This window comes from Carcharodon carcharias, chromosome 13 (genome assembly GCF_017639515.1).
Source record: "Carcharodon carcharias isolate sCarCar2 chromosome 13, sCarCar2.pri, whole genome shotgun sequence".
Lineage (NCBI taxonomy): Eukaryota > Metazoa > Chordata > Chondrichthyes > Lamniformes > Lamnidae > Carcharodon > Carcharodon carcharias.
This window is the reverse complement of record NC_054479.1, coordinates 69,775,020-70,915,076: the sequence shown is the minus strand read 5'-3', so window position 1 is coordinate 70,915,076 and position 1,140,057 is coordinate 69,775,020. Positions and strand designations below refer to the sequence as shown.

The 1,140,057-nt window shown below is 50.0% G+C and overlaps 3 protein-coding genes across 8 annotated transcripts; 1 reads left to right on the top strand and 2 right to left on the bottom strand.

The window, feature by feature from the left end:
- The first annotated feature begins 18,294 nt into the window (after positions 1-18,294).
- On the top strand, positions 18,295-61,353 carry si:ch211-222n4.2 (uncharacterized protein LOC101885505 homolog). The gene is made up of 8 exons (XM_041203372.1): positions 18,295-19,139; positions 27,787-27,831; positions 35,541-35,618; positions 42,679-42,820; positions 43,747-43,960; positions 44,839-44,939; positions 47,695-47,751; positions 61,097-61,353. The coding sequence occupies exons 1-8, from the start codon at positions 18,827-18,829 to the stop codon at positions 61,230-61,232; spliced, it is 1,086 nt and encodes a 361-aa protein (XP_041059306.1). The 5' UTR covers positions 18,295-18,826; the 3' UTR covers positions 61,233-61,353.
- Positions 61,354-77,122: 15,769 nt separating this feature from the next.
- smpd4 (sphingomyelin phosphodiesterase 4) lies at positions 77,123-150,002 on the bottom strand. 6 transcript variants are annotated; one of them, XM_041202738.1, is made up of 20 exons: positions 149,824-150,002; positions 147,653-147,739; positions 146,854-146,996; positions 143,722-143,797; positions 134,623-134,731; positions 133,061-133,113; positions 125,200-125,351; positions 121,588-121,720; positions 118,536-118,607; positions 110,118-110,210; positions 105,642-105,793; positions 98,226-98,316; positions 95,533-95,633; positions 94,043-94,206; positions 90,907-91,112; positions 89,717-89,953; positions 83,020-83,151; positions 81,975-82,103; positions 80,658-80,756; positions 78,706-78,809 (listed from the first exon to the last, which is right to left on the bottom strand). In XM_041202738.1, exons 1-19 carry the CDS (start codon positions 149,989-149,991, stop codon positions 80,658-80,660), a joined length of 2,397 nt encoding a protein of 798 aa, XP_041058672.1. In that variant the 5' UTR covers positions 149,992-150,002; the 3' UTR covers positions 78,706-78,809. The 6 variants fall into 6 exon arrangements, with proteins under 6 accessions (XP_041058670.1, XP_041058669.1, XP_041058671.1 ...); XM_041202736.1 differs by lacking the exons at positions 80,658-80,756; positions 110,118-110,210 and adding an exon at positions 111,944-111,955 and having other exon boundaries at positions 77,123-78,809; XM_041202735.1 differs by lacking the exon at positions 80,658-80,756 and having other exon boundaries at positions 77,123-78,809.
- Positions 150,003-300,419: 150,417 nt separating this feature from the next.
- Positions 300,420-1,095,014, bottom strand: LOC121285514 (leucine-rich repeat-containing protein 75B-like). The gene is made up of 4 exons (XM_041202033.1): positions 1,094,558-1,095,014; positions 918,331-918,459; positions 349,871-349,983; positions 300,420-305,190 (listed from the first exon to the last, which is right to left on the bottom strand). The coding sequence occupies exons 1-4, from the start codon at positions 1,094,876-1,094,878 to the stop codon at positions 304,650-304,652; spliced, it is 1,104 nt and encodes a 367-aa protein (XP_041057967.1). The 5' UTR covers positions 1,094,879-1,095,014; the 3' UTR covers positions 300,420-304,649.
- Between the last annotated feature and the right edge of the window lie 45,043 nt (positions 1,095,015-1,140,057).

Sequence of the window (1,140,057 nt, the reverse complement as noted above, 5' to 3'; positions counted from 1 at the left end):
CCCACTAGATGAAAACGGCAGTGAGCTTGACTGTGAGGCCTTCCAGAGTAGAATAGACAGAGAACAGTCATTGCAAAGGGCCATGTGAAGGACTACTTGAGAGAGGCCCACAAGGGAACTCCTCCGCCTTCTGAAGAAGGGGGAGAAAATACCCCTCCTCATGGGAAACAACTTGCACTTACAGAGCACCTCTCTTTCTTTTATTCATTCATGGGATGTGGCCGTCACTTTATTGCCCATCCCTAATTGTCCTTGAGAAGATGGCGGTGAGCTGCCTGCTTGATAGCTGCAGTCCAGACGGGATTTTACGACAATCAACAAGAGTTTTAATTCCAAATTCTTATTGAATTCAAATTTCACCGTGTGCCATGGTGGGATTTGAACACAGGTCCCCAGAGCATTCCCCTGGCTCTCTGGATTGTTTAAATTAATTTTACAGGATGTGGGCCTTGCTGGCTGGGCTAGCATTTATTGCCCATCCCTAATTGCCTTGAGAAGGTATTGGTGAGCTGCCTTCTTGAACCGCTGCAGTCCCTGTGATGTACCCACTGTGCTGTTAGGGAGGGAGTTCCAGGATTTTGACCCAGCGACAGTGAAGGAATGGCAATATATTTCCAAGTCAGGATAATGAGTGACTTGGAGGGGAGCTTCCAGGTGGTAGTGTTCCCATCTATCTGCTGTCCTTGTCATTCTAGGTGATAGTGTTCATGGGTTTGGAAGGTGCTGTCGAAGGAGCCTTGGTGAGTTTCTGCAGTGCATCTTGTAGATGGTACACACTGCTGCCACCATTCGTCGGTGATGGAGGGAGTGAAAGTTTGTGGAAGGGGTGCCGATCAAGCATGGCGGCAAGCTTCTTGAGTGTTGTTGGAGCTGAACTCTTCCATACAAATGGAGAGTATTCCATCACACTCCTGACTTGTGCCTTGTAGATGGTGGACAGGCTTTGGGGAATCAGGTGAATTACTCACTGCAGGATGCCCAGCCTCTGACCTGCTCTTGTAGCCACAGTATTTATATGGCTTGTCCAGTTCAGTTTCTAGTCAATGATAACCCCCAGGATGTTGATAGTGGGGAATTCAGCGATGGTAATGCCATTAAATGTCAAGGGACAATTGTTAGATTCTCTCTTGTTGGAGATGGTCATTACCTGGCACTTGTGTGGCACGAATGTTACATGCCATTTTGTTAGCCCAAGCCTGGATATTGTCCAGGTCTTGCAGCATTTGTACATGGACTGCTTCAGTATCTGAGGAGTCACAAATGATGCTGAACGTTGTGAGCATCCACTTCTGACCTTACTATGGAAGGTCATTGATGAAGCAGCTGAAGATGGTTGGGCCTAGGAAACTAACCTGAGGAACTCCTGCAGTGATGTCCTAGAACTGAGATGATTAACTTCCAACAATCACCGCCATCTTCCTTTGTGCTAGTATGACTCCAACCAGCAGAGCTTTTCCCCTGATTTCCATTGACTCCACTTTTGCTAGGGCTCCCTGATGCCATTCTCGGTCAAATGCTGCCTTGATGTCAAGGTCAGTCACTCTGACCTCACCTCTAGAGTTCAGCTCTTTTGTCTATGTTTGAACCAAGGCTATTGATGAAGTCAGAAGCTGAGTGACCCTGGCGGAACCCAAACTGGGAGTCAGTGAGCAGGTTATTGCTAAGCAAGTGCCGCTTGATAGCACTGTTGATGACCCCTTCTGTCACTGATTATGGAGAGTAGACTGGAGAGTAGGTGGTAATCAGGAGGTTTCCTTTCCCATGTTTGACCTGATGCCATGAGACTTCATGGGGGCCGGAGTCTACTTTGAGGACTCCCAGGGCAACTACGTCCTGACTGTAGATCACTGTGTTGCCATCTCTGCTGGATCCGTCCTGCCGTGGTGGGATTCAAACCCGTGTCCCCACATTGTTACTCTGGGTCTCTGGATTATCAGTCCAGTGACAATACCACTACGCCACTGCCTCCCCAACGCAAGAATCTTTCAAAGAACTTTGTGGGTCGTGGTGTCGGATCATTATTGGTACGTTTTTGTTGCTAGTCCCACCTTAAGCAGAGACACCAATCACAGAAGCTGTTACTAAGATTACTAAGCACATTATTCAATTGGTAAACGACAAGCAACAGATCTAAATAATGCAACTGTGGGGTAAGGTTCAGAACAAGGGATTGACTGACGGTTGTTCTGGAGGAGCAATCTTGGAGCGTCTACCAAAGCAATCCTTGTCGTCATCTTTTGCCCCTTCTGATAATAGAACTGTTCTTCTTGGTTTTTTACAATTTTAATGTTTAGTTTTCTAGTTTCTGATCACCATAAACATAAACTCCTCTGTCAAAGAAAGCAGGGGCTTAGATAAAGCAGAGATTGAAAAAGTGACATTAAACCTTGAAAAGGGTGGGCAGTAAAAGCAGCATAGAGAAATCCGAAAAATTGACATCACAGTGAGCATGGGCTCTGTAAGTGAATAAACAGATAATTTGTTCATAACAAAAGCTATAATTTTTAATTTAGGATATAAATAAAGAAGTGAATTTTGAAAAACCTGGCAAATAGCAGGGACTGTGTGTCAGGACTGCAGGATGTGGGAATTCACGATCAGTGAGACTGTCCCGATTCCCATAGCTGCAGGAAAGGTTTATGCTTCAGTCACTCTGGCTCAGTCATTGGGCTGGAGAGAGTTAGAGACATTCTAAAACACAAGGGAGAGGAACTTCTGGACAATTGTATTCAAAACAGTCACATCCCACAGGAAAGCACAGGTTCAGGAAGGGGAAGATGGTGGGGATTCAGGAGGAGATCCCACACATCGGTCCTGTCCAAAGGTACGATGTGAGGACGAGGAGGAATGCAAGGACAGCCACAATGCAGACCAAAATCCAGCAGGCTGTCCAAGGGGTGGAGAAGAGCAGAATAGAAATGTTGCAGTGATACAGAATTCTATAATTAAGGGCAGAGATGTCATCCTCTGTAGCTATGAATGAGAGTCCTGAAGAATGCATTGCCCACCTGGATATCTCTAAGCAGCTGGAGAAGAATTTGAAAAGGGAGGAAATAAATCCAGTTGTCATGGTTTATTTTCGAATGTACAATATAGAAGAAACAGCAGGTCCTGCTGAAGTTCATATTAAACTAAAAAGCAGCACCTTGAGCAAAATAACCTCTGGATTATTGCCTGAGTAATGTGCAAATTGGAAAAGGCACACAGATCAGGTGGGTTAATATGGTTAAAGGGCCTGTGTGTGAGAAAGAGGGGTTCCTTTTCATGGGACTGGGCACTAGTTTTGGTACAGGAAGATAGGTTCCACCTGAACCAGATTGGGCCTGTGTCCTAGTAGAAAGGGTAATTAGATGGTTGGCCAAGGCTTTAAATTAGTAAAATGGAGGGAGGGATCATGAAGAAATGAAACAAGCTTACATATAAATGAAATTGGAAATGAGAGCATGGGACAGTGTGAAGACTGCATAAAAGCCCCCTTTTCATTTGTGAGTGGTTCAATTTAAAAATAACCCAGCAGACCAGCTTCAGTCTTGATAAAGGTTAGTTTATTACACAAGCTACTGCTGAAAGTTACTTAAGTAAAAAGTGATAAAGTTATTAACTAAAATACAGATACAAAGATACTTAAAGATGAGATATCAAATTAGTCTCTGTGAGGTATCGGGGTCCATTGTTTGAATTCCTTCTTTTGAAAGTAAAGGGGTTGAAACTTGAGGTTTGGTTTAGCAGCTATAATGGCTTCAGTAGTTGAAGAGTTGAAGTTTGTCTTTTGCAGGTGGATTCAGCAAGCAGAGCAGGTCTTGGGAGTGAATGAGGGTTCCTATTTTCACTACAGGTACTATAGGTGGTGGCTCTTGGTTGCCTGATTTAATACAGCAGTCCGATAGTTGTTCCTGGAAACCTTCCTCAGTGTCTCCCTGTTGAGAAGCAGTTTCTGTTTCAAGATGTCTCTCTCGTGATGTTCAAGATGATGCTGCACACAAAATGGCTGTTTGCAGCCAGACTTTATACAGTTCCAAAATTTAAAATGGCTGCTATCCCAAACTGTCAAATTATGCTCCCATATTAGGGGGGGGCGGGGGGCACAGTCCCATTCAATTTCTTTTTAGCCAAGGTAATTAAATGTCTCAGCCATTAACTTGAATAATTCCCATTCTCCCAGGTTTGAGGAGATAGGAAAGAGCTATTCATTCCTCCAGGAAAGCTACAATGAGGTTCTGTTTACCCTTTTGGAAATGGGAATTGAATTTCAAACGTCTCCACATGTCTGGATATGTCTACCTGCAATCCACTTGGAGCTTTTTGGAAGCTTGACCACATCGCAGTTGAAAAGGTCAGATGACTTTTGGCAGCCACCTTTAAGGTTTCTTGTGTCCATTTATAAAGGAAGATTAGCTTTTTTCAAAATTTATAATATCACAACCACACGTTTGTGACAGACAGACTAAAGTAAATGAGGACATAGCCTGTGAATAAATAGAGGTATAGAACAGGGAGGTAAAAAATAGTTTCACATAAAAGTAACTGGTTAAACTGCAGCAATATGCAGCAGGAAAACTTGGCAATACACAGCAGGAAAATTTGGCAATACATTATCAGGAACCAGATATAGTCGGAATTACTGAGACACCTACAGAAAAATCATGACACACAAGGAGGCCATTCGGCCCATCGAGTCTGTCAGCTTTCTGTAGAGCAATGCAGTCAGTCCCATTCTTCCACTATCTCCCCATTATTCCTGCAGTTATTTCTCAAGTGTCCATCCAATTTCATTATGAAATCATTGAATGTCTCGACTTCCATCACCATCATGGGCAGTGAGTTCCAGGTCATTACCACTCACATTCTTCCTCACATTCCCCCTGCATCTCTTGCTCAAAACCTTAAATCTGTGTCCCCCAGTCCTTGTACCATCAGCTAATTGGAGTCTTGGTCCACCTTATCCAAACTTGTCATAATCTTGTACACCGTAATCAAGTCTCCCCTCTACCTCCTTTACTCCAAAGATAACAAACCAAGCTTCTCCAACTTAATCTTGTAGCTAAAATTCCCCAACCCTGGAGCCTTTCTGGTAAATCTCTACACCCTCTAAAGGAACATTAAATCCTCCCAAAGTGTGGTGAAATACTCTACATGGGGCTTAACCAGAACCTTTTGCTGTATTATGAAATCCAGACTTACCTTATCATTGGGAGGCTGGGAACTACAACTTCTAGCATATCTACGGAGTATCCGTGCATGCGTGGACTGTGCATGTGCAGCCCAGTGTTTTAGTAGTTCTTCAGGCTGAGAATAGGCACAGTGTGCCTGTGCAAAAATAAAATGGCACAAAGGCCCAGGAGTGGAGCGCCATAACCAAAAAGTGTCCATGGCATGGAACAAGGAGAGGTCCCAGTTAAGGAGAAAGAGGAGCAGATAAAGAGGCTCCAAGCAGAAAAAGGGTTGTGGTTGACAGACTTTAAGCGGTGAGCATTTAGGAGAAGCCCTGGCGATTGAAAAGGCAGTAGAAGGTTGATGATTCCATGCTGCAGACCGTTGGGGCAAAGGTAATGCTTTGGAGCAGTCATATTCTGCTCAGCATGGTTGAAGAGCTGAGGCTGTGCTTGTGCATTGGTGCTGAGTGCAGACTCGGAAACTAGGGGAACAGAGTCTCAAGAGATGAGACTGAAACCCTGTGAAATGTACCATCACTGAGGAAGTCCAAGTTGGAGCAATTGGAGAGAATTCCAAGATGAGATCTCCAAAGGTGAAGACTGGAATTCCTTGTGAGAGAGACTGTTTCATTGAGAATGGTTGACTCACAGCGTTTACTGATATCTGGGTAGGTTGTTGAGAAATCCATGGAATGTCTTGGTCACATCTGCCATTTATTCTGCAATGTAGTATGTTCGACCACAGCCTGTTAATTCATACCTACCTCCTACTGACCATGAATGTTAGAGTATTTATAGATATCGTAAATTGCTTTATCTTTCTGACTGTGTATGGTAAAGTCTATTTTTGTTTGTTCAAAATATGTGGAATCTTGTGGCTTTATTCTCTCAGCAAGTGTCTTGAATCTCAAACTTTGTCTGCTTTAAACAAAAAGTCATTAATCATGAACCGGATCTTACCAAAACCTTGGGGGTTCTGGCCCAGGACCATAACATAAACTGGGAGCTCATCCAGGATTTTGAATCCTCAGACAAATATGATTACTTGTGCTGATGTTAAGGTGGATAAGAGTTCCACGGTGAATTTTACTATACTGATTGACAAAGCCAATCTGTTTTTCAATCACTACAACTTTTCTGGAGAGGAAAGATTTATCCTTGAGTTATTTGCAACAATTAACCAAAGCTAGGTTAATTGCATTAGCAGAAGAGTTAGAGTTAAACGTAGAGGCTAAGAAAGCAAATGAAATTAAGGCACAGCATCTGGGGTTGGAAGAAGGAAAAGTTAATCCAGATAGCAATTTTATTGAGTTGGCTAGAATTCAGTTGTAGATGAAGCAGCTTGAGATAGAAAAGGAAATGAAAAGGCTTGAACTTGATAAAAATGAAAAGGCAAAAGAAATGGAAATGTGAAAGCTTGAACTTGAACTCCAGAGTATCAGTTTGCAATTACACCAGCAAGATTGAAAACACGTGGTACAAAATAGAAATATGGATTTTTGGGAGATGAGATTGAAACCCTATGAGATGTGCAGTCTTTGAAACTGAGTTGGAGCAACCTCTGAAGAAAATTTCAAGGCGAGATCTTTGATGGTGAAGACTGGAATCCCTTGTGAGAGAGACAGTGTTTCAATGAGATTGGTTGACTCAGTGTTTTCTGATATCTGGGAGGGTTGTTGAGAAATCCATGGAATCTGTCTTGGTTGCAACTACCATTTATTGTGCAGAGCGATGTGTTCAACCACAGTTTTCCTGTTATTTCGCATCTACCTCATATTAACCCTGAATGTTAGAGTATAAGATATTGTAAATTGTTTTATCCTTTTGACCTTGTATAGTAAAGTTTATTTTTGTTTGTTCAAAATCTGTGGAATCTTGTGGCATTATTCTCTTAGCAAGTGTCTTGAATCTGAAACTTTGTCTACTTTAAACAAAAAGTTATTGGTCCCTAACTAGATCTTACCAAAAACTTGGGTCTGGTCCAGGATCATAGCAACAGATTCAGCACAACTTCTCTGATTTTGTACTTAGTCCCTCTATTTATGATGCTCAAGATCCCCTATATTTTGCTAACCACTCTCTCAATCTGCTCTGCCACCTTGATTAAAATATATAAGATCCTGAAGGGTGTTGGCAGGGTAGATGTGGAAAGGATGTTTCATCTTGTGGGAGAATTCTGAATTGGGGGTCACTGTTTAAAAATAAGGAGTCGCCCATTTAAGACAGAGATGAGAATTTTTTTCTCTGAGGGTCGTGAGTCTTTGGAACTCTCTTCCTCAAAAAGCGGTGGAAGCAAAGTCTTTGAATATTTTTAAGGCAGAGATTCTTGGTAAGAAAGGGGGTGAAAGGTTATTGGGGGTAGATGGGAATGTGAATTTGAGGTTACAATCAGATCAGCCATGATCTTATTGAATGGCGGAGCAGGCTTGAGGGGCCAAGTTGCCTACTCCTGCTCCTAATAGTCCCCAAACCCCACACCCCCGAGCAATAACAAAAACAGAGGCGGTCGTGTCAAATGTAAAGCAGCTGAGAAACGGCCGAGTGTGGAATAGTAATGGAGCCAGTGAGTGTGTGCCAAGTCTTCACTGTTTTCCTTGGAGAGGAGAAGGCTAAGAGGAGACTTGATCGAAGTTTTCAAAATCATGAGGGGTCTGAACAAAGTAGATAGGGAGAAACTGTTCCTGCTCGTAAACGGATCGAGAACCATAGGGCACAGTGTTAAAGTGTTTTGCAAAAGAAGCAAATGCAAGGTGAGAAAAAACTTTTTTCACATAGGAAGTAGTTAGGGTTTGGAATGCACTGCCTGGAAGTGTGGTGGAGGCAGGTTCAATTGAGGCATTCAAGAGGGCGTTGGATGATTATTTGAACAGAAACAATGTGCAGGGAAAAGGCAGGAAATTGGCACTAAGTTAAAATGCTCAGAGAGCCGGTGCAGACACAATGGGCTGAATGGCCTCCTTCTCCACCATAACAATTCTGTAATTTGTATGTTCATATGTAAGATCTATGCACATGAACTCCCAGTTCCATCTGACCCTGTACACTCTTTGGAACTGTGCCATTCAGTCTATATTTCCTCTCCCCATCACCTTTGCCAAACTACATCACCTCACACTTCTCTGTATTAAATTCCATCTGCCACTTGTCTGTCCATTCTCCTAGCCTATCTATGTTCTGTTGCAGTCGATTGGAAACATCCTCACTGTTTGTCACTCCAAGTTTGGCATCATTGGTCATTTTTACCATCCTCCTATTGCATGAGTATTAATTTTGTTAATAAGCTTTTTGTGTGTCAAATGCTTCCTTAATATTCAACATTAGGTTAGTCAAGCATGATTTGCTTTTTATAAATCTGTGCTGACGGTCCTTAATTAGCTCCAGCCCCTCCAAGAGCCTGTTGATTTTTTTTCTGACTATTGTTTCTAAAACCTTACCCCCACTGATCTTAAACTGGCCAGTCTGTAGTTACTAGGGATATCCTAACATTCGTTCTGGAGGAAGGGTGTCACATTTGCCACTCTCTGGTCCTCTGGCACCTCCCCATATCCGGGAAAAATTAGAAGATTATGACGAGCCCTCCCACTAGCTCCACTCCCACTTCCTTTAGCAACTTGGGATGCAAGCCATCTGGACAAGGTGACTTATCCACTTCAGCCAGCCTTAGCCAGGCTTTCCAGTACATCCCATCTATCAGTTATCCCCCGTTCATTACCTCTCCCATCTCCACTTCTTCTGATATTTTACCAGATTTCTCCCTGAGCAAACATCGATACAAAGTACTCATTTGGAGTTCTAACCTTGCCTTGCACCTCTAAGCATGTATCACCCTTGTCCCTAATAGGGCCCCACCATAAGACCGTAACATGTAGGAGCAGAAGAAGGCCATTCAGCCCATTGAGGCTGCTCTGCCATTCGGTGAGACCATGGCTGATCTGACAATCCTCCATTCCAATTTCCTGCCTTTTCCCCATAACTCTTGATTCCCTTACTGATTAAAAATATGTCTTTCTCAGCCTTGAATATACTTAATGACCCAGTCTCTACAGCCCTCTGCGGTAAAGAATTCCACAGCTTCACTATCCTCCGAGAGAAGAAATTCCTCCTCATCTCTGTTTTAAATGAACAATCCCATATTCTGAGATTATGCCCTCTGATCCTACACTTCCCCACAAGGGGAACCAACCTCTCAGCCTCTACCCTGTCAAGCCCCCTAAGAATCTTATGTTTCAATAAGGTTGCCTCTCATTCTTTTAAACTCCAATGAGTACACACCCAACGTACTCAGATTCTCCTCATACGAAGATCCCTCCATACCCGGGATCAACCTAGTGAACTTTCTCTGCACTGTTTCCAATGCCAGTATATCTTTCCTTGGATAAGGGGCCAAAACTGTTCACAATATTGTAGGTGTGGTTTAACTAGTGTCTTGTATAGTTTTAGCAAGACTTCACTATTTTTATACTCCATTCCCTTTGAAATAAAGGCCAGCATTCCATTTGCCTTCCCTATTACCTGTTGAACTTGTATGCTAGCTTCTTGTGATTCATGCATGAGGACCCCTGAATCCCTCTGTGCTGCAGCCTTCTTCCATTTAAATAATATTCAGCTCCTCTATTCTTCCTGCCAAAATGCATAACCTCACATTTTCCCACATTATATTCCATCTGCCAAATTTTTGACTACTTACTTAACCTGTCTATATCCCTCTGTAGACTACTTGTGTCATCTTCACCACTTGCCTTCCCACCCAGTTTTGAGTCATTCACAAACTTGGTGATAGTACATTCGCTTTCCTCATTCAAGTCATTACTGTATATTGTAAATAATTGTGGCTCCAGCACTGATCCCTGTGGCACTCCACTAGTTACAGGTTGCCATCCTGAAAATGTCCCCCTTATCCCAACCCTGTCTGCTATAAGATAGCCAATCCCTCTACCCATTCTAATATACTACTCTCAATACCATGGGCTCTTTTCTTATTAAATAGCCTTATGTGCGGTACCTTATCGACCGCCTTTTGGAAATCCAAATATATTACATCTACTGGTTCCCCTTTATCTACCCTGGTTGTTACCTCCTCAAAGAATTCTAATAAATTTGTTAGGCATGATTTCCCCTTCATGAAGCCATACTGACTCTGTTTGATTACATTATGTATTTCTAAATGCTCTGCTATTACTACCTTAAAAATAGACTAACATTTTCCCAATGACAGGTGTTAAAGTGCTTTTTGCCTCCCTCCCTTTTTGAATAAGGGTGTTACATTGGCAGTTTTCCAGTCCTCTGGGGCTTTTTCCTGAGAAACTAAGGATTCTTGGAAGATTACTACCAGTGCATCCATTATTTGTGTAGTTACTTCCTTTAATATCCTAGGATGCAACCCATCAGTTCCAGGGGATGTATTGGCCTTCAGCCCCATTAGTTTCCATAGTACTTTTTCTCTAGTGATAGTTATTGTATTTATTTCCTCCCACCAGCAACCCCCCCCACCCCCCCCACCAACTACACCGCCCTCCCCTTCCACTTTTGCCCCTTGATTATTTAGTATTTTTGGAATGCTGTTAGTGTCTTCTACAGTGAAGACTGATGCAAAGTATTTATTGATCTCCTCTGCCATTTCCTGGTTCCTCATTATTAATTCCCCAGCCTCATTCTCTGAGGGGTCTATGTTCACTTTGGCCTCTCTCTTCCTTTTTAAATATTTAAAAGAAGCTCTGACTATCCGTTTTTATCTTACTTGCTAGTTTACCCTCAAAGTTTATTTTCTCCCTCTTTATTTTTGGTCATCTTTTATTGGTTTTTAAAACTTTCCCAATCCTCTGGCTTACCACTAATCTTTGCCATATTGTGTGTTTTTTTTTCCTTTCATTTGATATTATCCTTAATTTCCTTGGTTAACCATGGTTGGTTTATCCCCTTCCTAGCATCCTTCTTCCTCACTGGGATCTTTGTTGTGAGTCATGAACTATTTTCTTAAACACCTGCCATTGTTCATCAACTATCTTTTCTGCTAAACTCCTTTCCCAGTCCACTCCAGCCAACTCTGCCCTTATTCCTTTGTAATTATCCTTATTTAAGTTTAGCACAGTTGTTTCCAACCCAAGTTTCTCACTCTCAAACTGAAAGCTTAATTCTACCATGTCTTGATCACTATTTCCAGGCGGATTTTTTACTCTGAGATCATTTATTAAACCTGCCTCATTATACATTACCAGGTTCAAAATAGCCTGATCCCTGGTTGGATCCACAACATATTGTTCTAGGAAACTGTCCCGAATACAGTCTATGAATTCTTGCTCATGGCTACCTCTGCCAATTTGATTTTCCCAATCTACATGAAGATTAAAGTCACCCATGATTAATGTACTGCCTTTTTTACATGCCCTCATTATCTCCTAATTTATTCTCTGTCCTACAGTATAGCTAATATTACTACTCCCACCAGTGTCTTCTTCCCCTTGTTATTTCTTACCTCCACCCATTTGGATTCTACATCTTCCGATCCAAGATCATTTCTTGCTATCACGCTTATTCCATCTCATGCTAACAAAGCTACCCCACCACCCTTTCCTTCCTGTCTGTCCTTTCGAAAAGTCACATACTCCTGAATATTTAGTTCCCAACTTTGATCTCCTTGTAACCATTTCTCTGTAATGGCAATAAGATCATACCCATTAACCTCTATTTGTGTCTTTAATTCATTTATTTTGTTCCAAATACTACATGCATTTAAGTAAAGAGCCATTAATTTTGTCTTTTTACCATTTTTTCACCCCTTCAACCCTATTTGCTGGTTTTTTTTTATGCTTGCACACTCTGTCCCTTCCTGTCACATTCTGGGTATCATTACCTAAATAGCTGCTCTGAAATGCTGCCATATCCTTTTGCTTTGGAAGCCTATATATATCCTCTCCAGAACCCTCCCCTCCCCCCTCTATTCAGTTAAAAACCCTCTCTGCAGCCCTAATTATTTGATTCACCAGGACACTGGTCCCAGCACGGTTCAAGTGAAGCCTGCCCCTCCGGAACAGCTCCCTTCTACCCAGTACTGGTGCTAGTGCCCCATGAACTGAAATCCTTTCCTCCCACACCAATCTTTGAGCCATGCATTTAACTCCTTACTTTATTTACCCTATGCCAGTTTGCTCGTGGCACAGGTAGTAATCCCGAGATTATTACTTTGGAGGTTCTGCTTTTTAATTTAGCTCTTAACTGTTCAAATTCTTTCAGCTGAACCTCCTTTCTAGTCCTATCAATGTCACTGGTACCAACATGGATGACAACCCTCCCACTCCCAAGTTCCTCTCCAGCCCTGAGGAGATGTCCTTAATCCTGGCACTGGGCAGGCAGCACAGCCTTCGGGACTCACGCTCACAGCTCCAGAGAACAGTATCTATCGCCCTAATTATACTGTCCGCTACCACTAGTACATTCCTATTTCCTCACTTGAATGGCTTCCTGTATCACGGTGCTGTGGTCAGTTCACTCATCCTACCTGCAGTCCCCAGTCTCGCCCACACAGCTTGCAGAGCCTTGCAACTGTTGACAATTGAAGGGGCCAAGGCTCCTTGGAACACTACCCCCTGGGTCCCCATACCTGCCTCACCTGCAGTCACACACTCCTGTCCCTGATCACAGACCAAATTTGAATGACCTAATCTGAGGGGTGTGACCGCCTCCTGTAGCAAAGTGTCCAGGTAACTTTCCCCCTCCCTGATGTGGTGCAACGTCTGCAGCTCGGACTCCAGCTCCTTAACTCCGATCCAAAGTTCCTCGAGCTGCGAACACTTACTACAGGTGTGTTTGCTCTGGATCACCGTGGTATCCAGCAGTTCCCACATGCTGCAGCAGCAACACATCACCTATCCTGCCATCGCTATCATATTTTATTTATTAATTACTCTAGTATCTCTGCTCTTTACATTTTATCGTAATTATTTTTTTTACAGCAGTATCAATCTTATACTTAACAAGCTATTTTAAAGAAAAAGAGAGAATTAAAGACTAGAGACCTAAACACAAACTAAAAACCTTACTTTTACTTTAAAGACTAGGAATACTCACCAATCAGCTGCTTTCCCTGCACTCACTGTAGTTCATGACATCACTCCACTGCTGATCTCAGTGCAGATAGGCCTCTCGATCCACCCTTTTATCCTCTCCTGCTCACAATGTACTATTTTGAGCCTTAGGAATAGAGCAAGATTCAATTCCTGGAGGCTGAAAAAGAGACACTTCCTACACACGTGGTCCCCCAAGACACAAGAAGTGTCCTTAAGTTCCCACATGGCACAGGATTTACAAGCAACCGATCTCAGCTGCCCATCCAAGATTCTAAAAAATCTTTATTCCCTCTTTTAGAATCTAGTTATTATCTTGTATAAACTATTAATTAATGCCTCTAGATCTGCTCATGCTAAAACTCTTATCAATTCATGTAATACTACTTACCCTGTTTGAAATATTATTAAATAAGCTAAACTCTACATTTAATACAGCACTGTATGGATTCCCAGACCTTGTTAAAACCACTGCCCTACCTTAGAGAGAAAAACAAACATTAAAACTCACCAATCAAGTACCTTCTGTTCTGTAACATCACTCCTTTTTCAAAACAAAAACAGAATTACCTGGAAAAACTCAGCAGGTCTGGCAGCATCGGCGGAGAAGAAAAGAGTTGACGTTTCCAGTCCTCATGACCCTTCAACAGAACTTTTTCTGGTCACTGATCAGGTCTCTTCCCCCTTCTCGCCTTTATTCCCTGCTGCTGCCTCCACTCAGGTCCACTACCCCCTCCTCTGATTTATCAGTGCTGTTGAGAGCCTGTAACATTGCTTGCCACATGACATGGGTGAATGCCAACAAGTGATAGCATGCTGGTGAATGGAACACTGCCTCAGGTGTTGGCACTGCTGCTGTATCCACCCTGCCTATGAACCCTCTATGTGATCGCCCCCATCCCAGTGACTCTCTCCCCACCCCATTAGCCGCAGGAGGCAGCAGAGCTCATGTCACCTCGGCCATGTTGGATTGTCCCAATTCACCCGCGCTGGGAACGGATCAGAGGCTGCGCGACTTCCGGAGCCACAATCCCTTCGCTGCCCCCGTCGCTCAGCACCGTACCCCCCCGCGAGCCGCCACCGGTTTGTTGCTCCGGAAGTGGGAGTTTCCTGTTGCCTATGGTAACGCCGTTAGTTACTAGGGAACAGCCGTCGCCCTGGAAACGCGACGACTGCCCAACCACCGCCTTCAACCGCCCGCTCGGTGAGTAGCAGAACCCGGGACCCCCCCTCACAACCCGAGACCTCCCCAACCAGGGAGCCCCCCCCAAGTCTCACAACCCGGGAACCCCCCCCTCAACCTCACAACCCGGGACCGCCCCCCTCAACTCGGGCCACCCCCAACCCGGGAGCCCCCCCAAGTCTCACAACCCGCGACACCCCCCCCCGCCCCCGCTCAAACTCACAACCCGGGATGCCCCCCACAACCAGGGACCCCCCCTCACTCAAACTCACAACATGGGACCCCCCTCCCAACCCGGGACCCCCTCCACGGCTCAACCTCAACCTGGGACCCCCCCCACTCAAACTCACAACCCGGGAACCCCCCCCCCCCCCACCAATCTCACAACCCGGGACCCGACCCATCCCCAGACTCACAACCCGGGACCCCCCCCATCCCCAAACTCACAACCCTGGACCCCCCCCATCCCCAAACTCACAACCCGGGACCCACCTCACAACCCGGGACGCACCTCACGACCAGGGAACGCCCCCGCTCAAACCTCACCACCCAGGACCTCCCCCCAAAACCTCACAACCCGGGAACCACCCCCCTCAAAACTCACCACCCGGAACCCCCACACCTCATAACCCAGGACCCCGCCGCCCCACACCACCCCCCCAACCTAACATCCCGGGGCCCCCCAATCCGCAACCTCACAACCTGGGGACCCCCTCACAACCCGTGACCCTTCCCATCAACTTCACAATCCGGGACCCCCCATCCCCAAACTCACAACCCGGGAGAGCCCCCTCATCCCCAAACTCACAACCCGGGAGAGCCCCCTCATCCCCAAACTCACAACCCGGGAGAGCCCCCTCATCCCCAAACTCACAACCCGGGAGAGCCCCCTCATCCCCAAACTCACAACCCGGGAGACCCCCCTCATCCCCAAAACCTCACAACCCAGGGACCAGCACCCATCCCCAAACTCACAGCCCGGGCCCCACCCCCCCATCCCCAAACTCACAACCCGGGACCCCCCATTTCCCAGCTCACAACCCGGGACACCCCCATCCCCAAACTCACAACCCGGGAGAGCCCCCTCATCCCCAAACTCACAACCCGGGAGACCCCCCTCATCCCCAAAACCTCACAACCCAGGGACCAGCACCCATCCCCAAACTCACAGCCCGGGCCCCACCCCCCCATCCCCAAACTCACAACCCGGGACCCCCCATTTCCCAGCTCACAACCCGGGACACCCCCATCCCCAAACTCACAACCCGGGAACCCCCCATCCCCATCCCCAAACTCACAACCCGGGAACCCCCCATCCCCATCCCCAAACTCACAACCCGGGAACCCCCCCCATCCCCAAACTCACAACCCGGGACCCCCTCCATCCACAACCTCACAATCCAGGAACCCCCCCCAATCCAACCTCACCACCCAGGACCTCCCCCCAAAACCTCACAACCCGGGAACCACCCCGCAAAACTCACCACCCGGGACCCCCACACCTCATAACTCAGGACCCCGCCGCCCCACACCACCCCCCCAACCTAACATCCCGGGGCCCCCCAATCCGCAACCTCACAACCTGGGGACCCCCTCACAACCCGTGACCCTTCCCATCAACTTCACAATCCGGGACCCCCCATCCCCAAACTCACAATCCGGGACCCCCCCATCCCCAAACTCACAACCCGGGACACCCTCATCGCCAAACTCACAACTCGGGACCCTCCCCATCCCCAAACTCACAACCCGGGACCCCACCCATCCCCAAACTCACAACCCGGGACCCCCCCATCCCCAAACTCACAGGGACCCCACCCCCATCCCCAAACTCACAACCCGGGACCCCCCCATCCCCAAACTCACATCCCGGGACCCCCCCATCCCCAAACTCACAACCCGGGACCCCCCCCATCCCCAAACTCACATCCCGGGACCCCCCCCCATCCCCAAACTCACAATCCGGGACCCCCCCCATCCCCAAACTCACAACCCAGGACCCCACCCCATTCCCAAACTCACAATCCGGGACCCCCCCCATCCCCAAACTCACAACCCAGGACCCCACCCCATTCCCAAACTCACAACCCGGGACCCCCCCCCCACCTCAAAACCCGGGACTCCACCTCCCCCCCCCCCCCACCCCAATCCTCACCACCCAGGACCCCCCCAAAATCTCACAACCCGGGAACACCCCCCCCTCAAAACTCACCACCCGGGACCCTGCCGCCCCCAACCTCACTACTCGGGGCCCCCCCCATCCACAACCTCACAACCCGTGACCCCTCCCGCACAACCCGTGATCCTCCCATCAACCTCTCAACCCGGGAGCCCCCCCATCCCCAAACTCACAACCCGGGCCCCCCCCCCCATCCCCAAACTCACAACCCGGGACCCCCCCATCCCCAAACTCACAACCCGGGACCCCCCCATCCCCAAACTCACAACCCAGGCCCCCCCCCATCCCCAAACTCACAACCCGGGACCCCCCCATCCCCAAACTCACAACCCGGGTCCCCCCCATCCCCAAACTCACAACCCGGGACCCCCCCATCCCCAAACTCTCAACCTGGGACCCCCCCATCCCAAATTCACAACCCGGGACCGCCCTCCCCCCCCGCCCCCCTAACCTCACAACCTGGGACCTCACTCCCCCTCCCCCCCACCTCACAACCCAGGACCTCCCTCCCCTACCCTCACAACCCTCATCCCCCCAGAAACCCACCACCCCCTCCCCAGCCCCCTCCTCAATTCCGGGTCCCCTCCCAAAGCCCCTTCCCCCAGAAAAGCAGACCCCGGGTTGGAGGTTTTAGACTTCCTCTGGTGGAGAGTGAGGAGGATGGGATTTAATTGGATGATTTAAGGAGAAAATCCCTGGCTGGAATCTGGTTGAACGAATGAGTTCTTTCTATGCTTCATGGGCATAGCATGGGTAGCCCAGTGATGGCCAACGTTACCTCTCTAATCCATCCCTTAATCACAGCCCCCTCTTCTAGCTCCGAGCCATCAGGCTGTTGGTTCAGTATCAAGTCCTGAATGATTCACAAAGTACTCCAGGGAATTCAGTCCAGCCTGTCTTCATCCCATTTCCCCATCTCAACCACTTCCTTCATTTGAACCACACCATTCGTATTCTAAGGTGTTTAGTTTAATGCTCAGGAGAGCTGGAAACCCCACATCTTATCAACCACTGCTTTCAGCTCTGAAAGCTTTTCTGTCAATCCCTTAACTTGCAATTCTCAATACTGAACCACTTTTATACATAATGTATAAATATCCATTCGGTGCATGCATTTTGGACACATTCAAATTCTGGAAACAGTCTGTTTCTTTCCACTCTCTCCCTTGTGTGATATATATTCTCTACTTACTGATCTCCCATTCTTTATATTCCATAAACTCCAATGGACGAAGGCCATTTGATTTATCTCTGTTTATGCATTCAAAGATATTTAACCCCCCCTCCCCCCCACAGTCTCTAACAGGCTCAGTGGTTCCCCTCCAATACCAGACCCTGTGTGAAGATCTTTCTGACGTGGATCCCAAATCCAATTCAAGCAATCCGCCTTTTCTTCAACCCTAACATCTGGAATAACTTCCCTAAAGGTCCACCATCTCCTCCTTTTAAGGACCTTAAAACTTTCAGCCAGCCCCTTCTAATATCTCCTCCCCGTTGTGTGTGGCCAGGTTTTGTCCATGAATCGCCTTTTGTTACATGCAACAAGGTGCAAGGTGTTGTTTCCTTTGTCCGCCCTTTGCTCCCCTGGTTATTAAATAACATTTCAACCTCGGCAAATTATTTCGCAAATTGTATGTCTGCGATCTCGGATGGGATTTAGAAAGAACATCAGCGGGAAGTCGGCCATTCATTCATTCATTAACCTTTACCTCTCCCGCAGTGATCCGATTGGATATATCCGAAGTGTGACTCGACAAATCGAAGCAGAAATGCAGCAAAGCGATTGTACCCGGAGCAGAAATATCGAGAGCAGTTCAGAGGGTTTCTGTGAACAGCAGGAAAAGCGGATGCAGTTGTGGAATTAGTATAGCCCCAGTGACAGAAGGAGGACATTGCATTGAAGGGAGGTTTGGGCGATCGACCTTAGGGATTCAGGAAACTTTGCAAAGCTGCACCTTCTCTGAGGAACCCAGTGGACATTTCACTTGTAGGGGAGGATAAGACGTCGAGTTTATCGCAAACAGGCATCTTCAATAGATTGACCACAAAAAAACAGCAGCCTTTCAGCCGAACAGTTTGGATAAAATCCAAGCTGAGGCCGAGTTTATTTTTCTGTTTGCCTCAAGTATAGATTTGTGTGTGTGTGTTCTGTATTGTTTAATGACCTGAGAGTTTTTTTTATTTGAGACTTGGCAAAGTCTACCTCACTGCCGTATAGCGTGACTCTGTGGAAGCACTTTCCCCTGGGGACATGTCCAGCGCCAGCCTACCTCCTCTGCGAAACCTGCCTCAGTGGTCCCGCGTCGGGACCCTCGAGAGAAGCCGCTACCCTCGCTCTTTCTTCCAGGATAGTAATGTCAAGCACCTCCCTCTGTCTCCTAGCGCAAAGACGGCTAAAACCGAAGTTCCCCAGCAGCTCAACCCTCTATACGAGCAGCGGGAAGTAGATCCCAACCTGAGGGTAATCACCTTGGAAAGGAATCTCCAGTTCCTCCAGGAACAGCACTCGGCAACTCTGGAAAAACTGCACGAGGAAATTGAACTGCTTAAACGAGCGAATCAAGGTCTGTGTGTGTGTTGATGGGGGCGTGGGGGTGGGGAAGGAGAGAGAGGAACTGAGGTCGAAGCTTCCTAAAGAAAGGGCTCCCATTTATATCAGCATCTTTAAGCACCATCAAAGAGATTCCAGAGCACTTTACAGCCAATGAAGTACTTTTCTATTTTGAAGTGTAGTAGAAAAGTCAGCGGCCACCTTGCACACAGCAAGATCCCACAAATAGCAAAATGATGATCAGTGATGTTGGTTGAGGGTAAATATTGGCCAGGATATTGGAGGTAACTCCTTAGCCCTTCAGAATAGTGTCAGAGAGTAAATGAGGCCTTGATTTCCGTAGTTTAATGTCTCATTCACTGAAAGTGCTGCACCCCCACGCCCCTCCCCGTAATACACTGAAGTGTCGGCCTGGATAATGTGCTGGAGGCTTTAGAGTGCGATTTAAACAAGCAATCTTGTGATTCAAGTAAAAGTGCCACCAACTGAATCACATGTGTCATCGCTTGGGAGTAGTTCAGGTTATCAGCTTATTAAGTGAAAAGTAGTTAGAAACCCACTTTTCTTGATAGATTTTTCACCTCCCAGTACTGTCTATTTATTATATCACCCAAGTAACTATTCTTTACATGTGAACCAAGACAGTAAACACTGGCCAATCTAACATTGGGTGGGCGAGGCATCACTGATGAGGTTGCATTTGTTGCCTTTGAGAAGTTGGTAGTGAAACACTGCTGACTGTATGGTGTTATGGTCCCAGCTATGAGAATACTGTCCAAGCTGAATACTTGTTAGGATGAGGCTTGATAGACTATAATTATTTAATGATTGTAATGCGTAGAGTAACCAAGGAAATAAGCAGCATGGCTCCAAGATTAAATTGAAACACCAAAAAAATCTTTACTATACAAATTTAAACAAACCAAACACGAGCAGTAATTACTAAAAAGGCACATGGAGCAAATAAGATAATGATTTTTAAACAATATGAGCTTCTACCTTAACCTCTATCAAACAGATCTAACCCAGCTTAATTTTTTTATTGTGGTTTTCACTCCGATAGGCTTTTAAACATATTCATACTCTGGGAGGCAGTTCCGTTTAGTCTGGGTCTGACTGCTCAGGTCTATGGTATATCCCTACCAATACGACTTCCTGCATCAAGTATAGGTATTGCTGACAGTCACATGCCACGACCCACCAGACACTCCCTTGCCATCTGTTCCGTAGCTGGACTTCTCTTACAGAGCTACTTGGCCTGTAGTTCTCAGTTTTCTTTCCCCCTTCTTTCTTGAATAGCACTGTTCCATTTGCTAACTTACAATCCACTGGGACCATTCTAGAATCTAGGGAATTTTGGATAGTCATATCTGGGTTCGGGGGCTGAGGAACTTGAGCCACTCACTGCAAAATATCCAACCTCTGCCCTGTTCTAGTAGCCATGGCATTCATTTAACCCCTAACATAAATATAGTTCAGTTTGTGCCCTTGATTTCACCATTAAAGCAGCTAATTGGAGGTGCTATCTTGCCTTCCCCTAGACCACAGAGTGTGAGCAGTCGTGAGCAGTTTTTGAGTAAACTGTCCAGAGCAGGTCAGTTATTCTTGAGTGGGGATATGCTGTGCAGGACGTCAACTGTGACTCAGTGGATGTCATTTTCACTTCTGAATCAAGTCATGGGTTCAAATTCCACTCCAGAGAAATGAGCACATAATCTGTGCTGATGCTCCCAATGCAGCACTGAAGGAGTGCTGGCATCCCATCTGCATTCTTGGGTGAGTGTAAAAGATTTCACGGTACTATTTGAAGAAGAGCATGGGGAGACCTCCCCAGTGTGCTGGCCAACATCTATCTCTCAATCTACATCGTGAAAACGGATTATCTGGCTATGAGCTTGTCACTGTTTATGGGATCTTGCTGTGTGCATATTGGCTTCTGTGTTTCCTTATGTTACCACTGTGGCTACTGTTCAGAAATACTTGAATGGTTGTAAAGTGCTTAATCCTGAGGTGATGAAAGGTGCTGCATAGAGCTTTTCCAAGCACATGGAAGAACAAAAAGGAAATGAAACTTGGAAGAAAAATTCTCCTCATCTCATTCATCTTCACAATCTGCTTTTACATCAGACAGCTTTCACATAGACTCAATGCTTATGTAGGGAATACTGCTGGAGTTAAAACAGCTGAAACTATACAGAGTATCAGCACAGAGCATTGGTACACATCCCATTGATTGTCCAACTAGGGGCAGCCTACCTGTTAGGCATCTACTTGCAGGGTTAGGCTCATGTAGTTGTATGCTCTGAAGAAGGGACGTACGGATTTGAAATGTTAACTCTGTTTCTCTCACCACAGGTGCTGCTAGACCTGCTGAGTTTTTCCAGCATTTTCTATTTTTGTACTTATAGGGTTACTTGGGTGCAAATATGAAAAACTCAATCCCCCGTGACAGGTCTACCCCTCTCATTAATAAGCAAGGCTGGATAATCAATACTAAAGTAAAAGTATTGTGGATCCTGAATTTTTTTATACTTCTTCACAGGATGTTTCTGGGAAGACCAACATTTGTTGCCCATCCCTAACAGACCTTGATAAGGTGGTGGTGAGCTGCTGCCTTGAACCACTGCCGTCCATATGGTGTAGGTACACCCAAAGGAGGGAGTTTCAGGATTGTGATCCAGTGGCAGTGAAGGAACAGTGATATAGTTCCAAGTGAGGATGGTGTATGGCTTGGAGGTGAGCTTGCTGGTGGTGGTGTGCCCATGCATCTCTACCCATGTCCTTCCAGGTGGTAGAGGCTGTTGGTTTGGAAGGTAGTGTCGAAGGAACCTTGGTGATTTGCTACAATTCATCTTGTAGATGGTACACACTGCTGCCACTGTGAGTAGATGGGGTATTGATCAAGTGTGTTGCTTTGTCCTGGATGATGTCGATCTTGATTGTTGTTGGAGTTGCACTCATCCAGACAAATGAAGACTACTCCATCACATTCCTGATTTGAGCCTTGTAGATGGTGGACAGGCTATGGGAAGTCAGGAGGTGAGTTACTCTCTGCAGAATTCCCAGAGTCTGACTTGTTCCTGTAGCCACAGTATTTATATGGCTAATCCAATTACATTTTTGGTCAACGGTAACCTCCAGGATGTTGATGGTGGGGGATTCAGCAATGATAATGTCATTAAGCATTGAGGGGAGATGGTTAGATTCTCTCTTGTTGGAGATGGTCATTGTCTGGTATTTGTATGGCACGAAAATCACTTGCCACTTGTCAGCCCAAGCCTGGATATTGTACAGGTATTGCTGCATTTGGACATGGACTGCTTCAGTATCTGAGGAGTCGCGAATGGTGCTGAACATTGTGCAATCAGCATTGAACATCCCCACTTCTGACCTATGATGGAAGGAAGGTCATTGATGAAGCAGCTGAAGATGGTTGGGCCTAGGACACTATCCTGAGGAACTCCAATGATGTCCTGAGCTGTGATGATTGACTTCCAACAAACACAACCATCTTCCTTTGTGCTAGGTATAAATCCAATCAACAGAGAGTTTTCCCCCTCATGCCATTAAATCCAGTTTTGACAGGGCTCCTTGATTCCACATTCGGTCAAATGCTACCTTGTCAGTCACTCTCACCTCTCATCTGAAATAACAACATAAACTGCTGGAAATATTCAGCAGGTTAAGCAGCATCTGTGGAGAGAGAAACAGAGTTAATGTTTCGGGTTAACAACCTTTAATTAGAACCAGGAAAAATAGAGATGTAATAGATATTAAGCAAGTAAAGGAGAGAGAGTAGAGGAAAAAACAAAATGGAAGTTCTGCGACTAGACGGAAAGCAGAGAGACTAATTGACAAAAGAGTTGAAAGCACAAGGTCAATGGGAGAAGCAATGAAACAAAAGCTGTGACTAGAGTATATGTGAAAGGCAGAAACATGAACAGTTGCCATCCGAGAGAAAATAAAATGCGGAAGGCTGTAAAGTGCCTAATCAAAAGATGAAGTGTTCCTCAAGCTCATTGAAACACAGCAGGAGCCCAAAGGCAGAGAAGTCAGCATGGGAGTAAAGTGGAGATATTGAAATGATGAGCAGAAGCTCAGGGTCACACTTGGAGACTGAATAGAGGTATGCTTCATAACAGTCGCCTAGTCTACATTTAGTCTCCCCAATTTTGAATGGTCAGTTGTTGTGAGGATTGGATTGCTCCAGCCTATATCAGCTGTTCAATTACCAAGTGCGCTATGGAGAAGTGGATAGGTTCCAGTCTTGCCAATGCTGGGTGTGTCATCTTTGACTCAAATCAAAGTGCCCACTCCCAAGATGATATTCATTTGTTGGGCAATGAACCCTCATGTGGCAGATATCAGATACCAACTCCTGAGCAGCATTGTGTGCAGCACATTTCAGCATAAGATATGTGAGGGCATTGTCACCATTCTGAATACAGTAGTTACACAAACGATACTCCATTGAATGGCGATTCTGCCCTGAGCTGGTGGCAAGATCTATACAACACATGCAATTGCACAGTACCCAAGCAGATCCAATAAGATATAGGATTTTTGGGATACTACGCTTTACCAGACAAACTGAGCTATTACACAGGACCCTCACCAGATAAATTCTGCTCATTGTTCCACACACTGGAGAGTCAGAGGTTCTAGTATAAACTGTTTCAATGTTTGTAACCCAATAATTGACAGACTGTACCCTGAATGTATGAACAAACTCCCATGCATAGCCTCCAACAAGTGCTTTCCAGCAGTTGTCAGACTAAACCTCAGGAGTTTTATCATCATTGAAGAACCACCTTTAGCGTAGTGGAAGGACTTGGAAGTCAGTGCTTAATATGGTGTGGTCTAGCTGGGGAAATAGAGGGAACCTTACCATTGCTGTGTGCTGGTACATTGCATGGGATCACTAGCTAAATTCTTGCAGGAGTGGGGATCTCCTGTGATATGCAGCCACCTTGGTGTCCTGGATGTCCAAGCCTAATGCATCAGGCTTATTCAGCATAAACTGTTTTTAATCCAGATGCTTGTTTGAGGGGCTTTGGCAAAAAGATATGACCACTGTGAGCTTGGCTCTCCTGCTGTGGTGCTAAGTGGCTTTCAGTGTAGACCACTCCTTAAAACCGTTTCCTCTTTTGGGCACAAATTGACATGTTGGATTAATTAGAACCTACAGTGACTAAGTGAGTAACTCTTGGGAAACTGCCCCTTTAAGAAGTTGACCTAACAAGCGCCATATTTTTTCATACAGGTTACCACCAGTTGTGCGACAGTAGGCCAACTTTCTGGGAGCTTTCCTTGGTTAGTTATTTTCTCTTTGTCAGCAGGAGTTCATCCTCAATATTTTCTGTTATTCAGAAGAGCCTGCAGTTAAATGCCTTTGTGCTGCAAACAAAGTACACGTTGTCTTCAATACAAAGCCAAAACCAAACAAACTGTGCTCAATTAATGTTCAAAAAAAGTTAAACCGACATAGGATTGAGGTAAGGAAGGCTTCAGGGTGCTGGAGCTCTAGCATGTCAATTCCGTTCATTGTGTCAGTGTCTGAGGAAGTCCTTTTTTTTCCAATTCTCTCCTGGAGATTCTGATTCACGTGAGTTACAATGTCACAGGTGCCAGCAACCTTGAGGTGACTTACCCAAGTGGCCATTTTCCACACCATTTAGGCTGTTCCATTGTAGCAACATCACAGTTGAGCTGATGCTTTTCTCAGCCCACTCCTATCCACCTACAGTTTCAGGAGAAGGGTCCGGGTAGTGATTTGGATTGAGAATACTGATTGATTTTCTCTTTCTCTTTCCTAGCCCAGGGCCTCTGGAGCTAATCGCAGCTTTCCCCTATTGACTCAGCTGAGGTTAGGTTACTCAGTTTGCCTAGCTGTGAATCAATCTGAAATCTTGCTGTTCTCAACTCAAGCTTCTCCAATAAGCCAGCAAGAGAACACAGCATGTCTCTTAAAGAATTGTTTTCTATTCCTGATTCTTCATGGCACACAGCAGCTAATCCCACTGATCAGCTTAAAAGCAAAATACTGTGGATGCTGGAAATCTGAAACAAAAACAGAAAATGCTGGAAAAACTCAGCAGGTCTAACAGCATCAGTGAAGAGAAAAAATGTTTTTTTTTTCTCTCCACAGATGCTGTTAGACCTGCTGAGTTTTTCCAGCATTTTCTGTTTTTGTTGCCAATGATCAGCTTCCCTGCCTAACTAAATATGTATTGATTCATGTAGACACGTAGAAAGACCATAGATCAATCTTCTTGCTGTTCCGGCAATTGCATTTGATAATGTCTTTCTCAAAATAGTACTTCAGTTTTGCCTTAATAGATTTGTAAACTACTTGCTTGTTCACTTTCCCATGGTGTGCTGTTCCAATAACCAGTGAACAAACATTTTCATAATACAAAAGCAAAAGACTGCAGATACTGGAAATCCAAAATAAAAGCAGAAAATGCTGGAAGTACTCAGCAGGTCTGGCAACATCTGTGGAGAGAGAAACAGAATTAATGTTTCAGTTTGATGATGTATTAGAGTATGGACTAGGTGTCTCAGTCTTGCAATATTTCCTTAACTTTGGTAAGACATGATGGTTACCTTGCAATTACACCATTGTTACAATAATAATTTAACTTATTGGTGCCAATGTGCCATCATACTTAGTCCAATTAACTCTATTGTGTGGCATATTTCAATGATCTCAATTATCCCCATTAATTATTCCCACTGGTAGCACATCCAGCAACAGCCCCGTAACTATCAGTGCTTCATCCTAGTCTTGTGCAGTTCAAAATTACTCTTCAAAATTTGGACCGGGATCAGATAAGACTGTGTGATAGCCCCTATACTATTTACAACCTACCTGATAGTGGCTGTATATCTCAACAAAGATCAACTGCCCTCTGATGTCAGTATTAAGTATTGTCTAGATGGAAAACTCTTTAATCTTAGTCATCTCTATGCCAAAACTAAACTAACCACCATACACATGCATGATCTACAGTTTGCAGATGATTGCAGTGTTGCCCACCCTGCACCAGATTTGCAAGCCCTCTCGATCTCTTCAATTCTGCATACAAGAAACTCAGCCTGTCCTTGAATGTTGCCAAACACAAAACTCATATATCAGCCCATACCTGGTCAGCCAAATATTTAACCTCCCATGTATGTCAAAGGAGAGAGTCTGGAAAATGTTAAACATTTCCCATACCTTGGCAGTCATCTCTCTTGAAATACCGCTATTAACGAGATCCAACAAGAGATCAGCCTTCTAAAAACTACAGCAGTGAGTGTTTGATAACAAAGACCACTGCAAGGCAACAAAAACTCCTAGTATGCAGAGCAGTTGTTGTCAACATACTCCTGTACTACAAAGAGATCTGGACTCTGAATCAGTGACACATAAGGTCGCAAGAGAAATTCCATCAGCAATGCCTCATTCATCAGCCGCATTCTCTGGATTCAATGGGAGGACCACTGAGCAAAGGCTAGTATCCTTCTTGAAGCCAGCTCCACAAGCATTCAGGCAAAACTCCTGAAAAATTGATGGACTGGACACTGTCTGGATGGCTAAAAAATGCCTCCCCGCCAGGCCCTGTTTTCTCAACTCTCAAATGGCCAGAGTTCCAGAGGAGGACAAAGAAAATGCTACAAAAACACCCTGTAGCTCTCCTTGAAGTGCAGTAGCATTGACATCAATAACTGGGAGGAGCTTGCTACCAATCGTTCAAAATGGCGACAACTTATCCACCAAGCTACATCATGCTTTAAGTCACAATAACGTAATGAATGAGACAGAGCGGCGGCAGAGAAGGAAAGAAAATATAGCAGATCCTGTACTCTGGACCCCACTGCCTCATGGGGCATTCTGTCCCATGTGTCCAAAGATCTGAGGGTTGAGAATGAAGACCCATGGCAGAAACTCATGACTCTGGGTAGACATCATCAATGATGATGATGCAGCTCAAGGCCAGCTCTCCAGGCACAACCTAAATTCAAAATGGCAGATTTTTTAATTGTACCTCTGGGAATTCTCAAATGAAGTGCCTGCAGCATGGAAATTTCACACCCACTTGTAATTTCATAGCTCAGTTCATAGCTTTCTCCCCTCCAATTTATAAGACTGTGGGTTAAAGCTCCAGAGATTTGAGAATATTATCTAGGCAAACACTCCAGTAGAGTCCTGCAATAGCAGAGATGCTGTCTTTTGGATGAAATGCTAAACCAACACCTTGTCTGAAATCTCAAGATCTTGTGGCACTATGTTGAAGAACATCGGGAGCACTTTTAGTGTCCTGGCCAATACTTATCCTTCAATCATTATCACTTGAGAAAATACTATCTAATCATTTTCTTGCATTGCTGTTTTTGGGATCTTGTGTGAAAATTGACTGCTGTTTTCCTACATTATCGCATTGACTACTAATCAGATTGGCTGCAAAGCATTTTGGGACATCCTGGGACCATAAATAGTGCTATTTCAATGCAAGTTCTTTACTGAAATTCTAGTGACAACACTGTAACCTGGGTATTGCAAAAACTCAGCAACTTTCTAGAAAGGCTTCGCTCTCTGGTAATGCACTGCATGCTGTGTCCCTCTTCTCAATTTATTTATTCCTATACCTAACAAGTTGGTTCTTATTTTGCAACAGATCTCAACTTTAAGATGATAATGAACCAAAGGCTGACCCCTCAAGGTAAAGTGTTTCATCAATTTTTATTTCCTGTTTAGTTAATTTTGTCTTTTCCAGGTCTTGGGGTTTACATGCCCAACACACACACAGCAACTATCAACAAAGCAAATAGAGTGCTGAGCTACATGTCTAAAACAGTAGATTAGAGGTCAGAGGAATTCATGATTTAACTCTTAAGGACTCCAGTCGGACCTCACCTAGAAAAGTGCATCCAGTTCAGGCTGTTGAGACATGAGGGAGATATTCAAATGCTGAAGAGAATGAAGAGAAGCATGGAGCTGATAAACAGCAACTGGAGTTACAAGAAAGGATTGGAGAAATTTGGGTTTTTCAGCTTGGAAAAGAAACAACTCAGTGGTAGTCTCCTGGAGACGTACAAGAGAGGGCAGGACCACTCTGGGATAACAAAGCATAATTGTAGAAACTGATGGTATGTCAGGAATATTTAATAATTATTTTGCATCAGTGTTTTGAAATGATTGGTGAAGACAGAGCGCTAGTTGTAATCAAGCAACGTATGGGTATGGAACAACTTAGCTGTAAGAGTAGATCATGAGATCTTAAGAAATAGAAGCAGATGTAGGCCATTCGGCCCTTCAAGCCAACTCCGCCAGTCAGTAGATTAAGGCTAATATGGCTGTGGCCTTAACTCCACTTTCCTGTCTGTCCTCCATAACTCTTGACTCCCTTGTCAACCTAAAATCTGATTAAATAAGCTTTGAATATATTCAATGACCCAGCCTCCACCACTTTTTGCGGAAGAAAATTTCAACGACCCAGAGAGAAGAAATTCCTCCCCATCTAAGTTTTAAATGGAAAGCCCCTTATTTTCAAATTGTCTCCTAGTTCTAGTTTCTCCCACAAGAGGAAACATCCTCTCATCATTTACCCTGTAGAGCCCTTCAGAATCTTTATATGTTTCAATAAGATCACCTCTTATTCTTCTAAACTCCAATGCATGTAGGCCCAATGTGCTCAACCTTTCCTCATAGGACAAACACTTCATCCCAGGAATCAGCCTAGTGAACCTTCCTCTGAACTGTTTCTAATGCAGTATATCCCTCCGTAAGGTGACCAAAACTGTACACAGTACTCAAGGTGGTTTCATCAATGCCCTGTACAGCTGAAGGAAGCCTTCCCTATGTTTATACTCCATCCCCTTGCAATAAAGGCTAACATTCCCTTTGCTTTCCTAATTACTTGCTGTATCTGCATGCTAACATTTTTGTGATTCATGTTCAAGGACACCCAGATCCCTCTGTACGGCAGCATTCTGCTTTTCTGTTTTTCCTGCCAAAGTGGACAATCTCACATTTTCCCACGAATCTGCCAGATTTTTTCCCACTCACTTAACTTATCTATATCCCTTTGCAGACTCTCTGTATCATCCTCAAAAATTGCTTCCCTTACCTGCCTTTGTATCTTCAGTAAATTTGTCTACAATATAGTTTGTCCCTTCATGCAAGTCATTAGTATAGATCGTAAATAGTTGGGACCCAAGCACTGATCCCTGTGGCACCCCACTAGTTACAGTTTGCCAACCTGAAAATGACCTACTTATCCTGACTCTGTTTCCTGTTAGTTTGCCAGTCCCCTATCAAGCTGTTATATTCCCCCTAACACCATTTACTTTCAGTTTTTTGCTAGTTTTCTCACATACTCCAATTTTTCCCTTATTATTATTTTAAGCCATCCCTTGCTGGTTTCTGAAATTTTCCCAATCTTTTGGCCTATCACTAATCTTTGCAGCATTGTACAACTTTTCTTTCAATTTGATACCATCCTTAACTTAGTTTGCCAGAGATGGTTCATCTTTCTTGTAAAGTGTTTCTTTCTCAATGGAGTATATCTTTGTTCAGGGTTATGAAATATCTTGTTAAATGTCTCCAACTGCTTCTCTACTATCTTACTTTTTAATCTATTTTCCCATTCCACTTTAGCCAACTCTGTCTTCATACCCTTATAATTGCCTTTATTTATGTCTAAGAACTAGTTTCAGACCCAAGTTCCTTACCCTCAAACTGAACGTGAAATTATACCATATTATTGTCACTCTTAGCTAGAGAAATCTTTACCATGAGGTCATTAATTAACCCTATGTCATTACACATTACCAGGTATAAAATAGCCCGTTTCCTGCTTGGTTCCAGAATGTATTGTTCTAAGGAACTGTCTTGAATACACTCAATACATTCCGAAAGGCTACTTTTCCCAATTTGATTCGTCAAATCAATATGGAGATTAAAATCTCTCACAATTATTGTTGTGCATTTCTTATAAACCCCCGTTACTTCCAGATTTATACTCTGTCCTACAATATAGTAAAGGAATTGGTTCTGAAAGGATTAGCAGAGTTCAAGATAAACAAGACATTGGCCCTGAAAGTTGCTGCACTCCAGACTGGTGAAAGAAGTCAGAGAGAAGATAGCAGAGACTCTGACTAAAATTGTTCAATGCTGTGGTGTGGGACTGTAGAGCAACCTGAGTTCAAGATGGCAGACGCCACAACTGACAAAAACTGACATCATGCTGAATTGAAAGATGATTAGACAGGAAATAAAGAGAGAAATGGATGTTGCTTGGACTAGATAAAGGTTGAAAGTGGTATACCCCAGGGCTCAATGTTGGAAATGGTACGCCCCAGGGCTCGCTGTTGGAAGTGGTACACCCCAGGGCCCGGTGTTGGAAGTGGTACATCCCAGGGCTCGGTGTTGGAAGTGGTACACCCCAGAGGACAGTGTTGGAAGTACTACACCCCAGGGCTCGGTGTAGGAAGTGGTACATCCCAGGGCTTGCTGTTGGAAGTGGTATACCCCAGAGATCAGTGTTGGAAGTGGTACGCCCCAGGGCTCGCTGTTGGAAGTGGTACACCCCAGGGCTCGCTGTTGGAAGTTGTACACCCCAGGGTTCGCTGTTGGAAGTGATACACCCCAGAGATCAGTGGTGGAAGTGGTACCCCCCCAGAGATCAGTGTTGGAAGTGGTACCCCCCCCAGAGATCAGTGTTGGAATGGTACACCCCAGGGCTCGCTGTTGGAAGTGGTACACCCCAGGGCTCGGTGTAGGATGTGGTACACCCCAGGACTCGCTGTTGGAAGTAGTACACCCCAGAGATCAGTGTTGGAAGTGGTACACCCTAGGGCTTGCTGTTGGAAGTGGTACACCTCAGGGTTTAGTGTTGGAAGTGGTATACGGTGGTGGTACTGTCACTGGACTGGTAATCTAGAGACCCAGGCTAATGCTCTGGGGATGTGAGTTCAAATCCCAGCATGGCAGTTGATGGAATTTAAATTCAATTAATAAATCTGAATATAAAGCTGGTCTCAGTAATAATGATCACGAAACTATCATCGATTGTAGAATCCCACCTGGTTCACTAATGTCCTTTAGGGAAGGAAATCTGCTGTCCTTACCCAGTCTGGCCTACATATGACTCCAGGCCCACAGCAATGTGGTTGACTCTTAACTGCCCTCTGAAATGGCTGAGCAAGCCACTCAGTTCAAGAGGCAATTAGGGGTGGGCAACAAACGCTGGCCTTGTCAGTGGCGTCCACATCCCATGAAAGATTATAAAAAAGTGATATATCCCAGGAGTATGTACTGGGAGTGATATACCCCAGGGGCAAGTGTTGAACGTGATATACCCCAGGGGTAAGTGTTGGAAGTGGTATTTCCCTGAGGTATGTGCTGGAAGTGATATACCCCAGGACTCGGTGCTGGATGTGATATATCTCTGAGTTACGTGCTGGGAGTGATATACCCCAGGGGTAAGTGTTGGGCTCATTTTTATTTTTCAGTATACAAACCTGATTTGGGCTTGGGTCGATGAGCTAAGGGCACAGATAGACACGTGGCAGCATGATGTCATCACCAAAACGAAAACTTGACTTAAGGAGGGGCAAAAATGGCAGCTCAACATCCCTGGATGAAGAGTTTTCAGGCAGGATAGAGAGGGGGATAAAAAAGGTGGGGTGTAGCATTATTGGTTAAAGAATCAATTACAGCTGTGAGGAGTGATGATATACTAAATTAATCATCAAATGAGGCCATATGGGTTGAGCTCAGAAATAAATGTACTATAGACCCCCAGATAGTGGAAGGGAGTTAGAAGAGCAAATATGTAGGCATATTTCTGAGTGCAAAAACAATAGGGCAGTAATCATTGGGGACTTCAGCTACCTTAATATCAATTGGGATACGAACAGTGTGAAGGGCACAGAAGGCACAAAATTCTTGAACTGCGTTTTAGAGAAGTTGTTAGCCAGAACGTAACAAGCCCAATGAGAGGGGGTGCAATTCTAAATTTCGTCTTAGGAAATGAAGCTGGGCAAGTGGATGAAGTAGCGGTCGGACCATTTTGGAGATAGTTACCATAATATAGTTAGATTTAGCATCATTGTGGAAAAGAACAAAGATAGAACAGGAGTAAAATTTCTAATTTTACAAAGCTGAGAGGTGAGCTGGGGAGAGTGGACTGGATACAGCTATTAGAAGGAAAAGCTGTGTCAAATCAGTGGGAAGCATTCAAAGGCGAGATTCTACAGGCACAGTATATACATGTCCACACAAAGAAAAAGGGTGGTACGGCCAAATCTAGTTATCCAGAAGCATGCAGACCAAGATAAAGCAGAAAAAGAACGCTTATGACAGTCACAAAAGACTTAACACTGTAGAAAGCCTAGAGGATTATAGAAAATACAGGGGTGAAGTAAAAATGGAAATTAGGAAAGCAAAGAGAGGGTATAAAATAATATTGGCAGGTAAAATCAAAGAAAATCCTAAGATGTTTTACCAGTACATTAAGAGCAAGAGGATAACTAAGGAAAAGATAGGGCCCATCAGAGATATATTTGGTAACTTGTGCATTGATGCTGAAGATGTGGGCAGGGTTCTCAATGAGTACTTTGTCTCTGTCTTCACTAAGGAGAGAGGTGATGCAGACATTCTAGTTAAAGAGGAGGAGTCTGAAATATTAGCTACAATAAGCATAGCAAGGTAGGAAGTACTGGGGGGACTGGCATCCTTGAAGGTGGATAAATCACCAGGGCCAGATAGATTGTATCCCAGGCTGTTGAATGAAGCCAGGGAGGAAATAGCAGATGCTCTGAATATCATTTCCAATCCTCACTAGATACAGGCAATGTCCCAGTGGATTGGAGGTCTGCGAATGTTGTACCATTATTTAAAAAGGGTGTGAGGGATAGGACAGAAAATTATAGGCTGGTCAGTTTGACTTCGATGGTGGGCAAGTTATTGGAAACAATTCCGAGAGACAGGATAAACTGTCACTTGGAAAGGCACAATTGATCAGGGATAGTCAGCATGGTTTTGTTCGGGTAAGATCATGTCTGTTATGACCGATGCAGTTGGTAAAGTGGAGTTATTTAAAATTCCCAAGGGGAAACTTTAAATAACTGTCATAACCTATAATTTTAAGTGTTATGTAATTTTAAGTGTTATTTTTTAAGTGTTAAATTCAGGAATCAGACCACCAGTTCTCCAGGCCTTACATTAAACTAATTGAAGCAGTTCATTAATTTACATAGGCTAAAATATATATATACATGACTACAAATTACTACTATCATAACTTTTAACAAATTCCCAAACTAATCTCCATTAAGGCAACAGCAACCCATAGACATAACCAAATACCAGGCAAAGCATTTTCACCTTATGAATTCAAAATGAGGTTCTTTTCACTGTGGAGCCAGTTGGAGGCTTACAGCTGCCTTTTGATCTCACATTGCGTCTGCTCTGCACACCCGAAAACTGCTGAAGTTATACCTACCACCACTGATTGAATTCAAATTCTCATTGTCTCACCAGCCTCTTTGAACTTCACCTTTTAACAATGAAACCCTTTCATAGTACCAATTTTATTAGTAACATAAACATATGGCTTGGTATCTGCTAAATAGGCGTCAAATTTTCACCCCACTTCTTGAATGCTCTATTCAAAAAATGCAAATGCACGCTATCTCTCTTCCATGTCAAAACTAGTACTGTCAGAACACCCAGACTAGCTGACTTTAATTCAATTAAGACACACCTGCAAACTAAACCTCTATTTTAAAAGAAATATATTTTCCAAAATATTAAATACATTAATAGCTTCATGACAGTGTCTTACTAACTTAATAGAATTTTTTTGAGGAAGTAACAAGGAGGATTGAAGGGGGTAGTGCAGTGGATGTTGTCTATATGGATTTCAGTAAGGCATTTGACAAGGTTCCACATGGCAGATTGGTCAGGAAAGTGAGATCCCATGGGATACAGGGAAAGGTGGCAAGTTGGATCCAAAATTGGCTCAGTGACAGCAAACAAAGGGCAGTGGTTGATGGACGTTTTTGCAAATGGAAAACAGTTTCCAATGGTGTTCCGCAGGGCTCAATGTTGGGGCCCTTGCTGTTTGTTGTATATATCAATGATTTGGACATAAATGTGGGAGGCATGATTGGGAAATTTGCAGATGACACACAAATTGGCAATGTAGTTGATAGTGAAGAGGATAACTGTCAACTCCAGAATGATATCAATGGTTTGGTTGAGTGGGCAGAGAAGTGGCAAATAGAACTCAATCTGGAAAAGCATGAAGTAATGCATTTGGGGAGGGCAAACAAAGCAAGGGAATACTCAATAAATGGGAAGTTATTGAGAGGGTTTGAGACCTTGTGGCGCATGTTCACTTGAAGGTGGCAGGACAGGTGGACAAGGTGGTCAAGAAAGCAAATGGAATGCTTTCCTTTATTGGGTGAGGTATTGAATACAAAAGCAGGTATGTAATGATGGAACTGCATAAAACAGTGGTTAGGCCACAGCTAAAATTTTGCGTATAGTACTGGTCACCATATTACAGGGAAGTTATAATTGTTCTGAAGACAGTGCAGAGGAGATTTACAAGAATGTTGCCAGGGCTTGAACATTGCAACTGTGAGGAGAGATTGGATAGGCTAGGGTTGTTTTCCTTAGAATAGAGGAGGCTAAGGGGTGAACTAATTGAGGTGTACAAAATTATCAGGGGTCTCAAAAGGGTAGACAGGAAAGACTTGTTTCCCCTAGCTGAGAGGTCAGTTACCAGGGGGCATAGATTTAAGGTGATTAGTAGAAAGATTAGAGGGGACATGAGGGAAAACCTTTTCACCCAGAGGGTAGTGGGTGTCTGGAATTCGCTTCCTAAGTTGGTGGCTCAGCCTGAAACGCTCAACTCATTTAAAAGGTACCTGGATCTGCATCTGAAGTATTGTAACCTGCAAGGCTATGGACCAGGGACTGAAAAGTGAGATTAAAATGAGTGGCCAGTTTCGTATTTCTCTTTTTTGGCTGGCGCAAACATGATGGGCTGAATGGCCTCTTTCTGCACCGTAACTTTTCTATGGTCTGGGGAATGCACTCTCAGTTGACCCATAACAAAAGGAAGAAACTTGTCAAACTGAGGAGGAATGTAAAAGAATCCAGGAAAACATGGGCAAAGGTAGGTGGATAACTGGGAGATCATACCTTTTTGGGGAAAACACAAGGATTGGGTTTATATATATGACGTATAATCTATTGCACCTTTTAAAGGAAATTTGGATAAATATTTGCAGCAGAGAAAGATGTATAGCTTTGAGGAAATTACAGAGCAATGGGACTATTTTTGGATTGTTTTTAGTAAAGATCCAGCACAAATATAATGGGCTGAATGAGCTCTTGCTTTGTTTTATGTTTCAGCAGGGAGTTCATCGTGTATTAGTCCAAATGGTTCATTCACAGCTACTGCCCAATTGAGTTGCAGAGATCATTCTACAGGTAAATATGCCACCTTCATCTCCTTTTGTAGGTTAATTCTCATCCAACAACTCAAAAGCTGTTTCGCCAATTTCAATGTGTGCTAAAGGCTGCATCTCTACAGCACACTCAACAGCCAAAGCACAGGAGCTGCATGATCACAAAGCAGGTGGGAAACTGGAGTTGAAGCCCAAGATCAGCCATGATTGCATTGAATGGCAGAGCAGGCTCGACAGGCCATGTGGTCTACTCCTCCTCCTATTTCTTATGTGTTCTTCTCTTACTCCAATGTGGTTATAAGGGTGTAGAGATCCTTCAGTTACCTCTAGTAGCTCTTTAATCTATCCTGTGTTCCAATATAATGTACACGGGAGAGTCTATTATAACTGCCCTACCTGTCTGAGAGCAGGATATTAAACAGCTGTATTGAACAGGTGCAAAAGCAATATACTGTGGATTTATACATGATGGTGAGAGATTCAATTTTCATTTTAACCTCATTTCCCTTCACACTATTAGCTTGCTATTTTCCAGTTTGTGCCTCTGAGAATTGAACCTTTCAGGATCATGTGCAATTTTCCTGCTTCAGTTCTGATATTGCCCTTCATAACCAAGTTATAACCATCATCTCACTCTCCAAATCAGCATTTATTTTCAATTGATAGGTGGTGTTGGTCCAGGAGTCCGTGTTATTGATGTAAAAGCAAAAAACTGGGGATGCTGGAAATCCAAAACAAAAATAAAAATACCTGGAAAAACTCAGCAGATCTGACGTGTTATTGATGTGTTTATTGTTACACAGAAAGTTGAACAATTGTGAATTAATCAGACAAAGCAATTCAGAAATCTGTAATAACATGGCCAGTATATAATTAAATTGAATGAAATTACTACAGCAGTGAGTATACTTCAGAAGTATTTAATTGGCTGTAAAGTGCTTTGGGACATCCTGAGGTCATGAAAGGTACCATATAAATGCAAGTCTTTAACTGCAAACCATATAAGATCGAGTGAATAACAAGGCTGCATAACCCATTCGAGAGGCTGATAATTCCCCTAGAGTACATTAAAAACTGGCAACTAACTTCAGTCCTGGGCATTCACACAATGGATTTGGCATTGCTACATGCTGGCTTATCAATAATGGGTTTCAGTAATTGCAGGAAATCACACGGAGTTGTAGAAATATGAAGAGCCTTTGTTGAAGTTACCTGAAGCTTCAGGTTGTGTTATTTTTGTTTAATGTTTATTAAAACATATTATCTATGAAGTTTTAATTTAATTTCATTAATTTTTATGGTTGATTGAAGTCTTGACTGTACATTCTACTAGTAGATATGAGTGTTACAAGTTTGGACCTAACTTTAGCTATTCCCTTGGATAGTCCCATAAGTGGCCTCCCTAGGGATGTGCCTTTACTGTCCAGTGTCTAACTATATAATTGTACAACCCAGGGGTGTAACAAAAGTACTTCCTAACGATCTGAGCTGAATATTCATACCTTTCTCGCACCTAGTCTCTCCGATAGTTTCAAAGATAGGCAGAAAAAGTGTGGTCAAATACAAATCATTAAGATGCTTTATTTTGTAGGGAGTGATAATGCAGCTTAACTGTTATATTCACACTCACTGAATTCCAGTCAGTTCATTTTTGTATAATAATACAAAACAATGAACATGCTACAATTCCCTGCATCAGTGAATCATCCTACTTGACTTAAACAAAATAACCTTTAATTGCTTTCCTGCTTCTAATATATTGTCACTGCCTTGACCCACTGCAGCCCATGTAACTTATGTATATCGACAATACCTTATTTTTCTGCAGTGGTTTAATACAACAGAGTGGCTTGTGAGGCCATTTCAGGGGGCAGTTAAGAGTCAGCCAGATTGCTATGGGTATAAAATCACATGCCGGTTTGACAGGGTAAGGTAGGCAGACTTCTTTCCCTATATGACATTAGAATCAATAAAACGGCATTTGATTATCAACAACATTTTAAAAATATTTTTATAATAAGTAAATAAGAGGGATGAGGTCCTGCATCAAGGATTCAGGGAGTTAGGCAGTAGACTAAAAAGCAAGACCTCTCGGGTTATAATCTCAGGATTACTCCCAGTGCCACATGCTCGCGAGCTCAGAAATAGAATAGCGCCGATGAATATGTGGCTTAAGAGTTGTTGCAGGATGGAGGGTTTTAGATTCTTGGATCACTGGGACCATTTCTGGGGAAGGTGAGACCTGTACAAGCGGGATGGTCTACATCTGAACCAGAGTGGGACTAACATCCTTGCGGGCGGGTTTGCTAGTGCTGTTGGGAGGAGTTTAAACTAATTTGGCAGAGGGAAGGGACACAGAATGTTAGCAGAATAGGGACACATCATAATACAGTAAAACAATCAAGTTAGAGGGAGTACAGCTGCATTAAGTTTCAAGGGAGTAAGGCAAGGCTGGATGGTCTCTACTTTAATGCCAGGAGTAATCCAGGTAAAACAGATGAGTTAAGGGTGAGGATTGACACGTTGAATTATGATATAGTAGCCATCACTGGGATGTGGTTGAAGGAAGGGCAGGATTGGCAGCTCAACATTCCGGGATATAGACTCTTCAGGCGAGACAGGGGAGGAGGTAAAAGAGGAGGAGGCGTTGCATTATTAGTTAAGGAGTCAGTTACTGCAGTAAGGAGAGATGATATCTTGGAGGGGGCATTGAATGAAGCTTTGTGGGTAGAGCTTAGGAATAAAAAAGGGGAAACCACATTATTAGGTGTTTATTATAGACCCCAGATAGTCAGTGGGAAATTGAGGAGCAAATATGTGCACAATTCGTGGACGTGTGTAAAAACAATAACAATAGGGTAATTATATTAGGTGATTTCAACTTTCCCAACATTAATTGGGATAGATATAGTGTTAAGGGCTTGGATGGAGTGGATTTCTTGAAATGTGTACAGGGGAACTTTTTAGGTCAATATGCAGAGGGTCCAACAAGGGACGGTACATTGCTGGACCTAATTCTGGGGAATGAAGCCGGACAGGTGGCTGAGGTGGTGGTGGGTGAGCATTTTAGCGATAGCGACCACAACATGGTACAGTTTAAGTTTGTTATGGACAAAGAAATAGACAAGTTGCAAAAAAATGTTTTGGATTGGGGAAGAGTGGATTTTAGTAAAATAAGGCAGGATCTGGCCAAGGTAGACTGGAAACAGTTACTTGTAGGGAGATCTACAAAGGAACAGTGGGGGGTGTTCAAAAAGGACATGGGGAGGGTATAGGCTCAACATGTTCCCTCTAGGGTGATAGGAAGGAGTAACAAGCCCAGAGAACCATGGATGCCAGAGATATTCAGAAGGAAAAGAGAGGCTTTTAGCAGGTATAAGGGAAGCAAATCAGCAGAGGCATTAGTGGAGTACAGAAAGTGCAGGGTGGAGCTTAAGAAAGAAATTAGGAGAGCAAAGAGGGGATATGAGAAAGCTCTGGCTGGTAAAAGTAGGGAAAATCCCAAGATATTCTATAAGTATATCAATGGGAAGAGGATAACCAGGGAAAAAGTAGGGCCCATAAGGGACCAAGGGGGCAATCTATGAGTGGAGCCAGAGGACATCGCTAGAGTGTTGAATGAATAATTCACATCTGTCTTCACCCAAGAGAATGAGGATGAAAGTATCGGGGAGAGAGACTGCGAGGTTCTTAGCAAATTGATATAGGGAGTGACAAGGTATTGGAGGTGTTGGCAGGCTTAAAAGTGGACAAATCTCCAGGTCCAGATGATTTGTGTCCCAGACTGCTGAGGGAGGCAAGGGAGGAGATCGCAGGGGCTCTGACCCGAATTTTTAATTCCTCTCTGGCCACGGGGGGAGGTGCCAGAGGACTGGAGAACAGCTAATGTGGTTCTGCTATTTAAGAAGGGTTTAAGAATAAGCAAAGGAGCTACAGGCCAGTGAGTCTCACGCTAGTGGTAGGGAAACTATTGGAGAAAGTTCTGAAGGAGAGTATCTATCTCCACTTGGAGAGGCAAGGTTTGATTAGGGAAAGTCAGCATGGCTTTGTCAGAGGGAGGTCATGCCTAACAAATTTGATTGAATTTTTTGAGGAGGTGACCAGGTCTGTAGATGAGGGTAGTGCAGTTGATGTAGTTTATATGGATTTCAGCAAAGCCTTTGACAAGGTCCCACATGGGAGACTTATAAAGAAGGCAAATGCACATGGGATACGGGGTAATTTGATAAGGTGGATTCAAAATTGGCTTAGTTGTAGGAGACAGAGGGTGATGACAGAAGGATGCTTTAGTGACTGGAAGCCAGCGTCCAGTGGCCTATCACAGGATCTGTGTTCGGTCCCCTATTATTTGTCATTTATATAGACAACATAGATGACTATGTGGGGGGTAGGATTAGTAAGTTTGGTTAACAGTGAGGTTGAGTGTCTTGGGCAACAGGAAGATATAGACGGGATGGTCAAATGGGCAGATAAGTGGCAGATGGAATTTAACCCTGAAAAGTGTGAGGTGATACACTTTGGAAGAAGTAATTTGACAAGGAAGCATTCAATGAATGGCATGACACTAGGAAGTTCTGAGGAACAAAGGGACCTTGGCGTGTGTGTCCATAGATCTCTGAAGGTGGAAGGGCATGTTAGTGGAGTGGTGAAAAAAGCATATGGGACACTTGCCTTTTTCAATCGAGGCATAGATTACAAAAGTAGGGAGGTCACGTTGGAGTTGTATAGAACCTTAGCGAAGCCACAGCTGGAGGAGTGTGAGCAGTTCTGGTCACCACATTATAGGAAGGATGTGATTGCACTGGAGGGGGTGCAGAGGAGATTCACCAGGATGTTGCCTGGGAGGAAACACTTAAGTTATGAAGAGAGGTTGGATAGACTTGGGTTGTTTTCGTTGGATCAGAGAAGACTGAGAGGCGACCTGATCGAGGTGTACAAGATTATGAGAGGCATGGACAGGGTGGATAGGGAGCAGCTGTTCCCCTTACTTGAAGGGTCAGTCACAAGGGGGAATAAGTTCAAGGTGAGGGGCAGGAGGTTTAGAGAGGATGTGAGGAAAAACATTTTTACCCAGAGGCTGGAATGCACTGCCTGGGAGGGTGGTGGAGACAGGTTGCCTTACATCCTTTAAAAAGTACCTGGATGAGCACTTGGCACTTCATAACATTGAAGACTATGGGCCAAGTGCTGGTAAATGGGATTAGGTAGGTAGGCCAGGTGTTTCTCATGTGTCGGTGCAGACTTGATGGGTCGAAAGGCCTCTTCTGCACTGTGATTCTGTGATTCTAATCCTCCCCTAGGCCTCTGTTGGACCAGATTAGCTTCATTGCTACCTATTTGAAATAGCATGACTGACTGTCTTTTAATCTTGCTGTCCTTCACAACCTTAAGACGGGGCTTATGCCAGGTACCCACAGCCGCGTGCCCAAGACCTCCCACCATAATGGATGTGAGGTGTTTATTGATGGCTAAGTCAGGCTAATAAATTGCTTATTATTTGTAATCTTTGAGGAAACTATGTCAAAACCTAAGATAAAAGCAAAATACTGCGGATGCTGGAAATCTGAAACAAAAACAATAATTGCTGGAAAAACTCAGGTCTGACAGCATCTGTGGAGAGAAAGACAGAGTTAATGTTTCGAGTCCGTATGACTTCTTCAGAACTAAAGAGAAGTAAAAATGTGGTGAAATATGTACTGTTTAAGTGGGGTGGGACAGGTGAAGCTGGAAAGAAGGCCAGCAATAGGTGGGGGCAAAGGAGAAATTGCGAAAGATGTCATAAACAAAAGGTCGAGGGTTGTTGATAGTGGCGATACTGGCTAAAGGAGGTGCTAAGAGTAGAAAGCAGGATGAGCAAGTGACAGATGGCTCTAGTGGGGGTGTGATTGGGGGAGGGGACAGCATGGGAGAAAAGATTGAAATAGACTAAAAGGTGGGGATAAGACAATGAATGGAAATAAATTTTTAAAAAAATAATAGAAATAGGGAAAAAATATAAAAATTAAAAAATTAATATTTGAAAAAAAAGGGATCAAAAAGGTATGAGGATGGAGGGAGAGAGATTATGATCTGGAGGAAACGGTCCCTATGGAATGCTGACAACGGGGGGGGGAGTGAAGGGAAGATTGCTTGGTTGTGGCATCATGCTGGAGTTGGCAGAAATGGCGGAGGATGATCTTTTGAATGCCGAGGCTGGTGGGTTGAAAAGTGAGGACAATAACCCTATCATGGTTCTGGGAGGGAGAGGAAGGTGTGAGGGCGGGAGATGGGTCGGACACCATGTCACCGTTGTAATGTCACCATTTAGCACCTCCTTTAGCCAGTATCACCACCATCAACACCCCTCGACCTTTTGTTTATGACATCTTTCACAAATTCTCCTTTGCCTCCACCTATTGCTGGCCTTCTATCCAGCTTCACCTGTCCCACCCCCCTTAAACAGTATATATTTCACCACATTTTTACTTCTCTTTAGTTCTGAAGAAGAGTCATACGGACTCAAAACGTTAACTCTGTCTTTCTCTCCTCAGATGCTGTCAGACTTGCTGAATTTTCCAGCAATTTTTGGTTTTGTTAACGTCAAAACCTAGCTTGTTAGCATTTTAACCGCCTGGTCACCTTGCAAATCAATGTAGTTTTTTAAAAATAGTGAATACACTATACATTAATGTGTAATCCTCAAAGGCAACTTTTTCCCAAAGTACTTTCTGTGGGAAAATAGTTAAAATTTCAAAATGTGACAGGACACAGCTCATTCTCTGACCCAGACTCGAGTGTAAACCCATCCTTACAGCAATACAAGTCAATCCCTTTGAATGGAAACCAACAATCTGTAGCTTAAACTATCAAGCCACTTTTAGTTGTCAGTCCCATTTTTGTATGGTGTTACATTTAGTTCTACTCCATGATAATTTGCTATGATCTATAATAAATAGATTGTTTTTACTAATTAACTTGTAAAAGATCACTACTCCCTTCATCTTCGATTAAGAGTATAGTTCACCAGTTTGAGGATTTGGGCAGTAAATCCTATTGAGGCCTCTGATAATCCTGCAACTGATTTCATTGTTTTCTTGTTGTAGGTAGAAAGCATTCTCAGAAAAGTAGCCAGCGTCGAGCTGTACTGCAGGAAGATCGGGTCAAGGAGCAAAGGACTGCACTGAAAGAGCCACAGAAGCACAGCTCTGCTCGCCGTAAGCTCTCCACAGAGGCAGCTAACAGAAGGTACAGTGTTGCAGAGTGCAAGAGGTTCCCCTATCCTGCAAACTGTCCAGCTCTCTTGTCCCACAATGAACCCCTGCAGTTAGTTATACTAAGTTCAGGGTGGACTACATTGAGATTGAAACATTCCCATCCTTTATTGTATCAAACTTCATACTGAGAATTGGAGATTTGCAAAACCACCTGGATCCTAATCGTGATATAAATATTGGGGTTTGTCCAACAGTATGCTGAAATGACAACCAAGTTAAGCACAGCCTTAGGAAAAGCTAGGATCCACAGTGGGTTAGACACTTCTGGGTCTGAGTTCAAATCTAACTGATTGATGGGATGAAAATCTCCTTCACCTGCTAGCTGTAAGGGTCCTATGTAAAATTAGTTTGGCCAGACTCACTTGTGTTCTTGGTAGAGATGGGTCTGCAGCATAAACCACTGAATGATTTGACACTGGCATCCTTACCCAGAGAGGCTGGCATAGGGAATGTTATTTTTTAAATATAAAGTCCTACTGTGTTGTAGGAGGGATCCTTCTGAGGTTGGGACTGAGTTATTTTGTTGGGCAGAATAGAAGGAGCTTTACTGTGCATCAGATGAGCACTCTGTACTGCATCAATGTGGAACATCTTTCCCTATTTACCACGCCTGGCATCCTTAGACCTATCTGAATGAGATTGTTAAATTAAGGTCAGTTTTGTGCTGAGGCCACAAAGAAAAGATTTGAGAACAACCTAAAATAACTTCGTATAAGCTCATTTGTCTGGATGAGATTTGAACTCAGAGCTCGGTGGTGAATGGCCCATGTTGAGCCTAATAACACTCGCCAACCCCTGCAAATTCAAATTTCCTAACGCCTGTAGATAAAATTTGAAAAGGTAAAATTTCTCCAAGGCAAACTGTGCTTCAGACCAACAGTGATTCATCTATTATAGGAGCAGTGGGACTGAAGCCTCCCAGCAATCCAGTTCGGTATTACCTGTGCTGACTCTTCAACCAGAATTGGATGAGGCACAGATGTTCATTATATCGCTCACTCCCCTTTTGATCCAGATTGATCCTTCTGGGTCACCTCGGGCTCCGACATTGCAGGAATGTGCCATCATCGTCCGACACTTGCACAACACCAGCAGCTTACAGTCTCAGGAGGTAAGAATGTCATATTTTATGAGCTTTTCAACATGACATTCTCCTTGGGCTTGGTATCGCTGCACTCTCTTGTTAGAGAACTCCATGGCACTGCGACTCAGAGTGCACCTATACCTTCCACCTTGGTATCAGCAGCTAACTGGAGTAAATCACGTTGTACCACATGATCTGCTCATTTTCAGTAGACTGATCACTATTACACTGAGGCTCAGACTGTAAACTAGCAGACAATTTAACTGTAAACAGGTAAATGAATAGTAATTACAAACTTTGCAATTTTACTAAAATATCAACATCTATGGTTAACTCATCAGATGGGGATTGAGGCTGGGATGCCTAGTAAGACTTGTTTTACCAACTAGGCCATCAGGGCTTTTATTATTTGTTAAGAAGAGAGACATGTTGTCAAAGCTTTTCATCTTGCACTTATCAGGACAAACACAAGAATGCCAAATTTCAAATGAGCTCAACAGTTTATGTTAAGCAAGTATAAATTGTTGTGATTGTTTGAAATTTGGCATTCTTGCGTTTGTCCTGATGAATGCAAGATGAAAAACTGACAACATGTCTCTCTTTTCAGCATTATTCAAGTTCTGTACTACCAAGCAACTATATTATAATTATATAATGTTGCATAATATTGTGTTACAATATTAGTTCATGTAGCAACAGTGTAGTCTCACTGAACTAGTTACATTAGCATCGTCCAAACTTAAAGCCTCTTCTAGATGCTTTACAAATGACCTACACTGGAAGACAAGATGACAGCAGGTACCCAGGGACAGGGAATGAAAAAGCATGCGCTAGCCTCTGACTCTCTTCCTGCATTGATTACCCCACTGTTTATATAATCATCCACATTCAATGGTCTCTCTTAGCTCCTACGTTTGAAGACGAGTTTGAAAGATCTGCTGTACTCCAACAAATGGACCCCGGATGCCTACCTCCTCGCCAAGGCTTACCTCGCTGACCTGAGCCAGTGAGTGGAGGGAATGTTTATTACAGTCTTGTGGGAAGTACAATACTGTTTCGTAACTGAAGTAGGAATAGAGGGAGACTCCCTAGGGATCAATTAGAGCAAATGAGAATCGATTCATGGCTGTTATACTGCACATGTAATTTTTCAATCCTTAAATGTTATTTTCTATAGGTTAGAACGTTGCCTATTTTTTACACTTTCTGAATCAGAGAGATACCCGTGGTGCGTCAAATCACTGCCAATTTTTGATTGGATACAGAATTTAACCAATCCTGAAATAGCTTATATTATCAGGTTACTCTTAGTTTCAGCGAGAATTCTGTAAAAGTCTCTAGAATGCATTTTGGTTCCCTGCAGCCAGGGAATCCATATGTATTAAAACGGAAAATGCTGGAAAAGCTCAGCAGGTCTGACAGCATCTGGGGAGAGAGAAACAGAGTTAATGTTTCGAGTCCACACAACTTCTTCAGAGCTAAAAAGAAGTAGAAATGTGATGGAATTTATACTGTTTAAGGGGGGTGGAGCAGGTGAAGCAGGATAGAAGGTCAGCGATAGGTGGGGGCTAAGGAGAGATTGACAAAGATGTCACGGATGCAAGACGAAGGGAATGTTAATTGTAGTGGTGAAGACCAAGGGTGCTGCTGCTAGCAGCATAAAGGTAAGAAAGCAGAATGTGTTAATAGCAGAGCAAGGGTCAGCGCTCTGTGAAAGAACAACATAGAACAAGAGACAGATAGCCCTTTTGGGGGGTGGGGGAGGTGGCATTGGTTGGGGGAAAAGGATTTAAAAAGGGGATGAAAAGGGGGGATAAAAAAGGATAAAACAATGAATGAATGAAAATGAAAATAAATAAATAACAATACATTTTTTAAAAAAGGGATTAAAAAAGGAGTGAAGATAGAGGAGAGACTTCATGGTCTGAAGTTGTTGAACTCAATGTTAAGTCTGGAAGGCTGCAAAGTGCCTGATCGGAAGATGAGGTGCTGTTCCTTCAGTTTGCATTGAGCTTCACTGGAACAGTGCAGCAAGCCAAGGACAGACATGTGGACATGAGAGCAGGGTGGTGTGTTGAAATGGCAAACGACAGGGAGGCCTAGGTCGTGCTTGTGGACTGAGCGAAGGTGTTCCGCAAAACAGTTACCCAGTCTATGTTTGGTCTTCCCAATATAGAGGAGACCGCATTGGGAGCAGCGAATGCAGTAGACCAAATTGAAGAAGGTGCAAGTGAAGCGCTACTTCACCTAAAAGGAGTGTTTGGGGCCTTGGATGGTGAGGAGGGAGGAGGTAAAGGGGCAGGTTACACATTCTGCGATTGCGTGGGAGGGTGCTTGTAGGGAGGAAATGAGGTATTGGGGGTGATATGGAGTGGACCAGGGTGTCACAGAAGGAATGGTCCCTACAGAATGCTGACAAGGGGAGTGAAAGGAAGATGTGTTTGGTGGCGGCATCATGCCGGAGTTGGTAGAAATGGCAGAGGAGGATCCTTTGAATGTGGAGTCCGGTGAGGTGAAAAATGAGGACAAGGGGGACCCTATCATGGTTCTGGGAGGGAAGGAAAGGGGTGAGGGCAGAGGCGCGGGAGATGGCTCAGACACAGTTGAGGGCCCTGTCGTACAGTGGGAGGGAAACCTTTTTGAAGGAAGACATGTCAGGGGTACCATTTTGGAAAGTGGCCTCATCGGGACAGATGCAACAGAGGCGGAAGAACTGAGAAAATGGGATGGAGTCCTTACAGGAAGTAGGGTGTGAGGAGCTGTGGTCAATGTAGCGGTGGGAATCGGTGGACTTGTAGTGAATATCAGTGGACAGTCTATCACCAGAAATTGAGACAGAGAGGTCAAGGAAGAGAAGTGTCAGAGATGCACTATGTGAAGGCGATAGAGGGGTGGAAATTGGAAGCAAAATTGATAACTTTTTCCACAAGAGCATGAAGCAACACTGATACAGTCTTCCATGAACCAAAAAAAGAGTGGTGGGAGAGGGCCTGAGTAAGACTGGAACAAAGAATGTTCCACATATCCCATTAAGAGACATGCATAACGGGGGCCCAAGTGGGTTCACATACCTTTTATTTGGAGGTAGTGAGACAGGTTTAAAGAGAAATTGTTCAGTGAGAGAACAGGTTCCACCATATGGAGGAGAGTGGTGGTGGATGGAGATTGTTCGGGCTTTTGTTCAAGGAAGAAGCAAAGAGCCCTCAGACCATCCTGGTGGGAGACTGAGGTTTAGGGATTGGATGTCCATGGTGAAGAGGAGGTGGTTAGGGCCAGGGAACTAGAAATTGTTGATATGATGTAAGGCATCAGAGGAATTGCAGATATAAGTGGGAAGAGACTGGGTGAGTTCCGTGGGGCAGGAACTGGCTGACACAATGAGTCTTCTGGGACAGTCCTGTTCCTGTTTGTGGATTTTGGAAGGGGGTAGAAGTGGGCTGTGCGGGGTTGGGAGATTATGAGGTTGAAAGCTGTGGAGGAAGATCTCCAGAGGAGATGAGGTCAGTGACAGTCCTGGAAACAATGGCTTGATGTTTGGTGGTGGGGGTCATGGCCTAGGTCATATGTATGTTTGGTGGGAGGCCACATAATGGTCAGAGCCAAGCTCTTGTAATGTGTTATGCAAAAAGAAAATAATTAGGATTATTTGTCCTCAATAAGAGCAGTTCAGGGTGGAATACTATGAAATAATAAGGTATATGAAACAGTCCAAGGCAAGGGATCATCTCAAGGTTTAACTTTGTGTTTGTTTTCCCTCTCAGAGAACGGGATGTGGTGCAACTGCCTAAAGTGCCCTTGAAAGAACGACCTAAAAAACTGTAAGTTTACTGAGCATTTTAGTGTTAACCTGCATCCTTCGCTTGTGCACTGACAAACAACGAAAGCTGTAAAATATCACTTGAGAAAGAGGCAGATTTCCCATTAGGCAGATTTCCCATTTCACTGATCACAGTCGTAGCTAACTCAGACAGGGCAGATTAATACAACCAAGGGAATTGAAGGGCTAGGATGAAACGCTTTCAGTGATGATGCACAGCCTGGAACAGAAGATGTATGCCTTGAGTACAGCCTGATTCTAAGTATACTGGAGGCTGTATTTCTGATCCAGAAAGCATGAACAACAAAGGAGTTTGATAATCTGGGGAATGAAGAGGTTGGAGGAGCTGTCATATGGTGTCTGCTCTTGTATATTGGAATGTGAGGCCCTACTTCCCACCTGCAGTCCTCCCATGTACAGCGATCCTGCTCCCTCGCAGCCCTTACAGAGCTCCCACCCCGATGCCTCTCTAGTGTTTGGTGCCCATTGAGCTCCTCCCATTAAAATTTCAGCACACACAATTATTTTTGGAGCTCCCCTCATGTCTTGACTTTGCTGCCTTGTAGCGTCATTCGCACTTCCTTAACACAATTTCAATCTGACAGTTGCACTGTGATTGGCCATGGACTGTTTCCCATGTTCCTGCCATGGGCTGAGTAACCAAGGCAGCAGCAGCAGCTGAAGTGATATGTGGGGATAGTTAAAAAAAACTCCACTGTCCATGTGTTGGTAAAATCTCTTTACAGGCATTTGAAGTACTGGGGTACTCATTGACCCTGAATGAAGGAGCTGGTGTTGCCATCACAGACAAGATCTCATAGAATAAACATTATTAACTCCAGTAACTATATTTGCCCATATAAAGAGGCTAATTGTACTGAATACACATGTAAGCTGATAGCATTGGCTCCTGAGCAAGGGGCTGAAGGCTCTGGTTTTTCTGTCACTCTTCAATTAGCTCCTGCCAATGCCAGCTCTTTGTGAGGATGTGGTGGGATGGTGATGTCAGGAGTCGGGGGGTCAGTGGTAAGGAGGGACAGGTAGTTTGTGTCCATTTCCTTTTGCAGTTAAAATGTGACTGCAAATAAAATTGCTGAATATTATTGGGAATCATTTAGGAACCCCAAGTGTGGGATGATGTGAAATATCAGACCCAGGGCAGATGGACCTGATTGGTGTCCAAAACAAAAACAGAAATACCTGGAAAAACTCAGCAGGTCTGGCAGCATCGGCGGAGAAGAACAAAGTTGACGTTTCGAGTCCTCATGACCCTTCCACACTCGAAACGTCAACTTTGTTCTTCTCCGCTGATGCTGCCAGACCTGCTGAGTTTTTCCAGGTATTTCTGTTTTTGTTTTGGATTTCCAGCATCCGCAGTTTTTTGTTTTTAGATCTGATTGGTGTGTTCTGTTAAATGTCTCCTGGCCTCTCCAGAGGAAGAATGTTGGGGTGCAATTTCCAAAGGCACCAAAGCACTTTCTTATCTCACCCCTGCCTCAAGTAGCTATCCAACCACAGCGGGAAGCACAATTGAACCCAATCAAGTTTACAGCCAATGTCCACTCAAGTGGACTGTCCAGGGAGAGGCGGTCTTCACTGACCAGTAGCAACAACAAGAGCTGGTCTGTGTATCCTCCTGAGCACTGAGCACTAAGGCTGCAATATCTTGGCTGTGATCAGTTAATGTCAGCAATCAGACTGTTGACTGTAGGTCTGTGTGTGTAGAGCTGCTCCTATTTTCCATGTTAATCCAAGGATACTAAGGGAAATAAGGGTGGAAATTGCGGAGGCAATTTTTCAGTTTTCCTTAGACTTAGTGATGATGCCAGAAGACTGGAGAATTGGGAATGTTACACTCTTATTCAAAAAGGGTTTAAAGATAAGCCTAGCAACTACAGGCCAGTCAGTGGTGGGAATTTTTAGAAACGATAATCTGAAACAAAATTAACTGTCATTTGGACAAATATGGATTAATTTGGAAATCCAGCAAGGATATAACAGCAAATCATGTCTCACTTGTTTGATTGAATTTTTCAATGAGGTGGCAGAGAGGTAATGCTGTTGATGTGGTGTACATGGATTTCCAAAAGATGTTTTAAGAAGTTCTGCATAACAGGTATGTCAGCAAAGCCCATGGAATAAAAGGGACAGTGGCAGCATGAATACAAAGTTGACTAAGTGACAGGAAACAGGGCAGTGGTGAATGGTTATTTCTCGGACTGAAGGAAGGTATACAATAGGGATCCCCAGGAGTCAATATTGGAACCACTGTTTTCCTTGATCTATATTGATGACCTAGACTTGGGTGTACAGGGCGACTTTCAAAATTTGCAGATAATATAAAAATTGGAAATACTGTGAACTGTGAGGAGGATAGTGATAGACCTCCAGAGGACATAGACAGGCTGCTGGAATGAGGAGACACGTGGAAGATGAAATCTTATGCAGAGAAGTGTTAAATAATTTATTTTTGGTCAGTAGAATGAGGAGAGGCAAACAAACACAGGATACAAATCTAAAGTGGGTGCAGGTAAACCTGTATAAAACACTAGTTCAGTTAGCCTCTATTGGGGTATTGTCCAATTCTGGGCATCATACTTTAGAAAGGATGTGAAAACATCGAAGAGAGTGAAGAAAAGATATACGAGAATAGTTCCAGGATGAGGGAACTTCAGTTACGTTGATAGAGGTGTTCAAAATCATGAGGGATCTGGACAGAGCAGAATAGGAAGGAACTGCTCCCATTGGCAGAAGGGTCAAGAACCAGAGGACACCAATTTACAGTGGTTGGCAAAAGAACCAGTGGCGACATGCGGATGTTTTTTTCACACAGTGAGTGGTTAGGATCAGGAATGCACTGCCTGAGAGTGTGGCAAAGGCAGATTCAATCACGGTTTACAAAAAGGAATTGGAAAATTATCTGAAAAGAAAAAAATTACAAGGCTATAGGGAAAAAGATGAGATGAGGTGAGGTTAGCATGGACATGGCAGGCTGAATGGCCTCTTTCCATGCTGTAATCACTCTACGATTCTATAAAAACCTTCACTGAAGGGCAATCTGGATATATGGCATTATTCTATAAAAATCTAACACGAGTGTGCACCACTCAGCCCTTCGAGCCTGCTCCGCCATTCATTATGATCATGGCTGATCATCCAACTCAATAGCCTGCTCCCGCTTTCTCCCCATATCCTTTGATCCCTTTCGCCCCAAGAGCTGCATCTAACTCCTCCTTGAAAACATACTGTGTTTTGACCTCAACTACTCTCCGTGGTAACAAATTCCACAGGCTCACCACCCTCAGGGTGAAGAAATTTCTCCTCATCTCGGTCCTAAATGGTCTACCCCGTATCCTCAGACTGTGACCCCTGGTTCTGGACTCCCCCACCATCGGGAACATCCTTCCTGCATCTACCCTGTCTAGTCCTGTTAGAATTTTATAGGTTTCTATGAGATCCCCCTCATTCTTCTGAACTCCAGCGAATATAATCCTAACTGACTCAATCTCTCCTCACATGTCAATCCCACCATACCAGGAATCAGTCGGGTAAACCTTCGCTGCACTCCTCCCTCTATAGCAAGAACATTCTTCCTCAGAGAAGGAGACCAAAACTGCACACAATATTCCAGGTGTGGCCTCACCAAGGCCCTGTATAATTGCAGCAAGACATCCCTGCTCCTGCACTCGAATCCTCTCGCTATGAAGGCCAACATATCATTTGCCTTCTTTACTGCCTGCTGCACCTGCATGCTTACCTTCAGCGACTGGTGTACGAGGACACCCAGGTCTCGTTGTACACTTCCCTCTGTCAATTTATAGTCATTCAGATAATCTGCCTTCCTGCTTTTGCTACCAAAGTGAATAACCTCACATTCATCCACATTATACTGCATCTGCCATGCATTTGCCCACTCACTCAGCTTGTCCAAATCACCCTGAAGCATCTCTGCATCCTCCTCAGAGCTCAACCTCCCACCCAGCTTTGTGTCATTTGCAAATTTGGAGATATTACATTTAGCTTCCTCATCTAAATCATTAATATATATTGTGAATAGCTGGGATCCCAGCACCGATTCCTGCAGTATCCCACTAGTCACTGCCTGCCATTCGGAAAAAGGCCCGTCTATTCATACTCTTTGTTTCCTGTCTGCCAACCAGTTCTCTACCCATCTCAATACACCACCCCCAATCCCACGCGCTTTAATTTTACATGCTAATCTCTTATTTTGGACTTTGTTGAAAGCCTTCTGAAAGTCGAAATGAACCACTGGCTTCCCCTCATTAACTCTACTAGTTACATCCTTGAAAAATTTCAGTAGATTTGTCAAGCATGATTTCCCTTTCGTAAATCCATGCTGACTCTGTCCGATTCTGCCACTACTTTCCAAGTGCTCAGCTATTAAATCTTTTATAATGGACCCTAGAACTTTCCCCACTACTGATGTCAGGCTGACTGGTCTATAATTCCCTGTTTTCTCTCCATCTTAAGTAGTGGGGTTACATTAGCTATCCTCCAATCTGTAGGAACTGTTCCAGAGTCTATAGAATCTTGGAAGATGACCATCCACTATTTCTAGGGCCACTTCCTTAAGTACTCTGGGATGTATATTATCAGGCCCTGGGGATTTATCAGCCTTCAATCCCATCAATTTCCCCAATGCCATTTCTTTCAGTTCCTCTGTCTCACTAAATCCTGTGTTCCCCAACATTTCTGGTATGTTATTTGTGTCCTCCTTCATGAAGACAGAACCAAAGTATGTATTTAGGTGGTCAACCATTTCTTTGCTCCCCATTATAAATTCCCCTGTTTCTGACTGTAAGGGACCTACAGTCTTCACCAATCTTCTTCTCTTCACATACCTATAGAAATTTGTGCAGTCAGTTTTTATGTTCCCCGCAAGCTTACTCTCGTACTCTATTTTCCTCTTCTTAATCAAACCCTTGGTCCTCCTTTGTTGAATTCTAAACTGCTTCCAATCCTCAGGTCTGTTGTTTTTTCTGGCCAATTTGTATGCCTCTTCCTTGGATCTAATACTATCTCTAACTTCCCTTGTAAGCCATGGTTTGGCCACCTCTTCTATTTCACTTTTGCACCAGACAGGAATAAATAATTGTTGCAGTTCACCCATGCACTCTTTGAATGTTTACCATCGCCTATCCACTGTCATCCCTTTAAGTAACGTTTGCCAATCCATCATAGCCAACTCGTACCTCATACCATCGTAGTTTCCTTTATTAAGATTCAGGATCCTAGTCTCAGAATCAACAATGTCACTCTCCATCTTGATGAAGAATTCCATTATATTATGGTCGCTCATAACCATGGGGCCTTGCACAATTAGATTGCCAATTAGTCCTTTCTCATCTAGTCTAGAATGGCCTGTTCTCTAGTTGGTCCCTCAACGTGTTGGTCCAGAAAACCATCCCGTATACAGTCCAGGAATTCCTCCTCTACGGTATTGTTAGTAATTTGATCTGCCCAATCTATATGCAGATTAAAGTCACCCATAATTACAAATGTTCCTTTATTGCATGCATCTTTAATTTCCTGTTTAATGCCATTCCCAACATCACCACTACAGTTTGGGGGTCCATGTACAACCCCCACTAATGTTTTTTGCCCCTTAGTGTTTCTCAGCTCTACCCAGATTCCACATCATCGGAACTAATATCATTCCTCACTATTGCGTTAATTTCCCCTTTAACCAGCAGTGCAACTCCACCGCCTTTTCCTTTTTGTCTGTCCTTCCTAAATACTGAATACCCCTGGATGTTCAGTTCCCATCCCTAGTCAACCTGCAGCCATGTCTCCGTAATCCCAACTATATCATACCTGTTTACACCTATTTGCACAGTTAATTCATCCACTTTGTTGCAAATGCTCCTCAGGTTAAGGCTTGTCTTTTTAACATTACTTGTCCCGTTCCCGCTATTTTTCAGAGGTCCTGTTTGATTCTTGCCCTTGATTTCTCTGCTTATCACTTTTCTTATTCCCCTTTCTGTCTTTTGTTCTTGCCCTTGATTCCCCCTCCTCTGACTCGTTGCATAGTATCCCATCCCCCTGCCATTTTAGTTTAATCCCTCCTCAACCACTCTGGCAAATATTCCCCCTCAGACATCAGTCCCGGTCCTGCCCAGGTGTAACCCGTACAGTTTGTACTGGTCCCACCACCCCCAGAACCGGTCCCAATGTCTCAGGAATCTGAAACCCTCCCCCTCACACCATCTCTTCTGCCACATATTCATCCGATATATCCTGCTATTTCTACTTTGACTAGCACGTGGCATTGGTAGTAATCCTGAGATCTTTTGAGGTCCTACTTTTCAACTTACTTCCTAACTCCTATATTCTGCTTTTAGGACCTCATCCCTTTTTTTACCTATGTCATTTGTACCAATGTGTACCATGAACCACTGGCTGTTTACCCTCCCCCTTCAGAATGGCTGCTCTGAGATGTCCTTTACCCTAGCACCAGGGAGGCAACATATCATCCTGGAGTCTCATTTGTGGCCACAGAAACACCTATCTATTCCCCTTACAATTGAATCCTCTGTAACTATTGCATTCCCACACTTTTACTCCTCCCCTGTGCAGCAAAGCCAACCATGGTGCAACGAATTTGGCTGTTGCTGCTTTCCCCTGAGAAGCCATTCCCCTCAACAGTATCCAAAATGGTATATCTGTTTTGCAGGGGAATAGCTACTGCATTCATCTCCTCTGATCCTGGTAACTTATCAGCTTTAAGTACAGGCAACCTTTCTAACACCTCCTCTTTATCAACTTTTAGCCCACCCAGACTCCCAATTACCTCTTTCACTACAATTTTGGCAGTATCATCTTCCTTGGTAAAGACAAATGCAAATGTTACGTACAGGAGGGGCTTAATTTAAACAGCCCCGATTTCTCCTCTCACCACCCATCTAAACAGAAAGGTGTTTTGATTTGATTCACCCTTTATAAGAGGCGGCATGTTTCCCAACCCTTCGGTTTTGGTGCGATCCAATTTTCTATAAATAACCACACAGCAAACTTGAGATAGAATGAATTCAGAGGGTTAGTTTATTCGCACGCACTCCAAACACAGGGGGGTGGGTCGCTACATAGCCCCTTGTGCACTCATATAGTAAAAAAAGGATAGAGAAAAAAAGATTTACAGGGCAAAGACCACAGAGAAAAGAATTACTGTTCCACATGTGTCCATTGTCCAGAGTCCGAGTCCAATGAGATATTCCTTCACAGAGGTCGACAGGTTGAAAACTGATACTGGATAATTTACTTTTCAAGTAGAGCTGACTTCCACGATGAGATAGGCATGCAGAGGTGAATCAGTCTAATAGGCAATAGTACAGAAATTCCAGTAGGAACAAAGTAGATGGGGACAGGCATTCAGCTTGAGCACGATCCTTTTCCTGTGCTGCTGATAGGTAGATGGAAAGATGACAGTCTGAGCTTTGCAGCTCCACAAGGCAGTATTAGTGGTTCCACAAGGCAGTATCAGTGGTTCCACCAGCAAGGGCTGTCATGTCACATGACTCACACCTCTCCACTTTGGTTTTGACAAAGGGTATGTATCCCTTTGTCTGGGTCCCTGAGATTGCTAATGTTCTAATCATTAAGTCTTATAGGGATGTTGCGGGGTCCTTTTTCCTAGCAGATGAATTGGCTGCAGTTGGCCAGACTTGCCTTATTAAATGTAGATGGCCTTTGTATAGTTTCCTTTGAGTCTGCAGCCCATTGGGGGTCATTAGGGTTTTTTCAGAGATAACAAGGGGTGAATTTCCCTGATACCGCCATAAAGTTTCTTTTGTTCAGGGTCACAGACAGACAGCTTCAGGCATCTTAAGGTCTTTGTCCAGTTTTTAATATATATATCCTCCTCGCTAATTTCTAAAATTTTATGAAACTATAGTGTGTGAGGTCTTAGTTCCCTGACACAAAGCACACATTCAGTACTACAGCTATGCTCCCTGCCTCTATGCGTAAAGCCCCTTTTTGGCCTCTAAATGGCCCTACTCCTCCTTTTACTACTCTTTTACTATTTATATACCTATGGAAGACTCTATGATGCTCTTTCTCTTCTTGTAATTGCGCTTTGCAGCTCTTATTTCTTTTTCATTCCACTCAGAACTTTTTATATTCAGCCTGTTTCTCACTTGTATCATGCACCTGACATCTGTCATATGTGCTCTTTTACAGCTTCATAATACTCTCGATCTCTTTTGTCATCCAGGGAGCTCTGGCTTTCCTACCAGCCCCCTCATGGGAATGTACCTTGACTTAACCTGAATTATCTCCTCTTTAAAGGAAGCTCATTGCCTCCCAGCCTTTGAGTTCATTTTATCTGGACCAGATTCATTCTCATCCCATTGAAATTTTCCCTCTTCCAATTGATTATTTTTTACTCTGGATTTCTCCTTGTCATTTTCCATAGCCAACCTAACCCAATGCTATGATCACTGTCACCTAAATGTTCCCCAACTGCCATGTCCCCCCTCATTCCCCAGAACCAGATTCAGCAATGCCTCCTTCCTTGTTGGATTGGAAATGTACTGAATTTAAAAATTCTCCTTAACACATATGAACAAGGAGCAGGAGTAGGCCATTTGGCCCCTCAAGCCTACTCGAGGGATCATGGCTGATCTGATAGTAACCTCAAACCTGCATCCCCCCTATCCCCGATAACCTATCACCCCCTTGCTTACCAAGAATCTATCCACCTCTGCCTTAAAAATATTCAGACTGCTTCCACCTCCTTTTCAGGTAGAGTGTTCCAAAGACTCAACACCCTCAGAGAAAAAATTTCACCTCATCTGTTTTAAATGGGTGACCCCTTATTTTTAAATAATGACCCCTAGTTCTAGATTCTCCCACAAGAGGAAACATCCTCTCCACATCCACCCTGTCAAGACTCCTCAAGATCTTATATGTTTCACTCAAGCCACCGCTTACTCTTCTAAACTCCAGTGGGTACAAGCCTAGCCTGTCTAACCTTTCCTCATAAGACAACCCACCCATAGCAGGTATTAGTCTGGTAAACATTCTCGGAACTGCTAATGCATTTACATCCTTCCTTAAACAAGGTGACCAATACTGTGTACACTAGTGCTCTGCATAACAGAAGCATAACCTCCCTACTTTTGTATTCAATTCCCCTTGCAATGAATGATAACATTCTATTAGTTTTCCTAATCACTTGCTGTACCTGCATACTAACATTTTGCGATTCATGCACCAAAATACCCAGGTCCCTCTGCATCTCAGAGCTCTGCAACCTCTCACCATTTAGATAATATGCCTCACCTTTATTCTTCCTGCCAAAAGGGACAATTTCACATTTTCCCACATTATATTCAATTTGCCAGATCCTGTCCACTCACTTAGCCTATATATATATATCTTTTTATAGCCTCCTTAAGTCCTCTTCACAAAGTACTTTCCTACCTATCTTTGTGTCATCAGCAAATTTGGCAACCATCCAAGTAATTTATATAAATTGTAAACAGTTGAGGTCCCAGCACTGATCTCTGTGGCACACCACTTGTTATATCTTGCCAACCAGAAAAGACCCATTTATGCCTACTCTCTACTTCCTGTTAGCCAGCCAATTTTTTATCCATGCCAATATGTTACCCCCTATACCATGAGCTTTTAGTTTGCACAATAACCTTTGATGTGGCACTTTATCAAATGCCTTCAGGAAATCTAAGTACAATACATCCACTGGATCCCTTTTATCCACAGCACACATTACTTCCTCAAAGAATTCCAATAAGTTGGTTAAACATGATTTCTGTTTCACAAAACCAAAACCTCTGCCTGATTACATTAAATTTATCCAAGTGCCCTGATATAGCTTCTTTAATAATAGCTTCATGTTTTCCCTATGACAGATGTTAAGGTAACTGGCTAGTAGTTTCCCGCTTTCTGTCTCCCTCCGTTTTTGAATAATGGAGTTCCATTTGCTATTTTCCAATCTAATGGAACCTTTCCCAAATCTAGGGACTTCGGAAAATTAAAACCAATGCATGAACTATCTCACTAGACACTTCTTTTAAGACCCTAGGATAAAATCCATCAGGACCCAGGCACTTGTCATCCTGCAGCTCCAAAAATTTACTCAGTACCACTTCTCTGGTGATTGTAATTTTCCCGAGTTCCTCCCTCCCTTCCATTTCCTGATTTATAGCTGCTTCTGGGATGTTACTTGTATACTCTATAGTGAAGACTGATTCAAAATACCTGTTCAATTCATCTGCCATTTCCTTGTTTTCCATTATCAATTCTCTGGACTCACTTTCTATAGGATCAATGCATACTTTCTTAACTTGTTTCTTTTAAAAATATTTATAGAAACTCTTACTATCTTTTTATACTTCTGACTAGATTTCTCCCATACTCTAATTTTTCCCTCCTTATTAATCTTTTAATTATCCTTTGCTGTTCCTTATATTCTGTCCAATCTTCTGACCTTCCCCCTGTCTTTGCACAATTATATACTTTTTCTTTAAGTTTGATACTATCTTCAACCTTTCTAGTTACCACAGATGGTGTGACTGTCCCTTGGACTTTTTCTTACTCATAGGAATGTACCTATTGTGTATTCTGAAATAACCCCTTAAATGTTTGCCACTGCATCTCTATTGACCTTTCCCTTAACCTAATTTGCCAATTCACTTCAGCCAGCTCTGCTTTCATGCCCTCATAATTGCCCTTATTTAAGTTTAAAAAGTCTCGGACCCACTCCTCCTTCACTCAAACTGAATGTAAAATTCAATCATCTTCCTCCCCCCCCCCCCCCCCCCGATTCTGTCCTTTACACAATTACTATTCCAGGCTATATTAAGATAATTAAAATCCCCCATTATAACTATTCTCTGGTTTTAGATCTCTTGTTTTCTTGCAAATTTGTTCCTCTATATTTGTCTAGTTAGTGGCCTATAGACCCTGTAGTGTAATGGTACTACTTAACTCTAACCAAATAGATTCTGTCCTTTCCCCCTCTGGGACATCCTCTCTAGCATTGTAATGTTCTTAATCAATACTGCCACCACTCCTCCTTTCCCTATCTTTCCTGAACACCACCTATGGAATATTTCACACCTAGTCCTGCTCTTCTTAAAACTAAGTCTCCATTATTGCCACAGCATTATATTCCCATGTGGGACCTGTGCCTGAAGCACACCAACCTTATTTACCACATTCCATGCATTCACATACATGCACAGTAAACCCGATTTAGACCTTATGCATTCCTCTGTTGCTGTCTGTCTCTCCCAATTATTTCTGCACCTTGTTTTGCCTCTCTAACATTAGCAGGAGATTGGGCACCAGAAGGTAAATTAGTTTAAAAACAAAAAAACTGCGGATGCTGGAAATCCAAAACAAAAACAGAATTACCTGGAAAAACTCAGCAGGTCTGGCAGCATCGGCGGAGAAGAAAAGAGTTGACGTTTCGAGTCCTCATGACCCTTCGACAGAACTTGAGTTCTGTCGAAGGGTCATGAGGACTCGAAACGTCAACTCTTTTCTTCTCCGCCGATGCTGCCAGACCTGCTGAGTTTTTCCAGGTAATTCTGTTTTTGTTTTGGTAAATTAGTTTAATCCGCTGTAATAGCACTAGCAAATCATCCCACAATGACATCGGTCCTGGCTGTGTTTAGCTGCAACCCATCTAGCTTGTAGAGGTCCCATCTCCTGCAGGACTGGTCCCAATGTCCCAGGAATCTAAAGCCCTCCCTCCTGCATCATTTCTCTAGCCACACATTCATCTGTTCTTCTATAGAAGATGACGGGGAATAATCTGGAGATTACTACCTTTGAGGTTCTGCTTGCGTGTTTCTTTCCTAGTTCCCTAAGCCCTGTCTGCAGGACCACATCCCTCTCCCTATGTTGTTGGTGCTGGTATGCACCATGATTGCTGCCTGTTCATCCTCCCCCCTCAGAGTGCTCTGCAGTTGCTCAGTGATATCCTTGATCCTGGCACTAGGGAGGCAACAAACCATCTTAGATTACATCTGCAGCCGTAGAAACATCTACTCCCCTAATTACAGAATCCCCTTCCACCATTGCTTTTCCAGCCTTCCTCCTACCCCTGCTGAACCAGCCATGGTGCTGTGGACTTTGCTCTGGCTGCACTGTCCTGGGTAATTACCACTTTTACCGTTATTTAGAATGGAGTATTGATTGGCGAGAGATGCACTTCGAGGATACCTGCACTACCTGTCTGATTCTCCGTGATTGCCTGGCAGTCACCTATTCCCTTGCTGCCTGCACACCCTTAAACTGCAGGGTAACTACATTCAGGAAAGGGCTATGTAGGTAGCTCTCAGTCTTATGGATGCACTGCAGTGATTCCAGCTGCTCCTCAAACTCCAAAACCCAGAGTATCAAGCATCTCCAACTGAAGACACTTCCTGCATACAAGTGTCCTGGAGTTCCCAAACATTACAGAATGTGCTCGCCACAGAAGTGAACTGCCCTGCCCTTCCTCTGTTTATAACACAAACTAAATTTAACAGAAATAACCTAAAGGCTTATGAAAGATTGTAAATAAAAAAACTCACCAATCAGCAGCCTCCCTTGTGCTGATGATATTTTTAGTTTTTCTTTAATCTTGCTCCCTGGCACTCACTCTCTGCTGCTGCTCTGGTCCTGAACTCCTTCAGCTCCCCACTCCTCACCTCTGGGATCTTTGAATAACCAATCACTTACCTGTTGTTCTGTGATGTCACTCCTTGACTTTTTAAAATTTGCTCTTCCAGTGTGCTCTCTGATTCTCATTGACTGCGACACCCCTTTTGCCTGTTGATCTCTGACACCAGTTCCCCTCAGGCTCACTCTGATTCCGACATCCCTTTTACCTGTTGATCTCTGACCCCGGTTCCGCTCAGGCTCACTCTTTCTAACCAAGATATTGTCATACATCCATTACCTCAAATACAGGTTTGAGGACTAAGAGAATCTGAAATAAGTGGTTAATATGCTTTATTAAATTAAGACAATTAGATGATAAAACACAACCCCTGACATGTAATGTTGAGGAGATATAGGTACTAATTATACTCATACAAAGGACTATTTCAGGAGGTCACGTCTTGATTGTTTATACCATCCTCAAAGTCAAAGTTGGAAGTCCCCAGTGTCGATCTTTACATGACCTGTTTCTGTTCTGTGAATTCTATGTATTCTACCTGGTGCATCTGTACTTAGACCTGGGACATGAGCCGACAAAAACAAGATTGAGTGCACTGGAAGATCACAGATCCCGTGACCAGTCCTGAGCTAGGCATTGCAGTGCGCTTTTTTTAAACCTGTCCTCTCAGACTTGTGCTTTCGCTCCGTAGGCCTGAAACCGTGCTCCCCACAGCAGACAGAGTGATTCTCCCTGCACTGAAGCAGACAGTGGGGAATCGAGCGACAGAACGACAGAGGCGACTGCAGGCCGTGCAGAAGAACCGTTATCGGAAGGTTCTGCTGTAGCACTCTCACAGACTCCAGCACACAGAAGCTCTATGGTCACTAGATTTATATCTGCACTTAATCTGAAACGTATGCACTCTTGTGGACTTTGTTGTGAATGGACTGACCGTGTGCATTTGTTCTACAGGGGAACCTGCTTTACTATGCATTAAAATATTCCTTAAACTATCCCCACATCCCATCTTCTACATGAATACTAATGGGTGAGGGGACTGGTCTGTGCAGACAACCATCAATAGGCAGGAATTGAGGAACCCTGGCCTATCTGCCAGCCCAGGTCCTATGGTATATGTGACCAGATGGCAGTCAGGCCCTGATCATAGACATGTTTCCATCTAAAACCAGCCTGGATACAGTTGAGCAGCTGAATTTAGTGGCAGCTCTCAGGAGAGCTGTGAGATCGTACCATACTCCAGGAGTGATTGGTGTTCATTCTGGATTACTGGATGCTGCTTAAACCAGAGTCCCTTTTAAAGGGAAGAACACCTTTTCTTCATCGCTCCCATTGTTGGAGCTTGCTCCATCTTTGAAGCGTGATTAGCTGACTACCACTCAGAGCAACCGATGCTTCAACTGCAATAAGAGATGGAGGTGGGGTTGGGGTCTGCAGGATCTCATGGAATTGGTTTACGGGGGATTATAATATGTGCATGTCAGGGGGTGATTACAGGTATGAGTTCCCCCATTACGCTGATGGGTGATTTTGGAGACATGGCTGCAAGATGGTCCAGAGTGGGAACTAAATATACCAGGTAGTAATGATGTACAGGCACGATGGGGAGATGGTAATGGTAGCCTTCGTGATTATGAATAAGTTCAATGATAAGAGAGGATATAAAGGTAAGCAGACAGCAGAGACTTTGTTATAATTGAGTAGTAGAAATGGAGTAAAACTAGTGCAGCTATGAAATGGTGGATTGTATGAATGCAGAGATTAGACAAGCAAAGGCAGACCAATTTTAATGGGAGATTTTAACTTTAATATTGATCGGGATAAGCAGACTAGCACGTGTCAGAAGGTTAGTGAATTTCTTGTGTCCAGGCTAGTTTTCTGTAACTATGGGCAGAATTTAGCCCTTGTCGGGCAGGCTTGGCTGGGGGTGGTCGGGAAGCTGCCCGTGATCGAGGCTGGAAGGCAATTTCTGTTGGTGGACCAATTGAGGCCCGCCCAGCATGAAATGCGAGTGGCAGCGAGGAGGGGGAGCAGGGCGAGCGTGAACTTCATGCATGCAGGCGAGTGCCGCTTGAGAATCTTTCTCTGTCACATGAGTAGGGACATGTTATCAGTGAAATTTTAAAAATGTTATTTTTATTTGCTATTGGAAACCTCATCCTGCCCGTGGTTGAGGTATCCAAAAAAATGCAAAAGCCGCTTGGTGAAAATTTTTATCTTAATTGATAATTTAATGGCCTTAACAGGCCTTTTAATTGTCGGCGGACGCGCTGCCAATTCCTGCGCACGCGCGCCAACTGAACTATCGCACAACTGCGCATTTATGTCAGGACGCTCGCTCGATGTCAATGCACATCATTTCACGTTCGAGTGGGTCGGGTGCATGCCTGCCCACTGAGGTGAAAATTCTGCCCTATATGTCCAAGAGCTAACAAGGTGGTATGCCATATTAGCTTTAGTAATGATCAATAAGTCAGATTTGGTTAACAGCCTAGTGGTGTGAACATTTATCTAACAGCAGTCATAACCCATTCGAACTGAACAGTGTTTGAAAGGGAGAAATGTGAAACAGTTGCTAAGATATTTGCTTTAGGTAAGACTGGCTTCAATGGGATGAGACAGAGACAATCCACAGTGAACTGGACAAATCTGTTAATGGGTAAAATGATAGATCAGTGGGTGATATTCCAAAAAGCATTTTAGGTGTTACAGAACCCTTTAGGAGCAAAAGCATGATTGTGAAAAAAAATCCATGGATTATTAAAAAGGATAAAGACAACATAAAACTACAAGAAAAAACATTCAGAAGAGCAAAAAAAAAGCAGGGATTCCGGCAAATCGAAAGAGACAAATAACAGTAACGGGTGTCAAAACAGATATAAAGAGCAATAAAAAGGGAGCATGAAAAGAAACTTGCAACAGATATCAAAATCAATACAAAAATATTTTATTAGGAAGAAGTTATCAGGAGCAATGCGGGGCCATTAAAAACTGATAATTAATTGTCAATGAAAATAAGGAAATGGTGGACATGCTGAACAATTACTTTGCATCAGTATTTACAGTTGTGAATCAGGCCAACGTGCCAGACATCCTAAGGAAACTAATACTGAATCAAGGTCAGGGACTTATCAAAATTAACTTAAGCAAAATAACAGTAATGAAGAAAATAATGGAATTAAAGAGTGACATATCTTCAGGAACAGATGGTATTTGTTCCAAGATATTAAACAAAGTAGGTGAGACCTTTGGAGATGCCCAGATAATCTTCCAAAGTTCTCTCAAACAAGAACCGTAGCTTTAACTGCACGTCACTCTGCTGTTTCAAAAAGGTGAGAGGGAATTTTATAGTCTAATATCTGTTGTCAGGAAATTTTGCTAGTCACAGAATCACAGAATGGTTACAACACAAGAGGCCATTTGCCCTGTTGTCTGTGCTGGTTCCCTGAAGGGGCAATTAACCTCGTGCCACCCCATTGCCTTCTCCCTGTAGCCTGCACATTTTTTCTTTTTAGATAATAATCCAGTTCCATCTTGAATGCCTCGACTGAACCTGCCTCCGTCACACTTTCAGGCAGTGTATTCCCGATCCTAACAGAAGTGTGAAGAAGGTTTTTCTCATGTTGTCATTGCTTCTTTTGCCTTTAATCTATGCTGCCTTGTTCTTAATGGGACAGTTAGTCCCGATTCGTTCTGTCCAGATCTCTCATGATTTTGAACACCACATCTATAAAATCTCCTCTCAACCTTCTCTTCAAGGAAAACAGTCCCAACTTCTCCAAGCCATCTATGTAATTAAAGTTCTTCATCCCTTGAACCATTCTCACGAATCTTTTCTGCACACTCTCTAATGTCTTTGCATCTTATCTAAAGTGTGGCACCCAGAACTGAGAACAATACTCCAGTTGAGGCCAAACCACTGTTTTACACAAGTTTAACATAACTTCCTTGTTTTTGTACTCTATGCCCCTATTTAAAAAGCCTAGGATACTGTTTGTTTCGTTAACTGCTCTCTCAACCTGTCCTGCCACCTTCAATGATTTATGCACATTATAAACCCAGATCCCTCTACTCCTGCATCCCCTTTAGAATTGTACCCTTTATTTTATATTGTCTCTCTGCATTCTTTCTACCAAAATGAAACACTTCATACTTCTCTGCATTAAATTTCATCTGCTACTTATCCGCCCATTCCACCAACCTATGTCCTTTTGAAGTTCCACGTGATCCTCTCCACAGTTCACAATACTTCCAAGTTTTGTATCACTGACAAATTTTGAAATTGTGCCCTGTACATCAAGGCCTAGGTCATTAATATATTATCAGGAAGAGCAGGGCTCCTAACACCCACCAATGGGAACTCCACTATAGACCTTCCTCCTGATCCAAAAATGTCCATTAACCACTACACTGTTTCTTGCCAATTTCATATCCACATTGCTTCCATCCCTTTTATTCCACGAGCTGTAACTTTGCTCACAAGTTTGCAGCAATTAATTAAACACTATTTGTCCTTAACAAACCTGTGCTGGCTTTCCTTAATTAACCCCCATATTTTCCCAAGAGTCTATAATTAAGGATAGGGTGACTGAACAGCTTAAATTTTCAGCTGATCAGAGAGCTAGGATGGATTTGTAAGGGGTAGGCCATGTCTGATGAATTTTCTGAAGATGTGACTAGTGGGCAGGGGAACATCTATAGATGTTATTTTTAAGGACTTCCAGAAGATATTTGACAATGTCCCTCATAAGAGACTGTTAGCTGGAGTCAAAGTCCATGGAATTGAAGCCAAATTATTGATCTTTGGAAAGTGGCTGAGCTGCAGGAGACAAAGTAGTACTCCAACTGACAGCATGTGACCAGTAAGAATGTGACTCCTCAAAAAGCCAACCCTTGACTCCACTGTCCTTGAAAACTACTGTCCGATCGCCAACCTTCTGTTACTCTAAAAAGTCCTTGAATGTGGTGTTGCCTCCCAAATTCATTCCCATCTTTCTCAGCACACGTTTGAATCCGTCAATCCGGTTTCTGCCCTATGCCAGTACCAAAATGACTTTAAATCAACGCCATAAATGACATGCTATGTGACTGTGACAAAGGTAAATTTTTCTTCCTCATCTTTTTCAACCCATCTGCAGCCTTCAACATGTTGACCACACCATCCTCCCCCAGTTCCTCTCCACTGTCATCCAGCTGGGTTGGGACTGCTCTCACCTGATTCCATTCTTATTTATCTAATCATAGTCAGAGAATTACTTGTAATGGAGTCTGTTCTTGTTTCTGCACCATTACCTCCGGTGTCCCTGAAGGATCTATCCTTGGCAACATCCTGTTTCTCATCTACATGCTACACGGTGACATCATCTGAAGGCATGCCATTAGTTTTCACATGTATGACAACGACACCCAGCTCAACCTCACCACCAGCTCTTAACTCTTCCACTGTTGCTAAACTATCAGACTGCTTATCCGACATCCAGTACTGGATAAACAGAAATTTTCTCTAATTAAATATTGGGAAGAATGCAAGCCATTGTTTTCTGTCCCTGCTCCAAGCTCTGTTCCCTATCAACCTCCCATCTCTCTCCCTGACAACAGTCTGGGTTAATCCCAGTCTGTTCGCAATCCTTCATATCATATTTGATCCTGAGATGAGCTTCCAACTTCATGTTTGTGCTATTTCTAAGAACGCCTATTAACACCACCTTAACATCACTTGACTTCACCTTTCTCAGCTCATCTGCTGCTGTAATACTCATCCATGCCTTCATTACCTTTAGACTCGACTATTCCAATGCATTCCTGGCTGGTTTCCCACATTCTAAGTAAGCTTGAGGTCATCCAAAACTCTGTTGCCCATGTCTTAACTCGCACCAAGTCCCATTACACCTATCACCCATTACCACTGACTGACACTGAGTCTTGGTCAAGCAACATCTTGATTTTAAAATTTTCATCCTTGTTTTCAAATCCCTCCATTACCTTGCCCCTCCCTATCTCTGTAATCTCCTCCAGCCCCACAACTCAGATATCTGCACTCCTCTAATTTTGGCCTATTGTACATTCCCAATAATAATTGCTCCAGCATTGGCAGTCGTGCCTTCAGTTGTCTCTGTCCCAAGCTCTGGAATTCCCTCCCAACACCTTTCCATCTCATTTTTCATCATCAGCAGTCCGTCGGAGTGAGGATGATGCTTGCCACAGCATTATCTTAAATAAGTCAGTGTTGCAATGTTATATAATAATGTGTTGGGACCTTAACTAGTCATTGTATTTATTAACAGCTTAGATGATGGGTTAGAGAGCTACATATCTAAATGCTGATGATACAAAGATAGGCCAGGTTGTAAAGTATAGACAGAAGCGTAAAATTACAATGAGATATTAATCAATCAAGTGATTGGGTGAAACTGCAGCAAATGGATTTCAATGTAGGAAAATGTGAGGTCATCCACTTTAATCCTAAAAGGACACAACAGGGGACTTTTGAAATGCTGAAAAGCTGGAAACTGTAGAGGTCCAAAGAGACTTTGGGGTCCAGATACACACATTAACTTCTGTACCTGTTCATATTTTGATAATCAAAAGTCCAATGGAATGCTGACATTTGTACCTGGAGGCCAAGAATATAAGGGGATAGAATTCTGGGCAGTACAGTTTGCATTTCTTCCAAGGCTAAAATATCTGTCCCAATGTAGATTTACCAGAATACCTGGACTGCAACCGTTAAATAGCAAGGAGAGATTACACAAACTAGGGTTGTCTTCCCTGGAATTTAGAAGGTTAAAGGGTGATTGAAGTTTAAGATTTTTAGGGGAGTGGATAGGGTAGATAGAGAAAAATTATTTCCACGTTGGTGAGTCTGGGAGTTTAGTCTAAAAATTAGAACCAGATTTAAGAGTGAAATTAGGAAACACTTCTACACACAAATGATAGAAGTTAGGAACTCTTCTGCAAATGGCAATTGATGCTAGATCAATTGCTAATTTAAAATCAGATTAACGAATTCTTGTTAATCAAATGGACTAAGGGACATGGAATTAGATTATGGATCAGCAGTGATCATATTGAATGGGAGAACAGGCTAAATGGTTTACTGCTGTTCCCAAGTATATGTAACTCTTTTAGAGCCCAAGTATATGTATATGTACGCTATTACGTTAGATGATTACAACTAAATATAACCCATTATATCAGGGTGCGATGATTGCAAGTACATGTCCTCCCATTATATTAAAGTTGATCACTGGTACACATCCCCCATTATGTTGGGGGTGTTTACAGGTATCCTTCACAGGAACATAAGAATAGGAGCAGTAAAGCTTTCCTCCCTTCAAACCTGCTGCACCATTCCATTCACAAGATCATGGCTAATCATCTACCTCAACTACTTCCTACTCTTTCCCTAGATTCCTCAATTTTCTTAAGTATCCAAAATCTATTACTTTGAACACACTCAATGACTGAGCTTCCACAGATCTTGGTTGCAAAGATTTGGATCTTTAAGTAAATACATTTCTCCTAAATGGCTGACTCATTCTGAAACTGCCACTCTGTTTTAGTTTCTCCAGCCAAGGGAAACATTTTCTCAGCATTTACTTCAAGTTCTTTGTGCATTTTCTTTGTTTCAATGCGATCAGCTCTCATTCTTTTAAAATCCAAAGAATATAGGCCTAGTCTACTCGGCCTCTCTTCATAGGACAATTCCCTCATCCCACGGACCAGTCTCATGACCCTGCTTGGACTCTATTTAGTACAAATATATCCTTCCTTGTGTAAAGTAGATCAAAACTGTACGCAGTATTCCAGATGTTGCCTCACCAAGGCCCTGTGTAATTATAATAAAATTTTACACTTAGCTCTTACTATGTATGGAACAGTGCTTCCCAAAGGTTTTCCCACTGTGACCCCCCATTTTAATGCAAACCCAGAATGAAAGCTGGGTTGGGGGAAGGAGTGGGATGACAGTGGAGAGTTGTAGATGGGTCCAGAATGTGGACATTTCTGCCCCTTTGCTGAGATTTGCTAAAACAGTTGTACATTATGTGAAAAGGCCACATGCTTGCAACGTGAAGTTTCTACACCCTCATGTTTTACCTGCCTAGTGTCAGGACCTCCTGCCCTAGGGAAAGCTGTGATGAAAAGTTAACCAATGCTGGAATTCGGGACTTCAGTACCCTTGGCACATACAGATACCCGGAACTCTTTGATGGGAGACTGACAGTCTCCCCAGAAAATGATAAGAATGGGTAATTCTGACCATTTGTGCAGAGTTTGTGTTGATCGCCCAGCAAAAATACGACAGGAAATTCTGAGATTTGTGCCAAAATTCCCCTAGTGTCCTGGACCATTTTAGATGAGACAGGAGATGTTTCAAATAGCAATGTAGGAAATTGTTAAAGATTGAAAGCACTATGGCCCATAAATTTAGTGATATAATCCAGATCCCCCATAGTAACAACAGGGGTTGCTACAAATCCCCATGAATCACCTGCAGCGTGCAGTACTGCAATTTAGGATGTTTCGCTGAGTCAACTTCAAATTTTATAGCTGGTAAAAACCAGGTAGACTACAAATAATTATCCAATCAATGGCCAGTGATTCTACTATTAAAATATCAGCAATGCCGATCTTTTCCATGTTTTATCCATATCGTGAAGCGTTTTTGTGGTTTTTCAGTGATTTAAGTTGCGAGCAGTTTGGGAGAAGGGCAAGTTCGCCTGTTACAGAGTTTAATGATTTGCAAATGCCTCAAACAGCAGGGGTCCAGGCAGAAAAATCAAAATTTATGATGTTCAAAAGAGCAAACTTTTGTAGAAAACGAATCTCAGACACCTATTTTTCAGGCTGTGCTATAGACAGTGATCAGGCCTCAGAGCTCATTTCATTAGGCCATGACCTAGCGGACCAAAGCAAGAAAAAAATCATGTGCACCATGCCGAGGCGCCTCAGGGTCGAACCCAGGATCGTCCCACCTGAGTCTGCCACACAGCTGCTATTGCTGCCCCAGAGCTCACGATCCCAATTACTTGCCCCATAACCCCATTGGGGGTTGTGACCCATAAGCTGGCAATCCCTGGATTGGAGTGTAACATAGCACTTCTTTTGGTTGCTCACAGTACCTCTCCTTCCAAGTCTCATTGTTTTAAAAAAGTGCTGCATTTCTATTTTTCCCCCAAAGTGAATAACTTCAAACTTATTTTATCCATCTGCCATGTTCTTGCCCACTCACTGAATCTGTCTCGATCCCTTTGCATCCCCCTCACAGCTTTCTTTCCCACCTAACTTTGTATCATCAGCAAATCCATACATTGTGCACGGTACCTGGTGTCCTCATTTGTGCCATTAATAGAGATTGCAAATAAATGAAATCCTAGCATGACCCTTCTAGTTTTACACTAGTTACAGCCTGCCAAAGTGAAAATGACTGATCTTGTCCACTACTTTCTGTCCGTTAACCAATCTTCAATCAAAGCAAATATTTGCCCCAATCCCATGAGCCCAAATTTTGTGTGGTGACCTTGTGTGGCACCTTGTTCAAAATCTAAATACATAACATCCACTCTTTCCCCTTTATCTACCAGTCTGGTTGCAATCTCAAAAAACACTCATTTGTTAAACATGATTTTCTTTTCATAAATCTGTGCCTACTCTGCCCAATCATAGGATGATTTCTAGGGGTCCTATTCCTACATCCCTAACGCAGCAATAGGTTCTAACGTTTTCCGTGCCACTGAACTCAGGCAAACTGGCCCCGAGTTCCTGATTTTCTCTCTCCCTCTGTTCTCAAGCAGTGGGGTTAAATTTTCCACCTTCCAATCTACTAGGACCATTTTAGAATCTAGGGAATTCTGGAAGATCAAAATCGCCATCTCTTCTAAAATCCTAAGATGTAGGCCATTAGGTCTAGAAAATTCATTGACTTTTAGTCCCATTAATTTCTCCAGTATTATTTTTTCATTAATGTTAATTTCCTTAAGATCTCCATTCTCACTTAGCGGCTCGTTTCCCCACTATTTCACGAAAGTGTGTCTGCTACTGGCAAAACATTTTTAAAAAAAATGTCCCTGCCTTTTCCTTACTACCCATTATTTTTTTTTTACTGTCTCTGCCTGTAAGGGCCCCATTAATATTCTCTAATCTCTTCCTTTTTACGTACTTCAGAAGCTTTTACAAACTGATTTTGTTTCTTTCTAGTTTATTCTTGTAAGAACAGTAGCCCATTCAGCCACTTGAGCCTGATCCGCCGTTCAACAAGATCATGGCTGATCTGATTGTGGTCTCAACTTCTGACCAACTATGGCCCTTGACACCTTTTTCAATCAAAAACCTGCCCAACCTTGAATATGTTTAATGACCCAGCCTCCAATGCTTGCTGGAGAATTTCAAACACTAACTACCTCAGTTACTCACCACAGAATTCCCAGGCTCTGACCTGCTCTTGTAGCTACATTATTTATATGGCTAGTCCAGTTTAGTTTCTGGTCAATGGCAGCCTCCAGGATGTTGATTATTGGGGATTCAATGGTTAGCCATTGAACATCAAGGGTAAATGGTTTGATTCTCTCTTGTTGGAGATGGTCATTGCCTGATACTTGTGTGGTGTGAATGTTACTTGCCACTTATCAGCCCAAGCCTGAACGTTGTCCAGATCTTGCTGCATATGGGTATGGGCTGCTTCAGTGTCTGAGCCGTCATGAATGGTGAACATTGTGCAATATCTATGAACATCCCCACTTCTGACCTTATGATGGAGTGAAGGTCATTCATGGAGCAGCACTACCCTGAGGAACTCCTGCAGTGATGTCCTGGGACTGAGATGATTGACCTCCAAGAACCACAACCATCTTCCTTTGTGCTAGGTATGACTCCAACCAGCAGAGTTCCCCCCCTCCCCAAAATACTCATTGACTTTAGTATTGCTAGAGCCCCTTGATACCACACTCAGTCAAATGCTGCTATGAAGTCAAGGGCAGTCACTCTCACCTCATCTCTGAAGTTCAGCTCTTTTGTCCATGTTTGAACCAAGGCGTAGTAAGGTCAGGGGCTGAGTGGCCCTGGCCAAACCCAAACTGAGCATCAGTGAGCAAGTTATTGCTGAGGTTGATAGCACCGTTGACGGCACCTTCCATCACTTTGCTGATATGAAGTAGGTTTGATTACTTGGGTGAGTTCAATTTGTCCTTTTTGTGGACAAGACATACCTGGGCAATTTTCCATATTACTGGGTAGATGCCAGTGTTGTAGCTCTACCGGAACAGCTTGGCGAGGGATGCAGCAAGTTCTGGAGCACAAGTCTTCAGTGCTATTGCCGGAATACTGTCAGGGCCCATAGCCTTTGCAGTATCCAGTGCCTTCAGCCATTTCCTGATATCACTTGGAGTGAATCGAATTGACTGAAGACTGGCATCTTGTGATGCTGGGTCCTTAGGAGGAGGCCGAGATGGATTATCCACTCAGCCCTTATAGCTGAACATGGTTGTAAATGCTTCAGCCTCGTCTTTTGCACTGATGTGCTGGGTTTCCCCGTCATTGAGGATGGGGATATTTGTGGAGCCTCCTCCTCCAGTTAGTTGTTTAATTGTTCACCATCATTCACAGCTGGGTGTGGCACAACTGCAGAGCTTAGATCTGATCCGTTGGTTGTGGGATTGCTTAGCTGTCTATTGCTTGCTGCTTACGCTGTTTGGCATGCAAGTAGTCCTGTTATGGCTTCACCAGGCAGACACGTTTTTCAGTATGCCCTCCTGCAGTCTTCACTGAACCAGGGTTGGTGGTAATGGTAGAGTGGGGGATATGCTGATCAATGAGGTTACAGATTGTGGTTGTATAGAATTCTTCTGCTGCTGCTGCTAATGGCCCACAGCACCTCATGGATGTCCAGCTTTGAGTTGCTAGATATGTTCAAAATCTATCCCAATTAGCACAGTGGTGGTGCCACACAACAGGATTGAGGATCTCCACAAGGACTGTGCGGTGGTCACTCCTACCGATACTGTCATGAACAGATGCATCTGTGACTGGCAGGTTGGTGAGGAGGAGGTCAAGTAGGTTTTTCCACTTGTTTCCTTCACCATCTGCTGCAGACCCAGTCTAGCAGCTATGTCATTTAGGACTCAGCCAGCTCAGTCAATAGTGGTGCTACCAAGCCATTCTTGGTGATGATATTGAGGTTCCCCATCCAGAGTACATTCTGTGCACTTGCCACCCTCAGTGTATCTTTATTCTTTCATGGGATGTGGGCCTCACTGGCAAGGTCAGCTCAGCCATTTCAGAGGGCAATTAAGAGTCAAGGGTCTGGACTCATTTGTAGGCCTCACCAAGTAAGGTTGGCAGATAAGGACGTTAGTGAACCAGATGGATTTTTTACAACAATGATGATAGTTTCATAGTCACTATTACTGAGACTATCTTTTAATTACAGATTAATTAACTGAATTCAAATCCTACCAGCTGCTTTGGTGGGATTTGAACTCATGTCCCCAAAGCATTAGCTGAGTCTCTGGATTACTAGCTCAGTGACATTACCACTAAGCCACTGTCGCCCTCAGTTTTCAATACGGAGCAATACTGTTTCATCAGGGGCCAGTAGGTGCTAATCAGCATGTTTGGCCTGATGCCAAACTTTTGTCCACTCATTTAACCCTTAAACTAATCCATATCCCTTTGCAGAGTCTTTGTATCCTCCTCATAACTTGCTTTCATATCCCTTCATCCAAGTCATTAATATAGATGATAAATAATTGAGGCCCTATTCACTATCAATTTCTTGGTCATCCTGCTGATGGCCCACAATGCCTCATGGATGCCCAGCTTTGAGTTGCTAGATATGTTCAAAATCTATCCCCTTTCTGTGGATTTCTAAATACTCTCAATCCTCAAGCTTACTTCTTTTTTTGCCAACATTACAAGCCTCTTCCCTTAATTTAATATTTTAACTTCTCGTTAGCCATGGTTGGACCATTTCTCCTCAAGTGAATGCAGATTCATTGTGAATTATGTTTTCTTTAAATGTTAGGTATTGCTAATCTTACATCATATCTTTTAATGTAGTTTTCCAATCTATCTTGGCCAACTAACTCCTCATATCTATGTATTTGCTTCACTCAGATTTAAGATTCTGGTTTTGGGCTTAACTAAATCTCAAGTTCAATATAACATTTTTATCATATGATCACTCTTTCCCAGATGTTCCTTTCTGTTAGGTTATTAATTAACCTGGTCTCTTTGCACAATACTATAAATAGTCTGTTCCCTGGTCAGTTCCTTGACATAATGACTTAGAAAACTATCTTGTATACATTCCATGAACTCATCCTCCACATGATTACTACAAAATTGGTTTCCTCAGTCTAAATGAACATTAAAACATCCCCCATGATTAGCCTTGTTACATGCACCTCTAATTGCCTGATTTAGACTCTGCCTGACAGTACAGCTAGTTAGGGAGCTTGGCCTAAATAGCCAAGTGGTTATGGTACTGGGCTTGTAAACCCAAGATCAAGAGTTCAAATCTCACAATGGCAAACAATGTAACTTCATCTGAAAAAACAGATGGAAACATGTTTGTACTCAAAAGAATTACACATATTAAGGCTCTGTTCCTGCACCTATTTGTTGACCCCTTTAATCACATTTTGATTTAAAGTTTGTAAGTTTCCTTTAAACTTTGTTCTTGGTTTTACAGCTGACCTGAATTAGGGGCTGTGCCTGATTTATCCCAATTTTGTTGATTTGGTTTTCATTTAAAAGATTATCAGGAGTTCAAATCTCACAATGGCAAACTATGAAACAATATAACTTCATCTGAAACAGATGGAAACGGGTTTGTACTCGAAAAAGTTACATTGCTTGGCCTAAATAGCCAAGTGGTTATGGTACTGGGTTTGTAACCCCAAGATCAAGAGTTCAAATCTCACAATGGCAAACTATGAAACAATGTAACTTCATCTGAAACAGATGGAAACAGGTTTACTCAAAAAAGAGTATCAAGAGTTCAAATCTCACAATGGCAAACTATGAAACAATGTAACTTCATCTGAATAGGAACAGATGGAAACGTGTTACTCGAAAGAGTTACAGCTAGTTAGGAGGCCTATAAAACTACTCCTACCAATGTTCTCTGTCCCTTGCTGTTTCTTAGTCATATCAAACTGATTTAATTTATTTTCAAGTTAAAATCCTCTCTCTCTATGGCCCTCATCCATCCTTTATCAGGGATATACCATCCTCAGTTTACACTCCACCCATTTCTTGTAAAAGTCAAGTATCCTGGAATATTTAATTCTTTGGTCACTCTGCAACCCTATCTTCACAATGACATTTATTCAAACCCAGCAATTTCTATGCTATTAATTTGTCTATTTTGTTGTGACAGCCTTTAACTATTTTTTCCTGATGTCATCTTTGTTTTTAAATGCCAATTCCCTTTAAGCTCCCTGTTCCTTCCCGACCCACTCTGCTTATTTATACCCAAATCACTGCTCTGTTTTGTAGTAATCATGTGGAGGATGAGTTCATGGAATGTAAAAAGATAGTTTTCTAAGTCATTATGTCAAGGAACTGACCAGCGAACAGACTATTTATAGTATTGTGCAAGGAGACCAGGTTAAAATAACCTTACAGAATGGAACATCTGGGAAAGAGTGATCATATGATAAAAATGTTATATTGACATTTCTCTTACTGCTTGTGAATTTACCCTTACCTGAATCTTCCCCCTGCCAGCCCCATGATTTGTTTAAAGCCCTGTCTACTGTCCTATTTGTGATTTGCCAGGACACATTAAGTATAGTCTGTCCTGATACTGGGCAACACTGTCCCAGAAATCAAAGTAAAAAAGAAAAGTACAGCACAGGAACAGGCCCTTCGGCCCTCCAAGCCTGCACCAATCATATTGCTTGTCAAACTAAAACATTTTGCACTTCCGGGGTCCGTTTCCTTCTATTCCCATCCTATTCATGTATTTGGCAAGCTGCCTCTTAAACACCACTATCGTACCTGCTTCCACCACCTCCTCTGGCAGCGAATTCCAGACACTCACTACCCTCTGCATAAAAAACTTGCCCTGCACATCTCCTCTAAAGTTTTCTCCTCTCACCTTAAATCTATGTCCCCTAGTAATTGACTCTTCTACCCTGGGGAAAAAGCTTCTATCTACTCTGTCCATGCCACTCATAATTTTGTAAACTTCTATCAAGTCACCCCTCAAATCTCCGTCACTCTAGTGAGAACACTCCAAGTTTCTCCAACCTCTCCTCATAGCTAATAACCTCCAGACCAGGCAGCATCCTGGTAAACCTCCTCTGCACCCTCTCCAATGCCTCCATATCCTTCTGGTAATGTGGCGACCAGAATTGCACGCAATATTCCAAGTGTGTCCTAACCAAGGTTCTATACAACTGCAGCATGACTTCCCAGCTTTTATACTCAATACCCCTGCCGATGGTGGCAAGCATGCCATATGCCTTCCTGACTACCTTATCCACCTGTGTTGCCACTTTGTGACCTGTGGACCTGTACACCCAGATCCCTCTGCCCGTCGATGCACTTAAGGGTTCTGCCATTTACTGTATAATTCCTACCTGTATTAGACCTTCCAAAATGCATTACCTCGCATTTGTCCGGATTAAATTCCATCTGCCATTTCTCTGCCCAAGTCTCCAACTGATCTATATCCCATTGTATCCTTTGAAAATCCTCTTCACTATCTGCAACTCCTCCAATCTTAGTGTCGTCTCCAAACTTACTAATTAGCCCAGGTACATTTTCCTCCAAATCATTTACATATACTACAAAGAGCAAAGGTCCCAGCACTGATCCCTGTGGAACTCCACTAGTCACAGCTCTCCATTCAGAAAAGCACTCTTCCACTGCTACCCTCTGTCTTCTATGACCAAGCCAATTCTATATCCATCTTGCCAGCTCACCTAATCCTGTGCGACTTTACCTTCTGTACCAGTCTGCCATGAAGGACCTTGTCAAAGGCCTTACTGAAATCCATGTAGATAACATCCACTGCCCTTCCATCGTCGATCATCTTTGTCACTTCCTCGAAAAACTCGATCAAGTTAATGAGACACGACCTCCCCTTCACAAAACCATGCTGCCTCTCACTAATATGCCCATTTGCTTCCAAATGGTAGTAAATCCTGTGATGAAGAATCTTTTCCAATAATTTCCCTACCACTGACGTAAGACTCACCGGCCTGTAATTTCCTGGATTATCCCTGCTACCTACCCTTCTTAAACGATGGAACAACGTTGGCCATTCTCCAGTCCTCTGGGACCTCACCTGTAGCCAGTGAGGATACAAAGATTTCTGTCAAGGCCCCAGCAATCTCCTCCCTTGCCTCCGTCAGTACTCTGAGGTAGATTCCATCTGGCCCTGGGGACTTATCCACCTTAATGTTCTTCAAGACACCTAACACCTCTATTTTGATGTCAACATGATCCAGGCTATCTACACATTCTTCTCTAGACAAATCGACCGCTAACTTGTCTCCCACACCACCCCTTCAGCTACGCATTTAACCTTCTAACCTGTTTAACCCTTTGCCAATTTGCACATGGCTCATTAACAATTCAGAGATTACCAGCTCTGCATTTTTAATTTCGATCAAATCACCTCAAACTCACCCAGCTGGACCTCACTCCTCGGCCTATCTATGTTTTTGGTTCCTAAGTAGAATATGAGCACATTAAATTAAACTCTAAGTTAAAGATTTATCAAATTCATTTTAAAAATACATAATGGGTTTTCCATTAATATGGCTGACACTTCAATTTAAACAGGAAATTAACAGCCATTTTGTACATCTCACCTTCCAATTAATACTGCTGAATTTCAACAATTACAGTGGTGAAGACACAGAAAAGCATCTCGCAGAAGAGGCAAAGGCAGTGAGAAGATGGAGTGATCGGAGATGGTTGTGTCAATCAGTACATTCTCTTTTATGGAAAAGTGTTTCATTTTTCCACCGACATTTTGGGAAAGTGAATTGGTACACATTTTGGGAATTTCTGGAACTAGCATTAACGTCCCATGAGATGTAATTTTTAATGAATTAGAGCCCTCGGAATTAATAATGTCCCTCCAATTATTAGAGGATAGAACACTCAGACCGACTTCCACAGACACTGCATTCCTCATTGAGATTTCATTTCCTCTCATCTCCACCCCACTCCCCTCCCAGTCTTTCAGCACAGCCAAGGTTTATCAACTCAAGAAAAAAAAATGCTGGAAACACCCAAGTCTGGCATCTGTGGAAAGAACAACAGTTAATATTTCAGGTCAATGATCTTCCATTTAAGCTCGGGTCATTGACCTGAAATATTAAATGTTTTTTGCTACACAGATGCTGCCTTACCTGAGTATTTCCAACATTGTCTGTTTTTGTCTCTGATTTCCAGCATCTGCAGTGTTTTGCTTTTGTATTCTGTAATTTTCAAATAGTACAGCAGAATTCATTCTCAGGAGGTGGTTACATAACGGCAACACTTTTATTAACAATGGTTCCTTAGCTTGAAGTGATCAGCATCACCTGGACTGGAGCCAGGTGCACACTGTTAGGTGGATGGCCATTTCATGGTGCCTGGTCCCTCATTAGGCTGTGCACTTCAGTTCAGTTCCACACTGATTGATGCCAGTGGGTACAAGACAATCCATTTTGTTAGAGAATAGTTACGGCAAGCAACAATGTGGAGCTAGGAAGTGAACTAGACTTGTGACTAGAAACACTCCTGGAGATGTGGATAAGATCCCAGTGCAGGGTTCAGAGTCAAATACACCATTCTCAGGACATGTTATCAATTGAGGTTTCTTCTGACAAATCTTCAATGCTTTCACATCACATTGAATATTAAAATTAGGATGATGCAACACAACCACCAACAAGGAACTTTGTCATCTGTAAAAAATAAATCCCCTGTCAGCTCTGATAGTATTATTAAATAGCTCAAATTATTTTTAATAAAACTTAGGTACTGGTATCTGATCCAAGATTAACCTCCATTTTTACAACTTTAAAAAAAATATTTTCTGAAGAAAGTAGAAAAATAGAAAAAGAGTTGAATCCTTTTCAAGCTTGGTGAGGTTTAGTTTGATCTGTACATAGAGCCCATGCAATCCCGTAGAGAAACCACAAGATCAGGATCAGCAGAAAAGAAGCCAAGGGGTGCAGATTGAGCGTGGCACCGATAACCATACAGATGAAGAGAGAGAATAGCGTGCGGTAACTGGCTAGGAAGCGCAGACTGAGCCGGGGCTGATGTTGCTGGAAACTGCGGCATATCACTGGACCAGACTTTATCCTCCGACCCAACTCTGGGTAAGTCAGGTAATAGCGAGCCAGTCTTCCCATTATACTGTCCCGCTGACACAGGGCCTCCATTTCTCCAGCAAACTGTAGGACACAAATAAAGTTAACATAAATAGGAGTAGGTCATTTGGCCTTTTGAGCTTGTCCCACCATTCAATAAGATTATGGCTGATCTGACAGTGGCCTTAACTCCACTTTCCTGTCTGCTCCCCATAATCCTTAGCCCTTGTAAATCAAAAATCTGCCCAACTCAACCTTGAACATACTCAATGCCCCATCTTCCGCTGCTGTCTGGGGAAGGGAATTCCTCTGGATCTCTATCTTAACTGGGTGATCTCTTATTTTGAAACTGCCCCCCCAGTTTGAGATTCCCCTATGAGCAGAAACATCCTCTCAGCCTCTACTCTGTCAAGCTCCCTCAATCTTATTTGTTTCAATAAGATCACCTCTCATTCTTCTGAACTCCAATGAGTGTAGGCCCAAACCGCTCGACCTTTCCTTATCCCGGGAATCAACATAGTGCATCTATTTAGCACCCTTCATGACACCAGGATGCTTTAAAGTGCTTTATAGCCAAGTTCTTCTGAAACATAACCACTGTTATAACGTAGGAAACGTGACAGCCAATTTGCACACAGCAAACTCCCTAAAACAGCAATGTGATAATGACCAGATAATGTTTTAGTGATGTTGATTTAGGGATAAATATTGGCCAGACCACCAGGGAGAACTCCCTTTCTCTTCAAAGTAGTATCATTTATGGTATCATTTACATCTGCCTGAGGGGAGAGAGCACACCTCGGTTTAATGTCTCATCTGAAAGATAGCACCTTGATAGTGTAGCACTCCCTTAGCACTGCACTGGAGTGTTAGACTAGATTTAATGCTCTAATCTCTGGAGTGGACTTTGAACCCAGAACCTTCAGTCTCAAAGGCACACATGACAGAGGAATGGAATACCAATGAAAATGACATAGGAGACACACCTGCTAAAGAATTAGATGCTGGTTGATCTTTGTTTAAAGGGAAAAAAACAGCTTTAACGTTTCAAATAAGCGTCATATAGCATAACAATCCCTGTTTAAGGGGAACCTGTTGCGCATTTTTAGTATTTTCTATTCAGTACAGTTTCTGTCAGAACATACAGGATCAACTGAATCATAGAATGGTTACAGCACACGAGCTGGTCATTCAGCCCATTGTGTCTCCATTGGCTCTCTGCAAGAGAAACTCAGCTAGTTCCATTCCCCTGCCCTTTCCTCATAAGCCTGAGAGTTCCTTTTCGGGCGCTTAACCAATTCTCTTTTGAAAGCCCTGATTGAATCTGCTTCCATCACACTCTCAGGCAGTGCATTCCACATTCTAGCCACTCGCTGTGAAAAGGTTTTCATGTTGCCATCGGTTCTTTGGGCAATCACCTTAAATCTCCCACATTTCTCAGCCAATGGGAACAGTTTCTCCCTATTTACTCTGTCCAGACCCTCATGATTTTGAATACCTCAAATCTCCTTTCAACCTTCTCTTCTCCAAGGAGAACTTCAGCTTCTCCAATCTTTCTACTGGAACCATTCTTGTGAATATTCTCCCGAAAGCCTTCACATCCTTCCTAAAGTGCAGTATCCAGAATTGAACACAATATTCCCATTGAGGTCAACCAGTGTTTTATAAAGGTTCATCGTAACTTCCTTGCTTTTATAATCAATGCTTTTATAAAGCCCAAGAGCCCATATTCCTTATTAACCGCTTTCTCAATCTGTTCTGCCACCTTCAATGATTTGGGCATATATACTCCCAGGCCCCTCTGTCCTGCACCTCCTTTAGAATTGTATCCTATATTTTATATTGCCTCTCCATGTTCTTCCTACCAAATGCATCACTTCAAATTTCCTTGCATTGAATTTTTGCTGCCATGTGTCCACCCATTCTACTAACCTATGTCCTTTTGAAGTCTATCAATATCCACCTCAGTTCATAATACATCCAAATTCTGGTCATCTGCAAATTTTCAAACTGTGCCGTGTTCACCCAAATCTAGGTCATTAATATATAAAGAAAATCAGTGGTCCTAGTATTGAATCCTGGGGGACATCATTGTATACCTCCTTCGGTCTGAAAAACAACCATTTACCACTGTCATTGTTTTCTGTCACTCAACCAACTTCCCATCCATGCTGCCACTGTCCTTTCTATTCCATGGGCTTTAACTTTGCTAACAAGCATGTTGTGTGGCCTTTTTATCAAAAAGTCTTTGAAAACTATAGACAACCACACTCCCCTCATCAACCCAGTGTTACCTCATCAAAAAAATCAAATAAGTTAAACACAATTTATCTTTAACAAATCCGTGCTGGCTTTCCTTAATTAATCCACACTTGTCCAAGTGATTAATTTTGTCCTGAGTTATTGTTTTTTTCATTCATTTACGGGATGTGGGCTTCGCTGGCTCGACCAGCATTTATTGCCCATCCCTAGTTGACCTTGAGAAAGTGGTGGTGAGCTGCCTTCTTGAACCAGTGTAGTCTATGTGGTGTAAGTACACCCACAGTGCTCTCAGGGAAGGGGTTCCAGGATTTTGACCCAGCAATAGTGAAACAATGGCAATATATTTCCAAGTCAGGATGGTGAATAGCTTGGAGCGGAACATCCAGGTGGTGTTCCCATCTATCTGCTGCCCTTGTCCTTCTAGATGGTAGAGGTCGTGGGTTTGGAAGGTGCTGTCTAAGGAGCCTTGGTGAATTCCTGCAGTGCATCTTGTAGATGGAACACACTGCTGCTACTGTGTGTTAGTGGTGGAGGGAGTGAATGTTTGTGGAAGAGATGCCAATCAAGCGGACTGCTTTGTCGTATTTCTGAAAGCTTTCCCACCATTGAGGTTAAACTGACTGGCCTGTAGTTGTTGGGTTTATCCTTTTATCCTCTTTCCATCAAGGGTGCAACATTTGCAATTCTTCCGTCCTCTGGCACTGCCCTTGTATCTAAAGGAGGATTGGAAAATTATGGGTAGTGTTTCAGCAATTTCCACCCCTCAGGATCCTCAGATGCATCTGATCTGACCCTAGAAACGCATCAACTTGAAAGTATACTCAGTCTCTCTAAAACCTTTTTTATTAACTGAAACAAATTATAGTCGATCCAAAGCCCAAAGAGCAAGGTGAAACATCGTTCACATGTGCAGTTAACTTTGGATAGAAGGGAAAAGGAATGGTGCTAACAGGTGCTGGCTGAGATTGGTTATAATTACCAACTTACCCGCAGGTTGATGACAGACGATAGCTGGAACAGCAGGCGAACTAACAGGCCACTCTCATAGCTGCGAATAGGCTGCAGCTCAGGATCACCCCGATATTCAATCTCAAACCTTCGGAGTCCATTTATAATCTGCAAATGAGCAGAACTCAGTACACCCACAGACAATGGTACACACGGCAGACTATCCCAGTACACCCACAGACAATGGTATACATGGCAGACTATGCAGCCCCCCAGCCTTCTCCCTACAGTTTGGAGCAGGAAAGCACCCAGATCCATTGAAATGCACCCCAGTGATAGTCAGCACCTAACAGAACCTGCATCCCAGCGAGAGTGTCAATGGTTAGATTCCACCCTCTATCATCCCCACCCCCCACTACCCCCAAATCCCTGCAGCTTCAGCACCTTCTATTCGAACAAAGCAGTGTTTCTTGCTGTTTAACAGGTGCTGGTCACTGGCCATGATTTTTATCCTCCCCAGCACAGATCAAATGTCACACCCTCCCTGCTGCCCTGGCCAAGACAAGGCAGTTTAACAGAGGCTAGGGAAAAGCCATGGACTTTCTTGAATAAAGCACTTCAATTACTTACTGGACAAAATTACTGAGCTATTGAGAGAGTTCCACTTTGTCAGATCTTAAGGCCATTTCTAAGAGGAGAGATTATGTTTATAGTATCTCTCTGATTTTCTTCCACTCCCTGTGTCACTTACCCAGGAGCTAGGTATTGGGTCACGTTGCATTCTGAAAACAGCCAGGCACAAGACAACTGGAATCCTCCCAAAGACAAAGTGGAAATCAGAAAAATAGGAGAATTCTTAAATTAGACTTCAACCCTGTGAGATCCTGCATTGGCTCACTGCTCAGAAACCACTCCAACTGTCTGCACCACAGTGAATAACAGAAACAAAGGAGAACTCCTGACATGCCTGCCCTTCACAGACTGGACTCAGCAGAGAAATAGAAACAGCCTCAATTCCAACCAGACTGCGAGTCTCTGGTGTGTTATAATGAGTGACAGTGACAGTGAGTGTGCACGTACGTACCTGGTACCTGCCCAGTTGGGTCAGGGTCAGCCCATTCTCTCCCTGAATACAGTCGGGCATTTGGTGCCTCCCATTTTCATCACTGGTTGCTCCCACATTTGTTGCCAGGGATGACAAGTGTGGTGTGCTGAGCTGTGGAGAGTTACACATCAGTTTCATCACCTGAGGTTAGACTAAGTCACTCAGTTATTGAGTTCAGTGGTAAGGATTTTCTGACATTTTTTTAATATTGGGAATTTGAAGATAACAGGCATTGTACCACGTTTGAAGGGCTTTCTGTGGCTGCCTTTGGGAGGATATGTATTTATGTGCACTGGGGAAGGGAACTGGAGTTAACTAGCTTCCCTGGTCTGTAACTTTTCAACATTGGTAACTTGGTGATTCTTTTCTGCCAACTAATTCAATTTGAGGGGATCAGTATGATTGTAGGTACTGATGTGAATGAGGAAGTTTGCTACCCCAAAATAAAAATGCAAAAGTGCTGGAAGAACTCAGCAGGTCTGGCAGCATCTGTGGAGGGAGAAACATTTCAAGTCTTTTTATGACTGAGTTTCAAACAAGGGTCATATCGAACTCGAAACGTTAACTCTGTTTCTCTCGCCACAGATGCTGCCAGACCTGAGATTTTCGATCACCAGCATCTGCAGGATTCTGTTTTTAAGTTCGTTGTCCTGTTGTTCATAAGGTGATGGTAGAGACTGATTTGCAAATTAATCAGATATAGCAGAGAACACATCCAGGGAACCATACTTGCTCTGTTCAGGCAACGTTACTGCATAAAAGTTTCATTAATGCCAGCAGCGGATTATTTCAGCAGTCGTGATCATACAGCCCACTGTATGGTATTGTCAAGTCTCCAGGTGCTGCTTCTGACAGCCCGAGCAGAACTGTGCCTTTAAAATGTCTTGCTACAGCCCCCACCCCACAAGCAGGTCCAGAGAACTGGCTCCTGGCTGACTGGAAAAGTGAGCTAAGGCATTGTGAACATATGGAGAAGACTGGATTGGGGACTCCGGGAGACTACAGAAAGTGGTGGTGGGGGTGGGGTGGGGGAAATGCACCAGGGCAACTGGGAAAGGGGAGTAAGGACACTCAGGAGAGATCAAGGACTCAGGGGAGGGGAGGCAGTGAGCATCAAGGCAATGTAACCTCTCAGGGTGGGGGTAGAAAGAAAAGAGAGGGTTAGAGAATACAGAAGCGGTGGAACCTAGAATTTGCTGCTCTGCCAGGAACATCAGCACCATAGAGAGAGCGAGAGCGACCCAGAAAGGAACAGTCAGCAATAGGGTGAGTGATACATCAAGACCCCACCATTACCTGATGGTGAAAGATTATTCCCACTGGCAGGTGAATGAGGAACACAAGGATGGGAGATTCTGCCTGCTTGGAGAGCTGCACACCCTGATATTGTATCACAAGCTCTAATACATAGATGAGCAAAATGCTGGAGGGCCCAAAATAGTGAGGTGTAAAAATAAACATAGCCTCTTTCCTCAGCAATTCCTTTATGTAGTTTAGGCAACTAGAGAACTGGAAAAAAAACTAGTTGGAATGCGTGTGGATATTCTTCACCTAGATTTTCACACATTTTATAGCAGGGTCTGAAGCAGCAGCACCATCAGTCTACATATTTACATCAATCCAATGTTAACAGTGAGCACCAATACGATGGCTGTCAGAATTGTGACTTTAAATAGCTTGCTGTTCATGGTATTATGAGCTAATCTGATGCTGAAATTTCATTGTTCTTCTGGGATATTCCTGGGGTTACTATTAGGAATTTATCATGCTATTTTAATTGTCTTTTGTCTGTAAAACAATTCTTTTATTCTCCATAAATTGCCAGGGGTGATATTAAAATTGTGCAATAATCCCATTATCCAGTTCAGTTTAACACTAAACTGAGCACTCCAGTACTGAGACATGCATAATCTAAAAGGAGTACTTTTGCGATATTGTTTAGCAGATGGGGAACAAAGTATAATTTATTTATTTCGGGACATATTCTGCACTCATTAAACACACATTTACAAGGATAGCTTTCACCTCAACGTTTCACAGTGACCTATTGGATTTATGAGATTTTTCACTAATAGGTCAACACAACCCTAATTTTTCCAAGGTGTAAGACTGACGTTGTTGCCCAGCTTATTTATACAATACATTTTAATGAATATTTTTTTTTAATTCGTTCATGGGATGTGGGCATTGCTGGCTAGGCCAGTATTTATTGATTGTCCTTAACTGCCCTTGAGAAGGTGTTGGTGAGCTGCCTTCTTGAGCCACGGCAGTCCCTGTGGTGTAGGTACACCCACAGTGCTGTTAGGGAGGGAGTTCCAGGATTTTGACCCAGCAACAGTGAAGGAACGGCGATATATTTCCAAGTCAGGATGGGGAGCAACTTGGAGGGGAACTTACAGGCAGTGGTGTTCCATGTGTCTGCTGCCCTTGTCCTTCTAGATGGTACTGGTCATGGGTTTGGAAGGTGCTATCTAAGGAGCCTTGGTGAATTCCTGCGATGCATCTTGTAGATGGTACACACTGTGCGTCAGTGGAGGGAGTGAATGTTTGTGGACGGGGTGTCAATCAAGTGGGCTGCTTTGTCCTGGATGGTGTCAAGTTTCTTGAGTGTTGTTGGAGCTGCACTCATCCAGGCAAGTAGACACTGGCAGTTTCCCCCCCCTCTCAAGATGCAAGCAAACCATTACGCGATTTGCGAGCTTGATGTGGCTGGAGTGAAGTGGAGGGAGAGGAAGGGTGGGGGTGAGGGTTGGCGTGTGAAGGAGGATTTGGGTAAGCAGCCTCAGCATGCTCTAGGCAATGTGGATGGATGGCTGAGATCTGAGAGGTGGGAAACACTCTCCAGTGATGTCCCTATAATAATACCACTCATGCAGCTTTTAGATTCACGTTTCTGTGCTCGCTGGGTTATAATGTGTGGGCTGCTTTTGTCAAGTGCTGCAGGTTTCACTTGTGCACGGTGAGTACAATGAATGCAACATGGTTCCTAGGGGAAGAATGGTGATGGTTCTAGCTTTCAGAGTCAACGGATTGCATTGCTGGGCTGTTAGTTTACAATGTAAGTTATAAAATGAGAAGCGTGGGGGGAAAAGAGAGAGAAGCAATCTGGATGCACAGCACATTCACTTTACTGCATAATAACCCTTCTCTTTGTTAACAGCAGGAAAAGAGAGCCTGAACACTGCAAAAACTGATTGGGGATTAGAGCTGAACTGAACAATGTCTAGGAGGACAGGGGGGGGGAGATGGAGCGAGAGGCAATGAGGATGCCATTCCATTGTGGTGCTATTTATTCACAGGGAACCAGGCAGGAAAGGGGGTGGCTTTGATGTTTTCTTGAAGCTTCAGCCCTTTTGTTGTGGGGGTTCAGGCAGGCACTCTTTTCTGGAAGAGCAGGGGAATTTTCCCTGCAGTCCTGCTATCCATGAACCAGCGTCAAGAAAGCAGGTTATCCGGTAATGGTCAGATGTTGTTTGAGGGAGCTTCCTGTATGCAACAGTGACTGCGGCCCAACTGTACTACATTGGCTGTATTGTCATTGGACACGACCACCGGATGTCTCAAAGCATTATCACATTTCAGTCTTCTTTTTAAAAACTCCAGCGTACAGACAGGGGGAGAGAACAAAGAGAGTCACAGGTTAAATTAACCTGGAGACCATTAGTCGAGAAACATGATAACCCCACTCCTGCTCATACTGCCTTACGTACTTCGAGAATTCTATTGCCTACTTTATATATTGATGGAGGGCAATAATTAAGTTGTGAGATGAGCTCGGGTATAAATTAACTGCTTTGTAAGATTCAGCTTAAACATAGACTTTAATCTCTATCCGGAATGTTTAACCTATTCATAACATCTTACATTACTGATAAACATTGGGTGGTTTAGATTATAGTAATTATCACTGAGACTTTTTTCAATCTGAGAAATTGACAACAAAATGAACAACATGAAACGAGCTAGAGTCGATACTGAGATGAAACACATAGTGCAAGATCGGTGATATCAGAATGATCATCCCCTTTGTCTGTGTCTCCACAGAAATCTCATCATCTGCTGAGTATCTGCAGCATTTATGTTGGTACTCGAGACATTTAACCAGGACAGATCCGTTCTCAAGCTACAGAAATTGGTCTCTTTCAATTAAATTATTTTCTCGCTGGAGATCGCACCGTGTCCTGTTCCACAGCCAGTCGAAAGCTCACGTTCTTTGCAACATGAGCTGATCAACAGAAGTTCCTTGAGGTGTGGCTTGAACTTGGCATTGCACACGCCTCAATCCTGCCATTAATGTACCAGGTGCTAACTGAGTGCACCACGAGAGCAAAGCAGTGCTCATTTCATACATGTTTTAAGTTGTATCATCTTGTCATAGGCACTAAATTTTTTGGTTGAGTGGCGAGAACTGAGGTTGTATGATAGCGTGCAGAAGTAGTTAAGTAACTATGAAAAGACCAGTGAAATAACCAACGCCCCATTATTTAGGGCTGTGTCTTGGGGGGCAGCGGTAGTGGGGTGGGGGGGGAAATGAAGATGAGCACCAGGCCCCACTAACCGTAAATCCACCACTGCTGTCAGTACAGATTAGGTGCAGGACCTCATACCTAGAGATTGGCTTAGATTGTGTGCGTTTTGCAAAATGCAGACCAAAATCTATCCTCTGTTTGTCACTGCAATAAGGTAACACAGGCTTTGACTGAATGTGGCATCAGGGAGCCAGAGCAAAACTGGAGTCACTGGGAAACGGGGAAAACTCTCCACTGGTTAGAGTCATACCTGGAACATAGAAATAAAAACAAAAAAAAACTGCGGATGCTGGAAATCCAAAACAATAACAGAATTACCTGGAAAAACTCAGCAGATCTGGCAGCATCGGCGGAGAAGAAAAGAGTTGACGTTTCGAGTCCTCATGACCCTTCGACAGAACTAGTTCTGTCGAAGGGTCATGAGGACTCGAAACGTCAACTCTTTTCTTCTCCGCCGATGCTGCCAGACCTGCTGAGTTTTTCCAGGTAATCCTGGAACATAGAAAGATGGTTCTGGTTGTTGGAAGCCTACCATCTTAGCCCCAGGACATTGCTGCAGGAGTTCCTCAGGGTAGCATCCTAAGCTCAACCATTTTCAGCTGCTTCAATGACCTTTCCTCCAACATAAGGTCAGAACTGGGGGTGTTCATGATGATTTCACAATGTTCAGCACCATTTGTGACTCCTCAGATACTGAAAGCCCACATGCAGCAAGATCTGGACAACATTCAGATCTGAGCTAAGTGGCAAGTAACATTCCCATCGTAGAAGTGCTAGGCAATGAGCATCGCCACTAAGAGAATCTAACCATCCCTCCTTGACGTTCGACAGCATGACCATCGCTGAATCCCCCAATTTACATTCTGGGGTTACCAGTGACCAGAAACTGAACTGGACGAGCCATATAAATACTGTGGCTACAAGAGGAGGTCAGAGGCTGAGAATTCTATGGCAAGTAACTCACCTCTTGACTGTCCACCATCTACAAGGCATAAGTCAGGAGTGTGATGGAATACTCCCCATTTGCTTGGATAAGTGCAGCTCCAAAAACACTCAAGAAGCTTGACACCATGCAGGACAAAGCAGCCCACTTCATTGGCAGCCCATGCACCATCTTAAACACTCCATCCACCACTGACAGTAGCAGCAGTGTGTACCAGCTACAAGGCGCACTGCAGGAACTCACCCAAGCTCTTTTGACATCATCTTCCAATCTGTAACCTCTACCACCTAGAAGGACAAAGGCAACATACGCATGGGAACACCATCACCTGGATGTTCCCCTCCAAGTCACTCACCATCCTGACTTGGAATTATATCCCATTCCTTCACTGTCGCTGGGTCAAAACCCTGGAGCTCCCATCCTAACAGCACTGTGCATGTACCTACACCACATGGACTGCAGTGGTTCAACAAGGCAGCTCACCACCTTCTCAAGGGCAATTAGGGATAGACATAAAAATGCTGGCCTTGCAAGTGATGTCCACACCCCTTGAATGAACAAAAAACTTCTGAATAGGCCAACACCAAGTGCCAGGATGCTAGATCAGGTCCAGCAAGTGACTGGAGTTCAACACCTTGTAAACTATTGCCAACCAGCTTTAGAGGCCTTGAAAGCTATTTTGATTAACACTTTTGATCAATTATGAAAATTCTCTTCTGATTTGTCTTTTGTATTGGCCTGACTTCAAAAAACAGAGGGGAAACCAGGCTGGTATCTAGGTCCTCTGTATGTTCTGCATTCCACAGTATGCATTGAGAGCTGGGAGACCAAACCCACAAAACCTTCTCATCACCTATCAGGTGACTGAGAGTAGGAGTCTCCAAGGCTACATCCACCTGCCCTCCAAGGACCCCCCCACCCCTCCCCTCTGACAATAGTATAGACCTGGAGCCTTCAGAAGATCAGACCCTGATATGTTACAACATTAGGAAATAAAGGGATTGGGACTAAAGACCACTAGCAATATTGCAGAGTCAGAACAGCCCAGCAAAAATTCTCTTTCAGCCCAGGGAACATAACATTCAGGTGTCCCTTAGCAACGCGAGGGCATTAGCAGAGGAACCCCTACCAAATTGAGAGTTAGACTGTGTCCTGAGCAAAGCCTAGCTTGAGTCAATTCAAACACTCAAAACTTCAATCTTACCTTGAACACCAGACACAAATACTCCAGTGATCTTTCCAAATACTCATCAGTTTTCCGTATCTCATCAGGTCCCAAGTCATCCAGGTCATTGCCTCCGTAAGCAGAGGTGTTGAAATCATAGGTGGACAGACCCAGCAAGGACATCAGTGAGTGGCCTGTGGATTGCTCAGCTGTGTGATCAGAGATGGATTTAGCAGTCTGCTTGGCCTGTGCTATTAACTGGGCCAGTTTCAGTACCTGCAAGAGGAGGAGCCAGCGGCTTAGGCATTATTTTTCCATTCTCTCTCTTGTCCTTACCTTGTCCTTACATATCAGCTCAATTCAAACTCTACTGCCCATAGCCTTACAAACATCAAACCCCTTTCACCAATCACCTCTGGGCTCACTAACTTATGTCAGCTCCCAGACCAATAACAACTGATTGTAAAAATTCCCATCCTTGTTTTTAAATCCCTGCATAGCCTTGCCCCTCTCCATCTCTAATCTCCTCACAACTCTCCGAGATATCTGAGCTCCTCTAATTCTGGTCTCTTACACATCCCTGTTTTAATCACTCTACCACTATTGGCCTCACCTTCAACTGTCTGGGCCCTAGGCTCTGGAATTGTCTTCTTAAACTTCTCTGCCTCTCACTGCTCTTAAAACACTCCTTAAAATTCCCCTAACTTCTCTGGTCAAACTTTTGGTCTTCTCACCTAATAGCTCATGTGGTTAAGTGTCACATTTGTTTGATAAGCCTCTTATGAAACACCTTGGGCCAGCTACAGTTCTGCAGTTATGAAGAGTAGTCAAGCCCAGTACTGCAGTGTCAGTGAACTAATGTGCTGGGCCAAAATGTGCTTGAACCCAATTCCTGATTTCCTAATGATCTTGCAGAAAGGCACAGTTTGGTGATAAGACCAGCCTTCAAAGAATTACCATGGAACTCATTCCCGAACAAGAATCAGTGCCTGTGGGATCCATTCCTTAGTGACAGCCAGTGCCTATGAGGACCTGTTTATCCCAAGTGTCAGCATCTGCATGACCCATAACCCAGTGCCTTCAAAGGAGTCTGGGAATTGGTGATGGGGGTGGGTGGAAAGAATATTACATTGCTATTCTCATCCCTCCCACTGCCCCAGCACTATTCCAACAACAGTACTTCGCTCAAGTGCACAATAAAGAAAGAAGTCTCAGCACCTTGTACTTACCAAATTCCTGACGTCAGACCCAAACATCTGCTTGTACACACAATCCTGCCCCTCCAGGTTGTACACATGACTCTTGACTCTGAAGGTTGTATCCGCCATTGGGGAATGCCACGATGACATGAAGCTGCTGCTGAACCCTGGAGATGCATACACACGATGCTGCCTTGGATGGTGCAAGGGATCAGGTTCCAAGAACAAGCGCTCAGCTATTTTAAAACAAGGCACAATTTGGGGTTTACAGAGATAAACTGAAACAGTTAGCTGGAAATATCGGAGTGGGGGGAGGGGGTAATTAGTTACCAGTGACACACTGGCAGCACCTTTGTCCAACTTCAGAGGCTTGAACATAATCCAGACTGACACTCCAGTATAGTAATGGGGGCACCGCGGTGGAAGCGCCGTGCTGCCGGGGGTGGGAGCAGGCACTGCTGTGGTTGGCGATGGGGGGGGGGGGGGTGGGGGTGGCGGCAGCGGCGGCATGCTGCCAACATTGCAAAACTTCAAATGCACTTCATTGTCAGGAAAGCACTAGGGTATACTGGGGTTGTGAAAGGTGTTATATAAATGCAGGTTCTTTGGGTCTTTTTATTTGCCTGGGTGGGGTTCAGCATCACAGTGCCACTGATGAATGGAGCTGCAATACCTCTTGAGGAGGGCATTTCCCACATTGCAGGGTTTTCAAAAAAAAAAGTTGGCAATAAACTTATTTAACATTTCCTCTTCTCCTGAAGCCAGTGGTCAGTTCTTGGGTATACATTCCAGAGGCACTGGCTGCTCCCTGGATGTGTTCTTCATGTGGAAGTTCAGAGTTTGCTGATGGGATATTTGGCATTTGGGTTGGTATGGAGACCAGGAGAAGCAATCAGAGCAAGAATTCGTTATACCCTCACTGGATGGCTTTACACAATGCCCAGCATGTGTCAGTGATTAGAAGCCTAACCAAACTCCAGACAGGCTGAAGATCATATCATCGATTCTCCTGCTCAGGTTATCACATTGGGCCTGGCTTTTATAACCACTGAGCTTTCCAAGCAGTCTTGTCCTAAGCCACTAGTAACTATATTAGATTACATAGGAAATACAGGACAGAATCAGGCCATTCAGCCCAACCAGCCCATGCTGTTTATGCTCCTCTCAAGCCTCCTCTCATCTTTCCTCATTTAAATCTACCACCATTACCCGCTATTCCCTTCTCGCTCATGTGCTTGTCTAATTTCCCCGTAAATGCATCAATAATTCAACCATTCCCTGCGGTAGTGGGTTCAACATTCTTACCATTCAACTAGAAAAAGAAATTTCTCCTGAATTCCCTATTGGATGTCTTGGTGACTATCTCATATTGATGGCCTCAAGTTATGCTCTTCCCCGCAAGAGGGAACATTCTCTCTGTATCTACTCTTCAAGGGAAAAGACTTAGCTTGTTCACCCTTTCCTGATATGTATACCCATGCATTTTGGGCTTCTTCCTTTTAAATCTCCTCTGCACCCTTTCCAGTGTCTTTATATTGATATTGTAATATGGTGATCAGAGCTGCACACAGTGTGGTCTATCCAAGAAACGATACACATTTAATCTAACTTCACTGCTTTTCAGTTCTATCCTTTAGAAATAAACCCTAATGCCTGGATTGCTTTGCAATTTTAAAGCCTTGCTAACCTATGGTGTGATTTTTAGTGCTTATTGTTGTACTTTGAGACCCCTTTGCTCCTCTACCTAGGCTTGCACCTTCCGATAGTTAAATAACCTCCCTATTCTTCCTACCAAAACATGCCACCTCACATTTGTGTGTTGAACTTCATTTGCCAATTATTTGCCCATTATGCAGGTTTATTAATGCTCTCCTGTGATTTGTTGCCGTCTAACAGGTAGGTTAAATTAGTCAGCAAAAATTTGGCAGATGCAGTATAAGGTGGGAAAATGTGAACTTGTCCACTTTGGCTGGAAGCATAGAAAAGCAGCATATTATTTAAATGGAGAGACTGCAGAACTCAGTGGTACAGAAGGATCTGGGTGTCCTGGTACAAGAATCACAAAAAGTATGCAGGTACAGCAAGTGATTAGGAAGGGAAATGTGTTTATTGCAAGGGGAATGGGCTATAAAAATAAGGATGTTTTGCTACAGTGTACAGGGCATTGGTCAGACATCTAGAATACCATGTGCAGTTTTGGTCTCCTTATTTAAGGAAGAATACAGCAAGCAGTTCAGAGAAGGTTCACGGGACTGATTCCTGGGATGGGGAGGTTATCCTATAAGAAAAGGTTGGACAGGCTGGGCTTGTATCCACTGGCGTTTAGAAGATTGAGAGGTGATCTTATTGAAACATACAAGATCTGGAGGGGACTTGACAGGGTGGTTGCTGAGAAGATGTTTCCCCTTCTGGGAAAGACTCCAACTAGAGGACACCGTTTAAACCTAAGGAGTCTCCCATTTAAGATGAAAAGAAATCTTTTTTCCTAGAGGGTCATGAGTCTGTGGAACTCTTCCCTGGAGAGCTGTGGAGGCAGGGTCATTGAATATTTTTAAGGCAGACGGAGATGAATTATTGGCTAACAAGGGTGTCAAAGATTATCCTGAATGTGGAATTGAGGCCACAATCTGATCAGCTATGATCTTATTGAATGGCCTACTCAAGCTCCTAATTTGTATGTTCCTCCTCAGTATTGACTATTCCACTACTTTTCCTCACCCTCAATTTGTTGTTATCCGCAAATTTTGAAATTGTGTTTTCAATCCCAAAGTCCTTTTTGTTAATGTAAATTGTGAACAGCAGTGATCCCAGCACTGATTCATGTGGAACACCACTTCCCACCTGAATAACGATATTTTACTCCCACACTCTGCTCTGTCTTAAAGCCAGTCAGCAGTCCATTCTGCCACTTGTCTCCTGACTCCACATTCTCTGACCTTATTCATTAGCCTGCTTTGGGGCATCTTATTGAAGGCCGTTTGAAAATCCAGATAAGTTACATTTAGAACATTACCACTCTGTTCCCTCCTCAGAAATTGATTATGAATTTACTGCAGCAGAGCTAGCCAAGTGAAGAGATTTGGCTGATCTGAAGGAGTGCTGGGGGGTAAATGAGTTGGGGATAGCAAGGACTTTACACTGCTAATAGCACCACAATCACCCTTACCTTCCTTTATCATTTCAGCGAGATTAGGCTGACTGTACACCTTGGCCACTCGGTACACCATCAGTGCATTCTTGGGGCTGACAAGATCAGTGCGCAAAGCTCGATTCAGAAAGCCTTGGAAGAGTTTTGTGAACATCAGCAGGTTTTCCTGCACAAACGGTGCCCTGTGACAGAGTGAAGGGTTAGAAGTAGGACATAAAGGAGTAAAGCTACAAATAGCATCTGTTTCAGTTTGTGACTGTTGAAAAACGGAGGCATCCTCCAAGCTATGTTTCCACAAAGATAGCTGTGAATGTCAACAAAATGCGTGGAAAAATATTCAATTATCACTACCATTGTGCTAACTCTTCAAATTGAAGAATCTACTTTAATCCTATTTTCTTATGTCCTTTGTCAATACATATCCAATTTCTTTTTAAATGACATTACAAGCCCTTCCTCAATGCTCCCATGTTCTAATAAAGTATTTCTTCCAATGTCCCCATTTGCTCTTCCAGTGATAATCTTCAATCTGTGCTCCTTTTTAACGCATTCATCAACCACTGGGAACAATCTTTTCACTATTTAGCCTCTCAAAACCTTACTAATTTTGAACCCCTCCATTAGATCCCATCTTAATAAGTTATGTAAAGCCACTGATTTTATTTGGCAGGGAGAGGAAAGCAAAGAGGAAAGAGAGTCTTTGAGGAATTACCAAGGCTGACAATGATGTGAGGAATTAAAGTGAGATATTAGCAGCTTTAGAATAAACCACAATAATCTCAAACAGTGAAACAATCATTCACTCAATAATATTTTAAATAAGGTTGATTGTAGAAATTCCCTCCAAATAAAGCACGACTCGTTTATGCACAGAATCCCTTAGACCCAAACCCCTTCCCACTGATTCCCACTAAAGATAGTTCCAATTGTTCAAACTCATTCGATTTCTAGAATTCAACCAGATCAAGCCACTTCCCATTCACTGTCTTGAAATACATAGAAGTCGCAACAGGAAGACAGAACATACAACCCAGCTAGTCCATGTCAGTATTTACCACCCAAGCAAACAAACAGTTCTATTCATTAACCCACCATTCTCACATTTCTTAAACCACTTCACTTCTATTGTTCAGAACTCAATTACACCTTCTTCCTCACTCCTGATACGTCAAAGGCTAATTGGTAAGGGCACATTTGGTATACTGTGCGCAGTGCAGGGCACAATACCTTAAAAATGACAGCTTCTTGCTCTAAGCAAGGCTAACTGAGGTGAACTGCTTTTAACTAGAGAAAAGAGCAAGAGGGAAACACGGTCCAGGTCTCTCAAATGGTAAGAAGCATGGATAATATAAATAGGGAAGCTGTTTAACTTGGCTGAGAGAATAACACTGGATGGCACTGATTGAATGAAGATTACTTGAGCCAAGTTAGAAGAGTATCTTCATTTACATTTTCACCGTAACCTCATTCTCACACACTGCTATATCAATGACTGCCATAGGATTTACCATTTGTCTGGTACACTGCGATCCACAGATTCAATCACGTTGGGTAGTTTCTCTGCCGCATACCTCCATGGCTGCAGATAGCTGAGCCATGTTTCTAAAACCTGCAGAGAAAAATTAAATCATTAACAAGGGGACATGCAAGCAGATTAAAAACTGAACCTCCTGTCCAAGTGGCCATTTGATAGCAGAAAGCACCTGACATTACAATTATAATGTTTGTTCCTTCAGTTGGATTACGTTTGAAGATTTAAGTCGTACAACAGATTCATCAGAATGATGCCATGACAACATGGTGATGTACTACTGGTGGTGGCAACTGATCCAGTTGTAAGTGGTGAATTAACAGTATCACACCAGAAATATACTGGCAAATAATAAGGATCAGCATTGCTCCCTATGGTGTATAGGGAATAGCTGAGGGGCCTCAGCTATTTACAATCTGTATTAATGACTTAGATGAAGAGACAGAGAGTTATGTATCAAAGTTTGCTGATGATACCAAACTAGGTGGGAAGGTAAACTGCAGGGAGGACACAGGCTGCAAAGACATAGACAGGTTATGTGAGTGGGCCACGAGATGGCAGACTGAGTATAATGTAGGGAAGTGTGAGGTTATTCACTTTGATTGTAAGAATAGAAAAGCTGAATATTTTTTTAAAAGATGAGAAACTTGTAAGTGTTAATGTTCAAAAAATCTAGGATGTATTTGTACAAGGAACACGTGTGCAGCAAGCAATTAGGAAGGCAAATGTCATGTTGGCACTTATTGCAAGAGGATTAGAGAACAAGAATAACAAATGTAACAATTGTACAGGGTTTTGGGGAGATTGCATCTGGAATAATATGCACAGTTTTGATCTCCACATTTAAGGAAGGATATACTTGCACTGGAGCCAGTACAGCGAAGCTTCACTAAATTGGTTCAAGGGTCGAGGGGCTTGTCCTAAGATGAGAGCCTGAGTAAATTGGGCTTATATCCTCTGGAGTTTAGAAGAATGAGAGTCAGTCTCATTGAAACCTACAAAATTCTGAAGGGGCTTGATAGGCTGGTTGCATAGAGATTGTTTCCAGTGGTCGGCACTAGTCGGGGAATCTAAAACAAGGGGGCATAGTCTCAGGACAAGGGGCCGGTCATTTAGGACTGAGATGGGCTGAGAGTCTTTGGAATTCTCTACCCCAGAGGGTAGTGGATTCTCCATCATTTAAGGCTGGGATAGGGGCAGATTTTTGGTCTCAGGGAATGAAGTGATATGGGAAGCAAGGTGGAAAAGTCCAAGATCAGCTATGATCATATTGCATGGTGCAGCAGGCTCGATGGGCCGTGTGGTCTATTCCTGCTCCTATTCCTTATGTTCTTATAATAGTAGCAGTACACTAAATGCACTCAAGGATTACACTGTGGGCTGTTAGAATACTAAAAATTCACGAGTATTTTAATGATGTTCTGAAATATCCAAATTTCAGATGCTGGGATAGATCGTGACTTTGACCAAGGCTATCACTTGTTTTACAATATTGCACAAAGAGGGCAGAATTTTCTGCCTGCCGGGCAGGCCCGACCCAATCTCTGGCGGGTGGGGAGACGATCCCCGCTGGAGAAGTGGGCCTCGTTGCCATTTTACATGGGTGGGCCAATTAAGGCCCGCCCAGCATGACATCTGGTGGGAAGCGCTATGTGCTCCCTGTGCAGGTGGAGGGATTCCCCAAGAGCGAGAGTGCGCTCTTTTGCACATGTGCACGAAAGAGCGCACACCTCCCTGAGGCTAAGTGCTGCTTACATTTCTTAAAAATATGAAAATTAGAAAAAAAAATTCCCTAACATGTCCCCCTCATGTGACAATGTCACATGAGATGGGACATGTTCATAAATTACAGTAAAACCTTATTAAACTTTTTAAATCCCTACATGAAACCTCATCCCGCCAGTGGATGAGGCTTCACGTTTTTTCTATTTGCCGCCGGGGCTCCTGCCTGCCTGCCAACATTAAGGTTGGACGGGCAGGTCCTTAAATTGTCTAAATGATCCTGTCAATGGCCTCAGTTGGACATTGACAGGTCAGCAGGCACACAGCTGATTTTGCTGTGCCCCCGCCTTCCTGAAAATTTAAATAGGGCGGGGTGACGTTCGGGGTTCCGCCTGAGGTCATCCTGCATCATTTTACATGTTGGCAAGCAGGGCCCGCCCCCTGCTCACCTACGGCAAAATTCTGCTCAGAGTTGGGGTTTAAGGAGGGTCTTGGAGGTGGAGAAGCAGAGGACAGGAGGAAATACCAGTTCACGGAGCTTAAACAGTTGAAGACATGGCTATCAATAGTGGTGACAGGTGGGGAGGAGAGGGTGAACAAGAACCCAGGAGGTGTTAAGTGTTCATGGGAAGTTGCAAGGCTGGTGGAAACTTCAGAGATAAGAAGGGGATTTAAAGACAGGGATAAGAATTTTAAATTTGACCTTGGTTAAACATCTTGCAATATTCTGTCAGTCAATCTCCTATCTTTCAATAATTTCAGTAAATGCCTGCAAAAGCCAGTCAGTGTGAAATTCACTTCCCAGCATCAGAACATGGCAAAGTTAAAACTTTGGCAAACATCCCTGTTATTAAATCTGGTGACAGTCACTGTTTTTAGGAGATCAACATAGAATATTAATTTTACAAAGGAACTATGAGGTACATAATAAAACAACGTGTAACGTACAGCTCTAAAGGAGGCATCCAGGGGCCAGTGACTGAAACATTGCTGCAGGAACACATAAAGCTTCTGCTGAAAAAAACATGAAATCACGGCCCTGGAAGAAAATCAGAACAAATTACTTATAGTCACAGAACAGACATCAATATGAAATGGAGAAATTACAGAATCTATAATTTCATTTACAGCATCCAGCATATGTGATGCTCCAACCCAGAGGGTGAAAGACACTACACACATCACTGTACTCAAGCACAAAAACATTTCCTCCTATAAATTTATGATCATTATTGATGATACACACGTACACACACTTCAGAGGTTCAGTTAATAGTTTGTTAATTTCTTGTTACGCTAACAAGTGTCAGCCTCATCACCCACATCCTGACAATGAATAAAAACCATCAAATGCCAAGCATGGGAAAGCCATTTGCTTGATGAATCTCATCTCTTCAATAAACCCAACCACCATCCCTTGAATATTCTATTAAAACCCATTCCTCTAGTCTCCCAACTCTCCCATTAAAATCCACTCCTCCAGTATCCAAATTCACCCAATGAAGCCCATTCCTCTAGTCCTCTCATGTCACAGCTAAGCTAATTTCAGCACTATGTTTTCCTCTATTACCCAGCTTGGCAGATTGCTGCAAATGTTTGTAACTTTGGGGAAAGTTATTCTTTCGACTATCAGCTTAACATTAATATATTAATGACTTGGATGATGGAAGTGAATTTACTATCACCAAGTTTGCAGATGATACAAAAATAGGGGAACGCAAGTGGTTAGGATGTTACAAAGAGTCTACAGAGGAATACAGGCAGGTTAAGTGAGTGGGCAAAAACTTGGCAGATGAAATATAATGGGGGAAAATGAGAGGTTATGCAACTTGGCAGGAAGAATAGAGGAGCTGAATATTATTTAAATGGAGAAAGACTACAGGAAGCTGTAGCAGAGAGATTTGGGGGTCCTTGTGCATGAATCACAAGAAGCTAGCATACAAGTTCAGCAGGTAATAGGGAAGGCAAATGGAATATTGGCCTTTATTTCAAAGGGAATGGAGCATAAAAATAGGGGAACCTTGCTAAAACTATACAAGGCACTAGGTGGACCACACCTAGGATACTGTCAACAGTTTTGGTCCCCTTATCTAAAAAAAGATATAGTGACATTGGAGTCCAGAGAAGGTTCACTAGGTTGATCCTGGGTATGGAGGGATTTTCTTATGAGGGGAGGTTGAGTAGGTTGGAGTTAGAAGAATGAGAGGCGACCTTATTGAAACATAAAAGATTCCTAGAGGGGGGCTTGACAGGGTAGATGCTGAGAGGTTGTTTTCCCCCTCTGGGAGAGTCTAGGACCAGTGGGCATAATCTCATGGGGCCATCCACGTAAGACAGAGATGAAGGGGAAATTCTTTTCTCAGAAGGTAGTGAAGCTGTGGAATTCTTTACCGCAGAGGGCTATAGGGATTGGGTCATTAAGTATATTCAAGGCTGAAATAGACAGTTTTTTTAATCAGTAAGGGAATGAAGGGTTATGGGGAAAAGGCAGGAAAGTGGAATTGAGGATTATCAGATCAGCCATGATGTCATCGAACGGCGGGGCAGACTCAATGGGCCGAATGGCCTACTTCTGCTCCTACATCTTACGGTAGGACATAAATTTAACTCAGTGAAAATTAAAAGTATTCGGATTTGACATTCCTGATAATTTCAAGGAATATTCTGGATTTACTGTCCTATCCTATTTATCATGTACTCTAATGAGATCACTCCTCGTGACCATTGAGCTTCCCCAGTTTTCCTCATAGGACATCTCCTTCGCACCTAGATCAGTCTTATTGCTCCCCTCTACCCTGGTTTGGGCCTTTACAAATGTTTTTGGTGAACATACCTTTCCATGTGTGGCCTCACCAAGTGCCCAGCATTAACTGACGATAGCCCTGTGGACATATGCCAGCAGCTTTATCATTATTTCTCCACACAAAGTTCCAATGCCACTGTTTTCCTGTTCTAGCCCATTCATTATCTACGCGAGATGGGCAAATGATTTGTTGATGTACCAAAACTGGCACTTATATACACCATCTCAGGATTTTTAATGCAAACTCTTAATATTCAGGCAAAGCACACTACATATGGGAAGTGTAGGAAATGACAGCATGTGTTATGAAATGATACTTGCATATCACTTGCTCCAATTAAAACCTCATTATAGCTTTTCTTTGCTCCCTTGTTGCTCTCATTTTTCTTTAATATCCTCGCTTAATGTCTTACATTAACATCCTGACCCTTCTTATTTCTCTCCTTACAGTAACCCAGTTCTGCTCTCCCTCTATTATTTCTCTAACCTATTTCCAGAGTCCTCCAGCTGATTCAAGGCTGGGTGACAACAGAGGTGTTACAAGCTGCCATCATGTCCTTGGAGGTGAGGGAAGAGAAGTCAACTTATGATTACTAATCAGTGACCCCCACAGAAGCAAGTAGGTACAGATGTCAGCTAATGACCCTTGTGGTTGAACAGTCCATGAAAACCTACCCAACAGCACAGTCAGCACTTTTGGGAAGGAGGGCTGGTAGGAAATGGACTCAAGAGTTGACAACCCATTGAGCTGAGGATGAATCGGTCTCCCAACAGCTACTTTTAACAGATGGTGCAAGGTACCTGCGTATCATTACTGCAACATCAACATATTGAGGGGGTCTGGCTATGTGATGCCATTTATGCCTAGTCTGTCATTCTTCTCAAGATGGCCATAGTGAAGCCACAGCATGGATAAAGGATTGATTGGCTAACAGGAAGCAGACAGCAGGGATAAATGTGTTTTTTTTCAGATTGGCAAGCTATAACTAGAGAAGTGCCACAAGGATCAGTGCTGGCTCCTCAACTATTTACAATTTGTATCAACGACTTGAATGAAATTTGCCGATGACACCAAGATAAGTAGGAAAGTAAGTCAAGAGAAGGTACAGAGTCTACAAAGGGATATAGACAGGTTAAGTGAGTGGGCAGATCTTTGACTGATGGCGTATAACGTGGGTAAATGTGAACTCGTTCCCTTTGGCAGGAAGAATAGAAAAGCAGTATACTATTTAAATGGAGAAAGATTGCAGAACTCAGTGGTACAGAGGGATCTGGGTGTCCTGATACATGAATCACAAAGTTACTATGCAGGTACAGCAAGTGATTAGGAAGGCAAATGGAATGTTGGTGTTTATTGCAAGAGGAATGGAATATAGAACTAGGGAAGGTTTACTGCAGCTGTACAGGGCATTGGTGAGACCACATGCGAAGTACTGTGTGCAGTTTTGGTCTCCTTATTTAAGATACAATGGCTTTAGAAGCAGTTCAGAGAAGGTTCACTGGACTCATTCCTGGGATGAAGGGGCTGTCTTATGAAGAAAGGTTGAACACGTTGGACCTATACCCATTGGAGTTTAGAAGAATGAGAGGTGATCTTATTGAAACATAAGATCCTGAGGATGGATACCTGGAAGATGTTTCCTCTTGTGGGGGAGAAAAACTAGGGGACACAGTTTAAAAATGAGAGCTCTCTCTTTTATGACAGAAATGAGGAGAAACTTTTTCCTCCCAAAGGGTCATTGGTGTGTGGAATTCTCTTCCCCAGAAAGCAATGGAGGCTGGGTCTTTGAATTTATTCAAAGCAGAGTTAGACAGATTTTTGTTGGGCAAGGGAGTCCAGGGTTACTAGGGGCAGACAGGAAACTGGAGTTGAGACCACAACCAGATCAGCCATGATCTTACTGAATGGTGAAGCAGGCTTGAGAGGCCAAATGTTCTTAGCCATGGAAAACAACAAGGTGAAGGTCTGTTGTATTATCGCATTTAAAATATTCTCCCCAGTGCCTGGCACAGCACTGAATACAGCATATTCAGGGCACCTGAAGGCACTTTGTAAAGCAAAGAAACATGGCATCCAAGATGTCTCAGACAGAGATAGCAGGTAATGGATTTGTTGGTGACATGAAGTGAGGAAGGAATGTTGGACTACAGCCAGGAGAGCTCTCTGCTTTCCTAACATCAGGGAATCTTATGTCCACCTGAATTGGGCCTTAGTCTAATGGCAATACAGCACAGCTCAGATCATCTGAAGCCCTGGAATCAGGCTCAATTTGAAAATGAGTACGCTACCATCTGACACAAGGAATGCTACATGTTTAACCTGGTGCTGAGATCCACAACTCTAGTGACAGCATGTGGAGATGGAAGCTGAGAAAGAAAACTTTGGGAGTGATGCAAATTAGAGAAAAAAAATTTAAAAAAAACTCTAGGGGTGGAGAGGGGCAAGGACTGAACTCAACATTTCAAAATCAGTGCAAGGAAAGTGGGCACCAATTCAGCAGTTACTGGCACTAAGTTGGAAGTCTCTCACCACAGGATTGTAAAGGGAAATTTTATTTAATCTTTGATGTACCTGACATTATGACAATAAAAAGTACTGTTTACAATTTCAGCTGCAGATTTATTTTTGTATTTTAATCATCAGGTAGAAATCAAAATTTTGATGTTTGTGGGTTCGTACAAGTTTGCAAGCTTATCCAATTTTTGTTCTATTTATTGTATAATTACCTTTGGGACTGTGCTCCATGAGGAAATATGGGACTATTGATAACTCAGTCAAGCCTATGCATTTTTAAACCTTCCTTGTTCTCTACAAGTATTACTTTGCTCACATATTATTCTGCAGCCTTTTGGACATATTTATTTCAGACATGGGTATAGGGCTCCCACAGGTGGTACACTGGTTAAATGTACCATCTAACATGACAGAGGAGTGGAATCATGAATGCTGCATTATGAAGCAACTTGGCACAGTTTTAACATTAAAAGTTCAATATCAGTACAAGTTTTGATGAAACAGTTCAGAGGGAATTTTACTCTAACCAGTGCTGTACCTGATCTAAAAGAATTTAATGGGACAGTACGGAGGGAGCTTTACTACTGGCAGCATTTGATATAAAGTGGGCTATGTTGGGACTGCTTGATGCTTGCATTGACAGCCTGAAATAGAAGGTGCTTAGGAACACAAATTCCACAGAGACAGAAGGCCATTGAGCCCTTTGAGGCTATTCCACCCTTCAACGAGATCATGGCTACTCTAACTGAACTCTATACCCCTGCCTTTGCCCCACATCTATTCATTCCTTTGCTAGATTTTTGTTAGCCAATTTCAGATATCATGTCCAGTAATGTCATTTTCATAACTTATAAAAATAAGAACTTTACCGTGTGTGGAATCTTTTGGAATTGACTTTTCTTTTAAAATGGACAGTATGTGCTGCAAAAGATGACCACCAAAGGTCATCCGACCTAAGAATTTAAAAATTGCCACCCTATCTCACAGGGACAAAAGGATACATTCCAGACTAAGAGGTGTCAACTGCCTATATCCTGAGACCATCCAAGACATTCTGGACTCAGGTGGGTCTTTCTGATTATCTCACTCTCCCACTCAGAATGAATGTCTTCAAACAATAAACTTTGTTGTGGCTAATCAACCTAGGACCAACACCACATTTGGAAAAGGGAACTGTGAGGATCGACACGGTAGGGCAGCCGTGTTGGTCTCCTTTTTTAATCTTTAAGTGCAGTCTGCAGAGGGACACAGCAGCAACTGAAAGGGCAGTAACATTATGCCTTAAGAACTGGAGACTAACATTGTAAAGTCCCCAAGCCTGTTCCTTTTCAGGTCCACCAATACAACAAACTGATCTCCTGGCACCGAGACCACAAGCAACTAATTCTGAGCTGCAGAAAGATCATCTCTTCAAGAGAATGCTGCAAACCACTTTGGCACGTGACTCCGGCTGTTGAACCTACCTAAACAGCACTTGGAGTGATGACATCTTTTTTGATCAGACCTGCAACCTATGTTTTCCAGAATGGGATAATCACAGGAATTATGAAATATTCTTTTTGATTGTAACTTATAAAAGTGCACTATTCTTTGAACTATACGTCCCTTGACTGCGTTTGTGAGAGAGACAGAGAGAGAGAGCACCGCAGCATTAGATTTCACGGTGAGCATGTGAATAAACAATTCTCCTTATTTAAACACATGGGAAGCTTGCTGCTGATAATTCAAATTTCCCTCACACTCCAGGGTTAAATAAATATACAGACATCTTGCTCTCAAAAACTTACTGACCACGACAGTTGGGAAGGGGAGAGGGATTGCAGTAGTTCTCTCACCCTGTCCATAATGTAAATTTAAAATTTCCAATTGATCTAGCATCAACTGCTGTTTGAAGAGAGTTCCAAACTTCTACAACCTTCTCTGTGATGAAATATTTCCTAATTCTATTCCTTTAAAGGTCTGGCTCTAATTTTTAGACTATGTCCCCTGCTCCTTGACTCACCAATCCGTGAAAATAGTTCTTCTCCATCTACCCTATCTGTTCCCCTTAATATCTTGAAAACTTGAATCAAATCATCCCTTAATTGTCTAAATTCCAGAAAATACAATCTTAGTTTGTTTAACTTCGTTTTATAATTTAATCCTTGGAGTCCAGGTATCATTCTGGTACACCTACACCCCATTTCCTCAAAGCCAATTTAAGGTGCAGTGCCCAGAACTGCCCATAGTACTCCAGCTATGGTTTAACCAGGGCTTTGTACAGCTGAAGCATAATTTCTATCCCCTTGTATCCTGCTCCTCTAGATATAAAGGCCAGCAGTCCAGTAGGTTTTTTGATTATTTTCTGCACTTGTTTATAATCTTGTAATGGTCTACGTACTTGGTCTCTTTGGACTTTCCCTGTTTCTAGCTTTTCACCATTTACAAAGAACCCTGTTCTATCCTTTTTAGGTCCAAAGTGGATGACTTCATAGAGATAAAAACAAAAAACTGCGGATGCTGGAAATCCAAAACAAAAACAGAATTACCTGGAAAAACTCAGCAGGTCTGGGCAGCATCGGCGGAGAAGAAAAGAGTTGACGTTTCGAGTCCTCATGACCCTTCAACAGGGTTAAATAAATATACAGACATCTTGCTTTCAAAAACTTGCTGATCACGACAGCCTTTGCTGCCAGACCTGCTGAGTTTTCCAGGTAATTCTGTTTTTGTTTTGGATGACTTCATATTTGTCAACATTAAATCCCTTTGCCAGTTTTATCCATTCACTTAGTCTATCAAGATCTCTTTGTAATTTTGTGCTTCCATCTACACTACTTACATGTCAACCTACCTTTCTGTCATCGGCAAACTTAGACAGTGGAATAGAAAGTCACATGTCCAAGTCGATATTGAATACAGTGAATATTTGGACCTCAACACAGATCCTTGCAGGACACCACTGTCACATGCTGCCATTTAGTGTACCTGCCTATTATCCCTATCCTCTGCCTCCACTTCAGCCTAACTGAAACCTTATACACAAAATTCACAAAAACAGAAGGCTAACCTCTTGAATTCTTCCAGTGGGCTCCCAGTGTGAGAATGAGTTGAAGGTGAGGGTAAGGCTTGCTCCTGTTTTATGCTGTTGGAGAAACAATGGAGGTGCTTGACCAGCAGCCTCACCATTAGCACATGCTCCTCTGTTGGAGTGAAGGGTTCCTATCAAATATAGAACAGATGTCAGAAAACGGAGAAAGCATGTGAAAACCCAATTTAAGGACAAGGCAGTAACAATGTAGAAACCCACTTGACTGAGCAAACTACTTGCATATAACAATTACTGACTGATCTCACATCTACTCTGGGTAGAGTTACAGAATTAAACTAAAATGCAACAGCAGTGTAATTAATACCCCCTTAGTCCACTCCACAAGTATATTTCCAGGGCTACTGACTTTCATCTCTCCTAGTCTTTTCTCAGTAGTTCAACAACTTGCTGTTATGGGAAATGGGCTAAAACCTGAGTCCCATCAGTCTGCAGCATAGCCTGTTCAGGGATCACCCCACCCAAATCCCACAGGTCTTACTCAAAATAATGTGTCACTTCTGTGTGACTGGGTCATCCAGTCCTGAAGATCCCCGATTCCCTGTCTGGCCTCTGTGGAGTTAATGGATTTTGACCAAGGTGACAGTCAGGGCACTAGGAATGGAGATCAAAAAACACAGATTAGCCTGGGTTCCTGCTTCTAATTGTGATGTTGTGACTCCTGTTTGGACAGTGTGAACATCAAGTGAGGACAAGGCTGTGATTTCATCCGGCAATTGAATGGCCAACACTCATTGTGTAGACTCATCTATGAAGAGTGACCAATTGGTCATGGTACCAGAAGAGGTCCATGGAACCCCATTCTAAGAGATAGTGTTTTCAGGGAAACAGAGGACTAAAAGGGTAAGGAAATCCAACTGAAGTCAAAAATGCTAAAATACATAGGAAAGAGTGCTAAGCCCAAGTGAGTCACAATCTTCAGGGGTGAGAGTTGGGGAAAGTTAGTGTGATTCTTATCTGCAAAAATCCAAAAGTACCTGGTGGCAGAGTGCCACACTTCTGACTGGTAAATATGTCTGGGAAAACATGGGCAGCATGAGTTGAGCAATGAAAATGGGCAGCCTAGACCATGAGCTAGGGGGCAGTGAAGAGGGGAAACAACAATAATGATACTAGAGACAACACTGATTGGAATTATGCCAAATTAGTCACCATGCTCAGCAGAAAATGCCAAGCGACTTGGGATCACACCATGAAAATGCCACACTATCACTTGACCATGCCTCACCATATGTCTGATTCCAGTTTTTTCAGGACAAACTGCCTTCCTCCCCTCCATAATCTGCCAGGTTCCATGCTGTTTGCATCTTAACAGCTTTCTCCAGCCAAGTACTAAGAGATGAGGCTGGAATTTGCTCTGCTTTGTGTGGCTCTGCTCAGTAACTATTTTCAGGACCATCATGGATGTGGGGCTCAGCCCCCTCCACACTGCTCTGACCCAGCATTTTGACAGATTTCTCCATTACCATCCCCACGCCAGCATTCAAGACTCAAAGCTTAGGTTATGGCTTCAGAAACAAGAATTACTAATTATCCTGCTATCCAGGATATCTGCTAAGACCCAAATAGGACTACCTCCAGTGCCTACTGCTGTTCCAAGTGTTACCTGGGACAACAGGGCCAGCCCCTTTCTGTAGGCACTGGGCCATCATTTCAATCTTACCACAAGCAAGAAATCCTTGTGTGAAATCACATATGTTCCCACATAATGATAAATCACCCACCCAAAGATAAACCCAACAAGAGGCACTGAACTGATGTGAAAACATATAGAGCCCAGGATTTGTCTTGAATGGACAATGGGAAAAGGTCACATCTGCAATAGAATGTTAGAATTCACTAAATACTGTTCTTGTTGAACAGAATTCATGATTTTTCATGTGCAAAGTTGACGATAGGCTCAGAGCTTCCACCTATAAAGCTTACTTCTGGCATGAACAACTCTCTGCCTACAAAAGGCAGCTTTTGGCACTCTTCCCATCTCGAGCATTGGAACATGCATCCTGCAGGCACGTACAATGCAGGGTGTACATGACATCTCCCAACAGGAGCAGGGAGAGAACAGACAGGAGCAGCAAAATTAAAAATGCAGGATTTCCCCATCTATCCTTTTCTTATTAACAGCCCGTGACCAATGCCATCCAAGAAAAATGCTGGGTTGAAGCATCTACAACATCAGAGCACCAACATACCACAAAGAAAGCCACATGGTAAATGGGAAATTAACCCAAGGCATTAATCAAATAATGCCACATAAATGGTGCAATAGATTTCTGGTTAAATAAAAGTCATTAATCCTCAAAATCTTATTGCTAGATGTTGTTTCTATCAATTCAAAACAACAAAGAAAATCTCAAAGCTACATGAGATCTGTCTGTGTTTCCAGCTGCATCAGATGAGGTTTCTCTTCCAGGTATTTGTCTTGTAGATACCCAAGCTACAATCCCTTATAATCTCATGTGTAGATCTTTGAAGGTGACAGAACACATTGAGAGAGTGGTTAGTAAAGCATATGGGATCTTGGGCTTCATAACTAGAAGCATCGAGTACAAAAGCAAGGAAGTTATGCTGAACCTTTATAAAGCTCCAGTTAGGCTGTGGTATTGTATCCAGTTCTCGTCACCACACTTTAGGAAGGATGAGTGTACAGAGCAGATTTACCAGAATGGTTCCAGGGATGAAGGATTTTAGTTACAAGGTTAGTTTGGAGAAACTGGGTTTGTTCTCCTTAAAGCAAAGGAAATTGAGGGGTGACTTGATAGGGGTGTACACGATTATGAAAGGTTTAGATAAGGTAGGCAAAGAAAAGCTGCTTCCATTAGCTGGTCATACAAGGACAAGGAGAATCAGATTTAAGGTTTTGGGCAAGAGATACAGGGGGAATTATTTGCTTTTTAAACAAGCTGCAATGTTTCTTGATTGTAGCCTGAATCTATTTGTCCACAGGACGTAGACGTTGCTGCAAGGCCAGCATTTCTTGTTGCCCATCCCTAATTGCCCTTGACAAATTGGTGGTGAGCTGCCTTCTTGAACCACTGCAGTCCATCTTGTGTAGCGTTGTTAGGAAGGCAGCTCCAGGATTTGACCCTGCGACAGTGAAGGAACGATGATATAATTCAAAGGCAGGATGGTGTGGGGTTTTGGAGGGGAATTGGCAGGTAGTGGTGCTTCCATGCATCTGTTGCCTTTATTCTTCCAGGTGGAAGATGTGGCTGAGAAGGTGCTGTTGAAGAAACATTGTCCTGCAACCCCTGCTCTTCAGAATAATGCCATGGGAACTTTTGCAACTACCTGAGGGGCATAAGCCATCCTTGGTTTACCAACGGCAACAACACTTTGGCTAACTTTCTTGAACATCACCCTCCCAGCCCAAATCTCCAGTGCTGCTCTGTTCTTCAAAATTGTGATGTCCACTATATACCTGTACTTCTGAGCAGATCACACTGTCTGGCCTCAACTAAAGACAGGCTCTGGATCACCTCTCACATGACCAACTGTGGTAATAGAGATGGCCCCTTTTCTCTTTCCAATTACTCAGGCATTTCACCCAGCGCATTTCTGCTTCTTCATAACAACGTCTTCCTCAATTATCCAATGCAACTTTTCTTCAGGTCTCACCCGGCCACTATTCCATTGCTCGCCCCCTACGTGCAACAGCTGAATCATTATTACACCTTTAGCTCCTCCATATCCCTCAACGGAGAAACAAAATTCCTTCCAATTCTTCACTCAGCATTTTCTAATGCCCCTCAAATAAAACCAGCAGGTTACACTCCTTAGTCTTGGTAACACCACCTTTAATACTTCACTAACTGAATCTTGGAGACTAGGTTCTTATTCCCCTTGCCTGAGCCCAACAACTAGAGGCAGTTTAACCCGGAAAGCATCCAGAAAGCTTAGGGATTTGCACTGAGAGTAAACTTGCTGAGGGAAAATGTTTTAGGCATCAAGGAAGAAACAAAGCCACTTGGAAGCAGCATCAATGGAGAAGATAGTGAGTCCCGAGGTGACATCAACACCAAGAAATAGGATTAATTATTAAAAAGTACTTTACTTGGCAAGTGCCATTCCAACATTTTTTTTTCTTGCACTAGTCTTCAATCTCCAGTTCTGCAGTGACCAAATTCTTGCATTTCACACTGTGGCACAAATTGAGCAATATCGGAAGCCTGGTTAACTGTTCTTGTTTCCAAGTGTCCTAGGCCCATCCACAGTCAACCGCCTGGTTTGTATATAGTATTCACTTTACCAGTGTATGCACACCTTCAGTTAAGAATTTCATCATAGGACAACTAGTTCACCTTAACCAAGCAGAAAATTTAAATCACTGGCACCAGAATAGTCACTGATTGATACTATCCAGTTACCACAAATTGAGTTTTACCATGTGGCTGACAAGATTAAACGGAGACGCCAAAAATGAAAATAAAAAGATACTTGGTATGTGTGGAAGGTGCCATGGCCAGGCAGTGGCGATGCAGTGCTGTACTGAGTACTGCAGATACCGAGGCGGTACTGTAGCACCTCCAACTGAGGGTTAGCATCCGAGAACAAGACAATACAAAGAGAGAAAGCATTAATCCAGAGAGAGAAAAAAAATTATAAACACAGAAAATTGACTTTTAAACATTCATCACTAGTCACATTCAATATACACAGAAATGCACATAGTTAACCCCTTTACTGCCAAACTCCAGCTTCTAAAAAGTTTTGTGAAGGCATGCAACAAAAGCACCATTGAAAAAGATTGCCAGATTAAAAATATTAATGATTTTTACAACATTGCAGCTATTGAATCATAATGGAATTGGAGAAATCGATCATCGTATCAAGAACTAGATGATTGAAGGCCACAGTTAGCCGACTCAGATGATGTCCGATTATCGAACAACTGCAAATCACTGTAATGATATGGGCTTAAAGGTGAGAAGATTCATTTTGACTCAAGATGGAGCTTTAGTAAAATTAATTACTGCTCTGAGACCAACTGCTTCTTCTACATGAACTGGAATCAGTGCCAACATCAATTTCTCCCAACAAAGTTCCTCTGCATGTCAAACATTCCCAGGGCAGGTACAGCACAGATTAGATACAGAGTAACATTATCCTGAAGTGTTGCAGGATTGTACTTTATAGTTTTAAATTTATCACCAAAAGATATTCCTTGCCAAAAATCTAGAGTCTTCTTCGTTCAGGGTGTTTCATGAACAGTTTTATAGCCATGCCTAACCCTGTGATTCATTTGCAAGTGTCAGCCTTGCCGTGCACGGAGGTCCTGGTACTGGTAATGGGGCATCCCACAGATCTCACTGACGAGCCTCAGGTCAAATTGAAATCGTTGCTTGTAGTCAAAGTGTGTTTGCATCTGTGTATAATCTGAATCTAATGACTTGCTGGACAGTGTAAATGGAGCTTTACTCAGTATCTAACCCAGGCTGTACCTGCCCTGGAGTGTTTGATATTGACAAAGGGTGCCTCAAAATAAAGCGTTCCACTCTCTAGCACGGACATCCTCACCTTGAGGAACCCGAAGAGAAACATTTTAGAGTTTTTCTGCATAGTCTCCAGTTTTCCATTTCCAGAAGTTGGGACAGGTGCTTTTGGGAATTCTGTCAGCACTGAATGACTATTGGATGGCAGTTAAGGGGATAAACCATTTCTGACTACAATTATCAAACACAATGAGATAGTACACTACAAGAACATGATCAATTTCCTACCAACTCAAATATACATGTGTAGGCAAGGTACCAAAGTCAGAGGCTGCCCAGGAGTGATTAAAGCAAGCAGTCGCGTTGTCATTGGGTTTTCAGTACATTATAGCATTGGGTTTGTGAAATTTTCATGTGCATGTTTTCAGTTCAACTGGACATATTAAATAAACCCAGTCACAACACTGAAATAGGTTATATTAAGTTAACCCTTTTGAGTTCTGAAGGACGCTCAGCTTTCGAAATGCACACGTCATTTTTGCCCTATACGTGAAAAACTAAACATTTTACCATTTTAGTGCCCAGTAATTGGTGCACTGGTGTGCTCTATAGTGGATCAGCTGGATATTGCTGAACACAGGCCTGCCAAGCTGGCATCTCAACCCATCAAGGAGGCAAGGTTGTTGACAAATTGAAATCGCATGTGCAATTTGGAAGAGAGGCAGAGATTATGCTAAAACAGCAGCAGTCAATAGGCTTCTGTTCAAAACTGAGGGGGTCCTTCTTCTTCAAAGGGTTAACACAGGTTAGTTAGTCTAATAAAGTGAATACCTGCGGCCCTGGCTTGCAATGCCATGAATGCACAAGACAGCCAGAATCAGAACGGAGACCATGAAGATGATGAGGAGGGAAAAAAAAAAAGAAAATAATGTAGAGGCATAACGTACATGCACCCAAAGCATCAACATGACATGCAAAGCTGAAGCAGAGCTCTAAAGTGTGGCCAAACTACCTGGTCACCTCAGGTTCAAAAATTCCACCCAATACAATAGCTACAATGGGAGCTGGTGGCTTAGTGGTAATATCATTAGAATAGTAATTCATGTGTCCCCAGTGCATTAGCCTGGGCCTAAGTTCAAATCCCACCACGGCAACTGGTGGAATTTAAATTTAGCCAACAAATAAAATGCTAGTTTTGGTAATAGTGATCATGAAACCATTGCTGTAAAAACCTATTTGGTTTACTAATGTCCTTTAGGGAAGGAAATCTGCCCTCCTTACCTGGACTCCAGACCCACAGCAATGTGATAGACTCTTAAATGCCCTCTGAAATGACCTAACAAGCCACTCAGCCACTACAAAGTCTACCAAAAGGAGTGAAACAGGACGGATCACCCAACATTGACTGAGGCACAGGAAACGACAACAGCAAAGTCCTCTTTACTAACATCCAGGGTCTTGTGCCAAAATTGGCAGAGCTGACCCACAGACCAGTCAAGCCTGATAATGTCTGTAAAGTATGATTCAGAGAGTATGAATGTGTGCCAGACGCTACCATCATCGACAGAACTGACCCACCAAAAGGTGGTGGCACAGTGGTATACAGTCAGGAGGGAGTTGCCCCAGGAATCTTCAACACAGACTCTGGACCCAATGAAGTCTCATGGCATCAGGTCAACATGGGCAAGGAAACCTCTGACTGATTACCACCTACAGGCCTCCCCCCACCGCCTTCAGTTGACCAATCAGTACTCCTCCATGTTGAACACCACTTGGAGGAAGCACTGAAGGTAGCAAGCACATAGTACGTGCTCTCAGTGGGGGACTTCAATGTCCATCCCCAAGAGTGGCTCAGTAGCATCATTACAGACCGAGCTGGCCGAGTTCTAAAGGACATAGCTGCTAGACTGGATTTACAACAGGTGTTGAGGGAACCAACAAGAGGGAAAAACCTACTTGACCTCATCGTCACCAATCTGCCTGTCGCAGATGCATCTATGACAGTATTGGTAGGAGTGACCACCACCCAGTTCTCGTGGAGACGAGGTCTCCCCTTCACATTGAGGATACCTACCATTGTGTTGTATGGCACTATGGTCATGCTATTGGTATAGATTTCGAACAGATCTAGCAACTGAAAGTTGGGCATCCTTGTGGCACTGTGGGCCATCATCAGCAGGAGAATTATATAAAACCAAAATCTGTAACCTCATGGCCCAGCAAATTCCCCACTCTACCATTACCATCAAACTGGGGCATCAACCCTGGCTCAACAAAGAGTGCAGGAAGGCATGTCAGGAGCAGCACCAAGCACACCTAAAAATGTGTCAACTCAATGAAGCTACACAGGACTACTTGCATGCCAATGGGTGAAGGCAGCATGTGATAGACAGAGCTAAGCAATCCCTCAACCAATGGATCAGATCTAAACTCTGCAGTCCTGCCACATCCAGGCATGAATGGTGGTGGAAAATTAAACAACTCACTGGAGGCGGCGGCTCCACAAATATCCCCATCCTCAATGATGGCGGGGGGGGGGGGTGCAGCACATCAATGCAAAAGATAAGGCTGAAGCATTTGCAGCAATCTTCAGCCAGAAGTGCTGAGTGGATGATCCATCTCTGCATCCTCCTGAAGTCCCCAGCATCACAGGTGCCAGTCTTCAGCCAATTCGATTCACTCCACATGATGTCAAGAAACCGAAGACACTGGATCCTGCAAAAGCCATGCGCACCAACAACATTCCAGCAATAGTACTGAAGACTTGCGCTCCAGAACTTAACAGTTTTTTAGCTGTACTGGAACAGCTTTGCTAAGGACGTGGCATCTACCCAGCAATGTAGAAAATTCCCCAGATAGGTCCTCTCCACAAAAAGCAGGACGAATACAACCCCGTCAATTACTGCCCCATCAGCAAATGATGGATGGGGTCATCAACAGTGCTATCAAGTGGCACTTACACAACAATAACCTGCTCATTGACGCTCAGTTTGGGTTCCAGCAGGGCAACTCAGCTCCTGACCTCATTACAGTCTTCGTCCAAACATGGTCAAAAGAGCTGAATTCCAGATGAAGATGAGGTCACTGTCCTTGACATTAAGGCAGCATTTGACCGAATGTGGCATCAAAGAGCCCGAGCAAAACTGGAGTCAAAGGCAATCGGGGGAAAACTCTCCATTGTTTGGACAATACCTAGCACAAAGGTACATGGCTGTAGTTGTTGCAGGTCAATCATCTCAGTCCAAAGACATCACTGAAGTTCCTCAGGGTAATGTCCTCGGTCCAACCATCTTTAGCTGCTTCATCAATGGCCTTCCCTCCATCTTAATGTCAGGGGTGGGGATATTCGCTGATGATTGCACAATTTTTAGCACCATTTGCGACTCCTCAGATACTAAAACAGTCCGTGTCCAAATGCAGCAAGATCGGGACAACAATCAGGCTTGGGCTGATACGTGGCAAGTAACATTTATGCCACACAAGTGCTGGGCACTGACCATCTCCAACAAGAGAGAATTTAACCATCTCCCCATGTCATTCAATGGCATTTCCATCACTGAATCCCCCGCTATCCACATCCTGGGGGTTATCATTGACCAGAAACTGAACTGGACTAGCCATATAAATACTGTGGCTACAAAAGTACGTCAAAAGGCTAGGAATTCTGCAGCGAGTAACTCACCTCCTGACTCCCCAAAGCCTGTCCATCATCTACAAAGCACAGTCAGGAGTGTGATGGGATACTCTCCACTTCCCTGGATGAGTGCAGCTCCAACACTCAAGAAGTTCGACACCATCCACTTTATTGGCAGCCCTTCCACCACCTTCAACAGTCCATTCACCACTGGTGCTACAGTGTGTACCATCTACAAGATACACTGCAACAATTCACCAAGACTCATTCAACAGCACCTTCTAAACCCACAACCTCTACCACTTACAAGGACAAGGGTAGCAGATGCATAGGAACGCCACCAACTGCAAGTTCCCCTCCAAGCCAAACTCCATCCTGACTTGGAAATATATAATCTTTCCTTCACTGTCGCTGGGTCAGAACCCCGGAACTACCTTCCTAACTGCAGCGTGGGCGTATCTACACCACATGGACGGCAAGCAGTCCAAGAAGGCAGCTCACCACCACCTTCTCAAAGGCAGTTAGGGATGGGCTACAAAAATGCTGGCCTAGCCAGCGACACTCTCAACCCATGAAAAGCATAAAGTCACAGAACAGTATGAGTGTTATAGGGAGCTCTGGTCCACAAATTGAAGCACAAGTTTTAAAAAGAAACTGATGGAACTAAGTTTCATCAGCATTTTACCTAGGGTCATAATCCCAAGCAATGTCTCTGCTTAAGGGCTGCACTGGGGATGGTGGTTCAAGTAAGAGGACAGTAAGGAATGATCAACAAACACTGAACTTACCAACAATACTGAACTTACAGATTGCCCCAAGAAGCAATGGGGTGTTAAGACATACCCGCGATTCTCTCACACAATGAACACATGATTTCAAATCATAGTGCTACGAACAGTCACCAAGTGGAGATCAGGTGCTTTATAGGGATATAAAAGCAAAATATGATGGAAACTGGAAATCTGAAATCAAAACAAAAAAATACTGGAATTCTCAGCAGGTCAGGCAGCATCTGTGGAGAGAAACAGCGTTAATGGTCGATGATCTTTCATCAGAACAGATTATTTTGAATAGCTGCCTGCTTTCCTGAAATGGGTCCTAAAAGAAACACAAACTCTATTTTAATGAAAAGAATGCTCAATTTATAAGCCAGACTGGGACCGAAAGGCTTTTGTTGTTTTATTCTTTCATGGGATGTGACGGTTGCTGATAAGTTCAGTATTTGTTGATTATTCCTTACTGTCCTCTTTCTTGAACCATTTCAGTCCATATATGTATACTCACAATGCTGTTGGGGAGGGAATTCCAGGATTTTGACCCAGTGACAGTGAAGGAATGGTGGTAAAATTCCAAGTCAGGATGGTATATGGCTTGGAGGAGAACTTGCAGGTGGTGGGGTTCCCAAGCATCTGTTGCCCTTGTTCTTCTAGGTGACAGAGTTCATGGATTTCTAAGGTGTTGTCAAAGGATGGTACACACTGCTGCCACTGTACATCAATGGTGGAGTGGACGTTGAAGGTGGCAGCGAATGGGGTGCCAATGAAGCAGGCTATTTAGTCCTGGCTGCTGTTGAACTTCTCAAGTGTTGTAGGAGCTGCACTCATCCAGGCATGTGGAGAGCATTCCATCACACTCCTGACTTCTGCTTTATAGATAGTGGGCAGGCTTTGGGAGTCAGGAGATGAGTTATTCATATGAACATACGAATGAGGAGGAGGCCACTCGGCCCCTCAAGGCTGCTCTGCCATTCATTGAAATTGTGGCTGACCTGAATGTAACCTCAACCCCACATTACTGCCTACCCTCAATAACCTTTCACCCCCTTGTTAATCAAGAAACTATCAACCTTTGCCTTAAAAACAAAGACTCTGCTTCCACCGCCTTTTGAGGAAGAGTGTTCAAAAGACTCAACCCTCAGAAAAAATTTCTCATCTCTGTCTTAAACAAGCAACCCCTTATTTTTAAGCAGTGGCCCCGGTTGTAGTTTCTTCCACAAGAGGAAACATCCTCTCCACATCCACCCTGTCAAGACCCCTCAGGATCTTAAAGGTTTCAATTAAGTCATCCCTTACTCTTCTAAATTCCAGTGGATGCAAGCCTAACCTATCCAGCCTATTCTAATAAAACAACCCGCCCATTCCTGGTATTAGTCTAGTAAACCTCTGAACTGCTTCTGATGCATTTACAGCTTTCTTTAAATAAGGAGACCAGCACTGTACACAATACTCCAGATGTGGTACCACCAATTGCCCTGTACAACAGAAGCACAACCTCCCTACTTTTGTATTCAATTCCCCTCACAATAAATGATAACATTCTATCAGCTTTCCTAATTACCTGCTGTACCTGCATACTAACCTTTTGTGATTCATGCACTAAGACACCTAAATCCCTGACTCAGAGCTCTGCAATCTCTCACCATTTAGGTAATAAGCTTTTTTATTCTTCCTGCCAAAATTAACAATTTCACATTTGTCCACATGATACTCCATTTGCCAGGTCTTTGCCCACTCTATTAAACCTTATATAAATTGTAAAAAGGAGGCTCCAGCACTGTTCCCAGGCCCAGAACATCACTACAGGAGTTCTTCAGGGTAATGCCCCAGGTCAAACCATCTTCAAATGTGTCAATGATCTTCCCTCCATAAGGTTAGGAGTGTGGATGTTCATTGATGATTGCACAGTATTCAGTACCATTTGCAATTCCTCAGATAATGAAGCAGTCTGTGCCTGTACATGACAAAACCTAGACGACGTTCTGGCTAGGGCCAATAAGTGGCAAATAACATTCGCACTAAACCTGTATTGGGAAATGACCATCTCCAACAGGGCAGAATCTAATCATCTCCCCATGACATTCTTCAACAGCATTACCTTTGCTGGACACCCACCACCCCATCCCCTGCCAAATGTCAGCATAGTGGGGGACCAGCTATATACTGCGGTTAAAAGGTCAGAGACTGGGAATTCTGTGGCAAGTAATTCACCTCCTGTCTCCACAAAATCTGTCCACCACAAAGCAGGTGCATGATGGAACATTCATCATTTGCCTGGATGAGTGGAACTCCAACAATCAAAAACCTTGACATCAACCAGGACAATGCTGATGCTTGATCGACACCCCATCCACTACCTTAAAAGCCCACTCCCTCCACCACCAAAGAGTGACATCAGTGTGTACCATCTATAAGATGCACTGCAGCAACTCACCAAGGTTCCTTCAAAACCTGCGACCTCCATTACCTAGAAGGGCAGCAGATGGGAACACCACCACCTGCAAGTTTTCCTCCAAGCCATTTGCCATCCGATGTTTTTAACTATGTTGCCATTCCTTTATCATTGCTGCATGAAACCCTTCCTAACAGCACTGTGGTGCACCTACACAACATGAACAGCAGTGGTTCAAGAAGGTGGCTCACCACCTCCTTCTCAAAGGTGATAAAAGGATGGGAAATAGCTTGCCTTGCTAGTGGTGCTCACACTGCATGAATGAATTAAAACTATCAACTTCTACAGTAAACCAACATGAACCTTTGTCTATTCCCATAGTGGTCAGTAATCAGAAATGGAGCACCCCTTTAGAGCCCGAAACAAATCTGTTTCAATAGAGCAGCAGAGAAGCAGATTAAAAATCAGGTGTTCGAAGGTTAAATCCAGATTAGTAAACTGCTTTTAATTGTACAACTGTAGCCCATTGGAGCCTGCAGAGAGCACCAGAGACAAGTGATAAAGCAGTTAGCCCAATTTAATACCTAAAAAGCAGAGATAGAAATAAGTGAATGCAGATACCTTGACATGGGGAGACTGCATCTTTTGATACAATTCCAGTGAATAATGGTGAAGCCACATTTCAACAAAAATCTGTGAACAAATAATAAGGAAAGTTAATGGCAAAAATCATTTAGAGCATTCCTGCTGTACCAACTCTCACTCCTAAATTTATCCTACTTCTACCTCAATTCTCCCATCCAAGTGCATTTTAAAAGCCCATGTTTCTGCCTTGACTAATCCATCTGGCAGGTTATTCTAAACATATTTCACTTCCTGATTTTAGTTTTAAATGGGTTTTTAACAGTTTAAATGCAACTGCCTCTGTTCCCACTTCCCCAGCATATCGGAATATTCTATTCAACAAGTGTGGGACACAGGGCATGGACAGCCCTGTGTCAAACTCCAGCTCACACATGACCAATAATTTCTGCCTCAAAGTAAATAAACAGGAGGTGATTAAAAGGTTGGCAGTCCTGAAGATAGGAAAGACACTCGGTCTGGATGAATTGCAACCTCAGTTGTTGAAGGAAGTAAAAGGTGGAAACTGCAGAGGCTTTGGCCACAATTTTCCAGTCTCCTTGGATACAAGGTTGGCTGATTGGCTTTTCTCATGCAGTATACATTGTTGCTTTCTTTCAGATTTGGTATTTTTGTGATTCTGTCTGATAAGTGCAAGATGAAAAACTTTGACAGCATTTTTTTTCCAGCAATACTTAAGTTCTGTACCACCAAATAACTAAATTAAGGAAAGAGTACAAATGCAAATGATTTATCATGGACCTTTATAAAACATTGGTTAGGCTGCAGGTGGTACAGAATGCCTAATCTTGGGCACAGCACTTTAGGAAAGATGTGAAGGTCTCAGAGAGGGAGCAGAGGAAAATTTGCATGGTTATAGGGAAAGAGGGACATGCAACTAATTACAAAGCTCCTTCAAAGAGCCGGTACAGGCACCATGGGCCAAATACCTTCCTCCTGTGCTTTATCAATGTTTCAGTGAAACGAGGAACACTTGGGACCTGGTTTTAATTTCAACCCGGAACACCATGATGACAGACTCCTCTGCTGCCTTGCGGAAAGAGGTTTGTGTGAATGATTTTGGCCAGTTTTAGCCCTGCTGCTAATGGACTGCTCTTAACACTGCACCAACTTGACAAACTCAGGAGAAGCTTCAGGCTGATGGTGTGGGAAAGATGTCACTCCCGTGCAGAAGAAGGCCCTCTTCAACAACTGGACCTAAGGAGATAACCCAACAGCTACATAACGAGTAGCTAAGGTGATATAGATTTTTATGGACAACTGCTTGAAAAGTAGGGTTATACAGACTCGAAATGTTAACTCTTTCTCTCTCCACAGATGCTGCTAGACCTGACTTTTTCCAGCATTTTCTGTTTTTGTTTCAGGTTTCCAGCATCCGCAGTATTTTGCTTTTATGCTTGAAAAGTATGTTTGCTAAAATAAAGCTTTAAAAAAGCCTTTATTCAGAAAAGGGATGCATGGACTGACAACTTGGCACCTTTCTGCAATGTTTCAAAACCTTACCCGACTGCTTATCTCAAAAAGGATCACAAAAGATAATTTTGAAATTCAATGAGTGTTCCACCAGTGTAAATGAGATTCTTCCACTTGCTGGTCTTTTTTTAGAAAACAGACAATTAACTGAAAAGGACCTCAGTGGAAAGCTAAACAAATAACCCAGACGGGAGAAAGGCTACTTGAATGGCCAATACCAAATATAAAAGCTTGATTTGTCAATTTGGGAGCAGCCATCTTTGGGTTTCATACTCTAAGAAAAGGCTGGAAGCTGCTGAGAGGGAGAAGCATCTTGAACATTATGAGAGAGACATCTTGAAACAAACTGCTTCTCAACAGGGAGAGACAACTAAAGTTTCCAGAAGCAACTACTGGACTGTTGTAATAAATTAGGCGACCAAGAGAAGTACCATAAAAAACAGTAACCTTCACTCATTACCAAGGCCTGTTCTGCTTGTTGAGGAAAAGAAAACTCCAGATCTTCAACCACAGAAGCCATCGCAGCTGCTAAACCATACCTCAAGTTTCAAGCCCTTCACTTTGGAAAGAAGGAATTCAAATAATGGGCCCACAGCCATATCTCGCAGAGATCGACTTGAAATCTCATCTTTAAGTACTTTTTAAAAATCTTTCTTTGTACCTGTTCATAACTTTATCACTTTTTACCTTTATAACTTTCAGCAATTGTTTGTATAATAAACTAAACTTTATCTTGTTTAAGAATAAAGTTAATCTTCTGGGTCATTTTTAAATTGAACCATTCATAAATTAAAAGGGGGCTACATACACACTTACAAATTCTTAGCTTACAGACTACTTTAAGGAAACTCCTTTTACATGGTTGTTGACAGTGGTTACTGAGACAAAGCATATGAGGGGGGGGGAGGAGGTTGACCAAAAACTTGGGCAAAGAGGGGTTTTAAAAGAGGAAAGAGAGCAGGCACAGTTGAGGAAAGGAGTTCCAGGATGGAGCTATTGACCTGATGGTACAGCCACCAATGGTTGAAATAAGGGGAGGGTGCTGCACAAAAGATCAGGGGTAGAGGATTGCAGAGCTGGGATAGGGAGATGTGATGGGAAGAGGTCTTGAAGAGATTAAAACATGAAGATTATGTAGGTCAGTGAACATAGATTGATGGGTGAATGGGACTTGGTGTAAGTTACTATTCAGGCAGAAGATTTTTGAAAAGTTGAAGTTTACAGAGAATGGGAGGTTGTTCAGGCAAACGTTAGAATTATCTAGCCACAAATGTGACAAAGGCGTGGATAAGAGATCTAGAGTCAAAGACATGCTAAGATGATGGAAATAGGAAGGTATTGAAGTAATGAGGACCTGAGATCAGGAGCTCAGCTTTGGATCGAATAATAACAAACCCTATCGCTTGATCTGTGAAGACTTGATATGGACTCTATTTGTAAATAAAACACAAACTGTTATCTGCCTCCGAAGTGATATCCATTACTCTGACCAGGGCAGAAACACAGAAAAACAAACCTTTGCAGCAACAGTGACAAAGAACTCAGTATTCACTTTTACCTGAAGCAATGTTTCTGATCTCCAGATTTCCTGTGCAGCTGGGTCTGTATTCACTGAGGGCTGATGGGATATATGACGCTTCAACAGGCTAGTGTGGGGCCCACCATAGGAGGTGAATGGCACATTCTGAGCTCTGTCAGGAATCAAAGTGCAAATAGAATTAGAGTTACAGATAATTTCTGTACTAAAGGGAATAAAAATTATGAGGAGCACACAGCTCCTCAAAAATAAACATGTAAAATATCCTCCTCCACCTGTTACTGCCCATTTCAGTAAATCCAACTCCCTAACTACGCAACCCCACCCCTCATGTTAATCACTATGCCTATAAATGTTACTCAGCATCGACCTTGGCACCAGAAGCAACAATGGCAAACCCAGCCCTGAGTGCCCTGCAAAGTCCTCCTTACTAACATCTGCGGGCTTGTGGCAAAATTGAGAATTATCCTATGGATTACTCAAGCAACAGTCTGACAGTCATACTCACAGAATCATACCTTACAATGTGCAGCATGTAATAGACAGAGCTAAGTGATTCCAAAACCAGCGGATCAGGTTTAAGCTCTGGAGTCCTGCCACATCCAGTCGTGAACAATTCACTGGAGGCGGCGGCTCCACAAATATCCCCATCCTCAATGATGGGGGAGCCTAGCACATCAGTGCATTTGCAACTGTCTTCAGTCAGAAGTTCTGAGTGGATAATCCATTTTAGCCTCCTCCTGATGCCAGTCTTCAGCCAAGTCGATTCACTCCACATGACAAAAAATGGCTGAAGGCATTGGATACTGCAAAGGCTATGTGCCCTGACAATATTCTATAAGTACTACTGAAGAGTAGTGATGCAGAGCTTGCTGCACCCCAAGCCAAGCTGTTCCAGTATTGCTACAACACTGGCATCTACCCGGCAATATGGGAAAACTGCCCAGGACAAAAAGCAGGACAAATCCAACCCAGCCAATTACCACCCCATCAGTCTACTCTTGTTCATCAGCAAAGTGATGGAAAGCACCTTTAGCAATCAAGTGGCACTTGCACACCAATAACTTGCTCAATGAGCTGCTGCTCAGCTCCTGGCCTCATTACAGCTTTGGTCCGAACAAGAGAGCTGAACTCCAGGGGAGAGGCAAAAGCGACTGTCCTCAACTTCGAGGCAGCATTTGACTGAGTGTGGCATCAAGAAGCAAAACTGGAGTCAATGGGAATCAGGAGGAAAACTTTCTACTGGTTGGAGTCATACCTTGCACAAAGAAAGATGGCTGTGGTTGTTGGAGATCAATTATCTCAGTCCTAGAATATCACTGCAGGAGTTCCTCAGGGCAGCATCCTAGGCCCAACCATCTTCAGCTGCTTCATCAATGACCTTCCCTCCATCATAAAGTCAGAAATGGGGATGTTCGTTGATGATTGCACAATGTTCAGTACCATTTGCGACTCCTCAGTCTGCGTTCATAGCAAGACCTGGACAACATACAAGCTTGGGCTAATAAGTGGCAAGTATCATGGGCAGAATTCATGTGTTTTTTTTAACTGCCCATGGTCAATATGTTTGTATGCAAGGGCTGTGTGTTTTCTTACCCTGAGAGGTTGCTCCAATAAAATGACCAGCAGCAAAAGTTTTGAAAGTTTAAAAACAAAAGGTTATTTATTATCACACTTGGCCCAGAATTTAAAACGTGATGTCTCATTCACTCAGCTCACACACAAAAGATTAGATACAGATAAAGATAAAACAATACAATTACAATTTATGATCGTCTGTCTCTTTCATGAAAGGCCTGTAGTTTCTTAATGAGTTGATGCTTTAGTTGAAGTGAAGGTCATGTAAAACAGAGGATTCTCAGTAAGCTGCGGAGCCTCTTGTTGTCAAATTTCCAAGTTAGTGGTTCTCTGGCGAATTTGAACAGGTTGGGGGTGTCCTTTACCATTTTGAAGGTATTGTTGTTTATTAACTTGGCTGCTTGGATGGCTTGCAGCTGGTTCAATGATTTTCTGATGGAACTCTGTCTCTGCAAAATAGCTTCCTGCTGTTATTTTAAAAACAGACAAAATGGCATCCTCACCGCGTCACTTCTACAAGTTCAAAGTCCTTTTTCCAAAAAGGAAGGTGGTGGGTTGATTACACATCCAGTGTTGTCATTTGACACCTTAAAATTCACATTCGTCTAACACAGACCAAGTTTCAATGTTTCTTTTGTCCATGGTGAACAGAAAGTCGAGCCAGCTAGGTGCTTTGGTTCTTTTCTTGATGGTCCATCCTTAAAAGATATATATGTGACTTCCCTGGATGGCTGGGAATGTCCATATTTAATCAGGTATTTGCTTGAGACTCAGGACTGTCTGGAGTTGAAAATGTCAATAGTCTCACAGTTTTCAGAAGTCATCTTAAATGTGTGTTCATTTGTGTTCAAATTTTTGACTAAGTCCATAACATACTAGAACATGACAAGTAATATTCATGCCACACAAGTGTCAGGCAATGGCCATCTCCAACAAGAGAGAGTCTAACCATCTCCCCATGACATTCAATGGCATTATCATTGCTGAATCACCCACTATCCCGAGGGTTACCATTGACCAGAAACTGAATGGGACCAGCCATAAAATTACTATGGTTACCAGAACAGGTCCAAGGCACTGAATTGTGAGCGAGTAACTCATTTCCTGACTCACCAAGGTCTGTCCACCATCTACAAAGACACAAGTCAGGGGTACAATGTAATACTCTCCACTTGCTTGGATGAGTGCAGCTCCAACAGCTTGACACCATTCAGGGCAAAGCAACCCGCTTGATTGGCACTCCATCCGCCACCTTAAATGTTCACTCCCTCCACCAACAATGCATAGTAGAACTAGTGTGTACTATTAACAAGATGCAGCAACTCACCAAAGCTCCTTTGACAACACATTCTAAACCTGTGACCACTAGGCTACTGAGAAGGACAAGGTGCATGGAAACACCACCACCTGCAAGATCCCCTCCAAGTCACACACCATTCCGACTTGGAACTATTTTGCCGTTCCTTCACTCTATCGTTAGGTCAAAATCCTGAATATCCCTTCAAAACAGCACTGTGGGTTTACCTACATCACAGGGACTGCAGCGGTTCAAGGAGGCAGCTTACCACTACCTTCTCAAGGGCAATTAGGGATGGTAATAAATGCTAGTCTAGCCAGTAACACCCACATCCCTCGAAAATAATATATATTAAAAAAATGAGCCCTCTCATGTTGTCACTCGGTGAATCTGCTCAATCACTACAACGGTTAGATTTTAATTCACCTCCCTCAAATAGTCACTCGGTAATCCTTCCCCTCACTATTATTGACTGTATCTCTTCAGATGTCATGCTGGATCCCTTACTTGGTAATCACTCAACACCGTTTGATTGGTGTTACCTTTACTGATGCTCATTCACCTGCCCTAACCAAGTCCTCCTCAATAACATCAGCGCTTAACAGGTATATATAAGTATAATCTCTACAAATTACCAAAAGGAACCGACACACTTAGTGACAGGCAGGCACTGAATAATATAGAAAAAACTGGTTAGCATTCTCCTGGTCTCAGAAACACCCAACGCAATTACAGGTCAGAAAAATGAGCAGACGTACCTTGGTGTCGGAGGAGAGACAGTGCCACATGCGTTCAAGAACGGTGATGCTGGCACATTCCCTTCTACTGGGAGGAAGTATTTCAGGTACCTGTCCACTATGACAAAATAGGCACTGTCTGAGGTGCTGAAGAGCTGCCCTGGTGGGCAATTCTGTAACAAGAGTTCAGAGCACAATGAAGAGCACAGGGAATAACCCCTTGCAGACTGTGTAAAGAATCCTATCACAGGCTGTATTGTGTAATCTCCCAAACAGTTCTGTGAAGCACTTGTTCCTCACTGTTTCCAAATAGGTAAAGGCAGCAAAACCAATTAAATATCATTCTTGCGGCCCACATTTGCATCAGCAACTTCACTTTCAAACATCCATTGCTGTCATTATTAACTGAAGACAAAAAGAACTGTTAACAACTATTTGTACTTATATAGCACCTTTAACATGGTAAACATTCCAAAGGCCTTCACAGGAGTGAATATCAAACAAAACTTGGCACCAAGCTACATAAGGGGATATTAGGACAGATGATAAAAACTTGGTTAAATCTTAGAGAAGGAAAAGAGAAGTAGGGATTGGAGAGGTTTAGGGAAGGAATTCCACATCTTGCAGCCTTGTTAGCTGAAGATGTGGCCACCAATGATGGGGCTAATGCAAGAACTCAGAATTGCAGGAGCACAGAGAATCTCAGAGGGCTGTAGCGCTCGGGATTGTTATTGTTATGGAGATGAGGATGTGCATGGTCAGAAAGGGATCTGAAAAAAGAGAGATTTTAAAAATGGAGGCTGTGTTGGACTGGGAGCTGATGTAGATCATTGAGCACAGAGTGATGGCTGAAAGAGACTTGATACAAGTTAAGCAATAATTTTGGATAAGCTCAAGTTTACAGAAGGTGCAAGGTGGGTGGGAGGCCAGCCTGGAGAGCATTGGAATAGTCAATATAAAAACAAAAAAACTGCGGATGCTGGAAATCCAAAACAAAAACAGAATTACCTGGAAAAACTCAGCAGGCCTGGCAGCATCGGTGGAGAAGAAAAGAGTTGACGTTTCGAGTCCTCATGACCCTTCGACAGAACTTGAGTTCGAGTCCAAGAAAGAGTTGAAATATAAGCTGGTTTGAGGTGTGTGTGTGTGGGGGGGCGGAGAGAGAGAGAGAGAGAGAAAGAGAGAGAGAGAGAGAGAGAGAGAGAGAGAAAAGTGGAGTGGGGGTGTATTTGTAGGGACAAACAAGCAGTGATAGAAGCAGATCATCAAAAGATGTCAACAACAATAGAACAAAAGAACACATAGGTGTTAAAGTTAAAGTTGGTGATATTATCTAAACGAATGTGCTAATTAAGGATGGATGGTAGGGCACTCAAGGTATAGCTCTAGTGGGGGTGGGGAGAGCATAAAAGATTTTAAAATATTTAAAAATAATGGAAATAGGTGGGAAAAGGAAAATCTATATAATTTATGGGAAAAAAAAAGGAAGGGGGAAAACAGAAAGGGGGTGGGGATGGGGGAGGGAGCTCACGACCTAAAGTTGTTGGAATAGTCAAGTCTGGAGGTATCAAGGCATGAAGAATTGTTTCGGCAGCAAATAGGCTGAGGCAGGGGCAGAGACAGCCAATGTTAGTGATAGAAGTCAGTGATCTTGGTGACAGGGAAGATGTGTGGTCAGAATTTCAGCTCAGGGTAAAATAGTATCAAAGGTTGCTCTTAGGCTGCTTCAGCCTCAGTGGTCAGGGAGAGAGATGGAGTCAGTGGTGAGGGAACTGAGTTTGTGGTGGGCTCTGAAGTCAATGGCTTCAGTCTTTCAGCTGATTTGCACAGGACAGCTGGAATAAGAAAGGGAAAAATGGTACTCTGACGTACGGTAATAAAGAGGGCCAAACATTTTTCCGAGTGGAGAAGAGAAAATGGACGACTGAATCAAAGCAAAAATACTGCTTTGTATGGTATTTGAGACATGGGAGATTCCCCAGCTGTTTTCAATTCTGCTAAAAATGTTCACCTTAGCGACTTAAAGTAAAATGGAGAGAGAACAAAGTGCATGACTGGCATCAAATCATAATGTAAAATCAGAGGACAGGAACATTCATTCTGTGTGTAACAGGAAGCTTTGAGAGGGGTGGTGGGGGAACAAAGTTTGAACGTTCCCATCAATTTGCACACATCTCAAGCCAAAGACACCAATAAGCCTTGGGATTTACCACTAATGGTGGAACAGCAGGAGTGAGGTTTGACACAGTTGAAGCATTTCCTTCCGAGCTCCACTCCAGACATCCCTGGCAAGCAGGATAGCAAAGTTCCAACTCCTGACTATTTAATTGACATTCACAGTACTTCCAGTTCTCCACATAGCGAGTAGAGTGAGGTTTCAAATTTGCCCATGTGAAAAGGGGGCTTTGTTACAGAAACAACTCAGAGCACAATCTTTAAATTCAGTTGTGGAAAAAATAGGCAGTGTCTCAAATACCACTAGATACACCACTCTGTTTAGTATTTACTCAGACTAGAGAAGTGGTGTTTCACAGGGATTGATAATGAGACCACTGTTGTTCACAATTTACATGAATGAGTTAAACTCAAGAAACTGAAGCAATTTCAACTTGGAAGTGACACCAAATTTTTGGTGTAGTTTATACTAACAAAAACAAAAAGTGCTGGAAAAACTCAGCAGGTCTGACAGCATATGAGGAGTGAAAGACAGAGTTAACGTTTTGAGTCCATATGTCTCTTCTTCAGAGCTAGAGGAAAGTAAAAGTGTGGTGAAATTTATACTGTTTAGGGAATTGAGCAGGCCTGCCCTTCTATCCAGCTTCACCATCTCTACACCCCCCCCACCATTATACAGTATATATTTCACCACATTTCCACTTCTCTTAGCTCTGAAGAAGAGTCATATGGACTTGAAACATTAACTTTGTCTTTCACTCTTTATATGATGTCAGACCTGCTGAGTTTTTACAGCACTTTTTGTTTCAGATTCCAACATCTGCAGTATTTTGCCATTATACCAATGAAGACTGACAAAATACAAGATACTAATAAACTCTCAGAAAGGGCATGTAAATGGAAAATTAATTTCAACATAATGGTGAGGTGTTTGTAGGAGGAATAGGGAGGCCACAAAGTCCTTTAAGAATCTAAATGGTGTAGAGGGGCAAGGGATTTAGGGACAAAGATTTAAAAAACATCAAAAGCAGTAGCTCAGATTAAAAAATGTTAGAAAGAATGCAAAGTTCTGGGGTTTGTTTCATGAGGAATACTATTGAAAAACAGAGAAGCTATGTTAAACTTATAGAGAGTCTTCTGTGTACAGTTTTCATCTCCATCTTACAAAATGGATATGGAAGCAGTGGGTAAATATAAATAAAAGTGTTACAAGGATGATACCAGAACTGAGAGTGCAGTTATCAGGAAAGACTGAACAGGCTGGGGATGTTTGCTCAAAAAGACACAGAGGGCAACCTACATCGAATTGACAGAACAGGCCATCCCCCCTATCTGGTCCACGCTAGCGTTGATGCCCCAGACAAGCCTCAACACTTCTCTTCATCTAACACTTATCAGTGTACCCATTTATTCTATTCTTCCTGATGTTTATCCAGATTCTCTTTAAATGCTATACCAGTCACCTCAGCTACTCCCTGTGGTGGTGAGCTACACATTCTAACCATACTCCGGGTAAAGAAGCTTCTCATGAATTCGCTCATGGATTTATTATCCCTCTTATATTTATGGTCCCTAGTTTCGAATGCCCTATAAATGGAAACATTTTTTCTACATCTATTCTATTCAAACACCTTCAGAATTTTAAAACATTGATCAGGTCACTCTCAAGAGTTCTCTTTTTTTCCCCAGAAAGAAAAACTTGAGTTTATGAAAACACCTTTCACAATGACAGGATGTGTCAAAGTGCTTTACAGCCATTGAAGTGCTTTTGAAATGTAGTCACTGTTGTAATGTAGGAAGCATGCCAGCCAATTTGTGCACAGTAAGCTCCCACAAATAGCAATGTACACAAAATCCAATGTTGACTGTGGAATAAATATTAACCAGGATGCTGGGGATGAATCTCCTGCTCATCGTACCATGGGATCTTTTACACCCATCTGAAAGAGCAGACAGGACCGCTGTTTGAAGTCTCATCTGAAAAATGGCACCTGCAACAGTGTAGAACTTACTCAGTATTGCTCTGAAGTGCCGACCTTAATTTCTGTGCTCAAGTCATAAGCTGCAATACTACACAATCCCATCCCTCCCCTGCCACACAACTTCAGAGGGGGCTGGCAGGTGGAATGGAGGTATAAAATTAGGTGGCATGATGGCAGGGTGCTGGGGTGTGGATACCTACTGCCTGCACTAGAGTTTCAGCAGCTGGCTAGGTTATGAGTGACCCACTGGCTCTTGGGCCAATTGAGGCCCTTAAGGGCCTCCTCCCATCACCAGCACCATTGATATTTTACCAGGTAAATTCTGGCCCCTGACTGCAGACTCGGTGGGTGGGTGGGGGAGAGTGGTGTTGGGGTATTACCCAATGCAGGGTCCCCTGAATAGAAATGGCCACCTCCCTTGCTCCCCACTCTCCCCTAGCCCACCTCTCGGTTCTGGGCCTGCCTTGAGAAGTTGCCCCAACTTACCTTATTATCCTGCCTCTCCCATGGCTCCTGGCTGGACTGGAGAGCTGCCGTACCTCTGATTGGTCAGCACCTCTTGGAAGTAGGACTTCCTCCCAGATGGAGGTGGAAGCCACGACCTCAGGCAATTAACTGCCTGACAACCTTAAAATCTGGCTGTGGCTTCCCAGCCCGGCGGAGGTAAGCTCAGATCAGACTTTCCAGCTGGTGGCTGGTGCCGCCATGTCTGTGAAAAATTCCGGCCATAGAGTGGGACTTGAACCCACTCTGAATCAGAGGCAGGAGTGCAACCAGCCAAGCACCAGCATGTTTGGTCTTTCCAATTTGTGTAACCTCTCAGCTGTTGTGTCATTCTCGTAAATTTTCTTTGTATCTTCTCCAATGACTCAATATTCATTTTCATAACATGGAGACCAGAACTGTGAAAAGTACTCCAAATTTGGTCTAACCAAGGCTCTATACAATCAGAGTTAGAGTCACTCTGCCCATTGAGTCCATGCCAGCTCTCTGTTGAGTAATCTAATTAGTCTAATTTCCTAGCTGTATTCCCACAATCTGTAAGTTTACTACTCTTAAGTGCCCACCCAATTTCCTATGGAAATCATATATGGTCTCAGCTTTCACCACGCTCAGTAGGCAGAGATCCAGTTCATTCCCACTTGCTGTGTTAAAAAAAAGTTTTTTCTCACAACCCCTGCATTTTTGCCTAAAACCTGAAATCTGGGAACAGCTTTTCTTTGTCTGCCTTAATTTGGTTTTTTAATTATGTACCTCTAGAAATAAGCCCTATTGCTAGGTTTGCTAAAGAGTTTAATTAACCTACGTCACTACTTTTAGTGATTTGTGAACTTGTACCGCTAGATCCTTTTGCTCCTCTACTCCATTCAGGCTCTTATTAATCCATGCAGTACGTGGCCTCTTTATTCTTCCTATATTCCTACCAAAATATACCACCTCATACTTACCTATACTTCAATTCATCTGTACATAAAATTCCAATTCCAATTAAACGCCCATTTTGTAAATTGATTAATGTTAATTGATTAATGTTTTCCTATAATTTGTCACAATTATCTGTGTTAACTACATCCCCAACTTGGTGTTGTCTGCAAATATAGAAATTATGCTTCTGATTGCCAAGTCTAAAACTTTAGTGAAAACCCGATAGAAATCTTTAAAAAATATGAAAGAAATTGATTGGGTAGACAGAGAAGATATTTCTACTTGTGGATAATCAGAAACATAGGCCATAAATAAGATAGTCAATAATAAATTCACTAAGGAATTCAGGAGAAACTACTTTGCAAATTGGTGTCATATTTGATCCTGAGTTTCCCCACCACAAATTCACACCATCATTTAGACCACCTAATTCCACCTCTGCAACATCACCCATCCCAGGCCCTGTCTTAGCTCATCTGCTGCTGAAATCCTCATTCATGCTTGTGTTACCTCTGGGATTGATTATTCCAACCCACTCCTGACCAGCTTCTCACATTCTACTTGAGGTAAACTTAAGGTCATCCAAAAGTCTGCTGCCCATGTCCTTACTCGCACCAAGTTCCCTTCACCTATCACCACTGCATCCGCCGACCTACATTGGTTCCCAGTCACACAACACCTTGATTTTAAGATTTGCATCCTTGTTTTCAAACTCCTTTTGCCCCTCGCTCATCCATATCTCAATAATCTCCTGCAGCAACCACAATGATCAAATATCTAATATATTGCTCATCTAATTAGAGTCTTTTGAGCATCCCAATTTCAATTGCTCCACCATTGGTTTCAGTGCTTTCACTTGGCTAGGCACTAAGCTCTGGAATTCACTCCCTAAACCTCTCATCACACTTTCCTCCTTTAAGACATTCTTTAAAACCTACTTTGACCAAGCTTTTGGCCATTTGCCCTCGTACCTCCTTAGATGGTTCAGTGTCAGACTGTGCTTTATAATGCTCTGTGAAGCGTGGGATGTTTTATTACATTAAAAGGCATTACATAAATACAAATCATTGCTCTTGAATGGTGAGAATATGGAACTTGTTGCCACATGGAACAGTTGAGTCAATTACCACAGATTCTAATAAGGGGAAGCTAAATCAGTACTTCAGGAAGAATAAAATGATTTGCTAATAGGGTGAGATGAAGTACCACAACAATTTGTATTTATATACCATCACTGCAATAAAATGTCCCAGGGTGCTTCACAGAAACCCTTTCAAACAAAATGTGGCATGTGCCATACTAGGACAGAGAAGCAGATGTTTGGTCAGAGGTTGATTTCAAGGAGTGTCTTAACGGAGAAGAGAGATAAAGGTGGAGGGGTTTAGGGAGGAAATTCCAGAGCTTAGGACTCACGCAGCTGAAGGCACAGCCATTATGAATGATTTCAAAAGGAAATTGGGTGGGCACTTGAAAGAAACTTGCAGGACATGTGGGAATACAGCAAGGGAATTAGACTAATGGGTTGCTCTAGAGACCGGGCAAGGGCTCGATGGGCAGAATGGCATGTAATGACTGATTGTTCCGAACCTTGGTTAGATCAGAGTACTTTTCACTGTTGAGGTCTCAGTGTTATAAAAAAAAGGACATAGAGATATTGGAGAAAGTACAAAAAATTTAAGGATGGTACAACATCAGAGGTTATACAAATATTGGAGCGATTAAAATCAGAGATGCTCAAGAGGCCAGAACAAAAGGAGTGCAGATAACTCGGAAGGTTGTAGAGCTGGAGGAGGTTATAGAGATAGGGAGGGGCAAGGCCATAGTGGGATTTGAAAACACTGAGCACTGTGGGAATGGATGAATGGACTTGGTGCTAGTTAGGATATACATAACAGAGCTTTGGACGAGCTCAAGTTTTGTAGTGTGGGAGCTGGGAGACATTTGGAATCGTTAAATCTAGAGAGTTAATGAAGCATAGATGGGGTTGCAGCAACTGGTAATGTTAGGTAGGGGTGAAATTGCAAGATATTATGGAGGTTGAGAGGAAGCTTATGTGGCACATCTGATGTTAGACCTATTTCTGTGTTGTAAAATTTATGCAATCATTAGAATGGAGATGCCTTGCCTTCATGGGACAAATTATTGGTCTTGTGGGGCCAAAGTGTTATAGCTTAGATACCTCCTGCAACCACCACAACAGAGGACATGCCAAAATTGTTGGTGGTGGGTGAAAGACACAGGCAGCAGGATTATCCTGTCCTTTAAATAGTGCCGCCTCACATTCTGCAATAGCAACTTACCCGTGGTGTGGTGAGGTGCATAGCTAAATTGAAGAGATAGTATTCAAAGGGATCTGGTCGTGCAGGTTAAGGATTGAAAACAAGTCTACTTAAAAAGCAGCTCTATCAAAGTCTCCCCACTGCTGGCTTATCTCTTCACTGTTAAAGAGCTAATCCCAACACTCAAAAGTGCTTCATACAATGAGGAGCACCGTTTGTACATCGCTACAAAGTTTTAATTTAATAATTGGTTCCTAGTTGTCCAGAAACAGTGTCCTTCTTTTAAAGAAACTTAATTTGTTTACTAAGAAGGAACAGTATTGTTCACCAGTAAAACCAAATGCGTCAATTACCTTAAAAGGGGTCAGGCCAGGTCTATTTACAGTCAAATGTGAAAACAATGTAGCATATCTGTCAAACAGAGATGAAGAATCAAATAACATTTTATGGCCAATTTTAACCTCTTTTCACATCTGCCACCAGGGATTCAGGCCTCCTTACTGGAATCTGGCTCCAGTGGGCACTATCTGCATCCCCAAGTGACCATTTCCCATTTGCAAATCTGACGTTGCAGTGTTCCTGGAAACTTGGGGGTTTACTTGCACAAATCAAAGGTGAGGAGCAAGTTGAAAAAGCTGTTAAAGCATAAAAGATCTTTGACTTTATCAATGGAAGCATTGCATACAAATGCAAGCAGGTTACTCTAGTCCTATATAATATCATCAGGCAAAGTCAACACGCTTTTGTGAAGGGGGAATCATGTTTGATAAATGTATTAGAGTTCTTTGAGGATGTAACAAGCAGGGGAACCAGTGGATGTGATGTGTATGAATCGCCAAAACGCACCCGTTAAGGTGCCACACAAAAGGTTACTGCACAAGACAAGGGCTCATGGTGCTGTGGTGATATATTAGCATGGATAGAAGATTGGCTAACTAACAGGAAACAGGAATCAGGATAAGTGGGTCATTTTCAGGGTGGTCAAACCGTAACAAATGGAATGCCACAGAGATCAGTGCGGGTCCTCAACTATTTACAATCCATATTAATGACTTGATGAATGGACTATTTATACCAATTAGCACCCTTACAGTATCCCAGATCAGATCATTGCACTCAACACAGATCAGGGATCACAGCTGGGGCTTTCGGATCTGTGTAGCTCAGTAATATATTGCCATTATCTAAACAGCCATTTTGGGATCTGAAACTGCTTGCATTTTGAGTGATTTTAATTAATGATGTATATTTGTTACTGCTACTATGACAGTTTAGGATGGGTGCATTGACATGAGCTGGGGCATATGGTGGTGAATCAGTGAACACTCAGAGCTGGCAGGTACATTTCCAGGCATGGCGACTAGAGTTCAAATAATTCTTTCTAAAAGCATGAAAAGATGTGAAAATGTCCTCGACTAAACCTGCACAAATACCAAAGTGCCCTGAGGCCCAGCTATTCACATTATTCCAATGTATAAAGGGAAGCAACATCCTGTAACACAAATCATAAAAAATAACTAGTGTCAATTCAATGCTGTTAAGGCAGAGGCTTCAGCTCCATATACAATCTAATGAAAGGATACTGAGTGAGAGACTGAGATTGGCCAGTCCTGAGGGAGGAAACTGTAGTTTGTTATGATACAGTGGAAAATCAGGTAGAACGCCTTCTTGGATTGAAGCCTTCACAGGACCCTGAATTATTCAAATACAAATAGACCAGAATTAGTAAACATTGAAGATTCTCAGAGCAGCAACTGTGAAATAGTTTACATGTTTATCCTTCACACAAACTTCTGCAGAAATGTAACAGGGCTAAGAATTCACACTATATTTATTTAAAATATCATCATGGCTAATTCGTAAAGTTTTAAAACGGGACAATGACCTTTTAAAATGACTGAAGTCATGTCTGGCTGTGACCTTCAAACGATAGGAGCTAATCTGACAGCATTGAAGAAATTTGCGCCTCATTGTCTCTGAAGAGACGCTAATGACCCTATGAACTGCAGAGACCAAATTCAAAGGAAATTATGCAAAGGCCATCTCAATTTCATAAACCAAGCCTGGCCAACTGGAGCTGAGTTGTCTATGAGGACAAAGGACCCTGCAACCTCCCTTTCAAATTCTTAATTGTTCTAACATTAACAATCTCAGGAATCCAGAGAAAGGAATATACACAACAAAAAATAAATAAATAAATAAATACCTGGAAAAACTCAGCAGGTCTGACAGCATCTGTGGAGAGGGACGTTTCGAGTCCGTATGACCCTTCATCAGAACTAAGACATGTAGAAATGAGATGAAATATAAGCTGGTAGAAGGGGGTGGGACAGGAGAGCTCAATATGGGACCAGTGATAGGTGGAGGCCAAGAAGAGACTGCCAAAGATGTGATAATGAGGACATTAAGGGAAGCAAGCTAGTGGCAGATGGCCCTAGTGCGGGTGGGGTGGGGGGAAGGGATCGAAATGGGCTAAAAGGTGGAGATGAAACAACAGATCGAAATAAGTTTAAAAATAGGAGGGAAAAGGAAAAAATATATTGTTTAAAAAAAAGTATAAATTATTGGAAAAAGGGGGAAATCGGAAAGGGAGCGGGGATGGAGGAGAGAGTTCATGATCTGAAATTGTTGAACTCAATATTAAGTCCGGAAGACTGTAAAGTGCCTTGTAGGAAGAAGAGGTGCTGCTCCTGCAGTTTGCATTGAGCTTCACTGGAACATTGCAGCAGGCCAAGGACCGACACGTGGGCATGAGAGCAGGGTGGTGTGTTGAAATGGCAAGCGACAGGGAGGTCTGGGTCATGCTTGAGTACAGACCGAAGGTGTTCCGCAAAGCGGTCACCCAGTCTGCGTTTGGTCTCAAATGTAGAGGAGACCGCATTGGAAGCAGCGAATGCAGTAGACTAAATTGAGGGAAGTGCAAGTGAAATGCTGCTTCACTTGAAAGGAGTGTTTGGGCCCTTGGACGATGAGGAGGGAGGGCGGGGGGGAAGTAAAGGGGCAGGTCTTACACCTTCTGCGATTGCATGGGAAAGTGCTGTGGGAGGGGATTTAGGTATAGGGGGTGATGGAGGAATGGATCAGGGTGTCCCGGAGGGAATGATCCCCGTGAAAACGTGAAAAGTCACCGGAGGGGCGGGGGTGAAGGGAAGATGCGTTTGGCGGTGGCATCATGCTGGCGTTGGCGGAGGATGATCTTTTGAATGCAGAGGCTGGTGGGGTGATAAGTGAGGACAAGGGGGACCCTATCATGGTTCCGGGAAGGAGAGGAAGGTGTGAGGGCGGTTGCACAGGAGATGGGCCGGTCATGGTTCAGGGCCCTGTCAACCACCGTGGGTGGAAAACCTTGGTTAAAGAAGAAGGAAGACACGTCAGAGGAACTGTTTTGGAAAGTGGCATCAGCAGAACAGATGCGACAGAGGCGAAGGAACTGAGAGAACGGGATGGAATCCTTACAGAAAGGGGGAGTGAGGAGCTGTAGTCGAGGTAGTTGTGGGAGTCGGTAGGCTTGTAATGAATATTGGTGGACAGTCCATCACCAGAAATTGAGACTGAGAGGTCAAGGAAGGGAAGGGAAGTATCAGTGATGGACTATGTGAAAATGATGGAGGGGTGGAAATTGGAAGCAAAATTAATTAACTTTTCCAGATCCAGATGAGAACATGAAGCGGCACCAAAGCAGTCACTGATGTACTGGAGAAAGAGTTGTGGGAGGGGGCCGGAGTAGGACTGGAACAAGGAATGTTCCACATACCCCATAAAGAGACAGGCATAACTGAGGCCCATGCGGGTACCCATAGCCACACCTTTTATTTGGAGGAAGAGAGACGAGTTTAAGGAGAAATTGTTCAGTGTGAGAACAAGTTCAACCAGACGGAGGAGAGTAGTGATGGATGGGGATTGTTCGGGCCTCTGTTCGAGGAAGGAGCGGAGAGCCTTCAGACCATCCTGGTGGGGGACGGAGGTGTGGAGGGATTGGATGTCCATGGTGAAGAGGTGGTGGTTGGGGCCAGGGAACTGGAAATTGTTGATATGATGTAGGGCGAGAGGAATCGCGAATGTAGGTGGGAAGTGACTGGACAAGGGGAAAGAGAATAGAGTCAAGATAGAAAGAAATGAGTTCTGTGGGGCAGGAACAGGCTGACACACTCAGTCTGCCAGGACAGTCCTCTTTGTGGATTTTGGGTGGGAGGTAGAAGCGGGGTGTCTGAGGCTGGGAGACTATGAGGTTGGAAGCTGTGGAAGGAAATCTCCAGAGGAGATGAGGTCAGTGACAGTCCTGGAAACAATGGCTTGATGTTCAGTGGTGGGGGTCATGGTCCAGGGGGAGGTAGGAGGAAGTGTCTGCGAGTTGACGCTCAGCCTCTGCAAGGTAGAGGTCAGTGCGCCAGGCAACAACAGCACCACCCTTGTCAGCGGCCTTGATGACAAAGTTAGGGTTGGACCTGAGAGAATGGAATGCGGCAAGTTGAGAGAGAGACAGGTTAGAGTGGGTGAGAGGAACAGAGAAATTGAGGCGACTGATGTCACGCCGACAGTTCTCAATGAAAAGATTAAGAGCAGGTAAAAATCCAGAGGGAGGGGTCCAGGTGGAGGGAGAATATTGGAGGCAGGCAAAAGGATCTGTTGAATGGGGAGAGGACTCCTGCCCAAAGAAGTGAGGACATAGACGAAGGCGGCGGAAGAAGAGTTCAGCATCGTGCCGAGCCCGAAATTCATTGAGGTGAGGGCGTAAGGGTATGTCAAAGCCAAAGTGGACAATGGGGGTCATGTGACTTTCCCTTTCCCCTCCCCCTGCAGCTGGGAGAACCAGTTATACTGTCATGCGGAGCTGCAAAGCAGTCTGTCATTTTCCATCTATCAAGTAGCAGCTCAGGAAAGGGGTTCCATCCAGGGTTGAATGCCTGGCCCCGATCTATCCTGTTTCTACTAGAAAATTCTAAACTTCTATACCATTGCCTACAGGACTAATTCATCTCTGCATGCTTATCCCATCGTGGAGGTCATGTCTACTGGAAAAGCAGCATCAGTTTTCAACCTGTTAACCTCTGTGAAGGAATACCTCATTGGACTCCAATTCTGGACACATGTGAAACAATAATTCTTTATTGTGTGGCCTTCGCACTGTTAAGTCTTTTTCTCTATATCTCGCTTATTGTGTGAAAGCACAGGGGCTACGTAGCGACATCCCCTCCCGCATTTTGCGAAAAAACTAACCCTCTGAGTTCACCCTATCTCGAGTTTGCTCCGGGGTTATTTATAGAAATTGGATTACACCAAAACTGAGGGGTTGGGAAAAACACCACTGCTTATAAAGGGGGAAATCAAAATCAAAACACCTTTTTGCTTACAAATGGATAGAGAGGGGAGAAATCAGGGCTGTTTAAATTAAACCCTCTCCTGTCCACAACAAGCAGGAACCTTAATGTTACACAAATTATAAAACATATGGACATAAGACAAAAATGGCCATAAGAGTAGACAAGAGATCTCTGCAAATGAAGATGGTGTGTAAATGCAGCAATCACAGCAAAGGCTTTTTAAAGCTATGTTAAAAGATCATTAAGTGAAGAATAGTGCAAGGACACTACACAGCAGATTCATTTTGATTCTCAGCTCATGGCAAAACTCCCAAATGATTATTTTGCATCAGTATATACTTCTGTTGATGATGCTTTAGTTCCAGATGAGGGCTGTCCAGTACTACCTGTTCTTTTAACGCTGTTTAGTAATGTCATTTAGGATAGACCAGGGAAACTCAATGCCTAGATAATATCTATAAATGCTGATTAAGGAGATGGGACAGGTACACTGTGAGCCTCTGCCCGTATCTTCAAATAGCTCAATAGAGTTAGGGATAGTTCCTTTTGACTAGAAGCTAGCTCACGTAATTCCTATTTTCAGAAAAAGGATCAGGTCAGAACCAGAGAACTACAGGCCTATCAACCTGACATCCATTATTAGGAAGATCCTAGAAAAGATGAGATGCCTTTTATAATCACTGGGCCATTAGAAATTCCCAACACAGCATCTGAAAGATAAGCCATGTCTAATAAACATGGTAGTTTTTTTATGAAGTCACTAGGGTAGAGGATGAGGGAATTTGTCTATCAAAGGCTTTCTAAGGGTACAGATAAGTTTCCTCATAATAGGTTACTTCACTAGATAGAATTGTGTGTTGTCAGTAAAAATTTGAAATGCTTATTAGGAATTTACTCCAATGTCACAGTTAAAAAGTTATATTGTAGTTAACAGGTGTGGTCCATCCTGAAGACATATCAGGCTGTAACTTGCTAGCTCTCCAGTGTCAGATTTGGAGGCACCCCAAAGATGCGCTGATGAACCCCTCTCAGAACTTCAAAGATAAAGGTTTGCAGGGCAATTGCCCAGAAGTTCAAACTTCCTCTGGGCAATTGCCCTGCTCTGGGAACCGTCTGAAAATGCAATTTAAATCGCAAACTTTGGATGGTTCCGGCTGTGTTACACAAATCGTCACTAAGAAAAAGAAGAATCAAAACCACTTCTAACTTCTGTGTAACTATTGTAAAGACAGACTGTGCAACTCCTAAACCTCCACAGGACACCCCCAACTCCACATACACCTCTGACTACCCCCACAACAGGGTGTTTCCCATCCTGCTTTGCAACTCCCCATGGGATTCCCCACAGCCTGACTCGATCTGTCCCCCCACCAAGGCCTGAAGCTGCTACCCAACCCCACACCCCTCCCCCCGCCATCCTGACCAGACCTCACCACCCTGACCTCCGACACCACCTCCCCCCGCCATCTCAACCAAACCTCACCCCTCCGCGACCTAGGACACCTCCCCACCCACTGTCCTGACCAGACCTTACTGCTCCCCCGATGTCTCCTCCCCCCGCCATCTCAACCAGGCCTTACCACCCCCCCCCCCCCCCCCCCCCCCCCCCCCCCCCCACCCCGGTCACCCCCCGCCCACAACACCAACACCTCACCACCACCCCACCCCCTGCCCTTTTGACCTCCGGCACCACACCCTGCCACCTCAACTCCGGCATTTTGTGACAAGGAGTCATGTAATTATAGTACTTTTTACGATCTGTAGTGAAATCTTGTTCTTATTCAGTCATGGGATGTGGGCATCGCTGGCTGGGCCAGCATTTATTGCCCATCCCTAGTTGCCCTTGAAAAGCTAATGGCGAACTGCCTTCTTGAACTGCGGCAGTCTATATGGTGTAGGTACAACCACAATGCTGTTAGGAAAGGGGTTCCAGGATCTAGGCCCAGCGACAGTGAAGGAATGGCGATACATTTCCAAGTTAGGATGATGAGTGACTTAGAGGGGAACTTCCAGGTGGTGGTGTTCCCATGTCTGATGATCTTGTCCTTCTAGATGGTAGCGGTCATGGGTTTGGAAGGTGCTGTCTGAGGAGCCTTGATGAATTCCTGCAGTGCATCTTGTAGATGGTACACATTGCTGCTACTGTGCGTCAGTGGTGGAGGGAGTGAATGTTTGTGGGTGCGGTGCCAATCAAGCAGACTGCTTTGTCCTGGATGATGTCAAGCTTCTTGAGTGTTGTTGGAGCTGCACTCAACCAGGCAAGTGGAGAGTACTCCATCACACTCCTGACTTGTGCCTTGTAGATGGTGGACAGGCTTTGGAGAGTCAGGAAGTGAGTTACTCACCGCACGATTCCTAGTCTCTGACCTGCTCTTGTAGCCACAGTATTTATGTGGCTAGTCCAGTTCAGTTTCTGGTCAATGATAACCCCCCAGGATGTTGATAGTGGGGGATTCAGTGATGGTAATGCCATTGAACATCAAAGGGCAATGGCTGGATTCTCTATTGTTGGAGATGGTCATTGTGAGGTGTGAATGTTATTTGCCACTTGTCAGCCCAAACCTAGATTTTATCCTGGTCTTGCTGCATTTGGACATGAACTGCAAATGCAAACGCTTCCAAGCCATTTCAAATAGATGGAAATATTAGTTTTCCCTTTGTTTACCTTCTATTACCATCAAGACCAACGCATTTGTATCTAATCACCAAAGCGACCTCAGCATTTCAGCATTCAATGCAGTTAATGCATGTAGTACAGGGTGAAGTCCATGCCAGAACATGACCTTGGTGGATTATGTACAGTGCCTCACAAACTATTTTCTAATGTCACTCTATTTTAACTCACCACCATCTTCCCAAGAGCAATCAGGGGTGGACAAGGCTGGCCTTGCCAGCGATACCTACAAACATTCGTTCATGGGTTGTGAAGAAAAGCTTTAAAATTAATGTGACCCCAGACGCCAGCAATAAAGCAGCATTGCAACATTCATTATGCTATTGTTAAAGCTCACACATTATAGATCAACATATGATCATAGATCATATAAATACAAAAGTGTTTTTTAAGGTAATTGTAAACATGTTATTTTATACACTCATGGAAGCTTTAGCCAAGCTCTCCTTATTCCATAGTGACAGAAGACTCAATGGAAGTCCTCTCTCCCCAACCCAAACAGATGCACTTCTTCCCATCCTGCTCATCCCATATATGCACTTAGCAGTCCCTCTTCTCAAACCCAATCCTCTTCACTCATCCCCTCCCTCCCCACTCAGCCCCTTCCTTCACCCCTCACCTAGACCCACTCACTCATCCCCTCTCTCTTCCTCAGCCCCTTCACCAAACCACACCTGGATTTCTCCACTTTGCCTGGACTTGGTTCCGCCTCACTGCCGCTGCCCCTACTGTCAGAGGGCGGCTGCAGCTCCTCCTCAGTGGCTCCTGTCACAATGAAATACATGCACTAGTCATAAGAAAGAGCAGCCGTTACTAATTGGGGAAAGGTTGGCGAATTATTCTTAAGTGTATACGGTTAAAAGAAAGACTCGCTCCAGATTCCTCCTTTACTCAGAATGACCAACGCATTATAACGCGCACTGCCAAGGAAGGGCATATCACTTCCTTGGGACAGGAACCAAGGACCACAGCCTCTTCTTTCACTGGGTTGCTCCGGGGTCCACAGTAGGCCAAAGCCAGAGGTGCTGCAAAGAGGCAACTGTGACCAAGTGTGGGATACGGCAGAGGCTACAGCCGGCTGAAATCTCCTCCCCACATCCCTCCTCTCCAGGCTGGAGCCAGAACCTGAAGCCAAGTGGCAGGCTGCGGTTGAGTCAGGGCTGAGTCACTCCATCAGTAATGGGACCTTAGATGGTGGCAGATTAAAAAGAGAGGGGCTGAGTGACAGTTCCCCTGGGCCAGGAAGACGTCGGAAAAAATTTTAAAAGGGCAACTTTCTGTGATGCAAAATTTGGAATTCTGCCAAACCATGGAAATTTCTCATCCCTGAATGGTACATGGATGTTTAGTTCAGATAAATGTAGTGTCATGTATGCTGTTAGGACCAACACAGTATACACTTACTTGAAGGAAACAATACTGAATGGGGTTGAGAGAGATGATCTTGATGCCCTATACACTGAAGGTTCATGACCACTGTAGAGAAATCATAGCTAAAGCTAAAGGTATGTGTTGTATTGATAGAATTATTCAGTAAAAGTCAAAAGACAGCATTTTGACTCTGTACAGATTACTGATCAGACCAAATCTCAAGTACAAAGTTCAGTTTTGGTCCCCCAACATGGTGAGTGATATTGTGGTCTCAAAGACGGCCCAGAGGAGACTTACGAGAATAATTCCAACTTTAAGAAACTTAGCTACTCAGACAGGCTCAAGGACCTCAATCTATTTACTTTGTAGATTGATAGGTGACCAGACAGAGTTGCATACAGTAATGAAAGGGCTGTATAGTCTCCCTATCGATAGATTATTCCAGTTTAACAGATTGGGGAAGAGCAGGGTCATGAGTTTAAACTATGAAAGTAGGAACAGATGGGAAGTTGGGGGACTCTTCTTTTCCCAGAGAACACAATGCTAGCTGGTGCTGATTCTCTGCCTTCGAGGAAGCAGGATTGGTTCCTGACTGGGGCAGAGATCATATCATATAGAAAGTCAGTGTAAAAACACTTGACCCACATGATCTCCTGGACTGGCTTCAATTGGCTCAGCACAGAGGGGAATTTCCCCTGAGTATCTTTTCCCTTATGCCCTGCTTTTTTGCCTCTCGTAGAAGATTACACAGCTGTAAAGGCGGGTGAGAAGTCATGGGGTTGGGGTGCGTACCAGCATGGTTGGTCTTTTCCTGCCCATCAATTTCCCTTGGCGCCTGTCTTCATCTTTGAGCCGAGAGAATGGTTGTTATAGACTGTTCAAATGTGGGCAGGATTGTCTAGCCTAATCGCTTTTAAAAAATTAATTTTTGGAATGTGCTGCCATTACATACCAAGTTGCTGGTGAATGAACATTCTTCTTGAACTGCTGCACACCTTGTGATGATGGGGCTCCCACTGATGGCTTTAGGTGAAGTGTTCCTGGATTTTGACCTGATAGTGATGATGGATACCTTCATGTGGTATCCGTACAAGTACAGTTCAGTTGATCTTTTGGTGGAAGCTCGGGCCTCCTGGTCCTCACAGCTCATAATGACACCAACTGCATATTCTTATTCTGTAATGTACATCATCCTGCCTGACATGGTTACTATATAATCATTTAGAATGTTATAATGTATTTAAATAATGTTATCAATCTGCACCTGAACATATTATGAGTCAGCAGAATCATCCACTGTAGTTCTCCATACTTACAGGAAGATAAGAGATTGGGAATTCATACTTATAATCTTCAGCATGGAGTTTATAAACTAACTTCATCATTGGGCCACTGTTAAACACAAGAAAAAATGAGGAAATTGTCATTAATGTCAAACAGGCACTGAGATAGTGGAGAGTTTAAAAAAAAAACTTGCATTAATATAACTGGGAGCTTGCTATGTGCAATTGGCTGCAGTGTTTCCTGCATTATAACAGTGAACACTTCAAAAGTACTTAACTGGCTGTAAAACACTTTTGAGATGTGCAGTGGTAGTGAACAGCGCTATATAAATGCACGTCTTTCTTTCTCCCAGTGCCCTTCACAACCATAGGATAATCCAGAAGTCAATTAAGTATTTTTGAAATGTCACTGCTGCAAAGTAGGAAAACAGCAGCCAATTTGTGCACAACAAGCTCCACAAACAGCAATGAGATAATGATCTTGTTGAACTGTGAATTGTGGCGAGAAGCCAAATATTTAATAGGGTTCAGGTCACAGAATCAAAAGATTCACATCCATGATATGGAGTACTCCCAAAGACAATGTGTAAGGTCCCAGCATCTGTTCTTCAGTAAGTGCCAATATCTTGAGGACAGAAGGGGAGAAGATTGTTATAAAATTAGTTTTCTTCCAATGTGTCAGTTGTTACTCAAGTGAATATTCCTGCCAAACAAATCTGCATAAAAATCTGCCATTTTGTCTCTGAACTTTTTGGATTCATTCCTTAAAGTGAAGCATACAGCATGACAAGTTTACAAAGACAGTTTGCATTATAAATGGGAATTTATAAACGAAATATACAAGTAAGGGTAGTGTGACTTTAAAACCAGCTCTGAGTTACACTTACGCACCCTGGTCCACAATTGGTCTCACTCACTATGGGGGAAATATTCAGCATCTGACTGGAGAGAGAAGGATGAGTGATCAATAAAGGATCACCAAATTACCACCACACTAACACATTGTGGATACAAGGGAGGTTAATCAGGTCTATGATTAATTGTTTCCATACTCCAATTCGAACACAATGTATTTGAAAGATGGGCTTGCCTGAGTGGTCAACTTATTGAGAATAAGCTACTCAGTAACTTGCTGTGACTGAGAAAACCTATCAGATCAGTCAGAACTGATCATCTCCTCTTCAGATGCTGAATGAACTGTGGGTTTCTTGTGGTTGCATGTGTTTAACGTGGAACAGTTTGCCAATTGCTATCTTCTGTTTTGACGATCTATGTTTTTGTCTTTAGTATTTCATTCTATCCCTTATGGATAATTTACAGCCTGCCTCTTCCTTGTTGCCTAAAGTCTCTGACCCCTGTCCCAACAGCTCACATAACTTCATGCGAGATGTTGCTTCTCCACTATAGAAACATCTGGTCTATGATCCCTCTGGTTGCACATCGCCTGAAAGACTGGGAAAGGCCTCTCTCTCTCTCTCGCAGCAGCAGTTTAACACTGCCATGAGCAGGAAGAGAATAGGAACAATACAAAGTATTGCTCAATGTTAAACTTTAACTTTTGATGGACACAAGATAGAAGCAAACAGTAAACAGCATCTGAAAGCATAGTTCATAAAGTTTTAACATGAAGTGTCAATATAACCACAATCTTGTGTAATACATCTTTCACTGATTTTCAAACTCAAAAATATTCTCAATGAAGATGAGAATCATGTACCCAACATAAACATTAAAAAAACTATGGTGCTTTCATATACATTTTCTCTCTCCACAGATGCTGCCAGAGCTTTTCCAGCATTTTCTTTTATTCTGATTTCCAGCCTCCACAGTATTGTGTTCTTGATTTTATAAACACTATACTTAATAAAATTATGCAGAGGCTACTAGAAGATTCAGTCTGAGTCATGTTGAGCACTATGGGGTCCCAGAGTGCAACAAGCTGTCTTAAATCCACCAAAAGAATGGTGAGGGGGAAAAGGAGATTTTTGAAGGTGGAGTGATTTAGATGGCTGTTTTGATGACAAGTTGGTGAAGAAAGAGACCAGAAGTCAATCTTTACTCAGTTTTCAATTAATCCAAAGTGAAACATTACAAATGTATAGCTTCTAACTCGACAACCCACCAACACCAGTGTCAATAAGTGTGTCTCTATATATGTCCCCAAGTAATTATCTAATGAATGCCCTCCATCTGCATATCTTTAATTTATACAATTAACAGGCTGGAATGGGCAGAAGGGGAAATTAATGATCAATCTCATTTTGCCCCAGTGAATCAAATCAATGTCCCCTGACATACACAGCCTCAGAATAAGGAACACGAAGCTGATTAACACACTGATCTTCAGCTAGTATTGTTTTCTACATTGCAACAGACCCTCCCTCCCTAACAGCACTGTGGATGTAGCTACACACATGGACTGCAGCAGCTCACCACCACCTTCTCAAGCTCAATCAGGTGTGGGTAATAAATGCTGGCCTGGCCAGTGATGCCCACATTCTGTGAAAGAATTTAAAATATCTACACTTCAAAAGCATTTAATTGGCTATAATGCACTTTGGCTTTGTGAAAGTCACTATTGAAATGCAAGCTTTTCCTTATTTAGTGGCTTTTATCTACATGTTATCAGAAAAGCAAGTTAACACAGGCTATTATATCAAATATTCTTTCCACCTAGCTTGAACAAGCACTCCCAGGTCAGGTACAGCTGTACTGATAATGTGGTGGTGTCCCTATGCTGCTTGAGGCTCACCTTTAGAGAAACGATCTATTTATCACACTAACCATGGTGCTTTTGATCAAGAACGACAATGTGTAGATACTTCGACATTGTATACTTGTATCCCTAAGGAGTTGAGGTCAGCATTCCATTGCATTCTCACAGAGAGAAGACATTCACTTCCTCAATCTGGGGGCTAAAGGGACATTGAGGAAGGAGGGATGATTTGACAAATCAAAGGTAAGAGTTGAGCTCAAGCTGTGCAGAGATCACTAACCTACAGTGCTGCTGCTTTAACCTCCTGCTGTTGCAGGAATCAGGTCACACTAATCAAGAAGTTAGAGAAATAGGCAGCACACAAGGAAGGTTAACTGCTTTAGTTTAGTTTGGGAGTTAGTCTCCAGCTCTATCCTACCCTGTTGAGAAGAAATCGAGAACTGCCATACCTGGGATCCAAGAAATCAACCACAGCAGCATATTCAGTTGGACTTGCTCGACCTTGCAAATACCGTATGTTCCAACCGGGAACACTTCCATCTTGGTTACCAAACACGCTCTCCATCAGCCAGGGGAAAATCAAATGGAGCTCCTGGAAGCAAATGTAAAGCAGGTTCACAAAGCAGTTCAATAACAAAACGCTGCTAAAAAGGCTAAAGATATACTTTAAAATAAGGCTCCTCCGACAGGGAAACGCATAAGAACATCACGGATGGGAGCAGGAGGTGGCCATTTGACCCATCGAACCTACACTGCCATTCAACAGGATCAGGGCTGATCTTCTAAGTCAACTCCACCTACCCGCACTATCCTCATATCGTTAATACCCAAAAATCTATCCCTCTGTCTTGAATATGCTCAAAAGCTGAGCATCCACAGCTCTCTGGGTTGAAGAATTCCAAGGATTCACAACACATTGAGTGAAGAAATTTATCCTCATCTGCCTTAAATGGTTGACACTCATTGCGAGTCCATCCATCCATTGTTGTGGGCTTGATCATTCTCCATCCTTACCATTAGTTCTCAGCAAGTTCAGCAAAGAGGGTACTACAACAGACCACAGCTGCCAGAAGGGATGTGTGCTTATGGCCTGGTGGGGGCAGGGTTAGTGGAAGTGTGGATCAGGTCCAACTATTTCCCCATGATGGAATAGGCTTGTCATTAAAAGCTAAAGTGTGGTGAAACTAGTGGAAAAGTCATTGACAGTTGGCACTAAAGAGAAACAAAGTTAACACAGTGGCTTCATACCTTGGGAGAATAATCTTCTATCGCTTTGGACAATTCATGGCATCTTTGAAATTGAGGTTTGTTCGCACCATCTGCTTTAAGAAGAGCCTGTAAAAAGACAATACTTCTATTCCTTCACTTTCTGTTTTAGAAAGGGGTCTTAACCCTGAATATAACCAGAAACTGGAGTGTAAAAAGCTCAGTGCGAGAGAAATTCAGTAGTGAGATGTTTCAAAGGAACCAAAGAGCATAAGAGAAATTAATTCCAGAAAATTACAACACAATGAAACGAAAAGCTTTGGGTACAAGTAGCGAGAAATCAGATGTTATAGACTAGAAACACAGAATGATCACAGTATACAAGGAGGCCATTCAGCTCAGAGTCCTTCTGGATCTCTGAAAAAGCAATACGGCCACTCCCCTTCCTTTCTCTAGAACCAGATTTATTTTTCTAGACCTGTCTCATTACTACCAGCATTTACATTGCACCACCATTGCTTTTGTGATTTGGATCACTCCTGGCCCTCCCTCCACACCATAACAGTATTTCCCTTTTGCTCTTTACCTGCCACCCTCCCAACTACATTATCCTGGCTCTTCACTGGTTTAAAAGCAGCTGATTTCCAACATTTTCGAATTCTGATCATTGTCCTGACGTTAACTCTGTGCCTCTCTCCACAGATACTACCAGACCTCAGAGTCACAGAGTTATACAGCACAGAAACAGGCCCTTTGGCACATCCTGTCTTTGCTGGCCATCAAGCACCTATCTATTCTAATCCCATTTTCCAGCACTTGGCCAGTAGCCCTGTATGCAATGGCGTTTCAAGTGCTCATCCAAATGCTTCTTAAATGTTGTGAGGATTCCTGCCTCTACCACCCCCTCTGGCAGTATGTTCCAGATTCCAACCACCCTCTGGATGAAATTTTTTTTCTCAAATCCCCTCTAAGCCTCCTGCTCCTTATCTTAAATCTATGACCTCTGGTTATTGACACCTCCGCTAAGGGGAAAAGTTTCTTCCAATCTACCCTATCTATGCCTCTCAATTTTGTATACCTCTATCAAGTTCCGCCCTCAGCCTTCTCTGCTCCAAGGAAAACAATCCTAGCCTATCCAGTATCTCTTCATAGCTAAAACACTCCAGCCAGGCAATATCCTGGTGAATTTCCTCTGGACCCTCTCCAGTGAAATCACATCCCTCCTATAGTGTGACAACTGGAATTGTAAACAGTATTCCAGGTGTGGCTTAACTAGCGTTTTATACAGCTCCAACATAACTTCCCTGCTCTTATATTCTATGCCTCGGCTAATAAATCCCATATGCCTTCTTAAACACCTTATCTACTTGTGCTGCTGCCTTCAGGGATCTATGAACATGTACACCAAGGTCTCTCTGATCCTCTGTACTTCCTGGGGTCCTACCATTCATTAGTATTCCCTTGCTGTGTTAGTCCTCCCAAAATGCATCATCTCACACTTCTCAGGATTAAATTCCATTTGCCACTGCTCTGTCCATTTTACCAGCCCATCTATATTGCCCTGTAATCTAAGGCTTTCCTCCTCACTATTTGCAACATCACCAATTTTTGAGTTATCTGCAAACCTACTAATCATACCTCCTATATTCACATCTAAAATTATTAATGCACACAACAAACAGCAAGGGTCCCAGCACCAATCTCTGCAGTACACCACATGTCACAAGCTTCCAATCGCAAAAACAACCTTTGACCATCACCCTCTGCCTCCTGTCACTAAGCCAATTTTGGATCCAATTTGCCAAATTGCCCTGGATTCCATGGGCTCTTACATTCTTGACCAATCTCCCTTGCGGGACCTTGTCAAAAGCCTTATTGAAGTCCATGTGGACTACATCAACTATACTACCCTCATCTACACAACTAATCACCTCCTTGAAAAATGCAATCAAAGTTGTTAGACATGATTCCCCCCTGACAAAGCTATGCTGACTATCCCTGATTAATCCCTGCCTCTCCAAATGGAGATTAATCCTGACCCTCAGAAATTTTTCCCAATAGTTTCCGTACCAGTTTAGTATTTGTTTTTAATTTCAGATTTCCAGTATCCTCAGTGTTTTGACATTGAATTCAGTTGACACGGATATAAATCGTTTACAATCTGAGGGCGGAGTATTTAAACAAGGGCTCAGTGAGTAGACCAGCACACTCACCAGCAGGTAGCTAGGCTGCTGCATGGGCAGGGCCGCCATGGTCTCCCCACAGGACCGGACGCGCTCTACCAAGCAACCACACAGCTTCGCCTGCCAGAGCCCAGCGCCGCTCGCCAGCTTTAATCCACCGCGCCGACTCTCGTCATCAAACTGCGACAAAAACAACATCACATGACACAGACTGAGAATCCGGATTGGAGGAAAGGGAGAATGTGGACGAACTGACGGTTGAAGGGGAGAGAGAATGGGAGAGGATATAAGAGAGAGAGATTGTGATTGGTGAAGAGGGGAATGGGTATGAAAGGAGTTGCTGATTGGGGGAGAGGGTAAGAGCCGAGGGACAGGCGAGCGTGGCGATAGAGAACTGCTGATTGGACCACACTGGAGTTGAGCCAGCTGCTGATTGGATGGTGCTTGGCCGGAGCCGGCTGCTGATTGGATCCGACCCGTTTAGCGAGCGCTACCGATTGGTTGAAGCTGGGTTGGGGAGAGTTGCTGATTGGGTGGATAAAGCGCGGGCTCGAGCGGCTCGGGGAAAAGGGGAATGAGGTAACGGTGGTGATCTGGTACTGTGGTGAAAAGCTATGCAGTGGTAATGAGGGAGTTCGCCTCAGCACTCTGAGCAAGCTGGTAGTGTGGTAACTACAGGCCAGGAGCAGAGTGGGGGGTGGGGATGGTTGGTGTAGTCAAGCATTATGCCGAGTGTCTAAGATGGTGAAGGACCATCTCAGAACAATAGGGCTGAGGTATAAATTGTTTACTCCTAGTGTAATGAGGTGACTTTATACAGTAAATAACTATAGGTGTTTCCTGCCAGTGTAGTAAAAATTGTAAGATGAAATGCAGCGTCCCTCCCAAAGAGCTGGTAATTCAGCAACTGCCCTGTGTAGTGATAGGGAGGAGATAGAGGGGTTTGTATCATTAGCAGTTAGTGTAAATGACAAACATGAAAACCTAGAGGGGAAATGCCCATCTTGAACATACAAAATTCCTGGCGTGTTGCAGGGGTGCCTTAGTATATCCCCATGAAAGAAAATTTAATTTTGTTAAAAAAATAAGTAATCTTGTTAATAAGCATTTTATACTTTAAAGTTGATTGATTTTGTTTTTAATTTGAAGAAGGAAAATACAGGTCTTGATGTGGTTGGCCAGTTAAAAAATCCATCACTTGCGGTCCCTCAGTAGTTTATGACACCTAAGCCCTCATCTCAGTTCACAAAGGCAGTCCACCTTTTCAAAGTGATTCCTTCAAATCTAGTTCAAGCTGATAATCATCTTTCTATTCCTACACCCACCCCCCAAACCCCTTTAAATCAGTTGCTCTTCACTTACCTGCACCCTATTCAAGCTGGGATCTATCTTTCTTCAGCCAAACTGCATTTCCAGCATCTGCAGTTTTTTGTTTTTATCTCGCAGTTTGTCCAACCCAGTTCAGGTTGGCAACCTTCCCAATGCAGGCTGTTGTTCACCTCTATTTGCTTTATTCTGCCCTACCTCCCTTCCTACTCCCATCCTGGTACTGTTTTCTTCTTCAATTGAGCTTGGCAGTTTTCCCAATCCATGCCCTCAGTTTTGCTCACTTGTACACTGATGGCTTTGTTTAGGTCAGATGGAAGTGGAAGTTCTATCAACAATGGGTGATCCTGGAAATATCCCTGCGAGGGTAAGTTATGATGGAAAGGTGTTGGAACAGCTGTTAATTTTTGGCTCTTTAGGTTTGTGTTCATTCATTGGTGTTTATTAATTCCAAGGTACTTGGCACGTTTGACAATGTGTTTAGTAATTAGACAAAACATCATCATTATCTAGGGATTCCATGGAGTGAAGACAAGAATCTGTCTCTTATCAGTATTGTTTGTGCGCACTGGAAGATTTTGCTTTTGTTGCTGCACTGTTTGAAGATCTACCAATAATATTGGCTCAACAGGATTTTTATTTATTTCATTAATAAAGACCACAAATAGAAACAGCTAGTACCTTGCTTTCATGGGCAACAGGAGGATCAGGTCCTGTGTTAGATTCATTTTGATGGTTGACATAGCAGTAGAATTTCCATCTATGCCTTACTGTGTCCCACTGGAAGATTGAAAATGTTTTGAGCTTTCTGAAAGGATGTCCATGGTGCCTTGGTGAAGAACATGCATTTCATTATATGAGTCGATCATGTCTAGGAAATCTTAATTGTTTTGAGATGTCTTACAGGAACACACTCTCAATTCAGGGTGGGCTCCCATAGGTACTATGGAATCAATGAAGGTGCTTTAGCTGACTGAACAACTGGAGAGATCAAATACAACCTCCAATCACAAGACCTAGTGCCCTCTGTGCTCTTTTCATTCAGGTGCACTAGCAAATGAACCAGGTTCAAATGGATCTTTTGGCCAAATTTGGATTTGGAGCCTACAGTTCCACATTTGACTACAATCCAAACACCAGAAATGCTTCGCCTCCCACTTTGAGTGGGTCTGAAAGGGTGGTTAAATTCTCAGGAAGGTTTTGATCAAGTGTTTGTTGGCATTCGCTTCCATCTGATTTAAGTGTTTATAAAGGCACAACAGCACCTTGAACGTTAATAGCTCACTACACTTCTCATTTGCATTGTGGCAATCACTGAACACATAACATTTTTCAGGCTCCTTATATTGTGAATTGGAGAGGCAACTTTGACGAAAGCTGAGGACCAGCATTCCTGCAGGTGTGGGGTTAAGGAATATTTTAACAGGTCTCCAATAAATCACTGCATGTTCAGCATAAGAAATGCAAATTGCTGTACAATATCAGTGTGACGGATCAGCATGTCTGACCTGTGACCATTTCTATATTCTTTGTCTGACTTGGGATAGTTATTCAGTTCTCTGCTAGTAGGCACATTCATCTCTGCTTTCAAGTGTCTGAAGCAAGGCTTAGATTTCTCTCTGCTCTGACTTAGAATTGACAACAGAATCCTTGGGAGATGGATGTTTATGGAGGAACTGAGTTGAACAAACAGGGTTTTGAATAACAGTGGGGTAGTGTGTTTGCAGCCTTGGACTCTAGTCCAATCCCACAGAGCGCGCACACTTATTGATTCACAAGTTGTATCTCTTGTCTCATTCTTAGCATTGGGAGCTTCCCCGAAATAGTAATTGTTTAATTGTACTCATAGCTGATTTTGTTTCTTAAGGATTCCTGAGGATGTCGTCAAACTCAAGTCTGGACACAGCTATGCCATCAATCTCACTCTTCCTCTGAAGTTTTAATATGTGCTCAATGCTTTCCTGAAGGCATTTTGTTATGTTTTTGTTGCAACAACCCTAACAGTAATATAGGCCAAGAGGTTTAAATGGAAACATCCTCTTATGTGGTTACTCAAAATTGTAGATTTTTAAAAAACTTATCACTGAACTGAAACTGGCCTTTCTCATTGTCGGTTGTCTGCTGTGTTGTGGACAGAGGTAGCAATAGTCTCTCTTCCCATTCACATTGGGCCAAAAAGCCACCTAAATTTTCAAATAAATAGCTAATGTTACGGGCTGCTCTTTCCACAATCTCACTATTGCTGTATGTGCATTTGGATGAGAACCAACAATAAGCTCAGTACAGCACTTTCATGGTTTCCTCCATGGTAATGGCAATAAGATGGCAGCAATGACAAAGGTTTTGAGATTTGAATCTCCACTGAAATTCAAAAACACTTCATTTCCAGCTCAGTTTCCCCCCCAAGATAACTGACTGTGGCGAATGTTGCATGTGCAGTCAGCTTTCTTTGATTATTGTTCTTGTCTTGAAGCATTATTTTGATGCCAGCCATAATCTGAGATATCTGGCTCTAAATATGAGGAGACCAAGCTGGTTATAAGCTTCAACACGCTGTCCTTAATTTCAATTATTGATTGATCTCTAATTTGAGTTCGAGAAATTTCATCAATGAATCTGCCAGAGCTAAGACCAGATATTTGAAATTGCAAAGGATCTCATTGTATAGTTTTCTTGCAGCATAGTGATCATTAGGGCCCTCTGAGATGCAAATCTGTTGCTGGAGATGATTAACTAATGTGTCTGTCTGTAGTTTCAGCCTGTAACCCCTCTCCAGGGCATCACCCAGTGTACAGTAGAGCTGCTGTAATGGAAAAATGCTTTTGATTGTTTCTCGTACAGAATCCAGGTTCTGGAATTAACTTGAGCAGATTTTCCTCACTTTGCCCAAAGATTGGTATTGTAGCCTAGAACTTGCATGCAGTTTGGATGACTTTTTTACATATTGAGCAGCAAATTATAGGCACTGTGGTCTGGTGAAGAAAGGCTCCTTGGTCATTGTCAGGTCTGAGACGTTCTCCACATATTCCAGAGAGACAAGGAGACTCTTGCTGAAACCAGTGTTGAAGGCAAATTTATTGTTGTACTGCTGCATTCATTTCAGAACCGAAATCCTGTTCCCTAAGGCAGGTTTTGATGAAGACATCGCACCATATATTTTTTGCAATGCAATTTTCGTGTAGTTCTTTCATGTAAACCTGTGTAAGGCAAGGGGGCCGTCAGCTGGACAACTTCATGAATAGAGCTGAAGCTTGTGGCAAACCATGAGGTTAGGTTAAACATATCTCCCAGGTTTTTCAGAGCATGTTCCTGTTAACTTAATAATTTACAGCCAACCCAAAGAGAAATTTCGAAACCAGCTTGGGTTAATTTGATTAGCAGTTTCCTTAAAAATTGTTGCATGCTCTGCAATGCATGTTATCCTGCCAGAAGTAGATATTATGATGGAGCAGATAGTTAGGGCAGGTGGTTAGCACTAGTTCTGGATCATCACTTCTCATTTCATCTGTAGTGTTTGATATTCTCTGTTCACAGCTTTTGTCTTCAGGTGCAGTCACACAAGAATGATTTCACTTAATCAAACATTTTAGCAATGTTTCCACCACGAGATTCACATTGAAGTTTAAAGCACGGAAGGAGGCCATTTGGTCCATTCTGTCCACACTGATCAAAAAGTAGCCATGTCGCCTCATCCTTACTTTCTAGCTCTTGGCCCATAGCCTTATAGGTTATAGCACTTCAAGTGCAAATTCAAATACTTTTTAAACCTTGAGGGTTTCTGCCCCTACCACCTTTTCAGGTGGTGAGTTCGAGACCCCAACCACTAGGGTGGAAAAAAACTTCCCTTAGAAAGCTCTCCAAACATCCTACCTCTTACTTTAAATCTATGCCCCTAGTTATGGACCAGGGATGAGAGTGGCTGAAAACCAAAAAGACTGAAAATTTTTTGTGACAACAAATCATGTGATTATAGCATTGTTGTTAATATGTAATGAATGCAAATGCTTCCAGACCCCTTCAAGTGGATATAAACTTTGTTTACCTTCGGTTATCAAGACTGAACCAATGGATTTGCATAAAATCACCAAAGTGACCTCAGCATTTCAACATTTAACATATTTAGTACATTATTTAATTATGAAGGATGAACTAATTTAGCATCAGAACAAGACCATAAACTCTTAAATCTATGTTCGTTCATTGTCACTGTGGCCTTAGTGGGGTTGTTGGCATCATTTTGCTTCTTCTCTGGCTTCCTTCAAGCCTCCTTCACTCCAGACCTCAATATTATTCATCATTTAATTTTTCTTTCTCTTCTGTTTTTACCCTTAATTCCTCCCTCGGTTGTTGCCAGGACAAGGTTGTTGGATCTTAGTTTCCAATGTCCGTATTTGGCTACCTTTCTCCCTCTAACTGGACTTAGCAACCCTTTTGATTCCTGGACTTCTACTCTTGATCTGACTCACTAATTTGTCTTTCTGTCTAATCCAGGTAATTCTGAGCATCTCATGCCATATGCCCATTTCCCCCTCTCAACTCTAGCATCAATAGAATGCTGCACTCCACACTAGTCATTGTACCAGGTTACTTTTAGCTCCATGCTGATGCTTTTGGCTTTCCAGATGCTACTCAAGTCACTGGTAACGCCTCTTGCCATAGCTCATCTATCCTGGATTTCATTCTTGGATGTAACTTTGGTGTTTATCTTTGGGACTGTCTTGGTGCTTCCAATCTTTACTTTTCTATTGCCATTTAGAGCTATAATGTTGGTCTCTGCCTCATTTATGTTCAATCCAAAAGATTCTGTGTCTTTTGAATGGCCTGCCAGAGTTTCCAGCTTTCCTTTGATTTGTCTGAGTGTGGTGTCGTCTACATACCTGAGGTTCTATATGTTACAGCCTCCTATGATGCAGTCACATCTCCCTGATAACTCTTCCTGCACCATCCTCATTATTTTCTCCCCCACAGCATTAAACAGCCTGAGTGACAGAAAACACCCCTGCCCGACTCCCTTCTCAAACTGGAATTGATCAGAATGCTCACCACCAACTCTGACTCCTGAAACATTTCTATATAGCTCTCTTATCCACACAAAACACAAAGTATTTGGATAGACCAAAGCCTCGAAGTGTCTTCCATAGAGCGTAATGCTTGTCAGTGTTGAAAGCTTTGGCATAGTCAATAAACATGAGCCAAAGTTGACCTTCCTGCTTATTTTCACATTTCTCCATGATAATTCTGAGCAAAAGCTGAATGTCAGTTGTATCCTTTCCAAGGATGAAGCCAAGCTGCTCCTCTGCCACTTCTCTGTTCCACCAAAAAAGATCATCAGACATTTTCTGCAGTAATTTTCCCATCTCAGCCTAATCTTGCCCTTATCCTACAAGTGTCTGTTTTCATCCTTGAAACCTATTCCTTGGTTTACATATTTTTTCCAGCTATGACCTTGACTAGTGGAGATACTTTCTTAGTGTTACCATTCTTGAAAGCTTCCTCTGATCCCTCAGCCTTTCACTCAGCGAATTGCTTTTGGCTTTTATACAGGTTTTTCTTCACATCACACAATTTGAGGTATCCTCTGTTCTGTAGACATCTGTGCTAAAGTTTTCCAACAATTTGAATTGACTGTTTAGGTTTTTCCTTTAGCTGATTAATGCAGAACTGTAACTTGGACTTTTCCTAGCTTTCTTAGTAACAACCATGACTGCTTAAGCAGAGTGTTTTGTGGCCAGTTTCTGATGTGTGATTCTTAGTCTTTTCCTCTGTTCCTCTTTTTCTTTTCTCCCCTGATGTTTGTCCTCAGCATACATCTTATGTCCCTCTTGCATACAGTTCACCAGCTTGCCACGGACGGGATCACGAGTCTTGTGTGTTTTTGTGAAGTACTCCAGGCTTAACTTATCCTCTGCTCTGAGTGCATATTTCAGAGTTTCGATGGCAGTATATGTGCTAACATTCATCTGGGTAAACCCCGAGTCAAAGTTGTTAGCCATGGTGTTGAAAAATGGTCCATGGAAATAGCTCATTAAAGCAAGTACAAGTTTGCAGAGACTGTTGTACTTCATTCCACCATAAGTCTAACCTGTTTTGTATGGGGACAACGGTTTATCTGTATGGAATTGTCTGACCTTTAGATTGAAGCTCTGAAGTTCTCCCTCAATGAATACATTAATGATTAGAGTTGGCATGGATTTCATACCCCTCATACTGACACTGACAGTAAGAGGATCCAGTGTGGACACATGTTTCTGTAGTTTGTTGCCATTGGGAAGCTTCTTCAGGATATTTGCAGCAATGTCTGAATGCAAGGTTTGCCTCTTGCTGAAACTTGTTGATGACTGGATCAGATCTTGATCCTGCAACTATATTCTTTGCAGACAACTTCCTCCAATTTCTAACATTCTTCTCCAATACCTTAAATTCTATAGCCGCTGTACAATTATTTCTCTGTTCTGCAATCTCAATGACTTTAAGTTTGAAACAAAAGCAAAAATTGCTGGAAAAACTCAGCAGGTCTGACAGCATCTGTGGAGAGAAAGACAGAGTTAATGTTTCAAGTCCGTATGACTTCTTCAGAGCTAAAGGGAAGTAGAAATGTGGTGAAATATAAGCTGTTTAACGGGGTGGAACAGGTAAAGCTGGATAGAAGGCCAGTGATGGATGGAGGCAAAGGAGAGATTACAAAAGATATCATAAACAAAAGGTTGTTAATAGTGGTGGTGCTAGCTAAAGGAGGTGCTAATGGGGACAGTAAGAGTGGAAAGCAGAATGTGATAATGGCCGGACCAAGGTAAGCACTCTGGAAAGTGACAGATGGCCCTAGTGGGGATGTGGTGGGGTGGGGGGGAAGGGGACAGTGGTGGGATAAAAGATAAAAAGTAGGCTAAAAACTCAGGACAAAACAATGAATAAAAATGGAAATAAATTTTAAAAATAACAAAGAAAATAAGTAGGGGAAGAAAAAATGAATATAGAAAAAAGGGGTGGGGATGGAGGGGAGAGTTCATGGCTTGAAGTTGTTAACTCCATGTTAAGTCCAGAAGACTCAAGTGCCTAATCGGAAGATGAGCTGCTGTTCCTCCAGTTTGTGTTGAGCTTCACTGGAACATTGCAGCAGGCCAGGGACAGACATGTGGGCATGAGAGCAGGATAGTGTGTTGAAATGGCAAGTGACAGGTAGGTCTGGGTCATGCTTGTGGACAGACTGAAGGTATTCCCCAAAGCGATCACCCAGTCTGCGTTTGGTCTCTGCATTGGGAGCAACGAATTGAGGGATTGAAAGGAGTGTTTGGGCCTTTGGATGGTGAGGAGCAGGGACGTAAAGGGGCAGGTGTTGCACTTTCTGTGATTGCATGGGATGGTGCTGTTGGAGGGAGTTGAGGTGTTGGGGGTGATGGAGGAGTGGATCAGGATGTCCCGGAGGGAACGGTCCCTATGAAATGCTGACCGGAGGGATGAAGGGAAGATGTGTCTGGTGGTGGCATCATGCTGGAGTTGGCGGAAATGGTGGAGAATGATCCTTTGAATGAGGAGGCTGGTGGGGTGAAAAGTGAGAAGACGAGGGACCCTATCGTGGTTCTGAGAGGGAGAGGAAGGCGTGAGGGCAGAAGCTTTGACTTTAAGTTTGAACTGGGTGGTGTATCTGCCATTTCTCCTTGATATCATGTTGCTGTATTAGAGGGCGGGGTAGGTGGGAATGCAGCATATACCAGTGAGGTGGTAACTTCAACATCATGTGTTGATGTGCACAGAAATGAGGACCTGAACAGCTGCCTTCGATGTTGTGCTATTCTATGATTCCATCAATGAGTAGGTTTGCACCAAGGCAAGTTTGACTTGAGCAGTGAACGGTTGGTAACTACAAAGAGTTTTGATGGTTTGGCTAAAAGTTCGGGGTTGACGAAATTGATATCTCCAGCACTTTGTTGACACAGGTGCACAGAAGGGGAAACATTGCTTGATTGACAGCTTTTATAAGCTTTTATTTCTGTGATCCTTTTGGCCAATCACTCAATGTTCATTTGTACAATATAGAGGTGTCAAGTGCTTATACCTTCTTTTATTGATACTTGAAAGCTCTGGCTAATTGACACTTACAGAAGCTTGGTAACAGCAGTCTTTTAAGAGAAAATTATGAATGGGAAATTTTTTTAAAGAAATTTCCTGACTTGAGCTACCCGCCTCCTTAGTGAAAACCTAGCCCAGAATTCCTGTCTGGGGAAATTGCAAAGTTACACAACTAAGCCCCCTGCAAAGTTCCAAATATATATTTTACACAGTCTGCCTCCTTCCCACGATGTTCATCTTGACTTCCATCTCCTACTTATTGTTCCTTGAGGACCTCAGTGCTCCAGCAGGCCCCTCCCTCCTACCCTGCTGCCCCTGATTCTCTCTGACAGCTGCAAGCTGTAATTGGGCAAACTGCAGAAGTCAAGCCCGAGAGAATATTTTTTAAAACTTGTCCGGAAAAAAAATGAAGGTCCCTGAGGGTTCGAAGGAAGATTTAAAATGGCGGATTTCTGAAATGCCAATGTCAGAAATCAGCCAAATGGCTGAAATTCTCATCCTGGTTATGGACCTTCAAGGAAGGGAAATAGGGCCTTCACATCCACTCTCTCTAGATCCCTAAATGTTATACACTTCAATTAGGTATCAAAAGAACACAACTCCAGCCTATCCCATCTTTCCTCATAACTAAATTTCTACAGGCAATATCCTTGTAAATCTCCTCTGTACCATCTCTAGCGCAATTACATCTTTCCTATAACCAGAACTGCATATAGTATTCCAGCTGTGGCTTGTTTTATATCATTCCAGCATAACCTCCCAGCTCTTTTATTCTGTGCTTTAGTTTACAAAAGCAACTATGCCATGTGCCTTTTTTTTTTTTTACCCCTTTATTTACATATCCTGCCACCTTCAGAGTTCAGTGGATGTAAACTCCAAGATTCCTTTACACTTCTCACAGGAAAAACATATGACAAGTGGAGAGAACCAGTCCAGGCTGGCTTGCATGAACAGCTCTTTGTCTCTTCTCAGTCATCTTGACTTTTGAAATCCCTCAGGAAGGTTTGACTGGAATTTTCCTTCAGAGTTCTTTTCCATCGTCTATTGCAATGAACCCTCTCAAGTGTCTTACTTTATACACTTTTTCATGGTGGATGCCTGGATAGGTTGTTGATAAGGTTTACAAGATTTACTTTATCTCAAAATACCGCTTCTATCTCTTCTTTAAAAACAGCCCATTATTCGGTTACAGTTTTTGATTCCATTTTATTTATCATGGGATGTGGTTAGGCCTTCATTTATTGTCCATTCCTAATTGTGCTTGAAAACTAAGTGACATTTCAGAGGGCACATTGCTGTGGGACTGGAGTCACATCACATCATTAGATTTTTAATTCCAGATATTTTTCAAATTTGATTTTTTTTACTGAAATCAAATTTCACCATCTGCCAAGTTGGGATTCGAACCTGGGTGCCCAGAGCATTACTGTGGGTCTCTAGATTACTAGTCCAGTGACAATACTACTACGCCACCGCCTATCCAGATCCAGTCTTACCCCAGTGAAGCTGGCTTTTCCCCTAGTTAAATTTTCTTACTCTGGATTGTTTCCTGTCCTTTTCCATAGTCAGCCTAAACTTAATGATACAATAATCACTGTCCCCTAATTGTTCCCTGACTGATACTTGATTTGCTTGGCCCAACTCATGCCCAAGAACCAGGCCTAGCAGTGCCTCTTTTCCTACTGGAAACTTACTGCTGTAGAAAATTTCTCTGAACACACTAGGAACTCTTTCCCCTCTGTGTCCTTTAAGCTACGGCTATCCCAGTCTATATTTGAATAATTAAGGTCCCCCATTATATCTACTCTACAATTCTTGCAACATTCTATAATTTCCTTCCACATTTGTTTCTTGACATCTTTCCCACTAGTTGTTGACCTAGAGACTACACTGAGCATTGGGTGCCATGGGCTTTTCTCTGGCTGCATTCCCCAGATCAATCATCACTCATCAGTTTTCAGAACTGAATACTGATTGGAGAGTGGGATGCACTCTGGATTCCTGCACAACCTCCTTGTTTCTTCTTGACTGCTTGGTGATCATCCATTCCCTCTTTCCCTGCACACTCTTAAGCTGTGGGGTGACCACATCCATAAATGTCCTATCCATGAAGCTCTCAACCTCAGATGGGTTGTGAGTGATGCCAGCTGCTGCTCAATCTCTGAAACCTGGAGCTTGAACTGCTGCAACTGACAACATTTTCCATGTATATGCGTCCCAAAGTTCTGCGCCCAAGAGCCAACCCCCCTCCCCCGTCATCCCTCTTTCTATTGAAAAATAAACCTTAGTGCTGCTAATAAACCTTACTATTTTAAAAAAGGCTCACCAGCCACTTGCTTTACTTTTGTTGACTTCACTTAAATATAGGGAATTTAACTGCATGTTTTACTTAGAACTTACTTTTTGAAAAAACTGTAGAAATTTTTAACTTCTCAGCTGCATAGATTAACTCCCTAACTTTGGAGAAAGAGAGATAAAGTTAAAGTACTCACCAGCCAATCAACTTGTGGCCTTTCTGTGGTGTTACAGTTTGATTTCCGCCCCCCCACCCCATCTTTTTCCAAATTTGCAACCACCCTGTTCTACTGCTGTTGACTCTCTCCAGTTAAGTGACAGGCCCCAAGCCTGAGCCTTAATTTATCCTCTCCTTAGTGCTTCTGGTTCCTTCAAGGACTGCTCTAGTTGCTCAGTCTCTCCTCATTTTTAAGCTGCAGGGTGACCAGCTCCAGAAACGTGCTATCCATAAAACCCTCTGCCTCATGGATGCCCTGTTGTGGCTCAAACTGCCGTTCAGGCTCTGAAATCTAGAGCCCAAGCTGGTCTAGGTGGTGACACTTGCTGTATTTGAGGTTGTTTAGGATTTCCCACATGGCACAGGATGTACATTCCATGAGGCTGGGGTTCCCTGCTGTGCCATTATTTTCTGGACTGTTAACTGGAAACGTTCAGCAGTTACACCGCAGCTGCATCAATTCAATAGTCAGGATGTCATTATTGCCGTTTTGGAGATGTTGCTTTACTTGGTGATTTTGCAGGAGACTCTTTGCACTGTTTTAACTCCTCCGGTAGCTGCACTATGGCTCCACACAGGTCTAGTGCAACCTCCGCTGCTGCTACAGGAAAGTCTCATTAATATCGATAAAGGTGTCCCTGTTCACTCACCTAAATTATTGCCCATAGACTTCAGCTCTCAGGTCTTACTGTTTCCTGTCCCCTCACTTGGACTGTTGCTCCTTTTTGTGAGAGACCAGAACAGCATCTCTTTCTTCAGTCCCTAACATTCCCTCACTAACCAAATTTCCTGAGTCAAGTACTCTGTTGAAACAGTACTCCATTGAGCTGGACTTTATGCTACCTACCAAAGGCTCAAATTCATCATTTGAGGATTACGTAGATTATTACTTCATTCCCACTAACGCTCTGTCTTCAGAATAACTGGTATGCTTAGGAGCTCTGTCCACTTCTTTGCTTTATAATACACCTGTGAAGTGCCGTGGAATGTTTTGTGTTAAAGGTGCTGTATAAATATATGTTGAGTTCTAACCACCACCATTCAGCCTGAATCAACTCCTATTGAACCATTTGAGTTGTGTGGTAATTATCAATGAAAGATTTTCTTCATTAACCTTCAGTCTGAAAGCAAATCCTGGCCTCGGATGACCTCCTCATTATATTTGGATGTTTATTTTTGTCTAATGGTTAGCACTTCTATTTTGCATGTTATTTGATTTCAGCAAAGTGGATAGTTTGGAGAAACTGGGGTTGTTTTCCTTGGAGAAGAGAATGTCAAGAGGAGATTTGATAGAGGTGTTCAAAATCATCTAGGGTCTAGATAGAGTAGGTAGGGAGAAACTGTTTCCTTTGCGGAAGAGTCGAGTGCCAGAGGACAGCCAATAGTGACATGAGGAAAAACATTATTACAGTGAGTGTTTGGGATCTGAAATGCACTGCCTGAGATTGTGGTGGAGGCAGATTCAATCGTATCTTCCAAAGGGAATTAGATAAGCATCTGGAGAGAAACATTTGTGGGGTTATAGGGAAAGATCGGTGGAGTGGGGTTAGCTGAGCTGCTCTTGCAGAATGCTGGCACAGGCCCTATGGACTAAATGGCCTTCTGTGTCATTAATGTTTTGGATGTATTTGAAAAACTTGGTTTAAGCTCTCTCCATGTTCCTCTAACATGTACAAGCACATATTTGGTGCCATGTTGCTATTTTGTACCCCTCTCCAGTGTCTTGCTATGATTTTCATTGTGCAGTCATGTGATATACACCCTTGTATACCTGTACAATTACACTGTTTGCCAGAAGGGCCTGTCAAGGCAGCCATTACTGCCTTCTTTTCTTATAAGCTGCAAAACTGTGTCTCATACACCTCATGCTGACTTTGCTCCCAATGGGAAGCTAACAGTATCATCCTCATATCACATTCTTTAGCGTGATAGTACGTACTTGTCTCTTACCTAAATCTGCAGGAATTGCACATACATTTTATTGGTAGATTATTGTAGTATACTGGGCTCAGAAACTACTCACACATGGACTCTGCCACGAACAGCCATGTTAAACACCCTTTATTTACAACTCCCAACCATAGATGGCACAGTTTTTCATACATGTTATATCATTTTAAACTACATTACGTTGCCTCCCTTTTTTAATTCAAGTTCCAAAACTCTTTTTCCTCAATGCAAATCTCATGTATGAATAGAATACATGAAGTTAGGCAACCCCAAATCCCTTTTAGCTAAAAATTTAAATCTATAAGTGATTTTCAACATATACATTTAATCCACTTCAGAAAAATATGATGTCCTTGTGTTCTGTTTCCAATATTAGGAAAATCATATCCCAATGAAATTCCATCAAGTTTTTTTTTTCTAGTTTTTTAAAAATTTCTCTATCAAACTTCATAACGACAAAACTAAACTTCATAAACTCCCAACACTACCCTGTAAGTCCAAAGTTAAGCTAAACTAGATTCTAAGGGGAGGGGTTCCCAGCACTTCACCCTTTAACCAGACATTTTCCACCTGGATCCCTAATAAATGGTGATATGCCACTAAGTCTTTAAACCTCAATGGTAACTGCTGGTGTCTGGTAGATCATCTTTGTGGATCCCGCAGTATGCATTGGAGCTGGTGAACAACTTGGTGATTGTCCTATTCCACAAGGCTGGATTGGATCATGAGGTACAACAGGGTCACGTATTGTAGCAAAGTCATCAATGTCTAATTCGACATTGTTATCTGAAGGAACAATACGTTCTTAATTATGATGAACTTCCCTCTTGTAACAATAGTGTTGCGTCTTTTTCATTCGAAAGTAAGTGGCTGTGGATGGAAAGGTGATCTCTGTTTTGACGTCTTCTGTTGTCATAGAACTACATCTCCTTCCTTCACTCTTTTTTTTGCAATGCATCTGTCTATGTGCATTTTCATTTATCTTTTCTGAGTTTCATCTCTGCCCCTCAATTTCTGTTGCATCTGTTTGAATCTGAGATGGCATGAATTGTGATAGTTCACACTTCATTTGCCCTCCATTCATTGCTTGGCTGGGAGATGAATTTGTTGTTGAATGCGAATTGACCTATGTGCTCTAGGGAACTGGAAAAGCTGCAGCTTCCAGTTTTTTCCTTTGAGCAGTTCTGATTGTCTTCATTAGAGTTCTGCTTCTCCATTGACCTTAGGCCAGTGAGTTGTTACCCGTTGATTGACTTATCTCCAGTGAGCGGAAAGCTCAACAAACTTGGGACCATTAGGAGTTGAGCTGTAATCTGTCTTCAAGATATCTGGTATTCTTTCTCTGGCAAAGATAGCATCCATTTCACGTGTGGTCAATTTTGCTGAGGCTGATGATGTTGCACTTTGACTTCAGGGTATCTGCTGTAGTCATCTATCAGGATCAGTAGATATTCCCCTGTAGGAAACGGACCAAGAAAATCTGCTGATACTTTCATCCGTAGATCTGCTGGTAAAGGCGCCATTTTGAGTGGTTCTAGTTTTTCTACACCATTAGTAGCAGCTTAGCAGGGTGGGCAGGACGTCACCTTTTCCTCAACTATCTTATCTATGCTTGGAAACCATGTCTTTTGCCTCAAGAGACTCTTTGCTTTGGCAATGCCTAGGTCTGTGGCGTGAGCTAGTTTATTGGCTTTGGTTTTCCGAGATGCAGGATGGGCAAGTCTACTTCCTCTTAGTCTCACTTCCAAGTGAACTGCAAATTTGCCCTTTCATGATTGGTATGGCTTTACATTTGGATATTTCCATTCATAATGCCTTTTGTGTCTGTAAAGCTTCCATGAACAACGGCAGAGTTTCATCTTTTGCTGTTTCCTCTTTGCCTTCATTGCCTTGGGAACTGCATGGTTGCACAGGTAGTCCCAAATTGGCTTTGAGAAGCTGGTAGCGAGCTTTCTTGAACTGCTGCAGTTCATGTGATGTAGGTATGCTCATAGTGCTGTTCGGCGGTTCCAGTGAAGGGATGGTGATATAGTTCTGGGTCAGGATAGTGAGTGGCTTGGAGGGGAACTTGCAGGTGCTGGTGTTCCCATGCATCTGCTGCGCTTTTCCTTCTAGATGGTAGGGTTGTCACGGGTTTAGAACGTGCTATTGAAGGAGTCTTGGTGAATTGCTGCAGTGCATCTTGAAGATGGTAAACACTGCTGCCGCTGTGTGCCCATGGTGGAGAGAATGAATGTTTAAGGTGGTGGGTAAGGTGCCAATCAAATGGGCTGCTTTGTCCTGCATTTGAGATTTTTGCGTATTGTTGGCACTGCACTCATCTGGGCAAATAGAAAGCATTCCATCACACTCCTAACTTGTCTTGTAGATGGGAGTCAGGAGGTGATTACTCTCTGTAGAATTCTCAGCCTCTGACCTGCTCTTTAAGCCACAATATTTATAAGGCTGGTCCAGTTCAGTTTCTGGGCAATGGTAACCCCCAGGATGTTGATAGTGGGGGATTCAGCAATGGTAATGCCATTGAATGTCCAGGGAGGTGGTTGGATTCTCTCTTGTTGGAGATGTTTGTTGCCAAGCACTTGTATGGTGTGAATGTTACCTGCCACTTATCAGCCCAAGCCTGAATGTTGTCCAGGTCTTGAAAAAAACAGAAAATGCTGAAAAAACTCAGCAGGTCTTGCTGCATATGGGCACAGACTGCTTCGGCATGTGAGGAGTCGTGAATGGTGCTGAACATAGTGCATCATCAGTCAACATCTCCACTTCTAACTTTATGATGGAAGGAAGGTCATTGATGAAGCATCTGAAGTTGGTTGGGTCTAGGACACTATCCTGAGGAACAGATGATTGGCATCTGTGTTAGTGTTATGACCCAGCAGTTGGTAAAGCTAAGTTATTTAAAAATCCCAGAGGGAAACTTTAAACAACTGTTGTAACCTATATTTTTAAGTGGTATGTTTGAAATGCAACTCTAAATTCAGGACAAAAACAGAATTACCTGGAAAAACTCGGCAGGTCTGGCAGCATCGGCGGAGAAGAGAAGAGTTGACGTTTCGAGTCCTCATGACCCTTCGACAGAACTTGAGTTCGAGTCCAGGAAAGAGCTGAAATATAAACTGGTTTAAGGTGTGTGTGTGGGGGGCGGAGAGATAGAGAGACAGAGAGGTGGAGGGGGGGGTGTGTGGTTGTAGGGACAAACAAGCATTGATAGAAGCAGATCATCAAAAGATGTCAACGACAATAGAACACATAGGTGTTAAAGTTAAAGTTGGTGATATTATCTAAACGAATGTGCTAATTAAGAATGGATGGTAGGGCACTCAAGGTATAGCTCTAGTGGGGTTTTTTTTTATAATGGAAATAGGTGGGAAAAGGAAAATCTTTATAATTTATTGGAAAAAAAAAAGGAGGAAGGGGGAAACAGAAAGGGGGTGGGGATGGGGGAGGGAGCTCACGATCTAAAATTGTTGAATTCAATATTCAGTCCGGAAGGCTGTAAAGTCCCTAGTCGGAAGATGAGGTGTTGTTCCTCCAGTTTGCGTTGGGCTTCACTGGAACAATGCAGCAAGCCAAGGACAGACACGTGGGCAAGAGAGCAGGGTGGAGTGTTAAAATGGCAAGCGACAGGGAGGTTTGGGTCATTCTTGCGGACAGACCGCAGGTGTTCTGCAAAGCGGTCGCCCAGTTTACGTTTGGTCTCTCCAATGTAGAGGAGACCACATTGGGAGCAACGAATGCAGTAGACTAAGTTGGGGGAAATGCAAGTGAAATGCTGCTTCACTTGAAAGGAGTGTTTGGGTCCTTGGACGGTGAGGAGAGAGGAAGTGAAGGGGCAGGTGTTGCATCTTTTGCGTGGGCATGGGGCTGTGCCATAGGAGGGGGTTGAGGAGTAGAGGGTGATGGAGGAGTGGACCAGGGTGTCCCGGAGGGAGCGATCCCTACGGAATGCCGATAAGGGGGGTGAAGGGAAGATGTGTTTGGTGGTGGCATCATGCTGGAGTTGGCGGAAATGGCGGAGGATGATCCTTTGAATGTGGAGGCTGGTGGGGTGATAAGTGAGGACAAGGGGGACCCTATCATGTTTCTGGGAGGGAGGAGAAGGCGTGAGGGCGGATGCGCGGGAGATGGGCCGGACACGGTTGAGGGCCCTGTCAACGACCGTGGGTGGAAAACCTCGGTTAAGGAAGAAGGAGGACATGTCAGAGGAACTGTTTTTGAATGTAGCCTCATCGGAACAGATGCGACGGAGGCGAAGGAACTGAGAGAATGGGATGGAGTCCTTACAGGAAGCGGGGTGTGAGGAGCTGTAGTCGAGATAGCTGTGGGAGTCGGTGGGTTTGTAATGGATATTGGTGGACAGTCTATCACCAGAGATTGAGACAGAGAGGTCAAGGAAGGGAAGGGAAGTGTCAGAGATGGACCACGTGAAAATGATGGAGGGGTGGAGATTGGAAGCAAAATCAATAAATTTTTCCAAGTCCTGACGAGAGCATGAAGCGGCACCGAAGTAATCATCGATGTACCGGAGAAAGAGTTGTGGAAGGGGGCCGGAGTAGGACTGCAACAAGGAATGTTCCACATACCCCATAAAGAGACAGGCATAGCTGGGGCCCATGCGGGTACCCATAGCCACACCTTTTATTTGGAGGAAGTGAGAGGAGTTGAAGGAGAAATTGTTCAGCGTGAGAACAAGTTCAGCGAGACGGAGGAGAGTAGTGGTGGATGGGGATTGTTCGGGCCTCTGTTCGAGGAAGAAGCTAAGGGCCCTCAGACCATCCTGGTGGGGGATGGAGGTGTAGAGGGATTGGACGTCCATGGTGAAGAGGAAGCGGTAGGGGCCAGGGAACTGGAAATTGTTGATGTGACGTAAGGTGTCAGAGGAATCACGGATGTAGGTGGGAGGGGACTGGACAAGGGGAGAGAGAAGGGAGTCAAGATAACGAGAAATGAGTTCTGTGGGGCAGGAGCAAGCTGAGACGATCGGTCTACCGGGGCAGTTCTGTTTGTGGATTTTGGTTAGGAGATAGAAGCGGGCCGTCCGAGGTTGGGCGACTATCAGGTTGGAAGCTGTGGGAGGGAGATCCCCAGAGGAGATGAGGTCAGTGACAGTCCTGGAAACAGTGGCTTGATGTTCAATGGTGGGGTCATGGTCCAGGGAGAGGTAGGAGGAAGTGTCTGCGAGTTGACGCTCAGCCTCCGCGAGGTAGAGGTCAGTGCGCCAGACAACAACAGCACCACCCTTGTCAGCGATTCTTACCTTCTCTCGATCTTTTCATTGAGAACTGTCGGCGCGACATTAGTCGTCTCAATTTCTCTGCTCCTCTCACCCATTCTAACCTGTCTCTCTCTGAACTTACTGCACTCCATTCTCTCAGGTCCAACCCTGACATTGTCATCAAACCCGCTGACAATCTATCACTCTCTGAGTGAAGAAGTTCCCCCTAAACCTTTCCCCTTTCACCCTAAAGCCATGTCCTCTTGTGTTTATCTCTCCTAATCTAAGTGGAAAGAGCCTATTCGCGTTTACTCTGTCTATACCCCTCATTACCTTGTAAACTTCTATCAAATCTTCCCTCATTCTTCTATGCTCTAAGGAATAAAGTCCTAACCTGTTTAATCTTTTCCTGTAACTCAACTCCTGAAGACCCGGCAACATCCTAGTAAATCTTCTCTGTACTCTTTCAATCTTACTGATATCCTTCCTGTAGTTAGGTGACCAGAACTGCACACAACACTCCAAAGTTGGCCTCACCATGTCTAATACAACCTCACCATAACATCCCAACTCCTATACTCAATGCTTTGATTTATGAAGGCCAGTATGCCAAAAGCTTTCTTCACAACCCTGTCTACCTGTGACGCCACTTTCAGGGAATTATGTATCTGAACTCCCAGATCCCTTTGTTCCTCCGCAATTCCTCAGTGACCTACCATTTACTGTGTATGTCCTACCTTGGTTTGTCCTTCCAAAATGCAACACCTCACACCTATCTGCATTAAATTCCATCTGCCATTTTCTGGCCCATTTTTCCAGTTGGTCCAGATCCCTCTGCAAGCTTTGAAAGCCTTCCTTGCTGTCCACAACGTCTCCAATCTTAGTGTCATCAGCAAACTTGCTGATCCAATTTACCACATTATCATCCAGATCATTGATATAGACAACAAACAACAATGGTCCCAGCACAGATCCCTGAGGCACACTACTAGTCACAGGCCTCCAGTCTGAGAAGCAATCTCCACTACCACTCTGTCTTCTCCCACACAGCCAATTTCGAATCCAGTTTACAACCTCTCCGTGGATACCAAGTGTCTGAACCTTCTGAACTAACCTCCCATGTGGGACCTTGTCAAAGGCCATACTAAAGTCCATGTAGACAGCATCCACAGCCTTTCCTTCATCTACTTTCTTGGTAACCTCCTCGAAAAACTCTACAAGGTTCGTTAAACACGACCTACCACGCACAGAGCCATGCTGACTATCCTTAATCAGCCCTTGGCTGTCCAAATAATTGTATATCCGATCTCTCAGAACACCTTTCAATAATTAACTTACTACTGACGTCAGGCTCACTGGCCTGTAATTACCTGGTTTACTTTTGGAGCCTTTTTTGAACAACGGAACATGAGCCTCCAATTCTCTGGCACCTCACCCGTGGCTAAGGACATTTTAAATATTTCTGCCAGGGCCCCTGCAATTTCTACATTAGTCTCCCTTAAGGTCTGAGGAAATATCATATCAGGCCCGGGGGATTTATCTACCTTTATTCGCTGTAAGGCAGCAAGCATCTCCTCCTCTTTAATCTCTATGACACTACTGCTTGTTTCCCTTTCTTCCTTATGCACTATGCCAGTTTCCTGAATAAATACTGATGCAAAAAAACTGTTTTAAGATGTCTCCCATCTCGTGAGGCTCCACACATAGATGACCACTCTGATCTTCAAGGGGACCAATTGTGTCCCTTACTACGCTTTTACTCTTAATATACTTGTGAAGGTAAACCCAAAGGGATTCTACATCATCTGCCAAAGCAACCTCATGTCTTTTTGCCTTCCTGCTTTCCTTCTTTAGTATTTTCTTACATTTTCTATACTCTACAAGTACCTCATTTGCTCCTTGTTGCCTATATCTGCTATACACTGCTCTCTTCTTAACCAGATCACCAATATCCCTTGAAAACCAAGGTTCCCTATGCCTGTTAACTTTGCCTTTAATCCTGACAGGAATATGCAAACTCTGCACTCTCAAAATTTTGCCTTTGAATGCCTTCCACTTACTGAACACATCCTTGCCAGAAAACAACTTATCCCAATTCACTCTTCCTAGATCCTTTCTCATTTCCACAAAATTGGCCTTTCTCCAATTTAGAATCTCAACTCGAGGACCAGACCTATCCTTATCCAAAATTAATTTAAAACTAATGACATTGTGGTCACTGGACCCAAAATGTTCGCCTACACATACTTCTGTCACCTGACCTGTCTGATTCCCTAATAGGAGATCAAGTATTGCATCCCCTCTCGTTGGTACCTCTATATCTGGATTTAGAAAATTTTCCTGAACACATTTGACAAACTCCAAGCCACCCAGCCCTTTTACAGTATGGGCGTCCCAGTCAATATGTGGAAAGTTAAAATCTCCTATTATCACAACTTTCTGTTTCTTACATCGGTCTGCTATCTCTCTACAGATTTGTTCCTCCAATTCTCTTTGACTATTGGGCAGTCTATAATACAACCCTATTAGTGTGCTCACACCTTTCCCCTTCCTCAGCTCCACCCATATGGCCTCTGTAGACAAGCCCTCTAGGCTGTCCTGTCTACACACAGCTGTGATATTTTCCCTGACTAGTGATGCCACTCCTCCCCCTTTCATCCCTCCCCCTCTATCACGTCTGAAACAACGGAACCCCGGAACATTGAGCTGCCAGTCCTGCCCCTCCTGCAACCAAGTCTCACTAATAGCAATAATGTCGTAATCCCACGTGCCAATCCACACCCTAAGCTCATCTGCCTTTCCGACAATTCTCCTTGCATTGAAATAGATGCACCTGAAAACATTTCTATCATGTACAAACCTTTGATTTCTGACTATACATGCATTCCTCGCTTGACCTTTATCCTCTTCCACCTCACTATCTGCTCTAACAGTCTGGTTCCCCTCCCCCTGCAAATCTAGTTTAAACCCCCCGGAGCAGCACTAGCAAACCTACCCGCAAGGATGTTAGTCCCCCTCCAGTTCAGGTGCAAGCTGTCCTGTCAGAACAGGTCCCACCTTCCCTGGAACAGAGCCCAATTGTCCAGAAACAAGAAGCCCTCCCTCCTGCACCATCTCCTTAGCCACAAATTTAGCTGCATTATCCTCCTATTTCTAGCCTCACTAGCATGTGGCATGGGTAGCACTCCTGAGATCGTAACCCTGGAGGTCCTGTCCTTCAACTTTGCACCTAACTCCCTAAACTCTCTTTGCAGGACCTCCTCCTCCTTCCTATCCACATCATTGGTCCCTACATGGATCACCACATCTGGCTGCTCACCCTGCCTCCTGAGAATACTGAGAACTCGATCCGAGATATCACAGACCCTGGCACCAGGGAGGCAACAGACCATCCGGGATTCTCAAATCTCTCCCACAGAACCTCTTATCTGTCCCCCTAACTATCGAATCCCCTTTCACTACTGCTCTCCTCTTTTCCTCCTTCCTTTCTGAGCTGAGGGTCCAGTCTCAGTGCCAGAGACGCAACCACCACAACTTGTCCCTGGTAGTTCGTCCCCACCAACAATATCCAAAACGGTATACCTATTGTTGATGGGAACGGCCACAGGGGTGCTCTGCTCTTTCTGTCTATTCCCCTTCCCTCTCCTGACAGTCACCCAGCTACCTGCCTTCTGACTTTTAGGGGTGACTGTCTCCCTGAAACTCCTGTCTATTACTGCCTCTGCCTCCCGTATGATCTGAAGTTCATCCAGCTTCAACTCCGGTTCCCTAACTCGCTTTGTCAGGAGCTGTAGCTGGATGCATCTTTTGCAGGTTTAGTCATCAGGGACAATTGTGCTGTCCCAGACTTCCCACATGCTGCATTCGGAGCACTCGACTGCCCTAATTGCTGCCTCCATTACCTACTACTAATTTAAATGAATTTACCCAGCCTTACCTCACTGGGAGCAATCTCGTCCTCAGCCTCTGCTCGCTGAAGCCTCTCGAGCCAAAGCCTCAAAGCTCCACTCCTTCACTGGGCCACTCACACACTGGCCACTACTCTTCAGCTTTCCCTCCTTTTATTTTCAATCTCCCAATCACCTCTCCTCTTGGGCTGTTTTCAATCTCCCAACTGACTCTCCTCCTTAGTGTGATCTCATCTGTGATACAGAGAGAACCTAGTAGATTCTCTATGATACGATCCATATATTGTCGGAATATATCCTGGCTAATGGATAATCCAAATGGTAATCTGAGAAAACAGTTTCTACCAAAAGGTGTTCTAAAAGGTGTCAATTCCTGTGACTCTGGGGAAAGATATATGGACTAATACCCATTGTTGATGTCAAGCTTGGAAAAATGCTTGGGATTAAGCTGGTCCAGGGTAGAAATCTTGTGTGGACATCTTTTTGGTGCAATCTTCATTCGCCTTGAATCCAAACATAGGCATAGAGTGCCATCTTTCTTCAAAACACAAGTAATGGAGCAGCACCAATCAGTGTGATGCTCAACTTTGCGAATGATGTTGTTTTGAACTGTGGAATCCAATTCCAATTTGAGCTTGTCTTGAATGTGATCCTGCACTTATGAGGAGGGTTGATGTTGGGTTGGGCATTATCTTTCAGATGTAGTACTGCATCACCTTTAATGTTACCAGTAGTATCAACCGGTCTGGGTAGATGTTTGTCAGCTCACGGATACATTCGATGTTGTGGTCCGGAATCTTTGGTGTTGCAGTTGACGTATTGGTTACCTCGTAGATCGTGATGACATGTAGATCTGCGCCTGCTGTTAGATCAATAATAGAAAGTCCTGCTGTAGCAACAATGTAAAAGGTTTCAGGTGTCCATTCTGAGGAGCCATATTGGCATTTAAGACAAATAATGCCAATGTATGGGACGTCAGACCCATTGCAAGCAGTTAGCTTATCATGTGGACTGCACGACATTGTGCCAGTTTCCTGCGTACACTCTTGTATGATGCATAAAGGGATGATATTTCACTTGCACCAGTGTTGATCTTGGTGTTCAGGACATGTTGTCCATTCTTCTTAGGCTTTATCAGTTGGTTGGAGATAAAAGCTTCAGCTTTTCTAACAGTATCCCTTTGGTGTGCCAAGCTGACCACATGTACTGTTTGCCTGGAGTCTGAAAGCTGTAATGTTGCAGTTCCCTCTTGGATTTTGTTGATTTATTCTAGCATGCCATGGGTGGAACTTTAGAAATTTCTGTGGAATTGTTCCTTGGTTGGTTCTTCTTCATGCTATTGTGGAGAACTGTTTTGGACTTTGGGTCTCTCATGGCAATTGGACTTCCTACACGTTTTAGCCCAATGTCCTCCTGGAGAACATGGATTGCATGTGTCATGGAATGCTGAGCAATGTTTTGATGGATGAGACAATCCACATTTCATACACGATTTGGATGTTTTGCTACTTTTGTGACTGCTGCAATAGTAGTTGCAGAGGCAAGAACCTGCAGATGTCGCTGTCCTGCTACTATTGCTTTGAACTTGTGTCTTCCTAGCAGTGCGTTGATAGTATAATGTTTAGGTTTGTCCAGAGTGCCTTCTGGAAAAATTTGATAGGTATAGAGGCAATGATCAGCCTTTCAGCTAAATTACTTTTGGTAAAAAAACATTCTTTACCTTTGCGTCGACATCTGGCTATGAATCGGCCAGTTGTTCCACCTGGCTGCCAGTTTTTTGACATGAATTCAAGCCTATGAATTCTGAAGTTAACTCTGACCTTGAGTTAATCTTCTAGGACATGGAAAACCTTGTCTGGATCTTTGCGGTCATCATTTGAAATACTGGAGGATTTGATTATTCTCGATCCTTAGTTTCCCAAAGCGATAAGAATTTTCTTAGCCTGTCTCTCTCTCTGTTATCTGTTGATCTCTAAAGTGAAGATTCTTTTGTTCTTTAAATAACTGGAGTTTTGACGGAATGTCGTTGGAATTCCAGTCCCTGTTTGGATGTTTGGTTTTCATCTTTGCTGTGCTTTTTGCTCTTTTAAGTTGCAAGTAAAAATTTGTATTGTAGTGTAAAGATTTTACTGTCTTTGTTTCTGTTTGCTTCTTTTTTGTTTGTCTTCTTGCCTTATTGCTTTAAAGGTTGCTGTTTTAACTTTGAGAAGACAAAGTGGCAGAATCAACTGACAACTGTGAACAGATAAGCCTTAATGATATTAAAAACAGCTTTTTCTTAGAGTTTTAATCTATATTCCGCTCGGGAATCGTTTTTCTGAATCTGAGCTTTCTTGGGCCTCTTGTGAACTCCCTTCCTTTCTATAAATCGGACACACTGTGGCCTCCTGTTTTTTGAGAGAGGGTACTCAACTGTTTCTTGCTTCAGTACAATGTTAGCCTTCAGTCTTGGTTGTTAAAATATGACTTCAACTCTGAACTCAGGTGACAAAGAATGACTGTTGGGGAAAAAAAAACTTTTCACAACTGCCACTTCGGTACCAACTTGCTGCCAGCTTCTAGTCCCTGCTTGCTGTCACTGTCTTCTAGTACACGCTTGCTACCACTACTGCCACCATGATGTGATTGCTTGCTGCCAAATGATGTGCTTCGTGGTTTTCTACATGTTAACCCACGTAACACAAACTACAAAGAGTCAGGTTCGTACTGAGTCAGAATATCTACAAGTTTATTAATGACTCTGCACACTAACATGACATCTCAGACTTGTCTATACAGTTTGGATTATATTCTTACAGAAATTACTATTACATGACACACACAGTTGATTGGCTGATTAGCTCACAGGTTGCTTGCTAACAGACCAACTGTCAACGAATGGAAGGTACAGAGAATAGGATGACACTCTTAGAGCGTCACATGTTATGATGTCATCTAGCTGTATTAAAAGGTATAGTGCCTTTCTGTGGTCTGTGCAATAATACAATATTTAGGATCTTAATTCTTTGTAGTGGGTTTGGTTTGTGGCTCTCAGACTCTCAATCCATGACTTGAATTAGGGCCCCCATTGATCCTCTGATGTCTGCCCATGGATTTATATGGTGTGATATGCAGCACACTGGACCATCTCATAACTGCTAGTTCTCCATGTGGTTGTATATAAAAGGTCTTCCCTTCGTGCTGAAGTGGAATCCTGTAGCTTTTGAGATGTTAATTTCCAGTCCTTTCCCTTTGCAAAACAACTAGATGGCCCTCAAGTCCCCAAGTGAGAGTCACTAAGGACAGCTATGTCATCTGAGAAGGCCAGTGATAAGCAGTTGACCAGCTTCCCATGCAGATGTATTCTCACCCATACTAGCCCTTTCTAATGAACACATTAATGGGTCCGTTGCAATGTTAAATAGAATTGGAGATGGGGCTGCGGGGAGGGGCACCCTGCATGATGCCCCTCCTGATGTTTATTGGTGCGGGTTGAGTCTTATCACCCTCAATCACTGTGGTGCTGTCAGTATACAGATCTTCAACTAGGTGGATAAAATCTCTGGGTCAATCCATCCTGTCCAGAACTTTGGTGAGAATTTTTTGACCGATGGAATCAAGTGCTTTGGCAAAGTCCAAAAGACAACTGCCAGCTCTTTGCTGCTTTTCTTAGCCCCTTTGAAGAAGCTTTGCAAGATGGCTGTGTTTTAATTACAGCCAGGGGTGGTGGCTAAGAACCCCTTCTGATGGGGGTTGATTTTGACTACTTTGCTTAACCTCTCTGCCATGATCTTAGTGAAAAGTTGCTGCAGTATTGGACTGATGGCAATTGGCTGCCAGTTGTCAGTGCTCTTCAGGCATTTTCTTTTGGGGATCAGAATGGTTCAGGATTTCTGGTGTGGTACCTGATTTAAGCCAGTGTAAGAAGAGTGAAACCAGGTGTCATCTTCCTAATTAATGTCATGGATGGCATCAATACTTGTGCTGTTGGGTGCTTGGCCTAAATAGCCAAGTGGTTATGGTACTGGGTTTGTAACTCCAAGATCAAGAGTTCAAATCCCACCATGGCAAACTATGAAACAATGTAACTTCATCTGAAACAGATGGAAACGGGTTTGTACTCGAAAGAGTTACAAAAGAAAGAGATGCTAGGGTACTCAAAAGAGTATCAAGAGTTCAAATCTCACAATGGCAAACTATGAAAAACAATGTAACTTCATCTGAATAGGAACAGATGGAAATGTGTTTGTACTTGAAAGAGTTACTTGTGCTGTTGGGCCCAGCCATGCTTCTGATATCCATGTCTTTGAGTGCCAGTTCTATTTCCTCTTTCTCAGTCGGCTTCACTAGGGAGTTATATTCCTTTCACCTATGTGTTTGGCAGATTTGTTATTATTTGGGATTGCTAGTTTGGATTTGAAACAGGATTCCAGCCCCTCCATTGCTGAGGGGCACACCAAGGTGCATGGCACTCTCATGATCTGTCTGGCCAGTTTTCTCTTGTCTGTTTCATATAATAGGTGGGTTCCTTTCAGCGCTGTGTATTTAGCTGCCCATCTGTTTTATTACACCTGTGTTGTTCACTCCTACATGGTACCTTTATCCTTTTCTCTTCGATCTCTTTGCTGTTCTTCGTGGTCTACCTGTTGTACGTGTTTTGGATATTTAAACACTAATTCTGAGAGTCTTTACTTACTTAATAAAATTTGTCCCCTTGAGACTGACGATCAGGTAAGAAGCAATTGGTGTGGTAATATCGGGAAATGTTTGTTGTGACACAAGATAATACATAACACGGTTAAGCAGCGATTTTATTGGCTTAATGTGGCCCTTGCCTCCTGAATCAGCCTAGGACGCAAGTCGACACGCCTTCTCTCTCACTTCTGTGGCCCTCTGTTCACAGCTGGCAAACAGTCTCTTATCTCTGATTAAAAGCAAAAAACTGCGGATGCTGGAAAACCAAAACAAAAATAAAAATACCTGGAAAAACTCAGCAGGTCGGGCAGCATCTGCGGAGAGGAACGCAGTTAACGTTTCGAGTCCATATGACTCTTTAACAGAACTAAGTAAAAGTAGAAAAGAGGTGAAATATAAGCTGGCTTAAGGGGAAGGGGTGGGGGGGGGTGTTGTGGGGGTGGGGGTACAGCTGGATAGAGGGCCAGTGATAGGTGGAGATAGACAAAAGGACAGAGGTGTTGATGGTTGTGATATTATCTAAGGAATGTACTATTTAAGGGTAGAAAGCAGGACAAGCAAGGTACAGATAGCCCTATTGGGGGTGAGGTGGGTGAAGGGAAGGGATCGAAATAAGCTAAAAGGTAGAGATAAACAATGGATGGAAATACATTTAAAAATAATGGAAATAGGTGGGAAAAGAAAAAGCTATATAAATTATTGGGGGAAAAAAAGGGAGGGATCGGAAATGGGTGGGGATGGAAGAGAGAGTTCATGATCTAAAATTGTTGAACTCAATATTCAGTCCAGAAGGCTGTAAAGTGCCTAGTTGGAAGATGAGGTGCTGTTCCTCCAGTTTGCATTGAGCTTCATTGGAACAATGCAGCAGGCCAAGGACTGACATGTGAGCATGAGAGCAGGGTGGAGTGTTGAAATGGCAAGCGATAGGAAGGTCTGGGTAATGCTTGCGGACAGAACGAAGGTGTTCTGCAAAGCGGTCATCCAGTCTGCGTTTGGTCTTTCCAATGTAGAGGAAACTGCATTGGGAGCAACGAATGCAGTAGACTAAATTGAGGGAAGTGCAAGTGAAATGCTGCTTCACTTGAAAGGAGTGTTTGGGCCCTTGGACGGTGTGGAGAGGGGAAGTAAAGGGGCAAGTGTTGCACCTTCTGCGGTTGCATGGGAAGGTGCCGTGGGAGGGGGTTGAGGTGCAGGGGGTAATGGAGGAGTGGACCAGGGTGTCCCAGAGGGAACGATCCCAGCGGAATGCCGCCAGAGGGGGGGGTGAAGGGAAGATGTGTTTGGTGGTGGCATCATGCTGGAGTTGACGGAAATGGCGGAGGATGATCCTTTGAATGCGGAGGCTGGTGGGGTGATAAAGTGAGGACAAGGGGGACCCTATCATGGTTCTGGGAGGGAGAGGAAGGTGTGAGAGCGGATGCGCAGGACATAAGCCGGACACGGTTGAGAGCCCTGTCAACTTCCGTGGGTGTAAAACCTTGGTTAAGGAAGAAGGAAGACATGTCAGAGGAACTGTTTTGGAAAGTGGTATTATCAGAACAGATGCGACAGAGCGAAGGAACTGAGAGAATGTGGTGGAGTCCTTACAGGAAGTGGGGTGTGAGGAGCTGTAGTTGAGGTAGCTGTGGGAGTCGGTAGGCTTGTACTGAATATTGATGGACAGTCTATCACCAGAAATTGAGACAGAGGTCAAGGAAGGGAAGGGAAGTGTCAGAGATGGACCATGTGAAAATGATGGAGGGGTGGAAATTGGAAGCAAAATTAATAAGTTTTTTTTCAGGTCCCAACGAGAGCATGAAGCAACACAAGCAATTATCGATGTACTGGAGAAAGAGTTGTGGGAGGGGGCCGGAGTAGGATTGGAACAAGGAATGTTCCACATACCCCATAAAGAGACAGGCATAACTGGGGCCCATGTGGGTACCCATAGCCACACCTACACCTTTTATTTGGAGGAAGTGAGAGGAGTTTAAGGAGAAATTGTTCAGTGTGAGAACAAGTTCATCCAGACGGAGGAGAGTAGTAGTGGATGGGGATTGTTTGGGCCTCTGTTTGAGGAAGAAGCGGAGAGCCATCAGACAACCCCGGTGGGGGATGAAGGTGTAGAGGGATTGGACGTCCATGGTGAAGAGGAGGCGGTTGGGGCCAGGGAACTGGAAATTGTTGATATGATGTTGGGTGTCAGAAGAATCACGGATGTAGGTGGGAAGGGACTGGACAAAGGGAGAGAGAATGGAGTCAAGATAGCAAGAAATGAATTCTGTGGGGCAGGAACAGGCTGACACGATCGGTCTGCTGGGACAGTCCTGTTTGTGGATTTTGGGTAGAAGGTAGAAGCGGGCTGTCCGATGTTGGGAGACTATCAGGTTGGAAGCTGTAGAAGAAAGATCACCAGAGGAGATGAGGTCAGGGACAGTCCTGGAAACAACGGCTTGATTTTCACAGGTGGGGTCATGGTCCAGGGAGAGGTAGGAGGAAGTGTCTGTGAGTTGACACTCAGCCTCTGCGAGGTAGAGGTCAGTGCACCAGACAACAACAGCACTACCCTTGTCAGCGGATTTGATGACAAAGTTAGGGTTGGACCTGAGAGAATGGAGTGCAGCTAATTCAGAGAGACACAGGATAGAATGGGTGAGAGGAGCAGAGAAATTGAGACAACTAATGTCACGCCGACAGTTCTCAATGAAAAGATCAAGAGAAGTTAAGAATCCAGAGGGAGGGATCCAGGTGGAGGGAGAATATTGGAGGCAGGCAAAAGGATCCGTTGAACGGGGAGAGGACTCCTGCCCAAAGAAGTGAGCATGGAGACGAAGGCGGTGGAAGAAGAGTTCAGCATCGTGCCGAAGCCGAAATTTACTGAGATGAGGGCGTAAAGGTATGAAACTAATATCAACAATTTCCAGTTCCCTGGCCCCAACCACCTCCGCTTCACCATGGGCATCCAATCCCTCTACATCTCCATCTCCCACCGGGATGGTCTGATGGCTCTCCGCTTCTTCCTCGAACAGAGGCCTGAACAATCCCCATCCACCACTACTCTCCTCTGTCTGGCTGAATGTGTTCTCACACTGAACAATTTCTCCTTAAATTTCTCTCGCTTCCTCCAAATAAAAGGTGTGGCTATGGGTACCCGCATGGGTCCCAGTTATGCCTGTCTCTTTATGGGGTATGTGGAACATTCCTTGTTCCAGTCCTACTCCGGCCCCCTCCCACAACTCTTTCTCTGGTACATCGATGATTGCTTCGGTGCTGCTTCATGTTCTCGTCTGGATCTGGTAAAATTTATTAATTTTGCTTCCAATTTCCACCCCTCCATCATTTTCACATGGTCCATCTCTGAAACTTCCTTGACCTCTCTGTCAAGTTCTGGTGATAGACTGTCCACCAATATTCATTACAAGCCTACCGACTCCCACAGCTAACTCAACTACAGCTCCTCACACCCCACTTCCTGTAAGGACTCCATCCCATTCTCTTAGTTCCTTCGCCTCTGTCTCATCTGTTCTGATGATGCCACTTTCCAGAACAGTTCCTCTGACATGTCTTCCTTCTTCCTTAACCGAGGTTTTCCACCCATGGTGGTTGACAGGGCCCTCAACCCTGTCTGGCCTATCTCCTGCGCATCCGCTCTCACACCTTCCTCTCCCTCCCAGAACCATGATAGGATCCTCCTTGTCCTCACTTATCACCCCACCAGCCTCCACATTCAAAGGATCATCCTCTGCCATTTCTGCCAACTCCAGCATGATGTCACCACCAAACACATCTTCCCTTCACCCCACCTCTGGCGGCATTCCGCAGGGATCGTTCCCTCTGGGACACCCTGGTCCACTCCTCCATCACCCCCTACACCTCAACCCGCTCCCACAAGCATGCCCCAGATCTCCCTATCACTTGCCATTTCAACACTCCACCCTGCTTTCATGCCCACATGTGCGTCCTTGGCCTGCTGCAATGTTCCAGTGAAGCTCAACGCAAACTGGAGGAACAGCACCTCATCTTCCGACTAGGCACTTTACAGCCTTCCAGACTGAATATTGAGTTCAGCAATTTTACATCATGAACTCTCTCCTCCATCCCCAACCCATTTCCAATTTCCCACCCTTTTTTTCTTATTTTTCCCCAATAATTTATATAGATTTTTCTTTTCCCACCATTTCTATTATTTTTAAATGTATTTCCATCCATTGTTTTATCTCTACCTTTTTAGCCTATTTCGATTCCTTCCCTTCACTTCACTCCACCCCCACTAGGGCTATCTATCTTGCTTGTCCTGCTTTCTACCTTTTAATTAGCACGTTCCTTAGATAATATCACAACCGTCAACACCTCTTTGTCCTTTTGTCTATGACATCTTTTGGCTATCTCCACCTACCACTGGTCCTCTATCCAGCTCTCCCGTTCCCACCAAGCCATCTTATATTTCACTTCATTTCTATTTTTACTTAGTTCTGTTGAAGAGTTATAAGAACTCGAAACGTTAACTGTGTTCCTCTCCGCAGATGCTGCCAGACCTGCTGAATTTTTCGACATATTTTTATTCTTATCTCTGATTCTTCAGTTTGCAGTCTCTGCATGCCTTTGTGTTAAAAGCTAGTGCTTTTTAACCCTTTCTGATTCACTGCCATTCTCATAATCAGTGGTGTTCTTGGGCTCTGGATTGGGAAGTGTGATCAGTCACTGGTTTCTAAAGGGGTACTGTCACCTACGGATGTCACCTCACCCTGTTATTTCCTGTCTGGTTCCCTAAGTTGTCAGTCACTTACGGAACACTCCGTCATTATTGTGCCTCTTTGTTCTTCCATTAAATTTAATGGCTTTCTACTAAGGTGTTGAGGTGCTTTATGATGCTATCTTATCTCAAGTTGACAAGGAGACTGTGTGGTGCCAGATGCTAATGATGAACTCTGACGTTCATCACCCCCGAATGGTTAAATGATGTATCGTATCAATATTGAATGTCCTGTAGAATTCTTACTAAGACAGGTACTTATCAGTGTTATAGAGCTATACAGCATAGAAACAGGAGATTGCTCATTGTGTCCGTGCCAGCCATCAAACACCGACGTATTCTAATTCTGTTTTCCAGCACTTGGCCCATAGCCCTGTGTGCTATGATGTTTCAAATTCTCATCTAAATGCTACTTATACGTTGTGAGGGTTCCTGCCTCTATCACCCCCTTAGGCAGTGTGTTCCAGATTCCAACCACCTTCCAAGTGAAAAATATTTCCTCAAATCCCCTCTAAACCTCCTACCTCTTACTTTTATGCCCCCTGGTTATTGACACCTCCGCTAAGGGGAAAATTTCTTCCTATCTACCCTATCTATGCCCCTCATAATTTTGTATACCTCTATCAGGTCCCCCCTCAGCCCTCTCTGCTCTAAGGAAAACAACCCAGGCCTACTCAGTCTCTCTTCATAACTGAAATGCTCCAGCCCAGGCAATATCCTGGTGAATCTCCTCTGCACCCTTTCCAGTGCAATCACATCCCTCCTATAGTGTGGCGACCTGAACTTCACACAGTACTCCGGGTGTGGCTTAACTAGCATTTTATACAGCTCCAACATAACCCCCCCTGTTCTTATATTCTATGCCTTGACTAATAAAGGCAAGTATCCCAAATGCTGCCTTAACTATCTTATCTACCTGTGCTGCTGCCTTCAGGGGTCTATGGACATATACATCAAGGTCCCTCTGATAAAAGCAAATAACTGTGGATGCTGGAAATCCAAAACAAAAATACCTGGAAAAACTCAGCAAGTCTGGCAGCATCAGTGGAGAAGAACACGGTTAACGTTTCGAGTCTGAATGACTCTTCAACAGAACTAAGTAAAAATAGAAGAGAGGTGAAATATAAGCTGGTTTAAGGTGGGGGGGGGGGCGGTGGTGGGACAAATAGGTCCCTCTGATCTTCTGTATCATTCATTATGTATTCCCTTGCCGTATTAGTCCTCTCAAAATGCATCACCTCACACTTCTCAGGATTAAATTCCATTTGCCACTGCCCTGCCCATCTTACCAGCTCATCAATATCGTCTGTGATCTAAGGCCTTCCTCCTCACTATTTACAACATCACCAATTTTCGTGTCATCTGCTACCTTACTGATCATACCTCCGATATTCATGCTTAAATCATTAATTTACACTACAAACAGTAAGGGACCCAGCACCAATCCCTGCAGTACCCCACTCGTCATAAGCTTCCAATTACAAAAACAACTTTTGACCATCACCCTCTGCCTCCTGCCACTAAGTCAATTTTGGATCCGATTTGCCAAATTGTCCTGTATCCCATGAGCTCTTACCACCTTGATCAATCTCCCTTGCGGGACCTTGACAAAAGCCTTACTGAAGTCCATGTGGACTACAACTACACTACCCTCATCTATACAACTAATCACCTCCTCAAAAAATGCAATCACGTTTGTTAGAAATGCCCTCCTCCTGACAAAGCCATGCTGACTATCCCTGATTAATCCCTGCCTCTCCAAGTGGAGATTAATCCTGCCCCTCAGAATCTTTTCCAATAATTTCCCTACAACTAATGTTAGATTCACTGGCCTGTAATTATCTGGTTTAGCCCGACTGCCCTTCTTGAATAGTGGTACCACATTGGCTATCCTTCAGTCCTCTGGAACCTCTACTGTGGCCAGAGAGGATTTGAAAATTAGTGTCAAAGCCCCTGCAATCTCCTCCCTTGCCTCACATAGCAGTCTGGGATACATCTCATCTGTGCCTGGGGATTTTTCCATATTTAAGCCTGCTAAAACCGCTAATACCTCCTCCCTTTCAATATGTTCACGTATATTACAAGTCCCCCTCCCTGATTTCTGCACCTACATCATCCTTCTCCATTGTGAACACAGCTGAAAAGTAATCATTTAGATCTTCACCTATATCCTCTGACTCCATGCACAGATTGCCACTACACTTTCCCTGATTATACTCTTGCCCTTAATATATTTGTAAATTTCTTGGGATTTTCCTTTATCTTGGCCGCCAGTTTTTTTTCATGCCCCCTCATCACTCTCCTAATTACTTTACTTTAAGTGCCTCCTTACATTGCTATACTCCCCTAGGGCTTCTGCTGTTTTCAGCTGGCTTCAGCAGGGCTATCTTCCATAAGTGTCCTTTTTTTCCCCACTTATTCAATTCTCTATATTCCTTGACATCCAGGGTTCCCTGGACTTGTTGGTCCCACTGTTCACCTTTACGGGAACATGTTGGCCCTGAACTCTCACTATTTCCTTTTTGGATGACTCCCACTGGTCTGATGTAGACTTTCCTACAAGTAGCTGCTCCCAGTCCACTTTGGCCAGATCCTGTCTTATCATATTGAAGTTGGCCTTCCCCCAATTCAGGACCTTTATTTCCAGTCCATCTTTGTCCTTATCCATAACTACCTTAAATCTTACTATGGTCACTATCCCCGAAATGCTCCCCCACTGACATTTCTACCACTTGCCCGGCTTCGTTCCCTAAGATTAGGTCCAGTACCGCCCCTTCTCTGGTAGGACTTTCTGCATGTTGGCTCAAAAAGCCCTCCTGGATGCATTTTAAGAACTCTGCCCCCTCTAAGCCTTTCACACTAAAACTATTCCAGTTAATATTGAGGAAGCTGAAACCCCCTACTATTATTACCTTATTATTTTTACACTTCTCTGATATTTACCTACTTATCTGCTCCTCTATTACCCCCTGACTGTTTGGAGCTTATTGTACACTCCCAGTAAAGTGATTTCGCCCTTTTTGTTTTTAAGTTCTACCCATATGGCCTCATTTGAGGAACCATCTAAGATACAATCCCTCCTTACTGAGGTAATTAACTCCTCGATCAATAGTGCAATGCCACTTCATCTTTTACATTCCCCACCCTGTCACGCCTGAAGATTCTATACCTTGGAATATTGAGCTGCCAATCTTGCCCTTCCCTCAACCATGTCTCTGTGATAGTAACAATATCATATTCCCACGTGTTAATCAATGCCCTCAATTCATCTGCCTTACTTGTAAGACTCTTTGTGTTAAAATCGATGCAATCCAGCCTTGCATTATTGTCCCTTGTGCCTTGCCAGGTCTATATTTGCTCTGCCTTCAAGACTGACTTAGTTTCTCTCTTCTACACTTGGCTGTGCATCACCCCCTGCTGCACCTCCACTCTATATCTCATCCCCCTGCCAAATTAGTTTAAACCCCCCCCCCACCCCAACAGCACTAACAAACCTCCCAGCAAGGATGTTGGTCCTGATCCAGTTCAGGTGCAACCTGTCGGACTTGTACAGGTCCCACCTTCGCCAGAAACAGACCCAGTGATCCAGGAAACTAAAGCCCTCTATCTTGCACCATTTCTTCAGCCATGCATTCATCCTCTCTATCCTCCTATTACTATACTCACCAACAAGTGGCACAGGGAGTAAACCAGCGATTACAACCTTTGAGGCCCTGTTTTTTAATCTGCTACCCAGCTCCCTAAATTCTTGTTGCAGGATCTCATCCCTCTCTACCTATGTCATTGGTATCAATTTGAATCACGACCTCTGACTGTTCGCCCTCCCCCTTCAGAATGCCCTGCAGCTGTTCTGTGACATCCTTGACCCTGGCACCAGGGAGGCAACGCATCATCCTGGAGTCACATCTATGGCCGCAGAAGCGCCTGTCTGCACCCCTCACTATTGAGTCTCCTACCACTATTGCTCTTACACTCTTACTCCTCTCCCCTTGTGCAGCTGAGCCACTCACAGTGCTGTGAACTTGGCTGTAGCTGCACTCTCCAGAAGAACCTTCACCCTCACCATTTTCCAACACACAAAAATGGTTCTTGAGTGAAATGCACTCTGGGGCTTTCCTGACTACCCTTTTGCCTGGTGGTCACTCATTACCTCTCTGACTGTACTTCCTTAAACTGCAGAATGACCACATCTAAAAACCTGCTATCCACGTAACCCTCAGCCTTGCAGATGCACTGCTGTGTCTCCAACAGACGTTCAAACTCTGAAACCGTTGCTCAAGCTGGTCAAGCCGGTGGCACTTCCTGGTCTTTTTATTTTGGAAAAATATACTTTATTCATAAAATATCTGGAAGAACATTACAAAACATTTCAAAATCGCCATCACAAAAAGCACAATCAGATTCAACTTTTACACCTGGATCACGAGGAGCATCAATACAATCAATGAATATTACAATCATTTCAATATGGTCATTACAGACAATGGCATTGGAGTTATCACCTTGCATCATGTTGCACTCTGAGGTGCTTCAATACAATTATAATACAATTAGTATTCAATACATACATTCATTGTGAGCTGTACAGCCTGCAGGGCTCTCAACAGTTCCCAGCCCCTTGGTACACAGTGGCCAAAATGTCTTAGACAGCGACCTTTCCCCTTTGCGGCAGCTGCCCCAAGCTTTAGTGTGTCCCTCAGCACATAGTCCTGGACTTTGGAATGTGCCAGTCGGCAACACTCAGTCGGGGACAACTCTTTGCACTGGAAGACCAACAAGTTTCGGGCAGACCAAAGAGTGTCTTTCACCGATCCTCCAGCTGCAGTTGATGTTTGTCTCTGTGTGTGTCCCTGGGAACAGCCCATAAAGCACAGAGTCCTGTGTCATAGAACTGCTCGGGATGAACCTCGACAGAAACCACCGCATCTCTCTCAAGACCTTCTTTGCAAAGGCACAATCCACAAGGAGGTGAACAACGGTCTAGTCCCCGTCACAGCTACCTCGAGGGTAATGTGCAGAGGGGGTGAGCACCTGCTGTGTTGGAAGGATCTGACGAGGAGGGCCTTTCTCACCACCAGCCAAGCTACATCTTGGTGCTTGTTGGAAAGTTCTGGCGATGAGGCATTCTGTCAAATGACTTTGACAGTCTGCTCGGGGAACCATCCCACAGGATCTACCCTCCTTTTCCCGCAGGGCCTCTAAGACGTTACGTGCTGACCGCTGCCTAATAGACTTGTGGTCAAAGGTGCTTCTCTGCATAAATATTTCCATGAAGGACAAATGGTAGAGCACGGTCCAATTACTTGGAGCGTTCCGCGGCAGCATGGCCAGACCCATCCTTTGCAACACCGGAGACAGGTAGAACTTCAGCATGTAGTGTCACTTGGTGCTTGCGTACCGAGGGTCTATGCACAGCTTGATGCAGCCGCACACAAAGGTGGCCATCAGCATGAGGGCAACGTTGGGCAAGTTTTTCTCCCTCCTTATCTAGAGGCTTGTACTTCGCGTCCCTGTGGACTCGATCCATTTTCGACCTCCAGATAAAGCGAAAGATGGCTCGGGTGATCGCCATCGTGCAGGAGTCTGGAATGGGCCAGACCTGCGCCACTTATAGCAGCAGTGAGAGAGCCTCACACCTGATGACCAGGTTCTTACCCCCAATGGAGAGGGAGTGTCGCTTCCACATGCCCAGTTTTCTTTGCACCATAGACACTCACTCTTTCCAGTTTCTAACGCATGCCCCGTCCCTCCGAACCATATCCCCAGCACCTTCAAGCCGTCAGCCCTGACGGTGAAGGGGACAAATGATCGGTCAGCCCAGTTCCCAAAGAACATGGCCTAGCTTTTCCCAAGATTTACCTTGGCTCCCGAGGCCAGTTCAAACCGGTCGCAGATGTGAATCAGTCTGCGCACCGACAGCAGATCTGAGCAGAAGGCAGTGACATTGCCCAAGTACAGGGAGGCTTTGACCTGAGTGCCTCCACTGCCTGGGATATCTTTATTCCTCTTATGCCCGGATCCTTCCTGATGGACTCAGCAAAGGGTTCTATGTAACACACAAACAGGACAGGAGGCAGCCTCCTGCCTGGTCTTTTTTTTTGCAAAAATATACTTTATTCATAAATCTTCAAAAATATTTCGAACCATTTCAAAATCACCATTACAAAAATAAAATCAGGTTCAACTTTTACAACATGACTCACAAGGTGTATCAATACAGACAATGAATATTACAATCATTGGCAGACATTCATTTTGATCTGTACAGCCCGAGGGGCTCTAAACAGTTCCCAGCCCCTCGGTGCCCTATGGCAGAAAGGTCTTAGACAGCGACCCTTCCCCATTGCGCCTTTGTGGCGGCTGCCCCAAGCTTAACTGTGTCCCTCAGCACGTAGTCCTGGACCTTGGAAAGTGCCAGTCTGCAACACTCAGTCGGGGACAACTCAGCGCTGGAAGACCAACAAGTTTCGGGCAGACCAAAGAGCGTCTTTCACCGAGTTGATCCTCCAGCTGCAGTTGATGTTTGTCTCGGTGTGTGTCCCTGGGAACAGCCCGTAGAGCACAGAGTCCTGTGTCACAGAACTGCTCGGGATGAACCTCGACAGAAACCACTGCATCTCTCTCCAGACCTTCTTTGCAAAGGCACAATCCACAAGGAGGTGAACAACGGTCTCTTCCCCAGCACAGCCACCTCGAGGGCAACGTACAGAGGGGGTGAGACACCTGGAATATAGGAAGGATCTTACAGGGAGGACCTTTCTCACCACCAGCCAAGCTATGTCTTGATGCTTGTTGGAAAGTTCTGGCGATGAGGCATTCTGTCAAATGACTTTGTCAGTCTGCTCAGGGAACCATCCCACAGGATCCACCCTCTCCTTTTCCCTCAGGGCCTTTAAGACGTTACGTGCTGACCACTGCCTGATGGACTTGTGGTCAAAGGTGTTTCTCTGCATAAATTTTCCCACGAGGGACAGGTGGTACGGCACGGTCCAACTACTTGGAGCGTTCCGCGGCAGCGTGGCCAGACCCATCCTTCGTAACACTGGGGACAGGTAGAACCTCAGCATGTAGTGACACTTGGTGTTTGCATACTGAGGGTCTACGCACCGCTTGATGCAGCCGCTCACAAAGGTGTCCATCAGTATGAGGGCGATGTTGGGCATGTTTTTTCCCCCTTTTTCTAGAGGCTTGTACATCGTGTCCCTGCGGACACGATCCATTTTCGTCCTCCAGATAAAGTGGAAGATGGCTCGGGTGATCGCCACCACACAGGAGTGTGGAATGGGCCAGCCCTGCGCCAAGTACAGCAACAGCGAGAGTGCCTCACACCTGATGACCGGGTTCTTACCCGCAATGGAAAGGGAATGTCGCTCCCACATGCCCAGTTTCCTTTTCACCATAGACACTCGCTCCTTCCAGTTTCTAACGCGTGCCCTGGTTCCTCCGAACCATATCCCCAGCACCTTCAGGCCGTCAGCCCTGACAGTGAAGGGGACAAAGGATCGGTCAGCCCAGTTCCCAAAGAACATAGCCTCGCTCTTCCCACGATTTACCTTGGCTCCCGAGGCCAGTTCGAACTGGTCGCAGATGTGGATCAGTCTGTGCACTGACAGGGGATCCGAGCAGAAGACAGCGACATCGTCCATGTACAGGGAGGCTTTGACCTGAGTGCCTCTACTGCCTGGGATCGTCACTCCTCTTATGCCCGGATCCTTCCTGATGGACTCAGCAAAGGGTTCTATGCAACACACAAAAAGGACAGGGGAGAGGGGGCAGCCCTGCCTGACTCCAGATTTAATAGGAAAGCTATCTGATTCCCACCCATTGATAGAGACTGCACTACTGATGTTAGTGTAGAGCAGTTGGATCCAATTGCGAATTGCCTCCCCAAACCCCATTTTGGAGAGCACAACCACCATGTAGGTGTGCAATATTCTGTCAAAGGCCTTTTCCTGATCCAGGCTGATGAGGCAGGTATCCACACCCCTGTCCTGTACATAGGCAATCGTATCCCTGAGCAGTGCGAGGCTGTCAGAGATCTTCCGGCCCGGCACAGTGCAGGTCTGGTCAAGGTGGATCACCAATTCCAGAGCGGATTTGACCCGATTGGCGATGACCTTGGACAGAATCTTATAATCCACATTCAACAGTGAAATGGGTCGCCAGTTTCTAATTTCCTCCCTTTCCCCCTTGTGCTTGTAGATGAGGGTGATAATGCCTTTCCTCATGGATTCTGACATACTGCCGGCCAGGAGCATACTCTCATACACTTCTAGCAGGTCCGGGCCGATCCAGTCCCACAGCCGAACACAACTCCACTGGCAAGCCGTCGCTTCCAGGAGTTTTACTCTTCTCAAAGGACTCAAGGGCCTCAGTCAGTTCGTCAGGAGTTAGCGCTTTGTCGAGGATCTCCCGTGTACTGTCGTCTAAGACCTCCGTGATAGAGGACAGGAAGGACTGGGAGGCCGTGCTGTCTGTGGGCTTCACGTCATACAATCCGGCATAAAAGGATTTGCTGATCCTCAAAATGTCAGACTGTGATGACTTTACTGAGCCGTCGTCTTCCTTCAGGCTGTTGATCACAGAGCTCTCTCTGTGTACCTTTTGGAAGAAGAAACGTGAGCACGTCTCATCCTGCTCCACGGAGTGGACTCTGGAATGGAGGATGATCTTGGAGGCCTCCGAGGCAAAGGGCGAGGCTTGCTGGCTCTTCACCTCTTGGAGTTCCTCCTTGACATCGACCCCCATTGACTGCAGCCGGAGCAGATTCTGCATGTTTTTCTGGAGTCGGGACATTTCCCTCTGTTCCTTTCTAGCTTTCTGGGTGCCTTTGAGGATGAAAAACCTCTTGATGTTTCCCTTGATCGCTTCCCACCAGTGTGTCAGTGACTCAAAGTGGGGTTTCATGGTTCTCCAACCTTTGTAATCCCTCTTGAGCTCCTCAATGTTCTCTGGGGTCAGCAGTTGCACGTTTAGCTTCCGTGCTCCCCTGCCAACCCTCTGGTCTTCCTCTAAGTGACAGTCAGCCAGTAGGAGGCAGTGGTCAGAGAAGAACACCGGCTTGATGTCGGTGGATCTGACTGCGAATGCACGGGACACAAACAGGAAGTCTATCCTGGAACGGACGGACTCGTCTGGCCTTGACCAGGTGTATCTACGCTGCGCTCCGTCTGCAGGGTTGCTGAAGGCGTCGTGCAGCTTGGCATCCTTTACTGTTTCCATCAGGGATCTGGACGTAGCGTCCAATCTGCTGTCGGCCCTGCTGGATCGTCCAGCCGCATCGATGATGCAGTTGAAGTCACCGCCCAGAATGACTAGCCTGGAGGTTGCCAGCAGCAGTGGGAGCTGCTGAAAAACCTCCAGCCGCTCAGCACCTTGTGACGGGGCGTACACGTTAATTAACCAGAGTGGAGCATTCTTGTACATTACGTCTGCTACGAGGAGGCGCCCGCCCACCACCTCCTTAACCTGGGAGACGGTGAAGCTGCCTCCCCGCAGCAGAATCCCCAGGCCGGAGGAACGAGAGTCTTTTCCTCCCGACCAGATCGATGGCCCATGGGACCACCATCGTGACCATTGCCTGTAGGAGCTGAGGTGCGGTATCGCACACTTCTGCAGAAACAACAGGTCAGCTTTGACCTTGGCAAGGTAGTCCATGGTCGCAACACATCGCGTAGTATATTTAATGCTACGCACATTTATGGATACAATCTTTAAACCCATTTTAAAGCATTTAGTCTTACCAAAACTGTTGTCTCAGAGTTCCAGACCTTTGGTCAGCTCCTTCATGCCCGTAGTGTGCTCAAATTGCTTCACTTTGGATGGGCTGTAGAAACCGTCCTGAGCCTCCCCATTGGCGGTGTTCTGCTCGGGTGGCATCTGAGGGTCCGTGCAGAGAGCGGGGTTTGAAATGTCCTCTGTTGGAGAAGCTTCTCCAATCCGCTCCCCCTCTGGGGTATTGCTGCGCCCGGCTTCCCGGAGCTGGGGTGCGCTGAGCGCCTCACTGCTCCCAGATTCCTGGGGCTGTGGTACACTGACCTCTTTGGGTTGTGGGCAAAGTTGGGGTGCGCTGGTCTCCTCATTGTCTCCAATGTTCTGGAGCTCAGGTGTCTCACCCTCCAACTCCCTAGCGTTTTGCTGCTTCTTCTGTCGGCAACGCCCTGGCCCTTCTTCCGAAGAGCTGCTGCTCTTGTTATCCGTGTCGAATGGGAGACGCCTCTTGCCTCTTGTCTGGAAAGTGGCTTGGTTTCTTTTTAGCCCCTTCTTTCTTTTGGCTCTCTCCACCAGCTGCCACTCCCCCTGCTGCTTTCCCACTGCTGCCTCCTCCTCCTCCGTTGATTCGTTCTCTTGAGGAGTGGGAGATTCAGGGGGCAGTGTTGTTGATTGGCCGTCTGTTGCCCCCATCTTTTCCTCCACCTTATCTTTCTCTGTGTCTTCCTTTGTCCCGTTGTTCTCCCTGGGGGCCTTGGTGGTTGGAGTGACACGAGACATTTCTTCTGCTTCCCCCTCGTTGGCTTTCGCTGCCTGTGCATAAGTATGGCAACGTTTGGGGCAGGTCTTGTAGAGGTGACTTGCCTCGCCACACAGGTTGCAGCACTTAGCCTGTTTACAGTCTTTTGTCTGGTGCCCTTCCTGTTTGCAGTTCTTGCAGAGGACGGCGCTGCAGTTGGTCGCCACATGACCAGACTTGCTGCATGAGCGACAAAGTTTGGGTTGCCCAGCGTAGACAAGGTACCCACGGCTTCCCCCGATAGCGAATCTGGAAGGAGGGTGGAAGATGGCTCCCTTGAGCGTGACTTTAACTTGGTGTTTACGTGTCCAGATCCCCAAATCATCTCTAACCGCAGTGCAGCTCCCAACCTTATTGAAGTACCTGGTAAGGAAGGTGAGCACGTCAGCTACAGGGACGAAGGGGTTGTAAAGTTGCACCGTCGCAACCTGTTCTCGTTGCAACGGCAGAGCAAAGAGCGGCTCCGCCGTCAGGATCTTCATTTCTGGCAGGTCTTTCTTCTCTTCAAACACCTTCAGGAGCTTGACACACGCTGCCACTTGCTTGAACGTCACATCAAAAAATCCAGCGCTGGGGAAGTCCTGTAGGCAGTAGATATCCGCAGTCTCGAAACCACATAGCTTGAAAAGGATCCTCTTGGTGAAGAAGGTCCGATCCATTACTGTTCCTTCCTCGCTGCCCTTCACCATGACTCGAATGGTGTTAGGTACCCCATAGTAAGGAGTTCGACTGGTTATAGCCATTGCTCATTGATCTTTCCCTGGCAGAAATACGATCGAGGTCTCTCCCCTGCCAGGTCATCCAGATTGCAAGGAGTGTCTAAGAATTCCCACATGCTGCAGGCCTCCCAATACACGGGACTGAGCTCCCTTGCCTCACTTTTTGTTTGTTATTAATTAAAAGGCTGTTTCCTTAAATTTAAGCCAAGTAGAAAACTATTTAAAAGCAACTATTTAGTTTTTCTTAAAACAAGTGCTAAGACTCTTACCTTCTGTTATGTTGCTTTCAGGCGGAAAGAAAAAGCTTACCCACTACAGACCAATCAGCTCGCTCCCTTGTCCTTTCGAATTCCAGTGCCTGGGTGAGAACTGGCTCCCTCACAGTAAACTCCTCCCGTTCTTCCTACAGCCGCTCCACTCTCGCTCTTTTTGTTGTTTAACATTTAGTATTTATTTAATTTCCCCCTATCCCCAAGTTACTAATTTAATAATAATCAACAAGTAATAGTTACTCAGCTGCTAATTTAAATTAAAACAAAGCTAAAAGCTGAAATATTCACCAACCAATCACCTGCCTGCTCTCCTGTGATGTCACTTTTTTCGGCGTTGGCTTGAATCGCTGTTTGGGCCCTCTGTCTCTTCCCCGGCTCTTTATTCACTCTTTTTCCGCGCTGCTCTCTCTCCTGCCCCTTTTAGTAGGCTGATAGTGTTGACTGAATAAACTACTTCACTGGTGTGGAATTTTGTAGTGATTGCAGGTGCTTGGTTTGGGTTAATTCAACATAACAAAAGAGTACAAAGTGGCTCAGAAGATTAAAATTTACACAAAAATTGCAAAGTTACTTCATACAGATTTTATATATTGCATGTATAAAAGCATGTCTAAAATCAGTGCATAAAGATAATTAGTGTATAAAGATGAGGTAGCACGATACACTTAGAAATACAGCAGGATACATTCAATTGACACATGTTCATAAATAACAAGAGCAAAAGGACTACCTAGCGTTCTCTCTTCAGGTGCCTCAGGGCTTTGGAGACCATGGACTTCCATGTTAATCTTTCTTTAGAGGCGTGGATCATCTTTGGTACAATCATCCAGCTTCTGAGGCTCTTTAATAAGATCACTCTTTGTCTAACTCGATCTCTTTTCCATAGGTCTTTCCCATCAGCATCAGATTTTTAAAATCATGATTTCTTATAACGTGCCCAAGAAAATCCAATAATTCCTTCCTGATCTTGGTCAGCAGAATTGTTTGGTCTCAGATTTTATTTGCACCTCTTCATTGGTCGTGTGACTTGTCCAAGATATCTTCATTATTCATCCACAAACCACAACTCTGCAGCCTTAATTCATCTCTGCTTTGCTTCACTGATCACCCAACACTCACAACAGAAACAGAAATACCTGGAAAACTCAGCAGGTCTGGCAGCATTGGCGGAGAAGAGCACAGTTGACGTTTCGAGTCCTCATTCTGACACTCACTTCCGTGTGTCAAAATTGGTGTGATGTAGAATTCCAGGATTCACAGCTTTGTTTTCATGGCTAATTTTAAGTTGATCCTAATCTTTTTCATTTCTCAAAATGCATCTTTGGCCTTTCCAAATCTTTGTTTTATTTCTTGGTCGTACTTTCCATTCGATGTTAACATAGTTCCTAGGTAACAAAATTTGTCTGTTTCACCCCTTCATTCTTCATTGTGATCTTGCACTCTGGTATGGTTTGCTTTTTGGACACAACTGGACATTTTGTTTCCTTGCAATTTATGCTCATCTCTTTCTTCTTGTTTTCACTCACTATCTAAAATCTTTTGCAGTTTCTCATCAGTCAGCAATAAGAACTGTCATTGGCATATCTTACTATTAAAATTGTAACCTCCAACTAACAATCCAAGAGCATATTTTCATCCACAAATTGAATAAATCTGGGGAGAAAACACCTTTGTTTGACTCCTATTTTAATCTTCTTGCAATCGCTTCAATCATTCTCAACTTTTAAAGCTGCAATTTGTTCCCAATAATGATTTCTTATCACTTTAAGATCTTTGCCATCAAGGTCAAGAGACTCTAACATGCTCATGAGTTCTTCATGTTTCACCTTATCAAGTGCCTTACTATGATCAATAAAACACATGAATATTTTTTTTTCATCTCTGGCTGTTATAGCATTTCACGTTCCTCTATCTTCTACAAAACCACATTGAAGAACTGGAATTCCTGGTTTTATCTTGCTCCTGGACTTATTCATTAGTACTCGAAGCATGACCTTAGAACATGACTCAGCAGGCTATTGATGCATTGGAGTTCAATTCAATTGCTCCGAGCTTTTTTGGGAGCACAAGGAATATTGATTTACTTAAGACTTTTGGGATTTTTCCCATGTTGTAAAGCTCATTAAAGATAAGTCAGTTTGTCTATTCCAAAGTCTTTTAAACTCTTAACTTGTTGGTGATTATTTTGTCTGGATCTTTGATTTTATTGTTTTTCATCTTATCTATTGCTGTTCTTACTTGTCCGTCTTGATCTTTGGACCATCCATGTTTTTCTTAATTGTTGGCTTTTCTCGTCTGTTGCCCTCAAACAAGTTTTGTATGTATTCTGTCCATCGGGCAAACATTTGGTCCCTTTTTATTATAACTTCCCCATGTTTTGCACTGCATCTGCAAATGTATACCCAACCTCTCCTGTAATTTCCCTAATGTCATTGTTATTGAGTCTGTGTTTATACATTTTTCCATTCCTTCAGTTTTTTTTAACTACGCTCCCTTCTCTTCAACATATTTTTTGTTTGACCTTTTCACCAAATTCCTGATATTTCCATCATTGGTCTATTTGCTTTACCTTCCTTCTATGCTCCTTCTATGCACCATCAGGTCCAACATTTCACCTGTCATTCATTTTTGTTAGGAGACTAATTAAAGAGAGAACTTAAGCTTACAGAACCAAAGGGATACACTGGCCTGTTATAATATTTTAAGAATGTGACTACTTTGTTTTTAAGGCATTACAAATTAATGCTATATTAAAGCTAAACTAATTTAGGACTCGGAACTGAAGGTTTGAAACCTTACAGCTGTTCTTAAACATATTAGGGCTTTTTACGTCCCCTCCAAATCTTTGATAGTGATAGCTGATGAGTGCTCATTGCTAGTGGGTTTAACGGTTCCAGACACTGGTCCATTCAACCTTGACTGACTTCACAGCAAAGGCTATACAGTTAAACAATACAAGCATACCATGTGGTGTATTTCACTTGTTAAGTAAGGATACAACCACATCTCCACAGTCACATGGGAATAGTGTCTGGCATTTATTACAGCTAAGTAGAATATAATAGGTTAATTGATTAATATGCTTTGATCATTTGATCATTACTAGACTACATTACATAACTAGACTACAAACTAATTGTTAAACATGATTTTACCTACAGCTCCCCACCTTGATGAAAATTCCTGGACATTTGATTCCTCATCATAATTCCTTTATCCACGTTACAGCTATGGCTGCAATTGTAAATTTCCAATAGCCACACCCTGATAGTTTGTCTCCTCTTTGCATGATCTAAATTGGTTTGAAACAGAAGCTGGGGTTCACTTATGGGACACCCATCCTCACCATGCTCAAATGACTTTTTGGTGTGGAATGTTACACAATAGGTGCCTGTCTGAAGATGAAGATATCTCAACTGATTTTTACCCCCCCTCCCCCTCCCCCTCCCCAATTTAGCAATTCCATGTTGTAGAGGACTGACTCTGAATCCAAGACAAACCCACAAGCCAGCCTGTTTGGTTCCTTAGTATCCCATTTATGTGATTGGGGCTGTTCCACATATCATACTGTTTAATTAAGATTAGAGGAGGTGATGCAAAAGATGTACTTTCCACCCAGTATTCCTATTGACCCTACTTTACCTCCCACTGCTTCCTTTCATAAATGAGGTAGCCAAAGGACTTTTATAGGTACTATATTCCCATGTATTCAACTTCCCGAAGTGTGAACCTAAGTTCCCTGGCCCCACTGGTGTCATTGTAACTGTTATGGCACAGCCAATGGTAAATGCTGAGCTGCTCAAATCCCAAAGGGAAACCTGAAATAACTGCCACCGGTGTTTTGCAATTTGTATAAATTTCGAGATGCATGCCTTAAATTCAGTAGTAATAAAACCATTGATTATTATAGGTTTCTTACAAAACTAAATTAAACCTTTATTAATAGAATAAATGATTTTAAGTACATACATAGATCTACAAATTACTACTATGATAACTTCTAAATCCCCTAGTTAATCTAACTCCCAGTTCTACTTTTGTTAAGGCAACAGTAAGACACACAGATTTTAAAAGACCCAGGCAAAGAAACATGATACCCTGAACAATCCAATTCAAAGTGAGTTTTCTTAACTTCAGTTCTTTGTAGTTAGCAGCTTGAGGCTTAGATGCTGGAGGCGTTTCACACTTGTTAGATCTTAGAATGCCTATCCTTATACACAGCCTTTGCTCCTTTATACACACTTGCAAATTCCTATTGTTTCACCATGTCTTTTGACTTTACCTCTCTAATAATAAAAATCTCTCATAGTAGCAATTTTACCAATAATCTTGGGGAAAAATAAACACACTGTTTCTTAACTTCTCCTGGTTAGGTGAAATATTTTACACCCTCTTTTGAATTCAAGCTAGCCTGGTTTATTTAAAAATGCAAATGCTCCCTCTACACCTATGTTTACCTACTTAACATTTCACACCAAGCTTATCTCCTATTACATTAAAGCCTTCAGATCAGCTGCCTTTTAATTCAATTAAGTCACACACACACACCCCCATAGATACAGACCCCACTACTACTCTACAATAAATTCCAATAACGTGATGAAAATTATTATATTTTACTGATAGTAACCCATAAACCATTTGCTAATTATGCTATGATTCAAAGTATGGAATTTGACTATTTTCTATGTCATTAATTAATTAAGTCCACTCATTAATTCTTCTGGGGATTACTTGTGTGATTTTAAAAACCATTCTTGGAACCTTCAGTTTTCACAGAGCAAGATCTTATTTCCTCATTGCTTGTATCACCTTATTCTTGACCACTCTCCCTTTGTCTGGCCTGTGAGTGGGGCAATCTGCACAAATTTTTTTTAGAATTTTTAAAAAAACACTTTGGTTTCCTTTCCATAACCCCAGATGAATATTGATGATGAAAAACATAGAATTTTTACTAAATTCCATTATACCCTATTTGTTGTAACTTGAATGTAATTCCTGAATACAATTGATTTAGATTGGTATTTCTTGGTTTGACACTATCCACCTGCAGATCACCTCATTCAATAACATTAAGATAATAGGTCATGCTGGACTTAAAAGATTTTCCAGCTCAACCTTTACCTGTATCTATCTTGTGGATAATTTCTTACTTCGTGTTATCACTCCCAAGCTCTTAATTATTCCAAGCCAAATTTTTCTCCCTTTTACTTCAATTTTGCTCACTTTGACAGATATCAGAGTGTTTAATTCTATCCTGATTGTTTTAATGTTGCTTTCTATACTGAGTGTGTGTCAGTGCCTTGATGATTGAAAGATGATGCCTCACTCAACTGGCCACGTTAACCATTTTATCCCATGCTGTTTGTCAAGTAGTTGCACATGTCTGAGATCCATTCTTCAATGCATTTCACTAAGTATTTCTCAACCTTTGAACTATCCCATTTTTGAACTGCATTTTTCAGCCTACCTGCATACTTAGGTGGTGTCCCATATCATGCTACACAATCTTGACTTTTTTGTGGTCAGGTACACAAGCAGTTGGATTGTGATTTTGCTCAAAAAAGAGCTCACCACCTCTCACCTCATCAGGGTGTAGCTCTTGTTGCCTGCTCAGTCTCCCTTTTTAATTCCTGAATTTTCTTGCATACCCAGCATTTTAAATTCTCTGACTCCTGAAAAACCTTGTCACATTTCACAGCACAGTGAAGTCAAAAGTCTTTTACCTCTTCAGCTCTTAAGTTTATTCCATCCACCCATGCTTGGATGAACACGACTATCTCTTTAAGAGGGACCCTGTCCCCTTTGTCCAGGCACTCAGTGAGTGATTTCTGGACCTCGTTACTGGGCACCTTGGCTAACCTTTCTTGGCAGAGAGAGGATAGCTGTCATCTTTAAAAGTGTCTTGAGTCGCTGGCAGGTTCTGCTATGATCCCACACACCCTGAGAGGTTTTCCCTTCCTGAAGTGAGTGTTGGCTGAAAGACAGAGATCCTTTGTTATGAACACCAAGTATTCTGATTTAAAAGTCTCAAGAAACATCACGTTGGAGTTGCCGATTTGTGTGAGTTTTGGGTGCTTAATTCTGAGAGTATTCACTCACTTTCACGCTCCTTTGAGGCTTTGACTATTTGGGTAATATGTGATAGTCTGGTAACAAAAACAGAATTACCTGGAAAAACTCAGCAGGTCTGGCAGCATCGGCGGAGAAGAAAAGAGTTGACGTTTCGAGTCCTCATGACCCTTCTGCCAGACCTGCTGAGTTTTTCCAGGTAATTCTGTTTTTGTTTTGGATTTCCAGCATCCGCAGTTTTTTTGTTTTTATCTCTGTGATAGTCTGGTGTTGGTTAGGCAGTGACTATACTGGCTTATTGTGGTTCTTGCCTCCTGATTCAGTGCCAAGACATAGAGCGAGACATCATCTTTCAATTGTCAAGGCACTGACTCATACATAAATGTACCAGACCAGCTTGAATTCAAAAGAGGGTGTGAAATGTTTCACCTAGCCAGGAGAAGTTAAGAAACAGTGTTTATTTTTCCTAAAGATTATTGGTAAAATTGGTACTATGTGAGACTTTTACTATTAGAGGGGTAAAGTCCAAAGACATTGTGAAACAATGGCAAATATGTATAAAGAAGCAAAGGCTGTGTGTAGGGCTGGGCATTCTAAGATCTAACAAGTGTGAAATGCCTCCAGCATCTAAGCCTCAAGCTGCTATCTACAAAAAACTGAAGTTAAGAAAACTCACTTTGAATTGGATTGTTCAGGGTATTGTGTTTCTTTGCCTGGGTCTTCCTTCAATCACTTCTGTGTGGTCCTCTGTTCACAACTGGAAAGCAGTTTCTTATCTGAGTGATTCTTCAGTTTGCAAACTCTGCATGGCTTGCAGACTCTTTTTAACCTTTTCTGAAAAATTGCCCATGCTTGTGATCAGTGGTGTTCTTGGGCTCTGGTTCAGGCAGTGTGTGATCAGAACAAAAACAGAATTACCTGGAAAAACTCAGCAGGTCTGGCAGCATCGGCGGAGAAGAAAAGAGTTGACGTTTCGAGTCCTCATGACCCTTCGACAGAACTAGTTCTGTCGAAGGGTCATGAGGACTCGAAACGTCAACTCTTTTCTTCTCCGCCGATGCTGCCAGACCTGCTGAGTTTTTCCAGGTAATTCTGTTTTTGTTTTGGATTTCCAGCATCCGCAGTTTTTTTGTTTTTATATCAGTGTGTGATCAGTCTGTGGTTCAGGTATTGTGTGGTCAGTCTCGGATTTCTTAAGGGTGGCAGTCACCTATGGGTGTCATTTCCTGTTATTTCCTGACTGGTTCCCTAAGGTGTCAATCACTTGCAGAACAGTCCCTCATTATTGTGCCTCTTTGTTCTTTTAGTAAATTAATCGCTTTCTACTAAGATATTGATGTACCTTATGATAGTCTTCTTGTCCATGTATTTGAGATAAGAGAGCATGTAGTGTCAAGTGCTAATGATTAACTCTGAGGCTCATCATCCCTGAATGTATAATTGATGTATTGGCATTAGCATGGACAAGAATGTATTTGCTTTATTACTACCTGCAATCAGTATGTCTTGTATGGAAAGATATGTCTTTTCTTAGCCTTGAAGTGTGTTTTCCAGTTAAACTCAAAAGCTTGCTGTTGAATAATTTAAAATAAACAAGGTTTTTTTATTCTCAATTACCCTGAATTAATTCAGTGTCACACACTTGGTCTCACACACGCAAGTACACACAAAGATTAGATGCAAATAAAGAGTGCACTTTTACAGATTACAGTTAATTCAGTAATTCAGATTTGCAGTCTTTCACGTTGCAGGCCTGTGGTTTTTTGAATGGGCTGAATGGTTTAAATTTGAAGTGAGGCCTTGTAAAGCGCAGGTTACATAGCAGGTTGCGAGATTTCTTGTAGTTGAATATCTAGGAGATTGGTTCTCAGGTGAACTTTGAAACTTTAGTTGCTTGATGACTTGCAGTTGGTTCAGAGTTTGGTTCTCAGACTGGCTGATGACTGACAGCCCTGATGGACCTTTTGGGTCCTGGGGTAATAAGGGTGCAGTTCCTGAAATTAGCTTTGATCACATGACCACTGGTTAATGCTTCTGAGACCCATCTAGTCTAATTTGGGTGGGGGAGACTATAGTGTTACAATGGGAAGCTGATAGTGACCATTAAGTTTTGATTTTTCCCCTTTGTCCAGTATGAATCATGGAGACAGGGAGTCTGGAAATTTGTAACCCTTTAGGTGTTGTCCCATCCATAAACAATGAGATGTGTGAATTCCACAAATGGCTGTAAGGTACCCTCACCCATGTCCATATTTAATTAGGTATTCACCAGAGGCTTGATACTGTCTGTAATCCAAATGCTAAAAGTCACATGATTTGCAGCAGCCATTTTACAGCTTGTTTGTGTCCAATTTTTAGAAGTATGGACTGCAAGTTCATAATATGACATCCCTGAACTGGGCATGACAGTATCAATATTGCATGACCTGTAGAATCCTGATTAAGGCAGGTGCTTATCAGTATATTAACTGAAATAATTACTTTATTTATTCTTTCATGGGATGTGGGTATCACTGGCTGAGCCAGCATTTATTGCCGATCCCTAATTGCCCTTGAGAAGGTGGTGGTGAGTGGCCTTCTCTGAGGATGTTGTCTGCACTGGAAAATTGCAGCTATGAGGAAAGATTGGATAGGCTGGGGTTACACTCCTTGATACAGGAGGCTGAAGGGAGATTTGATTGAGGTGTACAAAAATTTGAGGAGCCTTGATAGAGTGGATGGGAAGGGCCTATTTACTTTAGCAGTGGGGCCAGTGACTAAGGGTATAGATTTAGTGATTGGTAAAAGGATCAGAGGGAGATGAGGAAAATGTTTTCACCCAGAGGGTTGTAGGGTCAGGAAATCACTACCTGAAAAGGTAGTAGAGGCAGAAACCCTCAACTCCTTTTAAAAGGTGTTGGGCTATGGACCAAATGCTGGAAAGTGGGATTTTGGCCAGTGCAGGGACAATGGGCCAAGTAGCCTCTTTCTGTGCTGTAAACTTTCTTTGATTGTAGAACCACTGCAGCCCATGTGTTGTAGGTATACCCACAGTGCTGTTAGGAAGGAAGTTCCAGTATTTTGACCTGGCCATAGTGAAGGAATGGCGATACAGTTCTCAGTCAAAATGGTGAGTAGCTTGGAGGGGAACTTGCAGGCAGTGGTGTTCTCATGCATTTGCTGCCCTTGTTCTTTTCGATAGCAAAGGTTGTGGGCTTGGAAGGTGCTGTCAAACGATCCTTGGCGAGTTGCTGCACTGCATCTTGTATATGGTACATGCTGCTGTTACTGTGCTCTGGTGGTTGAAGGGGTGGATATTGAAGGTAGTGGGTGGGGCGCCAGACAAGTGGGTTGCTTTGTCCTGAATGGTGTCAAGCTCCTTGAGTGTTGTTGAAGCTGCACATATCCAGGTAAGTGAAGAGTATTCCATCACAATCCTGGCTTATGTCCTGTAGATGATGGACATGCTTTGTGGAATCAGAGGTGAGTTACTCGTTGCAGAATTCCCAGCCTCTGACCAGCTCTTGTAACCACAGTGTTTATATGGCTGGTCCAGTTCAGTTTCTGGTGAATGGTAACCCCCAAGATGTTAGTTGGAGATTCAGCCATGGTAATGTCATTGAATCTTGTTGGAGATGGCAATTTCCTGGTACTGGAGTGGAACAAATGTTAGTTGCCACTTACCAACCCAAGGTTGAATGTTGTCCAGGTCTTGCTGCATATGGACACGGACTGTTTCAGTATCTGATGAGTTGCGAATTGTGCTGAACAATCATCAGCGAACATCCCCACTTCTGACTTTATGATGGAAGGAATGTCATTGATGAAGCTGCTGAAGATGGTTGGGTCTTGGACAGTACACTGAGGAACTCCTGCAGCAATGTCCCGAGAATGGGACTTCACTGGTGTGGAGTTTTGTAGTGATTGCTGTTACTTGGTTTGCGTTAGTTAAACATTACAAAAGTGTGCCAAAGTGGCACAGAACCTTAAGACTAATTGCAGAGTTACTTTATACATAAAATCTATACGTAGCATGTATAACATCAGTGTGTAAAGGCAATTAGTGTGTAACGGTGAGTAGCAAGGTACACCTACAAAATACAGCAGGATGCATTCAATTGATACTTGTTCATAAGTCACAAGAAGGAAAGAACCGCATAGCTACAAGACTAATTAAATAGCTTAATTCTTAAGCTTACAGAACCAAAATAATACATAGGTCTGTTATATAATTTGAGAGAATGTGACTGCTTTGTTTTTTTCACAAGTTAATGCTATATTAAAGACCAAACTCATTTAGGACACAGAACTGAAGGCTTGAAACCTTGCATTTATTCTGTTACATAACAGGGCCTTTAACTCTCCTCTGAACCTCTGATATTGATGTGTTAATTGTTAGGGGTTTTAATGGTTCCAGACACAGGTCCATTCATCCTTGACTGACTGCAGCAAAAGCTGTAGAATTAAACCACACTAGTGTAACTTTGCAAATAGCCTTAGGCCATTTGGTATATTTCACTTGTCAAGTAAGGATACAATCACATCTCCTCAGTCAGTGTCTGGCATTGATTTACAGTTAAGTAGAATATAACATTAGGCTAATTGATTAATATACTTAGATAACTTCTTCATTACACATAACTAGACCACAAACATAATTTTACCTGCACCTTGATCATGATCAGCTCTTCCTGGGTTTGGCCCATCCACCTTGAGAGAAAATGCCAGAAAGGATGGGACTTTCATTGCAGTGGAGTGAGTGCTGGCTACATTCAGGCTAGCCAACCCTGGAGAAAGTTCAGAGGCAGCCACGGGCTGTTTAAAGGGCCTGCCTTGGTGCTGTGGGACTTAGTCGCAGTTATAATAAAATCAGAAGGACCCTCCAGCCCTCAGCTCCCACACATTCCCCATGTCACCTTATTCCCCCTATAACAAGCTGCTATGTAGATGCCGAGGGCCCTTGTAACAGGGTCTTCTTGAAGCCCTATTAGTGCCTCTGCTTGCATAAGTTGGTTGTCTAGATTCCTGTGCTTTGCGATGCTAACCGGAAGCCTTCACACTCTCTCGGCGTGGATATTCTATTCAGAATGAGGGGGCACAGATTTAAGGTAATTGGCAACATAAGCAATGGAGACATGAGGAAACACTTTATCACGCAGTGAGTGGTTAAGATCTGGAATGCGCTAGCTGAGAGTGTGGTGGAAGCAGGTTTAACTGCGGCATTATTTTCTGAAAAAGAAGAATGTGCAGGGTTATGGGGAGAAGGCATGGGAATGATCCTACAGCATTGCTCATTTGGAGAGCCGGCACAGGCACAGTGGGCTAAATGGCCTTCTGTGCTGTAAATATTTCTGTGATTCTATCGATTCTAGCTGACATTGGCTTCTGCTTAGTGAAGATTCTGTTTGTAAGCATCTTGTTTCTGTCTCTGACAATGACCTGCTTGCATAAGAAATTGGTTTGTTGTTTTGATAAGGCATGGCTCCAAGAAGATTAACATCCACTCGCACTTCTATGGGCACTCTTGCATCAGAGTAAGACATAGGGCTCAATTTTCATTCTTGAGGCAGGTAGCAGGAGTCTGGAATATTCCTGGGTTTGGCCCATCCACCTTGAGAGAAAATGCCAGAAAGGATGGGACTTTCATTGCAGTGGAGTGAGTGCTGGCTACATTCAGGCTAGCCAACCCTGGAGAAAGTTCAGAGGCAGCCACGGGCTGTTTAAAGGGCCTGCCTTGGTGCTGTGGGACTTAGTCGCAGTTATAATAAAATCAGAAGGACCCTCCAGCCCTCAGCTCCCACACATTCCCCATGTCACCTTATTCCCCCTATGGCAAGCTGTGGCACTTACATGCCCATTCACGCACTATACACTGTATAGTGAGAGTAGGTTGTGTTTTTTAAAAATGCTTAAAAAAACATTCTTTGAAAAAAAAGCCTTTTTTATTGCAGGCCAATTGACATGTCAATTGTTCAGATCCTTTAAAGTATCAATAGCAGAAACTGCAAGCACTTGAAACCTTATTTTCTCATAATAAACATTGTGTAATTGTCAGCATAGATCACAGAGCCAGAGCTGTCAATCAAGCTCTGTGGCTCATGTGTTTTCAAACTCTAATGGATGCCTGGATCTGAACCATAAATACATCATAAGGCTTGGCTGTGAGCTCAGAAATGCATTAGTCTGTTGAAACACCTGAGCACCAGGTAAAACAGTCCCTTAAAATTGGGGTGGTGGGGGAGGGGGGTGGTGGGTGGAGAGAAGCATGAGGAGGATCTTTTGACTTACCCTTTCAAAAGGTTCCCTCATGCAGACTAAGGTTCACAGCATGTACATACAAACATATGAATTAGGAGCAGGAGTAGGCCACTCAGCGCCTTGAGCCTGCTCTGCTATTCAATAAGATTATGCCTGATCTGATTGTAACCTTGACTCCATATTACCACTTACCCCCGATTTAACCTTTTACCCCCTTGCTTATCAAGAATCTGTCTAGATGTGCCTGAAAAATATTCAAAGACTCTGCTTCCATCACCTTTTCAGGAAGAGAGTTCCAAAGACACTCAACCCTCGGAAAAAAAAATTAATTTGTCTTAGATGGGCAACTCCTTATTTTTAAACAGTGACTGTTCTAGATTCTCCCACAAGAGGAAATATTGTCTCCACATCCATCCTGTCAAGACCCGTCAGGATCTTGCATGTTTCAACCAAATTGCCTCTTACTTATCTAAACTCCAGGGATACAAGCCTAGCCTGTTCAATCTTTCCTTATAAGACAACCCACCCATTCTAGTTATTAGTCTAGTAAACCTTCTCTGAATTGCTTGCAACATATATACATCCTTCCTTAAATAAGGTGATCCATACTGTACACAGTACTCTATAACTGAAGCATAATCTCTACTTTTGTATTCAATTCCCCTCCCAATAAACAATCGCACTCTTAGCTTTACTAATTACTTGCTGTAACTGTATACTAGCCTTTTGCAATTCATGCACTAGGACACCCAGATCCCTCTTCATCTCAGAGCTCTGCAGTCTCTCAATATTTAGAAAATATGCCTCTTTTGTATTCTTCCTGCCAAAATGGACCATTTCACATTTTCCCACGTTGTTATATTCTATTTGCCAGATCTTTGCCTACTCACTTAACCTATCTATATCCCTTTTGTAGATTCTTTATATCCTCTTCACAACTTACTTTCCTATCTATCTCTGTGTCATCAGCAAATTTAGCAACCATACCTTTGGTTCCTTCATCCAAGTCGTTTATAGTCCAAGCCTCAATCTCAGAAATCTCAGCACTAATCCCTGTGGTACACCGCTTGTTATATATGACCTAATTATGCCTAGTGTTTCCTGTTAGCTAATGAATCTTCTATCCATGCCAATATGTTACCCGCTACAACATGAACCTTTATTTTCCACAATATTTGATGTGGCACCTTATCAAATGCCTTCTGGAATTCTAAGTACAGTACATCCACAGCACATGCTACTTCAAAGAGTTCCAATAAATTGATTGAATATGATTTCCCTCTCATTACCATGTTGACTCTGCCTAATTATCTTGAATTTATTTAAGTGCCTTGCTATAATGCCTTTAATTACGGTTTCTAACATTCTTTCTATTAAAGCTAACTGGCCTGTAGGTCCCACTTTCTGTCTTCCACCTTTTTTGAATACAAATTCACTATTTTCCAATCCAATGGAACCTTCCCCGAGTCTAGGGACTTTTGGGAAAAGTAAAACCAACACATCAACTATCTCAAGATAAAAGCAAACTACTGCGGATGCTGGAAATCTGAAACAAAAACAAAAATAGCTGGAAAAACTCGGCAGGCCTGACAGCATCTGCGGAGAGGAATACAGTTAGTGTTTCGGGTCCGTATGACTGTTCAACAGAACTAAGGAAATAGAGAAATGTGGTGAAATATAAACTGGTTGAGGGGGGTGGGACAGGTAGTGCTGGATAGAGGGCCAGTGATAGATGGAGGCAAAGAAGAGATTGCCAAAGATGTCATAGACAAAAGGACAAAGGGGTGTTGACGGTGGTGATATTAGCTAAAGGATGTGCTAATGGTGACCTTAAGGGTAGAAAGCAGGACAAGCAAGTAACAGATGGCCCTAGTGGGGGTGGGGTGGGGGGAAGGGATCGAAATGGGCTAAAAGGTGGAGATAAAACGATTGATCGAAATAAACTTAATAGGTGGGAAAAGAAAAATATATTTAAATTATAAATTATTGGAAAAAGGGGGATCAGAAAGGGGGTGGGGATGGAGGAGAGACTTCATGATCAGAAGTTGTTGAACTCAATGTTAAGTCCTTGCATTGAGCGTCACTGGAACATTGCAGCAGGCCAAGGATGGACATGTGGGCATGAGAGCAGGGTGGTGTATTGAAATGGCAAGCGACAGAGAGGTCTGGATCATGCTTGTGGACAGACTGAAGGTGTTCCGCAAAGCAGCCACCCAGTCTGCGTTTGGTCTCTCCACTGTAGAGGAAACTGCAGTGGGAGCAGCGAATGCAGTAGACTAAATTGAGGGAAGTGCAAGTGAAATGCTGCTTCACTTGAAAGGAGTGTTTGGGCCCTTGGACGGCGAGAAGGGGGGTAGTAAAGGGGCAGGTGTTGCACCTTCTGCGGTTGCATGGGAAGGTGCTGTGGGAGGGAGTTGAGGTGTAGGGGGTGATGGAGGAGTGGACCAGGGTGTCCCGGAGGGAATGATCCCTGTGGAATGTCGCCGGGGGGGGGTGGGGTGGGGGGGAGTAAAGGGAAGATGTGTTTGGTGGTGGCATCATGCTGGAGTTGGCAGAAATGGCGGAGGATGATCCTTTGAATGCGGAGGCTGGTGGGGTGATAAGTGAGGACAAGGGGGACCCTATCATGGTTCTGGGAGGGAGAGGAAGGTGTGAGGGTGGATGCGCGGGAGATGGGCCGGACACGGTTGAGAGCCCTGTCAACCACTGTGGGTGGAAAACCTCAGTTAAGGAAGAAGGAAGACATGTCAGAGGAACTGTTTTGGAAAGTGGCATCATCAGAACAGAGGCGAAGGAACTAAGAGAATGGGATGGAGTCCTTACAGGAAGTGGGGTGTGAGGAGCTGTAGTCGAGGTAGCTGTGGGAGTCAGTAGGCTTGTAATGAATATTGGCGAACAGTCTATCACCAGAAATTGAGACAGAGAGGTCAAGGAAGGGAAGGGAAGTGTCAGAGATGGACCATGTGAAAATGATGGAGGGAAGTGTCAGTGATGAACCATGCGAAAATGATGGAGGGGTGGAAATTGGAAGCAAAGTTAATAAATTTTTCCAGATCCAGATGAGAGCATGAAGCGGCACTGAAGCAGTCATCGATGTACTGGAGAAAGAGTGGGAGGGGACCTGAGTAGGACTGGAACCAGGAATGTTCCACGTACCCCATAAAGAGACAGGCATAACTGGGGCCCATGCGGGTACACAAAGCCACACCTTTTATTTGGAGGAAGTGAGACGAGTTTAAGGAGAAATTGTTCAGTGTGGGAACAAGTTCAGCCAGATGGAGGAGAGTAATGGTGGATGGGGATTGTTTGGGCCTCTGTTTGAGGAAGAAGCGGAGAGCCCTTAGGCTATCCCGGTGGGGGATGGAGGTGTAGAGGGACTGGACGTCCATGGTGAAGAGGAGGCGGTTGGGGCCAGGGAACTGAAAATTGTTGATATGATGTAGGGCATCAGAGGTCAACTATCTCACTTGCCATTTCTAGGATGAAATCCACCAGGACCTGGGGTTTGTCAGCCCACAGCTCCACCAATTTGCTCAGTACCACTCTCTGCTGATTTTCATTTTCCTGAGTCCTCCCACCCATTTCCTGATTTACAGCTATTTCTGAAATGTTGCCAGTATCCTGTATAGATAAGGCCAGAGCAAGATACCTGTTGAATTCATCTGCCATCTCCTTATTTTCCATTGTTAATTCCCCCATCTTTCTATAGGATCAACGCTCACTTTGTTAACTCTTTTCTTTTTAAAATATCTATCGAAGCTCTTACTATCTATTTATATATTTGTAGCTAGCTTTCTCTCGTACTCTAAGTTTTCCCTTCTTATTAATGTTTTAGTCATTCTTTGTTTTTTATATTCTGCCCAATCTTCTGACCTGCCACCCGTCTTTGAGCAATTATGTGCTTTTTATTTAAGTTTGATACGATCTTTAATTTTTTTTTCAGTTAATCACTGATTTTAATCCTCCCCTTAGAACTTTTCTTGCTAGGATGTGTATTCTGAAATAGCTCTTTAAATGTCTGCCACTGCATCTCAATTGACCTATCCCTTAACCTAATTTGCCAATCCACTTTCGCCAGCTCTGCTTTCATGCCCTCATAATTGCCCTTATTTAAGTTTAAAATACTAGCCTTGGACCCAGTCTTCCCTACCTCAAACTGAAAGTAAAATTCAATCATATTATGATTGCTACCTAGGGGTGTCTTTACTTCTATCTTGTTGCACAATACCAGGTCTAGTATAGCCTACTGGTTGACTCCAGAATATGCTGTTCTAAGAAACTATTCTGAAAACATCCTATGAACTCCTCACCTCGGCTATCTTTGCCCATCTCATTTTTCCAGTCTATATGTGGATTAAAATCCCCCATGATTATTGCCATACCTTCCTGATAAGTTCCCATTATTTCTTCCTTTATACTCTGTCCTGCCGGGTGGTCTTGTACACCACTCCCACAAGTGACTTCTTGCCTATATGATTCCTCATCTCTGCCCAAACAGCTTCTCCATTCTGGTTTCCTGAACTTGAGTCATCCATCTCTGTTGTGCTAATACCATCATTAATTAACAGAATCACCCCTCTACCTTTTACCTAGCTTCTTGGTCTTCCGCAATGTCATGTACCCTTCAATATTCAGGTCCCAATCTACATCACTCTACAGCCATGTCTCTGCAATGGCTATCCAATAGTAATTATGTATTTTTATTTGCGTTATCAGTTCATCTGTTTTGTTTCAAATGTTACGTGCATTCAGGTACAGAGCCTTTAGTTTGGTCCTTTTATTATTTTTGTAACCTCTAGTCTTATCTGCTGATTTGCCTTTAGATTTGTGTACTCTATCCTTTCCTGTCACGTTCAGTTTATCATTTCCCATATCAGTACCTTCCTCTCTTGCCTTGTCTCTACTCTTTGATTTACCACATCTTCCCAAATTTGATTGCTTGCCTCCACTATTTATTTTAAAATCCTCTCTATTTCTCTACTTCCCTACTTACGTGGCTCGCTACAACACTGGCCCCAGCATGGTTCAGGTGTAGACAGTCCCAACAGTACAGCCCCTACTTAATACTAGTACCAGTGCCCCATGAACTGGAACACACTTCTACTACACCAGTCTTTGAGCCATGCATTTATTTCTTGAATCTTATTTGGCCTATGCCATTATGCACGTGGCTCAGATAATAGAGACATTAAAAATAGGAGCAGGAGTAAGCCATTCGACCCTTTGAGCCTGCTCCGCCAATCAATATGATCATGGCTGATCCTCTATCTCAACACCATACTCCCGCTCTCTCCGCATATCCCTTGATGTCTTTAGAGTCTAGATCTATTCTCTTCTTAAATATATTCAGTGACTTGGCCACCACAGCCTTCTGTGGTTCACCACCCTCTGAGTGAAGAAATTTTTCTGCATCTCAGTCCTAAATGGCCTATCCAATATCCTGAGACTGTCCCTTGTTCTAGACCCCTCAGCCAGAGGGGCATCATCCCTGCATCCAGCCTGTCCTGGCCTGTCAGAATTTTATACGTTTCAATGAGATTTCTTATTCTTCTGAACTCCAGTGAATACAGGCCTAGTTGACCTAATTTCTTCTCATATGACAATAATGCCATCCCAGGAATCGGTCTGGTGAACCTTTGCTGCACTCCCGCTATGGCAAGTATGTCCTTCCTTAGGTAAGGAGATGAAAACCGCACAAAATACTCCTGGTGTGGTCTGTAAGGCATCCTTTTTCGTGCACTCAAATTCTCTTGCAATAAAGGCAAACATATCATTTGCCTTCCTAACTGCTTGCTGCCCCTGCATGCTTGCTTTTATTGACTAGTACAAGGGCACCCAGGTTCCTTTGTACATCCACATTTCCCAATCTATCACCATTTTAATAATACTCTGCCATTCTGTTTTTCCTACTGAAGTGGATAACTTCACACTTATCGACGTTATACTGCATCTGCCATGCATTTGCTCACTCACTCAACTTGTCTAAATCACCTTGAAGTCTCTTAACATCCTCCTCACCACTCACATTCCTACCTAGTTTTGTGTCCTCAGCAAACTTGTAAATATTATATTCGGTTCCCTCATTCAAATCATTGATATATATTGTGAATAGCTGGGGCCTAAGCACTGGTTCCTGCAGTACCCCACTAGCCCACCACCTGCCACTCTGAAAAAGACCCATTATTCATACTCTCTGTTTCCTGTCTGTTAACCAATCCTCAATCCATGCCAATATATTACCCCAATCCCATGTGCTTTAATTTTACACACTAACCTCTTATGTGGGACTTTATCAAAAGCTTTCTGAAAATCCAAATACATCACATCCAATGGTTCTCCCTTATCTATTCTGCTAGCTACATATTCAAAAATTTATTTTATTTGCCATAGTTGGGCCGCTTTTCCTGTTGTGTTTTTGCTCCAGAAAGGAATGTACAAGTGTTGCATGCATGCATTCGTTCCTTAAACATTAGCCATTGCCTATCCACCATCATGCCATATAATAAGTTCCCTAATCCATTATAGCCAATTCTCCCCTCATACCTCCGTAGTTTCCTTTGTTTAGATTTAGGAAGCTTGTTTTGGATTGGACCACTTTACTTTCCATCCTAATGAAAAATTCTATCATGTTATGGCCACTGTTCCTGAAAGGACCCTGCACAACAAGATTATTGATTTAAATTCTTCTCATTGCACAATACCAAATCTAGGATAGCCTATTCCCTAGTTGGTTCCTCGACATACTGGTCTAAAAAACCATCTTGTGCACACTGCAGAAATTCATCCGCCACAGTATTATTGTTCATTTAGTTTACCCAGTCTACATGTAGATTAAAGTCACCCATGATTACTGTAGCATCCTTGTTACGTGCATTTCTAATTTCCTGTTTAATGCCACCCCCTAGCTACCACTACTGTTTGGAGGCCTATAAACAACTCTCACTAATATTTTCTGCCCCTTGTTGCTTCTTAGCTCTACCCAGACTGATTCTACATCTAGATTTTCTGAGCCAATATCCTTCCTCACTATTGCACTGATTTTATCCTTAACTAACAACGCCACCCCACCTCTTTTTCTTATTTGCCTGTCCTTCCTAAATATTGGATACCTTTGGATATTCAGTTCCCAGTCTTGGCCACCCTGCAGCCATGTCTCCAATTGTGTCTCCATAATTGCAATCTTATTGTATCTGTTTACATCTGTTTGTGCTTTTAATTCGTCTACCTTATTGCGAATGCAGTGCACATTGTTTTAAACATTTTACACTTTTTTGTACTATGGCCCTATTTGCTGCTAGCCCTTGTTTCCTTTACCTTGTACTTTTGCTTTCGACTTTTCTGGCTTTGATTTCTACCTTTGTTTCAATCTCTTGTATCTCCCCACTCAGGTCCGGTCCCCCCCCGCCCCCACCCCGCCCCCCGGCCACTCTAGTTTAAACCCTCCCCCACAGTTCTAGCAAATACCCCTGCGAGGATATTGGTCCCAGCCCTGCTGGGGTGCAACCCATCTAGCTTGTACAGGGACCATCTTCCGCAGAATCAGTCTCAATGCTTCAGGAATTTAAATCCCTCCCTCCTACTCCATCTATCAAGCCACACATTCATCCAGTCTATTCTCCTACTCCTGATCTCACTAGCACGTGGCACTGGGAATAATCCTGAGATTACTACCTTTGAGGTCCTGCTTTTTAATTTATTTTCTAACTCATTATAGTCTGCTTTCAGAACCTCATCCCTCTTTTTACCCTGTTATTGGTACTGATATGAACCACAACCTCTGGCTGGTTAACCTCCCCCTTCAGAATGTCCTGCAGGCACTCAAGTGACACCCTTAACCCTGGCACCAGGGAGGCAACATACCACCCTGGTTTCACATCTGCAACTGCAGAAACATCTATCAGTTCCCCTTACGATCGAGTCCTCTATCAGTATTGCTCAGCCACTTTTTTTTTCTCCCGCCATTCCCCCCCTTCCATGCAGCTGAGCCACTCGTGCCATGGGCTTGGTTCTCCCTGCATTCCCCTGAGAAAACATCTCCCCCAGCGGTATCCAAAACGGAAAATCTTTTGGAGAGGGAGATGGACCCAGGGGTCTCCTGCACTACCTGGCTAGTGCTTTTATTCTGTCTGGCAGTCACCCATTCCCTTTCTGCCTGTGCACTCTTTACCTGCGGTGTGATTACCTCACCGGACATGCTATCCACGAAGAGCTAATCCTTGCGGGTACTTCGCAGTGATTTCAGCCATAGCTCCAGCTCCCAAATGTGGATTTCAAGTAGCTTCAGCTGGAAATACTTTCTGCATATCTGGTCGCCCTGGACACTTGGTGTCCCTGACTTCCCACATCGAACAGGAGGAGCATTCCATGTGACTGAGTGCCCTGTCATGACTTACCCTTAAATTACTCCCTTTAATTCCACTTTCTCTAGTTTAAGGAATATTAAATATATACTAGGGACCTTACTACTTATACTTCAAACACTAATCTAAACTAAAGACTAATTTTCCTGAAAGACTGGACAGTATAAATACTTACCTGGTCCTACTTACTCGGCTGCCACTCCTCTCACGCTGGCTCCCAGTCCTGCTCTGGTCTCCGGCCTGGCTCCCCTCACATTATCAACTGCCAAAAGCAAAGGAGCACCTCTTCCTCTTCCTCCCCTAACTCCCAGCACTACATTTTAAGTTGCAGTAAGGTTTTTTTTATTCATTCATGGGATGTGGGCATTGCTGGCTAATTGCCCTTGTGCAGAGGGCATTTAAGTGTTAACCACATTGCTATGGGTCTGTAGGCCATACCAGGTAAGGACAGCAGATTTCCTTCCCTAAAGGGCATTAATGAACCTGATGGGTTTTTACGATAATCGGCTATAGTCAAAATCAGACTTTTAATTCAAGAATTTTATTGAATTCAAATTTCACCAGAGCGCCGGTCTCTGCATGCTAGTCAGTGACAATACCACTATGCCACTGCCTCCCCTGGTTGGCTTTATATGCTCCTAAAACAAAGGCTAAGCTGACCCAGTTACAGAGGAACCAGTTTCATCTGCTGTAATTAACTTAGCCCAACTGCTTATGGAGTGGAGACCTTGATAAAACCCCACTTAAGGCTGGGAACTTAGAATTTAAGCTGTAGATTTTAGTTAAATGCTAACTAGAGACAACACTACATTTTTACAAAAAGATTAAAAAAAATTAAGACTCCTTACTCACCATCTGCCAGTAACCAGTCCGCCAGGGATTATTACTTTTGAGGTTGTGCTTCTTAATTTGGTGCCTAGCTCCTCGTACTGACTATGCAGAACCTCTTTTTTTGTCAAAAACAAAAACAGAATTACCTGGAAAAACTCAGCAGGTCTGGCAGCATCGGCGGAGAAGAAAAGAGTTGACGTTTCGAGTCCTCATGACCCTCCGACAGAACTCTTTTTTGTCCCGCCTATGTTGTTGGTACCTACATGGAGTGCGACAACTGGATCCTCCCACTCCCACTCCATATTCCTCTCTAGCCCTGAGCGGATGGCCCAAACCTTGGCACTGGGCAGGCAACACAGCCTTTCGGACTCTTGCTATTTGCTGCAGAAAACTGTGTCAATCCTCCTCACTATACTGTGCCTTACTACCACCACATTCCCTTTTGCTTTCCCCACTTGAATGGCCCCCTGTACCATAGTGCTATGGTCAGTCAGCTCATCTACCCTGCAGACCCCACTCTTATCCAAACAAACTGAAAGAACCTCAAACCTGTTGGACAATTGCAAAAGCTGAGGCTCCTGCCCTCTGGGTCCCCTTACCTGCCTCAATCACAGTCAAACCTTCCTGCCTCTGACCATTGACAAAATCAGATGACCCTATGCTAAAGGGTGTGACCATCTCCTGGCACAAAGTGTCCAGGTAACTTTCCCCCTCCCTGATGCATCGCAGTGTCTGCATCTCAGCCTCTAGCTCAATGAGTCTGAGCCTAAGCTCCCTGAGCTGCAAACACTTAATGCAGATGTGTTTGTCCTGGATCACACTGACATGCTGCAGCCGTGACGCAGCACCTGTCCTGCCATCAAGCCATCCTTAATGTGTTTTAATTAACTACTTAATTATTTTACTTAGCTATTTACTTTTAAAAAATATATTTTATTAACCTTACGACCAGTTTGTGTACTATTTTAAACCTTAGTAATAGAATAGAACTTAACCACTTAGTCACCAAACAGCTAGCTTCTTCCATCGTAGTAGAGCAAGAACCAATTCCTACAGGGTGAAAAAGTTAGAAAAAGCAAAGGAGCACCTTCTTCCTGTCTTCACATAACTTCCTTGCTCACCCAACTTCCAGCACTTGTTTCAAAGTTGCACTGAGATGCCTGTATTTATGTGCACTGAAACTGAAGAATTAGCTAAGCCCTAGGTACAAGAAAAACAGTTTAAACTGGTTTCCTTAATTAATTAACTTTAGCTGCTCTCCAGTGGAGAGCTTGTATATGCCTGCTTAAGCCTGGATGAAATTTAGAATTTTAACTGTAAATTTCAGTTAGATGTTAAATACAAATAAAATTAGAATTTTAGAGGAGTTTAAGATTCCCTCACGCCCCAAATCAAAGTTGTACTCAGTCGTGACCACGGCCCTTTAAAAAGCTGGCCCGACTCCATGAAAATTGTAGAGAATGAGGACATACCTATCCCCACGATGGGGCCAGCCGGTTTGGGAGTGCAGGGTGCGGGCTCACCACCCACATTAGCCTGCATCCTGAAAAGGCACGGTTAAATATCGACTACCCTGGGAATGAGGTTGGGAATCTTGGAATTGGGCCTTGGCTGCCATTTTTAAAGGTGTGCGGAGACTCCTTGACTCCATGAAAATCCAGCCCCTAGTCTGTGTTGTTATGGGCAGGTTGAAAGGGAGCTGCTGACAATCCCTGTCTTTTTTCAAACTGCCTGTGATGAGTGAAATTAAAGAATAGGAAGGATGTTTATGTTTGTTTTAACCCCATGTGTGTGTAGTCAAGAAATTGTACAGCAACAGACTTGGGAATTTGTTTCAAAAACTATGACTGTTGATATTTGAAACACTAAATAACTCAACAATGAACACTACTTCACACACACTCACATTCACTCTCACTAGCACAGTCTTGAAAAGTTAGGGTAAAAGATAGTGCATTGTTACAACTTACAAGGGGGGATAAAAAAGCAACGATTCATATATCATTTGCCTGATGTAATCTGAAGATCAAGGCTGCAGAACTGATGAAAGGTCTTCTTGAATCAAAGAGTCAGTGAAGGAATCAACAGTCAGGGTAGAAGAGGTTTGCAGGAATCCTCTTGAATGGATGAGGTTGGTATCTGGTCATTTCTTCAACTGATGAATAGTCAATCCTTGTGTGGGTTGATGTCCAGGTAGACTGTCTTATGTGGTGCAGGCTGGAGAAAGCACAGGGTTGTTGTTACCCCATGTGTTATTTCCTTTTCTGTCTTGTTTTCTTCAGACAGCATTTCTTAATTAAAGATTCAGAAAAGGATAAATATGGCGCCATGTGACTCTACAACTGTGGCTTCTTTAGCAAATATGGCTGTTTGAGCCACATCCTGCTTTATTGTTTCTGGATTACTGTACCATTGATTAAAACACTCTTGATGGGTTAAAACAATTACTTTTCTTTCAAAAGACCCATTCAATTCACAAATGCCTTCTGATGGTTTTTCAGGATATGTGTAATTAACACCTTTTAAAGCTGGAATGCACCTTGTGAATTAGTGACTCAGGTTCCTTTACGAGGCCTTGAAATCCACACAGCATTGCCACCTGATAATCATTTTGTGAACATGGTGACCTTTTAAAACCAATATTTTGAACAGCTTCTCTGTTCAATGCCCACGTTGGTTAAGATTGGTACTTCAAATTATGAATATGCCATGCCTTGCATGACAGTATGATTGGTTCGCAGGCTGGACCAAACGCAGACTGGGTGACTGCTTTGCAGAACACCTTCGGTCTGTCATAAGCATTACCCAGACCTCCCTGTCGCTTGCCATTTCAACACTCCATCCTGCTCTCATGCCCACATGTCCGTCCTTGGCCTGCTGCATTGTTCCAGTGAAGCTCAACGCAAACTGGAGGAACAGCACCTCATCTTCCGGCTGAATATTGAGTTCAACAACTTTAGATCATGAACTCTCTCCTCGATTTCCACCCCCCACCCCCTGTTGTTTTCCCAATCATTTATATAGATTTTTCTTTTCCCACTTTTTTTCATTATTTTTAAATGTATTTCCATCCATTGTTTTATCTCTACCTTTTAGCCTTTTTCGATTCCTTCACCCCACCCCCACTAGGGCTATCAGTACCTTGCTTGTCCTGCTTTCTACCCTTAATTAGTACATTCCTTAGATAATATCACCACCTTCAACATCTCTTTGTCCTTTTGTCTGTGACATCTTTTGGTTATCTCCACCTATCACTGGCCCTTTATCCAGCTCTACTTGTCCCTTGTCCCCCCCCCCACCACCTAAACCAGTTTATATTTCACCTCTTCTATTTTTACTTAGTTCTGTTGAAGGGGCATTTGGACTCGAAACGTTAACTGTGTTCCTCTCCGCAGATGCTGCCAGACCTGAGTTTTTCCAAGTATTTTTGTTTTTGGTTCGGGTTTTCTTCAACTTGTCAAAGCTTGGCCTTCTGCATCATCTTCCAGCAGATGTCAATATGCATCAATTGCAACTCTGCTCTGACAAGATATCAGAGCAGAGCTATAATTGATGCATTTTATGGTATGAATCAAGAAATGTATAATGCTAGACCCAGGAGATACTTCACTTGTTTGTCATTTGTGGGTGGTTCAGCATTCAGGATTGCATTCACCTTCTTGGGATCAGTCAACAGGACCTCTCTTGTTGAAAATATGGCCATTGAGAGCATTAGAAATTGCATTTGTCCTTATTTAGCCACAAGTTGTGTGCTCGGAGCTGGTCTAGTACAGCTTGTATGTGAGCATCATTTGGCACATTGTTAACACCACTTAGACTAGTGAGTAGTTCTGCCACAGCAGACTAGGATAACTGATGCTGCATTTACTCTTAACATTAGTCATTTATATTGTCTAAAGCCAACATGGATCTGAAACATTGGCTGAGTGACAGAAAACAGTGAGTAGTTGTTAAAGGATGTTTTTTGAGCTGGAGGAAGTTTTGTAGTGGAGTTACCCAGGGGTCAATGTTGGGATCCTTGATTTTCCTGATGGTTGTTAATGATCTGGACCTTGTTTTCAGGATGAAACTTCAAAATTTACAGATGATACTTAGAAGCATTGTGAACAGTGAGGAGGACAGTGTAGCGCTTCAAAAGGACATGGACGGGTTGGTGGAATAGGGAGTCGGGTGGCAGATGAAGTTCAATGCCGAGAAATGTGAAGTGATTCATTTTGAAGAACATGGAGAGAGAATATAAAATAAAGAGTATAACTCTAAAGGGGATGCAGGAGCAGAGGGACCTGGGTGTATTTGTGCATATGTCATTGAAGGACAGGTGGAGAGAGCAGTTAATAAAGCATAAAGTTTCCTAGGCTTTATAAGCAGATGCATTGAGTACAAGAGCAAGGAGGTTACGTTGATGACACTGGATTGGCCTCAGCTGGAGTATTGTGTCCAGTTCTGGGTGCTGCACTTGAGAAGATGTGAAGGTATTGGAAAGAGTGCAGAAAAGATTCACGAGAACAATTCCAGGGCTGAGGAACTTTAGTTACATAGATCAGAGAAATTTACACTGTTTTCCTTCGAGAAAATAAGGCTGAGAGGAGATTTGATTGAAGTATTCAAACTTGTGAGGGGTCTGGACAGAGTAGAGAGAGAGAGAGAGAAACTGTTTCACTTGTGGAAGGATTGAGAACAAGAGAGTACCGATTTAAAGTAATTTGCAAAAGAAGCAAAAGCGATATGAGAGAACTTTCACGCAGCAAGTATTTAACATCTGGAATGCATTGCCAGAGAGTGGTGTAGACAGGTTCAATTGAGGCATTCAAAAGGGAATTAGTCTGTTATTTGAAGAGAGAGAATGTGCCAGGTCATGGGGAGAAGGTGGGGGAATGGCAGTAAGTGAATTGTGCATTCAGAGAGCTAGTACAGGCATGGTGGGCCAAATGGCCTCCTGTTCTGTGATGTGTACTGAAAGTACTGATACATTTTCTTGACTTGCCCAGTTCGAACTGGTAGTATCCAGCAGTCAGATCTGGAGCGCTGAAAACTGTTGATCCATTTTGTCATCGTTGGCATTGGGTGTCTTTCATGCTTTATTGCTGGATTGGCTTGTCTCATGGCTACACAGATTCTCACTTGGCCTGTGGGCTTAGGAACAACAGCAATTGGACTTAACTAATGCACCAACACCATGGTTTTCTCAATGATATCCAGACTTTCCAGCTTTTCTAACTACATTACATCCCACCTTTGTTTCTGCTAGGCTGTATGTTTTCGTCATTGGGACTTGATCTGCTTATCCTTTACCTCTCCTCCACAGGTCACTGCCCCCTGGAATCTCTCCCACTAATATTTGATTCACTTGTGCAAACTCATTCCCAGAACCAGGTCCAAAAGTGCATGTCCTCTCATTGGACTGGAAAGATAGTGCTGTAGAAAATTATCTTAGACACATTCCAGGAACTCTCGCCCCTCTTATCCAAAGAACAAAGAAAAGTACAGCACAGGAACAGGCCCTTTGGCCCTCCAAGCCTGCGCCAATCATATTTCGTGTCAAACTAAAACATTTTGCACTTCCCTCTATTCCCATCCTATTCATGTATTTGTCAAGTTGCCTCTTAAACACCACTATCGTACCTGCTTCCACCACCTCCTCTGGCAGCGAATTCCAGACACTCACTACCCTCTGCATAAAAAAAAACTTGCCCTGCACATCTCCTTTAAAGTTTTCTCCTCTCACCTTAAATCTATGTCCCCTAGTAATTGACTCTTCCACCCTGGGGAAAAAGCCTCTGACTATCTACTCTGTCCATGCCACTCATAATTTTGTAGACTTCTATCAAGTCATCCCTCAATGCTCTAGTGAGAATAATCTGAGTTTCTCCAACCTCTCCTCATAGCTAATAATCTCCAGACCAGGCAGTATCCTAATAAACCTCCTCTGCGCCCTCTCCAACGCCTCCATATCCTTCTGATAATGTGGCGACCAGAATTGCACGCAATATTCCAAGTGTGGCCTAACCAAAGTTCTATACAGCTGCAGCATGACTTCCCAGTTTTTATACTCAATACCCCTGCCAATGAAGGAAGCATGCCTTATGCCTTCCTGACTACCTTATCCACCTGTGTTGCCACTTTCAATGACCTGTGACCTGTACACCCAGATCCCTCTGCCCATTGATGCACTTAAGGGTTCTGCCATTTACTGTATAATTCCTACCTGTATTAGACCTTCCAAAATGCATTACCTCGCATTTGTCTGGATTAAACTCCATCTGCCATTTCTCCGCCCAAGTCTCCAACTGATCTATATCCCGTTGTATCCTTTGACAATCCTCTTCACTATCTGCAACTCCTCCAACCTTAGTAAACCTCTGCAAACTTACTAATTAGCCCAGTTGCATTTTCCTCCAAATCATTTACATATACAACAAACAGCAAAGGTCCCAGCGCTGATCCCTGCGGAACTCCACTAGTCACAGTTCTCCATTCAGAAAAGCACCCTTCCACTGCTACCCTCTGTCTCCTATGACCAAGCCAATTCTGTATCCATCTTGCCAGCTCATCTCTGATCCCGGCGACTTTACCTTCTGTACCAGTCTGCCATGAGGGACCTTGTCAAAGGTCTTACTGAAATCCATGTAGACAACACCCACTGCCCTTCCAGCATCGATCATCTTTGTCACTTCCTCGAAAAACTCGATCAAGTTAGTGAGACACGACCTCCCCTTCACAAAACCACGCTGCCTCTCACTTCTAAATGGTGTAAATCCTGTCACGAAGAATCTTCTCCAATAATTTCTCTACCACTGACGTAAGGCTCACCGGCGTGTAATTTCCTGGATTATCCCTGCTACCTTCTTAACAACATTGGCCATTCTCCAGTCCTCTGGGACCTCACCCGTAGCCAGTGAGGATACAAAGATTTCTGTCAAGGTTCCAGCAATCTCCTCCCTTGCCCCCCTCAGTACTCTGGGGTAGATCCCATCTGGCCCTGGGGACTTATCCACCTTAATATTCTTCAAGACGCCTAACACCACCTCTTTTTTGATGTCAACATGATCCAGGCTAACAACACACTCTTCCCTAGACAAATCGATCGCTAAGTCCTTCTCTTTGGTCAATACTGATGAGATGTATTCATTTAGTATCTCTCCCATTTCTTCTGGCTCCACACACAGATTCCCACCTCTGTCCCTGAATGGGCCTACCCTTTCCCTGGCTACCGTCTTGCTTTTTACATATGTATAAAAGGCCTTGGGATTTTCCTTAATCCTGGTTGCCAATGACTTTTCATGACCCCTTTTAGCTCTCCTGACTCCTTGCTTAAGCTTCTTCCTACTTTCTTTATTATTCTCCACGGGCTTCATCTTCGTTATCCAAGGTTCCTGAAACTTGCCATACTTATCCTTCATCCTAGCAGGAACGTGCCAGTCCTGAATTCTTATCAACTGATGTTTGAAAGCCCCACCACATGTTTGTTGTTGATTTGCCCTCAAACATCCACCTCCAGTCTGGATTCCTCAGTTCCTGCCTAATATTGTTATAATTAGCCTTCCCCCAATTAGGCACCTTAACCCGAGGACTCCTGTTATCCTTATCCACCAGCACCTTGAAATTTACTGAATTATGGTCTCTTTTCCCGAAATGCTCCCCTACTGGGGCCGGGTTCATTCTCTAATACCAGGTCCAGTATTACCCCTTCCCTAGTTGGACTATCTACATATTGTCTCAGGAAGCCCTCCTGGATGCACCTTACAAATTCTGCACCATCCAAACCTCTAGCACTAAGTGATGCCCAGTCAGTATAGGGAGAGTTAAAATCACCCACCACAACAACCCTATTGCTTTTACATCTTTCCAAAATCTGCCTACATAACTGTTCCTCAATCTCCCGCCAGCAATTGGGAGGCCTATAGTAAACCCCCAACATTGTGACTGCTCCCTTCCTATTCTGGAGCTCTACCCATATTGTCTCGCTGCATGAGCCCATCGAGCCCTCCTCTTGTCGTACAGCTGTGATATTCTCCTTAACCAGCAGTGCAACTCCCCCACCTCTTCTACATCCTCCTCTATCCTGCCTGAAACATCTAAATCCTGGAACTTTTATCTGCCAATCCTGTCCATCTTTCAACCACGTCCCTGTAATAGCAATAACGTCATAGTCCCAAGTACCAATCCAAGCTCTAAGCTCATCTGCTCTGCCTGTTATACTTCTCACATTGAAACAAATGCATTTCAGACCCCCAGTCCCTCTGTGTTCAGTAATTTCTTCCTGCCTGCTCTTCCTTATAGTCCTACTGGCCATATTCACTGGTTCCCAGTCATTTATTTCACCTGCTGACCTATTGCTCTGGTTCCCACCCCCCTGCTATACTAGTTTAAACCCTCCTGAGTGACACTAGCAAACCTTGCAGCCACGATATTGGTGCCCCTCCAGTTTAGATGCAACCCGTCCTTCTTGTACAGGTCCCACCTGCCCCAGAAGAGATCCCAATGATCCAGATATCGGAAACCCTCCCTCCTACACCATCTGTTCAGCCATGTGTTTAGCTGCACTATCTTCCTATTTCTAGCCTCATTGGCACGTTGCACAGGGAGTAATCCTGAGATTACAACCCTAGAGGTCCTGTTTTTTAACTTTCTGCCTAACTCCCTGAACTCCTGCTGCAGGACCTCATCACTCTTCCTGCCTATGTTGTTAGTACCAATGTGTACCACGACCTCTGGCTATTCTCCCTCCCCCTTCAGACTGTCCTGTACCTGATCAGAGACATCCTGGACCCTGGCACCAGGGAGGCAACATACCAGCCTGGTGTCTCTTTCACGACCACAGAAGCGCATATCTGAGCCCCTGACTGTAGAGTCCTCTATGACAATTGCTCTTCTGTGCTTTGACCCCCACTGCTGAACAATAGAGCCAGCCATGGTGCCACTGCTCTGGCTACTGCTGTTGTTTTCCCCTGATAGGCCATCCCACCAACAGTATCCAAAACGGTATACCTGTTACAGAGGTGGACAGCCACAGGGAATTTCTGCACTGACTGCCTGCCCCTTCTAGCGGTCACCCATCCATCTGTCTGTACCTTGGGTGTGACCATGTCTGCAAAACTCCTGTCTATGACGCTTTCCGCCACCTGAATGCTCCTAAGTGCATCCAACTGCTGCTCCAACCGATCCATGCGGTCTGTGAGGAGCTGCAATTGGGTACACTTCCTGCAGACGTAGTTGTCCTGGACACTTGAAGTGTCACAGATTTCCCACATCCCACAGGTGAAGCACTTCACCCCAGCAACTGCCATTTCTAGAACTATTTAATAAATTAACTTGTTACCCCATTGCACTATTCCTATCCCAATCTATATTTGGATAATTGAAGTTCCCCCATTATGATTACTCTATAATCCTTGCACCCCTCTGTAATTTCTTTGCAAATTTGTTTCACTACATCCCCTCCACTAGTTGGTGGTCGAAATTCTACAGTGATTAGTGTTATTGCACCTTTCCCATTCCTTACCTCTAGCCAGAGAGATTCTGTCCTTGACCCCTCTGGAACATCCTCTCTCTCCAGTACTGTGATGCCATCTTTAACCAATTTTGCCATTTCTCACCTCCCTACCCTACCCTCACTTTTTTTCTTCCTTTCCTGTCTCTCCTAAACATCTTGTACGCAGGAATATTTAACACCCAGTCCTGCCCTTCTTTGAGCCAGGTCTCTGTTATAACAATAATATCATAATTTAATTGTCAACTTGTGCCTGCAGTTCACCAATCTTATTAGTGCTCTCACATACATGCACATTAGCCCTGATTTTGGCTTTTTTACTTTCCTGCTTATTTTGACCCCATTTAATGGTTTACTGTTGCCTACTCTAATTCTATCTACCTTGATGCAACTCTCTGATATATCCTCGTTATCGCTTGATATTTCACTGCTTCCCACTGCCAGTATTTCTCCTCTGCTCCCTGAATCTCCCCCCAGGTTCCCATCCCCCTGCCAACCTAGTTTAAATCCTCCCAGCAACACGAGCAAGCCTCCCCACAAGGACATTCACCCCAACCCTGTTAAGGTGTAACCCATCCTTCTTGTACAGGTCCCACCTGCCCCAGAACCGATTTCAATGCCTCAGAAATCTAAAGCCCTCCCTCCTACTCCATTTCTCCAGCCACATTTTAAACTGCTCAATCTTCCTATTCTTATGTTCACCAGCAAGTGGCACTGGGAGTAATCCTGAGATTACTGCTCTTGAGGCCCTGCTTTTTAATTTCCTTTCTAACTCCCTAAAATCTGCTTTCAGGACCTCATTCCTCTTCCTACCTATGTCATTGGTCCCAATGTGGACCACAACCTCTGGCTATTCACCCTCTACCAAAAGAATGTCCTGCAGCCTATCTGTAACATCCTTGACAATGGCGCCAGGGAGGCAATATACCATCCGGGAGGCACATCTACAATTGCAGAAATGCCTGTCTGCTCTTCTAACTGTGGAATCCCCTACTACTATAGCACTTCCACCCTCCCTCCTCCCCTCCTGTGCAGCAGAACCACCTGTGGTGCCACAGACTTGGCTCTTGCTACAGTCCTCTGAGGAACCATCTCACCCACCAGTATCCAAAATGGAAAAGCAGTTATAGAGCAAAAAAGCCTCAGGTGATTCCTGCACTACCTGCCTGTTTCATAGAAACTCTGGCGGTCACACATTCCTTCTCTGAAGCACAGAATCACAGTGCAGAAGCGGCCCTTCGGCCCATTGGCTCTGCACCGACATGTGAGAAACTCCTGACCTACCTACCTAATCCCATTTACCAGCACTTGGCCCATAGCCTAGAATGTTACAATGTGCCAAGTGCTCATCCAGGTACCTTTTAAAGGATGTGAGGCAACCCGCCTCCACCACCCTCCCAGGCAGCGCATTCCAGACCGTCACTACTCTCTGAGTAAAAAGGTTTTTCCTCACGTCCTCCCTAAGCCTCCTGCACCTCACCTTGAACTTGTATCCCCTCGTGACTGACCTTTTAACTAAGGGGAACAGCTGCTCCCTATCCACCCTGTCCATGCCCCTCATAATCTTGTACACCTCGATCAGGTCACCCCTCAGTCTTCTCTGCTCCAACGAGTACTCTGCCTGAGTACTTCTTAGCTGTGGTGTGACCACCTCTCTAAACGTGCTATCCACGTAATCCTCAGCCTTGCAAATGCACCACAGTGACTCCAGCTGCTGCTCACGCTCCGCAACTTGGAGCTCAAATTTCTGCAGCTGGTAACACTTCTTGCAGGTGTAGTCATTGAGGGCACTTTGTGCCTGCACAACTTCCCACATCCCACAGGATGCACATTCCACATGGCTGAGCTGCATTGACATACCTTATATTTTATTTCAAGCATTTACTACAGTATTTACTAATTTATTTTAATCATTACCTTAATTTAGAATAATTCCTATATATACTACAATTTACTGAGTTTATCTCTGTCTTGCCCCTTCTCGCGTTCTTTGACCTCTCCGGCTCCGCGCTCAGCCCCACCCCTTCTCGCATTCTTTTAACTCTCTGGCTCAAAAATGCCAGCTATATTATCTACCCTGGATTTTACAAGTATTTCTCCTCCTTCCCTTTGCTTTCAAGAAATTCATGAACCTGAGGGAGGAGGCCCAAAAATCTTTCAAGGACCATGTCACAAAATAACCATTTCACTTCATTGTGCATTACTAGGTTGTCATACTCTGTCTTGTACTCTTCCTGTAATATTTGAAACTGTGATTCAGCGCCCTTGAAATAATAAAATTGACCACTTTTACAATCAACTGCATGACATTTTGCATTTCACTGTTTTTTAGTTTACTCTTGAGCGCTGCTTGATGAATATGCAGTGAAACATGGTGAATTTGGGCATTTCCTCTCACTTCCTCATCAGGCCGATTAATCCATTCTCCTTCCCACGCATATTTGGTGCACCATGTGTACACACAGGTTTAAGCTTTGTCCAATCCAAATTATTCTCAACAAAAAAAATCTGAGGGCAGTCAAAATGTTTCCCCTTTCGTCTAACCTTTCAAAAGTATTAAACACAACAGTTCTTCACAAAATAATTCTGCTTTGGAGAAACGGATCCAGACACACAATTGCGAGACGTCGCATATATCTACTTTTATTCACTGCTTATATGAAAACAGCATGCTGCCAAATGATCTGTAATTGTTGCCAGATCTCTTTTCCAATTTCTTCCACCTTTCTCATTATTGTTGTATCAGACGGTTGCAGTCCTTTTATTTGCTTAAGGATTGCATTTTTGTTGTTAAAATTGACATACAGGATTTCCGCAAAAGTCAGAAAACACTCCTTAACAATCTCTGCATCAGTAAATAAATGCCCTTTTATGTCTTTCTGAAACCCATACAATTTTGAAAGAATCTGTCAATCGCTCTGCAAAGAAGCTCTAACTCCGTGTTATTTTTTGCTGGCCTTTGAATGAAGCAGCAAGTTGCTCAATTTCAGATTTTCATACTTCCAGATGGTTAGTTTTCACTGAAACTTGCCTGCGCTGTTGTGTAATGGCCTTCTAAATTGCTGTGCTTAAAAGCAGAACATGTCTGCTGACAAATTAAACAAATCGGTTTCATACATGTTTCAATAAGCACAAAGAACTCATCAGTTCACTTGAAGCTTTCAATTTTTCAACTTAAACACGTACATATCTCTTTTTTTTTTGGCTTGTGGCTCACTTATGGCCTTATCATGGCCGCTACTTCCTCCAGCCTCCTCGTTTTCTGTAGTTGTAGATCTGCTTTTGTTCATTTCATTATTATCCACAATTATATTCTTATTATCTACTTTTGCTTCTGTTTCACTTTCTGATTTTCTCTTCAACAGAATTAAGAATCAATCCATTCTGTCCAGTAACTTGTTTGGGCAAAAAAAAAACACGAGACGCAGATAAACACAGTAAATTGTAGTAGTTGAAAACTCTGTTCTCTCTATGCTGGTTGCTATGGTAATATAACTGTAACTATACAACGCAAATATTTAGGTATGCTTATTGGCACACGTTGCTCCATGTGGTCAATGTGACATGTAAGGAAGGCTAACTTTGATAGGCTCGGTACACATTTTTTAATGTTAAAAATAAATAAAAATATAATGCTGAGTTGGGTTCCAACTTGCTGCAACCCTCTGAGGATAAAGCAGTTGGTGAAAATGGGTGGATGGAATTGGGAGCTGTATTCTGTCGATGGAAGCTGCAACTGGTTTGCGGTCCTTGCAATGAAGAGCACTGTATCTGGCTATGTTGTCAGCAAATGCAAGGAAGATAAGTTGTAATGGCCTTGAGTTATTATTCAGCCTAATATGTACACCTTTCTCCTCTGAAGTACTTAGATTATCAATAGTAAAGTTGAAAAGTACGAGTGACAGGGGATCACCCTGTTTAACTCTCTCCTGAACCAGAATAGAATTTGTTTTGTGTTTGTCTGCCTCAATCATTGTAAAAACTTCTGTATATAAATTCTTAATGAAATTGATAGATTTGTTGCAAAGACCTAGATGCTGTAGGTTTATTAGGATTAATTGTGGCACACAGAATCGAAAACTTAAGTAAGGTTGATTAAAAATCACAGGCCAGCTTCTTGTTTCTCTTCGCCCTTTAGGCAATTTTATAATATAGTGATGTTCCTGTTACATCCGGCCCTTCCTGTAATTAACCCTAGACAGAAAGATTTTATGTGGCATGAGCCAAAATTAACCCTAGACAGAAAGATTTTATGTGGCATGAGCCAAAGGTTTTGTAATAATTTTAGTAAGAGATCTAGTAAGATCGAACCAATTCTTATGGCCTCCAATAGCCAATGTTCCCAAGCGCTTTGGGGTCTTTGAAGTTAGGAATAAGTTCTATATATTTCGATAGACTCAGGTATCATAACTGCCTTTAACTATAGAGTAAATATCTTTAGTGATAAGTATTCTACTCATTGAAATCTGCTAGATTTAGAGTTAATTTGTCAGGCCCTGGTGCCATACGCTTTTTGAATTTTCCATTTACATTACTAATTTCTCTAATCAATGGGTTTCCATAATTGAGCATTATTGGTCCTCTTTTTGCATTGAATAAATTTGTCTACATCTACCTTTTGTTAATGGTAGTTATTTTACTCGCAAAATGATCTTCCAATTCTTTGGTTTGGAATGGGCACTTGATTTGATCAGGCCCACCCATTATCCTCCTTGTGAGGATTTTCTATCCTTTTTAATAAACGTCTGGGCCTCTTTGTTTAGATGTTGCTTTCATGCATATCTCTTCCTTGCCCCACTGTTCTTAAATGGTGGATAAGTTACCCTTATATTGGTATTTTCTTTTATATGTGAATTGTTTGTTTGTTTTCTGAAACCCTTTCTGATTAGTTTTTAATTTTTTTTCATGTTTGTCCAATTAAGACCTTAATTTTCATTTTGTCACCTGCACTTCTTGCCTTATCTATAAGTCTATCTGTAGAATTGATTATTATTAGATTACCTTTGTAGTTATTGTACATCTTTGTTTCTGTAGTGCACAGAATTAAGTTCCTTATGCTATCAATCAAAACAACCCTAGCTTTATCAAGATCTTTTGTCTTCTTGTCATCCGATAATGTCACAGGGATAGCATCGTTAGGTGTTAAACAGAATAGAGTCATAGAGGTCTACAGAAAAAGGCCTTTGGCCCATCGAGCCTGCGCCAGTCAAACAAGTACCTAGCTATTCTAATCCCATTTTCCAGCACTAGGGCCAGGGCCTTGTATGCCATGGCATCACAAGTGCACATCCAAATACTTCTTAAATGTTATGAGGGTTTCTGCCTCTACCACCCTTTCAGGCAGTGAATTCCAGATTCCCACCACTCTCTGGGTGAAAAATTCTTCCTCACATCCCCTCTAAACCTCCTGTCCCTTACCTTTAAATCTATGCCCCCTGGTTATTGATCCCACCACCAAGGGGAAAAGTTCCTTCCTGTCTACCCTATCTATGCCCCACATAATTTTATATACCTCAATCATGTCCCCCCTCAATCTCCTCTGCTCCAAGGAAAATAACCCCCATCTATCCAATCTCTCCTCATAACAACTCTCCAGCCCAGACAACATCCTGGTAAATCTCCTCTGCACTCTCTCTAGTGCAATCACATCCTTCCTATGATGCGGATTCCAGAATCGCAATACTCCAGCTGTGACCTAACTAGTGTTTTATACAGTTCCAGCATAACCTCACTGCTCTTATATTCTATGCCTTGGCTAATAAAGGCAAGTATCCCATATGCCTTCTTAACCACCTTATCTATCTGTCCCGCTACTTTAAGGGACTAGTGGTCGTGCACACCAAGGACCCTCTGATCCTCGGTACTTCCCAGAGTCCTACCATTTCATTGTGTGTTCCTGTGCCTTGTTTGTCCTGCCCCGGTACATCACCTCACACTTATCCGGATTAAGTTCCATTTGCCACTGACCAGCCCGTCTATATCCTCCTGTAATCTAAAACTATCCTCATCACTATTTACCATCCCACCAATTTTAGTATCACCCGCAAACTTACTGATCAACCCCCCTACATTCAAGTCTAAATTGTTTATATACACCACAAACAGCAAGGGACCCAACACTGATCCCTGTGGAACCCCACTGCACACAGGCATCCAGTCACAAAAACACCCCTCGACCATTACCCTCTGCTTCCTGCCACTCAGCCAATTCTGGATCCAATTTGCCAAATTGTCTTGGATCTCATGGGCTCTTAGCTTCGTTATCAGTCTCCCATGCAGGACCTTATCAAAAGCCTTGCTGAAGTCCAAGTAGACTATGTCAAATGCATTGCCCTCATCTACACACTTGGTCACCTCTTTTGAAAAATTCAATCAAATTGGTCAGACATAACCTCCCCTTAACAAAACCATGCTGACTGGCCTTGATTAACCCCTGCCTCTGCAAGTGTAGATTAATTCTGTCCCTCAGAATTGCTTCCAAGAGTTTCCCCACCACTGAGGTTAGACTGACTGGTCTGTAGTTCCCTGGTTTATCCCTTCCTCCTGTCTTGAATGACGGTACAAAATTGGCTGTCCTCCAGTCTTCTGGCACCTCTCCTGTGGCCAGAGAGGTATTGAAAATTATTACCAGTGCCCCTGTTATCTGCCCCCTTGCCTCTCACAACCACCTGGGATACATTTCATCCGGGCCTGGAGATTTATCTACTTTTAAGCCTGCCAGACCATTTGGAACCTCCTCCCTTTCTGTGTTAATTTCTTTAATTAAATCACAGTCCTTCTGCCTGATTTCCATACGCACATCGTCCCTCTCACTTGTGAACATTGACACAAATTTAGAAGCCTACCTATGCCTTCCGGCTTTGTGGGGGATGGGGGGGTAGTTTTGTTCCTAAACTTGACAATTTCAGTGGATCTTTATTTGCCTGTTAATCAATTTTGGATGTTAATACTTTAGCAAATATAACGTTGTTATTTCTGTAACAACTATATTGTTTTTTGAGTTTCAGAAGCAATGTGATTCCTTCATCGGACTAAATTGTTGTTTTGATCTGTGGTTTTCTGAGGCTGACTTCGAGCCACCATTCTGTTGGTGTTCCTAACATCTGCATGTTGATGGGCTTCATGCTGACTCAGATTACAACTGGTCTTGAAACTTTTAACAAATGGAACATGCAATGCCATTGTTGCTACTAGAATTGGGGATGTTACCTGAACACTTAGCATAGTGGCATGCTATAGAACTTTTTAAATTCATTCATAGGATGTGGGCTAAGCCAGAATTTATTACCCTTCCCTAATTGTCCTTGAAGGTGGTGGTGAGCTGCCTTCTTGAACCGCTGAAGGCCATGTGGTGTAGGTACACCCACAGTGCTGTTAAGGAAGGAGTTCCAGGATTTTGATCCAGTGACACTGAAGGAACAGTGATATATTTCGAAGTCCGGATGGTGTGTGGCTTGGAGGGGAGCTTTCAGCTGTTGTTCCCATGCATCTGATGCCTTTGTCTTCCTAGCTCGCGTCACCAACTTTTTCCTTAATGAGAGCTACTACTGATTAATGAAAAGTACCCCAAGCTACTAAAACATAAATTGAAAATATATACGAACAAGGAGCAGGAGTAGCCCATTCTTATCCTTGAGCCTGCTTCGCCATTTAATAAGATCATGGCTGATCTGATATTAACCTCAAATCTGCATCCTGCCTACCTCCGATAATCTATCACCCTCTTGCTTACCAAAAATTTATCCACCTCTGCCTTGAAAATATTCAAAGACTCCTCTTCCTGAAAAGGCGTTGGAAGCAAATTCCAAAGACTCTTGACCCTCAGAGAAAAAAATTCACCTCATCTCCGTTTTAAATGGGTGGCCCTTTATTTTTAAACAGTGACTCCTAGTTCTAGTTTATCTCAGAAGAGGAAACATCCTCTCCACATTCACCCTGTCAAGTCCCCTCAGGATCTTATGTTTCACTAATCAGTTGGAGAAGCAAAATACAGCATATGCTGGCTATCTGAAATAAAAACAGAAAATGCTGGAATTCTCAGCAGATCTGGCAGCGTCTGTGGAGAAAGAAACATAGTTTGCATTTCAGGGCTGTACCCTGGTTTGATAAGACTACATAAGCTATTACAGTTGAATTATAAAATATATATTTAAAATGAAGAAAATTGATTCTTAGCATTTATTTCAATGTGGAATTTGACACTGCATGGTGTCCACCAGTGCTGTGTAACCTGGTGTGTTTCCTGAGAGGACAACTCTGATGGAGTCATTGAGATGCTTGTCGATCAGACGCGTTCGAAATTTGGATTTGATGAAGTTCATGTCGAAAAAGTCAGATTTGCAAAGATAGGTGGAATCAAACAGGGAAGCCACTTTCATCGCTGTTGTGCAGATGTTACTGGACTTCTTGGTATCCACGAGACCCCAGATTTCAACTGAATGTCATTTTGAAGGCTGACAACCTCCACTTCCAAAGTGACACAATCGAGGTCAAACAGCACACTCATTTGTTCGGAAATGTCAATAACATATACTTCCATGAAGGGGTTGCGCAGGGCTCCAGCTGCTCAAAATCACAAAATCTGTTGTTGAACTCTTGGCCAAGCCTGGTCAGGAGATCACAATACTCATCAATGTCCAGCTGCTTCATTTTTTGCCAGCATTGGAGCACACAAGGAAAATGTTGCACTTTCTTCTATACTTGCTGTGCCAAAAGGTTAAGTTTCAATTTGAAAGCTATCAAACTTTTTGGCACAAATTGCCTGTTGATGGATGATGCAGTGGTAGTTCAAGAAACGAGGGAACTCTTTACAACTTTACAACTTGCAATGAAACTGGCATGAAGCTCAGTCATTGCTGATGTGCCATTGGTTGTTGTTGCCACTAGCTTCTCCGATGGCACACTCTTTTTTGAAATAAGTCTTGATCTCGTAAATATCAACTCCCCCAGTTGTGGATTTCAGAGGCAACAATTTCAAGAATTCCTCTTTAATGGTAAAGTCTTCAAACACCATTTGAACGAACACTGCCAACTGATTCGTTCACTTACTTTTTGTGACCGCAGACTGCTTCTTTTAGGAAAATCCCTCAAAATGCTTGTCCACTGTTGCAAAATGCCCCTCGATATTGCTCTTTCTTCCCCACTGCAACTCTGACACCACAGATAAACAGGCACACTTGTCTTTAATGTTTGAAAGCAAAAAGTCGTTCTCTAACTCTTGATGGAAACAGTACGTCTTTTGCCTTTATTTGGATGGGCCTGCCTCTGCATCCATGATGTCAACAAGGGCAGATTGTTTTCATGCCACATGCTAGCAGCACAGTTGTGCTAGTACAGATGGTCCTCAACTTATGTTGATCCTCACTTACAGCAGGTCGCAATTGTCACCCATAGTTATTACTTAAGGTGGTTGGACCCACAACCGGCATGACAGTGACTCAGGTGCCAGTGTCATTTACAAAAGTTGGCAAACTAGTTAGCTTTCAGCAGAAAAATAATTATATGTCTGGAATCCTGTACTACTATTGATTATTTTTTCAAATCTTAGAGCAAGCTACTCATTGGCAGACTGTGAACTACCAGTCGCTTGCAATCGACATGTTAGCGACCCTGTTCTAGATGGTAGCCGTCATGGATTTTGAAGGGGCTGACAAAGGAACCTTGGTAAGTCCCTGCAATGCACCTTGTAGATGGTGCACACTATTGCCAGTGCGCATTGCTGGTGGAAGGGAGTGAATGTTTGTGGATTGGGTGCCAATCAAGTGGGTTGCTTTGTCCTGGATGGTGTCAAACTTCTTGAGTGCTATTGGAACTGCCCTCTTCCAGGCAAGTGGACAGTATTCTGTCACACTCCTGACTTGTGCCTTGTAGATGGTGGACAGTATTTGGGGAGTCAAGAGGTGAGTTACTTGCTGCAGGATTCCTAGCCTCTGACCTGCTCTTGTAGCCACAATATTTATATGGCTAGTCCAGTCCTGTTTCTGGTCAATAGTAACTCCCAGTACGTTGATAGCGGGGGATTCAACGATGGTAATGCCATTGATTATCAAAGGGCGGTGGTTAGATTCTCTCTTGTTGTGGCTATTGCCTGGCACTTGTGTGGCACAAATGTTATTTGCCATTTGTCAGCCCAAGCCTGGATATTGTCTAGATCTTCCTGTATTTGGATGTGGACTGCTTCAGTAACTGATGAGTCATGAATGGTATGGAACATCGTGCAATCATCAGTGAACATCCCCAATTCTGACCTTATGATGGAAGGTCATTGATGAAGCAACTGAAGATGGTTGTGCCGAGGACACCACTCTGAGGAACTCCTGCAGTAATGCCCTGGAACTAATATGATTGACCTCCAACAACCACAACCACCTTTCTTTGTGCACAGTTTGACTTCAATCAGCTGAGAGTTTTCCCCCCAATTCCCATTGACGTCAGCTTTGCTAGGGGTGCTTGATGTCACGCTTGGTCAAATGCTGCCTTGATGTAATGGGCAGTCACTCTCATCTCACCTCTGGAGATCAACTCTTTTTTTTGTCTATGTTTGAACCAAGGCTGTAATGAGGTCAGGTACTGAGTTGCCCTGGCAGAACCCAAACTGACCCTCAGTTAACAGGCTATTGCTAAGCAAGTGCCGATTGATAGCACCCCTTCCATCAGTTTACTGATAATCGAGAGTGGACTGATGGAGTGGTAGTTGCCCAAGTTGGATTTGTCCTGCTTTTTCTGAATAGGACATACCTGGTCAATTTGCTACGTTGCCGGGTAGGTGTCGGTGTTGTAGGGCTGTACTGGAACAGCTTGGCTAGGGGCACGGCAAGTTCTAGAGTACAGGCCCTCAGTGTTATTGCTGAAATATTGTCAGTGCCCTCAGGCTGTGCAGTATCTAGTGCCTTCAGACTTTTCTTGATATCACTTAGAGTGACTCAAATTGGCTGAAGACTGGCATCTGTGGTGCTGCGTACCTCCAGAGGTGGCCAAGATGGATCATCCACTCAGCACTTCTGGCTGAAGTACTTACAACAATCTCCAGCCTTATCTTTTGCATTGATGTGCTGCCCCCACCACCCCCCATCATTGAGGATGGGGATATTTGTGGAGCCGCCTCCTCCAGTAAGTTGTTTAGTTGTCCACCACCATTCATGCCTGGATGTGGCAGGACTGCAGAGTTTAGACCTGATCCATTGGCTCTGGGATGGCTTAGCTCTGTCTATTGCATGCTGCTTACGCTGTTTGGCACACAAGTAATCCTGAGTTGTAGCTTCACCAGGTTGACACCTCATTTTTAGGTATGCCTGGTTCTGCTCCTGGCATGCCCTCCTGCACTCTTCATTGATCCCCTGGCTTGGTGGTAATGGTGTAGTCAGGGATATGCCAGGCCAAGAGGTTACAGATTGTGGTTGAGTACAATTCTTCTGTTGAGGGCCCACAGCGCCTCATGGATGTCCAGTTAGCACAGTGCTAGTGCCACATGACATGATGGAGGGTATCTTCCATGTGGATATGGGACTTTGTCCCACAGGTACTGTGCAGTAGTCACTCCTACCAATGCTGTCATGGACAGATACATCTGCACAGGCAGATTGGTGAGGTCAAGGTCAAGTATGTTTTTCCCTTTTGTTGACTCCTTCGCCACCTGCCACAGACCTAGTCTAGCAGCTATGTCATTTAGGACTCAGCCAGTAGTGGTGCTACCGAGCCGCTCTTGGTGATGGACATTGAAGTCCCCCAGCCAGAGTACAATCTGCGCCCTTACCACCCTCAGTGCTTCCTCCAAGTGGTGTTCAACATGGAGGAGTACTGATTCATCAGTTGACGGGGGGGAGGTGAGGGCAGCACATGGTCATTAGCAAGAGGTTTCCTTGTCCATGTTTAACCTCATGGGGTTTAGAGTTGATGTTGTGGACTCCCAGAGCACCTCCCTCCCAACTGTATACCACTGTGCCGCCACCTCTGCTGGGGTCTGTCCTGCCGGTGGGACCGGACTAACTCTGGAATGGTGATGGTGGTGTCAGGGACATTATCTGTAAGGTATGATTCCATGAGCATGACTATGTCAAGCTGTTGCTTGACTAATCTGAGAAAGCTCTCCAAATTTTGGCACTAGCCTCTAGATGTTAGTAAAAAGGATTTTTCAGGGTCAACAGGGCTGAGTTTGCCATTGTTGTTTCCAGTGCTTAAGTCGATGCCGGGTGGTCTATACACTTTAATTCCAAGAAACTTCATGGGACTAAGTGACTTGCTCAGCTATTTCAGAGGGCATTTAAGAATCAACCGAATTGCTGTGGGTCTGGAGTCATGTGTAGGCAAGGAAGGCAGATTTCATGAACTAGATGGGTTTTTACAACAATTGACAATGGTGTCATGGTCATCATTTGACTTTCAACTCCAGACTTTCATTGAATTCAAATTCCACCACCTGACCATATGACATAGCAGCAAAAGTAGGCCATTTGGCCCATCGAGTCTGCTCCACCATTCAATGAGATCATGGCCGATCTGATAACCCTCAACTCCGCTTTCCTGCCTTTTCCCCATAGCCCTTGATTTCTTTACTGATTTAAAAGTCTGCCTGTCTCAACCCTGAATATACTTAATGACCCAGCCTCTACAGCCCTCTGCGGTAAAGATTTTCACAGATTCACTACTCTGTGAGAAGAAATTCCTCTTAATTTCTGTCTTAAATGGGTGACCCCTTGCTCTAAAATTATGCCCTCTGGTCCTAGACTTTCCCACAAGGGGAAACAGCCTCTCAGCATTTACTCTACTGAGCCCCCTAAGAATGTTATGTTTCAATAAGGTCACCTCCTCGTTCTTCTAAACTCCAATGAGTACAGGCCCAACCTACTGAAACTCTCCTCATAAGAAAATCCTTCCATACCTGGGATCAACCTAGTGAACCTTCTCTGGACTGCCTCCAATGCCAGTATATTTTTCCTTGGATAAGGGGACCAAAACTGTTTGCAGTATTCTAGGTGTGGTCTAACTAGTGCCTTGTATAGTTTTAGCATGACTTCCCTACTTTTACACTCCATTCCCTTTGAAATAAAGGCCAACATTCTATGTGCGTTCCCTATTACCTGCTGAACACGTATGCTAGCTTTTTGTGATTCATGCCCCCCAAATCCCTCTGTGCCGCAGCTTTCTACAGTCTTTTTCCATTTAAATAATAATCAGCTCCTCAATTGTTTCTGCCAAAGTGCATAACCTCACATTTTCCCACATTATATTCCATCTACCACTTTTGCCCACTCACTTAACCTGTCTATATCCCTCTGTAGACTCTTTGTGTCATCCTGACCACTTTTTTTGTGTCATCTGCAAACTTGGTGATAGTAGATTTACTTCCTTCATTCAAGTCATTAATATATATTGTAAATAATTGTGGCCCCAGCACTGATCCCTGTGGTACTCCACTAGTTACAGGTTGCCATCCTGAAAATGCTCCTCTTATCCCAACGCTCTCTCTTCTATTAATTAGCTAATCCTCTATCCTTGCTAATAGACTACCCCCAACACCATGGGCTCTTATTAAGTAGCCTCTTGTGCGGTATCTTATCAAATCCAAATATATTACACCTACTAGTTCCCATTATTCCGCTTGTTGCCTCAAAGAACATTAATAAATTTGTTAGGCATGATTTCCCCTTCATGAAGCCATCCATGCTGGCTCTGCTTGATTAGATGATGCATTTCTAAATGCTCTGCTATTACATCCTTTATAAAAGACTCTAACATTTTCCCATTGACAGATGTTAAGCTAACTAGCCTATAGTTATCTGTTTTTGTCTCCCTCTCTTTTTGAATAAGGGTGTTACATTGGCAGTTTTCCAATCCCCTGGGACTTTTCCAGAATCTAAGGATTCTTGGAAGATTACTACCAGTGCATCCAATATCTCTGTAGCTACTTCCTTTAATATTGTGGGACGCAACCCATCAGGTCCAGGGGACATATCTGCCTTTGATCTAGATGAAGGAACTGAGGGTATCCTGGCTAAGTTTGCAGATGATACAAAGATAGGTGGAGGGACAGGTAGTATTCAGGAGGCAGGGAGGCTGGAGAAGGATTTGACAGGTTAGGAGAATGGGCAAAGAAGTGGCAGATGGAATACAATGTGGAGAAGTGTGAGGTCATGCACTTTGGTAGGAAGAATAGAGGCATGGACTATTTTCTAAATGGGGAGAGAATTCAGAAATCTGGAGTGCAAAGGGACTTGGGAGTCCTAGTCCAGGATTCTCTTAAGGTTAACTTGCAGGTTGACGCGGTAGTTAGGAAGGCGAATGCAATGTTGGCATTTATTTTGAGAGGACTGGAATATAAAAGCAGGGATGTGCTGCTGAGGCTTTATAAGGCTCTGGTCAGACCACGTTTAGAATATTGTGAGCAATTTTGGGCCCCATATCTCAGGAAGGATGTGCTGGCCCTGGAGAGGGTCCAGAGGAGGTTCACGAGAATGATCCCAGGATTGAAAGGCTTAACATATGAGGAACGTTTGAGGACTCTGGGTCTATACTTGATGGAGTTTAGAAGGATGAGGGGGGATCTGATTGAAACTTACAGAATACTGAGAGGCCTGGATAGAGTGGACGTGGGGAAGATGTTTCTATCAGTAGGAGAGACTAGGACCTGAGGGCACAGCCTCAGAGTAAAGGGAAGACCTTTTAGAACAGAGATGAGGAGAAACTTCTTTAGCCAGAGAGTGGTGAATCTATGGAATTCATTGCCACAGAAGGAGTATTTAAGACCGAGATAGATAGGTTCTTGATTGGTAAGGGGATTAAAGGTTACGGGGAGAAGACAGGAGAATGGGGTTGAGAAACTTATCAGCCATGATTGAATGGTGGAGCAGACTCGATGGGCCGAATGGCCTAATTTCTGCTCCTATGTCTTATGGTCTTTAGCCCCATCAGTTTCCCTAATACTTTTTCCCTAATGATGGTTATTGTATTTATTTCCTCACTGCCATTTGCCCCTTGATTATTCATGTTTTTGGAATGCTATGTGTCTTCTACCATGAAGATTGATGCAAAGTATTTATTCAGCTCCTCTGCCATTTCTTGGTTCCCCATTATTTCCCCAGTCTCATTTTCTAAGCGGCCTATGTTCACTTTGGTTTCTTCCTTCCTTTTTATATATTTAAAGAAGCTCTTACTGTCCATTTTTACATTACTTGTGAGTTTACCTTCAAAGTTTATTTTCTCCCTCTTTATTGTTTTTGGTCATCTTTTATTGGTTTTTAAACTCTCCCAATCCTCTGTATTGTAGCCTTGCTAGAATGCAGGCAGTTAATCGAACAGCTCTGCAAATAAAGTTTGCTGTTCAACAAAAGAACCCTCTTGATAGTACATCTCCACATGGTGCTTCAACCACTAATCTTTGCCACATTGTATGTTTTTTCTTTCACTTTTATACTATCCTTAACTTCCCTGGTTAACCATGGATGGTTTACCCCTTTCCTAGTACCCTTCTTCCTCACTGGGATATATCTTTGTTGTGAGTCGTGAACTATTTTCTTAAACATCTGCCATTGTTCAACAACTGTCCTTTCTGCTAAACTCCTTTCCCGGTCCATTCCAGCCAACTCTTCCCTCTTTTTTTGTAATTACCCTTATTTAAGTTTAGCAAAGTTGTTTCTGACCCAAGTCTCTCACTCTCAAACTGAGTGCTAAATTCTACCATGTTATGGTCACTATATCCTAGGGGACCTTTTACTCAGATCATTTATTAACCTGCCTCATTACACATTACCAGACCCAAAATAGCCTGATCCCTGTTTGGATCCACAATATATTGTTCTAGCTAACTGTTCTGCATACACTCTATGAATTCCCGCTCGTGGCTTCCTCTGCCAATTTGATATTCCCAACCTACATGAAGATTAAAGTCATCCATGATTAATGTACCGCCTTTTTTACATGCCCCCATTATCTCCTGATATACTCTCTGTCCTACAGTATAGCCACTGTTAGAGGGCCTATAAACTGCTCCTACCAGTGTCATCTTCCCATTGTTATTTCTTACCTACACCCATATGGCATCTACATCTTCCGATCCAAGATCATTTCTTTCTATCATACTTATTCCATCCTGTACTAACAAAGCTACCCCACCACCCTTCCTGCCTGTCCTTTCGAAAAGTCTCAGCTCTGAATATTTAGTTCCCACCTTTGATCTCCTTGTAACCACGTCTCCATAATGGCTAGAAGATCATATCCATTAACCTCTATTTGTGCCATTAAGTAATTTATTTTGTTCCGAATACAGCGTGCGTTTAAGTAAAGAGTAATTAACTTTGCCTTTTAACCATTTTTTTCCCTACTTGCTGTTTTTTTTTAATGTTTGTACACTTTGTGCCTTCCTGTCACATTCTGGATATCATTACCTAAATAGCTGCCCTGCAAAGCTACCATATCCTTTTGCTTTGTAAACCTATGTATCCCCTCTCCAGAACCCTCCCCCTCTATTTAGTTTAAAGCCCTCTCTGCAGCCCTAGTTATTCGATTCGCCAGAACACTGGTTCAAGTGAAGACCAGAACAGCTCTCTTCTACCAAGTACTGGTGCCAGTGCTCCATGAACTGAAACCCATTCCTTCCACACCAATCTTTGAGCCACGCATTTAACTCCTTGACTTTATTTACCCTATGCCAGTTTGCCCATGGTTTAGGAAATAATCCCGAGATTATTACCTTGGAGATTCTGCTTTTTAATTTAGCTCTTAACTGTTCAGATTCTTTCAGCAGAACCTCCTTTCTAGTCCTATCAATGTCATCGGTACCAATGTGGACGACGACAACTGGACCCCTCCTCTCCCACTCCAAATTCCTCTCCAGCCCTGAGGAGGCATCCTTAATCTTGGCACCGGGCAGACAACACAGCCTTTGGGATTCACGCTGACAGCTCCAGAGAACAGTATCTATCCCCCTAATTATACTGTCCCCTATCACTAGTACGTTCCTGTTTCCATCCGCCGCTTGAATGGCTCCCTGTGCCATGGTCCTGTGGTCAGTTCGCTCATGCTTCCTGCAGTCCCCGCTCTCATCCACACTGCTTGCAAGAACCTCGTAACTGTTGGACATTTGCAGAGGGCAAGGCCCCTCGAACACTACCCCCGGGTCCCGATACTTTCCTCACCTGCAGTTGCACCCTCCTGCGATTTTTAAGGTTTGTAAAATATGCCACAGCCATCGAAAATAACGTGCAAGGAGAAACAGATTTGCTGCACCTTTTATAATGGCCAACCCAACATGAGCGGACGCGTATGCGGAGTCACAACCCAAGGCCTTCCCGACCCATGAAAAGGACACAAAAATAGCGTAGTAAGGGAGAGGAAATTTGTTTTCCTTGCCAAAATATTAAAGATTTCAGGTTTCCGGACCCCATTCCCACCTCCAATGGGTGATTTAAAAAATCCAATCCAGAATCTCCCTCTCTACATTGGTGAAATTACAGTTCTGACTTAGTTTGCAGAGCCTTGTTACATAATGTCAGGGGTTTCATCCGTATCCTGCCTGGCCTGCCAAAAGATATAGATTTCATACTAAGGATTAGCTTTTGGCTGGAAGTACTTGGTTAAGGCATCTTTTGCCATATCATAATCATCATCATCATTTCCAACAGCTACTAGGGAGTCGTAAATGTCATCGATCTTGGGGCCTGCATAGTATAACGATAGCGCTGTCTTCCTCTTAGGAGTTGTGATGTCAAGCGCAGTCATAGAATCACAAATGTTACATTGTAGAAGGAGGCCATTCGGCCCATCGTGTTTGCACTGCCTGTCTAGCATTTTAACTTAGTACCAATCTCCTGCCTTTTCCCTGTAACCCCGCACATTGTTTCTATTTAGATAATTATCCAAGGCCCTCATAAATGTCTCAATTGAACCGGCCTCCACCTCACTTCCAGGCAGTGCATTCCAACCCCTAACTACTCACTGTGTGAAAAAGTTTTTTCTCACCTCACATTTGCTTCTTTGATTCTCGATCCGTTTATGAGCGGGAACAGTTTCTCCCTATCTACTCTGTCCAGACCCCTCATGACTTTGAAAACTTCTATCAATTGTCCTCTTACTCTTCTCCTCTCTAAGGAAAACAGTCACAACTTCTCCAGTCTTTCCTCATAACTGAAGAATCTCATCTCTGGAATCATTCTTGTAAACTTGTTCTGCACTCTCTCCAGTGTGTTCATATCCTTCCTATAGTGTGGCGCCCAGAACTGTACACTGTATCCCGCTGAGGTCTAACTAGTGCCTTTTCTAAGTTCATCATAACCTCCCTGCTGTTGTACTCTATGCCCCTATTAATGAAGCCTAAAATACTGTACGCTTTAGAAACAGCTCTCTCTACCTGTCCTGCCACTTTTAATGACTTATGTATATGTACACCCAGGTCTCTCTGCTCCTGCACACCCTTTAGAATAGTACTCTTTACTTTGTATTGTCTTTCCATGCTCTTTGTACCAAAGTGTATTACGTTACATTTCTCCGCATTAAACTTCATCTGCCACCCATCTGCCCACTCCACTAATGTGTCAATGTCCTTTTGAAGTTCTACACTGTCCTCCTCACAGTTTACAATTCTCCCAAGTTTTGTGTCATCTGCAAACTTTCAAATTGTGCCCTGCACACCAAGATCTAGATCATTTATTTATTTTGTATATGCATGGCCCCAATATCGACTGCTTGGGAACTCCACTGCAAACCTTCTCCAGCCTGAAAAATACCCATTAACTATTACTCTCTGTTTCCTATCCCCCAGCCAATTTTGTATCCACGGTGCTACTGCCCCTTTTATTCCATGACCTATAAGTTTCCTCACAAGTCTGTTGTGTGGCACTGTATCGAACACCTTTTGGAAGTCCGTACACACCACATCAACAGCCTTGCCCCCATCAACCATCTCTGTTACCTCTTCAAAAGACTCCCAGCAAGTTAGACAGACACGATTTTCCTTTAACAGATCTATGCTGACTTTTCCAAATCAATCCACGTTTTTCCATGTGACTATTAATTCTACCCCCATTAATTGTTTCTAGAAGTTTCCCCATCACCGAAGTTAGGCTAACTGGTCTGTAATTGCAGGACAGATCTTTAAAACCTTTTTTGAACAAGGGTGTAATGTTTGCAATTCTCTAGTCCTGTCACCTCCCCCGAATCCATGGAACATTGAAAGAATATTGCCAGTGCCTCTGCAGTTTCCACTCTCATTTCCTTCAATATTCTTGGGTGCATCTCATCCAGTCCTGGTGCCTTATCAACTTTTAAGTACCAACAGCTTTTCCAAAACCACCTCCTTATCAATTTTAAACCCTTCTAGTGATTGAATTTCCTCCTCTGTCACCATGGCCTGGGCAGCATCTGTCTCGTAGGTAAAGACAGCTGCAAAGTATTTGTTTAACACCTCAGCTATGCCTCTTGCCTCTGTGTAAATCCCATTTTTGGTCCTTAATCGGCCCTACTCTTCCTTTTACCACCCTTTTACTATTGATGCGCTTATAGAATACTTTGGGATTTCTTTTTGTGTTAGCTGCCAGTCCTTTTTCATAATTCCTCTTTGCTTCTCGTATTTGCTTTTTCACATCCCTTCTGAACCTTCTGTATTCAGCATGGTGGTCAGTTGTATTTGACACCAGACACCTGTCCTAAGCACAGTTTTTCTTCTTTAACTTAATTTCTATCTCCTTTGTCACCCAGGGTGCACTGGATTTGTTTGTCCTAAGGGAACATATCTTGACTGTGTCCAAACCATCTCCCCTTTGAAGGTAGCCCATTGTTCAGCTACTGTTTCTCCTGCCAACCTTTGGTTCCAGTCTATATGGCCCAGCTCTGTTCTTGCCCCACTGAAGTCCACTCTCCACTAGTTGATTATTCTCACTCTGGATTGACAATGTCATTTTCCACCATCATCCTAAACCTTATGATGCAATGATCACTGTCCCCTAAATGTTCCCTCACTGTCACTTGATCTGTTTGGCCCACCTCATTCCCAAGAACCAGGTCTAGCAGTGCCTCCTTCCTTGTTGGACTGGACACATACTGCTGTAGGAAATTCTCCTGAACACAATCTAGGAATGCTTGTCCCTCATTGTCCCTTACACTACCACTGTCCTAGTCTATATACGAGTAATTAAAGTCCCCCATTATAACTACTTTGATGTTTACACCTCTCTGTCATTTCCTTGCAGATTTGTTCCTCTATATCCTTCCCACTAGCTGGTGGTCTATATATCACACCGAGCAATGTCATTGCACCCTTCTTGTTCCTTAACTCTAGGCAAATTGATTCTGTTCTTGAATTCTCTGACACCTCCTCTTTCTCCAGTACTGTAACACTCACCTTAACCAAGAACACCGCCCCTCCTCCTTTTTTCCATTTCCTATCTTTTCTGAACACTTTGTAAACAAGAATATTTAACATCCAGATCTGCCCTTCCTTAAACCAGGTCTCAGTTATCGCCACAACATCATAATCCCATAAAGCAATCTTTGCCTGTAACTCCCCAATTTTATTAACTATACTCTGTGCATTCACATACATGCAGTGTAACCCTGTTTTAGACTTCATTATGTGCTCCCTTATTCTGACTCCATTTATTAACTTACTATTCTCTTCTTTAGTGCTATCTGCCTCTCCCAGCATTCTGTGCACCCTGATATTACTTTCTAATATTCTGTTCTGGTTCCTACACCCCTGCTAAGTTAGTTTAAACCCTCCCCAACAGCACTAGCAAAACACCCTGCAAGGAGCTCGGTCCCGGCTCTGTTCAGGTGCAACCTGTCCGGCTTGTACAGGTGCCATCACCTCCAGAGCCAGTCCCAGTGTCCCAGGAATCTAAAGCCCTCCTTCCTGCACCATCTTTCCAGCCAGGCATCCATCCATCTTATCTTCCTGTTTCTGTACTCATTTGCACGTGGCACTGGGAGTAATCCGGAGATTACTACTTTAAAGGTCCTGGCTTGCTAATTTTCTACCTAGCCCGCTAAATTCTTATTTGCAGGACCACATCACCCTTCCTATCTATGTTGTTAGTACCAATGTGGACCATGACCTCTGGCTGTTCGCCCTCTCCCACAAGAATGTCCTGCAGCAGTTATGTGACATCCTTGATCCTAGCAGCAGGGAGGCAACAAACCATCCTGGAGTTGACTGCTGCAGAAACGCCTGCCTGTTCCCCTAACTAAAGAATCCCCATCAGTACTGCCATACTGCTGCTCTTCCTTCCCCACCACCACCCATGGTGCCACGGGCTTGGCTCTTGCTGCACTCCTTCAAAGATCCATCGCCCTCACCAATATCCAGAATGGAAAACCAGTTAGCGAGCGGGACCTCTGGGGACTCCTGCATTACCTGCCTGTTTCTCTTGGACTGCCTAGCGGTCACCCATTCCCTCTCTGCCTGCTTGGCCCTAGCGTGCGGTGTGACCCCCTCTCTGAACGTGCTATCCATGCACCTCTCTGCCTCACGGATGCACCTCAAGTGACTCCTGTTGCTGCTCAAGCTCTGAAAAGCGGAACTCAAGTTTGTGCAGCCAGTGAGACTTCCTGCACATGGGCTCACCTGGGTCACAGGAAGCATCCACGTCTCCCCACATGTCACAGGACCGGCATTCCACTTGGCTGAGCTGTCCTGCCATGCCTTAACCTTAAACTTTTAAATCACTTTATTTACTTTAACTTTAGTTACTTTCTCTTACTTTAACCTTACTCTTCTGCTATTAACTATAAACTGGAGATTAGTAGAAAGTAGAAATTCTGTGTGTTTAACTAACAAATCAGCTCCCTCTCTTTGCTTATAAATTCTTAGTTTCTCTGTCCTAGTTTAGAAATCTACATTTTTCAAAATTATTGGGGCTGAAACACAGTCCTTAAGAGCAGCTGCTCGAGAACCAATCAACTCACGACTTTCCAGTGATGTCACTCTCTCACTTGTTTTCAAATCCACCAAGCAGCCCTGGAACGTGCTCCCACTTAGGTCCGACTCCTCTTGCCCCCAGAAGACAAGTGAAAATCCCTGAGCCTTGGACTCTCTTTATTCACAGCCCTGGAACATGCTGCCATGTAGGTCTGACTCCTCTCTTCCCCCAGAAGGCAAGTTGCTCAAAGTTAGCTAATCATATAGCTCAGTGTGGCCCTGGATTATTATCCATCTCTCTGAAAGCTTGGACAACTGGTGCAGGTATGAAGTCCAAAATCTGGCACCCTTGGGACTGATACAATGCTGTATTTTGAGTTTTCCCAGACTTTGGACAATAAAACCAGATGACTATCCTAGGCCAAATGGAATGAATAAGACATACATGAAATAAAATAATTTTTTTTAGTGAAGGAAAGAGAATACATAATACTGTATACATAAAGTTGAAAAAAATTAATTTTTTTTGTGCTTATACTCTGGCTGAAGGCTGAGCTTGAGGGAGAGGACTCAGCTAGGAGACCTGGGGTTCATGATGCTCCAGCAGTATGGTTTTTCCAGTGTGGAAGTTGAAGTTTAAGTCAGGTCAATAGCATTCTGTTCGGTTGTCTCCTTAAAGAGATCAGCTAATTTCATTTGTTTCATGAACCTAGGCTTCTCTTTGATTTAGTTTTTCTTGAATCTTGTATCGTGTATCATCTCTTGCTCCATTAGGAAACTATGTTGCTCTAGGGCATGAATTAAACCTACACACATTTGTATTTGTCTACTTTCCCTACTTGATCACCAAGGCCATCATTGATATCTTCACTGTTTTTAATCTTTCTCCTTTGGATGTAAAACCATTTCCACAATTTTACCATCTGTAAGTGTGAGAACGACAGGAGCATCTATGTCTGTATTCATAACTTTTTCGGTAGCTTTTTCATCTAGTGCTTATGCAGCTTGAGAAGACAGCCGTTTTGCATATTCTAACAGTTCCAATATCATTTTCTTCTCATTAGACACACCGAATCCTTCAAAATTAGCATCATCAACTTCTTCATTAAAAATAGTTGCCGGCAATAGGTTATGCCAAGTGTCAATCATGGCATCTTTAGTCAGTTCATTCTACACGTGGAGCAGCACAGATGGCGTCCTTCACTGAAAATGCCTTCTGGAACCCTGCTACCCCCAGACCTCATAATAAATGCCTCATAAATTCGTATTAAATTTTTTAGATCTTAACATTCATTGGTCCATTGGCTGTATCAGTGATGCTCGGGGTAAAAATATGTCACATGCATTGTTTTTCATGAGCAGTGCAGCATCAGGATGTGCTGAGTAATTTCAAGCAACAACAATATCTTACACTTTTCATCAAGCTCAACTGACTTAAAATGAGTCTGAACCTTAGGAAAAAAGTGCTTCTTCAACCAGTCCAAACAAATTTGCCTGATTATCTATGCCTCTTGTTTGCATAATAATGAACTGGAAATATAGCTACCCACTTTGAGCACTGGCTTTTTCCGATACACATCAGTTTACGCTTGTGTCCAAGCCTTATTCGTACAACCAAGCGCAGTAAGCTTACCTCTTGCATCTTTCACACCTGTTGGTATCTTCTCATCAACTGTAGCTAAGGTTTTCCTCAGTATTTAATGCCAATCTTGGGATGGTTAATTGACATTATAGATTTGTTCAGCAGAACAGTTTTCATCAGCTGTTATCTTGGCAAATTCATCTATGTAATTTTCAGCTACCTCATGACCTACTGAGGCTTTATCCCTACACATTTTTAATTGACTCATTCCATTTTTAAATTTGGTTAACCAACCTGAAAGGTAGTTAGTTGCATGGAGTTAAAATATTCAGTTCGGTGTGGAAAATCTTGCCTTGCTTAATCAACAGCGGCCCAGTCAATGGCATCCTCTCATTCCTCTGTTGAATCTACACTATCATCACTCTATCTAAATCATCACTTTTAGGTTAATGCATAGTTTTTCATTTATTAGCTTCTATGTGAGTGTCACTTTCAGCATAAAACTTCAAGATCTACTGTCCTACTGTCTCTTTGAATCATAAATGGTGGAATCTACAGTCTAACTCTCAAGGCTGTGCAGTGTTCATCTGGTAATCTTCAACTCATAATATGTTTAGCAGCCATGTCTGCCTGGAGATTTTAAGGGTTTTTCAGTAAATTCTTACTGTGTTCTCTTTTAGCATTTTTAATTTCCCCCTAACAACAACAAATCCATGGGACTTAAGTTTCCATTAGCTCCTCCTTTCCTGAATTTTTTTTCATACATTACTTTGTAAACATGTCCCTTGTTATGATCACAGCTGATGTTACCACTGGATAAGCCAGATCCCAGGGTGGAACCCGGCTTAATAGATCCTAACGTTTATTTTTTGTTTAGAAATGTGGAGAGTGGCTACGGAACAGTGTCACGGGAGTTAGCTGATTAAATTTAACAAATGTTTTATTCTTTTATTAAAACAAGAAAAGATGAACTATATTACAATACTCCTTCACCCACACCTATACCTTTACAGATATGTCAGATTCATAAGGATAACACAAGGTACAAAAATTATCTTGTGTTCCAATAGGTGATCTGTGGTCAGGCACACTACGCCCTGAAACCACGTGACAGATGCCACCTCAAACAGATGTTATGGATCCCTTATCAATTTCCCCCCAGACGCTTGTCACACCGTGAACCAACCAGTCTCACTGAAATTCCCCTTTCACATGAGAGTTTCCGATCTCCATTTTCGAAGAACGTGCTTTGGAATCTTCTCCCAAATGACACTTTCTCACAGACATCTTCCACAAGGGTCCTCCTCCAAGGTTTCAAATTCTCCTTCTGAAGTTCCTCTCCCCTGGATCACCTCATGCATTCATGCTTCCTTCCATGCACTCTCAGATACTGAACTATGCCAACAGAATACCACTGCTTCACATGCCCATAGCAAGGAGTCACTGACCTTGACTGTTTCCTCAGAATTTCTGGCTTCTCAAAAGCCTATTTTGCTTTAGGTCTACATCCTGCAGCTTTCTCCCTTTAAGCTTGGAGCCTTCCTCTCTGCTCCTTACTTTCACTTCCACCGAACAGGATCTTGTTCTAGATTCCTGTTCCTCCTTTATCCAAAAGATCATCTTTGGGCACTTCCTTTCTGTCTCACTCCTTTTAGGTCCTGCTCCCTGCAGTTCCCTCTGTCATTTGACTGTTGATAACTTGGTATCTCCCTTGAGATCCAGAACTCACTTAACATTCACTGTTACTTTAACTTTAGAGCAACTCATCTAAGATTCTTAGATTTATTTCCCTCAGCTATCTGCTAGTAAGTCCAGCTAGACACTTAAGAGTTAAGCTGCTTACTCCACCTTAGAGCATAACCATGAACTGAACTCAAACTGTTTTTGGTTTCTCTGTCTGTGGTTCCCTCTCTCTGGACCCCTATTCCTAGGCAACAGCACAGTTTTTTTCTACCTTGTGTTTGTTTTAACGCCCTTTCAAGAGCCATGAAACCACATTAAAATGCAGACATCTTTTAAAGTGAAACTAAAACTCAAGAGTCCCCTTTTCTTAACACACCAGCACAGAAACACAAATCTAATTTAACCTTGAAGCTAAAATTCATTCCCAACACACACAAATACAAATATAACTTACTTAAACCATCTCTAATTCCCAACACCCTTCTTTTAAAACAGGGGTGTCCAACCTTTTCGCACAAGAGGCCATATTTCAATTTTTTTCTCACTTAGGGTCAGTGAGCAAATTTGGAAAGATAAAGTATTAGAAATTTATCTTGCTATTAATGTCAATTGCAAAAAAAATGTGCATTTTTTATGAACAAGCTTCAAATGAGAAGACTAATTTATTAGCCTATTTTTTGCACTGTGTTGAACATTGATTTAGTGAGATATCTGGCATTGTTTTTGCTTGCCCAAGTACTCAGTGTCTGCCCAAACGCTTGATGTAGTGATGCAGAATATTCCGGATAGATGTCTGTCTGTCAGTCAGGAGTGATCTTAATTTTGTTTTGATGTTTTTTCAGCAAACTGTTTGCAGCAATATATGCTGCCAAACAGTGCAGTGATTGAAGAGCATGTTTTGGTAGATTTAGATAAGACTGAGGGAACATACTGACTATAAAATTTCAGAAAGCATTCTACATGTCACTCATTTTGGATCTCAGTTGGTTCCAGGTGGAACATGTCATGAGCATCTGTGGTATCCGTTCCAAATGGATCTGCAAACAGCTTCAGTTCATCAGTGTGCCCTGAAATTTACAAAGCTTTGTTTGAATTCATCTCTCAGGCTGCTGATCAGTGCAGAATACTTTTCATGGTTTACTGTCTGATCATGCCTTGTTGATAGTGTTGTAAAATGGACAACTTTCTTCAGAATCAACTGTTTCTGAATCGGTTCTAACTTCTGAATGAACTTTTAGACATGCTCATACAGTTTGTTGACAAATTGATCTTTTCCTTATCGTTTCACATTCAAGTCTGGTGATGTCAACTAGGAATGTCAAGTCATTCAACTATTCATCATTGTCCATGAAGTTTACATATTTTCCATTGTTTGTCATGAAAGTTTTTATTTTTTCAAGCAGTGACCAGGAACTGGCTATTGTGGCCGCCCTGCTTAGCCAGTGAATATGGCTGAAGTAAATGGCATTATCATGGTCTGATCCGATCTCTGTAAGAAAGGATTGGAACTATCTGTGTTGAGCCCCTTGGACCTTATAAAATTGATTATAGGAACAACTTTTCCATCACATGTTTCATCTCAGGGCCTTTGCAGTCAGCTGTTCTTTTCCTTTACTGTAATCAAGGCAGCTTCCATCTTTGTTTCGATATGTATTATGGATGATATGATGTTATCATTGATACAGTGTAAAGTAAGGAGGAAGAAAGTCTCTGCTGGAGCTTGTGGAGTAGAAATGTAGCATTTCTGAACAGCTCCTTCTGCAAGTTAGTTGGGTTAGCGAACACGGGACAGTAAAGTTTCTTAATACTCTACTTGTACACCCCAGCAGGCAGCCATTACCTTGCAACCTCTTCCTCCACCCCGGCCCCCTGGCAGACAGACATTCCTTTGCAGCCTGTCCTGTTCTGCCCTCAAGTGAGCCTATCGGCCGCAAACGTGGGAGAGAAACAATTGTGATTGGAGGAGCAGCTCCTTGCAGATTCTGTCACTTCCACTTGCAGGTATAAATAATATAAACCCTCCTACCTATATTGATACTATTCATTTGGCCTACCTTTTCAAATCCTTTGACTTGTACTCTCATGATCTCCATAACTTATATCCCTTCTGCCCCTTACTACCATCACCTCCTACCACTTTTCAACTCTACTTCCACTGCATTGGGAAAAAAAACAGTGCCTCAGTTTACTTAATCTTGCATTTTCAAACTTGTTTTTGACCCTCATTCACCGTGCTATCACTGCCACTGTGTAATTGTTTAATTATTTCCACCTTTTGTTATTAGAAAACTCTCCCATCCCTGTGGTTGCACTAGCACCATCTCCAATTCCTCCAATGCAAGAAGTTCAGTGAATGTATTGGAGCATTGCTGGTTTATACATCGATTACAAAGTCAAGTTCAACTATATTAAGGTTTACTGAACCTCCCTCTGTCTATCATAGATAGAGACAGACCACCATCCTGTTCCTTCCCCCATTTTCAATTGGCGATCAAACCATTGCTTTGCCCCCTTCACTAACTCTGAACCCCAATTTTTTTCTAGTTTCCCAACCCAAGGAATTCAAGCATTAACAATGTCCAGAGATCCTCTTGAAACACAATAGACAACCACTCCCACCATTCACATTCAAATTTGACCACTCCCAACCCCCATTTTTGTTGTTATTGTAAATGATTGCCATTCCTCAGGAACTTATCCCCTCACTTTCAAAGCTGCCATCATCAAATATCTCAAAAAAAATCTACCCTGGACTATTATGTCCTCATTGCTTAGTGCCTATCACCAATTTTATCTTCTCCAAAGCTCTTGAAAATATTGTCACTTGTTTTTATACTTTGCTGTTTCTCACCTGGAATTGTTTAATGGAGGAATCGTTATCCTATGTAAATGGTAATGTGGGAGCCGAGGGAGGCAGCTGAGGATTAAGGATAAATAAGGGATGTCAAGCCTCCCAATGTCAGTGAAAATCTGGGAAAGTCATACAATAGGAGTCAGATGGGGTGGTTTCATTCGGGGAGACCAAAGAACTTTGTTATATCAGATTGAGTTCTTATTTGTTCTGAGGATGTGAATAGCCTTACAGGTCCCATTTAATGCTTAAATATTTTTAGACATTTAATTCACTCAATGCGAAATTCAAGAGTAATATTTGCTGGAAATGTTGCCTGTGATTGCTTGAAACTACATTGTATTCTTTTGCTTAGAATTTGCCCTGTGAAGGTAATGGTGGGCCTCCTTCTTGAAATGCTGCTGTCCTTATAATAATGGGACGACCCACAATGGTGTTAGGTAGGGAATTCCAGGATATTGACACTGCAGTAGGGAAGGTATGACCATTAAATGCTCAGGTCTTGATGAAGCATTACTTGGAGTAACACTTGGCAGTGATTAGTATCCTCATGATGCACCTGTTGTTGTCCTCATTGATGGGGGTTGTGGAGGTGTTTTGGAAGTAACCCTGGCTAACTTCTGCAGTGCTTTCCCTAGTTTGTAAATAGTGCAATATTAAATGCAATCTCAGCGGTGGTGACAAAGAAAACTGCTTTGCCCTGGATAGTTTTGTGCTTTGAGTGTTATTTTAGCTGTTTTCATCCAGGCAAGTGGTGAATATTCTATCACACACCTGACTTAAACTTCAAAGATAGTTGAGAGGTCTTGGGGAATTGGGAGGTGAGGCGCTCATTGCAAAATACACAGACTCTGCTCCAGTCTTGTAGCTATCATGCTCATACAGCTAACTGAGTTAAATTCTGTTCACTCTTGATATTGACTAGGGAATTTGATTATGGTGCTGTCATTAAAGGTCAGAGGGAAATAACTTGACTTCCTTTAGGTTAAATGCTGCTGCTTTGAGGGCAGCTATTCTCTCTTTGCCTTTGGCATTAGCTTTCATGTTCATGTCTGCATTAAGATCGTGATGGGATCCAGAGTTGATGGAACTTCCACTGTCAATGAACCAGTTATTGGTGAGTATGTGTTACCCAATGGCAGCATTAATGACTCCATCCATAACTTTACTTGCTAGATGACTGATAGGGTAAGAATTGACCAGGTTAGATTACCAGTTCTTTCATTGACAGGTTGGTTAGGGAGCACAGGGTCAAGTATTTTACTGCCTCTTGTTGATTCCCTCATCAGGCCCAACCTTAATACAAGTGAACCCCACCTTAGCGGTGTACTTTGAAGCACCATATTCAGTGCACATTCCTGTGACCTTGTGACCCTTGAAACATTTTCTGTGTCATGTTTAGAGCTACTGATTTGTCAGTTTTGGGGGTTGATGAATGTTTATCTGCAAGAGATTTCTTTAACCTTGTTTGACTTGAAGCCACAAAACCGCATGGGTTACAGAGTCAATCTTGAGAACTCCTTTCACTTCCAACTGATTAAGAACTCTTATGCAGCGTCATTCCTGCTAGTGGTGATCTAGTTGGTTGTTGGCTGATAGATTTGATTCTCTGACCACAACCATGTCAAGCTGCTCCAGTATTCCCTATTTATCAACTATACAGAAATTATTTGCAGCTTTTAAAAATTCTTTAGTGGGATGTTCTGGCTAGACCAACACTTATAGCCCATCCTGAGTTGCCCTTGAGAAGGTAGTGGTGAGCCACCTTCTTGAGCTGCTGCAGTCCATGTGTTGTAGGAATACCCACAGTGCTGTTAGGAAGGGAGGTCCAGATTTTTGCCCCAACGACATTGAAGAAACGGCGATATATTTCCAAGTTAGGATGGTGTGTGGCTTAGAGGGGAACTTGTAGCTAGTGGTGCCCCCATACATCTGCTGCCCTTGTCCTTCTAGGTGGGATAGGTCGAGGGCTTGAAAGGTGCTGTCGAAGGAACCCTGGTGGATTGCTGCTGTGCATCTTGCAGATGGTACACACGCTGCCACTGTGTGTTGGTGAAGGGGGTAAATGTTGAAGGTGGTGAATGGGATGCCAATCAAACGAGCCACTTTGACCTTGATGGCATTGAGCTTCTTGATTGTTGTTGGGGCTACACTCCTCCAGCCAAGTGGAGAGTATTCCATCACACTCCTGACTTGTACCTTGCAGACGGTGGACAGGGTTTGGAGAGTCAGGAGGTGAGTTACTCACTGCAGAATTCCCTGCCTCTGACCTCTTGTAGCCACAGTATTTATATGGCCAGTCCAGTTCAGTTTCTGGTCAATGGTAACCCCCAGGAACTTGATAGTGGGGGATGGTCATTGCCTGGCACTTGAGTGACGCGAATGTAATTTGCCACTTATCAGCCCAAGTCTGCAGTTGCCCAGGTCTTCCTGCAAATGGACATGGATTCATTGACCTCCAACAGCTACAAGCATCTTCCTTTGTCTTAGGTATGACTCCAACGAGTGCAGAATTTTCCTCCTGATTCCCATTAACTTTAGTTTTGCTAGCACTGCTTGATGCCACGCTCAGTCAAATGCTGCCTTGAAGTCAAGCCTCACCTCCTGAGTTTATTTCTTTTGTCCCTGTTTAAACCAAGGTTATATTGAGATCAGGAGTTAAGTAGCCCTGGCAGATCCCAAACTGAGCATCAGTGAGCAGGTAATTTCTGAGTAAGTGTCGCTTGATAGCACTGTCTACCATCCCTTTCGTCACTTGGCTGATGACTGAGAGTAGACAGAATGGGCGGTAATTGGCCGGGCTGGATTTGTCCTGTTTTTTCTGTAGAGAATGTACCTGAACAATTTTCCACATTGAAGGATGTTGTAACTACTGGAACAGCTGAGCAAGGGATGTGACTCATTCTGGATCACAAGTCTTCAGTACTGTTGTCGGAATGTTGACAGGGACAGTGCCTTCAGACATTTCTTGATATCACATGGAGTGAATCGAATTGGCTGAAGACTTGCATCTGTGATGCTGGGGACCTCCGGAAAGGCCAAGATGGATCATCCACTTGGTACTTATGGCTGAAGTTGATTGCAATTTCTTCAGCCCATGTTTAACCTGATGCCATGAGACATCATGGGGTCTGGGGACAATGTTAAGAATTCCCAGGGCAACTGCCTTCTGATTTTATACCACTGTGCCTCCACCTCTGGTGGGTCTGTTCAGTCAGTGGGACAGGACATACCCAGGGATGGTGACTGTGGCAGTGGTATACAGTCGGGAGGGAGTTGCCCTGGGAGTCCTCAGCATCGACTCTCGACCCCACGAAGTCTCGTGGCATCAGGTCAAACTTGGGCAAGGAAACCTCCTGCTGATTACCATGTGCAGCCCTCCCTCAGCTGATGAACCAGTGCTCCTTCATGTTGAACATCACTTGGAGGAAGCAATGAGGGTGGCAAGGACACAGAATGTACTTTGGGGACTTCAGTGTCCCTCACCAAGAGTGGCTCGGTAGCACCACTACTGACTCAGCTTGCCAAGTCCAAAATGACATAGCTACTAGACTGGGTCTGTGGCAGGTGGTGAAGGAACCAACAAGAGGGAAAAACATAATTGACCTCATCCTCACCAACCTGCCTGCTGCAGATGCATCAGTCCATGAAAGTTTCGGCAGGAGTGACCACCGCACAGTTCTTGTGGAGACGAAGTCCTGCCTTCACATTGAGGTTACCCTTTATCATGTTGTGTGGCACTACCGCCATTCTAAATGGGATAGATTTTGAACAGATCTAATAACTCAAGTCTGGGCATCCATGAGGCGCTGTGGGCCATCAGCAGCAGCAGAATTGTACTCGAACACAATCTGTAACCTCATGGCCCGACATATCTCCCACTCTCCCATTACCTTCAAGCCAAGGCATCAATTCTGGTTTGATGAAGAGTGCAGGAAGGCATGCCAGGAGCAGCACCAGGCACACCTAAAAATGAGGCGCCAACCTGGTGAAGCTGTGACACAGGACTACTTGCATGCCAAACAGCATAAGTAGCAAGTGATAGACAGAGCTAAGCGATCCCACAACCAACGGATCAAATCTAAGCTCTGCAGTCCTGTTGCATCCAGTCGTGAAAGGTGGTGGACAATTAAACAACTCACTGGAGGAGGAGGCTCCACAAATATTCCCATCCTCAATGATGGAGGAACCCAGCACAGCTGTGCAAAAGATATGGCTGAAGTATTTGCAAGAATCTTCAGCCAGAAGTGCCAAATGGATGATCCATCTTGGCCTCCTCTGGAGGTCCACAGCATCACAGATGATGGTCTTCAGCCAACTCAATTCGCTCCACGTGATATCAAGAAATGGCTGAAGGCACTGGATACTGCAAAGGCTATGGACTCTGACAATATTCCGGCAATAGTACTGAAGATTTGTGCTCCAGAACTTGCCGTGCCCCTAGCCAAGCTGTTCCAGTACAGCTACAACACTGACATCTACCTTGGTATGTGGAAAATTGCCCAGATATGTCCTGTACACATAATGCAGGACAAATCCAACCCGACCAATTACTGCCCCATCAGTCTACTCTCGATCATCAGTAAAGTAATAGAAGGGGTCATCAACAGTGCTATCAAGTGGCACTTGCTTAGCAATAACCTGCTCACTGATGCCCAGTTTGGGTTCCACCAGGGCCACTCAGTCCCTGACCTCATTACAACCTTAGTTCAAACATGGACAAAAGAGCTGAACTCCCGAGGTGAGGTGAGAGTGACTGCCCTTGACATCAAAGCAGCATTTGACCCAAGTGTGGCATCAAGGAGCCCTAGCAAAACTGGAGTCAATGGGAATCGGGGAAAAATCTCCGCTGGTTGGAGTCATACCTAGCACAAAGGAAAATGGTTGCGGTTGTTGGAGGTCAGTCATCTTAGCTCCAGGCCGTCACTGCAGGAGCTCCTAAGGGTAGTGTCCTTGGCCCAACCATCTTCAGTTGCTTCATCAATGACCGACCTTCCATCATAAGGTCAGAAGTGGGGATGTTCGCTGATGATTGCACAATGTTAGCACCATTCGCGACTCCTCAGATACTGAAGCAGTCCATGTCTAAATGCAACAAGACCTGGACAATATCCAGGCTTGGGCTAATGCGGTGAGTAACATTTGTGCCACACAAGTGTCATGCAATATGTGGCATCAAGGAGCCCTAGCAAAACTGGAGTCAGTGGGAATCGGGGAAAACAATAAAGAATCCAACCATCGCTCTTTGATGTTCTGTGGCATTACCATCACTGAATCCCCCACTATCAACATCCTGAGGGCTAACATTGACCAGAAACTGAACTGGACTAGCTATATAAATACTGTGGCTACAAGAGCAGGTCAGAGACTAGGAATCGTGCGACGAGTTACTCACCTCCTGACTCCCCAAAGCCTGTCCACCATCTACAAGGCACAAGTCAGGAGTGTGATGGAATACTTTCCACTTGCCTGGATGAGTGCAGCTCCCACAACACTGAAGAAGCTGGACACCGTCCAGGACAAAGCAGCCCGCTTGATTGGCACCACATCCAAAAACATTCACTCCCTCCACCACCGACGCACAGTAGCAGCAGTGTGTACTATCCACAAGATGCACTACAGGAATTCATGGTTCCTTAGACAGCACCTTCCAAGCCCACGACCACTATCACCTAGAAAGACAGGGGCAGCAGGTAGATGGGAACACCACCACCTGGAAGTTCACCTCCTAGTAACTCACCATCCTGACTTGGAAATATATCGCTGTTCCTTCGCTGTCGCTAGGTCAAAATCCTAGAACTCCCTAACAGCACTGTGGGTGTACCTACACCACATGGACTGCAGCGGCTCAAGAAGGCAGCTCACCACCACCTCAAGGACAACTGGGGATGGACAGTAAACGCTGGCCCAGCCAGCAAAGCCCACATTCCGTCAATGAATATTTGAAAAAACTATCTGTATGGTATGATTCCATGAATATGACTATATCAGGCTGTTGCTTGACTAGTCTATGAGGCAACGCTTCCAATTTTGGCACAAGCCCCCAGATGTTAGTATGGATGACATTGCAGGGTTGGCAGGGCTGGGTTTGCTGTTGTCGTTTCCGGTGTCTAGGTCGATGCCAGGTGATCCATCTGGTTTCATTACTTTTTTTTTGTTTCGTAGCTTTTTTTGCTAGGCCATTTCAGAAGGCATTCTGGGTGTGGGTCTCCAGCCACATGCATATCAGACCAGGTAAAGGCAACAGATTTCCCTCCCTTAAGGAACTGAGAGGTTTGCTCGGGAATTTGGAAAGTCATTAATAGCTAATCACAGTGGGGGACTGGAATAGTGCCAGCCAAAGCTTCCCTGAAGGATACTACTGAACCTTCCATAAAAGATCACACTATTCAAAGAAGAACAAGGGAATTCTCCCATAATAAATGTTGAGGTTCTGATGAAAAGTCATGAACTGAAATGTTAACTCTTGTTTCCCTTTCCACAGTTGCTGCCAGACCTGCTTCCTTGCTGAAGTGAAATCTGCTGGAGCACAACTGATTTAATTCTGCCTGCATAGGAGCTACCACCAGGTGTCAACTTGAGACTGAGTGCAGTGACTCCTAGTGCTTAAATCAGGGAATTTGGTAAGTAAGTGAATTCGGCACAGTGAGGGAGGAGGTGCTGTTCTGGCCTTCTACAAAAAGGCTGAATGACCAACTCCTGCTCTTTCTCTCAAGTGCTAAGGAACACAAGCTCCAACAACTCATCGACACCAACACCCATCCGGGACCCTCCACCCCTGCCTGTCCCTCTGTCCCCACCCCGTCTTCCAATCCCAGCCCCAGCCGTGTATTCACTATACCCCCTGACCTTCCCCTCTCCAACGCTGAATGTTCAGTGCTCAGCAAAGGACTTAGTTTCATACCTTTGCGCCCTCATCTCAATGAATTTCGGGCTCGGCATGATGCTGAACTCTTCTTCCGCCGCCTTCGTCTCCATGCTCACTTCTTTGGGCAGGAGTCCTCTCCCCGTTCAACGTATCCTTTTACCCACCTCCAATATTCTCCCTCCACCTGGACCCTTCCCTCTGGATTCTTACCTTCTCTTGATCTTTTCATTGAGAACTGTCGGCGTGACATTAGTCGTCTCAATTTCTTTGCTCCTCTCACCCATTCTATCCTGTCTCTCTCTGAACTTACTGCACTCCATTCTCTCAGGTCCAACCCTAACATTGTCATCAAACCCGCTGACAAGGGTGGTGCTGTTGTTGTCTGGCGCACTGACCTCTACCTCGCGGAGGCTGAGCGTCAACTCACAGACACTTCCTACTACCTCTCCCTGGACCATGACCCCACCACTGAACATCAAGCCATTGTTTCCAGGATTGTCCCTGACCTCATTTCCTCTGGAGATCTTCCTCCCACAGCTTCCAACTTGATAGTCGCCCAACCTCGGACGGCCCGCTTCTACCTCCTACCCAAAATCCACAAACAGGACTGTCCCGGCAGACCGATCGTGTCAGCTTGTTCCTGCCCCACGGAACTTATTTCTCGCTATCTTGACTCCCTTCTCTCTCCCCTTGTCCAGTCTCTTCCCACCTGCATCCGTGATTCCTCTGACACCTTACGTCACATCAACAATTTCCAGTTCCCTGGCTCCAACCGCCTCCTCTTCACCATGGACGTCCAATCCCTCTACACCTCCATCCCCCACCGGGATGGTCTGAGGGCTCTCTGCTTCTTCCTCGAACAGAGGCCAGAACAATCCCCATCCACCACTGCTCTCCTCTGTCTGGCTGAACTTGTTCTCACACTGAACAGTTTCTCCTTCAACTCCTCTCACTTCCTCCAAATAAAAGGTGTGGCTATGGGTACCCGCATAGGCCCCAGCTATGCCTGTCTCTTTATGGGGTATGTGGAACATTCCTTGTTCCAGTCCTACTCCGGCTCCCTCCCACAACTCTTTCTCCGGTACAGCGATGATTACTTCGGTGCTGCTTCATGCTCTCGCTGGGACCTGGAAAAATGTATTAATTTTGCTTCCAATCTCCACCCCTCCATCATTTTCACATGGTCCATCTCTGACATTTCCCTTCCCTTCCTTGACCTCTCTGTCTCAATTTCTGGTGATAGACTGTCCACCAATATCCATTACAAGCCTACCGACTCCCACAGCTACTTTGATTACAACTCCTCACACTCCGCTTCCTGTAAGGACCCCATCCCATTCTCTCGTTCCTTCGCCTCCGTCGCATCTGTTCTGATGATGCTACTTTCAAAACAGTTCCTCTGACATGTCCTCCTTCTTCCTTAACTGAGGTTTTCCACCCACGGTAGTTGACAGGGCCCTCAACCATGTCCAGCCCATCTCTTGCACATCCGCCCTCACACCTTCTCCTCCCTCCCAGAAACATGATAGGGTCCCCCTTGTCCTCACTTATCACTCCACCAGCCTCCGCATTCAAAGGATCATCCTCCGCCATTTCTGCCAACTCCAGCATGATGCCACCACCAAACACATCTTCCCTTCACCCCTCGCCCCCCCCCCCCCCCACCGGCGGCATTCTGTAGGGATCGTTACCTCCGTGACACCCTGGTCCACTCCTCCATCAACCCCTACTCCTCAACCCTCTCCCACGGCACCTCCCCATGCAAACACAGAAGATGCAACACCTGCTCCTTCACTTCCTCTCTCCTCACCGTCCAAGGGCCCAAACACTCCTTTCAAGTGAAGCAGCATTTCACTTGCACTTTCCTCAACTTAGTCTACTGCATTCGTTGCTCCCAATGCAGTTTCCTCTACATTGGAAAGACCAAACGCAGACTGGGTGACCGCTTTGCAGAACACCTTCAGTCTGTTTGCAAGCATTACCCAGACCTCCCTGTTACTTGCCATTTCAACACTCCTCCCTGCTCTCTTGCCCACATGTCTGTCCTTGGCTTGCTGCATTGTTCCAGTGAAGCTCAATGCAAACTGGAGGAACAGCACCTCATCTTCTGACTAGGCACTTTACAGCCTTCCGGACTGAATATTGAGCTCAACAATTTTAGATCTTGAACTCTCTCCACCATCCCCATCCCCTTTCCATCTCTTCCCCCTCCTTTTTGCTTTTTCCAATAATTTATATAGATTTTTCTTTTCCCATCTATTTCCATTATTTTTAAATGTATTTCCACCCATTGTTTATCTATACCTTTTATGCCCTTTTAGCATTATTTCACCCCACCCCCACTAGAGCTATCTGTACCTTGCTTGTCCTGCTTCCTGCTCTCTACTCTTAATTAGCATCCCTTTAGATTATATCACCACCTTCAACACCTCTTTGTCCTTTTGTCTGTGACATCTTTTAGTTATCTCCTCCTATGACTGGCTGCTTGTCCCAACAAACCACCCCCCCTTAAACCAGCTTATGTTTCACCCCTTTCCTATTTTTACTTAGTTCTCTTGAAGGGTCATGAGGACTTGAAACTGTGCTCTTCTCCGCCGATGCTGCCAGACCTGCTGAGTTTTTCCAGGTATTTCTGTTCCTGTTTTTGTTTGCTCCTGCGCCTGTTCCTTTTGATCTCATGTTAGGAATCTCAGTAGAGAGGCTAATAGTGGGAGATGCTGCTGGATATGTCATTGCTTGTAGTGTGCATTTTCCTTTTCCACATTTGAGTGGTAAATAAAGAGATCTGTGGTCTTGCCTTTGAAGCTGTTTGGTAGGTGAGGAGAGAATTGTGAGCCATGACTGTTACTTAGGGTAAGAATCAGTCAGGTGGAGGCAAGCGACCCTAATCCCAGCAGATTGAGGCCTAGGGGATTGATCTGCATGCCCAATTAAATTGCCTGCCTGAAAATGCCATGTGGTTGGCAGGCAGGAGCACAGTGTTTGGTTGGAGGATGCTCCTACAAGGCACCGAAGGAATAGTCTCTGGCATTCGCAGAGAGGGATTTCAGGAGCACCTCATGATGAGGGCAGAGAACCATCAGAACAAAAGGAGTTTTAAACCTTCCCTCTGGGGCCATGAGATTTTAAAAAAGGGAAAAAGGCAGCTTTTTTGGCCCTTACTCGTCCTTTCTTGTGGGATGATCATTTACCTGCACAGGCTCATGTTTAAATTAGCAATTGAGAAAGCCAATCAGAGCACAGTCTGTATATTTAAACAAAGGATTCTGCCATTTTCTAGCGAGTGTCCTTTTGTGCCGGCATGTCAGGGCAGGTCAATGGTGCAGCTTGAGATTGATGCGGGCCGTCTTCGGGTGAATGTCGTGGGCAATTTAAGAAATGTCTGCAAGCAGATTATGTTAAAATCACCCTGAGGTCTCCAGGATTCCCAGACATGGCAGGGTAATGATAATCTCAGCAACTCCCCAAAGAGAGTCAGTATAAAACTGCTGCCTGACTAAATATGTTCCAGCATAGGCTACAGTTATCAACAAAAAGAAAACTGCTAACCCTTCCCTACAACCAGGAACAGCTGATCCTGCAAAACCTGTCTGTTGCTTTATACAGATGAACTTGCTTGATAAAAAAATGGAGCTTGAACTTGATTGTCCAGACCCTTCCAGTCAGGGCTGTTGTGGGTAAATTTATAGTTGTGCCCATTTAAGGCCTGCAGGCTGCTTGTGATAGTTTAAGGTGGGTGCAGGTTAAATCAGACCTGAGTTACAGATATCCAAGGCAATGTCAGATGGTTGTTCCTAATACAAACAATAGAAGATCACGGTGTTCAAGGTACTCGAGACAGAATGTGGAGGGTCGGAGTTTTAGAGCACACAATCCCTGAAATTAATGATGTCATGTGACTGAGAATCAATTTTCAATGAATTACGGAGCTAAGACCTAGTGTCATGTGACTTTTCATAAATTAGGATGTAAAAGCATCAATTCCAGCCCTGCCAATATGGGGAACTGCAGTTGGATGAAGGCATTGGATGCTACTAAGGCTATGGGCCCTGACAATACTCCAGGAATAGTACTGCAGATTTGTGCTCCAGAACTTGCTGCGCCCTCAGCCAAGCTGTTCTGGTACAGTTACAACACTGGCATCTACCCAGCAATGTGGAAAATTGCTTAGGTATGTCCTGTACACAAAAAGCAGGACAAATCCAACCCAACCAATTACCACCCCGTCAGTCTACTCTCCATCATCAGTAAAGTGATGGAAAAGGTCATCAACAGTGCTATCAAGCAGAACTTGCTTAGTAATAACCTGCTTACAGACGCTCAGTTTGGGATCTCAGCTTCTGACCTTGTTACAGCCTTGGTTCAAACATGGACAAAAGAGATGAACTCCCAAGGTGAGGTGAGAGTGACTGCTCTTGACATCGAGGTAGCATTTGACCAAGTGTGGCATCAAGAAAACCCTAGCAAAACTGGAGTCAGTGGGAATCAGGGGGAAAACATTTTGCTGGTTGAAGTCATACCTAGCGCAAAGGAAGGTGATTGTGGTTGTTGGAGGTCAATCATATCAGTTCCAGAACATCACTGCAGGTGTTCCTCAGGGTAGTGTCCTCAGCCCAACCATCGTCAGCTGCTTCATCAATGACCTTCCTTCCAGCATAAGGTTAGAAGTGGGGATGTTCGCTGAAGATTGCACAATATTCAGCAGCATTCATCACTCCTCAGATACTGAAGCAGTCCATGTCCAAATGCAACAAGACCTGGACAATATCCAGGCTTGGACTGACAGGTGGCAAGTTACGTTTGAACCTCACCAGTGTCAGGCAATGACCATCTCCATCGTCCCTTGACATTCAATGGCATTACCATCACTATCAACATCCTGGGGGTTACCATTGACCAGAAACTAGACTAGCCGCATAAATACTGTGGCTACAAGAGCAGGTCAGAGGCTAGGAATCCTGCGACGAGTAATTGACCTTCTGACTCCCCAAAGCCTGTCCACCACCTACCAAGCATGAGTCAGGAGTGTGATGCAATACTCTCCACTTGCCTGGATGAGTGCAGCTTCAACGATACTCAAGAAGCTTGACACCGTCCAGGACAAAGCAGCCTGCTTGATTGGCATCCCATCCACAACCATTCACTCCCTCCACCACCAATACACAGTGGCAACAGTGTGTACCATCTACAAGATGCACTGCAGAATCTCACCAAGGCTCCTTAGGCAGCACCTTCCAAACCTACAATCGCTACCATCTTGAAGGGAAGCAGATACACAGGAACATTACCACCTGGAAGTTCCCCTCCAAGTCATTTGTCATCCTGACTTGGAAATATATCGCTATTCCTTCACTGTTGCTGGGTCAAAATCCTGGAACTCCCTTCCTAACAGCACTGTGGGTGTACCTACACCACATGGACTGCAGGAGTTCAAGAAGGCAGCCCACCACCGCCTTCTCAAGGGCAATTAGGGGTGGGGAATAAATGCTGACCCAGCCAGTGACGCCCACGCCCTTAAACGAATTAAAAAAACCCAGGCCTTGTCATTTTTTTTGCGCAACAAAAAGGAATCATCTAAGGACCACTCTGTTCCTATTCTTGCATTATTTAAACAGGTGTCCCATAGTCCTTCCCAATCTGTCAGACCAATAATGTATCAATAAGGCGCTATCCAGTCCTTAATTATTTTGTAAATCCTTATCTAGTTACCTCTAAGTTTACACTGCTCTAAAGAAAGTTGACTAGTTTCTTGTGCCTTTCTGTGTAACTCAGCAAGGAATCATTTTATTAGCTCTCCTCCAAACCTTTTCCAAAGCCACTGTCACCCACTGTGTGGGGGACTAAAACTGGGCACAGTTCTTCGGAATTTGGTCTAACCAGTAAACTGTATGATGCCAGAATGATGCCCTTGGATTTGTAATGAATGATTCTGATAATTAAACTCTGTTAGCTTTATCTACAGCTTCTGTACACAGTAACACAAAAAAAATCATTTTCTCTCCCCACATCTTTCAGCATTATTTCCTGTAAATGATATGTGTATTTTGTGCGACCAGCATGATTGGCACTAAATTTATCTAAATTAAGTTAAATGCTATTTTCCATTGTGTGGCCCATTCCATGGTGCATCTAAATCTCTTAAGCGTACTGTCTTCCTTGCACAGTTTATTGGTGTCATCTGCAAATTTTCTGACCATACTTCCCACACCACTGCCCTGTCACCTGTGAAAACAGGGAATAGTTGTAGGTCTAGGTGCAGCCTCTGGAGGTCATCACTAAACTCCAGGCTGACCAACATTCACTATCTACAATTTCTAGGCTGGAGAATTGGAGCCAAATCCTAGCCCAGCTAACCAAATTCACCCTACACCACAACATTACATTGGAGTGTGAGATACCTTATCAAAGCCTTTCTGAAAGCCCAGTTAGACAGTGTGCTTCCAAGATCCCTCTCGAATTGTAATTTTCAATTTCTACAACAGTTTTGGGTTCAGTTATCCTGTTGAGAATGCTAGTAGCATTTGTGTACGCACCAAGTAAAACCTGCCCTTAAGCTTTCCTTATTTTACCTGATATTTCTATATTGAGGCCATTATTTTTGTTTCATTTTCCCAACCCACACCCCAGATGTTTAAATCCTCCCCCACTGTCTTGTTTACTCTTCCTGCAAGGATGGATGGAACCTGTCCAATTTATCAGCTTCGTCTACCCCAGAGAGTGTCCCAATTTCCTAGGAATACCACCATTGTGAAGGGTGATTGTTGTGTCAAGGCACTAATATTTCCCCTTATACTTTCTGTCAGTATTGTTGCCCATTGTCTTTCCCTCTGTCTCCTGTGTGAAGCTGTTGCATATAAAGTGTTTGTTGAACTGAAGCTGACCTCCTTCTTGGTTGCAGATCATTATGAACAAGTTGTGGTTTGGACTCAGCATGACTGACTCGATTGAGAAGGGAAGGGTTCACGCAGATTCACCTAATTTTGTGCAGTTTGAAAACAGATCTGATGTGGTAAGTTCCAGGTATTGAAGAATACAATTTATTTCTGAGTTTCATGGCACTTTGTACCATAAATATTGCCTAATTAAGGTGATCGTAATGGAAAAAAAATCAGAGTTTCTTACCCTTAGCACTATTAAGGAACATGATCTGGAAATGATCTGCTTTCCAGATCTACTCCCTGGGTGAAAGACACCATCCTTTCCAGGCAGCGCTCTTACTCACTCTCAAAGCTACTTCCACACCTTAGATTCACTCTTACTGCTAAAGTGGGATAACTGAAATGTTTTCATATCAAGATTGACATTAAAATGTGCATTAATAGCTTTAGAATAGATAGATGTAGTTATAAGAGCTCTTTCTAGGCATGATGGGATCCTTGACTAAGGATAGTTCCAGAGGCGGCTAGGTCAGCAGTTGTAACAATAACAGCTTTCACAGACATTAATCGCTGAACAGGACAAGATGTGGTGAACTGGAGGCCAGATAAGATGGTCAAGTCACCATGGAAACTATGAGGCCCCAAGGCTGGAAGTTGAAATAACAGGGAGTTAAGAACTATAAATATGTGCTACAAACCCTGTATCATTGCGAGAGGTTCCTTGGCTGGCTGAGGTTCTCTCCCTTGCAAGTTCTTGAAATAAATCTTTGCTTATTTGAAACACAGCCTCGAGAGTGGTCATTTTAACCACAACATTGTCCTTGGGCAGCCTCCCATTTCTCGCTGAGAAGTATTCTCTGTGGGTAACCTTTGGGCCTTGTTGATTGATTTGTTAAACATCATTCCCCTTTCATAAATCCAAGTTGATGTTGCCTAATCTTGTTATGATTTACTAAGTGCCCTGCTATCACGTCCCTAATATTAGAGTCTAGCATTTCCCTTCTATAGATATTAGGCTAACTGACTCTGACTCCCTGGTTTTCTCTCTCCTTTCTTGAATAGTGGGGTGATGTTTGCTACCTTCCAATCCATGGGTCCTGTTCTAGAATCTAGGGAATCATGGAAGATCAAAACTAGTGCATCCACTAATAAAGTGTTTTACTGCAGATGCTGGAAATCTGAAATGAAAACGGGGAATGCTGGAAATACGCAGTTCAGGGAGCATTTGTGGAGAGGGAAACAGAGTTAACGTTTGAGGTCAATGCTTTTTATATTTATCATATCACAGAATCACACAGTGCAGGAGAGGCCCTTCAGCCCATCGAGTCTGCACCGACACGTGAGAAACACGTGACCTACCTACCTACCTAATCCCATTTACCAGCACTTGGGCCATAGCCTTGAATGTTATGACGTGCCAAGTGCACATCCAGGTACTTTTTAAAGGACCGTCACCACCCTCTGGGTAAAAACGTTTTTCCTCACATCCCCCCCCTAAACCTCCTGCCCTTCACCTTGAACTTGTGTCCACTCGTTGATTCTTACGAAGACCATGAAAGCTGGATCTTCCCCCTCTCAGAACATGTTCATCTCCAGCTCCAAGCTGGTGTCCTTAACCTTGGCACTGGGCAAACAACAATTTTCGGAACTCCTGGTTTTGGCTTTAGAGAACTGTGTCCATCCTCTTAACTATAATGTCCCCTATCACTACCTCATTCATTTTCTCTCTCCCCATATGAATGGCATCCTGCAGCATGATTCCATGGTCAGTTTGCTCATCCAGCCTGTAGTCCTTGTTCTCATCCACACAGGTAGCAAGTACCTATTGGTCAAAGTCAAGGGCTGAGGCTCCTTCATTACTACATGTTGGGTCCTCATACTTGCCTGACTCTGTCACCCCCTCCTGTCCCTGACCATTCACCAACTCTGAGTTCTACTGAACCTAAGGGGCTACGATTGCCTCCTGAAACAGTGTCCAGGTAGCTCTTTCCCCTCATGATGCCCCGCAATGTCTGCAGCTCAGACTCCAGTTCAGCAACTCTGAACCGAAGGTGCTCAAGCTGCAGAGACTTACAGCAGATATGGTTGTCCAGGACTGCAATGCATTCCGCAAACTCCCACATGTTACAAACGAGCATATCATTTCCCACGTCATGTCAGCCTAATCTTTTTTTAAATTAGTTAACTAGTTAAGTATTTGATAAAGTAATAGCAAGTTATCCTTCTAGCTTGGATTTAATTTTTGCACTAGATCTGACAGATTCTGATTGATTGATTGGCTCTGAATAGGTCCAGTAAGATATTCAGTTGGATAAACAAATGCTACAGTTCAAGATGATGGCTCCCTGCCACCCTAGAGCACCAAATAAAAAACTGAATCCTTGGAGTATGAGGACTGAGATGCAGCAGATGGATTAAATGGTAAGAGTCGAGTTTAAGGGACTTTCTTTCCTTACCATCATTAATGTGATACAGTGTAATGTGGGCACATGATATTCTCAGGAGTAGGTTTTTTGACAGTGCCATTCCCACCAGGTTTCTGCTCAGTTTTGTGCCTCCCCATATGGGCTTTAGGTTTAGTGCCACTGATTTGGCATTCTGGTTCTACCTCCCACACACAATTTCAGTCGGCCTATGAAGGGCTAGACCAGAGGCCTGGCATGTGCTTCTGCCCTAAGGAACAGAACATCATGTTGCAGACTCTATGGACCTAGTTTCAGGCTCTTCACTGATCAGTGCAATGTTGGATCTCATGTTTCCTGCCTGAACCAGAAACCCTGGGGAGAGTATCTCCTAAATCCTGGGCCCAGGTATCTGAGGTTCAGAACAGAGGGCTGTCTCACGTGTCTCCCCAAGGGCTTTAAGTAGTCTCCTCTTCCCCTCCCCCACCAAGATAGACACACTGGACAGCCTTTTAAAACGTGGGTTAGTTGAGTGAGAGCAGCAGCAGTGAAGCAGAGTACGGATGAACAGGCATTCAGAAATAGTTGGAGTTGAAATACAGATTGCAACCAGAAGCTGTGAGTGAGGCCCGAGATCCAACATGGCTAAGAAGGTTGTCTAACCAGATCAGAAGCATTATTTTTCCAATTTAAAATGCCTACAAACCAAGCCTTGGGCCAGAAAAGGCTAGAAGATTTAAGTCCCAAATCTCCTTGGCTCCTGAGACATAAGTCAGCTGGGAATGTGGTGTAGGACGTGCAGCATTTTCCACCTGGGCTGCTAGTTTCCCATGTGGCCTGGGGTTGACTGAGCATTTGCCTTAAGCATGGCCACTGATTTGAGAGGAATTGGACTGGTGGGCAGGTTTCTCTCAGTTTCTACCTCCTATCCACCAGTGCTGTGGGAGTCAAAGCTTAGCAAATGATAAGACAAATTCAATTTCCTTTCCTTTAAATCATTGTTTTCCAACTGGATGTTGATGGTCACCAAACTTCTGGTAATCGTGTCACCATTTTCACCACATGATACAAAATAAATGCCATATGTGGATATAGGTTTGTGGTTTTAAAACAGCAGCAATGAAGACCAATACACAGTCAACTTTACAAGTTTAGATTGATATGATGAAAAATACGGTTACTAGTATTTATCCAGAACAAGTCATCAGCAAAAGTATGTATGTACCGGCAAAATAAAAATAGCATAATAGTCAGATACCGTATTCAATATTGTAAATTTAAACATTTAGTGCAAAACTTTGTAATCTTTACCTTTCACCAGCGTCCTGAAATTGGGCAGAAGATTTGCAGACTGAGCATCTCAACAGCACCTCTGTTTTCACATCCAGTATCTATGATAGATACTTGGGCTTCATGAAATTTACTGCAGAAGAAGTGGATTCAGAGTCAGGGCGAGCTGAACATCAATAACTTCTTTGCAATGCCTGAGTGGAGAACGATGAACTAATTTTCCTGTAAAAGACGACTTCACAGCGTTAGACAGATTCATTTTTTGTCTAATAATTGACCTGGCTTTGAAGGGAAAGTAAACAAAGGTGTGAGGAACAAAGGCTGGCCGTGGAGTTCCACAAGGCATTCTGGGGTAGGTGGGTTGTGGGGGCAATGACATCGCTGCCCTGGAGGAAAGTCTGGTGACTGGGGAAGCGTCCCCCTCCTGGTGCAGGGCTGTCATTGTCCTGCAACCCAAGAGGAATGACCTCTGCTTACTTAAGTACTTGCTTGGTCTCCCTCAACTTAGACTATAAGATCTTTGCCAGGGCCATGTCTGCTTATCCTGACACCATGCTGGCCCACATGATCCACCCAGACCAGTCTCAGGCTGAACAAGCTACGGTAATATCTATCTGGCCCGGAACCTGATCCATCATTCCCAGGGGACTGGTCTGTTGGCAGTTTTCCTTTCCCTAGATCAAGAGAAGGCTTTTGACAGGATTGATCGTGCATACTTTTTTTGGGACTCTATGGGCATTCGGGTTCAGCATGCATTTCGTTGGATGTAACTTCTACATGCCGCCGCAATGTTGGGATTACTGGGCCCTTAATGGCGTCCTTCACTTTGGGAGAGGAATGTATCAAGAGTGTCCCGTGTCTGTCCAGTTACATAGCATCTGTATGGAGCCTTTCCTGGCCCCTTGCAGAGCAGGTTGATGGGATTGGCTCTGTGCAGTGTGGCGGTCATCCTCACAGCTCATGCTGATGGCGTGTCCCTCATGCTCAAGGTTCCTGTTGACCGGCGGAGGATTTGAGATCTTCAGAAGGCCATCCCTGCGGCATTCTGTGCCAGGATCAACTGGGGAAAATGTTCCAGACTCCTGATCATTGGAGGCTACACTCCCTGCCTGAGGACCTCAAGCCTTTTGCCTGGAGCACCACCCACCTCCTTTGCCCGAGAGTCTATTTTATCCCTGTCGAGGAAGCTTGGCCTGTGAGCTGGCAAGGGCTGGAGGCCAGAGTTGCCACTTGTCTAGGGTGCTGGACAGGATTTCTCCAAGTGCAGTCATACAGGGGTTGCACATTGGTCATAAACTTGCTGATAGCAACTATGGTACCGATTGGTCAATTTGATCCCTCTTCTGAATTTGTCATCAAGTTACAGAAGACACTAGTTGATTTCTTCTGGGACAAAAGAGTGTTTTGGGTCTCTGCTGCAGTGCTTTCCCACTTAGGGAAGACGGTCAGGTGCTGGTGTGCCTTGGCACTCAGGCAGTGACTTTCCACCTTCAGACCCTGCACAGATACTTTTACATCAAGCCTCCTCCCAGATGGTGTGTATTTCTTCTGCCAATCGCATGGCCTTGATTACGACACGCAGCTCCTGTTTACAAACCTGAGGGGCTTCCGTGCCTCCTTTCAGGACCTGCCTGTCTTTCCCAGATCAGGGCCTGGAATATGGTCGCCTCCAGCCAGAGCTCTCCTTTTAAGAATGGCAGCAGTCATTTGAGCGCCACTGCTTAGGAATCCACACCTCCACCAGTGTGGGTTCAAGGGCTGGCGGAGGAGAAGGCAAGGGCTGTTAAAGTGACCAAAGTTGGAGGTGTACTGAATGGTGGAGGTGCGGGCTAGATGTCACGCTCATGACATGCATCCTTGAGGAATGTCAAGCTTGCGGCCAAAGCCATCGAGAATCTTAAAAATGTGGTACTCGGCATCGAGGTAGCTGAGGCATGTGAAGCACTTCCATCCAAGCTGACCCCTGTTGGGAGGTAATTTCTCATTAGTGCCAGGCCCTGAGATCTCCCTTGGGAGCCAGCATTCTCTCGGAAATTCTTTTTGTGTCATTCCACTCTGGGTGGACGGATTGCTGTTGCACACGTTCCACTTCCGCACCCTTGTCAGTTTTCTGGACGCACTGTGGTGCTCCGTCCTGCCATCCGAGGAGATGGGGGCCATTGGTAGAGACCTCAGTGTGGGATTCCTCCCTTTGTCCATCAGGGATTTGTTGTGGAGGGTTTTGCATGCAGCAGTCCAATGCAATAGGTAGTTAAATTGATTCAGACTTCCGGGCCGTCTGCAATTTCTGCAGCCTGGAGGAGTCGGTATTTCATACTTATACGGAGTGTAAGAGGTTTCAGCCTCTCATCCCTTATTTAAAGGAGCTATTGCTCAATTTCTTGCTGCATTTCAGCCCTGCACTCCTAATTTATATCCACCTGGTGCAGAGGGGAGCGAACAGATCAGGTGACCTTCTAGGACCATTCCTAGGCTTGGTCAAGCTGGCCATTAACAGGCCCAGGCAGCAGGTGGGTAGGGTACGCTGGGTGTGTCTGCTGGTACACACGAAGCCAGCCACAATTGGCAGGCCCTGGGGTTGCTGGAATGCATTATCAACTCCAGGAATGCCATTTTAATTCAAGTTATTATGTTTCCTTTCAAGTTTTCTTTTTGTCTTTGTTACCGTGGAGCAGCAGTGCCCCTTTCAAATGGGGTGCTTATTGGTTACAAGTATCAAAAAGAGATATAAATAGGCACAGATTCACACTGCTGGATTATGAGGTGAATACTTGTAATGTGCATCTCTGTAAATTCTGTGTAAACCAGGCAATTGTACTTTTGACCATCTCGTTAAGAAATGTACTATGTTTTCCAGTCTTAATAAACTACTGTATGTGTAGTTTTAGTGTAAAGATGGTGCTGCAGCACAGTGACATGACATTCAGTGTACACAATTAATTTCTGAATGTAAAATAACATTTGAATTGAATTAAAATAAACGCTTAAAAGAGTGTAAAGACCCAGTTACATCCTTTACTGTCTAGCTTTCTGGATTAAACTATCTGAGGGGCAGCAGCACTAAAATTCCTCCCACTATGAAACAAGTTCACAAGGAGCATAGGGATTCCCTCTGTGTTCGCCTAACAATTATAAATTCAATTTCTCTATCAGTTTCAGGGGTTGGGGTATTACCCCCAGGTCAGTTTCAAGGATTGGGGAGATTACCCCTCAGTCATTTTCAGGGGCTGGGGAGATTACCTCCGCGTCAGTGTCAGGCGTCTGGGTGACTACCTCGGGTCAGGGAGATTACCTCCAGGTCACTTTTCGGGGTCAGATAGATTAATCAGGGTCAATTTCAGGGGATTATGATGTATATTCTCACCCCTTCCCCTCCCTCCCAGTACCATGATAGGATTTCCCCTTGTCCTCACATTCCACCCCACTGGTATTCAGTGGATCATCCTGCATTACTTCCGTGACTTCCAGCTTGTTGCCACAACCAAACACATCTTCTCCTGCCCTTTCTTTTCAAGATTTTGAAGGGACCATTCTCTCTGTGGTATCCTGGTCCACTCCTTGATCACCCCCAACACACTGCTCCCTTCCCACGGTACCTTTCCACACAAGTGCAGAAGATGCAACATCTGCCCTGTTGCCTCCTCTCTCCTCACTGTCCAAGACCCCAAACCCTCCATCCAGGTGAAGTAGCAATTTACATGTACTTCTTTCAACTTAGTGCACTGTACTCGCTACTCACAATGCAGTCTCCGCATTGTGGAGACCAAACACAGATTGTGTGACCACTTTGAGAAACACCTCCATCCAGTCGGCAAACAACGTACCAGAGCTTCCTATTTCTTGTCATTTTAATTCTCCACCTTGCTCTCACGCTGACATCTTTGCACTGGGTCTGCAGCAGCGTTCTGTTTAAGCTCAATGTAAGCTCAAGAAACGACATCTCATCTTTCAGTTAGGCACTTTACAGCCTTGGCACATTTACGGGTCAGCTGTGGCTCAGTTGGTAACAGTCTTGCTTTTGAATCAGGAGGTTGTGGGTTCAGGTCCCACTCCAGGACTTGAGTACAAAATCAAGGCAGATACTCCCATTGCAGTGCTGTAGGAGTGCTGCATTGTTGGAGGTGCCATCTTTCAGATGAGACATTAAATGATGGCCTTGTCTGCCCTCTCAGGTGGACATAAAATATCTCACAGCACTCTTTTGAAGAAGAGCAGGGGAGTTATCCCCAGCATCCTGACCAATGTTTATCCCTCAATCAACAAGACAAACAACATTATTTGATAATTATCACGTTGCTGTTTGTGGGAGCTTGAAGTGTGCATACGGCTGCTGCATTTCCTATATTACCAGTGGCTACACTTCATAAAAGTACTTCATTGGCTGTAAAGCAGTTTGGGGTGCTCATCGTTAAAGGTGCTATACAATTGCAAGTCTTTTTGTTGAACTTAACAATTTCCGACCATAACCTCAACCCCTTTTTTGTTTGGACAGCAGCTGATGGCAGCAATTCTGATATTTCCTTTACACACCTCTAAACCCATCTTCTTTACTTCTTTATTTACTTGTCCCATTACCATCCCCATTTGCCTTGCACCAGGGCCTGGGAAAGGGGGTGCAGATATTGCCAAACACTGGGGCCTGGGGTCTAGTTGGGGGTCAGGGGTCCAAGTTGTAAGTAGAGTTTCTCATTGCCCCTTCAGCCTGAGCAGCCAGAGGCAGAGCTGCAGACCTGAAAGACTGACTTTTAAAAAAAAAACAGAACCTTCAGGCTGCCTTCTGATGTTTTATAAAGCCGGTTTGTCAGTGTCAGTTTCACTGAGTTGCTGTACTGCTGCTTCCAATCTTCGGGCAGCTTCATGGCTGTGATATTTTTATTTTGAAAAGCAGCTCAAGAAACGAAGCTGCCCAAGGTCAGCAGCACAGCAATTGAGTGTTCTTGGTTGAAAAATGGTAAGTACAATCTTTATTTTAAAGCCATGTGGAAGCTAGGGAGGGGTGGGGGGTGAGATTGCGGGGGCATTGGAGGGGTGGGGGGGCGTTTGAGGGGTGGTGGTGTAGGTCGTGTGGGGAGCGTTGGAGGGGTGGTGGGGTAGGTCGTGGGGGGGTGGAGTTGGAGGGGTGGTGGAGTAGGTCAGGAGCTCTGGGGGGTGGGTGGCAAGTGGGGGATGTCACATTTGCTGTTGGAGTTGCTTATTTAATTACATTTTTCCATTTTAAGCTGTAAATTCACAGTGTACAATACAATTTGCATGACAGGTTCTGGGGGAAGGGGAAACAACCCAGTTCTTGAGTTAAGGCCGTACTGAATTTACGTACCTTGTATCATTCTACACTGAAAAAAAATCAGATCAACAATTCAATCTACTGTACATTTTTTGTAAGCTGCTGGTAGATGTCTGATTGGCAAATCCTAGGGATAGTGTCAGTGGCATAAAAGGAGCAGATGCCATTAATGGTATATTGTGGTTGGTGCCAGAGAATGGTAATGTTGTATTAGCTACAGAGTTGAATTGTTTTGTAAATATAGTGATTTCTTTGTAACCACTTTCCTAACATTTGATTGCTCGGTGATTAATTATCCCTAAAGAATCAGCATTGGGCCTCCAATTTCACCATTGCTACTGTCACTCTGCCTAGTGCATGTGGGTGTAATGAAAGAAAGACAAAACCTACATTTACACAGCATATTTCACAATGTCTCAAATTGCTTTGCAGCCAATTAAATACTTTTGAATTGTAGACACTGGCATAATGTAGACAACATTATCAAATGGCGAGGCAGGCTTCTAATACGTATGCCATTCTTACTCTAAAAGAGTTAAGAAACTACTCTAAAAGAGTTACATATGTCATTCTGGATCTGGCTTATTCAACCTTTTTGCATTGGGGGGTGGGGCACATACCAATTTTTTCTCACTCGAGCTGATGAACAGATTTGGTAAGATATATGATTTCCAAAAGAAAGTTTGAGTATGTAGAAAAAAACAACTTGCTGAGCGAAAATAAAGCAATGTCCAAGTAACAAATTGATATTTTTTAAGAAGAGTAACTAATAAAAATGACCATTAGAGTGTAAGAGGATATGTGTGTGTGTGTGTGTGTCTCTCACTCCCAGTCTCGGGGTGGTTACTCACTCATCCTCACCCACTGTGAGAGTGGGCGAGAGTATGCGTTGGTGTATGAGGATGAGGGTGACAGAAAACCCTGAGACTGGCCACACTCTCTCTCTTTCTCTCACACGTACTCTCTCTTCCTCTCACACACACACCCTCCCTCCCTCTCTCTCTCTCTCTCTCTCTTTCTCCTTCACACACCCCGTCAGTCACACACCCACAACCGTGGTAGTGAGCCTCTTCAAACCCTTCCCAACCGGGCTCCATGACCTCTCGCCTCCACCTCCCCAACCTGGCAGCCTCTCATTCCCCCCCGGGTCCTGCAGCACCTATTTCTTCCCCTGGGCCCCACAGTTCCCCCCCCCCCCCACTCTTCCCGGGTGCTGTAGCCTGCCTCTCTTCTCCCCCCCCAACACCCCCCGGTCCTGTAGCCACACTCTCTCTCCTGGGCCCTGCAGCAGCTTCTGCCCTTGGGCCCTGCAGTGCTTCTCTCACCCCACAGGCACAGCAGCCTCTTGCTCCCCGGACCCCAAGCACTTTCTCTCTCCTTTATCCCAGCACACTAACCGCCACCACTGATCACTGCTTGTCCAATGAGAAACTGTTTTTCTCCCACATTATCTGCTGATAGGCTCACTAGTGAGTCTATAGTGAGCCTATCAGCTGCAAATGTGGGTGAATAATGGCCTGTGAATAGAGGAGCAGCCCCTTGCCGATACTTCAACTTCAATGACTTGTCCTACTGGCATTTTGAACAGTGGCTTCGGGGACCACAATCTGTCCCATGGGCCAAGTGTTGGACAAACTTGTTCTGGATGAATGAGATGAGCTGGGTTGGATGGCTTTTGTCATCCATAATTATCTTGCAAAAGGAGGGTGGAATCATGACTGGAGTTCTCTTTATTTTGTTGCTAATAGAAGTTTACGCTGAGTAGGCTTTGGGGTATGGGGTGAAATTGTCAGGACAGAAGTGCATAATGGGCTCATAGTGAATCAGTAACCTGTTTTATTCTGCACATGATTCTCAAATCTTTTCCATTGACTTCAATCTTGTCCTTTTGTCTACTTACCTATTATCCCACATCATCTTGGTGCTTTTTGTGGGCCTTTTGAGGTGTTGAAATATCATGATAAAGTTCTATTACATAGTAGATATTGAAAACATATTGTATGAGAAGCAGCAATCATCAGAGTCTTTAGACCTGCTAATCAAGAAAACACATACAATTGTGAACCATTCATTCTTTGTATCTGGCCTCTTAAATGTTGTATTGCACAGAGACACCTGAGGCTTCCAATGCTTCTCTCTGACAATGACAGCCTATGTTGTTCAACCATTCCACTCTATTGCTCAGGAGTCTTTTGATCTTTCTACCCTGTGAGATTACTGATAATGGAATCCAATTACATCCTTTGTATGAAATGATTATATTGAATAATATCAGGAGAAAGTCGTCGTCTTCTACAGAATGGAAAATATCTTGTATAGTTTATCTGGGTTGCAAGTATTGAATCTTTCCCCCAAATATGAATTTACTGACACCATGTCCATCTGGTACAATATGCAGAACATGTTAATAAGGGCTGAGGCAGTCACTAAAATCAGTGTTATAAATAACTAATGGGATATTTTGCTAACAAATTAACAATATTGCACGATGCTGATAAAGTAAATTTTGTGCTCTGGTTTGTTTAATAGTCATGGCGGGATCACCTATAGGGTGCACACAAACTAACACTGCATTATCATTGCTGCTCTTAATATTAATGACCCATGCTGCATATATATCAGATAATAATTGTGACCAGATGCTAATAATTGTGACCAGATGCCAACAATGGGTGTTATCATTTTACTAGGACCTTTCTGCGATTGGTGAATCTTGAAAGGGGGAAAAGTAACATGCATGACTGATGGGGAGGGTTGAGTGGTGATGGCCTAGGGAATAAGGAGTCATGACTTCTCTCCCTGGCCCTGCCTGCCACTTTTGTCCCTTATCGTTATTTAATCTCCCTTGCCTTCTCATGGAGTCATAGAGGTCTACAGTACAGCAAAAGGCCCTTTGACCAGCACAGAATCAATGGGCCAAACATGTACCTAAGTATTCTAATCCCATTTTCCAGCACTAGCCCTATGGCTTTGTATGCCATGGCACCACAAGTGCACATCCCAACACTTCTTAAATGTTATGAGGGATTCTGCCTCTACCACCCTTTCAGGTAGTGAGCTCCAGATTCCCAACATCCTCTGGGTGAAAAAATTCTTCCTCATATCCCGTCTAAACCTCCTGCCCCTTACCTTAAATCTATGCCCCCTGTTATTGATGCCTCCACTAAGAGGAAAAGTTCCTTCCTGTCTACCCTGTCTATGCCCCTCATAATTTTATACACCTCAATCATGTCCCCCCTCAACCTCCTCCGCTCCAGGGAAAATAACCCCAGTCTATCCAATCTCTCCTCAAAATAAAACTCTTCAGCCCAGACAACATCCTGGTAAATCTCCTCTGCACTCTCTCTAGTGCAATCACATCCTTCCTATAATGTGGATTCCAGAACTGCAAGCAATACTCCAGCTGTGGCCTAACTAGTGTTTTATACAGTTCCACCATAACCTCCCTGCTCTTATATTCTATGCCTCGGCTAATAAAGGCAAGTATCCCATATGCCTTCTTAACCACCTTATCTACCTGTCCCTCTACCTTAAGGTGGACATGCACACCAAGGTCCCTCTGACCCTTGGTACTTCCCAGGGCCCTACCAGTCATTGTGTATTCCCGTGCCTTGTTTATCCTGCCCAAGTGCATCACCTCACACTTACACGGATTAAATTCCATTTGCCACTGCCCATCTGACCAGCCTGTCTATATCCTCCTGTAATCTAAGGCTACCCTCCTCACTATTTACCACCCCAACAATTTTTGTGTCATCTGCGAACCTGCTGATCAATCCTCCTACATTCAAGTCTAAATTGTTTATATACACCACAAACAGCAAGGGACTCAACACCAACCCCTGTGGAACCCCACTGGACACAGGCATCCAGTCACAAAAACACCCCTCGACCATCACCCTCTGCTTCCTGCCACTCAGCCAATTCTGAATCCAATTTGCCAAATTGCCTTGGATCCCACGGGCTCTTAGCTTCGTTATCAGTTCCCATGTGGAACCTTATCAAAAGCCTTGCTGAAGTCCAAATGGACTGCTTTCAATTCATTGCCCTCATCTACACACCCGGTCGCCTCTTCGAAAAATTAATCAAATTGGCCAGACATGATCTACCCTTAACAAAACCATGCTGACTGTCCTTGATTAATCCCTGCCTCTCCAAATGTAGATTAATTCTGTCCCTCAGAATTGCTTCCAATAGTTTCCCCACCACTGAGGTTAGACTGACTGGCCTGTAGTTCCCTGGTTTATCCCTTCCTCCCTTCTTGAATAACGGTACCACATTGGCTGTCCTCCAGTCCTCTGGCACCTCTCCTGTGGCCAGAGAGGTATTGAAAATTATTGCCAGTGCCCCTACTATCTCCTCCCTTGCCTCGCTCAACAGCCTGGGATACATTTCACCTGGACCTGGAGATTTATCTACTTTTAAACCTGCCAGACCACTTGGAACCTCCTCCCTTTCTAAGCTAATTTCTTTAATGGTATCACAGTCCTTATGCCTGATTTCCATACTTATGTCGTCCCTCTCACTTGTGAAGTCTGACACAAAACATTCATTGAGAACCCTACCTACATCTTGCAGCTCCACACACAAATTACCACTATGGTCCTTAATGGGCCCTACCCTTTCTTACTCTTAATGTACTTGTAAAATAACTTTGGATTTTCCTTTATTTTACCTGCCAATGCTTTTTCGTGCCCCTTTTTGCTCTCCTAATTTCCTTTTTAAGTTTCCCCCTACACATTCTATACTCCTCTAGGGCTTCAGCTTTTTTGAGCCCTTGGTATCTGCCATAAGCCTCCCTTTTTCTCTTTATCCAATCCTGTATATCCCTCAACATCCAGGGTTCCCTGGATTTGTTGGCCCCACCTTCTGCCTTTACTGGAATATGTTGGCCCTGTACTCTCCCTATTTCCTACTTTCTTCTACCTTTCCTTCTTCCTTCTACCCTATCACAGACCTTCTGTTTTTCCCTCCACCTATCTCTCCCTCTGTACTTGCTTAAAACCCTGTTACACCCTTAACTTTTTCCAGTTCGGACTTAAAACTTGTTTCTGTCTCCACAGATGCTGTCTAACCTACTGAGTGTTTCCATCATTTTCTGTTCTTATTTGAGAGGGTATTGATGCTGCGCAGTTTTCACCATCCCCACAAGATGGTGCTGTAAGCTGTAAAATCCATCTCAACTCATGATCGACTCCAGTTGGACCTTACTCAGTCTCCTTGAAACTCGGGCTTTTAACAAGTGACAGGGGAAAGGCTCCTTGACCAGTGAATAATGGGATAAACAATTGTTAAACTAATATATAAGCCAACTACCCTTTTGCATGTCAGGTTCATAATGCAGAAAAGAATCATGCTGAATGAGAGAAGCAAAGAGAGAGAGTATGGAAAGAGACTAGCAGCCAACATAAAAGAGAATCCCAAAACCTATAGGCATATAAATAGTAAAAGGGTGGTAAAAGGAGGAGTGGGGCTGATTAGAGACCAAGAAGGGTATTTACATATGGAGGCAGGGAGCTTGGGTGAAGCATTAAATGAATCCTTTGCTTCTGCCTTTACCAAGGAGGAAGATGCTGCGCAGGTCATGGGGAAAGAACGTAATTCAGAAACTTGAAGGATTTAAAATTGATCAGAAGGAGGTACTGGATAGGCTGCCTGTGCTTAAATCTGACAGGGTACCAGGACTGGATGAGATGCATCTAAGGATCCTGAGGGAAGTGGGAGTGGAAATTGCAGAGGCATGGCCATAATTTTCCATTCTTCCTTAGGGGTCTAGGAAGACCTCTAGACAATGCTGAAGCATTTGCAACAATCTTCAGCCAGAAGTACCGAGTGGATGATCCATCTTGGCCTCCTCCGGAGGTCCCCAGCATCACAGATGCCAGTCTTCAGACAATTTGATTCACTCCATGTGATATCAAGAAACAGCTGAAGGCACTGGATACTGCAAAGGATATGGGCCCTGACAATATTCCGACAATAGTACTGAAGACTTGTGCTCCAGAACCTGCTGCGCCCCTAGTCAAGCTGTTCCAGTACAGCTACAACACTGGCATCTACCTGGCTATGTGGAAAATTGCCCAGGTATGTCCTGTACACAAAAAGCAGGACAAATCCAACCTGGCCAATTATTACCTCATCAGTCAGGGTAACCCACTATCCCGGATTTCCTGGAACTGTCCCAAATATACTGGGCCTAACCACCCCACCATCCCCCTTCCCCACACTAATGGCAAAGTGTGCCCTAATTTATTCTCTCCAGCATTAGTCTGTCAATCATCAGCAAATTGATGGACGGGGTCATCAACAGTGCTATCAAGAGGCACATACGCAACAATAACCTGCTCACTGAAGCTCAGTTTCGGTTCCGTCAGGGCCACTCGGCTCCTGACCTCATTACAGCCTTAGTCCAAACATGGACAAAAGAGCTGAACTCCAGAGGTGAGGTGAGAGTGACTGCCCTTGACATCAAAGCAGCATTTGACTGAGTGTGGCATCAAGGAGCCCTAGCAAAACCTGAGTCAATGGGAATCAGGGGAAAATTTTCTGCTGGTTGGAGTCATACCCAGCACAAAGGAAGATGGTTGTGGTTGTGGAGGGCAATCAGCTCAGTTCTAGGACATCACTGCAGGAGTTTCTCAAGTTTTTAGTACTACTGCTGAAATGTTGTCAGGGCTGAATCAAATGGATGTTTGTGAAGCCTCCGCCTCCAGTTAATTGCTTAATTGTCTACCACCATTCATGGCCGAATGTGGCAGGACAGCAGAGCTTTGACCTGATTCATTAGTTGTCAGATTGCTTAACTCTATCTATCACACATGGCTTCCGCTGTTTGTTTCTTAGATTGACCTGGTTGGTACCTTATTTTTAGGTTTCCCTGGTCTTGCTCCTGGCATGCTCTCTCCTACAAAGGAAGATGGTTGTGGTTGTTGGAGGTTAATCATCTCAGTCTCAGGACATCACTGCAGGAGTTCCTCAGGGTAGTGTCCTAGTCCCAACCATCTTCAGCTGCTTCACCAACGAGCTTCCTTCCATCATTAGGTCAGAATGATGGGGGATGTTTGCTGATGTTCAGTTCCATTTGCAACTCCCCAGATATTGAAGCAGCCCATGTCCATATGCAGCAAGACCTGGACAACATTCAGGCTTGGGCTGATAAGTGGTAAATAGCATTTGGGCCACACAAATGCCAGGCAATGACCATCTCTAACAGGAGAGAATCTAACCATCTCCCCTTGATGTTTAACAATATTTTGATTGCTAAATCCCCCACCATAAACATCCTGGGGGTTACCATTGACCAGAAACTGAACAGGACTAGCCATATAAATACTGTGGCTAAAAGAGCAGGTCAGCGGGTGGGAATTCTCTGGTGAGTAACTCACTTCCTGGCTCCCCAAAACCTGTACACCAAAGTGTCAGCTGTGGCTCATTGGTAACACTCTCACCTAAGTGAGACCATGAGACCATAAGACATAGGAGCAGAAATTAGGCCATTCGGCCCTTCGAGTCTGCTCCACCATTCAATCATGGCTGATAAGTTTCTCAACCCCATTCTTCCGCTTTCTCCCTGTAACCTTTGATCCCCTTACCAATCAAGAATCTATCTATCTCGGTCTTAAATACACTCAATGACCTGGCCTCCACAGCCTTCTGTGGCAATGAATTCCATAGATTCACCATTCTCTGGCTAAAGAAGTTTCTCCTCATCTCTGTTCTAAAAGGTCTTCCCTTTACTCTGAGGCTGTGCCCTCAGGTCCTAGTCTCTCCCACTAATGGAAACATCTTCCCCATGTCCACTCTATCCAGGCCTTTCAGTATTCTGTAAGTTTCAATCAGATCCCCCCCCTCATCCTTCTAAACTCCATCGAGTATAGACCCAGAGTCCTCAAACGTTCCTCATATGTTAAGCCTTTCATTCCTGGGATCGTTCCTGTGAACCTCCTCTGGACCCTCTCCAGGGCCAGCACATCCTTCCTGAGATATGGGGCCCAAAATTGCTCACAATATTCTAAATGTGGAAAAACTCAGCAGGTCTGGCAGCATCGGCGGAGAAGAAAAGAGTTGACGTTTCGAGTCCTCATGACCCTCATGTCTGTCCGCAAGAATGACCCAAACCTCCCTGTCGCTTGCCATTTTAACACTCCACCCTGCTCTCTTGCCCACATGTCTGTCCTTGGCTTGCTGCATTGTTCCAGTGAAGCCCAATGCAAACTGGAGGAACAACACCTCATCTTCCGACTAGGCACTTTACAGCCTTCCGGACTGAATATTGAATTCAACAACTTTAGGTCGTGAGCTCCCTCCCCCATCCCCACCCCCTTTCTGTTTCCCCCTTCCTTTTTTTTCCAATAAATTATATAGATTTTTCTTTTCCCACCTATTTCCATTATTTTTAAATATTTTAAAATCTTTTATGCTCTCCCCACCCCCACTAGAGCTATACCTTGAGTGCCCTACCATCCATTCTTAATTAGCACATTCGTTTAGATAATGTCACCAACTTTAACACCTATGTGTTCTTTTGTTCTATTGTTGTTGACATCTTTTGATGATCATCACTGCTTGTTTGTCCCTACAACCACACCCCCCTCCACTTCTCTCTCTCTCTCCGCCCCCCCCCCACACACCTTAAACCAGCTTATATTTCAACTCTTTCTTGGACTCGAACTCACGTTCTGTTGAAGGGTCATGAGCACTCGAAACGTCAACTCTTTTCTTCTCCGCCGATGCTGCCAGACCTGCTGAGTTTTTCCAGGTAATTCTGTTTTTGGATTTCCAGCATCCGCAGTTTTTTTGTTTTTATCTCTGTGTTTAATTGACTGCCACTGCTCTTCAAGAAATGCCTATCTCCTTGAAGAAGTTCTGTTCTTTTTTGCGACAAGATTTCCGTTCCTCTCTTTTGCCTTGCTCACCTTCATTGCTTTCCATTTCCCTCCTGGTGTTTGACAAGGTGTTTACTAAAACCCGCTTTCACAGCCATATCTCCTTTCTCAGTGACTGTCTCCGTCTCCAACTTACCCCACGTGGATTTCAACTGAAATTCCACCCCTCATGTTTCGAACCCACCCAGGATTACAGGTATCTCCGGGACATAAAACGTTTCTCGGACTGCTGTTCCCGTCACATTCTGAAATCCACACTCAGTGCCATGTGCCGCCAAATGAACACACTCGACCTCTCCCTCCAGCAGCACCACCGTACCCTTTTTCAAAGCTGCGCGTGCCCCCAGTTTCATTTTATTCTTCGGCTCATCCGACGCCTCAACAAGAAACTTTTTCTCTTTCTCTCAAGTGCTAAGGAACGCAAGCTCCAACAACTCATCGACACCAACACCATCTAGGACCCTCCACCCATGCCCGTCCCTCCGTCCCCACCCCATCTTCCAATCCCAACCCCAGCCGTGTATGCACTATACACCCTGACCTTCCCCTCTCCGATGCTGAACGTTCAGTGCTCAGCAAAGGACTTAGTTTCATACCCTTACGCCCTCACCTCAATGAATTTCGGGCTCGGCATGATGATGAACTCTTCTTCCGCCGTCTTTGTCTCCGGGCTCACTTCTTTGGGCAGGAGTAATCTCCCAGTTCAACGGATTCTTTTACCCATCTCCAACATTCTCCGTCCACCTGGACCCCTCCCTCTGGATTCTTACCTTCTCTTGATCTTTTCATTGAGAACTGTCGGCGCGACATCAGTGGTCTCAATTTCTCTGCTCCTCTCACCCATTCTAACCTGTATCTCTCTGAACTTACTGCACTCCATTCTCTCAGGTCCAACCCTGACATTGTCATCAAACCCGCTGACAAGGGTGGTGCTGTTGTTGTCTGGCGCACTGACGTCTACCTCGCGGAAGCTGAGTGTCAACTCGCAGACACTTCCTCCTACCTCTCCCTGGACCATGACCCCACCACTGAACATCAAGCCATTGTTTCCAGGACTGTCACTGACCTCATCTCCTCTGGGGATCTCCCTCCCACAGCTTCCAACCTGATAGTCGCCCAACCTCGGAGCGCCCGCTTCTCCTACCCAAAATCCACAAACAGAACTGCCCCGGTAGACCGATCGTCTCAGCTTGCTCCTGCCCCACAGAACTCATTTCTCGTTATCTTGACTCCCTTCTCTCTCCCCTTGTCCAGTCCCTTCCCACCTACATCCGTGATTCCTCTGACACCTTACGTCACATCAACAATTTCCAGTTCCCTGGCCCCAACCGCTTCCTCTTCACCATGGACGTCCAATCCCTCTACACTCCATCCCCCACCAGGATGGTCTGAAGGCCCTTAGCTTCTTCCTCGAACAGAGGTCTGAACAATCCCCATCCACCACTACTCTCCTCCGTCAGGCTGAACTTGTTCTCACGCTGAACAATTTCTCCTTCAACTCCTCTCACTTCCTCCAAATAAAAGGTGTGGCTATGGGTACCCGCATGGGCCCCAGCTATGCCTGTCTCTTTATGGGGTATGTGGAACATTCCTTGTTCCAGTCCTACTCCGGCCCCCTTCCACAACTCTTTCTCTGGTACATCGATGATTACTTCGGTGCCGCTTCATGCTCTCGTCGGGACTTGGAAAAATGTATTAATTTTGCTTCCAATCTCCACCCCTCCATCATTTTCACGTGGTCCATCTCTGACACTTCCCTTCCCTTCCTTGACCTCTCTGTCTCAATCTCTGGTGATAGACTGTCCACCAATATCCATTACAAACCCACCGACTCCCACAGCTACCTCGACTACAGCTCCTCACACCCTGCTTCCTGTAAGGACTCCATCCCATTCTCACAGTTCCTTCGCCTCCGTCGCATCTGTTCCGATGATGCTACCTTCAAAAACAGTTCTTCTGACATGTCCTCCTTCTTCCTTAACCGAGGTTTTCTACCCACGGTCGTTGACAGGGCCCACAACCGTGTCCAGCCCATCTCCCGCGCATCCGCCCTCACGCCTTCTCCTCCCTCCCAGAAACATGATAGGGTCCCCCTTGTCCTCACTTATCACCCCACCAGCCTCCGCATTCAAAGGATCATCCTCCGCCATTTCCGCCAACTCCAGCATGATGCCACCACCAAACACATCTTCCCTTCACCCCCCCTTTTGGCATTCCGTAGGGATCGCTCCCTCCGGGTCACCCTGGTCCACTCCTCCATCACCCCCTACTCCTCAACCCCCTCCTATGGCACCACCCCATGCCCACGCAAAAGATGCAACACCTGCCCCTTCACTTCCTCTCTCCAAGGGCCCAAACACTCCTTTCAAGTGAAGCAGCATTTCACTTGCATTTCCCCCAACTTAGTCTACTGCATTCGTTGCTCCCAATGTGGTCTCCTCTACATTGGAGAGACCAAACGTAAACTGGGCGACCGCTTTGCAGAACACCTGCGGTCTGTCCGCAAGAATGACCCAAACCTCCCTGTCGCTTGCCATTTTAACACTCCACCCTGCTCTCTTGCCCACATGTCTGTCCTTGGCTTGCTGCATTGTTCCAGTGAAGCCCAATGCAAACTGGAGGAACAACACCTCATCTTCCAACTAGGCACTTTACAGCCTTCCGGACTGAATATTTAATTCAACAACTTTAGGTTGTGAGCTCCCTCCCCCATCCCCACCCCCTTTCTGTTTCCCCCTTCCTTTTTTTTCCAATAAATTATATAGATTTTTCTTTTCCCACCTATTTCCATTATTTTTAAATATTTTAAAATCTTTTATGCTCTCCCCACCCCCACTAGAGCTATACCTTGAGTGCCCTACCATCCATTCTTAATTAGCACATTCGTTTAGATAATATCACCAACTTTAACACCTATGTGTTCTTTTGTTCTATTGTTGTTGACATCTTTTGATGATCTGCTTCTTTCACTGCTTCTGTCCCTACAACCACACCACCCCCCCGCCCACTTCTCTCTCTCTCTCTCTGTCTCCACCCCCCACACACACACCTTAAACCAGCTTATATTTCAACTCTTTCTTGGACTCGAACTCACGTTCTGTCGAAGGGTCATGAGGACTCGAAACGTCAACTCTTTTCTTCTCCGCCGATGCTGCCAGACCTGCTGAGTTTTTCCAGGTAATTCTGTTTTTGTATTGGATTTCCAGCATCCGCAGTTTTTTTGTTTTTATATTCTAAATGTGGTCTGACCAGAGCCTTATAAAGCCTCAGCAGCACATCCCTGCTTTCATATTCCAGTCCTCTCGAAATAAATGCCAACATTGCATTTGCCTTCCTAACTACTGACTCAACCTGCAAGTTACCCTTAAGAGAATCCTGGACTAGGACTTCCAAGTCCCTTTGCACTCCAGATTTCTGAATTCTCTCCCCATTTAGAAAATAGTCTATACCTCTATTCTTCCTACCAAAGTGCATGACCTCACACTTCCCCACGTTGTATTCCATCTGCCACTTCTTTGCCCATTCTCCTAACCTGTCCAAATCCTTCTGCAGCCTTCCCGCCTCCTTAATACTACCTGTCCTTCCACCTATCTTTATATCATCTGCAAACTTAGCCAGGATGCCCTCAGTTCTTTCATCTAGAACATTAATGTATAAAGTGAAAAGTTGTGGTCCCAACACTGATCCCTGCGGAACTCCCCTAGTTACCAGGCGCCATCCTGAGAAGGACCCCCTTATCCCCACTCTCTGCCTCCTGCCAGACAGCCAATCTTCTATCCATGCTAATACCTTGCCTCTAACACCATGGGCTACCTATGTGATAATGCTCCTGTCATGGTGATACTGGGGAGGCCCTAATAGTCGCTCGATCACAGGAGGATGATGACGACATACAGCGAGGACACTCCTTCAGTCTTCAAATAGCCTCTGAGAATGTCTGACTCCTGCCTGGCCGAGAGCAGCTCGCTTGCGCTCTGTGATCAGGGTCATATCATTGGGACGCAGCCATGAAACTTTAGAAGCATCTGATCCTTTGTCTGCCTTCAGCACCTGAGCCCTTCAGGAGCACAGCATCATTGGTCACAGATGCTGAAGAGATGGGGGGGTCAGCCCCACCTTAAAGGCACTGAGAGCACACAGAGAGAAAGACATAACTCTGGCGCCTGCCCACTACATTCTGGCGGCAATGACCAGCAGGCATCAGTAATGTGTCCAGGGATTGTGAGGCCGGACCATCACTTTGGTCTGAAGGCCCTGGACTGAGACACCTGCCTTTATCTTGTGCAGGAACCAAGATTTCACATCTGAGTGACACAAACACTGCTCATCTGAACAAGGAGTCATAGGCAGAGAGATATTTTTGGGACTTTATTTACTATAGCGAACATTATGTACAAGTGATTAACACCCAAGCCCAGGCTGTGCAACTACTGCTTCTTTACCTGCTTAACCCTGCCACTACGACTTGGTGCTCCCCCGACATACACAGCCGAGGTGGAGGCAGCCTGTTGACTGCTACACCCTGTCTGCGATGACCTTGGTGCAAATGTAAAGGAGGACCAAGACCTGGAGGGCCCCGGCCTGCTTTCGGGGTCCTGCTGTATGGCAGTGGTGCCCTACTCGGCCTGTGGAGCTGGGGCTGCTGGAGTCACAGGAAGAGGGGATATTCCCAGAGCCACTTGGTTGGATGGCCCCGGGGTGTGCACCTGCTGAAAGATCCTCCTCCCTATGGGTGCCGGAGGGCCCCTGACTGACTCCTTGAGGAGAAGGGGAAGCTAGAATGAAGTGGCGAGGTGATGGCGTGGTGGGCAACTGAGAGCCCATCCACCATCAAAATGGCCCGTTTCCCAAGAATGCATGATTAATGAGGTGGGATTGGGGTGATACTGCGTGAAAACTGCCATTGTGGCTGGTGGGTAAAACGTTCTTTTTCTTGCCCACGACTGCACTTGGTGCAAATCTGGTATGATTCCACCCTTCATCACAGAGGCCTGAGGTTCCTGTGGACATTTTCCACATCTCCCTTTGTACATTTGGAGGATGATCGACAGAGCCCCCAGAGAAAAAATATGAACCTCTGCTTCAGCCCTTTGTACCATTTAAAGTTGTGATCTGGAGGGCAGGACTATTCCAGAGAATGTTATTTCAATCCTCCCCAATCAGAATTCCGTTAAAATCTGAAAACAGAGTAAAAGTGACCATGAAGCTGTGCGAATTTTGTAAAAGTTCACTTGGTGAAGGAAACCTGCCATATTTACCCAGCCTGGCCTACATGTGACTCCACTCCCACACTCTGATTGATTCTACGGTGCCCTTAACTGTATCGCCACCTCCTAAGGGCATTGAAGGATGGGTAATACCGGGACACCCTAGCCACTGGTGTTTTGCACCTTGTGCACCCTGCATTTCCTGGACCCTGAATAAGTGCCAACCTTGCCCACGTGCTGAGAATGTTTTAAAAGAAAAATGTCTCTGAAGCTTCTGGCTAGAGTTACTGCACAAAATCAGGGCACTCCTTTGTAATTAAGGCCCTAAATCTTACTCCCTTTTGTACGTTATTTCATTGTTCACAGTAACTGCACTTCAGAGCTCCTTTTTGATTTGGATTGTGACCTTGCTTTATAGAAACGTAGAAACTAGGAGCAGAAGTAAGCCATTCAGCCCTTCAAGCCTGCTCCGCCATTCATTATGATCATAGCTGATCATCCAACTCAATAGCCTGCTCCCACTTTCTCCCCATACCCTTTGATCCCTTTCACCCCAAGAGCTATATTTAACTCCTTCTTGAAAACATACAATGTCTTGGTCTCAACTACTTTCTGTGGTAACGAATTCCACAGGCTCACCACTCTCTAGGTATAGAAGTTTCTCCTCATCTCAGTCCTAAATGGCCTACCCCGTATCCTCAGACTGTGACCCTTGGTTCTGGACTCCCCCAACATCGGGAACATCCTTCCTGCATCTACCCTGTCTAGTCCTGTTAGAATTTTATAGGTTTCTATGAGATTCCCCCTCATTCTTCTGAACTCCAGCAAATATAATTCTAATCAACTCAATCTGTCCTCATATGTTAGTCCCGCCATCCCAGGAATCAATCGTGTTATGTGTGGCCATCCTTTTACATTATTTCTTAGTTAACAAATCCATTATCATTGTGATTACCATGAGGGTAGAAGGCAAACTAGATTTTCTTGGCTTTTTTTGGTTAGCGATTAGAGAGCAAGAAAAATGAGGAATTGAAGGAAATTACTATTAGTAAGAAAGTTGTATTGGAGAAATTAATGGGACTGAAGGTTCATAAGCCCCCCGGACCTGATATTCTATATCCCAGAGTGTTGAAAGAGACAGTGGATGACAGGCTATGGAGACAGTAGATGCATCGAATCACAGAATGACAGAATCTTTAAAGTGCAGAAGGAGGCCATTTGGCCCATCAAATCTGCACTGGATCTCTGACAGAGCAATCTACCTAATCCCATTCCCCTGCCTTATCACCCTAACGTTACAAATGTTCTCTTTTCAGATAGTAATCCAATTCCCTTTTGAATACCTCAATTGAACCTGCCTCCACCACCTTTTCAGGAAGCTTGTTCAAGACTCAAACCACCCTCTGGGTGAAAAACCTTTTCTCACATCACATTTCCTCTTTTTGTCAATGATTTTGAATCTGTGCCTTCTAGTTCTTGATGCCCCCTTGAGTGGGAACAGTTTCTCACTATTTGCCTTGTCCATACCCCTCAGGGTCTTGAAGATCTCTATCAAGTCTCCTGTCAGCCTTCTTTTCTCCAAGGAAAACAGTCCCAACCTCTCCAATCTATCCCCATAGCTACAGTTCTTCATCCCTAGAATCATTCTTGTGAATCTCCTCTGTACCCCCTACAATGCCTTCATATTCTTCCTCAAGTTTGGCACACAGAACAGGATGCCATACTCCAGATGAGGCCTAACTAGTGTCTTATACAAATTCAACATGACCTCTTTACTCTTGTACTCAATGCCCTATTAATAAAGCTTAAGATACTATATGCTTTATCAACTGCTCTTTCAACATGTCCTTCAATGACTTATGTACATATAAACCAAGGTCCCTCTATTCCTGCACCTCCTTTAGAGTTTCTCCCTTTTTTTATACTGTCTCTTCATGTTCTTCCCGCCAAAATGAATCATTTCACACTTACTGGCTTTATCCTTGCATCCCTTTTTAAACAAGGGTGTAACATTCACAATTCTCCAGTCCTCTGGCACTACCCCCATCTCTAAGGAAGACTGGAAGATTATTATTAGTGCCTCTGCAATCTCCACTCTTGGTTCCCTTGGATGCATTGAACTTCATCTGCCACTTGTCTGCTCAATCCATCAACATGTCCAACATGTTGTACAAGACTGTCCTCATCACAGTTGACAATGTTTCCAATCTTTGTATCATCTGCAAATTTTGAAATCATGCCTGAACACTACAGTCTAGATCATTAATATATATCAGGAAGAGCAAGGGTCCCAACACTGGGGAACTCTACCACAAACTTTCCTCCAATCTGAAAAACAATCCTTTATCACTACTCTCTGTTTCCTGTCACTCAGCCAATTTCTTATCTGAGTGCCTGCTTTCCTTTTTATTCCCTGAGCTGGAATATCGCTCACAAGTCTGTTGTGTGGCACTGCATCAAATGCCTTTTGAAAATCCATATACACCATATCAACAGTGTTCCCCTTAACAACCTTCTCTGTTACCTCCTGAAAAAATTCCAGCAAGTTAGTTAAGCATGATTTTCCCTCAATGAATCCATGTTGGCTTTTCTTAATTATCCTACACTTGTCTAAGTGACTATTGATTTTATCTTGTGTTATATTTTCCAGAAGTTTCCCTACCACTGACTGGTCTGTAATTGCCAGCTTTACCTTTGCATCCTTTTTTGGACAATAGTGTAACATTCACGATTCTCCAGTTCCCTGGCACCTCCCCTGTGTCGATGGAAGACTGGAAGATTATCACTAGTGCCTCTGCAATTTCCACTCTTACTTCCCTCAGTATCCTTGGATGCATCTCATCTGGTCCTGGTACCTTATCAATTTTAAGTGACGATAGCCTTTCTAAAACCTCCTCCTCCTCAATTAAAATTCTTCTAGTGTACCAGTTACCTCCTCTCTCACCCCTGCCTGGGTAGCATCTTCTTCCTTTGCAAAGACAGATGCAAAGTACTCGTTTAATACATCCACTATTTCTCCTGCCTGCGCATCCCTTTTTCAGTCCCTAATCAACCCTACTCTTTCTTTTACCACCCTTTTATTATTTACATGCTTTTAGAAGACCTTGGATTCCCTTTTATATTAGCTGCCAGTCTCTTTTCATGCACTCTCCTTGCTTTTCTTATTAGCTTTTTCACTTCCCCTCTGGTCCTTCTATATTCAGCCTGATTCTTCATTGTATTTTCTACCTGACATCTGTTGTACGCACACTTCTTCATTTTCGTTTTTATCTCTATCTCTCTCGTCATTCAGGGTGCTCTGGATTTATTTTTCCTACCTTTCCCTTCAAGGGAATATACCTTGACTTTGCCTGCAATACTTTTTCTTTGAAGGTGGCCCACTTATCAGCCACCATCTTTTCTGCCAACATTTGATTCCAACTCACTCAACTCAGGTGCATTCTTATCCTACCAAAGTTGGCTTTCCCCCACTTAATTATCCCTGCTCTGGCCTTTCCATGGCCAATCTAAACCTTATGACACAATGGTCGCTGTCCCATAGAGGCTCTCCCACTGATATTTGATCCACTTGGGTCAACTCATTCCCCAGAACCAGTTCCAACATTGCCTGCCCTCTCGTTGTATCAGAAACATACTGCTGCAGAAAATTATCTTGAACACATTCCAGAAACTCTGGCCCCTCTTTTCCTTTGCACTACCCCTATCCCAGTCTATATTTGGATAATTGAAGTCCCCCATTGTAATTACCCTATAATTCTTGTACCTCTTTGTAATTTCTTTGCAAATTTGTTTCTGTACAGCCCTTTCAACTGATTGATGGTCTATATACTACACTGATCAATGTTATTGCACCTTTTTCATTTCTTACCTCTACAAACAAAAGAGTATATGAAATAGGAGCAGAAGTAGACCATTCGGCCCCTCGAGCCTACTCTGCCATTCATGGCTGATTTGTTTGTGTTTCGAGTTCTACATTCCCATCTACCCCTGATAACCTTTGATTCCCTTGCCTATCAAGAATTTAACTCTGCTGTAAAAATATTCAATGACCCCATCTTCCATTGCCTTCTGAGGCAGAGTGTTCCAAAGTCGTACAACCCTCTGAGAGAAAAAAATTCTCCTAATCTCTGCCCTATAAGGGTGAACCCTAATTTTAAAACAGTGCCCCCTATTTCTGTACTCGCCCAGAAGAGGAAACATCCTTTCCATGTCCACCTCTTCAAGACCGTTCAGGATCTTTTATACTTCAATCAAGTCACCCCTCACTCTTCTAAACTCCAGTGGAAACAAGCCAAGTCTGTCCAACCTTTCCTCATAAGACAACCCACTCATTCCAGGTATCAATCTAGTAAACCTCTTCTGTACCTCCTCCAATGCATTTACATCCTTCCTTATATAAGGAGACCAAAACTGCACACAGTACTCGAGATGTAGTCTCACCAATGCCCTGTATAACTGAAGCATAACATCCTTACTTTTATGTTCAATTTCTCGTGTAATAAAGGATAGCATTCCATTAGCCTTGATGCTGTACCTGCACACTAACTTTTTGTGACACATGCATGAGAACATCTAGATCCCTCTGCACCTCGGAATTCTGCAGCTGTTCTCCGTTCAAGTCATACCCTGCTTTTTTATTCTTCCTGCCAAAGTGAACAACTTCGCATTTTCCCACGTTATACTCCAACTATCAGATTTTTTCCCACTCACTCAACTTATCCAAGGGCTGAATTTCACGCCTGGCGTGCGTGCCAAGTTGATGGGCACAGTGTGTTGCAAACGCAGTTTCACACTGGATAGCCAATTAAGGTCTGCCCAGTGTGGAACTCGTCTTCTCAATGGTTGGAAAGGGCCAGGCAGGGGAGGGGGCCTGTTGGGCGCCGGGTCCAATGGCGACCAGGAGGGCACTTTACAACCACCAGAGGCAGCTCGCTAAAGGCTGCCAGGGGAGAAACTTTGGAGCCTGTCCAGGAAACCATTTCATTCAGCTGGAGACGTCAGGTGAGAGGGCAAATTGGGTGCCCCCCCCCCGTTTCTCGGACGAATGAATGTCTTGTGGTCCTTGTGGAGGAGGTCGGTGACAGGCAAGACACTCTAGTACCCAGGGATGGCAGGAGGAGACCATCGCACCTGATCAAAAAAGTCTGGGAAGAGGTGGCAGCTGAGGTCAGCAGCCATGACATTGTGCAGTGCACATGGGTGCAGTGCCGCAAAAAGTTCAACAACTTGCGCTTGGCAAGTTGAGTACCAAGTTGGCATGGATCAATGTGGAGAAGTGTTAAGGGCTGGCTGTCCCTCGTGGAGCTTAGGGCAGTTAGAGTCTGAGTGACAACTGTCACTGACACCGGAGCTGGCCAAGGGGTGAGCCCTGGCTGCTTAGCCTGAGTGCTTTGCGAGTCAAGGGCGATGACTCTGATGTGCCCTGCATCATGTCCCAGAGGGTGGGTGGGGTTTACTAGGTTGCAGTGATGCTGCAGGGAGAGATGGACAAATCAGTGCTTCTCTGTCATTTCAGAAGAGAAGCCATAACACCAACAAAAGAACTAAGACAGGCAGCGGCCCCCAATGCCACCTAATTTTGATGAGGTATGAGATGAATGCCTGGGAGCTGGAGTGCCACCACCCACCTGGGTCAGCCGGTCATGGAGAGGCCGGGGTCTCTGACGAAGGTAAGAGTGCAGTGCACTGAGGTGAGAGTGTCAGATTGTGCAAGCATTCTTGTGTAGTCTCATCATTATTGGGACCCTCAAACCTGGAGCCCCCATTGATCGTTGAAAGACAATGGCACCATGATGCAGATCTCCATTGTCTCACCAGGGTGTCTGGCACAATAACAGTATGATAAATTAAACTAATGACATGTCGTTGTTCTCCCCTAGAATCGCCAGCTCACTCACGAACACAGGACCCCAAAGAGCCACCCTTGATGCCAGAGGGCCACTGGCTTTTAGATGCACCTGCGTCACACCCCCTCTCTGAACCAGGCACCAGCACAGATACCAGTACCTGGGTGGCACTTCACATTCACTTGAGGAGAAGGCGGAGGCAAAGAGGGCTGCTGGAGACCAGGGCGATGCTCAGTCGAAGGCTGGTGATGAGCCTCTGGAGTCTCCATTAGGCACAGATGCTGGATGTCCAGCGGGATGTGCAGGAGAATCTGGCGGATATCCATGAGGGTATGCATGCCATGGTCTCTGTTGTGGAGGAGTCCATGTGCCTCTTCCATTGAGAGAGTGGCGACTTTCATGGAGAGGCAGCTCCAGGAACAAAATCGGGTTCCTGGGGCTGTGCTCAAACCTACAAGCCCTCACACAAGCACTGACCTGAGGTGGTCGGTGCCAATGTGGGAGATGGACGAGGCACCCAGTATCCCACCTAGGTACCCGTCCATCAATGGTGAGCAGGGAGGTCCAGGGTGACCTCACGTTGGCGCATGAGCTGCGGGCTCCTCTCAGGGCGCTCTGGATGATGGCAGCAGCTCCTCTGTCCCTCTTCCAGTGACCGTGGCATCTGATGAGGTTGCGATTACTGGGGCGATGCCAGGTGTGGCACTGGCCGCTCCCTCCCAGGCAGGGCCAACATGGGCTCCGCTGGCCATAGGACAACCGTCAAGGGCATCAAGGCCAACAGGACAGCAGAGTCAGCAAGTCTGTCTCCAGTGCCACTGCTAGCGAGTGGTTGGGGGGGATAGGGATGGGGTGGTGGGGGGGCACCAAGACGCAGCTCCTGCAAACATAAGTTTAAGGCACCATGAGCATAAGAGCACGTGTGTAATCTTCTGTTCTGCCATGTTTTGTTAATATGTTTACTGGTGTGATCATTAACACCATATATCGTGTTCATTTGATGTGACTGCTTGCATGACAGAAATTTTGCTTTTGTCCTAATGGCCTGAGTATGCTTCACTTGTTTTATAGGCGCAGGGTAGGCCAGTATCTCATGCTGGACATGAGTGGCTCTAAACTTTATTGCACAGGCACTGAGTGGATATTAGGTTCTAATGAAAGGGTAATTTCAGACATCTGGGATGGAGGCGGCAGCCCTGGCAAGAGGTGGAAACAGATCTTTGGCAGCCTAGTTGAAGGAGCATTGGATCAAGGCTTCCCTGGTGTCCCTGCCGCCCTGAAGAATCCAGAGATCTGCCTCCAGGCCCTCAGCATTCTCCTCACTGTGCTCCTCTTCTGAGTCACCACTGGATTCATTCTCTATGGCCTGTGGAGCTACCTCAAGATCCTCTTCCTATAGTGGGTCTCCCCCTTTGCCAGTGCCAGATTGTGGAGAGTGCAGCATGCAGCCACTATCACTGACACCCGCTCTGTGGGGTATTGTAGTGGTCCCCCTGAACAGTCCTGACATTGGAAGCGCATCTTCAGAAGATCTACAGTCCTCTCTATCACTGCCCTTGTGGCGGCATGACTCCTATTATAATGCTGCTCTGCCTCTGTTCTTGGGTGGTGGAGAGGCATCATAAGCCGCCTTTTCAATGGATAGCTCGTCACCCAGCAGCCATCCATCCAGTTGAGCTGGAGCTGTGAACAGCCTCGGCACCTGTGAGTGCCTTTGGATATAAGTGTCATGGGAGCTGCCAGGGTACCTTGCACAGACTTTCAGAATCTGTGTCTTGTGGCCACAAACTGTCTGGATGTTCATCGAGTGGAAGCCCTTCCTTTTGATGAAGGCACCCAACTGACCTGCTGGCATCTTGATGGTCACATGTGTGCAGTTGATTGCACCCTGATTCAGGGGAAGTCAGCACTCACTGCAAACCCTCTGGCTCGCTCAGCCTGGCTGGCCTTGTCCATATGGAAATGAATAAATGCCATCACCAGCCTGAACAGAGCTTCTGTCACCAGCTTGACACAACTGTGGAAAGCTGATTGGGACACTGCACAGAGATCCCTCACTGATCCATAAGACCATAAAACATAGGAGCAAAAATTGGGCCATTTGGCCCATCGAGTCTGCTCCACCATTCAATCATGGCTGATAAGTTTCTCAACCCCAATCTCTCACCTTCTCCCCGTAACCTTTGATCCCCTTACCAATCAAGAACCTATCTCTCTTGGTCTTAAATACACTAAATGACCTGGCCTCCACAGCCTTCTGTGGCAGTGAATTCCATAGATTCACCATTCTCTGGCAAAAGAAGTTTCTCCTCATCTCTGCTTTAAAAGGTCTTCCCTTTACTCTGAGGCTCTGCCCTCGGGTCCTAGTCTCTCCTACTAATGGAAACATCTTCCCCATGTCCACTCTATCCAGGCCTTTCAGTATTCTGTAAGTTTCAATCAGATCCCCTCTCATTCTTCTAAATTCCATCGAGTATAGACCCAGACTCCTCAAACGTTCCTCATATGTTAATCCTTTCATTCCTGGGATTATTCTTGTGAACCTCCTCTGGACCCTCTCCAGGGCCAGCACATCCTTCCTGAGATATGGGGCCCAAAATTGCTCACAATATTCTAAATGTGGTCTGACCAGAGCCTTATAAAGCCTCAGCAGCACATCCCTGCTTTTATATTCTAGTTCTCTCGAAATAAATGCCAACATTGCATTTGCCTTCCTAACTACCGCGTCAACCTGCAAGTTAACCTTAAGAGAATCCTGGACTAGGACTCCCAAGTCCCTTTGCACTCCAGATTTCTGAATTCCCTCCTCATTTAGAAAATAGTCTATGCCTCTATCCCTTAATAGAAGTTGAGGGCCACTGTGACCTTCAGAGCCACTGGTGTGTCCACCCACACAGTTTGAGGTGACCTCAGGCCGAATCATCTGATAAAGGGAGGTCACAGTCTCCCTGGAGAGGCAGAGCCTCCTTTGGCACTGCACCTCAGACATATTGAGATAGCTGTATCACTGCCTGTAAACCCTGGCAGCAGGATAGTGACATGTCCTGCGGCCCCTTCTGCCTTGGACTACCTGCTGGCCCTGCACCCCTTGTCCCTGCGCCTCTCCTCCCACAGGTCGCTCCTTTGGAAGCTGCATAGGGACACCTGGCCTGCTCTCCCATCTGCCCCTCTCTTCCTCCTCAGAGGAGGTGCCACCAGCAGAGAGCACAATCCCTATTATCAGGGTAACAGAAGGCTGTCTGATGCCCGGAAGAGTCCACAAGATCAAAATCATCTGGGGTCCTTGGAGACACCAATGAGACTTGAAACGAAGCCTAGAAATGTTAAGGCTGAAGCTCAGAACAGAGATGAAGCTGTTAGGTTCAAATAAGCAGCAAACTATCTCCTAAGCTCCTCACTACTCACAATGGCAATGCTGCAGACCTGTTTTATCCCGCCCTTGGATGAGGTTCTGTTAAAAGTGGGTTGCCCATTTTGCCTGTGCAATGAGCGTGAAATTGCTCAGGCAACGTAAAATCGTGACCAGTTTCCTTTTTAATGGCCTTAAATAGCCCTTTAATTGTTGGCAGGCGCAGCTCCGACACCCGCGTGCGCTCGCCAATCTTAAGATTGCTCGCCTGCGGGATTTCACGTCCGTTCGAGTCGGGCGGCTCCCACCTGGTAGACATAAAATTCTGGCCTACATCCAACTGCAAATTTCCTATCTGTCTTTGTTCATCTGCAAATTTAGCTCGCGTGTCCCTTGATCATCTTCCAAAATTCTATATATTCTGGATGGTTCCTGCAGTTTGGAAGGTAGCAAATGTCACCTCACTATTTAAGAAGGGAGGGAGAGAGATAACAGGGAACTGCAGACCTGCTAGCCTTACATCAGTAATAGGGAAAATGCTGGAATCTGTTATATAGGATGTGATAAAGGGACACTTAGACAATAATGATCTGATTGGGCATAGTCAACATAGATTTATGAATGGGAAATCGTGTGTGATGAACCTATTGGAATATTTTGAGGATGTCAATAATAGAATTGATAAAGGGGAATCAGTGGACATAGTGTTCTTGGATTTTAAGAAGGCTTTTGATAAAGTTCCCCACAGGAGATTGATTAGCAAAATTAAAGCACATGGGATAGGAGGCAATATACTGGCATGGACTAAGGATTGGTTAACAGGCAGAAAACAGAGAGAAGGCATAAACAGAGAGTTGGCAGGCTGTGACTAGTGGGGTACCGCAAGGATCAGTACTTGGGCCCCAGCTGTCCACAATATATATCAATGATTTGGATATGGGGACCAAACGTAATATTTCCAAGTTCATGGATGACACAAAGCTAGGCGGGAATGTGTGTTGTGTGGAAGATACAAGGCAGCTTCAAGGGGATTTGGACATATTTAGTGAGTGGGCAGAATATGGCAGATGGAATATAATGTGGAAAATGTGAGGTTATCCACTTTGGTAGGAGGAACAGATGTGCAGAGTGTTTCTTAAATGGTAAGAGATTAGAAAGTGTAGATGTACAAAGGGACCTGGGTGTCCTCGTCAACTGAGCCTGTATTCTCTAGTGTTTCGAAGAATGAGAGCTGATCTCACTGAAACCTACAAAATACTTAAAGGAATTGACAGGGTAGATGCAGGTAGGATGTTTTCCCTGGCTGGGGAGTCTAGAACCAGGGGACACAATTTTAAAATAAGGGGGAAGCCACTTAGGGCCAAGATAAGGAGAAAGCTTTTTACTCAGAGGGTTGTGAATCTTTGGAATTCTCTACCCCAGCGGGCTGTGGAAGCTCAGTCATTGAGTATGTTTAAAGCAGACAGATTTCTAAATACCAATGATGTAAAGGGATATGGGGATAGTGCGGGAAAAAGGCATTGAAATGGATAGTCAGCCATGATTGTATTGAATGGTGGAGCAGACTCAATGGGCTGAATGGCCCATTCCTGCTCCTGTGTTCCTATGATTCCTGTCTCATCCTTTTCTGATCTCTCTTTAACTTCAGCTTCATATTAAAGCTTTTAATAATCTTAAACCTCAAGCTCTGCTCTCTATTAATGTTCCTCAGTAATTTCTAACCCCAAAAAAGTGGTAGAAATGGCAGAAAATATCATATTCAAGCCATTTATTGAAGGACATAGAAATACAATGACACATTAAGACATTAACATTATTACACAGGCTCTGCTTATATCAGCCCAGGTTCCTGACAGTGTAACAATGGCTAATGGATTCCAGCTATACAGCAGTATGAAGTGACCTTCTCTCTTTAGTTGATTTTTTGTGATTTTTTTGTTTTTCAATAAATCCACAGACTCTAACTGACAGAGCAATGTGCACATGGAGAATATTAGGCTAACGATGAATGACCAATAGTGCAGCTTATTTGCTTCTCCAAAGGTAAGAGGGAACTTTCAGAGTACAGAGAAAACTGAAAAAAATCAAGTTAATGAACAGATGTGACTATCTCTCGCACGTTCTTCCTACTCATCTCTGAAGTGACAGCAGCTGGTTAGTGTACTGATCCATCACACGGCCAACTCCACAGTCTCAAATAATTATTCTTTATGTTCAAGTTCATGAGTCAGAAGTCAGTGGATAACAGTCAGGCATTGAAGCCTAGGCTAAATGTTCCCCTCCTTAAACCATGGGTGGCAGTTGCAGCTTGCCAGCAGAGACTGGTTAGCTCAACTCAGACCAGGGATCAACTCTAACAACTCCGTGGGTTTGTGCGGTTCACTAATGCATTCAGTACTTGGCTTGCCAATGATGTGATTGAGGGGCTACAACTTTATAGCACATCCTGCTTCCACTGCACACCCATTAACAGCAAGACCCGAGAGGCAACGGAAAAAAATGAGCGTTCTTTGCAGATATAGCAGAATATTGCCTTTTCCCTCCCTAGCAGCACTGTGGGTGTACCACATGATCTGCGGCAGTTCAAGAAGGCAGCTCACCACCACCTTCTCAAGGGCAATTAGGGATGGGTAATAAATGCTGGCCTAGCTAGAGATACATTAATCCAGGGGTTGGCACAGCTGTTTGTGCAGTCCACCAAATGTCAGTCTATTTAAGTAAGCAGACAGAGTTGGGTGGAGACTTACCTGGCTTGTACAGTGTATAATGCAGTGGTTCATTTTTGCCATCTTTGGGAATTGCAGCATCAATGGAATAAAACATCAATGAGTGAGGAAAACAGGGGTCAGTGTCCTGTTATTGACAATGAAAGTCATATTGTGCTTTATTAAAACACAACTCAGTCCACTATTACACCATATTCTGCCACAGCCCTGCTCACTTAGATGGAACAGGAACAATACAATCAATCACCTTATGAACAGTAGAGTAACTTGCCAGAATCTGGCAATGCCAATCCCTTCCGAGAGCAGAGGAGGTTAAATCTACCTATCGCTTTCTCTTTTGTGTATCTGGTAATTCGCTCCATGTTCACCTTCACACATACCAACGCCAGGCTGGGTGAGGGTGCAAGGGGTTGACTCCTAGGCTCTGGAACTTGTGCACTGGGAAGGTCTGCATATTGATGGCTCGCTGACTCATTTCTTTTCTGAATATGGCTTCCAACACATTGTGAGATTGTTAAAAGTTTAGTACCAAGGGTGGAGTTTATGGTTAATGTTGAAGCCATTAATCACACAGCATTTTCTGGATTCAACCAGATTTCAAGGCAGAACTCACAGAACTGAAACAGGCAAACTGCTCTATGATGAAGCGTTCAGATTCCAGGTGGAACTGTGAGAAGGTCAGGAGGGAGAAGGGAAATCTGGGGCGAAAGGGCCATCCCCCCAGGCAGTAATAACAGATGTCAGGGAAGTGGGGCTTTGAAGTGGGTGGTAAAGGGGGTAGTTCGGGGAGGTTCTGTCTCCATGTAACGCTGCAATACAAACAAAGGAAAGAAAGAAAGGTTTACATTTCCATAGTGTCTTTCACATCCTCGGGGAAGTCCCAAACAACTTCATAGCCAATGAAATGCTGTTGGGCTGTTTATGTAGGAAACGTGGCATCCAACTTTTGCACAGCAAGCTCCCACAAACAGCAATGCAATAATGATCTGGTAATTTATTTTTGTGATGTTGTGATAAAAATTGTCCAGGACACTGGGGTGAACTCCCCTGCTCTTCTTCAGATAGTGTCGTGGGATCTTCAGCACTTCCCTAGGAGAGCCAATGAGGCATCGCTTTAACACCTCATCAGAAAGATAATATTTTCAACGGTGCAACCAACACTCCCTCAGCACTGCTCTGGAGCACCAGTCTAGGTTGTTGTGCTCAGGTCTGCGGAACATAATTCAAACTCTCAACTTTCTAACTCAGCAACGAGAATGTGATCCACCGAGTCACACCTGAATCATCAACTCATGCTCTGTGCTCTCTCAAAATGATCTCTTGTCTGAGAGTTCAAGCATTGGATATGGTTATTCAGAGGGGAATTGATTAGGACTGGTGGGACTGATTGATGAGAAGGATATTGAACAATGGCTGTTCCCTCCTTATGCAGTTCTGTTGTTCTTAAGTTAGAAGGAGACTGAATTTGGCTTCATGGGTGGGGCAGGGGTTGGGAATATAGGAAAGCCATTCAGCCCCTCAGGCCTACTCTGCCGTTCAGATCAATCATGGTTTTTACAATATCAAATCAATTTCCCTGCCTTTGCTCTATTCCCCCTTAAAACCTTTATCCAACAAATATCTATCAATGTAAGAAGACCTTCCTCCCTTTCCCAAAGTCAGCCTCTGCCCAAGTTGCAACATATGACCATCTTTGTTAGAATTATGATGAGTTTTTACTTTGGAAGCCCCAGTTTCATTCTGACAGAATTTGGAGGTAAATTTCTATGATTTAGGATTTCCGATACTGAGCTTCACGCAACGAGAGCAGGAGTTAGGGGTCCTAGAATTGTTCAAGACCCACTCCAGAGAGTTAAGCACTTGATCCAGGCTGACACTCCAGTGCAATACTGAAGGAGTGCTGCACTGTCCGAGATGTTGTCTTTCAGATGAGAACAAGGCCCCATTTGTCCCCTAAGGATGCCATGGCACTACTGGAAGGAAAGCAGGGGAGTTGCCCTGATGTCCTGGCCCATGTCAATGTGTTGGATTTACAGCCGTCATGATTTTCAAGTTGCTCAGACTCCTCACTCCAATTGCTGATGTGAGGGAAACTGTCAGGAGACTGAAATCATAGCGTTGACCCCTGAACTTTCAAACCTAAGTTTTAAAAAAAGAATTGCACACATTTGCAAAACTGAAAATGGGAAAACAAATGAACAAGCAAACAATTGTCAAACACAGTTAGGAGAGAAGTTTGGCAGCTTGAATCACTGATCTCTGTGCATGAGCAACTGGGACACGTTACAGAGCTATGTGCCTTCAAGACTGAAAAGATCAGTACTGTTACAGTATAGCAGTGTTGAGTTAGCCAAAACACACAAGTCAGTTTACACACAGAGGAAAACCAACAAGCTGCAGGTGCTGGAAATCTGAAACAATTAGCAGGGAGACCTGGAAACACTCAACTGGTTAATTCAGTGTCTGTGGAGTGAGCAGGAAGAGTTAACATTCCAAACACCAGACTCTTCATCAGAACAGGAAGAGATTACAGACACATGACATTTAATTAGGAGCAGGATAAAGGGAAGGGGGAAAGATACATGGATAACTAAACCTACAAGTACACACATGTATTTGTACACACAGCACACACATGCATAGACAGCACAAACACATGCACATACACACACACATATGCAACACGCACATGTATACAGACACACACACGAGTTCACATCTGACTGTTTTTGATGTCTCCACAGTGAGTCTCAGTGAATTTGACAATGTTTAGATATAGTGAGGGTGCTCCTCCAGCCATATGACAGTTTTACACTACACAACACACTGAGTCAATTTAATATTTCTTTAGTTTTGCGATTACCATTGGATGTCTGGCCAACACCAGTATGGAAGCAGCTTCCTGCATAAAATCTTATTATGTCACTTCAGCCCACTTTGACATTATGTCTTCCTTTATCAGCCCTTGGAAAGATTTTGCATCAAAGTCAACTTTTGTTCCTTTTCTTAAAGGAATTGGTGTGATCAGCCAACAAGGATGGAGTTTCTTCAGCTTCATCTTCCAATGAAACCCTGCCTTGCTCAAAGGTGTCCCATCGATCATATGATGCATAATTCGCTCATGGACAAATTGAAGGGATTTATGGGTGCTTTGCTGCGGCACGCTTTCAAATAATGGCAGTTCAGTTGGCCAGGTGTTTAACAACTGGCTGAAGCCTAAACTGGTTTCAGAGTCCCTCTTTATTGAACACATTTCTCAAGATTCAAACCTCTCATTAACACACAATCACCTCTGACAGTATCCCTGTGCCCCCATTTCCCTCTGCAGAATGGGCCAAGGGCTGTCTTCATCCTCTTCTGATTGGTTGACCCCCTCCTCCTGCTCCATCTCCTGGTCATTGGACTGACCTTCTGTGTACTCCTGGATAGTAGGCAGTGCCCCCTGCAGGCTGCAGCGCCGGCGCAAACCCACCAGGAGAGGCTGGGGCATGGAGCAGATGTCCGCATTGTTTCCCAGGTCGATCCAGGACAGCGCTGGATACTTGTTAGGCTCCTTCATCATCTCGGTCATTTCCTTGAGAATGAGCCGGGTCAGGCGGTTTCCATTCAGTGCCAGGTTGGTTAGTTTCGGAAGGGCTGCCAGGAAGGGCAACAGAAGGTGTAGGCCATCATCAGACAACTCAGTGAAGCTCAGATCGATGGAGGTTAGATGGTCTCCATTCAGCTGCAAGTAGTAGGCGACACGGTGAATGTCCCTGGGAGATAGTGGCATTCCCGATAGATTCAAGGAGTCATTAGTGAGGTTCTTTTGCAGTGCAGCCTTTAAGCTAAAAGAAAGACAAATAATAGATTATTTTAATCATTGTTCCTTCTTACCGACCTGCCACGTCTAACACCCTGCTCTCAACCTGACCTGCACAATCTTACAAAGGGATTCTAGCCCATCCTTTAACTATAACATCCTTTAACTAGAATAGTGGATCCCAATAAAAAAGTTAGGTTTCGCTATATCTGAAATCCTGTATGTTAAGGCTACATTGATGAGCTAGGCAACTTGTGCAGGTTTTGTATCTTAACACCAGCTATTCTGCAGAAATCAGGTGTGTGCTGGCGGAATGAGACACAGAGCTAGCCCATGCTCGTGAGGCAGCCAGGAACTCGAGTATTTATTTAAAGGCAGATTCCTGAGCTAGTCTATGTCGGACTCTTTATGTTTTTCAGTTGTATTCACATTAGACCCTTATTGGGAATGCCAGTAGTTCCAGCAAAAACCAACTTGAACCAGTTAACCTGACATGGTTTTAAAGGAAAATTGAAGTGTGGTGGTTTATCGGTCAAACAATTACATGACGTAGGAAATTGGGCAGATTTGTGGGTCAGAACACTGGTGTTAGACCCTGGGCTGTGGATTGACACCTGCCAAAATAATGGGAGATTATCTGTGGGCAGTTCAGCTCAAGTCTTTAACTTCAAAGCTGCTCAGAATTTAGCATCAAATGATCAATCACACTCTGAAAGGCTACAGAATATCAGATTGGCACAGTTAGGTAGAGAGAGTCTTCAGAGCGAAGGTCTATAATACAGTGTTAGTGTATGAACTCTAACTCTAAACTCTATGAACCTAACTTCTTAAGTGGTCTGATCCACAACACTACTGTCAAAGAGAAAAAAGTGAACAATAATGAAGAAATACGAATGAAGTGCACTGACATGAGCTGGACAGTTTAATTGGGTCTGATAACAGGGGCAGTTGTTGATGAATGTTCTTGCAACCTGGGTTTTCCTCTCAATTCTTGCAGGCCCGACAAGAGCTGGCAGGACACCAATTATCTTTAAATAATCAGGAGCAGTAATGTCACCGCAATCTCCCTGTGGGGCTAAGCTAGATGTATATTTGAGAAGAGTCCCTGCTCTTCACAGATGTGTTGTTGATTCCGACCGATTCCCGCAATTCGGAGAAAAGAGCAAGACCATCTTGTTCACCTTTGACCATCCTGATAGTTGCATGATATAACAATAAAGAAGTTGTTGGTTAATCACAGTGATCAATCTCAATCAGTTAGTGTCCGTACTGACACAGACATGAAGTGAGGAAAACCCCACTGGTAGGGAGTTCTGGGAACCACAGACCTAAAGTAATCTGTTCCTCACAAGAACACAGCATTTAGCACGTCACGTCTCAAATTACTCAAATACTGTATCCTAAGGTGTGATTTTCTGAAAGAAATCTAATTTTCATATGATTGAATGAACACGATCTGCTTCCAACATTTCTCCAGGGAGTCTGTACCATAGACTCACTCACTCAATGAAATACTGTTTCAACAACAACCAGAATTTGAATTTATTTTGCACTTTAGCATAGCAAAACATGCCAAAGGTATTCACAGGGGGAGGCCAATGCTGCGGAATTGTGAAGAGAACCATTGCAAGTGATTCTCTGGCTATGGTTAGATCGATAAGAATGGAACCAGGTGCGTGCAGTCCCACCCAGCTAGGTGCCAGTGGAGAGGGGTTGGAGGAGAATGGTGTGGTCAACCATGTCAAAAGCTGCAGAGAGGTCGAGAAGGACAAGGAAGGAAAGTTTACCTTTGTCACAATCACATAGAATGTCATTTGTGACTTTGATAAGAATTGTTTGACACTGGCAGGAAAGGAAACCTGATTGGAGGGATTCAAAGTTGGAATTCTGGGGAAGATGAGGATGGACTTGGGAGCAACAACACAATCAAGGAGCTTGGAAAGAAGGGGAGGTTGGAGTTGAGATCTTGGTTTGTTAGGATAATGAGGTTAGGAGTTGATTTTTTGAGGAAAGGGGTGGTAACAGCCGATGTGAAAGACAGAGACAACATCTGAAGACAGAGGACTGTTAACAATATCAGCTAACACAGGGACCAGGAGGAGAAGTTCTTTGGTGAGAATATAGGTGAGGGAGCAGGAGGGTGCCTCTTGGACAAGATGAGTTAGAAGAGATCATGAGGGGCGATAGGAAAGAAAGAGAGAGATGTGATCTCAGAGCTAGAATGACAGGAGAAGCATTAAAGGAAGTTTCACCTAAAGGGCTGGTGGTAGGGAGCGAAACAGCAGAGGCAGCTGCTCTGATGATCTCAGTTTTAATGACAAGGAAGTCCATGAGCTCCTCACACTTGCTGTTGGAGGTGAGAGTGAAGGGGTTTAAGAAAATGGGTTGCAGTAGAGAAAAGCAGCTAGGGTTATCATTGTATTTCAGGATGATTGTGGAATCGAGCAGCTTTGAAAGAGGCGAACAGAACCTGATAGTGCTTCATTTGGTCCAGCCAGATATGGCAATGAATGTCTAATCCAGATAAATGCTATATCCATTCTTAAACCTCTTCATGTGCAGACCATGTCCTTTAGTTCTAATGTTCTGAAAAAAGTGAAAGAAGTCGTCATAGTTGACATTATCTAATCCCTTTAGGATCTTAAAAATATCAATCATCTTGAAACCATCTCTTCTCAGTTGGAACAGGCATAATTTACATAATTATTCCTCATTATCTAATCTCTCCATCCCCTCAATCGTTCTGTAATCTCTCTTCTATATTCTTTAAACATCTGCGATGCCCTTTCTGCACTGTCATGACCACAACTGCACACACAAACTTAGGATCACAGCAATGATTTATAAGACGCCAGGATTACCTTACAATTTCTGCTCAATATTGACCTTGTAATACCTCCTGGCATCTGATTTGCTTTGTATTCATTGCCAATGATCATTACTGCGATTGCCTCAATTTATTGTCATTAAGGATCCCTATCTCTTCCATTCTCCATTATTGTCTTCCCATTTAATAGTCCCTCCCTGGATTGTTTGTCCCCATGTGAAGCACTTTGCATGTCTCTACATTGAATTTCATCAGCCCAATTCTCCAGGTTTTCAAATTCTCCTGTAGTTAATCCGGTTCAGCTTTGCAGTTGTGAGGGGACCTTAGTCACCCTGTATGTTTTTTTATAAAATATCTATAGATATCGTCATGGCTATTTCTAAAATTTTAAAAACTGGACAAAGACTTTTAAAATGGCTGAAGCTATGTCTGTCTGTGACTCCTGAACATAAGGAGCTATTTGACAGTCTCAAAGAAACTTGCACCTCATTATCTCTGAAGAGATACTCATGACAAATTGTGGGTAGCACAGACCAAATTCAAAGAAAGCTACACAAAGGCCATCTGCATTTCATAACGCAGGTGGACAACTGGAGTCTAGTCGTCTGCTAGGACAAAGGGTCCTGAAACCTTCCTTTCAATTCATAATGGTTGAGATGTTTAGCTATCTCAGACACCCAAGACGGGGAATACACACCCTTTGTCAAAGACAGTGTGAAGAGGTGGGAATCATGTGACATGAACCTCTACCTGGGGGGATCAGGAATATTGCCTTGTGGAACTGCAAAGCACAGTCTGCCATCTTAGTATTTACAAGCAACAGCACAGAAACGGGCCTCTGCCCAGATCGAATACCTGGCCTCATCTACACTGCATTTACTGGAACTTCTGTACCTTCACCTGTAAGAATGATTTATCTCTGTGTGCCTAGCTTTTTGTGTGAAGTCAACTCCATTGCCAAAGTGAATTATACAGCATTGATTTTCAACCTGCTGACCTCTGTGAAGGAATACCTGATTGGACTTTGATTCTGGTCTCTGGACTCATGTGAAACAATATTTCTTTCTCTGTGGTCTTTGCCCTGTAAATCTTTCTTTTCTCATATCCCCCTCTTACTGCCTGAGTGCAAAGGAGGCAAAGTTACTACCCTCCTCCCCCATTTGAGTCTGTGAAAACAAACTAACCCTTTGAGTTCATCCCATCTTAAGTTTGCTGTCAGGTTATTGCTAAAAATTGGATCACACCAAAACCAAAGGGTTGGGAAATATGCTACCACTTATTAAGGGGGAAGCAAAAAAAAAAAAACACCTTTCTGTTTATGGGTTGGTGGCAAGAGGAGGAATTAGGGCTTTTAAAATTAACCCCCCTCCTGTCCGTAACAGAAATTGGAAACTCAAGTCAAATGGATAACCCATTTGAATTTGAGGCTAGAAATCGTGCGACAAGTAACTCACCTCCTGACTCCACAAAACCTGTCCACCATCTAAAGGCACAAGTCAGGAGTGTGATGGAATACTCTCCACTTGCCTGGATAAGTGCAGCTCCAACAACACTCATGAAGCTCGACACCATCCAGGGACAAAGAAACCCAGTTGATTGGCACCAAATTGGATTGGAAGCAAATACAAGTGAATGCCACCACCTGCAAGTTCCCCTCCAAGTCACTCACCATCCTGACTTGGAAATATAATGCTGTTCTTTCACTGTTGCTGGGTCAAAATCCTGGAACTCCCTTCCTAACAGCACAGTGGGTGTACCTACACCACATAGACTACAGGGGTTCAAGAAGGCAGCTCACCACCACCTTCTCTAGGGCAACTAGGGATGGGAAATAAATGATAGCCCAGCCAGCAAAGCTGTGAATGAATAAAAAAAATTGACCAGAATCCAAAAAGACATGACCCAAATTTGAGATAAAAGAGTCAATTGGAAGCCAACAAGGAAAACTCAGTGGCTGGAACAAATTCTAAAACACAATTAACTTACCACAGCAAATTCCTTTTCCCTAATGCTAAGAAAATGGCAACGTTTGATGCCCAGGTGTAGGTGAAGCAAGCAAATTTAAATGGTGAAACTTTAGTGGCCCTTAGCACAGAACAACTGAAAGCTGTAGTTAGGGAGGTACAGTTAAAATTGCCTAGTAAAGTGAAGAGAAGTGAACTGATCCAGGTGTTGGTGGAACATTTGGATCTCACATTGCCTGTACAGCAATTAGATGTAGAGCTCAACCATGACTCTGAATCCCCTCCCCTTGCCGAATTCAAGCTGGAGAATCCCAGAATACAGCTAGAATTTAAGGAAAGAGAACAAAAGAGGGAGATAGAGGGAAACAGAAAAAGAGAGAGCAAGGGAACAGGAAAGAGAAAGAGAGGTAGAAAGGGAGAGAGAAGAATACCAGCTCTGAAAATTGGAAATTGAATTTGTAGCCCAAAAGGAGAGAGAGCAGACAGCTGGAAACTGCGAGGAAAAATTTCTCTCTGTCCAACCCCTATCTCTCTAACCCCAAACCAGTCCTAAGTATGCTAAATTCATTTGCATATTTGAAGAGTGATGCGGAATCATTTTTTGCCACTTTTGAGTAAATAGCAGGACAAGCAGGACAGCTACAATGGCCCTCAGATATCTGGACATTTTTAATTCAAGGGCAGCTAACAGGGAGAATCCACGAGGTCAAGTCCATGCTGCCTCCTGATGTGTCCATGAATTATGAGCAGACCAAGGCTGCCATCCTCAGTGCCTACAAGTTAGTCCTGGAGGCACATGGGCAGCAATTCCGGAATATTCATAAGAAACACACACAAACTTACAGTTCGAATGGCTGAAGCAAGTTGCGTTTAACTGATGGGTAAAGTCCCTAAGAATCCCATGCACTTATGAGGGGTTGAGTGAGTTGGTATTGACAGAGGAATTCAAAAGTTGCCTACCCTCCAACCTGTGAATACACTTGGAGGAGCAGAGAATTCTCACAGCCGGGGATGCAGCCATCAGAGCAGGAAGAGACTCTCACCACAGAAACTTACCCTTTGGAGGGCATGGCACAATGTGTGCCTGAGACAGACTAACTCCCAGAGAGCATCCAGAGTTTTGTCCTTTCAGGAACGGTGTTCCCCTACCCATCCCAAAATGTGAGCAAGTCTGTTGTACGGCTCCGGAACACAGAGGCCACTCAATCCATAATGTTAGAGGGGAACCTAAACCTGCTGTCACACATAATTCTAAAAGTATCATGCATTGACAACATATACAACAACAACATTTTAAGGGGAACATGGATAAGGAAAGGATCCAAATACTTCAGTTCAGTGAGTGAACACAGAAGGAGGCCATTTGGCCCAGTGTGTCTGTGCTAATTCTCTGCATAAGCAACTATGTTAGTCCCACTCCCCTGCTCTTTTCCCTGTAACCCTGCAATTTTTCTCTTCAGATAATGATACAATTCCCTTTTGAAAGTTGTGATTGAATCTGCCTCCACTGCATGCTCAGAAATCCTAAGCAATTGCTGTGTAAAAAGGTACCCTCTTATATTTTACATTATATGGAGAGGGAACTCACTGTTACTGCAGATTAGACAGACGTGGGTGTACCATAGCACATATATTACACAAAGTGTAATTCTGCATTAGAGGGAGGTTCACATGTACCTTTAGAATACACAGAATTAGGATCCCATTTATTGTAGAGAGAGAATACTGATCCATTGTACATTGGACAGAGAGGGAATCTCCTATTATGCTATAATGGATGGCACAAGACTCTCATTCTATAGATTATGTAGTGTAAAGGGTTAATGGTTATGTTAATTAGACAATGATGTTAATGATGATGTAAGAGACTCTAAGGGAGCAAGACAGAGAACAGTCCTTGTCCAGGAAACAATGTACTTACTATGAGATCTTGGATTTAAATAAACAGTAGTAAGAAAAATTTAATACAGATTATATCCAAGTCACTCAAGAGTAAGAGAAATCTCATCCAACCAGAAGATAACACAAGTAAAGAGCAACAAATATCTTCCCATCCCACTCTCCCCATTCCCCCTCTTCCCATTCCCCCTCTCCAAATAAGATTACACTCTCTATAGTGTAAAGATAGCAGCTTCTTTCCTTCAACATTACACATGTTCACAATTGGAGATAATTCTGTATGAGTCAACAGCCCAATGGGTGGTTAACAACTGGCTGTAATCAGGGTGTTGGGACTTGCTTCAAGCTGTAATCACTTTCTCTAAGTAATGTCTGCTTGCAGTATTTGTAAAAGACTTTTTTTGAATTTTGAGTAATATACAGCCATTTTTTCATCAATATTGTGATATTTTTATTCCCTTAGTGTTGTAAACTTATCATTTGCCAAAGGTGACCTTAATGCAGAAGCATACAGGACAAACTGATGTTCCCAGTGGGGAGAGAGAGAGGGCATCAGCCATGCATTATGATCTGAAGTGACGTTTAATTCAAGCAGCCCTTGACAAGTCTTATTTTTCACTGCTTTGACCTTCTTTATTTTTGAGAGGGTAGACTGCTAACCAGACCAGAGCCCACACAGAGAGTGGCAATTAAAGGGGGGAATTATGGCTCAAATGCGGAGGCTGGCTTTGATGTTGAGAATTAATGACATTTTTTTATAAAATTAAAAAAACCTCTAGATTATTATGCAAAGAAGTGGGAGGAAAATGGTCTCTTATTACAAAAAGCCTTTGTAATTAAATTTACATCTCTGGAATTTCTGGAAGTCTTGCCCAAAAACAGGATTGACCAGTCCAACACTGGTCTGGGTCAAATTTAGGAGGAAAGGATGTAGGAAGTCTGGAGGTAGGATAACCAATCTGCAGCCCCAATCAATTTCTGGAAAGGCCAGGATGTGGGCCTGTGATAAACAGATTATCACTGCCTCCTCTTTCACCTCGGGAAAAGGGATGTGACAATGCCGAATTTAAACCCCGGTCCCTTTAACTTGCTACCTAAAATTCTTGGAAAGAACCAGCAGGCCTGTCACAGGATTCATTCTGTATTCACATAATCTGCTCCAACAGCTGACTGACCCGGCACTACAGACACTCAGGTGACTAATTAATAACTCAGCAAAGCTGCTGACAGATTCCGCAGGCTGCTGGCAATAATCTGCACTCCAAAAACAAACTGTCACAGAAACCTCACAAACCCTTTAAAGATTCATTAAGAAGACCCTTCACTTCATTTCTCTCTTAAATGTCCAGATATCAGTTTCTATTTTTACCCAAGGTCCACAAAGCTCCACTGCCCACCCTGACCCATCCTCAGACCGTCCACTGAGTACAGAGGCTTTCAAATGGATGGGGAGGGGAAGGGATTGGGCACAGAAAAGGAGGGGCAAGTAGCGAGGGGGAGGGATGGGGTAGGGGAAACAATGGAGAAGCGGTGTGCATGGAGGAGTGTGGGATTGGGGTAGAAAGGAAAGAGATGGATAGATGATGAGGAAGAGTATGGGGAGAGGAGGAATGGGGATGGGGAGAGGAAAGTTGGCAAGGGGTGATGGGGAGAGGGGGGATGGGGAGAGGAAAGTTGGGGAGAGGAGGGATGGGGAGAGGGGGGATAGGGAGAGGGGAGGGATGAGGAGAGGAGGAATGGGGAGAGGGGGATGGGGAGAGAAAAGTTGGGAAGAAGGGGGATGGGGAGGGGGGATGGGGAGAGGAAAGTTGGAGAGGGGGGATGAGGAGAGAGGGGATAGGGAGAGGGGAGGAATGGGGAGAGGAAAGTTGGGGAGGGAGGGATGGGGAGAGGGGGTATGGGGAGAGGAGGAATGGGGAGAGGGGGGATGGGGAGAGGAAAGTTGGGGAGGGGGGGATGGGGAGAGGGGGGATAGGGGGAGAGTGGGGATGGGGCGAGGAAAGTTGGGGAGGGGGGGATGGGAAGAGGGGTTGTGGATAGGGTGTTGGGGAGGGGAGATGGGGTGAAGGGGGATGGGGACAAAAGGTATGGAGAGGGGGGTGGGGAGAAGGGGGATGGGAAGAAGGGGGATAGGGACAGGGGGATGGGGTTAGGGGAATGGTAGCAGTGAGGAAGGGAAGGGAGTGAATATGAGAGAGGATGTGGAGGAGGGGGACTTGCAGGTGGTGATGTTCCCATGTGTCTGCTGTCCTTGTCTTTCTCGTAGTAGAGGTTGTGGGTTTGGAAGGTGCTGTCAAAGGAGCCTTGGTGAGTTGTTGCAGTGCATCTTGTAGATGGTACACATTACTGCCACTGTGTGTCGGTGGTGAAAGGAGTGAATGTTTGTGGATGGGGTGCTGATCAAGTAGGCTGCTTTGTCCTGGGTGGTATTGAGCTTCTTGAGTGTTGTTGGAGTTGCACTCATCCAGGAAAGTGGAGAGTATTCCATCACACTCCTGACTTGTGTTTTGTAGATGGTGGACAGGTTTTGGGCAGTCGGGAGGTGAGTTACTCACTGAAGAATTCCCAGCTTCTGACCTGTTCTTGTAGCCACAGCATTTATATGGCTGGTCCAGTTCAGTTTCTGTTCAATGGTAACTCCCAGGATGTTGATAGTGGAGGATTCAGCAGTAGTAATGCCACTGAATGTCAAGGGGAGATGGTTAGATTCTCTCTTGTTGGAGATGGTCTTTGTCTGGCACTTGTGTGACGCAAATGTTACTTGCCATTTACCAGCCCAAGCCTGGATATTGTCCAGATCTTGCTGTATATCGACATGGACTGCTTCAGTATCTGTGGAGTCTGTCTACGTTTGAGAATTAGGGATTTCATCATGTGAATCATTCATTCAGCTAGGCTCTTAGATCTATGGTAATGAGGAGAAGAAGTTGGATGACTGATATTCCGCTTCTCACACATCTCCTAAAATGGTTTACTAATAATATGTGGATTATAATCTGTAATGATCTCTCCAGGCACAGCAAATAAACTGAAAATAATACTTGGAGCGACAGTTGTGCTTGACATATTGTGCAATTGTTGAATAATGGGGCACTTGGTAAAGTAGTTGACATTGATGATGAAGTCAGTGCCATGGACATAAAAGAGGTCGAATGCGATTTTTGACCAGGGATGGGTTGGAACTTCATGTGGGACCAGCAGTGCTTTGTGCTGACTTGGCATATGCTCTTGACATGCCTCGCATTTCATGACGACGACTTCAATGCCATTGTTCATACCTGGCCAAAATACTGTCTCTCTTGTGAGTCTTCTCACCTGATTTATCTCCATATGGGAATGATGAATTTGTTGAAGAATGTAGGTTGCAAATATTCTGGTATGATGACCTGCCTGCATTTAAAAATAACTGCAGGAAATACCTAGCCCAAAAGGCCAAAATGGTCTCGCGTAACTGTGGACATGTTGAATTGAATCAGGCCATCCTTCAATGATGATTTCCCACATTTTCTGCAGTGTAGAATCTTTCGCCATTCCTTCATGTAGCTGCTGGGACTTGCATTGCACAAAATGTACCAGATCAGTTTGGGGAACATCCTCAAGTTCAATGTCAATGAAGTCAATTTGTAGATCTAAGGAAAAATCTTCTGTTTTTCCTGGGTTAACAATCTGCTAAGTATATCTGATGTGACCATCAAGTTACCAGGCTTATACCAAATCTCACAGTCATAACCCTGAATCTTTATCAAGAGACATTGCAATCTTGGTGGTGCAGTGGTCAATGGTTTTCACCAAATCTTCACCAATGGCTTGTGGCTGGTTTCTACCACAAATCTTTTGCTGAATATTTAGGTATAAAAATGCATGATTCCAAACACTAAAGTTAATGTTTCCCATTCGATGTTGGAGTTGTTGGATTGTGTTATGAACAGAGAATTTGAAGCAAATGCAATCAGTTTGCCTTTTTGTAGTATGCATGCTCCCAGACCTTTCTGTGAGGCATCTACCTCCAAGGTAATTGTCCCCTAGGATCATAAAATTGCAATGTTGATGTTTCTGGTAATGACTGTTTCAGAGCTTCAAAGAGATATTGTTGGTCTTCATGCCAGAAGAAAGGCACATCCTTTCTCAACAATTCTCTTAATGATAAAGATTTTTGAGTGAAATTGGGAATGTATGAAGACAAAAAATTAAAGGAACCTAGACATCTTCGAAGATCGTCCTTATCTTAAGGATTGGCTTTAACATCCTCTATTCTTTTTGGATTGGGACAGCATTGGAATAAATAGAACCAAAGGAATTGATCTGCTGCACGTTGTTGTCACATTTCAGACTGTTGAACACCAATCCTTCATTACATGTCAATTGCTTCAATAAATGCAGATTGTGGTCATGTTCTTGCTTTATTCTTCCCACAACAGCTATGTCATCTGCGATACAGATGCATCCTGGCACAGTGCATGTAATATGTGGTCCATTTGAACTTGAAAGAGATCCTGACTAACAGCCTGAAAGGAAGTCATTGAAAACAGAATTTTCCAAATGGGGTACAAAATGCTGTAAGCTCTTGGGGCTTCTCCATGAGATGTACTGACCAGTAACCATGTTTAGCATCAAGCTTCTAGAAAAATTTTGCACCTGCAAATCTCGGATTTAACTCTTCCAATGTGGGAATTTTATAAGGACAACGTTTCAAAGCTGTGTTTAAAAGTCATTGATTGAGGCATACTCTCAATGATCCATCCTTCTTTGTGACACATGCGATTGAGCTGTACACAGCCTGTGGGCTCTTGTATACTTCTAATGATTCTGTCTTTCTCCATTTTGTCTAATTTAACCTTCAATTTGTCTTGTATGTGAATGCTGTACTTATGCTGGTACTGTTTCACACACAAAACTGTTGTCTACATGTTCAGGTAAACATTGTTCAAGGTGTAAAAATAATGTGGCCTATCCTTTTAAGGTTCAATATATGTAAAGTACTGGGGCTTAACTCTTTAAGCTGTGTTGAATGTGCATGTAATATTGTGACCTGTATCTTTAAGTAGTGTTTAACGTGTGTGAAGTACTGGGACCTGTCACTTTAAGTTGTGGTACTCAGCATTGGACAGTAAATATTTTAAGCCATTTTGCTGGTGTCACTTGACCACTGTGATTAATACTGGATGATGTTCCTCTCCATCCATTATTCAGCCCCTTGCTGTCTGCCCACATAAATCACAATGTGCTGAAAATCTCTGCCAGGATTATGAGTTTGTAAAGTGAGGGAGATCTCAAGTGGCTTCATAGTTTGAAGCAACACTCCTCTGGCGATCCCTGGCTGTCCCTGCTAATCTTAGCTGGTGGAATGGATTTGTTAAGTTTGGTTTTCAGTGTGGAAAGATAAACTAAGCAAAGAGAGAGAGAGAGAGAGACTGGTACGGTCAGTGGGCAGTGCCAGCCTCTAGTTCAATAAGATACACAACCTCAGCACCAGTAATGTTCTGAATTCCTGTTCTTTAATATTTTTTTGCTGATATTTTTGTGCATATTTGTGAAAGTGATGTCAGTAGCAGGGAATGTAATACTTGCCCTCAACCACACTCATCATGTAGATCAAGGAGGAGGGAGCGACAGATGGAGGCAATGAATGCAACCAAGAGACTGACCTTTAGTCAAGCTTCCTGAAGAAACGACGTGCCTCTCCAGGTGGAATAGTACCACCCCAATAGGACAGGGATTTCCATCCAGCAGGAGAAAGAATGCTCCCCACCCTCTGCACAAAGTGAAAGTGCTCTAAGAATAACGAAACCACTACGAGAGAACCTCCTTTCTCTCTCTGCTATCAGCATGTTGGAGTGGAAAACTCTGGAAGGTTTCTGCAGAGGGAGCTGAGGTTGTGCTTTAATGAATTTGTAAGAGTTGGATGTTACCTTGCTTCAGGTTCAAGAAAATGGATTAGGCTGCAAAACCAAATTGAGCAGAGGTGTAGAGCTATTAAGTTGTAGCCGTGTGATGATGCGGGAGAATCAAAACCAATCCCTGGGCATGGGTAATTACTGGGAAACACCTTCAGCAGTGGGGACACAACATCGACCAACATGAGAAACTTTTTGCCAAGCTAATTCATTTGCTCAGTGTTTCAGCTCAGACTCTTCTGGCTCAGCTGTTAGCACCCTCACCTCTGACTCAGACATTCATGGGTTCAAGTCCCACTCCAGAGGCTTAAGCACCAGGCTAAAGCCGAAGGAGTGCCGCACTATCAGAGCTGCTGTGCTTCAGATGATGTGTTAACCTAGGCTTTGTCTGCTTTGTCAGGTGAATGTTAGAGATCATATGGCACTTTTTCAAAGACAAGAAGGGGAAATATCCCTGGTGTCCAGGCCAATATTTGTCCTTCAATCAACATCACAAAAACAGATTCTCTGATCATTATCACATTACAGTTTATGGGAGTTTGCTGTGTGTAGGTTGGTTGCTGTGTTTCCTACATAAAAACAGTAACTACACTGCAGAACTCACTGCAGAACACTCTACAGAACCCACTGCGGAATCCACTGCAGAACCGACTATAGAACCCGCCGCAGTACCCACGACAGAATCGGTTGAACCTGCTGCAGAACTCACTACTGTACCTACTGCAGAACTCACTACTGTATCCACTGCAGAGCTCACTACTGTATCCACTGCAGAGCTCACTAGAGTATCCGCTACTGAACCCGCTGCGGGACCCACTGCGGAACCGAATACAGAACCCACTACAAAATCCATTACAAACTGCACAAGTAGCTGTTCCCAGTCTACCTTGACCAGATCCTGCCTTATTTTACTAAAATCCGCTTTCCCCAATCCAAAACATTTTTTTGCACAGAATTTGCACAGGTGTGTAAAAACAATAATAGGGTAATTATATTAGGTGATTTCAACTTTCACAACATTAATTGGGATAGACATGGGATACAGGGTAATTTGATAAGGTGGATTCAAAACTGGCTTAGTTGTAGGAGACAGAGGGTGATGACGGAGGATGCTTTAGTGACTGGAAGCCAGGGTCCAGTGCCATATCACAGGGATCTGTGCTGGGTCCCCTATTATTTGTCATTTATATAAACAACATAGATGACTATGTGGGGGGTAGGATTAGTAAGTTTGCGGATGACACAAAGATTGGCCGGGTGGTTAACAGTGGGGTTGAGTGTCTTGGGCTACAGGAAGATATAGACGGGATGGTCAATTGGGCAGATAAGTGGTAGATGGAATTTAACCCTGAAAAGTGAGAGGTGACACACTTTGGAAGGAGTAATTTGACAAGGAAGTATTCAACGATAGCATAACACTAGGAAGTTCTGAGGAACAAAGGGACCTTGGCATATGTGTCCATAGATCTCTGAAGGCGGAGGGGCATGTTAGTGAGGTGGTGAAAAAGGCGTATGGGACACTTGCCTTTATCACTCGAGGCATAGATTACAAAAGTAGGGAGGTCATGTTGGAGTTGTATAGAACCTTGGTGAGGCCACAGCTGGAGTACTGTGTGCAGTTCTGGTCACCACATTATAGGAAGGATGAGATTGTACTGGAGGGGGTGCAGAGGAGATTCACCAGGATGTTGCCTGGGATGAAACAATTAAGTTACGAAGAGAGGTTGGATAGACTTGGGTTGTTTTCATTGGAGCAGAGGCGACCTGATCGAGGTGTACAAGATTATGAGAGGCATGGACAGGGTGGATGGGGAGCAGCTGTTCCCCTTAGTTGAAGGGTCAGTCATGAGGGGACATAAATTCAAGGTGAGGTGCAGGATGCTTAGGGGGGATGTGAAGAAAAACTTTTTTACCCAGAGGGTGGTGATGGTCTGGAATGCACTGCCTGGGAGGGTGGTGGAGGCGGGTTGCCTCACATCCTTTAAAAATTACCTGGATGAGCACTTGGCACGTCATAACATTCAAGACTATGGCCAAATTCTGGTAAATGGGATTAGGTAGGTAGGTCAGGTGTTTCTCACGTGTTGGTGCAGACTCGATGGGACGAAGGGCCTCTTCTGCACTGTGAGATTCTGTGAAAACCCACTACAGAATCCTCTGCAGAACCCACGACAGGAGCCATGACAGAAAGCACTTTGTTTGCCCTGGGGTTGTGAAAGGCACTATATAAATGCAAATCTTTCTTCTTTCCTTGATGCAGGGTAAATGCTTGTTTCAATCAAAGTGTTGGCAATTTTAACTGATGTCTGGCTATTGGATTGTTAAATAGATTGAATGATTTAGTGTCGGCTTGGTTACAGGGTCTTGAGGAAGGAGTTAAAGCCAGCTGCTGAATCTACAATATCACTTTCTCAGTTAATATGTTAGTCTCAAAGCTTTTCCTTCACAACGAGGGCCCATTATCAGTGAAAAAGAACAACTAAAAAATCTGATGGAGAATTAAAAATAAAGAAATAGTTGCATTTTTATAGTGCCTTTCAAGACATCAGGACATTCCAAAGCTCTTTACAGCCAGTGAAGCACTTCTGAAGTGTCGATACTGTTGTAACAGAAAATTGTCATGATAATGAAGGAAAAACATCGAATTGCATACGGAAATATTGTACTTTAAAAAATAAGACAGAAAGACCACAGTCTATACTGACCACAGCACATTAACTTTTGTGGAAAGGTTTAAGATCCAGAATGCCAAATTATTCCATTGGGGTTTGTTCCTCCAGCCGTGCCACTTAAAAATCACCCACATTCCTGGGAAATCAAATGTGATTGCGGACACCCTGTCCAGAACTTAAAGGAGCCCAGTTAGAACCGGATAAGATAAACTGACAATTACTAAAACAATGAATGTGTGTATGAGAGTGTTTTATTGTTTATAATCTTTTCCCTTTCTTGTAATGAAATGAGAATGAATCTCATTTCATTCTGGGGAGAGGGGGAGGGGAGGGGGGGTGCGGGAATGTGTCATGAGAATGAAGTAAAAACACCTAATTACATCTGGAAATATTGGACTTTAAAAAATAAGACCTGAGTTCTTAAAAAACGCATTCAAGCCACTGGCTGGAATGCTGCAGGGTGACTCTCTAAGAGGTAATGGAACCCCACCCTGTTGCTAGACAAGGTACTTCTAAAGACATCCAGAAACTAATTGCTCCCTCCAGTAGCGATAATGGGAGATGAGTGTCACCTCATCAAGAAATCCTGTAAGCAATGCCCAGGCAGATTTGTGAGTTCATTTCCCAGTTGGAATATACGAAGAAGTGGTCAAAAGTGAGATGAAAAGCTGCCCCAGCATCTGTCTGTTGGTGGGTATTCTGAGAGAGAGCAAGTGCTGGAAATTTGACTCAGAAGTAACAGCCACACACAGTACCCCTGTAAATCGCCATTTTGCAGGTATCCCAGACTCTCTCCCTCTACCAGGTTCAACGCTACTGGAACTTCAAAACTACCTATTCATCTATCAGAGTCAACTCTACTGGAATCTTGAAACCGATTATTCATCTAACAGAGTCAATTCTACTGGAATCGCGAATCACAATGGCCGCAATGCTCAATCACCTACTCCCGACGAGTCAAGCACTGTCCCGTATACCCTTTTTTTTAATATATATATATATATAGAGAGATACATAGAAAATAGGAGTAGGAGTAGGTCATTTGGCCCTCCGAGTCTGCTCTGCCATTCAATATGATCATGGCTGATCCTCTATCTCAACACCGTACTCCTGCTCTCTCCCCATACTCCTTGATGTCTTTAGAGTTCAGAAATGTATCAATTTCCTTCCTAAGTATATTCAGTGACTTGGCCTCCCCAAAGCTACTGATCCAGCGAGACCCCTCAATTTGTCACCATCTGCCTAAGGACACCCCCAAATTGTTACGCCCCGGGTGAGAAGGGGTGAACTGGTTCCCTGTCTTTATTCGGCACCAGCGCATCCCCCCACTGACTCTGTTTGTCACAACAAGATTTAATCTAAAAAGGATCCCTTTCACAGATACCTTTTTCCCAGACCCAATCATTCTGGTTTAGAAGGAGCCAATTTGATCACTTTCTTGAGTTAAAAGTTTATTAACTGCTGAAGGCAAAAAAGGATAAAACACATGCATAAATTGTCATACAAGTTAAAAGTCAGCATTGAGATTGAAGTAAATGAATATATACTGGAGGCTGCTTTGGGCTGCATTCGTGTTTCAGTTGGTGTTTGGTGAGAGAGGGACTTTTAAGGGTTAATTTCTATCTAAAGTCTAATCTTTTTTAAATTTAGTAACTAACTAAAAGTTGCTGTTTGAGTTGGGGGAAGATGAGTTTAGTCCAGCTTTAAAACATGGGCTATACAGGCTCTTCCTGCAGCTACAGCTAGAAAATTAGTTAATTGATTCAAACAGGTTTTCAGAAGCTAGATTCAGACAGCATAAAAGCAAACCATCTACGTTTCTCTGCACCTGGAGTGCTGCTTTGGGCTGCATTAGAATGCTTCAGTTGGTGTTTGGTGAGAGAGGGAGTTCTGTGTAGAGGGATGGAGGTGATCCTTTCATTTCCTACCTTTCTTCAGTAAGAAGAGCAGCGGCCTTGGTAAGTAGGACCTGGTAAGTATTTCTTCTGTTCTTAAATTCTCTAAACTAGAGGAAGTAAAAGTAAAGGGAGTAATTTAAAGGCAAGTCATGTCAAGGCACCTTGGCCAAGTGGAATGCTCCTCCTGTGTGATGTGGGAAGTCAGGGTCACTTCCAGTGTCCAGGGTGACCATATGCGCAGGAAGTGTCTCAAGCTACTCGAAATCCGTGTTTCAGACATGGAGCTGTACCTGGAGTCACTGTGGAGCATCCGCAAGGATGAGATCTTTGTGGATAGCATGCACAGTGAAGTGGTCACACCACAGTAAAGAGTGCACAGGCAGAAAGGGAATGGGTGACTGCCAGACAGATTAAAAGCACTAGGCAGGGAGTGCAGGAGTCCCCTGGATTCATCTCCCTCTCTAACAGATTTTCTGTTTTGGATACTGCTGGGGGAGATGGTTTCTCAGGGGAATGCAGGGAGAACCAAGTCTGTGGCACCACGAGCGGCTCAGCTGCACAGAGATGGGGTAAAAGATTGGGAAAGCAATAGTCATAGGGGATTCTATTGTAAGGGGAACAGCGACACCAGGATGGTACATTGCCTCCCTGGGGCCAGGGTCAAGGATATCACAGAGTGGCTGCAGGACATTCTGAAGGGTGAGGGTGAACAACCAGAGGTTGTGGTCCATATCAGTACAATATAGTTAAAAAGAGAGATGAGGTCCTGAAAGCAGAAAACAGGGAGCTAGGAAATAAATTAAAAAGCAGGATCTCAAAGGTAGTAATCTCAGGATTACTCCCAGTGCCACGTTCTCGTGAGATCAGGAACAGGATAATAGATCAGATGAATGTGTGACTGGAGAGATGGTGTAGGAGAGAGGGATTTAGACTCCTGAGGCATTGGGACTGATTCTGGGGAAGTTGGGACCTGTACAAGCCGGACGGGTTGCACCACAGCAGGACCGGAATCAATATCCCTGCGGGGGTATTTGCTGGTACTGTGGGGGAGGGTTTAAACTATACTGGAAGGGGAAGGGGAACCTGAGCGGGGAGACACAAGAGAGGGAAACAAAGGTAGGAATGAAAGACAGAAAAGTAAAAAGCAAAAGTGGAAGGCAGAGGGAACAAGGGCTACCAGCAAATAAGGCCATAGTACAAAAAAAGCGTAAAAATGTTAAAAGGACAAGTCTAAAGGCACTTGTGAATTTGTGGAGCATCCTCAATAAGGTAAATGAATTAACAGCGCAAATAGATGTAAACGGGTACAATATGATTGCGATTACAGAGACATGGTCGCAGGGTGACCAAGCTGGGAACTGAATATCCAAGGGTATTCGATATTTAGGACGGACATGCGAAAAGGAAAAGGAGGTGGTGTGGCTTGTTAGTCAGTGATGAAATCAGTGCGATAGTGAGAAAGGATATTGGCTGAAAAAATCTAGATGTAGAATCAGTCTGGGTGGAGCTAAGAAGCAACAAGGGGCAGAAAACATTAGTGGGAGTTGTCTATAGGCCTCCAAACAGTAGTGAGAAGGTAGGAGATGGCATTAAAAAGGAAATTAGAGATGAGTGCAATTGGGGCAAAAGTATTAAAGTGAGAGTATTAGCACGCCAGTGTTACTGTGAGTTTAAGTGTGCGAGTGTTAGTGTGTGAGTGTTACCGTGAGTGTGTTACTGTGAGTGTGTTACCATGAGTGTTAGTGCCGGAGTGTTAGTGCCCAGAGTGTTAGCGTGCGAGTGTTAGCGTGAATGTGTTACCATGAGTGTTAGTGCCAGAGTGTTAGTGATAGAGTGTTACTGCGAGACTGTTAGTACGAGTGTAAGTGCGAGAATGTTAGCGTGAGAGTGTTAGTGCAAGAATGTTAACATGAGTGTTACTGTGAATTGTTAGTGCGAGGGTGTTAGTGTGAGAGCGTTAGTGCAAGTGTTGCAGTTAGAGTACTTGCACGAGAGTGTACCTTAAGTGTTAGTGCAAGAGTGTTGCTGTAAGTGTTACCGTTAGTGTTAGTGCGAGAGTGTTGCCGTGAACGTTACTGTGAGTGTTTTAGTGTGTGACTGTTAGTATGAGAGTGTTACCATGAGTGTTAATTTGAGAGTGTTACCAGGAGAGTGTTAGTGCGAGAGTGTTAGACTGAGTGTTAGTGCAAGAGTATTAGTGCAAGAGTGTTACTGTGAGAGTTAGTCCGAACGTGTTAGTTCCAGAATGTTACGATGAGTGTTAATGCAAGAGTCATTAGTCCTAGAGTGTTAGTGCAAGGGTGTTAGTGCAAGGGTGTTAGTGCGTGAGTGTTACAGTGAGTGTTAGTGCAAGGGTGTTACTGTGAGTGTTAGTCCAAATGTATTAGTGCAAGCGTGTTACCATGAGTGTTAGTGCAAGAGTGTTACTGTGAGGGTTAATGTGAGAGTGTTAGTGTGAGAATGTTAATGTGAGATTGTTACCGTGAGAGTTACTGTGAGTGTTAGTTTGAGAGTGTTACCATGGGTGGTAAGAGTGTTAGTGCAAGAGTGTTACCGTGAGTGTTAGTTTGAGAGTGTCACCATGGAAGTGTTCGCGTGAGAGTTTTAGCATGAGAGTGTCAATGTGAGAGTATTACCGTGAGAGTTTTAGCACAAGAACTCTACCATGCATGTTACTGTGAGTGTTAGTACAAGAGTGTTACCATGGGTGTTACCATGAGTGTTACCTTGAGTGTGTTAATGCAAGAATGTTAGTGCGAGAACATTAGTGCAAGAGCGTTACCGTGAATGATAGTTTAAGAATGTTACCGTGAGAGTGTTAGTGCGGGACTAATACCGTGTGTATTATGGAAGTGTTAGTGCGAAAGGGTTAGTGCAAGAGTGTTACCGTGAGTGTTACCATGAGGGTTAGTGCCGGAGAGTTAGCGCCAGAGTGTTAGCGTGCGAGTGTTAGTGTGCGAGTGTTACCGTTAGTGCCAGAGTGTTAGTCCTGAGTGTTAGTGATAGAGTGTTAGTGACAGAGTGTTACTGCGAGACTGTTAGTGCGAGAACATTAGCGTGAATGTTAGCGTGAGAGTGTCACCTTGAAATTGTTAGTGCGAGAGTGTTAGTGCAAGAATGTTAACATGAGTGTTACTGTGAATTGTTAGTGCGAGGGTGTTAGTGTGAGAGTGTTAGTGCAAGTGTTGCAGTTAGAGTACTTGCACGAGAGTGTACCTTAAGTGTTAGTGCAAGAGTGTTGCTGTAAGTGTTACCGTTAGTGTTAGTGCGAGAGTGTTGCCGTGAACATTACTGTGAGTGTTTTAGTGTGTGACTGTTAGTGTGAGAGTGTTACCATGAGTGTTAATTTGAGAGTGTTACCAGGAGAGTGCTAGTGCTAGAGTGTTAGCCTGAGTGTTAGTGCAAGAGTATTAGTGCAAGAGTGTTACTGTGAGAGTTAGTCCGAGCATGTTAGTTCAAGAATGTTACGATGAGTGTTAATGCAAGAGTCATTAGTCCTAGAGTGTTAGTGCAAGGGTGTTAGTGCAAGGGTGTTAGTGCGTGAGTGTTACAGTGAGTGTTAGTGCAAGAGTGTTACTGTGAGGGTTAATGTGAGAGTGTTAGTGCGAGAATGTTAGTGTGAGATTGTTACCGTGAGAGTTACCGTGAGTGTTAGTTTGAGAGTGTTACCGTGAGTGTTAGTTTGAGAGTGTTACCATGGGTGGTAGTGCAAGAGTGTTAGTGCAGGAGTGTTAGTGCAAGAGTGTTACCGTGAGTGTTAGTTTGAGAGTGTTACCATGGTTGGTGGTGCAAGAGTGTTAGTGCAAGAGTGTTACCGTGAGTGTTAGTTTGAGAGTGTCACCATGGAAGTGTTCGTGTGAGAGTTTTAGCATGAGAACGCTACCGTGCATGTTACTGTGAGTGTTAGTACAAGAGTGTTACCATGGGTGTGACCATGAGTGTTACCTTGAGTGTGTTAATGCAAGAATGTTAGTGCGAGAACATTATTGCAAGAGCGTTACCGTGAGTGTTAGTTTAAGAATGTTACCGTGAGAGTGTTAGTGCGGGACTAATACCGTGAGTATTATGGAAGTGTTAGTGCGAGAGGGTTAGTGCAAGAGTGTTACTGTGAGTGTTACCATGAGGGTTAGTGCCGGAGTGTTAGTGCCAGAGTGTTAGCGTGCGAGTGTTAGTGTGCGAGTGTTACCATGAGTGTTAGTGCCAGAGTGTTAGTCCTGAGTGTTAGTGACAGAGTGTTAGTGACAGAGTGTTACCTTGAAATTGTTAGTGCGAGAGTGTTAGTGCAAGAATGTTAACATGAGTGTTACTGTGAACTGTTAGTGCGAGGGTGTTAGTGTGAGAGTGTTAGTGCAAGTGTTGCAGTTAGAGTACTTGCACGAGAGTGTACCTTAAGTGTTAGTGCAAGAGTGTTGCTGTAAGTGTTACCGTTAGTGTTAGTGCGAGAGTATTGCCGTGAATGTTACTGTGAGTCTGTTAGTGTGAGAGTGTTACCATGAGAATGTTAGTGCAAGAGTGTTAGCATGAGTGTTAGTACAAGAGTATTAGTGCAAGAGTGTTACTGTGAGAGTTAGTCTGAACGTATTAGTGCAAGAGTGTTACCATGAGTGTTAGTGCAAGAGTCTTAGTCCTAGAGTGTTATGGCAAGGGTATTAGCACAAGAGTGTTAGTCCAAATATATTAGTGCAAGCGTGTTACCGTGAGTGTTAGTGCAAGAGTGTTACTGCAAGAGTGTCACCGTGAGATTGTTAGTGCGACAGTGTTAATGCAAGTGTTAGTGTGAGATTGTTACTGTGTGAGTTACCGTGAGTGTTAGTGTGTTACTGTGAGTGTTAGTGTGAGAGTGTTACCGTGAGTGTTACCGTGTTACTGTGAGTGTTAGCATGAGAGTGTTAGCGCAAGAGTGTTAGCGTGAATGTGTAAGCGCAAGAGTGTTAGCATGGGTGTTAGTGTGTGTGTTGGTGCTTGAGCGTTACCGTGAAAGCGTTAGTGCAAGAGTGTTAGCACAAGAGTGTTACCATGAGTGATACCACAAGAATATTAGTGCAAGAGTGTCAGTGCAAGAGTGTTACCACAGGAGTGTCACCTTGAGTGTTACCGTGTGATTGTTAGTGCAAGGGTGTTTGTGTCCATGTTAGTGCAAGTGTTACAGTTAGAGTATTTGCACGAGTGTGTTACCGTAAGTGTTAGCGCAGGAGTGTTGCCATAAGTGTTACCGTTAGTATTAGTGTGAGAGTGTTGCCATGAACGTTACTGTGAGTGTTTTAGTGCGAGAATGTTAGCGTGAGATTGTTACCGTGAGAGTTACTGTGAGTGTTAGTTTGAGAGTGTTACCGTGAGAGTGTTAGCCTGAGTGTTAGTGCAAGAGTATTAGTGCAAGAGTGTTACTGTGAGAGATAGTCTGAACGTGTTAGTTCAAGATGTTACAATGAGTGTTAATGCAAGAGTCATTAGTCCTAGAGTGTTAGTGCAAGGGTGTTAGCACAAGGGTGTTAGTGCGTGAGTGTTACAGTGAGTGTTAGTGCAAGGGTGTTACTGTGAGTGTTAGTCCAAATGTATTAGTGCAAGCGTGTTACCATGAGTGTTAGTGCAAGAATGTTACTGTGAGGGTTAGTGTGAGAGTGTTAGTGCGAGAATGTTAGTGTGAGATTGTTACCGTGAGAGTTACTGTGAGTGTTAGTTTGAGAGTGTTACCGTGAGAGTTACCGTGAGTGTTAGTTTGAGAGTGTTACCATGGGTGGTAAGAGTGTTAGTGCAAGAGTGTTACCATGAGTGTTAGTTTGAGAGTGTTACCATGGAAGTGTTCGCGTGAGAGTTTTAGCATGAGAGTGTCAATGTGAGAGTATTACCGTGAGAGTTTTAACACAAGAGCTCTACCGTGCATGTTACTGTGAGTGTTAGTACAAGAGTGTTACCATGGGTGTTACCATGAGTGTTACCTTGAGTGTGTTAATGCAAGAATGTTAGTGCGAGAACATTATTGCAAGAGCGTTACCGTGAGTGATAGTTTAAGAATGTTACCGGAGAGTGTTAGTGCGGGACTAATACCGTGTGTATTATGGAAGTGTTAGTGCGAGAGGGTTAGTGCAAGAGTGTTACTGTGAGTGTTACCATGAGGGTTAGTGCCGGAGTGTTAGTGCCAGAGTGTTAGCATGCGAGTGTTAGTGTGCGAGTGTTACCATGAGTGTTAGTGCCGGAGTGTTAGTCCTGAGTGTTAGTGACAGTGTTAGTGACAGAGTGTTACCTTGAAATTGTTAGTGTGAGAGTGTTAGTGCAAGAATGTTAACATGAGTGTTACTGTGAACTGTTAGTGTGAGGGTGTTAGTGTGAGAGTGTTAGTGCAAGTGTTGCAGTTAGAGTACTTGCACGAGAGTGTACCTTAAGTGTTAGTGCAAGAGTGTTGCTGTAAGTGTTACCGTTAGTGTTAGTGCGAGAGTGTTGCCGTGAACGTTACTGTGAGTCTGTTAGTGTGAGAGTGTTACCATGAGAATGTTAGTGCAAGAGTGTTAGCATGAGTGTTAGTACAAGAGTATTAGTGCAAGAGTGTTACTGTGAGAGTTAGTCTGAACGTATTAGTGCAAGAGTGTTACCATGAGTGTTAGTGCAAGAGTCTTAGTCCTAGAGTGTTATGGCAAGGGTATTAGCAAAAGAGTGTTAGTCCAAATATATTAGTGCAAGCGTGTTACCGTGAGTGTTAGTGCAAGAGTGTTACTGCAAGAGTGTCACCGTGAGATTGTTAGTGCGACAGTGTTAATGCAAGTGTTAGTGTGAGATTGTTACTGTGTGAGTTACCGTGAGTGTTAGTGTGTTACTGTGAGTGTTAGTGTGAGAGTGTTACCGTGAGTGTTACCGTGTTACTGTGAGTGTTAGCATGAGAGTGTTAGCGCAAGAGTGTTAGCGTGAATGTGTTAGCGCAAGAGTGTTAGCATGGGTGTCAGTGTGTGTGTTGGTGCTTGAGCGTTACCGTGAAAGCGTTAGTGCAAGAGTGTTAGCACATGAGTGTTACCATGAGTGTTACCACAAGAATATTAGTGCAAGAGTGTCAGTGCAAGAGTGTTACCACAGGAGTGTCACCTTGAGTGTTACCATGTGATTGTTAATGCAAGGGTGTTTGTGTCCATGTTAGTGCAAGTGTTACAGTTAGAGTATTTGCACGAGTGTGTTACCGTAAGTGCTAACGCAGGAGTGTTGCCATAAGTGTTACCGTTAGTGTTAGTGTGAGAGTGTTGCCGTGAACGTTACTGTGAATGTTTTAGTGCGAGAATGTTAGTGTGAGATTGTTACCGTGAGAGTTACTGTGAGTGTTAGTTTGAGAGTGTTACCGTGGGTGGTTAGAGTGTTAGTGCAAGAGTGTTACCGTGAGTGTTAGTTTGAGAGTGTCACCATGGAAGTGTTCGCGTGAGAGTTTTAGCATGAGTGTCAATGTGAGAGTATTACCGTGAGAGTTTTAGCACAAGAACTCTACCGTGCATGTTACTGTGAGTGTTAGTACAAGAGTGTTACCATGGGTGTTACCATGAGTGTTACCTTGAGTGTGTTAATGCAAGAATGTTAGTGTGAGAACATTATTGCAAGAGCGTTACCGTGAGTGATAGTTTAAGAATGTTACCGTGAGAGTGTTAGTGCGGGACTAATACCGTGAGTATTATGGAAGTGTTAGTGCGAAAGGGTTAGTGCAAGAGTGTTACTGTGAGTGTTACCATGAGGGTTAGTGCCGGAGTGTTAGTGCCAGAGTGTTAGCATGCGAGTGTTAGTGTGCGAGTGTTACCATGAGTGTTAGTGCCGGAGTGTTAGTCCTGAGTGTTAGTGACAGAGTGTTACCTTGAAATTGTTAGTGTGAGAGTGTTAGTGCAAGAATGTTAACATGAGTGTTACTGTGAATTGTTAGTGCGAGGGTGTTAGTGTGAGAGTGTTAGCGCAAGTGTTGCAGTTAGAGTACTTGCACGAGAGTGTACCTTAAGTGTTAGTGCAAGAGTGTTGCTGTAAGTGTTACCGTTAGTGTTAGTGCGAGAGTGTTGCCATGAACGTTACTGTGAGTCTGTTAGTGTGAGAGTGTTACCATGAGAATGTTAGTGCAAGAGTGTTAGCATGAGTGTTAGTACAAGAGTATTAGTGCAAGAGTGTTACTGTGAGAGTTAGTCTGAACGTATTAGTGCAAGAGTGTTACCATGAGTGTTAGTGCAAGAGTCTTAGTCCTAGAGTGTTATGGCAAGGGTATTAGCACAAGAGTGTTAGTCCAAATATATTAGTGCAAGCGTGTTACCGTGAGTGTTAGTGCAAGAGTGTTACTGCAAGAGTGTCACCGTGAGATTGTTAGTGCGACAGTGTTAATGCAAGTGTTAGTGTGAGATTGTTACTGTGTGAGTTACCGTGAGTGTTAGTGTGTTACTGTGAGTGTTAGTGTGAGAGTGTTACCGTGAGTGTTACCGTGTTACTGTGAGTGTTAGCATGAGAGTGTTAGCGCAAGAGTGTTAGCGTGAATGTGTTAGCGCAAGAGTGTTAGCATGGGTGTTAGTGTGTGTGTTGGTGCTTGAGCGTTACCGTGAAAGCGTTAGTGCAAGAGTGTTAGCACAAGAGTGTTACCATGAGTGTTACCACAAGAATATTAGTGCAAGAGTATCAGTGCAAGAGTGTTACCACAGGAGTGTCACCTTGAGTGTTACCATGTGATTGTTAATGCAAGGGTGTTTGTGTCCGTGTTAGTGCAAGTGTTACAGTTAGAGTATTTGCACGAGTGTGTTACCGTAAGTGTTAACGCAGGAGTGTTGCCATAAGTGTTACCGTTAGTGTTAGTGTGAGAGTGTTGCAGTGAACGTTACTGTGAGTGTTTTAGTGCGAGACTGTTAGTGTGAGAGTGTTACCATGAGTGTTAATTTGAGAGTGTTACCAGGAGAGTGTTAGCCTGAGTGTTAGTGCAAGAGTATTAGTGCAAGTGTGTTACTGTGAGAGTTAGTCCGAACGTGTTAGTTCAAGATGTTACAATGAGTGTTAATGCAAGAGTCATTAGTCCTAGAGTGTTAGTGCAAGGGTGTTAGTGCAAGGGTGTTAGTGCGTGAGTGTTACAGTGAGTGTTAGTTCAAGGGTGTTACTGTGAGTGTTAGTCCAAATGTATTAGTGCAAACATGTTACCATGAGTGTTAGTGCAAGAGTGTTACCATAAGAGTGTCACCGTGAGATTGTTAGCGTGAGAGTGTTTGCGTGAGTGTTAGTGTGAGATTGTTACCTTGAGAGTTACCATGAGTGTAAGTGTGTTACCGTGAGATTTACCGTGTTACTGTGAGTGTTCGCATGAGAGTGTTAGTGCAAGAGTGTTACCGTGAGATTGTTAGCGTGAGAGTGTTTGCTTGAGTGTTAGTGTGAGAGTGTTACCTTGAGAGTTACCATGAGTGTAAGTGTGTTACCGAGATAGTTACCGTGTTACTGAGAGTGTTAGTGCAAGATTGTTACCGTGAGAGTTACCATGAGTGTTGGTGTGAGAGTGTTAGTGTGAGAGTGTTAGTGCAAGAGTGTTACCGTGAATGTTAGTTTGAGAGTGTTACCTTGGGTGGTAGTGCAAGAGTGTTAGTGCAAGAGTGTTAGTGCAAGAGTGTTACCGTGAGTGTTAGTTTGAGAGTGTTACCATGGGTGGTAGTGCAAGAGTGTTAGTGCAAGAATGTTAGTGTAAAAGTGTTACCATGAGTGTTAGTTTGAGAGTGTCACCGTGGAAGTGTTCACGTGAGAGTTTTAGCATGAGAGGGTCAATGCGAGAGTGTTACCGTGAGAGTTTTAGCATGAGAACGCTACCGTGCATGTTGCTGTGAGTGTTAGTACAAGAGTGTTACCATGGGTGTTACCATGAGTGTTACCTTGAGTGTGTTAATGTGAGTGTTAATGTGAGAATGTTAGTGCGAGAACATTAGTGCAAGAGAGTTACCGTGAGTGTTAGTTTGAGGGTGTTACCGTGAGCGTGTTAGTGTGAGACTGATACTATGAGTATTATGGCCAGTGTTAGTGAGAGATCGTTAGCGCAAGAGTGTTGCCATGAGTGTTACCGTGAACGTGTTCGGGCATGAGTGTTACCATGGGAGAGTTAGTGTGAGAGTGTTAGTGTGCAAGTGTTGGTGCGAGTTTTACCATGAGTGTAACCGTGAGTGTTCCTGTGAATGTGTTACCGTGAGAGTGTTAGTGCGAGTGTTACCGTGAGGGTGTTACCATGAGAGTGTTAGTGCAAGAGTGTTACCGTGAGTGTTAGTTTGAGAGTGTCACAGTGGAAGTGTTCGCATGAGAGTTTTAGCATGAGACTGTTAGTGTGAGAGTGTTACTGCGAGAGTTTTAGCACAAGAGCGTTAGTGTGAGAGTGTTACCGTGAGAGTTTTAGCATGAGAACACTACCATGCATGTTACCGTGAGTGTTAGTACAAGACTGTTACCATGAGTGTTACCGTGAGTGTTATCTTGAGTGTGTTAATGTGAGTATTAATGCGAGAATATTAGTGTGAGAATGTTAGTGCGGGAACATTAGTGCAAGAGTGTTACCATGAGTGTTAGTTTGACAGTGTTACCGTGAGAGTGTTGGTGCAAGACTGATACCGTGACTATTATGGCCACTGTTAGAGTGAGAGGGTTAGTGCAAGAGCGTTGCCGTGAGTGTTACCGTGAGTGTTACCATAAGTGTTACCATGAGAGTGTTAGGGCATGAATGTTAGGGCATGTGTGTTGCTGTGAGACAGTTAGTGTAAGACTGTTAGCATGCAAGTGTTAGCGCGAGTGTTACCATGAGTGTTACCGCAAGAGTGTCAGCGCGAGAATGTTAATGCAAAAGTGTTAGTTCGACAGTGTTACTGTGAGTGTTAGTTTGAGAGTGTTACCGTGAGAGAGTTAATGCAAGTGTGTTACCGTCAGTGCTAGTGTAAGGGTGTTAGTGCAAGGATGTTAGTGCAAGGGTGTTAGTGCGAGACTGTAACTGTAAGTGTTAGCGTGAGTGTTGGTGCGAGGGTGTTAGCGCAAGGATGTTAGCGCAAAAGTGTTACCATGAGTGTTAGTGCGAGAGTGTTAGTGCGAGAGTGTTAGGGCAAGAGTGTGAGGGCATGTGAATTACCATGAGTGTTACTGTGAGGATGTCAGTGCGAGAGTGTCAGTGCGAGAGGGTCAGTGCGAGAGGGTCAGCGCGAGACTGATACCGTGAGTATTATGGTCAGTGTTAGTACGAGAGTGTTAGTGCAAGAGTGTGAGGGAATGAGTGTGAGGGCATGAGTGTGAGGGCATGAGTGTTACTGCAAGTGCTACCGCGAGTGCTAATGCGGGTGTTACCATAAGTGTTACCGTGCGTGTTAGTGTGAAAGTGTTACCGTGAGTGTTACTGTGAGGGTGTTATCGCGAGAGTATTACCAAGAGTGTAAGCACGAGAGTGTCAGCACAAGTGTGTTAGTGTGAGACTAACACCAAGAGTCAGTGTTAGCGCAGGAGTGTTAGTGCGAGTGTTACTGTGAGTGTTACCTTGATTGTTAGTGCAAGAGGGTTAATGGAAGAGTGCTACTGCTAGTGTTAGTCTGAATGTCTTAGATTGAGGGTGTTACCATGTGCGTTTGTGCAAGAGTGTTAGTGCGAGAGTGTTACCGTGAATGTTAATGCGAGTGTTACCGTGAGTGTTAGTGCGAAAGTGTTACTTTGAGTGTTAGGGCGAGAGTGTGAGGGCCTGAGTATGAGGGCAAGAGTGTGAGGGCATGAGTGTTACCGTGAGAGTGTTAGTGCGAGTGTTACTGTGAGTGTTAGTGCGAAAGTGTTATTGAGAGTGTTAGTGGGAGAGTATTACTGTGAGTGTTACTTTGAGGGTATTAGCGTGAGAGTGTTCCAAGAGTGTAAGTGCGAGAGTGTTATCAATAGTGTAAGTGCGAGAGTGTCAGCGCGAGTGTGTTAGCATGAGACTGATACTGTGAGTATTATGGTCTGTGTTAGTGCGAGAGTGTTAGCGCATGAGGGTTAGTGCGAGTCTTACCGTGAGTGTTACATTAAGTGTTAGTGCAAGAGGGTTAGTGTTAGTCTGAATGTGTTAGCGTGAGGGTGTTACCGTGTGTGTTTATGCAAGACTGTTAATGCAAGAGTGTTAGTGCAAGATTGTTACCGTGAGTGTTAGTGCAAGAGTGATAATGCAAGAGTGTTAGTGCGTGAAGTTACCGTTAGTGTTAGTGCAAGAGTGTTAGTGTAAAAGTGTTACCGTGAGTGTTAGTTTGAGAGTGTCACCATGGAAGTGTTCGTGTGAGAGTTTTAGCACGAGAGTGTCAGTGTGAGAGTGTTACTGTGAGAATTTTAGCACAAGAATGCTACCGTGCATGTTACTGTGAGTGTTAGTACAAGAGTGTTACCATGGGTGTTACCATGAGTGTTACCCTGAGCGTGTTAATGTGAGTGTTAATGCAAGAACGTTAGTGCGAGAACATTATTGCAAGAGTGTTACCGTGAGTGTTAGTTTAAGAGTGTTACCATGAGAGTGTTAGTGCGAGACTAATACCGTGAGTATTATGGCCAGTGTTAGTGCGAGAGGGTTAGTGCAAGAGTGTTACCGTGAGTGTTACCATGAGGGTTATCATGAGAGTGTTAGGGCATGACTGTTACCGTGACAGAGTTAGTGTGAGTGTTAGTGTGTGTGTTACCATGAGTGTTACTGCGAGAGCGTCAGCGCGAGAGTGTCAGTGCAAGGGTGTCAGTGCAAGGGTGTCAGTGTCAGTGTGAGAGTGTTAGAGCGAGAGTGTTACCATGAGTGTTAGCATGAGTGTTACCATGAGTGTTAATGCGAGAGTGTGAGGGCATGAGTCTGAGGGCATGAGTGTTACCGTGAGAGTGTTGGTGCAAGTGTTACCGCGAGTGTTAGTGCGAGTGTCATAGTGAGTGTTACCGTGAGTGTTAGTGCAAGAGTGTCACCGTGAGTGTGTTTGTGTGAGAGTGTTACCGTGAGTGTTAGTGCAAGAGTGTAAGTGTGAGTGTCATAGTGAGTGTTACCATCAATGTTAATGCAAGGGTGTTAGTGCAAGGGTGTTAGCACAAGGGTGTTAGTGTGAGAGTGTTAGTGCGAGAGTGTTAGTGCAAGAGTGTAACCATGAGTGTTAACATGAGAGTTTAACCATGAGTGTTACCATGAGTGTTAGCGTGAGTGTTACCCTGAGTGTTAGCACGAGAATGTTAGCACGAGTGTTAGTGCGAGTGTGTTAGGGCATGAGTGTGAGGGCATGAGTGTTACTGTGGAGAGGTTTAGTGCGATCGTTAGTACGAGTTTTATAGTCAGTGTTACCGTGACTATTAGCATGAGTATTACTGTGAGGGTGTTAGTGTGAGACTGTCAGCATGAGAATGTCAGCGTGATACTGATACCGTGAGTATTACGGTCAGTGTTAGTGCAAGATTGTTAACGTGAGAGTGTTACCGTGAGTGTTACCATGAGTGTGAGTACAAGAGTGTTACCATGGGTGTTACCATGAGTGTTACCTTGAGTGTGTTAATGTGAGTGTTAATGCGAAAATGTTAGTGTGAGAAGTTAGTGCAAGAGTGTTACCGTGAGTGTTGGTTTAAGAGTGTTACCATGAGAGCGTTAGTGCGAGACTAATACCGTGACTATTATGGCCAGTGTTATTGCGAAAGGGTTAGTGCAAGAGTGTTACAGTGAATGTTGCCACGAGGGTTACCATGAGAGAGTTAGTGTGAGTGTTACCGCGAGTGTTAATGTGAGTGTCATAGTGAGTGTTACAGTGAGCGTTAGTGCAAGAGTGTAAGTGCAAGTGTTAGTTTGAGTGTCATAGTGAGTGTTACCATCAATGTTAGTGCAAGGGTGTTAGCGCAAGGGTATTAGCACAAGTGTGTTAGTGCAAGAGTGTTAGTGCGAGAGTGTTCGCATGAGAGTGTAACCATGAGTGTTAGCACGAGAGTGTAACCATGAGTGTTAGCGTGAGTGTTACCATGAGTGTTAGCACGAGAATGTTAGCACGAGTGTTAGTGTGAGTGTGTTAGGGCATGAGTGTGAGGGCATGAGTGTTACTATGGAGAGTGTTAGTGCAAGTGTTACAGTGAGTGTTACTGTGACTGTTAGTGTGAGTATTACTGTGAGGGTGTTATTGTGAGACTGTCAGCACGAGAGTGTTACCAGGAGTGTTAGCATGAGTGTTAGTATGATTGTTAGTGCGAGAGTGTGAGGGCATGAATGTGAGGGCATGAGTGTTACTGTGAGAGTGTTAGTGTGAGTGTTACCACGAGCGTTAATGAGAGTGTTACCGTGAGTGTTAGTACGAAAGTGTTACTGTGAGTGTTACTGTGAGGGTGTTAGCGCGAGAGTGTTCTAAGAGTGTAAGCGCGAGAGTGTTACCAAGAGTGTAATCGCAAGAGTGTCAGTGCGAGTGTGTTAGTGCAAGACTGATACTGTGAGTATTACGGTCAGTGTTAGTGCGAGAGTGATAGCGCATGAGGGTTAGTGCAAGTGTTAACGTGAGTGTTACCTTGAGTATTAGTGCAAGAGGGTTAGTGGAAGAGTGCTACCGTTAGTGTAGCGTGTTAGTGAATGTGTTAGCGTGAGGGTGTTGCAGTGTGTGTTTGTGCAAGAGTGTTAGTGCGAGTGTGTTACCATGAGTGTTAGTACAAGAGTGTTACCATGAGTGTTTGCATGAGTGTTACCATGAGTATTACCATGTGTGTTAGCGCGACATTGTTAGTGCAAGAGTGTTAGCACGAGAGTGTTAGGGCATGAGTGTTATTATGAGAGTGTTAGTGTGAGAGTGTTAGTGCGAGTGTTACCATTAGTATTAGTGTGAGAATGTTGCCGTGACTGCTACCGTGAGTGTGTTAGTGTGAAAGTGTTAGAGCAAGAGTGTTAGTGCATGAGTGTTACTGTGAGGGTGTTAGTGTGAGACTGTCAGTGCGAGAGTGTCAGCACGAGAGTGTTAGGGCATGAATGTTACTGTTAGTGTATTAGTGTGAGAATGTTGCTGAGAGTGTTACCATTGGTGTTAGTGTGAGAGTGTTGCCCTGACTGCTACCATGAGTGTGTTACCTTGAGGGTGTTAGTGCCAGGGTGTTAGTGCCAGGGTGTTACCGTGACTGTTAGTGCAAGTGTTAGTGTGAGAATGTTACTGTGAGAGTGTTCTTGCAAGTGTTACCGTTAATGTTAGTGCAAGAGTGATAGCACAAGAGTGTTACTGTGAGAGTGTTAGTGTGAGAGTGTTAGTGCGAGTGTTAATGTTAGTGTTAGTGCGAGTGTTGCCGAAAGTGTTACCATCAGTGTTAGTGCAAGGGTGTTAGGGTGTTAGTACAAGGGTGTTAGTGCGAGAGTCTTAGCACAAGAGTGTGAGCGTGAGTGTTACCATGAGTGTTACTGTGAGAGTGTTATTGCGAGTGTTACCGTTAGAGTACTCATGTGAGACTGTTACTGCGAGTGTTACCATTATTGTGTTAGTGCGAGAGTGTTAGTGTGAGTGATAGTGTGAGAGTAATAGTGTGAGAGTGATAGTGCAAGAGTGTTTCCGTGAGTGCTAACGCAAGTGTTAGCACAAGAGTGCTAGTGTGAGTGTGTTAGTGTGAGTGTGCTAGCGTGAGAGTGTTCGTGTGTGTGTGTTAGCACGAGAGTGTTACTGTGAGTGTTAGTGCAAGAGTATTAACGCAAGTGTGTTAGGGCGTGAAAGTGTTAGTGCGAGTGTTGATGCGAGTGTTACCATGAGTGTTAGCATGAGCATTACTGTGAGGGTGTTAGTGCGAGACTGTCAGTGTGAGAGTGTCAGCATGAGAATGTTACCGTGAGTGTTAGCGCAAGTGTGTTAGCGCAAGTGTGTTAGGGCATGAGTGTGAGGGTGTGAGAGTGTTAGTGTGAGTGTATTAGCATGAGAGTGTTACCATCAGTGTTAGTGCTAGAGTGTTAGTGCAAGGGTGTTAATGCAAGGGTCTTAGCGCGAGAGTCTTAGCGCGAGTGTGAGCGCGAGTGTTACCATGAGAGTGTTATTGCGAGTGTTACCGTTAGAGTACTCGCGCGAGACTGTTACTGTAAGTGTTACCATTAGTGATAGAGTGTTAGTGTGAGAGTGTTAGTGTGAGAGTGATAGTACAAAAGTGTTACCATGAGTGTTAGCATGAGAGTGTTAGTGTGAGTGTGTTAGTGCGAGTGTTACCATTAGTATTAGTGCGAGTGTTGCCGAGAGTGTTACCGTGAGTGTGTTAGTGCAAGAGTGTTATCGTGAGTGTTAGTGCAAGAGTGTTAGTGCAAAAGTGTTAGTGCAACAGTGTCACCATGAGCATTAATACAAGAGCATTAGTGCAAGAGTGTAAGTGCGAGAGTGTTACTGTCAGTGTTAGTGCAAGGGTGTTAGCGCGAGAGTCTTAGCGCGAGAATGGGAGCATGAGTGTTACCATGAGTGTTACCGTGAGAGTGTTATTGCGAGTGTTACCGTTAGAGTACTCGCGCAAGACGTTACTGTGAGTGTTACCGTTAGTGTGTTAGCGCGAGAGTGTTAGTGTGAGAGTGATAGTGTGAGAGTGATAGTGCAATAGTGTTACTGTGAGTGTTAGCGCAAGAGTGTTACTGTGAGTGTTAGCACAAGAGTGTTAGTGTGAGCATTACTGTGAGGGTGTTAGTGCGAGACTGTCAGTGCAAGAGTGTCAGTGTGAGAGTGTTACCATGAGTGTTAATGCAAGTGTGTTAGCGCAAGTGTGTTAGGGCATGAGTTTGTGTGTGTGAGAGTGTTAGTGTGAGTGTGTTAGTGTGAGAGTGTTAGTGTGAGTGTGTTAGCATGAGAGTGTTACCATCAGTGTTAGTGCTAGAGTGTTAATGCAAGCCTGTTAGTGCAAGGGTCTTAGCGCGAGAGTCTTAGTGCGAGTGTGAGCGTGAGTGTTACCATGAGTGTTACCATGAGAGTGTTACTGTGAGTGTTACCGTTAGTGTGTTAGTGCGAGAGTGTTAGTGTGAGTGTGAGAGTGATAGAGTGAGAGTGATAATGTGAGAGTGATAGTGCAAGAGTGTTACTGTGAGTGTTAGCGCAAGAGTGTTACCGTGAATATTAGCACAAGAGTGTTATTATGAGTGTGTTAATGTGAATGTTAGCGTGAGAGTGTTAGTATGAGTATGTTAGCACAAGAGTGTTACTGTGAGTGTTAGTGCAAGAGTATTAGCGCAAGTGTGTTAGGGCGTGAGAGTGTTAGTGCGAGTGTTGGTGCGAGTGTTAGTGCGAGTGTTACCACGTGTGTTACCATGAGTGTTAGCAAGAGTGTTAGCGTGAGCATTACTGTGAGGGTGTTAGTGTGAACTGTCAGTGTGAGAGTGTCAGTGCAAGAGTGTTACTGTGAGTGTTAGTGAAGTGTGTTAGCGCAAGTGTGTTAGGGCATGAGTATGAGGGTGTGAGTGTTAGTGTGAGTGTGCTAGAGTGTTAGTGCAAGGGTGTTAGTGCAAGGGTCTTAGCGCGAGAGTCTTAGCATGATTGTGAGCACGAGTGTTACCACGAGTGTTACCATGAGAGTGTTATTGCAAGTGTTACCGTTAGAGTACTCATGTGAGACTGTTACTGTAAGTGTTACCGTTAGTGCAAGAGTGTTAGTGTGAGAGTGTTAGTGTGAGAGTGATAGTGCAAAAGTGTTACCGTGAGTGTTGGCACGAGAGTGTTATTGTGAGTGTGTTAGCCTGAGAGTGTTAGTGTGAGTGTGTTAGCATGAGAGTGTTACCATGATTGTGAGTGCAAGAGTGTTAATGCAAGTGTGTTAGCGCAAGTGTGTTAGGGCATGAGTGTGAGGGCGTGAGAGTGTTAGTGCGAGTATAGGTGCGAGTGTTAGTACGAGTGTTACCGTGAGCATTACTGTGAGGGTGTTAGTGCGAGAGTGTCAGCACGAGACTGTCAGCACGAGCATGATACCATCAGTATTACAGTCAGTGTTAGTACGAAATAGTTAGCGCGTGAGGATTAGTACGTGAGTATTACCTTGAGTGTTAGTGCAAGACAGTTAGTGGAAGAGTGCTACCATTAGTGTTAGTCTTAATTTGTTAGCTTGAGGGTGTTACCATGTGTGTTTGTGCAAGACTGTTAGTGCAAGAGTGTTAACATGAGTATTAATGTGAGTGTTACTGTGAGTGTTAGTGCAAAAGTGTTACTGTGAGTGTTAGTGCAAGAGTTAGAGCAAGTGTGTTAGGGTATGGGTGTGAGGGCGTGAGAGTGTTAGTGCAAGTGTTACCGTGAGTGTTAGTGTGAAAGTGTTACTGTGAGTGTTACTGTGAGTGTTAGTGCATGAGTTAGGGCATGAGTGTGAGGGCATGAGTGTTAGCGCAAGTGTGTTAGGGCATGAATGTTAGGGCGTGAGAGTGTTAATGCGAGTGTTACTGTGAGTGTTATAGTGAGTGTTACCATGAGTGTTACTGTGAGTGTTACTGTGAGGGTGTGAGTGCGAGACTGTCAGCACGAGGAGAATGTTAGCGCGAGAGTGTCAGCGCGAGAGTGTTAGTCTGAATGTGTTAGTGCGAGAGTGTTACTGTGAGTGTTCATGCAAGAGTGTTAGTGCAAGGGTGTTAGTGCAAGGGTGTTGGTGAGAGAGTGTTAGTGTGAGAATATTAGTGCAAGAGTGTTAGTGCGGGTGTGTTAGTGTGAGAATGTTATTGTGAGAGTGTTACAGTGAGTATAAGTGGGAGAGTGTTAGTGCGAGTGTTACTGTGAGTGTTATAATGAGTGTTACAGTGAGTGTTACCATGAGTGTTAAAGTGAGTGTTACTGTGAGGGTGTTAGTGCGAGACTGTCAGCACGAGGAGAGTGTTAGCGCGAGAGTGTCAGCGCGAGAGTGTTAGTCTGAATGTGCGTGAGTATTACCGTGAGAGTGTTAGTGTGAGAGTGTTAGTGTGAGTGTGTTAGTGCAAGTGTTACTGTTAGAGTATTAGTGCAAGACTGTTACTGTGTTACCATCAGCGTTATTGTGAGAGTGTTGCTGTGATCGTTACCGTGAGTTTGTTAGTGCGGGAATGTTAGTGCAAGAATGTTAGCGCAAGAATGTTAGTGCGAGAATGTTAGCACGAGAGTATTAGTGGAAGAGTGTTATCATGAGTGTTAGTCCGAATATGTAAGTGCCAGTGTGTTACCATGAGTGTTAGTGCTAGAGTGTTAGAGCAAGGGTATTAGTGCAAGAGTGTTAGCGCGAGTGTGTTAGAGCATAAGTGTTACTGTGAGAGTGTTAGTGTGAGAGTGTTACCATGAGAGTGTTAGTGCGAAAGTGTTACCGTGAATGTTAGTGCAAGAGTGTTAGCGCAAGAGTACTAGTGCAAGAGTGTTACTGTCAGTGTTAGTGCTAGAGTGTTAGTATGAGTGTGTTAGTGCAAGAGTGTTAGTTTGAGAGTGTTAGTGCGAGGGTGTTAGTTAAAGGGTGTTAGTGCAAGAGTGTTAGCGTGAGAGTGTTAGGACATGAGTGTTACCGTGAGAGTTTTAGTGAGTGTTATCATGGGAGTATTAGTGCGAGAGTGCTAGGGCGGGAGTGTTAGCGTGAGAGCGTTAGCGTGAGTGTGTTAGTGTGAGTATGTTAGCGCAAGCATGTTACCATTAGTGTTAGTGCGAGAGTGTTGCCTTTAGTGTTAACATGAGTGTGTTAGTCAAGATTGTTAATGCAAGAGTGTTAGTGCTAGAGTGTTAGTGAAAGAGTGTTAGTGCAAGAGTGTTACTGAGGGTGTTAGTCTGAATGTGTTAGTGCAAGAGAGTTACTGTGAGTATTAGTGGAAGAGTGTTATCATGAGTGTTAGTCCGAATATGTAAGTGCCAGAGTGTTACCATGAGTGTTAGTGCTAGAGTGTTAGTGAAAGAGTGTTAGTGCAAGAGCGTTACTGAGGGTGTTAGTCTGAATGTGTTAGTGCGAGAGAGTTACTGTGAGTATTAGTGGAAGAGTGTTATCATGAGTGTTAGTCCGAATATGTAAGTGCCAGAGTGTTACCATGAGTGTTAGTGCTAGAGTGTTAGTGCTAGAGTGTTAGTGCAAGAGTGTTCGTGCAAGGGCATTAGTGCAAGAGTGTTCGTGCAAGTGCATTAGTGCAAGAGTGTTACCGTGAGTGTTAGCGTGAGTGTTACTGTGAAGGTGTTAGTGCGAGGCTGTCAGCACGAGGAGAGTGTTAATCTGAATGTGCGTGAGTATTACCGTGAGAGTGTTAGTGTGAGAGTGTTAGTGTGAGTGTGTTAGTGCAAGTGTTACTGTTAGAGTATTAGTGCAAGACTGTTACTGTGAGTGTTACCATTAGCGTTAGTGTGAGAGTGTTGCCGTGATCATTACCGTGAGTTTGTTAGTGCGAGAATGTTAGTGCAAGAATGTTAGCGCAAGAATGTTAGTGCAAGAATGTTAGCATGAGAGTATTAGTGGAAGAGTGTTATCATGAGTGTTAGTCCGAATATGTAAGTGCCAGAGTGTTACCATGAGTGTTAGTGCTAGAGTGTTAGAGCAAGGGTGTTAGTGCAAGAGTGTTAGCGCGAGTGTGTTAGGGCATAAGTGTTACTGTGAGTGTTAGTGCAAGAGTGTTAATGTGAGTGTTAGTGCAAGACTGCTACTGTGTTATGGTCAGTGCTAGCACAAGAGTGATAGTGCGTGAGAGTGTTAGCGCGCGTGAGTGTTAGCAGCCGAGAGTGTTACTGTTTGAGTATTAGCGTGAGAGTGTTACCGTTAGCATTAGTGAGACAGTGTTAGCGCGAGACCGTTAGTGTGAGTGTTACTGCAAGAGTGTTAGCGCATGAGTGTTAGTGCGAGAATGTAACCATGAGTGTTGTGCAAGAGTGTTACAGTGAGTGTTATTGCGAGAGTGTTAGCACGAAAGCGTTAGCGCAAGAGTGTTAGTATTTGAGTATTAGCGCGAGTGTGTTACTGTGAGTGTTACCGTTAGTGTTAGTGCGAGAGTGTTAGCGCAAGAGTGTTAGTGCAAGTGTTACCATGAGTGTTAGTCCAAATGTGTTAGTGCAAGAGTGTTACAGTGAGTGGTAGTGCAAGAGTGTGGGTATGAGAGTGTTACTGTGAGTGATAGTGCAAGAGTGATAGCACGAGAGTGATAGTGCTAGAGTGTTAGTGCGTGAGTATTACCGTGAGAGTGTTAGTGTGAGAGTGTTAGTGTTGGAGTATTAGTGCAAGACTGTTACTGTGAGTGTTACCATTAGCGTTAGTGTGAGAGTGTTGCCGTGATCGTTACCGTGAGTTTGTTAGTGCAAGAATGTTAGCGCAAGAATGTTAGTGCAAGAATGTTAGCACGAGAGTATTAGTGGAAGAGTGTTATCATGAGTGTTAGTCCGAATATGTAAGTGCCAGAGTGTTACCATGAGCGTTAGTGCTAGAGTGTTAGTGCAAGAGTGTTCATGCAAGGGCGTTAGTGCAAGAGTGTTAGCATGAGAGTGTTAGTGCGTGAATGTTACCATGAGTGTTAGCGTGTTACCATGAGTGTTACCGCGAGAGCGTTAGTGCATGAGTATTACCGTGAGAGTGTTAGTGTGAGAGTGTTAGTGTGTGTGTTAGTACAAGTGTTATTCTTAGAGTATTAGCGCAAGAATGTTGCCGTGATCGTTACTGTGAGTTTGTTAGTGTGAGAATGTTAGTGTGAGAATGTTGGCACGAGAATGTTAGCGTGAGAGTGTTAGCGCGAGAATGTTAGCTCGAGAATGTTAGCGCGAGAGTGTTAGCGCAAGAGTGTTAGCGCGAGAATGTTAGCATGAGAATGTTGGCACGAGAATGTTAGCGTGAAAGTGTTAGCGTGAGAATGTTAACGTGAGAGTGTTAGCGCGAGAATGTTAGCGCGAGAATGTTAGCGCGAGAGTGTTAGCGCTAGAATGTTAGCACGAGAATGTTAGCGCGAGAGTGTTAGCGCGAGAACGTTAGCGCGAGAAGTCCGAATATGTAAGTGCCAGAGTGTTACTGAGTGTGTTAGTGCTAGAGTGCTAGTGCAAGAGTGTTCGTGCAAGGGTGTTAGTGCAAGAGTATTAGTGCGTGATTGTTACCCTGAGTGTTAGTGTGAGTGTTACTGTTAGAGTATTAGCGCAAGAGTGTTACCGTAAGTGTTACCATTAGCATTATTGCGAGAGTGTTACCGTGAGAATGTTAGTGTGAGTGTTACCGTTAGAGTATTAGCGCGAGAATGTTATCGTAAGTGTGACCATGAGAGTTACCATGAGTGTTAGCGTGAGTGTTACTGTGAAAGTGTTAGGGCGAGAGTGTTAGCGCTAGAGTATTAGTGCGAGTGTTAGTGCAAGAGTGTTAATGTGAATGTTACCATGAGTGTTACCGTCAGTGTTAGCATGAGAGTGTTAGTGCGAGAGTGTTACCATGAGCGTTAGCGCAAGAGTGTTAGCGCGAGAGTGTTAGTGCGAGTGTTATTGCGAGAGTGTTAGTGTGAGAGTGTTAGTGCAAGTGTTATTGCGAGAGTGTTAGTGTGAGAGTGTTAGTGCAAGAGTGTTACCGTGATAGTCTTAGCACAAGAGTGTTAGTACAAGTATGCTACCGTGAGTGTTACTGTGAGAGTGTTAGCGCGAGAGTGTTACCGTGAGTGTTAGCGCGAGAGTGTAACCATGAGTGTTAGCATGAGTGTTACCGTGAGTGTTACCGTGAGTGTTAGTGCGAGAGTGTTAGTGCGAGAGTGTTACCGTGAGAATGTTAGCGAGAGAGTGTTAGTGCAATAGTGTTAGTGCGAGAGTGTTATCTTGAGAGAGTGTGGGAGTGTTAGTGCGAGTGTGTTACCTTGAGAGTGTTAGTATGGGAGAGTTAGCGTGAGACTGTTACGGTAAGTGTTACCGTGAGATTATTAGTGCCAGAGTGTTACCGTGAGAGCGTTACCATGAGAGTGTTACCATGAGTGTTAGTGTGAGAGTGTTACTGTGAGTGATATTGCAAGAGTGTTACTGTGAGTGACACTGCAAGAGTGTTACCCTGAGTGTTAGCGCGAGAGTGTTAGCATGACAGAGTTAGTGCAAGAGTGTTACTGTGAATATTAGTGTGAGAGTGTTACCGTGAGTGATATTGCGAGAGTGTTACTGTGAGTGACACTGCAAGAGGGTTACCCTGAGTGTTAGCGCGAGAGTTAGCACGAAAGCGTTAGTGCAAGAGTGTTAGTGCGAGAGTGTTAATGCAATGCTCCTGGCTGTCAAGAAAGGGAACACTTGTTCATGAATTATACATGGACAGTTTGTAATGAGTTAGTGGGAGATAAATCACTTAATCAAGATCCAGTGGATGCATCTTAATCAAGGATTCTATTTTGATGTATGTGTTTGTAAAACACACCAACCAACCTATCAGATCAATAGATTAAAGAAAGAAATATTATGGTAATTATAGAGTCCGTGTTAGCTCTGTGTAAACAGAAGGCAAGAACCTGAATCAGATCCCAGAGTGGCACATGGCCCCAATCTTGTTTACCAGCTACCTGCAAACTCACTTCAGCAGCCACGCTGACACAAGGAGGAAGACTCCTTTAGCTTGTATACCCAAGAAGGACCCCTGTCTGAAGGGAGGGCGGATATTATGAAGGAATATAGATATAATTAGGTGGAATGTAGATAATTAATTAGAATTCAGATATAATTAGGACCTTACATTTTCGGGATAAAGATTCCCTTAAAACAAATAAACAATCACGCATTTGAGAAGTTCTTCCAGATATCCGTGCTATACACAGTACTGACCTAAAACATTTATCCATTACATAATGATGTTAAGAATCTATCTATGGCATTGGGATGTTCTTAAACTCTTTGAATATAAGGTTTGTGGTACACACTAATGCGAAAAGGTCAAAATATGCCACTTCTGTCTATTTTAAATTCTCCTGTTAAATGACCTTTTAGCAAAAGGAATTTTAACAATGGTATTTACAGACATTAACATCTCTTTATGATATAAAGCATGTAAGTTTGGCTGTGACCTGGAGGCACGTATGGTTTAAGTTTGAGAAAGGAATTTGTTAAGAAACTGGTACAAGCCTATATCATAGATGTCTTGTGAATCATTATCATTTCACATAATAATGACCAATCACAGAAAATGGAACATTACACATAATCTTTTCGAATAAACAGTTGTTATGGGAATGTAGCCTCCAGTTGACAAAAAATACTTCTTTGTAAAGCTTAAAAACTTTTTAAAAATAGGATATAGTTATAAAATTAAGAAACAAATAAACAGAAGTTATTGTAATTGTTACTGTAAGACATTCCAAACATTTTTGACCAAATAAAAATTTACTTCATGATAAGAGAATTTGCAACAAGTAAATAATTTAGAATTTTACTAATAACAGTAACTGATATGACTTTATAAAGATAATGAAAAAGGGATGAACTGACACTCAGAGGTAACACCCACATTTGCAAAAGATGAACTAATCTGTTTAGAAACAGTATAAAATTAGGAACTTTGCCATTGAAAGTTCAGAAGCATTGAAATCCTCTCTAACACTTCTCAGGATAAAGATGCCAAACGCACAGTCAGATACTTGTACTTTCAATTGCGGAGAGATATCCTGCTGAGCAGGTGAAGTGCCACTTGGGGAATTTAAGGTAACACTTTAGATTTTGATGGATATTCTAAGACATTTTTCTGTCACATTGTAGAGGTTGAACTTTTGGGTTCCTTATGAGAAACAATATTGTTTTCCATCTTTCCAGGAATCCTTAATGTTTCGATATACTTAGAGACAAAATGTACTGCATGTTTGGTTCTTTAATAAACTTTTAAACAAGTTAGTAAAATATATCTCCTCATGTAGTATTCAGAATACAACTCCAGTAACTCCTCTCTATATACTATTAGGTGGGGAGATATAATGAAGAGAGACCCTCAGGCCCTTATCCGGGATATTTAGAACCTAGCTGATGCTTATTAAAGACGGCAAGCTTTGCCGATTTATTTCCTTAAAGGAGAGATAGATCAATTCTTCAGACCCAAACAAGTGCGTGTGAGATTCGACTAGCTTAAACTTGAGTGAGAGTAATTATCAGAGAAATGCTCCTGATCTGGAATAACCTCATAAATGGTTAACGCTATAAACCACTTCAATTGGAGCATTAGAGAATGTGAAGGAAGAGGTCATCAACAGTGCTATCAAGCGGCATTTGCTTAGCAATAACCTGCACTGCTCAGTTTGGATTCTGCCAGGGTTACTCAGCTCCTGATCTCGTTACAGCCTTGGTTCAAACATGGACAAAAGAGCTGAACACCTGAAGTGAGGTGAAAGTGACTGTCCTTGAAATTGAGGCTGCATTTGACCAAGTGTGGCATCAAGGAGCCCTAACAAAACTGGAGTCAATGGGAATCAGGGGGAAAACTCTCCACTGGTTGGAGTCGTACTTAGCACTAAAGAAGATGGTTGTGGCTGTTGGAGGTCTATCATCTCAGTTTTAAGACATCACTGCAGGAGTTCTTCAGGGTAGTGTCCTAGACCTAACCATCTTCAGCTCCTTCATCAATGACCTTCCTTCCATCATAAGGTCAGAAGTGGGGATGTTCACTGATGATTGCATAATGTTCAGCACCATTTATGATTCCTCAGATACTGAAGCAGTCCATGTCCAAATGCAGCAAGACCTGGACAATATCCAGGCTTGGGCTGACAAGTGGCAAGTAATATTCGCAACACGCAAGTGCCAGGCAATGACCATCTCCAACAAGACAGGATCTAACCATCGTCCCTTGACGTTCAAAGGCATTACCATCACTGAATGCCTCACTATCAACATCCTGAGGGTCACCATTGACCAGAACCTGAACTGGACTAGCCATATAAATACTGTGGCTACAAGGGCAGGTCAGAGGCTAGGACTCCTGCAGTGAGTAACTCACCTCCCAACTCCCCAAATCCTGCCCACCATCTACAAGGTACAAGTCAGGAGTGTGATGGAATACTCTCCACTTGCCTGGATGAGTGCAGTTCCCACAACACTCGAGAAGCTTGAGACCATCCAGGACAAAGCAGCTCGCTTGATTGGCACCCCATCCACAAACATTCACTCCCTTCACCACCGACGCACAGTAGCAGTAGCATGTACCATCTACAAGATGCAGTATAGGAACTCACTTAGCCTCCTTAGACAGCACTTTCCAAACCCACCACTACAACCATCTAGAAGGACAAGGACAGCAGACAAATGGGAACACTGTAAAAGAACTATCATATTTTCACTGATGTTATTGTGGGATACTTTAAAGTAGGCTTATGCTTGTGTGTGTGTGTGTGTGTGTGTGTGTGTGTGTGTGTGTGTGTGTTTCTGTGTGTGTGAATAATTTAAGTAACAGATTGTTAGACTGCAAGGTTTTGAATCATCAAAGGGGTTAAGTGTAAAAAGCAGGTATCTGAAATGCTAATGGATGAGCTAAGTAAAATGGAACTTGCAATTTTTAGATAAGTGGAGAGGTGGCTGGCTTTTCAAAGGAACATGATAAGATGTTTACAACTGGTAAGATAAATCAGGCAAAGTTATTACATTTATTTTTCCCAAAAGTGTTGGGCCTAATGACAGCCTGAAGGATTTTTTATATTCTGTGAAACATAACTTCTAAAGACAGGTTGAAACAATAGAATTTACAGATCTAAAAAGAGGAACTATATTTAAATAAGGATGGAAAGCTGTGTGAGATGTGGCTATGCGGGATCTTGAAAGGTGCACTGTGTGAAACAGACTTGTGGGAAAAGCCTCTCGCCATCCTCCAGAAGTTCGCTGTTCCAGAAACCAAGGTTGTGTTAAAAGCCTTTGGAGTTTCACTGTCAAGTGAGAGAGAGAAAGAAGCTGTGAAGTACCTCCCCTACAGCAACAGTGGTGCTTGTGGTAATTTTGCTGGATGTTTTATAGATTAATAATCTATCTTGGCCTGTTGCCTGAAAGGGGTGCATAGTTGTGGGTCTAGTTAAGTAGAAATTTTGGGAACTGTTTTAAGACTAAATATCTGTGTAACTGTAATCTTGTGTGTGTTTAAATTTTTCTTTCCTTTTGTAAATGTTTTAATTTAATCTTTAAAATCTCTGAAGGTGGTTGTGGACTCATTACTTCTGACTTCAGTACACAAACCTTCTCGTAATAAATACAAATTGCAAAATTATTGTGATCATGTGCCCAAGTTTCTCTTTGGGATTTGGTCAGCCTGCCTTATCATAACATCACCACCAATTCTCCTCCAAGCCACTCACCATCCTGAGTTGGAACTGTATTGCTGTTCCTTCACTGTCGCTGGGTCAAAATCCTGGAACTCCCTTCCTAACAGCACTGTGGGTGAACCTACACCACATGGACTGCAGTGGTTCAAGAAGGCAGCTCACCACTGCCTTCTCAAGGTCAATTAGGGATGGGCAATGGTGCCCTATAGCCAGCGACACCCACTCCCATGAGCGATTGAAAAAAAACAAGCTCTTCAAGCATTTCCCATAACTTCATTTCCTGAGATTGGATTATATTCACCTCTCGCTTCTCAGGGGTAATAATATGCTGACTGTGTTAAAAAATCTGCTTCCTTAATTTGATCCGGCTGAACAATATGAGAAACCCTTCCAGTTAGCCTGACGGGTGAAGGTCACCATCTGAGGAGGACAGGGAATGAAAGTCAAATGCTGACATCTTGTAGTGACCACTGATACTCACCAGGCTTGTGACTTGTGCCTGGATATCGTCTGTCTGTGCCACTTGGAGTGTGGGGTCAGGTGATAGATGAGCTGTCGGCAAAGCTTTTCAGAAGACTTCAGGGGCTCCAATTCCTAAAACAAATGAACAGCAGTTAAACCTTGAACATAGCCTGGCTTGTGTTCAGTCCACTCCACCTATAAAAAAAAACTGTCCCTTTTCATAATGATAAATACATGAGGGAGGCCATTCAGGGCTACATAATTCATCATAAATCATTAAAAGCGAGTGGACAGATATACAGATTAGTCAGAAATATTAATGGAGTGTCGGCCTTTATCTTCAAGGGGCTGGAATATAAAGCGTATTCACAGTTGTATAGAGCCTTGTTTAGATCCCATCTGGAGCAGTGCATTCTGCTGTAAGCACTGCACCTCAGGAAGGGCATATTGGCCTTGGAGGGGGTACAGCGCTTTTCACCAGAATGATTCCAAAATTAAGAGGGTTCAATTATAAGGGCAAGCTGCTAAACTTGGCCTGTATTCCTTTGAGCATAGGTGATTGAGGAGTGATCTGATCAATGAGCTTAAAATGTTAAATGGTTTCGACAGGGACATTTGTTCAAATCCCACCACAGCAGCTGGTGGAATTTAAATTCAGTTAATAAATTTGGAATAAAAAGCTGGTCTCAGTAATGGTGACCATGAAACTATCATTGATTATTGTTAAGACCCATCTGGTTCACTAATGTCCTTTAAAGAAGGAAATCTGCTGTCCTTACCCAATCTGGCCTACATGTGACTCAGGCCCATAGCAATGTGATTAACTATGCTCTTAAAAGGCCTAGCAGGCCACTCAGTTCATGGGCAATTAGGGATGGATGACAAATACTGGCTTTTCCAGCGATGCCCACATCCCATGAAAGGATAAAGAATAAAGCAGGTGATGGGAAACTTTCCAAAGGGGTAGGCTGGGGGTGAAATCAAAAGCAAAGAAGTATAATGTTCCAATCAGAACTAGACCATTCAGCTGTGAGATCAGGAAGCACTTTTTCATCTAAAGGTTCATAGAAATACAGAATTCTCTCTCTCCCCCCCACCACCTTCACCACCACAAGAGGCCGTGGATGCTGGGCGTAGTTTGAGATTTCAGGATTGAGATCCTGATTTCAATTGGATAGGAGGAATGGAGGGATATGGAGGAAAAGCAGGGATATAGGTTGGGATACAGATCAGGCATGATTTAATTGAATGGTGGAGCAATTGCAAGGGGCTGAATGGTCTCCTCTCGTACTTAATATTTTTTATTCATTCACGGGCTGTGGGTATTGCTGGCTAGACCAGCGTTTATTGCCCATCCCTAAATGTCTGAGAAGGTGGTGGTGAGTCACCTTATGGGCTTTCTAGGACATTCAGAGGATAGTTAAGAATCAACTACATTGCTTCACATGTAGGCCAAGCCAGGTAAGGATGGAAGATTTCCTTCCCTAAAGAACATTAGTGAACCAGATGGGTTTTTACAACAATCAATGATAGTTGCATGGTCAGCATCACTGAGACTAACTTTTTATTCCAGATTTATTTAATTAACTTAGTTCCATGCATAAACTGCCGTGGTGAGATTTGAAATAAAAAGAAAAAATGCTGGAAAAACTCAGCAGGTCTGACAGCATCTGTGGAGAGAGAAACAGAGTTAACATTTCGAGTCCATATGACTCTTCTTCAAAGCTAAGGAGAAGTAAGAATGTGATGAAATTTGTACTGTTTAAGGTCGGGGGGGGGAGGGGTGGAGCTGGATAGAGGGCAGTGATAGGTGTGGGCAAAGGAGAGATTGACGAAGATGTCATGGAGAAAAAGACAAAGGGAGTATTAAGAGTAATGGTAAGAGCAAAAGGAGGTGCTGATAGTGGCATAAAAGTAAGAAAGCAGAATGTAATACCAACAGAACAAGGGTAAGCACTCTGTGAAAGAATATCGTGAACAAGTAATAGATGGTTCTTGTGGGAGAGGGGTGAGGGGAAAAAGGTGGTTGGGGAAAAAGGATAGAAAAGGGGATAAAAAAGGGTATAAAACAATGAATGAATGAATAATTAAATAAAAAATAAAAATACATTTTAAAAAGGGGGATTAAAAAAGAGGTGAGGATGGAGGAGAGAGTTCATGATCTGAAGTTGTTGAACTCAATATTCAGTCCGGAAGGCTGTAAAGTGCCTAGTCGGAAGTTGAGATGCTGTTCCTCCAGTTTGCATTGAGCTTCACTGGAACATTGCAGCAGGCCAAGGATGGACATGTGGGCATGAGAGCAGGGTGGTGTGTTAAAAAGGCAAGCGACAGGAAGGTCTGGGTCATGCTTGTGGACAGACCAAAGGTGTTCCACAAAGCAGTCACCCAGTCTGCGTTTAGTCTCCCCAGTGTAGAGGAGATCGTATTGGGAGCAGCGAATGCAGTAGACCAAATTGAGGGAAGTGCAAGTGAAATGCTGCTTTACTTGAAAGGAGTGTTTGGGGCCTTGGACGGTGAGGAGGGAGGAGGTAAAGGGGCAGGTGTTGCACCTTCTGCAATTGCATGGGAGGTTGCGGTGGGGAGGGGTGAGGTGTTGGGGGTGATGGAGGAGTGGACCAGGGTGTCCTAGAGGGAATGGTCCCTGCGGAATGCCGATGGGGGGTGTGGTTGGGTGTGAGGGGAAGATGTGTTTGGTGGTGGCATCACGTTGGAAATGGCAGAAGATGATCCCTTGAATGCGGAGGCTGGTGGGGTGGAAAGTGAGGATAAGGGGTACCCTATCATGGTTCTGGGAGGGAGAGGAAGGTGTGAGGGCAGAGGCACGGGAGATGGGTCAGATACAATTGAGGGCCCTGTCAACCACCGTGGGTGGAAAACCTCGGTTAAGGAAGAAGGAAGATGTATCAGAAGAACTGTTTTGGAAACTAGCATCATCAGAACAGATGCGAAGGAGGCGAAGGAACTGAGAGAATGGGATGGAGTCCTTACCGGAAGCGGGGTGTGAGGAGCTGTAGTCGATGTAGCTGTGGGAGTTGGTGGGCTTGTAATGAATATTGGTAGACAGTCTATCACCAGAAATGGAGATGGAGAGGTCAAGGAAGGGAAGGGAAGTGTCGGAGATAGACCATGTGAAGGTGATAGAGCGGTGGAAATTGGAAGCAAAATTGATAATTTTTTCCAGGTCCAGATGAGAGCATGAAGCGGCACAGAAACAGTCATCGATGTATCGAAGAAAGAGTTGTGGGAAGGGGCCTGAGTAGGACTGGAACATACCCCATAAAGAGACAAGCATAACTGGGGCCCATGCGGGTACCCATAGTCATACCTTTTATTTGGAGGATGTGAGAGGAGTTTAAGGAGAAATTGTTCAGTGAGAGAACAAGTTCAGCCAGACAGAGGAGATTGGTGGTGGATGGGGATTTTTCGGGCCTCTGTTCAAGGAAGAAGTGGAGAGCCCTCAGACCATCCTGGTGGGGGATGGAGGTATAGAGGGATTGGACATCCATGGTGAAGAGGAGGTGGTTAGGGCCAGGGAACTGGAAATTGTTGATATGATGTATAGCACCAGAGGAATTGTGGATGTATGTGGGAAGAGACTGGACATGGAGAGAGAATGGAGTCAAGATAGGAAGAAATGAGTTCTGTGGGGCAGGAACAGGCTGACACGATTGGTCTACCTGCCATTTCCGTCAACTCCAACACGATGCCACCAACTAACACACCTTCCCCTCCCACTCCCTTTGTGTCCATGACATCTTTATCAATCTCTCCTTAGCTCCCACATATCTGTGACCTTCTATCCAGCCTCACTTGCTCCACCTCCTTAAACAGTATTAAATCCTTCACATTTCGACTTCTCTTTAGCTCTGAAGAAGGGTCATACAGACTCGAAATGTTAACTGTGTTTCTCTCTCTCCACAGATGCTGTCAGACCTGCTGAGTTTTTCCAGCACTTTCTGTTTTTATTTCAGATTTCCAGCATCTACAGTATTTTGCTTCTATCATGGTGAGATTTGAACTCAGTTCTGGAGCATTAGTCTAGTAACATATCCACTATGCTATTGTACCCGATGATGTTTGCATCCTTACATAGAGACCTCCAATCCTTTCCCCAATGTAGCATCCAGATGCCTCTTGAACGATTGCAGTTTCTGCCCCCACTCCAGGTGTTGGTTATTCTTCCTGATGTCTGTCCTGACCCATTCTGCTCCTCGGCAACACAGGATTGAGACCACGCTGAGTCCCCTGTGATTGGTGAACATTGCGGTATGTTCTCCAATGATGAGAATGGAATTACTGCTTAATGTTTGACTGGGCGTCTTGCTCGTCCTCTCCTCTCCCTCAGTAAGCTGGAGAGGTTGTAATGATAGACTTTCTGGGGGCTTTAGACTCAACCCCGATGTAACCTGATAGATCCATGTTATTTTGGAGGACAACAATAAATAACTCATTGCAACCTGTATCCTTTGATCCTACAGTTTTGATTAAATGTGGAATAGTATTCAGGATTAATCTGTTCCATTCCACTCAGTCAGGGTTACTTTAACTTTGTTGTATAATACTTGATACTAAATTATTTGCCTGTTATACACCCGGCCTGATATCCATCCTATTGAAGTCAATGAAAGGAAAAACCAGGCAGGTGTTGTAATGATGGCTAACTCCCATTATCTCACATCTTCTTGTCCACCCCCCTTTGAGGTTGAAGAAGCCAAATTTTTGGAACTTTCCCTTGTAATGCTAGCTCTCTGGCGTCAGGGATCAGTCCCCTGGCGTTTCCCAGCAGCACCTCTTGTGTGTGAATACTTCTCTGGTATCCCAGTGTTTAGACTGAAGACAATACTCCAAATACAGCCTGACCACAACACCATACAGCCTCAAGAGAGGCTCCACTGACAGCTCATTGTAGCTCAGCATTGTGTGCTAGTTACTAATTGTTGCTCTACAAGGGCTGGCTATAGCTAGTGCTGTCGGGATCAAATCTCTTTATGCCTGTTCCCTGGACAGTTTGACACCGTACGTTACATTCTCCATGTTTATTTCAATGTGTATTGAATATCATTTCCCATAGTTCTATCCACTTGCAAACATTGCCCTGGCCCTGCTGAAACTGTCAGACTTACCTCCACTGCTTTATATTACCTGCAAAATTTCACCAATGTTTTCTTGTGTTTCTGAATCTGGGTAAATTACATATTCATGTGGATCAAGAAGAATAATGGCTGGAGCACAGATCCCTGGGACTACCACTGCGTATAGCCCAACATCATCCCTCCATTGGTTACTCATTGTGTTCTCTGTCTCGTCGCCAGGTTTTATCTCAGATACCCACTACCAAAACCTTTCATGTGGAACATATGAAGGAGAGAAGATTCCAATCCATGGATGAAGGAGGGACGTTTCCAGTGAGTAGGTGAAGGAGGGACGTTTCCAGTGAGCGGATGAAGGGGGGAAGGTTCCAGTGAGCGGATGAAGGAGGGAAGTTTCCAGTGAGTGGATGAAGGAGGGAAGTTTCCAGTGAGTGGATGAAGGAGGGAAGTTTCCAGTGAGGGGATGAAGGAGGGAAGTTTCCAGTGAGTGGATGAAGGAGGGAAGTTTCCAGTGAGTGGATGAAGGAGGGAAGTTTCCAGTGAGTGGATGAAGGAGGGAAGGTTCCAGTGAGCGGATGAAGGGGGGAAGGTTCCAGTGAGCGGATGAAGGAGGGAAGTTTCCAGTGAGTGGATGAAGGAGGGAAGTTTCCAGTGAGTGGATGAAGGAGGGAAGGTTCCAGTGAGCGGATGAAGGGGGGAAGGTTCCAGTGAGCGGATGAAGGAGGGAAGTTTCCAGTGAGTGGATGAAGGAGGGAAGTTTCCAGTGAGTGGATGAAGGAGGGAAGTTTCCAGTGAGCGGATGAAGGAGAGAAGGTTCCAGTGAGCGGATGAAGGGGGGAAGGTTCCAGTGAGCGGATGAAGGGGGAAGGTTCCAGTGAGCGGATGAAGGAGGGAAGTTTCCAGTGAGTGGATGAAGGAGGGAAGTTTCCAGTGAGTGGATGAAGGAGGGGAGTTTCCAGTGAGTGGATGAAGGAGGGAAGTTTCCAGTGAGCAGATGAAGGAGGGAAGTTTCCAGTGAGTGGATGAAGGCGAGAAGGTTCCAGTGAGCGGATGAAGGGGGGAAGTTTCCAGTGAGTGGATGAAGGAGGGAAGTTTCCAGTGAGTGGATGAAGGAGAGAAGGTTCCAGTGAGTGGGTGAAGTGGGGAAGGTTCTAGTCAGTTGGGTTAAATGGTTGAATGTTGTTTGGAGATGTATAAACTGTGAGAATTGCTCAAGTTAGTTTGCTGCATCTAAAAATGTTTTATTCTGAGAATGAAATTGTAGCAATTTGATTGCAGTGAGTGATCAGAGAAGGAATGTGGTATCCATGGTTACAGCACGAAAATCTTGAGAAGAGAAACTAATTAAGTTGGCATTCGCTGATTACAAGGAGGTCAGGGGGTCAAGTTTATTAAACTGTCAGGAGAACAGGAGTGTTTCACACAGAACTGATGACATTGTAAAGTTCTGCAGGGTGAGATACCCACAGTTCCTGAGGGATTACCTCAGACAAACACAAACCTGCACCAACGTTCATTTAAAACATTCTAAAGTACACCACGGTTAGAAATCTAACCAGGAGTAAGAGAGGGATTACGGACGACCATGTGGGACACCGGTGACAAATGGTGAGAGAGGTGTCAGGAGAAAGAGAGATGGGGTCTAGCTTGGTGGAAAGCTCGCTCAGCTCTGATCAGAAAGTTGAATGTTTAAAGCCCACTCTGGGTCTTAAGCACATCATTCCAGGCCGAAAACACAGTGCTTCACTGGAGAAGTGCTGCACTGCCAGAGGTGTCATTTTTTGGATGAGGCATTAAATTGAAGCCCCGACAGCCTGTTTAGGTGAATGCAGAAGATCCTGTGATGATGGAAAGACAAGAGGTCCTCTGGTACCCTGGCCAATATCCATCCATCAGCCAAAGCTACCAGGATCAGATTAACTCATTGTCATGTGTGGGATCTTGCTGTGTGCTAATTGTCTCCCAGCTTTGCCTACAAAACAATAGTGACTGAACTTCAAAGTAAAAGGCGCTCAGTCAGTGATGGGGAGACTTCAGGCTGAGTGAGATAGAGACTGAGTGAGTATATTAGGGAATTTGGTTCAAAGTGGGAATTGGGTGCATGGGGGGGAAAGAGGTGCTTTCGGTAAGGTTTACTGCAGGAAGCAGTGTGCTGAGAGGGGAGTTCAGTGAAGGGTGGGCGGAGATGCTTTTTTCTTCTATTCTTTTCAGACTTCAGTATTTGATTTCCACTTTGGTACAGCAGAAGGAGCAGGTAAATCAGTAACTGGTATTATTTGAAACTGTAAGTTTTATCAGTATTGTGAAGTTTGCTGGCAGCGCCAAAACCTATTGGGGTATGTAGGCTTTATTAATTATAATTAATTACCAAGCAATTATTCATTAATTAACACCTATTGGAGATGACAGGGCAGGTGATGTGCTGCGATTGCAGAATGTGGGAGTTTCTGGATACCACTGTGATCCAGGGCAAACACATCTGCAGGAAGTGTTTCCTGCAGGAAATTCGGCTCTGAGTTATTGAGCTGGAGGTTGAGTTGCAGACACTGCAGCACATTAGGGAGGGGGAAAGTTACCTGGACACTTTATTCCAGGAGGCGGTTACACTTCTTAGGATAGGGTCTTCTGATTTGGTCAGTGAACAGGGACAGAAGGGTGTGACTGCAAGTGAGGCAGGTAAGGGGACCCAGAGGGCAGGAGTCTCGGCCTTTGCAATTGTCCAACAGGCTTGAGATTTTTTCATTCTGTTTGGATGAGAATGGGGGCTGCAGGGTGGATGAGCTAACTGGCCATTGCACTGAGGTACAGGAAGCCATTCAAGTGGGGGGGTTACAAGGAATGTAGTGGTAATAGGGGACAGTATAGTTAGAGGGATTGACACTGTCCTCTGTAGCAAAGAGAGTCCAGATGGCTGCGTTGCCTTCCCAATGCCAGGGACATCTGCTCGGTGCTAGAGAGGAACTTGCAGTGGGAAGGGGAGAACGCAGTTGTTGTGGTCCACGTTGGCATCAACAACATAGACGGGATGAAGAAGGAGGTTCTTCATAGTCAGTATGAGGAGGTTGGCACCAAATTAAGAAGCAGAATCTTAAAGGTCATAATCCCTGATTTATTACTTAAGCTACGTGCAAATTGGCATAGGACAAATCAGATTAGGGAGATGAATGTGTGGCTCAAAAACTGATGTGAGAGAAGTTGGTTCCAGTTTGTGGGGCACTGGCATCAGTACTGGGGAAAGTGGAGTCCGTACCATTGGGCTGTCTACACCTGAACCATGCAGGGACTGGTTTTCTTGTGAGATGCATTACTAGGGAAGTAGAGAGGCTTTAAACTGAATAGTGTGGGCAAGGGATCAAATTTGGGAAGTTGTGGCAAATCAAAGAGCAGGGACAAAGCAAAAGAAAAAGGTATTATTACAGGAAATGAAAAATAGACCATGACAGGAAGAGATAGAGAGTACAAATATAACAGTAAATCAACAGATGAGACTAGAGGTTATAAAAAGAATAAGAGTATAAAACTAAAGGCTCTGTATCTGAATGCACAAAGCTTTCGAAACAAAACAGATGAACTGAGAGCGCGCATAGGAATAAATAAATACAATTTGGTAGCCATTGCAGAGACATGGCTGCAGGAGACATAGATTGAGACTTGAATATTAAAGGGTATAGGAAATTTAGGAAGGACAGGAAGCAAGGAAAAGGTGGAGAGGTGGCTCTGTTAGTTAATGATGGTATTAGCACAATAGAGAGGGATGACCTAAGCTCAGGAAACCAGGATGTGGAAATAGTTTGGGTAGAGATGAGAAATAGTAAAGGCAAGAAGTCACTTGTGGGAGTCGCGCACAGGCCCCTTAATAGTAACCACACGCTAGAATGGAGCATAAAGGAAGAAATAATGGGAGCTTGTCAGAAAGGCATGGTGATAATCATGGGAGATTTAAATCTACATATAGACTGGAAAAGTCAGATGGGCAAAGGGGTAGATGAGGAGGTCATAGAATGTTTCCGAGATAGTTTCTTAGAACAGCATGTTCTGGAGCCAACCAGAGAGCAGGCTATATTAGACCTGGTATTATACAAGAAGATCAGATTATGTGGGCATAGTGAAGGCACCCCTAGGTAGCACCAACCATAATATGATTGAATTTTACATTCAGTTTGAGGGAGAGAGGAACAGGTCCAAGACTATGTTTTTAAATATAAATAAGGACAACTTTGAGGGCATGAAAGCAGAGCTGGCTAAAGTGAATTGGCAAATTAGGTTAAGGGATAGGTCAATAGAGGTGCAGCGGCAAACATTTAAGGGGATATTTCAGAATACACAGGATAGATACATTCCAACGAATAAGAAAAAGTCCAAGGGACGGACACAACATCCGTGGTTAGCTCGAAAGGTTAAAGATATTATCAATCTTAAAGAGAAAGCATATAATTGTGCAAAGACAGGTGGAAGGCCAGAAGACTGGACAGAATATAAGGAACAGCAAAGGATGACTAAAAGATTAATAAGGAGGGAAAAATTAGAATTTAAGAGAAAGCTACTAGTAATATAAAAGCAGATAGTAAGAGTTTCTATAAATATTTTAAAAAGAAACGAGTTAACAAAGTGAATCTGGAGAATTGATAATGGAAAACAAGGAAATAGCAGATGAATTGAACAGATATTTTGCATCAGTCTTCACTATAGAGGATACAAATAACATCACAGAAGCAGCTATAAATCAGGAAATGGAAGGGAGGGAGGAACTCAAGAAAATTACAATTACCAGAGAAGTGGTACTGAGTAAATTGTTGGAGCTGAGGGCTGACAAGTGCCCGGGTCCTGATGGACTTCATCCTAGGGTCTTAAAAGAAGTGTCTAGTGAGATAGTTGATGCATTGGTTTTAATTTTCTGAAATTCCCTAGATTCGGAAAAGATCCCGTTCGATTGGATGATAGCAAATGTAACTCCATTATTCAAAAAGGGAGGGAGACAGAAAGCAACAAACAACAGGTCAGTTAGTTTAACTACTGTCATAGGGAAAATATTAGAAGCTAGTATTAAAGAAACTATAGCAGGACACTTGGATAAGTTGAAGGTAATCAGGTAGAGTCAACATGGTTTTTTGAAAGGGAAATCACGTATGACCAACTTATTGGAGTTATTTGAGGAAGTGATGTGTTGTGGTTAAAGGGTGACTGGTAGATGTACTATACTTAGATTTCCAGAAGACATTTTATAAAGTGCCACATTGCGGAAGATAAAAGCTCATGGTATAGGGGGAAACATATTGGCATGAATAGAAGATTGGCTGGCTAACAGGAAGCAGAGAGTAGGTATAAATGGGTCTTTTTTAATTTGGCAAGATGTAACGGGTGGGGTGCCACAGGGATCAGTGCTGGGCCCTCAACTGTTTACAATTTATATAAATGACTTGGATGAAGGGATGGATGGGATGGTTGCCAGATTTGCTGATGACACATAGATAGGTAGGAAAGTAAGTTGTGAAGAAGACATAAGAGGCTACGAAAAGATATAGATAAGTTAGGTGAGTGGGCAAAGATCTGGCAAATGGAGTATAATGTGGGAAAATGTGAAATTGTCTATTTTGGCAGGAAGAATAAAAGAGAAGCATATTATCTAAATGGTGAGAGATTGCAGAGCTCTGAGGTGCAGAGGTATCTGGGTGTCCTCGTGCATGAACCGCAAAAGGCTAGTATGCAGGTACAGTAAGCAATTAGGGAAGCTAATAGGATGTTATAATTTATTGCCAGGGGAATTGAGTACAAAAGGAGGGAGGTTATTCTTCAGTTATACAGGGCATTAGTGAGACCGCACTTGGAGTACTGTGTACAGTATTGGTCACCTTATTTAAAGAAGTATGTAAATGCATTGGAAGCAGGTCAGAAAAGGTTTAGCAGACTTAATACCTGGAATGGGCGGATTGTCTTATGAGGAAAGGTTGGACAGGTTAGGCTTGTATCTGCTGGAGTTCAGAAGAGTAAGAGGTGACTTGATTGAAACATATAAGATCCTGAGGGGACTTGACAGGGTGGATGTGAAGAGGATGTTTCCTCTTGTGGGAGAATCTAGAACTAGGGGTCACTGCTTAAAATTAAGGGTGCGCCCACTTAAAATGGAGGTGAGGCAAATTTTTTTCTCTCAGAGGGCTGTGAATCTTTGGAACTCTCTTCCTCAAAAGGCAGTGGAAGCAGAGTCTTTGAATATTTTTAAGGCAGAGGTGGGTAGATTCTTGGTAAGCAAGGGTATTATGGGTTATCGGGGGTAGGCGGGATGCAGATTTGATGTTACTGTCAGATCAGCCATCATCTTATTTAATATCAGAGCAGGCTCGAGGGGCTGAATGGTTTACTCCTGCTCCTTGTCCATATGTTTGTAAAGTTATCTCCTTGGCTATGATGCATTTTGTGGCAAACTGCAAATGTGATAAGTGCTATATAAATGCGAATCTCTTTCTTTCTTATTGGAGTGTGGGACCAAGAGAGCTGAAGACTCTGCCATGGGTGACCAAATGGAGGAAAGATAAACATGGACTGGACTAGAGTTTATTGATGGAAGGTTTTATCTTGGGTATAGGGATGGAGGGGATTGCAGAATTGAGTTGGGACAGGGACCCACCTGCTTCTTTTACCTAGGCCGCTGGCCACAGCAAGTGGTTTTAATGAATCCTTCTATTTTCTTTTACTGTTTCCTGGTCTTCCTCTTCTTCTTCCCTTTTCCTTGTTTTCCATTTCTTGTTGTCTCTTCGCAGCCTCTGGGATTTGAGTCTTATCTCTTGCTTCCTGTCACGGGAAGCAATGCAGTGGGACATTGGGGAGGTTGGACTATCCCAACAGTAATACTACTAATGAAAGCTCTCTATTTCATGAGCCAGCTTGGTTCAGTTAGTACGACTTCACTGTTGCTGGGTTAAAATCCTGGAACTCCCTCCCTAACAGCACTGTGGATGTACCTATACCACACAGACTGCAGCAGTTCAAGGAGGCAGCTCACCACCACCTTCTCAAGGGCAACTAGGAATGGGCAATAAATGCTGGCCCAGCCAGCAACACCCACATCCCATGAATGAATAAATGAAAACTTATGCCTCTGAATTAGCAGGTTGTAGGTTTAAGCCCCACTCCCAGAGACTTGAGCACATAATCCAGGCTGACACTCCAGTGCAGTAGTGAGGGAGTGCAGCAGTGTCCATGCATTTCCATCGATGTTAATGACTCCATGGCACTCTTTAATGAAGAGCGGGAGGGTCTTGCAATATCCTAGTCAGTGTCCTTTCTTCAATTAAAATGGATCAACTCATTTTTTATCTCATTGCTGTCTGCAGAATCTTGCTCGATCTTATTGATTCGTGTGTCTGTTTGCAAAGAACACTCTCCCCTACTTCAGAATAATCGATTTCATGTGAGGTGTTGACCTATGTGATCGGGCTTTTAGAGCCATCGGAAAGTTATTCCCAAAATTATCTGAGGAATGAGAGATTATAGAACATCAGAGCTTGTCACAGGTGCAGCGAGTTGCTGGAATAGGATTGCACTTCCCATAAACTCAGGGAGGTGCCTCATACTTCTGAAAAATGACAATGGACAGAGCAGGTCATTTACCCACTCCATTGTAGTTCTATCCCTCCTCACCAAACCTGGTTTTCACCGGGTAGGAGTTACAATTCCCTCATAAATAGGTACAGACAGAATGAAAGACTTTTAAAGTTTGAGAGATTTGAAATTGATGGATTATTATAATTACAGTTATAAATCTACTGCCCAGCAGTATTATTGCTGTAATATTGACTAAGTCTTCAACATGACCGTGTGTCAGCTAGAATCTCAATAACATGGCTGTCCAGGGAGGTGAGCCTTGGCTGGTGCTGTAGGTGCTGGAGGTGAAAGCTTTCCCATCCAATATACCTTTGAGCGCCAGTGAGGCCAGAAGTCCCTCTCTGGTGCAATGACCATAATTAAATTGTAAAGAGACTTCTGCTTTTGTCTCAGCCCCAACCACGGACAACCACTTCTTATTGCAACAACGCACTTGCCGGTCTCAGTGATCTTTCTGAGTGAAGCTGGCAACCTGTTTTTGTGTTGTAGGCCCTTTACGTAGAGACAACTGGATTGGATATGACCCAAAGCAGCAAACTCAGGAGACTTTGGTGTGGTTATGATGTGTCAGGTTCAAAGGTGAAAGCCATCATAACCCATTGTGCCACTGAAGTCCAATATTGGCCCAGAATTTGACAACTCGTGTCGTTGTAGACTGTGCAAAAGTTCCTGAAATTATGGTTTACACCATTACTTCACACTATAATACCCTGGGATCCCCTCTGCTCCACTCTTATCCTGGCTAAAAGAGTATTTAAGGCCATTTTCCTATCCCTGCCCTTCATTAAAATCAACGACAATCAGGAATTTCTTGCATGATCATTCTGGTTGCAGCCAGAACATTGAAGGAAGAAGCAATGATACTCCCTAATGGTGCACATTATCCATTGTATGCCTGTGATCAAACTGACCACATGCAGCAGCATTCCCCAATGAGAGGAACAGGCCTCTTCACCCTGGGCTAGCTGCCTCAGAGACTGCTCTTTGAGGATATGGTGAGTTGTTGAGGCAGGACATAGGTTGGCTTCAATGATTCCCCACAACCCAATCTTCCTCACTCATGGACAGTACACAAATATGACCATGTCCATCATTCAGACACATTCATTAGGCAGGCACTCACACACACATCCACCAACACACAAACAAACATACAGAGACACACAGACGCCAACACAGGCACTCACATATGGAAAGAGATACGTGTGCACACACATTCATAATTGAGACCCAGAGAGGGAGGTAATAAAAGTCTGATCAAAGGTGAGCTCTCATTATAAAAGGTCAGTCCTGTGATATGTCAGCAAACTTCGAAATCACATCTACTGTGCTCTTGAGAATCCTCAGCAGTAAATCTGCTGGACATTTCAATTTTACTTAATAGCATCTTATTGTGTTCTCAAGAAATGTCCCCAAACTCTTTCATTTGCAACAAATTATTTTTTCCATCCAATTTCTGTTTTTTAAGCGATCAAGGTAGCCAACACTGCTCACAGCAAGATTCTAAACACAATCAGCTTATCTGTCTCTGGTTGTGCAATTGAAAGAAGATTGTTGGCCTGGGTACCAATAGACAGAGAATTATTCCTGCCCCAACCATCCCATTGTGTCCAACTCTTTCAGTCAGGTACTGGACACTTCCTAACTATTGAACACAAGAGGCTTTAACCTCTAGATAGAAACCCTTCATGTACAAAATAAATTGGGTTTTTTATAGTGTATCTTCAGACACACACTTCTTTCCTGAGTATTGGTAAGCTGGTGGAAGGATTCCCGGGCTGATTATCAGCTTGTTGAACCTCACAGCAACAAACCCTCCAACCCAGCTAGTCTATGCCAGTGTTTTCAGCACCATACAGGCCTCCTGCCCTATCTTCATACTGAAGACACAATTCACTAATGAATAAGTCACGAGGTAAATGTTTATATATTAAATACTAGAGCGACTGTTCGCAATTGAAGGTGTTGGTGGTCAGAAGGAGTTGCAAGGTCTGCATTTACTAGCCTCATGCAAGAAGATTGGCTTTGAGGTAGAGACACTGGAGAGGATCTGAATTTTGTGAATCGAATGTGATTTCTTTTTGTATCTCTTTATTGTTTTAATTAAGTTTACAGCATAGAAACAGGCTGTTCGGCTCAAATTGTTCACGCTGGTATTTATGCTCCACATGAATCTCCTCCATCCCTACTTCATCTCATTCAAGCAACGTCTTCTATTCCTTTTCCCCTCATCTGTTTATCTAGCTTCCCCTTAAATGTATCTAAACGGTTCACCTCAACTGCTCCATGTGGTAGCAAAGTCCACATTCTCACCATTCTCTGGGTAAAGAGGTTTCTCCTGAATTCCCTATTGGATTTATTAGTGACCATCTTATATCCTTGACCCCTAGCTTTAGACTTCACGAATAGCTTTAGACTAAATATACCTAGCATATATTTTAAGTGTGATGAGGGTTTCTGCCTCTACCACCCCCAGGCAGTGAGTTCCAGTGCCTCCATCACCCTCCGGTGAAAACACTTCCTCCTCAACTTCCCATTTACCCTTGTACCAGTTACTTTAATTTTATGTCCCTTGCTTATTGATCTCTTTGCTAAAGGAAATTGGTTCTTTCTATCCACTCTATTGAGGCTCCTCATAATCTTACACACCTCAATTAAATCTCTCCTCACTGTCCTTTGCTCTAAACAACCCCATCCTATCCAATCTTTCCTCATCGCTAAAATTCTTCACTTCAAACATTTTTTTATTCATTTACGGGATGTGGGCATCGCTGGCTGGGCCAGCATTTATTGCCCATCCCTAGTTGCCTTTGAGAAGGTGGTGGTGAGCTACCATCTTGAATCACTGGAGTCCATGTGGTGTAGGTGCATCCACAGTGCTGTTAGGAAGGGAGTTCCAGGATTTTGACCCAGCGACAGTGAAGGAATGGTGATGTATTTCCAAGTCAGAATGGTGAGTGACTTGGAGGGGAATTTGCAGGTGATGGCGTTCCCATCTATCTGCTGCTCTTGTCCTTCTAGATGGTAGCAGTCGTGGGTTTGGAATGTGCTGTCTAAGGAATCTTGGCGAATTCCTTCAGTGCATCTCGTAGATGGTACACACTGCTACTACTGTGCGTCAGTGGTGGAGGGAGTGAATGTTTGTGGAAGGGATACGAATGAAGCCGACAGCTTTGTCCTGAATGATGTCAAGCTTCTTGAGTATTTTGAGCTGCACTCAGCCAGGCAAGTGGAGAATATTCTATCACACTCCTCACTTGTGCCTTGTAGATGGTGGACAGGCTTTGGGGAGTCAGGAGGTGAGTTACTCACTGCAGGATTCCTAGCCTCTGACCTGCTCTTGTAGCCACAGTATTTATATCGCTAGTCAGTTCAGTTTCTGATCAATGGTAACTCTCAGGATGTTGATAGTGGGGAAATTCAGTGATGGTAATGCTGTTGAACATTAAGGGGTGATGGTTAGATACTCTCCTGTTGGAGATGATCATTGCCTGGCACTTGTGTGGCACAAATGTTACTTGCCACTGAGCCCAGGTCTGGATATTGTCCAGGTCTTACTGCATTTGGACATGGACTGCTTCAGAACTGAGGAGTCGTGAATGGTGCTGAACATTGCGTGAACATCCCTACTTCTGACCTTATGATGGAAGGAAGGTCATTGATGAAGCAGCTGAAGATGGTTGGTCCGAGGACACTACCCTGAGGAACTCCTGCAGTGATGCCCTGGAACTGAGACGACTGACCTCCAACAACCACAACCATCTTCCTTTGTGCTAGGTATGACTCCAACCAGTGAAAGGTTCCTCCTGGTCCCACAGAATCATGGTATCCTTACAGTGCAGAAGGAGACCATTCGGCCCATCAAGTCTGCACTGGCTCTGAAAGAGCATTCCACCTAGTCCCACTCCCCTGCCTTATCCCCCGTAACCTTGCACATTCTCTCTTTTCAGATAGCAATCCAATTCCCTTTTGAATACCTTGATCAAACCTGCCTCCACCATCCTTTCAGGAAGTTTGTTCCAGACTCCAACCACCCTCTGGGTGAAAAACCTTTTCCTCATATCACATTTACTCCTTTTGCCAATTATTTTGAATCTGTGCCCTCTAGTTCTTGATGTTCTCTTGAGTGAGATCAGTTTCTCACTATTTACCCTGTCCATGCCCCTCAGGATTGAGAATACCTCTATCAAGTCTCCTCTCAGCCTTCTTTTCTCCAAGGAAAACAGTCCCAACCTCATCAACCTATCCCCATTGCTACAGTTCTTTATCCCTGGAATCATACTTGTGAATCTCCTCTGTTCTCTTTCCAATGTCTTTGCATCCTTTCTCAAGCGTGGCACCAGAACTGGACGCAGTTCTCCAGATGGGGCCTAACCAGTGCCTTATACAAGTTCAACATGACCTCCTTACCCTTGTACTCAATGCCCCTATTAATAAAGCCTAAGATACTATAAGCTTTATTAACAGTTCTCTCACTCGCTGAAGATGCCCTACCATCTTTAGTGACATATGTATGTATATACCAAGGTCCCTCTGTTCCTGCACCTCCTGTAGAGGCTCTCCCTTTATTTCATACTGTCTCACCATATTCTTCCTGCCAAAGTAGTTCACCTCATACTTCTCTGCATTGAACTTCATCTGCCATTTGTTCACCCAACCCACCAACATGCCTATGTCCTTTTCAAGTTCAAGGCTGTCCTCATCACAGCTGATAACATTTCCAATCTTCGTATCGCCTGCAAATTTAGCAATCATGCCCTGGACATCACAGTCTAGGTCATTAATGTACATCAGGAAGAGCAAGGTTCCCTTGAGGAACTCCACTACAAACCTTCCTCCAATATGAAAAACAACCATTTATCACTACTCTGTTTCCTGTCACTCAGCCAATTTCTTATCCAGGTGCCTACTTTTCCTTTTATTCCATGAGCTAGAATTTTGCTCACAAGTCTGTTGTGTGGCACTGGCTGGGGTTTTCCAGCCCCGTTGAGGGCAGGACCCACTGTGGGCCAGGCGGCACCCCAACCAGAAGTCCATTGACTTGCGGCGGGACTGAAAGATTGTGGCAGTGGGCGGGTGTGGAAAATCCCACCCACTGTATCAAATGCTTTTTGAAAATCTATATACACCACATCAACAGAGTTTCCTTTATCAACCTTCTCTGTTACCTCCTCAGAAACTCCAGCAAGTTAGTTAAACATGATTTTCCCTCAATGACTCCATGCTAGCTTTCTTTAATTATCCTGCAATTGTCTAAGTGACTATTGATTTTATCCCAAACTATGGTTTCCAGAAGTTTCCTGACCACTGCAGTCAAACTGACTGGTCTGTAGTTGCCAGCTTTATCATTGCATGCCTTTTTCAACAAGAGTGTAACATTCACGATTCTCCAGTCCTCTGGCACCTCCCCTGTGTCTATGGAAGACTGGAAGATTATCACTAGTGCGTCTGCAATTCCCACTCTCTCTTCCCTCAATATCCTTGGATGCATCTCATCTGGTTCTGGTACCTCATCTATTTTAAGTAAAGATAACCTTTCTAACACGTCCTCCTTCTCAATTATAAATTCTTCTAGTGTACCAGTTACCTCCTCCCTCACCTTGGCCTGTGTAGCACCTTCTTCCTTTGTAAAGCCAGATGCAAAGTAGTCATTCAATACCTCTGCTATTTCTCGAGCCTGCACATGCAAGTCCCCTTTTTTGTCCCTAATCAGCCCTACTCTTTCTTTTGTCACCCTTTTATTATTTACGTGCTTATAGAAGACCTTGGGATTTCCTTTTATGTTCTCTGCCAACCTCTTTTCATGCTCTCTCCTTGCTTTTCTTAATAGTTTCTGCACTTCCCCTCTGGTCCTTCTATATTCAGCCTGATTTTCCATTGTATTTATTACCTGACATCTGATGTACACGCATTTCTTCCTTTCATCTTTACCTCTATCTCTCTCATCATCCAGGGCACTCTGGATTTATTTGTCCTAACTTTCCCCTTCAAGAGAATGTACCTTGACATTGCTTGAAATACTTTATCTTTGAAGGTGGCCCATTGTTCAGCCACCGTCTTTTCTGCCAACATTTGATTCCAACTCACTTGACTCAGGTATGGTCTCATCCCATCAAAGTTGGCTTTCCCCCACTTAATTATCCCTGATCTGGATTGTTCCTTGTCCCTTTCCATGATCAACCTAAACTATATGATAAAATGATCATTGTCCCTTAGAGGTTTCTCCACTGATATTTGATCCACTTCTGCCAACTCATTCCCCAGAACCAGGTCCAAAAGTACATGTCCTCTCTTTGGACTGGAAACATACCGCTGCAGAATATTATCTTGAACACATTCCAGGAACTCTCGCTCCTCTTGTCCTTTGGCACTATTCCTATCCCAGTCTATATTTGGATAATTGAAATCCCCCATTATGATTACTCTATAATTCTTAAACCTCTCCGTATTTTTTTTTGCAAATTTGTTCCCCCACATCCCTTCCACTAGTTGGTGGTCTATATGCAATGTTATTGCACCCTTCCCATTCCTTACCTCTAGCCACAGAGTTTCTGTCCTTGATTCCTCTGGAAAATCCTCTCTCTCCAGTACTGTAATGCCACCTTTAATCAATTTTGCTACCCCACCATGCACCCCTGTCTTTTCTTCCTTTCCTGTCTCTCCTAAACACCTTGTACCCAGGAATATTTAACACCCAGTTCTGCCCTTCTTTCAGCCAGGTCGCTGTTATTGCAATAATATCATAATTCCATTTGTCAACCTGTGCCTGCAGTTCACCAATCTTATTAACCACATTCCATGCATTCACATACATGCACAATAGCCCTGATTTAAGTTTTTTCACTTTCCCCCTTATCTGACCCCATCTAATGACTTACTATTGCCTACTCTAATTCTATCAAACTCTCCATTGACTCCAGTTTTGCTAGGGGCCCCTGATGCCGCACTTGCTCAAATGCTGCCTTGATGTCAAGGGCAGTCACTCTCCCCTCACCTCGGGAGTTCAGCTCTTTTGTTCATGTTTGAACCAGGGTTGTAATGAGGTCAGGAGCTGAGTGGCCCTGGCAGAACCCAATCTGAGCGTCAGTGAGCAGGTTATTGCTAAGCAAGTGCCGCTTGATGACCCCTTCCATCACTTTACTGATGATCAGGAGTAGACTGATGGGGTGGCAATTGGTTGGGATGGATTTGTTCTGCTTTTTGTGTACAGGATGTACCTGGGCAATTTTCCACATTGCCAGGTAGATGCCAGTGTACTGAAACAGCTTGGCTAGGGGCGCAGCAAGTTCTGGAACACAAGTCTTCAGTACTATTGCTGGAATGTTGCCAGGGCCCATAGCCTTTGCAATGTCCAGTGCCTTCAGCCGTTTCTTGATATCATGTGGAGTGAATCAACTTGGCTGAAGACTGGCATCTCTGATGCTGGGGACCTCCGGAGGAAACCGAGATGGTTCATCTACTCAACACTTCTAGCTGAAGATTGTTGCAAACGCTTCAACCTTATTTTTTGCACTGATGTGCTGGACTCCCCCTTCATTGAGGATGGGGATATTTGTGGAGCCTCCACCTCCAGTGAGTTGTTTAATTGTCCACCACCATTCACAACTGGATGTGGCAGGACTGCAGAGCTTAGATCTGATCCGTTGATTGTGGAATCACTTAGCTCCGTCTATCACTTGCTGCTTATGCACACAAGAAGTCCAATGTTATAGCCTCACCAGGTTGACATCTCATTTTTAGGTATGCCTGGTGTTGCTCCCTCTTCATTGAACCAGAGTTGATCCCCTGGCTTGATGGTAAGGGCTGAGTGGGGGATATGCCTGGCCATGAGATTACAGATTGTGTTTGAGTACAATTCTGCTGCTGCTGATGACCTACAGCGCCTCATGGAGGCCTAGTCTTGAGTTGTTAGATCTGTTTAAAATCAATCCCATATAGCACAGTGGTAGTGCCACACAACACAATGGAGGATGTCCTCAATGTGAAGATGGGACTTCATCTCTAGTCAGCCAGCTCGGTCAGTAGTAGCGCTACTGAGTCACTCTTGGTGATGAACTTTGGAGTCCCCACCCAGATTACATTCTGCGCTCTTTCCACCCTCAGTTGTGTTCAACTTGGAGGAGTACAGATTCATCAGTGGGTGAGCAGGAAGGGGGACAGTAGGTGGTAATCAGCAGGTGGTTTCCCATTTGACCTGATGCCCTGAGACTTCATGGAGGCCAGAGTCGATGTTGAGGACTCCTAGGGCAACTCCCTCCCCACTGTATACCACTGTGCCGCCGCCTCTGTTGGGTCTGTCCTGCCAGTGGGATAGGACTTAGCCAGGGATGGTGATGGTGGTGTCTGGGACATTATCTGTAAGATAAGATTCCATGAACATGACTACGTCAGGCTGTTGCTTGACTCGACTATGAGACAGCTCTCCCAATTTTGTCACTAGCTCCCAGATATAGAGTTGACCAGTGCCTAGGTCGATGCCTGTGGTCCAGCTGGATTCATCCTTTTTTAATGACTTTTTAGCAGTTTGACAAAACTGTGTGGCTTGCTAGGCCATTTCAGAGTCAACATCTAGAGTCACATGTAGGCCAGAGCAGGTGAGTACAGCAGATTTCTTTCCCCAAAGGCCATTTTTTTTTTAATACCCCCCAAAGGCCATTAGTGAACCAGATGGGTTTTTATGACAATTGTTTCATGGCCATCATTAGACTTTTATTGAATTCAAATTTCACCATTTGCTATGGTGGGATTTGAACCCAGGACCTGGAGCATTACCCTGGTTCTCTGGATTTTGGATTACCAGTCCAGTGACAACACCACTATGCCACCACCTAATTCTCATAAATCTCCTCTGTACCCTGTCTAGTGTGACCACATCCTGTAATGCAGTGATCAGTGCTGTACACAGTACTCCAGCTGCAACCTAACTAGTTTAAAACATTTTACCTGTACCACCATACCTGTAGCCAAAGAGGACTGGAGAGATCCTCTGCTATTTCCTCCTTTTCTTCCCTGAATAGCCTTGGGTACATTTTATTCAGATCTGCTGATTTATCGACTTCAAAAATTTCCTCTCTCACCCTGTTTATCTCGTTCAATATTTCACACTCCTCCTTAACTACAATGTTTGCATTGTCTCCCTCTATTGTGAAGACAAATGCAAAGCATTCACTAAGAACCAGACCCAAGTGTTCACACGTTACCTTTTCGATCTCTAACCAGCCCTACTCTTTCCTTGGTTATCCTTTTCATGTATATATCAAATAACTTTGATAATATTGCTAATATTTCAGTATCAACACAAACCATGCTAAAAAGCAACAAGCTGTCACAACATAGACCACAGTGAATGGCAATGATGGCTTTAAACTCGATGGAGTTTTCGTAAAACAGTGGGTTATAAAAATATAGTAAATCAGAAGTCCACACAGCAGAGGGCACAGTATTGATCCTTGCTAATATTTTCATACCCTCTCTTTGATTCCCTAATTTACTTTTTAATTACATTCATTTTCTTTACTCCTCTGAGATTTCTGCAATATTCAGCTCCTGTTATTTGACATCAGCTTTCTTTTTTTGTCATATACTACCCCTGGTGTACCGTCCACTCTCCTACACTCACTCCTGGTGTACCGTCCACTCTCCTACACTCACTCCTGGTGTACCGTCCACTCTCCTACACTCACTCCTGGTGTACCGTCCACTCTCCTACACTCACTCCTGGTGTACCGTCCACTCTCCTACGCTCACTCCTGGTGTACCTTCCACTCTCCTACACTCACTCCTGGTGTACCGTCCACTCTCCTACACTCACTCCTGGTGTACCGTCCACTCTCCTACACTCACTCCTGGTGTACCGTCCACTCTCCTACACTCACTCCTGATGTACCGCCACTCTCCTACACTCACTCCTGGTGTACCGTCCACTCTCCTACACTCACTCCTGGTGTACCTTCCACTCTCCTACACTCATTCCTGGTGTACCGTCCACTCTCCTACACTCACTCCTGGTGTACCGTCCACTCTCCTACACTCACTCCTGGTGTACCGTCCACTCTCCTACACTCACTCCTGGTGTACCTTCCACTCTCCTACACTCACTCCTGGTGTACCGTCCACTCTCCTACACTCACTCCTGGTGTACCGTCCACTCTCCTACACTCACTCCTGGTGTAACGTCCACTCTCCTACACTCACTCCTGGTGTACTCTCCCCTCTCCTACACTCACCCCTGGTGTACTCTCCCCTGTCTTACCCTCACTCCTAGTGTACAGTCCCCTCTCCTACCCTCACCCCTGGTGTACACTCCCCTCTCCTACACTCACTCCTGGTGTAGATGTCCTTCTCCTACCCTCACTCCTGGTGTACTCTCTTCTCTCGTACCCTCACTCCTGGTGTACTCTCTCCTCTCGTACCCTCGCTCCTGGTGTATTCTCCCCTCTCCTACCCTCACTCCTGGTGTACTCTCCCCTCTCCTACCCTCACTCCTGGTGTACTCTCCCCTCTCCTACCCTCACTCTTTCTGTGCTCTCCCCTCATCTACACTCACTCCTGTTGTAATCTCCCCTCACCTACCCTCAATCCTAGTGTACTCTGCCCTCTCCTACCATCACTCCTGTCGTACTCACGCCTCCCCTTCCCTCACTCCCGGAACACGCACTCCTCTCCTAACCTTGCTCCCGGTGAAATCCCCCCTCTCCTATCCTCACTCCCCATGTACTCTCCCCTTTCCTACCATCACTCCTGATGTGCTCTCCCCTCTCCTACCCTCACTCCTGGTTTATTCTCCCCTCTCCTACCCTCACTCCCTGTGTAATCTCCACTCCCCTACCCTCATTTCTTGTGTACTCTCCCCTCTTCGATCCTCACTTTTGGCATTCTCTCCCCTCTCGTACACTCACTCCTTGTGTACACTCCCCTCTCCGACCCTCACTCATGGTGTACTCTCCCCTCTCCTGCCCTCACTCCTGGTGTACTCTCCCCTCTCCTGCCCTCACTCCTGGTGTACTCTCCCCTCTCCAACCCTCACTCCTTGTGTACGCTTTCTCTCTCATACCTCACTCCTGGTGTACTCTCCCCTCTCGTACCCTCACCCCTGGTGCACTCTCTCCTGTCCTACCCTCACTCCTGGTGTACTCTCTCCTCTCTTATCAACACTCCGGGTATGCTTTCCTCATTCGTACCCTCATTCCGTTGTAATCTCCCCTCTCCTACCCTCACTCCTGGTGTACATTTCCCCTCTCCTGCCGTCACTCCTGGTGTACACTCCCCTCTCCTACACTCAGACCTGTCGTAGACCCCCCCTCTCCTACCCTCACTACTGGTGTACTCTCCCCTCTCGTACCCTCATTCCTGGTGAACTCTCCCCTCTCCTGCCCTCATTTCTGGTGTACTCTCCCCTCTCCTACCCTCACTCCTGGTGTACTATCCCCTCTCCTACCCTCACACCTTGTGTACACTTCCTCTCTCACACCCTCACTCCCAGTGTACTTCCCCCTCTCATATCCTCACTCCATGTGTACTGTCCCCTCTCCTACCATCATTCCTGGTGTACTCTCCCCTCTCCTACCATCACTCCTGGTGTTCTCTCCCCTCTCCTTCCCGAACTCCTGGTGTACAGTCCCCTCCCCTACATTCACTCCTGGTGTAGACTCCCCATCTCCTACCCTCATTCCTGGTGTACTCTCCCCTCTCCTACCCTCAATCCCGGTGTATTTCCCCCCCTCCTATCCTCACTCCACGTGTACTCTCCCCTCTCTTACCATCACTCCTGGTGTACTGTCACCACTCCTACCATCACGCCTGGTGTACTGTCCCCTCTCCTACCATCACTCCAGGTGTACTCTCCCCTCTCCTACCATCACTCCTGGTGTTGTCTCCCCTCTCCTACCATCACTCCTGGTGTACTCTCCCCTCTCCTACCGTCACTCCTGGTGTACTCTCCTCTCTCCTACCCACAATCTTTCTGTGCTCTCCCCTCATCTACACTCACTTCTGTTGTAATCTCCCCTCACCTACCTTCACACCTAGTGTACTCTGCCCTCTCCTACCTTCACTCCTGGTGTAGTCTCCCCTCTCCTACCCTCACTCCTGTTCTACTCCCATCTCTCCTACCCTCACACCTGGTGTACTCTCCCCTCTCCTTCCCAAACTCCTGATGCACTCACACCTCTCCTACCATCACTCCTGTTGTACTCACGCCTCCCCTTCCCTCACTCCCGGAACACGCTTCCCTCTCCTACCCTCACTCCTTCTGTGCCCTCCCCTCATCTACACTCACTCCTGTTGTAATCACCCCTCTCCTCCCCTCACTCCTGGTGACATGTGCCCCCTCCTTTCCTTAATCCTAGTGCACTCTCCCCAATCCTACCCTCACTCCTGGTGTACTCTCCCCTCTCGTACCCTCACTCCTGGTGTACTCTCCCCTCTCGTATCCTCACCCCTGGTGTACTTTCCCCTGTCCTACCCTCACTCCTGGTGTACAGTCCCCTCTCCTACCCTCACTCCTGGTGTACTCCCCCCTCTCTGTCCCTCACTCCTTGTGTACTCTCCCCTCTCCAACCCTCACTCCCGGTGTTCTCTTCCCCCTCCTACCCCTGCTCGGCCGTACTCTCCCCTCTCCTACCCTCACTCCTGGTGTACTCCCCCCCCTTTGTCCCTCACTCCTTGTGTACTCTCCCCTCTCGTACCCTCACCCCTGGTGTACTCTCCCCTGTCCTACCCTCACTCCTTGTGTACTCTCCCCTCTCCCACCCTCACACCCGGTGTTCTCTTCCCTCTCCTCCCCCCTCTCGGCTGTACTCTTCCCTCTCCTAACCTCATTCCTGGTGTACTCTCCCCTCTCGTACCCTCACTCTTGGTGAACTGTGCCCCCTCGTTTCCTCAATCCTAGTGCACTCTCCCGAATCCTACCCTCACTCCTGGTGTACTCACCCCTATCCTACCCTCACCCCTGGTGTACTCTCCCCTGTCCTACCATCATTCCAGGTGTCCTCTCCCCTCTCCTACCGTCACTCCTGGTGTACTCTCCCCTCTCCTACACTCACTCTTTCTGTGCTCTCCCCTCATCTACACTAACTCCTGTTGTAATCTCCCCTCACCTACCCTCACACCTAGTGTACTCTGCCCTCTCCTACCTTCACTCCTCGTGTAGTCTCCCACCTCTCCTACCATCACTCCTGTTCTACTCCCACCTCTCCTACCCTCACGCCTGGTGTACTCTCCCTTCTCCTTCCTGAACTCCTGGTGCACTCACACCACTCCTACCATCACTCCTGTTGTACTCACGCCTCTCCTTCCCTCACTCCCGGAACACGCTCTCCTCTCCTAACCTTGCTCCCGGTGAACTCCCCCCTCTCCTATCCTCACTCCCTGTGTACTCTCCCCTTTCCTACCATCACTCCTGATGTGCTCTCCCCTCTCCTACCCTCACTCCTGGTTTATTCTCCCCTCTCCTACCCTCACTTCCTGTGTAATCTCCACTCCCCTACCCTCATTTCTTGTGTACTCTCCCCTCTTCGATCCTCACTTTTGGCATTCTCTCCCCTCTCGTACACTCACTCCTTGTGTACACTCCCCTCTCCGACCCTCACTCCTGGTGTACTCTCCCCTCTCCTGCCCTCACTCCTGGTGTACTCTCCCCTCTCCAACCCTCACTCCTGGTGTACGCTTTCTCTCTCATACCTCACTCCCGGTGCACTCTCCCCTCTCGTACCCTCATTCCTGGTGTACTCCCCCCTCTCTGTCCCTCACTCCTTGTGCACTCTCCCCTCTCCAACCCTCACTCCCGGTGTTCTCTTCCCTCTCCTACCCCCGCTCGGCTGTACTCTCCCCTCTCCTACCCTCACTCCTGGTGTACTCGCCCCCTTTGTCCCTCACTCCTTGTGTACTCTCCCCTCTCGTACCCTCACCCCTGGTGTACTCTCCCCTGTCCTACCCTCACTCCTTGTGTACTCTCCCCTCTCCCACCCTCACACCCGGTGTTCTCTTCCCTCTCCTCCCCCCGCTCGGCTGTACTCTTCCCTCTCCTACCCTCATTCCTGGTGTACTCTCCCATCTCCTACCCTCACTCTTGGTGAACTGTGCCCCCTCGTTTCCTCAATCTTAGTGAACTCTCCCCAATCCTATCCTCACTCCTGGTGTACTCTCCCCTCTCGTACCCTCACTCTTGGTGAACTGTGCCCCCTCATTTCCTCAATCCTAGTGCACTCTCCCGAATCCTACCCTCACCCCTGGTGTACTCTCCCCTGTCCTAGCCTCACTCCTGGTGTACACTTCCTCTCTCACACCCTCACTCCTGGTGTACTCTCACCTCTCTTGCCCTCACTCATGGTGCACTCTCCCCTCTCCCCCAATCACTCCCGGTGTACTCTCCCCTCTCCTACCCCCGCACGGGTGTACTCTCCCATCTCCTACCCTCAGTCCTGGTGTACTCTCCTCTCTCCTCTCCTCATTCCTGGTGTAATCTCCCCTCTCCTACCCTCACACCTTGTGTACACTTCCTCTCTCACACCCTCACTCCTGGTGTACTCTCCCCTCTCGTACCCTCACCCCTGGTGTGCTCTCCCCTCTCGTACCCTCACACCTGTTGTACACTTCCTCTCTCATACCTTCACTCCTGGTGTACTCTCCCCTCTCCTACCCTTACACCTGGTGTACTCTCCCCTCTCCTACCCTCACACCTTGTGTACACTTCCTCTCTCACACTCTCACTCCTGGTGTACTCTCCCCTCTCGTACCCTCACACCTGTTGTACACTTCCTCTCTCATACCTTCACTCCTGGTGTACTCTCCCCTCTCGTACCCTCACCCCTGGTGTACTCTCCCCTGTCTTACCCTCTCTCCTGTTGTACAGTCCCTTCCCCTACACTCACTCCTGGTGTAGACTCCCCTCTCCTACCCTCACTCCAGTGTACTCTCCCCTCTCCTACCCTCACTCCCGGTGTACTTCCCCCTCTCCTACCATCACTCCTGATGTACTGTCCCCTCTCCTACCATCACTCCTGGTGACTGTCCCCTCTCCTACCATCACTCCTGGTGTATTGTCACCTCTCCTACCATCACTCCTGTTGTAATGTCCCCTCTCCTACCATCAATCCAGGTGCACTGTCACCTCTCCTACCATCACTCCTGGTGTACTGTCCGCTCTCCTACCATCACTCCTGGTGTACTGTCACCTCTCCTACCATCACTCCTGGTGTACTGTCCGCTCTCCTACCGTCACTCCTGGTGTACTCTCCCCTCTCCTACACTCACTCTTTCTGTGCTTTCCCCTCATCTACACTCACTCCTGTTGTAATCTCCCCTCACCTACCCTCACACCTAGTGTACTCTGCCCTCTCCTACCTTCACTCCTTGTGTAGTCTCCCACCTCTCCTACCATCACTCCTGTTCTACTCCCACCTCTCCTACACTCACGCCTGGTGTACTCTCCCTTCTCCTTCCTGAACTCCTGGTGCACTCACACCTCTCCTACCATCACTCCTGTCGTACTCACGCCTCTCCTTCCCTCACTCCCGGAACACGCTCTCCTCTCCTAACCTTGCTCCCGGTGAACTCCCCCCTCTCCTATCCTCACTCCCCGTGTACTCTCCCCTTTCCTACCATCACTCCTGATGTGCTCTCCCCTCTCCTACCCTCACTCCTGGTTTATTCTCCCCTTTCCTACCCTCACTCCCTGTGTAATCTCCACTCCCCTACCCTCATTTCTTGTGTACTCTCCCCTCTTCGATCGTCACTTTTGACATTCTCTCCCCTCTCGTACACTCACTCCTTGTGTACACTCCCCTCTCCGACCCTCACTCCTGGTGTACTCTCCCCTCTCCTGCCCTCACTCCTGGTGTACTCTCCCCTCTCCAACCCTCACACCTGGTGTACTCTCCCCTCTCCAACACTCGCTCCTGGTGTACGCTTTCTCTCTCATATCTCACTCCTGGTGTACTCTCCCCTCTCGTACCCTCACCTCTGGTGCACTCTCTCCTGTCCTACCTCACTCCTGGTGTACTCTCTCCTCTCTTACCATCACTCCGGGTATACTTTCCTCACTCATACCCTCAACCATTGTAATCTCCCCTCTCCTACCCTCACTCCTGGTGTACACTCCCCTCTCCTACACTCAGACCTGTTGGAGACCCCCCCTCTCCTACCCTCACTATTGGTGTACTCTCCCCTCTCGTATCCTCATTCCTGGTGTACTCTCCCCTCTCCTACCCTCACACCTTGTGTACACTTCCTCTCACACACCCTCACTCCTGGTGTACTCTTCCCTCTCGTACCCTCACTCCTGGTGTACACTCCCCTCTCCTACACTCAGTCCTGTTGTAGACCCCCTCTCTCCTACCCTCACTCATGGTGTACACTCTTCCCTCTCGTACCCTCACTCCTGGTGTACTCTCCCCTCTCCTAGCTTCACTCCTGGTGTACTCTCACCTCCCCTACCCTCACACCTTGTGTACACTTCCATACTCACACCCTCACTCCTGGTGACTCTCCCCTCTCGTATCCTCAAATCTGGTGTACTCTGCCCTGTCTTACCCTCAGTCCTGGTGTACAGTCCCCTCCCCTACACTCACTCCTGGTGTAGACTCCTCCCTTTCCTGCCCTCACTCCTGGTATACTCTCCCCTCTCCTACACTCACTCCCGGTGTACTTCCCCCTCTCCTATCCTCACGCCACGTGTACTCTCCCCTCTCTTACCATCACTCCTGGTGTACTGTCACCTCTCCTACCATCACGCCTGGTGTACTGTCCCCTCTCCTACCATCACTCCAGGTGTACTCTCCCCTCTCCTACCATCACTCCTGGTGTTCTCTCCCCTCTCCTACCATCACTCCTGGTGTACTCTCCCCTCTCCTACCGTCACTCCTGGTGTACTCTCCCCTCTCCTACCCACAATCTTTCTGTGCTCTCCCCTCATCTACACTCACTTCTGTTGTAATCTCCCCTCACCTACCTTCACACCTAGTGTACTCTGCCCTCTGCTACCTTCACTCCTGGTGTAGTCTCCCCTCTCCCACCCTCACTCCTGTTCTACTCCCATCTCTCCTACCCTCACACCTGGTGTACTCTCCCCTCTCCTTCCCGAACTCCTGGTGCACTCACACCTCTCCTACCATCACTCCTGTTGTACTCACGCCTCTCCTTCCCTCACTCCCGGAACACGCTTCCCTCTCCTACCCTTGCTCCCGGTGAATTCCCCCTTCTCCTACCCTCACTCCTGGTTTATTCTCCCCTCTCCTACCCTCACTCATTCTGTGCCCTCCCCTCATCTACACTCACTCCTGTTGTAATCACCCCTCTCCTCCCCTCACTCCTGGTGACATGTGCCCCCTCCTTTCCTTAATCCTAGTGCACTCTCCCCAATCCTACCCTCACTCCTGGTGTACTCTCCCCTGTCCTACCCTCACTCCTGGTGTACTCACCCCTCTCCAACCCTCACTCCCGGTGTTCTCTTCCCCCTCCTACCCCTGCTCGGCTGTACTCACCCCTCTCCTACCCTCACTCCTGGTGTACTCCCCCCCCCTTTGTCCCTCACTCCTTGTGTACTCTCCCCTCTCCTACACTCACTCCCGGTGTACTTCCCCCTCTCCTATCCTCACGCCACGTGTACTCTCCCCTCTCTTACCATCACTCCTGGTGTACTGTCCCCTCTCCTACCATCACGCCTGGTGTACTGTCCCCTCTCCTACCATCACTCCAGGTGTACTCTCCCCTCTCCTGCCCTCACACCTGGTGTACTCTCCCCTCTCCTTCCCGAACTCCTGGTGCATTCACACCACTCCTACCATCACTCCTGTTGTACTCACGCCTTTCCTTCCCTCACTCCCGGAACACACTCCCCTCTCCTTCCCTTGCTCCCGGTGAACTCCCCCTTCTCCTACCCTCACTCCTGGTTTATTCTCCTCTCACCTACCCTCATTCCTGGTGTACTCTGCTCTCTCCTACCCTCACTCCTGGGGCACTCTCCCCTCTCGTACCCTCACTCCTTCTGTGCTCTCCCCTCATCTACACTCACTCCTGTTGTAATCACCCCTCTCCTCCACTCACTCCTGGTGAACTGTGCCCCCTCCTTTCCTCAATCCTAGTGCACTCTCCCCAATCCTACCCTCACTCCTGGTGTACTCTCCCCTCTCGTACCCTCACCCCTGGTGTACTCTCCCCTATCCTACCCTCACTCCCTGTGTACTCCCCCCTGTCCTACCCTCACTCCTGGTGAAATCATCCCTCTCCTATCCTCACTCCTGGTGTACTCTCCCCTCTCCTACCCTCACTCTTTTTGTGCTCTCCCCTCATCTACACTCACTCCTGTTGTAATCTCCCCTCACCTACCCTCAATCCTAGTGTACTCTGCCCTCTCCTGCCTTCACTCCTGGTGTAGTGTCCCCTTTTCTACCCTCACTCCTGGTGCACTCACACCTCTCCTACCACACTCCTGTTGTTCTCACGCCTCACTTTCCCTCACTTCCGGAACACGCTCTCCTCTCCTACCCTTTCTCCCGGTGAACTCCCCCCTCTCCTACCCTCACTCCCCATGTACTCTCCCCTTTCCTACCATCACTCCTGATGTGCTCTCCCCTCTCCTACCCTCACTCCTGGTTTATTCTCCCCTCTCCTACCCTCACTCCCTGTGTAATCTCCACTCCCCTACACTCATTTCTTGTGTACTCTCCCCTATTCTATCCTCACTCTTGGTGTTCTCACCCCTTTCCAACTCTCACCCCCTGCTGTGTACTCTCCCCTCTCCGACCCTCACTCCAGGTGTACTCTCTCCTCTCCTACTCTCACTCCAGGTGTACTCTCCCCTCTCCTACAGTCACTCCAGGTGTACTCTCCCCTCTCGTACACTCAATCCTTGTTTACTGTCCCCTCTGCTAACCTCACTTCTGGTGTACTATCCCCTTTCCTAACCGCACTCCTGGTGTACTCTCCGCTCTCCTACCCTCACTCCTGGTGTACACTTCCTCTCTCATACCCTCCCTCCTGGTGTACTCTCGCCTCTCGTACCCTCACCCCTGGTGTACTCTCCCTGGCCTACCCTCACTCCTGGTGTACTCTCCCCTCTCTTACATTCACTCCTGGTGTACTCTGCACTCGCCCACCCTCACTCCTGATGTACTCTCCCTTCTCCTACCCCCTGCTCGGTTGTACTCTCCCATCTCCTACCCTCACTCCTGGTGTACTCTCCCCTCTCTTACCATCACTCCGGGTATACTTTCCTCTCTCATGCCCTCATTCCGTTGTAATTTCCCCTCTCCTACCCCCACTTCTGGTGTACTCTCTCCTCTCCTACCCTCACTCCTGGTGTACACTCCGCTCTCCAACCCTCACTCCTGGTGTACACTTTTGCTCTCATACCTCACTCCTCGTGTACTCTTCCCTCTCGTACCCAAACCCCAGGTACACTCTCCCCTGTCTTACCCTCACTCTTGTGTACAGTCCCCTCTCCTACCCTCATTCCTGGTGTACTCACCCCGCTCCTACCCTCACTCCTGGTGTACTTTCCCCTCTCCAACCCTCACTCCTGGTGTACTCTCCCCTCTCCTACCCTCACTCCTGGTGTACAGTCCCCTCTCCTACCCTCACTCCTGGTGTACTCTTCCCTCTCTATTCTCACTCCTGGTGTACTCTCCCCTGTCTTACCCTCACTCTTGTGTACAGTCCCCTCATCTAAACTCACTCCTGTCGTAATCTCCCCTCACCTACCCTCACTCCTAGTGTACTCTGCCCTCTCCTACCTTCACTCCTGGGGTAGTCTCCCCTCTGCTACCCTCACTCCTGTTCTACTCCCACCTCTCCTACCTCACGCTTGGTGTACTCTCCCCTCTCCTACCTGAACTCCTGGTGTACTTCCACCTCTCTTACCCTCACTCCTAGTGCACGCTCCCCTCTCCCCCCATCACTCCCAGTGTACTCTCCCCTCTCCTAACCCCGCTCGGGTGTACTCTCCCCTCTCCTACCCGAACTCCTGGTGTACTATCACCTCTCTTGCCCTCACTCCTAGTGCACTCTCCCCTCTCCCCCCATCACTCCTGGTGTACTCTTCCCTCTCGTACCCTCACCCCTGGTGTACTCTCCCCTGTCCTATCCATACTCCTGGTGTACAGTCCCTTCTCCTACCCTCACTCCTGATGTACTCTCCCCTCTCTTACCATCAGTCCGGGTATACTTTCCTCTCTCCTACCCTCATTCCATTGTAAACTCCCCTCTTCTACCCTCACTTCGGTGTACTCACCCCTCTCCTACCCTCACCCCTGGTGTACTCTCCCCTGTCATAATCTCACTCCTGGTGTACAGACCCCTCTCCTACCCTCACTCCCGGTGTACTCTCACCTCTCTTGCCCTCAGTCCTGGTGCAATCTCCCCTCTCCCCCCATCACTCCCAGTGTACTCTCCCTACTCCTAACCCCCCTCGGGTGTACTCTCCCCTCTCCTACCCTCATTCCTGGTGTACTCTCTCATCTCCTACCCTCACTCCTGGTGAACATTTCCCCTCTCCTACCCTCATTCTTGTTGTACACTCCCCTCTCCTACACTCAGTCCTGTTGTAGACCCCCCCCCTCTCCTACCCTCACTACTGGTGTATTCTCCCCTCTTGTACCCTCAGTCCTGGTGTACTCACCCCTCTCCTAGCCTCACTCTTGGTGTACTCTCCCCTCTCCTACCCTCACTCCTGGTGTACTCTCCCCTCACCTACCCTCACTCTATCTGTGCTCTCCCTCATCTACACTCACTCCTGTTGTAATCTCCCATCACCTACCCTCAATCCTAGTATACTCTGCCCTCTTCTACCTTCACTCCCGGTGTAGAGTCCCCTTTCCTACCCTCACTCCTGTTGTACTCCCACCTCTCCTACCCTTACACCTGGTGTACTCTCCCTTCTCCTTCCTGAACTCCTGGTGCACTCACACCTCTCCTACCATCACTCCTGTCGTACTCACACCTCTCCTTCCCTCACTCCTGGAACACGGTCTCCTCTCCTAACCTTGCTCCCGGTGAACTCCCCCCTCTCCTATCCTCACTCCCCGTGTCCTCTCCCCTTTCCTACCATCACTCCTGATGTGCTTTCCTCCTCTCCTACCCTCACTCCTCGTTTATTCTCCCCTCTCCTACCCTCACTTCCTGTGTAATCTCCACTCCCCTACCCTCGTTTCTTGTGTACTCTCCCCTCTTCTATCCTCGCTCTTGGCGTTCTCTCCCCTTTCCTACTCTCACCCCCGCTGTGTACTCTCCCATGTCCTACCCTCACTCATGGTGTACTCTCCCCTCTCCTACCCTCACTCCAGGTGTACTCTCTCCTCTCCTACCCTTACTCCATGTGTACTCTCCCCTCTCGTACACTCACTCCTTGTGTACACTCCCCTCTCCGACCCTCACTCTTGGTGTACTCTCCCCTCTCCTGCCCTCACTCCTGGTGTACTCTCCCCTCTCCTACCCTCACACCTGGTGTACTATCCCTTCTCGTACCCTCACCCCTGGTGTAATCTCCCCTGTCCTACCCTCACACCTGGTATACTCTCCCCTCTCCAACCCTCACTCCTGGTGTACACTTTCTCTCTCATACCTCACTCCTTGTGTGCTCTCCCCTCTCGTACCCTCACCCCTGGTGCACTCTCTCCTGTCCTACCCTCAATCCTGGTGTACTCTCTCCTCTCTTACCATCACCCCGGATATACTTTCCTCTCTCTTACCATCACTCCGGGTTTACTTTCCTCTCTCCTACCCTCGTTCCATTGTAAACTCCCCTCTCCTACCCTCGCTCTGGTGTACTATCCCCTGTCCTAATCTCACTCCTGGTGTACAAACCCCTCTCCTACCCTCACTCCTGGTGTACTCCCACCTCTCTTGCCCTCAGTCCTGGTGCACTCTCCCCTCTCCCCCCATCACTCCCAGTGTACTCTCCCCACTCCTAACCCCCCTTGGGTGTACTCTCCCATCTCCTACCCTCATTCCTGGCGTACATTTCCCCTCTCCTACCCTCATTCCTGGTGTTCACTCCCCTCTCCTACACTCAGTCCTGTTGTAGACCCCCCTTCTCCTACCCTCACTACCTATGTATTCTCCCCTCTCGTACCCTCACTCCTGGTGTACTCTCCCCTCTTCTGGCCTCACCCCTGGTGTACTCTCCCCTTTCCGGCCCTCACTCCTGGTGTACTTTCCTCTCTTCTACCCTCACTCCTGGTGTACTCTCCCCTCTCCTAGACTTACTCCTGGTGTAGTCTCCCCTCTCCTACGCACACTCCTGGTGTACTCTCTCCTCTCCTAGACTCACTCCTGTTGTACTCTCCCCTCTCCTACCTCACTCCTGGTGTACTCTCCACTCTCCTACCCTCACTCCTTCTGTACTCTCCCCTCATCTACACTCACTCCTTTTGTAATATACCCTCACCTACCTTCACTCCTAGTGTACTCTGCCCTCTCCTACCTTCACTCCTAGTGTAGTCTCGCCTCTGCTACCTTCACTCCTGTTCTACTCCCACCTCTCCTACCCTCACACCTGGTGTACTCTCTCCTCTCCTACCCGAACTCCTGATGTACTCTCACCTCTCTTGCCCTCACTCATGGTGCACTCTCCCCTCTCCCCCCATCACTTCCGGTTTACTCTCCCCTCTCGTAACCCTGCTCGGGTGTACTCTCCCCTCTTCTACTCTCACTACTGTTGTACTCTCCCCTCTCGTACCCTCACTCCTGGTGTACTCTCCGCTCTCGTACCCTCACTCCTGGTGTACACTTCCTCTCTCACACCCTCACTCCTGGTGTACACTTCCTCTCTCACACCCTCACTCCTGGTGTACAGTCCCCTCCCCTACATTCACTCCTGGTGTAGACTCCCCATCTCCTACCCTCACTCCTGGTGTACTCTCCCCTCGCCTACACTCACTCCCGGTGTATTTCCCCCCCTCCTATCCTCACTCCACGTGTACTCTCCCCTCTCTTACCATCACTCCTGGTGTACTGTCACCTCTCCTACCATCACTCCAGGTGTACTCTCCCCTCTCTTACCATCACTCCTGGTGTTCTCTCTCCTCTCCTACCATCACTCCTGGTATACCCTCCCCTCTCCCACCCTCACACCTGGTGTTCTCTTCCCTCTCCTCCCCCCGCTCGGCTGTACTCTTCCCTCTCCTACCCTCATTCCTGGTGTACTCTCCCATCTCCTACCCTCACTCTTGGTGAACTGTGCCCCCTCGTTTCCTCAATCTTAGTGAACTCTCCCCAATCCTATCCTCACTCCTGGTGTACTCTCCCCTCTCGTACCCTCACTCTTGGTGAACTGTGCCCCCTCGTTTCCTCAATCCTAGTGCACTCTCCCGAATCCTACCCTCACTCCTGGTGTACTCACCCCTATCCTACCCTCACCCCTGGTGTACTCTCCCCTGTCCTAGCCTCACTCCTGGTGTACACTTCCTCTCTCACACCCTCATTCCTGGTGTACTCTCACCTCTCTTGCCCTCACTCATGGTGCACTCTCCCCTCTCCCCCAATCACTCCCGGTGTACTCTCCCCTCTCCTACCCCCGCACGGGTGTACTCTCCCATCTCCTACCCTCAGTCCTGGTGTACTCTCCTCTCTCCTCTCCTCATTCCTGGTGTAATCTCCCCTCTCCTACCCTCACACCTTGTGTACACTTCCTCTCTCACACCCTCACTCCTGGTGTACTCTCCCCTCTCGTACCCTCACCCCTGGTGTGCTCTCCCCTCTCGTACCCTCACACCTGTTGCACACTTCCTCTCTCATACCTTCACTCCTGGTGTACTCTCCCCTCTCCTACCCTCACACCTGGTGTACTCTCCCCTCTCCTACCCTCACACCTTGTGTACACTTCCTCTCTCACACTCTCACTCCTGGTGTACTCTCCCCTCTCGTACCCTCACACCTGTTGTACACTTCCTCTCTCATACCTTCACTCCTGGTGTACTCTCCCCTCTCGTACCCTCACCCCTGGTGTACTCTCCCTGTCTTACCCTCTCTCCTGTTGTACAGTCCCCTCCCCTACACTCACTCCTGGTGTAGACTCCCCTCCCCTACCCTCACTCCAGTGTACTCTCCCCTCTCCTACCCTCACTCTATCTGTGCTGTCCCTCATCTACACTCACTCCTGTTGTAATCTCCCCTCACCTCCCCTCAATCCTAGTATACTCTGCCCTCTTCTACCTTCTCTCCCGGTGTAGAGTCCCCTTTCCTACCCTCACTCCTGTTGTACTCCCACCTCTCCTACCCTTACACCTGATGTACTCTCCCTTCTCCTTCCTGAACTCCTGGTGTACTCTCCCTTCTCCTTCCTGAACTCCTGGTGTACTCTCCCCTCTCCTACCCTCACTCCTGGTGTACTCTCCCCTCTTCTACCCTCACTCCTGGTGACTGTCCCCTCTCCTTCCATCACTCCTGGTGTACTGTCACCTCTCCTACCATCACTCCAGGTGTACTGTCACCTCTCCTACCATCACTCCTGGTGTACTGTCCGCTCTCCTACCATCAATCCTGGTGTATTGTCCCCTTTCCTACCATCACTCCAGGGTACTCTCCCCTCTCCTACCCTCACTCCTGGTGTACTCACCCCTCTCCTACCCTCACTCTTTCTGTGCTCTCCCCTCATCTACACTCACTCCTGTTGTAATGTCCCCTCACCTACCCTCACACCTAGTGTCCTCTGCCCTCTTCTACCTTCACTCCTCGTGTAGTCTCCCACCTCTCCTACCATCACTCCTGTTCTACTCCCACCTCTCCTACCCTCACGCCTGGGGTACTCTCCCCTCTCCTTCCCGAATTCCTGGTGCACTCACATCTCTCCTACCATCACTCCTGTTGTACTCACGCATCTCCTTCATTTACTCCCGCAATGCGCTACCCTCTCCTACCCTTGCTCCCGGTGAACTCCCCCTTCTCCTACCCTCACTTCTGGTTTATTCTCCCCTCTCCCACCCTCACTCCTGGTGTCCTCTCCCATCTCCTACCCTCACTCCTGGTGTACATTTCCCCTCTCCTACCCTCAATCCTGGTGTACACTCCCCTCTCCTACACTCACTCCTGTTGTCGACCACCCCCTCTCCTAACCTCACTCCTGGTGTACTCTCCCTTCTCGTACCCACACTCCTGGTGTACTCTCACCTCTCTTGCCCTCACTCCTGGTGCACTCTCCCCTCTCCCCCCATCACTACCCTTGTACTCTCCCCTCTCCTACTGCCGCTCGGGTGTACTCTCCCTTCTCCTACCCTCATTCCTGGTGTTCACTCCCCTCTCCTACACTCACTCCTGTTGTAGACCACCCCCTCTCCTACCCTCACTCTTGGTGTTCTCTCCCCTCTCGTACCCTCACCCCTGGTGTACCCTCCCCTGTCCTACCCTCACTCCTGGTGTACTCTCCCCTCTCTTTCCCTCACTCCTGGTGTACTTTACCCTCTCCCACCCTCACTCCTGGTGTTCTCTTCCCTCTCCTACCCCCGGTCGGCTGTACACTCCCCTCTCCTACCCTCATTCCTGGTGTCTTCTCCCATCACCTGCCCTCACTCCTGGTGTACATTTCCCCTCTCCTACCCTCACTCCTGGTGGACAGTCCCCTCTCTTTCCCTCACTCCTGGTGTACTCTCCCCTCTCCTCCCCTCACTCCTGGGGTACAGTCCTCTCCCCTACACTCACTCCTAGTGTAGACTCCCCCTCTCCTACCCTTACTCCTGGTGTACTCTCCCTGCTCCTACCCTCCCTCCTGGAGCATTCTCGCCTCTCGTACCCTCACTCCTAGTGTACTCTCCCCTCTCCTACCCTCACTCCTTCTGTGCCCTCCCCTCATCTACACTCACTCCTGTGGTAATCACCCCCTCCTCCCCTCACTCCTGGTGAAATGTGCCCCCTCCTTTCCTCAATCCTAGTGCACTCTCCCCAATCCTACCCTCACTCCTGGTGAACTCTCCCCTCTCGTACCCTTACTCCTGGTGTACCCTCCCCTCTCGTACCCTCACCCCTTGTGTACTCTCCCCTGTCCTACCCTCACTCCTGGTGTACTCTCCTGTCTCCTACCCTCACTGGTTGTGTGCACTCCCCTCTGCTACCTCATTCCTGGTGTACTCTCCCCTCTCCTATCCTCACCCCTATTGTACTCTCCCCTCTTCTAGCCTCACTCCTGGTGTACTCTTCCCTCTCCTACCCTCACACTTGGTGTACTCACCCTTCTCCTATCCTCACTCCTGGTGTATTCTCCCCTCTCCTATTCTCACTTCTGGTGTGCTCTGTCCTCTGCTACGCTCACTCCTGGTGTACAATCTCCTCTCCTATCCTCACTCCCTGTGTACTCTCACCTCTCCTACCCACACTCTTTCTGTGCTCTCCCCTCATCTATACTCACTACTGTTGTAATCTCCCCTCACCTACCCTCACACCTAGTGTACTCTGCCCTCTCTTACCTTCACTCCTGGTGTAGTCTCCCCTCTCCTACCCTCACTCCAGTTCTATTCCCACCTCTCCTGCCCTCATACCTTGTGTACTCTCCCCTCTCCTTCCCGAACTCCTGGTGCACTCACACCTCTCCTACCATCACTCCTGGTGTACTCACGACTCTCCTTCCCTCACTCCCGGAACACGGTCCCCTCTCCTACCCTTGCTCCCGGTGAATTCCCCCTTCTCCTACCCTCACCCCTGGTGTACTCTCCCCTCTCCTACCCTCACCCCTGGTGTACTCACCCCTCTCCTACCCTCACTCCTGGTGTACTCTCCCCTCTCCTACCCTCACCCCTGGTGTACTCTCCCCTCTCCTACCCTCACCTCTGGTGTACTCTCCTCTGTCCTACCCTCTCTCCTGGTGTACAGACCCCTCTCCTACCCTCACTCCTGGTGTACTCTCCCCTCTCCTGCCCTCACTCCTGGTGTACTCTCCCCTCTCCTACCCTCACTCCTGGTATACTCTCCCCTCTCCTACCCTCACTCCTGATGTACATTTCCTCTCTCACACCCTCACTCCTGGTGTACTCTCTCCCCTCTCCCCCCATCACTCCTGGTGTACTCTCCCCTCTCCTACCCTCACTCCTGGTGTACATTTCCCCTCTCCTACCCTCACTCCTGGTGTACACTCCCCTCTCCTACACTCACTCCTGTTGTATACCCTCCCTCTCCTGCCCTCACTCCTGGTGTACTCTCCCCTCTCGTACCCTCACATCTGGTGTACACTTCCTCTCTCATACCTTCACACCTGGTGTACTCTCCCCTCTCCTTCCTGAACTCCTGGTGCGCTCACATCTCTCCTACCATCACTCTTGTTGTACTCACGCCTCTCCTTCCCTCACTCCCGCAACGCGCTCCCCTCTCCTACCCTTGCTCCCTGTGAACTCCCCCTTCTCCTACCCTCACTCCAGATTTATTCTCCCCTCTCCTACCCTGACTCCTGCTGTACACTCCCTTCTCTTACTCTCAATCCTGGTTTACTCTCCCCTCTCCCACCCTCGCTCTTGCGGTAATCTCCCCTCAACTGCCCTCATTCCTGGTGTACTCTGCTCTCTCCTACTCTCGCTCCTGGGGCACTCTCCCCTCTCGTACCCTCACTCCTGGGGTACTCTCACCTCTCGTACCCTCACTCCTTCTGTGCTCTCCCCTCATCTACACTCACTCCTGTTGTAATCACCCCTCTCCTCCTCTCATTCCTTGTGAACTGTGCCCCTTCCTTTCCTCAATCCTAGTGTACTCTCCCCAATCCTACCCTCACTCCTGGTGTACTCTCCCCTCTCGTACCCTCACTCCGGGTGTACAGTCCCCTCTCCCACCCTCACTCCCGGTATTCTCTTCCCTCTCCTACCCCCGCTCGGGAGTACACTCCCCTCTCCTACCCTTACTCCTGGTGTACTCTCCCCTCTCCTACCCTCACTCCTGGTGTACTCTCCCCTCTCCTAGCCTCATTCCTGGTGTACTTTCCCCTCTCCTGGCCGCACTCCTGGTGTACTATCCTCTCTCATACCCTCACACCTTGTGCACACTTCCTCTCTCACACCCTCACTCCTGGTGCACTCTACCCTCTCGTACCCTCGCCCCTGGTGTACTCTCCCCTGTCTTACCCTCACTCCTGGTGTACAGTCTCCTCCCCTACAATCACTCCTGGTGTAGACACCCCCTCTCCTACCCTCACTCCTGGTGTACTCTCCCCTCTCCTACCATCACTCCTGGTGTACTGTCACCTCTCCTACCATCACTCCTGGTGGACTGTCAAGTCTCCTACCATCACTCCTGGTGTACTCTCCCCTCTCCTACCATCACTCCTGGTGTACTCTCCCCGCTCCTACCCTCACTCCTGGTTCTCTCTACCCTCTCCTACCCTCACTCCTGGTGTACACTCCCTTCTCTTACCCTCAATCCTGGTTTACTCTCCCCTCTCCTACCCTCGCTCCTGCGGTAATCTCCCCTCGCCTACTCTCATTTCTGCTGTGCTCTCCCCTCATCTACACTCACTCCTGGTTTATTCACCCCACTCCTCCCCTCACTCCTGGTGAACTGTGCCCCCTCCTATCCTCAATCCTAGTTCACTCTCCCCAATCCTACCCTCACTCCTGGTGTACTCTCCCCTCTCGTACCCTCTCTCCTGGTGTACTCTCCCCTCTCTTACCATCACTCCTGGTGTACTCTCCTCTCTCATACCTTCACTCCTGGTGTTCAGTCCCCTCCCCTACCCTCACTCTTGGTGTACTCTCCCCTCTCTTTCCCTCACTGCTGGTGTACTCTCCCATCTCCTACCCTCACTCCTGGGGTACAGTCCTCTCCCCTACACTCACTCCTGTTGTAGACTCCCCCTCTCCTACCCTTACTCCTGATGTATTCTCTCCTCTCCTACCCTCGCTCCTGGAGCATTCTCGCCTCTCGTACCCTCACTCCTGCTGTACTCTCCCCTCTCCTACCCTCACTCCTTCTGTGCCCTCCCCTTATCTACACTCACTCCGGTTGTAATCACCCCCTCCTCCCCTCACTCCTGGTGAAATGTGCCCCCTCCTTTCCTCAATCCTAGTGCATTCTCCCCAATCCTACCCTCACTCCTAGTGAACTCTCCCCTCTCGTACCCTTACTCCTGGTGTACTCTCCCCTCTCGTACCCACACCCCCTGTGTACTCTCCCCTGTCCTACCCTCACTCCTGGTGTACTCTCCCGTCTCCTACCCTCACTGGTTGTGTGCACTCCCCTCTGCTACCTCATTCCTGGTGTACTCTCCCCTCTCCTATCCTCACACTTGGTGTACTCACCCTTCTCCTATCCTCACTCCTGGTGTATTCTCCCCTCTCCTATTCTCACTCCTGCTGTGCTCTGTCCTCTGCTACGCTCACTCCTGGTGTACACTCCCCTCTCCTACCCTCACTCCTTGTTTATTCTCCCCTATCCTTCCCTTGCTCCCGGTGAACTCCCCCCTCTCCTATCCTCACTCCCCTTGTACTCTCCCCTCTCCTACCATCACTCCTGGTGTACACTCCCCTCTCCTACCCGCACTCCTAGTGTACTCTCCCCTCTTCTGCCTTCACTCCTGGTGTACTGTCCCCACTCCTACCCTCACTCCTAGTGTACTATCCCCTTTCCTACGCTTACTCCTGGTGTACACTGGCTCTCTCACCCCTTCACTCCTGGTGTACTCTCCCCTCTCGTACCCTCACCCCTGGTGTACTCTCCCCTGTCTTATCCTCACTCCTGGTGTGCAATCCCCTCCCCTACACTCACTCCTGGTGTAGACTCCCCCTCTCCTACCCTCACTCCTGGTGTACTCTCCCCTCTCCTAGCCTAACTCCTGGTGTACTCTCCCCTCTCCTACTCTCACTCCTGGTGTACTCTCCTCTCTCCTACCCTCACACCTTGTGTACACTTCCTCTCTCACACCCTCACTTCTGGTGTACTCTCCCCTCTCGTACCCTCACTCCTGGTGTACACTCCCACTCTCACACCCTCACTCCTGGTGTACTCTCCACTCTCGTACCCTCACCCCTGGTGTACTCTCCCCTGTCTTACCCTCACTCCTAGTGTACAGTCCCCTCCCCTACACTCACTCCTGGTGCAGACTCCCCCTCTCCAACCGTCACTCCTGGTGTACTCTCCCCTCTCCTGCCCTCATTCCTGGTGTACTCTCACCTCTCCTAGCCTCACTCCTGGTGTACTCTCCCTTCTCCTACCCTCACTCCTGGTGTACTCTCACCTCTCCTAGCCTCAATCCTGGTGTACTCTCCCCTCTCCTGCCCTCATTCTTGGTGTACTCTCCCCTCTCGTACCCTCACTCCTGGTGTACACTTCCACACTCACACCCTCACTCCTGGTGTACTCTCCCCTCTCCTACCCTCACTCCCGGTGTACTTACCCCTCTCCTATCCTCACTCCCTGTGTACTCTCTCCTCTCCTACCATCACTCCTGGTAACTGTCCCCTGCCTTACCCTCACTCCTGGTGTACAGCCCCCTCCCCTACACTCACTCCTGGTGTAGATTCCCCCTCTCCTACCCTCACTCCTGGTGTACTCTCCCCTCTCCTACCCTCACTCCCGGTGTACTTACCCCTCTCCTATCCTCACTCCCTGTGTACTATCTCCTCTCCTACCATCACTCCTGGTAACTGTCCCCTGTCTTACCCTCACTCCTGGTGTACAGTCCCCTCCCCTACACTCACTCCTGGTGTAGATTCCCACTCTCCTACCCTCACGCCTGGTGTACTCTCCCCTCTCCTACCCTCACTCCCGGTGTAATTACCCCTCTCCTATCCTCACTCCCTGTGTACTCTCTCCTCTCCTACCATCACTCCTGGTAACTGTCCCCTCTCCTACCATCACTCCGGGTGTACTGTCACCTCTCATACCGTCACTCCTGGTGTACTCTCCCCTCTCCTACCCTCACTCCTGGTGTACTCTCCCCTCTCGTACCCTCAGCCCTTGGGTACTCTCCCCTGTCCTACCCTCACTCCTGGTGCACTCTCCCCTCTCCCAGCCTCACTCTCGGTTTTCACTTCCCTCTCCTACCCCCGCTCGGGTGTACACTCCCCTCTCCTACCCTCATTCCTGGTGTACATTTTCCCTCTCCTACCCTCACTCCTGGTGTACACTCCCCTCTCCTACACTCACTCCTGTTGTAGACCCCCCCTCTCCTACCCTCTCTCCTGGTGTACTCTCCCCTCTCGTACCCTCACTTCTGGTGTACTCTCCCGTCTCCTGCCTTCACTCCTGGTGTACTCTCCCCTCTCCTACCCTCACTCCTGGTGTACTCTCCCCTCTCGTACCCTCAGCCCTTGGGTACTCTCCCCTGTCCTACCCTCACTCCTGGTGCACTCTCCCCTCTCCCAGCCTCACTCTCGGTTTTCACTTCCCTCTCCTACCCCCGCTCGGGTGTACACTCCCCTCTCCTACCCTCATTCCTGGTGTACATTTTCCCTCTCCTACCCTCACTCCTGGTGTACACTCCCCTCTCCTACACTCACTCCTGTTGTAGACCCCCCCTCTCCTACCCTCTCTCCTGGTGTACTCTCCCCTCTCGTACCCTCACTTCTGGTGTACTCTCCCGTCTCCTGCCTTCACTCCTGGTGTACTCTCCCCTCTCCTACCCTCACTCCTGGTGTACTCTCCCCTCTCCTACCCTCCCTCCTGGTGTACACTTTCTCTCTCACACCCTCCCTCCTGGTGTACTCTCACCTCTCCCCCCATTACTCCCCTTGTACGCTCCCCTCTCCTACCCTGCTCGGGTGTACTCTCCCCTCTGCTACCCTCACTCCTGGTGTACATTTCCCCTCTCCTACCCTCACTCCTGGTGTACTCTCCCCTCTCGTACCCTCACTCCTGGTGTACTCTCCCCTCTCCTAGCCTCACTCATGATATACTTTCCCCTCTCCTACCCTCACTCCTGGTGTACTCTCCTCTCTCCTACCCTCACACATTGTGTACACTTCCTCTCTCACACGCTCACTCCTGGTGTACACTCTCTTCTCTTACCCTCTATCCTGGTTTACTCTTCCCTCTCCTACCCTCGCTCCTTCGGTAATCTCCCCTCACCTACCCTCACTCCTGGTGTGCAGTCCCCTCCCCTACACTCACTCCTGGTGTACTCTCCCCTCTCCCACCCTCATTTCTTCTGTGCTCTCCCCTCATCTAGACTCACTCCTGTTATAATAACCCCTCTCCTCCCCTCATTCCTGCTGAACTGTGCTCCCTCCTTTCCTCAATCCTAGTGCACTTTCCCCTCTCCTACCTTCACTCCTGGTGTACAGTCCCCTCTCCTACCCTCACTCCTGGTGTTCAGACCTCTCTCCTACCTTCACTCCTGGTGTACTCTCCCATCTCCTACCCTCACTCCTCGTGTACATTTCTCCTGTCCTACCCTGACTTCTGTTGTACTCTCCCCTCTCCTACCCTCACTCCTGGTGTTCACTTCCTCTCTCACACCCTCCCTCCTGGTGTACTCTCACCTCTCTTGCCCTCACTCCTGGTGCACTCTCCCCTATCCCCCGATCACTCCCCTTGTATTTTCCCCTCTCCTAACCCTTCTCGGGTGTACTCTTCCCTCTCCTACCCTCGTTCCTGGTGTACTCTCCCATCTCCTACCCTCACTCCTGGTGTACTCTCCCCTCTCCTGCCCTCATTCCTGGTGTACTCTCCCCTCTCCTACCCTCACTCCTGGTGTACTCTGCCCTTTCCTACCCTCATTCCTGGTGTACACTTCCTCTCTCACACCCTCCCTCCTGGTGTACTCTCACCTCTCCTAGCCTCACTCCTGGTGTACTCTCCCTTCTCGTACCCTCACTCCTGGTGTACTCTCACCTCTCCTAGCCTCACTCCTGGTGTACTCTCCCCTCTCCTGCCCTCATTCTTGGTGTACTCTCCTCTCTCCTACCCTCACACCTTGTGTACACTTCCTCTCTCACACCATCACACCTGGTGTACTCTCCCCTCTCGTACCCTCACTCCTGGTGTACACTTCCACTCTCACACCCTCACTCCTGGTGTACTCTCCCCTCTCCTACCCTCACTCCTGGTGTACACTCCCTTCTCGTACCCTCACCCCTGGTGTACACTTCCACTCTCACACCCTCACTCCTGGTGTACTCTCCCCTCTCGTACCCTCACTCCTGGTGTACTCTCCCCTGTCTTACCCTCACTCCTGGTGTACAGTCCCCTCCCCTACACTCACTCCTGGTGTAGATTCTCCCTCTCCTACCCTCACTCCTGGTGTACTCTCCCCTCTCTTACCCTCACTCCCAGTGTACTTACCCCTCTCCTATCCTCACTCCCCGTGTACTGTCTCCTCTCCTACCATCACTCCTGGTAACTGTCCCCTCTCCTACCATCACTCCTGGTGTACTGTCACCTCTCCTACCGTCACTCCTGGTGTACTCTCCCCTCTCCTACCCTCAATCCTGTTGTACACTCCCTTCTCTTACCCTCAATCCTGGTTTACTCTCCCCTATCCTGCCCTCGCTCCTGCGGTAATCTCCCTTCACCTACTCTCCTTCCTGGTGTACTCTGCTCTCTCCTACCCTCATTCCTGGGGTACTCTCCCTTCTCCTACCCTCACTCCTGGTGTACTCTACCCTCTCCTACCCTCACTCCTGGGGAACACTCCCTCCTCTTACCCTCAATCCTGGTTTGCTCTCCCTTCTCCTACCCTCACTCCTGGTGTACTCTACCCTCTCCTACCCTCACTCCTGGTGTACACTCCCTCCTCTTACCCTCAATAATGGTTTACTCTCCCCTCTCCTACCCTCGCTCCTGCGGTAATCTCCCTTCACCTACTCTCATTCCTGGTGTACTCTGCTCTCTCCTACCCTCATTCCTGGGGTACTGTCCCTTCTCCTACCCTCACTCCTGGTGAACTGTGCCCCCTCCTTTCCTCAATCCTAGTGTACTCTCCCCAATCCTACCCTCAGTCCTGGTGTACTCTCCCATCTCATACCCTCACTCCTGGTGTACTGTCCCCTCTCTTACCATCACTCCTGGTGTACTCTCCTCTATCATACCCTCACACCTGGTGTACTCTCCCCTCTCCTACCCTCACTCCTGGTGTACACTTCCTCTCTCACCCCTTCACTCCTGGTGTACTCTCCCATCTCGTACCCTCACCCCTGGTGTACTCTCGCCTGTCTTACCCTCACTCCTGGTGAACAGTCCCCTCCCCTAAAGTCACTCCTTGTGTAGACTCCCCCTCTCCTACCCTGTCCCTTGGTGTACTACACCCCCCTATCCTATCCTCACTCCCCGTGTACACTTTCCTCTGCTACCATTGCTCCTGGTGTACTCTCCCCTCTCCCACCCTCACTCCCAGTGTACTCTCCATTCTCCTACCCTCGCTCGGGTGTACATTTCCCCTCTCCTACCCTCACTCCTGGTTTTTCACTCCCCTCTCCAACACTCACTCATTGTGTAGACTCCCCGTCTCCTACCCTCACTCCTGGTGTACTCTCCCCTCTCCTACCCTCACTCCTGGTGTACTCTCTCCTCTCCGACCCTCACTCCTGGTGTACTCTCCCCTCTACTACCCTCACTCCTGGAGTACTATCCCCTCTCCTACCCTCACTCCTGGTGTACTCTCCCCTCTCCTATCCTCACTCCTGGTGTACTACACCCTCCTCTCCTATCCTCACTCCCTGTGTACAATCCCCTCTCCTACCATCGCTCCTGGTGTGCTCTCCCCTCTCCTACCCTCACCCCTGGTGTACTCTCCCCTGTCCTATCCTCACTTCTGGTGTACAGTCCCCTCTCCTACCCTCAGTCCTCGTGTACACTTCACTCTCCCACCCTCACTCTCGGTGTACTCTCCACTCTCCTACCCTAGCTCAGGTGTACTCACCCTCTCCTACTCTCATTCCTGGTTTACTCTCCCATCTCCTTCCCTCACTCCTGGTGTACATTTCCCCTGTCCTACCCTCACTGGTGTACACTCCCCTCTCCAATACTCAATCATTGTGTAGACTCCCCCTCTTCTACCCTGCTCCTGGTGTACTCTCCCCTCTCCTACTCTCACTCCTGGTGTGCTCTCCCCTCTCCGACCCTCACTCCTGGTGTACTCTCCCCTCTCCTACCCTCACTCCTGGTGTGCTCTCCCCTCTCCAACCCTGACCCCTGGTGTACTCGCCCCTCTCCTGCCCTCAATCCTGGTGTACTCTCCCCTCTACTACCCTCACTCCTGGTGTGCTCTCCCCTCTCCTGCCCTCACTCCTGATGCTCTCTCCCCTCTACTACCCTCACTCCTTGTGTACTCTCCCCTCTCGTACCCTCACCCCAGATGTACTCTCCCCTGTCTTACCCTCACTCCTGGTGTACTCTCCCCTCTCCTACCCTCATTCCTGGTATACTCTCCCCTCTCTCACCCTGATTCCTGGTGTACAACCCCCTCTCCTACACTTACTCCTGGTGTACTCACCCCTCTCCTACCCTCACTCCTGTTGCACTCACGCCTCTCCTTCCCTCACTTCCGGCATAGGCTCCCCTCTCCTATCCTCACTCCCCGTGTACTCATTCCTCTCCTACCCTCACTCCTGCTGTAGTCTCCCTTCTCTTACCCTCAATCCTTTTTTAGTATCCTCTCTCCTACCCTCGCTCCTGCTGAAATCTCCCCTCACCTAGCCTCATTCCTGGTTTACTCTGCTCTCTTCTAACCTCACTCCTTGTGTGCTCTCTCCTCTTCTACACTCACTCCTTGTGTAATCTCCCCTCTCCTGCCCTCACTCCTGGTGAACTGTGTCCTCTCCTGCCCTCACTCCTCGTGTACTCTCCCCTCTCCTACCCTCACCCCTGGTGTACTCTCCCCTCTCCTACCTTCACCCCTGGTGTACTCTCCCCTCTCCTACCCTCAGTCCTGGTGTATTCTCCCCTCTCCTATCCTCACTCCTTGTTTACTCTCCCCTCTCCTACCCTTGCTCCCGGTGAACTTCCCCCTCTCCTATCCTCACTCCCCGTGTACCATCCCCTCTCCTACCATCACTCCTGGTGTACACTCCCCTCTCCTACCCGCACTCCTAGTGTACTCTCCCCACTCCTACCATCACTCCTGGTGTACTGTCCCCTCTACTACCATCACTCCTGGTGTACTCTTCCCTCTCCTACCGTCACTCCTGATGTATTCTCCGCTCACCTGCACTCAGTCCTGGTGTACTCTCCCCTCTCCTATCCTCACTCCTGGTGTACTCTCCCCTCTCGTACCCTCACCCCTGGTTTACTCCGCTGTCTTACCCTCACTCCCGGTGTAGACTCCGCCTCTCCTACCCTAACTCCTGGTGTAATCTCTCCTCTCAAAACCTCACTCCTGTTGCATTCACGCCTCTCCTTCCGTCACTCCCGGTATAGACTCTCCTCTCCTACCGTCACTCCTGGTGTACTCTCCCTTCTCTGGCACTCAATCCTGGTTTATTCTACCCTCTCCTACTCTCGCTCCTGCTGTAATCTCCCCTTACCTACCCTCATTCCTAGTGTACTCTTCTCTCTCCTACCCTCACTCCTGTGGTACTCTCCCCTCTCGTACCCTCACTCCTCGTGTAGTCTCCCCTCTGCTGCCCTCACTCCTGGTGTACTCTCCCCAATCCTACCCTCACTCCTGGTGTACTCTCCCCTCTACTACCGTCACTGCTTGTGTACTCTCCCCTCTCCTACCCTCACTCCTGGTATAGTCTCCCCTCTCCTACCTCAATCCTGGTGTACTCTCCCCTCTCCTACCCTCACTCCTGGTGTACTCTCCCCTCTCCTACGCTCATTCCTGGTGTACTCTGCCCTCTCCTACCCTCACCCCTTGTATACTCTCCCCTCTCCTATCCTCACTCCTGGTGTACTCTCCCCTCTCCTACCATCACTCCTGGTGTACTCTCCCTTCTCCTACCGTCACACCTGGTTTACTCTCCCCTCTCCTACCCTCACTGGTTGTGTACTCACTTTTCTCCCACCCTCACTCCTGGTGTACTCTCCCCTCTCCTACCTCATTCCTGCTGTACTCTCCTCTCTCCTACCCTCACTCCTGGTGTACACTCCCCTCTCCTACCCGCACTCCTGGTGTACTCTCCCCTTTCCTACTGTCACTCCTGGTGTGCTCTCCCCTCTACTTCCCTCTCTTCCGGTGTACTCCCCTCTCTCCTACCATCACTCCTGGTTTACTGTCCCCTCTCCTACAGTCACTCCTGGTGTACCCTCCCCTCTCCTACCATCACTCCTGGTGTACTCTCCCTTCTCTTACCCTCAATCCTGGTGTACTCTCCCCTCTCCTACGCTCACTCCCGGTGTACTCTCCCTTCTCCTATCCTCACTCCTGGTGTATTCTCCCCTCACCTACTTTTGCTCCTGGTGCACTCTTCCCTCTCTTACCCTCACTCCTGGAGTAATCACCCGTCTCCTATCCTCACTCCTGGTGCACCCTGCCCTCTCCTATGTTCACTCCTGGTGTATTCTGCCCTCTCCTACCCTCACTCTTGGTGTACAGTCCCCTCTCAGAGCTGCAATCCTAGTGTACTCTCCGCTCTCCTACCTTCACTCCTGGTTTACTCTCCCCTCTCCTTCCCTCAGTCCCGGCATAGGCTCCCCTCTCCTACCCTCACTCCCGATGTACCTCCCCCTCTCCTATCCTCACTTCCCGTGTACTCTCACCTCTCCTACCATCACACCTCGTGTACTGTCCCCTCTCGTACCGTCACTCCTGCTGTAAGCTCCCCTCACCTACCCTCATTCCTGATGTACTCTGCTTGCTCCTACCCTCACTCCTGAGGGACTGTCCCCTCTCCTACCCTCACTCCTGGTGTACTCTCCCCTCATTTACACTCACTCCTGGTGTAATCTCCCCTCCCCTCCTCTCACTCCTGGTGAACAGTGCCCTCTCCTGCCCTCACTCCTAGTGTACTCTCCCCAATTGTACCCTCACTCCTGGTGTAGTCTCCCCTCTCCGACCCTCACTCCTGTTGTACTCTCCCCTCTCGTACCCTCACCCCTGGTGTACTCTCCCCTGTCTTACCCTCACTCCTGGTGTACAGTTCCCTCCCCTACACTCACTCCTGGTGTAGTCTCCCTCTCTCCTACCCTCAATCCTGGTGTACTACACCCCCCTCTCCTATCCTTACTCCCCGTGTACTCTCCCCTCTCCTACCATCGCTCCTGGTGTGCTCTCCCCTCTCCTACCGTTGCACCTGGTGTACTCTCCCCTCTCCTACCCTCACTCCTGGTGTGCTCTCCCCTCTCGTACCCTCACCCTTGGTGTACTCTCCCCTGTCCTACCCTCACTCCTGGTGTACAGTCCCCTCTCCTACCCTCAATCCTGGTGTATTGTCCCCTCTCTTACCCTCACTCCTGGTGTACTCTCCCCTCTCCCAACCTCACTCCTGGTGTACAGTCCTTTCCTACCCTCAATCCTGGTGTATTCTCCCCTCTCTTACCCTCACTCCTGGTGTACTCTCCCCTCTCCCAACCTCACTTCTGGTGTACAGTCCCATCTCCTACACTCACTCCTGGTGTTGACCCCCCCACTCTCCTACCCTCACTCTTGGTGTACTCTCCCCTCTCCTTTCCGCACTCCTGGTGTACTCTCCCCTCTCCTACCCTCACTCCTGGTGTACTCTCCCCTCGACGACCCTCACTTCTGTTGTACTGTCCCCTCTCGTACCCTCACCCCAGGTGTACTCTCCCATGCCTTACCCTCACTCCTGGTGTACTCTCCCCTCTCCTACCCTCATTCTTGGTATACTCCCCCCTCTCCCACCCTCACTCCTGGTGTACACCCCCCTCTCATACATTCACTCCTGGTTTAGGCTCCCCCTCTCCTACCCTCTCTCCTGTTGCACTCACGCCTCTCCTTCCCTCACTCCCGGCATAGGCTCTACTCTCCTATTCTCACTCCCCGTGTACTCTCGCCTCTCCTACCATCATTCCTGGTGTGCTCTCCCCTCTCCTACTGTCACTCCTGGTGTGCTCTCCCCTCTCGTACCCTCACTCCTGTTGTACTCTCCCTTCTCTGACCCTCACTCCTTGTGTGCTCTCCCCTCATCTACCCGCACTTCTGGTGTAATCTCCCCTCTCCTCGCCTCTCTCCTGGTGAACTGTGCGCTCTCCTACCCTCACTCCTGGTGTTCGCTCCCCACTCCTACCCTCACTCCTGGTGTACACTCCCCTCTCCTACCCTCACTCCTGGTGTACACTCCCCTCTCCTACATCAATCCTGGTGTACTAAGCCCTCTCCTACCCTCACTTCCGGGGTCTTGTCACCTCACCTACCTTCTACTGGTGTACTCTCCGCTCTCCAACCCTCAATCCTGGTGTACTCTCCCCTCTCCTACCCTCACTCCTGCTGTACTCTCCCCTCTCCTACCCACAATCCTGCTGTACTCTCCCCTCTCCTACCCTCACTCCTGGTTTACTCTCCCATCTCCTACCTTCACTCCTGGTGTACACTTCCCCTCTCCTACCCTAAATCCTGGTGTACTCTCCCCTCTCCTACCCTCATGCCCGGTGTACTCACCCTTCTCCTACCTTCACTCCTGGTCTACTCTCCCCTCTCCTAGCCTTACTTCCGGTGAAAACCCCCTCTCCGACTCTCTCTCCCGTTGTACTCTCCACTCCCCTGCCCTCCTTCCATGTGTACTCTCCCATCTCCTACTCTCCATCCTGGCCTACGGTCTCCTCTCCTACCCTCACTCCAGTTGTACTCTCTCCTCTTCTACCCTCACTCCGGTTATACTCTCCCCTCTCCTACCCTCACTGCCCGTGTATTCTCCCCTCTCCTACCCTCACTCCTTGCGTACTCTCCCCTCTCCTACCCTAAATTCTGGTGTACTCTCCCCTCTCCTACCCTCATGCCCGGTGTACTCACCCCTCTCCTACCTTCACTCCTGGTCTACTCTCCCCTCTCCTAGCCTCACTCCCGGTGAAAACCCCCTCTCCGACTCTCTCTCCCATTGTACTCTCCACTCCCCTACCCTCCTTCCATGTGTACTCTCCCATCTCCTACCCTCCATCCTGGCCTACTGTCCCCTCTCCTACCCTCACCCCAGTTGTACTCTCTCCTCTTCTACCCTCACTCCGGTTATACTCTCCACTCTCCTACCCTCACTCCTGGTGTACTCTCCCCTCTTCTACCCTCACTCCTGATGTACACTTCCCCTCTCCTACTCTTACTCCGATTGTACTCTCCACTCTCCTACCCTCACTCCTGGTGTACTCACCCCTCTCCTACCCACATTCCTGGTGTACTCACACCTCCACTACCCTAACTCCTGGCGTAAACTTCCTTTCTCCTACCCTCTCTCTCGTTGTACTCCCCCCTCTCCTACCCTCACTCCCGGTGTGCACACCCTCTCCTACCCTCATTCACTGTGTACTCTCCACTCCCCTAAACTCATTCCTTCTGTACTGCCCCTCTCCTACCCTCAGTCCTGGTGTAATCCCCCCTCTCCTACGCTCACTCCCAGTGTACTCTCCCCTCTCCTACCCTCACTCCTGATGTACTCTCCCCTCTCCTACCCTCACTCCTTGTGTGCTCTCCCCTCATCTACACTCACTCCTTGTGTAATCTCCCCTCTCCTCCCCTCATTCCTGGTGAACTGTGCCCTCTCCTGGCCTCACTCCTAGTGTAATCTCCCCATCCTATCTTCACTCCTGGTGTACTCTCCCCTCTTCTAGCCTCTCTCCTGGTGTACTCGCCGCTCTCCTACCCTCACTCCTGATGTACCCTCCCCTCTCTTACCCTCACACTTGGTGTACTCTCCCCTCTCCTACCCTCACTCCCGGTGTACTCTCCCTTCTCCTGCCCTCACTCCTGGTGTACCTTGCCCTCTGCTACCCTCACTCCTGGTGCACTCTCTCCTCTCTTTCCCTCGCCCCTGGAGTAATCACCCCCCTCCTATCCTCGCTCCTGTTGTACTATGCCATCTCCTACGCTCACTCCTGGTGTAGTCTGCCCTCTCCTACCCTCACCCCTTGTATACTCTTCCCTCTCCTACCATCACTCCTGGTGAACTGTGCCCCCTCCTGCCCTCACTCCTAGTGTACTCTCCCCAATCCAACCCTCACTTCTGGTGTACTTGTCCCACTCATACCCTCACCCCTGATGTACTCTCACCTGTCCTAAACTCACTTCTCGTATACTCTCCCCTCTCCTACCATCACTCATGGTGTACTGTCCCCTCTCCTACAGTCACTCCTGATGTACTCTCCCCTCTCCTACCATCACTCCTGGTGTACTCTCCCCTCTCCTACCCTCACTCCTGGTGTACTCTACCCTCTCTTACCCTCATTCCTGGTGTACTCTCCCTTCTCTTACCCTCAAACCTGGTTTACTGTCCCCTCTCCTACCCTTGCTCCTGCTATAATCTCCCCTCATCTACCCTCATTCCTGGTGTACTCTGCTCTCTCCTACCCTCACTCCTGGGATACTCTCTCCTCTCGTACACTCACTCCTGGTGTTATCTCCCCTCTCCTCCCCTCAGTCCTGGTGAACTGTGCCCTCTCCTGCCCTCACTCCTAGTGTACTCTCCCCAATCCTACCCTCACTCGTGGTGTACTCTCCCCTCTCCTACCCTTGCTCCTAGAGTAATCTCCCGTCACCTACCCTCATTCCTGGTGTACTCTGCTCTCTCACCCTCACACCTGGGGTTCTCTCCCCTCTCCTACCCTCACTCCTTGTGTGCTCTCCCCTCATCTACACTCACCCTTTGTGTAATCTCCCCTTTCCTCCCCTCACTCTTGGTGAACTGAGCCCTCTCATGCCCTCACTCCTGGTGTACTCTACCCAATGCTACCCTCACTCCTCGTGTACTCACCCCTCTACTACCGTCACTGCTTGTGTACTCTCACGTCTCCTACCCTCACTCCTGGTGTAGTCTCCACTCTCCTACCTCAATCCTGGTGTACACTCCCCTCTCCTACCCTCACGCCTGGTGTACTCTCCCATCTCCTACCCTGACTGGTTGTGTACTCTCCTCTCTCCCACCCTCACTGCTGGTGTACTCTCCCCTCTCCTACCTCATTCCTGGAGTACTCGCCCCTCTCCTACACTCACTCCTGGTGTACTCTCCCCTCTCTTACCCTCACACTTGGTGTACTCTCCCCTCTCCTACCCTCAATCCCAGTGTACTCTCCCTTCTCCTATCCTCACTCCTGGTCTATTCTCCCCCCTCCTACCCTCACTCCTGGTTTTACTCTCCCCTCTCCTACCCGCACTCCCGGTGTACTCTCCCTTCTCCTATCCTCACTCCTGGTGTATTCAACCCTCTCCTACCCTCACTCTTGGTGTACGTTGCCCTCTCCTACCCGCACTCCTGGTGTACTCTCCCCTCTTCTACGCTCACTCCTGGTGTACTCTGCCCCCTCCTACCCTCACCCCTTGTATAGTCTCCCCTCTCCTACCATCACACCGGTACACGCTCTCCTCTCCTACCCTTGCTCCCGGTGAACTCCCCCCTCTCCTATCCTCACTCCCCGTGTTCTCTCCCCTCTCCTACCATCACTCCTGGCATTCTCTCCCCTCTCCTACCCTCACTCCTGGTTTACTCTCCCCTCTCCTTCCCTCACTCCAGGTATAGGCTCCCCTCTCCTACCCTCTCTCTCGATGTACTTCCCCCTCTCCTATTCTCACTCCCCGCGTACTCTCTTTTCTTCTGCCATCACTACTTGTGTACTGTCCCCTCTCCGACCATCACTCCTGGTGTATTGTCCTCTCTCCTACAGTCACTCCTGGTGTACTCTCCCTTCTCCTACCGCCACTCCTGGTGTACTCTTTCCTGTTCTACCATCACTCCTGGTGTGCTCTCCTCTCTCACACCCGCACTCCTAGTGTACTCTCCCCTTTCCTAACATCACCCCTCGTGTGCTCTCGCGTCTCCTACCCTCACCCTTGGTTTACTGTCCCCTCTCCTACCCTCGGTCCTGGTGTACTCGGCCCTATTCTACCCTCTCCCCTGGTCTACTCTCTCCTCTACTACCCTCACTCCTTCTGTTCTCTCCCCTCTCCTACCTTCACTCCTGGTGTACATTTCCCCTCTCCTTCACTCACTCCTGGGGTACACACCCCCTCTCCTTCCCTCACTCCCAGTATACGCTCCCCTATCCTACCCTCACTCTCGATGTATATTCCCCTCTCCTATCCTCACTCAACGTGTACTGTCCCCTCTATTACCATCACTCCTGGTGTGCTCTCCCCTTTTCTACCGTCACTCCTGGTGTACGCTTCCCTCTCTTACCCTCACTCGTGGTGTACTCTACCCTCTCCTACCCTCACTCGTGGGGAACTCTTTCTCCTACCCTCAATCCTGGTTTACTCTCCCCTCTCCTACCCTCGCTCCTGCTGTAATCTCCTCTCACCTTTCCTCATTCCTGGTGTCCTCTCCTCCCTATTACCCTCACACTGGGTACTCTTTCCTTTCGTACCCTCACTCCTGGTGTACTCTCCCTTCTCCTTCCCTCACTCCTTGTATGCTCTCCCCTCATCTACCCTCACTTCTGGTGTAATCTCCCCTCTCCTCTCCTCCCTTCTGGTGTACAGTGCCCTCTCCTACCCTCACTCCTGGTGTACTCACCTCTCCTACCCTCACTCCCAGTGTACTCTCCCCTCTCCTACCCTCACTCCCAGTGTACTCTCCCTTCTCTTACCCTCACTCCTGCTGTACTCTCCGTTCTCCTACCCTCACTCCTGGTGTACTCTCCCCTCTCCTCCCTTCACTCCTGGTGTACACTTCCCCTCTCCTACCCTAAATCCTGGTGTACTCTCCCCTCTCCTAACCTCACTCCTGTTGCACTCACGCCTCTCCTTCTGTCACTCCCAGTATAGGCTCCCCTCTCCTAACCTCACTCCCGGTGTACTTCCTCCTCTCCTATCCTCACTCCATGTGTACTCTCCCTTCTCCTACCATCACTCCTGGTGTACTGTCCCCTCTCCTACAGTCACTCCTGGTGTACTCTCCCTTCTCCTACCCTCCCTCCTGGTGTACTCTACCCTCTCCTACCCTCACTCCTGGTGTACTCTCCCTTCACTTACCCTCAATCCTGGTGTACTCTCCCCTCTCCTGCCCTCACTCCTGGTGTACTCTCCCCTCCCTTAACCTCACACATGGTTTACACTCAACTCTCCTACCCTCATTCCCAGTGTACTTTCCCTTCTCCTATCCTCACTCCTGGTGTATTCTCCCCTCACCTACCCTCCCTCCTGGTGTACCTTCCCCTCTTCTACACTCAATCCAGGTGCACTCTCTCCTCTCTTACCCTCGCTCCTGGAGTAATCACCCCGCTCCTACCATCACACTGGTACACGCTCTCCTCTCCTACACTTGCTCCCGGTGAACTCCCCCCTCTCCTATCCTCACTCCCCACGTTCTCTCCCCTCTCCTACCATCACTCCTGGTGTACACTCCCCTCTCCCACCCGCACTCCTAGTGTACTCACACCTTTCCTACCATCACTCCTGGTGTGCTCTCCCCTCTCCTACCTTCACTCCTGGTTTAATCTCCCCTCTCCTACCCTCACTCCTGGTGTACACTCCCCTCTCCCACTCGAACTCCTAGTGTACTCTCCCCTCTCCTCCCTTCGCTCCTGGTGTACTTTGCCCTATTCTACCCTCTCCCCTGGTCTACTCTCTCCTCTACTACCCTCACTCCTTCTGTTCTCTCCCCTCTCCTACCTTCCCTCCTGGTGTACATTTCCCCTCTCCTTCCCTCACTCCTGGTGTACTCTCCCCTCTCCTACACGCACTCCTGGTGTAGACTCCCCCTCTCCTATCCTCACTCCCCGTGTACTCTCCCCTCTATTACCATCACTCCTGGTGCGCTCTACCCTTTCCTACTGTCACTCCTGGTGTACGCTCCCCTCTCTTACCCTCACTCCTGGTGTACTCTACCCTCTCCTACCCTCAATCCTGGTTTAATCTCCCCTCTCCTACTCTCGCTCCTGCTGTAATCTCCTCTCAACTTTCCTCATTCTTGGTGTACTCTGCTCCCTATTACCCTCGCTCTGGGTACTCTCCCCTTTCGTCCCCTCACTCCTGGTGTACTCTCCCTTCTCCTACCCTCACTCCTTGTGTGCTCTCCCCTCATCTACCCTCACTTCTGGTGTAATCTCCCCTCTCCTCCCCTCTCTCCTGCTGAACTGTGCCCTCTCCTGCCCTCAATCCTAGTGTACTCCCACCAATCCTACCCTCACTCCTGGTGTACTCTCCTCTCCTACATCAATCCTAGTTTACTCTCCCCTCTCCTTCCCGCACTCCTGGTGTACTCTCCCCTATCCTACCTTCACTCCTGATTTACTCTCTCCTCTTCTACCCTCACTCATGGAGTACTCTCCCCTCTCCTACCCACAGCCCCGGTGTACTTTCCCCTCTTCTCCCCTCACTCCTGGTGTACTCACCCCTCTCCTACCCTCACTCCTGCTGTACTCCCCCCTCTCCTACCCTCACTCCCGGTGTAGACACCCTCTCCTACCATCACTCACTGTGTACTCTCCACTCCCTTATACTCATTCCTTCTGTACTGCCCCTCTCCTACCCTCATTCCTGGTGTACTCTCCCCTCTCCTACAATCACTCCTGGTGTACACTCCCCTCTCCCACCCGCACTCCTAGTGTTATCTCCCGTTTCCTACCATCACTCCTGGTGTGCTCTCCCCTCTCCTACCCTCACTCCTGGTTTACTCTCCCCTCTCCTACCCTCACTCCTGGTCTACTCTCTCCTCTACTACCCTCACTCCTTCTGTTCTCTCCCCTCTCGTACCATCACTCTTGGTGTACTCTCCCCTCTCCTACACTCACTCCTGGTGTAGACTCCCACTCTCCTACCCTCACTCCTGGTGTACTCTCCCCTCTCCTACACTCACTCCTGGTGTAGACTCCCCCTCTCTTACCCTCACTCCTGGTGTACTCTCCCCTCTCCTACCCTCACTACTGGTGTACTCTAACCTCTCCTACCCTCACTCATGTTGTCATCTCCCCTCTCCTACCCTCACTCCTGGTGTAGACTCCCCCTCTCTTACCCTCACTCCTGGTGTACTCTCCCCTCTCCTACCCTCACTGCTGGTGTACACTTCCCCTCTCCTACATCAATCCTGGTTTACTCTCCCCTCGCCTATCCACACTCCTGGTGTACTCTCCCCTCTCCTACCTCATTCCTGGTGTACTCTCCCCTCTCCTACCCTCACTCATGGAGTAGCCTCCCCTCTCATACACACACTCCTGCTGTACTCTCACCTCTCCTACCCTCACACCCGGTGTCTTGTCCCCCCACCTACCCTCACTACTGGTGTACTCTCTGCTCTCCAACCCTCACTCCTGGTGTAATCTCCCCTCTCCTACACTCAATCCTGGTGTACTCTCCTCTCTCTTACCCTCACTCCCAGTACTCTCCCCTCTCCTGCCCTCACCCCTGGTTTACAGTCCACTGTCCTACCCTCACTCCTGGTATATGCTCCCCTCTCTTACCCACAATCCTGGTGTAATCTCCCCTCTCCCACCCTCACTCCCGCTGTACTCTCCCCTCTCCTACCCTCAATCCTGGTGTACATTTCCCCCCTCCTACACTCACTCCTGGTGTAGACTCCCTCTCTCCTTCCCTCACTCCCAGTATACGCACCCCTCTCCTACCCTCACTCCCAGTGTTATTCCACCTCTCCTATCCTCACTCCCTGTGTACTCTCCCCATTATTACCATCACTCCTGGTGTGCTCTACCCTTTCCTACCATAACTCCTGGTGTACGCTCCCCTCTCTTACCCTCACTCGTGGTGTACTCTCCCTTCTTCTACCCTCAATCCTGGTTTACTCTCCCCTCTCCTACCCTCGCTCCTGCTGTAATCTCCTCCCACCTTTCCTCATTCTTGTTGTACTCTGCTGTCTCGTACCCACACTCCTGGTGTACTCTCCCCTCTCGTACCCTCATTCCTGATGTACTCTCCCCTCTCCTACCCTCACTCCTTGTGTGCACACCCCTCATCTACACACACTCCTGGTGTAATCTCCCCTCTCCTCCCCTATCACCTGGTGAACTGTGCCCTCTCCTACCCTCACTCTTGGTGTTCTCTTCCCACACCTACCCTCACTGGTTGTGTACTCACCTCTCCTCCCCTCACTCCTGGTGTACACTCCCCTCTCCTACATCAATCCTGGTGTGCTTTCCCCTCTCCTACCCTCACTCCTGCTGTACTCTCCCCTCTCCTACCCTCACTCCTGCTGTACTCTCCCCTCTCCTACTCTCATTCCTGCTGTACTCTCCCCTCTCCTACCCTCACTCCCGGTGTACTCACCCATTTCCTACCTTCACTCCTGGTCTACTCTCCCCTCTCCTAGCCTCACTCCCAGTGAAAACCCCCTCTCCGAACCACACTCCCGTTGTACTTTCCACTCCCCTACCCTCCTTCCATGTGTACTCTCCCCTCTGCTACTCTCACTCATGGTATAGTCTCCTCTCTCTTACCCTCACTCCTGGTGTACTCTCCCCTCTCCTACCCTCAATCGCAGTGTACTCTCCCCTCTCCTACCCTCACTCATGCTGTACTCTCCCCTATCCTAGCATCACCCTGGTGGGCTATCCCCTCTCCTACCCTCACTCCTGGTTTACTCTCCCCTCTCCTACAATCACTCCTGGTGTACACTCCCCTCTCCCACCCGCACTCCTAGTGTTATCTCCCGTTTCCTACCATCACTCCTGGTGTGGTCTCCCCTCTCCTACCCTCACTCCTGGTTTACTCTCCCCTCTCCTACCCTCACTCCTGGTCTACTCTCTCCTCTACTACCCTCACTCCTTCTGTTCTCTCCCCTCTCGTACCATCACTCTTGGTGTACTCTCCCCTCTCCTACACTCACTCCTGGTGTAGACTCCCCCTCTCCTACCCTCACTCCTGGTGTACTCTCCCCTCTCCTACACTCACTCCTGGTGTAGACTCCCCCTCTCTTACCCTCACTCCTGGTGTACTCTCCCCTCTCCTACCCTCACTACTGGTGTACTCTACCCTCTCCTACCCTCACTCATGTTGTCATCTCCTACCCTCACTCTATGTGTACACTTCCTCTCTCCTACCCTCACTCCTGGTGTACTCTCCCCTCTCCTACCCTCACTCCTGGTGTACACTTCCCCTCTCCTACATCAATCCTGGTTTACTCTCCCCTCGCCTATCCACACTCCTGGTGTACTCTCCCCTCTCCTACCTCATTCCTGGTGTACTCTCCCCTCCCCTACCCTCACTCATGGAGTAGCCTCCCCTCTCATACACACACTCCTGCTGTACTCTCACCTCTCCTACCCTCACTCCCGGTGTCTTGTCCCCTCACCTACCCTCACTACTGGTGTACTCTCTGCTCTCCAACCCTCACTCCTGGTGTAATCTCCCCTCTCCTACACTCAATCCTGGTGTACTCTCCTCTCTCTTACCCTCACTCCCAGTACTCTCCCCTCTCCTGCCCTCACCCCTGGTTTACAGTCCACTGTCCTACCCTCACTCCTGGTGTATGCTCCCCTCTCTTACCCACAATCCTGGTGTAATCTCCCCTCTCCCACCCTCACTCCCGCTGTACTCTCCCCTCTCCTACCCTCAATCCTGGTGTACATTTCCCCCCTCCTACACTCACTCCTGGTGTAGACTCCCTCTCTCCTTCCCTCACTCCCAGTATACGCACCCCTCTCCTACCCTCACTCCCAGTGTTATTCCCCCTCTCCTATCCTCACTCCCCGTGTACTCTCCCCATTATTACCATCACTCCTGGTGTGCTCTACCCTTTCCTACCATAACTCCTGGTGTACGCTACCCTCTCTTACTCTCACTCGTGGTGTACTCTCCCTTCTTCTACCCTCAATCCTGGTTTACTCTCCCCTCTCCTACCCTCGCTCCTGCTGTAATCTCCTCCTACCTTTCCTCATTCTTGTTGTACTCTGCTGTCTCGTACCCACACTCCTGGTGTACTCTCCCCTCTCGTACCCTCATTCCTGATGTACTCTCCCCTCTCCTACCCTCACTCCTTGTGTGCACACCCCTCATCTACACACACTCCTGGTGTAATCTCCCCTCTCCTCCCCTATCACCTGGTGAACTGTGCCCTCTCCTACCCTCACTCTTGGTGTTCTCTTCCCACACCTACCCTCACTGGTTGTGTACTCACCTTTCCTCCCCTCACTCCTGGTGTACACTCCCCTCTCCTACATCAATCCTGGTGTGCTTTCCCCTCTCCTACCCTCACTCCTGCTGTACTCTCCCCTCTCCTACCCTCACTCCTGCTGTACTCTCCCCTCTCCTACTCTCATTCCTGCTGTACTCTCCCCTCTCCTACCCTCACTCCCGGTGTACTCACCCGTTTCCTACCTTCACTCCTGGACTACTCTCCCCTCTCCTAGCCTCACTCCCAGTGAAAACCCCCTCTCCGAACCACACTCCCGTTGTACTTTCCACTCCCCTACCCTCCTTCCATGTGTACTCTCCCCTCTGCTACTCTCACTCATGGTATAGTCTCCTCTCTCTTACCCTCACTCCTGGTGTACTCTCCCCTCTCCTACCCTCAATCGCAGTGTACTCTCCCCTCTCCTACCCTCACTCATGCTGTACTCTCCCCTATCCTAGCATCACCCTGGTGGGCTATCCCCTCTCCTACCCTCACTCCTGGTTTACTCTCCCCTCTCCTACCCTCACTCCTGGTTTACTCTGCCCTTTCCTACCCTCACTCCTTGTGTGCTCTCCCCTTATCTACCCTCACTTTTGGTGTAATCTCCCCTCTCCTCACCTCTCTCCTGGTGAACTGTGCCCCCTCCTACCCTCACTCCTGGTGTTGTCTCCCCACTCCTTCCCTCACTGGTTGTGTACTCTCTCCCCTCCTACCCTCACTCCTGGTGTACACTCCACTCTCCTAAATCAATCCTGGTGTACTCTCCCCTCTCCTACCCTCACTCCTGGTGTACTCTCCCCTCTCCTACCACATTCCTGGTGTACTCTCCCCTCTTCTCCACTCACTCATGAAGTACACTCCCCTCTCCTACTTTCATTCCTGCAGTACTCTCCCCTCTCCTACCCTCACTCCTGCTGTACTCTCCCTCTCCTACCCTTATTCCTGGCGTACTCTCCCCTCTCCTACCCTCACTCCCGGTGTACTCACCCCTCTCCTACCCTCACTCCCAGTGTACTCTCCCCTCTCCTACCCTCACTCCTGGTCTACTCTCCCCTCTCCTAGCCTCACTCCCGGTGAAAACCCCCTCTCCGACCCTCACTCCTGTTGTACTCTCCACTCCCCTACACTCCTTCCATGTGTACTCTCCCCTCTCCTACCCTCCATCCTGGCGTACTCTCCCCTCTCCTACCCTCAATCCTGGTGTACTCTCCCCTCTCCTACCCTCACTCCTGGTGTACTCTCCCCTCTTCTACTTTCATTCCTGCAGTACTCTCCCCTCTCCTACCCTCACTCCTGCTGTACTCTCCTCTCTCCTACCCTCACTCCTGGTGTACTCTCCCCTCTCCTAACCTCACTCCTTCTGTTCTATCCCCTCTCGTGCCATCACTCTTGGTGTACTGTCCCCTCTCCTACCCTCACTCCTGATGTACTCTCCCCTTTTCTTCCCTCACTCCTGGTGTACTCACCCCTCTCCTACGCTCACTCCCAGTGTACTCTCCCCTCTCCTACCCTCACTCCTGGTGTACTCTCCCCTCTCCTACCCTCACTCCTGATGTACTTACTCCTTGTGTAATCTCCCCTCTCGTCCCCTCATTCCTGGTGAACTGTGCCCTCTCCTGCCCTCACTTCTAGTGTAATCTCCCCATCCTACCCTCACTCCTGATGTACTCTCCCCTGTCCTACCCTCATGGTTGTGTACTCTCCCCTCTTCTACCCTCACTCCTGGTGTACTCTCCCCTCTTCTACCCTCACTCCTGGTGTACTCGCCGCTCACCTACCCTCAGTCCTGGTGTACCCTCGTCTCTTACCCTCACACTTGGTGTACTCTCCCCTCTCCTACCCTCACTCCCGGTGTACTCTCCCTTCTCCTATCCTCACTCCTGGTGTGTTCTCCCTTCTCCTACCTTCACGCCTGGTGTACCTTGCCCTCTGCTACCCTCACTCCTGGTGTACTCTGCCCTCTCCTACGCTCACTCCTGGTGTACTCTGCCCTCTTCTACCCTCACCCCTTGTATACTCTCTCCTCTCCTACCATCACACTGGCACACGCTCTCCTCTCCTACCCTTCCTCCCGGTGAACACCCCCCTCTACTAACCTCACTCCTAGTGTACTCTCCCCTCTCCTACAATCACTCCTGGTGTACACTCCCCTCTCCCACCCGCACTCCTAGTGTTATCTCCCGTTTCCTACCATCACTCCTGGTGTGCTCTCCCCTCTCCTACCCTCACTCCTGGTTTACTCTCCCCTCTCCTACCCTCACTCCTGGTCTACTCTCTCCTCTACTACCCTCACTCCTTCTGTTCTCTCCCCTCTCGTACCATAACTCTTGGTGTACTCTCCCCTCTCCTACCCTCACTCCTGATGTACTTACTCCTTGTGTAATCTCCCCTCTCGTCCCCTCATTCCTGGTGAACTGTGCCCTCTCCTGCCCTCACTTCTAGTGTAATCTCCCCATCCTACCCTCACTCCTGATGTACTCTCCCCTGTCCTACCCTCATGGTTGTGTACTCTCCCCTCTTCTACCCTCACTCCTGGTGTACTCTCCCCTCTTCTACCCTCACTCCTGGTGTACTCGCCGCTCACCTACCCTCAGTCCTGGTGTACCCTCGTCTCTTACCCTCACACTTGGTGTACTCTCCCCTCTCCTACCCTCACTCCCGGTGTACTCTCCCTTCTCCTATCCTCACTCCTGGTGTGTTCTCCCTTCTCCTACCTTCACGCCTGGTGTACCTTGCCCTCTGCTACCCTCACTCCTGGTGTACTCTGCCCTCTCCTACGCTCACTCCTGGTGTACTCTGCCCTCTTCTACCCTCACCCCTTGTATACTCTCTCCTCTCCTACCATCACACTGGCACACGCTCTCCTCTCCTACCCTTCCTCCCGGTGAACACCCCCCTCTACTAACCTCACTCCTAGTGTACTCTCCCCTCTCCTACAATCACTCCTGGTGTACACTCCCCTCTCCCACCCGCACTCCTAGTGTTATCTCCCGTTTCCTACCATCACTCCTGGTGTGCTCTCCCCTCTCCTACCCTCACTCCTGGTTTACTCTCCCCTCTCCTACCCTCACTCCTGGTCTACTCTCTCCTCTACTACCCTCACTCCTTCTGTTCTCTCCCCTCTCGTACCATCACTCTTGGTGTACTCTCCCCTCTCCTACCCTCACTCCTGGTGTAGACTCCCCCTCTCTTACCCTCACTCCTGGTGTACTCTCCCCTCTCCTACCCTCACTACTGGTGTACTCTACCCTCTCCTACCCTCACTCATGTTGTCATCTCCCCTCTCCTACCCTCACTCTATGTGTACACTTCCTCTCTCCTAACTTCACTCCTGGTGTACTCTCCCCTCTCCGACCCTCACCGCTGTTTTACACTCCCCTCTCGTACCCTCACTCCTGGTGTACTCTCCCCTCTCCTACCCTCTCTCCTGGTGTACACTTCCCCTCTCCTACATCAATCCTGGTTTACTCTCCCCTCGCCTATCCACACTCCTGCTGTACTCTCCCCTCTCCTACCTCATTCCTGGTGTACTCACCCCTCTCCTACCCTCACTCGTGGAGTAGCCTCCCCTCTCATACACACACTCCTGCTGTACTCTCACCTCTCCTACCCTCACTTCTGGTGTACTCACCCCTCTCCTACCCTCACTCCTGGTGTCTTGTCCCCTCACCTACCCTCACTACTGGTGTACTCTCTGCTCTCCAACCCTCACTCCTGGTGTAATCTCCCCTCTCCTACACTCAATCCTGGTGTACTCTCCTCTCTCTTACCCTCACTCCCAGTACTCTCCCCTCTCCTGCCCTCACCCCTGGTTTATAGTCCACTGTCCTACCCTCACTCCTGGTGTACGCTCCCCTCTCCCACCCTCACTCCCGCTGTACTCTCCCCTCTCCTACCCTCAATCCTGGTGTACATTTCCCCCCTCCTACACTCACTCCTGGTGTAGACTCCCTCTCTCCTTCCCTCACTCCCGGTATACGCACCCCTCTCCTACCCTCACTCTCAGTGTTATTCCCCCTCTCCTATCCTCACTCCCCGTTTACTCTCCCCTCTATTACCATCACTCCTGGTGTGCTCTACCCTTTCCTACCATCACTCCTGGTGTACGCTCCCCTCACTTGCCCTCACTCGTGGTGTACTCTCCCTTCTTCTACCCTCAATCCTGGTTTACTCTCCCCTCTCCTACCCTCGCTCCTGCTGTAATCTCCTCCCACCTTTCCTCATTCTTGGTGTACTCTGCTGTCTCGTACCCACACTCCTGGTGTACTCTCCCCTCTCGTACCCTCATTCCTGATGTACTCTCCCCTCTCCTACCCTCACTCCTTGTGTGCACACCACTCATCTACACTCACTCCTGGTGTAATCTCCCCTCTCCTCCCCTATCACCTGGTGAACTGTGCCCTCTCCTACCCTCACTCTTGGTGTTCTCTTCCCACACCTACCCTCACTGGTTGTGTAAACACCTCTCCTCCCCTCACTCCTGGTGTACACTCCCCTCTCCTACATCAATCCTGGTGTGCTCTCCACTCTTCTACCCTCACTCCTTGTGTACTCACGCCTCTCCTTCCCTCACTCCCGGTGTCTTGTCCCCTCACCTACCCTCACTACTGGTGTACTCTCCGCTCTCCATCCCTCACTCTTTGTGTAATCTGCCCTCTCCTACGTTCAATCCTGGTGTACTTTCCCCTCTCCTACCCTCACTCCTGCTGTACTCTCCCCTCTCCTACCCTCACTCCTGCTGTACTCTCCCCTGTCCTACACTCATTCCTGTTGTACTCTCCCCACTCCTACCCTCACTCCCGGTGTATTCACCCCTGTCCTACCTTCACTCCTAGTCTACTCTCCCCTCTCCTAGCCTCACTCCCAGTGAAAACCCCCTCTCTGAACCACACTCCCGTTGTACATTCCACTCCCCTACCCTCCTTCCATGTGTACTCTCTCCTCTCCTACTCTCACTCATGGTATAGTCTCCTCTCTCTTTCCCTCACTCCTGGTGTACTCTCCCCTCTCCTACCCTCAATCGCAGTGTACTCTCCCCTCTCCTACCCTCACTCATGCTGTACTCTCCCCTATATTACCATCACCCTGGTGGGCTCTCCCCTCTCCTACCCTCACTCCTGGTTTACTCTCCCCTCTCCTACCCTCACTCCTGGTGTACTCTGCCCTTTCCTACCCTCACTCCTTGTGTGCTCTCCCCTTATCTTCCCTCACTTTTGGTGTAATCTCCCCTCTCCTCATCTATCTCCTGGTGAACTGTGCCCCCTCCTACCCTCACTCCTGGTGTTCTCTCCCCACTCCTTCCCTCACTGGTTGTGTACTCTCTCCCCTCCTACCCTCACTCCTGGTGTACACTCCACTCTCCTAAATCAATCCTGGTGTACTCTCCCCTCTCCTACCCTCACTCCTGGTGTACTCTCCCCTCTCCTACCACATTCCTGGTGTACTCTCCCCTCTTCTCCCCTCACTCATGAAGTACACTCCCCTCTCCTACTTTCATTCCTGCAGTACTCTCCCCTCTCCTGCCCTAACTCCTGGCGTACTCACCCCTCTCCTACCCTCACTCCTGCTGTATTCTCCCCTCTCCTACCTTCAATCCTGCTGTACTCTCCCCTCTCCTACCCTCACTCCTGGTGTACTCTCCCCTCTCCTACCCTCACTCTTGGTCTACTCTCCCCTCTCCTAGCCTCACTCCCGGTGAAAACCCCCTCTCCGACCCTCACTCCTGTTGTACTCTCCACTCCCCTACACTCCTTCCATGTGTACTCTCCCCTCTCCTACCCTTCATCCTGGCGTACTGTCCCCTCTCCTCCCCTCACTCCTGGTGTACTCTCCCCGCTCCTACCCTCACTCCTGGTGTACTCTTCCCTCTTCTACCCTCACTTATGATGTACTCTCCCCTCTCCTACCTTCACTCCTGGTGTACACTTCCCCTCTCCTACCCTCACTCCTGCTGTACTCTCCTCTCTAATACCCTCACTCCTGGTGTACTCTCCCCTCTCCTAACCTCACTCCTTCTGTTCTGTCCCCTCTCATGCCATCACTCTTGGTGTACTCTCCCCTCTCCCACCCTCACTCCTGGTGTATGCTCCACTCTCCTAACCTCACTCCTGATGTACTCTCCTCTCTTCTTCCCTCACTCCTGGTGTACTCACCCCTCTCCTACCCTCACTCCCGGTGTCTTGTCCCCTCTCCTACCCTCACTACTGATGTACGTTCCGCTCTCCAAACCTCACTCCTGGTGTACTCCCCCTCTCTTACGCTCAATACTGGTGTACTCACCCCTCTCCTACCCTCACTCCCAGTGTACTCTCCCCTCTCCTACCCTCACTACTGCTGTACCCTCCCCTCTTCTACCCTCACTCCTTATGTGCTCTCCCCTTATCTACCCTCACTCCTGGTGTAATCTCCCCTCTCCTCCCCTCTCTCCTGGTGAACTGTGCCCTCTCCTACCCTCACTGCTGGTCTTCTATCCCCACTCCTACCCTCACTGGTTCTGTGCTCTCCCCTCTCCTACCCACACTCCTGGTGTATGCTCCCCTCTTCTGCCCTCACTCCTGGTGTACTCTCCCCTCTTCAACCTTCACTCCTTGTGTACTCACCCATCTTCTACCCTCACTTGTGGAGTACTCTCCCGTCTCCTACCCACACTCCCGGTCTACTCTCTCCTATGTTACCCTTACTCCTTCTGTTTTCTCCCCTCTCCCACCGTCACTCCTGGTGTACACTCGCCTCTTCTACCCTCACTCCTGGTGTACTCTCCCCTCTTCAACCCTCATTCCTAATGTACTCACCCCTCTCCTACCGTCACTCCCGGTGTCTTGTCCCCTCTCCTTCCCTCCCTGCTGGTGTTCTCTCCACTCTCCAACCCTCACTCCTGGTGTACTCTCCCCCCTCCTACGCTCAATCATGTTCTACTCACCCCTCTCCTACCCTCACTCCCAGTGTACTCTCCCCTCTCCTACCCTCACTCCCGGTGTACTCACTCCTCTCCTACCCTCACTCCCAGTGTACTCTCCCCTCTCCTACCTTCACTCCTGGTGTCTACTTCCCCTCTCCTACCCTCACTCCTGGTGTACTCTCCCCTCTCCTACCCTCACTCCTGGTCTACTCTCCCCTCTCCTAGACTCACTCCTGGTGAAAACCCCCTCTCCGACCCTCACTCCTGTTGTACTCTCCACTCCCCTACACTCCTTCCATGTGTACTCTCACCTCTCCTACCCTCCATCCTGGCGTACTGTCCCCTCTCCTACCCTCACTCGAGTTGTACTCTCTACTCTCCTAACCTCAGTCCGGTTATACTCTTCCCTCTCCTACCCTCACTGCCGCTGTAGTCTACTCTCTCCTACCCTCACTCCTGCTGTACTCTCCCCTCTCCTACCCTCACTCCTGGTGTACTCTCCCCTGTTCTACCCTCACTCATGATGTACTCTCCCGTCTCCTACTTTCATTCCTGCAGTACTCTCTTCTCTCGTACCTTCACTCCTTGTGTACTCTCCCCTCTCTTACCTTCACTCCTGATGTACACTTCCCCTCTCCTACCCTCACTCCTGCTGTACTCTCCTCTCTCCTACTCTCACTCCTGGTGTACTCTTCCCTCTCCTACCCTCACTCCTTCTGTTCTCTCACCTCTCGTGCCATCACTCTTGGTGTACTTTCCCCTCTCCTACCCTCACTCCTGGTGTACTCTCCCCTCTCCCACCCTCACTCCTGGTGTACACTCCCCTCTGCTACCCTCACTCTTGATGTACTCTCCCCTCTTCTTCCCTCACTCCTGGTGTACTCACCCCTCCCCTACCCTCACTCCCGGTGTCTTGTCCCCTCTCCTACCCTCACTACTGATGTACTCTCCGCTCTCCAACCCTCACTCCTGGTGTACTCCCCCTCTTTTACACTCAATCCTGGTGTACTCACCCCTCTCCTACCCTCACTCCCAGTGTTCTCTCCCCTCTCCTATCCTCACTACTGCTGTAATCTCCCCTCTTCTACCCTCACTCCTTGTGTGCTCTCCTCTTATCTACCCTCACTCCTGGTGTAATCTTCCCTCTCCTCCCCTCTCTCCTGGTGAACTGTGCCCTCTCCTACCCTCACTCCTGGTTTTCTGTACCCACTCCTACCCTCACTGGTTGTGTACTCTCCCCTCTCCCACCCTCCCTCCTGGTGTACACTCCCCTCTCCTACATCAATCCTGGTGTACTCTCCCCTCTCCTACCCTCACTCCTGGTGTACTCACCCCTCTTCTTCCCTCACTCATGGAGTACTCTCCCGTCTCCTACTCACACTCCCAGTCTACTCTCTCCTATGTTACCCTTAATCCTTCTGTTCTCTCCGCTCTCGTACCATCAGTCTTGGTGTACTGTCCCCTCTCCCACCGTCACTCCTGGTGTAAACTGCCCTCTTCTACCCTCACTCCTGGTGTACTCTCCCCTCTTCAACCCTCACTCCTGGTGTACTCACCCCTCTCCGACCCTCACTCCCAGTGTCTTGTCCCCTCTCCTACCCTCCTTGCTGGTGTACTCTCCGCTCTCCAACCCTCACTCCTGTTGTACTCTCCCCCTTCCTACGCTCAATCCTGGTGTACTCACCCCTCTCATACCCTCCCTCCCAGTTTACTCTCCTCTCTCCTACCTTCACTCCCGGTGTACTCACCCCTCTCGTACACTCACTCCTTGTGTACTCTCTCCTCTCCTACCCTCACTCATGCTGTACTCTCCCCTCTCCTACCCGCACTCCTGGTGTACTCTCTCCTCTCCTACCCGCACTCCTGGTGTACTCTCCCCTCTCCTACCACATTCCTGGTGTACTCTCCCCGCTCCTACCTTCACTCCTGGTGTACTCTCCCCTCTTCTACCCTCACACATGAAGTACTCTCCCCTCTCCTACTTTCATTCCTGCAGTCCTCTCCCCTCTCCTACCCTCACTCCTGCTGTACTATCACCACTCCTACCTTCACTCCTGGTGTACACTTCCCCTCTCCTACCCTCACTCCTGCTGTACTCTCCCCTCTCCTGCCCTAACTCCTGGCGTACTCTCCTCTCTCCTACCCTCACTCCCAGTGTAGTCTCCTCTCTCCTACCCTCACTCCTGGTGTACTCTCCCCTCTCCTACCCTCACTCCCAGTGTACTCTCCCCTCTCCTACCACATTCCTGGTGTACTCTCCCCGCTCCTACCTTCACTCCTGGTGTACTCTCCCCTCTTCTACCCTCACACATGAAGTACTCTCCCCTCTCCTACTTTCATTCCTGCAGTCCTCTCCCCTCTCCTACCCTCACTCCTGCTGTACTATCACCACTCCTACCTTCACTCCTGGTGTACACTTCCCCTCTCCTACCCTCACTCCTGCTGTACTCTCCCCTCTCCTGCCCTAACTCCTGGCGTACTCTCCTCTCTCCTACCCTCACTCCCAGTGTAGTCTCCTCTCTCCTACCCTCACTCCTGGTGTACTCTCCCCTCTCCTACCCTCACTCCCAGTGTACTCTCCCCTCTCCTACCCTCCCTCCTGCTGTACTCTCCCCTCTCCTACCCTCAATCCTGCTGTACTCTCCCCTCTTTTACCCTCACTCCTTGTGTACTCTCCCCTCTCTTACGTTCACTCCTGGTGTTCACTTCCCCTCTCCTACCTTCACTCCTGGTGTACTCTCCCCTCTCTTACCCTCACTCCTGGTCTACTCTCCCCACTCCGACCCTCACTCCTGTTGTACTCTCCACTCCCCTACACTCCTTCCATGTGTACTCTCGCCTCTCCTACCCTCACTCAAATTCTACTCTCTACTCTCCTAACCTCACTCCGGTAATACACTTCCCTCTCCTACCCTCACTGCCGGTGTACTCTCCTCTCTCCGACCATCACTTCTGGTGTGCTCTCCCCTCTCCTACCCTCACTCCTGGTGTACTCTCCGCTCTTCTACCCTCACTCATGATGTACACTCCCGTCTCCTATTTTCATTCCTGCGGTACTCTCCCCTCTCCTGCCTTCACTCCTGGTGTACACTTCCCCTCTCCCACCCTCATTCCTGCTGTACTCTCCTCTCTCCTACCCTCGCTCCTGGTGTACTGTCCCCTCTCCCACCCTCACTCCTGGTGTACACTCCCCTCTCCTACCCTCACTCCTGATGTACTCTCCCCTCTTCTTCCCTCACTCCTGGTGTATTCACCCCTCTCCTAATCTCACTCCCGGTGTCTTGTCCCCTTTCCTACCCTCACTACTGATGTAATCTCCGCTCTCCAACCCTCACTCCTGGTGTACACCCCCTCTCCTAAGCTCAATCCTGGTGGACTCACCCCTCTCCTACCCTCACTCCCAGTGTACTCTCCCCTCTCCTACCTTCACTCCTGCTGTACTCTCCCCTCTTCTACCCTCATTTCTTGTATGCTCTCCCCTTATCTACCCTCACTCCTGGTGTAATCTCCCCTCTCCTCCCCTCTCTCCTGGTGAACTGTGCCCTCTCCTACCCTCACTCCTGGTGTTCTCTCCCCTCTCCTACCCTCACTGGTTCGGTACTCTCCCCTCTCCTACCCGCACTCCTGGTGTACTCTCCCCTCTCCTACCTCATTCCTGGTGTACTCTCCCCTCTCCTACCCTAACTCCTGGTGTACTCTCCCCTCTTCTACCCTCACTCAGGGAGTACTCTCCCGTCTCCTACCCACACTCCCGGTCTACTCTCTCCTATGTTACCTTTACTCCTTCTGTTCTCTCCCCTCTCGTACCATCACTCTTGGTGTACTGTCCCCTCTCCCACCCTCACTCCTGGTGTACACTCCACTCTCCTACCCTCACTCCCGGTGTCTTGTCCCCTCTCCTACCCTCACTGCTGGTGTACTGTCCGCTCTCCAACCCTCACTCCTGGTGTACTCTCCCCCCTCCTACGCTCAATCCTGGTGTACTCACCCCTCTCCTACCCCCACTCCCAGTGTACTCTCCCCTCTCCTACCCTCACTCCCGGTGTACTCACCCCTCTCCTACCCTCACTCCTTGTGTACTCTCCCCTCTCCTACTCTCACTCCTGTTGTACTCTCCCCTCTCCTACCCACAATCCTGCTGTACTCTCCCCCCTCCTACCCTCACTCCTGGTGTACTGTCCCCTCTCCTACCTTCACTCCTGGTGTTCACTTCCCCTCTCCTACCCTCACTCCTGGTGTACTCTCCCCTCACTCCCGTTGTACTCTCCATTCCCCTACCATCCTTCCACGTGTACTCTCCCCTGTCCTACCCTCCATCCTGGCATACTGTCCCCTCTCCTACCCTCACTCAAGTTATTCTGTCCCCTCTCCTACCCTCACTGCCGGTGTACTCTCCTCTCTTCTACCCTCACTCCTGGTGTACTCTCCCCTCTCCTACCGTCACTCCTGGTGTACTCTCCCCTCTCATACCCGCACTCCTGATGTACACTTCCCCTCTCCTACTCTTACTCGTATTGTACTCTCCATTCTCCTACGCTCACTCCTGGTGTACTCACCCCTCCACTATCCTCACACCTGGCATAATCACCCCTCTCCTACCCTCATTCTTGTTGTACTCCCCACTCTCCTGCCCTCACTCGCGATGTACACACCCTCTCCATCCCTCACTCACCGTGTACTCCCCACTCCCCTAAACTCATTACTTCTGTACTGTCCCCTCACCTACCCTCAGTCCTGGTGTACTCTCCCCTCTCCTACCCTAACTCCTGGTGTACTCTCCTCTCTCCTACCCTCACTCCCGGCGTACTCACCTCTCTCCTACCCTCACTCCCAGTGCACTCTCCACTCCCCTACCCTCCTTCCAGGTGTACTCTCCCCTCTCCTACCCTCCATCCTGGCGTACTGTCCCCTCTCATACCCTGACTCAAGTGGTATTCTGTCCTCTCCTAACCTCACTCCGGTTATACTCTCCCCTCTCCTACCCTCACTGCTGGTGTACTCTCCTCTCTCCTACTCTCACTCCTGGTGTACTCTCCCCTCTCCTTCCCTCACTCCTGTTGTACTCTCCCCTCTCATACCCTCACTCCTGATGTACACTTCCCATCTCCTACTCTTACTCCTATTGTACTCTCCACTCTCCAACCCTCAATCCTGGTGTACTCTCCCCACTCCTACGCTCAATCCTGGTGTACTCACCCCTCTCCTACCCTCACTCCCAGTGTACTCTCCCCTCTCCTACCCTCATTCCTGCTGTACTCTCCCCTCTCCTACCTTCACTGCTGGTGTACACTTCCCCTCTCCTACCCTCTCTCCTGGTGTACTCTCCCCTCTCCTACCCTCACTCCTGGTCTACTTTCCCCTCTCCTAGCCTCACTCCCGGTGAAAACCCCCTCTCCGACCCTCACTCCTGTTGTACTCTCCACTCCCCTACCCTCCTTCCAGGTGTACTCTCCCCTCACCTACCCTCCATACTGGCGTACTGTCCCCTCTCCTACCCTCACTCAAGCTGTACTCTCCAATCTCCTAACCTCACTCCCGTTATACTCTTCCCTCTCCTACCCTCACTCCTGGTGTACTTACCCCTCTCCTACCCTCACTCCTGGTATACTTAGCCCTCTCCTACCGCCACTCCAGGTGTACTCTCCCTTCTCCTACCCTCACTCCTCGTGTACTTGCCCCTCCCCTACCCTCACTTCTGGTGTGCTCTCCCCTCTCCTACCCTCACTCATGGTGTACACTCCCCTCTCCTACCCTCACCCCTGGTGTACTCTCCCCTCTCCTACCCTCACTCCTTGTGTACTGTCCACGCTTTTACCCTCACTCCTGGTGTTCTCCCCTCTCTCCTACCCTCACTCCTGGTGTACTCTCCCCTCTCCTACCGTCATTCCTGGTGTGCTCTCCCCTCTCCTACCCTCACTCCTAGTGTACTCTCCCCTCTCCTACCATTACTCCTGGTCTACTTTCCCCTCTCCTAGCCTCACTCCCAGTGAACACCTCCTCTCCGACCCTCACTCCCGTTGTACTCTCCACTCCCCTACCCTCCTTCCATGTGTACTCTCCCCTCTCCTACCCTCCATCCTGGCGTCCTGTCCCCTCTCCTACCCTCACTCAAATTGTACGCTCTCCTCTCCTAACCTCACTCCGGTTATACTCACCCCTCTCCTACCTTCACTCCTGGTGTACACTTCCCCTCTCCCACCCTCATTCCTGCTGTACTCTCCTCTCTCCTACCCTCACTCCTGGTGTACTCTCCCCTCTCCCACCCTCACTCCTGGTGTACACTCCCCTCTCCTACCCTCACTCCTGATGTACTCTCCCCTCTTCTTCCCTCACTCCTGGTGTACTCACCCCTCCACTACCCTTACTCCTGGCGTAATCTCCCCTCTCCTACCCTCACTCACCGTGTACTCTCCACTCCCCTAAACTCATTACTTCTGTACAGTCCCCTCTCCTACCCTCAGTCCTGGTGTATTCCCCCCTCTCCTACGCTCACTCTCAGTTTACTCTCCCCTCACCTACCCTCACTGCTGGTGTACTCTCCCCTCTCCTACCCTCACTCGTGGTGTACTCTCCCCTCTCCTATCTTCACTCCTGGTGTACACTTCCCCTTTCCTACCCTCACTCCTTGTGTACTCTCCCCTCTCCTACCCTCACTCCTAGTCTATTCACCCCTCTCCTATCCTCACGCCCTGTGAAAACCCCCTCTCCGACCCTCACTCCAGTTCTACTCTCCACTCCCCTACCCTCCTTCCTTGTGTACTCTCCCCTCTCCTACCCTCACTCGTGGTGTACTCTCCCCTCTCCTACCTTCACTCCTGGTGTACACTTCCCCTATCCTACCCGCACTCCTGGTGTACTCTCCCCTCTCCTACCTTCACTCGTGGTGTACACTTCCCCTCTCCTACCTTCGCTCGTGGTGTACACTTCCCCTCTCCTACCCTCCATCCTGGCATACTGGTGTACTCTCCCCTCTTCTACCCTCACTCATGGAGTATTCTCCCCTCTCCTACCCATACTCCCGGTCTACTCTCTCCTATATTACTCTCACCCCTTCTGTTCTCTCCCCTCTCGTACCATCACTCTTGGTGTACTGTCCCCTCTCCTACCCTCACTCCTGGTGTAATCACCCCTTTCCCCCCTCACTCCTGGTGTACACTCCCCTCTTCTACCCTCACACCTGGTGTACTCACCCCTCTCCTAGCCTCACTCCCGATGTCTTATCTCCTCTCCTACCCTCACTGCTGGTGTATTCTCCCCTCTCCCACCCTCACTCCTGGTGTACACTCCCCTCTTCTACCCTCACACCTGGTGTTCTCTCCCCTCTTCTACCCTCACTCCTGGTGTACTCACCACTCTCCTACCATCACTCCCGGTGTCTTGTCCCCTCTCCTCCCCTCACTGCTGGTGTACCCTCTGCTCTCCAATCCTCACTCCTGGTGTACTCTCCCCCCTCCTACGCTCAATCCTGTTGTACTCACCCCTCTCCTACCCTCACTCCCAGTGTACTCTCCCCTCTCCTACCCTCACTCCCGGTGTACTCACCCCTCTCCCACCCTCACTCCTTGTGTACTCTCCCCTCTCCTACTCTCACTCCTGTTGTACTCTCCCCTCTCCTACCCACAATCCTGCTGTACTCTCCCCCCTCCTACCCTCACTCCTGGTGTACTGTCCCCTCTCCTACCTTCACTCCTGGTGTACTCTCCCCTCTCTTACCCTCACTCCTGGTCTACTCTCCCCACTCCGACCCTCACTCCTGTTGTATTCTCCACTCCCCTACACTCCTTCCATGTGTACTCTCGCCTCTGCTACCCTCCATTCTGGCGTACTGTCCCCTCTTCTACCCTCACTCAAGTTGTACTCTCTACTCTCCTAACCTCAGTCCGGTTATACTCTTCCCTCTCCTACCCTCACTGCCGCTGTACTCTACTCTCTCCTACCCTCACTCCTGGTGTACTCTCCCCTCTCCTACCCTCACTCCTGGTGTACTCTCCCCTGTTCTACCCTCACTCATGATGTACTCTCCCGTCTCCTACTTTCATTCCTGCAGTACTCTCCCCTCTCGTACCTTCACTCCGGCTGTACTCTCCCCTCTCTTACCTTCACTCCTGGTGTACACTTCCCCTCTCCTACCCTCACTCCTGCTGTACTCTCCTCTCTCCTATCCTCACTCCTGGTGTACTCTTCCCTCTCCTACCCTCACTCCTTCTGTTCTCTCCCCTCTCGTGCCATCACTCTTGATGTACTGTCCCCTCTCCTACCCTCACTCCTGATGTACTCTCCCCTCTCCCACCCTCACTCCTGGTGTACACCCCCCTCTGCTACCCTCACTCCTGATGTACTCTCCCCTCTTCTTCCCTCACTCCTGGTGTACTCACCCCTCCCCTACCCTCACTCCGGGTGTCTTGTCCCCTCTCCTACCCTCACTACTGATGTACTCTCCGCTCTCTAACCATCACTCCTGGTGTTCTCCCCCTCTCCTACCCTCACTCCCAGTGTACTCTCCCCTCTCCTATCCTCACTACTGCTGTACTCTCCCCTCTTCTGCCCTCACTCCTTGTGTGCTCTCCTCTGATCTACCCTCACTCCTGGCGTAATCTCCCCTCTCCTACCCTCACTCTTGTTGTACTCCCCACTCTCCTACCCTCACCCGCGGTGTACACTCCCTCTCCTTCCCTCACTCACCGTGTACTCTCCACTCCCCTAAATTCATTACTTCTGTACTGTCCCCTCTCCTACCCTCAGTCCTAGTGTATTCCCCCCTCTCCTACGCTCACTCTCAGTGTACGCTCCCCTCTCCTACTCCCATTCCTGCTGTATTCTCCCCTCTCCTACCTTCACTCCTGGTGTACACTTCCCCTCATCTACCCTCACTCCTGGCGTACTCTCCCCTCTCCTACCCTAACTCCTAGTGTACTCTCACCTCTCCTGCCCTCACTCCCGGTGTTCTCACCTCTTTCCTACCCTCACTCCCAGTACACTCTCCCCTCTCCTACCCTCACTCCTGGTGTACTCTCCCCTCTCCTACCCTCAATCGTGCTTTACTCTCCCCTCTCCTACCCTCAATCCTGGTGTACTCTCCCCTCTCCTAACCTCACTCCTTCTGTTCTCTCCCCTCTCGTGCCATCACTCTTGGTGTACTGTCCTCTGTCCTACCCTCACTCCTGGTGTACTCTCCCCTCTCCCTCCCTTACGCCTGGTGTACGCTCTCCTCTGCTACCCTCACTCCTGATGTACTCTCCCCTCTTCTTCCCTCACTCCTGGTGTACTCCCCCTCTCCTACCCTCACTCCTTGTGTACTCTCCCCTCTCCTACCCTCACTCCCAGTGTAGTCTCCTCTCTCCTACCCTCACTCCTGGTGTACTCACCCCTCTCCTACCCTCACTTCTTGTGTACTCTCCCCTCTCCTACCCTCACTCCTGCTGTACTCTCCCCTCTCCTACCCACACTCCTGGTGTACTCTCTCCACTCTTACCCGCACTCCTGGTGCACTCTCCCTTCTCCTACCACATTCCTGGTGTACTCTCCCCTCTCCTACCTTCACTCCTGGTGTACTCTCCCCTCTTCTACCGTCACTCATGAAGTACACTCCCCTCTCCTACTTTCATTCCTGCAGTCCTCTCCCCTCTCCTACCCTCACTTCTGTTGTACTATCACCACTCCTACCTTCACTCCTGGTGTACATTTCCCCTCTCCAACCCTCACTCCTGCTGTACTCTCCCCTCTCCTACCCTCACTCCCAGTGTACTCTCCCCTCTCTTACCCTCCCTCCTGCTGTACTCTCCCCTCTCCTACCCTCAATCCTGCTGTACTCTCCCCTCTTTTACCCTCACTCCTTGTGTACTCTCCCCTCTCTTACGTTCACTCCTGGTGTTCACTTCCCCTCTCCTACCTTCACTCCTGGTGTACTCTCCCCTCTCCGACCCTCACTCCTGTTGTAATCTTCACTCCCCTACACTCCTTCCATGTGTACTCTCGCCTCTGCTACCCTCCATTCTGGCGTACTGTCCCCTCTCCTACCCTCACTCAAGTTGTACTCTCTACTCTCCTAACCTCAGTCCGGTTATACTCTTCCCTCTCCTACCCTCACTGCCGCTGTACTCTACTCTCTCCTACCCTCACTCCCGGTGTACTCTCCTCTCTCCTACCCTCACTCCTGGTGTACTCTCCCCTCTCCTACCCTCACTCCTGTTGTACTGTCCCCTCTCATACCCTCACTCCTGATGTACACTTCCCATCTCCTACTCTTACTCCTATTGTACTCTCCGCTCTCCTACCCTCATTCCTGGTGTGCTCGCCCCTCTCCTACCCTCACTCCTGGTGTACTCACCCCTCCACTACCCTCACTCCTGGCGTAATCTCCCCTCTCCTACCCTCACTCACCGTGTACTCTCCACTCCCCTAAACTCATTACTCCTGTACAGTCCCCTCTCCTACCCTCAGTCCTGGTGTATTCCCCCCTCTCCTACGCTCACTCTCAGTTTACTCTCCCCTCACATACCCTCACTCCTGGTGTACTCTCCCCTCTCCTACCCTCACTCGTGGTGTACTCTCCCCTCTCCTATCTTCACTCCTGGTGTATACTTCCCCTTTCCTACCCTCACTCCTTGTGTACTCTCCCCTCTCCTACCCTCACTCCTACTCTATTCACCCCTCTCCTATCCTCACGCCCTGTGAAAACCCCCTCTCCGACCCTCACTCCATTTCTACTCTCCACTCCCCTACCCTCCTTCCTTGTGTACTCTCCCCTCTCCTACCCTCACTCCTGGTGTACTCTCCCCTCTCCTACCGTCCATCCTGGCGTACTGTCCCCTCTCCTACCCTGACTCAAGTGGTATTCTCTCCTCTCCTAACCTCACTCCGGTTATACTCTCCCCTCTCCTACCCTCACTGCTGGTGTACTCTCCTCTCTCCTACTCTCACTCCTGGTGTACTCTCCCCTCTCCTTCCCTCACTCCTGTTGTACTCTCCCCTCTCATACCCTCACTCCTGATGTACACTTCCCATCTCCTACTCTTACTCCTATTGTACTCTCCACTCTCCTACCCTCACTCCTGGTGTGCTCGCCCCTCTCCTACCCTCACTACTGGTGTACTCTCCCCTCTCCTACCTTCACTCTTGGTGTACACTTCCCCTCTCCTACCCTCACTCCTTTTGTAATCTCCCCCCTCCTACCCTCACTCCCGGTCTACTCACCCCTCTTCTACCCTCACACCCAATGCACTCTCCCCTCTTCTACCCTAACTCCTGCTGTACTCTCCCCTCTCCTACCCTCACTCGTGGTGTACACTTCCCTCTCCTACCCTCACTCCTGTTGTACTCTCCCCTCTCCTACCTTCACTCCTCGTCTACTCTCCCCTCTCCTAGCCTCACTCCCGGTGAAATCCCCCTCTCCGACCCTCACTCCTGTTGTACTCTCCACTCCCCTACACTCCTTCCATGTGTACTCTCCCCTCTCCTACCCTCCATCCTGGCGTACTGTCCCCTCTCCTACCCTCACTTAAATTCTACTCTCTACTCTCCTAACCTCACTCCGGTAATACACTTCCCTCACCTACCCTCACTGCCGGTGTACTCTCCTCTCTCCGACCATCACTTCTGGTGTGCTCTCCCCTCTCCTACCCTCACTCCTGGTGTACTCTCCGCTCTTCTACCCTCACTCATGATGTACACTCCCGTCTCCTATTTTCATTCCTGCGGTACTCTCCCCTCTCCTACCTTCACTCCTGGTGTACACTTCCCCTCTCCCACCCTCATTCCTGCTGTACTCTCCTCTCTCCTACCCTCACTCCTGGTGTACTCTCCCCTCTCCCACCCTCACTCCTGGTGTACACTCCCCTCTCCTACCCTCACTCCTGATGTACTCTCCCCTCTTCTTCCCTCAGTCCTGGTGTACTCACCCCTCCACTACCCTTACTCCTGGCGTAATCTCCCCTCTCCTACCCTCACTCACCGTGTACTCTCCACTCCCCTAAACTCATTACTTCTGTACAGTCCCCTCTCCTACCCTCAGTCCTGGTGTATTCCCCCCTCTCCTACGCTCACTCTCAGTTTACTCTCCCCTCACCTACCCTCACTCCTGGTGTACTCTCCCCTCTCCTACCCTCACTCGTGGTGTACTCTCCCCTCTCCTATCTTCACTCCTGGTGTACACTTCCCCTATCCTACCCGCACTCCTGGTGTACTCTCCCCTCTCCTACCTTCACTCGTGGTGTACACTTCCCCTCTCCTACCTTCGCTCGTGGTGTACACTTCCCCTCTCCTACCCTCCATCCTGGCATACTGGTGTACTCTCCCCTCTTCTACCCTCACTCATGGAGTATTCTCCCCTCTCCTACCCATACTCCCGGTCTACTCTCTCCTATATTACTCTCACCCCTTCTGTTCTCTCCCCTCTCGTACCATCACTCTTGGTGTACTGTCCCCTCTCCTACCCTCACTCCTGGTGTAATCACCCCTTTCCCCCCTCACTCCTGGTGTAATCACCCCTTTCCCCCCTCACTCCTGGTGTACACTCCCCTCTTCTACCCTCACACCTGGTGTACTCACCCCTCTCCTAGCCTCACTCCCGATGTCTTATCTCCTCTCCTACCCTCACTGCTGGTGTATTCTCCCCTCTCCCACCCTCACTCCTGGTGTACACTCCCCTCTTCTACCCTCACACCTGGTGTTCTCTCCCCTCTTCTACCCTCACTCCTGGTGTACTCACCACTCTCCTACCATCACTCCCGGTGTCTTGTCCCCTCTCCTCCCCTCACTGCTGGTGTACCCTCTGCTCTCCAATCCTCACTCCTGGTGTACTCTCCCCCCTCCTACGCTCAATCCTGTTGTACTCACCCCTCTCCTACCCTCACTCCCAGTGTACTCTCCCCTCTCCTACCCTCACTCCCGGTGTACTCACCCCTCTCCCACCCTCACTCCTTGTGTACTCTCCCCTCTCCTACTCTCACTCCTGTTGTACTCTCCCCTCTCCTACCCACAATCCTGCTGTACTCTCCCCCCTCCTACCCTCACTCCTGGTGTACTGTCCCCTCTCCTACCTTCACTCCTGGTGTACTCTCCCCTCTCTTACCCTCACTCCTGGTCTACTCTCCCCACTCCGACCCTCACTCCTGTTGTATTCTCCACTCCCCTACACTCCTTCCATGTGTACTCTCGCCTCTGCTACCCTCCATTCTGGCGTACTGTCCCCTCTTCTACCCTCACTCAAGTTGTACTCTCTACTCTCCTAACCTCAGTCCGGTTATACTCTTCCCTCTCCTACCCTCACTGCCGCTGTACTCTACTCTCTCCTACCCTCACTCCTGGTGTACTCTCCCCTCTCCTACCCTCACTCCTGGTGTACTCTCCCCTGTTCTACCCTCACTCATGATGTACTCTCCCGTCTCCTACTTTCATTCCTGCAGTACTCTCCCCTCTCGTACCTTCACTCCGGCTGTACTCTCCCCTCTCTTACCTTCACTCCTGGTGTACACTTCCCCTCTCCTACCCTCACTCCTGCTGTACTCTCCTCTCTCCTATCCTCACTCCTGGTGTACTCTTCCCTCTCCTACCCTCACTCCTTCTGTTCTCTCCCCTCTCGTGCCATCACTCTTGATGTACTGTCCCCTCTCCTACCCTCACTCCTGATGTACTCTCCCCTCTCCCACCCTCACTCCTGGTGTACACCCCCCTCTGCTACCCTCACTCCTGATGTACTCTCCCCTCTTCTTCCCTCACTCCTGGTGTACTCACCCCTCCCCTACCCTCACTCCGGGTGTCTTGTCCCCTCTCCTACCCTCACTACTGATGTACTCTCCGCTCTCTAACCATCACTCCTGGTGTTCTCCCCCTCTCCTACCCTCACTCCCAGTGTACTCTCCCCTCTCCTATCCTCACTACTGCTGTACTCTCCCCTCTTCTGCCCTCACTCCTTGTGTGCTCTCCTCTGATCTACCCTCACTCCTGGCGTAATCTCCCCTCTCCTACCCTCACTCTTGTTGTACTCCCCACTCTCCTACCCTCACCCGCGGTGTACACTCCCTCTCCTTCCCTCACTCACCGTGTACTCTCCACTCCCCTAAATTCATTACTTCTGTACTGTCCCCTCTCCTACCCTCAGTCCTAGTGTATTCCCCCCTCTCCTACGCTCACTCTCAGTGTACGCTCCCCTCTCCTACTCCCATTCCTGCTGTATTCTCCCCTCTCCTACCTTCACTCCTGGTGTACACTTCCCCTCATCTACCCTCACTCCTGGCGTACTCTCCCCTCTCCTACCCTAACTCCTAGTGTACTCTCACCTCTCCTGCCCTCACTCCCGGTGTTCTCACCTCTTTCCTACCCTCACTCCCAGTACACTCTCCCCTCTCCTACCCTCACTCCTGGTGTACTCTCCCCTCTCCTACCCTCAATCGTGCTTTACTCTCCCCTCTCCTACCCTCAATCCTGGTGTACTCTCCCCTCTCCTAACCTCACTCCTTCTGTTCTCTCCCCTCTCGTGCCATCACTCTTGGTGTACTGTCCTCTGTCCTACCCTCACTCCTGGTGTACTCTCCCCTCTCCCTCCCTTACGCCTGGTGTACGCTCTCCTCTGCTACCCTCACTCCTGATGTACTCTCCCCTCTTCTTCCCTCACTCCTGGTGTACTCCCCCTCTCCTACCCTCACTCCTTGTGTACTCTCCCCTCTCCTACCCTCACTCCCAGTGTAGTCTCCTCTCTCCTACCCTCACTCCTGGTGTACTCACCCCTCTCCTACCCTCACTTCTTGTGTACTCTCCCCTCTCCTACCCTCACTCCTGCTGTACTCTCCCCTCTCCTACCCACACTCCTGGTGTACTCTCTCCACTCTTACCCGCACTCCTGGTGCACTCTCCCTTCTCCTACCACATTCCTGGTGTACTCTCCCCTCTCCTACCTTCACTCCTGGTGTACTCTCCCCTCTTCTACCGTCACTCATGAAGTACACTCCCCTCTCCTACTTTCATTCCTGCAGTCCTCTCCCCTCTCCTACCCTCACTTCTGTTGTACTATCACCACTCCTACCTTCACTCCTGGTGTACATTTCCCCTCTCCAACCCTCACTCCTGCTGTACTCTCCCCTCTCCTACCCTCACTCCCAGTGTACTCTCCCCTCTCTTACCCTCCCTCCTGCTGTACTCTCCCCTCTCCTACCCTCAATCCTGCTGTACTCTCCCCTCTTTTACCCTCACTCCTTGTGTACTCTCCCCTCTCTTACGTTCACTCCTGGTGTTCACTTCCCCTCTCCTACCTTCACTCCTGGTGTACTCTCCCCTCTCCGACCCTCACTCCTGTTGTAATCTTCACTCCCCTACACTCCTTCCATGTGTACTCTCGCCTCTGCTACCCTCCATTCTGGCGTACTGTCCCCTCTCCTACCCTCACTCAAGTTGTACTCTCTACTCTCCTAACCTCAGTCCGGTTATACTCTTCCCTCTCCTACCCTCACTGCCGCTGTACTCTACTCTCTCCTACCCTCACTCCCGGTGTACTCTCCTCTCTCCTACCCTCACTCCTGGTGTACTCTCCCCTCTCCTACCCTCACTCCTGTTGTACTGTCCCCTCTCATACCCTCACTCCTGATGTACACTTCCCATCTCCTACTCTTACTCCTATTGTACTCTCCGCTCTCCTACCCTCATTCCTGGTGTGCTCGCCCCTCTCCTACCCTCACTCCTGGTGTACTCACCCCTCCACTACCCTCACTCCTGGCGTAATCTCCCCTCTCCTACCCTCACTCACCGTGTACTCTCCACTCCCCTAAACTCATTACTCCTGTACAGTCCCCTCTCCTACCCTCAGTCCTGGTGTATTCCCCCCTCTCCTACGCTCACTCTCAGTTTACTCTCCCCTCACATACCCTCACTCCTGGTGTACTCTCCCCTCTCCTACCCTCACTCGTGGTGTACTCTCCCCTCTCCTATCTTCACTCCTGGTGTATACTTCCCCTTTCCTACCCTCACTCCTTGTGTACTCTCCCCTCTCCTACCCTCACTCCTACTCTATTCACCCCTCTCCTATCCTCACGCCCTGTGAAAACCCCCTCTCCGACCCTCACTCCATTTCTACTCTCCACTCCCCTACCCTCCTTCCTTGTGTACTCTCCCCTCTCCTACCCTCACTCCTGGTGTACTCTCCCCTCTCCTACCGTCCATCCTGGCGTACTGTCCCCTCTCCTACCCTGACTCAAGTGGTATTCTCTCCTCTCCTAACCTCACTCCGGTTATACTCTCCCCTCTCCTACCCTCACTGCTGGTGTACTCTCCTCTCTCCTACTCTCACTCCTGGTGTACTCTCCCCTCTCCTTCCCTCACTCCTGTTGTACTCTCCCCTCTCATACCCTCACTCCTGATGTACACTTCCCATCTCCTACTCTTACTCCTATTGTACTCTCCACTCTCCTACCCTCACTCCTGGTGTGCTCGCCCCTCTCCTACCCTCACTACTGGTGTACTCTCCCCTCTCCTACCTTCACTCTTGGTGTACACTTCCCCTCTCCTACCCTCACTCCTTTTGTAATCTCCCCCCTCCTACCCTCACTCCCGGTCTACTCACCCCTCTTCTACCCTCACACCCAATGCACTCTCCCCTCTTCTACCCTAACTCCTGCTGTACTCTCCCCTCTCCTACCCTCACTCGTGGTGTACACTTCCCTCTCCTACCCTCACTCCTGTTGTACTCTCCCCTCTCCTACCTTCACTCCTCGTCTACTCTCCCCTCTCCTAGCCTCACTCCCGGTGAAATCCCCCTCTCCGACCCTCACTCCTGTTGTACTCTCCACTCCCCTACACTCCTTCCATGTGTACTCTCCCCTCTCCTACCCTCCATCCTGGCGTACTGTCCCCTCTCCTACCCTCACTTAAATTCTACTCTCTACTCTCCTAACCTCACTCCGGTAATACACTTCCCTCACCTACCCTCACTGCCGGTGTACTCTCCTCTCTCCGACCATCACTTCTGGTGTGCTCTCCCCTCTCCTACCCTCACTCCTGGTGTACTCTCCGCTCTTCTACCCTCACTCATGATGTACACTCCCGTCTCCTATTTTCATTCCTGCGGTACTCTCCCCTCTCCTACCTTCACTCCTGGTGTACACTTCCCCTCTCCCACCCTCATTCCTGCTGTACTCTCCTCTCTCCTACCCTCACTCCTGGTGTACTCTCCCCTCTCCCACCCTCACTCCTGGTGTACACTCCCCTCTCCTACCCTCACTCCTGATGTACTCTCCCCTCTTCTTCCCTCACTCCTGGTGTACTCACCCCTCCACTACCCTTACTCCTGGCGTAATCTCCCCTCTCCTACCCTCACTCACCGTGTACTCTCCACTCCCCTAAACTCATTACTCCTGTACAGTCCCCTCTCCTACCCTCAGTCCTGGTGTATTCCCCCCTCTCCTACGCTCACTCTCAGTTTACTCTCCCCTCACCTACCCTCACTCCTGGTGTACTCTCCCCTCTCCTACCCTCACTCGTGGTGTACTCTCCCCTCTCCTATCTTCACTCCTGGTGTACACTTCCCCTTTCCTACCCTCACTCCTTGTGTACTCTCCCCTCTCCTACCCTCACTCCTAGTCTATTCACCCCTCTCCTAGCCTCACGCCCTGTGAAAACCCCCTCTCCGACCCTCACTCCAGTTCTACTCTCCACTCCCCTACCCTCCTTCCTTGTGTACTCTCCCCTCTCCTACCCTCACTCGTGGTGTACTCTCCCCTCTCCTACCTTCACTCCTGGTGTACACTTCCCCTATCCTACCCGCACTCCTGGTGTACTCTCCCCTCTTCTACCCTCACTCCTGGTGTACTCACCCCTCTCCTACTCTCACTCCCGGTGTCTTGACCCCTCTCCTACCCTCACCACTGATGTACTCTCCCCTCTTCTATCCTCACTCCTTGTGTGCTCTCCACTTATCTACCCTCACTCCTGGTGTAATCTCCCCTCTCCTCCCCTCTCTCCTAGTGAACTGTTCCCTCTCCTACCCTCACTCCTGGTGTTCTCACCCCACCCCTACCCTCACTGGTTGTGTACTCTCCCCTCTCCTACCCTCACTCCTGGTGTACATTCCCCTCTCCTACATCAATCCGGGTGTACTCTCCCCTCTCCTACCCGCACTCCTGGTGTACTCTCCCCTCTCCTACTTCATTCCTGGTGTACTCTCCCCTCTCCTACCCTCACTCCCGGTGTACTCTCCCCTCTTCTACCCTCACTCATGGAGTATTCTCCCCTCTCCTACCGATACTCCCTGTCTACTCTCTCCAATATTACCCTCACTCCTTCTGTTTTCTCACCCTCTCGTACCATCATTCTTGGTGTACTGTCCCCTCTCCTACCCACACTCCTGGTGTACACTCCCCTCTCCCGCCCTCACTCCTGATGTACTCTCTCCTCTTCTACCCTCACTCCTGATGTACTCTCCCCTCTTCTACCCTCACTCCTGGTGTACTCAACCGTCACCTACCCTCACTCCCCGTGTCTTGACCCCTCTCCTACCCTCACTACTGATGTACTCTCCGCTCTCCAACCCTCACTCCTGGTGTACTCACCCCTCTCCTACCCTCACTCCCGATGTATTGTCCCCTCTCCTACCCTCACTGCTGGTGTACTCTCCCCCATCCTACGCTCAATCCTCGTGTACTCACCCCTCTCCTACCCTCACTCCTGCTGTATTCTCCCCTCTCCTAATCTCACTCCTGGTGTACTCTCCCCTCTCCTACCCTCACTCCTGGTGTACTCTCCCCTCTCCTACCTTCACTCCTGGTGTACACTTCCTCTCTCCTACCCTCACTCCTGGTGTACTCTCCCCTCTCCTACCTTCACTCCTGGTGTACGCTTCCCCTCTCCTACCCTCACTCCTGGTGTACTCTCCCCTCTCCTACCCTCACTCCTAGTCTATTCTCCCCTCTCCTAGCCTCACTCCCTGTGAAAACCCCCTCTCCGACCCTGACTCCTGTTGTACTCTCCACTCCCCTACCCTCCTTCCCTGTGTACTCTCCCCTCTCCTACCCTCACTCCTGGTGTACTCTCCACTCTCCTACCATCACTCCTGCTGTATTATCCCCTCTCCTAACCTCACTCCTGGTGTACTCTCCCCTCTCCTACCCCCACTCCTGGTGTACTCTCCCCTCTCCTACCTTCACTCCTGGTGTACACTTCTCCTCTCCTACCCTCACTCCTGGTGTACTCTCCCCTCTCCTACCTTCACTCCTGGTGTACGCTTCCCCTCTCCTACCCTCACTCCTGGTGTACTCTCACCTCTCCTACCCTCACTCCTGGTCTACTCTGCCCTCTCCTAGCCTCACTTCCGGTGAAAACCCCGTCTCCGACCCTCACTCCCGTTGTACTCTCCATTCCCCTACCCTCCTTCCATGTGTACTCTCTCCTCTCCTACCCTCCATCCTGGCGTACTGTCCCCTCTCCTACCCTCACTCAAGTTGTACTCTCTCCTCTCCTAACCTCACTCCTTTTATACTCATCCTCTCCTACGCTCACTGCTGCTGTACTCTCCTCTCTCGTACCCTCACTCCTGGTGTACTCTCCCCTCTCCTACCCTCACTCCTGGTGTACTCTCCCCTCTCCTACCTACACTCCTGGTGTACGCTTCCCCTCTCATACCCTCACTCCTGGTGTACTCACCCCTCCACTAACCTCACTGCTGGCATAATCTCCCCTCTCCTACCCTTACTCTTGTTGTACTCCCCACTCTCCTACCCTCACTCGCGGTGTACACATCCCTCTCCGACCCTCACTCATCGTGTACTCTCTACTCCACTAAACTCTTTACTTCTGTACTGTCCCCTCTCCTACCCTCAGTCCTGGTGTATTCTCCCCTCTCCTACGCTTACTCTCAGTTTACTGTCCCCTCTCCTACTCTCATTCCTGCAGTACTCTCCCCTCTCCTACCTTCAATCCTGGTGTAGACTTCCCCTCTCCTGCCCTCACTCCAGGTGTATTCTCCCCTCTCCTATCCTCACTCCTGGTCTACTCTCCCCTCTCCTTGCCTCACTCCCGGTGAACACCCCCCTCCGACCCTCACTCCCGTTGTACTCTCCATTCCCCTACCCTCCTTCCATGTGTACTCTCCCCACTCCTACCCTCCATCCTGGCGTACTGTCCCCTCTCCTACCCTCACTCATGTTGTACTCTCTCCTCTCCTAACATCACTCCGGTTATACCCTCCCCTCTCCTACCCTCACTGCCGGTGCACTCTCCTCTCTCCTTCCCTCACTCCTGGTGTACTCTCCCCTCTCCTACTGTCACTCCTATTGTACTCTCCCCTCTCATACCCTCACTCCTGATGTACACTTCCCATCTCCTACTCTTAATCCTATTGTACTCTCCACTCTCCTACCCTCACTCCTGGTGTGCCCGCCCCTCTCATACCCTCACTCCTGGTGTACTCACCCCTCCACTACCCTCACCCCTGGCGTAATCTCCCCACTCCTACCCTCACTCTTGTTGTACTCCCCACTCTCCTACCCTCATTCGTGGTGTACACTCCCTCTCCTACCCTCACGCACCATGTACTCTCCACTCCCCTAAAGTCATTACTTCTGTACTGTCCCCTCTCCTACCCTCAGTCCTGGTGTATTCACCCGTCTCCTACGCTCATTCCCAGTGTACTCTCCCCTCTCCTACTCTCATTCCTGCTGTACTCTCCCCTCTCCTACCTTCACTCCTGGTGTACACTTGCCCTCACCTACCCTCACTCGTGGTGTACTCTCCCCTCTCCTACCCTCACTCGTGGTGTACTCTCCCCTCTCCTACCTTCACTCCTGGTGTACGCTTCCCCTCTCCTACCCTCACTCCTGGTGTACTCTCCCCTCTCCTACCCTCACTCCTAGTCTATTCTCCCCTCTCCTAGCCTCACTCCCTGTGAAAACCCCCTCTCCGACCCTGACTCCTGTTGTACTCTCCACTCCCCTACCCTCCTTCCCTGTGTACTCTCCCCTCTCCTACCCTCACTCCTAGTGTACTCTCCACTCTCCTACCTTCACTCCTGGTGTATACTTCCCCTCTCCTACCCTCACTCCTGGTGTACTCTCCCCTCTCCTACCTTCACTCCTGGTGTACACTTCCCCTCTCCTACCCTCCATCCTGGCGTACTGTCCCCTCTTCTAGCCTCACTCAAGTTGTACTCTCTACTCTCCTAATCTCACTCCGGTTATACTCTTACCTCTCCTACCCTCACTGCTGGTGTACTATCCTCTCTCCTACCCTCACTCCTTCTGTTCTCTCCCCTATCGTACTATCACTCTTGGTGTACTGTCCCCTCTCCTATCCTCATTCCTGGTGTACTCTCCCCTGTCCTACCCTCACTCCTGCTGTACTCTCCCCTCTTCTACCCTCACTCCTTGTGTGCTCTCCACTTATCTACCCTCACTCGTGGTGTAATCTCCCCTCTCCTCCCCTCCCTCCTAGTGAACTGTGCCCTCTCCTACAATCACTCCTGTTGTTCTCACCCCATCCCTACCCTCACTGGTTGTGTACTCCCCCCTCTCCTACCCTCACTCCTGGTGTACATTCCCCTCCTACATCAATCCGGGTGTACTCTCCCCTCTCCTACCCGCACTCCTGGTGTACTCTCCCATCTCCTACCTCATTCCTGGTGTACTCTCCCCTCTCCTACCTTCACTCCTGGTGTACGCTTCACCCCTCCAATGCTCAATCCTGGTCTACTCACCCCTCTCCTACCCTCATTCCCAGTTTACTCTCCCCTCTCCTACCCTCACTCCTTCTGTACTCTCCACTCTCCTAACCTCACTCTTGGTGTACACTTCCCCTCTCCTACCCTCACTCCTGTGTAATCTCCCCTCTCCTACCTTCACTCCTGGTGTACACTTCCCCTCTCCTACCCTCACTCCTGGTGTACACTTCCCCTCTCCTACCTTCACTCCTGGTGTACTCTCCCCTCTTCTACCCTCACTCCTGGTGTACTCTCCCCTCTCATACCCTCACTCCTGGTGTACTCACCCTTCTCTTAGCCTCACTCCCAGTGTACTGTCCCCTCTCCTACCCTCACTGCTGGTGTACTCTCCTCTCTCCTACCCTCACTCCTGGTGTACTCTCCCCTCTCCTACCCTCACTCCTGGTGTGCTCTCCCCTCTCATACCCTCACTCCTGATGTACTCTCCCCTCTCCTACCTTCACTCCTGGTGTACACTTCCCCTCTCCTACCCTCACTCTTGGTGTACTCTCCCCTCTCCTACCCTCACTCACAGTGTACTCTCCCCTCTCCTACCCTCACTTCCGGTGTCCTCTCCCCTCTCCTACCTTCACTCCTGGTGTACTCTCCCCTCTCCTACGCTCACTCTCAGTGTACTCTCCCCTCTCCTACTTTCACTCCTGCTGTACTCTCCCCTCTCCTACCTTCACTCCTGGTGTACTCTCCCCTCTCCTACCCTCACTCCTGGTCGACTCTCCCCTGTCCTAGCCTCACTCCCGGTGAAAGCCCCCTCTCCGACCCTCATTCCTGTTGTACTCTCCACTCCCCTACCCTACTTCCATGTGTACTCTCCCCTCTCCTACCCTCCATCCTGGAGTACTGTCCCCTCTCCTACCCTCACTCAAGTTGTACTCTCTGCTCTCCTAACCTCACTCCGGTTATACTCTTCCCTCTCCTACCCTCACTGCCGGTGTCCTCTCCTCTCTCCTACCCTCATCTTGGTGTACTCTCCCCTCTCATACCCTCACTCCTGATGTACACTTCCCCTCTCCTACTCTTACTCCTATTGTACTCTCCACTCTTCTACCCTCAGTCCTGGTGTGCTCGCCCCTCTCCTACCCTCACTCCTGGTGTACTCACCCCTCCACTACCCTCACTTCTGGCGTAATTTCCCCTCTCCTACCCTCACTCTTGTTGTACTCCCCACTCTCCTACCCTCACTCACCATGTACTCTCCACTCCCCTTAACTCATTACTTCTGTACTGTTCCCTCTCCTACCCTCAGTCCTGGTGTATTGCCCTCTCTCCTACACTCAGTCTCAGCGTACTCTCCCCTCTCCTACCCTCACTCGTGATGTACTCACCCCTCTCCTACCCTCACTCCCGGTGTGCACACCCGTCTCCTACTCTCGCTCCTGGTGTACTCTCCCCTGCCCTACCCTCACTCCTGGTGTACTGTCCCCTATCCTACCCTCACTCCAGTTGTACTCTCCCCTCCACTACCATCACTCCGGTTATACTCTCCCATCTCTTACTCTCCCTCCCGATGTACTCTCCCCTCTCCTACCCTCACTCCTGGTGTATTCTCCAGTCTTCTACCCTCAATCGAGGTGTTCTCTCCCCTCTCCTACCCTCACTCCTAGTGTACACTTCCCCTCTCCTACCCTCACTCCCGGTATACTGTTCCCTCTCCTACCCTCACTCCTGGTGTACTCTCCCCTCTCCTACCCTCACTCCTGGTGTACTTACCCCTCTCCTACACTCACTTCTGGTGTACTTAGCACTCTCCTACCCTCACTCCTGGTGTCCTATCCCCTCTCCTACCCTCACTCCTCGTGTACTTGCCCCTCCCCTACCCTCACTCATGGTGTGCTCTCCCCTCTCCTACCCTCACTGATGGTGTACACTCCCCTCTCCTACCCTCACTCCTGGTGTACTCTCCCCTGTCCTACCCTCACTCCTGGTGTACTCTCCCCTTTCCTACCTCACTCCTTGTATTCTGTCCTCTCTTTTACCCTCACTCCTGGTGTACTCCCCTCTCTCCTACCCTCACTGCTGGTGTACTCTCCCCTCTCCTACCCTCACTGATGGTGTACTCTCCGCTCTCCTACCCTCGCTCCTGGTGTACTCTCCCCTCTCCTACCCTCACTGATGGTGTACTCTCCGCTCTCCTACACTCGCTCCTGGTGTACTCTCCCCTCTCCTACCCTCACTCCTTGTGTACTGTCCCCTCTTTTACCGTCACTCCTGGTGTACTCCCCTCTCTCCTACCCTCACTCCTGGTGTACTCCCCCCTCTCCTGCCCTCACTGATGGTGTACTCCCCCCTCTACTGCTCTCGCTCTTGGTGTACACACAGAATCTCATGGTGCATGACAGGCCCTTCAGCCCATGGATTCTGCACCAACATGTAAGAAACACCTGCCTTACCTATCTAACCCCATTTACCAGCACTTTGCCCGTAGCCTTGAATGTTATGACGTACCAATTGCTCATCCAGGTAACTTTTAAAGGGTGTGAGGCAACCCGCCTCCACCACCCTCCCAGGCAGTGCATTCCAGACAGTCACCACCCTCTGGGTAAAAACTTTTTTTCTCACCTCCCCCCTAAACCTCCTGCCCCTCACCTTGAACTTATGTCCCCTCGTGACTGACCCTTCAACTAAGGGGAACAGCTGCTCCCTATCCACCCTGTCCATGCCCCTCATAATCTTGTACACCTCGATCAGGTCGCCCCTCATTCTTCTCTGCTCCAATGAAAACAACCCAAGTCTATCCAACCTCTCTTCATAACTTAAATGTTTCATCCCAGGCAACATTCTGGTGAATCTCCTCTGCACTCCCTCCAGTGCAATCACATCCTTCCTATAATGTGACAACCAGAACTGCACACAGTACTCCAGCTGTGGCCTCACCAAGGTTCTATACAGCTCCAACATGATCTCCCTACTTTTCTAATCTCTGCCTCACTTGATAAAGGCAAGTGTCCCAAATGCTTTTTTCACCACCCCACTAACATGTCTCTCCACCTTCAGAGATCTATGGACACCCACACCAAGGTCCCTTTGTTCCTCAGAACTTCCTAGTGTCATGCCGTTCATTGAATACTTCCTTGTCAAATTACTCCTTCCAAAGTGTATCACCTCATACTTATCAGGGTTAAATTCCATCTGCCACTTATCTGCCCATTTGACCATCCCGTCTATATCTTCCTGTAGCCCAAGACATTCAACCTCACTGTTAACCACCTGGCCAATCTTTGTGTCATCCGAAAACTTACTAATCCTACCCCCCACATAGTCATCTATGTCATTTATATAAATGACGAATAATAGGGGACCCAGCATAGATCCCTGTGGTACGCCATTGAACATGGGCTTCCAGTCACTAAAAACTGCCTTCTGTCATCACCCTCTCTCTCCTACAATTAAGCCAATATTGAATCCACCTTATCAAATTACCCTGTATCCCATGGTCATTTGCCTTCTTTATAAGTCTCCCATGTGGGACCTTGTCAAAGGCTTTGCTGAAATCCATACATCAACTGCACTACCCTCATCTACACACCTGGTCACCTCCTCAATAAATTCAATCAAATTTGTTAGGCATGACCTCCTTCTGACAAAGCCATGCTGACTATCCCTGATCAAACCTTGCCTCTCCAAATGGAGATCAATCCTGTCCTTCAGAATTTCTCCAATAGTTTCCCTTTTCCCTACAGTCCCCTCTCCTCCCCTCTCTCCTGGTGTACTCTCCCCTCTCCTGCTCTCTCTCCTGATGTTATCACTCCTTCTCTTGCCCTCACTCCTGGTGTACTTTGCTGCTTTCAGTCCTGGTGCATTCTCCCCTCTCCTGCTTTCAGTCCTAGTGCACTCTCCCCTCTCCTTCCCTCAGTCTTGGTGTACTCTCCCCTCTCCTGCTCTCAGTGCTGGTGTACTCTCTCCTCTCCTACTCTCAGTCCTGGTGTACTCTCCCCTTTCCTGCTCTCAGTCCTGGTGTACTCTCTCCTCATCTGCCCTAAGTCCTGGTGTACCCCCCTCCAGCCCTCTCTTATTGGAGTTATTTGAGGAAGTGACATGTGCTGTGGTTAAAGGGAAACAAGTGGATGTAATGTACTTAGGTTTACAGAAGGCATTTAATAAAGTGCCACATCAAAGGTTATTGCGGAAAAAAAGCCTCATGGTTGGGGGTAACATATTGACATGGATAGAAGATTAGCTGGCTGACAGGAAACAGAGAGTAGGCATAAATGGGCTTTTTCAAGCTGGCAAGATGTAACTGGTGGGGTGCCACAGGGATCAGTGCTGGGGCCTCAACTGTTTATAATCTATATCAATGACTTGGATGAAGGGATGAATGGGATGGTTGCCAAATTTGCTGATGAAACAAAGATAGGTAGGAAAGTAATTTGTGAAGAGGACAAAAAGATATAGATATGTTAAGTGCTTACACACTAACAGGGGAGAGAGCTCATCGTGAGTGAGACACAGCCAGAGTGAGTGTGGGTATTGGCAATTTGGTACACAGTGGTAATTCGGTGCAGAGGGGAAGAGATGCTCTTTGCATTTTTTCTTTGCTATCCAACTTCTTAAATCTTCAGGGAGTGGTGTAGCCCTGCTGCAGCAGTAGAAGCTACAAGGGAAAGGAATGACTGGTAAGTAGTGGGTAAGGTCGGGTAACTACTTACTGCTTTTATCGCTAATAGTTTAAGGTCTTTTTGTTCTTGATAGTTTGTATATTCTGTAGTAACGAGGCTAAGGAAAGAAGGGCCTAGAGTAATTGATTTAAAAAGTTTAATTTAAAGGGATAAGTCACGGCAGGAGAGCTCAAAGTTGTGCTCCTCGTGCTCCATATGGGAATACCGGAACATTTCCCATTCCCGGGACCAGCATGTGTGCAGTAAATGTGTCCAGCTGCAGCTCCTAGAAGCTCGGGTTTCAGAGCTGGAATGGTGGCTGGGGACACTGTGGAGCATCCGCGAGTCTGAGAGTATCATGGATAGCATGTTTAGAGAGGTGGTCACACCGCAGCTGAAGGGACTTGAGGAAGGAAGGGAATGGGTGACCACCAGACAGTCCAAGAGAAACAGGCAGATGGTTCAGGAGCCCCCTGGGTCCCGCTCGTAAATCAGTATTCTGTTTTGGAGGCTGATGAGGGTGCTGGTTCCTCCAAGGAGTGCAGACTGAGCCAAGCTTCTGGCACCACTAGCAGCCTGTCTGTACAGGAGGGGAGGAAGAGAGGAAGAGCAATAGTAATAGAGGATTCTATAGTCAGGGGAACATATAGGCATTAGAAGAGTAAGAGGCGACTTGATTGAAACATAGAAGATCCTGAGGGGTCTTGACAGGGTGGATGTGGGGAGGATGTTCCCTCTTGTGAAAAATCTAAAACTGGGGGTCACTGTTTAAAAATAAGGCGTTGCTCATTTAGAATGGAGATGAGACCAATTTTTTTCACTCAGAAGCTTGAGAGTTTTTGGAACTTTCTTCCTAATAAGGTGATGGAAACAGAATCTTTGAATGTTTTGAAGGCAGACGTGGTAACCAAAGGGGTGATAGGTTATTGGTGGTTGGTGGGATGCAGATTTCAGGTTACTATCAGATCAGCCATGATCTTGTTGAATGGTGGAGCAGGCTCAAGGGGCTGAATGACCTAATCCTGCTCCTTGTTCATACGGTCGTATGCTCTCCTGATGTACTCTCCCCTCCCCGGCCCTCAATCTTGGTGCGCTCTGCCCTCCCCTGGATTGATTCAGAATAGACAGCTCCCTATAGAAATCGTCTTAATCAGGTTTGATTCAGTATGGACAGCTCCCTATAGATATCATCACAAACAGGATTAATTCAGTATATAGACAGCACCCTATAGAGATTGTCACAGTGAGGAGTGCTTCAGTATAGATGGTTTCCTATTGAGCCCGTCTCAGTTAAGATTGATTCCGCTTTGACAGCTTCCTATAGAGCCTGTCTCAGTCAGGTGACAACGTCACAGTTAATTTACATTTAGCTGTGAATGCGTTCACGACTACAGCCATGGAAACTTAGAGACTAGGGGAGAAAAGGCAAAGGGTAGGGATGCACAGAAAGGGGGCTGCAGAGGCAGCTACAAGGTCAGATCCATCTTGACTCAGCGTTGAGACCATGTGTAGGCTTCCTCAGCCTCAAACAGGTCAATCAGCACAGACTGGGAGCCAAAGGGGCTGTGTGGAAGCTCAATGCAGCTCTGGCGGTGAATGATCTCATGGAGGGATGGGAAGGGAGCTGATTTGTTTGGTTCTGTTTCCCCCTTTGCTACACTCGCTAAAGTTGAAGTACTGTGTCACCATGATTGGATGCTCTGGGTCTTCTGCTGTGAGGAGCTTCATGAACAGGAAAAGCTCCCACTCTGAAAGCTGGTGTGGATGGTCAGGTCTCTAATCCTGACCTGATGATACCAATTATAACAGAGGCTGCTCTGACCACAGACATTGAGATATCCTTAAACTCCAATTGTTCTTTTCCAAGTAATTTAGGAATTTAATTCTCCAAAAGTCTGTTTGTATTCCCTGCATAAGAACACACACTGAGCCGCAAAGTACATCCATCAACAGCTCTCTGTCATGCCAATGTCCAACTCAACATCCAGATTTATTATCAGATTGCCTGGAGCAAAGACTCCAGGCCACAGTGCGCATATGATTTAACAGTGAATACACAGACAGGCTGTACCCGCCTACAAACAGAACGCAGACTGTATTCTCCACATTTGTTATTGTTTTCTTCAGTTTTCAACCTGCTTTTCCCAAAGGGGCTGATTATCACTGGGGTACAATTCCTGAAGTTGCTGACTCTCACTGGGGTACAGTTCCTAAAGGTGCTGAGCTCACTGGGGTACAGTTCCTGATGGTACTGACACTCATTGGGGTACAGTTCCTGAAGGTGCTGATTATCAGTGGGGTACAGTTCCTGAAGGTGCTAATTCTCACTGGGGTACGGTTCCTGAAGGTGCTGATTCTCACTGGGGTAAGCTTCCTGAAGTTGCTGACGCTAACTGGGGTACAGTTCCTGAAGTTGCTGACTCTCTCTGGGGTACAGTTCCTGAAGGTGCTGACTCTCACTGGGGACAATCCCATAAGGTGCTAAATCTCACTGGGGTACAGTTCCTGAAGGTGCTGACTCTCACTGTTGTAGAGTTCCTGAAGGTGCTGATTCGCGCTGGGGTACAGTTCTTGAAGATGCTGACTCTCACAGGGGTACAGTTCCTGAAGGTGCTGATTCTCACTGGGGGCCAAATCCGAAAGGTGCTGACTCTGACTGGGATACAGTTCCTAAAGATGCTGATTCTCACTGGGATACAGGTCCTGATGGTGCTGAATATCACTGTGGTATAGTTCCTGAAGCGGCTGATTCTCACTGGGGTACAGTTCATGAAGTTGCTGATACTCACTGGGGTACAGATTCTGAAGATGCTGACTCTCAGTGTGGGACAGCTCCAGAAGATGCTGACTCTCGCTGGGATACAGTTCCTGAAGGTGCTGATTCTCACTGGGGTACAGTTCCTGAAGGTGCCTTTTCTCACTGGGGTACAGTTACTGAAGGTGTTGTCTCTCACTGGGGGACAGATCCTGAAGGTGCTGACTCTCACTGCTGATAATTGCTGATGATTTTGACTCTCGCTGTGGTACAGTTCCTGAAGGTGCAGACTCCCAGTGCGGACAGTTCCTGAAAGTGCTGACTTTCGCTGGGGAGCAGGTTCTGATGCTGCTTACACTCACTGGGGTACAGTTCCTGAAGGTGCTGACTGTCGCCGGGGGACAGATTCTGATGGTGCTGACTCTCACTGGGGTATAATTGCTGAAGGTGCTGACTCTCACTGGGATACAGGTCCTGATGGTACTGAATTTCACTGGGGTACAGTTCCTGCATTTGCTGATTCTCACTGTGATACAGGTCTTAATGGTGCTGACTCTCACTGGGGGACAGTTCCTGAAGGTGCTAACTCTCACTTGGTGACAGTTTCTGAAGGTTCTGACTCTCGACGGAGGACAGGTTCTGAAGGTGCTGACTCTCACTGGAGTAGAGTTCCTGAAGGTGCTGACTGTCACTGGAGCACAGTTCCTGAAGGTGCTGACTCTCACTGGGGTTCCATTCCTGAACGTGCTGACTCTCAATGGGGGACAGTTCCTGAAGCTGCTCACTCTCACTGGCGTACATTTGCTGATGTTGCTGACTCTCTTTGGGGGACATTTCCCGAAATTGCTGGCCCTCACTGGGATACAGGTCCTGATGGTGGTGACTCTCACTGTAGGTCAGTTCCTGAAGGTGTTAAATCTCACTGAGGTACAGTTGCTGAAGGTGCTGACTCTCACTGGGGAACAGTTCCTGAAGTTGTTGAATCTCACTGGTGTACAGTTCCAGAGGGTGCGGACTCTCGCTGGATGACAGTTCTTGTAGGTGCTGACTCTCACTGAGGTACAGTTACTGAAGGTGCTGAATCTGGCTGTGAGACAGGTTCTGACGGTGCTGACTCTCACTGGGGTACAGTTCCTGAAGGTGCTGACTCTCGCCGGGGTATAGGTTCTGAAGGTGCTGACTCTAACTGGGGTACAGTTCCTGAAGGTGCTGACTCACATTTGGGACAGTTCCTGGAGGTGCTGACTCTCACTGGGGTACAGTTCCTGAAGGTGCTGACTCTATTCGGGACAGTTCCTGGAGGTGCTGATTCTCACTGGGGTACAGTTCCTGAAGGTGCTGATCCTCACTGGGGTAGAGTTCCTGAAGGTGCTGGTTCTCACTGGGGTACATATCCTGATGGTGCCGAATCTAACTGAGGTACAGTTCCTGAAGGTGCTTACTCTCACTGGGGGACAGTTCCTGCATTTCCTGATTCTCACTGGGATACAGGTCCTAATGGTGCTGACTCTCACTGGTGGACAAGTTCCTGAAGGTGCTGACTCTCACGTGGTGAGTTTCTGAAGGTGTTGACTCTCACTTGGTGAAAGTTTCTGAAGGTGCTGATTCTCAAGAGGGGACAATTCCTAAAGGTGCTGACTCTGACTGGGATACAGTTCCTGAAGATGCTGATTCTCACTGGGATACAGGTCCTGATGGTGCTGAATCTCACTGCGGTATAGTTCCTGAAGCTGCTGATTCTCACTGGGGTACAATTCATGAAGGTGCTGATACTCACTGGGGTACAGTTTCTGAAGGTGCTGACTCTCAGTGTGGGACAGCTCCAGAAGCTGCTGACTCTCGATGGATACAGTTCCTGAAGCTGCTGATTCTCACTGGGGTACAGATACTGAAGGTGCCTTTTCTCACTGGGGTACAGTTCCTGAAGCTGCTGACTCTCACTGGGGTACAGTTACTGATGGTGCTGACTCTCAGTGGTGATAATTGCTGATGATTTTGAGTCTCGCTGTGGTACAGTTCCTGAAGGTGCAGACTCCCAGTGGCGGACAGTTCCTGAAAGTGCTGACTCTCGCTGGGGAACAGGGTCTGATGCTGCTTACACTCATTGGGTACAGTTCCTGATGGTGCTGACTGTCGCCGGGGAACAGCTTCTGAAGGTGTTGACTCTCAGTGGGATACAGGTCCTGATGGTGCTGACTTTCACTGTGGTACAGTTCCTGCATTTGCTGATTCTCACTGGGATACAGGTCCTAATGGTGCTGACTCTCACTGGCGGACAGTTCCTGAAGGTGCTGACTCTCACTTGGTGACAGTTTCTGAAGTTGTTGACTCTCACTTGGTGACAGTTTCTGAAGGTGCTGACTCTCGCCGGATCACAGGTTCTGAAGGTGCTGACTCTCACTGGGGAAAAATTCCTGAAGGTGCTGACTCTCACTGAAGCACAGTTCCTCAAGTTGCTGACTCTCACTGGGGTTTCATTCCTGAAGGTGCTGACTCTCAATGGGGGACAGTTCCTGAAGGTGCTGACTCTCATGGGGGTACAGATCCTGAATGTGCTGACTCTCACTGGTGATAATTCCTGTAGATATTGACTGTCACTGTGGTACAGTTCCTGAAGGTGCTGATTCTCACTGGGTTACATTTCCTGAAGATGCCGAATCTAACTAGGGTACAGTTCCTGAATGTGCTGACTCTCACTGGGGGACAGGTTCTGATGGTGCTGACTATTGCTGGGGGACAGTTTCTGATGGTGCTGGCACTCAGTGGGATACAGTTCCTGAAGGTGATGACTCTCACTCGGGGACAGTTCCTGAAGATTTTGACTCTCGCTGTGGTACAGTTCCTGAAGGTGCTGACTCTCACTGGGGTATAGGTCCTGATGGTGCTTACTCTCACTGGGGTACAATTGCTGAAGGTGCTGACACTCATTAGATACAGGTCCTGATGGTGCTGACGTTCACTGGGGGACAGTTCCTGCAGGTGCTGATGTTCACTCGGATACAAGTCTTGATGGTGCTGACTCTCACTGGGGGACAGTTACTGAAGGTGCTGATTCTGACTGGAGTACTGTTCCTGAATGTGCTGACTCTCACTGGTGATAATTCCTGTAGATATTGACTCTTACTGTGGTACAGTTCCTGAAGGTTCTGATTCTCACTGTGGTACATTTTCTGAAGCTGCCGAATCTAACTAGGGTACAGTTCCTGAAGGTGCTGACTCTCACAGGGGTACAGGTTCTGATGGTGCAGACTATTGCTGGGGGACAGTTTCTGATGGTGCTGGCACTCAGTGGAATACACTTCCTGAATGTGCTGACTCACACTGGGGATAATTCCTGAAGATTTTGACTCTCACTGTGGTACAGTTCCAGGCGGTGCAGACTCTCAGTGGGGGACAGTTCCTGAAAATGCTGACTCTCGCTGGGGAACAGATTCTGATGCTGCTTACACTCACTGGGATTCAGTTCCTGAAGGTGCTGACTCTCACTGGGGAATAATTGCTGAAGGTGCTGACTCTCACTGGGATACAGGTCCTGATGGTGCTGACTCTCACTGGGGTACAATAGCTGAAGGTGCTGACACTCATTAGATACAGGTGCTGATGGTGCAGACATTCACTGGGGGTCAGTTCCTGCAGGTGCTGATTCTCGCTGGGTGACAGGTTCTGATGGTGCTGACTCTCACTGGGGTACAGTTCCTGAAGGTGCTGACTCTCAGTGGGGGACTGCTCTTGAAGGTGCTGATCCTCACCGGGATTCTCAATGGGGGACAATTTCTAAATTTGCTGACTCTGACTGGGATGCAGTTCCTGAAGATGCTGATTTTCACAGCGATACAGGTCCTGATGGTGCTGATGTTCACTGGGGGTCAGTTCCTGCAGGTGCTGATTCTCGCTGGTTGACAGGTTCTGATGGTGCTGACTCTCACTGGGATACAGTTCCTGAGGGTGCTGACTCTCAGTGGGGGACAATTCCTAAATTTGCTGACTCTGACTGGGATTCAGTTCCTGAAGATGCTGATTTTCACTGGGAACAGGTCCTGATGGTGCTAAATCTCACTGGGCTACAGTTCCTGAAGGTGCTGATTCTCACTGGGTTACAGGTCCTGAAGGTGCTGATTGTCACTGGCGTACAGTTCCTGAAGGTGCTGATTCTCACTGGGGTACACTTGCTGAAGGTGCTGACTGTCATGGGGCTATAGATCCTGAAGGTGCTGACTCTCACTCGGGATAATTCCTGAAGATTTTGACTCTCGCTGTGGTACAGTTCCAGACAGTGCAGACACTCAGTGGGGGACAGTTCCTGAAAATTCTGACTCTTGCTGTGGAACAGGTTCTGATGCTGCTTACACTCACTGGGGTACAGTTCCTGAAGGGGCTGACGCTCACTGGGGTATCATTGCGGAAGGTGCTGACTCTCACTGGGGAACAGTTCCTAAAGGTGCTGACTCTCACTGGGGAACAGTTCCTAAAGGTGCTGACTCCCACTGGATTACAGTTCCTGATGGTGCTGACTCTCACTGGGGGACAGTTCCTGAATGTGCTAACTCTCGCTGGGAGACAGTTTCTGATGGTGCTGACTCTCCATGGGGTACAGTTCCTGAAGTTGCTGACTCACGCCGGCGGAGAGGTTTGAACATTCCGACTCTGACTGGGGGACAGTTCCTGATGGTGCTGACTCTCACTAGGGGTACAATTGCTGAAGGTACTGACACTCATTAGATACAGGTGCTGATGTTGCTGACGTTCACTGGGGACAGTTCCTGCAGGTGCTGATTCTCACTGGGATACAGGTCTTGATGGTGCTGACTCTCACTGGGGGACAGTCACTGAAGATGCTGATTGCCACTGGGATACAGTTCCTAAAGGTGCTGACGCTCACTGGGGGACAGTTACTGAAGGTCCTGATTCTGACTGGGGTACAGTTCCTAAAGGTGCTGACTCCCACTGGAGTATAGTTACTGAAGGTGCTGATTCTGACTGGGGTACAGTTCCTGAAGGTGCTGTCTCTCACTGGGGTACAGTTCCTGAAGTTGCTGACTCTGACTGGGGGACAGGTTCTGACGGTGCTGACTGTCACTGGGGGACAGGTTCTGAAGGTGCTGACTCTGACTGGGGTACAGTTCCTTAAGGTGCTGACTCTCGCTGGGGGACAGGTTCTGAAGGTCCTGACTCTGACTGTGCGACAGTTCTGACGGTGCTGACTCTGACTGGAGCACTGTTCCTGAAGGTGCTGACTCTCGCTGGGATACAGTTCCTGAATGTGCTGATTCTCACTGGGGTACATTTCCTGAAGGTGCTGACTCTCACTAGGGGACAGGTTCTGATGGTGCTGAGTACCGCTGCAGGACAGGTTCTGATGGTGCTGACACTCAGTGGGATACTGTTCCTGAAGGTGCTGACTCACACTGGGGTACAGTTCCTGAAGGTGCTGACTCTCACTGAGGGTCAGTTCCTGAAGGTGCTGACACTCACTGAAGTACAGTTCCTGAACCTGCTGACTCTGACTGGGATACAGTTCCTGAAGATGCCGATTTTCACAGGGATACAGGTCCTGATGGTGCTGATGTTCACTGGGGGTCAGTTCCTGCAGGTGCTGATTCTCGCTGGTTGACAGGTTCTGATGGTGCTGACTCTCACTGGGATACAGTTCCTGAGGGTGCTGACTCTCAGTGGGGGACAATTCCTAAATTTGCTGACTCTGACTGGGATTCAGTTCCTGAAGATGCTGATTTTCACTGGGATACAGGTCCTGATGATGCTAAATCTCACTGGGCTACAGTTCCTGAAGGTGCTGATTCTCACTGTGGGACAGTTCCTGAAGTTGCTGACTCTTACTGGGGTACAGGTCCTGAAGGTGCTCATTCTCACTGGGTTACAGGTCCTGAAGGTGCTGATTGTCACTGGCGTACAGTTCCTGAATGTGCTGATTCTCACTGGGGTACACTTGCTGAAGGTGCTGACTGTCATGGGGCTATAGACCCTGAAGGTGCTGACTCTCACTCGGGATAATTGGGGTACAGTTCCAGAAGGTGCAGATTCTCAGTGGGGGAGAGTTCCTGAAAATGCTGACTTTCACTGTGGAACAGGTTCTGATGCTGCTTACACTCACTGGGGTACAGTTCCTGAAGGTGCTGACGCTCATTAGGTACAGGTCCTGATGGTGCTGACGTTCACTGGGTAACAGGTTCTGATGCTGCTTACACTCACTGGGGTACAGTTCCTGAAGGGGCTGACGCTCAATGGGATATAATTGCTGAAGGTGCTGACTCTCACTGGGGAACAGTTTCTAAAGGTGCTGACTCTCACTGGGGGACAGTTTCTGAAGGTGCTGTCTCTCACTGGGGTATAGGTCCTGATGGTGCTGACTCTCTCTGGGGTAAAATTGCTGAAGGTACTGACACTCAATAGATACAGGTGCTGATGTTGCTGACGTTCACTGGGGACAGTTCCTGCAGGTGCTGATTCTCACTGGGGGACAGTTACTGAAGGTGCTTATACTGACTGGAGTAGAGTTCCTGAAGTCGCTGACACTAACTGGGGTACAGATCCTAAAGGTGCTGACTCCCACTGGAGTACAGTTACTGAAGGTGCTGATACTGACTGGAGTACAGTTCCTGAAGTTGCTGACTCCCACTGGGATACAGTTCCTAAAGGTGCTGATTCTCACTGGGGGACAGTTACTGAAGGTGCTGATTCTGACTGGGGTACAGTTCCTAAAGGTGCTGACTCCCACTGGAGCATAGTTACTGAAGGTGCTGATTCTGGCTGGGGTACAGTTCCTGAAGGTGCTGATTCTCACTGGGGTACAGTTCCTGAAGTTGCTGACTCTGACTGGGAGACAGGTTCTGACGGTGCTGAATGTCACTGGGGGACAGGTTCTGAAGGTGCTGACTCTGACTGGGGTACAGTTCCTTAAGGTGCTGACTCTCGCTGGGGGACAGGTTCTGAAGGTCCTGACTCTGACTGTGCGACAGTTCTGTCGGTGCTGACCCTGACTGGAGCACAGTTCCTGAAGGTGCTGACTCTCGCTGGGATACAGTTCCTGAATGTGCTGATTCTCACTGGGGTACATTTCCTGAAGGTGCTGACTCACTAGGGGACAGGTTCTGATGGTGCTGGGTATCGCAGCAGGACAGGTTCTGATGGTGCTGACACTCAGTGGGATACAGTTCCTGAACGTGCTGACTCACACTGGGGTACAGTTCCTGAAGGTGCTGACTCTCACTGGGGGTCAGTTCCTGAAGGTGCTGACTCTCACTGGAGTACAGTTCCTGAACTTGCTGACTCTCACTGGGGTACAGTTCCTGAAGGTGCTGATTCTCACTGGAGGACAATTCCTAAAGTTGCTGACTCTTGCTGGGGAACAGGTTCTGATGCTGCTTACACTCACTGGGTTACAGTTCCTGAAGGTGCTGACTCTCACTGGGATACAGGTACTGATGGTGCTACTGGGGTACAATTGATGCTGCTTACACTCACTGGGGTACAGTTCCTGAAGGTGCTGACATTCCTTGGATACAGGTCCTGATTGTGCTGACGTTCACTGGGGAACAGGTTCTGATGCTGCTTACAGTCACTGGGGTACAGATCCTGAAGGTGCTGACGCTCACTGGGGTATAATTGCTGAAGGTGCTGACTCTCACTGGGGAACAGTTCCTAAAGGAGCTGAATCCCACTGGAGTAGTTACTGAAGGTGCTAACTCTCACTGGGGTTCAACTCCTGATGGTGCTGACACTCACTAGGAGACAGTTCCTGAATGTGCTGACTCTCGCTGGGAGACAGTTTCTAATGGTGCTGACTCTCCATGGGGTACAGTTCCTGAAGTTGCTGACTCACGCCGGCGGACAGTTTTGAACATTCTGACTCTGACTGGGGTACAGTTCCTGAAGGTGCTGACTCTCAGTGGGGTACAGTTTCTGAAGGTGCTGACTCTCACTGAGGTACAGGTCCTGATGGAGCTGACTCTCTCTGGGGTACAATTGCAGAAGGTACTGACACTCATTAGATACAGGTGCTGATGTTGCTGACGTTTACTGGGGACAGTTCCTGCAGGTGCTGATTCTCACTGGGATACAGGTCCTGATGGCGCTGATTCTCACTGGGGGACAGTTACTGAAGGTGCTGATACTGACTGGAGTACAGTTCCTGAAGTTGCTGACTCTAACTGGGGTACAGATCCTAAATGTGCTGACTCCCACTGGAGTACAGTTACTGAAGGTGCTGACTGCCACTGGGATACAGTTCCTAAAGGTGCTGACACTCACTGGGGGACAGTTATTGAAGGTGCTGATTCTGACTGGGGTACAGTTCCTAAAGGTGCTGACTCCCACTGGAGTATAGTTACTGAAGGTGCTGATTCTGACTGGGGTACAGTTCCTAAAGGTGCTGACTCCCACTGGAGTACAGTTACTGAAGGTGCTGAATCTCACTGGGGTACAGTTCCTGAAGGTGCTGACTCTCACTGGGGGTCAGTTCCTGAAGGTGCTGACACTCACTGAAGTACAGTTCCTGAACCTGCTGACTCTGACTGGGATACAGTTCCTGAAGATGCCGATTTTCACAGGGATACAGGTCCTGATGGTGCTGATGTTCACTGGGGGTCAGTTCCTGCAGGTGCTGATTCTCGCTGGTTGACAGGTTCTGATGGTGCTGACTCTCACTGGGATACAGTTCCTGAGGGTGCTGACTCTCAGTGGGGGACAATTCCTAAATTTGCTGACTCTGACTGGGATTCAGTTCCTGAAGATGCTGATTTTCACTGGGATACAGGTCCTGATGGTGCTAAATCTCACTGGGCTACAGTTCCTGAAGGTGCTGATTCTCACTGTGGGACAGTTCCTGAAGTTGCTGACTCTTACTGGGGTACAGGTCCTGAAGGTGCTCATTCTCACTGGGTTACAGGTCCTGAAGGTGCTGATTGTCACTGGCGTACAGTTCCTGAATGTGCTGATTCTCACTGGGGTACACTTGCTGAAGGTGCTGACTGTCATGGGGCTATAGACCCTGAAGGTGCTGACTCTCACTCGGGATAATTGGGGTACAGTTCCAGAAGGTGCAGATTCTCAGTGGGGGAGAGTTCCTGAAAATGCTGACTTTCACTGTGGAACAGGTTCTGATGCTGCTTACACTCACTGGGGTACAGTTCCTGAAGGTGCTGATGCTCATTAGGTACAGGTCCTGATGGTGCTGACGTTCACTGGGTAACAGGTTCTGATGCTGCTTACACTCACTGGGGTACAGTTCCTGAAGGGGCTGACGCTCAATGGGATATAATTGCTGAAGGTGCTGACTCTCACTGGGGAACAGTTTCTAAAGGTGCTGACTCTCACTGGGGGACAGTTTCTGAAGGTGCTGTCTCTCACTGGGGTACAGGTCCTGATGGTGCTGACTCTCTCTGGGGTAAAATTGCTGAAGGTACTGACACTCAATAGATACAGGTGCTGATGTTGCTGACGTTCACTGGGGACAGTTCCTGCAGGTGCTGATTCTCACTGGGGGACAGTTACTGAAGGTGCTGATACTGACTGGAGTAGAGTTCCTGAAGTCGCTGACACTAACTGGGGTACAGATCCTAAAGGTGCTGACTCCCACTGGAGTACAGTTACTGAAGGTGCTGATACTGACTGGAGTACAGTTCCTGAAGTTGCTGACTCCCACTGGGATACAGTTCCTAAAGGTGCTGATTCTCACTGGGGGACAGTTACTGAAGGTGCTGATTCTGACTGGGGTACAGTTCCTAAAGGTGCTGACTCCCACTGGAGCATAGTTACTGAAGGTGCTGATTCTGGCTGGGGTACAGTTCCTGAAGGTGCTGATTCTCACTGGGGTACAGTTCCTGAAGTTGCTGACTCTGACTGGGAGACAGGTTCTGACGGTGCTGAATGTCACTGGGGGACAGGTTCTGAAGGTGCTGACTCTGACTGGGGTACAGTTCCTTAAGGTGCTGACTCTCGCTGGGGGACAGGTTCTGAAGGTCCTGACTCTGACTGTGCGACAGTTCTGTCGGTGCTGACCCTGACTGGAGCACAGTTCCTGAAGGTGCTGACTCTCGCTAGGATACAGTTCCTGAATGTGCTGATTCTCACTGGGGTACATTTCCTGAAGGTGCTGACTCACTAGGGGACAGGTTCTGATGGTGCTGGGTATCGCAGCAGGACAGGTTCTGATGGTGCTGACACTCAGTGGGATACAGTTCCTGAACGTGCTGACTCACACTGGGGTACAGTTCCTGAAGGTGCTGACTCTCACTGGGGGTCAGTTCCTGAAGGTGCTGACTCTCACTGGAGTACAGTTCCTGAACTTGCTGACTCTCACTGGGGTACAGTTCCTGAAGGTGCTGATTCTCACTGGAGGACAATTCCTAAAGTTGCTGACTCTTGCTGGGGAACAGGTTCTGATGCTGCTTACACTCACTGGGTTACAGTTCCTGAAGGTGCTGACTCTCACTGGGATACAGGTACTGATGGTGCTACTGGGGTACAATTGATGCTGCTTACACTCACTGGGGTACAGTTCCTGAAGGTGCTGATGCTCATTAGGTACAGGTCCTGATGGTGCTGACGTTCACTGGGTAACAGGTTCTGATGCTGCTTACACTCACTGGGGTACAGTTCCTGAAGGGGCTGACGCTCAATGGGATATAATTGCTGAAGGTGCTGACTCTCACTGGGGAACAGTTTCTAAAGGTGCTGACTCTCACTGGGGGACAGTTTCTGAAGGTACTGTCTTTCACTGGGGTACAGGTCCTGATGGTGCTGACTCTCTCTGGGGTAAAATTGCTGAAGGTACTGACACTCAATAGATACAGGTGCTGATGTTGCTGACGTTCACTGGGGACAGTTCCTGCAGGTGCTGATTCTCACTGGGGGACAGTTACTGAAGGTGCTGATACTGACTGGAGTAGAGTTCCTGAAGTCGCTGACACTAACTGGGGTACAGATCCTAAAGGTGCTGACTCCCACTGGAGTACAGTTACTGAAGGTGCTGATACTGACTGGAGTACAGTTCCTGAAGTTGCTGACTCCCACTGGGATACAGTTCCTAAAGGTGCTGATTCTCACTGGGGGACAGTTACTGAAGGTGCTGATTCTGACTGGGGTACAGTTCCTAAAGGTGCTGACTCCCACTGGAGCATAGTTACTGAAGGTGCTGATTCTGGCTGGGGTACAGTTCCTGAAGGTGCTGATTCTCACTGGGGTACAGTTCCTGAAGGTGCTGACTCTCACTGGGGGTCAGTTCCTGAAGGTGCTGACTCTCACTGGAGTACAGTTCCTGAACTTGCTGACTCTCACTGGGGTACAGTTCCTGAAGGTGCTGATTCTCACTGGAGGACAATTCCTAAAGTTGCTGACTCTTGCTGGGGAACAGGTTCTGATGCTGCTTACACTCACTGGGTTACAGTTCCTGAAGGTGCTGACTCTCACTGGGATACAGGTACTGATGGTGCTACTGGGGTACAATTGATGCTGCTTACACTCACTGGGGTACAGTTCCTGAAGGTGCTGACATTCCTTGGATACAGGTCCTGATTGTGCTGACGTTCACTGGGGAACAGGTTCTGATGCTGCTTACAGTCACTGGGGTACAGATCCTGAAGGTGCTGACGCTCACTGGGGTATAATTGCTGAAGGTGCTGACTCTCACTGGGGAACAGTTCCTAAAGGAGCTGAATCCCACTGGAGTAGTTACTGAAGGTGCTAACTCTCACTGGGGTTCAACTCCTGATGGTGCTGACACTCACTAGGAGACAGTTCCTGAATGTGCTGACTCTCGCTGGGAGACAGTTTCTAATGGTGCTGACTCTCCATGGGGTACAGTTCCTGAAGTTGCTGACTCACGCCGGCGGACAGTTTTGAACATTCTGACTCTGACTGGGGTACAGTTCCTGAAGGTGCTGACTCTCAGTGGGGTACAGTTTCTGAAGGTGCTGACTCTCACTGAGGTACAGGTCCTGATGGAGCTGACTCTCTCTGGGGTACAATTGCAGAAGGTACTGACACTCATTAGATACAGGTGCTGATGTTGCTGACGTTTACTGGGGACAGTTCCTGCAGGTGCTGATTCTCACTGGGATACAGGTCCTGATGGCGCTGATTCTCACTGGGGGACAGTTACTGAAGGTGCTGATACTGACTGGAGTACAGTTCCTGAAGTTGCTGACTCTAACTGGGGTACAGATCCTAAATGTGCTGACTCCCACTGGAGTACAGTTACTGAAGGTGCTGACTGCCACTGGGATACAGTTCCTAAAGGTGCTGACACTCACTGGGGGACAGTTATTGAAGGTGCTGATTCTGACTGGGGTACAGTTCCTAAAGGTGCTGACTCCCACTGGAGTATAGTTACTGAAGGTGCTGATTCTGACTGGGGTACAGTTCCTAAAGGTGCTGACTCCCACTGGAGTACAGTTACTGAAGGTGCTGAATCTCACTGGGGTACAGTTCCTGAAGGTGCTGACTCTCACTGGGGGTCAGTTCCTGAAGGTGCTGACACTCACTGAAGTACAGTTCCTGAACCTGCTGACTCTGACTGGGATACAGTTCCTGAAGATGCCGATTTTCACAGGGATACAGGTCCTGATGGTGCTGATGTTCACTGGGGGTCAGTTCCTGCAGGTGCTGATTCTCGCTGGTTGACAGGTTCTGATGGTGCTGACTCTCACTGGGATACAGTTCCTGAGGGTGCTGACTCTCAGTGGGGGACAATTCCTAAATTTGCTGACTCTGACTGGGATTCAGTTCCTGAAGATGCTGATTTTCACTGGGATACAGGTCCTGATGGTGCTAAATCTCACTGGGCTACAGTTCCTGAAGGTGCTGATTCTCACTGTGGGACAGTTCCTGAAGTTGCTGACTCTTACTGGGGTACAGGTCCTGAAGGTGCTCATTCTCACTGGGTTACAGGTCCTGAAGGTGCTGATTGTCACTGGCGTACAGTTCCTGAATGTGCTGATTCTCACTGGGGTACACTTGCTGAAGGTGCTGACTGTCATGGGGCTATAGACCCTGAAGGTGCTGACTCTCACTCGGGATAATTGGGGTACAGTTCCAGAAGGTGCAGATTCTCAGTGGGGGAGAGTTCCTGAAAATGCTGACTTTCACTGTGGAACAGGTTCTGATGCTGCTTACACTCACTGGGGTACAGTTCCTGAAGGTGCTGATGCTCATTAGGTACAGGTCCTGATGGTGCTGACGTTCACTGGGTAACAGGTTCTGATGCTGCTTACACTCACTGGGGTACAGTTCCTGAAGGGGCTGACGCTCAATGGGATATAATTGCTGAAGGTGCTGACTCTCACTGGGGAACAGTTTCTAAAGGTGCTGACTCTCACTGGGGGACAGTTTCTGAAGGTGCTGTCTCTCACTGGGGTACAGGTCCTGATGGTGCTGACTCTCTCTGGGGTAAAATTGCTGAAGGTACTGACACTCAATAGATACAGGTGCTGATGTTGCTGACGTTCACTGGGGACAGTTCCTGCAGGTGCTGATTCTCACTGGGGGACAGTTACTGAAGGTGCTGATACTGACTGGAGTAGAGTTCCTGAAGTCGCTGACACTAACTGGGGTACAGATCCTAAAGGTGCTGACTCCCACTGGAGTACAGTTACTGAAGGTGCTGATACTGACTGGAGTACAGTTCCTGAAGTTGCTGACTCCCACTGGGATACAGTTCCTAAAGGTGCTGATTCTCACTGGGGGACAGTTACTGAAGGTGCTGATTCTGACTGGGGTACAGTTCCTAAAGGTGCTGACTCCCACTGGAGCATAGTTACTGAAGGTGCTGATTCTGGCTGGGGTACAGTTCCTGAAGGTGCTGATTCTCACTGGGGTACAGTTCCTGAAGTTGCTGACTCTGACTGGGGTACAGATCCTAAATGTGCTGACTCCCACTGGAGTACAGTTACTGAAGGTGCTGACTGCCACTGGGATACAGTTCCTAAAGGTGCTGACACTCACTGGGGGACAGTTATTGAAGGTGCTGATTCTGACTGGGGTACAGTTCCTAAAGGTGCTGACTCCCACTGGAGTATAGTTACTGAAGGTGCTGATTCTGACTGGGGTACAGTTCCTAAAGGTGCTGACTCCCACTGGAGTACAGTTACTGAAGGTGCTGAATCTCACTGGGGTACAGTTCCTGAAGGTGCTGACTCTCACTGGGGGTCAGTTCCTGAAGGTGCTGACACTCACTGAAGTACAGTTCCTGAACCTGCTGACTCTGACTGGGATACAGTTCCTGAAGATGCCGATTTTCACAGGGATACAGGTCCTGATGGTGCTGATGTTCACTGGGGGTCAGTTCCTGCAGGTGCTGATTCTCGCTGGTTGACAGGTTCTGATGGTGCTGACTCTCACTGGGATACAGTTCCTGAGGGTGCTGACTCTCAGTGGGGGACAATTCCTTAATTTGCTGACTCTGACTGGGATTCAGTTCCTGAAGATGCTGATTTTCACTGGGATACAGGTCCTGATGGTGCTAAATCTCACTGGGCTACAGTTCCTGAAGGTGCTGATTCTCACTGTGGGACAGTTCCTGAAGTTGCTGACTCTTACTGGGGTACAGGTCCTGAAGGTGCTCATTCTCACTGGGTTACAGGTCCTGAAGGTGCTGATTGTCACTGGCGTACAGTTCCTGAATGTGCTGATTCTCACTGGGGTACACTTGCTGAAGGTGCTGACTGTCATGGGGCTATAGACCCTGAAGGTGCTGACTCTCACTCGGGATAATTGGGGTACAGTTCCAGAAGGTGCAGATTCTCAGTGGGGGAGAGTTCCTGAAAATGCTGACTTTCACTGTGGAACAGGTTCTGATGCTGCTTACACTCACTGGGGTACAGTTCCTGAAGGTGCTGATGCTCATTAGGTACAGGTCCTGATGGTGCTGACGTTCACTGGGTAACAGGTTCTGATGCTGCTTACACTCACTGGGGTACAGTTCCTGAAGGGGCTGACGCTCAATGGGATATAATTGCTGAAGGTGCTGACTCTCACTGGGGAACAGTTTCTAAAGGTGCTGACTCTCACTGGGGGACAGTTTCTGAAGGTGCTGTCTCTCACTGGGGTACAGGTCCTGATGGTGCTGACTCTCTCTGGGGTAAAATTGCTGAAGGTACTGACACTCAATAGATACAGGTGCTGATGTTGCTGACGTTCACTGGGGACAGTTCCTGCAGGTGCTGATTCTCACTGGGGGACAGTTACTGAAGGTGCTGATACTGACTGGAGTAGAGTTCCTGAAGTCGCTGACACTAACTGGGGTACAGATCCTAAAGGTGCTGACTCCCACTGGAGTACAGTTACTGAAGGTGCTGATACTGACTGGAGTACAGTTCCTGAAGTTGCTGACTCCCACTGGGATACAGTTCCTAAAGGTGCTGATTCTCACTGGGGGACAGTTACTGAAGGTGCTGATTCTGACTGGGGTACAGTTCCTAAAGGTGCTGACTCCCACTGGAGCATAGTTACTGAAGGTGCTGATTCTGGCTGGGGTACAGTTCCTGAAGGTGCTGATTCTCACTGGGGTACAGTTCCTGAAGTTGCTGACTCTAACTGGGGTACAGATCCTAAATGTGCTGACTCCCACTGGAGTACAGTTACTGAAGGTGCTGACTGCCACTGGGATACAGTTCCTAAAGGTGCTGACACTCACTGGGGGACAGTTATTGAAGGTGCTGATTCTGACTGGGGTACAGTTCCTAAAGGTGCTGACTCCCACTGGAGTATAGTTACTGAAGGTGCTGATTCTGACTGGGGTACAGTTCCTAAAGGTGCTGACTCCCACTGGAGTACAGTTACTGAAGGTGCTGAATCTCACTGGGGTACAGTTCCTGAAGGTGCTGACTCTCACTGGGGGTCAGTTCCTGAAGGTGCTGACACTCACTGAAGTACAGTTCCTGAACCTGCTGACTCTGACTGGGATACAGTTCCTGAAGATGCCGATTTTCACAGGGATACAGGTCCTGATGGTGCTGATGTTCACTGGGGGTCAGTTCCTGCAGGTGCTGATTCTCGCTGGTTGACAGGTTCTGATGGTGCTGACTCTCACTGGGATACAGTTCCTGAGGGTGCTGACTCTCAGTGGGGGACAATTCCTAAATTTGCTGACTCTGACTGGGATTCAGTTCCTGAAGATGCTGATTTTCACTGGGATACAGGTCCTGATGGTGCTAAATCTCACTGGGCTACAGTTCCTGAAGGTGCTGATTCTCACTGTGGGACAGTTCCTGAAGTTGCTGACTCTTACTGGGGTACAGGTCCTGAAGGTGCTCATTCTCACTGGGTTACAGGTCCTGAAGGTGCTGATTGTCACTGGCGTACAGTTCCTGAATGTGCTGATTCTCACTGGGGTACACTTGCTGAAGGTGCTGACTGTCATGGGGCTATAGACCCTGAAGGTGCTGACTCTCACTCGGGATAATTGGGGTACAGTTCCAGAAGGTGCAGATTCTCAGTGGGGGAGAGTTCCTGAAAATGCTGACTTTCACTGTGGAACAGGTTCTGATGCTGCTTACACTCACTGGGGTACAGTTCCTGAAGGTGCTGATGCTCATTAGGTACAGGTCCTGATGGTGCTGACGTTCACTGGGTAACAGGTTCTGATGCTGCTTACACTCACTGGGGTACAGTTCCTGAAGGGGCTGACGCTCAATGGGATATAATTGCTGAAGGTGCTGACTCTCACTGGGGAACAGTTTCTAAAGGTGCTGACTCTCACTGGGGGACAGTTTCTGAAGGTGCTGTCTCTCACTGGGGTACAGGTCCTGATGGTGCTGACTCTCTCTGGGGTAAAATTGCTGAAGGTACTGACACTCAATAGATACAGGTGCTGATGTTGCTGACGTTCACTGGGGACAGTTCCTGCAGGTGCTGATTCTCACTGGGGGACAGTTACTGAAGGTGCTGATACTGACTGGAGTAGAGTTCCTGAAGTCGCTGACACTAACTGGGGTACAGATCCTAAAGGTGCTGACTCCCACTGGAGTACAGTTACTGAAGGTGCTGATACTGACTGGAGTACAGTTCCTGAAGTTGCTGACTCCCACTGGGATACAGTTCCTAAAGGTGCTGATTCTCACTGGGGGACAGTTACTGAAGGTGCTGATTCTGACTGGGGTACAGTTCCTAAAGGTGCTGACTCCCACTGGAGCATAGTTACTGAAGGTGCTGATTCTGGCTGGGGTACAGTTCCTGAAGGTGCTGATTCTCACTGGGGTACAGTTCCTGAAGTTGCTGACTCTGACTGGGAGACAGGTTCTGACGGTGCTGAATGTCACTGGGGGACAGGTTCTGAAGGTGCTGACTCTGACTGGGGTACAGTTCCTTAAGGTGCTGACTCTCGCTGGGGGACAGGTTCTGAAGGTCCTGACTCTGACTGTGCGACAGTTCTGTCGGTGCTGACCCTGACTGGAGCACAGTTCCTGAAGGTGCTGACTCTCGCTAGGATACAGTTCCTGAATGTGCTGATTCTCACTGGGGTACATTTCCTGAAGGTGCTGACTCACTAGGGGACAGGTTCTGATGGTGCTGGGTATCGCAGCAGGACAGGTTCTGATGGTGCTGACACTCAGTGGGATACAGTTCCTGAACGTGCTGACTCACACTGGGGTACAGTTCCTGAAGGTGCTGACTCTCACTGGGGGTCAGTTCCTGAAGGTGCTGACTCTCACTGGAGTACAGTTCCTGAACTTGCTGACTCTCACTGGGGTACAGTTCCTGAAGGTGCTGATTCTCACTGGAGGACAATTCCTAAAGTTGCTGACTCTTGCTGGGGAACAGGTTCTGATGCTGCTTACACTCACTGGGTTACAGTTCCTGAAGGTGCTGACTCTCACTGGGATACAGGTACTGATGGTGCTACTGGGGTACAATTGATGCTGCTTACACTCACTGGGGTACAGTTCCTGAAGGTGCTGATGCTCATTAGGTACAGGTCCTGATGGTGCTGACGTTCACTGGGTAACAGGTTCTGATGCTGCTTACACTCACTGGGGTACAGTTCCTGAAGGGGCTGACGCTCAATGGGATATAATTGCTGAAGGTGCTGACTCTCACTGGGGAACAGTTTCTAAAGGTGCTGACTCTCACTGGGGGACAGTTTCTGAAGGTACTGTCTTTCACTGGGGTACAGGTCCTGATGGTGCTGACTCTCTCTGGGGTAAAATTGCTGAAGGTACTGACACTCAATAGATACAGGTGCTGATGTTGCTGACGTTCACTGGGGACAGTTCCTGCAGGTGCTGATTCTCACTGGGGGACAGTTACTGAAGGTGCTGATACTGACTGGAGTAGAGTTCCTGAAGTCGCTGACACTAACTGGGGTACAGATCCTAAAGGTGCTGACTCCCACTGGAGTACAGTTACTGAAGGTGCTGATACTGACTGGAGTACAGTTCCTGAAGTTGCTGACTCCCACTGGGATACAGTTCCTAAAGGTGCTGATTCTCACTGGGGGACAGTTACTGAAGGTGCTGATTCTGACTGGGGTACAGTTCCTAAAGGTGCTGACTCCCACTGGAGCATAGTTACTGAAGGTGCTGATTCTGGCTGGGGTACAGTTCCTGAAGGTGCTGATTCTCACTGGGGTACAGTTCCTGAAGTTGCTGACTCTGACTGGGAGACAGGTTCTGACGGTGCTGAATGTCACTGGGGGACAGGTTCTGAAGGTGCTGACTCTGACTGGGGTACAGTTCCTTAAGGTGCTGACTCTCGCTGGGGGACAGGTTCTGAAGGTCCTGACTCTGACTGTGCGACAGTTCTGTCGGTGCTGACCCTGACTGGAGCACAGTTCCTGAAGGTGCTGACTCTCGCTAGGATACAGTTCCTGAATGTGCTGATTCTCACTGGGGTACATTTCCTGAAGGTGCTGACTCACTAGGGGACAGGTTCTGATGGTGCTGGGTATCGCAGCAGGACAGGTTCTGATGGTGCTGACACTCAGTGGGATACAGTTCCTGAACGTGCTGACTCACACTGGGGTACAGTTCCTGAAGGTGCTGACTCTCACTGGGGGTCAGTTCCTGAAGGTGCTGACTCTCACTGGAGTACAGTTCCTGAACTTGCTGACTCTCACTGGGGTACAGTTCCTGAAGGTGCTGATTCTCACTGGAGGACAATTCCTAAAGTTGCTGACTCTTGCTGGGGAACAGGTTCTGATGCTGCTTACACTCACTGGGTTACAGTTCCTGAAGGTGCTGACTCTCACTGGGATACAGGTACTGATGGTGCTACTGGGGTACAATTGATGCTGCTTACACTCACTGGGGTACAGTTCCTGAAGGTGCTGATGCTCATTAGGTACAGGTCCTGATGGTGCTGACGTTCACTGGGTAACAGGTTCTGATGCTGCTTACACTCACTGGGGTACAGTTCCTGAAGGGGCTGACGCTCAATGGGATATAATTGCTGAAGGTGCTGACTCTCACTGGGGAACAGTTTCTAAAGGTGCTGACTCTCACTGGGGGACAGTTTCTGAAGGTACTGTCTTTCACTGGGGTACAGGTCCTGATGGTGCTGACTCTCTCTGGGGTAAAATTGCTGAAGGTACTGACACTCAATAGATACAGGTGCTGATGTTGCTGACGTTCACTGGGGACAGTTCCTGCAGGTGCTGATTCTCACTGGGGGACAGTTACTGAAGGTGCTGATACTGACTGGAGTAGAGTTCCTGAAGTCGCTGACACTAACTGGGGTACAGATCCTAAAGGTGCTGACTCCCACTGGAGTACAGTTACTGAAGGTGCTGATACTGACTGGAGTACAGTTCCTGAAGTTGCTGACTCCCACTGGGATACAGTTCCTAAAGGTGCTGATTCTCACTGGGGGACAGTTACTGAAGGTGCTGATTCTGACTGGGGTACAGTTCCTAAAGGTGCTGACTCCCACTGGAGCATAGTTACTGAAGGTGCTGATTCTGGCTGGGGTACAGTTCCTGAAGGTGCTGATTCTCACTGGGGTACAGTTCCTGAAGTTGCTGACTCTGACTGGGAGACAGGTTCTGACGGTGCTGAATGTCACTGGGGGACAGGTTCTGAAGGTGCTGACTCTGACTGGGGTACAGTTCCTTAAGGTGCTGACTCTCGCTGGGGGACAGGTTCTGAAGGTCCTGACTCTGACTGTGCGACAGTTCTGTCGGTGCTGACCCTGACTGGAGCACAGTTCCTGAAGGTGCTGACTCTCGCTAGGATACAGTTCCTGAATGTGCTGATTCTCACTGGGGTACATTTCCTGAAGGTGCTGACTCACTAGGGGACAGGTTCTGATGGTGCTGGGTATCGCAGCAGGACAGGTTCTGATGGTGCTGACACTCAGTGGGATACAGTTCCTGAACGTGCTGACTCACACTGGGGTACAGTTCCTGAAGGTGCTGACTCTCACTGGGGGTCAGTTCCTGAAGGTGCTGACTCTCACTGGAGTACAGTTCCTGAACTTGCTGACTCTCACTGGGGTACAGTTCCTGAAGGTGCTGATTCTCACTGGAGGACAATTCCTAAAGTTGCTGACTCTTGCTGGGGAACAGGTTCTGATGCTGCTTACACTCACTGGGTTACAGTTCCTGAAGGTGCTGACTCTCACTGGGATACAGGTACTGATGGTGCTACTGGGGTACAATTGATGCTGCTTACACTCACTGGGGTACAGTTCCTGAAGGTGCTGACATTCCTTGGATACAGGTCCTGATTGTGCTGACGTTCACTGGGGAACAGGTTCTGATGCTGCTTACAGTCACTGGGGTACAGATCCTGAAGGTGCTGACGCTCACTGGGGTATAATTGCTGAAGGTGCTGACTCTCACTGGGGAACAGTTCCTAAAGGAGCTGAATCCCACTGGAGTAGTTACTGAAGGTGCTAACTCTCACTGGGATTCAACTCCTGATGGTGCTGACACTCACTAGGAGACAGTTCCTGAATGTGCAGACTCTCGCTGGGAGACAGTTTCTAATGGTGCTGACTCTCCTTGGGGTACAGTTCCTGAAGTTGCTGACTCACGCCGGCGGACAGTTTTGAACATTCTGACTCTGACTGGGGTACAGTTCCTGAAGGTGCTGACTCTCAGTGGGGTACAGTTTCTGAAGGTGCTGACTCTCACTGAGCTACAGGTCCTGATGGAGCTGACTCTCTCTGGGGTACAATTGCAGAAGGTACTGACACTCATTAGATACAGGTGCTGATGTTGCTGACGTTTACTGGGGACAGTTCCTGCAGGTGCTGATTCTCACTGGGATACAGGTCCTGATGGCGCTGATTCTCACTGGGGGACAGTTACTGAAGGTGCTGATACTGACTGGAGTACAGTTCCTGAAGTTGCTGACTGCCACTGGGATACAGTTCCTAAAGGTGCTGACACTCACTGGGGGACAGTTACTGAAGGTGCTGATTCTGACTGGGGTACAGTTCCTAAAGGTGCTGACTCCCACTGGAGTATAGTTACTGAAGGTGCTGATTCTGACTGGGGTACAGTTCCTAAAGGTGCTGACTCCCACTGGAGTACAGTTACTGAAGGTGCTGAATCTCACTGGGGTACAGTTCCTGAAGGAGCTGACTCCCACTGGAGTACAGTTTGTGAAGGTGCTGACTACCACTGGGATACAGGTCCTGATGGTGCTGACGTTCACTGGAGGACTGTTACTGAAGGTGCTGATTCTGACTTGGGTACAGTTCCTAAAAGAGCAGACCCGCACCGGAGTACAGTTACTGAAGGTGCTGACTCTCACTGGGGTACAGTTCCTGAAGGTGCTGACTCTGGCTGGGGTACTGTTCCTGAAGGTGCTGACTCACGCCGGGGGACAGGTTCTGAAGGTGCTGACTCTGACTGTGGGGCAGTTCCTGCCGGTGCTGACTCTGACTGGAGCACAGTTCCTGTAGGTGCTGTTTCTCACTGGGGTACTATTCCTCAAGGTGCTGACTCTTACTGGGGTACAGTTTCTGAAGGTGCTAACTCTCACTGGGGTACAGGTGCTGATGGTGCTGACTCTCAGTGTGGGAGATTGCCAGAAGATGCTGATTCTGACTGGGGTACAGTTCCTGAAGGTGCTGATTCTCACTGGGGGACAGGTTCTGATGGTGCTGACACTCAGTGGGATACGGTTCCTGAAGGTGCTGACTCACACTGGGGTACAGTTCCTGAAGGTGCTGATTCTGACTGGAGTACAGTTCCTGAAGTTGCTGACTCCAACTGGGGTATGGTTCCTAAAGGTGCTGACTCCCACTGGAGTACAGTTCCTGAAGGTGCTGACTCTTACTGGGGGACAGTTCCTGAATGTGCTGACTCTCGCTGGGAGACAGGTTCTGACGGTGCTGACTCCCACTGGGGTACAGTTCCTGAAGGTGCTGACTCACGCCGGGGGACAGGTTTGAACATTCAGACTCTGACTGGGGGACAGTTTCTGATGTTGCTAACTCTCACTGCGGGCCAGGTTCTGAAGGTGCTGACTCTGACTGGGGTACAGTTTCTGAAGGTGCTGACTTTCACTGGGGTACAGTTCCTGACGTTGCTGACTCTGGCTGGGTGACAGGTTCTGACGGTGCTGACTCCCACTGGGATACAGATCCTGAAGCTGCTGACTCACGCTGGGGGACAGGTTTGAACATTCTGACTCTGACTTGGGGACAGTTCCTGATGGTGCTAACTCTCACTGGGGGATCGGTTCTGAAGGTGCTGACTCTGACTGGGGTACAGTTCCTGAAGGTGCTGACTCTCAGAGGGGTACAGTTGCTGAAGGTGCTGACTCTCACTGGGGTACAGGTCCTAAAGGTGCTGATTCTCACTGGGGTACACTTGCTGAAGGTGCTGACTGTCATGGGGCTATAGATCCTGAAGGTGCTGACTCTTAATGGGCATAATTCCTGAAGATTTTGACTCTCGCTGTGGTACAGATCCAGAAGGTGCTGACTCTCAGTGGGGTTACAGTTCCTGAAAATGCTGACTATTGCTGGGGAACACGTTCTGATGCTGCTTACACTCACTGGGGTACAGTTCCTGAAGGTGCTGACGCTCACTGAGGTATAATTGCTGAAGGTGCTGACTCTCACTGGGATACAGGTACTGATGGTGGTGACTGGGGAACAATTGATGTTGCTTACAATCACTGGGGTACAGTTCCTGAAAGTGCTGATGCTCACTGGGGTACAATTGCTGAAGGTGCTGACACTCATTAGATACAGGTCCTGAAGGTGCTGACGTTCACTGGGGAACAGATTCTGATGCTGCTTACACTCACTGGGGTACAGTTCCTGAAGGTGCTGACTGTCACAGGGGAACAGTTCCTAAAGGTGCTGACTCCCACTGGAGTACAGTTACTGAATGTGCTGACTCTCACTGGGGTACAGTTCCTGAAGGTGCTGATTCTCACTGGGAAACAGGTCCTGATGATGCTGAATCTCACTGGGCTACAGTTCCTGAAGGTGCTCATTCTCACTGGAGTACAGGTCCTGAAGGTGCTGATTCTCACTGGGGTACAGTTCCTGAAGGTGCTGATTCTCTCTGGGGTACACTTGCAGAAGGTGCTGACTCTCAAGGGGCTATAGATCCTGAAGGTGCTGACTCTCACTGGTGTACAGGTGCAGATGGTGCTGACTCTCAGTGTGGGAGATTGCCAGAAGATGCTGACTCTCGCTGGGATACAGTTCCTGAATATGCTGATTCTCACTGGGGTACAGTTCCTGGAAGTGCTGATTCCCACTTGGGTTCATTTCCTGAAGGTGCCGAATCTAACTAGGGTACAGTTCCTGAAGGTGCTGATTCTCACTGGGGGACAGGTTCTGATGGCGCTGACTATCGCTGCAGGACAGTTTCTGATGGTGCTGAGACTCAGTGGGGGTCAGTTCCCGAAGGTGCTGACTCACACTGGGGTACATTTTCTGAAGGTGCTGACTCTCACTGGGGGTCAGTTCCTGAAGGTGCAGACTCTCAGTGGGGGACAGCTCCTGAAGGTGCTGACCCTCACTGGGGTACAGTTCCTGAACTTGCTGACTCTCACTGGGGTACAGTTCCTGAAAATGCTGATTTTCACTGGGTACAGGTCCTGATGATGCTGAATCTCACTGAGCTACAGTTCCTGAAAGTGCTGATTCTCACTGGGGGACAGTTCCTGAAGTTGCTGACTCTCACTGGGAGACAGGTTCTGAAGGTGCTGATTCTGACTGAGATACAGGTCCTGATGGTGCTGACTCTCACTGGGGGACAATTTCTGAAGGTATTAAATCTGGCTGGAGTACAGTTCCTGAAGTTGCTGACTCTCACTGGAGTACAGTTATTGAAGTTGCTGACTCTCACTGGGGTACAGTTCCTGAAGTTGCTGACTCTGAGTGGGAGACAGGTTCTGACGGTGCTGACTGTCCCTGGGGTACTGTTCCTGAAGGTGCTGACTCATGCCGGGGTACATTTTCTGAAGGTGCTGACTCTCACTTGGGTACATTTTCTGAAGGTGCTGACTCCCACTAGGATACAGGTCCTGATGGTGCTGACGTTCACTGGGGGACAGTTACTAAAGGTGCTGATTCTGACTGGTGTACAGTTCCTTAAGGTGCTGACTCCCACTGGAGTACAGTTCCTGAAGTTGCTGACTCTCACAGGAGTACAGTTATTGAAGTTGCTGACTCTCACTGGGGTACTGTTCCTGAAGTTGCTGACTCACGCCGGGGGACAGGTTTGAACGTTCTGACTCTGACTGGGGGACAGTTCCTGACGGGGCTGACTCTCACTGGGGGACAGGTTCTGAAGGTGCTGACTCTGACTGGGGTACAGATCCTGAAGGCCCTGACTCTGACTGTGGGACAGTTTCTGAAGGTGCTGCTTCTGACTGGAGCACAGTTCCTGAAGGAGCTGATTCTCACTGGGGTACTATTCCTGAAGGTGCTGACTGTCACTGGGGTACAGTTTGTGAAGGTGCTGACTCTCACTAGGATACAGGTCCTGATGGTGCTGACTCTCAGTGTGAGAGATTTCCAGAAGATGCTGACTCTCGCTTGGATACAGTTCCTGAATGTGCAGATTCTCACTGGGGTACAGTTCCTGAAGGTGCTGACTCTCACTGGGTTACAGTTACTGAAGGTGTTGACTCTCAGGGCGTTCAGATCCTACAGGTGCTGACTCTTACTGGGGGACAGTGCCTGAAGGTGCTGACTCTCATGGGGATACAGATCCTGAAGGTGCTGAATCTCACTGGTGAAAATTCCTATTGATATTGATTCTGAACGTGGTACAGTTCCTGAAGGTGCAGACTCTCGCTGGGGAACAAGTTCTGATTCTGCTTACACTCACTGGGGAACATTTCCTGAAGGCGCTGACTCTCACTGGGGTACAATCGCTGAAGGTGCTGACACTCATTAGATACAGGTCCTGATGGTGCTGACGTTCACTTGGGGACAGTTCCTGAAGGTGCTGACTCTCACTGGGATACAGGTTCTGATGGTGCTGCCTCTCACTGGGAGACAGTTACTGAAGTTGCTGATTCTGACTGGGGTACAGTTCCTGAATGTGCTGACTCTCGCTGGGAGACAGGTTCTGATGTTGCTGACTCTCACTGGGGTACATTTCATGACGTTGCTGACTCTGGCTGGGATACAGGTTATGACGGTGCTGACTCCCACTGGGGTACAGTTCCTGAAGTTGCTGACTCTCACTGGGGTACAGGTCCTGAAGGTGCTGATTCACACTAGGTGACAGTTACTGAAGGTACTGAATCAGGCTGCAGTACAGTTCCTGAAGTTGCGGACTCTCACTGTGGTACAGTTCCTAAAGGTGCCGACTCCCACTGGAGTACAGTTACTGAAGGTGCTGACTGACCCCGGGGGTCAGGTTTGAACGTTCTGACTCTGATGGGCGACAGATTCTGACGGTGCTGACTCTCACTGGGGAACTGTTCCTGAAGGTGCTGACTCACGCCAGGGGAGAGGTTTGAACGTTCTGTCTCTGACTGGGCGACAGTTCCTGACACTGCTGACTCTCACTGGGGGACAGGTTCTGAAGGTGCTGATTCTGACTGGGGTACAGTTCCTGAAGGTCCTGACTCTGACTGTGGGAGAGTTTCTGAAGGTGCTGCTTCTGACTGGAGGACATTTCCTGAAGGTGCTGATTCTCACTGGGGTACTATTCCTGAAGGTGCTGAATCTCACTGGTGTACAATTTCTGAAGGTGTTGACTCTCACTGGGATACAGGTCCTGATGGTACAGACACTCAGTGTGGGAGATTTCCAGAATATCCTGACTCTCGCTGGGATACATCTCCTGAATGTGCAGATTCTCACTGGGGTACAGTTCCTGAAGGTGCTGACTCTCACTGGGGTACAGTTATTGAAGGTGTTGACTCTCAGGGCGTTCAGATCCTGCAGGTGCTGACTCTCACTGGGGGACAGTTCCTGAAGGTGCTGACTCTCATGGGAGTACAGATCCTGAAGGTGCAGAATCTCACTGGTGAAAATTACTGTAGATATTGACTATGACTGTGGTACAGTTCCTGAAGGTGCAGACTCTCGCTGGGGAACAAGTTCTGATGCTGCTTACACTCACTGCCGAACATTTCCTGAAGGTGCTGACTCTCACTGGGATACAATTGCTGAAGGTGCTGACACTCATTAGATACAGGTCCTGATGGTGCTGACGTTCACTGGGGTTCAGTTCCTGCAGGTGCTGATTCTCACTGGGATACAGGTCCTGATTGTGCTGACGTTCACTGCGGTTCAGTTCCTGCAGGTGCTGATTCTCCGTGGGATACAGGTCCTGATGGTGCTGACTCTCACTGGGATACAGGTCCTGATGGTGCTTCCTCTCACTGGGGGACAGTTACTGAAGGTGCTGATTCTGACTGGAGTACAGATCCTGACGTTGCTGACTCTAACTCGGATACAGTTCCTAAAGGTGCTGACTCCCACTGGAGTACAGTTCCTGAAGGTGCTGATTCTCACTGGGGTACAGTTCCTGAAGGTGCTGACTCTTACTGGGGGACAGTTCCTGAATGTGCTGACTCTCGCTGGGAGACAGGTTGTGATGTTGCTGACTCTCACTGTGGTACAATTGCTGAAGGTACTGACACTCATTAGATACAGGTGCTGATGGTGCTGACTCTCACTGGGAGACAGTTACTGAAGGTGCTGATTCTGACTGGGATACAGTTCCTAAAGGTGCTGATTCCCACTGGAGTATAGTTACTGAAGGTGCTGACTCTCACTGGGGTACATTTCCTGAAGGTGCTGCCTCTCACTGGGGGACAGTTCCTGAATGTGCTGACTCTCACTGGGGTACAGTTCCTGAAGTTGCTGACTCTGGCTAGGAGACAGGTTCTGACGGTGCTGACTCTTACTGGGGAACAGTCCCTGAAGGTGCTGACTAACGCCAGGGGACAGGTTTGAACATTCTGATTCTGACTGGGAGACAGTTCCTGACAGTGCTGACTCTCACTGGGGGACAGTTACTGAAGGTGCTGTTTCTGACTGTGGTACAGTTCCTAAAGGTGCTGATTCCCACTGGAGTATAGTTACTGAAGGTGCTGACTCTCACTGGGGTACATTTCCTGAAGGTGCTGTCTCTCACTGCGAGACAGTTCCTGAATTTGCTGACTCTCACTGGGGTACATTTCCTGAAGTTGCTGACTCTGGCTAGGAGACAGGACCTGATGGTGCTGACTCTCACTGGGATACAGGTCCTGATGGTGCCTCTCACTGGGGGACAGTTACTGAAGGTGCAGATTCTGACTGGGGTACAGTTCCTGAAGGTGCTGACTCTCAGTGGGGTACAGTTTCTGAAGGTGCTGACTCTCACTGGGGTACAGGTCCTGATGGTGCTGACTCTCTCTGGGGTACAATTGCTGAAGGTACTGACACTCATTAGATACTGGTGCTGATGTTGCTGACGTTCACTGGGGGACAGTTCCTGCAGGTGCTGATTCTCACTGGGATACAGGTCCTAATGGTGCTGATTCTCAGTGTGGGAGATTTCCAGAAGATGCTGACTCTCGCTGGGATACAGTTCCTGAAGGTGCTGACTCACGCCGGGGGACAGGTTTGAACATTCTGACTCTGACAGGGGGACAGTTACTGAAGGTGCTGACTCTCACTGGGGTACAGGTTCTGAAGGTGCTGACTCTGACTGGGGTACAGTTCCTGAAGGTGCTGACTCACGCTGGGGGACAGGTTCTGAATTCCTGACTCTTACTGTGGGACAGTTCCTAATGGTGCTGACTCTGACTGGAGCACAGTTCCAAAAGGTGCTGATTCTCACTGGGGTACAATTTCTGAAGGTGCTGACTCTCACTGGGATACAGGTCCTGATGGTGCTGACTCTCAGTGTGGGAGATTTCCAGAAGATGCTGAATCTCGCTGGGATACTCTTCCAGAATGTGCAGATTCTCACTGGGGTACAGTCCCTGAAGATGCTGAATCTCACTGGGGTAATGTTGCTGAAGGTGTTGTCTCTCATGGGGGTACAGATCCTGAAGGTGCTGAATCTCACGGGTGATAATTCCTGTAGATATTGATTCTGACTGTGGTACAGTTCCTGAAGGTGCAGACTCTCGCTGGGGAACAGGTTTTGATGCTGCTTACACTCACTGGCGAACATTTCCTGAAGGCTCTGACTCTCACTGGGGTACAATTGCTGAAGGTACGGACACTCATTAGATACAGGTCCTGATGGTGCTGAAGTACACTGGGGGACAGTTCCTGCAGGTGCTGATTCTCACTGGGATACAGGTCCTGATGATGCTGACTCTCACTGGGGGACAGTTCCTGAAGGTGCTGACTATCACTGGGATACAGGTCCTGATGGTGCTGACGCTCACTGGGGGACAGTTACTGAAGGTGCTGATTCTGACTGGGGTACAGTTCCTAAAGGTGCTGACTCCCACTGGAGTACAGTTACTGAAGGTGCTGACTCTCACTGGGGTACTGTTCCTGAAGGTGCTGACTCACGCCGGGGGACAGGTTTGAACGTTCTGACTCTGATTGGGGGACAGTTACTGACGGTGCTGACTCTCACTGGGGTGCAATTTCTGAAGATGCTGACACTCATTCGATACAGGTCCTGATGGTGCTGAAGTTCACTGGGGGACAGTTCCTGCAGGCACTGATTCTCACTTGGATACAGGTCCTGATGGTGCTGACTCTCACTGGGGGACAGTTCCTGAAGATGCTGACTCTCACTGGGGGACAGCGCCTGAAGGTGCTGACCCTCACTTGGGTACAGTTCCTGAACTTGCTGACTCTGACTGGGGGACAGTTAGTGAAGGTGCTGATTCTCACTGGGGTACTATTCCTGAAGGTGCTGACTCTGACATGGGAAAGTTCCTGAAGGTGCTGTCTCTTGCTGGGGGACAGGTTCTGAAGGTGCTGACTCTCTCTGGGGTACAGGTGCTGATGGTGCTGACTCTCAGTGTGGGACATTTCCAGAAGGTGCAGACTCTCAGTGGGGGACAGTTCCTGAAAATGCTGACTCTTGCTGGGGAACAGGTTCTGATGCTGCTTACACTCACTGGGGTACAGTTCCTGAAGGGGCTGACGCTCACTGGGGTATAATTGCTGAAGGTGCTGACTCTAACTGGGGAACAGTTCCTAAAGGTGCTGACTCTCACTGTGGGACAGTTCCTGAAGTTGCTGACTCACGCCGGCGGAGAGGTTTGAACATTCCGACTCTGACTGGGGGACAGTTCTTGATGGTGCTAACTCTCACTGGGGGACAGGTTCTGAAGGTGCTGATTCTGACTGGGGTACAGTTTCTGAAGGTGCTGTCTCTCACTGGGGTACAGGTCCTGATGGTGCTGACTCTCTCTGGGGTAAAATTGCTGAAGGTACTGACACTCATTAGATACAGGTGCTGATGTTGCTGACGTTCATTGGGGACAGTTCCTGCAGGTGCTAATTCTCACTGGGATACAGGTACTGATGGTGCTGACTCTCACTGGGGGACAGTTACTGAAGGTGCTGATACAGACTGGAGTACAGTTCCTGAAGTTGCTGACTCTAACTGGGGTACAGATCCTAAAGGTGCTGACTCCCACTGGAGTACAGTTACTGCAGGTGCTGATACTGACTGGAGTACAGTTCCTGAAGTTGCTGACTCCCACTGGGATACAGATCCTAAAGGTGCTGAGGCTCACTGGGGGACAATTACTGAAGGTGCTGATTCTGACTGGGGTACAGTTCCTAAAGGTGCTGACTCTCGCTGGGGGACAGGTTCTGAAGGTCTTGATTCTGACTGTGCGACAGTTCTGATGGTGCTGACTCTGACTGGAGCACAGTTACTGAAGGTGCTCACTGTCACTGGGGTTCAGCTCCTGATGGTGCTGACATTCACTAGGAGACAGTTCCTGAATGTGCTGACTCTCGTTGGGAGTCAGTTTCTAATGGTGCTGACTCTCCATGGGGTACAGTTCCTGAAGTTGCTGACTCACGCCGGCGGACAGGTTTGAACATTTTGACTCTGTCTGGGGGACTGTTCCTGATGGTGCTAACTCTCACTGGGGGACAGGTTCTGAAGATGCTGACTCTGACTGGGGTACAGTTCCTGAAGGCGCTGACTCTCAGTGGGGTACAGTTTCTGAAGGTGCTGACTCTCACCGGGGTACAGGTCCTGATGATGCTGACTCTCTCTGGGGTACAATTGCAGAAGGTACTGACACTCATTAGATACAGGTGCTGATGTTGCTGAATTTCACTGGGGGACAGTTCCTGCAGGTGCTGATTCTTACTGGGATACAGGTCCTGATGGTGCTGACTCTCACTGAGGGACAGTTACTGAAGGTGCTGATACTGACTGGAGTACAGTTCCTGAAGTTGCTGACTCTAACTGGGGTACAGATCCTAAAGGTGCTGACTCCCACATGGAGTACAGTTACTGAAGGTGCTCACTGCCACTGGGATACAGTTCCTAAAGGTGATGACGCTCACTGGGGGACAGTTACTGAAGGTGCTGATTCTGACTGGGGTACAGTTCCTAAAGCTGCTGACTCCCACTGGGATACAGGTCCTGATGGTGCTGACGTTCACTGGAGGACAGTTACTGAAGGTGCTGATTCTGACTTGGGTACAGTTTCTAAAAGTGCTGACCCCCACTGGAGTACAGTTACTGAAGGTGCTGACTCTCACTGGGGTACAGTTCCTGAAGGTGATGTCTCTCACTGGGGTACAGTTCCTGAAGTTGCTGACTCTGGCTGGGGTACTTTTCCTGAAGGTGCTGACTCACACCGGGGGACAGGTTTGAACGTTCTGACTCTGACTGGGGTACAGTTGCTGAAGGTGCTGACTCTCGCTGGGGGACAGGTTCTGAAGGTCCGGACTCTGACTGTGGGACAGTTCCTGCCGGTGCTGACTCTGACTGGAGCACAGTTCCTGAAGGTGCTGTTTCTCACTGGGGTAATTTCCTCAAGGTGCTGACTCTCACACGGATACAGTTTCTGAAGGTGCTGACTCTCACTGCGGTACATGTGCTGATGGTGCTGACTCTCAGTGTGGGAGATTGCCAGAAGATGCTGATTCTGACTGGTGTACAGTTCCTGAAGGTGCTGATTCTCACTGGGGTACATTTCCTGAAGATGCTGAATCTAACTCGGGTACAATTCCTGAAGGTGCTGACTCTCACTGGGGGACAGGTTCTGATGGTGCTGACTATCGCTGCAGGACAGTTTCTGATGGTGCTGCCACTCAGTGGGATACGGTTCCTGAAGGTGCTGACTCTCACTGGGGGACAGTTACTGAAGGGGCTGATTCTGACTGGAGTACAGTTCCTGAATGAGCTGACTCTCGCTGGGAGACAGGTTCTGACAGTGCTGACTCCCACTGGGGTACAGTTCCTGAAGGTGCTGACACACGCCGGGGGACAGGTTTGAACATTCAGACTCTGACTGGGGGACAGTTTCTGATGTTGCTAACTCTCACTGTGGGCCAGGTTCTGAAGGTGCTGACTCTGACTGGGGTACAGTTCCTGAAGGTGCTGATTCTCAGTGTGGTACAGTTTCTGAAGGTGCTGACTTTCACTGGGGTACAGTTCCTGCCGTTGCTGACTCACGCTAGGAGACAGGTTCTGACGGTGCTGAATCCCACTGGGGTACAGTTCCTGAAGGTGCTGACTCACACTGGGGGACCGGTTTGAACATTCTGACTCTGACTGGGGTACAGTTCCTGAAGGTGCTGACTCTCAGAGGGGTACAGTTGCTGAAGGTGCTGACTCTCACTGGGGTACAGGTCCTGAAGGTGCTGATTCTCACTGGGGTACACTTGCTGAAGGTGCTGACTGTCATGGGGCTATAGATCCTGAAGGTGCTGACTCTCAATGGGCATAATTCCTGAAGATGTTGACTCTCGCTGTGGTACAGTTCCAAAAGGTGTTGACGCTCACTGAGGTATAATTGCTGAAGGTGCTGACTCTCACTGGGATACAGGTACTGATGTTGGTGACTGGGGTACAATTGATGCTGCTTACACTCACTGGGGTACAGTTCCTGAAGGTGCTGACGCTCACTGGGGTACAATTGCTGAAGGTGCTGAAACTCATTAGATAGAGGTGCTGATGGTGCTGACGTTCACTGGGGAACAGATTCTGATGCTGCTTACACTCACTGGGGTACAGTTCCTGAAGGTGCTGACGCTCACTGGGGTATAATTGCTGAAGTTGCTGACTCTCACTGGGGAACAGTTCCTAAAGGTGCCTACTCTCACTGCGGGACAGTTCCTGAAGTTGCTGACTCACGCCGGCGGAGAGTACAGTTACTGAATGTGCTGACTCTCACTGGGGTACAGTTCCTGAAGTTGCTGATTCTCACTGGGGGACAATTCCTAAAGTTGCTGACTCTGACTGGGATACAGTTCCTGTAGATGCTGATTTTCACTGGGATACATGTCCTCATGATGCTGAATCTAACTGGGCTACAGTTCCTGAAGGTGCTGATCCTCACTAGGTGACAGTTCCTGAAGTTTCTGACTCGCACTGGGGTACAGGTCCTGAAAGTGCTCATTCTCACTGGGGTACAGATCCTAAATGTACTGATTCTCACTGGGGTACAGTTCCTGAAGGTGCCGATACTCTCTGGGGTACACTTGCAGAAGGTGCTGACTCACACTGGGGTACATTTTCTGAAGGTGCTGACTCTCACTGGAGGTCAGTTCCTGAAGGTTCTGACTCTCAGTGGGGGACAGCTCCAGAAGGTGCTGACCCTCACTGGGGTACAGTTCCTGAATTTGCTGACTCTCACTGGGGTACAGTTCCTGAAGGTGCTGACTCTCACTGGGGTACAGTTCCTGAAGGTGCTGATTCTCACTGGGGGATAATTCCTAAAGTTGCTGACTCTGACTGGGATACAGTTCCTGAAGTTGCTGACTCTCACTGGGGTACTATTCCTGAAGGTGTTGACTCTCACTGGAGTACAGATTCTGAAGCTGCTGACTCACACTGGGATACAGGTCCTGATGGTGCTGACTCTCAGTGTGAGAGATTTCAAGAAGATGCTGACTCTCGCTGCGCTACAGTTCCTGAATGTGCAGATTCTCACTGGGGTACAGTTCCTGAAGGTGCTGACTCTCACTGGGTTACAGTTACTGAAGGTGTTGACTCTCAGGGCATTCAGATCCTACAGGTGCTGACTCTCACTGGGGGACAGTTCCTGAAGGTGCTGACTCTCATGGGGGTACAGATCCTGAAGGTGCTGAATCTCACTGGTGAAAATTCCTATTGATATTGACTCTGAATGTGGTACAGTTCCTGAAGGTGCAGACTCTCGCTGGGGAACAAGTTCTGATGCTGCTTACACTCAATGGCGAACATTTCCTGAAGGCGCTGACTCTCACTGGGGGACAGTTCCTGAAGGTGCTGACTCTCATGGGGGTACAGATCCTGAAGGTGCTGAATCTCACTGGTGAAAATTCCTATTGATATTGACTCTGAATGTGGTACAGTTCCTGAAGGTGCAGACTCTCGCTGGGGAACAAGTTCTGATGCTGCTTACACTCAATGGCGAACATTTCCTGAAGGCGCTGACTCTCACTGGGGTACAATCGCTGAAGGTGCTGGCTCTCATTAGATACAGGTCCTGATGGTGCTGACGTTCACTGGGGGACAGTTCCTGCAGGTGCTGATGCTCACTGGGATACAAGTCTTGATGGTGCTGACTCTCTCTGGGATACAAGTCTTGATGGTGCTGCCTCTCACTGGGGGACAGTTACTGAAGTTGCTGATTCTGACTGGAGTACAGATCCTGACGATGCTGACTCTAACTGGGGTACAGTTCCTAAAGGTGCTGACTCCCACTGGAGTACAGTTACTGAATGTGCTGACTCTCGCTGGGAGACAGGTTCTGATGTTGCTGACTCTCACTGGGGTATATTTCCTGACGTTGCTGACTCTGGTTGGGAGACAGGTTCTGACGGTGCTGACTCTCACTGGGGGACAGTTCCTGAAGGTGCTGACTCTCACTGGGATACAGGGCCTGACGGTGCTGCCTCTCATGGGAGGCAGGTACTGAAGTTGCTGATTCTGACTGGAGTACAGATCCTGACGTTGCTGACTCTAACTGGGGTACAGTTCCTGAAGGTGCTGACTCACGCCGGAGGACAGGTTTGAACAATCTGACTCTGACTGGGCTACAGTTCCTGATGTTGCTAAATCTCACTGGGGGACAGGTTCTGAAGGTGCTGACTCTGAGTGGGGTACAGTTCCTGAAGGTGCTGACTCTCAGTGGGGTACAGTTTCTGAAGGTGCTGACTTTCACTGGGGTACAATTCCTGACGTTGCTGACTCTCACTGGGGTACAGGTCCTGAAATTGCTCATTCTCACTGGGGTACAGGTCCTGAATGTGCTGATTCACACTGGGGGACAGTTACTGAAGGTACTGAATCTGGCTGGAGTACAGTTCCTGAAGTTGCTGACTCTCACTGGGGTACAGTTCCTAAAGGTGCTGACTCCCACTGGAGTACAGTTACTGAAGGTGCTGACTCACGCCGGGGGACAGGTTTGAACGTTCTGACTCTGACTGGGTAACAGATTCTGACGGTGATGACTCTCACTGGGGTACTGTTCCTGAAGGTGCTGACTCACGCCGGGGGACAGGTTTGAACGTTCTGTCTCTGACTGGGCGACAGTTCCTGACACTGCTGACTCTTACTGGGGGACAGGTTCTGAAGGTGCTGATTCTGACTGGGGTACAGTTCCTGAAGGTGCTGACGCTCACTGGGGTATAATTGCTGAAGTTGCTGACTCTCACTGGGGAACAGTTCCTAAAGGTGCCTACTCTCACTGCGGGACAGTTCCTGAAGTTGCTGACTCACGTCGGCGGAGAGTACAGTTACTGAATGTGCTGACTCTCACTGGGGTACAGTTCCTGAAGTTGCTGATTCTCACTGGGGGACAATTCCTAAAGTTGCTGACTCTGACTGGGATACAGTTCCTGTAGATGCTGATTTTCACTGGGATACATGTCCTCATGATGCTGAATCTAACTGGGCTACAGTTCCTGAAGGTGCTGATCCTCACTAGGTGACAGTTCCTGAAGTTTCTGACTCGCACTGGGGTACAGGTCCTGAAAGTGCTCATTCTCACTGGGGTACAGATCCTGAAGGTACTGATTCTCACTGGGGTACAGTTCCTGAAGGTGCCGATACTCTCTGGGGTACACTTGCAGAAGGTGCTGACTCACACTGGGTTACATTTTCTGAAGGTGCTGACTCTCACTGGGGTACAGTTCCTGAAGGTGCTGACTCTCACTGGGGTACAGTTCCTGAAGGTGCTGATTCTCACTGGGGTAATTTCCTCAAGGTGCTGACTCTCACACGGATACAGTTTCTGAAGGTGCTGACTCTCACTGCGGTACATGTGCTGATGGTGCTGACTCTCAGTGTGGGAGATTGCCAGAAGATGCTGATTCTGACTGGTGTACAGTTCCTGAAGGTGCTGATTCTCACTGGGGTACATTTCCTGAAGATGCTGAATCTAACTCGGGTACAATTCCTGAAGGTGCTGACTCTCACTGGGGGACAGGTTCTGATGGTGCTGACTATCGCTGCAGGACAGTTTCTGATGGTGCTGCCACTCAGTGGGATACGGTTCCTGAAGGTGCTGACTCTCACTGGGGGACAGTTACTGAAGGGGCTGATTCTGACTGGAGTACAGTTCCTGAATGAGCTGACTCTCGCTGGGAGACAGGTTCTGACAGTGCTGACTCCCACTGGGGTACAGTTCCTGAAGGTGCTGACACACGCCGGGGGACAGGTTTGAACATTCAGACTCTGACTGGGGGACAGTTTCTGATGTTGCTAACTCTCACTGTGGGCCAGGTTCTGAAGGTGCTGACTCTGACTGGGGTACAGTTCCTGAAGGTGCTGATTCTCAGTGTGGTACAGTTTCTGAAGGTGCTGACTTTCACTGGGGTACAGTTCCTGACGTTGCTGACTCACGCTAGGAGACAGGTTCTGACGGTGCTGAATCCCACTGGGGTACAGTTCCTGAAGGTGCTGACTCACACTGGGGGACCGGTTTGAACATTCTGACTCTGACTGGGGTACAGTTCCTGAAGGTGCTGACTCTCAGAGGGGTACAGTTGCTGAAGGTGCTGACTCTCACTGGGGTACAGGTCCTGAAGGTGCTGATTCTCACTGGGGTACACTTGCTGAAGGTGCTGACTGTCATGGGGCTATAGATCCTGAAGGTGCTGACTCTCAATGGGCATAATTCCTGAAGATGTTGACTCTCGCTGTGGTACAGTTCCAAAAGGTGTTGACGCTCACTGAGGTATAATTGCTGAAGGTGCTGACTCTCACTGGGATACAGGTACTGATGTTGGTGACTGGGGTACAATTGATGCTGCTTACACTCACTGGGGTACAGTTCCTGAAGGTGCTGATGCTCACTGGGGTACAATTGCTGAAGGTGCTGAAACTCATTAGATAGAGGTGCTGATGGTGCTGACGTTCACTGGGGAACAGATTCTGATGCTGCTTACACTCACTGGGGTACAGTTCCTGAAGGTGCTGACGCTCACTGGGGTACAGTTCCTGAAGTTGCTGATTCTCACTGGGGGACAATTCCTAAAGTTGCTGACTCTGACTGGGATACAGTTCCTGTAGATGCTGATTTTCACTGGGATACATGTCCTCATGATGCTGAATCTAACTGGGCTACAGTTCCTGAAGGTGCTGATCCTCACTAGGTGACAGTTCCTGAAGTTTCTGACTCGCACTGGGGTACAGGTCCTGAAAGTGCTCATTCTCACTGGGGTACAGATCCTGAAGGTACTGATACTCACTGGGGTACAGTTCCTGAAGGTGCCGATACTCTCTGGGGTACACTTGCAGAAGGTGCTGACTCACACTGGGGTACATTTTCTGAAGGTGCTGACTCTCACTGGAGGTCAGTTCCTGAAGGTTCTGACTCTCAGTGGGGGACAGCTCCTGAAGGTGCTGACCCTCACTGGGGTACAGTTCCTGAATTTGCTGACTCTCACTGGGGTACAGTTCCTGAAGGTGCTGACTCTCACTGGGGTACAGTTCCTGAAGGTGCTGATTCTCACTGGGGGATAATTCCTAAAGTTGCTGACTCTGACTGGGATACAGTTCCTGAAGTTGCTGACTCTCACTGGGGTACTATTCCTGAAGGTGTTGACTCTCACTGGAGTACAGATTCTGAAGCTGCTGACTCACACTGGGATACAGGTCCTGATGGTGCTGACTCTCAGTGTGAGAGATTTCAAGAAGATGCTGACTCTCGCTGCGCTACAGTTCCTGAATGTGCAGATTCTCACTGGGGTACAGTTCCTGAAGGTGCTGACTCTCACTGGGTTACAGTTACTGAAGGTGTTGACTCTCAGGGCATTCAGATCCTACAGGTGCTGACTCTCACTGGGGGACAGTTCCTGAAGGTGCTGACTCTCATGGGGGTACAGATCCTGAAGGTGCTGAATCTCACTGGTGAAAATTCCTATTGATATTGACTCTGAATGTGGTACAGTTCCTGAAGGTGCAGACTCTCGCTGGGGAACAAGTTCTGATGCTGCTTACACTCAATGGCGAACATTTCCTGAAGGCGCTGACTCTCACTGGGGTACAATCGCTGAAGGTGCTGGCACTCATTAGATACAGGTCCTGATGGTGCTGACGTTCACTGGGGGACAGTTCCTGCAGGTGCTGATGCTCACTGGGATACAAGTCTTGATGGTGCTGACTCTCTCTGGGATACAAGTCTTGATGGTGCTGCCTCTCACTGGGGGACAGTTACTGAAGTTGCTGATTCTGACTGGAGTACAGATCCTGACGTTGCTGACTCTAACTGGGGTACAGTTCCTGAAGGTGCTGACTCACGCCGGGGGACAGGTTTGAACAATCTGACTCTGACTGGACTACAGTTCCTGATGTTGCTAAATCTCACTGGGGTACAGGTCCTGAATGTGCTGATTCACACTGGGGGACAGTTACTGAAGGTACTGAATCTGGCTGGAGTACAGTTCCTGAAGTTGCTGACTCTCACTGGGGTACAGTTCCTAAAGGTGCTGACTCCCACTGGAGTACAGTTACTGAAGGTGCTGACTCACGCCGGGGGACAGGTTTGAACGTTCTGACTCTGACTGGGTAACAGATTCTGACGGTGATGACTCTCACTGGGGTACTGTTCCTGAAGGTGCTGACTCACGCCGGGGGACAGGTTTGAACGTTCTGTCTCTGACTGGGCGACAGTTCCTGACACTGCTGACTCTTACTGGGGGACAGGTTCTGAAGGTGCTGATTCTGACTGGGGTACAGTTCCTGAAGGTCCTGACTCTGAATTTGGGATAGTTTCTGAAGGTGCTGCTTCTGACTGGAGGACAGTTTCTGAAGGTGCTGATTCTCACTGGGATACAGGTCCTGATGGTGCAGACTCTCAGTGTGGGAGATTTCCAGAATATCCTGACTCTCGCTGGGATACAACTCCTGAATGTGCAGATTCTCACTGGGGTACAGTTCCTGAAGGTGCTGACTGTCACTGGGGTACAGTTACTGAAGGTGTTGACTCTCAGGGCATTCAGATCCTGCAGGTGCTGACTCTCACTGGGGGACATTCCTGAAGGTGCTGACTCTCGTGGGGGTACAGATAATAAAGGTGCAGAATCTCACTGGTGAAAATTCCTGTGGATATTGACTCTGACTGTGGTACAGTTCCTGAAGGTGCAGTCTCTCGCTGGGGAACAAGTTCTGATGCTGCTTACACTCACTGGGGTACAGTTCCTGAAGTTGCTGACTCTCACTGGGGTATAATTGCTGAAGGTGCTGACTCTCACGTGGCAATAGATCCTGAAGGTGCTTACTTTTACTGGGGATAATTCGTGAAGATTTTGACTCTCGCTGTGGTACATTCCAGAAGGTGCAGACTCTCAGTGGTTGACAGTTTTTGAAAATGCTGACTCTCGCTGGGGAACAGGTTTCTGATGCTGCTTACACTCACTGGGGTACAGTTCCTGAAGTTGCTGACACTCACTGGGGTATAATTGCTGAAGGTGCTGACTCTCACTGGAATACAGGTCCTGATGGTGCTGACTGTCTCTGGGGTACAATTGCTGAAGGTACTGACACTCATTAGATACAGGTGCTGATGTTGCTGACGTTCACTGGGGGAAAGTTACTGAAGGTGCTGATTCTGACTGGGGTACAGTTCCTTAAGCTGCTGACTCTCACTGGTTTACAGTTCCTAAAGGTGCTGACTCCCACTGGAGTACAGTTTCTGAAGGTGCTGACTCCCACTGGGATACAGGTCCTGATGGTGCTGATGGTCACTGGGGGACAGTTACTAAAGGTGCTGATTCTGACTGGCGTACAGTTCCTTAAGGTGCTGACTCCCACTGGAGTACAGTTCCTGAAGTTGCTGACTCTCACAGGAGTACAGTTATTGAAGTTGCTGACTCTCACTGGGGTACTGTTCCTGAAGTTGCTGACTCACGTCGGGGGACAGGTTTGAACGTTCTGACTCTGACTGGGGGACAGTTCCTGACGGGGCTGACTCTCACTGGGGGACAGGTTCTGAAGGTGCTGACTCTGACTGGGGTACAGATCCTGAAGGCCCTGACTCTGACTGTGGGACAGTTTCTGAAGGTGCTGCTTCTGACTGGAGCACAGTTCCTGAAGGAGCTGATTCTCACTGGGGTACTATTCCTGAAGGTGCTGACTGTCACTGGGGTACAGTTTGTGAAGGTGCTGACTCTCACTAGGATACAGGTCCTGATGGTGCTGACTCTCAGTGTGAGAGATTTCCAGAAGATGCTGACTCTCGCTTGGATACAGTTCCTGAATGTGCAGATTCTCACTGGGGTACAGTTCCTGAAGGTGCTGACTCTCACTGGGTTACAGTTACTGAAGGTGTTGACTCTCAGGGCGTTCAGATCCTACAGGTGCTGACTCTTACTGGGGGACAGTGCCTGAAGGTGCTGACTCTCATGGGGATACAGATCCTGATGGTGCTGAATCTCAGTGTGGGAGATTTCCAGAAGTTGCTGACTCTCGCTGGGATACAGTTCCTGAATGTGCAGATTCTCTCTGGGGTACAGTTCCTGAAGGTGCTGACTCTCCCTGGGGTACAGTTACTGAAGCTGTTGACTCTCACGGGGGTACACATCCCGCAGGTGCTGAATCTCACTGGGGGACAGTTCCTGAAGGTGCTGACTCTCATGGGGGTCCAGATCCTGAAGTTGCTGACTCTCATTGGTGATAATTCATGTAGATATTGACTCTGACTGTGGTACAGTTCCTGAAGGTGCAGACTCTCAGTGGGGTACAGTTCCTGAAAATGCTCACTCTCGCTGGGGAACAGGTTCTGATGCTGCTTACACTCACTGGGGTACAGTTTCTGAAGGTGCTGAGTCTCACCGCGGGTTAGTTCCTGATAGTGCTGACTCTCACTGGGGTACAGTTCCTGAAGGTGCTGAGTCTTACCGCGGGTGGGTTCCTGATGGTGCTGACTCTCAACTGGGGCACAGTTCCTTAAGTTGCTGATTCTCACTGGGGTACAATTCATGAAGGTGCTGACTCTCACTGGTGTACTGTTCTGGAAGGTGCTGACCCTCACTGGATTACAGTTCATGAAGGTGCTGACTCTTACTGGGGTACAGTTCCTGATGGTGGTGACTCTCACTGGGGTATATATCCTGATGGTCCTGACGTTCACTGGGATTCAGGTCCTGATTTTGGTGACTCTCTTTTGGGGTACAGTTCCTGACGGTGGTGAATCTCACTGGTGTATAAGTCCTGAATGTGCTGACTCTCGCTTAGGGACAGGTTCTGATGATGCTGTCTCTCACTGGGATACAGTTACTGAAGGTGCTGACACTAATTGGGATACAGTGCCTGAAGCTGCTGACTCTCGCTGGGTGACAGCTTCTGATGGTGCAGACTCTCACTGGGGTAAAGTTCCAGAAGTTGCTGAGTCTCACTGGGGGTCAGTTCCTGAATGTGCTGACTCTCACTGGTGTACTGTTCCAGAAGGTGCTGACTCTCACTGGATTACAGTTCCTGAAGTTGCTGACGCTCACTGAGGTACTGTTTATGATTGTGCTGATTCTCACTGGGCTACAGTTCCTGAAGCTGCTGATTCTCACTGGATTACAGTTCATGAAGGTGCTGACTCTTACTGGGGTACAGTTCCTGATGGTGGTGACTCTCACTGGGGTAAATATCCTGATGGTCCTGACGTTCACTGGGATTCAGGTCCTGATTTTGGTGACTCTCTTTTGGGGTACAGTTCCTGACGGTGGTGAATCTCACTGGTGTATAAGTCCTGAATGTGCTGACTCTCGCTTAGGGACAGGTTCTGATGATGCTGTCTCTCACTGGGATACAGTTACTGAAGGTGCTGACACTAACTGGGGTACAGTGCCTGAAGCTGCTGACTTTCGCTGGGTGAAAGCTTCTGATGGTGCAGACTCTCACTGGGGTAAAGTTCCAGAAGTTGCTGACTCTCACTGGAGGTCAGTTCCTGAATATGCTGACTCTCACTGGTGTACTGTTCTGGAAGGTGCTGACTCTCACTGGATTACAGTTCCTGAAGTTGCTGACGCTCACTGAGGTACTGTTTATGAAGGTGCTGATTCTCACTGGGCTACAGTTCCTGAAGCTGCTGATTCTCACTGGAGTACAGTTTCTGATGGTGCTGACTCTAACTGGGGTACAGTTCCTAAAGGTACTGAATCTCACTGGAGTACCATTATTTAAGATGCTGACTCTCACTGGGAGACTGTTCCTGAAGTTGCTGACTCTCACTGGGGTAGAGTTCCTGATGTTGCTGACTCTTACTGGGGTACAGTTCCTGACGGTGCTGACTCTCACTGGTGTATTGGTCCTGAACGTGCTGACTCTCGCTTGGGGACAGGTTCTGATGGTGCTGTCTCTCCCTGTGATACAGTTACTGAAGGTGCTGACACTCACTGGGATACAGTTCCTGATGGTGCTGAATCTAACTGGGGTACAGTTCCTGATGGTGCTGAATATAACTGGGATCCAGTTCCTGATGGTGCTGACTCTCGCTGGGGTACAGTTCCTGAAGGTGCTGAATCTAACTGGGGTAGAGTTCCTGAAGTTGCTGACTCTCGCTTGGGTGCAGTTCTTGAAGGTGCTGACTCTCACTGGGGTACAGTTCCTGATGGTGCTGAGTCTCACTGGGGGACATGTTCTGAAGGTGCTGACTCTGACTGGGGTACAGTTCCTGAAGGTGCTGACTCTCAGTGGGGTACAGTTTCTGAAGGTGCTGACTCTCACTGTGGTACAGATCCTGATGGTGCTGGATCTCATGTGGGAGATTTCCAGAAGTTGCTGACTCTCGCTGGGATGCAGCTCCTGAATGTGCACATTCTCTCTTGGGGTACAGATCCTGAAAGTGCTCACTCTCGCTGGGGAACAGGTTCTGATGCTGCTTACACTCACTGGGGTACAGTTCCTGAAGGTGCTGAGTCTCACCGCGGGTTAGTTCCTGATGGTGCTGACTCTCACTGGGGCACAGTTCCTTAAGTTGCTGATTCTCACTGGGGTACAATTCATGAAGGTGCTGACTCTCACTGGGGTAGAGTTCCTGAAGGTGCTGACTCTCTCTGGGGTACAGTTCCTGACGGTGCTGACTCTCACTGGTGTATTGGTCCTGAACGTGCTGACTCTCGCTTGGGGACAGGTTCTGATGGTGCTGTCTCTCCCTGTGATACAGTTACTGAAGGTGCTGACACTCACTGGGATACAGTTCCTGATGGTGCTGAATCTAACTGGGGTACAGTTCCTGATGGTGCTGAATATAACTGGGATCCAGTTCCTGATGGTGCTGACTCTCGCTGGGGTACAGTTCCTGAAGGTGCTGAATCTAACTGGGGTAGAGTTCCTGAAGTTGCTGACTCTCGCTTGGGTGCAGTTCTTGAAGGTGCTGACTCTCACTGGGGATAGTCCCTGAAGGTACCGATTCTCTCTGGGGTACAGTTCCTGAAGCACTGACTCTCACTGTTGTACACTGCCTGAGGCTGCTGACTCTCGCTGGGTGACAGGTTCTGATGGTGTTGACTCTCACTGGGCGACAGTTCCTGAAGGTGCTGACTCTCACTGGGGATCATTCCTGAAGATTTTGACTCTCGCTGTGGTACAATTCCAGAAGGTGCAGACTCTCTGTGGGGGACAGTTCCTGAAGGTGCAGACTCTCGCTGGGTCTCTGATGCTGCGTACACTCACTGGCGAACTTTTCCTGAAGGCGCTGACTCTCACTGGGGTACAATTGCTGAAGGTGCTGACACTCATTAGATACAGGTCCTGATGGTGCTGACGTTCACTGGGGGACAGTTCCTGCAGGTGCTGATTCTCATTGGGATACAGGTCCTGATGGTGCTGACTGTCACAGGGATACAGGTTCTGATGGTGCTGATTCGCACTGGGGGACAGTTCCTGAAGGTGCTGACTATCACTGGGATACAGGTCCTGATGGTATTGATTCTCACTGGGGGACAGTTACTGATGGTGCTGATTCTTACTGGAGTACAGTTCCTGAAGTCGCTGACTTTAACTGGGGTACAGTTCCTAAAGGTGCTGACTCCCACTGGAGTACAGTTACTGAAGGTGCTGACTCTCACTGGGGTACAGTTCCTGAAGCTGCTGCCTCTTACTGGGGGATTGCTCCTGAATGTGGTGACTCTTGCTGGGAGACTGGTTCAGATGGTGCTGACTCTCACTGGGGTACAGTTCCTGAAGTTGCTGACTCTCACTGGGGTACAGTTCCTGATGGTGCTGAGTCTCACTGGGGGACATGTTCTGAAGGTGCTGACTCTGACTGGGGTACAGTTCCTGAAGGTGCTGACTCTCAGTGGGGTACAGTTTCTGAAGGTGCTGACTCTCACTGTGGTACAGATCCTGATGGTGCTGGATCTCATGTGGGAGATTTCCAGAAGTTGCTGACTCTCGCTGGGATGCAGCTCCTGAATGTGCACATTCTCTCTTGGGGTACAGATCCTGAAAGTGCTCACTCTCGCTGGGGAACAGGTTCTGATGCTGCTTACACTCACTGGGGTACAGTTCCTGAAGGTGCTGAGTCTCACCGCGGGTTAGTTCCTGATGGTGCTGACTCTCACTGGGGCACAGTTCCTTAAGTTGCTGATTCTCACTGGGGTACAATTCATGAAGGTGCTGACTCTCACTGGGGTAGAGTTCCTGAAGGTGCTGACTCTCTCTGGGGTACAAGACCTGATGGTGCTGACTCTCAGTGTGAGACAGTTCCAGAAGATACTGACACTCCTTGGGATACAGTTCCTGAAGTTGCTGACTCTCAGTGGGATATAGGTCCTGGAGGTGCTGACTCCTACTTGGTGTCAGTTCTTGAAGGTGCTGACTCTTAGTGGGTACAGGTTCTGAGGTTGCTGATTCTCACATGGTGACATTACCTGAAGGTGCTGACTCTCACTGAGGTACAGTTCCTGAAGTTGCTGACTCTAACTGGGGTACAGTTCCTGACGGTGCTGACTCTCAGTGGGGGACATGTTCTGAAGGTGCTGACTCTGACTGGGGTACAGTTCCTGAAGGTGCTGACTCTCGCTGGGGGACAGTTTCTGAAGGTGCTGACTCTCACTGTGGTACAGTTCCTGAAGGTGCAGACTCTCAGTGGGGTACACTTCCTGTAAGTGCTCACTCTCGCTGGGGAACAGGTTCTGATGCTGCTTACACTCACTGGGGTACAGTTCCTGAAGGTACTGAGTCTCACCGCGGGTTAGTTCCTGATGGTGCTGATTATCACTGGGGCACAGTTCCTTAAGTTGCTGATTCTCACTGGGGTACAATTCATGAAGGTGCTGACTCTCACTGGGGTAGAGTTCCTGAAGGTGCTGACTCTCTCTGGGGTACAGGACCTGATGGTGCTGACTCTCAGTGTGAGACAGTTCCAGAAGATACTGACACTCCTTGGGATACAGTTCCTGAAGGTGCTGACTCTCAGTGGGTTATACGTCCTGAAGGTGCTGACTCTCACTTGGTGTCAGTTCCTGAAGGTGCTGACTCTCAGTGGGTACAGGTCCTGAGGTTGCTGACTCTCACTTGGTGACAGTTCCTGAAGGTGCTGACTCTCACTGAGGTATAGGTCCTGAATGTGCTGACTCTCGCTGTGGGACAGGTTCTGATGGTGCTTAATCTCCCTGGGGTACTTTTCCTAATGGTGCTGCCTCTCACACGGGGACAGATCCTGATGGTGCTGACTCTCAGTGGGGTATGTACCCTCAAAGTTCTGATTCTCACTGAGGTACAATTCCTGAAAGTGCTGAATCTAACTGGGGTACAGTTCCTGATGTTGCTGACTCTTACTTGGGTACAGGTCCTGATGGTGGTGACTCTCACTGGGGTACATATCCTGAAGGACCTGACGCTCACTGGGATACAGGTCCTGATTTTGGTGACTCTTACTGGGGTATAGTTCCTGATAATCTTTTAAATGAAAACCAAATCAACAAAATTGGGATAAATCAGGCACAGCCCCTAATTCAGGTCAGCTGTAAAACCAAGAACTAAGTTTAAAGGAAACTTACAAACTTTAAATCAAAATGTGATTAAAGGGGTCAACAAAACACCCCAGTCCCCGCGGTGCCCACCGAGCACGGAAGGCCTCGAGAGTGCCAGCAGACACCGCGTGCTCCTTCTCCAGGGACATCCGGCAGCGAACGTAGCCACGGAAGAGGGACAAACAATCGGGCGGGACTCCCTCGTCGATCTCCCGCTGCCTGGACCTGTTAATGGCCAACTTGGCCAGGCCCAGGAGCAGGTTCACGAGGAGGTCCTCCTCCTTCCCGACCCCCTTCCGCACCGGGTGCCCATAGATCAGGAGCGTGGGGCTGAAGTGCAAACAAAACATCAATAAAAGGTTTTTCAAATAACTAAAAAGGGAGTGCAGCCTACAACACCCTACGTATACATGGTCCACGGACTCCACAAGACCGCAAAAAGGGCACATGTCCTGAGAGTCCGTGAACCTATGCATCCTCTTATTATAAGGGACTGCTGCATGCAACACCCTCCAACCCAGATCCCCGATAGAAAGGGGGAGGACACCTCCGTAGAGGGCCAAGGTCCTGACGCTCACTGGGACACAGGTCCTGATTTTGGTGACTCTCACTGGTGTACAGTTCCTGATGGTGCTGTCTCTCCCTGGGATACAGTTACTGAAGGTGCTGACACTCACTGGGATTCAGTTCCTGATGGTGCTGAATCTAACTGGGGTACAGTTCCTGATGGTGCTGAATATAACTGGGATCCAGTTCCTGATGGTGCTGACTCTCGCTGGGGTACAGTTCCTGAAGGTGCTGAATCTAACTGGGGTAGAGTTCCTGAAGTTGCTGACTCTCACTTGGGTTCAGTTCTTGAAGGTGCTGACTCTCACTGGGGACAGTCCCTGAAGGTACTGATTCTCTCTGGGGTACAGTTCCTGAAGCACTGACTCCTCACTGCTGTACCGTCCCTGAGGCTGCTGACTCTCACTGGGTGACAGGTTCTGATGGTGCTGACTCTCACTGGGTGACAGTTCCTGAAGGTGCTGACTCTCACTGGGGATCATTCCTGAAGATTTTGACTCTCGCTGTGGTACAGATCCAGAAGGTGCAGACTCTCAGTGGGGGACAGTTCCTGAAGGTGCAGACTCTCGCTGGGGTACAGGTTCTCATGCTGCGTACACTCACTGGCGAACTTTTCCTGAAGGCGCTGACTCTCACTGGGGTACAATTGCTGAAGGTGCTGACACTCATTAGATACAGGTCCTAATGGTGCTGACGTTCACTGGGGGACAGTTTCTGCAGGTGCTGATTCTCACTGGGATACAGGTCCTGATGGTACTGATTCTCAATGGGGGAAAGGTACTGAATTTGCTGATTCTGACTGAAGTACGGTTCCTGAAGTTGCTGACTTTAACTGGGGTACTGTTCCTAAAGGTGCTGACTCCCACTGGAGTACAGTTACTGAAGGTGCTGACTCTCACTGGGGTACAGTTCCTGAAGTTGCTGCCTCTTACTGGGGGATTGTTCCTGAACGTGGTGACTCTTGCTGGGTGACTGGTTCAGATGGTGGTGACTCTCAATGGGGTACAGTTCCTGAAGTTGCTGACTCTCACTGGGGTACAGTTCCTGACATTGCTGTGTCTCACCACGGGTTAGTTACTGATAGTGCTGACTCTCACTGGGGCACAGTTCCTTAAGTTGCTAATTCTCACTAGGTTCCATTCATGAAGGTGCTGACTCTCACTGGGGTAGAGTCCCTGAAGGTGCTGACTCTCTCTGGGGTACAGTACCTGATGGTGCTGACTCTCAGTGTGAGCCAGTTCCAGAAGATACTGACTCTCCTTGGGATACAGTTCCTGAAGGTGCTGACTCTAACAGGGGTACAATTCCTGACGGTGCTGACTCTCAGTGGGGGACATGTCCTGAAGGTGCTGACTCTTACTGGGGTACAGTTCCTGAATGTGCTGACTCTCACTGAGGTATAGGTCCTTAATGTGCTGACTCTCACTGTGGGACAGGTTCTGATGGTCCTGAATCTCCTTGGGGTACAGTTCCTAATGGTGCTGCCTCTCACACGGGGACAGTTCCTGATGGTGCTGACTGTCAGTGGGGTATGTACCCTGAAGGTTCTGATTCTCACTGAGGTACCATTCCTGAAGTTGTTGAATCTGACTGTGGTACAGTTCCAGAATTTGCTGCCTCTTCCTGGGGGATAGTTCCTGAATGTGCTGACTCTCGCTGGGAGACTGGTTCTGAAGGTGCTCACTCTGACTGGGGTACAGTTCCTGAAGGTGCTGACTCTCGCTGGGGGACAGTTTCTGAAGGTGCTGAATCTCACTGTGGTCCAGATCCTGATGGTGCTGAATCTCAGTGTGGGAGATTTCCAGAAGTTGCTGACTCTCGCTGGGATACAGTTCCTGAATGTGCAGATTCTCTCTGGGGTACAGTTCCTGAAGGTGCTGACTCTCCCTGGGGTACAGTTACTGAAGGTGTTGACTCTCACGGGGGTACAGATCCCGCAGGTGCTGACTGTCACTGGGGGACAGTTCCTTAAGTTGCTAATTCTCACTGGGATACAATTCATGAAGATGCTGACTCTCACTGGGGTAGAGTTACTGAAGGTGCTGACTCTCTCTGGGGTACAGGACCTGATGGTGCTGACTCTCAATTTGGGACAGTTCCAGAAGATACTGACTCTCCTTGGGATACAGTTCCTGAAGGTGCTGAGTCTCACCGCGGGGTAGTTCCTGATGGTGCTGTCCCTCACTGGGGCACAGTTCCTTAAGTTGCTAATTCTCACTGGGATACAATTCATGAAGATGCTGACTCTCACTGGGGTAGAGTTACTGAAGGTGCTGACTCTCTCTGGGGTACAGGACCTGATGGTGCTGACTCTCAATTTGGGACAGTTCCAGAAGATACTGACTCTCCTTGGGATACAGTTCCTGAAGGTGCTGACTCTCAGTGGGATATATGTCCTGAAGGTGCTGACTCCCACTTGGTGTCAGTTCCTGAAGGTGCTGACTCTCAGTTGGTACAGGACCTGAGGCTGCTGACTCTCACTTGGTGACAGCTCCTGAAGGTGCTGACTCTCATGGGGGTCCAGATCCTGAAGTTGCTGACTCTCATTGGTGATAATTCATGTAGATATTGACTCTGACTGTGGTACAGTTCCTGAAGGTGCAGACTCTCAGTGGGTACAGTTCCTGAAAGTGTTCACTCTCGCTGGGGAACAGGTTCTGATCCTGCTTACACTCACTGGCGTACAGTTCCAGACAGTGCTGTGTCTCACCATGGGTTAGTTACTGATAGTGCTGACTCTCACTGGGGCACAGTTCCTTAAGTTGCTAATTCTCACTGGGGTACAATTCATGAAGCTGCTGACTCTCACTGGGGTAGTGTCCCTGAAGGTGCTGACTCTCTCTGGGGTACCGGACCTGATGGTGCTGACTATCAGTGTGAGCCAGTTCCAGAAGATACTGACTCTCCTTGGGATACAGTTCCTGAAGGTGCTGACTCTCAGTGGGTACAGGTCCTAAGATTGCTGACTCTCACTTGGAGACAGTTCCTGAAGATTTTGACCCTCACTGAGGTATAGGTCCTGAATGTGCTGACTCTCGCTGTGGGACAGGTTCTGATTGTGCTGAATCTACCTGGGGTACAGTTCCTAATGGTGCTGCCTCTCACACGGGGACAGTTCCTGATGGTGCTGACTGTCTGTGGGGTATGTGCCCTGAAGGTGCTGAATCTAACAGGGGTACAGTTCCTGAAGTTGCTGCCTCTTACAGGGGGATAGTTCCTGAATGTGCTGACTCTCGCTGTGGTACAGATCCCGCAGGTGCTGACTCTGACTGTGGTACAGTTGCTGAAGGTGCAGACTCTCAGTGGGGTACAGTTCCTGAAAGTGCACACTCAGTGTGGGAGATTTCCAGAAGTTGCTGACTCTCGCTGGGATACAGTTCCTGAATGTGCAGGTTCTCTCTGGGGTACAGTTCCTGAAGGTGCTGACTCTCCCTGGGGTACAGTTACTGAAGGTGTTGACTCTCACGGGGGTACAGATCCCGCAGGTGCTGACTCTGACTGTGGTACAGTTCCTGAAGGTGCAGACTCTCAGTGGTGTACAGTTCCTGAAAGTGCTCACTCTCGCTGGGGAACAGGTTCTGATGCTGCTTACACTCACTGGGGTGCAGTTCCTGAAGGTGCTGAGTCTCACCGCGGGTTAGTTCCTGATGGTGCTGACTCTCACTGGGGCACAGTTCCTTAAGTTGATGATTCTCACTGGGGTACAATTCATGAAAGTGCTGACTCTTACTGGGGTAGAGTTCCTGAAGGTGCTGACTCTCTCTGGGGTACAGGACCTGATGGTGCTGACTCTCAGTGTGAGACAGTTCCAGAAGATACTGACACTCCTTGGGATACAGTTCCTGAAGTTGCTGACTCTCAGTGGGATATAGGTCCTGAAGGTGCTGACTCCCGCTTGGTGTCAGTTTCTGAAGGTGCTGACTCTCAGTGGGTACAGGTCCTGAGGTTGCTGACTCTCACTTGGTGACAGTTCCTGAAGGTGATGACTCTCACTTAGGTATAGGTCCTGAATGTGCTGACTCTCGCTGTGGGACAGGTTCTGATTGTGCTGAATCTCCCTGGGGTACAGTTCCTAATGGTGCTGTCTCTCACAAGGGGACAGTTCCTGATGGTGCTGACTCTCAGTGGGGTATGGACCCTGAAGGTTCTGATTCTCACAGAAGTACAATTCCTGAAGGTGCAGAATCTAACTGAGGTACAGTTCCTGAAGTTGCTGCCTCTTACTGGGGGATAGTTCCTGAATGTGCTGAATCTCGCTGGGAGACTGGGTCTGATGGTGTTGACTCTCACTGGGGTACAGTTCCTGAAGTTGCTGACTCTCACTGGGGTACAGTCCCTGACGGTGCTGACTCTCAGTGGGGGACTTGTTCTGAAGGTGCTGACTCTGACTGGGGTACAGTTCCTGAAGGTGCTGGCTCTCGCAGGGGGACAGTTTCTGAAGGTGCTGACTCTCACTGTGGTACAGATCCTGATGGTGCTGAATCTCAGTGTGGGAGATTTCCAGAAGTTGCTGACTCTCGCTGGGATACAGTTCCTGAATGTGCAGATTTTCTCTGGGGTACAGTTCCTGAAGGTGCTGGCTCTCCCTGGGGTACAGTTACTGAAGGTGTTGACTCTCACGGGGGTACAGATCCCACAGGTGCTGACTCTCACTGGGGGACAGTTCCTGAAGGCGCTGACTCTCATGGGGGTCCAGATCCTGAAGTTGCTGACTCATTGGTGATAATTCAAATAGATATTGACTCTGACTGTGGTACAGTTCCTGAAGGTGCAGACTCTCAGTGGGGTAAAGTTCCTGAAAGTGCTCACTCTCACTGGGGAACAGGTTCTGATCCTGCTTATACTCACTGGGGTACAGTTCCTGAAGGTGCTGAGTCTCTCCGCGGGTTAGTTCCTGATGGTGCTGTCTCTCAATGGGGCACAGTTCCTTAAGTTGCTAATTCTCACTGGGGTACAATTCATGAAGGTGGTGACTCTCACTGGGGTAGAGTTCCTGAAGGTGCTGACTCTCTCTGGGTTACAGGACCTGATGGTGCTGACTCTCAGTGTGAGACAGTTCCAGAAGATACTGAATCTCCTTGGGATACAGTTCCTGAAGGTGCTGACTCTCAGTGGGATATAAGTCCTGAAGGTGCTGACTCCCACTTGGAGTCAGTTCCTGAAGGTGCTGACTCTCAGTGGGTACAGGTCCTTAGGTTGCTGACTCTCAATTGGTGACAGTTACTGAAGGTGCTGACTCTCTCTGAGGTATAGGTCCTGAATGTGCTGACTCTCGCTGTGGGACAGGTTCTGATGGTGCTGAATCTCCCTGGGGTACAGTTCCTAATGGTGCTGCCTCTCACACGGGGACAGTTCCTGATGGTGCTGACTGTCAGTTGGGTATGTACCCTGAAGGTTCTGATTCTCACTGAGGTCTAATTCCTGAAGGTGCTGAATCGAACTGGGGTACAGTTACTGACGGTGCTGACTCTCACTGGGGGACATATTCTGAAGGTGCTGACTCCTACTGGGGTACAGTTCCTGAATGTGCTGACTCTCGCTGTGAGACTGGTTCTGCTGGTGCTGACTCACACTGGGGTACAGTTCCTGAAGTTGCTGACTCTAACTGGGGTACAGTGACTGACGGTGCTGACTCTCACTGGGGGACATGCTCTGAAGGTGATGACTCTGACTGGGGTACAGTTCCTGAAGGTGCTGACTCTCGCTGGGGGACTGTTTCTGAAGGAGCTGACTCTCACTGTGGTACAGATCCCGCAGTTGCTGACTCTGACTGTGGTATAGTTGCTGAAGGTGCAGACTCTAAGTGGGGGACAGTTCCTGAAAGTGCTCACTCAGTGTGGGAGATTTCCAGAAGTTGCTGACTCTCGCTGGGATACAATTCCTGAATGTGCAGGTTCTCTCTGGGGTACAGTTCCTGAAGGTGCTGACTCTCCCTGGGGTACAGTTACTGAAGGTGTTGACTCTCACGGGGGTACAGATCCCGCAGGTGCTGACTCTCACTGGGGGATAGGTTCTGAAGGTGCTGACTCTCATGGGGGTCCAGATACTGAAGTTGCTGACTCATTGGTGATAATTCATGTAGATATTGACTCTGACTGTGGTACAGTTCCTGAAGGTGCAGACTCTCAGTGGGGTACAGTTCCTGAAAGTGCTCACTCTCGCTGGGGAACAGGTCCTGGTCCTGCTTATACTCACTAAGGTACAGTTCCTGAAGGTGCTTAGTCTCACCGCGGGTTAGTTCCTGATGGTCCTGACTCTCAGTGGGGCACAGTTCCCTAAGTTGCTGATTCTCACTGGGGTACAATTCATGAAGGTGCTGACTCTCACTGGGGTAGAGTTCCTGAAGGTTCTGACTCTCCCTGGGATACAGGACCTGATGGTGTTGACTCTCAATGTGAGACAGTTCCAGATGACACTGACTCTCCTTGGGATACAGTTCCTTAAGGTGCTGACTCTCAGTGGGATATAGGTCCTGAAGGTGCTGACCCCCACTTGGTGTCAGCTCCTGATGGTGCTGACTCTCAGTGGGATATAGGTCCTGAAGGTGCTGACTCCCACTTGGTGTCAGTTCCTGAAGGTGCTGATTCTCAGTGGGCACAGGTCCTGAGGTTGCTGATTCTCACATGGTGACATTTCCTGAAGGTGCTGACTCTCACTGAGGTATAGGTCCTGAATGTGCTGACACTTGCTGTGGGACAGGTTCTCATGGTGATGAATCTCCCTGGGGTACAGTTCCTAATGTTGCTGCTTCTCACACGGGGACAGCTCCTGATGGTGCTGACTGTCAGTGGGGTATGTACCCTGAAGGTTCTGATTCTCACTGAGGTACAATTCCTGAAAGAGCTGAATCTTACTGGGGTACAGATCCTGATGGTGCTGACTCTCAGTGGGGGACATTTTCTGAAGGTGCTGACTCTGTCTGGGGTACAGTTCCTGAAGGTGCTGACTCTCGCTGGGGGACAGTTTCTGAAGGTGCTGACTCTCACTGTGGTACAGATCCTGATGGTGCTGAATCTCAGTGTGGGAGATTTCCAGAAGTTGCTTACTCTCGCTGGGATACCGTTCCTGAATGTGCAGATTCTCTCTGGGGTACAGTTCCTCAAGGTGCTGACTCTCCCTGGGGTACAGTTACTGAAAGTGTTGACTCTCACGGAGTTACAGATCCCGCAGGTGCTGAATCTCACTGGGGGACAGTTCCTGAAGGTGCTGACTCTGATGGGGGTCCAGTTCCTGAAATTGCTGACTCTCATTGGTGATAATTCATGTAGATATTGGCTCTGACTGTGGTACAGTTCCTGACGGTGCAGACTCTCAGTGGGGTACAGTTCCTGAAAGTGCTCACTCTCACTGGGGAACAGGTTCTGATGCTGCTTATACTCACTGGGGTACAGTTTCTGAAGGTGATGCGTCTCTCCGCGGGTTAGTTCCTGATGGTGCTGACTCTCAGTGGGGCACAGTTCCCTAAGTTGCTGATTCTCACTGGGGTACAATTCATGAAGGTGCTGACTCTCACTGGGGTAGAGTTCCTGAAGGTTCTGACTCTCTCTGGGGTTCAGGACCTGATGGTGCTGACTCTCAGTGTGAGACAGTTCCAGATGATACTGACTCTCCTTGGGATACAGTTCCTGAAGGTGCTGACTCTCAGTGGGATATAGGTGCTGAAGGGGCTGACTCCCACTTGGTGTCAGTTCCTGATGGTGCTGACTCCCAGTGGGATATAGGTCCTGAAGGTGCTGACTCCCACTTGGTGTCAGTTCCTGAAGGTGCTGATTCTCAGTGGGCACAGGTCCTGAGGTTGCTGACTCTCACTTGGTGACATTTCCTGAAGGTGCTGACTCTCACTGAGGTATAGGTCCTGAATGTGCTGACTCTCGCTGTGGGACAGGTTCTGATGGTGCTGAATGTCCCTGGGGTACATTTCCTAATGGTGCTGCCTCTCACACGGGGACAGTTCCTGATGGTGCTGACTGTCAGTCGGGTATGTACCCTGAAGGTTCTGATTCTCACTGAGGTACAATTCCTGAAGGTGCTGAATCTAACTGGGGTACAGTTCCTGAAGTTGCTGCCTCTTACTGGGGGATAGTTCCTGTATGTGCTGACTCTCGCTGGGAGACTGGTTCTGATGGTGCTGACTCTCACTGGGGTACAGTTTATGAAGGTGCTGACTCTCCCTGGGGTACATATCCTCATGGTGCTGAATCTCAGTGTGGGACATTTCCAGAAGTTGCTGACTCTCTCTGGGATACAGTTCCTGAATGTGTAGATTCTCTCTGGGGTACAGTTCCTGAAGGTGCTGACTCTCAGTGTGAGACAGTTCCAGAAGATACTGACTCTCCTTGGGATACAGTTCCTGAAAGTGCTGACTCTTAGTGGGTTATAGGTCCTGAATGTTCTGACTCCCACTTGGTGTCAGTTCCTGAAGGTGCTGACTCTCAGTGGGTACAGGTCCTGAGGTTGCTGACTCTCACTTGGTGACAGTTCCTGAATGTGCTGACTCTCACTGAGGTATAGGTCCTGATTGTGCTGACTCTCGCTGTGGGACAGGTTCTGATGGTGCTGAATCTCCCTGGGGTACAGTTCCTAATGGTGCTGCCTCTCACACGGGGACAGTTCCTGATGGTGCTGACTCTCAGTGGGTTATGTACCCTGAAGGTACTGATTCTCTCCGAGGTACAATTACTGAAGGTGCTGAATCTAACTGGGGTACGGTTCCTGAATTTGCTGCCTCTTATTGGGGGATAGCTCCTGAATGTGCTGAGTCTCGTTGGGAGACTGGTTCTGATGGTGCTGACTCTCACTGGGTTACAGTTCCTGAAGTTGTTGACTCTAACTGGGGTACAGTTCCTGACGGTGCTGACTGTCACTGGGGGACATGTTCTGAAGGTGATGACTCTGACTGGGGTACAGTTCCTGAAGGTGCTGACTCTTGTTGGGGGACAGTTTCTGAAGGTGCTGAATCTCACTGTGGTACAGATCCTGATGGTGCTGAATCTCAGTGTGGGACATTTCCAGAAGTTGCTGACTCTCGCTGGGATACAGTTCCTGAATGTGCAGATTCTCTCTGGGGTACAGTTCCTGAAGGTGCTGACTCTCCCTGGGGTACAGTTACTGAAGGTGTTGACTCTCACTGGGGGACAGTTCCTGAAGGTGCTGACTCTCATGGGGGTCCAGATCCTGAAGTTGCTGACTCATTGGTGATAATTCAAATTGATATTGACTCTGACTGTGGTACAGTTCCTGAAGGTGCAGACTCTCAGTGGGGTACAGTTCCTGAAAGTGCTCACTCTCGCTGGGGAACAGGGTCTGGTCCTGCTTATACTCACTGGGGTACAGTTCCTGAAGGTGCTGAGTCTCTCCGCGGGTTAGTTCCTGATGGTGCTGTCTCTCACTGGGGCACAGTTTCTTAAGTTGCTAATTCTCACTGGGGTACAATTCATGAATGTGCTGACTCTCTCTGGGGTACAGGACCTGATGGTGCTGACTCTCAGTGTGGGACATTTCCAGAAGATACTGAATCTCCTTGGGATACAGTTCCTGAAGGTGCTGACTCTCAGTGGGATATAGGTCCTGAAGGTGCTGACTCCCACTTGGTGTCAGTTCCTGAAGGTGCTGACTCTCAGTGGGTACAGGTCCTTAGGTTGCTGACTCTCACTTGGTGACAGTTACTGAAGGTTCTGACTCTCTCTGAGGTATAGGTCCTGAATGTGCTGACTCTCGCTGTGGGACAGGTTCAGATGGTGCTGAATCTCCCTGGCTACAGTTCCTAATGGTGCTGCCCCTCACACAGGGACAGTTCCTGATGGTGCTGACTGTCAGTGGGGTATGTACCCTGAAGGTTCTGATTCTCACTGAGGTCTAATTCCTGAAGGTGCTGAATCTAACTTGGGTACAGTTACTGACGGTGCTGACTCTCACTGGGGGACATATTCTGAAGGTGCTGACTCCGACTGGGGTACAGTTCCTGAATGTGCTGACTCTCGCTGTGGGACAGTTTCTGCAAGTGCTGACTCTCACTGTGGTACAGATCCTGATGGTGCTGAATCTCAGTGTGGGAGATTTCCAGAGGTTGCTGACTCTCGCTGGGATACAGTTCCTGAATGTGCCGATTCTCTCTGGGGTACAGTTCCTCAAGGTGCTGACTCTTCCAGGGGTCCAGTTACTGAAGGTGTTGACTCTCGCTGGGGGACAGTTTCTGAAGGTGCTGACTCTCACTGTTGTACAGATCCTGAAGGTGCTGAATCTCAGTGTGGGAGATTTCCAGAAGTTGCTGATTCTCGCTGGGATACAGTTCCTGAATGTGCAGATTCTCTCTGGGGTACAGTTCCTGAAGGTGCTGACTCTCCCTGGGGTACAGTTACTGAAGGTGTTGACTCTCACGGGGGTACAGATCCCGCAGGTGCTGACTCTCACTGGGGGACAGTTCCTGAAGGTGCTGACTCTCATGGGGGTCCAGATCCTGAAGTTGCTGACTCATTGGTGATAATTCATGTAGATATTGACTCTGACTGTGGTACAGTTCCTGAAGGTGCAGACTCTCAGTGGGGTACAGTTCCTGAAAGTGCTCACTCTCGCTGGGGAACAGGTTCTGGTCCTGCTTATACTCACTAAGGTACAGTTCCTGAAGGTGCTGAGTCTCACCGTGGCTTAGTTCCTGATGGTGCTGTCTCTCATTGGGGCACAGTTCCTTAAGTTGCTAATTCTCACTGGGGTACAATTCATGAAGATGTTGACTCTCACTGGGGTAGAGTTCCTGAAGGTGCTGAATCTCTCTGGGGTACAGGACCTGATGGTGCTGACTCTCAGTGTGAGACAGTTCCAGAAGATACTGACTCTCCTTGGGATACAGTTCCTGAAAGTGCTGACTCTTAGTGGGTTATAGGTCCTGAATGTTCTGACTCCCACTTGGTGTCAGTTCCTGAAGGTGCTGACTCTCAGTGGGTACAGGTCCTGAGGTTGCTGACTCTCACTTGGTGACAGTTCCTGAATGTGCTGACTCTCACTGAGGTATAGGTCCTGATTGTGCTGACTCTCGCTGTGAGACAGGTTCTGATGGTGCTGAATCTCCCTGGGGTACAGTTCCTAATGGTGCTGCCTCTCACACAGGGACAGTTCCTGATGGTGCTGACTCTCAGTGGGTTATGTACCCTGAAGGTACTGATTCTCTCCGAGGTACAATTACTGAAGGTGCTGAATCGAACTGGGGTACAGTTCCTGAATTTGCTGCCTCTTATTGGGGGATAGTTCCTGAATGTGCTGAGTCTCGTTGGGAGACTGGTTCTGATGGTGCTGACTCTCACTGGGTTACAGTTCCTGAAGTTGTTGACTCTAACTGGGGTACAGTTCCTGACGGTGCTGACTGTCACTGGGGGACATGTTCTGAAGGTGCTGACTCTGACTGGGGTACAGTTCCTGAAGGTGCTGACTCTTGTTGGGGGACAGTTTCTGAAGGTGCTGAATCTCACTGTGGTACAGATCCTGATGGTGCTGAATCTCAGTGTGGGACATTTCCAGAAGTTGCTGACTCTCGCTGGGCTACAGTTCCTGAATGTGCAGATTCTCTCTGGGGTACAGTTCCTGAAGGTGCTGACTCTCCCTGGGGTACAGTTACTGAAGGTGTTGACTCTCACGGGGGTACAGATCCCGTAGGTGCTGACTCTCACTGGGGGACAGTTCCTGAAGGTGCTGACTCTCATGGGGGTCCAGATCCTGAAGTTGCTGACTCATTGTGATAATTCAAATTGATATTGACTCTGACTGTGGTACAGTTCCTGAAGGTGCAGACTCTCAGTGGGGTACAGTTCCTGAAAGTGCTCACTCTCGCTGGGGAACAGGTTCTGGTCCTGCTTATACTCACTGGGGGACAGTTCCTGAAGGTGCTGACTCTCATGGGGGTCCAGATCCTGAAGTTGCTGACTCATTGGTGATAATTCATGTAGATATTGACTCTGACTGTGGTACAGTTCCTGAAGGTGCAGACTCTCAGTGGGGTACAGTTCCTGAAAGTGCTCACTCTCGCTGGGGAACAGGTTCTGGTCCTGCTTATACTCACTAAGGTACAGTTCCTGAAGGTGCTGAGTCTCACCGTGGCTTAGTTCCTGATGGTGCTGTCTCTCATTGGGGCACAGTTCCTTAAGTTGCTAATTCTCACTGGGGTACAATTCATGAAGATGTTGACTCTCACTGGGGTAGAGTTCCTGAAGGTGCTGAATCTCTCTGGGGTACAGGACCTGATGGTGCTGACTCTCAGTGTGAGACAGTTCCAGAAGATACTGACTCTCCTTGGGATACAGTTCCTGAAAGTGCTGACTCTTAGTGGGTTATAGGTCCTGAATGTTCTGACTCCCACTTGGTGTCAGTTCCTGAAGGTGCTGACTCTCAGTGGGTACAGGTCCTGAGGTTGCTGACTCTCACTTGGTGACAGTTCCTGAATGTGCTGACTCTCACTGAGGTATAGGTCCTGATTGTGCTGACTCTCGCTGTGAGACAGGTTCTGATGGTGCTGAATCTCCCTGGGGTACAGTTCCTAATGGTGCTGCCTCTCACACGGGGACAGTTCCTGATGGTGCTGACTCTCAGTGGGTTATGTACCCTGAAGGTACTGATTCTCTCCGAGGTACAATTACTGAAGGTGCTGAATCAAACTGGGGTACAGTTCCTGAATTTGCTGCCTCTTATTGGGGGATAGTTCCTGAATGTGCTGAGTCTCGTTGGGAGACTGGTTCTGATGGTGCTGACTCTCACTGGGTTACAGTTCCTGAAGTTGTTGACTCTAACTGGGGTACAGTTCCTGACGGTGCTGACTGTCACTGGGGGACATGTTCTGAAGGTGCTAACTCTGACTGGGGTACAGTTCCTGAAGGTGCTGACTCTTGTTGGGGGACAGTTTCTGAAGGTGCTGAATCTCACTGTGGTACAGATCCTGATGGTGCTGAATCTCAGTGTGGGACATTTCCAGAAGTTGCTGACTCTCGCTGGGCTACAGTTCCTGAATGTGCAGATTCTCTCTGGGGTACAGTTCCTGAAGGTGCTGACTCTCCCTGGGGTACAGTTACTGAAGGTGTTGACTCTCACGGGGGTACAGATCCCGTAGGTGCTGACTCTCACTGGGGGACAGTTCCTGAAGGTGCTGACTCTCATGGGGGTCCAGATCCTGAAGTTGCTGACTCATTGTGATAATTCAAATTGATATTGACTCTGACTGTGGTACAGTTCCTGAAGGTGCAGACTCTCAGTGGGGTACAGTTCCTGAAAGTGCTCACTCTCGCTGGGGAACAGGTTCTGGTCCTGCTTATACTCACTGGGGTACAGTTCCTGAAGGTGCTGAGTCTCTCCGCGGGTTAGTTCCTGATGGTGCTGTCTCTCACTGGGGCACAGTTTCTTAAGTTGCTAATTCTCACTGGGGTACAATTCATGAATGTGCTGACTCTCTCTGGGGTACAGGACCTGATGGTGCTGACTCTCAGTGTGGGACATTTCCAGAAGATACTGAATCTCCTTGGGATACAGTTCCTGAAGGTGCTGACTCTCAGTGGGATATAGGTCCTGAAGGTGCTGACTCCCACTTGGTGTCAGTTCCTGAAGGTGCTGACTCTCAGTGGGTACAGGTCCTTAGGTTGCTGACTCTCACTTGGTGACAGTTACTGAAGGTTCTGACTCTCTCTGAGGTATAGGTCCTGAATGTGCTGACTCTCGCTGTGGGACAGGTTCAGATGGTGCTGAATCTCCCTGGCTACAGTTCCTAATGGTGCTGCCCCTCACACAGGGACAGTTTTTGATGGTGCTGACTGTCAGTGGGGTATGTACCCTGAAGGTTCTGATTCTCACTGAGGTCTAATTCCTGAAGGTGCTGAATCTAACTTGGGTACAGTTACTGACGGTGCTGACTCTCACTGGGGGACATATTCTGAAGGTGCTGACTCCGACTGGGGTACAGTTCCTGAATGTGCTGACTCTCGCTGTGGGACAGTTTCTGCAAGTGCTGACTCTCACTGTGGTACAGATCCTGATGGTGCTGAATCTCAGTGTGGGAGATTTCCAGAGGTTGCTGACTCTCGCTGGGATACAGTTCCTGAATGTGCCGATTCTCTCTGGGGTACAGTTCCTCAAGGTGCTGACTCTTCCAGGGGTCCAGTTACTGAAGGTGTTGACTCTCGCTGGGGGACAGTTTCTGAAGGTGCTGGCTCTCACTGTTGTACAGATCCTGAAGGTGCTGAATCTCAGTGTGGGAGATTTCCAGAAGTTGCTGATTCTCGCTGGGATACAGTTCCTGAATGTGCAGATTCTCTCTGGGGTACAGTTCCTGAAGGTGCTGACTCACCCTGGGGTACAGTTACTGAAGGTGTTGACTCTCACGGGGGTACAGATCCCGCAGGTGCTGACTCTCACTGGGGGACATTCCTGAAGGTGCTGACTCTCATGGGGGTCCAGATCCTGAAGTTGCTGACTCATTGGTGATAATTCAAATTGATATTGACTCTGACTGTGGTACAGTTCCTGAAGGTGCAGACTCTCAGTGGGGTACAGTTCCTGAAAGTGCTCACTCTCGCTGGGGAACAGGTTCTGGTCCTGCTTATACTCACTGGGGTACAGTTCCTGAAGGTGCTGAGTCTCTCCGCGGGTTAGTTCCTGATGGTGCTGTCTCTCACTGGGGCACAGTTTCTTAAGTTGCTAACTCTCACTGGGGTACAATTCATGAATGTGCTGACTCTCTCTGGGGTACAGGACCTGATGGTGCTGACTCTCAGTGTGAGACAGTTCCAGAAGATACTGAATCTCCTTGGGATACAGTTCCTGAAAGTGCTGACTCTCAGTGGGATATAGGTCCTGAAGGTGCTGACTCCCACTTGGTGTCAGTTGCTGAAGGACCTGAATCTCAGTGGCTACAGGTCCTGAGGTTGCTGACTCTCACTTGGTGACAGTTACTGAAGGTGCTGACTCTCTCTGAGGTATAGGTCCTGAATGTGCTGACTCTCGCTGTGGGACACGTTCTGATGGTGCTGAATCTCCCTGGGGTACAGTTCCTAATGGTGCTGCCTCTCACACAGGGACAGTTCCTGATGGTGCTGACTGTCAGTGGGGTATGTACCCTGAAGGTTCTGATTCTCACTGAGGTCTAATTCCTGAAGGTGCTGAATCTAACTGGGGTACAGTTACAGACGCTGCTGACTCTCACTGGGGGACATATTCTGACGGTGCTGACTCTGACTGGGGTACAGTTCCTGAATGTGCTGACTCTCGCTGTGGGACAGTTTCTGAAAGTGCTGACTCTCACTGTGGTACAGATCCTGATGGTGCTGAATCTCAGTGTGGGAGATTTCCAGAAGTTGCTGCCTCTCGCTGGGATACAGTTCCTGAATGTGCCGATTCTCTCTGGGGTACAGTTCCTGAAGGTGCTGACTCTCCCTGGGGTACAGTTACTGAAGGTATTGACTCTCATGGGGGTACAGATCCCGCAGGTGCTGACTCTCACTGGGGGACAGTTCCTGAAGGTGCTGACTCTCATGGGGGTCCAGATCCTGAAGTTGCTGACTCATTGGTGATAATTCATGTAGATATTGACTCTGACTGTGGTACAGTTCCTGAAGGTGCAGACTCTCAGTGGGGTACAGTTCCTGAAAGTGCTCACTCTCGCTGGGGATCAGGTTCTGGTCCTGCTTATACTCACTGGGGTACAGTTCCTGAAGGTGCTGAGTCTCACCGCGGCTTAGTTCCTGATGGTGCTGTCTCTCATTGGGGCACAGTTCCTTAAGTTGCTAATTCTCACTGGGGTACAATTAATGAAGATGCTGACTCTCACTGGGGTAGAGTTCCTGAAGGTGCTGACTCTCTCTGGGGTACAGGACCTGATGGTGCTGACTCTCTGTGTGAGACAGTTCCAGAAGATACTGACTCTCCTTGGGATACAGTTCCTGAAAGTGCTGACTCTCAGTGGGATATAGGTCCTGAAGGTGCTGACTCCCACTTGGTGTCACTTCATGAAGGACCTGAATCTCAGTGGCTACAGGTCCTGAGGTTGCTGACCCTCAATTGGTGACGGTTACTGAAGGTGCTGACTCTCTCTGAGGTATAGGTCCTGAATGTGCTGACTCTCGCTGTGGGACAGGTTCTGATGGTGCTGAATCTCCCTGGTGTACAGTTCCTAATGGTGCTGCCTCTCACACGGGGACATTTCCTGATGGTGCTGACTGTCAGTGGGTTATGTACCCTGAAGGTTCTGATTCTCACTGAGGTCTAATTCCTGAAGGTGCTGAATCTAACTGGGGTACAGTTCCTGAAGTTGCTGCCTCTTACTGGGGGATAGTTCCTGAATGTGCTGACTCTCGCTGGGAGACTGGTTCTGATGGTGCTGACTCTCACTGGGGTACAGTTCCGGAAGTTGCTGACTCAAACTGGGGAACAGTTCCTGATGTTGCTGACTCTCAGTGGGGGACATGTCTGAAGGTTCTGACTCTGACTGGGGTACAGTTCCTGAATGTGCTGACTCTCGCTGGGGGACAGTTTCTGAAGGTGTTGACTCTCACAGTGGTACAGATCCTGATGGTGCTGAATCTCAGTGTGGGAGATTTCCAGAAGTTGCTGACTCGCTGGGATACAGTTCCTGAATGTGCAGATTCTCACTGGGGTACAGTTCCTGAAAGTGCTGACTCTCCCTGGGGTACAGATACAGAAGGTGTTGACTCTCACGGGGGTGCAGATCCCGCAGGTGCTGAATCTCACTGGGGGACAGTTCCTGAAGGTGCTGACACTCATGGGGGTCCAGATCCTGAAGTTGCTGAGTCTCACCATGGGTTAGTTCCTCATTGGTGATAATTCATGTAGATATTGACTCTGACTGTGGTACAGTTACTGAAGGTGCATACTCTCAGTGGGGTACAGTTCCTGAAAGTGCTCACTCTCACTGGGGAACAGGTTCTGATGCTGCTTACCCTCACTGGGGTACAGTTCCTGAAGGTGCTGAGTCTCACCATGGGTTAGTTCCTGATAGTGCTGACTCTCACTGGGGCACAGTTCCTTAAGTTGCTGATTCTCACTTGGGTACAATTCATGAAGGTGCTGACTCTCACTGGGGTAGAGTACCTGAAGGTTCTGACACTCTCTGGGGTACAGGACCTGATGGTGCTAACTCTCAGTGTGAGACAGTTGCAGAAGATACTGACTCTCCTTGGGATACAGTGCCTGAAGGTGCTGACTCTCAGTGGGATATAGGTCCTGAAGGTGCTGACTCCCACTTGGTGTCAGTTTCTGAAGGTGCTGACTCTCAGTGGGATATAGGTCCTGAAGGTGCTGACTCTCACTTGTTGTCAGTTCCTGAAGGTGCTGACTCTCAGTGGGCACAGGTCCTGAGGTTGCTGACTCTCACTTGGTGACAGTTCCTGAAGGTGCTGACTCTCACTGAGGTATAGGTCCTGAATGTGCTGACTCTCGCTGTGGGACAGGTTCTGATGGTGCTGACTCTCCCTGGGGTACAGTTCCTAATGGTGCTGCCTCTCACTCGGGGACAGTTCCTGATGGTGCTGACTCTTAGTGGGGTATATACCCTGAAGGTTCTGATTCTCACTGAGGTACACTTCCTGAAAGTGCTGAATCTAACTGGGGTACTGTTCCTGAAGTTGCTGACTCTCGCTGGGGTACAGTTCTTGAAGGTGCTGACTCTAACTGGGGACAGTCCCTGAAGGTGCTGATTCTCTCTGGGGTACAGTTCCTGAAGGGCTGACTCTCATTGTGGTACACTGCCTGAGGCTGCTGACTCTCGCTGGGGGACAGGTTCTGATGGTGCTGACTCTCGCTGGGTGACTGGTTCTGATGGTGCTGACTCTCACTGGGGTACAGTTCCTCAAGGTGCTGACTCTCACTCGGGGACAGTTACTGAAGGTGCTGACTCTCACTGGTTTACTGTTCCTGACGGTGCTGAGTCTCACTGGTATATAGGTCCTGAAGGTGCTGACTCTCCCTGGGATACAGTTACTGAAGGTGCTGACACTCACTGGGATACAGTTCCTGATGGTGCTGAATCTAACTGGGGTACAGTTCCTGATGGTGCTGACTCTTGCTGGGGTACAGTTCCTAATGGTGCTGCCTTGCACTGGGGGACAGTTCCTGAAGGTGCTGAGGTTCAAATAGCGGGACAATTCCTTAAGGTGCTGACTCTCAGTGGTTGACTGTTCCTGAAGGTGCTGAATCTCATTGGGATACAGTTCATGAAGGGGCTGATAATCACTTGGTTACAATTCCTGAAGCTGCTGACTCTCATTGGTGTATAGTTCCTGATGGTGCTGACTCTCGCTTGGATACTGTTACTGAAGGTGCTGATTCGCACTGTGGTACAGTACCTGAAGGTGCTGATTCTCACTGGGGTACAGTTACTGAAGGTGCTAACTCTCACTAGGAAAAAGGTCCCGATGGTGATGACTCTCACTGGGGTACAGTTCCTGAAGTTGCTGACTCTTGCTGGACGACATTTCCTAAAGGTGCTGAATCTCACTGGAGTACAGTTACTGAAGGTGCTGACTCTCAGTGGGATAGCGTTCCTGAAGCTGCTGACTCTCACTGGCCTATAGGTCCTGACGGCACTGACTCTCAATGGGCTACAGGTCTTGATGGTACTGACTCTCAGTGGCATTCAGTTCCTGAATATGCTGACTTTCACGGGGGCAGAATTGCTCGGGGAGCTGACGCTCACCGGGGTGCAATTCCTGAAGCTGCTGACTCTCACTGGGGCATAGGTCCTGAAGTTGCTGACTCTGATTGGGGTATATGTCCTGATGGTGCTGACTCTGACTGGGGTACAATTGCTGAAGGTGCTGACTATAACTGGGATACAGATCCTGATGGTGGCGACTCTCAATGGGGAACAGTTCCTGAAGTTGCTGATTCTCACTGGGGTACAGTTCCATAAGCTGCTGACTCTAACGGGGGGTCAGTTCCTGAATGTGCTGACTCTCACTGGTGTACTGTTCCGGAAGGTGCTGACTCTCCCCGGATTACAGTTCCAGAAGGTGCTGACTCTCACTTAGGTACAGTTCATGAAGGTGCTGATTCTCACTGGGGTTCAGTTTCTGAAGTTGGTGATTCTCACTGGAGTACAGTTCCTGAAGGTGCTGACACTAACTGGGGGAGTGTTCCTGATGTTGCTGACTTTCACTGGGGTACAGTTCCTGATGGTGGTGACTCTCACTGGGGGAGATTTCCTGTAGGTTCTAATTCTCACTGGGGTACAGTTACTGAAGGTGCTAACTCTCACTGGGAAAAAGGTCCCGATGGTGCTGACTCTCACTGGGGTATAGTTACTGAAGGTGCTAACTCTTGCTGGACGACATTTCTAAAGGTGCTGAATCTCACTGGAGTACAGTTACTGAAGGTGCTGACTCTCAGTGGGATACAGTTCCTGAAGCTGCTGACTCTCACTGGCCTATAGGTCCTGATGGCGCTGACTGTCAATGGGCTACAGGTCCTGAATATGCTGACTCTCACGGGGGCAGAATTCCTGGGGGTGCTGACTCTCGCTGGCGTACAGTTCCTGAAGGTGCTGACTCTCACTGAGGTACTGTTTATGAAGGTGCTGATTCTCACTGGGGTACATTTACTGAAGTTGCTGATTCTCACTGGAGTACAGGTCCTAATGGTGGTGACTCTCATTGGGGGACAGACCCTGAAGGTACAGATTCTCACTGGGGTATAGGTCCTGAAGGTGCTGACTCTCACCTGGGTTAAGGTCTTGATGGTGCTGACTCTCAGTGGCATACAGTTCATGAATGTTCTGACTCTCACGGAGGCAGAATTCCTGAAGCTGCTGACTCTCACTGGGGCATAGGTCCTGAAGGTACTGACTCTGATTGTGGTATATGTCCTGTTGGTGCTGACTCTGACTGGGGTACAATTGCTGAAGGTGCTGACTGTAACTGGGATACAGATCCTGATGGAGGTGACTCTCAATGGGGGACAGTTCCTGAAGTTGCTGACTCTCCATGGGGTAGAGTTACTGATGGTGCTGAATGTCACTGGGGTACATTTCCTGAAGGTGCTGACACTCACTGGGATACAGTTCCTCATTTTGGTGACTCTGATTGGGAGACAGTTGCTGAAGTTGCTGACTCTCACTGAGGTACAGTTCCTGAAGATGCTGACTCTCAGTGGCGTACAGTTCCTGAAGGTGCTGACTCTCACTGAGGTACTGTTTATGAAGGTGCTGATTCTCACTGGGGTACATTTACTGAAGTTGCTGATTCTCACTGGAGTACAGTTTCTGAAGGTGCTGACTCTAACTGGGGTACACTTCCTAAAGGTGCTGAATCTCACTGGAGTACAGTTACTGAAGGTGCTGACTCTCACTGGGAGACTGTTCCTGAAGTTGCTGACTCTCAGTGGGGTACAGTTCCTGAAGCTGCTGACTCTTGCTGGAAGATATTTCCTAAAGGTGCTGAATCTCACTGGAGTACAGTTACTGAAGGTGATGACTCTCACTGGGGGACAGTTCCTGAAGGTACAGATTCTCACTGGGGTATAGGTCCTGAAGGTGCTGACTCTCATCTGGGTGAAGGTCTTGATGGCGCTGACTCTCAATGGGCTAAAGGTCTTGATGGTGCTGACTCTCAGTGGCATACAGTTCATGAATGTTCTGACTCTCACGGAGGCAGAATTCCTGAAGCTGCTGACTCTCACTGGGGCATAGGTCCTGAAGGTACTGACTCTGATTGGGGTATATGTCCTGTTGGTGCTGACTCTGACTGGGGTACAATTGCTGAAGGTGCTGACTGTAACTGGGATACAGATCCTGATTGTGGTGACTTTCACTGGGGGACAGTTACTGAAGTTGCTGACTCTCACTGGGATACAAGTCCTGATTTTGGTGACTCTCACTGGAATACAGTTCCTGAAGGTGCTGACTCTCACTGGGGGACAGTTCCTGAAGTTGCTGACTCTCACTGGGGTACGGATACTGATGGTGCTGAAAGTCACTGGCGTACAGTTCCTGAAGCTGCTGACGCTCACTGGGATACAGGTCCTGATTTTGGTGACTCTCACTGGGATACAGTTCCCGAAGGTGCTGACTATCACTGAGGTACAGTTCCTGAATGTGCTGACTTTCATTATTGTACAATTCCAGAAGATGCTGATTCTCATTGGAGTACAGTTCCTGAAGGTGCTGACGCTCACTGAGGTACTGTTTTCGAAGGTGCTGATTCTCACTGGGCTACAGTTCCTGAAGCTGCTGATTCTCACTGGAGTACAGTCTCTGAAGGTGCTGACTCTAACTGGAGTACAGTTCCTAAAGGTGCTGAATCTCACTGGAGTACCATTACTGAAGGTGCTGACTCTAACTGGGGTACATATCCTGAAGGTCCTGACGCTCACTGGGATACAGGTGCTGATTTTGGTGACTCCCTTTTGGGGTTCAGTTCCTGACGGTGCTGAATCTCACTGGTGTATAGGTCCTGAAGGTGCTGACTCTCCCTGGGATACAGTTACTGAAGGTGCTGACACTCACTGGGATACAGTTCCTGATGTTGCTGAATCTAACTGGGGTATGGTTCCTGATGGTGCTGAATCTAACTGGGGTACAGTTCCTGATGGAGCTGACTCTCGCTGGGGTACAGTTCCTGAAGGTGCTAAATCTAACTGGGGTACAGTTCCTGAAGTTGCTTACTCTCGTTGGGGTACAGTTCTTGAAGGTGCTGACTCCCAATGGGGACAGTCCTTGTAGGTGCTGATTCTCTCTGGGGTATAGCTCCTGAAGCGCTGACTCTCACTGTGGCACAGTTCATGAGGCTGCTGACTCTCGCTGGGTGACAGGTTCTGATGGTGCTGACTCTCACTGGGTGACAGTTCCTGACGGTGCTGACACTCAGTGGGGGACATTTCCTGAAGGTGCTGACTCTCACTGGAGTACAGTTCCTGAAGTTGTTAATTCTCACTGTGGTACAGTTCCTGAAAATGCTGACTCTCACTGGGGAACAGTTCCTGAAGGAGCTGACTCTCATGGGGGTACAGATCCTGAAGGTGCTGACTCTCACTGGTGTTAATTCCTTTAGATATTGACTTATACTGTGCTACAGTTCCTGAAAGTGCAGACTGTCGTTGGGGTACAGGCTCTGATGCTGCTTACACTCACTGGCGAACTTTTCCTGAAGGCGCTGACTCTCACTGGGGTATAATTGCTGAAGGTGCTGACACTCATTAGATACAGGTCCTGATGGTGCTGACGTTCACTGGGGGACAGTTCCTGAAGGTGCTGACTCTCACTGGGATACAGTTCTGAAGTTGCTGACTAACTGGGGTACAGTTACTGAAGTTGCTGATTCTGACTGGAGTACAGTTACTGAAGTTGCTGATTCTGACTGGAGTACAGTTACTGAAGTTGCTGACTTTAACTGGGGTACAGTTCCTAAAGGTGCTGACTACCACTGGAGTACAGTTACTGAAGGTGCTGACTCTCACTGGGGTTCAGTTCCTGAAGTTGCTGCCTCTTACTGGGGGATAGTTCCTGAATGTGCTGACTCTCGCTAGGATACTGGTTCTGATGGTGCTGACTCTCACTGGGGTACAGTTCCTGAAGGTGCTGACTCACGCCGGGGAACAGTTTTCAACATTCTGACTCTGACTGTGGGACAGTTCCTGATGGTGCTGACTCTCACTGGGGGACATGTTCTGAAGGTGCTGACTCTGAATGGGGTACAGTTCCTGAAGTTGCTGATTCTGACTGGAGTACAGTTACTGAAGTTTCTGATTCTGACTGGAGTACAGTTACTGAAGTTGCTGATTCTGACTGGCGTACAGTTACTGAAGTTGCTGACTTTAACTGGGGTACAGTTCCTAAAGGTGCTGGCTACCACTGGAGTACAGATACTGAAGGTGCTGACTCTCACTGGGGTTCAGTTCCTGAAGTTACTGCCTCTTACTGGGGGATAGTTCCTGAATGTGCTGACTCTCGCTGGGATACTGGTTCTGATGGTGCTGACTCTCACTGGGGTACAGTTCCTGAAGGTGCTGACTCACGCCGGGGAACAGTTTTCAACATTCTGACTCTGACTGTGGGACAGTTCCTGATGGTGCTGACTCTCACTGGGGGACATGTTCTGAAGGTGCTGACTCTGACTGGGGTACAGTTACTGAAGGTGCTGACTCTCACTGTGGTACAGTTTCTGACGGTGCTGACTCTCACTGTGGTACAGGTCCTGATGGGGCTGAATCTCAGTGTGGGAGATTTCCAGAAGTTGCTGACTCTCGCTGGGATACAGTTCCTGAATGTGCAGATTCTCTCTGGGGTACAGTTACTGAAGGTGCTGACTCTCACGGGGGTACAGATCCCGCAGGTGCTGAATCGCACTGGGATACAGGTCCTGAAGGTGCTGACTCTCACTGGGATACAGTTCTGAAGTTGCTGGCTAACTGGGGTACAGTTCCTGAAGTTGCTGATTCTGACTGGAGTACAGTTACTGAAGTTGCTGATTCTGACTGGAGTACAGTTACTGAAGGTGCTGAATCTCACTGGAGGACAGTTCCTGAAGGTGCTGACTCTCATGGGGGTCCTGATCCTGAAGTTGCTGACTCTGATTGGGGTATATGTCCTGATGGTGCTGACTGTGACTGGTGTATAGATCCTGAAGGTGCTGACTCTCTCTGGGATACAGTTACTGAAGGTGCTGACACTCACTGGGATACAGTTCCTGATGTTGCTGAATTAACTGGGGTATGGTTCCTGATGGTGCTGAATCTAACTGGGGTACAGTTCCTGATGGAGCTGACTCTCGCCGGGGTACAGTTCCTGAAGGTGCTAAATCTAACTGGGGTTAAGTTCCTGAAGTTGCTGACTCTCGCTTGGGTACAGTTCTTGAAGGTGCTGACTCTCAATGGGGACAGTCCCTGAAGGTCCAGATTCTCTCTGGGGTATAGTTCCTGAAGCGCTGACTCTCACTGTGGCACAGTGCATGAGGCTGCTGACTCTCACTAGGTGACAGTTTCTGATGGTGCTGACTCTCACTGTGGTACAGATCCTGATGGTGCTGAATCTCAGTGTGGGAGATTTCCAGAAGTTGCTGACTCTGGCCGGGATACAGTTCCTGAATGTGCAGATTCTCTATGGGGTACAGTTCCTGAAGGTGCTGACTCTCCCTGGGGTACAGTTACTGAAGGTGATGACTCTCACGGGGATACAGATCCCGCAGGTGCTGAATCTCACTGGGGACAGTTCCTGAAGGTGCTGACTCTCATGGGGGTCCAGATCCTGAAGTTGCTGCCTCTCATTGGTGATAATTCATGTAGATATTGACTCTGACTTTGGTACAGTTCCTGAAGGTGCAGACTCTCAGTGGGGTACAGTTCCTGAAAGTGCTCACTCTCGCTGGGGAACAGGTTCTGATGCTGCTTACACTCACTGGGGTACAGTTCCTGAAGGTGCTGAGTCTCACCGCTGGTTAGTTCCTGATCGTGCTGACTCTCACTGGGGCACAGTTCCTTAAGTTGCCGATTCTCACTGGGGTACAATTCATGAAGATGCTGACTCTCACTGGGGTAGAGTTCCTGAAGGTTATGACTCTCTCTGGGGTACAGGACCTGATGTTGCTGACTCTCAGTGTGAGACAGTTCCAGAAGATACTGACGCTCCTTGGGATACAATTCCTGAAGTTGCTGACTCTCAGTGGGATATGGGTCCTGAAGGTGCTGACTCCCACTTGGTGTCAGTTCCTGAGGTTGCTGACTCTCACTTGGTGACAGTTCCTTAAGGTGCTGACTCTGACGGAGGTATAGGTCTAAATGTGCTGATTCTCGCTGGGGGGCAGGTTCTGATGGTGCTGACTATCCCTGGGGTACAGTTCCTAATGTTGCTGCCTCTCACTCGGGGACAGTTCCTGATGGTGCTGACTCTCAGTGGGGTATATACCCTGAAGTTTCTGATTCTCACTGAGGTACACTTCCTGAAAGTGCTGAATCTAACTGGGGTCCTGTTCCTGAAGTTGCTGCCTCTTACTGGGGGATAGTTCCTGAATGTGCTGACTCTCACTGGGAGAATGCTTCTCATGGTGCTGACTCTCACTGGGGTACAGTTCCTGAAGTTGCTTACTCTCACTGGGGTACAGTTCCTGACGGTGCTGACTCTCAGTGGGGGACATGTTCTGAAGGTGCTGTTTCTGACTGGGGTACAGTTCCTGAAGGTGCTTACTCTCGCAGGGGGACAGTTTCTGAAGGTGCTGACTCTCACTGTGGTACAGATCCTGATGGTGCTGAATCTCAGTGTGGGAGATTTCCAGAAGTTGCTGACTCTCGCTGGGATACAGTTCCTGAATGTGCAGATTCTCTCTGGGTACAGTTCCTGAAGGTTCTGACTCTCCCTGGGGTACAGTTACTGAAGGTGTTGACTCTCACCGGGTTACAGATCCCGCAGGTGCTGAATCTCACTGGGGGACAGTTCCTGAAGGTGCTGACTCTCATGGGGGTCCAGATCCTGAAGTTGCTGACTCTCATTGGTGATAATTCATGTAGATATTGACTCTGACTGTGGTACAGTTCCTGAAGGTGCAGCCTCTCAGTGGGGTACAGTTCCTGAAGGTGCAGACTCTTGATGGGGTACAGGTTCTGATTCTGCGTACACTCACTGGCGAACTTTTCCTGAAGGCGCTGACCCTCACTGGGGTACAATTGCTGAAGGTGCTGACACTCACTGGGGTACAGGTCCTGATGGTGCTGACGTTCACTGGGGGACAGTTACTGCAGGTGCTGATTCTCACTGGGATACAGGTCCTGATGGTGCTGACTGTCACTGGAATAGAGGTCCTGATGTTGCTGATTCTCACTGGGGGACAGTTCCTGAAGGTGCTGAATCTCACTGGGATACACGTCTTGATAGTATTGATTCTCACTGGGGGACAGTTACTGAAGTTGCTGATTCTGACTGGAGTACAGTTCCTGAAGTTGCTGACTTTATCTGGGGTACAGTTCCTAAAGGTGCTGACTCCCACTGGAGAACAGTTACTGAAGGTGCTGCTCTAACTGGGGTACGTTTCCTGAAGTTGCTGCCTCTTATTGGGGGATTGTTCCTGAATGTGCTGACTCTTGCTGGGAGACTGGTTCAGATGGTGCTGACTCTCACTGGAGTACAGTTTCTGAAGTTGCTGACTCTCACTGGGGTACATTTCCTGACGGTGCTGACTCTCACTGGGGGACATTTTCTGAAGGCGCTGACTCTGACTGGGGTACAGTTCCTGAAGGTGCTGACTCTCAGTGGGGTACAGTTTCTGAAGGTGTTGACTCTCTCTGTGGTACAGATCCTGATGGTGCTGAATCTCAGTGAGGGAGATTTCCGGAAGTTGCTGACTCTCGCTGGGATACAGTTCCTGAATGTGCAGATTCTCTCTGGGGTACAGTTCCTGAAGGTGCTAACTCTCCCTGGGGTACAGTTACTGAAGATGATGACTCTCACGGGGATACAGATCCCGCAGGTGCTGAATCTCACTGGGGGACAGTTCCTGAAGGTGCTGACTCTCATGGGGGTCCAGATCCTGAAGTTGCTGATTCTGACTGGAGTAGTTACTGAAGTTGCTGATTCTGACTGGAGTACAGTTACTGAAGGTGCTGACTCTCACTGGAGGACAGTTCCTGAAGGTGCTAACTCTCATGGGGGTCCGGATCCTGAAGTTGCTGACTCTGATTGGGGTATATGTCCTGATGGTGCTGACTGTGACTGGTGTATAGGTCCTGAAGGTGCTGACTCTCCCTGGGATACAGTTACTGAAGGTGCTGACACTCACTGGGATACAGTTCCTGATGTTGCTGAATTAACTGGGGTATGGTTCCTGATGGTGCTGAATCTAACTGGGGTACAGTTCCTGATGGAGCTGACTCTTGCTGGGGTACAGTTCCTGAAGGTGCTAAATCCAATTGGGGTACAGTTCCTGAAGTTGCTGACTCTTGCTGGGGTACAGTTCTTGAAGGTGCTGACTCTCAATGGGGACAGTCCCTGAAGGTGCTGATTCTCTCTGGGGTATAGTTCCTGAAGCGCTGATTCTCACTGTGGCACAGTGCATGAGGCTGCTGACTCTCGCTGGGTGACAGGTTCTGATGGTGCTGACTCTCACTGGGTGACAGTTCCTGAAGGTGCTGACTCTCAGTGGGGGTCATTTCCTGAAGGTGCTGACTCTCACTGGAGTACAGTTCCTGAAGTTGTTGATTCTCACGATGGTACAGTTCCTGAAAATGCTGACTCTCACTGGGGGACAGTTCCTGAAGGTGCTGACTCTCATGGGGGTACAGATACTGAAGTTGCTGACTCTCACTGGTGTTAATTGCTTTAGATATTGACTTATACTGTGGTACAGTTCATGAAGGTGCAGACTGTCGCTGGGGTACAGGCTCTGATGCTGCTTACACTCACTGGCGAACTTTTCCTGAAGGCGCTGACTCTCACTGGGGTATAATTGCTGAAGGTGCTGACACTCATTAGATACAGGTCCTGATGGTGCTGATTCTCACTGGGGTATAATTGCTGAAGGTGCTGACACTCATTAGATACAGGTCCTGATGGTGCTGACGTTCACTGGCGGACAGTTCCTGCAGGTGCTGATTCTCACTGGGATACAGGTCCTGAAGGTGCTGACTCTCACTGGGATACAGTTCTGAAGTTGCTGACTAACTGGGGTACAGTTCCTGAAGTTGATGATTCTGACTGGAGTACAGTTACTGAAGTTGCTGATTCTAGCTGGAGTACAGTTACTGAAGTTGCTGATTCTGACTGGGGTACAGTTACTGAAGTTGCTGACTTTAACTGGGGTACAGTTCCTACAGGTGCTGACTACCACTGGAGTACAGTTACTGAAGGTGCTGACTCTCACTGGGGTTCAGTTCCTGAAGTTGCTGCCTCTTACTGGGGGATAGTTCCTGAATGTGCTGATTCTCGCTGGGGTACTGGTTCTGATGGTGCTGACTCTCACTGGGGTACAGTTCCTGAAAGTGCTGACTCACGCCGGGGAACAGTTTTCAACATTCTGACTCTGACTGCGGGACAGTTCCTGACGGTGCTTACTCTCACTGGGGGACATGTTCTGAAGGTGCTGACTCTGACTGGGTTACATTTCCTGAAGGTGCTGACACTCACTGGGATACAGTTCCTGATTTTGGTGACTCTGATTGGGGTACAGTTGCCGAAGTTGCTGACTCTCACTGGGGTACAGTTCCTGAAGGTGCTGACTCTCATTGGTGTACAATTCCAGAAGGTGCTGACTCTCAGTGGCGTACAGTTCCTGAAGATGCTGACTCTAACTGAGGTACTGTTTATGAAGGTGCTGATTCTCACTGGGGTACATTTACTGAAGATGCTGATTCTCACTGGAGTACAGTTTCTGAAGGTGTTGACTCTAACCTGTGTACAGTTCCTAAAGGTGCTGAATCTCACTGGAGTACAGTTCCTGAAGGTGCTGACTCTCACTGGGGTACAGGTCCTGATGGGGCTGAATCTCAGTGTGGGAGATTTCCAGAAGTTGCTGAGTCTCGCTGGGATACAGTTCCTGAATGTGCAGATTCTCTCTGGGGTACAGTTACTGAAGGTGCTGACTCTCACGGGGGTACAGATCCCGCAGGTGCTGAATCTCACTGGGATATAGGTCCTGAAGGTGCTGACTCTCACTGGGATACAGTTCTGAAGTTGCTGACTAACTGGGGTACAGTACCTGAAGTTGCTGATTCTGACTGGAGTACAGTTACTGAAGGTGCTGAATCTCACTGGAGGACAGTTCCTGAAGTTGCTGACTCTCATGGGGGTCCAGATCCTGAAGTTGCTGACTCTGATTGGGGTATATGTCCTGATGGTGCTGACTGTGACTGGTGTATAGGTCCTGAAGGTGCTGACTCTCCCTGGGATACAGTTACGAAGGTGCTGACATTCACTGGGATACAGTTCCTGATGTTGCTGAATTAACTGGGGTATGGTTCCTGATGGTGCTGAATCTAACTGGGGTACAGTTCCTGATGGAGCTGACTCTCGCTGGGGTACAGTTCCTGAAGGTGCTAAATCTAACTGGGGTACAGTTCCTGAAGTTGCTGACTCTCGCTGGGGTACAGTTCTTGAAGGTGCTGATTCTCAATGGGGACAGTCCCTGAAGGTGCTGATTCTCTCTGGGGAATAGTTCCTGAAGCGCTGACTCTCATTGTGGCACAGTGCATGAGGCTGCTGACTCTCACTGGGTGACAGTTTCTGATGGTGCTGACTCTCACTGGGTGACAGTTCCTGAAGGTGCTGACTCTCAGTGGGGGACATTTCCTGAAGGTGCTGACTCTCACTGGAGTACAGTTCCTGAAGTTGTTGATTCTCACTGTGGTACAGTTCCTGAAAATGCTGACTCTCATTGGGGGACAGTTCCTGAAAGTGCTGAATCTCATGGGGGTACAGATCCTGAAGGTGCTGACTCTCACTGGTGTTAATTCCTTTAGATATTGACTTATACTGTGGTACAGTTCCTGAAGGTACAGACTGTAGCTGGGGTACAGGCTCTGATGCTGCTTACACTCACTGGTGAACTTTTCCTGAAGGCGCTGACTCTCACTGGGGTATAATTGCTGAAGGTGCTGACACTCATTAGATACAGGTCCTGATGGTGCTGACGTTCACTGGGGGACAGTTCCTGCAGGTGCTGATTCTCACTGGGATACAGGTCCTGAAGATGCTGACTCTCACTGGGATACAGTTCTGAAGTTGCTGACTAACTGGGGTACAGTTCCTGAAGTTGCTGATTCTGACTGGAGTACAGTTACTGAAGTTGCTGATTCTGACTGGAGTACAGTTACTGAAGGTGCTGACTCTCATGGGGGTCCAGATCCTGAAGTTGCTGACTCTCATTGGTGATAATTCATGTAGATATTGACTCTGACTGTGGTACAGTTACTGAAGGTGCAGACTCTCAGTGGGGTACAGTTCCTGAGAGTGCTCACTCTCGCTGGGGAACAGATTCTGATGCTGCTTACACTCACTGGGGTACAGTTCCTGAAGGTGCTGAGTCTCACTGCGGGATAGTTCCTTAAGGTGTTGCCTCTCTCTGGGGTACAGGACCTGAAGGTGCTGAGTCTCAGTGTGGGACAGTTCCAGAAGATACTGACTGTCCTTGGGATACAGTTCCTGAAGGTGCTGACTCTCACTGGGTTACAGTTTCTGAAGGTGCTGACTCTCAGTGGGATACAGTTCCTGAAGCTGCTGACTCTCACTGGCTTATAGGTCCTGATGGCGCTGACTCTCAATGGGCTACAGGTCTTGATGGTGTTGACTCTCAGTGGCATTCAGTTCCTGAATATGCTCACTCTCACGGGGGCAGAATTCCTGGGGGTGCTGACTCTCACTGGGGTGCAATTCCTGAACTTCTGACTCCCACAGGGGCATAGGTCCTGAAGTTGCTGACTCTGATTGGGGTATATGTCCTGATGGTGCTGACTCTGACTGGGGTACAATTGCTGAAGGTGCTGACTGTAACTGGGTTACAGATCCTGATGGTGGTGACTCTCAATGGGGGACAGTTCCTGAAGTTGCTGACTCTCCATGCGGTACACTTACTGATGGTGCTGAATGTCACTGGGGTACATTTCCTGAAGGTGCTGACACTCACTGGGATACAGTTCCTGATTTTGGTGACTCTGATTGGGGTACAGTTGCTGAAGTTGCTGACTCTCACTGAGGTACAGTTCCTGAAGGTGCTGACTCTCACTGGTGTACAATTCCAGAAGGAGCTGACTCTCATTGGCGTACAGTTCCTGAAGGTGCTGACTCTAACTGAGGTACAGTTTATGAAGGTGCTGATTCTCACTGGGGTACATTTACTGAAGATGCTGATTCTCACTGGAGTACAGTTTCTGAAGGTGTTGACTCTAACCTGGGTACAGTTCCTAAAGGTGCTGAATCTCACTGGAGTACAGTTACTGAAGGTGCTGACTCTCAATGGGAGACTGTTCCTGAAGTTGCTGACTCTCAGTGGGGGACAGTTCCTGATGGTGCTGCCTCTCACTGGGGTACAGTTTCTGAAGGTGCAGACTCTCACTGGGATTCAGTTACTATAGGCGCTGACACTCACTGGGATACAGTTCCTGATGGTGCTGAATCTAACTGGGGTACAGTTCCTGAAGGTGCTGAATCTAACTGGGTTACAGTTCCTGAAGTTGCTGACTCTCGCTGGGCTACAGTTCTTGAAGGTGCTGACTCTCACTGTGGACAGTCCCTGAAGGTGCTGATTCTCTCTGGGGTACAGTTCCTGAGTCTGCTGACTCTTGCTGGGTGACAGGTTCTGATGGTGCTGACTGACTGGGTGACAGTTCCTGAAGGTGCTGACTCTCAGTGGGGGACATTTCCTGAAGGTGCTGACTCTCATTGGAGTACAGTTCCTGAAGTTGTTGACTCTCACTGTGGAACAGTTCCTGAAAATGCTGACTCTCACTGGGGGACAGATCCTGAAGGTGCTGACTCTCATGAGGGTACAGATCCTGAAGGTGCTGACTCTCACTGGTGATAATTCCTTTAGATATTGACTTATACTGTGGTACAGTTCCTGAAGGTGCAGACTGTCGCTGGGGTACAGGTTCTGATGCTGCTTAAACTCACTGGAGAACTTTTCCTGAAGGCTCTGACTCTCACTGGGTTATAATTGCTGAAGGTGCTGACACTCATTAGATACAGGTCCTGATGGTGCTGATTCTCACTGGGGTATAATTGCTGAAGGTGCTGACACTCATTAGATACAGGTCCTGATGGTGCTGATTCTCACTGGGGTATAATTGCTGAAGGTGCTGACACTCATTAGATACAGGTCCTGATGGTGCTGATTCTCACTGGGGTATAATTGCTGAAGGTGCTGACACTCATTAGATACAGGTCCTGATGGTGCTGACGTTCACTGGGGGACAGTTCCTGCAGGTGCTGATTCTCACTGGGATACAGTTCTGAAGTTGCTGACTAACTGGGGTACAGTTCCTGAAGTTGCTGATTCTGACTGGAGTACAGTTCCTGAAGTTGCTGATCCTGACTGGGGTACAGTTCCTGAAGTTGCTGACTTTAACTGGGGTACAGTTTCTAAAGGTGCTGACTATCATTGGAGTACAGTTACTGATGGTGCTGACTCTCACTGGGGTACAATTCCTGAAGATGCTGCCTCTTACTGGGGGATAGTTCCTGAATGTGCTGACTCTCGCTGGGATACTGGTTCTGATGGTGCTGACTCTCATTGGGGTACAGTTCCTGAAGGTGCTGACTCACGCCGGGGGACAGTTTTCAACATTCTGACTCTGACTGTGGGACAGTTCCTGAAGGTGCTGACTCTCACTGGGGGACATGTTCTGAAGGTGCTGACTCTGACTGGGGTACAGTTCCTGAAGGTGCTGACTCTCACTGTGGTACAGGTCCAGATGGTGCTGAATTTCAATGTCGGAATTTTCTAGAAGTTGCTGACTCTTGCTGGGATACAGTTCCTGAATGTGCAGATTCTCCCTGGGGTACAGTTCGTGAAGGTGCTGACTCTCCCTGGGGTACAGTTACTGAAGGTGTTGACTCTCATGGGGGTACAGATCCTGCAGGTGCTGAATCTCACTGGAGGACAGTTCCTGAAGGTGCTGAATGTCATGGGGGTCCAGATCCTGAAGTTGCTGACTCTCATTGGTGATAATTCATGTAGATATTGACTCTGACTGTGGTACAGTTCCTGAAGGTGCAGACTCTCAGTGGGGTACAGTTCTTGAAAGTTCTCACTCTCGCTGGGGAACAGGTTCTGATGCTGCTTACACTCACTGGGGTACAGTTTCTGAAGGTGCTGAGTCTCACCGCGGGATAGTTCCTGAAGGTGCTGACTATCTCTGGGGTACAGGACCTAAAGGTGCTGACTCTCAGTGTGGGACAGTTCCAGAAGATACTGACTGTCCTTGGGATACAGTTCCTGAAGGTGCTGACTCTCAATGGGTTACAGTTCCTGAAGGTGCTGACTCTCCTTGGGATACAGTTCCTGAAGGTGCTGACTCTCAGTGGGATATAGGTCCTGAAGAAGCTGACTCCAACTTGGTGTCAGTTCCTGATGGTGCTGACTCTCAGTGGGATATAGGTCCTGAAGGTGCTGACTCCCACTTGGTGTCAGTTCCTGAAGGTGCTGACTCTCAGTGGGTACAGGTCCTGAGGTTGCTGACTCTCACTTGGTGACAGTTCCTGAAGATGCTGACTCTCACTGAGGTATAGGTCCTGAATGTGCTGACTCTCGCTGTGGGACAGGTTCTGATGGTGCTGAATCTCCCTGGGGTACAGTTCCTAATGGTGCTGCCGCTCACTCGGGGACAGTTCCTGATGGTGCTGACTGTCAGTGGGGTATGTACCCTGAAGGTTCTGATTCTCACTGAGGTACAATTCCTGAAGTTGCTGAATCTAACTGGGGTACAGTTCCTGAAGTTGCTGCCTCTTACTGGAGGATAGTTCCTGAATGTGCTGACTCTCGCTGGGAGACTAGTTCTGATGGTGCTGACTCTCACTGGGGTACAGTTCCTGAAGTTGCTGACTCTCACTGGGGTACAGTTCATGACGGTGCTGACTCTCAGTGGGGGACATGTTCTGAAGGTGCTGACTCTGACTGGGGTACAGTTCCTGAAGGTGCTGACTCTCGCTGGGGGACAGTTTCTGAAGTTGCTGACTCTCACTGTGGTACAGATCCTGATGGTGCTGAATCTCAGTGTGGGAGATTTCCAGAAGTTTCTGACTGTCGCTGGGATACGGTTCCTGAATGTGCAGATTCTCTCTGGGTACAGTTCCTGAAGTTTCTGACTCTCCCTGGGGTACAGTTCCTGAAGGTGTTGACTCTCATGGGGTACAGATCCCGTAGGTGCTGAATCTCACTGGGGGACAGTTCCTGAAGGTGCTGACTCTCATGGGGGTCCAGATCCTGAAGTTGCTGCCTCTCATTGGTGATAGTTCATGTAGATATTGACTCTGACTGTGGTACAGTTCCTGACGGTGCTGACTCTCACTGGGGGACATTTTCTGAAGGCGCTGACTCTGACTGGGGTACAGTTCCTGAAGGTGCTGACTCTCAGTGGGGTACAGTTTCTGAAGGTGCTGACTCTCTCTGTTGTACAGATCCTGATGGTGCTGAATCTCAGTGAGGGAGATTTCCGGAAGTTGCTGACTCTCGCTGGGATACAGTTCCTGAATGTGCAGATTCTCTCTGGGGTACAGTTCCTGAAGGTGCTGACTCTCCCTGGGGTACAGTTACTGAAGGTGATGACTCTCACGGGGATACAGATCCCGCAGGTGCTGAATCTCACTGGGGGACAGTTCCTGAAGGTGCTGACTCTCATGGGGGTCCAGATCCTGAAGTTGCTGCCTCTCATTGGTGATAATTCATGTAGATATTGACTCTGACTGTGGTACAGTTCCTGACGGTGCAGACTCTCAGTGGGGTACAGTTCCTGAAACTGCTCACTCTCGCTGGGGAACAGGTTCTGATGCTGTTTACACTCACTGGGGTACAGTTCCTGAAGGTGCTGAGTCTCACCGCGGGTTAGTTCCTGATGGTGCTGACTCTGACTGTGGTACAGTTCCTTAAGTTGCCGATTCTCAATGGGGTACAATTCATGAAGGTGCTGACTCTCACTGGGGTAGAGTTCCTGAAGGTTATGACTCTCTCTGGGGTACAGGACCTGATGTTGCTGACTCTCAGTGTGAGACAGTTCCAGAAGATACTGACGCTCCTTGGGATACAGTTCCTGAAGGTGCTGACTCTCAGTGGGATATGGGTCCTGAAGGTGCTGACTCCCACTTGGTGTCAGTTCCTGAGGTTGCTGACTCTCACTTGGTGACAGTTCCTTAAGGTGCTGACTCTGACGGAGATATAGGTCTAAATGTGCTGACTCTCGCTGGGGGGCAGGTTCTGATGGTGCTGACTATCCCTGGGGTACAGTTCCTAATGGTGCTGCCTCTCACTCGGGGACAGTTCCTGATGGTGCTGACTCTCAGTGGGGTATGTACCCTGAAGTTTCTGATTCTCACTGAGGTACACTTCCTGAAAGTGCTGAATCTAACTGGGGTACAGTTCCTGAAGTTGCTGACTCTCGCTGGGGTACAGTTCTTGAAGGTGCTGACTCTAACTGGGTATAGTCCCTGAAGGTGCTGATTCTCTCTGGGTTACAGTTCCTGAAGGGCTGACTCTCATTGTGGTACAGTGCCTGATGCTGCTGACTCTCGCTGGGGGACAGGATCTGATGGTGCTGACTCTCGCTGGGTGACAGGTTCTGAAGGTGCTGACTCTCACTGTGGTACAGTTCCTGAAGGTTCTGACTGTCACTCGGGGACAGTTCCTGAAGGTGCTGACTCTCACTGGTTTACTGTTCCGGAAGGTGCTGACTCTCACTGGTAACAGTTCCAGAAGTAGCTGACTCTCACTGAGGTACAGTTGATGAAGGTGCTGATTTTCACGGGAGTACAGTTCCTGAAGGTGCTGACTTTCACTCATGTACAGTTCCTAAAGGTGCTGATTGTTACTTGAGTACAGTTACTGAAGGTGCTGACTCTCACTGGGGTCCCATTCCTGATGGTGTTGCATGACTCTGGGGTACATATCTTGAAGGTGCTGATGCTCACTGGGATACAGGTCCTGATTTTGGTGACTCTCATTGGTTTACATTTCCTGAAGGTGCTGAGTCTCACTGAAGTACAGATTCTGAAGGTGCTCTCACTGGTGTACAGTTCCAGAAGGTGCTGACTCTCACTGTGGTACTGTTTATGAAGGTGCTGATTCTCACTGTGGTACAGTTCCTGAAGGTGCTGATTCTCGCTGGAGTACAGTTTCTGAACCTGCTGTCTCTAACTAGGGTACAGTTCCTAAATGTGCTGAATCTCACTGGAGTACAGTTACTGAAGGTGCTGCCTCTCACTGGGGGACAGTTCCTGAAGGTGCTGACTATCACTGGGATACAATTCCTGATGGTGGTGACTCTTACTGGGGGACAGTTCCTGAAAGTACAGATTCTCACTGGGGTACAGTTCCTGAAGGTGCTGACTCTCACTGGGGTACAGTTCCATAAGCTGCTGACTCTGACGGGAGGTCAGTTCCTGAATGTGCTGACGTTCACTGGTGTACTGTTCCGGAAGGTGCCGACTCTCGCTGGATTACAGTTCCAGAAGGTGCTGACTCTCAGTTAGGTACAGTTCATGAAGGTGCTGATTCTCACTGGGGTACAGTTTCTGAAGTTGGTGATTCTCACTGGAGTACAGTTCCTGAATGTGCTGACACTAACTGGGGTGCAGTTCCTAATGGTGCTGATTCTCACTGGAGTACAGTTACTAAAGGTGCTGACTCTCACTGGGGTCAGTTCCTGATGTTGCTGACTCTCACTGGGGTACAGTTCCTGATGGTGCTGACTCTCACTGGGATACAGGTCCTGATGGTGGTAACTCTCACTGGGGGAGATTTCCTGTAGGTTCTAATTCTCACTGGGGTACAGTTCCTGAAGGTGCTGACTCTAAATGGGGTACAGTTCCTGAATGTGCTGACTCTCACTGGGGTCTAGGTCCTGAAGGTGCTGACTCTTACCTTGGTACAGGTCTTGATGGTGCTGATACTCACTGGGGTACAGTTCCTCAAGGTGCTGAGGTTCAAATAGCGGGACAATTCCTTAAGGTGCTGACTCTCAGTGGTTGACTGTTCCTGAAGGTGCTGAATCTCATTGGGATACAGTTCATGAAGGGGCTGATAATCACTGGGTTACAATTCCTGAAGCTGCTGACTCTCATTGGGGTAGAGTTCCTGATGGTGCTGAGTCTCGCTTGGATACGGTTACTGAAGGTGCTGATTCGCACTGTGGTACAGTTCCTGAAGGTGCTGACTCTCAGTGGGATATAGGTCCTGAAGGTGCTGACTCCCACTTGGTGTCAGTTCCTGAAGGTGCTGACTGTCAGTGGGTACAATTCCTGAGGTTGCTGACTCTCACTTGGTCACAGTTCCTTAAGGTGCTGACTCTCACTGAGGTATAGGTCCTGAATGTGCTGACTCTCGCTGTGGGACAGGTTCTGATGGTGCTGACTCTCCCTGGGGTACAGTTCCTAATGGTGCTGCCTCTCACTCGGGGACAGTTCCTGATGGTGCTGACTCTCAGTGGGGTATATACCCTGAAGGTTCTGATTCTCACTGAGGTACACTTCCTGAAAGTGCTGAATCTAACTGGGGTACTGTTCCTGAAGTTGCTGACTCTCGCTGGGGTACAGTTCTTGAAGGTGCTGACTCTAACTGGGGACAGTCCCTGAAGGTGCTGATTCTCTCTGGGGTACAGTTCCTGAAGGGCTGACTCTCATTGTAGTACAGTGTCTGAGGCTGCTGACTCTTGCTGGGGGACAGGTTCTGATTGTGCTGACTCTCACTGGGGTACAGTTCCTGAAGGTGCTGACTCTCACTCGGGGACAGTTACTGAAGGTGCTGACTCTCACTGGTTTACTGTTCCTGACGGTGCTGAGTCTCACTGGTATATAGGTCCTGAAGGTGCTGACTCTCCCTGGGATACAGTTACTGAAGGTGCTGACACTCACTGGGATACAGTTCCTGATGGTGCTGAATCTAACTGGGGTACAGTTCCTGATGGTGCTGACTCTCGCTGGGGTACAGTTCCTGAAGGTGCTGAATCTAACTGGGGTACAGTTCCTGAAGGTGCTGACTCTCACTGGGGTACAGTTCCTAATGGTGCTGCCTCTCACTGGGGGACAGTTCCTGAAGGTGCTGACTCTCACTGGGATACAAGTCCTGATGGTGGTGACTCTGACTGGGGGACAGTTCCTGAAAGTACAGATTCTTACTGGGGTAAAGTCCCTGAAGGTGCTGATTCTAACGGGGGTTCAATTCCTGAATGTGCTGACTCTCACTGGTGTGCTGTTCTGGAAGGTGCTGACTCTTGCTGGATTACAGTTCCAGAAGGTGCTGACTCTCAGTTAGGTACAGTTCATGAAGGTGCTGATTCTCACTGGGGTACAGTTTCTGAAGTTGGTGATTCTCACTGGAGTACAGTTCCTGAAGGTGCTGACACTCAAAGGGTTGCAGTTCCTAAAGGTGCTGAATCTCACTGGAGTACAGTTACTGAAGGTGCTGACTCTCACTGGGATAGAGTTCCTGATGGTGGTGACTCTTGCTGGAGGAGATTTCCTGTAGGTTCTGATTCTCACTGGGGTACAGTTCCTGAATGTGCTGACTCTAAATGGGGTACAGTTCCTGAATGTGCTGACACTCACTGGGGTCTAGGTCCTGAAGGTGCTGACTCTTACCTTGGTACAGGTCTTGATGGTGCTGATACTCACTGGGGTACAGTTCCTCAAGGTGCTGAGGCTCAAATAGCGGGACAATTCCTGAAGGTGCTGACTCTCAGTGGTTGACTGTTCCTGAAGGTGCTGAATCTCATTGGGATACAGTTCATGAAGGGGCTGATAATCACTTGGTTACAATTCCTGAAGCTTCTGACTCTCATTGGGGTAGAGTTCCTGATGGTGCTGAGTCTCGCTTGGATACGGTTACTGAAGTCGCTGATTCTCACTGGGGTACAGTTACTGAAGGTGCTAACTCTCATTGGGAAAAAAGTCCCGATGGTGATGACTCTCACTGGGGTACAGTTCCTGAAGTTGCTGACTCTTGCTGGACGACATTTCCTAAAGGTGCTGAATCTCACTGGAGTACAGTTACTGAAGGTGCTGATTCTCAGTGGGATAGCGTTCCTGAAGCTGCTGACTCTCACTGGCCTATAGGTCCTGACGGCACTGACTCTCAATGGGCTACAGGTCTTGATGGTACTGACTCTCAGTGGCATTCAGTTCCTGAATATGCTGACTTTCACGGGGGCAGAATTCCTGGGGGAGCTGACTATCACTGGGGTGCAATTCCTGAAGCTGCTGACTCTCACTGGGGCAAAGGTCCTGAAAGTGCTGACTCTGATTGGGGTATATGTCCTGATTGTGCTGACTCTGACTGGGGTACAATGCTGAAGGTGCTGACTATAACTGGGATACAGATCCTGATGGTGGTGACTCTCAATGGGGGACGGTTCCTGAAGTTGCTGATTCTCACTGGGGTACAGTTCCATAAGCTGCTGACTCTAACGGGGGGGTCAGTTCCTGAATGTGCTGACTCTCACTGGTGTACTGTTCCGGAAGGTGCTGACTCTCGCTGGATTACAGTTCCAGAAGGTGCTGACTCTCAGTTAGGTACAGTTCATGAAGGTGCTGATTCTCACGGGGGTACAGTTTCTGAAGTTGGTGATTCTCACTGGAGTACAGTTCCTGAAGGTGCTGACACTAACTGGGGGACAGGTCCTGATGTTGCTGACACTCACTGGGGTACAGTTCCTGATGGTGCTGACTCTCACTGGGATACAGGTCCTGATGGTGGTGACTCTCACTGGGGGAAATTTCCTGTAGGTTCTAATTCTCACTGGGGTACAGTTACTGAAGGTGCTAACTCTCACTGGGAAAAAGGTCCCGATGGTGCTGACGCTCACTGGGGTACAGTTACTGAAGGTGCTAACTCTCACTGGGAAAAAGGTCCCGAAGGTGATGACTCTCACTGGGGTACAGTTCCTGAAGTTGCTGACTCTTGCTGGACGACATTTCCTAAAGGTGCTGAATCTCACTGGAGTACAGTTACTGAAGGTGCTGACTTTCAGTGGGATACAGTTCCTGAAGCTGCTGACTCTCACTGGGATACAGTTCTGAAGTTGCTGACTAACTGGGGTACAGTACCTGAAGTTGCTGATTCTGACTGGAGTACAGTTACTGAAGGTGCTGAATCTCACTGGAGGACAGTTCCTGAAGTTGCTGACTCTCATGGGGGTCCAGATCCTGAAGTTGCTGACTCTGATTGGGGTATATGTCCTGATGGTGCTGACTGTGACTGGTGTATAGGTCCTGAAGGTGCTGACTCTCCCTGGGATACAGTTACGAAGGTGCTGACATTCACTGGGATACAGTTCCTGATGTTGCTGAATTAACTGGGGTATGGTTCCTGATGGTGCTGAATCTAACTGGGGTACAGTTCCTGATGGAGCTGACTCTCGCTGGGGTACAGTTCCTGAAGGTGCTAAATCTAACTGGGGTACAGTTCCTGAAGTTGCTGACTCTCGCTGGGGTACAGTTCTTGAAGGTGCTGATTCTCAATGGGGACAGTCCCTGAAGTTGCTGATTCTCTCTGGGGAATAGTTCCTGAAGCGCTGACTCTCATTGTGGCACAGTGCATGAGGCTGCTGACTCTCACTGGGTGACAGTTTCTGATGGTGCTGACTCTCACTGGGTGACAGTTCCTGAAGGTGCTGACTCTCAGTGGGGGACATTTCCTGTAGGTGCTGACTCTCACTGGAGTACAGTTCCTGAAGTTGTTGATTCTCACTGTGGTACAGTTCCTGAAAATGCTGACTCTCATTGGGGGACAGTTCCTGAAAGTGCTGAATCTCATGGGGGTACAGATCCTGAAGGTGCTGACTCTCACTGGTGTTAATTCCTTTAGATATTGACTTATACTGTGGTACAGTTCCTGAAGGTACAGACTGTAGCTGGGGTACAGGCTCTGATGCTGCTTACACTCACTGGCGAACTTTTCCTGAAGGCGCTGACTCTCACTGGGGTATAATTGCTGAAGGTGCTGACACTCATTAGATACAGGTCCTGATGGTGCTGACGTTCACTGGGGGACAGTTCCTGCAGGTGCTGATTCTCACTGGGATAAATGTCCTGAAGATGCTGACTCTCACTGGGATACAGTTCTGAAGTTGCTGACTAACTGGGGTACAGTTCCTGAAGTTGCTGATTCTGACTGGAGTACAGTTACTGAAGTTGCTGATTCTGACTGGAGTACAGTTACTGAAGGTGCTGACTCTCATGGGGGTCCAGATCCTGAAGTTGCTGACTCTCATTGGTGATAATTCATGTAGATATTGACTCTGACTGTGGTACAGTTACTGAAGGTGCAGACTCTCAGTGGGGTACAGTTCCTGAGAGTGCTCACTCTCGCTGGGGAACAGGTTCTGATGCTGCTTACACTCACTGGGGTACAGTTCCTGAAGGTGCTGAGTCTCACTGCGGGATAGTTCCTTAAGGTGTTGCCTCTCTCTGGGGTACAGGACCTGAAGGTGCTGAGTCTCAGTGTGGGACAGTTCCAGAAGATACTGACTGTCCTTGGGATACAGTTCCTGAAGGTGCTGACTCTCACTGGGTTACAGTTTCTGAAGGTGCTGACTCTCAGTGGGATACAGTTCCTGAAGCTGCTGACTCTCACTGGCTTATAGGTCCTGATGGCGCTGACTCTCAATGGGCTACAGGTCTTGATGGTGTTGACTCTCAGTGGCATTCAGTTCCTGAATATGCTCACTCTCACGGGGGCAGAATTCCTGGGGGTGCTGACTCTCACTGGGGTGCAATTCCTGAACTTCTGACTCCCACAGGGGCATAGGTCCTGAAGTTGCTGACTCTGATTGGGGTATATGTCCTGATGGTGCTGACTCTGACTGGGGTACAATTGCTGAAGGTGCTGACTGTAACTGGGTTACAGATCCTGATGGTGGTGACTCTCAATGGGGGACAGTTCCTGAAGTTGCTGACTCTCCATGCGGTACACTTACTGATGGTGCTGAATGTCACTGGGGTACATTTCCTGAAGGTGCTGACACTCACTGGGATACAGTTCCTGATTTTGGTGACTCTGAGTGGGGTACAGTTGCTGAAGTTGCTGACTCTCACTGAGGTACAGTTCCTGAAGGTGCTGACTCTCACTGGTGTACAATTCCAGAAGGAGCTGACTCTCATTGGCGTACAGTTCCTGAAGGTGCTGACTCTAACTGAGGTACAGTTTATGAAGGTGCTGATTCTCACTGGGGTACATTTACTGAAGATGCTGATTCTCACTGGAGTACAGTTTCTGAAGGTGTTGACTCTAACCTGGGTACAGTTCCTAAAGGTGCTGAATCTCACTGGAGTACAGTTACTGAAGGTGCTGACTCTCAATGGGAGACTGTTCCTGAAGTTGCTGACTCTCAGTGGGGGACAGTTCCTGATGGTGCTGCCTCTCACTGGGGTACAGTTTCTGAAGGTGCAGACTCTCACTGGGATTCAGTTACTATAGGCGCTGACACTCACTGGGATACAGTTCCTGATGGTGCTGAATCTGACTGGGGTACAGTTCCTGAAGGTGCTGAATCTAACTGGGTTACAGTTCCTGAAGTTGCTGACTCTCGCTGGGCTACAGTTCTTGAAGGTGCTGACTCTCACTGTGGACAGTCCCTGAAGGTGCTGATTCTCTCTGGGGTACAGTTCCTGAGTCTGCTGACTCTTGCTGGGTGACAGGTTCTGATGGTGCTGACTGACTGGGTGACAGTTCCTGAAGGTGCTGACTCTCAGTGGGGGACATTTCCTGAAGGTGCTGACTCTCATTGGAGTACAGTTCCTGAAGTTGTTGACTCTCACTGTGGAACAGTTCCTGAAAATGCTGACTCTCACTGGGGGACAGATCCTGAAGGTGCTGACTCTCATGAGGGTACAGATCCTGAAGGTGCTGACTCTCACTGGTGATAATTCCTTTAGATATTGACTTATACTGTGGTACAGTTCCTGAAGGTGCAGACTGTCGCTGGGGTACAGGTTCTGATGCTGCTTAAACTCACTGGAGAACTTTTCCTGAAGGCTCTGACTCTCACTGGGTTATAATTGCTGAAGGTGCTGACACTCATTAGATACAGGTCCTGACGGTGCTGACTCTGACTGGGGTATAATTGCTGAAGGTGCTGACACTCATTAGATACAGGTCCTGATGGTGCTGATTCTCACTGGGGTATAATTGCTGAAGGTGCTGACACTCATTAGATACAGGTCCTGATGGTGCTGACGTTCACTGGGGGACAGTTCCTGCAGGTGCTGATTCTCACTGGGATACAGTTCTGAAGTTGCTGACTAACTGGGGTACAGTTCCTGAAGTTGCTGATTCTGACTGGAGTACAGTTCCTGAAGTTGCTGATCCTGACTGGGGTACAGTTCCTGAAGTTGCTGACTTTAACTGGGGTACAGTTTCTAAAGGTGCTGACTATCATTGGAGTACAGTTACTGATGGTGCTGACTCTCAATGGGGTACAATTCCTGAAGATGCTGCCTCTTACTGGGGGATAGTTCCTGAATGTGCTGACTCTCGCTGGGATACTGGTTCTGATGGTGCTGACTCTCATTGGGGTACAGTTCCTGAAGGTGCTGACTCACGCCGGGGGACAGTTTTCAACATTCTGACTCTGACTGTGGGACAGTTCCTGAAGGTGCTGACTCTCACTGGGGGACATGTTCTGAAGTTGCTGACTCTGACTGGGGTACAGTTCCTGAAGGTGCTGACTCTCACTGTGGTACAGGTCCAGATGGTGCTGAATCTCAATGTCGGAATTTTCTAGAAGTTGCTGACTCTTGCTGGGATACAGTTCCTGAATGTGCAGATTCTCCCTGGGGTACAGTTCGTGAAGGTGCTGACTCTCCCTGGGGTACAGTTACTGAAGGTGTTGACTCTCATGGGGGTACAGATCCTGCAGGTGCTGAATCTCACTGGAGGACAGTTCCTGAAGGTGCTGAATGTCATGGGGGTCCAGATCCTGAAGTTGCTGACTCTCATTGGTGATAATTCATGTAGATATTGACTCTGACTGTGGTACAGTTCCTGAAGGTGCAGACTCTCAGTGGGGTACAGTTCTTGAAAGTTCTCACTCTTGCTGGGGAACAGGTTCTGATGCTGCTTACACTCACTGGGGTACAGTTTCTGAAGGTGCTGAGTCTCACCGCGGGATAGTTCCTGAAGGTGCTGACTATCTCTGGGGTACAGGACCTAAAGGTGCTGACTCTCAGTGTGGGACAGTTCCAGAAGATACTGACTGTCCTTGGGATACAGTTCCTGAAGGTGCTGACTCTCAATGGGTTACAGTTCCTGAAGGTGCTGACTCTCCTTGGGATACAGTTCCTGAAGGTGCTGACTCTCAGTGGGATATAGGTCCTGAAGAAGCTGACTCCAACTTGGTGTCAGTTCCTGATGGTGCTGACTCTCAGTGGGATATAGGTCCTGAAGGTGCTGACTCCCACTTGGTGTCAGTTCCTGAAGGTGCTGACTCTCAGTGGGTACAGGTCCTGAGGTTGCTGACTCTCACTTGGTGACAGTTCCTGAAGATGCTGACTCTCACTGAGGTATAGGTCCTGAATGTGCTGACTCTCGCTGTGGGACAGGTTCTGATGGTGCTGAATCTCCCTGGGGTACAGTTCCTAATGGTGCTGCCGCTCACTCGGGGACAGTTCCTGATGGTGCTGACTGTCAGTGGGGTATGTACCCTGAAGGTTCTGATTCTCACTGAGGTACAATTCCTGAAGTTGCTGAATCTAACTGGGGTACAGTTCCTGAAGTTGCTGCCTCTTACTGGAGGATAGTTCCTGAATGTGCTGACTCTCGCTGGGAGACTAGTTCTGATGGTGCTGACTCTCACTGGGGTACAGTTCCTGAAGTTGCTGACTCTCACTGGGGTACAGTTCATGACGGTGCTGACTCTCAGTGGGGGACATGTTCTGAAGGTGCTGACTCTGACTGGGGTACAGTTCCTGAAGGTGCTGACTCTCGCTGGGGGACAGTTTCTGAAGGTGCTGACTCTCACTGTGGTACAGATCCTGATGGTGCTGAATCTCAGTGTGGGAGATTTCCAGAAGTTTCTGACTGTCGCTGGGATACGGTTCCTGAATGTGCAGATTCTCTCTGGGTACAGTTCCTGAAGTTTCTGACTCTCCCTGGGGTACAGTTCCTGAAGGTGTTGACTCTCATGGGGTACAGATCCCGTAGGTGCTGAATCTCACTGGGGGACAGTTCCTGAAGGTGCTGACTCTCATGGGGGTCCAGATCCTGAAGTTGCTGCATCTCATTGGTGATAGTTCATGTAGATATTGACTCTGACTGTGGTACAGTTCCTGACGGTGCTGACTCTCACTGGGGGACATTTTCTGAAGGCGCTGACTCTGACTGGGGTACAGTTCCTGAAGGTGCTGACTCGCAGTGGGGTACAGTTTCTGAAGGTGCTGACTCTCTCTGTTGTACAGATCCTGATGGTGCTGAATCTCAGTGAGGGAGATTTCCGGAAGTTGCTGACTCTCGCTGGGATACAGTTCCTGAATGTGCAGATTCTCTCTGGGGTACAGTTCCTGAAGGTGCTGACTCTCCCTGGGGTACAGTTACTGAAGGTGTTGACTCTCATGGGGGTACAGATCCTGCAGGTGCTGAATCTCACTGGAGGACAGTTCCTGAAGGTGCTGAATGTCATGGGGGTCCAGATCCTGAAGTTGCTGCCTCTCATTGGTGATAATTCATGTAGATATTGACTCTGACTGTGGTACAGTTCCTGAAGGTGCAGACTCTCAGTGGGGTACAGTTCTTGAAAGTTCTCACTCTCGCTGGGGAACAGGTTCTGATGCTGCTTACACTCACTGGGGTACAGTTTCTGAAGGTGCTGAGTCTCACCGCGGGATAGTTCCTGAAGGTGCTGACTATCTCTGGGGTACAGGACCTAAAGGTGCTGACTCTCAGTGTGGGACAGTTCCAGAAGATACTGACTGTCCTTGGGATACAGTTCCTGAAGGTGCTGACTCTCAATGGGTTACAGTTCCTGAAGGTGCTGACTCTCCTTGGGATACAGTTCCTGAAGGTGCTGACTCTCAGTGGGATATAGGTCCTGAAGAAGCTGACTCCAACTTGGTGTCAGTTCCTGATGGTGCTGACTCTCAGTGGGATATAGGTCCTGAAGGTGCTGACTCCCACTTGGTGTCAGTTCCTGAAGGTGCTGACTCTCAGTGGGTACAGGTCCTGAGGTTGCTGACTCTCACTTGGTGACAGTTCCTGAAGATGCTGACTCTCACTGAGGTATAGGTCCTGAATGTGCTGACTCTCGCTGTGGGACAGGTTCTGATGGTGCTGAATCTCCCTGGGGTACAGTTCCTAATGGTGCTGCCGCTCACTCGGGGACAGTTCCTGATGGTGCTGACTGTCAGTGGGGTATGTACCCTGAAGGTTCTGATTCTCACTGAGGTACAATTCCTGAAGTTGCTGAATCTAACTGGGGTACAGTTCCTGAAGTTGCTGCCTCTTACTGGAGGATAGTTCCTGAATGTGCTGACTCTCGCTGGGAGACTAGTTCTGATGGTGCTGACTCTCACTGGGGTACAGTTCCTGAAGTTGCTGACTCTCACTGGGGTACAGTTCATGACGGTGCTGACTCTCAGTGGGGGACATGTTCTGAAGGTGCTGACTCTGACTGGGGTACAGTTCCTGAAGGTGCTGACTCTCGCTGGGGGACAGTTTCTGAAGGTGCTGACTCTCACTGTGGTACAGATCCTGATGGTGCTGAATCTCAGTGTGGGAGATTTCCAGAAGTTTCTGACTGTCGCTGGGATACGGTTCCTGAATGTGCAGATTCTCTCTGGGTACAGTTCCTGAAGTTTCTGACTCTCCCTGGGGTACAGTTCCTGAAGGTGTTGACTCTCATGGGGTACAGATCCCGTAGGTGCTGAATCTCACTGGGGGACAGTTCCTGAAGGTGCTGACTCTCATGGGGGTCCAGATCCTGAAGTTGCTGCCTCTCATTGGTGATAGTTCATGTAGATATTGACTCTGACTGTGGTACAGTTCCTGACGGTGCTGACTCTCACTGGGGGACATTTTCTGAAGGCGCTGACTCTGACTGGGGTACAGTTCCTGAAGGTGCTGACTCTCAGTGGGGTACAGTTTCTGAAGGTGCTGACTCTCTCTGTTGTACAGATCCTGATGGTGCTGAATCTCAGTGAGGGAGATTTCCGGAAGTTGCTGACTCTCGCTGGGATACAGTTCCTGAATGTGCAGATTCTCTCTGGGGTACAGTTCCTGAAGGTGCTGACTCTCCCTGGGGTACAGTTACTGAAGTTGTTGACTCTCATGGGGGTACAGATCCTGCAGGTGCTGAATCTCACTGGAGGACAGTTCCTGAAGGTGCTGAATGTCATGGGGGTCCAGATCCTGAAGTTGCTGACTCTCATTGGTGATAATTCATGTAGATATTGACTCTGACTGTGGTACAGTTCCTGAAGGTGCAGACTCTCAGTGGGGTACAGTTCTTGAAAGTTCTCACTCTCGCTGGGGAACAGGTTCTGATGCTGCTTACACTCACTGGGGTACAGTTTCTGAAGGTGCTGAGTCTCACCGCGGGATAGTTCCTGAAGGTGCTGACTATCTCTGGGGTACAGGACCTAAAGGTGCTGACTCTCAGTGTGGGACAGTTCCAGAAGATACTGACTGTCCTTGGGATACAGTTCCTGAAGGTGCTGACTCTCAATGGGTTACAGTTCCTGAAGGTGCTGACTCTCCTTGGGATACAGTTCCTGAAGGTGCTGACTCTCAGTGGGATATAGGTCCTGAAGAAGCTGACTCCAACTTGGTGTCAGTTCCTGATGGTGCTGACTCTCAGTGGGATATAGGTCCTGAAGGTGCTGACTCCCACTTGGTGTCAGTTCCTGAAGGTGCTGACTCTCAGTGGGTACAGGTCCTGAGGTTGCTGACTCTCACTTGGTGACAGTTCCTGAAGATGCTGACTCTCACTGAGGTATAGGTCCTGAATGTGCTGACTCTCGCTGTGGGACAGGTTCTGATGGTGCTGAATCTCCCTGGGGTACAGTTCCTAATGGTGCTGCCGCTCACTCGGGGACAGTTCCTGATGGTGCTGACTGTCAGTGGGGTATGTACCCTGAAGGTTCTGATTCTCACTGAGGTCTAATTCCTGAAGTTGCTGAATCTAACTGGGGTACAGTTCCTGAAGTTGCTGCCTCTTACTGGAGGATAGTTCCTGAATGTGCTGACTCTCGCTGGGAGACTAGTTCTGATGGTGCTGACTCTCACTGGGGTACAGTTCCTGAAGTTGCTGACTCTCACTGGGGTACAGTTCATGACGGTGCTGACTCTCAGTGGGGGACATGTTCTGAAGTTGCTGACTCTGACTGGGGTACAGTTCCTGAAGGTGCTGACTCTCACTGTGGTACAGGTCCAGATGGTGCTGAATCTCAATGTCGGAATTTTCTAGAAGTTGCTGACTCTTGCTGGGATACAGTTCCTGAATGTGCAGATTCTCCCTGGGGTACAGTTCGTGAAGGTGCTGACTCTCCCTGGGGTACAGTTACTGAAGGTGTTGACTCTCATGGGGGTACAGATCCTGCAGGTGCTGAATCTCACTGGAGGACAGTTCCTGAAGGTGCTGAATGTCATGGGGGTCCAGATCCTGAAGTTGCTGACTCTCATTGGTGATAATTCATGTAGATATTGACTCTGACTGTGGTACAGTTCCTGAAGGTGCAGACTCTCAGTGGGGTACAGTTCTTGAAAGTTCTCACTCTTGCTGGGGAACAGGTTCTGATGCTGCTTACACTCACTGGGGTACAGTTTCTGAAGGTGCTGAGTCTCACCGCGGGATAGTTCCTGAAGGTGCTGACTATCTCTGGGGTACAGGACCTAAAGGTGCTGACTCTCAGTGTGGGACAGTTCCAGAAGATACTGACTGTCCTTGGGATACAGTTCCTGAAGGTGCTGACTCTCAATGGGTTACAGTTCCTGAAGGTGCTGACTCTCCTTGGGATACAGTTCCTGAAGGTGCTGACTCTCAGTGGGATATAGGTCCTGAAGAAGCTGACTCCAACTTGGTGTCAGTTCCTGATGGTGCTGACTCTCAGTGGGATATAGGTCCTGAAGGTGCTGACTCCCACTTGGTGTCAGTTCCTGAAGGTGCTGACTCTCAGTGGGTACAGGTCCTGAGGTTGCTGACTCTCACTTGGTGACAGTTCCTGAAGATGCTGACTCTCACTGAGGTATAGGTCCTGAATGTGCTGACTCTCGCTGTGGGACAGGTTCTGATGGTGCTGAATCTCCCTGGGGTACAGTTCCTAATGGTGCTGCCGCTCACTCGGGGACAGTTCCTGATGGTGCTGACTGTCAGTGGGGTATGTACCCTGAAGGTTCTGATTCTCACTGAGGTACAATTCCTGAAGTTGCTGAATCTAACTGGGGTACAGTTCCTGAAGTTGCTGCCTCTTACTGGAGGATAGTTCCTGAATGTGCTGACTCTCGCTGGGAGACTAGTTCTGATGGTGCTGACTCTCACTGGGGTACAGTTCCTGAAGTTGCTGACTCTCACTGGGGTACAGTTCATGACGGTGCTGACTCTCAGTGGGGGACATGTTCTGAAGGTGCTGACTCTGACTGGGGTACAGTTCCTGAAGGTGCTGACTCTCGCTGGGGGACAGTTTCTGAAGGTGCTGACTCTCACTGTGGTACAGATCCTGATGGTGCTGAATCTCAGTGTGGGAGATTTCCAGAAGTTTCTGACTGTCGCTGGGATACGGTTCCTGAATGTGCAGATTCTCTCTGGGTACAGTTCCTGAAGTTTCTGACTCTCCCTGGGGTACAGTTCCTGAAGGTGTTGACTCTCATGGGGTACAGATCCCGTAGGTGCTGAATCTCACTGGGGGACAGTTCCTGAAGGTGCTGACTCTCATGGGGGTCCAGATCCTGAAGTTGCTGCATCTCATTGGTGATAGTTCATGTAGATATTGACTCTGACTGTGGTACAGTTCATGACGGTGCTGACTCTCACTGGGGGACATTTTCTGAAGGCGCTGACTCTGACTGGGGTACAGTTCCTGAAGGTGCTGACTCGCAGTGGGGTACAGTTTCTGAAGGTGCTGACTCTCTCTGTTGTACAGATCCTGATGGTGCTGAATCTCAGTGAGGGAGATTTCCGGAAGTTGCTGACTCTCGCTGGGATACAGTTCCTGAATGTGCAGATTCTCTCTGGGGTACAGTTCCTGAAGGTGCTGACTCTCCCTGGGGTACAGTTACTGAAGGTGTTGACTCTCATGGGGGTACAGATCCTGCAGGTGCTGAATCTCACTGGAGGACAGTTCCTGAAGGTGCTGAATGTCATGGGGGTCCAGATCCTGAAGTTGCTGCCTCTCATTGGTGATAATTCATGTAGATATTGACTCTGACTGTGGTACAGTTCCTGAAGGTGCAGACTCTCAGTGGGGTACAGTTCTTGAAAGTTCTCACTCTCGCTGGGGAACAGGTTCTGATGCTGCTTACACTCACTGGGGTACAGTTTCTGAAGGTGCTGAGTCTCACCGCGGGATAGTTCCTGAAGGTGCTGACTATCTCTGGGGTACAGGACCTAAAGGTGCTGACTCTCAGTGTGGGACAGTTCCAGAAGATACTGACTGTCCTTGGGATACAGTTCCTGAAGGTGCTGACTCTCAATGGGTTACAGTTCCTGAAGGTGCTGACTCTCCTTGGGATACAGTTCCTGAAGGTGCTGACTCTCAGTGGGATATAGGTCCTGAAGAAGCTGACTCCAACTTGGTGTCAGTTCCTGATGGTGCTGACTCTCAGTGGGATATAGGTCCTGAAGGTGCTGACTCCCACTTGGTGTCAGTTCCTGAAGGTGCTGACTCTCAGTGGGTACAGGTCCTGAGGTTGCTGACTCTCACTTGGTGACAGTTCCTGAAGATGCTGACTCTCACTGAGGTATAGGTCCTGAATGTGCTGACTCTCGCTGTGGGACAGGTTCTGATGGTGCTGAATCTCCCTGGGGTACAGTTCCTAATGGTGCTGCCGCTCACTCGGGGACAGTTCCTGATGGTGCTGACTGTCAGTGGGGTATGTACCCTGAAGGTTCTGATTCTCACTGAGGTACAATTCCTGAAGTTGCTGAATCTAACTGGGGTACAGTTCCTGAAGTTGCTGCCTCTTACTGGAGGATAGTTCCTGAATGTGCTGACTCTCGCTGGGAGACTAGTTCTGATGGTGCTGACTCTCACTGGGGTACAGTTCCTGAAGTTGCTGACTCTCACTGGGGTACAGTTCATGACGGTGCTGACTCTCAGTGGGGGACATGTTCTGAAGGTGCTGACTCTGACTGGGGTACAGTTCCTGAAGGTGCTGACTCTCGCTGGGGGACAGTTTCTGAAGGTGCTGACTCTCACTGTGGTACAGATCCTGATGGTGCTGAATCTCAGTGTGGGAGATTTCCAGAAGTTTCTGACTGTCGCTGGGATACGGTTCCTGAATGTGCAGATTCTCTCTGGGTACAGTTCCTGAAGTTTCTGACTCTCCCTGGGGTACAGTTCCTGAAGGTGTTGACTCTCATGGGGTACAGATCCCGTAGGTGCTGAATCTCACTGGGGGACAGTTCCTGAAGGTGCTGACTCTCATGGGGGTCCAGATCCTGAAGTTGCTGCATCTCATTGGTGATAGTTCATGTAGATATTGACTCTGACTGTGGTACAGTTCCTGACGGTGCTGACTCTCACTGGGGGACATTTTCTGAAGGCGCTGACTCTGACTGGGGTACAGTTCCTGAAGGTGCTGACTCGCAGTGGGGTACAGTTTCTGAAGGTGCTGACTCTCTCTGTTGTACAGATCCTGATGGTGCTGAATCTCAGTGAGGGAGATTTCCGGAAGTTGCTGACTCTCGCTGGGATACAGTTCCTGAATGTGCAGATTCTCTCTGGGGTACAGTTCCTGAAGGTGCTGACTCTCCCTGGGGTACAGTTACTGAAGGTGTTGACTCTCATGGGGGTACAGATCCTGCAGGTGCTGAATCTCACTGGAGGACAGTTCCTGAAGGTGCTGAATGTCATGGGGGTCCAGATCCTGAAGTTGCTGCCTCTCATTGGTGATAATTCATGTAGATATTGACTCTGACTGTGGTACAGTTCCTGAAGGTGCAGACTCTCAGTGGGGTACAGTTCTTGAAAGTTCTCACTCTCGCTGGGGAACAGGTTCTGATGCTGCTTACACTCACTGGGGTACAGTTTCTGAAGGTGCTGAGTCTCACCGCGGGATAGTTCCTGAAGGTGCTGACTATCTCTGGGGTACAGGACCTAAAGGTGCTGACTCTCAGTGTGGGACAGTTCCAGAAGATACTGACTGTCCTTGGGATACAGTTCCTGAAGGTGCTGACTCTCAATGGGTTACAGTTCCTGAAGGTGCTGACTCTCCTTGGGATACAGTTCCTGAAGGTGCTGACTCTCAGTGGGATATAGGTCCTGAAGAAGCTGACTCCAACTTGGTGTCAGTTCCTGATGGTGCTGACTCTCAGTGGGATATAGGTCCTGAAGGTGCTGACTCCCACTTGGTGTCAGTTCCTGAAGGTGCTGACTCTCAGTGGGTACAGGTCCTGAGGTTGCTGACTCTCACTTGGTGACAGTTCCTGAAGATGCTGACTCTCACTGAGGTATAGGTCCTGAATGTGCTGACTCTCGCTGTGGGACAGGTTCTGATGGTGCTGAATCTCCCTGGGGTACAGTTCCTAATGGTGCTGCCGCTCACTCGGGGACAGTTCCTGATGGTGCTGACTGTCAGTGGGGTATGTACCCTGAAGGTTCTGATTCTCACTGAGGTACAATTCCTGAAGTTGCTGAATCTAACTGGGGTACAGTTCCTGAAGTTGCTGCCTCTTACTGGAGGATAGTTCCTGAATGTGCTGACTCTCGCTGGGAGACTAGTTCTGATGGTGCTGACTCTCACTGGGGTACAGTTCCTGAAGTTGCTGACTCTCACTGGGGTACAGTTCATGACGGTGCTGACTCTCAGTGGGGGACATGTTCTGAAGTTGCTGACTCTGACTGGGGTACAGTTCCTGAAGGTGCTGACTCTCACTGTGGTACAGGTCCAGATGGTGCTGAATCTCAATGTCGGAATTTTCTAGAAGTTGCTGACTCTTGCTGGGATACAGTTCCTGAATGTGCAGATTCTCCCTGGGGTACAGTTCGTGAAGGTGCTGACTCTCCCTGGGGTACAGTTACTGAAGGTGTTGACTCTCATGGGGGTACAGATCCTGCAGGTGCTGAATCTCACTGGAGGACAGTTCCTGAAGGTGCTGAATGTCATGGGGGTCCAGATCCTGAAGTTGCTGACTCTCATTGGTGATAATTCATGTAGATATTGACTCTGACTGTGGTACAGTTCCTGAAGGTGCAGACTCTCAGTGGGGTACAGTTCTTGAAAGTTCTCACTCTCGCTGGGGAACAGGTTCTGATGCTGCTTACACTCACTGGGGTACAGTTTCTGAAGGTGCTGAGTCTCACCGCGGGATAGTTCCTGAAGGTGCTGACTATCTCTGGGGTACAGGACCTAGAGGTGCTGACTCTCAGTGTGGGACAGTTCCAGAAGATACTGACTGTCCTTGGGATACAGTCCCTGAAGGTGCTGACTCTCAATGGGTTACAGTTCCTGAAGGTGCTGACTCTCCTTGGGATACAGTTCCTGAAGGTGCTGACTCTCAGTGGGATATAGGTCCTGAAGAAGCTGACTCCAACTTGGTGTCAGTTCCTGATGGTGCTGACTCTCAGTGGGATATAGGTCCTGAAGGTGCTGACTCCCACTTGGTGTCAGTTCCTGAAGGTGCTGACTCTCAGTGGGTACAGGTCCTGAGGTTGCTGACTCTCACTTGGTGACAGTTCCTGAAGATGCTGACTCTCACTGAGGTATAGGTCCTGAATGTGCTGACTCTCGCTGTGGGACAGGTTCTGATGGTGCTGAATCTCCCTGGGGTACAGTTCCTAATGGTGCTGCCGCTCACTCGAGGACAGTTCCTGATGGTGCTGACTGTCAGTGGGGTATGTACCCTGAAGGTTCTGATTCTCACTGAGGTACAATTCCTGAAGTTGCTGAATCTAACTGGGGTACAGTTCCTGAAGTTGCTGCCTCTTACTGGAGGATAGTTCCTGAATGTGCTGACTCTCGCTGGGAGACTAGTTCTGATGGTGCTGACTCTCACTGGGGTACAGTTCCTGAAGTTGCTGACTCTCACTGGGGTACAGTTCATGACGGTGCTGACTCTCAGTGGGGGACATGTTCTGAAGGTGCTGACTCTGACTGGGGTACAGTTCCTGAAGGTGCTGACTCTCGCTGGGGGACAGTTTCTGAAGGTGCTGACTCTCACTGTGGTACAGATCCTGATGGTGCTGAATCTCAGTGTGGGAGATTTCCAGAAGTTTCTGACTGTCGCTGGGATACGGTTCCTGAATGTGCAGATTCTCTCTGGGTACAGTTCCTGAAGTTTCTGACTCTCCCTGGGGTACAGTTCCTGAAGGTGTTGACTCTCATGGGGTACAGATCCCGTAGGTGCTGAATCTCACTGGGGGACAGTTCCTGAAGGTGCTGACTCTCATGGGGGTCCAGATCCTGAAGTTGCTGCCTCTCATTGGTGATAGTTCATGTAGATATTGACTCTGACTGTGGTACAGTTCCTGACGGTGCTGACTCTCACTGGGGGACATTTTCTGAAGGCGCTGACTCTGACTGGGGTACAGTTCCTGAAGGTGCTGACTCTCAGTGGGGTACAGTTTCTGAAGGTGCTGACTCTCTCTGTTGTACAGATCCTGATGGTGCTGAATCTCAGTGAGGGAGATTTCCGGAAGTTGCTGACTCTCGCTGGGATACAGTTCCTGAATGTGCAGATTCTCTCTGGGGTACAGTTCCTGAAGGTGCTGACTCTCCCTGGGGTACAGTTACTGAAGGTGATGACTCTCACGGGGATACAGATCCCGCAGGTGCTGAATCTCACTGGGGGACAGTTCCTGAAGGTGCTGACTCTCATGGGGGTCCAGATCCTGAAGTTGCTGCCTCTCATTGGTGATAATTCATGTAGATATTGACTCTGACTGTGGTACAGTTCCTGAAGGTGCAGACTCTCAGTGGGGTACAGTTCCTGAAACTGCTCACTCTCGCTGGGGAACAGGTTCTGATGCTGTTTACACTCACTGGGGTACAGTTCCTGAAGGTGCTGAGTCTCACCGCGGGTTAGTTCCTGATGGTGCTGACTCTGACTGTGGTACAGTTCCTTAAGTTGCCGATTCTCAATGGGGTACAATTCATGAAGGTGCTGACTCTCACTGGGGTAGAGTTCCTGAAGGTTCTGACTCTCTCTGGGGTACAGGACCTGATGTTGCTGACTCTCAGTGTGAGACAGTTCCAGAAGATACTGACGCTCCTTGGGATACAGTTCCTGAAGGTGCTGACTCTCAGTGGGATATGGGTCCTGAAGGTGCTGACTCCCACTTGGTGTCAGTTCCTGAGGTTGCTGACTCTCACTTGGTGACAGTTCCTTAAGGTGCTGACTCTGACGGAGATATAGGTCTAAATGTGCTGACTCTCGCTGGGGGGCAGGTTCTGATGGTGCTGACTATCCCTGGGGTACAGTTCCTAATGGTGCTGCCTCTCACTCGGGGACAGTTCCTGATGGTGCTGACTCTCAGTGGGGTATGTACCCTGAAGTTTCTGATTCTCACTGAGGTACACTTCCTGAAAGTGCTGAATCTAACTGGGGTACAGTTCCTGAAGTTGCTGACTCTCGCTGGGGTACAGTTCTTGAAGGTGCTGACTCTAACTGGGTATAGTCCCTGAAGGTGCTGATTCTCTCTGGGTTACAGTTCCTGAAGGGCTGACTCTCATTGTGGTACAGTGCCTGATGCTGCTGACTCTCGCTGGGGGACAGGATCTGATGGTGCTGACTCTCGCTGGGTGACAGGTTCTGAAGGTGCTGACTCTCACTGTGGTACAGTTCCTGAAGGTTCTGACTGTCACTCGGGGACAGTTCCTGAAGGTGCTGACTCTCACTGGTTTACTGTTCCGGAAGGTGCTGACTCTCACTGGTAACAGTTCCAGAAGTAGCTGACTCTCACTGAGGTACAGTTGATGAAGGTGCTGATTTTCACAGGAGTACAGTTCCTGAAGGTGCTGACTTTCACTCATGTACAGTTCCTAAAGGTGCTGATTGTTACTTGAGTACAGTTACTGAAGGTGCTGACTCTCACTGGGGTCCCATTCCTGATGGTGTTGCATGACTCCGGGGTACATATCTTGAAGGTGCTGATGCTCACTGGGATACAGGTCCTGATTTTGGTGACTCTCATTGGTTTACATTTCCTGAAGGTGCTGAGTCTCACTGAAGTACAGATTCTGAAGGTGCTCTCACTGGTGTACAGTTCCAGAAGGTGCTGACTCTCACTGTGGTACTGTTTATGAAGGTGCTGATTCTCACTGTGGTACAGTTCCTGAAGGTGCTGATTCTCGCTGGAGTACAGTTTCTGAACCTGCTGTCTCTAACTAGGGTACAGTTCCTAAATGTGCTGAATCTCACTGGAGTACAGTTACTGAAGGTGCTGCCTCTCACTGGGGGACAGTTCCTGAAGGTGCTGACTATCACTGGGATACAATTCCTGATGGTGGTGACTCTTACTGGGGGACAGTTCCTGAAAGTACAGATTCTCACTGGGGTACAGTTCCTGAAGGTGCTGACTCTCACTGGGGTACAGTTCCATAAGCTGCTGACTCTGACGGGGGGTCAGTTCCTGAATGTGCTGATGTTCACTGGTGTACTGTTCCGGAAGGTGCCGACTCTCGCTGGATTACAGTTCCAGAAGGTGCTGACTCTCAGTTAGGTACAGTTCATGAAGGTGCTGATTCTCACTGGGGTACAGTTTCTGAAGTTGGTGATTCTCACTGGAGTACAGTTCCTGAATGTGCTGACACTAACTGGGGTGCAGTTCCTAATGGTGCTGATTCTCACTGGAGTACAGTTACTGAAGGTGCTGACTCTCACTGGGGTCAGTTCCTGATGTTGCTGACTCTCACTGGGGTACAGTTCCTGATGGTGCTGACTCTCACTGGGATACAGGTCCTGATGGTGGTAACTCTCACTGGGGGAGATTTCCTGTAGGTTCTAATTCTCACTGGGGTACAGTTCCTGAAGGTGCTGACTCTAAATGGGGTACAGTTCCTGAATGTGCTGACTCTCACTGGGGTCTAGGTCCTGAAGGTGCTGACTCTTACCTTGGTACAGGTCTTGATGGTGCTGATACTCACTGGGGTACAGTTCCTCAAGGTGCTGAGGTTCAAATAGCGGGACAATTCCTTAAGGTGCTGACTCTCAGTGGTTGACTGTTCCTGAAGGTGCTGAATCTCATTGGGATACAGTTCATGAAGGGGCTGATAATCACTGGGTTACAATTCCTGAAGCTGCTGACTCTCATTGGGGTAGATTCCTGATGGTGCTGAGTCTCGCTTGGATACGGTTACTGAAGGTGCTGATTTGCACTGTGGTACAGTTCCTGAAGGTGCTGACTCTCAGTGGGATATAGGTCCTGAAGGTGCTGACTCCCACTTGGTGTCAGTTCCTGAAGGTGCTGACTGTCAGTGGGTACAATTCCTGAGGTTGCTGACTCTCACTTGGTCACAGTTCCTTAAGGTGCTGACTCTCACTGAGGTATAGGTCCTGAATGTGCTGACTCTCGCTGTGGGACAGGTTCTGATGGTGCTGACTCTCCCTGGGGTACAGTTCCTAATGGTGCTGCCTCTCACTCGGGGACAGTTCCTGATGGTGCTGACTCTCAGTGGGGTATGTACCCTGAAGTTTCTGATTCTCACTGAGGTAAACTTCCTGAAAGTGCTGAATCTAACTGGGGTACAGTTCCTGAAGTTGCTGACTCTCGCTGGGGTACAGTTCTTGAAGGTGCTGACTCTAACTGGGTATAGTCCCTGAAGGTGCTGATTCTCTCTGGGTTACAGTTCCTGAAGGGCTGACTCTCATTGTGGTACAGTGCCTGATGCTGCTGACTCTCGCTGGGGGACAGGATCTGATGGTGCTGACTCTCGCTGGGTGACAGGTTCTGAAGGTGCTGACTCTCACTGTGGTACAGTTCCTGAAGGTTCTGACTGTCACTCGGGGACAGTTCCTGAAGGTGCTGACTCTCACTGGTTTACTGTTCCGGAAGGTGCTGACTCTCACTGGTAACAGTTCCAGAAGTAGCTGACTCTCACTGAGGTACAGTTGATGAAGGTGCTGATTTTCACAGGAGTACAGTTCCTGAAGGTGCTGACTTTCACTCATGTACAGTTCCTAAAGGTGCTGATTGTTACTTGAGTACAGTTACTGAAGGTGCTGACTCTCACTGGGGTCCCATTCCTGATGGTGTTGCATGACTCTGGGGTACATATCTTGAAGGTGCTGATGCTCACTGGGATACAGGTCCTGATTTTGGTGACTCTCATTGGTTTACTTTTCCTGAAGGTGCTGAGTCTCACTGAAGTACAGATTCTGAAGGTGCTCTCACTGGTGTACAGTTCCAGAAGGTGCTGACTCTCACTGTGGTACTGTTTATGAAGGTGCTGATTCTCACTGTGGTACAGTTCCTGAAGGTGCTGATTCTCGCTGGAGTACAGTTTCTGAACCTGCTGTCTCTAACTAGGGTACAGTTCCTAAATGTGCTGAATCTCACTGGAGTACAGTTACTGAAGGTGCTGCCTCTCACTGGGGGACAGTTCCTGAAGGTGCTGACTATCACTGGGATACAATTCCTGATGGTGGTGACTCTTACTGGGGGACAGTTCCTGAAAGTACAGATTCTCACTGGGGTACAGTTCCTGAAGGTGCTGACTCTCACTGGGGTACAGTTCCATAAGCTGCTGACTCTGACGAGGGGGTCAGTTCCTGAATGTGAGAATGTTCACTGGTGTACTGTTCCGGAAGGTGCCGACTCTCGCTGGATTACAGTTCCAGAAGGTGCTGACTCTCAGTTAGGTACAGTTCATGAAGGTGCTGATTCTCACTGGGGTACAGTTTCTGAAGTTGGTGATTCTCACTGGAGTACAGTTCCTGAATGTGCTGACACTAACTGGGGTGCAGTTCCTAATGGTGCTGATTCTCACTGGAGTACAGTTACTAAAGGTGCTGACTCTCACTGGGGTCAGTTCCTGATGTTGCTGACTCTCACTGGGGTACAGTTCCTGATGGTGCTGACTCTCACTGGGATACAGGTCCTGATGGTGGTAACTCTCACTGGGGGAGATTTCCTGTAGGTTCTAATTCTCACTGGGGTACAGTTCCTGAAGGTGCTGACTCTAAATGGGGTACAGTTCCTGAATGTGCTGACTCTCACTGGGGTCTAGGTCCTGAAGGTGCTGACTCTTACCTTGGTACAGGTCTTGATGGTGCTGATACTCACTTTGGTACAGTTCCTCAAGGTGCTGAGGTTCAAATAGCGGGACAATTCCTTAAGGTGCTGACTCTCAGTGGTTGACTGTTCCTGAAGGTGCTGAATCTCATTGGGATACAGTTCATGAAGGGGCTGATAATCACTGGGTTACAATTCCTGAAGCTGCTGACTCTCATTGGGGTAGAGTTCCTGATGGTGCTGAGTCTCGCTTGGATACCGTTACTGAAGGCGCTGATTCTCACTGGGGTACAGTTACTGAAGGTGCTAACTCTCATTGGGAAAAAAGTCCCGATGGTGATGACTCTCACTGGGGTACAGTTCCTGAAGTTGCTGACTCTTGCTGGACGACATTTCCTAAAGGTGCTGATTCGCACTGTGGTACAGTTCCTGAAGGTGCTGACTCTCAGTGGGATATAGGTCCTGAAGGTGCTGACTCCCACTTGGTGTCAGTTCCTGAAGGTGCTGACTGTCAGTGGGTACAATTCCTGAGGTTGCTGACTCTCACTTGGTCACAGTTCCTTAAGGTGCTGACTCTCACTGAGGTATAGGTCCTGAATGTGCTGACTCTCGCTGTGGGACAGGTTCTGATGGTGCTGACTCTCCCTGGGGTACAGTTCCTAATGGTGCTGCCTCTCACTCGGGGACAGTTCCTGATGGTGCTGACTCTCAGTGGGGTATATACCCTGAAGGTTCTGATTCTCACTGAGGTACACTTCCTGAAAGTGCTGAATCTAACTGGGGTACTGTTCCTGAAGTTGCTGACGCTCGCTGGGGTACAGTTCTTGAAGGTGCTGACTCTAACTGGGGACAGTCCCTGAAGGTGCTGATTCTCTCTGGGGTACAGTTCCTGAAGGGCTGACTCTCATTGTAGTACAGTGTCTGAGGCTGCTGACTCTCGCTGGGGGACAGGTTCTGATGGTGCTGACTCTCACTGGGGTACAGTTCCTGAAGGTGCTGACTCTCACTCGGGGACAGTTACTGAAGGTGCTGACTCTCACTGGTTTACTGTTCCTGACGGTGCTGAGTCTCACTGGTATATAGGTCCTGAAGGTGCTGACTCTCCCTGGGATACAGTTACTGAAGGTGCTGACACTCACTGGGATACAGTTCCTGATGGTGCTGAATCTAACTGGGGTACAGTTCCTGATGGTGCTGACTCTCGCTGGGGTACAGTTCCTGAAGGTGCTGAATCTAACTGGGGTACAGTTCCTGAAGGTGCTGACTCTCACTGGGGTACAGTTCCTAATGGTGCTGCCTCTCACTGGGGGACAGTTCCTGAAGGTGCTGACTCTCACTGGGATACAAGTCCTGATGGTGGTGACTCTGACTGGGGGACAGTTCCTGAAAGTACAGATTCTTACTGGGGTAAAGTTCCTGAAGGTGCTGATTCTAACGGGGGTTCAATTCCTGAATGTGCTGACTCTCACTGGTGTGCTGTTCTGGAAGGTGCTGACTCTTGCTGGATTACAGTTCCAGAAGGTGCTGACTCTCAGTTAGGTACAGTTCATGAAGGTGCTGATTCTCACTGGGGTACAGTTTCTGAAGTTGGTGATTCTCACTGGAGTACAGTTCCTGAAGGTGCTGACACTCAAAGGGTTGCAGTTCCTAAAGGTGCTGAATCTCACTGGAGTACAGTTACTGAAGGTGCTGACTCTCACTGGGATAGAGTTCCTGATGGTGGTGACTCTTGCTGGAGGAGATTTCCTGTAGGTTCTGATTCTCACTGGGGTACAGTTCCTGAATGTGCTGACTCTAAATGGGGTACAGTTCCTGAATGTGCTGACACTCACTGGGGTCTAGGTCCTGAAGGTGCTGACTCTTACCTTGGTACAGGTCTTGATGGTGCTGATACTCACTGGGGTACAGTTCCTCAAGGTGCTGAGGCTCAAATAGCGGGACAATTCCTGAAGGTGCTGACTCTCAGTGGTTGACTGTTCCTGAAGGTGCTGAATCTCATTGGGATACAGTTCATGAAGGGGCTGATAATCACTTGGTTACAATTCCTGAAGCTTCTGACTCTCATTAGGATAGAGTTCCTGATGGTGCTGAGTCTCGCTTGGATACGGTTACTGAAGGCGCTGATTCTCACTGGGGTACAGTTACTGAAGGTGCTAACTCTCATTGGGAAAAAAGTCCCGATGGTGATGACTCTCACTGGGGTACAGTTCCTGAAGTTGCTGACTCTTGCTGGACGACATTTCCTAAAGGTGCTGAATCTCACTGGAGTACAGTTACTGAAGGTGCTGACTCTCAGTGGGATAGCGTTCCTGAAGCTGCTGACTCTCACTGGCCTATAGGTCCTGACGGCACTGACTCTCAATGGGCTACAGGTCTTGATGGTACTGACTCTCAGTGGCATTCAGTTCCTGAATATGCTGACTTTCACGGGGGCAGAATTCCTGGGGGAGCTGACTATCACTGGGGTGCAATTCCTGAAGCTGCTGACTCTCACTGGGGCAAAGGTCCTGAAAGTGCTGACTCTGATTGGGGTATATGTCCAGATTGTGCTGACTCTGACTGGGGTACAATGCTGAAGGTGCTGACTATAACTGGGATACAGATCCTGATGGTGGTGACTCTCAATGGGGGACGGTTCCTGAAGTTGCTGATTCTCACTGGGGTACAGTTCCATAAGCTGCTGACTCTAACGGGGGGGTCAGTTCCTGAATGTGCTGACTCTCACTGGTGTACTGTTCCGGAAGGTGCTGACTCTCGCTGGATTACAGTTCCAGAAGGTGCTGACTCTCAGTTAGGTACAGTTCATGAAGGTGCTGATTCTCACGCGGGTACAGTTTCTGAAGTTGGTGATTCTCACTGGAGTACAGTTCCTGAAGGAGCTGACACTAACTGGGGGACAGGTCCTGATGTTGCTGACACTCACTGGGGTACAGTTCCTGATGGTGCTGACTCTCACTGGGATACAGGTCCTGATGGTGGTGACTCTCACTGGGGGAGATTTCCTGTAGGTTCTAATTCTCACTGGGGTACAGTTACTGAAGGTGCTAACTCTCACTGGGAAAAAGGTCCCGATGGTGCTGACGCTCACTGGGGTACAGTTACTGAAGGTGCTAACTCTCACTGGGAAAAAGGTCCCGAAGGTGATGACTCTCACTGGGGTACAGATCCTGAAGTTGCTGACTCTTGCTGGACGACATTTCCTAAAGGTGCTGAATCTCACTGGAGTACAGTTACTGAAGGTGCTGACTTTCAGTGGGATACAGTTCCTGAAGCTGCTGACTCTCACTGGGATACAGTTCTGAAGTTGCTGACTAACTGGGGTACAGTACCTGAAGTTGCTGATTCTGACTGGAGTACAGTTACTGAAGGTGCTGAATCTCACTGGAGGACAGTTCCTGAAGTTGCTGACTCTCATGGGGGTCCAGATCCTGAAGTTGCTGACTCTGATTGGGGTATATGTCCTGATGGTGCTGACTGTGACTGGTGTATAGGTCCTGAAGGTGCTGACTCTCCCTGGGATACAGTTACGAAGGTGCTGACATTCACTGGGATACAGTTCCTGATGTTGCTGAATTAACTGGGGTATGGTTCCTGATGGTGCTGAATCTAACTGGGGTACAGTTCCTGATGGAGCTGACTCTCGCTGGGGTACAGTTCCTGAAGGTGCTAAATCTAACTGGGGTACAGTTCCTGAAGTTGCTGACTCTCGCTGGGGTACAGTTCTTGAAGGCGCTGATTCTCAATGGGGACAGTCCCTGAAGGTGCTGATTCTCTCTGGGGAATAGTTCCTGAAGCGCTGACTCTCATTGTGGCACAGTGCATGAGGCTGCTGACTCTCACTGGGTGACAGTTTCTGATGGTGCTGACTCTCACTGGGTGACAGTTCCTGAAGGTGCTGACTCTCAGTGGGGGACATTTCCTGTAGGTGCTGACTCTCACTGGAGTACAGTTCCTGAAGTTGTTGATTCTCACTGTGGTACAGTTCCTGAAAATGCTGACTCTCATTGGGGGACAGTTCCTGAAAGTGCTGAATCTCATGGGGGTACAGATCCTGAAGGTGCTGACTCTCACTGGTGTTAATTCCTTTAGATATTGACTTATACTGTGGTACAGTTCCAGAAGGTACAGACTGTAGCTGGGGTACAGGCTCTGATGCTGCTTACACTCACTGGCGAACTTTTCCTGAAGGCGCTGACTCTCACTGGGGTATAATTGCTGAAGGTGCTGACACTCATTAGATACAGGTCCTGATGGTGCTGACGTTCACTGGGGGACAGTTCCTGCAGGTGCTGATTCTCACTGGGATACAGGTCCTGAAGGTGCTGACTCTCACTGGGATACAGTTCTGAAGTTGCTGACTAACTGGGGTACAGTTCCTGAAGTTGCTGATTCTGACTGGAGTACAGTTACTGAAGTTGCTGATTCTGACTGGAGTACAGTTACTGAAGGTGCTGACTCTCATGGGGGTCCAGATCCTGAAGTTGCTGACTCTCATTGGTGATAATTCATGTAGATATTGACTCTGACTGTGGTACAGTTACTGAAGGTGCAGACTCTCAGTGGGGTACAGTTCCTGAGAGTGCTCACTCTCGCTGGGGAACAGGTTCTGATGCTGCTTACACTCACTGGGGTACAGTTCCTGAAGGTGCTGAGTCTCACTGCGGGATAGTTCCTTAAGGTGTTGCCTCTCTCTGGGGTACAGGACCTGAAGGTGCTGACTCTCAGTGTGGGACAGTTCCAGAAGATACTGACTGTCCTTGGGATACAGTTCCTGAAGGTGCTGACTCTCACTGGGTTACAGTTTCTGAAGGTGCTGACTCTCAGTGGGATACAGTTCCTGAAGCTGCTGACTCTCACTGGCTTATAGGTCCTGATGGCGCTGACTCTCAATGGGCTACAGGTCTTGATGGAGTTGACTCTCAGTGGCATTCAGTTCCTGAATATGCTCACTCTCACGGGGGCAGAATTCCTGGGGGTGCTGACTCTCACTGGGGTGCAATTCCTGAACTTCTGACTCCCACTGGGGCATAGGTCCTGAAGTTGCTGACTCTGATTGGGGTATATGTCCTGATGGTGCTGACTCTGACTGGGGTACAATTGCTGAAGGTGCTGACTGTAACTGGGTTACAGATCCTGATGGTGGTGACTCTCAATGGGGGACAGTTCCTGAAGTTGCTGACTCTCCATGCGGTACACTTACTGATGGTGCTGAATGTCACTGGGGTACATTTCCTGAAGGTGCTGACACTCACTGGGATACAGTTCCTGATTTTGGTGACTCTGATTGGGGTACAGTTGCTGAAGTTGCTGACTCTCACTGAGGTACAGTTCCTGAAGGTGCTGACTCTCACTGGTGTACAATTCCAGAAGGAGCTGACTCTCATTGGCGTACAGTTCCTGAAGGTGCTGACTCTAACTGAGGTACAGTTTATGAAGGTGCTGATTCTCACTGGAGTACATTTACTGAAGATGCTGATTCTCACTGGAGTACAGTTTCTGAAGGTGTTGACTCTAACCTGGGTACAGTTCCTAAAGGTGCTGAATCTCACTGGAGTACAGTTTCTGAAGGTGCAGACTCTCACTGGGATTCAGTTACTATAGGCGCTGACACTCACTGGGATACAGTTCCTGATGGTGCTGAATCTAACTGGGGTACAGTTCCTGAAGGTGCTGAATCTAACTGGGTTACAGTTCCTGAAGTTGCTGACTCTCGCTGGGCTACAGTTCTTGAAGGTGCTGACTCTCACTGTGGACAGTCCCTGAAGGTGCTGATTCTCTCTGGGGTACAGTTCCTGAGTCTGCTGACTCTTGCTGGGTGACAGGTTCTGATGGTGCTGACTGACTGGGTGACAGTTCCTGAAGGTGCTGACTCTCAGTGGGGGACATTTCCTGAAGGTGCTGACTCTCATTGGAGTACAGTTCCTGAAGTTGTTGACTCTCACTGTGGAACAGTTCCTGAAAATGCTGACTCTCATGAGGGTACAGATCCTGAAGGTGCTGACTCTCACTGGTGATAATTCCTTTAGATATTGACTTATACTGTGGTACAGTTCCTGAAGGTGCAGACTGTCGCTGGGGTACAGGTTCTGATGCTGCTTAAACTCACTGGAGAACTTTTCCTGAAGGCTCTGACTCTCACTGGGTTATAATTGCTGAAGGTGCTGACACTCATTAGATACAGGTCCTGACGGTGCTGACTCTGACTGGGGTATAATTGCTGAAGGTGCTGACACTCATTAGATACAGGTCCTGATCGTGCTGATTCTCACTGGGGTATAATTACTGAAGGTGCTGACACTCATTAGATACAGGTCCTGATGGTGCTGACGTTCACTGGGGGACAGTTCCTGCAGGTGCTGATTCTCACTGGGATACAGTTCTGAAGTTGCTGACTAACTGGGGTACAGTTCCTGAAGTTGCTGATTCTGACTGGAGTACAGTTCCTGAAGTTGCTGATCCTGACTGGGGTACAGTTCCTGAAGTTGCTGACTTTAACTGGGGTACAGTTTCTAAAGGTGCTGACTATCATTGGAGTACAGTTACTGATGGTGCTGACTCTCACTGGGGTACAATTCCTGAAGATGCTGCCTCTTACTGGGGGATAGTTCCTGAATGTGCTGACTCTCGCTGGGATACTGGTTCTGATGGTGCTGACTCTCATTGGGGTACAGTTCCTGAAGGTGCTGACTCACGCCGGGGGACAGTTTTCAACATTCTGACTCTGACTGTGGGACAGTTCCTGAAGGTGCTGACTCTCACTGGGGGACATGTTCTGAAGGTGCTGACTCTGACTGGGGTACAGTTCCTGAAGGTGCTGACTCTCACTGTAGTACAGGTCCTGATGGTGCTGAATCTCAGTGTCGGAGATTTCTAGAAGTTGCTGACTCTTGCTGGGATACAGTTCCTGAATGTGCAGATTCTCCCTGGGGTACAGTTCGTGAAGGTGCTGACTCTCCCTGGGGTACAGTTACTGAAGGTGTTGACTCTCATGGGGGTACAGATCCTGCAGGTGCTGAATCTCACTGGAGGACAGTTCCTGAAGGTGCTGAATGTCATGGGGGTCCAGATCCTGAAGTTGCTGACTCTCATTGGTGATAATTCATGTAGATATTGACTCTGACTGTGGTACAGTTCCTGAAGGTGCAGACTCTCAGTGGGGTACAGTTCTTGAAAGTTCTCACTCTCGCTGGGGAACAGGTTCTGATGCTGCTTACACTCACTGGGGTACAGTTTCTGAAGGTGCTGAGTCTCACCGCGGGATAGTTCCTGAAGGTGCTGACTATCTCTGGGGTACAGGACCTAAAGGTGCTGACTCTCAGTGTGGGACAGTTCCAGAAGATACTGACTGTCCTTGGGATACAGTTCCTGAAGGTGCTGACTCTCAATGGGTTACAGTTCCTGAAGGTGCTGACTCTCCTTGGGATACAGTTCCTGAAGGTGCTGACTCTCAGTGAGATATAGGTCCTGAAGAAGCTGACTCCAACTTGGTGTCAGTTCCTGATGGTGCTGACTCTCAGTGGGATATAGGTCCTGAAGGTGCTGACTCCCACTTGGTGTCAGTTCCTGAAGGTGCTGACTCTCAGTGGGTACAGGTCCTGAGGTTGCTGACTCTCACTTGGTGACAGTTCCTGAAGATGCTGACTCTCACTGAGGTATAGGTCCTGAATGTGCTGACTCTCGCTGTGGGACAGGTTCTGATGGTGCTGAATCTCCCTGGGGTACAGTTCCTAATGGTGCTGCCGCTCACTCGGGGACAGTTCCTGATGGTGCTGACTGTCAGTGGGGTATGTACCCTGAAGGTTCTGATTCTCACTGAGGTACAATTCCTGAAGTTGCTGAATCTAACTGGGGTACAGTTCCTGAAGTTGCTGCCTCTTACTGGAGGATAGTTCCTGAATGTGCTGACTCTCGCTGGGAGACTAGTTCTGATGGTGCTGACTCTCACTGGGGTACAGTTCCTGAAGTTGCTGACTCTCACTGGGGTACAGTTCATGACGGTGCTGACTCTCAGTGGGGGACATGTTCTGAAGGTGCTGACTCTGACTGGGGTACAGTTCCTGAAGGTGCTGACTCTCGCTGGGGGACAGTTTCTGAAGGTGCTGACTCTCACTGTGGTACAGATCCTGATGGTGCTGAATCTCAGTGTGGGAGATTTCCAGAAGTTTCTGACTGTCGCTGGGATACGGTTCCTGAATGTGCAGATTCTCTCTGGGTACAGTTCCTGAAGTTTCTGACTCTCCCTGGGGTACAGTTCCTGAAGGTGTTGACTCTCATGGGGTACAGATCCCGTAGGTGCTGAATCTCACTGGGGGACAGTTCCTGAAGGTGCTGACTCTCATGGGGGTCCAGATCCTGAAGTTGCTGCCTCTCATTGGTGATAGTTCATGTAGATATTGACTCTGACTGTGGTACAGTTCCTGACGGTGCTGACTCTCACTGGGGGACATTTTCTGAAGGCGCTGACTCTGACTGGGGTACAGTTCCTGAAGGTGCTGACTCTCAGTGGGGTACAGTTTCTGAAGGTGCTGACTCTCTCTGTTGTACAGATCCTGATGGTGCTGAATCTCAGTGAGGGAGATTTCCGGAAGTTGCTGACTCTCGCTGGGATACAGTTCCTGAATGTGCAGATTCTCTCTGGGGTACAGTTCCTGAAGGTGCTGACTCTCCCTGGGGTACAGTTACTGAAGGTGATGACTCTCACGGGGATACAGATCCCGCAGGTGCTGAATCTCACTGGGGGACAGTTCCTGAAGGTGCTGACTCTCATGGGGGTCCAGATCCTGAAGTTGCTGCCTCTCATTGGTGATAATTCATGTAGATATTGACTCTGACTGTGGTACAGTTCCTGAAGGTGCAGACTCTCAGTGGGGTACAGTTCCTGAAACTGCTCACTCTCGCTGGGGAACAGGTTCTGATGCTGTTTACACTCACTGGGGTACAGTTCCTGAAGGTGCTGAGTCTCACCGCGGGTTAGTTCCTGATGGTGCTGACTCTGACTGTGGTACAGTTCCTTAAGTTGCCGATTCTCAATGGGGTACAATTCATGAAGGTGCTGACTCTCACTGGGGTAGAGTTCCTGAAGGTTCTGACTCTCTCTGGGGTACAGGACCTGATGTTGCTGACTCTCAGTGTGAGACAGTTCCAGAAGATACTGACGCTCCTTGGGATACAGTTCCTGAAGGTGCTGACTCTCAGTGGGATATGGGTCCTGAAGGTGCTGACTCCCACTTGGTGTCAGTTCCTGAGGTTGCTGACTCTCACTTGGTGACAGTTCCTTAAGGTGCTGACTCTGACGGAGATATAGGTCTAAATGTGCTGACTCTCGCTGGGGGGCAGGTTCTGATGGTGCTGACTATCCCTGGGGTACAGTTCCTAATGGTGCTGCCTCTCACTCGGGGACAGTTCCTGATGGTGCTGACTCTCAGTGGGGTATGTACCCTGAAGTTTCTGATTCTCACTGAGGTACACTTCCTGAAAGTGCTGAATCTAACTGGGGTACAGTTCCTGAAGTTGCTGACTCTCGCTGGGGTACAGTTCTTGAAGGTGCTGACTCTAACTGGGTATAGTCCCTGAAGGTGCTGATTCTCTCTGGGTTACAGTTCCTGAAGGGCTGACTCTCATTGTGGTACAGTGCCTGATGCTGCTGACTCTCGCTGGGGGACAGGATCTGATGGTGCTGACTCTCACTGTGGTACAGTTCCTGAAGGTTCTGACTGTCACTCGGGGACAGTTCCTGAAGGTGCTGACTCTCACTGGTTTACTGTTCCGGAAGGTGCTGACTCTCACTGGTAACAGTTCCAGAAGTAGCTGACTCTCACTGAGGTACAGTTGATGAAGGTGCTGATTTTCACAGGGGTACAGTTCCTGAAGGTGCTGACTTTCACTCATGTACAGTTCCTAAAGGTGCTGATTGTTACTTGAGTACAGTTACTGAAGGTGCTGACTCTCACTGGGGTCCCATTCCTGATGGTGTTGCATGACTCTGGGGTACATATCTTGAAGGTGCTGATGCTCACTGGGATACAGGTCCTGATTTTGGTGACTCTCATTGGTTTACATTTCCTGAAGGTGCTGAGTCTCACTGAAGTACAGATTCTGAAGGTGCTCTCACTGGTGTACAGTTCCAGAAGGTGCTGACTCTCACTGTGGTACTGTTTATGAAGGTGCTGATTCTCACTGTGGTACAGTTCCTGAAGGTGCTGATTCTCGCTGGAGTACAGTTTCTGAACCTGCTGTCTCTAACTAGGGTACAGTTCCTAAATGTGCTGAATCTCACTGGAGTACAGTTACTGAAGGTGCTGCCTCTCACTGGGGGACAGTTCCTGAAGGTGCTGACTATCACTGGGATACAATTCCTGATGGTGGTGATTCTTACTGGGGGACAGTTCCTGAAAGTACAGATTCTCACTGGGGTACAGTTCCTGAAGGTGCTGACTCTCACTGGGGTACAGTTCCATAAGCTGCTGACTCTGACGGGGGGTCAGTTCCTGAATGTGCTGATGTTCACTGGTGTACTGTTCCGGAAGGTGCCGACTCTCGCTGGATTACAGTTCCAGAAGGTGCTGACTCTCAGTTAGGTACAGTTCATGAAGGTGCTGATTCTCACTGGGGTACAGTTTCTGAAGTTGGTGATTCTCACTGGAGTACAGTTCCTGAATGTGCTGACACTAACTGGGGTGCAGTTCCTAATGGTGCTGATTCTCACTGGAGTACAGTTACTAAAGGTGCTGACTCTCACTGGGGTCAGTTCCTGATGTTGCTGACTCTCACTGGGGTACAGTTCCTGATGGTGCTGACTCTCACTGGGATACAGGTCCTGATGGTGGTAACTCTCACTGGGGGAGATTTCCTGTAGGTTCTAATTCTCACTGGGGTACAGTTCCTGAAGGTGCTGACTCTAAATGGGGTACAGTTCCTGAATGTGCTGACTCTCACTGGGGTCTAGGTCCTGAAGGTGCTGACTCTTACCTTGGTACAGGTCTTGATGGTGCTGATACTCACTGGGGTACAGTTCCTCAAGGTGCTGAGGTTCAAATAGCGGGACAATTCCTTAAGGTGCTGACTCTCAGTGGTTGACTGTTCCTGAAGGTGCTGAATCTCATTGGGATACAGTTCATGAAGGGGCTGATAATCACTGGGTTACAATTCCTGAAGCTGCTGACTCTCATTGGGGTAGAGTTCCTGATGGTGCTGAGTCTCGCTTGGATACGGTTACTGAAGGTGCTGATTCGCACTGTGGTACAGTTCCTGAAGGTGCTGACTCTCAGTGGGATATAGGTCCTGAAGGTGCTGACTCCCACTTGGTGTCAGTTCCTGAAGGTGCTGACTGTCAGTGGGTACAATTCCTGAGGTTGCTGACTCTCACTTGGTCACAGTTCCTTAAGGTGCTGACTCTCACTGAGGTATAGGTCCTGAATGTGCTGACTCTCGCTGTGGGACAGGTTCTGATGGTGCTGACTCTCCCTGGGGTACAGTTCCTAATGGTGCTGCCTCTCACTCGGGGACAGTTCCTGATGGTGCTGACTCTCAGTGGGGTATATACCCTGAAGGTTCTGATTCTCACTGAGGTACACTTCCTGAAAGTGCTGAATCTAACTGGGGTACTGTTCCTGAAGTTGCTGACGCTCGCTGGGGTACAGTTCTTGAAGGTGCTGACTCTAACTGGGGACAGTCCCTGAAGGTGCTGATTCTCTCTGGGGTACAGTTCCTGAAGGGCTGACTCTCATTGTAGTACAGTGTCTGAGGCTGCTGACTCTCGCTGGGGGACAGGTTCTGATGGTGCTGACTCTCACTGGGGTACAGTTCCTGAAGGTGCTGACTCTCACTCGGGGACAGTTACTGAAGGTGCTGACTCTCACTGGTTTACTGTTCCTGACGGTGCTGAGTCTCACTGGTATATAGGTCCTGAAGGTTCTGACTCTCCCTGGGATACAGTTACTGAAGGTGCTGACACTCACTGGGATACAGTTCCTGATGGTGCTGAATCTAACTGGGGTACAGTTCCTGATGGTGCTGACTCTCGCTGGGGTACAGTTCCTGAAGGTGCTGAATCTAACTGGGGTACAGTTCCTGAAGGTGCTGACTCTCACTGGGGTACAGTTCCTAATGGTGCTGCCTCTCACTGGGGGACAGTTCCTGAAGGTGCTGACTCTCACTGGGATACAAGTCCTGATGGTGGTGACTCTGACTGGGGGACAATTCCTGAAAGTACAGATTCTTACTGGGGTAAAGTTCCTGAAGGTGCTGATTCTAACGGGGGTTCAATTCCTGAATGTGCTGACTCTCACTGGTGTGCTGTTCTGGAAGGTGCTGACTCTTGCTGGATTACAGTTCCAGAAGGTGCTGACTCTCAGTTAGGTACAGTTCATGAAGGTGCTGATTCTCACTGGGGTACAGTTTCTGAAGTTGGTGATTCTCACTGGAGTACAGTTCCTGAAGGTGCTGACACTCAAAGGGTTGCAGTTCCTAAAGGTGCTGAATCTCACTGGAGTACAGTTACTGAAGGTGCTGACTCTCACTGGGATAGAGTTCCTGATGGTGGTGACTCTTGCTGGAGGAGATTTCCTGTAGGTTCTGATTCTCACTGGGGTACAGTTCCTGAATGTGCTGACTCTAAATGGGGTACAGTTCCTGAATGTGCTGACACTCACTGGGGTCTAGGTCCTGAAGGTGCTGACTCTTACCTTGGTACAGGTCTTGATGGTGCTGATACTCACTGGGGTACAGTTCCTCAAGGTGCTGAGGCTCAAATAGCGGGACAATTCCTGAAGGTGCTGACTCTCAGTGGTTGACTGTTCCTGAAGGTGCTGAATCTCATAGGGATACAGTTCATGAAGGGGCTGATAATCACTTGGTTACAATTCCTGAAGCTTCTGACTCTCATTGGGGTAGAGTTCCTGATGGTGCTGAGTCTCGCTTGGATACGGTTACTGAAGGCGCTGATTCTCACTGGGGTACAGTTACTGAAGGTGCTAACTCTCATTGGGAAAAAAGTCCCGATGGTGATGACTCTCACTGGGGTACAGTTCCTGAAGTTGCTGACTCTTGCTGGACGACATTTCCTAAAGGTGCTGAATCTCACTGGAGTACAGTTACTGAAGGTGCTGACTCTCAGTGGGATAGCGTTCCTGAAGCTGCTGACTCTCACTGGCCTATAGGTCCTGACGGCACTGACTCTCAATGGGCTACAGGTCTTGATGGTACTGACTCTCAGTGGCATTCAGTTCCTGAATATGCTGACTTTCACGGGGGCAGAATTCCTGGGGGAGCTGACTATCACTGGGGTGCAATTCCTGAAGCTGCTGACTCTCACTGGGGCAAAGGTCCTGAAAGTGCTGACTCTGATTGGGGTATATGTCCTGATTGTGCTGACTCTGACTGGGGTACAATGCTGAAGGTGCTGACTATAACTGGGATACAGATCCTGATGGTGGTGACTCTCAATGGGGGACGGTTCCTGAAGTTGCTGATTCTCACTGGGGTACAGTTCCATAAGCTGCTGACTCTAACGGGGGGGGTCAGTTCCTGAATGTGCTGACTCTCACTGGTGTACTGTTCCGGAAGGTGCTGACTCTCGCTGGATTACAGTTCCAGAAGGTGCTGACTCTCAGTTAGGTACAGTTCATGAAGGTGCTGATTCTCACGGGGGTACAGTTTCTGAAGTTGGTGATTCTCACTGGAGTACAGTTCCTGAAGGTGCTGACACTAACTGGGGGACAGGTCCTGATGTTGCTGACACTCACTGGGGTACAGTTCCTGATGGTGCTGACTCTCACTGGGATACAGGTCCTGATGGTGGTGACTCTCACTGGGGGAGATTTCCTGTAGGTTCTAATTCTCACTGGGTTACAGTTACTGAAGGTACTAACTCTCACTGGGAAAAAGGTCCCGATGGTGCTGACGCTCACTGGGGTACAGTTCCTGAAGTTGCTGACTCTTGCTGGACGACATTTCCTAAAGGTGCTGAATCTCACTGGAGTACAGTTACTGAAGGTGCTGACTTTCAGTGGGATACAGTTCCTGAAGCTGCTGACTCTCACTGGGATACAGTTCTGAAGTTGCTGACTAACTGGGGTACAGTACCTGAAGTTGCTGATTCTGACTGGAGTACAGTTACTGAAGGTGCTGAATCTCACTGGAGGACAGTTCCTGAAGTTGCTGACTCTCATGGGGGTCCAGATCCTGAAGTTGCTGACTCTGATTGGGGTATATGTCCTGATGGTGCTGACTGTGACTGGTGTATAGGTCCTGAAGGTGCTGACTCTCCCTGGGATACAGTTACGAAGGTGCTGACATTCACTGGGATACAGTTCCTGATGTTGCTGAATTAACTGGGGTATGGTTCCTGATGGTGCTGAATCTAACTGGGGTACAGTTCCTGATGGAGCTGACTCTCGCTGGGGTACAGTTCCTGAAGGTGCTAAATCTAACTGGGGTACAGTTCCTGAAGTTGCTGACTCTCGCTGGGGTACAGTTCTTGAAGGTGCTGATTCTCAATGGGGACAGTCCCTGAAGGTGCTGATTCTCTCTGGGGAATAGTTCCTGAAGCGCTGACTCTCATTGTGGCACAGTGCATGAGGCTGCTGACTCTCACTGGGTGACAGTTTCTGATGGTGCTGACTCTCACTGGGTGACAGTTCCTGAAGGTGCTGACTCTCAGTGGGGGACATTTCCTGTAGGTGCTGACTCTCACTGGAGTACAGTTCCTGAAGTTGTTGATTCTCACTGTGGTACAGTTCCTGAAAATGCTGACTCTCATTGGGGGACAGTTCCTGAAAGTGCTGAATCTCATGGGGGTACAGATCCTGAAGGTGCTGACTCTCACTGGTGTTAATTCCTTTAGATATTGACTTATACTGTGGTACAGTTCCTGAAGGTACAGACTGTAGCTGGGGTACAGGCTCTGATGCTGCTTACACTCACTGGCGAACTTTTCCTGAAGGCGCTGACTCTCACTGGGGTATAATTGCTGAAGGTGCTGACACTCATTAGATACAGGTCCTGATGGTGCTGACGTTCACTGGGGGATAGTTCCTGCAGGTGCTGATTCTCACTGGGATACAGGTCCTGAAGGTGCTGACTCTCACTGGGATACAGTTCTGAAGTTGCTGACTAACTGGGGTACAGTTCCTGAAGTTGCTGATTCTGACTGGAGTACAGTTACTGAAGTTGCTGATTCTGACTGGAGTACAGTTACTGAAGGTGCTGACTCTCATGGGGGTCCAGATCCTGAAGTTGCTGACTCTCATTGGTGATAATTCATGTAGATATTGACTCTGACTGTGGTACAGTTACTGAAGGTGCAGACTCTCAGTGGGGTACAGTTCCTGAGAGTGCTCACTCTCGCTGGGGAACAGGTTCTGATGCTGCTTACACTCACTGGGGTACAGTTCCTGAAGGTGCTGAGTCTCACTGCGGGATAGTTCCTTAAGGTGTTGCCTCTCTCTGGGGTACAGGACCTGAAGGTGCTGAGTCTCAGTGTGGGACAGTTCCAGAAGATACTGACTGTCCTTGGGATACAGTTCCTGAAGGTGCTGACTCTCACTGGGTTACAGTTTCTGAAGGTGCTGACTCTCAGTGGGATACAGTTCCTGAAGCTGCTGACTCTCACTGGCTTATAGGTCCTGATGGCGCTGACTCTCAATGGGCTACAGGTCTTGATGGTGTTGACTCTCAGTGGCATTCAGTTCCTGAATATGCTCACTCTCACGGGGGCAGAATTCCTGGGGGTGCTGACTCTCACTGGGGTGCAATTCCTGAACTTCTGACTCCCACTGGGGCATAGGTCCTGAAGTTGCTGACTCTGATTGGGGTATATGTCCTGATGGTGCTGACTCTGACTGGGGTACAATTGCTGAAGGTGCTGACTGTAACTGGGTTACAGATCCTGATGGTGGTGACTCTCAATGGGGGACAGTTCCTGAAGTTGCTGACTCTCCATGCGGTACACTTACTGATGGTGCTGAATGTCACTGGGGTACATTTCCTGAAGGTGCTGACACTCACTGGGATACAGTTCCTGATTTTGGTGACTCTGATTGGGGTACAGTTGCTGAAGTTGCTGACTCTCACTGAGGTACAGTTCCTGAAGGTGCTGACTCTCACTGGTGTACAATTCCAGAAGGAGCTGACTCTCATTGGCGTACAGTTCCTGAAGGTGCTGACTCTAACTGAGGTACAGTTTATGAAGGTGCTGATTCTCACTGGGGTACATTTACTGAAGATGCTGATTCTCACTGGAGTACAGTTTCTGAAGGTGTTGACTCTAACCTGGGTACAGTTCCTAAAGGTGCTGAATCTCACTGGAGTACAGTTACTGAAGGTGCTGACTCTCAATGGGAGACTGTTCCTGAAGTTGCTGACTCTCAGTGGGGGACAGTTCCTGATGGTGCTGCCTCTCACTGGGGTACAGTTTCTGAAGGTGCAGACTCTCACTGGGATTCAGTTACTATAGGCGCTGACACTCACTGGGATACAGTTCCTGATGGTGCTGAATCTAACTGGGGTACAGTTCCTGAAGGTGCTGAATCTAACTGGGTTACAGTTCCTGAAGTTGCTGACTCTCGCTGGGCTACAGTTCTTGAAGGTGCTGACTCTCACTGTGGACAGTCCCTGAAGGTGCTGATTCTCTCTGGGGTACAGTTCCTGAGTCTGCTGACTCTTGCTGGGTGACAGGTTCTGATGGTGCTGACTGACTGGGTGACAGTTCCTGAAGGTGCTGACTCTCAGTGGGGGACATTTCCTGAAGGTGCTGACTCTCATTGGAGTACAGTTCCTGAAGTTGTTGACTCTCACTGTGGAACAGTTCCTGAAAATGCTGACTCTCACTGGGGGACAGATCCTGAAGGTGCTGACTCTCATGAGTGTACAGATCCTGAAGGTGCTGACTCTCACTGGTGATAATTCCTTTAGATATTGACTTATACTGTGGTACAGTTCCTGAAGGTGCAGACTGTCGCTGGGGTACAGGTTCTGATGCTGCTTAAACTCACTGGAGAACTTTTCCTGAAGGCTCTGACTCTCACTGGGTTATAATTGCTGAAGGTGCTGACACTCATTAGATACAGGTCCTGACGGTGCTGACTCTGACTGGGGTATAATTGCTGAAGGTGCTGACACTCATTAGATACAGGTCCTGATGGTGCTGATTCTCACTGGGGTATAATTGCTGAAGGTGCTGACACTCATTAGATACAGGTCCTGATGGTGCTGACGTTCACTGGGGGACAGTTCCTGCAGGTGCTGATTCTCACTGGGATACAGTTCTGAAGTTGCTGACTAACTGGGGTACAGTTCCTGAAGTTGCTGATTCTGACTGGAGTACAGTTCCTGAAGTTGCTGATCCTGACTGGGGTACAGTTCCTGAAGTTGCTCACTTTAACTGGGGTACGGTTTCTAAAGGTGCTGACTATCATTGGAGTACAGTTACTGATGGTGCTGACTCTCACTGGGGTACAATTCCTGAAGATGCTGCCTCTTACTGGGGGATAGTTCCTGAATGTGCTGACTCTCGCTGGGATACTGGTTCTGATGGTGCTGACTCTCATTGGGGTACAGTTCCTGAAGTTGCTGACTCACGCCGGGGGACAGTTTTCAACATTCTGACTCTGACTGTGGGACAGTTCCTGAAGGTGCTGACTCTCACTGGGGGACATGTTCTGAAGGTGCTGACTCTGACTGGGGTACAGTTCCTGAAGGTGCTGACTCTCACTGTGGTACAGGTCCTGATGGTGCTGAATCTCAGTGTCGGAGATTTCTAGAAGTTGCTGACTCTTGCTGGGATACAGTTCCTGAATGTGCAGATTCTCCCTGGGGTACAGTTCGTGAAGGTGCTGACTCTCCCTGGGGTACAGTTACTGAAGGTGTTGACTCTCATGGGGGTACAGATCCTGCAGGTGCTGAATCTCACTGGAGGACAGTTCCTGAAGGTGCTGAATGTCATGGGGGTCCAGATCCTGAAGTTGCTGACTCTCATTGGTGATAATTCATGTAGATATTGACTCTGACTGTGGTACAGTTCCTGAAGGTGCAGACTCTCAGTGGGGTACAGTTCTTGAAAGTTCTCACTCTCGCTGGGGAACAGGTTCTGATGCTGCTTACACTCACTGGGGTACAGTTTCTGAAGGTGCTGAGTCTCACCGCGGGATAGTTCCTGAAGGTGCTGACTATCTCTGGGGTACAGGACCTAAAGGTGCTGACTCTCAGTGTGGGACAGTTCCAGAAGATACTGACTGTCCTTGGGATACAATTCCTGAAGGTGCTGACTCTCAATGGGTTACAGTTCCTGAAGGTGCTGACTCTCCTTGGGATACAGTTCCTGAAGGTGCTGACTCTCAGTGGGATATAGGTCCTGAAGAAGCTGACTCCAACTTGGTGTCAGTTCCTGATGGTGCTGACTCTCAGTGGGATATAGGTCCTGAAGGTGCTGACTCCCACTTGGTGTCAGTTCCTGAAGGTGCTGACTCTCAGTGGGTACAGGTCCTGAGGTTGCTGACTCTCACTTGGTGACAGTTCCTGAAGATGCTGACTCTCGCTGAGGTATAGGTCCTGAATGTGCTGACTCTCGCTGTGGGACAGGTTCTGATGGTGCTGAATCTCCCTGGGGTACAGTTCCTAATGGTGCTGCCGCTCACTCGGGGACAGTTCCTGATGGTGCTGACTGTCAGTGGGGTATGTACCCTGAAGGTTCTGATTCTCACTGAGGTACAATTCCTGAAGTTGCTGAATCTAACTGGGGTACAGTTCCTGAAGTTGCTGCCTCTTACTGGAGGATAGTTCCTGAATGTGCTGACTCTCGCTGGGAGACTAGTTCTGATGGTGCTGACTCTCACTGGGGTACAGTTCCTGAAGTTGCTGACTCTCGCTGGGGTACAGTTCATGACGGTGCTGACTCTCAGTGGGGGACATATTCTGAAGGTGCTGACTCTGACTGGGGTACAGTTCCTGAAGGTGCTGACTCTCGCTGGGGGACAGTTTCTGAAGGTGCTGACTCTCACTGTGGTACAGATCCTGATGGTGCTGAATCTCAGTGTGGGAGATTTCCAGAAGTTTCTGACTGTCGCTGGGATACGGTTCCTGAATGTGCAGATTCTCTCTGGGTACAGTTCCTGAAGTTTCTGACTCTCCCTGGGGTACAGTTCCTGAAGGTGTTGACTCTCATGGGGTACAGATCCCGTAGGTGCTGAATCTCACTGGGGGACAGTTCCTGAAGGTGCTGACTCTCATGGGGGTCCAGATCCTGAAGTTGCTGCCTCTCATTGGTGATAGTTCATGTAGATATTGACTCTGACTGTGGTACAGTTCCTGACGGTGCTGACTCTCACTGGGGGACATTTTCTGAAGGCGCTGACTCTGACTGGGGTACAGTTCCTGAAGGTGCTGACTCTCAGTGGGGTACAGTTTCTGAAGGTGCTGACTCTCTCTGTTGTACAGATCCTGATGGTGCTGAATCTCAGTGAGGGAGATTTCCGGAAGTTGCTGACTCTCGCTGGGATACAGTTCCTGAATGTGCAGATTCTCTCTGGGGTACAGTTCCTGAAGGTGCTGACTCTCCCTGGGGTACAGTTACTGAAGGTGATGACTCTCACGGGGATACAGATCCCGCAGGTGCTGAATCTCACTGGGGGACAGTTCCTGAAGGTGCTGACTCTCATGGGGGTCCAGATCCTGAAGTTGCTGCCTCTCATTGGTGATAATTCATGTAGATATTGACTCTGACTGTGGTACAGTTCCTGAAGGTGCAGACTCTCAGTGGGGTACAGTTCCTGAAACTGCTCACTCTCGCTGGGGAACAGGTTCTGATGCTGTTTACACTCACTGGGGTACAGTTCCTGAAGGTGCTGAGTCTCACCGCGGGTTAGTTCCTGATGGTGCTGACTCTGACTGTGGTACAGTTCCTTAAGTTGCCGATTCTCAATGGGGTACAATTCATGAAGGTGCTGACTCTCACTGGGGTAGAGTTCCTGAAGGTTCTGACTCTCTCTGGGGTACAGGACCTGATGTTGCTGACTCTCAGTGTGAGACAGTTCCAGAAGATACTGACGCTCCTTGGGATACAGTTCCTGAAGGTGCTGACTCTCAGTGGGATATGGGTCCTGAAGGTGCTGACTCCCACTTGGTGTCAGTTCCTGAGGTTGCTGACTCTCACTTGGTGACAGTTCCTTAAGGTGCTGACTCTGACGGAGATATAGGTCTAAATGTGCTGACTCTCGCTGGGGGGCAGGTTCTGATGGTGCTGACTATCCCTGGGGTACAGTTCCTAATGGTGCTGCCTCTCACTCGGGGACAGTTCCTGATGGTGCTGACTCTCAGTGGGGTATGTACCCTGAAGTTTCTGATTCTCACTGAGGTACACTTCCTGAAAGTGCTGAATCTAACTGGGGTACAGTTCCTGAAGTTGCTGACTCTCGCTGGGGTACAGATCTTGAAGGTGCTGACTCTAACTGGGTATAGTCCCTGAAGGTGCTGATTCTCTCTGGGTTACAGTTCCTGAAGGGCTGACTCTCATTGTGGTACAGTGCCTGATGCTGCTGACTCTCGCTGGGGGACAGGATCTGATGGTGCTGACTCTCGCTGGGTGACAGGTTCTGAAGGTGCTGACTCTCACTGTGGTACAGTTCCTGAAGGTTCTGACTGTCACTCGGGGACAGTTCCTGAAGGTGCTGACTCTCACTGGTTTACTGTTCCGGAAGGTGCTGACTCTCACTGGTAACAGTTCCAGAAGTAGCTGACTCTCACTGAGGTACAGTTGATGAAGGTGCTGATTTTCACAGGAGTACAGTTCCTGAAGGTGCTGACTTTCACTCATGTACAGTTCCTAAAGGTGCTGATTGTTACTTGAGTACAGTTACTGAAGGTGCTGACTCTCACTGGGGTCCCATTCCTGATGGTGTTGCATGACTCTGGGGTACATATCTTGAAGGTGCTGATGCTCACTGGGATACAGGTCCTGATTTTGGTGACTCTCATTGGTTTACATTTCCTGAAGGTGCTGAGTCTCACTGAAGTACAGATTCTGAAGGTGCTCTCACTGGTGTACAGTTCCAGAAGGTGCTGACTCTCACTGTGGTACTGTTTATGAAGGTGCTGATTCCCACTGTGGTACAGTTCCTGAAGGTGCTGATTCTCGCTGGAGTACAGTTTCTGAACCTGCTGTCTCTAACTAGGGTACAGTTCCTAAATGTGCTGAATCTCACTGGAGTACAGTTACTGAAGGTGCTGCCTCTCACTGGGGGACAGTTCCTGAAGGTGCTGACTATCACTGGGATACAATTCCTGATGGTGGTGATTCTTACTGGGGGACAGTTCCTGAAAGTACAGATTCTCACTGGGGTACAGTTCCTGAAAGTACAGATTCTTACTGGGGTAAAGTTCCTGAAGGTGCTGATTCTAACTGGGGTTCAATTCCTGAATGTGCTGACTCTCACTGGTGTGCTGTTCTGGAAGGTGCTGACTCTTGCTGGATTACAGTTCCAGAAGGTGCTGACTCTCAGTTAGGTACAGTTCATGAAGGTGCTGATTCTCACTGGGGTACAGTTTCTGAAGTTGGTGATTCTCACTGGAGTACAGTTCCTGAATGTGCTGACACTAACTGGGGTGCAGTTCCTAATGGTGCTGATTCTCACTGGAGTACAGTTACTAAAGGTGCTGACTCTCACTGGGGTCAGTTCCTGATGTTGCTGACTCTCACTGGGGTACAGTTCCTGACGGTGCTGACTCTCACTGGGATACAGGTCCTGATGGTGGTAACTCTCACTGGGGGAGATTTCCTGTAGGTTCTAATTCTCACTGGGGTACAGTTCCTGAAGGTGCTGACTCTAAATGGGGTACAGTTCCTGAATGTGCTGACTCTCACTGGGGTCTAGGTCCTGAAGGTGCTGACTCTTACCTTGGTACAGGTCTTGATGGTGCTGATACTCACTGGGGTACAGTTCCTCAAGGTGCTGAGGTTCAAATAGCGGGACAATTCCTTAAGGTGCTGACTCTCAGTGGTTGACTGTTCCTGAAGGTGCTGAATCTCATTGGGATACAGTTCATGAAGGGGCTGATAATCACTGGGTTACAATTCCTGAAGCTGCTGACTCTCATTGGGGTAGAGTTCCTGATGGTGCTGAGTCTCGCTTGGATACGGTTACTGAAGGTGCTGATTCGCACTGTGGTACAGTTCCTGAAGGTGCTGACTCTCAGTGGGATATAGGTCCTGAAGGTGCTGACTCCCACTTGGTGTCAGTTCCTGAAGGTGCTGACTGTCAGTGGGTACAATTCCTGAGGTTGCTGACTCTCACTTGGTCACAGTTCCTTAAGGTGCTGACTCTCACTGAGGTATAGGTCCTGAATGTGCTGACTCTCGCTGTGGGACAGGTTCTGATGGTGCTGACTCTCCCTGGGGTACAGTTCCTAATGGTGCTGCCTCTCACTCGGGGACAGTTCCTGATGATGCTGACTCTCAGTGGGGTATATACCCTGAAGGTTCTGATTCTCACTGAGGTACACTTCCTGAAAGTGCTGAATCTAACTGGGGTACTGTTCCTGAAGTTGCTGACTCTCGCTGGGGTACAGTTCTTGAAGGTGCTGACTCTAACTGGGGACAGTCCCTGAAGGTGCTGATTCTCTCTGGGGTACAGTTCCTGAAGGGCTGACTCTCATTGTAGTACAGTGTCTGAGGCTGCTGACTCTCGCTGGGGGACAGTTCCTGAAGGTGCTGACTCTCACTCGGGGACAGTTACTGAAGGTGCTGACTCTCACTGGTTTACTGTTCCTGACGGTGCTGAGTCTCACTGGTATATAGGTCCTGAAGGTGCTGACTCTCCCTGGGATACAGTTACTGAAGGTGCTGACACTCACTGGGATACAGTTCCTGATGGTGCTGAATCTAACTGGGGTACAGTTCCTGATGGTGCTGACTCTCGCTGGGGTACAGTTCCTGAAGGTGCTGAATCTAACTGGGGTACAGTTCCTGAAGGTGCTGACTCTCACTGGGGTACAGTTCCTAATGGTGCTGCCTCTCACTGGGGGACAGTTCCTGAAGGTGCTGACTCTCACTGGGATACAAGTCCTGATGGTGGTGACTCTGACTGGGGGACAGTTCCTGAAAGTACAGATTCTTACTGGGGTAAAGTTCCTGAAGGTGCTGATTCTAACTGGGGTTCAATTCCTGAATGTGCTGACTCTCACTGGTGTGCTGTTCTGGAAGGTGCTGACTCTTGCTGGATTACAGTTCCAGAAGGTGCTGACTCTCAGTTAGGTACAGTTCATGAAGGTGCTGATTCTCACTGGGGTACAGTTTCTGAAGTTGGTGATTCTCACTGGAGTACAGTTCCTGAAGGTGCTGACACTCAAAGGGTTGCAGTTCCTAAAGGTGCTGAATCTCACTGGAGTACAGTTACTGAAGGTGCTGACTCTCACTGGGATAGAGTTCCTGATGGTGGTGACTCTTGCTGGAGGAGATTTCCTGTAGGTTCTGATTCTCACTGGGGTACAGTTCCTGAATGTGCTGACACTCACTGGGGTCTAGGTCCTGAAGGTGCTGACTCTTACCTTGGTACAGGTCTTGATGGTGCTGATACTCACTGGGGTACAGTTCCTCAAGGTGCTGAGGCTCAAATAGCGGGACAATTCCTGAAGGTGCTGACTCTCAGTGGTTGACTGTTCCTGAAGGTGCTGAATCTCATAGGGATACAGTTCATGAAGGGGCTGATAATCACTTGGTTACAATTCCTGAAGCTTCTGACTCTCATTGGGGTAGAGTTCCTGATGGTGCTGAGTCTCGCTTGGATACGGTTACTGAAGGCGCTGATTCTCACTGGGGTACAGTTACTGAAGGTGCTAACTCTCATTGGGAAAAAAGTCCCGATGGTGATGACTCTCACTGGGGTACAGTTCCTGAAGTTGCTGACTCTTGCTGGACGACATTTCCTAAAGGTGCTGAATCTCACTGGAGTACAGTTACTGAAGGTGCTGACTCTCAGTGGGATAGCGTTCCTGAAGCTGCTGACTCTCACTGGCCTATAGGTCCTGACGGCACTGACTCTCAATGGGCTACAGGTCTTGATGGTACTGACTCTCAGTGGCATTCAGTTCCTGAATATGCTGACTTTCACGGGGGCAGAATTCCTGGGGGAGCTGACTATCACTGGGGTGCAATTCCTGAAGCTGCTGACTCTCACTGGGGCAAAGGTCCTGAAAGTGCTGACTCTGATTGGGGTATATGTCCTGATTGTGCTGACTCTGACTGGGGTACAATGCTGAAGGTGCTGACTATAACTGGGATACAGATCCTGATGGTGGTGACTCTCAATGGGGGACGGTTCCTGAAGTTGCTGATTCTCACTGGGGTACAGTTCCATAAGCTGCTGACTCTAACGGGGGGGGTCAGTTCCTGAATGTGCTGACTCTCACTGGTGTACTGTTCCGGAAGGTGCTGACTCTCGCTGGATTACAGTTCCAGAAGGTGCTGACTCTCAGTTAGGTACAGTTCATGAAGGTGCTGATTCTCACGGGGGTACAGTTTCTGAAGTTGGTGATTCTCACTGGAGTACAGTTCCTGAAGGTGCTGACACTAACTGGGGGACAGGTCCTGATGTTGCTGACACTCACTGGGGTACAGTTCCTGATGGTGCTGACTCTCACTGGGATACAGGTCCTGATGGTGGTGACTCTCACTGGGGGAGATTTCCTGTAGGTTCTAATTCTCACTGGGTTACAGTTACTGAAGGTACTAACTCTCACTGGGAAAAAGGTCCCGATGGTGCTGACGCTCACTGGGGTACAGTTCCTGAAGTTGCTGACTCTTGCTGGACGACATTTCCTAAAGGTGCTGAATCTCACTGGAGTACAGTTACTGAAGGTGCTGACTTTCAGTGGGATACAGTTCCTGAAGCTGCTGACTCTCACTGGGATACAGTTCTGAAGTTGCTGACTAACTGGGGTACAGTACCTGAAGTTGCTGATTCTGACTGGAGTACAGTTACTGAAGGTGCTGAATCTCACTGGAGGACAGTTCCTGAAGTTGCTGACTCTCATGGGGGTCCAGATCCTGAAGTTGCTGACTCTGATTGGGGTATATGTCCTGATGGTGCTGACTGTGACTGGTGTATAGGTCCTGAAGGTGCTGACTCTCCCTGGGATACAGTTACGAAGGTGCTGACATTCACTGGGATACAGTTCCTGATGTTGCTGAATTAACTGGGGTATGGTTCCTGATGGTGCTGAATCTAACTGGGGTACAGTTCCTGATGGAGCTGACTCTCGCTGGGGTACAGTTCCTGAAGGTGCTAAATCTAACTGGGGTACAGTTCCTGAAGTTGCTGACTCTCGCTGGGGTACAGTTCTTGAAGGTGCTGATTCTCAATGGGGACAGTCCCTGAAGGTGCTGATTCTCTCTGGGGAATAGTTCCTGAAGCGCTGACTAACATTGTGGCACAGTGCATGAGGCTGCTGACTCTCACTGGGTGACAGTTTCTGATGGTGCTGACTCTCACTGGGTGACAGTTCCTGAAGGTGCTGACTCTCAGTGGGGGACATTTCCTGTAGGTGCTGACTCTCACTGGAGTACAGTTCCTGAAGTTGTTGATTCTCACTGTGGTACAGTTCCTGAAAATGCTGACTCTCATTGGGGGACAGTTCCTGAAAGTGCTGAATCTCATGGGGGTACAGATCCTGAAGGTGCTGACTCTCACTGGTGTTAATTCCTTTAGATATTGACTTATACTGTGGTACAGTTCCTGAAGGTACAGACTGTAGCTGGGGTACAGGCTCTGATGCTGCTTACACTCACTGGCGAACTTTTCCTGAAGGCGCTGACTCTCACTGGGGTATAATTGCTGAAGGTGCTGACACTCATTAGATACAGGTCCTGATGGTGCTGACGTTCACTGGGGGATAGTTCCTGCAGGTGCTGATTCTCACTGGGATACAGGTCCTGAAGGTGCTGACTCTCACTGGGATACAGTTCTGAAGTTGCTGACTAACTGGGGTACAGTTCCTGAAGTTGCTGATTCTGACTGGAGTACATTTCCTGAAGTTGCTGACTTTAACTGGGGTACAGTTTCTAAAGGTGCTGACTATCATTGGAGGACAGTTACTGATGGTGCTGACTCTCACTGGGGTACATTTCCTGAAGTTGCTGCCTCTTACTGGGGGATAGTTCCTGAATGTGCTGACTCTCGCTGGGATACTGGTTCTGATGGTGCTGACTCTCACTGGGGTACAGTTCCTGAAGTTGCTGACTCTGGCTGGGAGACAGGTTCTGATGTGCTGACTCACGACGGGGACAGTTTTCAATATTCTGACTCTGACTGTGGGACAGTTCCTTCAGGTGCTGACTCTCACTGGGGGACATGTTCTGAAGGTGCTGACTCTGACTGTGGGACAGTTCCTGAAGGTGCTGACTCTCACTGGGGGACATGTTCTGAAGGTGCTGACTCTGACTGGGTTACAGTTCCTGAAGGTGCTGAGTCTCACCGCGGGTTAGTTCCTGATAGTGCTGACTCTCACTTGGGCACAGTTCCTTAAGTTGCTGATTCTCACTGGGGTACAATTCATGAAGGTGCTGACTCTCACTGGGCTAGAGTTCCAGAAGATACTGACTCTCCTTGGGATACAGTTCCTGAAGGTGCTGACTCTCAGTGGGATATAGGTCCTGAAGGTGCTGACTCCCACTTGGTGTCAGTTCCTGATGGTGCTGATTCTCAGTGGGATATAGGTCCTGAAAGTGCTGACTCCCACTTGTTGTCAGTTCCTGAAGGTGCTGACTCTCAGTGGGTACAGGTCCTGAGGTTGCTGACTCTCACTTGGTGACAGTTCCTGAAGATCCTGACTCTCACTGAGAGGTCCTGAATGTGCTGACTCTCGCTGTGGGACAGGTTCTGATGGTGCTGAATCTCCCTGCGGCACAGTTCCTAATGGTGCTGCCGCTCACTCGGGGACAGTTCCTGATGGTGCTGACTCTCAGTGGGGTATGTACCCTGAAGGATCTGATTCTCACTGAGGTACAATTCCTGAAGTTGCTGAATCAAACTGTGGTACAGTTCCTGAAGTTGCTGCCTCTTACTGGAGGATAGTTCCTGAATATGCTGACTCTCGCTGGGAGACTGGTTCTGATGGTGCTGACTCTCACTGGGGTACAGATCCTGAAGTTGTTGAATCTAACTGGGGTACAGTTCATGACGGTGCTGACTCTCAGTGGGGGACATGTTCTGAAGGTGCTGACTCTGACTGGGGTACAGTTCCTGAAGGTGCTGACTCTCGCTGGGGGACAGTTTCTGAAGGTGCTGACTCTCACTGTGGTACAGATCCTGATGGTGCTGAATCTCAGTGTGGGAGATTTCCAGAAGTTTCTGACTGTCGCTGGGATACGGTTCCTGAATGTGCAGATTCTCTCTGGGTACAGTTCCTGAAGTTTCTGACTCTCCCTGGAGTACAGTTCCTGAAGGTGTTGACTCTCATGGGGGTACAGATCCCGTAGGTGCTGAATCTCACTGGGGGACAGTTCCTGAAGTTGCTGCCTCTCATTGGTGATAGTTCATGTAGATATTGACTCTGACTGTGGTACAGTTCCTGAAAGTGCTCACTCTCGCTGGGGAACAGGTTCTGATGCTGCTTACACTCACTGGGGTACAGTTCCTGAAGGTGCTGAGTCTTACCGTGGGTTAGTTCCTGATGGTGCTGACTCTCACTGGGGCACAGTTCCTTAAGTTGCTGATTCTCACTGGGATACAATTCATGAAGGTGCTGACTCTCACTGGGGTAGAGTTCCTGAAGGTGCTGACTCTCTCTGGGGTACAGTTCCTGAAGGTGCTGACTCTGGCTGGGAGGCAGGTTCTGACGGTGCTGACTCTTATTGGGGTACAGTTCCTGAAGGTGCTAACTCACGCCGGGGGACAGTTTTCAACATTCTGATTCTGACTGTGGGACAGTTCCTGAAGGTGCAGTCTCTCGCTGGGGTACAGGTTCTGATGCTGCTTACACTCACTGGCGAACTTTTCCTGAAGGCTCTGACTCTCACTGGGGTATAATTGCTGAAGGTGCTGACACTCATTATATACGGGTACTGATGGTGCTGACGTTCACTGGGGGACAGTTCCTGCAGGTGCTGATTCTCACTGGGATACAGTTCTGAAGTTGCTGACTAACTGGGGTACAGTTCCTGAAGTTGCTGTTTCTGACTGGAGTACAGTTCCTGAAGTTGCTGATTCTGACTGGAGTACATTTCCTGAAGTTGCTGACTTTAACTGGGGTACAGTTTCTAAAGGTGCTGACTATCATTGGAGTACAGTTACTGATGGTGCTGACTCTCACTGGGGTACATTTCCTGAAGTTGCTGCCTCTTACTGGGGGATAGTTCCTGAATGTGCTGACTCTCGCTGGGATACTGGTTCTGATGGTGCTGACTCTCATTGGGGTACAGTTCCTGAAGTTGCTGACTCTGGCTGGGAGACAGGTTCTGAATGTGCTGACTCACGCCGGGGACAGTTTTCAATATTCTGACTCTGACTGTGGGACAGTTCCTTCAGGTGCTGACTCTCACTGGGGGACATGTTCTGAAGGTGCTGACTCTGACTGTGGGACAGTTCCTGAAGGTGCTGACTCTCACTGGGGGACATGTTCTGAAGGTGCTGACTCTGACTGGGTTACAGTTCCTGAAGGTGCTGACTCTCACTGTGGTACAGGTTCTGATGGTGCTGAATCTCAGTGTAGGATATTTCTAGAAGTTGCTGATTCTCACTGGGGTACAATTGATGAAGGTGCTGACTCTCAATGGGGTAGTGTTCCTGAAGGTGCTGACTCTCTCTGGGGTACAGTTCCTGAAGGTGCTGACTCTGGCTGGGAGACAGGTTCTGACGGTGCTGACTCTCATTGGGGTACAGTTCCTGAAGGTGCTGACTCACGCCGGGGGATAGTTTTCAACATTCTGACTCTGACTGTGGGACAGTTCCTGAAGGTGCAGACTCTCGCTGGGGTACAGGTTCTGATGCTGCTTACACTCACTGGCGAACTTTTCCTGAAAGCTCTGACTCTCACTGGGGTATAATTGCTGAAGGTGCTGACACTCATTAGATACAGGTCCTGACAGTGCTGACTCTCACTGGAGTATAATTGCTGAAGGTGCTGACACTCATTAGATAAAGGTCCTGAAGATGCTGAAGTTCACTGGGGGACAGTTCCTGCAGGTGCTGATTCTCACTGGGATACAGTTCTGAAGTTGCTGACTAACTGGGGTACAGTTCCTGAAGTTGCTGATTCTGACTGGAGTACAGTTCCTGAAGGTGCTGATTCTGACTGGAGTACATTTCCTGAAGTTGCTGACTTTAACTGGGTTACAGTTTCTAAAGGTGCTATCATTGGAGTACAGTTACTGATGGTGCTGACTCTCTCTGGGGTACAATTCCTGAAGTTGCTGCCTCTTACTGGGGGATAGATCATGAATGTGCTGACTCTTGCTGGGATATTGGTTCTGATTGAGCTGACTCTCACTGGGGTACAGTTCCTGAAGTTGCTGACTCTGGCTGGGAGACAGGTTCTGAATGTGCTGACTCACGCCGGGGGACAGTTTTCAACATTCTGACTCTGACTGTGGGACAGTTCCTTAAGGTGCTGACTCTCACTGGGGTACAGTTCCTGAAGGCGTTGACTCTCACTGTGGTACAGGTCCTGATGGTGCTGAATCTCAGTGTCGGAGATTTCTAGAATTTGATGACTCTCGCTGGGATACAGTTCCTGAATGTGCAGATTCTCCCTGGGGTACAGTTCCTGAAGGTGCTGACTCTCCCTGGGGTACAGTTACTGAAGGTGTTGACTCTCACGGGGGTACAGATCCCGCAGGTGCTGAATCTCACTGGAGGACAGTTCCTGAAGGTGCTGACTCTCATGGGGGTCCAGATCCTGAAGTTGCTGCCTCTCATTGGTGATAATTCATGTAGATATTGACTCTGACTGTGGTACAGTTCCTGAAGTTGCAGACTCTCAGTGGGGTACAGTTCCTTAGAGTGCTCATTTTCGCTGGGGAACAGGTTCTGATGCGGCTTACACTCACTGGGGTACAGTTCCTGAAGGTGCTGAGTCTCATCGCGGGTTAGTTCCTGATAGGGCTGATTCTCACTGGGGCACAGTTCCTTAAGTTGCTGATTCTCACTGGGGTACAATTCATGAAGGAGCTGACTCTCACTGGGCTAGTGTTCCAGAAGATACTGACTCTCCTTGGGATACAGTTCCTGAAGGTGCTGACTCTCAGTGGGATATAGGCCCTGAGGTTGCTGACTCTCACTTGGTGACAGTTCCTGAAGATCCTGACACTCACTGAGGTATAAGTCCTGAATGTGCTGACTCTTGCTGTGGGACAGGTTCTGATGGTCCTGAATCTCCCTGGGGCACAGTTCCTAATGGTGCTGCCGCTCACTCGGGGACAGTTCCTGATGGTGCTGACTCTCAGTGGGGTATGTACCCTGAAGGATCTGATTCTCACTGAGGTACAATTCCTGAAGTTGCTGAATCTAACTCTGGTACAGTTCCTGAAGTTGCTGCCTCTTACGGGAGGATAGTTCCTGAATGTGCTGACTCTCGCTGGGAGACTGGTTCTGATGGTGCTGACTCTCACTGGGGTACAGTTCCTGAAGTTGCTGATTCTCACTGGGGTACAGTTCATGACGGTGCTGACTCTCAGTGGGGGACATGTTCTGAAGGTGCTGACTCTGACTGGGGTACAGTTCCTGAAGGTGCGGACTCTCGCTGGGGGACAGTTTCTGAAGGTTCTGACTCTCACTGTGGTACAGATCCTGATGGTGCTGAATCTCAGTGTGGGAGATTTCCAGAAGTTTCTGACTGTCGCTGGGATACGGTCCCTGAATGTGCAGATTCTCTCTGGGTACAGTTCCTGAAGTTTCTGACTCTCCCTGGGGTACAGTTACTGAAGGTGTTGACTCTCACGGGGGTACAGATCCCGCAGGTGCTGAATCTCACAGGGGGACAGTTCCTGATGGTGCTGTCTCTCAGTGGGGTATGTACAGTGAAGGATCTGATTCTCACTGAGGTACAATTCCTGAAGTTGTTGAATCTAACTATGGTACAGTTCCTGAAGTTGCTGCCTCTTACTGGAGGATAGTTCCTGAATGTGCTGACTCTCGCTGGGGTACAGTTACTGAAGGTGTTGACTCTCACGGGGGCACAGATCCCGCAGGTGCTGAATCTCACTGGGGGACAGTTCCTGAAGGTGCTGACTCTCATGGGGGTCCAGATCCTGAAGTTGCTGCCTCCCATTGGTGATAATTCATGTAGATATTGACTCTGACTGTGGTACAGTTCCTGAAGGTGCAGACTCTCAGTGGGGTACAGTTCCTGAAAGTGCCCACTCTCGCTGGGGAACAGGTTCTGATGCTGCTTACACTCACTGGGGTACAGTTCCTGAAGGTGCTGAGTCTCACCGTGGGTTAGTTCCTGATGGTGCTGACTCTCACTGGGGCACAGTTCCTTAAGTTGCTGATTCTCACTGGGGTACAATTCATGAAGGTGCTGACTCTCACTGGGGTAGTGTTCCTGAAGGTGCTGACTCTCTCTGGGGTACAGTTCCTGAAGGTGCTGACTCACGCCGGGCGTCAGTTTTCAACATTCTGACTCTGACTGTGGGACAGTTCCTGAAGGTGCAGACTCTCGCTGGGGTACAGGTTCTGATGCTGCTTACACTCACTGGCGAACTTTTCCTGAAGGCTCTGACTCTCACTGGGGTATAATTGCTGAAGGTGCTGACACTCATTAGATACAGGTCCTGACGGTGCTGACTCTCACTGGAGTATAATTGCTGAAGGTGCTGATACTCATTAGATACAGGTCCTGAAGGTGCTGACGTTCACTGGGGGACAGTTCCTGCAGGTGCTGATTCTCACTGGGATACAGTTCAGAAGTTGCTGACTAACTGGGGTACAGTTCCTGAAGTTGCTGATTCTGACTGGAGTACAGTTCCAGAAGTTGCTGATTCTGACTGGAGTTCATTTCCTGAAGTTGCTGACTTTAACTGGGGTACAGTTTCTAAAGGTGCTGACTATCATTGGAGTACAGTTACTGATGGTGCTGACTCTCACTGGGGTACAATTCCTGAAGTTGCTGCCTCTTATTGGGGGATAGTTCCTGAATGTGCTGACTCTTGCTTGGATACTGGTTCTGATAATGCTGACTCTCACTGGGGTACAGTTCCTGAAGTTGCTGACTCTGGCTGGGAGACAGGTTCTGAATGTGCTGACTCACGCCGGGGGACAGATTTCAACATTCTGACTCTGACTGTGGGACAGTTCCTTCAGGTGCTGACTCTCACTGGGGGACATGTTCTGAAGGTGCTGACTCTGACTGGGGTACAGTTCCTGAAGGTGCTGACTCTCAATGTGGTACAGGTCCTGATGGTGCAGAATCTCAGTGTCGGATATTTCTAGAGGTTGCTGACTCTCGCTGGGATACAGTTCCTGAATGTGCAGATTCTCCCTGGGGTACAGTTTCTGAAGGTGCTGACTCTCCCTGTGGTACAGTTACTGAAGGTGTTGACTCTCATGGGGCTACAGATCAAGCAGGTGCTGAATCTCACTGGAGGACAGTTCCTGAAGGTGCTGACTCTCGTGGGGGTCCAGATCCTGAAGTTGCTGACTCTCATTGGTGATAATTCATTTAGATATTGACTCTGACTGTGGTACAGTTCCTGAAGGTGCAGACTCTCAGTGGGGTACAGTTCCTTAGAGTGCTCACTTTCGCTGGGGAACAGGTTCTGATGCGGCTTACACTCACTGGGGTACAGTTCCTGAAGGTGCTGAGTCTCACCGCGGGTTAGTTCCTGATAGTGCTGACTCTCACTGGGGCACAGTTCCTTATGTTGCTGATTCTCACTTGGATACAATTCATGAAGGTGCTGACTCTCACTGGGCTAGAGTTCCAGAAGATACTGACTCTCCTTGGGATACAATTCCTGAAGGTGCTGACTCTCAGTGGGAGATAGGTCCTGAAGGTGCTGACTCCCACTTGGTGTCAGTTCCTGATGGTGCTGACTCTCAGTGGGATATAGGTCCTGAAGGTGCTGACTCCCATTTGGTGTCAGTTCCTGAAGGTGCTGACTCTCAGTGGGTACAGGTCCTGAGGTTGCTGACTCTCACTTGGTGACAGTTCCTGAAGATGCTGACTCTCACTGAGGTATAGGTCCTGAATGTGCTGACTCTCGTTGTGGGACAGGTTCTGATGGTCCTGAATCTCCCTGGGGCACAGTTCCTAATGGTGCTGCCGCTCACTCGGGGACTGTTCCTGACGGTGCTGACTCTCAGTGGGGTATGTACCCTGAAGGATCTGATTCTCACTGAGGTACAATTCCTGAAGTTGCTGAATCTAACTGTGGTATAGTTCCTGAAGTTGCTGACTCTCACTGGGGTACAGTTCATGACGGTGCTGACTCTCAGTGGGGGACATGTTCTGAAGGTGCTGACTCTGACTGGGGTACAGTTCCTGAAGGTGCTGACTCTCGCTGGGGGACAGTTTCTGAAGGTGCTGACTCTCACTGTGGTACAGATCCTGATGGTGCTGAATCTCAGTGTGGGAGATTTCCAGAAGTTTCTGACTCTCGCTGGGATACGGTCCCTGAATGTGCAGATTCTCTCTGGGTACAGTTCCTGAAGTTTCTGACTCTCCCTGGGGTACAGTTACTGAAGGTGTTGACTCTCACGGGGGTACAGATCCCGCAGGTGCTGAATCTCACTGGGGGACAGTTCCTGAATGTGCTGACTCTCATGGGGGTCCAGATCCTGAAGTTGCTGCCTCTCATTGGTGATAATTCATGTAGATATTGACTCTGACTGTGGTACAGTTCCTGAAGGTGCAGAATCTCAGAGGGGTACAGTTCCTTAGAGTGCTTACTCTCGCTGGGGAACAGGTTATGATGCTGCTTACACTCACTGGGGTACAGTTCCTGAAGGTGCTGAGTCTCACCGTGTGTTAGTTCCTGATGGTGCTGACTCTCACTGGGGCACAGTTCCTTAAGTTGCTGATTCTCGCTGGGGTACAATTAATGAAGGTGCTGACTCTCACTGGGGTAGAGTTCCTGAAGGTGCTGACTCTCTCTGGGGTACAGTTCCTGAAGGTGCTGACTCTGGCTGGGAGACAGGTTCTGACGGTGCTGACTCTCATTTGGGGTACAGTTCCTGAAGGTGCTGACTCAGGCCGGGGGACAGTTTTCAACATTCTGACTCTGACTGTGGGACAGTTCCTGAAGGTGCTGACGCTCACTGGGGGACATGTTCTGAAGGTGCTGACTCTGACTGGGGTACAGTTCCTGAAGGTGCTGACTCTCACTGTGGTACAGGTCCTGATGGTGCTGAATCTCAGTGTCGGATATTTGTAGAAGTTGCTGACTCTCGCTGAGATACAGTTCCTGAATTATGCAGATTCTCCCTGGGGTACAGTTCCTGAAGGGTGCTGACTCTCCCTGGGGTACATTTACTGAAGGTGTTGACTCTGACGGGGGTACAGATCCCGCAGGTGCTGAATCTCACTGGAGGACAGTTCCTGAAGGTGCTAACTCTCATGGGGGTCCAGATCCTGAATTTGCTGCCTCTCATTGGTGATAATTCATGTAGATATTGACTCTGATTGTGGTACAGTTCCTGAAGGTGCAGACTCTCAGTGGGGTCCAGTTCCTGAGAGTGCTCACTCTCGCTGGGGAACAGGTTCTGATGCTGCTTACACTCACTGGGGTACAGTTCCTGAAGGTGCTGAGTCTCACCGCGGGTTAGTTCCTGATAGTGCTGACTCTCACTGGGGCACAGTTACTTAAGTTGCTGATTCTCACTGGGGTACAATTCATGAAGGGGCTGACTCTCACTGGGCTAGTGTTCCAGAAGATACTGACTCTCCTTGGGATACAGTTCCTGAAGGTGCTGACTCTCAGTGGGATATAGGTCCTGAAGGTGCTGACCCCCACTTGGTGTCAGTTCCTGATGGTGCTGACTCTCAGTGGGATATAGGTCCTGAAGCTGCTGACTCCCACTTGGTGTCAGTTCCTGAAGGTGCTGACTCTCAGTGGGTACAGGTCCTGAGGTTGCTGACTCTCACTTGGTGACAGTTCCTGAAGATCCTGACTCTCACTGAGGTATAGGTCCTGAATGTGCTGACTCTCGCTGTGGGACAGGTTCTGATGGTGCTTAATCTCCCTGGGGCACAGTTCCTAATGGTGCTGCCACTCACTCGGGGACAGTTCCTGATGGTGCTGACTGTCAGTGGGGTATGTACCCTGAAGGATCTGATTCTCACTGAGGTACAATTCCTGAAGTTGCTGAATCTAACTATGGTACAGTTCCTGAAGTTGCTGCCTCTTACTGGAGGATAGTTCCTGAATGTGCTGACTCTCGCTGGGAGACTGGTTCTGATGGTGCTGACTCTCACTGGGGTACAGTTCCTGAAGTTGCTGACTCTCACTGGGGTACAGTTCATGACTGTGCTGACTCTCAGTGGGGGACATGTTCTGAAGGTGCTGACTCTGACTGGGGTACAGTTCCTGAAGGTGCTGACTCTCGCTGGGGGACAGTTTCTGAAGGTGCTGACTCTCACTGTGGTACAGATCCTGATGGTGCTGAATCTCAGTGTGGGAGATTTCCAGAAGTTTCTGACTCTCGCTGGGATACGGTCCCTGAATGTGCAGATTCTCTCTGGGTACAGTTCCTGAAGTTTCTGACTCTCCCTGGGGTACAGTTACTGAAGGTGTTGACTCTCACGGGGGTACAGATCCCGCAGGTGCTGAATCTCACTGGGGGACAGTTCCTGAATGTGCTGACTCTCATGGGGGTCCAGATCCTGAAGTTGCTGCCTCTCATTGGTGATAATTCATGTAGATATTGACTCTGACTGTGGTACAGTTCCTGAAGGTGCAGACTCTCAGTGGGGCACAGTTCCTTAGAGTGCTCACTTTCGCTGGGGAACAGGTTCTGATGCGGCTTACACTCACTGGGGTACAGTTCCTGAAGGTGCTGAGTCTCACCGCGGGTTAGTTCCTGGTAGTGCTGACTCTCACTGGGGCACAGTTACTTAAGTTGCTGATTCTCACTGGGGTACAATTCATGAAGGTGCTGACTCTCACTGGGCTAGAGTTCCAGAAGATACTGACTCTCCTTGGGATACAGTTCCTGAAGGTGCTGATGCTCAGTGGGATATAGGTCCTGAAGGTGCTGACTCCCACTTGGTGTCAGTTCCTGATGGTGCTGACTCTCAGTGGGATATAGGTCCTGAAGGTGCTGACTCCCACTTGGTGTCAGTTCCTGAAGGTGCTGACTCTCAGTGGGTACAGGTCCTGAGGTTGCTGACTCTCACTTGGTGACAGTTCCTGAAGATGCTGTCTCTCACTGAGGTATAGGTCCTGAATGTGCTGACACTCGCTGTGGGACAGGTTCTGATGGTCCTGAATCTCCCTGGGGCACAGTTCCTAATGGTGCTGCCGCTCAGTGGGGGACAGTTCCTGATGGTGCTGACTCTCAGTGGGGTATGTACCCTGAAGGTTCTGATTCTCACTGAGGTACAATTCCTGAAGTTGCTGAATCTAACTGGAGTACAGTTCTTGAAGTTGCTGCCTCTTACTGGAGGATAGTTCCTGAATGTGCTGACTCTCGCTGGAAGACTGGTTCTGATGGTGCTGACTCTCACTGGGGTACAGTTCCCGAAGTTGCTGACTCTCACTGGGGTACAGTTCATGACGGTGCTGACTCTCAGTGGGGGTCATGTTCTGAAGGTGCTGACTCTGACTGGGGTACAGTTCCTGAAGGTGCTGACTTTCGCTGGGCGACAGTTTCTGAAGGTGCTGACTCTCACTGTGGTACAGATCCTGATGGTGCTGAATCTCAGTGTGGGAGATTTCCAGAAGTTTCTGACTCTCACTGGGATACGGTCCCTGAATGTGCAGATTCTCTCTGGGTACAGTTCCTGAAGTTTCTGACTCTCCCTGGGGTACAGTTATTGAAGGTGTTGACTCTCACGGGTGTACAGATCCCGCAGGTGCTGAATCTCACTGGAGGACAGTTCCTGAAGGTGCTGACTGTCATGGGGGTCCAGATCCTGAAGTTGCTGCCTCTCATTGGTGATAATTCATGTAGATATTGACGCTGACTGTGGTACAGTTCCTGAAGGTGCAGACTCTCAGTGGGGTACAGTTCCTGAAAGTGCTCACTCTCGCTGGGGAACAGGTTCTGATGCTGCTTACACTCAATGGGTTACAGTTCCTGAAGGTGCTGAGTCTCACCGTGGGTTAGTTCCTGATGGTGCTGACTCTCACTGGGGCACAGTTCCTGAAGGTGCTAACTCTGGCTGGGAGACAGGTTCTGACGGTGCTGACTCTCATTAGTGTCCAGTTCCTGAAGGTGCTGACTCACGCCGGGGGACAGTTTTCAACATTCTGACTCTGACTGTGGGACAGTTCCTGAAGGTGCTGACTCTCACTGGGGGACATGTTCTGAAGGTGCTGACTCTGACTGGGGTACAGTTCCTGAAGGAGCTGACTCTCACTGTGGTACAGGTTCTGATGGTGCTGAATCTCAGTGTCGGAGATTTCAAGAAGTTGCTGACTCTCGCTGGGATACAGTTCCTGAATGTGCAGATTCTCCCTGGGGTACAGTTCCTGAAGGGTGCTGACTCTCCCTGGGGTACAGTTACTGAAGGTGTTGACTCTCACTGGGGTACAGATCACGCAGGTGCTGAATCTCACTGGAGGACAGTTCCTGAAGGTGCTAACTCTCATGGGGGTCCAGATCCTGAATTTGCTGCCTCTCATTGGTGATAATTCATGTAGATATTGACTCTGACTGTGGTACAGTTCCTGAAGGTGCAGACTCTCAGTGGGTTACAGTTCCTGAGAGTGCTCACTCTCGCTGGGGAACAGGTTCTGATGCTGCTTACACTCACTGGGGTACAGTTCCTGAAGGTGCTGAGTTTCCCCGTGGGTTAGTTCCTGATGGTGCTGACTCTCACTGGGGCACAGTTCCTGAAGGTGCTAACTCTGGCTGGGAGACAGGTTCTGACGGTGCTGACTCTCATTAGTGTCCAGTTCCTGAAGGTGCTGACTCACGCCGGGGGACAGTTTTCAACATTCTGACTCTGACTGTGGGACAGTTCCTGAAGGTGCTGACTCTCACTGGGGGACATGTTCTGAAGGTGCTGACTCTGACTGTGGTACAGTTCCTGAAGGTGCTGACTCTCACTGTGGTACAGGTCCTGATGGTGCTGAATCTCAGTGTCGGAGATTTCAAGAAGTTGCTGACTCTCGCTGGGATACAGTTCCTGAATGTGCAGATTCTCCCTGGGGTACAGTTCCTGAAGGGTGCTGACTCTCCCTGGGGTACAGTTTCTGAAGGTGCTGACTCTCCCTGTGGTACAGTTACTGAAGGTGTTGACTCTCATGGGGCTACAGATCAAGCAGGTGCTGAATCTCACTGGAGGACAGTTCCTGAAGGTGCTGACTCTCATGGGGGTCCAGATCCTGAAGTTGCTGACTCTCATTGGTGATAATTCATTTAGATATTGACTCTGACTGTGGTACAGTTCCTGAAGGTGCAGACTCTCAGTGGGGTACAGTTCCTTAGAGTGCTCACTTTCGCTGGGGAACAGGTTCTGATGCGGCTTACACTCACTGGGGTACAGTTCCTGAAGGTGCTGAGTCTCACCGCGGGTTAGTTCCTGATAGTGCTGACTCTCACTGGGGCACAGTTCCTTATGTTGCTGATTCTCACTTGGATACAATTCATGAAGGTGCTGACTCTCACTGGGCTAGAGTTCCAGAAGATACTGACTCTCCTTGGGATACAATTCCTGAAGGTGCTGACTCTCAGTGGGAGATAGGTCCTGAAGGTGCTGACTCCCACTTGGTGTCAGTTCCTGATGGTGCTGACTCTCAGTGGGATATAGGTCCTGAAGGTGCTGACTCCCATTTGGTGTCAGTTCCTGAAGGTGCTGACTCTCAGTGGGTACAGGTCCTGAGGTTGCTGACTCTCACTTGGTGACAGTTCCTGAAGATGCTGACTCTCACTGAGGTATAGGTCCTGAATGTGCTGACTCTCGTTGTGGGACAGGTTCTGATGGTCCTGAATCTCCCTGGGGCACAGTTCCTAATGGTGCTGCCGCTCACTCGGGGACTGTTCCTGACGGTGCTGACTCTCAGTGGGGTATGTACCCTGAAGGATCTGATTCTCACTGAGGTACAATTCCTGAAGTTGCTGAATCTAACTGTGGTATAGTTCCTGAAATTGCTGACTCTCACTGGGGTACAGTTCATGACGGTGCTGACTCTCAGTGGGGGACATGTTCTGAAGGTGCTGACTCTGACTGTGGTACAGTTCCTGAACGTGCTGACTCTCGCTTGGGGACAGTTTCTGAAGTTGCTGACTCTCACTGTGGTACAGATCCTGATGGTGCTGAATCTCAGTGTGGGAGATTTCCAGGAGTTTCTGACTGTCGCTGGGATACGGTTCCTGAATGTGCAGATTCTCTCTGGGTACAGTTCCTAAAGTTTCTGACTCTCCCTGGGGTACAGTTACTGAAGGTGTTGACTCTCATGGGGGTACAGATCCCGCAGGTGCTGAATCTCACTGGGGGACAGCTCCTGAAGGTGCTGACTCTCATGGGGGTCCAGATCCTGAAGTTGCTGCCTCTCATTGGTGATAATTCATGTAGATATTGACTCTGACTGTGGTACAGTTCCTGAAGGTGCAGAATCTCAGAGGGGTACAGTTCCTTAGAGTGCTTACTCTCGCTGGGGAACAGGTTATGATGCTGCTTACACTCACTGGGGTACAGTTCCTGAAGGTGCTGAGTCTCACCGTGTGTTAGTTCCTGATGGTGCTGACTCTCACTGGGGCACAGTTCCTTAAGTTGCTGATTCTCACTGGGGTACAATTAATGAAGGTGCTGACTCTCACTGGGGTAGAGTTCCTGAAGGTGCTGACTCTCTCTGGGGTACAGTTCCTGAAGGTGCTGACTCTGGCTGGGAGACAGGTTCTGACGGTGCTGACTCTCATTTGGGGTACAGTTCCTGAAGGTGCTGACTCAGGCCGGGGGACAGTTTTCAACATTCTGACTCTGACTGTGGGACAGTTCCTGAAGGTGCTGACGCTCACTGGGGGACATGTTCTGAAGGTGCTGACTCTGACTGGGGTACAGTTCCTGAAGGTGCTGACTCTCACTGTGGTACAGGTCCTGATGGTGCTGAATCTCAGTGTCGGATATTTGTAGAAGTTGCTGACTCTCGCTGAGATACAGTTCCTGAATTATGCAGATTCTCCCTGGGGTACAGTTCCTGAAGGGTGCTGACTCTCCCTGGGGTACATTTACTGAAGGTGTTGACTCTGACGGGGGTACAGATCCCGCAGGTGCTGAATCTCACTGGAGGACAGTTCCTGAAGGTGCTAACTCTCATGGGGGTCCAGATCCTGAATTTGCTGCCTCTCATTGGTGATAATTCATGTAGATATTGACTCTGATTGTGGTACAGTTCCTGAAGGTGCAGACTCTCAGTGGGGTCCAGTTCCTGAGAGTGCTCACTCTCGCTGGGGAACAGGTTCTGATGCTGCTTACACTCACTGGGGTACAGTTCCTGAAGGTGCTGAGTCTCACCGCGGGTTAGTTCCTGATAGTGCTGACTCTCACTGGGGCACAGTTACTTAAGTTGCTGATTCTCACTGGGGTACAATTCATGAAGGGGCTGACTCTCACTGGGCTAGTGTTCCAGAAGATACTGACTCTCCTTGGGATACAGTTCCTGAAGGTGCTGACTCTCAGTGGGATATAGGTCCTGAAGGTGCTGACCCCCACTTGGTGTCAGTTCCTGATGGTGCTGACTCTCAGTGGGATATAGGTCCTGAAGCTGCTGACTCCCACTTGGTGTCAGTTCCTGAAGGTGCTGACTCTCAGTGGGTACAGGTCCTGAGGTTGCTGACTCTCACTTGGTGACAGTTCCTGAAGATCCTGACTCTCACTGAGGTATAGGTCCTGAATGTGCTGACTCTCGCTGTGGGACAGGTTCTGATGGTGCTTAATCTCCCTGGGGCACAGTTCCTAATGGTGCTGCCACTCACTCGGGGACAGTTCCTGATGGTGCTGACTGTCAGTGGGGTATGTACCCTGAAGGATCTGATTCTCACTGAGGTACAATTCCTGAAGTTGCTGAATCTAACTATGGTACAGTTCCTGAAGTTGCTGCCTCTTACTGGAGGATAGTTCCTGAATGTGCTGACTCTCGCTGGGAGACTGGTTCTGATGGTGCTGACTCTCACTGGGGTACAGTTCCTGAAGTTGCTGACTCTCACTGGGGTACAGTTCATGACTGTGCTGACTCTCAGTGGGGGACATGTTCTGAAGGTGCTGACTCTGACTGGGGTACAGTTCCTGAAGGTGCTGACTCTCGCTGGGGGACAGTTTCTGAAGGTGCTGACTCTCACTGTGGTACAGATCCTGATGGTGCTGAATCTCAGTGTGGGAGATTTCCAGAAGTTTCTGACTCTCGCTGGGATACGGTCCCTGAATGTGCAGATTCTCTCTGGGTACAGTTCCTGAAGTTTCTGACTCTCCCTGGGGTACAGTTACTGAAGGTGTTGACTCTCACGGGGGTACAGATCCCGCAGGTGCTGAATCTCACTGGGGGACAGTTCCTGAATGTGCTGACTCTCATGGGGGTCCAGATCCTGAAGTTGCTGCCTCTCATTGGTGATAATTCATGTAGATATTGACTCTGACTGTGGTACAGTTCCTGAAGGTGCAGACTCTCAGTGGGGCACAGTTCCTTAGAGTGCTCACTTTCGCTGGGGAACAGGTTCTGATGCGGCTTACACTCACTGGGGTACAGTTCCTGAAGGTGCTGAGTCTCACCGCGGGTTAGTTCCTGGTAGTGCTGACTCTCACTGGGGCACAGTTACTTAAGTTGCTGATTCTCACTGGGGTACAATTCATGAAGGTGCTGACTCTCACTGGGCTAGAGTTCCAGAAGATACTGACTCTCCTTGGGATACAGTTCCTGAAGGTGCTGATGCTCAGTGGGATATAGGTCCTGAAGGTGCTGACTCCCACTTGGTGTCAGTTCCTGATGGTGCTGACTCTCAGTGGGATATAGGTCCTGAAGGTGCTGACTCCCACTTGGTGTCAGTTCCTGAAGGTGCTGACTCTCAGTGGGTACAGGTCCTGAGGTTGCTGACTCTCACTTGGTGACAGTTCCTGAAGATGCTGTCTCTCACTGAGGTATAGGTCCTGAATGTGCTGACACTCGCTGTGGGACAGGTTCTGATGGTCCTGAATCTCCCTGGGGCACAGTTCCTAATGGTGCTGCCGCTCAGTGGGGGACAGTTCCTGATGGTGCTGACTCTCAGTGGGGTATGTACCCTGAAGGTTCTGATTCTCACTGAGGTACAATTCCTGAAGTTGCTGAATCTAACTGGAGTACAGTTCTTGAAGTTGCTGCCTCTTACTGGAGGATAGTTCCTGAATGTGCTGACTCTCGCTGGAAGACTGGTTCTGATGGTGCTGACTCTCACTGGGGTACAGTTCCCGAAGTTGCTGACTCTCACTGGGGTACAGTTCATGACGGTGCTGACTCTCAGTGGGGGTCATGTTCTGAAGGTGCTGACTCTGACTGGGGTACAGTTCCTGAAGGTGCTGACTTTCGCTGGGCGACAGTTTCTGAAGGTGCTGACTCTCACTGTGGTACAGATCCTGATGGTGCTGAATCTCAGTGTGGGAGATTTCCAGAAGTTTCTGACTCTCACTGGGATACGGTCCCTGAATGTGCAGATTCTCTCTGGGTACAGTTCCTGAAGTTTCTGACTCTCCCTGGGGTACAGTTATTGAAGGTGTTGACTCTCACGGGTGTACAGATCCCGCAGGTGCTGAATCTCACTGGAGGACAGTTCCTGAAGGTGCTGACTGTCATGGGGGTCCAGATCCTGAAGTTGCTGCCTCTCATTGGTGATAATTCATGTAGATATTGACGCTGACTGTGGTACAGTTCCTGAAGGTGCAGACTCTCAGTGGGGTACAGTTCCTGAAAGTGCTCACTCTCGCTGGGGAACAGGTTCTGATGCTGCTTACACTCAATGGGTTACAGTTCCTGAAGGTGCTGAGTCTCACCGTGGGTTAGTTCCTGATGGTGCTGACTCTCACTGGGGCACAGTTCCTGAAGGTGCTAACTCTGGCTGGGAGACAGGTTCTGACGGTGCTGACTCTCATTAGTGTCCAGTTCCTGAAGGTGCTGACTCACGCCGGGGGACAGTTTTCAACATTCTGACTCTGACTGTGGGACAGTTCCTGAAGGTGCTGACTCTCACTGGGGGACATGTTCTGAAGGTGCTGACTCTGACTGGGGTACAGTTCCTGAAGGAGCTGACTCTCACTGTGGTACAGGTTCTGATGGTGCTGAATCTCAGTGTCGGAGATTTCAAGAAGTTGCTGACTCTCGCTGGGATACAGTTCCTGAATGTGCAGATTCTCCCTGGGGTACAGTTCCTGAAGGGTGCTGACTCTCCCTGGGGTACAGTTACTGAAGGTGTTGACTCTCACTGGGGTACAGATCACGCAGGTGCTGAATCTCACTGGAGGACAGTTCCTGAAGGTGCTAACTCTCATGGGGGTCCAGATCCTGAATTTGCTGCCTCTCATTGGTGATAATTCATGTAGATATTGACTCTGACTGTGGTACAGTTCCTGAAGGTGCAGACTCTCAGTGGGTTACAGTTCCTGAGAGTGCTCACTCTCGCTGGGGAACAGGTTCTGATGCTGCTTACACTCACTGGGGTACAGTTCCTGAAGGTGCTGAGTTTCCCCGTGGGTTAGTTCCTGATGGTGCTGACTCTCACTGGGGCACAGTTCCTGAAGGTGCTAACTCTGGCTGGGAGACAGGTTCTGACGGTGCTGACTCTCATTAGTGTCCAGTTCCTGAAGGTGCTGACTCACGCCGGGGGACAGTTTTCAACATTCTGACTCTGACTGTGGGACAGTTCCTGAAGGTGCTGACTCTCACTGGGGGACATGTTCTGAAGGTGCTGACTCTGACTGTGGTACAGTTCCTGAAGGTGCTGACTCTCACTGTGGTACAGGTCCTGATGGTGCTGAATCTCAGTGTCGGAGATTTCAAGAAGTTGCTGACTCTCGCTGGGATACAGTTCCTGAATGTGCAGATTCTCCCTGGGGTACAGTTCCTGAAGGGTGCTGACTCTCCCTGGGGTACAGTTACTGAAGGTGTTGACTCTCACTCGGGTACAGATCACGCAGGTGCTGCATCTCACTGGAGGACAGTTCCTGAAGGTGCTAACTCTCATGGGGGTCCAGATCCTGAATTTGCTGCCTCTCATTGGTGATAATTCATGTAGATATTGACTCTGACTGTGGTACAGTTCCTGAAGGTGCAGACTCTCAGTGGGGTACGGTTCCTGAGAGTGCTCACTCTCGCTGGGGAACAGGTTCTGATGCTGCTTACACTCACTGGGGTACAGTTCCTGAAGGTGCTGAGCCTCACCGCGGGATAGTTCCTGAAGGTGCTGACTCTCACTGGGGTAGAGTTCCTGAAGGTGCCGACTCTCACTGGGGTACAGGACCTGATGTTGCTGACGCTCAGTGTGAGACAGTTCCAGAAGATACTGACTCTCCTTGGGATACAGTTCCTGAAGGTGCTGACTCTCACTGGGATACAAGTCCTGATTGTGGTGACTCTCACTGGGTTATAGCTCCTAAAGGTGCTGAATCTCACTGGAGTACAGTTACTGAAGGTGCTGACTCTCACTGGGATACATGTCCTGATGGTGGTGACTCTCACTGGGGGACAGATCCTGAAGTTGCTGACTCTCTTTGGGGTACAGTTACAGATGGTGCTGATTGTCACTGGGGTAGATTTCCTGAAGGTGCTGATTCTCACTGGTGTACAGTTCCTGAAAGTGCTGATTCTCACTGGAGTACAGTTTCTGAAGTGCTGACTCTAACTGGGGTACAGCTCCTAAAGGTGTTGAATCTCACTGGGACACTGTTCCTGAAATGCTGACTCTCACTGGGTAACAGTTCCTGATGGTGCTGACTCTCAGTGGGGTACATATCCTGAAGGTCCTGATGCTCACTGGCTTACAGGTCCTGATTTTGGTGACTCTCTTTGGTGTACAGTTCCTGATGGTGCTGACTCTCACTGGGGTATAGGTCCTGAATGTGCTGACTCTCACTGGTGTACTGTTCTGGAAGGTGCCGACTCTCGCTGGATTACAGTTCCAGAAGGTGCTTACTCTCAGTTAGGTACAGTTCATGAAGGTGCTGATTCTCACTGGGATACAAATCCCGATGGTGGTGACTCTCACTGGGGTACATTTCTTGAAGGTATAGATTCTCACAGGGGTAGAGTTACTGAAGGTGCTGATTCTCACTGGTGTACAATTCATGAAGATTCTGACTCTCACTGTGGTACAGTTCCTGAAGGTGATAATTCTCACTGGGGTACAGTTCCTGAAGATGCTGATTCTCTCTGGGGGAAAGTTCTGGAATGTGCTTAGTCTCACTGGTGTACAGTACCTGATGTTGCTGGATCTAACTGTGGTACATTTCCTGAAGTTGCTGACTCTCACTGGGGTACAGGTCCTGAAGGTAATGATTCTCACTGGGGTACACTTCTTGAAGGTGCTGACTATAACTGGGGTACAGTTACTGAATGTGCTGACTCTAACTGGGGGACAGTTCCTGAAGGTGCTGACTCTCAGTGGTGTACAGTTCCTAATGGTGCTGCCTCTCACTGGGGGACAGTTCCTGAAGTTGCTGACTCTCACTGGTATACAAGTCCTGATGGTGCTGACTCTCACTGTGGTACAGCTCCTAAAGGTGCTGAATCTCACTGGAGTACAGTTACTGAAGGTGCTGACTCTCACTGGGGGACAGTTCCTGAAGGTGCTGACTCTCACTGGGGTACAGTTCCTAATGGTGCTGCCTCTCACTGGGGGACAGTTCCTGATGTTGCTGACTCTCACTGGGATACAAGTCCTGATGGTAGTGACTCTCACTGGGGGACAGTTCCTGAAAGTACAGATTCTCACTGGGGTACAGTTCCTTAAGGTGCTGATTCTCGCTGGGGTACAGTTCCAGAACCTGCTGACTCTAACGGGGGGTCAGTTCCTGAATGTGCTGACGCTCACTGGTGTACTGTTCCGGAAGTTGCTGACTCTCGCTGGATTACAGTTCCAGAAGCTGCTGACTCTCAGTTAGGTACAGTTCATGAAGGTGCTGATTCTCACTGGGGTTCAGTTTCTGAAGTTGGTGATTCTCACTGGAGGACATTTCCTGAAGTTGCTGACACTAACTGGGGTGCATTTCTTAATGGTGCTGATTCTCACTGGAGTACAGTTACTGAAGGTGCTGACTGTCACTGGGGGACAGTTCCTGATGTTGCTGACTCTCACTGAGGTACAGTTCCTGATGGAGCTGACTCTCACTGGGATACAGGTCCTGATGGTGGTGACTCTCACTGGGGGAGATTTCCTGTAGGTTCTGATTCTCACTGGGGTAAAGTTCCTGAAGGTGCTGACTCTAAATGGGGTACAGTTCCTGAAGGTGCTGACTCTCACTGGGGTCTAGGTCCTGTAGGTGCTGACGCTCAAATGGCGGGACAATTCCTGAAGGTGCTGACTCTCAGTGGTTGACTGTTCCTGAAGGTGCTGAATTTCATAGGGATACAGTTCATGAAGGGGCTGATAATCATTGGGTTACAATTCCTGAAGCTGCTGACTCTCATTGGGGTAGAGTTCCTGATGGTGCTGACTCTCGCTTGGATACGGTTACTGAAGGTGCTGATTTGCATTGTGGTACAGTGCCTGAAGGTGCTGACACTCACTGGGGTACAGTTATTGAAGGTGCTAACTCTCACTGGGATACAGGCCCCGAGGGTGATGACTCTCACTGGGGTACAGTTCCTGAAGTTGCTGACTCTTGCTGGACGACATTTCCTAAAGGTGCTGTATCTCACTGGAGTACAGTTACTGAAGGTGCTGACTCTCAGTGGGCTACAGTTCCTGAAGCTGCTGACTCTCACTGGCCAATAGGTCCTGATGGCGCTGACTCTCAATGGGCTACAGGTCTTGATGGTGCTGACTCTCAGTGGCATTCAGTTCCTGAATGTGCTCACTCTCACGGGGGCAGAATTCCTGGGGATGCTGAGTCTCACTGGGGTGCAATTCCTGAAGGTGCTGACTGTAACTGGGATACTGATCCTGATGGTGGTGACTCTCAATGGGGGACAGTTCCTGAAGTTGCTGACTCTCACTGGGGTACAGTTACTGATGGTGCTGAACGTTACTGGAGTACATTTCCTGAAGGTGCTGACACTCACTGGGATACTGTTCCTGATGTTGGTCACGCTGATTGGGGTACAGTTGCTGAAGTTGCTGACTCTCACTGGGGTACAGTTCCTGATGGTGCTGTCTCTCAGTGGGGTACAGTTCCTGAAGGTGCAGACTCTCACTGGGATACAGGTCCTGATGGTGGTGACTCTCACTGGGGGACAGTTCCTGAAGGTACAGATTATCACTGTGGTATAGGTCCGGAACGTGCTGAATCTCACCTGGGTACAGGTCTTGATTTTGCTGACAGTCACTGGGGTACAGTTCCTGAAGGTGCTGATGCTCATTGGGATACAGTTCATGAAGGGGCTGATAATCACTGGGTTACAATTCCTGAAGCTGCTGACTCTCATTGGGGCAGAGTTCCTGAAGGTGCTGACTCTTGCTGGGGGCAGTTTCTGATGGTGCTGACTCTCGCTTGGATACAGTTACTGAAGGTGCTTCTTTGCACTGTGGTACAGTTCCTGAAGGTGCTGACTCTCACAGGGGTACAGGTCTTAATGGTGCTGACTCTCAGTGGGATACAGTTCCTGAAGCTGCTGACTCTTGTTGGAGGACATTTCCTAAAGGTGCTGAATCTCACTGGAGTACAGTTACTGAAGTTGCTGACTCTAACTGGGGTACAGTTCCTGAAGCTCTTGATTAGCACTGGATTATAGGTCCTGATGGCGCTGACTCTCAATGGGTTACAGGTCTTGATGGTGCTGACTCTCAGTGGCATACAGTTCATGAATGTTCTGACTTTCATGGGCACAGAATTCCTGAAGCTGCTGACTCTCAATGGGGCATAGTTCCTGAAGGTACTGACTCTGATTGGGGTATATGTCCTGATGGTGCTGACTCTGACTGGGGTACAATTGCTGAAGGTGCTGACTGTAACTGGGATACAGATCCTGATTGTGCTGACTCTCACTGGGGTACAGTTCCTGAAGCTGCTGACTCTCGCTGGAGGACATTTCCTAAAGGTGCTGAATCTCACTGGAGTGTGCCATTATTGAAGGGGCTAACTCTCACTGGGAGACTCTTCCTGAAGTTGCTGATTCTCACTGGGGTACTTTTCCTGATGGTGCTGACTCTCGCTGGGGTACAGTTCCTGAAGCTGCTGACTCTCGCTGGAAGACATTTCCTAAAGGTGCTGAATCTCACTGGAGTACAGTTACTGAGGTGCTGACTCTAACTGGGGGACTGTTCCTGTTGGTGCTGCCTCTCACTGGGGGACAGTTCCTGAAGGTGCAGACTCTCACTTAGGTACAGTTCATGAAGGTGCTGATTTTCACTTGGGTACAGTTCCTGAAGGTGGTGATTCTCACTGGTGTACAGTTCCTGAAGGTGCTGACTCTAACTGGGGTACAGTTCCTAAAGGTGCTGAATCTCACTGGAGTACAGTTACTGAAGGTGCTGACTCTCACTGAGAATCTGATCCTGAAGTTGCTGAATCTCACTGGGGTACAGTTCCTGATGGTGCTGTCTCTCACTGGGGTACAGTTCCTGAAGGTGCAGACTTTCACTGGGATACAGGTCCTGATGGTGGTGACTCTCATTGGGGGACAGTTCCTGAAGGTACAGATTCTCACTGGGGTATAGGTCCTGAACGTGCTGACTCTCACTTGGGTACAGGTCTTGATGTTGCTGACACTCACTGGGGTACAGTTCCTGAAGGTGCTGATGCTCATTGGGATACAGTTCATGAAGAGGCTGATAATCACTGGGTTACAATTTCTGAAGCTGCTGACTCTTATTGGGGTACAGTTACTGATGGTGCTGAATGTCACTGGGGTAGATTTCCTGAAGGTGTTGACACTTACTGGTGTACACTTCCTGAAGTTGCTGACTCTCAGTGGCGTACAGTTCCTGAAGTTGCTGACTCTCACTGAGGTATTGTTTATGAAGGTGCTGATTCTCACTGGGGTAAGTTCCTGAAACTGCTGATTCTCACTGGAGTACAGTTTCTGAAGTGCTGACTCTAACTGGGGTACAGCTCCTAAAGGTGCTGAATCTCACTGGGAGACTGTTCCTGAAATGCTGACTCTCACTAGGTAACAGTTCCTGATAGTGCTGACTCTCAGTGGGGTACATATCCTGAAGGTCCTGATGCTCACTGGCTTACAGGCCCTGATTTTGGTGACTCTCTTTGGTGTACAGTTCCTGATGGTGCTGACTCTCACTGGGGTATAGGTCCTGAATGTGCTGACTCTCACTGGTGTACTGTTCTGGCAGGTGCTGACTCTCGCAGGATTACAGTTCCAGAAGGTGCTGACTCTCAGTTAGGTACAGTTCCTGAAAGTGCTGATTCTCGCTGGGGTACAATTCATGAAGATGCTGACTCTCACTGGGGTACAGTTGCTGAAGGTGATAATTCTCACTGGGGTACAGTTCCTGAAAACGCTGATTCTTACTGGGGTACACTTCTCGAAGGTGCTGACTATAACTGGAGTACAGTTACTGAATGTGCTGACTCTCACTGGGGACATTTCCTGAAGGTGCTGTCTCTCAATGGGGCCATTCCTGAAGGTGTTGATTCTCACTGGGATACAGTTCCTGAAGAAACTGACTCTCACTGGGGTACAAATCTGAAGGTGCTGACTCTCACTGGGTACAGTTCCTGATGGTGATAATTCTCACTGGGGCACTGTTCCTGAAGATGCTAAATCTCACTTGGATCCATGTCCTGATGTTGCTGAAACTCACTGTGGTACAGTTGCTGAAGTTTCTGACTCTTACTGGCGTACAGTTCCTGAAGTTGCTGATAGTCACTGGGGTATACTGATTCTCACTGTGGTACAGTTCCTGAAGGTGCTGATTTGCACTGGGATACAGGTCCTGAATGGTAATGATTCTCATGGGCGGACAGTTCCTGAAAGAGCTGATTCTCACTGGGGTACATTTCCTGAAGATGCTGATTCTCACTGGGTCACAGGTCCTGATGTTGCTCATTCTGACTGGGGGGCAGTTGCTGAAGGTGCAGAGTCTCACTGGGGTACAATTCCTGAAGATGCTGATTCTCACTAGGATACAGGTCCTGATGGTGCTGAACCTAACTGGGGGACAGTTCCTGAAGTTGCTGATTCTCACAGGGGTACAGTTCGTGAAGTTACTGATTCCCACAGGGGAACATTTACTGAAGGTGCTGTCTCCCACTGGGCAATGTTCCTGAAGGTGCTGACTGTCACTAGGATACAGGTCCTGATGTTGCTGAATCTAACTGGGGGACAATTCCTGAAGATGCTCATTCTCACTCGGGTACAGTTCCTGAAGGTGCTTATTCTCAAAGGGGTACAGTTCCTAACAGTGCTGACTCTCACTGGGGCACAGTTCCTGAAGATGCTCATTCTCACTGGGGTACAGGTTCTGCAGGTGCTGACTCTCACTGGGGTACAGTTCCTGAAGATGCTCTTTCTCATGGGGGTACAGATCCTGAAGGTGCTGATTCTCCCAGGGGTACAATTCCTGAATGTAGTGAACCACAATGGACTACACTTCCTGAAGGTGATTACTCTCATTGGGAACAGATTCTGAACATGTTGACTCTCACTGGGGTTCTGTTCCTAAGCGTAATGACTCTCGCTGTGTTACAGTTCCTGAAGAAAATGACTCTCACTGGGTTACAATTCTGAATGTGCTGACTCTCACTGGAGAACAGTTCCTGAAGGTGATAATTCTCACTGGGGTACAGTCCCTGAAGATGCTGATTCTCACTGGGGTACACTTCTCGAAGGTGCTGACTATAATTGGGGTACAGTTACTAAATGTGCTGACTCTCACTGAGGACATTTCCTGGAAGGTGCTTTCTCTCGATGGAGTCAGTTCCTGAAGGTGTTGATTCTCACTGGGATACAGTTCCTGAAGAAATTGAATCTCACTGGGGTACAAATCTGAAGGTGCTGACTATAACTGGGGTACAGTTACTGAATGTGCTGACTCTCACTGGGGGAAAGTTCTTGAATGAGCTTAGTCTCACTGGTGTACAGTTCCTGATGTTGCTGGATCTAACTGTGGTACATTTCCTGAAGTTGCTGACTCTCACTGGGGCACAGTTCCTGAATATGCTGATTCTCACTGGGGGAAAGTTCTTGAATGTGCTTAGTCTCACTGGTGTACAGTTCCTGATGTTGCTGGATCTAACTGTGGTACATTTCCTGAAGTTGCTGACTCTCACTGGGGTACAGTTCCTGAAGATGCTCATTCTCACTGGGGTACAGATTCTGCAGGTGCTGACTCTCACTGGGGTACAGTTCCTGAAGATGCTCTTTCTCATGGGGATACAGATCCTGAACGTGCTGATTCTCCCAGGGGTACAATTCCTGAATGTAGTGAACCACAATGGACTACACTACCTGAAGGTGATTACTCTCACTGGGAACAGATTCTGAACATGTTGACTCTCACTGGGGTTCTGTTCCTAAGTGTAGTGACTCTCGCTGTGTTACAGTTCCTGAAGAAACTGACTCTCACTGGGTTACAATTCTGAATGTGCTGACTCTCACTGGAGTACAGTACCTGAAGGTGATAATTCTCACTGGGGTACAGTCCCTGAAGATGCTGATTCTCACTGGGGTACACTTCTCGAAGGTGCTGACTATAATTGGGGTACAGTTACTAAAGGTGCTGACGCTCACTGAGGACATTTCCTGGAAGGTGCTGTCTCTCAATGGGGTCAGTTCCTGAAGGTGTTGATTCTCACTGGGATACAGTTCCTGAAGAAACTGACTCTCACTGTGGTACAAATCTGAAGGTGCTGACTCTCACTGGGGGGGACAGTTCCTGAATGTGCTGACTCACACTGGGGTACAGTTCATGAAGGTGATAATTCTCACGGGGGTACAGTTCCTGAAGATGCTGATTCTCACTGGGGTACACTTCTCGAAGTTGCTGACTATAACTGGGGTACAGTTACTGAATGTGCTGACTCTCACTGAGGACATTTCCTGGAAGGTGCTTTCTCTCGATGGAGTCAGTTCTTGAATTGTTGATTCTCACTGGGATACAGTTCCTGAAGAAACTGAATCTCACTGGGGTACAAATCTGAAGGTGCTGACTATAACTGGGGTACAGTTACTGAATGTGCTGACTCTCACTGGGGACATTTCCTGAAGGTGCTGTCTCTCAATGGGGTCAGTTCCTGATGGTGTTGATTCTCACTGGGATACAGTTCCTGAAGAAACTGACTCTCACTGGGGTACAAATCTGAAGGTGCTGACTCTCACTGGGGACAGTTCCTGAAGATGCTGATTCTCACTGGGGGAAAGTTCTTGAATGTGCTTAAGTCTCACTGGTGTACAGTTCCTGATGTTGCTGGATCTAACTGTGGTACATTTCCTGAAGTTGCTGACTCTCACTGGGGTACAGGTCCTGACGGAGTTGATTGCACTGGGGTACAGGTCCTGAAGGTAATGATTCTCACTGGGGTACACTTCTTGAAGGTGCTGACTATAACTGGGGTATAGTTACTGAATGTGCTGACTCTCATTGGGGACAGTTCCTGAAGGTGCTGACTCTCACTGGGGACAGTTCCTGAAGATGTTGATTCTCACTGGGATACAGTTCCTGAAGCTGCTGATTCTCACCGGGGTACAGTTCCTGAAGGTGCTGATTCTCACTGGGATACATCTCCTGAAGGTGCTGATCTCACTGGGGTACAGTTCTTAAAGGTGCTGACTCTCACAGGTGTACAGTTCCGGAAGACGATGATGATTACTGGGGTACAGATCCTGAAGATGCTGACCCTCGCTGGGCTACAGTTGCTGAAGTTGCTGACTCTCACTGGGTTACAGTTCCTGAAGGTGCTGGTTCTCACTGGGGCACTGTTCCTGAAGATGCTAAATCTCACTTGGATCCATGTCCTGATGTTGCTGAAACTCACTGTGGTACAGTTGCTGAAGTTTCTGACTCTTACTGGCGTACAATTCCTGAAGTTGCTGATAGTCACTGGGGTATACTGATTCTCACTGGGGTACAGTTCCTGAAGGTGCTGATTTGCACTGGGACACAGGTCTTGGATGGTAATGGTTCTCACGGGCGGACAGTTCCTGAAAGTGCTGATTCTCACTGGGGTACATTTCCTGAAGATGCTGATTCTCACTGGGTCACAGGTCCTGATGTTGCTCATTCTGACTGCAGGAAAGTTCCTGAAAGTGCTGACTCTCACTGGGGTACAGTTCCTGAAGATGCTGATTCTCACTAGGATACAGGTCCTGATGGTGCTGAATCTAACTGGGGGATAGTTCCTGAAGTTGCTGATTCTCACAGGGGTACAGTTCGTGAAGTTACTGATTCCCACAGGGGAACATTTACTGAAGGTGCTGTCTCCCACTGGGCAATGTTCCTGAAGGTGCTGACTGTCACTAGGATACAGGTCCTGATGTTGCTGAATCTAACTGGGGGACAATTCCTGAAGATGCTCATTCTCACTCGGGTACAGTTCCTGAAGGTGCTTATTCTCAAAGGGGTACTGTTCCTGACAGAGCTGACTCTCACTGGGGCACAGTTCCTGAAGATGCTCTTTCTCATGGGTGTACAGATCCTGAAGGTGCTGACTCTCACTGGGGTACAGATTCTGCAGGTGCTGACTCTCACTGGGGTACAGTTCCTGAAGATGTTCTTTCTCATGGGGGTACAGATCCTGAAGGTGCTGATTCTCCCAGGGGTACAATTCCTGAATGTAGTGAACCACAATGGACTACACTTCCTGAAGGTGATTACTCTCATTGGGAACAGATTCTGAACATGTTGACTCTCACTGGGGTTCTGTTCCTAAGCGTAGTGACGCTCGCTGTGTTACAGTTCCTGAAGAAACTGACTCTCACTGGGTTACAATTCTGAATGTGCTGACTCTCACTGGAGTACAGTTCCTGAAGGTGATAATTCTCACTGGGGTACAGTCCCTGAAGATGCTGACTCTCACTGGGGTACACTTCTTGAAGGTGCTGACTATAATTGGGGTAGAGTTACTGAATGTGCTGACTCTCACTGGGGACATTTCCTGAAGGTGCTGTCTCTTAATGGGGTCGTTCCTGAAGGTGTTGATTCCTACTGGGATACAGTTCCTGACGAAACTGACTCTCACCGGGGTACAAATCTGAAGGTTCTGCTCTCACTGGGGCCAGTTCCTGAATGTGCTGACTCTCACTGGGTACGGTTCCTGAAGGTAATAATTCTCACTGGTATTCAGTTCCTGATGTTGCTGACTCTCACTGGGGTACAGGTCCTGACGGAGTTGATTGCACTGGGGTACAGGTCCTGAAGGTACTGATTCTCCCTGGGGTACACTTCTTGAAGGTGCTGACTGGTACAGTTACTGAATGTGCTGACTCTCACTGGGCACATTTCCTGAAGGTGCTGATTCTCACTGGGATATATTTCCTGAAGGTGCTGACTCTCACTGGAGTACAGTTCCTAAAAGTGCTGATTCTCACTGGGGTACGGTTCCTGAAGATGCTCTTTCTCACAGGGGTACAGATGCTGAAGGTGCTGATTCTCACTGTGGTACAGTTCCTGAATGTAGTGAACCACAATGGAGTACACTTCCTGAAGATGTTTAGTCGCACTGGGAACTGATTCTGAACATGTTGACTCTCACTGGGTTCTGTTCCTGCGCGTAGTGACTCTTGCTGTGTTACAGTTCCTGAAGAAACTGAATCTCACTGGGGTACAATTCTGAATGTGCTGACTCTCACTGGAGTACAGTTCCTGAAGGTGATAATTCTCACTGGGGTACAGTCCCTGAAGATGCTGATTCTCACTGGGGTACACTTCTCGAAGGTGCTGACTATAATTGGGGTACAGTTACTGAATGTGCTGACTCTCACTGAAGACATTTCCAGGAAGGTGCTGTCTCTCAATGGGGTCAGTTCCTGAAGGTGTTGATTCTCACTGGGATACAGTTCGTGAAGGAACTGACTCTCACTGGGGTACAAATCTGAAGGTGCTGACTCTCACTGGGGACAGTTCCTGAATGTGCTGACTCACACTGGGGTACAGTTCGTGAAGGTGATAATTCTCACTGGGGTACAGTTCCTGAAGATGCTGATTCTCACTGGGGTACACTTCTCGAGGGTGCTGATTATAACTGGGGTACAGTTACTGAATGTGCTGATTCTCACTGAGGACATTTCCTGGAAGGTGCTGTCTCTCAATGGGGTCAGTTCCTGAAGGTGTTGATTCTCACTGGGATACAGTTCGTGAAGAAACTAACTCTCACTGGGGAGAGTTGCTGAATGTGCTGACTCTCACTGGGGTACAGTTCCTGACGGTGATAATTCTCACTGGGGTACAAATCTGAAGGTGCTGACTATAACTGGGGTACAGGTACTGAATGTGCTGATTCTCACTGGTGACATTTCCTGAAATTGCTGTCTCTCAATGGGGTCAGTTCCTGAAGGTGTTGACACTCACTGGGATACAGTTCCTGAAGAAACTGACTCTCACTGGGTTACAAATCTGAAGGTGCTGACTCACACTGGGGACAGTTCTTGAATGTGATTAGTCTCACTGGTGTACAGTTCCTGATGTTGCTGGATCTAACTGTGGTACATTTCCTGAAGGTGCTGATTCTCACTGGGTTACAGTTCCTGAAATTGCTGATTCTCACTGGGGTACAGTTCCTGAAGGTGCTGACTCTCACTGGGGATAGATCCTGAAGGATCTGACTCTCACTGGGGTACAGTTCCTGAAGGTGCTGATTCTCACTGGGGTACAGTTCCTGAAGGTACTGTTTCTCACTGGGTACACTTCTTGAAGTTGCGCAATATAACTGGTGTACAGTTACTGAACACGCTGACTCTCACTAGGGACTGTTCCTGAAGATCCTGACTCTCACTGGGGGACAGATCCCGAAGTTGCTGAATCCAACTGGGGTACAGTTCCAGAAGGTACTTATTCTCACTGGGGTTCACTTCTTGATGGTGCTGACTATAACTGGTATACAGTTATGCATGTGCTGACTCTCACTGGGGACAGTTCCTGAAGGTGCTGAATTACACTGGGGACAGTTCCTGAAGGTGCTGACTCTCACCAGGGTACAGTTCCTGAAGGTGCTGATTCTAACTGGGATACATTTCCTGAAGGTGCTGACTCTCACTGGGGTATAGTTCCTAAAAGTGCTGATTATCGCTGGGGGACAATTGCAGAAGGGCCTCACTCTCATTGGGGTACAGCCCTGAAAGTGCTGAGTCTCGCTGGGGGACAGTTTCTGAAGTTGCTCACTCTCACTGGGGGACTGATCCTGAAGGTGCTTACTCTCAATGGGTTACAGTTAATGAAGGTCCTGATGCTCACTGGGATAGAAGTCCTGAAGGGGCTGAAACTCGCTGTGGTACAGTTACATAAGGTGCTGACTCTCACTGGGGTATAGATCCTGAAGCTGCTGATTCCCACTGGGGGAAAGTTCTTGAATGTGCTTAAGTTTCACTGGTGTACAGTTCCTGATGTTGCTGGATCTAACTGTGGTACATTTCCTGAAGTTGCTGACTCTCACTGGGGTACAGGTCCTGACGGAGTTGATTGCACTGGGGTACAGGTCCTGAAGGTAATGATTCTCACTGGGGTACACTTCTTGAAGGTGCTGACTATAACTGGGGTACTGTTCCAGAATGTGCTGATTGTCACTGGGGACAGTTCCTGAATGTGCTGACTCTCACTGTGGTACAGTTTCTGAAGTTGCTGACTCTCACTGGGGGACAGTTCCTGAAGGTGCTTACGCTCAATGGGTTACCGTTCCTGAAGGTCCTGATGCTCACTGGTATAGAGGTCCTGAAAGAGCTGAATCTCACTGTGGTACAGTTACTGAAGGTGCTGACTCTCACAGGGAATCAGTTCCTCAATGTGCTGTCCCTCAGTGGGAAACAGTTCCTGAATGTGCTGACTCTCGCCGGGGTACAGTTCCTGAAGGTGCTGACTCTCACAGGGGTACAGTTCCTGAAGACGATGATGATCACTGGGGTACAGATCCTGATGATGCTGTCCGTCGCTGGGCTCCAGTTGTTGAAGGTGCTGACTCTCACTGGGAATAGTTATTGAAGGTGCTGATTCTAGCTGGGGCACAGTTCCTGAAGATACTAATTCTCACTTGGATCCGTGTCCTGATGTTGCTGAATCTCACTGTGGTGCAGTTGCACAAGTTGCTGACTCTTACTGGCGTACAGTTCCTGAAGTTGCTGATATTCACTGGGGTATACTTCTTGAACTTGCTTACTCTAACTGGGGTACAGTTCCTGAAGGTGCTGACTCTCGCTGGTTGACAGTTTCTAATGGTGCTGACACTCGCTGGGACACAGTTACTGAAGGTGCTGATTTACACTGTGGTACAGTGCCTGAAGGTGCTGATACACATTAGGGTACAGTTCCTGATCAACCTGATTCTCACTGTGGTAAAGTACATGAATGTGCTGACTCTCACTGGAGATAGTGGCTGAAGGTGCTGATTCTCACTGAGGTACAGTTCCTGAAGCTGCTGACTCTCACTGGGATAGAGGTCCTGAAAGAGCTGAATTTCGCTGTGGTACAGTTACTGAAGGTGCTGACTCTCACAGGGTATCAGTTCCTCAATGTGCTGTCCCTCAGTGGGAAACAGTTCCTGAATGTGCTGACTCTCGCCAGGGTACAGTTCCTGATGCTGCGGAATCTCACTGAGGTACAGTTCCTGAAGGCGCTGATTCTCACTCGGGCACACTTACTGAAGGTGCTGACTTTCAGTGGGTTACAGTTCCTAAAGGTGCTGATTCTGACTAGGGTACAGTTCCTGAATGTGCTGATTCTCACTGGGGGACAGATCCTGAAGGTGCTGACTCTCACTGGGGTACAGTTCCTGAGGGTGCTGATTCTCACTGTGCACAGTTCCTGAAGGTGCTGACTCTCACAGGGAATCAGTTCCTCAAGGTACTGTCCCTCAGTGGGAAACAGTTCCTGAATGTGCTGACTCTCACCAGGGTACAGTTCCTGAAGGTGCTTATTCTCCCTGAAGCTGCTGTCTTACATTGGGGTACAGTTCTGGAAGGAGCTGACTCTTACTGGGGACAGTTCCTAAAGGTGCTGACTCTCACAGGGGTACACTTCCTGAAGACGATGATGTTCACTGGGGTACAGATCCTGAAGATGCTGTCCCTCGCTGGGCTACAGTTGCTGAAGGTGCTGACTCTCACTGGGGTTCGTTCCTGAAAGTGCTGATTCTAGCTGGGGCACAGTTCCTGAAGATGCTAATTCTCACTTGGATCCATGTCCTGATGTTGCTGACTGTCAGTGAGGTGCAGATCCTGAAGGTGCTGATTCCACTGGGGTACACTTCTTGAAGGTGCTGCCTATAACTGGGTTACCGTTACTGAATGTGCTGACTCTCACTGGGGACAGTTCCAGAAGTTGCTGATTCTCAATGGGGTACAGTTCCTAAAGGTGCTGACTATCGCAGGGGGACAGTTCCGGAAGGGGAACACTCTCATTGCGGTAGAGCCCTGAATGTGCTGACTCTCGCCGTGGTACAGTTTCTGAAGTTGCAGACTCTTACTGGGGCACAGTTCCTGAAGGTGCTTACTCTCAATGGTTTACCGTTACTGAAGGTCCTGATGCTCACTAGGATAGAGGTCCTGAAAGAGCTGAATCTCGCTGTGGTAGTTACTGAAGGTGCTGATTCTCATTGGGTTAGAGATCCTGAAGCTGCTGATTCTCATTGGGGGACAGCTCCTGAAGGTGCTAATTCTCAATGGGATACAGTTCCTGATGCTGCGGAATCTCATGGAGGTACAGTTCCTGAAGGCGCTAATTCTCACTCGGGCACACTTACTGAAGGTGCTGACTTTCAGTGGGTTACAGTTCCTAAAGGTGCTGATTCTGACTAGGGTACAGTTCCTGAATGTGCTGATTCTCACTGGGGGACAGATCCTGAAGGTGCTGACTCTCACTGGGGTACAGTTCCTGAGGGTGCTGATTCTCACTGTGCACAGTTCCTGAAGGTGCTGACTCTCACAGGGAATCGGTTCCTCAAGGTGCTGTCCCTCAGTGGGAAACAGTTCCTGAAAGTGCTGACTCTCGCCAGGGTACAGTTCCTTATGGTGCTTATTCTCACTGGGGGACATTTCCTGAAACTGCTGTCTTACAATGGGGTAAAGTTCTGGATGCAGCTGACTCTCACTGGGGACATTTCCTGAAGGTGCTGACTCTCACAGGGGTACAGTTCCTGAAGACGATGATGATAACTGGGGTACAGATCCTGACAGTTCTGAGCCTCGCTGGGCTACAGTTGCTGAAGTTGCTGATTCTCGAAGGGGCACAGTTGCTGAAGATAATAATTCTCACTTGGATCCAGGGCCAGATGTTGCTGAATCTCACTGTGGTACAGTTGCACAAGTTGCTGACTCTTACTGGCGTACAGTTCCTGAAGTTGCTGTTATTCACTGGGGTGTACTTCTTGAACTATCTGACTCTAACTGGGGTACAGTTCCTGAAGGTGCTGACTCTCGCTGGTTGACAGTTTCTGATGGTGCTGACACTCGCTGGGATACAGTTACTGAAAGTGTTGATTTTCACTGTGGTAAAGTGCCTGAAGGTTCTGATACACACTAGGGTACAGTTCCTGATCATGCTGTTTCTCACTGTGGTAAAGTACATGAATGCGCTCACTCTCACTGGAGATAGTGCTTGAAGGTGCTGATTCTCACTGGGTTACAGTTCCTGAAGTTGCTGATTCTCACTGGGCTACAGTTACTGAAGGTGCTGACTCTTACTGGGGATAGATCCTGAAGGATCTGACTCTCACTGGGGGTCAGATCCCATAGGAGCTGAATCCAACTGGGGTACAGTTCCTGAAGTTACTGATTCTCGCTGGAGTACACTTCTTGATGGAGCTGACTATAACTGGGATACAGTTTCTGAATGTGCTGACTCTGAGTGGGGACTGTTCCTGAAGGTGCTGACTCTCACTGGGGACAGTTCCTGAAGGTGTTGATTCTCACCGGGGTATAGTTCCTGAAGGTGCTGTTTCTCACTGGGTACAGTTCTTGAAGTTGCTGAATATAACTGGTGTACAGTTACTGAAGACGCTGTCTCTCACAAGGGACAGTTCCTGAAGGCGCTGACTCTCATTGGGGATCAGATCCCATAGGAGCTGAATCCAACTGGGGTACAGTTCCTGAAGTTACTGATTCTCGCTGGGGTACACTTCTTGATGGAGCTGACTATAACTGGGATACAGTTTCTGAATGTGCTGACTCTGAGTGGGGAGTGTTCCTGAAGGTGCTGACTCTCACTGGGGACAGTTCCTGAAGGTGTTGATTCTCACTGGGATACAGTTCCTGAAGGTGTAGGCTCTCACCAAGGTACAGTTCCTGAAGGTGCTGATTCTCACTGGGATACATTTCCTGAAGGTGCTGACTCTCACTGGGGTATAGTTCCTGAAGGTGCTGAGACTAATTTGTGTACAGTTCCTGAAGGTGCTGACTATCGCAGGGGGACAGTTCCTGAAGGGGCTCACTCTCATTGGGTTACAGCCCTGAAGGTGCTGACTCTCGCCAGGGGACAGTTTCTTAAGTTGCTGACTCTCACTGGGGGACAGTTCCTGAAAGTGCTTCCTCTCAATGGGTTATAGTTACTGAAGGTCCAGATTCTCACTGGGATAGAGGTCCTGAAACAGCTGAAACTCACTGTGGGATAGCTACTGAAGTTGCTGGCTCTCAGCGGGGTACAGATCCTGAAGCTGCTGATTCTCATTGGGGGAGAGTTCCTGAAGGAGCTAATTCTTATTCGGGCACACTTGCTGAAGGTGCTGACTTTCAGTAGGGTACAGTTCCTGAAGGTGCTGATTCTGACTGGGGTACAGTTCCTGAATGTGCTGATTCTCACTGGGGAACAGTTCCTGAAGGTGTTGATTCTCACTGGGGGACAGTTCCTGAAGTTGCTGACTCTCACTGGGGTACAGTTCCTGAGGATGCTGATTCTCACTGTGCACTGTTCCTGAAGGTGCTGACTCTTACAGGGAATCAGTTCCTCAAGGTGCTGCCCCTCAGTGGGAAACAGTTCCTGAATGTGCTGAATCTCGCCGGGGTAGAGTTCCTGAAGCTGCTTATTCTCACTGAGGGACAGTCCCTGAAGCTGCTGTCTTACACTGGGGTACAGTTCTGGAAGGATCTGAACCTCACTGGGGACAGTTCCTGAAGGTGCTGACTCTCACAGGGACACAGTTCCTGAAGGTGATGATGATCACTCGGGTACAGATCCGGAAGGTGCTGACCCTCGCTGGGCTACAGTTGCTGAATGTGCTGATTCTCTCTGGGGCACAGTTCCAGAAGGTGCTGATTCTTGCTGGGGCACAGTTCCTGAAGATGCTAATTCTCACTTGGATCCATGTCCTGATGTTGCTGGATCTCACTGTGGTACAGTTGCACAGGTTGCTGACTCTTACTGGCGTACATTTCCTGAAGTTGCTGATATTCACTGGGGTATACTTCTTGAACTTGCTGACTCTAACTGGGGCACAGTTCCTGAAGGTGCTGTCTCTCAATGGGGTCAGTTCCTGAAGGTGTTTATTCTCACTGGGATACAGTTCCCGAAGGAACTGACTCTCACTGGCTTACAAATCTGAAGGTGCTGACCCTCACTAGGGACAGTTCCTGAATGTGCTGACTCCCACTGGGGTACAGTTCCAGAAGGAGATAATTCTCACTGGGGTACAGTTCCTGAAGGTGCTGACTTTCGCTGGGAAAGTTCCTGAATGTGCTGACTCTCACTGGGGTACAGTTCCTGAAGGTGATTATTCTCACAGTGGTACAGTTCCTGACGATGCTGATTCTCACTGGGGGAATGTTCCTGAATGTGCTTAGTCTCACTGGCGTACTGGTCCTAATGTTTCTGGATCTAACTGTGGTACAGTTCCTGAAGTTGCTGATTCTCAGTGGGGTACAGATCCTGAAGGTACTGATTCTCACTGGGGTACACTTCTTGAAGGTGCTGATTATAACTGGGGTACAGTTACTGAATGTGCTGACTCTCACTTGGGACAGCTCCTGAAGGTGCTGACTCTCACTGGGGACAGTTCATGAAGATGTTGATTCTCACTGGGATACAGTTCCTGAAGGTGCTGACTCTTACCGGCGTACAGTTCCTGAAGGTGCTGATTCTCACTGGGATACATTTCCTGAAGGTGCTGACTCTCACTGGGGTATAGTTCCTAAAGGGGCTGACTATCGCAGGGGGACAGTTCCGAAAGGGGCTCACTCTTATTGGAGAACAGCCCTGAAGGTGCTGACTTTCGCTAGGGGACATTTTCTGAAGTTGCTGACTCACTGGGGGACAGTTCCTGAAGGTGCTTACTCTCAATGGGTTACAGTTACTGAAGGTCCTGATGCTCACTGGGATAGAGGTCCTGAAAGAGCTGAATCTCGCTGTGGTACAGTTACTGAAGGAGCTGACTCTCACTGGGGTACAGATCCTAAATGTGCTTATTCTCACCAGGGGACAGTTCCTGAAGCTGCTGTCTTAGACTGGGGTGCTGTTCCTGAAGGTGCTGATTCTCACAGGGGTACAGTTCCTGAAGACGATGATGATCACTGGGGTACAGATTCTGAAGGTTATGACCCTCGCTGGGGCTGGGCTACAGTTGCTGAAGCTGCTGACTCTCACTGGGGATATTTCCTGAAGGTGGTGACTCTCACTGGGGTACATTTCTTGAAAGTGCTGACTCTCACTGGGGTATAGTTCCTATGGGTGCTGTCTATCGCAGGGGGACAGTTCCAGAAGGGACTCACTCTCAGTGGGCTACAGCTCTGAAGGTGCTGACTCTCGCCGGGGGACAGTTCCTGAAGGTGCTTACTCTCAGTGGGTTACAGTTACTGAAGGTCCTGATGCTCACTGGGATAGAGGTCCTGAAACAGCTGAATTTCACTGTGGTACAGTTACTGAAGGTGCTGACTCTCACTCGGGTACAGTTCCTGAAGGTGCTAATTCTCACTGGGATACAGTTCCAGATGCTGCGGAATCTCACTGAGGTACAGTTCCTGAAGGCGCTGATTCTCACTCGGGCACACTTGCTGAAGGTGCTGACTCTCAGTGGGGTACAGTTCCTGAAGGTGCTGTTTCTCACTGGTACTCTTCTTGAAGTTGCTGAATATAACTTGTATACAGTTACTGAAGACACTGACTCTCACTAGGGACTGTTCCTGAAGGTGCTGACACTCACTGGGGTACAGTTCCTGAAGGTGCAAATTCTAACTGGGTTACACTTCCTGAAGGTGCTGACTGTAGCTGGGGCACTGTTCCTGAAGGGGCTGACTCTCACTGGGGTACAGTTCCTGAAAGTGCTGTCTCTAAATGGGGGAAAATTCCTGAAGCTGCTGACTCTGCTGGGTGACAGGTCCTGAAAGAGCTGAATCTCACTGTGGTACAGTTACTGAAGGTGCTGACTCTCACCGGGGGACAGGTTCTGAAGTTGCTGACTCCCACCGGGGGACAGTTCCTGAAGGTGCTTACTCTCACTGGGATACAGTTACTGAAGGTCCTGAAGCTCACTGGGATAGAGTTACTGAAAGAGCTGAATCTCACTGTGGTACAGTTGCTGAAGGTGCTGACTCTCGCTGGGGCACAGTTCCTGAAGATGCTGATTCTCACTTGGATCCATGTCCTGATGTTGCTGAAACTCGCTGTGGTACAGTTGCTGAAGGTGCTGACTCCCACTGGGGCACAGATCCTGAAGCTGCTGATTCTCAATGGGGGACAGTTCCTGAAGGTGCTGATTCTCACTGGGATAAAGTTCCTGATGCTGCGGAATCTCAATCCGGTAGAGTTCCTGAAGGCACTGATTCTCACTCGGGCACACTTGCTGAAGGTGCTGACTCTCAGTGGGGTACAATTCCTGAAGGTGCTGATTCTGACTGGGGAACAGTTCCTGAGGGTGCTGACTATCACAGGGAATCAGTTCCTCAAGGTGCTGTCTCTCAGTGGGAAACAGTTTCTGAATGTGCTGACCTCACTGGGGTGGTGTTCCTGAAGGTGCTTATTCTCACTGGGGAACAGTTCCTGAAGCTGCTGTCTTACACTGGGGTACAGTTCTGGAAGGAGCTGACTCTCACTGAGGACAGTTCCTGAAGGTGCTGACTCTCACATGGGTACAGACAATGCTGATCACTGGGGTACAGATCCTGAGGGTGCTGAGTCACACTGGGGTATAATTCCTGAAGGTGATGACTCTAACTGGGGTACAGATCCTGAAGGTGCTGACCCTCACTGGGTTACACTTGTTGAAGGTGCTGACACTCATTGGGGACAGTTCCTGAATGTGCAGACTCTCATTGGGGACAGTTCCTGAAGGTGCAGACTCTCATTGGGGACAGTTCCTGAAGGTGCTGACTCTCACTGGGGTACAGTTCCTGAGGCTGCTGACTCTCATTGAGGGACTGTTCCTGAAGTTGCTGACTCTTGATGGGGGACAGGTTTTGAAGATGCTGAATCTCACTGGGGGACAGTTCCTGAAGACGCTGACTGTCAATGCGATACAGTTCCTGAAGGTGCTGACTCTTATTGGGGAATAATTCCTGAAGCTGCTGACTCTTGCTGGGTGACAGGTCGTGATGGTGCTGACACTCACTGGGGTAAAATTCCTGAAGGTGCTGACTCTCATTGGGGTACAGTTGCTGCAGGTGCTGACTCCCGCTGGGATACAGTTCCTGATGTTGCTAAAGCTCACTGGGATAGAGGTCCTGATGGTGCTGAATCTCAGTGTGGTACAGTTCCTGAAGGTGCTGACCCTCGCTGGGATACAGTTCCTGAAGTTGCTAAAGCTCACTGGGATAGAGGTCCTGATGGTGCTGAATCTCAGTGTGGTACAGTTCCTGATGGTGCTGATCCTCACTGGTGTAGGGTTCCTTAAGGTGCTGACTAGCGATGGGGGACAGCTTCTGAAGATGCTGAATCTCACAGGGGGACAGTTCCTGAAGGGACTGACTCTAACTGGGGTACAGGTCCTGAAGGTGCTGACACTTACAAGGGGACAGATCCTGAAGTTGCTGATTCTCACGGGGTACAGTTGCTGAAGTTGCTGATTCTCATTACGGTACAGTTCCTGAAGTTGCTGACTCTAACTGGGAAAATTCCTGAAGGTGCTGGCTCTAACTGGGGTCCAGTTTCTGAAGGTGCTGTGGCTCGCTCAGTACAGTTCCTAAAGGTGCAGACACTCACTTTAGACAGTTCCAGAAGGGGCTGACGCTCACTGGTGTACAGTTCCTGAAGGTGCTGACTCACGTTAGGGACGGTTCCTGAAGGTGCTGACACTCACTGGGGGACAGGTTCTGAAAGCTCTGACAGTGACTGTGGTACAGTTCCTGAAGGTGCTCAATCTCACTGGGAGAGAATTTCTGAAGGTACTGAATCTCACTGTGGTACAGTTCCTGAAGGCACTGATTCTCACCTGGGCACAATTGCTGAAGGTGCTGATTCTCACTGGGGGAGAGTTCCTGAAGGTCCTGATTCTCACTTTTGGACAGTTCCTGAAGGAACTGACTCTCACTGGGGCACAGTTCCTGAGGGTGCTGATTCTCACTGGTGTACAGTTCCTGAAGGTACTAATTCTCAATGGCTAGACTTCCTGAAGGTGCTGACTCCTACTGGGGTACATTTCCTTAAAGGGCTGACTCTTGCTGGGATACAGTTCCTGAAGGTGCTGACTCTCATCAGAGTACAGTTCCTGAAGGTGCTGACTCTCACTTGGGGACTGTTCCTGAAAGTGCTGAATCTCAGTGAGGTACATTTCCTGAAGGCGATGACTGTCACTGGGGTACAGTTCCTGAAATTGCTGACTCTTGCCACGTGATACGTTCTGAAGATGCTGAGTCTCACTGGCGGTCAGTTCCTGAAGGAGCTGATTCTCATTGGAGTACAGTTCCTGAAGGCGCTGTCTGTCAATGGGATACAGTTCCTGAAGGTGCTGACTGTCATTGGGGGACAATTCCTGTAGGTGCTGACGCTCGCTGGGTAACAGGTCCTGATGGTGCTGACACTCACTGGGGTACAATTGATGAAGGTGCTGACTCTCACTGCAGTACAGTTCCGGAATGTGCTGACTCTCACTACTGAACAGTTCCTAAAGGTGCTGACTCTCACTGGGGTACAGTTGCTGAAGTTGCTGAATCTCACTGGGAATCAGTTCCCAAATTTGCTGACTTTCAGTTGTGGACAGTTCCTGAAGGTGCTGATTCTCGTTGGGATACAGTTCCTGAAGGTGCTGGAGGTCACTGGGATAGAGGTCCTGAATGAGCTGAATCCCACTGTGGTGCAGTTACTGAAGGTGCTGATTCTCACTGGGGTACAGATCCTGAAGGTGCTGATTCTCACTGGGTTACACTTCCTGAAGGTGCAGACTCTAACTGAGGTACAGTTCGTTAAGGTGCTGACTCTTACTGGGGTACTATTCCTGAAAGTGCTGACTCTCACTGGGGACAGTTTCTGTAGGTGCTGACTCTCATCAGGGTACAGTTCCTGAAGGTGCTGACTCTCACTGGGGTACAGACCCTGAAGGTGCTGATTCTCACTGGGGAACAGTTCCTGGAAGTGCTGACTCTCAGTGGGGTACATTTCATGAAGGTGATGACTGTCACTGTGGTACAGTTCCTGAAATAGCTGACTCTTGCCACGTGATAGGTTCTGAAGGTGCTGACTCTCACTGGCGGACAGTTCCTGAAGGTGCTGATTCTCACTGGGGTACAGTTCCTGAAGGTCCTGATTCTCACTTTTGGACTTTTCTTGAAGGAACTGACTCTCACTGGGGCACAGTTCCTGAAGGCGCTGACTCTCACTGGGGTACAGATCCTGAAGGTGCTGATTCTCACTGGGTTACACTTTCTGAAGGTGCAGACTCTAACTGAGGTACAGTTCGTTAAGGTGCTGACTCTTACTGGGGTACTATTCCTGAAAGTGCTGACTCTCACTGGGGACAGTTTCTGTAGGTGCTGACTCTCATCAGGGTACAGTTCCTGAAGGTGCTGACTCTCACTGGGGTACAGACCCTGAAGGTGCTGATTCTCACTGGGGGACAGTTCCTGGAAGTGATGACTCTCAGTGGGGTACATTTCATGAAGGTGATGACTGTCACTGTGGTACAGTTCCTGAAATAGCTGACTCTTGCCACGTGATAGGTTCTGAAGGTGCTGACTCTAACTGGCGGACAGTTCCTGAAGGTCCTGATTCTCACTTTTGGACTTTTCTTGAAGGAACTGACTCTCACTGGGGCACAGTTCCTGAAGGCGCTGACTCTCACTGGGGTACAGATCCTGAAGGTGCTGATTCTCACTGGATTACACTTTCTGAAGGTGCTGACTCTAACTGGGGTACAGTTCCTGAAGGTGCTGACTCTCATTGGGGTACAGACCCTGAAGGTGCTGATTCTCACTGGGGGACAGTTCCTGGAAGTGCTGACTCTCAGTGGGGTACATTTCCTGAAGGCAATGACTGCCACTGTGGTACAGTTCCTGAAATAGCTGACTCTCGCCACGTGATAGCTTCTGAAGGTGCTGACTCTCACTGGCGGACAGTTCCTGAAGGAGCTGATTCTCACTGGGGCACAGTTCCTGAAGGCGCTGTCTGTCAATGGGATACAATTCCTGAAGGTGCTGACTCTCATTGGGGCACAATTCCTGTAGGTGCTGACTCTCGCTGGGTGACAGGTCCTGATGGTGCTAACACTCACTGGGGTACAATTGATGAAGGTGCTGACTCTCACCGCAGTACAGTTCCTAAAGGTGCTGACTCTCACTGGGATACAGTTACTGAAGGTGCTGAATCTCACTGGGAATTAGTTCTTAAAGTTGCTGACTCTCAGTTGCGGACAGTTTCTGAAGGAGCTGATTCGCATTGGGATACAGTTCCTGAAGGTGCTGGAGGTCACTGGGATAGAGGTCCTGAATGAGCTCAATCTCACTGTGGTGCAGTTACTGAAGGTGCTGATACTCACTGGGGTACAGATCCTGAAGGTGCTGATTTTCACTGGGTTACACTTCCTGAAGGTGCTGACTCTAACTGGGGTACAGTTCCTTAAGGTGCTGACTCTTACTGGGTTACAGTTCCTGAAGGTGCTGACTCTCACTGGGGTACATTTCCTGAAGGTGCTGATTCTCACTGGGTTACACTTCCTGAAGGTGCTGACTCTCAGTGGGGTACATTTCCTGAAGGAGATGATTCTCACTGGGGTACAGTTCCTGAAGGTGCTGATTCTCATTGGGGTATACTTCCTGAAGGTGCTCAGACTAATTAGTGTACTGTTCCTAAAGGTGCTGACTCTCGCTCGAGCACAGATCCTGAAGGTGCTCTCTCTCGCTGGGATGCAGTTCCTGAAGGTGCTGAAGCTCACTGAGATGGACGTCCCGAAAGTGCTTAAACTCACTGTGCTACAGTTACAGAATTTGCTGACTCTCTCTGGGGGCTATTCCTGAAGGTGCTGAAACTCACTGGGGTACAGATCCTGAAGGAGCTGACTCTCGCTGGGGTACAGTTCCTGAAGATGCTGACTCTCACTGGGGTCCAGTTACTGATGTTGCTGATTCTCACTGTGGTACAGTGCCTGAAGGTACTGACACTCACTGGGGTACAGTTCCTGTAGTTGCAGACCCTCACTGGGGTACATTTCCTGAAAGTGCTGACTCTCGATGGGGGCAGTTTCTGATGGTGCTGACTATCACTGTGGTCCAGGTCCTGAAGTTGCAGACTCTCGCAGGGGGACAGCTACTGAAGGTGCTGACTGTCACTGGGGTCAGTTCCTAAAGGCGCTGACTGTCAATGGAGTATTGTTCCTGAAGGTGCTGACTCTAAATGGGGGACAATTCCTGAAGGTGCTGACTATCGCGGGGGGACAGTCACTGAAGGTGCTGCCTCCCACAGGTGTACAGTTGCTGAAGGTGCTGACTCTCACTGGGAATCAGTTCCTGAAGCTGCGGACTGTCAGTGGGGGACAGTTCCTGAAGTTGCTGACTCTCGATGGGCTACAGTTGATGAAGGTGCTGACTCTCACTGGGGACAGTTGCTGAAGGTGCTGACTGTCACCGGGGTAAAGTTCATGAAGGTGCTGACTGTCACTGGGGTACAGTTGCTGAAGGTGCTGAATCTAACTGGGAATCAGTTCCTAAAGGTGCTGACTGTCAGTTCTGGACAGTTCCTGAAGGTGCTGATTCTCGTTGGGATACAGTTTCTGAAGGTGCTGGAGGTCACTGGGATAGAGGTCCTGAATGAGCTGAATCTCAACATGGTACAGATACTGAAGGTGCTGATTCTCACTGGGGCACAGTTCCTGAAGGTTCTGATTCTCACTGGGTTACACTTCCTGAAGATGCTGTCTCTAACTGGGGTACAGTACCTTAAGGTGCTGACTCTCACTGGGGGACAGTTCCTGAAAGTGCTGACTCTCAGTGGGGTACATTTCCTGAAGGCGATGACTGTCACTGGGGTACAGTTCCTGAAATTGCTGACTCTCACCAAGTGATAGTTTCTGAAGGTGCTGAGTCTCACTGGCGGACAGTTCCTGAAAGAGCTGATTCTCGCTGGGTTACAGTTCCTGAAGGCACTGTCTGTCAATGGGATACAGTTCCTGAAGGTGCTGACTCTCACTGGGAGACAATTCCTGTAGGTGCTGACTCTCGCTGGGTGACAGGTCCTGATGGTGCAGACACTCACTGGGGTACAATTGATGAAGGTGCTGACTATCATGCAGTACAGTTCCGGAATGTGCTGACTCTCACTGTGGAACAGTTCCTGAAGGTGCTGACTCTCAGTGGGGTACGGTCCCTGAAGGCGCTGACTGTTATTTGGGGACAATTCCTGAAGGTGCTGACTCTCGTTGTGGTGCAGTTCCTGAAGATGCTGATTCTCACTGGAATACTAATCCTGATGGTACTGAAACTCACTGTGGTACAGTTCCTGAAGGTGCTGATTCTCATTGGGGGACAGTTCCTGAAGGTGCTGAATCTCACTGGGGGACAGACCGTGAATGTGCTGACTTTCCCTGGGGCATAGTTCATGAAGGGGCTGACTGTCACTGGGGTACAGTTCCTGTAGGTCCTGACACTCACTGGGAATCTGTTTCTGAAGCTGCTGGCTCGAAGTGGGGACAGTTCCTGAAGGTGATGATTCTCGCTAAGAAACAGTTCCTGAAGGTGCTGATGCTCACTGGGATACAAGTCCTGATGGTGTTGATACTCACTGTGGCACAATTCCTGAATGTGCTTTCTCACACTGGGGTACGGTAACTGAAGGTGCTGATTTTCCCTGGGGTATAGTTCCTGAAGGTGCTGTGTTTCAGTGGAGGACAGTTCCTGAAGGTGCTGACACTTAATGGGGAACAGATCCTGAAGTTCCTGATGGTCACTGGGGTACAGTTCTTGAAGCTGCTAATTCTCACAGGGTTATCATTCCTGAGGGTGATAACTCTAACTGGGGTACAGTTCCTGAAAGATCTGACTCTCGCTGGGGTACAGTTCCTGAAGGTGCTTACTCTCGCTGGGGTACAGTTCCTGAAGGTGCTGACTCTCACTGGGGTACATTTCCTGAAGGTGCTGATTCTCATTGGGGACAGTTTGTGAAGGTGCTGACAATCACTGGGGTAAAGGTCTTGAAGGGGCTGACTGTCAATGGAACAATTCATGACAGTGCTGAATCTCGCTGGATACAGTTCCTGAAGGTGCTAACTCTTGCAGGGGTGTAGTTCCTGAAGATGCTGATTCCCACAGGGATACAGGTCCTGATGGTTCTGAATATCACTGTGGTACAGTTCCTGAAGGTGCTGATTCTCACTGTGGTACAGTTCCTGAAGTTGTTAACTCTCACGAGGAATCAGTTCCTGAAGGTGCTGTCTCCCAATGTGAGACAGATCCTGAATTGCTGATTCTCGCCGGGGTACAGTTCCTGAAGGTGTTGAGTCTCACTGGGGACAGTTCTTAAAGGTGCTGACTCTAACTGGGGTAGAGTTCCTTAAGGTGCTTACTCTCGCTGGGGAACAGTTCCTGAAGATGCTGACTCTCATTGGGGAAAGTTCCTGAAGTTGCTGACTCTCACTGGGATACAGTTCCTGAAGGTGCTTAGTCTGACTGGTGTACAGTTCCTGAACGTGCTGACTCTCGCTGGGGGACAGTTCCTGAAGAAGCTCACTCTCACTGGTGTGCAGTTCCTGAATGTGCTGACTCTCGCTGGGGGACAGGTTCTGAAGGTGCTGACTCTCACTGGTGGACAATTCGTGACGGTGCTGACTCTCACTGGGGTACAGTTCCTGAAGTTCCTCATTCTCACTGGGGGAGAGTTCCTGAATGTGCTGACTCTCAGTGGGGTACAGTTTATGATCATGCGAAATCTCAATGTGGCACAGTTCCTGTAGGTTCTAATTCTCACTTGGGTACAGTTCCTGAAGGTGCTGATTCTCACTGGGGGAAAGTACCTTAAGGTGCTAACACTCATTGGGGTACAGTTCCTGAGAGTGCTTATTCTCACAGGGGTACAGTTCCTGAATGTGCTGACTCTCATTGGGGATAGTTCCTGAAGGTGCCGACTCTAAGTGGGCTGCACTTCCTGAATGTGCTTACTCTAACTGGGGGACAGATCCTGAAGATGCTGATTCTCACTGGGTACAGTTCCTGAAGGTGCTGAGTCTAAATGTGGTACCATTCCTAAAGGTGCTGGCTCTCACGTGGGCACAGTTCCTGAAAGTGCTGACTCTCACTGGGGTACAGTTCCTGAAGGTGCTGACTCTCACTGGGGTACAGTTCCTGAAGGTGCTGACTCTCAAGGGTATAGAGTTCCTTAAGGTGGTGAGTCTTGATGGGGGACAGGTTCTGAAGATGCTGAATCTCACTGGGTACAGTTCCTGAAGGTGCTGACTCTCACTGGGAATCCGTTTCTGAAGGTGCTGGCTGTAAGTGGGGGATAGTTCCTGAAGGTGCTGACTCTTGCTGGGATACAGTTCCTGAAGGTGCTGAAGCTCACTGGGATACAGGTCCTGATGGTGTTGATACTCACTGTGGCACAATTCCTGAAATCGCTTTCTCACACTTGGGTACAGTTCCTGAAAGTGCTGACTCTCACTGGGTTACAGTTCCGGAAGGTGCTGATTCTCAGTGGTGGAGAGTACCTGAAGGTGCAGACTCTCAGTGTGTTAAAGTTAATTATAATGCGGAATCTCACTGTGGTACCGTTCCTGAAGGTGCTGACTCAAACTGGGGTACAGTACTTGAAGGTACTGATTCTCACTGGGGTACACTTCCTTAAGGTGCTGACTCTCACTGGGGCACAGTTCCTGAATTGATGACTCTCGCCAGGGTACAGATCCTGAAGGTGCTGATTCCCACAGGGATACAGGTCCTGATGGTGCTGAATCTCACTGTGTACAGTTCCTGATGGTGTTGACTCTCACGAGGAATCAGTTCCTGAAGGTGCTGTCTCGCAGGGAGGGACAGATCCTGAATTGCTGATTCTCGCCGGGGTACAGTCTTAAAGGTGCTGACTCTCATTGGGGACAGTTCCTGAAGGTGGTGACTCTCACTGGTGTGCAGTTCCTGAATGTGTTGACTCTCGCTGGGGGTCAGTTTCTGAAAGGGCTCTCAATCATTAGGGAAGGTGCTGACACTCACTGGTGAAAAGTTACTGCAGGTGCTGATTCTCACTGAGGTAATGATCATGAAGGTGCTGACTTTCAAGGGTATAGAGTTCCTTAAGGTGGTGACTCTCGCTGGGGGACAGGTTCTGAAGATGCTGACTCTCACTCGGCGACAGACCGTGAATGTGCTGACTCTCCCTGGGGCATAGATCATGAAGGCGCTGACTGTCACTGGGTACAGTTCCTGAAAGTGCTGACTCTCACTGGGTTACAGTTCCTGAAGGTGCTGATTCTCAGTGGGGTACAGTTAATGATGATGATGAATCTCACTGTGGTACAGTTCCTGAAAGTGCTGATTCTCATTGGGGGACAGTTCCTGAAGGTGCTGACTCTCACTGGGGGACAATTACTGAAGGTGCTGACTCTTGCTGGGGTGCAGTTCCTGGAGATACTGATTCCCACACGGATACAGGTCCTGACTGTGCTGAATCTCACTGTAGTACAGTTCCTGAAGGTGTTGACTCTCACGAGGATTCAGTTCCTGAAGGTGCTGTTTCTCAGTGAGGGACAGATCCTGAATTGCTGATTCTCGCCACAGTACAGTCCTGAAGGTGCTGACTCTCACTGGGGACAGTTCCTGAACGTGCTGACTCTCACTGGTGTGCAGTTCCTGAATGTGCTGACTCTCGCTGGGGGACAGGTTCCGAAGGTGCTGACTCTCATTGGGGGACAATTTGTGACGGTGCTGAATCTCGCTGAGGTACAGTTCCTGAAGGTGCTGACTCTTGCTGAGTTACAGTTCCTGAAGATGCTGATTCTCACTGGGATACAGGTCCTGAAGGTGCTCAATCTTCACTGTGGTTCAGTTCCTGAAGGTGCTGACTCTCAGTGGGGTACAGTTAATGATGATGCAGAATCTTACTGTGGCACAGTTCATGTAGGTGCTGATTCTCATTGGACTACAGTTCCTGAAGGTGCTGACTCTCACTGGGGTACAGTTCCTGAAGGTGCTGACTCTCATTTGGGACAGTTCCTAAAGGTGCTGACTCTCACTGTGGTGCAGTTCTTGAAATTGCTGATGATCACTGGGGCACAGTTCAAAAGGTGCTGATTCTCACTGGGTTATAATTCTTGAAGGTGATGACTCTAACTGGGGTACACTTCCTGAAGGTGCTGACTCTCACTGGGGACATTTCCTGAAGGTGGTGACTCTCACTGGTGTGCAGTTCCTGAATGTGCTGACTCTTGCTGGGGGACAGGTTCGGAAGGTGCTGACTTCCACTGGTGGACAATTCGTGACGGTGCTGAATCTCGCTGGGGTACAGTTCCCGAAGGTGTTCACTGTCACTGGGTTACTGTTTCTGAAGGTGCTGAGTCTGACTGGTGTACAGTTCCTGAATGTGCTGACTCTCGCTGGGGGACAGTGCCTGAAGATGCTCACTCTCACTGGGGTGCAGTTCCTGAATGTGCTGACTCTCGCCTGGGTACAGTTCCTGAAGGTGCTGACTCTCACTGGGGGCCAATTCCTGAAGGTGCTGACTCTTGCTGGGGTATAGTTCCTGAAGAAGCTGATTCTCACTGGGATACAGGTCCTGATGGTGCTCAATCTTCACTGTGGTTCAGTTCCTGAAGGTGCTGACTCTCAGTGGGGTACAGTTAATGATGACGCGAAATCTCACTGTGGCGCAGTTCCTGTAGGTGCTGATTCTCATTGGGGTACAGTTTTGAAGGTGCTGATTCTCACTGTGGGAAATTTCCTTAAGGTGCTGACTCTCACTGGTGGACAGTTCCTGAAGGTGTTGACTCTTGCTGGGGGTCAGTTCCTGAATGGGCTCACACTCATTGGGGATAAGTCCCTGAAGGTGTTCACTCTCACTGGAGTACAGTACCTGAAGGTGCTGATTCTCATTGGGGTACAGTTGCTGAAGGTACTGATTCTCACTGGGGTACACTTCCTTAAGGTGCTGACTCTCAATGGGGGACAGTTCCTGAAGTTGCTGTCTCTCACGGGAAATCACTTCCTGAAGGTGCTGTCTCTCAGTGGGGGACAGTTCCTGATTTGATGACTCTTGCTGGGGTACAGCTCCTGAAGTTCCTGATTCTCATTGGGGGACAGTTCCTGAAGGTGCTGCTTCCCACAGGGATACAGGTCCTGATGGTGCTGAATCTCACTGTGTACAGTTCCTGAAGGTGTTGACTCTCATGAGGAATCACTTCCTGAAGGTGCTGTCTCGGTGGGGGACAGAGCCTGAATTGCTGATTCTCGCCGGGGTAGAGTTCCTGCAGGTGCTGAGTCTCACTGGGGACAGTTCCTAAAGGTGCTGACTCTAACTGGGGTACAGTTCCTTAAGGTGCTTACTCTCGCTGGGGTACAGTTCCTGTAGGTGCTGACTCTCATTGGGGACAGTTCCTGAAGGTGCGGACTCTCACTGGGGTACAGTTCCTGAAGGTGCTGAGTCTGACTGGTGTACAGTTCCTGAATGTGCTGACTCTCGCTGGGGGACAGTTCCTGAAGATGATCACTCTCACTGGGGTGCAGTTCCTGAAGGTGCTGACTCTTGCTGGGGGACAGTTTCTGAGGGTGCTGACTCTCGCTGGTGGACAATTCGTGACGGTGCAGAATCTCGCTGGGGCAAAGTTCCTGAAAGTGCTCACACTCACTGGGGGCCAATTCCTGAAGGCGCTGAATCTTGCTGGGGTACGGTTCCTGAAGATGCGGATTCTCACTGGGATACAGGTCCTGATGGTGTTCAATCTTCACTGCGGCACAGTTCCTGAAGGTGCTGATTCTCAGTGGGGTACAGTTCCTGAAGTTGCTGATTCTCACTGGGGGAGTGTTCCTGAAGGTGTTGACTCTCAGTCGGGTACAGTTAATGATGATGCGGAATCTCACTGTGGCACAGTACCTGTAGGTGCAGATTCTCACTGGTGGCCAATTCCTGAAGATGCTGACTCTTGCTGGGGTACAGTTCCTGAAGATGCTGATTCTCACTGGGATACAGGTCCTGATGGTGCTGCCTCTCACTGGGGTATAGTTCCAGAAGGTGCTGACTCTCACTGGGGACAGTTCCTGAAGCTGCTGACTCTCACTGGTGTACAGTTCCTGAAAGTGCTGACTCTCGCTGGGGTACAGTTAATGATGATGCTGAATCTCACTGTGGTACAGTTCCTGAAGGTGCTGACTCTCACAGGGGTATAGTACCTGAAGGTGCTTATTCTCACTGGAGGACAGTTCTTGAAGGTGCTGACTCTCACTGGGGCACAGTTCCTGATGGTGCTGATTCTCACTGGGGTACAGCTGCTGAAGGTACTGATTCTCACTGGGGTACACTTCCTGAAGGTGCTGACTCTCACTGGGGTACAGTTCCTCAAGGTGCTGTCTCTCAGTGGGGGACAGTTCCTGAATTGATGACTCTCACCGGGCTACAGCTCCTGAAGGTGCTGATTCTCATTGGGGGACAGTTCCTGAAGGTGCTAACACTTAATGGGGAACAGTTCCTGAAAGTGCTTACTCTCACTGGGCTGCCGTTCCTGAAGATGCTGATTCCCACACGGATACAGGTCCTGATGGTGCTGAATCTCACTGTGGTACAGTTCCTGAAGATGCTGATTCTCACTGTGGTACAGTTCCTGAAGGTGCTGATTCCCATAGGGAAACAGTTTCTGATGGTGCTGAATCTCACTGTGTACAGTTCCTGAAGGTGTTGACTCTCACGAGGAATCAGTTCCTGAAGGTGCTGTCCCTCAGTGAGGGACAGATCCTGAATTGCTGATTCTCGCCGGGGTACAGTTCCTGAAGCTGCTGAGTCTCACTGGGGACTGTTCCTAAAGGTGCTGACTCTAACTGGGGTACAGTTCCTTAAGGTGCTTACTCTTGCTGGGGTACAGTTCGTGAAGGTGCTGACTCACATTGGGGACAGTTCCTGAAGGCGCTGACACTCACTGGGGTACAGTTCCTGATGGTGCTGAGTCTGACTGGCGTACAGTTCCTGAACGTGTGGACTCTCGCTGGGGCACAGTTCCTGAAGATGCTCACTCTTACTGGAGTGCAGTTGCTGAATGTGCTGACTCTAGCTGGGGGACAGGTTTTGGAGGTGTTGACTCTCACTGGAGGACAATTCGTGACGGTGCTGAATTTCGCTGGGGTACAGTTCCTGAAGGTGCTCACTCTCACTGGGGGCCAATTCCTGAAGGTGCTGACTCTTGCTGGGATACAGTTCCTGAAGATGCTGATACTCTCTGGGATACAGGTCCTGAAGGTGCTCAATCTTCACTGTGGTTCAGTTCCTGAAGGTGCTGACTGTCAGTGGGGTACAGTTAATGATGATGCAGAATCTTACTGTGGCACAGTTCCTGTACGTGCTGATTCTCATTGGACTACAGTTCCTGAAGGTGCTGATTCTCACTGGGGGTAAGTTGCTTAAGGTGCTGACTCTCACTGGGGTACAGTTCCTGAAGGTGCTGACTCTCATTGGGGACAGTTCCTAAAGGTGCTGACTCTCACTGTGGTGCAGTTCTTGAAGTTGCTGATGATCATTGGGGCACAGTTCAAAAGGTGCTGATTCTCACTGGGTTATAATTCTTGAAGGTGATGACTCTAACTGGGGTACACTTCCTGAAGGTGCTGACTCTCACTGGGGACAGTTCCTGAAGGTGGTGACTCTCACTGGTGTGCAGTTCCTGAATGTGCTGACTCGCTGGGGGACAGTGCCTGAAGATGCTCACTCTCACTGGGGTGCAGTTCCTGAATGTGCTGACTCTCGCCTGGGTACAGTTCCTGAAGGTGCTGACTCTCACTGGGGGCCAATTCCTGAAGGTGCTGACTCTTGCTGGGGTACAGTTCCTGAAGAAGCTGATTCTCACTGGGATACAGGTCCTGATGGTGCTCAATCTTCACTGCGGCACAGTTCCTGAAGGTGCTGATTCTCACTGGGGGAAGAGTTCCTGAAGGTGCTGACTCTCAGTGTGGTACAGTTAATGATGATGTGGAATCTCACTGTGGCAGTTTCTCTAGGTGCTGATTCTCACTGGGGGAAAGTTCCTTAAGGTGCAGACTCTCACTGGGGTATAGTTCCTGACGGTGCTGACTCTCACTGGGGTATAGTTCCTGAAGGTGCTGACTCTCACTGGGGACAGTTGCTGAAGGTGCTGACTCTCACTGGGGTACAGTTGCTGAAGGTGCTGAGTCTGACTGGTGTACAGTTCCTGAATGTGCCAACTCTCGCTGGGGGACGGTTCCTGAAGATGCTCACTCTCACTGGGGTGCAGTTCCTGAATGTGCTGGCTCTCTCTGGGGGACAGGTTCTGAAGGTGCTGACACTCACTGGTGGAAAATCCATGACGGTGCTGAATCTCGCTGGGGTACAGTTCCTGAAGGTGCTGACTCTCACTGGGGGCCAATTCCTGAAGGTGCTGATTCTTGCTGGGATACAGTTCCTGAAGAAGCTGATTCTCACTGGGATACAGGTCCTGATGGAGCTCAATCTTCACTGTGGTTCAGTTCCTGAAGGTGCTGACTCTCAGTGGGGTACAGTTAATGATGACACGGAATCTCACTGTGGCACAGTTCCTGTAGGTGCTGATTCTCATTGGGGTACAGTTTTGAAGGTGCTGATTCTCACTGTGGGAAATTTCCTTAAGGTGCTGACTCAGTACCTGAAGATGCTGACTCTCAGTGGGGTAGATTTACTGAAGGTGCTGATTCTCACTAGGGACTGTTCCTGAAGGTGCTGACTGCCACTGGGGGACAGTTCCTGAAGGTGCTGTCTCTCACTGGGTGACAGATCATGATGGTCCTGACACTCACTTTAGTACATTTCCTGAAGTTGCTGACACTCACTGGTGGACAGTTCCTGAACGAGCTGACCCTGAGTGGGGGACAGTTCCTGAATGTGCTGACTCTCACTGGGATACAGTTCCTGAAGTTGCTGACTCTCACTGGGAATCGGTTCCTGAAGGTACTGACTCTTACTGGGGTAAAGTTACTGAAGATGCTGATTCTCAATGCAGTAAAGATCCTGAAGGTGCTGACTCTCACAGGGGAACAGTTCCTGAAGGTGCTGACTCTCACTGGGGTACAGATCCTGAAGGTGCAGACACTCAGTTGGGCATAGTTACTGAAGGTGCTGATTCTCACTAGGGACTGTTCCTGATGGTGCTGACTCTCACTGGGGAACAGTTCCTGAAGTTGCTGACTCTCACTGGGGAACAGTTCCTGAAGTTGCTGACTCTCACTGGGGTACTACTTCTGCAGGTGCTCACTCTCACTGGGAATCAGTTCCGGACAGTGCTGACTCTCAGTGGGGGACAGTAGCTGAAGGTGCTGACTCTCGCTGGGATACAGTTCCTGAATGTGCTGACGCTCACTGGGATACATGACCTAATTTTGCTGAATCTCTCTGTGGTACATTTCCTGAATATGCTGGCACTCATTGGTGAACAGTTCCTGAAGTTGCTGACTCTCACTGGGGTACATATCTTTAAGGTGCACATTCTCACTGGGGGCCAGTAGCTGAAGGTGCTGACTCTCATTGGGGTACAGTGACTGATGGTGCTGCCTCTCACTGAGAACTGTTCCTTACGGTGCTGACTCTCACTGGCAACAGTTCCTGAAGGTGTGGACACTCAATGGTGTAGAGATCCTGAATGTTTTGACTCCAACTGGGGACAGATCCTGAAGATGTTGCCTCTCGTTGGGATACAGTTCCTTAAAGTGCTGACTCTCACTGGGATACCGTTCCTGAATGTGCTGACGCTCACTGGGATTCAGGTGCTGATGGTGCTGAATCTCACTCTGGTACAGTTCCTGAAGTTGCTGACTCTCACTGGTGTACATTTCCTGAGGGTGCTGAATCTCACTGCGCTACAGTTCCTGAGGGTAATGATTCAGATTGGGGGACAGTACCTGAAGGTGCAGACTCTCAGTGGCGCTACAGTTCCTGAGGGTAATGATTCAGACTGGGGGACAGTAGCTGAAGGTGCAGACTCTCAGTGGGGCATAGTTACTGAAGGTGCTGATTCTCACTAGGGACTGTTCCTGATGATGCTGACTGCCACTGGGGGATAATTCCTGAATGTGCTGACTCTCACTGGGGAACAGTTCCTGAAGGTGCTGAATCTCACTGGTGTACATTTCCTGACGGTGCTGACTCTCACTGGTGTATATTTCCTGACGGTGCTGACTCTCACTGATGTAAAGTTACTGAAGGTGCTGTTTCTCACTGGGGTACAGTTTCTGAAGGTGCTGTTTCTCACTGGGGTACAGTTACTGAAGGTGCTGTTTCTCACTGGGGTACAGTTCCTGAAGGTGCTGACTCTCACTGGAGTACAGTGACTGAAGGTGCTGACTCTCATTGGGCTACAGTGACTGAAGGTGCTGATTCTCACTGGGGGACAGTTGCTGAAGCTGCTAAATCTCACTGGGAATCGGTTGCTGAAGGTGGTAATTCTCACTGGGGTACAGTTCTTGAAGTCGCTGGGATACAGTTCCTGAAGGTGCTGATGCTCACTGGGATACAGGACCTGATTTTGCTGAATCTCTCTGTGGTACATTTCTTGAATCTGCTGCCTCTCACTGTTGAACAGTTCCTGAAGTTGCTGACTCTCACTGGGGTACATATCCTTAAGGTGCAGATTCTCACTGGGGGCCAGTTGCTGATGGTGCTGACTCTCATTGGGGAACAGTTCCTGAAGTTGCTGACTCTCACTTGGGAACAGTTCCTGAAGTTGCTGACTCACACTGGGGTACTATTTCAGCAGGTGCTCACTCTCACTGGGAATCAGTTCCGGAAGGTGCTGACTCTCAGTGGGGGACAGTAGCTGGAAGTGCTGACTCTCGCTGGGATACAGTTCCTGCAGGTGCTGACGCTCACTGGGATACTTGACCTGATTTTGCTGAATCTCTCCGTGGTACATTTCCTGAATGTGCTGACTCTCACTGGTGAACAGTTCCTGAAGGTGCTGACTCTGAGTGGGGGACTGTTCCTGAAGGTGCTGACTCTCACCGGGATACAGTTCCTAAAGTTGCTGACTCTCACTGTGGTACATTTCGTGAAGTTGCTTACTCTCACTGGGATACAGTTCCTGAAGTCGCTGACTCTCACTGTGGTACGTTTCGTGTAGTTGCTTACTCTCACTGGTGTACATTTCCTGAAGTTGCTGAATCTCACTGGTGAGATGGTGCTGATGGTGCTGAATCCCACTCTGGTACAGTTCCAGAAGGTGATGATTCACACTGGGGGACAGTACCTGAAGGTGCAGACTCTCAGTGGGACGTAGTTACTGAAGGTGCTGATTCTCTCTAGGGACTGTTCCTGATGGCGCTGACTGCCACTGGGGGACAGTTCCTGAAGTTGCTGTCTCTCACTGGGTGTCAGTTCCTGATGGTCCTGATTCTCACTGGAATAAAGTTCCAGAAGCTGCAGAATCTCACTGGGTTACACTTCATGAAGTTGCTGACTCTCACTGGGGGACAGTTGCTGAAGGTGCTGACTCTGAGTGGGGGACTGTTCCTGAAGGTGCTGACTCTCACTGGTGCACATTTCCTGAAGGTATGACTCTCACTGGGGGACAGTTGCTGAAGGTGCTGAATCTCAATGGGAATCGGTTCCTGAAGGTGCTAACTCTCACTGGGTTACAGTTCCTGCAGTTGCTGACTCTCGCTGGGGTACAGTTCCTGAAGGTGCTGACTCTCACTAGGATACCGTTCCTGAAGGTTCTGAGGCTCACTGGGATACATGTCCTGATGGTGCTGAATCTTACTGTGGTACAATTCCTGAAGTTGCTGACACTCACTGGTGTACATTTCCTGAGGGTGCTGAATCTCATTGCGGTACAGTTCCTGAAGGTGATGATACACACTGGGGGACAGTACATGAAGGTGCAGACTCACAGTGGGGTAAAGTTACTGAAGGTGCTGATTCTCACTAGGGACTGTTCCAGATGATGCTGACTGCCACTGGGGGACAATTCCTGAGGGTGCTGTCTCTCATTGCATGACAGATCCTGAAGGTCCTGACTCTCACTGGCATAAAGTTCCAGAAGCTGCAGACTCTGACTGGGTTACAGTTCCTGAAGTTGCTGGCTCTCAATTGGGGACAGTTCCTGAAGGTGCTGACTCTGAGTGGGGGACTGTTCCTGAAGTTTCTGACTCTCACTGTGGTACATTTCCTGAAGTTGCTGACTCTCATTGGTGTACATTTCCTGAAGTTGCTGACTCTCACTGGGGGACAGTTCCTGAAGGTACTGACCCTCACTAGTGTAAAGTTACAGAAGGTACTGAGTCTCACTGGGGTACAGTTCCTGAAGGTGCTGACTCTTACTGGGGTACAGATCCTGAAGGTGCTGATTCTCACTGGGGGGGACAGTTGCTGAATCTCACTGGGAATAAGTTCCTGAAGGTGCTAACTCTCACTGGGATACAGTTCCTGAAGTTGCTGACTCTCACTGGGGTACATTTCCTGAATGTGCTGACTCTCACTGGTGAACAGTTCCTGAATTTGCTGACTCTCACTGGGGTACATATGCTTAAGGTGCAGATTCTCACTGGGGGCCTGTTGCTGAAGGTGCTGACTCTCATTGGGGTACAGTGACTGATGGTGCTGCCTCTCATTGAGGACTGTTCCTTACGGTGCAGACTCTCACTGGCGACAGTTCCTGAAGGTGTGGACACTCAATGGTGTACAGATCCTGAATGTTTTGACTCTGAATGGGGACAGATCCTGAAGATGCTGACTCTCACTGGGATAGCGTTCCTGAAGGTGCTGATGCTCAGTGGTATTCAGGTGCTGATGGTGCTGAATTCCACTCTGGTACAGTTCCTGAAGGTGCTGATTCACACTGGGGGACAGTACCTGAAGGTGCAGACTCTCAGTGGGACATAGTTACTGAAGGGGCTGATTCTCTCTAGGGACTGTTCCTGATGGTGCTGACTGCCACAGGGGGACAGTTCCTGAAGGTGCTGTCTCTCACTGGGTGACAGTTCCTGATGGTCCTGATCCTCATTGGAAAAAAGTTACAGAAGCTGCAGACTCTCACTGGGTTACAGTTCATGAAGTTGCTGACTCTCACTGGGGGACAGTTCCTGAAGGTATGTCTCTCACTGAGGGACAGTTGCTGAAGGTGCTGAATCTCACTGGGAATCGGTTCCTGAAGGTGCTAACTCTCACTGGGTTACAATTCCTGAAGTTGCTGACTCTCACTGGGGTACAGTTCCTGAAGGTGCAGACTCTCACTGGGATACGGTTCCTGAAGGTGCTGACGCTCACTGGGATTCAGGTCCTGATGGTACTGAATTTCACTCTGATACATTTCCTGAAGTTGCTGACACTCACTGGTGTACATTTCCTGAGGGTGCTGACTCTCACTGCGGTACAGTTCCTGAAGGTGATGATACACACTTGGGGACAATACATGAAGGTGCAGACTCACAGTGGGGTAAAGTTACTGAAGGTGCTGAATCTCACTAGGGACTTTTCCTGATGGTGCTGACTCTGAGTGGGGGACTGTTCCTGAAGGTGCTGACACTCACTGGGATACAGGACCTCATTTTGCTGAATCTCTCTGTGGTACAGTTCGTGAATGTTCTGATTCTCACTGGGTTACAGTTCCTGGAGGTGCTGCTTCTCACTGCGGGACAGTTGCTGAAGGTGCTGAATTTCACTGGGAATCGGTTCCTGAAGGTACTGACTCTCACTGGGTTACAGTTCCTGAAGTTGCTAATTCTCGCTGGGGTACAGATCCTGAAGGTGCTGACGCTCACTGGGATTCAGGTCCTGATGGTGCTGAATCTCACTTTGGAACATTTCCTGAAGTTGCTGAATCTCACTGGTGTACATTTCCTGAGGGTGCTGACTCTCACTCCGGCACAGTTCCGGAAGGTGATGATACACACTGGGGGACAGTACCTGAAGGTGCAGACTCTCAGTGGGGTATAGTTACTGAAGGTGCTGATTCTCACTAGGGACTGTTCCTGATGGTGCTGACTCTCACTGGGTGACATTTCCTGATGGTACTGACACTCACTGGCATAAAGTTCCAGAGGCTGCAGACTCTCACTGGGTTATTGTTCCTGAAGAGGCTGACTCTCACTGGGGGAAGTTCCTGAAAGTGCTGAATCCGAGTGGGGGACTGTTCCTGAAGGAGCTGACTCTCACTGGGATACAGTTCCTGACGGTGCTGACCCTCACTGGGGTACAGCTCCTGAAGGTGATGATTCTCACTGGGGGAAAGTACCTGAAGGTTCTGACTGTCAGTGGGGTAGAGTTGCTGAAGGTGCTGATTCTCACTAGGGACTGTTCCTGACGGTGCTGACTGCCACTGTGGGACAATTCCTGAAGATGCTGACTCTGAGTGGGGGATTGTTGCTGAGGTGCTGACTGCCACTGGGGGACAGATCCTGAAGATGCTGTCTCTCACTGGGTGACAGTTCCGGATGGTCCTGACTATCACTGGTATAAAGTTCCAGAAGCTGCAGACTCTCACTGGGTTACAGTTCCTTAAGTTGCTGAGTCTCACTGAGGGACTGTTACTGAAGGTGCTGACTCTCACTGGGATACAGTTCCTGAAGTTGATGACTCTCACTGGTGTACATTTCCTGGAGGTGCTGACTCTGAGTGGGGACATTTCCTGAAGTTGCTGACTCTCACTGGGAATCGGTTCCTGAATGTACTGACTCTCACTGGTGTAAAGTTATTGAAACTACTGATTCTTACTGCGTTACAGTTCCTGAAGTTGCTGATTCTCACTGGGGTAAAGATCCTGAAGGTGCTGTTTCTCACAGGGGAACAGTTCCTGAAGGTGCTGACTCTCACTGGGGTACAGATCCTGAAGGTGCTGATTCGCACTGGGGGACAGTTGCTGAAGGTGCTGAATCTCAATGGGAATCAGTTCCTGAAGGTGCTGACTCTCACAGGGGAACAGTTCCTGAAGTTGCTGACTCTCACTGGGGTACAGTTCCTGAAGGTACTGGCTCTCACTTGGGAACAGTTCCTGAAATTGCTGACTCTCACTGGGGTACTATTTCTGAAGGTGCTGACTCTCACTGGGAATCATTTCCTGCAGGTGATGATTCTCACTGGGGGACAGTTCCTGAAGGCGCTGACTCTCAGAGGGGTATAGTTACTGAAGGTGCTGATTCTCACTAGGGACTGTACCTTATGCTATCTTTCACTGGGTGACAGTTCCTGATGGCACTGACACTCACTTGGGGACAGTTCCTGAAGGTGCTGACACTCACTGGGATACAGTTCCTGAAGTTTCTGACTCTCACTGGGGTACATATCCTGAAGTTGCAGACTCTCACTGGTGTACATTTCCTGAAGTTTCTGATTCTCAAAGGGGGACAGATGCTGAAGGTTCTGAATCTCACTGGGAATCGGTTCCTGAATGTGCTGACTCTCACTGTTGAACAGTTCCTGAAGTTGCTGACTCTCACTGGGGTACATATCCTTAAGGTGCAGATTCTCACTGGAGGCCAGTTGCTGATGGTGCTGACTCTCATTGGGGTACAGTGACTGATGGTGCTGCCTCTCACTGGGGACTGTTCCTTACGGTGCTGACTCTCACTGGCGACAGTTCGTGAAGGTGTGGACACTCAATGGTGTAGAGATCCGGAATGTTTTGAATCTAACTGGGGACAGATCCTGAAGATGTTGAGTCTCGCTGGGGTATAGTTCCTGAAGGTGCTGACTCTCACTGGGATACCGTTCCTGAAGGAGCTGACGCTCAGAGGGGTATAGTTACTGAAGGTGCTGATTCTCACTAGGGACTGTACCTTATGGTGCTGACTTTCACTGGGTGACAGTTCCTGATGGCACTGACACTCACTTGGGGACAGTTCCTTAAGGTGCTGAATCTGAGTGGGGGACTGTTCCGGAAGGTGCTGACACTCACTGGGATACAGTTCCTGAAGTTTCTGACTCTCACTGGTGTACATTTCCTGAAGTTGCTGACTCTCACTGGTGTACATTTCCTGAAGGTGCTGACTCTCACTGGGATACCGTTCTTGAAGGTGCTGACTCTCACCGGTGTACATTTCCTGAAGTTGCTGACTCTCAGTGGGGTAGAGTTACTGAAGGTGCTGACTGCCACTGGGGGACAATTCCTGAAGGTGCTGTCACTCACTGGGTGACAGATCATGATGGTCGTGACGCTCACTGGCATAAAGTCCCAGAAGCTGCAGACTCTCACTGGGTTAAAGTTGCTGAAGTTACTGGCTCTCACTTGGGGACAGTTCCTAAAGGAGCTTACTCTGAGTGGTGGTCTGTTCCTGAATGTGCTGACACTCACTGGGATATAGTTCTTGAAGGTGCTGACTCTCACTGGGGCACATTTCCTGAAGTTGCAGACTCTCACTGGTGTACATTTCCTGAAGTTGCTGATTCTCAAAGGGGGACGGATTCTGAGGGTGCTGAATCTCACTGGGAATCAGTTCCTGAGGGTGCTAACTCTCACTGGAGTACAGTTCCTGAAGATGCTGACACCCACTGGGGTACAGTTCCTGAAGGTGCTGACTCTGCGTGGGGGACAGTTCCTGAAGGTGCTGACTCTCACTGGGATACAGTTCTTAAAGGTGCTGACTCTCACTGGTGTACATTTCCTGAAGTTGCTGACTCTCACTGGGGGACAGTTCCTGAATGTGCTGACTCTGAGATGGTCACAGTTCCTGAAGGTGCTGACTCTCACTGGGATACAGTTCTTGAAGGTGCTGACGCTCACTGGTGAAAAGTTACTGTAGGTGCTGATTCTAACTGGGGTAAAGATCCTGAAGGTGCTGACTCTCACAGGGGAACAGTTCCTGAAGGTGCTGACTCTCACTGTGGTACAGATCCTGAAGGTGCTGATTCTCACTTGGGGACAGTTGCTGAATATATTGGATCTCACTGGGAATTGGTTCCTGAATGTGCTAACTCTCACTGGGGTAAGGTTCCTGAAGGTGCTGACTCCCAGTGGGCGACTGTTCCTGAATGTGCTGACTCTCACCGTGTACATTTCCTGAAGGTGCTGACTCTCACTGGCATAATTTTCCAGAAGCTGCAGACTCTCACTGGGTTACAGTACCTGAAGTTGCGGACTCTCACAGGGGGACTGTTACTGAAGGTGCTGACTCTGCGTGGGGGACAGTTCCTGAAGGTGCTGCCTCTCACTGGGGGACAGTTCCTGAAGTTGCTGACTCTCACTGGGGGACAGTTCCTGAAGATGCTGACTCTGTGTGTGGGACAGTTCCTGAAGGTGCTGACTCTCACTGGTGTACGTTTCCTGAAGGTGCTGACTCTCACTGGGATACAGTTCTTGAAGGTGCTGACTCTCACTGGCGTACATTTCCTGAAGTTGCTGACTCTCACTGGGGGACAGTTCCTGAAGGTGCTTACTCTGAGATGGTCACTGTTCCTGAAGGTGCTGACTCTCACTGGGATACAGTCCTTGAAGGTGCTGACACTCACTGGTGAAAAGTTACTGTAGGTGCTGATTTTAACTGGGGTAAAGATCCTGAAGGTGCTGACTCTCACAGGGGAACAGTTACTGAAGGTGCTGACTCTCACTGGGTTACAGTTCCTGAAGGTGATGATTCTTACTGGGGGAATGTACATGAACGTGCTGACTCTCAGTGGGGTAGAGTTACTGAAGGTGCTGACTGCCACTGGGGGACAATTCCTGAAGGTGCTGTCACTCACTGGGTGACAGATCCTGATGGTCGTGACGCTCACTGGCATAAAGTCCCAGAAGCTGCAGACTCTCACTGGGTTAAAGTTGCTGAAGTTACTGGCTCTCACTTGGGGACAGTTCCTAAAGGAGCTGACTCTGAGTGGTGGTCTGTTCCTGAATGTGCTGACACTCACTGGGATATAGTTCTTGAAGGTGCTGACTCTCACTGGGGCACATTTCCTGAAGTTGCAGACTCTCACTGGTGTACATTTCCTGAAGTTGCTGATTCTCAAAGGGCGACGGATTCTGAGGGTGCTGAATCTCACTGGGAATCAGTTCCTGAGGATGCTAACTCTCACTGGAGTACAGTTCCTGAAGATGCTGACACCCACTGGGGTACAGTTCCTGAAGGTGCTGACTCTGCGTGGGGGACAGTTCCTGAAGGTGCTGACTCTCACTGGGATACAGTTCTTAAAGGTGCTGACTCTCACTGGTGTACATTTCCTGAAGTTGCTGATTCTCAAAGGGGCACAGATGTTGAGGGTGCTGAATCTCACTGGGAATCAGTTCCTGAAAGTGCTAACTCTCACTGGAGTACAGTTCCTGAAGATGCTGACTCTCACTGGGGGACAGTTCCTGATGATGCTGACTCTCACTGGGATACAGTTCTTGAAGTTGCTGACACTGGTGAAAAGTTACTGTAGGTGCTGATTCTCACTGGGGTCAAGATCCTGAAGGTGCTGACTCTCACAGGGGAACAGTTCCTGAAGGTGCTGAACCTCACTGGGGTACAGTTCCTGAAGTTGCTGACTCTCACTGGGGTACACCTCCTGAAGGTGTTGGCTCTCACTTGGGAACGGTTCCTGAAGTTGCTGACATGCACTGGGGTATTGTTTCTGAAGGTGATGAATCTCACTGGGAATCAGTTCCAGAAGGTGCTGAGTCTCAGTGGGGGACAGTTCCTGGAGGTGCTGACTGTCTCTGGGATACAGTTCCTGAAGGTGCTGACTCTCACATGGATACATTTCCTGAAGTTGCTGACTCTCACTGGGAATCAGTCCCTGAAGGTGCTGAGTCTCAGTGGGGGACAGTTCCTGAAGGTGCTGACTCTCTCTGGGATACAGTTCCTGAAGGTGCTGACACTCACTGGGATACTGTTCCCGAAGTAGCTGACACTCACTGGGAATCGGTTCCTGAAGATACTGACTCTCACTGGTGTAAAGTTTCTGAACGTGCTGATTCTCACTGGGGTACAGATCCTAAAGGTGCTGATTCTCACAGGGTGAAAGTTGCTGAAGCTGCTGAATCTCATTGGGAATCGGTTCCTGAATGTGCTGACTCTCATTTGGGTACAGTTCCTGGAGGTGATGATTCTCATTGGGGGAAAGTACCTGAAGGTGCTGATTCTCAGTGGGTAGAGTTTATTAAGGTGCTGATTCTAACTAGGGACTGTTCCTAACGGTGCTGACTGCCACTGGGGGCCTGTTCGTGAATATGCTGACTCTCACTGGTGTACATTTCCAGACGGTGCTGACTCTCACTGGGGGACAGTTCCTGAAGGTGATGATTCTCACTGGGGGACAGTACCTGAAGGTGCAGACTCTCAGAGGGGTATAGTTACTGAAGGTGCTGATTCTCACTAGGGACTGTACCTTATGGTGCTGACTTTCACTGGGTGAGAGTTCCTGTTGGCACTGACACTTACTTGTGGACAGTTCCTGAAGGTGCAAACTCTGAGTGGGGGACTGTTCCTGAAGGTGCTGACATTCACTGGGATGCAGTTCCTGAAGTTTCTGACTCTCACTGGTGTACATATCCTGAAGTTGCTGACTCTCACTGGTGTACATTTCCTGAAGTTGCTGATTCTCAAAGGGGGACAGATGCTGAAGGTGCTGAATCTCACTGGGAATGGGTTCCTGATGGTGCTAACTCTCACTGGGGTACAGTTCCTGAAGTTGCTGACTCCCACTGGGATACAGTTCCTGAAGGTGTTGGCTCTCACTTGGGAACAGTTGCTGAAGTTGCTTACATTCACTGGGGTATTGTTTCTGAAGGTGCTGACTCTCACTGGGAATCAGTTCCTGAAGCTGCTGACTCTCAGTGGTGGACAGTTCCTGCAGGTGCTGAGTCTCGCTGGGATACAGTTCCTGAAGGTGCTGACACTCATTGGGATACAGGCCCTAATTTTCAGGCTCCCACTGAGAATTGGTCCCTGAAGGTACTGACTCTCACTGGTGTAAAGTTACTGAAGGTGCTGATACTCACTGGGGTACAGTTCCTGTAGGTGCTGACTCTCACTGGGGTACAGATCCTGAAGATGCTGATTCTCACTGGGGGACAGTTGCTGAAGGTGCTGGAACTCACTGGGAATCGGTTCCTGAACATGCTAATTCTCACTGGGTTACAGTTCCTGAAGATGCTGACTTTAAGTGGGGGACTGTTCCTGAATGTGCTGAATCTCACTGGTGTACATTTCCTGAAGGTGCTGACTCACACTGTGTTACAGTTCCTAAAGGTGATGATTCTCACTGGGGGACCGTAACTGAAGGTGCAGACTCTCAGAGGGGTACAGTTATGGAAGGTGCTGATTCTCACTAGGGACTGTACCTTATGGTGCTGACTTTCACTGGGTGACAGTTCCTGTTGGCACTGACATCCACTGGCATAAAGTTCCAGAGGCTGCAGACTCTCACTGGGTTATAGTTCCTGAAGACGTTGATTCTCACTGGGGGACAGTTCTTAAGGTGCTGACTCTGAGTGGGGGACTGTACCTGAGGGAGCTGGCTCTCACTGGGAATCAGTTCCTGAATGAGAAAACTCTCACTGGAGTACAGTTCCTGAAGATGCTGACTCCCACTGGGGTACAGTTCCCGAAGGTGCTGACTCTGAGTGGGGGACAGTTCCTGAAGGTGATGACTCTCACTGGTATACACTAACTGAAGTTGCTAACTCTCACTTGGGGACAGTTCCTGAAGGTGCTGACTCTCACTGGGATACAGTTCTTGAAGGTTCTGACTCTCACTGGTGTACATTTCCTGAAGTTGCTGATTCTCAAAGTGGGACAGATGCTGAGGGTGCCGAATCTCACTGGGAATCAGTTCCTGCAGGTGCTAACTCTCAGTGAAGTACAGTTCCTGAAGATGCTGACTCCCACTGGGGGACAGTTCCTGAAGGTGCTGACTCTGAGATGGTCACTGTTCCTGACGGTGCTGACTCTCACTGGGATACAGCTCTTGAAGGTGCTGACACTCACTGGTGAAAAGTTACTGTAGGTGCTGATTCTCACTGGAGTAAAGATCCTGACGGTGCTGACTCTCACAGGGGAACAGTTCCTGAAGGTGCTGACTCTCACTGGGGTACAGGTTCTGAAGGTGCTGATTCTCACTTGGGGACAGTTGCTGAATATGCTGGATCTCACTGGGAATCGGTTCCTGAATGTGCTAACTCTCACTGGGGTACAGTTCCTGAAGGTGTTGGCACTCACTGGTGTACAGTTCCTGAAGGTGATGATTCTCACTGGGGTACAGTTGCTGAAGGTGCTGAATCTCACTGGGAATCGGTTCCTGAATGTGCTAACTCTCACTGGGGTACAGTTCCTGAAGGTGCTGACTCCCAGTGGGCTACTGTTCCTGAATGTGCTGACTCTCATTGGTGTACATTTCCTGATGGTGCTGACTCACTGGGGTAAAGATCCTGAAGGTGTTGATTCTCACAGGGTGAAAGTTGCTGAAGCTGCTGAATCTCACTGGGAATCGGTTCCTGAAGGTGCTGACTCTCACTGGCGTACAGTTCCTGAAGGTGTTGGCACTCACTGGTGTACAGTTCCTGAAGGTGATGATTCTCACTGGGGTACAGTTGCTGAAGGTGCTGAATCTCACTGGGAATCGGTTCCTGAAGGTGCTGTCTCTCACTGGGGTACAGTTCCTGAAGTTGCTGACTCTACCTGGGGTAAAGTTCCTAAAGGTGATGATTCTCACTGGGGGAAAATACCTGAAGGTGCTGACTTTCAGTGGGGTAGAGTTTCTGAAGGTGCTGATTCTAACTAGGCACTGTTCCTGACGGTGCTGACTGCAACTGGGGGACTGTTCCTGAATGTGCTGAATCTCACTGGTGTACATTTCCAGACGGTGCTGACACTCACTTGGTTACAGTTCCTGAAGGTGATGATTCTCACTGGGGGACAGTACCTGAAGGTGCAGACTCTCAGAGGGGTATAGTTACTGAAGGTGCTGATTTTCACTAGGGATGTTCCTTGTGCTGTCTTTCACTGGGTGTCAGTTCCTAATGGCACTGACACTCACTGGCATAAAGTTCCAGAGGTTGCAGACTCTCACTGGCTTACAGTTCCTGAAGTTGCTGACTCTCACTGGGAGACAGTTCCTGAAGGTGCTGAATCTGAGTGGTGGACTGTTCCTGATGGTGCTGACTCTCACTGGGAAACAGTTCCTGACGGAGCTGACTCTCACTGGAGTACAGTTCCTGAAGGTCATGATTCTCACTGGGGGAAAGTACCTGAAGGTGCAGACTCTCACTGGGGTAGAGTTACTGAAGGTGCTTTCCTCACTAGGGAAGGACCCTGATGGTGCTGACTGCCACTGGGGGACATTTCCTGGAGGTGCTTTCTCCCACTGGTTGACATATCCTGATGGTCCTGACTCTCACTGGCATAATATTCCAGAAGCTGCAGACTCTCACTGGGTTACAGTACCTGAAGTTGCTGACTCTCACAGGGGGACTGTTACTGAAGGTGCTGACTCTCACTGGTGTACATTTCATGAACTTGCTAACTCTCGTTCAGGGACTGTTCCTGAAGATGCTGACTCTCACTGACGTACATTTCTTGAAGGTGCTGACTCTCACTGGGGGACAGTTCCTGAAGGTGCTGACTCTGAGTGGGGGACATTTCCTGCAAGTGCTGACTCTCACTGGGATACAGTTCCTGAAGTTGCAGACTCTCACTGGGAATCGGTACGTGAATGTACTGACTCTCAATGGTGTAAAGTGACTGAAGGTGCTGATTCTTAACGGGGTAAAGATCCAGAAGGTGCTGTCTCTCACAGGGGAACAGTTCCTGAATGTGCTGACTCTCACTGGGGTACAGATCCTGAAGGTGCTGATTCGCACTGGGTGACAGATGCTGATGGTGCTGAATCTCAATGGGAATTTGTTCCTGAAGGTGCTAACTCTCACTGGGGTACAGTTCCTGAAGTTGCTGACTCTCACAGGGGTACACCTCCTGAAGGTGTTGGCTCTCACTTGGGAACTGTTCCTGAAGTTGCTGACATGCACTGGGGTACTGTTTCTGAAGGAGCTGAATCTCACTGGGAATCAGTTCCAGAAGGTGCTGAGTATCAGTGGGGGACAGTTTCTGGAGGTGCTGACTGTCTCTGGGATACAGTTCCTGAAGGTGCTGACTCTCACTGGGATACATTTCCTGAAGTTGCTGACTCTCACTGGGAATCGGTTCCTGAAGGTGCTGACTCTCAATGGTGTAAAGTTACTGAAGGTGCTGATTCTTACTGGGTTACCGTTCCTGAAGTTGCTGACTCTCACTGGGGTACAGATCCTGAAGATGCTGATTCGCACTGGGTGACAGATCCTGATGGTGCTGAATCTCAACGGGAATTTGTTCCTGAAGGTGCTAACTCTCACTGGGGTACAGTTCCTGAAGTTGCTGACTCTCACTGGGGTACAGTTCCTGAAGTTGCTGACTCTCACTGGGGTACAGTTCCTGAAGTTGCTGACTCTCACTGGGGTACACCTCCTGAAGGTGTTGGCTCTCACTTGGGAACGGTTCCTGAGTTGCTGACATGCACTGGGGTATTGTTTCTGAAGGTGATGAATCTCACTGGGAATCAGTTCCAGAAGGTGCTGAGTCTCAGTGGGGGACAGTTCCTGGAGGTGCTGACTCTCTCTGGGATACAGTTCGTGACATTCACTGGGATACATTTCCTGAAGGTGCTGACTCTCACATGGATACATTTCCTGAAGTTGCTGACTCTCACTGGGAATCGGTTCCTGAAAGTACTGACTCTCACTGGTGTAAAGTTTCTGAAGCTGCTGATTCTCACTGGGGTACAGAACCTGAAGGTGCTGACTCTCACTGGGGTTTAGTTCCTGAAGGTGGTGATTGTCACCGGGGTACAGTTGCTGAAGGTGCTGAATCTCACTGGGAATCGGTTCCTGATGGTGCTGACTCTCACTGGGGTACAGTTCCTGAAGTGGCTGACTCTCACTGGGGTAAAGTTCCTGAAGGTGATGATTCTCACTGGGGGAAAGTACCTGAAGGTGCTGACTCTCTGTGTGGTAGAGTTTCAGAAGGTGCTGATTCTAACTAGGGACTGTTCCTGATGGTGCTGACTGCCACTGGGGGACTGTTCCTGAAGGTGCTGAATCTCACTGGTGTATATTTCCAGACGGTGCTGACTCTCACTGGGGGACAGTTCCTGAAGGTGCTGAATCTGAGTGGGGGACTGTTCCCAAGGGAGCTGACTCTCACTGGGATACAGTTCCTGACGGTGCTGACTCTCACTGGAGTACAGTTCCTGAAGGTGATGATTCTCACTGGGGGAAAGTATCTGAAGGTGCAGACTCTCAAAGTGGTAGATTTACTGAAGATCCTGAAACTGACTAGGGACTGTTCCTGAGGGTGCTGACTGCCACTGGGGGACAGTTCATGAGGGTGCTGTCTCTCACTGGCATAATTTTCCAGAAGCTGCAGACTCTCACTGGGGTACATTTCCTGAAGATGCTGACTCCCACTGCGGTACAGTTCCTGAAGGAACTGACTCTGTGTGGGGGACGGTTCCTGAAGGTGCTGACTCCCACTGGGGTACAGTTCCTGAAGTTGTTGGCTCTCACTTGGGAACGGTTCCTGAAGTTTCTGACATGCACTGGGGTACTGTTTCTGAAGGTGCTGACTCTCACTGGGAATCAGTTCCAGAAGGTGCTGAGTCTCAGTGGGTGACAGTTCCTGGAGGTGCTGACTGCCTCTGGGATACAGTTCCAGAAGGTGCTGACTCTCACTGGGATACATTTCCTGAAGTTGCTGAATCTCACTGGGAATCGGTTCCTGAAGGTACTGACTCTCACTGTTGTAAAGATCCTGAAGGTGCTGACACTCACTGGGGTACAGATCCTAAAGGTGCTGATTCTCACAGGGTGAAAGTTGCTGAAGGTGTTGAATCTCACTGGGAATCAGTTCCTGATGGTGCTGAATCTCACTGGGGTACATTTCCTGAAGTGGCTGACTCTCACTCGGGTTTAGTTCCTGAAGGTGGTGATTCTCACCGGGGTACAGTTGCTGAAGGTGCTGAATCTCACTGGGAATCGATTCCTGATGGTGCTGACTCTCACTGGGGTACAGTTCCTGAAGTGGCTGACTCTCACTGGGATACAATTCCTGAAGTGGCTGACTCTCACTGGGGTAAAGTTCCTGAAGGTGATGATTCTCACAGGGGGAAAGTACCTGAAGGTGCTGACTCTCTGTGGGGTAGAGTTTCAGAAGGTGCTGATTCTGACTAGGGACTGTTCCTGATGGTGCTGACTGCCACTGGGGGACGGTTCCTGAAGGTGCTGAATCTCACTAGTGTATATTTCCAGACGGTGCTGACTCTCACAGGGGGACAGTTCCTGAAGGTGCTGAATCTGAGTGGGGGACTGTTCCTAAGGGAGCTGACTCTCACTGGGATACAGTACCTGACGGTGCTGACTCTCACTGGAGTACATTTCCTGAAGGTGATGATTCTCACTGGGGGAAAGTATCTGAAGGTGCAGACTCTCAAAGTGGTAGATTTACTGAAGATCCTGATTCTTACTAGGGACTGTTCCTGAGGGTGCTGACTGCCACTGAGGGACAGTTCATGAGGGTGCTGTCTCTCACTGGCATAATTTTCCAGAAGCTGCAGACTCACACTGAGGTACATTTCCTGAAGATGCTGACTCCCACTGCGGTACAGTTCTTGAAGGTGCTGACTGTGTGTGGGGGACGGTTGCTGAAGGTGCTGACTCTCACTGGGGGACAGTTCCTGAAGGTGCAGACTCTCACTGGTGTACATTTCCTGAAGGTGCTGACTCTCACTGGGTTACAGTTCATGAAGGTGTTGACTGTTACTGGTGTACATTTCCTGAAGTTGCTGACTCTCACTGGGAATCGGTTCCTGAAGGTACTGACTCTCACTGGTGTAAAGTTTCTGAAGGTGCTGATTCTCACTGGGGTACAGATCCTAAAGGTGCTGATTCTCACAGGGTGAAAGTTGCTGAAGCTGTTGAATCTCACTGGGAATCGGTTTCTGAATGTGCTGACTCTCACTGGGGTAAGGTTCCTGATGGTGATGATTCTCACTGGGGGAAAGTACCTGAAGTTGCTGACTCTCAGTGGGGTAGAGCTTCAGAAGGTGCTGATTCGAACTAGGGATTGTTCCTGGTGGTGCTGACTGCCACTGGGGGACTGTTGCTGAACGTGCTGAATCTCACTGCTGTATATTTCCAAACGGTGCTGACTCTCACTGGGATACAGTTCCTGTCGGTGCTGACTCTCACAGGAGTACAGTTCCTGAAGGTGATGATTCTCACTGGGGGAAAGTACCTGAAGGTGCTGACTCTCAATGTGGTAGATTTACTGAAGGTGCTGATTCTCACTAGGGACAGTTCCTGACGGTGCTGACTGCCACTGGGGGACATTTCATGAAGGTGCTGACTCTGAGATTGGCACAGTTCCTGAAGGTGCTGACTCTCACTGGGATACAGTCTTGAAGTTGCTGACACTCACTGTTGAAAAGTTACTGTCGGTGCTGATTCTAACTGGGGTAATGATCCTGAAGGTGCTGACTCTCACTGATGTACATTTCTTGAAGGTGCTGACTCTCACTGGGGGACAGTTCCTGAAGGTGCTGACTCTGAGTGGGGGACATTTCCTGAAAGTGCTGACGCTCCGTGGGATACAGTTCCTGAAGTTGCTGACTCTCACTAGGAATCGGTTCCTGAATGTACTGTCTCTCAAAGGTGTAAAGTTACTGAAGGTGCTGATTCTTAATGGGTTACAGTTCCTGAAGTTGCTGATTCACACTGGGGTAAAGATCCTGAAGGTGCTGTCTCTCACAGGGGAACAGTTCCTGAAGGTGCTGACTCTCACTGGGGTACAGATTCTGAAGGTGCTGATTCGCACTGGGTGACAGATGCTGATGGTGCTGAATCTCAATGGGAATTAGTTCCTGAAGTTGCTGACTCTCACTGGGGTACACCCCCTGAAGGTGTTGGCTCTCACTTGGGAATGGTTCCTGAAGTTGCTGACATGCACTGGGGTACTGTTTCTGAAGGTGCTGACTCTCACTGGGAATCAGTTCCTGAAGCCGCTGAGTCTCAGTGGGGGACAGTTCCTGGAGGTGCTGACTCTCTCTGGGATACAGTTCCTGAAAGTGCTGACAATCACTGGGATATATTTCCTGAAGTTGCTGACTCTCACTGGGAATCGGTTCCTGAAGGTACTGATTCTCACTGGTCTAAAGTTTCTGAAGGTGCTGATTCTCACTGGGGTAAAGATCCTGAAGGTGTTGATTCTCACTGGGGTAAAGATCCTGAAGGTGCTGACTCTGTGTGGGGGACAGTTCCTGAAGGTGCTGACTCCCACTGGGGTACAGTTCCTGAAGGTGCTGACTCTCACTGGGGGACAGTTCCTGAAGGTGCTGACTCTCACTGGTGTACATTTCCTGAAGTTGCTGACTTTCACTGGGGGACAGTTCCTGAAGGTGCTGACTCTGAGTGGGGGACATTTCCTGCAAGTGCTGACTTTCACTGGGATACAGTTCCTGAAGTTGCGCACTTTCACTGGGGATTCGGTACCAGAATGTACTGACTCTCAATGGTGTAAAGTTACTGAAGGTGCTGATTCTTAATGGGGTAGAGATCCTGAATGTGCTGTCTCTCACAGTGGAACAGTTCCTGAATGTGCTGACTCTCACTGGGGTACAGATCCTGAAGGTGCTGATTCGCACTGGGTGACAGATGTTGATGGTGCTGAATCTCAATGGGAATTTGTTCCTGAAGGTGCTAACTCTCACTGGGGTACAGTTCCTGAAGTTGCTGACTCTCACTGGGGTACAACTCCTGAAGTTGTTGGCTCTCACTTGGGAACGGTTCCTGAGTTGCTGACATGCACTGGGGTACTGTTTCTGAAGGTGCTGACTCTCACTGGGAATCAGTTCCAGAAGGTGCTGAGTCTCAATGGGGGAGAGTTCCTGGAGGTGCTGACTGTCTATGGGATACAGTTCCTGAAGGTGCTGACTCTCACTGGGATACATTTCCTGAAGTTGCTGAATCTCACTGGGAATCGGTTCCTGAAGGTACTGACTCTCACTGGTGTAAAGTTTCTGAAGGTGCTGATTCTCACTGGGGTACAGAACCTGAAGGTGCTGATTCTCACTGGGGTAAAGATCCTGAAGGTGCTGACTCTCACTGAGGTACAGATCCTAAAGGTGATGATTCTCACAGGGTGAAAGTTGCTGAAGGTGCTGAATCTCGCTGGGAATCGGTTCCTGATGGTGCTGAATCTCACTGGGGTACATTTCCTGAAGTGGCTGACTCTCACTGGGGTTTAGTTCCTGAAGGTAGGGATTCTCACCGGGGTACAGTTGCTGAAGGTGCTGAATCTCACTGTGAATTGGTTCCTGATGGTGCTGACTCTCACTGGGGTACAGTTCCTGAAGTGGCTGACTCTCACTGGGGTAAAGTTCCTGAAGGTGATGATTCTCACAGGGGGAAAGTACCTGAAGGTGCTGACTCTCTGTGGGGTAGAGTTTCAGAAGGTGCTGATTCTGACTAGGGACTGTTCCTGATGGTGCTGACTGCCACTGGGGGACGGTTCCTGAAGGTGCTGAATCTCACTAGTGTATATTTCCAGACGGTGCTGACTCTCACAGGGGGACAGTTCCTGAAGGTGCTGAATCTGAGTGGGGGACTGTTCCTAAGGGAGCTGACTCTCACTGGGATACAGTACCTGACGGTGCTGACTCTCACTGGAGTACATTTCCTGAAGGTGATGATTCTCACTGGGGGAAAGTATCTGAAGGTGCAGACTCTCAAAGTGGTAGATTTACTGAAGATCCTGATTCTTACTAGGGACTGTTCCTGAGGGTGCTGACTGCCACTGAGGGACAGTTCAAGAGGGTGCTGTCTCTCACTGGCATAATTTTGCAGAAGCTGCAGACTCTCACTGGGGTACATTTCCTGAAGATGCTGACTCCCACTGCGGTACAGTTCCTGAAGCTGCTGACTGTGTGTGGGGGATGGATCCTGAAGGTGCTGACTCCCACTGGGGTACAGTTCCTGAAGGTGCTGACTCTCACTGGTGTACATTTCCTGAAGGTGCTGACTCTCACTGGTGCACATTTCCTGAAGGTGCTGACTCTCACTGGGATACAGTTTCTGAAGTTGCTGACTCTGAGATGGTCACTGTTCCTGAAGGTGCTGACTCTCACTGGGGTCCAGATCCAGAAGGTGCTGATTCTCACAGGGTGAAAGTTACTGAAGCTGTTCAATCTCACTGGGAATCGGTTCCTCAATGTGCTGACTCTCACTGGGGTAAGGTTCCTGAAGGTTATGATTCCCATTGGGGGAAAGTACCTGAAGGTGCTGACTCTCAGTGGGTTAGAGTTTCAGAAGGTGCTGATTCTAACTAGGGACTGTTCCTGGTGGTGCTGACTCCCACTGGGGGACTGTTGCTGAACGTGCTGAATCTCACTGGTGTATATTTCCAAATGGTGCTGACTCTCACTGGGATACTATTCCTGTCGGTGCTGACTCTCACAGGAGTACAGTTCCTGAAGGTGATGATTCTCACTGGGGCAAAGTACCTGAAGGTGCTGACTCTCAATGTGGTAGATTTACTGAAGGTGCTGATTCTCACTAGGGACAGTTCCTGACGGTGCTGACTACCACTGGGGGACATTTCATGAAGGTACTGACTCTGAGATCGTCACAGTTCCTGAAGGTGCTGACTCTCACTGGGATACAGTCCTTGAAGGTGCTGACACTCACTGTTGAAAAGTTACTGTCGGTGCTGATTCTAACTGGGGAAATGATCTTAAGATGCTGACTCTCACTGATGTACATTTCTTGAAGGTGCTGACTCTCACTGGGGGACAGTTCCTGAAGGTGCTGACTCTGAGTGGGGGACATTTCCTGAAAGTGCTGACGCTCAGTGGGATACAGTTCCTGAAGTTGCTGACTCTCACTAGGAATCGGTTCCTGAATGTACTGTCTCTCAAAGGTGTAAAGTTACTGAAGGTGCTGATTCTTAATGGGTTACAGTTGCTGAAGTTGCTGATTCACACTGGGGTAAAGATCCTGAAGGTGCTGTCTCTCACAGGGGAACAATTCCTGAAGGTGCGGACTCTCACTGGGCTACAGATTCTGAAGGTGCTGATTCGCACTGGGTGACAGATGCTGATGGTGCTGAATCTCAATGGGAATTAGTTCCTGACGTTGCTGACTCTCACAGGGGTACACCTCCTGAAGGTGTTGGCTCTCACTTGGGAATGGTTCCTGAAGTTGCTGACATGCACTGGGGCACTGTTTCTGAAGGTGCTGACTCTCACTGGGAATCAGTTCCTGAAGTTGCTGAATCTCACTGGGATACATTTCCTGAAGGTGCTGAATCTCACTGGGAATCGCTTCCTGTAGGTACTGACTCTCACTGGTGTAAAGTTTCTGAAGGTGCTGATTCTCATTGGGGTACAGAACCTGAAGGTGCTGATTCTCACTGGGGTAAAGATCCTGAAGGTGCTGACTCTCACTGGGGTACAGATCCTGAAGTTGCTGAATCTCACTGGGAATCGGTTCCTGAAGGTACTGACTCTCACTGGTGTAAAGTTTCTGAAGGTGCTGATTCTCACTGGGGTACAGAACCTGAAGGTGCTGATTCTCACAGGGTAAAAGTTGCTGAAGGTGCTGAATCTCACTGGGAATCGGTTCCTGATGGTGCTGAATCTCACTGGGGTACATTTCCTGAAGTGGCTGACTCTCACTGGTGTTTAGTTCCTGTAGGGAGGGATTCTCACCGGGGTAGAGTTGCTGAAGGTGCTGAATCTCACTGGGAATCGGTTCCTGATGGTGCTGACTCTCACTGGGGTACAGTTCCTGAAGTGGCTGACTCTCACTGGGGTAAAGTTCCTGAAGGTTATGATTCTCACTGGGGGAAAGTACCTGAAGGTGCTGACTCTCTGTGTGGTAGAGTTTCAGAAGGTGCTGATTCTAACTAGACACTGTTCCTGATGGTGCTGACTGCCACTGGGGGACTGTTCCTGAAGGTGCTGAATCTCACTGGTGTATATTTCCAGACGGTGCTGACTCTCACTGGGGGACAGTTCCTGAGGGTGCTGAATCTGAGTGGGGGAATGTTCCTAAGGGAGCTGACTCTCACAGGGATACAGTTCCTGACGGGGCTGACTCTCACTGGAGTACAGTTCGTGAAGGTGATGATTCTCACTGGGGGAAAGTACCTGAAGGTGCAGACTCTCAAAGTGGTAGATTTACTGAAGATCCGGATTCTCACTCGGGACTGTTCCTGAGGGTGCTGACTGCCACTGGGGGACAGTTCATGAGAGTGCTGTCTCTCACTGGCATAATTTTCCAGAAGCTGCAGACTCTCACTGGGGTACATTTCCTGAAGATGCTGACTCCCACTGGGGTACAGTTCTTGAAGGTGCTGACTGTTACTGGTGTACATTTCCTGAAGTTGCTGACTCTCACTGGGGGACAGTTCCTGAAGGTGCTGACTCTGTGTGGGGGACGGTTCCTGAAGGTGCTGAATCCCACTGGGGTACAGTTCCTGAAGGTGCTGACTCTCACTGGGATACAGTTCTTGAAGGTGCTGACTGTTACTGGTGTACATTTCCTGAAGTTGCTGACTCTCACTGGGGGACAGTTCCTGAAGGTGCTGACTCTGAGATGGTCACTGTTCCTGAAAGTGCTGACTCTCACTGGGATACAGTTCCTGAAGGTGCTGACACTCACTGGGATACAATTCCTGAAGTTGCTGAGTCTCTCTGGGAATCGGTTCCTGAAGGTAATGACTCTCACTGGTGTAAAGTTTCTGAAGGTGCTGATTCTCACTGAGGTAGAGATCCTGAAGGTGCTGACACTCACTGGGGTACAGATCCAAAAGCTGCTGATTCTCACAGGGTGAAAGTTGCTGAAGCTGTTGAATCTCACTGGGAATCGGTTCTTGAATGTGCTGACTCTCACTGGGGTAAGGATCCTGAAGGTGATGATTCTCATTGCGGGAAAGTACATGAAGGTGCTGACTCTCACAGGGGGACAGTTCCTGAAGGTGCTGAATCTGAGTGGGGGACTGTTCCTTAGGGAGCTGACTCTCACTGGGATACAGTACCTGACGGTGCTGACTCTCACTGGAGTACATTTCCTGAAGGTGATGATTCTCACTGGGGGAAAGTATCTGAAGGTGCAGACTCTCAAAGTGGTAGATTTACTGAAGATCCTGATTCTTACTAGGGACTGTTCCTGAGGGTGCTGACTGCCACTGAGGGACAGTTCATGAGGGTGCTGTCTCTCACTGGCATAATTTTCCAGAAGCTGCAGACTCTCACTGAGGTACATTTCCTGAAGATGCTGACTCCCACTGCGGTACAGTTCTTGAAGGTGCTGACTGTGTGTGGGGGACGGTTGCTGAAGGTGCTGACTCTCACTGGGGGACAGTTCCTGAAGGTGCAGACTCTCACTGGTGTACATTTCCTGAAGGTGCTGACTCTCACTGGGTTACAGTTCATGAAGGTGTTGACTGTTACTGGTGTACATTTCCTGAAGTTGCTGACTCTCACTGGGAATCGGTTCCTGAAGGTACTGACTCTCACTGGTGTAAAGTTTCTGAAGGTGCTGATTCTCACTGGGGTACAGATCCTAAAGGTGCTGATTCTCACAGGGTGAAAGTTGCTGAAGCTGTTGAATCTCACTGGGAATCAGTTTCTGAATGTGCTGACTCTCACTGGGGTAAGGTTCCTGATGGTGATGATTCTCACTGGGGGAAAGTACCTGAAGTTGCTGACTCTCAGTGGGGTAGAGCTTCAGAAGGTGCTGATTCGAACTAGGGATTGTTCCTGGTGGTGCTGACTGCCACTGGGGGACTGTTGCTGAACGTGCTGAATCTCACTGCTGTATATTTCCAAACGGTGCTGACTCTCACTGGGATACAGTTCCTGACGGTGCTGACTCTCACAGGAGTACAGTTCCTGAAGGTGATGATTCTCACTGGGGGAAAGTACCTGAAGGTGCTGACTCTCAATGTGGTAGATTTACTGAAGGTGCTGATTCTCACTAGGGACAGTTCCTGACGGTGCTGACTGCCACTGGGGGACATTTCATGAAGGTGCTGACTCTGAGATTGGCACAGTTCCTGAAGGTGCTGACTCTCACTGGGATACAGTCTTGAAGTTGCTGACACTCACTGGTGAAAAGTTACTGTCGGTGCTGATTCTAACTGGGGTAATGATCATGAAGGTGCTGACTCTCACTGATGTACATTTCTTGAAGGTGCTGACTCTCACCGGGGGTCAGTTCCTGAAGGTGCTGACTCTGAGTGGGGGACATTTCCTGAAAGTGCTGACGCTCCGTGGGATACAGTTCCTGAAGTTGCTGACTCTCACTAGGAATCGGTTCCTGAATGTACTGTCTCTCAAAGGTGTAAAGTTACTGAAGGTGCTGATTCTTAATGGGTTACAGTTCCTGAAGTTGCTGATTCACACTGGGGTAAAGATCCTGAAGGTGCTGTCTCTCACAGGGGAACAGTTCCTGAAGGTGCTGACTCTCACTGGGGTACAGATTCTGAAGGTGCTGATTCGCACTGGGTGACAGATGCTGATGGTGCTGAATCTCAATGGGAATTAGTTCCTGAAGTTGCTGACTCTCACTGGGGTACACCCCCTGAAGGTGTTGGCTCTCACTTGGGAATGGTTCCTGAAGTTGCTGACATGCACTGGGGTACTGTTTCTGAAGGTGCTGACTCTCACTGGGAATCAGTTCCTGAAGCCGCTGAGTCTCAGTGGGGGACAGTTCCTGGAGGTGCTGACTCTCTCTGGGATACAGTTCCTGAAAGTGCTGACAATCACTGGGATATATTTCCTGAAGTTGCTGACTCTCACTGGGAATTGGTTCCTGAAGGTACTGATTCTCACTGGTCTAAAGTTTCTGAAGGTGCTGATTCTCACTGGGGTAAAGATCCTGAAGGTGTTGATTCTCACTGGGGTAAAGATCCTGAAGGTGCTGACTCTGTGTGGGGGACAGTTCCTGAAGGTGCTGACTCCCACTGGGGTACCGTTCCTGAAGGTGCTGACTCTCACTGGGGGACAGTTCCTGAAGGTGCTGACTCTCGCTGGTGTACATTTCCTGAAGTTGCTGACTTTCACTGGGGGACAGTTCCTGAAGGTGCTGACTCTGAGTGGGGGACATTTCCTGCAAGTGCTGACTCTCACTGGGATACAGTTCCTGAAGTTGCGCACTTTCACTGGGGATTCGGTACCAGAATGTACTGACTCTCAATGGTGTAAAGTTACTGAAGGTGCTGATTCTTAATGGGGTAGAGATCCTGAATATGCTGTCTCTCACAGTGGAACAGTTCCTGAATGTGCTGACTCTCACTGGGGTACAGATCCTGAAGGTGCTGATTCGCACTGGGTGACAGATGTTGATGGTGCTGAATCTCAATGGGAATTTGTTCCTGAAGGTGCTAACTCTCACTGGGGTACAGTTCCTGAAGTTGCTGACTCTCACTGGGGTACAACTCCTGAAGTTGTTGGCTCTCACTTGGGAACGGTTCCTGAGTTGCTGACATGCACTGGGGTACTGTTTCTGAAGGTGCTGACTCTCACTGGGAATCAGTTCCAGAAGGTGCTGAGTCTCAGTGGGGGAGAGTTCCTGGAGGTGCTGACTGTCTATGGGATACAGTTCCTGAAGGTGCTGACTCTCACTGGGATACATTTCCTGAAGTTGCTGAATCTCACTGGGAATCGGTTCCTGAAGGTACTGACTCTCACTGGTGTAAAGTTTCTGAAGGTGCTGATTCTCACTGGGGTACAGAACCTGAAGGTGCTGATTCTCACTGGGGTAAAGATCCTGAAGGTGCTGACTCTCACTGAGGTACAGATCCTAAAGGTGATGATTCTCACAGGGTGAAAGTTGCTGAAGGTGCTGAATCTCGCTGGGAATCGGTTCCTGATGGTGCTGAATCTCACTGGGGTACATTTCCTGAAGTGGCTGACTCTCACTGGGGTTTAGTTCCTGAAGGTAGGGATTCTCACCGGGGTACAGTTGCTGAAGGTGCTGAATCTCACTGTGAATTGGTTCCTGATGGTGCTGACTCTCACTGGGGTACAGTTCCTGAAGTGGCTGACTCTCACTGGGGTAAAGTTCCTGAAGGTGATGATTCTCACAGGGGGAAAGTACCTGAAGGTGCTGACTCTCTGTGGGGTAGAGTTTCAGAAGGTGCTGATTCTGACTAGGGACTGTTCCTGATGGTGCTGACTGCCACTGGGGGACGGTTCCTGAAGGTGCTGAATCTCACTAGTGTATATTTCCAGACGGTGCTGACTCTCACAGGGGGACAGTTCCTGAAGGTGCTGAATCTGAGTGGGGGACTGTTCCTAAGGGAGCTGACTCTCACTGGGATACAGTACCTGACGGTGCTGACTCTCACTGGAGTACATTTCCTGAAGGTGATGATTCTCACTGGGGGAAAGTATCTGAAGGTGCAGACTCTCAAAGTGGTAGATTTACTGAAGATCCTGATTCTTACTAGGGACTGTTCCTGAGGGTGCTGACTGCCACTGAGGGACAGTTCAAGAGGGTGCTGTCTCTCACTGGCATAATTTTGCAGAAGCTGCAGACTCTCACTGGGGTACATTTCCTGAAGATGCTGACTCCCACTGCGGTACAGTTCCTGAAGCTGCTGACTGTGTGTGGGGGATGGATCCTGAAGGTGCTGACTCCCACTGGGGTACAGTTCCTGAAGGTGCTGACTCTCACTGGTGTACATTTCCTGAAGGTGCTGACTCTCACTGGTGCACATTTCCTGAAGGTGCTGACTCTCACTGGGATACAGTTTCTGAAGTTGCTGACTCTGAGATGGTCACTGTTCCTGAAGGTGCTGACTCTCACTGGGGTCCAGATCCAGAAGGTGCTGATTCTCACAGGGTGAAAGTTACTGAAGCTGTTCAATCTCACTGGGAATCGGTTCCTCAATGTGCTGACTCTCACTGGGGTAAGGTTCCTGAAGGTTATGATTCCCATTGGGGGAAAGTACCTGAAGGTGCTGACTCTCAGTGGGTTAGAGTTTCAGAAGGTGCTGATTCTAACTAGGGACTGTTCCTGGTGGTGCTGACTCCCACTGGGGGACTGTTGCTGAACGTGCTGAATCTCACTGGTGTATATTTCCAAATGGTGCTGACTCTCACTGGGATACTATTCCTGTCGGTGCTGACTCTCACAGGAGTACAGTTCCTGAAGGTGATGATTCTCACTGGGGCAAAGTACCTGAAGGTGCTGACTCTCAATGTGGTAGATTTACTGAAGGTGCTGATTCTCACTAGGGACAGTTCCTGACGGTGCTGACTACCACTGGGGGACATTTCATGAAGGTACTGACTCTGAGATCGTCACAGTTCCTGAAGGTGCTGACTCTCACTGGGATACAGTCCTTGAAGGTGCTGACACTCACTGTTGAAAAGTTACTGTCGGTGCTGATTCTAACTGGGGAAATGATCTTAAGATGCTGACTCTCACTGATGTACATTTCTTGAAGGTGCTGACTCTCACTGGGGGACAGTTCCTGAAGGTGCTGACTCTGAGTGGGGGACATTTCCTGAAAGTGCTGACGCTCAGTGGGATACAGTTCCTGAAGTTGCTGACTCTCACTAGGAATTGGTTCCTGAATGTACTGTCTCTCAAAGGTGTAAAGTTACTGAAGGTGCTGATTCTTAATGGGTTACAGTTGCTGAAGTTGCTGATTCACACTGGGGTAAAGATCCTGAAGGTGCTGTCTCTCACAGGGGAACAATTCCTGAAGGTGCGGACTCTCACTGGGCTACAGATTCTGAAGGTGCTGATTCGCACTGGGTGACAGATGCTGATGGTGCTGAATCTCAATGGGAATTAGTTCCTGACGTTGCTGACTCTCACAGGGGTACACCTCCTGAAGGTGTTGGCTCTCACTTGGGAATGGTTCCTGAAGTTGCTGACATGCACTGGGGCACTGTTTCTGAAGGTGCTGACTCTCACTGGGAATCAGTTCCTGAAGTTGCTGAATCTCACTGGGATACATTTCCTGAAGGTGCTGAATCTCACTGGGAATCGCTTCCTGTAGGTACTGACTCTCACTGGTGTAAAGTTTCTGAAGGTGCTGATTCTCATTGGGGTACAGAACCTGAAGGTGCTGATTCTCACTGGGGTAAAGATCCTGAAGGTGCTGACTCTCACTGGGGTACAGATCCTGAAGTTGCTGAATCTCACTGGGAATCGGTTCCTGAAGGTACTGACTCTCACTGGTGTAAAGTTTCTGAAGGTGCTGATTCTCACTGGGGTACAGAACCTGAAGGTGCTGATTCTCACAGGGTAAAAGTTGCTGAAGGTGCTGAATCTCACTGGGAATCGGTTCCTGATGGTGCTGAATCTCACTGGGGTACATTTCCTGAAGTGGCTGACTCTCACTGGTGTTTAGTTCCTGTAGGGAGGGATTCTCACCGGGGTAGAGTTGCTGAAGGTGCTGAATCTCACTGGGAATCGGTTCCTGATGGTGCTGACTCTCACTGGGGTACAGTTCCTGAAGTGGCTGACTCTCACTGGGGTAAAGTTCCTGAAGGTTATGATTCTCACTGGGGGAAAGTACCTGAAGGTGCTGACTCTCTGTGTGGTAGAGTTTCAGAAGGTGCTGATTCTAACTAGACACTGTTCCTGATGGTGCTGACTGCCACTGGGGGACTGTTCCTGAAGGTGCTGAATCTCACTGGTGTATATTTCCAGACGGTGCTGACTCTCACTGGGGGACAGTTCCTGAGGGTGCTGAATCTGAGTGGGGGAATGTTCCTAAGGGAGCTGACTCTCACAGGGATACAGTTCCTGACGGGGCTGACTCTCACTGGAGTACAGTTCGTGAAGGTGATGATTCTCACTGGGGGAAAGTACCTGAAGGTGCAGACTCTCAAAGTGGTAGATTTACTGAAGATCCGGATTCTCACTCGGGACTGTTCCTGAGGGTGCTGACTGCCACTGGGGGACAGTTCATGAGAGTGCTGTCTCTCACTGGCATAATTTTCCAGAAGCTGCAGACTCTCACTGGGGTACATTTCCTGAAGATGCTGACTCCCACTGGGGTACAGTTCTTGAAGGTGCTGACTGTTACTGGTGTACATTTCCTGAAGTTGCTGACTCTCACTGGGGGACAGTTCCTGAAGGTGCTGACTCTGTGTGGGGGACGGTTCCTGAAGGTGCTGAATCCCACTGGGGTACAGTTCCTGAAGGTGCTGACTCTCACTGGGATACAGTTCTTGAAGGTGCTGACTGTTACTGGTGTACATTTCCTGAAGTTGCTGACTCTCACTGGGGGACAGTTCCTGAAGGTGCTGACTCTGAGATGGTCACTGTTCCTGAAAGTGCTGACTCTCACTGGGATACAGTTCCTGAAGGTGCTGACACTCACTGGGATACAATTCCTGAAGTTGCTGAGTCTCTCTGGGAATCGGTTCCTGAAGGTAATGACTCTCACTGGTGTAAAGTTTCTGAAGGTGCTGATTCTCACTGAGGTAGAGATCCTGAAGGTGCTGACACTCACTGGGGTACAGATCCAAAAGCTGCTGATTCTCACAGGGTGAAAGTTGCTGAAGCTGTTGAATCTCACTGGGAATCGGTTCTTGAATGTGCTGACTCTCACTGGGGTAAGGATCCTGAAGGTGATGATTCTCATTGCGGGAAAGTACATGAAGGTGCTGACTCTCACAGGGGGACAGTTCCTGAAGGTGCTGAATCTGAGTGGGGGACTGTTCCTTAGGGAGCTGACTCTCACTGGGATACAGTACCTGACGGTGCTGACTCTCACTGGAGTACATTTCCTGAAGGTGATGATTCTCACTGGGGGAAAGTATCTGAAGGTGCAGACTCTCAAAGTGGTAGATTTACTGAAGATCCTGATTCTTACTAGGGACTGTTCCTGAGGGTGCTGACTGCCACTGAGGGACAGTTCATGAGGGTGCTGTCTCTCACTGGCATAATTTTCCAGAAGCTGCAGACTCTCACTGAGGTACATTTCCTGAAGATGCTGACTCCCACTGCGGTACAGTTCTTGAAGGTGCTGACTGTGTGTGGGGGACGGTTGCTGAAGGTGCTGACTCTCACTGGGGGACAGTTCCTGAAGGTGCAGACTCTCACTGGTGTACATTTCCTGAAGGTGCTGACTCTCACTGGGTTACAGTTCATGAAGGTGTTGACTGTTACTGGTGTACATTTCCTGAAGTTGCTGACTCTCACTGGGAATCGGTTCCTGAAGGTACTGACTCTCACTGGTGTAAAGTTTCTGAAGGTGCTGATTCTCACTGGGGTACAGATCCTAAAGGTGCTGATTCTCACAGGGTGAAAGTTGCTGAAGCTGTTGAATCTCACTGGGAATCAGTTTCTGAATGTGCTGACTCTCACTGGGGTAAGGTTCCTGATGGTGATGATTCTCACTGGGGGAAAGTACCTGAAGTTGCTGACTCTCAGTGGGGTAGAGCTTCAGAAGGTGCTGATTCGAACTAGGGATTGTTCCTGGTGGTGCTGACTGCCACTGGGGGACTGTTGCTGAACGTGCTGAATCTCACTGCTGTATATTTCCAAACGGTGCTGACTCTCACTGGGATACAGTTCCTGACGGTGCTGACTCTCACAGGAGTACAGTTCCTGAAGGTGATGATTCTCACTGGGGGAAAGTACCTGAAGGTGCTGACTCTCAATGTGGTAGATTTACTGAAGGTGCTGATTCTCACTAGGGACAGTTCCTGACGGTGCTGACTGCCACTGGGGGACATTTCATGAAGGTGCTGACTCTGAGATTGGCACAGTTCCTGAAGGTGCTGACTCTCACTGGGATACAGTCTTGAAGTTGCTGACACTCACTGGTGAAAAGTTACTGTCGGTGCTGATTCTAACTGGGGTAATGATCATGAAGGTGCTGACTCTCACTGATGTACATTTCTTGAAGGTGCTGACTCTCACCGGGGGTCAGTTCCTGAAGGTGCTGACTCTGAGTGGGGGACATTTCCTGAAAGTGCTGACGCTCCGTGGGATACAGTTCCTGAAGTTGCTGACTCTCACTAGGAATCGGTTCCTGAATGTACTGTCTCTCAAAGGTGTAAAGTTACTGAAGGTGCTGATTCTTAATGGGTTACAGTTCCTGAAGTTGCTGATTCACACTGGGGTAAAGATCCTGAAGGTGCTGTCTCTCACAGGGGAACAGTTCCTGAAGGTGCTGACTCTCACTGGGGTACAGATTCTGAAGGTGCTGATTCGCACTGGGTGACAGATGCTGATGGTGCTGAATCTCAATGGGAATTAGTTCCTGAAGTTGCTGACTCTCACTGGGGTACACCCCCTGAAGGTGTTGGCTCTCACTTGGGAATGGTTCCTGAAGTTGCTGACATGCACTGGGGTACTGTTTCTGAAGGTGCTGACTCTCACTGGGAATCAGTTCCTGAAGCCGCTGAGTCTCAGTGGGGGACAGTTCCTGGAGGTGCTGACTCTCTCTGGGATACAGTTCCTGAAAGTGCTGACAATCACTGGGATATATTTCCTGAAGTTGCTGACTCTCACTGGGAATTGGTTCCTGAAGGTACTGATTCTCACTGGTCTAAAGTTTCTGAAGGTGCTGATTCTCACTGGGGTAAAGATCCTGAAGGTGTTGATTCTCACTGGGGTAAAGATCCTGAAGGTGCTGACTCTGTGTGGGGGACAGTTCCTGAAGGTGCTGACTCCCACTGGGGTACCGTTCCTGAAGGTGCTGACTCTCACTGGGGGACAGTTCCTGAAGGTGCTGACTCTCGCTGGTGTACATTTCCTGAAGTTGCTGACTTTCACTGGGGGACAGTTCCTGAAGGTGCTGACTCTGAGTGGGGGACATTTCCTGCAAGTGCTGACTCTCACTGGGATACAGTTCCTGAAGTTGCGCACTTTCACTGGGGATTCGGTACCAGAATGTACTGACTCTCAATGGTGTAAAGTTACTGAAGGTGCTGATTCTTAATGGGGTAGAGATCCTGAATATGCTGTCTCTCACAGTGGAACAGTTCCTGAATGTGCTGACTCTCACTGGGGTACAGATCCTGAAGGTGCTGATTCGCACTGGGTGACAGATGTTGATGGTGCTGAATCTCAATGGGAATTTGTTCCTGAAGGTGCTAACTCTCACTGGGGTACAGTTCCTGAAGTTGCTGACTCTCACTGGGGTACAACTCCTGAAGTTGTTGGCTCTCACTTGGGAACGGTTCCTGAGTTGATGACATGCACTGGGGTATTGTTTCTGAAGGTGATGAATCTCACTGGGAATCAGTTCCAGAAGGTGCTGAGTCTCAGTGGGGGAGAGTTCCTGGAGGTGCTGACTGTCTATGGGATACAGTTCCTGAAGGTGCTGACTCTCACTGGGATACATTTCCTGAAGTTGCTGAATCTCACTGGGAATCGGTTCCTGAAGGTACTGACTCTCACTGGTGTAAAGTTTCTGAAGGTGCTGATTCTCACTGGGGTACAGAACCTGAAGGTGCTGATTCTCACTGGGGTAAAGATCCTGAAGGTGCTGACTCTCACTGAGGTACAGATCCTAAAGGTGATGATTCTCACAGGGTGAAAGTTGCTGAAGGTGCTGAATCTCGCTGGGAATCGGTTCCTGATGGTGCTGAATCTCACTGGGGTACATTTCCTGAAGTGGCTGACTCTCACTGGGGTTTAGTTCCTGAAGGTAGGGATTCTCACCGGGGTACAGTTGCTGAAGGTGCTGAATCTCACTGTGAATTGGTTCCTGATGGTGCTGACTCTCACTGGGGTACAGTTCCTGAAGTGGCTGACTCTCACTGGGGTAAAGTTCCTGAAGGTGATGATTCTCACAGGGGGAAAGTACCTGAAGGTGCTGACTCTCTGTGGGGTAGAGTTTCAGAAGGTGCTGATTCTGACTAGGGATGTTCCTGATGGTGCTGACTGCCACTGGGGGACGGTTCCTGAAGGTGCTGAATCTCACTAGTGTATATTTCCAGACGGTGCTGACTCTCACAGGGGGACAGTTCCTGAAGGTGCTGAATCTGAGTGGGGGACTGTTCCTAAGGGAGCTGACTCTCACTGGGATACAGTACCTGACGGTGCTGACTCTCACTGGAGTACATTTCCTGGAGGTGATGATTCTCACTGGGGGAAAGTATCTGAAGGTGCAGACTCTCAAAGTGGTAGATTTACTGAAGATCCTGATTCTTACTAGGGACTGTTCCTGAGGGTGCTGACTGCCACTGAGGGACAGTTCATGAGGGTGCTGTCTCTCACTGGCATAATTTTCCAGAAGCTGCAGACTCCCACTGGGGTACATTTCCTGAAGATGCTGACTCCCACTGGGGTACAGTTCTTGAAGGTGCTGACTGTGTGTGGGGGACGGTTGCTGAAGGTGCTGACTCCCACTGGGGTACAGTTCCTGAAGGTGCAGACTCTCACTGGTGTACATTTCCTGAAGGTGCTGACTCTCACTGGGTTACAGTTCATGAAGGTGCTGACTGTTACTGGTGTACATTTCCTGAAGTTGCTGACTCTCATTGGGAATCGGTTCCTGAAGGTACTGACTCTCACTGGTGTAAAGTTTCTGAAGGTGCTGATTCTCACTGGGGTACAGATCCTAAAGGTGCTGATTCTCACAGGGTGAAAGTTGCTGAAGCTGCTGAATCTCACTGTGAATTGGTTCCTGATGGTGCTGACTCTCACTGGGGTACAGTTCCTGAAGTGGCTGACTCTCACTGGGGTAAAGTTCCTGAAGGTGATGATTCTCACTGGGGGAAAGTACCTGAAGGTGCTGACTCTCTGTGTGGTAGAGTTTCAGAAGGTGCTGATTCTAACTAGGGACTGTTCCTGATGGTGCTGACTGCCACTGGGGGACTGTTCCTGAATGTGCTGAATCTCACTGGTGTATATTTCCAGACGGTGCTGACTCTTACTGGGGGACAGATCCTGAAGGTGCTGAATCTGAGTGGGGGACTGTTCCTAAGGGAGCTGACTCTCACTGGGATACAGTACCTGACGGTGCTGACTCTCACTGGAGTACAGTCCGTGAAGGTGATGATTCTCACTGGGGGAAAGTACCTGAAGGTGCAGACTCTCAAAGTGGTAGATTTACTGAAGATCCTGATTCTCATTAGGGACTGTTCCTGAGGGCGCTGACTGCCACTGGGGGCCAGTTCATGAGTGTGCTGTCTCTCACTGGCATAATTTTCCAGAAGCTGCAGACTCTCACTGGGGTACATTTCCTGAAGATGCTGACTCCCACTGCGGTACAGTTCCTGAAGGTGCTGACTCTGTGTGGGGGACGGTTGCTGAAGGTGCTGACTCCCACTGGGGTAAAGTTCCTGAAGGTGCTGACTCTCACTGGGGGACAGTTCCTGAAGGTGCTGACTCTGAGTGGGGGACATTTCCTGAAAGTGCTGACGCTCAGTGGGATACAGTTCCTGAAGTTTCTGACTCTCACTCGGAATCGGTTCCTGAATGTACTGTCTCTCAAAGGTGTAAAGTTACTGAAGGTGCTGATTCTTAATGGGTTACGGTTCCTGAAGTTGTTGATTCACACTGGGGTAAAGATCCTGAAGGTGCTGTCTCTCACAGGGGAACAGTTCCTGAAGGTGCTGACTCTCACTGGGGTACAGATTCTGAAGGTGCTGATTCTCACTGGGGTACAGATCCTAAAGGTGCTGATTCTCACAGGGTGAAAGTTGCTGAAGCTGTTGAATCTCACTGGGAATCGGTTTCTGAATGTGCTGACTCTCACTGGGGTAAGGTTCCTGATGGTGATGATTCTCACTGGGGGAAAGTACCTGAAGTTGCTGACTCTCAGTGGGGTAGAGCTTCAGAAGGTGCTGATTCGAACTAGGGATTGTTCCTGGTGGTGCTGACTGCCACTGGGGGACTGTTGCTGAACGTGCTGAATCTCACTGCTGTATATTTCCAAACGGTGCTGACTCTCACTGGGATACAGTTCCTGACGGTGCTGACTCTCACAGGAGTACAGTTCCTGAAAGTGATGATTCTCACTGGGGGAAAGTACCTGAAGGTGCTGACTCTCAATGTGGTAGATTTACTGAAGGTGCTGATTCTCACTAGGGACAGTTCCTGACGGTGCTGACTGCCACTGGGGGACATTTCATGAAGGTGCTGACTCTGAGATTGGCACAGTTCCTGAAGGTGCTGACTCTCACTGGGATACAGTCTTGAAGTTGCTGACACTCACTGGTGAAAAGTTACTGTCGGTGCTGATTCTAACTGGGGTAATGATCCTGAAGGTGCTGACTCTCACTGATGTACATTTCTTGAAAGTGCTGACTCTCACTGGGGGACAGTTCCTGAAGGTGCTGACTCTGAGTGGGGGACATTTCCTGAAAGTGCTGACGCTCAGGGGGATACAGTTCCTGAAGTTGCTGACTCTCACTCGGAATCGGTTCCTGAATGTACTGTCTCTCAAAGGTGTAAAGTTACTGAAGGTGCTGATTCTTAAAGGGTTACGGTTCCTGAAGTTGTTGATTCACACTGGAGTAAAGATCCTGAAGGTGCTGTCTCTCACAGGGGAACAGTTCCTGAAGGTGCTGACTCTCACTGGGGTACAGATTCTGAAGGTGCTGATTTGCTCTGGGTGACAGATGCTGATGGTGCTGAATCTCAATGGGAATTAGTTCCTGATCTTGCTGACTCTCACAGGGGTACACCTCCTGAAGGTGTTGGCTCTCACTTGGGAATGGTTCCGGAAGTTGCTGACGTGCACTGGGGTACTGTTTCTGAAGGTGCTGACTCTCACTGGGAATCAGTTCCTGAAGGCGCTGAGTCTCAGTGGGGGACAGATCCTGGAGGTGCTGACTCTCTCTGGGATACATTTCCTGAAGGTGCTGACACTCACTGGGAATCGGTTCCTGAAGGTACTGATTCTCACTGGTGTAAAGTTTCTGAAGGTGCTGATTCTGACTGGGGTAAAGATCCTGAAGGTGCTGATTCTTAATGGGGTAGAGATCCTGAATGTGCTGTCTCTCACAGTGGAACAGTTCCTGAATGTGCTGACTCTCACTGTGGTACAGATCCTGAAGGGGCTGATTCGCACTGGGTGACAGATGTTGATGGTGCTGAATCTCAATGGGAATTTGTTCCTGAAGGTGCTAACTCTCACTGGGGTACAACTCCTGAAGTTGTTGGCTCTCACTTGGGAACGGTTCCTGAGTTGCTGACATGCACTGGGGTACTGTTTCTGAAGGTGCTGACTCTCACTGGGAATCAGTTCCAGAAGGTGCTGAGTCTCAGTGGGGGAGAGTTCCTGGAGGTGCTGACTGTCTCTGGGATACAGTTCCTGAAGGTGCTGACTTTCACTGGGATACATTTCCTGAAGTTACTGAATCTCATTGGGAATCGGTTCCTGAAGGTATTGACTCTCACTGGTGTAAAGTTTCTGAAGGTGCTGATTCTCACTGGGGTACAGAACTTGAAGGTGCTGATTCTCACTGGGGTAAAGATCCTGAAGGTGCTGACTCTCACTGGGGTACAGATCCTAAAGGTGATGATTCTCACAGGGTGAAAGTTGCTGAAGGTGCTGAATCTCACTGGGAATCGGTTCCTGATGGTGCTGAATCTCACTGGGGTACATTTCCTGAAGTGGCTGACTCTCACTGGGGTTTAGTTCCTGAAGGTAGGGATTCTCACCGGGGTACAGTTGCTGAAGGTGCTGAATCTCACTGGGAATCGGTTCCTGATGGTGCTGACTTTCACTGGGGTACAGTTCTTGAAGTGGCTCTCTCTCACTGGGGTAAAGTTCCTGAAGGTGATGATTCTCACTGGGGGAAAGTACCTGAAGGTGCTGACTCTCTGTTTGGTAGAGTTTCAGAAGGTGCTGATTCTAACTAGGGACTGTTCCTGATGGTGCTGACTGCCACTGGGGGACTGTTCCTGAATGTGCTGAATCTCACTGGTGTATATTTCCAGACGGTGCTGACTCTCACTGGGGGACAGATCCTGAAGGTGCTGAAACTGAGTGGGGGACTGTTCCTAAATGAGCTGACTCTCACTGGGATACAGTTCCTGACGGTGCTGACTCTCACTGGAGTACAGTTCCTGAAGGTGATGATTCTCACTGGGGGAAAGTACCTGAAGGTGCAGACTCTCAAAGTGGTAGATTTACTGAAGATCCTGATTCTCACTGGGGACTGCTCCTGAGGGTGCTGACTGCCACTGGGGGACAGTTCAAGAGGGTGCTGTCTCTCACTGGCATAATTTTCCAGAAGCTGCAGACTCTCACTGGGGTACATTTCCTGAAGATGCTGACTCCCACTGCGGTACAGTTCCTGAAGGTGCTGACTCTGTGTGGGGGATGGATCCTGAAGGTGCTGACTCCCACTGGGGTACAGTTCCTGAAGGTGCTGACTCTCACTGGGGGACAGTTCCTGAAGGTGCTGACTCTCACTGGTGTACATTTCCTGAAGGTGCTGACTCTCACTGGGATACAGTTCCTGAAGGTGCTGACTCTGTGATGGTCACTGTTCCTGAAGGTGCTGACTCTCACTGGGGTCCAGATCCAGAAGGTGCTGATTCTCACAGGGTGAAAGTTGCTGAAGCTGTTCAGTCTCACTGGGAATCGGTTCCTCAATGTGCTGACTCTCACTGGGGTAAGGTTCCTGAAGGTTATGATTCCCAATGGGGGAAAGTACCTGAAGGTGCTGACTCTCAGCGGGGTAGAGTTTCAGAAGGTGCTGATTCTAACTAAGGACTGTTCCTGGTGGTGCTGACTCCCACTGGGGGACTGTTGCTGAACGTGCTGAATCTCACTGGTGTATATTTCCAAACGGTGCTGACTCTCACTGGGATACTATTCCTGTCGGTGCTGACTCTCACAGGAGTACAGTTCCTGTACTTGCTGACTCTCACTCGGAATCGGTTCCTGAATGTACTGTGTCTCAAAGGTGTAAAGTTACTGAAGGTTCTGATTCTTAATGGGTTACAGTTGCTGAAGTTGCTGATTCACACTGGGGTAAAGATCCTGAAGGTGCTGTCTCTCACAGGGGAACAATTCCTGAAGGTGCGGACTCTCACTGGGCTACAGATTCTGAAGGTGCTGATTCGCACTGGGTGACAGATGCTGATGGTGCTGAATCTCAATGGGAATTAGTTCCTGACGTTGCTGACTCTCACAGGGGTACACCTCCTGAAGGTGTTGGCTCTCACTTGGGAATGGTTCCTGAAGTTGCTGACATGCACTGGGGCACTGTTTCTGAAGGTGCTGACTCTCACTGGGAATCAGTTCCTAAAGTTGCTGAATCTCACTGGGATACATTTCCTGAAGGTGCTGAATCTCACTGGGAATCGCTTCCTGTAGGTACTGACTCTCACTGGTGTAAAGTTTCTGAAGGTGCTGATTCTCATTGGGGTACAGAACCTGAAGGTGCTGATTCTCACTGGGGTAAAGATCCTGAAGGTGCTGACTCTCACTGGGGTACAGATCCTGAAGTTGCTGAATCTCACTGGGAATCGGTTCCTGAAGGTACTGACTCTCACTGGTGTAAAGTTTCTGAAGGTGCTGATTCTCACTGGGGTACAGAACCTGAAGGTGCTGATTCTCACAGGGTAAAAGTTGCTGAAGGTGCTGAATCTCACTGGGAATCGGTTCCTGATGGTGCTGAATCTCACTGGGGTACATTTCCTGAAGTGGCTGACTCTCACTGGTGTTTAGTTCCTGTAGGGAGGGATTCTCACCGGGCTGGAGTTGCTGAAGGTGCTGAATCTCACTGGGAATCGGTTCCTGATGGTGCTGACTCTCACTGGGGGACAGTTCCTGAAGGTGCTGACTCTGAGTGGGGGACATTTCCTGAAAGTGCTGACGCTCAGTGGGATACAGTTCCTGAAGTTGCTGACTCTCACTCGGAATCGGTTCCTGAATGTACTGTCTCTCAAAGGTGTAAAGTTACTGAAGGTGCTGATTCTTAATGGGTTACAGTTGCTGAAGTTGCTGATTCACACTGGGGTAAAGATCCTGAAGGTGCTGTCTCTCACAGGGGAACAATTCCTGAAGGTGCGGACTCTCACTGGGCTACAGATTCTGAAGGTGCTGATTCGCACTGGGTGACAGATGCTGATGGTGCTGAATCTCAATGGGAATTAGTTCCTGACGTTGCTGACTCTCACAGGGGTACACCTCCTGAAGGTGTTGGCTCTCACTTGGGAATGGTTCCTGAAGTTGCTGACATGCACTGGGGCACTGTTTCTGAAGGTGCTGACTCTCACTGGGAATCAGTTCCTGAAGTTGCTGAATCTCACTGGGATACATTTCCTGAAGGTGCTGAATCTCACTGGGAATCGCTTCCTGTAGGTACTGACTCTCACTGGTGTAAAGTTTCTGAAGGTGCTGATTCTCATTGGGGTACAGAACCTGAAGGTGCTGATTCTCACTGGGGTAAAGATCCTGAAGGTGCTGACTCTCACTGGGGTACAGATCCTGAAGTTGCTGAATCTCACTGGGAATCGGTTCCTGAAGGTACTGACTCTCACTGGTGTAAAGTTTCTGAAGGTGCTGATTCTCACTGGGGTACAGAACCTGAAGGTGCTGATTCTCACAGGGTAAAAGTTGCTGAAGGTGCTGAATCTCACTGGGAATCGGTTCCTGATGGTGCTGAATCTCACTGGGGTACATTTCCTGAAGTGGCTGACTCTCACTGGTGTTTAGTTCCTGTAGGGAGGGATTCTCACCGGGGTAGAGTTGCTGAAGGTGCTGAATCTCACTGGGAATCGGTTCCTGATGGTGCTGACTCTCACTGGGGTACAGTTCCTGAAGTGGCTGACTCTCACTGGGGTAAAGTTCCTGAAGGTTATGATTCTCACTGGGGGAAAGTACCTGAAGGTGCTGACTCTCTGTGTGGTAGAGTTTCAGAAGGTGCTGATTCTAACTAGACACTGTTCCTGATGGTGCTGACTGCCACTGGGGGACTGTTCCTGAAGGTGCTGAATCTCACTGGTGTATATTTCCAGACGGTGCTGACTCTCACTGGGGGACAGTTCCTGAAGGTGCTGAATCTGAGTGGGGGAATGTTCCTAAGGGAGCTGACTCTCACAGGGATACAGTTCCTGACGGGGCTGACTCTCACTGGAGTACAGTTCGTGAAGGTGATGATTCTCACTGGGGGAAAGTACCTGAAGGTGCAGACTCTCAAAGTGGTAGATTTACTGAAGATCCGGATTCTCACTCGGGACTGTTCCTGAGGGTGCTGACTGCCACTGGGGGACAGTTCATGAGGGTGCTGTCTCTCACTGGCATAATTTTCCAGAAGCTGCAGACTCTCACTGGGGTACATTTCCTGAAGGTGCTGACTCTCACTGGGATACAGTTCCTGAAGGTGCTGACTCTGTGATGGTCACTGTTCCTGAATGTGCTGACTCTCACTGGGGTCCAGATCCAGAAGGTGCTGATTCTCACAGGGTGAAAGTTGCTGAAGCTGTTCAATCTCACTGGGAATCGGTTCCTCAATGTGCTGACTCTCACTGGGGTAAGGTTCCTGAAGGTTATGATTCCCAATGGGGGAAAGTACCTGAAGGTGCTGACTCTCAGCGGGGTAGAGTTTCAGAAGGTGCTGATTCTAACTAAGGACTGTTCCTGGTGGTGCTGACTCCCACTGGGGGACTGTTGCTGAACGTGCTGAATCTCACTGGTGTATATTTCCAAACGGTGCTGACTCTCACTGGGATACTATTCCTGTCGGTGCTGACTCTCACAGGAGTACAGTTCCTGAAGTTGCTGACTCTCACTGGGGTACAACTCCTGAAGTTGTTGGCTCTCACTTGGGAACGGTTCCTGAGTTGCTGACATGCACTGGGGTATTGTTTCTGAAGGTGCTGACTCTCACTGGGAATCAGTTCCAGAAGGTGCTGAGTCTCAGTGGGGGAGAGTTCCTGGAGGTGCTGACTGTCTCTGGGATACAGTTCCTGAAGGTGCTGACTCTCACTGGGATACATTTCCTGAAGTTACTGAATCTCATTGGGAATCGGTTCCTGAAGGTATTGACTCTCACTGGTGTAAAGTTTCTGAAGGTGCTGATTCTCACTGGGGTACAGAACCTGAAGGTGCTGATTCTCACTGGGGTAAAGATCCTGAAGGTGCTGACTCTCACTGGGGTACAGATCCTAAAGGTGATGATTCTCACAGGGTGAAAGTTGCTGAAGGTGCTGAATCTCACTGGGAATCGGTTCCTGATGGTGCTGAATCTCACTGGGGTACATTTCCTGAAGTGGCTGACTCTCACTGGGGTTTAGTTCCTGAAGGTAGGGATTCTCACCGGGGTACAGTTGCTGAAGGTGCTGAATCTCACTGGGAATCGGTTCCTGATGGTGCTGACTTTCACTGGGGTACAGTTCTTGAAGTGGCTGACTCTCACTGGGGTAAAGTTCCTGAAGGTGATGATTCTCACTGGGGGAAAGTACCTGAAGGTGCTGACTCTCTGTTTGGTAGAGTTTCAGAAGGTGCTGATTCTAACTAGGGACTGTTCCTGATGGTGCTGACTGCCACTGGGGGACTGTTCCTGAATGTGCTGAATCTCACTGGTGTATATTTCCAGACGGTGCTGACTCTCACTGGGGGACAGATCCTGAAGGTGCTGAAACTGAGTGGGGGACTGTTCCTAAATGAGCTGACTCTCACTGGGATACAGTTCCTGACGGTGCTGACTCTCACTGGAGTACAGTTCCTGAAGGTGATGATTCTCACTGGGGGAAAGTACCTGAAGGTGCAGACTCTCAAAGTGGTAGATTTACTGAAGATCCTGATTCTCACTGGGGACTGCTCCTGAGGGTGCTGACTGCCACTGGGGGACAGTTCAAGAGGGTGCTGTCTCTCACTGGCATAATTTTCCAGAAGCTGCAGACTCTCACTGGGGTACATTTTCTGAAGATGCTGACTCCCACTGCGGTACAGTTCCTGAAGGTGCTGACTCTGTGTGGGGGATGGATCCTGAAGGTGCTGACTCCCACTGGGGTACAGTTCCTGAAGGTGCTGACTCTCACTGGGGGACAGTTCCTGAAGGTGCTGACTCTCACTGGTGTACATTTCCTGAAGGTGCTGACTCTCACTGGGATACAGTTCCTGAAGGTGCTGACTCTGTGATGGTCACTGTTCCTGAAGGTGCTGACTCTCACTGGGGTCCAGATCCAGAAGGCGCTGATTCTCACAGGGTGAAAGTTGCTGAAGCTGTTCAGTCTCACTGGGAATCGGTTCCTCAATGTGCTGACTCTCACTGGGGTAAGGTTCCTGAAGGTTATGATTCCCAATGGGGGAAAGTACCTGAAGGTGCTGACTCTCAGCGGGGTAGAGTTTCAGAAGGTGCTGATTCTAACTAAGGACTGTTCCTGGTGGTGCTGACTCCCACTGGGGGACTGTTGCTGAACGTGCTGAATCTCACTGGTGTATATTTCCAAACGGTGCTGACTCTCACTGGGATACTATTCCTGTCGGTGCTGACTCTCACAGGAGTACAGTTCCTGAAGTTGCTGACTCTCACTCGGAATCGGTTCCTGAATGTACTGTGTCTCAAAGGTGTAAAGTTACTGAAGGTTCTGATTCTTAATGGGTTACAGTTGCTGAAGTTGCTGATTCACACTGGGGTAAAGATCCTGAAGGTGCTGACTCTCACAGGAGTACAGTTCCTGAAGGTGATGATTCTCAGTGGGGGAAAGTACCTGCAGGTGCTGACTCTCAATGTGGTAGATTTACTGAAGGTGCTGATTCTCACTAGGGACAGTTCCTGACGGTGCTGACTGCCACTGGGGGACATTTCATGAAGGTGCTGACTCTGAGATGGTCACTGTTCCTGAAGGTGCTGACTCTCACTGGGATACAGTTCCTGAAGGTGCTGACACTCACTGGGATACATTTGCTGAAGTTGCTGAGTCTCACTGGGAATCGGTTCCTGAAGTTAATGACTCTCACTGGTGTAAAGTTTCTGAAGGTGCTGATTCTCACTGTGGTACAGATCCTGAAGGTGCTGACTCTCACTGGGGTACAGATCCAAAAGGTGCTAATTCTCACAGGGTGAAAGTTGCTGAAGCTGTTGGATCTCACTGGGAATCAGTTCCTGAATGAGCCAACTCTCAGTGGGGTACAGTTCCTGAAGGTGCTGACTCCCAGTGGGGGACTGTTCCTGAATATGCTGACTCTCATTGGTGTACATTTCCTGATGGCGCTGAATCTCACTGGGGTACAGTTCCTGAAGTGGCTGACTCTCACTGGGGGAAAGTACCTGAAGTTGCTGACTCTCAGTGGGGTAGAGTTTCAGAAGGTGCTGATTCTAACTAGGGATTGTTCCTGATGGTGCTGACTGCCACTGGGGGACTGTTGCTGAAGGTGCTGAATCTCACTGGTGTATATTTCCAAACGGTGCTGATTCTCACTGGGATACAGTTCCTGACGGTGCTGACTCTCACAGGAGTACAGTTCCTGAAGGTGATGATTCTCAGTGGAGGAAAGTATCTGAAGGTGCTGACTCTCAATGTGGTTGATTTTCTGAAGGTGCTGATTCTCACTAGGGTCAGTTCCTGATGGTGCTGACTGCCAATGGGGGACAGTTCATGAAGGTGCTGACTCTCACTGGTGTACATTTCCTGAAGTTGCTGACTCTCACTGGCAGACAGTTCCTGAAGGTGCTGACTCTGAGATGTTCACAGTTCCTAAAGGTGCTGACTCTCATTGGGATACAGTCCTTGAAGGAGTTGACACTCACTGGTGAAAAGTTACTGTAGGTGCTGAATCTCACTGGGGTAAAGATCCTGAAGATGCTGACTCTCACAGGGGAACAGTTCCTGAAGGTGCTGACTCTCACTGGGGTACAGATCCTGAAGGTGCTGATTCTCACTGGGGGACAGTTGCTGAATATGCTGGAACTCACTGGGAATCGGTTCCTGAATGAGCTAACTCTCAGTGGGGTACAGTTCCTGAAGGTGCTGAGTCCCAGTGGGGGACTGTTCCTGAATGTGCTGACTCTCATTGGTGTACATTTCCTGATGGCGCTGAATCTCAGTGGGGTACAGTTCCTGAAGTGGCTGACTCTCACTGGGGGAAAGTACCTGAAGTTGCTGACTCTCCGTGGGGTAGAGTTTCAGAAGGTGCTGATTCTAACTAGGGATTGTTCCTGATGGTGCTGACTGCCACTGGGGGACTGTTGCTGAAGGTGCTGAATCTCACTGGTGTATATTTCCAAATGGGGCTGATTCTCACTGGGACACAGTTCCTGACGGTGCTGACTCTCACAGGAGTACAGTTCCTGAAGGTGATGATTCTCAGTGGGGGAAAGTACCTGAAGGTGCTGACTCTCAATGTGGTTGATTTTCTGAAGGTGCTGATTCTCACTAGGGTCAGTTTCTGACGGTGCTGACTGCCACTGGGGGACAGTTCATGAAGGTGCTGAATCTGAGTGGAGGACTGTTCCTGAAGGTGCTGCTCTCACTGGGTGACAGTTCCTGATGGTCCTGACTCTCACTGGAATAATTTTCCAGAGGCTGCAGACTCCCACTGGGGCACAGTTCCTGAAGGTGCTAACTCTGTTTGCGGGACGTTTCCTGAAGGTGCTGTTTCTCAATGGGTTACAGTTCCTGAAGGTGCTGACTCTCACTGGGGGACATTTACTGAAGGTGCTGACTCTGTGTGGGGGACAGTTCCTGAAAGTGCTGAATCTCACTGGTGTACATTTCCTGAAGGTGCTGACTCTCACTGGGATACACTTCCTGAATGTGCTGACTCTCACTGGGATACAGTTCTTGAATGTGCTGACTCTCACTGGTGTACATTTCCTGAAGGTGCTCACTCTCACTGGGATACAGTTATTGAAGGTGCTGACTCTCACTGGTGTAATTTCCTGAAGTTGCTGACTCTCACTGGCGGACAGTTCCTGAAGGTGCTGACTCTGAGATGGTCACAGTTCCTGAAGGTGCTGACTCTCACTGGGATACAGTCCTTGAAGGAGTTGACACTCACTGGTGAAAAGTTACTGTAGGTGCTGAATCTCACTGGGGTAAAGATCCTGAAGATGCTGACTCTCACAGGGGAACAGTTCCTGAAGGTGCTGACTCTCGCTGGGGTACAGATCCTGAAGGTGCTGATTCTCACTGGGGGACAGTTGCTGAATATGCTGGATCTCACTGGGAATCGGTTCCAGAATGAGCTAACTCTCAGTGGGGTACAGTTCCTGAAGGTGCTGAGTCCCAGTGGGGGACTGTTCCTGAATGTGCTGACTCTTATTGGTGTACATTTCATGATGGCGCTGAATCTCACTGGGGTACAGTTCCTGAAGTGGCTGACTCTCACTGGGGGAAAGTACCTGAAGTTGCTGACTCTCCGTGGGGTAGAGTTTCAGAAGGTGCTGATTCTAACTAGGGATTGTTCCTGATGGTGCTGACTGCCACTGGGGGACTGTTGCTGAAGGTGCTGAATCTCACTGGTGTATATTTCCAAACGGTGCTGATTCTCACTGGGATACAGTTCCTGACGGTGCTGACTCTCACAGGAGTACAGTTCCTGAAGGTGATGATTCTCAGTGGGGGAAAGTACCTGAAGGTGCTGACTCTCAATGTGGTTGATTTTCTGAAGGTGCTGATTCTCACTAGGGTCAGTTCCTGACGGTGCTGACTGCCACTGGGGGACAGTGCATGAAGGTGCTGAATCTGAGTGGAGGACTGTTCCTGAAGGTGCTGCTCTCACTGGGTGACAGTTCCTGATGGTCCTGACTCTCACTGGAATAATTTTCCAGAGGCTGCAGACTCCCACTGGGGCACAGTTCCTGAAGGTGCTAACTCTGTTTGCGGGACATTTCCTGAAGGTGCTGACTCTCAATGGGTTACAGTTCCTGAAGGTGCTGACTCTCACTGGGGGACATTTACTGAAGGTGCTGACTCTGTGTGGGGGACAGTTCCTGAAAGTGCTGAATCTCACTGGTGTACATTTCCTGAAGGTGCTGACTCTCACTGGGATACAGTTCCTGAAGGTGCTGACTCCCAGTGGGGGACTGTTCCTGAATGTGCTGACTCTCACTGGGATACACTTCCTGAATGTGCTGACTCTGACTGGGATACAGTTCTTGAATGTGCTGACTCTCACTGGTGTACATTTCCTGAAGGTGCTCACTCTCACTGGGATACAGTTATTGAAGGTGCTGACTCTCACTGGTGTAATTTCCTGAAGGTGCTGACTCTCACTGGGATACAGTCCTTGAAGGAGCTGACACTCACTGGTGAAAAGTTACTGTAGGTGCTGAATCTCACTGGGGTAAAGATCCTGAAGATGCTGACTCTCACAGGGGAACAGTTCCTGAAGGTGCTGACTCTCACTGGGGTTCAGATCCTGAAGGTGCTGATTCTCACTGGGGGACAGTTGCTGAATATGCTGGATCTCACTGGGAATCGGTTCCTGAATGAGCTAACTCTCAGGGGGGTACAGTTCCTGAAGGTGCTGAGTCCCAGTGGGGGACTGTTCCTGAATGTGCTGACTCTCATTGGTGTACATTTCATGATGGCGCTGAATCTCACTGGGGTACAGTTCCTGAAGTGGCTGACTCTCACTGGGGGAAAGTACCTGAAGTTGCTGACTCTCAGTGGGGTAGAGTTTCAGAAGGTGCTGATTCTAACTAGGGATTGTTCCTGATGGTGCTGACTGCCACTGGGGGACTGTTGCTGAAGGTGCTGAATCTCACTGGTGTATATTTCCAAACGGGGCTGATTCTCACTGGGACACAGTTCCTGACGGTGCTGACTCTCACAGGAGTACAGTTCCTGAAGGTGATGATTCTCAGTGGGGGAAAGTACCTGAAGGTGCTGACTCACAATGTGGTTGATTTTCTGAAGGTGCTGATTCTCACTAGGGTCAGTTTCTGATGGTGCTGACTGCCACTGGGGGACAGTTCATGAAGGTGCTGAATCTGAGAGGAGGACTGTTCCTGAAGGTGCTGCTCTCACTGGGTGACAGTTCCTGATGGTCCTGACTCTCACTGGAATAATTTTCCAGAGGCTGCAGACTCCCACTGGGGCACAGTTCCTGAAGGTGCTAACTCTGTTTGCGGGACATTTCCTGAAGGTGCTGTTTCTCAATGGGTTACAGTTCCTGAAGGTGCTGACTCTAACTGGGGGACATTTACTGAAGGTGCTGACTCTGTGTGGGGGACAGTTCCTGAAAGTGCTGAATCTCACTGGTGTACATTTCCTGAAGGTGCTGACTCTCACTGGGATACACTTCCTGAATGTGCTGACTCTCACTGGGATACAGTTCTTGAATGTGCTGACTCTCACTGGTGTACATTTCCTGAAGGTGCTCACTCTCACTGGGATACAGTTATTGAAGGTGCTGACTCTCACTGGTGTAATTTCCTGAAGTTGCTGACTCTCACTGGCGGACAGTTCCTGAAGGTGCTGACTCTGAGATGGTCACAGTTCCTGAAGGTGCTGACTCTCACTGGGATACAGTCCTTGAAGGAGCTGACACTCACTGGTGAAAAGTTACTGTAGGTGCTGAATCTCACTGGGGTAAAGATCCTGAAGATGCTGACTCTCACAGGGGAACAGTTCCTGAAGGTGCTGACTCTCACTGGGGTACAGATCCTGAAGGTGCTGATTCTCACTGGGGGACAGTTGCTGAATATGCTGGATCTCACTGGGAATCGGTTCCTGAATGAGCTAACTCTCAGGGGGGTACAGTTCCTGAAGGTGCTGACTCCCAGTGGGGGACTGTTCCTGAATGTGCTGACTCTTATTGGTGTACATTTCATGATGGCGCTGAATCTCACTGGGGTACAGTTCCTGAAGTGGCTGACTCTCACTGGGGGAAAGTACCTGAAGTTGCTGACTCTCCGTGGGGTAGAGTTTCAGAAGGTGCTGATTCTAACTAGGGATTGTTCCTGATGGTGCTGACTGCCACTGGGGGACTGTTGCTGAAGGTGCTGAATCTCACTGGTGTATATTTCCAAACGGTGCTGATTCTCACTGGGATACAGTTCCTGACGGTGCTGACTCTCACAGGAGTACAGTTCCTGAAGGTGATGATTCTCAGTGGGGGAAAGTACCTGAAGGTGCTGACTCTCAATGTGGTTGATTTTCTGAAGGTGCTGATTCTCACTAGGGTCAGTTCCTGACGGTGCTGACTGCCACTGGGGGACAGTGCATGAAGGTGCTGAATCTGAGTGGAGGACTGTTCCTGAAGGTGCTGCTCTCACTGGGTGACAGTTCCTGATGGTCCTGACTCTCACTGGAATAATTTTCCAGAGGCTGCAGACTCCCACTGGGGCACAGTTCCTGAAGGTGCTAACTCTGTTTGCGGGACATTTCCTGAAGGTGCTGACTCTCAATGGGTTACAGTTCCTGAAGGTGCTGACTCTCACTGGGGGACATTTACTGAAGGTGCTGACTCTGTGTGGGGGACAGTTCCTGAAAGTGCTGAATCTCACTGGTGTACATTTCCTGAAGGTGCTGACTCTCACTGGGATACAGTTCCTGAAGGTGCTGACTCCCAGTGGGGGACTGTTCCTGAATGTGCTGACTCTCACTGGGATACACTTCCTGAATGTGCTGACTCTGACTGGGATACAGTTCTTGAATGTGCTGACTCTCACTGGTGTACATTTCCTGAAGGTGCTCACTCTCACTGGGATACAGTTATTGAAGGTGCTGACTCTCACTGGTGTAATTTCCTGAAGGTGCTGACTCTCACTGGGATACAGTCCTTGAAGGAGCTGACACTCACTGGTGAAAAGTTACTGTAGGTGCTGAATCTCACTGGGGTAAAGATCCTGAAGATGCTGACTCTCACAGGGGAACAGTTCCTGAAGGTGCTGACTCTCACTGGGGTTCAGATCCTGAAGGTGCTGATTCTCACTGGGGGACAGTTGCTGAATATGCTGGATCTCACTGGGAATCGGTTCCTGAATGAGCTAACTCTCAGGGGGGTACAGTTCCTGAAGGTGCTGAGTCCCAGTGGGGGACTGTTCCTGAATGTGCTGACTCTCATTGGTGTACATTTCATGATGGCGCTGAATCTCACTGGGGTACAGTTCCTGAAGTGGCTGACTCTCACTGGGGGAAAGTACCTGAAGTTGCTGACTCTCAGTGGGGTAGAGTTTCAGAAGGTGCTGATTCTAACTAGGGATTGTTCCTGATGGTGCTGACTGCCACTGGGGGACTGTTGCTGAAGGTGCTGAATCTCACTGGTGTATATTTCCAAACGGTGCTGATTCACACTGGGATACAGTTCCTGACGGTGCTGACTCTCACAGGAGTACAGTTCCTGAAGGTGATGATTCTCAGTGGGGGAAAGTACCTGAAGGTGCTGACTCTCAATGTGGTTGATTTTCTGAAGGTGCTGATTCTCACTAGGGTCAGTTCCTGACGGTGCTGACTGCCACTGGGGGACAGTTCATGAAGGTGCTGAATCTGAGTGGAGGACTGTTCCTGAAGGTGCTGCTCTCACTGGGTGACAGTTCCTGATGGTCCTGACTCTCACTGGAATAATTTTCCAGAGGCTGCAGACTCCCACTGGGGCACAGTTCCTGAAGGTGCTAACTCTGTTTGCGGGACATTTCCTGAAGGTGCTGACTCTCAATGGGTTACAGTTCCTGAAGGTGCTGACTCTCACTGGGGGACATTTACTGAAGGTGCTGACTCTGTGTGGGGGACAGTTCCTGAAAGTGCTGAATCTCACTGGTGTACATTTCCTGAAGGTGCTGACTCTCACTGGGATACAGTTCCTGAAGGTGCTGACTCCCAGTGGGGGACTGTTCCTGAATGTGCTGACTCTCACTGGGATACACTTCCTGAATGTGCTGACTCTGACTGGGATACAGTTCTTGAATGTGCTGACTCTCACTGGTGTACATTTCCTGAAGGTGCTCACTCTCACTGGGATACAGTTATTGAAGGTGCTGACTCTCACTGGTGTAATTTCCTGAAGGTGCTGACTCTCACTGGGATACAGTCCTTGAAGGAGCTGACACTCACTGGTGAAAAGTTACTGTAGGTGCTGAATCTCACTGGGGTAAAGATCCTGAAGATGCTGACTCTCACAGGGGAACAGTTCCTGAAGGTGCTGACTCTCACTGGGGTTCAGATCCTGAAGGTGCTGATTCTCACTGGGGGACAGTTGCTGAATATGCTGGATCTCACTGGGAATCGGTTCCTGAATGAGCTAACTCTCAGTGGGGTACAGTTCCTGAAGGTGCTGAGTCCCAGTGGGGGACTGTTCCTGAATGTGCTGACTCTCATTGGTGTACATTTCATGATGGCGCTGAATCTCACTGGGGTACAGTTCCTGAAGTGGCTGACTCTCACTGGGGGAAAGTACCTGAAGTTGCTGACTCTCCGTGGGGTAGAGTTTCAGAAGGTGCTGATTCTAACTAGGGATTGTTCCTGATGGTGCTGACTGCCACTGGGGGACTGTTGCTGAAGGTGCTGAATCTCACTGGTGTATATTTCCAAACGGTGCTGATTCACACTGGGATACAGTTCCTGACGGTGCTGACTCTCACAGGAGTACAGTTCCTGAAGGTGATGATTCTCAGTGGGGGAAAGTACCTGAAGGTGCTGACACTCAATGTGGTTGATTTTCTGAAGGTGCTGATTCTCACTAGGGTCAGTTCCTGACGGTGCTGACTGCCACTGGGGGACAGTGCATGAAGGTGCTGAATCTGAGTGGGGGACTGTTCCTGAAGGTGCTGTCTCTCACTGGGTGACAGTTCCTGATGGTCCTGACTCTCACTGGAATAATTTTCCAGAGGCTGCAGACTCCCACTGGGGCACAGTTCCTGAAGGTGCTAACTCTGTTTGCGGGACATTTCCTGAAGGTGCTGACTCTCAATGGGTTACAGTTCCTGAAGGTGCTGACTCTCACTGGGGGACATTTACTGAAGGTGCTGACTCTGTGTGGGGGACAGTTCCTGAAAGTGCTGAATCTCACTGGTGTACATTTCCTGAAGGTGCTGACTCTCACTGGGATACAGTTCTTGAATGTGCTGACTCTCACTGGTGTAATTTTCTGAGGTTGCTGTCTCTCACTGAGGTACAGTTCCTGAAGGTGCTGACTCCCAGTGGGGGACTGTTCCTGAATGTGCTGACTCTCACTGGGATACAGATCCTGAAGGTGCTGACTCTCACTGGGGTTCAGTTCCTGAATGTGCTGACTCTCATTGGTGTACATTTCCTGAAGGTGCTGTCTCTCACTGGGGTACAGTTCCTGAAGTTGCTGACTCTACCTGGGGTAAAGATCCTGAAGGTGATTATTCTCACTGGGGGAAAGTACCTGAAGGTGCTGACTCTCAGTGGGGTAAAGTTTCTGAAGGTGCTGATTCTAACTAGGCACTGTTCCTGATGGTGATGACTGCCACTGGGGGACTGTTCCTGAATGTGCTGACACTCATTGTTGTACATTTCCAGACGGTGCTGACTCTCACTTGGGTACAGTTCCTGAAGGTGATGATTCTCACTCGGGGACAGTACCTGAAGGTGCAGACTCTCAGAGGGGTATAGTTACTGAATGTGCTGATCCTCACTAGGGACTGTTCCTGATGATGCTGACATCCACTGGGTGACAGTTCCTGATGGTCCTGACTCTCACTGGCATAATTTTCCAGAACCTGCAGACTCTCACTGTGTTACAGTACCTGAAGGTGATGACTCTCACAGGGGGACAGTTACTGAAGGTGCTGACTCTGAGTGGGGGACAGTTCCTGAAGGTGCTGACTCTCACTGGTGCACATTTCCTGAACTTGCTAACTCTCACTCAGGAACTGTTCCTGAAGGTGCTGACTCTCAGTGGGGTAGAGATTCAGAAGGTGCTGATTCTAACTAAGGACTGTTCCTGGTGGTGCTGACTGCCTCTGGGGGACTGTTGCTGAAGGTGCTGAATCTCACTGGTGTATATATCCAAACGCTGCTGACTCTCAATGGAATACAGTTCCTGACGGTGCTGAATCTCACAGGAGAACAGTTCCTGAAGGCGATGATTCTCACTGGGGGAAAGTACCTGAAGTTGCTGACTCTCAATGTGTTAGATTTACTGAAGGTGCTGAATCTCACTAGGGACAGTTCCTGATGTTGCTGACTGCCACTGGGGGACAGTTCATGAAGGTGCTGACTCTGAGATCATCACAGTTCCTGAAGGTGCTGACTCTCACTGGGATACAGTCCTTGAAGGTGCTGACACTCACTGGTGAAAAGTTACTGTCGGTGCTGATTCTAACTGGGGTTAAGGTCCTGAAGGTTCTGACTGTCACTGATGTACATTTCTTGAAGGTGCTGACTCTCACTGGGGGACAGTTCCTGAAGGTGCTGACTCTCACTCGGAATCGGTTCCTGAATGTACTGACTCTCACAGGTGTAAAGTTACTGAAGGTGCTGATTCTTAATGGGTTACAGTTCCTGAAGTTGCTGATTCACACTGGGGTTAAGATCCTGAAGGTGCTGTCTCTCACAGGGGCACAGTTCCTGATGGTGCTGACTCTCACTGGAGTAAAGATTCTGAAGGTGCTGATTCGCACTGGGTTACAGATGCAGATGGTGCTGAATCTCAATGGGAATGAGTTCCTGAAGTTGCTGACTCTCACAGGGGTACACCTCCTGAAGGTGTTGGCTCTCACTTGGGAATGGTTCCTGAAGTTGCTGACATGCACTGGGGTAGTTTCTGAAGGTGCTGACTCTCACTCCGAATCAGTTCCTGAAGGTGATGAGTCTCAGTGGGGGACAGTTCCTGGAGGTGCTGACTCTCTCTGGGATACAGTTCCTGACACTCACTGGAATACATTTCCTGAAGTTGCTGACTCTCACTGGGAATCGGTTCCTGAAGGTACTGATTCTCACTGGTGTAAAGTTTCTGAAGGTGCTGATTCTCACTGGGGTACAGATCCTAAAGGTGCTGGTTCTCACAGGGTGAAAGTTGCTGAAGCTGCTGAATCTCACTGGGAATCGCTTCCTGAACGTACTGATTCTCACTGGGGTATAGTTCCTGAAGGTGATGATTCTCACTGGGGTACAGTTGCTGAAGGTGCTGAATCTCACTGAGAATCGGTTCCTGATGGTGCTGACTCTCACTGGGGTACAGTTCCTGAAGTGGCTGACTCTCACTGGGGTAAAGTTCCTGAAGGTGATGATTCTCACTGGGGAAAGTACCTGAAGGTGCTGACTCTCAATGTGGTAGATTTACTGAAGGTGCTGATTCTCACTGGGGGACAGTTGCTGAATATGCTGGATCTCACTGGGAATCGGTTCCTGAATGAGCTAACTCTCAGTGGGGTACAGTTCCTGAAGGTGCTGAGTCCCAGTGGGGGACTGTTCCTGAATGTGCTGACTCTCATTGGTGTACATTTCATGATGGCGCTGAATCTCACTGGGGTACAGTTCCTGAAGTGGCTGACTCTCACTGGGGGAAAGTAACTGAAGTTGCTGACTCTCAGTGGGGTAGATTTTCAGAAGGTGCTGATTCTAACTAGGGATTGTTCCTGATGGTGCTGACTGCCACTGGGGGACTGTTGCTGAAGGTGCTGAATCTCACTGGTGTATATTTCCAAACGGTGCTGATTCACACTAGGATACAGTTCCTGACGGTGCTGACTCTCACAGGAGTACAGTTCCTGAAGGTGATGATTCTCAGTGGGGGAAAGTACCTGAAGGTGCTGACTCTCAATGTGGTTGATTTTCTGATGGTGCTGATTCTCACTAGGGTCAGTTCCTGACGGTGCTGACTGCCACTGGGGGACAGTGCATGAAGGTGCTGAATCTGAGTGGAGGACTGTTCCTGAAGGTGCTGTCTCTCACTGGGTGACAGTTCCTGATGGTCCTGACTCTCACTGGAATAATTTTCCAGAGGCTGCAGACTCCCACTGGGGCACAGTTCCTGAAGGTGCTAACTCTGTTTGCGGGACATTTCCTGAAGGTGCTGACTCTCAATGGGTTACATTTCCTGAAGGTGCTGACTCTCACTGGGGGACATTTACTGAAGGTGCTGACTCTGTGTGGGGGACAGTTCCTGAAAGTGCTGACTCTCACTGGTGTACATTTCCTGAAGGTGCTGACTCTCAATGGGAAACATTTCCTGATGGTGCTGACTCCCAGTGGGAGACTGTTCCTGAATGTGCTGACTCTCACTGGGATACGCTTCCTGAATGTGCTGACTCTCACTGGGATACAGTTCTTGAATGTGCTGACTCTCACTGGTGTAATTTTCTGAGGTTGCTGTCTCTCACTGGGGTACAGTTCCTGAAGGTGCTGACTCCCAGTGGGGGACTGTTCCTGAATGTGCTGACTCTCACTGGGATACAGATCCTGAAGGTGCTGACTCTCACTGGGGTACAGTTCCTGAAGTGGCTGACTCTCACTGGGGTAAAGTTCCTGACGGTGATGATTCTCACTGGGGGAAACTACCTGAAGTTGCTGACTCTCAGTGCGGTAGAGTTTCAGAAGGTGCTGATTCTAACTTGGGACTGTTCCTGATGGTGCTGACTGCCACTGGGGGACTGTTCCTGAAGGTACTGATTCTCACTGGTGTAAAGTTTCTGAAGGTGCTGATTCTCACTGGGGTACAGATCCTAAAGGTGCTGGTTCTCACAGGGTGAAAGTTGCTGAAGCTGATGAATCTCACTGGGAATCGGTTCCTGAATGTGCCGACTCTCACTGGGGTATAGTTCCTGAAGGTGATGATTCTCACTGGGGTACAGTTGCTGAAGATGCTGAATCTCACTGAGAATCGGTTCCTGATGGTGCTGACTCTCACTGGGGTACAGTTCCTGAAGTGGCTGACTCTCACTGGGGTAAAGTTCCTGAAGGTGATGATTCTCACTGGGGAAAGTACCTGAAGGTGATGACTCTCAATGTGGTAGATTTACTGAAGGTGCTGATTCTCACTAGGGACATTCCTGACGGTGCTGACTGCCACTGGGGGACAGTTCCTGATGGTCCTGACTCTCACTGGCATAATTTTTCCGGAAGCTGCAGACTCTCAATGGGGTACAGTTCCTGAAGATGCTGACTCCCACTGCAGTACAGCTCCTGAAGGTGCTGACTCTGTGTGGGAGACAGTTCCTGAAGGTGCTGACTCTCACTGGGGGACAGATACTGAAGGTGCTGACTCCCACTGGGGTACAGTTCCTGAAGGTGCTGACTCTGGGCGGGGGACAGATCCTGAAGGTGCTAACTCTCACTGGTGTACATTTCCTGAAGGTGCTGACTCTCACTGGGATACAGTTCTTGAAGGTGCTTACTCTCACTGGTGTAATTTCCAGAAGTTGCTAACTCTGAGGTGGTCACAGTTCCTGAATGTGCTGACTCTCACTGGGATACAGTCCTTGAATGTGCTGACACTCACTGGCGTACAGTTCCTGAAGGTGATGATTCTCACTGGGGTACAGTTGCTGAAGGTGCTGAATCTCACTGGGAATCGGTTCCTGAAAGTGCTGTCTCTCACTAGGGTACAGTTCCTGAAGTTGCTGACTCTACCTGGGGTAAAGTTCCTGAAGGTGATTATTCTCACTGGGGGAAAGTACCTGAAGGTGCTGACTCTCAGTGGGGTAGAGTTTCTGAAGGTGCTGATTCTAACTAGGCACTGTTCCTGATGGTGCTGACTGCCACTGGGGGACTGTTCCTGAATGTGCTGACTCTCACTGTTGTATATTTCCAGATGGTGCTGACTCTCACTTGGTTACAGTTCCTGAAGGTGATGATTCTCACTGGGGGACAGTACCTGAAGGTACAGACTCTCAGAGGGGTATAGTTACTGAAGGTGCTGATTCTCACTAGGGACTTTTCTTGATGATGCTGACAGCCACTGGGTGACAGTTCCTGATGGTCCTGACTCTCACTGGCATAATTTTCCAGAACCTGCAGACTCTCACTGGGTTACAGTACCTGAAGTTGCTGACTCACACAGGGGAACTGTTACTGAAGGTGCTGACTCTGAGTGGGGGACAGTTCCTGAAGGTGCTGACTCTTACTGGTGTACATTTCCTGAACTTGCTAACTCTCACTCAGGGACTGTTCCTGAAGATGCTGACTCTCACTGATGTACATTTCTTGAAGGTGCTGACTCTCGCTGGGGGACAGTTCCTGAAGGTGCTGACTCTTAGTGGGCGACATTTCCTGAAAGTGCTGACTCTCAGTGGGATACATTTCCTGAAGGTGCTGACTCCCAGTGATGGACAGTTCCTGGAGGTGCTGACTCTCTCTGCGATACAGATCCTGAAGGTGCTGACTCTCTCAGGGAATCGGTTACAGATGGTACTGATTCTCACTGCTGTAAATTTTCGAAGGTGCTGATTCTCACTGGGGTACAGATTCAAAAGGTGCTGATTCTGACAGTCTGAATGTTGCTGAAGCTGCTGAATCTCACTGGGAATCGGTTCCTGAATGTGCCGACTCTCACTGGGGTATAGTTCCTGAAGGTGATGATTCTCACTGGGGTACAGTTGCTGAAGGTGCTGAATATCACTGGGAATCGATTCCTGATTGTTGCGACTCTCACTGGGGTACAGTTCCTGAAGTGGCTGACTCTCACTGGGGTAAAGTTCCTGAAGGTGATGATTCTCACTGGGGGAAAGTACCTGAAAGTGCTGACTCTCAGTGGGGTAGAGTTTCAGAAGGTGCCGATTCTAACTAGGGACTGTTCCTGGTGGTGCTGACTGCCACTGGGGGATTGTTGCTGAAGATGCTGAATCTCACTGGTGTATATTTCCAAACGGTGCTGACTCTCACAGGCGTACAGTTCCTGAAGGTGATGATTCTCACTGGGGGAAAGTACCTGAAGGTGCTGACTCTCAATGTGGTAGTTTTACTGAAGGTGCTGATTCTCACTCGGGACAGTTCCTGATGTTGCTGACTGCCACTGGGAGACAGTTCATGAGGGTGCTGTCTCTCACTGGCATAATTCTCCAGATGCTGCAGACTCTCACTGGGGTATAGTTCTTGAAGGTGCTGACTCTCACCGGTGTACATTTCCTGAAGTTGCTGACTCTCACTGCGGTACAGTTCCTGAAGGTGCTGACTCTTTGTGGAAGGAAGTTCCTGAAGGTGCTGACTCCCACTGGGGTACAGTTCCTGAAGGTGTTGGCTCTCACTTGGGAATGGTTCCTGAAGTTGATGACACTCACTGGGATACATTTCCTGAAGTTGCTGACTCTCACTGGGAAGCGGTTCCTGAAGGTAATGACTCTCACTGGTGTAAAGTTTCTGAAGGAGCTGATTCTCACCGGGGTACAGATCCTGAAGGTGCTGACTCTCACTGGGATACAGTCCTTGAAGGTGCGGACACTCACTGGTGAAAAGTTACTGTCGGTGCTGATTCTAACAGGGTAAAGATCCAGAAGGTGCTGACTCTCACTGATGTACATTTCTTGAAAGTGCTGACTCTCACTGGGGGACAGTTCCTGAAGGTGCTGACTCTGAGTGGGGGACATTTGCTGAAAGTGGTGACGCTCACTGGGATACAGTTCCTGAAGTTGCTGACTCTCACTCGGAATCGGTTCCTGAATGTACTGACTCTCAAAGGTGTAAAGTTACTGAAGGTGCCGATTCTTAATGGATTACAGTTGCTGAAGTTGCTGATTCACACTGGGGTAAAGATCCTGAAGGTGCTGTCTCTCACAGGGGAACAGTTCCTGAAGGTGCTGACTCTCACTGGGGTACAGATTCTGAAGGTGCTGACTCTCACTGGGAATCAGTTCCTGATGGTGCTGAGTCTCAGTGGGGGACAGTTCCTGGAGGTGCTGACTCTCTCTGGGATACAGTTCCTGACACTCACTGGGATACATTTCCTGAAGTTGCTGACTCTCACTTGGAATCAGTTCCTGAAGGTACTGATTCTCACTGGGGTATAGTTCCTGAAGGTGATGATTCTCACCGGGGTACAGTTGCTGAAGGTGCTGAATCTCACTGAGAATCGGTTCCTGATAGTGCTGTCTCTCACTGGGGTACAGTTCCTGAAGTGGCTGACTCTCACTGGGGTAAAGTTCCAGAAGGTGATGATTCTCACTGGGGGAAAGTACCTGAATGTGCTGACTCTCAATGTGGTAGATTTACTGAAGGTGCTGATTCTCACTAGGGTTAGTTCCTGACGGTTCTGACTGCCACTGGGGCCAGTTCCTGATGGTCCTGACTCTCACTGGAATAATTTTCCAGAAGCTGAAGAGTCTCAATGGGGTACAGTTCCTGAAGGTGCTGACTCCCACTGGGGTACAGTTCCTGAAGGTGCTGACTCTGTGTGGGGGACAGTTCCTGAAGGTGCTGTCTCTCACTGGTGTACATTTCTTGAACGTGCTGACTCTCACTGGTGTAATTTCCTGAAGTTGCTGACTCTCACTGGGGGACAGTTCCTGAAGGTGCTGACTCTGAGATGGTCACAGTACCTGAATGTGCTGACTCTCACTGGGATACAGTCCTTGAAGGTGCTGACACTCACTGGTGAAAAGTTACTGCAGGTGCTGATTCTCACTGGGGTAAAGATCCTGAAGGTGCTGACTCTCACAGGGGAACAGTTCCTGAGGGTGCTGACTCTCACTGGGGTACAGATCCTGAAGGTGCTGATTCTCACTGGGGGACAGTTGCTGAATATGCTGGATCTCACTGGGAATCCGTTTCTGAATGTGTTAACTCTCACTGGGGTACAGTTCCTGAATGTGCTGACTCTCAGTGGGGGACTGTTCCTGAATGTGCTGACTCTCATTGGTGTACATTTCCTGATGGTGCTGAATCTCACTGGGATACAGTTCCTGAAGTGGCTGACTCTCACTGGGGTAAAATTCCTGAAGGTGCTGATTCTTACTGGGGGAAAGTACCTGAAGTTGCTGACTCACAGTGGCATAGAGTTTCAGAAGGTGCTGATTCTAACTAGGGATTGTTCCTGATGGTGCTGACTGCCACTAAGGGACTGTTGCCGAAGGTGCTGAATCTCACTGGTCTATATTTCCAAACGGTGCTGACTCTCACTGGGATACAGTTCCTGACGGTGCTGACTCTCACAGGAGTACAGTTCCTGAAGGTGATGATTCTCACTGGGGGAAAGTACCTGAAGGTGCTGACTCTCAATGTGGTAGATTTACTGAAGGTGCTGATTCTCACTAGGGACAGTTCCTGACGGTGCTGACTGCCCCTGGCGGACAGTTCATGAAGGTGCTGACTCTGAGTGGGGGACTGTTCCTGAAGGTGCTGTCTCTCACTGGGTGACAGTTCCTGATGGTCCTGACTCTCACTGGCATAATTTTCCAGAGGCTGCAGACTCCCACTGGGGCACAGTTCCTGAAGGTGCTAACTCTGTTTGGAGGTCAGTTCCTGAAGGTGCTGACTCTCATTGGTGTACATTTCCTGATGGTGCTGAATCTCACTTGGGTAAAGTTCCTGAAGGTGCTGATTCTCACTGGAGGAAAGTACCTGAAGTCGCTGACTCTCATTGGGGTAGAGTTTCAGAAGGTGCTGATTCTAACTAGGGATTGTTCCTGATAGTGCTGACTGCCACTGGGGGACTATTGCTGAAGGTGCTGAATCTCACTGGTCTATATTTCCAAACGGTGCTGAGTCTCACTGGGATACAGTTCCTGACGGTGCTGACTCTCACAGGAGTACAGTTCCTGAAGGTGATGATTCTCAGTGGGGGAAAGTACCTGCAGGTGCTGACTCTCAATGTGGTAGATTTACTGAAGGTGCTGATTCTCACTAGGGACAGTTCCTGACGGTGCTGACTGCCACTGACGGATAGTTCATGAAGGTGCTGACTCTGAGTGGGGAACTGTTCCTGAATGTGCTGACTCTCATTGGTGTACATTTCCTGAAGGTGCTGACTCTCACTGGGATACTGTTCCTGAAGGTGCTGACTCCCAGTGGGGGACTGTTCCTGAATGTGCTGACTCTCACTGGGATACAGTTCCTGAATGTGCTGACTCTCACTGGGATACAGTTCTTGAATGTGCTGATTCTCACTGGTGTAATTTTCTGAGGTTGCTGACTCTCACTGGGGTACAGTTCCTGAAGGTGCTGACTCCCAGTGGGGGACTGTTCCTGAATGTGCTGACTCTCACTGGGATACAGATCCTGAAGGTGCTGACTCTCACTGGGGTACAGTTCCTGATGGTGCTGACTCCCAGTGGGGGACTGTTCCTGAATGTGCTGACTCTCATTGGTGTACATTTCCTGATGGTGCTGACTCTCACTGGGGTACAGTTCCTGAAGGTGCTGATTCTCACAGGGTGAAAATTGATGAAGCTGCAAAATCTCACTGGGAATCGGTTCCTGAAGGTGCTGACTCTCACTGGCGTACAGTTCCTGAACGTTATGATTCTCACTGGGGTACAGTTGCTGAAGGTGCTGAATCTCACTGGGAATCGGTTCCTGAAGGTGCTGTCTCTCACTGGGGTACAGTTCCTGAAGTTGCTGACTCTACCTGGGGTAAAGTTCCTGAAGGTGATTATTCTCACTGGGGGAAAGTACCTGAAGGTGCTGACTCTCAGCGGGGTAGAGTTTCTGAAGGTGCTGATTCTAACTAGGCACTGTTCCCGATGGTGCTGACTGCCACTGGGGGACTGTTCCTGAATGTGCTGACTCTCACTGTTGTATATTTCCAGATGGTGCTGACTCTCACTTGGTTACAGTTCCTGAAGGTGATGATTCTCACTGGGGGACAGTACCTGAAGGTGCAGACTCTCAGAGAGTTATAGTTACTGAAGGTGCTGATTCTCACTAGGGACTTTTCCTGATGATGCTGACAGCCACTGGGTGACAGTTCCTGATGGCCCTGACTCTAACTGGCATAATTTTCCAGAAGCTGCAGACTCTCACTGGGTTACAGTACCTGAAGTTGCTGACTCTCACAGGGGGACTGTTACTGAAGGTGCTGACTCTGAGTGGGGGACAGTTCCTGAAGGTGCTGCCTCTTACTGGTGTACATTTCCTGAACTTGCTAACTCTCACTCAGGGACTGTTCCTGAAGATGCTGACTCTCACTGATGTACATTTCTTGAAGGTGCTGACTCTCACTGGGGGACAGTTCCTGAAGGTGCTGACTCTTAGTGGGGGACATTTCCTGAAAGTGCTGACTCTCACTGGGATACATTTACTCAAGTTGCTGACTCTCACTGGGAATCGTTTCCTGAATGCACTGACTCTCAATGGTGTAAACTTACTGAAGGTGCTGATTCTTGCTGGGTTACAGTTCCTGAAGTTGCTGACTCTCACTGGGGTACAGATCCTGAAGGTGCTGATTTGCTCTGGGTGACAGATACTGATGGTGCTGAATCTCAATGGGAATTTGTTCCTGAAGGTGCTAACTCTCACTGGGGTACAGTTCCTGAAGTTGCTGACTCTCACTGGGGTACACCTCCTGAAGGTGTTGGTTCTCACTTGGGAATGGTCCCTAAGTTGCTGACATGCACTGGGGTACTGTTTCTGAAGGTGCTGACTCTCACTGGGAATCAGTTCCTGAAGGTGCTGTCTCCCAGTGAGGGACAGTTCCTGGAGGTGCTGACTCTCTCTGGGATATAGATCCTGAAGATGCTGACTCTCACTGGGAATCGGTTCCAGATGGGACTGATTCTCATGCTGTAAATTTTCTGAAGGTGCTGATTCTCACTGGGGTACAGATTCTAAAGGTGCAGATTCTGACAGGCTGAATGTTGCTGAAGCTGCTGAATCTCACTGGGAATCGGTTCCTGAATGTGCCAACTCTCACTGGGGTATAGTTCCTGAAGGTGATGATTCTCACTGGGGTACAGTTGCTGAAGGTGCTGAATATCACTGGGAATCGATTTCTGATTGTTGCGACTCTCACTGGGGTACAGTTCCTGAAGTGGCTGAATCTCACTGGGGTAAAGTTCCTGAAGGTGATGATTCTCACTGGGGGAAAGTACCTGAAAGTGCTGACTCTCAGTGGGGTAGAGTTTCAGAAGGTGCCGATTCTAACTAGGGACTGTCCCTGGTGGTGCTGACTGCCACTGGGGGACTGTTGCTGAAGGTGCTGAATCTCACTGGTGTATATTTCCAAACGGTGCTTACTCTCACTGGAATACAGTTTCTGACAGTGCTGACTCTCACAGGAGTACAGTTCCTGAAGGTGATGATTCTCAGTGGGGGAAAGTACCTGAAGGTGCTGACTCTCAATGTGGTAGTTTTACTGAAGGTACTGTTTCTCACTAGGGACAGTTCCTGATGTTGCTGACTGCCACTGGGGGACAGTTCATGAAGGTGCTGACTCTGAGATCGTCACAGTTCCTGAAGGTGCTGACTCTCACTGGGATAGAGTTCTTGAAGGTTCTGACTGTTACTGGTGTACATTTCCTGAAGTTGCTGACTCTCACTGGGGGACAGTTCCTGAAGGTGCTGACACTCACTGGGACACATTTCCTGAAGTTGCTGAGTCTCACTGGGAATCGGTTCCTGAAGGTAATGACTCTCACTGGTGTAAAGTTTCTGCAGGTGCTGATTCTCACTGGGGTACAGATCCTGAAGGTGCTGACTCTCACTGGGGTACAGATCCAAAAGATGCTGATTCTCACAGGGTGAAAGTTGCTGAAGCTGTTGAATCTCACTGGGAATCGGTTCCTGAATGTGCTGACTCTCACTGGGGTAAGGTTCCTGAAGGTGATGATTCTCATTGGGGGAAAGTACCTGAAGGTGCTGACTCTCAGTGGGGTAGAGTTTCAGAAGGTGCTGATTCTAACCTGGGATTGTTCCTGGTGGTGCTGACTCCCACTGGGGGACTGTTGCTGAACGTGCTGAATCTCACTGCTGTATATTTCCAAACGGTGCTGACTCTCACTGGGACACTGTTCCTGACGGTGCTGACTCTCACAGGAGTACAGTTCCTGAAGGTGCTGATTCTCACTGGGGTACAGATCCTAAAGGTGCTGATTCTCACAGGTTGAAAGTTGCTGAAGCTGCTGAATCTCAGTGGGATTCGGTTCCTGAATGTGTTGACTCTCACCGGGGGATAGTTCCTGAAGGTGATGATTCTCACTGGCGTACAGTGCTGAAGGTGCTAAATCTCACTGGGAATCGGTTCCTGATGGTGCTGAATCTCACTGGGGTACATTTCCTGAAGTGGCTGACTCTCACTGGGGTTTAGCTCCTGAATGTGGTGATTCTCACTGGGGTACAGTTGCTGAAGGTGCTGAATCTCACTGGGAATCGGTTCCAAATGGTGCTGAATCTCAGTGGGGTACAGTTCCTGAAGTGGCTGACTCTCACTGGGGTAAAGTTCCTGAAGGTGATGATTCTCACTGGGGGAAAGTACCTGAAGGTGCTGACTCTCTGTGTGGTAGAGTTTCATAAGGTGCTGATTCTAACTAGACACTGTTCCTGATGGTGCTGACTGCCACTGGGGGACTGTTCCTGAAGGTGCTGAATCTCACTGGTGTATATTTCCAGACGATGCTGACTCTCACTGGGGGACAGTTCCTGAAGGTGCTGAATCTGAGTGGGGGACTGTTCCTAAGGGAGCTGACTCTCACTGGGATACAGTTCCTGACGGTGCTGACACTCACTGGAGTACAGTTCCTGAAGGTGATGATTCTCACTGGGGGAAAGTACCTGTAGGTGCAGACTCTCAATCTGGTAGATTTACTGAAGATGCTGATTCTCACTAGGGACTGTTCCTGAGGGTGCTGAATGCCACTGGGAGACAGTTCATGAGGGTGCTGTCTCTCACTGGCATAATTCTCCAGATGCTGCAGACTCTCACTGGGGTATAGTTCTTGAAGGTGCTGACTCTCACCGGTGTACATTTCCTGAAGTTGCTGACTCTCACTGCGGTACAGTTCCTGAAGGTGCTGACTCTTTGTGGAAGGAAGTTCCTGAAGGTGCTGACTCCCACTGGGGTACAGTTCCTGAAGGTGTTGGCTCTCACTTGGGAATGGTTCCTGAAGTTGATGACACTCACTGGGATACATTTCCTGAAGTTGCTGACTCTCACTGGGAAGCGGTTCCTGAAGGTAATGACTCTCACTGGTGTAAAGTTTCTGAAGGAGCTGATTCTCACCGGGGTACAGATCCTGAAGGTGCTGACTCTCACTGGGATACAGTCCTTGAAGGTGCTGACACTCACTGGTGAAAAGTTACTGTCGGTGCTGATTCTAACAGGGTAAAGATCCAGAAGGTGCTGACTCTCACTGATGTACATTTCTTGAAAGTGCTGACTCTCACTGGGGGACAGTTCCTGAAGGTGCTGACTCTGAGTGGGGGACATTTGCTGAAAGTGGTGACGCTCACTGGGATACAGTTCCTGAAGTTGCTGACTCTCACTCGGAATCGGTTCCTAAATGTACTGACTCTCAAAGGTGTAAAGTTACTGAAGGTGCCGATTCTTAATGGATTACAGTTGCTGAAGTTGCTGATTCACACTGGGGTAAAGATCCTGAAGGTGCTGTCTCTCACAGGGGAACAGTTCCTGAAGGTGCTGACTCTCACTGGGGTACAGATTCTGAAGGTGCAGATTCGCACTGGGTGACAGATGCTGAAGGTGCTGAACCTCATTGGGAATTAGTTCCTGAAGTTGATTACTCTCACTGGAGTACACCTCCTGAAGGTGTTGGCTCTCACTTGGGAACGGTTCCTGAAGTTTCTGACATGCACTGGGGTACTGTTTCTGAAGGTGCTGACTCTCACTGGGAATCAGTTCCTGATGGTGCTGAGTCTCAGTGGGGGACAGTTCCTGGAGGTGCTGACTCTCTCTGGGATACAGTTCCTGACACTCACTGGGATACATTTCCTGAAGTTGCTGACTCTCACTTGGAATCAGTTCCTGAAGGTATTGATTCTCACTGGTGTAAAGTTTCTGAAGGTGCTGATTCTCACTGGGGTACAAATCCTAAAGGTGCTGATTCTCACAGCGTGAAAGTTGCTGAAGCTGCTGAATCTCACTGGGAATCGGTTCCTGAAGGTACTGATTCTCACTGGGGTATAGTTCCTGAAGGTGATGATTCTCATTGGGGTGCAGTTGCTGAAGGTGCTGAATCTCACTGAGAATCGGTTCCTGATGGTGCTGACACTCACTGGGGTACAGTTCCTGAAGTGGCTGACTCTCACTGGGGTAAAGATCCTGAAGGTGATGATTCTCACTGGGGGAAACTACCTGAAGTTGCTGACTCTCAGTGGGGTAGAGTTTCAGAAGGTGCTGATTCTAACTAGGGACTGTTCCTGATGGTGCTGACTGCCACTGGGGGACTGTTGCTGAAGGTGCTGAATCGCACTGGTGTATATTTCCAAACGGTGCTGACTCTCACTGGGACACAGTTCCTGACGGTGCTGACTCTCACAGGATTACAGTTCCTGAAGGTGATGATTCTCACTGGGGGAAAGTACCTGAAGGTGCTGACTCTCAATGTGGTAGATTTACTGAAGGTGCTGATTCTCACTAGGGACAGTTCCTGACGGTGCTGACTGCCACTGGGGGACAGTTCCTGATGGTCCTGACTCTCACTGGCATAATTTTCCAGAAGCTGCAGACTCTCAATTGGGTACAGTTCCTGAAGATGCTGACTCCCACTGCGGTACAGTTCCTGAAGGTGCTGACTCTGTGTGGGGTCAGTTCCTGAAGGTGCTGACTCCCACTGGGGTACAGTTCCTGAAGGTGCTGACTCTCACTGGTGTACATTTCCTGAAGGTGCTGACTCTCACTGGGATACAGTTCTTGAAAGTGCTGACTCTCACTGGTGTAATTTCCTGAAGTTGCTGACTCTCACTGGCGGACAGTTCCTGAAGGTGCTGACTCTGAGATGGTTACAGTTCCTGAAGGTGCTGACTCTCACTGGGATACAGTCCTTGAAGGAGCTGACACTCACTGGTGAAAAGTTACTGTACGTGCTGAATCTCACTGGGGTAAAGATCCTGAAGGTGCTGACTCTCACAGGGGAACAGTTCCTGAAGGTACTGACTCTCACTGGGTTACAGATCCTTAAGGTGCTGATTCTCACTGGGGGACAGTTGCTGAATATGCTGGATCTCACTGGGAATCGGTTCCTGAATGAGCTAACTCTCAGTGGGGTGCTGTTCCTGAAGGTGCTGACTCCCAGTGGGGGACTGTTCCTGAATGTGCTGACTCTCACTGGGATACAGATCCTGAAGTTGCTGACTCTCACTGGGGTACAGATTCTGAAGGTGCTGATTCGCACTGGGTGACAGATGCTGAATGTGCTGAATCTCATTGGGAATTAGTTCCTGAAGTTGCTGACTCTCACTGGGGTACACCTCCTGAAGGTGTTGGCTCTCACTTGGGAACGGTTCCTGAAGTTGCAGACATGCACTGGGGTATTGTTTCTGAAGGTGCTGACTCTCACTGGGAATCAGTTCCTGAAGGTGCTGAGTCTCAGTGGGGGACAGTTCCTGGAGGTGCTGACTCTCTCTGGGATACAGTTCGTGACATTCACTGGGATACATTTCCTGAAGTTGCTGACTCTCACTGGGAATCGGTTCCTGAAGGTACTGATTCTCACTGGTGTAAAGTTTCTGAAGGTGCTGATTCTCACTGGGGTACAGATCCTAAAGGTGCTGATTCTCACAGCGTGAAAGTTGCTGAAGCTGCTGAATCTCACTGGGAATCGGTTCATGAAGGTACTGATTCTCACTGGGGTACAGTTCCTGAAGTGGCTGTCTCTCACTGGGGTAAAGTTCCTGAAGGTGATGATTCTCACTGGGGGAAACTACCTGAAGTTGCTGACTCTCAGTGGGGTAGAGTTTCAGAAGGTGCTGATTCTAACTAGGGACTGTTCCTGATGGTGCTGACTGCCACTGGGGGACTGTTGCTGAAGGTGCTGAATCGCACTGGTGTATATTTCCAAACGGTGCTGACTCTCACTGGGACACAGTTCCTGACGGTGCTGACTCTCACAGGAGTAAAGTTCCTGAAGGTGCTGATTCTCACTAGGGACAGTTCCTGAAGGTGCTGACTGCCACTGGGGGACAGTTCCTGATTGTCCTGACTCTGTGTGGGGTCAGTTCCTGAAGGTGCTGACTCTCACTGGTGCACAGTTACTGAAGGTGCTGACTCCCACTGGGGTACAGTTCCTGAAGGTGCTGACTCTCACTGGTGTACATTTCCTGAAGCTGCTGACTCTCACTGGGATACAGTTCTTGAAGGTGCTGACTCTCACTGGTGTAATTTCCTGAAGTTGCTGACTCTCACTGGCGGACAGTTCCTAACGGTGCTGACTCTGAGATGGTCACAGTTCCTGAAGGTGCTGACTCTCACTGGGATACAGTCCTTGAAGGAGCTGACACTCACTGGTGAAAAGTTACTGTAGGTGCTGAATCTCACTGGTGTAAAGATCCTGAAGGTGCTGACTCTCACAGGGGAACAGTTCCTGAAGGTGCTGACTCTCACTGGAGTACAGATCCTGAAGGTGCTGATTCTCACTGGGGGACAGTTGCTGAATATGCTGGATCTCACTGGGAATCAGTTCCTGAATGAGCTAACTCTCAGTGGGGTACAGTTCCTGAAGGTGCTGACTCCCAGTGGGGGACTGTTCCTGAATGTGCTGACTCTCATTGGTGTACATTTCCTGATGGCGCTGAATCTCACTGGGGTACAGTTCCTGAAGTGGCTGACTCTCACTGGGGGAAAGTACCTGAAGTTGCTGACTCTCAGTGGGGTAGAGTTTCAGAAGGTGCTGATTCTAACTAGGGATTGTTCCTGATGGTGCTGACTGCCACTGGGGGACTGTTGCTGAAGGTGCTGAATCTCACTGGTGTATATTTCCAAACGGTGCTGATTCTCACTGGGATACAGTTCCTGACGGTGCTGATTCTCACAGGAGTACAGTTCTTGAAAGTGATGATTCTCAGTGGGGGAAAGTACCTGAAGGTGCTGACTCTCAATGTGGTTGATTTTCTGAAGGTGCTGATTCTCACTAGGGTCAGTTCCTGACGGTGCTGACTGCCACTGGGGGACAGTTCATGAAGGTGCTGAATCTGAGTGGAGGAATGTTCCTGAAGGTGCTGTCTCCCACTGGGTGACAGTTCCTGATGGTCCTGACTCTCACTGGAATAATTTTCCAGAGGCTGCAGACTCCCACTGGGGCACAGTTCCTGAAGGTGCTAACTCTGTTTGCGGGACATTTCCTGAAGGTGCTGACTCTCAATGGGTTAGAGTTCCTGAAGGTGCTGACTCTCATTGGTGTACATTTCCTGAAGGTGCTGACTCTCACTGGGATACAGTTCCTGAAGCTGCTGACTCCCAGTGGGGGACTGTTCCTGAATGTGCTGACTCTCACTGGGATACAGTTCCTGAATGTGCTGACTCTCACTGGGATACAGTTGCTGAAGGTGCTGAATCTCACTGGGAATCAGTTCCTGAAGGTGCTGTCTCGCACTGGGGTACAGATCCTGAAGTTGCTGACTCTACCTGGTGTAAAGTTCCTGAAGGTGATTATTCTCACTGGGGGAAAGTACCTGAATGTGCTGACTCTCAGTGGGGTAGAGATTCTGAAGGTGCTGATTCTAACTAGGCACTGTTCCTGATGGTGCTGACTCTCATTGGTGTACATTTCCTGAAGGTGCTGACTCTCACTGGGATACAGTTCCTGAAGCTGCTGACTCCCAGTGGGGGACTGTTCCTGAATGTGCTGACTCTCACTGGGATACAGTTCCTGAATGTGCTGACTCTCACTGGGATACAGTTGCTGAAGGTGCTGAATCTCACTGGGAATCAGTTCCTGAAGGTGCTGTCTCGCACTGGGGTACAGATCCTGAAGTTGCTGACTCTACCTGGTGTAAAGTTCTTGAAGGTGATTATTCTCACTGGGGGAAAGTACCTGAATGTGCTGACTCTCAGTGGGGTAGAGATTCTGAAGGTGCTGATTCTAACTAGGCACTGTTCCTGATGGTGCTGACTGCCACTGGGGGACTGTTCCTGGATGTGCTGACTCTCACTGTTGTATATTTCCAGACGGTGCTGACTCTCACTTGGTTACAGTTCCTGAATGTGATGATTCTCACTGGGGGACAGTACCTGAAGGTGCAGACTCTCAGAGGGGTATAGTTACTGAAGGTGCTGATTCTCACTAGGGACTGTTCCTGATGATGCTGACAGCCACTGGGTGACAGTTCCTGATGGTCCTGACTCTCACTGGCATAATTTTCCAGAACCTGCAGACTCTCACTGGGTTACAGTACCTGAACGTGCTGACTCTCACTGGGGGACAGTTCCTGAAGGTGCTGACTCTTAGTGGGGGACATTTCCTGAAAGTGCTGAGTCTCACTGGGATACAGTTCCTGAAGTTGCTGACTCTCACTGGGAATCGGTTCCTGAATGCACTGACTCTCAATGGTGTAAAGTTACTGAAGGTGCTGATTCTTACTGGGTTGCAGTTCCTGAAGTTGCTGACTCTCATTGGGGTACAGATCCTGAAGGTGCTGATTCGCACTGGGTGACAGATCCTGATGGTGCTGAAACTCAATGGGAATTTGTTCCTGAAGGTGCTAGCTCTCACTGGGGTACAGTTCCTGAAGTTGCTGACTCTCAGAGGGGTATACCTCCTGAAGGTGTTGGCTCTCACTTGGGAATGGTTCCTGAAGTTGCTGACATGCTCTGGGGTACTGTTTCTGAAGGTGCAGACTCTCACTGGGAATCAGTTCCTGAAGGTGCTGAGTCTCAGTGGGGGACTGTTCCTGTAGGTGCTGACTCTCTCTGGGAAACAGTTCCTGAAGGTGCTGACACTCACTGGGATACATTTCCTGAAGTTGCTGACTCTCACTGGGAATCGGTTCCTGAAGGTACTGATTCTCACTGGTGTATAGTTTCTGAAGCTGCTGATTCTCACTGGGGTACAGATCCTAAAGGAGCTGATTCTCACAGGGTGAAAGTTGCTGAAGCTGCTGAATCTCACTGGGAATCGGTTCCTGAATGTGCTGACTCTCACTGGGGTATAATTCCTGAAGGTGATGATTCTCACTGGCGTACAGTTGCTGAAGGTACTGAATCTCACTGGGAAACGATTCCTGATTGTGCTGACTCTCACTGGGGTACAGTTCCTGAAGTGGCTGACTCTCACTGGGATAAAGTTCCTGAAGGTGATGATTCTCACTGGGGTAAAGTACCTGAAGGTGCTGACTCTCAGTGGGGTAGAGGTTCAGAAGGTGCTCATTCTAACTAGGGACTGTTCCTGGTGGTGCTGACTGCCACTGGGGGACTGTTGCTGAAGGTGCTGAATCTCACTGGTGTATATTTCCAAACAGTGCTGACTCTCACTGGAATACAGTTCCTGACGGTGCTGAATCTCACTGGAGTACAGTTCCTGAAGGTGATGATACTCACTGGGGGAAAGTTCCTGAAGAAGCTGACTCTCAACGTGGTAGATTTACTGAAGGTGCTGATTCTCACTAGGGACAGTTCCTGAAGGTGCTGTCTCTCACTGGGGTAGAGTTCCTGAAGTTGCTGACTCTACCTGGGGTAAAGTTCCTGAAGGTGATTATTCCCACTGGGGGAAAGTACCTGAAGGCGCTGACTCTCAGTGGGGTAGAGATTCTGAAGGTGCTGATTCTAACTAGGCACTGTTCCTGATGGTGATGACTGCCACCGGGGGACTGTTCCTGAATGTGCTGACTCTCACTGTTGTACATTTCCAGACGGTGCTGACTCTCACTTGGTTACAGTTCCTGAAGGTGATGATTCTCACTGGGGGACAGTACCTGAAGGTGCAGACTCTCAGAGGGGTATACTTACTGAAGGTGCTGATTCTCACTAGGGACTGTTCCTGATGATGCTGACAGCCACTGGGTGACAGTTCCTGATGGTTCTGACTCTCACTGGCATAATTTTCCAGAACCTGCAGACTCTCACTGGGTTACAGTACCTGAAAGTGCTGACTCTTACTGGGGGACAGCTCCTGAAGGTGCTGATTCTAACTAGGGATTGTTCCTGATGGTGCTGACTGCCACTGGGGGACAGTTCATGAAGCTGCTGACTCTGAGTGGGGGACTGTTCCTGAAGGTGCTGTCTCTCACTGGGTGACAGTTCCTGATGGTCCTGACTCTCACTGGCATAATTTTCCTGAGGCTGCAGACTCCACTGGGGCACAGTTCCTGAAGGTGCTAACTCTGTTTGGGGAACAGTTCCTGAAGGTGCTGACTCTCATTGGGATACAGTTCCTGAAGGTGCTGACTCCCAGTGGGGGAGTGTTCCTGAATGTGCTGACTCTCACTGGGATATAGTTCCTGAATGTGCTGACTCTCACTGGGATACAGCTCTTGAATGTGCTCACTCTCACTGGTGTAATTTTCTGAGTTTGCTGACTCTCATTGCGGTACAGATCCTGAAGGTGCTGACTCCCAGTGGTGGACTGTTCCTGAATGTGCTGACTCCCACTGGGATACAGATCCTGAAGTTGCTGACTCTCACTGGGGTACAGTTCCTGATGGTGCTGACTCTCACTGGGGTACAGTTCCTGAAGGTGCTGATTCTCACAGGGTGAAAGTGGCTGAAGCTGCTGAATCTCACTGGGATTCGGTTCCTGAAGGTGCTGACTCTCACTGGCGTACAGTTCCTGAAGGTGATGATTCTCACTGGGGTACAGTTGCTGAAGGTCATGAATCTCACTGGGAATCGGTTCCTGAAGATGCTGTGTCTCACTGGGTACAGTTCCTGAAGTTGCTGACTCTACCTGGGGTAAAGTTCCTGAAGGTGATTATTCTCACTGGGGGTACGTACCTGAAGGTGCCGACTCTCATTCGGGTAGAGTTTCTGAAGGTGCTGATTCTAACTTGGCACTGTTCCTGATGGTGATGACTGCCATTGGGGGACTGTTCCTGAATGTGCTGACTCTCACTGTTGTACATTTCCAGACGGTGCTGACTCTCACTTGGTTACAGTTGCTGAAGGTGATGATTCTCACTGGGGGACAGTACCTGAAGGTGCAGACTCTCAGAGGGGTATAGTTACTGAAGGTGCTGACTCTGAGTGGGGGACAGTTCCTGAAGGTGCTGCCTCTTACTGGTGTACATTTCCTGAACTTGCTAACTCTCACTCAGGGACTGTTCCTGAAGATGCTGACTCTCACTGATGTACATTTCTTGAAGGTGCTGACTCTCACTGGGGGACAGTTCCTGAAGGTGCTGACTCTTAGTGGGGGACATTTCCTGAAAGTGCTGAGTCTCACCGGGATACAGTTCCTGAAGTTGCTGACTCTCACTGGGAATCGGTTCCTGAATGCACTGACTCTCAATGGTGTAAAGTTACTGAAGGTGCTGATTCTTACTGGGTTACAGTTCCTGAAGTTGCTGATTCTCACTGGGGTACAGATCCTGAAGGTGCTGATTCGCATTGGGTGACAAATCCTGATGGTGCTGAATCTCAATGGGAATTTGTTCCTGAAGGTGCTAACTCTCACTGGGGTACAGTTCCTGAAGTTGCTGACTCTCACTGGGGTACACCTCCTGAAGGTGCTAACTCTCACTGGGCTACTGTTTCTGAAGGTGCTGACTCTCACTGGGAATCAGTTCCTGAAGGTGCTGACTCTCAGTGGGGGACAGTTCCTGGAGGTGCTGACTCTCTCTGGGATACATTTCCTGAAGTTGCTGACTCTCACTGGGAATCGGTTCCTGAAGGTACTGACTGTCACTGGTGTAAAGTTTCTGAAGGTGCTGATTCTCACTGGGGTACAGATCCTGAAGATGCTGATTCTCACTGGGGTAAAGATCCTGAATTTGCTGACTCTCACTGGGGTACAGATCCTAAAGGTGCTGATTCTCACAGGGTGAAAGTTGCTGAAGCTGCTGAATCTCACTGGGAATCGGTTCCTGAATGTGCTGACTCTCACTGGGGTATATTTCCTGAAGGTGATGATTCTCACTGGGGTACAGTTGCTGAAGGTGCTGAGCTCACTGGGAATCGGTTCTTGATGGTGCTGACACTCACTGGGGTACAGTTCCTGAAGTGGCTGACTCTCACTGGGGTAAAGTTCCTGAAGGTGATGATTCTCACTGGGGCAAAGTGCCTGAAGTTGCTGATTCTCACTAGGGACTGTTCCTGACGGTGCTGACTGCCACTGGGGGACTGTTGCTGAATGTGCTGAATCTCACTGGTGTATATTTCCAGACGGTGCTGACTCTCACTGGGATACAGTTCTTGAAGGTGATGATTCTCACTGGGGGATAGTACCTGAAGGTGTAGACTCTCAGAGGGGTATAGTTCTTGAAGGTGCTGATTCTCATGAGGGACTGTTCCTTATGGTGCTGACTTTCACGGGGTGACAGTTCCTGTTGGCACTGACACTCACTTGGGGACAGTCCCTGAAGGTGCTGACTCTGAGTGTGGGAATGTTCCTGGAGTTGCTGACTCTCACTGTGGCACATTTCCTGAAGTTGCTCTCTCTCATTGGTGTACATTTCCTGAAGTTGCTGACTCTCACTGGGGAACAGTTCCAGAATGTGCTGACTCTCACTGGGGACAGTTCCTGAAGGTGCTGACTCTCACTGGGAATTGATTCCTGAAGTTACTGACTCTCACTGGTGTAAATTTACAGAAGGTACTGATTCTCACTGGGGTACAGTTCCTGAAGGTCCTGATGCTCACTGTGGTAAAGATCCTGAAGGTGCTGACTCTCACAGGGGACCAGTTCCTGAAGGTGCTGACTCTCACTGGGGTACAGATCCTGAAGGTGCTGATTCTCACGAGGGGACAGTTGCTGAAGGTCCTGAATCTCAATGGGAATCGGTTCCTGAAGGTGCTGACTCTCACTGGGGAACAGTTCCTGAAGTTGCTGACTCTCACTGGGGTACAGTTCCTGAAGGTGCTGGCTCTCAATTGGGAACAGTTCCTGAAATTGCTGACTCTCACTGGGGTACTGTTTCTGAAGGTGCTGACTCTCACTGTGGGACAGTACATGAAGGTGCTGACTCTTGCTGGGATACAGTACCTGCAGGTGCTGACGCTCACTGGGATACATGACCTGATTTTGCTGAATCTCTCTGTGGTACATTCCCTGAATGTGCTGACTCTCACTGGTGAACAGTTCCTGAATTTGCTGACTCCGACTGGGGTACATATCCTTAAGGTGCACATTCTCACTGGGGGCCAGTTGCTGAAGGTGCTGACTCTCATTGGGGTACAGTGACTGATGGTGCTGCCCCTCACTGGGGACTGTTCCTTACGGTGCTGACTCTCACTGGCGACAGTTCCTGAAGGTGCGGACACTCAATGGTGTCAAGATCCAGAATGTTTTGACTCTAACAGGGAACAGATCCTGAAGATGTTGACTCTCGCTAGGGTACAGTTCCTGAAGGTGCTGATGCTCACTGGGATTCAGGTGGTGATGGTGCTGAATCCCATTCTGGTACAGTTCCTGAGGGTGATGATTCACACTGGGGGACAGTACCTGAAGGTGCAGACTCTCAGTGGAGCATAGTTACTGAAGGTAACTTCTCACTTCTCACTAGGGACTGTTCCTGATGGTGCAGATTGCCTCTGGGGGACAGTTCCTGAAGGTGCTGTCTCTCACTGGGTGACATTTCCTGATGGTCATGACTCTCACTGGCATAACGTTCGAGAAGCTGCAGACTCTCACTGGGTTACAGTTCCTGAAGTTGCTAACTCTCGCTGGGGTACAGTTCCTGAAGGTGCAGAGTCTCATTGGGATACCGTTCATGATGGAGCTGACGCTCACTGGGATTCAGGTCCTGATAGGGCAGAATCTCACTCTGGTACATTTCCTGAAGATGCTGAATCTCACTGGTGTACATTTCCTGAGGGTGCTGACTCTCACTGCGTCACAGTTCCTGAAGGTGATGATACACACTGGGGAACAGTACCTGAAGGTGCAGACTCTCAGTGGCGTATAGTTACTGAAGGTGCTGATCTCACTGGGTGACATTTCCTGATGGTACTGACACTCACTGGCCAGAAGACGCTGACTCTCACTGGGGGAAGTTCCTGAAAGTGCTGACTCTGAGTGGCGGACTGTTCCTGAAGGAGCTGACTCTCACTGGGGTACAGTTCCTGAAGGTGATGATTCTCAATGGGGGAAAGTACCTGACAGTTCTGACTGTCAGTGGGGTAGAGTTACTGAAGGTGCTGATTCTCACTACGGACTGTTCCTGATGGTGCTGACTGCCACTGGGGGACAGATCCTGAAGATGCTGTCTCTCACTGGGTGACAGTTCCGGATGGTCCTGACTATCACTGGTATAAAGTTCCAGAAGCTGCAGACTCTCACTGGGTTACAGTTCCTGAACTTGCTGAGTCTCACTGTGGGACTGTAACTGAAGGTGGTGACTCTCAAAGGGATACAGTTCCTGAAGTTGCTGACTCTCACTGGTGTACATTTCCTGGAGGTGCTTACTCTCACTGGGGGAGAGTTCCTGAAGGTGCTGACTCTGAGTGGGGGCCATTTATTGAAGGTGCTGACTTTCATTGAGATACAGTTCCTGAAGTTGCTGACTCTCACTGGGAATCGGTTCCTGAATGTACTTACTCTCACTGGTGTAAAGTTACTGAAGCTACTGATTCTTACTGGGTTACAGTTCCTGAAGTTGCTGATTCTCACTGGGGTAAAGATCCTGAAGGTGCTGTCTCTCACAGGGGAACAGACCTGAAGGTGCTGACTCTCACTGGGGTACAGATTCTGAAAGTGCTGATTCGCACTGGGTGACAGATGCTGATGGTGCAGAATCTCAATGGGAATTTGTTCCAGAAGGTGCTAACTCTCACTGAGGTACAGTTCTTGAAGGTGTTGGCTCTCACTTGGGAATGGTTCCTGAAGTTGCTGACACTCACTGGGGTACTGTTACTGAAGGTGCTGACACTCACTGGGATACAGCTCCTGAAGTTGCTGACACTCACTGGGAATTGGTTCCTGAAGGTACTGACTCTCACTGGTGTAAAGTTTCTGAAGGTGCTGATTCTCACTGGGGTACAGTTCCTGAAGGTGCTGATTCTCACTGGGGTAAAGATCCTGAAGGTGCTGACTCTCACTGGGGTCCAGATCCTCAAGGTGCTAATTCTCAGAGGGTGAAAGTTGCTGAAGCTGCTGAATCTCACTGGGAATCGGTTCCTGAATGTGCTGACTCTCACTGGGGCACAGTTCCTGAAGGTGATAATTCTCACTGGGGTACAGTTGCTGAAGGTGCTGACTCTGAGTGGGGGCCATTTATTGAAGGTGCTGACTTTCATTGAGATACAGTTCCTGAAGTTGCTGACTCTCACTGGGAATCGGTTCCTGAATGTACTTACTCTCACTGGTGTAAAGTTACTGAAGCTACTGATTCTTACTGGGTTACCGTTCCTGAAGTTGCTGATTCTCACTGGGGTAAAGATCCTGAAGGTGCTGTCTCTCACAGGGGAACAGACCTGAAGGTGCTGACTCTCACTGGGGTACAGATTCTGAAAGTGCTGATTCGCATTGGGTGACAGATGCTGATGGTGCAGAATCTCAATGGGAATTTGTTCCAGAAGGTGCTAACTCTCACTGAGGTACAGTTCTTGAAGGTGTTGGCTCTCACTTGGGAATGGTTCCTGAAGTTGCTGACACTCACTGGGGTACTGTTACTGAAGGTGCTGACACTCACTGGGATACAGCTCCTGAAGTTGCTGACACTCACTGGGAATTGGTTCCTGAAGGTACTGACTCTCACTGGTGTAAAGTTTCTGAAGGTGCTGATTCTCACTGTGGTACAGTTCCTGAAGGTGCTGATTCTCACTGGGGTAAAGATCCTGAAGGTGCTGACTCTCACTGGGGTCCAGATCCTCAAGGTGCTAATTCTCAGAGGGTGAAAGTTGCTGAAGCTGCTGAATCTCACTGGGAATCGGTTCCTGAATGTGCTGACTCTCACTGGGGCACAGTTCCTGAAGGTGATAATTCTCACTGGGGTACAGTTGCTGAAGGTGCTGAATCTCACTGGGAATCGGTTCCTGAAGGTGCTGACTCTCACTTGGGGACATTTCCTGAAGGTGCTGACTCTGAGTGGGGGAATGTTCCTGAAGGAGCTGACACTCACTGGGATACAGTTCCTGAAGTTGCTGACTCGCACTGGGGTACATATCCTGAAGTTGCTGACTCTCACTGGTGTACATTTCCTGAAGTTGCTGATTCTCAAAGGGGGACAGATGCTGAAGGTGCTGAATCTCACAGGGAATTGGTCCTGAACGTGCTAACTCTCACTGGGGTACAGTTCCTGAAGTTGCCGGCTCGCACTGGGATACAGTTCCTGAAGGTGTCGGCTCTCACTTGGGAACAGATCCTGAAGTTGCTTACATTCACTGGGGTATTGTTTCTGAAGGTGCTGACTCTCAATGGGAATCAGTTCCTGCAGGTGCTGAGTCTCAGTGGCGGACATTTCCTGCAGGTGCTGAGTCTCGCTGGGATACAGTTCCTGAAGGTGCTACACTCATTGGGATACAGATCCCTAATTTGCTGGCTCTCACTGAGAATTGGTTCCTGAAGGTACTGATTCTCACTGGTGTAAAGTTACTAAAGGTGCTGATACTCACTGGGGTACAGTTCCTGAAGCTGCTGATTTTTACTGGGGTAAAGATCCTGAAGATGCTGACTCTCACAGGGGAACAGAACCTGAAGGTGCTGATTCTCACAGCGGGACAGTTGCTGAAGGTGCTGGAATTCACTGGGAATCGGTTCCTGAACATGCTAATTCTCACTGGGGTAAAGTACCTGAAGATGCTGACTGCCAGTGGGGGACTGTTCCTGAATGTGCTGACTCTCACTGGTGTACATTTCCTGACGGTGCTGACTCTCACTGGGTTACAGTTCCTGAAGGTGATGATTCTCACTGGGTACTGTACCTTATGTTGCTGACTTTCACTGGGTGACAGTTCCTGATGGCACTGATACTCACTGGCATAAAGTTCCAGAGGTTGCAGACTCTCACTGGGTTACAGTTCCTGAAGACGCTGACTCTCACTGGGATACAGTTCCTGATGGTGCTGACTCTCACTAGAGTACAGTTCCTGATGGTGATGATTCTCACTGGGGGAAAGTACCTGAAGGTGCTGACTCTCAATGTGGTAGATTTACTGACGGTGTTGATTCTCACTTGGGACAGTTCCCGACGGTGCGGACTGCCACTGGCGGACAGTTCATGAAGGTGCCGAATCTCACTGGGTGACAGTTCCTGAAGTTGCTGACACTGTGTGGGGGACTGTTCCTGAAGGTGCTGACTCTCACTGGTGTACATTTCCTGAAGGTGCTGAATCTCACTGGTGTACATTTCCTGAGGGTGCTGACTCTCACTGCGTCACAGTTCCTGAAGGTGATGATACACACTGGGGAACAGTACCTGAAGGTGCAGACTCTCAGTGGCGTATAGTTACTGAAGGTGCTGATCTCACTGGGTGACATTTCCTGATGGTACTGACACTCACTGGCATAAAGTTCCAGAAGACGCTGACTCTCACTGGGGGAAGTTCCTGAAAGTGCTGACTCTGAGTGGCGGACTGTTCCTGAAGGAGCTGACTCTCACTGGGGTACAGTTCCTGAAGGTGATGATTCTCAATGGGGGAAAGTACCTGACAGTTCTGACTGTCAGTGGGGTAGAGTTACTGAAGGTGCTGATTCTCACTACGGACTGTTCCTGATGGTGCTGACTGCCACTGGGGGACAATTCCTGAAGGTGCTGTCTCTCACTGGGTGACAGTTCCGGATGGTCCTGACTATCACTGGTATAAAGTTCCAGAAGCTGCAGACTCTCACTGGGTTACAGTTCCTGAACTTGCTGAGTCTCACTGTGGGACTGTAACTGAAGGTGGTGACTCTCAAAGGGATACAGTTCCTGAAGTTGCTGACTCTCACTGGTGTACATTTCCTGGAGGTGCTTACTCTCACTGGGGGAGAGTTCCTGAAGGTGCTGACTCTGAGTGGGGGCCATTTATTGAAGGTGCTGACTTTCATTGAGATACAGTTCCTGAAGTTGCTGACTCTCACTGGGAATCGGTTCCTGAATGTACTTACTCTCACTGGTGTAAAGTTACTGAAGCTACTGATTCTTACTGGGTTACAGTTCCTGAAGTTGCTGATTCTCACTGGGGTAAAGATCCTGAAGGTGCTGTCTCTCACAGGGGAACAGACCTGAAGGTGCTGACTCTCACTGGGGTACAGATTCTGAAAGTGCTGATTCGCACTGGGTGACAGATGCTGATGGTGCAGAATCTCAATGGGAATTTGTTCCAGAAGGTGCTAACTCTCACTGAGGTACAGTTCTTGAAGGTGTTGGCTCTCACTTGGGAATGGTTCCTGAAGTTGCTGACACTCACTGGGGTACTGTTACTGAAGGTGCTGACACTCACTGGGATACAGCTCCTGAAGTTGCTGACACTCACTGGGAATTGGTTCCTGAAGGTACTGACTCTCACTGGTGTAAAGTTTCTGAAGGTGCTGATTCTCACTGGGGTACAGTTCCTGAAGGTGCTGATTCTCACTGGGGTAAAGATCCTGAAGGTGCTGACTCTCACTGGGGTCCAGATCCTCAAGGTGCTAATTCTCAGAGGGTGAAAGTTGCTGAAGCTGCTGAATCTCACTGGGAATCGGTTCCTGAATGTGCTGACTCTCACTGGGGCACAGTTCCTGAAGGTGATAATTCTCACTGGGGTACAGTTGCTGAAGGTGCTGAATCTCACTGGGAATCGGTTCCTGAAGGTGCTGACTCTCACTTGGGGACATTTCCTGAAGGTGCTGACTCTGAGTGGGGGAATGTTCCTGAAGGAGCTGACACTCACTGGGATACAGTTCCTGAAGTTGCTGACTCGCACTGGGGTACATATCCTGAAGTTGCTGACTCTCACTGGTGTACATTTCCTGAAGTTGCTGATTCTCAAAGGGGGACAGATGCTGAAGGTGCTGAATCTCACAGGGAATTGGTCCTGAACGTGCTAACTCTCACTGGGGTACAGTTCCTGAAGTTGCCGGCTCGCACTGGGATACAGTTCCTGAAGGTGTCGGCTCTCACTTGGGAACAGATCCTGAAGTTGCTTACATTCACTGGGGTATTGTTTCTGAAGGTGCTGACTCTCAATGGGAATCAGTTCCTGCAGGTGCTGAGTCTCAGTGGTGGACATTTCCTGCAGGTGCTGAGTCTCGCTGGGATACAGTTCCTGAAGGTGCTACACTCATTGGGATACAGATCCCTAATTTGCTGGCTCTCACTGAGAATTGGTTCCTGAAGGTACTGATTCTCACTGGTGTAAAGTTACTAAAGGTGCTGATACTCACTGGGGTACAGTTCCTGAAGCTGCTGATTTTCACTGGGGTAAAGATCCTGAAGATGCTGACTCTCACAGGGGAACAGAACCTGAAGGTGCTGATTCTCACAGCGGGACAGTTGCTGAAGGTGCTGGAATTCACTGGGAATTGGTTCCTGAACATGCTAATTCTCACTGGGGTAAAGTACCTGAAGATGCTGACTGCCAGTGGGGGACTGTTCCTGAATGTGCTGACTCTCACTGGTGTACATTTCCTGACGGTGCTGACTCTCACTGGGTTACAGTTCCTGAAGGTGATGATTCTCACTGGGTACTGTACCTTATGTTGCTGACTTTCACTGGGTGACAGTTCCTGATGGCACTGATACTCACTGGCATAAAGTTCCAGAGGTTGCAGACTCTCACTGGGTTACAGTTCCTGAAGACGCTGACTCTCACTGGGATACAGTTCCTGATGGTGCTGACTCTCACTAGAGTACAGTTCCTGATGGTGATGATTCTCACTGGGGCAAAGTACCTGAAGGTGCTGACTCTCAATGTGGTAGATTTACTGACGGTGTTGATTCTCACTTGGGACAGTTCCCGACGGTGCGGACTGCCACTGGCGGACAGTTCATGAAGGTGCCGAATCTCACTGGGTGACAGTTCCTGAAGTTGCTGACACTGTGTGGGGGACTGTTCCTGAAGGTGCTGACTCTCACTGGTGTACATTTCCTGAAGGTGCTGGATCTCACTGGTGTACATTTCCTGAAGTTGCTGACTCTCACTTGGGGACAGTTCCTGAAGGTGCTGACTCTGAGAGGGTCACAGTTCCTGAAGGTGCTAACTCTCATTGGGATACAGTTCTTGAAGGTGCTGACACTCACTGGTGAAAAGTTACTGTAGGTGCTGATTCTAACTGGGGTAAAGATCCTGAAGGTGCTGACTCTCACAGGGGAACAGTTCCTGAAGGTGCTGACTCTCACTGGGGTACAGATACTGAAGGTGCTGATTCTCACTGGGGGACAGTTGCTGAATATGCTGGATCTCACGGGGAATCGGTTCCTGAATGTGCTAACTCTCACTGGGGTACAGTCCCTGAAGGTGCTGACTCCCAGTGGGCTACAGTTCCTGAATGTGCTGACTCTCACTGTGTACATTTCCTGACGGTGCTGACTCTCACTGGGTTACAGTTCCTGAAGGTGATGATTCTCACTGGGGGAATGTACATGAACGTGCTGACTCTCAGTGGGGTAGAGTTCCTGAAGATGCTGACTGCCACTGGGGGACAATTCCAGAAGGTGCTTTCACTCACTGGGTGACAGATCCTGATGGTCCTGATGCTCACTGGCATAAAGTCCCAGAAGCTGCAGACTCTCACTGGGCTAAAGTTCTTGAAGTTACTGGCTCTCACTTGAGGACAGTTCCTAAAGGACCTGATTCTGAGTGGGGGTCTGTTCCTGAATGTGCTGACACTCACTGGGATACAGTTCCTGAAGTTGCTGACTCTCACTGGGGCACATTTCCTGAAGTTGCAGACTCTCACTGGTGTACATTTCCTGAAGTTGCTGATTCTCAAAGGGCGACGGATTCTGAGGGTGCTGAATCTCACTGGGAATCAGTTCCTGAATGTGCTAACTCTCACTGGAGTACAGATGCTAAAGACGCTGACTCACACTGGGGTACAGTTCCTGAAGGTGCTGACTCTCACTGGTGTACATTAACTGAAGTTGCTAACTCTCACTTGGGGACAGTTCCTGAAGGTGCTGACTCTGAGTGGGGGACAGTTCCTGAAGGTCCTGACTCTCACTGGGATACAGTTCTTGAAGGTGCTGATTCTCACTGGGGGACAGATACTGAAGGTGCTGGCTCTGAGATGGTCACAGTTCCTGAAGGTGCTGACTCTAACTGGGATACAATTCTTGAAGGTGCTGACACTCACTGGTGAAAAGTTACTGTAGGTGCTGATTCTCACTGGGGTAAAGATCCTGAAGTTGCTGAGTCTCACAGGGGAACAGTTCCTGAAGGTGCTGACTCTCACTGGGTTACAGATCCTGAAGGTGCTGATTTTCACTGGGGGGCAGTTGCTGAATATGCTGGATCTCACTGGGAATCGGTTCCTGAATGTGCTAACTCTCACTGGGGTACAGTTCCTGAAAGTGCTGACTCCCAGTGGGGGACTGTTCCTGAATGTGCTGACTCTCATTGGTGTACATTTCCTGACGGTGCTGATTCTCACTGAGTTACAGTTCCTGAAGGTGCTGATTCTCACTGGGTTAAAGATCCTGATGGTGCTGATTCTCACAGGGTGAAAGTTGCGGAAGCTGCTGAATCTCACTGGGTTACAGTTCCTGAAGGTGATGATTCTCACTGGGGTACATTTCCTGAATGTGCTGACTCTCACCGGCGTACAGTTCCTGAAGGTGATGATTCTCACTGGGGTACAGTTGCTTAAAGTGCTGAATCTCACTGGGAATCGGTTCCTGAAGGTGCTGACTCTATCTGGGGTAAGGTTCCTGAAGGTGATGATTCTTACTGGATGAAAGTACCTGAAGGTGCTGAATCTCAGTGGGGTAGAGTTACTGAAGGTGCTGATTTTCACTAGGGAGTGTTCCTTATGGTGCTGACATTCACTGGGTGACAGTTCAATGGCATAAAGTTCCAGAGGCTGCAGATTCTCACTGGGTTACAGTTCCTGAAGATGCTGACTCTCACTGGGGGACAGTTCCTGAAGGTGTTGAATCTGAGTGGGGGACTGTTGCTGAAGGAGCTGACTCTCACTGGGATACAGTTCCTGACGGTGCTGACTCTCACTGGAGTACAGTTCCTGAAGGTGATGATTCTCACTGGGGGAAAGTACCTGAAGGTGCAGACTCTCACTGGGGTAGAGTTACTGAAGGTGCTGATTCTCTATAGGGACGGATCCTTACAGTGCTGACTGCCACTGGGGGACAATTCCTGAAGGTGCTGACTCTGAGTGGGGGACTGTTCCTGAGGTGCTGACTCTCACTGGCATCATTTTCCAGAAGCTGCAGAATCTCACTGGGTTACAGTACCTGAAGTTGCTTAGTCTCACAGGGGGACTGTTAGTGAAGGTGCTGACTCTGAGTGGGGGACAGTTCCTGAAGGTTCTGACTCTCACTGGTGTACATTTCCTGAACTTGCTAACTCACACTCAGGGACTGTTCCTGAAGATGCAGAATCTCACTGGTGTACATTTCCTGAAGGTGCTGACTCTCACTAGGGAATATTTCTTGAAGGTGCTGACTCTGAGCGGGTGATATTTCCTGTAGGTGCTGACTCTCACTGGGATACAGTTCCTGAAGTTGCTGACTCTCACTGGGAATCGGTTCCTGAATGTACTGACTCTCATTGGTGTAAAGTTACTGAAGGTGCTGATTCAAACTGGGTTACAGTTCCTGAAGTTGCTGATTCTCACTGGGGTAAAGATCCCGAAGGTGCTGCCTCTTACTGGGGAACAGTTCCTGAAGGTGCTGACTCACAATGGGGTACAAATCCTGAAGATGCTGATTCGCACTGGGTGACAGATGCTGATGCTGCTGAATCTCAATGGCCTAACTCTCGCTGGGGAACAGTTCCTGAAGTTGCTGACTCTCACAGGGGTACACTTCCTGAAGGTGTTGGCTCTCACTTGGCAATGGTTCCTGAAGTTGCTGACACTCACTGGGATACATTTCCTGAAGTTGCTGACTCTCATTGGGAATCGGTTCCTGAAGGTACTGACTCTCACTGGTGTAAAGGTTCTGAAAGTGCTGATTCTCACTGGGGTACAGATCCTGAAGGTGCTGATTCTCACTGGGGTAAAGATCCTGATGGTGCTGATTCTCACAGGGTGAAAGTTGCTGAAGCTGCTGAATCTCAGTGGGAATCGGTTCCTGAAGGTGCTGACTCTCAGTGGGGTAGAGTTTCAGAAGGAGGTGATTCTATCCAGGGACTGTTCCAGATGGTGCTGACTGCCACTGGGGGACTGTTGCTGAATGTGCTGAATCTCACTGGTGTACATTTCCTGAAGGTGCAGACTCTCACTGGGATACATTACTTGAAGCTGCTGATTCTCACTGGTGTAGATTTGCTGAAGTTGCTGACTCTCATTGGGGGACAGTTCCTGAAGGTGCTGAAACTCACTGGTGTAAAGTTACTGTAGGTGCTGATTCTCACTGGGGTAAAGATCCTGAAGGTGCTGACTCTCACAGGGGAACAGTTCTTGAAGGTGCTGACTCTCACTGGGGTACATTTCCTGAAGTTGTAGACTCTCACAAGTGTACATTTCCTGAAGTTGCTGATTCTCAAAGGGGGACAGATGCTGAAGGTGCTGAATCTCACTGGGAATCGGTTCCTGAATGTGCTAACTCTAACTGGGTACAGTTCCTGAAGGTGCTGACTCCCACTGGGGTACAGTTCCTGAAGGTGCTGACTCTGAGTGGGGGACAGCTCCTGAAGGTGCTGACTCTCACTGGTGTACATTAACTGAAGTTGCTAACTATCACTTCGGGACAGTTCCTGAAGGTGCTGAGTCTGAGTGGGGGACAGTTCCTGAAAGTACTGACTCTCACTGAGATACAGTTCCTGAAGGTGCTGATTCTCACTGGGGTAAAGATCCTGAAGGTGCTGACTCTCACAGGGGAACAGTTCTTGAAGGTGCTGACTCTCACTGGGGTACATTTCCTGAAGTTGTAGACTCTCACAAGTGTACATTTCCTGAAGTTGCTGATTCTCAAAGGGGGACAGATGCTGAAGTTGCTGAATCTCACTGGGAATCGGTTCCTGAATGTGCTAACTCTAACTGGGTACAGTTCCTGAAGGTGCTGACTCCCACTGGGGTACAGTTCCTGAAGGTGCTGACTCTGAGTGGGGGACAGCTCCTGAAGGTGCTGACTCTCACTGGTGTACATTAACTGAAGTTGCTAACTATCACTTCGGGACAGTTCCTGAAGGTGCTGAGTCTGAGTGGGGGACAGTTCCTGAAAGTACTGACTCTCACTGAGATACAGTTCTTGAAGGTGCTGACTCTCACCGGTGTACATTTCCTGAAGTTGCTGACTCTCACTGGGGGACAGTTGCTGAAGGTGCTGGCTCTGAGATGGTCACAGTTCCTGACGATGCTGACTCTCACTGGGATACAGTTCTTGAAGGTGTTAACACTCACTGGGTACAGTTCCTGAAGGTGCTGACTCCCAGTGGGCGACTGTTCCTGAATTTGCTGACTCTCACTGGTGAACATTTCCTGACTGTGCTGACTCTCACTGGTTTACAGTTCCTGAAGTTACTTGCTCTAACTTGAGGACAGCTCCTAAAGGTGCTGACTCTGAGTGGGGGTCTGTTCCTGAATGTGCTGACACTTACTGGGATACAGTTCCTGAAGTTGCTGACTCTCACTGGGGTACATTTCCTGAAGTTGCAGACTCTCACACGTGTACATTTCCTGAAGTTGCTGCTTCTCAAAGGGGGACAGAGGCTGAAGGTGCTGAATCTCACTGGGAATCAGTTCTTGAAGGTGCTAACTCGCACTGGGGTACAGATCCTGAAGGTGCTGATTCTCACTGGGGGACTGTTGTTGAATGTGCTGAATCTCCCTGGGAATCGGTTCCTGAATGTGCTAACTCTCACTGGGTGCAGTTCCAGAAGGTGCTGACTCCCACTGGGGTACAGTTCCTGAAGATGCTGACTCTGAGTGGGGGACAGCTCCTGAAGGTGCTGACTCTCACTGGTGTACATTAACTGAAGTTGCTAACTCTCACTTGGGGACAGTTCCTGAAGGTCCTGACTCTCACTGGGATACAGTTCTTGAAGGTGCTGACTCTCACTGGTGTACATTTCCTGAAGTTGCTGACTCTCACTGGGGGACAGATACTGAAGGTGCTGACTCTGAGATGGTCACAGTTCCTGAAGGTGCTGACTCTAACTGGGATACAATTCTTGAAGGTGCTGACACTCACTGGTGAAAAGTTACTGTAGGTGCTGATTCTCAATGGGGTAAAGATCCTGAAGTTGCTGACTCTCACAGGGGAACAGTTCCTGAAGGTGCTGACACTCACTGGGTTACAGATCCTGAAGGTGCTGATTTTCACTGGGGGACAGTTGCTGAATATGCTGGATCTCACTGGGATTCGGTTCCTGAATGTGCTAACTCTCACTGGAGTACAGTTCCTGAAAGTGCTGACTCCCAGGGGGGACTGTTCCTGAATGTGCTGACTCTCATTGGTGTACATTTCCTGACGGTGCTGATTCTCACTGAGTTACAGTTCCTGAAAGTGCTGATTCTCACTGGGCTAAAGATCCTGAAGGTGCTGATTCTCACAGGGTGAAAGTTGCGGAAGCTGCTGAATCTCACTGGGAATCGGTTCCTGAATGTGCTGACTCTCACTGGGGTACAGTCCCTGAAGGTGATGATTCTCACAGGGTTACAGTTGCTGAAGGTGCTGAATCTCACTGGGAACCGGTTCCTGAATGTGCTAACTCTCACTGGGGCACAGTTCCTGAAGGTGCTGACTCCCAGTGGGGTACTGTTCCTGAATGTGCTGACTCTGAGTGGGGGACAGCTCCTGAAGGTGCTGACTCTCACTGGTGTACATTAACTGAAGTTGCTAACTATCACTTCGGGACAGTTCCTGAAGGTGCTGAGTCTGAGTGGGGGACAGTTCCTGAAAGTACTGACTCTCACTGAGATACAGTTCTTGAAGGTGCTGACTCTCACCGGTGTACATTTCCTGAAGTTGCTGACTCTCACTGGGGGACAGTTGCTGAAGGTGCTGGCTCTGAGATGGTCACAGTTCCTGACGATGCTGACTCTCACTGGGATACAGTTCTTGAAGGTGTTAACACTCACTGGGTACAGTTCCTGAAAGTGCTGACTCCCAGTGGGCGACTGTTCCTGAATTTGCTGACTCTCACTGGTGAACATTTCCTGACTGTGCTGACTCTCACTGGTTTACAGTTCCTGAAGTTACTTGCTCTAACTTGAGGACAGCTCCTAAAGGTGCTGACTCTGAGTGGGGGTCTGTTCCTGAATGTGCTGACACTTACTGGGATACAGTTCCTGAAGTTGCTGACTCTCACTGGGGTACATTTCCTGAAGTTGCAGACTCTCACACGTGTACATTTCCTGAAGTTGCTGCTTCTCAAAGGGGGACAGAGGCTGAAGGTGCTGAATCTCACTGGGAATCAGTTCTTGAAGGTGCTAACTCGCACTGGGGTACAGTTCCTGAAGGTGCTGACTCTCACTGGGGTACAGATCCTGAAGGTGCTGATTCTCACTGGGGGACTGTTGTTGAATGTGCTGAATCTCCCTGGGAATCGGTTCCTGAATGTGCTAACTCTCACTGGGTGCAGTTCCAGAAGGTGCTGACTCCCACTGGGGTACAGTTCCTGAAGATGCTGACTCTGAGTGGGGGACAGCTCCTGAAGGTGCTGACTCTCACTGGTGTACATTAACTGAAGTTGCTAACTCTCACTTGGGGACAGTTCCTGAAGGTCCTGACTCTCACTGGGATACAGTTCTTGAAGGTGCTGACTCTCACTGGTGTACATTTCCTGAAGTTGCTGACTCTCACTGGGGGACAGATACTGAAGGTGCTGACTCTGAGATGGTCACAGTTCCTGAAGGTGCTGACTCTAACTGGGATACAATTCTTGAAGGTGCTGACACTCACTGGTGAAAAGTTACTGTAGGTGCTGATTCTCAATGGGGTAAAGATCCTGAAGTTGCTGACTCTCACAGGGGAACAGTTCCTGAAGGTGCTGACACTCACTGGGTTACAGATCCTGAAGGTGCTGATTTTCACTGGGGGACAGTTGCTGAATATGCTGGATCTCACTGGGATTCGGTTCCTGAATGTGCTAACTCTCACTGGGGTACAGTTCCTGAAAGTGCTGACTCCCAGGGGGGACTGTTCCTGAATGTGCTGACTCTCATTGGTGTACATTTCCTGACGGTGCTGATTCTTACTGAGTTACAGTTCCTGAAAGTGCTGATTCTCACTGGGCTAAAGATCCTGAAGGTGCTGATTCTCACAGGGTGAAAGTTGCGGAAGCTGCTGAATCTCACTGGGAATCGGTTCCTGAATGTGCTGACTCTCACTGGGGTACAGTCCCTGAAGGTGATGATTCTCACAGGGTTACAGTTGCTGAAGGTGCTGAATCTCACTGGGAACCGGTTCCTGAATGTGCTAACTCTCACTGGGGCACAGTTCCTGAAGGTGCTGACTCCCAGTGGGGTACTGTTCCTGAATGTGCTGACTCTCATTGGTGTACATTTCCTGACGGTGCTGACTCTCACTGGGTTACAGTTCCTGAAGGTGATGATTCTCACTGGGGTACATTTCCTGAATGTGCTGACTTTAACTGGCGAACAGTTCCTGAAGGTGATGATTCTCACTGGGGGAAAGTACCTGAAGGTGCTGACTCTCAGTGGGGTAGAGTTTCTGAATGTGCTGATTCAAACTAGGTACTGTTCCTGACGGTGCTGAAAGCCACTGGAGGACTGTTCCTGAATGTGCTGACTCTCACTGGTGTACATTTCCAGACGGTGCTGACTCTCACTGGGATATAGTTCCTGAAGGTGTTGATTCTCACTGGGGGACAGTACCTGAAGGTGCAGACTCTCAGAGGGGTAGAGTTACTGAAGGTGCTGATTTTCACTAGGGAGTGTTCCTTATGGTGCTGACATTCACTGGGTGACAGTTCAATGGCTTAAAGTTCCAGAGGCTGCAGATTCTCACTGGGTTACAGTTCCTGAAGATGCTGACTCTCACTGGGGGAAAGTTCCTGAAGGTGTTGAATCTGAGTGGGGGACTGTTCCTGAAGGAGCTGACTCTCACTGGGATACAGTTCCTGATGGTGCTGACTCTCACTGGAGTACAGTTCCTGAAGGTGATGATTCTCACTGGGGGAAAGTACCTGAAGGTGCTGACTCTCACTGGGATACAGTTCTTGAAGGTGCTGACACTCACTGGTGTAAAGTTACTGTAGGTGCTGACTCTCACTGGGGTACACAACCTGAAGGTGCTGATTCACACTGGGGGACAGTTGGTGAAGATGCTGGAACTCACTGGGATTCGGTTCCTGAACGTGCTAGCTCTCACTGGGATACAGTTCCTGAAGGTGCTGACTCTCACTGGGGGACAGTTCCTGAAGGTGCTGATTCTCACTGGGATACAGTTCTTGAAGGTGCTGAATCTCACTGGGGTACAGATCCTGAAGTTGCTGACTCTCAATGGGGGACTGTTCCTGAATGTGCTGACTCTCACTGGTGTACATTTCCTGACGGTGCTGACTCTCACTGGGTTACAGTTCCTGAAGGTGATGATTCTCACTGGGGGAATGTACATGAACGTGCTGACTCTCAGTGGGGTAGAGTTACTGATGGTGCTGATTCTGACTAGGGACTCTTCCTGACGTTGCTGACTGCCACTGGGGGACAATTCCTGAAGGTGCTGTCGCTCACTGAGTGACAGATCCTGATGGTCCTGACGCTCACTGGCATAAACTTCCAGAAGCTTCAGACTCTCACTGGGTTAAAGTTCCTGAAGTTACTGACTCTCACTTGGGGACAGTCCTAAAGGTGCTGACTCTGAGTGGGGATCTGTTCCTGAATGTGTTGACACTCACTGGGGTACATTTCCTGAAGTTGCTGACTCTCACTGGTGTACATTTCCTGAAGTTGCTGATTCTCAAAGAGGGACAGATGCTGAAGGTGCTGAATCTCACTGGGAATCGGTTCCTGACGGTGCTAACTGTCACTGGGGTATAGTTCCTTAAGATGCTGACTCCCACTGGGTACAGTTCCTGAATGTGCTGACTCTCAGTGGGGTAGGGTTTCAGAAGGTGCTGATTCTAACCAGGGACTGTTCCTGATGGTGCTGACTCTCAATGGCATTAAGTTCCAGAGGCTGCAGACTCTCACTGGGTTACAGTTCCTGAAGAGGCTAACTCTCACTTGGGGACAGTTCCTGAAGGTGCTGAATCTGAGTGGGGGACTGTTCCTGAGGGAGCTGACTCTCACTGGGATACAGTTGCTGATGGTGCTGACTCTCACTGGAGTACAGTTCCTGAAGGTGATGATTCTCACCGGGCGAAAATACCTGAAGGTACTGACTCACAATGTGGTAGAGTTACTGAAGGTGCTGATTCCCAGTAGGGACGGTTCCTGACGATGCTGACAGCCACTGGGGGACATTTCCTGATGGTCCTGACTCTCACTGGCATAATTTTCCAGCAGCTGCAGACTCTCACTGGGGCACAGTTCCTGAAGATGCTGACTCTGTGTGGGGGACAGTTCCTGAAGATGCTGACTCCCACTGGGTTACAGATCCTGAAGGTGCTGACTCTGTGTGGGTGACAGTTCCTGAAGGTGCTGACTCTCACTGGTGTACATTTCCTGAAGGTGCAGACTCTGACTGGGATACATTTCTTGAAGCTGCTGATCCTCACTGGTGTAGGTTTCCTGAAGTTGCTGACTCTCATAGGGGGACAGTTCCTGAAGGTGCTGACACTCACTGGTGTAAAGTTACTGTAGGTGCTGATTCTCACAGGGGAACAGTTCCTGAAGGTGCTGACTATCACTGGGATACAGTTCCTGAATGTGCTGGATCTCACTGGGAATCGGTTCCTGAATGTGCTAACTCTCACTGGGTACAGTTCCTGAAGGTGCTGACTCCCAGTGGGCGACTGTTCCTGAATTTGCTGACTCTCACTGGTGTACATATCCTGACGGTGCTGACTCTCACTGGTTTACAGTTCCTGAAGTTACTGGCTCTAACTTGAGGACAGCTCCAAAAGGTGCTGACTCTGAGTGGGGGTCTGTTCCTGAATGTGCTGACACTTACTGGGATACAGTTCCTGAAGTTGCTGACTCTCACTGGGGTACATTTCCTGAAGTTGCAGACTCTCACTGGTGTACATTTCCTAAAGTTGCTGATTCACAAAGGGGGACAGATGCTGAAGGTGCTGAATCTCACTGGGTATTGGTTCCTGAAGGTGCTAACTCTCACTGGGGTACAGTTCCTGAAGGTGCTGACTCCCACGGGGGTACAGTTCCTGAAGGTGCTGACTCCCACGGGGGTACAGTTCCTGAAGGTGCTGACTCTGAGTGGGGGACAGCTCCTGAAGGTGCTGACTCTCACTGGTGTATATTAACTGAAGTTGCTAACTCTCACTTGGGGACAGTTCCTGAAGGTGCTGACTCTGAGTGGGGGACAGTTCCTGAAGGAGCTGACTCTCACTGCGAAACAGTTCTTGAAGGTGCTGACTCTCACTGGTGTACATTTCCTGAAGTTGCTGACTCTCACTGGGGGACAGATCCTGAAGGTGCTGACTCTGAGATGGTCACAGTTCCTGACGATGCTGACTCTCACTGGGACACAGTTCTTGAAGGTGCTAACACTCACTGGTGAAAAGTTACTGTAGGTGCTGATTCTCACTGGGGTAAAGATCCTGAAGGTGCAGACTCTCAAAGGGGAACAGTTCTTGAAGGTGCTGACTCTCACTGGGGTACAGATCCTGAAGGTGCTGATTCTCACTGGGGGACAGTTGCTGAATATACTGGATCTCACTGGGAATCGGTTCCTGAATGGGTTAACTCTCACTGGGGTACAGTTCCTGAAGTTGCTGACTCCCAGTGGGGGACGGTTCCTCAATGTGTTCACTCTCACTGGTGTATATTTCCTGACGGTGCTGACTCACTGGGTTACAGTTCCTGAAGGTGCTGATTCTCACTGGGGTAAAGATCCTGAAGGTGCTGATTCTCACAGGGTGAAAGTTGCTGAGCTGCTGAATCTCAGTGGGAATCGGTTCCTGAATGTGCTGACTTTCACTGGGGTACAGTTCATGAAGGTGATGATTCTCACTGGGGTACAGTTGCTGAAGGTGCTGAATCTCACTGGTGTACAGTTCCTGAAGATGCTGACTCTCCCTGGGGTAAAGTTCCTGAAGATGATGATTCTCAATGCGGGACAGTTCCTGAAGGAGCGGACTCTCACTGGGATACAGTTCCTGATGGCGCTGCTTCTCACTGGGGGAAAGTACCTGAAGCTGCTGACTCTCAGTGGGGTAGAGTTACTGAAGGAGCTGATTCTCACTAGGGACGGTTCGTGACGGTGCTGAATTCCACTGGGGGATATTTCCTGAAGGTGCTGTCTCTCACTGGGTGATAGTTTCTGATGGTCCTGTCTCTCACTGGCATAATTTTCAAGAAGCTGCAGGTTCTCACCGGGTTACAGTACCTGAAGTTGCTTACTCTCACAGGGGGACTGAAATTGAAGGTGCTGACTCTGAGTGGGGGACAGTACCTGAAGGTGCTGACTCTCACTGGTGTACATTTCCTAATGGTTCTGATTCTCACTGGGTTACAGTTCCTGAAGTTGCTGACTCTCACTGGGTTACAGTTGCTGAAGGTGCTGACTCTCACTTGGGGAATGTACATGAACGTGCTTACTCTCAGAGGGATAGAGTTACTGAGGGTGCTGATTCTGACTAGGGACTCTTCCTGACGGTACTGAATGCCACTGGTGGACAATTCCTGAAGGTGCTGTCACTCAGTGGGTGACAGATCCTGATGGTCCTGATGCTCAATGGCATAAAGTTCCAGAAACTGCTGACACTCACTGGGTTAAAGTTCCTGAAGTTATTGGCTCTCACTTGGGGACAGTTCCTGAAGGTGCTGGTTCTCACTGGTGTACATTTCCTGAAGTTGCTGACTCTCACTTGGGGACAGTTCCTGAAGGTGCTGTCTCTGAGTGGGGACAGTTCCTGAAGGTGCTGACTCTAACTGGGATACAGTTCTTGAATGTGCTGACACTCACTGGTGTAAAGTTACTGTAGGTGCTGATTCTCACTGGGGTAAAAATGCTGAAGGTGCTGACTCTCACAGGGGAACAGTTCCTGAAGGTGCTGACTCTCACTGGGGTACAGATCCTGAAGGTGCTGATGCTCACTGGGGGACAGTTGCTGAATGTGCTGGATCTCATTGGGAATCGGTTCCTGACTGGGTAACTCTCACTGGGGTACTGTTCCTGAAGTTGCTGACTCCCAGAGGGGAAAAGTTCTTGAAGGTACTGACTCTCATTGGGGCACAGATCCTGAAGGTGCTGATTCTCACTGGGGAACATTTGCTGAAGATGCTGGAACTCACTGGGAATCCGTTCCTGAACATGCTTACTCTCACTGGGGTACAGTTCCTGAAGGTGCTGACTCTGAGTGGGGGACTGTTCCTGATTCTGCTTACTCTCAATGGTATACATTTCCTGATGGTGCTGACTCTCACTGGGTTATAGTTCCTGAAGTTGATGATCCTCACTGGGGGACAGTACCTGAAGGTGCTGACACTCAGTGGGGTATAGTTACTTAAGGAGCTGATTCTCACTAGCAATTGTTCCTGACGGTGCTGACTGCCACAGGGGTACAGTTCCCTCAGGTGCTGTCACTCACTGGGTGACAGATCCTGATGGTCCTGACTCTCACTGGCATAAAGTTCCAGAAGCTGCAGACTCTCACTGGGTTACAGTTCCTGAAGTTATTTGCTCTCATTTGGGGACATTTCCTGAAGGTGCTGACATGCACTGGGATACAGTTCTTGAACTTTCTGACTCTCACTGTGTTACATTTCCTGAAGTTGCTGACTCTCACTGGTGTACGTTTCCTGAATTTGCTGACTCTCACTTGGGGACAGTCCCTGAAGGTGCTGACTCTGAGTGGGGGACTGTTCCTGAAGGTGCTGACTCTCACTGGGGTACATTTCCTGAAGTTGCTGATTCTGAAAGGGAGAAAGATGCTGAATGTGCTGAATCTCAATGGGTATCGGTTCCTGAATGTGCTAACTCTCACTGGGTTACGGTTTTTGAAGTTACTGGCTCTCACTTGGGGACATTTCCTGAAGGTGCTGACTCTGAGTGGGGGACTGTTCTTGAGGGTGCTGACTCTTGCTGGGATACAGTTCCTGAAGTTGCTGACTCTCACTGGGAATCGGTTCCTGAAGGTACTGACTATCACTGGTGTAAAGTTTCTGATGTGCTGTTTCTCACTGGGGTACAGTTCCTGCAGGTGCTGAGTCTCGCTGGGATACAGTTCCTGAAAGTGCTGACACTCATTGGGATACAGTTCCCTAATTGGCTAAATCTCACTGGGAATTGGTTCCTGAAGGTACTGATTCTCACTGGTGTAAAGTTACTGAAGGTGCTGATACTCACTGGGGTGCAGTTCCTGAAGCTGCTGATTCTCAATGGGTAAAGATCCTGAAGGTGCTGACTCTCACAGGGGAACAGTTCCTGAAGGTGCTGACTCTTACTGGGGTACAGATCATGAAGGTGCTGACTCTCACTGGGGTACAGATCCTGAAGGTGCTGATTCTCACTGGGGGACATTTGCTGAAGGTGCTGAATCTCACTGGGAATCGGTTCTTGAAGGTGCGAACTCTCACTGGGATACAGTTCCTGAAGTTACTGACTCTCACAGGGGAAAATTTCCTGAAGGTGATGATTCTCACTGGGGGAAAGTACATGAAGGTGCTGACTCTCAGTGGGGTAGAGTTACTGAAGGTGCTGATTCTCAATAGGGACTGTTCCTGATGGCACTGACTGCCACTGGGGGACAGTTCCTGAAGGAGCTTTCTCTCACTGGTTGACACTTCCTGATGGTCCTGACTCTCACTGGCATAAAGTTCCAGAAGTTGCACTCTCACTGGGTTACAGTTCCTGAAGTTGCTGACTCTCACTGGGGGTCAGTTCCTGAAGGTGCTGACTCTGAGTGGGGGACTGTTCCTGAATCTGCTGCCTCTCACTGGTATACATTTCCTGATGGTGCTGACTCTCACTGGGTTATAGTTCCTGAAGGTGATGATTCTCACTTCGGGACATTTCCTGAAGGTGCTGACTCTGAGTGGGGGACTGTTCTTGAAGGTGTTGATTCTCACTGGGATACAGTTCCTGAAGTTGCTGACTCTCACTGGGAATCGGTTCCACATGGTACTGACTATCACCGGTGTAATGTTTCTGAACGTGCTGATTCTCAGTGGGGTACAGTTCCTGAAGGTGCTGATTCTCACTGGGTTACAGATTCTGAAGGTGCTGACGCTCACAGCGGAACAGTTCCTGAAGGTGCTGACTCTTACTGGGGTACAGATCCTGCAGGTGCTGATTTTCACGTGGGGACAGTTGCTGAAGGTGCTGAATCTCACAGCGGAACAGTTCCTGAAGTTGCTAACTCTCACTGGGGTACAGTTCCTGACGTTGCTGACTCTCAATGCGGTACAGTTCCTGAAGGTGATGATTTTCACTGGGGGAAAGTACCTGAAGGTGCTGAATCTCACGATGGTACCATTACTGAAGGCGCTGATTCTCACAAGGGACTGTTCCTGACGGTGCTGACTGCCACAGGGGGACAATTCCTGTAGGTGCTGTCACTCACTGGGTGACAGTTCCTGATGGTCCTGATTCTCACTGGGTTACAGATTCTGAAGGTGCTGACGCTCACAGTGGAACAGTTCCTGAAGGTGCTGACTCTTACTGGGGTACAGGTCCTGCAGGTGCTGATTTTCACGTGGGGACAGTTGCTGAAGGTGCTGAATCTCACAGCGGAACAGTTCCTGAAGTTGCTAACTCTCACTGGGGTACAGTTCCTGACGTTGCTGATTTCAGGAACTGTTCCGCTGTGAGCGTCAGCACCTTCAGATGGTACTGAATCTACTGGGGATTGGTTCCTGAAGGTGCTTACTCTCATTGGGGTACAGTTCCTGAAGTTGCTGACTCTCACTGGGGTACAGTTCCTGAAGGTGATGATTCTCACTGGGGTAAAGCTTCTGAAGATGCGGACTCTCACAGCGGAACAGTTCCTGAAGGTTCTGACTCACACTGGGGTACAGATCCTGAAGTTGCTGACTCTCACATGGGGACAGTTGCTGATGCTGCTGAATCTACTGGGAATTGGTTCCTGAAGGTGCTAACTCTCATTGGGGTACAGTTCCTGAAGTTGCTGAATCTCACTGGGGTACAGTTCCTGAAGGTGATGATTCTCACTTGGGAATGGTTCCTGAGGTTGCTTACACTCACTGGGAGACTGTTTTTGAAGGTGCTGACTCTCACTGGGAATCAGTTCCTTAACGTGCTGACTCTCATTGGTGGACAGTCTCTGCAGGTGCTGAGTCTCACTGGGATACAGTTCCTGAAGGTGCTGACACTCATTGGGATACAGTTCCCTAATTGGCTGACTCTCACTGGGAATTGGTTCCTGAAGGTACTGATTCTCACTGGTGTAAAGTTACTGAAGGTGCTCATACTCACTGGGGTGCAGTTCCTGAAGCTGCTGATTCTCAATGGGTAAAGATCCTGAAGGTGCTGACTCTCACAGGGGAACAGTTCCTGAAGGTGCTGACTCTCACTGGGGTACAGATCCTGAACATGCTGAATCTCAGTGGGGGACATTTGCTGAATGTGCTGAATCTCACTGGGAAACGGTCCTTGAAGGTGCTAACTCTAACTGGGGTACAGTTCCTGAAGTTACTGACTCTCACTGGGGTACAGTTCCTGAAGGTGATGATTCTAACTGGGGTACAGTACCTTAAGGTGCTGACTCTCAGTGGGGTAGAGTTACTGAAGGTGCTGATTCTCACTAGGGACTGTTCCTGATGGCGCTGACTGCCACTGGGGGACAGTTCCTGAAGGTGCTTTCTCTCACTGGTTGACACTTCCTGATGGTCCTGACTCTCACTGGCATAAAGTTCCTGAAGTTGCACTCTCACTGGGTTACAGTTCCTGAAGTTGCTGACTCTCACTGGGGGTCAGTTCCTGAAGGTGCTGACTCTGAATGGGGGACTGTTCCTGAATCTGCTGCCTCTCACTGGTATACATTTCCTGATGGTGCTGACTCTCACTGGGTTATAGTTCCTGAAGGTGATGATTCTCACTGGGGGACAGTACCTGAAGGTGCAGACCCTCAATGGGGTATAGTTACTTAAGATGCTGATTCTCACTAGCGATTGTTCCTGAAGGTGCTGACTCTGAGTGGGGGACTGTTCCTGAAGGTGCTGACTCTCACTGGGATACAGTTCCTGAAGTTGCTGACTCTCACTGGGGTTCATTTCCTGAAGTTGCTGATTCTCAAAGGGGGACAGTTGCTGAATGTGCTGGATCTCACTGGGTATCGGTTCCTGAAGGTGCTAATGCTCACTGGGTTATGGTTTTTGAAGTTACTGGCTCTCACTTGGGGACCTTTCCTGAAGGTGCTGACTCTGAGTGGGGGACTGTTCTTGAAGGTGCTGACTCTCACTGGGATACAGTTCCTGAAGTTGCTGACTCTCACTGGGAATTGGTTCCTGAATGTACTGACTATCACTGGTGAAAAGTTTCTGAACGTGCTGATTCTCATTGGGGTACGGTTCATACGGGTGCTAATTCTCACTGGGTTACAGATTCTGAAGGTGCTGACTCTCACAGCGGAACAGTTCCTGAAGGTGCTGACTCTTACTGGGGTACAGATCCTGCAGGTGCTGATTTTCACGTGGGGACAGTTGCTGAAGGTGCTGAATCTCACAGCGGAACAGTTCCTGAAGTTGCTAAATCTCACTGGGGTACAGTTCCTGAAGTTGCTGACCCTCACTGTGGTACATTTCCTGAAGGTGATGGTTTTCACTGGGGGAAAGTACCTGAAGGTGCTGACTCTCACGGGGGTACCGTTACTGAAGGTGCTGATTCTCACTAGGGACTGTTCCTGACGGTGCTGACTGCCACTGTGGGACAATTCCTGAAGGTGCTGTCACTCACTGGATGACAGAACCTGATGGTCCTGACTCTCATTGGCATAAAGTTCCAGAAGCAGCAGTCTCTCACTGGGTTACAGCTGCTGAAGTTACTGGCTCTCACTTGGGGACATTTCCTGAAGTTGCTGACTCTGAGTGGGGGACTGGTCCTGAAGGTGCTGACACTCACTGGGATACAATTCCTGAAATCGCTGACTCTCACTGGGGTACATTACCTGAAGTTGCTGATTCTCAAAGGGGGACAGATGCTGAATGTGCTGAATCTCACTGGGAATCGGTTCCTGAAGGTGTTAACTCTCACTGGGGTACAGTTCCTGAAGTTGCTGACTCTCAGTGGGGTAGAGTTACTGAAGGTGCTGATTCTCACTAGGGACTGTTCCTGATGGCGCTGACTGCCACTGGGGGACAGTTCCTGAAGGTGCTGTCTCTCACTGGTTGACACTTCCTGATGGTCCTGACGCTCACTGGCATAAAGTTCCAGAAGTTGCACTCTCACTGGGTTACAGTTCCTGAAGTTGCTGACTCTCACTGGGGGTCAGTTCCTGAAGGTGCTGACTCTGAGTGGGGGACTGTTCCTGAATCTGCTGCCTCTCACTGGTATACATTTCCTGATGGTGCTGACTCTCAATGGGTTATAGATCCTGAAGCTGATGATTCTCACTGGGGGACAGTACCTGAAGGTGCAGACCCTCAGTGGGGTATAGTTACTTAAGATGCTGATTCTCACTAGCGATTGTTCCTGAAGGTGCTGACTCTCACTGTGGTACAGTTCCTGAAGTAGCTGATTCTCAAAGGGGGACAGTTGCTGAATATGCTGGATCTCACTGGGTATTGGTTCCTGAAGGTGCTAACGCTCACTGGGTTATGGTTTTTGAAGTTACTGGCTCTCACTTGGGGACAGTTCCTGAAGGTGCTGACTCTGAGTGGGGGATTGTTCTTGAAGGGGCTGACTCTCACCGGGATACAGTTCCTGAAGTTGCTGACTCTCACTGGGAATCGGTTCCTGAAGGTACTGACTATCACTGGTGTAAAGCTTCTGAACGTGATGATTCTCACTGCGGAACAGTTCCTGAAGGTGCTGATTCTCACTGGGTTACAGATTCTGAAGGTGCTGATTTTCACGTGGCGACTGTTGCTGAAGGTGCTGAATCTCACAGCGGAACTGTTCCTGAAGTTGCTAAATCTCACTGGGGTACAGTTCCTGAAGTTGCTGACTCTCACGCTGGTACAGTTGCTGAAGGTGATGATTTTCACTGGTGGAAAGTAGCTGAAGGTGCTGGCTCTCATGGGGGTACCGTTACTGAAGGTGCTGATTCTCACTAGGGACTGTTCCTGACGGTGCTGACTGCCAATGGGGGACAGTTCCTGAAGGTGCTTTCTCCCACTGGGTGACAGTTCCTGATGGTCATGACTCTCACTGGCATAAAGTTCCAGGAGTTGCACTGTCACTGGGTTACAGTTCCTGAAGTTGTTGACACTCACTGGGGGACAGTTCCTGAAGGTGCTGACTCTCAGTGGGGTACCGTTACTGAAGGTGCTGATTCTCACTAGGGACTCTTCCTGACGGTGCTGACTGCCACAGCGGGATAGTTCCTAAAGGTGCTGTCGCTCACTGGGTGACAGATCCTGATTGTCCTGACTCTCACTGGCATAAGGTTCAGAAGCTGCAGTCTCTCACTGGGCTACAGTTCCTGACGTTGCTGACTCTCATTGGGGTACAGTTCCAGAAGTTGCACTCTCGCAGGGTTACAGTTCCTGAAGGTGCTGACTCTGAGTGGGGGACTGTTCCTTAATGTGCTGACTCTCACTGGTATACATTTCCTGATGGTGCTGACTACCTATGAGTTATATTTCCTGAAGGTGATGGTTCTCACAGGGGGAATGTACATTAACGTGCTGACTCTCAGTGGGGTAGAGTTACTGAAGGTGCTGATTCTCACCAGGGACTGTTCCTGATGGTGCTGACTGGCACTGGGGGACAATTGCTGAAGGTACTGTCACTCACTGGATGACAGAACCTGATGGTCCTGACTCTCATTGGCATAAAGTTACAGAAGCAGCAATCTCTCACTGGCTTATAGTTCCTGAAGTTACTGGCTCTCATTTGGGGACATTTCCTGAAGGTGCTGACTCTGAGTGGGGGACTGTTCCTGAAGGTGCTGACACTCACTGGGACACAGTTCCTGACATTGCTGACTCTCACTGGGGTACATTTCCTGAAGTTGCTGATTCTCAAATGGGGACAGATGCTGAATGTGCTGAATCTCACTGGGAATCGGTTCCTGAAGGTGCTATCTCTCACTGGGGAACAGTTCCTGAAGTTGCTGACTCTCAGTGGGGGACAGTTCCTAAAGGTGCTGGCTCTAAGTGGGGGACTGTTCCTGAATGTGCTGACTCTCACTGGTGTACATTTCCTGACGGTGCTGACTCTCACTGTGTTACAGTTCCTGAAGGTGATGATTCTCACTGGGGGACAGTTCCTGATGGTGCACTCTCAGTGGGGTATAGATATTGAAGCTGCTGATTCTCACAAGGGATTGTTCCTGATGGTGCTGACTCGCACTGGGTGACAGTTCCTGATGGTACTGACTCTCACTGGCATAAAGTTCCAGTGGCTGCAGACTCTCACTGGGTTACAGTTCCTGAAGATGCTCTCATTAGGGAACAGTTTCTAAAGGTGCTGACTCTGATTGAGGGACTGTTCCTGAAGGAGCTGATTCTCACAGGGTTACAGTTCCTGATGGTGCTGACTCTCACTGGCATACAGTTCCAGAAGGTGATGATTCTCACTGGGGGAAAGTACCTGAATGCTCTGACTCTCACTGGGATACAGTTCCTGACATTGCTGACTCTCACTGGGGTACCGTTACTGAAGGTGCTGATTCTCACTAGGGAATGTTCCTGACGGTGCTGACTGCCACAGGGGAACAGTACCTAAAGGGGCTGTCACTCACTGGGTGACAGATCCTGATGGTCCTGACTCTCACTGGCATAAGGTTCAAAAGCTGCAGACTCTCACTGGGCTACATTTCCTGAAGTTGCTGACTCTCATTGCGGTAAATATCCTGAAGTTGCTGACTCTCACTGGGGTACAGTTCCTGAAGTTGCTGATTCTCAAAGGGGGACAGATGCTGAAGGTGCTGAATCTCACTGGGAATCGGTTCCTGAAGGTGCTGAATCTCACTGGGGTACAGATCCTGAAGGTGCTGATTCTCTCTGAGGTACAGTTCCTGAAGTTAATGACTCTCACAGGGGTACAGTTCATGAAGGTGATGATTCTCACTGGGGGAAAGTACATGAAGGTGCTGACTCTCAGTGGGGTAGAGTTACTGAAGGTGCTGATTCTCACTAGGGACTGTTCCTGATGGCGCTGACTGCCACTGGGGGACAGTTCCTGAAGGTGCTTTCTCCCACAGGGTGACAGTTCCTGATGGTCCTGACTCTCACTGGCATAAAGTTCCAGAAGTTGCACTCTCACTGGGTTACAGTTCCTGAAGTTGCTGACTCACACTGGGGGTCAGTTCCTGAAGGTGCTGACTCTGAGTGGGGGACTGTTCTTGAAGGTGCTGACTCTCACTGGGATACAGTTCCTGAAGTTGCTGAATCTCACTGGGTTATAGTTCCTGAAGGTCATGATTCTCACTGGGGGACAGTACCTGAAGGTGCAGACCCTCAATGGGGTATAGTTACTTAAGATGCTGATTCTCACTAGCAATTGTTCTTGAAGGTGCTGACTCTGAGTGGGGGACTGTTCCTGAAGGTGCTGACACTCACTTGGATACAGTTCCTGAAGTTGCTGACACTCACTGGGGTACATTTCCTGAAGTTGCTGATTCTCAAAGGGGGACAGTTGCTGAATGTGCTGGAACTCACTGGGTATCAGTTCCTGGAGGTGCTAACGCTCACTGGGTTATGGTTTTTGAAGTTACTGGCTCTCACTTGGGGACATTTCCTGAAGGTGCTGACTCTGAGTGGGGGACTGTTCTTGAAGGTGCTGACACTCACCGGCATACAGTTCCTGAAGTTGCTGACTCTCACTGAAGTTCCGGAAGATGATGATTTTCACTGGGGGAAAGTACCTGAAGTTGCTGACTCTCACGGGGGTACGGTTACTGAAGGTGCTGATTCTCAGTAGGGACTGTTCCTGACGGTGCTGACTGCCACTGTGGGACAATTCCTGTAGGTGCTGTCACTCACTGGGTGACAGTTCCTGATGGTCCTGATTCTCATTGGCATAAAGTTCCAGAAGCTGTAGACTCTCACAGGGTTACAGTTCCTGAAGTTGCTGACTCTCAGGGGGGGACTGTTCCTGGAGGTGCTGACTCTCATTGGGATAGAGTTCCTGAAGTTTCTGACTCTCACTGTGGTACATTTCCTGAAGGTGCTGACTCTCACTGGTGTACATTTCCTGAAGTTGCTGAATCTCACTTGCGGACAGTTCCTGAAGGTGCTGACTCTCACTGGTGTAAAGTTACTGAATGTGCTGATTCTCACTAGGGTACAGTTCCTGAAGGTGCTGATTCTAACTGGGGTAAAGATTCTGAAGATGCTGACTCTCACAGCGGAACAGTTCCTGAAGGTTCTGACTCTCAATGGGGTACAGATCCTGAAGTTGCTGACTCTCACATGGGGACAGTTGCTGAAGGTGATGATTCTCACTGGGGGAAAGTACATGAAGGTGCTGACTCTCAGTGGGGTAGAGTTACTGAAGGTGTTAATTCTCTCTAGGGACTGTTCCTGACGGCGCTGACTGCCACTGGGGGACAGTTCCTGAAGGTGCTTTCTCCCACTGTGTGACAGTTCCTGATGGTCATGACTCTCACTGGCATAATGTTCCAGGAGTTGCACTCTCACTTAGTTACAGTTCCTGAAGTTGTTGACTCCTACTGGGGGACAATTCCTGAAGGTTCTGACTCTGAGTGGGGGACTGTTCCTGAATATGCTGACTCTCACTGGTGTACATTTCCTGACGGTGCTGACACTCACTGCATTACAGTTCCTGAAGGTGATGATTCTCACTGGGGGACAGTACCTGATGGTGCAGACTCTCAGTGGTGTATAGATATTGAAGGTGCTGATTCTCAGAAGGGATTGTTCCTGATGGTGCTGACTGGCACCTGGGTGACCGTTCCTGATGGTACTGACTCTCACTGGCATAAAGTTCCAGTGGCTGCAGACTCTCACTGGGTTACAGTTCCTGAAGACGCTCTCATTGGGGGACAGTTTCTGAAGGTGCTGACTCTGATTGAGGGACTGTTCCTGAAGGAGCTGATTCTCACAGGGTTACAGTTCCTGACAGTGCTGACTCTCACTGGCATACAGTTCCAGAAGGTGATGATTCTCACTGGGGGAAAGTACCTGAATGTGCTGACTCTCACTGGGATACAGTTCCTAACAGTGCTGATACTTACTGGGGTAGCGTTACTGAAGGTGCTGATTCTCACTAGGGACTGTTCCTGACGGTGCTGACTGCCACAGGGGAACAGGTCCTAAAGGTGCTGTCACTCACTGGGTGACAGATCCTGATGGTCCTGACTCTCACTGGCATAAGGTTCCAGAATCTGCAGACTCTCACTGGGATACATTTCCTGAAGTTGCTGACTCTCACTGCGGTAAATATCCTGAAGTTGCTGACTCTCACTGGGGTACAGTTCCTGAAGTTGCCGATTCTCAAAGGGGGACAGATGCTGAAGGTGCTGAATCTCACTGGGAAACGGTTCCTGAATGTGCTAACTCTCACTGCGGTACAGTTCCTGAAGTTGCTGATTCCCACTGGGGTACAGTTACTGAAGGCATTGGCTCTCACTTGGGAATGGTTCCTGACGTTGCTTACACTCACTGGGGTACTGTTTTTGAAGGTGCTGACTCTCACTGGGAATCAGTTCCTGAAGGTGCTGACTCTCAGTGGTGGACAGTTCCTGCAGGTGCTGAGTCTCGCTGGGATACAGTTCCTGAAGGTGCTGACACTCATTGGGATACAGTTCCCTAATTGGCTGACTGTCACTGGGAATTGGTTGCTGAAGGTACTGATTCTCACTGGTGTAAAGTTACTGAAGGTGCTGATACTTACTGGGGTGCAGTTCCTGAAGCTGCTGATTCTCAATGGGTAAAGATCCTGAAGGTGCTGACTCTCACAGCGGAACAGTTCCTGAAGGTGCTGACTCTTACTGGGGTTCAGATCCTGAAGGTGCTTATTCTCAATGGGGGACATTTGCTGAAGGTGCTTAATCTCACTGGGAATCGGTTCTTGAATGTGCTAACTCTCACTGGGGTACAGTTCCTGAAGGTGATGATTCTCACTTGGGGAAAGTAGCTGAAGGTGCTGACTCTCAGTGGGGTAGACATACTGAAAGTGCTGATTCTCACTAGGGACTATTCCTGATGGCGCTGACTGCCACTGGGGGATAATTCCTGAAAGTTCTTTCTCCCACTGGGTGACAGTTCCTGATGCTCCTGACTCTCACTGGCATAAAGTTCCAGAAGTTGCACTCTCACTGGCTTACAGTTCCTGAAGTTGCTGACTCTCACTGGGGGACAGTTCCTGAATCTGCTGCCTCTCACTGGTATACATTTCCTGATGGTGCTGACTCTCACTGGGTTATAGTTCCTGAAGCTGATGATTCTCACTGGGGGACAGTACCTGAAGGTGCAGACCCTCAGTGGGGTATAGTTACTTAAGATGCTGATTCTCACTAGCGATTGTTCCTGAAGGTGCTGACTCTGAGTGGGGGACTGTTCCTGAAGGTGCTGAAAGTCACTGGGATACAGTTTCTGAAGTTGCTGATTCTCACTGGGAATTGGTTCCTGAATGTACTGACTATCACTGGTGTAATGTTTCTGAATGTGCTGATTCTCAGTGGGGTACAGTTCCTGAAGGTGCTGATTCTCAGTTGGTTACAGATTCTGAAGGTGCTGACTCTCACAGTGGAACATTTCCTGAAGGTGCTGACTCTTACTGGGGTACAGATCCTGCAGGTGCTGATTTTCAAGTGGGGACAGTTGCTGAAGGTGCTGAATCTCACAGCGGAACAGTTTCTGAAGTTGCCAACTCTCACTGGGGTACAGTTCCTGAAGTTGCTGACTCTCACTGCAGTACATTTCCTGAAGGTGATGATTTTCACTGGGGGAAAGTACCTGAAGGTGCTGACTCTCACTGGGGCTACCGTTACTGAAGGTGCTGATTCTCACTAGGGACTGTTCATGACGGTGCTGACTGCCACAGGGGGACAATTCCTGTAGGTGCTGTCACTCACTGGGTGACAGTTCCTGATGGTCCTGATTCTCACTGGCATAAAGTTCCAGAAGCTGCAGGCTCTCACTGGATTACAGTTCCTGAGGTTGCTGAATCTCACTGGGGTACAGTTCCTGAAGGTGATGATTCTCACTGGGGGAAAGTACCTGAAGGTGCTGATTCTCACTGGGGGAAAGTACCTGAAGTTGCTGACTCTCAGTGGGGTAGAGTTGCTGAAGGTGCTGATTCTCACTAGGGACTGTTCCTGATGGTGCTGACTGCCAATGGGTGACAATTCCTGAAGATGCTGACGCTCACTTGGGGACAGTTACTGAAGGTGCTGACTCTGAGTGGGGGAATGTTCCTGAAGATGCAGACACTCACTGGGATACAGTTCCTGAAGTTCCTGACTCTCACTGGGGTACATTTCCTGAAGTTGCTGACTCTCTCTGGTGTACATTTCCTGAAGTTTCTGACTCTCACTTGGGGACAGTTCCTGAAGGTGCTGACACTCACTGGGATACAGTTCCTGAAGTTGATGACTCTCACTGGGTACATATCCTGAAGTTGCTGACTCTCACTGGTGTACATTTCCTGAAGTTGCTGATTCTCAAAGTGGGACAGATGCTGAAGTTGTTGAATCTCACTGGGAATCGGTTCCTGAAGTTGCTGATTCTCACAGGTGTACATTTCCTAAAGTTGCTGATTCTCAAAGGGGGACAGATGCTGAAGGTGCTGAATATCACTGGGAATCGGTTTCTGAAGGTGCTGACTCCCACTGGGATACAGTTCCTGAAGGTGTTGGCACTCACTTGGGAACAGTTCCTGAAGTTGCTTACATTCACTGGGATATTGTTTCTGAAGGTGCTGACTCTAACTGGGAATCAGTTCCTGAAGGTGCTGACTCTCAGTGGCGGATAGTTCCTGCAGGTGCTGAGTCTCGCTGGGATACAGTTCCTGAAAGTGCTGACACTCATTGGGATACAGTTCCCTAATTTGCAGGCTCTCACTGAGAATTGGTTCGTGAAGATACTGACTCTCACTGGTGTAAAGTTACTGAAGGTGCGGATACTCACTGGGATTCAGTTCCTGAAGCTGCTGATTTTCACTGGGGTAAAGATCCTGAAGGTGCTGACTCTCACAGGGGAACAGTTCCTGAAGGTGCTGACTCCCAGCGGGGTACAGATGCTGAAGGTGCTGACTCTGAGTGGGGGACAGCTCCTGAAGGTGCTGAATCTCACTGGGATACAGTTCTTGAAGGTGCTGACACACACTGGTGTAAAGTTACTGTAGGTGCTGATTCTTACTGGGGTAAAGATCCTGAAGGTGCTGACTCTCACTGGGGTACAGATGCTGAAGGTGCTGATTCTAACTTGGGTAGAGTTGCTGAAGCTGCTGGAACTCAATGGGAATCGGTTCCTGAACATGCTAATTCTCACTGGGGTACAGTTCCTGAAGGTGCTGACTCCCAGTGGGGGACTGTTGCTGAATGTGCTGACTCTCACTGGTGTACATTTCCTGACGGTGCTGACTCTCACTGGGTTACAGTTCCTGAAGGTGATGATTCTTACTGGGGGAATGTACATGAACGTGCTGACTCTCAGTGGGGTAGAGTTAATGAAGGTGCTGATTCTGACTAGGGACTGTTCCTGATGGTTCTGACTTCCACTGGGAGACAATTCCTGAAGGTGCAGTTACTCACTGGGTGACAGATCCTGATGGTCCCACTGGCATAAAGTTCCAAAAGCTGCAGACTCTCACTGGGTTAAAGTTCCTGCAGTTACTGGCTCTCACTTGGGGACAGTCCTAAGTTGCTGACTCTGAGTGGGGGTCTGTTCCTGAATGTGCTGACACTCACTTGCATACAGTTCCTGAAGTTGCTGACTCTCACTGGGGTACATTCCGTGAATTTGCTAACTCTCACTGGTGTACATTTCCTGAAGTCTCAAAATGCGTCAGATGCTGAAGGTGATGAATCTCACTGGGAATCAGTTCCTGAAGGTGCTAACTCTCACTGGGGTACAGTTCCTGAAGATGCTGACACCCACTGGGGTACAGTTCCTGACGGTAATGATTCTGAGTGGGGCACAGTTCCCGAAGATGCTGACTCTCACTGGTGTACATTTCCTGAAGTTGCTAAGTCTCACTGGGGGACAGTTCCTGAAGGTGCAGACTCTGAGATGGTCACAGTTCCTAATGGTGCTGACTCTCACTGGGATACAGTTCTTGAAGGTGCTGACACACACTGGTGTAAAGTTACTGTAGGTGCTGATTGTAACTGGGGGAACGATCCTGAAGGTGCTGACTCTCACAGGGGAACAGATCCTGAAGGTGCTGACTCTCAATGGGGTACAGATCCTGAAGGTGCTGATTGTTACTGGGGGACAGTTGCTGAATGTGCTGGATCTCACTGGGAATTGGTTCCTGAAGGTGCTGACTCCCACTGGGATACAGTTCCTGAAGGTGTTGGCACTCACTTGGGAACATTTCCTGAACTTGCTGACATTCACTGGGGTATTATTTCTGAAGGTGCTGACTCTCAATGGGAATCAGTTCCTGAAAGTGCTGACTCTCAGTGGTGGACAGTTCCTGCAGGTGGTGAGTCTCGCTGGGATACAGTTCCTGAAGGTGCTGACACTCATTGGGATACCGTTCCCTAACTTGCTGGCTCTCACTGAGAATTGGTTCGTGAAGATACTGACTCTCACTGGTGTAAAGTTACTAAAGGTGCTGATACTCACTGGGGTACAGTTCCTGAAGCTGCTGATTTTCACTGGGGTAAAGATCCTGAAGGTGCTGACTCTCACAGGGGAATAGTTCCAGAAGGTGCTGACACTCACTGGGGGACAGTTGCTGAAGGTGCTGGAACTCACTGGTAATCGGTTCCTGAACATGCTAATTCTAACTGGGTTACAGTTCCTGAAGGTGCTGTCTCCCATTGGGGGACTGTTCCTGAATGTGATTAGTCTCACTGGTGTACATTTCCTGATGGTGCTGACTCTCACTGGGTTACAGTTCCTGAAGGTGATGATTCTCACTGGGGGAATGTACATGAACATGTTGATTCTCGGTGGGGTTGAGTTACTGAAGGTGCTGACTGCCACTGGGTGACAATTCCTGTAAGTGCTGTAGGTACTCTCACAGGGGAACAGTTCCTGAAGGTGCTGACACTCACTGGGGTACAGATCCTGAAGGTGCTGATTGTTACTGGGGGACAGTTGCTGAAGGTGCTGGAACTCACTGGTAATCGGTTCCTGAACATGCTAATTCTAACTGGGGTACTGTTCCTGAAGGTGCTGTCTCCCATTGGGGGACTGTTCCTGAATGTGCTTACTCTCACTGGTGTACATTTCCTGATGGTGCTGACTCTCACTGGGTTACAGTTCCTGAAGGTGATGATTCTCACTGGGGGAATGTACATGACATGTTGATTCTCGGGGGGGTTGAGTTACTGAAGGTGCTGACTGCCACTGGGTGACAATTCCTGTAAGTGCTGTAGGTACTCTCACTGGGGAACAGTTCCTGAAGGTGCTGACTCTCACGGGGGTACAGATCCTAAAGGTGCTGATTGTTACTGGGGGACAGTTGCTGAAGGTGCTGGAACTCACTGATAATCGGTTCCTGAACATGCTAATTCTCAATGGGGTACTGTTCCTGAAGGTGCTGACTCCCGGCGGGGTACAGTTCCTGAAGGTGCTGACTATGAGTGGGGGACAGCTCCTGAAGGTGCTGAATCTCACTGGGATACAGTTCTTGAAGGTGCTGACACACACTGGTGTAAGGTTACTGTAGGTGCTGATTCTTACGGGGGTAAAGATCCTGAAGGTGCTGACACTCACAGGGGAACAGTTCCTGAAGGGGCTGACTCTCACTGGGGTACAGGTCCTGAAGGTGCTGATTGTTACTGGGGGACAGTTGCTGAAGGTGCTAACTCTCACTGGGGTACAGTTCCTGAAAATGCTGACTCCCAGTGGGCGACTGTTCCTGAATGTGCTGACTGTCATTGGGATATAGTTCCTGAATTTGCTGACTCTCACTGGGGTACATTTCCTGAAGATGCTTATTCTCAAAAAGGGTCAGATGCTGAAGGTGCTGAATCTCACTGGGAATCAGTTCCTGAAGGTGCTAACTCTCAAAGGTGTATAGTTCCTGAAGTTGCTGACTCCCACTGGTGTACAGTTCCTGAAGGTGCTGACTCTGAGTGGGGGACTGTTCCCGAAGGTGCTGACTCTCACTGGTATACATTTCCTGAAGTTGCCTACTCTCACTGGGGGACAGTTCCTGAAGTTGCTGACTCTGAGATGGTCACAGTTCCTGAAGGTGCTGACTCTCACTGGGATACAGTTCTTGAAGCTGCTGACACACTCTGGTGTAAAGTTACTGTAGGTGCTGATTGTAACTGGGGTAACGATCCTGAGGGTGCTGACTCTCACAGGGGAACAGTTCCTGAAGGTGCTGACTCTCCCTGGGGTACAGATCCTGAAGTTGCTGATTGTTACTGGGGGACAGTTGCTGAATGCGCTGGATCTCACTGGGAATCGGTTCCTGAAGGTGCTGACTCCCACTGGGATACAGTTCCTGAAGGTGTTGGCACTCACTTGGGAACAGTTCCTGAAGTTGCTTAAATTCACTGGGGTATTGTTTCTGAAGGTGATGACTCTCAATGGGCATCAGTTCCTGAAAGTGCTGACTCTCAGTGGCGGACAGTTCCTGCACGTGGTGACTCTCGCTGGGATACAGTTCCTGAAGGTGCTGACACTCATTTAGATACAGTTCCCTAATTTGCTGGCTCTCACTGAGAATTGGTTCTTGAAGATACTGACTCTCACTGGTGTAAAGTTACTGAAGGTGCTGATACTCACTGGGGTACAGTTCCTGAAGCTGCTGATTTTCACTGGGGTAAAGATCCTGAAGGTGCTGACTCTCACAGGGGAACAGTTCCTGAAGGTGCTGACACTCACTGGGGGACAGTTGCTGAAGGTGCTGATTCTCACTGGGGGACAGTTGCTGAAGGTGCTGGAACTCACTGGTAATCGGTTCCTGAACATGCTAATTCTAACTGGGGTACAGTTCCTGAAGGTGCTGTCTCCCAATGGGGGACTGTTCCTGAATGTGCTTATTCTCACTGGTGTACATTTCCTGATGGTGCTGACTCTCACTGGGTTACAGTTCCTGAAGGTGCTGACTCTCACTGGAGTACAGGCCCTGAAGGTGCTGATTGTTACTGGGGGACAGTTGCTGGAAGGTGCTAACTCTCACTGGGGTACAGTTCCTGAAAATGCTGACTCCCAGTGGGCGACTGTTCCTGAATGTGCTGACTGTCATTGGGATATAGTTCCTGAAGTTGCTGACTGTCACTGGGGTACATTTCCTGAAGTTGCTTATTCTCAAAAAAAGTCAGGTGCTGAAGGCGCTGAATCTCATTCGGAATCAGTTCATGAAGGTGCTAACTCTCAAAGGGGTACAGTTCCTGAAGTTGCTGACTCCCACTGGGGTACAGTTCCTGAAGGTAATGACTGTGAGTGGGGGACTGTTCCTGAAGGTGCTGACTCTCACTGGTGTACATGTCCTGAAGTTGCCTACACTTACTGGGGGACAGTTCCTGAAGTTGCTGACTCTGAGATGGTCACAGTTACTGAAGGTGCTGACTCTCACTTGGATACAGTTCTTGAAGGTGCTGACACACTCTGGTGTAAAGTTACTGTAGGTGCTGATAGTAACTGGGGTAACGATCCTGAAGGTGCTGACTCTCACAGTGGAACAGTTCCTGAAGGTGCAGACGCTCACTGGGGTACAGATCCTGAAGGTGCTGATTGTTACTGGGGGACAGTTGCTGAAGGTGCTAACTCTCACTGGGGTACAGTTACTGAAAATGCTGACTCCCAGTGGGCGACTGTTCCTGAATGTGCTGACTCTCATCGGGATATAGTTCCTGAAGTTGCTGACTCCCACTGGGATACAATTCCTGAAGGTGTGGGCACTCACTTGGGAACTGTTCCTGAAGTTGCTTACATTCACTGGGGTATTGTTTCTGAAGGTGCTGACTCTCACTGGGAATCAGTTCCTGAAGGTGCTGACTATCGGTGGCGGATAGTTCCTGCAGGTGCTGAGTCTCGCTGGGATACAGTTCCTGAAGGTGCTGACACTCATTGGGATACAGTTCCCTAATTTGCAGGCTCTCACTGAGAATTGGTTCCTGAAGATACTGACTCTCACTGGTGTAAAGTTACTGAAGGTGCTGATACTCACTGGGGTACAGTTCCTGAAGCTGCTGATTTTCACAGGGGAACAGTTCCTGAAGGTGCTGACTCTCACTGGGGTACAGATGCTGAAGGTGCTGATTCTAACTTGGGGACAGTTGCTGAAGGTGCTGGAACTCACTGAGAATCGGTTCCTGAACATGCTAATTCTCACTGGGGTACAGTTCCTGAAGGTGCTGACTCCCAGTGGGGGACTGTTCCTGAATGTGCTGACTCTCACTGGTGTACATTTCCTGACGGTGCTGACTCTCACTGGGTTACAGTTCCTGAAGGTGATGATTCTCACTGGGGGAATGTACATGAACGTGCTGACTCTCAGTGGGGTAGAGTTAATGAAGGTGCTGATTCTCACTAGGGACTGTTCCTGACGGTGCTGACTGCCAGTGGGGGACTGTTCCCGAAGGTGCTGACTCTCACTGGTGTACGTTTCCTGAAGTTGCCTGCTCTCACTGGGGGACAGTTCCTGAAGTTGCTGACTCTGAGATGGTCACAGTTCCTGAAGGTGCTGACTCCCAGTGGTATACAGTTCTTGAAGGTGCTGACACACGCTGGTGTAAAGTTACTGTAGGTGCAGATTGTAACTCGGGTAGCGATTCTGAAGGTGCTGACTCTAACAGGGGAACAGTTCCTGAAGGTGCTGATTCTCACAGGGGGACAGTTGCTGAAGGTGCTGAATCTCATTGGGAATCAGTTCTTGAAGGTGCTAACTCTCACTGGAGTACAGTTCCTGAAGGTGCTGACTCTCACAGGGGTACAGTTCCTGAAGGTGATGATTCTCACTGGGGGAACGTACCTGAAGGAGCTGATTCTAAGTGGGGTAGAGTTACTGAAGGTGCTGATTCTCACTAGGGACTGTTCCTGATGACGCTGACTGCCACTGGGGGACAGTTCCTGAAGGTGCTGTCACTCACTGGCATAAAGTTCCAGAAGTTGCACTCTCACAGGGTTACAGTTCCTGAAGGTGCTGACTCTGAGTGGGGAACTGTTCCTGAATGTGCTGAAACTCACTGGTATACATTTCCTGATGGTGCGAACTCTCACTGGGTTATAGTTCCGGAAGGTGATGATTCTCACTGTGGGAGTGTCCTTGAAGGCGCTGACTCTCGGTGGGGTTGAGTTACTGAAGGTGCTGACTGCCACTGGGTGACAATTCCTGTAAGTGCTGTAGGTACTCTCACAGGGGAACAGTTCCTGAAGGTGCTGACTCTCACTGGGGTACAGATCCTGAATGTGCTGATTGTTACTGGGGGACAGTTGCTGAAGGTGCTGGAACTCACGGGTAATCGGTTCCTGAACATGCTAATTCTCACTGGGGTACTGTTCCTGAAGGTGCTGACTCCCAGCGTGGTACAGTTCCTGAAGGTGCTGACTCTGAGTGGGGGACAGCTCCTGAAGGTGCTGAATCTGACTGGGATACAGGTCTTGAAGGTGCTGACACACAATGGTGTAAAGTTACTGTAGGTGCTGATTCTTACTGGGGTAAAGATTCTGAAGGTGCTGACACTCAAAGGGGAACAGTTCCTGAAGGTGCTGACTCTCACTGGGATACAGGTCCTGAAGGTGCTGATTGTTACTGGGGGACAGTTGCTGAAGGTGCTAACGCTCACTGGGGTACAGTTCCTGAAAATGCTGACTCCCAGTGGGCGACTGTTCCTGAATGTGCTGACTCTCATTGGGATATAGTTCCTGAAGTTGCTGACTCTCACTGGGGTACATTTCCTGAAGTTGCTTATTCTCAAAAATGGTCAGATGCTGAAGGTGCTGAATCTCCCTGGGAATCAGTTCCTGAAGGTGCTAACGCTCAAAGGGGTACAGTTCCTGAAGATGCTGACTCCCACTGGGGTACATTTCCTGAAGGTGCTGACTCTGAGTGGGGGACGGATCCCGAAGGTGCTGACTCTCACTGGTGTACATTTCCTAAAGCTGCCTACTCTCACTGGGTGACAGTTCCTGAAGGTGCTGACTCTCACTGGGATACAGTTCTTGAAGGTGCTGACACACACTGGTGTATAGTTACTGCAGGTGCTGATTGTAACTGGGGTAACGATCCTGAAGGTGCTGACTCTCACAGGGGAACAGTTCCTGAAGGTGCTTATTCTCAGAGGGGGACAGTTGCTGAAGGTGCTGAATCTCACTGGTAATCAGTTCTTGAAGGGGCTAACTCTCACTAGGGTACAGTTCCTGAAGTTATTGACACTCACAGGGGTACAGTTCCTGAAGGTGATGATTCTCACTGGGGGAAAGTACCTGAAGGTGCTGACTCTAAGTGGGGTAGAGTTACTGAAGGTGCTGATTCTCACTAGGGACTGTTCTTGATGGCGCTGACTGCCACTGGGGGACAGTTCCTGAAGGTGCTGTCTCTCACTGGCATAAAGTTCCAGAAGTTGCACTCTCACAGGGTTACAATTCCTAAAGGTGCTGACTCTGATTGGGGGATTGTTCCTGAATGTGCTGAAACTCACTGGTATACATTTCCTGATGGTGCGAACTCTCACTGGGTTATAGTTCCGGAAGGTGATGATACTCACTGGGGGAATGTACCTGAAGGTGCTAACTCTCAGTGGGGTAGAATTATTGAAGGTGCTGATTCTCACTAGGGTTTGTTCCTGACGGTGCTGACTGCCAGTGGGGGACAATTCCTGAAGATGCTGACTCTCACTTGGGGACAGTTCCTGAAGGTGCTGACTCTGAGTGGGGGACTGTTCCTGAAGGTGCTGACGCTCACTGGGATATAGTTCCTGAAGTTCTTGACTCTCACTGGGGTACATTTCCTGAAGGTGCTGATTGTTACTGGGGGACAGTTGCTGAATGTGCTGGATCTCACTGGGAATCGGTTCCTGAAGGTGCTGACTCCCACTGGGATACAGTTCCTGACGGTGTTGGCACTCACTTGGGAACAGTTCCTGAAGTTGCTGGCATTCACTGGGGTATTGTTTCTGAAGGTGCTGACTCTCAACAGGAGTCAGTTCCTGAAAGTGCTGACTCTCAGTGGCAGACAGTTCCTACAGGTGGTGAGTCTCGCTGGGATACAGTTCATGAAGGTGCTGACACTCATTGGGATACAGTTCCCTAATTTGCTGGCTCTCACTGAGAATTGGTTCTTGAAGATACTGACTCTCACTGGTGTAAAGTTACTGAAGGTGCTGATACTCACTGGGGTACAGTTCCTGAAGCTGCTGATTTTCACTGGGGTAAAGATCCTGAAGGTGCTGACTCTCACAGGGGAACAGTTCCTGAAGGTGCTGACACTCACTGGGGGACAGTTGCTGAAGGTGCTGATTCTCACTGGGGGACAGTTGCTGAAGGTGCTGGAACTCACTGGTAATCGGTTCCTGAACATGCTAATTCTAACTGGGGTACAGTTCCTGAAGGTGCTGTCTCCCAATGGGGGACTGTTCCTGAATGTGCTTACTCTCACTGGTGTACATTTTCTGATGGTGCTGACTCTCACTGGGTTACAGTTCCTGAAGGTGATGATTCTCACTGGGGGAATGTACATGAACATGTTGATTCTCGGTGGGGTTGAGTTACTGAAGGTGCTGACTGCCACTGGGTGACAATTCCTGTAAGTGCCGTAGGTACTCTCACTGGGGAACAGTTCCTGAAGATGCTGACTCTCACTGGGTTACAGATCCTGAAGGTGCTGACTCCCGGCGGGGTACAGTTCCTGAAGGTGCTGACTCTGAGTGGGGTCAGCTCCTGAAGGTGCTGAATCTCACTGGGATACAGTTCTTGAAGGTGCTGACACACACTGGTGTAAATTTACTGTAGGTGCTGATTCTTACTGGGGTAAAGATCCTGCAGGTGCTGACACTCACAGGGGAACAGTTCCTGAAGGTGCTGACTCTCACTGGAGTACAGGTCCTGAAGGTGCTGATTGTTACTGGGGGACAGTTGCTGAAGGTGCTAACTCTCACTGGGGAACACTTCCTGAAAATGCTGACTCCCAGTGGGCGACTGTTCCTGAATGTGCTGACTCTCATTGGGATATAGTTCCTGAAGTTGCTGACTGTCACTGGGGTACATTTCCTGAAGTTGCTTATTCTCAAAAAGGGTTAGATGCTGAAGGTGCTGAATCTCACTGTGAATCAGTTCCTGAAGGTGCTAACTCTCAAAGGGGTACAGTTCCTGAAGTTGCTGACTCCCACTGGGGTACAGTTCCTGAAGGTAATGACTGTGAGTGGGGGACTGTTCCTGAAGGTGCTGACTCTCACTGGTGTTTACTTCCTGAAGTCGCCTACACTTACTGGGGGACAGTTCCTGAAGTTGCTGACTCTGAGATGGTCACAGTTACTGAAGGTGCTGACTCTCACTGGGATACAGTTCTTGAAGGTGCTGACACACTCTGGTGTAAAGTTACTGTAGGTGCTGATAGTAACTGGGGTAACGATCCTGAAGGTGCTGACTCTCACAGGGGAACAGTCCCTGAAGGTGCAGACTCTCACTGGTGTACAGGTCCTGAAGGTGCTGATTGTTACTGGGGGACAGTTGCTGAAGGTGCTAACTCTCACTGGGGTACAGTTCCTGAAAATGCTGACTCCCATTGGGCGACTGTTCCTGAATGTGCTGACTCTCATTGGGATATAGTTCCTGAAGTTGCTGACTCTCACTCAGGTACATTTCCTGAAGTTGCTTATTGCCTAAAAGGGTCAGATGCTGAAGGTGCTGAATCTCACTGGGAATCAGTTCCTGAAGGTGCTAACTCTCAAAGGAGTACAGTTCCTGAAGTTGCTGACTCCCACTGGGGTTCAGTTCCTGAAGGTAATGACTCTGAGTGGAGGACTGTTTCCGAATGTGCTGACTCTCACTGGTGTACATTTCCTGAAGTTGCCTACTCTCACTGGGGGACAGTTGCTGAAGTTGCTGACTCTGAGATGGTCACAGTTGCTGAAGGTGCTGACTCTCACTGGGATACAGTTCTTGAAGGTGCTGACACACACTGGTGTAAAGTTACTGTAGGTGCTGATAGTAACTGGGGTAACGATCCTGAAGGTGTTGACTCTCACAGGGGAACAGTTCCTGAAGTTGCTGAGTCTCACATGGGGAAAGTTGCTGAAGGTGCTGACTCTCACTGGGAATCATTTCTTGAAGGTGATAACTGTCACTCGGGTGCAGTTCCTGAAGTTACTGACTCTCACAGGGGTACAGTTCGTGAAGGTGATGATTCTCACTGGGGGAAAGTACCTGAATTTGCTGACTCTAAGTGGGCTAGAGTTACTGAAGGTGCTGATCCTCACTAGGGACTGTTCCTGATGGCGCTGATTGCCACTGGGGGAGAGTTCCTGAAGTTGCTGTCTCTCACTGGCATACAGTTCCAGAAGTTGCACTCTCACAGTTTTACAATTCCTGAAGGTGCTGACTCTGAGTGGGGGACAGTTCCTGAATGTGCTGAAACTCACTGGTATACATTTCCTGATGGTGCGGATTCTCACTGGGTTATAGTTCCAGAAGTTGATGATTCTCAGTGGGGGAATGTACCTGAAGGTGCTGACTCTCAGTGGGGTAGAGTTACTGAAGGTGCTGATTTTCACTAGGGACTGTTCCTGACGGTGATGACTGCCAGTGGGGGACTGTTCCCGAAGGTGCTGACTCTCACTGGTGTACGTTTCCTGAAGTTGCCTGCTCTCACTGGGGGACAGTTCCTGAAGTTGCTGACTCTGAGATGGTCACAGTTCCTGTGACTCTCAGTGGTATACAGTTCTTGAAGGTGCTGACACACGCTGGTGTAAAGTTACTGTAGGTGCAGATTGTAACTCGGGTAACGATTCTGAAGGTGCTGACTCTAACAGGGGAACAGTTCCTGAAGGTGCTGATTCTCACAGGGGGACAGTTGCTGAAGGTGCTGAATCTCATTGGGAATCAGTTCTTGAAGGTGCTAATTCTCACTGGGGTACAGTTCCTGAAGGTGCTGACTCTCACAGGGGTACAGTTCCTGAAGGTGATGATTCTCACTGGGGGAACGTACCTGAAGGAGCTGACTCTAAGTGGGGTAGAGTTACTGAAGGTGCTGATTCTCACTAGGGACTGTTCCTGATGGCGCTGACTGCCACTGGGGGACAGTTCCTGAAGGTGCTGTCTCTCACTGGCATAATGTTCCAGAAGTGGCACTCTCACAGGGTTACAGTTCCTGAAGGTGCTGACTCTGAGTGGGGAACTGTTCCTGAATGCGCTGAAACTCACTGGTATACATTTCCTGATGGTGCGAACTCTCACTGGGTTATAGTTCCGGAAGGTGATGATCCTCACTGCGGGAATGTCCTTGAAGGCGCTGACTCTCGGTGGGGTTGAGTTACTGAAGGTGCTGACTGCCACTGGGTGACAATTCCTGTAAGTGCTGTAGGTACTCTCACAGGGGAACAGTTCCTGAAGGTGCTGACTCTCACTGGGGTACAGATCCTGAATGTGCTGATTGTTACTGGGGGACAGTTGCTAAAGGTGCTGGAACTCACGGGTAATCGGTTCCTGAACATGCTAATTCTCACTGGGGTACTGTTCCTGAAGGTGCTGACTCCCAGCGGGGTACAGTTCCTGAAGGTGCTGACTCTGAGTGGGGGATAGCTCCTGAAGGTGCTGAATCTGACTGGGATACAGGTCTTGAAGGTGCTGACACACAATGGTGTAAAGTTACTGTAGGTGCTGATTCTTATTGGGGTAAAGATCCTGAAGGTGCTGACTCTCACTGGGGTACAGGTCCTGAAGGTGCTGATTGTTCCTGGGGGACAGTTGCTGAAGGTGCTAACGCTCACTGGGGTACAGTTCCTGAAAATGCTGACTCCCAGTGGGCGACTGTTCCTGAATGTGCTGACTCTCATTGGGATATAGTTCCTGAAGTTGCTGACTCTCACTGGGGTACATTTCCTGAAGTTGCTTATTCTCAAAAATGGTCAGATGCTGAAGGTGCTGAATCTCCCTGGGAATCAGTTCCTGAAGGTGCTAACGCTCAAAGGGGTACAGTTCCTGAAGATGCTGACTCCCACTGGGGTACAGTTCCTGAAGGTGCTGACTCTGAGTGGGGGACGGATCCCGAAGGTGCTGACTCTCGCTGGTGTACATTTCCTGAAGCTGCCTACTCTCACTGGGGGACAGTTCCTGAAGTTGCTGACTCTGAGATGGTCACAGTTCCTGAAGGTGCTGACTCTCACTGGGATACAGTTCTTGAAGGTGCTGACACACACTGGTGTATAGTTACTGCAGGTGCTGATTGTAACTGGGGTAACGATCCTGAAGGTGCTGACTCTCACAGGGGAACAGTTCCTGAAGGTGCTGATTCTCAGAGGGGGACAGTTGCTGAAGGTGCTGAATCTCACTGGTAATCAGTTCTTGAAGGGGCTAACTCTCACTAGGGTACAGTTCCTGAAGTTATTGACACTCACAGGGGTACAGTTCCTGAAGGTGATGATTCTCACTGGGGGAAAGTACCTGAAGGTGCTGACTCTAAGTGGGGTACAGTTCCTGAAGGTGCTGACTCTGAGTGGGGGACAGCTCCTCAAGGTGCTGACTCTCACAGGGATACAGTTCTTGAAGTTGCTGACTCTCACTGGTGTAAAGTTACTGTAGGTGCTGATTGTAACTGGGGTAACGATCCTGTAGGTGCTGATTCTCACAGGGGGACAGTTGCTGAAGGTGCTGAATCTCACTGGGAATCAGTTCTTGAAGGTGCTAACTCTCACTGGTGTGCAGTTCCTGAAGTTGCTGACTCTCAGTGGGGTAGAGATACTGAAGGTGCTGATTCTCACTAGGGACTGTTCCTGATGGCGCTGACTGCCACTGGGGAACAGTTCCTGAAGGTGCTTTCTCTCACTGGATGACAGCGCCTGAAGGTCCTGACTCTCACTGGCATAAAGTTCCAGAAGTTGCAATCTCACTGGGTTACAGTTCCTGAAGTTGCTCACTCTCACTGGGGGCAGTTACTCAAGGTGCTGACTCTGAGTGAGGGACTGTTCCTGATTATGCTGACTCTCACTGGTATACATTTCCTGATGGTGCTGACTCTCACTGGGTTATAGTTCCTGAAGGTGATGATTCTCACTGGGGGAATGTACCTGAAGGTGCTGACTCTCAGTGGGGTAGAGTTACTGAAGGTGCTGATTCTCACTAGGGACTGTTCCTGATGGCGCTGACTGCCACTGGGGGACAGTTTCTGAAGGTGCTGTCTCTCACTGGCATAATGTTCCAGAAGTTGCACTCTCACAGGGTTGCAGTTCCTAAAGGTGCTGACTCTGAGTGGTGGACTGTTCCTGAATGTGCTGAAAATCACTGGTATACATTTGCTGATGGTACGGACTCTCACTGGGTTATAGTTCCGGAACGTGATGATTCTCACTGGGGGAATGTACCTGAAGGTGCTGACTCTCAGTGGGGTAGAGTTCCTGAAGATGCTGACCCTCACTTGGGGACAGTTACTGAAGGTGCTGACTCTGAGTGGGGGACTGTTCCTGAAGGTGCTGACACTCACTGGGATATAGTTCCTGAAGTTCCTGACTCTCACTGGGGTACATTTCCTGAAGGTGCTAACATGCACTGGGATACAGTTCTTGAACTTGCTGACTCTCACTGGTGTACATTTCCTGAAGTTGCTGACTGTCACTTGAGGACAGTTCCTGAAGGTGCAGACTCTGAGTGGCGGACTGTTCCTGAAGGTGCTGACATTCACTGGGATACAGTTCCTGAAGTTTCTGACACTCACTGGACTACATATCCTGTAGTTGCTGACTCTCACTGGTGTACATTTCCTGAAGTTGCTGATTCTCAAAGGGGAAAAGATGCTGAAGGTGCTGAATCTCACTGGGAATCAGTTCCTGAAGGTGCTAACTCTCAGTGGGGTACAGATCCTGAAAATGCTGACTACCACTGGGGTACAGTTCCTGAAGGTGCTGACTCTGAGTGGGGGACAGTTCCTGAAGGTGCTGACACTCACTGGTGTACATTTCCTGAAGTTGCTAACTCTCACTGGGGGACAGTTCCTGAAGGTGCTGACTCTGAGATGATCACAGTTCCTGAAGGTGATGACTCTCACTGGGATACAGTTCTTGAAGGTGCTGACACACGCTGGTATAAAGTTACTGTAGGTGCTGATTGTAAATGGGGTAATGATCCTGAAGGTGCTGACTCTCACAGGGGAACAGTTCCTGAAGGTGCTGCCTCTCACTGGGGTACAGATCCTGAAGGTGCTGATTGTTACTGGGGGACAGTTCTTGAATGTGCTGGATCTCACTGGGAATCGGTTCCTGAAGGTGCTGACTCCCATTGGGATAGAGATCCTGAAGGTGTTGGCACTCACTTGGGAATAGCTCCTGAAGTTGCTTACATTCAATGGGGTATTGTTTCTGAAGGTGCTGACTCTCACTGGGAATCAGTTCCTGAAGGTGCTGACTCTCAGTGGCGGACAGTTCCCGCAGGTGGTGAGTCTCGCTGGGATACAGTACCTGAAGATGCTGACACTCATTGGGATACAGTTCCCTAATTTGCTGGCTCTCACTGAGAATTGGTTCCTGAAGGTACTGACTCTCATTGGTGTAAAGTTACTGAAAGTGCTGATACTCACCGAGGTACAGTTCCTGAAGCTGCTGATTTTCACTGGGGTAAAGATCGTGAAGTTGCTGACTCTCACAGGGGATCAGTTCCTGAAGGTGCTGACTCTCACAGGGGAACAGTTCCTGAAGGTGCTGACTCTCACAGGGGAACAGTTCCTGAAGGTGCTGATTCTCATAGGGGGACAGTTGCTGATGGTGCTGGAACTCACTGGGAATCAGTTCCTGAACATGCTAATTCTCACTGGGGTACAGTTCCTGAAGGTGCTGAATCCCAGTGGGGTACAGTTCCTGAAGGTGCTGACTCTGAGTGGGGGACAGTTCCTGAAGGTGCTGAATCTCACTGGGATACAGTTCTTGAAGTTGCTGACTCTCACTGGTGTACATTTCCTGAAGTTGCTAACTCTCACTGGGGGACAGTTCCTGAAGGTGCTGACTCTGAGATGGTCACAGTTCCTGAAGATGCTGACTCTCACTGGGATACAGTTCTTGAAGGTGCTGACACACACTGGTGTAAAGTTACTGTAGGTGCTGATTGTAACTCGGGTAACGATCCTGAAGGTGCTGACGCTCACAGGGGAACAGTTCCTGAAGGTGCTGATTCTCACAGGGGGACAGTTGCTGAAGGTGTGAATCTCACTGGGAATCAGTTCTTGATGGTGCTAACTCTCACTGGGGTACAGTTCATGAAGTTACTGACTCTCACAGGGGTACAGTTCCTTAAGGTGATGATTCTCACTGGGGAAAGTACCTGAAGGTGCTGACACTCATTGGGATACAGTTCCCTAATTTGGTGGCTCTGACTGTTCCTGACGGTGCTGACTGCCAGTGGGGGAGAATTCCTGAACATGCTGAATCTCTTCTGGGGACAGTTCCTGAAGGTGCTGACTCTGAGTGGGGGACTGTTCCTGAAGGTGCTGACACTCACTGGGATATAGTTCCTGAAATTCCTGACTCTCACTGGGGTACATTTCCTGAAGTTGCTAACATGCACTGGGATACAGTTCTTGAATTTGCTGACTCTCACTGGAGTACATATCCTGTAGTTGCTGACTCTCACTGGTGTACATTTCCTGAAGTTGCTGATTCTCAAAGGGGGAAAGATGCTGAAGGTGCTGAATCTCACTGGGAATCAGTTCCTGAAGATGCTAACTCTCACTGGAGTACAGTTCCTGAAAATGCTGACTCCCACTGGGGTACAATTCCTGAAAGTGCTGACTCTGAGTGGGGGACAGTTCCCGAAGGTGCTGACTCTCACTGGTGTACATTTCCTGAAGTTGCTAACTCTCACTGGGGTACAGTTCCTGAAGGTGCTGAATCTCACTGGGATACAGTTCTTGAAGGTGCTGATTCTCACTGGTGTACGTTTCCTGAAGTTGCTAACTCTCACTGGGGGACAGTTCCTGAAGGTGCTGACTCTGAGATGGTCACAGTTCCTGAAGGTGCTGACTCTCACTGGGATACAGTTCTTGAAGTTGCTGACACACACTGGTGTTAAGTTACTGTAGGTGCTGATTGTAACTGGGGTAACGATCCTGAAGGTGCTGACTCTCACAGGGGAACAGTTCTTGAAGGTGCTGACTCTCACTGGGGTACAGATCCTGAAGGTGCTGATTGTTACTGGGGGACAGTTGCTGAATGTGCTGGATCTCACTGGGAATCGGTTCCTGAAGGTGCTGACTCCCATTGGGATACAGTTCCTGAAGGTGTTGGCACTCACTTGGGAACCTTTCCTGAAGTTGCTTACATTCACTGGGGTATTGTTTCTGAAGGTGCTGACTCTCACTTGGAATCAGTTCCTGAAAGTCCTGACTCTCAGTGGCGGACAGTTCCTGCAGGTGGTGAGTCTCGCTGGGATACAGTTCCTGAAGGTGCTAACACTGATTGGGATACAGTTCCCTAATTTGCTGGCTCTCACTGAGAATTGGTTCCTGAAGATACTGTCTCTCACTGGTGTAAAGTTACTGAAGGTGTTGATACTCACTGGGGTACAGTTCCTGAAGCTGCTGATTTTCACTGGGGTAAAGATCTTGAAGTTGCTGACTCTCACAGGGGAACAGTTTCTGAAGGTGCTGATTCTCACTGGGGTACAGATCCTGAAGGGGCTGATTCTCACTGGGGGACAGTTGCTGAAGGTGCTGTAACTCACTGGGAATCGGTTCCTGAACATCCTAATTCTCACTGGGGTACAGTTCCTGAAGGTGCTGACTCCCAGTGGGGGACTGTTCCTGAAAATGCTGACTCCCACTGGGGTACAGTTCCTGAAGATGCTGACTCTGAGTGGGGGACAGTTCCTGAAGGTGCTGACTCTCACTGGTGTACATTTCCTGAAGTTGCTAACTTTCACTGGGGGACAGTTCCTGAAGGTGCTGAATCTCACTGGGATACAGTTCTTGAAGGTGCTGATTCTCACTGGTGTACATTTCCTGAAGTTGCTAACTCTCACTGGGGGACAGTTCCTGAAGGTGCTGACTCTGAGATGGTCACAGTTCCTGAAGGTGCTGACTCTCACTGGGATACAGTTCTTGAAGTTGCTGACAAACACTGGTGTAAAGTTACTGTAGGTGCTGATTGTAACTGGGGTAACGATCCTGAAGGTGCTGACTCTCACAGGGGAACAGTTCCTGAAGGTGCTGACTCTCAATGGGGTACAGATCCTGAAGGTGCTGATTGTTACTGGGGGACAGTTGCTGAATGTGCTGGATCTCACTGGGAATCAGTTCCTGAATGTGCTGACTCCCATTGGGATACAGTTCCTGAAGGTGTGGGCACTCAATTGGGAACCGTTCCTGAAGTTGCTTACATTCACTGGGGTATTGTTTCTGAAGGTGCTGACTCTCACTGGGAACCAGTTCCTGAAAGTGCTGACTCTCAGTGGCGGACAGTTCCTGCAGGTGATGAGTCTCGCTGGGATACAGTTCCTGAAGGTGCTAACACTCATTGGGATACAGTTCCCTAATTTGCTGGCTCTCACTGAGAATTGGTTCGTGAAGATACTGACTCTCACTGGTGTAAAGTTACTGAAGGTGTTGATACTCACTGGGGTACAGTTCCTGAAGCTGCTGATTTTCACTGGGTTAAAGATCTTGAAGTTGCTGACTCTCACAGGGGAACAGTTTCTGAAGGTGCTGATTCTCACTGGGGTACAGATCCTGAAGCTGCTGATTCTCACTGGGGGACAGTTGCTGAAGGTGCTGTAACTCACTGGGAATCGGTTCCTGAACATGCTAATTCTCACTGGGGTACAGTTCCTGAAGGTGCTGACTCCCAGTGGGGGACTGTTCCTGAATGTGCTTACTCTCACTGGAGTACATTTCCTGACGGTGCTGACTCTCACTGGGTTACAGTTCCTGAAGGTGATGATTCGCACTGGGGGAATGTACATGAACGTGCTGACTCTCAGTGGGGTTGAGTTACTGAAGGTGCTGATTCTGACGAGGGACTATTCCTGATGGTTCTGACTTCCACTGGGAGACAATTCTTGAAGGTGCTGTCACTCACTGGGTGACAGGTCCTGATGGTCCTGACTCTCACTGGCATAAATTTCCAGAAGCTGCAGACTGTCACTGGGTTAAAGTTCTTGAAGTTACTGGCTCTCACTTGGGGACAGTCCTAAAGTGCTGACTCTGAGTGGGGGTCTGTTCCTGAATCTGCTGACAATCACTGGGTTACAGTTCCTGAATGTGCTGACTCTCACTGGGTTACAGCTCCTGAAGGTGATGATTCTCACTGGGGGAATGTACATGAACGTGCTGACTCTCAGTGGGGTAGAGTTACTGAAGGTGCTGACTGCCACTGGGTGACAATTCCTGTAGGAGCTGTAGGTACTGTCACAGGGGAACAGTTCCTGAAGGTGCTGACTCTCACTGGGGTACAGATCCTGGAGGTGCTGATTGTTACTGGGGGACAGTTGCTGAATGCGCTGGATCTCACTGGGAATCGGTTCCTGAAGTTGCTGACTCTCATTGCGGTAAATATCCTGAAGATGCTGACTCTCACTGGTGTACATTTCCTGAAGTTGCTGATTCTAATGGGGGACAGATGTTGAAGATGCTGAATCTCACTGGGAATCGGCTCCTGAAGGTGCTGACTCTCACTGGGGTACAGTTCCTGAAGTTGCTGACTCCCACTGGGATACAGTTCCTGAAGGTATTGGCACTCACTTGGGAACAGCTCCTGAAGATGCTTACATTCACTGGGGTATTGTTTCTGAAGGTGCTGACTCTCACTGGGAATCAGTTCCTGAAGGTGCTGACTTTCAGTGGCGGACAGTTCCTGCAGGTAGTGAGTCTCGCTGGGATACAGTACCTGAAGGCGCTGACACTCATTGGGATACAGTTCCCTAATTTGCTGGCTCTCACTGAGAATTGGTTCCTGAAGGTACTGACTCTCACTGGTGTAAAGTTACTGAAGGTGCTGATACTCACCGAGGTACAGCTCCTATGCCACAGAAAAGCAATCCCACCTAAAGTTTGAGACCTTCATTACATTATGTCCATCAGTGAAGCTGCTGATTTTCACTGGGGTAAAGATCCTGAAGTTGCTGACTCTCACAGGGGAACAGTTCCTGAAGGTGCTGACTCTCACAGGGGAACAGTTCCTGAATGTGCTGATTCTCATTGGGGGACAGTTGCTGAAGGTGCTGGAACTCACTGGGAATCAGTTCCTGAACATGCTAATTCTCAGTGGGGTAGAGTTCCTGAAGGTGCTGACTCCCAGTGGGGTACAGTTCCTGAAGGTGCTGACTCTGAGTGGGGGACAGCTCCTGAAGGTGCTGAATCTCACTGGGATACAGTCCTTGAAGTTGCTGAATCTCACTGGTGTACATTTCCTGAAGTTGCTAACTCTCACTGGGGGACTGTTCCTGAAGGTGCTGACTCTCACTGGTGTTCACTTCCTGAAGTCGCCTACACTTACTGGGGGACAGTTCTTGAAGATGCTGACACACACTGGTGTAAAGTTACTATAGGTGCTGATTGTAACTGGGGTAACGATCCTGAAGGTGCTGACTCTCACAGGGGAACAGTTCCTGAAGGTTCTGACTCTCACTGGGGTACAGATCCTGAAGGTGCTGATTGTTACTGGGGTACAGTTGCTGAATGTGCTGGATCTTACTCGGAATCGGTTCCTGAATGTGCTAACTCTCACTGGGGTACAGTTCCTGAAGGTGCTGACTCCCAGTGGGCGACTGTTCCTGAATGTGATGACTCTCACTGGGATATAGTTCCTGAAATTGCTGACTCTCACTGGGGTACATTTGCTGAAGTTGCTTATTCTCAAAGAGGGTCAGATACTGAAGGTTCTGAATCTCACTGGGAATCAGTTCCTGAAAGTGCTAACTCTCAAAGGGGTACAGTTCCTGAAGATGCTGACTCCCACTGGGGTACAGTTCCTGAAGGTGCTGACTCTCACTGGTGTACATTTCCTGAAGTTGCCTACTCTCACTGGGGGACAGTTCTTGAAGGTGCCGAATCTCACTGGGATACAGATTTGAAGGTGCTGACTCTCACTGCTGTACATTTCCTGAAGTGGCTAACTCTCACTGGGGGACAGTTCCTGAAGGTGCTGACTCTGAGATGGTCACAGTTCCTGAAGGTGCTGACTCTCACTGGGATACAGTTCTTGAAGGTGCTGACACACACTGGTGTAAAGTTACTGTAAGTGCTGACTGTAACTGGGGTAACGATCCTGAAGGTGCTGACTCCCACAGGGGAACAGTTCCTGAAGGTGCTGACTCTCACTGGGGTATAGATGCTGATGGTGCTGATTCTCACAAGGGGACAGTTGCTGAAGGTGCTGAATCTCATGGGGAATCAGTTCTTGAAGGTGCTAACTCTCACTGGGGTACAGTTCCTGAAGTTACAGACTCTCACAGGGGTGCCATTCCTGAAGGTGATGATTCTCACTGGGGGAAAGTACCTGAAGGTGCTGACTCTCAGTGGGGTAGAGTTCCTGAAGGTGCTGATTCTCACGAGGGACTGTTCCTGATGGTGCTGACTGCCACTCGGGGACAGTCCCTGAAGTTGCTGTCTCTCACTGGCATAAAGTTCCAGAAGTTGCACTCTCACAGGGTTACAGTTCCTGAAGGTGCTGACTCTGAGTGGGGGACAGTTCCCGAAGGTGCTGACTCGCGCTGGTGTACATTTCCTGAAGTTGCTAACTCTCACTGGGGGACACAGTTCCTGAGGGTGCTGAATCTCACTGGGATACAGATTTGAAGGTGCTGACTCTCACTGCTGTACATTTCCTGAAGTTGCTAACTCTCACAGGGGGACAGTTCCTGAAGGTGCTGACTCTCACTGGTGTAAAGTTACTGTAGGTGCTGATTGTAACTGGGGTAACGATCCTGAAGGTGCTGACTCTCACAGGGGAACAGTACCTGAAGGTGCTGACTCTCACTGGGGTACAGATGCTGACGGTGCTGATTCTCACAGGGGGACAGTTGCTGAAGGTGCTGAATCACACTGGGAATCAGTTCTTGAAGGTGCTAACTCTCACTGGGGTACAGTTCCTGAAGTTACTGACTCTCACAGTGGTGCCATTCCTGAAGGTGATGATTCTCACTGGGGGAAAGTACCTAAAGGTGCTGACTCTCAGTGGGGTAGAGTTACTGAAGGTGCTGATTCTCACGAGGGACTGTTCCTGATGGCGCTGACTGCCACTCGGGGACAGTTCCTGAAGTTGCTGTCTCTCACTGGCATAAAGTTCCAGAAGTTGCACTCTCACAGGGTTACAGTTCCTGATGGTGCTGACTCTGAGTGGGGGATTGTTCCTGAATGTGCTGAAACTCACTGGTATACATTTCCTGATGGTGCTGACTCTCACTGGGTTATAGTTCCTGAAGGTGATGATTCTCACTGGGGGAATGTACCTGAATGTGTTGACTCTCAGTGGGGTAGAGTTAGTGAAGGTGCTGATTCTCACTAGGGACTGTTCCTGACGTTGCTGACTGCCAGTGGGGGACAATTCCTGAAGATGCTGACTCTGAGTGGGGCACTGTTCTTGAACGTGCTGACATTCTCTGGGATACAGTTCCTGAAGTTCCTGACTCTCACTGAGGTACATTTCCTGAAGGTGCTAAAATGCACTGGGATACAGTTCTTGAATTTGCTCACTCTCACTGATGTACATTTCCTGAAGTTGCTGACTCTCACTTGAGGACAGTTCCTGAAGGTGCAGACTCTGAGTGGGGGACTGTTCCTGAAGGTGCTGACATTCACTGGGATACAGTTCCCGAAGTTTCTGAGCCTCACTGGAGTACATATCCTGTAGTTGCTGACTCTCACTGGTGTACATATCCTGAAGTTGCTGACTCTCACTGGTGTTCATTTCCTGAAGTTGCTGATTCTCAAAGGGGGACAGATTCTGAAGGTGCTGAATCTCACTGGGAATTGTTTCCTGAAGGTGCTAACTCTCACTGGGGTACAGTTCCTGAAAATGCTGATTCCCACTGGGATACAGTTCCTGAAGGTGTTGGCTCTCACTTGGGAACAGTTCCTGAGGTTGCTTACATTCACTGGGGTATTGTTTCTGAAGATGCTGAATCTCACTGGGAATCAGTTCCTGAAGATGCTGACTCTCAGTGGCGGACAGTTCCTGCAGGTTGGGAGTCTCGCTGGGATACAGTTCCTGAAGGTGCTGACACTCATTGGGATACAGTTCCCTAATTTGCTGTCTCTCACTGAGATTTGCTTCCTGAAAGTACTGACTCTCACTGGGGTACAGTTCCTGAAGGTGCTGACTCTCACTGTGGTAAAGATCCTGAAGGTGCTGACTCTCACAGGGGAACAGTTCCTGAATGTGCTGACTCTCACTGGGGTACAGATCCTGAAGGTGCTGATTCTCATTTGGGGACAGTTGCTGAAGGTGCTGGAACTCACTGGGAATCGGTTCCTGAACATGCTAATTCTCACTGGGGTACAGTTCCTTAAGGTGCTGACTCCCAGTGGGGGACAGTTCCTGAATGTGCTTACTCTCACTGTTGTACATTTCCTGACGGTGCTGACTCTCACTGGGTTACAGTTCCTGAAGGTGATGATTCTCACTGGGGGAATGTACATGAACATCCTGACTCTCAGTGGGGCAGAATTACTGAAGGTGCTGATTCTGACTAGGGACTGTTCCTAATGGTTCTGACTTCCACTGGGAGACAATTCCTGAAGGTGCTGTCACTCACTGGGTGACAGATCCTGATGGTCCCACTGGCATAAAGTTCCAGAAGCTGCAGACTCTCACTGGGTTAAAGTTCCTGCAGTTACTGGCTCTCACTTGGGGACAGTCCTAAAGTGCTGACTCTGAGTGGGGGTCTGTTCCTGAATGTGCTGACACTCACTGGGTTACAGTTCCTGAAGGTGATGATTCTCACTGGGGGAATGTACATGAACGTGCTGACTCTCAGTGGGGTAGAGTTACTGAAGGTGCTGACTGCCACTGGGTGACAATTACTTTCGGTGCTGTCACCCACTGGGTGACAGATCCTGATGGTCCTGACTCTCATTGGCATAAAGTTCCAGAAGCTGCAGACTCTCAGTGGGTTACAGTTCCTGAAGTTACTGGCTCTCACTTGGGGCCATTTCCTGAAGGTGCTGACATGCACTGGGATACACTTCTTGAAGTTGCTGACTCTCACTTGTGGACAGTTCCTGAAGGTGCTGACTCTGAGTGGGGGACTGTTCCTGAAGGTGCTGATACTCACTGGGATACAATTCCTGAAGTTGCTGACTCTCACTGGGGTATATTGCCTGAAGTTGCTGATTCTCAAAGGGGGACAGATACTAACTGTGCTGAATCTCACTGGGAATCGGTTCCTGAAGGTGCGAACTCTCACTCAGTTACAGTTCCTGAAGTTACTGGCTCTCACTTGGGGACATTTCCTGAAGGTGCTGACTCTGAGTGGGGGACTGTTCCTGAAGGTGCTGACTCTCAGTGGGATACAGTTCCTGAAGTTACTGACTCTCACTGGGAATCGGTTCCTGAAAGTACTGACTATCACTGGTGTAAAGTTTCTGAACGTGCTGAATTTCACTGGGGTACAGTTCCTGAAGGTACTGATTTTCACATGGAGACAGTTGCTGAAGGTGCTGACTCTCACAGCGGAACAGTTCCTGAAGTTGCTAACACTCACTGCGGTACAGTTCCTGATGTTGCTGACTCTCACTTGGGTACTGTTCCTGAAGGTGATGATTTTCACTAGGGGAAAGTACCTGAATGTGCTGACTCTCAGTGGGGTAGAGTTACTGAAGGTGCTGATTCTCACTAGGGACTGTTACTGACGGTGCTGACTGCCACTGGGTGACAATTCCTGTAGATGCTGTCACTCACTGGGTGACAGATCCTGATGGTTCTGACTCTCACTGGCATAAAATTCCAGAAGTTGCACTCTCACTGGATTACAGTTCCTGAAGTTGCTGACTCTCACTGGGGGACAGTTCCTGAAGGTGCTGACTCTGAGTGGGGGACTGTTCCTGAACGTGCTGACTCTCACTGGTATACATTTCCTGATGGTGCTGACTCTCACTGGGTTATAGTTCCTGAAGTTGATGATTCTCACTGGGGGACAGTTCCTGAAGGTGTTGACTCTCAGTGGGGTAAAGTTACTGAAGGTGCTGATTCTCACTAGCGACTGTTCCTGACGGTGCTGACTGTCACTGGGTGACAATTCCTGTAGGTGCTGTCACTCACTGGGTGACAGATCCTGATGGTCCTGACTCTCATTGGCATAAATTTCCAGAAGCTGCAGACTCTCACTGGGTTACAGTTCCTGAAGTTACTGGCTCTCACTTGGGGACATTTCCTGAAGGTGCTGACATGCACTGGGATACAGTTCTTGAAGTTGCTGACTCTCACTGGTGTACATTTCCTGAAGTTGTTGACTCTCACTTGGGGACAGTTCCTGAAGGTGCTGACTCTCACCGGTATACAGTTCCTGAAGTTGCTGACTCTCACTGGGAATCAGTTCCTGAAGGTACTGATTCTCACTGGTATAAAGTTACTGAACATGCTGATTCTCACTGGGGTACAGTTCCTGATGTTGCTGTCTCTCACTGGGGTAGAGTTCCTGAAGGTGATGATTTTCACTAGGGGAAAATACCTCAATGTGCTGACTCTCAGTGGGGTAGAGTTACTGAAGGTGCTGATTCTGACTAGGGACTGTTCCTGACCGTGCTGACTGCCAATGGGGGACAGTTCATGAAGGTGCTGTCTCTGACTGGGTGACAGTTCCTGATGGTTTTGACTCTCATTGGCATAAAGTTCCAGAAGTTGCACTCTCACTGGATTACAGTTCCTGAAGTTGCTGACTCTCACTGGGGGACAGTTCCTGAAGGTGCTGCCTCTGAGTGGGGGACTGTTCCTGAATGTGCTGACTATCACTGGTATACATTTCCTGATGGTGCTGACTCTCACTGGGTTATAGTTCCTGAAGGTGATGATTCTCACTGGGGGACAGTTCCTGAAGGTGCTGACTCTCAGTGGGGTAGAGTTACTGAAGGTGCTGATTCTCACTAGGGACTGTTCCTGACGGTGCTGACTGCCACTGGGATACAGTTCCTGAAGTTGCTGACTCTCACTGAGATATAGGTTCTGATGGTGCTGAATCTCACTGTGGTACTGTTACTGAAGGTGCTTTCTCTCACTCGTGGACAGTCCCTTACGGTGCTTACACTCACTGGGGTACTATTTCTGAAGGAGCTGACTCTCACTGGGAATCAGTTACTGAATGTGCTGAATCTCAGTGGGGGACAGTTCCTGAAGGTGCTGACTCTCGCTGGGACACAGTTCCTGAAGGTGCTGACAATCACTGGGATACAGGACCTGATTTTGCTGAAAGTCTCAGTGGTATAGTTTATGAAGTTTCTGATTCTCACTGTGGTACAGTTCCAGAAGTTGCTGACTCTCACTGGAATTGGTTCCTGAAGGTGCTGTCTCTCACTGGGATACAGTTCCTCAAGTTGCTGACTCTCACTGGGGTACAGTTCTAGAATGTTTGGACACTCAGTGGGGAAAATCCTGAAGTGGTTGACTAACGATGGGGTACAGTTCCTGAAGGTACTGCCTCTTGCTGAAGGTGCTGATATTCACTGGGTTACAGTTCTTGACGGTGCTGAATCTAGCTGTGGTACAGTGACTGAAGATGCTTTCTTTCATTGGGGTGCATTTCGAGAAGGTGCTGACTCTTACTGGGTTACAGTTCCTAAAAGTGCTGAGTCTCACTGGGGGACTGTTCGTGAAGGAACTGATTCTCTATGGGGTACAGTTCCTGAAGGCACTGAATGTGCCTGGGGTACAGTTTCTGATGTTGCTGACTCTCACTGGGGAACAATTCCTGAAGGTCCTGACTCTCACTGGGGTACAGTTCATGAAGGTTCTGACTCTCAAATGGGAACAGTTACTGAAGTTGCTGACTCTCACTGGGGTACTGTTTCTGAAGGTGCTGAATCTCACAGGGAATTACTTCTGGAAGGTGCTGACTCTCACTGGCTTACAGATCCTGAAGGTGCTGACTCTCGCTGGGATACAGTTCCTGAAGGTGCTCACGTTCACTGGGATACAGGAGCTAATTGTGCTGAATCCCTCTGTGGTGCAGTTCCAGAAGTTTCTGATTCCCACTGGGGTACATTTCCTGCAGGTGCTGATTCACACGGGTACAGATGCTGAAGGTGCTGACTCTCACAGGGAAACAGGTCCTGAAGGTGCTGACTCTCACTAGGATACAGATCCTGAAGGTGCTGATTCTCACTGGGGGACAGTTCCTGAAGGTGCTGACACTCACTGGGATACATGTCATGATGGAGCTGAAACTAACTGTGGCATAATTCCTGAAGGTGCTGACTCTCACTGAGTTATAGTTCCTGAATGTTTTGACTCTAAATGGGAACAGATCCTGAAGAGGTTGACTATCGCTGGGTCACAGTTCCTGAAGGTACTGACTCTCGCTGGAGGTACAGTTCCTGAAGAGGCTGACTCTCACTGGGGTACAGTTCCTGAAGGTGCTGATTCTCACTGGGGTACAGTTGCTTATGTTGCTGAATCTCAATGGGGTCCAGTGACTGAAGATACTAACTCTCACTGGGGACTCTTCCTGACGGTGCTGAATCTCACCGGGGTACAGTTCCTGAAGACTTTGACTGTCGCTGGGCTACAGATACTGAAGGTACTGACTCAGTGGGGGACATTTCCTGAAGATGCTGACTCTCACTGTGGGACAGTTCCTGAAGGTGCTGACTCAGTGGGGGACATTTCCTGAAGGTGCTGACTCTCACTGGGATACAGATCCCGAAGGTGCTGACTGTCACTGGGATACATGTCCTGATGTTGCTGAATCTCAATGTGGTACAGTTCCTGAAGGTGCCGTCTCTCACTGGTGGACAGTTGCTGAAGGTGCTGACTCTCACTGGGGTCCAGTTCCTAAAGGTATTGACTATCGCTGGGATACAGTTCCTGAAGGTGCTGACTCCCACTGGTGTACTGATCCTGAATATTTTGACTCAAACTGGGGACAGATCCTGAAGACGCTGACGCTCATTGGGATAAAGGACCTGATGGTGCTGAATCTCTCTGTGGTACACTTCCTTAAAGTTCTGATTGTCACAGGGGTACATTTCGTGAAGGTGCTGATTCTCACTGGGGTACAGATACTTAAAGTGCAGACTCTCACTGGGGAACAGTTCCTGAAGGTGCTGACTCTCAGTTGGGTACAGATCCTGAAGGTGCTGACTCTCACTGGGGAACAGGTCCTGAGGGTGCTGACTCTTGCTGGGATACCATTCCTGATGGTGCTGACTCTCACTGTGATAGAGGTCTTGATGTTGCTGAATCTCACTGTGGTGCTGTTCCTGAAGGTGCTGTCTCTCACTACGTGAAAGTTCCTGAAGGTGCTGACACTCACTGGGGAATAGGTCCTGAAGGTGCTGACTCTCACTGGGGTACAGTTCCTGAAGGTGCTGATTCTCACTGGGGTACAGTTGCTTATGCTGCTGACTTTCAATGGGGTCCAGTGACTGATGATACAAACTCTCACTGGGGACTATTCCTGACGGTTCTGAATCTCACTGGGGTACAGTTCCTGAAGGTGCTGACTCCCACTGAGGTACACATCCGGAATATTTTGACTCAAACTGGGGACAGATCCTGAAGACTTTGACTCTCACTGAACTACAGTTGCTGATGTTACTGACTCTCGCTGGGGTACAGTTCCTGAAGGTGCTGACTCAGTGGGGGACATTTCCTGAAGGTGCTGACTCTCACTGGGATACAGATCCCGAAGGTGCGGACTGTCACTGGGATACATGTCCTGATGTTGCTGAATCCCACTGTGGTACAGTTGTTGAAGGTGCTGTCTCTCACTGGTGCACAGTTCCTGAAGGTGCTGACTCTGACTGGGGTTCAGTTCCAAATGGTGCTGACTCTCGCTGGGATACAGTTCCTGAAGATGCTGACGCTCACTGGGATAAAGGACCTGAAGGTGCTGAATCTCTATTTGGGATACTTCCTTAAGATTCTGATTGTCACGGGGGTACATTTCCTGAAGGGGCTGATTCTCACTGGGGTACAGATCCTTAAAGTGCTGACTCTCACTGGGGAACAGTTCCTGAAGGTGCTGACTCTCAATTGGGTACAGATCCTGAAGGTGCTGACGCTCACTAGGATACAGATCCTGAAGTTGCTGATTCTCACTGGGGGACAGTTCCTGAAGGTGCTGACGCTCACTAGGATACAGATCCTGAAGTTGCTGATTCTCACTGGGGGACAGTTCCTGAAGGTGCTGACTCCCACTGTGGTACAGATCCTGAATATTTTGACTCAAACCGGGGCAGATCCTTAAGAAGTTGACTCTCGCTGGGCTACAATTACTGAAGGTTCTGACTCTCGCCGGCGTACAGTTCCTGAAGGTGCTGACAATCACTGGGGGCAGTTCCTGAAGGTGCTGACTATCACTGGAATAAATATCCTGAAGGTGCTGACAGTCAATGGGATACATGTCCTGATGTTGCTGAAGCTAACTGTGGTACAATTCCTGAAGCTGCTGTCTCTCACTGGTCGACAGTTCCTGAAGATGCTGACTCTCACTGGGTCCCAGTTCCTAAAGGTGCTGACTCTCGCTGGGATACAGTTCCTGAAGATGCTGATGCTCACTGGGGTAAAGGAACTGATGGTGCTGAATCTCTCTGTGGTACACTTCCTTAAGGTTCTGATTGTCACAGGGGTACATTTCCTGAAGGTGCTGATTCTCACTGGGGTACAGATCCTGAAGGTGCTGACTCTCACTAGGATATAGGTCATGATGGTGCTGAAACTAACTGTGGCACAATTCCTGAAGGTGCTGACTCACACTGGGGTACATCTCCTGAAGGTGCTGACTCTATCTGTAGGACAGTTCCTGAGGGTGCTGATATTCACTGAGTTACAGTTCTGACCGTGCTGATACTCACTGTTGTACATTTCCTGAAGGTGCGGATTCCCACTGGGTTGCAGGTCCAGAAGGAGCTGACTCTAATAGGGGACAGTTCCTGATGGTGCTGCCTCTCACTGGGATACAGGTTCTGATGGTGCTGAATCTCACTGTGGTACAGTTACTGAAGGTGCTTTCTCTCACTCGGGGAAAGTCCCTTACGGTTCTGATTCTAACTGGGCTCCAGTTCCTGAAGGTGCTGACTCTCACTGAGGTCAACTTCCTGAAGGTGCTGATTCTCATTGGGGTACAGTTTCTGAAGGTCCTGATTTTCACTGGTTTACGGTTCCTGATGGTGAAGAATCTAGCTGTGGTACAGTTCCTGAAGGTGCTGTCTCTCAGTGGGGTACAGTTCCTGACGTTGCTGACTCTCGCCGGGGGACAGCTTCTTAAGGTGCTGTCTCTCGCTGGGATACCATTCCTGAACGTGCTGACGTTCACTGGGATACAAGACCTGATGGTGTTGACTCTCACTGTGATAGAAGTCTTGATGTTGCTGAATCTCACTATGGTATTGTTCCTGAACGTGCTATCTCTCACTGCATGACATTTCCTGAAGGTGCTGACCCTCACTGGGGTACAGTTCCTGAAGGTGCTGATTCTCACTGGGGTACAGTTGCTTATATTGCTGAATCTCAATGGGGTCCAGTGACTGATGATACTAACTCTCACTGGGGACTCTTCCTAACGGTGCTGAATCTCACTGGGGTACAGTTCCTGAAGGTGCTGACTCCCAACTGGTGTAGTGATCCTTAATATTTTGACTCAAACTGGGGACAGATCCTGAAGACTTTGACTGTCGCTGGGTTACAGTTTCTGAAGGTACTGACTCAGTGGGGGACATTTCCTGAAGATGCTGACTCTCACTGTGGGACAGTTCCTGAAGGTGCTGACTCAGTGGGGGACATTTCCTGAAGGTGCTGACTCTCACTGGGATATAGATCCCGAAGGTGCGGACTGTCACTGGGATACATGTCCTGATGTTGCTGAATCTCACTGTGGTACAGTTCCTGAAGGTGCTGTCTCTCACTGGTGGACAGTTCCTGAAGGTGCTGACTCTCACTGGGGTCCAGTTCCTAAAGGTGCTGACTCTCGCTGGGATACAGTTGCTTATGTTGCTGACTTTCAATGGGGTCCAGTGACTGATGATTCTCACTCTCACTGGGGACTCTTCCTGACGGTGCTGAATCTCACGGAGGTACAGTTCCTGAAGGTGCTGACTCCCACTGGGGTACACGTCCGGAATATTTTGATTCAAACTGGGGACAGATCCTAAAGACTTTGACTCTCACTGAACTACAGTTGCTAAAGTTACTGACTCTCGCTGGGATACAGTACCTGAAGATGCTGACTCAGTGGGGGACATTTCCTGAAGGTGCTGACTCTCACTGGGATACAGATCCCGAAGGTGCTGACTGTCACTGGGATACATGTCCTGATGTTGCTGAATCTCACTGTGGTACAGTTCTTGAAGGTGCTGTCTCTCACTGGTGGACAGTTCCTGAAGGTGCTGACTCTCACTGGGGTACAGTTCCAAATGGTGCTGACTCTCGCTGGGATACAGTTCCTGAAGATGCTGACGCTCACTGAGATAAAGGACCTGATGGTGCTGAATCTCTATATGGTATACTTCCTTAAGATTCTGATTGTCACGGGGGTACATTTCCTGAAGGGGCTGATTCTCACTGGGGTACAGATCCTTAAAGTGCTGACTCTCACTGGGGAACAGTTCTTGAAGGTGCTGACTCTCAATTGGGTACAGATCCTGAAGGTGCTGACGCTCACTAGGATACAGATCCTGAAGTTGCTGATTCTCACTCGGGGACAGTTCCTGAAGGTGCTGACTCTCACAGGGTTACTGTTGCTAAAAGTGCTGACACTCACTGGGGTACAGGTCCCGAACGTGCTGACACTCACAGGGTACAGTTCCTCAAAGTGCTGATTCTCAATGGGAATCAGGTTCATAAGGTGCTCGCTCTCAGTGCAGGACAGTTTCTGAAGGTGCTGACTCTCGCTGGGATACAGTTTCTGAACGTGCTAACACTCACTGGGATACAGGTCCTGAAGCTGCTGACTCTCACTGGGATACAGTTCCTGAAGGTGCTGACACTCACTGGGATACAGGTCCTGATGGTGCTGAAACTAACTGTGGCATAATTCCTGAAGGTGCTGACTCTCACTGGGTTACAGTTCCTGAATGCTTTGACTCTAAATGGGAACAGATCCTGAAGAGGTTGACTATCGCTGGGGCACAGTTCCTGAAGGTACTGACTCTCGCTGGAGGTACAGTTCCTGAAGAGGCTGACTCTCATTGGGGGACAGTTCCTGAAGGTGCTGACTCTCACTGGGGTCCAGTTCCTAAAGGTGCTGACTCTCGCTGGGATACAGTTCCTGAAGATGCTGATGCTCACTGGGATAAAGGACCTGATGGTGCTGAATCTCTCTGTGGTACACTTCCTTAAGGTTCTGATTGTCACAGGGGTACATTTCCTTAAGGTGCTGATTGTCACTGGGGTACAGATCCTGAAGGTGCTGCCTCTCACTGGGAAACAGTTCCTGAAGGTGTTGACTCTCACTGGGGTCGAGAACATGAAGGTGCTGATTCTCATTGGGGGACAGTTGCTGAAGGTTCTGACTCTCACTGGGGTACACTGATTGATGGTGATGACTCTAACTGGGGACTGTTCCTGAGGGTGCTGACTCTCAATGGGCGACAGTTCCGGAAGGCGCTGACTCACACTGGGGGACAGATCCTCAAGATGTTGACTCACTCTGGGGTACAGTTATTGAAGGTACTGATTCTCGCTGTGGTACAATCCCTGAAGGTGCTGACTCTCAGTGGGGGACAGTTCCTGATGGTGCTGACTCTCACTGGGGTCGAGTTCCTGAAGGTGCTGACTCTCACTGGGTTACAGTTCCTCAATGTTTTGACACTAAATGGGAACAGATCCTGAAGAGGTTGACTATCGCTGGGGTATAGTTCCTGAAGGTACTGACTCTCGCTGGAGGTACAGTTCCTGAAGAGGCTGACTCTCACTGGGGGACAGTTCCTGAAGGTGCTGATATTCACTGGGTTACAGTTCTTGACCATGCTGAATCTCACCGTGGTACATAACCTGAAGTTGCTGACTCTCACTGGAATACAGGTTCTGATGGAGCTGAATCTCACTGTGGTACAGTTACTGAAGGTGCTTTCTCTGACACGGGAACAGACCCTTAAGGTGTTGATTATCATGGGCGTTCAGTTCCTGAAGGTGCTGACTCTCACTGGGTTACAGTTCCTGAACGTGCTGTCTCTCACTGGGGTACAGTTCCTGACATTGCTGACTCTTGCTGGGATACAGTTCCTGAAGGTGCTGACGTTCACCAGGACACAGGTCCTGAAGGTGCTGAATCTCTCTGTGGTACAGTTCTTGAATGTTCTGATTCTTACTGGGGTATAGTTCCTGAAGCTATTGATTCTCACAGGGGTACAGATCCTGAAGGTGCTGACTCTCACTGGGACACAGTTCCTGAATGTGCTGACACTCACTGGGGTCGAGATCCTGAAGGTGCTGATTCTCACTGGGGGACAGTTGCTGAAGGTGCTGACTCTCACTGGGGTACACTGATTGATGGTGCTGACTCTCAGTGGGGACTGTTCCTGAGGGTGCTGACTCTCATTGGGAAACAATACCGGAAGGCGCTGACTCACACTGCGGGACAGATCCTCAAGATGTTGACTCACTCTGGGGTAGAGTTACTGACGGTAGTGATTCTCGCTGTGGTATAGTCCCTGAAGCTGCTGACTCTCACTGAGGCACAGTTCCTGAAGGTGCTGACTCTTACTGTGATAGAGGTCTTGATGTTGCTGATTCTCACTGTGGTACGGTTCCAGACGGTGCTGAATCTCTCTGGGGTACAGTTCCTGATGGTGCTGACTCCCACTGGCATACAGATCCTGAATATTTTGATTCAAACAGGGGACAGATCCTGAAGACGTTGACTCTCGCTGGGATATAGGTAATGATGGTGCTGAAACTAACTGTGGCACAATTCCTGAAGGTGCTGACTCACACTGGGGTGCAGTTCCTGAAGGTGCTAACTCTCCATGTGGGACAGTTCCTGAAGGTGCTGATATTCACTGGGTTACAGTTCTGACCGTGCTGAAACTCACTGCTGTACATTTCCTGAAGGTGCGGACTCTCACTGCGTTGCAGGTCCAGAAGGTGCTGACTCTAATGGGGGACAGTTCCTGATGGTGCTTCCTCTCACTAGGATAAAGTTATTGAAGTTGCTGACTCTCACTGGGATACAGGTTCTGATGGTGCTGAATCTCACTGTGGCAAAGTTACTGAAGGTGCTTTCTCTCACTCGGGGAAAGTCCCTTACGGTGCTGATTCTAACTGGGCTCCAGTTCCTGAAGGTGCTGACTCTCACTGGTGTACAGTTCCTGAAGGTGCTGGGTCTCACTGGGGTACAGTTTCTGAAGTTGCTGATTTTCATTGGGTTACGGTTCCTGATGGTGAAGAATCTAGCTGTGGTACAGTTCCTGAAGGTGCTGTCTCTCAGTGGGGTACAGTTCCTGACGTTGCTGATTCTCGCCGGGGGACAGCTTCTGAAGGTGCTGTCTCTTGCTGGGATACAATTCCTGAACGTGCTGATGTTCACTGGGATACAAGACCTGATGGTGCTGACTCTCACTGTGATAGAGGTCTTGATGTTGCTGAATCTCACTATGGTACTGTTCCTGAAGGTGCTGTCTCTCACTGCGTGAAAGTTCCTGAAGGTGCTGAAACTCACTGGGGAACAGGTCCTGAAGGTGCTGACTCTCACTGGGGTACAGTTCCTGAAGCTGCTGATTCTCACTGGGGTACAGTTGCTTATGTTGCTGACTTTCAATGGGGTACAGTGACTGATGATACTAACTGTCACTGGGGACTGTTCCTGACGGTGCTGAATCTCACTGGGGTACAGTTCCTGAAGGTGCTGACTCCCACTGGGGTACAGATACTAAATATTTTGCCTCAAACTGGGGACAGATCGTGAAGATGTTGACTCTCACTAGGATACAAATCCTGAAGGTGCTGATTGTCACTGGGGGACAGTTCCTGAAGGTGCGGACTCAGTGGGGGACATTTCCTGAAGGTGCTGACTCTCACTGGGATACAGATCCCGAATGTGCTGAGTGTCACTGGGATACATGTCCTGATGTTGATGAATCTCACTGTGGTACAATTCCTGAAGGTGCTGTCTCTCACTGGGATACAGATCCCGAATGTGCTGACTGTCACTGGCATACATGTCCTGGTGTTGCTGAATCTCACTGTGGTACAGTTCTTGAAGGTGCTGTCTCTCACTGGTGGACAGTTCCTGAAGGTGCTGACTCTCACTGGGGTCCAGTTCCAAATGGTGCTGACTCTCGCTGGGATACAGTTCCTGAAGATGCTGACGCTCACTGGGGTAAAGGACCTGATGGTGCTGAATCTCTACATGGTACACTTCCTTAAGATTCTGATTGTCACGGGTGTACATTTCCTGAAGGGGCTGACTCTCACTGGGGTACAGATCCTTAAAGCGTTGACTCTCACTGGGGAACAGTTCCTGAAGGTGCTGACTCTCAATTGGGTACAGATCCTGAAGGTGCTGACTTTCACTAGAATACAGATCCTGAAGTTGCTGATTCTCACTGGGGGACAGTTTCTGAAGGTGCTGACTCTCACAGGGTTACTGTTGCTAAAAGTGCTGACACTCACTGGGGTACAGGTCCTGAACGTGCTGACACTCACAGGGGACAGGTCCTCAAAGAGCTGATGCTCAATGGGAATCAGGTTCATAAGGTGCTCGCTCTCAGTGCAGGACAGTTTCTGAAGGTGCTGACTCTCGCTGGGATACAGTTCCTGAAGGTGCTAACACTCACTGGGATACAGGTCCTGAAGCTGCTGACTCTCACTGGGATACAGTTCCTGAAGGTGCTGACGCTCACTGGGATACAGGTCCTGATGGTGCTGAAACTAACTGTGGCATAATTCCTGAAGGTGCTGACTCTCACTGGGTTACAATTCCTGAATGTTTTGACTCAAAATGGGAACAGATCCTGAAGAGGTTGACTATCGCTGGGGCACAGTTCCTGAAGGTACTGACTCTCGCTGTAGGTACAGTTCCTGAAGAGGCTGACTCTCACTGGGGGACAGTTCCTGAAGGTGCTGACTCTCACTGGGGTCCAGTTCCTAAAGGTGCTGACTCTCGCTGGGATACAGTTGATGAAGATGCTGACGCTCACTGGGATAAAGGACCTGATGGTGCTGAATCTCTCTGTGGTACACTACCTTAAGGTTCTGATTGTCACAGGGGTACATTTCCTTAAGGTGCTGATTCTCACTGGGGTACAGATCCTTAAAGTGCGGAATCTCACTGGGGAGTAGTCCCTGAAGGTGCTGACTTTCAATGGGGTACAGATCCTGAAGGTGCTGACTCTCACTGGGATATAGGTAATGATGGTGCTGAAACTAACTGTGGCACATTTCCTGAAGTTGCTGAATCACACTGCGGTACAGTTCCTGAAGGCGCTGATATTCACTAGGTTAAGGTTCTGAACGTGCTGAAACTCACTTTTGTACATTTCCTGAAGGTGCGGACTCTCAATGGATTGCAGGTCCAGAAGGTGCTGACTCTAATGGGGGACAGTTCCTGATGGTGATGCCTCTCACTAGGATACAGTTACTGAAGTTGCTGACTCTCACTGGGATACAGGTTCTGATGGTGCTGACTCTCACTGGTGTACTGTTCCTGAAGGTGCTGAGTCTCACTGGGGTACAGTTTCTGAAGGTGCTGATTTTCACTGGGTTACGGTTCCTGATGGTGAAGAATCTAGCTGTGGTACAGTTCCTGAAGGTGCTGTCTCTCAGTGGGCTACAGTTCCTGACATTGCTGATTCTCGCGGGGGGACAGCTTCTGAAGATGCTGTCTCTTGCTGGGCTACAATTCCTGAACGTGCTGATGTTCACTGGGATACAAGACCTGATGGTGCTGACTCTCAATGTGATAGAGGTCTTGATGTTGCTGAATCTCACTATGGTACTGTTCCTGAAGGTGCTGTCTCTCACTGCGTGAAAGTTCCTGAAGGTGCTGAAACTCACTGGGGAACAGGTCCTGAAGGTACTTACTCTCACTGGGGTACAGTTCCTGAAGCTGCTGATTCTCACTGGGGTACAGTTGCTTATGTTGCTGACTTTCAATGGGTTACAGTGACTGATGATACTAACTGTCACTGGGGACTGTTCCTGACGGTGCTGAATCTCACTGGGGTACAGTTCCTGAAGGTGCTGACTCCCACTGGGGTACAGATACTAAATATTTTGACTCAAACTGGGGACAGATCGTGAAGATGTTGACTCTCACTAGGATACAAATCCTGAAGGTGCTGATTGTCACTGGGGGACAGTTCCTGAAGGTGCTGACTCAGTGGGGGACATTTCCTGAAGGTGCTGACTCTCACTGGGATACAGATCGCGAATGTGCTGACTGTCACTGGGATACATGTCCTGGTGTTGCTGAATGTGGTACAGTTCTTGAAGGTGCTGTCTCTCAGTGGGATATAGCTCCCAAAGGTGCTGTTTCTCACTTGGGTACAGTTCCTGACGTTGCTGACTCTCGCCAGCAGACAGCTTCTGAAGGTACTGACTCTTGCTGGGATACAGTTCCTGAAGGTACCGATGTTCACTGGGACACAGATCCTGAAGGTGCTGAATCTCTCTGTGGTACAGTTCTTGAATGTTCTGATTCTTACTGGGGTATAGTTCCTGAAGCTGCTGATTCTCACAGGGGTACAGATCCTGATGGTGCTGACTCTCACTGGGAAACAGTTCCTGAAGGTGCTGACACTCAATGGGGTCGAGATCCTGAAGGTGCTGCTTCTCACTGGGGGACAGTTGCTGAAGGTTCTGACTCTCACTGGGGTACACTGATTGATGGTGCTGACTCTCACTGGGGACGGTTCCTAACAGTTGCTGACTCTCACTGGGCGACAGTACCGGAAGGCGCTGACTCAATCAGGGGGACAGATCTTCAAGATGTTGACTCACTCTGGGGTACAGTTACTGACGGTACTGAATCTCGCTGTGGTGCAATCCCTGAAACTGCTGACTCTCACTGGGGTCGAGTTCCTGAAGGTGCTGACTCACACTGTGATAGAGGTCTTGATGTTGCTGAATCTCACTGTGGTACTTTTCCTGAAGGTGCTGTCTCTCACTGGGGGACAGTGCCCGAAGGTGCTGATAATCACTGGGGTACAGTTCCTGAATGTGCTGATACTCACAGGGGACTGTTCTTGACGGTGCTGAATCTCTTTGGGGTACAGTTCCTGAAGGTGCTGACTCCCACTGGCGTACAGATCCTGAATATTTTGACTCAAACAGGGGACAGATCCTGAAGACGTTGACTCTTGCTGGGCTACAAATACTGAAGGTGCTGACTGTCACTGGGGGACAGCTCCTGAAGGTGCTGACTCTCAGTGCGGGACAGTTTCTGAAGCTGCTGACTCTCGCGGGGATAAAGTTCCTGAAGGCGCTGACACTCACTGGGATACAGGTCATGATGGTGCTGAAACAAACTGTGTCATAATTTCTTAAGGTGCTGACTCTCACTGGGGTCGAGTTCCTGAAGGTTCTGACTCTCACTGGGTTACAGTTCCTGAATGTTTTGACGCTAAATAGGAACAGATCCTGAAGAGGTTGACAATCGCAGGGGTACAGTTCCTGAAGGTACTGACTCTCGCTGGAGGTACAGTTCCTGAAGAGGCTGACTCTCACTGGGGGACAGTTCCTTAAGGTGCTGATATTCACTGGGTTACAGTTCTTGACCATGCTGAATCTCACTATGGTCCAGTTCCTGAAGGTGCGGACTCTCACTGGGATACAGGTTCTGATGGTGCTTAATCTCACTGTGGTACAGTTACTGAAGGTGCTTTCTCTGACTCGGGAACAGTCCCTTAAGGTGTTGATTATCACTGGGGTCCAGTTCCTGAAGGTGCTGACTCTCACTGGGGAACAGATCCTGAAGGTGCTGACTCTCACTGGGGTACAGTTCCTAAAGGTGCTGACTCTCACTGAGGTAAAGTTCCTGACATTGTTGACTCTTGCCGGGAGTCAAAATCTGAAGGTGCTGACTCTCGCAGGGGTACAGTTACTGATTTTCCTGACTCTCACTGGCGGACAATTCCTGAAGGTCCTGACTCTTAGTGACGGACAGTTCCTGAAGGTACTGACTCTAGCTGGGATACAGTTCCTAAAGGTGTTCACGTTCACTGGGATAAAGGACCTGATGGTGCTGAATCTCTCTGTGGTACACTTCCTTAAGGTTCTGATTCTCATAGGGTTACATTTCCGGAAGGTGCATATTCTCACTGGGATATAGGTCCTGATTGTGTTGAATCTAACTGTGGCACAATTCCTGAAGCTGCTGACACACACTGGGGTACAGTTCCTGAAGGTGCTGATATTCACTGGGTTACAGTTCTTGGCCGTGCTGAAATTCACTGTTGTACAGTTCCTGAAGGTGCGGACTCTCAATGGGTTGCAGGATCAGAAGGTGCTGACTCTATTGGGGGACAGTTCCTGAAGGTGCTGCCTCTCACTGGGATACAGTTCCTGAAGTTGCTGACTCTCACTGGGATACAGGTTCTGATGGTGCTGAATCTCACTGTGGTACAGTTACTGAAGGTGCTTTCTCTCTCTCGGGGACAGTCCCTTACGGTGCTGATTCTCACTGGGCTCCAGTTCCTGAAGGTGCTGACTCTCACTGGGGTACAACTCCTGAAGGTGCTGACTCCCACTGGGGTACAGATCCTGAATATTTTGACTCAAACTGGGGACAGATCCTGAAGACGTTGACTCTCGCTGGGTTACAGTTTCTGAAGGTACTGACTCTCGCCGGGGTACAGTTCCTGAAGGTGCTGACAATCACTGAGGGACAGTTCCTGAAGGTGCTGACTCTCAGTGGGGGACAGTTCCTGAAGGTGCTGACTCTCACTGGGCTACAGATCCTGAAGGTGCTGACTGTCATTGGCATACATGCCCCGATGTTGCAGAATCTCACTGTGGTACAGTTCCTGAAGGTGCTGTCTCTCACTGGGGTACAGTTCCTGAAGTTGCTGACTCTCACTGGGATACAGGTTCTGATGGTGCTGAATCTCACTATGGTACAGTTACTGAAGGTGCTTTCTCTCTCTCGGGGACAGTCCCTTACGGTGCTGATTCTCACTGGGCTCCAGTTCCTGAAGGTGCTGACTCCCACTGGGGTACAGATCCTGAATATTTTGACTCAAACTGGGGACAGATCCTGAAGACGTTGACTCTCGCTGGGCTACAGTTTCTGAAGGTACTGACTCTCGCCGGGGTACAGTTCCTGAAGGTGCTGACAATCACTGGAGGACAGTTCCTGAAGGTGCTGACTCTCAGTGGGGGACAGTTCCTGAAGGTGCTGACTCCCACTGGGATACAGATCCTGAAGGTGCTGACTGTCATTGGCATACATGCCCCGATGTTGCAGAATCTCACTGTGGTACAGTTCCTGAAGGTGCTGTCTCTCACTGGTGGACAGTTCCTGAATGTGCTGACTCTCACTGGGGTACAGTTCCTAAAGATGCTGACTCTCTCTGGGATACAGTTCCTGTAGATGCTGACGCTCACTGGGATAAAGGACCTGATGGTGCTGAATCTCTATATGGTACACTTCCTAAAGATTCTGATTGTCACGGGGCTACATTTCCTGAAGGGGATGATTCTCACTGGGGTACAGATCCTTAAAGTGCTGACTCTCACTGGGGAACAGTTCCTGAAGGTGCTGACTCTCGCTGGGATACAGTTCCTGAAGATGCTGACGCTTACTGGGATAAAGGACCTAATGGTGCTGAATCTCTCTGTGGTACACTTCCTTAAGGTTCTGATTGTCACAGGGGTACATTTCCTGAAGGTGCTGATTCTCACTGGGGTACAGATCCTTTAAGTGCTGACTCTCACTGGGGAATAGTCCCTGAAAGTGCTGACTCTCAATGGGGTCGAGATCCTGAAGGTGCTGACTCTCACTGGGAATTAGGTAATGATGGTGCTGAAACTAACTGTGGCACAATTCCTGAAGGTGCTGACTCAGTGGGGGACATTTCCTGAAGGTGCTGACTCTCACTGGGATACAGATCCCGAATGTGCTGAGTGTCACTGGGATACATGTCCGTGTGTTGCTGAATCTCACTGTGGTACAGTTCCTGAAGGTGCTGTTTCTCACTGGTGGACAGTTCCTGAATGTGCTGACTCAGTGGGGGACATTTCCTGAAGGTGCTGACTCTCACTGGGTTACAGATCCCGAATGTGTTGACTGTCACTGGCATACATGTCCTGGTATTACTTAATCTCACTGCGGTACAGTTCCTGAAGGTGCTGTCTCTCACTGGTGGACAGTTCCGGAAGGTGCTGACTCTCACTGGGGTCCAGTTCCAAATGGTGCTGACTCTCGCTGGGATACATTTCCTGAAGATGCTGACGCTCACTGGGATAAAGGACCTGATGGTGCTGAATCTCTATATGGTACACTTCCTTAAGATTCTGACTGTAACGGGGGAACATTTCCTGAAGGGGCTGATTCTCACTGGGGTACAGATCCTGATGGTGCTGACTCTCACTGGGAAACAGTTCCTGAAGGTGCTGACACTCACTGGGGTCGAGATCCTGAAGGTGCTGATTCTCACTGGGGGACAGTTGTTGAAGGTTCTGACTCTCACTGGGGTACAGTGATTGATGGAGCTGACTCTCACAGGGGACGATTCCTAATAGTGCTGACTCTCACTGGGTGACAGTACCGGAAGGCGCTGACTCATTCAGGGGGACAGATCCTCAAGATGTTGACTCACTCTGGGGTACAGTTACTGACGGTACTGATTCTCGCTGTGGTGCAATCCCTGAAGCTGCTGACTCTCACTGGGGTCGAGTTCCTGAAGGTGCTGACTCTCACTGTGATACAGGTCTTGATGTTGCTGAATCTCACTGTGGTACTGTTCCTGAAGGTGCTGTCTCTCACTGGTGGACAGTTCCTGAATGTGCTGACTCAGTGGGGGACATTTCCTGAAGGTGCTGACTCTCACTGGGATACAGATCCCGAAGGTGCTGACTGTCACTGGCATACATGTCCTGGTGTTACTGAATCTCACTGTGGTACAGTTCCTGAAGGTGCTGTCACTCACTGGTGGACAGTTCCTGAATGTGCTGACTCTCACTGGGGTCCAGTTCCAAATAGTGCTGACTCTCGCTGGGATACATTTCCTGAAGATGCTGACGCTCACTGGGATAAAGGACCTGATGGTGCTGAATCTCTACATGGTACATTTCCTTAAGATTCTGATTGTCACGGGGGTACATTTCCTGAAGTGGCTGATTCTCACTGGGGTACAGATCCTTAAAGTGCTGACTCTCACTGGGGAACAGTTCCTGAAGGTGCTGACTCTCAATTGGGTACAGATCCTGAAGGTGCTGACTTTCACTGGAATACAGATCCTGAAGTTGCTGATTCTCACTGGGGGACAGTTCCTGAAGGTGCTGACTCTCACAGGGTTACTGTTGCTAAAAGTGCTGAAACTCACTGGGGTACAGGTCCTGAACGTGCTGACACTCACAGGGGACAGGTCCTCAAAGAGCTGATGCTCAATGGGAATCAGGTTCATAAGGTGCTCGCTCTCAGTGCAGGACAGTTTCTGAAGGTGCTGACTCTCGCTGGGATACAGTTCCTGAAGGTGCTAACACTCACTGGGTTACAGGTCCTGAAGCTGCTGACTCTCACTGGGATACAGTTCCTGAAGGTGCTGACACTCACTGGGATACAGGTCCTGATGGTGCTGAAACTAACTGTGGCATAATTCCTGAAGGTGCTGAATCTCACTGGGTTACAATTCCTGAATTCTTTGACTCTAAATGGGAACAGATCCTGAAGAGGTTGACTATCGTTTGGGTACAGTTCCTCAAAGTGCTGACTCTCAATGGGAATCTGTTTCATAAGCTGCTCGCACTCAGTGTGGGATAGTTTCTGAAGGTGCTGACTCTCGCTGGGATACATTTCCTGAAGGTGCTGACATTCACTGGGATACAGGTCATGATGGTGCTGAAACTAACTGTGGCATAATTTCTGTAGCTGCTGACTCTCACTGGGTTACAGTTCCTGAATGTTTTGACTCTAAATGGGAACAGATCCTGAAGAGGCTGACTCTCACTGGGGGACAGTTCCTGAAAGTGCTGACTCTCACTGGGGTCCAGTTCCTAAAGGTGCTGACTCTCGCTGGGATACAGTTCCTGAAGATGCTGACGCTCACTGGGATAAAGGACCTGATGGTGCTGAATCTCTCTGTGGTACACTTCCTTAAGGTTCTGATTGTCACAGGGGTACATTTCCTGAAGGTGCAGAGTCTCACTGGGGTACAGATCCTTAAAGTGCGGACTCTCACTGGGGAATAGTCACTGAAGGTGCTGACTCTCAATGGGGCACAGATCCTGAAGGTGCTGAGTCTCACTGGGATATAGGTAATGATGGTGCTAAATCTCACAGCGGTACAGTTACTGAAGGTGCGGTCTCTGACTCGGGAACAGTCCCTTAAAGTGTTGATTATCACTGGGGTCCAGTTCCTGAAGGTGCTGACTCTCACTGGGGTACAGTTCCTAAAGGTGTTGACTCTCGCTGGGATAAAGTCCCTGAAGTTGCTGACACTCACTGGGATACAGTTCCTGAAGCTGCTGATTCTCCTGGGATACAGTTCCTGAAGGTGTTGACTCTCGCTGGGATAAAGTCCCTGAAGGTGCTGACACTCACTGTGATACAGGTCCTGATGGTGCTGAAACTAACTGTGGCATAATTCCTGAAGGTGCTGACTCTCACTGGGTTACAGTTCCTGAATGTTTTGACTCTAAGTGGGAACAGATCCTGAAGAGGTTGACTATCGCTCGGGTAAAGTTCCTGAAAGTGCTGACTCTGAATGGGAATCAGTTTCATAAGGTGCTCGCTCTCAGTGCGGGACAGTTTCTGAAGGTGCTGACGCTCGTTGGGATACATTTCCTGAAGGTGCTGACATTCACTGAGATACAGGTCATGATGGTGCTGAAACTAACTGTGGGATAATTCCTGAAGGTGCTGACTCTCACTGGGTTACAGTTCTTGAATGTTTTGACTCTAAATGGGAACAGATCCTGAAGAGGTTGACTATCGCTGGGGCACAGTTCATGAAGGTACTGACTCTCGCTGGAGGTACAGTTCCTGAAGAGGCTGACTCTCACTGGGGGACAGTTCCTGTAGGTGCTGAAATTCACTGGGTTACAGTTCTCGACCGTGCTGAAACTCATGTTGTATAGTTCCTGAAGTTGCGGAATCTCAATGTTTTGCAGGACCAGAAGGTGCTGACTCTAATGGGGGACAGTTCCTGAAGGTTCTACCTCTCACTGGGATACAGTCCCTGAAGTTGCTAACTCTCACTGGGATACAGGTTCTGCTGATGTTGAATCTCACTGTGGTACAGTTACTGAAGGTGCTGTCTCTCACTGGGGCAAAGTCAATGAATGTGCTGACTCTCAATGGGGTACAGTTTCTGAAGGTGCTGATCTTTACTGGGTTACAGTCCCTGATGATGGAGAAACTAGCTGTGGTACAGTTCCTGAAGTTGCTGTTATCAGTGGGGTAAAGTTCCTGATGTTGCTGACTCTCGCCGGGGGACAAGTACTGAAGGTGCTGACTCTCGCTGGGGGATGTTCCTGAAGGAGTTGATTCTCACCGGGGTACAGTTCCTGAAGGTGCTGACTCTCACTTGGGAACAGTTCCTGAATTTGCTGAGTCTCACTGGGGTACTGTTTCTGATGGTGCTGACTCTCTCTGTGGTAGTGTTCCTGAAGGTTCTAATTCTCACTGGGGTACAGTTCCTGAAGGTGCTGACTCTCAGCAGGGTACAGATCCTGAATGTGCTGATTCTCACTGGGGCAGAGTTGCTGAAGTTGCTGACTCTCACTGGGGTACAGATCCTGAATGTGCTGATTCTCACTGGGGCAGAGTTGCTGAAGTTGCTGACTCTCACTGGGGTACAGTGACTGATTGTGCTGACTCTCACTGGGGTACAGATCCTGAATGTGTTGATTCTCACTGGAGACTGTTCCTGACGCTGCTGACTCCCACTGGGATACAAATCCTGAATATTTTGACTCAAACTGGCGACAGATCCTGAAGACGTTGACTCTCAGTGGGGGACAGTTCCTGAAGGAGCTGACTCTCTCTGGGATACAGTTCCTGAAGATGCTGACGCTCACTGGGATAAAGGACCTGATGGTGCTGAATCTCTCTGTGGTACACTTCCTTAAGGTTCTGATTCTCATAGGGCTACATTTCCGGAAGGTGCTGATTCTCACTGGGATATAGGTCCTGATGATGCTGAATCTAACTGTGGCACAATTCCTGAAGGTGCTGACTCACACTGGGGTACAGTCCCTGAAGGTGCTGACTCTTAGTGGGGGACAATTCCTGATGGTCCTGACTCTCAGCGGCGGACAGTTCCTGAAGGTGCTGACACTCACTGGGGTACAGTTGCTGATGGTGCTGATTTGCACTGGGGGACATTTTCTTCAGGTGCTATCTCTGACTGGTTTTCAGTATATCAAGGAGCTGATTCTCACTGGGATATAGGTCCTGATGGTGCTGAATCTAACTGTGGCACAATTCCCGAAGGTGCTGACTCTCACAGGGGTACAGTTCCTGAATGTGCTGAGTCTCACTGGGGTACTGTTTCTGAAGGTGCTGATTTTCATTGGGTTACAGTTCCTGATGGTGGAGAAACTAGCTGTGGTACAGTTCCTGAAGTTGCTGTTATCAGTGGGGTACAGTTCCTGACGTTGCTGACTCTCGCCAGGGACAAGTTCTGAAGGTGCTGACTCTTACTGGGGGACTGTTCCTTAAGGAGTTGATTCTCACCGGGGTACAGTTCCTGAAGGCATTGACTCTCCCTGGGGTACAGTTCATGCTGTTGCTGACGATCTGTGGGGGACAATTCCTGAAGGTCCCGGCTCTCACTTGGGAACAGTTCCTGAAGTTGCTGTTTCTCACTGGGGTACTGTTTCTGATGGTGCTGACTCTCTCTGCGGTAGTGTTCCTGAAGGTTCAAATTCTCACTGGGGTACAGTTCCTGAAGGGGCTGATTCTCACTGGGGTACTGTTCCTGAAGGTGCTGACTATTACTTGGGAACAGTTACTGAAGTTGCTGAGTCTCACTGGGGTACTGTTTCTGATGGTGCTGACTCTCTCTGTGGTAGTGTTCCTGAAGTTTCTAATTCTCACAGGGGTACAGTTCCTGAAGGTGCTGAATCTCACTGGGGTACAGATCCTGATTCTGCTGATTCTCACTGGGGCACAGTTGCTGAAGTTGCTGACTCTCACTGGGGTACAGTGACTGATGGTGCTGACTCTCACTGGGGACTGTTCCTGATGGTGCTGACTCTCTCTGGGGTACAGTTACTGAATATTTTGATTCAAACTGGGGACAGATCCTGAAGAGCTTGACTCCCGCTGGGCTATAGTTTCTGAAGGTACTGACTCTCGCCGGGATACAGTTCCTGAAGGTGCTGACAATCACTGTGGGACAGTTCCTGAAGGTGCTGACTCTCACTGGGGTACAGTTAATAAAGATGCTGACTCTCTCTGGGATACAGTTCCTGAAGATGCAGACGCTCACTGGGGTAAAGGACCTGATGGTTCTGAAACTCTCTGTGGTACACTTCCTTAAGGTTCTGATTCTCATAGGTGTACATTTCCAGAAGGTGCTGATTCTCACTGGGATATAGGTCCTGATGGTGCTGAATCTAACTGTGGCACAATTCCTGAAGGTGCTGACTCACACTGGGGTACAGTCCCTGATGGTGCTGACTCTCACTGGGGGACTGTTCCTGAAGGGGCTGAATCTCACTGGGGTATAGTTGCTGATGGTGCTGATTCGCAGTGGGGGACATTTCCTTAAGGTGCTATCTCTCACTGGTTTTCAGTATTTCATGGTGCTGATTCTCACTTGAGACTCTTTCTGACTGTGCTGACTCGCATGGGGACAGTTCATGAAGGTGCTGACTGTCACTGGGGTACTGATACTGAATGTTTTGACACTCGTGTACAGTTCCTGAAGAGGTGGACTTTCACTGGGGGACAGTTTCTGTAAGTGCTGATATTCACTGGGTTACAGTTCATGATGGGGCTGAATCTCGCTGTGGTACAGTTCCTGAAGGTGCTGACTCTCACTGGGATAAAGTTTCTGAAGTTCCTGATTTTCATTGGGTTACAGTTCCTGATGGTGGAGAAACTAGCTGTGGTACAGTTCCTGAGTTTGCTGTTATCAGTGGGGTACAGGTCCTGACGTTGCTGACTTTCGCCGGGGGACAATTTCTGAAGGTGCTGACTCTCACTGGGGGACTGTTGCTGAGGGAGTTGATTCTCACCGGGGTACAGTTCCTGGAGGCACTGACTGTCCCTGGGGCACAGTTCCTGATGTTGCTGACGATCAGTGGGGGACAATTCCTGAAGGTCCTGACTGTCACTGGGGCACAGTTCCTGAAGGTGCTGACTCTCACTTGGGAACAGTTCCTGAAGTGCTGACTCTCACTTGGGAACAGTTCCTGAAGTTGCTGAGTCTCACTGGGGTACTGTTTCTGATAGTGCTGACTCTCACTGCAGTAGTGTTCCTGAAGGTTCAAATTCTCACTGGGGTACAGTTCCTGAAGGGGCTGATTCTCACTGGCGTACAGTTCCTGAAGGTGCTGACTCTTACTTGGGAACAGTTCCTGAAGTTGCTGAGTCTCACTGGGGTACTGTTTCTGAAGTTGCTGACTCTTTCTGTGGTACTGCTCCTGAAGGTTCTAATTCTCACTCTGTTACAGTTCCTGAAGGTGCTGACTCTCACTGGGGTACAGATCCTGAATGTGCTGATTCTCACTGGGATACATGCCCTGATGTTGCAGAATTTCACAATGGTACGGTTCCTGAAGGTGCTGTCTCTCACTGGTGGACAGTTCCTGATGGTGCTGACTCTCACGGGGGTACAGTTGCTAATGATGCTGATTCGCACTGGGGGACATTTCCTTAAGGTGTTATCTCTCACTGGTTTTCAGTATTTCATGGTGCTGATTCTCACTTGTGACTCTTTCTGACTGTGCTGACTAGCATGGGGGACAGTTCATGAAGGTGCGGACTGTCACTGGGGTACTGATACTGAATGTTTTGACACTCACTGGGTTACATTTCCTGAAGAGGTAGACTTTAACTGGGGGACATTTTCTGTAAGTGCTGATATTCACTGGGATACTGTTCTTGATGGGGCTGAATCTCGCTGTGGCACGGTTCCTGAATGTGCTGACTCTCACTGGGGTACAGTTCCTGAAGTTGCTGTTATCAGTGGGGTACAGTTCCTGACGTTGCTGACTCTCGCCGGGGGACAAGTCCTGAAGGTGCTGACTCTCGCTGGGGGACTGTTCCTGAGGGAGTTGATTCTCACCGGGGTACAGTTCCTGAAGGCACTGACTGTCCCTGGGGTACAGTTCCTGATGTTGCTGACGATCAGTGGGGGACAATTCCTGAAGGTCCGGACTCTCACTGGGACACAGTTCCTGAAGGTGCTGACTCTCACTTGGGAACAGTTCCTGATGTTGCTGAGTCTCACTGGGGTACTGTTTCTGATGGTGCTGCCTCTCACTGGGGACTGTTCCTGAAGGTGCTGACTCTCACTGGGGTACAGATCCTGAATGTGCTGATTCTCACTGGGTCACAGTTGCTCAAGTTGCTGACTCTCACTGGGATACATGCCCTGATGTTGCAGAATCTCACAGTGGTACAGTTCCTGAAGGTGCTGTCTCTCACTTGGATACAGATCCTGAGGGTGCTGACTGTCACTGGGATACATGTCCTGATGTTGCAGAATCTCACAATGGTACAGTTCCTGAAGGTGCTGTCTCTCACTGGTGGACAGTTCCTGATGGTGCTGACTCTCACTGGGGTACAGTTGCTAATGATGCTGATTCGCACTGGGGGACATTTCCTTAAGGTGTTATCTCTCACTGGTTTTCAGTATTTCATGGTGCTGATTCTCACTTGTGACTCTTTCTGACTGTGCTGACTAGCATGGGGGACAGTTCATGAAGGTGATGACTGTCACTGGGGTACTGATACTGAATGTTTTGACACTCACTGGGTTACATTTCCTGAAGAGGTGGACTTTCACTGGCGGACATTTTCTGTAAGTGCTGATATTCACTGGGATACTGTTCTTGATGGGGCTGAATCTCACTGTGGTACAGTTCCTGAATGTGCTGACTCTCACTGGGGTACAGTTCCTGAAGGTGCTGATTTTCATTGGGTTACAGTTCCTGATGGTGGAGAAACTAGCTGTGGTACAGTTCCTGAAGTTGCTGTTATCCGTGGGGTACAGTTCCTGAAGTTGCTGACTCTCGCCGGGAGACAAGTTCTGAAGGTGCTGACTCTCGTTGGGGGACTGTTCCTGAGGGAGTTGATTCTCACCGGGGTACAGTTCCTGAAGGCACTGACTGTCCCTGGGGTACAGTTCCTGATGTTGCTGACGATCAGTGGGGGACAATTCCTGAAGGTCCTGACTCTCACTGGAGCACAGTTCCTGAAGGTGCTGACTCTCACTTGGGAACAGTTCCTGAAGGTGCTGACTCTCACTTGGGAACAGTTCCTGAAGTTGCTGAGTCTCACTGGGGTACTGTTTCTGATGGTGCTGCCTCTCACTGGGGACTGTTCCTGAAGGTGCTGACTCTCACTGGGGTACAGATCCTGAAGGTGCTGACTCTCACTGGGGTACAGATCCTGAATGTGCTGACTCTCACTGGGGTACAGTGATAAATGGTGCTGACTCTCACAGGGGACTGTTCCTGACGGTGCTGTCACTGGGGTACAGCTCCTGACGTTGCTGACTCCCGCTGGGGTACAGATCCTGAATATTTTGACTCAAACCGGGGAAAGATCCTGAAGACTTTGACTCTCGCTGGGCTACAGTTTCAGAAGGTACTGACTCGCGCCGGGGTACAGTTCCTGAAGGTGCTGACAATGACTGGGGGACATTTCCTGAAGGTGTTGACTCTCAGTGGAGCACAGTTCCTGAAGGTGCTGACTCTCACTTGGGAACAGTTCCTGAAGGTGCTGACTCTCACTTGGGAACAGTTCCTGAAGTTGCTGAGTCTCACTGGGGTACTGTTTCTGATGGTGCTGCCTCTCACTGGGGACTGTTCCTGAAGGTGCTGACTCTCACTGGGGTACAGATCCTGAAGGTGCTGACTCTCACTGGGGTACAGATCCTGAATGTGCTGACTCTCACTGGGGTACAGTGATAAATGGTGCTGACTCTCACAGGGGACTGTTCCTGACGGTGCTGTCACTGGGGTACAGCTCCTGACGTTGCTGACTCCCGCTGGGGTACAGATCCTGAATATTTTGACTCAAACTGGGGAAAGATCCTGAAGACTTTGACTCTCGCTGGGCTACAGTTTCTGAAGGTACTGACTCGCGCCGGGGTACAGTTCCTGAAGGTGCTGACAATCACTGGGGGACATTTCCTGAAGGTGTTGACTCTCAGTGGGGGTCAGTTCCTGAAGGTGCTGACTCTCACTGGGATACAGATCCTGAGGGTGCTGACTGTCACTGGGATACATGCTCTGATGTTGCAGAATCTCACAGTGGTACAGTTCCTGAAGGTGCTGTCTCTCACTGGGGTATAGTTGCTGATGGTGCTGATTCGCACTGGGGGACACTTCCTTAATGTGCTATGTCTCACTGGTTTTCAGTATTTCATGGTGCTGATTCTCACTTGTGACTCTTTCTGACTGTGCTGACTAGCATGGGGGACAGTTCATGAAGGTGCTGACTGTCACTGGGGTACTGATACTGAAGGTGCTGACACTCACTGGGTTACATTTCCTGAAGAGGTGGACTTTCACTGGCGGACATTTTCTGTAAGTGCTGATATTCACTGGGATACTGTTCTTGATGGGGCTGAATCTCGCTGTGGTACAGTTCCTGAAGGTGCTGACTCTCACTGGGGTACAGTTCCTGAAGGTGCTGACTCTTACTTGGGAACAGTTCCTGAAGTTGCTGAGTCTCACTGGGGTACTGTTTCTGATGGTGCTGACTCTCTCTGTGGTACTGTTCCTGAAGGTTCTAATTCTCACTCAGTCACAGTTCCTGAAGTTGCTGACTGTCACTGGGGTACAGCTCCTGACGTTGCTGACTCCCACTGGGGTACAGATCCTGAATATTTTGACTCAAACCGGGGAAAGATCCTGAAGACTTTGACTCTCGCTGGGCTACAGTTTCTGAAGGTACTGACTCTCGCCGGGGTACAGTTCCTGAAGGTGCTGACAATGACTGGGGGACATTTCCTGAAGGTGTTGACTCTCAGTGGGGGTAAGTTCCTGAAGGTGCTGACTCTCACTTGGATACAGATCCTGAGGGTGCTGACTGTCACTGGGCTACATGCCCTGATGTTGCAGAATCTCACAGTGGTACAGTTCCTGAAGGTGCTGTCTCTCACTGGTGGACAGTTCCTGAATGTGCTGACTCTCACTGGGGTACAGTTGCTGATGGTGCTGATTCGCACTGGGGGACAATTCCTTAATGTGCTATCTCTCACTGGTTTTCAGTATTTCATGGTGCTGATTCTCACTTGTGACTCTTTCTGACTGTGCTGACTAGCATGGGGGACAGTTCATGAAGGTGCTGACTGTCACTGGGGTACTGATACTGAATGTTTTGACACTCACTGGGTTATATTTCCTGAAGAGGCGGACTTTCACTTGGGGACATTTTCTGTAAGTGCTGATATTCACTTTGATACTGTTCTTGATGGGGCTGAATCTCGCTGTGGTACAGTTCCTGAAGGTGCTGACTCTCACTGGGGTAAAGTTCCTGAATGTGCTGAGTCTCACTGGGGTACAGTTTCTGAAGGTGCTGACTCTCGCCGGGGGACAAGTTCTGAAGGTGCTGACTCTCGCTGGGGGATGGTTCCTGAAGGAGTTGATTCTCAGCGGGGTACAGTTTCTGAAGGCACTGACTGTCCCTGGGGTACAGTTCCTGATGTTGCTGACGATCACTGGGGGACAATTCCTGAAGGTACTGACTCTCACTTGGGAACAGTTCCTGAAGTTTCTGAGTCTCACTGTGGTACTGTTTCTGATGGTGCTGACTCTCTCTGTGGTAGTGTTCCTGAAGGTTCTAATTCTCACTGGGGTACAGTTCCTGAAGGAGCTGACTCTCACTGAGGTACAGATCGTGAATGTGCTGATTCTCACTGGGGCACAGTTGCTGACGTTGCTGACTCTCACTGGGGTACACTGACTGATGGTGCTGACTCTCACTGGGGACTGTTCCTGACAGTGCTGCCTCTCACTGGAGTACAGCTCCTGACATTGCTGACTCCCATTGGGGTTCAGATCCTGAATATTTTGACTCAAACCGGGGACAGATCCTGAAGACTTTGACTCTCGCTGGGCTACAGTTTCTGAAGGTACTGACTCTTGCCGGGGTACAGTTCCTAAAGTTGCTGACTCTCATTGGGGTACAGTTCCTGACATTCCTAACTCTCGCCGGGGGACAGCATCTGAAGCTGCTGACTCTCGATGGGGTAAAGTTCCTGAAGGCACTGAATGTCCCTCGGGTACAGTTCCTGATGTTGCTGACTCTTACTGGGGGACAATTCCTGATGGTTCTGACTCTCAGTGGTGGACAGTTCCTGAAGGGGCTGAGTCTTGCTGGGATACAGTTTCTGAAGGTGCTGACGGTCACTGGGAGCTGAATCTCTCTGTAGTACAGTTCTTGCACGTTCTGATTCTTACTGGGGTATAGTTCCTGAAGCTGCTGATTCTCACTGGGGTCCAGATCTTGAAGGTGCTGACTCTCACAGGGGCACAGTTCCTGAAGTTGCTGACTCTCACTGGGGTCGAGATCCTGAAGGTGCCGATTCTCACTGGGGGACAATTGCTGAAGGTGCTGACTCTAACTGGGGTACACTGATTGATTGTGCTGACTCTCACTGCGGACTGTTCCTGACGGTGCTGGCTCTCACTGGGGAACAGTACCTGAAGTTGCTGACTCACACTGGGGGACAGATCGTCAAGGTGTTGACTCACGCTGGGGTACAGTTACTGAAGGTACTGATTCTCACAGGGGACTGTTCCTGACGGTGCTGTCACTGGGGTACAGCTCCTGACGTTGCTGACTCCCGCTGGGGTACAGATCCTGAATATTTTGACTCAAACTGGGGAAAGATCCTGAAGACTTTGACTCTCGCTGGGCTACAGTTTCTGAAGGTACTGACTCGCGCCGGGGTACAGTTCCTGAAGGTGCTGACAATCACTGGGGGACATTTCCTGAAGGTGTTGACTCTCAGTGGGGGTCAGTTCCTGAAGGTGCTGACTCTCACTGGGATACAGATCCTGAGGGTGCTGACTGTCACTGGGATACATGCTCTGATGTTGCAGAATCTCACAGTGGTACAGTTCCTGAAGGTGCTGTCTCTCACTGGGGTATAGTTGCTGATGGTGCTGATTCGCACTGGGGGACACTTCCTTAATGTGCTATGTCTCACTGGTTTTCAGTATTTCATGGTGCTGATTCTCACTTGTGACTCTTTCTGACTGTGCTGACTAGCATGGGGGACAGTTCATGAAGGTGCTGACTGTCACTGGGGTACTGATACTGAAGGTGCTGACACTCACTGGGTTACATTTCCTGAAGAGGTGGACTTTCACTGGCGGACATTTTCTGTAAGTGCTGATATTCACTGGGATACTGTTCTTGATGGGGCTGAATCTCGCTGTGGTACAGTTCCTGAAGGTGCTGACTCTCACTGGGGTACAGTTCCTGAAGGTGCTGACTCTTACTTGGGAACAGTTCCTGAAGTTGCTGAGTCTCACTGGGGTACTGTTTCTGATGGTGCTGACTCTCTCTGTGGTACTGTTCCTGAAGGTTCTAATTCTCACTCAGTCACAGTTCCTGAAGTTGCTGACTGTCACTGGGGTACAGCTCCTGATGTTGCTGACTCCCACTGGGGTACAGATCCTGAATATTTTGACTCAAACCGGGGAAAGATCCTGAAGACTTTGACTCTCGCTGGGCTACAGTTTCTGAAGGTACTGACTCTCGCCGGGGTACAGTTCCTGAAGGTGCTGACAATGACTGGGGGACATTTCCTGAAGGTGTTGACTCTCAGTGGGGGTAAGTTCCTGAAGGTGCTGACTCTCACTTGGATACAGATCCTGAGGGTGCTGACTGTCACTGGGCTACATGCCCTGATGTTGCAGAATCTCACAGTGGTACAGTTCCTGAAGGTGCTGTCTCTCACTGGTGGACAGTTCCTGAATGTGCTGACTCTCACTGGGGTACAGTTGCTGATGGTGCTGATTCGCACTGGGGGACAATTCCTTAATGTGCTATCTCTCACTGGTTTTCAGTATTTCATGGTGCTGATTCTCACTTGTGACTCTTTCTGACTGTGCTGACTAGCATGGGGGACAGTTCATGAAGGTGCTGACTGTCACTGGGGTACTGATACTGAATGTTTTGACACTCACTGGGTTATATTTCCTGAAGAGGCGGACTTTCACTTGGGGACATTTTCTGTAAGTGCTGATATTCACTTTGATACTGTTCTTGATGGGGCTGAATCTCGCTGTGGTACAGTTCCTGAAGGTGCTGACTCTCACTGGGGTAAAGTTCCTGAATGTGCTGAGTCTCACTGGGGTACAGTTTCTGAAGGTGCTGACTCTCGCCGGGGGACAAGTTCTGAAGGTGCTGACTCTCGCTGGGGGATGGTTCCTGAAGGAGTTGATTCTCAGCGGGGTACAGTTTCTGAAGGCACTGACTGTCCCTGGGGTACAGTTCCTGATGTTGCTGACGATCACTGGGGGACAATTCCTGAAGGTACTGACTCTCACTTGGGAACAGTTCCTGAAGTTTCTGAGTCTCACTGTGGTACTGTTTCTGATGGTGCTGACTCTCTCTGTGGTAGTGTTCCTGAAGGTTCTAATTCTCACTGGGGTACAGTTCCTGAAGGAGCTGACTCTCACTGAGGTACAGATCGTGAATGTGCTGATTCTCACTGGGGCACAGTTGCTGACGTTGCTGACTCTCACTGGGGTACACTGACTGATGGTGCTGACTCTCACTGGGGACTGTTCCTGACAGTGCTGCCTCTCACTGGAGTACAGCTCCTGACATTGCTGACTCCCATTGGGGTTCAGATCCTGAATATTTTGACTCAAACCGGGGACAGATCCTGAAGACTTTGACTCTCGCTGGGCTACAGTTTCTGAAGGTACTGACTCTTGCCGGGGTACAGTTCCTAAAGTTGCTGACTCTCATTGGGGTACAGTTCCTGACATTCCTAACTCTCGCCGGGGGACAGCATCTGAAGCTGCTGACTCTCGATGGGGTAAAGTTCCTGAAGGCACTGAATGTCCCTCGGGTACAGTTCCTGATGTTGCTGACTCTTACTGGGGGACAATTCCTGATGGTTCTGACTCTCAGTGGTGGACAGTTCCTGAAGGGGCTGAGTCTTGCTGGGATACAGTTTCTGAAGGTGCTGACGGTCACTGGGAGCTGAATCTCTCTGTAGTACAGTTCTTGCACGTTCTGATTCTTACTGGGGTATAGTTCCTGAAGCTGCTGATTCTCACTGGGGTCCAGATCTTGAAGGTGCTGACTCTCACAGGGGCACAGTTCCTGAAGTTGCTGACTCTCACTGGGGTCGAGATCCTGAAGGTGCCGATTCTCACTGGGGGACAATTGCTGAAGGTGCTGACTCTAACTGGGGTACACTGATTGATTGTGCTGACTCTCACTGCGGACTGTTCCTGACGGTGCTGGCTCTCACTGGGGAACAGTACCTGAAGTTGCTGACTCACACTGGGGGACAGATCGTCAAGGTGTTGACTCACGCTGGGGTACAGTTACTGAAGGTACTGATTCTCACTGGGGTACAGTTCCTGAAGGTGCTGACTCTCACTGAGGCACAGTTCCTGAAGGTGCTGACTGTCCCTGGGGTACAGTTCCTGATGTTGCGGACTATCACTGGGGGACATTTCCTGAAGGTCCTGACTCTCACTGGGGTACAGTTCCTGAAGATGCTGACTCTGACTTGGGAACAGTTCCTGAAGTTGCTGAGTCTCATTGATAACTGTTTGTGATGGTGATGACTCTCACTGGGTATCAGTTCTGGAAGGTGCTGACTCTCAGTGGGGGACAGTTCCTGAAGGGGCTGACTCTCATTGGGGTACAGTTCCTGAAGGTGCTGACTCTTACTTTAGAACAGTTCCTGAAATTTCTGAGTCTCAATGGGGTACTGTCTCTGATGGTGCTGACTCTCTCTGTGGTAGTGTTCCTGAAGGTTCTAATTCTCACTGGGGTACAGATCCTGAAGGTGCTTATTCTCACTGGGGCACAGTTGGTAAAGTTGCTGACTTTCACTGGGGACTGTTCCTGACGGTGCTGACTCTGACTGGGGTACAGCTCCTGAAGTTGCTGACTCCCACTGGGATACAGATCCTGAATATTTTGACTCAAACTGGAGACAAATCCTGAAGACGTTGACTCTCGCTGGGCTACAGTTTCTGAAGGTACTGACTCTCGCTGGGGTAGAGTTCCTGAAGGTGCTGACAATCACTGGGTGACAGTTAATGAAGGTGCTGACTCTTATTGGGGTACAGATCCTGAATGTGTTGATTCTCACTGGGGTACAGTTGCTGACGTTGCTGACTCTTACTGGGGTACAGCGACTGATGGTGCTGATTCTCACTGGGGGACAGTTGCTGAATGTTCTGACTCTCACTGGGGTACACTGATTGATGGTGCTGACTCTAACTGGGGACTGTTCCTGACGGTGCTGACTCTCACTGGCCGACAGTACCAGAAGGCGCTGACTCACACTGGGGGACAGATCCTCAAGATGTTGACTCACTCTGAGGTACAGTTATTGACGGTACTGATTCTTGCTGTGGTACAGTCCCTGAAGCTGCTGACTGTCACTGGGGGACAGTTCCTGAAGGTGCTGATTCTCACTGGGGTCGAGTTCCTGAAGGCGCTGACTCTCACTGGGTTACAGTTCCTGAATGTTTTGACTCTAAATGGGAACAGATCCTGAAGAGGTTGACTATCGCTGAGGTACAGTTCCTGAAGGTACTGAATCTCGCTGGAGGTACAGTTTCTGAAGAGGCTGATTGTCACTTGGGGACAGTTCCTGAAGTTGCTGATATTCACTGGGTTACAGTTCTTGACCGTGCTGAATCTCGCTGAGGTACAGTTCCTGAAGGTGCTTTCTCTGACTCGGGAACAGTCCCTTAAGGTGTTGATTATCACTGGAGTCCAGTTCCTGAAGGTGCTGACTCTCACTGAGGTACAGTTCCTGACGTTGCTGACTCTCGCCAGGAGACAGCTTCTGAAGGTGCTGGCTCTCGCAGGGGTACAGTTACTGATTTTCCTGACTCTCACTGGGGGACAATTCCTGAAGGTCCTGACTCTCAGTGATGGACAGTTCCTGAACATACTGACTCTAGCTGGGATACAGTTCCTGAAGGTGTTGACGTTCACTGGGACACAGGTCCTGAAGGTGCTGAATCTCTCTGTGGTACAGTTCTTGAACATTCTGATTCTTACTGGGTATAGATCCTGAAGCTGCTGATTCTCAAAGGGGTACAGTTCCTGAAGCTGCTGACTCTCACTGGGGTACTGTTACTGAGAGTGTTGAATTTCACTCTGGTACAGTTCCTGAAGGTTCTCATTCTCACTGGGGTACAGTTCCCCAATGTGCTGATTCTCACTGGAGTACAGTTCCTGAAGGTGCTGACTCTCACAGGGGGTCAGTTCCTGAAGTTGCTGACTCTCACTGGGGATAGTTTCTTAAGATTCTGACTACCTCTGGGGTACTGTTCATGAAGGTGCAAACTCGCATGGGGGGACAGACGCTAATGTTGCTGATTCAGAGTGGGGGACAGCTCCAGAAGGTGCTGACCCTAATTGGGGTGCAGTTCCTCCAGTTGCTGATTCTCACTGGGGTACTGTTGCTGAAGGTGCAGACTCTCACTGGATTACAGTTCCTGAAGCTGCTGATACTCACTGGGGTAAAGTTCCTGAAGGTGCTGACTCTCACAGGTGTACAGTTAGTGAAGTTGCTGAATATCACTGGGGTACAGTTCCTGAAGGTGCTGATTCTCACTGGAGCACAGTTCCTGAGGGCGCCGACTCTCACTGTGGGTCAGTTCCTGAAAGTGCTGGCTCTCACTGGGGTACAGATCCTGAAGGTGTTGACTCTCACTGGGGTATAGATCCTGAAGGTGCTGACTCTCACTGGGGTACAGTTCCTGAAGGTACTGAATATAACTGGGGTACAGTTCCTGAAGATGCTGAATCTCAATAGGGGTCAGTTCCTGAAGGTACTGACTCTCGTTGGGGTACAGTTCCTGAAGGTAATGCCTCTCCCTGGGTTACAGTTCCTGAAGATACTGACTTTCACTGGGACAAGTTCCAGATGGTGCTGACTCTCTCTGGGAGACAGGTTCTGAAGGTGCTGACTCTCACTTGGGGACAGTTCCTGAAGGTGCTGACTCTCACTGGGGACAATTACTGAAGGTGCTCACTATCGCTGGGTTACGGTTCCTGAAATTCTGATTCTAAGTGGGATACAGGTCCTGATGGTGCTGACTCTCACTGTGGGTCAGTTCCTGAAGGTGCTGACTCTCACTGGGTTACAGATCCTGAAGTTTCTGACTCTCACTGGGGTACAGTTCCAGATGATGCTGACTCTTACTGGGGGTCAGGTACTGAAGGTGCTGACTCTCACTGGGGGACAGTTGCTGAAGGCGCTCACAATCGCTGGGGTACAGTTCCTGCAGATTCTAGTTCTCGCTGCATAAAGGTCCTGATGGTGCTGAATCTCACTTTTGTACAGTTCCTGAAGGTGCTGATTCTCACAGGGGTAAAGCTCCTGAAGGTGCTGACTCTGATAGGTGTACAGATACAGAAGTTGCTGAATATCACTGGGGTAAAGTTCCTGAAGGTGCCGATTCTCAATGTGGGTCCGTTCCTGAAGATGCTGACTCTCACTGGGGTACAGTTCCTTAAGGTACTGACTCCCGCTGGGGTACAGTTCCTGAAGATGCTGAGTCTCACTAGGGGACAGTTGCTGAAGTTAATGACTCTCGTTGGAGTACAGTCCCTGTGGTACAGTTACTGAAGATGCTGACTTTCACTGGGGCAATTTCCTGATGGTGCTGAATCTCACTGGGGATAGTTCCTGAAGATGCTGACTATCACTGGGGGACAGGTTATAAATGTGCTGAAACTCACTGGGGATCAATTCCTGAAGATGCTCACTATCGCTGGGGTATAGTTCCTGAAGATTCTGATTCTCACTGGGATACAGGTCCTGATGGTGCTGTATCTCACTGTGGTACAGATGCTGAAGGTGCTGATTCTCACTGGGGTACAGTCCCTGAAGTTACTGATTCTCAAAGGCGTACTGTTCCTATAGGTGCTGACTCTCACAGGGGTACAGTTCCTGAACTTGCTGAATTTCACTGGGGTGTAGTTCCTGAAGCTGCAGATTCCCACTGGAGTATAGTTTCTGAAGGTGCTGATTCTCATTGGGGTAGAGTTCCTGATGGTGCTGACTCTCACTTGGGGACAGTTCCTGAAGATTCTCACTGGGATAAAGTTCCTGAAGGTATTGATTCTCAATTTGGCACAGTTCCTCAAGGTGTTATTCTCACTGGGGGACAGTTCTTGAAGGTGCTGAATCTCACTGTGGTGCAGTTCCTGATGGTGCTGAATCTCACTCTGGTACAGTTCATGAAGATTCTGATTCTCACTGGAGTACAGTAGCTGAAGTTGCTCATTCTCACTGGGGTACTGTTCCTCAAGGTGCAGAATTTCACTGGGGAACTGTTCCTGAATGTGTTGATTCTCACTGGAGTACAGTTCATGAAGTTGCTGACACTCACTGGTGACTGTTCCTGAAGCTGCTGATTCTCACAGGGGGTCAGTTCCTAAAGGTGCTGACATTCACTGAGGTGCAGATCCTGAAGGTGCTGATTCTCACTGGGGGAGTGTTCCTGAAGGTGCTGACTCTCGTTGGGATACAGTTCCTGAAGATGCTGACTCTCACTGGGGCAAGTTCCAGATGGTGCTGAATCTCACTGTGGTAGAGTGTAGAGTTCCTGAAGATGCTGATCCTCACTTTGATACAGTTCCTCAAGGTGTTATTTTCACTTTGGGACAGTTCTTGAGGGTGCTCTCACTGGGGTATAGTTGCTGCTGGTGCTGAATCTAACTCTGGTACAGTTCCTGAAATTTCTGATTCTCACAGGGGTACAATTCCTGAAGTTGCCAATACTCACTGGGGTACTGTTCCGGAAGGTACTGAGTCTCGCTGGGGAAGAGTTCCTGAAGGTGCTGAATCTAGTTGGGAGACAGTTCCTGAAAGTAATGACTCTCCCTGGGGTACAGTTCCTGAAGATGCTGAGTCTCACTGGGGATATTTCCTTAAGATTCTGACTATCACTGTGGGAAAATACTTGAAGGCGCAGACTCCCATTGGGGGACAGTTCCTGATGTTGCTGACTCTCAGTGGAGGACAGATCATGAAGGTGCTGACTCTCATTGGAGTACATTTCCTGAAGTTGCTGAATCTTACTGGATTACAGTTCCTGAAGGTGCTGACTCTCAATGGATTACAGTTCCTGAAGGTGCTGACTCTCACTGGCAGACAGTTCCTGATGTTGCTGACTCTCACTGGAGTACAGTTCCCGCACGTGCTGACTCTCGCCGGGGAAGAAGGTGCTGAATCCCAGTTGGGGACAGTTGATGAAGGCGCTGATTCTCAAAGGGGAACAGTTCCTGAAGGCACTGACTGACACCTGGGGTACAGTTCTTGAAAGTGTTGACTCTCACTGTGGAACAGTTCCTGAATGTGCTGACTCTCACTGGGGATGGGTTCCTGAATGTGCTGACTCTCACTGGGGTACATTTCCTGAAGGATCTGACTATCACTGGGGTACAGTGTTGCTGACTCTCAGTGGAGGACAGATTATGAAGGTGCTGACTCTCATTGGGGTACATTTCCTGAAGGTGCTGACTCTCACTGGATTACAGTTCCTGAAGGTGCTGACTCTCAATGGATTACAGTTCCTGAAGGGGCTGAATCTCACTGGCAGACAGTTCCTGATGTTGCTGACTCTCACTGGAGTACAGTTCCCGCATGTGCTGACTCTCGCCGGGGAAGAAGGTGCTGACTCCCAGTGGGGGACAGTTGATGAAGGCGCTGATTCTCAATGGGGAACAGTTCCTGAAGGCACTGACTGACACCTGGGGTACAGTTCTTGAAGGTGTTGACTCTCACTGGGGAACAGTTCCTGAATGTGCTGAATCTCACTGGGGATGGGTTCCTGAATGTGCTGACTCTCACTGGGGTACATTTCCTGAAGGATCTGACTATCACTGGGGTACAGTGCCTGAATGTGCTGACTCTCAGTGGGGGTCATTTCCAGAATCTGCTGACTCTCGCTTAGGTACAGTTACTGATGGCATTGACTCTCACTGGGGGACAGTTCCTGAAGGAGCTGAGTCTCACTGGGGATCGGTTACTGAAGGTGCTGATTCTCACTGGGGTACAGTTGCTTAAGATGCTGACTCTCACTGGGGTACAGTTCCTGCAGTTGCTCATTCTCGGTGGGGGTCATTTCCAGAAAGTGCTGACTCTCGCTGGGGTAAAGTTAGTGAAGGTACTGACTCGCAGTGGGATTCAGATGCTGAAGTTGCTGACTCTCGTTGGGGGACAAGTTCTGAAGTTTCTGACTTACACTGGGGGAAAGTTCCTGAAGGTGCTGATTCTCACTGGTGTAAAGTTCATGAACGTGTTGACTCTCAATTGCGGACAGTTCCTGAAAGAGCTGACACTCACTGGGGTACAGTTCCTGAAAGTGCTGACTCTCACTGGGGGACAGGTTCTGAAGGTACGGATTCTCACTGGGGGATAGTTCCTGAAGGCGCCGACTCTCACTGGACTACAGTTCCTGAAGGTGCTGACTCTCAATGGACAACATTTCCCGCAGTGTTGACTCTCATTGGAGGACAGTTGGTGAAGAAGCTGATTCTCAATGGGGTACAGTTCCTGAAGGCACTGACTGTCAACTGGGGTACAGTTCTTGAAGGTGCTGACACTCAGTGGGGTACAGTTCCTGAAGGTGCTTACTCTCAGTGGGGTCAGTTCCTGAAGATGCTGAGTCTCACTGGGATACAGTTACTGAAGGTACTGACTCTCATTGGGGTACAGTTGCTGAAGGTGCTGACTCTCGCTCACGGACAGCTTCTGAAGGTGCTGACTCTAACTGGGGGACAGTTCCTCAAGATGCTGAATCTCACTGGTGTACAGTTCCTGATGGTGCTGACTCTCACTTGAGGAAAGTTCCTGAAGATGCTGAAACTCACTGGGGTACAGTTCCTGAAGGTGCTGACTCTCACTGGGGACAATTCCTGAAGGTGCTCACTATCGCTGGTGTATGCTTCCTGAAATTCTGATTCTCACTGGGATACAGGTCCTGATGGAGCTGTATCTCACTGTGGGACAGTTCTTGAAGGTGCTGATTCTCACTGGGGTATAGTTGCTGATGGTGCTGAATCTAAATCTGGTACAGTTCCTGAAAGTTCTAATTCTTACAGGGGTACAATTCCTGAAGTTGCCAATACTCACTGGGGTACTGTTCCGGAAGCTACTGAGTCTCACTGGGGAAGAGTTCCTGATGGTGCTGACTATAGTTGGGGTACAGTTCCTGAAAGTAATGACTCTCCCTGGGGTACAGTTCCTGAAGATGCTGAGTCTCAATGGGAATATTTCCTTAAGATTCTGACTATCACTGGGGTAAAATACTTGAAGGCACAGACTCCCATTGGGGGACAGTTCCTGATGTTGCTGACTCTCAGTGGGGGACAGATTATGAAGGTGCTGACTCTCATAGGGGTACATTTCCTGAAGGTGCTGACTCTCACTGGATTACAGTTCCTGAAGGTGCTGACTCTCAATGGATTACAGTTCCTGAAGGGGCTGAATCTCACTGGCAGACAGTTCCTGATGTTGCTGACTCTCACTGGAGTACAGTTCCCGCATGTGCTGACTCTCGCCGGGGAAGAAGGTGCTGACTCCCAGTGGGGGACAGTTGATGAAGGCGCTGATTCTCAATGGGGAACAGTTCCTGAAGGCACTGACTGACACCTAGGGTACAGTTCTTGAAGGTGTTGACTCTCACTAGGGAACAGTTCCTGAATGTGCTGACTCTCACTGGGGATGGGTTCCTGAATGTGCTGACTCTCACTGGGGTACATTTCCTGAAGGATCTGACTATCACTGGGGTACAGTGCCTGAATGTCCTGACTCTCAGTGGGCGTCATTTCCAGAAGCTGCTGACTCTCGCTTGGGTACAGTTACTGATGGCGTTGACTCTCACTGGGGAACAGTTCCTGAAGGAGCTGAGTCTCACTGAGGATCGGTTACTGAAGGTGCTGATTTTCACTGGGGTACAGTTGCTGAAGATGCTGACTCTCACAGAGGTACAGTTCCTGAAGATGCTGACTCTCGGTGGGGGTCATTTCCAGAAAGTGCTGACTCTCACTGGGGTACAGTTAGTGAAGGTACTGACTCGCAGTGGGATTCAGATACTGAAGTTGCTGACTCTCGTTGGGGGACAAGTTCTGAAGTTTCTGACTTACACTGGGGGAAAGTTCCTGAAGGTGCTGATTCTCACTGGTGTAAAGTTCATGAACGTGTTGACTCTCAATTGCGGACAGTTCCTGAAAGAGCTGCCACTCACTGGGGTTCAGTTCCTGAAAGTGCTGACTCTCACTGGGGGACAGGTTCTGAAGGTACGGATTCTCACTGGGGGATAGTTCCTAAAGGCGCTGACTCTCACTGGACTACAGTTCCTGAAGGTGCTGACTCTCAATGGACCACAGTTCCCGCAGCGCTGACTCTCATTGGAGGACAGTTCGTGAAGAAGCTGAATCTCAATGGGCTACAGTTCCTGAAGGCACTGACTGTCAACTGGGGTACATTTCTTGAAGGTGCTGACACTCAGTGTCGTACAGTTCCTGAAGGTGCTGACTCTCAGTGGGGTCAGTTCCTGAAGATGCTGAGTCTCACTGGGATACAGTTACTGAAGGTACTGACTCTCATTTGGGTACAGTTGCTGAAGGTGCTGACTCTCGTTTGCGGACAGCTTTCGAAGGTGCTGACTCTCACTGGGGGACAGTTCCTCAAGATGCTGAATCTCACTGGTGCACAGTTCCTGATGGTGCTGACTCTCACTTGGGGAAAGTTCCTGAAGGTGCTGAAACTCACTGGGGTACAGCTCCTGAAGGTGCAGACTCTCACTGTGGACAATTCCTGAAGGTGCTCACTATCGCTGGGGTACGGTTCCTGAAAATCTGATTCTCACTGTGATTCAAGTCCTGATGGTGCTGACTCTCACTGGAGCACAATTCCTGAGGGTGCTGACTCTCACTGGGTTACAGATCCTGAAGTTCCCTGACTCTCACTGGGAAAAGTTCCAGAGGGTGCTGACTCTCACTGGGGGACAGCTGCTGAAGGTGCTGACTCTCACTGGGGTACAGTTCCTGAAGGTGCTGACTCTCACTGGGGACAATTCCTGAAGGTGCTCACAATCACTGGGGTACAGTTCCTGCAGATACTGGTTCTCACTGGATACAGGTCATGATGGTGCTGAATCTCACTGTTGTACAGTTCCTGAAGGTGCTGATTCTCACAGGGGTAATGTTCCTAAAGGTGCTGACTCTCATAGGTGTACAGTTACAGAAGTTGCTGAATATCACTGGGGTAAAGTTCATGAAGGTGGCGATTCTCAATGTGGGTCAGTGCCTGAAGGGCTGACTCTCACTGGGGTAGATATCCTGAAGGTGCTGACACTCACTGGGGTACAGTTCCTTAAGGTATTGACTCCCGCTGGGGTACAGTTCCTGAAGATGCTGAGTCTCACTAGGGGACAGTTGCTGAAGTTAATGACTCTCGTTGGAGTACAGTCCCTATCGTACAGTTACTGAAGAAGCTGACTTTCACTGGGGCAATTTCCTGATGGTGCTGAATCTCACTGGGGACAGTTCCTGAAGGTGCTGACTATCACTGGGGTACAATTATTGAAGGTGATGTCTCTCACTGCGAGACAGGATCTGTTGGTGCTGTCTCTCACTAGGGTACAGTTCCTGCAGGTGCTGACTCTCACTGGGGGACAGCTTATAAAGGTGCTGAAGCTGACTGGGGATCAATTACTGAAGATGCTCACAATCGCTGGGGTATAGTTCCTGAAGATTCTGATTCTCACTGGGATACAGGTCCTGATGGTGCTGTATCTCACTGTGGTACAGATATTGAAGGTGCTGATTCTCACTGGGGAACAGTCCCTGAAGTTACTGATTCTCAAAGGCGTACTGTTCCTGAAGGTGCTGACTCTCACAGGGGTACAGTTCCTGAACTTGCTGAATTTCACTGTGGTATAGTGCCTGAAGCTGCTGATTGTCACTGGAGTATAGTTTCTGAAGGTGCTGATTCTCACTGGGGTACAGTTCCTGATGGTGCTGACTCTCACTTGGGGACAGTTCCTGAAGATTGTGATTCTCACTGGGATAAAGTTCCTGAAGGTACTGATTCTCAATTTGGCACAGTTCCTCAAGGTGTTATTCTCACTGGGGGACAGTTCTTGAAGGTGCTGACTCTCACTGTGGTGCAGTTCCTGATGGTGCTGAATCTCACTCTGGTACAGTTCCTGAAGATTCTGAATCTCACTGGAGTACAGTTCCTGAAGTTGCTGAGTCTCACTGGGGTACTACCCTGAAGGTGCAAAATTTCACTGGGGAACAGTTCCTGAATGTGCTGATTCTCACTGGAGTACAGTTCATGAAGTTGCTGACACTCACTGGTGACTGTTCCTGAAGCTGCTGATTCTCACAGGGGGTCAGTTCCTAAAGGTGCTGACATTCACTGAGGTGCAGATCCTGAAGGTGCTGATTCTCACTGGGGGAGTGTTCCTGAAGGTGCTGACTCTCGTTGGGATACAGTTCCTGAAGATGCTGACTCTCACTGGGGCAAGTTCCTGATGGTGCTGAATCTCACTGTGGTAGAGTTCCTGAAGTTGCTGATCCTCACTTTGATACAGTTCCTCAAGGTGTTATTTTCACTGTGGGACAGTTCTTGAAGGTGCTGACTCCCACTGGTGTATAGTTGCTGATGGTGCCGAATCTAACTCTGGAACAGTTCCTGAAAGTTCTGATTCTCACAGCGGTACAATTCCTGAAGTTGCCAATACTCACTGGGGTATTGTTCCGGAAGGTACTGAGTCTCGCTGGGGAAGAGTTCCTGAAGGTGCTGACTATAGTTGGGGTACAGTTCCTGAAGATGCTGAGTCTCACTGGGAATATTTCCTTAAGATTCTGACTATCAGAGGGGTAAAATACTTAAAGGCGCAGACTCCCATTGGGGGACAGTTCCTGATGTTGCTGACTCTCAGTGGGGGACAGATTATGAAGGTGCTGACCCTCATTGGGGTACATTTCCTGAAGGTGCTGACTCTCACTGGATTACAGTTCCTGAAGGTGCTGACTCTCACTGGATTACAGTTCCTGCAGGTGCTGACTCTCACTGGGGGACAGGTTATAAAGGTGCTGAAACTCACTGGGGATCAATTCCTGAAGATGCTTACTATCGCTGACGTATAGTTCCTGAATATTCTGATTCTCACTGGGATACAGGTCCTGATGGTGCTGTATCTCACTGTGGTACAGATATTGAAGGTGCTGATTCTCACTGGGGAACAGTCCCTGAAGTTACTGATTCTCAAAGGCATAATGTTCCTGAAGGTGCTGAATCTCACAGGGGTACAGTTCCTGAACTTGCTGAATTTCACTGGGGTATAGTTCCTGAAGCTGCTGATTGTCACTGGAGTATAGTTCCTGAAGGTGCTGATTCTCAATGGGGTACAGTTCCTGATGGTGCTGACCCTCATTTGGGGACAGTTCCTGAAGATTGTGATTCTCACTGGGATAAAGTTCCTGAAGGTACTGATTCTCAATTTGGCACAGTTCCTCAAGGTGTTATTCTCACTGGGGGACAGTTCTTGAAGGTGCTGACTCTCACTGTGGTGCAATTCCTGATGGTGCTGAATCTCACTCTGGTACAGTTCCTGAAGATTCTGAATCTCACTGGGGAACTATCCTGAAGGTGCAGAATTTCACTGGGGAACAGTTCCTGAATGTGCTGATTCTCACTGGAGTACAGTTCATGAAGTTGCTGACACTCACTGGTGACTGTTCCTGAAGCTGCTGATTCTCACAGGGGGTCAGTTCCTAAAGTTGCTGACATTCACTGAGGTGCAGATCCTGAAGGTGCTGATGCTCACTGGGGGAGTGTTCCTGAAGGTGCTGACTCTCGTTGGGATACAGTTCCTGAAGATGCTGACTCTCACTGGGGCAAGTTCCTGATGGTGCTGAATCTCACTGTGGTAGAGTTCCTGAAGTTGCTGATCCTCACTTTGATACAGTTCCTCAAGGTGTTATTTTCACAGTGGGACAGTTCTTGAAGGTGCTGACTCCCACTGGTGTATAGTTGCTGATGGTGCCGAATCTAACTCTGGAACAGTTCCTGAAAGTTCTGATTCTCACAGGGGTACAATTCCTGAAGTTGCCAATACTCACTGGGGTACTGTTCCGGTAGGTACTGAGTCTCGCTGGGGAAGAGTTCCTGAAGGTGCTGACTATAGTTGGGGTACAGTTCCTGAAGGTAATGACTCTCCCTGGGGTACAGTTCCTGAAGATGCTGAGTCTCAATGGGGATATTTCCTTAAGATTCTGACTATCACTGGGGTAAAATACTTGAGGGCGCAGACTCCCATTGGGGGACAGTTCCTGATGTTGCTGACTCTCAGTGGATTACAGTTCCTGAAGGTGCTGACTCTCACTGGCAGACAGTTCCTGATGTTGCTGACTCTCACTGGAGTACAGTTCCCGCACGTGCTGACTCTCGCCAGGGAAGAAGCTGCTGACTCCCAGTGGGGGACAGTTGATGAAGGCGCTGATTCTCAATGGGGAACAGTTCCTGAAGGCACTGACTGAAACCTGGGGTACAGTTCTTGAAGGTGTTGACTCTCACTGGGGATGGGTTCCTGAATGTGCTGACTCTCACTGGGGATGGGTTCCTGAATGTGCTGACTCTCACTGGGGTACATTTCCTGAAGGATCTGACTATCACTGGGGTACAGTGCCTGAATGTGCTGACTCTCAGTGGGGTACAGTTCCTGAAGGATCTGACTATCACTGGGGTACAGAGCCTGAATGTGCTGACTCTCAGTGGGGGTCATTTCGAGAAGCTGCTGACTCTCGCTTGGGTACAGTTACTGATGGCGTTGACACTCACTGGGGGACAGTTCCTAAAGGAGCTGAGTCTCACTGGGGATCGGTTACTGAAGGTGCTGATTCTCACTGGGGTACAGTTGCTGAAGATGCTGACTCGCGGTGGGGGTCATTTCCAGAAAGTGCTGACCCTTGCTGGGGTACAGTTATTGAAGGTACTGACTCGCAGTCAGATTCAGATGCTGAAGTTGCTGACTCTCGTTGGGGGACAAGTTCTGAAGTTTCTGACTTACACTGGGGGAAAGTTCCTGAAGGTGCTGATTCTCACTGGTGTAAAGTTCATGAACGTGTTGACTCTCAATTGCAGACAGTTCCTGAAAGAGCTGACACTCACTGGGGTACAGTTCCTGAAAGTGCTGACTCTCACTGGGGGACAGGTTCTGCAGGTACGGATTCTCACTGGGGGACAGGTACTGAAGGCGCTGACTCTCACTGGACTACAGTTCTTGAAGGTGCTGACTCTCAATGAACCACAGTTCCCGCAGTGCTGACTCTCATTGGAGGACAGTTCGTGAAGAAGCTGATTCTCAATGTGGTACAGTTCCTGAAGGCACTGACTGTCAACTGGGGTACAGTTCTTGAAGGTGCTGACACTCAGTGTCGTACAGTTCCTGAAGGTGCTGACTCTCAGTGGGGTCAGTTCCTGAAGATGCTGAGTCTCATTGGGATACAGTTACTGAAGGTACTGACTGTCATTGGGGTACAGTTGCTGAAGGTGCTGACTCTCGCTTGAGGACAGCTTCTGAAGGTGCTGACTCTAACTGGGGGACAGTTCCTCAAGATGCTGAATCTCACTGGTGTACAGTTGCTGATGGTGCTGACTCTCACTTGGGGAAAGTTCCTGAAGGTGCTGAAACTCACTGGGGTACAGTTCCTGAAGGTGCTGACTCTCACTGGGGGACAGCTCCTGATGGTTGTCAATCTCACTGAGGTACAATTCTTGACGGTGCTTATTCTCACTGGGGTATAGATCCTGAAGATACTGACTTTCACTGGGACAAGTTCCAGATGGTGCTGACTCTCTCTGGGAGACAGGTTCTGAAGGTGCTGACTCTCACTGGGGGACAGTTCCTGAAGGTGCTCTCTATCGCTGGAGTACGGTTCCTGAAATTCTGATTCTCAATGGGATGCAGGTCCTGATGGTGCTGACCCTCACTGGAGCACAGTTCCTGAGGGTGCTGACTCTCACTGGGTTACAGATCCTGAAGTTTCTGACTCTTACTGGGGTACAGTTCCAGATGGTGCTGACTCTCACTGGGGTTTAGGTACTGAATGTGCTGACTCTCACTGGGGGACAGTTGCTGAAGGTGCTCACAATCGTTGGGGTACAGTTTCTGCAGATTCTGGTTCTCACTGGATACAGGTCCTGATGGTGCTGAATCTCACTGTTGTACAGTTCCTGAAGGTGCTGATTCTCACAGGGGTAAAGTTCCTGAAGGTGCTGACTCTCATAGGTGTACAGTTACAGAAGTTGCTGAATATCACTGGGGAAAAGTCCCTGAATGTGCCAATTCTCAATGGAGCACAGTTCCTGAGATTGCTGACTCTCAATGTGGGTCAGTTCCTGAAGGTGCTGATTATCACTGGGGTACAATTATTGAAGGTGATGTCTCTCAGTGCGGGACAGGATCTGTTGGTGGTGTCTCTCACTAGGGTACAGTTCCTGCAGGTGCTGACTCTCACTGGGGAAAGGTTATATAGGTGATGAAACTCACTGGGGATAAATTCCTGAAGATGCTCACTATCGCTGGGGCATAGTTCCTGAAGATTCTGATTCTCACTGGGTAATAGGTCCTGATGGAGCTGTATCTCACTGTGGTATAGTTCCTGAGGGTGCTGATTCTCACTGGGGTACAGTTCCTGAAGTTACTGATTCTCAAATGCGTACTGTTCCTATAGGTGCTGACTCTCACAGGGGTACAGTTCCTGAACTTGCTGAATTTCACTGGGGTATAGTTCCTGAAGCTGCTGATTCTCACTGGAGTATAGTTCCTGAAGGTGCTGATTCTCACTGGGGTACAGTTCCTGATGGTGCTGACTCTCACTTGGGGACAGTTCCTGAAGATTGTGATTCTCACTGGGATAAGGTTCCTGAAGGTACTGATTCTCAATTTGGCACAGTTCCTCAAGATGTTATTCTCACTGGGGGACAGTTCTTGAAGGTGCTGACTCTCACTGTGGTGCAGTTCCTGATGGTGCTGAATCTCACTCTGGTACAGTTCCTGAAGGTTCTGATTCTCAATGGAGTACAGTTCCTGAATTTGCTGATTCTCACTGGGGTACTGTTCCTCAAGGTGCAGAATTTCACTGGGGAACAGTTTCTAAATGTACTGATTCTCACTGGAGTACAGTTCATGAAGTTGCTGACACTCACTGGTGACTGTTCCTGAAGCTGCTGTTTCTCACAGGGTGTCAGTTCCTAAAGGTGCTGACATTCACTGAGGTGCAGATCCTGAAGGTGCTGATTCTCACTGGGGGAGTGTTCCTGAAGGTGCTGACTCTCGTTGGGATACAATTCCTGAAGATGCTGACTCTCACTGGGGCAAGTTCCTGATGGTGCTGAATCTCACTGTGGTAGAGTGTAGAGTTCCTGAAGTTGCTGATCCTCACTTTGATACAGTTCCTCAAGGTGTTATTTTCACTTTGGGACAGTTCTTGAGGGTGCTGACTCTCACTGGTGTATAGTTGCTGATGGTGCTGAATCTAACTCTGGTACAGTTCCTGAAATTTCTGATTCGCACAGTGGTACAATTCCTGAAGTTGCCAATACTCCCTGGGGTACTGTTCCGGAAGGTACTGAGTCTCACTGGGGAAGAGTTCCTGAAGGTGCTGACTATAGTTGGGAGACAGTTCCTGAAGGTAATGACTCTCCCTGGGGTACAGTTCCTGAAGATGCTGAGTCTCACTGGGGATATTTCCTTAAGATTCTGACTATCACTGTGGGAAAATACTTGAGAGCGCAGACTCCCATAGGGGGACAGTTCCTGATGTTGCTGACTCTCAGAGGGGGACAGATCATGAAGGTTCTGACTCTCATTGGGGTACATTTCCTGAAGGTGCTGACTCTCACTGGATTACAGTTCCTGAAGGTGCTGACTCTCAATGGATTACAGTTCCTGAAAGTGCTGACTCTCACTGGCAGACAGTTCCTGATGTTGCTGATTCTCACTGGAGTACAGTTCCCGCACGTGCTAACTCTCGCCGGGGAAGAAGGTGCTGACTCCCAGTGGGGGACAGTTGATGAAGGCGCTGATTCTCAATGGGGAACAGTTCCTGAAGGCACTGACTGACACCCGGGGTACAGTTCTTGAAGGTGTTGACTCTCCCTGGGGAACAGTTCCTGAAGGTGCTGACTTTCACTGGGGATGGGTTCCTGAATGTGCTGACTTTCATTGGGGTACGTTTCCTGAAGGATCTGACTATCACTGGGGTACAGTGCCTGAATGTGCTGACTCTCAGTGGGGGTCATTTCCAGAAGCTGCTGACTCTCGCTTGGGTACAGTTACTGATGGTGTTGACTCTCACAGGGGTACAGTTCCTGAAGTTGCTGACTCTCGGTGGGGGTCAATTCCAGAAAGTGCTGACTCTCGCTGGGGTACAGTTAGTGAAGGTACTGACTCGCAGTGGGATACAGCTGCTGAAGTTGCTGACTCTCGTTTGGGGACAAGTTCTGAAACTGCTGACTTACACTGAGGGAAAGTTCCTGAAGGTGCTGATTCTCACTGGTGTAAAGTTCATGAATGTGTTGACTCTCAATAGCGGACAGTTCCTGAAAGAGACTGACACTCACTGGGGTACAGTTGCTGAAAGAGCTGACTCTCACTGGGGGACAGGATCTGAAGGTACGGATTCTCACTGGAGGACAGTTCCTGAAGGCGCTGACTCTCACTGGACTACAGTTCCTGAAGTTGCTGACTCTCAATGGACCACAGTTCCCACAGTGCTGACTCTCGCTGGAGGACAGTTCGTGAAGAAGCTGATTCTCAATGGGGTACAGTTCCTGAAGGCACTGACTGTCATCTGGGGCACAGTTCTTGAAGGTGCTGACACTCAGTGGGGTACAGTTCCTGAAGGTGCTGACACTCAGTGGGGTACAGTTGCTGAAGGTGCTGACTCTCGCTTGCGGACAACTTCTGAAGGTGCTGACTCTCACTGGGGGACAGTTCCTCAAGAAGCTGAATCTCACTGGTGTACAGTTCCTGATGGTGCTGACTCTCACTTGGGGAAAGTTCCTGAAGGTGCTGACACTCACTTGGGTACAGTTCATGAAGATGCTGACTCTCACTGGGGGACAGCTCCTGATGGTGGTGAATCTCACTGAGGTACAATTCTTGACGGTGCTTATTCTCACTGGGGTACAGATCCTGAAGATACTGACTTTCACTGGGACAAGTTCCAGATGGTGCTGACTCTCACTGGGGGACAGGTTCTGAAGGTGCTGACTCTCACTGGGGTACAGTTCCTGAAGGTGCTGACTCTCACTGGGGACCATTCCTGAAGTTGCTCACAATCGCTGGGGTACATGTTCCTGCAGATACTGGTTCTCACTGGATACATGTCCTGAAAGGTGCTGAATCTCACTGTTGTACAGTTCCTGAAGGTGCTGCTTCTCACAGGGGTAAAGTTTCTGAAGGTGCTGACTCTCATAGGTGTACAGTTACAGAAGTTGCTGAAATCACTGAGGTAAAGTTCCTGAAGGTGCCGATTCTCAATGTGGGTCTGTTCCTGAAGATGCTGACTCTCACTGGGGTACAGTTCCTTAAAGTATTGACTCCCGCTGGGGTACAGTTCCTGAAGATGCTGAGTCTCACTAGGGGACAGTTGCTGAAGTTAATGACTCTCGTTGGAGTACAGTCCCTATCGTACAGTTACTGAAGAAGCTGACTTTCACTGGGGCAATTTCCTGATGGTGCTGAATCTCACTGGGGACAGTTCCTGAAGATGCTGACTATCACTGGGGTACAATTATTGAAGGTGATGTCTCTCACTGCGAGACAGGATCTGTTGGTGCTGTCTCTCACTAGGGTACAGTTCCTGCAGGTGCTGACTCTCACTGGGGGACAGCTTATAAAGGTGCTGAAACTGACTGGGGATCAATTCCTGAAGATGCTCACTATCGCTGGGGTATAGTTCCTGAAGATTCTGATTCTCACTGGGATACAGGTCCTGATGGTGCTGTATCTCACTGTGGTACAGATATTGAAGGTGCTGATTCTCACTGGGGAACAGTCCCTGAAGTTACTGATTCTCAAAGGCGTACTGTTCCTGAAGGTGCTGACTCTCACAGGGGTACAGTTCCTGAACTTGCTGAATTTCACTGGGGTATAGTTCCTGAAGCTGCTGATTGTCACTGGAGTATAGTTCCTGAAGGTGCTGATTCTCACTGGGGTACAGTTCCTGATGGTGCTGACCCTCATTTGGGGACAGTTCCTGAAGATTGTGATTCTCACTGGGATAAAGTTCCTGAAGGTACTGATTCTCAATTTGGCACAGTTCCTCAAGGTGTTATTCTCACTGGGGGACAGTTCTTGAAGGTGCTGACTCTCACTGTGGTGCAGTTCCTGATGGTGCTGAATCTCACTCTGGTACAGTTCCTGAAGATTCTGAATCTCACTGGAGTACAGTTCCTGAAGTTGCTGAGTCTCACTGGGGTACTACCCTGAAGGTGCAGAATTTCACTGGGGAACAGCTCCTGAATGTGCTGATTCTCACTGGAGTACAGTTCATGAAGTTGCTGACACTCACTGGTGACTGTTCCTGAAGCTGCTGATTCTCACAGGGGGTCAGTTCCTAAAGGGGCTGACATTCACTGAGGTGCAGATCCTGAAGGTGCTGATTCTCACTGGGGGAGTGTTCCTGAAGGTGCTGACTCTCGTTGGGATACAGTTCCTGAAGATGCTGACTCTCACTGGGGCAAGTTCCTGATGGTGCTGAATCTCACTGTGGTAGAGTTCCTGAAGTTGCTGACCCTCACTTTGATACAGTTCCTCAAGGTGTTATTTTCACAGTGGGACAGTTCTTGAAGGTGCTGACTCTCACTGGTGTATAGTTGCTGATGGTGCTGAATCTAACTCTGGAAGAGTTCCTGAAAGTTCTGATTCTCACAGGGGTACAATTCATGAAGTTGCCAATACTCACTGGGGTACTGTTCCGGAAGGTACTGAGTCTCGCTGGGGAAGAGTTCCTGAAGGTGCTGACAATAGTTGGGGTACAGTTCCTGAAGGTAATGACTCTCCCTGGGGTACAGTTCCTGAAGATGCTGAGTCTCAATGGGAATATTTCCTTAAGATTCTGACTATCACTGGGGTAAAATACTTAAAGGCGCAGACTCCCATTGGGGGACAGTTCCTGATGTTGCTGACTCTCAGTGAGGGACAGATTATGAAGGTGCTGACTCTCATTGGGGTACATTTCCTGAAGGTGCTGACTCTCACTGGATTACAGTTCCTGAAGGTGCTGACTCTCAATGGATTACAGTTCCTGAAGGTGCTGACTCTCACTGGCAGACAGTTCCTGATGTTGCTGACTCTCACTGGAGTACAGTTCCCGCATGTGCTGACTCTCGCCGGGGAAGAAGGTGCTGACTCCCAGTGGGGAACAGTTGATGAAGGCGCTGATTCGCAATGGGGAACAGTTCCTGAAGGCACTGACTGAAACCTGGGGTACAGTTCTTGAAGGTGTTGACTCTCACTGGGGATGGGTTCCTGAATGTGCTGACTCTCACTGGGGATGGGTTCCTGAATGTGCTGACTCTCACTGGGGTACATTTCCTGAAGGATCTGACTATCACTGGGGTACAGTGCCTGAATGTGCTGACTCTCAGTGGGGTACAGTTCCTGAAGGATCTGACTATCACTGGGGTACAGTGCCTGAATGTGCTGACTCTCAGTGGGGGTCATTTCCAGAAGCTGCTGACTCTCGCTTGGGTACAGTTACTGATGGCGTTGACACTCACTGGGGGACAGTTCCTGAAGGAGCTGAGTCTCACTGGGGATCGGTTACTGAAGGTGCTGATTCTCACTGGGGTACAGTTGCTGAAGATGCTGACTCGCGGTGGGGGTCATTTCCAGAAAGTGCTGACCCTTGCTGGGGTACAATTATTGAAGGTACTGACTCGCAGTCAGATTCAGATGCTGAAGTTGCTGACTCTCGTTGGGGGACAAGTTCTGAAGTTTCTGACTTACACTGGGGGAAAGTTCCTGAAGGTGCTGATTCTCACTGGTGTAAAGTTCATGAACGTGTTGACTCTCAATTGCAGACAGTTCCTGAAAGAGCTGACACTCACTGGGGTACAGTTCCTGAAAGTGCTGACTCTCACTGGGGGACAGGTTCTGCAGGTACGGATTCTCACTGGGGGACAGGTACTGAAGGCGCTGACTCTCACTGGACTACAGTTCTTGAAGGTGCTGACTCTCAATGGACCACAGTTCCCGCAGTGCTGACTCTCATTGGAGGACAGTTCGTGAAGAAGCTGATTCTCAATGTGGTACAGTTCCTGAAGGCACTGACTGTCAACTGGGGTACAGTTCTTGAAGGTGCTGACACTCAGTGTGGTACAGTTCCTGAAGGTGCTGACTCTCAGTGGGGTCAGTTCCTGAAGATGCTGAGTCTCATTGGGATACAGTTACTGAAGGTACTGACTCTCATTGGGGTACAGTTGCTGAAGGTGCTGACTCTTGCTTGAGGACAGCTTCTGAAGGTGCTGACTCTAACTGGGGGACAGTTCCTCAAGATGCTGAATCTCAATGGTGTACAGTTCCTGATGGTGCTAACTTTCACTTGGGGAAAGTTCCTGAAGGTGCTGAAACTCAATGGGGTACAGTTCCTGAAGGTGCTGTCTCTCACTGGGTGACAGCTCCTGATGGTGGTCAATCTCACTGAGGTACAATTCTTGACGGTGCTTATTCTCACTGGGGTACAGATCCTGAAGATACTGACTTTCACTGGGACAAGTTCCAGATGGTGCTGACTCTCTCTGGGAGACAGGTTCTGAAGGTGCTGACTCTCACTGGGGGACAGTTCCTGAAGGTGCTGACTCTCACTGGGGACAATTCCTGAAGGCGCTCACTATCGCTGGAGTACGCTTCCTGAAATTCTGATTCTCAATGGGATACAGGTCCTGATGGTGCTGACTCTCACTGGAGCACAGTTCCTGAGGGTGTTGACTCTCACTGTGGGTCAGTTCCTGAAGGTGCTGACTCTCACTGGGTTACAGATCCTGAAGTTTCTGACTCTCACTGGGGTACAGTTCCAGATGGTGCTGACTCTCACTGGGGGTCAGGTACTGAAGGTGCTGCCTCTCACTGGGGGACAGTTGCTGAAGGTGCTCACAATCGTTGGGGTACAGTTCCTGCAGATTCTGGTTCTCACTGGATACAAGTCCTGATGATGCTGAATCTCATTGTTGTACAGTTCCTGAAGATGCTGATTCTCACAGGGGTAAAGTTCCTGAAGGTGCTGACTCTCATAGGTGTACAGTTATAGAAGTTGCTGAATATCACTGGGTTAAAGTCCCTGAAGGTGCCGATTCTCAATGGAGCACAGTTCCTGAGAGTGCTGACTCTCAATGTGGGTCAGTTCCTGAAGTTGCTGACTATCACTGGGGTACAATTATTGAAGGTGATGTCTCTCACTGTGGGACAGGATCTGTTGGTGGTGTCTCTCACTAGGGTACAGTTCCTGAAGATTCTGATTCTCACTGGATTACAGTTCCTGCAGCTTCTGATTCTCACTGGAGTACAGTTCCTGAAGTTGCTGATTCTCACTGGGGTACTGTTCCTCAAGGTGCAGAATTTCACTGGGGAACAGTTTCTGAATGTACTGATTCTCACTGGAGTACAGTTCATGAAGTTGCTGACACTCAATGGTGACTGTTCCTGAAGCTGCTGATTCTCACAGGGTGTCAGTTCCTAAAGGTGCTGACATTCACTGAGGTGCAGATCCTGAAGGTGCTGATTCTCACTGGGGGAGTGTTCCTGAAGGTGCTGACTCTCGTTGGGGCAAGTTCCTGATGGTGCTGAATCTCACTGTGGTACAGTGAAGAGTTCCTGAAATTGCTGATCCTCACTTTGATACATTTCCTCAAGGTGTTATTTTCACTGTGGGACAGTACTTGAAGGTGCTGACTCTCACTGGGGTATAGTTGCTGATGGTGCTGAATCTAACTCTGGTACAGTTCCTGAAAGTTCTGATTTGCACAGGGGTACAATTCATGAAGTTGCCAATACTCACTGGGGTACTGTTCCGGAAAATACTGAGTCTCGCTGGGGAAGAGTTCCTGAAGGTGCTGACTATAGTTGGGGTACAGTTCCTGAAGGTAATGACTCTCCCTGGGGTACAGTTCCTGAAGATGCTGAGTCTCAATGGGGATATTTCCTTAAGATTCTGACTATCACTGGGGTAAAATACTTGAGGGCGCAGACTCCCATTGGGGGACAGTTCCTGATGTTGCTGACTCTCAGTGGGGGACAGATCATGAAGGTGCTGACTCTCATTGGGGTACATTTCCTGAAGGTGCTGACTCTCACTGGATTACAGTTCCTGAAGGTGCTGACTCTCAATGGATTACAGTTCCTGAAGGTGCTGACTCTCACTGGGGATGGATTCCTGAATGTGCTGACTCTCACTGGGGTACAGTTCCTGAAGGATCTGACTATCACTGGGGTACAGTGCCTGAATGTGCTGACTCTCAGTGGGGGTCATTTCCAGAAGCTGCTGACTCTCGCTTGGGTACAGATACTGATGGTGTTGACTCTCACTGGGGGGCCGTTCCTGAAGGAGCTGAGTCTCACTGGGGATCGGTTCCTGAAGGTGCTGATTCTCACTGGGTACAGTTGCTGAAGATGCTGACTCTCACAGGGGTACAGTTCCTGAAGTTGCTGACTCTCGCTGGGGTACAGTTAGTGAAGGTACTGACTCGCAGTGGGATACAGCTGCTGAATTTGCTGACTCTCGTTTGGGGACAAGTTCTGAAACTGCTGACTTACACTGAGGGAAAGTTCCTGAAGGTGCTGATTCTCACTGGTGTAAAGTTCATGAACGTGTTGACTCTCAATAGCGGACAGTTCCTGAAAGAGACTGACACTCACTGGGGTACAGTTCCTGAAAGTGCTGACTCTCACTGGGGGATAGGTTCTGAAGGTACGGATTCTCACTGGAGGACAGTTCCTGAAGGTGCTGACTCTCACTGGACTACAGTTCCTGAAGGTGCTGACTCTCAATGGACCACAGTTCCCACAGTGCTGACTTTCGCTGGAGGACAGTTCGTGAAGAAGCTGATTCTCAATGTGGTACAGTTCCTGAAGGCACTGACTGTCAACTGGGGTACAGTACTTGAAGCTGCTGACACTCAGTGGGGTACAGTTCTTGAAGGTGCTGACTCTCAGTGGGGTCAGTTCCTGAAGATGCTGAGTCTCACTGGGATACAGTTACTGAAGGTACTGACTCAAATTGGGGTACATTTGCTGAAGGTGCTGACTCTCGCTTGCGGACAGCTTCTGAAGGTGCTGACTCTCACTGGGGGACAGTTCCTCAAGATGCTGAATCTCACTGGTGTACAGTTCCTGATGGTGCTGACACTCCCTGGGGTACAGTTCCTGAAGGTGCTAACTCTCACTGGGGGACAGCACCTGATGGTGGTGAAACTCACTGAGGTACAATTCTTGACGGTGCTTATTCTCACTGGGGTACAGATCCTGAAGATACTGACTTTCACTGGGACAATTTCCAGATGGTGCTGACTCTCTCTGGGAGACAGGTTCTGAAGGTGCTGACTCTCACTGGGGGACAGTTCCTGAAGGTGCTGACTCTCACTGGTGACAATTCCTGAAGGTGCTCATTATCGCTGGGGTACGGTTCCTGAAATTTTGATTCTCAATGGGATACAGGTCCTGATGTTGCTGACTCTCACTGGAGCACAGTTCCTGAGGGTGCTGACTCTCACTGTGGGACAGTTCCTGAAGGTGCTGACTCTCACTGGGTTACAGATCCAGATGGTGCTGACTCTCACTGGGGGTCAGGTACTGAAGGTGCTCACAATCGTTGGGGTACAGTTCCTGCAGATTCTGGTTCTCACTGGATACAGGTCCTGATGGTGCTGTATCTCACTGTGGTACAGTTCCTGCAGGTGCTGACTCTCACTGGGGGACAGGTTACAAAGGTGCTGAAACTCACTGGGGATCAAATCCTGAAGATGCTCACTATCGCTGGGGTATAGTTACTGAAGGTTCTGATTCTCACTGGGATACAGGTCCTGATGGTGCTGTATCTCACTGTGGTACATTTCCTGAAGGTGCTGATTCTCACTGGGGTACAGTTCCTGAAGTTACTGATTCTCAAAGGCGTACTGTTCCTGAAGGTGCTGACTCTCACAGGGGTACAGTTCCTGAACTTGCTGAATTTCACTGGGGTATAGTGCCTGAAGCTGCAGATTCTCACTGGAGTAGTGTTTCTGAAGGTGCTGATTCTCACTGGGGTACAGTTCCTGATGGTGCTGACTCTCACTTGGGGACAGTTCCTGAAGATTCTGATTCTCACTGGGATAAAGTTCCTGAAGGTACTGATTCTCAAAATGGCACAGTTCCTCAAGGTGTTATTCTCACTGGGGGACAGTTCTTGAAGGTGCTGACTCTCACTGTGGTGCAGTTCCTGATGGTGCTGAATCTCACTCTGGTACAGTTCCTGAAGATTCTGATTCTCACTGGAGTACAGTTCCTGAAGATTCTGATTCTCACTGGAGTACAGTAGCTGAAGTTGCTCATTCTCACTGGGGTACTGTTCCTCAAGGTGCAGAATTTCACTGGGGAACAGTTTCTGAATGTGTTGATTCTCACTGGAGTACAGTTCATGAAGTTGCTGACACTCACTGGTGACTGTTCCTGAAGCTGCTGATTCTCACAGGGAGTCAGTTCCTAAAGGTGCTGACATTCACTGAGGTGCAGATCATGAAGGTGCTGATTCTCACTGGGGGAGTGTTCCTGAAGGTGCTGACTCTCGTTGGGATACAGTTCCAGAAGATGCTGACTCTCACTGGGGCAAGTTCCTGATGGTGCTGAACCTCACTGTGGTAGAGTGTAGAGTTCCTGAAGTTGCTGATCCTCACTTTGATACAGTTCCTCAAGGTGTTATTTTCACTGTGGGACAGTTCTTGAAGGTACTGACTCTCACTGGGGTATAGTTGCTGATGGTGCTGAATCTAACTCTGGTACAGTTCCTGAAAGTTCTGATTCTCACAGGGGTACAATTCCTGAATTTGCTAATACTCACTGGGGTACTGTTCTGGAAGGTACTGAGTCTCGCTGGGGAAGAGTTCCTGATGGTGCTGACTATAGTTGGGGTACAGTTCCTGAAGGTAATGACTCTCCCTGGGGTACGGTTCCTGAAGATGCTGAGTCTCAATGGGGATATTTCCTTAAGATTCTGACTATCACTGGGGTAAAATACTTGAAGGCGCAGACTCCCATTGGGGGACAGTTCCTGATGTTGCTGACTCTCAGTGGGGGACAGATTATGAAGGTGCTGACTCTCATTGGGGTACATTTCCTGAAGTTGCTGACTCTCACTGGATTACAGTTCCTGAAGATGCTGACTCTCAATGGATTACAGTTCCTGAAAGTGCTGACTCTCACTGGCAGACAGTTCCTGATGTTGCTGACTCTCACTGGAGTACAGTTCCCGCACGTGTTGACTCTCGCCGGGGAAGAAGGTGCTGACTCCCAGTGGGGGACAGTTGACGAAGGCGCTGATTCTCAATGGGGGACAGTTCCTGAAGGCACTGACTGACACCTGGGGTACAGTTCTTGAAGGTGTTGACTCTCACTGGGGATGGGTTCCTGAATGTGCTGACACTCACTGGGGATGGGTTGCTGAATGTGCTGACTCTCATTGGGGTACGGTTCCTGAAGGATCTGACTATCACTGGGGTACAGTGCCTGAATGTGCTGACTCTCAGTGGGGGTCATTTCCAGAAGCTGCTGACTCTCGCTTGGGTACAGTTACTGATGGTGTTGACTCTCCCTGGGGGGCAGTTCATAAAGGAGCTGGGTCTCACTGGGGATCGGTTCCTGAAGGTGCTGATTCTCACTGGGTACAGTTCCTGAAGATGCTGACTCCCACAGAGGTACAGTTCCTGAAGTTGCTGACTCTCAGTGGGGATCAATTCCAGAAAGTGCTGACTCTCGCTGGGGTACAGTTAGTGAAGGTACTGACTCGCAGTGGGATACAGCTGCTGAAGTTGCTGACTCTCGTTTGGGGACAAGCTCTGAAACTGCTGACTTACACTGAGGGAAAGTTCCTGAAGGTGCTGATTCTCACTGGTGTAAAGTTCATGAATGTGTTGACTCTCAATAGCGGACAGTTCCTGAAAGAGACTGACACTCAGTGGGGTACAGTTGCTGAAAGTGCTGACACTCACTGGGGGACAGGATCTGAAGGTACGGATTCTCACTGGAGGACAGTTCCTGAAGGCGCTGACTCTCACTGGACTACAGTTCCTGAAGGTGCTGACTCTCAATGAACCACAGTTCCCACAGTGCTGACTCTCATTGGAGGACAGTTCATGAAGAAGCTGATTCTCAATGGGGTACAGTTCCTGAAGGCACTGACTGTCAACTGGGGCACAGTTCTTGAAGGTGCTGACACTCAGTGGGGTACAGTTCCTGAAGGTGCTGACTCCCATTGGGGTACATTTGCTGAAGGTGCTGACTCTCGCTTGCGGACAGCTTCTGAAGGTGCTGACTCTCACTCGGGGACAGTTCCTCAAGATGCTGAATCTCACTGGTGTAAAGTTCCTGATGGTAATGACTCTCACTTGGGGAAAGTTCCTGAAGGTGCTGACACTCCCTGGGGTACAGTTCCTGAAGGTGCTGAAATTCACTGGGGGACAGCTCCTGATGGTGTTTAATCTCACTGAGGTACAATTCTTGACGGTGCTTATTCTCACTGGGGTACAGATCCTGAAGATACTGACTTTCACTGGGACAAGTTCCAGATGGTGCTGACTCTCTCTGGAAGACAGGTTCTGAAATTGCTGACTCTCACTGGGGGACAGTTCCTGAAGGTGCTGACTCTCACTGGTGACAATTCCTGAAGGTGCTGACTCTCACTGTGGGTCAGGTACTGAAGGTGCTGACTCTCACTGGGGGACAGTTGCTGAAGGTGCTCATTATCGCTGCGGTACGGTTCCTGAAATTCTGATTCTCAATGGGATACAGTTCCTGATGGTGCTGACTCTCACTGGAGCACAGTTCCTGAGGGTGCTGACTCTCACTGTGGGTCAGGTACTGAAGGTGCTGACTCTCACTGGGGTAAAGTTCCTGAAGGTGCCGATTCTCAATGCAGTACTGTTCCTGAGAGCGCTGACTCTCAACGTGGGTCAGTTCCTGAAGGTGCTATCACTGGGGGACAATTATTGAAGGTGATGTCTCTCACTGCGAGACAGGATCCGTTGGTGCTGTCTCTCACTAGGGTACAGTTCCTGCAGGTGCTGAGTCTCACTGGGGGACAGGTTATAAAGGTGCTGAAACTCACTGGGGATCAATTCCTGAAGATGCTCACTATTGCTGGGGTATAGTTCCTGAAGATTCTGATTCTCACTGGGATATAGGTCCTGATGGTGCTGTATCTCACTGTGGTACAGTTCCTGAAGGTGCTGATTCTCAATGGAGTATAGTTCCTGAAGTTGCTGATTCTCACTGGGGTACAGTTCCTGATGGTGCTGACTCTCACTTGGGGACAGTTCCTGAAGATTGTGATTCTCACTGGGATAAAGTTCCTGAAGGTACTGATTCTCAATTTGGCACAGTTCCTCAAGGTGTTATTCTCACTGGGAGACAGTTCTTGAAGGTGCTGACTCTCACTGTGGTGCAGTTCCTGATGGTGCTGAATCTCACTCTGGTACAGTTCCTGAAGATTCTGATTCTCACTGGAGTACAGTTCCTGAAGATTCTGATTCTCATTGGAGTACAGTTCCTGAAGTGGCTGAGTCTCACTGGGGTACTGTTCCTCAAGGTGCAGAATTTCACTGGGGAACAGTTTCTGAATGTTCTGATTCTCACTGGAGTACAGTTCATGAAGTTGCTGACACTCACTGGTGACTCTCAAGGGTTGTCAGATCCTTAAGGTGAGAATTCTCACTGGTACACAGTTCCTGAAGGTAATGACTCTCCCTGGGCTACAGTTCCTGAAGATGCTGAGTCTCAATGGGGTTATTTCCTTAAGATTCTGACTATCACTGGGGTAAAATACTTGAAGGCGCAGACTCCCATTGGGGGACAGTTCCTGATGTTGCTGACTCTCAGTGGGGGACAGATCATGAAGGTGCTGACTCTCATTGGGGTACATTTCCTGAAGGTGCTGACTCTCACTGGATTACAGTTCCTGAAGGTGCTGACTCTCAATGGATTACAGTTCCTGAAGGTGCTGACTCTCACTGGCAGACAGTTCCTGATGTTGCTGACTCTCACTGGAGTACAGTTCCCGCACGTGCTGACTCTCGCCGAGGAAGAAGTTGCTGACTCCCAGTGGGGGACAGTTTTTGAAGGTGCTGACTCTCACTGGGGAACAATTCCTGAATGTGCTGAGTTGCACTGGGGATGGTTTCCTGAATGTGCTGACTCTCACTGGGGTACATTTCCTGAAGGATCTGACTATCACTGGGGTACAGTGCCTGAATGTCCTGACTCTCAGTGGGGGTCATTTCCAGAAGCTGCTGACTCTCGCTTGGGTAGTTACTGATGGCGTTGACTCTCACTGGGGAACAGTTCCTGAAGGAGCTGAGTCTCACTGGGGATCGGTTACTGAAGGTGCTGATTCTCACTGGGGTACAGTTGCTGAAGATGCTGACTCACACAGGGGTACAGTCCCTGAAGTTGCTGACTCTCGGTGGGGGTCATTTCCAGAAAGTGCTGACTCTCGCTGGGGTACAGTTAGTGAAGGTACTGACTCACAGTGGGATTCAGATGCTGAAGTTGCTAACTCTCGTTGGGGGACAAGTTCTGAAGTTTCTGACTTACACTAGGGGAAAGTTCCTGAAGGTGCTGATTCTCACTGGTGTAAAGTTCATGAACGTGTTGACTCTCAATTGCGGACAGTTCCTGAAAGAGCTGCCACTCACTGGGGTACAGTTCCTGAAAGTGCTGACTCTCACTGGGGGACAGGTTCTGAAGGTACGGATTCTCACTGGGGGACAGTTCCTGAAGGCGCTGACTCTCACTGGACTACAGTTCCTGAAGGTGCTGACTCTCAATGGACCACAGTTCCCACAGTGCTGACTCTCATTGGAGGACAGTTGGTGAAGAAGCTGATTCTCAATGTGGTACAGTTCCTGAAGGCACTGACTGTCAACTGGGGCACAGTTCTTGAAGGTGCTGACACTCAGTGGGGTACAGTTCCTGAAGGTGCTCACTCTCAGTGGGGTCAGTTCCTGAAGATGCTGAGTCTCACTGGGATACAGTTACTGAAGGTACTGACTCTCATTGGGGTACAGTTGCTGAAGGTGCTGACTCTCGCTTGTGGACAGCTTCTGAAGGTGCTGACTCTCACTGGGGGACAGTTCCTCAAGATGCTGAATCTCACTGGTGTACAGTTCCTGATGGTGCTGACTCTCACTTGGGGAAAGTTCCTGAAGGTGCTGATACTCACTGGGGTACAGTTCCTGAAGGTGCTGACTCTCACTGGGGACAATTCCTGAAGGTGCTCACTATCGCTGGGGTACGCTTCCTGAAATTCTGATTCTCACTGGGATACAGGTCCTGATGGTGCTGACTCTCACTGGAGCACAGTTCCTGAGGGTGCTGACTCTCACTGGGTTACAGATCCTGAAGTTTCTGACTTTCACTGGGGTACAGTTCCAGATGGTGCTGACTCTCACTGGGGGACAGCTGCTGAAGGTGCTGACTCTCACTGGGGTACATTTCCTGAAGGTTCTGAATCTCACAGGGGTACAGTTCCTGAAGGTGCAGACTCTCACTGGGGTACAGTTACTTATGGTGCTGAATCTCACACTGGTATAGTTCCTGAATATTGCTGATTTTCACTGGGGTACTGTTCCTGAAGGTGCTGACTCTCAGAGGGGTACAGTTCCAGAAGGTGCTGAATTTCACTGGGGCACAGTTCCTGAATGTGCTGATTCTCACTGGAGTACAGTTCCTGAATTTGCTGACTCTCACTGGTGACTGTTCCTGAAGCTGCTGACTCTCAAGGGGGGTCAGTTCCTGAAGTTTCCTACTCTCAATGGGGTACAGTTCCTGAAGGTGCTGACTCTCAGTGGAGATCATTTCCTGAAGGTGATGACTCTCGCTGGGCTACAGTTACTGAATGCTTTGACTCTCACCGGGGTACAGTTCCTGATGGAGCTGACTCTCACTGGGGAACAATTCCTGAAGCTGCTGACGCTCACTGGTGTCTGTTCCTGATGGTGCTGACTCCCACAAGGGGTCAGTTCATGAAAGTGCTGACTTTCATTCGGGTACAGATCCTGAAGCTGCTGATTCTCACTGGGGTACAATTCCTGAAGGTACTGACTTTAACTGGAGGAATGTTCCTGAAGGTGCTGACTCTCGTTGAGGTACAGTTCCAGAAGATGCTGATTCTCACTGGGGCAAATTCCTGATGGTGCTGAATCTCACTGTGCTAGAGTTCCTGAAGTTGCTGATTCACACTTTGGTACAGTTCCTCAAGGTGTTATTCTCACTGTGGGACAGTTCTTGAAGGTGCTGACTCGCAATGGGGTACAGTTTTTGATGGTGCTAAATCTCACTCTGGTACAGATCCTGAAGGTTCTGATTCTCACTGGGGTACAGTTCCTGAAGTTGGTGAGTCTCACTGGGGTACTGTTCCTGAAGGTACTTAGTCTCGCTGGGAGAGAGTTCCTGAAGGTGCTGACTCTCATTGGGGTACAGTTCCTGAAGGTAATGATTCTCTCGGGGGAACAGTTCGTGAAGATGCTGACTCTCACTGGGGTATTTTCCTGATGGTGCTGACTCTCACTGGGGATATTTCCTTAAGATTCTGACTATCACTGGGGTACAGTACTTGACGGTGCAGACTGCCATTGGGCGACAGTTCCTGATGTTGCTGACTCTCAGTCGGAGAAAAATCCTGAAGGTGCTGACTCTCATTGGGGTACATTTCCTGAAGGTGCTGACTCTCACTGGATTACAGTTCCTGAAGGTGCTGACTCTCAATGGATTACAGTTCTTGAAGGTGTTGACTCTCACTGGCGGACAGTTCCTGATGGTGCTGACTCTCAATGGCGGACAGTTCCTGAAGGTGCTGGCTCTCACTGGCGGACAGTTCCTGATGGTGCTGACTCTCACTGGAGTACAGTTCCCGCAGGTGCTGACTCTCGCCAGGCAAGAAGGTTCTGAAGGTGCTGACTCTCAGTGGGGGACAGTTCATGTAGGCATTGATTCTCAATGGGGAACAGGTCCTGAAGGCACTGACTGTCAACTGGGGTACAGTTCTTGAAGGTGCTGACTCTCACTGGGGAACAGTTCCTGAAGGTGCTGACTCTCACTGGAGATTGGTTCCTGAAGGTGCTGACTCTCACTGGGGTACAGTTCCTGAAGGAGCTGACTCTCAATGGGGTACAGTTCCTGAAGGTGCTGACTCTCAGTGGAGATCATTTCCAGAAGGTGATGACTCTCGCTGGGCTGCAGTTACTGATGGCGTTGACTCTCACCGGGGTACAGTTCCTGATGGAGCTGACTCTCACTGGGGAACAATTCCTGAAGCTGCTGAGTCTCACTGGGGATTGGTTCCTGAAGGTGCTGACTCTCACTGGGGTACAGTTGCTGAAGGTGCTGACTCACACTGGAGTACAGTTCCTGAACGTGCTGACACTCGGGGGTCATTTCCAGAAAGTGCTGACTCTCACTGGGGTACAGTTATTGAAGGCGCTGACTCTCACGGGGGGACAGTTCCTGAAGGCGCTGACTCTCGCTGGTGAAAATTTCTGAAGGTGCTTACTTTTGCTGGGGTACAGTTCCTGAAGAATCAGATTCTCACTGGGATACAGGTCCTGATGGTGCTGAATCTCACTGTGGTACAGTTCCTGAAAGTGCTGATTCTCACTTTGGTATAGTTCCTCAAGAAGGTATTCTCACTGGGACCAGTTCCTGAAGGTGCTGACTCTCTCTGGGTTACAGCTCCTGATGGTGCTGAATCTCACTGTGGTACAGTTTCTGAAGGTGCTGATACTCACTGGGGTACAGGTCCTCAAGGTGCTGAATCTCACTGTGGTACAGTTCATGAAGGTTATGATTCTCACTTTGGTACAGTTCCTCAAGATGTTATTCTCACTGGGGACAGTTTCTGAAGGTACTGACTCTCAATGGGGTACCATTGCTGATGGTGCTGAATCTCACTCTGGTACAGATCCTGAAGGTTCTGATTCTCACTGGGGTATAGTTCCTGAAAGTGCTGACTCTCATTGGGGTACGGTTCCTGAAGGTAATGATTCTCTCTGGGTTACAGTTCATGAAGATGCTGACTCTCACTGGGGCATTTTCCTGATGGTGCTGACTCTCACTGGGGATATTGCCATAAGATTCTGACTGTCATTGGGGTACAGTACTTGAAGGTGCAGACTGCCATTGGGCGACAGTTCCTGATGTTGCTGACTCTCAGTCAGGGAAAAATCTTGAATGTGCTGACTCTCATTGGGGTACATTTCCTGAAGGTGCTGACTCTCACTGGATTACAGTTCCTGAAGGTGCTGACTCTCAATGGATTACAGTTCCTGAAGGTGCTGACTCTCACTGGCAGACAGTTCCTGATGGTGCTGACTCTCACTGGCGGACAGTTCCTGAAGGTGCTGACTCTCACTGGCGGACAGTTCCTGATGGTGCTGACTCTCAATGGATTACAGTTCCTGTAGTTGCTGAATCTCACTAGCGGACAGTTCCTGAATGTGCTGACTCTCACTGGAGTACAGTTCCTGCAGGTGCTGACCCTCTCTGGGGAAGAGGTTCTGAAGGTGCTGACTCTCAGTGGGGGACAGTTCTTGTAGGCGCTGATTCTCAATGGAGAACAGTTCTTGAAGGCACTGACTGTCAACTGGGGTACAGTTCTTGAAGGCGCTGACACTCACTGGGTTACAGTTCCTGAAGGCGATAACTCTCACTGGGGTACAGATCATGATGGTATTGAAACGCACTGTGGTTCAGTTCCTGATGGTGCTGACTCTCACTTGGGAACAGTTTCTGATGGTGCTGACTCTCACTGGGGTACAGTTCCTGAAGATTCTGAGTCTCACTGGGATACAGGTCCTGATGGTGCTGTATCTCACTTTGGTACAGTTCCTCATGATGTTATTCTCACTGGGGCCAGTTTCTGAAGGTACTGACTCTCACTGGGATATAGTTCCTGATGGTGCTTATGCTCACTGTGGTATAGTTCCTGAAGGTGCTGATTCTCACTGGGGTACAGATCCTGATGGTGCTGAATCGCACTCTGGTACAATTCATGATGGTGTTGAATCTCACTGTGGTACAGTTGCTGGAGGTGCTGACTCTCACTTGGGATATTTCCTTAAGATTCTGACTATCACTGGGGTACAGTTCTAGAAGGTGTAGACTCTCACTGGAGTACAGATCCTTATGGTGCTGAATCTCACTCTGGTATAGTTCCAGAATGTTGCTGATTCTCACTGGGGTACTGTTCCTGAAGGTGCTGACTCTCACAAGGGTACAGTTCCTGAAGGTGGAGAATTGCACTGGGGTACAGTTCCTGAATGCGCTGCTTCTCACTGGAGTACAGTTCCTGAAGTTGCTACCTCTCACTGGTGACTGTTCCTGAAGGTGGTGATGACGCTCAAGAGGGGTCAGATCCTAAAGGTGCTGACTCTCACTGGGGTACAGTTCTTGAAGGTACTGAGTCTCACTGGGAGAGAGTTCCTGAAGATGCTGACTCTCATTGGGCTACTGTTCCTGATGGTAATGAGTCTCCCTGGGGTACAGTTCCTGAACATGCTGACTCCCACTGGGGCAAGTTCCTGGTGCTGACTCTCACTGGGGATAGTTCCTTAAGATTCTGACTATCACTGGGGTACAGTTCATTAAAGTGCAGACTCCCACTGGGGGAGATTTTCCGATGTTGCTGACTCTCAATGGATTTCAGTTCCTGAAGGTGATCACTCTCGCTGTTGTACAGTTCCTGAAGGTGCTGACTCTCACTGAGGTATAGTTCCTAAAGATTCTGATTCTCACTGGGATAAAGTTCCTGAAGTTGTTGATTATCACTTTGGTACAATTCCTCAAGGTATTTTTCTCACTGGGGGACAGTTCTTGAAGGTGCTCTCACTGGGTACAGTTCCTGTTGGTGCTGAATCTCATGCTGGTACAGTTCCTGCAGGTTCTGATTATCACTGGGGTACAGTTCCTGAAGTTGCTGATTCTCCCTGGGGTGCAGTTCCTGAAGGTGCTGAATTACACTGGGGCACAGTTCCTGAATTTGCTGACTCTCACTGGAGAACAGTTCCTGAAGTTGCTGACGCTCACTGGTGACTGTTCCTGATGGTACTGACTCGCACAGGAGGTCAGTTCCTGAAGGTGCTGACTTTCACTGGGGTACAGATCCTGAAGATGCTGATTCTCACTGGGGTACAATTCCTGAAGGTACTGACTTTCACTGGGGGAATGTTCCTGAAGGTGCTGACACTCGTTGAGGTACAGTTCCTGAAGATGCTGATTCTCACTGGCAGACAGTTTCTGATGGTGCTGACTCTCACTGGAGTACAGTTCCCGCAGGTGTTGACTCTTGCCGGGGATGAGGTACTGAAGGGGCTGACTCTCACTGGCGGACAGTTCCTGAAGGTGCTGACTCTCACTGGTGGACAGTTCCTGATGGTGCTGACTCTCACTGGAGTACAGTTCCCGTAGGTGCTGACTCTTGCCGGGGAAGAGGTACTGAAGGGGCTGACTCTCACTGGCGGACAGTTCCTGATGGTGTTGACTCTCGCCGGGGAAGAGGTTCTGAAGGTGCTGACTCTCAGTGGGGGACAGTTCATGTAGGCGCTGATTCTTAATGGGGAACAGTTCCTGAAGGCACTGACTGTCAACTGGGGTACAGTTCTTGAAGATGCTGACTCTCACTGGGGAACAGTTCCTGAAGGTGCTGACTCTCACTGGAGATTGGTTCCTGAAGGTTCTGACTCTCACTGGGGTACAGTTCCTGAAGGAGCTGACTCTCAAAGGGGTACAGTTCCTGAAGGAGCTGACTCTCAAAGGGATACAGTTCCTGAAGGTGCTGACTCTCAGTGGGGGTCATTTCCAGAAGGTGCTGACTCTCGCTGGGGTACAGTTCCTGAAGGTGCTGACACTCACTGGAGTACAGTTTTTGAAGATGCTGACTCTCAGTGGGGGTCATTTCCAGAAAGTGCTGACTCTCACTGGGGAACAGCTCCTGAAGGAGCAGACCCTCACTAGGGTACAGCTCCTGAAGGTGCTGACTCTCACTGGGGGACAGTTCCTGAAGGCGCTGACTCTCACTGGAGATTGGTTCCTGAAGGTCCTAACTCTCACTGGGGTACAGTTCCTGAAGGAGCTGACTCACAAAGGGGTACCCTTCCTGAAGGTGCTGACTCTCAATGGGGGTCATTTCCAAAAGGTGCTGACTCTCGCCGGGGAAGAGGTTCTGAAGGTGCTGACTCTCAGTGGGGGACAGTTCATGTAGGCACTGATTCTTAATGGGGAACAGTTCCTGAAGGCACTGACTGTCAACTGGGGTACAGTTCTTGAAGATGCTGACTCTCACTGGGGAACAGTTCCTGAAGGCGCTGACTCTCACTGGAGATTGGTTCCTGAACGTCCTAACTCTCACTGGGGTACAGTTCCTGAAGGAGCTGACTCACAAAGGGGTACCGTTCCTGAAGGTGCTGACTCTCACTGGAGTACAGTTGCTGAAGGTACTGACTCACACTGGAATACAGTTCCAGAAGGTACTGACCCTCACTGGGAAACAGTTACTGAAGGTGCCGACTCTCACTGGAGTACAGTTGCTGAAAGTACTGACTCACACTGGAATACAGTTCCTGAAGGTGCTGACTCTCAGTGGGGGTCATTTCCAGAAAGTGCTGACTCTCACTGGGGTACAGTTACTGAAGGTGCTGACTCTCAGTGGGGGTCATTTCCAGAAAGTGCTGACTCTCACTGGGGTACAGTTCCTGAACATGCTGACTCTCACTGGGGTACAGTTGCTGAAGGTGCTGACTCACACTGGAGTACAGTTCCTGAAGGTGCTGACACTCAGTGGGGGTCATTTCCAGAAAGTGCTGACTCTCACTGGGGTACAGTTACTGAAGGCGCTGATTCTCACTCGTGTACAGTTCATGATGGTGCTGACTCTCACTTGTGGACAGTTCCTGAAGGAGCAGACTCTCACTAGGGTACAGGTCCTGAAGGTGCTGACTCTCACTGGGGTACAGTTCCTGAAGAATCAGATTCTCACTGAGATACAGGTCCTGATGGTGCCGAATCTCACTGTGGTACAGTTCCTGTAAGTGCTGATTCTCATATTGGTATAGTTCCTCAAGATGGTATTCTCACTGGGACCAGTTCATGAAGGTGCTGACTCTCTCTGGGTTACAGGTCCTCAAGGTGCTGAATCTCACTGTGGTACAGTTCATGAAGGTTATGATTCTCACTTTGGTACAGTTCCTCAAGATGTTATTCTCACTGGGGACAGTTTCTGAAGGTGCTGACTCTAAGTGGGGTACAGTTGCTGATGGTGCTGAATCTCACTCTGGTACAGATCCTGAAGGTTCTGATTCTCACTGGGGTACAGTTTCTGAAGTTGGTGATCTGCACTGGGGTACAGTTCCTCAAGATGTTATTCTCACTGGGGACAGTTTCTGAAGGTGCTGACTCTCTTTGGGTTACAGTTCCTGAAGATAATGAATCTCTCTGGGGTACAATTCGTAAAGATGCTGACTCTCACTGAGGCATTTTCCTGATGGTGCTGACTCTCACTGGGGATATTTCCTTAAGATTCTGACTATCGCTGGGGAACAGTACTTGAAGGTGCAGACTACCATTGGGCGACAGTTCCTGATGTTGCTGACTCTCAGTCGGGGAAAAATCCTGAAGGTGCTGACTTTCATTAGGGTACATTTCCTGAAGGTGCTGACCCTCACTGGATTACAGTTCTTGAAGGTGCTGACTCTCAATGGATTACAGTTCCTGAAGGTGCTGACTCTCACTGGCGGACAGTTCCTGATGGTGCTGATTCTCAATGGGGAACAGTTCCTGAAGGCGCTGACTGTCAACTGGGGTACAGTTCTTGAAGGTGCTGACTCTCACTGGGGAACAGTTCCTGAAGCTGCTGACTCTCACTGGTGGAAAGTTCCTGATGGTGCTGATTCTCAATGGGGAACAGTTCCTGAAGGCGCTGACTGTCAACTGGGGCACAGTTCTTGAAGGTGCTGACTCTCACTGGGGTACAGATCCTGATAGTGCTGAAACACACTTTGGTTCAGTTCCTGATGGTGGTGACTCTCACTTGGGGATAGATCCTGATGGTGCTGACTCTCACTGGGATACATTTCCTGAAGGTCCTGACTCTCACACGGGTACAGTTCCTGCAGGTGCTGAATTTCATTGGGGCACAGTTCCTGAATGTGCTGATTCTCATTGGAGTACAGTTCATGAAGTTGCTGACTATCACTGGTGATTGTTCCTGAAGTTGCTGGCTCTCACAGAGGGTCAGTTCTTGAAGGTGCAGACACTCACTGGTGTATAGATACTGAAGCTGCTGATTCTCACTGGGGTACAGTTCCTGAAGGTAATGAGTCTCTCTGGGGTACAGTTCCTGACCATGCTGACTCTCACTGGGGCAAGATCCTGATGGTGCTTACTCTCACTGAGGATAGTTCCTTAAGATTCTGAGGTACAGATCTGGAAGGTGCAGACTCCCACTGTGGGACATTTTCTGATGTTGCTGACTCTCAGTGGGGAACAGACCCTGAAGGTGCTGACTGTCATTCGGGTACATTTCCTGAAGGTGCTGACTCTCGCTGGATTGCAGTTCTTGAAGTTACTGACTCTCAATGGATTTCAGTTCCTGAAGGTGCTGATTCTCACTGGCTGACAGTTCTTGAAGGTGCTGACTCTCACTGGGGAACAGTTCCTGAAGCTGCTGACTCTCACTGGTGGAAAGTTCCTGATGGTGCTGATTCTCAATGGGGAACAGTTCCTGAAGGCGCTGACTGTCAACTGGGGCACAGTTCTTGAAGGTGCTGACTCTCACTGGGGTACAGATCCTGATAGTGCTGAAACGCACTTTGGTTCAGTTCCTGATGGTGGTGACTCTCACTCGGGGATAGATCCTGATGGTGCTGACTCTCACTGGGATACATTTCCTGAAGGTCCTGACTCTCACACGGGTACAGTTCCTGCAGGTGCTGAATTTCATTGGGGCACAGTTCCTGAATGTGCTGATTCTCATTGGAGTACAGTTCATGAAGTCGCTGACTATCACTGGTGATTGTTCCTGAAGGTGCTGGCTCTCACAGGGGGTCAGTTCTTGAAGGTGCAGACACTCACTGATGTACAGATACTGAAGCTGCTTATTCTCACTGGGGTACAGTTCCTGAAGGTAATGAGTCTCTCTGGGGTACAGTTCCTGACCATGCTGACTCTCACTGGGGCAAGATCCTGATGGTGCTTACTCTCACTGAGGATAGTTCCTTAAGATTCTGAGGTACAGATCTGGAAGGTGCAGACTCCCACTGTGGGACATTTTCTGATGTTGCTGACTCTCAGTGGGGAACAGACCCTGAAGGTGCTGACTGTCATTCGGGTACATTTCCTGAAGGTGCTGACTCTCGCTGGATTGCAGTTCTTGAAGTTACTGACTCTCAATGGATTTCAGTTCCTGAAGGTGCTGATTCTCACTGGCTGACAGGTCCTGATGGTGCTGACTCTAACTGGAGTACAGTTCTTGAAGTTGCTGAATCTCATTGGATTACAGTTCCTGATGATGCTGATTCTCACTGGGATATAGGTCCTGATGGTGCTGAATCTCACTGTGGTACAGTTCCTGAAGGTGCTGATTCTCACTTTGGTACAGTTCCTGATGGTGCTGGATCTCACTGTGGTTCAGTTCCTGATGGTGATGACTCTCACTTGGGGACAGTTCCCGAAGGTGCTGACTCTCACTGGGGTACAGTTCCCGAAGATTCTGATTCTCACTGGGATAAAGGTCCTGATGGTGCGGAATCTCACTTTGATACAGTTCCGGAAGGTGCTGATTCGCACTTTGGTACAGTTCCTCATGGTGTTATTCTCACTGTGGGACAGTTCTTGAAGGTGCTGACTTTCACTGGGGTGCAGTTCCTGATGGTGCTGAATCTCACTCTGGTACAGTTCCTGAATGATCTGATTCTCAATGGGGTACAGGTTCTGATGATGCTGACTCTCACTGGGGATCAGTTACTGAAGGTGCTGATTCTCACTGGGGTACAGTTCCTGAAGGTGCTTACTCTCACTGGGGTACTTTCGCTGGGGGACTGATCCAGAACGTGCTGACCCTCACCGGGGTACAGTTCCTGAAGGTGCTGAATTTCACTATGGTACAGTTCACAAATTTGCTGATTCTCACTGGGGTACAGTTCCTGAAGGTGCTGATTCTCACTGGGGATCAGTTACTGAAGGTGCTGATTCTCACTGGGGTACAGTTCCTGAAGGTGCTTACTCTCACTGGGGTACAGTTACAGAAGGGTCTGACACTCTCTGGGGATAGTTCCTGAAGGTGCGCACTCTCACTGGGGTACAGTTCCGGAAGTTGCTGATTCTCACTGGGGGACACTTCCTGAAGGTGCTGATTCTAACTGGGGTACACTTCCTGAACGTGCTGATATTCACTGGGTTAAAGTTGTTGATGGTGCTGAATCGCACTGGGGTACTGTTCCTGATGCTGCTGACTCTCCCTGGGGAACAGGTCTTGTGGTACTGACTCACACTGGGGTACAGTTCCTGAATGTGCAGACCCCCACTGGGGTCAGTTCCTGATGTTGCTGACTCTCAGTGTGGGATAGATCCTGAAGGTGCTGACTCTAACTGGGATACAGTTCATGAAGAAGCTGATATTTACTGGGTTACATTTCCTGATGGTGCTGACTCTTGCTGGGGGTGAAGTTCTATGGTGCTAACTCTCACTGGGATACAATTCATGAACGTGCTGGTTCTCACTCTGGTACAGTGCCTGAAGGTGCTGACTCTCACTGGACTACAGTGCCTGAAGGTGTTGACTCTCACTGGGGTACAGTTCCTCAAGGTGCTGACTCTCACTGGGGAATAGTTCCTGAAGGCGCTGACTCTCACTGGGGGACATTTTCTGAAGGTGCTGACACTCACTGGGGGACAATTCCTGAAGGTGCTCATTATCGCTGGGGGACTGTTCCTGAAGATTCTGATTCTCACTGGGATACAGGTCCTGATGGTGCTGATCCTCACTGTGTTACAGTTCCCCAAGGTGTTATTTTCACTGAGGGCCTGTGTTACAGTTCCTGCAGTTGCTGATTCTCTATGGGGTACTGTTCCTGAAGGTGCTGACTCTCACTTGGGTACAGTTACTAAAGTTGCTGAACATCACTGGTGTACAATTCCAGAAGGTGCTGATTCTCACTGGAGCACAGTTCCCAACGTTGCTGACTTTCGCTGGGAGACAGATCCTGAAGGATGCAGACTGTCACTGGAGTACGGTCCCTGAAGGTGCTGACGCTCAATGTGGGTCAGTTCATGAAGGTGCTGAATCTCGCTGGGATATAGTTACTGAAGGTACTGAGGCTCAATGCAATACAGGTCCTGATGGTGCTGAATTCCGCTGTGGTACTGTTCCCGAATTTGCTGATTCTCATTGGGGCACTGTTCCTGAAGGTGCTGACTCTCACTGGGGGACAGTTCCTGAAGGTGCTGAGTCTCTCTGGGAGACAATTCCTGAAGGTGCTTACTATCGCTGGGGTATAGTTCCTGAAGGTGCTGATTCTTACTGGTGTACAGTTCCTGGAGGAGTTGACTCTCACTGGGGATCAGTTCCTGAAAGTGCTGACTCTCACTTTGAGACAGTTCCTGTAGGTGCTGACTCTCACTGGGGTACAGTTCCTGAATGTGCTGACTCTCACTGGGGGATAGGCTCTGAAGTTGCTGAACCTCACCGGGGGACAATTACTGAATGTGCTTACTATCGCTGGGGTACAGTTCCTGAATATTCTGATTCTCACTGGGGTACAGTTCCTGAAGGTGCTGATTCTCACTTTGGTACAGTTCCTCAAGATGTTATTCTCACAGGGGCCAGTTCCTGCAGGTGCTGACTCTCACTGGGGTACAGTTCCTGAATGTGCTGACTCTCACTGTGGGTCAGTTCCTGAAGGTGCTGACTCTCACTGGGGTAAAGATCCTGAAGTTGCTGACTCTCACTGGGGTACAGTTCCTAAAGGTACCTTCTCTTGCTGGGGTATAGGTCCTGATGATGCTGACTCTCTCTGGGGCACAGTTCCTAAAGATGATGACTGTTGCTGGGAATCAGATCCTGAAGGTGCTGACTGTCACTGAGGTACAATTCCAGAAGTTGCTTACTCTCACCGGGGTACAGTACCTGAAGGTCCTGACTCTCACTGTGGAACAGTTCCTGAAGGTGCTGACTCTCACTGGGGTACAGTTGCTGAAGATGCTGACTCTCACTGGGATACAGTTACTAAATTTACTGAGGCTCAATGCTTTACAGCTCATGATAGAGCTGAATTTCACTCTGGTACAGTTCCCGAATTTGCTGATTCTCACTGGGTTACAGTTCCTGAATGTACTGATTCTCACTGGGGTGCAGCTACTGAAGGTGCTGATTCTCACTGGGGGACAGTTCCTGAAGGTGCTGACTCTCACTTTGGTACAGTTCCTCAACGTGTTATTCTCACTGGGGTCAGTTCCTGAATGTGCTGACTCTCACTGGGGTACAATTCCTGAAGATGCTGAATCTTACTAGGGGACAGTTCTTGAAAGTACAGACTCTCATTGGGGCACAGTTCCTGAGGGTAATGACACTCCCTGGGGTACAGTTCCTGAAGATGCTGACTATCACTGCTGGACAGTATCTGGTGATGCTAATTCTCACTGGGGTACAGTTCCTGATGATGCTGACTCTCAGTGGGGCACAGATTCTAAAGTTGCTGACTTTCGCTGGGAGACAGATCCTGAAGGTGCTGACTGTCACTGAGGTACAATTCCAGAAGAGGCTGACTCTCACCGGGTAGAGTTCCTGAAGGTGCTGGCTCACACTGGGGTACAGTTGCTGAAGATGCTGACTGTGACTGGAGTACAGTTCCTGATGGTGCTGACGCTCAGTGGGGGTCAGATCCTGAAGGAGCTGAATCTCACTGGGATACAGTTACTGAAGGTACTGAGGCTCAATGCGATACAGGTCCTGATGGTGCTGAATTTCACCATGGTACAGTTCCCAAATTTGCTGATTCTCACTACGGTACATTTCCTGAAGATGCTGATTCCCACAGGGGAGCAGTTACTGAAGGTGCTGATTCTCACTGGGGGACAGTTCCTGAAGGTGCTGACTCTCACTGGGGGACATTTCCTGAAGGTGCTTACTCTCACTGGGGTACAGTTCCTGAAGGTGCTGGCTGACTCTGGGGATAGCTGCTGAAGGTGCGCGCCCTTACTAGGGTACAGTGCCAGAAGTTGCTGATTCTCACTGGGGTATACTTCCTGAAGAGGCTGACTCTTCCTGGGTTACAGTACCTGAAGGTGCTGACTTTTGCTGGGGGACAGGTTCTGAAGGTGCTGATTCCCACTGGGGTACACTTCCTGAAGGTGCTGATATTCATGGGGTTACATTTCCTGATGGTGCTGACTCTCGCTGGGGGTCAAGTTCTGATGGTGCTGAATCTCGCTGAGGTACAGTTACCGAAGTTGCTAATTCTCACTGGTGTACATTTCCTGAAGTTGCTGATTATCACTGGACTACAGTTCCCGCAGGTGCTGGCTCTCGCCGGGAGATAATTTCTGAATGTGCTGATTCTCACTGGGGTACAGTTGTTGAAGGAGCTGACTCTCACTGGGGTACAGTTCCTGATGGTGCTGACTCTCAGCGCGGACAGTTCCTGAAGGTGCTGACACCCGCTGGGATACAGTTACTGATGGTACTGACTCTCATTGGGGTATGGATCCTGAAGATCCTGACTCTAACTGGGGAAAGTTTCTGATGGCGCTGACATTCAAAGGGGGACAGGTTCTGAAGCTGCTGAGTCTCACTGGGGGACAGTTCCTGAAGGTGCTGACTGTCACTGGGGGACAATTCCTGAATGTGCTGACTCTAGCAGGTGTACAGTTCCCGAAGGTTCTGATTCTCACTGGGATACAGGTCCTGATGGTGCTGAATCTCACTGTGGTACAGTTCCTGAATGTGCTTATTCTCACTCGGGTACAGTTATTCAAGGTGTTATTCTCACTGGGGCACAGTTCCTGAATGTGCTGACTCTCACTGGGGTACAGTTCCTGATGGTGCTGAATCTCATTGTGGTACAGTTCCAGAAGGTGCTGATTCTCACAGGGGTACAGTTACTGAAGTTGCTGAATATCACAGGGGGACAGTTCCTGACTCTGCTGACTCTCACTGGGGTGCAGTTCCTGAAGGTGCTGATTCATATTGGAGCACAGTTACCGAGGGTGCTGACTCTCACAGTGGGTCAGTTCCTGAATCAGCTGACTCTCACTGGGGCACAATTCCTGAAGGTGCTGATTCTTACTGGAGCACAGTTACCGACGGTGCTGACTCTCACTGTGGGTCAGTTCCTGAATGTGCTGACTCTCACTGGGGTACAATTCCTGAAGATGCTGCATCTTACTAGGGGACAGTTCCTGAAAGTACAGACTCTCATTGGGGCACAGTTCCTGAGGGTAATGACACTCTCTGGGGTACAGTTCCGGAAGATGCTGACTATCACTGTGGTACAGTTCTTGAAGGTGCTGACTATCGCTGCGGGACAGTATCTGGTGGTGCTAACTCTCACTGGGGTACAGTTCCTGATGGTGTTGACACTCACTGAGGTACAGGTCCTGGTGATGCTGAATCTCACTGGGGCACTGTTCCTAAAGTTGCTGACTTTTGCTGGGAGACAGATCCTGAAGGTGCTGACTGTCACTGAGGTACAATTCCCGAAGAGGCTGACTCTCACCGGGTAGAGTTCCTGAAGGTGCAGGCTCACACTGGGGTACAGTTGCTGAAGATGCTGACTGTGACTGGAGTACAGTTCCTGATGGTGCTGACGCTCAGTGGGGGTCAGATCCTGAAGGAGCTGACTCTCGCTGGGATACAGTTACTGAAGGTACTGAGGCTCAATGCGATACAGGTCCTGATGGTGCTGAATTTCACCATGGTACAGTTCCCGAATTTGCTGATTCTCACTGCGGTACATTTCCTGAAGGTGCTGATTCTCACTGGGGTACAGTTACTGAAGGTGCTGACTCTCACTGGGGTACAGTTAATGAAGGTGCTGACTCTCACTTTGGGACAGTTCCTGAAGGTGCTGACTCTCACTGGGGTACAGTTCCTGAATGTGCTGACTCTCACTGGGGGATAGGCTCTGAAGTTGCTGAACCTCACTGGGGGATAATTCCTGAAGGTGCTTACTATGGCTGGGGTACAGTTCCTGAAGATTCTGAATCTCACTGGGGTACAGTTCCTGAAGGTGCTGATTCTCACTTTGGTACAGTTCCTCAAGATGTTATTCTCACAGGGGCCAGTTCCTGCAGGTGCTGACTCTCACTAGGGTACAGTTCCTGAAGGTGCTGACTCTCACTGTGGGTCAGTTCCTGAAGGTGCTGACTCTCACTGGGGTAAAGATCCTGAAGGTGCTGACTGTCACTGAGGTACAATTCCAGAAGTTGCTTACTCTCACCCGGGTACAGTACCTGAAGGTCCTGACTCTCACTGTGGAACAGTTCCTGAAGGTGCTGACTCTCACTGGGGTACAGTTGCTGAAGATGCTGACTCTCTCTGGGATACAGTTATTAAATTTACTGAGGCTCGATGCTTAACAGCTCATGATGGTGCTGAATTTCACTCTGGTACAGTTCCCGAATTTGCTGATTCTCACTGGGTTACAGTTCCTGAATGTACTGATTCTCACTGGGGTGCAGTTACTGAAGGTGCTGATTCGCACTGGGGGCCAGTTCCTGAAGGTGCTGACTCTCACTTTGGTACAGTTCCTCAACGTGTTATTCTCACTGGGGCCAGTTCCTGAATGTGCTGACTCTCACTGTGGTACAGTTCCTGATGGTGCTGAATCTCATTGTGGTACGGTTCCTGAAGGTGCTGACTCTCACTAGGGATCAGTTCCTGAAAGGGCTGATTCTCACTGGAGCACAGTTACCGAGGGTGCTGACTCTCACTGTGGGTCAGTTCCTGAATGTGCCAACTCTCACTGGGGTACAATTCCTGAAGATGCTAAATCTTACTAGGTAACAGTTCCTGAAAGTACAGACTCTCATTGGGGCACAGTTCCTGAGGGTAATGACACTCCCTGGGGTACAGTTCTTGAAGGTGCTGACTATCACTGTGGGACAGTATCTGGTGGTGCTAACTCTCACTGGGGTACAGTTCCTGATGGTGCTGACACTCACTGAGGTACAGGTCCTGATGATGCTGACTCTCACTAGGGCACAGTTCCTAAAGTTGCTGACTTTCGCTGGGAGACAGATCCTGAAGGTGCTGACTGTCATTGAGGTACAATTCCAGAAGGTGCTGACACTCACCGGGTACAGTTCCTGAAGGTGCTGGCTCACACTGGGGTACAGTTGCTGAAGATGCTGACTGTGACTGGAGTACAGTTCCTGATGGTACTGACGCTCAGTGGGGGTCAGATCCTGAAGGAGCTGACTCTCGCTGGGATACAGTTACTGAAGGTACTGAGGCTCAATGCGATACAGGTCCTGATGGTGCTGAATTTCACCATGGTACAGTTCCCGAATTTGCTGATTCTCACTGCGGTACATTTCCTGAAGATGCTGATTCCCACGAGGGAGCAGTTACTAAAGGTGCTGATTCTCATTGGGGGATGTTTCCTGAAGGTGCTTACTCTCACTGGGGTACAGTTCCTGAAGGTGCTGGCTGACTCTGTGGATAGTTGCTGAAGGTGCGCGCCCTTAGTAGGGTACAGTGCCAGAAGTTGCTGATTCTCACTGGGGTATACTTCCTGAAGAGGCTGACTCTTCCTGTGTTACAGTACCTGAAGGTGCTGACTTTTGCTGGGGGACAGGTTCTGAAGGTGCTGATTCCCACTGGGGTACACTTCCTGAAGGTGCTGATATTCATGGGGTTACATTTCCTGATGGTGCTGACTCTCGCTGGGGGTCAAGTTCTGATGGTGCTGATTCTCGCTGAGGTACAGTTACTGAAGTTGCTGTCTCTCACTGGTGTACATTTCCTGAAGTGGCTGATTATCACTGGACTACAGTTCCCGCAGGTGCTGGCTCTCGCCGGGAGATAATTTCTGAAGGTTCTGATTCTCACTGGGGGACAGTTCCTGAACGTGCTGACTGTCTCCTCAAGTTGCTAACTCTCATTGGGGAACAGTTCCTGAAGGTACTGACTCTCACGGGGGATCAGTTCCTGAAGGTGTTGATTCTCACTGGGGTACAGTTGTTGAAGGAGCTGACTCTCACTGGGGTACAGTTCCTGATGGTGCTGACTCTCAGTGCGGACAGTTCCTGAAGGTGCTGACACCCGCTGGGATACAGTGACTGATGGTACAGACTCTCATTGGGGTATGGATCCTGAAGATGCTGACTCTAACTGGGGAAAGTTTCTGATGGTGCTGACACTCAAAGGGGGACAGGTCCTGAAGTTGCTGACTGTCAACGGGGTACAGTTCCTGAATGTGCTGACTCTCACTGGGGGACAATTCCTGAATGTGCTGACTCTAGCAGGTGTACAGTTCCAGAAGATTCTGAATCTCACTGAGATACAGGTCCTGATGGTGTTGAATCTCACTGTGGTACAGTTCCTGAATGTGCTTATTCTCACTCGGGTACAGTTATTCAAGGTGTTATTCTCACTGGGGCACAGTTCCTGAATGTGCTGACTCTCAATGGGGTACTGTTCCCGATTGTGCTCAATATCACTGTGGTACAGTTCCTGACGGCGCTGATTCTCACTGGGGTACAGTTCCTGAAGTTGCTGATTCTCACTGGGGTACTGTTCCTGAAAGTGCTGACTCTCACAGGGGTAAAGTTCCTGAAGGTGCTGACTCTCACTGGCATACAGATACTGAATGTGCTGACTCTCACTGGGGTACAGGTTCTGAAGCTGCTGACTCTCACTGGGGGACAGTTCGTGAGGGAGCTGATTCTCAATGGCGTACAGTTCCTGAATATACTGACGGTCAACTGGGGTACTGATCTTGAAGGTGCTGACGCTCACTGCGGGATAGGATGTGGTTCTGCTGACTCTCACTGGGGTACATCTCCTGAAGGTGCTGTCTCTCACTGGTGTACAGTTCCTGAAGTTGCTGATTCTCATTGGGATACAGGTCCTGAAGGTGCTAATTCTCACTTGGGAACAGTTCCTGAAGTTGTTGATTCTCACTGGGATACAGGTCCTGAAGGTGCTAATTCTCACTTGGGTACAGTTCCTGAAGTTGCTGATTCTCACTGGGGTACAGTGCCTGAAAGTGCTGACTCTCACAGGGGTAAAGTTCCTGAAGGTGCTGACTCTCACTGGTATACAGATCCTGAATGTGCTGACTCTCACTGAGCTACAGTTCCTGAAGGTGCTGACTCTCGCTGGCAGAAAGATTCTTATGGTGCTGACTCTCAATGGAGTACAGTTCCCACAGGTGCTGACTTTCGCTGGGGGACAGGTTCTGAAACTTCTGACTCTCACTGGGGGACAGTTCGTGAAGGAGCTGTTTCTCAATGGCGTACAGTTCCTAAATGCACAGACGGTCAACTGGGGTACAATTTTGAAGGTGCTGGCTCTCACTGTGGGATAGGATGTGGTGGTGCTGACTCTCACTGGGGTTCATCTCCTGAAAGTGCTGTCTCTCACTGGTGTACAGTTCCTGAGGTTGCTGATTCTCACAGGGGTACAGTTCCTGATGCTGCTGACTCTCCGTGGGGGACAGGTTTTGTGGGATTGACTCTTACTGGTGTACAGTTCCTGAAGGTGCATACTCCCACTGGGGTCAGTTCCTGATGTTGCTGACTCTCAGTTTGGGACAGATCCTGAAGGTGCTGACTCTCGCTGGGATACAGTTCCTGAACATACTGATTCTCACTCTGGTACAGTGCCTGAAGGTGCTGACTCTCATGAGAGTACATTTCCTGAAGGTGCTGAATCTCACTGGACTACAGTTCCCGCAGGTGCTGACTCAAGCCGGGAGATAGTACCTGAACGAGCTGATTCTCACTGGGGTACAGTTCCTCAAAGTGCTAACTCTCACTGGGGAACAGTTCCTGAATGAGCTGACTCTCATTGGGGATCAGTTCTGGAAGGTGCTGATTCTCACTGGGGTACAGTCCCAGAAGGTGCTGGCTCTCAGTGGGTGTTAAATTCTGAAGGTGCTGACTCTCACTGGCATACAGATCCTGAATGTGCTGACTCTTACTGGGCTATAGTTCCTGAAGGTGCTGACTCTCGCTGGCGGAAAGATTCTATTGGTACTGACTCTCACTGAAGTACAGATCCCACAGGTGCTGACTCTTGCCGGGGGACAGGGTCTGAAGCTGCTGACTCTCACTGGGGGACAGTTCGTGAAGGAGCTGATTCTCAATGCCGTACAGTTCCTGAATGTACTGATGGTCAACAGGGGTACGATTCTTGAAGGTGCTGACACTCACAGCGGGATAGGATCGGATGGTGCTGACTCTCACTGGGGTACATCTCCTGAAATTGCTGTCACTCACTGGTGTACAGTTCCTGAAGTTGCTGATTCTAAATGGGGTACAGTTCATGAAGGTGGTGACTCTCACTGGGGCACAGTTCCTGAAGGTGCTGACTCTCACTGGGGTCAATTCCTGAAGGTGCTTACTATCGCTGGATTACAGTTCTTGAAGATTCTGATTCTCACTGGGATACAGGTTCTGAAGGTGCTGATTCCCACTGGGGTACACTTCCTGAAGGTGCTGATATTCACGGGGTTACATTTCCTGATGGTGTTGACTCTCGCTGGGGATCAGGTTCTGATGGTGCTGAATCTCACTGAGGTACAGTTGCTGAAGGTGCTGACTCTCACTGTTGTACAGTTCCTGAACGTACTGATTCTCACTCTGGTACAGTGCCTGAAGGTGCTGACTCTCATGGGGGTACATTTCCTGAAGGTGCTGAATCTCACTGGACTACAGTTCCCGCAGGTGCTGACTCTAAGCGGGAGATAGTTCCTGAATGAGCTGATTCACACTGGGGTAAAGTTCCTCAAGGTGTTAACTCTCACTGGGGTACAGTCCCTGAAGGTGCTGACTCTAAGTGGGTGTCAGTTCCTGAAGGTGCTGACTCTCGCGGGGATACAGATGCTGATGGTACTGACTCTCATTGAGGTACAGTTCCTGAAGGTGCTGACTTTCGCTAGCGGATTGGTTCTGAAGGTGCTGACGCTCACTGGGGGACAGTTCCTGAATGTGCTGACTCTCACTGGTGTACATTTCATGAAGGTCGTGACTCTCACTTGGGGACAGTCCCTAAATGTGCTGACTCTCACTGGGGGACAGGTTCTGAAGGTGCTGACTCTCGCTGGGGGTCACGTTCTAATGGTGCTGAATCTCGTTGAGGTACAGTTACTGAAGGTGCTGTCTCTCACTGGTGTACAGTTCCTGAAGTTGCTAATTCTCACTGGGGTACAGTTCCTGATGGTGCTGACTCTCCCTGGGGGACAGGTTTTCTGGGACTGAATCTCACTTGTGTACAGTTCCTGAAGGTATATACTCCCACTGGGATCAGTTCCTGATGTTGCTGACTCTCAGTGTGGGACAGATCCTGAAGGTGCTGACTCTAACTGGGAGACAGTTCATGAAGATGCTGATATTCACTGGGTTACATTTCCTGATGGTGATGAATCTCACTGGGGGTCAAGTTCTGATAGTGCTGACTCTAACTGGGATACAGTTCATGAAGATGCTGATATTCACTGGGTTACATTTCCTGATGGTGATGAATCTCACTGGGGGTCAAGTTCTGATAGTGCTGACTCTCACTGGGATACAGTTCCTGAACGTGCTGATTCTCACTCTGGTACAGTGCCTGAAGGTGCTGACTCTCACTGGACGACAGATCCCGCAGGTGCTGGCTGTCACCGGGATATAATTTCTGAAGGTGCTGACTCTCTCTGGGAACCAGTTCCTCAAGATGCGAACTCTCATTGGGGAACAGTTCCAAAAGGTGCTAACTCTCACTGGGGAACAGTTCCGGAATGTGCTGACTCACACTGGGGATCAGTTCCTGAAGGTGCTGATACTCACTGGGGTGCAGTTGCTGAAGGTGCTGACTCTCACTGGGGTACAGTCCCTGAAGGTGCTGACTCTCAGTGAGTGTCAGTTCCTGAAGTTGCTGACTCTCGCTGGGATACAGTTCCTGAACGTGCTGATTCTCACTCTGGTACAGTGCTTGAAGGTGCTGACTCTCACTGGACGACAGTTCCCACAGGTGCTGGCTGTCACCGGGATATAATTTCTGAAGGTGCTGATTCTCTCTGGGAACCAGTTCCTCAAGGTGTGAACACTCATTGGGGAACAGTTCCAAAAAGTGCTAACTCTCACTGGGGAACAGTTCCGGAATGTGCTGACTCACACTGGGGATCAGTTCCTGAAGGTGCTGATACTCACAGGGATACAGTTCCTGAGCGTACTGATTCTCACTCTGGTACAGTGCCTGAAGGTGCTGACTCTCACGGGGGTAAATTTCCTGAAAGTGCTGAATCTCACTGGACTACAGTTCCTGCAGGTGCTGACTCTAGCCGGGAGATAGTTCCTGAATGAGCTGATTCACACTGGGGTACAGTTCCTTAAGGTGTTAACTCTCACTGGGGTACCTTCCCTGAAGGTGCTGACTCTCAGTTGGTGTCAGTTCCTGAAGGTGCTAACTCCCGCGGGGATACAGATGTTGATGGTACTGACTCTCATTGAGATACAGTTCCTGAAGGTGCTGACTCTCGCTAGCGGATTGGTTCTGAAGGTGCTGACGCTCACTGGGGGACAGTTCCTGAATGTGCTGACTCTCAGTGGTGTACATTTCATGAAGGTCCTGACTCTCACTTGGGGACAGTTCCTGAATGTGCTGAATCTCACTGGGGGAGAGGTTCTGAAGGTGCTGACTCTCGCGGGGAGTCAAGTTCTGATGGTGCTGAATCTCGCTGAGGTACAGTTGCTGACGGTGCTGTCTCTCACTGGTGTACAGTTCCTGAAGTTGCTAATTCTCACTGGGGTACAGTTCCTGATGGTGCTGACTCTCCCTGGGGGACAGGTTTTCTGGGACTGACTCTCACTTGTGTACAGTTCCTGAAGGTATATACTCCCACTGGGATCAGTTCCTGATGTTGCTGACTCTCAGTGTTGGACAGATCCTGAAGGTGCTGACTCTAACTGGGATACAGTTCATGAAGATGCTGATATTCACTGGGTTACATTTCCTGATGGTGATGAACCTCACTGGGGGTCAAGTTCTGATAGTGCTGACTCTCACTGGGATACAGTTCCAAACGTGCTGATTCTCACTGGGGTACAGTTGCTGAAGGAGCTGACTCTCACTGGGGTACAGTCCTAAAGGTGCTGACTCTCAGGGGGTGTCAGTTCCTGAGGTTGCTGACTCTCGCTGGGATACAGTTCCTGAGCGTACTGATTCTCATGCTGGTACAGTGCCTGAAGGTGCTGACTCTCACAGGGGTACATTTCCTGAAGGTGCTGAATCTCACTAGACTACAGTTTCCGCAGGTGCTGACTCTAGCCGGGAGACAGTTCCTGAATGAGCTGATTCACACTGGGGTACAGTTCCTCAAGGTGTTAACTCTCACTGGGGTACAGTCGCTGAAGGTGATGAATCTCAGTGGGTGTCAGTTCCTGAAGGTGCTAACTCCCGCGGAGATACAGATGTTGATGGTACTGACTCTCATTGAGATACAGTTCCTGAAGGTGCTGACTCTCGCTAGCGGATTGGTTCTGAAGGTGCTGACGCTCACTGGGGGACTGTTCCTGAATGTGCTGACTCTCAGTGGTGTACATTTCATGAAGGTCCTGACTCTCACTTGGGGACAGTTCCTGAATGTGCTGACTCTCAATGGGGGACAGGTTCTGAACGTGCTGACTCTCACTGGGGGACAGTTCCTGCAGGTGCTGACTCTCACTGTTGTACCGTTCCTGAAGTTGCAGACTCTCGCTAGGGTACAGTTCCTGAAGATGCTGAATCTCACTAGGGGACAATTCCTGAAGGTGCTGGCTCTCGCAGGTGTACAGTTCCTGAAGTTTCTGATTCTCACTGGGATACAGGCCCTGATGGTGCTAACCTCACTGTGGTACAGTTCTTGAAGGTGATGATTCTCATTTGGGTACAGTTCTTCAAGGTGTTATTCTCACTGGGGGGCAGTTCTTGAAGGTGCTGACTCTCACTGGGGTACTGTTCCTGATGGTGCTGAATCTCACTGGGGTACTGTTCCTGAAGTTGCTGACTCTCACAGGGGTACAGTTCCTGAATCTTCTGAGTCTCACTGGCGTACAGATCCTGAAGGTGCTGATTCTCACTGGGCTACAGTTCCTGAAGGTGCTGACTCACGCTGGTGGAATGATTCTGATGGTGCTGACTCTCACTGGAGTACAGTGGTGCTGACTCTCACTGGAGTACAGTTCCCACAGGTGCTGACTCTCATTGGGGAACAGGTTCTGAAGCTGATGACTCTTACTGGGGCACAGTTCGTGAAGGAGTTGATTATCAATGGGGTACAGTTCCTGAACGCACTGACGGTCAACAGAGGTACAGTTCTTGAAGGTGCTGACTCTCACTGTGGGATAGGATCTGGTGGTGCTGACTCTCACTGGGGTACATCCCCTGAAAGTGCTGTCTCTCACTGGTGTACATTTCCTGAGGTTGCAAATTCTCACTGGGGTACAGATCCTGAAGGTGCTGACTCTCAGTGGGTGTCAGTTCCTGAAGTTGCTGACTCTCACTGGGGTACAGTTCCTGAAGGTGCATACTCCCATCGGGGTCAGTTCCTGATGTTGCTGACTCTCAGTGTGGGACAGATCCTAAAGGTGCTGACTCTCGCTGGGATACAGTTCCTGAACCTAATGATTCCCACCCTGTTACAGTGCCTGAAGGTGCAGACTTTCACTGGGGTACAATTCCTGAAGCTGCTGACTCTCACTGGGGTACAATTCCTGAAGCTGCTGACTCTCACTGGGGTACAGTTCCCACAAGTGCTGACCGTTGCCAGGGCACAGATTCTGAAGCTGCTGACTCTCACTGGGGGAAAGTTCATGAAGGAGCTGTTTCTCAATGGTGTACGGGTCCTGAATGCACTGACGGTCAACAGGGGTACAATTCTTGAAAGTGCTGACTCTCACTGCGGGATAGGATGAGGTGTTGACTCTCACTGGGGTTCATCTCCTGAAAGTGCTGTCTCTCACTGGTGTACAGTTCCTGAAGTTGCCATTTCTCACTGGGGTACAGTTCCTGCTGACTCTCACTGGTGTATATTTCATGAAGGTCCAGACTCTCACTTGGGGACAGTTCCTGAATGTGCTGAATCTCACTGAGGGACAGGTTCTGAAGGTGCTGACTCTCACTGGGGGAGAGTTCCTGAAGCTGCTGACTCTCACTGGTGTTCAGTTCCTGAATGTGCTGACTCTCGCTGGGGTACAGTTCCTGAAGATGCTGAATCTTACTAGGGGACAGTTGCTGAAGGTACTGACTCTCGTTGGGGTAAGGTGCCTGAGGGTAATGACACTCCCTGGGGTACAGTTCCTGAAGGTGCTGACTATTACTGTGGCACAATTCTTGAAGGTACTGACCCTCACTGCGCGACAGTACCTGATGGTACTGAAACTCAATGAGGTACAGGTCCTGATAATGCTGACTCTCACCGGGGCACAGTTCCTAAAGTTGCTGACTTTCGCTGGGAGAGGAAAATACTGAAGGTGCTGACTGTCATTGAGGTACTGTTCCAGAAATTGCAGACTCTCACCGGGTACAGTTCCTGAAGGTGCTGCCTCACACGGGGGTAGAGTTGCTGAAGATGCTGACTCTGAATGGAGTACAGATCCTGATGGTACTGACGCTCAGTGGTGGTCAGTTCCTAAAGGTGCTGACTCTCGCTGGGATACAGTTACTGAAGGTACTGAGGCTCAATGCGATACTGGTCAAGATGGTGCTGAATTTCACCATGGTACAGTTCCAGAATTTGCTGATTCTCACTGGGGGACAGTTCCTGAAGGTGCTGACTCTCTCTGGTGATTGTTGCTGAAGGTGCACACTCTCACTAGGGTACATGCCAGAAGTTGCTGATTCTCACTGGGGAATACTTCCTGAAGGAGCTGACTCTTCCTGGGGTACAGGACCTGAAGGTGCTGACTCTTGCTGGGGGACAGGTTCTGAAGGTGCTGATTCCCACTGGGGTACACTTCCTGAAGGTGCTGATATTCACGGGGTTACATTTTCTGATGGTGCTGACTCTCGCTGGAGGTCAAGTTCTGATGGTGCTGAAACTCGCTGAGGTACAGTTACTGAAGGTGCTGTCCCTCACTGGTGTACAGTTCCTGAAGTTGCTGATTCTCACTGGGGTACAGTTCCTGATGGTGCTGACTCTCCCTGGGGGACAGGTTTTCTGGGACTGAATCTCACTTGTGTACAGTTCCTGAAGGTATATACTCCCACTGGGATCAGTTCCTGATGTTGCTGACTCTCAGTGTGGGACAGATCCTGAAGGTGCTGACTCTAACTGGGATACAGTTCATGAAGATGCTGATATTCACTGGGTTACATTTCCTGATGGTGATGAATCTCACTGGGGGCCAAGTTCTGATAGTGCTGACTCTCACTGGACGACAGTTCCCGCAGGTGCTGGCTGTCACCGGGATATAATTTCTGAAGGTGCTGACTCTCTCTGGGATCCAGTTCCTCAAGGTGCGAACTCTCATTGGGGAACAGTTCCTCAAGGTGCTAACTCTCACTGGGGAACAGTTCCGGAATGTGCTGACTCTCACTGGGGATCAGTTCCTGACGGAGCTGATTCTCACTGGGGTACAGTTCCTGAATGTGCTGACTCTCAGTGGTGTACATTTCATGAAGGTCCTGACTCTCACTTGGGGACAGTTCCTGAATGTGCTGACTCTCACTGTTGTACAGTTCCTGAAGGTGCAGACTCTCACTAGGGTACAGTTCCTGAAGATGCTGAATCTCACTAGGGGACAATTCCTGAAGGTGCTGGCTCTCACAGGTGTACAGTTCCTGAAGTTTCTGATTCTCACTGGGATACAGGCCCTGATGGTGCTAACCTCACTGTGGTACAGTTCTTGAAGGTGATGATTCTCACTTGGGTACAGTTCTTCAAGGTGTTATTCTCACTGGGGGACAGTTCTTGAAGGTGCTGACTCTCACTGGGGTACTGTTCCTGATGGTGCTGAATCTCACTGGGGTACAGTTCCTGAAGTTGCTGAATCTCACTGGGGTACTGTTCCTGAAGTTGCTGACTCTCACAGGGGTACAGTTCCTGAATCTTCTGAGTTTCACTGGTGTACAGATCCTGAAGGTGCTGACTCTCACTGGGCTACAGTTCCTGAAGGTGCTGACTCTCGCTGGCGGAATGATTCTGATGGTGCTGACTCTCACTGGAGTACAGTTCCCACAGGTGCTGACTCTCATCGGGGAACAGGTTCTGAAGCTGATGACTCTTACTGGGGCACAGTTCGTGAAGGAGTTGATTATCAATGGGGTACAGTTCCTGAACGCACTGACGGTCAACTGAGGTACAGTTCTTGAAGGTGCTGACTCTCACTGTGGGATAGGATCTGGTGGTGCTGACTCTCACTGGGGTACATCCCCTGAAAGTGCTGTCTCTCACTGGTGTACATTTCCTGAGGTTGCGAATTCTCACTGGGGTACAGATCCTGATGGTGCTGACTCTCCCTGGGGGACAGGTTTTGTGGGACTGACTCTCACTGGGGTACAGTTCCTGAAGGTGCATACTCCCATTGGGGTCAGTTCCTGATGTTGCTGACTCTCAGTGTGGGACAGATCCTAAAGGTGCTGACTCTCGCTGGGATACAGTTCCTGAACCTAATGATTCTCACCCTGTTACAGTGCCTGAAGGTGCAGACTTTCACTGGGGCACAATTCCTGAAGCTGCTGACTCTCACTGGGGTACAATTCCTGAAGCTGCTGAATCTAACTGGGGTACAGTTCCCACAGGTGCTGACCCTTGCCGGGGCACAGATTCTGAAGCTGCTGACTTTCACTGGGGGACAGTTCGTGAAGGAGCTGTTTCTCAATGGTGTACGGGTCCTGAATGCACTGACGGTCAACAGGGGTACAATTCTTGAAGGTGCTGACTCTCACTGCGGGATAGGATGAGGTGTTGACTCTCACTGGGGTTCATCTCCGGAAAGTGCAGTCTCTCACTGGTGTACAGTTCCTGAAGTTGCCATTTCTCACTGGGGTACAGTTCCTGATGGTGCTGACTCTCCCTGGGGGACATGTTTTGTGGGACTGACACTTATTGGTGTACAGTTCCTGAAGGTGCATACTCCCACTGGGGTCAGTTCCTGATATTGCTGACTCTCAGTGTAGGACAGATCCTGAAGATGCTGACTCTCGCTGGGATACAGTTCCTGAACATAAGGATGCTCAATCTGGTACAGTCACTGAAGATGCTGACTCTCAGTGGGTGACAGTTCCAGAAGGTGATGATTTTCACTTGGGGAAAGTACCTGAAGCTGCTGACTCTCACTGGGGCTACCGTTACTGAAGGTGCTGATTCTCACTAGGGACTGTTCCTGACGGTGCTGACTGCCACAGGGCGACAATTCCTGAAGGTGCTGTCGCTCACTGGGTGACACTTCCTGATGGTCCTGATTCTCACTGGCATAAAGTTCCAGAAGCTGCAGACTCTCACTGGGTTACAGTTCCTGAAGTTGCTGACTCTCACTGGGGGACTGTTCCTGAAGGTGCTGACTCTCATTGGGATAGATTTCCTGAAGTTTCTGACTCTCAATGTCGTACATTTCCTGAACTTGCTGAATCTCACTTGGGGACAGTTCCTGAAGGTGATGATTCTCACTGGGGGAAAGTTACTGAACGTGCTGATTCTCACTAGGGCACAGTTCCTGAATGTGCTGATTCTAACTGGGGTAAAGATTCTGAAGATGCTGACTCTCACAGCGGAACAGTTCCTGAAGGTGCTGACTTTCACTGGGGTACAGATCCTGAAGTTGCTGACTCTCCCATGGGGACAGTTGCTGATGGTGCTGAATCTACTGGGAACTGGTTCCTGAAGGTGCTAACTCTCATTGGGGAACAGTTCCTGAAGTTGCTGACTCTCACTGGGGTACAGTTCCTGAAGGTGATGATTCTCACAGGGGTACAGTTCCTGAAGTTGCTGACTCTCACTGGTGTACAGTTCCTGAAGTTGCTGATTCTCACTGGGGTACAGTTCCTGATGGTGCTGACTCTCCCTGGGGGACAGGTTTTCTGGGACTGACTCTCACTTTTGTACCTTTCCTGAAGGTATATACTCCCACTGGGATCAGTTCCTGATGTTGCTGACTCTCAGTGTGGGACAGATCCTGAAGGTGCTGACTCTAACTGGGATACAGTTCATGAAGATGCTGATATTCACTGGGTTACATTTCCTGATGGTGATGAATCTCACTGGGGGTCCAAGTTCTGATAGTGCTGACTCTCACTGGACGACAGTTCCCGCAGGTGCTGGCTGTCACCGGGATATAATTTCTGAAGGTGCTGACTCTCTCTGGGATCCAGTTCCTCAAGGTGCGAACTCTCATTGGGGAACAGTTCCTCAAGGTGCTAACTCTCACTGGGGAACAGTTCCGGAATGTGCTGACTCTCACTGGGGATCAGTTCCTGACGGTGCTGATTCTCACTGGGGTACAGTTCCTGAATGTGCTGACTCTCAGTGGTGTACATTTCATGAAGGTCCTGACTCTCACTTGGGGACAGTTCCTGAATGTGCTGACTCTCAATGGGGGACAGGTTCTGAACATGCTGACTCTCACTGGGGGACAGTTCCTGCAGGTGCTGACCCTCACTGTTGTACAGTTCCTGAAGGTGCAGACTCTCACTAGGGTACGGTTCCTGAAGATGCTGAATCTCACTAGGGGACAATTCCTGAAGGTGCTGGCTCTCGCAGGTGTACAGTTCCTGAAGTTTCTGATTCTCACTGGGATACAGGCCCTGATGGTGCTAACCTCACTGTGGTACAGTTCTTGAAGGTGATGATTCTCACTTGGGTACAGTTCTTCAAGGTGTTATTCTCACTGGGGGACAGTTCTTGAAGGTGCTGACTCTCACTGGGGTACTGTTCCTGATGGTGCTGAATCTCACTGGGGTACAGTTCCTGAAGTTGCTGAATCTCACTGGGGTACTGTTCCTGAAGTTGCTGACTCTCACAGGGGTACAGTTCCTGAATCTTCTGAGTCTCACTGGTGTACAGATCCTGAAGGTGCTGACTCTCACTGGGCTACAGTTCCTGAAGGTGCTGACTCTCGCTGGCGGAATGATTCTGATGGTGCTGACTCTCACTGGAGTACAGTTCCCACAGGTGCTGACTCTCATCGGGGAACAGGTTCTGAAGCTGATGACTCTTACTGGGGCAAAGTTCATGAAGGAGTTGATTATCAATGGGGTACAGTTCCTGAACGCACTGACGGTCAACTGAGGTACAGTTCTTGAAGGTGCTGACTCTCACTGTGGGATAGGATCTGGTGGTGCTGACTCTCACTGGGGTACATCCCCTGAAAGTGCTGTCTCTCACTGGTGTACATTTCCTGAGGTTGCGAATTCTCACTGGGGTACAGATCCTGATGGTGCTGACTCTCCCTGGGGGACAGGTTTTGTGGGACTGACTCTCACTGGGGTACAGTTCCTGAAGGTGCATACTCCCATCGGGGTCAGTTCCTGATGTTGCTGACTCTCAGTGTGGGACAGATCCTAAAGGTGCTGACTCTCGCTGGGATACAGTTCCTGAACCTAATGATTCTCACCCTGTTACAGTGCCTGAAGGTGCAGACTTTCACTGGGGCACAATTCCTGAAGCTGCTGACTCTCACTGGGGTACAATTCCTGAAGCTGCTGAATCTAACTGGGGTACAGTTCCCACAGGTGCTGACCCTTGCCGGGGCACAGATTCTGAAGCTGCTGACTTTCACTGGGGGACAGTTCGTGAAGGAGCTGTTTCTCAATGGTGTACGGGTCCTGAATGCACTGACGGTCAACAGGGGTACAATTCTTGAAGGTGCTGACTCTCACTGCGGGATAGGATGAGGTGTTGACTCTCACTGGGGTTCATCTCCGGAAAGTGCAGTCTCTCACTGGTGTACAGTTCCTGAAGTTGCCATTTCTCACTGGGGTACAGTTCCTGATAGTGCTGACTCTCCCTGGGGGACATGTTTTGTGGGACTGACACTTATTGGTGTACAGTTCCTGAAGGTGCATACTCCCACTGGGGTCAGTTCCTGATATTGCTGACTCTCAGTGTAGGACAGATCCTGAAGATGCTGACTCTCGCTGGGATACAGTTCCTGAACATAAGGATGCTCAATCTGGTACAGTCACTGAAGATGCTGACTCTCAGTGGGTGTCAGTTCCTGAAGGTGCTGACTCTCGCTGGGATACAGATACTGACGGTACTGACTCTCATTGGGGTACCTTTGCTGAAGGTGCAGACTCTCGCTGGGGGATTGGTTCTGAAGATGCTGACACTCACTGGGGGATAGTTCCTGAATGTGCTGACTCTCACTGGTGTACATTTCATGAAGGTCCTGACTCTCACATGGGGACAGTTCCTGAATGTGCTGAATCTCACTGGGGGACAGGTTCTGAAGGTGGTGACTCTCACTGGGGGAGAGGTACTGAAGCTGCTGACTCTCACTGGGGTTCAGTTCCTGAAGGTGCTGACTCTCGCTGGGGTACAGTTACTGAAGATGCTGAATCTTACTAGGGGACAGTTGCTGAAGGTACTGACTCTCGTTGGGGTAAAGTGCCTGAGGGTAATGACACTCCCTGGGGTACAGTTCCTGAAGGTGCTGACTATTATTGTGGTACAGTTCTTGAAGGTACTGACCCTCACTGTGGGACCGTATCTGTTGTGCTGGGGGACAGTTCCTGATGGTACTGAAACTCAATGAGGTACAGGTCCTGATAATGCTGACTCTCACCGGGGCACAGTTCCTAAAGTTGCTGACTTTCGCTGGGAGACGGAAACTGAAGGTGCTGACTGTCACTGAGGTACTATTCCAGAAATTGCTAACTCTCACCGGGTACAGTTCCTGAAGGTGCTGCCTCACACTGGGGTAGAGTTGCTGAAGATGCTGACTCTGAATGGAGTACAGATCCTGATGGTACTGACGCTCAGCGGTGGTCAGTTCCTGAAGGTGCTGACTCTCGCTGGGATACAGTTACTGAAGGTACTGAGGCTCAATGCGATACAAGTCCTGATGGTGCTGAATTTCACCATGGAACAGGTCCAGAATTTGCTGATTCTCACTGCGGTACAGTTCCTGAAGATGCTGATTCCCACTGGGGAGCAGTTACTGAAGGTGCTGATTCTCACTGGGGGACATTTCCTGAAGGTGCTTACTCTCACTGGGGGACAGTTCCTGAAGGTGCTGACTCTCACTGGGGGATTATTCCTGAAGGCGCTGAATCTCAATGGGATACAGTTCCTGAAGTTGCTGACTCTCACTGGGAATTGGTTCCTGAAGGTCCTGAATATCACTGGTGTAAAGTTTCTGAACATGCTGAATCTCACTGGGGTACAGTTCCTGAAGGAGCTGATTCTCACTATGTTACAGATTCTGAAGGTGTTGACTCTCACAGCGGAACAGTTCCTGAAGGTGCTGACTCTTACTGGGGTACAGAACCTGCAGGTGCTGATTTTCACGTGTGGACAGTTGCTGAAGGTGCTGAATCTCACAGCAGAACAGGTCCTGAATTTGTTAACTCTCACTGCGGTACAGTTCCAGAAGGTGATGATTTTCACTGGGGGAAAGTACCTGAAGGTGCAGACTCTCACTGGGGGTACCGTTACTAAAGGTGCTGATTCTCACTAGGGACTGTTCCTGACGGTGCTGACTGCCACAGGGGGACAATTCCTGTAGGTGCTGTCGCTCACTGGGTGACAGTTCCTCATGGTCCTGATTCTCACTGGCATAAAGTTCCAGAGGCTGCAGACTCTCACTGGGTTACAGTTCCTGAAGTTGCTGACTCTCACTGGGGGACTGTTCCTGAAGGTGTTGACTCTCACTGGGATAGAGTTCCTGAAGTTTCTGACTCTCAATGTCGTACATTTCCTGAAGGTGCTGACTCTCACTGGTGTACATTTCCTGAAGTTGCTGAATCTCACTTGGGGACAGTTCCTGAAGGTGATGATTCTCACTGGGGGAAAGTTACTGAACATGCTCATTCTCACTAGGGTACAGTTCCTGAATGTGCTGAACCTAACGGGGGTAAAGATTCTGAAGATGCTAACTCTCACAGCGGAACAGTTCCTGAAGGTGCTGACTTTCACTGGGGTACAGATCCTGAAGTTGCTGACTCTCACATGGGGACAGTTGCTGATGGTGCTGAATCTACTGGGAACTGGTTCCTGAAGGTGCTAACTCTCATTGGGGAACAGTTCCTGAAGTTGCTGACTCTCACTGGGGTACAGTTCCCGAAGGTGATGATTCTCACTGGGGTACAGTTCCTGAAGGTGATGATTCTCACTGGGGGACAGTAGCTGATGGTGCAGACTCTCAGTGGTGTATAGATATTGAAGGTGCTGATTCTCACAAGGGATTGTTCCTGATGGTGTGGACTCGCACTGGGTGACAGTTCCTGATGGTACTGACTCTCACTGGCATAAAGTTCCAGTGGCTCCAGACTCTCACTGGGTTACAGTTCGTGAAGATGCTCTCACAGGGGTACAGTTTCTGAATGTGCTGACTCTCACTGGTGTACAGTTCCTGAAGTTGCTGATTCTCACTGGGGTACAGTTCCTGATGGTGCTGACTCTCCCTGGGGGACAGGTTTTCTGGGACTGACTCTCACTTTTGTACCGTTCCTGAAGGTATATACTCCCACTGGGATCAGTTCCTGATGTTGCTGACTCTCAGTGTGGGACAGATCCTGAAGGTGCTGACTCTAACTGGGATACAGTTCATGAAGATGCTGATATTCACTGGGTTACATTTCCTGATGGTGATGAATCTCACTGGGGGTCAAGTTCTGATAGTGCTGACTCTCACTGGACGACAGTTCCCGCAGGTGCTGGCTGTCACCGGGATATAATTTCTGAAGGTGCTGACTCTCTCTGGGATCAAGTTCCTCAAGGTGCGAACTCTCATTGGGGAACAGTTCCTCAAGGTGCTAACTCTCACTGGGGAACAGTTCCGGAATGTGCGGACTCTCACTGGGGATCAGTTCCTGACGGTGCTGATTCTCACTGGGGTACAGTTCCTGAATGTGCTGACTCTCAGCGGTGTACATTTCATGAAGGTCCTGACTCTCACTTGGGGACAGTTCCTGAATGTGCTGACTCTCAATGGGGGACAGGTTCTGAACATGCTGACTCTCACTGGGGGACAGTTCCTGCAGGTGCTGACTCTCACTGTTGTACAGTTCCTGAAGGTGCAGACTCTCACTAGGGTACAGTTCCTGAAGATGCTGAATCTCACTAGGGGACAATTCCTGAAGGTGCTGGCTCTCGCAGGTGTACAGTTCCTGAAGTTTCTGATTCTCACTGGGATACAGGCCCTGATGGTGCTAACCTCACTGTGGTACAGTTCTTGAAGGTGATGATTCTCACTTGGGTACAGTTCTTCAAGGTGTTATTCTCACTGGGGGACAGTTCTTGAAGGTGCTGACTCTCACTGGGGTACTGTTCCTGATGGTGCTGAATCTCACTGGCGTACAGTTCCTGAAGTTGCTGAATCTCACTGGGGTACTGTTCCTGAAGTTGCTGACTCTCACAGGGGTACAGTTCCTGAATCTTCTGAGTCTCACTGGTGTACAGATCCTGAAGGTGCTGACTCTCACTGGGCTACAGTTCCTGAAGGTGCTGACTCTCGCTGGCGGAATGATTCTGATGGTGCTGACTCTCACTGGAGTACAGTTCCCACAGGTGCTGACTCTCATCGGGGAACAGGTTCTGAAGCTGATGACTCTTACTGGGGCAAAGTTCGTGAAGGAGTTGGTTATCAATGGGGTACAGTTCCTGAACGCACTGACGGTCAACTGAGGTACAGTTCTTGAAGGTGCTGACTCTCACTGTGGGATAGGATCTGGTGGTGCTGACTCTCACTGGGGTACATCCCCTGAAAGTGCTGTCTCTCACTGGTGTACATTTCCTGAGGTTGCGAATTCTCACTGGGGTACAGATCCTGATGGTGCTGACTCTCCCTGGGGGACAGGTTTTGTGGGACTGACTCTCACTGGGGTACAGTTCCTGAAGGTGCATACTCCCATTGGGGTCAGTTCCTGATGTTGCTGACTCTCAGTGTGGGACAGATCCTAAAGGTGCTGACTCTCGCTGGGATACAGTTCCTGAACCTAATGATTCTCACCCTGTTACAGTGCCTGAAGGTGCAGACTTTCACTGGGGTACAATTCCTGAAGCTGCTGACTCTCACTGGGGTACAATTCCTGAAGCTGCTGAATCTAACTGGGGTACAGTTCCCACAGGTGCTGACCCTTGCCGGGGCACAGATTCTGAAGCTGCTGACTTTCACTGGGGGACAGTTCATGAAGGAGCTGTTTCTCAATGGTGTACGGGTCCTGAATGCACTGACGGTCAACAGGGGTACAATTCTTGAAGGTGCTGGCTCTCACTGCGGGATAGGATGAGGTGTTGACTCTCACTGGGGTTCATCTCCGGAAAGTGCAGTCTCTCACTGGTGTACAGTTCCTGAAGTTGCCATTTCTCACTGGGGTACAGTTCCTGATGGTGCTGACTCTCCCTGGGGGACATGTTTTGTGGGACTGACGCTTATTGGTGTACAGTTCCTGAAGGTGCATACTCCCACTGGGGTCAGTTCCTGATATTGCTGACTCTCAGTGTAGGACAGATCCTGAAGATGCTGACTCTCGCTGGGATACAGTTCCTGAACATAAGGATGCTCAATCTGGTACAGTCACTGAAGATGCTGACTCTCAGTGGGTGTCAGTTCCTGAAGGTGCTGACTCTCGCTGGGATACAGATACTGACGGTACTGACTCTCATTGAGGTACCTTTGCTGAAGGTGCAGACTCTCGCTGGGGGATTGGTTCTGAAGATGCTGACGCTCACTGGGGGATAGTTCCTGAATGTGCTGACTCTCACTGGTGTACATTTCATGAAGGTCCTGACTCTCACATGGGGACAGTTCCTGAATGTGCTGAATCTCACTGGGGGACAGGTTCTGAAGGTGCTGACTCTCACTGGGGGAGAGGTACTGAAGCTGCTGACTCTCACTGGGGTTCAGTTCCTGAAGGAGCTGACTCTCGCTGGGGTACAGTTACTGAAGATGCTGAATCTTACTAGGGGACAGTTGCTGAAGGTACTGACTCTCGTTGGGGTAAAGTGCCTGAGGGTAATGACACTCCCTGGGGTACAGTTCCTGAAGGTGCTGACTATTATTGTGGTACAGTTCTTGAAGGTACTGACCCTCACTGTGGGACCGTATCTGGTGGTGCTGACTCTCACTGGGGGACAGTTCCTGATGGTACTGAAACTCAATGAGGTACAGGTCCTGATAATGCTGACTCTCACCGGGGCACAGTTCCTAAAGTTGCTGACTTTCGCTGGGAGACGGAAACTGAAGGTGCTGACTGTCACTGAGGTACTATTCCAGAAATTGCTAACTCTCACCGGGTACAGTTCCTGAAGGTGCTGCCTCACACTGGGGTAGAGTTGCTGAAGATGCTGACTCTGAATGGAGTACAGATCCTGATGGTACTGACGCTCAGCGGTGGTCAGTTCCTGAAGGTGCTGACTCTCGCTGGGATACAGTTACTGAAGGTACTGAGGCTCAATGCGATACAAGTCCTGATGGTGCTGAATTTCACCATGGAACAGGTCCAGAATTTGCTGATTCTCACTGCGGTACAGTTCCTGAAGATGCTGATTCCCACTGGGGAGCAGTTACTGAAGGTGCTGATTCTCACTGGGGGACATTTCCTGAAGGTGCTTACTCTCACTGGGGGACAGTTCCTGAAGGTGCTGACTCTCACTGGGGGATTATTCCTGAAGGCGCTGAATCTCAATGGGATACAGTTCCTGAAGTTGCTGACTCTCACTGGGAATTGGTTCCTGAAGGTCCTGAATATCACTGGTGTAAAGTTTCTGAACATGCTGAATCTCACTGGGGTACAGTTCCTGAAGGAGCTGATTCTCACTATGTTACAGATTCTGAAGGTGTTGACTCTCACAGCGGAACAGTTCCTGAAGGTGCTGACTCTTACTGGGGCACAGAACCTGCAGGTGCTGATTTTCACGTGTGGACAGTTGCTGAAGGTGCTGAATCTCACAGCGGAACAGGTCCTGAATTTGCTAACTCTCACTGCGGTACAGTTCCAGAAGGTGATGATTTTCACTGGGGGAAAGTACCTGAAGGTGCAGACTCTCACTGGGGGTACCGTTACTAAAGGTGCTGATTCTCACTAGGGACTGTTCCTGACGGTGCTGACTGCCACAGGGGGACAATTCCTGTAGGTGCTGTCGCTCACTGGGTGACAGTTCCTCATGGTCCTGATTCTCACTGGCATAAAGTTCCAGAGGCTGCAGACTGTCACTGGGGGACTGTTCCTGAAGGTGTTGACTCTCACTGGGATAGAGTTCCTGAAGTTTCTGACTCTCAATGTCGTACATTTCCTGAAGGTGCTGACTCTCACTGGTGTACATTTCCTGAAATTGCTGAATCTCACTTGGGGACAGTTCCTGAAGGTGATGATTCTCACTGGGGGAAAGTTACTGAACATGCTGATTCTCACTAGGGTACAGTTCCTGAATGTGCTGATCCTAACGGGGGTAAAGATTCTGAAGATGCTAACTCTCACAGCGGAACAGTTCCTGAAGGTGCTGACTTTCACTGGGGTACAGATCCTGAAGTTGCTGACTCTCACATGGGGACAGTTGCTGATGGTGCTGAATCTACTGGGAACTGGTTCCTGAAGGTGCTAACTCTCATTGGGGAACAGTTCCTGAAGTTGCTGACTCTCACTGGGGTACAGTTCCTGAAGGTGATGATTCTCACTGGGGTACAGTTCCTGAAGGTGATGATTCTCACTGGGGGACAGTAGCTGATGGTGCAGACTCTCAGTGGTGTATAGATATTGAAGGTGCTGATTCTCACAAGGGATTGTTCCTGATGGTGTGGACTCGCACTGGGTGACAGTTCCTGATGGTACTGACTCTCACTGGCATGAAGTTCCAGGGGCTCCAGACTCTCACTGGGTTACAGTTCCTGAAGATGCTCTCATTGGGGTCAGTTTCTGAAGGTGCTGACTCTGATTGAGGGAATGTTCCTGAAGGAGCTGATTCTCACAGGGTTACAGTTCCTGATGGTGCTGACTCTCACTGGCGTACAGTTCCAGAAGGTGATGATTCTCACTGGGGGAAAGTACCTGAATGCTCTGACTCTCACTGGGATACAGTTCCTGACAGTGCTGACTCTCTCTGGGGTACCATCACTGAAGGTGCTGATTCTCACTAGGGACTGTTCCTGACGGTGCTGACTGCCACAGGGGGTCAATTCCTGTAGGTGCTGTCGCTCACTGGGTGACAGTTCCTGATGGTCCTGACTCTGACTGGCATAAAGTTCCAGAGGCTGCAGACTCCCACTGGGTTACAGTTCCTGAAGTTGCTGACTCTCACTGGGGGACTGTTCCTGAAGGTGTTGACTCTCATTGGGATAGAGTTCCTGAAGTTTCTGACTCTCAATGTCGTACATTTCCTGAAGGTGCTGACTCTCACTGGTGTACATTTCCTGAAGTTGCTGAATCTCACTTGGGGACAGTTCCTGAAGGTGATGATTCTCACTGGGGGAAAGTTACTGAATGTGCTGATTCTCACTAGGGTACAGTTCCTGAATGTGCTGATTCTAACTGGGGTAAAGATTCTGAAGATGCTAACTCTCAAAGCGGAACAGTTCCTGAAGGTGCTGACTTTCACTGGGGTACAGATCCTGAAGTTGCTGACTCTACATGGGGACAGTTGCTGATGGTGCTGAATCTACTGGGAACTGGTTCCTGAAGGTGCTAACTCTCATTGGGGAACAGTTCCTGAAGTTGCTGACTCTCACTGGGGTACAGTTCCTGAAGGTGATGATTCTCACTGGGGTACAGTTCCTGAAGGTGATGATTCTCACTGGGGAACAACACCAGCTGGTGCAGACTCTCAGTGGTGTATAGATATGGAAGGAGCTGATTCTCCCGAGGTATTGTTCCTGATGGTGTGGACTCGCACTGGGTGACAGTTCCTGATGGTACTGACTCTCACTGGCATAAAGTTCCAGTGGCTTCAGACTCTCACTGGGTTACAGTTCCTGAAGACGCTCTCATTGGGGTCAGTTTCTGAAGGTGCTGACTCTGATGGAGGGTCTGTTCCTGAAGGAGCTGATTCTCACAGGGTTACAGTTCCTGACGGTGCTGACTCTCACTGGCGTACAGTCCCAGAAGGTGATGATTCTCACTGGGGGAAAGTACCTGAATGCTCTGACTTTCACTGGGATACAGTTCCTGACAGTGCTGGCTCTCACTGGGGTACCGTTACTGAAGGTGCTGATTCTCACTAGGGACGGTTCCTGACCGTGCTGACTGCCACAGGGGAACAGTTCCTAAAGGGGCTGTCACTCACTGGGTGACAGATCCTGATGGTCCTGACTCTCACTGGCATAAGGTCCCAGAAGCTGCAGACTCTCACTGGGCTACATTTCCTGAAGTTGCTGACTCTCACTGCGGTAAATATACTGAAGTTGCTGACTCTAACTGGGGTACAGTTCCTGAAGTGGCTGATTCTCAAAGGGGGACAGATGCTGAAGGTGCTGAATCTCACTGGGAATCAGTTACTGAATGTGCGAACTCTCACTGGGATACAGTTCCTGAAGTCGCTGACTCTCACTGGGAATCGGTTGCTGAAGGTCATGACTATCACTGGTGTAAAATTTCTGAACGTGCTGAATCTCACTGGTGAACAGTTCCAGAAAGTGCTGATTATCACTATGTTACAGATTCTGAAGGTGCTGACTCTCACAGCGGAACAGTTACTGAAGGTGCTGACTCTTACTGGGGTAAAGAACCTGCAGGTGCTGATTTTCACGTGTGGACAGTTGCTGAAGGTGCTGAATCTCACAGCGGAACAGGTCCTGAATTTGCTAACTCTCACTGCGTTACAGTTCCAGAAGGTGATGATTTTCACTGGGGGAAAGTACCTGAAGGTGCAGACTCTCACTGGGGCTACCATTACTGAAGGTGCTGATTCTCAATAGGGACTGTTCCTGACGGTGCTGACTGCCACAGGGGGACAATTCCTGTAGGTGCTGTCGCTCACTGGGTGACAGTTCCTCATGGTCCTGATTCTCACTGGCATAAAGTTCTAGAAGCTGCAGACTCTCACTGGGTTACAGTTCCTGAAGTTGCTGACTCTCACTGGGGGACTGTTCCTGAAGGTGCTGACTCTCATTGGGATAGAGTTCCTGAAGTTTCTGACTCTCAATGTCGTACATTTCCTGAAGGTGCTGACTCTCACTGGTGTACATTTCCTGAAGTTGCTGAATCTCACTTGGGGACAGCTCCTGAAGGTGATGATTCTCACTGGGGGAAAGTTACTGAACGTGCTGATTCTCACTAGGGTACAGTTCCTGAAGGTGCTGATTCTAACTGGGGTAAAGATTCTGAAGTTGCTAACTCTCACAGCGGAACAGTTCCTGAAGGTGCTGACTTTCACTGGGGTACAGATCCTGAAGTTGCTGACTCTCACATGGGGACAGTTGCTGATGGTGCTGAATCTACTGGGAACTGGTTCCTGAAGGTGCTAACTCTCATTGGGGAACAGTTCCTGAAGTTGCTGACTCTCACTGGGGTACAGTTCCTGAAGGTGATGATTCTCACTGGGGTACAGTTCCTGAAGGTGATGATTCTCACTGGGGGACAGTAGCTGATGGTGCAGACTCTCAGTGGTGTATAGATATTGAAGGTGCTGATTCTCACAAGGGATTGTTCCTGATGGTGTGGACTCGCACTGGGTGACAGTTCCTGATGGTACTGACTCTCACTGGCATAAAGTTCCATTGGCTCCAGACTCTCACTGGGTTACAGTTCGTGAAGATGCTCTCATTGGGGTCAGTTTCTGAAGGTGCTGACTCTGATTGAGGGACTGTTCCTGAAGGAGCTGATTCTCACAGGGTTACAGTTCCTGATGGTGCTGACTCTCACTGGCGTACAGTTCCAGAAGGTGATGATTCTGACTGGGGGAAAGTACCTGAATGCTCTGACTCTCACTGGGATACAGTTCCTGACTGTGCTGACTCTCACTGGGGTACCGTTACTGAAGGTGCTGATTCGCACTAGGGACTGTTCCTGACCGTGCTGACTGCCACAGGGGAACAGTTCCTAAAGGGGCTGTCACTCACTGGGTGACAGATCCTGATGGTCCTGAATCTCACTGGCATAAGGTCCAAAAGCTGCAGACTCTCACTGGGCTACATTTCCTGAAGTTGCTGACTCTCACTGCGGTAAATATCCTGAAGTTGCTGACTCTCAATGGGGTACAGTTCCTGAAGTTGCTGATTCTCAAAGGGGGACAGATGCTGAAGGTGCTGAATCTCACTGGGAATCAGTTACTGAATGTGCGAGCTCTCACTGGGATACAGTTCCTGAAGTCGCTGACTCTCACTGGGAATCGGTTGCTGAAGGTCATGACTATCACTGGTGTAAAATTTCTGAACGTGCTGAATCTCACTGGTGAACAGTTCCTGAAGGTGCTGATTCTCACTATGTTACAGATTCTGAAGGTGCTGACTCTCACAGCGGAACAGTTCCTGAAGGTGCTGACTCTTACTGGGGTACAGAACCTGCATGTGCTGATTTTCACGTGTGGACAGTTGCTGAAGGTGCTGAATCTCACAGCGGAACAGGTCCTGAATTTGCTAACTCTCACTGCGGTACAGTTCCAGAAGGTGATGATTTTCACTTGGGGAAAGTACCTGAAGCTGCTGACTCTCACTGGGGCTACCGTTACTGAAGGTGCTGATTCTCATTAGGGACTGTTCCTGACGGTGCTGACTGCCACAGGGCGACAATTCCTGTAGGTGCTGTCGCTCACTGGGTGACAGTTCCTCATGGTCCTGATTCTCACTGGCATAAAGTTCCAGAAGCTGCAGACTCTCACTGGGTTACAGTTCCTGAAGTTGCTGACTCTCACTGGGGGACTGTTCCTGAAGGTGCTGACTCTCATTGGGATAGAGTTCCTGAAGTTTCTGACTCTCAATTTCGTACATTTCCTGAAGGTGCTGACTCTCACTGGTGTACATTTCCTGAAGTTGCTGAATCTCACTTGGGGACAGTTCCTGAAGGTGATGATTCTCACTGGGGGAAAGTTACTGAACGTGCTGATTCTCACTGGGGCACAGTTCCTGAATGTGCTGATTCTAACTGGGGTAAAGATTCTGAAGATGCTGACTCTCACAGCGGAACAGTTCCTGAAGGTGCTGACTTTCACTGGGGTACAGATCCTGAAGTTGCTGACTCTCACATGGGGACAGTTGCTGATGGTGCTGAATCTACTGGGAACTGGTTCCTGAAGGTGCTAACTCTCATTGGGGAACAGTTCCTGAAGTTGCTGACTCTCACTGGGGTACAGTTCCTGAAGGTGATGATTCTCACAGGGGTACAGTTCCTGAAGTTGCTGACTCTCACTGGGGTACAGTTCCTGAAGTTGCTGACTCTCACTGGGGTACAGTTCCTGAATTTGCTGACTCTCACTGGGGTACAGTTCCTGAAGGTGATGATGCTCATTGGGGTAGAGTTACTGAAGGTGCTGATTCTCTCTAGGAACTGTGCCTGACGGTGCTGACTGCCACTGGGGGACAGTTCCTCAAGGTGCTTTCTCCCACTGGGTGACAGTTCCTGATTGTCATGACTCTCACTGGCATAAAGTTCCAGGAGTTGCACTCTCACTGGGTTACAGTTCCTGAAGTTGCTGACTCTCACTGGGGGACAGTTCCTGAAGGTGCTGACTCTGAGTGGGGGACTGTTCCTGAATGTGCTGACTCTCACTGGTATACATTTCCTGATGGTGCTGACTCTCACTGAGTTATATTTCCTGAAGGTGATGATTCTCACAGGGGGAATGTACATGAAAGTGCTGACTCTCAGTGGGTTACAGTTCTTGAAGTTACGGGTTCTCACTTGCGGACATTTCCTTAAGGTGCTGACTCTGAGTGGGGGCCTGTTCCTGAAGGTGCTGACACTCACTGGGATACAGTTCCTGAAATCGCAGACTCTCACTGGGGTACATTTCCTGAAGTTGCTGATTCTCAAAGGGGGACAGATGCTAAATGTGCTGAATCTCACTGGGAATCGGTTCCTGAAGGTACTAACTCTCACTGGGGTACAGTTCCTGAAGTTGCTGACTCTCAGTGGGGGACTGTTCCTGAATGTGCTAACTGTCACTGATGTACATTTCCTGACAGTGCTGAAACTCACAGCGTTACAGTTCCTGAAGGTGATGATTCTCACTGGGGGACAATACCTGATGGTGCAGACTCTCAGTGGTGTATAGATATTGAAGGTGCTGATTCTCGCAAGGGATTGTTCCTGATGGTGTGGACCCGCACTGGGTGACAGTTCCTGATGGTACTGACTCTCACTGGCATAAAGTTCCAGTGGCTCCAGACTCTCACCGGGTTACAGTTCCTGAAGACGCTCTCATTGGGGTCAGATTCTGAAGGTGCTGACTCTGATTGAGGGACCGTTCCTGAAGGAGCTGATTCTCACAGGGTTACAGTTCCTGATGGTGCTGACTCTCACTGGCGTACAGTTCCAGAAGGTGATGATTCTGACTGGGGGAAAGTACCTGAACGCTCTGACTCTCACTGGGATACAGTTCCTGACAGTGCTGACTCTCACTGGGGTACCGTTACTGAAGGTGCTGATGCTCACTAGGGACTGTTCCTGACGGTGCTGACTGCCACAGGGGAACAGTTCCTAAAGGGGCTGTCACTCACTGGGTGACAGATCCTGATGGTCCTGACTCTCACTGGCATAAGGTCCCAGAATCTGCAGACTCTCACTGGGCTACATTTCCTGAAGTTGCTGACTCTCACTGCGGTAAATATACTGACGTTGCTGACTCTCACTGGGGTACAGTTCCTGAAGTTGCTGATTCTCAAAGGGGGACAGATGCTGAAGGTGCTGAATCTCACTGGGAATCAGTTACTGAATGTGCGAACTCTCACTGGGATACGGTTCCTGAAGTCGCTGACTCTCACTGGGAATCGGTTGCTGAAGGTCATGACTATCACTGGTGTAAAGTTTCTGAATGTGCTGAATCTCACTGGTGTACAGTTCCTGAAGTTGCTGATTCTCACTATGTTACAGATTCTGAAGGTGCTGACTCTCACAGCGGAACAGTTCCTGAAGGTGCTGTCTCTTACTAGGTTACAGAACCTGCAGGTGCTGATTTTCACGTGTGGACAGTTGCTGAAGGTGCTGAATCTCACAGCGGAACAGGTCCTGAATTTGCTAACTCTCACTGCGGTACAGTTCCAGAAGGTGATGATTTTCACTGGGGGAAAGTACCTGAAGCTGCTGACTCTCACTGGGGTTACCGTTACTGAAGGTGCTGATTCTCACTAGGGACTGTTCCTGACGGTGCTGACTGCCACAGGGGGACAATTCCTGTAGGTGCTGTCGCTCACTGGGTGACAGTTCCTCATGGTCCTGATTCTCACTGGCATAAAGTTCCAGAAGCTGCAGACACTCACTGGGTTACAGTTCCTGAGGTTGCTGACTCTCACTGGGGGACCGTTACTGAAGGTGCTGATTCTCACTAGGGACTGTTCCTGACGGTGCTGACTGCCACAGGGGGACAATTCCTGTAGGTGCTGTCGCTCACTGGGTGACAGTTCCTGATGGTCCTGATTCTCACTGGCATAAAGTTCCAGAATCTGCAGACTCTCACTGGGTTACAGATCCTGAGGTTGCTGACTCTAACTGGGGGACTGTTCCTGAAGGTGCTGATTCTAACTGGGGTAAAGATTCTGAAGATGCTGACTCTCACAGCGGAACAGTTCCTGAAGGTGCTGACTTTCACTGGGGTACAGATCCTGAAGTTGCTGACTCTCACATGGGGACAGTTGCTGATGGTGCTGAATCTACTGGGAACTGGTTCCTGAAGGTGCTAACTCTCATTGGGGAACAGTTCCTGAAGTTGCTGACTCTCACTGGGGTACAGTTCCCGAAGGTGATGATTCTCACTGGGGTACAGTTCCTGAAGGTGATGATTCTCACTGGGGGACAGTAGCTGATGGTGCAGACTCTCAGTGGTGTATAGATATTGAAGGTGCTGATTCTCACAAGGGATTGTTCCTGATGGTGTGGACTCGCACTGGGTGACAGTCCCTGATGGTACTGACTCTCACTGGCATAAAGTTCCAGTGGCTCCAGACTCTCACCGGGTTACAGTTCCTGAAGACGCTCTCATTGGGGTCAGATTCTGAAGGTGCTGACTCTGATTGAGGGACTGTTCCTGAAGGAGCTGATTCTCACAGGGTTACAGTTCCTGACGGTGCTGACTCTCACTGGCGTACAGTTCCAGAAGGTGATGATTCTCACTGGGGGAAAGTACCTGAATGCTCTGACTCTCACTGGGATACAGTTCCTGACAGTGCTGAGTCTCACTGGGGTACCGTTACTGAAGGTGCTGATTCTCACTGCGGTAAATATCCTGAAGTTGCTGACTCTCACTGGGGTATAGTTCCTGAAGTTGCTGATTCTCAAAGGGGGACAGATGCTGGAGGTGCTGAATCTCACTGGGAATCAGTTACTGAATATGCGAACTCTCACTGGGGTACAGTTCCTGAAGGTGCTGACTCTCAGTGGGGTAGAGTTATTGAAGCTACTGATTCTCACTAGGGACTGTTCCTGAAGTTGCTGACTCTCACTGGGGTACAGTTCCTGAAGGTGATGATTCTCACTGGGGTACAGTTCCTGAAGGTGATGATTCTCACTGGGGGACAGTAGCTGATGGTGCAGACTCTCAGTGGTGTATAGATATTGAAGGTGCTGATTCTCACAAGGGATTGTTCCTGATGGTGTGGACTCGCACTGGGTGACAGTTCCTGATGGTACTGACTCTCACTGGCATAAAGTTCCAGTGGCTCCAGACTCTCACTGGGTTACAGTTCCTGAAGACGCTCTCATTGGGGTCAGATTCTGAAGGTGCTGACTCTGATTGAGGGACTGTTCCTGAAGGAGCTGATTCTCACAGGGTTACAGTTCCTGACGGTGCTGACTCTCACTGGCATACAGTTCCAGAAGGTGATGATTCTCACTGGGGGAAAGTACCTGAATGCTCTGACTCTCACTGGGATACAGTTCCTGACAGTGCTGAGTCTCACTGGGGTACCGTTACTGAAGGTGCTGATTCTCACTGCGGTAAATATCCTGAAGTTGCTGACTCTCACTGGAGTATAGTTCCTGAAGTTGCTGATTCTCAAAGGGGGACAGATGCTGGAGGTGCTGAATCTCACTGGGAATCAGTTACTGAATATGCGAACTCTCACTGGGGTACAGTTCCTGAAGGTGCTGACTCTCAGTGGGGTAGAGTTATTGAAGCTACTGATTCTCACTAGGGACTGTTCCTGAAGTTGCTGACTCTCACTGGGGTACAGTTCCTGAAGGTGATGATTCTCACTGGGGTACAGTTCCTGAAGGTGATGATTCTCACTGGGGGACAGTAGCTGATGGTGCAGACTCTCAGTGGTGTATAGATATTGAAGGTGATGATTCTCACAGGGGATTGTTCCTGATGGTGTGGACTCGCACTGGGTGACAGTTCCTGATGGTACTGACTCTCACTGGCATAAATTTCCAGTGGCTCCAGACTCTCACCGGGTTACAGTTCCTGAAGACGCTCTCATTGGGGTCAGATTCTGAAGGTGCTGACTCTGATTGAGGGACCGTTCCTGAAGGAGCTGATTCTCACAGGGTTACAGTTCCTGACGGTGCTGACTCTCACTGGGATACAGTTCCTGACAGTGCTGACTCTCACTGGGGTACCGTTACTGAAGGTGCAGATGCTCACTAGGGACTGTTCCTGACCGTGCTGACTGCCACAGGGGAACAGTTCCTAAAGGGGCTGTCACTCACTGGGTGACAGATCCTGATGGTCCTGACTCTCACTGGCATAAGGTCCCAGAAGCTGCAGACTCTCACTGGGCTACATTTCCTGAAGTTGCTGACTCTCACTGCAGTAAATATACTGACGTTGCTGACTCTCACTGGGGTACAGTTCCTGAAGTTGCTGATTCTCAAAGGGGGACAGATGCTGAAGGTGCTGAATCTCACTGGGAATCAGTTACTGAATGTGCGAACTCTCACTGGGATACGGTTCCTGAAGTCGCTGACTCTCACTGGGAATCGGTTGCTGAAGGTCATGACTATCACTGGTGTAAAGTTTCTGAATGTGCTGAATCTCACTGGTGTGCAGTTCCTGAAGTTGCTGATTCTCACTATGTTACAGATTCTGAAGGTGCTGACTCTCACAGCGGAACAGTTCCTGAAGGTGCTGTCTCTTACTAGGTTACAGAACCTGCAGGTGCTGATTTTCACGTGTGGACAGTTGCTGAAGGTGCTGAATCTCACAGCGGAACAGGTCCTGAATTTGCTAACTCTCACTGCGGTACAGTTCCAGAAGGTGATGATTTTCACTGGGGGAAAGTACCTGAAGCTGCTGACTCTCACTGGGGCTACCGTTACTGAAGGTGCTGATTCTCACTAGGGACTGTTCCTGACGGTGCTGACTGCCACAGGGGGACAATTCCTGTAGGTGCTGTCGCTCACTGGGTGACAGTTCCTCATGGTCCTGATTCTCACTGGCATAAAGTTCCAGAAGCTGCAGACACTCACTGGGTTACAGTTCCTGAGGTTGCTGACCCTCACTGGGGCTACCGTTACTGAAGCTGCTGATTCTCACTAGGGACTGTTCCTGACGGTGCTGACTGCCACAGGGGGACAATTCCTGTAGGTGCTGTCGCTCACTGGGTGACAGTTCCTGATGGTCCTGATTCTCACTGGCATAAAGTTCCAGAATCTGCAGACTCTCACTGGGTTACAGATCCTGAGGTTGCTGACTCTAACTGGGGGACTGTTCCTGAAGGTGCTGATTCTAACTGGGGTAAAGATTCTGAAGATGCTGACTCTCACATGGGGACAGTTGCTGATGGTGCTGAATTTACTGGGAACTGGTTCCTGAAGGTGCTAACTCTCATTGGGGAACAGTTCCTGAAGTTGCTGACTCTCACTGGGGTACAGTTCCCGAAGGTGATGATTCTCACTGGGGTACAGTTCCTGAAGGTGATGATTCTCACTGGGGGACAATACCTGATGGTGCAGACTCTCAGTGGTGTATAGATATTGAAGGTGCTGATTCTCACAAGGGATTGTTCCTGATGGTGTGGACTCGCACTGGGTGACAGTCCCTGATGGTACTGACTCTCACTGGCATAAAGTTCCAGTGGCTCCAGACTCTCACCGGGTTACAGTTCCTGAAGACGCTCTCATTGGGGTCAGATTCTGAAGGTGCTGACTCTGATTGAGGGACCGTTCCTGAAGGAGCTGATTCTCACAGGGTTACAGTTCCTGACGGTGCTGACTCTCACTGGCGTACCGTTCCAGAAGGTGATGATTCTCACTGGGGGAAAGTACCTGAATGCTCTGACTCTCACTGGGATACAGTTCCTGACAGTGCTGAGTCTCACTGGGGTACCGTTACTGAAGGTGCTGATTCTCACTGCGGTAAATATCCTGAAGTTGCTGACTCTCACTGGGGTATAGTTCCTGAAGTTGCTGATTCTCAAAGGGGGACAGATGCTGGAGGTGCTGAATCTCACTGGGAATCAGTTACTGAATATGCGAACTCTCACTGGGGTACAGTTCCTGAAGGTGCTGACTCTCAGTGGGGTAGAGTTATTGAAGCTACTGATTCTCACTAGGGACTGTTCCTGAAGTTGCTGACTCTCACTGGGGTACAGTTCCTGAAGGTGATGATTCTCACTGGGGTACAGTTCCTGAAGGTGATGATTCTCACTGGGGGACAGTAGCTGATGGTGCAGACTCTCAGTGGTGTATAGATATTGAAGGTGCTGATTCTCACAAGGGATTGTTCCTGATGGTGTGGACACGCACTGGGTGACAGTCCCTGATGGTACTGACTCTGACTGGCATAAAGTTCCAGTGGCTCCAGACTCTCACCGGGTTACAGTTCCTGAAGACGCTCTCATTGGGGTCAGATTCTGAAGGTGCTGACTCTGATTGAGGGACCGTTCCTGAAGGAGCTGATTCTCACAGGGTTACAGTTCCTGACGGTGCTGACTCTCACTGGCGTACAGTTCCAGAAGGTGATGATTCTCACTGGGGGAAAGTACCTGAACGCTCTGACTTTCACTGGGATACAGTTCCTGACAGTGCTGACTCTCACTGGGGTACCGTTACTGAAGGTGCTGATGCTCACTAGGGACTGTTCCTGACGGTGCTGACTGCCACAGGGGGACAATTCCTGTAGGTGCTGTCGCTCACTGGGTGACAGTTCCTCATGGTCCTGACTCTCACTGGCATAAGGTCCCAGAAGCTGCAGACTCTCACTGGGCTACATTTCCTGAAGTTGCTGACTCTCACTGCGGTAAATATACTGACGTTGCTGACTCTCACTGGGGTACAGTTCCTGAAGTTGCTGATTCTCAAAGGGGGACAGATGCTGAAGGTGCTGAATCTCACTGGGAATCAGTTACTGAATGTGCGAACTCTCACTGGGATACAGTTCCTGAAGTCGCTGACTCTCACTGGGAATCGGTTGCTGAAGGTCATGACTATCACTGGTGTAAAGTTTCTGAAGGTGCTGAATCTCAGTGGTGAACAGTTCCTGAAGTTGCTGATTCTCACTATGTTACAGATTCTGAAGGTGCTGACTCTCACTGCGGAACAGTTCCTGAAGGTGCTGTCTCTTACTAGGTTACAGAACCTGCAGGTGCTGATTTTCACGTGTGGACAGTTGCTGAAGGTGCTGAATCTCACAGCGGAACAGGTCCTGAATTTGCTAACTCTCACTGCGGTACAGTTCCAGAAGGTGATGATTTTCACTGGGGGAAAGTACCTGAAGCTGCTGACTCTCACTGGGGCTACCATTACTGAAGGTGCTGATTCTCACTAGGGACTGTTCCTGACGGTGCTGACTGCCACAGGGGGACAATTCCTGTAGGTGCTGTCGCTCACTGGGTGACAGTTCCTCATGGTCCTGATTCTCACTGGCATAAAGTTCCAGAAGCTGCAGACACTCACTGGGTTACAGTTCCTGAGGTTGCTGACTCTCACTGGGGCTACCGTTACTGAAGGTGCTGATTCTCACTAGGGACTGTTCCTGACGGTGCTGACTGCCACAGGGGGACAATTCCTGTAGGTGCTGTCGCTCACTGGGTGACAGTTCCTGATGGTCCTGGTTCTCACTGGCATAAAGTTCCAGAATCTGCAGACTCTCACTGGGTTACAGATCCTGAGGTTGCTGACTCTAACTGGGGGACTGTTCCTGAAGGTGCTGATTCTAACTGGGGTAAAGATTCTGAAGATGCTGACTCTCACAGCGGAACAGTTCCTGAAGGTGCTGACTTTCACTGGGGTACAGATCCTGAAGTTGCTGACTCTCACATGGGGACAGTTGCTGATGGTGCTGAATCTACTGGGAACTGGTTCCTGAAGGTGCTAACTCTCATTGGGGAACAGTTCCTGAAGTTGCTGACTCTCACTGGGGTACAGTTCCTGAAGGTGATGATTCTCACTGGGGTACAGTTCCTGAAGGTGATGATTCTCACTGGGGGACAGTAGCTGATGGTGCAGACTCTCAGTGGTGTATAGATATTGAAGGTGCTGATTCTCACAAGGGATTGTTCCTGATGGTGTGGACTCGCACTGGGTGACAGTTCCTGATGGTACTGACTCTCACTGGCATAAAGTTCCAGTGGCTCCAGACTCTCACCGGGTTACAGTTCCTGAAGACGCTCTCATTGGGGTCAGATTCTGATGGTGCTGACTCTGATTGAGGGACCGTTCCTGAAGGAGCTGATTCTCACAGGGTTACAGTTCCTGACGGTGCTGACTCTCACTGGCGTACAGTTCCAGAAGGTGATGATTCTCACTGGGGGAAAGTACCTGAATGCTCTGACTCTCACTGGGATACAGTTCCTGACAGTGCTGACTCTCACTGGGGTACCGTTACTGAAGGTGCTGATTCTCACTGCGGTAAATATCCTGAAGTTGCTGACTCTCACTGGGGTATAGTTCCTGAAGTTGCTGATTCTCAAAGGGGGACAGATGCTGAAGGTGCTGAATCTCACTGGGAATCAGTTACTGAATATGCGAACTCTCACTGGGGTACAGTTCCTGAAGGTGCTGACTCTCAGTGGGGTAGAGTTATTGAAGCTACTGATTCTCACTAGCGACTATTCCTGATGGTGCTGACTGCCAATGGGGGACAGTTCCTGAAGGTGCTTTCTCCCACTGGGTGACAGATCCTGAAGGTCCTGACTCTCACTGGCGTAAAGTTCCAGAAGTTGCAATCTCACTGGGTTACAGTTCCTGAAGTTGCTGATTCTCACTGGGGGCAGTTCCTCAAGGTGCTGACTCTGAGTGAGGGATTGTTCCTGAATGTGCTGACTCTCACTGGTATACATTTCCTAATCGTGCTGACTCTCACTGGGTTATAGTTCCTGAAGGTGATGATTCTCACTGGGGGAATGTACCTGAAGGTGCTGACTCTCAGTGGGGTAGAGTTACTGAAGGTGCTGATTCTCACTAGGGACTGCTCCTGATGGTGCTGACTGCCACTGGGGACAATTCCTGAAGATGCTGACTCTGAGTGGGGGTCTGTTCCTGAGGTGCTGACGCTCACTGGCATACAGATCCCGAAGGTGCTGACTGTCACTGGGATACATGTCCTGATGTTGCTGAATCTCACTGTGGTACAGTTCTTGAAAGTGCTGTCTCTCACTGGTGGACAGTAAATGAAGGTGCTGATTCTCACTGGGGTCCAGTTCCAAATGGTGCTGAGTCTTGCTGGGATACAGTTCCTGAAGATACTGACGCTCACTGGGATAAAGGACCTGATGGTGCTGAATCTCTCTGTGGTACACTTCCTTAAGAATCTGATTGTCACAGGGGTACATTTCCTGAAGGTGCTGATTCTCACTGGGGTACAGATCCTTAAAGTGCTGACTCTCACTGGGGAACAGTTCCTGAAGGTGCTGATTCTCACTGGGGGACAGTTGCTGAAGGTGCTGACTATCACAGGGGTACTGTTGCCAAATGTGCTGACACTCACTGGGGTACAGGTCCCGAACGTGCTGACACTCACAGGGTATAGTTCCTCAATGTGCTGATTCTCAATGGGAATCACGTTCATAAGGTGCTCGGTCTCAGTGCAGGACAGTTCCTGAAGGTGCTGACTCCCACTGGGGTACACATCCTGAATATTATGACTCAAACTGGGGACAGATCCTGAAGACTTTGACTCTCACTGGGCTACAGTTGCTGAAGTTACTGACTCTCGCTGGGGTACAGTTCCTGAAGATGCTGACTCACTGGGGGACATTGCCTGAAGGTGCTGACTCTCACTGGGATACAGATCCCGAAGGTGCTGACTGTCACTGGGATACATGTCCTGATGTTGATGAATCTCACTGTGGTACAGCTCTTGAAGGTGCTGTCTCTCACTGGTGGACAGTTCCTGAATGTGCTGACTCTCACTGAGGTCTAGTTCCAAATGGTGCTGACTCTCGCTGGGATACAGTTCCTGAAGATGCTGATGCTCACTGAGATAAAGGACCTGATGGTGCTGAATCTCTATGTGGTACACTTCCTTAAGATTCTGATTGTCACAGGGGTATATTTCCTGATGGGCCTGATTCTCACTGGGGTACAGATCCTTAAAGTGCTGACTCTCACTGGGGAACAGGTCCTGAAGGTGCTGACTCTCACTAGGATACAGATCCTGAAGGTGCTGCTTCTCACTGGGGGACAGTTCCTGAAGGTGCTGACTCTCACAGGGGTACTGTTGCTAAAAGTGCTGACACTCACTGGGGTACAGGTCCTGAACGCGCTGACACTCACAGGGTACAGTTCCACAAAGTGCTGATTCTCAATGGAAATCAGGTTCATAAGGTGCTCGCTCTCAGAGCAGTTCTGAAGGTGCTGACTCTCACTGGGATACAGTTCTTGAAGGTGCTGAGACTCAATGGGATACAGGTCCTGAATGTGCTGAAACTCACTGGGATACAGGTCCTGATGGTACTGACTCTTACTGGGGAACAATTCCTGATGGTCCTGACTCTCAGTGGCGGACAGTTCCTGAAGGGGCTTACTCTCACTGGGGTACAGTTCATGAAGGTGCTGACTGTCACTGGGGTATAGATACTGAATGTTTTGAAATTCGTTGTGGTACAGTTCCTGAAGTCGCAGACTGTCATTTGGGAACAGTTCCTGAAGGTGCTGCCTCTCACTAGGATACATGTCCTTCAGTTGCTGACTCTGACTGGGATATAGGTTCTGATGGTGCTGAATCTCACTGTTGTACAGTTACTGAAGGTGCTTTCTCTCATTGTGGGACAGTCCCTTAAGGTGCTGATTCTCACTGGGGTCCAGTTCCTGAAGGTGCTGACTCTCACTGGGGTAAAGTTCCTAAATGTGCTGAGTCTCACTGGGGTACAATTTCTGAAGGTGCTGATTTTCATTGGGTTACTTCCTGATGGTGGAGAAACTAGCTGTGCTACAGTTCCTGAAGTTGTTGTTATCAGTGGGATACAGGTCCTGACGTTGCTGACTCTCGCCGGGAAACGAGTTCTGAAGGTGCTGACTCTTGCTGGGGAACTGTTCCTGAAGGAGTTGATTCTCACCGGGTTACAGTTCCTGAAGGTCCTGACTCGCACTGGGGTACAGTTCCTGAAGGTGCTGACTCTCACTTGGGAATAGTTCCTGAAGTTGCTGACTCTCACTGGGGTATTGTTTCTGATGGTGCTGACTCTCTCCGTGGTAGTGTTCCTGAAGGTTCTAATTCTCATGGGGGTACAGTTCCTGAAGGTGCTGACTCTCACTGGGGTACAGATCCTGAATGTGCTGATTCTCACTGGGTCACAGTTGGTAAACTTGCTGACTCTCACTGGGGCACAGTGACTGATGGTGCTGACTCTCACTGGGGACTGTTCCTGACGGTGCTGGCTCTCACTGGGGTATAGCTCCTGAAGTTGCTGACTCCCACTGGGATACAGATCCTGAATATTTTGACTCAAACTGGGGACAGATCCTGAAGATGTTGACTCTCGCTGGGCTACAGTTTCTGACGGTACTGACTCTCGCCGGGGTACACTTGCAGAAGGTATTGATTTTCACTGGGTTACAGATCCTGATTGTGAAGAATCTAGCTGTGGAACAGTTCCTGAAGGTGCTGGCTCTCAGTGGGGTAGAATTCCAAACGTTGCTGACTCTCGCCGGGGGACAGCTTCTCAAGGAGCTGACTCTCGCTGAGGGACTGTTCCTGAAGGTGCTGAATCTCACCGGGGTACAGTTCCTCAAGGCACAGAGTGTCCCTTGGGTACAGTTCCTGATGTTGCTGACTCTTACTGGGGGACAATTCCTGATAGTCCTGACGCTCAGTGGCGGACAGTTCCTGAAGGGGCTGACTCTCACTGGAGTACAGTTCCTGATGCTGCTGATTCGCACTCGGGGACATTTCCTTAAGGTGCCGTCTCTCACTGGTTTTCAGTATTTCAAGGTGCTGATTCTCACTTGTGACTCTTTCTGATTGTGCTGACTCGCATGGGGGACAGTTTATGAAGGTGCTGACTGTCACTGGGGTACAGATACTGAATGCTTTGACACTAACTGGGGTACAGTTCCTGGAGTCGCGGACTCCCACTTGGGAACAGTTCTTGAAAGTGCTGCCTCTCACTGGCATACATGTCCTTCAGTTGCTGACTCTGACTGGGATATAGGTCCTGATGGTGCTGAAACTAACTGTGGCACAATTCCTGAAGGTGCTGACTTACACTGGGGGACAATTCCTGATGGTCCTGACTCTCAGTGTCGGACAGTTCCTGAAGGGGCTGACTCTCACTGGGGTACAGTTGCTGATGGTGCTGATTTGCACGCGGGGACATTTCCTTACGGTGCTATCTCTCACTGGTTTTCAGTATTTCAAGGTGCTGATTCTCACTTGTGACTCTTTCTGACTGTGCTTACTCGCATGGGGTACAGTTCATGAAGGCGCTGACTGTCACTGGGGTACTGATAATGAATGTTTTGACACTCACTGGGGTACAGTTCCTGAAGTGGCGGACTGTAACTGGGGGACTGTTTCTGTAAGTGCTGATATTAACTGGGATACAGTCCTTGATGGGGCTGAATCTCGCTGTGGTACAGTTCCTGAAGTCGCAGACTGTCATTTGGGAACAGTTTCTGAAAGTGCTGCCTCACTAGGATACATGTCCTTCAGTTGCTGACTCTGACTGGGATATAGGATCTGATGGTGCTGAATCTCACCTTTGTACAGTTACTGAAGCTGCTTTCTCTCATTGTGGGTCAGTCCCTTAAGGTGCTGATTCTCACTGGGGTCCAGTTCCTGAAGGTGTTGACTCTCACTGGGGTAAAGTTCCTAAAAGTGCTGATTCTCACTGGGGTACAGTTTCTGAAGGTGCTGATTTTCATTGGGTTACAGTTCCTGATGGTGGAGAATCTAGCTGTGGTACTGTTCCTGAAGTTGCTGTTATCAGTGGGGTACAGGTCCTGACATTGCTGACTCTCGCTGGGGGACAAGTTCTGAAGGTGCTGACTCTCGCTGGGGAACTGTTCCTGAAGGAGTTGATTCTCACCGGGGTACAGTTCCTGAAGGCACTGACAGTCCCTGGGGTACAGTTGCTGATGTTGCTGACGATCAGTGGGGTATAATTCCTGAAGGTCCTGACTCTCACTGGGGTACTGTTTCTGAATGGTTCTAACTCTCTCTGTGGTAGTGTTCCTGAATTTTCAAATTCTCACTATGGTACAGTTCCTGAAGGGGCTGATTCTCACTGGGGTAAAGTTCCTGAAGGTGCTGACTCTTACTTGGGAACAGTTCCTGAAGATTCTGAGTCTCACTGGGGTGCTGTTTCTGATGGTGCTGACTCTCTCTGTGGTTGTGTTCCTGAAGGTTCTAATTCTCACTGGGGTACAGTTCCTGAAGGTGCTGACACTCACTGGGGTACAGATCCTGAATGTGCTGATTCTCACTGGGGCACAGTTGGTAAACATGCTGACTCTCACTGGGGCACAGTGACTGATGGTGCTGACTCTCACTGGGGACTGTTCCTGACGGTGCTGACTCTCACTGGGGTATAGCTCCTGAATTTGCTGACTCCCACTGGGATACAGATCCTGAATATTTTGACTCAAACTGGGGACAGATCCTGAAGACGTTGACTCTCGCTGGGCTACAGTTTCTGAAGGTGCTGACTCTCGCCGGGGTACAGTTGCGGAAGGTGTTGATTTTCACTGGGTTATAGATCCAGATAGTGAAGAATCTAGCTGTGATACAGTTGCTGAAGGTGCTAATTCTCACTGGGGTACAGTTCCTGAAGGTGCTGACTCTCACTGGGGTACTGTTCCTGAAGTTGCTGACTCTCAGTGGGGTAGAGATACTGAAGGTGCTGATTCTCACTAGGGACTGTTCCTGATGGCGCTGACTGCCACTGGGGGACAGTTCCTGAAGGTGCTTTCTCTCACTGGATGACAGCGCCTGAAGGTCCTGACTCTCACTGGCATAAAGTTCCAGAAGTTGCAATCTCACTGGGTTACAGTTCCTGAAGTTGCTGACTCTCACTGGGGGCAGTTACTCAAGGTGCTGACTCTGAGTGAGGGACTGTTCCTGATTATGCTGACTCTCACTGGTATACATTTCCTGATGGTGCTGACTCTCACTGGGTTATAGTTCCTGAAGGTGATGATTCTCACTGGGGGAATGTACCTGAAGGTGCTGACTCTCAGTGGGGTAGAGTTACTGAAGGTGCTGATTCTCACTAGGGACTGTTCCTGACGGTGCTGACTGACACTGGGGGACAATTCCTGAAGATGCTGACTCTGAGTGGGGGACTGTTCCTGAGGTGCTGACTCTCACTGGGATACAGATCCCGAAGGTGCTGACTGTCACTGGGATACATGTCCTGATGTTGCTGAATCTCACTGTGGTACAGTTCTTGAAAGTGCTGTCTCTCACTGGTGGACAGTAAATGAAGGTGCTGATTCTCACTGGGGTCCAGTTCCAAATGGTGCGGACTCTCGCTGGGATACAGTTCTTGAAAATGCCGACGCTCACTGGGATAAAGGACCTGATGGTGCTGAATCTCTCTGTGGTACACTTCCTTAAGAATCTGATTGTCACAGGGGTACATTTCCTGAAGGTGCTGATTCTCACTGGGGTACAGATCCTTAAAGTGCTGACTCTCACTGGGGAACGGTTCCTGAAGGTGTTGACTCTCATTTGGGTACAGATCCTGAAGGTGCTGACTCGCACTAGGATACAGATCCTGAAGGTGCTGATTCTCAATGGGGGACAGTTCCTGAAGGTGCTGACTCTCACAGGGGTACTGTTGCTAAAAGTGCTGACACTCACTGGGGTACAGGTCCTGAACATGCTGATACTCACAGGGTACAGTTCCTCAAAGTGCTGATTCTCAAAGGGAATCAGGTTCACAAAGTGCTCGCTCTCAGTGCAGGACAGTTCCTGAAGGTGCTGACTCCCACTGGGGTACACATCCTGAATATTATGACTCAAACTGGGGACAGATCCTGAAGACTTTGACTCTCACTGGGCTACAGTTGCTGAGGTTACTGACTCTCGCTGGGGTACAGTTCCTGAAGATTCTGAGTCTCACTGGGGTACTGTTTCTGATGGTGCTGACTCTCTCTGTGGTAGTGTTCCTGAAGGTTCTAATTCTCACTGGGGTACAGTTCCTGAAGGTGCTGACTCTCACTGGGGTACAGATCCTGAATGTGCTGATTTTCACTGGGGCACAGTTGGTAAACATGCTGACTCTCACTGGGGCACAGTGACTGATGGTGCTGATTCTCACTGAGGACTGTTCCTGACGGTGCTGAATCTCACCTGGGTATAGCTCCTGAAGTTGCTGACTCCCACTAGGATACAGATCCTGAATATTTTGACTCAAACTGGGGACAGATCCTGAAGACGTTGAGTCTCGCTGGGCTACAGTTTCTGAAGGTACTGATTCTCGCCGGGGTACAGTTGCAGAAGGTGTTGATTTTCACTGGGTTATAGATCCTGATGGTGAAGAATCTAGCTGTGGAACAGTTCCTGAAGGTGCTAACTCTCACTGGGGAACATTTCCTGAAGGTGCTGACACTCAGTGGGGCAGAGATACTGAAGGTGCTGATTCTCACTAGGGACTGTTCCTGATGGCGCTGACTGCCACTGGGGGACAGTTCCTGAAGGTGCTTTCTCTCACTGGATGACAGTTCCTGAAGGTCCTGACTCTCACTGGCATAAAGTTCCAGAAGTTGCACTCTCACTGGGTTACAGTTCCTGAAGTTGCTGACTCTCACTGGGGGCAGTTCCTCAAGGTGCTGACTCTGAGTGAGGGACTGTTCCTGAATGTGCTGACTCTCACTGGTATACATTTCCTGATGGTGCTGACTCTCACTGGGTTATAGTTCCTGAAGGTGATGATTCTCACTGGGGGAATGTACCTGAAGGTGCTGACTCTCAGTGGGGTAGAGTTACTGAAGGTGCTGATTCTCACTAGGGACTGTTCCTGACGGTGCTGACTGACACTGGGGGACAATTCCTGAAGATGCTGACTCTGAGTAGGGGACTGTTCCTGAGGTGCTGACTCTCACTGGGATACAGATCCCGAAGGTGCTGACTGGGATACATGTCCTGATGTTGATGAATCTCACTGTGGTACAGTTCTTGAAAGCGCTGTCACTCACTGGTGGACAGTTCCTGAATGTGCTGATTCTCACTGGGGTCCAGTTCCAAATGGTGCTGACTCTCGCTGGGATACAGTTCCTGAAGATGCTGACGCTCACTGGGATAAAGGACCTGATGGTGCTGAATCTCTATGTGGTACACTTCCTTAAAATTCAGATTTTCACAGGGGTACATTTCCTGAAGGTGCTGATTCTCACTGGGGTACAGATCCTTAAAGTGCTGACTCTCACTGGGGATCAGGTCCTGAAGGTGCTGACTCTCACTAGAATACAGATCCTGAAGGTGCTGATTCTCACTGGGGGATAGTTCCTGAAGGTGCTGACTCTCACAGGGGTACTGCTGCTAAAAGTGCTGACACTCACTGGGGTACAGGTCCTGAACGTGCTGACACTCACAGGGTACAGTTCCACAAAGTGCTGATTCTCAATGGAAATCAGGTTCATAAGGCGCTCGCTCTCAGTACAGATCTGAAGGAACAAAAACAGAATTACCTGGAAAAACTCAGCAGGTCTGGCAGCATCGGCGGAGAAGAAAAGAGTTGACATCTCGAGTCCTCATGACCCTTCGACAGAACTTGCGTTCGAGTCCAAGAAAGAGTTGAAATATAGGCTGGTTTAAGGTGTGTGTGTGGGGGGCGGAGAGATAGAGAGACAAAGAGGTGGGGGGGCGGGGTGTGGTTGTAGGGACAAACAAGCAGTGATAGAAGCAGATCATCAAAAGATGTCAACGACAATAGTACAATAGAACACGTAGGTGTTAAAATTAAAGTTGGTGATATTATCTAAACGAATGTGCTAATTAAGAATGGATGGTAGGGCACTCAAGGTATAGCTCTAGTGGGGTTTTTTTTATATATAATGGAAATAGGTGGGAAAAGGAAAATCTTTATAATTTATTGGAAAAAAAAAAGGGAAGGGGGAAACAGAAAGGGGGTGGGGATGGGGGAGGGAGCTCACGACCTAAAGTTGTTGAATTCAATATTCAGTCCGGAAGGCTGTAAAGTCCCTAGTCGGAAGATGAGGTGTTGTTCCTCCAGTTTGCGTTGGGCTTCACTGGAACAATGCAGCAAGCCAAGGACAGACATGTGGGCAAGAGAGCAGGGTGGAGTGTTGAAATGGCAAGCGACAGGGAGGTTTGTGTCATTCTTGCGGACAGACCGCAGGTGTTCTGCAAAGCGGTCGCCCAGTTTACGTTTGGTCTCTCCAATGTAGAGGAGACCACATTGGGAGCAACGAGCAACGAATGCAGTAGACTAAGTTGGGGGAAATGCAAGTGAAATGCTGCTTCACTTGAAAGGAGTGTTTGGGTCCTTGGACGGTGAGGAGAGAGGAAGTGAAGGGGCAGGTGTTGCATCTTTTGCGTGGGCATGGGGTGGTGCCATAGGAGGGGGTTGAGGAGTAGGGGGTGATGGAGGAGTGGACCAGGGTGTCCCGGAGGGAGCGATCCCTACGGAATGCCGATAAGGGGGGTGAAGGGAAGATGTGTTTGGTGGTGGCATCATGCTGGAGTTGGCGGAAATGGCGGAGGATGATCCTTTGAATGCGGAGGCTGGTGGGGTGATAAGTGAGGACAAGGGGGACCCTATCATGTTTCTGGGAGGGAAGAGAAGGCATGAGGGCGGATGCGCGGGAGATGGGCTGGACACGGTTGAGGGCCCTGTCAACGACCGTGGGTGGAAAACCTCGGTTAAGGAAGAAGGAGGACATGTCAGAGGAACTGACTCTCACTGGAATACAGTTCCTGAAGGTGCTGAGACTCACTGGGATACAGTTCCTGAAGGTGCTGACACTCACTGTGATACAGGTCCTGATGGTGCTGAAACTAACTGTGGCATAATTCCTGAAGGTGCTGACTCTCACTGGGTTACAGTTCCTGAATGCTTTGACTCTAAATGGGAACAGATCCTGAAGAGGTTGACTATCGCTGGGGCACAGTTCCTGAAGGTACTGACTCTCGCTGGAGGTACAGTTCCTGAAGGTGCTGATATTCAATGGGTTACAGTTCTGGGCCATGCTGAAATTCACTGTTGTACAATTCCTGAAGGTGCGGACTCTCACTGGGTTGCAGGACCAGAAGGTGCTTTCTCTCACTCGGGGACAGTCCCTTACGGTGCTGATTCTCACTGGGGTACAGTTCCTGAAGGTGCTGACTCTCACTGAGATACAGGTTCTGATGGTGCTGAATCTCACTGGGGTACAACTCCTGAAGGTGCTGAGACTCACTGGGGTACAGTTTCAGAAGGTGCTGATTTTCACTGGGTTACAGTACCTGATGGTGAAGAATCTAGCTGTGGTACAGTTCCTGAAGGTGCTGACTCTCAGTGGGGTACAGTTACTGAAGGTGCTTCCTCTCACTCGGGGACAGTCCCTTATGGTGCTGATTCTCATTAGGGTACAGTTCCTAAAGGTGCTGACTCTCACTGGGCTCCAGTTCCTGAAGGTGCTGACTCTTACTGGGGTACAACTCCTGAAGGTGCTGAGACTCACTGGGGTACAGTTTCGGAAGGTGCTGATTTTCATTGGGTTACAGTACCTGATGGTGAAGAATCTAGCTGTGGTACAGTTCCTGAAGATGCTGACTCTCAGTGGGGTACAGTTCCTGACGTTGCTGACTCTCGACGGGGGACAGCTTCTGAAGGTGCTGACTCTCGCTGGGGTACTGTTCCTGAAGGCACTGAGTGTCCCTCGGGTACAGTTCCTGATGTAGCTGACTCTTACTGGGGGACAATTCCTGATGGTCCTGACTCTCAGTGGCGGACAGTTCCTGAAGGGGCTTACTCTCACTGGGGTACAGTTCATGAAGGTGCTGACTGTCACTGGGGTACAGATATTGAATGTTTTGACACTCACTGGAGTACAGTTCCTGAAGTCGTGGACTCTCACTTGGGAACAGTTCTTGAAACTGCTGCCTCTCACTGGCATACATGTCCTTCAGTTGCTGACTCTGACTGGGATACAGGTCCTGATGGTGCTGAAACTAACTGTGGCACAATTCCTGAAGGTGCTGACTCACACTGGGGGACAATTCCTGATGGTCCTGATTCTCAGTGTCGGACAGTTCCTGAAGGGGCTGACTCTCACTGGGGTACAGATGCTGATGGTGCTGATTTGCATTCGGGGACATTTCCTTACGGTGCTATCTCTCACTGGTTTTCAGTATTTCAAGGTGCTGATTCTCACTTGTGACTCTTTCTGACTGTGCTGACTCGCATGGGGGACAGTTCATGAAGGTGCTGACTGTCACTGGGGTACTGATACTGAATGTTTTGACACTCACTGGGGTACAGTTCCTGAAGTGGCGGACTGTCACTGGGGGACTGTTCCTGTAAGTGCTGATATTAACTGGGATACAGTCCTTGATGGGGCTGAATCTCGCTGTGGTACAGTTCCTGAAGTCGCAGAATGTCATTTGGGAACAGTTCCTGAAGTTGCTGACTCTCAGTGGGGACAGTTCCTGAAGGTGCTGACTCTGAGTGAGGGACTGTTCCTGAATGTGCTGACTCTCACTGGTATACATTTCCTGATCGTGCTGACTCTCACTGGGTTATAGTTCCTGAAGGTGATGATTCTCGCTGGGGGAATGTACCTGAAGTTGCTGACTCTCAGTGGGGTAGAGTTACTGAAGGTGCTGATTCTCACTAGGGACTGTTCTTGACGGTGCTGACTGCCACTGGGGGACAATTCCTGAAGATGCTGACTCTGAGTGGGGGACTGTTCCTGAGGTGCTGACTCTTACTGGGATACAGATCCCGAAGGTGCTGACTGTCACTGGGATACATGTCCTGATGTTGCGGAATCTCACTGTGGTACAGTACTTGAAGGTGCTGTCTCTCAATGTTGGACAGTTCCTGAATGTGCGGACTATCACTGGGGTCCAGTTCCAAATGGTGCTGACTCTCGCTGGGATACAGTTCCTGAAGATGCTGACGCTCACTGGGATAAAGGACCTGATGGTGCTGAATCTCATTGTGGTACACTTTCTTAAGATTCAGATTGTCACAGGGGTACATTTCCTGAAGGGGCTGATTCTCACTGGGGTACAGATCCTTAAAGTGCTGACTCTCACTGGGGAACAGGTCCTGAAGGTGCTGACTCTCACTAGGATACAGATCCTGAAGGTGCTGATTCTCACTGGGGGGCAGTTCCTGAAGGTGCTGACTCTCACAGGGGTACTGTTGCTAAAAGTGCTGACACTCACTGGGGTACAGGTCCTGAAGTCGCGGACTCTCACTTGGGAACAGTTCCTGAAAGTGCTGCCTCTCACTGGCATACATGTCCTTCAGTTGCTGACTCTGACTGGGATACAGGTCCTGATGGTGCTGAAACTAACTGTGGCACAATTCCTGAAGGTGCTGACTCACACTGGGGGACAGTTCATGAAGGTGCTGACTGTCACTGGGGTACAGATACTGAATGATTTGATACTCACTGGGGTACAGTTCCTGAAGTCACGGACTCTCACTTGGGAACAGTTCCTGAAACTGCTGACTCTCACTGGGGTACAGTTGCTTATGGTGCTGATTCGCACTCGGGGACATTTCCTTACGGTGCTATCTCTCACTGGTTTTCAGTATTTCAAGGTGCTGATTCTCACTTGTGACTCTTTCTGACTGTGCTGACTCGCATGGGGGACAGTTCATGAAGGTGCTGACTGTCACTGGGGTACTGATACTGAATGTTTTGACACTAACTGGGGTACAGTTCCTGAAGTGGCGGACTGTCACTGGGGGACAGTTTCTGTAAGTGCTGATATTCACTGGGTTACAGTCCTTAATGGGGCTGAATCTCGCTGTGGTACAGTTCCTGAAGTCGTAGACTGTCATTTGGGAACAGTTCCTGAAGTTGCTGACTCTCAGTGGGGGCAGTTCCTGAAGGTGCTGACTCTGAGTGAGGGACTGTTCCTGATGGTGCTGACTCTCACTGGTATACATTTCCTGATGGTGCTGACTCTCACTGGGTTATAGTTCCTGAAGGTGATGATTCTCATGGGGGAATGTACCTGAGGGTGCTGACTCTCAGTGGGGTAGAGTTACTGAAGGTGCTGAATCTCACTAGGGACTGTTCCTGATGGTGCTGACTGACACTGGGGGACAATTCCTGAAGACGCTGACTCTGAGTGGGGGACTGTTCCTGAGGTGCTGACGCTCACTGGGATACAGATCCTGAAGGTGCGAACTGTCACTAGGATACATGTCCTGATGTTGCTGAATCTCACTGTGGTACAGTTCTTGAAATTGCTGTCTCTCACTGGTGGACAGTTCCTGAAGGTGCTGATTCTCACTGGGGTACAGATCCTTAAAGTGCTGACTCTCACTGGGGAACGGTTCCTGAAGGTGCTGACTCTCAATTGGGTACAGATCCTGAAGGTGTTAACTCTCACTAGGATACAGATACTGAAGGTGCTGATTCTCAATAGGGGACAGTTCCTGAAGGTGCTGACTCTCACAGGGGTACTGTTGCTAAAAGTGCTGACACTCACTGGGGTACAGGTCCTGAACGTGCTGACACTCACAGGGTACAGTTCCTCAAAGTGCTGATTCTCAATGGGAATCAGGTTCACAAAGTGCTCGCTCTCAGTGCAGGACAGTTCCTGAAGGTGCTGACTCCCACTGGGGTACACATCCTGAATATTATGACTCAAACTGGGGACAGATCCTGAAGACTTTGACTCTCACTGGGCTACAGTTGCTGAGGTTACTGACTCTCGCTGGGGTACAGTTCCTGAAGGTGCTGACTCAGTGCGGGACATTTCCTGAAGGTGCTGACTCTCACTGGGATACAGATCCCGAAGGTGCTGACTGTCACTGGGATACATGTCCTGATGTTGATGAATCTCACTGTGGTACAGTTCTTGAAGGTGCTGTTTCTCACTGATGGACAGTTCCTGAATGTGCTGACTCTCACTGGGGTCCAGTTCCAAATGGTGCTGACTCTCTCTGGGATACAGTTCCTGAAGATGCTGACGCTCACCGGGATAAAGGACCTGATGGTGCTGAATCACTCCGTGGTACTCTTCCTTAAGATTCTGCTTGTCACAGGGGTACATTTCCTGAAGGTGCTGATTCTCACTGGGGTACAGATCCTTAAAGTGCTGACTCTCACTGGGGAACGGTTCCGGAAGGTGCTGACTCTCAATTGGGTACAGATCCTGAATGTGTTAACTCTCACTAGGATACAGATACTGAAGGTGCTGATTCTCAATGGGGGACAGTTCCTGAAGGTGCTGACTCTCACAGGGGTACTGTTGCTAAAAGTGCTGACACTCATTGGGGTACAGGTCCTGAACGTGCTGACACTCACTGGGTACAGTTCCTCAAAGTGCTGATTATCAATGGGAATCAGGTTCACAAAGTGCTCGCTCTCAGTGCAGGACAGTTCCTGAAGGTGCTGACTCCCACTGGGGTACACATCCTGAATATTATGACTCAAACTGGGGACAGATCCTGAAGACTTTGACTCTCACTGGGCTACAGTTGCTGAAGTTACTGACTCTCGCTGGGGTACAGTTCCTGAAGGTGCTGACTCAGTGCGGGACATTTCCTGAAGGTGCTGACTCTCACTGGGATACAGATCCCGAAGGTGCTGACTGTCACTGGGATACATGTCCTGATGTTGATGAATCTCACTGTGGTACAGCTCTTGAAGGTGCTGTCTCTCACTGGTGGACAGTTCCTGAATGTGCTGACTCTCACTGGGGTCCAGTTCCAAATGGTGCTGACTCTCGCTGGGATACAGTTCCTGAAGATGCTGACGCTCACTGGGATAAAGGACCTGATGGTTCTGAATCTCTATGTGGTACACTTCCTTAAGATTCAGATTGTCACAGGGGTACATTTCCTGAAGGGCCTGATTCTAACTAGGGTACAGATCCTTAAAGTGCTGACTCTCACTGGGGAACAGGTCCTGAAGGTGCTGACTCTCACTAGGATACAGATCCTGAAGGTGCTGATTCTCACTGGGGGACAGTTCCTGAAGATGCTAACTCTCACAGGGGTACTGTTGCTAAAAGTGCTGACACTCACTGGGGTACAGGTCCTGAACGTGCTGACACCCACAGGGTACAGTTCCACAAAGTGCTGATTCTCAATGGAAATCAGGTTCAAAAGGTGCTCGGTCTCAGTGCAGTTTCTGAAGGTGCTGACAGTCACTGGGAACAGTTCCTGAAGGTACTGACACACACTGGGATACAGGTCCTGAAGCTGCTGACTCTCACTGGGATACAGTTCCTGAAGGTGCTGACACTCACTGGGATACAGGTCATGATGGTGCTGAAACTAACTGTGGCATAATTCCTGAAGGTGCTGACTCTCACTGGGTTACAGTTCCTGAATGTTTTGACTCTAAATGGGAAAAGATCCTGAAGAGGTTGACTATCGCTGGGGCACAGTTCCTGAAGGTACTGACTCTCACTGAATGTACAATTCCTGAAGGTGCAGATATTCACTGGGTTACAGTTCTTGGCCGTGCTGAAATTCACTGTTGTACAATTCCTGAAGGTGCGGACTCTCACTGGGTTGCAGGACCAGAAGGTGCTGACTCTAATGGGGGACAGTTCCTGGAGGTGCTCCTCTCACGGGGATACAGTTCCTGAAGTTGTTGACTCTCACTGAGATACAGGTTCTGAGGGTGCTGAATCTCACTGTGGTACAGTTACTGAAGGCGCTTTCTCTAATTCGGGGACAGTCACTTACGGTGCTGATTCTCACTGGGGTACAGTTCCAGAAGGTGCTAACTCTCACTGGGCTCCAGTTCCTGAAGGTGCTGACTCTCACTGCGGTACAACTCCTGAAGGTGCTGAGAATCACTGGAGTACAGTTTCAGAAGGTGCTGATTTTCACTGGGTTACAGTACCTGATGGTGAAGAATCTAGCTGTGGTACAGTTCCTGAAGTTGCTGTTATCAGTGGGGTACAGTTCCTGACGTTGCTGACTCTCGCCGGGAGACAAGTTCTAAAGGGGCTGACTCTCGCTGGGGAACTGTTCCTGAAGGAATTGATTCTCACCGGGTTACAGTTCCTGAAGGTCCTGACTCTCACTGGGGTACAGTTCCTGAAGGTGCTGACTCTCACTTGGGAACAGTTCCTGAAGTTGCTGACTCTCACTGGGTTATTGCTTCTGATGGTGCTGACTCTCTCCGTGGCTGTGTTCCTGAAGGTTCTAATTCTCATGGGGGTACAGTTCCTGAAGGTGCTGACTCTCACTGGGGTACAGATCCTGAATGTGCTGATTCTCACTGGGGCACAGTTGGTAAACTTGCTGACGCTCACTGGGGCACAGTGACTGATGTTGCTGACTGTCACTGGGGACTGTTCCTGACGGTGCTGACTCTCACTGGAGTATAACTCCTGAAGTTGCTGACTCCCATTGGGATACAGATCCTGAATATTTTGACTCAAACTGGGGACAGATCCTGAAGACGTTGACTCTCGCTGGACTACAGTTTCTGAAGGTACTGATTCTTGCCGGGGAACAGTTGCAGAAGGCATTGATTTTCACTGGGTTACAGATCCTAATGGTGAAGAATCTAGCTGTGGAAAAGTTCCTGAAGGTGCTGACTCTCAGTGGGGTACAGTTCCTGACGTTGCTGACTCTTCACGGGGGACAGCTTCTGAAGGTGCTGACTCTCGCTGGGGTACTGTTCCTGAAGGCACTGAGTGTCCCTCGGGTACAGTTCCTGATGTTGCTGACTCTTACTGGGGGACAATTCCTGATGATCCTGACTCTCAGTGGCGGACAGTTCCTGAAGGGGCTTACTGTCACTGGGGTACAGTTCATGAAGGTGCTGACTGTCACTGGGGTACAGATACTGAATGTTTTGACTCTCACTGGGGTACAGTTCCTGAAGTCGCAGACTCTCACTTGGGAACAGTTCCTGAAGGTACTGACTCTCACAGGGGTAAATTTCCTGAATGTGCTGAGTCTCACTGGGGTACAATTTCTGAAGGTGCTGATTTTCATTGGGTTACAGTTGCTGATGGTGGAGAAACTAGCTGTGGTACAGTTCCTGAAGTTGCTGTTATCAGTGGGGTACAGGTCCTGATGTTGCTGACTCTCGCCGGGAGACAAGTTCTGAAGGTGCTGACTCTCGCTGGGGAACTGTTCCTGAAGGAGTTGATACTTACCGGGTAACAGTTCCTGAAGGTCCTGACTCTCACTGGGGTACAGTTCCTGATGTTGCTGACAATCAGTGGGGCACAATGCCAGAAGGTCCTGACTCTCACTTGGGTACAGTTCCTGAAGGTGCGGCCTCTCACTTGGGAATAGTTCCTGAAGTTGCTGAGTCTCCCTGGGGTACTGTTTCTGATGGTGCTGACTCTCACTGCGGTAGTGTTCCTGAAGGTTCAAATTCTCACTGGGGTACAGTTCCTGAAAAGGCTGATTTTCACTGGGGTACAGTTCCTGAAGGTGCTGACTCTTATTTGGGAACAGTTCCTGAAGTTGCTGAGTCTCACTGGGGGACTGTTTCTGATGGTGCTGACTCTCTCCATGGTAGTGTTCCTGAAGGTTATATTTCTCATGGGGGTACAGTTCCTGAAGGTGCTGACTCTCACTGGGGTACAGATCCTGAATGTGCTGATTCTCACTGGGGCACAGTTGGTAAACTTGCTGACTCTCACTGGGGCACAGTGACTGATGGTGCTGACTCTCACTGGGGACTGTTCCTGACGATGCTGACTCTCACTGGGGTATAGCTCCTGAAGTTGCTGACTCCCACTGGGATACAGATCCTGAATATTTTGACTCAAACTGGGGACAGATCCTGAAGACGTTGACTCTCGCTGGGCTACAGTTTCTGACGGTACTGACTCTCACCGGGGTACACTTGCAGAAGGTGTTGATTTTCACTGGGTTACAGATGCTGATGGTGAAGAATCTAGCTGTGGAACAGTTCCTGAAGGTGCTGACTCTCAGTGGGGTAGAGTTCCAAACGTTGCTGACTCTCGCCGGGGGACAGCTTCTCAAGGAGCTGACTCTCGCTGAGGGACTGTTCCTGAAGGTGCTGAATCTCACCGGGGTACAGTTCCTCAAGGCACTGAGTGTCCCTCGGGTACAGTTCCTGATGTTGCTAACTCTTACTGGGAGACAATTCCTGATAGTCCTGAAGCTCAGTGGCGGACAGATCCTGAAGGGGCTGACTCTCACTGGAGTACAGTTCCTGATGGTGCTGACCTCACTGGGGTACAGTTGCTGATGCTGCTGATTCGCACTCGGGGACATTTCCTTAAGGTGCTATCTCTCACTGGTTTTCAGTATTTCAAGGTGCTGATTCTCACTTGTGACTCTTTCTGACTGTGCTGACTCGCATGGGGGACAGTTTATGAAGGTGCTGATTGTCACTGGGGTACAGATACTGAATGCTTTGACACTAACTGGGGTACAGTTCCTGAAGTCGCGGACTCCCACTTGGGAACAGTTCCTGAAAATGCTGCCTCTCACTGGCATACATGTCCTTCAGTTGCTGACTCTGACTGGGATATAGGTCCTGATGGTGCTGAAACTAATTGTGGCACAATTCCTGAAGGTGCTGACTCACACTGGGGGACAATTCCTGATGGTCCTGACTCTCAGTGTCGGACAGTTCCTGAAGGGGCTGACTGTCACTGGGGTACAGATGCTGATAGTGCTGATTCGCATTCGGGGACATTTTCTTACGGTGCTATCTCTCACTGGTTTTCAGTATTTCAAGGTGCTGATTCTCACTTGTGACACTTTCTGACTGTGCTGACTCGCATGGGGGACAGTTCATGAAGGTGCTGACTGTCACTGGGGTACTGATACTGAATGTTTTGACACTCACTGGGGTACAATTCCAAATGGTGCTGACTATCGCTGGAGCACAGTTCCTGAAGTTACTGACTCTCACTGGAGGTACAGTTCCTGAAGGTGCAGATATTCACTGGGTTACAGTTCTTGGCCGTGCTGAAATTCACTGTTGTACAGTTCCTGAAGGTGCGGACTCTCACTGGGTTGCAGGACCAGAAGGTGCTGACTCTAATGGGGGACAGTTCCTGAAGGTCCTCCTCTCACTGGGATAGAGTTCCTGAAGTTGCTGACTCTCACTGAGATACAGGATCTGATGGTGCTGAATCTCACTGTGGTACAGTTACTTAAGGTGCATTCTCTCACTCGGGGACAATCCCTTACGGTGCTGATTCTCACTTGGGTACAGTTCCAGAAGGTGCTGACTCTCACTGGGCTCCAGTTCCTGAAGGTGCTGACTCTCACTGGGGTACAACTCCTGAAGGTGCTGATTTTCACTGGGTTACAGCACCTGATGGTGAAGAATCTAGCTGTGGTACACTTCCTGAAGGTGCTGACTCTCAGTGGGGTACAGTTCCTGACGTTGCTGACTCTCGACGGGGGACAGCTTCTGAAGGTGCTGACTCTCGCTGGGGTACTGTTCCTGAAGGCACTGAGTGTCCCTCGGGTACAGTTCCTGATGTTGCTGACTCTTACTGGGGGACAATTCCTGATGGTCCTGACTCTCAGTGGCGGAGAGTTCCTGAAGGGGCTTACTCTCACTGGGGTACAGTTCATGAAGGTGCTGACTGTCTCTGGGGTACAGATACTGGGGAACTGTTCCTGAAGGAGTTGATACTTACCGGGTAACAGTTCCTGAAGGTCCTGACTCTCACTGGGGTACAGTTCCTGATGTTGCTGACAATCAGTGGGGCACAATGCCAGAAGGTCCTGACTCTCACTTGGGTACAGTTCCTGAAGGTGCGGCCTCTCACTTGGGAATAGTTCCTGAAGTTGCTGAGTCTCCCTGGGGTACTGTTTCTGATGGTGCTGACTCTCACTGCGGTAGTGTTCCTGAAGGTTCAAATTCTCACTGGGGTACAGTTCCTGAAAAGGCTGATTTTCACTGGGGTACAGTTCCTGAAGGTGCTGACTCTTATTTGGGAACAGTTCCTGAAGTTGCTGAGTCTCACTGGGGGACTGTTTCTGATGGTGCTGACTCTCTCCATGGTAGTGTTCCTGAAGGTTCTATTTCTCATGGGGGTACAGATCCTGAATGTGCTGATTCTCACTGGGGCACAGTTGGTAAACTTGCTGACTCTCACTGGGGCACAGTGACTGATGGTGCTGACTCTCACTGGGGACTGTTCCTGACGATGCTGACTCTCGCTGGGGTATAGCTCCTGAAGTTGCTGACTCCCACTGGGATACAGATCCTGAATATTTTGACTCAAACTGGGGACAGATCCTGAAGACGTTGACTCTCGCTGGGCTACAGTTTCTGACGGTACTGACTCTCGCCGGGGTACACTTGCAGAAGGTGTTGATTTTCACTGGGTTACAGATGCTGATGGTGAAGAATCTAGCTGTGGAACAGTTCCTGAAGGTGCTGACTCTCAGTGGGGTAGAGTTCCAAACGTTGCTGACTCTCGCCGGGGGACAGCTTCTCAAGGAGCTGACTCTCGCTGAGGGACTGTTCCTGAAGGTGCTGAATCTCACCGGGGTACAGTTCCTCAAGGCACTGAGTGTCCCTCGGGTACAGTTCCTGATGTTGCTAACTCTTACTGGGAGACAATTCCTGATAGTCCTGAAGCTCAGTGGCGGACAGATCCTGAAGGGGCTGACTCTCACTGGAGTACAGTTCCTGATGGAGCTGACCTCACTGGGGTACAGTTGCTGATGCTGCTGATTCGCACTCGGGGACATTTCCTTAAGGTGCTATCTCTCACTGGTTTTCAGTATTTCAAGGTGCTGATTCTCACTTGTGACTCTTTCTGACTGTGCTGACTCGCATGGGGGACAGTTTATGAAGGTGCTGATTGTCACTGGGGTACAGATACTGAATGCTTTGACACTAACTGGGGTACAGTTCCTGAAGTCGCGGACTCCCACTTGGGAACAGTTCCTGAAAATGCTGCCTCTCACTGGCATACATGTCCTTCAGTTGCTGACTCTGACTGGGATATAGGTCCTGATGGTGCTGAAACTAATTGTGGCACAATTCCTGAAGGTGCTGACTCACACTGGGGGACAATTCCTGATGGTCCTGACTCTCAGTGTCGGACAGTTCCTGAAGGGGCTGACTGTCACTGGGGTACAGATGCTGATGGTGCTGATTCGCATTCGGGGACATTTCCTTACGGTGCTATCTCTCACTGGTTTTCAGTATTTCAATGTGCTGATTCTCACTTGTGACTCTTTCTGACTGTGCTGACTCGCATGGGGGACAGTTCATGAAGGTGCTGACTGTCACTGGGGTACTGATACTGAATGTTTTGACACTCACTGGGGTACAATTCCAAATGGTGCTGACTATCGCTGGAGCACAGTTCCTGAAGTTACTGACTCTCACTGGAGGTACAGTTCCTGAAGGTGCAGATATTCACTGGGTTACAGTTCTTGGCCGTGCTGAAATTCACTGTTGTACAGTTCCTGAAGGTGCGGACTCTCACTGGGTTGCAGGACCAGAAGGTGCTGACTCTAATGGGGGACAGTTCCTGAAGGTCCTCCTCTCACTGGGATAGAGTTCCTGAAGTTGCTGACTCTCACTGAGATACAGGATCTGATGGTGCTGAATCTCACTGTGGTACAGTTACTGAAGGTGCATTCTCTCACTCGGGGACAATCCCTTACGGTGCTGATTCTCACTTGGGTACAGTTCCAGAAGGTGCTGACTCTCACTGGGCTCCAGTTCCTGAAGGTGCTGACTCTCACTGGGGTACAACTCCTGAAGGTGCTGATTTTCACTGGGTTACAGCACCTGATGGTGAAGAATCTAGCTGTGGTACAGTTCCTGAAGGTGCTGACTCTCAGTGGGGTACAGTTCCTGACGTTGCTGACTCGCGACGGGGGACAGCTTCTGAAGGTGCTGACTCTCGCTGGGGTACTGTTCCTGAAGGCACTGAGTGTCCCTCGGGTACAGTTCCTGATGTTGCTGACTCTTACTGGGGGACAATTCCTGATGGTCCTGACCCTCAGTGGCGGAGAGTTCCTGAAGGGGCTTACTCTCATTGGGGTACAGTTCATGAAGGTGCTGACTGTCTCTGGGGTACAGATACTGAATGTTATGACACTCACTGGGGTACAGTTCCAAATGGTGCTGACTATCGCTGGGGCACAGTTCCTGAAGGTACTGACTCTCACTGGAGGTACAGTTCCTGAAGGTGCAGATATTCAGCAGGGTTGCAGTTCCTGGCTGTGCTGAAATTCACTGTTGTACAATTCCTGAAGGTGCGGACTCTCACTGGGTTGCAGGACCAGAAGGTGCTGACTCTAATGGGGGACAGTTCCTGAAGGTGCTCCTCTCACTGGGATACAGTTACTGAAGTTGCTGACTCTCACTGAGATACAGGTTCTGATGGTGCTGAATCTCACTGTGGTACAGTTACTGAAGGTGTTTTCTCTTCTCGGGGACAGTCCCTTACGGTGCTGATTCTCACTGGGGTACAACTCCTGAAGGTTGCTGAGACTCACTGGGGTACAGTTTCGGAAGGTGCTGATTTTCACTGGGTTACAGTACCTGATGGTGAAGAATCTAGCTGTGGTACACTTCCTGAAGGTGCTGACTCTCAGTGGGGTACAGTTACTGACGTTGCTGACGTTCGACGGGGGACAGCTTCTGAAGGTGCTGACTCTCGCTGGGGTACTGTTCCTGAAGGCACTGAGTGTCCCTCGGGTACAGTTCCTGATGTTGCTGACTCTTACTGGGGGACAATTCCTGATGGTCCTGACCCTCAGTGGCGGAGAGTTCCTGAAGGGGCTTACTCTCACTGGGGTACAGTTCATGAAGGTGCTGACTGTCACTGGGGTACAGATACTGAATGTTTTGAAACTCGTCGTGGTACAGTTCCTGAAGTCGCAGACTGTCATTTGGGAACAGTTCCTGAAGGTGCTGCCTCTCACTAGGATACATGTCCTTCAGTTGCTGACTCTGACTGGGATATAGGTTCTGATGGTGCTGAATCTCACTGTTGTACAGTTACTGAAGGTGCTTTCTCTCATTGTGGGACAGTCCCTTAAGGTGCTGATTCTCACTGGGGTCCAGTTCCTGAAGGTGCTGACTCTCACTGGGGTAAAGTTCCTAAATGTGCTGAGTCTCACTGGGGTACAATTTCTGAAGGTGCTGATTTTCATTGGGTTACTTCCTGATGGTGGAGAAACTAGCTGTGCTACAGTTCCTGAAGTTGTTGTTATCAGTGGGATACAGGTCCTGACGTTGCTGACTCTCGCCGGGAAACAAGTTCTGAAGGTGCTGACTCTTGCTGGGGAACTGTTCCTGAAGGAGTTGATTCTCACCGGGTTACAGTTCCTGAAGGTCCTGACTCGCACTGGGGTACAGTTCCTGAAGGTGCTGACTCTCACTTGGGAATAGTTCCTGAAGTTGCTGACTCTCACTGGGGTATTGTTTCTGATGGTGCTGACTCTCTCCGTGGTAGTGTTCCTGAAGGTTCTAATTCTCATGGGGGTACAGTTCCTGAAGGTGCTGACTCACACTGGGGTACAGATCCTGAATGTGCTGATTCTCACTGGGGCACAGTTGGTAAACTTGCTGACTCTCACTGGGGCACAGTGACTGATGGTGCTGACTCTCACTGGGGACTGTTCCTGACGGTGCTGGCTCTCACTGGGGTATAGCTCCTGAAGTTGCTGACTCCCACTGGGATACAGATCCTGAATATTTTGACTCAAACTGGGGACAGATCCTGAAGATGTTGACTCTCGCTGGGCTACAGTTTCTGACGGTACTGACTCTCGCCGGGGTACACTTGCAGAAGGTGTTGATTTTCACTGGGTTACAGATCCTAATTGTGAAGAATCTAGCTGTGGAACAGTTCCTGAAGGTGCTGGCTCTCAGTGGGGTAGAGTTCCAAACGTTGCTGACTCTCGCCGGGGGACAGCTTCTCAAGGAGCTGACTCTCGCTGAGGGACTGTTCCTGAAGGTGCTGAATCTCACCGGGGTACAGTTCCTCAAGGCACAGAGTGTCCCTTGGGTACAGTTCCTGATGTTGCTGACTCTTACTGGGGGACAATTCCTGATAGTCCTGACGCTCAGTGGCGGACAGTTCCTGAAGGGGCTGACTCTCACTGGAGTACAGTTCCTGATGCTGCTGATTCGCACTCGGGGACATTTCCTTAAGGTGCCGTCTCTCACTGGTTTTCAGTATTTCAAGGTGCTGATTCTCACTTGTGACTCTTTCTGATTGTGCTGACTCGCATGGGGGACAGTTTATGAAGGTGCTGACTGTCACTGGGGTACAGATACTGAATGTTTTGACACTAACTGGGGTACAGTTCCTGAAGTCGCGGACTCCCACTTGGGAACAGTTCCTGAAAGTGCTGCCTCTCACTGGCATACATGTCCTTCAGTTGCTGACTCTGACTGGGATATAGGTCCTGATGGTGCTGAAACTAATTGTGGCACAATTCCTGAAGGTGCTGACTCACACTGGGGGACAATTCCTGATGGTCCTGACTCTCAGTGGTGGAGAGTTCCTGAAGGGGCTTACTCTCACTGGGGTACAGTTCATGAAGGTGCTGACTGTCTCTGGGGTACAGATACTGAATGTTTTGACACTCACTGGGGTACAGTTCGAAATGGTGCTGACTATCGCTGGGGCACAGTTCCTGAAGGTACTGACTCTCACTGGAGGTACAGTTCCTGAAGGTGCAGATATTCACAGGGTTGCAGTTCCTGGCCGTGCTGAAATTCACTGTTGTACAGTTCCTGAAGGTGTGGACTCTCACTGGATTGCAGGGCCAGAAGGTGCTGACTCTAATGGGGGACAGTTCCTGAAGGTGCTCCTCTCACTGGGATACAGTTACTGAAGTTGCTGACGCTCACTGAGATACAGGTTCTGATGGTGCTGAATCTCACTGTGGTACAGTTACTGCAGGTGCTTTCTCTCACTCGGGGACAGTCCCTTACGGTGCTGATTCTCACTGGGGTACAACTCCTGAAGGTTGATGAGACTCACTGGGGTACAGTTTCGGAAGGTGCTGATTTTCACTGGGTTACAGTACCTGATGGTGAAGAATCTAGCTGTGGTACAGTTCCTGAAGGTGCTGACTCTCAGTGGGGTACAGTTCCCGACGTTGCTGACGCTCGACGGGGGACAGCTTCTGAAGGTGCTGACTCTCGCTGGGGTACCGTTCCTGAAGGCAATGAGTGTCCCTCGGGTACAGTTCCTGATGTTGCTGACTCTTACTGGGGGACAATTCCTGATGGTCCTGACTCTCAGTGGCGGAGAGTTCCTGAAGGGGCTTACTCTCACTGGGGTACAGTTCATGAAGGTGCTGACTGTCACTGGGGTACAGATACTGAATATTTTGACACTCACTGGGGTACAGTTCCTGAAGTGGTGGACTGTCACTGGGGGACAGTTTCTATAAGTGCTGTTATTCACTGGGTTACAGTTCTTGATGGGGCTGAATCTCGCTGTGGAACAGTTCCTGAAGTCGCAGACTGTCATTTGGGAACAGTTCCTGAAGGTGCTGCCTCTCACTAGGATACATGTCCTTCAGTTGCTGACTCTGACTGGGATATAGGTTCTGATGGTGCTGAATCTCACTGTTGTACAGTTACTGAAGGTGCTTTCTCTCATTGTGGGACAGTCCCTTAAGGTGCTGATTCTCACTGGGGTCCAGTTCCTGAAGGTGCTGACTCTCACTGGGGTAAAGTTCCTAAATGTGCTGAGTCTCACTGGGGTACAATTTCTGAAGGTGCTGATTTTCATTGGGTTACTTCCTGATGGTGGAGAAACTAGCTGTGCTACAGTTCCTGAAGTTGTTGTTATCAGTGGGATACAGGTCCTGATGTTGCTGACTCTCGCCGGGAAACAAGTTCTGAAGGTGCTGACTCTTGCTGGGGAACTGTTCCTGAAGGAGTTGATTCTCACCGGGTTACAGTTCCTGAAGGTCCTGACTCGCACTGGGGTACAGTTCCTGAAGGTGCTGACTCTCACTTGGGAATAGTTCCTGAAGTTGCTGACTCTCACTGGGGTATTGTTTCTGATGGTGCTGACTCTCTCCGTGGTAGTGTTCCTGAAGGTTCTAATTCTCATGGGGGTACAGTTCCTGAAGGTGCTGACTCTCACTGGGGTACAGATCCTGAATGTGCTGATTCTCACTGGGGCACAGTTGGTAAACTTGCTGACTCTCACTGGGGCACAGTGACTGATGGTGCTGACTCTCACTGGGGACTGTTCCTGACGGTGCTGGCTCTCACTGGGGTATAGCTCCTGAAGTTGCTGACTCCCACTGGGATACAGATCCTGAATATTTTGACTCAAACTGGGGACAGATCCTGAAGACGTTGACTCTCGCTGGGCTACAGTTTCTGAAGGTGCTGACTCTCGCCGGGGTACAGTTGCGGAAGGTGTTGATTTTCACTGGGTTATAGATCCAGATAGTGAAGAATCTAGCTGTGATACAGTTCCTGAAGGTGCTAATTCTCACTGGGGTACAGTTCCTGAAGGTGCTGAATCTCACCGGGGTACAGTTCCTCAAGGCACAGAGTGTCCCTTGGGTACAGTTCCTGATGTTGCTGACTCTTACTGGGGGACAATTCCTGATAGTCCTGACGCTCAGTGGTGGACAGTTCCTGAAGGGGCTGACTCTCACTGGAGTACAGTTCCTGATGGTGCTGACCTCACTGGGGTACAGTTGCTGATGCTGCTGATTCGCACTCGGGGACATTTCCTTAAGGTGCTATCTCTCACTGGTTTTCAGTATTTCAAGGTGCTGATTCTCACTTGTGACTCTTTCTGACTGTGCTGACTCGCATGGGGGACAGTTTATGAAGGTGCTGACTGTCACTGGGGTACAGATACTGAATGCTTTGACACTAACTGGGGTACAGTTCCTGGAGTCGCGGACTCCCACTTGGGAACAGTTCTTGAAAGTGCTGCCTCTCACTGGCATACATGCCCTTCAGTTGCTGACTCTGACTGGGATATAGGTCCTGATGGTGCTGAAACTAATTGTGGCACAATTCCTGAAGGTGCTAACTCACACTGGGGTACAATTCCTGAAGGTGCTGACTCACACTGGGGTACAGTTCCTGAAGGTGCTGACTCTCAGTGGCAGACAGTTCCTGAAGGGGCTGACTCTCACTGGGGTACAGTTGCTGACGGTGCTGATTCGCACCCGGGGACATTTCCTTAACGTGCTATCTCTCACTGGTTTTCAGTATTTCAAGGTGTTGATTCTCTTTCTGACTGTGCTGACTCGCATGGGGGACAGTTCATGAAGGTGCTGACTGTCACTGGGTACAGATACTGAATGTTTTGACACTCACTGGGGTACAGTTCCTGAAGAGACAGACTCTCACTGGGGGACAGTTTCTGTAAGTGCTGTTATTCACTGGGTTACAATCCTTGATGGGGCTGAATCTCGCTGTGGTACAGTTCCTGAAGTCGCAGACTCTCACTTGGGAACAGTTCCTGAATGTGCTGCCCCTCTCTAGGATACATGTCCTTCAGTTGCTGACTCTGACTGGGTTATAGGTTCTGATGTTGCTGAATCTCACTGTCGTACAGTTACTGAAGCTGCTTTCTCTCATTGTGGGACAGTCCCTTAAGGTGCTGATTCTCACTGGGGTCCAGTTCCTGAAGGTACTTTCTCTCACAGGGGTAACTTTCCTGAATGTGCTGAGTATCACTGGGGTACAATTTCTGAAGGTGCTGATTTTCATTGGGTTACAGTTCCTGATGGTGGAGAAACTAGCTGTGGTACAGTTCCTGAAGTTGCTGTTATCAGTGGGGTACAGTTCCTGACGTTGCTGACTCTCGCTGGGGGACAAGTTCTGAAGGTGCTGACTCTCGCTGGGGGACTGTTCCTGAAGGAGTTGATTCTCACCGGGGTACAGTTCCTGAAGGCACTGACTGTCCCTGGGGTACAGTTCCTGATGTTGCTGACAATCAGTGGGGGACAATGCCAGAAGGTCCTGACTCGCACTGGGGTACAGTTCATGAATGTGCGGCCTCTCACTTGGGAATAGTTCCTGAAGTTGCTGAGTCTCCCTGGGGTACTGTTTCTGATGGTGCTGACTCTCACTGCGGTAGTGTTCCTGAAGGTTCAAATTCTCACTGGGGTACAGTTCCTGAAAAGGCTGATTCTCACTGGGGTACAGTTCCTGAAGGTGCTGACTCTTACTTGGGTACAGTTCCTGAAGTTGCTGTGTCTCACTGGGGCACTGTTTCTGATGGTGCTGACTCTCTCTGTGGTAGTGTTCCTGGAGTTTCTAATTCTCACTGGGGTGCAGATCCTGAAAGTGCTGATTCTCACTGGGGCACAATTGCTGAAGTTGCTGACTCTCACTGGGGACTGTTCCTGACCATGCTGACTCTCACTGGGGACTGTTCCTGACGGTGCTGACTCTCTGTGGGGTACAGTCCCTGAAGGTGCTGACTCCCACTGGGATACAGATCCTGAATATTTTGACTCAAACAGGGGACAGATCCTGAAGACGTTGACTCTCGCTGGGCTACAGTTTCTGAAGGTGCTGACAATCACTGGGGGACAGTTCCTGAAGGTGCTGACTGTCAGTGGGGGACAGATCCTGAAGGTGCTGACTCTCACTGGGATACAGATCCTGAAGGAGCTGACTGTCACCGGCATACATGCCCTGATGTTGCAGAATCTCACTGTGGTGCAGTTCCTGAAGGTGCTGTCTCTCACTGGTGGACAGTTCCTGAATGTGCTGACTCTCACAGGGGTATAGTTCCTAAAGATGCTGACTCTCTCTGGGATACTGTTCCTGAAGATGCTGACGCTCACTGAGATAAAGGACCTGATGGTGCTGAATCTCTCTGTGGTACACTTCCTTAAGGTTCTGATTCTCATTGGTGTACATTTCCTGAAGGTGCTGATTCTCACTGGGATATAGATCCTGATGGTGCTGAATCTGTGGCACAATTCTTGAAGGTGCTGACTCACACTGGGGTACAGTTCCTGAAGGTGCCTATAGTCACTGGGTTATAGTTCTTGACCGTGCTGAATCTCATGTTGTACAGCTGCTGAAGGTGCGGAATCTCACTGGGTTGAAGGACCAGAAGGTGCTGACTCTAAGGGGGGACTATTCCTGAAGTTGCTACCTCTCACTGGGATACAGTCCCTGAAGTTGCTAACTCTCACTGGGATACAGGTTCTGATGTTGTTGAATCTCATTGTGGTGCAGTTACTGAAGGTGCTTTCTCTCACTGGGTCCAGTTCCTGAAGGTGCTGACTCTTACTGGGGTATAGTTCCTGAATGTGCTGACTCTCACTCGGTTACAGTTTCTGAAGGTGCTGATTTTCATTGGGTTACAGTTCCTGATGATGGAGAAACTAGCTGTGGTACAGTTCCTGAAGTTGCTGTTATCAGTGGGGTACAGTTCATGACGTTGCTGACTCTTGCTGGGGGACTGCTCCTGAAGGAGTTGATTCTCACCGGGGACATATCCTGAAGGCACTGACTGCCCCTGGGGTACAGATCCTGATGTTGCTGACGATCACTGGGGGACAATTCATGAAGGTCCTGACTCTCACTGGGGTACAGTTCCTGAAGGTGCTGACTCTCACTTCGGAACAGTTCCTGAAGTTGCTGAGTCTCACTGGGGTACTGTTTCTGATGGTGCTGACTCTCTCTGTGGTAGGGTTCCTGAAGGTTCTAATCCTCACTGGGGTACTGTTCCTGAAGGCGCTGACTCTCACTGGGGTACAGATCCTGAATGTGCTGATTCTCACTGGGGCAGAGATGCTGAAGTTGCTGACTTTCACTGGGGACTGTTCCTGAAGGTGCTGACTCTCTCTGGGGTACAGTCCCTGAAGGTGCTGACTCCCACTGGGATACATATCCTGAATATTTTGACTCAAACAGGGGACAGATCCTGAAGACGTTGACTCTCGCTGGGCTACAGTTTCTGAAGGTACTGACTCTTGCCGTGGTACAGTTCCTGAAGGTGCTGACAATCACTGGGGGACAGATACTGAAGGTGCTGACTGTCAGTGGGGGACAGTTCCTGAAGGAGCTGACTCTCACTGGGATACAGATCCTGAATGTGCTGACTGTCACTGGGATACATGCCCTGATGTTGCAGAATCTCACTGTGGTACAGTTCCTGAAGGTGCTGTCTCTCACTGGTGGACAGTTCCTGAATGTGCTGACTCTCACTGGGGTACAGTTCCTGAAGGAGCTGACTCTCACTGGGATACAGATCCTGAATGTGCTGACTGTCACTGGGATACATGCCCTGATGTTGCAGAATCTCACTGTGGTACAGTTCCTGAAGGTGCTGTCTCTCACTGGTGGACAGTTCCTGAATGGGCTGACTCTCACTGGGGTACAGTTCCTAAAGATGCTGACTCTCTCTGGGATACAGTTCCTGAAGATGCTGACGCTCACTGGGATAAAGGACCTGATGGTGCTGAATCTCTCTGTGGTACACTTCCTTAAGGTTCTGATTCTCATAGGTGTACATTTCCGGAAGGTGCTGATTCTCACTGGGACATAGGTCCTGATGGTGCTGAATCTAACTGTGGCACAATTCCTGAAGGTGCTGATTCACACTGGGGTACAGTCCCTGATGGTGCTGACTCTCACTGGGGGACAGTTCCTGAAGGTGCTGAATCTCACCGGTGTACAGTTCCTGAAGGCACTTAGTGTCCCTCGGGTACAGTTCCTGATGTTGCTGACTCTTACTGAGGGACAATTCCTGATGGGCCTGACTCTCAGTGGCGGACAGTTCCTGAAGGTCCTGACTCTCATTGGGGTACAGTTGCTGATGGTGCTGATTTGCAGTGGGGGACATTTTCTTAAGGTGCCATCTCTGATTGGTTTTCAGTATATCAAGGAGCTGATTCTCACTTGTGACTCTTTCTGACTGCGCTGACTCACATGGGGGACAGTTCATGAAGGTGCTGACTGTCACTGGGGGACTGATACTGAATGTTTTGACACTCACTGGGGTACAGTTCCTGAACTCGCGGACTCTCACATGGGAACAGTTCCTGAAAGTGCTGCCTCTCACTGGCATAAATGTCCTTCAGTTGCTGACTCTGACTGGGATATAGGTCCTGATGGTGCTGAAACTAACTGTGGCACAATTCCTGAAGTGCTGACTCACACTGGGGTACATTTCCTGATGGTGCTGACTCTCGCTGGGATACAGTTCCTGAACGTGCTGATTCTCACTCTGCTACAGTGCCTGAACATGCTGAATCTCACTGGGATACAGTTCCTGAAGGTGCTGGCTGTCACTGGGGTACATTTCCTGATGGTGCTGACTCTCGCTGGGATACATTTCCTGAACGTGCTGATGCTCAATCTGGTACAGTGCCTGAAGGTCCTGACTCTCACCTGGGAACATTTCCTGAGGTTGCTGACCCTCCGTGGGCTACAGTTCCTGATGGTGCTGAATCTCACTGTAGCACAGTTCCTGAAGGTGCTGATTCCTCCTGGGGTACAGTCCCTGAAGTTACTGATTCTCACTGGGGTACTCTTCCTGAAGGTGCTGATTCTCACAGGGGTACACTTCCTGAAGATGCTGACTCTCACAGGGGTACAGTTCTTGAAGGTGCTGACTCTCACTGGGATACAGTTGCTGAAGGTGCAGATTCCCATTGGGCTCCAGTTCCTGATGGTGCTGACTCTCACTGGGTTCAGATCCTGAAGGTGCTGACTCTCACTGGGGTACAGTTCCTGAAGTTACTGATTCTCGCTGGGGTACAGTTCCTGGAGGTACTCATTCTCGCTGGGGTACAGTTCCTTAAGATGCTTAATCTTACTGGGGGACAGTTCCGGAAGGTACTGCCTCTCGTTGGGGTACAGTTCCTGAAGGTAATGACTCTCAGTGGGGAGAGGATCTGGTGTTGCTTACTCTCACTGGGGTACAGTTCCTGATGGTGCTGACTCTCACTGGGGTACAGATCCTGAAGGTGCTGACTGTCACTGAGGTACAATTCCTGAATGTGCTGACTCTCACCGGGGTTCATTTCCTGAAGGTGCTGACTCTCACCGGGGAACTGTTCCTGAAGGTGCTGACTCTCAGTGGGGTCAGTTCCCAAAGATGCTGACTCTTGTTGAGATACAGTTACTGAAGTTACTGAGGCTCAATGCAATACAGGTCCTGATGATGCAGAATTTCACTGTGGTACAGTTCCTGAATTTGCTGATTCTCACTGGGGTACAGTACCTGAAGGTGCGGAGTCTTGCTGGGGGACAGGTTCTGAAGGCGCTGATTCTCACTAGGGCACAGTTCCTGAAGCTGCTGACTCTCACTGGGGTACCATTCCAGAAAGTGCTGACTCTCACTGGGAGCACTGCGTGAAGGTACTGATATTCACTGGATTACAGTTATTCATGGTACTGAATCTCGCTGTGGTACAGTTCCTGAAGGTGCTGTCTCTCACTGGTGTAGTTCCTGATTTTGTTGATTCTCACTGGGGAACAGTTCCTGAAAGTGCTTACTCTCCCTTGGGGACAGGTGTTGTGGTACTGACTCTCAATGGGGTAAAGTCCCTGAAGTTGCTGACTCCCACTGGGGGACAATTCCATAAGTTGCGGACTCTCAGTGGGGGACAGATCCTGAAGGTGCTGACTCTAACTGGGATAAAGTTCATGAAGGTGCTGATACTCACTGGGTTACATTTCCTGATGGTGCTGACTCTCGCTGGGATACCGTTCCTGAACGTGCTGATTCTCACTCTGCTAAAGTGCCTGAAGGTGCTGACTCTCACTGGGGTACATTTCCTGACGTTGCTGACTCTCACCGGCTACAGTTCCTGAAGGTGCTGGCTCTCGCTGGCAGAAGGATCCTGATGGTTCTGACTCTCATTGGGGTACAGTTTATGAAGGTGCTGACTCTCACTGGGGTATAGTTCATGAGTGTGGTGACTCTCACTAGGGCTCAGTTCCTGAATGTGCTGAATCTTGCTGGGATACAGTTACTGATGGTTCTGAATCTCATTGGCGTACAGATGCTGAAGGTGCTGATGCTCGCTGGAGGACAGTTCCTGAAGGTGCTGACTCTCAATGGTGTACAGTTCCTGAATGTGCTGATTCTCACTTGGGGACAGTTCCTGAAAGTGCTGACTCTCACATGGGTACAGTTCCTGAAGGTGCTGACTCTCACTGGGGGACAATTCCTGAAGATGATGACTCTCACTGGGGTACTTCCTGAAGATTCTGATTCTCACTAGGATACAGGTCCTAATGGTGCTGAATCTCACTTTAGTACATTTCCTGAAGGTGCTGAATTTCACTGGGGTTTAGTTCCTGAAGCTGCTGGTTTTCACTGGAGTAATGTTCCTGAAGGTAAAAACAAAAAAACTGCGGATGCTGGAAATCCAAAACAAAAACAGAATTACCTGGAAAAACTCAGCAGGTCTGGCAGCATCGGCGGAGAAGAAAAGAGTTGACGTTTCGAGTCCTCATGACCCTTCGACAGAACTTGAGTTCGAGTCCAGGAAAGAGCTGAAATATATTTTATATTTCAGCTCTTTCCTGGACTCGAACTCAAGTTCTGTCGAAGGGTCATGAGGACTCGAAACGTCAACTCTTTTCTTCTCCGCCGATGCTGCCAGACCTGCTGAGTTTTTCCAGGTAATTCTGTTTTTGTTTTTAATGTTCCTGAAGGTGCTGACTCTCACTGGTGACTGTTCCTGAAGGTGCTGACTCTCACTGGGTTAAATTTCCTGAAGGTGCTGAATCTCACTGCGGTACAGTTTCTGAAGGTACTGATTCTCACTGGTGTACAGTTCCTGAAGATGCTGACTCTCACTGGGGGACAGTTAATGAAGGTGCTGACTCTCGTTGAGGTACAGTTCCTGAAGGTATGACTCTCCCTGGGTTACAGTTCCTGAAGATGCTGACTCTCACTGGGGCAAGTTACTGATGGTGCTGACTCTCACTGGGGACAGTTCCTGACGATGCTGACTATCAGCGGGTTAGAGATCTTGAAGGTGCTGACACTCACTTGGGGACAGTTCCTAAGGAGCTAATTCTCAATGGGGTACAGTTCCTGAAGGCACTGATTGGCAACCAGGATACAGTTCTTGAAGGTACTGACTCTTAATGGTGTACAGTTCCTGAAGGTTCTGATTCTCATTGGGGAACAGTTCCTGAAGGTGCTGAATCTCAGTGGGGTACAGTTGTTGTAGGTGCTGGCTCTCAATGGGGTAGAGTTCCTGAAGTTAATGATTCTCACTGGGGTACAGTTGCAGAAGGTGCTGACTCTCAATGGGGTACAGTTGATGAAGGTGCTGACTCTCACTGGGGGTCAGTTCCTGAAGGTGCTGACTCTCACTGGGATACATTTACTGAAGGTACTAAGGCTCGCTCTGATACAGGTCCTGAAGGTGCTGAATTTCACTGTGGTACAGTTCATGAAGTTGCTGATTTCACTGGAGTACAGTTCCTGAAGGTGCTGACTCTCACTGGCAGAAAGATCCTGATGGTGCTGATATTCAAAGGGTTACATTTCCTGATGGTGCTGACTCTCACTGGGAAACAGTTCCTGAACATCCTGATTCTCACTCTGCTACAGTGCCTGAAGGCGCTGACACTCACTGGGCTACAGTTCCTGAAGGTGCTGACTCTCGCTGGCAGAAAGATCCTGATGGTGATGACTCTCAGTGGAGTACAGTTCCCACAGGTGCTGACTCTCACCGGGGGACAGGTTCTTAAGCTGCTGACTCTCACTGGAGGACACACCGTGAAGGAGCTGATTCTCAATGGGTACAGTTCCTGAATGAACTGACGGTCAACTGGGGTACAGTTCTTGAAAGTGCTGACGCTCACGGCGGGACAGGATCTGATGGTGCTGACAGTTACTGGGATACAATTCATGAAGGTGCTGACTCTCACGGGGGTACAGTTCATAAAGGTGGTGACTCTCACTGGGCTCAGTTCCTGAAGGTGCTGACTCTCGCTGGGATACTGTTACTGAAGGTACTGACTCTCAATGGTGTACAGTTCCTGAACGTGCTGACACTCACTGGGGGACAGTTCCTGAAGGTGCTGTCTCTTGGTGAGGTACAGTTCCTGAAGGTATAACTCTCCCTGGTGTACAGTTCCTGAAAGTGCTGACTCTCAGTGGGGACAGTTCCTGAAGGAGATAATTCTCAATGGGGTACAGTTCCAAAAGGCACTGACTGTCAACCGGGATACAGTTCTTGAAGGTACTGACTCTCACAGGGCTACAGTTCCTGAAGGTGCTGAATCTCACTATAGTACAGTTCCTGAAGGTGCTGACTCTCAGTGGGGGTCAGTTCCTGAAGGTGCTGACTCTCGCTGGGATATAGTTACTGAAGGTAATGACTCTCAATGGTGTACAGTTCCTGAAAGTGCTGACTCTCACTTGGGGACAGTTCCTGAAAGTGCTGACTCTCACTGGGGTATAGTTCCTGAAGTTGCTGACTCTCGCAGGCGTATAGTTCCTGAAGTTGCTGACTCTCGTTGGGAGACAGGTTCTGAAGGAGATAATTCTCAATGGGGTACAGTTCCGAAAGGCACTGACTGTAAACCGGGATACAGTCCTTGAAGGTACTGACTCTCACTGGGCTACAGTTCCTGAAGGTGCTGACTCTCACTGGGGTACAGTTGCTGAAGGTGCTGACTCTCACTGGGGACAGTTCCTGAAGGAGCTAATTCTCAATGGGATACAGTTCCTGAAGGCACTGACTGTCAACAGGGATACAGTTCTTGAAGGTACTGACTCTTAATGGTGTACAGTTCCTGAAGGTGCTGATTCTCACTGGGGAACAGTTCCTGAAGGTTCTGAATCTCACTGGGGTACAGTTGCTGTGGGTGCTGACTCTCAATGGGGTACAGTTGCTGAAGGTGCTGACTCTCACTGGGGGTTGGTTCCTGAAGGTGCTGACTCTCTCTGGGATACATTTATTGAAGGTACTGAGGCTCATTCTGATACAGGTCCTGATGGTGCTGAATTTCAGTGTGGTACAGTTCCTGAAGTTGCTGATTTCACTGGGGTACAGTTCCTGAAGGTGCTGACTCTCACTGGGGTACAGTTTCTGAAGGTGCTGACTCTCAGGGGAGATCTGTTCTTCAAGGTGCTGACTCTCGCTGGGATACAGTTCCTGAAGGTATTGATGCTCTATGGGATACAGTTCCTGATGGTGCTGAATTTCACTGTGCTCCAGTTCCTGAAGTTGCTGATTCTCACCAGGGTGCAGTTCCTGTAGGTGCTGATTCACACTGGGGAGCAGTTCCTGAAGGTGCTGGTTCTCACTGGGGTACAGTTCCTGTCGGTGCTGATTCACACTGGGGAGCAGTTCCTGAAGGTGCTGACTCTCACTGGGGTACAATTCCTGAAGGTGCTGACTCTCAGTGAGGGTCAGTTCCTGAAGGTGTTGACTCTCGATGGGATACAGTTAATGAAGGTACTGAGTCTCAATGCGATACCAGTACTGATGGTGCAGAATTTCACTGTGGTACAGTTCCAGAATTTGCTGATTCTCACTGGGGCACAGTTCCTGAAGGTGCTGATTCCCACTGAGGTACAGTACCTCAAGGTACTGACTCTCGGTGTACAGTTCCTGAAGGTAATGACTCTCCCTGGGGTACCGGTCCTGAAGATGCTGACTCTCATTGGTGACTGTTCCTGAAGGTGCTGACTCTCATTAGGGGTCTGTTCCTGAAGGTGCTGACTCTCACTGGGTTAAGATCCTGAAGGTGCTGACTCTCACTGGGGTACAGTTCCTGGCGGTACTGACACTCACTGGGGTACAGTTCCTGAAGATGCTGAATCTCAATGGGGGATAGTTCCTGAAGGTACTGACACTCGTTGGGGTACAGTTCCTGAAGGTAATGACTCTCACTGGGGACAGTTCCTGAAGATGCTGACTATCACTGGCGTACAGTTCTTGAAGGTGCTGACTCTCACTGTGGTACGGTTCCTGAAGGTGCCGATTCTCACTGGGGAACAGTACCTGAAGGTGCTGACTCGTGCTGGGGGACAGGTTCTGAAGGTGCTGTCGCTCACTGGGGACAGTCCCTGAAGGTGCTGATTCACACTGTGGCACGGTTCCTGAAGCTGCTGACTCTCACTCGGGTACCGTTCCTGAAGTTGCTGACTCTCACTGGAGTACACTTCCTGAAGGTGCTGATATTCAATGGATTACAGTTCTTGAAGGTGATCAATCTCATTGTGGTACAGTTCCTGATGGTGCTGACTCTACCTTGGGGACAGGTGTTGTGGAACTGACTCTCAATGGGTAAAGTTCCTGAAGGTGCTGACTCCCACTGGGGGACAATTCCCTAAGCTGCTGACTCTCAGTGGGGGACAGTTCCTGATGGTGCTGACTCTAACTGGGATAATGCTCTTGAAGTTGCTGATATTCAAAGGGTTACATTTCCTGATGGTGCTGACTCTCGCTGGGATACAGTTCCTGAATGACCTGATTCTCACTCACTACAGTGCATGAAGGCACTGACTCTTACTGGGGTACATTTCTTGAAGTTGCTGACCCTCACTGGGCTACAGTTCCTGAAGGTGCTGACACTCGCTGGTGGAAAGATCCTGATGGTGCTGACTTTCACTGGAGTACAGTTCCCACAGGTGCTGACTCTCGCCGGGGGACAGGTTCTTAAGCTGCTGACTCTCACTGGGGGACACTTCGTGAAGGAGCTGATTCTCAATGGGGTGCAGTTCTTGAATGAACTGACGGTCAACTGGGGTACAGTTCTTGAAAGTGCTGACGCTCACGGCGGGACAGGATCTGATGGTGCTGACAGTTACTGGGATACAATTCATGAAGGTGCTGACTCTCACGGGGGTACAGTTCATAAAGGTGGTGACTCTCACTGGGCTCAGTTCCTGAAGGTGCTGACTCTCGCTGGGATACTGTTACTGAAGGTACTGACTCTCAATGGTGTACAGTTCCTGAACGTGCTGACGCTCACTGGGGGACAGTTCCTGAAGGTGCTGTCTCTCGGTGAGGTCTAGTTCCTGAAGGTATGACTCTCCCTGGGGTACAGTTCCTGAAAGTGCTGACTCTCAGTGGGGACAGTTCCTGAAGGAGATAATTCTCAATGGGGTACAGTTCCGAAAGGCACTGACTGTCAACCGGGATACAGTTCTTGAAGGTACTGACTCTCACAGGGCTACAGTTCCTGAAGGTGCTGAATCTCACTATAGTACAGTTCCTGAAGGTGCTGACTCTCAGTGGGGGTCAGTTCCTGAAGGTGCTGACTCTCACTGGGGTACAGTTCCTGAAGGTGCTGACTCCCTCAGGGTGTCAGTTTCTTAAGGTGCTGACTCTCACTGGGGTACAGTTCCTGAAGGTGCTGACTCTCACTGGGGTACAGTTCCTGAAGGTGCTGACTCTCAGTGGGGGTCAGTTCCTGAAGATGCTGACTCTCACTGGGGTACAGTTCCTGAAGGTGCTGACTCTCACTGGGGTACAGTTCCTGAAGGTACTGACTCCCTCGGGGTGTCAGTTTCTTAAGGTGCTGACTCTCACTGGGGTACAGTTCCTGAAGGTGCTGACTCTCACTGGGGTACAGTTCCTGAAGGTGCTGACTCTCACTGGGGGTCAGTTCCGGAAGGTGCTGACTCTCACTGGGGTACAGTTCCTGAAGGTGCTGACTCACACTGGGGTACACTTCCTGAAAGTGCTGATATTCACTGGATTACAATTATTGATGGTGCTGAATCTCGTTGTGGTACAGTTCCTGATGGTGTTGACTCTCCCTTGGGGACAGGTGTTGTGGGACCGACTCTCAGTGGGATAAAGTTCCTGAAGGTGCTGACTCCCACTTGGGGACAATTCCATAAGTTGCTGACTCTCAGTGGGGGACAAATCCTGAAGATGCTGGCTCTAACTGGGATAAAGTTCATGAAGGTGCTGCTATTCAAAGGGTTACATTTCCTGATGGCGCTGACTCTCGCTGGGGGACAGGTTCTGAAGGTGCTGTCTCTCACTGGGGGACAATTCCTGAAGGTTCTGACTCTTACTGGGGTAGTGTTCCTGAAGATTCTGATTCTCACTAGGATACATTTCCTGATGGTGCTGACTCTCGCTGGTATACAGTTCCTGAACGTGCTGATTCTCACTCTGGTACAGTGCCTGAAGGTGCTGACTCTCACTGGGGTACATTTCCTGAATTTGCTGACTCTCACTGGGCTACAGTTCCTGATGGTGCTGAATCTCACTGTAGTACTGTTCCTGAAGGTGCTGATTGTCACTGGTGACTGTTCCTGAAGGTGCTGACTCCCTCTGGGGTACAGTTCCTGAAGGTACAGACTCTCGCTGGCGTATAGTTCCTGAAGATGCTGACACTCACTAGGGGACAGTTCCTGACGGTGCTGACTCTCGTTGAGGTACAGTTCCTAAAGGTAATAACTCTCCCTGAGGTACAGTTCGTGAAGATGCTGACTCTCACTGGGGCAAGTTCCTGAAGGTGCTGACTCTCAGTGGGGATAGTTCCTGACAATGCTGACTATCACTGGGGGACAGTTCTTGAACGTGCTAACTCTCACTGGGGGACAGTTCCTGAAGGAGCAAATTCTCATGGGGTACAGTTCCTGAAGGCACTGACTGTCAACTGGGATACAGTTCTTGAAGGTACTGACTCTCAATGGGGTACAGTTCCTGAAGGTTCTGATTCTCACTGGGGAACAGTTCCTGAAGGTGCTGAATCTCACTTGCTACAGTTGCTGAAGGTGCTGACTCTCAATGGGGTACAGTTGCTGAAGGTGCTGACTCTCACTGGGGTACAGTTCCTGGAGGTACTGACTCTTGCTGGGGTACAGATCCTGGAGGTACTGACTCTCATTGGGGTACAGTTCCTGAAGGTACTGACTCTCAGTGGGGGTCAGTTCCTGAAGATGCTGACTATCACTGGTGTACAGGTCTTGAAGGTGCTGACTCTCATTGCGGGACATGATCTGGTGTTGCAGACTCTCACTGGGGTCCAATTCCTGATGGTGCTGACTCTCACTGTGGTACAGGTCCCGATGATGCTGATTCTCACTGGGGTACAGTTCCTGAAGGTGTTGACTCTCACTTGTTGTACAGTTCCTGAAGGTGCTGACTCTCAGTGGGGGTCAGTTCCTGAAGGTGCTGACTCTCGCTGGGATACAGTTACTGAAGTTACTGAGGCTCAATGCGAGACAGGTCCTGATGGTGCACAATTTCACTATGGTACAGTTCATGAATTTGCTGAGTCTCACTGGGGTACTGTTCCTGAAGGTGCTGTCTCTCACTGGTGTAGTTCCTGAAGTTGCTGATTCTCACTGGAGAACAGTTCCTGATGGTGCTGAATCTCCCTTGGAGACAGGTGTTGTGGTACTGACTCTCAATGGGGTGAAGTTCCTGAAGGTGCTGACTCCCACTGGGGGACAATTCCATAAGTTGCTGACTCTCATTGGGGTACATTTCCTGAAGGTGATGACTGTCATTGGGCTACAGCTGCTGAAAGTGCTGACTCTCGCTGGTTGACAGGTCCTGATGGTGCTGACTCTCACTGGAGTACCGTTCCCGTAGATGTTGGCTCTTGCCGGGGGACAGGTTCTGAACTTTCTGACTCTCACTGGGGGACAGTTAATGAAGGAGCTGATTCTCAAAGGGGTACAGTTCCTGAAGGCACTGACTGTCAACTGGGGTACAGTTCTTGAAGGTGCTGACTCTCACTGGGGAACAGGATCTGGTTGTGCTGACTCACTGGGGTACAGATCCTGGTGGTGCTGACTCTCATTGGGGTAGAGTTCCAGAAGGTGCTGACTCCCACTGGGGTACATTTCCTGAAGGTGCTGACTCTCAATGGGGATCAGTTCTTGAAGGTGCTGACTCTTACTGGGGTACAGTTGCTGAAGGTGCTGACTCTCACTGGGGTACAGTTCCTGAAGGTGCTGACTCTTAGTGGGGTTCAGTTCCTGAAAGTGCTGACTCTCGCTGGGATATTGTTACTGAAGGTACTGACTCTCATTGGGGTACAGTTGCTGAAGGTGCTGACTCTCGCTGGGGTACAGTTCCTGAATATTCTGATTCTCACTGGGATACAGGTCCTGATGGTGCGGAATCTCACTGTGGCACAGTTCCTGAAGTTGCTGATTCTCACTTGGGTACTGTTCCTCAAGGTGTTATTCTCACTGGGGGACAGTTCCTGAAGGTGCAGACTCTCACTGGGGTACAGTTCTTGATGGTGTTTAATCTCACTCAGGTACAGTTCCTGAAAGTGCTGATTCTCACTGGGGTACAGTTCCTGAAGGTGCTGAATTTCACTGGGGTACAGTTCCTGAAGGTGCTGACTCTCACTGGTGACTGTTCCTAAAGGTAATGACTCTCGCTGGGGTACAGTTACTGAGGATGCTGACTCTCACTGGGGCAAGTTCCTGAAGGTGCTGACTCTCATTGGGGGACCATTCCTGAAGTTGCTGACCCTCACCAGTGTGTAGTTTCACAAGATGCCGTTGCTGTCTGGCACCTCAAGCGAATGGCCATCTGCCCCTTGTTTGAGTAGCCAGCAACAACCTCATTGTCTTCCCTCAATGCCCAAACATGTCTACTTTTTACCTGAGGCCACTGGAGACTGGCAATGGAAATAGTGCCAAATTTTTCCCCCTTGATCGAGCTTTTAAACATCTCAAATTCCAGTCTGTCTGAGTTCAGATAACTCAACATGCATTGAAGCAAGTAGCTGTGCTTTCCCAAGTAGCAATTCACTGCAAAAATACTTCATTGGCTGTGAAACATTTTGGGATTTCCTGAGGATATGATAAAGTGCAGCATAAATCCAAGTTCCTTTAATTAATTTTCTGCTCCATGCTGACATAATGCCCTGTCATCTCTTAACCAGCTGACTGAGGGCAGGAAAAATGCAAGTGTGAATTTATAGGGAAATATTACTGACAGGAATATAGACGAGAATGTACATGTACTTTATAAGCCTAAATTCTCAGGAAAACTGTCAAACCAAACTATTGTTGCCTGAATGTGTGAAAATCTTTGATGTTGTGAGGAAGCTGCACATCAATAAATGTCCTGTTAGTGATGACACTGGGTCAGGTGGCCATCATGACCTGTTATTCAGAAAGCACTAGAGCAATGTTAAAACCTGGCTGCCTCCAGAGAAAGGTAGATATGGGTCACAAATTGGAATACTCTCTGCAACTGGCCTCTGCATTGCACCCACATTACACTGGGGTTGAGTTTCATTCCAAAGCATTTAGCCTTGGGGTTCAACAAGTACTTTCTAGTCAGGCATATGCAAATGGATAATTTGTCACTGTTACACCAATAAACAGTGTGTAAGAGACATCATTGCACACCTATGTCTCCTTCTGTAAAGTGCACATTCAAGCACTTGTGATTCACAGTTATTGTGTGATGAATTGTGTGCTGAAGGTGGTTGATGTTAGCATTGGGGACAGGGTGCATAACCCTGAATGGTATAGTGGTGTCGAGCATTCTCAGGACATGTGGAGTAAGGGTTGGATATGATGTAAAATTTTGTTCCAGCCAAATACTAAAACCCTCATCTTAGCAGGAGTAGCTCCTATTGCATCAGTGAGATATTTCTATTTTCCCGAAAGTTAGCATGCAGGTGCAGCAAGCAATTTGGAAGGTAAATCGCATGTTGGCCTTTATTGCAATGGGATTGGGGTACATGAATTAAAGAAGTCTTGCTACAGTTGTACAGGGTTTTGATGAGACCACATCTGGAGTACATTGTGCCGTTTAGGTCTCTACATTTAAGAAAGGATATATTGGCACTGGGCGGTACAGTGGAGGTTCACGAGATTGGTCTCTGGGATGAGGGGGTTGTCTTATGTTGAGAGGCTGAGTAAATTACCTTATATTCCCTGGAGTTTAGAAGAATGAGAGGAGATCTCAATGAAACCTACAAAATGCTGAAGGCTTGACAGGGTGGACATAACGATTGTTTCTGCTGGTTGGAGAAGCTAAAACGGGGGGGCACAGTCTCAGGATAAGGGGCCAATCATTTAGAATTGAAATGAGGAGAAATTGCTTCACTCAAAGGGTTGTGAGTCTTTGGAATTCTCTACCCCAGAGGGTTGTGGATCCTCCAACGTTGAATACATTTAAGGCTGGGATGGACAGATTTCTGATGTCTCAGGGAATTAAAGGATATGGGGAGTGGGTGGGAAAGTAGAGTTGAAGCCCAAGGTCAGCCATAATTATATTGAATGGCAGAACAGGCTCGATGGGCTGTGTGGTCTACTCCTGCTCTTATTTTGTGTGTTCTTGTGTCCTTCATCTCCCACTGACTCAGAGCAAGCTTGACACTTCAGTGCCAATCAGCAGCAGACAGGGGCAACCTTGCTCAGTGGGTTAATAGGGGGAGGCAGTGGCATAGTAGTATTGTCACTGACTAGTATTTCAGAGACCCAGGGTAATGCCTCAAATGGTGATATTTGAATTCAATAAAAATCTGAAACCATTGTCAATTGTCATAAAAACCCATCTGGTTCACTAATTTTCTTTAGGGAAGGAAATCTACTGTCCTTTTTTTTTTTTCCCAATAAATTATAAAGATTTTCCTTTTCCCACCTATTTCCATTATATAAAATAAAAAAAAAACCCACTAGAGCTATACCTTGAGTGCCCTACCATCCATTCTTAATTAGCACATTCGTTTAGATAATATCACCAACTTTATCTTTAACACCTATGTGTTCTATTGTACTATTGTTGTTGACATCTTTTGATATTCTGCTTCTATCACTGCTTGTTTGTCGCTACAACCACACCAACCCCCTCCACCTCTCTGTCTCTCTATCTCTCCGCCCCCCACACACACACCTTAAACCAGCTTATATTTCAGCTCTTTCCTGGACTCGAACTCAAGTTCTGTCGAAGGGTCATGAGGACTCGAAACGTCAACTCTTTTCTTCTCCGCCGATGCTGCCAGACCTGCTGAGTTTTTCCAGGTAATTCTGTTTTTGTTTTGGATTTCCAGCATCCGCAGTTTTTTTGTTTTAATCTACTGTCCTTACCTGATCTGGCCTACGTGTGACTCCAGGCCCACAGCAATGTGGTTAACTCTTAAATACCCTCTGGACAAGGGCAATTAGGCAATAAATGCTGGCCTAGCCAGCGACACCCATAGCCCGTGAACAAATAAAAAAGAAGTGTTAAAAGAGGTGGGCTGACATGATCCCAAACAAAAACCAGTGCAAAGAAGGAACTTTTATCCCGTGAGGCCTGACCGGAATTCAGGCCAGGATTCCCTCTTACGGAAGCTGATGATACACTGGTTGTGAGATGTAGGGCAATTTATTAAAACTTCGACATGTGCAGCTCCGGCCAATACCTTGGGTTAGATTTTGCAAATGGTGTCTCTAAAATCATAGAATTGTTACAGCACAGAAACATAGAAACATGGAAACTAGGAGCAGGAGTAGGCCATTCGGCCCTTCGAGCCTGTTCTACCATTCATTATGATCATGGCTGATCATCCAACTCAATAGCCTGCTCCCACTTTCTCCCCATACCCTTTGATCCCTTTCACCCCAAGAGCTATATCTAACTTCTTCTTGAAAACATACAATGTTTTGGTCTCAACTACTTTCTGTGGTAGCGAATTCCACAGGCTCACCACTCTCTGGGTGAAGAAATTTCTCTTCATCTCAGTCCTAAATGGTCTACCCCATAACCTCAGACTGTGACCCCTGGTTCTGGGCTCCCCCACCATCAGGAACATCCTTCCTGCATCTACCCTGTCTAGTCCTGTTAGAATTTTATAGGTTTCTATGAGATCCCCCATCATTCTTCTGAACTCCAGTGAATATAATCCTAATCAACCCAATCTCTCCTCATATGTCAGTCCCGCCATCTCAGGAATCAGTTGGGTAAACCTTTGCTGCACTCTTTCTATAGCAAGAATATCCTTCCTCAGATAAGGAGACCAAAACTGCACACAATATTTCAGGTGTGGTCTCACCAAGGCCCTGTATAATTGCAGCAAGACATCCCTGCTCCTGTACTCGAATCCTCTGGCTATGAAGGCCAACATACCATTTGCCTTCTTTACCGCCTGCTGCACCTGCATGCTTACCTTCAGTGACTGGTGTACAAGGACACCTAGGTCTCATTGCACATTCCCCTCTCTCAATTTATAGCCATTCAGATAATAATCTGCCTTCCTGTTTTTGCTACCAAAATGGATAACCTCACATTTATCCACATTATACTGCATCTGCCATGCATTTGCCCACTCACTCAGCTTGTCCAGAAGGAGGCCATTCAGACAATCAAACCCATGCTTGCTCTCGTTAAGAGCAATTTAGCTAGCCCTGCTGCCCTGACCTTTCCCCATAGCCCTGAATTTTTTTCTCTTTGGTGCTTATCCAATTTCTTATTGAAAGACACAATTGAATCTGCCTCCACCACATTCTCAGGCAATTCATTCCAGATCCTAAATATAATAATTCTGAAAGCCAGTTGGTGAAGGAACTGGAGGCAATCTTCACACACTTTTATATGCATTTATTTGCACAGTTACAGATTACAAGCATACACTTACTCACTCAACAATCACAGTTTCAATTTGTGTCTATTTATAGGAGTTCAAGTGAATCCCCTGTTAACGTCCACCATCTACATATAATTGAACACAATTAATGTACATTTTATTAACTCGCTGCATAAAATAGTTTTTCCTCATGTCGCTTTTTGTTTTCTTTGCCAATCATCTTAAATCTGTGTTCTCCGGTTCTAAATCTTTCCACTGCTGGGAAAGCTTCTCCCTATTCGACTCTGTCTAGGCTCCTCATGATTTTGAACACTTCCATCAAATCCCCTCTCCACCTTTGCCTCGCCAAGGACAACAGCTCCAGCTCCTCCAATCTATCCATGGAACTGAAGACCTTCACCCTGTGGCCATTTTTTAAATCTTTTCTGCACTCTCTCTAAAGCCTTCACATCCTTCCTAAAGAGATTTTGGAAGGGAATTTCAGAGCTATGGCCTAGAAAGCTGACGACACGGCCAACAATGCAGTTATGAAGCACATTGGCACAGCACCAGAGGTCAGAAGGTAAGTCACAGGTACAGAATTGGACACAATACCCCCAGTTGAGGTTGAACCAATGTTTTAAGAAGGTTCACTAATCTCCTTGTTTTTGTATTCAGTAAACCATTTTAATCGCTTTCTATTGGACACTACCACAGATGAATGCGCCCTGCAGCATTTCACAGCAATCCCTTCAGTATCAAGATGTTTGTTTTCCTATAAACAAGGCCTTTATAGCGGGGGCTTCACCAGACAATCCAGCATAACGAATATCATTTAACACTGTGACACCAGCACCATTCACTTGGACTTATAGCCAAGGTTCATGCAGTAACAATTTATATATCTTCCAACACCACTCAAACAAAGGCATGCTCAGGGATTCGATCACAGCATCACATCACATGACTCACCTTCTTGGGACATTGGATATCGTGGACCAGGCTCATTAACAAGTCATGAGAAATGGGGTCCACCAAGTTGGGGAAGGCTGTGTGTTTATAGAGAACATCGTTTAAAGATGTGCCTTCCAGACCCAGATCCTGCACAGGAGAGAAGGTAGCCAATTAACAACTTGGAAGATTAGCCAATCCAGTCACACAATCACTTCTGACCTTTACCCTCTGAGTTCTACATGCTCCTCTAATTCTGGCTTCTTGTGCTGCTCTAATAGCCTTCATGTCAACATTGTTGACTGGGTCTTAATCTAACTTGCCCGGAGCTCTGGAATTCCCTCCCCGAGCCTCTCCTCGTTACATCTATTTCATTCTTTGAGGTGGTCCTTAAAAACAGCCCCTTTGACTGAACCTTTAGCAATCTGTCTGCATCTCAGCTTATGTGCAACACCTTCAAATTGTCTTTGAGAATGTCCAGTAAAAATTCGGGGGATGTTTTATATGTTAAAGTCACTGACATTTCTACTCTATCCTACTGTTAGTGGAGTGGCAGCTTAAGTTATGCCCAATGTGATGTGGTTCGGGTGTTTCAGGGTGACAGGGTGTGGGTGTTTCGGGGTGACGGGGCTCGGGTGTTTCAGGGTGACGGGGATCGGGTGTTTCGGGTGTTTCATGGTGATAGGATACGGGTAATTCTGGGTGACGGGGTAAGGGTGTTTTGGGTGTTTTAGGGTGACAGGGTGTGGGTGTTTCAGGCTGACGGAGTTCGGGTGTTTCCAGGTGACAGGGTGCGGGTGTTTCCGGGTGATGGGGTGCAGGTGTTTTGGGTGTTACAGGGTGATAGGGTGTAGGTGATTCCGCGTGATGGGGTGCGGGTGTTTCCGGGTGATGGAGTGCGGGTGTTTCGGGTGTTTCAGGGTGACAGAGTGCAGGTGATTCCAGGTGATGGGGTGCAGGTGTTTTGGGTGTTACAGGGTGACAGGGTGCAGGTGATTCCGAGTGATGGCGTGCGGGTGTTTCCGGGTGATGGGGTGTGGGCGTTTCCGGGTGATGGGGTGCAGGTGTTTTGGGTGTTACAGGGTGACAGGGTGTAGGTGATTCCGCGTGATGGGGTGCGGGTGTTTCCGGGTGATGGAGTGGGGGTGTTTCGGGTGTTTCAGGGTGACAGAGTGCAGGTGATTCCGGGTGATGGCGTGCGGGTGTTTCCGGGTGATGGGGTGTGGGCGTTTCCGGGTGAAGGGATGCGGGTGTTGCAGGGTGACGGGGTGCTGGTGTTTCAGGGTGATGGGCTTTGGGTGTTTCAGGGTGACAGGGTGGGGGTGTTTTGGGGTGACGGGGTGCAGGTGTTTCAGTGTGACGGGATGCAGATGTTTCGGGTGATTTAGAGTGATGGGGTTCGGGTGTTTCAGGGTGACGGGGTGCGAGTGTTTCCGGGTGAAGGGGTGCGAGTGTTTCCGGGTGAAGGGATGTGGGTGTTTCCGGGTGAAGGGGTGCGAGTGTTTCCGGGTGAAGGGGCGCGGGTGTTTTGGGTGTTTTAGGGTGACAGGGTGGGGTTGTTTTGGGGTGACGGGGTGCGGTGTTTCAGTGTGACGAGATGCGGATGTTTCGGGAGATTTAGAGTAATGGGGTTCGGGTATTCCAGGGTGACGGGGTTCGAGTGTTTCCAGGTGACGTGGCTCAGGTGTTTCAGGGTGACCAGGAGTGGGTGTTTCGGGGTTACGGGGTTTGGGTGTTTCAGAGTGACAGGGTATGGGTGTGTACGGGTGTTTCAGGGTGACGGCGTGTGGGTGTTTCAGGGTGACGGGTTGCGGATGTTTCGGGTGTTTCAGGGTGACGGGCTTCGGTTGTTTCTTGGTGACGGGGTACAGGTGTTTCGGGCATTTCGGGGTGACGGGGTGCGGGTGTTTTGGGCGTTTCAGTGTGATGGGATGTGGATGTTTCGGGTGTTTCAGAGTGACGGGGTTCAGAGGTTTCAGGGTGATGAGGTGTGGTTGTTTCGGGGTGACGGGGTTTGGGTGTTTAAGGTGACAGGGTCTGGGTGTTTCGGTGTGATGGGATGCGGATGTTTCGGGCGTTTCATGACGGGGATCGGATGTTTCAGGGTGATAGGGTGCGGGTGTTTCCAGCTGATGGGGTGCGGGTGTTTCCAGTTGATGGGTTGCGGTTGCTTCGGGTGTTTCAGGGTGAGAAGGCGCGGGAGTTGCGGGTGTCTCAGGGGGACAGGGTTTGGGTGTTTCTGGGTGTTTCAGGGTGACGGGGTGAGGGTGTTTCAGGGAGAAGGGGTGCTGGTGTTTCCAGGTGAGGGGTGCAGGTGTTTCCGGGTGACGTGGTGTGGGTGTTTCTGGGTGACGTGGTGTGGGTGTTTCAGTGTGCCGGGTTGTAGGTCTTTCCGGGTGACAGGTCGTGGGCATTTCAGGTGTTTCAGGGTGACGGGGTGCGGGTGTTACGGTGTGAAGGGATGCGGATGTTTCGGGTGTTTCAGACTGACGGGGTTCGGGTGTGTCAGGGTGACATGGTGCGGGTGTTTCAGGGTGATGGTGTTCGGGTGTTTCAGGGTGTTTCGGGTGTTTCCGGGTGACGGGGTGCAGGTGTTTCGGGTGCATCCGGGTTACGGGGTTCGGGTGTTTCACAGTGACAGGGCCCGGGTGTTTCAGGGAGACGGGGTGTGGGTGTTTCAGATTGACGGGGTGCGGGTTTTTCAGGGTGATGGGTTGCAGATGTTTCGGGTGTTTCAGGGTGAAGGGGTGCGGGCGTTTCATGGTGACGGGGTGCGGGGGATTTGGGTGTTTCAGGGAGACAAGGTGCGGGTGTTTCAGGGTGACGGGGTGCAGGTGTTTCAGGGTGACGATGTATGGGTGTTTCAGGATGACGGGTTGTGGGTGTTTCGGGTGTTTCAGGCTGACGGGTTGAGGGTTGTTTCACAGTGACAAGGTTCGGGTGTTTCTGGGTGACGTGGTTCAGGTGTTTCAGGGTGACAGGGTGAGGGTGTTTCAGGGGTGATGGTGTTCGGGTGTTTCAGTGTGTTTCAGGTGTTTCAGGGTGATGGGATGCAGGTGTTTCGGGTGCATCCAGGTGATGGGGTTCGGGTGTTTCAGGGTGACAGGGTGCAGGTGTTTCAGAATGACGGGGTGCAGATGTTTCAGGTGTTTCAGGGTGACGGGTTTCGAGTGTTTCATTGTGATGGGATGCGGGTGTTTCCGGGTGACGGGTTGCGGGTGTTTTGGGTGTTTCAGGGTAACAGTGTGCGGGCCTTTCGGGATCACAGTGTGCAGATGTTTCAGGTGTTTCAGGGTGACTTGTTTCGGGTGTTTCAGGGCGATGGGTGCGGGTGTTTCACTGTGATGGGGTGCAAGTGTTTCAGGGTGATGGGGTGCAGGTGTTTCAGGGTGCTGGGGTTTTGGTTTTTCAGGGTAACAGGGTGTGGGTATTTCAGGGTGATGGGTTGCGGATGTTTCTGGTGTTACAGGGTGACAGGGTGTGGGTATTTCAGATTGACAGGGTGCAGGTGTTTCAGGTGTTTCAGGGTGACACGGAATGGGTGTTTCGGGTGTTTCAGTGTGACGGAGTGCAAATGTTTCTGGGTGACAAGGTGCGTGTGTTTTCGCGTGTTGGGGTGCGGGTGTTTCCGTGTGAAAGGGTGTGGGTGTTTCTGGGTGAAGGGGTGCCGGTGTTTCGGGTGTTTCTGGGTGACGTGGTTCAGATGTTTCAGGGTGACAGGGTGAGGGTGTTTCAGGGGCGACGGTGTTCGGGTGTTTCAGTGTGTTTCAGGTGTTTCCGGGTGATGGGGTGCAGGTGTTTCGGGTGCATCCGGGTGACGGTGTTCGGGTGTTTCAGGGTGATGGGTTAAAGGTGTTTCAGGGTGACAGGCTTGAGGTATTTCAGTGTGACGGTGTGCGGGTGTTTCAGGGTGTGTGTGTTCGGGTGTTTCAGGGTGATTTGGGTGTATCCGGGTGATGGGGTGCGGGTGTTTCAGGTGCATCTGGGTGACGGGGTTTGGGTGTTTCAGGCTGATGGGTTGCAGGTGTTTCAGGGTGACGTGGTTCAGGTGTTTCAGGGTGACAGGGTGAGGGTGTTTCGGGGTGACGGTTTTCTGGTGTTTCAGTGTGTTTCAGGTGTTTCCAGGTGATGGGGTGCAGGTGTTTCGGGTGCATCCGGGTGACAGGATTCGGGTGTTTCAGGGTGATGGGTTACAGGTGTTTCAGATTGACAGTGTGCGGGTGTTTCAGGGTGACGGGGTGTGGGTGTTTCGGGGTGACGGGGTTTGGGTGTTTCCGGGTGACAGGTTGCGGGTGTTTCGGGTTTTTCAGGGCGATTGGGTGCAGGTGTTTCAGAATGACGGGGTGCAGATGTTTCAGGGTGACGGGTTTCGAGTGTTTCATTGTGATGGGGTGCGGGTGTTTTGGGTAACAGTGTGCGGGCGTTTTGGGATCACAGTGTGCAGATGTTTCAGGTGTTTCAGGGTGACGGGTTTCGGTTGTTTCTGGGCGATGGGTGCGGGTGTTTCACGATGATGGGGTGCAAGTGTTTCAGGGTGATGGGGTGCAGGTGTTTCAGGGTGACGGGGTGTGGGTGTTTCAGGGTGCCGGGGTTTTGGTTTTTCTGGGTGACAGGGTGTGGGTATTTCAGGGTGACAGGTTGCGGATGTTTCTGGTGTTACAGGGTGACAGGGTGTGGGTATTTCAGGGTGACAGGGTGTGGGTGTTTCAGGTGTTCCAGGGTGACAAGGAATGGGTGTTTCGGGTGTTTCAGGGTGACGGAGTGCAGATGTTTCTGGGTGACGAGGTGCGTGTGTTTTCGCGTGATGGGGTGCGGGTGTTTCCGTGTGAAAGGGTGCGGGTGTTTCCGGGTGAAGGGGTGCCGGTGTTTCGGGTGTTTCAGGGTGACGGGGTTCGAGTGTTTCATTGTGAAGGGGAGCGGGCGTTTCCGGTGACATGGTTCAGGTGTTTCAGGGTGACGGGGTTGGGTTTTTCAGGGTGACAGGGTTCAGGTGTTTCCGGGTGATGTGGTTCAGTTGTTTCAGAATGACGGGGTGCGGGTGTTTCGGGGTGGCGGGGTTCAGGTGTTTCTGGGTGACAGGGTTCAGTTGCTTCAGGCTGACTGGGTGCAGGTGTTTCAGGTTGACAGTGTTCGGGTGTTTCAGGGTGTTTCGCATTTTTCCAGGTGATGGGGTGCGGGTGTTTCAGGGTGACAGGGTTCAGGTGTTTCAGGGTGACATGGTGAGGGTGTTTCAGCGTGATGGTGTTCGGGTGTTTCAGGGTGTTTCGGGTGCATCCTGGTTACGGGGTTCGGGTGTTTCAGGGTGACATGGTGCGGGTGTTTCAGGGTGATGGTGTTCGGGTGTTTCAGGGTGTTTCGGGTGTTTCCGGGTGATGGGGTGTGGGTGTTTCTGGGTGCATCCGGGTTACGGGTTTTGGGTGTTTCAGGATGACAGGGCGCGGGTGTTTCAGGGTGACGGGGTGTGGGCGTTTCACGGTGACGGGGTGCGGGGGATTTGGCTGTTTCAGGGAGACAAGGTGCGGTGTTTCAGGGTGACGGGTTGCGGGTTGTTTCACAGTGACAAGGTTCGGGTGTTTCTGGGTGACGTGGTTCAGGTGTTTCAGGGTGACACGGTGAGGGTGTTTCAGGGGTGACGGTGTTCGGGTGTTTCAGTGTGCTTCAGGTGTTTCCGGGTGATGGGGTGCAGGTGTTTCGGGTGCATCCGGGTGACAGGTTTCGAGTGTTTCAGGGTGACGGGTTACAGGTGTTTCAGGCTGACGGGGTGCAGGTGTTTCAGACTGACAGTGTGCGGGTGTTTCAGGGTGATGGGTTAAAGGTGTTTCAGGGTGACAGGCTTGAGGTATTTCAGTGTGACGGTGTGCGGGTGTTTCAGGGTGTGTGTGTTCGGGTGTTTCAGGGTGATTTGGGTGTATCCGGGTGATGGGGTGCGGGTGTTTCAGGTGCATCTGGGTGACGGGGTTTGGGTGTTTCAGGCTGATGGGTTGCAGGTGTTTCAGGGTGACGTGGTTCAGGTGTTTCAGGGTGACAGGGTGAGGGTGTTTCGGGGTGACGGTTTTCTGGTGTTTCAGTGTGTTTCAGGTGTTTCCAGGTGATGGGGTGCAGGTGTTTCGGGTGCATCCGGGTGACAGGATTCGGGTGTTTCAGGGTGATGGGTTACAGGTGTTTCAGATTGACAGTGTGCGGGTGTTTCAGGGTGACGGGGTGTGGGTGTTTCGGGGTGACGGGGTTTGGGTGTTTCCGGGTGACAGGTTGCGGGTGTTTCGGGTTTTTCAGGGCGATTGGGTGCAGGTGTTTCAGAATGACGGGGTGCAGATGTTTCAGGGTGACGGGTTTCGAGTGTTTCATTGTGATGGGGTGCGGGTGTTTTGGGTAACAGTGTGCGGGCGTTTTGGGATCACAGTGTGCAGATGTTTCAGGTGTTTCAGGGTGACGGGTTTCGGTTGTTTCTGGGCGATGGGTGCGGGTGTTTCACGATGATGGGGTGCAAGTGTTTCAGGGTGATGGGGTGCAGGTGTTTCAGGGTGACGGGGTGTGGGTGTTTCAGGGTGCCGGGGTTTTGGTTTTTCTGGGTGACAGGGTGTGGGTATTTCAGGGTGACAGGTTGCGGATGTTTCTGGTGTTACAGGGTGACAGGGTGTGGGTATTTCAGGGTGACAGGGTGTGGGTGTTTCAGGTGTTCCAGGGTGACAAGGAATGGGTGTTTCGGGTGTTTCAGGGTGACGGAGTGCAGATGTTTCTGGGTGACGAGGTGCGTGTGTTTTCGCGTGATGGGGTGCGGGTGTTTCCGTGTGAAAGGGTGCGGGTGTTTCCGGGTGAAGGGGTGCCGGTGTTTCGGGTGTTTCAGGGTGACGGGGTTCGAGTGTTTCATTGTGAAGGGGAGCGGGCGTTTCCGGTGACATGGTTCAGGTGTTTCAGGGTGACGGGGTTGGGTTTTTCAGGGTGACAGGGTTCAGGTGTTTCCGGGTGATGTGGTTCAGTTGTTTCAGAATGACGGGGTGCGGGTGTTTCGGGGTGGCGGGGTTCAGGTGTTTCTGGGTGACAGGGTTCAGTTGCTTCAGGCTGACTGGGTGCAGGTGTTTCAGGTTGACAGTGTTCGGGTGTTTCAGGGTGTTTCGCATTTTTCCAGGTGATGGGGTGCGGGTGTTTCAGGGTGACAGGGTTCAGGTGTTTCAGGGTGACATGGTGAGGGTGTTTCAGCGTGATGGTGTTCGGGTGTTTCAGGGTGTTTCGGGTGCATCCTGGTTACGGGGTTCGGGTGTTTCAGGGTGACATGGTGCGGGTGTTTCAGGGTGATGGTGTTCGGGTGTTTCAGGGTGTTTCGGGTGTTTCCGGGTGATGGGGTGTGGGTGTTTCTGGGTGCATCCGGGTTACGGGTTTTGGGTGTTTCAGGATGACAGGGCGCGGGTGTTTCAGGGTGACGGGGTGTGGGCGTTTCACGGTGACGGGGTGCGGGGGATTTGGCTGTTTCAGGGAGACAAGGTGCGGTGTTTCAGGGTGACGGGTTGCGGGTTGTTTCACAGTGACAAGGTTCGGGTGTTTCTGGGTGACGTGGTTCAGGTGTTTCAGGGTGACACGGTGAGGGTGTTTCAGGGGTGACGGTGTTCGGGTGTTTCAGTGTGCTTCAGGTGTTTCCGGGTGATGGGGTGCAGGTGTTTCGGGTGCATCCGGGTGACAGGTTTCGAGTGTTTCAGGGTGACGGGTTACAGGTGTTTCAGGCTGACGGGGTGCAGGTGTTTCAGACTGACAGTGTGCGGGTGTTTCAGGGTGACAGGGTGTGGGTGTTTCGGGGTGATGGGGTTTGGGTGTTTCCAGGTGACAGGTTGCGGGTGTTTTGGGTTTTTCAGGGCGACTGGGTGCGGGTGTTTCAGAATGACGGGGTGCAGGTGTTTCAGGTGTTTCAGGGTGACGGGTTTCGAGTGTTTCATTGTGATGGGGTGCGGGTGTTTCCGGGTGACAGGTTGCGCGTGTTTTGGGTGTTTCAGGGTAACAATGTGCGGGCGTTTCGGGATCACAGTGTGCAGATGTTTCAGGTGTTTCAGGGTGACGGGTTTCAGGTGTTTCAGGGTGATGGGTGCGGGAGTTTTACGGTGATGGGGTGCAAGTGTTTTAAGGTGATGGGGTGCAGCTGTTTCAGGTTGACGGGGTGTGGGTGTTTCAGGGTTCCGGGGTTTTGGTTTTTCAGGGTGACAGGGTGTGGGTATTTCAGGGTGACAGGTAGCGGATGTTTCTGGTGTTACAGGGTGACAGGGTGTGGGTATTTCAGGGTGACGGGTTGCGGATGTTTCAGGTGTTTCAGGGTGACACGGAATGGGTGTTTCGGGTGTTTCAGACTGATGGGGTTCGGGTGTTTCAGGATGACATGGTGCGGGTGTTTCAGGGTGATGGTGTTCGGTTGTTCCAGGGCGTTTCGGGTGTTTCCGGGTGATGGGGTGCGGGTGTTTCGGGTGCATCCGGGTTACGGGGTTCGGGTGTTTCAAGGTGACAGGGCGCGAGTGTTTCAGGGAGACGGGGTGTGGGTGTTTCAGATTGACAGGGTGCGGGTTTTTCAGGGTGATGGGTTGCAGTTGTTTCGGGTGGTTAAGGGTGACGGGGTGCAGGCATTTCACGGTGACGGTGTGCGGGGGATTTGGGTGTTTCAGGGAGACAAGGTGCGGGTGTTTCAGGGTGACAGGGTGCGGGTGTTTCAGGGTGACGATGTACGGGTGTTTCAGGGTGACGGGTTGCAGGTGTTTCGGGTGTTTCAGGTTGACGGGTTGCGGGTTGTTTCACAGTGACAATGTTTGGGAGTTTCTGGGTGACGTGGTTCAGGTGTTTCAGGGTGACAGGGTGAGGTTGTTTCAGGGGTGATGGTGTTCGGGTGTTTCAGTGTGCTTCAGGTGTTTCTGGGTGATGGGGTGCAGGTGTTTCGGGTGCATCCGGGTGACGGGGTTCGGGTGTTTCAGGGTGACAGGGTGAGGGTGTTTCAGGGTGACGGTGTTCGGGTGTTTCAGTGTGTTTCAGGTGTTTCCGGGTGATGGGGTGCAGGTGTTTCAGGTGCATCCGGGTGACGGGGTTCGGGTGTTTCAGGGTGACAGGTTACATGTGTTTCAGGGTGACGGGGTGCAGATGTTCCAGATTGACAGTGTGCGGGTGTTTCAGTGTGACGGGTTTCGGGTGTTTCAGGGCGATGGGTGCGGGAGTTTTACGGTGATGGGGTGCAAGTGTTTCAGGGTGATGGGGTGCAGGTGTTTCAGGGTGACGAGGTGTGGGTGTTTCAGGGTGCCGGGCTTTTGGATTTTCAAGGTGACAGGATGTGGGTATTTCAGGGTGACAGGGAGCGGGTGTTTCTGGTGTTTCAGGGTGACAGGGAATGGGTGTTTCGGGTGTTTCAGGGTGACGGAGTGCAGATGTTTCCGGGTGACGAGGTGCGTGTGTTTTCGCGTGATGGGGTGCGGGTGTTTCCGTGTGAAATGGTGCGGGTGCTTCCGGGTGAAGGAGTGCCGGTGTTTCGGGTGTTTCAGGGTGACGGGGTTGGGTTTTTCAGGGTGACAGGGTTCAGGTGTTTCCGGGTGATGTGGTTCAGGTGTTTCAGATTGACAGGGTGCGGGTATTTCGGGGTGGCGGGTTTCAGGTGTTTCTGGGTGACAGGGTTCAGTTGCTTCAGGCTGACGGGGTGCAGGTGTTTCAGGTTGACGGTGTTCGGGTGTTTCAGGGTGTTTCGGGTTTTTCCAGGTGATGGGGTGTGGGTGTTTCTGGGTGACAGGGTCCGGGTGTTTCAGGGTGACAGGGTTCAGGTGTTTCAGGGTGATGGGGTGCGGGTGTTTCAGGGTGACAGTGTTCGGGTGTTTCAGTGTGTTCCGGGTGTTTCTGGGTGCATCCGGGTTACGGGGTTCAGGTGTTTCAGGGTGATGGGGTGTGGGAGTTTTGGGTGTTTCAGGGTAACAGTGTGCGGGCATTTCTGGGTGTTTCAGGGTGACGGGGTACGGGTGTTTCAGGGAGAAGGGGTGCTGGTGTTTCCGGGTGATGGGGTGCGGGTGTTTCCGGGTGACGTGGTGTGGGTATTTCTGGGTGACATGGTGTGGGTGTTCCAGTGTGCCGGGTTGTAGGTCTTTCCGGGTGACAGGTCGCGGGTGTTTCAGGTGTTTCAGGGTGACGGGGTATGGGTGTTTCAGGATGACGGGGTGTAGATGTTTCAGGTGTTTCAGGGTGACGGGTTGCGGGTGTTACGGTGTGATGGGATGCGGATGTTTCGGGTGTTTCAGACTGATGGGTTTCGGGTGTTTCAGGGTGACATGGTGCGGGTGTTTCAGGGTGATGGTGTTCGGGTGTTTCAGGGTGTTTCGGGTGTTTCCGGGTGATGGGGTGTGTTTCCGGGTGATGGGGTGCGGGTGTTTCGGGTGCATCCGGATTACGGGATTCGGGTGTTTCAGGGTGACAGGGCCGAGTGTTTCAGGGTTTTTAAGGGTGATGGGTTGCAGGTGTTTCGGGTGATGGGGTGCGGGCGTTTCACGGTGACGGGGTGCGGGGGATTTGGGTGTTTCAGGGAGACAAGGTATTTCGGGGTGACGGGGTGCGGGTGTTTCAGGGTGACGGGTTGGGGTGTTTCGGGTGATTCAGGCTGACGGGTTGCGGGTTGTTTCACAGTGACAAGGTTCGGGTGTTTCTGGGTGACGTGGTTCAGATGTTACAGGGTGACAGGGTGAGGGTGTTTCAGGGGTGACGGTGTTCGGGTGTTTCAGTGTGTTTCAGGTGTTTCTGGGTGTTGGGGTGCAGGTGTTTTGGGTGCATCCGGGTGACGGGGTTCGGGTGTTTCAGGGTGATGGGTTACAGGTGTTTCAGGGTGACAGGGTTGAGGTGTTTCAGGGTGACGGTGTGCAGGTGTTTCAGGGTGTGGGTGTTCGGGTGTTTCAGGGTGTTTTGGGTGTATCCGGGTGATGGGGTGCGGGTGTTTCAGGTGCATCTGGGTGACGGGGTTTGGGTGTTTCAGGCTGATGGGTTGCGGGTGTTTCAGGGTGACGTGGTTCAGGTGTTTCAGGGTGACAGGGTGAGGGTGTTTCAGGGGTGATGGTTTTCGGGTGTTTCAGTGTGTTTCAGGTGTTTCCAGGTGATGGGGTGCAGGTGTTTCGGGTGCATCCAGGTGACGGGGTTCGGGTGTTTCAGGGTGACGGGTTACAGGTGTTTCAGATTGACAGTGTGCGGGTGTTTCAGGGTGACGGTGTGTGGGTGTTTCGGGGTGACGGGGTTTGGGTGTTTCTGGGTGACAGGTTGCGGGTGTTTCGGGTTTTTCAGGGCGATTGGGTGCGGGTGTTTCAGAATGACGGGGTGCAGATGTTTCAGGGTGACGGGTTTCGAGTGTTTCATTGCGATGGGGTGCGGGTGTTTCAGGGTAACAGTGTGCGGGCGTTTTGGGATCACAATGTGCAGATGTTTCAGGGTGACGGGTTTCGGGTGTTTCTGGGCGATGGGTGCGGGTGTTTCACGATGATGGGGTGCAAGTGTTTCAGGGTGATGGGGTGCAGGTGTTTCAGGGTGACGGGGTGTGGGTGTTTCAGGGTGCCGGGGTTTTGGTTTTTCAGGGTGACAGGGTGTGGGTATTTCAGGGTGATGGGTTGCGGATGTTTCTGGTGTTACAGGGTGACAGGGTGTGGGTATTTCAGGGTGACAGGGTGTGGGTGTTTCAGGTGTTTCAGGGTGACAGGGAATGGGTGTTTCGGGTGTTTCAGGGTGACGGAGTGCAGATGTTTCCGGGTGACGAGGTGCGTCTGTTTTCGCGTGATGGGGTGCATGTGTTTCCGTTTGAAAGGGTGCGGGTGTTTCCGGGTGAAGGGGTGCCTGTGTTTCGGGGGTTTCAGGGTGACGGGGTTCGAATGTTTCACTGTGAAGGGGAGCGGGCGTTTCCGGGTGACGTGGTTCAGGTGTTTCAGGGTGACGGGGTTGGGTTTTTCAGGGTGACAGGGTTCAGGTGTTTCCGGGTGATGTGGTTCAGGTGTTTCAGAGTGACGGGGTGCGGGTGTTTCGGGGTGGCGGGGTTCAGGTGTTTCTGGGTAACAGGGTTCAGTTGCTTCAGGCTGACTGGGTGCAGGTGTTTCAGGTTGACAGTGTTCGGGTGTTTCAGGGTGTTTCGCGTTTTCCAGGTGATGGGGTGCGGGTGTTTCAGGGTGACAGGGTTCAGGTGTTTCAGGGTGATATGGTGCGGGTGTTTCAGCGTGATGGTGTTCGGGTGTTTCAGGGTGTTTCGGGTGCATCCGGGTTACGGGGTTCGGGTGTTTCAGGGTGACAGGGCGCGGGTGTTTCTGGGAGATGGGTTGCAGGAGTTTCGGGTGTTTCAGAGTGACAGGGTATGGGTGTGTACGGGTGTTTCAGGGTGACGGCGTGTGGGTGTTTCAGGGTGATGGGTTGTGGATGTTTCGGGTGTTTCAGGGTGACGGGGTGCGGGCGTTTCTCGGTGACGGGGTACGGGTGTTTCGGGCATTTCGGGGTGACGGGGTGCGGGTGTTTTGGGCGTTTCAGTGTAATGGGATGTGGATGTTTCGGGCGTTTCAGAGTGACAGGGTTCAGAGGTTTCAGGGTGACGAGGTGTGGTTGTTTCAGGGTGACGGTGTTTGGGTGTTTAAGGTGACAGGGTCTGGGTGTTTTGGTGTGATGGGATGCGGATGTTTCGGGCGTTTCATGACGGGGATCGGATGTTTCAGGGTGATAGGGTGCAGGTGTTTCCAGCTGATGGGTTGCGGTTGCTTCGGGTGTTTCAGGGTGACAAGGCGCGGGAGTTTCGGGTGTCTCAGGGTGACAGCGTGTGGGTGTTTCTGGGTGTTTCAGGGTGACGGGGTGAGGGTGTTTCAGGGAGAAGGGGTGCTGGTGTTTCCGGGTGAGGGGTGTGGGTGTTTCAGTGTGCCGGGTTGTATGTCTTTCCGGGTGACAGATCGCGGACGCTTCAGGTGTTTCAGGGTGACGGGGTGCGGGTGTTACAGTGTGATAGGATGCGTATGTTTCGGGTGTTTCAGACTGATGGGGTTCGGGTGTGTCAGGGTGACATGGTGCGGGTGTTTCAGGGTGATGGTGTTCGGGTGTTTCAGGGTGTTTCGGGTGTTTCCGGGTGATGGGGTGCGGGTGTTTAGGGTGCATCCGGGTTACGGGGTTCGGGTGTTTCAGGGTGACAGGGCGCGGGTGTTTCAGGGAGACGGGGTGAGGGTGTTTCAGATTGACGGGGTGCGGGCATTTCACGGTGACGGGGTGCGGGGGATTTGGGTGTTTCAGGGAGACAAGGTGCGTGTGTTTCAGGGTGACGGGGTGCGGGTGTTTCAGGGTGACGATCTACGGGTGTTTCAGGATGACGGGTTGCGGGTGTTTCAGGTGTTTCAGGCTGACGGGTTGTGGGTTGTTTCACAGTGACAAGGTTCGGGTGTTTCTGGGTGACGTGGTTCAGGTGTTTCCGGGTGACAGGGTGAGGGTGTTTCAGGGGTGATGGTGTTCAGGTGTTTGTGTGTTTCAGGTGTTTCCGGGTGATGGGGTGCAGGTGTTTCAGGTGCATCCGGGTGACGGGGTTCGGGTGTTTCAGGGTGACGGGTTACAGGTGTTCAGGGTGACAGGGTGCGGGTGTTTCGGGGTGACGGGGTGTGGGTGTTTCCGGGTGACAGGTTGCGGGTGTTTCGGGTTTTTCAGGGCGATTGGGTGCGCATGTTTCAGAATGACGGGGTGCAGATGTTTCAGGTGTTTCAGGGTGACGGGTTTCGAGTGTTTCATTGTGATGGGATGCGGGTGTTTCCGGGTGACGGGTTGCGGGTGTTTTGGGTGTTTCAGGGTAACAGTGTGCGGGCATTTCCGGGTGAGCGGGCGTTTCCGGGTGACGTGGTTCAGGTGTTTCAGGGTGACGGGGTTTGGGTGTTTCAGAGTGACAGGGTGAGGGTGTGTACGGGTGTTTCAGGGTGATTGCGTGTGGGTGTTTTGGGGTGACAGGTTGCGGGTGTTTCAGGGTGACAGGGTATGGGTGTTTCAGGGTGACGGGTTGCGGATGTTTCGGGTGTTTCAGGGTGACGGGCTTCGGCTGTTTCTCGGTGACGGTGTGCGGGTGTTTCAGGCATTTCGGGGTGACGGGGTGCGGGTGTTTTTGGCTTTTCAGTGTGATGAGATGTGGATGTTTCGGGCGTTTCAGAGTGACAGGGTTCAGAGGTTTCAGGGTGACGGGGTGTGGTTGTTTCAGGGTCACGGGGTTTGGCTGTTTAAGTTGACAGGGTCTGGGTGTTTCGGTGTGATGGGATGCGGATGTTTCAGGCGTTTCAGTGACGGGGATCGGATGTTTCAGGGTGATAGGGTGCGGGTGTTTCCAGCTGATGGGGTGCAGGTGTTTCCAGCTGATGGGTTGCGGTTGCTTCGGGTGTTTCAGGGTGACAAGGCGCAGGAGTTTCAGGTGTCTCAGGGTGACAGGTTGTAGGTGTTTCTGGGTGTTTCAGGGTGACGGGGTGAGGGTGTTTCAGGGAGAAGGGGTGCTGGTGTTTCCGGGTGAGGGGTGCGGGTGTTTCCGGGTGACGTGGTGTGGGTGTTTCTGGGTGACATGGTGTGGGTGTTTCAGTGTGCTGGGTTGTAGGTCTTTCCGGGTGACAGGTCGCGGGTGTTTCAGGTGTTTCAGGGTTTAAGGGTGCGGGTGTTACGGTGTGATGGGATGCGGATGTTTCAGGTGTTTCAGACTGACGGGGTTCGGGTGTTTCAGGGTGACATGGTGCAGGTGATTGTGTTTGGGTGTTTCAGGGTGATGGTGTTCGGGTGTTTCAGGGTGTTTCGGGTGTTTCCGGGTGATAGGGTGCGGGTGTTTCGGGTGCATCCGGGCTAAAGGGTTCAGGTGTTTCAGGGTGACAGGGCGCGGGTGTTTCAGGGAGACGTGGTGTGGGTGTTTCAGATTTACGGGATGCGGGTTTTTCAGGGTGATGGGTTGCAGGTGTTTCGTGTGTTTCAGGGTGACGGGGTGCGGGCGTTTCACAGTGACGGAGTGCGGGGGATTTGGGTGTTTCAGGGAGACAAGGTGCGGGTGTTTCAGGGTGACGAGGTGCGGGTGTTTCAGGGTGACAATGTACGGGTGTTTCAGGGTGACGGGTTGCAGGTGTTTCGGGTGTTTCAGGCTGACGGGTTGTGGGTTGTTTCACAGTGACAAGGTTCGGGTGTTTCTGGGTGACGTGGTTCAGGTGTTTCAGGGTGACAGGGTGAGGGTGTTTCAGGGGTGATGGTGTTCGGGTGTTTCAGTGTGTTTCAGGTGTTTCCGGGTGATGGGGTGCAGGTGTTTCGGGTGCATCCGGGTGATGGGGTTCGGGTGTTTCAGGGTGATGGGTTACAGGTGTTTCAGGGTGACGGGGTGCAGGTGTTTCAGATTGACAGTGTGAGGGTGTTTCAGGGTGACGGTGTGTAGGTGTTTCAGGGTGACGGGTTTCGGGTGTTTCATGGCGATGGGTGCGGGTGTTTCACGGTGATGGAGTGCAAGTGTTTCAGGGTGATGGGGTGCAGGTGTTTCAGGGTGAAGGGGTGTGGGTATTTCAGGGTGATGGGTTGCAGATGTTTCTGGTGTTACAGGGTGACAGGGTTTGGGTGTTTCGGGTGTTTCAGGGTGACAGGGAATGGGTGTTTCGGGTGTTTCAGGGTGACGGAGTGCAGATGTTCCCGGGTGACGAGGTGCGTGTGTTTTCGCGTGATGGGGTGCGGGTGTTTCCATGTGAAAGGGTGCGGATGTTTCCGGGTGAAAGGGTGCCGGTTTTTCGGGTGTTTCAGGGTGACGGGGTTCGAGTGTTTCATTGTGAAGGGGAGCGGGCGTTTCCGGGTGACGTGGTTCAGGTGTTTCAGGGTGACGGGGTGCGGGTGTTTCAGGGTGACAGGGTTCAGGTGTTTCCGGGTGATGTGGTTCAGGTGTTTCAGAGTGACTGAGTGCGGGTTTTTTGGGATGGCGGGGTTCAGGTGTTTCTGGGTGACAGGGTTCAGTTGCTTCAGGCTGACAGTGTTCGGGTGTTTAAGGGTGTTTCGGGTTTTTCCAGGTGATGGGGTGCGTGTGTTTCAGGGTGACAGGGTTCAGGTGTTTCACGGTGACATGGTGCGGGTGTTTCAGCGTGATGGTGTTCGGGTGTTTCAGGGTGTTTCGGGTGTTTCCGGGTGATGGGGTGCGGGTGTTTCTGGGTGCATCCGGGTTACGGGGTTCGGGTGTTTCAGGGTGACAGGGCGCGGGTGTTTCAGGGAGACGGGGTGTGGGTGTTTCAGATTGACGGTGTGCGGGTTTTTCAGGGTGATGGGTTGCAGGTGTTTCGGGTGTTTCAGGGTGACGGGGTTCAGGTGTTTCACGGTGACATGGTGCGGGTGTTTCAGCGTGATGGTGTTCGGGTGTTTCAGGTGTCTGTTTTGGTGCGGGTGTCTGTTTTCGCGTGATGGGGTGCGGGTGTTTCCGTGTGAAAGGGTGCGGGTGTTTCTGGGTGAAGGGCTGCCGGTGTTTCGCGTGTTTCAGGGTGACAGGGTGAGGGTGTTTCAGGGGTGATGGTGTTCGGGTGTTTCAGTGTGTTTCAGGTGTTTCCGGGTGATGGGGTGCAGGTGTTTCGGGTGCATCCGGGTGATGGGGTTCGGGTGTTTCAGGGTGACAGGGTTCAGGTGTTTCACGGTGACGTGGTGCGGGTGTTTCAGCGTGATGGTGTTCGGGTGTTTCAGGGTGTTTCGGGTGTTTCCGGGTGATGGGGTGCGGGTGTTTCTGGGTGCATCCGGGTTACGGGGTTCGGGTGTTTCAGGGTGACAGGGCGCGGGTGTTTCAGGGAGACGGGGTGTGGGTGTTTCAGATTGACGGTGTGCGGGTTTTTCAGGGTGATGGGTTGCAGGTGTTTCGGGTGTTTCAGGGTGACGGGGTGTGGGCATTTCACGGTGACGGGGTGTGGGGGATTTGGCTGTTTCAGGGAGACAAGGTGCGGGTGTTTCAGGGTGACGGGGTTCAGGTGTTTCTGGGTGACAGGGTTCAGTTGATTCAGGCTGACGGGGTGTAGGTCTTTCAGGGTGATTGTGTTCGGGTGTTTCGGGTTTTTCCAGTTGATGGGGTGCAGGTGTTTCTGGGTGACAGGGTCCGGGTGTTTCAGGGTGACAGGGTTCAGGTGTTTCAGGGTGACAGGGTGCGGGTGTTTCAGGGTGACAGTGTTCGGGTGTTTCAGTGTGTTTCAGGTGTTTCCGGGTGATGGGGTGCAGGTGTTTTGTGTGCATCCGGATGACGGCGTTTGGGTGTTTCCGGGTGACAGGTTGCTGGTGTTTCAGGTTTTTCAGGGCGATTGGGTGTGGGTGTTTCAGAATGACGGGGTGCAGATATTTCAGGGTGACGGGTTTCGAGTGTTGCATTGTGATGGGGTGCGGGTGTTTCAGGGTAACAATGTGCGGGCATTTTGGGATCACAGGGTGCAGATGTTTCAGGTGTTTCAGGGTGACGGGTTTCGGGTGTTTCTGGGCGATGGGTGTGGGTGTTTCACGGTGATGGGATTCAAGTGTTTCAGGGTGATGGGGTGCAGGTGTTTCAGGGTGACGGGGTGTGGGTTTTTCAGGGTGCCGGGGTTTTGGTTTTTCAGGGTGACAGGGTGTGGGTATTTCAGGGTGACAGGGTGCGGGTGTTTCAGGTGTTTCAGGGTGACAGGGAACGGGTGTTTCGGGTGTTTCAGGGTGACGGAGTGCAGATGTTTCCGGGTGACGAGGTGCGTGTGTTTTCGCGTGATGGGGTGCGGTTGTTTCCGTGTGAAAGGGTGCGGGTGTTTCTGGGTGAAGGGGTGCCGGTGTTTCGGGTGTTTCAGGGTGACGGGGTTCGAGTGTTTCGTTGTGAAGGGGAGCGGGCGTTTCCGGGTGACGTGGTTCAGGTATTTCAGGGTGACGGGGTTGGGTTTTTCAGGGTGACAGGGTTCAGGTGTTTCCGGGTGATGTGGTTCAGGTGTTTCAGAGTGACGGGGTGCGGGTGTTTCGGAGTGGCGGGGTTCAGGTGTTTCTGGGTGACAGGGTTCAGTTGCTTCAGGCTGACAGTGTTCGGGTGTTTAAGGGTGTTTCGGGTTTTTCCAGGTGATGGGGTGCGGGTGTTTCAGGGTGACAGGGTTCAGGTGTTTCACGGTGACATGGTGCGGGTGTTTCAGGGTGATGGTGTTCGGGTGTTTCAGGGTGTTTCGGGTGTTTCCGGGTGATGGGGTGCGGGTGTTTCTGGGTGCATCCGGGTTACGGGGTTCGGGTGTTTCAGGGTGACTGGGCGCGGGTGTTTCAGGGAGACGGGGTGTGGGTGTTTCAGATTGACGGTGTGCGGGTTTTTCAGGGTGATGGGTTGCAGGTGTTTCGGGTGTTTCAGGGTGACGGGGTGTGGGCATTTCACGGTGACGGGGTGTGGGGGATTTGGCTGTTTCAGGGAGACAAGGTGCGGGTGTTTCAGGGTGACGAGATGCTGGTATTTCAGGGTGACGATGTATGGGTGTTTCAGGGTGACGGGTTGGCGTGTTTCGGGTGTTTCAGGCAGACGGGTTGCGGGTTGTTTCACAGTGACAAGGTTCGGGTGTTTCTGGGTGACGTGATTCAGGTGTTTCAGGGTGACAGGGTGAGGGTGTTTCAGGGGTGACGGTGTTCGGGTGTTTCAGTGTGATTCAGGTGTTTCCGGGTGATGGGGTGCAGGTGTTTTGGATGCATCCGGGTGACAGGGTTCGGGTGTTTCAGATCGACAGTGTGCGGGTGTTTCAGGGTGACGGGGTGTGGGTGTTTCGGGGTGATGGGGTTTGGGTGTTTCCAGGTGACAGGTTGCGTGTGTTTTGGGTTTTTCAGGGCGATTGGGTGCGGGCGTTTCAGAATAACGGGGTGCAGATGTTTCAGGGTGACGGGTTTCGAGTGTTTCATTGTGATGGGGTGCGGGTGTTTCCGGGTGACGGGTTGCGGGTGTTTTAGGGCGATGGGTGCGGGTGTTTTATGGTGATGGGGTGCAAGTGTTTCAGGGTGATGGGGTGCAGCTGTTTCAGGGTGATGGGGTGTGGGTGTTTCAGGGTGCCGGGGTTTTGGTTTTTCAGGGTGACAGGGTGTGGGTATTTCAGGGTGACGGGTTGCGGATGTTTCTGGTGTTACAGGGTGACAGGGTGTGGGTATTTCAGGGTGACGGGTTGCGGATGTTTCAGGTGTTTCAGGGTGACAGGGAATGGGTGTTTCGGGTGTTTCAGGGTGACGGAATGCAGATGTTCCCGGGTGACGTGGTGCGTCTGTTTTCGCGTGATGGGGTGCGGGTGTTTCCGTGTGAAAGGGTGCGGGTGTTTATGGGTGAAGGGCTGCCGGTGTTTCGGGTGTTTCAGGGTGTTGGGGTTCGAGTGTTTCATTGTAAAGGGGAGCGGGCGTTTCCGGGTGACGTGGTTCAGGTGTTTCAGGGTGACGGGGTTGGGTTTTTCAGGGTGACAGGGTTCAGGTGTTTCCGGGTGATGTGGTTCAGGTGTTTCAGAGTGACGGGGTGCAGGTGTTTCGGGGTGGCGGGGTTCAGGTGTTTCTGGGTGACAGGGTTCAGTTGATTCAGGCTGACGGGGTGTAGGTCTTTCAGGGTGATTGTGTTCGGGTGTTTCGGGTTTTTCCAGTTGATGGGGTGACAGGGTCCGGGTGTTTCAGGGTGACAGGGTTCAGGTGTTTCAGGGTGACAGGGTGCGGGTGTTTCAGGGTGACAGTGTTCGGGTGTTTCAGTGTGTTTCAGGTGTTTCCGGGTGATGGGGTGCAGGTGTTTTGTGTGCATCCGGATGACGGCGTTTGGGTGTTTCCGGGTGACAGGTTGCTGGTGTTTCAGGTTTTTCAGGGCGATTGGGTGTGGGTGTTTCAGAATGACGGGGTGCAGATATTTCAGGGTGACGGGTTTCGAGTGTTGCATTGTGATGGGGTGCGGGTGTTTCAGGGTAACAATGTGCGGGCATTTTGGGATCACAGGGTGCAGATGTTTCAGGTGTTTCAGGGTGACGGGTTTCGGGTGTTTCTGGGCGATGGGTGCGGGTGTTTCACGGTGATGGGATTCAAGTGTTTCAGGGTGATGGGGTGCAGGTGTTTCAGGGTGACGGGGTGTGGGTTTTTCAGGGTGCCGGGGTTTTGGTTTTTCAGGGTGACAGGGTGTGGGTATTTCAGGGTGACAGGGTGCGGGTGTTTCAGGTGTTTCAGGGTGACAGGGAACGGGTGTTTCGGGTGTTTCAGGGTGACGGAGTGCAGATGTTCCCGGGTGACGAGGTGCGTGTGTTTTCGCGTGATGGGGTGCGGGTGTTTCCGTGTGAAAGGGTGCGGGTGTTTCTGGGTGAAGGGGTGCCGGTGTTTCGGGTGTTTCAGGGTGACGGGGTTCGAGTGTTTCGTTGTGAAGGGGAGCGGGCGTTTCCGGGTGACGCGGTTCAGGTATTTCAGGGTGACGGGGTTGGGTTTTTCAGGGTGACAGGGTTCAGGTGTTTCCGGGTGATGTGGTTCAGGTGTTTCAGAGTGACGGGGTGCGGGTGTTTCGGAGTGGCGGGGTTCAGGTGTTTCTGGGTGACAGGGTTCAGTTGCTTCAGGCTGACCAGGTGCAGGTCTTTCAGGGTGATGGTGTTCGGTTGTTTCAGGGTGTTTCGGGTTTTTCCAGGTGATGGGGTGCGGGTGTTTCAGGGTGACAGGGTTCAGGTGTTTCAGGGTGACATGTTGCTGGTGTTTCAGCGTGATGGTGTTCGGGTGTTTCAGGGTGTTTCGGGTGCATCCGGGTTACGGGGTTCGTGTGTTTCAGGGTGACAGGGCACGGATGTTACTGGGAGACGGGGTGTGGGTGTTTCAGGGTGAAGGGTTGTGGGTATTTCAGGGTGGCGGGTTGCAGATGTTTCTGGTGTTACAGGGTGACAGGGTGTGGGTGTTTCGGGTGTTTGAGGGTGACAGGGAATGGGTGTTTCGGGTGTTTCAGGGTGACGGAGTGCAGATGTTTCCGCGTGACGAGGTACGTGTGTTTTCACGTGATGGGGTGCGGGTGTTTCCATGTGAAAGGGTGCGGATGTTTCCGGGTGAAAGGGTGCCGGTGTTTCGGGTGTTTCAGGGTGACGGGGTTCGAGTGTTTCATTGTGAAGGGGAGCGGGCGTTTCCGGGTGACATGGTTCAGGTGTTTCAGGGTGACAGGGTTCAGGTGTTTCCGGGTGATGTGGTTCAGGTGTTTCAGAGTGACTGGGTGCGGGTTTTTTGGGATGGCGGGGTTCAGGTGTTTCTGGGTGACAGGGTTCAGTTGCTTCAGGCTGACAGTGTTAGGGTGTTTAAGGGTGTTTCGGGCTTTTCCAGGTGATGGGGTGCGTGTGTTTCAGGGTGACAGGGTTCAGGTGTTTCAGGGTGACATGGTGCGGGTGTTTCAGGGTGATGGTGTTCGGGTGTTTCAGGGTGTTTCGGGTTTTTCCAGGTGACATGGTGCGGGTGTTTCAGGGTGACAGGTTTCAGGTGTTTCAGCGTGACATGGTGCGGGTGTTTCAGGGTGATGGTGTTCGGGTGTTTCAGGGTGTTTCGGGTTTTTCCAGGTGACGGGGTGCGGGTGTTTCAGGGTGATGGTGTTCGGGTGTTTCAGGGTGTTTCGGGTGTTTCCGTGTGATGGGGTGCGGGTGTTTCTGGGTGCATCCGGGTTACGGGGTTCGGGTGTTTCAGGGTGACAGGGCGCGGGTGTTTCAGGGAGACGGGGTGTGGGTGTTTCAGATTGACGGTGTGCGGGTTTTTCAGGGTGATGGGTTGCAGGTGTTTCGGGTGTTTCAGGGTGACGGGGTGTGGGCATTTCACGGTGACGGGGTGTGGGGGATTTGGCTGTTTCAGGGAGACAAGGTGCGGGTGTTTCAGGGTGACGAGATGCTGGTATTTCAGGGTGACGATGTATGGGTGTTTCAGGGTGACGGGTTGGCGTGTTTCGGGTGTTTCAGGCAGACGGGTTGCAGGTTGTTTCACAGTGACAAGGTTCGGGTGTTTCTGGGTGACGTGGTTCAGGTGTTTCAGGGTGACAGGGTGAGGGTGTTTCAGGGGTGACGGTGTTCGGGTGTTTCAGTGTGATTCAGGTGTTTCCTGGTGATGGGGTGCAGGTGTTTTGGATGCATCCGGGTGACGGGGTTCGGGTGTTTCAGATCGACAGTGTGCGGGTGTTTCAGGGTGACGGGGTGTGGGTGTTTCGGGGTGATGGGGTTTGGGTGTTTCCGGGTGACAGGTTGCGGGTGTTTTGGGTTTTTCAGGGCGATTGGGTGCGGGTGTTTCAGAATAACGGGGTGCAGATGTTTCAGGGTGACGGGTTTCGAGTGTTTCATTGTGATGGGGTGCGGGTGTTTCCGGGTGACGGGTTGCGGGTGTTTTGGGTGTTTCAGGGTAACAGTGTGAGGGCGTTTCGGGATCACAGTGTACAGATGTATCAGGTGTTTCAGGGTGACGGGTTTCGGGTGTTTTAGGGCGATGGGTGCGGGTGTTTTACGGTGATGGGGTGCAGGTGTTTCAGGGTGATGGGGTGTGGGTGTTTCAGGGTGCCGGGGTTTTGGTTTTTCAGGGTGACAGGGTGTGGGTATTTCAGGGTGACGGGTTGCGGATGTTTCTGGTGTTACAGGGTGACAGGGTGTGGGTATTTCAGGGTGACGGGTTGCGGATGTTTCAGGTGTTTCAGGGTGACAGGGAACGGGTGTTTCGGGTGTTTCAGGGTGACGGAGTGCAGATGTTTCCGGGTGACGTGGTGCGTCTGTTTTCGCGTGATGGGGTGCGGGTTTTTCCGTGTGAAAGGGTGCGGGTGTTTCTGGGTTAAGGGCTGCCGGTGTTTCGGGTGTTTCAGGGTGACGGGGTTCGAGTGTTTCATTGTAAAGGGGAGCGGGCGTTTCCAGGTGACGTGGTTCATGTGTTTCAGGGTGACGGGGTTGGGTTTTTCAGGGTGACAGGGTTCAGGTGTTTCCGGGTGATGTGGTTCAGGTATTTCAGAGTGACGGGGTGCAGGTGTTTCGGGGTGGCGGGGTTCAGGTGTTTCTGGGTGACAGGGTTCAGTTGATTCAGGCTGACAGGGTGTAGGTCTTTCAGGGTGATTGTGTTCGGGTGTTTCGGGTTTTTCCAGTTGATGGGGTGCAGGTGTTTCTGGGTGACAGGGTCCGGGTGTTTCAGGGTGACAGGGTTCAGGTGTTTCAGGGTGACAGGGTGCAGGTGTTTCAGGGTGACAGTGCTCGGGTGTTTCAGTGTGTTTCAGGTGTTTCCGGGTGATGGGGTGCAGGTGTTTTGTGTGCATCCGGGTGATGGCGTTTGGGTGTTTCCGGGTGACAGGTTGCTGGTGTTTCAGGTTTTTCAGGGCGATTGGGTGCGGGTGTTTCAGAATGACGGGGTGCAGATGTTTCAGGGTGACGGGTTTCGAGTGTTGCATTGTGATGGGGTGCGGGTGTTTCAGGGTAACAGTGTGCGGGAATTTTGGGATCACAGTGTGCAGATGTTTCAGGTATTTCAGGGTGATGGGTTTCGGGTGTTTCTGGGCGATGGGTGCGGGTGTTTCACGGTGATGGGATGCAAGTGTTTCAGGGTGATGGGGTGCAGGTGTTTCAGGGTGACGGGGTGTGGGTGTTTCAGGGTGCCGGGGTTTTGGTTTTTCAGGGTGACAGGGTGTGGGTATTTCAGGGTGACAGGGTGCGGGTGTTTCAGGTGTTTCAGGGTGACAGGGAATGGGTGTTTCGGGTGTTTCAGGGTGACGGAGTGCAGATGTTCCCGGGTGACGAGGTGCGTGTGTTTTCGCGTGATGGGGTGCGGTTGTTTCCGTGTGAAAGGGTGCGGGTGTTTCTGGGTGAAGGGCTGCCGGTGTTTCGGGTGTTTCAGGGTGACGGGGTTCGAGTGTTTCGTTGTGAAGGGGAGCGGGTGTTTCCGGGTGACATGGTTCAGGTATTTCAGGGTGACGGGGTTGGGTTTTTCAGGGTGACAGGGTTCAGGTGTTTCCGGGTGATGTGGTTCAGGTGTTTCAGAGTGACTGGGTGCGGGTTTTTTGGGATGGCGGGGTTCAGGTGTTTCTGGGTGACAGGGTTCAGTTGCTTCAGGCTGACAGTGTTAGGGTGTTTAAGGGTGTTTCGGGCTTTTCCAGGTGATGGGGTGCGTGTGTTTCAGGGTGACAGGGTTCAGGTGTTTCAGGGTGACATGGTGCGGGTGTTTCAGGGTGATGGTGTTCGGGTGTTTCAGGGTGTTTCGGGTTTTTCCAGGTGACATGGTGCGGGTGTTTCAGGGTGACAGGTTTCAGGTGTTTCAGCGTGACATGGTGCGGGTGTTTCAGGGTGATGGTGTTCGGGTGTTTCAGGGTGTTTCGGGTTTTTCCAGGTGACGGGGTGCGGGTGTTTCAGGGTGATGGTGTTCGGGTGTTTCAGGGTGTTTCGGGTGTTTCCGTGTGATGGGGTGCGGGTGTTTCTGGGTGCATCCGGGTTACGGGGTTCGGGTGTTTCAGGGTGACAGGGCGCGGGTGTTTCAGGGAGACGGGGTGTGGGTGTTTCAGATTGACGGTGTGCGGGTTTTTCAGGGTGATGGGTTGCAGGTGTTTCAGGTGTTTCAAGGTGATGGGGTGTGGGGGATTTGGCTGTTTCAGGGAGACAAGGTGCGGGTGTTTCAGGGTGACGAGATGCTGGTGTTTCAGGGTGACGATGTATGGGTGTTTCAGGGTGACGGGTTGGCGTGTTTCGGGTGTTTCAGGCAGACGGGTTGCAGGTTGTTTCACAGTGACAAGGTTCGGGTGTTTCTGGGTGACGTGGTTCAGGTGTTTCAGGGTGACAGGGTGAGGGTGTTTCAGGGGTGACGGTGTTCGGGTGTTTCAGTGTGATTCAGGTGTTTCCGGGTGATGGGGTGCAGATGTTTTGGATGCATCCGGGTGACGGGGTTCGGGTGTTTCAGATCGACAGTGTGCGGGTGTTTCAGGGTGACGGGGTGTGGGTGTTTCGGGGTGATGGGGTTTGGGTGTTTCCGGGTGACAGGTTGCGGGTGTTTTGGGTTTTTCAGGGCGATTGGGTGCGGGTGTTTCAGAATAACGGGGTGCAGATGTTTCAGGGTGACGGGTTTCGAGTGTTTCATTGTGATGGGGTGCGGGTGTTTCCGGGTGACGGGTTGCGGGTGTTTTGGGTGTTTCAGGGTAACAGTGTGAGGGCGTTTCGGGATCACAGTGTACAGATGTATCAGGTGTTTCAGGGTGACGGGTTTCGGGTGTTTTAGGGCGATGGGTGCGGGTGTTTTACGGTGATGGGGTGCAGGTGTTTCAGGGTGATGGGGTGTGGGTGTTTCAGGGTGCCGGGGTTTTGGTTTTTCAGGGTGACAGGGTGTGGGTATTTCAGGGTGACGGGTTGCGGATGTTTCTGGTGTTACAGGGTGACAGGGTGTGGGTATTTCAGGGTGACGGGTTGCGGATGTTTCAGGTGTTTCAGGGTGACAGGGAACGGGTGTTTCGGGTGTTTCAGGGTGACGGAGTGCAGATGTTTCCGGGTGACGTGGTGCGTCTGTTTTCGCGTGATGGGGTGCGGGTGTTTCCGTGTGAAAGGGTGCGGGTGTTTCTGGGTGAAGGGCTGCCGGTGTTTCGGGTGTTTCAGGGTGACGGGGTTCGAGTGTTTCATTGTAAAGGGGAGCGGGCGTTTCCAGGTGACGTGGTTCATGTGTTTCAGGGTGACGGGGTTGGGTTTTTCAGGGTGACAGGGTTCAGGTGTTTCCGGGTGATGTGGTTCAGGTGTTTCAGAGTGACGGGGTGCAGGTGTTTCGGGGTGGCGGGGTTCAGGTGTTTCTGGGTGACAGGGTTCAGTTGATTCAGGCTGACAGGGTGTAGGTCTTTCAGGGTGATTGTGTTCGGGTGTTTCGGGTTTTTCCAGTTGATGGGGTGCAGGTGTTTCTGGGTGACAGGGTCCGGGTGTTTCAGGGTGACAGGGTTCAGGTGTTTCAGGGTGACAGGGTGCAGGTGTTTCAGGGTGACAGTGCTCGGGTGTTTCAGTGTGTTTCAGGTGTTTCCGGGTGATGGGGTGCAGGTGTTTTGTGTGCATCCGGGTGATGGCGTTTGGGTGTTTCCGGGTGACAGGTTGCTGGTGTTTCAGGTTTTTCAGGGCGATTGGGTGCGGGTGTTTCAGAATGACGGGGTGCAGATGTTTCAGGGTGACGGGTTTCGAGTGTTGCATTGTGATGGGGTGCGGGTGTTTCAGGGTAACAGTGTGCGGGAATTTTGGGATCACAGTGTGCAGATGTTTCAGGTATTTCAGGGTGATGGGTTTCGGGTGTTTCTGGGCGATGGGTGCGGGTGTTTCACGGTGATGGGATGCAAGTGTTTCAGGGTGATGGGGTGCAGGTGTTTCAGGGTGACGGGGTGTGGGTGTTTCAGGGTGCCGGGGTTTTGGTTTTTCAGGGTGACAGGGTGTGGGTATTTCAGGGTGACAGGGTGCGGGTGTTTCAGGTGTTTCAGGGTGACAGGGAATGGGTGTTTCGGGTGTTTCAGGGTGACGGAGTGCAGATGTTCCCGGGTGACGAGGTGCGTGTGTTTTCGCGTGATGGGGTGCGGTTGTTTCCGTGTGAAAGGGTGCGGGTGTTTCTGGGTGAAGGGGTGCCGGTGTTTCGGGTGTTTCAGGGTGACGGGGTTCGAGTGTTTCGTTGTGAAGGGGAGCGGGTGTTTCCGGGTGACATGGTTCAGGTATTTCAGGGTGACGGGGTTGGGTTTTTCAGGGTGACAGGGTTCAGGTGTTTCCGGGTGATGTGGTTCAGGTGTTTCAGAGTGACGGGGTGCGGGTGTTTCGGAGTGGTGGGGTTCAGGTGTTTCTGGGTGACAGGGTTCAGTTGCTTCAGGCTGACCAGATGCAGGTCTTTCAGGGTGATGGTGTTCGGTTGTTTCAGGGTGTTTCGGGTTTTTCCAGGTGATGGGGTGCGGGTGTTTCAGGGTGACAGGGTTCAGGTGTTTCAGGGTGACGTTGCTGGTGTTTCAGCGTGATGGTGTTCGGGTGTTTCAGGGTGTTTCGGGTGCATCCGGGTTACGGGGTTCGTGTGTTTCAGGGTGACAGGGCACGGATTTTTCTGGGAGACGGGGTGTGGGTGTTTCAGGGTGAAGGGTTGTGGGTATTTCAGGGTGACGGGTTGCAGATGTTTCTGGTGTTACAGGGTGACAGGGTATGGGTGTTTCGGGTGTTTCAGGGTGACAGGGAATGGGTGTTTCGGGTGTTTCAGGGTGACGGAGTGCAGATGTTTCCGCGTGACGAGGTACGTGTGTTTTCACGTGATGGGGTGCGGGTGTTTCCATGTGAAAGGGTGCGGATGTTTCTGGGTGAAAGGGTGCCGGTGTTTCGGGTATTTCAGGGTGATGGGTTTCGAGTGTTTCATTGTGAAGGGGAGCGGGCGTTTCCGGGTGACGTGGTTCAGGTGTTTCAGGGTGACGGGGTGCGGGTGTTTCAGGGTGACAGGGTTCAGGTGTTTCCGGGTGATGTGGTTCAGGTGTTTCAGAGTGACTGGGTGCGGGTTTTTTGGGATGGCGGGGTTCAGGTGTTTCTGGGTGACAGGGTTCAGTTGCTTCAGGCTGACAGTGTTCGGGTGTTTAAGGGTGTTTCGGGTTTTTCCAGGTGATGGGGTGCGTGTGTTTCAGGGTGACAGGGTTCAGGTGTTTCAGGGTGACATGGTGCGGGTGTTTCAGGGTGATGGTGTTCGGGTGTTTCAGGGTGTTTCGGGTTTTTCCAGGTGACATGGTGCGGGTGTTTCAGGGTGATGGTGTTCGGGTGTTTCAGGGTGTTTCGGGTGTTTCCGAGTGATGGGGTGCGGGTGTTTCTGGGTGCATCCGGGTTACGGGGTTCGGGTGTTTCAGGGTGACAGGGCGCGGGTGTTTCAGGGAGACGGGGTGTGGGTATATCAGATTGACGGTGTGCGGGTTTTTCAGGGTGATGGGTTGCAGGTGTTTCGGGTGTTTCAGGGTGACGGGGTGTGGGCATTTCACGGTGACGGGGTGTGGGGGATTTGGCTGTTTCAGGGAGACAAGGTGCGGGTGTTTCAGGGTGACGAGATGCTGGTGTTTCAGGGTGACGAAGTATGGGTGTTTCAGGGTGACGGGTTGGCGTGTTTCAGGTGTTTCAGGCAGACGGGTTGCAGGTTGTTTCACAGTGACAAGGTTCGGGTGTTTCTGGGTGACGTGGTTCAGGTGTTTCAGGGTGACAGGGTGAGGGTGTTTCAGGGGTGACGGTGTTCGGGTGTTTCAGTGTGATTCAGGTGTTTCCGGGTGATGGGGTGCAGATGTTTTGGATGCATCCGGGTGACGGGGTTCGGGTGTTTCAGATCGACAGTGTGCGGGTGTTTCAGGGTGACGGGGTGTGGGTGTTTCGGGGTGATGGGGTTTGGGTGTTTCCGGGTGACAGGTTGCGGGTGTTTTGGGTTTTTCAGGGCGATTGGGTGCGGGTGTTTCAGAATAACGGGGTGCAGATGTTTCAGGGTGACGGGTTTCGAGTGTTTCATTGTGATGGGGTGCAGGTGTTTCCGGGTGATGGGTTGCGGGTGTTTTGGGTGTTTCAGGGTAAGAGTGTGCGGGCGTTTCGTGATCACAGTGTACAGATGTATCAGGTGTTTCAGGGTGACGGGTTTCGGGTGTTTTAGGGCGATGGGTGCGGGTGTTTTACGGTGATGGAGTGCAGGTGTTTCAGGGTGATGGGGTGTGGGTGTTTCAGGGTGCCGGGGTTTTGGTTTTTCAGGGTGACAGGGTGTGGGTATTTCAGGGTGACGGGTTGCGGATGTTTCTGGTGTTACAGGGTGACAGGGTGTGGGTATTTCAGGGTGACGGGTTGCGGATGTTTCAGGTGTTTCAGGGTGACAGGGAACGGGTGTTTCGGGTGTTTCAGGGTGACGGAGTGCAGATGTTTCCGGGTGACGTGGTGCGTCTGTTTTCGCGTGATGGGGTGCGGGTGTTTCCGTGTGAAAGGGTGCTGGTGGTTCTGGGTGAAGGGCTGCCAGTGTTTGGGGTGTTTCAGGGTGACGGGGTTCGAGTGTTTCATTGTAAAGGGGAGCGGGCGTTTCCAGGTGACGTGGTTCAGGTGTTTCAGGGTGACGGGGTTGGGTTTTTCAGGGTGACAGGGTTCAGGTGTTTCCGGGTGATGTGGTTCAGATGTTTCAGAGTGACGGGGTGCAGGTGTTTCAGGGTGGCGGGGTTCAGGTGTTTCTGGGTGACAGGGTTCAGTTGATTCAGGCTGACAGGGTGTAGGTCTTTCAGGGTGATTGTGTTCGGGTGTTTCGGGTTTTTCCAGCTGATGGGGTGCAGGTGTTTCTGGGTGACAGGGTCCGGGTGTTTCAGGGTGACAGGGTTCAGGTGTTTCAGGGTGACAGGGTGCGGGTGTTTCAGGGTGACAGTGTTCGGGCGTTTCAGTGTGTTTCAGGTGTTTCCGGGTGATGGGGTGCAGGTGTTTTGTGTGCATCCGGGTGATGGCGTTTGGGTGTTTCCAGGTGACAGGTTGCTGGTGTTTCAGGCTTTTCAAGGCGATTGGGTGCGGGTGTTTCAGAATGACGGGGTGCAGATGTTTCAGGGTGACGGGTTTCGAGTGTTGCATTGTGATGGGGTGCAGGTGTTTCAGGGTAACAGTGTCGGGCATTTTGGGATCACAGTGTGCAAATGTTTCAGGTGTTTCAGGGTGACGGGTTTCGGGTGTTTCTGGGCGATGGGTGCGGGTGTTTCACGGTGATGGGATGCAAGTGTTTCAGGGTGATGGGGTGCAGGTGTTTCAGGGTGACGGGGTATGGGTGCTTCAGGGTGCCGGGGATTTGGTTTTTCAGGGTGACAGGGTGTGGGTATTTCAGGGTGACGGGTTGCGGATGTTTCTGGTGTTACAGGGTGACAGGGTGTGGGTATTTCAGGGTGACAGGGTGCGGGTGTTTCAGGTGTTTCAGGGTGACAGGGAATGGGTGTTTCGGGTGTTTCAGGGTGACGGAGTGCATATGTTCCCGGGTGACAAGGTGCGTGTGTTTTCGCGTGATGGGGTGCGGGTGTTTCCGTGTGAAAGGGTGCGGGTGTTTCTGGGTGAAGGGGTTCGAGTGTTTCGTTGTGAAGGGGAGCGGGCGTTTCCGGGTGACGTGGTTCAGGTGTTTCAGGGTGACGGTGTTGGGTTTTTCAGGGTGACAGGGTTCGGGTGTTTCCGGGTGATGTGGTTCAGGTGTTTCAGCGTGACGGGGTGCGGGTGTTTCGGAGTGGCGGGGTTCAGGTGTTTCTGGGTGACAGGGTTCAGTTGCTTCAGGCTGACGAGGTGCAGGTCTTTCAGGGTGATGGTGTTCGGTTGTTTCAGGGTGTTTCGGGTTTTTCCAGGTGATGGGGTGCGGGTGTTTCAGGGTGACAGGGTTCAGGTGTTTCAGGGTGACATGTTGCTGGTGTTTCAGCGTGATGGTGTTCGGGTGCTTCAGGGTGTTTCGGGTGCATCCTGGTTACGGGGTTCGTGTGTTTCAGGGTGACAGGGCACGGGTGTTTCTGGGAGACGGGCTGTGGGTGTTTCAGATTGATAGGGTGATGGTTTTTCAGGGTGATGGGTTGCAGGTTGTTCGGGTGTTTCAGGGTGACGGGGTGCGGGCGTTTCACGGTGACGGGGTGCGGGGGATTTGGGTGTTTCAGGGAGACAAGGTATTTTGGGGTGACGGGGTGCGGGTGTTTCAGGGTGACAGTGTTCGGGTGTTTCAGTGTGTTGCGGGTGTTTCCGGGTGCATCCGGGTTATGGGGTTCGTGTGTTTCAGGGTGCTAGGTTGCAGGTGTTTTGGGTGTTTCAGGGTGACCGTGTGCAGGCGAATCGGGGTGACGGGGTGCGGAAGTTTCGGGGTTTCAGGGAGACAAGTTGCGGGTGTTTCAGGGTGAGTGGGTGCGGGTGTTTCAGGGTGACATTGTACGGGTGTTTCAGGGTGATGGGGTGCGGGCGTTTCGGGTGCATCCGGGTGACAGGGTTTGGGTGTTTCAGGTTGACAGGGAGCGGGTTTTTCAGGGTGATGGGTTGCAGGTGTTTCGGGTGTTTCAGGCTGAAGCGTTGCGGGAGTTTCGGGTGTTTCAGGGAGACAAGGTGTGGCTGCTTCATTGTGACGGGGTGCGGATGTTTCAGGGTGATGGTGTACAGGTGTTTCAGGGTGACGGGCTGCGGGTGTTTCGGGTGTTTCAGGCTGACGGGTTGCGGGTTGTTTCACGGTGTCAGGGTCCGGGTGTTTCAGTGTGTTTCGGGTGTTTCCAGGTGATGGGGTACGGGTGTTTCAGGTGCATCCGGGTGACAGTGTTGCGGTGTTTCAGGGTGACGGGGTGAGGGTGTTTCAGGGTGACAGGGTTCAGTTGTTTCAGGTTGATGGGTTGAGGGTGTTTCAGGTGTTTCAGGGTGACGGGGTGCGGGTGTGTCCGGGTGATGGGGTGTGGGTGTTTCAGGATGACGGGGTGCGTGTCATTCGGTGTGAGGGGATATGGACATTTCAGGCGTTTCAGAGTGACGGGGTTCGGGACTTTCAGGGTGATTCTGTGCGCGTGTTTCCGGGTGTTGGGGTGCGCGTGCTTTGGGTTTTTCAGGGTGACGCGCATGGGAATTTCGGGTGTCTCAGGGTAATGGGGTATGGATGTTTCTGGGTGTTTCAGGGTGACGGGGTATGGGTGTTTCAGGATGACGGGGTGCAGATGTTTCAGGTGTTTCAGGGTGATGGGGTGCGGGTGTTACGGTGTGATGGGATGCGGATGTTTCTGGCGTTTCAGACTGACGGAGTTTGGGTGTTTCAGGGTGACATGGTGCGGGTGTTTCAGGGTGATGGTGTTCGGGTGTTTCAGAGTGTTTCGGGTGTTTCCGGGTGATGGGGTGCGGGTGTTTCGGGTGCATCCGGGTTATGGGAATTCGGGTGTTTCAGGGTGACAGGGCGCGGGTGTTTCAGGGAAACGGGGTATGGGTGTTTCAGATTGACAGAGTGCGGGTTTTTCAGGGTGTTGGGTTGCAGGTGTTTTGGGTGTTTCAGGGTGACTAGGTGCGGGCGTTTCACGGTGACGGGGTGCGGGGGATTTGGGAGTTTCAGGGAGACAAGGTGCGGGTGTTTCAGGGTGACGGGTTGCGGGTTGTTTCACAGTGACAAGGTTCGGGTGTTTCTGGGTGACAGGGTGAGGGTGTTTCAGGGGTGATGGTGTTCGGGTGTTTCAGTGTGATTCAGGTGTTTCCGGGTGATGGGGTGCAGGTGTTTTGGGTGCATCCGGGTGACGGGCTTCGGGTGTTTCAGGGTGATGGGTTACAGGTGCTTCAGGGTGACAGGGTTGAGGTGTTTCAGGGTGACGGTGTGCGGGTGTCTCAGGGTGAGAGTGTTCGGGTGTTTCAGGGTGTTTCGGGTGTATCCGGGTGATGGGGTGCGTGTGTTTCAGGTGCATCTGGCTGACGGGGTTTGGGTGTTTCAGGCTGACGGTTGCAGGTGTTTCAGGGTGACGGGATGCGGGTGTTTCAGATTGACAGTGTGTGGGTGTTTCAGGGTGACGGGGTGTGTGAGTTTCGGGTGTTTCAGGGAGACAGGGTTCGGATGTTTCCGGGTGACGTGGTTCGGGTGTTTCAGGGTGACGGGGTGTGGGTATTTCGGGGTGACGGGGTTTGGGTGTTTCATTTTGATGGGATGCGGGTGTTTCCGGGTGACGGGTTGCGCGTGTTTTGGGTGTTTCAGGGTAACAGTGTGTGGGCATTTCGGGATCACAGTGTGCAGATGATTCAGGTGTTTCAGGGTGACGGGTTTCGAGTGTTTCAGGGCGATGGGTGCGGGTGTTTCACGGTGATGGGGTGCAAGTGTTTCAGGGTGATGGGGTGCAGGTGTTTCAGGGTGACGGGGTGTGGGTGTTTCAGGGTGCCGGGGACTTGGTTTTTCAGGGTGACAGGGTGTGGGTATTTCAGGGTGATGGGTTGCGCATGTTTCTGGTGTTACAGGGTGACAGGGTGTGGGTATTTCAGGGTGACAGGGTGCGGGTGTTTCAGGTGTTTCAGGGTGACAGGGAATGGGTGTTTTGGGTGTTTCAGGGTGACGGAGTGCAGATGCTTCCGGGTGACGAGGTGCGTGTATTTTCGCGTGATGGGGTGCGGGTGTTTCCATGTGAAAGGGTGCGGGTGTTTCCGGGTGACAGGTTGCGGGTGTTTCGGGTTTTTCAGGGCGATTGGGTGCGGGTGTTTCAGATGGACGGGGTGCAGATGTTTCAGGGTGACGGGTTTCGAGTGTATCATTGTGATGGGATGCGGGTGTTTCCGGGTGACGGGGTGCGGGTGTTTTGGGTGTTTCAGGGTAACAGTGTGCGGGCGTTTCGGGATCAGAGTGTGCAGATGTTTCGGGTGTTTCAGGCTGACGGGTTGCGGGTTGTTTCACAGTGACAAGGTTCGGCTGTTTCTGGGCGACGTGGTTCAGGTGTTTCAGGGTGACAGGGTGAGGGTGTTTCAGGGGTGACGGTGTTCGGGTGTTTCAGTGTGTTTCAGGTGTTTCCGGGTGATGGGGTGCAGGTTTTGTGGGTGCATCCGGGTGACGGGGTTCGGGTGTTTCAGGGTGACGGGTTACAGGTGTTTCAGGGCGACGGGGTGCAGGTATTTCAGATTGACAGTGTGCGGTGTTTCAGGGTGACGGGGTGTGGGTGTTTCGGGGTGATGGGGTTTGGGTGTTTCCAGGTAACAGGTTGCGGGTGTTTCGGGTTTTTCAGGGCGATTGGGTGCGGGTGTTTCAGAATGACGGGGTGCAGATGTTTCAGAGTGATGGGTTTCGAGTGTTTCATTATGATGGGATGCGGGTGTTTCCGGGTGACGGGTTGCGCGTGTTTTGGGTGTTTCAGGGTAACAGTGTGCGGGCGTTTCGGGAGCACAGTGTGCAGATGTTTCAGGTGTTTCAGGGTGACGAGTTTCGGGTGTTTCAGGGCGATGAGTGCGGGTGTTTCACGGTGATGGGGTGCAAGTGTTTCAGGGTGACGGGGTGTGGTTGTTTCAGGGTGCCGGTGTTTTGGTTTTTCAGGGTGACAGGGTGTGGGTATTTCAGGGTGACGTGTTGCGGATGTTTCTGGTGTTACAGGGTGACAGGGTGTGGGTATTTCAGGGTGACATTGTGTGGGTGTTTCAGGTGTTTCAGGGTGACAGGGAATGGGTGTTTTGGGTGTTTCAGGGTGACGGAGTGCAGATGCTTCCGGGTGACGAGGTGCGTGTGTTTTCCCGTGATGGGGTGTGGGTGTTTCCGTGTGAAAGGGTGCGGGTGTTTCCAGGTGAAGGGGTGCCTGTGTTTCGGGTGTTTCAGGGTGACGGGGTTCGAGTGTTTCATTGTGAAGGGGAGCGGGCGTTTCCGGGTGACGTGGTTCAGGTGTTTCAGGGTAATGGTTTTGGGTTTTTCCGGGTGACAGGGTTCAGGTATTTCCGGGTGATGTGGTTCAGGTGTTTCAGAATGACAGGGGTGCGGGTATTTTGGGGTGGCGGGGTTCAGGTGTTTCGGGTTTTTCCAGGTGATGGGGTGCGGTTGTTTCAGGGTGACAGAGTTTAGGTGTTTCAGGGTGACGGGGTTCGGGTGTTTCAGGGTGACAGTGTTCGGATGTTTTAGTGTGTTTCGGGTGTTTCCGGGTGCATCCGGGTTATGGGGTTCATGTGTTTCAGGGTGACAGGTTGCAGGTGTTTTGGGTGTTTCAGGGTGACCGGGTGCAGGCGTATCGGGGTGACAGGGTTCGGGAGTTTTGGGTGTTTCAGGGAGACAAGGTGCGGGTGTTTCAGGGTGATGGGGTGCGGGTGTTTCAGGGTGAGAGTGTATGGGTGTTTCAAGGTGATGGGGTGCGGGCATTTTGGGTGCATCCGGGTGACAGGGTTCGGGTGTTCTAGGTTGACAGGGAGCGGGTTTTTCAGGGTGATGGGTTGCAGGTGTTTTGGGTGTTTCAGGCTGAAGGGTTGCGGGAGTTTCAGGTGTTTCAGGGAGACAAGGTGAGGGTGTTTCAGGGTGACGGGTTGCGGGTTGTTTCACAGTGACAAGGTTCGGGTGTTTCTGGGTGACAGGGTGAGGGTGTTTCAGGGGTGATGGTGTTCGGGTGTTTCAGTGTGTTTCAGGTGTTTCCGGGTGATGGGGTGCAAGTGTTTTGGGTGCATCCGGGTGACGGGCTTCGGGTGTTTCAGGGTGATGGGTTACAGGTGCTTCAGGGTGACAGGGTTGAGGTGTTTCAGGGTGACGGTGTGCGGGTGTTTCAGGGTGAGAGTGTTCGGGTGTTTCAGGGTGTTTCGGGTGTATCCGGGTGATGGGGTGTGGGTGTTTCAGGTGCATCTGGCTGACGGGGTTTGGGTGTTTCAGGCTGACGGTTGCAGGTGTTTCAGGGTGACGGGATGCGGGTGTTTCTGATTGACAGTGTGTGGGTGTTTCAGGGTGACGGGGTGTGTGAGTTTCGGGTGTTTCAGGGAGACAGGGTTCGGATGTTTCCGGGTGACGTGGTTCGGGTGTTTCAGGGTGACGGGGTGTGGGTGTTTCGGGGTGACGGGGTTTGGGTGTTTCATTTTGATGGGATGCGGGTGTTTCCGGGTGACGGGTTGCGCGTGTTTTGGGTGTTTCAGGGTAACAGTGTGTGGGCGTTTCGGGATCACAGTGTGCAGATGATTCAGGTGTTTCAGGGTGACGGGTTTCGGGTGTTTCAGGGCGATGGGTGCGGGTGTTTCACGGTGATGGGGTGCAAGTGTTTCAGGGTGATGGGGTGCAGGTGTTTCAGGGTGACGGGGTGTGGGTGTTTCAGGGTGCCGGGGACTTGGTTTTTCAGGGTGACAGGGTGTGGGTATTTCAGGGTGATGGGTTGCGCATGTTTCTGGTGTTACAGGGTGACAGGGTTTGGGTATTTCAGGGTGACAGGGTGCGGGTGTTTCAGGTGTTTCAGGGTGACAGGGAATGGGTGTTTTGGGTGTTTCAGGGTGACGGAGTGCAGATGCTTCCGGGTGACGAGGTGCGTGTATTTTCGCGTGATGGGGTGCGGGTGTTTCCATGTGAAAGGGTGCGGGTGTTTCCGGGTGACAGGTTGCGGGTGTTTCGGGTTTTTCAGGGCGATTGGGTGCGGGTGTTTCAGATGGATGGGGTGCAGATGTTTCAGGGTGACGGGTTTCGAGTGTTTCATTGTGATGGGATGCGGGTGTTTCCGGGTGACGGGGTGCGGGTGTTTTGGGTGTTTCAGGGTAACAGTGTGCGGGCGTTTCGGGATCAGAGTGTGCAGATGTTTCGGGTGTTTCAGGCTGACGGGTTGCGGGTTGTTTCACAGTGACAAGGTTCGGCTGTTTCTGGGCGACGTGGTTCAGGTGTTTCAGGGTGACAGGGTGAGGGTGTTTCAGGGGTGACGGTGTTCGGGTGTTTCAGTGTGTTTCAGGTGTTTCCGGGTGATGGGGTGCAGGTTTTTTGGGTGCATCCGGGTGACGGGGTTCGGGTGTTTCAGGGTGACGGGTTACAGGTGTTTCAGGGCGACGGGGTGCAGGTGTTTCAGATTGACAGTGTGCGGGTGTTTCAGGGTGACGGGGTGTGGGTGTTTCGGGGTGATGGGGTTTGGGTGTTTCCAGGTAACAGGTTGCGGGTGTTTCGGGTTTTTCAGGGCGATTGGGTGCGGGTGTTTCAGAATGACGGGGTGCAGATGTTTCAGAGTGACGGGTTTCGAGTGTTTCATTATGATGGGATGCGGGTGTTTCCGGGTGACGGGTTGCGCGTGTTTTGGGTGTTTCAGGGTAACAGTGTGCGGGCGTTTCGGGATCACAGTGTGCAGATGATTCAGGTGTTTCAGGGTGACGGGTTTCGGGTGTTTCAGGGCGATGGGTGCGGGTGTTTCATGGTGATGGGGTGCAAGTGTTTCAGGGTGATGGGGTGCAGGTGTTTCAGGGTGACGGGGTGTGGGTGTTTCAGGGTGCCGGGGACTTGGTTTTTCAGGGTGACAGGGTGTGGGTATTTCAGGGTGATGGGTTGCGCATGTTTCTGGTGTTACAGGGTGACAGGGTGTGGGTATTTCAGGGTGACAGGGTGCGGGTGTTTCAGGTGTTTCAGGGTGACAGGGAATGGGTGTTTTGGGTGTTTCAGAGTGACGGAGTGCAGATGCTTCCGCGTGACGAGGTGCGAGTATTTTCGCGTGATGGGGTGCGGGTGTTTCCATGTGAAAGGGTGCGGGTGTTTCCGGGTGACCGGTTGCGGGTGTTTCGGGTGTTTCAGGGTGAGAGTGTTCGGGTGTTTCAGGGTGTTTCGGGTGTATCCGGGTGATGGGGTGTGGGTGTTTCAGGTGCATCTGGCTGACGGGGTTTGGGTGTTTCAGGCTGACGGTTGCAGGTGTTTCAGGGTGACGGGATGCGGGTGTTTCAGATTGACAGTGTGTGGGTGTTTCAGGGTGACGGGGTGTGTGAGTTTCGGGTGTTTCAGGGAGACAGGGTTCGGATGTTTCCGGGTGACGTGGTTCGGGTGTTTCAGGGTGACGGGGTGTGGGTGTTTCGGGGTGACGGGGTTTGGGTGTTTCATTTTGATGGGATGCGGGTGTTTCCGGGTGACGGGTTGCGCGTGTTTTGGGTGTTTCAGGGTAACAGTGTGTGGGCGTTTCGGGATCACAGTGTGCAGATGATTCAGGTGTTTCAGGGTGACGGGTTTCGGGTGTTTCAGGGCGATGGGTGCGGGTGTTTCACGGTGATGGGGTGCAAGTGTTTCAGGGTGATGGGGTGCAGGTGTTTCAGGGTGACGGGGTGTGGGTGTTTCAGGGTGACAGGGTGTGGGTATTTCAGGGTGACGTGTTGCGGATGTTTCTGGTGTTACAGGGTGACAGGGTGTGGGTATTTCAGGGTGACATTGTGTGGGTGTTTCAGGTGTTTCAGGGTGACAGGGAATGGGTGTTTTGGGTGTTTCAGGGTGACGGAGTGCAGATGCTTCCGGGTGACGAGGTGCGTGTGTTTTCCCGTGATGGGGTGTGGGTGTTTCCGTGTGAAAGGGTGCGGGTGTTTCCAGGTGAAGGGGTGCCTGTGTTTCGGGTGTTTCAGGGTGACGGGGTTCGAGTGTTTCATTGTGAAGGGGAGCGGGCGTTTCCGGGTGACGTGGTTCAGGTGTTTCAGGGTAATGGTTTTGGGTTTTTCCGGGTGACAGGGTTCAGGTATTTCCGGGTGATGTGGTTCAGGTGTTTCAGAATGACAGGGGTGCGGGTATTTTGGGGTGGCGGGGTTCAGGTGTTTCGGGTTTTTCCAGGTGATGGGGTGCGGTTGTTTCAGGGTGACAGAGTTTAGGTGTTTCAGGGTGACGGGGTTCGGGTGTTTCAGGGTGACAGTGTTCGGATGTTTTAGTGTGTTTCGGGTGTTTCCGGGTGCATCCGGGTTATGGGGTTCATGTGTTTCAGGGTGACAGGTTGCAGGTGTTTTGGGTGTTTCAGGGTGACCGGGTGCAGGCGTATCGGGGTGACAGGGTTCGGGAGTTTTGGGTGTTTCAGGGAGACAAGGTGCGGGTGTTTCAGGGTGATGGGGTGCGGGTGTTTCAGGGTGAGAGTGTATGGGTGTTTCAAGGTGATGGGGTGCGGGCATTTTGGGTGCATCCGGGTGACAGGGTTCGGGTGTTTTAGGTTGACAGGGAGCGGGTTTTTCAGGGTGATGGGTTGCAGGTGTTTTGCGTGTTTCAGGCTGATGGGTTGCGGGAGTTTCAGGTGTTTCAGGGAGACAAGGTGAGGGTGTTTCAGGGTGACGGGTTGCGGGTTGTTTCACAGTGACAAGGTTCGGGTGTTTCTGGGTGACAGGGTGAGGGTGTTTCAGGGGTGATGGTGTTCGGGTGTTTCAGTGTGTTTCAGGTGTTTCCGGGTGATGGGGTGCAAGTGTTTTGGGTGCATCCGGGTGACGGGCTTCGGGTGTTTCAGGGTGATGGGTTACAGGTGCTTCAGGGTGACAGGGTTGAGGTGTTTCAGGGTGACGGTGTGCGGGTGTTTCAGGGTGAGAGTGTTCGGGTGTTTCAGGGTGTTTCGGGTGTATCCGGGTGATGGGGTGTGGGTGTTTCAGGTGCATCTGGCTGACGGGGTTTGGGTGTTTCAGGCTGACGGTTGCAGGTGTTTCAGGGTGACGGGATGCGGGTGTTTCAGATTGACAGTGTGTGGGTGTTTCAGGGTGACGGGGTGTGTGAGTTTCGGGTGTTTCAGGGAGACAGGGTTCGGATGTTTCCGGGTGACGTGGTTCGGGTGTTTCAGGGTGACGGGGTGTGGGTGTTTCGGGGTGACGGGGTTTGGGTGTTTCATTTTGATGGGATGCGGGTGTTTCCGGGTGACGGGTTGCGCGTGTTTTGGGTGTTTCAGGGTAACAGTGTGTGGGCGTTTCGGGATCACAGTGTGCAGATGATTCAGGTGTTTCAGGGTGACGGGTTTCGGGTGTTTCAGGGCGATGGGTGCGGGTGTTTCACGGTGATGGGGTGCAAGTGTTTCAGGGTGATGGGGTGCAGGTGTTTCAGGGTGACGGGGTGTGGGTGTTTCAGGGTGCCGGGGACTTGGTTTTTCAGGGTGACAGGGTGTGGGTATTTCAGGGTGATGGGTTGCGCATGTTTCTGGTGTTACAGGGTGACAGGGTTTGGGTATTTCAGGGTGACAGGGTGCGGGTGTTTCAGGTGTTTCAGGGTGACAGGGAATGGGTGTTTTGGGTGTTTCAGGGTGACGGAGTGCAGATGCTTCCGGGTGACGAGGTGCGTGTATTTTCGCGTGATGGGGTGCGGGTGTTTCCATGTGAAAGGGTGCGGGTGTTTCCGGGTGACAGGTTGCGGGTGTTTCGGGTTTTTCAGGGCGATTGGGTGCGGGTGTTTCAGATGGATGGGGTGCAGATGTTTCAGGGTGACGGGTTTCGAGTGTTTCATTGTGATGGGATGCGGGTGTTTCCGGGTGACGGGGTGCGGGTGTTTTGGGTGTTTCAGGGTAACAGTGTGCGGGCGTTTCGGGATCAGAGTGTGCAGATGTTTCGGGTGTTTCAGGCTGACGGGTTGCGGGTTGTTTCACAGTGACAAGGTTCGGCTGTTTCTGGGCGACGTGGTTCAGGTGTTTCAGGGTGACAGGGTGAGGGTGTTTCAGGGGTGACGGTGTTCGGGTGTTTCAGTGTGTTTCAGGTGTTTCCGGGTGATGGGGTGCAGGTTTTTTGGGTGCATCCGGGTGACGGGGTTCGGGTGTTTCAGGGTGACGGGTTACAGGTGTTTCAGGGCGACGGGGTGCAGGTGTTTCAGATTGACAGTGTGCGGGTGTTTCAGGGTGACGGGGTGTGGGTGTTTCGGGGTGACGGGGTTTGGGTGTTTCCAGGTAACAGGTTGCGGGTGTTTCGGGTTTTTCAGGGCGATTGGGTGCGGGTGTTTCAGAATGACGGGGTGCAGATGTTTCAGAGTGACGGGTTTCGAGTGTTTCATTATGATGGGATGCGGGTGTTTCCGGGTGACGGGTTGCGCGTGTTTTGGGTGTTTCAGGGTAACAGTGTGCGGGCGTTTCGGGATCACAGTGTGCAGATGATTCAGGTGTTTCAGGGTGACGGGGTTGAGGTGTTTCAGGGTGACGGTGTGCGGGTGTTTCAGGGTGAGAGTGTTCGGGTGTTTCAGGGTGTTTCGGGTGTATCCGGGTGATGGGGTGTGGGTGTTTCAGGTGCATCTGGCTGACGGGGTTTGGGTGTTTCAGGCTGACGGTTGCAGGTGTTTCAGGGTGACGGGATGCGGGTGTTTCAGATTGACAGTGTGTGGGTGTTTCAGGGTGACGGGGTGTGTGAGTTTCGGGTGTTTCAGGGAGACAGGGTTCGGATGTTTCCGGGTGACGTGGTTCGGGTGTTTCAGGGTGACGGGGTGTGGGTGTTTCGGGGTGACGGGGTTTGGGTGTTTCATTTTGATGGGATGCGGGTGTTTCCGGGTGACGGGTTGCGCGTGTTTTGGGTGTTTCAGGGTAACAGTGTGTGGGCGTTTCGGGATCACAGTGTGCAGATGATTCAGGTGTTTCAGGGTGACGGGTTTCGGGTGTTTCAGGGCGATGGGTGCGGGTGTTTCACGGTGATGGGGTGCAAGTGTTTCAGGGTGATGGGGTGCAGGTGTTTCAGGGTGACGGGGTGTGGGTGTTTCAGGGTGCCGGGGACTTGGTTTTTCAGGGTGACAGGGTGTGGGTGTTTCAGGGTGATGGGTTGCGCATGTTTCTGGTGTTACAGGGTGACAGGGTTTGGGTATTTCAGGGTGACAGGGTGCGGGTGTTTCAGGTGTTTCAGGGTGACAGGGAATGGGTGTTTTGGGTGTTTCAGGGTGACGGAGTGCAGATGCTTCCGGGTGACGAGGTGCGTGTATTTTCGCGTGATGGGGTGCGGGTGTTTCCATGTGAAAGGGTGCGGGTGTTTCCGGGTGACAGGTTGCGGGTGTTTCGGGTTTTTCAGGGCGATTGGGTGTGGGTGTTTCAGATGGATGGGGTGCAGATGTTTCAGGGTGACGGGTTTCGAGTGTTTCATTGTGATGGGATGCGGGTGTTTCCGGGTGACGGGGTGCGGGTGTTTTGGGTGTTTCAGGGTAACAGTGTGCGGGCGTTTCGGGATCAGAGTGTGCAGATGTTTCGGGTGTTTCAGGCTGACGGGTTGCGGGTTGTTTCACAGTGACAAGGTTCGGCTGTTTCTGGGCGACGTGGTTCAGGTGTTTCAGGGTGACAGGGTGAGGGTGTTTCAGGGGTGACGGTGTTCGGGTGTTTCAGTGTGTTTCAGGTGTTTCCGGGTGATGGGGTGCAGGTTTTTTGGGTGCATCCGGGTGACGGGGTTCGGGTGTTTCAGGGTGACGGGTTACAGGTGTTTCAGGGCGACGGGGTGCAGGTGTTTCAGATTGACAGTGTGCGGGTGTTTCAGGGTGACGGGGTGTGGGTGTTTCGGGGTGACGGGGTTTGGGTGTTTCCAGGTAACAGGTTGCGGGTGTTTCGGGTTTTTCAGGGCGATTGGGTGCGGGTGTTTCAGAATGACGGGGTGCAGATGTTTCAGAGTGATGGGTTTCGAGTGTTTCATTATGATGGGATGCGGGTGTTTCCGGGTGACGGGTTGCGCGTGTTTTGGGTGTTTCAGGGTAACAGTGTGCGGGCGTTTCGGGATCACAGTGTGCAGATGATTCAGGTGTTTCAGGGTGACGGGTTTCGGGTGTTTCAGGGCGATGGGTGCGGGTGTTTCATGGTGATGGGGTGCAAGTGTTTCAGGGTGATGGGGTGCAGGTGTTTCAGGGTGACGGGGTGTGGGTGTTTCAGGGTGCCGGGGACTTGGTTTTTCAGGGTGACAGGGTGTGGGTATTTCAGGGTGATGGGTTGCGCATGTTTCTGGTGTTACAGGGTGACAGGGTGTGGGTATTTCAGGGTGACAGGGTGCGGGTGTTTCAGGTGTTTCAGGGTGACAGGGAATGGGTGTTTTGGGTGTTTCAGAGTGACGGAGTGCAGATGCTTCCGGGTGACGAGGTGCGTGTATTTTCGCGTGATGGGGTGCGGGTGTTTCCATGTGAAAGGGTGCGGGTGTTTCCGGGTGACAGGTTGCGGGTGTTTCCGGTGTTTCAGGGTGAGAGTGTTCGGGTGTTTCAGGGTGTTTCGGGTGTATCCGGGTGATGGGGTGTGGGTGTTTCAGGTGCATCTGGCTGACGGGGTTTGGGTGTTTCAGGCTGACGGTTGCAGGTGTTTCAGGGTGACGGGATGCGTCTGTTTCAGATTGACAGTGTGTGGGTGTTTCAGGGTGACGGGGTGTGTGAGTTTCGGGTGTTTCAGGGAGACAGGGTTCGGATGTTTCCGGGTGACGTGGTTCGGGTGTTTCAGGGTGACGGGGTGTGGGTGTTTCGGGGTGACGGGGTTTGGGTGTTTCATTTTGATGGGATGCGGGTGTTTCCGGGTGACGGGTTGCGCGTGTTTTGGGTGTTTCAGGGTAACAGTGTGTGGGCGTTTCGGGATCACAGTGTGCAGATGATTCAGGTGTTTCAGGGTGACGGGTTTCGGGTGTTTCAGGGCGATGGGTGCGGGTGTTTCACGGTGATGGGGTGCAAGTGTTTCAGGGTGATGGGGTGCAGGTGTTTCAGGGTGACGGGGTGTGGGTGTTTCAGGGTGCCGGGGACTTGGTTTTTCAGGGTGACAGGGTGTGGGTATTTCAGGGTGATGGGTTGCGCATGTTTCTGGTGTTACAGGGTGACAGGGTGTGGGTATTTCAGGGTGACAGGGTGCGGGTGTTTCAGGTGTTTCAGGGTGACAGGGAATGGGTGTTTTGGGTGTTTCAGGGTGACGGAGTGCAGATGCTTCCGGGTGACGAGGTGCGTGTATTTTCGCGTGATGGGGTGCGGGTGTTTCCATGTGAAAGGGTGCGGGTGTTTCCGGGTGACAGGTTGCGGGTGTTTCGGGTTTTTCAGGGCGATTGGGTGCGGGTGTTTCAGATGGATGGGGTGCAGATGTTTCAGGGTGACGGGTTTCGAGTGTTTCATTGTGATGGGATGCGGGTGTTTCCGGGTGACGGGGTGCGGGTGTTTTGGGTGTTTCAGGGTAACAGTGTGCGGGCGTTTCGGGATCAGAGTGTGCAGATGTTTCGGGTGTTTCAGGCTGACGGGTTGCGGGTTGTTTCACAGTGACAAGGTTCGGCTGTTTCTGGGCGACGTGGTTCAGGTGTTTCAGGGTGACAGGGTGAGGGTGTTTCAGGGGTGACGGTGTTCGGGTGTTTCAGTGTGTTTCAGGTGTTTCCGGGTGATGGGGTGCAGGTTTTGTGGGTGCATCCGGGTGACGGGGTTCGGGTGTTTCAGGGTGACGGGTTACAGGTGTTTCAGGGCGACGGGGTGCAGGTGTTTCAGATTGACAGTGTGCGGGTGTTTCAGGGTGACGGGGTGTGGGTGTTTCGGGGTGACGGGGTTTGGGTGTTTCCAGGTAACAGGTTGCGGGTGTTTTGGGTTTTTCAGGGCGATTGGGTGCGGGTGTTTCAGAATGACGGGGTGCAGATGTTTCAGAGTGACGAGTTTCGAGTGTTTCATTATGATGGGATGCGGGTGTTTCCGGGTGACGGGTTGCGTGTGTTTTGGGTGTTTCAGGGTAACAGTGTGCGGGCGTTTCGGGAGCACAGTGTGCAGATGTTTCAGGTGTTTCAGGGTGACGAGTTTCGGGTGTTTCAGGGCGATGAGTGCGGGTGTTTCACTGTGATGGGGTGCAAGTGTTTCAGGGTGATGGGGTGCAGGTGTTTCAGGGTGACGGGGTGTGGGTGTTTCAGGGTGCCGGTGTTTTGGTTTTTCAGGGTGACAGGGTGTGGGTATTTCAGGGTGACGTGTTGCGGATGTTTCTGGTGTTACAGGGTGACAGGGTGTGGGTATTTCAGGGTGACAGTGTGTGGGTGTTTCAGGTGTTTCAGGGTGACAGGGAATGGGTGTTTTGGGTGTTTCAGGGTGACGGAGTGCAGATGCTTCCGGGCGACGAGGTGCATGTGTTTTCGCGTGATGGGGTGTGGGTGTTTCCGTGTGAAAGGGTGCGGGTGTTTCCGGGTGAAGGGGTGCCGGTGTTTCGGGTGTTTCAGGGTGACGGGGTTCGAGTGTTTCATTGTGAAGGGGAGCGGGCGTTTCCGGGTGACGTGGTTCAGGTGTTTCAGGGTGATGGTTTTGGGTTTTTCCGGGTGACAGGGTTCAGGTATTTCCGGGTGATGTGGTTCAGGTGTTTCAGAATGACAGGGGTGCGGGTATTTTGGGGTGGTGGGGTTCAGGTGTTTCGGGTTTTTCCAGGTGATGGGGTGCGGTTGTTTCAGGGTGACAGAGTTCAGGTGTTTCAGGGTGACGGGGTTCGGGTGTTTCAGGGTGACAGTGTTCGGATGTTTTAGTGTGTTTCGGGTGTTTCCGGGTGCATCCGGGTTATGGGGTTCATGTGTTTCAGGGTGACAGGTTGCAGGTGTTTTGGGTGTTTCAGGGTGACCGGGTGCAGGCTTATCGGGGTGACAGGGTTCGGGAGTTTTGGGTGTTTCAGGGAGACAAGGTGCGGGTGTTTCAGGGTGATGGGGTGCGGGTGTTTCAGGGTGAGAGTGTACGGGTGTTTCAAGGTGATGGGGTGCGGGCATTTTGGGTGCATCCGGGTGACAGGGTTCGGGTGTTTCAGGTTGACAGGGAGCGGGTTTTTCAGGGTGATGGGTTGCAGGTGTTTTGGGTGTTTCAGGCTGAAGGGTTGCGGGAGTTTCAGGTGTTTCAGGGAGACAAGGTGTGGCTGCTTCATTGTGACGGGGTGCGGATGTTTCAGGGTGACGGTGTACAGGTGTTTCAGGCTGACGGGTTGCGGGTTGTTTCACGATGACTGGGTTCGGGTGTTTCAGGGTGACGTGGTTCAGGTGTTTCAGGGTGATGGTGTGCGGGTGTTTCAATGTGTTTCGGGTGTTTCCAGGTGATGGGGTACGGGTGTTTCGGGTGCACTCCTCCACCGTTGAATCCAACCGATATTATATGTAAAGCACCGGGTGATGGTGTTGGGGTGTTTCAGGTTGATGGGGGGGTGAGGGTGTTTCAGGGTGACAGGGTTCAGGTGTTTCAGGGTGACAGGGTTCAGTTGTTTCAGGCTGATGGGTTGCGGGTGTTTCGGGTGTTTCAGGGTGACAGGGTGCAGGTGTGTTCGGGTGATGGGGTGTGGGTGTTTCACGATGACGGGGTGCGGGTCATTCGGTGTGAGGGGATGCAGACGTTTCAGGCGTTTCAGAGTGACGGGGGTCGGGAGTTTCAGGGTGATGCTGTGCGCGTGTTTCCGGGTGATGGGGTGCGCGTGCTTTGGGTTTTTCAGGGTGACGCGCATGGGAATTTCGGGTGTCTCAGGGTGATTGGGTATGGGTGTTTCTGGGTGTTTCAGGGTGATGGGTTGTGGGTGTTTCAGGCTGTTTCAGCTTGACGGGGTATGGGTGTTTCTGGGTGATTCATGGTGCGGGTGTTTCAGGTTGACGGGGTGCAGGTGATTCGGTGTGAGTGGATGCGGACATTTTGGGCGTTTCAGAGAAATGGGGTTTGGGGGTTTCAGGGTGATGCTGTGCGAGTGCTTCCGGGTTATGGCGTGCGGGTGCTTTGGGTTTTTCAGGGTGACGGGGAACGGGAATTTCGGGTATCTAAGGGTGATGGGGTGCGGGTGTTTCTGGGTGTTTCTGGGTGAGTGGGTGTGGGTGTTTCAGGGTGCGGGTGTTTCAATTGACGGGCTGCGGTTGTTTCAGGGTGAATGGGTACGGGTGTTTCCGGGTGAAGAGGTGCCGGTGTATCTGGTGTTGCCGAGTGATGTGGTGTGGGTGTTTCAGGGTGACGGTGTGTGGGTGTTTCAGGGTGTGGGTGTTTCAGGTGGACGGGGTGCAGTTGTTTCAATGTGAATGGGTGCGGGTGTTTCCGGGTGAAGAGGTGCTGGTGTTTCAGGTGTTTCTGGGTGACGGGTTGCGGGTATTTCCGGGTGATGGGTTGCAGGTGTTTCAGGTTGACGTGGTGCGGGTGGTTTGGACGTTTCAAGGTGACAGTGTGTGGGTGTTTTGGGATGACCGGGTGCGGATGTTTCGGACATTTCAGATTGATGGTGTTCGGGTGTTTCAGGGTGAAGGGGTGCTGGTGTTTCTGGGTGACGGGTTGCGGGTGTTTCTGTGTGATGGGGTGTGGGTGTTTCAGGGTGACAGGGTTCAGGTGTTTCAGGGTGATGGGGTGCGGGTGTTTCAGGGTGAGTGTGTTCGGGTGTTTCAGGTGCATCTGGGTGACGGGGTTCAGGTGTGTCAGAGTGACGGGTTGCGGGTGTTTCAGGGTGATGGGGTGCGTGTGTTTCAGGGTGATGGGTTGTGGGTGTTTCGGGTGTTTCAGGGTGACGGGCGTTTCAGGGTGACGGGTGTGTGAGTTTCGGGTGTTTCAGGGAGATAGGGTTTGGGTGTTTCCAGGTGACGTGGTTCAGGTGTTTCAGAGTGACGGGGTGTGGTTGTTTCGGGGTGACGGGGTTTGGGTGTTTCAGGTGTTTCAGGGTGTGGGTGTTTCAGGGCGACGGGTTGCGGATGTTTCGGGTGTTTAAGGGTGACGGTGTTCGGCTGTTTCTCGGTGACGGGGTGCGGGTGTTTCTGAATGACGAGGTGTGGGTGTTTCGGGTGTTTCAGGGTGATGGAGTGTGGGTGTTTCCTGGTGACGGGTTGCGTGTATTTCAGGTGCTTCAGGCTGAAGGTGTGCAGGTGTTTCAGGCGTTTCAGGTTGATGGGGTGCGGGTGTGTTCGGGTGACGGGGTGTGTGTGTGTTTCAGGGTGACAGGGTGTGGGTTCGTTGGTGTGATGGGATGCGGACGTTTCAGGCGTTTCAGTGACGGGATTCAGATGTTTCAGGGTGATGGGGTGCGGGTGTTTCCGGCTGATGGGGTGCGTTTGCTTCGGGTGTTTCAGGGTAACAAGGCGCGGGAGTTTCGGGTGTCTCAGGGTGACAGGGTGTGGGTGTTTCAGGATGACAGGGTGTGGGTGTTTCAAGGTGAAGGGGTGCGGGTGTTTCCGGGTGACAGGTTGCAGGTGTTTCGGGTTGTTCATGGTGATTGGGTGCGGGGGTTTTAGGATGATGGGGTGCAGATGTTTCAGGTGTTTCAGGGTGATGGGGATCGAGTGTTTCATTGTGATGTGATGCGGGTGTTTCCGGGTGACGGGTTGCAGGTGTTTTGGGTGTTTCAGGGTAACAGGGTGCGGGTGTTTCGGGATCACAGTGTGCAGATGTTTCGGGTGTTTCAAGGTGATGTGGAGCGAGTGTTTCACGGTGACGGGTTGCAGGTGTTTTAGGGTGATGGGGTGTGGATGTTTTGGGGTGCCTGAGTTTGGGTGTTTCAGGCGACAGTGTGTGGCTATTTCAGGGTGACAGGTTGCGGATATTTCTGGTGTTTCAGGGTGACAGGGTGCACGTATTTCAGGTGTTTCAGGGTGACAGGGAATGGGTGTTTCGGGTGTTTCAGGGTGACGGAGTGCAGATGTTTCCGGGTGACGAGGTGCGGGTGTTTTCGCGTGATGGGGTGCGGGTGTTTCCGTGTGAAAGGGTGCAGGTGTTTCCTGGTGAAGGGGTGCCGGTGTTTCGGGTGTTTCAGGGTGACGGGGTTCGAGTGTTTCATTGTGATGGGGTGTGGGCTTTTCCAGATGATGTAGTTCAGGTGTTTCAGGGTGACGGGGTGTGGGTGTTTCAGGGTGCTGGGGATTTGGTTTTTCAGGGTGACAGGGTGTGAGTATTTCAGGGTGACAGGTTGCGGATATTTCTGGTGTTTCAGGGTGACAGGGTGCACGTATTTAAGGTGTTTCAGGGTGACAGGGAATGGGTGTTTCGGGTGTTTCAGGGTGACGGAGTGCAGATGTTTCCGGGTGACGAGGTGCGGGTGTTTTCGCGTGATGGGGTGCGGGTGTTTCCGTGTGAAAGGGTGCGGGTGTTTCCGGGTGAAGGGGTGCCGGTGTTTCGGGTGTTTCAGGGTGACGGGGTTCGAGTGTTTCATTGTGATGGGGTGTGGGCTTTTCCAGATGATGTAGTTCAGGTGTTTCAGGGTGACGGGGTATGGGTGTTTCAGGGTGCTGGGGATTTGGTTTTTCAGGGTGACAGGGTGTGAGTATTTCAGGGTGACGTGTTGCGCATGTTTCTGGTGTTACAGGGTGACAGGGAATGGGTGTTTCGGGTGTTTCAGGGTGACGGAGTGCAGATGCTTCCGGGCGACGAGGTGCGTGTGTTTTCGCGTGATGGGGTGCGGGTGCTTCCGTGTGAAAGGGTGCGGGTGTTTCCGGGTGAAGGGGTGCCGGTGTTTCAGGGTGACGGGGTTCGAGTGTTTCAGGGTGATGGGGTTCAGGTGTTTCTGGGTGACAGGGTTCAGGTGTTTCAGTGTGACAGGTTTCAGGTGTTTCAGGCTGACGGGTTGCGGGTGTTTCGGGGTTTCAGGGTGACGGGGTGTGGGTGTGTCCGGGTGATCGGGTGTGGGTGTTTCAGGATGACGGGGTGCGGGTGATTCGGTGTCAGGGGATGCGGATGTTTCAGGCGTTTCAGAGTGATGGGGTTCGAGGGTTTCAGGGTGATGCTGTGCGCGTGTTTCGGGTGATGGGGTGCACGTGCTTTGGGTTTTTCAGGGTGACGGGGCACAGGAATTTCGGGTATCTCAGGGTGACGGGGTATGGGTGTTTCTGGCTGTTTCAGCTTGATGGGGTATGGGTGCTTCAGGGTGCGGGTGTTTCAGGGTGAATGGGTGCAGGTGTTTCAGGGTGAATGGGTGCGGGTGTTTCCGGGTGAAAGCTTGCCGGTGTTTAGGGTGTTTCCGGGTGACGGGGTGTGGGTGTATCAGGGTGATGGGGTGCTGGTGTTTCCGGGTGATGGGTTGCGGGTGTTTTGGGTGCTTCAGGGTGACGAGGTGCAGGCGTATCAGGGTGATGGGGTGCGGGAGTTTCAGGTGTTTCAGGGAGACAAGGTGCGGGTGTTTCAGGGTGAGGGGATGCGGGTGTTTCAGGGTGACGGGGTGCGGGTGTTTCAGGGTGATGGGATGTGGGTGTTTCAAGTTGACAGGTTGCAGGTGTTTCAGGGCGATGGGTTGCAGGTGTTTCGGGGGTTTCAGGGTTACGGGGTGCGGGTGTTTCAGGGTGAAGAGGTGCCGGTGTTTCGGGTGTTTCAGGGTGGGTGATTCTGGGTGACGGGTTGCGGGTGGTCCCGAGTGACGTAGTGCGGGAGTTTCAGGGTGACAGTGTGCGGGTTTTTCAGGGTGATGAGGTGTGGGTGTTTCAGGGTGACAGGGTTCAGGTGTTTCAGGGTGACAGGGCGCGGATGTTTCAGGGTGACAGTGTGCGGGTTTTTCAGGGTGATGGGTTGAGGGTGTTTCGGGTGTTTCAGGGTGACGGGCGTTTCAGGATGACGGGGTGCTTGAGTTTCGGGTGTTTCAGGGAGACAGGGTTTGGGTGGTTCCGGGCAACGTGGTTCAGGTGTCTCAGGGTGATGGGTTGTGGTTGTTTTGGGGTGACGGGGTTTGGGTGTTTAAGGTGACAGGGTGCGGGTGTTTCGGAGTGACGGGATGCGTATGTTTCGGGCGTTTCAGTGACGGGGTTCGGATGTTTCAGGGTGATGGGGTGCAGTCACTTTTGGTGTTTTAGGGTGACGATGCGCAGGAGTTTTGGGTGCCTCAGGGTGACAGGGTGTGGGTGTTTCAGGGCGATGGGGTGCGGGTGTTTCCAGGTGCAAGGGTGCGGGTGTTTCTGGGTGATGGGGTGTGGGTTTTTCAGGGTGATGGGTGGAGGGAGTTTCGGGTGTTTCATGGTGATGGGGTGCTGGCATTTCACGGTGATGGGGTGCAGGGGATTTGGGTGTTTCAGGGAGACAAGATGCAGGTGTTTCAGGGTGACGGGTTGCAAGTGTTTCAGGGTGACAGGGTGCGGGTTTTTCAGGGTGATGGTGTACCGGTGTTTCAGGGTGACGGGTTGCGGTTGTTTCGGGTGTTTCAGGCTGACGGGTTGTGGGTTGTTTCAAAGTGACAAGGTTCAGGTGTTTCCAGGTGACGTGGTTCAGTTGTTTCAGTGTGACAGGGTGTGGGTGTTTCAGGGTGACGGTGTGCGGGTGTTTCAGTGTGTTTTGGGTGTTTCAGGGTGATGGGGTGCAGGTGTTTCAGGTGCATCCGGGTGATGGGGCTCGAGTGTTTCAGGGTGACGGGGTACGGGTGTTTCAGGGTGAGAGGGTTCAGGTGTTTCAGCGTGACGGGCGTTTCAGGGTGACGGGGTGCATGAGTTTCGGGTGTTTCAGGGAGACGGGGTGTGGGTGTTTCGGGGTGACGGGGTTTGGGTTATTCAGGGTGACAAGGTGTGGGTGTTTCAGGGTGATGGGTTGCGGCTGTTTCAGGTGTTTCATGCTGACGGTGTGCGGGTGTTTCGGGCGTTTCAGGTTGAAGGGGTGCGAGTGTGTCCGGGTGACGGTGTGTGTGTGTGTTTCAGGGTTAAGGGGTTGCAGATGTTTTGGTGTGATGGGATGTGGATGTTTCGGGCGTTTCAGAGTGACAGGGTTCGGATGTTTCAGGGTGATGGGGTGCGGTTGTTTCCAAATAATGGGGTGCGGTTGCTTCGGGTGTTTCAGGGTGACGAGGTGTGGGAGTTTTGGGTGTCTCAGGGTGACAGGTTGTGGGTGTTTCTGGCTGTTTCAGGGTTACCGGGTGCGGGTGTTTCAGGGTGAAGGGGTGCTTGTGTTTCCGGGCGATGGGTTGCGGGTGTTTAAGGGTGACGGGGTGTGGGTGTTTCAGGGTGACGGGGTGTGGGTGTTTCGGGGTGATGGGGTTTGGGTGTTTCCGGGTGACAGGTTGCAGGTGTTTCGGGGTTTTCAGAGCGATTGGGTGCGGGTGTTTCAGAATGACGGGGTGCAGATGTTTCAGGGTGACGGGTTTCGAGTGTTTCATTGTGATGGGATGCGGGTGTTTCCGGGTGACGGGTTGCAGGTGTTTTGGGTGTTTCACGGTAACAGTGTGTGGGCGTTTCGGGATCACAGTGTGCAGATGTTTCAGGTGTTTCAGGGTGACGGGTTTTGAGTGTTTCAGGGCGATGGGTGCGGGTGTTTCACGGTGATGGTGTGCAAGTGTTTCAGGGTGATGGGGTGCAGGTGTTTCAGGGTGACGGGGTATGGGTGCTTCAGGGTGCCGGGGATTTGGTTTTTCAGGGTGACAGGGTGTGGGTATTTCAGGGTGACGGGTAGCGGATGTTTCTGGTGTTACAGGGTGACAGGGTGTGGGTATTTCAGGGTGACAGGGTGCGGGTGTTTCAGGTGTTTCAGGGTGACAGGGAATGGGTGTTTCGGGTGTTTCAGGTGATGGAGTGCAGATGCCTCCGGGCGACGAGGTGCGTGTGTTTTCGCGTGATGGGGTGCGGGTGTTTCCATGTGAAAGGGTGCGGGTGTTTCTGGTTGACGGGGTGTGGGTGTTTCAGGGTGACGGGGTGTGGGTGTTTCAGGGTGATGGGGTGCGGGTGTTTCCGGGTGACAGGTTGCGGGTGTTTCGGGTTTTTCAGGGCGATTGGGTGCGGGTGTTTCAGAATGACGGGGTGCAGATGTTTCAGGGTGACGGGTTTCGAGTGTTTCATTGTGATGGGATGCGGGTGTTTCTGGGTGACGGGTTGCGGGTGTTTTGGGTGCTTCAGGGTAACAGTGTGCGGGGGTTTCGGGATCACAGTGTGCAGATGTTTCAGGTGTTTCAGGGTGACGGGTTTCGGGTGTTTCAGGGTGATGGGTGCGGGTGTTTCACGGTGATGGGGTGCAAGTGTTTCAGAGTGATGGGGTGCGGGCATGTTGGGTGCATCCGGGTGACAGGGTTCGGGTGTTTCAGGGTGACGGGGTGTGGGTGTTTCAGGGTGATGGGATGTGGGTGTTTCAAGTTGACAGGTTGCGGGTGTTTCAGGGCGATGGGTTGCAGGTGTTTCGGGGGTTTCAGGGTTACGGGGTGCGGGTGTTTCAGGGTGAAGAGGTGCCGGTGTTTCGGGTGTTTCAGGGTGGGTGATTCTGGGTGACGGGTTGCGGGTGGTCCCGAGTGACGTGGTGCGGGTGTTTCAGGGTGACAGTGTGCGGGTTTTTCAGGGTGACGGGTTGAGGGTGTTTCGGGTGTTTCAGGGTGACGGGCGTTTCAGGATGATGGGGTGCTTGAGTTTCGGGTGTTTCAGGGAGACAGGGTTTGGGTGTTTCCGGGTGACGTGGTTCAGGTGTCTCAGGGTGATGGGGTGTAGTTGTTTCAGGGTGACGGGGTTTGGGTGTTTAAGGTGACAGGGTGTGGGTGTTTCGGAGTGATGGGATGCGTATGTTTCGGGCGTTTCAGTGACGGGGTTCGGATGTTTCAGGGTGATGGGGTGCGGGTGTTTCCGACTGATGGGGTGCGGTCGTTTTTGGTGTTTTAGGGTGATGATGCGCGGGAGTTTTGGGTGCCTCAGGGTGACAGGGTGTGGTGTTTCAGGGCGATGGGGTGTTCATGTTTCCAGGTGCAAGGGTGCGGGTGTTTCTGAGTGATGGGGTGCGGGTTTTTCAGGGTGATGGGTTGCGGGTGTTTCGGGTGTTTCAGGGTGATGGGGTGCTGGCGTTTCACGGTGATGGGGTGCAGGGGATCTGGGTGTTTCAGGGAGACAAGATGCGGGTGTTTCAGGGTGACAGGGTGCGGGTTTTTCAGGGTGATGGTGTACGGATGTTTCAGGGTGACGGGTTGCGGGTGTTTCGGGTGTTTCAGGCTGACGGGTTGTGGGTTGTTTCACAGTGACAAGGTTCAGGTGTTTCCAGGTGACGTGGTTCAGTTGTTTCAGTGTGACAGGGTGTGGGTGTTTCAGGGTGACGGTGTGCGGGTGTTTCAGTGTGTTTCGGGTGTTTCAGGGTGATGGGGTGCAGGTGTTTCAGGTGCATCCGGGTGATGGGGCTCGAGTGTTTCAGGGTGACGGGGTACGGGTGTTTCAGGGTGAAAGGGTTCAGGTGTTTCAGGGTGACGGGCGTTTCAGGGTGACGGGGTGCGTGAGTTTCGGGTGTTTCAGGGAGACGGGGTGTTGGTGTTTCGGGGTGACGGGGTTTGGGTTATTCAGGGTGACAAGGTGTGGGTGTTTCAGGGTGATGGGCTGCGGCTGTTTCGGGTGTTTCACGCTGACGGTGTGTGGGTGTTTCGGGCGTTTCAGGTTGAAGGGGTGCGAGTGTGTCCGTGTGACGGTGTGTGTGTGTGTTTCAGGGTTAAGGGGTTGCAGATGTTTCGGTGTGATGGGATGTGGATGTTTCGGGCGTTTCAGAGTGACAGGTTTCGGATGTTTCAGGGTGATGGGGTGCGGTTGTTTCCAAATGATGGGGTGCGGTTGCTTCGGGTGTGTCAGGGTGACGAGGTGTGGGAGTTTCGGGTGTCTCAGGGTGACAGGTTGTGAGTGTTTCTGGCTGTTTCAGGGTGACCGGGTGCGGGTGTTTCAGGGTGAAGGGGTGCTTGTGTTTCCGGGCGATGGGTTGCGGGTGTTTCCGGGTGACGGGGTGTGGGTGTTTCAGGGTGACGGGGTGTGGGTGTTTCGGGGTGACGGGGTTTGGGTGTTTCCGGGTGACAGGTTGCGGGTGTTTCGGGGTTTTCAGGGCGATTGGGTGCGGGTGTTTCAGAATGACGGGGTGCAGATGTTTCAGGGTGACGGGTTTCGAGTGTTTCATTGTGATGGGATGCGGGTGTTTCCGGGTGACGGGTTGCGGGTGTTTTGGCTGTTTCAGGGTAACAGTGTGTGGGCGTTTCGGGATCACAGTGTGCAGATATTTCAGCTGTTTCAGGGTGATGGGTTTCGGGTGTTTCAGGGCGATGGGTGCGGGTGTTTCACGGTGATGGGGTGCAAGTATTCCAGGGTGATGGGGTGCAGGTGTTTCAGGGTGACGGGGTGTGGGTGTTTCAGGGTGCCGGGGATTTGGTTTTGCAGGGTGACAGGGTGTGGGTATTTCAGGGTGACGGGTAGCGGATGTTTCTGGTGTTACAGGGTGACAGGGTGTGGGTATTTCAGGGTGACAGGGTGCGGGTGTTTCAGGTGTTTCAGGGTGACAGAGAATGGGTGTTTCGGGTGTTTCAGGGTGACGGAGTGCAGATGCTTCCGGGCAACGAGGTGCGTGTGTTTTCGCGTGATGGGGTGTGGGTGTTTCGGGGTGACGGGGTTTGGGTGTTTCTGGGTGACAGGTTGCGGGTGTTTCGGGGTTTTCAGGGCGATTGGGTGCGGGTGTTTCAGAATGACGGGGTGCAGATGTTTCAGGGTGACGGGTTTCGAGTTTTTCATTGTGATGGGATGCGGGTGTTTCCGGGTGACGGGTTGCGGGTGTTTTGGGTGTTTCAGGGTAACAGTGTGCGGGCGTTTCGGGATCACAGTGTGCAGATGTTTCAGGTGTTTCAGGGTGACGGGTTTCGAGTGTTTCAGGGCGATGGGTGCGGGTGTTTCACCGTGATGGGGTGCAAGTGTTTCAGAGTGATGGGGTGCGGGCATGTTGGGTGCATCCGGGTGACAGGGTTCGGGTGTTTCAGGGTGACAGGTTGCGGGTGTTTCAGGGCGATGGGTTGCAGGTGTTTCGGGGGTTTCAGGGTTAGGGGGTGCGGGTGTTTCAGGGAGAAGAGGTGCCGGTGTTTCGGGTGTTTCAGGGTGGGTGATTCTGGGTGACGGGTTGAGGGTGGTCCCGAGTGATGTGGTGCGGGTGTTTCAGGGTGACAGTGTGCGGGTTTTTCAGGGTGATGGGTTGAGGGTGTTTCGGGTGTTTCAGGGTGACCGGCTTTTCAGGATGATGGGGTGCTTGAGTTTCGGGTGTTTCAGGGAGACAGGGTTTGGGTGTTTCCGGGTGACGTGGTTCAGGTGTCTCAGGGTGACGGGGTGTGGTTGTTTCAGGGTGACGGGGTTTGGGTGTTTAAGGTGACAGGGTGTGGGTGTTTCGGAGTGATGGGATGCGTATGTTTCGGGCGTTTCAGTGACGGGGTTCGGATGTTTCAGGGTGATGGGGTGCGGGTGTTTCCGACTGATGGGGTGCGGTCGTTTTTGGTGTTTTAGGGTGACGGTGTGCGGGTGTTTCAGTGTGTTTCGGGTGTTTCAGGGTGATGGGGTGCAGGTGTTTCAGGTGCATCCAGGTGATGGGGTTCGAGTGTTTCAGGGTGACGGTGTACGGGTGTTTCAGGGTGAGAGGGTTCAGGTGTTTCAGGGTGACGGGCGTTTCAGGGTGACGGGGTGCGTGAGTTTCGGGTGTTTCAGGGAGACGGGGTGTGGGTGTTTCGGGGTGACAGGTTTTGGGTTATTCAGGGTGACAAGGTGTGGGTGTTTCGGGGTGATGGGCTGCGGCTGTTTCGGGTGTTTCACGCTGACGGTGTGTGGGTGTTTCGGGCGTTTCAGGTTGAAGGGGTGCGAGTGTGTCCGGGTGACGGTGTGTGTGTGTGTTTCAGGGTTAAGGGGTTGCAGATGTTTCGGTGTGATGGGATGTGGATGTTTCGGGCGTTTCAGAGTGACAGGGTTCAGATGTTTCAGGGTGATGGGGTGCAGTTGTTTCCAAATGATGGGGTGCGGTTGCTTCGGGTGTTTCAGGGTGACGAGGTGTGGGAGTTTCGGGTGTCTCAGGGTGATAGATTGTGAGTGCTTCTGGCTGTTTCAGGGTGACCGGGTGCGGGTGTTTCAGGGTGAAGGGGTGCTTGTGTTTCTGGGCGATGGGTTGCGGGTGTTTCCGACTGATGCGGTGCGGTCGCTTTTGGTGTTTTAGGGTGACGATGCGCGGGAGTTTCGGGTGCCTCAGGGTGACAGGGTGCGGGTGTTTCAGGGCGATGGGGTGTTCGTGTTTCCAGGTGCAAGGGTGCGGGTGTTTCTGGGTGATGGGGTGCGGGTTTTTCAGGGTGATGGGTTGCGGGTGTTTCGGGTGTTTCAGGGTGATGGGGTGCTGACGTTTCATGGTGATGGGGTGCAGGGGATTTGGGTGTTTCAGGGAGACAAGATGCGGGTGTTTCAGGGTGACTGGGTGCGGGTGCTTCAGGGTGACAGGGTGCGGGTGTTTCAGGGAGATGGGTTGCGTGTGTTTCAGGTTTTTCAGGCTGATAGGTTGTGGGTTGTTTCACAGTGACAGGGTTCGGGTGAATCCGGGTGACGTGGTTCAGGTGTTTCAGGGTGGCAGTGTGCGGGTGTTTCAGGGTGACGGTGTTCGGGTGTTTCAGTTTGTTTCGGGTGTATCCAGATGATGGGGTGCGGGTGTTTCGGGTGCATCTAGGTGACGGGGCTCGGGTGTTTCATGGTGACGGGTTGCGGGTGTTTCAGGGAGACAAGGTGCGGGTGTTTCAGGGTGACGGTGTACAGGTGTTTCGGGTGTTTCGGGGTGACCGGCTGTGTGTGTTTCAGGGTTAAGGGGTTGCGGATGTTTCGGTGTGATGGGATGTGGATGTTTCGGGGGTTTCAGAGTGACGGGGTTCGGATGTTTCAGGGTGATGGGATGCGGTTGTTTCCAAATGATGGGGTGCGGTTGCTTCGGGTGTTTCAGGGTGACGAGGCGTGGGAGTTTCAGGTATCTCAGGGTGTCAGAGAGCGGGTGTTTCTGGGTGTTTCAGGGTGACCAGGTGAGGGTGTTTCAGGGTGAAGGGGTGCTGGTGTTTCCGGGCAATGGGTTGCGCGTGTTTCCGGGTGACATCGTGTGGGTGTGTCAGTGTGCCGGGGTGTAGGTATTTCCGGATGACAGGTTGCAGTTGTTTCAGATTTTTCTGGGCGATTGGGTGCTGGTGTTTCAGGATGACGGGGTGCAGATGTTTCAGGTGTTTCAGGGTGATGGGGTTCAAGTGTTTCATTGTGATGGGGTGCGGGCATTTCTGGGTGACGGGTTGCAGGTGTTTCGGGTGTTTCAGGGTAACAGGGTGCGGGTGTTTTGGGATCACAGTGTGCAGATGTTTTCGGTGTTACAGGGTGACGGGTTTCGGGTGATGGTGTACAGGTGTTTCAGGGTGACGGGTGCAGGTGTATCTGTGTGAAAGGGTGCGGGTGTTTCCGTGTGAAAGGGTGCCTGTGTTTCGGGTGTTTCAGGGTGACGGGGAACAGGTGTTTCGGGTGTTTCGGGGTGACCGGCTGTGGGTGTTTCAGGGTGACGGGGTGCGGGTGTTTCTGGGGAACCGGGTGCGGGTGTTTTGGGTGTGTCAGGGTGACAGGGTGCGGGTGTTTCAGGGTGATGGGGTGTGGGTGTTTCAGGGTGACGGGGTAGGAGTGTTTCAGGGTGACGGTTTGCAGGTGTTTTGGATGTTTCAGGGTGATGGGGTACGGGTGTTTCCGGCTAATGGGGTGCGGTTGCTTCGGCTGTTTCCGGGTGATGAGTTGCAGATGTTTCTGGGTGACGTGGTGTGGGTGTTTCCGGGTGATGGGTTTCGGGTGTTCCAGGTGTTTCAGGATGACGGGGTGCAGATGTTTCAGGTGTTTCAGGGTGTTGGGGTGCGGGTGTTCCAGGTGTTTCAGGGTGATGGGGTGCTGGTGTTTCAGGTGTTTCAGGGTGACGGGGAACTTGTTTTTAGGGTGTTTAAGGGTGATGGCGTACAGGTGTTTCTGGGTGACGAGGTGCAGGTGTTTCCACATGAAGGGGTGTGGGTGTTTAAGGGTGACGGTGTACAGGTGTTTCAGGGTTACGGGGTGCAGGCGTTTCATGGTGATGTGGTGCGGGAGTTTCGGGTGTTTAAGGGAGACAAGGTGCGGGTGATTCATTGTGACGGGGTCCGGGTTTTTCAGGGTGATGGTGTACAGGTGTATCAGGGTGACGGGTTGTGGCTGTTTCGTGTGTTTCAGGCTGATGGGTTGTGGGTTGTTTCACAGTGACAGGGTTTGGGTGTTTCAGGGTGACGTAGTTCAGGTGTGTTTGGGTGACAGGATGCGGGTGATTCAGGGTGATGGTGTTCGGGTGTTTGAAGGTGTTTCGGGTGTTTCCGGGTGACGTGGTGCGGGAGTTTTGGGTGCATCCGGGTAATGGGGTTCGGGTGTTTCAGGGTGACGGGTTGCAGGTGTTTCCGGACGATGGGTTGCGGTTGTTTCCGGGTGAAGAGGTTTGGGTGTTTCAGTGTTCTGGGGTGTAGGTATTTCCAGGTGACAGGTTGTGGTTGTTTCGGGTTTTTCAGGGCGATTGGGTGCGGGTGTTTCAGGATGACAGGGTGCAGATGTTTCAGGTGTTTCAGGGTGACGGGGTCCGTGTATTTCATTGTGACGGGGTGCGGGCATTTCCGGGTGATGGGTTGCAGGTGTTTCGGGTGTTTCAGGGTGACAGGGTGCAGGTATTTCAGGGTGACGGGGTGTGGGTGTTTCGGGGTGCTGGGGTTTGGGTGTTTCAGGGTGACAGGTTGCGGATGTTTCGGGTGTTTCAGGGTGACAGGGTGCTGGTGTTTCAGGTGTTTCAGGGTGACGGGGAACGGGTGTTTCAGGTGTTTCAGGGTGACGGAGTGCAGGTGTTTCTTGGTGACGAGGTGCAGGTGTTTCCGCGTGACGGGGTGCGGGTGTTTAAGGGTGACGGTGTACAGGTGTTTTAGGGTGACGGGGTGCAGGTGTATCTGTGTGAAAGGGTGTGGGTGTTTTCATGTGAAAGGGTGCGGATGCTTCAAGTGTTTCAGGGTGGCAGGGTGCGGTGTTTCAGGGTGACAGGGAACGGGTGTTTCGGGGTGATGGTTTGCGGGTGTTTCAGGTTGACGGGGTGCGGGTGGTTTGGACGTTTCAAGGTGATGGCGTGCGGGTGTTTCGAGATGACCGGGTGCGGATGTTTCGGGCGTTTCAGAGTGACGGGTTGCGGGCGTTTCCGGGTGTCAGGTTGCAGGTGTTTCAAGGTGACGGGGTGTGGGTGTTTCGGGGTGCCGGGTTGCGGATGTTTCAGGTGTTTCAGGGTGAGGGAGTGCAGGTGTTTCTTGGTGACGAGGTGCGGGTGTTTCTGCGTGACGGGGTGCGGGTGTTTAAGGGTGACGGTGTACAGGTGTTTTAGGGTGATGGGCTGCAGGTGTATCCGTGTGAAAGGGTGTGGGTGTTTCCATGTGAAAGGGTGCGGATGCTTCGAGTGTTTCAGGGTGGCAGGGTGCGGGTGTTTCAGGGTGACAGGGAACAGGTGTTTCGGGGTGACGGGGTGTGGGTGTTTCAGGTTGACGGGGTGCGGGTGGTTTGGACGTTTCAAGGTGATGGCGTGCGGGTGTTTCGAGATGACCGGGTGCGGATGTTTCGGGCGTTTCAGAGTGACGGGTTGCGGGCGTTTCCGGGTGTCAGGTTGCAGGTGTTTCAAGGTGACGGGGTGTGGGTGTTTCGGGGTGCCGGGTTGCGGATGTTTCAGGTGTTTCAGGGTGAGGGAGTGCAGGTGTTTCTTGGTGACGAGGTGCGGGTGTTTCTGCGTGACGGGGTGCGGGTGTTTAAGGGTGACGGTGTACAGGTGTTTTAGGGTGATGGGCTGCAGGTGTATCCGTGTGAAAGGGTGTGGGTGTTTCCATGTGAAAGGGTGCGGATGCTTCGAGTGTTTCAGGGTGGCAGGGTGCGGGTGTTTCAGGGTGACAGGGAACAGGAGTTTCGGGGTGACGGGGTGTGGGTGTTTCAGGGTGACGGGGTGTGGGTGTTTTGAGGTGACGGGGCTCGGTTTTTCAGGACGACAGGGTTCGGGTGTTTCAGGGTGATGTGTTTCAGGTGTTTCCGGGTGACAGGGTGCGGGTATTTCCGGGGCACCGTGTGCGGGTGGTTTGGGTGTGTCAGGGTGACAGGGTGCGGATGTTTCGGATGTTTCCGGGTGGTGGGGTGCGGGTGTTTCTGGTGCATCCGGGGGACGGGGTTCGGGTGTTTCCGGGTGATGAGTTGCAGGTGTTTCTGAGTGACGTGGTGTGGGTGTTTCCGGATGACGGGTTGCAGGTGTTTCCAGGTGATGTGGTGTTGGTGTTTCAGGGTGACAGGGTGCAGGCGTTTCAGGGTGATGGGGTGCGGGTGTTTCAGGATGATGGATTGCGGCTGTTTCGGGTGTTTCAGGGTGACGGGGTGCGGGAGTTTCGGGTATTTCAGGGAGACAAGTTGCGGGTGTTTCAGTGTGATGGGGCGTGGGTGCTTCAGGGTGACAGGGTGCGGGTTGTTTCACAGAAACAGGTTTCGGGTGTTTCCAGGTGATGTGGCTCAGGTGTTTCAGGGTGACAGGATGCGGGTGTTTCAGGTTGACAGTGTGTGGGTGTTTCAGGGTGATGGGGTGTGGGTGTTTCAGGGTGATGGTTTGCGGGTGTTTCGGGTGTTTCAGGGTGACGGGGTGCGTGAGTTTCGGGTGTTTCAGGGAGACAGGGGTCGGGTGTTTCAGGGTGACGTGGTTCAGGTGTTTCAGAGTGACGTGGTGTGGTTGTTTCTGGGCGACGGGGTTTGGGTGTTTCAGGTGTTTCAGGGTGTGGGTGGTTCCGAATGATGAGGTGTGGGTGTTTCGGGTGTTTCAGGGTGATGGAGTGCGGGTGTTTCTTGGTGACGGGTTGCATGTGTTTCGGATGTTTCAGGCTGACGGTGTGCGGGTGTTTCAGGCATTTCAGGTTGACAGGGTGTGTCCGGGTGATGGGGTGTGTGTGTGTGTGTCAGGGTGACGGGGTGCGGATGTTTCAGTGTGACAGGATGTGGGTGTTTCGATGTGATGGGTTGCGGATGTTTCGGGCGTTTCAGTGATGGGTTTCGGATGTTTCAGGGTGATGGGGTGCGGGTGTTTCCGGCTGATGGGGTGCGGTTGCTTCGGGTGTTTCAGGGTAACAAGGCGCGGGAGTTTCGGGTGTCTCAGGGTGACAGGGTGTGGATGTTTCAGGGTGACAGGGTGCGGGTGTTTCCGGGTGATGGGGTGCGGGTGTTTCCGGCTGATGGGGTGCGGTTACTTCGGGTTTTTCAGGGTGACAAGGCGCGGGAGTTTCGGGTGCCTCAGGGTGAAGGGGTGCGGGTGTTTCCAGGTGATGGGGTGTGGGTCTTTCCAGGTGACATGTTGCGGGTGTTTCAGGGTGACATCGTGTGGGTGTTTCAGTGTGCCGGGGTGTAGCTGTTTCCGGGTGACAGGTTGCGAGTGTTTCGGGTTTTTCAGGGCAAATGGGTGCGGATGTTTCAAGATGATGGGGTGCAGATGTTTCACGTGTTTCAGGGTGACGGGGTTCAAGGGTTTCATTGTGATGCTGTGCGGGTGTTTCCGGGTGACGAGTTGTGGATGTTTTGGGTGTTTGAGGGTAACAGGATGCGGGTGTTTCAGGGTGATGGGTTGCGGGTGTTTTGGGTGTTTCAGGTTGACAGGGTACGGTTGTTTCAGGGAGAATGGGTGCGCGTGTTTCTAGGTGAAGGGGTGCGGGTGTTTCAGGCTGAATGGGTGCGGGTGTTTCCAGGTGACGAGGTGCTGGTGTTTCGGGTGTTTCCGGGTGACATGGTGTGGGTGTTTCAGGGTGACAGGGTGCTTATGTTTCTGGGTGACGGTGTGCTGGTGTTTCCGGGTGATGGGTTGAGGGTGTCTCAGGTTGATGGGTTGCGGGTGATTTGGACGTTTCAAGGTGACGGCATGCGGGTGTTTTGGGTGGTTCAGAGTGACAGGGTTCGGGTGTCTCAGGCTGATGGGGTGCGGGTGTTTCTAGGTATTTCAGGGTGACGGGGTTCGGGTGCTTCAGGGTGAAGGGGTGCGGGTGATTCGGTGTGAGGGGATGTGGACGTTTCGGGTGTTTCAGAGTGACGGGGTTCGGGGGTTTCAGACTAATGCTGTGCAAGTGTTTCCGGGTGAAGGGGTGTGGGATCTTTGGGTTTTTCAGGGTGACGGGACACGGGAATTTCAGGTGTCTCAGGGTGACGGCTTATGGGTGTTTCTGGGTGTTTCAGGGTGACGGGGTGTATGTGTTTCAAGATGCGGGTGTTCCAGGTTGACGGGGTGTGGTTATTTCAGGCTGAACGGGTGCGGGTGTTTCTGGGTGAAGAGGTGCCGGTGTTCGGGTGTTTCCGGGTGATGGGTTGTGGGTGTTTCTGGGTGTTTCAGGGTGAATGGGTGCGGGTGTTTCTGGGTGAAGAGGTGCCGGTGTTTCAGGTGTTTCAGGGTGACAGGGTGCTGGTTATTCTGGGTGACGGGTTGCGGGTGGTCCCGAGTGATGTGGTGTGGGTTTTTCAGGTTGAAGGGGTGCGGGTGTTTCCGGGTGATGGGGTGTGGGTGTGTCAGAGTGACAGGATTCAGGTGTTTCAGGGTGACAGGGTGCGCGTGTTTCAGGGTGAGGGTGTTCGGGTGTTTCAGGGTGTTTCGGGTGCATCTGGCTGATGGGTTTCGGATGTTTCAGAATGACGGGTTGCGGGTGTTTCAGGGTGATGGGATGTGGGTGTGTCAAGGTGACAGGGTTCATGTGTTTCAGGGTGACAGGGTGCGGGTGTTTCAGGGTGAGGGTGTTCGGGTGTTTCAGTGTTTTTCGGGTTTATCTGGGTGACTGGCTTCAGGTGTTTCAGAATGACGGGTTGCGGGTGTTTCAGGGTGATGGGATGTGGGTGTGTCAGGGTGACAGGGTTCATGTGTTTCAGGGTGGCAGGGTGCGGGTGTTTCACGGTGAGGGTGTTCGGGTGTTTCAGTGTTTTTCGGGTTCATCTGGGTGACTGGCTTCAGGTGTTTCAGAATGATGGGTTGCCGGTGTTTCAGGATGACGGGATGCGGGTGTTTCAGGTTGACAGTGTGTGGGTGTTTCAGGGTGATTGTTTGCGGGTGTTTCGGGTTTTTCAGGGTGACGGACATTTCAGGGTGACCGGGTGCGTGAGTTTCGGGTGTGTCAGGGAGACAGGGGTCGGGTGTTTCTGGGTGACGTGGTTCAGGTGTTTCAGGGTGACGGGGTGTGGTTGTTTTTGGGTGAGGGGGTTTGGGTGTTTCAGGTTGACAGAGTGTAGATGTTTCCGGGTGACAGGTTGCGGGTGTTTTGGGTTTTTCAGGGTGACGGGGTGCGTGTGTTTCAGGGTGACGGGGTGCTAGTGTTTCAGGGTGAAGGGGTGCGGGTGTTTCCGGGTGATGGGGTGCGGGTGTTTCCGGGTGACGGTTTGTGGGTGTTTCCGGGTGACGTCGTCTGGGTGTTTCAGTGTGCCGGGGTGTAGGTGTTTCCAGGTGACAGGTTGCGGGTGTTTCGGGTTTTCCAGGGTGATTGTGATCGAGTGTTTCAAGAAGACGGGGTGCAGATGTTTCACGTGTTTCAGGGAGACGGGGTTCGAGTATTTCGTTGTGATGGGGTGCGGGTGTTTCCGGGGGGAAGGGTTGCGGGAGTTTTGGGTGTTTCAGGGAGACAAGGTGCAGGTGTTTCAGGGTGAGGGGGTGCGGGTGTATCCGGGTGACGGGGTGCGGGTGTTTCAGGGTGATGGGTTGCGGGTGTTTCAGTTGCATCTGCGTGACAGGGTTCAGGTGTTTCAGGGTGACGGGGTGCGGGTGTTTCAGGGTGATGGGTTGCGGGTGTTTCAGCTGCATCTGGGTGACAGGGTTCAGGTGTTTCAGGGTGACGGGGTGCGGGTGTTTCAGGGTGACGGGATGTGGGTGTTTCAGGTTGACAGGGTGCGGGTGTTTCAGGGTGATCGGTTGCAGGTGTTTTGGATGTTTCAGGTTGCGGGCGTTACACAATGATGGGGTGCGGGAGTTTTGGGTGTTTCAGGGAGACAAGGTGTGGGTGTTTCATTGCGATGGGGTGCGGGTGTTTCAGGGTGAAGGGTAGCGGGTGTTTCAGTGTGTTTCGGGTGCTTCCAGGTGATGGGGTGTGGGTGTTTCGGGTGTATCCGGGTGACGGGGTTCGGGTGTTTCAGGGTGATGGGTTGTGGATGTTTCTGGGTGTTTCAGGGTGACGGGGTGCGGGTGTTTCAGGGTGAATGGGTGCGGGTGTTTCTGGGTGAAGAGGTGCCGGTGTTTCAGGTGTTTCAGGGTGACAGGGTGCTCGTTATTCTGGGTGACGGGTTGCGGGTGTTTTGGGTGTGTCATGGTGACAGGGTGCGGATGTTTCGGATGTTTCCGGGTGGTGGGGTGCGGGTGTTTCTGGTGCATCCGGGGGACGGGGTTCGGGTGTTTCCAGGTGATGGGTTGCAGGTGTTTCTGGGTGACGTGGTGTGGGTGTTTCCGGATGACGGGTTGCAGGTGTTTCCAGGTGATGTGGTGTTGGTGTTTCAGGGTGACAGGGTGCAGGCGTTTCAGGGTGACGGGGTGCGGGTGTTTCAGAGTGACGGATTGCGGCTGTTTCGGGTGTTTCAGGGTGACGGGGTGCAGGAGTTTCGGGTATTTCAGGGAGACAAGTTGCGGGTGTTTCAGTGTGATGGGGCGTGGGTGTTTCAGGGTGACAGGGTGCGGGTTGTTTCACAGAAACAGGTTTCGGGTGTTTCCGGGTGATGTGGCTCAGGTGTTTCAGGATGACAGGGTGCGGGTGTTTCAGGGTGACGGTGTTCGGGCGATTCAGTGTGTTTCGGATGCATCCGGGTGACAGGTTTCAGGTGTTTCAGGGTGACGGGGTCCGGGTGTTTCAGCGTGACAGGGTTCAGTTGTTTCAGAGTGACGTAGTGTGGTTGTTTCTGGGTGACGGGGTTTGGGTGTTTCAGGTGTTTCAGGGTGTGGGTGTTTCCGAATGATGAGGTGTGGGTGTTTCGGGTGTTTCAGGGTGATGGAGTGCGGGTGTTTCAGGGTGACGGGTGCGGGTGTTTCAGGTTGACAGTGTGTGGGTGTTTCAGGGTGATGGGGTGTGGGTGTTTCAGGGTGATGGTTTGCGGGTGTTTCGGGTGTTTCAGGACGAATGGGTGCGGGTGTTTCAAGATGATGGGGTGCAGATGTTTCGCATGTTTCAGGGTGACGGGGTTCAAGGGTTTCATTGTGATGGTGTGCGGGTGTTTCCGGGTGAGGAGTAGTGGGTGTTTTGGGTGTTTGAGGGTAACAGGATGCGGGTGTTTCAGGGTGATGGATTGCGGGTGTTTTGGGTGTTTCAGGTTGACAGGGTACGGTTGTTTCAGGGAGAATGGGTGCGCGTGTTTCTAGGTGAAGGGGTGCGGGTGTTTCAGGCTGAATGGGTGCGGGTGTTTCCAGGTGACGAGGTGCTGGTGTTTCGGGTGTTTCCGGGTGACATGGTGTGGGTCTTTCAGGGTGACAGGGTGCTTGTGTTTCTGGGTGACGGTGTGCTGGTGTTTCCGGGTGATGGGTTGAGGGTGTCTCAGGTTGATGGGTTGCGGGTGATTTGGACGTTTCAAGGTGACGGCGTGCGGGTGTTTTGGGCGTTTCAGAGTGACAGGGTTCGGGTGTCTCAGGCTGATGGGGTGTGGGTGTTTCTAGGTGTTTCAGGGTGACGGGGTTCGGGTGCTTCAGGGTGAAGGGGTGCGGGTGATTCGGTGTGAGGGGATGTGGACGTTTTGGGCGTTTCAGAGTGACGGGGTTCGGGGGTTTCAGGGTGATGCTGTGCAAGTGTTTCCGGGTGAAGGGGTGTGGGTGCTTTAGGTTTTTCAGGGTGACAGGACACGGGAATTTCAGGTGTCTCAGGGTGACGGCTTATGGGTGTTTCTAGGTGTTTCAGGGTGACGGGGTGTATGTGTTTCAAGATGCGGGTGTTTCAGGTTGACGGGGTGCGGTTATTTCAGGCTGAATGGGTGCGGGTGTTTCTGGGTGAAGAGGTGCCGGTGTTCGGGTGTTTCCGGGTGATGGGTTGCGGGTGTTTCTGGGTGTTTCAGTGTGACGGGGTGCGGGTGTTTCAGGGTGAATGGGTGCAGGTGTTTCTGGGTGAAGAGGTGCCGGTGTTTCAGGTGTTTCAGGGGTGACAGGGTGCTGGTTATTCTGGGTGACGGGTTGCGGGTGGTCCCGAGTGATGTGGTGTGGGTTTTTCAGGGTGAAGGGGTGCGGGTGTTTCCGGGTGATGGGGTGTGGGTGTGTCAGAGTGACAGGATTCAGGTGTTTCAGGGTGACAGGGTGCGCGTGTTTCAGGGTGAGGGTGTTCGGGTGTTTCAGGGTGTTTCGGGTGCATCTGGCTGATGGGTTTTGGGTGTTTCAGAATGACGGGTTGCGGATGTTTCAGGGTGATGGGATGTGGGTGTGTCAGGGTGACAGGGTTCATGTGTTTCAGGGTGACAGGGTGCGGGTGTTTCACGGTGAGTGTGTTTGGGTGTTTCAGTGTTTTTCGGGTTCATCTGGGTGACTGGCTTCAGGTGTTTCAGAATGATGGGTTGCCGGTGTTTCAGGGTGACGGGATGCGGGTGTTTCAAGTTGACAGTGTGTGGGTGTTTCAGGGTGATGGTTTGCGGGTGTTTCGGGTGTTTCAGGGTGACGGACATTTCAGGGTGACTGGGTGCGTGAGTTTCGGGTGTGTCAGGGAGACAGGGGTCGGGTGTTTCAGGGTGACATGGTTCAGGTGTTTCAGGGTGACGGGGTGTGGTTGTTTTTGGGTGAGGGGGTTTGGGTGTTTCAGGGTGACAGGGTGTAGATGTTTCCAGGTGACAGGTTGTGGGTGTTGTGGGTTTTTCAGCATGACGGGGTGCGTGTGTTTCAGGGTGACGGGGTGCTAGTGTTTCAGGGTGAAGGGGTGCGGGTGTTTCCGGGTGATGGGGTACGGGTGTTTCCGGGTGACGGTTTGTGGGTGTTTCCGGGTGACGTCGTCTGGGTGTTTCAGTGTGCCGGGGTGTAGGTGTTTCCAGGTGACAGGTTGCGGGTGTTTCGGGTTTTCCAGGGTGATTGTGAGCGAGTGTTTCAAGATGACGGGGTGCAGATGTTTCACGTGTTTCAGGGTGACGGGATTCGAGTATTTCGTTGTGATGGGGTGCGGGTGTTTCTGGGGGAAGGGTTGCGGGAGTTTCGGGTGTTTCAGGGAGACAAGGTGCAGGTGTTTCAGGGTGAGGGGGTGCGGGTGTATCCGGGTGACGGGGTGCGGGTGTTTCAGGGTGATGGGTTGCGGGTGTTTCAGTTGCATCTGGGCGACAGGGTTCAGGTGTTTCAGGGTGACGGGGTGCGGGTGTTTCAGGGTGATGGGTTGCGGGTGTTTCAGCTGCATCTGGGTGACAGGGTTCAGGTGTTTCAGGGTGACGGGGTGCGGGTGTTTCAGGGTGACAGGATGTGGGTGTTTCAGGTTGACAGGGTGTGGGTGTTTCAGGGTGATCGGTTGCAGGTGTTTTGGATGTTTCAGGGTGCGGGCGTTACACAATGACGGGGTGTGGGAGTTTTGGGTGTTTCAGGGAGACAAGGTGCGGGTGTTTCATTGCGACGGGGTGCGGGTGTTTCAGGGTGAAGGGTAGCGGGTGTTTCAGGTGTTCCAGGCTGACGGGTTGCGGGTTGTTTCACGGTGACAGGGTTCGGGTGTTTCAGGATGACGTGATTCAGGTGTTTCAGGGTGAAGGGTAGCGGGTGTTTCAGTGTGTTTCGGGTGCTTCCAGGTGATGGGGTGCGGGTGTTTCGGGTGTATCCGGGTGACGGGGTTCGGGTGTTTCAGGGTGACGGGGTGTGGGTTTTTCAGGGTGACCGGGTTCAGGTGTTTCAGGGTGACAGATTTCAGTTGTTTCAGGCTGACGGGTTGCGGGTGTTTCGGGTGTTTCAGGGTGATGAAGTGTGGGTGTTTCCGGGTGACGGTGTACAGGTGTTTCAGAGTGAAGGGTTGTGGGTGTTTCAGGTGTTTCAGGCTGATGGGTTGCGGGTTGTTTCACGGTGACAGGGTTCGGGTGTTTCAGGATGATGTGATTCAGGGTGTTTCAGGCTGACGGGTTGCGGGTGTTTCGGGTGTTTCAGGGTGATGGGGTGTGGGTGTTTCAGGGTGACGTTGTACAGGTGTTTCAGGGTGAAGGGTTGCGGGTGTTTCAGGTGTTTCAGGCTGACGGGTTGCAGGTTGTTTCACGGTGACAGGGTTTGGGTGTTTCAGGATGACGTGATTAAGGGTGCTTCAGGGTGACAGGGTGCGGGTGTGTCCGGGTGATGGGGTGTGGGTGTTTCAGGGTGACAGGGTGCGGGTGAATCGGTGTGAGGGGATGCGGAAGTTTCGGGCGTTTCAGAGTGACGGGGTTCGGGGGTTTCAGGGTGATGCCGTGCGAGTGTTTCCGGGTGACGGGGTGTGGGTGCTTTGAGCTTTTCAGGGTGACGGGGCACGGGAATTTTGGGTGTCTCAGGGTGACGGGGTATGGGTGTTTCGGGCTGTTTCAGGGTGACGGGGTGGGTGTTTCAGGCTGAATGGGTGCGGGTGTTTCCGGGTGACGGGTTGCGGGTGTTTCTGGGTGATGGGTTGCGGGTGTTTCAGGTTGACGAGGTGCGGGTGGTTTGGACGTTTCAAGTTGACAGCGTGCGGGTGTTTCGAGATGACCGGCTGCGGGTGTTTCGGGCGTTTCAGAGTTTGGGTGTTTTAGGGTGATGAGGTGCGGGTGTTTCTGGGTGTTCCAGGCTGACGGGGTTAGGGTGTTTCAGGGTGATGGGGTGTGGGTGTTTCTGGGTGTTTCAGGGTGACGGGGTACTGGTGTTTCAGGGTGAATGGGTGCGGGTGTTTCTGGGTGAAGAGGTGCCAGTATTTCGGGTGTTTCAGGGTGAAGGGGTGCTGGTTATTCTGGGTGATGGGTTGCGGGTGGTCCCGAGTGACGTGGTGTTGGTGTTTCCGTGTGATGGGGTGCGGGTGTTTCAGGTGTATCCGGGTGACTGGGTTCAGGTGTTTCAGGTGACGGGGTGTGTGTGTTTCAGGGTGAGGTTGTTCGGGTGTTTCAGGGTGTTTCGTGTGTATCTGGGTGATGGGGTGCGGGTGTATCAGGTGCATCTGGGTGACGGGGTTCGGGTGTTTCAGGGTGTTTCGTATGTATCCAGGTGATGGGGTGCGGGTGTATCAGGTGCATCTGGGTGACGGGGTTCGGGTGTTTCAGGGTGACGGGATGTGGGTGTTTCAGGTTGACAGGATGCGGGTGTTTCCAGGTGACGGGGTGCGGGTGTTTCAGGGTGATGGGGTGTGGGCTTTTCGGGTGCATTCGGGTGACAGGGTTCGGGTGTTTCAGGGTGATGGGGTGCGGGTGTTTCAGGGTGACGTGATGTGGGTGTTTCAGGTTGACAGGGTGCGGGTGTTTCAGGGTGATGGGTTGCAGGTGTTTCGGGTGTTTCAGGGTTACGGGATGCGGGCGTTTCACAGTAACAGGGTGCGGGAGTTTCAGGGAGACAAGGTGTGGGTGTTTCATTGTGACGGGGTGCGGCTGTTTCAGTGTGACGGTGTACAGGTGTTTCAGGGTGAAGGGTTGCGGGTGTTTCAGGTGTTTGAGGCTGACGGGTTGCGGGTTGTTTCACGGTGACAGGGTTCGGGTGTTTCAGGATGACGTGATTCAGGGTGTTTCAGGGTGACGGGGTGCGGGTGTGTCCGGGTGATGGGGTGTAGGTGTTTCAGGGTGACAGGGTGCGGGTGAATCGGTGTGAGGGGATGCGGAAGTTTCGGGCGTTTCAGAGTGACGGGGCTCGGGGGTTTCAGGGTGATGCTGTGCGAGTGTTTCCGGGTGAAGGGGTGTGGGTGCTTTGAGTTTTTCAGGGTGACGGGGCACAGGAATTTCGGGTGTCTCAGGGTGACGTGGTATGGGTATTTCTGGGTGTTTCAGGGTGACTGGGTGCGGATCTTTCAGGGTGAATGGGTACGGGTGTTTCCAGGTGAAGAGTTGCCGGTGTTTCGAGTGTTTCAGGGTGACAGGTTTCAGGGTGATGCTGTGCGAGTGTTTCCGGGTGAAAGGGTGTGGGTGCTTTGAGTTTTTCAGGGTGACGGGGCACAGGAATTTCGGGTGTCTCAGGGTGACAGGGTATGGGTATTTCTGGATGGTTCAGGGTGACTGGGTGTGGTTCTTTCAGGGTAAATGGGTGAGGGTGTTTCCGGGTGAAGAGTTGCCGGTGTTTCAGCTATTTCCAGGTGACGTGGTGTGGGTGTTTCAGGGTGATAGGGTGCTGGTATTTCCGGGTGACGAGGTGCTGGTATATCCGGGTGATGGTTTGCGTGTGTTTCAGGTTGACAGGGTGCGGGTGGTTTGGACGTTTCAAGGTGACGGCGTGCTGGTGTTTCGGGAAGACCGGGTGCGGATGTTTCGGCCATTTCAGAGTGACGGGGTTCGGGTGTTTCAGGCTGATGGGGTGCGGGTGTTTCTGGGTGTTTCAGGGTGATGGGGTCCGGGTGTTTCTGGGTGAAGAGGTGCCAGTGTTTCGGGTGTTGAAGGTTGATGGGGTTCGGGTGTGGCCGGGTGATGGGGTGTGTGTGTGTCAGGGTGAAGGGGTGCAGGTGATTCGGTGTGAGGGGATGTGGATGTTTCAGGCGTTTTAGAGTGACGGGGATCGGGGGTTTCAGGGTGATGCTGTGCTAGTGTTTCTGGGTGAAGGGGTGCGGGTGCTTTGGGCTTTTCAGGGTGACCGGGCACGGGAATTTCGGGTGTCTCGGGGTGACGGGGTATGGGTGTTTCGGGCTGTTTCAGGGTGACGGGGTGTGGGTGTTTCAGGCTGAATGGGTGCGGGTGTTTCCGGGTGTTTCCGGGTGATGGGTTGCGGTTGTTTCAGGTTGACGAGGTGCGGGTGGTTTGGACGTTTCAAGGTGACGGCGTGCGGGTGTTTCGAGATGACCGGCTGCAGATGTTTCGGGCATTTCAGAGTAACGGTGTTTGGGTGTTTCAGGGTGATGAGGTGCGGGTGTTTCTGGGTGTTTCAGGGTGACGGGGTTCGGGTGTTTCAGGATGACGGGGTGCGGGTGTTTCAGGGTGAATGGGTGCGGGTGTTTCTGGGTGAAGAGGTGCCAGTATTTCAGTTGTTTCAGGGTGAAGGGGTGCTGGTTATTCTGGGTGACGGGTTGCGGGTGGTCCTGAGTGACGTGGTGGGGGTGTTTCCATGTGATGGGGTGCGGGTGTTTCTGGTGTATCCGGCTGACGGGGTTCGGGTGTTTCAGGGTGACGGGGTACGTGTGTTTCTGGGTGAGAGGGTTCAGGTGTTTCAGGTGACGGGGTGCGGGTGTTTCAGGGTGAGGTTGTTTGGGTGTTTCAGGGTGTTTCAGGTGTATCCGGGTGATGGGGTGCGGGTGTATCAGGTGCATCTGTGTGGCGGGGTTCAGGTGTTTCAGGGTGAGGGGATGTGGGTGTTTCCAGGTGACGGGGTGCGGGTATTTCAGGGTGATGGGGTGTGGGCATTTCGGGAGCATCCGGGTGACAGGGTTCGGGTGTTTCAGGGTGACGGGGTGCGGGTGTTTCAGGGTGACGTGATGTGGGTGTTTCAGGTTGACAGGGTGCGGGTGTTTCAGGGTGATGGGTTGCAGGTGTTTCAGGTGTTTCAGGGTTACGGGATGCGGGCGTTTCACAGTGACGGGGTGCGGGAGTTTCAGGTGTTTCAGGGAGACAAGGTGCGGGTGTTTCATTGTGACGGGGTGCGGCTGTTTCAGTGTGACGGTGTACAGGTGTTTCAGGGTGAAGCGTTGCAGGTGTTTCAGGTGTTTCAGGCTGACGGGTTGCGGGTTGTTTCACATTGACAGGGTTCGGGTGTTTCAGGATGACGTGATTCAGTTGTTTCAGGGTGACAGGGTCCGGGTGTTTCAGTGTGTTTCGGGTGTTTCCAGGTGATGGGGTGCGGGTGTTTCGGGTGCATCCGGGTGACGGGGTTCGGGTGTTTCAGGGTGACAGGGTGCGGGTGTTTCAAGGTGACAGGGTTCAGGTGTTTCAGGGTGACAGGTTTCAGGTGTTTCAGGCTGACGGGTTGCGGGTGATTCGGGTGTTTCAGGTTGATGGGGTTCGGGTGTGTCCGGGTGATGGGGTGTGGGTGTTTCAGGGTGACGGGGTGCAGGTGCTTTGGGTTTTTCAGGGTGACAGGGCACGGGAATTTCGGGTGTCTCAGGGTGACAGTGTATGGGTATTTCTGGGTGTTTCAGGGTGACTGGGTGCGGTTCTTTCACGGTGTATGGGTGCAGGTGTTTCCGGGTGAAGAGTTGCCGGTGTTTCGGGTGTTTCAGGGTGACAAGTTTCAGGGTAATGCTGTGCGAGTGTTTCCGGGTGATGGGGTGCGGGTGCTTTGGGTTTTTCAGGGTGACAGGGCACGGGAATTCCTGGTGTCTCTGGGTGACGGGGTATGGGTATTTTTAGGTATTTCAGGGTGACAGGGTGTGGGTGTTTCAGGATGCGGGTGTTTCAGGGTGACGGGGTGCAGTTGTTTCAGGGTGAATGGGTGCGGGTGTTTCCATGTGAAGCTTGCCGGTGTTTCGGGTGTTTCCGGGTGACGGTTTGTAGGTGTTTCCGGGTGATGGGTTGAGGGTGTTTCAGGTTGACGGGGTGCGGGTGGTTTGGACGTTTCAAGGTAACAGCGTGCGGGTGTTTCGGGAAGACTGGGTGCGGATGTTTCGGACGTTTCAGAGGGACGGTGTTCGGGTGTTTCAGGGTGATGGGGTGCAGGTGTTTCTGGTGTTTCAGGGTGATGGAGTGCGGGAGTTTCTGGGTCTTTCAGGGTGACGGGGTTTGGGTGTTTTAGGGTGAAGGGGTGTGGCTGTTTCTGGGTGAAGAGGTGCCGGTGTTTCTGGTGTTTCAGGGTGACGGGGTGCTGCTGATGCAGGGTGACAGGTTGCGGGTGTTTCAGTGTGACAATTTGCGGGTGTGTCAGGGTGACAGGGTTCAGGTGTTTCAGGGTGACAAGTTGCGGGTGTTTCCGGGTGATGGGGTGTGGGTGTGTCAGGGTGACAGGGTTCAGGTGTTTCAGGGTGACAGGGTGCGCGTGATTCAGTATGAGGGTGTTCGGGTGTTTCAGGGTGTTTCGGGTGCATCTGGCTGATGGGTTTCGGGTGTTTCAGAATAACGGGTTGCGGATGTTTCAGGTTGATGGGGTGCAGGTGTTTCAGGTTGACAGTGTGTGGGTGTTTCAGGGTGATGGTTTGCGGGTGTTTCGGGTGTTTCTGGGTGACGGACATTTCAGGGTGACGGGGTGCGTGAGTTTCGGGTGTTTCATGGAGACAGGGTTTGGGTGTTTCCGGGTGACGTGGTTCAGGTGTTTCAGAGTAACAGGGTGTGGGTGTTTTGGTGTGACGGGTTGCGGATGTTTCGGGTGTTTCAGAGTGATGGGATGTGGGTGTGTCAGGGTGACAGGGTTAATGTGTTTCAGGGTGACAGGGTGCGGGTGTTTCACGGTGAGGGTGTTCGGGTGTGTCAATGTTTTTCGGGTTCATCTGGGTGACTGGCTTCAGGTGTTTCAGAATGACGGGTTGCCGGTGTTTCAGGGTGACGGGATGTGGATGTTTCAGGTTGACAGTGTGTGGGTGTTTCAGGGTGATGGTTTGCGGGTGTTTCGGGTGTTTCAGGGTGACGGACATTTCAGGGTGACCGGATGCGTGAGTTTCGGGTGTGTCAGGGAGACAGTGTTTGGGTGTTTCAGGGTGACGTGGTTCAGGTGTTTCAGGGTGACGGGGTGTGGTTGTTTTTGGGTGACGGGGTTTGGGTGTTTCAGGGTGACAGGGTGTGGGTGTTTCGGTGTGATGGGATGCGGATGTTTCAGGCGTTTCAGTGACAGGGTTCGGATGTTTCAGGGTGATGGGGTGTGGGTGTTTCCGACTGATGGGGTGTAGTTGCTTCGAGTGTTTTAGGGTGACAAGGCGCAGGGGTTTCGGGTGTCTCAGGGTGACAGGGTGTGGGTGTTTCAGGGTGACGGGGTGCGAGTGTTTCAGGGTGACAGGTTGTGGGTGTTTCCAGTTGACGTCGTGTGGGTGTTTCAGTGTGCCGGGGTGTAGATGTTTCCGGGTGACGGGTTGCCGGTGTTTCGGGTTTTTCAGGGTGACGGGGTGCGTGTGTTTCAGGGTGACGGGGTGCTAGTGTTTCAGGGTGACGGGTTGTGGGTGTTTCCGGGTGAAAAGTTGCCGGTGTTTCGGCTGTTTCCAGGTGACGTGGTGTGGGTGTTTCAGGGTGATGGGGTGCTGGTATTTCCGGGTGACGAGGTGCTGGTATTTCCGGGTGATGGTTTGCGGGTGTTTCAGGTTGACAGGGTGCAGGTGGTTTGGACGTTTCAAGGTGACGGCGTGCGGGTGTTTCGAGATGACCGGCTGCAGATGTTTCGGGCATTTCAGAGTAACGGTGTTTGGGTGTTACAGGGTGATGAGGTGCGGGTGTTTCTGGGTGTTTCAGGCTAACGGGGTTTGGGTGTTTCAGGGTGACGGGGTGCGGGTGTTTCAGGGTGAATGGGTGCGGGTGTTTCTGGGTGAAGAGGTGCCAGTATTTCGGGTGTTTCAGGGTGAAGGGGTGCTGGTTATTCTGGGTGACGGGTTGCGGGTGGTCCTGAGTGACGTGGTGTTGGTGTTTCCGTGTGACGGGGTGCGGGTGATTCAGGTGTTTCTGGGTGACTGGGTTCAGGTGTTTCAGGTGACGGGGTGCGTGTGTTTCAGGGTGAGGTTGTTCGGGTGTTTCAGGGTGTTTCGTGTGTATCCAGGTGATGGGGTGTGGGTGTAACAGGTGCATCTGGGTGACGGGGTTCGGGTGTTTCAGGGTGACAGGATGTGGGTGTTTCAGGTTGACAGGATGCGGGTGTTTCCAGGTGACGGGGTGCGGGTGTTTCAGGGTGATGGGGTGCGGGCTTTTCAGGTGCATTCGGGTGACAGGGTTCGGGTGTGTCAGGGTGACGGGGGGGCGGGTGTTTCAGGGTGACGTGATGTGGGTGTTTCAGGTTGACAGGGTGCGGGTGTTTCAGGGTGATGGGTTGCAGGTGTTTCGGGTGTTTCAGGGTTACGGGATGCGTGTGGGAGTTTCAGGTGTTTCAGGGAGACAAGGTGTGGGTGTTTCATTGTGACGGGGTGCGGCTGTTTCAGTGTGACGGTGTACAGGTGTTTCAGGGTGAAGGGTTGCGGGTGCTTCAGGTGTTTCAGGCTGACGGGTTACGGGTTGTTTCACGGTGACAGGGTTCGGGTGTTTCAGGATGACGTGATTCAGGGTGTTTCAGGGTGACGGGGTGCGGGTGTCTCTGGGTGATGGGGTGTAGGTGTTTCAGGGTGACAGGGTGCGGGTGAATCGGTGTGAGGGGATGCGGAAGTTTCGGGCGTTTCAGAGTGACGGGGTTCGGGGGTTTCAGGGTGATGTTGTGCGAGTGTTTCCAGGTGATGGGGTGTGGATGCTTTGAGTTTTTCAGGGTGACGGGGCACGGGAATTTCGGGTGTTTCAGGGTGACGTGGTATGGGAATTTCGGGTGTTTCAGGGTGACTGGGTGCGGTTCTTTCAGGGTGAATGGGTGCGGGTGTTACCAGGTGAAGAGTTGCCGGTGTTTCGGGTGTTTCAGGGTGACAGGTTTCAGGGTGATGCTGTGCGAGTTTTTCCGGGTGAAGGGGTGTGGGTGCTTTGAGTTTTTCAGGGTGACGGGGCACAGGAATTTCGGGTGTCTCAAGGTGACAGGGTATGGGTATTTCTGGGTGGTTCAGGGTGACTGGGTGTGGTTCTTCCAGGGTGAATGGGTGAGGGTGTTTCCGGGTGAAAAGTTGCCGGTGTTTCGGCTGTTTCCAGGTGACGTGGTGTGGGTGTTTCAGGGTGATGGGGTGCTGGTATTTCCGGGTGATGGTTTGCGGGTGTTTCAGGTTGACAGGGTGCGGGTGGTTTGGACGTTTCAAGGTGACAGCGTGCTGGTGTTTCGGGAAGACCGGGTGTGGATGTTTCGGCCATTTCAGAGTGACGGGGTTCGGGTTTTTCAGGCTGATGGGGTGCGGGTGTTTCTGGGTGTTTCAGGTTGACAGGGTGCGCGTGTTTTAGGCTCAAGGGGTGCGGGTGTTTCTGGGTGAAGAGGTACCGGTGTTTCGGGTGTTGAAGGTTGATGGGGTTCGGGTGTGTCCGGGTGATGGGGTGTGGGTGTGTCAGGGTGAAGGGGTGTGGGTGCTTTGGGCTTTTCAGGGTGACGGGGCACGGGAATTTCGGGTGTCTCAGGGTGACGGGGTATGGGTGTTTCGGGCTGTTTCAGGGTGACGGGGTGTGGGTGTTTCAGGCTGAATGGGTGCGGGTGTTTCCGGGTGATGGGTTGCGGGTGTTTCAGGTTGACGAGGTGCAGGTGGTTTGGACGTTTCAAGGTGACGGCGTGCGGGTGTTTCGAGATGACCGGCTGCAGATGTTTCGGGCGTTTCAGAGTAACGGTGTTTGGGTGTTTCAGGGTGATGAGGTGCAGGTGTTTCTGGGTGTTTCAGGGTGAGGGGGTGCGGGTGTTTCAGGGTGAATGGGTGCGGGTGTTTCTGGGTGAAGAGTTGCCAGTATTTCAGGTGTTTCAGGGTGAAGGGGTGTTGGTTATTCTGGGTGACGGGTTGCGGGTGGTCCCGAGTGACGTGGTGTGGGTGTTTCCGTGTGATGGGGTGCGGGTGTTTCGGGTGTATCCGGGTGACAGGGTTCGGGTGTTTCAGGGTGAGGGGATGCGGGTGTTTCTGGGTGAGAGGGTTCAGGTGTTTCAGGTGATGGGGTGCGGGTGTTTCAGGGTGAGGTTGTTTGGGTGTTTCAGGGTGTTTCGGGTGTATCCGGGTGACGGGGTACGGGTGTTTCAGGGTGAGAGGGTTCAGATGTTTCAGGTGACGGGGTGCGTGTGTTTCAGGGTGAGGTTGTTTGGGTGTTTCAGGGTGTTTCAGGTGTATCCGGGTGATGGGGTGCGGGTGTATCAGGTGCATCTGTGTGGCGGGGTTCAGGTGTTTCAGGGTGAGGGGATGTGGGTGTTTCCAGGTGACGGGGTGCGGGTATTTCAGGGTGATGGTGTGTGGGCATTTTGGGTGCATCCGGGTGACAGGGTTCGGGTGTTTCAGGGTGACGGGGTGCTGGTGTTTCAGGGTGACATGATGTGGGTGTTTCAGGTTGACAGGGTGTGGGTGTTTCAGGGTGATGGGTTGCAGGTGTTTCGGGTGTTTCAGGGTTACGGGATGCGGGTGTTTCACAGTGACGGGGTGTGGGAGTTTCAGGTGTTTCAGGGAGACAAGGTGCGGGTGTTTCATTGTGACGGGGTGCGGCTGTTTCAGTGTGACGGTGTACAGGTGTTTCAGGGTGAAGGGTTGCAGGTGTTACAAGCTGACGGGTTGTGGGTTGTTTCACGTTGACCGGGTTCGGGTGTTTCAGGATGACGTGATTCAGATGTTTCAGGGTGACAGGGTCCGGGTGTTTCAGTGTGTTTCGGGTGTTTCCAGGTGATGGGGTGCGGGTGTTTTGGGTGCATCCGGGTGATGGGGTTCGGGTGTTTCAGGGTGACGGGGTGCGGGTGTTTCAGGGTGACGGGTTGCGGGTGTTTCGGGTGTTTCAGGTTGATGGGGTTCGGGTTGTCCAGGTGATGGGGTGTGGGAGTTTCAGGGTGACGGGGTGCGGGTGCTTTGGGTTTTTCAAGGTAACAGCGTGCGGATGTTTCGGGCGTTTCAGAGGGACGGTGTTCGGGTATTTCAGGGTGTTTCAGGGTGTTTCGGGTGTTTCCAGGTGACAGGGTTCAGGTGTTTCAGGGTGACAGATTTCAGTTGTTTCAGGCCGACGGGTTGCGGGTGTTTTGGGTGTTTCAGGGTGATGGGGTGCGGGTGTGTCTGGGTGATGGGGTGTGGGTGTTTCAGGGTGACCGGGTGCGGGTGTTTCGTGTGTTTCAGGGTGACGGGGTGCGGGTGTTTCAGGGTAACAGGGTGCGGGTGATTTGGTGTGAGGGGATGCTGACGTTTCGGGCGTTTCAGAGTGACGGGGTTCGGGGGTTTCAGGGTGATGCTGTGCGAGTGTTTCCGGGTGATGGGGTGTGGGTGCTTTGGGTTTTTCAGGGTGACGGGGCACGGGAATTTTGGGTGTCTCAGGGTGACGTGGCATGGGTGTTTCTGGGTGTTTCAGGGTGCGGGTGTTTCAGGGTGAATGGGTGCAGTTGTTTCAGGGTGAATGGGTGCGGGTGTTTCTGGCTGAAGAGGTGCCGGTGTTTCGGGTGTTTCTGGGTGATGTAGTGTTGGTCTTTCCAGGTGATGGGGTGCTGGTGTTTCTGGGTAACGGGTTGAGGTTGTTTCAGGTTGACGGGGTGCGGGTGGTTTGGACGTTTCAAGGTGACAGCATGCGGGTGTTTCAGGAAGACCGGGTGTGGAAGTTTCGAGCGTTTCAAAGTGACGGGGTTCGGGTGTTTCAGGCTGATGGGGTGCAGGTGTTTCTAGGTGTTTCAGGATGACGGGGTGTGGGCGTTTTAGGTTCAAGGGGTGCGAGTGTTTCCGGGTGCGGGTGTTTCCGGGTGATGGGGTGCGGGTTTTTAAGGGTGATGGGGTGCCGGCGTTTCATGGTGATGGTGTGCGGGGGATTTGGGTGTTTCACAGTGACAAGGTTCGAGTGTTTCCGGGTGACGTGGTTCAGGTGTTTCAGAGTGACCGGGCTCGGGTGTTTCAGGGTGACGGTTTGCGGGTGTTTCAGTGTGTTTCGGGTGTTTCCGGGTGATGGGGTGTGGGTGTTTCGGGTGTATCCGGGTGACGGAGTTCGGGTGTTTCAGGTTGACAGGGTATGGGTGTTTCAGGGTGAGAGGGTTCAGGTATTTCAGGTGACGGGGTGCGGGTGTTTCAGAGTGAGGTTGTTCGGGTGTTTCAGGGTGTTTCGGGTGTATCCGAGTGATGGGGTGCGGGTGTTTCAGGTGCATCTGGGTGACGGGGTTCGGGTGTTTCAGGGTGACGGGATGTGGGTGTTTCAGGTTGACAGGGTGCGGGTGTTTCAGGGTTATGGGTTGCAGGTGTTTCGGGTGTTTCAGGATGCGGGCATTTCACAGTGATCGGGGGCAGGAGTATCGGCTGTTTCAGGGTAACAAGGTGAGTGAGTTTCATTATGACGGGGTGCGAGTGTTTCCGGGTGACGGTGTACAGGTGTTTCAGGGTGACAGGTTGCGGATGTTTCAGGTGTTTCAGGCTGACGGGTTGTGGGTTGTTTCACGGTGACAGGGTTTGGGTGTTTCAGGATGACATGATTCAGGTGTTTCAGGGTGACGGGATGTGGGTTGTTTCATGGTGACAGGGTGCGGGTGTTTCAGTGTGTTTCGGGTGTTTCCAGGTGATGGGGTGCGGGTGTTTCGGGTGCATCCGGGTGACGGGGTTCAGGTGTTTCAGGGTGACGGGGTACGGGTGTTTCAGGGTTCAGGTGTTTCAGGGTGACAGGTTTCAGGCTGACGGGTGTCGGGTGTTTCGGGTGTCTCAGGGTGACGGGGTGCGGGTTTGTCCGGGTGATGGGGTGTGGGTGTTTGAGGGTGAAGGGGTGCGGGTGATTTGTTGTGAGGGGATGCGGACATTTCGGGGGTTTCAGAGTGACGGGGTTCGGGAGTTTCAGGGTGATGCTGTGCGAGTGTTTCCAGGTGATGGGTTGTGGGTGCTTTGGGTTTTTCAGGGTTCCGTGCACGGGAATTTCGGGTGTTTCAGGGTGACAGGGTGTGGCTGTTTCAGGGTGAATGGGTGCGGGTGTTTCGGGTGTTTCCGGGTGACTAGGTGTGGGAGTTTCAGGGTGACAGGGTGCTGGTGTTTCCAGGTGACGGGTTGCGGGTGTTTCCAGGTGATGGATTATGGGTGTTTCAGATTTACGAGGTGCGGGTGGTTTGGACATTTCAAGGTGACGGCGTGCGGGTGTTTCGGGATGACCGGGTGCGGATGTTTCTGGCGTTTCAGAGTGACGGGGTTCAGGTGTTTCAGGCTAATGGGCTGCGGGTGTTTCTGGGTGTTTCAGGGTGATGGAGTGCGGGTGTTTTAGGGTGAAGGGGTGCGGGTGTTTCTGGGTGAAATGGTGCTGGTGTTTCGGGCGTTTCGGGGTGACGGGATTCGGGGGTTTCAGGGTGATGCGGTGCGAGTATTTCCGGGTGAAGGGGTGCGGGTGCTTTGGGTTTTTCAGGGTGACGGGGCATGGGAATTTCAGGTGTTTCAGAGTGACAGGGTATAGTTGTTTCTGGGTGTTTCAGGGTGACGGGGTGTGGGTGTTTCTGGGTGTTTCAGGGTGACGGGGTGTGGGTGTTTCTGGGTGTTTTAGGGTGACGGGGTGTGGGTGTTTCAGGGTGCGGGTGTTTCACGTTGATGGGTTGCGGTTGTTTCCGGGTGATGGGTTGCAGGTATTTCGGGTTTTCGAGGGCGATTGGGTGCGGGGGTTTCAGGATGACGGGGTTTCAGGTGTTTCAGGCTGACGGGGTTCGAGTATTTCATTGTGATGGGGTGCAGATGTTTCCGGGTGAAGGGTTGCGGGTGTTTTGGGTGTTTCAGGGTGACGGGGTGCAGGCGTATCAGGGTGACGGGGTGCGGAAGTTTTGGGTGTTTCAGGGAGACAAGGTGCGGGTGTTTCATTGTGACGGTGTACATGTGTTCCAGGCTGACGGGTTGTGGGTTGTTTCACGGTGACAGGGTTCGGGTGTTCCAGGATGATGTGATTCAGGTGTTTCCGGGTGACAGGGTCCGGGTGTTTCAGTGTGTTTCGGTGTTTCCAGGTGATGGGTTGCATGTGTTTCAGGGTGACGGGGTGCATGTGTTTCAGGGTGAAGGGGTGTGAGTGCTTTGGGTTTTTCAGGGTGACGGGGTATGGGTGTTTCTGGCTGTTTCAGGGTGACGGGATATGGGTGTTTCAGGGTGACAGGGTGTGGGTGTTTCAGGTTGATGGGGTGCAGTTGTTTCAGGGTGAATGGGTGCGGATGTTTCCATGTAAAGAGGTGCCGGTGTTTCGGGTGTTTCCGGGTGACAGTTTGTAGGTGTTTCCGGGTGATGGGTTGAGGGTGTTTCAGGTTGACGGGGTGCGGGTGGTTTGGACGTTTCAAGGTGACAGCGTGCAGGTGTTTCGGGAAGACTGGGTGCGGATGTTTCGGGAGTTTCAGAGGGACGGTGTTCGGGTGTTTCAGGGTGATGGGGTGCAGGTGTTTCTGGGTGTTTCCAGGTGACGGGGTGCGGGTGTTGTAGGGTGAAGGAGTGTGGCTGTTTCTGGGTGAAGAGGTGCCGGTGTTTCGGGTGTTTCAGGGTGATGGGGTGCTGGCGATTCTGGGTGACAGGTTGCGGGTGGTCCCGAGTTACGTGGTGCGGGTGTTTCAGGGTGAAGGGGTGCGGGTGTTTCAGGGCATTTCGGGTGCATCTGGCTGACGGGTTTTGGGTGTTTCAGAATGACCGGTTGCGAGTGTTTCAGGGTGACAGGGTTCATGTGTTTCAGGGTGACAGGGTGCGGCTGTTTCAGAATGAGGGTGTTCAGGTGTTTCAGTGCGTTTCGGGTGCATCTGGCTGACGGGTTTCGGGTGTTTCAGAATGACGGGTTGCGAGTGTTTCAGGGTGACGGGGTGCAGGTGTTTCAGGTTGACAGTGTGCGGGTGTTTCAGGGCGATGGGTTGAGGGTGTTTCGGGTGTTTCATGGAGACAGTGTTTAGGTGTTTCTGGGTGACGTGGTTCAGGTATTTCAGGGTGACGGGGTGTGGTTGTTTCGGGGTGTCGGGGTTTGGGTGTTTCAGGGTGACAGGGTGTGGGTGTTTCGGTGTGACGGGTTGTGGTGTTTCGGGTGTTTCAGTGTGATGGTGTTCGGCTGTTTCTCAGTGACGAGGTACGGGTGTTTCCGAATGATGAGGTGTGGGTGTTTCGGGTGTTTCAGGGTGATGGAGTGCGGGTGTTTCTTGGTGATGGGTTGCATGTGTTTCAGGTGTTTCAGGTTGACGGTGTGCGGGTGTTTCAGGCGTTTCAGATTGATGGGGTCTGTGTGTGTGCGGGTGACAGGGTGTGTGTGTTTCAGGGTGACAGGGTGTGGGTGTTTCGGTGTGATGGGATGCAGATGTTTTGGGCGTTTCAGTGACGGGTTTCAGATGTTTCAGGGTGATGGGGTGCGGGTGTTTCCGGCTGATGGGGTGCGGTTGCTTTGGGTGTTTCAGGGTGACAAGGCACGGGAGTTTCAGGTGTCTCAGGGTGACAGGGTGTGGGTGTTTCAGGGTGACGGGGTTCCGGGGTATCAGGGTGAAGGGGTGCGGGTGTTTCCGGGTGATGGGGTGCGGGTGTTTCCGAGTGAAGGGTTGCGGGTGTTTGGTGTGTTTCAGGGTTACAGGGTGCGGGTGTTTCAGGGTGATGTGTTGCGGGTGTTTTGGGTGTTTCAGGGTGACCGGGTGCAGGCGTATCAGGGTAACATGGTGCGGGAGTTTCAGGTGTTTCAGGGAGACAAGGTGCGGGTGTTTCAGGGTGATGGGGTGCGGGTGTTTCAGGGTGACAGTGTACGGGTGTTTCAGGGTGATGGGGTGCGGGCGTTTCGGGTGCATCTGGGTGACAGGGTTCGGGTGTTTCAGGTTGACAGGGTGCGGGTGTTTCAGGGTGATGGGTTGCAGGTGTTTCAGGGTGCAGGCGTTTCACAGTGACGGGGCGCAGGAGTTTCGGGTGTTTCAGGGAGACAAGGTGCGGGTGTTTCATTGTGACAGGGTGCAGGCGTATCAGGGTAACGTGGTGCGGGAGTTTCAGGTGTTTCAGGGTGACGAGGTTCGGGGGTTTCAGGGTGATGCTGTGCGAGTGTTTCCAGGTGATGGGGTGCAGGTGCTTTGTGTTTTTCAGGGTGACGGGGCACGGGAATTTCGGGTGTTTCAGAGTGACAGGGTATGGGTGTTTCAGGGTGAATGGGTGCGGGTGTTTCAGGATGACGGGGTATGGGTGTTTCAGGGTGAATGGGTGCGTGTGTTTCAGGGTGAATGGGTGTGGGTGTTTCAGGGTGCGGGTGTTTCAGGGTGACGGGTTGCAGGTGTTTCAGGGTGATGGGGTGTGGGTGTTTCCAGGTGAAGAGGTGCCAGTGTTTCGGGTGTTTCCGGGTGACAGTTTGTAGGTGTTTCCTGGTGATGGGTTGAGGGTGTTTCAGGTTGACGGGGTGCGGGTGGTTTGGACGTTTCAAGGTGACAGCGTGCGGGTGTTTTGGGAAGACTGGGTGCGAATGTTTCAGGCGTTTCAGAGTGACGGTGTTCGGGTGTTTCAGGGTGAAGGGATGCGAGTGTTTCCGGGTGATGGGGTGTGGGTGTGTCAGGGTGACAGGGTTCAGGTGTTTCAGGGTGACAGGGTGCGCGTGTTTCAGGGTGAGGGTGTCCGGGTGTTTCAGGGTGTTTCGGGTGCATCTGGCTGACGGGTTGCGGGTGTTTCAGGTGCATCTGGCTGACAGGTTGCGGGTGTTTCGGGTGCATCTGGCTGACGGGTTGCGGGTGTTTCAGGTTGACAGTGTGCGGGTGTTTTAGGGTGATGGTTTGCGGGTGTTTCGGGTGTTTCAGGGTGGCGGGCATTACAGGGTGACGGGGTGCGTGAGTTTCGGGTGTTTCAGGGAGACAGGGTTTGGGTGTTTCCGGGTGATGTGGTTCAGCTGTCTCAGGGTGACGGGTGTGGTTGGTTCGGGGTGACGGGGTGTGTGTGTTTCAGGGTGACAGGGTCTGGGTGTTTCGGTGTGATGGGATGCGGATGTTACCGGCGTTTCAGCGACGGGGTTCGGATGTTTCAGCATGATGGGGTGTGGTTGTTTCCGACTGATGGGTGTGGATGCTTTGGGTGTTTTAGGGTGACGATGTGCGGGGGTTTCGGGTGTCTCAGGGTGACAGGGTGTGGGTGATTGAGGGTGACGGGGTGCGAGTGTTTCAGGGTGATGGGGTGCGGGTGTTTCCGGGTGATGGGGTGCGAGTGTTTCCGGGTGATTGGGTGCGAGTGTTTCAGGGTGACAGGGTGTGTGTGTGTTTCAGGGTGATGGGGTGCGGGTGTTTCAGGGTGATGGGGTGCGGGTGTTTCAGGGTGATGGGGTGCGAGTGTTTCAGGGTGACAGGGTGTGTGTGTGTTTCAGGGTGACGGTCTGGGTTTTTCGGTGTGATGGGATGCGAATGTTTCGGGCATTTCAGTGATGGGTTTCGGATGTTTCAGGTGATGGGGTATGGGTGTTTCCGGCTGATGGGGTGCGGTTGCTTCGGGTGTTTCAGGGTGATGAGGCGGGGGCATTTTGGGTGTCTCAGGGTGACAGGGTATGGGTGTTTCAGGGTGACGGGTTGCTGGTGTTTCTGGGTGATGTGTTGCAAGTGTTTTCGGTTTTTCAGGGTGACGGGCGTTTCAGGGTGACGGGCGTTTCAGGGTGACGGGGTGCGTGAGTTTCGGGTGTTTCAGGGAGACAGGGTTCGGGCGTTTCCGGGTGATGTGGTTCAGGTGTTTCAACGTGACGGGGTGTGGTTTTTTCGGGATGACGGGGTTTGGGTGTTTCAGGTGTTTCAGGGTGTGGGTGTTTCAGTGTGACAGGTTGCGGAAGTTTCGGGTGTTTCAGTGTGACGGTGTTCGGCTGTTTATCGGTGATGGGGTGCGGGTGTTTTCGAATGATGAGGTGTGGGTGTTTCGGGTGTTTCAGGGTGATGGAGTGCGGGTGTTTCTTGGTGATGGGTTGCTTGTGTTTCGGGTGTTTCAGGCTGACGGTGTGTGGGTGTTTCAGGTGTTTCAGGTTGACGGGGTGCGGGTGTGTGCGGGTGACGGTGTGTGTGTGTTTCAGGGTGACAGGGTGTGGGTTTTTCGGTGTGATGGGATGCGGATTTTTCGGGCGTTTCAGTGACGGGTTTCGGATGTTTCAGGGTGATGGGGTGTGGGTGTTTCCAGCTGATGGGGTGCGCTTGCTTCGGGTGTTTCAGGGGAACAAGGCGCAGGAGTTTCGGGTGTCTCAGGGTGACAGGGTGTGGGTGTTTCAGGGTGATGGGGTGCTAGTGTTTCAGGGTGAAGGGGTGTGAGTGTTTCAGGGTGAAGGGGGGCTGGTGTTTCCGGATGACGGGTTATGGGTGCTTCCGGGTGATGTCGTGTGGGTGTTTCAGTGTGCCGGGGTGTAGGTGTTTCCGGGTGACAGGTTGCGGGTGTTTCGGGTTTTTCAGGGCGATTGGGTGCGGGTGTTTCAAGATGACAGGGTGGAAATATTTCAGGTGTTTCAGGGTGACGGGTTTCGAGTGTTTCATTGTGATGGGGTGCGGGTGTTTCCGGGTGAAGGGTTGCAGGTGTTTTGGGTGTTTCAGGGTAACAGGGTGTGGGTGTTTTAGGGTGATGGGTTGCGGGTGTTTTGGGTGTTTCAGGGTGACGGGGTGCAGGCATATTAGGGTGACGGGGTGTGGGAGTATCGGGTGTTTCAGGGAGACAAGGTGTGGGTGTTTCAGGGTGAGAGGGTGCAGTTGTTTCCGGATGACGGGGTGCGGGTGTTTCATGGTGATGGGTTGCGGGCGTTTCGGGTGCATCCATGTGACAGGGTTCGGGTGTTTCAGGGTGATGGGGAGCAGGTGTTTCAGGGTGACGGGATGTGGCTGTCTCATAGTGACGGGGTGCGGGAGTTTCTGGTGTTTCAGGGAGACAATGTGCGGGTGTTTCATTGTGACAGGGTGCGTGTGTTTCAGGGTGACGGTGTACAGGTGTTTCAGGGTGAAGGGTTGCGGGTGTTTCAGGTGTTTCAGGCTGACGGGTTGCGGGTTGTTTCACGGTGACAAGGTTCAGGTGTTTCAGGATGACGTGATTCAGGTGTTTCAGGGTGACAGGGTGCGAGTGTTTCAGTGCGTTTCAGGTGTTTCCAGGTGATCGGGTGCAGGTGTTTCGGGTGCATTCGGGTGACGGGGTTCAGGTATTTCAGGCTGACAGGGTGCAGGCATTTCAGGGTGAGGGTTTTCACGTGTTTCAGGGTGTTTCGGGTGCATCTGGCTGATGGGTGTCGGGTGTTTCAGAGTGACAGGGTGCGGGCGTTTCAGGGTAAGGGTTTTCGCGCGTTTCAGGGTGTTTCGGGTGCATCTGGCTGATGGGTGTCGGGTGTTTCAGAGTGACAGGGTGCGGGCGTTTCAGGGTGAGGGTTTTCGCGTGTTTCAGGGTGTTTCGGGTGCATCTGGCTGATGGGTGTCGGGTGTTTCAGAGTGACGGGGTGCGGGTGTTTCAGGTTGACAGTGTGTGAGTGTTTCAGGGTGATGGAAATTTCAGGGTGATGGGGTGCGTGAGTTTCGGGTGTTTCAGGGAGACAGGGTTTGGGTGTTTCAGGGTGATGGGGTGCTAGTGTTTCAGGGTGATGAGGTGCGGGTGTTACCGGGTGATAGGGTGCGAGTGTTTCTGGGTGACGGGTTGTGGGTGTTTCCGGGTGACGTTGTGTGGGTGTTTGTGTGCTGGGGTGTGATGGGATGCAGATGTTTCGGGCGTTTCAGTGACAGGTTTCGGATGTTTCAGGGTGATGGGGTGCGGGTGTTTCCGGCTGATGGGGTGCGCTTGCTTTGGGTGTTTCAGGGTGACAATGCGCGTGAGTTTCGGGTGTCTCAGGGTGTCAGGGTGTGTGTGTTTCAGGGTGATGGGGTGCTAGTGTTTCAGGGTGAAGTGGTGAGGGTTTTTCAGGGTGAGTGGGTGCGGGTGTTTCAGGATGACGGGGTGCAGATGTTTCAGGTGTTTCAGGGTGATGGGGTTCGACTGTTTCATTGTGATGGGGTGTGGGTGTTTTCGGGAGATGGGTTGCGGGTGTTTTGGGTGTTTCAGGGTAACAGGGTGCGGGTGTTTCGGTGTGATGGGTTGCGGATGTTTCGGGCGTTTCAGTGACGGGTTTCGGATGTTTCAGGGTGATGGGGTGCGGGTGTTTCCGGCTGATGGGGTGCGCTTGCTTTGGGTGTTTCAGGGTGACAATGCGCGTGAGTTTCGGGTGTCTCAGGGTGTCAGGGTGTGTGTGTTTCAGGGTGATGGGGTGCTAGTGTTTCAGGGTGAAGTGGTGAGGGTTTTTCAGGGTGAGTGGGTGCGGGTGTTTCAGGATGACGGGGTGCAGATGTTTCAGGTGTTTCAGGGTGATGGGGTTCGACTGTTTCATTGTGATGGGGTGTGGGTGTTTTCGGGAGATGGGTTGCGGGTGTTTTGGGTGTTTCAGGGTAACAGGGTGCGGGTGTTTCGGTGTGATGGGTTGCGGATGTTTCGGGCGTTTCAGTGACGGGTTTCGGATGATTCAGGGTGATGGGGTGCGGGTGTTTCTGGCTGATGGGCTGTGCTTGCTTCGGGTGTTTCAGGGTGACAAGGCGCGGGTGTTTTGGGTGTTTCAGGGTAACAGGGTATGGGTGTTTTAGGGTGATGGGTTGCGGGTGTTTTGGGTGTTTCAGGGTGACAAGGTTCAGGTGTTTCAAGGTGACGGGGTGCGGGTGTTTCAGGGTGACAGTGTATGGGTGTTTCAGGGTGATGGGTTGCGGGTGTTTCGGGTGCATCCGGGTGACAAGGTTCGGGTGTTTCAGGCTGACGGGATGTGAGCGTTTCAGGTTGACGGGGTGCGGGTGTGTGCGGGTGACGGGGTGTGTGTGTTTCAGGGTGACAGGGTGTGGGTGTTTCGGTGTGATGGGATGCGGATGTTTCGGGCGTTTCAGTGACGGGGTTCGGATGATTCAGGGTGATGGGGTGCGGGTGTTTCCAGCTTATGGGGTGCACTTGCTTCGGGTGTTTCAGGGTGACGAGGCGCGGGAGTTTCGGGTGTCTCAGGGTGACAGGGTGTGGGTGTGTCCAGGTGATGGGGTGTGGGTGTTTCAAGGTGACGGGGTGCGGGTGTGTCCGGGTGACGGGGTTCGGGTGTTTCATGGTGACGGGCTGTGGGTGATTCGGTGTGAGGGGATGCGGACATTTCGGGCGTTTCAGAGTGACGGGGTTCGGGGGTTTCAGGGTGATGCTGTGTGAGTGTTTCCGGGTGAAGGGGTGCAGGTGTTTTGGGTTTTTCAGGGTGACGGGGCACGGGAATTTCGGGTGTCTCAAGGTGACGGGGTATGGGTGTTTCTGGCAGTTTCAGGGTGATGGAGTATGAGTGTTTCAGGGTGCGGGTGTTTCAGGTGATGGGGTGCAAGTGTTTCAGGGTGACGGGGTGTGGGTGTTTCAGGGTGCGGGTGTTTCAGGGTGAATGGGTGCGGGTGTTTCTGGGTGTTTCAGGGTGACGGGGTGCGGGTGTTTCTGGGTGCTTCAGGGTGACGGGGTGCGGGTGTTTCTGGGTGCTTCAGGGTGATGGGGTGTGGGTATTTTAGGGTGAAGGAGTGTGGTTGTTTCTGGGTGCAGATGTGCCGGTGTTTTGGGTGTTTCAGGGTGACGGGGTTCTGGTTATTCTGGGTGACGGGTTGCGGGTGGTCCCGAGTGACGTGGTGTGGGTGTTTCAGGGTGAAGGGATGCGGGTGTTTCCGGGTGATGGGATGTGGGTGTTTCAGGTTGACAGTGTGCGGGTGTTTCAGGGTGATGGTTTGCGGGTGTTTCGGGTGTTTCAGGGTGACGGGCGTTTCAGGGTTGCGGGTGTTTCAGGGTGACAGTGTGCGGGTGTTTCAGGGTGATGGTTTGCGGGTGTTTCGGATGTTTCAGGGTGACGGGCGTTTCAGGGTGATGGGGTTCATGAGTTTTGGGTGTTTCAGGGAGACAGGCTTTGAGTGTTTCCAGGTGACGGGGTTCAAGTGTTTCATGTGACGGGGTGTGGTTGGTTCGGGGTGACCGGGTTTGTGTGTTTCAGGGTGACAGGGTGTGGGTGTTTCGGTGTGATGGGATGCGGATGTTTCGGGCATTTCAGTGACGGCGTTCGGATGTTTCAGGGTGATGGGGTGCGGTTGCTTCGGGTGTTTTAGGGTGACGATGCGCGGTTTCAGGTGTTTCAGGGTGACGGGGTGTGGGTGTTTCAGGGTGATGGGGTTCGAGTGTTTCAGGGTGATGGTGTGCAGATGTTTCAGGTGTTTCAGGGTGACTGGGTTCGAGTGTTTCATTGTGATGGGGTGCGGGTGTTTCTGGCTGACGGTTTGCGGGTGTTTCAGGGTAACAGAGTGCGGGTGTTGCGGGATCACAGTGTGCAGATGTTTCGGGTGGTTCAGGGTGATGGGGTGCGGGTGTTTCAGTTTGATGGGGTGTGGGTGTTTCAGGGTGACAGGGTCTGGGTGTTTCGGTGTGATGGGATGCGGATGTTTCGGGCGTTTCAGTGACGGGGTTCGGATGATTCAGGGTGATGGGGTGCGGGTGTTTCCGGCTGATGGGGTGCGGTTGCTTCGGATGTTTCAGGTTGACGAGGCGCGGGAATTTCGGGTGTCTCAGGGTGACAGAGAGCGGGTGTTTCAGGGAAAAGGGGTGCGGGTGTTTCCGGGTGACAGGTTGTGGGTGTTTTGGGTTTTTCAGGGTGATTGGGTGCGGGGGTTTTAGCATGATGGGGTGCAGATGTTTCAGGTGTTTCAGGGTGACGGGGGTTTGAGTGTTTCATTGTGATGGGGTGCGGGTGTTTCCGGCTGATGTTTTGCGAGTGTTTCGGGTGTTTCAGGGTAACAGGGTGCTGGTGTTTCGGGATCACAGTGTGCAGATGTTTCGGGTGGTTCAGGGTGACGGGTTTCGGGTGTTTCAGGGTGATGGGGTGCAGGTGTTTCAGGGTGACGGGGTGTGGGTGTTTCAGGGTGATGGGGTGTGGGTGTTTCAGGTTGAAAGGGTGTGGGTGTTTCAGGGTGACGGGATGCGGATGTTTCTGGTGTTTCAGGGTGACAGGGTGCGGGTATTTCAGGTGTTGCAGGGTGATGGGGAATGGGTGTTTCGGGTGTTTCAGGGTGACGGAGTGCAGATGCTTCCGGGTGACGAGGTGCGTGTGTTTTCGCGTGAAAGGTGCAGGTGTTTCTGGGTGAAGGGGTGCTGGTGTTTCGGGTGTTTCAGGGTGACGGGGTGCGGGTGTTTCAGGGAGACACGGTGCGGCTGTTGCAGGGTGACGGTGTATGGATGTTTCAGGGTGATGGGATGCGTGTGTTTCGGGTGTTTTGGGCTGACAGGTTTCAGGCTGTTTTAGGGTGACAGGGTTCGGGTATTTCCGGGTGATGAGGTTCAGGTGTTTCGGGTGACAGGTTGCGGGTTTTTCGCGTTTTTCAGGGTGACAGTGTTCGGGTGTTTCAGGGTGTTTTGGGTGCATCTGTGTGACGGGTTTTGGATATTTCAGGGTGACGGGGTCCGGGTGTTTCAGTGTGTTTCGGGTGTTTCCGGGTGCATCCGGGTGTTTCTGAGTGATGTGTTGTGGGTGTTTCCGGGTGATGGGGTGCGGTGGTTTCGGGTGTTTCAGGGTGACTGGGTGCGGCTGTTTCAGGGTGACGGGTTGCCGGTGTTTTGGTGTGATGGGTTGCGGATGTTTCGGGCGTTTCAGAGTGACGGGGTTCCAGTGTTTCAGGGTGATGGGGTGCGGGTGTTTCCAGCTGATGACGTACATGTGCTTCGGGTGTTTCATGGTGACGAGGCGCGGGAGTTTCGGGTATCTCAGGGTGACGGGATGTGGGTGTTTCTGGGTGTTTCAGGCTGACCTGGTGCGTGTGTTTCAGGCTGTTTCGGGCGTTTCCGGGTTATGGAGTGCGGGTGTTTCTGGTGCATCCAGGTGACGGGGTTCGGGAGTTTCAGGGTTACGGGGTGCGGGTGTGTCCGGGTGATGGGGTGTGGGCGTTTCAGGGTGACGGGGTGTGGGTGTGTCCGGGTGATGGGGTGTGGGCGTTTCAGGGTGACGGGGTGTGGGTGTGTCCGGGTGACGGGGTGTGGGTGTGTCTGGGTGACGGGGTGTGGGTGTTTCAGGGTGACGGGGTGCGGGTGTGTCCAGGTGATGGGGTATGGGTGTTTCTGGGTGTTTCAGGGTGACGGGGTTCGGCTGTTTCAGGGTGACGCGGTGCGAGTGTTTCCAAATGACAGGTTGCGGATGTCTCAGGTGTTTCAGGGTGACAGGGCACGGGAGTTTCGGGTGTCTCAGGATGATGGGGTATGGGTATTTCTGGGTGTTTCCGGGTGACGGGTTGCGAGTCTTTCAGGTGTTTCAGGCTGATGGGGTGTGGGTGTTTTGGGCGTTTCAGGGTGACAGGGTGTAGGTGTTTTTGGGTGATGGGGTTTGGGTGTTTCAGGGTGATGGGGTGTGGGTGTTTCAGGGTGATGGGGTGCGGGTGTTTCAGGGTGATGGGATGTGGGTGTTTCCAGCTGATGATGTGCAGGTGCTTCGGGTATTTCAGGGTGATGGGGTGCAGGTGTTTCAGGGTGAAGGGGTGCGGGTGTTTCCGGGTGAAGAGGTGCCGGTGTTTCGGGTGTTTCCGGGTAACGGGTTGCTGGTGTTTCCGAGTGATGGGTTGCGGTGGTTTTGGGTGTTTCAGGGTGACGGGGTGCGGCTGTTTCTGGGTAACGGGTTGCTGGTGTTTCATGGTGATTGGTTGCGGATGTTCCAGGTGTTTCAGGGTGACGGGGTTCGGCTGTCTCAAGATGACGGGGTGTGGGTGTTTCCAGGTGATGGGATGCGGGTGTTGCAGGCTTACGGGGTGCAGTGGTTTCCGGGTGACGGGCGCGGGAGCTTCGGGTGTTTCCGGGTGACATGATTCAGGTGTTTCAGGGTGACGGTGTTCGGGTGCTTCAGGGTGTTTTGGGTGTTTACGGGTGATGGGGTGTGGGTGTTTCGGGTGCATCCGAGTGATGGGGTTCAGGTGTTTCAGGGTGACGGGATGCGGGTGTTTCAGCGTGAGGGGGTTCGGTTGTTCCAGGGTGTTTCGGGTGTTTCCGGGTTATGGGGTGCGGGTGTTTCGGGTGCATCCGGGTGATGGGGTTAGGGTGTTTCAGGGTGACGGGGTGCGGGTGTGTCCGGGTGATGGGGTGTGGGTGTTTCAGGGTGATGGGGTTCGGGTGTTTCGGGTGTTTCAGGGTGACAGGATGCGGGTGTGTCCGGGTGATGGGGTGTGGGTGTTTTAGGGTGACAGGGTGTGGGTAATTCGGTGTGAGGGGATGCGGACGTTTTGGGCGTTTCAGAGTGACAGGGTTCGGGGGTTTCAGGGTGATGCTGCGCGAGTGTTTCCGGGTGATGGGGTGCGGGTGCTTTGGGTTTTTCAGGGTGATGGGGCACGGGAGTTTCGGGTGTCTCAGGGTGATGGTGTATGGGTGTTTCTGGGTGTTTCAGGTTGACGGGGTGTATTTGTTTCAGGGTGACGGGGTGCAGGTGTTTCAGGATGACGGGGTGCGGGCGTCACCCTGAAACGCCTGAACCTGGTCAGTCTGAAACACCCGAACCCCGTCACCCGGAAACACCCGAACTCCATCACCCAGAAACACCCGCACCCCATCCCCCTGAAACATCCGAACCTTGTCACCCTGAAACACCCGAACCTCGTCACCCTGAAACACACAAAAACATCCATAACCTTTCACTCAGAAACACCCGCACCCCGTCTCCCGGACACACCCGCTACCCTTCACCCGGAGACACCCGCACAGAATCTTCAGGGAACGCCCATACCCCGTCACCCGGAGACATCTGCACCCCGTCACCAGGAGACACTGGCACTGTCACCTGGAGATACCCTTAACCTGTCACCTGTTGGCTCTCGTACCCCGTCACCCAGAGATACTCTACCCTGTCACCTGGAGACATCCGCACTCCGTCACAGGGAGATACCAGCACCCTGTCACCTGGAGACACCCTTAACCTGTCACCTGTTGAATCTCACACCCTGTCACCTGGAGACACCCGCACCCCATCACCCAGAGACACGCTTATCCTGTCACCTGGAGACACCTGCACCCCATCTCCCGGAGACACACTTAACCCGTCACCTGGAGACACCCTACCTTGTCACCTGGAGACATCAGCATCCCGTCATCTGGAGACACCTGCACCCCGTCACTCTGAAACAGCCAAACCTTGTCACCCTGATACACCCAAAAACATCCATACCGTGTCACTCGGAAAAACACACATCCCGTCTCCCAGACACACCCGTACAGAATCTTTAGGAGACGCCCGCATCCCGTCATCCAGAGACAGCCCTACCTTGTCACCGGGAGACATGCGCATCCCGTGAACCGGAAATATGCGCATCCCATAACCTCGAGGCACCCTCACCGCATCACCAACAGACACCCACACCCCGTCACCCGGAGACACCCAGTAACCCAGAGTCACGTGCACGCAGTCTCCTGGAGACGCCCACACCCCATCACCTGTAGACACCCGCAACCCGGCACTCAGAGGCACGTGAGTACTGTCACCCGGAGACGCCCCTACCCCATCACCCAGAGATGTCCCTACCCCCTCACACAGAGATGTCCCTACTCCGTCACCCAGAGATGTCCCTACGCCCTTACCCAGAGATGTCCCTACCCCGTCACCCGGAGACGTCCCTACCCCATCACCCGGAGACGTCCCTACCCCATCACCCAGAGACGTCCCTACCCCGTCACACGGATACGTCCCTACCCCGTCACACGGAGACGTCCCTACCCCGTCACACGGAGACGTCCCTACCCCGTCACACGGAGACGCCCCTACCCCGTCACACGGAGATGTCCCTACCCCGTCACCCGGAGACGCCCCTACCCCGTCACACGGAGACGACCCTACCCCGTCACCCGGAGACGTCCCTACCACGTCACCCGGAGACGCCCCTACCCCGTCACACGGAGAGGCCCCTACCCCGTCACCCGGAGACGCCACTACCCCGTCACCCGGAGACGCCCCTACCCCGTCACACGGAGACGTCCCTACCCCGTCACACGGAGATTTCCCTACCCCATCGCATGGATACATCCCTACCCCGTCACACGGAGATGTCCCTACCCCATCACACAGATACGTCCCTATCCCATCACACGGAGACGTCCCTACCCCGTCACACGGAGACGTCCCTACCCCGTCACCCGGAGACGCCCCTACCCCGTCACCCGGAGACGCCCCTACCCCGTCACCCGGAGACGCCCCTACCCCGTCAAACGGAGACGTCCCTACCCCGTCACCCGGAGACGTCCCTACCCCGTCACCCGGAGACGTCCCTACCCCGTCACACGGAGACGCCCCTACCCCGTCACACGGAGACGTCCCTACCCCGTCACCCGGAGACGCCCCTACCCCGTCACCCGGAGACGCCCCTACCCCGTCACACGGAGACGCCCCTACCCCGTCACACGGAGACGCCCCTACCCCGTCACACGGAGACGTCCCTACCCCGTCACACGGAGACGCCCCTACCCCGTCACCCGGAGACGCCCCTACCCCGTCACACGGAGACGTCCCTACCCCGTCACCCGGAGACGTCCCTACCCCGTCACACGGAGACGTCCCTACCCCGTCACCCGGAGACGCCCCTACCCCGTCACCCGGAGACGCCCCTACCCCGTCACACGGAGACACCCCTACACCGTCACACGGAGACATCCCTACCCCGTCACCCGGAAACGCCCCTACCCCGTCACACGGAGACGCCCCTACCCCGTCACGCGGAGACGCCCCTCCCCCGTCACACGGAGACGTCCCTACCCCGTCACCCGGAGACGCCACTACCCCGTCACCCGGAGACGCCCCTACCTCGTCACACGGAGACGTCCCTAACCCGTCACCCGGAGACGTCCCTACCCCGTCACCCGGAGACGCCCCTACCCCGTCACACGGAGACGTCCCTACCCCGTCACCCGGAGACGCCCCTACCCCGTCACCCGGAGACGCCCCTACCCCGTCACATGGAGACGTCCCTACCCCGTCACACGGAGACGTCCCTATCCCGTCACCTGGAGACGTCCCTACCCCGTCACACGGAGACGCCCCTACCCCGTCACACGGAGACGTCCCTACCCCGTCACCCGGAGACGCCCCTACCCCGTCACCCGGAGACACCCCTACCCCGTCACACGGAGACGTCCCTACCCCATCACACGGAGACGTCCCTACCCCGTCACACGGAGACGTCCCTACCCCGTCACACGGAGACGCCCCTACCCCGTCACACGGAGACGCCCCTACCCCGTCACACGGAGACGTCCCTACCCCGTCACCCGGAGACAGCCCTAACCCATCACCTGGGAGAACCTGCACTCTGTCCCCTGGAGAAACCTGTGCCCTGTAACCCGGAATCTTCATTACCCTGTCACCTGGAGACACCTGCACCCTGACAGTCGGAGACACCCTCACCCTGACAGCTGGCGACACCTGCACCCCGACAGCCAGAGACACCCTCACCCCGACAGCTGGCGACACCTGCACCCCGACAGCCGGCGACACCTGCACCCCGTCACCCGGAGACACCCTGTCACCCGTAGACACACGGAACCCGTCACCTGGAGACACCCGCACACAATTGCCTGGAAACGCCCGCACCCCGTCACCCGGAGACAGCCCTACCCCATCACCCAGAGATGGCCCTACCCCGTCACCCGGAGACAGCCCTACCCCGTCACCCGGAGACAGCCCTACCTCGTCAGCAGGAGGCAGCCCTACCCCATCACCCAGAGATAGCCCTACACCGTCACCCGGAGACGGCCCTACCCCGTCACCCGGAGACACCCGCACCTCGTGACCTGGACACATCCGTAACTTGTCACCCAGAATCACTCCATTATGACTTGACGTACTGGATAGATTTCTACTTGAAACAGATAACTTTATTACAGAGAGCTCTTCAGAAGCTACATGCTTGAACCAGGTCCACGACTAAAAAGTCACGTCCCCCCCGGATTACCCGTGCTTAGGGCTGATTGGTTGGAGTCTCCAAGAACAATCACGTGATCTCTGATAGGCAATAAGAAAAGGCTATACCTTCAGTCACTACATTTCCTCCCCCTTTAGTTTATATACGCTTCCTACTTACAGAGAACATTTGAATATCCTGCAACATGTACACATATACAACTTCAGGTGATTAAAGGTCAAGTCTCTGACATGGTTTCCTTTTTTGGTTACAGCAGCATAGCTCCATCATTTGAAGTTCTCCCACTAGATCGACATGATCAGAAGCTGCAGCATCAGATACATCATTACAAAGTGGCAGTTCAGGGTTAGGCAACTCCACAGAGACATTGGGCATGTATATTCTCGGTCAATCTGTCATCTCAAGGATTGATTTTTTGACGTTAATCATAGACGAAATAGCTGGTTGTAGGAATATCTCTCTACTCCTTAGATGATCCATATGTTTTTGAACAATTTGGTTTTCCGCTTCCACCTGGAAGGACAAGGGGCCAGTTTCTGAGACATTTGTACCAGGAGCCCGACAAGATCCACTTCCAAATTCCACACAAAAACTGTGTCTCCTGCAGTAAATCTGCGAGCTTTGCTATGAATATCATGATTCACTTTTTGATTACTCTGATTCCTCTCTACCTTCCCTTTAAGTTTGGAAACACCAGACTTAACCTTGTACATTGGTGGCATTTTATCAATAATTCAGTCAGTATTGAACCCGTAGTTGAATGAGGCGTCGTAAGGTAATTGAGAAGAAAGCAGGAAGTCGGGTTTCTAGAGAACCTTCTGATAACCTCTTCTTTCCAGATTTGAAAGTTTGCACAGCTCTCTCAGCTAAACCATTTGATGAGGGATGGTATGAAGCTGTTTTAATATATCAGATTCTATTTAAACTCATGAATCTCTGAAACTCTGTACTGGTAAAGACTGTACCGTTATCAGAAACGATGACTTCTGGTAGGCCATGTATGCTAAAAGACTGACGCAGCTTCTCGATAGTTGCGCTCGATGTTGGTGATTTGACTTTGTACACATCCAATCATTTAGAATGTGCATCTCTGATCAACAAAAACATGGTACCTAAGAATGGTCCTACATAATCGATATGTAGTCTAACGCAGGGTCGACCAGGCCACAGGTGCAGTGGAGCTGAAGCAAGCAACTTTTATTGTTGCTGACAATGGAGAGAGTGCTTGACCATGCTTTCAATGTCACTGTCTTTGCCTGGCCATCAGACATAGCTTTGTGCAAGTATTTTCACCTTTGATTTGCTTGGATGCATACTGTGAAGCTCTGTCAACTCTTGATCCACAAAACAAGATTCCACCTTGACAACTTAACTCTGTGTTTCAGGTATGGAATGGTCTCAGATCTTAAGACACTGGTGGATTTGACCATCTTTACGAAAAAAAATCTCGGACTTATGACAATATTGGATCTCTGTCCAATTCCTAATTTGCTTCGCACACAAAATCCAAGAAATTCAATAATAACACAACTTCTTGTGGCACTGGAGTATGTACAACGCTACTTGGTAATGGGAGGTGACTGAATGTACCTGCATTTGCAATATGCAAGCCAGGTCAGTGCATAAAGGCGTATTTGTACTATAATATCACAGTCCAATGTTGAATTCTTGCTAGTGTTATTGGCGGAATGGCTTTATCCTTACTAAATAAACCCATTAATGGTTTATGGTCTGACACTATGGTGAAGTGTTGTTCATGTAGGTACTGGTGGAATTTCTTCACTCTGAATATCACCAATAAACCTTCCTTTTCTAGATGGGAATAACTCTACTCGGCTGCAGAGAGGGTTCTTGAGACAGAGTCGATTGGCCTTTCGGAACCATCTTCCATCCTGTGTGATAACACAGCTCCCACACCATAAGGAGACCCATCACAGGTTAATGTTGATTCTTTCGATGGTTCGTAGTGTATCAATAAACATGATGACAGTAATAGCTTCTTAGCTTTCACAAAGACTTCTTGTTGCGAATTCCATGACGAACCATGATTCTTTTTTAACAAGTGTAATGGTGCTAACACTGTTGACAAAGGGTAGACTTGTATATTGGTACAGGTCCATGTGTTGATGGTTACATACCCTCTAGATGTGCTGTCCAGCTCTAGTTATTGCTATGCATGGCTCATGTCCATTTTGGTGTAGGATTAGCCTCCAGCTAGCTTAGCGTACAGATCTTCTATCCCTGGGATAGGACATTTATCTAGTTTGGTTGCCTTGTTCACGGTCAATTTGTAGTCCCCACAAATGCGGATTGTTTAATCAGGTTTCATCACAGGGTCTATGGGCGCTGCCCATTCTGAAAGTTGGACTAGCTGGATGATGCCCAGCTTCTCTAAGCGGCACAATTCTACATCCACCTTTTCCTTTAGGATATAAGGCACAGGTCTGGCCTTAAAGAACCAGGGTATTACCTCCAAATTTACCTATATTTTTGCTTTTTTAAAATTCATTCATGGGATGTGGGCTTTGCTGGCTGGGCCAGCATTTATTGCCCATCCGTAGTTATATAGAAACATGGAAACTAGGAGCAGGAGCAGGCCATTCGGCCCTTCAAGTCTGCTCCGCCATTCATTATGATCATGGCTGATCATCCAACTCAATAGCCTGCTCCCACTTTCTCCCCATATCCTTTGATCCCTTTCACCCCAAGAGCTATATCTAACTCCTTCTTGAAAGCATACAATGTTTTAGTCTCAACTACTTATTTGCCCTTGAGAAGTTGGTGGTGAGCTACCTACTTGAACTGCTGCAGTCCATGTGGTGTAGCTACACCACAGTGCTGTTAGGAAGGGAGTTCCAGGATTTTGACCCAGCAACAGTGGGGAACGGTGATATATTTCCAAGTCAGGATAATGAATGACTTGGAGGGGAACTTCCAGACGGTGGTGTTCCCATCTATCTGCTGCCCTTGTCGTTCTAGACGGTAGCAGTCATGGGTTTGTAAGGTGCTGTTGAAGGAGCCTTGTAAGTTCCTGCAGTGCATCTTGTAGATGGTACACACTGCTCCCATTCTGCTTCAGTGGTAAAAGGAGTGAATGTTTGTGGATGTGGTGCCAATCAAGCGTGCTGCTTTGTCCTGGATGATGTCAGGCTTCTTGAGTGTTGTTGGAGCTGCACACATCCAGGCAAGTGGAGAATATTCCATCACACTCCTGACTTCTGCCTTGTGGATGGTGGACCGACTTTGTTGAGTTATTCATCGCAGGATTCCTAGCCTCTGACCTGCTCTTGCAGCCACAGTATTTATATGGCTAGTCCAGTTCAGTTTCTGGTCAATGGTAACCCCAGGATATTGATAGTGCTTACAAGCTTTTTAACTTTCCTAATTTATCACGGAATACACTGTCGTTTTTCCTTAACAGCTCAGGAACTCCTGTTCTCAAGTGAAATACATCAGACCAGTTGAGCTTAATTTTTGTAACCAGTCTCGGCCCAGAAGACTAGGTCCTTCATCTGTTGCTATGATCACTGGAAGCTGGGCTGTCTGTTGCCTATAGGACACAGGTACTGTGGCCATGTCTTTTACCTGTATTGACTCTCTAGTGTATGTCTTCAATTGAGCCGTGGGTTGCTCCAGATTCAGTGGCTGGGTACCTTCATTTAGGTATTTAAATATGTGCTCTCCCACCAGTGTGGTTGAGGCTCCTGTATCTACGTCCATGACTAGTGGCTTCCCATTCACTTGGATTGTGATGGTCATAGGTTCAGTTTTTACCACTGTAACATTGTACAGGGAATAGATATTGGTATCAGCAGCTTCAGGTTCTGTTATACTATTCACTTTGATCATTTTGGCCTGCTGCCTCATGGGCTGCTTCAATTTCATCCTGCATTGCGTTATTACGTTAACTTTTCTTACAGCAGTAATGGCATTCTGCCTCCTTGAATCTCCAGGTGTCCGGTATGTGGTCACCCCACATCTATAACAGACTGAACTCCGACTCGCTGTTGGAACGCTTCCACTGGGCTTTTTTGTTTTTCTAGCAGCAGAGGCTGTCTCTAACTTCGTTGCTGTGTCTCTGGTTTCACTCCACGCCAGGTGGCAGGTTCCTGCCCAAACTGAAGAAAAGCGCCATGTTGATCATTCCGTCCCTCACAGCACATTCCATGGCTAGTGCTATTTCCATGGCACGCTTCGACTTCTGCGAGTAAAGGGCGCTGAATGGTCCCACAACAGTCATTGAGTGTGTGTGTCTCTGAAGTCGCAGGTGTTTTGTCAACTGCTTCAACTTCACTATATATGATGCAATGGAGTCTCCCAGGGCCCTTACTCTGGAGTTAAACTTAAACCTCTGCATTATAACTGATGGCTTTGGCTGAAAATGCATCTTCTCGAGGCCCTACTAATTCATTAAAAGATTTAGGATTGGGCGTGTTCAGGGCCGTGAGGTTGTGGGTGAGATTGTCTGTCTCGCTGCTACAGGCACTCAAAAGGATTGTTTTCTGCTGCTCCTCCGTAGTAATAGCGGTCGCTACGAATGGCTCCATAGTCACATCGTAAGGGTTCATTCTGCTGAAGATTGGCATGACTGGTGAGTAAACTTCTCATTTATTCTTGAAATCTGATGTACTCACATTCAGAAGGCAAAGTGCAGCGACAGAGTTATTTTACCTGTCATCAAATATAATGACTTGAAGTACCGGACAGTTTTCTACAGTAAACAGATAACTTTATCACACAGAGTTTTTCAGATGCTACAATTGAATCAGATCCTTGGCAAGAAAGCCACAACCCCAGGCTAACGGCGCTTAGGGCTCATTGGTTGGAGTCTCCAAGAACAATTACATGATCCCCTGATAGGCAGTAGGAAAAGGCTATACGTTCAAACGCTACACACCTGCACCCTGTCACCCGGATACACCCGCACCCGTCACCCGGATACACCCGCACCCTGTCACCCAGATACACCCGCACCCATCACCCGGATACACCCGCGCCCTGTCACCCAGATACACCCGCACCTGTCACCCGGATACACTCACACCCGTCACCCGGATACATTCGCACCCGTCACCCGGATACACCCGCACACGTCACCCGGATACACCCGCACCCGTCACCTGGCTACACCCGCACACATCACCCGGATACACTCACACCCGTCACCCGGATACATTCGCACCCGTCACCCGGATACACCCGCTCCCTGTCACCAGGATACACTCATACCCGTCACCCGGATACACTCGCACCCATCACCCGGATACACCTGCACCCGTCACCCGGATACACCCGCACACGTCACCCAGATACACCCGCACACGTCACCTGGATACACCCGCACCCGTCACCGGGATACACTCGTCACCCGGATACACCCGCACACGTCACCCGGATACACCAGCACACGTCACCCGAATACACCCGCACCCGTCACCCGGATACACCGGCACACGTCACGCGGATACACCCGCACCCTGTGACCCGGCTACACCCGCACACGTCACCCGGATACACCGGCACCCGTCACCCGGATACACCCGCACACGTCACCCGGATACACCCGCACCCGTCACCCGGATACACCCGCACCCTGTCACCCGGATACACCCGCACACGTCACCCGGATACACCCACACACGTCAACCGGATACACCCGCACCCTGTCACCCGGATACACCCGCACCCGTCACCCATATACACCCGCACCCGTCACCCAGATACACTCGCACCCGTCACCCAGATACACCCGCACCCGTCACCCGGATATACCCGCATCCGACACCCAGATACACCCGCACACGTCACCTGGATACACCCACACACGTCACCTGGATACACCCGCACCCGTCACCGGGATACACTCGTCACCCGGATACACCCGCACACGTCACCCGGATACACCCGCACCCGTCACCTGGCTACACCCGCACACGTCACCAGGATACACTCACACTCATCACCCGAATACACCCGCACCCGTCACCCGGATACACCGGCACACGTCACCCGGATACACCCGCACCCTGTGACCCGGCTACACCCGCACACGTCACCCGGATACACCGGCACCCGTCACCCGGATACACCCGCACACGTCACCCGGATACACCCGCACCCGTCACCCGGATACACCCGCACCCTGTCACCCGGATACACCCGCACACGTCACCCGGATACACCCACACACGTCACCCGGATACACCCGCACCCTGTCACCCGGATACACTCGCACCCGTCACCCGGATACACCCGCACCCGTCACCCATATACACCCGCACCCGTCACCCAGATACACTTGCACCCGTCACCCAGATACACCCGCACCCGTCACCCGGATATACCCGCATCCGACACCCGGATATACCCGCACCCGTCACCCAGATACACCCGCACCCTGTCAGCCGGATACACCCGCACCCTGTCAGCCGGATACACCTGCACCCGTCACCCGGATACACCCGCATACGTCACCCGGATACACGCGCACACGTCACCCGGATACACCCGCACCCTGTCACCCGGATACACCCGCACACATCACCCGGATACACTCCCACTCATCACCCGGATACACCCGCACATGTCACCCCGATACACCCGCACCCGTCACCCGGATACACTCACACTCACCACCCGGATACACCCGCACCCGTCTCCCGGATACACCCGCACCCATCACCCGGATACACGCGCACACGTCACCCGGATACACCCGCACCCTGTCACCTGGATACACCCGCACACATCACCTGGATACACTCCCACTCGTCACCCGGATACACCCGCACATGTCACCCTGATACACCCGCACCCGGATACACTCACACTCATCACCCGGATACACCCGCACCCATCTCCCGGATACACCCGCACCCATCACCTGGATACACCTGCACATATCACCCGGATACACCCGCACCCATCACCCGGATACACCCGCACGCGTCACCCGGATACACCAGCACACGTCACCCAGATACACCCGCAACCGTCACCCGGATACACCCGCACCCGTCACCGGATACACCCGTACCCTGTAACCCGGAGAACCCCATACCCTGTCACCAGGTGACCCCCGTACCCTGTCACCAGGAGACCCCCATACCCTGTCTCCCGGAGACCCCCGTACCCTGTCTCCTGGCGACACGTCAATTTTCTAACTGGCCAATGATAAAATTACAACTAAATCAAAATACTGCAGTTGCTGGAAACTTGAAGCAGTTCTGAAGAAAGTTCATTGATCTGAAATGTTAATTCTGTTTCTCAATTCACATTCACTACCTGCCTGTTGAGTATTTCCAGAATTTCCTATTTGTACTTTGTATAAATAGAATAAAACGAACTTAAACAATGCAGCAGACACTGCTGGGGGGGAGCTAATGAGAGCAATCCACGGGCTGGGTCCTGTTACAGATTGGAGTGTTTGTGTTCATACACAGCTCCCTTTGTGTGCTGCCTGTGAATGCAGTTTGGCTCTGTTTGAACCCAGCTAAAGCGATTACAGTCATGAGCTGCCTGCAAATTAGAAAGAAGCTGTCAATCTCACGGAGATGATGCAAATATTTGGGAAATGAAAACATCTACCTGGCACAGTCTGCCAAGCTCTCCTGCTGGCAGCAGTGCAGAGGTTTGAGCTGTACGGCTGAGAGGAGGAAGCTCCGCTTTCTGAAGCTCAATATAAGTGAGAAAAATGACAGGCGTTGTCCACAGAGACAGTGGCACATGAGAGAGAAGGGACAGAGAGGGAGCGAGGGGGGAGGGAGCAGGGAGGGGGAGGAAGCTGGGTGGGGGAGGGCGAAGGGCAGGGAGGCTGCGGGGGGCATGCTGGCAGCAGGAGGGGAGGGAGTGGGGGGAGGGAATGAGGTGGGAGGGAGCGGGGGGAGGAGGGAGCAAGGGCAAGACCGAGGGGGAGTGAGGGAGAGACCGAGGGGGAGTGAGGGCGAGAGCGAGGGGGAGTAAGGGCGAGAGTGAGGGGGAGAGGGCAAGAGCGAGGGGGCGTGAGGGCAAGAGCGAGGGGGCAAGAGCAAGGGGGCGTGAGGGCAAGAGCGAGGGGGCGTGAGGGCAAGAGCGAGGGGGAGTGAGGGCGAGAGTGAGGGGGAGTAAGGGCGAGAGTGAGAGGGAGAGGGCAAGAGCGAGGGGGCGTGAGGGCAAGAGCGAGGGGGCGTGAGGGCAAGAGTGAGGGGGCAAGAGCAAGGGGGCGTGAGGGCAAGAGCGAGGGGGCAAGAGCAAGGGGGCGTGAGGGCAAGAGCGAGGGGGTGTGAGGGCAAGAGCGAGGGGGCGTAAGGGCAAGACCGGTGGGGAGTGAGGGCGAAAGGGAGGGGGAGTGAGGGCGAGATCGGGGGTGGGGGGAGAGAGGGGGGGGGAGTGAGGGCGAGTGAGGGAGAAACAGCGAGGGAGATGGAATGAGGGGGAGACAGAGAGGGAGGAGAGAGGTGGAGCAAGAGAGGGAGAGAGGAGGAGACACAGAGGGAGTGATGGAGAGGGGGCGAGGGAGAGGGTCTGAGGGAGGTGGCCGAGGGAGGGGGGCGGCGAGGGAGAGGGGCAACAGAGAGGGGGTGCGAGGGAGGGTGGCGAGGGGGGTTGAGGGAGGGGCCGAGGGGGCGAGGGAGATGGTAGAGAAGGGGGAAAGGGAGGGCGGCGAGAGGGAGTGATGGAGGGGTTGGAAGATAAAGGAAATGAGAGGACAGGGTGGGAGGCGAAGGGTAGGATGGGAATGGGCAAGGGGACTTGATCCGGGGATGTCAAGAAGGGGTTGTGAGATGAGGGGGAAGGCTGAGGCAAGATGGGTGCGTGAGATGGTAGTGACGGGGGAGAATAGAGGAGACAGCAGGAGGGCAGGAGGCGAGATGGGGAGGTGATGGTGGCAGGGCTGAGACACAGGCTAGGGGAGAAGGAGAGACAGGGCCGGGAGGAGATGGAGGAGATGAGCTGAAGGGAGAACAGGAGAGGAGAGAGGGAGAGAGAGAGAGAGGAGAGCAAAGGATGAGTAGAGTTCGAGAGGGGCAGTGAGCAGGAAAAGGTGCAAGAGAGAGAAAGAGATAAAGAAGACTGCCCACTGTGTATTTTTGTTCACAACAGTTTGATAAATATATCTTACTGAATACACTGCCACAGACCACACTCTTTAAAACAGCTCCATTTTGCTAGTTCTATGAGGCTGTTCATTTGCCCAACGGCTGACTCTCTGACCCTTCAGCCTGTACCAGCATTGTAACTGATCCTCAAACTGTATGACAGCTTTCTTAGCACAGTATTCCCCCTCCTGTCCAATGTGTTGCCACTGCTTTGTTTAACAACTTTTGCAGACAACAAGGCCTTGACAGAATGTATCAGTTTGGAGCTACCTGAGTTAACCCTTTTTCTGTTGGTAACCTGTAAACCTCCAATCAGGCTTTATCTGAAGAAACATCAACTGCTGTGTCTTGCTCCCTCAGCCCCCACAGCTTTGGTTCTTGATTAATTAGTCTCACAGCTTTGACCAATGGTGTTTTGTAGCCTCTGGCATGGCACCCACACTGGCACTCTCGTCTCCTCATTAACTATCTTCCCGATTCTTGCTAATGGCTTGTGACCCTTCAGAAGCAGGAGGTTATGTTGTGAAGCTGCCCTTTATCACAATAGCCTGCAAAACAGCAATAAACCTCAAGGAACTGAGACAGAGAAAAAAAGGAGAATCAGCTCTGAGCTAGTAACCTCACCCTGAGAAGCCACAGCTTCCTTGTTATGAGAGATGGAAGAACTCATGCAGCCACAGTTTAGGGCACTCCTCTTGAGGCTGGGACTCAGGCATCTGATCAGGCCAGTGAAGTCGGATTTCAACTCTGTATTTACCCCATGCTGCACCTTACTTGCAAGTACTTGATAGGGTAAATTGTGTTGAGGAAGCATCACCCTGTATCTAGCCTGGTTTAGCTATCCGCTGTCAAATCTGCTTTGACCAGATTGTCACAACATGCAACTTTGGAATGGGAGTTGGCCATTCAGCCCATCGGGCACAATTCAATTACACTATGGTTGATTCGTATCTTAATTTAACCACCTGTGTTCTGTAACCTTTAATGCCCTTACCTAACGAAAATATATCAAACTCCATTTTGAAATTTTCAATTGACTCCCAGACTTAGCTAATCTTTGTATGAAGCACTTCCTGACATCACCCCTCAATGCTCCAGCTCTAACTTTCAGGCTTTTTTTAACCATGTTCTGGACATAGAGGGATAGCTTCTGTATATCCTGTCAACTTCTTTAATCACATTAAACTCCTCAATTCAATCACATACTGCAGGGAACACAAGCCTAGTCTATACAATTGGCCCTTGTGATTGAACCATTTTAGCTCCAGTATCTTTCAGTATCTCTTTGGCTTTGCTTTCCTCTGGCAAAACCAGCCACTACTCTCGGGTTATCCTGGAAGGCAAGGGTAATCCATTGCTTCTGCTCTTCAGTCCCAACCATTTCTTTAAACTCGCCTCCCCTTTCTCCCCCTCTCGTGCCTTCAACAAGTGTGTGGAGCTCATGAGAGGTTGTATGCTCCTGTGACGTCAATCCTGCACACTATCCTATTTGATCATCTTGGGAAGGCAGTGACACAACTTCTGTGCTGGAACAGCCAGACCAGCATGCTCCTGTCGGCACAAACAGCTGCAGCACCCCGTGGTGAAGGCATGACCTTTTCTGAAGACATACCCACTACAGGACATGTGTTACCCAAGTGCCAGCTTGGCTGAGCCACCAGATTTATAGCCAACACGCAGCACGGATTGTGGCAGGAAGCTGTCAGGGCAGCACATGGGAAATGTGTGGCAGCAAGGCCAGCAGTGACAGCTCTGGCAGCTTCATGCCCAATCAGCCTCGGATCTGAAAGAGCAGGACATTCTCTACAAGCTCAAAAACAAAGCCAGCACCAATTAACGTAGATATTCAAACCTGATAGATTAGAAATGGTTTCCACTGGTAGAAGGTGGGTCACTAGAGGACACAGATTTATAATAATTGGCAAAAGAACCAGACGGGGAGAAGCAAAGAATTGTTTTACCTAGTGAGTTGTCAGGAGCTGGAATGCTTTGCCTGAAAGGATGGTGGAAGCAAATTCAGTATAACTTGCAACAAAGAAATTGGATAAATATTAGAAAGGTAAGGTTTGCAGGGCTATGGGGAAAGTATAGGGGAGCAGGATTAATTGCATAGCTCTTTGAAATGGACATGATTGGGCGAATGCCTGCTATGTGGTTTCATTATGATTCCAGTCACAATAGGAATTCGAGTCCCTATTTCATAAGAACAGCTCATGTCTGTTGTAATTCACTCACAAACAATGCCTGTGTTGGTTCTATCACTCTCTGGCCCTTTGCGTTGTGTACTCCACTTCCTTTCCTGGTGTATTTTGTGTACCAACAATCAGCAACAACTTGTATTTATATAGCACCTTTAACATAATGAATCATCCCAAGTTGCTTTATAAGACTACACTAGGTGGCTGAAAACACGGCTGTCAATGTAAGAGTGATTAAATTCTGGAAGGCCAGAATTGGAGGAGCAGTAAGATCTAGAGACTGAAGGGCTGGCGGGGGATGGCGGTGGGGGGTGGGGGGGTGGTTACTGGGATTAGGAGGGGTGAAGCTGAGCTGGGTGCCATCAGGTTCCATGTAAAAGCTGAAGCTGTGACTGAGTGGCAGCATGTAGATGAGAGACAGGTTTGGTGAAGGGATAGCACTTTGGGGACTGCCAGGTGTGGGAGCAGGAAGAGAGGCCAATCCAAGTGATTCTCTGACTATGATTAAATAGATAAGAATGGAGAATAAAAAAGAGATAAGAATAAGGTAAGAGTTGTCCCATGTGGCTGGATGACAGTGGAGATGAGTTGGAGGAGGATGGTGTTGCCAACCATGTCAAAGGTTGTAGAGAGGTCAAGAAGGATGAGGAGGAAATGTTTACCATTGTCACAGCCCCATGGAATGTTATTTGAGACTTTGATAAAAGTTGTTTCGGTACAGTGGCAGGAGCAGAGATCTGATTGGAGGGATTCCAATCATGAGGGAATGTTTCTGTATGGTCTCCTGTCCTGGTGGACTGTGTGTTCCATTTCCTGCCCTGGGCTCTTCTGTTTACCCCAATGAGGCTCCGGTAGCTTTGTGCTGCCCTCTGATATAGCTGGATTGGAATGGTGAGCATGGTGATAGTGGTATGGAGTGGGGTATGGCAAGGGAGGTGGTGAGGGTGTGGAGTGGGTGGTGTTGGGGAAAGGGGTGGGGGTATGGGGTGGGTGGCGGTGAGGAATGGGATAGGGGTGAGGGGTGGTGAGGAATGGGATGGGGTGTGGGGTGGTGAGGAATGGGGTGGGGGTGAGGGGTAGTGAGGAATGGTGTGGGGGTGTGGGGTGTTGAGGAATGGGGTGTGGGGTGGTGAGGAATGGTGTGGGGGTGTGTGGTGGAGTCAGGAATAGGGTGGGGGTGTGGGGGTGTGGGGTGGGGCCTGCTGAGGAATGGTGTGGAGGTGTGGGGGTATGGGTTGGGGAGTGATGAGGAATGTGGTGAAGGTGTGGGCTGTGGGGTGGTGAGAAATGGGGTGGGGGTGTGGGGTGGGGCCTGGTGAGGAATGGGGTGGGGCTGTGGTGTGGTGAGGAATGGGGTGTGGGGTGAGGGGTGGTGAGGAATGGGGTGGGGGTGAGGGATGGTGAGGAATGGGGTGGGGGTGAGGGGTGGTGAGGAATGGGGTGGGGGTGAGGGGTGGTGAGGATCGGGTGGGATGGGGGAGTGAGGGGTGGGGCGTCATGGGGAATGGGGTGGGGTGTGGGGTGGGGGTGTGGGTTGGGGGTGTGGGGTGGTGAGGAATGGGGTGTGGGGTGGGGGTGTGGGTTGGGGGTGAGGAATGGGGTGTGGGGTGAGGGGTGGTGAGGAATGGGGTGTGGGGTGAGGGGTGGTGAGGAATGGGGTGGGGGTGTGGGGTGGTGAGGAATGGGGTGGGGGTGTGGGGTGGTGAGGAATGGGGTGTGGGGTGAGGGGTGGTGAGGAATGGGGTGTGGGGTGAGGGGTGGTGAGGAATGGGGTGGGGGTGTGGGGGTGGTGAGGAATGGGGTGGGTGTGGGGTGGTGAGGAATGGGGTGGGGGTGTGGGGTGGTGAGGAATGGGGTGGGGGTGTGGGGGTGGTGAGGAATGGGGTGGGGGTGTGGGGTGGTGAGGAATGGGGTGGGGGTGTGGGGTTGGTGAGGAATGAGGTGGGTGTGGGTGGTGAGGAATGGGGTGGGGGTGTGGGGTTGCGCCTGGTGAGGAATGGGGTGTGGGTGTGGGTTGGTGAGGAATGGTATGGGGATGAGGGGTGTGGGTTGGTGAGGAATGGGGTGGGGGTCTCGGGTGGTGAGGATTGGGATGGGGTTGTGCGGTGTTGTGAGGAATTGGGTGGGGGGTGGATGTGTGGGCAGTGGGGAATGGGATTGGGGTGTGGGGGTGGGGTGTGATCTGGAATGGGGTGGTGTTGAAAGGTGGGGCGTGGTGAGGAATGGGGTGGGGTTGAAAGGTGGGGCGTGGTGAGGAATGGGGTGGGGATGTGGGTTGTGGGGTGGTGAGGAATGGGGTGTGGGGTGGGGGTAAGGGATGGTGAGGAATGGGGTGGGGGTGAGAGGTGGTGAGGAATGGGGTGGGGGTGTGGGGTGGGGCGTGGTGGGGAATGTGGTGAGTGTGAGGGGGTGTGGTGAGGAATTGGGTGGGGGTGTGGGCTGTATGGTGGTGAGGAATGGGGTGGGGTTGTGGGGTGATCAGGAATGGGGTGGTGGTGTGGGGTGAATGGTGATGAGGAATGGGGTGGGGGTGAGGGGTGATCAGGAATGGGGTGGGGGTGTGGGGGTGATGAGGAATGGTGTGGGGGTGTGGGGTGATCAGGAATGGGGTGGGGGTGAGGGGTGGTGAGGAATGGGGAGGGGGTGTGGGGTGGTGAGGAATGGGGTGGGGGTGTGGGGTGGGACCTGGTGAGGAATGGTGTGGGGGTGTGGGGGTATGGGTTGTGGAGTGGTGAGGAATGGGGTGGGGGTGAGGGATGGTAAGGAATGGTGTGGGGGTGTGGGGTTGATGAGGAATGGTGTGGGGGTGTGGGGTGCGCGGAAGAGCGTGGTGAGGAATGGGGTGGGGGTGGTGAGGAATGGGGTGGAGGTGAGGGGTGGTGAGGAATGGGGAGGGGGTGTGGGGTGGTGAGGAATGGGGTGGAGGTGTGGGGGTGATGAGGAATGGGCTGGGGGTGTGGGGGTGATGAGGAATGGGGTGGGGGTGTGTGGGAATGGGGTGTGGTGAGGAATGGGGTGTGGGGTGGTGAGGAATGGGGTGGGGGTGAGGGGTGGTGAGGAATGGGGTGGGGGTGAGGGGTGGTGAGGAATGGGGTGGGGGTGTGGGGTGGGACCTGGTGAGGAATGGGGTGGGGGTGGTGAGGAATGGGGTGTGGGGGTGTGGGGAGATGAGGAATGGGGTGGGGGTGTGGGGTGGTGAGGAATGGGGTGGGGGTGTGGGGTGGTGAGGAATGTGGTGGGGGTGAGGGGTGGTAAGGAATGGGGTGTGGGGTGGGGGTGAGGGGTGGTGAGGAATGGGGTGGGATGGGGGGGTGGTGAGGAATGGGGTGGGATGGGGGAGTGTGGGGTGGGGCGTCATGGGGAATGGGGTGGGGTGTGGGGTGGTGAGGAATGGTGTGGGGGTGAGGGGTGGTGAGGAATGTGGTGTGGGGTGGGGGTGAGGGGTGGTGAGGAATGGTGTGGGGGTGAGGGGTGGTGAGGAATGTGGTGTGGGGTGGGGGTGAGGGGTGGTGAGGAATGGTGTGGGGGTGAGGGGTGGTGAGCAATGGGGTGGGATGGGGGAGTGTGGGGTGGGGCGTCATGGGGAATGGGGTGGGGTGTGGGTTGGGGCATGGTGAGGAATGAGGTGGGTGTGGGGTGGTCAGGAATGGGGTGGGGGTGGGGTGGTGAGGAATGGGGTGGGGGTGGGGCGTGGTGAGGAATGGGGTCGGGGTGTGGGGTGGAGTCAGGAATACGGTGGGGGTGTGGGGTGGTGAGGAATGGTGTGGGGGTGAGGGGTGGTGAGGAATAGGGTGGGGGTTTCGGGTGGTGAAGAATGGGGTGGGGGTGAGGGGTGGGAAGGAATGGGGTGGGGGTGTGGGGTGGTGAGGAATGGTGTGGGGAAGAGGGGTGGGGAGGAATGGGGTGGGGGTGAGGGGTGGTGAGGAATGGGGTGGGGGTGAGGGGTGGGGAGGAATGGGGTGGGGGTTTGGGGTGGTGAGGAATGGGGTGGGGGTGAGGGGGGGGGAGGAATGGGGTGGGGATTTGGGGTGGTGAGGAATGGAGTGGGGGTGTGGGGAAATGAGGAATGGGGTGGGGTTGTGGGGTGGTGAGAAATGGTGTGGGGGTGAGGTGTGGTGAGGAATGGGGTGTGGGGTCGGGGTGTGGGGAGGTGAGTAACGGGGTTTGGGGTGTGGTTGAGGGGTGGTGAGGAATGGGGTGTGGGGTGGGGGTGTGGGGTGGGGTGTGGGGTGGTGAGGAATGGTGTGGGGGTGTGGGGTGGTGAGGAATGGGGTGTGGGGTGTGGTGTGGTGAGGAATGGGGTGTGGGGTGTGGGGTGGTGAGGAATGGGGTGTGGGGTGTGGGGTGGTGAGGAATGGGGTGGGGGTGTGGGGTGGTGAGGAATGGGGTGTGGGGTGTGGGGTGGTGAGGAATGGGGTGGGGGTGTGGGGTGGGGGTGTGGGGCCTGGTGAGGAATGGGGTGGGGGTGTGGGGTGGTGAGGAATGGGGTGTGGGGTGTGGGGTGGTGAGGAATGGGGTGGGGGTGAGGGGCGGTGAGGAATGGAGTGTGGGGTGGGGGTGTGGGGTTGTGAGGAATGGGGTGTGGAGTGAGGGTGAGGGGTGGAGAGGAATGGGGTGAGGGTGTTGTGTGTGGGTTGGTGAGTTTTCGGGTGTGGTTGTGGGGGTGAGGAGTGGAGAGGAATGGGGTGGGGGTGTGGGATGGTGAGGAATGGGGTGGGGGTGAGGGGCGGTGATGAAAGGGTTTGGGGGTATGGGGTGGGCCGTTGTGAATGTTGTGGGGGTGTGGCATGGTGTGGAATGGGGTGTGGTTGTGGGGTGGGCCATCGTGAGGAATGTTGTGTGGGTGTGGGGAGATGAGGAATGGGGTGGGGGTGTGGGGCCTGGTGAGGAATGAGGTGGGGGTGTGGGGTGATGAGGAATGGGGTGGGGGTGTGGGGCCTGGTGAGGAATGGGGTGGGGGTGTGGGGTGGTGAGGAGTGGGGTGGGTGTGTGGGTTGTTGAGGAATGGGATGGGGGTGTGGGGTGGTGAGGAATGGGATGGGGGTGTGGGGTGGTGAGGAATGGGGTTGGGGTGTGGGGCCTGGTGAGGAATGGGGGGGGCTGAGGGGTGGTGAGGAATGGGGTGGGGTTGTGGGGTGGTGAGAAATGGTGTGGGGGTGAGGTGTGGTGAGGAATGGGGTGTGGGGTGGGGGTGTGGGGAGGTGAGTAACGGGGTTTGGGGTGTGGTTGAGGGGTGGTGAGGAATGGGGTGTGGGGTGGGGGTGTGGGGTGGGGTGTGGGGTGGTGAGGAATGGTGTGGGGGTGTGGGGTGGTGAGGAATGGGGTGTGGGGTGTGGTGTGGTGAGGAATGGGGTGTGGGGTGTGGGGTGGTGAGGAATGGGGTGTGGGGTGTGGGGTGGTGAGGAATGGGGTGGGGGTGTGGGGTGGTGAGGAATGGGGTGTGGGGTGTGGGGTGGTGAGGAATGGGGTGGGGGTGTGGGGTGGGGGTGTGGGGCCTGGTGAGGAATGGGGTGGGGGTGTGGGGTGGTGAGGAATGGGGTGTGGGGTGTGGGGTGGTGAGGAATGGGGTGGGGGTGAGGGGCGGTGAGGAATGGAGTGTGGGGTGGGGGTGTGGGGTTGTGAGGAATGGGGTGTGGAGTGAGGGTGAGGGGTGGAGAGGAATGGGGTGAGGGTGTTGTGTGTGGGTTGGTGAGTTTTCGGGTGTGGTTGTGGGGGTGAGGAGTGGAGAGGAATGGGGTGGGGGTGTGGGATGGTGAGGAATGGGGTGGGGGTGAGGGGCGGTGATGAAAGGGTTTGGGGGTATGGGGTGGGCCGTTGTGAATGTTGTGGGGGTGTGGCATGGTGTGGAATGGGGTGTGGTTGTGGGGTGGGCCATCGTGAGGAATGTTGTGTGGGTGTGGGGAGATGAGGAATGGGGTGGGGGTGTGGGGCCTGGTGAGGAATGAGGTGGGGGTGTGGGGTGATGAGGAATGGGGTGGGGGTGTGGGGCCTGGTGAGGAATGGGGTGGGGGTGTGGGGTGGTGAGGAGTGGGGTGGGTGTGTGGGTTGTTGAGGAATGGGATGGGGGTGTGGGGTGGTGAGGAATGGGATGGGGGTGTGGGGTGGTGAGGAATGGGGTTGGGGTGTGGGGCCTGGTGAGGAATGGGGGGGGCTGAGGGGTGGTGAGGAATGGGGTGGGGGTGTGGGGTGGTGAGGAATGGGGTGGGGGTGAGGGGTGGAGAGGAATGGGGTGGGGGTGTGGGGTGGTGAGGAATGGGGTGGGGGTGTGGGGTGGTGAGGAATGGGGTGGGGGTGTGGGGTGGTGAGGAATGGGGTGGGGGTGTGAGGTGGTGAGGAATGGGGTGGGGGTTTGGGGTGGTGAGGAATGGGGTGGGGGTGTGGGGTGGTGAGGAATGGGGTGTGGGGTGGGGGTGGTGAGGAATGGGGTGTGGGGTGAGGGCTGGTGAGGAATGGGGTGGGGGTGTGGGGTGGTGAGGAATGGGGTGTGGGGTGAGGGGTGGTGAGGAATGGGGTGGGGGTGTGGGGGTGGTGAGGAATGGGGTGGGTGTGGGGTGGTGAGGAATGGGGTGGGGGTGTGGGGTGGTGAGGAATGGGGTGGGGGTGTGGGGGTGGTGAGGAATGGGGTGGGGGTGTGGGGTGGTGAGGAATGGGGTGGGGGTGTGGGGTTGGTGAGGAATGAGGTGGGTGTGGGTGGTGAGGAATGGGGTGGGTGTGGGGTGGTGAGGAATGGGGTGGGGGTGTGGGGTTGGGCCTGGTGAGGAATGGGGTGTGGGTGTGGGTTGGTGAGGAATGGTATGGGGATGAGGGGTGTGGGTTGGTCAGGAATGGGGTGGGGGTCTCGGGTGGTGAGGATTGGGATGGGGTTGTGCGGTGTTGTGAGGAATTGGGTGGGGGGTGGGTGTGTGGGCAGTGGGGAATGGCATTGGGGTGTGGGGGTGGGGTGTGATCTGGAATGGGGTGGTGTTGAAAGATGGGGCGTGGTGAGGAATGGGGTGGGGTTGAAAGGTGGGGCGTGGTGAGGAATGGGGTGGGGATGTGGGTTGTGGGGTGGTGAGGAATGGGGTGTGGGGTGGGGGTAAGGGATGGTGAGGAATGGGGTGGGGGTGAGAGGTGGTGAGGAATGGGGTGGGGGTGTGGGGTGGGGAGTGGTGGGGAATGTGGTGAGTGTGAGGGGGTGTGGTGAGGAATCGGGTGGGGGTGTGGGCTGTATGGTGGTGAGGAATGGGGTGGGGTTGTGGGGTGATCAGGAATGGGGTGGTGGTGTGGGGTGAATGGAGATGAGGAATGGGGTGGGGGTGAGGGGTGATCAGGAATGGGGTGGGGGTGTGGGGGTGATGAGGAATGGTGTGGGGGTGTGGGGTGATCAGGAATGGGGTGGGGGTGAGGGGTGGTGAGGAATGGGGAGGGGGTGTGGGGTGGTGAGGAATGGGGTGGGGGTGTGGGGTGGGACCTGGTGAGGAATGGTGTGGGGGTGTGGGGGTATGGGTTGTGGAGTGGTGAGGAATGGGGTGAGGGTGAGGGATGGTAAGGAATGGTGTGGGGGTGTGGGGTTGATGAGGAATGGTGTGGGGGTGTGGGGTGCGCGGAAGAGCGTGGTGAGGAATGGGGTGGGGGTGGTGAGGAATGGGGTGGAGGTGAGGGGTGGTGAGGAATGGGGAGGAGGTGTGGGGTGGTGAGGAATGGGGTGGAGGTGTGGGGGTGATGAGGAATGGGCTGGGGGTGTGGGGGTGATGAGGAATGGGGTGGGGGTGTGTGGGAATGGGGTGTGGTGAGGAATGGGGTGTGGGGTGGTGAGGAATGGGGTGGGGGTGAGGGGTGGTGAGGAATGGGGTGGGGGTGAGGGGTGGTGAGGAATGGGGTGGGGGTGTGGGGTGGGACCTGGTGAGGAATGGGGTGGGGGTGGTGAGGAATGGGGTGTGGGGGTGTGGGGAGATGAGGAATGGGGTGGGGGTGTGGGGTGGTGAGGAATGGGGTGGGGGTGTGGGGTGGTGAGGAATGTGGTGGGGGTGAGGGGTGGTAAGGAATGGGGTGTGGGGTGGGGGTGAGGGGTGGTGAGGAATGGGGTGGGATGGGGGGGTGGTGAGGAATGGGGTGGGATGGGGGAGTGTGGGGTGGGGCATCATGGGGAATGGGGTGGGGTGTGGGGTGGTGAGGAATGGTGTGGGGGTGAGGGGTGGTGAGGAATGGGGTGTGGGGTGGGGGTGAGGGGTGGTGAGGAATGGTGTGGGGGTGAGGGGTGGTGAGCAATGGGGTGGGATGGGGGAGTGTGGGGTGGGGCGTCATGGGGAATGGGGTGGGGTGTGGGTTGGGGCATGGTGAGGAATGAGGTGGGTGTGGGGTGGTCAGGAATGGGGTGGGGGTGGGGTGGTGAGGAATGGGGTGGGGGTGGGGCGTGGTGAGGAATGGGGTGGGGGTGTGGGGTGGAGTCAGGAATACGGTGGGGGTGTGGGGTGGTGAGGAATGGTGTGGGGGTGAGGGGTGGTGAGGAATAGGGTGGGGGTTTCGGGTGGTGAAGAATGGGGTGGGGGTGAGGGGTGGGAAGGAATGGGGTGGGGGTGTGGGGTGGTGAGGAATGGTGTGGGGATGAGGCGTGGGGAGGAATGGTGTGGGGGTGAGGGGTGGTGAGGAATGGGGTGGGGGTGAGGGGTGGGGAGGAATGGGGTGGGGGTTTGGGGTGGTGAGGAATGGGGTGGGGGTGAGGGGGGGGGAGGAATGGGGTGGGGATTTGGGGTGGTGAGGAATGGAGTGGGGGTGTGGGGAAATGAGGAATGGGGTGGGGGTGAGGGGTGGTGAGGAATGGAGTGGGGGTGTGGGGTAATGAGGAATGGGGTGGGGGTTTGGGGTGGTGAGGAATGGGGTGTGGGGTGGGGTTGTGGGGTGGTGAGAAATGGTGTGGGGGTGAGGTGTGGTGAGGAATGGGGTGTGGGGTCGGGGTGTGGTGTGGTGAGTAACGGGGTTTGGGGTGCGGTTGAGGGATGGTGAGGAATGGGGTGTGGGGTGGGGGTGTGGGGTGGGGTGTGGGGTGGTGCGGAATGGTGTGGGGGTGTGGGGTGGTGAGGAATGGGGTGTGGGGTGTGGGGTGGCGAGGACTGGGGTGCGGGGTGTGGGGTGGTGAGGAATGGGGTGTGGGGTGTGGGGTGGTGAGGAATGGGGTGGGGGTGTGGGGTGGTGAGTAATGGGGTGTGGGGTGGTGAGGAATGGGGTGGGGGTGTGGGATGGGGGTGTGGGGCCTGGTGAGGAATGGGGTGGAGGTGTGGGGGTGATGAGGAATGGGCTGGGGGTGTGGGGGTGATGAGGAATGGGGTGGGGGTGTGGGGTGGGGCGTGGTGGGGAATGTGGTGAGTGTGAGGGGGTGTGGTGAGGAATCGGGTGGGGGTGTGGGCTGTATGGTGGTGAGGAATGGGGTGGGGTTGTGGGGTGATCAGGAATGGGGTAGTGGTGTGGGGTGAATGGAGATGAGGAATGGGGTGGGGGTGAGGGGTGATCAGGAATGGGGTGGGGGTGTGGGGGTGATGAGGAATGGTGTGGGGGTGTTGGGTGATCAGGAATGGGGTGGGGGTGAGGGGTGGTGAGGAATGGGGAGGGGGTGTGGGGTGGTGAGGAATGGGGTGGGGGTGTGGGGTGGGACCTGGTGAGGAATGGTGTGGGGGTGTGGGGGTATGGGTTGTGGAGTGGTGAGGAATGGGGTGGGGGTGAGGGATGGTAAGGAATGGTGTGGGGGTGTGGGGTTGATGAGGAATGGTGTGGGGGTGTGGGGTGCGCGGAAGAGCGTGGTGAGGAATGGGGTGGGGGTGGTGAGGAATGGGGTGGAGGTGAGGGGTGGTGAGGAATGGGGAGGGGGTGTGGGGTGGTGAGGAATGGGGTGGAGGTGTGGGGGTGATGAGGAATGGGCTGGGGGTGTGGGGGTGATGAGGAATGGGGTGGGGGTGTGTGGGAATGGGGTGTGGTGAGGAATGGGGTGTGGGGTGGTGAGGAATGGGGTGGGGGTGAGGGGTGGTGAGGAATGGGGTGGGGGTGAGGGGTGGTGAGGAATGGGGTGGGGGTGTGGGGTGGGACCTGGTGAGGAATGGGGTGGGGGTGGTGAGGAATGGGGTGTGGGGGTGTGGGGAGATGAGGAATGGGGTGGGGGTGTGGGGTGGTGAGGAATGGGGTGGGGGTGTGGGGTGGTGAGGAATGTGGTGGGGGTGAGGGGTGGTAAGGAATGGGGTGTGGGGTGGGGGTGAGGGGTGGTGAGGAATGGGGTGGGATGGGGGGGTGGTGAGGAATGGGGTGGGATGGGGGAGTGTGGGGTGGGGCATCATGGGGAATGGGGTGGGGTGTGGGGTGGTGAGGAATGGTGTGGGGGTGAGGGGTGGTGAGGAATGGGGTGTGGGGTGGGGGTGAGGGGTGGTGAGGAATGGTGTGGGGGTGAGGGGTGGTGAGCAATGGGGTGGGATGGGGGAGTGTGGGGTGGGGCGTCATGGGGAATGGGGTGGGGTGTGGGTTGGGGCATGGTGAGGAATGAGGTGGGTGTGGGGTGGTCAGGAATGGGGTGGGGGTGGGGTGGTGAGGAATGGGGTGGGGGTGGGGCGTGGTGAGGAATGGGGTGGGGGTGTGGGGTGGAGTCAGGAATACGGTGGGGGTGTGGGGTGGTGAGGAATGGTGTGGGGGTGAGGGGTGGTGAGGAATAGGGTGGGGGTTTCGGGTGGTGAAGAATGGGGTGGGGGTGAGGGGTGGGAAGGAATGGGGTGGGGGTGTGGGGTGGTGAGGAATGGTGTGGGGATGAGGCGTGGGGAGGAATGGTGTGGGGGTGAGGGGTGGTGAGGAATGGGGTGGGGGTGAGGGGTGGGGAGGAATGGGGTGGGGGTTTGGGGTGGTGAGGAATGGGGTGGGGGTGAGGGGGGGGGAGGAATGGGGTGGGGATTTGGGGTGGTGAGGAATGGAGTGGGGGTGTGGGGAAATGAGGAATGGGGTGGGGGTGAGGGGTGGTGAGGAATGGAGTGGGGGTGTGGGGTAATGAGGAATGGGGTGGGGGTGAGGGGTGGTGAGGAATGGGGTGGGGGTGAGGGGTGGTGAGGAATGGGGTGGGGGTGAGGGGTGGGGGTTTGGGGTGGTGAGGAATGGGGTGTGGGGTGGGGTTGTGGGGTGGTGAGAAATGGTGTGGGGGTGAGGTGTGGTGAGGAATGGGGTGTGGGGTCGGGGTGTGGGGTGGTGAGTAACGGGGTTTGGGGTGCGGTTGAGGGATGGTGAGGAATGGGGTGTGGGGTGGGGGTGTGGGGTGGGGTGTGGGGTGGTGCGGAATGGTGTGGGGGTGTGGGGTGGTGAGGAATGGGGTGTGGGGTGTGGGGTGGCGAGGACTGGGGTGCGGGGTGTGGGGTGGTGAGGAATGGGGTGTGGGGTGTGGGGTGGTGAGGAATGGGGTGGGGGTGTGGGGTGGTGAGTAATGGGGTGTGGGGTGGTGAGGAATGGGGTGGGGGTGTGGGATGGGGGTGTGGGGCCTGGTGAGGAATGGGGTGGAGGTGTGGGGGTGATGAGGAATGGGCTGGGGGTGTGGGGGTGATGAGGAATGGGGTGGGGGTGTGTGGGAATGGGGTGTGGTGAGGAATGGGGTGTGGGGTGGTGAGGAATGGGGTGGGGGTGAGGGGTGGTGAGGAATGGGGTGGGGGTGAGGGGTGGTGAGGAATGGGGTGGGGGTGTGGGGTGGGACCTGGTGAGGAATGGGGTGGGGGTGGTGAGGAATGGGGTGTGGGGGTGTGGGGAGATGAGGAATGGGGTGGGGGTGTGGGGTGGTGAGGAATGGGGTGGGGGTGTGGGGTGGTGAGGAATGTGGTGGGGGTGAGGGGTGGTAAGGAATGGGGTGTGGGGTGGGGGTGAGGGGTGGTGAGGAATGGGGTGGGATGGGGGGGTGGTGAGGAATGGGGTGGGATGGGGGAGTGTGGGGTGGGGCATCATGGGGAATGGGGTGGGGTGTGGGGTGGTGAGGAATGGTGTGGGGGTGAGGGGTGGTGAGGAATGGGGTGTGGGGTGGGGGTGAGGGGTGGTGAGCAATGGTGTGGGGGTGAGGGGTGGTGAGCAATGGGGTGGGATGGGGGAGTGTGGGGTGGGGCGTCATGGGGAATGGGGTGGGGTGTGGGTTGGGGCATGTTGAGGAATGAGGTGGGTGTGGGGTGGTCAGGAATGGGGTGGGGGTGGGGTGGTGAGGAATGGGGTGGGGGTGGGGCGTGGTGAGGAATGGGGTGGGGGTGTGGGGTGGAGTCAGGAATAGGGTGGGGGTGTGGGGTGGTGAGGAATGGTGTGGGGGTGAGGGGTGGTGAGGAATAGGGTGGGGGTTTCGGGTGGTGAAGAATGGGGTGGGGGTGAGGGGTGGGAAGGAATGGGGTGGGGGTGTGGGGTGGTGAGGAATGGTGTGGGGATGAGGCGTGGGGAGGAATGGGGTGGGGGTGAGGGGTGGTGAGGAATGGGGTGGGGGTGAGGGGTGGGGAGGAATGGGGTGGGGGTTTGGGGTGGTGAGGAATGGGGTGGGGGTGAGGGGGGGGAGGAATGGGGTGGGGATTTGGGGTGGTGAGGAATGGAGTGGGGGTGTGGGGAAATGAGGAATGGGGTGGGGGTGAGGGGTGGTGAGGAATGGAGTGGGGGTGTGGGGTAATGAGGAATGGGGTGGGGGTGAGGGGTGGTGAGGAATGGGGTGGGGGTGAGGGGTGGTGAGGAATGGGGTGGGGGTGAGGGGTGGGGGTTTGGGGTGGTGAGGAATGGGGTGTGGGGTGGGGTTGTGGGGTGGTGAGAAATGGTGTGGGGGTGAGGTGTGGTGAGGAATGGGGTGTGGGGTCGGGGTGTGGGGTGGTGAGTAACGGGGTTTGGGGTGCGGTTGAGGGGTGGTGAGGAATGGGGTGTGGGGTGGGGGTGTGGGGTGGGGTGTGGGGTGGTGCGGAATGGTGTGGGGGTGTGGGGTGGTGAGGAATGGGGTGTGGGGTGTGGGGTGGCGAGGAATGGGGTGTGGGGTGTGGGGTGGTGAGGAATGGGGTGTGGGGTGTGGGGTGGTGAGGAATGGGGTGGGGGTGTGGGGTGGTGAGTAATGGGGTGTGGGGTGGTGAGGAATGGGGTGGGGGTGTGGGATGGGGGTGTGGGGCCTGGTGAGGAATGGGGTGGAGGTGTGGGGGTGATGAGGAATGGGCTGGGGGTGTGGGGGTGATGAGGAATGGGGTGGGGGTGTGTGGGAATGGGGTGTGGTGAGGAATGGGGTGTGGGGTGGTGAGGAATGGGGTGGGGGTGAGGGGTGGTGAGGAATGGGGTGGGGGTGAGGGGTGGTGAGGAATGGGGTGGGGGTGTGGGGTGGGACCTGGTGAGGAATGGGGTGGGGGTGGTGAGGAATGGGGTGTGGGGGTGTGGGGAGATGAGGAATGGGGTGGGGGTGTGGGGTGGTGAGGAATGGGGTGGGGGTGTGGGGTGGTGAGGAATGTGGTGGGGGTGAGGGGTGGTAAGGAATGGGGTGTGGGGTGGGGGTGAGGGGTGGTGAGGAATGGGGTGGGATGGGGGGGTGGTGAGGAATGGGGTGGGATGGGGGAGTGTGGGGTGGGGCATCATGGGGAATGGGGTGGGGTGTGGGGTGGTGAGGAATGGTGTGGGGGTGAGGGGTGGTGAGGAATGGGGTGTGGGGTGGGGGTGAGGGGTGGTGAGGAATGGTGTGGGGGTGAGGGGTGGTGAGCAATGGGGTGGGATGGGGGAGTGTGGGGTGGGGCGTCATGGGGAATGGGGTGGGGTGTGGGTTGGGGCATGGTGAGGAATGAGGTGGGTGTGGGGTGGTCAGGAATGGGGTGGGGGTGGGGTGGTGAGGAATGGGGTGGGGGTGGGGCGTGGTGAGGAATGGGGTGGGGGTGTGGGGTGGAGTCAGGAATACGGTGGGGGTGTAGGGTGGTGAGGAATGGTGTGGGGGTGAGGGGTGGTGAGGAATAGGGTGGGGGTTTCGGGTGGTGAAGAATGGGGTGGGGGTGAGGGGTGGGAAGGAATGGGGTGGGGGTGTGGGGTGGTGAGGAATGGTGTGGGGATGAGGCGTGGGGAGGAATGGGGTGGGGGTGAGGGGTGGTGAGGAATGGGGTGGGGGTGAGGGGTGGGGAGGAATGGGGTGGGGGTTTGGGGTGGTGAGGAATGGGGTGGGGGTGAGGGGGGGGGAGGAATGGGGTGGGGATTTGGGGTGGTGAGGAATGGAGTGGGGGTGTGGGGAAATGAGGAATGGGGTGGGGGTGAGGGGTGGTGAGGAATGGAGTGGGGGTGTGGGGTAATGAGGAATGGGGTGGGGTTGTGGGGTGATCAGGAATGGGGTGGTGGTGTGGGGTGAATGGAGATGAGGAATGGGGTGGGGGTGAGGGGTGATCAGGAATGGGGTGGGGGTGTGGGGGTGATGAGGAATGGTGTGGGGGTGTTGGGTGATCAGGAATGGGGTGGGGGTGAGGGGTGGTGAGGAATGGGGAGGGGGTGTGGGGTGGTGAGGAATGGGGTGGGGGTGTGGGGTGGGACCTGGTGAGGAATGGTGTGGGGGTGTGGGGGTATGGGTTGTGGAGTGGTGAGGAATGGGGTGGGGGTGAGGGATGGTAAGGAATGGTGTGGGGGTGTGGGGTTGATGAGGAATGGTGTGGGGGTGTGGGGTGCGCGGAAGAGCGTGGTGAGGAATGGGGTGGGGGTGGTGAGGAATGGGGTGGAGGTGAGGGGTGGTGAGGAATGGGGAGGGGGTGTGGGGTGGTGAGGAATGGGGTGGAGGTGTGGGGGTGATGAGGAATGGGCTGGGGGTGTGGGGGTGATGAGGAATGGGGTGGGGGTGTGTGGGAATGGGGTGTGGTGAGGAATGGGGTGTGGGGTGGTGAGGAATGGGGTGGGGGTGAGGGGTGGTGAGGAATGGGGTGGGGGTGAGGGGTGGTGAGGAATGGGGTGGGGGTGTGGGGTGGGACCTGGTGAGGAATGGGGTGGGGGTGGTGAGGAATGGGGTGTGGGGGTGTGGGGAGATGAGGAATGGGGTGGGGGTGTGGGGTGGTGAGGAATGGGGTGGGGGTGTGGGGTGGTGAGGAATGTGGTGGGGGTGAGGGGTGGTAAGGAATGGGGTGTGGGGTGGGGGTGAGGGGTGGTGAGGAATGGGGTGGGATGGGGGGGGTGGTGAGGAATGGGGTGGGATGGGGGAGTGTGGGGTGGGGCATCATGGGGAATGGGGTGGGGTGTGGGGTGGTGAGGAATGGTGTGGGGGTGAGGGGTGGTGAGGAATGGGGTGTGGGGTGGGGGTGAGGGGTGGTGAGGAATGGTGTGGGGGTGAGGGGTGGTGAGCAATGGGGTGGGATGGGGGAGTGTGGGGTGGGGCGTCATGGGGAATGGGGTGGGGTGTGGGTTGGGGCATGGTGAGGAATGAGGTGGGTGTGGGGTGGTCAGGAATGGGGTGGGGGTGGGGTGGTGAGGAATGGGGTGGGGGTGGGGCGTGGTGAGGAATGGGGTGGGGGTGTGGGGTGGAGTCAGGAATACGGTGGGGGTGTGGGGTGGTGAGGAATGGTGTGGGGGTGAGGGGTGGTGAGGAATAGGGTGGGGGTTTCGGGTGGTGAAGAATGGGGTGGGGGTGAGGGGTGGGAAGGAATGGGGTGGGGGTGTGGGGTGGTGAGGAATGGTGTGGGGATGAGGCGTGGGGAGGAATGGTGTGGGGGTGAGGGGTGGTGAGGAATGGGGTGGGGGTGAGGGGTGGGGAGGAATGGGGTGGGGGTTTGGGGTGGTGAGGAATGGGGTGGGGGTGAGGGGGGGGGAGGAATGGGGTGGGGATTTGGGGTGGTGAGGAATGGAGTGGGGGTGTGGGGAAATGAGGAATGGGGTGGGGGTGAGGGGTGGTGAGGAATGGAGTGGGGGTGTGGGGTAATGAGGAATGGGGTGGGGGTGAGGGGTGGTGAGGAATGGGGTGGGGGTGAGGGGTGGTGAGGAATGGGGTGGGGGTGAGGGGTGGGGGTTTGGGGTGGTGAGGAATGGGGTGTGGGGTGGGGTTGTGGGGTGGTGAGAAATGGTGTGGGGGTGAGGTGTGGTGAGGAATGGGGTGTGGGGTCGGGGTGTGGGGTGGTGAGTAACGGGGTTTGGGGTGCGGTTGAGGGATGGTGAGGAATGGGGTGTGGGGTGGGGGTGTGGGGTGGGGTGTGGGGTGGTGCGGAATGGTGTGGGGGTGTGGGGTGGTGAGGAATGGGGTGTGGGGTGTGGGGTGGCGAGGACTGGGGTGCGGGGTGTGGGGTGGTGAGGAATGGGGTGTGGGGTGTGGGGTGGTGAGGAATGGGGTGGGGGTGTGGGGTGGTGAGTAATGGGGTGTGGGGTGGTGAGGAATGGGGTGGGGGTGTGGGATGGGGGTGTGGGGCCTGGTGAGGAATGGGGTGGAGGTGTGGGGGTGATGAGGAATGGGCTGGGGGTGTGGGGGTGATGAGGAATGGGGTGGGGGTGTGTGGGAATGGGGTGTGGTGAGGAATGGGGTGTGGGGTGGTGAGGAATGGGGTGGGGGTGAGGGGTGGTGAGGAATGGGGTGGGGGTGAGGGGTGGTGAGGAATGGGGTGGGGGTGTGGGGTGGGACCTGGTGAGGAATGGGGTGGGGGTGGTGAGGAATGGGGTGTGGGGGTGTGGGGAGATGAGGAATGGGGTGGGGGTGTGGGGTGGTGAGGAATGGGGTGGGGGTGTGGGGTGGTGAGGAATGTGGTGGGGGTGAGGGGTGGTAAGGAATGGGGTGTGGGGTGGGGGTGAGGGGTGGTGAGGAATGGGGTGGGATGGGGGGGTGGTGAGGAATGGGGTGGGATGGGGGAGTGTGGGGTGGGGCATCATGGGGAATGGGGTGGGGTGTGGGGTGGTGAGGAATGGTGTGGGGGTGAGGGGTGGTGAGGAATGGGGTGTGGGGTGGGGGTGAGGGGTGGTGAGCAATGGTGTGGGGGTGAGGGGTGGTGAGCAATGGGGTGGGATGGGGGAGTGTGGGGTGGGGCGTCATGGGGAATGGGGTGGGGTGTGGGTTGGGGCATGTTGAGGAATGAGGTGGGTGTGGGGTGGTCAGGAATGGGGTGGGGGTGGGGTGGTGAGGAATGGGGTGGGGGTGGGGCGTGGTGAGGAATGGGGTGGGGGTGTGGGGTGGAGTCAGGAATAGGGTGGGGGTGTGGGGTGGTGAGGAATGGTGTGGGGGTGAGGGGTGGTGAGGAATAGGGTGGGGGTTTCGGGTGGTGAAGAATGGGGTGGGGGTGAGGGGTGGGAAGGAATGGGGTGGGGGTGTGGGGTGGTGAGGAATGGTGTGGGGATGAGGCGTGGGGAGGAATGGGGTGGGGGTGAGGGGTGGTGAGGAATGGGGTGGGGGTGAGGGGTGGGGAGGAATGGGGTGGGGGTTTGGGGTGGTGAGGAATGGGGTGGGGGTGAGGGGGGGGAGGAATGGGGTGGGGATTTGGGGTGGTGAGGAATGGAGTGGGGGTGTGGGGAAATGAGGAATGGGGTGGGGGTGAGGGGTGGTGAGGAATGGAGTGGGGGTGTGGGGTAATGAGGAATGGGGTGGGGGTGAGGGGTGGTGAGGAATGGGGTGGGGGTGAGGGGTGGTGAGGAATGGGGTGGGGGTGAGGGGTGGGGGTTTGGGGTGGTGAGGAATGGGGTGTGGGGTGGGGTTGTGGGGTGGTGAGAAATGGTGTGGGGGTGAGGTGTGGTGAGGAATGGGGTGTGGGGTCGGGGTGTGGGGTGGTGAGTAACGGGGTTTGGGGTGCGGTTGAGGGGTGGTGAGGAATGGGGTGTGGGGTGGGGGTGTGGGGTGGGGTGTGGGGTGGTGCGGAATGGTGTGGGGGTGTGGGGTGGTGAGGAATGGGGTGTGGGGTGTGGGGTGGCGAGGAATGGGGTGTGGGGTGTGGGGTGGTGAGGAATGGGGTGTGGGGTGTGGGGTGGTGAGGAATGGGGTGGGGGTGTGGGGTGGTGAGTAATGGGGTGTGGGGTGGTGAGGAATGGGGTGGGGGTGTGGGATGGGGGTGTGGGGCCTGGTGAGGAATGGGGTGGAGGTGTGGGGGTGATGAGGAATGGGCTGGGGGTGTGGGGGTGATGAGGAATGGGGTGGGGGTGTGTGGGAATGGGGTGTGGTGAGGAATGGGGTGTGGGGTGGTGAGGAATGGGGTGGGGGTGAGGGGTGGTGAGGAATGGGGTGGGGGTGAGGGGTGGTGAGGAATGGGGTGGGGGTGTGGGGTGGGACCTGGTGAGGAATGGGGTGGGGGTGGTGAGGAATGGGGTGTGGGGGTGTGGGGAGATGAGGAATGGGGTGGGGGTGTGGGGTGGTGAGGAATGGGGTGGGGGTGTGGGGTGGTGAGGAATGTGGTGGGGGTGAGGGGTGGTAAGGAATGGGGTGTGGGGTGGGGGTGAGGGGTGGTGAGGAATGGGGTGGGATGGGGGGGGTGGTGAGGAATGGGGTGGGATGGGGGAGTGTGGGGTGGGGCATCATGGGGAATGGGGTGGGGTGTGGGGTGGTGAGGAATGGTGTGGGGGTGAGGGGTGGTGAGGAATGGGGTGTGGGGTGGGGGTGAGGGGTGGTGAGGAATGGTGTGGGGGTGAGGGGTGGTGAGCAATGGGGTGGGATGGGGGAGTGTGGGGTGGGGCGTCATGGGGAATGGGGTGGGGTGTGGGTTGGGGCATGGTGAGGAATGAGGTGGGTGTGGGGTGGTCAGGAATGGGGTGGGGGTGGGGTGGTGAGGAATGGGGTGGGGGTGGGGCGTGGTGAGGAATGGGGTGGGGGTGTGGGGTGGAGTCAGGAATACGGTGGGGGTGTAGGGTGGTGAGGAATGGTGTGGGGGTGAGGGGTGGTGAGGAATAGGGTGGGGGTTTCGGGTGGTGAAGAATGGGGTGGGGGTGAGGGGTGGGAAGGAATGGGGTGGGGGTGTGGGGTGGTGAGGAATGGTGTGGGGATGAGGCGTGGGGAGGAATGGGGTGGGGGTGAGGGGTGGTGAGGAATGGGGTGGGGGTGAGGGGTGGGGAGGAATGGGGTGGGGGTTTGGGGTGGTGAGGAATGGGGTGGGGGTGAGGGGGGGGGAGGAATGGGGTGGGGATTTGGGGTGGTGAGGAATGGAGTGGGGGTGTGGGGAAATGAGGAATGGGGTGGGGGTGAGGGGTGGTGAGGAATGGAGTGGGGGTGTGGGGTAATGAGGAATGGGGTGGGGGTGAGGGGTGGTGAGGAATGGGGTGGGGGTGAGGGGTGGTGAGGAATGGGGTGGGGGTGAGGGGTGGGGGTTTGGGGTGGTGAGGAATGGGGTGTGGGGTGGGGTTGTGGGGTGGTGAGAAATGGTGTGGGGGTGAGGTGTGGTGAGGAATGGGGTGTGGGGTCGGGGTGTGGGGTGGTGAGTAACGGGGTTTGGGGTGCGGTTGAGGGGTGGTGAGGAATGGGGTGTGGGGTGGGGGTGTGGGGTGGGGGTGTGGGGTGGTGCGGAATGGTGTGGGGGTGTGGGGTGGTGAGGAATGGGGTGTGGGGTGTGGGGTGGCGAGGAATGGGGTGTGGGGTGTTGGGTGGTGAGGAATGGGGTGTGGGGTGTGGGGTGGTGAGGAATGGGGTGGGGGTGTGGGGTGGTGAGTAATGGGGTGTGGGGTGGTGAGGAATGGGGTGGGGGTGTGGGATGGGGGTGTGGGGCCTGGTGAGGAATGGGGTGGGGGTGTGGGGTGGTGAGGAATGGGGTGTGGGGTGTGGGGTGGTGAGGAATGGGGTGGGGGTGAGGGGCGGTGAGGAATGGAGTGTGGGGTGGGGGTGTGGGGTTGTGAGGAATGGGTGTGGGTGTGGGGTGGTGAGTAATGGGGTGTGGGGTGGTGAGGAATGGGGTGGGGGTGTGGGATGGGGGTGTGGGGCCTGGTGAGGAATGGGGTGGGGGTGTGGGGTGGTGAGGAATGGGGTGTGGGGTGTGGGGTTGTGAGGAATGGGGTGTGGGTGAGGGGCGGTGAGGAATGGAGTGTGGGGTGGGGGTGTGGGGTTGTGAGGAATGGGGTGTGGAGTGAGGGTGAGGGGTGGAGAGGAATGGGGTGAGGGTGTTGTGTGTGGGGTGGTGAGTTTTCGGGTGTTGTTGTGGGGGTGAGGAGTGGAGAGGAATGGGGTGGGGGTGTGGGATGGTGAGGAATGGGGTGGGGGTGAGGGGCGGTGATGAAAGGGTTTGGGGGTATGGGGTGGGCCGTCTTGAATGTTGTGGGGGTGTGGCATGGTGTGGAATGGGGTGGGGTTGTGGTGTGGGCCATCGTGAGGAATGTTGTGTGGGTGTGGGGAGATTAGGAATGGGGTGGGGGTGTGGGGCCTGGTGAGGAATGAGGTGGGGGTGTGGGGTGATGAGGAATGGGGTGGGGGTGTGGGGCCTGGTGAGGAATGGGGTGGGGGTGTGGAGTGATGAGGAATGGGGTGGATGTGTGGGGCCTGGTGAGGAATGGGGTGGGGGTGTGGGGTGGTGAGGAGTGGGGTGGGGGTGTGGGTTGTTGAGGAATGGGATGGGGGTGTGGGGTGGTGAGGAATGGGGTAGGGGTGTGGGGTGGTGAGGAATGGGGTGGGGTAGTGGGCTGAGGGGTGGTGAGGAATGGGGTGGGGATGAGGGGTGGGGCGTGGTGAATGGTTTGGGGGTGTGGGATGGTGTGGAATGTGTTCGGGGTGTGGGGTGTGGCGTGGTGAGGAATGGTGTGTGGGGGTGAGGGATGGGGCGTGGTGAGGAATGGGGTGGGGGTGTGGGGTGGTGAGGAATTGGGTGGGGGTGTGGGGTGGAGGTGTGGGGTGGTGAGGAATGGGGTGGGGGTTTGGGGTGGTGAGGAATGGGGTGGGGGTATGGGCTCTGGGGTGGTGAGGAATGGGATGGGGGTGATGAGGAATGGGGTGTGGGGTGTGGGGTGGTGAGGAGTGGGGTGTGGGGTGTGGGGTGGTGAGGAATGGGGTGTGGGGTGTGGGGTGGTGAGGAATGGGCTGTGGGGTGGTGAGCAATGGAGTGTGGTAGTGCGGTGAGTTGTGGCGAGGATTGAGATGGGGTGTGGGTTGGGGCATGGTGAGGAATGGGGTGGGGGTGTGGAGTGAGGGTGAGGGGTGGAGAAGAATGGGGTGAGGGTGTTGTGTGTGGGGTGGTGAGTTTTCGGGTGTGGTTGTGGGGGTGAGGGGTGGAGAGGAATGGGGTGGTGGTGTGGGATGGTGAGGAATGGGGTGGGGGTGTGGGATGGTGAGGAGTGGAGTAGGGTTGTGGGAGTGGGGCGTGGTGAGGAATGGTGTGAGGGTGTGGGGTTGGTGAGGAATGGTGTGGGATAGTGGGGTGTGGGATGGTGAGGAATGGGGTGGGGTAGTGGGCTGAGGGGTGGTGAGGAATGGGGTGTGGTAGTGGGCTGAGGGGTGGTGATGAATGGGGAGGGTGTGGGGTGGTGAGGAATGGGGTGGGGATGAGGGGTGGGGCGTGGTGAATGGTTTTGGGGCGTGGGGTGGTGTGGAATGTGTTCGGGGTGTGGGGTGTGGCGTGGTGAGTAATGGTGTGTGGTGGTGAGGGATGGGGCGTGGTGAGGAATGGGGTGGGGGTGTGGGATGGTGAGGAATGGGGTGGGGGTGTGGGTTGGGGGTGTGGGGTGGTGAGGAATGGGGTGGGGGTGTGGGGTGAGGGTGTGGTGTGGTGAGGAATGGTGTGTGGGGGTGTGGGGTGGTGAGGAATGGGGTTGGGGTAATGGGGGGAGGGTTGGTGAGGAATGGGGTGGGAGTGTGGGGTGGTGAGGAATGGGGTGGGGTAATGGGGGGAGGGTTGGTGAGGAATGGGGTGGGAGTGTGGGGCCTGGTGAGGAATGGGGTGGGGGTGAGGGGTGGTGAGGAATGGGGTGGGAGTGTGGGGTGGTGAGGAATGGGGTGGGGGTGTGGGGCCTGGTGAGGAATGAGGTGGGGGTGTGGGGTGATGAGGAATGGGGTGGGGGTGTGGGGCCTGGTGAGGAATGGGGTGGGGGTGTGGAGTGATGAAGAATGGGGTGGATGTGTGGGGCCTGGTGAGGAATGGGGTGGGGGTGTGGGGTGGTGAGGAGTGGGGTGGGGGTGTGGGTTGTTGAGGAATGGGATGGGGGTGTGGGGTGGTGAGGAATGGGGTAGGGGTGTGGGGTGGTGAGGAATGGGGTGGGGGTGTGGGGTGGTGAGGAATGGGGTGGGGTAGTGGGCTGAGGGGTGGTGAGGAATGGGGTGGGGATGAGGGGTGGGGCGTGGTGAATGGTTTGGGGGTGTGGGATGGTGTGGAATGTGTTCGGGGTGTGGGGTGTGGCGTGGTGAGGAATGGTGTGTGGGGGTGAGGGATGGGGCGTGGTGAGGAATGGGGTGGGGGTGTGGGGTGGTGAGGAATTGGGTGGGGGTGTGGGGTGGAGGTGTGGGGTGGTGAGGAATGGGGTGGGGGTTTGGGGTGGTGAGGAATGGGGTGGGGGTATGGGCTCTGGGGTGGTGAGGAATGGGATGGGGGTGATGAGGAATGGGGTGTGGGGTGTGGGGTGGTGAGGAATGGGGTGTGGGGTGTGGGGTGGTGAGGAATGGGGTGTGGGGTGTGGGGTGGTGAGGAATGGGCTGTGGGGTGGTGAGCAATGGAGTGTGGTAGTGCGGTGAGTTGTGGCGAGGATTGAGATGGGGTGTGGGTTGGGGCATGGTGAGGAATGGGGTGGGGGTGTGGAGTGAGGGTGAGGGGTGGAGAAGAATGGGGTGAGGGTGTTGTGTGTGGGGTGGTGAGTTTTCGGGTGTGGTTGTGGGGGTGAGGGGTGGAGAGGAATGGGGTGGGGATGTGGGATGGTGAGGAATGGGGTGGGGGTGTGGGATGGTGAGGAGTGGAGTAGGGTTGTGGGAGTGGGGCGTGGTGAGGAATGGTGTGAGGGTGTGGGGTTGGTGAGGAATGGTGTGGGATAGTGGGGTGTGGGATGGTGAGGAATGGGGTGGGGTAGTGGGCTGAGGGGTGGTGAGGAATGGGGTGTGGTAGTGGGCTGAGGGGTGGTGATGAATGGGGAGGGTGTGGGGTGGTGAGGAATGGGGTGGGGATGAGGGGTGGGGCGTGGTGAATGGTTTTGGGGCGTGGGGTGGTGTGGAATGTGTTCGGGGTGTGGGGTGTGGCGTGGTGAGTAATGGTGTGTGGGGGTGAGGGATGGGGCGTGGTGAGGAATGGGGTGGGGGTGTGGGATGGTGAGGAATGGGGTGGGGGTGTGGGTTGGGGGTGTGGGGTGGTGAGGAATGGGGTGGGGGTGTGGGGTGAGGGTGTGGTGTGGTGAGGAATGGTGTGTGGGGGTGTGGGGTGGTGAGGAATGGGGTTGGGGTAATGGGGGGAGGGTTGGTGAGGAATGGGGTGGGAGTGTGGGGTGGTGAGGAATGGGGTGGGGTAATGGGGGGAGGGTTGGTGAGGAATGGGGTTCGAGTGTGGGGCCTGGTGAGGAATGGGGTGGGGGTGAGGGGTGGTGAGGAATGGGGTGGGAGTGTGGGGTGGTGAGGAATGGGGTGGGGGTGTGGGGTGGAGAGGAATGGGGTGGGGGTGTGGGGTGGTGAGGAATGGGGTTGGGGTGTGGGGTGGTGAGGAATGGGGTGGGGGTTTGGGGTGGTGAGGAATGGGGTGGGGGTGTGGGGTGGTGAGGAATGGGGTTGGGGTGTGGGGTGGTGAGGAATGGGGTGGGGGTTTGGGGTGGTGAGGAATGGGGTGGGGGTGTGGGGTGGTGAGGAATGGGGTGGGGGTGTGGGGTGTTGAGGAATGGGGTGGGAGTGTGGGCGCTGGGGTGGTGAGGAATGGGGTGGGGTTGGGGTGTGGGTTGTTGAGGAATGGGATGGGGGTGTGGGGTGGTGAGGAATGGGATGGGGGTGTGGGATGGTGAGGAATGGGTTGGGGGTGTGGGTTGTTGAGGAATGGGATGGGGGTGTGGAGTGATGAGGAATGGGGTGGATTTGTGGGGCCTGGTGAGGAATGGGGTGGGGGTGTGGGGTGGTGAGGAGTGGGGTGGGGGTGTGGGTTGTTGAGGAATGGGATGGGGGTGTGGGGTGGTGAGGAATGGGGTAGGGGTGTGGGGTGGTGAGGAATGGGGTGGGGGTGTGGGGTGGTGAGGAATGGTGTGGGCGTGTGGGGCCTGGTGAGGAATGGTGTGGGCGTGTGTGGCCTGGTGAGGAATGGTGTGAGGGTGTGGGCTGGTGAGGAATGGGGTGGGGTAATGGGGGGAGGGTTGGTGAGGAATGGGGTGGGAGTGTGGGCTCTGGGGTTGGTGAGGAATGGGGTGGGGTTGGGGTGTGGGTTGGTGAGGAATGGGATGTGGGTGTGGGATGGTGAGGAATGGGATGGGGGTGTGGGTTGTTGAGGAATGGGATGGGGGTGTGGGTTGTTGAGGAATGGGATGGGGGTGTGGGTTGTTGAGGAATGGGATGGGGGTGTGGGATGCTGAGGAATGGGATGGGGGTGTGGGTTGTTGGGGAATGGGATGGGGGTGTGGGTTGTTGAGGAATGGGATGGGGTTGTGGGTTGTTGAGGAATGGGATGGGGGTGTGGGATGCTGAGGAATGGGATGGGGGTGTGGGTTGTTGGGGAATGGGATGAGGGTGTGGGTTGTTGAGGAATGGGATGGGGGTGTGGGTTGTTGAGGAATGGGATGGGGGTGTGGGATGGTGAGGAGTGGAGTAGGGTTGTGGGAGTGGGGCGTGGTGAGGAATGGTGTGAGGGTGTGGGGTGGTGAGGAAGGGTGTGGGGTAGTGGTGTGTGGGGTGGTGAGGAATGGGGTGGGGTAGTGGGCTGAGGGGTGGTGAGGAATGGGGTGGGGATGAGGGGTGGGGCGTGGTGAATGGTTTGGGGGTGTGGGGTGGTGTGGAATGTGTTCGGGGTGTGGGGTGTGGCGTGGTGAGGAATGGTGTGTGGGGGTGAGGGATGGGGCGTGGTGAGGAATGGGGTGGGGGTGTGGGGTGGTGAGGAATGGGGTGGGGGTGTGGGGTGGAGGTGTGGGGTGGTGAGGAATGGGGTGGGGGTTTGGGGTGGTGAGGAATGGGGTGGGGGTGTGGGCTCTGGGATGGTGAGGAATGGGATGGGGGTGTGGAATGGTGAGGAATGGGATGGGGGTGTGGGTTGTTGAGGAATGGGATGGGGGTGTGGGGTGGGACCTGGTGAGGAATGGTGTGGGGGTGTGGGGGTATGGGTTGTGGAGTGGTGAGGAATGGGGTGGGGGTGAGGGATGGTAAGGAATGGTGTGGGGGTGTGGGGGTGATGAGGAATGGTGTGGGGGTGTGGGGTGCGCGGAAGAGCGTGGTGAGGAATGGGGTGGGGGTGGTGAGGAATGGGGTGGAGGTGAGGGGTGGTGAGGAATGGGCTGGGGGTGTGGGGGTGATGAGGAATGGGGTGGGGGTGTGTGGGTTGTTGAGGAATGGGATGGGGGTGTGGGTTGTTGAGGAATGGGATGGGGGTGTGGGATGGTGAGGAGTGGAGTAGTGTTGTGGGAGTGGGGCGTGGTGAGGAATGGTTTGAGGGTGTGGGGTAGTGGGGTGTGGGGTGGTGAGGAATGGGGTGGGGTAGTGGGCTGAGGGGTGGTGAGGAATGGGGTGGGGATGAGGGGTGGGGCGTGGTGAATGGTTTGGGGGTGTGGGGTGGTGTGGAATGTGTTCGGGGTGTGGCGTGGTGAGGAATGGTGTGTGGGGGTGAGGGATGGGGCGTGGTGAGGAATGGGGTGGGGGTGTGGGGTGGTGAGGAATGGGGTGGGGGTGTGGGGTGGAGGTGTGGGGTGGTGAGGAATGGGGTGGGGGTTTGGGGTGGTGAGGAATGGGGTGGGGGTGTGGGCTCTGGGATGGTGAGGAATGGGATGGGGGTGTGGAATGGTGAGGAATGGGATGGGTGTGTGGGTTGTTGAGGAATGGGATGGGGGTGGGGTGGGACCTGGTGAGGAATGGTGTGGGGGTGTGGGGGTATGGGTTGTGGAGTGGTGAGGAATGGGGTGGGGGTGAGGGATGGTAAGGAATGGTGTGGGGGTGTGGGGGTGATGAGGAATGGTGTGGGGGTGTGGGGTGCGCGGAAGAGCGTGGTGATGAATGGGGTGGGGGTGGTGAGGAATGGGGTGGAGGTGAGGGGTGGTGAGGAATGGGGAGGGGGTGTGGGGTGCTGAGGAATGGGGTGGAGGTGTGGGGGTGATGAGGAATGGGCTGGGGGTGTGGGGGTGATGAGGAATGGGGTGGGCGTGTGTGGGAATGGGGTGTGGTGAGGAATGGGGTGTGGGGTGGTGAGGAATGGGGTGGGGGTGAGGGGTGGTAAGGAATGGGGTGTGGGGTGGGGGTGAGGGGTGGTGAGGAATGGGGTGGGATGGGGGTTGGTGAGGAATGGGGTGGGATGGGGGAGTGTGGGGTGGGGCGTCATGGGGAATGGGGTGGGGTGTGGGGTGGTGAGGAATGGTGTGGGGGTGAGGGGTGGTGAGGAATGGGGTGAGGGGTGGGGGTGAGGGGTGGTGAGGAATGGTGAGGGGGTGAGGGGTGGTGAGCAATGGGGTGGGATGGGGGAGTGTGGGGTGGGGCGTCATGGGGAATGGGGTGGGGTGTGGGTTGGGGCGTGGTGAGGAATGAGGTGGGTGTGGGGTGGTGAGGAATGGAGTGGGGGTGGGGTGGTGAGGAATGGGGTGGGGGTGGGGCGTGGTGAGGAATGGGGTGGGGGTGTGGGGTGGAGTCAGGAATACGGTGGGGTTGTGGGGTAGTGAGTAATGGTGTGGGGGTGAGGGGTGGTGAGGAATAGGGTGGGGGTTTCGGGTGGTGAAGAATGGGGTGGGGGTGAGGGGTGGGAAGGAATGGGGTGGGGGTGTGGGGTGGTGAGGAATGGTGTGGGGATGAGGGGTGGGGAGGAATGGGGTGGGGGTGAGGGGTGGTGAGGAATGGGGTGGGGGTGAGGGGTGGGTAGGAATGGGGTGGGGGTTTGGGGTGGTGAGGAATGGGGTGGGGGTGAGGGGTGGGGAGGAATGGGGTGGGGATTTGGGCTGGTGAGGAATGGAGTGGGGGTGTGGGGAAATGAGGAATGGGGTGGGGGTGAGGGGTGGTGAGGAATGGAGTGGGGGTGTGGGGTAATGAGGAATGGGGTGGGGGTGAGGGGTGGTGAGGAATGGGGTGGCGGTGTGGGGTGGTGAGGAATGGGGTCGGGGTGTGTGGTGGTGAGGAATGGGGTGGGGGTGAGGGGTGGGGGTTTGGGGTGGTGAGGAATGGGGTGTTGGGTGGGGTTGTGGGGTGGTGAGAAATGGTGTGGGGGTGAGGTGTGGTGAGGAATGGGGTGTGGGGTCGGGGTGTGGGGTGGTGAGTAACGGGGTTTGGGGTGCGGTTGAGGGGTGGTGAGGAATGGGGTGTGGGGTGGGGGTGTGGGGTGGGGTGTGGGGTGGTGAGGAATGGTGTGGGGGTGTGGGGTGGTGAGGAATGGGTGTGGGGTGGTGAGGAATGGGGTGTGGGGTGTGGGGTGGTGAGGAATGGGGTGTGGGGTGTGGGGTGGTGAGGAATGGGGTGGGGGTGTGGGGTGGTGAGGAATGGGGTGTGGGGTGTGGGGTGGTGAGGAATGGGGTGGGGGTGTGGGGTGGGGGTGTGGGGCCTGGTGAGGAATGGGGTGGGGGTGTGGGGTGGTGAGGAATGGGGTGTGGGGTGTGGGGTGGTGAGGAAAGGGGTGGGGGTGAAGGGCGGTGAGGAATGGAGTGTGGGGTGGGGGTGTGGGGTTGTGAGGAATGGGGTGTGGAGTGAGGGTGAGGGGTGGAGAGGAATGGGGTGAGGGTGTTGTGTGTGGGGTGGTGAGTTTTCGGGTGTGGTTGTGGTGGTGAGGAGTGGAGAGGAATGGGGTGGGGGTGTGGGATGGTGAGGAATGGGGTGGGGGTGAGGGGCGGTGATGAAAGGGTTTGGGGGTATGGGGTGGGCCGTTGTGAATGTTGTGGGGGTGTGGCATGGTGTGGAATGGGGTGGGGTTGTGGGGTGGGCCATCGTGAGGAATGTTGTGTGGGTGTGGGGAGATGAGGAATGGGGTGGGGGTGTGGGGCCTGGTGAGGAATGAGGTGGGGGTGTGGGGTGATGAGGAATGGGGTGGGGGTGTGGGGCCTGGTGAGGAATGGGGTGGGGGTGTGGAGTGATGAGGAATGGGGTGGATGTGTGGGGCCTGGTGAGGAATGGGGTGGGGCTGTGGGGTGGTGAGGAGTGGGGTGGGGGTGTGGGTTGTTGAGGAATGGGATGGGGGTGTGGGGTGGTGAGGAATGGGGTAGGGGTGTGGGGTGGTGAGGAATGGGGTGGGGGTGTGGGGTGGTGAGGAATGGTGTGGGCGTGTGGGGCCTGGTGAGGAATGGTGTGGGCGTGTGTGGCCTGGTGAGGAATGGTGTGAGGGTGTGGGCAGGTGAGGAATGGGGTGGGGTAATGGGGGGAGGGTTGGTGAGGAATGGGGTGTGAGTGTGGGCTCTGGGCTTGGTGAGGAATGGGGTGGGGTTGGGGTGTGGGTTGGTGAGGAATGGGATGTGGGTGTGGGATGGTGAGGAATGGGATGGTGGTGTGGGTTGTTGATGAATGGGATGGGGGTGTGGGTTGTTGAGGAATGGGATGGGGGTGTGGGTTGTTGAGGAATGGGATGGGGGTGTGGGTTGTTGGGGAATGGGATGGGGGTGTGGGTTGTTGAGGAATGGGATGGGGGTGTGGGTTGTTGAGGAATGGGATGGGGGTGTGGGATGGTGAGGAGTGGAGTAGGGTTGTGGGAGTGGGGCGTGGTGAGGAATGGTTTGAGGGTGTGGGGTGGTGAGGAAGTGTGTGGGGTAGTGGGGTGTGGGGTGGTGAGGAATGGGGTGGGGTAGTGGGCTGAGGGGTGGTGAGGAATGGGGTGTGGATGAGGGGTGGGGCGTGGTGAATGGTTTGGGGGTGTGGGGTGGTGTGGAATGTGTTCGGGGTGTGGGGTGTGGCGTGGTGAGGAATGGTGTGTGGGGGTGAGGGATGGGGCGTGGTGAGGAATGGGGTGGGGGTGTGGGGTGGTGAGGAATGGGGTGGGGGTGTGGTTGGGGGTGTGGGGTGGTGAGGAATGGTGTGTGGGGGTGTGGGGTGGTGAGGAATGGGGTTGGGGTAATGGGGGGAGGGTTGGTGAGGAATGGGGTGGGAGTGTGGGGTGGTGAGGAATGGGGTGGGGTAATGGGGGGAGGGTTGGTGAGGAATGGGGTGGGAGTGTGGGGCCTGGTGAGGAATGGGGTGGGGGTGAGGGGTGGTGAGGAATGGGGTGGGAGTGTGGGGTGGTGAGGAATGGGGTGGGGGTGTGGGGTGGAGAGGAATGGGGTGGGGGTGTGGGGTGGTGAGGAATGGGGTTGGGGTGTGGGGTGGTGAGGAATGGGGTGGGGGTTTGGGGTGGTGAGGAATGGGGTGGGGTTGGGGTGTGGGTTGTTGAGGAATGGGATGGGGGTGTGGGGTGGTGAGGAATGGGATGGGGGTGTGGGATGGTGAGGAATGGGTTGGGGGTGTGGGTTGTTGAGGAATGGGATGGGGGTGTGGGTTGTTGAGGAATGGGATGGGGGTGTGGGATGGTGAGGAATGGGATGGGGGTGTGGGTTGTTGAGGAATGGGATGGGGGTGTGGGTTGTTGGGGAATGGGATGGGGGTGTGGGTTGTTGAGGAATGGGGTGGGGGTGTGGGGTGCTGAGGAATGGGATGGGGGTGTGGGTTGTTGGGGAATGGGATGGGGGTGTGGGTTGTTGAGGAATGGGATGGGGATGTGGGATGGTGAGGAGAGGAGTAGGGTTGTGGGAGTGGGGCGTGGTGAGGAATGGTGTGAGGGTGTGGGGTTGGTGAGGAAAGGGGTGGGGTAGTGGGCTGAGGGGTGGTGAGGAATGGGGTGGGTGTGGGGTGGTGAGGAATGGTGTGAGTGTGTGGGGTGCTGAGGAATGGGGTGGGGTAATGGGGGGAGGGTAGGTGAGGAATGGGGTGGGAGTGTGGGCGCTGGGGTGGTGAGGAATGGTGTAGGGTTGGGGTGTGGGTTGGTGAGGAATGGGGTGGGAGTGTGGGTTGTTGAGGAATGGGATGGGGGTGTGGGATGGTGAGGAATGGGATGTGGGTGCGGGATGGTGAGGAATGGGATGGGGGTGTGGGTTGTTGAGGAATGGGATGGGGGTGTGGGTTGTTGAGGAATGGGATGGGGGTGTGGGATGGTGAGGAGTGGAGTAGGGTTGTGGAAGTGGGGCGTGGTGAGGAATGGTGTGAGTGTGTGGGGTTGGTTATGAATGGTGTGGGGTAGTGGGGTGTGGGTTGGGGAGGTAGGGGCTGGGTGTGGGGTGGTGAGGAATGGGGTGGGGGTGAGGGGTGGGGCGTGGTGAATGATTTGGGGGTGTGGGGTGGTGTGGAATGGGTTCGGGGTGTGGGGTGTGGGATGGTGAGGAATGGGGTGGGGGTGTGGGATGGTGAGGAATGGGGTGGGGGTGTGGGGTGGGGGTGTGGGGTGGTGAGGAATGGTGTGTGGGGGTGTGGGGTGGTGAGGAATGGTGTGTGGGGGTGTGGGGTGGTGAGGAATGGGGTGGGGGTGTGGGGTGGTGAGGAATGGTGTGTGGGGGTGTGGGGTGGTGAGGAATGGGGTGGGGGTGAGGGGTGTTGAGGAATGGGGTGTGGGGTGGGGGTGTGGGGTGGTGAGGAATGGGGTGTGGGGTGGGGGTGTGGGGTGGTGAGGAATGGGGTGGGGGTGTGCGGTGGTGAGGAATGAGTTGTGGGATGTGGGTGTGGGTTGTTGAGGAATGGGGTGGGGGTGTGGGTTGTTGAGGAATGGGGTGGGGGTGAGGGGCGGTGAGGAATGGGGTGTGGGGTGGGGGTGTGGGGTGGTGAGGAATGGGGTGTGGAGTGAGGGTGAGGGGTGGAGAGGAATGGGGTGAGGGTGTTGTGTGTGGGGTGGTGAGTTTTCGGGTATGGTTGTGGGGGTGAAGGGTGGAGAGGAATGGGGTGGGGGTGTGGGATGGTGAGGAATGGGGTGGGGGTGAGGGGCAGTGATGAATGGGTTTGGGGGTATGGGGTGGGCCGTTGTGAATGTTGTGGGGGTGTGGCATGGTGTGGAAAGGGGTGGGGTTGTGGGGTGGGCCATCGTGAGGAATGGTGTGGGGGTGTGGGGAGATGAGGAATGGGGTGGGGGTGTGGGGCCTGGTGAGGAATGGGGTGGGGGTGTGGGGTGATGAGGAATGGGGTGGAGGTGTGGGGCCTGGTGAGGAATGGGGTGGGGGTGTGGGTTGTTGAGGAATGGGATGGGGGTGTGGGGTGGTGAGGAGTGGGGTGGGGGTGTAGGGCCTGGTGAGGAATGGGTTGGGGCTGAGGGGTGGTGAGGAATGGGGTGGGGGTGTGGGGTGGTGAGGAATGGGATGGGGGTGTGGGGTGGTGAGTAATGGGGTGGGGGTGTGGGTTGTTGAGGAATGGGATGGGGGTGTGTGTTGTTGAGGAATGGGATGGGGGTGTGGGATGGTGAGGATTGGAGTAGGGTTGTGGGAGTGGGGCGTGGTGAGGAATGTTGTAAGGGTGTGGGGTTGGTGAGGAATGGTGTGTGGTATTGGGGTGTGGGGTGGTGAGGAATGGGGTGGGTGTGGGGTGGTGAGGAATGGGGTGGGGGTGAGGGGTGGGGCGTGGTGAATGGTTTGGGGGTGTGGGGTGGTGTGGAGTGTGTTCGGGGTTTGGGGTGTGGGATGGTGAGGAATGGGATGGGGGTGTGGGATGGTGAGGAATGGGGTGGGGGTGTGGGGTGATGAGGAATGGGGTGGGGGTGTGGGGCCTGGTGAGGAATGGGGTGGGGGTGGGCGGTGATGAGGAATGGGGTGGAGGTGTGGGGCCTGGTGAGGAATGGGGCGGGGGTGTGGGTTGTTGAGGAATGGGATGGGGGTGTGGGGTGGTGAGGAGTGGGGTGGGGTTGTGGGGCCTGGTGAGGAAAGGGGTGGGGCTGAGGGGTGGTGAGGAATGGGGTGGGGGTGTGGGGTGGTGAGGAATGGGGTGGTGAGGAATGGGGTGGGGGTGTGGGTTGTTGAGGAATGGGATGGGGGTGTGTGTTGTTGAGGAATGTGATGGGGGTGTGGGATGGTGAGGAGTGGAGTAGGGTTGTGGGAGTGGGACGTGGTGAGGAATGGTGTGAGGGTGTGGGGTTGGTGAGGAATGGTGTGGGGTAGTGGGGTGTGGGGTGGTGAGGAATGGGGTGGGTGTGGGGTGGTGAGGAATGGGGTGGGGGTGAGGGGTGGGGCCTGGTGAATGGTTTGGGGGTGTGGGGTGGTGTGGAGTGGGTTCGGGGTGAGGGGTGTGGGATGGTGAGGAATGGGGTGGGGGTGTGGGATGGTGAGGAATGGGGTGTGGGGGTGTGGGGTGGTGAGGAATGGGGTGGGGTGTGGGGTGGTGAGGAATGGTGTGTGGCGTGTGGGGTGGTGAGTAATGGGGTGGGGGTGTGGAGTGGTGAGGAATGGTGTGGGCGTGTGGGGCCTGGTGAGGAATGATGTGAGTGTGTGGGGTGGTGAGGAATGGCGTGGGGTAATCGGGGGAGGGTTGGTGAGGAATGGGGTGGGCGTGTGGGCGCTGGGGTGGTGAGGAATGGTGTGGGGGTGTGGGGTGCTGAGGAATGGGGTTGGGTAATGGGGGGAGGGTTGGTGAGGAATGGGGTGGGAGCGTGGGCTCTGGGGTGGTGAGGAATGGGGTGGGATTGGGGTGAGGGTTGGTGAGGAATGGGATGTGGGTGTGGGATGGTGAGGAATGGGATGGGGGTGTGGGTTGTTGAGGAATGGGATGGGGGTGTGGGTTGTTGAGGAATGGGGTGGGGGTGTGGGATGGTGAGGAATGGGATGGGGGTGTGGGATGTTGAGGAACGGGATGGGGGTGTGGGTTGTTGAGGAATGGGATGGGGGTGTGGGATGGTGAGGAGAGGAGTAGGGTTGTGGGAGTGGGGCGTGGTGAGGAATGGTGTGAGGGTGTGGTGTTGGTGAGGAATGGGGTGGGGTAGTGGGCTGAGGGGTGGTGAGGAATGGTGTGAGTGTGTGGGGTGCTGAGGAATGGGGTGGGGTAATGGGGGGAGGGTTGGTGAGGAATGGGGTGGGAGTGTGGGCGCTGGGGTGGTGAGGAATGGTGTGGGGTTGGGGTGTGGGTTGGTGAGGAATGGGGTGGGAGTGTGGGTTGTTGAGGAATGGGATGGGGGTGTGGGATGGTGAGGAATGGGATGGGGGTGTGGGTTGTTGAGGAATGGGATGGGGGTGTGGAATGGTGAGGAATGGGATGGGGGTGTGGGTTGTTGACGAATGGGATGGGGGTGTGGGTTGTTGAGGAATGGGATGGGGGTGTGGGATGGTGAGGAGTGGAGTAGGGTTGTGGAAGTGGGGCGTGGTGAGGAATGGTGTGAGTGTGTGGGGTTGGTTATGAATGGTGTGGGGTAGTGGGGTGTGGGTTGGGGAGGAAGGGGGTGGGTGTGGGGTGGTGAGGAATGGGGTGGGGGTGAGGGGTGGGGCGTGGTGAATGGTTTGGGGGTGTGGGGTGGTGTGGAGTGGGTTCGGGGTGTGGGGTGTGGGATGGTGAGGAATGGGTTGGGGGTGTGGGATGGTGAGGAATGGGGTGGGGGTGTGGGGTGGGGGTGTGGGGTGGTGAGGAATGGTGTGTGGGGGTGTGGGGTGGTGAGGAATGGTGTGTGGGGGTGTGGGGTGGTGAGGAATGGGGTGGGGGTGTGGGGTGGTGAGGAATGGTGTGTGGGGGTGTGGGGTGGTGAGGAATGGGGTGTGGGGTGGGGGTGTGGGGTGGTGAGGAATGGGGTGTGGGGTGGGGGTGTGGGGTGGTGAGGAATGGGGTGGGGGTGTGGGGTGGTGAGGAATGGGGTGTGGGGTGTGGGTGTGGGTTGTTGAGGAATGGGACGGGGGTGTGGGTTGTTGAGTAATGGGGTGGGGGTGAGGGGCGGTGAGGAATGGGGTGTGGGGTGGGGGTGTGGGGTGGTGAGGAATGGGGTGTGGAGTGAGGGTGAGGGGTGGAGAGGAATGGGGTGAGGGTGTTGTGTGTGGGGTGGTGAGTTTTCGGGTATGGTTGTGGGGGTGAAGGGTGGAGAGGAATGGGGTGGGGGTGTGGGATGGCGAGGAATGGGGTGGGGGTGAGGGGCGGTTTTGAATGGGTTTGGGGGTATGGGGTGGGCCGTTGTGAATGTTGTGGGGGTGTGGCATGGTGTGGAATGGGGTGGGGTTGTGGGGTGGGCCATCGTGAGGAATGGTGTGGGGGTGTGGGGAGATGAGGAATGGGGTGGGGGTGTGGGGCCTGGTGAGGAATGGGGTGGGGGTGTGGGGTGATGTGGAATGGGGTGGAGGTGTGGGGCCTGGTGAGGAATGGGATGTGGGTGTGGGATGGTGAGGAATGGGATGGTGGTATGTGTTGTTGAGGAATGGGATGGGGTTGTGGGATGGTGAGGATTGGGATGGGGGTGTGGGTTGTTGAGGAATGGGATGGGGGTGTGGGTTGTTGAGGAATGGGATGGGGGTGTGGGATGGTGAGGAGTGGAGTAGGGTTGTGGGAGTGGGGCGTGGTGAGGAATGGTGTGAGGGTGTGGGGTTGGTGAGGAATGGTGTGGGGTAGTGGGGTGTGGGGTGGTGAGGAATGCGGTGGGGTAGTGGGCTGAGGGGTTGTGAGGAATGGGGTGGGTGTGGGGTGGTTAGGAATGGGGTGGGGATGAGGAGTGGGGCGTGGTGAATGGGTTGGGGGTGTGGGGTGGTGTGGAATGTGTTCGGGGTATCGGGTGTGGCGTGGTGAGGAATGGTGTGTGGGTTGAGGGATGGGGCGTGGTGAGGAATGGGGTGGGCGTGTGGGATGGTGAGGAATGGGGTGGGGGTGTGGGGTTGGGGTGTGGGGTGTTGAGGAATGGTGTTTGGGGGTGTGGGGTGGTGAGGAATGGTGTGTGGGGGTGTGGGGTGGTGAGGAATGGGGTGGGGGTGTGGGGTGGTGAGGAATGGGGTGTGGGGTGGGGGTGTGGGGTGGTGAGGAATGGGGTGTGGGGTGGGGTTGTGGGTTGTTGAGGAATGGGGTGGGGGTGTGGGTTGTTGAGGAATGGGGTGGCGGTGTGAGGTGGTGAGGAATGGGGTGGGGGTGTGGGGTGGTGAGGAATTGCGTTGGGTAGTGGGGTGAGGGATGGTGAGGAATGGAGTGGGGTAGTGGGGTGAAGGGTGGTGAGGAATGGGGTGGGGGTGTGGGGTGATGAGGAATGGGGTTGAGGTGTGGGGCCTGGTGAGGAATGGGTTGGGGGTGTGGGGTGGTGAGGAATGGGGTGGGGGTGTGGGGCCTGGTGAGGAATGGCGTGGGGCTGAGGGGTGGTGAGGAATGGGGTGGGGGTGAGGGGTGGTGAGGAATGGGGTGGGGGTGTGGGGTGGTGAGGAATGGGGTGGGGGTGTGGGGTGGTGAGGAATGTGGTGGGGTTGTGGTGTGGTGAGGAATGGGGTGGGGGTTTGGTGTGGTGAGGAATGGGGTGGGGTGTGGGGTGGTGAGGAATGGGGTGGGGGTGTGGTGTGGTGAGGAATGGGGTGGGGGTGTGGGTTGGTGAGGAATGGGGTGGGGGTGCGGGATGGTGAGGAATGGGATGGGGGTGTGGGATGGTGAGGAATGGGATGCGGGTGCGGGATGGTGAGGAATGGGATGGGGGTGTGGGTTGTTGAGGAATGGGATGGGGGTGTGGAATGGTGAGGAATGGGATGGGGGTGTGGGTGGTTGAGGAATGGGATGGGGGTGTGGGTTGCTGAGGAAAGGGATGGGGGTGTGGGATGGTGAGGAGTGGAGTAGGGTTGTGGGAGAGGGGCATGGTGAGGAATGGTGTGAGTGTGTGGGGTTGGTGAGGAATGGTGTGGGGTACTGGGGTGTGGGTTGGTGAGAAATGGGGTGGGGTAGTGGGCTGAAGGGTGGTGAGGAATGGGGTGGGGGTGTGGGGTGATGAGGAATGGGGTTGAGGTGTGGGGCCTGGTGAGGAATGGGTTGGGGGTGTGGGGTGGTGAGGAATGGGGTGGGGGTGTGGGGCCTGGTGAGGAATGGCGTGGGGCTGAGGGGTGGTGAGGAATGGGGTGGGAGTGAGGGGTGGTGAGGAATGGGGTGGGGGTGTGGGGTGGTGAGGAATGGGGTGGGGGTGTGGGGTGGTGAGGAATGTGGTGGGGTTGTGGTGTGGTGAGGAATGGGGTGGGGGTTTGGTGTGGTGAGGAATGGGGTGGGGGTGTGGGGTGGTGAGGAATGGGGTGGGGGTGTGGTGTGGTGAGGAATGGGGTGGGGGTGTGGGTTGGTGAGGAATGGGGTGGGGGTGCGGGATGGTGAGGAATGGGATGGGGGTGTGGGATGGTGAGGAATGGGATGCGGGTGCGGGATGGTGAGGAATGGGATGGGGGTGTGGGTTGTTGAGGAATGGGATGGGGGTGTGGAATGGTGAGGAATGGGATGGGGGTGTGGGTGGTTGAGGAATGGGGTGGGGGTGTGGGTTGCTGAGGAAAGGGATGGGGGTGTGGGATGGTGAGGAGTGGAGTAGGGTTGTGGGAGAGGGGCATGGTGAGGAATGGTGTGAGTGTGTGGGGTTGGTGAGGAATGGTGTGGGGTACTGGGGTGTGGGTTGGTGAGAAATGGGGTGGGGTAGTGGGCTGAGGGGTGGTGAGGAATGGGGTGGGTGTGGGGTGGTGAGGAATGGGGTGGGGGTGAGGGGTGGGGCGTGGTGAATGGTTTGGGGGTGTGGGGTGGTGTGGAGTGGGGTGGGGGTGTGGGGTGGGGGTGTGGGGTGGTGAGGAATGGTGTGTGGGGGTGTGGGGTAGTGAGGAATGGTGTGTGGTGGTGTGGGGTGGTGAGGAATGGTGTGTGGGGTTTGGGGTGGTGAGGAATGGGGTGTGGAGTGAGGGTGAGGGGTGGAGAGTAATGGGGTGAGGGTGTTGTGTGTGGGGTGGTGAGTTTTCGGGTGTGGTTGTGGGGGTGAGGGGTGGAGAGGAATGGGGTGGGGGTGTGGGATGGTGAGGAATGGGGTGGGGGTGAGGGGCGGTGATGAATGGGTTTGGGGGTATGGGGTGGGCCGTTGTGAATGTTGTGGGGGTGTGGCATGGTGTGGAATGGGGTGGGGTTGTGGGGTGGGCCATCGTGAGGAATGGTGTGGGTTTGTGGGGAGATGAGGAATGGGGTGGGGGTGTGGGGCCTGGTGAGGAATGGGGTGGGGGTGTGGGGTGATGAGGAATGGGGTGGAGGTGTGGGGACTGGTGAGGAATGGGGTGGGGGTGTGGGTTGTTGAGTAATGGGTTGGGGGTGCGGGGTGGTGAGGAGTGGGGTGGGGGTGTGGGGCCTGGTGAGGAATGGGGTGGGGCTGAGGGGTGGTGAGGAATGGGGTGGGGGTGTGGGGGGGTGAGGAATGGGGTGGGGGTGTGGGGTGGTGAGGACTGGGGAGGGGGTGTGGGGTGGTGAGGAATGGGGTGGGGGTGGGAGGTGGTGAGGAATGGGGTGGGGGTTTGGGGTGGTGAGGAATGGGGTGGGGGTGTGGGGTGGTGAGGAATGGGGTGGGGGTGTGGGGTGGTGAGGAATGGGGTGGGTGTGTGGGGTGGTGAGGAATGGGGTGGGGGTTGGGGTGGTGAGGAATGGGGTGGGCGCGTGGGGCCTGGTGAGGAATGGTGTGAGTGTGTGGGGTGGTGAGGAATGGGGTGGGGTAATGGGGGGAGGGTTGGTGAGGAATGGGGTGGGAGTGTGGGCTGTGGGGTGGTGAGGAATGGGGTGGGGGTGTGGGGTGGTGAGGAATGGGGTGGGGTAATGGGGGGAGGGTTGGTGAGGAATGGGGTGGGAGTGTGGGCACTGGGGTGGTGAGGAATGGTGTGAGGGTGTGGGGTGGTGAGGAATGGGGTGGGGTAATGGGGGGAGGGTTGGTGAGGAATGGGGTGGGAGTGTGGGCTCTGGGGTGGTGAGGAATGGGGTGGGGTTTGGGTGTGGGTTGGTGAGGAATGGGATGTGGGTGTGGGATGGTGAGGAATGGGATGGGGTTGTGGGTTGTTGAGGAATGGGATGGGGGTGTGGGGTGGTGAGGAATGGGGTGGGGGTTTGGTGTGGTGAGGAATGGGGTGGGGGTGTGGGGTGGTGAGGAATGGGGTGGGGGTGTGGTGTGGTGAGGAATGGGGTGGGGGTGTGGGTTGGTGAGGAATGGGGTGGGGGTGCGGGATGGTGAGGAATGGGATGGGGGTGTGGGATGGTGAGGAATGGATGCGGGTGCGGGATGGTGAGGAATGGGATGGGGGTGTGGGTTGTTGAGGAATGGGATGGGGGTGTGGAATGGTGAGGAATGGGATGGGGGTGTGGGTGGTTGAGGAATGGGATGGGGGTGTGGGTTGCTGAGGAATGGGATGGGGGTGTGGGATGGTGAGGAGTGGAGTAGGGTTGTGGGAGAGGGGCATGGTGAGGAATGGTGTGAGTGTGTGGGGTTGGTGAGGAATGGTGTGGGGTACTGGGGTGTGGGTTGGTGAGAAATGGGGTGGGGTAGTGGGCTGAGGGGTGGTGAGGAATGGGGTGGGTGTGGGGTGGTGAGGAATGGGGTGGGGGTGAGGGGTGGGGCGTGGTGAATGGTTTGGGGGTGTGGGGTGGTGTGGAGTGGGCTCGGGGTGTGGGGTGTGGGATGGTGAGGAATGGGGTGGGGGTGTGGTGTGGGGGTGTGGGGTGGTGAGGAATGGGGTGGGGGTGTGGGGTGGGGGTGTGGGGTGGTGAGGAATGGTGTGTGGGGGTGTGGGGGAGTGAGGAATGGTGTGTGGCGGTGTGGGGTGGTGAGGAATGGGGTGAGGGTGTGGGGTGGTGAGGAATGGTGTGTGGGGTTTGGGGTAGTGAGGAATGGGGTGTGGAGTGAGGGTGAGGGGTGGAGAGTAATGGGGTGAGGGTGTTGTGTGTGGGGTGGTGAGTTTTCGGGTGTGGTTGTGGGGGTGAGGGGTGGAGAGGAATGTGGTGGGGGTGAGGGGCGGTGATGAATGGGTTTGGGGGTATGGGGTGGGCCGTTGTGAATGTTGTGGCGGTGTGGCATGGTGTGGAATGGGGTGGGGTTGTGGGGTGGGCCATCGTGAGGAATGGTGTGGGTTTGTGGGGAGATGAGGAATGGGGTGGGGGTGTGGGGCCTGGTGAGGAATGGGGTGGGGGTGTGGGGTGATGAGGAATGGGGTGGAGGTGTGGGGACTGGTGAGGAATGGGGTGGGGGTGTGGGTTGTTGAGGAATGGGATGGGGGTGTGGGGTGGTGAGGAGTGGGGTGGGGGTGTGGGGCCTGGTGAGGAATGGGGTGGGGCTGAGGGGTGGTGAGGAATGGGGTGGAGGTGTGGGCCCTGGTGAGGAATGGGGTGGGGGTTTGGGGTGGTGAGGAATGGGGTGGAGGTGTGGGGCCTGGTGAGGAATTGGATGGGGGTGTGGGGTGGTGAGGAATGGGGTGGGGGTGTGGGGCCTGGTGAGGAATGGGTGGGGCTGAGGGGTGGTGAGGAATGGGGTGGGGGTGTGGGGTGGTGAGGAATGGGGTGGGGGTGGGAGGTGGTGAGGAATGGGGTGGGGGTTTGGGGTGGTGAGGAATGGGGTGGGGGTGTGGGGTGGTGAGGAATGGGGTGGGGCTGAGGGGTGGTGAGGAATGGGGTGGGGGTGTGGGGTGGTGAGGAATGGGGTGGGGGTGTGGGGTGGTGAGGAATGGGGTGGGGGTGTGGGGTGGTGAGGAATGGGGAGGGGGTGTGGGGTGGTGAGGAATGGGGTGGGGGTGGGAGGTGGTGAGGAATGGGGTGGGGGTTTGGGGTGGTGAGGAATGGGGTTGGGGTGTGGGGTGGTGAGGAATGGGGTGGGGGTGTGGGCTGGTGAGTAATGGGGTGGGTGTGTGGGGTGGTGAGGAATGGGGTGGGGGTGTGGGGTGGTGAGGAATGGGGTGGGGGTGTGGGGTGGTGAGGAATGGTGTGGGCGCGTGGGGCCTGGTGAGGAATGGTGTGAGTGTGTGGGGTGGTGAGGATTGGGGTGGGGTAATGGGGGGAGGGTTGGTGAGGAATGGGGTGGGAGTGTGGGCTCTGGGGTGGTGAGGAATGGGGTGGGGGTGTGGGGTGGTGAGGAATGGGGTGGGGTAATGGGGGGAGGGTTGGTGAGGAATGGGGTGGGAGTGTGGGCTCTGGGGTGGTGAGGAATGGTGTGAGGGTGTGGGGTGGTGAGGAATGGGGTGGGGTAATGGGGGGAGGGTTGGCGAGGAATGGGGTGGGAGTGTGGGCTCTGGGGTGGTGAGGAATGGGTTGGGGTTTGGGTGTGGGTTGGTGAGGAATGGGATGTGGGTGTGGGATGGTGAGGAATGGGATGGGGTTGTGGGTTGTTGAGGAATGGGATGGGGGTGTGGGCTGCTGAGGAATGGGATGGGGGTGTGGGATGGTGAGGAGTGGAGTAGGGTTGTTGGAATGGGGCGAGGTGAGGAATGGTGTGAGGGTGTGGGGTTGGTGAGGAATGGTGTGGGGTAGTGGGGTGTAGGGTGTGAGGAATGGGGTGGGTGTGTGGTGGTGAGGAATGGTGTGTGGGGGTGAGGGATGGGGTGTGGTGAGGAATGGGGTGCGGGTGTGGGGTGCTGAGGAATGGGGTGGGGGTGAGGGGTGGGGCGTGGTGAATGGTTTGGGGGTGTGGGGTGGTGTGGAGTGGGTTCGGGGTGTGGGGTGTGTGATGGTGAGGAATGGGGTGGGGGTGTGGGGTGGTGAGGAATGGGGTGGGGGTGCGGGTTGGTGAGGAATGGTGTGTGGGGGTGTGGGGTGTTGAGGAATGGTGTGTGGGGGTGTGGGGTGGTGAGGAATGGGGTGGGGGTGTGGGGTGGTGAGGAATGGAGTGTGGGGTTGTGGGTTGTTGAGGAATGGGGTGGGAGTGTGGGGTGGTGAGGAATGGGGTGGAGGTGTGGGCCCTGGTGAGGAATGGGGTGGGGGTTTGTGGTGGTGAGGAATGGGGTGGAGGTGTGGGGCCTGGTGAGGAATGGGTGGGGCTGAGGGGTGGTGAGGAATGGGGTGGGGGTGTGGGGTGGTGAGGAATGGGGTGGGGGTGAGGGGTGGTGAGGAATGGGGTGGGGGTGTGGGGTGGTGAGGAATGCGCTGGGGGTGTGGGGTTGTGAGGAATGGGATGGGGGTGTGGGTTGCTGAGGAATGGGGTGGGAGTGTGGGATGGTGAGGAATGGGATGGGGGTGTGGGTTGTTGATGAATGGGATGGGGGTGTGGGTTGTTGAGGAATGGGATGGGGGTGTGTGTTGTTGAGGAATGGGATGGGGGTGTGGAATGGTGAGGAATGGGATGGGGGTGTGGGTTGTTGAGGAATGGGATGGGGGTGTGGGTTGGTGAGGAATGGGATGGGGGTGTGGGTTGTTGAGGAATGGGATGGGGGTGTGGAATGGTGAGGAATGGGATGGGGGTGTGGAATGGTGAGGAATGGGATGGGGGTGTGGGTTGTTGAGGAATGGGATGGGGTTGTGGGATGGTGAGGAATGGGATGTGGGTGTGGGATGGTGAGGAATGGGATGGGGGTATGGGTTGTTGAGGAATGGGATGGGGGTGTGGGATGGTGAGGAGTGGAGTAGGGTTGTGGGAGTGGGGCGTGGTGAGGAATGGTGTGAGGGTGTGGCGTTGGTGAGGAATGGTGTGGGGTAGTGGGGTGTGGGGTTGGTGAGGAATGGGCTGGGGTAGTGGGGTGTGGGGTGCTGAGGAATGGGTTGGGGGTGAGGGGGTGGGGCGTGGTGAATGGTTTGGGGGTGTGGGGTGGTGAGGAATGGGGTGGGGGTGAGGGGTGGTGAGGAATGGGGTGGGGGTGTGGGGTGGTGAGGAATGCGGTGGGGGTGTGGGGTGGTGAGGAATGGGATGGGGGTGTGGGTTGCTGAGGAATGGGGTGGTAGTGTGGGATGGTGAGGAATGGGATGGGGGTGTGGGTTGTTGAGGAATGGGATGGGGGTGTGGGTTGTTGAGGAATGGGATGGGGGTGTGTGTTGTTGAGGAATGGGATGGGGGTGTGGAATGGTGAGGAATGGGATGGGGGTGTGGGTTGTTGAGGAATGGGATGGGGGTGTGGGTTGGTGAGGAATGGGATGGGGGTTTGGTTATTTGAGGAATGGGATGGGGGTGTGGAATGGTGAGGAATGGGATGGGGGTGTGGAATGGTGAGGAATGGGATGGGGGTGTGGGTTGTTGAGTAATGGGATGGGGTTGTGGGATGGTGAGGAATGGGATGTGGGTGTGGGATGGTGAGGAATGGGATGGGGGTGTGGGTTGTTGAGGAATGGGATGGGGGTGTGGGATGGTGAGGAGTGGAGTAGGGTTGTGGGAGTGGGGCGTGGTGAGGAATGGTGTGAGGGTGTGGCGTTGGTGAGGAATGGGGTGGGGTAGTGGGGTGTGGGGTGCTGAGGAATGGGGTGGGGGTGAGTGGGTGGGGCGTGGTGAATGGTTTGGGGGTGTGGGGTGGTGTGGAGTGGGTTCGGGGTGTGGGGTGTGTGATGGTGAGGAATGGGGTGGGGGTGTGGGATGGTGAGGAATGGGGTGGGGGTGTGGGGTGGGGGTGTGGACTGGTGAGGAATGGGGTGGGGGTGTGGGGTGGGTGTGTGGGGTGGTGAGGAATGGTGTGTGGGGGTGTGGGGTGGTGAGGAATGGTGTGTGGGGGTGTGGGGTGGTGAGGAATGGGGTGGGGGTGTGGGGTGCTGAGGAATGGGATGGGGGTGTGGGTTGTTGAGGAATGGGATGGGGGTGTGGGTTGTTGAGGAATGGGATGGGGGTGTGGGATGGTGAGGAGTGGAGTAGGGTTGTGGAAGTGGGGCGTGGTGAGGAATGGTGCGAGGGTGTGGGGTTGGTGAGGAATGGTGTGGGGTAGTGGGGTGTGGGTTGGTGAGGAATGGGGTGGGGGTGATGGGTGGGGCGTGGTGAATGTTTTGGGGGTGTGGGATGGTGTGGAGTGGGTTCGGGGGTGGGATGTGTCATGGTGAGGAATGGGGTGGGTTTGTGGGATGGTGAGGAATGGGGTGGGGGTGTGGGGTGGGGGTGTGGGGTGGTGAGGAATGTCGTGGGGGTGTGGGGTGGTGAGGAATGGGGTGGGGGTGTGGAGTGGTGAGGAATGGTGTGGGCGTGTGGGGCCTGGTGAGTAATGGTGAGTGTGTGGGGTGTTGAGGAATGGGGTGGGGTAATGGGGGGAGGGTTGGTGAGGAATGGGGTGGGAATTTGGGCTCTGGGGTGGTGAGGAATGGTGTGGGGGTGTGGGGTGCTGAGGAATGGGGTGGGGTAATGGGGGGAGGGTTGGTGAGGAATGGGGTGGGAGTGTGGGTTGTTGAGGAATGGGATGGGGGTGTGGGTTGTTGAGGAATGGGATGGGAGTGTGGGATGGTGAGGAATGGGATGGGGGTGTGGGTTGTTGAGGAATGGGATGGGGGTGTGGGTTGTTGAGGAATGGGATGGCGGTGTGGGATGGTGAGGAGTGGAGTAGGGTTGTGGGAGTGGGGCGTGGTGAGGAATGGTGTGAGGGTGTGGGGTTGGTGAGGAATGGTGTGGGGTAGTTGGGTGTGGGCTGGTGAGGAATGGGGTGGGGTAGTGGGCTGAGGGGTGGTGAGGAATGGGGTGGCTGTGTGGTGGTGAGGAATGGGGTGGGGATGAGGGGTGGGGCGTGGTGAATGGTTTGGGGGTGTGGGGTGGTGTGGAATATGTTCAGGGTGTGGGGTGTGGCGTGGTGAGGAATGGTGTGTGAGGGTGAGGGATGGGGCGTGGTGAGGAATGGGGTGGGGGTGTGGGATGGTGAGGAATGGGGTGGGGGTGTGGGGTGGGGGTGTGGGGTGGTGAGGAATGGGGTGGGGGTGTGGGGTGGGGTTGTGGGCTGGTGATGAATGGTGTGTGGGGGTGTGGGGTGCTGAGGAATGGTGTGTGGGGGTGTGGGGTGGTGAGGAATGGGGTGGGGGTGTGGGGTGGTGAGGAATGGGGTGTGGGGTGGGGGTGTGGGGTGGTGAGGAATGGGATGTGGGGTGGGGTTGTGGGTTGTTGAGGAATGGGATGGGGGTGTGGGGTGGTGAGGAATGAGGTGGAGGTGTGGGGTGGTGAGGAATTGCGTTGAGTAGTGGGGTGAGGGATGGTGAGGAATGGAGTGGGGTAGTGGGGTGAAGGGTGGTGAGGAATGGGGTGGGGGTGTGGGGTGATGAGGAATGGGGTGGAGGTTTGGGGCCTGGTGAGGAATGGGGTGGGGGTGTGGGGTGGTGAGGAATGGGTTGGGGGTGTGCGGCCTGGTGAGGAATGGGGTGGGGCTGAGGGGTGGTGAGGAATGGGGTGGGGGTGTGGGGTGGTGAGGAATGGGGTGGGGGTGAGGGGTGGAGAGGAATAGGGTGGAGGTGTGGGGTGGTGAGGAATGGGTTGGGGGTGTGGGGTGGTGAGAAATGGGGTGGGGGTGTGGGGTGGTGAGGAATGGGGTGGGGGTTTGGGGTGGTGAGGAATGGGGTGGGGGATTGGGGTGGTGAGGAATGGTGTGAGTGTCTGGGGTGGTGAGGAATGGGGTGGGGTAATGGGGGGAGGGTTGGTGAGGAATGGGGTGGGAGTGTGGGCTCTGGGGTGCTGAGGAATGGGGTGAGGTAATGGGGGGAGGGTTGGTGAGGAATAGGGTGGGGTAGTGGGCTGAGGGGTGGTGATGAATGGGGTGGGTGTGGGGTGGTGAGGAATGGGGTGGGGATGAGGGGTGGGGCGTGGTGAATGGTTTGGGGGCATGGGGTGGTGTGGAATGTGTTCGGGGTGTGGGGTGTGGGATGGTGAGGAATGGTGTGTGGGGGTGAGGGATGGGGCGTGGTGAGGAATGGGGTGGGGGTGTGCGGTGGGTGTGTGGGGTGATGAGGAATGGGGTGGGGGTGTGGGGTGGGGGTGTGGGGTGGTGAGGAATGGTGTGTGTGGGGTGTGGGGTGGTGAGGAATGGTGTGTGGGGGTGTGGGGTGGTGAGGAATGGGGTGGGGGTGTGGGGTGGGGGTTTGGGGTGGTGAGGAATGGTGTGTGTGGGGTGTGGGGTGTGGGGTGGTGAGGAATGGTGTGTGGGGGTGTGGGGTGGTGAGGAATGGGGTGGGGGTGTGGGGTGGTGAGGAATGGGGTGTGGGGTAGGGGTGTGGGGTGGTGAGGAATGGGGTGTGGGGTGTGGGGTGGTGAGGAATGGGGTGGGGGTGTGGGGTGGTGAGGAATGGGGTGGGGGTGTGGGGTGGTGAGGAATGGGGTGTGGGGTGGGGGTGTGGGTTGTTGAGGAATGTGTTGGGGGTGTGGGGTGGTGAGGAATTGCGTTGGGTAGTGGGGTGAGGGATGGTGAGGAATGTAGTGGGGTAGTAGGGTGAAGGGTGGTGAGGAATGGGGTGGGGGTGTGGGGTGATGAGGAATGGGGTGGAGGTGTGGGGCCTGGTGAGGAATGGGGTGGGGGTGTGGGGTAGTGAGGAATGGGGTGGGGGTGTGGGGTGGTGAGGAGTGGGGTGGGGGGTGTGGGGCCTGGTGAGGAATGGGTGGAGCTGAGGGGTGGTGAGGAATGGGGTGGGGGTGTGGGGTGGTGAGGAATGGGGTGGGGGTGAGGGGTGGAGAGGAATGGGGTGGGGGTGTGGTGTGGTGAGGAATGGGGTGGGGGTTTGGGGTGGTGAGGAATGGGGTGGGGGTGTGGTGTGGTGAGGAATGGGGTGGGGGTTTGGGGTGGTGAGGAATGGGGTGGGGGTGTGGGGTGGTGAGGAATGGTGTGGGCATGTGTGGCCTGGTGAGGAATGGGGTGAGGGTGTGGGGTGCTGAGGAATGGGGTGGGGTAATGGGGGGAGGGTTGGTGAGGAATGGGGTGGGAGTGTGGGCGCTGGGGTGGTGAGGAATGGGGTGGGGTTGGGGTGTGGGTTGTTGAGGAATGGGATGGGCGTGTGGAATGGTGAGGAATGGGATGGGGGTGTGGGTTGTTGAGGAATGGGATGGGGGTTTGGGTTGTTGAGGAATGGGATGGGGGTGTGGGTTGTTGAGGAATGGGATGGGGGTGTGGGATGGTGAGGAGTGGAGTAGGGTTGTGGGAGTGGGGTGTGGTGAGGAATGGTGTGAGGGTGTGGGGTTGGTGAGGAATGGTGTGGGGTAGTGGGGTGTGGGTTGGTGAGGAATGGGATGGGGTAGTGGGCTGAGGGGTGGTGAGGAATGGGGTGGGTGTGGGGTGGTGAGGAATGGGGTGGGGGTGAGGGGTGGGGCGTGGTGAATGTTTTGGGGGTGTGGGGTGGTGAGGAATGGGGTGGGGGTGAGGGGTGGGGCGTGGTCAATGGTTTGGGGGTGTGTGGTCGTGTGGAGTGGGTTCGGGGTGTGGGGTGTGGCGTGGTGAGGAATGGGGTGGGGGTGTGGGATGGTGAGGAATGGGGTGGGGGTATGGGATGGTGAGGAATGGGGTGGGGGTGTGGGGTCGGGGTGTGGGGTGGTGAGTAATGGGGTGGGGGTGTGGGGTGGTGAGGAATGGTGTGTGGGGGTGTGGGGTGGTGAGGAATGGTGTGTGGGGGTGTGGGGTGGTGAGGAATGGGGTGGGGGTGTGGGGTGGTGAGGAATGGGGTGGGGGTGTGGGATGGTGAGGAATGGGGTGGGGGTGTGGGATGGTGAGGAATGGGGTGGGAGTGTGGGGTGGGGGTGTGGGGTGGTGAGTAATGGGGTGGGGGTGTGGGGTGGGGGTTTGGGGTGGTGATGAATGGTGTGGGGGGGTGTGGGGTGGTGAGGAATGGTGTGTGGGGGTGTGGGGTGGTGAGGAATGGGGTGTGGGGTGGGGTTCTGGGGTGGGGTTCTGGGGTGGTGAGGAATGGGGTGTGGGGTGGGGGTGTGGGGTGTTGAGGAATGGGGTGGGGGTGTGGGGTGGTGAGGAATGGGGTGGGGGTGTGGGGTGGTGAGGAATTCCGTTGGGTAGTGGGGTGAGGGGTGGTGAGGAATGGAGTGGGGTCGTGGGGGAGGGTTGTTGAGGAATGGAGTGGGGTAGTGGGGTGAAGGGTGTTGAGGAATGGGGTGGGGATGTCGGGTGGTGAGGAATGGTGTGGGGGTGTGGGGTGGGGCATGGTGTGGGTGGTGATGGGAATGGTGTGTGGGTGTGGGCTGGTGTTGAATGGGCTGGTGGTGTGGGGTGTTGAGGAATGGGCTGGAGGTGTGGGGTTGTGGGGAATGGTGTGTGGTGTGGGGTGGGGCCTGGTGTGGAATGGTGTGGGGGTGTGGGGTTGTTAGGAATGGGGTGGGGGTGGGGGCGTGGGGGTTTGTGAGGAATGGTGTGAGGGTGTGGGGTGGGGCGTGGTGAGGGTGGTGATGGGAAATGGGGTGAGGGTGTGGGGGTGGGGCGTGGTGAGGAATGATGTAGGGGTGTGGGGTGGGGCGTGGTGAGGGTGGTGATGGGGAATGGTGTGGGGGTGGGGCGTGGTGAGGGTGGTGATGGGGAATGGGGTGAGGGTGTGGGTTGGGGCGTGGTGAGGGTGGTGATGGGGAATGGGGTGAGGGTGTGGGGTGGGGCGTGGTGAGGGTGGTGATGGGGAATGGAGTGAGGGTGTGGGGGTGGGGCGTGGTGAGGAATGATGTAGGGGTGTGAGGTGGGGTGTAGTGAGGGTGGTGTTGGGGAATGCAGCGCGGGTGTTGGGTGGGGCGTGGTGAGGAATGGGGTGAGGGTGTGGGGTGGGGCGTGGTGAGGAATGATGTAGGGGTGTGGGGTGGGGCGTGGTGAGGGTGGTGATGGGGAATGGTGTGGGGGTGTGGGGTGGGGCGTGGTGGGGAATGGGGTGTGGGGTGGGGGTGTGGGGTGGTGAGGAATGGGGTGGGGTAATGGGGGAGGGTTGGTAAGGAATGGGGTGGGAGTGTGGGCTCTGGAGTGGTGAGGAATGGTGTGGGGGTGTGGGGTGGGGCGTGGTGAGGGTGGTGATGGGGAATGGTGTGGGGGTGTGGGGTGGGGCGTGGCGGGGAATGGGGTGTGGGGTGGGGGTGTGGGGTGGTGAGGAATGGGGTGGGGTAATGGGGGAGGGTTGGTGAGGAATGGGGTGGGAGTGTGGGCTCTGGAGTGGTGAGGAATGGTGTGGGGGTGTGGGCTCTGGTGTGGTGAGGAATGGTGTGTGGTTGGGGTGTGGGTTGGTGAGCAATGGGGTGGGAGTGTTGGTTGTTGAGGAATGGGATGGGGGTGTGGGTTGTTGAGGAATGGGATGGGGGTGTGGGTTGTTGAGGAATGGGATGGGGGTGTGGGTTGTTGAGGAATGGGATGTGGGTGTGGGATGGTGAGGAATGGGATGGGGTTGTGGGTTGTTGAGGAATGGGATGGGGTGTGGGTTGTTGAGGAATGGGATGGGGGTGTGGGTTGTTGAGGAATGGGATGGGGGTGTGGGTTGTTGAGGAATGGGATGGGGGTGTGGTTTGTTGAGGAATGGGATGTGGGTGTGGAATGGTGAGGAATGGGATGGGGGTGTGGGTTGTTGAGGAATGGGATGGGGGTGTGGGTTGTTGAGGAATGGGATGGGGGTGTGGGGTGATGAGGAATGGGGTGGAGGTGTGGGGCCTGGTGAGGAATGGGGTGGGGGTGTGGGGTAGTGAGGAATGGGGTGGGGGTGTGGGGTGGTGAGGAGTGGGGTGGGGGTGTGGGGCCTGGTGAGGAATGGGTGGGGCTGAGGGGTGGTGAGGAATGGGGTGGGGGTGTGGGGTGGTGAGGAATGGGGTGGGGGTGAGGGGTGGAGAGGAATGGGGTGGGGGTGTGGGGTGGTGAGGAATGGGGTGGGGGTGTGGGGTGGTGAGGAATGGGGTGGGGGTGTGGTGTGGTGAGGAATGGGGTGGGGGTTTGGGGTGGTGAGGAATGGGGTGGGGGTGTGGGGTGGTGAGGAATGGGATGGGGTAATGGGGGGAGGGTTGGTGAGGAATGGAGTGGGAGTGTGGGCGCTGGGGTGGTGAGGAATGGGGTGGGGTTGGGGTGTGGGTTGTTGAGGAATGGGATGGGCGTGTGGGTTGTTGAGGAATGGGATGGGGGTGTGGGTTGTTGAGGAATGGGATGGGGGTTTGGGTTGTTGAGGAATGGGATGGGGGTGTGGGATGGTGAGGAGTGGAGTAGGGTTGTGGGAGTGGGGTGTGGTGAGGAATGGTGTGAGGGTGTGGGGTTGGTGAGGAATGGTGTGGGGTAGTGGGGTGTGGGTTGGTGAGGAATGGGGTGGGGTAGTGGGGTGGTGAGGAATGGGGTGGGGGTGAGGGGTGGGGCGTGGTGAATGGTTTGTGGGTGTGGGGTGGTGAGGAATGGGGTGGGGGTGAGGGGTGGGGCGTGGTGAATGGTTTGGGGGTGTGGGGTGGTGAGGAATGGGGTGGGGGTGAGGGGTGGGGCGTGGTGAATGGTTTGGGGGTGTGTGGTCGTGTGGAGTGGGTTCGGGGTGTGGGGTGTGGCGTGGTGAGGAATGGGGTGGGGGTGTGGGGTGGTGAGTAATGGGGTGGGGATGTGGGGTGGTGAGGAATGGTGTGTGGGGGTGTGGGGTGGTGAGGAATGGTGTGTGGGGTGTGGGGTGGTGAGGAATGGGGTGGGGGTGTGGGATGGTGAGGAATGGGGTGGGGGTGTGGGATGGTGAGGAATGGGGTGGGGGTGTGGGGTGGGGGTGTGGGGTGGTGAGTAATGGGGTGGGGGTGTGGGGTGGGGGTTTGGGGTGGTGAGGAATGGTGTGTGGGGGTGTGGGGTGGTGAGGAATGGTGTGTGGGGGTGTGGGGTGGTGAGGAATGGGGTGGGGGTGTGGGGTGGTGAGGAATGGTGTGTGGGGGTGTGGGGTGGTGAGGAATGGGGTAAGGGTGAGGTGTGGTGAGGAATGGGGTGTGGGGTGGGGTTCTGGGGTGGTGAGGAATGGGGTGTGCGGTGGGGGTGTGGGGTGTTGAGGAATGGGGTGGGGATGTGGGGTGGTGAGGAATGGGGTGGGGGTGTGGGGTGGTGAGGAATTCCGTTCGGTAGTGGGGTGAGGGGTGGTGAGGAATGGAGTGGGGTAGTGGGGGAGGGTTGGTGAGGAATGGAGTGGGGTAGTGGGGTGAAGGGTGTTGAGGAATGGGGTGGGGATGTCGGGTGGTGAGGAATGGTGTGGGGGTGTGGGGTGGGGCATGGTGTGGGTGGTGATGGGAATGGTGTGTGGGTGTGGGCTGGTGTTGAATGGGCTGGCGGTGTGGGGTGTTGAGGAATGGGCTGGAGGTGTGGGGTTGTGGGGAATGGTGTGTGGTGTGGGGTGGGGCCTGGTGTGGAATGGTGTGGGGGTGTGGGGTTGTTAGGAATGGGGTGGGGGTGGGGGCGTGGGGGTTTGTGAGGAATGGTGTGAGGGTGTGGGGTGGGGCGTGGTGAGGGTGGTGATGGGAAATGGGGTGAGGGTGTGGGGGTGGGGCGTGGTGAGGAATGATGTAGGGGTGTGGGGTGGGGCGTGGTGAGGGTGGTGATGGGGAATGGTGTGGGGGTGGGGCGTGGTGAGGGTGGTGATGGGGAATGGGGTGAGGGTGTGGGTTGGGGCGTGGTGAGGAATGATGTAGGGGTGTGAGGTGGGGTGTAGTGAGGGTGGTGTTGGGGAATGCAGCACGGGTGTTGGGTGGGGCGTGGTGAGGAATGGGGTGAGGGTGTGGGGTGGGGCGTGGTGAGGAATGATGTAGGGGTGTGGGGTGGGGCGTGGTGAGGGTGGTGATGGGGAATGGTGTGGGGGTGTGGGGTGGGGCGTGGTGGGGAATGGGGTGTGGGGTGGGGGTGTGGGGTGGTGAGGAATGGGGTGGGGTAATGGGGGAGGGTTGGTGAGGAATGGGGTGGGAGTGTGGTTTGTTCAGGAACGGGATGTGGGTGTGGAATGGTGAGGAATGGGATGGGGGTGTGGGTTGTTGAGGAATGGGATGGGGGTGTGGGTTGTTGAGGAATGGGATGGGGGTGTGGGTTGTTGAGGAATGGGATGGGGGTGTGGGTTGTTGAGGAATGGGATGTGGGTGTGGGATGGTGAGGAATGGGATGGGTTGTGGGTTGTTGAGGAATGGGATGGGGTGTGGGTTGTTGAGGAATGGGATGGGGGTGTGGGTTGTTGAGGAATGGGATGGGGGTGTGGGTTGTTGAGGAATGGGATGGGGGTGTGGTTTGTTGAGGAATGGGATGTGGGTGTGGAATGGTGAGGAATGGGATGGGGGTGTGGGTTGTTGAGGAATGGGATGGGGGTGTGGGTTGTTGAGGAATGGGATGGGGGTGTGGGTTGTTGAGGAATGGGATGGGGGTGTGGGTTGTTGAGGAATGGGATGGGGGTGTGGGTTGTTGAGGAATGGGATGGGGGTGTGGGATGGTGAGGAATGGGATGGGGGTGTGGGTTGTTGAGGAATGGGATGGGGGTGTGGGATGGTGAGGAATGGAGTAGGGATGTGGGAGTGGGGCGTGGTGAGGAATGGGATGGGGGTTTGGGGTTGTTGAGGAATGGGATGGGGTAGTGGGCTGAGGGGTGGTGAGGAATGGGGTGGGGTAGTGGGCTGAGGGGTGGTGAGGAATGGCATGGGTGTGGGGTGGTGAGGAATGGGGTGGGGGTGTGGGGTGGTGAGGAATGGGGTGGGGGTGAGGGGTGGGGCGTGGTGAATGGTTTGGGGGTGTGGGGTGGTGAGGAATGGGTTCGGGGTGTGGGGTGTGGCGTGGTGAGGAATGGGATGGGGGTGTGGGTTGTTGAGGAATGGGATGTGGGTGTGGGATGGTGAGGAATGGGATGGGTTGTGGGTTGTTGAGGAATGGGATGGGGTGTGGGTTGTTGAGGAATGGGATGGGGGTGTGGGTTGTTGAGGAATGGGATGGGGGTGTGGGTTGTTGAGGAATGGGATGGGGGTGTGGTTTGTTGAGGAATGGGATGTGGGTGTGGAATGGTGAGGAATGGGATGGGGGTGTGAGTTGTTGAGGAATGGGATGGGGGTGTGGGTTGTTGAGGAATGGGATGGGGGTGTGGGATGGTGAGGAATGGAGTAGGGATGTGGGAGTGGGGCGTGGTGAGGAATGGGATGGGGGTTTGGGGTTGCTGAGGAATGGGATGGGGTAGTGGGCTGAGGGGTGGTGAGGAATGGGGTGGGGTAGTGGGCTGAGGGGTGGTGAGGAATGGCATGGGTGTGGGGTGGTGAGGAATGGGGTGGGGGTGAGGGGTGGGGCGTGGTGAATGGTTTGGGGGTGTGGGGTGGTGAGGAATGGGTTCGGGGTGTGGGGTGTGGCGTGGTGAGGAATGGGGTGGGGGTGTGGGATGGTGAGGAATGGGGTGGGGGTGTGGGGTGGTGAGGAATGGTGTGTGGGGGTGTGGGGTGGTGAGGAATGTCGTGGGGGTGTGGGGTGGTGAGGAATGGGGTGTGGGGTGGGGATGTGGGGTGGTGAGGAATGGGGTGTGGGGTGGGTGTGTGGGGTGGTGAGGAATGGGGTGGGGGTGTGGGTTGTTGAGGAATGGGATGGGGGTGTGGGTTGGTGAGGAATGGGATGTGGGTGTGGGTTGTTGAGGAATGGGATGGGGGTGTGGGTTGTTGAGGAATGGGATGGGGGTGTGGGTTGTTGAGGAATGGGATGTGGGTGTGGGATGGTGAGGAATGGGATGGGGGTGTGGGTTGTTGAGGAATGGGATGGGGGTGTGGGTTGTTGAGGAATGGGATGGGGGTGTGGGTTGTTGAGGAATGGGATGGGGGTGTGGGTTGTTGAGGAATGGGATGTGGGTGTGGGTTGTTGAGGAATGGGATGGGGGTGTGGGTTGTTGAGGAATGGGATGTGGGTGTGGGATGGTGAGGAATGGGATGGGTTGTGGGTTGTTGAGGAATGGGATGGGGTGTGGGTTGTTGAGGAATGGGATGGGGGTGTGGGTTGTTGAGGAATGGGATGGGGGTGTGGGTTGTTGAGGAATGGGATGGGGGTGTGGTTTGTTGAGGAATGGGATGTGGGTGTGGAATGGTGAGGAATGGGATGGGGGTGTGGGTTGTTGAGGAATGGGATGGGGGTGTGGGTTGTTGAGGAATGGGATGGGGGTGTGGGTTGTTGAGGAATGGGATGGGGGTGTGGGTTGTTGAGGAATGGGATGGGGGTGTGGGATGGTGAGGAATGGGATGGGGGTGTGGGTTGTTGAGGAATGGGATGGGGGTGTGGGATGGTGAGGAATGGAGTAGGGATGTGGGAGTGGGGCGTCGTGAGGAATGGGATGGGGGTTTGGGGTTGTTGAGGAATGGGATGGGGTAGTGGGCTGAGGGGTGGTGAGGAATGGGGTGGGGTAGTGGGCTGAGGGGTGGTGAGGAATGGCATGGGTGTGGGGTGGTGAGGAATGGGGTGGGGGTGTGGGGTGGTGAGGAATGGGGTGGGGGTGAGGGGTGGGGCGTGGTGAATGGTTTGGGGGTGTGGGGTGGTGAGGAATGGGTTCGGGGTGTGGGGTGTGGCGTGGTGAGGAATGGGATGGGGGTGTGGGTTGTTGAGGAATGGGATGTGGGTGTGGGATGGTGAGGAATGGGATGGGTTGTGGGTTGTTGAGGAATGGGATGGGGTGTGGGTTGTTGAGGAATGGGATGGGGGTGTGGGTTGTTGAGGAATGGGATGGGGGTGTGGTTTGTTGAGGAATGGGATGTGGGTGTGGAATGGTGAGGAATGGGATGGGGGTGTGGGTTGTTGAGGAATGGGATGGGGGTGTGGGTTGTTGAGGAATGGGATGGGGGTGTGGGTTGTTGAGGAATGGGATGGGGGTGTGGGTTGTTGAGGAATGGGATGGGGGTGTGGGTTGTTGAGGAATGGGATGTGGGTGTGGGTTGTTGAGGAATGGGATGGGGGTGTGGGTTGTTGAGGAATGGGATGGGGGTGTGCGTTGTTGAGGAATGGGATGGGGGTGTGGGTTGGTGAGCAATGGGGTGGGAGTGTGGGTTGTTGAGGAATGGGATGGGGGTGTGGGTTGTTGAGGAATGGGATCGGGGTGTGGGTTGTTGAGGAATGGGATGGGGGTGTGGGATGGTGAGGAATGGGACGGGTGTGTGGGTTGTTGAGGAATGGGATGGGGGTGTGGGATGGTGAGGAATGGGATGGGGGTGTGGGTTGTTGAGGAATGGGATGGGGGTGTGGGATGGTGAGGAATGGGATGGGGGTGTGGGATGGTGAGGAATGGGATGGGGGTGTGGGTTGTTGAGGAATGGGATGGGGGTGTGGGATGGTGAGGAATGGGATGGGGGTGTGGGTTGTTGAGGAATGGGATGGGGGTGTGGGTTGTTGGGGAATGGGATGGGGGTGTGGGTTGTTGAGGAATGGGGTGGGGGTGTGGGGTGCTGAGGAATGGGATGGGGGTGTGGGTTGTTGGGGAATGGGATGGGGTAGTGGGCTGAGGGGTGGTGAGGAATGGGGTGGGGTAGTGGGCTGAGGGGTGGTGAGGAATGCGGTGGGTGTGGGGTAGTGAGGAATGGGGTGGGGGTGTCGGGTGGTGAGGAATGGGGTGGGGGTGAGGGGTGGGGCGTGGTGAATGGTTTGGGGGTGTGGGGTGGTGTGGAATGGGTTCGGTGTGTGGGGTGTGGCGTGGTGAGGAATGGGGTGGGGGTGTGGGATGGTGAGGAATGGGGTGGGGGTGTGGGGTGGGGGTGTGGGGTGGTGAGGAATGGTGTTTGGGGGTGTGGGGTGGTGAGGAATGTGGTGGGGGTGTGGGGTGGTGAGGAATGGGGCGTGGGGTTGGGATGTGGGGTGGTGAGGAATGGGGTGTGGGGTGGGGGTGTGGGGTGGTGAGAAATGGGGTGGGGGTGTGGGGTGGTGAGGAATTGCGTTGGGTAGTGGGGTGAGGGGTGGTGAGGAATGGAGTGGGGTAGTGGGGTGAAGGGTGTTGAGGAATGGGGTGGGGATGTCGGGTGGTGAGGAATGGTGTGGGGGTGTGGGGTGGTGAGGAATGGTGTGTGGGTGTGGGCTGGTGTTGAATGGGCTGGCGGTGTGGGGTGTTGAGGAATGGGCTGGAGGTGTGGGGTGGTGGGGAATGGTGTGTGGTGTGGGGTGGGGCCTGGTGTGGAATGGTGTGGGGGTGTGGGGTTGTGAGGAATGGGGTGGGGGTGTGGGGGTGGGGGTTTGTGAGGAATGGTGTGAGGGTGTGGGGTGGGGCGTGGTGAGGGTGATGATGGGGAATGGTGTGGGGGTGTGGGGTGGGGCGTGGTGAGGAATGATGTAGGGGTGTGGGGTGGGGCGTGGTGAGGGTGGTTTTGGGGAATGTGGCGGGGGTGTTGGGTGGGGTGTGGTGAGGAATGAATTAGGGGTGTGGGGTGGGGTGTAGTGAGGGTGGTGTTGGGGAATGCGGCGCGGGTGTTGGGTGGGGCGTGGTGAGGAATGGGGTGAGGGTGTGGGGTGGGGCGTGGTGAGGAATGATGTAGGGGTGTGGGGTGGGGCGTGGTGAGGGTGGTTTTGGGGAATGTGGCGGGGGTGTTGGGTGGGGTGTGGTGTGGAATGGTGTGGGGGTGTGGGGTTGTGAGGAATGTGGTGCGGGTGTTGGGTGGGGCGTGGTGAGGAATGGGGTGAGGGTGTGGGGTGGGGCGTGGTGAGGGTGGTTTTGGGGAATGTGGCGGGGGTGTTGGGTGGGGTGTGGTGAGGAATGATGTGGGGGCGTGGGGTGGGGCATGGTGAGGGTGGTGATGGGGAATGGGGTGGGGGTGTGGGGGTGAGGGTGGTGATGAGGAATGGGGTGGGGGTGTGGATTGGGGTGTGGTGGGGAATGGTATGGGGGTGTGAGGTGGGGTGTAGTGAGGGTGGTGTTGGGGAATGTGGTGCGGGTGTTGGGTGGGGCGTGGTGAGGAATGGGGTGAGGGTGTGGGGTGGGGCGTGGTGAGGGTGGTTTTGGGGAATGTGGCGGGGGTGTTGGGTGGGGCGTGGTGAGGAATGATGTGGGGGTGTGGGGTGGGGCATGGTGAGGGTGGTGATGGGGAATGGGGTGGGGTGTGGTGAGGGTGGTGATAAGGAATGGGGTGGGGGTGTGGATTGGGGCGTGGTGATGGGGAATGGGGTGAGGGTGTGGGGGTGAGGGGTGGTGGGGAATGGTGTGGGGGTGTGGGGGTGGGGCGTGGTGGGGAATGGTGTGGGGGTGGGGCGTGGTGAGGAATGGGGTAGGGGTGTGGATTGGGGCGCGGTGGGGAATGGCGTGGGGGTTGTGGTGGGGAATGATGTGGGCGTGTGGGGTGGGGCGTGGTGAGGGTGGTGATGGGGAATGGGGTGATGGTGTGGGGTTGGGATGTGGGGTGTGGTGGAACCATCTATAATTCAGAGAAGGATCGGTCGAGGCTCTGTGGAGTAATTGCACAGTTTTACCAGTAGCTATTGACAACATGGCGAGTGGCACAGCTGCAGAGACTCGGCAGAACATGATGTTTTGGGAAGCTGAATGATTTGGGTTGATCCCTGCACCTTAGCTTGATTAATGGGATATCGAGGGCTCTGCCAGAATTGTCTGGTGTCCTTGCCTGCAAGTCTCTCATGGCGAGGGAGATTTCTAGGGTGTGCTTAACATCACTGTTGACCTTGGTGAGTAAACAGAGCTGTATGGCGTTGTCCTGAACTCCACAAACTAATGGGTCCCGTGCATATCATTGAATGTGTCCCCAAAGTCACACCATTCCTCACCACGCCCCACCCCACACCCTCACACCATTCCTCACCACGCCCCACCCCACACCCCCATCCCATTCCTCACCACGCCCCACCCACACCCCCACCCCATTCCTCACCACGCCCCACCCCACACCCCCACCCCATTCCTCACCACGCCCCACTCCACACACCCACCCCATTCCCCATCACTACCCTCACCATGCCCCACCGCACACCCCCACATCATTCCCCACCATGCCACACACCCACACCCTCACCCCATTCCTCACCACCCCACACCCCCACACCCTCACCCCATTCCTCACAACGCCCCAACCCACAGCCCCACCCCATTCCCCACCACCCCCCACCCTCACCCATTCCTCATCACTCCTCACCCTCTTCTTTAGAGCCTGACATACTGCACCCGGAGCGCACCAGACTCCGGCTACTCTTTATTTTCTTTAAACAAGCTGCTAACCCAGGCAGAATCTTCCACTACAATTACCTTCAGAAAGCAATACCCCACTGATTTTCCTACCTTGGCTGTATTAGGAATGCAGCTGAGAGATTTCTCATTCCATTAATAATCCTAATGCTACTGAAATCTTATTACAGGATAAAGGAGATTAGAAGGTGCAGGTACATCAGGCTGACAGGCTAAGAAATGGATAATAAATGCGTAAATAGGGGAGAGGAGCAGAGGGATATGAGAATATATAAACATAAATCACAAAAGTAGTGGCAAAGGTTAGCAAAAGCCATAAATAAAACAATGCTAGCACAAGAGTCCATTTCTGCTGCTACAGAATTCAGGAGTAGAAATGCTACGTTAAATTTGTATCAAACCTTGGTTAGACCACACATGGAATAGTGCAAATAGATCTGGCTTCATTACTATAAATAGAATATGAGGAACCGGAGAAGGTGCAAAGATCCACATGGATGCTATCACAGCTGAGAGATTAGAGCTATCATGAAGGATTGAAAAGACTCTAGAAAAGTCTTCTCTAGAAAAGAGAAGATTGAGGGGTGACCTGATGAGGATCTTTAAGATAATTGTAGTAACTGAGGGTACGGACTCAAAACGTTAACTCTGTTTCTCTCTCCATAGATGCTGCCAGAGCCGCTGAGTGTTTCCATCATTTTCTGTTTTTATTTCAGATTTCCAGCAGTATTTTTCTTTCACCATACCTATGTTATATACTTATACACCTATATACCATATACACCTAGAAACCTATATACACCTATATACACCTATATATGTCTATATACTTATATACCATATACCTATAATACCTATATACTTGTATACCATATACCTATATACCTATACATTTATATACCTATATACTTATATATCTATGTTAGAATCTCTGCTCCTATGGTTAAATGACATTGCCCCTAAAGTAAACAATTGGCTGACACAGCTTTGAGCCAGCTGCCAGTCGGAATGGGCAATGCTGAGATTACTGGAGGTATCACAGTGTGTGAAACACCTTCCTATTGACCTCCACCGCCCAGTTCTCCATACCACAAGCACACCTAGACCATTCCCAAAAGGACAACACAGGATGGGGGTGTTGAGTGGACAGGGGGTGGGGGCTTTGCAATACATACAGCATGGCACCATTCTTCATGTGGGGCAGGAGCTTACTGCCGGGTGTAGCAAGAAAACCAGAGACACAACATCGAAGTGAGATGCAATGTCCACTGTTAGAAACACAAAAAGGCCCAGTAGAAACACTTCTGCAACGACACCAAGAATAAGTTATGACAGATGTGGAGGTGACCACGGACCGGACGCCTGTAAGTTCCAGAAGGCAGAATTCCATTACTGCCATAAGAAAGGTCATGTAATAAGACAATGCAGGGCAAAGTCGAAACAGCCTGTGAAGCAGCAAAGCAACATGACTGAATTAAAAAATGCAGCAGAACCGGAAGCTGCCAATACCGACATTTATTCCTTGTATAACATCACTGCAGTGAAAACCGAACCTATCACTGTCACAATCCAAGTTAATAAGAAGCCACTAATAATGGAAGTGGATACAGGAGCCTCAACTACACTGGTGGGAGAGCACACTTTCAAATACCTTACTGAAGGTAGACAGCCAATAAACCTAGAGCGAACAACTGCTAAATTAAGGTCATACACGGGAGAATCCATTCAGGCGAAGGACATCACCACAGTACCAGTGTCTTACAGACAACAGGCAGCCCAGCTGCCTGTAATAATAATGAAAGAAGAAGAAGCCAGTCTTTTAGATCGAGACTGGTTACAGAAGATGAAGCTTGACTGGTCTGACATATTTCACCCGATATCAGGAGCTCCTGAACTGCTAAGGAAATACAACATGATTTTTCAGGATGAACTAGGGAAGTTAAAAGGTGTGCAGGCCAAGGTGTATGTAGATCCTCAGGCAACACCACATTTCTTTAAGGCCAGACCTGTGCCTTACACATTGAAGGAGTATTTAAGAAAAGATATACTGGCTTGGAGGCAGTTCAATGTCTGGAATTCTCCACCCCAGAGAGTTGTGGAGGTGAGATCACTGAAAGTATTTAAAGAGGAGATAGATTTTTTAAATATCGGGGAGTTGAGGGATTTGAGGAGTTGGCACGAAAGAGGAGTTGAGGCCTGGGGCAGATCAGCCATGATCTTATTGAATGGCGGGGCAGGCTTGAGTTTGGTTACTGTAATGACTCGACGGAGCAGACAGGTTTTGACAAGAAACAGATAAACTTTAGTACAAAGAGCTTTTTAGATGGTACATGTTCGATCAGGACTCTCATCAGGAAGCCTCCCCCTCATCACACCCCGCCACCCCCCTCCTCGAATTACCCGCACTTAGGGCTCGTTGGTCAGAGCCTCCAAGAACATCACATGACTCCTGATAGACAGTAGGAGAGGCTGGCACTTACTCTTGCTCCTACTTCTTATGTAGAAGGTAGACACAGAGCTGTGCCAGTTAGAAAAGCTGGGCATCATCCAACCTGTTCAATTCTTGGAATGGGCAGCACCCATAGTTCTAGTGGTTAAGCCTGACCAAACCATACACACCTGTGGGGACTATAAATTGACTATAAATAATGCAACAAAACCAGGCAAGTACCCCGTCCCAAGAATCGAGATTTATATGCAAAGCTGGCTGGAGGCAAATCCTATACAAAATTGGATATGAGCCACGCCTGCCAGCAATTAGAACTGGATAGCAAGTTGAAAGGATACGTGATATTAACAAACACAAGGGTCTTCATTAGTATACTCACCTTCATTAGTATCGTCTGCATGTGCAACCTTCCAGAGAACAACAGAGAGTCTTTTGCAAGGACTTACCCGAGTAGTAGTATACCTAGATAATGTTCTAATCACAGGGTCAACTGAGACTGAACACTTGGCCAACCTGCAGCAGGCTGGCCGGTGACCCCTGCAGACATGCAGCGGGCTGGCCAGTGACCCCTGCAAACATGCAGCGGGCTGGCCAGTGACCCCTGCAAACATGCAGCGGGCTGGCCAGTGACCCCTGCAAACATGCAGCGGGCTGGCCAGTGACCCCTGCAAACATGCAGCGGGCTGGCCAGTGACCCCTGCAAACATGCAGCAGGCTGGCCAGTGACCCCTGCTAACATGCAACGGGCTGGCCAGTGACCTCAGATGTCCCAAGGTGCTGTGTGGTAAAAAGTACTTTTTAATGTAGTATTATTTAATGTAATTATTTATTGTAGTAAATGCAGCAACCGATTTGCGCACAGCAAGCTCTCACAAACAACAATAAATAAATGACTAGATGATCCACTTATTAAGTTATATTGGTTGAGGGATTAATATTAAAGCAGGAAGAACTTCCCTGTTCTTCAACGCCATTCATCTGAACAGCTAGTCAGGATCTCAGTTTAACATTTCATCCAAATGACAGCTTCATGGGCAGTGCAGCATCCCCTCAGCACCGTACTGGAGTAGTAGTCTAGATTTTACATTCATGCCTTTGGATTGGGACTTGAACATTTGGCCTCCCAATTGACAGGCAACACTGCATCATTGCTACCTCTTAAGCATAATGTAACCAAAACCTCTTAACCATAAAGTAACCAAAACCTCTTAACCATAGCTGTCACTTTTGATTTGAACCCTGACTTCAGCAGTTTTGTGTTCTCTGTTTCTCTGTTCCATCCTCCCATCCACTTTCAATCCGATCACAGAATCCGTGATATTCTCTCTCAGCTCCGGTGAAGGTTAACTTTCCTCTTTTTCTTTATAGATACTCAATTGGCCTGTTCTACATCCCCCGTCTCTCGCTTTTGATTTCATCCAATAATGTAGCCAGTGAAACCAGTGTCCCTGTCTCCTTCCACAACACATTTCCTTTAATACTTACAGGATTGATGGTGACAGATACAGTGCTGAACTTTCAGCTTCTTTATTACGTTTAATAAAGTACCAAACTCCCATGTGGCTCTTAACCCAGACGTGGAATTATTAGAATTTCAGAATTAAAAACAAATATATTTCAGTGAACTTTCACAAGAAGTCCCAAAATGACAAGTTCCTACTTGTTCGTGTGTCCTGGCATGAGGACGCTTCTCAGTGATACAGATTTACTGTTTTCAATTTATGTTGGCCGAGACATTTCCCCAGTGTTCAGTGCTGTGGCTTGTTACTGATTCTCCACACTTTGGCCTTCCTTTCTAATAATGTAAGATTAATGGTCACTAAATCATGTCCCAGGGATCCATCTCAAAAAATTCAATAGCCCAAAGCGTAGGGTTGCCAACTGCAATTAAATGTATTCCTGAAGGCTCTGTCACATGACTTGCCCCCACGCTCCAACCATTAGTCAGTCAACACATCCATTCTTGTGTCGCACTGCTTTCCTACATTAATTCCTACAAAAAGACTCACTACTCAGTTGGATGATACTTGACTGTCAGCCAAACAGCCTTTTTCTCCCATTTGCAATATTTTTATATCCAGTAAAGAGAAATGTTCAAAGAAAAAGAACAACTTTTTTTTCATGTCATGATGATTTTTCTCCAGGATTGCACACAGCAGTGTCCTTCCAGTTTCTGGAGACTCCAGGCCAATCCTGCAGAGTTGGCAACCCTACCAAAGTAGCACAGCCCCACTGCCCACCTCAGCCTCCATCCCCCCACAACCACCACATTCAGATCTCTCTGTTGGAAATCTCCCATTTCACACATGTTCAGCATCAGGAAACATTTCCGTTGTTTATATTGGATCAAATGGAAATGCAGGATAAAACTGTCTCACAATTGAGGACTGAGTAGAAAACAGTGCATCAAGCTGATGTGAATGTGAGTGACACAGAGTGATGAGAATGTGGAACTTGCTGCCTCATGGAGTGGTTGAAGCAGAACATAACTGATGATAAGATTTAAAGGGAGCCTTGATGTATGAGGGAGAAGGGGATAGAGGTAGGGAGAAGTAATCAGAGTGAAGGAGGTTTGTGTGGAGTATAAACACCAACATAGACCACGAGGGCTGAATGGCCTGTTTCTGTGCTGTAGGTTCAGTGTAGTTCGAGCAGAGCTGCTGTCTTGCGTTGATTTAGCTGACCACAGTTGGAGCTGTGGTGCAGATACAACCGGCCCAAGACTCCTTCACCTAGAGAAAGGGAAACTGCTCAGAATTCCTGGTCCTGCAATGACCCAGTTTGCAAAGAGCCACACGTGGCCACTGGGCCACGGAGAGACTGCACTCAGTTTTGAGGCACACCAGCTGTGAACTTGTGTTAGGAATTAGAGTAACAGTCAAATTATTTTCCTTAAAAAATGGTTGTGTTAATAAGTTTTAGGTGATGCAACAATAAGCTGAAACTGGTTTGATCACATTTGATGGGCTATAGAATACTTGATCACAGCATGAGGACTATTGATCAAAGCAAGGTGAAGGCTGATGTTACAATTGTTACACTATCCAAAAGTGCGTTTTCATCTTACTCCTCAGTGATTTGAACCTCCACCTCATCATACCCTCTGAGTTTACTGTCCTCCTATTCTCTTTCCATATTAACTCCCCACCCATATTCACGATCAGCCTCTCAACCTTATCACACCCCACTGTGTTATTCATAGATAAAGCCAACTTGGATCACTTTCTATATTCCTCTTCCCCATTCCAATCCAAATTCCTTTTGTGTCTGTCCCTGGAGAAAAATCTCCTCCACGTCACTTGTAGCTGTGCTTTCAGATTCCTGACCACCACCAACCATTCATCATGACATTTCTGTAACTATCAATCTACACCTGCACACCCTCAGGTCCACCTTTGATGCCCTAATTCCCAGTGAAACCATTACACTCTTTCAGCCTTGGTGTGGTCCCCATCTCTGCTCCCTTAAGTCCAAAAGATGCAGTCTTGAACATCTCTGGCAGACAGCTGCTGGAGCTATCCATCTCCTGGTCTGGCTGAACCCCATAAAGCACTATCGGGTCCTGTCCTCCTCTGCCAAAACTGTTCACTATTCTGGGATCATTCTGAAAGGCAAAGATAACCCCCGGCTACCTCCAACTCTCCCTCCACCTCAGCTCACCTGCTACTAAAATCCTCACCCATGACTTTGCTCCCCCTTGGCTTAACAATTCAATGTTCTCCTGGATGGCCCCCCCATCCTCCACCTTACATAAACCTGACCTCAGCCAAAACCCTGCTGTTTGTATCCAAACCCGTTCACCTATCACTCCTCTGCTTGCTGACTTACATTGCTTCCTGTCTGGCAAGGCTTCAATTTGAACATTCTCATTCTGTTTTCAAATACCTCCCTGACCTTGACACACCAGGTCTCCATAGTCTTCAGCCCTACAAGACTTCAGGTTATCTGAGCTCTGCCAATTTCAGCCTCGAGAAACCCTGATTTTAAGCACTCTGCCATTGGTGCATGACCTTTCAGCTACCTAGACCCTAAACTCTGAAATTCCCTTCCTAAACCTCTCCAACTCTCCTTCTTTCAGAGGCTTCTTAAAAGCTACCTCTCTATGTCAGCCCCTCTGTTCTACAGGTCAAATTTTGTTTGTTAATGCCCCTGTGAAACACTTTGGACATTTGTCAGTGACCATGGTAAGCTTTCAAGAAATAGATATATTAAAAACAAACCTTGGCGTAAAAATTTATCTTTGGGTGTCAGCATATGTGTTGCACATTAAAGGCACTGTATAAATGCAAGTTCTTGTTTTTGAATGTGAAGTAAAGAGAACAATAAGAGGGTCATTTGAGCCACAGAACTGAGGCCTATTAACAGGACAAGAAAGGAAAAAGAAATTAAACAGAGAAAGCTAGAGCTGGTGGCAAATCAAAGGAAGGTCACCAGGAAGAGGCAAGGTTATGTCTCGACATATAGGAGTAGGTAATACCATTTTAATTGCACCTACTGCTTTAGATGGTAAGACTGTTAGCATGTGGCTTTGTCAACTGTGCTTTGCATTGTCTGAGAACTCTATTACCACAACCATTTTGGTATAGTCTTGTTCTGAATGCTTTACACTAGCCCGGGGTTGGGGTAAAAGGAAATGACTTCTTGAGAGGAGTAGCAGAAAGTGACCAGTACATTGGGCTATGACTCTAGCAGGAGTCAGTGCCATTAGGGGAGTCGGAGCTGAGATGGATTCAAAATAAGCTATTAATCCAAAAAGCTACAGGTGCTGATGGTTTATTCTTTACGTGTGACCATAGACAATACGATTCACAGAGCACCATAGTTGGCCCTGACCCTACCAGGGTCTGTGAATAAGGAGAAAGAGCAGGATTTCCCCCAACCAACTGACTCCAGGCTCCCTCAGGCCAATCTTACTTCCCTCAGTTGGTGTCCCACTGACAGCAGCAAATATGGTGTCAGCTGCGGCTCAGTGGAAGCAATTTCCCTTCTGAATCACAATACTGTTCAAGACCCACTCCAGACACTTGAGCAGACTCCAGGCTGACAATCCCACTACAATACTGAAAGTGCGTTCAACTGTCAGAGGTACAGTCTTTCAGATGAGGTATTAACTGAGATGTAGTTTATTTTGTTGTTGGTGTGTGGGATCTTGCTATTTGTAAATGTGGCTGCTGTGTTTCCTATACTACAACATATGATTACACTTCAAAATGTACTCAATTGGCTCTAATGAGCTTTGGAAGTCCTGAGGTCATGAAAGGTTCTTTGTAAATGAAAATTCTTTCTTTAACACAGTATTGGCAAATACCTGATAGTTGACACCCTATAATTTTCCCTAGGAAGACTCTGCTACTGCACTGTATTTTCAACAAGATTACATGGCCAGGTGACCAAAAAGCAACCAAACATTAGGGGCTGTTGTATTTGACAATAGCTTTCTTTAAGTAAATTTGTTATACATATATATAAACACCAAACAGTTCCAACATGAAGCTGTCTACATTTACCATGTGATCATGACATAACGTTTTCATTTGATTTCAAATATCCTTGGTGAAATTTGAAATGTGTTTAGTGAGAGTTGGGATATTTTACATAGTATGACCTAGCTACATACTGTTTCCATTACAGAAACAAGCCATTCAATTCAACAGGTGCAAGTTCCACACGAGCATCCTCTCATCACTCTTCATCTAACCCCATCAACATATTCTTCCATTCCATTCTCTCTCATGTGTTTATCTGTCTCCTTAAATGCATCTGTTACCTCAGCTACTTCTTGTGGGAGCAGGTTTCACATTTTCAGGCTGCATTTTTAAAAATTCTTCATGGGATGTGAGTGTCCCTGGCTAGGCCAATATTTACTGCCCATCCCTAATTGCTCTTGAGAAGGTGGTGGTGAGCTTCCATCTTGAATCGCTGCAGTCCCTGTGGTGTAGGTACACCCACAGTGCTGTTAGGGAGGGAATTCCAGGAGTTTGATCCAGCGACAGTGAAGGAACAATGATATATCTCCATAAGGTCAGGAGTGGGGATGTTGGCTGATGATTGCACAATGTTCAGCACCATTTGCTATACTGAAGCAGTCCATGTCCAAATGCAGCAAGACCTGGACAATATCCAGGCTTGGGCTGACAAGTGGCTACTAACATTTGAGCCACACAAGGGCCAGGCAATGACCATCTCCAACAAGACAGAATCTAACCATCGCCCCTTTGCATTCAATGACATTACCATCACTGAATCCCCCACTATCAACATCCTGGGGGTTACCATTGACCAGAAACAGATCTGGACTAGTACAAGAGCTGGCCAGAGGCTGGGAATCCTGCAGCGAGTAACTCACCTTCTGACTCCCCAAAACCTGTCAACCACCTACAAGTCAGGAGTGTGATGGAGTACTTTCCACTTGCCTGGACAACACTCAAGAGGCTTGACACCATCCAGGACAAAGCAGCCCACTTGATTGACACCACATCCAAAAACATTCACTCCCTCCACCACTGACACACAGTAGCAGCAGTGTGTACCGTCTACAAGATGCACTGCAGCAACTCAACAAGGCTCCTTAGGCAGCACCTTCCAAACCTGTGATTGCTGCTACTACATAGAAAGACTAGGGCAGCAGACACATGGGAACACCACCACCTGGTAGCTCCCCTCCAAGCCATTCACCATCCTGACTTGGTAATATATTGAGGGTAGATTGGGAAACTAGATTTAAAGATGTGATGGTAGACAAGCAATGGGTAGCATTTTAAGAATTAATACATAATTTGCAACCAATATCCATTCCTTTAAGGTATAAAAGCCCCAATGAATAAGTGGCCAAACCATGGCTATTAAGAGGATTTACAGATAGTATTATGTCAAAGAAAGAGGTTTAGTATGTTGCCAGAAAGGGTAGTAAGCTTGGCAGTTGGGAGAATTTTAGAATTCAGCAAAGGAGGATAAAGAAATTGATGAGGAAAGAGAAAAGAGAATGCAAGAGTAGTCTAGAAAGGGACAAAATTGCAGATCGTAAATGTTTCTCTCGAAATGTGAATAGGAAGAATTTAGTGAAATAAAAGTGGGCCCATTAGAGGTAGAGGCAGGTGAAATTATAATGGAGAATAAGGAAATGGCAGAGACATTAAACAAATGCCTTGTACCTGTCTTCATGATAGAAGACACAAAAAACATTTTGGGAAAATTGGGGAACCAAGGGTTTAGTGAGAATGATGAACTTAAAGAAATCAGTATAAGGAAAGAAATATTACTGCGGAAATTAATGGGGCTAAGTGGTGAATACCCCTTGGACCTGATGACCTGCATCCTAGTGTTTTATAAGTGGCAGCTCAGAGATAGCGGATGCATTGGTTTTTTTCCTTCCAGAGTTCCTTAGGTTCTAAGACAGCACCCAGGGTAGGTAGGTAGCAAACATAACACTGTTATTTAAGGAAGGAGGAAGAGAGAAAATGAAGAATCATAGGCCAGTTAGTCTAACATCAGTAGTAGGCAATACACACAAATCTATTATAAGGGACATGGTAACAGGGCACTTAGAAAATAACAATATGATTAAGCAGAGATTTATGAAAGGGATATCATGTTCAACAAATCCATTAGTTTTTTGAGGATGCAACTAGTCAGATGGATACGAGGGAACTCATGTACAGTATTTGGATTTTCAAGTCTTCAAAATGCATTTGATAAGGTGCCACACAGGAGATTATTATACAAAATTAGGACTCATGGATTTGGGGATAATATATTAGCATGGACTGAAGATTGATTATTGGGCAGACAACAGAGAGAAGGAATAAATGAGACATTTTCATGTTGGCAGGCTGTGACTTGCAGGATCAGTACTTGGGCCTCAGCTATGTACAATCTATACTTGCATCTTGGATAATAAAAATGCTGAATATTTTTTGAATAGTGAGAGACTGGCAAATGTTTGCATTCAGAGAGACTTGGGTATTTGTACACGAATCACAGAAAGTTAATATTGCAGATACAGCAAGCAATTAGGAATGTTAGTTTTTGTTACAAAAGGATTGGAGTATCAGAGTCAAGAAATCTTACTACCATCATACAGAGCATTGGTGAGACCACATCTGAAATATTGTGTACAGTTTTGGCCTCCTTAGCTCCCTCGAGGGAGTGCAATAAAGGTTCACTAGGCCAGTTCCTGGGATAAGAGTATCGCCCATTTACAAGAATGGGAGGTGGTCTATTTGAAAGATACAAATTGCTTGTCAAGGTAGATGCTGAGAAAATGTTTGCCTTGGCTGGAGAATCTAGATCATGGGGGCCTACTTTCAGATTAAGGGGTTGGCCATTTTGGACTGAGGTGAGAAATTTCTTCACTCGAAAGATTGTAAGTCTTTGGAATTCTCTATCCCAGAGAGCTATGGATGCTCCATCATTGAGCATATTCAAGACAGAAACCAATAGGTTTTTGGATACTGGGTCAATTAAGGGATATGGGGGAAATGTGGAAAGATGGAATTCAGGTCCATGAGCCATGGTCTTGTTGATAGTGGAGCAGGCTGCAGGGATATCATATATAGGCTCCAGCTCCTATTTATGAACATACAAACAAGGAGCAGGAGTAGGCCATTTGGCCCTTCAAGCCTGCTCTGCCATTTAATTAGATCATGGCTGATCTGATATGACCTCAATTCTGCATCCCATATACCGCCGATAATCTATCAACCCCTCACTTACCCAGAATCTATTCACCTCTGCCTTAAAAATATTCAAAGACTCTGCTTCCACTACAGTTACAGGAAGAGAGTTCCAAAGACCCATCTCTGTCTTAAATGGGTGACTCCTTATTTTTAAAACAGTGACCCCTAGCTCTAGTTTCTCCCATAAGAGGGAACATCCTCTCCATATCCACCCTGTCAAGAACCCTCTGGATCTTATATGTTTCAATTTGTAAAGAAGTTTCTCCCAAAGTTCCTACTAGGCTTATTAATAACTGTCTTATATTTATGACTGTTTGATCTGCTTTCTCTTGCAAGTAGAAAGATTTTCTCTACATTTACCCTATCAAAGCTTTTCATTATCTTAAAGACTATCAGGTCACCCCTCAGTCATCTCTTTGCTAAAAAAAAACTTGGGGCTGTTCAGCTATTCCTGGTAAGCATAACCTCTCAGTATAATTCTCCTAAATCTTTTCTGCACTTTCCCCAAACCGCAATATGGTAACAGTTGAAATATTTCAGTGAGATGGAATATGTTAGTGGGCTTTTGAATAACAATGATATTTCACATGTTTATATCAAGATCTATAATATTTTAATTATTTTGTAATGTTTTAGTAGCATTTGGAATATAGCAGTGAGATTCAGAATGTTCACTGCGGGATTGCAAATGTTTCAAAGGTCACAGTGAGGTCTAGAGTATTTTAAAATAATATTATAGTTCCTTATGTACAGTAAAATCTAGAGTGAGTTTGGGAATATTTAAATAAGGTTTACAATATTTGGTTAGTTTAGAAATGTTTCCTGTGACACTTGGAATATAACTTAAGGTTTATTTTTTAAACAAAAAAATTGCAGTTAAGAAACTTAATGAAATGAATATTTACACACTTGTATTGTAAAATGTGTTAAGCGTTAGGTTAAATTAAACAACTTCAAATTAAATTGTTTTGAGTAAAAAGTAGATTGTACGGTATTTCACTGGTATTTTTAAATGACATTTGGGAGGCTTTACTAAAATGTAGGTTTTTAAAAAATCTTTGTGAGACTGAGAAGATTCTCCCAGAGGCATGGGATTAGCCGGGAACCTGTCAGCTCCCAGCACTGCATTGCATTGCAAAACTCCCTCTGGGAAACTTGCATGAACACTGGGAGCACTCTCTCTCTCTTCATGCATAATTTCAACAAATGACTGACAAAAGAGCGGTTCAGGCGTGATCTGTTTACAGGAAGCATAGGATTAGGGTTTGTTGACAAGACACATCTCCACCCCCCGACTCGCTGGGACTGATATATAATATTGAACACGAGGAGGCAGAGAGCCCTGCAAACAGCGGAGGGAATCACCATTCGGTGGAATAATTCCTGTGTAGCTGCGACACGGATGCCCATTATTATTCTCCTTAGGGCGGTTCAGTCTGGCTGCCTCTTATACCTGTCACTAGATCATCAAACAAGGATCTTATTTAAATATTATGTTTTCTTAAATTTGTCTGTAATTAAAGAGAATGATTATCGAAATTAAAAGAACCCAAAGCGGAATATATAAAAATGCCCGTTTGCCTTAAAGTGAATACTGTGCACTCAACAGATGTCCCAGAGGCCGCTCGGCCCTTTGTCTCTGTGCTAGCTCTCACCTTGCGGAGCAGTCTGAGCAGCCCGACCGCCTGTTCGGCTCTCTGTTCCCGGAGTAGTGCCTGAATTTCCCTGATCCACCCCACCCTACGGACGTATGGAGCTGGGGCCGTCTTCTGGAAAGACAGCCGCTCGGGTTTCAGGATCAGGGAAGCGAGGGGGAAATCAACGCGCCGCTCTCTGCTCACAGGCGGCACTGTGTGACGAGCAGCCGGGGACACCGAGGAGAATTCCTGGACAGACGCCGATCTGGGGCACTCCTCCTGCGGGCTGAGACCGCTAACACCGCCTCCACCTCCACCTCTCGTTAATTTCGAACCCATTTTCCAACTTGCGACGGAGCTGAAATTGACCAGGAAAAAATCCAACTTGTCGATTTCGTGGCAACTGCAGAGTCAAAAACGCAGTTTTACATTTCAAAGCACACTTTACTCTGCATCTTCCTGAAATTCAACACCATTTATCCCAGTGCTCCCTCAATGACTGTGTCTCTCTCTGCCCCAGTGCACTACCCCCTCTCTTTCTGCCCCAGTGCACTCACCCTCTCTCTCTGCCCATGAGCACTAACCCCTCTCTCTCTCTGCCCCAGTGCACTCACCCTCTTTCTGCCCCAGTGCACTCACCCTCTCTTTCTGCCCCAGTGCACTCACCCTCTCTCTCTGCCCATGAGCACTAACCCCTCTCTCTCTCTGCCCCAGTGCACTCACCCTCTGTCTCTGCCCCAGTGCACTCACCCTCTCTCTCTGCCCCTTTGCATTACTCTCCCCCTGCCCAAGGGCAATACCCTCTCCCTAACCCAGTGCACTACCCTCTCTCTCCCTGCCACAGTGCACAACCCGCTCTCTCTCTGCCCCAGTGCACTCCCCCTCTCACTCTCTGCCCCAGAGAAATTCCCCCCTCGCTCTCTGCCACAGTGCAATTCACCTCTCTTCCTCTGCCCCAGGGCACTCCCGCTATCTCGCTCTCTGGCCCAGCGCGCCCCCTTTTTCTCATCCACAGCGCGAGCTCCATCTCACTGCCCCAGCGAACTCGCTCTGTCTCTCTGCCCCAGCGAACTCGCTCTGTCTCTCTGCCCCAGCGAACTCGCTCTGTCTCTGCCCCAGCGAACGCGCTCTGTCTCTCTGCCCCAGCGAACGCGCTCTGTCGCTCTGACCCTGCGAATGCGCTCTGTCCCTCTGCCCAAGCTAACGCGCTATGTCTCTCTGCCCCAGCGAACGCGCTCTGTCTCTCTGCCCCAGCAGATGCGCTCTGTCTCTTTGCTACAGCGAACTCGCTCTGTTTCTCTGCCCCAGCGAACTGGTACTGTGTCTCTGCCCCAGCGAACTCGCTCTGTCTCTCTGCACCAACGAACTCGCTCTGTCTCTCTGCACCAACAAACTCACTCTGTCTCTCTGCCCCAGCAAACGCGCTCTGTCTATCGGGCCCAGCGAACGCGCTCTGTCCGTCTGCCCCAGCGAACTTGCTCTGTCTCTCTGCCGCAGCGAACTGGCTCTGTCTCTCTGCCCCAGCGAAGTGGCTCAGTTTCTCTGACCCAGCGAACTGGCTCTGTCTGTCTGCCCCAGCGAACTCGCTCTGTCTGTCTGCCCCAGCGAACTGGCTCTGTCTGTCTGCCGCAGCGAACTCGCTCTGTCTCTCTGCCCCAGCGAAGTCGCTCTGTCTCTCTGCCCCAGCGAATTCGCTCTGTCTGTCTGCCTCAGCGAACTCGCTCTGTCTGTCTGCCCCAGCGAAGTCGCTCTGTCTGTCTGCCCCAGCGAAGTCACTCAGTCTGTTTGCCCCAGCGAAGTCGCTCAGTCTGTTTGCCCCAGCGAAGTCACGCTGTCTGTCTGCCCCAGCGAAGTCACTCTGTCTCTCTGCCCCAGCGAACTGGATCTGTCTCACTGCCCCAGCGAACTCGCTCTGTCTCTCTGCCCCAGCGAAAGCGCTCTGCCGCTCTGCCCCAGCGAACGCGCTCTGTCTCTCTGCCCCAGCGAACGCGCTCTTTCTCTCTGCCCCAGCGCACGCGCTCTGTCTATCTGTCCCAGCGAAGGTGCTCTGTCTCTCTGCCCCAGCGAAATCGCTCTGTCTCTCTGCCACAGCGAACTCGCTCTGTTTCTCTGCCCCAGCGAACTGGTACTGTGTCTCTGCCCCAGCGAACTCGCTCAGTCTGTCTGCCCCAGTGAACTCGCTCTGTCCGTCTGCCACAGCGAATTCGCTCTGTCTCTCTGCCCCAGCGAACTCGCTCTGTCTCTCTGCCCCAGCGAACTCGCTCTGTCTCTCTGCCCCAGCGAACTCGCTCTGTCTCTCTGCCCCAGCGAACTCGCTCTGTCTCTCTGCCCCAGCGAACTCGCTCTGTCTGTCTGCCCCAGCGAAGTCGCTCTGTCTGTCTGCCCCAGCGAACTCGCTCTGTATCTCTGCCCCAGCGAAGTCGCTCTGTCTGTCTGCCCCAGCGAACTCACTCTGTCTCTCGGCCCCAGCGAACTCGCTATGTCACTCTGCCCCAGCGAAACCGCTCAGTGTCTCTGCCACAGCGAACCCACTCTGGTTCAAAGCCCCAGTGAACTCGCTCTCTCTCTCTGCCCCAGCGAACTAGCTCTGTCTGTCTGCCCCAGCGAACTGCCTCTGTCTCTCTGCTCCAGCGAACTGGCTCTGTCTCTCTGCCCCAGCGAACTCGCTCTGTCTGTCTGCCCCAGCGAAGTCGCTCTGTCTGTCTGCCCCAGCGAACTCACTCTGTCTCTCGGCCCCAGCGAACTCGCTATGTCACTCTGCCCCAGCGAAACCGCTCAGTGTCTCTGCCACAGCGAACCCACTCTGGTTCAAAGCCCCAGTGAACTCGCTCTCTCTCTCTGCCCCAGCGAACTAGCTCTGTCTGTCTGCCCCAGCGAACTGCGTCTGTCTCTCTGCCCCAGCAAACTGGCTCTGTCTGTCTGCCGCAGCGAACTAGCTCTGTCTGTCTGCCGCAGCGAACTCGCTCTGTCTCTCTGACCCAGCGATTTCGCTATGTCTGTCTGCCCCAGCGATCTCGCTCTGTCTGTCTGCCCCAGCGATCTCGCTCTGTCTGTCTGCCCCAGTGAAGTCGCTCTGTCTGTCTGCCCCAGCGAAGTCGCTCTGTCTGTCTGCCCCAGCGAAGTCGCTCTGTCTGTCTGCCCCAGCCAACTCGCTCTGTCTCTCTGCCGCAGCGAAATCACTCTGTCTCACTGCCCCAGCGAACTCGCTCTGTCTCTCTGCCCCAGCGAACGCGCTCTGTCTCTCTGCTCCAGCGAACGCGCTCTGTCTCTATGCCCTAGCGAACTGGCTCTGTATCTCTGCCCCAGCGAACTCGCTCTGTTTCTCTGCCACAGCAAACTCGCTCTGTTTCTCTGCCCCAGCGAACTCGCTCTGTCTCTCTCTGCCCCAGCTAACTCGCTCTGTCACTCTGCCCCAGCGAACTCGCCCTGTCTGTCTGACATGGCGAACTAGCTCTGTCTGTCTGCCCCATCAACCTCACTCCATCTGTCTGCCCAAGCGAACTCGCTCTGTCTGTCTGCCCCAGCGAACTCACTCTGTCCGTCTGACCCAGCGAAATCGCTCTGTTTGTACGCCTCAGTGAACTCGCTCTGTCTGTCTGCCCCAGCGAACTGGCTCGCTCTGTCTGTCTGCCCCAGCGCACTGACTCTGTCTCTCTGCCGCAGCGAACTGGCTCTGTCTCTCTGCCGCAACGAACTGGCTTGTACGGTCTGCCCTAGCGAACTGACTCTGTCTCTCTGCCGCAGCCCATTGGCTCTGTCTCTCTACCCCAGCGAACAGGCTCTGTCTGTCTGCCGCACTCCACTAGCTCTGTCTCTCTGCCCCAGCGAACTGGCTCTTTCTCTCTGCCCCAGCGAACTGACTGTCTCTCTGCCCCAACCGACTGGCTCTGTCTCTCTGCCCCAGCGAACAGCCTCTGTCTCTCTGCCGCAACGAACTGTCTCTGTCTGTCCGCCCCAGCGAACTCGCCCTGTCTGTCTGCCCGAGCGAACTGGCTCTGTCTGTCTGCCCCAGCGAACTGGCTCTGTCTGCCTGCCCCAGCGATCTCGATCTGTCTGTCTGCCCCAGCGAAGTCGCTCTGTCTCTCTGCCCCAGCGAAGTCGCTCTGTCTATCTGCCCCAGCGAAGTCGCTCTGTCTGTCTGCCCCAGCGAAGTCGCTCTGTCTGTCTGCCCCAGCGAAGTCGCTCTGTCTGTCTGCCCCAGCGAAGTCGCTCTGTCTGTCTGCCCCAGCGAAGTCGCTCTGTCTGTCTGCCCCAGCGAAGTCGCTCTGTCTGTCTGCCCCAGCGAAGTCGCTCTGTCTGTCTGCCCCGGCGAACTGGCTCTGTCTGTCTGCCCCGGCGAACTGGCTCTGTCTGTCTGCCTCAGCAAACTAGCTCTGTCTGTCTGCAGCAGCGAAGTCGCTCTGTCTGTCTGCCCCAGCGAAGTAGCTCTGTCTGTCTGCCCCAGCGAAGTCGCTCTGTCTGTCTGCCCCAGCGAAGTTGCTCTGTCTCTCTGCCCCAGCGAAGTCGCTCTGTCTGTCTGCCCCAGGGAAGTCGCTCTGTCTGTCTGCCCCAGCGAAGTCGCTCTGTCTGTCTGCCCCAGCGAACTGGCTCGCTCTGTCTGTCTGCCCCAGCGAACTGAATCTGTCTCGCTGCCGCAGCCCACTGGCTCTGTCTGTCTGCCCCAGCGAACTGGCTCTGTCTCTCTGCCCCAGTGAACTCGCTCTGTCTCTCTGCCACAGCGAACTGGCTCGGTCTGTCTGCCCCAGCGAACTGGCTCTGTCTGTCTGCCCCAGCGAACTCGCTCTGTTTCTCTGCCACAGCAAACTCGCTCTGTTTCTCTGACCCAGCGAACTCGGTCAGTCTCTCGCTGCCCCAGCTAACTCGCTCTGTCATTCTGCCCCAGCGAACTCGCCCTGTCTGTCTGACATGGCGAACTAGCTCTGTCTGTCTGCCACATCAACCTCACTCCATCTGTCTGCACCAGCGAACTCGCTCTGTCCGTCTGCCCCAGCGAACTCGCTCTGTTTGTACGCCTCAGTGAACTCGCTCTGTCTGTCTGCCCCAGCGAACTGGCTCTGTCTCTCTGCCCCAGCGAACTGGCTCTGTCTCTCTGCCCCAGCGAACTGGCTCTGTCTCTCTGCCCCAGCGAATTGGCTCTGTCTCTCTGCCCCAGCGAACTGGCTCTGTCTCTCTGCCCCAGCGAAGTGGCTCTGTCTCTCTGCCGCAACGAACTGGCTTGTACTGTCAGCCCCAGCGAACTGACTCTGTCTCTCTGCCCCAGCGAACTGGATCTTTCTCTCTGCCCCAGCGAACTGACTCTGTCTCTCTGCCACAACCCACTGGCTCTGTCTCTCTGCCACAGCGAACTGGCTCTGTCTGTCTGCCCGAGCGAACTGGCTGCGTCTGTCTGCCCCAGCGATCTCGCTCTGTCTGTCTGCCCCAGCGAAGTCGCTCTGTCTGTCTGCCCCAGCGAAGTCGCTCTGCCTGTCTGCCCCAGCGAAGTCGCACTGTCTGTATGCCCCAGCGAAGTCGCTCTGTCTGTCTGCCCCAGCGAAGTCGCTCTGTCTGTCTGCCCCAGCGAAGTCGCTCTGTCTGTCTGCCCCAGCGAAGTCGCTCTGTCTGTCTGCCCCAGCGAAGTCGCTCTGTCTGTCGGCCCCAGCGAAGTCGCTCTGTCTGTCTGCCCCAGCGAAGTCGCTCTGTCTGTCTGCCCCAGCGAACTGGCTCGCTCTGTCTGTCTGCCCCAGCGAACTGGCTCTGTCTCACTGCCCCAGCGAACTGGCTCTGTCTCTCTGCCCCAGAGAAATCGCTCTGTCTGTCTGCCCCAGCGAACGCAATCTGTCTCTCAGCCCGAGCGAACTGGCTCTGTCTCTCAGCCCCTGAGAACTCGCTCTGTCACTCTGCCGCACCGAAGTGGCTCTGTTTCTCTGCCCCAGCGAACTCGCTCTGTGTCTCTGCCCCAGCGAACTCGCTCTGTCTCTCTGCCCCAGTGATCTCGCTCTGTCTCTCTGCCCAAGCGAACTGGCTCGGTCTGTCTGCCCCAGCGAACTGACTCTGTTTGTCTGCCCCAGCGATCTCGCTCTGTCTGTCTGCCCCAGCGAAGTCGCTCTGTCTGTCTGCCCCAGCGAAGTCGCTCTGTCTGTCTGCCCCAGCGAAGTCGCTCTGTCTGTCTGCCCCAGCGAAATCGCTCTGTTTGTCTGCCCCAGCGAAGTCGCTCTGTCTGTCTGCCCCAGCGAAGTCGCTCTGTCTGTCTGCCCCAGCGAAGTCGCTCTGTCTGTCTGCCCCAGCGAACTGGCTCTGTCTGTCTGCCTCAGCAAACTAGCTCTGTCTGTCTGCCGCAGCAAACTCGCTCTGTCTGTCTGCCCCAGCGAAGTTGCTCTGTCTGTCTGCCCCAGCGAACTGGCTCTGTCTCACTGCCCCAGCGAACTGGCTCTGTCTCTCTGACCCAGCGAATTCGCTCTGTCTGTCTGCCCCAGCGAACGCAATCTGTCTCTCAGCCCCAGCGAACTGGCTCTGTCTCTCAGCCCCTGAGAACTCGCTCTGTCACTCTGCCGCACCGAAGCGGCTCTGTCTCTCTTTCCCAGCGAACTCGCTCTGTCTCTCTGCCCCAGCGAACTGGCTCTGTCTCTCTGCCCCAGTGAACTCGCTCTGTCTCTCTGCCCAAGCGAATTCGCTCGGTCTCTCTGCCCCAGCGAACTGGCTCTATACGTCTGCCCCAGCGAACTGGCTCTGTCTCTCTGCCCCAGCGAACTCGCTCTGTCTCTCTGCCCCAGCGAACTCGCTCTGTCTGTCTGCCCCAACCAACTCGCTCTGTCTCACTGCCCCAGCGAACTCGCTCTGTCTCTCTGCTCCAGCGAATGCGCTCTGACTCTCTGCTCCAGCGAACGCGCTCTGTCTCTATGCCCTAGCGAACTCGCTCTGTATCTCTGCCCCAGCGACCTCACTCTGTTTCTCTGCCACAGCAAACTCGCTCTGTTTCTCTGCCCCAGCGAACTCGGTCTGTCTCTCTCTGCCCCAGCTAACTCGCTCTGTCACTCTGCCCCAGCGAACTCGCCCTGTCTGTCTGACATGGCGAACTAGCTCTGTCTGTCTGCCCCATCAACCTCAATCCATCTGTCTGCCCAAACGAACTCGCTCTGTCTGTCTGCCCCAGCGAACTCGCTCTGTCCGTCTGCCCCAGCGAACTCGCTCTGTTTGTACGCCTCAGTGAACTCGCTCTGTCTGTCTGCCCCAGCGAACTGGCTCTGTCAGTCTGCCCCAGCGAACTGGCTCTGTCTCTCTGCCGCAACGAACTGGCGTTTACTGTCTGCCCCAGCGAACTGACTCTGTCTCTCTGCCGCAGCCCACTGGCTCTGTCTCCCTACCCCTGCGAACAGGCTCTGTCTCTCTTCCCCAGCGAACTGGCTCTTTCTCTCTGCCCCAGCGAACTGACTCTGTCTCTCTGCCGCAACCCACTGGCTCTGTCTGTCTGCCCCAGCGAACTGGCTCTGTCTGTCTGCCCCAGCGAACTGGCTCGCTCTGTCTGTCTGCCCCAGCGAACTGACTCTGTCTCTCTGCCGCAGCCCACTGGCTCTGTCTCTCTGCCCCAGCGAACTGGATCTGTCTCTCTGCCCCAGTGAACTCGCTCTGTCTCTCTGCCAGCGAAGTCGCTCTGTCTGTGTGCCCCAGCGAAGTCGCTCTGTCTGTGTGCCCCAGCGAAGTCGCTCTGTCTGTGTGCCCCAGAGATCTGGCTCTGGCTCTCTGCCCCAGCGAACTTGCTCTGTCTGCCTGCCGCAACGAACTAGCTCTGTCTGTCTGCCCCAGCGAAGTCGCTCTGTCTCTCTTCCCCAGCGAAGTCGCTCTGTCTCTATGCCCCAGCGAAGTCGCTCTCTCTCTCTGCCCCAGCGAACTCGCTCTGTCTCTCTGCCCCAACGAACTGGCTCTGTCTATCTGCCCCAGCGAACTCGCTCTGTCTCTCTGCCCCAGCGAACTCGCTCTGTCTGTCTGCCCCAGCCAACTCGCTCTGTCTCTCTGCCACAGCGAAATTGCTCTGTCTCACTGCCCCAGCGAACTCGGTCTGTCTCTCTGCTCCAGCGAACCCGCCCTGACTCTCTGCTCCAGCGAACGCGCTCTGTCTCTATGCCCCAGCGAACTCGCTCTGTACCTCTGCCCCAGCGAACTCGCTCTGTTTCTCTGCCACAGCAAACTCGCTCTGTTTCTCTGACCCAGCGAACTCGGTCAGTCTCTCGCTGCCCCAGCTAACTCGCTCTGTCATTCTGCCCCAGCGAACTCGCCCTGTCTGTCTGACATGGCGAACTAGCTCTGTCTGTCTGCCACATCAACCTCACTCCATCTGTCTGCCCAAGCAAACTCGCTCTGTCTGTCTGCACCAGCGAACTCGCTCTGTCCGTCTGCCCCAGCGAACTCGCTCTGTTTGTACGCCTCAGTGAACTCGCTCTGTCTGTCTGCCCCAGCGAACTGGCTCTGTCTCTCTGCCCCAGCGAATTGGCTCTGTCTCTCTGCCCCAGCGAATTGGCTCTGTCTCTCTGCCCCAGCGAACTGGCTCTGTCTCTCTGCCCCAGCGAACTGGCTCTGTCTCTCTGCCCCAGCGAATTGGCTCTGTCTCTCTGCCCCAGCGAACTGGCTCTGTCTCTCTGCCCCAGCGAAGTGGCTCTGTCTCTCTGCCGCAACGAACTGGCTTGTAATGTCAGCCCCAGCGAACTGACTCTGTCTCTCTGCCCCAGCGAACTGGATCTTTCTCTCTGCACCAGCGAACTGACTCTGTCTCTCTGCCACAACCCACTGGCTCTGTCTCTCTGCCACAGCGAACTGGCTCTGTCTGTCTGCCCGAGCGAACTGGCTGCGTCTGTCTGCCCCAGCGATCTCGCTCTGTCTGTCTGCCCCAGCGAAGTCGCTCTGTCTGTCTGCCCCAGCGAAGTCGCTCTGCCTGTCTGCCCCAGCGAAGTCGCACTGTCTGTATGCCCCAGCGAAGTCGCTCTGTCTATCTGCCCCAGCGAAGTCGCTCTGTCTGTCTGCCCCAGCGAAGTCGCTCTGTCTGTCTGCCCCAGCGAAGTCGCTCTGTCTGTCTGCCCCAGCGAAGTCGCTCTGTCTGTCTGCCCCAGCGAAGTCGCTCTGTCTGTCGGACCCAGCGAAGTCGCTCTGTCTGTCTGCCCCAGCGAAGTCGCTCTGTCTGTCTGCCCCAGCGAACTGGCTCGCTCTGTCTGTCTGCCCCAGCGAACTGGCTCTGTCTCACTGCCCCAGCGAACTGGCTCTGTCTCTCTGCCCCAGCGAAATCGCTCTGTCTGTCTGCCCCAGCGAACGCAATCTGTCTCTCAGCCCGAGCGAACTGGCTCTGTCTCTCAGCCCCTGAGAACTCGCTCTGTCACTCTGCCGCACCGAAGTGGCTCTGTTTCTCTGCCCCAGCGAACTCGCTCTGTGTCTCTGCCCCAGCGAACTCGCTCTGTCTCTCTGCCCCAGTGATCTCGCTCTGTCTCTCTGCCCAACCGAACTGGCTCGGTCTGTCTGCCCCAGCGAACTGACTCTGTTTGTCTGCCCCAGCGATCTCGCTCTGTCTGTCTGCCCCAGCGAAGACGCTCTGTCTGTCTGCCCCAGCGAAGTCGCTCTGTCTGTCTGCCCCAGCGAAGTCGCTCTGTCTGTCTGCCCCAGCGAAATCGCTCTGTCTGTCTGCCCCAGCGAAGTCGCTCTGTCTGTCTGCCCCAGCGAAGTCGCTCTGTCTGTCTGCCCCAGCGAAGTCGCTCTGTCTGTCTGCCCCAGCGAACTGGCTCTGTCTGTCTGCCTCAGCAAACTAGCTCTGTCTGTCTGCCGCAGCAAACTCGCTCTGTCTGTCTGCCCCAGCGAAGTTGCTCTGTCTGTCTGCCCCAGCGAACTGGCTCTGTCTCACTGCCCCAGCGAACTGGCTCTGTCTCTCTGACCCAGCAAACTCGCTCTGTCTGTCTGCCCCAGCGAACGCAATCTGTCTCTCAGCCCCAGCGAACTGGCTCTGTCTCTCAGCCCCTGAGAACTCGCTCTGTCACTCTGCCGCACCGAAGCGGCTCTGTCTCTCTTTCCCAGCGAACTCGCTCTGTCTCTCTGCCCCAGCGAACTGGCTCTGTCTCTCTGCCCCAGTGAACTCGCTCTGTCTCTCTGCCCAAGCGAATTCGCTCGGTCTCTCTGCCCCAGCGAACTGGCTCTATATGTCTGCCCCAGCGATCTGGCTCTGTCTCTCTGCCCCAGCGAACTCGCTCTGTCTCTCTGCCCCAGCGAACTCGCTCTGTCTGTCTGCCCCAACCAACTCGCTCTGTCTCACTGCCCCAGCGAACTCGCTCTGTCACTCTGCTCCAGCGAATGCGCTCTGACTCTCTGCTCCAGCGAACGCGCTCTGTCTCTATGCCCTAGCGAACTCGCTCTGTATCTCTGCCCCAGCGACCTCACTCTGTTTCTCTGCCACAGCAAACTCGCTCTGTTTCTCTGCCCCAGCGAACTCGGTCTGTCTCTCTCTGCCCCAGCTAACTCGCTCTGTCACTCTGCCCCAGCGAACTCGCCCTGTCTGTCTGACATGGCGAACTCGCTCTGTCTGTCTGCCCCAGCGAACTCGCTCTGTCCGTCTGCCCCAGCGAACTCGCTCTGTTTGTACGCCTCAGTGAACTCGCTCTGTCTGTCTGCCCCAGCGAACTGGCTCGCTCTGTCTGTCTGCCCCAGTGAACTGACTCTGTCTCTCTGCCCCAGTGAACTGACTCTGTCTCTCTGCCGCAGCCCACTGGCTCTGTCTCTCTGCCCCAGCGAACTGGCTCTGTCTCTCTGCCCCAGCGAACTGGCTCTGTCAGTCTGCCCCAGCGAACTGGCTCTGTCTCTCTGCCGCAACGAACTGGCGTGTACTGTCTGCCCCAGCGAACTGACTCTGTCTCTCTGCCGCAGCCCACTGGCTCTGTCTCCCTACCCCTGCGAACAGGCTCTGTCTCTCTTCCCCAGCGAACTGGCTCTTTCTCTCTGCCCCAGCGAACTGACTCTGTCTCTCTGCCGCAACCCAATGGCTCTGTCTGTCTGCCCCAGCGAACTGGCTCTGTCTGTCTGCCCCAGCGAACTGGCTCGCTCTGTCTGTCTGCCCCAGCGAACTGACTCTGTCTCTCTGCCGCAGCCCACTGGCTCTGTCTCTCTGCCTCAGCGAACTGGATCTGTCTCTCTGCCCCAGTGAACTCGCTCTGTCTCTCTGCCACAGCGAACTGGCTCGGTCTGTCTGCCCCAGCGATCTCGCTCTGTCTGTCTGCCCCAGCGAAGTCGCTCTGTCTGTCTGCCCCAGCGAAGTCGCTCTGTCTGTCTGCCCCAGCGAACTCGCTCTGTCTGTCTGCCCCAACCAACTCGCTCTGTCTCACTGCCCCAGCGAACTCGCTCTGTCACTCTGCTCCAGCGAATGCGCTCTGACTCTCTGCTCCAGCGAACGCGCTCTGTCTCTATGCCCTAGCGAACTCGCTCTGTATCTCTGCCCCAGCGACCTCACTCTGTTTCTCTGCCACAGCAAACTCGCTCTGTTTCTCTGCCCCAGCGAACTCGGTCTGTCTCTCTCTGCCCCAGCTAACTCGCTCTGTCACTCTGCCCCAGCGAACTCGCCCTGTCTGTCTGACATGGCGAACTAGCTCTGTCTGTCTGCCCCATCAACCTCACTCCATCTGTCTGCCCAAACGAACTCGCTCTGTCTGTCTGCCCCAGCGAACTCGCTCTGTCCGTCTGCCCCAGCGAACTCGCTCTGTTTGTACGCCTCAGTGAACTCGCTCTGTCTGTCTGCCCCAGCGAACTGGCTCGCTCTGTCTGTCTGCCCCAGTGAACTGACTCTGTCTCTCTGCCGCAGCCCACTGGCTCTGTCTCTCTGCCCCAGCGAACTGGCTCTGTCTCTCTGCCCCAGCGAACTGGCTCTGTCAGTCTGCCCCAGCGAACTGGCTCTGTCTCTCTGCCGCAACGAACTGGCGTGTACTGTCTGCCCCAGCGAACTGACTCTGTCTCTCTGCCGCAGCCCACTGGCTCTGTCTCCCTACCCCTGCGAACAGGCTCTGTCTCTCTTCCCCAGCGAACTGGCTCTTTCTCTCTGCCCCAGCGAACTGACTCTGTCTCTCTGCCGCAACCCAATGGCTCTGTCTGTCTGCCCCAGCGAACTGGCTCTGTCTGTCTGCCCCAGCGAACTGGCTCGCTCTGTCTGTCTGCCCCAGCGAACTGACTCTGTCTCTCTGCCGCAGCCCACTGGCTCTGTCTCTCTGCCTCAGCGAACTGGATCTGTCTCTCTGCCCCAGTGAACTCGCTCTGTCTCTCTGCCACAGCGAACTGGCTCGGTCTGTCTGCCCCAGCGATCTCGCTCTGTCTGTCTGCCCCAGCGAAGTCGCTCTGTCTGTCTGCCCCAGCGAAGTCGCTCTGTCTGTCTGCCCCAGCGAAGTCGCTCTGTCTGTCTGCCCCAGCGAAATCGCTCTGTTTGTCTGCCCCAGCGAAGTCGCTCTGTCTGTCTGCCCCAGCGAAGTCGCTCTGTCTGTCTGCCCCAGCGAAGTCGCTCTGTCTGTCTGCCCCAGCGAAGTCGCTCTGTCTGTCTGCCCCAGCGAACTGGCTCTGTCTGTCTGCCTCAGCAAACTAGCTCTGTCTGTCTGCCGCAGCAAACTCGCTCTGTCTGTCTGCCCCAGCGAAGTTGCTCTGTCTGTCTGCCCCAGCGAAGTTGCTCTGTCTGTCTGCCCCAGCGAACTGGCTCTGTCTCTCTGCCCCAGCGTACTGGCTCTGTCTCTCTGACCCAGCGAACTCGCTCTGTCTGTCTGCCCCAGCGAACGCAATCTGTCTCTCAGCCCCAGCGAACTGGCTCTGTCTCTCAGCCCCTGAGAACTCGCTCTGTCACTCTGCCGCACCGATGTGGCTCTGTCTCTCTTTCCCAGCGAACTCGCTCTGTCTCTCTGCCCCAGCGAACTGGCTCTGTCTCTCTGCCCCAGCGAACTGGCTCTGTCTCTCTGCCCCAGTGAACTCGCTCTGTCTCTCTGCCCAAGCGAATTCGCTCGGTCTCACTGCCCCAGCGAACTCGCTCTGTCTCTCTGCTCCAGCGAATGCGCTCTGACTCTCTGCTCCAGCGAACGCGCTCTGTCTCTATGCCCTAGCGAACTCGCTCTGTATCTCTGCCCCAGCGACCTCACTCTGTTTCTCTGCCACATCAAACTCGCTCTGTTTCTCTGCCCCAGCGAACTCGGTCTGTCTCTCTCTGCCCCAGCTAACTCGCTCTGTCACTCTGCCCCAGCGAACTCGCCCTGTCTGTCTGACATGGCGAACTAGCTCTGTCTGTCTGCCCCATCAACCTCACTCCATCTGTCTGCCCAAGCGAACTCGCTCTGTCTGTCTGCCCCAGCGAACTCGCTCTGTCCGTCTGCCCCAGCGAACTCGCTCTGTTTGTACGCCTCAGTGAACTCGCTCTGTCTGTCTGCCCCAGCGAACTGGCTCTGTCTCTCTGCCGCAGCCCACTGGCTCTGTCTCTCTGCCCCAGCGAACTGGCTCTGTCTCTCTGCCCCAGCGAACTGGCTCTGTCAGTCTGCCCCAGCGAACGCAATCTGTCTCTCAGCCCCAGCGAACTGGCTCTGTCTCTCAGCCCCTGAGAACTCGCTCTGTCACTCTGCCGCACCGATGTGGCTCTGTCTCTCTTTCCCAGCGAACTCGCTCTGTCTCTCTGCCCCAGCGAACTGGCTCTGTCTCTCTGCCCCAGTGAACTCGCTCTGTCTCTCTGCCCAAGCGAATTCGCTCGGTCTCACTGCCCCAGCGAACTCGCTCTGTCTCTCTGCTCCAGCGAATGCGCTCTGACTCTCTGCTCCAGCGAACGCGCTCTGTCTCTATGCCCTAGCGAACTCGCTCTGTATCTCTGCCCCAGCGACCTCACTCTGTTTCTCTGCCACAGCAAACTCGCTCTGTTTCTCTGCCCCAGCGAACTCGGTCTGTCTCTATCTGCCCCAGCTAACTCGCTCTGTCACTCTGCCCCAGCGAACTCGCCCTGTCTGTCTGACATGGCGAACTAGCTCTGTCTGTCTGCCCCATCAACCTCACTCCATCTGTCTGCCCAAGCGAACTCGCTCTGTCTGTCTGCCCCAGCGAACTCGCTCTGTCCGTCTGCCCCAGCGAACTCGCTCTGTTTGTACGCCTCAGTGAACTCGCTCTGTCTGTCTGCCCCAGCGAACTGGCTCTGTCTCTCTGCCGCAGCCCACTGGCTCTGTCTCTCTGCCCCAGCGAACTGGCTCTGTCTCTCTGCCCCAGCGAACTGGCTCTGTCAGTCTGCCCCAGCGAACTGGCTCTGTCTCTCTGCCGCAACGAACTGGCTTGTACTGTCTGCCCCAGCGAACTGACTCTGTCTCTCTGCCGCAGCCCACTGGCTCTGTCTCTCTACCCCTGCGAACAGGCTCTGTCTCTCTTCCCCAGCGAACTGGCTCTTTCTCTCTGCCCCAGCGAACTGACTCTGTCTCTCTGCCGCAACCCACTGGCTCTGTCTGTCTGCCCCAGCGAACTGGCTCTGTCTGTCTGCCCCAGCGAACTGGCCCTGTCTGTCTGCCCCAGCGATCTCGCTCTGTCTGTCTGCCCCAGCGAAGTCACTCTGTCTGTCTGCCCCAGCGAAGTCACTCTGTCTGTCTGCCCCAGCGAAGTCGCTCTGTCTGTCTGGCCCAGCGAAGTCGCTCTGTCTGTCTGCCCCTGCGAAGTCGCTCTGTCTGTCTGCCCCAGCGAAGTCGCTCTGTCTGTCTGCCCCAGCGAAGTCGCTCTGTCTGTCTGCCCCAGCGAAGTCGCTCTGTCTGTCTGCCCCAGCGAAGTCGCTCTGTCTGTCTGCCCCAGCGAAGTCGCTCTGTCTGTCTGCCCCAGCGAAGTCGCTCTGTCTGTCTGCCCCAGCGAACTGGCTCTGTCTGTCTGCCACAGCAAACTCGCTCTGTCTGTCTGCCCCAGCGAACTCGCTCTGTCTGTCTGCCCCAGCGAAATCGCTCTGTCTGTCTGCCCCAGCGAACTAGCTCTATACTACTGCCCCAGCGAACTGGCTCTGTCTCTCTGCTGCAACCAACTGGCTCTGTCTCTCTGCCCCAGCGAACAGGCTTTGTCTCTCTGCCGCAACGAACTGGCTCTGTCTTTGTGCCCCAGCGAACGCAATCTGTCTCTCAGCCCCAGCGAACTGGCTCTGTCTCTCAGCCCCTGAGAACTCGCTCTGTCACTCTGCCGCACCAAAGTGGCTCTGTCTCTCTTTCCCAGCGAACTCGCTCTGTCTCTCTGCCCCAGCGAAGTCGCTCTGTCTCTCTGCCCCAGCGAAGTCGCTCTGTCTCTCTGCCCCAGCGAACTGGCTCTATATGTCTGCCCCAGCGAACTGGCTCTGTCTCTCTGCTGCAACCAACTGGCTCTGTCTCTCTGCCCCAGCGAACAGGCTTTGTCTCTCTGCCGCAACGAACTGGCTCTGTCTGTCTGTCACAGCGAAATCGCCCTGTCTGTCTGCCCGAGCGAACTGGCTCTGTCTGTCTGCCCGAGCGAAGTCGCTCTGTCTGTCTGCCCCAGCGACCTCACTCTGTCTGTCTGCCCCAGCGATCTCGCTCTGTCTGTCTGCCCCAGCGAAGTCGCTCTGTCTGTGTGCCCCAGCGAAGTCGCTCTGTCTGTGTGCCCCAGCGAAGTCGCTCTGTCTGTCTGCCCCAGCGAAGTAGCTCTGTCTGTCTGCCCCAGCGAAGTAGCTCTGTCTGTCTGCCCCAGCGAACTGGCTCTGTCTGTCTGCCCCAGCGAAGTCGCTCTGTCTGTCTGCCCCAGCGAACTGGCTCTGTCTGTCTGCCCCAGCGAACTGGCTCGCTCTGTCTGTCTGCCCGAGCGAACTGGCTCTGTCTGTCTGCCCGAGCGAAGTCGCTCTGTCTCTCTGCCCCAGCGATCTCGCTCTGTCTGTCTGCCCCAGCGAAGTCGCTCTATCTGTCTGCCCCAGCGAAGTCGCTCTTTCTGTCTGCCCCAGAGAAGTCGCTCTGTCTGTCTGCCCCAGCCAAGTCGCTCTGTCTGTCTGCCCCATTGAAGTAGCTCTGTCTGTCTGCCGCATCGAAGTCGCTCTGTCTGTCTGTCCCAGCGAACTGGCTCTGTCTGTCTGCCGCAACGAACTAGCTCTGTCTGTCTGTCGCAGTGTACTCGCTCTGTCTGTCTGACCCAGCGATCTCACTCTGTCTGTCTGCCCAAGCGAACTCGCTCTGTCTCTCTGCCCCAGCGAACTCGCTCTGTCTCTCTGCCCCAGCGAACTCGCTCTGTCTGTCTGCCCCAGCCAACTCGCTCTGTCTCTCTGCCACAGCGAAATCTCTCTGTCTCACTGCCCCAGCGAACTCGCTCTGTCTCTCTGCTCCAGCGAACGCGCTCTGACTCTATGCCCTAGCGAACTCGCTCTGTTTCTCTGCCACAGCAAACTCGCTCTGTTTCTCTGCCCCAGCAAATTCGGTCTGTCTCTCTCTGCCCCAGCTAACTCGCTCTGTCTCTCTGCCCCATTGAACTCGCCCTGTCTGTGTGACATGGCGTACTAGCTCTGTCTGTCTGCCCCATCAACCTCACTCCATCTGTCTGCCCAAGCGAACTCGCTCTGTCTGTCTGCCCCAGCGAACTCGGTCTGTCCATCTGCCCCAGCGAACTCGCTCTGTTTGTACGCCTCAGTGAACTCGCTCTGTCTGTCTGCCCCAGCGAACTGGCTCGCTCTATCTGTCTGCCCCAGCGAACTGACTCTGTCTCTCTGCCGCAGCCCACTGGCTCTGTCTCTCTGCCCCAGCGAACTGGCTCTGTCTCTCTGACCCAGCGAACTGGCTCTTTCTCTCTGCCCCAGCGAACTGGCTCTGTCAGTCTGCCCCAGCGATCTGGCTCTGTCTCTCTGCTGCAAAGAACTGGCTTGTACTGTCTGCCCCAGCGAACTGGCTCGCTCTGTCTGTCTGCCCGAGCGAACTGGCTCTGTCTGTCTGCCCGAGCGAAGTCGCTCTGTCTCTCTGCCCCAGCGATCTCGCTCTGTCTGTCTGCCCCAGCGAAGTCGCTCTGTCTGTCTGCCCCAGCGAAGTCGCTCTTTCTGTCTGCCCCAGAGAAGTCGCTCTGTCTGTCTGCCCCAGCCAAGTCGCTCTGTCTGTCTGCCCCATTGAAGTAGCTCTGTCTGTCTGCCGCATCGAACTCGCTCTGTCTGTCTGCCCCAGAGATCTGGCTCTGTCTGTCTGTCCCAGCGAACTGGCTCTGTCTGTCTGCCGCAACGAACTAGCTCTGTCTGTCTGTCGCAGCGTACTCGCTCTGTCTGTCTGACCCAGCGATCTCACTCTGTCTGTCTGCCCAAGCGAACTCGCTCTGTCTCTCTGCCCCAGCGAACTCGCTCTGTCTCTCTGCCCCAGCGAACTCGCTCTGTCTGTCTGCCCCAGCCAACTCGCTCTGTCTCTCTGCCACAGCGAAATCTCTCTGTCTCACTGCCCCAGCGAACTCGCTCTGTCTCTCTGCTCCAGCGAACGCGCTCTGACTCTATGCCCTAGCGAACTCGCTCTGTATCTCTGCCCCAGCGAACGTGCTCTGTTTCTCTGCCACAGCAAACTCGCTCTGTTTCTCTGCCCCAGCAAATTCGGTCTGTCTCTCTCTGCCCCAGCTAACTCGCTCTGTCTCTCTGCCCCATCGAACTCGCCCTGTCTGTGTGACATGGCGTACTAGCTCTGTCTGTCTGCCCCATCAACCTCACTCCATCTGTCTGCCCAAGCGAACTCGCTCTGTCTGTCTGCCCCAGCGAACTCGGTCTGTCCATCTGCCCCAGCGAACTCGCTCTGTTTGTACGCCTCAGTGAACTCGCTCTGTCTGTCTGCCCCAGCGAACTGGCTCGCTCTATCTGTCTGCCCCAGCGAACTGACTCTGTCTCTCTGCCGCAGCCCACTGGCTCTGTCTCTCTGCCCCAGCGAACTGGCTCTGTCTCTCTGCCCCAGCGAACTGGCTCTTTCTCTCTGCCCCAGCGAACTGGCTCTGTCAGTCTGCCCCAGCGATCTGGCTCTGTCTCTCTGCTGCAAAGAACTGGCTTGTACTGTCTGCCCCAGCGAACTGACTCTGTCTCTCTGCCGCAGCCCACTGGCTCTGTCTCTCTGCCCCAGCGAACAGGCTTTGTCTCTCTGCCGCAACGAACTGGCCCTGTCTGTCTGCCCGAGCGATCTCGCTCTGTCTGTGTGCCCCAGCGAAGTCGCTCTGTCTGTCTGCCCCAGCGAAGTCACTCTGTCTGTCTGCCCCAGCGAAGTCGCTCTGTCTGTCTGCCCCAGCGAACAGGCTTTGTCTCTCTGCCGCAACGAACTGGCCCTGTCTGTCTGCCCGAGCGATCTCGCTCTGTCTGTGTGCCCCAGCGAAGTCGCTCTGTCTGTCTGCCCCAGCGAAGTCACTCTGTCTGTCTGCCCCAGCGAAGTCGCTCTGTCTGTCTGCCCCAGCGAAGTCGCTCTGTCTGTCTGCCCCTGCGAAGTCGCTCTGTCTGTCTGCCCCAGCGAAGTCGCTCTGTCTGTCTGCCCCAGCGAAGTCGCTCTGTCTGTCTGCCCCAGCGAAGTCGCTCTGTCTGTCTGCCCCAGCGAAGTCGCTCTGTCTGTCTGCCCCAGCGAAGTCGCTCTGTCTGTCTGCCCCAGCGAAGTCGCTCTGTCTGTCTGCCCCAGCGAACTGGCTCTGTCTGTCTGCCTCAGCAAACAAGCTCTGTCTGTCTGCCCCAGCGAACTCGCTCTGTCTGTCTGCCCCAGCGAAGTCGCTCTGTCTGTCTGCCCCAGCGAACTGGCTCTATATGTCTGCCCCAGCGAACTGGCTCTGTCTCTCTGCTGCAACCAACTGGCTCTGTCTCTCTGCCCCAGCGAACAGGCTTTGTCTCTCTGCCGCAACGAACTGGCTCTGTCTTTGTGCCCCAGCGAACGCAATCTGTCTCTCAGCCCCAGCGAACTGGCTCTGTCTCTCAGCCCCTGAGAACTCGCTCTGTCACTCTGCCGCACCAAAGTGGCTCTGTCTCTCTTTCCCAGCGAACTCGCTCTGTCTCTCTGCCCCAGCGAAGTCGCTCTGTCTCTATGCCCCAGCAAAGTCGCTCTGTCTCTCTGCCCCAGCGAACTGGCTCTCTATGTCTGCCCCAGCGAACTGGCTCTGTCTCTCTGCTGCAACCAACTGGCTCTGTCTCTCTGCCCCAGCGAACAGGCTTTGTCTCTCTGCCGCAACGAACTGGCTCTGTCTGTCTGTCACAGCGAAATCGCCCTGTCTGTCTGCCCGAGCGAACTGGCTCTGTCTGTCTGCCCGAGCGACGTCGCTCTGTCTGTCTGCCCCAGCGACCTCACTCTGTCTGTCTGCCCCAGCGATCTCGCTCTGTCTGTCTGCCCCAGCGAAGTCGCTCTGTCTGTGTGCCCCAGCGAAGTCGCTCTGTCTGTGTGGCCGAGCGAAGTCGCTCTCTCTGTCTGCCCCAGCGAAGTAGCTCTGTCTGTCTGCCCCAGCGAACTGGCTCTGTCTGTCTGCCCCAGCGAAGTCGCTCTGTCTGTCTGCCCCAGCGAAGTCGCTCTGTCTGTCTGCCCCAGCGAACTGGCTCTGTCTGTCTGCCCCAGCGAACTGGCTCGCTCTGTCTGTCTGCCCGAGCGAACTGGCTCTGTCTGTCTGCCCGAGCGAAGTCGCTCTGTCTCTCTGCCCCAGCGATCTCGCTCTGTCTGTCTGCCCCAGCGAAGTCGCTCTGTCTGTCTGCCCCAGCGAAGTCGCTCTTTCTGTCTGCCCCAGAGAAGTCGCTCTGTCTGTCTGCCCCAGCCAAGTCGCTCTGTCTGTCTGCCCCATTGAAGTAGCTCTGTCTGTCTGCCGCATCGAAGTCGCTCTGTCTGTCTGCCCCAGCGAACTGGCTCTGTCTGTCTGCCCCAGCGAACTCGCTCTGTCTGTCTGCCCCAGAGATCTGGCTCTGTCTGTCTGTCCCAGCGAACTGGCTCTGTCTGTCTGCCGCAACGAACTAGCTCTGTCTGTCTGTCGCAGCGTACTCGCTCTGTCTGTCTGACCCAGCGATCTCACTCTGTCTGTCTGCCCAAGCGAACTCGCTCTGTCTCTCTGCCCCAGCGAACTCGCTCTGTCTCTCTGCCCCAGCGAACTCGCTCTGTCTGTCTGCCCCAGCCAACTCGCTCTGTCTCTCTGCCACAGCGAAATCTCTCTGTCTCACTGCCCCAGCGAACTCGCTCTGTCTCTCTGCTCCAGCGAACGCGCTCTGACTCTATGCCCTAGAGAACTCGCTCTGTTTCTCTGCCACAGCAAACTCGCTCTGTTTTTCTGCCCCAGCAAATTCGGTCTGTCTCTCTCTGCCACAGCTAACTCGCTCTGTCTCTCTGCCCCATCGAACTCGCCCTGTCTGTGTGACATGGCGTACTAGCTCTGTCTGTCTGCCCCATCAACCTCACTCCATCTGTCTGCCCAAGCGAACTCGCTCTGTCTGTCTGCCCCAGCGAACTCGGTCTGTCCATCTGCCCCAGCGAACTCGCTCTGTTTGTACGCCTCAGTGAACTCGCTCTGTCTGTCTGCCCCAGCGAACTGGCTCGCTCTATCTGTCTGCCCCAGCGAACTGACTCTGTCTCTCTGCCGCAGCCCACTGGCTCTGTCTCTCTGCCCCAGCGAACTGGCTCTGTCTCTCTGCCCCAGCGAACTGGCTCTTTCTCTCTGCCCCAGCGAACTGGCTCTGTCAGTCTGCCCCAGCGAACTGACTCTGTCTCTCTGCCGCTGCCCACTGGCTCTGTCTCTCTGCCCCAGCGAACAGGCTTTGTCTCTCTGCCGCAACGAACTGGCCCTGTCTGTCTGCCCGAGCGATCTCGCTCTGTCTGTGTGCCCCAGCGAAGTCGCTCTGTCTGTCTGCCCCAGCGCAGCTGCTCTGTCTGTCTGCCCCAGCGAAGTCGCTCTGTCTGTCTGCCCCAGCGAAGTAGCTCTGTCTGTCTGCCCCAGCGAAGTCGCTCTGTCTGTCTGCCCCAGCGAACTGGCTCTGTCTGTCTGCCCCAGCGAACTGGCTCTGTCTGTCTGCCCCAGAGATCTGGCTCTGGCTCTCTGCCGCAGCGAACTTGCTCTGTCTGTCTGCCGCAGCGATCTTGCTCTGTCTGACTGCCGCAGCGATCTCGCTCTGTCTGTCTGCCCCAGCGAAGTCGCTCTGTCTTTCTGCCCCAGCGAAGTCGCTCTGTCTTTCTGCCCCAGCGAAGTCGCTCTGTCTCGCTGCCCCAGCGAACGCGCTCTGTCTCTATGCCCCAGCGAAATCGCTCTGTATATCTGCCACAGCGAACTCGCTCTGTTTCTATGTCACAGCAAACTCGCTCTGTTTCTCTGCCCCAGCGAATTCGGTCTGTCTCTCTCTGCCCCAGCTAACTCGCTCTGTCACTCTGCCCCAGCGAACTCGCCCTGTCTGTCTGACATGGCGAACTAGCTCTGTCTGTCTGCCCCATCAACCTCACTCCATCTGTCTGCCCCAGCGAACTCGCTCTGTCTGTCTGCCCCAGCGAACTCGCTCTGTCCATCTGCCCCAGCGAACTTGCTCTGTTTGTACACCTCAGTGAACTCGCTCTGCCTGTCTGCCCCAGCGAAGTCGCTCTGCCTGTCTGCCCCAGCGAAGTCGCTCTGTCTGTCTGCCCCAGCGAAGTCGCTCTGTCTGTCTGCCCCAGCGAAGTCGCTCTGTCTTTCTGCCCCAGCGAAGTCGCTCTGTCTTTCTGCCCCAGCGAAGTCGCTCTGTCTCGCTGCCCCAGCGAACGCGCTCTGTCTCTATGCCCCAGCGAAATCGCTCTGTATATCTGCCACAGCGAACTCGCTCTGTTTCTATGTCACAGCAAACTCGCTCTGTTTCTCTGCCCCAGCGAATTCGGTCTGTCTCTCTCTGCCCCAGCTAACTCGCTCTGTCACTCTGCCCCAGCGAACTCGCCCTGTCTGTCTGACATGGCGAACTAGCTCTGTCTGTCTGCCCCATCAACCTCACTCCATCTGTCTGCCCCAGCGAACTCGCTCTGTCTGTCTGCCCCAGCGAACTCGCTCTGTCCATCTGCCCCAGCGAACTTGCTCTGTTTGTACACCTCAGTGAACTCGCTCTGCCTGTCTGCCCCAGCGAAGTCGCTCTGCCTGTCTGCCCCAGCGAAGTCGCTCTGTCTGTCTGCCCCAGCGAAGTCGCTCTGTCTGTCTGCCCCAGCGAAGTCGCTCTGTCTTTCTGCCCCAGCGAATTCGCTCTGTCTTTCTGCCCCAGCGAAGTCGCTCTGTCTTTCTGCCCCAGCGAAGTCGCTCTGTCTCGCTGCCCCAGCGAACGCGCTCTGTCTCTATGCCCCAGCGAAATCGCTCTGTATATCTGCCACAGCGAACTCGCTCTGTTTCTATGTCACAGCAAACTCGCTCTGTTTCTCTGCCCCAGCGAATTCGGTCTGTCTCTCTCTGCCCCAGCTAACTCGCTCTGTCACTCTGCCCCAGCGAACTCGCCCTGTCTGTCTGACATGGCGAACTAGCTCTGTCTGTCTGCCCCATCAACCTAACTCCATCTGTCTGCCCCAGCGAACTCGCTCTGTCTGTCTGCCCCAGCGAACTCGCTCTGTCCATCTGCCCCAGCGAACTTGCTCTGTTTGTACACCTCAGTGAACTCGCTCTGCCTGTCTGCCCCAGCGAAGTCGCTCTGCCTGTCTGCCCCAGCGAAGTCGCTCTGCCTGTCTGCCCCAGCGAAGTCGCTCTGTCTGTCTGCCCCAGCGAAGTCGCTCTGTCTGTCTGCCCCAGCGAAGTCGCTCTGTCTGTCTGCCCCAGCGAAGTCGCTCTGTCTGTCTGCCCCAGCGAAGTCGCTCTGTCTGTCTGCCCCAGCGAACTGGCTCGCTCTGTCTGTCTGCCCCAGCGAACTGACTCTGTCTCTCTGCCGCAGCCCACTTGCTCTGTCTCTCTGCCCCAGCGAACTGGCTCTGTCTCTCTGCCCCAGTGAACTCGCTCTGTCTCTGCCACAGCGAACTGGCTCGGTCTGTCTGCCCCAGCGAACTGGCTCTGTCTGTCTGCCCCAGCGATCTCGTTCTGTCTGTCTGCCCCAGCGAAGTCGCTCTGTCTGTCTGCCCCAGCGAAGTCGCTCTGTCTGTCTGCCCCAGCGAAGTCGCTCTGTCTGTCTGCCCCAGCGAAGTCGCTCTGTCTGTCTGCCCCAGCGAAGTCGCTCTGTCTGTCTGCCCCAGCGAAGTCGCTCTGTCTGTCTGCCCCAGCGAAGTCGCTCTGTCTGTCTGCCCCAGCGAAGTCGCTCTGTCTGTCTGCCCCAGCGAAGTCGCTCTGTCTGTCTGCCCCAGCGAAGTCGCTCTGTCTGTCTGCCCCAGCGAACTCGCTCTGTCTGTCTGCCCCAGCGAACTCGCTCTGTCTGTCTGCCCCAGCGAAGTCGCTCTGTCTGTCTGCCCCAGCGACCTGGCTCTGTCTCACTGCCCCAGCGAACTGGCTCTGTCTCTCTGCCCCAGCGAACTGGCTCTGTCTTTGTGCCCCAGCGAACGCAATCTGTCTCTCAGCCCCAGCGAACTGGCTCTGTCTCTCAGCCCCTGAGAACTCGCTCTGTCACTCTGCCTCACCGAGGTGGCTCTGTTTCTCTGCCCCAGCGAACTCGCTCTGTCTCTCTGCCCCAGCGAACTGGCTCTGTCTCTCTGCCCCAGTGAACTCGCTCTGTCTGTCTGCCCCAGCCAACTCGCTCTGTCTCTCTGCCACAGCGAAATTGCTCTGTCTCACTGCCCCAGCGAACTCGCTCTGTCTCTCTGCTCCAGCGAACGCGCTCTGACTCTCTGCTCCAGCGAACGCGCTCTGTCTCTATGCCCTAGCGAACTCGCTCTGTATCTCTGCCCCAGCGAACTCGCTCTGTTTCTCTGCCACAGCAAACTCGCTCTGTTTCTCTGACCCAGTGAACTCGGTATGTCTCTCTCCGCCCCAGCTAACTCGCTCTGTCACTCTGCCCCAGCGAACTTGCCCTGTATGTCTGACATGGCGAACTAGCTCTGTCTGTCTGCCCCATCAACCTCACTCCATCTGTCTGCCCAAGCGAACTCGCTCTGTCCGTCTGCCCCAGCGAACTCGCTCTGTTTGTACGCCTCAGTGAACTCGCTCTGTCTGTCTGCCCCAGTGAACTGGCTCGCTCTGTCTGTCTGCCCCAGCGAACTGACTCTGTCTCTCTGCTGCAGCCCACTGGCTCTGTCTCTCTGCCCCAGCGAACTGGGTCTGTCTCTCTGCTGCAAAGAAATGGCTTGTACTGTCTGCCCCAGCGAACTGACTCTGTCTCTCTGCCCCAGCGAACTGGCTCTTTCTCTCTGCCCCAGCGAACTGACTCTGTCTCTCTGCCACAACCCACTGGCTCTGTCTCTCTGCCACAGCGAAATGGCTCTGTCTGTCTGCCCGAGCGAACTGGCTGCGTCTGTCTGCCCCAGCGATCTCGCTCTGTCTGTCTGCCCCAGCGATCTCGCTCTGCCTGTCTGCCCCAGCGAAGTCGCTCTGTCTGTCTGCCCCAGCGAAGTCGCTCTGTCTGTCTGCCCCAGCAAAGTCGCTCTGTCTGTCTGCCCAAGCGAACTGACTCTGTCTCTCTGCCGCAGCCCACTGGCTCTGTCTCTCTGCCCCAGCGAACTGGCTCTGTCTCTCTGCCCCAGTGAACTCGCTCTGTCTCTCTGCCACAGCGAACTGGCTCGGTCTGTCTGCCCCAGCGAACTGGCTCTGTCTGTCTGCCCCAGCGATCTCGCTCTGTCTGTCTGCCCCAGCGAAGTCGCTCTGTCTGTCTGCCCCAGCGAAGTCGCTCTGTCTGTCTGCCCCAGCGAAGTCGCTCTGTCTGTCTGCCCCAGCGAAGTCGCTCTGTCTGTCTGCCCAATCGAAGTCACTCTGTCTGTCTGCCCCAGCGAAGTCGCTCTGTCTGTCTGCCCCAGCGAAGTCGCTCTGTCTGTCTGCCCGAGCGAATTCACACTGTCTGTCTGCCCCAGCGAACTCGCTCTGTCTGTTTGCCCCAGCGAACTCGCTCTGTCTCACTGCCCCAGCGCACTGGTTCTGTCTCTCTGCTCGCGAACTCGCTCTAGTCTGTCAGTCCAGTCCCGCCATCTGTCTCTCAGCCCCAGCGAACTCGCTCTGTCTCTCTGCCCGAGTGCGATGTCACTCTGTCTGTCGCCCCAGCGAAGTCGCTCTGTCCTCTGCCCCAGCGAATCGCTCTGTCTTCTGCCCCAGCGAACTCGCTCTGTCTGTCTGCCCAGCGAAGCTCTGTCTTCTGCCGCAGCGAACTGGCTCTGTCTGTCTGCCCCAGCGAACTCGACTCTGTTCTGCCGCACCCGCTGCTCTGTCTCCTGCCCAGCGAACTCGCTCTGTCTGTCTGTCTGTCCCCGCGATCCCGCTCTGTCTGTCTGCCACAGCGAACTCGCCCTGTCTGTCTGCCCCAGCGAACTGGCTCTGTCTGTCTGCCCGAGCGAAGTCGCTCTGTCTGTCTGCCCCAGCGATCTCGCTCTGTCTGTCTGCCCCAGCGAAGTCGCTCTGTCTGTGTGCCCCAGCGAAGTCGCTCTGTCTGTGTGCCCCAGCGAAGTCGCTCTCTCTGTCTGCCCCAGCGAAGTAGCTCTGTCTGTCTGCCCCAGCGAACTGGCTCTGTCTGTCTGCCACAGCGAACTGGCTCTGTCTCTCTGCCCCAGCGAACTCGCTCTGTCTCTCTGCCCCAGCGAACTCGCTCTGTCTGTCTGCCCCAGCCAACTCGCTCTGTCTGTCTGCCACAGCGAACTCGCTCTGTCTCTCTGCTCCAGCGAACGCGCTCTGACTCTCTGCTCCAGCGAACGCGCTCTGCCTCTATGCCCTAGCGAACTCGCTCTGTATCTCTGCCCCAGCGAACTCGCTCTGTTTCTCTGCCACAGCAAACTCGCTCTGTTTCTCTGACCCAGCGAACTCGGTATGTCTCTCTCTGCCCCAGCTAACTCGCTCTGTCACTCTGCCCCAGCGAACTCGCCCTGTCTGTCTGACATGGCGAACTAGCTCTGTCTGTCTGCCCCATCAACCTCACTCCATCTGTATGCCCAAGTGAACTCGCTCTGTCTGTCTGCCCCACCGAACTCGCTCTGTCCGTCTGCCCCAGCGAACTCGCTCTGTTTGTACACCTCAGTGAACTCGCTCTGTCTGTCTGCCCCAGCGAACTGGCTCGCTCTGTCTGTCTGCCCCAGCGAACTGACTCTGTCTCTCTGCCGCAACCTGCTGGCTCTGTCTCTCTGCTCCAGCGAACTGGCTCTGTCTCTCTGCCCCAGCGAAATGGCTCTGTCAGTCTGCCCCAGCGAACTGGCTCTGTCTTTCTGCCGCAACGAACTGGCTTGTACTGTCTGCCCCAGCGAACTGACTCTGTCTCTCTGCCGCAGCCCACTGGCTCTGTCTCTCTACACCAGCGAACAGGCTCTGTCTGTCTGCCGCACTCCACTAGCTCTGTCTCTCTGCCCCAGCAAACAGGCTCTGTCTCTCTGCCCCAGCGAACTGGCTCTTTCTCTCTGCCCCAGCGAACTGACTCTGTCTCTCTGCCGCAACACATTGGCTCTGTCTGTCTGCCCCAGCGAACTTGCTCTGTCTGTCTGCCCCAGCGATCTCGCTCTGTCTGTCTGCCCCAGCGATCTCGCTCTGTCTGTCTGCCCCAGCGAAGTCGCTCTGTCTGTCTGACCCAGCGAAGTATCTCTGTCTGTCTGCCCCAGCGAAGTCGCTCTGTCTGTCTGCCCCAGCGATGTCGCTCTGTCTGTCTGCTCCAGCGAAGTCGCTCTGTCTGTCTGCCCCAGCGAAGTCGCTCTGTCTGTCTGCCCCAGCGAAGTCGCTCTGTCTGTCTGCCCCAGCGAAGTCGCTCTGTCTGTCTGCCCCAGCGAAGTCGCTCTGCTGTCTGCCCCAGCGAAGTCGCTCTGTCTATCTGCCCCAGCGAAGTCGCTCTGTCTGTCTGCCCCAGCGAAGTAGCTCTGTCTGTCTGCCCCAGCGAACTGGCTCTGTCTCACTGCCCCAGCGAACTGGCTCTGTCTCACTGCCCCAGCGAACTGGCTCTGTCTCTCTGCCCCAGCGAACTGGCTCTGTCTGTCTGCCCCAGCGAACTGGCTCGCTCTGTCTGTCTGCCCGAGTGAAGTCGCTCTGTCTCTCTGCCCCAGTGAACTCGCTCTGTCTGTCTGCCCCAGAGATCTGGCTCTGTCTGTCTGCCCCAGCGAACTGGCTCTGTCTGTCTGCCCCAGCGAACTGGCTCTGTCTGTCTGCCCCAGCGAACTGGCTCTGTCTGTCTGCCCCAGCGAACTGGCTCGCTCTGTCTGTCTGCCCGAGCGAAGTCGCTCTGTCTCTCTGCCCCAGCGATCTCACTCTGTCTGTCTGCCCCAGCGAAGTCGTTCTGTCTGTCTGCCGCATCGAAGTCGCTCTGTCTGTCTGCCCCAGCGAACTGGCTCTGTCAGTCTGCCCCAGTGAACTCGCTCTGTCTGTCTGCCCCAGAGATCTGGCTCTGTCTGTCTGCCCCAGCGAACTGGCTCTGTCTGTCTGCCGCAACGAACTAGCTCTGTCTGTCTGTCGCAGCGTACTCGCTCTGTCTGTCTGACCCAGCGAACTCGCTCTGTCTGTCTGCCCCAGCGAACTGGCTCTGTCTGTCTGCCCCAGCCAACTCGCTCTGTCTCTCTGCCACAGCGAAATCGCTCTGTCTCTATGCCCTAGCGAACTCGCTCTGTATCTCTGCACCAGCGAACGCGCTCTGTTTCTCTGCCACAGCAAACTCGCTCTGTTTCTCTGCCCCAGCGAATTCGGTCTGTCTCTCTCTGCCCCAGCTAACTCGCTCTGTAACTCTGACCCAGCGAGCTCGCCCTGTCTGTCTGACATGGCGTACTAGCTCTGTCTGTCTGCCCCATCAACCTCACTCCATCTGTCTGCCCAAGCGAACTCGCTCTGTCTGTCTGCCCCAGCGAACTCGCTCTGTCCGTCTGCCCCAGCGAACTCGCTCTGTTTGTACGCCTCAGTGAACTTGCTCTGTCCGTCTGCCCCAGCGAACTGGCTCGCTCTGTCTGTCTGCCCCAGTGAACTGACTCTGTCTCTCTGCCGCAGCCCACTGGCTCTGTCTCTCTGCCCCAGCGAACTGGCTCTGTCTCTCTGCCCCAGCGAACTGGCTCTTTCTCTCTGCCCCAGCGAACTGGCTCTGTCAGTCTGCCCCAGCGAACTGGCTCTGTCTCTCTGCTGCAACGAACTGGCTTGTACTGTCCAGCCCAGCGAACTGACTCTGTCTCTCTGCCGCAGCCCACTGGCTCTGTCTCTCTGCCCCAGCGAACAGGATCTGTCTGTCTGCCGCACTCCACTAGCTCTGACTCTCTACCCCAGCAAACAGGCTCTGTCTCTCTGCCCCAGCGAACAGGCTTTGTCTCTCTGCCGCAACGAACTGGCCCTGTCTGTCTGCCCGAGCGATCTCGCTCTGTCTGTGTGCCCCAGCGAAGTCGCTCTGTCTGTCTGCCCCAGCGAAGTCGCTCTGTCTGTCTGCCCCAGCGAAGTAGCTCTGTCTGTCTGCCCCAGCGAAGTCGCTCTGTCTGTCTGCCCCAGCGAACTGCCTCTGTCTCACTGCCCCAGCTAACTGGCTCTGTCTCTCTGCCCCAGCGAACTCGCTCTGTCTGTCTGCCCCAGCGAACCCAATCTGTCTCTCAGCCCCAGCGAACTGGCTCTGTCTCTCAGCTCCTGAGAACTCGCTCTGTCACTCTGCCGCACCGAAGTGGCTCTGTTTCTCTGCCCCAGCGAACTCGCTCTGTGTCTCTGCCCCAGCGAACTCGCTCTGTCTCTCTGCCCCAGTGAACTCGCTCTGTCTCTCTGCCCAAGCGAATTCGCTCTGTCTCTCTCTGCCCCAGCTAACTCGCTCTGTCACTCTGCCCCAGCGAACTCGCCCTGTCTGTCTGACATGGCGAACTAGCTCTGTATGTCTGCCCCATCAACCTCACTCCATCTGTCTGCCCAAGCGAACTCGCTCTGTCTGTCTGCCCCAGCGAACTCGCTCTGTCCGTCTGCCCCAGCGAACTCGCTCTGTTTGTACGCCTCAGTGAACTTGCTCTGTCTGTCTGCCCCAGCGAACTTGCTCGCTCTGTCTGTCTGCCCCAGCGAACTGACTCTGTCTCTCTGCCGCAGCCCACTGGCTCTGTCTCTCTGCCCCAGCGAACTGGCTCTGTCTCTCTGCCCCAGCGAACTGGCTCTGTCAGTCTGCCCCAGCGAACTGTCTCTGTCTCTCTGCCGCAACGAACTGGCTTGTACTGTCTGCCCCAGCGAACTGACTCTGTCTCTCTGCCGCAGCCCACTGGCTCTGTCTCTCTGCCCCAGCAAACAGGCTCTGTCTCTCTGCCCCAGCGAACTGGCTCTTACTCTCTGCCCCAGCCAACTGACTCTGTCTCTCTGCCGCAACCCACTGGCTCTGTCTCTCTGCCGCAACGAACTGGCTTGTACTGTCTACCCCAGCGAACATGCTCTGTCTGTCTGCCGCACTCCACTAGCTCTGTCTCTCTGCCCCAGCAAACAGGCTCTGTCTCTCTGCCCCAGCGAACTGGCTCTTTCTCTCTTCCCCAGCGAACTGACTCTGTCTCTCTGCCGCAACCCACTGGCTCTGTCTCTCTGCCACAGCGAACTGGCTCTGTCTGTCTGCCCCAGCGAACTGGCTCTGTCTGTCTGCCCCAGCGAAGTCGCTCTGTCTGTCTGCCCCAGCGAACTGGCTCGCTCTGTCTGTCTGCCCCAGTGAACTGACTCTGTGTCTCTGCCGCAGCCCACTGGCTCTGTCTGTCTGCCCCAGCGATCTCGCCCTGTCTGTCTGCCCCAGCGAAGTCTCTCTGTCTGTCTGCCCCAGCCAAGTCGCTCTGTCTGTCTGCCCCAGCGAAGTCGCTCTGTCTGTCTGCCCCAGCGAAGTCAGTCTGTCTGTCTGCCCCAGCGAACTGGCTCTGTCTGTCTGCCTCAGCAAACTAGCTCTGTCTGTCTGCCGCAGCGAACTCGCTCTGTCTGTCTGCCCCAGCCAAGTCGTTCTGTTTGTCTGCCCCAGCGAAGTCGCTCTGTCTGTCTGCCCCAGCGAAGTCGCTCTGTCTGTCTGCCCCAGCGAAGTCGCTCTGTCTGTCTGCCCCAGCGAAGTCGCTCTGTCTGTCTTCCCCAGCGAAGTCGCTCTGTCTGTCTGCCCCAGCGAAGTCGCTCTGTCTGTCTGCCCCAGCGAAGTCGCTCTGTCTGTCTGCCCCAGCGAAGTCGCTCTGTCTGTCTGCCCCAGCGAAGTCAGTCTGTCTGTCTGCCCCAGCGAACTGGCTCTGTCTGTCTGCCTCAGCAAACTAGCTCTGTCTGTCTGCCGCAGCGACCTCGCTCTGTCTGTCTGCCCCAGCGAAGTAGCTCTGTCTGTCTGCCCCAGCGAAATGCCTCTGTCTCACTGCCCCAGCTAACTGGCTCTGTCTCTCTGCCCCAGCGAACTCGCTGTGTCTGTCTGCCCCAGCGAACGCAATCTGTCTCTCAGCCCCAGCGAACTGGCTCTGTCTCTCAGCCCCTGAGAACTCGCTCTGTCACTCTGCCGCACCGAAGTGGCTCTGTGTCTCTCTGCCCCAGCGAACTCGCTCTGTGTCTCTCTGCCCCAGTGAACTCGCTCTGTCTCTCTGCCCAAGCGAATTCGCTCTGTCTCTCTGCCCCAGCGAACTGGCTCTCTATGTCTGCCCCAGCGAAGTGGCTCTGTCTCTCTGCCGCAACGAACTGGCTTGTACTCTCTGCCCCAGCGAACTGACTCTGTCTCTCTGCCGCAACCCACTGGCTCTGTCTCTCTGCCCCAGCGAACAGGCTTTGTCCCTCTGCCGCAACGAACTGGCTCTGTCTGTCTGCCACAGCGAACTCGCCCTGTCTGTCTGCCCGAGCGAACTGGCTCTGTCTGTCTGCCCGAGCGAAGTCGCTCTGTCTGTCTGCCCCAGCGATCTCGCTCTGTCTGTCTGCCACAGCGATCTCGCTCTGTCTGTCTGCCCCAGCGAAGTCGCTCTGTCTGTCTGCCCCAGCGAAGTCGCTCTGTCTGTGTGCCCCAGCGAAGTCGCTCTGTCTGTGTGCCCCAGCGAAGTCGCTATCTCTGTATGCCCCAGCGAAGTCGCTCTGTCTGTCTGCCCCAGCGAACTGGCTCTGTCTGTCTGCCCCAGCAAACTGGCTCTGTCTCTCTGCCCCAGCGAACTCGCTCTGTCTCTCTGCCCCAGCGAACTCGCTCTGTCTGTCTGCCCCAGCCAACTCGCTCTGTCTGTCTGCCACAGCGAAATCGCTCTGTCTCACTGCTCCAGCGAACGCGCTCTGACTCTCTGCTCCAGCGAACGCGCTCTGTCTCTATGCCCTAGCGAACTCGCTCTGTATCTCTGCCCCAGCGAACTCGCTCTGTTTCTCTGCCACAGCGAACTCGCTCTGTTTCTCTGCCACAGCAAACTCGCTCTGTTTCTCTGCCCCAGCGAACTCGGTCTGTCTCTCTCTGCCCCAGCTAACTCGCTCTGTCACTCTGCCCCAGCGAATCCGCCCTGTCTGTCTGACATGGCGAACTAGCTCTGTATGTCTGCCCCATCAACCTCACTCCATCTGTCTGCCCAAGCGAACTCGCTCTGTCTGTCTGCCCCAGCGAACTCGCTCTGTCCGTCTGCCCCAGCGAACCCGCTCTGTTTGTACGCCTCAGTGAACTCGCTCTGTCTGTCTGCCCCAGCGAACTTGCTCGCTCTGTCTGTCTGCCCCAGCGAACTGACTCTGTCTCTCTGCCGCAGCCCACTGGCTCTGTCTCTCTGCCCCAGCGAACTGGCTCTGTCTCTCTGCCCCAGCGAACTGGCTCTGTCAGTCTGCCCCAGCGAACTGTCTCTGTCTCTCTGCCGCAACGAACTGGCTTGTACTGTCTGCCCCAGCGAACTGACTCTGTCTCTCTGCCGCAGCCCACTGGCTCTGTCTCTCTGCCCCAGCAAACAGGCTCTGTCTCTCTGCCCCAGCGAACTGGCTCTTACTCTCTGCCCTAGCCAACTGACTCTGTCTCTCTGCCGCAACCCACTGGCTCTGTCTCTCTGCCGCAACGAACTGGCTTGTACTGTCTGCCCCAGCGAACTGACTCTGTCTCTCTGCCGCAGCCCACTGGCTCTGTCTCTCTGCCCCAGCAAACAGGTTCTGTCTCTCTGCCCCAGCGAACTGGCTCTTACTCTCTGCCCTAGCTAACTGACTCTGTCTCTCTGCCGCAACCCACTGGCTCTGTCTCTCTGCCGCAACGAACTGGCTTGTACTGTCTACCCCAGCGAACATGCTCTGTCTGTCTGCCGCACTCCACTAGCTCTGTCTCTCTGCCCCAGCAAACAGGCTCTGCCTCTGCCCCAGCGAACTGGCTCTTTCTCTCTTCCCCAGCGAACTGACTCTGTCTCTCTGCCGCAACCCACTGGCTCTGTCTCTCTGCCACAGCGAACTGGCTCTGTCTGTCTGCCCCAGCGAACTGACTCTGTCTCTCTGCCGCAAGACACTGGCTCTGTCTCTCTGCCGCAACGAACTGGCTTGTACTGTCTACCCCAGCGAACATGCTCTGTCTGTCTGCCGCACTCCACTAGCTCTGTCTCTCTGCCCCAGCAAACAGGCTCTGTCTCTCTGCCTCAGCGAACTGGCTCTTTCTCTCTGCCCCAGCGAACTGACTCTGTCTCTCTGCCGCAACCCACTGGCTCTGTCTCTCTGCCACAGCGAACTGGCTCTGTCTGTCTGCCCCAGCGAACTGGCTCTGTCTGTCTGCCCCAGCGAAGTCGCTCTGTCTGTCTGCCCCAGCGAAGTCGCTCTGTCTGTCTGCCCCAGCAAAGTCGCTCTGTCTGTCTGCACCAGCGAAGTCGCTCTGTCTGTCTGCCCCAGCGAAGTCGCTCTGTCTGTCTGCCCCAGCGAAGTCACTCTGTCTCTCTGCCCAGGCGAAGTCGCTCTGTCTGTCTGCCCCAGCGAACTGGCTCTGTCTGTCTGCCTCAGCAAACTAGCTCTGTCTGTCTGCCGCAGCGAAGTCGCTCTGTCTGTCTGCCCCAGCGAACTGTCTCTGTCTCTCTGCCCCAGCGAACTGTCTCTGTCTCTCTGCCCCAGCGAACTCGCTCTGTCTGTCTGCCCCAGCGAACTCGCTCTGTCTCTCTGCCCCAGCGAACTCGCTCTGTCTCTCTGCCCCAGCGATCTCGCTCTGTCTGTCTGCCCCAGCCAACTCGCTCTGTCTCTCTGCCACAGCGAAATCGCTCTGTCTCACTGACCCAGCGAACTCGCTCTGTCTCTCTGCTCCAGCGAACGCGCTCTGACTCTCTGCTCCAGCGAACGCGCTCTGTCTCTATGCCCTAGCGAACTCGCTCTGTATCTCTGCCCCAGCGAACGCGTTCTGTTTCTCTGCCACAGCAAACTCGCTCTGTTTCTCTGCCCCAGCGAATTCGGTCTGTCTCTCTCTGCCCCAGCTAACTCGCTCTGTCACTCTGCCCCAGCGAACTCGCCCTGTCTGTGTGCCAGCGCACTCGTCTGTCTGTCTGCCCCAGCAACTCGCTCTGTCTGTCTGCCAGCGAACTCGCTCTGTCTGTCTGCCCCAGCGAACTCGCTCTGTCTGTCTGCCCCAGCGACTCTCGCTCTGTCTGTCTGCCCCAGCGAACTTCGCTCTGTCCTGTTCTGCCCAGCGAACTCGCTCTGTCTGTCTGCCCCAGCGAAGCCGCTCTGTCTGTCTGCCCAGCGAATCGCTCTCTCTGTCTGCCACAGCAAACTCGCTCTGTCTGTCTGCCCCAGCGTACTCGCTCTGTCTGTCTGCCCCCGCGAAATCGCTCTGTCTGTCTGCCCCAGCGAACTAGCACTATGCTTCTGCCCCAGCGAACTCGCTCTGTCTGTCTGCCCCAGCGAACTCGCTCTGTCTGTCTGCCCACGAACACTCTGCTGTCTGCTGCCCCAGCGAACTCGCTCTGTCTGTCTGCCCCAGCGAAGTCGCTCTGTCTGTCTGCCCCAGCGATCTCGCTCTGTCTGTCTGCCCCAGTGAAGTCGCTCTGTCTGTCTGCCCCAGCGAAGTCGCTCTGTCTGTCTGCCCCAGCGATCTTGCTCTGTCTGTCTGCCCCAGCGATCTCGCTCTGTCTACCTGCCCCAGCGAAGTCGCTCTGTCTGTCTGCCCCAGTGAACTGGCTCTGTCTCACTGCCCCAGCGAACTGGCTCTCTCTCTCTGCCCCAGCGAACTCGCTCTGTCTCTCTGCACCAGCGAACTCGCTCTGTCTCTCTGCCCCAGCGAACTCGCTCTGTCTCTCTGCCTCAGCGAACTCGCTCTGTCTCTCTGCCCCAGCGAAATCGCTCTGTCTCACTGCCCCTGCGTAATCGCTCTGTCACTCTGCCCCAGCGAACGCACTCTGTCTCTCTGCCCGAGCGAACGCGCTCTGTCTCTCTGCTCCTGCGAACGCGCTCTGTCTCTCTGCTCCAGCGAACGCGCTCTGTCTCTCTGCCCCAGCGATCTCCATCTGTATCTCTGCCCCAGCGAACTCACTCTGTCTCTCTGCCACAGCAAAATTGCTCTGTCTCTCTGCCACAGCAAACTCGCTCTGTTTCTCTGCCCCAGCGAACTGGTACTGTCTCTCTGCCCCGGCGAACTCGCTCTGTCACTCTGCCCCAGCGAACTTGCCCTGTCTGTCTGACATGGCGAACTAGCTCTGTCTGTCTGCCCCATCAACCTCACTCCCTCTGTCTGCCCAAGCGAACGCGCTCTGTCTGTCTGCCCCAGCGAACTCGCTCTGTCCGTCTGCCCCAGCGAACTCGATCTGTTTGTACGCCTCAGTGAACTCGCTCTGTCTGTCTGCCCCAGCGAACTGGCTCGCTCTGTCTGTCTGCACCAGCGAAATGACTCTGTCTCTCTTCTGCAGCTCACTGGCTCTGTCTCTCTGCCCCAGCGAACTGGCTCTGTCTCTCTGCCCCAGCGAACTGGCTCTGTCTCTCTGCCCCAGCGAACTGGCTCTGTCAGTCTGCCCCAGCGAACTGGCTCTGTCACTCTGCCGCAACGAACTGGCTTGTACTGTCTGCCCCAGCGAACTGACTCTGTCTCTCTGCCGCAGCCCACTGGCTCTGTCTCTCTACACCAGCGAACAGGCTCTGTCTGTCTGCCGCACTCCACTAGCTCTGTCTCTCTGCCCCAGCAAACAGGCTCTGTCTCTCTGCCCCAGCGAACTGGCTCTTTCTCTCTGCCCCAGCGAACTGACTCAGTCACTCTGCCGCAACCCACTGGCTCTGTCTCTCTGCCAAGCGAACTGGCTCTGTCTGTCTGCCCCAGCGAACTGGCTCTGTCTGTCTGCCCCTGCGATCTCGCTCTGTCTTTCTGCCCCAGCGATCTCGCTCTGTCTGTCTGCCCCAGCGATCTCGCTCTGTCTGTCTGCCCCTGCGAGCGCGCTCTGTCTCTCTGCTCCAGCGAACGCGCTCTGTCTCTCTGCCCCAGCGATCTCGATCTGTATCTCTGCCCCAGCGAACTGGCTCTGTCTCTCTGCCACAGCAAACTCGCTGTGTTTCTCTGCCCCAGCGAACTGGTACTGTCTCTCTGCCCCGGCGAACTCGCTCTGTCACTCTGCCCCAGCGAACTCGCCCTGTCTGTCTGACATGGCGAACTAGCTCTGTCTGTCTGCCCCATCAACCTCACTCCATCTGTCTGCCCAAGCGAACTCGCTCTGTCTGTCTGCCCCAGCGAAGTCGCTCTGTCTGTCTGCCCCAGCGATCTCGCTCTGTCTGTCTGCCCCAGTGAAGTCGCTCTGTCTGTCTGCGCCAGTGAAGTCGCTCTGTCTCACTGCCCCAGCGAAGTCGCTCTGTCTGTCTGCCCCAGCGAAGTCGCTCTGTCTGTCTGCCCCAGCGAAGTCGCTCTGTCTGTCTGCCCCAGCGAAGTCACTCTGTCTGTCTGCCCCAGCGAAGTCGCTCTGTCTGTCTGCCCCAGCGAACTGGCTCTGTCTGTCTGCCTCAGCAAACTAGCTCTGTCTGTCTGCCGCAGCGAAGTCGCTCTGTCTGTCTGCCCCAGCGAAGTCGCTCTGTCTGTCTGCCCCAGCGAAGTAGCTCTGTCTGTCTGCCCCAGCGAACTGGCTCTGTCTCACTGCCCCAGCGAACTGGCTCTGTCTCTCTGCCCCAGCGAACTCGCTCTGTCTGTCTGCCCCAGCGAACGCAATCTGTCTCTCAGCCCCAGCGAACTGGCTCTGTCTCTCAGCCCCTGAGAACTCGCTCTGTCACTCTGCCGCCCCGAAGTGGCTCTGTCTCTCTGTCCCAGTGAACTCGCTCTGTCTCTCTGCCCCAGCGAACTGGCTCTGTCTCTCTGCCCCAGTGAACTCGCTCTGTCTCTCTGCCCAAGCGAATTCGCTCTGTCTCTCTGCCCCAGCGAACTGGCTCTATATGTCTGCCCCAGCGAAGTGGCTCTGTCTCTCTGCCGCAACGGACTGGCTTGTACTCTCTGCCCCAGCGAACTGACTCTGTCTCTCTGCCGCAACGAACTGGCTCTGTCTGTCTGCCACAGCGAACTCGCCCTATCTGTCTGCCCGAGCGAACTGGCTCTGTCTGTCTGCCCGAGCGAAGTCACTCTGTCTGTCTGCCCCAGCGATCTCGCTCTGTCTGTCTGCCCCAGCGAACTCGCTCTGTCTGTCTGCCCCAGCCAACTCTTTCTGTCTGTCTGCTGCAGCGAAGTCGTTCTGTCTGTCTTCCCCAGCGAAGTCGCTCTGTCTGTCTGTCCCAGCGAAGTCGCTCTGTCTGTCTGCCCCAGCGAAGTCGCTCTGTCTGTCTGCCCCAGCGAAGTCACTCTGTCTGTCTGCCCCAGCGAAGTCGCTCTGTCTGTCTGCCCCAGCGAACTGGCTCTGTCTGTCTGCCTCAGCAAACTAGCTCTGTCTGTCTGCCGCAGCGAAGTCGCTCTGTCTGTCTGCCCCAGCGAAGTAGCTCTGTCTGTCTGCCCCAGCGAAGTAGCTCTGTCTGTCTGCCCCAGCGAACTGGCTCTGTCTCACTGCCCCAGCGAACTGGCTCTGTCTCACTGCCCCAGCGAACTGGCTCTGTCTCTCTGCCCCAGCGAACTCGCTCTGTCTGTCTGCCCCAGCGAACGCAATCTGTCTCTCAGCCCCAGCGAACTGGCTCTGTCTCTCAGCCCCTGAGAACTCGCTCTGTCACTCTGCCGCCCCGAAGTGGCTCTGTCTCTCTGTCCCAGCGAACTCGCTCTGTCTCTCTGCCCCAGCGAACTGGCTCTGTCTCTCTGCCCCAGTGAACTCGCTCTGTCTCTCTGCCCAAGCGAATTCGCTCTGTCTCTCTGCCCCAGCGAACTGGCTCTATATGTCTGCCCCAGCGAAGTGGCTCTGTCTCTCTGCCGCAACGAACTGGCTCTGTCTGTCTGCCACAGCGAACTCGCCCTATCTGTCTGCCCGAGCGAACTGGCTCTGTCTGTCTGCCCGAGCGAAGACACTCTGTCTGTCTGCCCCAGCGATCTCGCTCTGTCTGTCTGCCCCAGCGATCTCGCTCTGTCTGTCTGCCCCAGCGAAGTCGCTCTGTCTGTCTGCCCCAGCGAAGTCGTTCTGTCTGTCTGCCCCAGCGAAGTCGCTCTGTCTGTCTGCCCCAGCGAAGTCGCTCTGTCTGTCTGCCCCAGCGAAGTCGCTCTGTCTGTCTGCCCCAGCCAAGTCGCTCTGTCTGTCTGCCCCAGCGAACTGGCTCTGTCTGTCTGCCCCAGCGCACTGGCTCTGTCTGTCTGCCCCAGCGAACCGGCTCTGTCTGTCAGCCGCAGCAAACCAGCTCTGTCTCTCTGCCGCAGCGAACTCGCACTGTTTGTCTGCCCCAGCGATCTCGCTCTGTCTGTCTGCCCCAGCTATCTCGCTCTGTCTGTCTGCCCCAGCGAAGTCGCTCTGTCTGTCTACCCCAGCGAAGTCACTCTGTCTGTCTGCCCCAGCGAAGTCGCTCTGTCTCTCTGCCCCAGCGAACTGGCTCTGTCTCACTGCCCCAGAGAAATCGCTCTGTCTCTCTGCCCCACCGAACTCGTTCTGTCTCTCTGTCCCAGCGAACGCGCTCTGTCTCTCTGCCCCAGCGAACGCAGTCTGGCTCTCTGCCCCAGCGAACTCGTTCTGTCTCTCTGCCCCAGCGAACACGCTCTGTCTCTCTGCCCCAGCGAACTGGCTCTGTCTCTCTGCCCCAGCGAACTGGCTCTGTCTCTCAGCCCCAGCGAACTCGCTCTGTCTCTCAGCCCCTGAGAACTCGCTCTGTCACTCTGCCCCAGCGAACTCGCCCTGTCTGTCTGACATGGCGAACTAGCTCTGTCTGTCTGCCCCATCAACCTCACTCCATCTGTCTGCCCAAGTGAACTCGCTCTGTCTGTCAGCCCCAGCGAAGTCGCTCTGTCATTCTGCCCCAGCGATCTCGCTCTGTCTGTCTGCCCCAGTGAAGTCGCTCTGTCTGTCTGCCCCAGCGAAGTCGCTCTGTCTCACTGCCCCAGCGAAGTCGCTCTGTCTGTCTGCCCCAGCGAAGTCGCTCTGTCTGTCTGCCCCAGCGAAGTCGCTCTGTCTGTCTGCCCCAGCGAAGTCACTCTGTCTGTCTGCCCCAGCGAAGTCGCTCTGTCTGTCTGCCCCAGCGAACTGGCTCTGTCTGTCTGCCTCAGCAAACTAGCTCTGTCTGTCTGCCGCAGCGAAGTCGCTCTGTCTGTCTGCCCCAGCGAAGTAGCTCTGTCTGTCTGCCCCAGCGAACTGGCTCTGTCTCACTGCCCCAGCGAACTGGCTCTGTCTCTCTGCCCCAGCGAACTCGCTCTGTCTGTCTGCCCCAGCGAACGCAATCTGTCTCTCAGCCCCAGCGAACTGGCTCTGTCTCTCAGCCCCTGAGAACTCGCTCTGTCACTCTGCCGCCCCGAAGTGGCTCTGTCTCTCTGTCCCAGCGAACTCGCTCTGTCTCTCTGCCCCAGCGAACTGGCTCTGTCTCTCTGCCCCAGTGAACTCGCTCTGTCTCTCTGCCCAAGCGAATTCGCTCTGTCTCTCTGCCCCAGCGAACTGGCTCTATATGTCTGCCCCAGCGAAGTGGCTCTGTCTCTCTGCCGCAACGGACTGGCTTGTACTCTCTGCCCCAGCGAACTGACTCTGTCTCTCTGCCGCAACGAACTGGCTCTGTCTGTCTGCCACAGCGAACTCGCCCTATCTGTCTGCCCGAGCGAACTGGCTCTGTCTGTCTGCCCGAGCGAAGTCACTCTGTCTGTCTGCCCCAGCGATCTCGCTCTGTCTGTCTGCCCCAGCGATCTCGCTCTGTCTGTCTGCCCCAGCGAAGTCGCTCTGTCTGTCTGCCCCAGCGAAGTCGTTCTGTCTGTCTGCCCCAGCGAAGTCGCTCTGTCTGTTTGCCCCAGCGAAGTCGCTCTGTCTGTCTGCCCCAGCGAAGTCGCTCTGTCTGTCTGCCCCAGCGAAGTCACTCTGTCTGTCTGCCCCAGCGAAGTCGCTCTGTCTGTCTGCCCCAGCGAACTGGCTCTGTCTGTCTGCCTCAGCTAACTAGCTCTGTCTGTCTGCCGCAGCGAAGTCGCTCTGTCTGTCTGCCCCAGCGAAGTAGCTCTGTCTGTCTGCCCCAGCGAACTGGCTCTGTCTCACTGCCCCAGCGAACTGGCTCTGTCTCACTGCCCCAGCGAACTGGCTCTGTCTCTCTGCCCCAGCGAACTCGCTCTGTCTGTCTGCCCCAGCGAACGCAATCTGTCTCTCAGCCCCAGCGAACTGGCTCTGTCTCTCAGCCCCTGAGAACTCGCTCTGTCACTCTGCCGCCCCGAAGTGGCTCTGTCTCTCTGTCCCAGCGAACTCGCTCTGTCTCTCTGCCCCAGCGAACTGGCTCTGTCTCTCTGCCCCAGTGAACTCGCTCTGTCTCTCTGCCCAAGCGAATTCGCTCTGTCTCTCTGCCCCAGCGAACTGGCTCTATATGTCTGCCCCAGCGAAGTGGCTCTGTCTCTCTGCCGCAACGAACTGGCTCTGTCTGTCTGCCACAGCGAACTCGCCCTATCTGTCTGCCCGAGCGAACTGGCTCTGTCTGTCTGCCCGAGCGAAGACACTCTGTCTGTCTGCCCCAGCGATCTCGCTCTGTCTGTCTGCCCCAGCGATCTCGCTCTGTCTGTCTGCCCCAGCGAAGTCGCTCTGTCTGTCTGCCCCAGCGAAGTCGTTCTGTCTGTCTGCCCCAGCGAAGTCGCTCTGTCTGTCTGCCCCAGCGAAGTCGCTCTGTCTGTCTGCCCCAGCGAAGTCGCTCTGTCTGTCTGCCCCAGCGAAGTCGCTCTGTCTGTCTGCCCCAGCGAACTGGCTCTGTCTGTCTGCCCCAGCGCACTGGCTCTGTCTGTCTGCCCCAGCGAACCGGCTCTGTCTGTCAGCCGCAGCAAACCAGCTCTGTCTCTCTGCCGCAGCGAACTCGCACTGTTTGTCTGCCCCAGCGATCTCGCTCTGTCTGTCTGCCCCAGCTATCTCGCTCTGTCTGTCTGCCCCAGCGAAGTCGCTCTGTCTGTCTACCCCAGCGAAGTCACTCTGTCTATCTGCCCCAGCGAAGTCGCTCTGTCTCTCTGCCCCAGCGAACTGGCTCTGTCTCACTGCCCCAGAGAAATCGCTCTGTCTCTCTGCCCCACCGAACTCGTTCTGTCTCTCTGTCCCAGCGAACGCGCTCTGTCTCTCTGCCCCAGCGAACGCAGTCTGGCTCTCTGCCCCAGCGAACTCGTTCTGTCTCTCTGCCCCAGCGAACACGCTCTGTCTCTCTGCCCCAGCGAACTGGCTCTGTCTCTCTGCCCCAGCGAACTGGCTCTGTCTCTCTGCCCCAGCGAACTGGCTCTGTCTCTCAGCCCCAGCGAACTCGCTCTGTCTCTCAGCCCCTGAGAACTCGCTCTGTCACTCTGCCCCAGCGAACTCGCCCTGTCTGTCTGACATGGCGAACTAGCTCTGTCTGTCTGCCCCATCAACCTCACTCCATCTGTCTGCCCAAGCGAACTCGCTCTGTCTGTCTGCCCCAGCGAAGTCGCTCTGTCATTCTGCCCCAGCGATCTCGCTCTGTCTGTCTGCCCCAGTGAAGTCGCTCTGTCTGTCTGCCCCAGCGAAGTCGCTCTGTCTCACTGCCCCAGCGAAGTCGCTCTGTCTGTCTGCCCCAGCGAAGTCGCTCTGTCTGTCTGCCCCAGCGAAGTCGCTCTGTCTGTTTGCCCCAGCGAAGTCGCTCTGTCTGTCTGCCCCAGCGAAGTCGCTCTGTCTGTCTGCCCCAGCGAAGTCACTCTGTCTGTCTGCCCCAGCGAAGTCGCTCTGTCTGTCTGCCCCAGCGAACTGGCTCTGTCTGTCTGCCTCAGCAAACTAGCTCTGTCTGTCTGCCGCAGCGAAGTCGCTCTGTCTGTCTGCCCCAGCGAAGTAGCTCTGTCTGTCTGCCCCAGCGAACTGGCTCTGTCTCACTGCCCCAGCGAACTGGCTCTGTCTCACTGCCCCAGCGAACTGGCTCTGTCTCTCTGCCCCAGCGAACTCGCTCTGTCTGTCTGCCCCAGCGAACGCAATCTGTCTCTCAGCCCCAGCGAACTGGCTCTGTCTCTCAGCCCCTGAGAACTCGCTCTGTCACTCTGCCGCCCCGAAGTGGCTCTGTCTCTCTGTCCCAGCGAACTCGCTCTGTCTCTCTGCCCCAGCGAACTGGCTCTGTCTCTCTGCCCCAGTGAACTCGCTCTGTCTCTCTGCCCAAGCGAATTCGCTCTGTCTCTCTGCCCCAGCGAACTGGCTCTATATGTCTGCCCCAGCGAAGTGGCTCTGTCTCTCTGCCGCAACGAACTGGCTCTGTCTGTCTGCCACAGCGAACTCGCCCTATCTGTCTGCCCGAGCGAACTGGCTCTGTCTGTCTGCCCGAGCGAAGTCACTCTGTCTGTCTGCCCCAGCGAACTCGCTCTGTCTGTCTGCCCCAGCGAACTCGCTCTGTCTGTCTGCCCCAGCCAACTCGCTCTGTCTGTCTGCCCCAGCGAAGTCGTTCTGTCTGTCTGCCCCAGCGAAGTCGCTCTGTCTGTCTGCCCCAGCGAAGTCGCTCTGTCTGTCTGCCCCAGCGAAGTCGCTCTGTCTGTCTGCCCCAGCCAAGTCGCTCTGTCTGTCTGCCCCAGCGAACTGGCTCTGTCTGTCTGCCCCAGCGCACTGGCTCTGTCTGTCTGCCCCAGCGAACCGGCTCTGTCTGTCAGCCGCAGCAAACCAGCTCTGTCTCTCTGCCGCAGCGAACTCGCACTGTTTGTCTGCCCCAGCGATCTCGCTCTGTCTGTCTGCCCCAGCTATCTCGCTCTGTCTGTCTGCCCCAGCGAAGTCGCTCTGTCTGTCTACCCCAGCGAAGTCACTCTGTCTGTCTGCCCCAGCGAAGTCGCTCTGTCTCTCTGCCCCAGCGAACTGGCTCTGTCTCACTGCCCCAGAGAAATCGCTCTGTCTCTCTGCCCCACCGAACTCGTTCTGTCTCTCTGTCCCAGCGAACGCGCTCTGTCTCTCTGCCCCAGCGAACGCACTCTGTCTCTCTGCCCCAGCGAACTCGTTCTGTCTCTCTGCCCCAGCGAACACGCTCTGTCTCTCTGCCCCAGCGAACTGGCTCTGTCTCTCTGCCTCAGCGACTGGCTCTGTCTCTCAGCCCCAGCGAACTCGCTCTGTCTCTCAGCCCCTGAGAACTCGCTCTGTCACTCTGCCCCAGCGAACTCGCCCTGTCTGTCTGACATGGCGAACTAGCTCTGTCTGTCTGCCCATCAACCTCACTCCATCTGTCTGCCCAAGCGAACTCGCTCTGTCTGTCTGCCCCAGCGAAGTCGCTCTGTCATTCTGCCCCAGCGATCTCGCTCTGTCTGTCTGCCCCAGTGAAGTCGCTCTGTCTGTCTGCCCCAGCGAAGTCGCTCTGTCTCACTGCCCCAGCGAAGTCGCTCTGTCTGTCTGCCCCAGCGAAGTCGCTCTGTCTGTCTGCCCCAGCGAAGTCGCTCTGTCTGTCTGCCCCAGCGAAGTCACTCTGTCTGTCTGCCCCAGCGAAGTCGCTCTGTCTGTCTGCCCCAGCGAACTGGCTCTGTCTGTCTGCCTCAGCAAACTAGCTCTGTCTGTCTGCCGCAGCGAAGTCGCTCTGTCTGTCTGCCCCAGCGAAGTAGCTCTGTCTGTCTGCCCCAGCGAACTGGCTCTGTCTCACTGCCCCAGCGAACTGGCTCTGTCTCTCTGCCCCAGCGAACTCGCTCTGTCTGTCTGCCCCAGCGAACGCAATCTGTCTCTCAGCCCCAGCGAACTGGCTCTGTCTCTCAGCCCCTGAGAACTCGCTCTGTCACTCCTGCCGCCCCGAAGTGGCTCTGTCTCTCTGTCCCAGCGAACTCGCTCTGTCTCTCTGCCCCAGCGAACTGGCTCTGTCTCTCTGCCCCAGTGAACTCGCTCTGTCTCTCTGCCCAAGCGAATTCGCTCTGTCTCTCTGCCCCAGCGAACTGGCTCTATATGTCCTGCCCCAGCGAAGTGGCTCTGTCTCTCTGCCGCAACGGACTGGCTTGTACTCTCTGCCCCAGCGAACTGACTCTGTCTCTCTGCCGCAACGAACTGGCTCTGTCTGTCTGCCACAGCGAACTCGCCCTATCTGTCTGCCCGAGCGAACTGGCTCTGTCTGTCTGCCCGAGCGAAGTCACTCTGTCTGTCTGCCCCAGCGATCTCGCTCTGTCTGTCTGCCCCAGCGATCTCGCTCTGTCTGTCTGCCCCAGCGAAGTCGCTCTGTCTGTCTGCCCCAGCGAAGTCGTTCTGTCTGTCTGCCCCAGCGAAGTCGCTCTGTCTGTCTGCCCCAGCGAAGTCGCTCTGTCTGTGTGCCCCAGCGAAGTCGCTCTGTCTGTCTGCCCCAGCGAAGTCACTCTGTCTGTCTGCCCCAGCGAAGTCGCCCTGTCTGTCTGCCCCAGCGAACTGGCTCTGTCTGTCTGCCTCAGCAAACTAGCTCTGTCTGTCTGCCGCAGCGAAGTCGCTCTGTCTGTCTGCCCCAGCGAACTGGCTCTGTCTCACTGCCCCAGCGAACTGGCTCTGTCTCACTGCCCCAGCGAACTGGCTCTGTCTCACTGCCCCAGCGAACTGGCTGTCTCTCTGCCCCAGCGAACTCGCTATGTCTGTCTGCCCCAGCGAACGCAATCTGTCTCTCAGCCCCAGCGAACTGGCTCTGTCTCTCAGCCCCTGAGAACTCGCTCTGTCACTCTGCCGCCCCGAAGTGGCTCTGTCTCTCTGTCCCAGCGAACTCGCTCTGTCTCTCTGCCCCAGCGAACTGGCTCTGTCTCTCTGCCCCAGCGAACTGGCTCTGTCTCTCTGCCCCAGTGAACTCGCTCTGTCTCTCTGCCCGAGCGAAGTCACTCTGTCTGTCTGCCCCAGCGATCTCGCTCTGTCTGTCTGCCCCAGCGATCTCGCTCTGTCTGTCTGCCCCAGCGAAGTCGCTCTGTCTGTCTGCCCCAGCGAAGTCGTTCTGTCTGTCTGCCCCAGCGAAGTCGCTCTGTCTGTCTGCCCCAGCGAAGTCGCTCTGTCTGTCTGCCCCAGCGAAGTCGCTCTGTCTGTCTGCCCCAGCGAAGTCGCTCTGTCTGTCTGCCCCAGCGAACTGGCTCTGTCTGTCTGCCCCAGCGCACTGGCTCTGTCTGTCTGCCCCAGCGAACCGGCTCTGTCTGTCAGCCGCAGCAAACCAGCTCTGTCTGTCTGCCGCAGCGAACTCGCACTGTTTGTCTGCCCCAGCGATCTCGCTCTGTCTGTCTGCCCCAGCTATCTCGCTCTGTCTGTCTGCCCCAGCGAAGTCGCTCTGTCTGTCTACCCCAGCGAAGTCACTCTGTCTGTCTGCCCCAGCGAAGTCGCTCTGTCTCTCTGCCCCAGCGAACTGGCTCTGTCTCACTGCCCCAGCGAAATCGCTCTGTCTCTCTGCCCCACTGAACTCGTTCTGTCTCTCTGTCCCAGCGAACGCGCTCTGTCTCTCTGCCCCAGCGAACGCAGTCTGGCTCTCTGCCCCAGCGAACTCGTTCTGTCTCTCTGCCCCAGCGAACACGCTCTGTCTCTCTGCCCCAGCGAACTGGCTCTGTCTCTCTGCCCCAGCGAACTGGCTCTGTCTCTCAGCCCCAGCGAACTCGCTCTGTCTCTCAGCCCCTGAGAACTCGCTCTGTCAATCTGCCCCAGCGAACTGGCTCTGTCTCTCTGCACCAGCGAACTCGCTCTGTCTCTCTGCCCCAGCGAATTCGCTCTGTCTCTCTGCCCCAGCGAACTCAGTCTGTCGCTCTGCCCCGGCAAACTCGCTCTGTCACTCTGCCCCAGCTAACTCGCTCTGTCATTCTGCCCCAGCGAACTCGTCCTGTCTGTCTGACACAGCGAACTCGCTCTGTCTCTCTGCCCCGTCGACCTCACTCTGTCTGTCTGCACAAGCGAACTCGCTCTGTCTGTCTGCCCCAGTGAACTCGCTCTGTCCGTCTGCTCCAGCGAACTCACTCTGTTTGTACGCCCCAATGAACTCGCTCTGTCTGTCTGCCCCAGCAAACTGGCGCTGTCTGTCTGCTCCAGCGAGCTGGCTCGCTCTGTCTGTCTGCCCCAGTGAACTCGCTCTTTCTCTGTGCCCCAGCGATCTGACTCTGTCTCTCTGCCGCAGCCCACTGGCTCTGTCTCTCTGCCCCAGCGAACTGGCTCTGTCTCTCTGCTCCAGCGAACTGGCTCTGTCTGTCTACCCCAGCGAACTGGCTCTGTCTGTCTGCCCCAGCGCACTGGCTCTGTCTGTCTGCCCCAGCGAACGCGCTCTGTCTGTCAGCCCAAGCG

Excerpts from the sequence above, each read along its gene's own strand:
- si:ch211-222n4.2 (XM_041203372.1), top strand. The coding sequence starts at position 18,827 with ATGTCCAGCGCCAGCCTACCTCCTCTGCGAAACCTGCCTCAGTGGTCC. Across the intron at positions 43,961-44,838 it reads GCAGCTTACAGTCTCAGGAG|CTCCTACGTTTGAAGACGAG; the intron begins GTAAGAATGTCA and ends GGTCTCTCTTAG. Across the intron at positions 47,752-61,096 it reads AAAGAACGACCTAAAAAACT|GCCTGAAACCGTGCTCCCCA; the intron begins GTAAGTTTACTG and ends TTCGCTCCGTAG.
- smpd4 (XM_041202735.1), bottom strand. The coding sequence starts at position 149,991 with ATGTTGTTTTTGTCGCAGTTTGATGACGAGAGTCGGCGCGGTGGATTA. Across the intron at positions 94,207-95,532 it reads CGCAGTGTACCAGACAAATG|GGCACCGTTTGTGCAGGAAA; the intron begins GTAAATCCTATG and ends ACTCTGTCACAG. Across the intron at positions 89,954-90,906 it reads GGTCTGACGTCAGGAATTTG|GTACTGAAACTGGCCCAGTT; the intron begins GTAAGTACAAGG and ends CTCCTCTTGCAG.
- LOC121285514 (XM_041202033.1), bottom strand. The coding sequence starts at position 1,094,878 with ATGGGTTCGAAATTAACGAGAGGTGGAGGTGGAGGCGGTGTTAGCGGT. Across the intron at positions 349,984-918,330 it reads ATATCCAATGTCCCAAGAAG|GAATTGGAGCCCCTGAAGTC; the intron begins GTGAGTCATGTG and ends CATTTGTTTTAG. Across the intron at positions 305,191-349,870 it reads AGGCACAAGTCACAAGCCTG|CTTAAAGGCTGCACTGCAAA; the intron begins GTGAGTATCAGT and ends TCTTTCTTTTAG.